General features: G+C 37.5%; 1 long non-coding RNA gene across 1 annotated transcript; it reads right to left on the bottom strand.

Moving 5' to 3' along the window:
• Window positions 1-230,172: 230,172 nt before the first annotated feature.
• Window positions 230,173-875,692, bottom strand: LOC147601233 (uncharacterized). Its single transcript, XR_015258327.1, has 2 exons — window positions 875,497-875,692; window positions 230,173-230,235 (listed from the first exon to the last, which is right to left on the bottom strand). It is a non-coding gene; the product is annotated as an uncharacterized LOC147601233 (long non-coding RNA).
• Window positions 875,693-1,153,433: the final 277,741 nt, after the last annotated feature.

Here is a 1,153,433-nt window from a genome sequence, read left to right as displayed (position 1 = left end):
CCTGCATAACCATTTGAGTTTGTGGTGTATCAGGAGCACGGTGTGCTCACCATGCCCTTTCCGTGCTGCGCAAGAAGCCTGTGTCCAGAGGACTCCCTTTAGCAGACCGATTAACTCAGACATAGGTGCAAGGTGATAAAGAAAACCCATGTGGCTTCTATAACTGTATCTGAGCCCTGTCGATGTTGTGCTGAAGTGTGGCAGTCCTGGAAGCGTCGTGGATGCTGCAGTCAAGCCAGTTAGAGACAGGCAGCGGCAGGTAATGGGAGGGACAGAGATTTTTTTCTCTCCTCTCATCAACCCTTTCACCTAAGGTTTTTTCTTTTTCAGTTTACTTGTTCTTATATAAAAGACATCTTAGTTATCAACTCCGGCACTGACTTCTAATTAATGACCATCTAAGAATATTACAACATCTGCTCAGACAAGATAAAGGATCATCTACGCTGAAATAAGGAAACAAAATTGTGCTGTTCCAGGCGGCCCCTCGCACCAGCCAGCCTTTTACAGGCAGCTGCTCCGCATGCTAAGAGGACTCAACTGTCTCTAACGTCAGGTGTAAGGAAAAATGCTACAGTACATCCATTCATCCTAACAAGGACTGTGATGTTTTTTGCATGCATGGGTCCTGATGTCAAGCTATTAATGCCTCTTTGAGAATAAACCTATTTCAAACTCCTGGCAGGAGTGGGATCCTTGTTAGGTCTTGCCTTTATTACCACAAAAGCTGTGTTTTACCTCAGGGTACTATGTATTTCAGGTAGCCTGAGGTAAAAATACAAGTGAAGGCAATGCAGAAGGTAACTTTGCACAAGGGTGCAGACTTTGTCTCCGCTGTGTTTTTAGCTTGGAATACCTGATGCATGGTAGATACCCTGAGGTGAAAATGGAAGTTTTGCTGGCAGGGAGTTTGAGGCTTCTTTCCCCCTTCTTCTTCAGAAAAATGGCTGAAGCACTAGTTGTTCTGCTTGCTGCAATTGTTTTCTTGTGCCTATGTTGTAATATTTTGTGTTTAGTACTGAAAATGAATCAATGGGAAAAAAATACCGGGGTGCAATATGATGGATGCAAAAACCTCACAGTTGAGTTGAGGCACTGAATGAAGAATTAAAATTGGATTTTATCTTACGGCATAAAACCCCCTGAAAAATGGTGGCATATAATGGAAAGGCTATTGCTGACACAACCTTAACTTGAACATTGCCAGCGGTCACACTATCACTTTATACAGCAATTTAATGGGCAGCTCTTTGCCTTGCCAGTGGGAATACAGCCAGTTGAGGTGATTGGGTTTGCATGCTATAAAGCAACTCAACCTTGGAATGCACTGATGTAAAGGCACTCGTTCTTCATTAGCCAAATTTGAAATAATGGCCTGGAAGTAGAAGCATGTGACTTGCATGTTGTATTTACACTGGTGATGGGTATGCATAACCATCACCTCACCTCGGGAGTTTAATGGAGTTAACGAGCAGTTAAAGTGTTTTAGGCAGTCTGTGATGGGCAACTGCAATGTCAGTCAACAGCTGCAACTGGCATTTCATACTTCTTCGTTACCCATGTGCAGCAGAGCCTGGCCCACAGGACCTACTGCCTTTTATAGCTCAGGCAGTGCTCCTCAGCTCGCTCGATTTCACTGAGCCATCAGGTCTAAACAACCTGCTTCCTTTCGAGAAGGTGATATAATATCACATTATGAAATGATTAAAACCAAAAAGAATCCCATGATTTACATAGGTGTGCAACCTACATAAAAAGTAAAGTCATATAATTACTGTTTTAATATATATATACACACATATATGTCTGTGTTTGTTTTAGCAAAAAATTGTTACACTGGTAATTTTTTGAGATGGTCTAAAAGTCTGAATTTATTGAAGTAACTAAACATTTCAGCTTTATCAATATGATTGTCATTTGACTTTATTCTTGATGAAAATCCCATAGAAATGCGTATGTTTTCAAATTTCGGTTTAACTGTGTATTTCTATCTGAAAAAAAATATTTTTCAACTCACCCCAATCCAATTCTACAAAAATCCAGTTGTAATTCTTCATCCAGTGCCTGAACTCAGAGGTGAGGTTTTTGCATCCATCATCTTGCACCTCCAGTATTTTTTCATTTTTGGTATTAAACATAAAAGATTACAAAATAGGCCCATGTAAAGAATCGAATGTTCTTATCTTAGGGCTGTCCTGAGCAGATGCTGCTTACTATGTCATAAGTTAAAGTTTTTGTAAGGCATTCGTTCAGGCTACCTTCCTCAGAGGGAATGGCTCCAGTTGGTGGGGAATGAGTCTGTCTATCAGCAACTTATTGCTCGGCCCAGTATGTCAATGGCTGAACACTTTGCTGTCCAACATCTCACATATGGTCCCTCTAATCCTGTTGACAATGTGGCATGGTGACTAGCAGCATGAGGACAGAAGGCTCTCACAGCACTGCAAAGTCGTTGTGTTCCCAGTTATGGCACTGCACTTGGGAGGACACAAAGATCCAGGTATGGCACTGTCACTTGATAGAATACACTGATCCCTAGCCAGAATCCTTGAAATAAATGCATCACAGTGGGGTAGGGGCCATCTGTGAGCTGTGATTTTTCTTTCTAACATTAATTGCTTTTAAAGATTTCAGAAATTTCCGAGATCACACCTGCGTGTATTTAGCACAGACCCATAGGATGATGTCTCCATATGTCCAGGAATTAAAAAATTTGAAACCACCTGAAAAGGGAGTGGACAGAAAAAGACTTTTAAACTGCCTGTTGTGTCTAGGTACTGACTTAACTGAGGTCTTCATTTTTGGGAGGAAGTTGTTCTAGTCACGTAATTTGCAGGTGTTCATGGGCAGAGAGGTGCAAGTGAACAGCAGAATTTTAATCCTACTCCATACTGTAGGCTCTAACTGCATCCCTCAGGGACCCCCTGCTCCCACCCCTGCCAGTGTTGCAACCTAAGATATGTGACTGTGCATCATTAAGCGCCAGTAAGGATGCACATCCACCATGCACATCCACCCTGAGATGCCAGCACCAATTCATTTTTTCTTCTCTTTCATTCAGCAAGAATCCCAGTGTGGATTAAGTTTGAAGAACTGTATTTAAAAGTGAAAATAAGAATGAAAATAACACAAAACCAAATCTGTATTGATTTTTTTTTTCTGCCAAGCATATGCAAGTGGAGATTTAACTGTATTTATGCAAATGCAGCTTTTAAAGAAGCTTTTCTCTTAGTCTTAATTATGAAAATCCTCTTGAGTCTTTCAGCCCACAGTGAGTTATGTTGCTGGTTTTTGTAACCAAGACAATTTGAGTTATCTTGAAAATCTTGAGCTGCCTTCTGCTTGGTGCCAGAAGACTTTGCTGCAGCTCTGCTCAGGGTCAATTGTTCCTTAAACTTCTTTTAGACTCTATTCAACATGACAAGCAAATCAATCTTTTCAATTCAGGAGCTGATGAAACTCAGCATTTTATAAAGCGTTGCCATGAGAGTATGAACAGAATAGATGGCTTTCAGGCCTACTCAGTGTCACTTTATGCTACTTTACTAGGATTTCTATAAATTCAGAATGCTAGCCTATCTGAGTCTGTTAAACACAAATAACCAGATCAAGCCAAATAACAAGACATTCTTTTATAATGATATGGCTATGTGACATACTTTTTCTGGCCTCTCTCTCACTTCTTTGTGTATACAAATACATGCACACAGACCTTTAAGAGCTGTTAAGTGACTATATATGTATGTACTACTGGGCATAACCAGATTTTATATAGACAGTAGTTTTGAATGAGATCACATGATCAATAATTATTTACAGTTAGATGACTGAAACACAAATTATTTCATTAGACTTTTCTGAATAATAGCATCAGATGGTGACATAAATTGATAAACTTGACTTAGTGCATAAGAATTTAATCACCTGTCTGTCCTTAATACTAAAACCTCTATGCTTAGTGCACCAACTTACGATCATGTTTTGCAAAGAAGGTAACGCGGTTCTTTCAATACTGATCCCTGAGACACTCTCTCTCCTGATAAAGTGGTGAGCGATGTTTTGCTTCAGGAGGACTTCATACTTTGCAGTGAGTGTTTGTTTAAGCTTCAAGATGTAGGATACTGTGCAATCTCATAATAGCCTATGTGAGTGGGGTTATGTAGAACAAGATTCCAAAAACGCTTCATAATTTTAGGTGCGTAGTTGTGGTGCATCCAACAAAGCAGAAAAATAAGATTTTCTGAAAATTAGACATTTTCAAGGCCTCCCAAGTTGTAGCCTGAAAGCACCCTGTATATCATTAATTACTTCTGAAACGCATAATCTAAGGGTTTGCACAGTTCTCTTTCTGTATACCGTTGGCCAAACACTATGGTCAGCTGTGGACTGACTATCTTTTGAGTGTACAACAAACAGCAGAGCTGAGCCCCTCAGCTCTGTAAGTGATTCCTTGAGAAGATCTGTGCACTTGGAAAAGCTGTCCTAAACCTTCAGAATTTCACTTGAAATGATTCTGGATTGAGCCATGTGGTGGGGTTTGAGATAAACTGGAAATAAATAATTGTGGAAATCTGTGTCATTTTGAATTAGAGGGAATTAAAATTTCAGCACAAAATATCTACATCTCATTACCAACGATTTTTTTCTCTGTTTTTCATCTGTTCCATTTATCCTAACAAGCACCTGAGATTTATTATTTGGTTTTTGGTATTTTTGGATGACTTCTTATCCTCCTTTTCTCTGCCTTTACTGGCTGGTGTCAGGTGAACCTGTTCTGCCCCTATCCTATTTTTGTCCTTCCAACTGGCAAATGTTTCGATTTTGTATTTCTGAGTGTCATGAGAAAAAAATGTAGTGTTGGATGTCTGTATTCTCAAGCCTCAAATGTTTTTGAGAAGAATTGAGGAAGAGAAACCAAGAGACTTTTCCTTTGTATACCTGCAGAGCATAAATAAAGCAACAATCCTTTTTGAAAGAGTAATTGCTTTAGTCTTAGGACAACACTTGAAAGTTTACAGATTTTCAGTATAATGAATAAGAATACTTTATTTCAATTAGCTGAATTTAGTTTCGATGTAATATATTTCTTTTTCAAAGCATCTGAATGCTACTCTGAGAATCAATAATGTACTGTTTTTACAATTTAATTTATTCTGTTGGATAAAACTCTTTAACAAAACATGTCTATTGTTGAGGCTGCAAATGTGGAAAATAGTATAGGCAGGTCACTAAACTTCGTGACACAGGATAAAATAGAGGAGAAGTTGATTCTTCCACAGGGTCTAGTGGACATCAGACTTTTTTGATCTCTTTCTTGTGGTACTGGGAGGAGGACAGAAAATAGCATAGACAAAACTAAGCTAGTGACAATGATCTTGAAAAGAATGGTGCAGTCCTGAATTTATAGTGTTAAGGTTGCAATTTAGCAAATTCTTGCAGATACTGAACATTGCAGATAATGAAATAGTTTCCTGTTACAATAAGTTATTGAAAAGGTAAAGGGATTGTACTATAATACTTGGCAGAAACACTTCTGAATGCATTTAGCTGTAGTAGTTACATATTCTCAGGTTGTCTTTATCCATATGCTTATAATCTCCTACAAATTTGTCAGACCTAATAATTCAACTCCCAAAGATGCTTACACTCAGCATATGTTTAAATAGAGGTATATCTGAAAAAGGCTTCAACTTAATGCTTTACAGAGAGGTCATCAGAAGGTTTCGGATCAGTTTCTGTTATAAAATTCTATTTTTATACTTTCATTAATTCCAGTAACATTCACCTTTATGGCATAGCTTTCCACTCTTGAGAGTATTTGGATTCAGCAGAATCCTTTCAGTTGCCTTTGGGTTACAAAAGAATCCTATTTAAATATACGAAGTAAATCCTGCTGTTTTTTTTTTTTTTTGTCCAGATAGGAGGAAAGGAAAATGTTTCAAACCAAACCAAATTTTAAACTTCAAATTGTTCAAGTACAATAGCTCATAATGAGCAGCTGAATCAATCTGAGAAGACTTAAGGAAGCGTTCACATCATCCAGTCTCAGGCAGCAGATATGATCAACCTATTACCCAAACTCTTCCTCTTGTCAGCCTCTCCAGAGAGCTCTGATTTACATGGTCTGAATCACCTCCAGGCAAAACCTGTTTCTCTCTCCACTGGCTATTGTCAAGAACCTAGAAAGAATAGTTGTTTAAATTAGATGGCTAAGGCTGAGCGGTATGAATACTCTCTTTCATCACAGGGCAGAGATATTGTCAGTCTTTAAAAGTGTGCCCTAATATGTGCATGAAGTGGAACTGGTCACCCTTTCCCAAGGTTTCACAAAGATAACATAGCATGCCAGAATGATGTGGAGCACCCAAAGCTTAGTGTTTAGACTGTACTGGATTCAACAATATATTGTGGATTAAAAATGTTGTCCAATTAGCTCTTCTGACACATTTACAACGCAAATACGTCTTCTCTGTTCTTGAGGAATAAAGCCCATCAGAGCTGGGCTTGCCAGTGAAGCTAAGGAGCTCAACTCTCCTTCCCTCATCACATCTCCTATGATTGCATCGCTTACTTGACATTCTATGGTGGAGTAGTAGTTCTACAGCCTTCTCTTTATTTTGAGAGTTTCTGTAGCTTAGGTACCTCTTTCCCCCCTCCCCCCCCCTTTTTTTTCCCCTGCCATTAGACACTGTTCGATGTTTCTCAGTTATTGAGTTGGTGTGATGTTTGTCACGGGTTGTTTAGTTTGCAGACATGCTGTTAAAAATTTGTCTATTGGGCTCAATTTGAGATGAAGGAACTTGAAAAAGCAACAAAAATGCAAAAACCAGCCTATATAGCACTTGTAGGCAATAATTAATACACCAAGTGTTTTCAGCTGTGATGTCTATCATAAGGCAACAAATCTTGATTGAACTAATTACTGGTATTAGTCTTGCATTGTTGCTTTACTTTCAAATTATTTTCTTCTGAAATACTTGATTGTTATTTGTTGTTAAGTATAGGGACATGTTGATTTGCAACTAAATGTAAACTGCATATTAAACCTACACACTGCTACTCCTTGATTTAACATTTTATCATTAAAATGTCAAATTACATTTCTTGTTTGTTGTCTGATCCTTTTCTTATTATTTGTGTCAAACTACTCTGGATGGAAATGTTTAAATTTGAGTTCTATTTTTTTTTTTTTTTTGCAGAAAATACATCTTTTAAAGTCTTTTATTAATGGAATAAAATTACTTTAAATAGACCGGTGACATATTTTTGAATTAAAACATTCTCTAGTTTGAGCTAACTGATTTATTAATGTGAAAGTATTCATTGCAGATAGCAAATTAAACAGGTTGCTTATGGTTACAATTTCCGCAAGATTTTAAAATAATTAGCTTTTAGTCTTTCATGGCTTGTTTTTGTCTGTAGACTAAATGAGGAAGACAAACTATCACCCTTTAATCTCTTTTAGTTTTTATACTTTGAATGGACTAAATACTGTACAAAACTGCTAAACCAGAATAAAGGGAGGAAAAAAATCTTACAGCGCTTGAAAAAGTGCTGCTAAAATACCTCAATATTTCAGTCAGAGTTTTACACGGGATCTCACCTGATGGTCCACATCAGTTTGCTGGTTTTACCTATCATAAAAACTTAGCTACAAAAATGTTCTACTTGCATGCTGGTTTTAACTAATTAAAATGGTTTTATGACATTGTAAGAGAACTAACCTTACCCATTGTTGCAGATTTAACTTTTGAAATATTTATTTATTTTTGAGTTATTTCAATCCTTTTCTTTAAGTAATATTATCTTAGATTTTAGTTCCTGAGTAGTATCAGAATGTTTCTAAAATCATAAAAAAAACAATTTTTTTTTTTCTTCTCCAGAGAGTATAGACCAAACTTGAATAACTTACAGGGTAGATTTTGTGCTGAGATTATTTGAAAAACAACTCAAAGAGACCAAAGCAATTTGCCACAATAGTCTAAGGTACAAATACAACTCTTCAAGCACATAATTGAAATTGAATTAATGTGAAATCAATTGAACAGGGATGATTCCTATTGAAATCTAGGAGACTACAGAAAAGAGTAAGGATAAATGGCTTGAGTCAAGCTGCCAAATCTTGTGCAAATAGTTCCTAGCCATACAAATAGAGAAACTGAGTGTTGTATCAGGAAAGAATGGTTATGTATATTTCTCCTTCTTGAACGGAGAAATTTATACAGAAAATACACTAATTTTGGATGAACTAAGACAAAAAAAGCACAGTTTTAAACGTGGATGCAGCTGCAAAAAAACAAGGTAAGGTACTCAACAGTTCTTCTTATCCACTTGAGTGTCTAAGTTTAGAGTTTTTAATGATTACATTCTGAATATAATGAAAATGCTGTGAAGGTGTGTTAGTGGTTCCCTAGATTGGCTGGAGATAATATCTCCTATTGTGTGTGTGTGTGTGTAAACACGTCACAGTTAATTATCACCGTAACTGTTCTCTTGCATCACAGGTGATTCTGAGGGAGGATGCAGAGCTGGTGTGCCACTAGATGTTGCTCTAAGACAGCGTCTAAAAAACATGTAGTCTTTAATATTTGCATAAATCACCACAATTCTCTTTAAAAATAGTTTACAGATTAAATCTTAAGCTCTTAAAACAGATTTTTTTTTTTTTTTTAAGAAAAGAAAATAAAAAGAGGGGGAAAAAGCATCATGAACTGCTATTAAAACTTACAGTATCAAAGCTACTGCACTTCTGGGAACAGAGTATGAATAAGAATGCTATTTTATCAGAAACCTTTGGTTTTATAAGACTGTCTTATCTTATTCTTGAAGTGCTTTCTGTTAAGTAAATTCACATCCTTTAAAAAAGCAAAGCGAAAATTCCTTAGGCCTTTCTGTTCAAAAATCTGAGGCTTGTGCCTGCTTGAGGTCAGTGGTTAAATGAGTTTGCTGGTCTTGGCTGAAATAGTGTGGATGCTTCATGGTATTTAGTAAAATTCATCTTAGTTTACAGGCACTTAGAAGTTAAATAGCAGAAATGCTAATTAGGTCAATATGGAAATAAATCTGCAGAGCTGTAAGAAGATGCTTGCACAGTGTCTACTGAAGCAGGTGTGGTTTTAGTCCAGTCTTGCAGTATTTCACCTGCAGAAACAAATAGATTAATAAAAGAGAAGGAAAAACCTTTGAAAAGTGGAGAATTTGCTCTTACAGGAATCAGTGAAGGCTGAGACTGAGGTCCTTAATAAAACAGTTCAGAATGGGGGGAGATATGTGTGTGTAAGATTTTTGCAGGATAACAGGCTAAAATGGCAGCAGAGCCGATGACACAGCTGGGTACTCCCTGGAGTGAATACTCAGTTTTGCTTTGGCCCCACTGAACAGTTCTGTGTACACTTAGCTTTGAGTAGTCACATTGTTCAGTTTTGCAAAATTTTCTCATTTATACTAGATTCACCCAATGGAACAACACATGGATATGATCAACATGAAAGACAGGTTGATTTTCTGAGAAAATATTAGTAGCTTGCTGATTAAATGTGAAGTGGGCATTGAGAGATCATTAACACTGTGCAATGAATTTCTGACGTTAAAAAACCAGCATGTACCCTTGTCTTTAGCTCTGTGGTGGGTCTTAAATGAATAAAGTCTTTGTTGATGATTTTGTTTTTGCATTTGGAAGTGATGTATTCTACCAGTTATGCTCTACAGGAAATGGTTGAAATTAGTTTTCATTAGTTCATTTATACTGTACTCCTCTGCAAGATTGCAGCTTGACCTCATTATACCATCAGTATCTGTAAAACCTTTTTTTTTAAGCCAAGAACTTTCAAATATTTATTTTTTAAAATAACTTCAGTAAGGCACCATTAAAATATGATTATTTTTAAGGCCTCTTACACTCTGCTATCTGTGTATGGTAAAATATTTTAAAACTGTCCGTATCTGTTTTACAACAGATTTTCAACCTGTGGTACCCAGAAATACTGTATACTGTATACTGTATACACATTTACTTTTTCTTTCTTTTCCTTGCGACTGAGGCAGATGTGCAGACATGCGTGCACGCAGAGGACCATATACCAAGTGAGGAGCTAATAAAGATGTCAAGCACTGCACTCAGTTATGAGCTGTGACACATAACACAAAGCACCCTGCCTGCTCCTGATATTGTCATTTTCTGTAAGTGCTAGCTTTGCTTCTGTTTTTATTAGCTGATGCATCAACACCCTGCGCCCAGAAAGAGATTCAATAAAGCCCATTAATTAGGCTACCCTTTTAGGCAGCGAGGAGGCAGGAGTGCAGGAGCTGTCTAGGGCCGCAATCCTGGCGCAGCTTGTGTTATTCTGCTTCCCCAAGCCTTAGCAGCATGCGTGTTTTTGGGCAGTTAGCAGAGGCAAAGAGGAATGTTGAGGTTCTCAGCTCCTTGCAGGGCTTTTGTACCAGGATTCGTTTAGGTAATGCAGCGAAGCGGCAGGACGCGTGCCTCCTGAGACTGCTGCCAGCCGCTACAGTGTGTGAGAGGACGGAGAGGAGGGAGGCAAGGGCTGCCTGTGAGCAAACCCAGCTGAGGGAGAGTCATGCCCCATTTTCCAGAGAAGCAGTAAAAACCACTAAGGAGACTTCTCCATCTGCACTGCTGTTACATAGCAAAGACAATGTCTGCATTTTCAGTAGATATAGAAAGCTACTGTGCTTGAGATTTATTTCTGGCTGGTAAAAACAGTTTTGTCTTCTTTTGAGCTGAGTGTGTTAGATGGCTTTCTTTTTTTTCTGTGATTCAGTAACAGCGTCATTCTTTACAGACATAATGTGCATATTGCTGACACTGTTCCAAAAAATAGATGGTCCAGGGCCACCTTTGGGGAATTCTCTAAACGGAGGAATCAGAAATAATCATCTCATGCTGGGTGTTGAAGCACTCTGTTTGCAGGCTGAGAGGGCTGAATGAGGACCTGGAACCGTCCCCGTGCATGTATTTACACAACAGAATATTGCTGCTTGAGTTACCAGCCCGGCGGTTCAATAACATTCACTCTTAAAAGCCTTCAGTGCGTATTTACATACCAGAGTTTGTATTGCAAAGGGCCTGTGAACCTGCACCGCTCACCAGGAGGAGGTCAGTTCCCTCTCAGCTTTACTGCAGGTGAAGGAACATGGTTTTATTTCTTCAACGATCTCCCCCTCACAGCAGTGGGAGAAAAACCAGAACCCCGTTGATGGAAATGCTTTCAGCCCTGAAATCTCAATGCAGCAGAAAGGGTACGTGCTGCCATGTGTTCTCTCTGCAACTCGGAAATATTAGAGAATTTCCCCCCTTCTTTTCTCCTTCTGGAAGAGAAGTGCTCCGGACAGCACAGAGGCATAGGATGGATGGGGGTGCCATGGATTAGTCATGTGGAAGGTACTGTGAAATGACTTACAAAAAATACTTCCATATTTTTTTTTTTTCCCCCTCCTCATTCCTTCCCATGTTGTGCAGGGAGGGAAGGTGAAGCAGCACGGTTGGGTCTGCAGGACGAAGGCCTCTCCTGGAGGCTCTACCTCTTGCGGAGCAGACAGCATGGGATCAGTGGCCACAAGCCTCCCCTGCCCACAAGCATCTTGGGTGCAGCAGCAGAGCGGGGCATACCTTGCGCTGCCCTCTGAAATGGTGCTTGTACAGGCCTGGTGCACACCCTGCTCTGGCTCTGCCTGGGCTGCACTTTGGGGTCATGGCCTCTGTGGGAGTGCAAGGGGTCTCACTGGGTGTGTTGTCTGGTCCTTTCTAAAATGAGAAGATGGGGTTGGGATAAAGACCTTTTAGCTATCTAGCAAATCTGCACTTCTGTGTAAGATCCAGGGCTTGGTGTGGTCCTGGAGGACAAATGGTGAGCTGGAGAATCACAGAATGGTTTGGTTTGGAAGGCACCTTTAAAAGTCATCTAGTCCAACCCCTGCTCCTTGCAGGGACATCTGCAACTAGATCAGGTTAAGAAGATGTAAGATGTTTGAAGGACAGACAAAAAAATCTGCTCAGGTCCCCTAATTCTGCTGCCTCCATGAGGTCTGGCTTGGATGTACCCTTCTGAAACCTGCATTAAGAGACAGCTGCCATGCAGGGATGAGGCACAAGTAAGATATTATTTAAATTAAAATGAGATACTCCTTTTGGCAACACCTAATTCTGGAGGTGATTTTTCAACAATGCCAATGCTAGAAATTCAACTACATAATTTATGGTAAGAATTTACATTTGGTTTTGTGTTTGAAGAATGTCTTGATGGCTTAAGCACAAAGCTGGATGAGAGATTAGGTACCTCCTCTTCACCACTCTGCTCTCCCCAGTCTCTGTGTGGCCTTGGTGGGACAGGCTGCTCTCACAGGCACAGTAATGCATCCATGGCATTTGCTGGTGAGACGTAACTAAAGCTCTCTGAGGCTATGCATGAATGGAGCTAGAAGAGCACGGTCCTTTCTTTTATAGTATTTTAAAACCTGAAAATTAGAACTTAGGAATTCACCCATCACTACCAGTTTGTATCATCTGCAAGAAGTTATTCTGTGCTGCAGGCACTTGTCAGTTATGAAGAAGGATAGGCCCACCACATAAATAAAGTAAATCCATCTCATTTTACATGGATGGTCAAACAGCCATCTTATGATAACTCTCAATCATTGCCACAGTGAATCAGCCTCAAACCACGGGAGAAAAAGAAAGTTTCTCTCCAGTTTCTTTGGATCTGCATTGCAGAAGTCTGAAATCAGCTTACAAATATGCTGCATTGTCGTCTGCTATAATGCACAGATCTGTTTGTATTGACGTGTGTCCTGTGTGCTGTGTACTGCTGTAATTCCTAAATACAGTGAGAGTATCAAACTTTGACTGCAGCCTTAGCCCTGACTTTACCGGCATTGTTGATTTTTATCACAGTTGCAATGCAGATCTAAAAAAAACAACACAAGCCAGCTATATGCTTTATAGCTAATGCTGTCTTCTGTTTGTTCTTTACTGGTACTAGAAGCTCCTTCAGTTTAAGGTAAAATAAAACAAAAATAGCAAAATAAATAACTTGCGGGCATTTGGAGGGGAATGAAAGCTGTTTCTTGGTCTGAACACCTGCACTGTAATAGAGCTTTAAGTGTACGGCAGCCTCAGACAGAAAATATTATAACCAATCTGAACAGTACTTCTAGGGCACAGAAAACCTGTGAAAAGCACCACAGTGGATTAAAATAGGGGTGCAATAAATATGCATCACCACAGTGGATTAAAATAGGGGTGCAATAAATATGCATTTAGTTGTTTATTACAAAATAAATTCTATATTGACAGAAGGAGTTACACTGTAATTTTCTGTTCGCAATGTTACAGCAGTAAATCAGTTTCTTTCTAAAGGGCAGCATGGAGTGTTGGTCTTGCATTTCTGTCATGACATTTAACTCATTAGCATGCAGGTGCACTCCCTGGGTTTCACGCAATAACTGCCTCCTTTCACTGTGTTTACAGATAATCCAGCAAGTTTGCAGGCCAAATGGCTTTCTGAATGTGAGCCCACAAAGCAATGAATGAGGCAGCACAGTGCTCAGGGAGATTCCAGCACAGCTAGCCAGAAGGTGAGTATCTACAGTGGCATTAAAACAAAAAAGGCCTGAAATTGTTTGTAACTGATCATCATGATAATTAATTGTAGGTAACATTGCAGTCACTCATTATTCTTCCCTTTCCTTAAAATCAGCTCTCTTGTTTTTTAACAACTGATCTGTGGTTAATAGTATTATGTATCTGAGCTCCTGGTTTACTAAACATAATGAATTATTCTTCTTCGTGGGGAACCAACCACGCATTTGGTGTGTAAAATAGGTAATCCTTCACGGGGAACTGCAGGCACAGCGGGCACTCTCGTGACTCTGCTCTGGGACTGAGCAGCAGATGAAATACCATGGTGAGGGGGGTCCTGGCTCCTGCAGTTCTGTGGAGCAGCCTTTTTCAGCACTGTAAGGGCTAGAAGAAGGGCTTCTAGCTTTGTTGCTGAAAGGATCTGGCCTCGGGGCTGGGACTAGCACACAGCTCTTGATGGTGATATCCCTGTGCCTCCATCAGCTGCATAGGGATAATGTCGCTGTTTCATGTTCTTGTTGGGAGAGGTATCTTACATAACCCTCAGTCCTGCAAGGGCTGGGTGTCAAGCTAATTGTGTAGGCTTTTCTTATATTCATGAGTAGGACTGAGACATTTATCTCAGGTGAAAGAAGTGTCTAAGCTGTTAAAAATGACTCCTTTATATAAGTGGCTTTTTCTCTTACTTTGAAATGAGCCCAAGTAACTAGCTGAGGTTCCAAGCTGGTTTTTAAACAGTTGAAGATAGGTGAGGCAATTCCACGTGCTGCATCTGCCTCTTGTTAAAATTGTCAGCCCTTAATCTGGAGACGGTCTTGTGCCTTCATGGACATTGCTGTATGTCTAACATGGCAGTCATCATTGCAGATGTAGCTCCTACATGCAGCTGTAATATGAAGAATTGATGAAAAGACTCTTAAGAGCTGCTGACTGATGTTTAGTACCTGACAATGTCACCTTACACCCATAAAAACAGATGGGTAATGGAAAACCTCTGGATATTAACCTAGCACAGGTTATGCAGCCAGGCTCAAACACAAATCTATGCTTTGGCAGCTTAACAAGCTGCTGCATGTCTACTGAGCAGTTCTTAATATCCCTGTGCTGATCTCATCCTCATCATCTTATATATGCTCATGTGAAAGGCGTGCGCACAAATGGATGCCTCAGACTGATGTGCAGTAACTTGTTAAGCCACTGTTATTATGTGCGTCAGCTCACAGACAAACCCCCACAATAGGTCTTTTTATTACTTGGGTTTCATGCTGACACTGGGGATTTATCAAAATCTGCGGTGCAGCTGTAAAGATTTTTGCTAAATATGCAGCAGACGTCAATGTGTAGGATATTGGAAATGGAGCAGAATGGCTATTAGGAAAAAGTTTAGCATCTGCTTGCTGAGTTTTCATGCATGATTTGGTAGGTAAAGGTTATCAGAAAAGTCAATACCAGTGTGCTTGGAAAACATAACACCAGTTAAACCTCTTGACAGGTGTGTTACAAAGCAGCAGAAGATCATTCAAAGCTGACTAGCAAAACTCTGTTGCTCCTGAAGGTAAAAATGCCCTGTCCTACTCCTGGGCTGCTTTATGAGCCTGCTGGCCTGCTAAGCTGAAAGCCATCGCTCTGCTCCCAGATGGCAGGAGCTGCATTTGGAAAGGCATGCAGTGTCTCTCTGCTCTGCAGTGTGCCAGTTTGACACTCTTTGAAAGCAGGTGAATGAACATTGTTTTAAAATAGGATTTTTATGCTTGTTAAAGATGCCAGCTTGAGACTAATGGAAACTCAAGTCCTTTCCTTACCTGTGGAATTTGCACAGTGTGGACGCTGGCAATGCTCACTGCACCCACACAGATTTTTCTCAACTCTCTTTAGATGGAAGCCAGAATAACAGGTACCTCAGGATCCATTTCCATTCTCCTCAGCATGGATATTGCAAAGGTGTTAATGCTCTTGTCTCATGAGAAAATGCTAGGCGTTCATTAAAGAGGGCCAAGGGGCCCATGCCGTGCAGCCCTGGCAGCCTGCCACTGGGCACCTGGCAGTCCCTGTGCATGCTTTGCAGCACAGCTGCTCCAGATGCTCCGCTCTGCATGAGAAGGGCACAGCGTTCTCCCCTTCCCTTATGCTCCCGTCTCTTGTCGCCAAGCCCCTTCCTTGTCACAGACATAGCATCCTACAGTCCACCATCCTCATTCTCCAAACCAGTGCAGATCAGACTCAGCCCCACAGAGCTCCTGCCTGTGACGGTTCTGAGTTTTCAAATTATCTCTTGAGACAAACATGGTAGTTAGAAACAGGAGAAACATGCAGAATGTGTCAAGTTGAGAGAAGAAAATGTGCTATGCCTTGCGCAAGAAGAATGCACATCTGTCTGAAACAATAAAACAACCCACATGTGTGTGCAGTGCCAGATTCTTCCCATCTGTTTTTGACCTTCCTTCCCAACTGAGAAGTCTCCTCCCTCCATACAGTGCAGCAAGTTTCTCGTTTCTGCTCCTGATCTTTTCTCTTCTTGCTTTAATATGACCAGGGAGGTATTCCTATCCTATACGAACATCACAACCCCTTGTTAGAATGTCACAGCAGATGATTTGTTCCTAAATGTCTTGAAGAGCAGAGGTGAATGCCTAGTTTACACGAGCTGTCCCCATGACCAGGGATGCTCCATTTAAGGAAGTTATGCTCCTTCTGCTCCTGTTCCTTCTATGCCACCTGAAAGCTTTTCTTCTCCCTTTTCTTACTTCCCTCATCTGAGTGAGGAAGCAAAAGACCAGGAAGAAGGCAATCACTCCCCACATTTACACTGGGATTCATAAATGGCACTCAAACAGATTCTTCCAAACATCACAGCTGTGCTTCAGGCCATTAAGCTCTCAGCAAAAAGATTTGTGTTCCTCCCATTTCAATCCCTTGACAGGTCCAATTGCCAAATGTAAAAGTTTTTAATTACATATTTAGAAGTCTTTATAAACTGATGGGATTACTGAGCAGAAACTCGGCACAGCGAAGGCCATAAGGTCTTCTCAGGAAGGAAAATCTTTATAAATGCGCATGCACTGAAAGAAAGAGCAAAATAACCACTACCTCAAGCTATGAATCAATGTGTTCCTGAGAGGTTAAGGCCCTGAATCAGTAATATCTTTAAGAATATCCCTAACTGTGAGTGACCCCATTGACTTCAGTTATATATATGTTTCAGTACCTTGCACAGTTGGGACTTTCTTTTATAAGCTGAAATAAAATATTTGTTTTTAAATGTATTTTTAGAGTCTTGAATTGTGGCTTCTATGCCGTTTGCAAACACAGTGCCTAGAAAAGTGTAAAATGTAAATAGAGAAAGCAAGGGTGGGAGTGTGTTTGTAACATTACCCCCACTTATCAGTGTGGGAAACTGAGGCTTAAGGACCCGATTATTTTTTTTAGGGCCATGCAAGAAATATACAGCAATGGCAGGAAACAGATCCTGGTCTTCCATGTCCTGCTGTCTATATTTTAACCCTCTCATGTACATCCTATAGAAATTCCAACCCTCCTGTCTTCTCCTTTAGACTTTCTGCTAACACCTCAGTAAGTGGAAGAGACAGCAGAATTAGAATTAGCTAATACCTCACTTAATGGGGATCAGGCAATATATCTTCTTCCTGCCTGTTCTGGTTTTGCTAAGTGAGGGGGGTGGACCTAAGGTGGTAGCTTCTGTAGGAAACTGCTAGAAATTGCTCCCCTTTGTTCAGTGGACTCAGCCGGGCCTAGGGCTGATCAAGGCCAAGCCAATTGGTAGCAGAATGTCCCGTGATAACGCCTCTGCGATAATGTATTTAAGAAGGGGAAAACAGAAAAAAAAAGGGAGAAGATGTGAAGCAGCTGAGCGGGGGCAGAGAGGGGGAGGCGCGAGCTTCGTGGGCCTTGCAGGCCTCACCCTCCGGCCTCCCACTGGGCAGCCGACTGGGCCCGACTCTGCCCAGCCCGGCTGCAAGAAGTGGAGAGGAGATGAGATGTGAATAAGATGTAAAAAGATCCTGAGAGGCGTCTGCCAGCCTGTTGTGAAGAATTTTTCTTCTGAGAGGAACGGCTGCAGATGCCAAGGTCAGTGAAGAAGGAGGGGGAGGAGTAATGCGGCTCCTGGCCAAGATTCCCCTGTAGCCTGTGGTGATGACCATGGTGGAGCAGGTTGTCCCCCTGCAGCCCATGGAGGTCCATGGAGGAGCAGAGATCCACTTGGAGCCCGTGAAGGACCCCACACCAGGGGAGGTGGGTGCCTGAAGGCGGCTGTGGCCCGTGGAGGGCCCGCTGGGACAGCTGTTCTGGAGGGACTGCACCCCGTGGAAGAGATGACCCACGCCGGAGCAGTTTCACGAAGGACTGTGGCCCGTGGGAGGGACCCCACGCTGGAGCAGGGGAGGAATGTGAGGAGTTCTTCCCCGGAGCATGAAGCAGTGGCATGAAACAACGTGTGATGAACTGACCGCAACCCCCATTCCCGCTTTCCCCCTGTGCCACTTGAGGTGGGGGAAGGTAGCAGAGATAATGTTAAGCTTGGGAAGAGGGAGGAGTTGGGGGGAGGTTATCTTGTTCCCTGTCTCATTCTCCTGCTAGTGTTAGAAATAAATGAATAGTTTTCCCCAAGTTGAGTCTGTTTTGCCCGTGACGGTAACTCTAAGGATTTCTCCCTGTCCTTATCTCAAACCTCGAGCCCTTTTTTTTCTTATATTTTCTCCTCCAATTCTCTCAGAGGGTGGGGGGAGTAGTCTGCATAGTCTGGTCCCGATCAGGCCTGAACTATGACACTGCCCTAACATTTATTTAGAAACTTGAGTATGATATATTTGTGAAATATGTATTTTTTTTTCATAACAATCTTTGAATTTCAAGTAAAAAGTGAAATATTATTTTTTTTTAGCCTGTTCATTCAGATAATTGTACCTGATACAGTGTTTCTAACCAAGCACATTAGCCAGTCTATTGCAGCTTATTTCATAGCATGGGAGTGCAAACAATAAGAAGCAGATCGCCAAACCTCGAGTAATTAAATTTGAGTAGAGCAGTCGTAATAAAGAGAAAGAAAACACTAGGTAAGTTTTCTGAAAAGGAAAAAGGTATAATTACTTCAGCTGAAGGGCAGCAGTAACACAGACACTGACAAAATACAGCGATTTTATGTGCTTATTGACTCAGCCATTCACAAAAAAAAGTAATTATCTTAGCAAATGCCACATTACATGATAGTAATCAAGCTACTGTACTGTACTTCTGAGATACAAAGCACCTTTTACTGCAAATCAAAGGTACTTTTCAGAATAGTTAAGAAAAGAACTTTATGGTTCTGTGATGATATGGCCACATATTTTTCTTTTTGCTTTTCTAACATTTAGAGCTGCTTTTGTACTCTTTTTATTGCCACAAAACCTTCTGAGGTGTTTCTACTGGCTTTTGGCAAAGCAGCTGCAGAGTTAGTACAGAGTTAGTCCACCTGAGGCACATCTGACCACCTCAGATCTGAATGATTAGCTTGCAATGTGAAATGAATGAAAAAGATAAAAGTAAGCTTATCTGTAAACCCTAACTCTCCCTTTTTCCATCCATCCTCGCTGTTAGCAGTGTCTGTCAGACTAATGATAGGGAACCTCCATTTTAAGACCAAAGGAATTACCAGGCTGTGGAAGAAGATGATGAATGCTGAGAGGGTATCGAAATTTGTACCTCTTGTGGGTGATGACCATAGTGTTAACTAGAGGAGCAGGGACACACAGGATGCCTTTAGGACAAGCAGCCATAACTCCATTTTAGGATCTATACCTGGAGAACAATGATTCAAAAACTGTCATTGGAAGTCTTGGGTAGCCAGTTCTGTTTCCAAAATAAACTTATCCGAAACAGTCATAGCAAGATACCCTTGACTGGTATGGAGTATATCAGCCTAATTTTTTTTTTTTCTTTACACCTCACTTCTGCTTTTGTATTTTTTAGGACAGATGAATATTGGAATAGTTTGACTGAGGATGAGTAATTTTAAATCTCTGCTTATAAGGGCTATCTCAGTCTCCTTGCCATAAGAAACTGGGAAAGGACCATCCTGGTCACTGTTAGGCTGGGGAATCTGGAAATGTCAACCAAATTCAGAACATTAACTTCACTTGAAAGACTGATATTCCTTCACTCCTTTCATATTGGTGTTTTTGTCCTAATGACTGTAATAATCTCCATTTTAATTAGATTAGGAAAAAAACCCTCTCAAAACCGAGGTTGAAGAGCCCCTCCACCTCCAGACACAAAAGGCTGATCTATCAATCTGCAATTGGAGTGTGAATTGCAGGTATCTGAGACTGGCTGCTTCAGCATTAGTATGTCTGTGATGGATTTTACATCTATTGTGTATTTTTAAAAAAGCTTTATATATACCAGTTTACCCAAGACTGTGGGGCATAAGAAAACGTTATCCTGGCTCTGTAATTTCCATTATAAATCAGCTGCAAATATTTAAGGAGCTTTATTTGCTGATGTACATTTCTTTCCCAGTTGGTATTATACGACAGAAAGAGAACAAAATCTCTAAGCTCTTTGGGATGGCCAGTGTGATTAAACTTCACAACTATGTCTGTACTGTATATTACATGAATGCAATTTTTGTGGGTGTATTTCATCTTGGATGCGGCAGTACTAATTAGCATCTAGTATGATGTTTATCTTTTTCATCAGAAATGTCACTCAGTTCACAAGACTTTTTAAAGTGAAGAGGAGGCAGGAAATAGGTTCTTTTTCTATATCAAATTTAACATCTGCTATATCTATGGATAACAGGTTCTGAGGTGAACTGCTGAGTGTGTCACAGTAAGCCTGGCAGAGTTAAGTGTGGAAAGTCAGTCTGAGCACATGCTGTAATGGATTTGACCTCGAAGAGCACTACAAAGAGAAATTGCAGATAACCATCTGAACTGACTTCAGGAGCCTGTAGCCCTGACTCCCTGGATACCAAGAGAAAAGAGAAGGACTAAATAGATTGGAGTGAACAATCAGAAATACAAGGCTGAATAAATGCTTAATATTTGAAGTGCTGACAGTAGAAGAAAACACAGAAGAACAGCACATTTCCCTACTTGATTCCAACCACATTAGAAAAGTAAAATTCCCTGAAAGACAGTTTTGTAAAAGTAAGATATATATTCAGTAGAAGTGAGACGTGAAAGTAGTGTTGGAACAATAAAGACATGTAGCTGGGAAGACCTTAACCACCTTTCCATGGCAAGCAATTACTGATTAAGAATACTAAGGAGAAAGGAGAAGCTACTCACATGGAGAATGAGTTGCATTTGCCCTCGCAGGACTGAGATCAATGCTCCAGCCTTAGGGGCAGCAATGGTGGATCTGACGGCGTCTGCCAGGGATACCTCAAAAGGTCATAAAATAATGAAACATATGGGCTACTAGAGCAGTCATTTTTGGATCAAGTTTTTCTATGGTGGATTGGTGTACCTTTTTGAGCATCCAAAATTCAATGGCTGCAATTAAAATAACTGTTGTTACTCACTAGTTCCTGGCAGCCAAAGAGTGAGAAGGAATGGTCTTAAGGAAAAGAGGTGTAGGTATGCAGGAATGAAAGCTGAGAGTGAAAGCACAACTATCTGATTTATGCAATGATGTACAATGGCAAATATTTGGAATGAGTATGATTCCATCAGCTTGACTTTCCTAAAGTTACCTTGATAGTGCAAAAATCTGTTGAGCTTGTAGTCTAAAATGAGAGGATAAGACAGAAGATAGACAAGAAAATGGGGGCTAAGAGAGTCAAAAGGGCTTCTGTGCTTGTAGTCCCAGAGAACATTGGGGCAGAAGTAGGAACAGAGCCCAGCTCATGTTATATCCACTGCTTGTTTTAAAGGATGGGTTTTTCACTGGGTTATTCTTCATATTACATTTATTAGCAGAAGTAGGATTAGAAGGAGCTTTGAGATCCTCTGGGACCGGGGATTGCTGTGAGGAAGTGCTACTTGGTTTTCTGTCTATTGTGTTTATAAAGACAGGCAAAGAAAGAAGAGAGAATGTGTGCACACATTCACTGCCACATCTGCTCTACAAAACCCCAAGCCAGAGTCAAAAAAAGTCTTTAAAGAGAATATAGACAGCAGTGTATTTAGTTTTGATTTATTAAAATAGTTTTCAGACTGCAGTCTTATTTGTCCTGTGAGAACTGTGCTCTCTGGTAATGGGAGCATTGAATTTTCATGTGAAACACTTTAGAGAGCATATTTTTTTCCACCTACAAGAGTGTGACAAGAATTTGTTCTTGTATGATGATGTGCAAGTTATTATAGCTGCTATGCTAACCATGTATTTATGATCACTGCTGGCACGGCTGCTGTGTATTTTGTTTATGTTGTTACAAACCTAGTTGTGACACATTATAAAAAATACATTCTTTTGTGGTAGTCTCACACTGAGGCAGAATAAATCATGCCTCCTACCGCTGCTCCAGCTTTTCTGATATTTCTCCTTTTCTTTTCCTTACTCTGGAGAAGAGAGCGCCTGTGTGATTCTCAGTCCCATACCAGATGATGTCGAAGGCCTCATGAAAGGACAAAAATAGATGCCTTAATACAGCTGTCATGGAGGCAAGCCCCAAACCACAGCATGAAGCAGCTACTGTCCTTCAGTCAGAATAACCTGCTTTCATTAAATGCTGGTTTGGGAACAGTCTAGGCATGCTTTAAGTGTGTGAGGAACAACACAATGAATAATTTCAAAATGGGGAAGACAAAACAAAAATAGAAACAAAGCTTTCAAAATGAACAACATCTAGCCGGATCCAGCACTAGACAAACACTAGACAAGAAAGACTCAAGTCTTTCATTTTCCCTGCTCTTTCATATTAGCATGGACAAAAGACATAATTAATACCTCTGTGTGCCTTTGTCACAGATATCTCTTTGTGACACATTTTTTAAAAAATGTGAAAGCTCTGTCAAACAATTGCAACACAATTTTAAAAGCTCAAGATTTGATATTTTTAATTAGATTTGTTTCTTTTCACTTTCCAAACCAGCATTTTTCATTCTTGCTTAATTAGCAGCATTCAAAGAGTGTTTTTGATAGAGTATCACCATCTGCATTGTACATGGATCTTCTTCATAGATTTGCTTCTGTTTACCTGTCCGTGTTCCCACTGACATCAGTGGTGCAAGACCAAACTCTATTGTTTGATGTTTAAAGGATAAGAGTTTATGCAAATCTATAGAGAAAAAGGCAACTTTTTTTTTTGTGACTAGGGTTTATGCAGATATGTTTGCAAGACTAATGTCTTAGTTGTTATTCTGTTTTTATATAATATAATAAGAAAATGTTATGTGAAAACATTTCCAAACTTAATGTATTTTGGGTATTTTATTGACTTCCCCAATAGCTGATATTGTTGGGAATGAATCCAAACCAACTATTACAGGACTCTGAGAAAGAAATGATAGGAATTTTAGCGCATGGCATAGTAAAGCCAACATTTGCTACCTGTTATCATAGGTGTGTCTAAGCTTTTCTCTTAACCCAGAAAATAAATTTTGCCCATATATTATGTACCAGTGGGCTGTAATTTTTGGTTGATGCTGAACTTTCAGTGGCATATGTGTACTGACTCTTCAGAAAACAGCTGATTATGAGGCATTTTGTTTAATTATACTCTGTTGTTTTGACTCTCTTGTAGTGTTTATCATCCTGAGGAACATAGCTGAAGATGTATGTCACTGAACCCTTTATACATTATAGTCTGACACACTGCTCCATGGAGGATTAGCTACCTAAATGGAAATCCTGTTCATTACTTCTTTTGTGTTGCTGTTCTGAATCACTTCTTTATAAGACTACAGGAGTAAAAGACTAAGGCCAGCAAAATTTGTTTGGGCAAATCCTTTTAGATAATTCCCTGGAGTATAATAAAAGGGTACTTTTCATTCCATGTGGCACATCAGGAAAGAGAAACTAAGGGGGAGAAAAGCACAAGAAAATCACAGAGCAGGGAAACTGTTGAAGGTTCTCAAATTTCTTTTGACACTTCACGGTGACAGAAAACCCTCTGCTAAATATGTTTGTGCTGATCTGCTGTGAAAATTCACTGTTTGATAACTGCCAGAGTTTCTTGTCTCTTGCCGACAATGTGAATACCTACACCTCTGACCATTGGGCTTCCTTGCAGTGTGTGGATGGTTACTGATTTGCTCAAAGACATTTAAAGGACTTTTAAAACTCTTGTTTCCAAGGTGCCCCTCTACTTTTAATCTCTTCATGACAGGAAATTGTCAGTTCATCACAGCATTGATGAGAGGCAAAGTTACCAGACTCTGTGAGCAAATGAGTGAATAAATTCCTGAGACTAACAATAACTGTGGGATCATAAGAACAAATAATTCTGTATAACATGCTTTATTTTGACAAATGTGATTTCACTGTAATTTGAAGTAGCAACATTTGGCAATATAGTGATTATTCTTTTTTTCTTAGGTCATATATTGGCTGGTGCACAGCTGGGCCCAAGGACTGGTCAAAGTCACAGGTAGAAATGAAGTACAAGGTCATTTAATTTACTATTCTTTATTTTGCCCAGCTGCTTTTTTTTTTGACTAGACTCTTTTTAACACTCTCTGTGATCTCCACTAATTATATCCTTTGGAAAGTATTCCAAAGTAATGCCTGGCCTTGAACACTTCCAGGAATGGGAAATCCGCAACTTCTTTGGGCGACTTGTTCCAGTGCCTCATCACCCTGACAGTAAATAGTTTCTTCTTTATGTCTAACCTAAACCTACCCGCTTCCAGTTTAAAGCCGTTACCTCTTGCCCTATCACTACATGACCTTGTCAAAAGTCCCTCTCCAGTTTTCTTGTAGGCCCTGTTTAGATACTGGAAAGCTGCTGTAAGGTCTCTCTGGAGCCTTCCGTTTGCCAGGCCAAACAACCCTAACTCTCTCAGCCTGTTCTCGTAGGAGAGGTGCTCCAGCTCTCTGATCATCTTTATGATCCTCCTCTGGACTCGCTGCAACAGGTCTATGTCCTTCTTATGTGGGGGCCCCAAAGCTGAATGCAGTACTCCAAGTGGAGTCTCACGAGGGCAGAGCAGAGGGGGAGAATTGCTGACAAACATGTTGAACAGTGTCAGTCCCAATACCAGTCCCTGAGGAACGCCACTTGTCACTGGTCTCCACCTGGACATTGAGCCATTGACCACCACTCTGAGTGCAACCATCCAGCGAATTCCTCATCCATGGTCCATGGATCCTCATGGTCCATCCATCAAATCCATGTCTCTCCAGTTTAGAGACAAGGATGTCATATAGGACAGGCTGAGAGAGTTGGGGCTGTTCAGCCTGGAGAAGAGGAGGCTCCGGGGAGACCTGATAGCGGTCTTCCAGTACCTCAAGGGGGCCTACAAGAAAGATGGGGAAAGGCTGTTTAGTAGGGCCGGTTGCAATAGGATGAGGGGTAATGGTTTTAAAATAGAGGGGGGTAGATTTAGATTGGATATTAGGAAAAAATTTTTTATGATGCAAGTTATAGAACACTGGAACAGGTTGCCCAGAAAGGTGGTGGAAGCCCCATCCCTGGAAACATTCAAGGCCAGGTTGGATGAGGCTCTGAGCAATCTGATCTAGTTGGGGATGTCCCTGCTCCTTGCAGGGGAGTTGGACTAGATGACCTTTGAAGGTCCCTTCCAACCCTAACCATTCTATGATTCTATGATTCTATGATTCTATGACAGTGTCAAATGCTTTACACAAGTCCAGGTAGATGACATCAGTTGCTCTTCCCTTATCCACCAGCACTGTAACCCTGTCACAGAAGACCACTAAATTCTTCAGACACGATTTGCCCTTAGTGAAGCCATGTTGGCTGTCACCAATCACCTCCTTATTTTCCATGTGCCTTAGCATAGTTTCGAGGAGGATCTGCTCCATGATCTTGGCAGGCACAGAGGTGAGATTGGTTGACCTGTTGTTCCCTGGGTCTCCCTTTTACCCCTTTTTAAAAATAGAGGTTGTGTTTCCCCTTTTGCAGTCAGTGGGAATTTCACCAGACTACCATAACTTCTCAAATATGGTGGATAGTAACTTTTCAAATGTGACAAATAGATAGTGATATAGTAGTGAGTAGTGATATAGTCACAAAAGCTATCTTTAGCTTAGGGAGGTTTGGAAACCTCTGGATAGCACGGAGTGTTAGCTGAACCTGTCACTCTCCATTTTTTTTTAGGTTAAAGCTGAAATCTAGGAAAGCCCCTTTAAGGCATGTATGACTCTGAATACTGGCACTACTTTGTTTTGCTAATTCTTAGTTTAAAAGACAAACAAAGTGGGTTTTCTGGCAATCTAGGAATATAAATCTGTCACAACATACAAATAAAGACAGAATCATGGACAAAGCAGTCTGAGCTAACTCTGAAGCTATCGAAAGCACTGAGGTAACTTAAAACAGAGCTGCAATATCTCATTCCCTACAAACTCCATTTGCCTGCAGATGCCCTGTCATGTCTCTTGGATATGCATGGAACTGTGAAATTTGGTGTTCCACTATGATATTGGTTAGATTTGCTTTGGGCTCAGCCTGAGTTTACTGCTGATAAATCAGAGGTTCACTTTGCTAAAGCATCAAAAAAAAAAAAAAAGTTTCTTGCTGAAGCTGCGCTAAATTGCCATCCAGCTCCCACTGAAGCAAAAATTCTGGTTAGTTTCCCATGGCTTACTTAGCCATGCAAAAGCTGAGTGGGAAGGCATTTTTCCTTTTGGAAATGGATTGTGGAAAAGAAGCCAATTGGATTCCCAGGTTGCTCTCCTGGGGCCTCAGCAGGCTGGTACTCAGGGCTGTTGGCAGCCTTACCTTTCTACCAGCTTCTGCAAGGCGAGCAAAACAGCACTTCTGCCTCCATGTAGCTCTGCTTCGTCTGTATCTCCTGCTCATTCCAAACAAATGAAAGCCACACATGTTTTACTGCAGATTTTTGGCATGCAGACAAAGTGCAAGGAGTGGGGAGGGATAAGTAGACTTCAGGGTGGTACCTCCCTCTAGCATCATAAATCAAAGAAGTTATTTAACACTGAACACAATAGCATGTCAATAAAAATGCTTGGAAATAGAATTACAATAACCAAACTTGTTTTCATAAGTTGTTTACCATAAGTGAAGTAAAGTACAGAAAGAAATGGAAAATGTGGTAACTGTGCACTGAATGCATTTACATAGTTTTCAGAACCCTTTCAGAGTTACCCAGAAGAAGTCTTCTACTGTATTTCCTCTTGACATGTCTATGGACCATCTATCTAAAAGCTCATACTATTTTTTCCTGGATTTTTTCCTTCTCTCTCTTGGCTGAACCTTTCTGCTGGAGTATTGAAACTTGGCAGTATAAAAAATTCAGGCAATGAAGCTGACTTTTCCTCCCCTAACCCTTTGCCAATTTAAAAATGTCAACAAAATTTTTGATTATTTACCATGTGTATAAATCAAACCTGCTGGACTGCAACTAACCCCATTTGAACTGCAGGATGGTGGAGGGGTTTTCCTGTCAATCAGCTGTAGGGTGCCTGGACTCACTGCAATGAAGTCTGCTGAGGGTGGGTATCAGCATCTTTCCTGGCTGTAATCTCTACACAGCTCTTGTAATGACTGATATACTTTTCTTATCCAAAACCATCAGAGAGTGCTTTCAGCCATTTATGTACGAGTCAGCAGTGACAGTCACAAGTGAGTGGATATCATAATCTTTTACTCGCATAATACTTCAGCAAAGCAATTCTTTGTGCTGTATCATCCTTATGACAGGAAGGCTCTAGTTGAGAAGCACCAGGTCATGGGACAGATGGATATTGGCTCCCAGAGAAAGGCCGAATTACTAAAGACATTTTCTGCAGCTCTCTAGGTTTTCCCCAAAGTTGCATTTTTTTCTAGATGATTCTGAGCAACCTGATCTAGTTGAAGATGTCCCTGCTCATTGCAGGGGAGTTGGACTAGATGACCTTTAGAGGTCCCTTCCAATCCAAACTACTCTATGATCCTGTGATTCCAGTGATAACATGTGAGAAATTTTTTTACTGGGCAATTTTCTCTGAGGGAAGGACAGATCTTGCCATCTAGCCTGGAAACTACACAACTTCTTAAGTGTTGCATATTTGTAAGCACTTTTTTTTTTTCACTTTTCTCTGGAGAACTGTTGAATTGAACAACTCTTAATACTGAAGATGAACAATCATAGTACATGGTAACTGTTTTTTCCCCCATCTCTCATATAAAACTCTTCAAAAGAGGAAAAAGGCTTTCTTCTCAGCATTAGGGGTAGATTTTGCATTCTTGTCCTAGACAAATTTCATTGAAGTCAGTGGAGTTCTAGTTGCACAAACAACATATAGTACGAGTGTAGGAACTTTTCTCTTAAAATAAGTGAACTGCATGTTCAGAGTCTCAGGCTCAAATACAGTTATTTAGGAACTAAATCTATTACATATGTATATTCTGGCATATCAGGATAAGAATTTTACCCTTTGTTGCCTTTCATCCAGGGAAAAAGAGGGCTGGGAAATTGCTTGAAATATATGACATAAGAAGCATAGAAAATGGGCTTAGTGGAGATGATGGTGTAAAACCCAGGAGGCATATCATTGAGTCATGCTGTGCCAAAATTAGATTTTAAAATTGTTTCTGTCATCTTATGAAAGCCCACAACACTTTGTTCTGAATATCCTAAAGCTCTTTATAACTTCAGCTCAGAAAAAGTTGGCTGTCCTCATCCTTGTTACTCCAGACATTCCTACATACTAAGAAGTTGATATGATTTTGACACATTTTATTTGAATAAATAAATGTCTTTTATCCTCACCTGCCAGAAGAGAGGCTTCTAAGTCTGGGAGCAGGTACCAGGCCCAATTGAAAAGTGTTACAAAATGCATTGAAACTGTATGGAAAAATTGCTATCTGTTCAACCGGACAGATTTCTCTATCTGGTGCTGCCAATTTATTTGCTGAATTTAACCTTTTAAAATGTCATTCTTTGCCCCCTCTTAAGGATAACTAACACATTTTACTCTCTCCTGACTTCTTAAAAGCCACTGCCCTTTCTGTGGCTGTAGGAACTTCTCAGGATTATTGTGAAAAGGAAAAAATACATTACAAAAGCAGCTTCCCTCCTGGGAAGTGAATAATAATTTTGCCCCACTTAAAGTCATTGTAATGTAATTAGTTTAGTGCTTTTAATCACCTCAAAATATGAAAACGCAGAGCACTGGAAACAGCATTATTCAAATGCCCATTTAAAACTGCTTAATATCTGTCCATGGCATGGTAGTCCTTTTGGTATCTTTTTTTAATGAGTATTATGAATTCTGTTCCAGTTTAGAAAAAAAATAATCTATCATGCTGATGTATCTGTAGACCCTTTATTTTTCACAGCTATGGATCTTGTATTATGTTAGGAGTGTATAGTTCTTTCTTCTTTCCAGAGACATTTCAGTCTTAACTGTGATGACCATTAGTATTTCGTTCAGAGAACTATGAAAAATGATGATACTAAGTGTTTTACAAATAGGCTTTTATTCATCTTATTTGCCATAATCCAGAATGACATGATTAGTAATGATTTTTAACTGGCTTCTAGAAGGTGTCATGTATCAGTTTTGTCATGTGAATTAGTTGTTATGATAATGATAGCATATCAATTATTCCTTGGAAGGTTGCATTAGATCAATTATGTAATTAATTTGTCTTATTTCTTTACTTATTTTTTTTTCTCCAGTAATTGCAAAAATATTGGTGCTACCATATCCAGATAGTACTTAATTTTTCTGATCTATGTGCACAGATTTTTTTGCAAACAATATTCTATGAAGTATTTTTATACATATGAAAGTGGGATCATTTTACTCAATTTCTCAGTATATTTTTTGGTACTTTAAAATAAATTCTTCACCTCTTGTTGTTTTCTTTAAAAGCAGAAGTTTGTCAACTACAGTTTTTCTCTGGCACAGTAAAGCACATCTGAATTGGAAGTATTTACTGAGGGAAATTTGAGAGCTGCAGCAAGGTCCATGTTTCTCCAGTTTTAACTTCAGTCTCTAATCATCACTTGTCAGGTTGCTGTCCCTATTGCCTTCTGATTCTTGACTGCGTAGTGTCTTATCTTTAGGGAGAAATGAAGGTAGGTTCAGTTTTTAAACCCATGGTGTGCTTCATGCTTTGATGTAGAATCATAGAATCATAGAATGGTTAGGGTTGGAAGGGACCTTCAAAGGTCATCTAGTCCAACTCCCCTGCAAGGAGCAGGGACATCCCCAACTAGATCAGATTGCTCAGAGCCTCATCCAACCTGGCCTTGAATGTTTCCAGGGATGGTGCATCCACCACCTCTCTGGGCAACCTGTTCCAGTGTTCTATAACTCGCATTGTAAAAAAATTCTTTCCTAATATCCAATCTAAATCTATCCCCCTCTATTTTAAAACCATTACCCCTCATCCTATCACAACAGGGCCTCCTGAACAGCCTGTCCCTGTCTTTCTTGTAGGCCCCCTTGAGGTACTGGAAGACCGCTATCAGGTCTCCCCGGAGCCTCCTCTTCTCCAGGCTAAACAGCCCCAACTCTCTCAGCCTGTCCTCATAGGAAAGGTGCTCCAGCCCTCTTATCATCTTCGTGGCCCTCCTCTGGACCTTCTCCAACTGGTCCATGTCCTTATGTTGGGGGCTCCAGAACTGGACACAGTACTCCAGGTGGGGTCTCAGCAGGGCAGAGTAGAGGGGGAGAATCACCTCCCTCGACCTGCTGGCCACGCTTCTCTTGATGCAGCCTAGGATGTGGTTGGCCTTCTGGGCGTGCTGCCGGCTCATGTTGAGCTTCTCGTCCACCAGCACTCCCAAGTTCTTCTCCTCAGGGCTGCTCTCAATCCATTCTCCACCCAGCCTGTATTTGTGCCTGGGATTGCCATGACCCAGGTGCAGGACCTTACACTTGGCCTGGTTGAACTTCATGAGGTTCTTATGGGCCCACCTCTCCAGCCTGTCGAGGTCCCTCTGGATGGCATCCCTCCCTTCCAGCGTGTCGACGGCACCACACAACTTGGTGTCGTCGGCGAACTTGCTGAGGGTGCACTCTATCCCACTGTCCATGTCGCCAACAAAGATGTTGAACAGGGCCGGGCCCAACACGGACCCCTGAGGGATGCCACTCGTGACCGGTCTCCACTTGGACGTTGAGTCGTTGACCACTACTCTCTGAGTTCGGCCATCCAGCCAACTCCTTATCCACCGAGTGGTCCGTCCATCAAACCCATGCCTCTCTAGAGAGAAGGATGTCATGCGGGACAGTGTCAAAAGCTTTGCACCATATGAAGTCCACCTTCGCCCAGCTCTTCTGTGTTCAGAGCATAGCCACCAGCTGAATTTGGATTCATGCAGGCTTGGCTGTGCTGAACAGTAAATGTACTCCACAATTTCTCATACTTCATCTATACCAATCTTAAACAAAGATAGATTTGGATCTTTCTGAAGGGGTGCATAACTGAGTTATTTGTATACACATAGGGCAAAGTATATCTATACAAATTATTCAAAGACAAATCCTGTCCTGAATTTTCTCCCCACAGCAGAACACATCAGCTCAGTTTTCTGAAAATGGCATGATTTGATTAAAAGCATGGAAAATATTGAAAATTCTTGTAGAAAGTTTGATTTAGGAAATATGCAACCTGTACAGCAGTATTTGTGTTCAGAACAACTGTCTTTCCCCTGAGGTTTAGACAATGATTTTTTTTTTTTTTGAGAAACCTACCTGCTAAGTGATAATTCTGTTAAGTTTGTGTGTCACTTATTGTCTATCAAGACAGATAACTGTAACTATGCAACAGGTAATAGAATAGTTATTCAAAGGTAACATTGCATTGGTTCAGTGGAGATCATCACTAGGAAAAAGCAAATAGCTTCCCGCTAAGAAAATCCCAATACACCCCTGTAAGACAGAAGGGAAAACAATTTTCAAGCATCTTAGATCCAGTCTCCAATATGCAGCAAGCCTTGTTTTACTATCAGAGTAAAAGATGACTGTGGACACCAAAAAGTGACATTATCTCGTGGACCAGGGTTGTTGCCAAAAAATACGTGTACGCTCTTATATTTGTGGAGAGACGAGTTCACTCTCAAACCCAACGTGTCTGCCAGGCCCAGTAATCATGTGCAAACAGATTTAAGCCAACTCCCCTTAAGGCGTGGGACAGCCAAGCGTGCTCAGCCCATCAGCGCAGCTCTCAGCTCTTGCTCTGTCTGGGCACAGCTGATATGGCAGAGGTGGCCGTCCTCCATCTTGAGCCACCAAAAGATGTTTAAAGCATTTAATGAATGCTTTGAGCCGTAGCTACAATTGTGCCCGTGACAGGAGTGAAGATTTGGTTTTATTTCTCATTATTCTACTCTGATTTGATTGGTAATAAATTAAACTAATTTCCCCAAGTTGACTCTGTTTTGCCCATGACGGTAATTAGTGAAAGATCTCTCCCTGTGACCCATGAGCTGTTTGTTATATTTTCTCTCCCCTGTCCAACTGAGTAGGGGAGTGATAGTGCAGCTTTAGTGGGCACCTAGCATCCAGCCAGGATCGATCCACCACATAGTCCTGCAAAAAACACTGCAAAACTTTACAGATTGGAAAAATTTCTTTTCCCTCCCTCCTCTTTTCTGTCTAAATAATGGCTGACGTATTAAAGCTCAAAATACATTTGCCTCCAGGCAGTGAAGAAACTGAAAAGATCCACCCCAAAGCCGAGAAAATTCCTTAGAAATTTATAGGCATCAAGGGTATGTGGAAATTTTTTTGTGGTCATAGGGACAGCAGTTGCTCTAAGATATCACTGTAGACCTACTCTGGAGGAAATTGTATTTGACAGCTCACCCTGTGTGAAAAATCAGGAATTGTGGTGTGGACACAAGCCAAAACTTCCCCGTTACTACTTTTTTACCAATTAAAACTACCAGTCCTGCCCTCAGGCAACACCAGTAAGCAGCATAGGACTGGAACCCGGGGCCTCTTTGCTACTTCTTCAGTAAGCAGCAGAGTAGCTCCATACAGACCTGGCACTGAAACTATGAGGAGATTCACTTCTCTGCACAGGTTTGTAAGAATAGGCACGAAGAACTAATGTGGAACAAGAGGAAAATACATTGTATCTCAATATTCGTCTTATCTGACTACAGTAATCAAATGTGAAATTTTAGTCTTTTGCATAAACACTTTTACAGATTGCTGTGCTGACAACTCTTAAACCTATTGCTTTCTTTTATCATATTTTTTTTTCAATATTTTTCTCCAATAAACAAAAGAATGTTCTGCCTTGGTTTTGCATTTGTTGACAATTTATTTTCCTCACATCTTTACTTGCCATATGAGAGTTTATTAGCATCTGGAATAGTTTCTTTGTCAAAGATTATTCTAGTTAAGTGCTGATGTGTAGAAATAGCTTCTCGATTTAAAAAAAAAAAAGAAAAAGAAATCTTTGTTGTTTCTCATAAAGCAACTTTCAATCTCAATTGTCTCCACTAAAGGAAGAACCAGGTCTTATCCAGAAGACAAATGAGTCTGATGTGTTTCCTACTATCCCCATGAAAAGGAAAGCTAAGAAAAAAAATTGAAGTTAAATCCATTAGCTGTGCACAGATAGTTTCCACTTTAGACTTCAGAGATACTGGCTTGGGGGATTTGCAAGAGGATATGCAATCAGCTGTCTTGTTGATCCACCTTTGGCAGGATGCATTAGCACCACAGTGTTTGCTTGGTTTCTTGAGCTACTACGTTAACCCCTTGAAAGCCAAAAAAAGCTGAATATTCCCATCCCACAGGAATCTTAAGTTCAATATCATAATTTATCCTAGAATAATTATGAATGCCAAATGCAGCACATAAGATTTTTTTGATCTTTTCATTGGTCACTACTGACAGATTTTTACTGTCTTTGATGGCTGATTAAAGGCAAGGAGACATTATGTTGATGGAATCACAAAAAAAGCCTTATTCTTCTTCTGACCTCCCCAAAGTCATTTATCACTACATGTTTAGAGCTGTGAAAATTTTATGATAAAAAGATTTTTATATTAATTTCCTCATTTTACTTCTCACCTCATCCCATGCTAACCTAGTGAAATTTATTCTATCATCCTCTGGAAGAACTTGTACTGGCTGCTGTTAGAGGAATACCTCTAATTAGAGTTGATTTGGTGAAATCCCTATGTTTTAGTCTTGTGCCTTATAAAAGATTTTCTTTTGCATTCATCATTTTTTAGTTGGATAAAAAACGTAAAACCCTGTGACTTTAAAACATCAGTTAGATCTAGCACCAGCCACTTAGAAACAAAGGAATTTCTAGCGAACCAACAAGAACAAGCTAGTGCAAGGTTTCTCAGCAATATAGACAAAATTAGGTTTTGCAAAGCAGCTGCCCAGCTACTGCAGGCCTGAGGTCAGTTGTGGTGGCTTTCAACACCTGGCTATACTTTTGCTGGTCTTGGTGATGTTGTAGATGTGCTAGTTCTGGGATTTGGCTGTGGAAGTTGTACAGCCTGACTTATGTTATCTGCCTGGGAAAAGCATTAAGGCACTGTCTCCTACAGTGGCACAGCAAGGCGTTGCCAGAAGCTCCTCGCTGCAACCTCACAACTTGCTTTGATGTTGATTGGTAACTAAGAGGGCTCATACTCTGCAGGGTGGGCAAAGGTAGTCTGAAAATGCCTTAGGGACAAGAACTACAGATGCAGATGGGGCTCTCCTCCACAGGATGGTCCTCAGAACAATTAAGCAGAGCCAAGTAAGAGGCCATTTGCCTTACATTACGGGAATATAGAAAGTGTGTGAACACCCATCAGATGTCAAATCTGAGGAATGCCTGGACTGTATCAAGTGGGCTTGCCTACATTTCCCTTACAGATGAACTAATTTCTTTCTGTTAAAGCCAATGCCAGATACTTACACTTGCTCATGAAGTGTAATGATCATATTCCTCTGCCCTTTGGAGTAAAGAGTTTTCAGTATAAGCACTGTAACTTCCTTTTAAATAAAATTTTGGAAGTTTTTTCCAGTAAACAATTTAGAAATGAAGACTTTTAAAATGTTTCCTACAGCATGAAGTGGCTGCAAAACTACTCTGCAAGGCACAGCTGAGGATTTCCAAGATACAGGAACAAAGCTGATTTACCTCCTAACCACTCCTTCGCATATGGAGCATTTCAAAGGTACAAGAAGCAAAAAAGATCACAGTCCATTTTATTAGATCCTAGAGAGGTCGGCTTGGTAGCTGTCACTTATACACCTGACACTTGGAGGCTGTCACTTAATTTTGAAGTGTTTTTGCACTCCATTTGGAACCATTTTGGCCATCTGCTAACTTAGTTGGGGCAGAGAGTAGTGGGATTTTTTTTTTAACTAATACTCAAATAATGAACACTTATCCTTATTCTATTCAAATAGATAAATAATTTAAGTTTTTTAGTACTCAGGACTTCAGAACAGAGCTGAGATTTCCAAGGCGTCTTATTAGAAACTTTGTTGGCTTCCTGGTCCTGAGGATATGATGCTAATTTCTCAGTGGCTATTGGAGCTCTTCTGCTTCTAGATATTTTGGCACAAGGTTGCGCTAAGGGGGAAAAAGAAAGAATGAAAGAAGTTACTAATGTGAAGATTTTGTCCATATCAACATTTGAACTGCTTCTGTGTATTTAAAATTTTCAAAGAAAGCTTGTATTAGTTCTTATTCTAAATAAGTTAATGATCCTTAAAAGATTCCTCGTCCAGCCTTTGTCTTAGTATTATGTTTTAGTGAATTAACTCAAGATTTTATTAGCTCTCTGGAATAAAGCAGAACATTGTAGCAAATATTGCAGAGTTCTACATGTTCAGGTCTTTAATGTGCCTTTTGGTAACATCAGAATGTTTTCCATTTATGTTTTTAGTACTAATTTAGTTTTTCTGTGTACAGTTTATGCTTCAAATCTTTCCATTTATCTTTCCAGTTCCTTCACACACTGATTCTCAGTGGTTCTTCCAGGACATGTTGGCTATTCCCTTGGTAACACATTGTTTAATCCTTGACTAGTCTTGCTGCACTAAATCTAGGAGAATTTAGAGCCATGAATCTGAATGCTGATGTAATCCCCAGACAGTTCCATTTATATTAGGAGTGTGCACATTGCTAATGTTGGCTGTTTCTGTCTAGGCTGGGGCAGTTTGCACAGGTTACACATTCGACTTCACAAATAAGCTTTAACAGACTGGAAAATAATAGGACACACTATGTGTGACTGATTGTTAGGGATCTCACAGTGCTGAAACTGGACTGACTGTGGGAAGTACAGTCTAGTAGTTGAAATTGAAGATTAGAAGTGGAGAGATCTGCATTCTTTTGCCACACATTTATGGTACATTCTTAGTGAAAAGATATTATTTGAAATTTAATTTAAAATATTTTTGTATTTCTCCTAAAAATGATCTAGTAATAAAGTATTCAAAATGGAAAATTGTGTGAGTATGACAGCTTGTAACATCCTTGCTACAAGTTCTTTAGTGGCTCTTCAGAGAAGAAAGATTTCTAATCTGCAAATTGTAATCAATGACATGTATATATTACAGTGCTGTGGTTGTCCTATCTGAAGTCCCAGTAGATTTTTATTCTTACTTTTTCTCTGATGAGTTATTGACTTTTCAGTCCAAGTTGCATCTCGTAAATATTTGATATTAAAGCAGCAAACAACATTTCATTTTAAAAAAGCTTACATGACTTTAATTTTTAAAAATCTAAATATTCCTATAATTATTTTTGTCTGCAATTTCTGGCAACAAGTTGCCATATCAAACATTATGAAAATCTGGCCTGAGCTTTGCTGCCTTATTTTGTTAACTAGCCTTGCTCAATAACAGTCATTGTTACATGGAGCTTGACATCAGAGTTAGATTGATCCCTGCCCTTAAATAATTAACTAGCAGCTAGGTTCTTCCTTCTAAATGGAATATATCAGGCCACCAAGATAGTTCCAAGTGTTGTTCAAAAAGTCATCTATTTATTCACCAAAACAATAACTTCACGCACGAGTAGTTTTGGCTAGCTGTCTTCCCTGTAACAACTTCCTAGACCAAACAAAATGTGTTTGATTTAACAGCACTCTGAAGGCCAGATGTATTCTCCTGTCTTTTATGAAAAACAATGCAGTTACTTTTGAATAGAGATTCTCCACTTGGGAGGGCATGCTTGCAATGCCACCCTTCCTGTGAGATTCAATGACTGGCTGGAAGTTTTGAAGGAGAATGCATTTGGCAAGATCCACCCTAAGCCACTGTGCCCACTTTTTTGGCCAGGCTTGCACAGCCTTCTTCTTTCAGGACACCAAAGTGCTGTACCTCTGTCACTGGAGCAATTCTGCAACTCTCAGATAAGGAATAAGAGCTAAAGTCTTAATACGGTACAGGCCTACAGAAGCTCTACAAATTTAAATAGATAATTATATTTCTAGTAGACCTAGTTGGACAGAAATCTCTCTGCATGCTCTTTATAAATTCCTTGAGGGTGTATGCTTCTAGTATTGATGGAAAGAAGTACTCACTAGTAGCCATTGTACAATGTGTCTCTAAGTAGTCTGTAAGTAGCTTATATAAATACTTGATTAAGTTATGCTTGTCCTTAATAATCACTGATTTGAAAACAGCCTGTAATGTTCTTTTATCTGTTGAATTATAATTAAGACTTATTTTGAAATAATTGCGTGTATCCTCACTTATCTGGGTGTCATATCTAGCTGATATGAATCTTAAGTGCTTCAGTATTATAATAAGAAGTGCTTCTTCCAGATCTACAATAATGTCAATCAGTGCGTAAATAAAAAATCGACACGTATTTAACAGAGGTAAGAATTCTAAATTTACTTAAAAATCATAGAAAAGCTTAGGTTAAAAGAACTTCTGAAGCTCATCTAATCTACCCTCAGTGTAAGGAAAAATTGGTGCAAATAGACAGTAGCCTCTGCACTGAGTAAGGAAAGTTGTTTTTTCTTTAAAACTGTAGAACAAGGTTTATCTATCCTTCAGCTGCTGGTCAGAAAGTAAAAAAGTTTTGATATGCATTTGAGCTTTTGAATAAATACATTTGTGACTCTTGTGTGATTTCAGTTTCTATGAACAGTCATGCAGCCAATTTGCCTGCAATGAACTGTCATGGAAAACATATGTCGGTCTCCTATCCTAGTTTTCTGCATATGAATATTTGAACTGGAGACAAGATACAAAGCCCATTGTAATAATCCGGAAAGGCACCCACTGACTTCAGTAGACTTTCTTTTATTGGTTTCTGGAAATATTAACTTAGTTCTACGGTCAGGGAAAATAATTTTTGTGGTTTTTAAAAAAATCTAGCTAATCATAACAGTTTCAGAAATGTATAACCTTTTCTGAAAGTCGTTTGACATTTTATTGAACTTGGAGTCCAAAGATGTATTCTCTTGCATAGAAGAAAACCAGCGAAGTAAGAATTTTCTTAATAGTTCACTGGCAGGCCACATCCACATTCATAGCTACAGTTTCATTTAGAATGATTTATGTATGCAGAGGCTTGAGACCTGCTTTCTAGAGCCACAATGGTATTTTCTTCCTAATAAATACTATAAATATTCTTAGACTTTTTTTTTTTTTGCACGAATGTCTTTAATTGCAGATAATTTCCAAGTGTAGAGCTGCTTTCATTTCCTTGCCTTTTTTGGATTCTTCTTTAAACATGTTCAGATAACATTATTGTACTAATTCTTACTGAGTCTGCACCATGAGTGATACAGATCTCTTCAATAAGACGTTGCAAATAATACCCCACTGTCAACGGTTGGTAGGAAAATAACTGTAATCTGCTGTCCTCCAAGATGGTGGGGCCAGTCAGCCATCTGGACTGATCATTATAGCTTTCCTTCCAATACTGATGCTTCCAGCTGTACAGAGGGACTTCTCTGCAGGACCCTCACATGTGGACCAGGTGATGGGGCAAGGCTCTTTCAGTCAGGAGCTTTGTACACTTACCTATTCTGTGCAAAAGTGAGAAATAATTTCTCAATCATTGAGGGAAAATAATGTTCACTTTGTTTGAGTTGTTTTTGAATACTGGTCAAATTAACCAATGATCTACTTCTACGTTAGTTTTTATACTGGAGTAGGAATGGACTAGGAGTGTGTAAAACTTCATATAAAAAGAGCAATTAGTTGTCATAAAATAAAGTAGCTGTCATCAACATTGACTCTTTTCCCTGCAATGTTTCCTTTTATTTAACAATTTGACAGGTGCAAAATTGTTATACCCATCATTTTTCATGTGTGATTAAATAATTTTCCTTCAAAGATTCATCATAATGTATGTAGAAATTTGGTCGCAAACTAGATAGATATGAAATGAATGTCCTTGGAAATCACTGGAATTTTTTTTTTCTTCTTCCTCTCCTTCCATAACTGAGTAGAAAAAAGAATTGTGAAAAATTAATACTGTTAGAAGCTTTTTACGAAAGGAAATGGTTTGGATTTCCAGTTAGTACATAACTGAATATATTTTTCATTAAAAGACAATTTATTTTTCCATAATAAATAATTATAGAAAATGTTTTACTCTTACCATTGCCAGCTGCAATTCACAGATTTCCATTCAGCTGCACTACTGTTAAAAGGATTTCTGGAGCAATTCCACCTGGGAATGGAAAACTAGCAAACACTTATCTCCAAAGGGGTAAAAATTCATAATTAGGAACAGCTAAGGCAGGATGGATCTTCGATGAGTTCATTATTGTGGTGTTAAGGAACATTAACGGGCATCTTGCATCATGCTAGTTAATTTTTTTTTTGTTTAAATAAACTCATATGATTTTTAAGGCATTTATCTAATAGTTTACATTGTAAGAACTGAATCCTGAAAACATATTTCATCTTGATAAATACCTGAAAATGAGAATTTTATCAGAGTTTTTATCCATGAATTTTTATCTGATTCCACTGTAAAAAAAGCTTAGCCTAATGAAGTGGAGGCTTTCTACTCACCTGCTCTATGCCTTTATTTCTTTAAATATTTTTATTAATTAGAAATCAAGCTTCAAAATCAGAAGGAAAAGATTTTCAGAAGTTCTGCCTGAACTTCATTAAATGACATAAATCAACCAAGGCTATGTTGGACAGGGCTCTGAGCAACCTGATCTGGTTGGAAATGTCCCTGCTCCTCACAGGGGGATTGGACTAGATGACCTTTAAAGATCCCTTCCAACCCAAACCATTCTATGATTCTAAGAATACTGGGGCTTTAGCAGAAGGGCACTGGCTTCACAAGCTGGAGCTGCTTACTCTTTTATCTTCAACAAGCTGTAAGTCATATTGCAGTTAATAATTAAGCAAATGTATTGCACACAAATTTCTAAAATGAAATAATGTTCTGAAGTGGATGTTGCTGAGCAGTCCCTCCACTCACTATTTATATTTGAGCCAGCTTGATGGGTGTTTCTACAAATTCTCAGAGGAGATGGAGGGAGAACTATGGTTTCTACATCCTAGATTTGTTTACAGTGATGTTAACCAGTGCTTTCCATCTTATTTTAGGAAAATATGGTATGTACAAATTCTGTGAATGTTCTCATTACAAAATATTTGTACACAAAGAACAGTCAAAACACATGAAGTTACTGTTTTGAAGTGCACAGCTCTCAAAGTGTAGTCCAACAGAAACATAGACTGTGATTCTACTGAAGACTTTTTGTAAGCATTCAATGGTACTGCATTGTCCTGGTTCTGGATAGGATAGACTTAATTTCCACCTGAGCTGGGAGAGGAGCTGGAGCTGGTGGCACCTGTGGCTGGGGAACGCAGCTGGGATAGTTTCCTACTTAGCCAACAGCTGGGATACTTTACCCAAATTGGCCAAAGGGCTATTTCATACCCTGTGACATCATGCTCAGTATATAAAGTAGGGACTGTGCTACTTGAAAAGTAGCTGGGCATCAGGATTCACTGTGAGTCACTGTACTATAAATTACATGCTTAAGTATTTTCTGTTATTGTTTGTTTGTTTTCCATCTCTGGTTTCTTCTCCTTTGTTTTTCTACTAAACTGTTTTTGTCTCAACGTCTGAGTTTTGCCTTCTTTTCTTTCCTAATTCTTCTCCCTGTCCCACTGTGGTGGGTGGTGAGGGAGGAATGAGTGAGAGACTGCGTGGTATTTTAGCTGCTGAGTGGGGCTAAACTGTGACATACATAAAGATAGAATTACAGGAAAGAGGTTCTTGTTAGCCAGGCTTGAGTGCTGGGTTGAAGCCTTAGAGTCTCTGATCTAAGAACTTTGATTTTTTTAGGGATTCTTCCTAGTTTGCATATCAAACCCACTCTCTTTGAAGACCAGCCAGCATTTTCCTCTTTCTAGTTATTTGACAGCAACTCTTAGGAAGAGGTGTGATATATCTGTAGTATCACAGGATGAGCCAGGCACCAAATTATGACTGTTAGAGATGACCACTTTCTATTTTTTCTATTTTTGTTTGTTTCCAATCTCCTTGCACCAGCAATACTGGCTTATGATGGATAGGAGCAAAGCCACAGCTTCAACCATTGCCTGGCAAAGCCAGCTTCTGTGCTTCCTACCTGGTACAAAGACTTACATTGAGCATGGGCCATGCTGAGAAAAGGAGTAATTTTCTTCTGGTTCATGCTCCCTTTCTATTTTAGGGTCATAAAGGAAGTCATCTTCTCATATGACATTCAATAAACTTTTACTCTAGCATTAGAGAATGTAATTTTGTTTCCATTCATGATGAGTGCTTGGGAAAACAGAAACAATCAAACTCAGTTTTCATCACAGTAGTTTTCAGAAGGTAGATTCTCTACTGTTCTGGCAATAGTATTTCAGACAGAGTAACCCTGAAACTTTCCTATAAAGTGCAATAAACTAATTCCATAAATCAGAAAATGCGTATGAGAGTACACATGAGAAGAATCTCTGTGGGACCTCTCTTTTTCCTCATCTCCAAGGGAGCAAATATGCTATTATTTATTTGCATTAAGGGGACTTACTGAAGGACTAGGCAGCTTCATGTGTGCTGTAATTATGGGCACAAAGGAGTTGATGTAGCAAGCTGGAGTCTCAAGAGCCTGGAAGTGAGGTCAGGCCCTGCTCCTTTTGTCAAAGGGGGCAACCATGGTGGCCTGCCTGTGGCCCAAGCTGTTCCTATACGCTAGGACTTCTTACTCTGCTGCTCGGTTTAACAATGGCATTCATTGTACCAAGGTCAAGGAGCTGCCTCTTTGTATGTAAACATTGTCCTTTCCTATGGCACTAGTAAATCAATTCTTTTCAAGTAGAGCGGAGTTCTAGTAAAGATTATGAAAAACAGGTGTGTGGGAGGCGCATGCTAGACATAGTCAATGTGGAGACAGAGCAACTGTTTGTTGCTCTTCCAATATTTCCATTGTTTGTGTCAAACACAACTTGTTTTTGTGATAACAGGGACTAATATATCTTTTTAACAACTGAGGTAGCCAGTGGTTGCATCCTCATGGATGATATCAAATGCTTGTTCTTCCAGCAAAGGTATTGTGCCATTCAGTGATCCGGAAGTCAGTTGCACTGCAAAAGTAACAGCAACAGGGCACCTTTCTATCTCTAAACATCCTTAATCAGGCATGGTGCAGCCTGCCATATATACTAGGTTTCAGATTTCCTTTTATTTAGTTCTGTTCTGTGGGACTGATAAAGCAGAAGCTGTTCGGATCACAAGGCAGAATGGCATGCAGTTCTCATAATGACCAAAAACACTACATCTTTCTCAAAAATTACAGAAATTTAGTCCTTTTTGAAAGGGCTTGAAGATTAAACCCAGCACTGGACCAGACTTTTACAAAAATGTAACACTCTGCCTCATGATATTGGCCAGACATGGGGCATTTATTACTAGGTGACCCAGCATATGATTGTTTGCTATTTCTTATACCCAAGCATGATTTTTCTGTTCTTTCCCTTCTCTCCCATGCTGTTTTGGTGGCAATTTCAACTGTTTCCAGCTGCAATTCATAACTCATGCACATAGAACATTATGTTTAATTTGCAGCAATCAGTTTTGCTTTGGCTTTGGAGTGTTTGGATTAAATGTGAATTTAAGGTTCAACTTCAAACCCAACCTTTTTATCCTTCCTAGATTAGTTTAGTTTATGTTCTTGCTTAGCAGCAGGAGATTAATTTGGGTGCCTGCTCCTACTCAAGTGAAGGTTCAGTTCAGCCCAGCCCTGGTTTTGCTCTTCTTTCCTCACTCCCTTGAGTCTGCATTTATATTCTGAAGCTGTTCTAGGTAGAGAATTCTGTGAAGCTTTTCTATCAGTCCAAGGGTAAATGAGCCTGAAAATACGTCTTTCAGCAGATATAGGAAGCTCTGTTATTTGGTTTGACTTCATACAATAACAGTGCTGTTTTGCTAAGCATGCATTAAAAAATGCTTTTGCAATGATAATTTTTACTATTAAAATACAAAGCTTTATGAAGTTTGAACAGACTTTAGTTTTACTGATTCTTATAAAATGCTGTTCTGAGTAAATGGAAGTGAACAGTTTTGTCTTTGCAACATAAAATATGAAGACTTTCAGAAAATCCTGATTGTTGTTACTTGAGGAAAGAATGTCATGCATTCAGCTCTTTGACTTCTTGACTTCACTGCACACTCATTTTGATGTATAGTTTACGTAAAATTTCTGTTTACGTTCAGCAGCACTCACAGAGAAGTAGGTACTCAGGAAGGGGAGGAGGTTGTTTTTTTTTTGTACAAGTTTCTTACAATATGAAATCTCCTGTTGTCTAACAGGATGCTGAGACAGCTGGATTGGTTTAACATGGAGAAGAACCTGCCCTAATAACAATGTTGGGACTTCTATTGGGACTAGTGGTCCTTTCCAATCCAAGCTATTGTACAAATTGGAAAGCACAAAGATAGAGTAAGTAGCCAGAAACCTTATCCAACTTATGGGAGTGCAGTCTTCTGTCACACTAACATTAGGAAAGGATCAGCTCTGCTCTTAGCTCTGGTTGCTTAAGGAACTGGCAGATTTTCCAGCACTTGCCACCTGTTTCCTGCTATTGGAGGGAAATTTCTATTTGAAAAATGCTACATAGACATGAGGATCAGTTGCAGCTACAGAGTGAGACATGTAAACTTAAGTGATTAGAATGCGGGTTTACGCATTTGAGTTAGATGTCTGACTATGTGTCACAGCCAGTTGACTCACTTAACTAAAACTAAGTGTCTATCCCCATCTGAGAACCCTTGTTAGTGTCTAGGTTCTGCTCCAGAAGTGCACAGGTCGCCTGTGGAACGTAAGTCACATCTGTCAACCTTGGTTTAATGTAATATTGTAAAATTATTACATAATGAAAAATTACTGTGACTATATTTGCTATGTATTTGTCATGGAAAGGATTTCTTTGATCTGTAGATGGCAAGTGTCTATGCTGGAACATAGACATGTTCCTGAGAAGGTTGCTGAAGAGCATGATGACTTCCACATACTTTGGATTTAGCCCTTATTCTGTGTTAGTTCCATATGTTGGTGGGGTTTACAACAGGAGGAGAGAATTATTGTATTCCTATCTCCCCAGTTGTCTTTCAGATTGTTACTGTTTAGACAAGCTTGCAGCTTTGCTTCAGCTGCAACAGACACCTGGGAAAAAATCTGGACTTAGTGGTGTTTTTCATTTTGATGAAAAATCAACACGAATGTTTCCTTCCTTGAGTCACCAAATAAATTGATTGGTATTCTGCACATACAGCCTGTGCTGTAGCATGCTGCAGCTGAGTTGTGTTTCTTGGAAAGTAACTGTATCTGAAAGTATAAGAACATTTATTCAAAAACCCCAAAGTTTTTTTTCTAGAAGTCTAAAAGTTTAGCTAAGAAAACAGAGTGATGTGTACTGGGAGATGTTAGTGTTATGACTCCAGGATCTTTGACTCCAGAGGAGCAGACTGGTCTTATTTCAAGCTGTCTAAAGAGCAGCATTAGCACTGATTGCAGAACTAGCCTGGAGCCTTTTGCTCTTCCTTCCAGCTAAAAGAAAGCAGGAATACTTCTGAGTGGCAGTATCTACCTAAGCAAGACAAAGAAAACAATGGGTATAATATTGCAAAATATATAATAAAATGTTTTCATTTCACAATGTATAGAGAGCTTGGTATGAAAATATATTCTACATGGCAGTCCAAAGCAAATATAAGAGTTTCCATCTATGCCTTTTCATCCATTTGGCATCTTAGAAGAAGCACGAAGTATTCAGTTCATTATGTGCTATGATAAATTTGCTTATTGTAATCTGAGTTCAAAGATACCACCCAGACTAGAAATAGATTCAGAAATATCATTGAATCACCCTTAATTGTGCAAAATTGGTCTGATCTCCTGTGAATAACCTTTCCTGTGAATTTTCAAGTGTTTCCTGCTCGGGGCAATCACACTGCAAGAAAAGTGTTTTGTTTTACACATCACTTCAGCTTTTTGGGCTAGGTTGAGTACCAAGTGTGACCAGAGGAGCAGTATGTGAAACTTCTTCAATGTTCAGAAAGGATTCTGCTTTGATAAGTATATAAAGATTCATGTCATTCTGTTTAACTGAGCTACACAAAAATTACACAAAATACCTGTTGGTCAGGTATTTTATAAAAGATTCATATTTCTGAGACTGAAAGAAAGTCAGTGTTTTCAGATAACGTTGTGTCAGTAGCATCACCCAGCACTTCTGTGGTCTGCAGTAGTAGTCACAATATGCTCCTTAACTAGTCACAAAGATTTTAGCAGAGTTTATATAGCAAAATGTTCATGAAAGGCCTGACAATTCAAGTCAGTCAAGTCAGAGGTGACATTCCTTTTGCCTTCAAAAGGCTATGGAGCAGAGCTGTGAAGAACAAAAGTAGCAATAAAATAACCAAGCTCAGATGTGTGAAAATCCAGGATCTACTGCCATTCTTGCCAGATACTGTTGTATTGTTCACACCTGCAGGAGGAAAACAAGAAGTTGTCTGGCTGCTGTTCTAGTGTGTCACATAAAATGAAGCAGACTATGGGGAGAAAGCACTGAAGTATATTCAGGCAGAAAGCCTACTAGGCTCCACTGAGATCCACTGTCTTGAAGGAACAAATCCTGAATATTCTCAGAATTTTTTCATGGGAAAATCTTCTGCCTAGCTACTTGCTTCCTGCTTGTCACAGTTGAAATTGAAGTGACTACAGTCTGTCCCTTAGAAAACTTTTTGAAAGACCAGAGATTCAAACAGTGGTGCTCTTCCCAGTGTTTCTTGCCTCTTAGATACAGGCTTTTCCTTGCCTTTCTTCTCATCTTCATACATTTCCAGATCTTGCTACACAACAGTCCAATTCTAATACGAAGAATGGGCACTGCTTTAGTCAGCTGTGTAGCTTGGTGGTGAGGACACACACTGCCTACTTCAAATATAAATAATAAGAATACCACAAGATGAGGCTCTGTGGAGTGATAGCAATAAGATTCCAGTTGCATCTAGTGTTTTCTAAACTATTTCAGAATAACTTACAGAAAAGGGAGATTTTATCATCACGAATTACCTTCAAGCTCTCTCTCTCACTTTTTTGAAAGGCAAGAAATTATATGTATGTGTATTTTTTTTTTGACCACGAAGAAGTTTGGATCAACTTGTGTTCTTCAGTAGTCAAGGAGTACTTCTTAACTACTTTCAACATGTTGTTGTTTCTGAGAGGCTGAGGAGAATTTTATGTATTCTAAAGAGGCTCAGTAGCTCTTGCCAGGTAACTTGAACTGGAGCTACAACGGAAAGGGCTCAAAAGAAAAATGTAGTAGTTTGGGAAGGATTGTGTCTTCTGGATACAGGCCATGTAAAATTGGTTGGATAGTTAGACATATAGCTGCTTCTTGAACTGTCAAATTTTGTTGATTATAAATAGCTTTTTGTGGAGATAGACATTTAAGATAGGGGTTCTTGTAAGGGAGAAACATGAAAACCACCGAATTTATCCTGATAACTATCTGAATTTCTATGTTTTGTGGATATACATGCATTTAGGCAGTGTAAAGATTAGCTGAAAGTTGGTAATAGGGAATTCTTTCTTGACAGAAAAATGTTGCAAACATTTGATATCAATATTGATGTGAAAATTTTGGTATGTGGCTTACACAATTAGGTGTTTCATAACTATATGGAGACATTTTAGCAACCCATTCACTGCTATTATTTGGTCTGCTGCATTGAACTGAGCCCAACTATCTGTGATGCAGAAGTGTTTGGAATGTATTTTTTCTTATTTAACATCACTTGTTAATAACTTATCATAATGTATATTTAGACACATTCACATAGACAGGCCTTTTCTCCTTCCTTTCAAGAGACCACATGAAAGAGCAGCAGACAAGGATCTTACTAACTCCTTTGAGGATGCTTCAGGGGTAGTTTGTGTTGCATTTTGTGCAGTGTTCTGTCAAGGTGATTTCTATGGTAACCTCTATTTGCATTCTTTCAAATGATGGTAATTTCTGACACATTCCATTAAATATTGATAGCAGTGTTTCATCTGCTGGAAACCCACATGGGAATATTTAATTTTATCTACTGTCTGAGACTATTCTCTTGTGGTATCAAAGCAGCAAGCATTTTACAGTTAAAATGTTAATTAGATTTTTATAACAGTTTTTATCGTTCTGCTCTTCATCTAGATTGCTCCAAACATGTTTATTTACGATTCCAAAATGCTTCCATTAATATTGCACATCTTCTTTCTCTGAGATTAGCTTAATAGCAAAACTCACAAATGTACTTAAAGGCTTGTGAAACACCTACAGAATCATAATGCTGCAAAATATTCTGGCTAATGGCCAAGTAATTTGTAAGATCAGCTTTTAAGGAAAAAAGACATTTGCTTGAAAGAGCAAATGTCATAATTAGCTTTGAAATTGCATTGATTTCTGAAACAAAACAGTGCTGAAACATTTACATAAAAGATTTTTTTCTTTTTTTGTGGGTGGGGTAAAGAGAGCTAAGAAAAACAGGGTGTAGGTAGCACAGTTTCATCTTCATGAGTGGCACATGAAATATCTCTGAAGAATTAAAAAAAATCCTCTGGAAAAATAACCTTCTATCACACTAAGTATTATCTGTTCATCTTATGTAAAACATGGGTTGGGGATGTGGCTGGTGACTGTTTTATAATGAAGAAATTAGCAAACATGAATTTGTGGCAGAGGCTAGGGCTCTGAACCACTACTGTTTTATGTTTTGCATCAATGCTTACACATTTGAATAGTAAATACACAGTGGATTTAAAGCATCGCTGAGTAAAGAGGACACCACTGATGCTCACTAGCATGTAGCTGAACAAAGTGTGGGCATCTGAACAAGTGGTAACAACACAAGTTTAAATTGCAATGACCTTTTCTTATTTGATCTGCTGGCCTACACGTAGAAAATGCTGCACGTTAATGTGGGACTTCTGACCTATTTTGCACTTCTGGTAGATTCTGTGCAGTGATATAATTACAAGATACTTCCAGAAAATTGGTGCTAATATCAAGGTTTTCTGAGTTCCATTAAGGCTTGGAAGTCCTCATGCTGAGACAGAAAATTGAAAATATTTGATATGAAGATCAACTTTGTGAAGAGAAGCAACACCGTATGTGATTCTAAGCTGTGAAACTGCGATTCTTTTGAACTGTTTACTTCTTGCATATCCAGCCCCCAGACCATCTCAGTTACAGATGCACATCTAGTGGGAATTAGTCTGTTTGTAGATCTCATACAACAGAATGCAATGCAGAGATAATCTTATCTTTAAGAGCTACTGTATTATTGCTAAGAATTCTCAAGCTCAAAAGAATCAGTTTAAGCATAGTCATGCACTCCCCCCCCTCCCCCCCCACTTGCAAGAGCAACTCCCTAGAGAGATCAATTGGGAGTCTGTTGAAAAATCAATGGTGTGATATTACAACCTTATAGTACGCATTTAGAAAAATCCTTGGAAGTTGTGAAGTGCTGTAACCTGTTCTCTCCAGAGTCTTGAGGCTACTTTTAGTGCTTCTCAAATGAAAATAATCCAACCATAGTTGTTGGATTTATGATAGTGCATAACTATTCAGAGCAAGGATGGAATTAGACTTGCTGAATTTCAGGGCTGTGCAAACTGATTACCACCTGAAACATTAGGAACAGTACTAGGATACCAGAGAGGGCAGAAGAAATGCCTAGCAAGGAGAGGGTCAACCAGCCAGTTGCTCTGTAATGGAGATGACACTCGCATCATCTCAAAGGCCATCTTAATTAGTCTTACAGGGGTATTGTTTTCACTAGTCACTTATTCAGAGGCTAGACCAGTGCTATGGGGAGGCTATATAGTCTGCTTTCTTGCAGGAATAAATGGAGAGTGAGGAAAAGGAGGGAGAAAGGAAAGGGTACTGCAAATAAACCAAATGGCCCTCCTACCCTCCTGTTTTCTGGGCAGCACAGAGCCAAACGCCTGACCTCTGGTGGCTTATTGCCTCTGGCAGAGTGGTGGCTACTCAAGTGACTACAAAATAGACAGAGCAAGAGTGCCTGGCTCTCTCTTTGCTTCTGAGACAGATTAGGGATAACATAATGGAAAATTGGGAAGGTAAAGGGGGTGGCATGGAGGTGAGGGAAATGAGGTAGGGAAAGGAAAGAAAAGTGGGAGACCTAGAGGTGGACGGATACAATGGGAAAAGAAGGAAGAGAGAAAATGTTGATACGGGTTTGGTCTGGCAAAGCTGATTAATGCAAATGAAGTGGCATGTTTCCAGAGTGAGCTCAGGTTAAGTACTGCTATGTACTATAGCAGGGCACAGAATCAGATCTCGTAAGCCCTGTGGACTGGGGCCAGTCAAGTGCTATGGCCACACGCTCCTGTAATTATGAGGAAAGTAATGCTGAAAATGTTTTTGAATTATGCTCTGTATTCTGTGAGGGTTATTGCTTTAGGGAGAACACTAAACTCAAGATAATTTCATTATACATAGAGCTCAAGCAAATAACCTGTGCACTGTAAAGTGTAACAGAGAGTGCCCAAGCCTGAGCAGGAGCCAGAGTGGTCCAGCAGAAGAAGGGCTGTGCTGAACGCTGTAGCCTGGAAGGCAAAGGAACACATGGAGGATCTACCTGAGTCCACCTGGCTTTGATATGCTACACCGACCCAGAGTAATATTACCTTCCTCAGTAGTCATGAGTTTTTTTGTGCTTTGTCACGGAGTTGACTCAGGGCTTATGACTGTAGGCCTGGTGCTAAATTACTATAAATGTGACTCTGAACACAAATCACATTCTATTAGTGCTGCATCTGCATTGGTAAAATCTGGTGGATCTGCGCTGGATCTGTTCTGCTTACCTCTACAGTGCACTGAGTGGTGGTCACCAAGCTGGACATGATGTGATACTTGGCTAACTCGCCAAAATGAGAGGCAGATAAAAGTTCCTTGCAGGTTACATCCAGTCTTTAGTCTTTCCTCATGTAGCTTATTGATAACTGACATACACTGAATAATAACCATTTTTGTCATGGATAAATTATACTATCCTAGAACCAGGCCCTAACCTTTTGAAGCCATTAACAAAAATACTAGTAATTCCACTAGAGACAGGATTTACATGTTGTCTTTTCAAAACAAGAGGAAACTTGTTTAAATTCTATACTCCCACAAGTTCGAAGGGCTTTGGCATGTTATGATTCATAACTGTAATGAATGTAAATAAATTATTATTTAAGATGTATCAGTTTTATAATTGAGACATGAAATTTAGTGTCTATGTGAAATCATGTCCTAATGGCAAGCATAAGCAACACTCGTGTTCTGGGGTTTTGAAAAAATGGTAACAAAATCAGAGTAAAAATCTAAAAGTTTAGAAATCATACTTTTCTAGCAAGTAATTCTACAGTTACTTAAGCTATCAGTACTTCACTTACTTCTTTCATGAGTGTCCTTTTAATTTATAGAGTGTAATGCTATAGGGTGAGAATAATTTTTTTCCCCTATGAACTAAGGAAGATAACCATGACTGTTCTAGGCAGCTACAAAGCATGGGAGCATTTTCAGGCTGAATCCCTGCAAAAGTGGTGGAGCTCTGGCCCTCACAATAAGTTTTCTGGTGTGGTAACTGAACAAACATAAGCTGTGCTGGTTGTACCAAGTACAGAATTGGAGTATGTACCAGACTGCAAGCTGGTGTGACAATTCCATCTGTTCTGGCTTTATGTCCCAAAGCCATATAAGGGCAAGACCAATAACACACATACCAGGAAAATGTGAATATGTGAGCCAGAGGAAACATACAGAAAACTCAGCCAAGTTTCTCTTTCTACAAGAGAACCAGGACTTCAGAGTTTCTCTGTGTAGACATAGCCCAAGATGACTCAAGATTTGGCATTGAAATCAAGTGTATTTATGCATGCATGCACTTGTGTATGTTGGGTTCCTCCAACATACACACACCAGTATCCAAATTACTGTGTGCTTGCCAGTCTGATCATGACAGCTGTCCCTTTGCACACACGTGCCGTTTGATCCTCTTCCTCTGAAACACTGCAGTGATTCCAAGGCCTGACCTAACACCGTCTTTCTCACTGGCTCCTATTCTTGCCATTTTGAGGAACTTCCTTTCCTGGGCCAATCTGCTGCATTCATTTTCCAGACCTGGTGTCATTTATGTTTGTATCACAGCAAAGTCTCCACTTAATTCAGTTCTATAGACTGAAGTGCTCAGTGAACTTCAGATGCTACAGAGTCTCTGAGACATCCCCATGAGACTGTAATCTACAGCATGCAATTAAGGAAGACCCACATTGCCCTGGCTGGAGGCTAAGCAGGATCCCCTATAATGCCTAAAATTATTCTTGGCAGCTGTATTTATGCAACTAAACCCCGTTCAAGATATCTAGCTTGGAGAATCCCTTCTTCTGAAGTCCTTTCTTATATCAGCCAAGAGGCAGAATTTTTTTCTTGGGCTAAAGAGTTGAAAAAGTATGTGAACAGTGGGCTTTTCTATGCTCTTTTGGGGGATTTGTCAGTGTAATGAGATTCCAATAAAAGGTAATTAGACATCGCTTTGTTCACCTGAACAAAATCCTTTGCATTGTGAGAAGAATAAGGGGAGTTTACAAGACAATGGGAGAAATGAGATTGAGGGCTGTGCTAAACATCAATGTGCGATCCTGGTGGACTGGCAAAAGTTGACCAGTTTCCCTATAATTTTAATGAGTGATAATTGATTCATTTCTTTAGCATCAGTAGAGCACAGCCAGATGAAGAGCCAGTTCAATCTTCCAAATGCTTTGAAGGGTCAGACCCTCTGTTGGGATGAAGAACAGAGAGAGGGAAACTGAAGAAATGGAGAGAAAGAGAAGGAGGAGGTGGGGAAGTGTCTTCCTAAAGAAGAACTACCATCAACAGAATAGGCATTTTCACCTTTAGCAGGAGATCTACACCGGAGGCAGCCATTTCTTCATGCCCCTCTGTTGTCCCAAAAGCAAAATCAAATGTTTGTACAGCTCTGCTCCAGCTGAGGGGCTGAAAGCCTCATGTAGGGAAGAAAATGAATTGCTTTGCTTTGCTTTCTCTCTTCCTCAGCCCCCAGTTGATTATAGCTTGTACTTTGAAGGAAAAATTAACAGCTCTGCTCCCCAGCAGCAGCTCCTGTAACTAAGAAGGAGGGGGAAGAGCTGTGTAACACCAATTTACTGCTTCTCTGTACAGATCTCACTGATGAGGGGGCTGCTAGCTCCTATGAGGATGGACACCCTGAGCTACAAAGGGAAATTTCATATATGCCTCTGAAGAGTTGTCAGACTGAATTATGGTCAGTAACCACTCCAATATCACTGAGTGTCCAGATATAAACTCTGTGGTATTTTATTGGCCCTTTAAGCCATCCATTCCCTACAAGTACATTCCATTACCACTGAGATATGGTAATGTTTCCAGGTTGCCTTTCTACTATCTTCCAGAAACTGCAGTGTTTTCTCTCTTTCCTTTCTTCTTTCTTCCCCTCCTTCCCCTCTCCTTTTCTTTTTTCTTTTTTTTCCTTTCTTTCTTCCACTCTTCCTCTCTCTCTTCTCCTTTCCATCTCCCCCTCCATTTTGCCCCCTTTCTCTCTTTTTAATTCTCTTTCTCTTTCTCTCTTTCTTTCTTTGCCTTCCTTGCCTTCCTTACCTTCCTTCCCTTCCTTTCATCACCCCTTTCCTTTTCTTTTACTTTCTTCCTCTCATTCTCTTTAGATAAAGGTTTGTAAACTCTTCAGATGCAGTCCCATGGCATTGCTGACAGTAGATTGTCATCTATTATGTAACTTTCATGCTATTACCATTAGAAACACATTGTGCACATGGCTATACTTGCCTCCTGAAATGCCTCATCTCGTAAGATGTCATATTTAGAAATTACCAACCCCAGGTGGACTGTCTTCCCTTAGAGGAGTATGAACTTAACAAGGAGATAAATGACAGTAAAAATTAGAAGCTAATAAGATTTTAAAGCAGATTAGGTTCTGCTGTTTATAAGTTCAATTCATCAAACTTCAGATTTGCATTTTTTCCCTTTCTGTGAACCAAAAAGACACCGAAATGTAGTTATAAAACTCTAAAAATTATCTCACAGAAGAAGTAACATTTTAACTTTAAAATGAATATTTGAAACTAAGAATCAGTATTTTGGCAGTACAAACAGTGTTGACTTTATAGGTTACATGAAAGGATATAGTGCTTATTGACAGTAGAACTTCTTGTTCAAATCTTTAACCACTTGAAAATCAGACTGATAAACTACAGTAACACAGAGAGGATTGGTTAGGAAAAAAAAACTTAAGCAGAAATGAAGGAGGGATTTGAGAATATTTTAAAAACCATTTAAAGTAACTCTCAAGCAATTTTAAGCTGAGGTCTTTCTCAGTAAAAACCATTACATGAACTTCAAGTGTCCTTTTTGTGTAATTAATTACTAGAGATACTAAGTTTCAATGAACACCCAAGTTTGGTTAGAACTTCTAAAAGTCTGAGATGAAAGCATGGTATTTTCAATGTAAAGATTTATAGCAGTACAGTGAGTTGTAGCTCTCAAAATTAGAGGCTGTCTAGTTAGCAAACGTGTTCAGTCCTTCCCCTCTCCCATTAAAAGAAGGTTTATGCATAAGCACAAAACCCCCCAATTTTCTCAGTGAAGAGTAGGTGTGCTGTTCACTTCTCTTGGTGTTGTATATATGTACCTCTTGGCTAAATAAATTAAGGTGTACTTAAAAATCATTGCAGAAAGTAGAAATGGTCCCATTTATTTAAATATCCTGTAAAAGTGCCTTTCTGTTGAGGGGATGAGGCTATGATGATTTAGGCCCCTGTAGGGGTGTTTGTATGGAACAGAAGTTGCTAAGATAGGACTTTGAGATCTCCTGAATGCAGGGACTGTTATTTCATTATCTTTTGAGTTTGAAGGATGAAAAAAAGGAAAAGAAGCTTCTGTGTCTGTTCCTTGCTCTGAATCCCAAAGCAGGTAGTTTACAGAGCACTCGAGAGTATATTTATTTCTGTTAACAAAGTGAAGAACCTTGTACGCTGAATGTGACCTGCTTGAGTTACTGTGTTGCTTGTTACTTGAGCGTGCAATAAGGATGCTTACTATAAACAAAATCAGAAAATAGACAATCCTTAGACATCCTTAATCCCATATATGCAAATACATTTTTTCATGTTTTAAGAACTGAATATCTGGGATCTCTGGAGGTGATAAGGTCTACCTTGAAGCAAAAGGCTTTAGCAGGACACCACAGCTCACTCCATACCAGAAAATTAGTTGGTGCTGAGATATGGGAATAGGCATGATAATTCAGCCTTTTACACCGAATTAAGTGTTTTATACAGCTTAGTTGGCCCAGGCCATCTGGCACTGTTTCTGGGGCACAGTTCTGAAAACAGGCCTTACAAATCAGAAACCACTACCCTATTTTGGAGGTGGAGAGAGTCTTTTCTATGTAAAGCAATGACTGTGTTAGTTGGGCTCAGGTCCTGGGAAAAAGCCAAAACACTAGTTAGCTGATCTAGCCTGAGATTTCAGTAACTTGACATTGGCTTGCCTTTTGGTTTTGGTCACGTTCATTATCTCAGTTGACTGAGAAACCAGACAAACCCCTGGTATTCTGATCCTGTTTCATGTCTGCAGGTGTTCAAAGGTAGTGTATTCCTGATTCACTGGGAGTATGTAGTTATGTATTTTAACTACATTTTTGAAAATGCCTTTTAAAATTTTTTTAATTTTTTTTTTTAAATTTTTTTTTTTAAGTGCCAGTGTTTACTCAGGAACAGATTTTCCAGATGAGGTTGTATCCAGTTCCCATGTGTTTCTGAACTGCCTGGCCTGGCTGTCAACAGCCCAAATGACTACATCCTCTCCATTCCTCCTCACTTTAATGAAGTCTTCATCTGCCATTCCACATTTGTAACATCCTTTAATAAGCATAACAGCATCTTTGTTCATTGGCAACCAATAGATCAGTTCATACATGAATGCCATATGTTTCTGTATTCTAGATATATATTCTAGTCCTCACTATTCAAAAGCAGAACTGTACAACTGAAAGACAGCACATGCAAAGCTATACCTAGAGAAGTGGAGACATATGAAGAGAGGATATTAATTTTTGACAGGTATCCTGTGGCACAAAGCAAACTAGAAAGAGATTCAATCTTTCAGATTTGAAACTGGCCTCATTTAAATGCTTTTGTAATAGAACATTGTGCACTTGGCTGTAACTGTGAGTGATTTCTGCAATGCACTAGGGCAGTGTGTTAATTCTGTGCAGTTAGTTAAATTCTGGGAAGGAAATCAAATTCTGTAAATGTTATGAGGGATTTTCTCACATGAACACCAAAAATCAGTGCTCCATTTGCAATCCATACTTAGTGTTATTTAGGGATACTATCTTTCTGCCAGGTTCCCTGTTTAGACTATCTTTTCTTTTTGCCAACCTCAAAGATGACCCATTATCTGTTTCCTACTTTATGACACTTACAGAAACTGAATAGAAAATCAAAAGCAAGAAAGGTGTTTATTGCCAAGGCACTGCTGTTTTTAACTTTTCTCTTGTTTTGTTTCTGCAAACAACAAGGTGTTGAAAAGCAGCATTTGCTAGACACTAAAACATGAAGATCAAATTTTGTAAGGGAGGAATTTTTTTCTTATTTTTCCCCCTCCATATTTAATATTTGTTTCATAAATATTTAACTCTTTGGAAGCCTGAGTTTCTGTAATTTCCTTCTTCTTCAATGGAAAAGGTTCTGAGCTATCTTTCTTGAGAAAGTGTATTGCAGGTGATAGTGAAGAGATGTGCCTGCTCATATCTTAGTGGTGCCTGGAAGTTCCTTGTGTCAGGGGCTCAAGTAACTGCAAACTCTATGGACTGTTTTGCAGTGGCCTTACCTTGTGACACATGCTTTGCACTACTAGCGTGAGTGTCCCAAACCATCATCCACTGCTTCTGCTCTTTAGCTTTGCACTTGGAGTATTACTTTACACAGTTTCCACCAGTTGAATCCTTGTTACTGGCCATTCTCTGACCCAGTTCTGTAGGAAGTGTTCCCCTATTCCTAGCAGCATATTTGCAGATATCTAGAGAGAGGGCAGAGACAAAAATCAGCCCTTGAATGCATAAAACAAAAAGAAAAATCCTTCAGCAGACTGTTATATAAATTCAACTTCTTTTTTTTTTGCAACAATTCGATTTGGTACATGCTTGAGAGAACCTGAGCCAGGAAATGGAATAAGCCACTGCAGCCATGGCAGGTATATTTGGTGCAATACAGGTAGCATGACAGGGCTCTATTACAGTAAGTAATACAATTCCAGAAATAACCTATGCGGAACATATTGCTTCTGCTGCACATGTCAGGAAATGGACTTTGATCGATGTTGTTGCAACACAAAACCACATACTAAAACTTTTTAATTATGATGACAATGTAAAAGTGTGGATAGTGCTCACTGGCAGTGTTCATTGCCTTTATAATTAACAAATGGACAGTGCAGATTAATTCTGCATGCTCTTCATGTTTAACAATTCTTTCTAGTTGCTGCCATCAGCATATATATAAGCAATAAGGCATGAGAGGGAGCCTAGTTATCATCACCTCTGGGGTGTTAAGGGATGTCCTCTAGGGGGGGCGATTATCTCATGATAACCGCACCACCTGGAGTTACCATATTGGTGCTATAAAAATTCATTAATGTAAGAGGAAAAACATGTACATTGTGTTAGAGGATGAAATTAGGAGCTTGGAATGCTAAAAAGCGTTATCAGAAGCTCTAGTTTGCATCTCTTTGACTCCATATGAGAATATTCACTGGGCTATTGTAACACTTTCTCAATTTGGTAAACCGGAATACCACTTTAGCAATATTTTTCCAGCAACCTAGTATGATAGTCAAAAATGAAAAAGAGATGGCACAGTCATCAGAGGATAGAAAGTGAGTTAGTCACTTACCTCAAAATGCCTTCTCAAAAGGAGTATCTCGGTTGGCAGAAGACATTCTAACACCGAGTTTTTCAGAGTAAAAAGCACAAGGAAATCACAAATCAAATTAGATAGGAGTGTCTACAATTTAAAATTTTAAATAGACTAATTTCTACTCAGCTATGCATTTAGAGTATATTTAATTAGAATTTATCAGAAAAGTATGGAATGAAGTACATGAGAATACAATAACTCATTGTCTGCTGTTCTCTACGATAGTGTAACAAACTGTTATCTCATACTCTAATGACTTTGATGTTAATGGAGTCGTACACTTTTCATGACCTCTTCAGCACTGGATGGATGTGTATGTGCTTTCGCTGTCCTTCAGGTTTTCTGCTTCACTCTCAGCTTTCCTACTAATCTTAATATCTTTTCTCCTGTTTCACTTCCTTTTTAGTAGGAAGACAGATTTTATTTAAATTAAGAATTTTAGTTCTACACTTGTAAGTATAATTTCTTGGGGTTTAAAATCATTCAATTTTGAAGAAACTGCTCAGTTAGTGATTTTGTGACTATCCACTCCCAAAAAGTGTTTCTTGCTTTTTCACAGGGATTTATCCATGCAATGAAATTTGGCTGGCCTGTCACCCAGAGACAATAGGAGACTTGAAAAAAGCTTCTTTATTTCTCTCCTGATGCTTACTATTATCTTTGTTGTCTATGCTTAGCATCTGTACCATGTGATGGATATAAAGATGGACTTTCCTCAGGCTCTGTAGATGGTGGCGGGAATCATTTAGACAGTCGAGAGGATGTGGCCCAGAGAGTGCTAAGTGGCTACAAAGTGCAGAATAGTTCAATTTACAGCCATCTTCTGCTCACCATATATTCATAGCAGTTAGTTAGCACAGAAATAGCTAAAGCAAGCTTGTCCTTGGGGCCAGGGAGAGCTTAAGGATCATTTGCTTGTGCAGCACCGCTTATATGCTTGGAGTCCAGCTTTAGTGCATAAAGAACAGATGGCAGTTTAGGTTTGTTTAGGTGTCTACGAGGCACTGTGAAATGGTAACTTCCTTGTCTAGATCCAAGTATCTGACCTCCATGTATGCAAAACGCAAAAGTATTTAGGAGACAGCACCCGCTCTTGCTAGACATCAGCTTATGGCCCAAATGCAAAGGTAACTATTATCTGTATTATATCATAGTTAAGTGGCAGCAGAACACCATGTTGTTGCTGACATACTAGCAACTGTTCTTAAATAATTATAGCTGTATACACACAAAATAATAGTGAAACATGTAAATTATGCCATTAAAATGTTTAATAGCTATTTTTGATGTGGAGAAGGGGCAATCTTATTTCTACAAATGCATAGAAAATTAACTTTTTTTTTTTACTCTAATGCACTTCTCTCTGCTGAGAAACTGCACTATTGAGACTGCTGTTCTGAGTTCTGCTGGTTTTATGGATTTTCCTTTGAACTTGCTCAACCAGGAGTCCGAGTTATTTGTTTGGCTGTGGTGGCCCAGATGGATTCCTTACTGTGGTGCAAAGAATGGCTGAAACAGAAAGCTCTTCTGCTAAGGCCACTGAGACTTACCTCTTGTAAATGGAACAGTGGTTTTAACAGTGCTGATGAAATTACATAGTATGAAGCGCTTTATCACACTCTGTGAGTGCAGGAGACCACAGTGCAGAAGGGAGTTAAAAAGACAAACATATCCTATGCAACATCTTATTTGGTTCCCCAGATAGTTGTAGGGAAGACTTGTGAAGATGCATTTTTTGAGATTTCAGGTACTCCAGGATGGGATGTTCTCTGTGGCTGTTAACAGCGAATGTAAAAGAAAATACCTGTATAAATATTTTAGCTTGCAGTAGAGAGCACGGTTCTCACTTATAACACTTGGCATATGCGAGCCAAAAGTCTCATTTTTATGGCTTGATCTAGTTCACCATTCTGGCTTAGGGTGTAAAAAGTAGCCACATAAAACACAACACCAGAGTAATTCCTCTGGGAATTTGCATTGTGGTAGATGACAGTATTTAGGAGTGTCAGCAACTCCTTGTCTCCTGCTGTCCCTACCAGTTTCCTGACTGGAAATGTAATCAAGAGTAAATACTGTTGAAGATCTTCATGCAACTTTACTATTTTGCTCAGGATTGTAAAAATTGGAAAAAGGTCTGAACTAAAGATATGAGAGCTCCTGTAAGATTGGTATTGACAGGAGTTAAATGAGCCTGCGGTACTCTAGAGGGGGCCAGGCATCTATAGGGAGGTGTCCATCTGTTTGGTTTCTCAAGATTGTTGTAGAGCAGCTGTGCCTTATCACTGATGTCCAAAGGAATAATTTCTTACAAATTCTGGAAGTTAATATGCAGGAGACATGACTTTCCCGGTCTCTTCCTGGATACTTATAGACAAGCTCTTTTAGACTGCCATGGAGTCACTCAATGTTGGTCCTTGTTTTCTATAATTTCCAGTTTCTGATTGCACAAGGAACTGTGCAGCTTGGAAATAAGACATTAACTGATGCCTAAGGCATGGTGCAAAGATAGTATCCAGTAATCAAATGTGATAATTGCTAATGCCAGACAATCATAATGAGTTTATTGTTTTACTGTTTCACTTTTTTTTCTAAGATGGTCTAGACCTGCAGACTGTGTTGCCTCTAAATGCCACTGCATAAACCAAAGAAGTCAGATAATTTACTGCATGACGTGTTTGCCCTTCCCAGATTTTTAGCCTGACTGATGCTATAAGTTTCTGTGATTTTTTTTTTTTTTTTTTTTTTCCCTTTTTAAGAAGTGTTCAAACTCAGACTCGCCCTGTGAAATGCCATTTTGTTCAAAATCTGGCACTTGGAGCTTTCACATGCTAGATTATATGGTTCATGAGTTCTGCCAGGTGAGTTTTTCTTCATTGGGTACTGTAGCTCATGGTGAGCTTCACAGATCTTGAACAGCTCTGCTTTTGATAGATGCTAGTATGTTTTCTCACTGGCTGACTTTTATTAGTTTCAAAAGGTAACGGTCTATGTAGCCACACACTCAGGTGTTTATGTGTGTGAAGGGCATAATAAGGAAAAACTGGAAATCTCCTGCTCTTGGCCAGATTATGCCCTTCAGAATATTTCCATCTGCTTGGTATGATATTTAACACAATAGTGAAACTGTAGGAAGCCAGAAGTGCCTCCCTGACATAGAGATAGGAACTACTGATGTTTGGTTCATTCAGACTCTATGAACGTCAGTGTCCCTCTCTGCACAGAGAGGATAATAGTATCCAACTCCAAAGAGATTTCAGATTGATAATTTTAAAGAAAATTACCAGTAAGTTTACTCCAATGGAAAGTCTGAATTCCTTTGTTTTTCCTGAACATGGGCTATTTGGTGGCTGGAGGAGCCCTTCCAGACAGGATATGCTGCATATGTCTCTTTCTGAATCAACCCAAAGTTAAAATAGCATCAGGGTATGGTTCTTGAGACTGCAAGCTGTACATTAAATGGCAGGATTGAAGCTATTTAATGCATACAAGAGCATTGCTGCATATTCTTGGGCACCATCTGCTGGCATTTTCTCATTTAACCAGAATCTACATGATTGGAGGCATCTCTATTTGTAGAATGCTCCCAAAAGAAACAGCAGCTGAAGTCCTTAAGAAAAAAAAGTCTGGGCATGTTTCTTAGGTACGCTTGGAAAGTGGCCATATAGAAAAGGTCTGTAAAGGGCTTCGGAAGAACCTACCAAGTTGGTGCATGAAAAAACAGACTTAGTTAAAATCCTAAATGCAGCACAGAGATTTGTACTGAGATGGGCAATGCCTCGAGTAAGGATTTTGACATTGCCAAGGGACAGAGCACTTTTCATTCTGCAGCAGGTGCGATACCAGCCAGCATCTCTAGCCAAAATGGTGCCAGGCCAAGGAAGGAGATGGCGAGGGGTTTTGCTATGAGTAACGCAGCAGCAGAAGTGCCAGATTTGTTTAACATCCTCCTGAGAAAACTTTGAGAAAAACCTGTGACGAGGAGGGCAGGAGAGATGAAGGAAGGAATAGGATGTTAATATTGATCTATCTTTGCTCTTTATCCATATGCATGGATACTCAATATCCATGTCTGTCTTCTTTCAAGGCCTAGAAATTCAGTATAGTCTCCAAAATATATCTGAAGAGACTATCTATAGCAAATAACAAAACATGTAAACCTGCTTGAATTAGCTTTAAAATAGCTAGCTGGGTACAGATACCTGTGTAGACCTGTGAAGGCTTCAAAACCCTTCCAATAATTTGGCTGTTTGGTCTTACCAGATATCAATGACAACTAGTTCCTACGCAGCCTGGCAATGACTGGTCTAGTCTCATTTCACAAAGGTGGTAGTCCTATATCCAACACCTTCTTACATGGGAGCTCATTAGGAGGTCATCTCACAGCAATGTCTCTCTGCCCTGTTGTGGGAAGCCTCCCCTAGCTGCTTCCCGTGCTTTGCCTAGTGGGGTGTGTTTTGAAAGGATTTTATTCTTCCCATGCTGTGCATTCATATGTGCTCTGATCTATCATATGATGAGCTTCCAAAAATTGGTGTGGGCTTATTTGTTTGCTTGGCTGAAAAACTAAGCTGCCAATGGGTAGGCAGGGAAGTCCAGACAAGGGCTATCTCTACATTTTGGAAAACTAAGCAGCTGATAACACAGAATCATAGAGGATTATAGAATAGTTCGAGATGGAAGGGCCATCTAGTCCAACTCCGCAACAAGGAGTAGGGACATCTCCAACTAGATCAGGTAGCTCAGAGCCCCATCTAACGTGACCTTGAATGTTTCCAAGTATGGGGCATCTGACAGCTCTTTGGGAAACCTGTTCCAGTGTTCTACCATCCTCATTGTAAACCAATTTTTCCTTATATCAAGTCTGAATCTATTCCCCTCTACTTAAAACCCATTACGCCTTGTCCTATCACAACAGGACCTGCTAAAGAGCTTCTCCTCATCTTTCCTATAAGCCTCCTTTAGATGCCAGAAGGCTGCTATAAGGTCTATCCTCCCTGGAGCCTTCTCTTCTCCAGACTGAACAGCCCCAACTTTCTCAGCCTGTCCTGTTTCTATTCTTTTAGCACCTTTAATACCTCCAAATGTTGTGAATGTTATTCTGAGTCCTGTGGTGCTATAAGGACTCCTGAATGGCACATTCTGTATTCTGTACTTTGGTTTTATAGAAATGAGGGGAAAACAAACTAGGAAACACAACACAATGAATCCTGTGTTCCATAGAAGCCATTATATTTACTTGGGTATCGTAGAGATCAGCAAAGTGGCAGATGTTGTTTTGCCCTGCTCTGTCCCGTGGTATTTTTTAAATGGATACAAAATGAAAATGCTAGAATTTTCAAAGGTATCAAAGACTACAAGATATGAAGCAATCATAGCTGAAAAATATTTTTCAGATATCTCTGGAGAAGTTAATTTCTGGTAGAATACATGTGCACAAGAGAAAATATTACATAATCACAATGCAAAATGCCAAACCACTAACAATCTTTCTAGGCCCATGATTCTTTTTGGTGTAGCTCCTTATTTCAGCTTAAAGGGGTGTCTGCCTCTTTTCAGAAGTTCAGTGCTTTACCTGAAAGCAGTATGAGTACTGGCATTAAATACCGTTGGGTATTTATATGATAATGTAGCTGTATTAAACTTCACTTAAAAAGAATATTTATTGAACTAAAAGAGTAGCCAGACCTATGTACCATATTCTTATTTATCCAGCTAAGGCATATGCAAGTTTAGATGCCTCTTACAAGTTGTGTGCTTGTTTTTCAATCTGATGCAGCTAGACCTAGCAATACATTTTCCATTGACAAGGAGAAAAGAATAATGCATTAAATCTAAGCTTTTTAACTTCCTTTAACTTCAGCATAAAATGCTTTTAAAAACATTAATAAGAACATTCAGAATAGTGTATTGTCTATCAGAAACAAAATTATAGCTGGAATTTAGCCTAATTTCCACCCACAAATTCTCCACATTTTTTGTACACCAGTCGTTTTACTTTCCAGTGTAACACATCACTGTGAAGAATTATGGCAGTCCAACTGGTGACTAAGTTTAAGCAAAATCTTTAATTTGAATTCAAATCGCTCACACAGCTCTTGTTTTTTCAGTGAGTAATCTTTCCTCAGTTCTGAGAGGAGAGGAAAGTACTTACACATTACTGTTTCTGGGTATATGGAGAAACGTGGAGGGGTACAGGTAGCATCAGTATTGTTTATAATCCTTATCACTGGTAAGTGAGGAATGTTAAGCTCTGATTCCTTCAGCCTTGAGATAAAACTGCCTTCAAAAAACAATTTATAATATCTTGTCCTGGGAGATTTATGTAGCAATGTTAATGTAACAAAATAAAAAAGGTAAGTAGATTAATGGTCCTGTTACTCCTGAACTTCTTAGTTGTGCTATGCACTTAATGTCTTCTTTACTCGTCTTTGCTTAACCAATGTAGAACTGCAGAGAGTACTGTGTGTTTATACCAATTTTCTTGCTGCTGAAGGAACTCCAATGGATTGTTACAAATGTGAGTTTTCTGTGAGGAAAAGGAAGACCTTGCTAAATGGTATTGATAGAGGATAACTACCTAAGTGGATATCATTAACTACTTGGTGTGCAATACAAAGTTTGCATTCAAGACATAAGAAATTGCAGTAAATTAATAAGCTTGAAACCAAACCAAACCAACAAAAACCAGAAGTAACAGAGCAATCAGATTCCCATTAAAAGGTACAAATTAGTAAGATTGTGAGACAAAACTAATACAAGCCAACACAGAAATGTAGTTTTCTGCAAGTGCCAAAATGAGACACTGCGTGCCATGTTAGTTCCTCCTAAGTAGGTAAAATAGAGGTTAAGCTGGACTTAGGTGGACTGAGACCTGTGCTGACACAAGGCCAGCAGGTGCCCCGTAAGGCTGCTTAGACTGAGACTTTTTCACAGGTGAACCAACGGGTCTAGAATCTGCTTTTTCTTCTTAGCTGAAGAGTATGGTTTACACCTTATGTCAACTTCAAAGATATTTTGCCAGCATAGGACAGCTCCTCTGCTGCCATTTAAGGTGAGGCAATTAAAGCTTTTCCTGACTTGACAATCCTCAGGCTTACCAACCTTTCAATTTCCACTCGTTTGAGAGTAGTTCTAGAAAAGTTGAACATTTCCTCATCAGCTTAAAAGCTCTCTCCCTTATTGCAAACAATAGACACTTAAAGAAAATTAAACAACTTAATGGTAGATTAAAAAAAAAGAAAGAAGACATTAAAACCTAGGAAATTGTGGCAACTAATGCTGCTCAGCATTGCCAGCACTATAAAACAAATCTTAAAGCAGTTAAAAGTTACATTACGTAACTCAAGACTGCAGTGGTCTGATTGAAAATGATTGGAATTAATGAGAAGCATCATGGTGTGTGCCTGCATTATGGGAGGCAAAGACCAGACTGAAGTTCAGGCTTACATAGTTTTGTCACACTCCTTTCTGCTCACACAGCTAACTATTCCCCCCGACTCAGTCTCCAAAACCACACCCATACTCCCCGAAATAAGACCGTTTTTAAGCCAGGTGCCATAGACTATTGTGTCCACCTTACCCAGCAGTCATTCTTAGGTCTCCTCTGGCTGCATGTGCAGTCCCAGAGCATACTTTTTAATTGTATGTGTGCCTGTGGGGGTTTCTGTTTGACTGTTTTTCAGATCAAAGTGTGCCAAGTACATGAGGGCAGCTCTGTCTCCAGGCCATGGAAGTGAGCGTGCATGTTGCATTCACTGAGTAGTGGCAAAGCCACTGCAGCTGACCTCTTGGTGTACCCGTGAAAAAGTGCCAGTCTTAGCAGTGTTGTGGGATGTGTGTATGCCAGCAGAGTGGGTCAGGACAAGGCCTGGTCCACCTAGGTCCTTAATAACTTCTATACTAAATGCTGAAGAGGAACTAACATGGCATGCAGATGTCATTTTGACACTTGCGGAATATCACATTTCTAGATTGGCTTATATTGTTTTCTCAAGAGTAGCTGGTGTTGGGGGTAGCCTGGGAAGTGAGGACACTGTGGGGAACTGAAGGAGGATGGCTGCTGTGGCGTGGAAGGTGAATCTTGATTCCTGGATAAAGGAGTGGAGATCCCAGGCCCTGGGCTGATTGGTCTCCCAAGAGACTTGTAAGCTGGGAAAGAGAGTCTCAGAGGCTGAAGTAAGCCTGGCTAGTGAGATACAAGGCTAGCAATGAGGAAGAGAAAGACCTCCGCCCACACTATCCAAAACCTTCTGTTGACTCTCAGATTCCATCTTGGTCCTTCTTGGTCCCTCGTCCTAGGGCTGTTGCTCAACCACCTCTCCACCTATCTTCTCCCCTACAGTGCTACCTTCACCTCCATTTGCAGAAATTTTGCTACCTTCCTCCCTCCACACACTGTGACAAGAGCAAAATTCCTTCCTCTGTCCCTGATCTTGGAGTAAAATTCAGCTATGTTTATTTTGCTGAAGAGTGTGGAAAGTGTGGTTCTGAAAAGAAAATCCTGGTTCTTATAGGTAAGAACAAACAAGTTGTAAGCATGTGGTATATGCATAGTACAGCTTGGGCAGAGGGAGGTTTGGGCTGGCAGTGAGCTTGTTAAAATTAGAAGGTTCTTCTTGTGGTAACAGCCTGTCTCTGTGTCCTCACCTGTCGGATGAGGGTCTTGTAACTGAACTTCAATTTGAACCTGAATGGCAAAATCTCATCCCAAACAAACACTGCTGGGAACAGAACGGTGCTTATGATCTCTGTCCCTTTCCTCAGATAATGTCTTTTGAATTCCAGTAAAAGCAAGTTGCAGGTGTCTGTGATGTGCTCCATGAAATCAAAGGTTTGCTGGGAAGGAAAGCTAACTTTTCTTGCTCCTCTGCCCTGCTCTGGCATGTGTGATCACATTCCTCTTCTACTCCTGCAGCCCTGCTGGGTACCAGATACTAGCATAATTTGCAGGGTTCCTCTCCCCTTTTAGGGGAGGCAGTGAGGAGACTCAGAGCTCCCCAAGCCCACTTGGGTGCAGGGAGGCAATTTGGTTCAATGCTTTATTTTAAAATCTACTGTGGAGTGATCAGGCAGCACATTTTTCATAACATAATTGGTGGCATTATTTGCCTCTGAATTTAACAGGCCTTGAAAACCACCAGTGCTCTTTAGGCTACAAATGGGATGTTACTGCTAGATTTGTTTCCTTGAATTTCTTCAGTAGAAATTCCCCCTCCACCCCCAACAGTAACTTATGAAGCAAGAGGGAAGGGAACTGGGTTTATTCTGCTGCTGGTTTAACATTAGTACAAAGCCTTCCTAGCAAAGATGCATTACTGTGGAAATCTGGGATTTAGTGGGTCATTGGAAGGCAAGGTAACCATGAGAAAATGCTACAGTTTGGCATTACAAAAGTAGGCTCAATCTATGAGGCCTAATCTTGCATGCAGTGATTCATGGTAGTCCATAAAAGAAAAGCGACTCTGCCACAGTGAAGTAGGTTCAAGGTTGCTGCGAAGAGGGGATGAATAGTCTTGGCGGATGAGAGAAGAGCAATGAGCTTCTATTAAGGAAAATTCGGGCTGGATTTTAGAAAAACCTTTCTAATGGTAGAAATGTTGAAGCATTGCAATAGATTTTCTGGGGAGGATATGGATCTGCAGAGCTGGAAATCTTTAAGAGCTGATGAGACAAAAGTCTATGAGACAGGACATGACTGAAGCCAATCCCTCCATGGCACAGGATAAGCTAGATGACCACCTGAATTTCCTCTAGACTATTTTTATCTGAAACTGTAGATTTTATTGCGTGTCTCTTGACATTTTATGCTTTGCTTGTAGTACCCTATTCTGGAAACAAGGACTGTATCTGTCTCACTACTGTGATTATGACAATAAATTCCAAATTGTATTCAGTCAAAAAGAAATTAAAAGAAGTCCAGATTGAGAGAAATTTTAAGCCAGGCCTGTGGTTTGTGGATACTTTATATTGACAAAACTAAAGAAATTTGAAATGTAGGGTAGAGGAACTTCTCACTGATGAGCATTACACACTGTCATGAAACTTGCATTCCAGTAAGAATTAAATTTTGCTAGAGGCTGAGATTTTTAAGACTTCCCACTGCCTGATGTTTATTTATCCCTTTTCACCAGGAAAAATACTTTTACAGCCATTACAGGAATGCTTTAGAGAGTTTAATGTAATTGAAATGCTGTAGGCAGGCAAAAAAAATCATGTTTTGGAGGTGGAGTTCCCAAAGGCAACTGAGTTCTGGCTCCAGCTACATTTTCTTGCTAGAATCCTGCTTTTTAGATAAATGTCAGACAAGAGTTTGGAAGCTGAAAATAGAAGGAGATGATGAAAATAATTCTAATCACTAAAGCAAGATACAGAAACGGCAGAATAGGAAACTGGTCTTAGGTGAAGCTAATAAATCCATGTCTGACAGCTAGATACATTGGAGTGTACAAATTATGTGCTTTTATCCAGGGAGAATTTTTGAGCAAGATTAAGGTTTTAATGTGATTGCCTTCTTGTGACAATTGGAAGGAACTGCATTATTCGTTGCAGTGAGAGGGCACTGAGCTGAGGTCACTGAGTGTTTAGTCTTCCACACTGCACTTGAATCACCTTAGGTAGCAAATTGCATGCTCTACTTTAAACAAGAAAATAGAGGCAAATCACAATAGCTGAGAAAGAATGGAGGTGTGCACAGACGCTTCTGACTTTAGGTGAACAGTGAATATCATGCTAAAGGAAATAATGTCTAAAAGACAGAAAGAAATAAAAATGACATGTCCTGTTTACGTTTGCATATTTTAAAATACAGTTGCTTTATTCTTGGGTTATTGCTGATGTACATGGATCTTTTAAGTCACAAATATATAACAATGTAGGAAATGCAACCCCTCCCTCCTTCCTCCCTACCCTCCATTTCAGCGATTAAAGTACTTTGGATACTTTGATGTTTTAAATGATAATTCCTTTGTTGTGATTTTTATGGTGGCTTTGAAGGTTACTTTGCTGCTTTTTTGTATTTTCTTTCCTAATAGTTTTATCAAGATATGCTTCCATTACAGCTAAGGCACTTAAAGGAAACACATTATTTAAATATGAAACGGAAGCAAAGAAAATGTAACACTATGATGCATTTCTCTTTGTCATTCATAGACATAATAGAACAACTTACAAGACATAAAAATAAAATTAATATGGGAAACTGCGTACTCTCCTGGCTTATCTGCTAGCCACATCCAGATGTGGTCCTTCTACCTTTAACTAGCACCAGCTTTGTTTTCAGAATATAAACAAGTAAGTAGCTTATATTTCTGTATTCTGAATGAGAAAAAAGCAAGGCACTGATTTTTCTAACTGCCTCCATTCCATGTGTTTGTACTATGCCAACCGTTCTCAACCCAATTCATTTTATTATAATAATAACTGTTCTTTATTGCAGTAACATCTAAGGATCCCAAATAGGGTTCAAGACCCTATTATTCTAGGCACTATCCATGTGCATAATAAAACCATCTCTGCTGTAAAGAGCTTATGATCTTGACATATGACAAGGCACAACAGTAAAAGAGAACAAACAATTGCAGGGGAGGGATGGAGGGGAAGCTATCAAGAAAGCCGATACACTGGTGTGCTAAGTAGCAGTGTCTGAACACTCACTGATTAGTTATTGTCAAGGGCTTTGTATAATCTGTAGAAATAGTTTTTCACTGTGCCTTCTGTATCACTTAGTTTTCAGTTTTTAAAATGTAAATGTGCTTGTTACACTTCTTGAATAAACTCCCGGGGGCAGTGGCGGGAGAAAAGGAAAGCTGAAAGATGGAAGTGATCTAGGGTCTCTAGAGATAAGACATAAGGATGGGTGAGTTTGGCTCCAACTCTACCCAAAATCTTTACCTGAGTAGTTTAAGAGAAATTTCACTACTTTAGTCTTAAAAACGTCTAAAGGAAGTCAGAATTGCTTTTCCTGTTAATACCTTTACCAAACATCTACTGCAGGTTTAACAGGTCTGAGAAAACAATGCACTTATGCAAAGTTTGTGAGAGAATTAATTTACTATTTTTTTCCTTGTGTAAGAGTTTTTAAATAGTGAACATGGTAATTTGGATGCATAATAAAAGGGAGTTGAATTTGTTTCTTTGACTGAAATGCAGAGGTCTCATTTTTTTCCTTCTGTTCTTAAATTACATGATCATAACATCCCTTCCCAGAACAGTTTGTATGGATTTTCTATAATACAGGTGGGTGCTAGTGTCTTGTAAATTTTCTGCTAGTCAATTATTATGTGAGCACGTCAATGAGAATGGATGACCACAGAAGATGTGAAAGCAGAAATAAAGATAGCTTCATTTTTTTTGATCTCAGCAAAGTCTTAAGAGAAATTGTGTAGGTGTCCACAGTTCCTCAGTTTAAGCTACTAAACATGGTGTTTTGCAAGTATTATCATTTGCTTCTTTAAAGGGAAAAAGAAATTGTGGAAAAAAAAGTGTGGTAAACCAAGTTTGTGAATGTGCCCAAAATAGGTATCTTTTAACAATATTTCTCCAGGATATATATACAGAGTCAGTATAAGATTATAAAGTCCTGACTGGGCCAGGAGGAACTGTGCTCACTGGGGCAGTTTTTTTGATGCCTTGCAAGTTATGTTCATGATGGTTCAGAAAGTTCCCCAAACTTTGCTATAGTTCTCCTTTTTTTTTTTTTTTTTCCCAGACAGCACTGGCTCTTCCTTATCAGCAAATGTGCATTTTGTCATCAGCCCCCGTAAGTGACACTGCCAAGAGTCTTCTTGTAACATGTAGCTGTATGGGGATGGTAGAGGCCCTGGGGGTGCCTAACACATACCATCAGAGAGTTATTTCAAGTGCCTAATCCTGAACTATGCTGACTATCTATCAGCTATCAGACGGGAACACAAGGCCAGGGGCTGTGACTATGGCTGCCTCTTGGGAGGCAGGATGCTCCTGGGAGCTGGCTTGAATGGGCTGTGACTATGGCTGCCTCTTGGGAAGCAAGATGCTCCTGGGAGCTGGCTTGAATGTGAGAAGGTTGAAGAAATTTTTTACAATGAGAGTGGTGGAACACTGGCACAGGTTGCCCAGGGAGGTGGTAGATGCCCCATCCCTGGAAACATTCAAGGCCATGTTGGATGGGGCTCTGAGGAACCTGATCTGGTTGGAGATGTCCCTGCTCCTTTCTGGGGGGTTGGACTAGATGACCTTTAAAGGTCCCTTCCAACCCTAATGATTCTGTGATTCTATGTTAGAGTGCCTGTTGAGCTGAGGAGATGGACTGGCTCCCAGGGGAACATGGCTGTGGTGGCAGCAGTGAGCGAGGCTCATGGGTCCAGTTTTTAACAGTCAGACATGGGCTGAGCCACTTTTGGAGAAGCACTGGGTGAATTTAGGTATTTAGTCTTCTAACTGGCCTGAAGATGGACTTTTTCAGAGGGACATTCAGAACAGACTCATACAGTTTATCTCAATCTAAATTCTGTATAGGCAGTATAAAGTTAGTCAACCCTGCCTCTGGGGAATGATCTCACTGAAAGTGAGCTCCACTACTATGTCTTCTTGCTTTACACATGTTAGTACTAGTTAGTAATAGTAAACAAATTCTTGTAGGTAGCTTTTTCCTTTGTGTAATGAACAGGAATATTGTTGTGTAACTGAAGAGTGCTGTGCATTCATTCTCCATTGGAGGAAACATGGCAGAGAATGGCTTTCCCAATTCCATTAACTATTGTTACCAACAAATTTTGCTTCCAATCCGAGACAGCTGTCACCTCCAGAAATCAGTGGTCATTGTGAAATTCTTGTCTTCCTCCACTGAATACAAAGAGCTCTTAGGCAGCTTAGTCCAGATATCTTTTCGATGGGTAAAATAAACTGTGATGAATCCCACCTCAGTTCTGCCTCCTTTGAAAGGATGTGGTGAGTGATCAGCAGAAATTCTGTGGCAAGGTTTGCAGGTGAGATGTGATGGCTGGTCTCTGCTTCTGCATCTGACACCCACAGCTGTTTCTCTACCGTACTCTATTCTTCCCAAGATATGATCTCACTTCAGAGTTAAATGAACCAATTATATTAGCAAGGGTTCATGCACACATGGGGCAAACAGCCAGGGCATCATGCAAGTCTTTTGAGAACTGGCTGAAGGAAGCCTAGTGAGGGGTAGGTATGTGCCTTCTGCATTTTGAAAGCATCACTCTCACCTTCCGCGAAAGGTTTTGCTGGAAAACTGAAAAGCCTGGTGTCTCTATCTCTCTGGCTTAATGCACTTAAAAGCATTAAATATATGAAGCTTAACTTTTACCCTTTTCCTGTCATTTCCTCCTGACTAACTCATGTGGTGCTGCCTTTGACTTGATGTTTTCAATGAATTGTTAGAGTTTTTATTTATGGATGACATGAGAAGCCTGGGGAACTAAATTCAGCTGAGTACTGTGCTAGACAATGGCTTATCTGAGAGTTAGGCACTGCAATGATAAGTCTCACCATCATTTTTTTTGAATTTAACTCTTTATACACAACTGTTTTGCTTATGAATTTAAAATTGCTCCTTTCCCTCTCTATGTCAAACACATGCACACACAGACATGCATACCGCCACATGTATGTGGACACATATGTGCACACACACACACGCTTTTATCAAGGGTCTCCCTGAATCCTGGGAAAAAAACAAATATCCTTTTCCTACTAATCTGAATTGTGTTCCACAGTCTGCCAGTGTTTTACAAGGTGGATTTTAAGAATTAAGAAGAAAAAAATAAAACCTCTAGAAAAAAAAAAGCAAGCCCTCGATCTAGTCAGCGTCAACTAAAAGGGAGCCTCTGATGCAAATGCCACATCAGCACCAATTTTGTCACTTTAGAACTTTAAGATCAGAAGCAATTACCTTCAATAGCACCTTGTTTTTATGTGTCTACCCTTCATAGCCTTGGCTAGTAACTCGGTCTACACCATAATTTACACTGACATCTAATTTCAGTGGATCTGCAAGCAATCTAACTGAAGATGGAGATACTGAAGAGTGAGGAGTCCTGCTTTATCACTGCAGACATAAAGATTCATTATTTTTTGCCATTTCAGAAAGCGAGTCTTATGGGAATGAAGGTTTTTTTTTTGTGTGTGTTTGCATATCTCATTACTTGAATTATTTCCTGGTTTAGGCAAATGATTGCTCACTTTAACTAAATGATTAAACACTCAAACAGCTCACCAAAAAAAAAAAAAAACAACCCAGCCAAGCACTACTAGCATTGAATAGCTTTACCATTTTCAAGTGTCTCTGCAAGATGAGAGCAAAAGAAAAAGAGTGCATTCGTTGCTAATCATATTCTTTGAAGTATGGTAGAGACCTGGCAATTTTATACTGTGTGTGAAAGTCATGGTATTAGACCAGGATTATTTTAAGAAACACTTTTATCATTTTCTAACTGACAGAAAGGGCAAGTCTGCCAGCCATGCAGCTTGATGTTTCCTCATGAAACAATGAAAGAGCCCCACAATGATGTGATTAATGGCTTGCATCCATTTTCTCTGATCCCCAAACTTGAATACAGAGAAAAAAGCCAATCTCTGTGTTATTATCCAGCCTTCTGTTCAGACCAGGCTAATAGCAGCACAACTTCTTTTGCAATGCTCGTTCCCCAAGCCAAGGAATTTGCATATCACAGAGGATAAGGTTATGTAACCCAGTTGTTGATTTTGATGGCACAAAGAGCTGTCAGGGTTGTTTTTGTCACCAACAGCGTGGTTTTAAAGTATGTGTTATAAAAATGTGTATTATCGCTTGTTATTTTACAGTATGCAAAACTGCTTAATGTTGTAAATACATAATTAGTAAGAGAAAAGTTTGCAAGCTGTTAGTATGTACCTTTTCAATTAGTGTTGTGCAGATGGTGAAACAAAACAATTGTCACAAAATACAACTTTAACTTCTTTAATTGAAAATGCAATTGCCCTTACTCTTCTCCAGCCTGTTTTGAGATTGTTGTAGGTCACTTTCATACAAACTCTTGCAGAACGTTTACGAATGTCATAAATCAAAAGTTTAGGTGACTTTTGCTTTTGGTTCATGTGCTGAAGGTCTACAAGAGAAAGTGGTTTCAAATTGGACTGAAAGATAGAGAGCCTGAGCATCAAAGCACACTCAAATCTGACAAGCGTTGCATAAGGACTGTGATGCTGAGGGCAGTTTACTTGCTCAGCACCCAACCTACTGCTTTTGTCCACTCACACATAAAATAATCACCAAAGGAGGGGAAAAAAGAAAAAGAACCTGCTGTGAAGAAATGTGGGAGGGTGCAGTTCCTACTGAGGCCCATTGCAGAAGTATTGGCTGCATGTTCTTAAAGTATAAACCAAATTGATTAAAGGATAAAAAGGGACAGTTTTAATGCTTTAGTTTCTTACCGTTTTTTCCATTATGAGAACGAAAGTTTTCTGAGGCATAACTTGAGGTACAGAAATTATAGCAAACAAATAAATACCAATGCAGATGAATATACAAAATTGATGCAGTCAGATTCCTAAGCTTCTAGCAGTTAATCTTCTACTGTAACATAGCTGAATTGGCAGAAGTGGAAATGCATTTGGAAAGTTCAAGCATTTTTAATCCTACTGTATATATTGAGCTATCAATTCCAAATTATAGGGAAAAAGCACTGAATTGATTAGAAGCAACATTAGCACTTTTCCTACAGAAAGTATTCTATCTAGTGTCATTTAAGCAGCCCTAGTTTATTTAGTCAAAGGAGTAATAAAATTGACTTAGACACCAAGAGTGAGATACTCAAAACAAGGGCATTTGGGACCAAAAAGTCTTTGATTTTCCAGATGCCTTTTGATACTCTGTTATTATCCTGTCTGCAGAGCAAATGCTATAGGTATGAAAACCTAAATGATATCAGTCCTAACTGCACCTTTCAATGGAACAAAGACTTATTTTTGCTTTCTTGGAGGGCTGGGAAGTCAGTCACAACCATGTGACGTACTCACAGGGATGGCTTGCACCTGGGTAGCTGGCAAAACACATCCCTCCTCCTGCCCTGCACCTCCACAGTCCCCTCCCAGGGAAATGTTTCAAATAGTCTCACTCATCTCATCAGACTTCACTAACCAGAACCAAATGCTCTTGTCTTTCTTTATTGGGAGCTTCTTCTGGATACAAGGCAGCCTTCTCAGGACTGAGGATATCAAGGCAGAACAGAGAGCAACGACCATTTCACCTTCCTTGATTGATTTTTTACTTAGTTGCAGAAATGAAGGTTCTAAGATCTCTGAAGGGTGGCAAGGTCTTTACATCATTCTATGGTGAACTGTCACTCTTTCCCTTTGCTTGTTAGCTCTCCATTGACTTCTAATAACCTTTCTGAGACATCAATTTATTCCATTAGAACAGGAACTTTCCGTAGCACTATCCGGTGCTTGGGATAAGATGGTTTTACACCACTGGTTATATCCACAGAAGATATGGACATAGAATAAACTTCCTTGGGTTTTTCCAGAGAACCAGACTTCATCTACTAGCTCCCTGAAATTCTTGTTCAAGCTTTTGAAGTTGGAAACTTCAGTTATACCTGTATTTTGGTGTATAACTTTAATGTCTTTTAAAGCAGTTGTAATCACTTCTTTTAATAATATTTTGCATTATTAGCTCTTCACTGCCAACCCAAACATGATCTAGCATTTTTGACTCCAAAGCTTGTTGCTGAAGAAACTTGTCAAGTAGAATATGCAGAAAGATCTGGGCCTTTTTGTTTCTTGTCATTATTCGAGGTATCTTTTATTCTCTACAATAATAAAATGAAGTCTCCATCTGAAAGCAAATCTGATTCATGGGTTTTAGAAAAATCTGCCCTGATACTAGTCTTTCCTTTTTGGATAGAAAGCTGTTCCACTTTATCTGTTCTGTTACTTTCTTTTTTTTTTTTTTAATCTACAGCCTGTTGCATTGCTAATGTGACACTGCCTTTATGTTTATTTATGGTTTTCTGAAGAAAGTCACTACATACTTCCCATCAGGATTGCTATTCTTCCATATTTCTTTTATGGTTGTTCCAGCAGTTTAATATCCTATACTAGTAGCTCCTTTTTCTGAGCTTTGTTGTCCAGGCTTTTTGGCTTAATCTAGAAATATTTAAATTGTTTCTCTCAGACTTCATCCAATTTCTTATGTAAATTAAGTGCAATAAATTTTATTTACTTTATTGACTTCTGCTCTTGTTTATTTTCATATTGGCATTCTTTGGGGTTTTTTTTTTTTTTTTTTTTTCCTTTTTGTTTCATTTTTGGGTGGATGTCTTCTTTTGTTATTTGTCTTCTTGCCTTTCATTCCATTATTGCAGTATTGTTTACCTGGCTTAGCTTTTCTCTGTGTTCTGAACACAAGTGTGGAGCTATGAAGATTCTCTCCCAACAATATTAACTTCCATGTTGTCTCGTAAGTCTTGTCTATGCTGATTTTAGAATCTCAATACTCCAAGGATTTAGCAGAAGTCAGTGTGATGAGCAGGTGCAGAAACACCTTTTCTGTTGCAAAGTCCTTTATAGACCCTTCAGGGCCATGCTAATATCGTGTTGCATGCCCAAAAGCTTCTGGCAAGGCTGCTCATTGCTTTGCCATTTCCTAAGCTGGTCTGTGAATGTTTCTGAAAGAGCTACCCTACCTCTTAAATATCTTTAGCATTACCTTGGTGGAATAGGCAGTAGTCTGGTTTTAATAATCATCACAAGTATGAAATGTCTCACTTGCAAGTTCCCCATAGTTACCTCCATAGTCAAGAAATGTTAAGATAAAATAAAGTAAATATTTAGAAAATCCAAGTATTAACAGCTCAGTTACTATGTTTAGAGAAAGGAGCACAAACATAAAACAAAAATCTGTATTCATCTCCAAAAGGTTTCTTTCTTTCTTTGATCAAACAAGCTGTCAAGATGGTTAGACAGACTTGCACACACCAGGATACATGACACAAAATCTTTCTCCAGCATTATCACTTTCACTGAAGAGAATCCTTATTTTGGGGATATATATTACCTTATGTGCCATCAATTCACTTCAAGTTTCTCTTCAGAGTACGCAGGTTCAGACTTAAAGAATTTCTGTGGACTCGACCTGTTCCAGTGCTTAATCTCTCTCAGTATGAACATAGTTTTACCTTGGTCCAGGCAGATTTCCTTTACTACACTTTGTGACTATTGTCTTTCATGTTTTAGTTGTGCCAGTAATCAGCTCTGAGAAAAGTCTAGCTCTACTTTCACTACAGCTCACTTTTAGGTAGTTGAAGGCAGCACTCTGATCCCCGCTTAGACTTCTTTTCTCCAGGCTGACCAAATCTGTTTCTTTTGGCCCCTTTACATCATGTACTGCAGTCTCCTAATCATCCTAGTCATAAGTTGCTACTGGAAGCATATAAAGCTAGACACTATTTTGGATGGGGCTTCAAAAGGGCAAACCGAAAGGAAATAACCACTCTCCCATACCTCCTGGCTGCACTTCTGCTGTCCAGTATGCTGTTACTCTTCGCTACCATAAGGGTGCACTACTGCCTCATGTTCAACTTGCTGTCCACCATGCCCTCTTCTGCAGAGCTGATTTCTAATCAGTCACCTCCAGCCTTCGTGTTACTTGGGGTTAATGTCATCCCAGGCACAGGATTCTGCCTTTGTTTTCCTCCACCTTCATGGGTCAGCTGTTTTTCTGTCTTGTCAAAGCTCCCCCTCCAGTGTATCAAATACTGCTCTCTATTTGATGTTGTTCATGAACGAGGTAGTCCTATTCCAAAGGTGTTTGGTAGTATGAGTCCTTGTACTGAGCTCTGGGGAAAGCCACTTGTAACTGGATGCCTGTTAGACTCTGAACTGTTGAGTACAGTCCTTTGAATGCAACGACCCAGGTAATTTTTCCCTCTCTTTGAAGTCTGCCCATCCTGTCTGTACCCATTCAGCATGCCTACAAGAATGCTACGGGAGACTGTGTCCAAAGCCTTGCTAAAGTCAAGGTAAATGACACACATTGCTCTCCCTTCGTCTGCAGACCCAGTCTTTTCATCATGGAAGGCAACCAAGATTAATTAGGATAATTAAGGATAATTATAGATAAAGGGTAATTACAGAATTTTCCCTACATTCCATCAACTTCAGAACCACATTTTACATCCTTACTCTGGTGGTTAGTTTGCTATTTCAGTTTCTTGATCTGCACTGGTGACAGACTTATTAATTCCCCTTCATAATTAGTCCCCAGTTGCATAGATTTGGCTCTTCTCATGAATCTCAGGTACTCTCTTCTCTGTTTTATCACCTCTTTTCCCTTGCAAACTCTGTATATCAATCACATTTCTCTTTGGGCTTTAGTTTCTAACTATATCTGTCTCCTGTTCTTCTCTTGAGAATCTAGTTGCTTATTTCATTGGTTGCACTGCAGCTTCTGCTTGGCTCTTTTCATTATACTTCAGAGCTTCAAAGCTCCTTATACAGAAATACATTCATAGCTTGCTTGTATTTACCTTTGACTAGATTACTGGCACAAATAGTACTGTATGTGAATTAGACATGGAGCTATGCACTAGCTTAGTCATAGCTGTTATATATTTCAAAAATATGCTTTGATTTACATAGACTAGGAACATCTTTTATATAGCTTATTGCTAGGTAGGATAGCATATTTAAAATGGGTGCAAAAGATATGCTAAAGATGGAACTGCGCACTTAAGGTGAAAAGTTCTGTAGCTTTGTAGTAGGGGAAAAAATGTGTATCTACATTTGCAATTTCAGCTGGTGGATGCTCAATTTATATGTGTATGCTGCAAATGTGAGTTTTAAAAGAAAACAGTAACCTGCTGTATATCTTGGAGTTCTGGCAGTCTTCGATTTGCACCTAGGTAATTGTCTTATACTGCAAACCTGAAAGACCATTTATAAAGCTTTTAGATGGTGACCATAGCAGTATTTAGGTGTAAAAGAGATTACTGTAGTAAATGAATCTTGTCTGAAAACTAGCAGAAGAAAATTTGTTTGGCGTTCAGTTAAAAGCACGACGACTTTATCATTTATCTTGACTCAGAATTTCGGCTGTAACTCCTCTGGCTCCACAGCTGCAAAAAGAAAAAGGATACATGCTCCCCCTCCTCTCTATTTCTTATCCAGAACCAAGCAATTATGTTTTAGAAGAAACCATTTAAGGGACAACCAATTTCACCGCAAGCATCTAGGTCTCCAGCAGTTTAGCATGACTTTTGCTGCAATGACATCTGTAAATGTGTACTGTTGCTGCAGTGTGCCTCCTAGAGTTTTCTATAATTCTGTGGCAGAAACCATACTACTTATTGCCTGCTGCGCTCAATACTGTATTTCAGTAGTTACTGCCGTAATGGACGTATTATGCTCACCAAAACGGCATGCCTGGGAATCTAGGTAGACACTTCTCTGTGTGTGTGTGTAAGTGCAAACTGCTCAGACTTACATGGTTTTATCTACATAATTGAGAGAAGTGGAAAGATTTTGACAGATATGTATAAATATATTTATTGAGAGACAAATACTTCATAGCATGTACAACATTCGGATTGTCCAGTGTATTACTTTTGAAATAGATACCTTCTTTTCGCTTAACTGAAATATTATTTAGTTTAATGGACTTTTCCCCTATGGAAGTGGATTATGATAAATGGATAGAAAGTGCTGCACTTAACACATAGGTTACCTTTCAAGTAGCTTGATACTCCAGTTGAGCATTCCTGTCTTTAGAGATGACAGCATCTGAAAAGTGGGTGGCAAACATCCTACTGTGGGTACCTAGCCTCCTATTCTTTCTACTTAAGATAATACATATGAGTCCAAACTATTTGTGTCTGTACTGGGAGGAAGGCATTATAGCCCATACTGTCTCTGTGTGTCTGGCAGAATTGTTGTATTATAGCCCACTTCTAAACCGTTCATACACAGGACCAGAACTAACTTTTTCACTGCATGCTGAAAAAGACATGCAATAAATGAAAACAGACAATAACTGAATGCAGCTAAAAGACAGAAAAGTTCTTATGGAAGTGTTTTCAAGCTGAATCTGCACAAGGTAGAATGGAATGCATATAGTTTTCCGTGTTTTAAAATACACATTAATTATAGGATGGAAAGAAATATTAAAATTAAGGAAGTCTAGCAGTCCAACTGCATATTCAGCTTTAATTTAGCTGCTTTGTTTATACACTTGGTCATACTTTTTTTTTGATCATTACATCAAATATATTTTTTTTTCCCCAGAGACACATTTTTTTTTTGTCTTAAACTTGAAATTTTACACTACTGACTAATCTAATTCCATTCTCTCACCTCATTTTCCACTTTTTTTTTTTTTCTTCTGTACTTTTCCACCAAAGAAAAACTGAATGATGAGTTTGGATTTTATTTTTTGTTTAAGAGCTAGTCTGAACAAGAATGTCAGTCAGATCTAAGATTTAATCTAAGTTTCGAGCATCTCAAAACAGGGTTAGGTACTGGAAAATATTGTGCGGCTTTAACAGTAGTTTATGCTCCCAGCACTGTTTATAGTGTATCTAGTCGAAACCAGGAGAGGAAAAGAAATAGTTTAAAAAGCAAGCAAATCAAACTTGAATACTGCCAGTCTTACACATATTGTTAGATACACTGTTACCATTTATTTAGGTGCTATTCAACGTCAATGTTTTTTTTCTGTTAATTCTAGTAAATTACTTCAGATTTATTAAAAAAGAGAAAAATGGAGTAGTTGTCCATCAAAGAAAACAAATAATTGGTGATGTATAAAAGGTGAGAAGGCTAACCTGAAGGAAGTTCAAGTGTCCCCTGAAATCTCAGCCAGTGGTGTAACAAACTTAAGTTTGGAGCCTTTCCAGAAAAGGGACAAGGAAAAAGAAAGCGTGCCCTCAGCAGAAAGAAGTGAAACAGGTACTGATTCAGCTGGGTTGTTGTTTTGTTTGTTTGTTTGTTTGTTTGGTTTTTTTTAATCTGTGCCAGAATATGAGCTTAATGACAGTGAAATGATGGTTAGTAGGTCATCAGGCTGAAGTTGAAATCTCTGAATACCCAAGAGGAACAGTCTGAGTCCTAGTCCCATATTGAATAAATAGGCCAACATAAATCCTTCTGACTGCTATGCTAAATGTATTTGAAAGACAGAGAGGTAACGACAAAGATGTGTGTATATGGCTATCCTTAAACTAGGCAAATCTGTATACATGTTGGCATAAACTGTGGATTTAATCATAAGTGGAAAAAAGGAGTGTAAGAAGAAAACAGTGTAAGAAATGGTGGAAAGGTAGTTGAAATGAATAGAAAATGTGCTATTCATGGAATCAGATACAAATAAAGTAATTTTCTTTTGGAACAGATCCTGGATAGGACCTCCAAGGCCTTTTTTCCTTACTGGAGATGACAGAAGTCAGCAATAATTTAGAGCAGTCTCAAATTTAGGCTGAAAACTCAGGTCAGGTAACAAAGCAGAAGGCAATATGCATTTTCCTTTTGGATTGTAGCTTTAGTGGAAAACTTTAACAACAAAAAAATTAATTATACAGGAATCTCAGCTGAACTGAATTTTACAAATCAGTTGAAAACAGTAGTTCTGAAACCTTGCCAAGTAAAGAGCCGCTTGCAAGGAACTGGGAGGACTTATATTTTGAAAACACAAGCTCAGATTTGTCCAGTAAGGGCAGGGCTCATGCTGAGAACTTTGATCTTGCATTCCGATTTAAGCTCATTTCTGCATCAAAGACATGGTAGTGGGATGGACGGCTGCAGTCGACTTGATTGGACCGTTGGATCACTGCTTGATTTCCCAAGACTGTAGAGCTAAACATAAAGCATGCTGTCATTGCTGGCAGTGCTTCTATTGACACTGGGAAATATTTATTTATGCTAATTATGATATAGTTGAAGTATGACAGCAGGGATTGTGTTTTATTCACCTTTGGAGTTTCACGATACTGGAAGCCTGGAGGAGGAGTGACATATGAGCTTATTACTTTCAGTCTTCCTAAACAAGAGAGTGATCTTCACAGAGACAGCTGCTCTGGCTCTTGGACTTCTACAAAGAGAAAAGGGAAAAAACTCTGGTTCTATTAAGTTGTGAGCAAAGAGGCATCACCTGGATACTTTGCAATCGTTTGGGCTTTTCTAGTTAAATTGATTTATGCTTCCTTCTTTGCAAGATTTGTGTTTCTTTGATACTAAATGATACCATATTTCAGTAATGTGAGACCTGGGATGATGTCTTACTGCAGCAATGAATCTATGCAGATGACTGTGAGAGGAGAAACATAAAGTAGAAGCAGCTAATTCATTTTGAAACCTATCTATAATTTTACATATTGTCCTGAATCTATATGTATTTAACAGGAGCATTTACCTTTACCATTTCATGTACAGGCTTAATTCCATTGGCATTTAGAGTGTTTTAAATTACTACAGCCAAATGAGTAGATTTTTGAATCTCAGGCTCCCTGTGGCTTTTTCAATGCCCACTTGCTTTTTATAGCTTAGATTCTTTTTCTTACAGTGATTAAGAGGTGAGGCCAACAAAAAAACAAAATAAAATCTTCTCTGAATGTGCTTGCGACCTCTTGTGAAATGTAGCCAGGGACACATTCTTTCTACCTCCATAATCCACAATAAGCAAAGACAAATTATGAATTACAGTAGTCCAGCAGACAGAATGCAAGTAAGATTAATAAAAATGGGACTACTGATTAACTTGATCACTCCCTGAATGATGATATAAGAAGCCTGAGCAAATGACAGAGACTTTTTTATTATAAACACTTAGGAGCATGATGTTGTTGTTTCGGCTTTTCTGTTGAATGCATTTTAAGGATTCAAATTCTGTAGCAGTATGCTTTTCAAGTAAGTTTAAAACAGCACTGTAGTGTTAAAATGTACCTCTTTATAGCTTTGCTCTTGAGAATTAGGCTTAATTTTCCAAGATAAAAAAGTCACAAATGTTGATGCATCGTTATATGAAGTGTACTGCACACTTAGTTTTTATGTGGAAGAATAGCGGTAAAGAGCCTTTTGAGGAATTGGATGAAACCATACCAGTAATAAATATGGATGGTTTCCAGTTGGAATTGGTTTTAAATTGGCTCCTTCAGTTTGTTGGTTTTTTTTTTTTTATTTTTATGTGAAAATTTTATTTTAAAGAACAAGTGCCATGTAGTATTGATAATGAAAATACAGAAAAGAGATCACTTAAAATTTCTCTTATGGGTTACTCCCTAGATCTAACATATCTAATTTTAAATTTTTCTATAAAATCATATTTCTTTGTTTTTTTTTTTTTTACTATTTTTTCAAAGCACAAAAGTAATTAAGTTACTGGAATCTTCTAACCTATTCATCTGATCTGATATTTCAATGCCACTACACCTTGAAAGGATCATCTTCTCAGGAGCCTGAAGTTAAAGAATTAGCATTCTTTTTACCTTGGAAACTGTTAAATATTGGAAACCACAAAATCAAATAAATAACCTAGAATTAATAAGTACATAATGCTCAAAAAGAAGGTTAGGCAAGTTTTAACCCATTTTTTTCTGTGATCGAAAGTGTGACTGACTTTGTCCTACATCTAACAAGGGCTCAAAAATTCATGATCTCATGTGGTGATATAGACACTAGTACTTAATTCAATCCTCTGAATTCTTGGAAGATGAAAAAATGTGATCCTAATTTTTGGTCCTGCTATGTGCAATCCTAATCTTAAATACAATGGGTAGCCTAAAACATAACACCAAGCCAGACACCATTCTCACCAGAGAAGTGTAAGCCACTTCTACTGGCACCTCCAGCTGTCATCCTAAACAAACTTCTCACCTGGAGCTCTAGTTTTATGTCTGCACTCAGTCAGGACTTTTGTTGAGAGAAGATCACTTTGGCCTTAAAAGCAGTTCTTAGTGCAGTCCCAGGAACTCTGAAGCCTGAAACATTAACTTGATTTTTTGTGAGTTTCCTGGTTTCATACCTACTCTAATTCAATCCTAACTGTAGCCAAAAACCTCTACAAAGAACAGAAAAGTATGCAAATTATTATTTTTTTTTTTCAGAGACAAATTGTTTCTCTGAACTAACAGTCCTTCCAAGATCTATCCAAATCAGAACAGAATTAAACTCTCCCCTCATTTTACATTATCATCCAGTGTTCATCTAGTCTTCAGCTGCTGCCTTTCCAAACCGTACTTGCAATACAAAATCTAGCCCAAAGACTTCTTTGCAGGTCACAAAACTGATAAACAGAACCCACGGATCTGCTTTTCTCCTCTTCAGCACAATTTCTCAACCTGAACTGACAGGGTTTTTGTCACCCAGCAGGCAATGTAGTTCTGCAGTATCTGCTTTCTCTGACTGAACTCTTACTCAGGACTTAACTGTTCATAAATATTGGCCCAGAGAACCAGCTCCCTGGACACAAGAAAAGATTTTTGTCTTCTGGAATCAGCCTTCCTCCTAATGGTGGGCCTGGGAGGAGAACATCTCAGTAACATAGTTGTTAAGTTTTGTACTCCAAAATCCTAATTATAAGTTTAACTAGAAGCTCCTCTATGTACTAGATTAAAATATGGATTTTTTTTCCATAGAAACTTTCCAGAAACTGCTTTCTTCCTCACCCAGAGCCCTTTTGAATACATAAACCTGAAGTTTCATTTCAGCTTCCCACATCCAAAGGTCTAATCCCTAATCAGCATTCAGAACAAGAAAATTAAAAAGAGTATTTTTTTTTTCTGAAACCTTCATTCTAGACTGATGTCTAGTATTGCAAATACTGAAACTTGATTTTCACGATCTGTTGTTTGTATTAAGAATTCTCAACTCACTAAGGAATAAACCTCTGTCCATAGGGTCATGAGCTTTACAGGATCTTGAATAAATCTAACTCCTCTGCTTGTCCAGTTCATGACCTTAGCTATAGTATGACCTCATTCCTAGGTTCTCAAATAGAGTAGAGAGATGGATAGGAAGAAAAAAGAAAAAAAAAAAAAGATTAAGCTATTTATTTTTGCCACAGTAAAACAAAGTGTCTCAGTGAGTCCTGAAGTATAAAGAAACATGAATTTACATTCATGGCTTCAGGGACTGCTCCCAGGAAAGTTAACACGAACCACAGCTCTGCTCACATGCTAATAGCTTTGACATGTTTACAAAAACAGAACAAAACACCAACAAAAAAAAAATCTTCCAGCATGAAAAGAAGCTTTCTTCTGAGAAAGCTCCCAGAGACCTACTGCCAGGTGAGGTTCTGTAAACCTCAGGAGAGTCAGAGCCCTAAGTTTGTGCAGACCCATATGTGAAGAAAAGCAAAACATAAGCTGCTGGTTTATGATTCAGTTATTGGAGGATCCCTCAGTAAAAGTCTCCATGCTTTGCTCTCAGAAACTTAAATAGAACTTAAATGGTAGAGCATGGTAGGATTTGTCTCTACCTGCTCTTACAAAATAAAGCAGAAATCAGTTCTCAAAATATATGGCTGAACATTTCAGGATCAACCAAAAAGACTGGGTCTTCATCTTAAGAGAAAACAATGGTAAGGACTGTTAGGGAGTATATAAATTTATAGGACTAGAGGGCAATGTTCTGACACTGATTTTTGTCATAGGTTAGTGAAGGCTGTTCACTCTCTTTTCTGCCCTACCATTGCTAGAGTTTAAAAATATTCCCAAGATCTGAGCTACAAAAAATTGAGCAATTTTTTTATGTCTGGCATGGTGTCTCATCCTAGGCCACAGAAGCCTTGTAAACTGTGCACTTATCGCAATAGTCTGCACCTGAGAATAACAGAACACTAGGGAAACTGATGTCCTCGGTTACCATACCTGTCATCCTAACCAGAACCATAACCCTATGCCTGCCAACATGTAAGAAATTTCTTGTTGGACTAGAAGAAAATATCAGCCATTCTCTGGAATGGCTGCCAGGAATTCTGCCAAGAACCTGCAGTTTGTCTCTTCCCCAGTTTTCCTGTACTTATAAACATACTGCATAGCCACCAAGATAGCTTAACACGAAATAGAAATTAAACTGCCTCTGGTTTTGGTCCAGAGGTCAGGCAAGACCCAAGATAAAGCGAACTTCTCAGACACTATTGTAAGGTGATGCTAATTCATCATATGACTACTGCTAAGCTTAGCCTTATTCTACAGGCTTCTGTTGTTTTTTTTTTTTTTTTCTTCTCTTTTAAAGCAAGCCACAATTACAAGGGGGAGAACAGGGAAATAACCTTGTTGCACAGGCTTTTACCAAAGTAATTTACGAGCGTAACTCTAACTGCAGACCCAAACCTAAACTAAGCAAAAAACTAGAGACTCCAAAACAGACTTCAGCAAAAATATGATGTATTCTTTCTCCTTGACTTGGGGATGCAGGATTTCAGGATGCTGCAGAGAGGCAGTGCTTCTCTAGAGTCCTAAGATTAACCATTCACCAATAGCCATATTCCTCTTCCCAGTATTTTATCTGCAATTGTAAACTTAACTGTTAACAGTATGCTTAAGAGTGGTGAATGAAATAGGAATCACTTTTTCTTTTTATCACTAAATCATATTTTATGTTCCTGAGCCTTGAAAGGTCCAGTAATAAAGCAGGCACTTCATTCCCTCTCCTTACTAATCGAAATCCCAGCTATCAATTTAGTAAAGGGAGCCATCCTGTTAAAATCACTCACCCTGACTCATCCTTTACCATAGGTTTGCTAGTTATACAGAGACCCCATACAAGGCAGAAAATGAAATACGAGCTACTTTCTTGCTCTGACATCTGTTAGCATTTTCCATCACTGCCAAGGTTAGGGGAAAAAAAATCCCAGAAGTCACTATTTTAGTGATAAAGTCAGACAAAAAGTCCTGAATCATTGTTTATCACCTCAGAGGAAGTCCTGCAGAATCAGCAGGATCCTGCTATCTATAACCCTGAGCCTACCCAAGACTTAAACAAGGCTTAACAGTAAACCAGAGACCTCAAAGTAAACTATCACTCTCGGCCTTGATTGAGGGGCTTTAGTCAACAGTAGTTGTAGGTCCTAACACACTGTTATGCTTAACCAAAACCCAAAGGCTTCAAAACTTTCGCTACAATTGTAATTTCTGGAACTAACTGTTCCAATATCTGATGTAAGGGAGTTTTGAAGGATGCAGTAGTAAATCAATGTTTTTCTCTACTTCTGACACAGTTCTTATGCTGTTTTTAACAGTAATGCTTAGTCATTGTTGTTATTAGATTAGGTAAAAAAAAAAAGAACCATTCTCCCTTCCAAAATCATCGCTCATCAATGGCTGATTAACTTTGTGGGATTCAGAACTTCTCAAGACCTCCTCTGTAATCTTAATTTAGGCTTAATGAAAGATTCCTAGGCAGGTGTCACAGCATACAAATTATTCTTCATTTATAAAACCAGCATGGTATAACAGTTCTTGCAGGATACAGCAGGAAAAATAAACTCTTATGTCTCGATCATCTGGTAGCTACAGCACTGGATTCTAGTGCCACAGTACTAATATATGGATTCACATTAGTGAAAGGACTGAGAAAAACTCTTTCTTCTGCCACCAGGATTCTTTCTACTCCAGAACAAGCACCCAAGCAGCTTTCACAGAGGACAGCCTTTTGCCTATTGTCCTCCACAACTTCCACATTCTTAAGAAAAACTGGGCAGGGGCAAAACATGAACCATTTCCTTCTTTCATATTCAAATTTCTACAAAGCAAAAGCCACACAAGAGGGCAATATCTTATTTTTCTGAAGTTCACGACATAGCTCTGGCTCAAATGTAGGCTTAGCAACAGCAGATATTTTAGTCTAGTATTCAGATTATAGTGCAAAAGTAATTCAGATTATAGTCAGAAAAGTCATTCTTCTGGCACTAAATATTTTTTTTTTTTTACAAAAATCTTTGGTATGCAACATTACACAACTGTGCAATCTTGCTGTCATGTCCTTGAGTACACCACATACCCTGACCAGCCTCAACTAGGATCCTCACTGTTACATTCTGTGCATGGGCCAGGAGCCTCATTTCAGCCTAGGTCCTGGCCCTCACTCCTGGGCTGATCTATGCTGTAGGTAGATCCAGCCCTGTTTATGGCTTCTGCTGTCCTAACTTGCGTCAATGGACGAGACTTCACCCTACCTGATGATTACTGGGCTGTCAACAGAGCTTGTTAGTGTGGTCGCCCTTGCCCTTCTCATCATGGGGTTGTACCCTGTTGGTGCAGTCACAGCCCCGGGTTCACTCCTGGCTCCTTGTCCTTTGGGGAGCAGCTCTGTTCTTGCTGTCCCCTGATGCTTTGTGCCCGGTAAGCATAATCTTAATTACAATCCTTTCTCAATTCATATTTGAAGTCAGTGAAGTTTCTGGGTACACCAAAAAGCCAAGGTTTCCTGCTTGCTATTAAGCTTTTTCTGTAAATCAAATCCTCAATCCCTTTAACCTAAACCATTCTTTTTGCCCTTGCTGAAGTTAGGTGAGCCTTGAAAACAGAGCTCCTTTGAATTGTAATCTGTGCTTCTCACTGTGAGTACAAATTTAGTTTTAGCCTTAATAGCAACCCAATAAATGCATGTTGAGTGGAGCAGATGATCATTTTCTCCTTCTGAAGCTGGTCCTTGTACAGATTCATGGAACTTGATGGAGTCGTGCAATGAGTTCTCTGGTCTCTGCTGCTCCTCTACCTGATCTCCCTCTGCACTCTACTCTCAGTTTACAGCAACCTAGTCTGAAAAGAAAAACAGAAAAGTTATTACCTTTCAGCATTTGTCTAGTTCATGTCTGAGTATTGCACGATGTAGTACTGAGACTCTCCAAAATCTACTTTCCATTATTCTGTGTTTAACCACAGCCCAAACCTCAAGCTAATAATATCCCCTAACAATAATAATTGTTAATAATAATAATAGCTAATAATACCAAAACTCAGCTGTGTGTGACCCAGGTCTCTGTGTTGAGAAACACAGCTGTGTGACCTTGGCTCAATTTTACTGAAAAAAAATTAACTTTGAGAGAGTGTGTCAGTTCTGCAAGGTAAGAAAAACAAAAACCAAGCCAGAAGTGAAATCACTTGACTCAATAATAGCAGTAGCTCAGGAGGAAAATACTGGCCTGAAGGAAAGAGATAAAATTCTGAGAGAAAATATAGAGAGTAGGAGAACCACAATTTAGCAAGATCAAGGTTCATCCTGCTGTAGGCGGTAACTAAACCTGATACTTCCCTAGCTGGCTGATGACTGCTGGTCAGCAGAGAGCCATTAGGTACTTGCAGCAGGACAGTGAGCATTACCATTAGTTCCAGTCATTTTCCATGTACAGAAGATAACTGTCTTGCACTCATTAGTTTTGTACAATCCTGCTTGCAAATTCCCTTCTTTTACACGGTTAAAGATGCCCAAATAGAAGTGGTGGTCTTCTAAAGAGTTATGTCTTCTAAATAGTAAGCAGAACCTTAGCTGTAAGAAAAACCCATACCAGAATGTATTGTAAGCTATTTCTCTTTATAGTACCAGGGCCAGTCGTCTGTTAAAAGGGCTTGCAAGAACCCAAATTATAGCCTTTTTGTCTATAAATCTTATGCTTATGACAACTTGCAGTTTTAACTGAGAGACCTAGCAATCCTGCCTGGCATTAGAACAAAATAATAACCATTCTCCCTTTCTGGCATTAAACACATCTCTCTCAGGTTTGTTGCATGGGCAAGTAACAAACAATGTTCTTCAGCAACTTATTTCCTAATCCTAATCATGGGAGCAGCTCTTTGTTGATCTTTAGGACATTGCAAGATCCAGCTTTAAGTATTTCAATTCTAAAACTACTGATGGAGAGTGATTCACTCTCATGAGGCTCACAGATATGCCACAGGGTTGTGGCTCTCTGATATGGCAGCCAAAAGATGACACCATAGGGCTTCTGAAATGGCACTAGGTGCCTGTGTTTATTCATCTGACCTCCAACCCTGTGGTCTTTAGTACTCATCCAGACTGCTATCTAACCTATGTTTAACTTCACCTTGGGCCCTCAGCTGAGAACTAAAGCCTTTCCCCCACACAATATGACAGCAAGTGAGTCTCCTAGATCTCTGAAAAGCTCTTCAGATAGGTGTAAATAGCCAGTGCTACGGAAAGGGGTTGCTGCCTCTGGCAGGGCAGACATACTGACATTTACTGAAAAAGATGGCATATTTAAAGTCAGGCTGTAAATTCCAGCCCAACTGTTGGCCTCCTATTGGTGACAGTAAAAAGGAAGAATAACTGATTAATTTTGAATTTCCTGTCTTTTAAAATTCTTTTTATCTTTCTTTTGTAGATCTTTTGGGTTTACTAGGTCAAACAGTGACACGAAAGCCTTGCCGCATCAGTCAAACTTACAAAATTCAAACTTGTAAAGGCTCTCTCCTCTCCTTATACCACATATACACTGGCATTAGGCTCTTCATAAGATAGTTGCATATGTTGGTCTAATATAGAGTTATCCTGATATTTAATTGTGGTTTCAACAAACCATAAATAAAAAAAAAATCTATTCTTCAAACAGAATATAGCTTGGTCTGACATTTTTTAAGGAGTTCTTGACACTAACAAAAGTTATTTCTCATTTATAAGCTGAGTCCAAAACAACCAGCCTAAAGAAGGAAATTAAATGACATATTGTGCAGAGTACCGACAGAGTGCCATTGGAGTGACAACACTTTCCCTGGGCTATGGATATTATTACATTGCTTGACATATTTTATTTAACAAAGAGTTTGGAATAAAAAAAGTCCGGGATGGAAAACATGGATATTCTGGCCATTAAGCTCTCAGAGATTGACAAGGATACAGCCACACAATATATTGTGGTTGCTATGCTTTTCCATAAGTGTTCACTTTGTTGTTATGCCTATTTATTTCCAGTTCAGAAATTTTTGAGCAAATGCATTTTTCTTTATATGTCTTTTAGGAGTATAACAGCTTTTCAGCATATTGATAACTATTCCAATCTAAACAAAAATAGCTGTTTGTAAATAGGTATATTTCCTATTTCTTCTGTTTCTTTAAAAAGAAATTTAAATCTTCACAACTAAGGAGCACAAGTATTCACATGTGACCCTAATGACTGTTACCCATCATAAACAGTAAATAGATGAAGTGAGCATTTAATGAACACCTTGAATTCTTTTAGTGGTTAGAGACTGTACTGAGAGACATGGGGCAGTAATTCAAAATGACTGACAAGAACTAATATCATTGTTCCTCAATAATAGAATGAAAATCTTTTTAGGGCAAGAACCATCTTTTTGTTCTCTGCTAGTACAGCATCTAGAGCAATGACACATGCATGCTTCACGCTCTGAGGTGCTCTTACCTTGTAAATGATAATCATCATAACCTTCCAATAGCTCTAGTAGATTTAATAAACCATTCTCTATTCAAACTCTAATTTAGAGATATTATTATTGCATACACTGTGAGGAGTCTGTTGAAGGAACGTAGAGTGACTAAGTCTAGGAAAAAAACCTAAACATTTAATTAAATTTTATTGTTTTCTCATTCTTTCCATGATTTCTAAGACAATACAAAAACTAAGAAGAGGGTGGCATTTTCCCCTCAAAAGACACACCAATGAATTCTGTGTATCGGCAAAGGGTTCTTTGAAAGGGTTAACGGAAACAGCTGTGATGAACAGATAATTCCTTTTTATTGAAATAGGGCAGACTTCTGGGAGAGTGGTTGAGACAATCAGTTCTGTAGTGAGAGCACTAATTCTATAATGATTTTCCTACACCATGGAGGTTAGATATTGCAATATTAATGAATTTTGGTGAATGACAGGAAAATCAGTAATGAAAAATTAAAACCTTAGCCCTCTGCTAGAAAAAGCTATTCCTTAAGAAATGAAAAAGAGTAGAGACACTATTGTATATATAAATGAGTGCATGCTTATACATATGTATGAAATGAGTACACATATACATGAGCTACATATTCTATCATTAATTCCTCTCATAATCTCCAGTTATAAATGACCTAGAATAGATCTAATTAACTGAAACTGATTTGTAATTAAAAGTATAAAAAAAAATTGTACAGAACTGCTTCAGAACACAAGCTATCATAGAATCAAAGAATGGTTTGAATTGGAAGGAACACTTAAAGATCATCTAGTCCAACCTGCCTGCCACCTGAAGGGATGTCATTCAGTAGATCAGGTTACTCAAAGTCCCATCCAGCCTGATGCTGAACACTTCCAATGATGGGTTACCCATCCACTTCTCTGGGAAACCCATTTCAGTGTCTCACTGCTCTCATTGTAAACAATTATTTCCTAATGCCCAATCTAAATCTTTCAGTTTAAAACCATTTTCCCTTGTCCTCTCACTACAGGCCTTGGTAAAAAGTGTCCCTCTGTCTTTCTTATAAGCCTCCTTTATATATTGAAAGGCCATGATAAGGTCTCCCCAGAGCTTTCCTTTCTCTAGGCTGAGCTCCAATTCTGCCACTTTCTTCATAGGAGAGTTGTTCCAGCCTCTGGTCATTTTTGTGGACATCCTCTAGACCTGCTCTAACAGGTCCATGTCTATCTTGTGTTGGAGACCCCAGAGCTGGATGCAGTACTCTATGTGGAGTCTCATGAGAGTGGAGTAGAGGGCGTGAATCACCTCCCTCGACCTTCTGGCCATGCTACTTTTGATGCAGCCCAGGATACAATTGGCTTTCTGGGCTGCAAGCACACATTGTCAGCTCATGTCCAGTTTTTTGTCCACCAGAATCCCCAAGTCCCTCTTTGCAGTGCTGCTTTCAATACATTTATCCTCCAGCCTGTATTGATAATAGTGAGTCCCCTGACCCAGGTGCTTGACTTGACCTTGCTGAACTTTGTGAGGTTCACATGAGCCTACTTCTCAAGCCTGTCAAGATCCATCTGGGTGATATACCTTCCCTCTAGGGAGTCAAATGCTTTGACTCTTGGTGCATCTGCAAACTTGCTGAGGGTGCACTTAATCCTGCTGTCTGTGTCATTGATGAAGATATTAAATAGTACTTGTCCCAGTACAGAGCCTTGAGGGACACCACTGGTTTCCACTTGGACATTGAGACATTGACTATAACTCTTTGGACACAGTCATCCAGCCAGTTCCTTATCCAGGTAACAATCCACCAATCAAAGCCATCTTTCCAATTTAGTGGCAGCAATGTTGTGGGGGATCGTATTAAAGACCTTACAGAAGTCCAGGTAGATGACATCTGTAGCTCTTCCCTTGTCCACTGATGCAGCTACTCCAATGTAGAAGGTGACTAGATTAGTTAGACGTGACTTTCCCTTCGTGAAGCCATGTTGATTGTATCTAGTCATGTCGTTATCTTCCATATGTTTCAACATGTCTTCCATGTTTCCACATGGCTTCGAGGAGGATCTGCTCCATGATCCTACTGGCCATGGAGGTGAGGCTGACTGGTTGGTAGTTCCCAGAGTCTTTCTTTTTACCTTTTTTAAAAATTGACATAATATTTCTCTTTTTTTTTTCCCAGTCACTTCGGACTTCCCCTGACTACCACAACTTTTCAGATATCATGGAGAATGGCTTGGTAATATCCATTGGATCAGTCTAATATGCAGTAGTTTCTGGCAGTGACAGCAAGAAGATGACGTTTAGGGCACCGATGAGTCTGGCCATGCTCTGGATGTTCCCATTTTACTGTTCTTCTGTCCATGAATGTTGGACGAGGGATGTTAGAGGGAGTATCCCTGCCTATTCTTTTTAGTGTCTCTTTATGGACCTCTTCACAGAATTGCAGAATGGTTGAGGTTGGAAGGGACCGCTGGAAGTCACTGGGGCAAATGCACTGCTGAAGCAGGGCCACCTAGAACCAGCTGCCTAGGACCATGTCCAGACAGCTTTTGAATATCTCCAAAGATGAAGACTTCACATCTTCCCTGGGCAACCTGTGCCAGTGCTTGGTCACTCTCAGAATAAGAAAATATTTCCTTATGTCCAGACAGACCCTCCTGTGTTTCAGTTTGTGCCCATTGCCTCTTGTCCTGACATTAGGAACCACTGAAAAGAGCCTGCCTGGCTGCTTCTTTGTACCCTCCCTTAAGGTATTTATATAGATTAACAAGATTCACTCTGAGCCTTCTCCAGGCTGAACAGTCCCAACTTTCTCAGCCTTTCCTCATACGAGAGTTGCTCCAGTCCCTTAATTATCTTTGTGGACAAACTCTTAATCATCTTCGTCCACCAGAACCCTCAACTCCTTCTCTGCCAAGCTGCTTTCCAGCCAACTGAGCAAACTCTTCAGGAACACAGGCTCGGATTCTAACCAGAACAAGATACACCTTACAGGTACCTGTCATATTGCTAGAAGCTCACTGGTACTGCTGCCAAAACCCAGATGTGTAAAAAGATACAGCTTTCTAAATTTTAAAGATTATTCTGTCTCTTAAAAAGGATAACACAGTTAAAGGCTAATACAAAGTTAATCTCCATAGGTGTCCATCCACCTATCCACAGCTGACAAATATAAAATGGTAATGTAGAAATGGTAGTATTTCATCACAGACTTGGCTTATAAACATGGTGCTCTATTTCAGTTCCTAACTCTTCACAACTCTCGGTTAATAGAAACTGTAGCGAGAAATGACTCTTATCTGTCATGGCCAGCCAGGTGGCTGTGTAGCTTGTTCCTGGATGTGGTCTGGCTGTAGAAACTAGTTATTTCAGTCCAAAAAGGTAAATCAGTTTCTGTGTGTAACGAATATCCACATGGTAAGAATCTGATGAATTTTATTTAGTGTGCCAGCCCTTACCCACCTTCATAAACTCACTGGAGGCAACGGCAGCGTGTACAAGATTTGCTGCATGAAGACAGGCTTTCATTTGCAATTGAGAAATCTGTTCACGAATGGAAAACATGACTTTGTTCTTTCCTTCAACATGGATAAGAATTCATGAATCTTGCTTTACTTAGCTAATGTAGACAATTTACATGAGAAAAGTAAGAAAAAAAGCACTGATCAAATACTAGAGCATACTTAAGAACCTAAGAATTAGAATTAGTTAAATAACAATGGATAAGCAAGGAAAAGACAATGCTTCACTTCAGGAAAGGATTTACTGATCCAGAAAACCACTGCAGTAACTTTTTTCTTACAGTAAAGGAAAAACAAATAATTAAGTTTCCAATTTTAACTCAGTAGGTTTCCTTCCTGAAGTTTAACATTTTGCAAAAATAGAATGAGATAAATGAAACCAGGATAAAACAGGGAAAAAGGGAAAGGGCTCTGGAGATCTGACACATCTTCCAAAACATTACTTGTAAATAGGACACAGCATACAGTACAAATTGAAGTAGTACAGGGAATCCCATCTTTCCTTATTATTTGACCTTTGCTATTAAACTGGTGGTAAACATTTTTAAAAGTAAAAGGCACAAATTCCCTAAGAGTCACCTCTGAGTAATTTTCCAGAACTATTATGCAAATAATACTTTCCACTCATTGTGGTTTGTATTTGCGATATACGCAGGCTGGAGAACATCAGGGCTTAGTCATCTCCTTAAGAGGATCACACTATAAATGTGATGGATTATAACATTTTGCAGAGCACGAAAGGTAATTGAGTGAAGTCAATTAGGAAAGTAGGAGGGCTTAGTGGAGAAGAGGGGGGCAATCTGTAAACTAATGTAACATCTTTTTTGGCTAGGCTTTCCAAAACAGCTTAGTAGGCCATCTAGCTTCAGAATTTAAGGGATAATGGGAAGCAATTTCTTTTAAAATTCTGGCCTTTGTAACTATGGAAAAATTGAAGATCTGTTATTGTAGAGGGAGGAATGCAATTTTCAGAACAATGTATGTTGTGAACAAATGCATTCCTTAGAAACGTGAGATATTTTAAACACTATTAAAACCAAGAGTTTATTGAATGTAGAGTCATTCATTACAATAGCTGCTGTAGTTGCAAATTAAACACACTGCTTCTTGCCTTGTTAAAATGTATTTAGAGAGTAGCTCCTCATAATAAGTGACTTCTCTTTGGTTAGGTCAGACAGTTACTATGGTTGCTGGTTTCTTTACTTCCCTGTCAAAAATAGTATGATAATTGCTTAAGCAGTCCTAATTTTCCTCAGCAGGTTTCTAATTAATTGAGGAGACATCACTGGGATCACCAAAAGAAAATAGTTTCTTGAGCTCCCTAGAAATTTCCTTAAAGATAGTCTTAGCATGTTTCTAATTAAAGAAAAAAGATAACATGTGACATACTGCTACTTTCACCTTGCATTTTAGAGATTTTTCTTTGCACCAGCTGATTCTCTAAGCTTTAAATTTGAAAAACATTATCTTAGCACTATCATTTTCATAATCTGTAAATAAAACAATGTTAAAAAATAGTTGCAGAAAACTTTAGGACATCTAGCTGAGAGGCTAATAAAAAAAAAAAAAACAACAGAAAAGCCATAGTGGGTAGTCGCTACTGATTATTAAGCACCACCCTGTATTTTTAAAACTTTAATGAGGACGCAAAATGGCACGAGACTCCGCTGTCCAAATAACAAGTGGTCTGTCAAGGAGTCATACGACCATTGATCTGAGGAAAGGAAAGCATCAATCTTTAAGCTTAAATCGAAATCTAATTTTATTCTAAGGACTAAAGGCATTCTCTTTTTTTTTTTGAAGGGATTTAAGGCATGAATGTTTCATCAACAGAAAGGAGTTGCCCTGTTTTACTCTTTGTATAAAGAAAGCTTACTTGGTTCTTTGCTGCAAGATATGTGAAATAATGTGAAAAATGGCCTTTTAACTCTTCACTTCAGAAGATTACTAAAGTTATGGATAATTTTAAGCATAGGAATAGACTGTGCTCAAAACATTACATATATATTTAGGGTTTTTGCATGGGGGTCACACTGGAGATGATGTTCCTTGGTTTTTTTTTTTTTTTTTTTAATTAAAATATTCAACTTGATAAGTGGAAAAAAACAAGCCCAAATTCTGACTACATGTGGTCCTGGCACAACAGAATTTTTAGTGCTCTTCAGTATTGGTTATTTGCAAACCGAAGGTCGCAGTGTGTGTAAGAGGAAAAAGGAATTCTGAACAAAAAGCCTTGCTGTACTTATTTATCAATAACAATATCTTCATTGAAAAATTCCTGTGCCAACTCTGCTTATGGCTCTAAAGATTAGGTACATTGTTAAGTAAGTTTAGACCTGAAAATAATAATAATCAGCTCATGTGTAAGAATTTTTAGGGTTGGAAATTGTACATTTGTGAATAAAATTTGGCTGCATTCTCTGCTGCTCTAGGCCCACTTTTCTTTAATAAATATATATCACAAGAAAATTAGGCCTTAGGTGTTTTGCATTATATATTTCAGCATTTAGCCCTTTGTTAATTTTAATACTTGAATAGTAAAGCATTCATCTGCATTATTATTATCATTGTTGCCACTGCTCCTACAACTGTTACTATTATTATTGTTATTGTTTCTTACTGAGACTTCATTCTTTTTTTTTGTTAGTGTATATGTATAAAACTTGTAACCCATTCCAGTAAACTAGTTATAGATACAATTTTTTCACATAGTTACAAGTGGCAGAGTAGGAATGCCAAATATTTAAAGATAGCAACTTAGTAAGATTTTAACAATTTCTGCACAAACCCCCCAGAGTTCATTGGAGAGTTTTTTTTTTTACAATTCATATAGCGTTCAACCTGAAAATAGGACTCTAAATGTAAATGACTTACTGCAAATTCTATATCGTTATGCCCCTAACTATCTTTACAAATCTGTGCTAAGGTGCAGAAGGCTTGTATTCTCTGACTTTTTTTTGGGTAAAGTTTGTTTCTGAAATCTAAAGCTGTTCCTACGGGTAAAAATGATCAATCTTTCTTGAATAGAAAAAAGCTAGTGAATTTTTGTGTTAGTTGTGCAATGACATACAACTGCACACGTGTGAAAGAAGACACAGTTGTTAAAAAATGCCTTAGAATACTAGAAAATGCTATCCTCTACCATATCCTTCTCTCATATTTTCGTACTATAATAGTATGACCTATAATCTTATTTTGAATTACATCACATTTGTGCAACAGTTTCTGTAGTCCTTTGGCTTTGTGAGACGTATGACTATTATCCTGTCAAACAACCTGTTTCTGTGATTTCCCTTCAGCTCCCGCTTCCCCAAGCCCAAAGGAATTGCAACTGAGGAGAAATTATCATCAGGTGGGTGCACAGCTGGATTTGTCCTTGGCCAATTCTGTACCGCTTTTTTGCTAATGACTTGGATATGGAAAAGATGGCACCTTATGTGCTATGTCTGACATCAAACTGGGAGTATTACCACATAATACAAGGGCTAGTTCAGATTTCAATTACCCCTTGACAAAAGATGAGTAGAAAGAGCTACACTTCATCAAGGATAAATTAAATGCACAAATGGGGAATGACAGGCTAAGGCAATATATGGAAGCAAAGGGTCTCTCACAAACTATGTACATGGACTCAGAGTGATACCTTTGTCTCAAACCTTCTTCCTCACTTATTGAATAAAGCCCATCTCTCTCAAGCTGTGATGATTATTCAGTCTGCATAATTACTTTGTCTAGCTGAAAGTAATATGGAGATAATCCCAAAGTTAAGGCAATATATCAAAGAGGTAATAGGGTGAGCTGTTGTGCTTATCTCTGTGTCTGTCATCACATCCTAACTGTGCTTTCACTTGAATGAACTTGTTTATATTTTGCCTGTAAATCTTTTCTTGGCACTAAAAATGACTGGTGAATATTTATTGTGTCTACTGCAGTGCATCCAATGTACCCTAGACCTTTACTAGACACTAAGCTCTACACTTGTCCATCCAAGCTTCCTTATGCCAGAGCAGTGTAGGTCCAACTAAACTAAGAATGTGTGCCTGGCGTGTCCCAAACCATGACCCTGAGACCGTGCCAGGGAGTTGGTATGGCTTTGTGACGGTACTGGCAATTGCGTCCAACTGTCCAGCAGTATTTCTGAGCGTTGCTTCCCGTACAGGAGCACACTGCTTCTAGCAAGTTCAGGCTTTCATGCCACAAAGGGTAGAAAACACAATTAGGGTTTACTAAGTACTCTCAGATCACCAGCCCTTTGTAGCTTCAGGAGTCCTTAGGAAACTATGGAATACACCTCCTCTAAGCTGAGAGTCTGGTAATCCAAGTTGCCAAGCCAGCAGGAAAAAATGTTCTTTGTAAGATGTTAGTCAGATCCTACTGAAAAGCATCCTAAAAATGAAATGAGGATCTGAGAACGGACATCACCTTGGACATGTGACAGTTAACTTTAAGTTGCTGTTGAAAAATACATAAACCCTAGTAATTTGGATATATATTACTAGGTATATTGTGTGAGAGAGCACAGTAAGGTCTGGTGATGCCTCAGAAAGGATACTTTTTCCACTGCTTTGTTAATGGACTTAAATTTAGATGTGAGCAAAATGCATCAGAGTCCAGGAGAGAGCACAAAGACAGTACAGGGATTTAAAAGATATGATCTAAGAGGAAAGCTTGAAATAAGAGTGTTTGTTGAGTCCAGGGAAGAGGAGGCTGAGTCATGAAATTATCTTGTGCTTAAAGGCTGTTATAAAAAGATAGTGAGCAATTGTTCTCTCTCTCTTCTGAGCAAGGACAAGATGGAATTAACCCTATTTGGATTAAGAAGTATTTTAAATGAATAATAGGATGCCTTTGCCGTTTATGATGGTAAGTACTTAAACAGTCTATCTATCTAGAGAATGTCTTCTCACTGGCTGGCTTTAAGAGTTGTAAGCAGATAGCTGTCTCAGTCTTCCCTTGGTTTGACCTCACTTGATGTAGCTGATCCATGTCTTGGGCTTCCTTCTGATCACTTGTATGTCTATGATTTGATGGTGAAAATCTCGCACTCATTTCAATTCAGAAATATGGGAACAGGAATAGGGTGCATTTAGTCTGTCTCTCCTTTGTGCTGCTGTATGAGAAATCCTTGTAGAATTAGTGGCTTGCGTGTCATAAATGGACATTTTTTCTCTGCAAATTGCCACTGATTCAGAGGAATCCTACTGTATTCATGGGACACTGTAGTAGTAAGGAAAGTGCTTGAATCCTCGGATAAATTCAGCTGAATTGCAGTTTAAATATTGAGACTATTATTGGCAGTTTGTTGCTGCTAATTCTGAAAATATAAAACTTTTTGCAGTCTGACATTGCACAAGGTAAATTTCAGTCTTTAATGCTTTCTGGAAGGGGGTTGCTTGAGGTTTGATTGGAACCTGGGGTCTGTAAATATAGTGGATGGTGTATGCTACTTTGCTTCAGCTGGAGAGTTAGGCTTACGATTATCTCACTGTGACCAGTAGGACCTGCCATTTATTTTTAACTATGTCATGCTGCTCAGTTTTATGCCTTCAGGTTTCCAATATTAACAGCTAAATATTATTTCATTTAATAGGAACTATTGCTCAATTTTTGCTCTTGTGAATGCCTGGGAAAGGGACAACATGCAGTACTAGGTTTTCAGACATAACAAGGCTTTATTCATTGAGGCGCTACATTCTTATGAAGAATTGTTCTACCAAACTTTTGCAAAACTTCAGCAAAAGTTGCCAGTATTTTGAGGACTGTAACAAAATAGTAAACCAGGATGTTCAAAAGTTTCTGGCCAAAGATGCTACAATCTTCATAATTAGGCTGTGTCATTCTGGCTAACAAGTCTCTTTTACCAGACCTTTATATTTTGAAAGGAAGGAAAACAGCTTTCCTTTGACCTTATCAAACCACAAGTGAGCTCTGCAAGAGGTTGCATCTGCACTGACTTGTGCTTGGAAAGGCTGCAGCAAAATAAAATCTCTGGAGTACCAGCTTCTCTTCCTTTTATTTTTTTTTCTTTTCTTTTTCAGATGGACTTCCGCTCTGATATCAGGTTAATTGGGTGAGGCACTGTTCATTCTGAGATAACTTACCTCCTCAGCTGCACTATCAAGCCACTGTTTTGACTGATAGTTTTCTGCTGTTCAAAGTGCCCTCTAACAAGCTGTACGCTTTCATACTGATCCATAGTTTAAAGAGGAAACTCAAAAGACTGACATTCTTCATAAAGCTCAGCAAATCTGTACTGGCCATAGGAAAGCACTGCATATCAATTATGGAAAATGTTAAAAGAGGAAAATTGAAATTGCAGAGCTGTCTGTAAATACTTAGAGAAGATCACTGATCTCATTTACTGTTAAGGTGCTTTCATAAGTCAGTACATAATGTAGGCAGAAATGTCTAATTTAACATTGTCTCATCAGGTTGTGGCAAGCCATCCAGATGACATCATTAAAACACAGTGATCCTTATCTAGCCTGAAGGTTAAATTCCTCTGTCACCTAAAATATTTTTGTGCTATCTAAAAGCCCTTGGACATGTTGTGAACTTACAAGACAAATGTTATGGAGGTAGCTTTGCCATCTCCAGTGTTCAGCTCCTACTATGGTGTACAGAGGAGTGAAGGAAGTGTGGAGCATTGGCAAGGGACGGAGTGGATGCTTGAAGGAGGACTCTGCTGTGGCTGATTCTTCTTTTCAATGCCTTTTTGAGCAGTGTTAAACTCTGTTCGACCTAAGCTAAAAGCAACATTTCCTGATGAGGAGACCTGCTTCCTTGATTTTAATATGATTCAGTTACTTACAGTATAAACTGGTTCCTCAAGGTCTTGAACCAACCGAGAAGATAATAAACGATCTGACCAATGGTAGTTAGTTACTTTTCCCACATTGGTCCCAGTTATGATACCTTTGTACACAAATTTGTAATTTCAGATACTGAAACCAAGATAATTTGAGTCTCATATGGTATTATTGATATGATCACCTAGGCATCACTAGCCTTACAAGAATCTGCTAATCCTAATACTCCCTTCCACTCTCTGTGAAGTTCAATAATTTCTCACATAACTCCCTCTTAACCACCTGCCGAACCCAGATGTCCCTCTTGGCACTATGTGCAACTTTTGCTGGCTTCTTATGTTGGTCTCTGGCACATCCAGCAATTTCTCATGTCATGTCCAGTAGTTTTCCACATCCTCTTCAGCTAGCTTCACCTCAGGGCAGGGCCTTGCAAACCTCCTAATCTTTTGCCTGCCAGCTCAACGTGGACATACTGAATATGTTACATCTCCTCTGCAGCCAGTATGCCTCTTCTCTTTCTATGGAAATTAGGAAGAAAGTGAATGGGATTAGAAGGAAAGGGAAGGCCATAAATACAGGGAACCTAGTTTTCAAGCCAGAAAATGGAGTGAGAAAATTGTGCTTTCTGTTATAACCTCAGACTTCTTGGCATCAAAATTCATTCTGAGTCACAGGAAAGACTCTTAGTAGAGTCTAACAGGATGTTTGTATGTCACAGTATCTTTAATTTAGTTCTCTCATTTCAAATACACAGATTATATCTACTGCTCTTATATAAAAATGGCTGCTCTTCAGTAGGATGCCCAAAGTTCAAGGAGAAGGTGTTAATAAACCTTACCACATTTTACAGGGTCAAGCACTAAAAAGAAAAAAGAAAGACAAATCAAAAAAACGAGGTCTTGGTATCTAATGGAGCAGAACTAAGGTCCATCAATATTCTCCATAGTAAAATTTTGTTACAAGATTTTATGTATATTACAGTATTTTAAATTCTACCTATTTTTGTATACCAAACTCAGTATTGGAATAGTGACTTATCTGAGTTTTTCAGTAAGAAAAATATCTTTGCTAGGGAACATATTCTGTGTTAAATCTCTATGAAACACATATGTTAAGAGCACTCTGACCCTACACATTTAACTTGTTCCTCCACAGAATCCCTTATCCAGCACAAGGGAGAACAATGACACAGTACAAATGGGTTCATCTGTGCAGGAATACACTCTACAGAAGCCAATATACATCTGAGACTTCTTAATGGTTTATATAACTCGTTTTCCCAAATCAGTGTTCTTTCATGCTATAAGTGATAGCAACACAGGCAAGCTTAAGCACATATTTTTCAGGGACGTTACCCTGGTATGAAGTTTACTCTTGGTCATCTTGTGGGAGATGACCACTGCTCAGAGCAGGTGAAAAGGGAATCAAATATATTATCTCTAACAACTAGAGCAGTATCTGTTTCTGTAATAGCTTTCCGTACACTTTTTCCCTGCATATAGGTCACCTGAAATGAAGGCAAGGCTTAGAATACACAATCATATTTTCTATTAGCACTAAGCATTATATGCTCAAATGTTTTTGTCAGTAATGAGTTGAAATATCTAAAGAGATCTGAAGATGCTGCTTTTCCTATGAACTCTTTCTTTCCTGTTCTTCAGACCATTCTATGTCTGATGGTAGAAAAGGGTCTGTGAAATCTCTATGTGCACTACCTTTAAATTCCTTTCCAAGGCTGGTACCTATATCGATACTCAGTTTTAACAATATTGTAGTAGATTAACACAGGATTTCAAGGAAATAAACAAAAACTGAGAGGCCTTGTAATTTGGTGTAATCAAAATGCAGCTGATTACCAAAAGATCAGCTAAATTTTTAAATTCCTCGTGTCTCAGCATTATTTCCTACTTGCTTTTTCACTGCTTAAAACAGGTCTTTAGGTCACACACATTTTCATATTTATATAGCCACTGTCATACAGAGAGTGCTAGCAGAAACAAACAATAATAAAATATAACATTGCCCAGAAAAACATGTGCAATATTTCATCAAAGGCAGCAGAGATATGTTACCTACAAATTAAAGCCTCTCTGTCTTCAGAGAACTTTCTAAAACTGGACAGATATCTTTTGAAGGTTGTAAAGTTTTTACCATGGCAACAGTTAAAGAGTTCTGCTCTATGGCCAGTCTCATGACCCATTAAAATGTGTTTCATAAAATGTCATTAAAAGTAATTAAAAAGAGACTAGAAATATAAGAAGATGTTTTGGTTGCATTCTTTGAAGGATTTTCTAGTTTCTTCCTGAGATTTCCTGTCAAACTGTTATTAATACACTGAGACTATGAGTTTTGATCCTACACTGAGAAATATGCTTACATCCTGGCTCTCTCTTTCATTGAATTTGACATACAGAAATCATTTAATGAAGTACCGTAGTATAATAATGCAATAATAAGGAACAAAAAGGATAATGTGGATGTACATTGCCTTAATTATTTTAGAATAATACAGGGACTTGGGACAGGATGTGGTGGGAGAAATATCTGCTGACTGATTTAGAGGGCACAGGTGTACATGGAGAACTTAGTGTGTCCACTGTTCATACAGTGTTTCTATTTTCTCTCAGTTTCACTGTATTCTTCAAATTAAAGTATTTTAATTGCACCTAGCTCCAAGGCTTCATAAAAACCTAAGCATAAGCATGAAGGGATTCTAAGAAGCAGCGATAAAAAAAGTCTTCTTGAAAATATACCTCCAAAGTACATTCAAGTTTTTGAAATCTTCCCTATGAATCCACGTTCATTTCCAGTACAGAGTAACAGAGACAATTTTTTTTTCTTTCAATATATTCTTTCAAATTTGCCCATATCATATTTAGGTATTTTTAAAAAAAAAATTACTTTATCTTTAAGTTACTTCTTGATCTATTTGTGTACTTGTAAATTATTTTATTAAGCAAAATAGGACTAGAAAAATACCTTTCCTCTTTTGAATATGCATATTTATATCTGACTTAGAACATGATCCTAAAAGTCAACTTTATTTTTCTACATGAAGAAATACAAAGTAATTATAATGTATATTATAATTTTTCTTACTTAAAATTTCTAACATACAGAAGAAAAAAAAATCACCATTTTTGTTAGAATGTTTCAGAAACTAACATACACTCTCCAGTACGGTCAGTAACTACAGATGCCAGGACAGCATGGGTGGCAACAGTGTTCACAATTGGCAGAAGGGACTGGACGGGGGAAGTCTTCCCCACATGGCAGGTGCTGGTGGGGGCTGGAACACGTGATGGACAAAGGCTAAGAGAGTATGATTTGCTTGGCCTGGAGAAGAGAAGGCTCCAGTAGGACCTTATTGCTGTCTACAATCCACCTAAGCAGAGGATATGGAAGACAGAGCCAGAGTCTCCTTGAAAACACCCAAAGACAGGCCGAGGAGCAACAGACACAAGTTGGAACATGGGAAATTCTAATTAAATATTAAGGAATTAATTTATTTATTTAACCAGGAAGTTGGCCAAGTAGTGGTTCAGACTGCCCAGAGAGGTTTCTTCACTCTGTGATTTTGTGACTGCCAGAAACTTCAGATATGTTACTTTTCAGAACTCTTTTCCCACACTTCTTGAACATATGTCAGTGAACATAACTACTTTATGTACTTGTGTACATTTAATATTTTTTAAAATAAATCTTTAAATACATATGTGTATATATATACACATGAAAAGATTAAATTAATGCATTTTTAATGAAATATTGCTGTAAAAGACATTTAGAGAATCCCAACAGCCTGATTAAATATTTTCCTGGGCTTACAAGGGAATAAAGAAGATCTTTGTAAGGTTAACATCATTGTTTCTTATATAAAGGTACAGTTTCAAATAGAATATCTTTTTGAGAAGGTCATGTGTTTTATTGCAAGAGGACAGAGATTTGGATGATTTAAGTTTTTCAGACAGTATTTCTAGAACTTAATGAGCTACATCAAGGACAATGGAGAGCTGTGATATGACTTCTCTGACTGAGTAGAACCTCATTAAGCAGTTCAATCATTTTTGTATCATAATGTGTTTTGAAACTGAGCATGAATATGTTCTATCAGGAAAGTGCAGGGTCCTCCTTTCTTTGCCAAGAATTTTTGAAATGAAATCTGCATGGATCTGCTCTCCAGAAAGTGACTATCAGGTTATGTTAGTTTCTACCACCTGAATATAAACCAGTAGCACGTGCTGTGAAATTGAGCCTGGTGTGAGACTGCCCTATTCAGTCCTTGTCCTTTAGAGAAGAAGGTAGGTGGAGGTTAGATGGTGCTAATTTTGCTTCCTACCTGTTTGTGCAGACTGAGGCACTGAAGCTGAAGACACTCTGAGTGCTTGCATGGGGCAGGAAGGAACCAGCTTCCCCAGGGTGCAGGACCAGTCTTTCCCCCCGGACATGAATGGTTTTGAATAGTTATGTAGAGTATTGGATTGGTCTTCATAGTTTTGTAAGGAAGGTTCATGGTTCAGCCTTTTGTGAGCTACTTGATTTTAAACCTGGGATTGTCACAGGCATTTTTACTTGTATGAACTACCTTTTTAGTTTTGTTTACTTTAAGTGATTCCACTCCTGATTTCTATGTCTGCTATTTATCTATTAGAATTTTTTTTTTCAGATTACATTACTCCAGGAGCTCCAGTAGTAAGCACAAGTTGCAGTCCATGTCTGATAGTAATCATCTGGACTAAAGAAATAGCTTTGCATCTGAAAATCGGGCCTAAGATGAGAAGAATTCTCAATCAAAGTTGTCAAGTGATTAAATCTGATTTATTTCTCAAATGCTATCTCTCTGTGAGTTAACCGAATTGGTTCTCTGTTCAAATTATCCAAAGGCATTTTAAGTTTAGTGAAGGACATTAATAAATTGTTTGTTTGTGAATATATCCTAAATGAAAGTAAGTTTATCTAGCTGTTACAAAGTGCACCCACTTTTTGTCTTCTTCATCCATGTATATTTGCTCTCCTGTAATGTTTAGCCTCTCTCTGAGTCCACAGGCCACAGATGCTTCCTTTATACTTTGGAGGACTCTGTTCTCAGAAACTTTTGGGGTAACTGGGGTAGGAAAAACATAGTAGTCAAAACAAAGTCTTACCGCTACAGATGTATCTTTATGTTGTAGCTTATATTATCCAATTATAATGACGTTTCTACACTTTTACTGCAGGACTATTGACTTTCCTCTCACTATCTGGATCTTAGAGGGCCCTGAGGGTGCTAACAGGCTTTAACAGCCCTGCCTAGCCTCACATGGGACCCCCAGTCCTGTCCACAAGCCCTGGCCCCAGGCCTTGCGTGAGCTGCACTGCAGATGTGCTGATCTTCCACCCCACCTCCTGCTCCTGGGTGGACCTGGGACTTGCTGCACTACCTTGCTGTATCCGAGACCCTGCTACCAGTCTCTAGTCGCTAATTACCAGTCACTATATAGATCTTTCTTCTGAAGTTCTGCTACAGCAGAAACATGTGAACAAACTGTTGAATCTGTGAGCCACCAGTATTTAACTTGTGCAATTCTGCATCTGTGTAACACGTCCCTGGTCTGTACAGTTCTCCTAACAAGGATTACATGCACACTCACTGGCAGAATGTAAATCAGGCTGTGGATTTTCTTGTTTAAACTGCTCTTGAGTGAATTCCTAGTTTATGACGGGCTTCTGATGCATCTAGGTGTAAAAAGCACGCAGAGAACTGAGTTTTTGTTTGTCCAGAAACCCTCACTGCTTTTGAAGGTGGGGCTCCTACATTACAGAAATGGAGGAAATTGGAGGACTTTGTTCAGGAGCTTGAATACACAATTGCTATTTCACCCACTGCTTTGTTTACTTACAAGTTTATGTAAATACAGCCAGGCCTATCAGCTATTAAAAATATTTTATCTTTTGCTATCTATTCCCTCTTTCTTCTTTGCATTCATACTATTCTAAATAATAGAGGAATTAACATTAAACTTTTTTTTGTAGGGTTTCTTTCATTGTTAGAAAATTTGGTTTGCTACTTCTAGTAGCATCGCACCTGTGAGCCACATGTAAAAAAAAAGGACATGTTTCTGCCAAGAATACAGAAAAACCACTAACCTATGGTAATTTTTATCAATATGTCTATTAATAATGTTTTAGTGGAGACATTGGATTTTCCATTGACTTCATTATAAACTGCTACCTCCAAATTTATTGCTGACCAGGAAATCTTCCACGCAGAAGAGTAATGTATCACACGTTGCTCTGTAATAGATGGTTCCCAGCCATCTCAAGAATGAAGAACAACAGTAATCTGACAACCAAACAGCACTGTGACAAGCAAAACCTACTCCATGATGAAGTTTAGTAAAACTCGGTAAAGATTTACTTCACAACTTGCAGCATTCCACCACAAAAAATTCAGCTTGCAGAGTGTCCTTGGATACCCATTGGAGTACTTTCTGCACAGATGTTGAAGGGAAACTGAGGAGCTGTTTGGTTGTACCTTATTTGTATTGCATTCATCCCATGCTTCAGGACACGAGTGAGGACAGGAAGATTATTTTTTTCCTTGTTTGACACTTTCTCAGCTTTTCTTCTCCTTCGTCCCCTTCTTCTTCCTCTGATGCACCAGTGGTGGTGCCATCTGTGGGCAGAACACTGGCTGGGGTGCAGGGGTGTGACTAAAACCAGAAGAACTTTCGAAGTTCTTGGCTGGTAAATCCTGCTCAGATTATAAGAATTAAGACTGTTACTGATTGAAATTTGTAAAGGATTATCTTTATATGAGATAGGTATGTTTGGGAGAAGACATAAAATCTTTGCAAAAATCTCTTGGCACAATAAATTGCCTGCTATTGTAGTCATTTATGAAATTTGTAGAGCCTGTTATGTTCTTTCTGTGTCACTTTTTGCTTATGACTTTTGGGATTTTCATACTAGTATGTTTGGTTTAGGGTATTTGAGACTGTTTTGTGGCATAAGTAAGCATTTTGGGAGTAATTCTCAACTTGTCACTGATTATATCACAGGAAGACTCGATTAAGTGATGTAAGTGACCATTCTTCAGGTTTCTGTCTTAATTGGGGGGTTTGGTTGTAAAAAACCCCAATAAAGAAACATAGATTTTTTTAGTAAAGAGTGCTGCTGTTTCTTTGATATATATATTTGGCTATTGACAATGAGTAATTGGAAGATGTCATAATTAAATCCAGATCGTCATACAAGAGAACAAACGTATGGAGTTAAAGAGTTCAGAAGACTGCAGGTTCTATATGCACACTGCATGTGCGTATAATGGTTGTGTACCTTCTAGTCTAAAATGTGAATGGCGTGACTTCTACTGTTTGTTCATTGATCCCTTATTAATGTAAGGATTTATCTGTTTTGAGAAGCAGGAGGAATACTTGAAAATATTTAATTTTATAATTATAATTATTAAGTAATATAAATGATATTTATCCATTAAAAAAATCCATCTGCTTATGAAAACAGACACTGGTTCAGATGAAGACATTCTTATAATTTTAACAGTAAAACTTGCTGATGTTACTATAAATGTTTTCTTAACTAAATGGCATAATAAACTGAATTATGCACCTCACAGAGGAAAATGATAACCTTAGGAATAATATTGTTTCCCATTTTGGTGTACCATTGTAATAGTTTTCCCTAATAGAAGCTTTTAACCATTAATAAGTACATTTGGTAGAACTCATGTTTGCAAAAGTTCCTATTAGAAATTGAAAATAAACTGGAAATTTCTGCATAAGACTTTTCCCCCCTCTCCTCTTAACATCAGTTTGTTCTAATTTATTGAGCAGAGATAGAAGATAATCATACCTGCCTGGTCATGCAGGCACCCACATAAAAATTTATCTAAAATCAATGGAAACTATCTAAAAGCTTCAGCAGCATTTCTCTTGAAACTGCAGGTGCTTCGTTCTGCTTCTTTTTTTTTCTGTCATACTGATGAAACAGAGAATTGCTTTTTGCCAATTGGCTGTACAGAAATTAAGTATCGGTATACTGTCGTATAGATTTTTAAATGTATGATTTGAAAACCCTGCTAAAAATTAAGAGACAGATTTTCCCCCCAGCACAGTAAGTAAGCTTCTGTGTTATGAATCACTTATGAAAACATGAAAGAATACAAAAATATAATTTCCTCCTCCTTATCATCCTGTGAATGCAGAAAGTCTTCTTATAGTAAGTAGAAATCTCTGTCCTGTAGACTGGGGTGAGGGGGCTGAGGGCAGGATACCTGCTCACATTCCAGTAATTAGGCAGCTATAGCAGCTGAGTCTAGTTCACTTGTTTATATTCCCCAAGGACTTTCCAAAATCCATATAATTCATTAAAACTAGGTTCAGAAAAGATGTTAGTCTTCAAGATTTACTTTTGGGACACCCTGCAATGGAACATAATTTTCACATTCACACATGCATAAGGATACACAATGCCTTGGCTAAGATTGTACACATTAAAAAAAAAAAAAAAAAAAAAGAACCACCTTGTAAAAATCAGTATGATACTTAACAGTTATTGTAAGTATTTTTATATTTTAAAGCTGAAAAAAAAACAAATTAGGATAAGGAAAAGCAGAATGTTTTATGATGCTTTCTTGTTATGCCTTACTCAAAGAATCCTTGTTTCAGATCAGTATTTGCTCACACTCATTTCCTCATAGTGTAAAGGAAAGCATATGCTGTTTGCCTATTAATTGATGTTTTTAGAACAAAAGCTTTTGCCTGTAAACCACATTCCTATCCTTCCAATTCACCGTCCCTCGTAACATCTAGGTACCATTTGTTTCCATGAGAATTCCAGGGTTAAATAACTAGTGAAAAAAAAATGATTTGTGCTTCCTTAGAGACGGTGGATTTACTTGCATTTGGAACCTAGGAACAACTGAAATCGTGCAACTGAGAAGTTTTGCAAAATGATGTGTGTAAAAAATTCATATACCACTATAGGAGCTTCAGACTTTTTTGAAATAGCAGGTCTTAGAGAAGCTTGCAGGAAAAGAGCTTTTCCTAAGCTATGAGGACTCACCTCAAAGTGCTCTTCTTTACCCCTTAGGAGGGAGAGAGACATTGCTGTGCAAATTGCTCCACGTTACACTCTAAGGTAACAGAGATCAAGCAGAAAACTGCAGAGGTCTACTAAGCAGACTTTCACTCCTACCTGCGTGCCCTGCCAATAAGGATGATGTTCCCCTTGCTAGAAGGCTCTTAAAGAGGATTTTTTTTTTTTTTAAAATCTCATATATTGGGTAGGAATCTGTGTTTGTGTCAAGAGGAAATTATTGATTGAATTCTTAATCATGACCCTTTTGGCTGATGTCAAAAGTGTGGCAAAATGTTAGACTAGGATGTTAATATTACATTTAAAATTGCTCAGGCAACTTAATGCTTGGGGTAAACATCAGTAGGAATTCAAACTAATGCATTGCTGTGACTCACTGTGCGACAGACATAACTTTCATAAAATTTAATTTGTAACATTTTATGCTCTGCTTCTTCCAATTTCTTCTCTTCTTTTCCCACAATTAGTTAAGATCACATGTTTTTTTGGTTTTTTTTTTTTTTTTTTTTCTGGAAAGGAATACATGATTTTCTTATCCATTAAAAATACCTGCTGTCCTGTCTGGGTAAGCTGATGTGCTGTGGCATTTTGAAGCAGTCTGGAAAAAAATAAGGGACAAATAAGGTCAACAGAAAACATCGTACACTTTGATAAATTAATCATTATTGCATTAGTCTCCTTGTCTATCTATTATGTCAAACAATGTGTGACCCAATAAACCCATGAAAATCTGTGTGTTAGAAATTTTGTAAAAAGGACCTGCATGTGTTGTTTGATCCTTTTCCATGTTTTGATGATAATACATATAAAATAGTTACAGAACTATAAACTGGAAAGTGACCATTAGATCCATGGATCCATTATTAGGGGTTTATTTTACTAGAGCTGATTTATTTGTGGAGACTAAGTAAAATGAGAAGAATAAATAGCTGTGCTGGAGTGGACTAGTTGTACTAGCTTTTTCTAGTTTGCTCAAAGCTTCTATTTCATTGGAAAATACAGGTGCTTCTTACCCATGGAATGGCACTCGTGCTCTTTGGCTATGCTTAAATGTTTCTGAGAATATACAGTTGCTCCAGGAACAAATGTCCTGTCCATGTCCATGCACTGTTGATAAGAGTGATTTCTTTGTGACCACAGTAATTTAAGGGAGAAGCTAAAGAATTAGGGACACTAGACATGCACAGGACTGATTGTCCCAACCTCTTTTGCTGCCTTTTGCCACCACTGGGAACCTGGGCCACGTGCTCACGTAGGTGCTGCAAGCTACCAGAGCTGTAAAAAGAAAGAAGATGCATTACCTGGGATGGACACAGTAGAAGGGGGTTCAGGATGTTTAAGGTGCTGGTAAGAGGGGCACAGGAGGACTAACACATGCTCAAAAGAAGTGGCGATAATGATGATGAAGTACACAAACTTGAATAAATCAAGACAGAATAGACAGAATGAAGTGAAGCTGGAGGCCAAAACATACCTAACACAGTTACTGCTGCAGGCAGGCAGTTGCGAAATGCTGCTTTTGTGACTGCAGACTGCTTAGCTGAAACACTGCTAACCTTTCTGGGGCCTTGAAAAATTAGTTACTTACATTAAATTAATATAAAGTTCCTCAGAACTGTCCTGTTCCTCTGAGCAGCAAGGAGTCTCTAAATTACTTCTCAGAGCTGTGCCAGGAAATGCTTTTAAATGTTGGAAAGTACACAAGATATTTCTTAAAACCTTTTCTGCTTATTTAACTCCCAGTTCGCCCACCTTAGCTACAGAAGAAAGATTGCAATTCTTTAATTTTCTTCTGACACATGCAGGAAAGATATTTTAATAATATTGATTAACATTAATTGATTTAAGGCTTCAGTGAAAGACTGGTGGTTTTTTTTTTTTTAATTGCTAGTTCTTATTAAGATAAGAAGCTCTGAAAACCTTCTCCCTAAATTATCCAACTACAGTATGCTGACAGAAATAGTATTTATGCAAACTGTTTTCTCAGGAAAGAAATACCAAGTCAAAGTACAATAAAGAACAAAAAACTTGTTCAGGGTCACAGATTCACTTTTTGTCTCACAATTCACTATGTTCTGGATATTGTACTTGTATTTTTCTGGATGTAATGTGTTGCTAGTATATGGATACAAAAATTTTAAAATAAGTATGGAAAGTATAGGATTGTTGTGTAAACCAGAAGCTCGCTAACCATTAATTAGCACTGCAAAGTGAAAGTTAGAAAGTGATAAAGCTTCTGTCAGAATCAGACTCATTGTTGCCAGCTCTTGTGGTTTCGATGCAGTAAATGTCTTTTCTTGAAGGCCTACCATAAGTTCAGAAATTACACTGCAACTTCAACTTTCATATAAAAACTGCAATTTTAGATGTCTCGTAGTTAAGTAAACTGAGTTACGGTTTGAAAATGTGAATGAAAATGTGAATGAAATATAACCTGCTATGAAATTAAATCATCTCAGGATCTCTAATACATTCTTTTTATTTCTGAATATTAGAGAGACAAACATTCTCAGCTGGTGAAGGAAAGCTTTTTGTTTGGCATGATAGGACGTCAGAGTGTCCTTTCCGTGCCAAATTTGATTTCTTGTTGATTGGTCTTTTTTTGCTGTCATAGTAATTGTCATCTCTTAGTGTTAGTTCACTATTAAATACAAATAAGTCAGATGTCAGTCTGTATTTCTTAGGTACAGAACTAATTTCCCCTGTGAACTAGCCGGACAGTGCATCAGACTAATACTTTTATTAACTGGCAAGCATAGTTCATAATGAGAATACATGTGAGGTACATGTGTCCTTTTTTTTTTTTTTTTTACTGCAACTCAGTAATGATTTGTTTTTAAATAGTGGAAAAATTAACTTTCTATATTCATCACATGAGTTCTTCTATTTAATAAATGTGTAGAAGGTAGAATGTGAGACAACTTGGGAACACTAGTAGGGAAACGGAGTCTTTTTTTTCCCTGTTGCTGCCTTCTTTGCTTCAAAGCTATTGTGAAACTGGAGTCCCCCAGGGCATTCTGCATAACAATTTTGTGAAGCTGATTCCTTGACATTTTCTGTGAATTTAATCAATATTCTCAGACCAAATAAAAGGAAACTCTCAAAGGCCTCATGCTTATTTATAGTTGTGAAAGTAAGAGTCAGCTTTGGCTAACTTTGTTTGCCTCGTGTAGAGCAGGGCCCTGCTCAGTCTGAGGCTATCCTAACCTAACCCTCTTCTACATTCAAAACTACACTGTGGAAAATGCAACGTGCTCTGTCTTGAAGAAGTGCTATCAATCTCTTCAAGCCCTGATTCAGCAACCCAGTTAATTTGGGTGTAAGGATCATAATACAGTGATTGGGGAAGTCAAAGAGCTTCCACTGTTTCTGGTCAGCTACATCACATTTGGAGGACCAGACCCATCACTGTCCCTCAACAGCCTGTGTCACCTGTTGTATGTTTCATGTTTTCATGGTTAGCGGAGACCATCTATATACTGTATACCAGCAGAAACCATCATACACTATAGGATAAATGAGTTTCAAACTTGCAGAGGCTGAAATACTGCATTGTTATTTCACTCAAAAGCATTTCTTTTTGGAAAGACTAAAGGAACTGTTTTTCATTGAAATCAATTTACTGCTGAAAAGCCCAAAGAGAGATTTCCCAAGATGCTTACGTAGAATAGGTATAACCATAATAAGCATGATTTAAATATATTTATCTGTAAATACTGGAGTCCAGTATACCAATATATCAATACAATAGCAATAAAGTAAAAATCCTGGGCAGAGTTATGGTTTCCTATTTTAGGGCAGTGCTATTGTTTCATTAGTGATTATTTTTATTATCACTATACCTACTCACTTTACTCATGCATAGGAAAATCAGTATGTGGGCATAAACAGAAAGACTCTTGTTCCCCAAAGACTTTACAGTGTAAGTATAAGTCAGCTCTGCATGCTCAACATCCTCAACGGGGAAAGTTGAGATCTCTGAGACACACCTGACACACTGCTGCAGTGGGAGGATGACCAGCGGTGGAAAAATCCTGTTTTGATAAACTGTGTGCAAATTGTTTTATACAATGTCACTCAAAGGTAGCTAGGTCTCATTTCTGTTTGCCTCTGAACAGTGCTAGGATATGCAGGCATCCACCGAGGTGGGCTGCTCACAGGAAGTGATGGGCAGCCATCAGCTCGTGTGTTGATGTGGTTGTGATTTGGGAAGTGGGAAGCTGGAATGCCTCAGTGGGGGCTGACCAGCAATAATGCAGTCCCTCTGTAATGATGGTGGTCTTATCGTTAGTGGACGATTGGTCTTATCGTTAGTGGACTTTGAAGAGTCTTGGTCAAATTGCAAGAGAGAAATTTTACGCAATCCAAAGGATAGTTATGTAGGTGTCTAGGTGGAGATTTAAATATATATTTAGGTAGGTAGCTCAAATATCTCATCTTTAGATTTTCTGGAAATGGAAGGGAGCAGAATTACACATAGACTGGGCACGTGTGAGCTACTGACTTTTATGCCTGACCGAGAGAGTGTGTGGGAAGACAGACATTTTTATTTGTTTTTATTGGTTCCAAAATACTGGAAAAAATGTTTTCTGTCTTATAAAAATACTAATTGGCATCCATATGCAACAAAAGGTTCTTTTATACAGCATTGGAAGTTAAAGATGTTTTTTTCCTTCAGACTCTCTGATCCTAACAGCTCTTAATCTTTTTGTGCCTTGGTTAGCCAATCTTAGGATGATGCAATGCAGAGAACAAAATGGATGCAAAGATACAATTGATAGGAGCTGGGAACCTTCTCAGCATTTATCAGAGACTCAGTACCTGTAGCTGGTGTCCAAAATGTATGTGTTTGTTCCATTCAGCTTGATCAAGGTATAAATCAGAGAGGCAAATTCTGCCCACTGAACATTTAAAAAAGACAGATAGAGATGCAGATGGGTTCAGTAAAACAGGAGAGTGTGAATCTAAATGTGAAATAAAATATAGATGAAAACGCCTTGCCTCAGACAGTTTTAATATTAATATCAACATCTCTTGGATGAAAAAGACCAATATTTTATGGTTGTAACATTTTCCGCAGTTACAAAACAAGCAGATTTCTTAGGCATATTTCTGAACTTGATGGAAAAAAATCTACTTTGTAAATGGTGGTATGATATTAGACTCAATTCAGCCTGATATATTAAGTACTATTACCTGTCTACTTTTGGGGGTTTAAAAATAAAGAAGGAACAACTTTCAATGAGTTTAAAAATAGATTTCTGTTATATAGCACTCAGATTCTGCAGTAACTATCAAGTAGACTTACCTGTTTTCATTGCTTATGTAAAACTTCTTCAGAATCAAACATTCTGTACAGATGGAGATTATGAATTCTCTCTTTGTCCTAGATAGCAAATTCACTATTTCTAATGGAACTGGATAGCATTAATAATATATAATTTTCCACCATCTGCTGAAGAAGTCTTGTGGGAAACTTTTTAACGAAAAGCAAAGTCTGATTTGTAAAACCTAATTCAAGCTCAGATATTCTGGGTTCTGGGTGTTCGATCTTAAAATGAACAGTAGATGGCTTCACGGAACATTCCCACCAGTGATCTCCGGTTGCAGATAAAATCGTAAGACACAGCTGCAGACTGTACAGGATAGCCCCAAAGAACTGATGTGGGAAAGTCAGATTTTCTTTTTTTGCATCCACTGTTCTAAAAAAAAAAAAGTTTAAAAATAGGACTGTTTGACTAAAATATACTGCTAAAATTTCCACATCTAATTAAGTTTAAAGCCATGGATGTACTGGATTACACTAAAAGTCTGCTGAGCCTAGTGTGTCCAGTGAGAGAGAAGCTTGTACCACAAGTATAGGGAAGGGGTTTCTGAGCCTTTCCAGCTCCCGTCAATCTATTTTATCCGTAGTGTTGTGGTCAATAATAACTGATGGATCTTTCTTCTTCCAGTCTACAATTCTGAACAGGTAATACTGTTTTCCATCTCATCTAAACTATGAGCAATGAACTCTTAGTTTAGGTATGAACTTTATAGTAAAGTAATTTGTGCCTATAACTTAATGACTGCTTATTTCATGGAATAATCACTCAGTTTCATGACAGCAATGATACTATAAGCCTCTCTCCAATCCTACCCCTCTCTGCAAATGTTTTTGACCCAGCTGAAGCTTTGAGCAGTTTTTTCAGACCTCCTCAGAAGTTCAGTAACTTTTTTTCATTCTTGGCATCTTCTCTGCACTTTTCCAGTTCTGCTATCTCTTTTTTAAGGTGGTGTGATCATTGCATTTATACAATGCCACAGTGGCACTTTCTGGTTTTTGTTTTTTTTTGTTCTTGCCTAAGATAGTAACACACAAATACTATATTCTTCATTACAGCAGTTAAAGCAGTTAAAACCACAGCGAACAGCCCTAGTAAATGAAATTATGTTAGAGATGATTGGACCTTAATGATTTTAGAATATTTTTAGATGTGAAGATGTGCCTTGTCTCAGGCTTGACAAAATCCAGTTTAGTATTTGGATAGGCTAACATAGATATCTTTTGGCTTTGCATCTAAAAAAAATGTCTAAATTGTCTCACACCTTTGGAATCATTCCAGTGTTTGGCCACAGTATTTTGTCTCGTGTGAAGAATCAAGAAAAGCTATTAGTTATTTTTCACCTCCCATATATATATGTGTGTATATACATAAATATATGAGAAATTCTTTGTCTTCTTCACAATTAAAAAATAAATATAAATCCTATTTCAGAAAAAATAGTGCCCCAAATAAACTGTATTTTAATACATTAACACATGTAACACATTTTCTTATTAAAATTCTGGAGTTACATAGTCTTCTGGCCTGGCCTTAGTAATGTCATTTCTCTCAAGCCATGAGACAAAGTGAGAACACAATCATACGGCACTTCAAGTAAGTAACTTCCTTTGTAATATTACTTTTATAAAATGGTTCAGTAGTCATTCTTGCTATTGAATTTTATAGACTGATAATGATGATGTTATCTGCAGATTTGGAGACCAGCTTTTCTCATGGTGCAGTATGTTGTAGAATAAAATAAACACTTGTTTACCAACTAGCTGATACGTTGCTGTTCTATGTTTTTTCTTTACCTTCTTAGCTATTGTTCATCAGTTAATTATATCTCTAATAAGGGATTATTATTTTAATTTGTTTTCTGTAATTTCCTGTATAGAATGACAGAATTCACTGCTATGTAAACATGTAAGAATTTTGCAGATAATTTTATATTATACCCTTTAAGGAAGGAAAAAAAAAAGAATATGAAATTTGTTGGCCTTTTTTCTTATCCTAAGCTGTCTCTTTTCGTCTACTCACATATATTCATGTATGTACATGGATACACTCACATCAGTTTCTTATCTAACTTCAGAGACCAATAAATTTTGTTACCTGGAAATCTAGGTAATAAAATGCTGAGGAATTAGTTACATCAGATAGATAGAATGAGCCCATTTATAAATGCCTCAAGTCTCCTTTCTGCAAAAGGAGAAAAATCTATGTGCAAGGCATTAATTCTATTCACAGGAGCAGTCTCCTCAGAGTTTATTTGCATGTTCGGGGAGAACCATCATACTTACACATGCTGACCATCAAATGAATGCCGTCAGCGACTTGCAGGTTTGCTGAATCAGAGCAGCACATTGTCTGTCTAATGCCTCCCTGGCTCCTGTGATGACGGATATTTACAGCAAGGAAGCTGCCTGTTTTTATTGCTAATTTGTTATCTGATTTATAGGTCTTTTGTGTGTGTGTCACTTTTATGCATGATGTATTTCCACTGTTGATCCTGTCTTCCTTCTGCTCACAACGGTGTTCCTGTGTCCCAGCAGATTCATGTGTTTGTGGCAATGAAAGAGACAGAGGTGGCAGCTCTCCTCCTAGGATGCAGTACATAAATTATCCCTTACAACCAAAGCACTAGACAAACCAGTTTTTTCAAGTGGTCACAGATGAACAATCTCCAAAGGAATTTTCCTTTTCAGATGTTCATTAATGCATCTGTTTACTGATCTAGGGTGTGCAAACTGAAAAAAAAAGGTCATAATTTGCAGGTGCAAACACATTCGCCAAAGCCCTCTGGAGACCAGCTTGATTCTGATGTCAGTGGATACCAGGTAAACCGAAGGTCTTAACCATACGGTTTCAACTGTTCTTTCTTGTTCAAGTGTGGGAGTGTTACATTACCTTGAGTGCAAAATTTCATCCTCAGCAGGGAGAAAGCACAAAATGAATGATGAGAGAGAAATGGAGGCAGAAATTAGAGCAATTAATATTACCAGCTGTGACTAAAGCTGCTACAAATATGGTTCAGAATATTTAACATATTTATATTAAAAGATGTCTTAAATATCTGTAATTATATAATGAAATTACCTCCTGTATAAAATTGTATCACCTAGAATTAAAGATAACTACATTCCATGCATTAAAATAAAGGTAATGCTAAGAGGGGAACAAAACTTGGGATATGCTTCCTGCTAAAATTCTGAAGAGTGAAAAGCTAAACAAAAAAAAAAATCTCTCATTTAGGGCCTCCACATATTTCTTTTTTTTTTTTGGAAGAAAAAGGCAGGACTATCTTGTTAAGAAATTCAAAGACTATATTCTGAAGAAATTAACTTTGAAGAAGCTGCATACTCCTTTTGTACATGTAGAGAGGAAAAGTTGAAACTCAGCTGAAAGGGCCGGAGCTTGGAGCTGAGCTGAGTTAGTTTCTTGTGCTGCTAACTTCCAAGATATTCAATTCCTGAGGATCTGAAAACATAGGGAAGAGTCACCATAGCGAGTAATGAGCAGGAGATCAGAGTGTCCAACAGGACACTGATTGGACCCTGACAGATACACATTGCATTAGACAGTTCTTGTGAAAGCCTTTGCTTTTGAGGAATTGATATTTGCCAAGCAAAAAAGGCAAAATTTGGGGGTTTTTTTGTTTGTTTTTTGAGGTCTCTGCCCGCCCCCTAAAATTCTAATAAAACCTTTTTTATCATTACTCTAACAAAACCTAGTGATTTTAGAAATTTTAAAAAAATGCTGAGAGCTAAGGTTAAGGCATTGGCATCTGAATTGGCTTAAAGTCTTCTTTCTGTGTATGTCACCAAGCTGTACTGTCCTTGTCTGTAGGTTTCTTCATTCTTTTGCTATCCGCTTTGGCTTAGGCACTCAAATCTTCCTTCAGTTCACAAATGTTCTACTGAAAAATAAGAACCATCAGAGTCTGTGAACAACTACATTATTTATTTTTCATCAGACCATCCTAACTTTGTAATTGGTGCATAGCAATATGCTGTATAACTCCTCACGCTGCTTGCTCATTGGATTTCTCAGACTAAAAGCTGTGGTTATGTCTGCATTGCTCTAAATCTGCACAAAAAAAATCACCAGTGAATAAATCTACTGGGCACTGGGTTGGCTATCTGGCTTTATTGTCTGTCCTGCTGACTCCATTTTTTGCACCACGCCAAGTTCCTGAGCAACCCTATCAGCTCTCCTGGCACCGGTGGCTGGGCTCCTGCTGCCTCCTTGGGCTAAGCTAAGGAAGGATCAAGTTTGCCCATGCACTGGTTTTAGCACCCCTTTAAAAGACATTTTATCTTACTTATCCAATAAATCACTGTTCAGAATCCCATATAACATTAGAACACTAGGTTTTAGTTTTGCATGTGGAAGGTACACGTAAAACTTCTGCTTCTTTTGGAAGTTTTTTCTTGAAAGCCAATGGAATGGCCTTACATTTCATGAAAGAATATGAAATAAAACCTAGTGAATAACATTTTGTATACTTATGAGAGCAAATGAAACAAAAATTGTTCTTTTAAAAATAATTTTCTCTCATTTAAAAATGAATTTCAAGACTTTTAAGATTGCTGAAATGGCTGAATTGAGTTTAATATACTATGGACATTTGGCTAGAGGAAGGAAAATGAGAGACTCCCCTAGGTCAATTTATGAGGAATTAATCACACAAAGAGAGAGAGGGCCTGTGAACTCTTACAGACTCCATAACCAGATCTCTTGGTGCCTGCCTCTGAAGGCAGGTTTTGCCTCTGCTGAGAACTGCAGAAGTAAAACTTTGTGAAAGTAATTGATGGAGGCAAAGAGTAGCATTCAGACATTGAGACACTGAATTGGGAAGGTCTTTTTGCTGTTTTTTTTTCGTGTCATGCAACACCACTTTTAAATCAGTACTTTTTTTTTCAACAAAAAGAAAGGAGGAAGGCTGAATTTCCCTCTGTTACATGCAGATTAGCTCTCTGCTTGTTGTCAACGTACATATCAGCTAGACAAAGCGTGGGCAGCCCTCTTTTAAAGGTCTGTGTAAGTTTACAGCTTGTCCTTCTCTTTCATTTTCTTGTCATTTTCAGTGGCTTTTGATACCTTTCTTATTGCTTTATTTAACCTTTATTCACTGGGTTTTATTTGTCTTGATCAATGGTAAGTGCACACCTTTTTGTTCTGGACTCTGTGGACTACAGCATGGTTTTGTTCCCTTGATTGAGTTGTCCTATTATTGCTATTTCTGTTTTCACTCTTAAAGCTTGGCTTTCTTTAGTTCACTTTAAGCAAACATTGAATAGCAGTAAAGGGCAGATGAAGCCAATACTGTCAAGATCCCATTGATCTTCCAACTGAAGCTGCTGGAACTCAAGCCAGCTGGTTCCTCAGAATATTTTGGTTTTTTAATTTTCTGATTATTTTGATAGCTTAGAAGTTTTTTTGAGGTAATGAAGGTGAAATAATCCTTGCCTTTTTATGTACACCTCCTTTTTGTGTTAGTCCCAGCCAATATGGCACTGTCAGAAAGTGTTAGATACAGCTTTTTATGTTGTCTGAAACAGTTTCTCATCTGCAAGCTGGAAATAGCAGTTTGAAAGCCTGTGTCCCGGACTGAGTTCAGCATGTTGTGTTAACACTTATCTTCATTATGGTTATTTCTGCCAAATGTTTTCTGCTTTTCAGACAGTTCTAGTTTTCCTGAAGGGAAAGATCTGTCGGGCATTAGCCATGGAGGTAAATAACTGGCCATGAAGAATGTGAGAGGACAGACGTAGCGTGTAATGGCTTATATTTATGTACACATAATTTCTGATATATTGGGTTAGGTACAGGTAGTCATGTCTTGTATTTTATATTTTTATACTCTATTTTTTACTATGTGTTTCAGATTGTAAGCTTTAAAAAATTACTGCTCTTTCCTAGGATAAAGAGCAGTGATGACCTGAGGGTGGGTCTGCAGCATAGAGAGGAGATGCTGCAGAGGTCCCAGAGCAGTTGGAGCTGCACACCATGAAGTCTTCACAGCTCAGTAGTGGCTTTGGGACTGGATATATGCTGTGCTCACCAAAGACCCTGCTTTCAGTCTCAGCACAAGCAGAGCCATTTCAAATGTCTGTGTCCCTGATGAGTGAGACGTAGCCCTAACATCAGCGGTGATGTTTACTTAATTGTTAGGTTCTTCCAGCTGGGCCAAAAATTGGAACTTCAAGCACTGGTTCATTTCAACAACATGCTGATCTTATTAAGCTGGTCTGTTGGCTTCCTTACAAAAAAATAAAATAAATCTTACTTTCTTTGTCTAGAGTAGAATATGAGAATAATGAAATGGCTCTATCAGGCTTGGCAGCTTTGGGATCCAGAAGGAATTTTCCTCTATCAAATTAGTAGGGATGTTTTCTGTTGTTGCCTATAGTATGGTGAGATCTACACTGCAGAATCATTTAGCAATTTATCTAACCACACACATGGGAAACAGCAGTTTCAAGGCCTGAGTCCAGGCTGTACTTTATCTTATGCCTCATTATGTGGTGATTCTCTTGGTCTCTTCTGCTTCTTTCTTCTGATTCTTCTTTGAGACATTTAAAAGAATGAATGGATCAAATCCGAGTTAATCTCAAAATCTCTGTGAACATTATACCGAGGCCAGTATATAATATGACAGAAAAGATATTAAAACCACAGCTTAAACTCATGTCTCTCTGTTATACTAAGTAATCTGATACGGTTGTCCTACTTTGGGATAAAACCAACCCAGTGAATGTAAAGAAACTCCTAGGCCAAAAAAAAAAAAGCACAGACTTGTAACAATATTTCCCCTCCCTCTAATTTATTATTGAAAAAAGCTCAAACCCAAACTAGAAAAAAAAACAACTGGCAAGACATTGAGGTGAAGGGTACGGAGGACAAGATTTGTGAGTAGAAACTAAGTCAATTGAGGTTATTTAATCTGGAGAGAAGGAGGCTCAGGGGAGATCTGGTTTGGAAGGAATTGATGCTCTTAAAGGTGTTTTCCAACCTAAATGATAATATATAAGCAGGAGGACAATAAATGGAAGCAGGAAAGTGATTTTAATCTTTACTCAAGGAAGAGGTGAACCTCGTACAGGAGTATCATGCACTGTTCTGGTATCAACATTTTTTAAAAGGATGTTGGAATGGTGGTACGGAAAAGATCTGTAAAATGCCCTACAGAGTCTGCACATTCGCTGAGAGATAATTTGATTATAGTGTATAAGTATCTTCAGGGGAAAAATACAGAACACTGAACCAATGACTGGAAGCTGCAGACAGACAAGTTAAAATTAAAATGAGGCACAATATTCTTAAAAGTGAGATTGATTAACCATTGGAACAAAGGAAGTGTCTGAATTCTCATTGTGTTGCCATTCAAATCATGGCTGGATGTCCTTTCTGAAAGTCAAGCACAACTTACAGGACTCAGAGAGGAGTAACTGGCAGAATCTGAATGACTTGTTAAACAGAGTCTGCCTGAACAACCGCAGAATTTGCTCCCTTCTACTCTATAATGGGAAGCCATGTATTTCACTGAGAACTTCCTTCATATGGGCTGATTTCTGGGCCACATCTCTCAAAATCTCCCTCACATTGAACAGGGAATTCAGAAGCACTCCACTTGTCTTCTCTGCAAATTACATCACATTTCTCTTTGATTAATCTTGTTGATACCAGAATGTCCTGTGGATTATTTCTTACATTTCCTCAAGGATGCGTATTAGTGATGCTTAATGTATGCAATATGATATAAAGGTTTTCTGTCATAAGTTTGTCTCTCACAGACAAACTGAAAGATTTAAGAGTCTAGATGTGAAAAGTGGTTGTTCAAAGTCAGCGTGTGTTCATCATAGGCTAACTCTAATGAAAATCTGTTTGACTGTGGTGGAATTGGGACAGCCCAGTTTCCATAAGTGAAATAATGTGATTATACGCTTAAAGTTACTTCTGGTATTCATAATTTCTGTTGCATCTTATGACATCTAGTTTAGGAACCTCATCACAGCCTAGTCAGCACTGCACTATGTACTACACAAGCACGGTTAAAAGTTCATGTGTTAAAGTAATGTTCCATATAAGGCCTTGGTGCACCATCACATATAGGGCTGAAACACGCAACTGAGTTACCACCCATTAACTGATCAGTGTGAACTGCTTGTCTGCACACAACATCATACTGAGGGCTAAGTTAATCTCAATTATCTGGCCCTTACTTTGGGCTAAGAGTATGTATATGAACAGTTGTCGTGGACCAGTTGATGCAAGGTTGCTTCCCTGTAAGAGACATGTCTGAGCCTATTTTAAATCTATATCTCTACTGCTAGCTCAAGACACCTAGGGGAGCTACTGAACTCAGGGAACACACATTTATACATGCTCAAGAGAAACAGCAAAATGAAACAACTGATCATAGAAAAAAATGCTATGCTTTTCCTTCTCATCTATCCTGAATAAATCAGAGCTGCAGTTGAAAGGACAACCTGTTTGTTACCAGCTAATGGCAGACATTCAACAGAGATCGCAGTTCATGAGAGTTCTTCCATCTGTGGAGCAAACATTTCTATTTTTATTAATCAAGGAAAATATTAAATACTCAATTTTGAATTGTTTCTCCTTTAAAAATATGAAAAGTACTTGGCAACTTTACTGAACTGTTGATGCAGCATGCCTTGGGGGGAAAAGGAAGGTGCTGTCAATGGTTGACTGAACCGGAATGCTTGAAAAACAATGATAGATAGCACATAGAGCTATAGCTGAAAGTGCACATCATGTTAGAGTTATCAGCAATGGTAAACAAAATAATATTACTAGCACCCATAGCCCTTTTAAGACAGAATTGACAATGAGGATTTTTTTCTAGACAAATCTTCAATAATGAGACCTTTCCAAGCACATGAAGCAATTCCAGTATTTTTACCATCTAGTTTTCTGTTAAAAGCAGAAATTCTGTGAGTCAGATACTGTAATCTTTCTGCTCCAAGATTCCTGTAAGGTGGAAGAAAAAAAGTAAAAAAAAAAACTTCAGGTAAGAGGACTGTACTTTTTTAAACTGATAGTACTCCAGATACAATTTTTTATACGTAACATATAAAATACTGTTTTGTGGATTATTTCTGATTCCTGGTTTTCTTTTTATTCTCACAGGCTTATTTTCAAATTCAGGCTTATTGCTACTGTCTTATTTAGGGTTTTGTGCTACCATTTTATTAAATTATTTGGCATACACTTCATAAAAATTCATTGGAAATAACATTGGACTATCTTACATCAAGTGAGCTTGCAGCTGTATTTACAAAGTACCAAAATCTAGAATTTAACTTTTAAGCCCCACTTGACATGACTAGAAGGTATAATCAAGTGGTTCCTCTGTTTGCTGTTTGAAAATGGATGGATACTTTCCCTTTTAAGGAAAAGCCCCAGTAGATGGTACTGTAGGATCAGATCATACACAACAGCATGTGAATAAAAGACAGGAGGAAAATCAGTTATGGTAAAAGGGAAATGGAGCTTGGGTTATTTATGGAGTGATGAACCTCTTCCTTTCCCAAGCCTACATTTTTTTTTACCTGTTGTCACATAAGTGAAATGATTCAGCGAGGTTAATGTGCTCTGGTGCAGAAGACAGAAGCGATTTGCTGGACTAAATGAGGCTAGGGTCTTTTGAGTTCCATTACAGTTCCTGAAGAGGCTAAAAATAAGATTATTTGAAAGATGAATAGAATCATAAAATCATTTAGGTTGGAAAAGACCTTTAAGACTATCAAGTCCAACCATTAACCTAGCACTGCCAAGTCCACCACTAAACCATATCCCTAAGCTCCAAACCTACACATCTTTTAAATATCTCCAGGGATGGTGACTCCACCACTTCCCTGGGCAGCCTGTTCCATTGCTTGACAACCCTTTCAGTGAATAAGTTTTTTTTTCTTAATACCCAATCTAAACCTCTCCTGGTGCAACTTGATTCTGTTTCCTCTTATCCTATCACTTGTTACTTGGGAGAAAAGACCCACCTCACTACAACCTCCTTTCATATAGTTGTAGATATTGATAAGGTCCCTCCTGAGCCTCCTTCTCTCCGGATTAAATAACCTCAGTTCACTCAGTCGCTTCTCACAAGACTTATCTCTAGACTCGTCACCAGCTTTGTTGCCCTTCTTTGACACACTCCAGCACCTCAATGTCTTTCTTGTAGTGAGGGGCCCAAAACTGAACACAGTATTTGAGGTGCGGCCTCACCAGTGCCAAGTATAGGGGGACAATCACTTCCCTACTCCTGCTGGCCACACTGTTCCTGATACAAGCCAGGATGCTGTTGGTCTTCTTGGCCACCTGGGCACACTGCTGGCCACACAAACAACCAGCACCCACAGGTTCTTTTCTGTTGGGCAGCTTTCCAGCCACTCTTCCCCAAGCCTGTAGCCATGCATGGGATGGTTGTGACCCAAGTGCAAGACCTGGCACTTAGTCTTTGTTGAACCTCATACAATTGGCCTCAGCCCATCAATCCAGCCAATCCAGATTCCTCTGTAGAGATTTTCTACCCTCAAGCAGATCAAGACTCCTGTTCAACTTGGTGCTGTCTGCAGAGTTACTGAGGGTGCACTCAATCCCCTCATCCAGATCATTGACAAAGATATTAAACAGAACTGGACCCAATACTGAGCCCTGGGGAGCACCACTTGTGACCGGCCACCAACTGGATTTAACTCCATTCACCACCACTCTTAGAGCTTGGCCATCCAGACAGTTTTTTTACCCAGTGAAGAGTACACCTGCCTAAGCCATGAGCTGCCAGATTCTCTAGAAGAATGCTGTGGAAGACACTGTCAAAGGCTTTGCTAAAGTCCAGGTAGATAACATCCACAGCCTTACCCTAATCCACTGAGCAGGTCACTTTGTCATAGAAGGACATCAAGTTAGTCAAGCAGGACCTGCCTTTCATAAATTCATGTTGATTGGGACTGATCACCTGGTTGTCCTGTACTTGTTCTGTGATAGCACTCAAGATGATCTGCTCCATAACCTTCCCCAGCACTGAGATCAGACTGACAGACCTATAGTTCCCTGGATCCTCCTCACATTTGCTGATTTCCAGTCAACTGGGACCTTGTCTGTTAGCCAGGACTGCTCATAAATGATGGAGAGTGGCCTAGTGAGCACTTCCACCAGCTCCCTCAGTGGCCTTGTGTCAATCCCATCTGGCCCCATAGACTTGTGTGTGTCTAAATGGTGTAGCAGGCCATTAACCATGTACCTCTTGTACTATGGGGGCTTCATTCTGCTTTGCACCCCTGTCTTCCAGCTCAGGGGTTTGAGTACTTGGAGAACGACTGGTCTTACTGTTAAAGACTGAGGCAAAGAAGGCGTTAAGCATTTCAGCCTTTTCCTCATCTTTTCTCACTGTTTCCCTCCATGCCCAATAGAAGATAGAGATTCTCCTTAGCCCTCTTTTTTGTTGTTAATATATTTATAGAAGTGGTTTGTTTTTTTTTTTTTGTCTTTTATGGCAGTAGCCAGATTAATTTCACCTGAAGATGAGCTTTGTAGATACACTTGTAAGTATTCCCAGTATCCAGTAAATTGGTTAGTAGGGTTGGAAAGATAAATGTTTAGAATAGTTTCTGTGCTTTCTTTATTGTAGTGTCTATTTTCTTGATTCCTAAAGGAAGCTCACACTAAAGAAAATGTCATAAATCAAATTTAAATGGACTCAGCTGCATAATATGGAGTCAACCTATTCCTCACAAAAAACTCATAAATCACAAAAGTCAGTCCATTCTATTTACGTTATTCTGTAAGATTTTGAGACATTTTCTAAATAAGGAGCAACTAGAATTTTCCATCCTTAAAAATGCTAAACTAAAATTAACATTGACTTATGTGTGTGCAGTTCTTAAATATTCTTGAGGAGCTCTTGCCATTTCATGGTCAATGCCAGGTCTGTTCTGCTAATAATTTTTAAGACAATTATCATCCTGAGACTTATCTGGTCTATTACATCCTCTCTAAAATAAAGATGAGTTGCACTGGCTTGTGTCAGATATGGTCTCAAGGAGGGGAATGGCTGAAGGAAATTTATCCCAGAACACCCTCCATCTGCTTGCTTTGAACACTCGAGGACTTTAAGTTTCATGTTTCCTTTGACTAGGGACTGTTAACTCCACTGAAGTACTCCGATTTCCACAAATGGATGACAAAATGAGAAGATGAAACTAATTTTCTTTTATGACCCAAGCCTGGATTTGAGTTTAGGTCCTGAGGAAGACAGGGACATAAAGCTAATATTTTCTTTCATTCTATTGTTCAATTGCTTTTTATTTTGACTTAGCTATCCTATGTCTTACTCTTAGATTTATGTTATAGATTTAGGTCACTTCCAGATTTTTACACCTGGAAATAAAATTTTGCTATAAAACAGTAGCAGTCACGGGAAAGCCTATTTTAATGTCACAACATAAAAGCTGCATATATTATTTTAGGTTCAGAGATAAAATGAAGGCTGCTGCTGTGAATCTATGCTACAGTAAAAGAGCAAATCAAGAAGTTATAGCTTGTTCTGGTGTCATATGAAACAACAAAATAGACAACTGAGCTGAGGATTTTAATTTCAATTTCCGGGAAGCTTTTCTATTTCAATATATGCGGAGAATGCAGGGTATGGCTTGCTTCTGTCTGACTACAATCTAGCCTGAATAGTTAAGGGCATTGTAGGAACAGAGAGAATGGAGTATTAATTTATTTATTGATCCATTCCTGTGATACTTTTATTAAACTAATGTACGGACTTCACTGAGGAATATGCTCCACATCTTTCCATGTTCTTATTGAGATTTTTTATATTAGGTATACCTGCCCATCATATTAAAGTTAGTGTGAAGGGAGATTCACCTTAAGAGATGAACAGCTAAATCTCCAAGATCTTACACTGGAAATTGAAAGATTCTTTGTGAAACTTGTTAATTTATCTAAAAATAGTAATATTCATCTTGTGATTTATTGATGATAGTTTAATTGGATATCCTGAGGAATACTTATTTTGCACTTTGTTGCCATTAGACAGACCATAAGTGACTTCTTAAAAGATATGTTTATAAAGGCTTTTGTAGATCAACATGAAACAGTCTGATACTAAAGAAAAAGCACTGAGACTAATGATGTGGAATATACATTTTGTTTTCTATGTCCCTCAACTGATGTGCTTATGGAAGGGATTTTTTTTTAAAGATTTTATCACAGCTGTAACTACAAGCATATAAACTCAATGTACAGCTGTTTGATGTGACCTAAGAAATTAGTTTATATTATGGAGTGAAATGATTCCCCAAGGCTTATGGCTTTCTTTGACCCCACATTTAAATAAAACAAAACAAAACAGTTCCCTCTGTAGCTGATCCCATATTGTAGTAGTAATAGTGATTAAAAAAACCCTGAACACACCTGATTTTATCCAGACTCACTTTCAGATGTGCTACTCTAAAAACCAAAATTGCCCTGAAGTAGTCTGACTATTTTGTGCTTCACACCACACAGAGTAAATAAAGAAAAAGAGAAGACCCGCTCCAGTTCCTAAATAAGGGCCTCTGGATTTTATTATAACAGTTAAGATCCCAATGCAAAAAAAAAGATCATATAGAGGCTTAAATAGATTATAGAATCATAAAATCAGAGAATGGTTTGGGTCAGAAGGGGCCTTAAAGATCATCTAGTTCCAATACCCCTGCCATATGCAGAGACACCTTCCAATAGACCAGGTTGCTCCAAGTCCCATCCAACCTGGCCTTGAACACGTCCAGAGATGGGGCATCCACAACTTCTTTGGGCAACCTGTTCAAATACCTCACCACCCGCACACTCAAGAATTTCTTCCTTATTCCTTATCTAAACCTACCATCTTCCAGTTTAAATCTATCACCCCTCGTCCTATCACTACATACCCTTGTCAGAAGCCCCTCTGCAGTTTTCTCATGGGCCCCCTTTAGGTACTGAAAGGCTGCTATAAGGCCTCCCCAGAGCCTCCTCTTCTCCAGGATGAACAACTCAAACTTTCTCAGCCTGTCTTCAGAGGAGAGGTGCTCCAGCCCTCTTATCATCTTTGAGACCCTCCTCTGGACTCTCTCCAACTGGTCCATGTCCTTTTTATGTTGGGCGCTCCAGAGATGGACACAGTACTCCAGGTGGGGTTTCACCAGAGTGGAGTAGAGGGGCAGAATCACCTCCCTTGACCTGCTGGCTACACTTCTTTTGATGCAGCCTAGGATGTATCTCGTCCACCAATACCTTAAGGCCTTTTCCTCAGGGCTACTCTCAATCCATTCTCCCCCCAGCCTGTATTTGTGCTTTGGATTGCCTTGACCCATATGCAGGACCTTGTACTTGGCCTGGTTGAACTTCATGAGGTTCTTATGGGCCCACCTCTCCAGCCTGTCACGGTCCCTCTGGATGGCATCCCTCCCTTCCAGCCTGTCAACTGCACCACACAACTTGCTGTTGTCTGCAAACATGCTGAGAGTTCTCTCTATCCCACTGTCCGTGTTGCTGACAAAGATGATAAACAGTGCCGGTCCCAATATCAACCCCTGAGGAGCACTGCTTGCCATTGATCTCCACTTGGACATAGAGCTGTTGACCACAACTCTTTGAGTGTGGTCAGCCAGCCAATTCCTTATCCAGCAAGTGGTCCATCCATCAAATCCATGTCTCTCTAGAGAGAAGGATGTTGTGTGAGACAGTGTTTAATGCCTTGCACAAGTCCAGGTAGATGATATAAGTTCCTCCTCTCTTATCCAGCAATGCTGGAACCCCATTGTAGTTTCCAAGAGGATCTGCTCCACGATCTTGGCAGGCACAGAAGTGAGATTGACAGGCCTGTAGTTCCCCAGGTCTCCCTTTTTCCGCTTTTTAAAAATGGGGGTTATGTTTCCCCTTTTCCAGTCAGTGGCAACCTCGCTGGTCTGCCATAACTTCTCAAATATGGTTTAGCAACTTCATCTGCCTGTTCCTTCTGGACCCACGGATGCGTCTCATCAGGTCCCATGGACTTCTGCACCTTCAGGTTTCTTAGATGGTCTTGAACCTGATCTTCTGCTACAGTGGACAGTTTTTTATTCTCCCAGTCCCTGGTTTTGCCTTCTGCAACTTGCGCAATGTGGCCAGAGCACTTGCCGGTGAAGACAGAGGCAAAAATGTCATTGAGTACCTCAGCCTTCTCCATGTCCTAGGTAACCAGGTTTCCCATTTCCTTCTGGAGACGGCTCACACTTTTTTCTAGTCTTCTTTTTATCCCTGATGCACCTATAGAAGCTTTTCTTGTTGCCCTTGATGCCCCTGGCCACATTTACTCAGGGCTTTGGCTTTCCTAACCTGATTCTTAGCTGCTTGGAAAATTTCTCTGTATTCCTGAAACAGAGTGAAATAACTGTGTCATTTTAAACTAAGGTGAAGGCATTATGTGCTGGTGCAATTATGCAATTCAATAATTAAAATGATCATAGAACATGTGGCACTCAACAGCACATAAAATCCTGTACATCAGTTGTTCAGGAAAGGGAATCAATTAAACCACTTAGTGAAAGTCTAAGACAGAATATTAAAGTTTTAAAGGTATGCTGTAGAGCTTGTATCCCTCTCTTGGGTTATTTTTTTTTAACAAAATTTAAAACTAAGTTGAAAGAGGAATCAAAGAAGATTCACTGTCATTCTTATAGTTCTATAGAGAAATTAGTGATCCTAAGTACTTTGTGTGCTTGCTACAGTGATAACTAACAGATACTATTTTTTTTTCAAATAACAAATGAAAAGTTTGAAATCTAAATATGATTTCCTTAATTTATATTTTAAAAATATTTAGTTTGACTGTTTAACTGAACCTAATCATAGCAATTAGAACCTCTTAGATATTTGAAACAAGCCAGAAAACTAGAATCAGTGATATTTCCTGGTTTCAGTCATATTTAAATAAACTTTTATTTTTGTATTTCAGGCCTTCTGCTTCAGCTATGATCAGAAGGAACAAAGGAAATAAAAACAAGTAAGGTAAACTATTTTTAAATCTTAAGAAAGACTATGTTTGAAATTAAAATGGAAATGTCTACCAGCTTTTACTGTGCTTTTTTACTGCACTCATTTTTTCCTGTTACTTAGACTGCAGTTCTGTTGGTGATGGTAGCCTACAGAAAGAACAGGGCTCACTGACACCAATAACCGTTCTGAAACGCAAGAATAATAGACATTCCTGAGATGTTACCAGGGATAATTCTTAATTTGGATCTAAATTTCACTCGATCTTCCCAATTTTTCCTTCCCCTGTTTTTAACAACCATTCAAGGAGTATTTCATAACGTAATTATTACTAGGCATAATAGGTACAAAATGCTTGACAGAGTAACAATCATGCCATTGCAAAGAATGTTAATAGCTGCTGTATCAATAACCCTCCAGCATATTTAATGGAAATAATGTTCAGGACTATAGCACTGGTAGTGTCTGAAAATGGTGTGGTTCACCACCACAGAAGGTGGTAGAAGCCATCTTTTGTCTGACGAGCAGTTTTAGTCCATAGTGGCTGCCTTAGAGATCAGCTCTCCCTTTGTACAGTACTGCAGGGGTCAAGCTCAATTCTGTGACTTAGTACAAGAGGAAAGAGGGCCAGCATATTCTAGTTTCAGAGAACTTACTCTCCTTGACCTGTATGCTATGAAATCCATCTAGTTAACTGCAATGGGTAAACCAGATTTTTTTTTCTCAGTCACAGAGAGAACTGTAAAAGACCTTTGATTTGTGTTTCTCCCTCTGCTATTATTCTGCCCTCAGTATATTTTTTTCCTACTGTATATGTTAAAGGACTATCATTCTGTACTAGTTTTGGCTGGGATAGAGTTAATTTTCTCTGTAGCAACTCATATGGTGCTTTGTTTTGGATTTATGCTGAAAACAGTGTTATAAGAGTAACATAGTTACTGCTGAGCAGTGCTTACAAAGCAGCAAGGCCTTTTCTTGGCACACCATCCCACCAGTGAGTAGGCTGGGGGTGCACAAGGAGCTGGGAGGGGACACAGTGGGGACAGCTGACCCCAACTGTCCAAAGAGACATCCCACACCATATGACATCACACTTAGCAACAAAGCCTGTGGGAAAGAAAAAGGAAGGGGGGGCATTTGTAGTTAAAGCATTTGTCACCACAAGTAACTGTTCTGTGTGATGAAGCCTTGCTTTTCTGAAGATGGCTGAATATCTGCCTGCTGATGAGAAGCAGTGGATGAATTGCTTGTTTTGCTTTGCTTGTGCACGCAGCTTTTTCCTTACCTGTCAACTGTCTTTATCTCAACCCACAAGTTTTCTCCCTGTTACCCTTCTGATTCTCTCCCCAGTCCTGCTGAGGGGGAACGAGCGAGCAGCTGTGTAGAGCTGAGCTGCCTACCAAAGCTAAACCCACAACACTTTCATACCTTGAGAAAACATGCATACAGCTGTTTCTGCTTCACGTATACTGCTTGTTTTTCCTTTGTGTCTTTACAGCACACTTTCTTTGCGTGCAGTGCCGCTGTGCCCAGTGCTGCTGGGGGAGTGGTTTTTCACACTACAGTGTCTTCCATATGTCGGCAAGCCGGCACGCTGCACTCGGCTGAGGGACAGCGTCAGCTGCACGCCACAGTAGCCAGCAGCAGCCCATGACCTTCGTTTCTTTGCTAATATTTCTTGACACCTTCCAGAACTGCAGGCTAGCCTGAAAGGAAAATAAATAAATAAGGATAAATTGCTCTGTTAAAGCGCATGGTTAAGAACAAAGAAACAAACAAATGGCTGTCCCTTTAAGTTATGAATTTTTCTTCCCTCCATTTACACTGGAGAAATTAGCATAGCAAATGCTGTTCTGCCAGGGAAATATTCTTCTTTTAATAAATATTCTGGGAATAGTTTTACACATTTCACAAGCTTGAAGTCCCCTGGTTATAAATCATCAATATTCCATATGCCACAGACATGTTTTAAACTGTGTACCCATTGGAAAAATCTGTATATTGTTTTCTGAATGCTTTTCCCTTGTCCCCTACATTTATAAATCATATTGTCACCTTCCTAAGTTGTTTATTTTCTAAATTTTTGTCTGTCTGTAGTGAGGGAGAAAAAAAACAACAGATACCCTGTCTTTTCTTATAATTGTACTATTTAAGCTGGTACAAGCGATGGAAGGCTTCCACTGTATTAAGGATTCAGCTCGGTTTTGAGATCACCTGTATTGCTATTGAATGCCTTTCCTTAAAACAGGTGCAAAGAACATTTGATCGCCTACCTAAAAATAGTGCCTTTTAATGGAAAGTATGAGATGCTGAACCTGCAACAGAGAGTGTGGGAAGCAGCTGGGGCTGTGCTGGCCTGCCTGCAGCTGCAGAGAATGCTATCAATAGTAACCTGGCTGATTTGATCTGATCCCAGATGATTGGGCACTTATGACAGTCACGACCCCTACCAGGTTTAAGCTCTCCTTCAGCAAATGACCTTCAGGATGCCTTATAGTAGAAAGCCTTTCAATTGTACTTCTGAAAAAAAGGAAAGTTTGCATTGTTTATTATTTTAATATAAGAGCTTTAATAAATTCCTCAGACTGCAGATTAATGCTTCACATAATTATAATTTTTCCATCTCTTCAAAAGGACACACACATTGAAAAGGTACTTCACTGAAGTACCATGCAGCTATTGTGACATTACTTGTACAGAATTCCCTGCTGTATCATAGATGCTCTCTCCAGCTTCCCTTGCTGCACTAGAACCCTTTGGTTTCTCAGTGAGTTTTGCTCTTGTTCTCATGTATAACATACTCCACTTCTAGAAGTGTCCCTAAGGCTCATCTTAATGATTTTATCACTGCTCATTTTATGGATTTGAATCATATAGAGGAATACATGCTATTTTGATGGTAAATAGCAAGAACATGAATCAAATACATTCTATTTCACTAGTCAGAGATTCCTCAAGCAGGGAGGACTGTCAGCTTGAAGCAAGTCACAGACATTGGAGGAGTACTCTATAGTAAACATAGCCATCAAAACCATCCTGATATCCAGCTTCAGATTACTTTGCTGAGCACCCCTCTGAACAATGGCAGGTGTCTCCCATCTTTCCCCCATTAATTTCATTGGCTGAGCTTGTGGATTTGGACACACTTTCTTCCTAGCAACTTCCTAAAATCAGTAGCAAATGATTTTTCACATGAGCAGTCTCACTAAAGTTAACGGTGCTACCATTGCTACTTCAAACAGGAGTGAGAGCTTTGTAGTCCAGCCTAAAACAGAAAAAGGGAGCAGCAGGTGAGACACATGAAAGCATATGGCTTGAAACCATGTAAGGAGTAAGTTGCCAACTGATTTAACGAATTAAAAATAAATAAATGCTATTTTCCATGACTTCACCTCTTACTTGTGTGTCAAGTTGTAGGATCTTTCACAGTCCATGACTGCCATGAACAAGAGTCTCTCCAGGAAAATGAACTTCCTCATCCTCTGGCCCCAAACATTTGAAACTTGAGTAATCAAAAAATTCTTCAGAATTCCACAAAAACATCAGGCAAACAAAGACTCAAATATAAGTGGGGAAAAGTTGGACTGATTAATGAATCTATCTGTAGTACCTGTTATATGGAGATGGGAATGGTCACATGAAAGGCACTCTTTTATTTTACTGTAAAAAATAAACACTGTAGTAACAGAAAGTGATGTCTGAAACAAAAAGAAGCTGGAAGCTTAGGAGGAAATCTTTACGTTGTCAGAAAAAAAAAAACCCTATAGAATAACAGGGAGTGGAAAAAAAAAAAACCCAAGTAGAAGTAAAGAATTCATAGCTTGCCTAAAGAAAAAAAAATCTAGAGAGGGAGAATGCTTCTGTCTTGGAAATAGAAAGAAATCTGTAATGAAATGAAAACATATCAAAAGGTATACACTTCATAGGGAAAAGCGCAACAAATCTAAAGGTTCATATGCTCTAAATGATATAAAAAAGTCTTATGTTAGCAATTATAAGATGATCTGAAAACAAAAATTTCTTACTTCTAGGCTACCACCAGTCACTTTAAGACTGTCGCTAGACTTTTTTAGTATATAATCTAATGCTAACAGAGCCTGAGTGAATGAATGTCTACTGGTAAAAGAAAAACAAAAAACCTTGTCTCTGTTTCCAAGCCTTCATTTCTGTGAATTTCAGGAGAACTCTAGTCAGGTGTGTATCTGGAAAGGATCTTCTCCCTGAAAGGAATGAAAGGAAAGACACTAACCCAAGAAGTTATATAGGTTGGAACTAACCACCTGAAGAACAACGCAATATTGCACATTTTCCCACCCATCTTGTATTTCCACTATTGTGTAGTGTCCCTAATCCAAAAGGGGTGGATAAGCCCTTTATTGCCTCACAAAAACATGCTCTCTGCAGGAAAACACATAGGTTACAGAGGCTCTGACAATGATTGTTTCCTGTGCGTAATCATACTGCTTTATTAATACAGGGAATTATTTCAGTGAAGAAACTATAGCTAAAAGGTTGATCTCCCTAGATGTGGTAACCTGTAACTGGTAATCTTTCAATAGGTTCTGTTCAAACCAACAGTAGCAGTATGGAGGAGATCTGTAGCATTACTGGAGGTAGTTTGCACTCTCTCTCTGAGTACTTTGCCCTCTCAGTTTCCACTGTAGCTAGTGAAGACACACCAGTGGCTAGGCAGTCCAGTGCTCACTATTTTACCTGCACTCTTGATCTCAGCAAGCTCCAGACTATGCCTGTGGCTTTACTTCCCAATACTGGGTCTAATTTTTTCAGCTTTTGATGTTACTTGGACTTTATTGCACCTCTTCTCTAGCTCCTCGTAGAGCCCAGTGGCAAGTGGATGTTCAATTATCTAGCACAGGGCTCTCTATTGGCTACATGCTTTGAAGAAGGCAAGTAACAACTGCTATGTGATGTACTAACCCTTGGGTGATTGAAATTACCTTTCATTTGAGCTAAAATAGTATTTATTTAAAGGTGCTTGATTATTTGCTCTAAGAAAGTCCAGAGAGTTAAGGTGACTTGAAATAAAAGTTGTTCAGTCTTCTTCTTCAATACAGAGGAAAAGAACAGGGAAATTATCGTGTTATGTAGTTACTGTGCACACAAATTTGAAAGAATTTGTCTTCCTTCATCTGGGATTTCAAATACGCTTTCGAAGAAGAATTTGCACAAAGTTATATAAAATGACTAAACTTTCTACAATGGGAGTTTCTTTAGTCATGTTGCTTTTAGGAGCATTCCTTCCCTTTTTTTTTTTTTTTTTGGATGGATGATTGAATTAAACGTAGGGTAAATTAAATAAAATATATTATTGTGCTGGTATAGAGGACACATGGAGATTTGTGCACCTGGAAATTTTGGTTCAAAAGTCACACCGTCTACTTAGGGTCCAGTATTTTTCATTGCAACACTGAGCTCTACCTTGCTTAAAACGGTATAATAGTACTATGGCATTCTCAGTTATAGCTAATGTCTGTATTGATAATTTAGAGGATGAAGACTCTATGACTGTTCATCTGTTTCCTTCCCTGAAATATGCTGTGAATATTATATACAATTATTTAAGCTAATCCAGCCCAAATTGCTTGAGATTAGCTGGCGCTGATTTACAAATAGCAGGAGAAATCGTACGTATGGTACACCCTTGTGCTTGTGTGATATTGCCTTCCTTCTGAATCAGAGAATAGGTTCTTCTTTTTATTAAACAGTTTCTCTTGTGGATAGAAAATTACTCTCTGCAGAACATCATCACAGCTGTGAGTCTATCTGCAGTTGGATGGAAGTCTGCTCTGCCAGATAAATGGCTGGCCTGAATAGCCCTTTTGTGTTTGGAAATTCTTCTGGGTGGAATATGGAACAGATTTTGAACAGGAAAGGAAGGTATTTCAGGCCAGATGGTTAATCTGATGGAGCTGTATTCTGACAGAAGGAAAGGGTGGTATTGTGTAGTTTAGCAGTTATGTCAGGGACAGAAGAAAGCCCTTCTGCTAAGTTAATGGAGATCCATGATTGTGCTAGACTCTAGGGTAATATGACAGTTCCTAATAATATGTAATGGGAAGTTGCTAATGTAGTGTGATAAGTTTTCATGCTGTTTTACTGTTTCAGCATTTCCTGAGTGGAAATGGCTGAGATCCATATTCTTGCAAGCAATTCCTTATTAATTGGATGTTGTATTTGTGTCTCATATGTGTGATCCTGATTTGGTTGACTTAATCTGGTTTTGTACTTTTTTATAAGTTGTGTCTCATCTATATGAAATCTTGGAGAGGGGTTTCCTTTTAAATTGTAGAACTATAAAGGGTTGATTCATTCAATGGAAAAGATCAAAACTGAGATTACCAGCTCCTATTATAGTGTGTCTAACTTGTCACGAAATGCAATCATTTATAAGATTGGATAGGGAATCAGCAACTTATTAAAAAAGAGCAAAACCCATTATAAAGGTTGGTTTAGGATGTCAGATAAAAGAGTTAAGAAAGCCACAGCATCTAGAGCAAGGCAGCAGTGAAAGGCAGCAATAGCTCACTCCTGCCGAGACCCACATTTCCTGCTATCTGGGTCTCTCAAAAAGGCTGATACACTTGTGGATAAGACACCTGTGGTTTCTGAGAGGCAGTATCTTCTGGTCCTCACTGAGATTACTCTTTGACCTCTTTGATGTCTAAGTTAAGACAGAAAAATGCAGTCTGGCATGATGCCCTGAAAAGATTGCCAACTTTCTCAGCTGAGAGTGGTCCTTGAGAAATCAAGACCTAGTTTATATGTTGCTGTTTTATTAGTACAGAAAATGAATGTAAATCTGAAAATAAAAAACATGAATAACAGGTTTCATTACAGCATCATAAAAGCACCTTGATGAGAGAGCTGTAAGGATTGTGTTTTGAATATGTCTGCGGTGAATACCCAAGAAACAGATTTATTTACAGTATATTTAGGTAGTTTATGAAAGTTCTAATTAATCTCTTAATCTTTAAAAGTGATCTATGATCTTGAAGGCAGAAGCCATTTGAGAACACTGTACAATATATACTAAGGTAGCACTCATTAAAAAAAATTAATTTCAGTGTCTCCTTTCAGTGTCTTACATCTAAGCATGTAAGTTGTATTCTTTTGATGTGATGAATTATAGGAATGATATTTTTGTAACAAACAGATATGAAGGGACAGAAGTTTGTTAGTATGCAGATACAACTTTGAAATATAAAAAAGACAAGATGTAAAGAAATCTAGAAATGTAGACATCAGGTTTTTCAAAAGCACGTCAGACTTCTGTGAACATGTACTTACTAACTGAAATAGGGATAGGGGAGTAAATTTTAGCTCTCCTTTTGGATCAAACTTCAAAATTATCGAGGTATTTAATTGAAATAAGCAGCCTTTTTATTTTCTGTATCTGATAGACATGTAGATTACCCGTTCATAGAGCTATATGCAGAATCATAGGGTAGCTCAGGTGGGAAAAGACCTCAGGAGATCTCTAGTCCAACTCCTGGCACAAAGCAAGGTCAGCTATGGGATCAGAGCAGGTTGCTCACAGATTTATCCAGCTAGGTCCTGAAAACCACCAGTGATGGAGACTGCACAGTCTCTCTGGGAACAACCTGCTACATGGAGAAAATGTTTTTCCTTATATCCAGTGGTAACCTCTCTTATTTTCACCTAATGCTTGTTTTCACTTGCCCACCCACCATACACTACTGTGAAGATCTTCTTGATCATGGGTGCTGGTGGACTGCCTCTAGGTCCCTCTGAAGCCACTTCTTCTCTAGGCTTATTGGGTCCCATTTCCTCAGCCTCTGTTAGTGGAGCAAGTGCTCCATCCCCACCATTGTCTTGATAGTCCTCTGCTGAACTCACTCTATGTTATTAATGTCTGTCTGGCACCAAGGAGACCAAAAGTGGATGCAGTATTTAGATGCACTCTCATGAAGGGTGAATACAGGTGAATAACCCCTTCCCTCAGTCTGTGGGCTGTCATCCTGTTAATACAGCCCTGGATGCTGTTGGCTTTCCTTGCTGCCCAGATGCGTTGCTGGCTTATGCCCAGTGCAGTGTCTGCTGCCACGCGTGGGACATTTCTGCAGACCAGGCAGGCAGTCCTCAGATTGTACTTTTGCAGGGAGTCCTTCCTTCCCAGCTGCAGGACTTGGTGTTTGACCTTGTTGAATTTTGTCAGGTTCCTGTTGGCCCATTCCTCCAGCCTGTCTGGATCACTCTGAGTGGCAGCCTGCCTTCAGGCATACCAACTGTTTCCCAAATTTAGTGTCATCTGCAAACTTGGTGAGATCACAATTCATTGCCTGCTCCAGATCACTGATAAAGATATTAAACAGGACCCTTCTGGTTGTCCATCCATCCAGGCTGTGACGTCCTAACATGATTATATGAATACTTTGTGAGGCAGTGTCTTGCTACAAAGTAAAAGATATCCACTCCCCTCTCCTCATTCACAAGTGGTCTGTGCGATTGCAAGGGTGTATGGATTTTTCTTCAGTCAAACTCTCTAGAGTGATCATTTACAGAAATTTCTTCACTGATCAGGGAAAATTTCTCAGACACCAAATCGCAGTTATTAAACTGCTATAATTGTGTGCAACTTCCTCACAATTCTTAAGCCATTGATCATAACAAGCCCTTTCACGGGAAGGTCCGATAAGAACCAAATATGGAAGAATATATGCATAATATAGTCCAGATACTAAACACTGTTTTTGTGACCTTTGTTCCACAAATACGCTTTGGATCTTACAATGGACTTGTCACAATAAAGGTTGTATTCAAATATGAAAGAGATGGAAATTTAGATGTCTTAATTTCTAGTGTTTGGTTAGGGCCCATCTATAGTGCAAGAGGATGAACTGTAGGTGTATGCAGAGCAGTTACTCAAAGCAAGTGAATGTGAAGTGGTTACTCAAAGGGCTGTAGACATTTTTGATGTTTGAGGCACTGCAGAATCTTTAGTGAAAAGGATATCCTCAGACATTTATAAGATTGTATGTGATGCTTTTATCTTCTCAAATGCACACTGGCAGTTTATTATTTTCTTCTAGCTGTGCAAGTTTTAGAGTAGCTCCTCTGAAAGATGCTATTGTATCTATGGAACTTTCTCAATAAGGTTGGTTTGCTATAGATTTAACACATATTTGTGATTTGAAAACAGAGTAATGTCAGACTGGCATCCTTTACAGAACGTAATAATTATATTATTAATGGCTTATAGTTGCGTCAATATTGTTTCTAGAAGCCATTATATGAAGTCCATTACCTTGCAGCATCATCTTCAAAGAGGAAAAAAAAAGCAATATGTCTAATGTAATTACCAGTAAAAATTCTTTAAGTACTGCCTGGTTTACCATGTATAAAGTTATGGTATGATGGGAGCTTGGGGAACTGGAGATAATTGTGTGGTCAAAATGGTTCTGATCTTGGGTAAGCTGTTAATTTATTATCATAAATTAATTTATTAAACACTTTAGTAGATGTTTAATGAGCTGACTAAAGTAGAGAGATGAATGCTACCAGTGGCAAAATATTAATAAATCCTATGTACAGAAAGGATTTTATGCTGTTATTGAGTCTTTCCTATTCTTGGTAAGGGTTTTTATCTTATCATGTGAATTTGTCTTGCTACACACTTCTTTCCAAACACAAGACATGAATAGTATTTAAATCACAAATAGCAACAGAACATTCAGTTTTATGCATTTATATGATAGGACTCTTGCTTTCGTGGTGAGGTTTTTGACATTAACTAGATCAAGTATATCATCACAGTGGCTATGTTTCTGCTGCCAAATGCAGCTTTAGAACTGTTAAGAAATGCAGGAAACCCCCAGTATCCTTACAGAAACCTTGCCTATTTAGTTATACCCAGACAGAACAAGCAGAAGGTTTGCCAGATGCTGACAGATGCAGACACAGGATTCACCACACAGATTCAGAATGGAGCTCTATTATACTGTTCCTGGCAGTGGCCCGTACCACCTGTTTACAAGAAAAATGAAAGAAAATGAAAGGAGATTACAGTGGCTTTTGGAAGAAATATTCTTCCCCTAATAGTCTAATACTTCCCTCTATCCCAGCAAACAGCCTGGTTCATAGAGGCTGAGCTGTGGCTACTATATCCAGATGACAGGCTCAGTAAGGGGGTTAAAAGATGAGGATCCTACAGCTGAAATTTAACCTGTAACTACAGCTATAAGACGCTAGACCATTTCGATGAAGGATACTCTGTTCTCTGGTGTATGAAAACATGTCTAGCAAAATTCCTGGTTAGATTTTTATTCTACTATAACCAATGTCATTATTATAATATTTTTACTGGTTTGATCCCTTTCTGGAACCTGACTGTTCTATTAACATCAGCAATGACTTGCATCAGGAGGCTCCATAGTTTAATTGCTAGTTCATTGTCAGGTAAAAAGGTTTTACTGTCAACAGATTGATGTTTCAGCCTTTCATTCGTTTCTTTTTATACAACCTCTCTACTGATTTTTTTTTTTCTTGAATTGTGATGGCCAGAGAAGTTGATATAGTAATTGCCTTTGACTCTCATTAGTAAAAACATCAAACGCTATGTACTGTTGTGAATAAATAAGCTGATTGAAGAGATTTACCTGCATGATTCTAGATATATACCATAGATAGTAGATCTGAGATTATAGAAAAAGGCAACAGTTTTGTCCTGTATTTACTAAGCCTATCCATTAGTGATCAGGATTTCTCACTGTCCACATGCACCAATTTATGATCACATAAAGATACTAGGATTTTAAGGCGTCAGTGCCTTTGTAGCCTTTGGAAGAACTTGTGAGATGCTGGTGTCAACATGTTCATGCCAAAATGTGGTATCATCAGAAGGAAGATACTTTTTTTTTTAACTTTTTGATAACACTCATTTGTACAGTAAATGCTTTCCAAGCACCTGAAAGCAGGCTCTGCTCCAAACAGATGTATGAAGTATACCACCAGCCTTCCATGTGTGTTTCACATGGGAGTAACTCTAGAGGATTAGATTAGTGTGGAAAATTAAATGTGTGCATCTATTTATGATATGGAAGCTCATTATTTAGCTAGTTAAATTGTTTTATTTCAAGATATTTATGTAAGAGTTCATTCTTTCCATTGATAGCTTGTCCATGCCAGTTTCAGTTTTATTCCTCGGTCTATTTCAGTTTATTCGTATTAGCCTAGTTTTTCTATGGTTATGCAGTTACTTAAATATTAAAAATAAAAAGGGATATAGGATACAGAAAAGTCCTATTAATCTATTGACCATTAAAATAATTGGTGCAGAATGAAATATTTAAATTTTTACAGCAGTAACACCTGGTTAAGCACTGAAACACACTTATTAAAATTGATTTATGTGTATCTGTATATCAATAAATATAGGTTTTTCATAACATATACGATCAAAAAATGACATAAATTCCCGATTAGTCATATATATAGTTTTATCTTATGGAGTAACACAGAATGCATCAGCTACCATTTTCCTGTATGTCTTTTTCTTACTGGGGTAGAATAGATCTTTGAATCTTTTTCAGAGCTTGTTATATTAGTATGAAGAAGTGAGATTTTTCATGGTTAGTGTAGTAAAACCTTTTTTGGGGGCTTATCTTTCTTTACACAAGCATGTGCTTAAAATATGTGTAATCTATAGAACATTTTATATTTACCATTGTAAGGCTTCTGTTACTTGCTCTAGACCTAAATGTGTGAATCCCCAGTCTTTTCCAGATAAACAAAGCATGCTGTCATGGCCAAACTGCAAAGTTCTGTGAATACTTAGCAAATATGACCCAACAACTTGTGGTCTAGGAGAGAGGAGGATATTAAGGCTTTAATCATGAGAATGTACTTTCTACTTCAACCAAAAACTAGTAATGCAGAATATTTTGTTGACATTTTCGAGAGGTTGAATATTTTGTATGGTGAGTAAAAGAAGACCATCAGACCACTGTACCTCTCATATTAAAAAGTTTACATTTGATACAAATTTCAGCTTAGCAGTAGGTAGCAGTATTGCCATGGGTTAGCAGAGAGTCCTATTTTTATTTGTATTTGGAATACTGATAGGTAATAAAAAATAATTTATTTGTGAGAGTTAAATGAATTTTAACATGAGTTTATATTTATCTGAAAGACTGTGAAATTCACAGGGAACAGAAATCCTAGGGAACATATGCAATGCTAAGTGACTCAGGGAACGAGTAACATAGCACAGTACAACATAACTGTCTGAGAAAAATGCTTTAAATAATGATTAGGATGGAGATAAACTATCTATCTCAGCAGATTTGTACTAAATCAGGACATTGTTGGAGAGATTTGATGATGTATTATCTAATACCAAAAAAGAAATGCTCTTAGGTACTTGGTAGGCAGCTTATAATATTCTGTATAACATTGCCCATAATGATAAAGTATGAGACTCTCTAGGTTGCAGCCTGTGGGAATGACCATTGATCTAATACTTGTAATGACAGTGATATTATCACTGTGTGTACCAGATGGAGGCATGTTCAGCATTTGCAGTAAGGTCAGGAGTCTTGGTAGTAAAAATGCTGGATCAGCAATAATAGCTGTAGTATTCACTTTTTACAGATTTAGTAGGTTCTATGTATGCACTAATTGCAACATGTAAAGCTCTTTTCTTCATTCATAATTCATATCTAATTTTTGGCTCAAAATTTCTCACTACCTTTTTTTTTGCTATAAAAAATTATTTTGTTAAAAGCAAAAAATTATAGAGGAATTTACAGACTTCATTTAATATTTTGCTTCTTTTTTTTTTTAATTTTGGCACATATTTTCCAAAAGAGAATTGTTCCAAGCAATATTGTTCCTGACTGATACTGAAATATTTATTTTGACACTACATGACATACTTTAGTACATAATTATTGCATTATGAAAGATTAATAATACAACATCTTCATATCAGAGTTTTGATTCCAGAAAAAATAGTGTCCGTAGTGTGGGCTGAGAATACATTTTTGAATGTTCATGTTCTGAAAATGCCATGATTTGACCAGATCTCTTGTCATTTTAAACACTGTAGACCATTCTAGGCACTGCATGACTACTACAACACTTTCTAAATGGTGGGTTATTGTACTTTCATTAGTCTTTAATTACTTTGATCACATAATATTCATAATAGAAATCACATTAAAAAAAAAAAGAAAACAACAAACATTTGTGATGATTTATCCTACTTACCTCAGGAAGTGATTATTATCTCATATATAGGATGTTGCCTCTGAGAAGCATTTGATAGTACAAAAATCCACAGTGAATTGAATAACTTTAAGCTTGTCAAGTCAAGAAGATTAACTGTTCTCAGTTTGATTAGTTAAGCTCTGCGTGATGCTGCTACCTGGGTCTAGGAATATACTTAGACTGGGCCACAGGGAAGGAAACTTGCATAGTAATTAAATGAAAATTTATTTTCCATCCCTAAAAATGACATTTACCTTTTTCTATTATATTACATTCTGAATTTATTTCCTGGGTTTTTAATATTTTCTAGGGCTTCATTTTTATTTGCTTATCAGACAAGATTTTTATTTTGTTATTGGCGATAAATTAGTTGTTACAAAAGCTCTGTGTTAGGAATTGTTCCTTGCAAAAAAGGAATTTTCTTTATTCAGTGCAGTTAGTAACTCCAATGGTGTGTACAGAACAGTTATAACGGGATGACACCTACATCCTATTTAGTCTAGCTTCTTTATAACAATGTGTCACTTGTCACATCTGTTTGATCATGCAGACCTACATGTGTATCAACAACGTCGATGAAGACAAAAGGTTTCAGATTTAAAAATAATTTGTCTTCACAGCCAGACTCACTTCACTATATGGATGTTGCAGCACAGATTTGAACAGTAGTAAAAATGAAATGAGAATAACAGTAGTACACAGGGTTCTGTGCTGAAAACAATATTTCAGAAGCTTTGAAGGTTTTTTCCCTTGTTACCCTCTGACCTGTTCATTCTAAGAGTAACTCAAATTTTCAAAACTGATTTTGGCTTTAGACAGATGCATTTTTAAAGGTACAGAAGGTACTTATTTTCAAAGATGCAGAGTTGCACTCCATGAAAATGCCAATTACAGGTACTTCAGTTTTTCTGATCTACTCCTTTCAAGTTCCACAGTACTTGAAAAATCTTGCTTGAATTAGGCATATAACTGGGAGGGAAGGAAAGCGCAAATAACTCTTACGGGCACAATCAGCAGCTTCCATTTTTCCATGTCCCTGTATGACAATATCCTTGGGATGATCCAATGTTCCAACTGAAACATAAGCCTGATTCTCCATCCTGTCATATATAAGATTATTTATCTTCTTCTACATTATGTATTTTTTTCTTAACATGAGCTGACATATTTATAAAAGGAAACAGCCTTCTGGATAAGGTACCAGCCAGAGAAGGTGCATGTGAGCGTCCGTAGCCAAGTCCCTTCCCTCAAGCCTCTTATCTTGCCAGAAACAACACAGCCTAAATATGAAAGAATCCTGATTTGCCCTTCAGAATGGTTTTACAACCCTCAGTCTTTTATACCAACCCCAGAATATCTGCTACTTTATCACTGAGGTAAAAGCCACTGCTCAGGGTTTGCAAGACAGAACATTTCAATTCCTTTTAGGCATCCTGCCATGCAGCTGAATTCATGAGCCCAAGTTAAATGCCAGGGCTTGCAGTACATGGTATAAGAGGAGCTAAGTGCCTAAGAATGAAACTGGAAACTGGCAGTTGCTAGGAAGTGTTAACTGGTCACTAGAAAACACTGAAGTGCTAAGGCATGGCCCTATCCCAATCATGCAAACATTTAGGAGCATACCTTATGATCAGAGAGACTCTCAGCTGTAAAACTATCCTACAGCTCAGTGTCAAAACTAGGTCAGACATCTATTTCAAAAAGAAGACAAAAAGGGGAAGAAGAATACATTTACCTGGAAAAGAATTCCCCAACTGATACATTATGCAGGAATGAGACCAACCAGAGAGTTATAGGTTCAAGTTCCTATGTATTCCTTGCATAGGAATGAGGGATTGACACAAGTGATTTCTCTCTGCTTTCCTTTCCTAGGAAGTGAAATTATATGTCTGGATTGCAATTTTTGACCTCACCCCACTGATTCATTCCCTAGATGATGAGGATAGTGAGTCTAAGAATAGGCTAAAAATAGAGCTGTCACAAGTAGACAAGAAACATAATTCTCTCTGGATATTTCAGACAGTCATGTAAGCTGTTGATTATTATCTAATTAGAGAAAAAGATGGAAGCCAGAAAGTAGTCAGCCTAGATTATATGTTTGATGTGCTAAAATTATTCCTGAACTGAATTGCAGGTTTGTGTTCCACATCAAGACTTGGAGTACACTATTGAAGCCCAGATTCTGATTTTATAATCTCCTTGTAGCAGCTGCCACTCAGTCTTTCAAATCACACACATCTTTGATGTCAGGCTATTGTTCCATTAAGGTGCAGCTCACTGCTTCTTTCAACTCAATCTCTTTTAATCTTGCAAATCAAATAAAGCTCAGTAATGCAGATAATACGTCAAAAATGTCCTTACCTCATTGACATTCCCAGTGGAAGTCAACTTTTGAAATAATTTCTCAGCTAAGTTCAGGTATGTTCTGCAAACTGTGAAACATCATTGAGAAGTGCTTAGTGCACATCAATAAAAGGAAAAAGATAGCCAACAGGTATCGTAATAATAGTTAACTGCAGGGTTTTTCTGCAGTAGAATTTAGATGTGCATAAAAATAAAATCAGATTTCCTATGCATGCTATTATTGCTAAATACCACTTCTTTAGAAAAAAATAATATCAGATTGTACTTCTAGTGAAATATCAGTGGGTAGAATAATAATTGACTAAACCTGCTAGGAAAGTTTTGATACTACAAGTAAATGGCTGTTGCATATCTTTAAGCACTGTAGCCTATTATGAGATTTATCCTTGATGGTAAATATTTTTGTTGGCAGTTTGAAGAAAAAGCTGTCATCTTGATATAACATCGAATGCACATCTGAGGTGTCAGCAGTTTTTTCAAATGTACCTCTACAAAGCAAGATTTAGGTAGGAGGGACATAACAGCCTCTAACTCACATGGAGGCGTCTCAGCTTAGTGGGCCAGGAAGCAGGCAAACTCTTGGGAACTCTGCTGCTGAACGGTGCTGAAATGGGGCTCTGATTGTGTTTATGCTGTGAAATATTAATGGCATGTTTACATATTTAAAATGACATACTGAATATAGAGAGTGAATATATAAAATTTACATAGAAAGTGACAGAATATGTTCCTGATATAATTTTGTTTATCGATGGGCAAAAGGTAGGTTTGTCAGATTAAAGGCTTATAGCAACTAATCCTCGTGCAAAGTTAGTGTCAATTGAATAGAGATGTCTCAGGATCACAAACCCACAGAATCATTGAGGTTTCTGGAGGTCATTTGGCCCAACCCCCCTGATCAAGCAGGGCCAGCTAGAGCCTGATTTCCAGGGCTGTGTTCAGATGGCTTTTGAATATATCCAATAGTATAGACTCCACAACCTCACTGGGCAACCCGTGCCAGTGCTTGATCACCTTCAGAGTAAAAAGTGGTTTTTGATGTTCAGATGGAAAATGATCAGAGATGTGCTGGATTTTCTGTCCCAAGCTGTGCCTCTGCACAAGGCATGATGGTGTCAGAAGTCTCAGCTGAATCCTTACATTTCCTGGGTCACGATACCCAAGTTTTCATAGCCTTTATGGTCACAAGACTGCCCTTTCTCTTTGGGACTAAAATACATTTATGTTGCATTGTTTAAAAATTCAAAGATAACAGAAAGAAAATAGATTGTGACCTATAGAAGCTGGAGAAGGAAATGACTCAAGAAACCATTTAAGCCATATTCTTGATAGTATAGGGTTAATAACACAGTATATTCTTTAGTATTTAGTCCTGACTAATATGTTGCTGCATTCAGCATGCAGATTTCTGTCATTTACTCAAGGAAAGTAGTCAACAGCCTGCCCTGAATCACTGTTAGAAATCACCTCCTCGAGACTAGCTAGGATTTTCAAGGCATCAAACTAGTTACCTGTAAGCCTTATACCCTAAAACTCATTTTAGAAATCTTTTAGAAATTTTTTGTTTTCTTTATTTAACTGAACACTTTCCACACAGCTCTTGTTATATGTGCTGATCTTGCTCTTAGCTCCTTTGGGTTCATCAAAACTACTGGCCAGTAAAAGCACACTCTGATGAACCACTGGCAACAACTGATGGTACACTCGCCCTGGAAAATATATCTTTAAATTTCTCTCTATATATACACTTTTGGAAGGATGAAATAATATCCTCCTCTGGCAAAAAAAAAAAAAAAAATTGAAGGAGACTTGGTGTTTTTATTTCATTCAGTTATTGTACAAAATCAGCTTGAAATGATAAATATACACTCAGTGTCCAGTGATCCATCATCCAGTAGCACATGCTGCAGTAAAATATATTTCTAAGAGGGACACAGAAGAACAAAAGCAGGAGTGAAGGGAGGCTTAGCTCAGTGGTAGTAAATCACTCTTAAGTTGTCTCTGGTGGTGTTGCAGATCTGGAGGTGTAGATATAAATGTGTTCTGTGAAATCTTTTCCTTTGATTTGCCATACAGAAAATTCAACCATACTATTTGTTATATTTGTGCTCTGAGGCCATGCAGGTATGTTAACATGTACTACTTCAGATACAATTAATGAATACAGATACAGTTGCTACAAAAGCAGTCTTTTGATTTTGTACCACATCTCTTTTTAGAAGTCAGAGTAATTCTGTAAAAAAGTCAAGTTTTTAATTTTAGATGGACCTAGAGACAGAAAATCAGAATTTTAGCCACTGTCCACTCCTTTCCTACCTGATACTGTGGATTTATCATAAAAGTGAAATATAAACTGGCCATAGACTATAAATTAGGTAGAGCAGCACTAATCTTACCAGGGAGCAGAGAGCATCTCCCACCACATGCTATGGTTGTCTCCAGATTTGTTTTATAAAATGGTGGGAGGGTGAAACTCTGAAGAATTTGTCAGAAGTCTCATTTGGGAATCTGAAAGTACTGACAAACATGAGAATCCTTAGACTGCTGTAAGCTTTCTCAAATGGTAGTTCCAGTCAAAAATAACCACAAACCTCAGAAATCCTTTGAAGCTGTGGGAATGTCAAAACTGTGGACCATAATTGTGAGACATGTTCATAAGTCTTATATTTTTTTTTGTATGTGTGCACAGATTATGTAATTTATGAATTTATGACATTTTGGATTAACATATGCTTGAAAATAATAGGATTGAAAAATCACTATTGAAGCATTTGAGCTCAGAAAGAGTTATTAAACAGCCTAGAAAACATACATGAGGAACTTATGACCAGTTGGACTGGCCCTAGTGGACCATGGTGCGTGTTGGTATACTGTATGTTGGCATAGTTCCAGCTTTCATTTAAAAATATTTTTATTTATTCTTTTTTTCTTAACTGCTTTTAGATCTCAATTATTAATTTTGTTCCATTTAGCTTTGAAAATCATCATTGTACTTTCCTTTTGGTTACAATAATAAGGCTTTTTTTTTGCTCTCATGCCATTATTAATAACTAACTGACTCAGACAAAAAACATCCCTTCCCAAAACTAAAAATGAATCCTGCAGAAAAACAGCACTTAAAATTGTAAATATGTTTCTAAAAAGTTCCTCTGCTAACAAGAGAGCAGGCTTGTGTGAAAAACGATGTACTGCCCATACAGGAAGAATAATAAATATTTTTTAATACATCTGTTAAAATACTGCAAGAAATTGCTGTTTTCCAATTACTGCTTTTGTTTTGGCTGTGCTAGGTTCTCCTTTATATACACTTTCTACAATAAAGAAATTGAACTGAATTGTTATGGTAAATATTGCAGAACTGAATTGTTATGGTAAATATTGCAGAAGTAGAATTTGAATGTATATGAATTGGCATATAATTAATTTATGGTTATGAATTTTTAGAATAAAAAGAATTTATATGTGCCCAGTCACAAATGAGAAATTTGTTTACGATTTTGAATATATCAGATTTCATATCAAAACAATAAAAAAGATGTTATTTAAGTAAGTGTACAAAATCTGGACAGTAGACATTTTTAAGTAGAATGAGGGTTAAGTTTGTTCAAATACATTATTCAGAACTTTTTTTCCTTTTCTGATAATCAGTCAGTGCTTAAAGATTAGAAGAAAGATTAGTGAAATCAGAAAGCAGTCTTGGAACTCAGGAGCATTAGATCTTCAGACTTTTACAGATCAGCAACCTGATCTGTAAAAGTCTGAAGAGCTTTCTAGCAAATTTCTGATCTACTGCCTTGATTAAAAGTGAAGTCCTAAAGTTAAAAAAAAAAAGGCCAAGCAAAATAGAAATAACAATTTTAAGTATTGCAAATGAAGCTTGGCTATATAGAAATGTTGAAGGCTTTTCCCATCCTGATAAGGAATACCAATGAACATGCAAAGATGGAGTATTCTTTGAGGACCATTTTAATAGTTATTACACTTACATCAATACAGAGACACAGATATTACAAATGAGGATAGTGGCTGGGGATATTTTTTTTCTACCTAAAACAAAGAAGAATTTATCTTCATTTCTGCATGATATCATCAAGGGTACAGCATTGCATCGTTGGAATTTAATTAGGTAAATTTATGTTGAAAGTAAATACTAGAACACTGTAGAAAGTAGTTAATTATGGGCAACAATAATCTTTCATGCTTATTGTGTGCTTATAAAGTCAGACTTGTAGTATAACTAAGTGTGGAAAGAGTGACAACTCTGTAAGTAGACTAGAAATATCCCATGATGTTTTCCATGGATTTCTTTTCAGTTTTTGTGAATCTTGGGATTTCTGATACGCATTGGAAAAAGAATGGTAAGAAAATAATTGCTTGGTTGTATCTAATACTGCTGACATTACTGTTGTAATGTTTGTGGATAGAGGTGATATTCTATTAATGAAATTGAAGAGGTATAATTTTTTTAAAGAATATTTAGGATTATTGCTAAATAATTACTTGGAACACTCAGAATATTAAAGACAACAATTCTTACCTGAGTTTGTGTAGTATCTGGCATAGTGATGAACACTGGGGTTTCCAGGTGCACTGTTGGAAAGCCAACAATTAATAACATGTCAGCTATGAAAAACATTCAAAGAAAATGAGTTTTGGTATGAGCAGGTGCAACGGCTATGACTTCCATGCAAATTTGTCCAATTATATCAAAGGTTATTAATGATTTTCTATTCCAGTTTTGCTTCAGTTTAATCAGTTAAGCTTTTACTGAGTAGATTTCTGTAATTTTCAACCAGGATTTTTTCATCCTGTGTATCAGTTTTCACAGATGCTGATTTCCCTAGAGGATATTTTGTTGAGGGGTCTATTTAGTAAAGTTCATGTTGCAGTTTCTGGGAAAATAAACTGTATTCTGTCTTGTGTACTTTATAAATTTTACTTAGGAGATCTTCAGGCACTGTGATTGACTTTATGGAAAAGGATGCTGGTCCTTTTAGTGCACACTGAGGACAAAGAAGCAGCTCAGAAGAGAGCTGGAGATATTGGAGGGATCAGTTTTTTCTGCCCTCAACACCAATGTGCTTTCATAATCCCTTTGTGCAATTGGCTGCTGGAGGATTGTGCCCAACACACAAAGCCCGGCTCTGAGAACATGATGTTACTTCATACAGTTCAACTCTTTTTGATACATATACCTCTGGGGAGTGAATATTGCTATTTCAAGAGCTAGTATTTCAAGGAGGCCACACAAAAGTTGCTTTCAGTTGAGATACTGTAATTCATAAGCAAGAGATTTCAAGGCCAGAAAGAGCTGTTATGGCCATTGTAGTCTATGCCACACCAGACAGACAATTTTGCCTGGTATTCTTTCCAAGTTGAAGGAGTGTGTTGAAGTACAGCACATGTTTTAGGAGCATGTCCAATCTTAAGTTCAAGATTTCTAATCTTTACAGATTCTTTACAGAATTGCTTCTACCCACTGGGTCGGGTCTTTTGTTTCACCCAACAATGATCACTACATCTGTGCTTTTCAGAACATATCTCCATCTTTAAAATGTATTTTCTTAGGCAAATGTCATGTCATATAGAAACAGGAGTAGGGGGCGTGGAATGGTCTGGCTTTTGTTTAGTTTGTCTAGGAGGCTTTACTGAGACCCATTAATTATGTAGGTAGTGACTGTCATCCTAATGAGCTAACTTTACGAAGTCTCAGTAAGTTTCTACATAAACCTAGGGAATTCCAAATATTCCCAGCCTTTCTTTCATTGGTGGTTATCAAACAGCATTGGCTAGCTCTGACTTTGCTTCCATTTTGAATATCAATTAAATGGGACATGCAAATACCTCCAGTGCTTCTCCTAGGTTTTGATGAACAAAACTTGTTTCATTAAAGAAAAAATATCTGGAGAATTTTATGATAATCAATATATAGATTATAAAGTGTTCTCTTAGTAACTGGTGAAGAATATTTTATGAATCAGATTACCTACCTGGAGTTTATGTGAGAAGGTTTAACTGACAGTGATTTGCTCACAGTGTCTCCTCTTATTTATACAAGAAAAAACTTGAGTGTAGAGGGTCATTTCACTGTAACCTCTGTAATTGTTGAGATTTTAAGTAGCTGGCAGCAGGGCCTGCAGGTGAGTATCCAAAAGACATATTTTGCAGCAGCATTGAGCTGTAATGGATAGCAGAAAATTTAATATTATTAGTGTGATGAAAGTTGTATGTAGAGACTTGAATAAACTCAAATCTCTCCTAGGGAAAAAAAAATACAGAATTTGAAATACGGAATGTTTCATACATTTTCACAAGATCTCTGAGGTCAAATTAAAGACACTGTGATTCATATCTCATCTGAACTTCATACCACTGTGGATTTACTTCTTACAGTAGTCCAGTGCTTTGGAGTATTCAGGAACTTGCATTATGTGATCAAGATCATTATTTTTGTCTTATTTTAGGTTCAATGGATTTTGGAATTATGATCTGTTTAAGGATTCCAGTTAATTTTTTTAGCTTTAACTTATTTTGTGATAAATTGCAGCTCTGGTTACAATGAATATAACTGGTCTTCGCTAGATTAAAACTGTTGCCACTCACAGATGTAGGCTAGTGTAATACACATTTGATACTATAATGATGTGGAATCTTGCATTTCATTGTTATATTTAAGTTTATTAGAAGTCTCAACTATAAGTCTGCAATGTTATGTATTTAAGCAGAAAACTTACACTGCAGAAAATGATATTTTGTCATTTTTTACAAAGGCAAGATAGACAGTTGGTGCTAGAAAGAAGGAGTACCTCCCCTGAGAGAATTCTGTTTTTGCAAACTTCTTACATGTCCTGGATTCAAACTTTCCTTCCTTATGCATTTCTGAAATTTTGGCTCAGCATTCATCAAATAAAATTCTCACAGGAATGGAATTAAAAGTTACAAGGAACTCATTTGATGTTTTAAAACTGATTTTTCTGCCTCATTAAAATAGGTTTGCCCCAAGCAATTAAAATAGAATAAATTACATTTCAATATAATTCTCAATTCTAAGGTTTTTTTCCTTCAGCTAAAGTATTTTCTTGTCCAAATCATCATTATTATATTTTTAAGGAGTTTCTATACCAAATAAAGACTTCAGATTTGGCTTATTCTTAAGTATGCAAACTTGACAAGAGGTTCTAATCTTTCCACAAAAGCAATTGTTACATTTAATGTATTCAGAATAATGATGAGATGCTGAAGCAGGGAGTTGTGAAGGGGAGAACCTACCGTGGGTCCTCCTGAATCTAGCAGACATCTCTGAAGACCACAGTAGTTCTCTGCTGCAGTGAATTCCATGGTACTGTGTGGCCTCTACATTTTAGTGGGAAAAATACTTGGCTGACAAAACAAATATACCTGATGCCTTACTGATTGGGAAAATAAATTGATGTTGGAAATTTCTGACCACTCTATGAGGTAGTCATGTCAACTCACAGGGACAGGTCCCTCGTTTTTTGTCATGTTCTTTGCCTGGGCTGTAGAATTGTGTTAATTATGACACCCTGCTTACAATCCAAAGTAAGTACAGGGAGAGTAAAGTTCTTGTCAGTATTTTTTCAGGTTAAACTATAGGCTGCTGGGTAAGTCTTTAACATAAGACAAATGCAATTAAACTGTGTGTTTAATTAAACTGTGTGCAGAACTCTTCAATCAGCTTTCTAATGGACTAGTGACAGTAAGTCTTTAGGAGGCAGGATATTATTCAACAGTTAGGGCGTAAGCACAGAGAGGCAAGAGCGGAAAGATGCAGAGTGGTATAGCATTTTCCTCCAAAATAGCAGTGCTAAGGTTGGTATGGACTCTTGCCCTTGTCCTGCCATTTGTTGTCCTTCACAGGCCTTTCTCGTCTGTCTTGTCCTGGTTCACCTCAGAGCTGGCTAGTGCCTTTTTTGAGATACAGCTCAACACTTACAATAATAAATATTGACCTTTTGTGTCAATGGCTACATTTACAAGTTATTTCAAGAGGCAAGGGATTTCTTCCTCGTGCTACAAGTAAAATTTTCTAGTCTTGATTTAAAGATTTGCTGATAGATAATTTACTGTGTTTCTCAAAAGTATCAATAATTAATTTACCTTAAAATATTTTTTTTTAAATCTCAGTGCCCTATTTTAAGAAAGTTTTCTTCTTCTAACTCTAGTCATTGTACTGTGTTTCCTTCTGTAGTTTGAAGTGTTCTTTTCTGCCTACATTTGGAGTTCTGTCACTGCTTCAATTTCTTTTACAAAATGAATTTACTGAGCTCCTTAAATTGCTTATTCTCTGAACCCACTCTCATTTCTCAATATTCATTTTTACAGTAAATAAATAAGAACTAGACAGAGTGGAATCTGTCTGGTAATATTGAATATCTTTGGGTTGAAATTTGATGTAGTTGCTTGAAGTTCAGCAAGGTTGTATAGTATTACTTCTCTCCTTCCAAGGAGATTGTATGAGTAGCCTTGATCAAATTTGTCTTTATGTAGAAGAAGTAAGAACTATAAAATCCTCACCAAGACAAAGTATCTTTCCCCATTTAAACCCATAGCAAAATGTAAGTCTGTTATCTTTTTCGCTCCAAGCCTAATACATTTACAATATAGCCCAGGCATGAGAAAGGATGAAATATTTCTCTATGAGATTTGGCTAAACATAGCGCAAGGATCTGATTTTAAAAAATGGATGTTTCTCTGAAAATAAGCTTTTGAGTTGCTTTCCTAAACTCTGACAAGTGCATTTTAATCACCTGTAGAGCCTCAAGATTAATGAAAATTGAATTACTTGAATGGGTATTGCAAACAGGAAAATAAAAGTAAAGAGATTATTTAAGAGATATTATAATCTTTTAAGTATCCAAGTGCAGTCCGTATGTATTCACCACAATTAGAAACTTTACTAAGCACCAACGTTTAGTTGCTGTATTTGCACATGTAACTGTAGCTGGTGTAATCAGTCTATAAGTATTCTGCAGCACTTTGCTTTTGATTTCTTTCTAAGTATTCAGTATATATGATTTCAAAATACCTGAGAATGTTTTGTTTTGAATAGCCATCATTATTACAATGATAAAAGACACATGTATTCTATTAAGATTTTAAAAGATAATGCCAGATAACATACAAAACCAGCTTACTGTGCGAAAATGAAAAATACATTCAACGCCAGGTTGGATGAGGCTCTGAACATCATGATCTAGTCGAAGATGTCCCTGCTCCTTGCAGGGGGGTTGGACTACATGACCTTTGAAGGTCCCTTCCAACCCTAACCATTCTATGATTCTATGATTCTATGATTCTATGATTCTATGTATGGTAACAATACATTATAGCATGTTATTAGCCAACAATTAAAAACATAGATATTACAATAATTAATAATAAAATATTTTACTTAAGTCATATAGCCACTGAAAAATAAATTATTCAGAAAATTATAATATTTCTAGGGAATGTCCCCTTTAAGTTATGTATCTCAATTCAAGTTTAGACTATTCAAAACATAATTACCTCATACATTTATCTTACATATTCACTGAATAACAATTTTGCCTATAAATGCCAGCTTTACTCCTTGCTTTGTTGTGAAACTAAATAAAGGTCTGAAAGTATTTGATATCTGCAAATAAAAGGCACTACCAATATAAAATACTCTAATAGCACATTTACTATTTAGTATTTTCAGTTCAAAGACCCTCAGATATTAGGTGCAGGTAACTATAATGATCTCACATCCAAGATTAAACTTCTTAAAGTATTATTTGAGGTTTTGAGTTCATCTTATATGTAGATGATGCAGAAGGCTGCTTTTATGAATACTACCCTACTTCCCCCCACCCCATACTTATCTAGTGTGGTTTGTTTCTTTTGTGTTCTGCAATACCACATTTTAAAAAATTTTTTTTATCTTCATCAATGAAGACCTTTTAGTTATTGCGATCTTAGTGAACGGTTCTGAAAATATGCTTGTCTTTGTGCGTAGCTAACTGACCTTCAGCAAGGCCCTGCTTCAGCAAAGGCCATGCTTAATTATAAGCACATGATTACTTTTGTGAAATGCACAATGAACAATGTGCTTTGCTTAACTTTTAAGATGGTTCTCCAAGTCTTTTTTCCTAGAGGATTGTCTAATGACTAAATTAAAAACTAGCAAATTCAGTTGTTAAACAAAACAGTTGAACACTCTATTTCTAGCACGTAGTATTATGGCAGTCAGTACTGACATCCAGGATCACTTCTCCTTTACTGAACAGTGCAGAGAAAGTGAGTTTTACCTTCCAGTACCAGAGGCCAGTGGAAGCTGATATTGCTGCCAAAAGAAGCAGTGTTGCCCTTTTGTCTCCTATGGATGGTTTCTTTTTAGTACAAGTGTCTGGATGTACAATCCAGCTGGTCACCTACCAAATTACCTCTAACATCAGCTTACAATGTCTCTCATTTTCCAAGAAGATCTTGTTACAAAGCTGTATAAAACCACATCACCTTGAGCATTTCAAAGAAGACCTCCATCACAGCAGGTGCTCTGACATCAAAGTAACAGCCTTTCTGGGAGAACAGTGAAAGTTTATTCCTTATTATTCTCATCTGTAGAATCTTATCTGTATGTGCATTTCTGCCTTTTTTAATTCTTTTTCCTCCTTGTCTGCCTTTTTGTTTTAGCTACAAGTTCTGATGCTCAAAGATGAAAAGAGAAAGGTCAGGGAAATGTCTTATGTAAGGCAATATCTTGTACCGTTTAGCAACTTTCCAGGAAATTAAAAATGTGAGGGAAACTTTTATCTATTTCTATTAGAGTTTCTAGTGCAAAAAGTCATACCTGTCTGGACCGAATGTCTCTTTGGCTACTTTTTTTTTTTTCTTTTACGAATGCTCACACACTTTTTTTAATGGCTGTGTGGAGCTGCATTACTATATAGGTATAATTAATCATAAAAATGCTTAAGGAATAATGAGAATTCTTTCCTGAACTCACAAGCTGGAAAAAGTATATGAAATGTATTAGGCAATATGAATTATGTTTTAGAAAGGGAAATTGAAAAGGTAGTGCTTCCCAAAGCAAACAGACAGTTCAGATGAATGTTTTTCATTAAGAAGGCTTCAATTTTGCCATGTATGATACTTTGCCTGTATCCAAAATTAGCATTTTCTATTTTATAAACACTTCTAATTACATTATTGCTGAGAAAGGATTTGTTCAGCATCTCTCAGGTTTCAAGTGGATTTGTTTTAAATCCAAAATTTAATTACAAATTATGTTGGTATGTGTTGAATCTTTCCTGTACCTATCAATTAAATGGAAAACCTACTGCAATAATAATTATGTAGTAATGGCTTAAAAACCATTAAAGTTGAAATCTTAAACATCCCTGAGATCAACTGAACTTGCTCCTTATTTCACTTAAACCACTAATTTCTTTTGCTGTATATTTGTTTTATAACCAAATTTTAGGTTTCATTTGTCATTTGGTAGCTTCTGTTTCAACTGTGCAATTAAATAGTCCCAGTACAAGGCAGGCTTGAAATAACTAACTCTTCAGGGTACCTGAAAATAACCTTAAGGCTAAAACTTAATATTATGAGTAAGTTGTGTGACAAAATAGACACTCTTCCTGTGCAAATGCATAATGGAGAAGGCTTTTATAGATACAAGGCCAATAAACCTATATAGTTCTGTCTTCCAAGCCCTCAAGGCCCTTTTTCTGACTCCACACCAAAGCTGCTGCATAGGAGGTGCTTTCCTACATTCATAAGGTAAAAGGGCTGCACGGAACCCTGCACACTCATGTCTCTGCCACTCTGTCCTAGAATGGAAGAACCACTAGGCTGCAGCTGGTAGATTTGTTTCTCTCTTCTAGGTGGTAAAAGTTGCGAAGAATTGTTGAGAAATCAACTTTTTGTGAGATTGTATCCATACAAACCACTGGCTTTCAAGCAAGTGGAATCTCTGCTATCTGAACTTGGGAGGAAGAGATAAGTCACTGCCTCAGATTAATTTTAAACCTAGAGCTTTAGGGCTAAGTTGTTCAGGATTGAGACCATTTGCCCCATGGAAAGAGATCTGGGGGTCTGGGTTGACTGTAACCTTATTTTGAGTGAAAAAGGTGCCCTGTCAGACAAAAAGACTTGAGCACAGCATAACTAGCCTGTCAAGCTGATTGTCCCACTCTACAGTGCATTGGTGCAACCCCACCTCAAGTACTGTGTGCAGCTTTGGGTACCTCAATATAAGGACATCAAACTATTAGAGTGTGTCCAGAGGAGGGCAACCAACATGGTGAAAAGTCTTGAGGGCAAGACTTGCGAGGAGCGGCTGAGGTCACTTGGTTTATTCAGCTTGGAGAAGAGAAGGCTGAGGGGCGACCTCATCACAGTCTACAACTTCCTCAAGGGGGCTAGCAGAGGCAGAGGTGCTGACCTCCTCTGTCTGGTGACCACTGATAGGACATAAGGAAATGGAATGGAGCTGTGTCAGGGGAAGTTCAGATTGGACATTAGGAAAAGGTTCTTTACTGAGAGGGTGGTTGGTGATTGTAATAGGCTCCCCAGAAAAGTGGTCACAGCATCAAGCCTGTCAAGAGTTCAAGGAGCATCAATGCTCACATGGTTTAGTAGTCCTGTGAGGAGCAGGGAATTGGACTCAATAATTTTTATGGGTGCCTTCCAACTTGAGATATTCTATGATTCTGACAAATTTTGCTGATTTACTGATGATGGTTGGTGGCTGAGACATGGATGTAGACACTCCTTAGTAAATGGCATTCAGAAAAGACAAGATAATCAAGGTTACCACATTTTGGTTTTTAGTTTCACCTGTGAGACTGCACCTGAAATCTCCAATATATTTTTTTTTCTTTTCTATTTTTAATGGAAGCCTATATCATCTATAAATTCCTCCTGAGAATCAAAATTATACTAAAACCAAAGAATGATATATGGAAACCTAGTATGATAAAGATATGGCAAACAAATCTGTCACCCAAAATTTCTTCTGAAAAGTCTTGTGTACACTGTGTAGGAAATGTTCTCCTTGTTGAGAAAATAGAAAGTAAGCTAAACCTCAAATTAGTGCACATCTTACTGTTGCTATGCTGTTTTCTCATTGACTTGGGTCCTTACACACATGGCTGTAGCTGAGCTATAGAGAAGAAACAGAGAAATGTGTTGAATTCACAGTAAATGCCACCAAATAGTTTGAAATTCATGATGCTTATTATTGATGCATGGTGAATAGGTACACGATCTGAAGACTGACGCAAGTATCATTGATAATGTACAATTGTAGAGTGGGTCAAGGCAGGCTGAGTTGAGTGGACAGTGTTAGATATCGGTGAGGGGAACAGGCTATGTGGAGATTCAGTGTGACCAAACCATATGCGATAGAGGCAAGATTGCTTTCCTTTAGAAGTATTGCTCTATTTGACTCATATCGTCAAATTTGGGGCTATTTCCTCTGGAGTAACAATGTAATACCTTGGAAATACAGGTTTCACATGTGGAGCTCAGTCTTATATTTTCTGCCATAGAAGACAGGCGCTACAGGCCTTACATGTACTTTTTCTCTCATCTTTCAGACTTACCCGAGATTATTGTCATGCACAAGAACAATAACAGAAAAAGAAACTTGCCATTGCAGGATGAAATTACATTTTTCAAAAATAAATTGCATATGTATAATTTGCAAAAGAAACCGAGAATCGACACTGCCTGAAGTGTGAATAAAAATCCTTAGTACTCTAATCAGCATAGTCACTGAAATTTTATTAAGCTTTGGTTGCTGCTTGTCACATTTGGCTTCAAGGAAAAATACATATGTGAGCTTGTCACTTCTGTTTGTCCAGAGCTCCTGGTTTTTTTTTGCTCTGCTTTTTCTTTATGTCAAGGCTGTATATATCCTTACACTATTCTCTATTTTCTTTTTTGAAACTTTCCTCTTAAATCACAATATAAAAGAACCCATTTAGTGCCTACCACTGTTTCACACCGAATAACAGGAAAATACTAATGGCTGAATCTCAAAAAGTCTACAATAGGAGGCCTTTTGAAATCTAACCTCTGCATTTTCATTCCAGCCAGAGATGATGAAAAAAGATTGCCTCTCTTAATAATCTGAAAGAAAAAGGAGAGGTAGGAGGTTTTCAGACCATAAATGACAGAGCACTTCTGCAGTGATTCAAAATACTTCGTCTATAGAGGATTTTCAGTAGGTAAAAGCAGAAGGCCAAACTTGGACTTGTGTATTTAATAGGCAGAATTCATAAAAACTGTCATTTAAGTGAATGCTGGTAATAATGATGCTTGTGAAAGAGAAAAGGACGGTAAAAAGATCCATCTTGAAATCTGTTTTAAAGGATATAATGAGCTGAAGGATACAAAGTCTTTAGAAAATACAAACCCAGAAAATGAGATTATTTTGTTATTATTTTTAAATTATTTACCCCTTGCTTCGTAATATAAGCTGGGATACTAGAATATTTGAACACTAACCCTACGTAACATACTGATGGCTTTCCTCCAGAAATTCAAAGGTATGTTTTGTGTTTTAAAATTTGCTTGATTTTGCAGGCTGCAATTTGTTCTGTAATAACTTCCTCCGTTTATTAATTTTTTTCCACTTTAAATAGAAAATATGGCAATAAGTCAGTTGTTTTGTTGATAGTGATTTCTGGAAGATGGGATATGGCTTCAGTAATCATGATCTTTTTGACCGGCAGAATTAGTAAGAGATGAAAAATAATAAAATATTTATCAAGGGGAAACAACTGCATGTGATTAGTAATTATACTTTCTTGGATTATGGAAAATTGTAATTACAAAAGAAAAAGAAAAGAAAAAAAAACCTTCACTGGTTTATAACAGCAAATGATCTTATCCAGAGTTTCTAGCTTGATAATTTAATATTCGATGAGTAAAGTTTTGTTAAAATGTTAAAGCAAAGACAATATACTTTTTTTTTTTTCTACAGACATGTAGCTAGTGTGTACTTCTTGAATGCTGGCCAGATATATTTAATGTTAGGCAGTAATTTTCTTATTAGAAAGATATATTTTAAAACAAATTTATTGAAGATATTCACATCTGTCAAGCCATAAAGACTTGTATTCCTGATGAATCTTGTGTTGCTATTCCAGACCTTGTTGCTCATTAGTTCCTTTTCCAAGCAATCCTTTGCAAGCAAATGATTGTGCAAAACTCAAAATCAGGTAAATAGCAAAAAGCATCACTGAGATGAGCTGTTCTGTTTTCAGTAGTCCTGCTTATGTTTCCTGGCACAAATATTTTTCTCTTCTCAGTTACAAAAATTATCAAGAACAGACACTACATTCAAAAGCTTTCTTCAGCTACAATAAAGTCTCATTGTGCAGCAAATTTTCATGTCTTATCTCCCTAGATCAAGATCCATTTTTGCCTTCTGCCTAATACTGTTATATGGCTCTTCATCATTGTCTCTGGGTAGAACAACCTGTCAGTCAGCTGAAAGTGCCCATTGCATTGATAATAGTATTCTGATTTATGATCCTTGCAGTGTGAGTAGTCACCTTTGAAAGGAAATGAAGGCAGAGCTTTTCATTTGAAAGTACATTTAGTAGTATTTATTTTCAATGTATTATAGTTTTAAAACACACGTGTCAGTGTTTTCATGAGTTAGGCATTGGTTTACATGATTCCAATGGCTTTTAAAAAAAGTTAAACAGATTCTTAATATCACTGGAATGAACAGCAGGCTAAGAAAAGCGTGGCTATACAGCTGCAACACCTTGTCTCTCAATGTAACTTTAGACTTGATTCATAATACAGTTGATCCCACAGAGACAATGAAACTTTCATTTTCAGTATAAATGTGCCTAACCAGTGGTAGGCAAGTGTTAGTGGTGCGAATCATATTGAGCTTAAACTTATAATCTCTCTGAACCTATCCCTGAAAAATCATCTGGATATTTGTAGGGAATATCTTAGAAATTTTAGAAGACTTATTCAGTCATTAAATCCTCATCACATGCACACATTTAATAGGAATTTTTGTGTTGCTAATCTCAGCTCGACAGACTTAGTCCTTCCCTTGTTGCCACTATAATTTATGTGTAAACATAATTTGACAGCCTTAGTCTAATACTGCACTCTGTCCTCTAAGGAAGTTTAATACCTCTGCTCTGAATACTCATAACATTTATCACCTGAACAATAGATGTATATGACCCTGTTCAATTACCCTCCAAAGCGTGCATGGAGTTGCTTCAGTACAAGCAGGTTCCCAACATTATATTTCAGTGCTGGTTTGCAGCTGTTGACTTGCAGATAGGGTGCTGTTGCTCTTATAAAATTGGGTTAATTCTTCAAAGAATTTGTGATTTCAGTGGGTTTTCTTATCTTTCTTTCTGATGATATGCTAGCAACAATAAGTGAAAGATGAGTGTATACCAATTGACATGCTTTTTCAAGTGTAGAAAGCCAATATAAATGTTTTATATCTCTCAGAAAGTGCAGCTAAGATGTGTCCCAAGACACACAGCAAGGTATTTCTGACTACCAGACGGGCGTTACGTATTCTTTGCCAGTTCCTGACTCTTCTGTTGTGGCAGGTTATCCTTGGCTAGCAGTTGAATGCCCATCCAGCTGCTCACTCACTTGTTCTCCCTCTTCAGTGGGAGAGGGGAAGCATACAGGATGAAAAATCTTGCGGGCTGAGGTAAAGATGAGGAGATCAACTACCCGTTACTATCATGGGCAAAACAGACTTGATTTCAGGAAAATTAAGCTTTATCAGTGATTAAAATAGATTTGGATTTTGAGAAACAAAAAGACAAATACAAACCAGAACCTTTCCTTCCCTCTCTGCCCAGCTGAACTCGGACTCCTCTGCCCCGAGCCCAAGCGGCACAGGGAGGATGGGGCTGGTTAGTGTCAGTCCACAGCAGTTCCTGGCTGCTGCCCCTTCCTTCAGACACTGTTACCCTGCTCCAGCGTGGACTCTTTATGCACTGCAGGGTGAATACCTGCCCCAGCTCTTTCTGTACCTCCTCCTTTTCTGACCTTGCTGGTTTTTTTTCACTCCTTTTGTTCCCTTCTCCTCCCTCTGTGACAGGTTTTTAGCCTTTTCTTAAATACACTTTCCCAGAGGTGCCGCCATCTTGGCTGCTGAGCTGGGCTGTGCTGCCCTGCGGTGGGTCAGTTGGAGCCGGCTGGAACCAGCTGTGTCTGGCATGGGGCAGCCCCCGCCTCTATGCACAGAGGCTGCCCCTGCAACCCCCCACTGCCAGCATCTGCCCACCTGCATCAAATAGAGTTGTCATTGATAAATAGTGATGATCGTAAGGATTGTAATGGTTTAACTGTGAAGGGAATACTGACACCTGGGATGTATAGCAGCTCCAGATTGACTTTGGTCAGTGCTGCCCTGTTAATGCAGTCTAAGGACAACTCTCGTGTCTGGTCACTTGTACAGTGCAGGGTGGCTGGCTGCCCCTGCTCACAGGGTCTGTCTCCTACAGCCAGAGGCCTGCATGGTCACATCCCATTGGTTCCAAAAAGCAGCAGCTTCTGCTCTAGCTGAACGAACTTCATGTGATTCTTTTGGGAGACTGTTGGGTTATCTGCGTTGCTGGCAAAGTCTTGTAACCACCGGAAGTTTCTAGAAAGGGAATCTGATTGGGAAGTTTCCATGTATTGTCCTTTTCCTGTGTGCTTTCCCTAAGCAGTTGTTATTGACTGGCTTTGGAGACAAGATGCTGAGTTTGATGTACCTTTAGTCTGAATCAGTATGGCCGAATGCTCAAGTATACTTTTTATGATTTGTTACCTCTCTCAGCTTTCTTATATGTATTCAAAGGGACGAGAGGAACACAGCTCTGTGATAAATAGCTTGAGAAGTATCAGGAGACTTCTGGAGCATTCACATCTATATGTAACACTATGTTGAGTAAATATTTTTCTCTGTGGAATGTTGGATGTAAAGCTACTGAGTGTTGCTAAGCCTGGAGGAGCTGTTAAAAAAACGTATAACGTAGAACTACTGGCAATGCTGGAGTGGTCAAGAAGCTTACACAGAGCATAGTGATTTTTTTAAGCATTGCTAAATCATCTTCCATGTGTTACTAAGCTGACACATGGTATTTCAGTCGAATTGCTGGAGGGATATGGTACTACACAGGAACAGGTGGGAGGAACCTAGCCCACCCTAGGATGAAATATGCTTCCTCCACATTAAGCCAGATATCCCACTTGTCCAAGCCTGTATTCTACCTCTCTGGGCTCCATTTGCTATAGCCTGGAGCTGGAGACAGTATGTGCTTGGGAGGGAGTGTGAACAGTGAGGTGTGCCACACAGATGTCATACCGAATGGCTTTTTGAAAGGAGAAGGTAATCAAACTTCATGCAGGCTTCTCATTTTGTTGTAAGTCCTTCTGTAGATCTATATACAGTAACAATATAATACAGAAGTCTGTAATAGAGAACATGATATAGTTGAGATAGGATAGGATAGGAACAGAGCAGTAGTTTAGTATGTAACAATAGGTGTTACAGGTAGTTTATGTCATCTTCACATTTGTCAGGCTAAACAGTAATCTGCTGATCCATCAAGAATTGTAAAATGAGTGGGACAGAGAGGACCTATCGGCTAACAAACATAATTTACAACTTCTTTAGGTTTAAGATATATGTTTACATTAATTATATCAAGTTTGTTGCTAATTAAAGTAAAAAATATTTTTTTTTTTTTTAAAAAACAGTAAACCAATGAAATAGTAACTGGTTTTCTGCCCATCAAACTGCGTTCGGGCAGAGATCCTACCACTTCTTAAAGACTGGTCATTAAACATAGCTAAGCTAGGTAAGATTTCTGCATTAAAAAGGCTTTCTTAATTTTTACATTTGTTTTTTTTTATTTCATTCTGTACCCACATTTTAATCACTGGCATATGGTTCATAGCACAGTAGTACATGAATTTGCCTTTTATCTCCATTCCTTTACTCTTTATGTGTTCATTATATTTCATGATTGATTTATTAAGCAATTTTGGAAAATCTAGTGTCTTTGGAGATGTTTTCTTCAACTTTTATGATTATTCTGCTAATATCTGGAGCAAGGCAACAGTGTTGCCCCATTGATTAGCTCAAATATGGAATAGATCCTGTCAGTATACTTTTAAATACACATACACACTAAAATATGTTCAATATGTAGGAGGAAAGAGAAACAGAATAAATGACAAAGAGATTGAGAGAAAGGGATCCTGCACGAGGAGAAGTATGGTTCATGGTTGAAAACAAAGTAAAAATTAAATCTGCCAACCATAGCTTTCCCTAAATCTAGCCTGTGGTGACTGTTCTTAAGATTTTAATTTTTATTTTAATAGTTGTCAGTAGTTTTTAGTGCAACATATTAAAGTTTCTTAAACAAATATTAAAAGGTGCTGAAGAGGAATGCTGTTGAAAAACACAGTTGGTTGGCAGACAAGAAGAACTTAGGAAGAATGATTTTAGGATTGTTCATGCCTTTTGGGAGGTAATCATTTAATGTAATATCATTTTTTCAAATTTCAAATTTCTACATTAATTAAAAGTTAAATATAGAACAATAAAGCATTGTTCAGTCTCTATGAAAGACGTGTATATTAGGCAGGTATAAGTACCTTCCAGTTCACTAATTCTTTCAGATAAATGATTTGAATAGGAAGCTTTGACCCTGTCTTCAATTGTAAATGCTCCTGGACCAATGCGTATCCTTCACAAAACTGAGAAGCAGGTAGAGGTCTGTTTGAAATCTACCCAAGTATATTTCCTTCAACTCATTTTCTTGCCTGACATCTTCAAAACAAAAATGTCATCAGTCTTTATGCCAGAGGAATAAGGAGATATTAGGGAATTTCATCATCTTCTGAGGGATCTAAAACAAGAGCCCAGTTGTCCTAAGCTAGTGAGAGCCTTAGGAGAGTCAAGAGAGATAGATATCAGGAGTAGATGATTTATACACCTTTAGACTTTTCCTTGCTTTTGGCTCAATCCTGAACCTAAATTAGGTGAAGTAAATATGAACTAAAGAAACCAGCTACCAGTTCACAAGAAGAGGGGAGCTACCTTCCCCTGTCTCTCTGGTCTCTGCAGCTGGAGCAGCAGATGGATTGTAACAAGAGCCAGGCACATCACTTTCATATTTACAGACATTTCCTGGATCCTGAGGATATTCTCTTTTCCTGAATTCAACAGTTGCTTTGAATTCTGAATTCAACTTTGCTGCTTTGCAGCTTTGCGGAAGACTCAAGTACAGTGAGACATTTCCTTTCCATAGTTTGGTATTTTTGCATCATGCTTACAAGCTCTAATGAGTTAGGTGTAAAAGTGAAACTAAAGAAGTAGCATACCAAGAACCAAAGATCACTAGCAGAGCTAAATCTCTTATCTGTAAAGGTCCTTTCAGCCAGGTCCTGGATTAAATAAACTCAGACTGAACAAAATATTTCTCAAGTTTCATTTACTTTGTATTTCAACTAATTTAATTTTTGATTTAGTTTGTCCATTAATGATAGTCTGAATGTGTGGCTGTTGCTCCGTCATTTCAAGGCCATGGCTTGCCGCTTTGTGTGGAGTATTGTAGAAGGCAGTTTAAACCAGAAGTCTGGACATGAAGCATTGCAGTACATAAGTACATGCATCTGCTGACAGCAAATGGCGAGATTACAGGCACAGTATTATCCAAAACTGTTGCAGGAACATTCATCAGTTTAACTCTTACTTATCTAAATGAATTGGAATTCAAGCTTAAGTTGTGGCACAAGAGAGAATTTTGCCAGTTATTTGTTTCAAGAAGCTGGAAAATTTTTGCTTCTCCTCTTATATAAAAAACAAACAAACAAAAGAAACCTCCTAAGACTAGAAAGAATTGCTGCATGGTGAAGGAAGGCACTATTCTATGTTTCTCTGCAGACTTCCGTGAGCCTGAGGTCTTTTTCTGTCTTCAGTTGTATAGAGGAAATCAGAAAGAAATTACCTCGGTAAGGCTCCATAGGCATGAAAACAACAACAGATTAGAATCACATTCTTTTTTTTTAAACTGTGTATTTTCTTTATAGCTTAAGGTCAGCAGGTACTAACTTTATCTGCACATCATGTGAGTCATTAACCACAGCTATTGTTGAATAAGCAATGACCAGTGCCTTTATACAATCAAGTGTGACATCTATCCGAAGAAGTACTTTATTCTGTCATTGTTGGTTTCACATAGTATCATGTCATTTCCCTTCAAAAACACAGTGGCAGATTTCAGATATAATATATCCACTTAGCACACTTGCTGCTGACTTTGCCATCGTCTGATTAAAATGACTGCTGAGTTTTCCTTTTAGTAATGACTTCTGATTGCAGTATCCTGCCACAAGCTGCACCAAATGAACATGAAAATGGTTGGCCAGCTTATCAGGTACCTTACAACTCTTGCTGATCTTGGTGTTGAAATCTCTGGGACAACGAGTGAAATTGAATTTTCTTCTATCCCATCTGGTAATCAGAAAAAAAAAAAAAGACTAGAAAAATACTGTAGCTTTTATCCAACAGTCAAGTATGTCTGTTTGGTTCAGTATGAAATATAAATCCCTTTTGTTCGTCTTGGACCTTTCAAATTATATTTCTGAACACTTAATTGCTTTCGTCTCCTTATTACTAGCGGCTGCACTTTGTATCCTTTTATTTTAGTGAATTATACCTCCTGCCAAGGAGGCAACTGTTTGCAGGAGATAAAGTGCAGGGGCACAAATGACTATGAGCTGAACTGAATCTCTTGTGTGTGAAATACTTCCTTTTTTTGTCCCTCTATTTTTAGATACTTTTAATATATTTTAAAGCAGGCAAAACATGCAAATAAAAATGGAAACAAACAAGCAAATGAACAAACCCCTGAAACATAGTTCTGATTCTGAGCTCTGCATTTTAAAAAGCCATTTCTTCTCCTAGGGTGAATAGAAGTTGTGTATTGCAATATTTACAAGAAGTGCTGCAGACTTATTTTAGTCTATGAATGATCACTCTTTCTTAGAGTTTATTTTCTGGCAGCATGATTTATAAGAAATGAATTTTGTGATTATTTTACTCTGGTATACTTGTACACTTCTCTGAAGTACCAAATGATCTTTCAGTTAGTCATAAAAATAAGTTCAGTGCTAAAGAGTGGAACATATATTTCTGGGCACAAACATTTTGTTTGTGTGCACAAATCTTTAGTTTTAGCTGTGAAACTGGATGGGGGGTTGTGTTAATTTTCATGTATTGGAGTGCAAGAAATTGTTAACTTTTTTCATTTCAAACATTTGCCTTTTTTTTTGTCTTCTATTTAAGTGTTGGCAGCCAAGATTTAATGTGAGATCGGTACTTTTTGGTATTGGGGAAAACCTGTACATTACATCTTTCTCATTAACCACAGCACATATAAAATGACAAAATAAATCAGATCCTTAGAGATTTTAAAGCATATAAGATATTTATCATTTGTTGCATGGAATGAATGCACTGATAGGATGTCTCCTCCAGTGAATGGGGTAGGGTGAAAGGGAAAGAAGGCTTGTAATGACTTCCTACTGTGTTCATTTAACTTTATGATGATTCCTCTCAGGAGACCATAATGAAAAGATAAGAGACTAATGATCTGTAAATTTAACAGAACCCAGATTGAACAATCGTTCAGTCTGACAAAATTAATTAACATTAAAACACATTTTCTTGAGATATTCTTCTCAATGAGTATGTACGGGTGTATGTGAGAAATCAAGCCCTAAGATAAGAATATTCCTTAACTTTTTCAGAAGTTCATTTTTAGATTGCAATTTTAACCTTCCATATCTGACTCGTTTCTGCTTTCGCAATCTAAATTTGATGTTTTTCATTTATATTCATGCTTTGTTTTTTGAAAGTACAGCTGTCACTGATCAGATTCATTACATAAAAATATTCACACTTCATGCTTGGTCTTTTCCCTGTGTGTACTATCACAACTACTTACTTAAGTGACAAAACTAACTTTTTTTTTTAATGATTCTTTTTATTGTGATTTTCTCTCTAGCAGCAACATAACCTAGATCTTGTATTTACTACATACCTAAACCAATCTGTAACTCAAACGTAGATCCTATAACAAGTCCCATCCCTGTACAGACAACTTCAGTCCATGTATGGAGCAGTTTTTAAGTCGAGTTGAATGGCCTTGTTAAGTCCTCTGTAAAATAATGTCCAAAGGTTAAATTTCCTTTCTCATAATGAGTTACTGACACATACCAGCATAGGTAGGCCAGCTGAAAGCACTAGAGTTGCATGATTAAGACTGAGCTTGACAAGTATGTATGTATTAGTCTACCCACAAATACAGGCTCACTCTACCTCAGTATGATACATGCATCTGCATAAAACCAGTGTAACTATTGTGAATATTTGCTAGATTATACCAACGCCTGTGTACAACAACACAACTTGTGGTTGCACAGCAAGTAACCATACTCATGTTGTCTTTAACTTATCTACTTCTGATAGTAACAAATTCCCAGGGGCTTGTGCTTGACGTTTGAGCATGTGCAAGCTAATTAATTCTTGTGGCTCATTCATACTTGCCTAACTGTATTCAAGGTCCTCTATATGCCCGTGCATGCTGAAGTCAGTTTTCTGATGGCACTACAAAATAGATCTATGTTCTTTTTCACTCATATTTCTGGTTGGTTTTTTTTTTTTGCATCCGTAGAAAAAGTATAATGAGTATTTTTACAAGTGATTGTGAAGGTTATGTATTATACATATGACAGATACAAATTTCACAGACAGGAATTGTGTAGCAATAGGGTTAAGTGGCTTACTCATGCTAAATTAATGAATCAATAGGATAGTTATACATATGTTATACAGTCCTCTGAAGTTTTTTTCTGTTGGGTGTGTTGTTTTTTTTTTCTGTATCTACTGGGCAGAAAGCACATGAAATTCTGGTTCTGTCCTTGCTTTGATGCCTTCTTTTGCTAAGTTTCTAAGAAGTAATTTCTATTAGAAAGAAGCAGTTCATTTTTGCTGTGTAAATTTATAGCATCTTATCAATATTTTGCTTATCCTCCCATCACTTTTTAATGTGATAGCACTCTGTATATATGCTGAAAACAGTGTTCTTCATAATCATCCCCTCTTCAGTAAAAGTCTTTAATTCTACATTGTCAAATTTTACCTTGATTACAAAGATACACATTTTCCATGCTGCTGATATAAAATAAATGCCATGTATTTTTATTTGCAGCTCTAGCCAAAGTGGTTGATATTAAGGAACCATTAAGGAAACCTGAATCCCAGATCATTATTCATTCAACAGTCAAAAAAAAAGCATCTCTGCGTTAGATGCTATTAGCACATTCAGAATGCCAGATATAATGATCCCATTAAAACAGACTTGATTAATAGTTTATAAAGACTGAATTTATGTTATTTTTGGAAATGCAGTTTATATTATCTGTTTGCATCACTGTTTTGGAAATAGCGGTTCAGTGAAGAATAGCCCAAAGGCCTTTCCTTGGCAGGTATGTAATGTTCTGTCAATTCTGATCTGCTTCCCCTAGACCAGGGAGGTAGAAGGTCATTATACAGACAAGACTGGATTTCTTCCAGCTAGCAGATATAGAAATATGTTTTTATTTTCCGGCCTCATGTTAACTGTTCTGTGTCCTTAGAAGTTCCTCAAGGATTCAGCAAAAGATTTTACTTTCTTTATCTGGCTGTCAAAAAATAATGTGATTGTGTTTATAGTTTTAGGGGTGCTGTATTAACTAAATCAAGGTTATTCTCGACTTGCCTTCATTCCAGTTATAGGGATGGAATGAAATAATTTAATTGCAAATGGACTTAGTCCAATGGATTTTTTTTTTTATTTTGCTACTGGGCCTGCAACAGCTGAGAGACTGTCTGTGTTGAGGTCTTTGGTTTTCTTTTGCTGATACGGAATTGCCTAACCTGAAGCTCTTGTTTGTGGTAAGTGGTTGCATTTCCAGGGCCACCAAGAATGAGTGAATAATATCCTGACTTTCCTCTAGGCAAAAACTGTCTTTACTGACCTAACGTCACTTGGTGACTTTCCAAGGCACCTTGGTTCTTAAGTGAGATGAGTTACACAGAAAATGTAAAGGATCAGTGCCTGGTTTTGCTCTGCCAGCCTTGGTCAGTGCTACATCCTCCATTGCTCTAAATACACAGGAGAGAAAATCTTAAAGCCTTATCTTCATTGTCATGTCAGACTTATTCAGGCAAGTTCACTGAAACCAATTAAGCTTCTAGCAGTCAGAGCAATTCTGGGCTTCATTTGTAAGATTTACATTAAATATTTCTTCCAGTGAAGACTGAAATTCCAGGACTTCAAATATAACTATTTTGGTGGGTTATATAAAGAAAAATAAATCTTTAAAATTAGCAAGAAGCTTACAAGCAAGTGAAAATCAGTTGTTTATTAGTTGCTTGCAAAAATAAGTAGAATGAATGTACGTATATTTTTCTTAAAATTATTTATTTCATTATACTCCTAGCAAAAACCCTGGTTTGGGTTTCTGAGGAAGAACTGTTGGTGTTTTCACTTGTTTTGGTGTTGTGGTTGATTTATTTCACTTTGCTCTGAAGGCTGTGATTACTGATATACATTATAATACTTACAAAAGACAGTTGCTTATAGTAGGCCTTGTTTACGAATATTCTGCAGTAGTTGATGAAAGACAGGAAGATTCTGTTCTGTAGTTCAAAGTTCTGTGTTACATTGACAGTTGTAGTCTACTTTTAATGAATAGTGTTTCAGATATTGAATACAAAATCATATCAATGGCCATTTGTATGTTTGTGTACACACATGCATGAAGAGTGTGCATAGTTTTAAGCTCTTTCTAGAGCAGGGACAACATAGTAAACCAGTAAAACCTTTATTAAGTAACATTTTATTTCATGGTCTGATCTGAGGGATTAACATTGTCAAAGACTCAGCCCTTCTAATCACAATGGGAAGATTTTTTTTTGTCTTCTAGCAGTAGAAGGAATTGTAATTCCTGGATTTGGGAAACTATGGTTAATCTATATTCTGTTCCTTCCAAAGAAATCTTGATCTTTACCTTCAAGCTTAAGCAACGCACAAAGTTTATATATTTTCTTATTTTAGAGGATCTTGAACCTCAAACAGCTGAAAACATCTCTCAATGTTTTTTTTTTTTGAGTTGTAACTTTGTCTCCAAATGTTGAAAACCCTTGTATTCCAACAGACATCACATTTTTGTATCATATCCTGAAAATGTTTTTCCTTGTCTAGCTGTCTAGTACAGCTTATTATTTGTCTGAAAGAAGTTCCTACTAAGAACTGATGCAAATTTAAACAGAGCTGCAGTTCATAGAAACAGTAGATGGACACTCTCATCAAGGGGAAAGATTGACTGTTTCAGCAGGCAACACGCCCCTGACTGTTTTAAGCACAGGGCCTTCAGGAGAACTCTTAGTTTTGCTCACTGAACCACAAAATTAAAGTACCGTGGAAGAAATCCAGACATGCAACAATGCCAAAATATGTATCGCGCTATCCTGAAAGGCTTCAAAATTACTGTATTTACACAAGGGTATTACCGACAGAATAAATGAAAATTTTATGGTCTAAGAAAAGAAACACAATTTTAGTTAACTAGCATTTTTCTACTGCTCTAAAGCTTTTAATGGGAGCAGAGGGAATTTGCACTCAGTGAAGTAGATCAGTGAAATGATAATTTGTCTTTGAATGGAGTACTTTTATCCCATTAATTTCTGCCATTATGGTGTGAGATAAGATGTAAGCCAGTGACTAACTGAAAATTAAGGCTCCCAAAAAAGGCAACGAAACAAAAGAATAGCTTATACAGTATTATACAAAGCATATGCTAAAATTAATTTTTACTCAACCTCTTATTGTAGCCACTTTTAACTTCAATTCTTTATTGCACTTAATCATGCCTGCTTCTGCTGTATTTAAATATATTCATTTTACTCATCAGATCTCTTTTTAAGAATATTTGATTAAAATTCTCTCTTGTTGCAGTTAAGAGGAGAAAAAGGACATTGTAGTGGGAATATGCCTTAGGAGAATGTATGGCATTGAAAGCCTTCCTTCCCGCTATATTGCAAATGAAGGAATCATTTAGTGTATCACAGAAGAAGCATAAGAGAATACTTTAGCTTGTGTTATTTGCAAAATTAACCTGGCATCGTATGGTGACTAGTACTATCCTTTTTCAAAGTGTAGTCACTGTGATATTTTGAAAGTACATTTCAGAGTAATATGAAAAGAGGAAAGGATCATAGACATATACTGTCAGAAAGAATCTCCAGAGTTCAAGGCATTTCATTCAATCCATTGCACTGAAGCTGGATCATGTAAAACTACTATATGCTTGTCTAATCTGTTCTAAAAAACAGTGAAGAGTGGTTCATCACATCCTTTGATAGCCTGCTGAAGTGCCTCATTACTCTTCATTAGAACATTTTTACTGCTCTAAACCTAAAAACTTTGCTGATTTCTTCTTGTCCTTCCCCCTATGTATGTGAAGAACAAATGTTCATCTCCCTTTTTCTAACTACTTTTAAAGTAATGGAAGACAGTTATGTTTTCTACTAGCCAGCCCATTCTTTTTTTAGATTAAATACATCTACTACTTTTTCTCCTAAGTAACGTTTTCTCCAGTTCTCCTCTCTGGACTCTGCAGCTTGCCACTGTCATTCTTAAGAGGAAGGTATCCAAAATGAGCCTGAATCCTCTAGCTAGGGACCCCACACTGCCAGTAAACAAGGCAATGACAGCTATCTCTCTTATCTTATGTAGGACCTCCTAGTATCCATCCTGAAGAGAGATCTCTTTACAACAGCACAGTCTTATGAATTTATAGTATGCCTCTGATGTTTTTATGCCCTTAACATATTTTCTGCCTGGCTGATTTTTCCACACTGTGGATGACGCATTCAGTTGTGTTGTGGCTGTTGTCTTCCTTGAGTACTTTCTGCTAGTATTTTTGAATTCACCTTTCTAGCCATACTATTCCTGATACAAGCCAGGATGCCTGTTACTCCAGTTTTGTTGTCAACTGTCACCTCAAAAATTCATTTTTAAATAGTGTTCAATATTCACGGATGCTCTGTGAAGAATTTCCATCTGCTCACCAGATCTTCGCACTGAGACTGTTAGTTAGCTAAGATACATCATAGCATCATCTCCCTCCTCACATTGCAAGAGGATTAGATTTAATGTTCACTGTCAGAAAAGATAATGGCAGACTTAAGTTCAAGGCAGAACTGAGTACCAAAAGCCATATGTCTGTGCAAGTGAACCACTATCTAGCAGGAAAATGCTCCTTGCTTGTATGCAGTCAGAGTGCAAAACAGAAACAAGAGGCTTTCCTGTCCTCTCCTCAACCACTGACTCCATTTTTCTCTGCTGGAGTTGCCTGTTGCTTTAGTTTTGCAGACAGATGAGGTCACTACTTGAGTCTCCACCTTCTGAGAGGGAGGGCATAAAATTCTAGCAGAGATTGCAGCTTAAGCTGGAGCCAGAAAGCTATTTAAAGTTTATAATAAAAAGATACATGTATGATCACTTGTTGAAATGATAATCAGGAATCATTATTAGCACTAATGCTTATTATCATAGAATCACAGAATAGTTTAGGTGGAAGGCACATTTAAAGGTCATCTAGTCTAATCCCCCTGCAAGAAGCAGGGACTTCTTCAACCAGATCAGGTTGCTCAGAGCGTCATCCAACCTGGCCTTGAATGTTTCCAGGGATGGGGCATCTACCACCTCTCTGGGCAACCTGTACCAGTGTTCTACCACCCTCATTGTAAAAAACTTTTTTCTTATATCAAGTCTGAATCTACTGCCCTCTATTTTAAAACCATTCACCCTTGTCCTATCACAACAGGCCCTGCTAAAGAACTTCTCCCCATCATTCTTGTAAGCCCCATTTAGGTACTGGAAGACCGCTATAAGGTCTCCCCAGAGCACTCTCTTCTCCAGGCTGAACAGCCCCAACTCTCTCAGCCTGTCCTCATAGGAGAGGTGCTCCAGCCCTCCGATCATCTTCATGGCCCTCACTAAAGCCAAGTAAAATCAGCTTTTAAATATATAATTAAATTCTTATTTCAATAATTTTCTGAATCTAGACTATGTTTTAGTTGGGAATCCCTGGAAGATTCCCAGGCTAAAAATATATCTAAGCAGCACAGAGCTGATGTGGAAACTTAGTACTGCTGCAAGGAACATAGGCCTTTCAGATCTGTGGAGTTTATGGAGTGAAATTCAGAGCAGACTTTTCAGGAAAAACGTGCACACAGAGTTACAATCTGATTTGTATCACTGTATGCCAAGAGGCTGAAGCCATAATACGGATTTTATAAGTAAAGTCATTTGTGTGTGGGATCAATTTTAAATGAACAATCTGTTTCTTCTGAAGAAGAAAGAGAATGATTATTAAATCATTAATACAATCTTGGAAAAGGGCTTATTTTAATTTGTTTTGGTTTGTTTTGCTTCTCTCCAATAGTTAGTAGATATCCTCATGAAGTATAATTTCCAGAAAAACAGCTGAAAGGAGACTAGAGAAGAAAAGAGAAAGAATTTTTCTTTTCACAGCAGTAAAACCAGTAATAATATAATGCCAAATTCAGAAATCTTCTATGAGAGGTTTTCAAACACTAAGGAATCGCTGATGTCACTTAGATTTAATAAGGTATTAATTACAACTACTTTTCCCTAAAAATATCTGCTAATTTTATTTTAATTATACACCTATAATTAAAAAACCTCTTAAAAGTGAACTGCTCATAGGGAAAGTAATTGGAGGGAATCTTATGCTTTTTTTTTTTTTTTTTTGTAAGGGAGAAAAGAACATTAGCCTTATTAAATGCTTTACACTGAGTTTCAAAGCACTTTACAAATTATCCCGCTATTAGGTTAATTCTTATATTCAGTATTAATTGGCTGGGAATTAGAACCCCCTGGAAAAAGAAGTGAGGGTAGAGAACCAAGGCAAATACATAATACTGTAGAATCCTGTGTTGTAAGGCAGAAAGTCACGTGGCTTATTTTCAGTAGTGGTAGCATACATAGTTTGCCCACAGTTACTTTAAAACAGAAAGGCAGAGCTTGTAGGTTGTTTATTCTACAGCATATAGTTCAGTGTACTTTATTCAAGCTCTCTGATATGGCTTAGTCTTTCTAACTTCTCTCTTTGGTTCTGATCCTCACAAACAGGTGAGGGGAGGAGAGGCACTATAGGAGGATGTAGATCTGTAAAGATATTAATTGTTCCTTTTGTATGTAGACACATCCACTGGGAAAATCTCAACCCTTTCAGTTCCAAGAGATAGCTTTTTACTTGCACTCTGCACCAGCTGCAACCTGTGGCAGTGAAACATTTCTACAAGTTCCTTGTTTGAATGTCTTGGTCCACCTCTTGTTTAACCTGACTGTATCTCTATGAGTTTGTGGAAATGGCAAAGCACGGTATTTGTGCACAAAACAAGTGATCAGAGTCATTCTCAGCATCTTCTAAAGATCAGCCATTCCTTTGACACTATGGAGCAGGAGAGCAGTCCAACTAATGGAAAAGGTTATTACAGCTTCAGTTACCATGATGCCTTACAGTACATTCAGCTTCTATCTCCCTACTGCTGACAAGACAAAAAGGTTTAACATGTGGGAGCTTCTTGTGTGTTGTTTTATGTATCCTCCCTTCTTTGCAAGACCTGCTTTCCATTTATTTATCTTACGTGATGAAACAGATGGGTACAATTACCTACAAGTATAGCAAAATTAAAGATGAAAAGCCATTAAGGAAAAAAAAAAAAACAAAACAGAAAAATAAAATGAGAAAAACCTCAAACCACAAATCTCATACTAAAATAATTGTTCTTAATGTTTTTATATAATAACTACAATTTATTCATCTCTTAGGATTAAGAATAAACATGTTCTGTGTCTTAAGAAAAAGCCAAATAGAGTCTAAATATATGAGTACATTGTTACAGTGAATTATATTATTTTTGCTTTAATGTTTTTCAAACAATCGAGAACGGAGACACTTTCTTTACATCTCTTCATGTTTTCTTAAAATGGAAAGGCAACTCAGAAAGAAAAGGCAGAAGCAAGAAGTCTTTCTTGGTTCTCTCACAACTGTATAACTGGAAGATAAATTTATACTATACAGATAAAAGATGGAGTGGATAACAAAGTCAAGCTGCAATTTATACAATCAAGATCAGATATAATTATAATTTATGATTCTACTTACTCATTGCTATTAATGCTCTTTGTCCATAATATTGCCTCACATTACTAGTCAACAATTAGTTTTGCCCATATAAATCCTGGCTATTTCTACTATATCTTAATTCACAAATGTATGTAGTTCATTATTTGTGGTCATCTCCTATGGATAGAAGCTGTTTTAATTACAGCATTTTTCTTTTCCTTTTGTGTCTGTTAGCTTATTCATATAACAGGAAAGTTAAAAGATGACAACAAGCCAAAAATACTAATAAGTACTTGTGTCCTGGTTCTGGCTAGGATGGACTTAATTTTCACCAGAGTTGGGAGCAGAGCTGGAGCTGGTGGCCCCTGTGGCTGGGGGACAAAGCTGGGACAGTTTACTAATTAGCCAAAAGCTGGGATAGTTTACCCAAATTAGCCAAAGGGCTGTTCTATCCCATGTGACATCATGCTCAGTATACAGGTGAGGAGGGTGCTGAGGGGATAGTAGCCTTTTTGCTACTTGGGAAGAAGCTGGGTGTTAGGATCTGCTGTGAGCTATTGCACTGTGCTTAAATATTTTCTGTTGTTAAGTTTTGTTTGTTTTCCATCTTTTTTTTTTTTTGTTTTCTTCTGTTGTTCTCTTAAACTTTTTTTTTTTTTTTTATCTCAACCCACGAGTTTTGCCACATTTTCTTTACTGGTTCTCCTCTCCATTCCACTGGAGAGTGGGGGGAGTGAGAGAGAGAGAGACTGTGTAGTCTGGCCCTGAGTGGAGCTAAAGTATGGCAACCTGGAAAACAAGAATAGTATTTAAGCAATGATTGACAACACCATCCTGGGTTACATTAGGATGAGTGTTGTCAGCAGGCTGGAATTACTGATCCTTCTACTTTACTCAGCTCTGGTGAGCGAGACATGTCTGATATACTGGGTCCAGTTCTGGGCTCCCCAGTACAAGATGTAAACTTATTGAACTGAGTCCAGTGATGGGCCATAAAGTTAATTAAGGGATTGGAGGATCTCTCATAAGGAGAGGCTGAGAGAGCTGGGGTTGCTCAGCCTGGAGAAGAGAAGGCTTGAGGAGGATCTGAGTAACATGTACAAATATCTGACAGGAGGGAATGAGAGAGAGTCGGATCCTTCTTGGTGATGCCCAGTGAGAGGACAAGAGGCAAAGGGCACAAATTGAAATACAGTAAAATCCATTTAAAAATTGAGTGATCATAATGAGTGTTCATAATGTTAATCTAATGAGATGTAAGAGTGATCCAACAATGGAAGACATTGCCTGCAGAGGCTGTGTAGTCTCCATCCTTGGAGATAAACAAATCCCAGCTGGACACAGCCCTGAGCAACCTGCTGTAGGCTGACCCTGCTTTGAGCACAGGGTTAGGCTAGTCAGTATTGAAAGATCCTTTCCAACCTCAACAAGTCTGTGATTGGTTCTGTGATTCTATACATAAATGATTTTTATGTGGTTTTTTTTTTTCATAGGAAGACTTTCCCTCTGCTTCTGTTTAATAAATATCCTGGATTTTGCTGAGATGGAGCTAATTATCTTTTCAGTAGCTGCTGTGGTTGTATTTAGAATGGGATTTGGTATTTCAAGAATGCTGATAATACACTGATGATGTTAGTTGTTGCTAAAGAGACCAAGGACTTTTTTCAGCTTCCCAGGCTTCACTAATGTGTAGGTTCAGGAAGCTGGGAGGGGTATAGCCAGTACAGTTGACCTAAACTGGCCAAAGAGTGTATTCCATACCATAGATGTTGTGCTCAGTATAGAAGTGGACATTGGCTGGGGGGTAGCTCTCTTTGTCTTGCTCCTTTGCTTGCTGCTCGGGATTGCTTTTTGGTTTTGTTTCCATGATTGCTGCTTGGGATGGGCTGTATTGGTCATTGGATGGTGAGAAATTGTGCATTGTTCATTTTGAATATTTTAGTATCTCTATATTTTGTTATTATTATCATCTTCCTTTGCTATGCTAGTAAACTGTCTTCATCTCAACCCATGAGTTTTCCTTTCTTCTTAATTCTCTCCAATATCCTGCTGGGTAGGGGGAGGGTGAGTGAGCAGCTGTGTAGTACTCGATTGCTGACTGGGATTAAACCGCGAAAAAAAATTATTATTTCTTTAAAGAGAAGAAATTGATTAAAACAGAACCTTAATTTCTCAAAGAAATAGAAATTGAAAGTTTTTGCATAAACTTAGCTAAGTATTCCCAGCTAATCTTGATATATTCAAATCACTAATTTTCTCTAGCTCACAATAATATTAACACAAATATTCCATACAGCATCTTAGTATTCATATTTTCTACTTCATTGTCTTTTATTCTAAAGATTAAAATGTGCTAAAAAATTAGACTTAAGTGGGATTGGTCTAAAATAGATCTGCTGTGAACAACTTAGCAGTTAGAGCAGTCCTCTCTATAAACTTGAGAAATCCAGGACAAGTCCTTCTGTGTTTTACATATTACTCTGGCAGCAGCAGGAAGAGCTGGTTCTTATTCTAGTCTTAAAACTAAGATATGTAGTCTTCAAACTTGTTTCTATTTTGTTTGTTGTTATTGTTTGTTTATTTGTTCTTTTATTTTTTTGTTTTGCTTATCTTTTTTTAAAAAAAAAATTTTTTTTTTTTCATTTCCCTGGAAGAACGGTATTTGTTTGTTTTTTTTTTTTTTTTATTTTGTTCTTGCTTGATGTTGCCTCTGGAATGCAAATTTGGAGCAGACAAGGGAAGTGAGTTTCACTTCATTTAACTGTAGCAAAGATATTTAGATGCCTGAAGTAGCTTTCTGCTGTCCTTTTAGGTAATGGTCTGGCATCCAGTTCTTGATCTAGTGAGGGGCAGATATACCGAGTTCTATATCAGTTCTGTCAGCCCTGTGCAAATGCCTTAGATACCAATATTTCACTAGAATAAAATAGAATACTAATATCTATTAATTTTTTTAGCATATAGAACTGCAATCAGGTTTGCGTTTTGACCTTAGCCTTTTAAAACATTTTTCTTTAAGCTCTTCTGTGTCATTTTGAATGTCTCTATTTTATGTGATGTAAAAGTATAACATCTTTCAAAACATACAACTTAGGTAATATGTCAGAAATTTTGTATAGTGAAGAGTTAAGTAATTACGTTATTTATGAAGGCTACCACACCAAGCTGACATCAGACACTTTAGAACAGGAACTTATTTCATCGTGCTATGTTGTGCTTGCTTATTTTAAGCTAGATCTATTGGACCCCTTAATTTAGCTGACATAATGCACATAAATACTGAAGTATACACATTTTATCATATAATTTACTAGCATGAAACCTGTATAAACACAGAAGTAAATCAGGGCTTGAGTATCCTGGGTTAATCTCTCCCCTCCCTAGCCTTTGCATTCCTTACACAGATGACAGGGAGCAGAGCTCTGAGTCACAGTCTGTCTTGTAGCCGTTACTCTCAACAGCACATCGCCTCGTTGCTGAACTGGTGGGAAAATTGCAGCTGATCCTTAATAAGTGTGCTGCAAAAGGTTCAAAGCTTCACTAGACAGGAAGTGACTTAATTGCTAATGAAAATAAAAGTATAAAAATGGTCTAGAGGAAACTCTTAGGAAGAAGGTATTTCCAAAGTTTTGATGTAGAAGATGCCATCCTGTGGAATGTAAAGACCTTTGAGGGGCTTTTGAGAAATTCATTTCCAGTGTCTGTCAAGAACAGCCCTAAATTTCAAATGAAGGAAAAAACAAAGATAGCATTACATGGGCTTAGTCACAGCTGTAGTAAAGACATTTTTCTGTTAAGTTCTCAAAGATACAGAGATGAAACAGAGTAAAAGAAAGTTTGGACCAAGAAAGAAGAGAGAGATCTGTTACTGTTCCCAACCCCAACAGTACTGGTGAGCAGCTCATCTATTGTGACAAGTGAACACAGAGTTGCTTCCCTTTATGTTGAACAGGATTACACTTGTTGGTGTTTGTTCTACATATACTCATGCATTCAAAATGCTGCAGTATTTCACAAGAATTACTCACATTTATTAGACAGCCAAGGCCATTATTTAAAAAAAGTCAATGAGATGGAAATGAGCATAATGCATATTTTTATAATGCATTTGTGTGTGTATAAAATAACAGATTTAAAATGTGAGATTTTACCACAGACCTGCTAGGGCAGCAAATGCTGACACTACTGTAAGCTGTGCTGTGTGGCTTCAGAGTGCAGAATGCAGCAAGCCAGCACTGATCCCGAGCTGCGCACCAGCACTGCTCCTGCAGTTTGATGCAGCTCCTTCAGGAACTATGCTGAGGATTTGAACCAACCATGTTAACACCTGATCATGTTTCATGCGCTATACTCTAGAGCATAGTGGTCAGCTTTTTGGTTGTGTTAAGCCCTGTCCATCACCTGGTGGCTGAGATGTGTTCACAGACCACTTTTCTTTACATAGTTTTTGTCTACCTCCTGATCATTTTCTTATGACACTGAGCCTCTCTGGGAGACACCAAGGAGACACAGCAGTTCCTTTCTATGGCAGGATCAACTCATTACTGTTGCATACAGAGTCAGATGTGATTGCTTTTAAACATGATCTGTTCTAATAGAAATTACACTTAAGTGTGGAACAGCTTTCTTTAGTAAAAACAACCAACAGCTGAAACAGTAGATTGTTTTTTCTTTTCAGTATTTCTGTTTCTCAGTACTTGGAAGCTTGGACGGTTTACACTTATGCCTTGCTACTTTTACTAAGATTTTCTGGTATCTCCAAAAGAAATACATCAACAAAATTTTGGAGGACACAGTAATGCTTCCCCGTGTCTCTTTTTATTTAGATTTTGTGAAAATACTGTAGAAGTTACATGAAGATCAGAAAGGTCAGACTTTACTTTAGAATCTAGAAATATTAAGTGTTTCATCAAGCTTACTTTTATGAAGCAGTATTGAAAAATTTGCTGATTTTAAATGTTTCTTTGTCCTGGGGGCAAAGAAATAGTAAATCTTCCTCAGGCCTTCTTTTTATAGCAGATAACACAAGGCCGGCTCTCTGAACTGTAATTTCTTCAATTTGCAATAAAAGATTTGTAATGGAACTATTAGAAAGTTGAGAGGAAAATACAAGCATAATTGCGCAAATTTGGCTAGAAAAGCTTCTGAATAAATAAAATATTAAAATAACTTCAGCAATTTAACATAGTTGGGATAAAGTTTAAGGATTTTAGTAAACCTTAGCAAAGGATGCAGTCTTTCTTTCATTCCAGAAAAGCTGTAAAAGCAGGTCCCAGCACAGGCTACTGTTCTACGAAGTACGCTTATGATAACAAGTTCATTATACATAAGGTGGTTACTGGCCACAGGAGTGATTGAAAAGAAAGTAATTTTTCTCTCTGTACTCAAAGCACAATTTTGCCATCTGAGTCAACCCTTTTACTCCCACAGAGGCACAAAGTGAGAAACAGTTATGGATGAACCCCTAATTCCTGATATTCAATAGTCTGGTCATCCTGAAACATGAATTGAGGCACCTGACTATATAGGGCACTGTATAGGGTGCTGACTATTCTCCCTACAGGGCAGTAGAGTCCCTTTGAATTTGGGGTGCTAACTTTTGGGCACTGCAGTGCTAAAATCATAAGTTTCTCCCTGGAGTTCACTTCCAGTTTCTAGCTCAGCCTATTTACTTGTGGGAAAGCTGTACTCTTGACTAAGGTTTTACCTAGAGCTAACACCTCAGGCTGAGATCAGCAGTGGCCGTGTCTCACAGGAAAGGAGACAGGATGTGGGCAATGTGGCTTAATTAGAATATGACTGTATTAAAGCAACACAGAGAAGGTCATATGGTGAGAACCATCTTTCTTTCCTTAATTATTATCCTCTTGTGGGGAACAGAGGACAGCAGCCCTGACTCAGTCAGTGAACTTTCTTTGAACAGTTGTCAAAAGGAAGGCTAAAAGGGAACATTTTATCTCTGCTGGTATGATGTGATCATGGATCCTTAAGAGACTTCTAACTTTGTATTCATCTATAGCTTACTAGAGGGCTAGATTTCTCCCTGAGAAAGTATCTGCACTGGATTTTCGTCAGAATTTGAACCTACTTGCTTACAGCTCTGGTATAGGAAAGTGGAAAAATATGCACTGTGCTGATCACTCAGCTGTGGGTGAACATTTCAGTTTAACTCTGGTAGATAGACAGGAAGTTTAACTATGCTCAGAGCAAACCATAAAACCCTAATCTCGACGTTGTGTGAGTCTTAGAATGGACAAAAAAGCTGTACCATTCTGATGCCTTTTGGAACATCAATTGTATACCAAATATTTTGATATACACGAGTTGCAGGATGGACAGGTTTCAGAAATTCCAATATGATCTAAGTTCTCATTCATAATAGGAATATTTGTTACTGCTGGTCTGCACCAAGAGAGGAGCAGAGTATAAATACTCTTTCTGGTGAATTGTCTTTTCTGATTTACATCAGACACAGTGCTAACAACCTGCCCTCTATCTTCTCTCTTGTTCTCCCTTTCATATGACCCTTTCAGTTTCAAGAGAAGCTAGGGTAGAGTCTTTCTGTGAGGCAGAGATTTATTTAATAGAACATGTGTGAAATCTGGGTAACAAATACCAAAATTATCCAAACAATTAATCTGCCAATCAGCAATTCCCTTCAGCATATGTCCTCTCTCTCCCTGGTAGATCAAGGATTGTGAAGTGGTTTTCTCTCAGGGTCCTTACTGCAAGCAGTTCAAACTAATCTAAATATTTCAGTATGTGGTTTTCTACAATAATTTCTACTATATAGATGGATGCGTGCAGAGATTCCTTTTGACTGTCTAATTGCTGATTTATTTATTTTTTGTAATTTAGCCAAATATATGATTGGGCATAAACTCTAACTGTAGCAATCTGATTACTAAACTCAGGCAAACTAACAAAAGAAAAATAATGTTTCTTTCCTTACTTGACTATCAACAAATATATTTCTTTTTTGCATGTTTATAACTTCTCACCAAAGTTTTCAGAATCTGTCTGTCAATGACCAAGACACAAGTTTAAGTCAGCATGACCAAGGTCTGGCCCTATAGCTCTGTAAATGAGAGAAAATGAAGGATAGTTAAACATTTTTTTTTCTTTGGCCTGCAGACAATATCCATCTTCTGTCATCTGCAAATTTACCGAGGAAGGTCTAATGAAGACATGGCCTTGGAGTCCAAACTATGAGCAGCCTGGAAGGAAGCTTAGACTACAGCAAGTGCTAAGAAGAGAAAAAAGTGCTTTTAAGTTCCCTTTGCATGGTAAGACTGATAGCTCTGCTCTGTCTCTTTTACCAAGAAACTTTCAAATTGTTGGTAAGTCTAAAATGAAACACCTGTATTGCCAACAGTTGTTTCTATACAGTGGCAAATGCCTGCCTCCAGCAGGACCTCAACTTGGGTTATGCTTCTTGAAGACACTGTTTATTTCCAAGTCAATAGGAGTAGTAATGATAAGACACATTAAAATGCCATAATGATGCTTCATTACCAGCTATCATCACCATTAGCACATTGTTGTTATATTGTATATATGCCTGTATCCACTCATATATTGTCAAACTTGACACATCATCATATCACTTTCAATTGCTTATGAATGATTTGAAAGAGAATCTGGTTGGAGAATGAGAGCAATAACGGAAAAAAATACTCTCTTACACTTCCATGAAACGTCCTTTCCCTTGCTGGTTTTTTTTTTTTGTGTGTGTGTGTATGCTTTTAATATGTAGAATTTTTAAAATTAGATTCCTGAAAATGGACTGAAAAAAATTTAGTGACATAAATAATTGCTTTTATCTGATTCATCCAAGTTTGCTAGAGCTAAAAACTCTAAAAATATTTTTTGACAGTTTTCTCTTACTGCATTAATTTAGGGATTCTTTAAAAATATTTAACAAACATGTGCTCTTAATCAGGGGAACAATGAAGCAGTATGTGACATTACACTAGACAATCATGCTTCATAGTCAACCATCAGTCCAGATTGTTTTGATTACCAGATATCTATGGTAGCTAAAAGTAATATGTGGGATGATGAATTACATATAGGAAGGCCAGTGTTTTTCTTCTCATGGGAAAGATTCTCTGAAACATCTTAGTCCTCTGTATATTTCTTCCACTCTGATGCTGTCTTCATCTTCAGAATGCACTGTCGGATGTACCATACATTTAGAAGGATGTTCCTCGGGAATTGTTTTATCCCAAACTGCCTTGTACAATACTCTCTATTGTGAAACCTCATAAACCCCATACAGATCTCCCTTAACATTGTACTGCTTGAGGTTTTATTGTCAGTCAGATCTCTTTCTGTTTACTTTCTGTTGCCAAATAGTAATGCTGAAAATCCCATTCCAGATGTCCCCTCCCTTTTTATTTTCTTTCTGGGAGAACTCTAAAATATGGTATGAAATTCTGTGAATACTGGAAACTGGTTATTTATCTGTTCTTTTCATACTCAGTCTTCTGCATAAACATCTGTTTCTGTCCCTGTCTCCTGTGTAACCCAAATTTATATATACGGAATAATTTTCCAGCATTTCTAGACATGTTAAGTGACGGTAAAATTTGAACTGAAGAAGTATTTGGTCTCTAAGTTTTGAATTGTCTTTTCTAAATCTAGTTTTAAGCTTGGTAATTTTTAACATTCTTTTCATCCAGGTTGTTCCCATGTTACTACTAAGGTATGAGATTAACCTATTTGCCTTTGAAAGTAATGTGTGCTGTGGAAGTCTCTTGCTCTTATATTTACTATTTTTGCATTCATGCATTTTAACATTTCCCACTTTTTTCAAGACTTGCAGCCATTTTTTTTTGCCTCTCCTTTTTTACTACTCTCATTTTCATTGGTGCACCTAGAAAGGACTAAAGAATTCCCATATTCTTAGAATCCAGGATTGTAGTGGAAAATGGAAGTGATCAGATACTAAAGGGCTAAAAGGCAAATAAGGTATCTCCTGTGCTGATGTCACCTAGAGGTTCTAGAGCTACTCAAACAAAAAGAATCTTTCTCAAGCTCCATACTTGTTCAGTCATAGAAATTCTGCACTAGCTTTTTGCAGAAAGTAAGAAAAAAAGGATGATATTTTCAGTGGAGAGATGTCCTGTGAGAAGTATGAAGTGACATACAATTTATTGTAGTGGTGAAATAACCTAGGTAATTGTAATCTAAAGCAGAATTATTTCTGAAAAACACTGAAAATGTAATATAATAGTACTGAGTGGCTAATTTATGTACAGCATATTTAAAATAATTTAATAGAATATTGAAAAGCTGTGCAAATGAAAAGGCCTTCTTACAGCAGTGCTCCTTCATAAGCTTGTAAACTGAAATCAGGATTTCCATTACAGTTGTTTACACTATGATTTTGAGTAGTTTATAATTTATCAGTACAAATTCACTGGAGGCTAAACCTTGGCGTACAACTTCTAATCCACAGAAACTATTTATTCTAGTAGATTACTTTTATTAAGTCATGGGATCCTCACAAAAAAAAATCCTGATATGGGCACTGATTTATCTTTGTTCTTGTTCCTTCTTTGAGATATTAAATTTTTCTGTTAATAAAAAAAAAAAAACAAAACAAAACAGAAAGACAAAGAAGCTCCCTTCTAAAAATATTACCTGTCTTTTCTGTCTTATCTGGTATAGTATTAGAATAGCTGGCCCTTGAATATTCTGTAAGAGATCCTAAATCTCTCTAAAAATGGGATTTGAAAATTTTATTGTTATTTGAGCCAAACTGGAACAATATCTATCAAGAATAAGTTAAAAAAAAAACCCAAACCCCCTAAGAACAGAAGCAACCTTGCTAAGTGGTAACTAGTTAAATTTGTGTTTTAAGTTGTCAGACTCACTGGATGAATCCACTCCTTTTGTTGCAGCACTCACACAGGCAGGTGCAAGAAACACAGTCCCCACATTGCCCTGATCTCACATTTCATTGAAGGGCTCTGCTGCTCCCATTGAGCCTGCATGCTTGTATTTTGTTTGTATGGAAACCAAGAGCCGCAGAGATGGAGTGAAAGGTGAGTTTGGGCCACCACCAGTTGTTCAGACTTGGAAGTAGGTAGTCATGGGAGTGCCTGGACCTGAGAAGATGGAGGTGCTCCTGGATCCGTTAATGTAGATGTCACAATGTTGAGGTATTTGATACATAAAAAGAAACCATTCAACTACTGTGAATAATTAGTGTTACATTGTTCTGAATAATATACATGTGCATATTGATGCCATTCACTCTGTTGAAGAAGAAATCACTTGTATGACATTAGGAAGAGCTATTTGGTTTACTCTGCGTGTCTATTACTAGAATGTCATCTAAAACAGATGCATTTTGCATTGTAATCTGAGAGTAATTAGGCTTGGTAATGAATACGGAATAGCGTAACAACTTTCTCTCATGGGCCCCATCAGCTATGGTGTTTCCTCTCAGCACAGCTGCCATGATCAAGAACAGAAAGGAATAATTCTTGTGGTATATCAGTCAAGCATTCTTTTTGCCATGAAGTCTCAAAGTCAATAATAAGTAGTCTGAATTGGATTTAAACTTCAAGGTTTGATTTATATCAAATATTTGTTTAAAATCCAAAACTTTAAAAACTGTGCTGTAGTTCATCGCTTCTTGTTACAATGAAGTATGTGTTTGTTTCTCAGGAACAGGCGCTCATAGGAGCATTGAAATTTAGAATGGCAATTGTAAATGGCCTCCTGGAAAGAAAAATAGTTTAGGAAGAAGTAAAAATGATGAGTATACGTACTCTTACCAGTGTAAAAATACTAAGCTAACAGTAAACTTGTTATCACAGCTCTGGTTTACAACAACATGACTGATATAGCAAGAATAATATTTAGTTCTAGTCTTTGTTCAGTTTACAGAGCTTATGGCATCCACAGCTATCACAAAACAGCTTTCCTCTCCTAAGCTTGCAAAAGGGTTGTAAAAGATGCACAAAGGACATAAAGATGTCTGTAATATGTTGGGAATACCATATGTGCTGTTTCATCATTATTTAGGAACAATTAAAGGAGGGACAGCTGCATGTAAATGGAAAGGGAGAGGGTGATCTGGTTACAGGTGCTCTAAGAGTACCTGAGACAGTTCACAGTGTCAGTCTTTTGTGGGCATGACAGTAAAATGATGGTAAAACTGCAATTGTCCTGTTTTCAAAATAATTTAAACTCTAAGTATTTATTGCTTACCAGTAAGTGTGATTTAAGAACATACTCATTTCTTAACAGTGAGAATAAAGCTGTAACGCACAATGATCCTGATGGTCTTAGGAAGCATACAAGCTAAAGCCTCCTATAACTACTTCTGCAGAAATGCCTAGCACAGAAAAATGTCCTGGCCTGTTGGAAGGTTTGCAATTCTGTAAGTTGTGGGTAGATAAAAAAAATGTACCTAACTGTACACTTTCTTAAACAAGAAGTTGCCAGATTATTTCCCTTTTGTTCTGACATTCTACATGAGTGTTTCACCTTGTGACTTTACAGAAAAAATGAAATCCTTGTTTATTGCACAAAATTTTATTCAGTGATATCAAGCAACATGTGGAAATCAAGATGAAAATGTATTTACTACCTCTGTTTGAACTACTGTAGTCTTTCAATTTCTTTATCTTTCCAGGTTTTACTTGTGGTTTTTTTTTTTAAATATGAATTTCTTCCCTGCTGCATTGTTTTCACATTCCTTTTTAGTTTGTCTCCTCTTTCTCTGCTGGTTGCTTAAATTCAGGCTGAAGTTAGACTATAACAGATCTCACATTGACGTCATTACCTGCACCACTTTAACTAAGTGGCAGTGACAAGGATTACCTAATGCCAAAAAGTTTTATTCTTATTTACCTTATGGCTGTTTCTCCAGCCAAGCAACATGAAGGAGCCTTCATGTAATAGAGAATGAGGTCCAATGAGTTATTTTAAAACTGAATTCCAACACATTTCAATGTACCCTGGTCAGTCTGCTGTCAATACTTGTCATTTAGCACAAATCTGTCATACGCTTTCTCTTTTTGGTGATTCTTATGGTTATTTTTAATTAAAGATTGCTCTTTGAATGATATTTCAAAGGTTTTCTTTATGAACCAAGGAACATTGCAAAGCTGAGTTCATCATGCCCCAGTCTGAAACAGTTCTAGTCTCAAAATCGTCCAGCCCATCCTACTGCTCTTTCTTCTGCTTTCGCTATTGTTTCTGCTCTCTAAAGAGCTGTCTTTCTAGGCTGTCTGCATTAATGAGTGTAGTAGGAGTGGGTCTGGGGAGAGATGAAGATGTGATGCCTCCATTATATGCGTTTAGGTGCTATGGCAGCTGCTTCGTATTAGCTCTCATTTGGTCCTGTGGACTGAAAGTCCAATGGCAACTGGAGAACAGAAAATCTCCAGAAATATATAATTTTGTTTAATTTCACCTGAAAGGAATTCAGACATTGAAACCCTTTCACTCCCCCCTGTGACAAACTGAAGCTCAGTAAATGGGAGGTAGGGGGAAATGTCCTTCAAAAGAGCACCCAAGATCTAAACTAAAATGCTTGCAAAGCAATGATATAAAATTGACTGTTAACTCAAAGAATGTACATACATCTGTTACATACTGCAGTTTTAGAATATAATATATGCTGAAATAGTTGATTTTAGCTGTCCTTCCCCACCTCTCCAAAAAGCATAATTTAACAGTTTTTCTGAAAATAGAATTCCAGTCTAGCGATAACTTGATCATGAAGATTGTTGCAGTTTTGTTTAGCACATAAGCTCTTATCCTAGGTGAAAATTTAGTTGATATGCATTAAATATTACTCATTATTTCTAGTAAATATTACTTTTGAATATGTTTTCTATCTTAGATAGCACAAGTTATTATAAATGCTGTAAATGCTGTTCTCTGTTTGGTGTAATCCTCCTCACTGACTGTTATTTTGTTTTAATCTACTGTTGCTCCCATGATATAGTGATAGGGCAAGGGGTAACTGTTTTAAACTAAAACAAAGCAGGTTTAGGTTAGATAGAAGGTAAAAGTCTTTATTACGAGTATGGTGAGCCACTGGAACAGGCTGCCTGGAGAAGTTGTGGATGCCCCATTCCTAGAAGTGTGCAAGGTCAGATTGGATGGGGCTTTGAGCAAGCTGGTCTAATGAAAGATGTCCCTTCCCACGGCAGGGGAGTTGGTACTGTAGCCAGTACATTATGAAAAGAGTTTCGAGAGACAAAGACTCTTCAATTTGGAAAATAGCTGTGATAGTACATGATAGAGTAGCATGGAGAAATGCAACAGGGAACAATTATCCCCTTTTCTCACAAGAACAGTCCAGTGGAACATCAGATGAAATGGTCAGGCTGCAGGTATAAATCAAAGTGCACTTTCACACAGCATGCAGGAAAACTCTGGAACTCATCATCAGAGGCTCCTGTGGAGGGTGTCTATGTAAATGGGTTTGAAAAACTCTCAGACAAATTTATGGAAGAAGAATCAATCAAGGGCTATCAAACAGGATGATGATCTAGCTTGAAACTGAAAAACCTCTATATGGTAGACTGCTGGAAACTAGAAAAGTAGTGGGAGAAAGTAGCAATCTCTGCTTTTGCTATTTTTAAGCTCTCGCGCATTTACTGCAGGCTGCTTTCCGAAATGGGATACATGCTACTACATGAACTTTTGCTCAGATGAGTTATGTTTGCTTTTCTGCTCTTATGTTTATGTTCTTATTATTAGGCTGCAGTTCATCTTCGGTTATACCTTTGCAGTGATACACTTTGAGTAGAGTAGGCTGTGGAAGATAGAAACCAGGATTTCCTGACAAAGATGAAAAATCCCATCTACTCCATTGATTTGTTTTAGGTGTTCAAAACTAATTTATTCCCCAGCAGGTGATTTCCAGTTGGAAACATCCCTGTTGACCTCTGTCTTCAGTTCTTGTTTAAACCATTTATACACCTTTTTGTCGTCTTTAAGTTCACATGTTTAACTTCTTCCCCAGAGGGTGCTCACAGTTTCTTCAAAGTCTTCATTCCTTATCTGGGAGCTGTGATGTTCCTTGACAACATTCACACCTCCTGTTTGGCAGGTCACCCTGGTCAGGCAAAGAAGAGGAGGTGATTCTGGTTAGAGATGCACTGAACTAGCTGATTCTAATTAGAGTAGGTTAGAAAAACACTCTATTTCAGGCAACTGCTTTCGTTTCAGACAGTTTATCCAATATCTAAATTGGAAGCAGCAGGTATCTGATCTAAAAATAAATTGGTTTTCCTTAAATTTCAACCTTAGTGCTTTGGCGTTTTTTTTTGCCTTTTTTTTTTTTTGTTTTTTTTTCACTGATGCTTCAGCCTGAATTAGAGGAAACAGCCACATCAAATTCTGTTTTGGAACTGTAAAGCTCTCAGCACTGTGGTACTGTCTGAGGGTGGTGTATGAGTATTCAATTAGGGCTTTTAGACAAATGTTTCTAAAATAAGCAATACACTCTGTGAATATCTGTTACTTGGAAGCTTGTTTTCATTATTACATTGAAAATAGAGTTACAGACTGAAATGGGGTCCATCTTAAAAAGACTTTGACGATAATGATATAGGATTATACATGAAGTACTTACATAAGTCTTCAAATATCTTATTTTCCACTTTATTCAGGTTCAATAATATCATCCTGAAAAAATTTAAAGGTCTGTTGGCAATCCATTATTTTTAACCAAAAAAGAGTTGAATCTGAATTTAAGATCAAGTTGAAATATCTAACATATGTATAAGTTAGACTGTGTATTTTTGAATTTGTGTATTCAAATGGCAATGGTGTTTATGTTGAAGCTTATGGACTAATAATAAATGTAATGTTAAAACATTTTAGATATATTTTGTTTAAAGAGGGAACCTGTATAGGCCCAAACATTTATCCCCAAACTGAGTCAATATACTCCATATATTCCTTCATATTCTGATATGTAAATGCAAGTATAAGAATGATGCAGATTATAACTTTAAATTGCTCCTTTCAGATTTCTTTCTTCATTTGAAATTGAGGACACAGAAGCCATAGTTCCTCTACAAGCTGAACTGACATTTTAAAATAAGGCCACTGAAGACATAACAGCTAAAACAAGCAGAGAGAGGTGGCAAAAGTTATACTCTGCTTTGATCTTTATAACATTATCCTTAACAGATCTAAACCAACTGATACCAACTGCGCATCTGGGTCCCAGAGCTTTGTTCTTCTCCTGGGAAACAATAATTTTTGGGCTAGACTTGATAGAGGATATGCTGAATATTGGAATATGTTTTGAAAAGATGCTGGTTGACATTTTACACTCATGTTAGATGATGTGTGTTTAGAGGAAAGAGCAAGTGGACCCAGCACATGGTACCCTGTGCTCTGTGCACTGTGCAGTGCCTGGGGAAAGTAAGGGTCCAGAGCAGTGAGCATCCCTCCTACAGACTGCCTGCAAGAAGCATTGAAAACAAGAAATACAGAAGACTGCGCAGTAGGCTTTAGGAAAAGGGTCATCTTTAGTTCTTACATACTGTTGCTGAATCACTGCACAACAGAGAAGTGAAGGTAAGAAAACGGAGAAAGAGGGAAAAGGCAGCGCAATTGTGTGAAGTAGAAGTTGGGGCTCACAGTCCAAGGATCTTTCTTTCTGATCCTTTTTCCTGATCATGTAAACAGTAACTGGACAAAATATCTCAACCTGGTTTGGGAAATGGAACCTGAAGCCCGATCGTTCTCAGCTCTGCCAGGGGACAGGCACTCCCTGAGGACCTGGAGTGGTGGGGGTTTCCCATGGGATTTGTCAGGGCAGGGTCTAGCAGCCAGGACCTGTCCCACTGTCGCAGCCAGGAGGAGGGCAACTGTGGGGCTGAAATGTGATTCTGGGCTTTAGGCAGGATTGGGAGAGACATGGAGGGCTTGAGCAGGGACGGCAAGACCCATGGGTACCCCGAGGGCCCTGGCAGCCTCTTTCCCAGCAAAGCACTCACTTCTGAGCTACCTTATGTTCCATTTGTTCTTGTTCTTTCTGGTCCCTTAATTAATCTTTCCTTCCTTGCAATTCTGTGGCAACATGAAAGATGAGGAGTGATCTGATCCAAAACTGGTAACAGCCTATCGTAAAAAGAGGTATCAAAACCCAAGAAGACTTCTGCCAGGTGAAAATCTATTTTTATTTGCTAAGGTGACAGCATTTCTACTCAGCCATAATTCACACCCTTTCTTATCTCTGTTGAACAAACAAGATCATACAAGCTGTTGCATTATTTGTATGTTTTAGTATCCAGGACATCATGGGTAGTAAGTAGAGTGAAGCTCAAGTTTGTAGTGTGATTGGTTAGCACAGAGTTAATATACGCTGCACATAACTTATGCTTTTTCATGATGTACTATGACATTTTCTGTATGTGACAAATTTTTGAACTTGTACTTTTCTGGCAGGTGATCGCTAAAGAGTTTCTTGTGACACTTTAAAATAGATGTCCGATGATTACTAATTCATCTGGCACTCCTCTGTAATAATGTAAATCACAATGTTCTTCTCTGGAATTAGTGGATGTAATCTCTTTCAAAAATCCCACAAAACCCTCTATCTCTTGTCTCGCTATAGTCAAGTATATCTGCTTCAGTGTATCTAGATTTGACAGTGCTCCAGTTTCCTTGATCTATTTAGTAGAAAGAGACTTGATAAGTAAGTACCAGTGTTTAGGGATGAGTGAAGACAGTTTAATATAGATGTTTTAATTTGATTGAGATTCAAGAGTTTGGCTTCTCCCCCCCCCCCCCCACCTTTTTCTGCTTAGTTTGAGGTTTATTAGGCTTGGAAATAAAATCTTCATATCTAACTTAAAAAGAGAACATGGCAAGACTTTGCTGTTTTTGTGGGGAAAAAAAGAACAAAAATCCCCCACAAAAACAAAACAAAACCAAACCAAAACCCAAGGCTTTTCACTCTTTTCTCACAGTAACAGAAAAAAACAGATTTTGCATTTAAAAGTTGTTTTTGCCAACTGTGAGACTCTTATTCAATAACACAGAACAATGAGTGACTATCTCAAAAGATGTTTTAAAAGACGCACTTTTAAGTGCCTTACAATATTTGAAGTAGTGGTATTTCACCATTTTTAACTTCTCTTATTAAATTCTTCATGTGGAGAAGCCCTCCTTGCATTACCCAAAAGCATATCTCTTCATACTGAGGTATTTAGTTATTAGGTTCACAAAATTGAGCAGTGAGGGCTTGACCTGTGCTGCTGCTGTTGATATATAACATCATGAATAGGCTGATGGATCATGAAAAACTGAAGATATGTAACCTAATAGAACTCCATTTTGTTGTTCCTTTCTCTGCTGACGTTAATGAAAAGGCAACTGTGCCCACTTAAACACATCATGCAGCTAGACTCCTTTTCATGGTGCAACACTAATATGTTGATGTTCTTCTGAAAAATGTGTATTTAGTAAACAACATGTCTTAGTGAATCAGAGTGGAGAGAATCTTGACATAGATCATATTTCTGAAGGCAAGATTCACTGTCTGAATTATTACAGTCAGATATTTGTTCTGTGTATCTTGAAGTCCTCCAGTGCTGGAGACCCTCTAATCTAGTAAATAAGTCACTTCAGTGCTTTGTTATGAATAGGGATATCAAGCTTGAATCATACTTTCGTAACTCCAACCTTTTCTTGTATTTTGGTGCAGTTAGATCACAATGTCTCCCAGTTTAGCTCCATAGGGACTAAGCACTATGCAACTGCTCATTCACCTCCTCACCCCCACCCCGCCCCCTTCCCGGAGGGAATGGGGGAGAGAAAATCTAACCAAAAGACTCGAGGGTCAAGATAAGGCACAGGGGGAGAGATCATTCAACTGTCACTGTTGCAGGCAAAACAGAGTTGACTTGGGGAAAACTAATTCCATTTATTAACAATAAAACTGAAGTAAGATAATAAGAGACAAAATCAGATCTTTAGAACACCTTGCCACCATCTCTCCCCTCTTCCCAGGTTTAACTTCATTCCCAACTATCTCCACCTCCTTCCCCTGACCCTGAGTGGCAAGGGGTTATGGGGTTTGTAGTCAGTTCATTGCATGTTGTTTCTGCTGCTCCATCCTCCTCAGGGGAAAAACACCCTCCTTCAGGCATCCACCTGCTCCGGTGTGGGCTCCTCCATAGGCTGCAGGTGGATCTCTGCTCCTCTGTGGACCTCCGCGGGCTGTAGGGGGACAGCCTGATTCACCATGGTCTTCACCAAGGGCTGCAGGGGAATCTTGTGAGGAGCAACTTTACTCCTCCCCATCCTTCTTCACTGACCTTGGCATCTGCAGCTGTTCCTCTCACAAGCAATTCCTCACAACTAGACCCAGGCAGATACCTCTCATTCTCTCACATATCCTCTCTCCTCTCCTCTCCGAACCTCTCCTCTCCCCTCTGAACCTCTCCTCTCCGAACCTCTTCTCTCCTCTCCGAACCTCTCCGAACTTCTCCTCTCCACTCAATCAGGCCCAGACAGCCACCCAGTGTGAGACTGTGGATGAGGCCCATGCCTCCCCATTTCTGCCTGCACTTCTGCTTTGTTTTCCTCTTCTTAAATATGTCATCACAGAGGTGTGATTGGCTTGGCTGATTGGCTCAGCTCTGGCCCGCAGCAGGTCTGCCCTCCAGCCGGCCAGGTCCACCAGACAAAGGCGAAACTTCTAGCAGCTTCTCACAGAAGACACCACTGTAGCCCCACTTGCTATGCAAACCCAACACACCATATCCAAACATCCTCCTCCTGTTTCTGTGTTTTCTTTTAACTTTTTAATAATTCAACTTCCAGTTTTACAACTCCCATTGAATTACAGATGGAATTGCAGGGGTCATATATTTATCCTGAGTTATCTCCTTCTTGCATCTTTCTGAAATTCCTTCTTTCCTTTTTCTGTCCTTCCATTAGTCATGGTTAGGGACTTAGAATTGCTTAAATTAAATTTTAAAACCATATCAGCTCTTAAAACACTAGTGATCAGGTACCCCTCCCCTGAGTCATATCTTGGAAGGAATCATGCAGTTTATGCCTTGCAGAAATGGTAGGAAAATACCCTGTTTCTCAGGAGAATATTATTTCAGCATAAGAAATAAGATTTTTTTACCTACATACAAGAGTTCTAGCAGTTGAACCCTAGATCTGGAAGTTTCTGTAGAGAAAAGGCAGTTAATCATCCTCAGTTTACACTTGTGTCTACCTTAAGTTCCCTGTCCCATTTTATCCCATACCAAATTATCTGGCTTCTTTAAGAGAATCTCTTTGTATGCAAAGACTGATTCTAAAGGCTGTTTTTCATTGTTTGTGTGCTGTTAAAAATCAAGATCTGAAATGGCTTTGCAGCCTAAGGCTGGAGAGAGGCAGCAGGAAATGGAGATGCAGGAGTTCAGATTTGTTTTTCTCCTGCATGTCTGTTGGCAGTCCCTCCATATGTTGGGATTCAGTCTTCCCCAAACCAGTGCCTGAAGCCTTCACAGTATGTTGCTGCAGTAGAGCAGCAGGAATTCAAGGGTTTATCTTTATTAGATTTGATCACTCAGTGTTTATGAGGCATCACAGCTTGCTCTGATAATGAAAGACCTCCTCTTTCCTCCTCTGTAAATTAGTAGGTCTTGTCTGTTTCATTTTCCTTATGAAAAAAGTTTTATGTCAATATTGACAAGATGAGAAAAGGAAAATGAATTGACTTTGCACAGCTTGAGTCTGATCCTGTGAAAAATTCTATGGAGCAGGGCTGGAAAAAGACAGGGCTATCTTATTCCCTAACAGTACCCTAAACAGAATTAATACTTCAGATGATGACGATGATGCCTATGACACTGACTTTAACATTTTTCATACTACTCCAGACTCTGTGCAGTGAGTCATAGCACCCTAAACAAAACAGCAAAAATCCCTCCAAACTCCCCAACCCCTTCCCCATCAAAAATAATTTAAAAATCCACTAAAGTTTCCTTACAACTGAGGAACTGGTTTATGTGAGTTGACATTGTAAAGAGGCAAATAATAAAAATACAGCATTTAAAGGACATGGCCAGCATTTACAGTTCTTGGTCTTTTTCTTAATTAATTTTCTAAAGTCTTTGGTTTTCTTCATGCATACAGTTTGCTCAGCTCTTAGAACATGCCCTAGATTTGTAATCTGAAATAAAGAGCCAAATCTCAAAATTGCCTTAAAATGAAACACTATAGGCCCCACATAGGAATTCCTATGGGCTTTGTGGGAGACTGGGTTTTTACTTCTGGAAGGCGGATCCTTTTATGGAGCAATACCTTAAAAGAAGCTTGCATAAAGCAGTACCCATCAGCAAAGATAAATATCAGGGCTCTTCACTTGGCTGTTTCATGTCTACAGTTTCATTGGCAGTAGAATTGTTAGAGCTACTTGCTTTGTAGACTTCAAAAGTTTTCCAGTAGGTTTTATAATGTGGCATCCGGATTTTTAAAATGATCAGTATGTGCCAACTTGCTTGAAGACATCTCTAGCCAGAACAAAAATCAGACCAACATGTATTTCAGTTGTTCAGTGAGAAGCATAATTAAAAAGGCAATTAGAATAGTGGATGTTTGAATTGTTCCAGAGCACATTGAGGTTCTGAAGCAGCTTTTAGTTGGGTGAAAGTCAAAACAAAGAAGCAAACAGAAAAGTAGCTAGTTGGCAGGTGGTAGTTAATTAACATGATATTGTTACATTAAAAACTCAAGGATTTTTTAAAAAGATATCTTCCTGTAATGGTTTTATGGGCTTTTTTTGACAGTAAGTACACTTTTGTGTCTGACTTCCTCTTCTCAAGATCTCTTGCCCAGCTGTTGAATATTTCCATAAGAATATGTTTCCAAAAGCCTGCCACTTGTACCATAATGCTGTAGAACACATCCAAAAGTAATGCACTTACATGTGTCTCCAAACAAGCTTGTTTTGCTAATAACATCAGCTGAAATAAGATTAGTTCTTAAGGATACAAGAGTTTTTCTCATTAAGAATTATTACTGCATCCTTTTTTTTTTTTTCCAGGAAAATTCATTTACTGTAGCAAATACATTTTGGAAGACTTGTGCGTGTCTCACCTATAATGGTGGAAGATTAAATTACCTTGCTTTTCACTGGCTTCCAACAAGAAAGCATCGTATCAATTTCACTACTGACAAATACAAATTCTTGGTTTTACAAGATGAGCTTTTTCAACTCGTAGCATTACTGACAGAAATATATGTGTCTCAATCTTAAATGCAGAACTTCCTAAAGCTGGCCTCACACATTTAAAAAGAAAAGATGTAACTTGTAAGACATAAACCAGAATAAGATGTTAACTAATTGCTGGAAAGTGGTTAACTATAAAGAAACCTCTTATTGTACATTTCTAAATGCTAGTTATATATTTAAACTACCTTTAATCAGCTCCTTGCAATTAATTTTCATGGTTATTTTAAAATGTCAATCCCATGTGCCCTATATATAGTTGGGTCGCAAAATGTAATTGACATTTTGAAGATGATGATTTTTTAAATTCTATATATTGGGAAAACACTAGTAGTACCTTTCATTAGGGAATATAAATGACTCTAAGAAGTTAACAATTTTGAACATGCAAATGAAGTTAAAGCATTTTGACACACAAATTTTTATACAGGAACTTGTTAAAAGGTGCTAAAAATAATGTGACAGTTCTTTAGCATATACATAGCTAGTGACTGTGTTAGGTCCTTGCTTGTGTATTTCATGAAATGCACAATTGCAGTATTTTATAAGGAGTAAACACTTTAACAGCTCATATTTGCATGTGTGTGGATGATCACAAGGAAATAGAAGAAAATTCTCTCCCAACAATGATAGTGTGTCTCTAAACGAGTAAGATTTGATCTATAACATTCATCAGTGTAATTATAACCAGAACAAAATTTGCTCAGATATATATTGTTTTCTGATTCTGTGAGAATTTTGAGAAAGTTAGTTTTATTCTATTGATTGATTATGTTGCAGACATTTAATATTTCCTAGTACTAAATATTAATACTAATTAACGTTAACTAGTGCTAAATAGGAATACTAATTAGAAATACTATTAAATAAAGATCTATAACAGCCCTAGCTGCAATATATCTTAATAGAAGTGTCTTTTATGTAATTTTTAAATAAATGGGAACTGATTTTGACTTTCAGTTTCCCTACTTTGGAGTAAAACTGGACCAGGTCTTCTGAAGGCTCTCCTGTCACTGCTGGTGAAAACTGCACTTGGAGGCTAACATAATTTTCTTGACCCATATTTGTTGGTAGAAAACAAAACTGCACCACTCACATCCAAGTGGGCATTGCCACACATCTCCTCTTCATATATGTGCTCCTTAAGACACAACAAATAACACAAACCAAGTATGGCTTTGTTTTTTTAAAAAAGCAGGACAGAATTTATGTCATTTATCTGGTCTCACTTAAGACTAAATCAGCCACCTTAGACTTCTGGTTAAATCAGGAAGGGAAAAAATAATGACATGACTTTTCATTCCATCTATTTTGAGCACCTGTTCTACCCTATTTTAGGATTGATACAATGTGCTTATTCGTCTCCTTCATATTTAAAATGAATTTGAGGTGTCTGTCTTTCATATGAATGATTAACATTAATGTGCCTAATTTGAGGCAGATAAAATCCCTTCATAATATTTAACAGGTCTACATTTTAAAAGGTAAATTGGAATCACCTTTCACATATATTTTATATATCATGTATTTTTAGGGAGAGGAAGTGAATGGTATATTTATAGAATCATAGAACTACAGAATTGTAGAATAGTTTGGGTTGAAAGGGACCTTTAAAGGTCATCTAGTCCAACCCCCATGCAAGCAGGAGGGACATCTTCAACTAGATCGTGTTGTACAGGGCCTTGTCCAACCTGGCCTTGAGTGTTTCCAGGGACAGGGCATCTGCCACGTCTCTGGGCAACCTGTTCCAGTGTTCCACCACCCTCATTGCAAAAAATTTCTTCCTTATGTCCAGTCTGAATCTGCTTCCTTCTATTTTAAAACCATTACTCCTCATCCTATCACAACAGGCCCTACTGAACAGCCTCTCCGCATCTTTCTTATAAGCCTCCTTTAGGTATTGGAAGACCACTATAAGATGGTTCTCTTCTCTGGACTGAACAGCTCCCAACTCTCAGCCTGTCGTCACAGGAGAGGTGCTCCAGCCCTCTTGTCATCTCCGTGGCCCTCCTCTGGACTCTTTCCAACTGGTCCATGTCCTTCTAATTTTGGGGGCTCCAGAGCTGGATGCAGTACTCCAGGTGTAGTCTCACCAGAGTGGAGTGGAGGGGGAGAATCACCTCCCTTGACCTGCTGGCCACGCTTCTTTTGATGCAGCCCAGGATGTGGTTGGCTTTCTGGGTTGCAAGCGTACATTCCTGGCTCATGTTGAGCCTCTCATCCACCATCACTCCCACTTCCTTCTCCTCAGGGCTGCTCTCAATCCATTCTCTGGTCAGCCTGTATTTGTGCTTAGGATTTCCCTGACCCATGTGCAGGACATTGCACTTGACCTTGTTGAACTTCATGAGGTTTTCATGGACCTACCTTTCCAGCCTGTCAACATTCCCTCCAGTGTGTTGACCGTACCATATAGCTTGGTGTCATTGTTGAATTTGCTGAGGATGCGCTCTGTGCCACTGTCCATGTTGCTGGTTTTTGTAGGCATTTAAACATAGGAAAACTACCCTTATCAAAAAGTCAATAATTCATATCACCTGAGTTTCCATGAGGAAAAATATTTGGTTTCATTTCCTGGTATTTATACTTAATGATGCAAGTTTTGCTCTGACTTATAATGGTCTAAACCCAGAGTGACTTCATTGATTCTGAAGAATTATTTTTCTCTTTCCATAAAATAAGCCCTATATAACAGGAACTGGAAGAAAGCCCTCTCTCTTATTACCAGTGAGGGTTTTTTTCTAAAACTAGTCTATTCATAATAAGTAACACAGTCCTTTTTGTAATCTATGTAGTCTATATTGGTGTTCAAAATAGAAGTTATTATTATCTCACACCTCAGATTGAAATATTAACCATAAAACTGGTTTTATACATTAACATTCCTTCTGGCAAGGGAGACAGAATATTGAAATACTTCTTTAACAAAATTCTTGTAATTTCACATTATTCAAGTATTATCCGAGATGGAGAACTATAGTCATTTATTGTGGAAAAATTAAGAGGCCTATTACTTGCCATGGGAAGTACAGACATACTGTTAGTTTGACATAAACCACATAAAGATATTAAATGTGACTCTAATTAGTTTTATTCACCACTCGAGTTTCTGCAGTTAGATTCCTTTGATGCCATCCTGCTTCTATCTAACATGAGTAATGGAAATGCTAAGTGAATAATATTTCATACTGCCACATTCCAGTAGAAGTGGTTTCCACTTGTATGCACAGTTCCAGTGGATGCACTTTGATAAAGTAGTAAAAATGAGAAGCTCATAACTATCTCATTTCTTGACACACAAAATCCTGCCGATTGGTGATACATCAGCATGTGCAAAATTGCCCTTTGCTAATACAATGAACCTGTTCATTATAACACACTATGCTTACTTAATCACTGTTGTACAATGCATCATATTTGCTATGTACTTACATAATACTACTGTAAAAGACTGTGTCAAAAATTTGTCTCAACATTGTTGAAACAGCGGGCCACCACCCAAGCAATGGCTTCCCGTTATCTTGCAAGGCAACTCCTGTTGTCTTGCAAACCTGAATGCAGAGCTGGTTCCGAGAAATCTAGCCCTAGCATGCACCCAGAGATACATATCACCTGGTAATGGGCATGCATATCACCCTGTAATGGATCGCCTGGTAATGGATCACCCGATAATGGGCATGCATATCACCACCAGGTGACGGGTGCGGCTAGGAAAACCAGCTCTCGAAATACAATGAAAACAACCAACATAAAAAGGGACATTTCTGGACTGAGACAGAGAGATTTCTTTGAGACACTTCTTCTACACTTCGAGACTTAGACACTTCTTCAACACTACACTTCTTCGAGACTTCTTCTTCTACACTTCATTCAACGGAATACACATTCGCCAGAATACACATCCACGGAACCGACATCGAGACAACGAACACCGGACAGATCGTCACCCCATCGAGTGAACTGAACTGTCGGGACGCTGCAGCTCCGTGGTGGTAGCTATTACAACCGAAACTCTTTTCCCTCTCCTTCCTTTCTCTCCTTTCTCTTCCATTTACAAACTTCTTATCGGGTTAATAAAGCTACCTGGCACTTGACTCCGTTTTGAGTCCTAATTTTGTTCCCGAGAATAGGAACAAAACCACGCTCCGGTGTGTGAGAGGTCGGTCCAGCCGCCCCTAGCCCCCCAGACTCGTCTGAGGTCGGCTAGAATGCAAGGGGGCCTTCCTCTCGTCCAAAATTGGAACGTGACAACTACTCAGCAATAAAGGAACACCATATAATTCAAACCAGCCTTAATTAAGCAAACCAAAACCAACTTTCCAACTTGTTAAAAAAAAAGAAACAACCCAGAAACAAAAAGAAAGAGTCTGCAGCTTACTCTAAATGTTCTGGCCCCTAACGAATAAGCTATCAGTTGGTCTGGGAAAAATCTACAAACTTGCTCCTGAACTAGGATTGTAATCCTGGACAAAGGACACGTAAAAGCTTGTGGTAGGTTGACCTTGGCTGGCTGCTGGACACATACCCAGCTGCTCTCTAACTCCCACATTTTATCTCATGGGCTGAGGTAAAGACAAAGACATCGCTTACCAATTACTGTCACGGGCAAAATAGACTTGACTCAGGGAAAATTAATTTAATTTATTACTAATTACAATAGGTTTGGATAGCGAGAAACAAAGACAAATTAAAACAGTGCCTTCCTTGCAACCCCTTTTTTTCCCCCAGGCTCAACTTTACTCCTTCATTCCTAACTTCTCCAGCTCCTTGACCCCCACGGAGCAGCACAGAAGGAATGAGAAATTGAGCTGCTGCTCCCTCCTCCTTGCTCTTTTCCCCTGCTCCAGTGTGGGTCCTCTCCATGGGCTGCAGTCCTTCAGGTTAAATCTGCTCAGCTTGGGCTCATCTCCACAGGCTGCTGTTCTTTCAGGTAATATCCACCTGCTCTTGCGTGATCCTCTCCTTGGGCTGCAGGGAATACCTGTTTCATCATGGTCACTTCCAAAACCTGCATTGGCTATAGGGAAATTCCTGCTCCAGCTCCTGGAGCACCTCCTCCTCTCTTCTTTCACTTCGGTGTTCACAGCATTGTTGTTGTTTTTTTTCCTCACTCCTCACTGCTGCGTGTCATTTTACCCTTATGAAATACATTTTCCCCAAGGCACCACCAGGCTGAAGGGTTCAGCTGTGTCCTGTGGTGGGTCTGTTGGAGCTGGCTGTGTCTGGCATGGGCCAACCCCTGGCCTCTCCTCACAGAGGCCACCCCTGCAGCCCATCTGCTGCCAGCACCTAGACACAGACACTTAAACCAAACTTCCACAACTAAAAGAGACCTCCTGATTAGTCTGCTGTTGCAACTTCTGAATGAGAAAGTTACTAAGTAAAATATGTTCATACTATTTGTCCCTTCTCAGAAGGAACACGTTAATTGTATTTCACATTGTCTAGTACTTTGTGTGTGGCCTGCTGAATGGGAAAGGCAATGGGAAATGCTGTAATAAATTTGTGTATGGCAGAAATTGGCCAGCTGTCAACACTGAATAGAGACAACAGTGGCTGGGTTAGAGGGAGAGGGCTTAGTGGCTTATGATTAAAAACCTGCTTAGTCACCAAAAAGGTGGAAAGAAAAACCCTACATACAAACAGCAATACCTGTGCAGTGAATATATTTATATTAAATAAAAAATTCTTACAAAGCTTGTGTTTTGGAAATCAGTGATACTAACAAAATAATGTTTTTCCTTATAAATATTACTCTTACTGTGAGGTTTTCCAGGTATAATTTTACTAGAACATTGATGAATTCTTTCCAGAAATAAAATTGATCTAAGTGGTTTTCCAGATGAAGAGAACATTCTAAATTCATATTTTTTATTACATTTTAAGTTTTCAGCACTGAAATGCACTTAGTGTTTTTTTCAGAAGCAGTGAAAAAAATCAAAAGGAACAGGGAGATGCAATGAAGAACAGTGATAGCAGCAGGACTCATGGTTATGCTGATTACAGAATAGGTTCAATGTTGCAGCGTAGAAGAGGCACAAAAAAAATTGTGAAAGAAATGAATTGCCCCTAAAGAGACAGAGAGGTAAACAGAATGTTCTATGTCATGTGTAAAGGCAATATGAAACATTTCTGTTATGACTTTAATGACTTTCTCCTTTTTTTTTTCTTTCTTTCTTTCTTTATTTTTTTAATTTTTTCTGGCAAGCAGGGAAAGAGGGTTGAAATGAGTTCTTAATTAAAATGAAGTGAATTGAGGAAACACTGATGGGTCTCTGTTATCTTGAAAACTCCTTTGGAAGGAAAAATGAAGAAATGAGAGGTCTGTTTAGCTAAAGAAACGCTAGGATAAATTTTAGTTAGCTATTTACTATTTTTATATAATGATTTAAAATTTGCAATATGATAATAGCTGCTGACATAAGTTTGAGAAAAGTCAAATTTAACAAGTGACAGAAATAGCCTCAAGCCACCATCAAGCCACCTTGATGCTTTGTCCAGTAAGATAAAGAAATATTTAGAGAGCAAATACGTAAAGTAAACAAAATGCATATAAAAAGCTGTTTTGAAACAGTATATCATTGGACCCAGTCTGATAAATTTCCTCATACATCTCTTCCCTGTTGTGTGTTCTTCAAGGCAAAAACATCAGCCTGGATTGAAGACTTCTTTACCTTAAGAAATGAGGAAATATTAACCCTGCCATTTGATTTCCAAGAAGTAAATTTTGGATTTCTTGCAATAATTTCAGTATGATTGGAAAGAAATGAACTTGTAAAAAGTTATACAGATTAATTAGACCTAACATAGTGTCAGTGTGATCTGACAGTCAACTTTTGTCTGGAAAGAATGGATAAAACGTTTAAAACCCACAACAATATAACTGAGATCATGGCATAAGTATGTGCCTGGTTAAGATCTAAATGAGTAATCCTGTCAATATTTATTAAAGGAAGAAAAAGAAAAAATAATAGTTTATGGCTGAATAATGAGCCATATTGTATTAGATTAGAATAGGGTCAAAAATAATGACTGAGATTTTCACTGGGTCTCCATTAGAACTGTCCGTCTAATTGAACATTAATGGGATTTGAGTATCTAGTTCCCATGCGACTTAAAACTCCAAATGTAATTACTAATTGAGAGAAATAAAAGGCAGAACAGAAGATGGAGAATTGCACATAGAAGTCAGAAAACAGAAAGACTAAAATAAATGCCGATCTTTCACAAGCTGAAGCCATAACCATGAAAACTATAAGCAATATCTGCTGTTGAGCAGAGATGTTAGAGGAGAATCAGGAATGCCTTTTTTTTTTTTCCAGAGTTCATGTAAGAAAGGAGCCAATACCTGTTGGTCGCAGTAGTATGGAGCTTACACTGACACTATAATGTTTGGGAATATACTTGTCAGTGACCCAGACTCATGCCTCACTCATGCCATATCTTTCAAGCAAAGATATAATTTTCTCAGCAACTAAAAAATGTACCAGAAAAAAATAGCAAAGTTACTCACAAAAAGACTGAAATACAAGTGGTCTATCATAAAAATCTTTTTTCTACTTCTCAGAATATATTGGCTCAGGTTTTGTTCAGCTCATTTTATCCTGGAGGAAGTTATGTCCTCTGGAAAAAAACATTAACTGCATCAAACTGAAGCATACAAACATAGATAATGTTTAATTAATATTACAGTCTGTTGGAGAGACAGTTACAAGCAGGGACAACTGAGCTCCACAGGAATTTTCTGAAGAAAAGCAATGGCTTCCCTTGGTGCAGGAATGGTGAAGCAGAACATCTTCAGTTTGCTGATGGGAATAGGAGCCTGCTTTGAAAGATAAATCTTGCATTGCCTGGCTGCAGTGGACAGACCTCTTCTGGAGCCATGCTTGGGAATAACAGAGTTTTCCATTGCAGTGCATGAACTCCAGGACTTCAGACAGACTCTAGACCAGCAAAGAAATTGCATCACTACTTCTGTGGTTTGCTTGCTAAGTCTCTGCTTAGTATATCTGTTTGGAGATCCATGCAATAGTTTACATACTCAGTGAAGTGCGCAGTGGTAAATTATGGTCCAGGATCTCTTTTATTCCTTCAGCAGGTTCCCTGCCAGTCACACTATGCATCTCTTTCTGTGATAGGAGGTGACAATAGAGGCACTTCCTTCATTTTTCCCCCTCTAGGTTAGTCCACATCAGTTATATTTGCATGCTATATGAGTGTTTCCTCATCCCACGTTTGCAGGAAGTTAGTAAAAACAACTGTTGAACCTCAGTGTTTTCAAGACAACCCATTCTGTCATGAACATAGGAATATGATTTCAAAATAGAATGAAGCAGCTACAGAAGATGAGGCATCAGAACAGAAAGGGGTTCAAGAGCTATTGTTGATTGCAAAAGAGAGTGCTCTTTGGTTTCTTACTTCACCAGGGAAGGTGAGGGGGAGGTGGGGATAGGCAATCCCCTGAAAGCCCGTGTTGCTGTTTTGAAATAAAATAGAATCTTCCACCTTTATTTGAATTGGCTAACATTTCTGAACTGTCCAAAACTAACAAAATCCTAACAAAATCTTATGCTTAAACAAATATGATTACTTGATGACATTCCAGAATGACAGGTTTACCATCTGTCTTAGTTATGTCTCTTCTTCTCATTCTAGTCCTCTCAGCTTTTTCTAGAGAAATTCCACTGTAGGAATGTTGCCATTAACTATGTCAAATATTGAAGCCAAAACTGAAGATTTTGGCGATCTATTTAAAAAAAGCTGTATAGTGCTCGACACTTTATAGTGAAAACAAAATATAAAGGACATAACATGATGATTGTGAGTTTCTGATCAGCAAATATTTTCCTATGATTCAGCTGGCAATATGATGGTTGATATTCTTATCAATATATGGTTGATATTCTTAAAAGCTTTTCTTATCCTCAGAAAATGGATTCTGAGGCTCTTCCAGTTTGAGGAAGCTGAGGTCTAAGTAATAATGTATACCCGCATAGTTTGGAACTGTCCATAATATAATTATGAATCTTATAATGTGCATTCATCTGTGTAATTTAATGTTCTTGTTCCACAGCTGTTTGGAAAGACACACCAGTAATGCATTTAGAAATTTTGGCATATAAAAAGAAGCTTCTGTGAAGCTAAATGTACATTTATTCATCAGCATTTTAAATTTAGGAAATGTCTATTACTTTTGTACATAAGCTTTGCCACTAGGTATATAGGCTGTTTTTTGTAATCCACACATGTAAGAAAGCTCTCAGTGTATGCACTCGGCAGTCTATTACAATGGACTGCTTTAATAATTGGGTGAAGTAAATATAAACGTTTTCATGTAAACAATGCTGAGACTGTTTTCTGAATGTCAAATTCAGCCACAACGAATCTTTAGGTGTTTTAGAGATCATGGAATAACTAAATTTGTATCATAAGCTGGGACATTAGAGGGTCAAATTTTGCATTTAGGTGTCCAGGTAAACTCATTCATGGTAGAAACTTGTGCTGAACTGCACTGTGACCTGAACTTGCTGCTAATTCTGAAGGGAGAGATGTATATAGAGGTAATGGGAGTACATGAACTTTCAGAAAAACCAATATTATAACATAAAAATAAGCTACAATAAAATGTGTTGTTTTGTTTTTTTTTTTTTTAGAAAATGTTATGAAATCTCTTTGTGAATCTGCCCTCTTGAAGCAGTACACTGTCCTAATCAGCTGATTTAGTCCTTGCTTACTTTGTTTAGTGTTGACCCACCTGAACGATAATGATATATGTAGAGCCTGAAACATGTTTACATATATCTTTGTTGTGGGCTTTTTCCCAGATCAAAGAAAATGCTCGCATTTGTAACACAGACATCTAAGGATGAAGTGTACATATTCAAAGTACTCAAAAAGACAAAATACTAGAATTTTAATCCTAATTTTTTCTGCATATGCATGCATACACATATAATATACATACATGTGTATATGTATATCTACACATATTTTAAATATAATCACATACACACTCTTGATGTAATTATATCCAAATTCATTGTGTATTCATTTGGAAGCCATGTGGTAAAAATGTGCTAGGTGAAAGCTCTCTGCCAGCACTTACTGATGAGTTCAGCTTCATTGACAGAGGTGATGCCAAGTACATCAGCATAAACACACTGGCTGTGCTTTCACTGGCCATGGGCTTTGGGGCACTGCTAACCAGCGACAGCCAGCCACGACACAGTTGTGCCAAAAGATAATAATGCTGTATCAAGGAGATGTATGTCTAGCAGATATACGTATTCCCAGGTGTGGGAACAGTGGCAGAGTATTCATACCTCAAATATCAATGCACTGACTGTTTTGCCTCTATTTATACGAATGTGCATTTACTTATTGCTACCACATTTAATTGTGTCTCTTTTCTGAACAGTTGTTTTGGTTTTCTTTCATTTCAAACAAAAACTTGGTTAATTAAGAATGCTTGAAAAAGGGGTTAGCTCACTGAATTTTCTAGGTGATTGTCAGGGAGCAGCGAGGGAGGCTGCCCTGCATGGGAAGAGGAGCTGGAGGCTGAGAGTGATGGCAGGGCCAGCAGGATAAGGGTCTCAGTGACAAGGGTACAGTCCCACTGTGCTGGAACAAGGTGAGTGGAGCAGGGCCAGTGATGGTAACCAGGGTCAGCTGGAAGTCTGGTGAGTGCCAGACAAGTCTGTAGTGGTGAGGCAGGTCTGACTGAGGTCAAGCCTGGAAGTCAAATTTGCAGGTGAGGATCAAGGTCTGGATCAGCAAGGTACGTGGCCAGGCAAGGCCACAGCTGCACTGGCCAAGAGTGAATGCCAAGGATTAAATGCAGCTTCTGAATAGAGGGTGATGACTCTACTTCTTGCTGCTTTATCTTCTATTGCTCTTTCCACACAGCTCTCTGATTTAGGTCCTCTCAGTGGCACCAAAACCTGTCCCTGAGCCCAGCAAGCTAAAACCTTGGCAAAGGGAAGGAAAAAGAAGCTGAAATCAGGGCACTGACAGCAAGAGCCAGAAATGGTACATCTGTTAATTTTCAAAGGAGTATGCATGTATTTGAACTTGATCCTTGCAAAAAAAAAAAAAAAAAGTTTTAGATCAAAATGAGTAATATATCACAGAGTTATGGTGAGAACTATGGTGAGAAGATAAACTCCTAATAAGAAATATGATGTAAATATGGCTGTTCTTGTCACTGGAGAAAGCATACAGATGGACATACAAGCAATAATGACCTGGTATTTTAACAATTAGCCTGATACAGTGAAAACAGAGATGGTGCTTCTTTGCCTATAACATTGATCTTTTCAATGAGTACGATGAATGGAAGCCATGTAATAAGGTACTTACTATGATGTCTTCTGAGATTAGTTATCTCTTCCATCATCAGCACATCCTATTCCTTAATGATCCATCCGTCCAGTGATAGGATATTTGGACTACACCATGAGGAGCAATAGGCCTTTCAGCTGAAATAATTAATGCCTTAGTTGTGCTTCTGAGGTATTCACAGATAAATGTCAATCTACACCCTGAAATACCTATCCCTGAACGTGTTTCAGCTGCACATGATTGTGTGTTCAGTTGCCACCAGCTCAACATTTCTTGCTTAGCATTTTAGATGCTCTGTGATATTTGCTGGTCTTGAGTTCAAACAACCTCCTGGGATGATCAGTGGTTCTGAATATTGCAGGCTTAGATTTTAAACATATCAAGTAGACTATGACTATCCCAAAATACTAAAGTATGTGATCTTCATAACTTGGCACTTGATCAGAATTAGCCAGAGCTTTTTTTTTCTTTTATTCCTGATACTACAAAATACGCAAAGGTCCTTGAACTCTGATGCAGTAAATGCACCTTTGTGTTCAATAGTCAACAGCAGTCAATCTGTCAGTATTCTTATTATGAAAAGAATAAAACAAGGAAACACAGTTACACCATTACAGACATTAACGGTGAGATAAATTTTGAATGTTTCTTGTTATTTTAGTTCTAGTGAGAAAAAAAAGGAAAAATAAAAGGAAAGGAAAAGAAAAAGAAGGAGGCAGTAGAACAAGAAGAGGTAAAGATAATAGTGGCAGATGTAATCAAAAGCATGGAATGATTTTTGTACAAACACTAAATAGAGGATACTTTATAATGGGAAAGAACTAGGTGATCTTATGGTAGATTCTATAAAATCATATATCTAGCAGATGTAAATATTCTATTTAGTCTGTAGCGACAGATTACTTCTTCCTCAGGTATCAAAGTGGCAAGAAAAAGATATGCAGGAAATAAACAGTGACTATTTCTTGTATCAGAAAATATCACAACTTAATGAAATTTACAGGCAGTAGTCTTAAACAAAATTAATTCCTTTTTTACACAACACAGACTTAAGATTGGGAATCCATTGTGGCTGTAGAAGCTACAAGTGAGAAAGTGGAAAGCAGTAAGATGAGTTCATAGAAGAGATGTTTAAAAGGGATTATTTAATATGGATGTACAGGTATAAGCTTTCACTCATTATGTTCTTCAGCCACAGACTGATATTAGCTGAGAGGAAACACCATAGGAGGTACCATAGCATATTCATTTTTCAGTCTTTCTCTAGCTTCTGTCAGAGATTAGTTCTGTAGAGCTCAAGGGAGGTCATATTTCAGTTGGGGATACCTGCCAGCTTCAAATGAAGCCTACTAATTGGTGCTTCATGAGTGAAGAAAACGCTGATTCAAGAAACCAAACCAGCTTCTTACAGTGTGGATGGAATTTATTTCTGCTGTGCTTGTATTCATCATAAACATGAACTGTAGGCTTATAAAGTGGTATTTGTTTACAATATATTAGTGTGTCATAATTCTGTGACAGTGTGCTTCTCCCGTCAAATCTGACCACTTTTCCCATAACCCTGCTCAAGTAATAAGCGTCAGTGATAGCTATGTCTGGTCCAGATGGTAATGGCAGCATCTGACTCAAAGTGGATTTGAAGGAGACAGATACCAGCACAATAGCCAAGGTTTGGCGATGCACCCCCCTAACCACCGTGCTGGTCAATGTCCAACTCAAGTCAAATCTGGAAGAAATTAACATCTAGTCAGTGTGCACATATGACTACGAGTCAATTATCTTACTCCATAAATAGTGAGCAGCCCAAGAGCCCTTTGAGCTCTCCTAGACAGCAGTGGGCCGCACATCACGATCTTGACTTGGGTAGGGATGCCTCTCAGGGTTACTCCTTGAGGTTGAGAGATTCCTTGTCGCAACAGATCCACAGTAAGTGACTAATAGCATGCTAAACTTTGAAATCATAGCTAAGTGATAGAAATGATTGACTGTGCACATATAATCCCTTAGACATAAACCCCTGGTCAAGCCTGGGACTAGGATTGGATCCAGCCACATCTAGACTCCTCTCTGCAAAGGAGTTTAGAAAGCAAGTATGAGCCTCATGACTCAACAGGATGGTTTCCCTGATGGTTTTGTCTGACCCTGTCCTCCATGCAGTAAAACACCCAGTATACCTTGCCATCGAATATTGTTAAATCACTGTCACATTTACCATTTACTATCAAACTTTGTTAAATCACTGTTTTAGATCAATAAAGTATACTGCTGCTTCTGTCTTACAAGTGAAGTGCATCTCTCCCATCCATGACAAATTCTCCTGAGAGAAGATGAAAAGGTCCATAAATACAATTCCTCAAGAGGAAAAAGACAGATGGAAACACAAATCTTCATAAATAGAACTCACCTTAACATTTTGGACATAAAAAGGCAGAATTCAGGAAATGTAAACAACCAACTGATTTGGATGTGTTGATGCAATGCCTCTGGTTTTTGTTTTTGTGAGATTGCTAAAGGCCTATATTCAAACACAATTTAACATCTAGGAAAAAAGCAAAGTATGCAATGACTCACCAGGGCCTGCTTTTGCCAGTAAGTTTGTTTCTGAATTACCCTGTCTAAAATGGCTCTGCCCACAGAAATATTACATAGGAACACAGAGCTGGTGCAGATATAACTTTAAAATTTTAATGCTAATTTTAATGCTTAAATTGCATCCTAAATGCTAATTATAAGTGCTTTACAGTGCTTTTTTAAAAAAAAAAAGGAGGTGGAGTAAGGGAAAAATAAACCAGTATAAAAATTTTTCTAAAGGGAAAAACCATTAAAAAACGCTAGAAGTGATCAGTGGAAGGCCTGCCCGTGAGGACTGATACGATAAGTTACCATTTCTAACTTGAATGCTTGTAAAGGCCTTTGAAATCCTCAGATGGGACGTATTATTAAATGTGCAATATGTTGCTATCTTAGCAGTGTGAAAGCCAAACCAAGATTCTGGTTTTTTTTCCTTTGTTAATTTCTGAACCTCTTTGTTGTTCCATCAATGTGCTGCTGATAGTATGATGTTAACCTGTCATTTCATAAAAATAAAAGCATACCCAGGCAGATGGCTGACTCTGGACTACTGCTGACCAATTTTAGTAGAGGTGCAGTTCCTAATGAATATCTTTCTCATTGAAATTATTACTTCTAACTAGCACTCTCCAAATCACTACAATGCAATATTGGATTCCCTGTAACAAAATGGAGTTGCTAGGAAACACGACTGGTCAGCCTTTTTCTTGTGAGAGCTGACTTTAAAAAACACTTTATATATTCTTTTCTGAAATTCAAACTACTATTATTTAAATATGATTGCAGATGAGTTAAATTAAAGTTTCATATTAACTGAAGAAAGTAAAAGACATCACTTGACTTTTGCTTTTAAATTCTAAGCTTTTTCATTTTGAGACATATTTTCCACTGCATCAATCTGATGATGCAGAACCGTCAGAGAACATTAATTAGCATGTTGTTAGGATGTAATGGATTTTAATGGCACAACTGAAAGGTCACCCACATGTTCCTAGAAAATTATAAGCAGAGATTCTCCAGCTAAAACAGAAAAAGAAGATGGATAAGCATGAAAATAACGTTATTTCTTCTAGGGCCAGAATGTGAACGTGAATATCTAATGAAGTTTCTATTTTTTTTTCCTTTTCTTCTTTTTTTTTTTCCTTGAGCACAAATGAGACAGAGCAGAAATAAATCAAGTATCAATTTAAGGCTGGAATGTAAAGAGGACTTAAAGTAATTTAAATGAATATTAGAAAAGTGTGAAGAACTGAGGCTTGACTTAGAGATAAGAGTAAATAAAGTCCTTTACTCATTTTATGCATGCTGAGGTACAGCACAGTCTGACTTATATTAGAAATCAGTCTTGAGTCATAGAATTCAGATCATGATGCAGCTCTCTGGAGACTGGATCCTGGGTCATCCACACAATTCAAGGACAGATTCAGGTGGTCTGCCTATGATTTCACACCCACTTCACAAAGCAGCAAGTAAATTATTATTTTCCCCAAATTACTTATTGGAAAGTTGTTTCTAAAGACTGTCCAAGAAAATTGTTTCTAAAGAGTGCAAACAAAAGTTTCTCCAAATTTAAAAAGATCAGACATGTGGTTCTGTCAAAGGTCTGTCTCTGTAAAGTCAATTTCATATGCATAGTATTGACAACATTTTAATAAATAAGGTTTGAAAAGGGTTGTGCAATGACAACATAGCCTACTGCAACATGCATTATGTTCAGCAATGAGTCAAGCTTATACCTAGGATCAGGACTTGTTTAACTGACAGATAAAGGAACATTGGCAAGGGCACTAGGATTAGCTTAACTGTAGTGCTACTGGGAGTCTTTTGACTTCATCTGTCAACAAAGGCAAGCAGATGTAGCTTCCCTGTAACATCTCATTGAAAGGATAACAACTCTAACAGTGCAGTACCTTGCCAAAGACAGTGTTTAATGAATTGCTTATTTGGTTTCACAGAAATAATTTTGTACCTTCAGCAACAAGTCAGGGAACTTGATCAGTGTCCTGGTTTCAGCAGGGATGGAGTTAATTTTCTTCTCAGTAGCTGGTGTGTTTTGGATTTCATGTGTGAAGAATGTTGATAAAAACACTCTGATGATACGAGTTGTTGTTAATGAGACCAAGGACACTGTCTGGCTTTCCAAGTCTTGTTAAAGTCTCGTTAACGTGCAGATGCGGGAAGCTGGACAAAAGACAGACAGAATAATTGATCCGAGCTGGCCAAAGAGAGTATTCCATGCCATAAACGTCATGCTCGGTATATAAGCGGGGGTTGCCCATGGGAGGGTGCGTTCTTTTCTGGCATTCTTTTATGGCATGCATTCCATTTGGGTATCCGTTCGGGCACCCTTGGCATCCTTTTCTTCTATTTTGCTTGCTGACATCGTTCCTCCTACCTTGCTAACCTGCTCTCCCCCCTTTGCTTGCTGCTCGGTGTCGTTCCTGTGATCGCTGCTCAGGACGGGCTGCGTCAGTCATTCGGACATCAGGTGGTGAGAAATTGTATATTGTTAATTTTGTATATTTTGTATATACTAATATCCTTACGTTCTGTTATCTTTGTAGCTTTTAGTATTTTAGTAAACTGTTTTTATCTCAACCCACAAATTTTCCTTTCTTCCCAATTTCTCTCCCCTGTCCCGCTGGGTAGGGGGAGGGTGAGTGAGAAACTGTGTGGTGATCTGGGCTAAACCACCACAATCAGCCATATAATATCTACAAAATTAATGTCCTTAGAGGAGAGATCCTCTATGTTCATTTAAATAAGTCATTTCAGAAAACACAGTAAAATTACATCAGTAATTACTTGCCCCATGTCCAGGCTATGAACAAAAAAAATGTTGTTGAGAAGATTTCTAATTATATATCTTTTAAATGGACTTGAAAAGGCTAAATATTAGCAATGTCAATGTCTCAGTCCATCAAAGATATGACCTATGTCTGTATCTCTAACACAGGTACAGTAATGGGGCAGTGAATATGTGTTATAACAGAATTATAACTTTTTTTTTTCCTAAATTCTTGATATGTCAAAATCTTGGGTGAAACTACAGAGAACATATGCTAGCAATAGTGTGTTTCATTATTAAGTATCTTTGAGTTTATGGTAAACTATTAGATTTGCCCTTGCATTAAACATTGTGATCTCCAGGAACACCCTGCTTCAAAAACTTCCACATTTAGATCTCCAGCATATTCTGCCACCCACCATATAACAAAGGCTACAGAGAATACTAGACATATTAGAAAACCAGACTAGAAAACAATACCAGAAAATAGTGATACATGTTGAGGTGACGAGGGTGGGATATGTGTCACTTTAACCTTTACTCATTAGACATCTAAGAGGTATGGCTTGGTTTCTTCCCTAGTCTATAGAGAAAGTCAAGAAACTCTTGTCTTTTTTAGGCGTATGTTTCACCGTTGGTGAGTCTATCTGTGGAGCATCAGCCTCACGCTGCAGGATTGCTGCAAAACATCACATTGTTTTATGCTGCAGTTGGTGTAATAGCATCATGTTAATGTAGAGCTAGGTTTAAATTAGTAAACTTCAAGAGCAGAAGTAATCTGGCCCAGCTATGTATGACATAATTCAGTGATAATCAAGATAAGTTAGCCTATGCAAAGCTTTCTGCATAGGCTAAATTACTTTTGATAGTTGAATTGGCTTATTGATAGGTCATGTTGCTATCTCTAGAGAATACTGTAGCCTTCTGTATAGTTGTAACTTAGAAGCCATATTTATCGAAGGAAAGTATCTCTTCTGTTTAAATCAGGAATTGAACTAAAGTGAAAATAACTGAAGACAGGAGAAAGCATTAGATGTGCTTGCCTCATTTTCACTCTTACAAGGCATAACATTACGATTACAGTCAGAGACAGTACACTGATCTATATGGACCTTTGTCTTTCTCATTCCCTTTCCCAGTTTGCTTTTACATAAATACTAACTGTTCGAAATGAGCCTATGTATGGTGGCACATCATTGTGGTACTGAGAATTTAAGTATTTGCGATTTCCTTTCCATTTTCAGTTGAAACAAACATGTTTGAACAGGTAAGTGTTACTTTAAAATTTTCATATTATCTTTTCTAAATTTCCATTTCGAACATTGAAAGGTCAAAGCTGTTGATTTCAGGGATGTGTTAAAACAGAAGTGAAGGATGGTCTCTGACTCTTCTGACTACTAGATAATGGTGAATAATAGTGATTAATGTGGAGAAGTGTTGCTCTTCTCATTCAAAATAGCTGTAATTCCATTTGTAGTAAGGAGATGAGAATTGCATACACAGTAGGATCCTTGGGATTAGCAGACTGATTTCCCTTGACCTGAGCACTTCCCATTAATTCTAAGAGATGGAGTTCTATATTAAAGAATAAAATAGAAAAGGTCTTTTGCTGAATTGGGAAAAAATACCAATAAACTGAAAGAAATACAGTCTGTCTATAACAGAAATTGATCAACAGTAGGAGAAATTGAAATTAATCAACAATTAAAACAGTAATTTGTGCTTTTTTAAAATATACTTGTAGTTTTTGTTGTTTGACTTGTGCAACTGATGGCTCATTAATGTTTCATTAGAAAGAACCAATACATGAATTCTGATTATTATACAACAAGTTTATGTTAGCTATATTCTTGCCATGTTTTCTCTTTTTCTTCTTTTTTTTTATATATAAGTGATGTCTCATTAAATTATTACAAAAGTCTCTGAGTTAAAGGCAAGTTCTTTATTCTCATTTTCGTGGTTCCTTTTGCAATGTCTAACTCCCATTATTGTGAGTGGAAAATTAATGCAAGTTAAGAATATGACAGAGACAAGCAAGCTGAAATGAGACTGATCAGAAAAGGCAAATAATAGTAGACAGAAAGTAAAGATAAACACATTCAGTCTTCATATGTTATGATTACTGAGGAAGGAACAGAATTTAAACCCCTACCAGAAACAACTAACCATAAACATCCAGGCTGATGTAAGTTGTCATGGTGATCTGCCACTATTTGCAGATAAGCTCCTGGCTGCTGTGCAGACCAGAATACAGGCAGTAGTAATTCACATCCTTGTGTACAGAAGGGTCTCGCCAAACCTTAGGGAGGTGTCTTCACTAGTTTAAATATAAGTTCTCTCTGTCTTTCACCAATGAAATCTCCTCTTTAGTATGCACTCCATCTTCTGTTACATAGAATATGTGGCTCTTTCATCATGCATTAGTGGGCTGCAGGAGACAGTAAAGTTAGTTTATCACTTACAGAGATAGCAGGCACTAATGTTAGAACACGATAGTCTCTTTCTTGGCGAAGAGATGGTGTTATTTCTGACTATATGCTTGGGTAAGTAATTGAAGAATGCCTAGTTTTCTTTCTGGTGGTCTCTCTGCCCTACTGATGACATGCACTAACAGGACTTCCAGTCAGACAGAAAGGAAAATTGCATTCTAACTCTTTCTGAATATATAGGATATGATAAATGTAAGAAAACTGTGTAAAAGTACTGCTTCCAGATCTTAGAGATAAAGTGTTCCTGTGCCAAGACATTATTCAAATGTGATGAAAATTGTCTCCAAAGATGTTGTAGGTGGTAGAGAGACTGATAGCCCTATTCACAACACTTCAATCTCCCTACCAAATACAGTTTAAAAATAACATGACACTGGTTTGACATGAATTGCTGCAGACTACACATTTGTCGTTCCTATTACTGAATAGAAACCAGGCATTATGGGCTGACATGCATTTAATTCAAGTATGTCTGAGACACTTAGATTGGAAAATAAACAAAACAGCCAATACTGGTGATGGGATTAATACAGGGGTTGGCTTGGGCTGATTTTAAAAGTGTGCAAGAAATTGCTTGTAGGACATCAGAGTATTTTCATTGTGAAACAACTAGAGGATTATGGCTATGAAAAGCACCTTAAACCTTAGTGAACCTGGCTGTGAGACAGCATGTTTGAGAAGCATTTATGTTTACAGTGGAGCTGATTAGGCTCTTTTATTTTCCTGATTTGATATTTATAAATAACAGTTGAAGAAGGGGCTCAAGTTAGCTTTGTAACAGTTCCTGCTGCTGCAAATACCTTCCTCTGGTATTAACTGCTACCATGTCCTGAAAGCAACTTAAACTGAGCTCTAAGTATGGATAGAAGCATGCCTCTGTGAAAAACAGGCATGGGTGACCCCTATTAATACTTATAAAAATTTCATAGGTTCTTTATACAAGATAACTTGGAGAGTGCTCTTTTTCTATGACTGTGTGAGCAAATTAATTTACAAAGTGTAGAGGCATCACATAAAAGCCATAAAGTTAGGTAAATTCTGCATAATACTGTGGAAGACATGTTGTGAAGTGGTTCTTATGAATGTCAATGCTAGTAGCTTTTTTTTTTTCAAAACCTAATCCTTTGCAGAATCCTTATAAATGCTCAGGGCATTATAATTCTTCTTCCTACTAAAGGAGAAATCGGTGACATTACGTTTAGATATAACTTGTATTATTTGCACCTATGTACATATTCTGGATTACAGGTCTAAGCAGTCATCACTTTCACACATATCAGCTTAACATTCTTGTTCAGAAAACCAGCCTCAGGATTTTACTCTGATCATAGCATGGTTTAGAGACAAGAACAAATTTTACCACAAGAAAAATTCCTGCTACCTTGAACAAGCAAAACTATCAGGGTGGAAGATGAATTTCCCCAACAGAATCTTTGATCAAAACCCTAGAATAAGAAAAATCAGCAGGGTAAATGTAGCAGTGACTTAGGATGATATCCAAGATAATAACTGTAAATATTTACAACTCACCAGAGAAGTTGACTTTGAGCTCTAAATTTACATGTATGATTTGCAAGAATGAAAACTCAGTTTAAAAATAGGAATGGTGGCATTAATGTTGATTAGCTTTTGATTAGGTACCTTCACCTGATTTTTTCACTGGGGTCTTCCTTTGTAGTCAGTGGAGAGAAATAGGGACCTCTATGGCTTAGACATGCAGGATGTAAATCAGTTAATTTAAAAAAAATATCTGCTGTTATAATGGATGTTTGGGATGAAATAAATTTATATCAAATTATTTCCTGCATTTTCCCGCTTTTATATGTTAAACATTCATGATTCTGTTTGTTCTTGAAAAACATGCTGGCTCACAGGGGAATAGGAGTTTTTACCTATAGAGATGCATGCCTCATTCTTATTGTCTACAAAACCAGATGAAAGTGACTAAAACAATAAACTAAGACATTATGATTTTCTAGAATCCAGAATTTCTAGTAGAATTTCTTCTACTGATTTTAAGACCAGTCTGGAAGTGAAGGTAGTTGTCAGGATAAGTCCATAACAGGACTAAAGCTTATTGTCTGCTTGCTATGGTGAATGAATGAATGGCTGGAACCCTTAGCAGTAGGACCTCATACAGTGCAATAGGCAGCAGTCTCACCACCAGCAGCTTGGGCAGGGCAGCCTGTTTTCCCTGTGGCTTAGCTTTCCCAGTAATACAGACTATCAGGTGTGGCAGAGCAGGACAGTTCTCATTCCCAACACAAAGTGCTTCTGGAGAAAAAGTAAGTTAGAGCTCTTTCAACAACATAGAAAGACCTTGAAAGGAAAGATCACATTTGATAAACATTATCTAGGCAGAAGAGGTTCCAAAAATATGGAGCCAGGAGTCAGATAGATATTACCTGCTCAGTAACTCAGATTATGAATTTTGATCTAGATTTTTTTCTAGAATGATTCAGCTGGCCAGATCAGATTAAGTCCTTCTGCCCCAGGATTTCTATCTCTGCAGGTTTACAGATAAAAACTTTATTATGTTTGTGCCAGAGAGCTGCAACAGCTGAAAAACAATTACTTGAAGTAAGTCAAGGCTTTGAACAGCACTAGTATGGATCCTGAGAACTAGAGCAGACAAAACAGTTGGATTCATCTGACGAAATTATAGACATCTGCAATGTGTGTGCTTATTACCAAGGTATGTGTCTTTGTTCTCTTCCTTGTCAGAGAAAGAGGTTTTTGAGGGTACAAAACATCTCATCCTGCAGGAACTATCGGAAATAGGCCACTGAACATGAGAAGCATGTCTTTCTCTCCATTGCCTAGGAGGGGAACCAGGCATTCCTAGTTCATACCTACATGCCTGTATTGTCAATAACTGTAGTCAGTCAGGTGAGAGGAACCTAGCCCAGGTGGTCAAGGAGGAGCTAAGAAGTCCTTACTACCTCTTTGTCCTGGGCTGCTGCAGACAAAACAAACCATAGCCTAAGTCTGAGGTAGCTCTTTGAAGCTACTCAGACTTATCTTTCCCCTCTCTGGCCATTCCTAGGAAATTTTAACTATAAGCTGTAGACATACATCTTGACACTCCCTGATTGACTGCTTACTTCCAGGCAGAAGAAAGTGCCAGATGGGGCAATTTTGTTCCTGCAGGAGAATACTCTTCAGATCTCTCGAGCTCTTACAGAGGCAACTTATGCACTATTAAGTATTATAAAGAAAAGGGGAGTTTTTGACCCTGAAATAATCAGTTGTTATTTAAAAAGAAGCCTACCAAACAGAGAATGCTATTTTCTTGGTTCTTACTATGCACATTTAAAAGCTTATTAGTAAATAGCCTCATGTCATCCAAGCATGCTTTTCAATACTGTACTATACATCATCAGCATTATAAAGCTAATACAAGTCCTGAAGTATCTCTTCCTCATTCTTTTAATCCTTTACCTTTCTTATGGAACAAAATATTCTCATGAGGATGTTAAAATAATGAATAGAACAGTTTTGTTGAAACAAACCTACTTTTATGTATATTTCTTTTTAAAAATATATAGGAAATAATCTTTCACAGTACAGCATGTGTGTGTATATTTGTGTTTATAAATTTCATAGGGAATATATACATATATACACATTTGTACCTATATAAGATGTATATACTATCCAATCATATCAGGACCAAACACAAGTTGAAATGAACTAAGTACTCAATTAATGAAAATCTACAAGCCTCCTAAAAGCCAAGAGGCTATGCTGCTTTACAGCAGCAGATGTTCAAAGTGAAGTATTGGATTTGATCATAGCTGATATGGGCAGAGTTTGCTTCTTAAGACTCTGAGCTGTACATGGTTTTATACAGGTACCCCTTGGACATGCACAGGTCCGGGTGGCATTTAACGTCTAAAGTTTTATTTTGCTTTTCTTTGTAGAATTCCACCTCTTTTCTTGTTCCTTTTTTTTTTTTTTCCTTATAAGAAAGATGATGGGGGCTTGTAAATGAAAAAGAGGTTTCTATCAGAGTAGCTGTTTGATGAATGCAGACATCTGTTTCAACTTGTACAATGGTGCTTGCAGGGATGAGAGCAGGGATTCACAAAGGCATAAATGGGAAATAAGCAGAAACTTCTATTGACTTCCATTGGATGCTTAACAGCCTTTGATGACCCTTTTTATCAAATTTAGGTATCTGTATACATTAATAAATCACCTATAAGAAGAATACAAAACAACAGTCTACAGAAGGAATTTCTAATAACGAAGTGTTTTGCTGAAAGGTAGGGTATAAAGCAGCAGTATTATAACATCTGCGTTGAGAAGACATAAATAAATCTCAGCCTGGAAAATCCTACAGTATACACTTGTTTGCTAGCGGCTCATCCCTTGTATTTCAAAAATAAAAGGAAGCAGAAAAATACATTGGGACTAGTTAGTATGAGGACTAGATAGTATGAGGAGTGCAACTCCTGTTATAAAGCACTTTCTTTATGCAGCAGATCAGTGAAAAATAGTATTTTCTGCCTAGCTATATCGGTACTAATTACTGTTTACATAGCATCTAGATAATTTAAAATTGTGTAGACATCAGATTGCAGAATGTGGCATGTTTTGGTTTTGATTTTGATATGTTTGTACTTTTCAATAGTGAAGAGTTTGGAAAAAAATAAAGGAAACCATGCCGGGCTGTAGAAATATGTATCTGTTTTAATAAGACTTTCAGAAAGGCACTATCATTTGCTTCACAAGATCTCTGAATTTCCTCTCAGGAAAAATCCTACATTTTGACATGACATGAATCAGATACACCAAACTTCTCTGGCAGATGTAGGGTGTGGATTGAGGGAGAACCCTTTCAAGAAAAGCAATTAGAAAAATAATAAAAAAGAGCCCCTCCAATTGCTGTCCTGAAAGAAACCACAGCTTCAGCTTCTTTAAAAGCAAAAGGAAAACAAGAAAATAAAATATCCCCTCTCCCTCCCCCTCTGGTGAATGTAGTATATAATTGTTTGTAAGAAAAAAATGTAAATTTACATTATGGTAACCTGTAAAACAACAAAAACAAAGGAATTTATATAAAACACATGCTATGATTTTTGCAATTAATTTCACATTTAATTTGTTTCCCTCAAGTGTAGTCTTACATTATTTAATGGGGGAAAAATGGAAACTCATTAGCATTAGTGAGCCATTTACATTCTTCATGCTTTTTAGCTTAGAGCTGCCTGATCTGAGAGATTTTATTTGTTATGAATATTTATATTATTCTGCACTATGACAGTCACATTTTATCACAATACTTCCTTCAAACATAAGGGTAGGTTATAAGATTTCTTCCCACACATTTTTAGTAATCACTTTTCAAACAACTCCTGTTATAAACTACTTTCTTTATGCAGCAGATTGGCTGTAAAATAATATTCACTGCATACCTGCATTTGTACTAAATATTCTTTATGTAGCATCTACATCATTTAAAAATATAGAGACATCAGCTTGCAGTTGCATGAAGCAGTCAAATTCACCACTTCTCTATATTTTGTCTCATTTTATTCTGTGGCTGCAGGTCTCCATATTAACAGCTTTTTCCTCTTTATTTGAGTCTGACTTTATTTTATTAGCAGCTTTCCCTCCTTTCTTTCAGCCTTATTTTATTTTATTTTTTTTTCTCTTCTCCATCCAATTTCACATTATGGAAAAAGAAATCTGGGAGCTTTTGCTGACATACAGTGTATAAAGGAACCATATGACAGAAGTAGTTGACCTAGTAGTGGTAATCGTGCACAGAAATAGAAGAACTGCAGGGTGAAGTTTTTGATCCATAGCATGGAGCTGTGCAATGATCAATTGCCTGTCCAAATCTGCTCCGTACTTATTATTTTTATGGAAATGTATCATCCCAGCTTCTGTTAGGTATTCTCAGCTTCACTCTGTCTCCACCCCTTGGTGTTCCAACTACTTCTATTAGATTTAACAAAATACCCTGAAAAACAAACATGGGGCCTTTTGAAAGACTGGATTTCATTCTGCAGTTGGAAAATCAAAGCTCCAACTCAATTTTCTGAGAACTCATATTAGGAAATGCAGATTGCAGAGAGCTTAATGGAACTGCCCTACTTTCTGGAGTCATTTGTTTTGATGAGAGGCTGAGTGTAAATTCTGTGCAGAACACAGACAGCTATTATGCAGTTAATTATGCACAAAGTAAACATGTACAATTGCAAACAGCAGAATGCCACCTAATAATGGATAACCTGAGATTTATGGTATGCATGCCCAATCTGTAAAGGCTTCTACTCATGAATCTAAAATGAATGGAACATTACCTAAATGATCCAGAATGAAGGATTTAACATATCACTCTACTCTTATTGCTACTTATTTTCTGTCAGCAGATTTTTCATTTGGCTTTAATTTATTGCACATAAACACTATGCAAATGATTTGGTCATATTCAAAAACATATGGCTTGTGTTTCTGATTACTGGTTAGGCATTTTGTTACCAATTACTTGTTAAAGTAATCACTTCTTTAATTATACTGGTCAGCGATAATGACTTTGCCTTCATTTACTTGAAGACTAACTGCAGCAATATAAGTCGTAATGTGAATGTCCCCAGAAAAACAGAGCACATCCTTTTTGCACACATTAGTTTCTTCATAGGTATTTTTATAAATGTGATTACAGCCTACATTTAATCTTCAGGTTTTCTCTGTTGGAGACTGATCAGTGCTCAGACGTAGTTAGCAGAATCGTGACTGCATCAGAGCCCACTAATGGGAGTGTTGGCTCACACACCACAATTAGCCCTCATCACCTCCATTGTGTCTTCTTTGCAAGGAGAAAAGGGCTTCAAAAATTCATAACTAATTGCAAAGCAGCAAGAAATGCATCTGAACAGCTAGAGCAGTTTATCAGTAAAAGGCAGTTGTTATAGTCTCTTCCTGCAGTTGGATTTCTAGCTTGTCCCTTCTTTTTTGAGGGGAATAAAAGCAAACAAGCCCCTAGACCTTAAGACAACTTTTGTAGCTTTGCTGTGACAGAGATTTGTGACATCGGGGAGAGAATAATTTGCACATTTGAGTAGGTCACCAAATCAGTGGAAATATTGCTGCCATGGCTATCTATGCCTCTCTTTCCTTCTCAAATAGTAATTTGGATTACTATTGCATGTAATGTCTCCCTATAATCAGGTTTTTGTTTCTTTATACTTGCTTCCTGTCTTTATTCCTCTCTTTCCCAACTGCTAGATACTGTTAAAAGATCCCACTGACTCAACTGCATTGTTCAATCCTTTTTGCCTGGGATATTAATAAAACAACAAGAAAAAAAGAATTGGAAAAATTAGTCAGGAATGTGTGTACCATAAGCCATATCTACACTGCTAAATAAACCAGATCCAGAGAATGAGGCTCAAGGACTTGCTCTGTCATCATGCACATTATTTAACTGCTATCATGCTCCTAGTCATGGTTTGGGCACTACCAGAATTTTCTGAGACAATGTCTGGGTAGAATTTAGGGGATAGCATGTGTCAAGGAGCTCTCATATCCCTACCCGTGACAGGTATGTAGTGCAATAATTCTGCCCTGTACAGTTCTCTAACAGTATCCCAGCAAGACCAGCATCTTCAAGCCTTTCCATGTGCCCACACTCAGGCTACACCCCAGAGCCTCCAAAACACCTCCAGTTTCAGGCAGTAAAATGCTGATATAGATTTCTTACTAGTCTAAACATGTTCAACTGAAAAGAAAACATATAGAGATGATAAGCATGACTTAAGGTGACTGAGGCCCAGGGAAAGATGAATACTAAGTGCTACGTAGTGGGGATGTAGCTAAGCCAAACCATTTGCCCAGAGATGGCTCCCTGCCTCTCTTTTATTTAGCAGCAAATATTGGGATTCCATGGAGAGAGATGGAAATGCTTCATACTGTGAGATATTCTTGTCTACAGGTAGATAGAGTAGTCATCAAATATAATGATTAGATCTTTCTGATGCTTAGACAAGGAAAAAGGTTTCCCCCGAAAAACATGAGGATTAATTAAAATGGTCTGTTCTATGCAGCATATTTCCCTTATACATCACTGTAATTAAACTGCAAAAGCGATGCTATTATTACTAATATTACCTAGGCTGAAGTGACAAGTGTGCTGAACTCTATAGTTCTCTTCACATAGATCACACCAGGAAAGTAATTTGGAATAGTGAAGGAAAAACCATGGTGATGCTGAAATACACTGCTGTTGGCACACAAGCTGCCTAGTTCAAAGCTAGCTTGTATGGTTTTTCCTTTGACTGCAATTCAGTCATGCTTGGATACATTGCATCGCTGATGTTTGAACTACTTAAGCACTTTTGGCTTTCCAAACAGTACATTATGACAGCCTGTACCCTTGTAGGCAGAGAAGATGCTGTACAGCCAGAATTTCTTTCAAGCCATGTATTCTCCTTCCATGAGATGTTACATCTGACAAAAAAAAAACAAACTCAAACACAAAAAAAACTTCAACCAACAAAAACACTCAATTATAAAATTAGTAGTAAGGGCATATTGTGTGAAATTACAGAGAATGGAAATGAACCAAACTAGAGAACTAGCAACCGTAATAAAAACAAAGAAACCCAAAAGCAAGGAATTAAGTATGTCTCTTTTCTGGGCCATTTAAGGTTACAGATCATAACTGTGTACTGCATTACATCATTCCTTTTTACTACTTTGATAGTCCCGCCTCCTTTTCTTGCTTTTTTTTTCTGAATCCATCCTGTCACTTTAATTAAGGGCTTAGTTTCTTACAATACATAAAGGAGCTGGGGGAGGCCCACTTTCATCTTTGGGAGACAGCAGTCTTGTCTTTTTTTTTTTTTTCACTTGTTTCTCTGTAATTAAAGCTAAAAATGCAATTATTCTTTACCAGCATTTTTTTTTCCTTGCATAGCTCTTTAAAGATTTTTTTTTCCCTTTCCATTAATATTTTTATCTTTGATTACCGTTCCTTTCCTCTGGATCAGTCTGTTTTCACATCAGATCTCTTCTTGTTGTCATTACAGCCTGCTGTGTGAATCAGTTAAGCCTGGTAAGGTACCTTTACAGTGGCAGCCTTGATTGTGTTTGCTGAGCTATGAGGAAAACAAGGAGCCTAAAAAAAAGTCAACTCTGAAGTTTGCTTGTGAAAGAATCGGCCCCTGTTGAATACACAGTTCAGAAAAAGTCAGAGAATGTTGCACTTAAATTGAAAGTGTCTTATTGAAGTCTCTTGCTGAGAGGAAATCATCCTATGTTGTTAGTTTGATCTTGGTAGGTTTCATCTGTTCAATGCACTACTCCAACTGTATGTTACACCCACTTTGCATAGAGGTAAATAGCAGCACGCTGCCCAAGGCAATGGGGAGTCAGGCTCTTAGTCTTTAAGAAAGGGCTGTGGAAGCAGAGCCCTCACCCAAGCCAGGCTTAAACTCACATTGCAGCAGCGAGGTTGACAGGAGGAGGCACAGCCACAGCAACCTTCTGGGGCTGGAGGGACTTCTGACTTAAATGGCGGCTTTGCAGCTGCACCAATTACTGTCACACATCCAATGGAGTGGGAGGGTGACTGCTTCCAGCCTGAAGCCTACAACCAAGCACCCTCCGCTAATTAGGAACAGAGGAAGAGGAGATCAGAGGAGCTAGTAAGTGTGAAGTCAGTGCTGTGGACAGTTAATAGCAATGCTTTCTTGTTATGCCCTTGAATGTATTACAGAAGTATTGGCAAATCTTATCCTGCCTGTAGGGAAGTGGGTGGCTGACACAGAATAAGAAAGGCTCTTTTCTTTTAGCTGCTGGTTTGAAGCCTGCTCAGACCAGAAATGACAAAGCTGTACTAGATGATGGTCTCTCTGATGCTAATCAATTGTCTTGAAGTATTTATTTGTTAACAGGAGTCTGTATCGTAAAAATTCCCCTCTAGCAATAGAATTCCTTGTGTTTTAACAAATGAGGCCTAGGGCTTGGGTAATCTTGGTGAGATGCAAGAATGAATGACTCTATGCTTCTGATCGTTTTGCTGTTCCTCCCCTCTTCATCCCCTGAGGACTTAGCTGTGGTCTGGAATATGTCTTTGACTAGAACTGGACTAGGATTGCCTCCCTGCTGTGAAAAAGAGGAGTCAAGCAGTGGCAGAAGACAGGGGAAATACGTATTTTGAATGAGAGGATGTAGCAACAGTATTGAGATCCTAGAACTGGGGTAGACTTGGTGTTGGGCTAAAATATGGGCAAGTACTAAGTCTGGAAGAAGGCAGGTTAATTGGTTAGGCATGAACTTTCTTGCACTGTAGCTCATGTCAAATTGTGCTACAGGGCAAAGACGTTTTCTGCCTTTTATCTGATGTTTCCCCTGTGAATTCTGGGAGGTCAGCTTTGGACTTGAATGAACAATATATTTTATTTGTTTGTAACTTCTGCTAGTTTCACCATCTGGCATGAATTGTGCTGCACTGAACATGTTCTATCTTATCAAATTCTATTATCACTTTGTGCTTATCGTGTAGTTTATAATTTTGCAACTGCTTGTGTAAAAATAAGTAAAGCAAGGAAATAAAACTATTAGTGGTTTGAAAACTCTTTAAAATCTTGTTGCAGCCATTCCTGCAAACACCTGAGGCCTGAATCCTTGTCTCAAATATGGATAACTTTAATGTTCTTTTTGTTGTCTGTATAGCTTTATTGTTGTAGAGTGTTATTTTACAACAAATTGAGTATCTTTGGTTTTACCAAGCAGTATATCCCTTTTATTTTGCTTCCACTTATTTATTTGTAGTTCTAACGCACTGTTTATTTCATGCATTTTCCTTCTGTTCATATGTAGTTTAACTAGTATCAAGTTTTACTTTTGTTACCTGAATTCTTTGTTACCTTTAAGTGAGTGTATTTAATTTTTTTAACCTCATTTAAGTGCTTCATTTTAAGTGCGCTTTTAATTTACCTTTTATTTCAAAATTATATATATATATATTTTCTCTTTCTGTGTTGCATTTTCATTTATGTTCTTAAATATGCTCTGTTTGCAGTGCAGAACTTAAGTACTGACTGCTTTTTCTCTTGTTCCTGTTAGCTGCCCCTGGTCACAGTAGGTTGATTTATTTAGTTCTGCAGGCGTTTTTTTCAGGATCAAATCCTTTACACTGTATCAGATAAGAGTATGAACATCATGAAAATAATAAGCAGAAGATATTTCACTGACAGCCCAAAAGTGTTAGGGAAAACTACTTTCAAAAGGCACTATTGCAAACCAGTATATATAACAGGTTCAAATCTTTGAAGTATCTTAAATCTGATAGCTTTACATTTCAACTCTCACTACTAGTTTCACCTTTTGATGCTTCTTTGGCTTTCATATAGATGTTATATACCAATACATACTTAAGCTGACTCCTTATGGAAAAAAACCTACCCTTTGGCAACATCTATGAACAACAAGTACCTGATCTCTGACTGTCGTAGTTCAGCCCCGATCAGGACCAGACTATGCAGTCTCTCTCTCGCTCCCCCCACCCTCCGAGAGAATAGGGAGAGATAATATAAGAAAAACGGCTCGAGGTTTGAGATAAGGACAGGGAGAAATCCTTAAAGTTACCGTCACGGGCAAAACAGACTCGACTTGGGGAAAACTATTCATTTATTACTACAAACAGCAGGATAATGAGACAGAGAACAAGACAATCTCCCCCCACCCCTCCCTCTTCCCAAGCTTAACGTTATCTCTACCACCTTCCCCCCTCTGAGCTGCACAGAGGGGGAAGAGGAAATGGGCGTTGCGCTCAGTTCATCGCGCGTTGTTTTATGCCGCTGCTTCATGGTTGGGGGAAGAACTCCTTGCATTTCTCCCCTGCTCTGTTGTGGGGTCCCACCCATACGCCACAGTCCTTCGTGAAACTGCTCTGGCGTGGGTCATCTCTTCCACGGAGTGCAGTCTCTCCAGAACGGTTGTCACATTATCCAGCTCATCTCCTCTCCACTTCTTGCAGCCAGGCCGGGCCGAGTCGGGCCCAGTCAGCCACCTGGCAAGAGGCCAGAGGGTGAGGCCTGCAAGGCCCATGAGGCCTGCACCTCCCCCTCTGCTCCTCTGCCCCTGCTCAGCTTCTTCACATCTTCTCTTCTCTTTTTTTTTTCCTGTTTCCCCCTTCTTAAATACATTATTGCAGAGGCGTTATCATGGAACATTCTGCTACCAATTGGCTCGGCCTTGGCCAGCAGCAGGTCCGCCCTAGGCCTGGCCGAGTCCACTGAACAAAGGGGAGCAACTTCTAGCAGTTTCCTACAGAAGCTACCACCTTAGGCCCTGCCTCACTAAACAAAACCACAGCACTGACCTGATGATAAAATTTCAAAAAATAAGCATAGAACAAGGCAACAACCCTTGTCTGTGATGCCAAGACAAAGGTAACAACTGAATATTTTTTTTCTTTTATTAAATAGTGAATGATAAAACTGGTATGCCAAGAGTGTTCCTGTTCAAAGTGTTTTGACCCATAACACCACATGATCTTATTCTGCCCTGGTGAGTTCAGAAATGGAGCAATCTTGGGGAGTCTCACTGAGATGGTCAGGGTACAGCATAATTACATACTGATTCCTCAGAAGAAAGCTGATGTTAGCTACAGATATTTTCTTACACAGTCCTAGTATTGCCTTGTTTTTTGCTGAGACACTGCAGAATAAAAATCAAACCAACTAAATCGGAATTTGGTAAATCTTCTACCACATCCAGATTTCATTTACTCTGGCCAAAACACAGAAATTTTTGGACTTATACTGATGACAGAATGGCTATGACCAGAATGTAGCCACTCATGCATGTGAATGGCAAAGTGCTTATTTAAAGATAAATTCTGGAGGAAGTTATAAAAATACTATACTCTGTTCTCAAGAAAACATGTGCAGTGCAGCAAAGTAAATAAGCTGGATGAGTCTGAATCTTTATTAATTAATATGAATTTTTATTACTTCCTTCTGTCTAAAAGGAATTTGAAAGAGTTCTTGGGTTCTGCTGCCCTTTACTTGAAATGGAATATCTAATGCCTAGTCAGAAAACAGGAGAACCATTAAATGTTGAATCTTGTGATTCTCTAGGTAAAATTATTTCTGAACAAAGATGTGACTTTATTAGTTTTGAATCACAAGAAAAAAAAATGATTTAGTCTTACAGTGTAAGAAGGGGAACCTATTGCTATTTCATAATAAGTTCTTTGTTTGCTTGAAAGTTTTTTAGTTTGTGTTTTTAATAACTTTCAGAAATTTAAATTCTCTGATCAAGCTGCCTTTCCAAACCCAGTATTCTATATGTTGTGAAGGTATCTTTTACTAGTGACCTGGATATTCACAAAACTACAGCCAGGTTTTATTTTGGGTTCAGAACATATGAAACATGGATAAAGTGACAAATCACTGTAAGTGTGAAAACACTTGTAATCATGATAAAACAAAAAGGAGACTGAAAGGATTGTCTTGGAGGTGTTAATGCTATGCTAGACAAAAATATTCTTAGAATGAGCATTTGTACACTATAAGAGCACATAAGATTTGTTTTCATAGCAGGACATGAAGGGTTAGTAAATAACAAGATTTATACATAGATCCCCTGAGTACTGCGTTGGACAACTGCATTATTGATTGGCCACCATGATGGCACTGTACCTGAACCTCCTTAATGTCATCATCTTTAATCATCTCTTGATTAGACACTCTAAAGCACCATAGCTATGATCAGGTAGCAGGAGAGAGCTCTGATTGAGCAAATCAGTTTGAAAAGGGTCCCTGGAGAAGAATTTCATTTTCCAGGCCAGAGTTATCATCTCTGTGCCTTTGAATCTATACTAATAACATAAAGGGTGAGAAAAAAATATTTCTCAGGCTGACATAAAACTCCTGTTTCTTCCCTTTCCTCTGGGTGGGGATTATCAAATTATGAGCTGAGTATTACACAGCTCTTTTGCAGTGACAAAATAGACAGTAGAGAGACATTTTTAATTCTTATGTTATCTGCTGTATGAGTGTTGACATATAGAATCATAGAATCATAGACTGGTTAGGGTTGGAAGGGACCTTCAAAGGTCATTTAGTCCAACCCCCCTGCAAGAAGCAGGGACATCCCCGACTAGATCAGGTTGCTCAGAGCCTCATCCAGCCTGGCCTTGAACGTTTCCAGGGATGGGGCCTCCACCACCTTTCTGGGCAACCTGTTCCAGTGTTCTATAACTCGCATCGTAAAAAATTTTTTCCTAATTTCTAATCTAAATCTACCCCCATCTATTTTAAAACCATTACCTCTCGTCCTATCGCAACAGGCCCTACTAAACAGCCTTTCCCCATCTTTCTTGTAGGCCCCCTTGAGGTACTGGAAGACCGCTATCAGGTCTCCCCGGAGCCTCCTCTTCTCCAGGCTGAACAGCCCCAACTCTCTCAGCCTGTCCTCATAAGAGAGGTGCTCCAGCCCTTTTATCATCTTCGTGGCCCTCCTCTGGACCTTCTCCAACTGGTCCATGTCCTTCTTGTGTTGGGGACTCCAGAACTGGACACAGTACTCCAGGTGGGGTCTCAGCAGGGCAGAAGAGTAGAGGGGGAGAATCACCTCCCTCGACCTGCTGGCCATGCTCCTCTGGATGCAGCCCAGGATGCGGTTGGCCTTCTGGGCCGCAAGGGCGCATTGCCTGCTCATGTTAAGCTTCTGTTGTGGTTTTCTTAGTGAGGGGGGGCCTAAGGAAACTACTAGAAGTCGCTCCCCTTTGTTCAGGGAACTTGGCCAGGCCTAGGGCGGACCCACTGTTGGCCAAGGCCGAGCCGATTGGTAGCAGAATGTCCCGTGATAACGCCTCTGCGATAACGTATTTAAGAATGGGAAAACAGAAAAAAAAACAGAAGAGAAGATGTGAAGAAGCTGAGCGGGCGCAGAGGCGCAGAGGGGGAGGCGCAGGCCTCATGATACTTGGCATTATTTTCCAGTGTCTTTTCCAGAATTGCCCCTATGTTTGTGGAGTTCATGATCTGTTTTTCAGATTTTTTTTTTTTAACATTAAGTGATCCCTTCCCTAAATCTCCTTACAATCCTGACTTATAGATTGTGTTTTGAGCCTATTTATGGGGTAGTAAGAGCCTGTATAATGTTTTGTAAACATTTCTATATAGGAAAGGAATAACCTTTAGCAGACACTGTTAGCAGTGGGCTTGGCAGATCTACAAAGAGTGCAATCATGGTTACCAAGCAGATGGATAAATTCTCAGTGTGAAGCCAGTATTAATGCAACTAGGCAACACCCATGAGAGATGCCCTAGGTCTCACTCTCTTAAATCCCTGAATGTGGAGTATATCTGGAGTAGAATACATAGGGATGTCAGGCAAAGGCTGATCTGCCTTGACCTATATGGAAAATCCATCCATCAAAGCTGGAAATGGACATTCATTGAGGTTGCTCAATTGAACCTATGCTTTTCCATACAGGAAAATTCAATCAGCTCAGAACAGTTTCTGATAAGTGCTCTCACCCAATACACCCTGTTCCTTAATCAACACAGAGATGATCCATTTTTGAGCCATACTGACTGGGGTACTACTCCCTCTTACCTTCTGGCAACATGTTGGCATTGCTAATTTAAGCTGTAGCAATGGTTGAGGAAAGGAAGGAGACAGTTTGATTTTTATCTACCAGCAATTCTGGGATAGGAAACTTCTTTGAAGTAGTATGAGTCATAGCTATGCTTGTCCATCCATTTTTGCTTGTTGTTCTGGTGCCAAAGCAATTTGAACTCTGGTTATGTTTGCAAAGGTATTATTAAGAAACAGACATGAGAATCATCTGTAGCCAGTTAGGGCGTGAATCCTCTATGGCTAAGGAATTTGAAAGACATCATATTCCTATAGTAAAAAAAAAAAAAGGTCTCTGAAAAGGTCTCTGAGAGGTTATGGCATACTGACTTCTGCTTTTACTGTATGCACTGCCTTGTTTAGCAGAGTTTTGTGGTTAGGTGTCCAAAATTTTTTCCCTAGGGATTTCATGCTTTTTTAGCACACATAAGTTCCCCATGAATATTTAAAAAAACCCAAACGTATCATAGACAGGAAAAGTTTATGATCTCAAAGGTGCTCTTGAAGGCTTCATAAGCAGAAAATATAATCATAGACCCTGAATTCAAGGGTTGTTTCACACCTACACCTCTTTATGATGTAGCACTGCCTCATGAGGTCAAGATGGCAGCCTGAGGCCTGCACCTGGCCTATTTAAATGTCTCTATTTAAATGTCTCCATTCCTCCACATTCTCTGGAGGAATGACAGACCAGGCAACTCCCCAAACACCATGCCTGAGGAAAATCCTCCAGAAAATTGCTAGTACACCACTACTACTAGTACCCATAGGTGAAAGGTACAGAATGGATACCTGTTAGATATCTCCTTTTTTTTTTCACATGTAGGAAATTGCTAATTTAGTGCCACTATACCAGGGATTTTAACCTCCATGAGGAGCAGCTGTTGGCCCATGTAGGTAATGTATCTGTTGTTGAGGTCCCCCCCTGGCCAGCTGTAGGTTTAGTTACAGCAGGAGTTGCATGGTCTATGGCAAAGACTGCACAGTGCCTGTAAAATTTATCTGGAGAGTGACTTCAATAAAAAGGAAAGGTTTACAAGGCAGTAAAAATGGAGATAGGCAATTTGCTTAGATCTATCTAGCAGGAGAACATATCTTAGTTTGCTCCTACTGAGTGTGTGTTGTGATGGGATGAAATAAAACACCGCAATTTCTTTTTTGTGTTAGAAGAACGGGGAGGGGGGAGAAGTAGCTATTGAAAAGTATACCATGTTTGGAAAAATTCTGAGTGAAAAGTAAGCTGTTTTTGCAAAGGAAAAGAATTAACCTAGAGTCAGAATGAATTATTTGACGTATTTCCTCTCATGTTTGCTTCTACAGATTTTTAATCCTCAGATTACCTCAAAAACCTTAAGAACTATTCAGTCTTATACAAATGTAAGGCTGTCTTTGGATAAGAGCTTTTGGCATAATTTTGGAAGAAAAATATTAACACAGTAGGGCTTTTGTTTAATATTAGGGAAGGATTGCTACTATTGAAATATCAAACTAATATGATGCAGCGGGAATTTTCCAAAGCATGACAAAATTGGATTTTTCTATCACATAAAAGAACTACTATAAGATTATATAATACAGTCTAAGGTCACTAGCACATTTATGGTGCTCCATATAAGACTTTCTGGATAGTGATGTTCAAACTAACATTGATTTGTCACTGGATGCTAGATTTATTCTGGCATCATAGATGTAATAAGCAGGCATCTGTTTAAAATTATTGTTGTACATAGACAACAAACTATTAAGCTACTCACAGCTAGCTGGATGCCATTCATACTGAATAAAAAGGAATCTAGAGTGTTCTTAAATTATTTTACCTTACTTTTGATCTTCAAACTTTTTTTTCTTATGGAGACTAATTAATTATTATTGAAATAGCAATAAACTTACTCCCTATGAATGCATAAGAAAGAAATAAATCTCCTAAAGATCCTGATTTTCAGAAACACATATATGACTTGTATCAAAGAGAAGCCCAAGGTATTTCCAAGTTTTTCTGCAGTAGGTAAGGAATACTCAAACTTCAGACAGTCTTCTAATGGGTGTCTAAGAGATCTTCAGAAGTTGTGTGCCTCTGGATCCCCAAATAAGAAACTTGAGGCATATCCTCTCACTATGCCACAAACAATATGACCAACTGAATGTTGCACAACAGAAAGGGGACAGTATAAATCAGTCGAACTGAACTCATGTTTATTTTTTGGAAAAGGGAAAACTAAACAAACTTCAGATTCTTGAAACATCTATGTGGAAAAGTTAGATGTTTCTATTTTATGATTATATTTTTCCAGATTTGGTTTCCATATCTCTCTTTCTCTTCCCCCTTCTTTACCACTCTCTTTTGTTTTATTTCTCCGCTTTGCTATTGTGGAAGGCAGTTAGGAAAGACATTAGAGCAGTAACAACTTGGAGAGACTTAAAACTAAAAAGGAAGTGGAAAACAGACAAATAAAAATGGGGTCAAGTTTCCCAATATAAAACACTACTAGGGAGGAAAAAAAATTCTGTATTTTTTTGTCTTCTCAATGAAAATTACTGATTACTTCTATTTTGTCTAAGCCATATCAAGCTGCTGAAGCACAGAGACACCAAAGCTCCTCAGCCCCAGACCAATCTCTCTCACTGGAAAGAAGGAAGAAAATGCTACAGAGAAGATCTCATCAGTGAAAACCCCAACTCCAGGTACTGTACACAATCTGCCATTTTTCTTCTAGTTCCTTGGAACTGTTCCACTCTCTCCTACAGATTTGCTTGGAAGCTCTAAAACAAATAAATACCCATATGTTTATTTTAAAGCCATTGAGAATGAAAAGATATGCAGATCTGAAACATCTGGAAAGAAATGTAAAATCCAAGGACTGGGCAGTCAGGATGACTGTATTACATCATCATGATCTCATAGTTGCCATGCTCTGTAGAGCAGAATGTGATACATGAGTGGAACTGTAACTTTGTCAAATAGTCACCAACTGTGCTGTAGGAAGCACTAAAGCTCCATGCTTTCTTTGCAACACAGATATGGAGTAAAGGATAACAATACAGGACTACTTGTATTAACATAAATCTGACAGATAAGTATTGTATTGTACTAGTAGTAAAGTAATTATCATGATATGAACACTATGCTAGTTGTATATGGCTATTAATAGGCTAAGTGTGAAATTTAGTTTTACTTCTGCATTTTAATGGTATTCTTACTAATTCTGGGTACCTGCTATTTTAGCCTCAGTGCTGCATGCTGGTTTTTTTGCATTACATTTCCTTCCACCACTCCCCTTTATCAAAGAATGGATAGATAAAGAGAGCAGATGAAGCTATTCTATTTGTAAATAAAATCTACAGTATGAGGATGTTAATGTGTGCCTTTAGGATAAATCTGTGTTTCTGTCCTGTAGTATGAAAGAAAGAAGTATGCTTCCCAAGTCCCTGCATCTTAACTCAGCTGGCTAGGAATTTTTACAGAGATGACTTAGCTGTGGGTATATGTTTGAGATTGCCACTTAATAATTAGGACTATTTAGTGCAACTCATGGGACACGATGTGTTTTAAAGCCCTCATAAATTTTACCTTTCATGAGCACTTGTTTTCAAATGACCCTGAAAGCACAATAATCTTTATAGTCAATGTATGTGGGAAATGTGAAGCTTAAGTATATTCACCTCCAACCACAGGGAAATAGATCTACTTTGACGTTTGGCATAAGAAAAAAAGTGATTTTAAAATATCCTTTCTTGGTTTGAAAGACTTTACCTGATTTTCCAGATATTAGTGAAAGAAAGGGAAAAAATATTGCAAATGAAAATTAAGTAGAATATTTCAGTGTAAGAAGCAAATTTCAAGTAGCATCCTAATTTTTAAGGAATTAAAAAGATCTTCTGGTCATGATTTTCATTCATAAATATTCAGGGCAGCAGCTGTCTGCTCTTCGATTTTCACTTCTTTATCTTCTCTGTGCTGTTATCTTGATGAGCTAAAGGTGTTACGATACTGCTAATCTGGGTAATATTTCTTGCCACAGATTAAGGATGTTGTGTATGTCTAACTGGTACAAGCCAGCCCTCCTAACAAAGCCGCAACAGAGGCTTGTCCCCAGTCCCCTGCTGCTGATGGAGGAGAAGCCACCGAGTGAACCACTCTGGGAAAGAACAAGGGAAAAGCAAGCTTCACTTCGATTACTCCCATGGTGTATGGCACTCCTCAGGGCTTCACAAGAGCATGTATACATTGTGTTACTCAGGGGTCAGTATTCGGACCAGTCCTGTTTAATATCTTTGTTGGTGACATGGACAGTGGGATAGAGTGCATCCTCAGCAAGTTTGCAATGACACCAAGCTGTGTGGTACTGTTGACATGTTGGAGGGACTGTCTCCTACACTGTCGACCATCCAGAGGGACCTTGACAGGCTGGACATGTGGGCCAAATGCAAACCTCATGAAGTTCAACCAGGCCAAGTGCAAAGTCCTACACAATGTGCAATCCCAGGCACAAATACAGGCTGGGCAGAGAATGGATTGAGAACGGCCCTGAGGAGAAAGACTTGGCTGTGCTAGTGGATGAGAAGCTCAACATGAACCAACAATGTGTACCTGCAGCCCCGAAAGCCAACTGCATCCTGGGCTGCATCAAAGTAAGCAAGGTCAAGGGAGGTGATTCTGCCCCTCTACTTTTCTCTCATGAGACTCCACCTGGAGTACTGTGTCCAGCTCTGGAGCCCCCCGCATAAGGACGACATGGACCTGTTGGTGAAAGTCCAGAGAAAGGCCACAAAGATGATCAGAGGGCTGAAGCACCTCTCCTATGAGCATAGGCTGAGAGAGTTGGGGCTGTTCAGCCTGGAGAAGAGGAGGCTCTGAGGAGACCTTATAGTGGCCTTCCACTACCTAAAGGGGCCCTACAGGAAAGATGGGGAGAGACTCTTCATCAGGGCCTGTTGGGATAAAATGAAGAGTGATAGTTTTAAAATGAGAGAAGTAGATTCAGATTAGATATTAGGAAAAAAAATATATATAATTAAGGTGGTAGAACACTGGAGCAGGTTGCCCAGAGAAGTAGTTGATGTCCTATCCCCAGAAGCATTCAAGGCCAGGTTGGATGGGGCTCTGAGCAACCTGATCTACTTGAAGGTGTCCCTGCTCCTTACAGGGGGGTTGGACTAGATGACCTTTAAAGGTCCTTTCCAACCCTAATTATTCCATGAACACAGTGTGGGTGGGTGGACAGCGTCAGGAAGAACAGCGTCAGGAAGAACAGCCAGGGGAGGTACGGCAGCCCCTCTCCTCGTTGTCAGATGCTAGCATAGTGTGGCTGCAGAGAGTGTGAGTAAAATAAGTTATTGTTTCAGTTACAGCCTTGTAAAGGTTTCTTTCCTTCTGCTAGTATCATTGTTAGTGTAATCTCAAGTGGATTCAACCAGTGACCAGTGTGTCAGGTTACAAAAAAAAAAAAGAGAATGCTTAGGGTCAAGTATCACTTTTTGAATTTCTCCATTTATTTTGGATACTGAACTTAAGCCAACCCTTCCCTAAAAGATGTGGAGAATACAGCAAACACGTCCCTCTCCTTTACCCTAGAGGAATTACTAACTTAGCTACAAAAGCCTCCAACCCGCTTTTGTAGTTCAATTATTCACTGGTCATGCCCAGTGACTTTCTGTCTCACTACCTTTCTTAGGCACTTCAGTAAGGCCCATGGAATATTTATGGAAGGTTTTTCACAAGAACCTGACATATATTGCAACTCTTTGGTTGTAGTTTGCCATCTTAACATTACTGTAACATTTGCCTGTATTTTCCTTTTATCTACAGAAATAACAAGATAGAGGTGACCATCATGAGGAAACTTCAGAAGGGATCACAAATAATGTTTGCTGCTTCGGGTTTGAATAAGACAAAATGAAGTATCATTTACTGAACATTTAGTAGTCAAATACTGATTTGATAAGTACATATTGAGAATCAAGTTATTGTATGTGATAAGGGAATTCTCTGTAATTTTTAATAAATGTCCTAGATCTGACTAATTACCTGTGTGGTATTAACCTATCAGAAAATACACAGTTAAATCAAAAGACCTTTAAGAGGAAAGAGATAAGCAGTTAAAGATAGAATCACTTAGAAAGTATCTGAAAAACAACGGAGGAGCTATTGTAGAAGTACTTTCTACTTGTCAGCTCTACAGCTGGTATTTTAGTGTATAGTCATTCCATGTCAAATATACAAAATTACAGATAATATTAAATTAGGCATGCTGGACTAATTAATAGCATTAACTTGCAGAAAATAAGACCGAAATCCAGATGGATTGTTTCACACAAAGATGTGCAACCTACTATAAACACATCAACCTGATACTCTTAGCCTGTGATGGGAGCTGGCTGGGATGAGACAACCTCACATATATTCCAAGGAAAGATTATTGTATTCTTAAAGGAAACATACATTTTAGCACCTGGTTATTCTAACCCTGTGTGGTGCATACTATATGCTCCAGGTGAATAGATAACATTCTGTTCTGGAGAACCTGTTTTCTGACTCATTAATCAACCAGAGTCTTTGGCTGCTGGACAGTCTCAGCTCCACTGGTTGTCTTGTCTTCCATGCAGCTGGAAAACAGACGGAGCCGTAGTTACCGGGTCCGAGTAGCTGAGGGTCCCACCCTTGAGATAGGTGAAGAATCCTCAACCTATCACTTGAAGAGAGGAGAAAAGGAATACAAGCGTGAATCTCATCTGGTATCTTGGGGGGAAAAAAAAAATACGCTGGCATACTGTACAAGTTACGTTTTATATACTTAAGGGAGGAAAGCTTTGACAATTTGAGAAATTCCACTAATAAATATGCATACTATTATGCCAGGTACCCCAGCTCAAGAGCATGAGAGAATTGTCAAAAATGTGCAGAGGCATTCTAGATAATTTGCCTTTCCAAAATGGAGGCCACTGCTTTATACACAGGCCATTGCAGCTGCTAGACAAATGACATCATTTCAGCCTACAATCAGTACGCAGTGAAAAGAAACAGGAAGTTATATCTTTCTATTATCTTGCATGTTGTTTTATACACAGGCTGTTCACTGGCCTCCCGCCACCTTGGACATACTCAAATGGGATCAAACATTTTGGCAGTGAATGCATTGACTAGTGTCTAGGACACCCTATCCAGTAACAGCTATTTTTTTTTATCTGCTAAAACTATAGCCTGGAAACATGCTCTGTTGAGACATTTTGCTGTTTGAAAATGCTGCAGAAATTAGTTCCATGGCTGTAAATCAAGAATTGTAATGTCATCATAATACTGAAGAACTTTCTTTCAGTCTCAAATGTGAAGATTTGATGCTCAGCTGACACGAATAAGACAATAAGGCAGAAGGGGATATGAACCATTTGATAGCTTTCCCACTGCATGATGCTAATATTTCACTACTGAGCTTTGGTTTCTGAATTTTTGCTTCATTCATGTTTACATGAAAATGCTCACATGTCCATAGTACTTGAAATGGCTGCTTTCCTAGTGAAGACAGGAAAAGAAAGAGAATTTCTGACTCTCTTTTAGTTTCAACCTGCTTAAACAGGGATCCACTTAAAAAAAACTCAGACTTTTTTTTTTTTATCTTTTTGGCCTATGTAATACTCATTTACTAAACCTGTTTGTGAGAAACTTTGTCTTCCATTTTTAATGAGTTTACTTATCTCTAAAAGTAGTCAGAAAGAGAAAGAAATTTATTACACTGAGCTTTCACATGCCCAGATATTTCACGCAGGCTCCTGACCTAAGACTTGAAGGAGATGTATACTCTTTCCTGCCCCATCACATTTCCAATTCCTATCTGGATTTATGACCAGGTTCCCAAAGAGATTCTCTGATTTGAAGTTAGAAATGCAGATTGTCAGAATGGGACTGAGCTGCAAAAGAACTTGGCTACTGCAGGGTCAGGAGAAAAAGAAAGGCAAAACTCACAGGTTGAGATAAAAACAGTTTAACAGAACAGCAAAAAAAAAAAAAAAAAAAAAAAAAAAAAAAAAGGAGAAAACAAAAATAATAACAGAATATGTTAACCACATGACTCACAGTATAATAGCTCATGGTGAATCCTGACACTCAACTCACTCCCCATTAGCAGAGATAAACCTGTCCCCAGCACCATCCCCACTTTATATACTGAGCATGATGTCACATGGTGTGGAATAGCCTTTTGGCTAATTTGGGTAAACAATCCCAGCTGGTTTTGGCTAATTTGGGTAAGATATCTCAGCTGTTGGCTAATTGGTAAGCTATCCCAGCTGTGTCCCCCACCTGCAGGTGCCACTGGCTCCAGCCCCTCTCCCAGCTCCAGCAAAAATTAATGCTATCCTAGCCAGAACCAGGGCACAGAGTAATGTCTTAACTGCCAGACTGCCTTTCTGGGATCATGCTTTTAATTGCATTTGTTCCTTTTTAAAAAAGTACTGAAGTTGCTGTGGGCAGGTGGTGACAGAGGAGAAGGGTAAGTAGTATCATTGGCTCACTTTCAGGAGGGCATTTATTGTAGGTTTGGTCCAGCTCAGTTTACGTATTTAAAGAAACATTTTCAGAGGGATGGGAACCCTAGGCTTTCCTTCCTAATTGAATACTTTCACCTGCCCTGATCTGCTGAGCAGTTATATGTCCCTTGCTTTGCAGATGATTTGACAGGGATGTGTGAATTCTCTCTGGAAATGTAGATGGGCAGTGTCTACAGGTATTTGAAACCTGGCATCCTGAATCTAAAAGCAGCATTCTTTAGCTTCCTTTTCCACTACACACACATGCGCACACATGTCAAAGCCATTCTTGTATCCTCAGACCACCTGATGAAGTGTTTAAAATGAAGCAACAGTCACCCCCATGACTTGTTCTTTAAGAAATCTCATAGGACTGAACTTATGGTATACAGATGGCAAAGTCATGGTTTATGTATCTTGGTTGTGCTGACGTGTGAAGCGAGTTTCAAGCATCTTAGCTGGCAGGAGTGGGTGCTTCAGCCATTCACAAAACTGCAACCAAAGTACCTAGGCTTTATAGCCAGGCCTATATTACTAATCTGAGCAGTGCCAGAGCAGAGGACTGGAATATGCTCATCCTTGCCCATCCCTGCTGCTGCTCTGGCCTGGGACATTTATCACCATGACTTTAATTTCCAAGTGCCACCTGGGAGCTCAGCACAGTCTGAGGATCATTCCTATGGCTGTTTTGCAGGTGGCCACCCTACTCTGGAGGTGCAGGGAGCTTCAGACCATGGATACTGCTCTTCTGTGACAGCCAGCCTCAGGGCCAGAACGAGGCCTTGAGCACATTTTGTTTCAAAGTCTGGTTTACTCATCTGTGTTGTCCTAAGCTAGGTGGCAACAAAGAAATAGAGGATTTTTAGAGCCCAATTCTAAGCTCTTCTGCTCTACCTAAAACTTACTTTTGATGCCTCCCAATTAGTTTTTAAAGCTAGCTAGAAACAAAAATATCCTTATGATATTTTTGGGGGTAAATTCAGAAGCCATGGCAGAGAATTTACCAACTTCTTACAGATTAAATCCGATCAAGACTAATTATCTATGTGTGCCAAAAATCTTTGTTTACATTGTTGTCATAAATATAGACAGAAAACAATGCAAACAAAATGCAGTGTGAAGAATGCATCTGTTACTGTTATACAGCAGAGATAACTCATGGGTGGTGGTGGTGAAGAGCAAGGGGTTGGGAAGAAAATAATATTTGAGTAGATAGAGGTAAGAGATTTTTAAAAATTGCTATTCTGAATGTATTATGCTTCCATGAGTGTGTAAAAGAATAAATACAAATGCTAAAAATAGTGAGCAAAGACTTGAAGCATCACTGCTGACATCTTGTTTTAACTGAAGCTTCACTCTTGAAAAAAAAATCCCCTCTCTTATTCCACATTTTTATGTGCCTTAGGCTGATACAGAGCCTCATATTACACAGGATTGTTTTATTAACCATATTTAATGGAGACTGATAAGATTTAACTGCTATGATATGATAGATTTCAGTCTAATCCCTTAGCAAGTTTACCACAAACAGAAACATGATTTCCTGGAAATAGAAAAAGCATGTCTTTTTTTTTTTGATCAAAATAAAAGAAAAAAGTTTAAAAACTCCTAAAACAATGAGTTGGCATTTTTTATTTACTTGAGAAATTTTCAGAGCATATTCTTTACCACTGAGCAACGATACATCTTGCATGTTTAGAAGCTGAGATATATCTTAAAAATTTTATTTGATAATTGCTTTCCTAATATATTTTCTTTCAAAAATGCAATAGGGGCATATCAACTACACAGTGTCATAAAACCCTCTAACCCATATAACACTGAAATCAGTGATAGTACTGGTCTTTTGAAAAAGCAGAGGACAAAAAGAATTTGCTACTGAAAACAAACAAAAAAAAACCCCAACAACCAGTCTTTAGTGTTCTATGTTCAGCAGCAGTAGAGTAGGTACTTTATTTAGAAGAAGGAGCTGTCTAATTCCAGAACGAGGTTTATATTAAGACTCTTGCAGGAGATAGGCTTTTAAGATAAAATATAGCATAACAATGAATTAGAAATAATAATAATGTCTTTCTTCTAAGATTGATTTTTTTTGTTTTCTTGTAAACTGAAGTTCCTTCTTTGGGCTGAGAGAAATTGAGTCATCCTGGATACCTACTTTTTTTTTTCAATATATAGGACAAAAATTACCGTATCTTGTCTTTTAGGGCCTCTTGTTTGAGTCTAAATAAGAGACAGTGCTAATCATAAAATCTGTTTTTTTTTTTCTATGAATTGCAAGATTGAGGCCCTAGCATGCACCCTGCCCCCACCCTGTAGCAGTTCCGGAGTAATCCAGCTGTTCAATACATATCAGAAGGATTGGTTAAAGAAAAAGAAAAAAAATAGTGAAAGGAGAAATGAGGGGGAAAGTTGAACTAGAATACAGATTAAAATGGGTCCAATCATGTCAATAAGCTTTATTACTTCTGATTGTAGGAGGACTTTCCACTGTCAGGGTAAATAACTATATTTACCAAACCTTACACACATCAAATTCTCAATGAGATTAATGAACATATTCAATTCAAAAGTAAAACATGAGAGAACAAGGGAAAGGGTTGAATCTAGTGTTTACATAAAGATGTCTTTCTCTTTCCTTCATGTTCATTCTATCACCCATTCACAGGGAGTACTATATTTGCCCTTCGACTTCAGGGTGATTCCTCATAGATATTAGCAAGGAGTCACACATGTCAAATGTAGCTCTTGCCCTGTTTTTCTTCATGTGAAATGTGTTGTTTTAATTTGGAGGTGATCTCTGGCTAGACACCTTTACCAGAAAGGTACAGGTTCTTTTTATTATTTACAAGGTACTTTATCTGTTATATGAAGACCTAAGTGCCTTTACATTTTCCTACCCTGAGGACTTCAGAGTAAGAGCTGGAGAACAGTTTCATTGGAACCCATAGTACAATTGCTCAAAGCCGAATGCTTACTGTCACAGACAATAGCTTCCATGGAGGGAGGCAACAATCCCTTATAAAAAAACAGCCTTGTGCTCACACTAAAAATGCATTTCAGCTCTCAGAAGAAACATGTTACATGAAAGGTAAAGGATGTGAATTTCAATATCAGCATATGAAATTGTATTGAGAAGTGCACTTCACATCCCACTAAAAAAAAATCCATTAGGAATAGCAAAATGTCTATACACAAAAAGAAAAAAAAGATACAAAAGATAAGGAAGAGAGAGAGATGTGCAGCCAAGAGACACATGAAAAACAAGCTATATCTTATGAAGTATAGAATAAAAAAAAAATAGACTCAATGAGTTCAGAATAGTAAAGTAATGCCTGCTACTCTACTGCTCTTTGTTTATTTGCACTGATACAAAAAAGTATAATACTTTTAAGTATGAATAAGCCTTTTACACCAGTGTTATGTTAAGAAGATGAGACTACTACTTCAGATTTACTGTTGATCTGTGACTTTCATATTTAATCCATGGGACTTAAAAGATGTTTATACCTGCCTATTGGTGTGCGTCCTTCTCCTGTAATTCCTGATTTATAGACCCTGGCAAAACAAGAGTGGGATGAATTATTGAATGTTTTATCATGACATAATGTAATAACTTTGATATGCAGTAAATGTTTGTTTAATAGAGGATGTCCTTTATAGCTTGCTTGTAAAAATAAAGAAATCTACACTTTTGTGCTTGGGTTTTATGTTAGTACAGGGCATATAAGAGTCTTTCCCCTAGTTTCTCTTAGTTGCAGAGGTATGATGCAGAATCGTATTTTTCACATGCTGTAGGACATCAGGATCCTTTTAGTCTTTTATACTTTATTGAAGACTGTGAAGCTCCAGAAAATAGTAGAAAATTCTAGCAGAGACTGTGCCCATCTTTACGTTGCTGAAGGTGTAAAATGGTAATGAAAATTTATATTCTGTGTTTTGCCTGACTTTGTTGTTCCCTATAGGCTCAAGTTACATTGATAAAGAGCTTTCTCTGTTGCAGTCAACAGCTTGGGAAAATGGGAAAGAGGAGGGAGAGGGTTAAATTGATAGCAGGAAATGTTGTTCAGAGTTACTCTTCTTTTAAAATCTGTGGGTGTCTGCCTGTAAAAACTTTTGCAGTCAAGTGCAGCCAGATAAAAATCAGCCACAAAGGGAATTTATCATTTATTTTACCTTGGGTGAATGATGATTTCTTAGTCTCACAGTTACTTTTTTTATAATGCATCTCTTCACTATGAGAAGCAGATATTCTCCCTCTGGTATAAAAGTGATAGGCAATAAATCTATTTAATATCTCCTTGTTCTGTGGGACTCTAGCTGAGAATTTTGCCAATACAAATGATGCTCCAGATCACATTCTGTGTTTGCTCATACTCAGTTGAACATCAAATTTCAGTGGCAACTATCTTTTATGATACACACCATTGGATGTAACCAGAAATGGAGAATATGATTCAGTGCAAATATAGTGGATCTTTTGCACAGCATTATCTGCCTACTTATCAAATATTTTATCTTTCTCCTCTCACTGTGAACAATGGTTACTATCCAGTAGGATATTTCTTTCTAGCATTATTTTAATTTCAGTTTTGTGGTGTCTGCATTTGCAAATGATACATTAATACACACATGCTGGCGCTTTTTTTTTTTTTCCCCCTGGAAAACACTCTTTTCCTCTAATGTAAAGCTGTTTTTCAATCTGTTTTTGCAAGTGTGCTAAAGAGCTCTAATACTATGCATCTGTAAATTAAAGGCTTGTTTTGTAAAAGGCAACTTGAAGGTAAGGGGCTGGAGGCCCCTCCACTAAGAAAAAGAGAAAAGTTAATCTTTTTAATCATACTGGGAGATTAGGGAGAAATTCAAATTCACTGAATTTATTTGATTATAGTTTTCTTTCCGTTTAGAATTAGCACTAGGGAAGCAAGGTTCTATCCTGCATTGTAAGTGTCTTTGAGATGAACAAAACTGATGAAAAGACTCGTACCCTGTGATCCTTAATGCAGCAATGCAAAATCAGGTTAGCAGGAGGTTGTGCAGTGGTAGAATAGCATTTCTGAGATCTGCATTCTCTATTTTGCTTAACCACTGATGTAATTTTTGACTTTGTGTAAGCCACTTCTTAGCTTAGATTTCTGCTTGTATTCACAAGGTTTTGGTAGTGGCAGGGGCAGGGGTTTCAGGCTGCAGGGATGGCTTCTGTGAGAAGACACCAAGAGCTACTCCCATGTTGGACAGAGTCAGTTCCAGCAATCTCCGAATTGGACCTACTGCTGGCCAAAGCTGAACCCATCAGTGATGGGTGCCTCTGTGATAACATATCTGGGCGGGGATTGGATCGAGAGCAGCCCTGAGGAGAAAGATCTGGGAGTGTTGGTAGACGAGAGGTTCAACATGAGTGGGCAATGCGCCCTTGCAGCCCAGAAGGCCAACCGCATCCTGGGCTGCATCAAGAGGAGTGTGGCCAGCAGGTCGAGGGAGGTGATTCTGCCCCTCTACTCTGCCCTGGTGAGACCCCACCTGGAGTACTGCGTCCAGTTCTGGAGTCCCCAACACAAGAAGGACATGGACCAGTTGGAAAGGGTCCAGAGGAGGGCCACAAAGATGATCAGAGGGCTGGAGCACCTCTCCTATGAGGACAGGCTGAGAGAGTTGGGGCTGTTCAGCCTGGAGAAGAGGAGGCTCCGGGGAGACCTGATAGCGGTCTTCCAATACCTCAAGGGGGCCTACAGGAAAGATGGGGAGAAGCTGTTCAGTAGGGCCTGTTGTGATAGAACAAGGGCTAATGGGTTTAAATTAGAAGGAGGTAGGTTTAGATTAGATATTAGAAAAAAATTTTTTACAATGAGAGTTGTAGAGCACTGGAACAGGTTGCCCAGAGAGGTGGTGGATGCCCCATCCCTGGAATCGTTCAAGGCCAGGCTGGATGAGGCTCTGAGCAACCTGATCTAGTCAGGGATGTCCCTGCTTCTTGCAGGGGGGTTGGACTAGATGACCGTTGAAGGTCCCTTCCAACTCTAACTATTCTATGATTCTATGATTCTATGATATTTAAGAAAATGCTGTGCAGTAGCTGGGAAAGAAGAGCAACAAAATGTGAGAGAAACAACTCTGCCAACATCAAGGTCAATGAAGAAGGTGGAGGAGGAGGAGGTGATCTAGGTGCCAGAGCAGAGATTCCCTTGCAGCCTGTGGTGAAGACCATGGTGAAGCAGGTTTTTCTCCTGCAGCACATGGTGGAGCAGATATCTACATTGCAGGCTGTGGATGACCCTACGCCAGAGCAGGTGGATGTACCCTGAAGGAAGCTGTGGAGAGCCTGGTCTGGAGTAGGCTCCTGGCAGGACCTGTGGCCTGTGAATAAAAACTCGCACAGGAGCAGGTTTTCTGGCAGGATCTGTGATCCTATGGGGGACAGACACTGGAGCATTCCATTCCTGAAGGACTACACCCTGTGGAAAGGACTCACGGTGCAGAAGCTCATGAATGACTCTCTTCTGTGGGAGGGGCCCCATGCTGGAGTACAGGAAGAGTGTGAGGAGGAAGGAGAGACAGAGACAAGGCATTATGGACTGACCACAACACTTATTCTTCATCTCTGCTGCACCACTTGGGTGGTTTTAGTTTTGTTCTTTTTTTTTTTTTTCTCACTATCCTCCTGTGCTATTAATTGGCAATGAATTAAATTAATTGCCCTAAGCTGAGTTTGTTTTGCCTATGATGGTCTTTAACAAGTGATCCCCATGTCCTTATTTCAGCCCACAAGCTTTTCTTTATATTCTCTCCCCCTGTCTGGTTGAGAAGGGGGAGTGATAGAGTGCCTTGGTGGGCACTTGGCAGCCAGACAAGGTTAACTCACCACATTGCTTTAGTAATTTTTTAAAAAAAAAACCTCCATTCAATCAAGTAGCCAAGCAGCATGGCATGTCTTTTTTGCCTTGGTCTGTTCAGAAATGCCCATATAAACTTTCTACCATTTAATTTATGTCTAAGACTTAATCAGGGAAATATGACTAGAGAAGCCTTAAAGTCACCTACATGAAGGACTCCTTCACAACACAATCAGCCAGTTGTATTCACTGTGTCACCCAGGAGAGGTAGTGTTGCAATTGTTTCCTTTTGCATGACTGTTCAGTGGTGGGAGTGATTGCCCATGGGTGGGAGAACTGAGTTTCCTACGTATCTCAAGGTCTTAAATTTCTCCAACTTTGGGAGAATCTGGAGAGAGTGGCCTCTTCAGGGGGAGGTGAGGAGTGCATAACAGTGTAAACTGGGACACTATGTGGTAAACTTAATTGAGAGACTTCACCCTACTTGCTCATTTTAAGACTAACTCATGATTTGTTTTGATGTGAACAGGCTAGGCAACAAACTGTAGGCAAGTGTTTCTGTTGCTGACTCCTGATACTGTTTGTGTGCATCTCTAAAAACAGGAAAAAGAGGATGTCTTGGTGGTGAGGGCATCGGACTATGCGCATAATCCCATGGAACCTAAGTGGAAAGTATGGAATATAGGGAAGAGTCACAAAGAATGATTTTAAGATTGATTCTGGTCAGCGGGGAATTCCACATCTTTAGAACTGTAGAATGATTTATGTTGAAAGGAATTTGTGGATTAATACAAACGCCACTCAAACTAGAAATAATTTCAGTGTTGGAACAGCTTGCCCAGAGACTTGTCCAGTTGAGGTTTTTTTTGCATCTCCAAGAATGGAAATTTCACAGCCTCTCTGGTACTGACTTGTTCAAATAAGTACATAGCCTTTCCCACATGGAAAGAACTTGAGATAAGTTTTCCGTATTCTTCACTTTTCTTTCTCAGAATTACAGCTAAATAAATGAACATTGTAATATACTGCTGGAAGCATCAGTAGTGGTTTACCTGGTACTTATTTATGTAATTATTTTCAGAGACATCTACTGAATTTTCTTATATCAATTTTATTATGACAATGTTTGAAAAAGCTTGTGCTTGTGAGTTATTTTAAAAACTAAAAGGAGAGAGTAATTTCATACTGGAAGTCAAAATTTGGCAAGCTCTAGTATTTTGAAGATTTCAATTCCCAAACTGTCATGCACTTCCTTTCTGCTTTTTACATTGCAGAACAGCAATTGCATATTTTAAAATAAACTGTCTCCATGTGCTCGTAGGTATACTAGTCTTAAAGGCCTTAAAACTTTGGTAGGCCAGTGCAGCACCTTTCAATGGGTGGCCTCTATACGGTCAGTTTCCATGACTATTTAAAGAACTGCTATACATGAATAGCAGGAAGTTTTGTTATGTAAAGAAAAAGAAAAATTCTTAGTTCACATTCAAGTTCAGACTGTCTGCTGTTTCATCTCATTTTCCTGAAATTTACCTTAAAAACTATGGGATCTCTATGGTTTTTCCTTTTTTTTTTTTTTTTTTTTTTTTTTTTTTTTTTAGGAAAACAACACTATGATTGAGTGGACAGATAATATCAGTGTCTCTGTCAAATAAGTTGTAATCTTAGGTCAAGAACAGCACTTGAGGAAAAGAAAATGAAAGACCGACATTTAGGAACAATTCTGTCTCCCCTACATATGGCAGCTGTTTCTTTACTTCTTCTTTTTTTTTTTTTTAATACATTTAAAGGCTGCAGGGAACAATTATGATCATCCTGGCTGAACTCCTGCGTAACCCAAACTACACAATTTCACCCAGGGACTCTTGCATATAATGTAACAGCTTGCAATTGAATTACTAGAGCATGCTGAATTGCTGAAAGTCCTTACATGGAAACAAGTTGTTTGTTCTTTAGAAGTTCACTCTTTGTTGCTCTACCAGCATTAGATCTGTAGTATCATAATGGTCTTTAGCAGCACTTTGCTGTGTTCTTGCCATAACACGATTACGAATCCAGGTGAGCTGTGAGAAAGCAAATAGATGTTGATTTCAGCCCCAGCCAGCCATGACTGAGCCAGAGATTTTAAAAACTTGCAAAAATGCTTCCTGCATCCTATTACTTTCAAACAAAAATAGTTTATGTAGTCAAATAAAGCTCCAGTATCCTCTTTTGGAGGTGTAAGGGTGAAGAAGGCTCGTCTTTGAGAATGCTCTACTACACACAGTGCTCAAAGGGCAGTGCATAATGCTGTCCTTTTTCAGAGAAATGGCACGCCTCAGGTGAGCACCCTACAGATTATCGTCTGCAGTGAATACAAACTATCTTCACAGAGTACCCCATTAGATGTTCTCACAGAGTGAAGAGTAAGAGGAATATTTTGCACAGAATGTATCTGTTTGCTCCATCTTTTTTATTTTTTCTTCTTAAGATTGGCCCATTTCCTGTAATTGCTTTTGGAGTAAACTACTGCTTAAATGGAAAAACTAAATATAAGGTTATTACGATTCATTGGCACTGGCAATTTTTGCGCAACTCTTTCCACTACAAATGCGTAGCAGTAACAGGGCCATTTTATAACTGATTTTCAGGGATCATCTCTGTCCAGTTATCAGAGAGCATCCCTGCCAAAACCCTGGAATATATGACTTAGAATAAGGACTGGGCTAACACAGTCTCATTGTAATCCACGAAGAGATTCATATTGACTTTGGCAAGCAGTGTATCAGAATGGAAATTTGACAGTGAGCTTAAAACTAAACTAGCCAAACAGGCATATCAGCTCAGTTTGAGACTGGGTCCTATGTATCAAATCCTGTGAAGTGATGAAATCTAGTGATGTACTGTATTTCTAAGAAATGCCCCGAAAATGAAACTACTAGGACTTCAGGAGAACTACATGGAAGAGAACAATAGCATTTCTGCACAACACTGTCATGAACATACTTTATATGTAGCTGAGACTCTTCTGACTTTTCTTTGACTATTAAAGCAGTGCTTATTTCTGTTGTCAAAATTAAACAGATATCCAAGTGCTTTGCTGCTTTTAAGTTGAACTGTTTAGCGGAGGCAGTTAATTAATTATTTCCCAGTGGTTTCATTAAGCCTCCACACTTAATCTGTAAATTATTTTGTTCAAGTGAATTTGTTAGCAGGCTATTCTTTTATCTATAAAACCAAGATACAAATAGGAATGTATTCTAAAAGACTATTGGAAATGGTAGGCATATATTTCAATGCATACTGACGATGCCCTTTTGTACATGTAAAACAATATATGGAAGGGCTATGACAAATAAGCAACTAGGTATGTATGCTATTTGTTGAAAAACATTGATGTCTCAGGAATGTATTCCAAGGATTTAATCTTTAAGACTAAATCTTTAGGATTTAAAGTGGTGCTCATTTTACCAAATTTAAGTCACTGATGGTTAAGTCAATAATCCAGACATCTTCCAGTGTCAATTAAGACAGAGAAGGAGATACTGGTCTAACGAAGACTAGGGAACTGGAATAGACCACTAACTTTCAGGTGGCCAAAATAAGGTAAGACAGACTATCATTTCAGTGTAGGTAGTCATTAAAATACTACCCATTTGTGTCTAACGCGCTCCATGGTAGCTATAAAGTGTACTGGGGACAGCATTTCACAAGCTTTCAATTGTTCACCATTTCAAGTATCAGCCTGTAAAGTGGATATGACGTTAGTTGGGATAAGATGCTTATTTTACTGACATATGGGAAATGCAATTGTGGCTTTGAATAAGACTTTCTTACAGCTCTGATATCTACTTCACTGTCTAACTCATGTCACCTTGCACTCTTAACAGGTTTTTTGACATCAACTCTCAGTTTCTCAGAAGTTTTGAAATTATATTTCAATTTATAGCTGTGTAACTGCAGAGTAACACTGATGTATGCTGAGCAGAAGGTATTAAAGTGCTGAATCTGGTTTTAATCGGAAATGAGCTAATTATTCTGGATTGGGGCCTGCTCATTTTGGAAGTACTGTTAAAATGGCTTTAGAAAGAGTTCTACGGAGAATAAATGTTACGAGGGTTCTTTTTCTCCCAGAGTTTTGCTTTATAGTTAGAGATCTGAATCTGCTTACTTTGTCAATAAAATCCTAAGAAATCTGTAAACTGGTAGTGCAATAAGTAAAATCCAGTATGCAGAAATATCTTAAGAAACTGTAATTGCATTTCTACTATTGCTTCATTTTTATTTTTTTCGCCTGACATGTCATTCTATAGCAGATTTTATAGAGCATGAGGTGAATTGATATAATTAGCTTGGTTTCCTGCCATCTTTCCTACAGGTCAAGCCAATTAAAAGACAACTGAGGGAGATAGTACTCCAAACCGTAGCATATGGCACCATGGCATAAAACACACAGTAGATGGAAAACAAATTGACTGGGATTTTAGCTTTGAAATTTAATTGAATATAAACCATGTTTGACTCTGAATCACCTTGAAATTTCCTTCTCTCTCTCGGTTTCTTATTTTCATCAAGAATCACAGCATTATTCTGTTCTTGGGTCACATAACGGCATCTTGTTTGCCTTTGAATGAGTTCCCTGCTGCAGCTATTTCACTGCTCAACATTTTTCTTTGGCTATAAGTAGAATCAGTTGAAAGCCAGAATTTCTAATTTGTTATGTATTTGGAAATTCTAAAATTAGTTTTACTGCAGAGAGCAATCCTCCCTCTCACCCCACTAACAAAGCAAATAGAATGTGTAGTTTTCAAATTTTCTTGCTGTGTGGAAAATAATGTTAGCAGTAAATGAAATTGTTTTGTTTTGGTTTGGTTTTTCTTTGCTTCAAGCAGCACTGTTCCCTATCCAACCTGAGTCTGAACTCTAAAGACAGGGAACTTGATTTCCCTGGGAGCTGTTCTGGGGCAGTCTGAAAAAATGTGTTTGCTGGGAAGTTTCTAACAGTGCTTTATCACAAAGTGTGTGCGTAGGATATTTCTCAGTGCTGACACTGTCCTCAGTCTGTGTAAGCTGCTAGCAGGTTCCTTGCAATGAGTTCAGCATCTGCCAATCAGCACTTCACAGACAATCCCCGGACAAGAGTCAAAAGTTAGAATGACCTAGGAGAGATTCTCCTGACAGAATTTGAATTTGGTTACCTTCTTCTGCAGGCTTGCTAGCGAGAGGAAGGTTGTTAGACAGAGTATTTGGAAAAGCACTCTATTTTTTTTTTATTCTATAAAAATTAGAGTTCTTCAGGTAATACCTATTTTTCTGTGAATATAACTTAGGACACCCCTCATCTTAGCTGGGGCCTTGAGTGTTTCTATTGGATTACAAAAGGGTAGTGCTGAAAAGCAGGCTCAGTCCGGGTACAGAGTATATGGTTGCTTAGAAGAGGTAAAGTTCTCTCCTTATTGCTTAGGGATTCTTTCAAATACAGGATTTTTTTTTAATTTCCTGTGATTTTTTTTTTTCACAGTATAGTTCAGACAAGCTAACATTTTTTTTTCTGATAATTACTTCTAATCTAAATGTATATTAACCACAGTTATACAGCTGCTGAGTCTGACTTTACGTTGTTCTGCACTAGCATAACTCATATTTCCATAGACAATTATTTCAGTGGAAGTGCAGTTGTATGCCACCAGAGTAATGTAGCTGCTTTGTAAATATAGTCACCTTACACTCTTTGAGAACAAGCAAACACAATAAAAATCTAGAATAAAAGTGTTTTTCTTGGATTCAGGTAATGAATAAATTAATGTCTGTATATGCTATTCTCCTCTTAACTATTATCCTTGAATGTACATTGGGATACTCTCTGATGAGCATGAGAGAGCAAAGCATGTCTGCTTAATTTTTAATCTCATCTATGGGTTAGTCCTTGTAAAATAATAATTATTATCAAATCAAATTCTCTGAAAGAATGAACTTGTCAAACTCACATACTTTATCTGCTGTGGCAATTGATGTCAGTGTGATAATGCCATGCCAGTGGTGCTTAAGCTAAGAGTTTGTCAGCTGCCCCATGATAAACTCTAGCATTTCAGGGATTTTTTTTTCATCCCAGTTCATCAAATCACGCAGGTCTGACATTCAATATGCAGTCCTCAGGGTTTCAAATGTTCTTTTGCTCTTGATTTATGCTAACAATAGAATACTTGAAAGAATGAAGGCTTAGTATCATTGCAGCGGCTAAGTAACTCTGATTAAACAGATTCCAGAAACTGGCTGTGGACAGCTGCAGTGAAGTAGGCAGTTTAGATGAGTAAAGTTGGAAGTGAAAGAAAGCTTGAACTTTGTACCAGTGCAGGAAAACAGGGGAAAGAGGGGAGCAACTTATTTCCCAAAGTTCTTTGCTCTGAAGGCAAGGTGGCTCTTCAATATGCTCTTGGTGTTTGGAGACCAGGCTCATGGACTCATCTTGCTTGACTTTAGAGGTCTTCCATGCAGATGCCTACATGTGGATGTGACCTTAGGCTCAAGCACAGACCTTTCCAGGGTTCAGTTCTTTACACTTTCTTTAAACGTAAGGTAAATAGTATTTTCTAGTACTTATGTGTTTTCACTGACTACATAGACCCTTGATGGCAAACAAAAATGTGTGTGTCTGTGTTGCACATGGCTATGAACAGCTGAATCCCACTCCTCGCTCTGGACAGCTGAGCAGGGAGTGAGCAGAAGCAGTAAAGTATTAATGCTGGCAGGGAAAACAGAGAGCTTTGCTGCAGGTGGAACAAGTGATGATAATTCATAGAAATAGATCTGGAAGTCTCCTTTATTGGCACAACGACATGATAGATTATATTCACAATCACTTGGAGACTGATTACAATCAAGTGTCCAGCAAGTGAAATGTCTTTTTTTCTAAGTATATTTTTCCATTCTGATTTAAATGTATTAATTATTTCCAATCTCTCTTGTTCTCTCATTTTAAACTGCAGTAATCATAATATTTTGTGCAGGAAATTGCATAAATCACTTTCTTATCTCTTTAGATACATTTTTCTATCCTAAAAATTCCTTTTATTTAACTTACAGCAGTATTGCTTCCCTGTACATAAAGCATTCTGGGAACATTGTCCTCAGAAATATTCAATTATATTTATCATCTTTCTGTTTTACATATTTTGGTATCTAAGGAACCCTCTTTAAAACCTTCTGGATATTCTTAAGTCGAAAAAAATACATGTATATAACAAATGACCATGGACAAGTTGATTTTTTTTTTCCTTTACAATAAAAGCTCTTCCCTTACTCTGTATTGCATGCTGGAATTAATATATTCTGCTGCCTTCTCTTGCCCTTATAACAGGCAGGAAACAATTTGTTGCCACGCATTGCAACTAAATTAGAAGACAGAGAGCCTGTAAAGCAAATGTTTTCCAAGCAAAATGTCCATTATGACAAAAATCAGGGGAGGGAACGTATGGTGTATTATCATGACCCTTCTAAACTCTCCTCCTCTCCTTCCCTACTCCAGATTCTCTCAAGGTTAATTTGAAATTATACAAAACTTCATTTCTCTGGAAAGGGCTATTATATTTTCGTCTAAAACAAAGACCTGTACTTCAAAATGTTTCCCTTTCATCTCGTAAAACTACCACAAATGCTTGCACAGCATACACTAGAGGGCAATAGTGAGCTATAAATATTTTCCAGCTTACCCATGGCATTTACATTACACTGCCTCTCAGGCACTTTATGTTCCTCTTCTCCCCTAACTATAGGCTGTTCTCATAGTATAAAATCTTTTGCACAATAGGACCAAATGCATTGATATGCATTTTCCACTGTTCTCAGAATTTACTCTATTTCTAACATATAGACGAATTTGGTGACTTTCAGTACTCCAGGAGTTTACTCACTGATTAGCCTGAGACTTTCCCACAGTGTTAATACACCTTCCTCTAAATCGGCACTCTGCTCTTTTGAGTAGTGGCTCTTGCCAATATTGGTAACATCAAACAAGAATAAGCAAGTATATGTATTTACATATTTTGATTTGGAATTCTTTTTAATGCAAATTAAACCCTCCTCACGGGAGACCAAGGGCTAGTATGGGCAAATGTTATACCTTGTTTCTGGATGTATGAATGCAATATAAGTGGCACAAAAGGTGAAAAGAGGTGAGTAAGAAAAATATTTCAGGAATATATAAGAGGGCAGCATTTATGTTTCTTGCTTAAAATTGTGATATATTTTCCTAAATAATGGATTTTTGCCTTAGAATTTGTAAGAAAACTAAGCAGCACTTACTGTGTTTTTAATTGCTCTCTGACTTGAATTGAATTAGATTTCCAAATCTAATCTCAGCTTTCTAAGTTTTGTACTACTGTCAGGGGACTGCAAGCAGAAACAACTCCTTTATTCCTTTGACCTCTGCCTCTTATCATATGGGGGGTTTTTTTCTGCTTAAGCTGGCTGCTGGAATTAAGCTTTTCTGACAGACTCAGGATGGAGGAAGAATTTTTTTCCCATCAGCTACCAGTTCTTTTTCCATGAGTGTAGAGATTTAGGGAACAAGTCATTATGACCTTATATATGTGTAGTACATTATTAAGTGCTGATGAGAAGCAATCTCCCTGAGAGCGGAATATATAGGCAATATTTAAGAAGTGCTTGAGATATAATTTTTCCCTAAGCTTTCCTTTGGCATTGGTAAATGTTTTGTTTTTTTTTTTTTCTTGATCATTGCACTTTAAAGGAGTTTTTAAAGTGATCTCCAAATAGCACTGAAGCACCGTCCCTGAACACTAGTCCAGGATGTCTGATCTGATGGTAGCTGCCTTCACTATTTTCTGTAAGTAAGTGAATATAAATGACTGTCTGATTGTCCTTTACTTGGATCTCTTCATGGGACCATAGTTATTAGAGACAAGCCCTCAGGTTGTGAGCCTGTGACAAGATGAAGGTCCAAGCTGGCATAATTTCTTTTGCCTTAGTTTTTTGTAGTGGAGGACAGGAGCTCTGAACTTGTTGCGTAATTGACTTTTATATATAATAGACTACCCTCCATTACATCAGTCTACCCCTCGGGCCCTGCTGAAGTCCTGATTGATTTCTAACAGCTTTTAATGATAATACTGTACCCTGCTACTAATTTTCAGTGCATTTGATTGGTATTTTTCTGTATTTGCTTCCTAAATATACAACCCAGTGAAATAGGTTGAATGTTTCTGACTGGGAAACACCGTGGGGAGGGAGAGAAACACTGAATATTGTTTTTTTTCATTGCTTTTAATTGGAAACACCACCAGGAAGCATTCCCACAAAGCTGCCTAGCATCAGCTGGCAGTCCTGGGGAGCAGGGACTAAGCCCTAGGATCTCATTAGCGGGCTCAGAGTGTTACCTGTTGATGTACACTTATTTTTTTATATATATTTAGGTATAACAAACTAACAGTTAGGAATAAGGTTATAACTTAAAGATAGAAACTAATACATTGAATTTGTGGTATGCATTTTATCCAAGGATCGTTTAAACTATATGTAAAGTTGACTTATTTTCAACAGATAATGCTTAAGGAATATTTGGGTAGCAAGTTAAAAAAAACACCAAATAAAAAACCACCTCAAGGCTTCTTTGGCATTGAAAAACAAGAAGTTAGCAAGAAAAACAAGACCTCTGGTGTCCTTAAATGATGTATAACCATAAAAGGACAAATGGAGTAAGGATACTCTTCCCCAAAAGACCACCCAAGACCACCAGAGACCCCCGCACAGACGCAAAAGACTCTGGGATGATTGCCAAAGGGGGCAACGTGTCATGCTTGCTCAGCACTTGATTTGTGGAAATCTTCCACTTTGCACCCTGCACAGAATAAAGCAGTGTCTTCTCTCCAAACATACTTTGCGTGTGTTTTGGGAGTTATTTTCAATTTCAGGTAACAAGAAGACACAGCAGTTATGACTGTTATACCTTTGCTACTTTTCACTAATTTATGAAATCTTTGAAAATCAGTTGTGGTCCACATAAGCTTCAAATAAAGCTGTACTTGAGACTGAAAACGTATCCTACCTGCCCCTGAAATGGCTGTCCAGCTGACCACGCAGCAGAGGCCTGGGGACTGCATGGTTAATGGCATTTTATCTGCTGGTGCCTGGTTGTTCTGCCCCTACCAGGCCACCTCCCACCCTGGAGAAAGTATTAACATCACCTATGGTGCCTGGGAACTTAAAAACAGTGCAGGGCTGATGTGTTTATTCAGTACGGCGCAAGCTTGTTAGTGTTGAGGGTCCTGGCGAGAAGACAGGAGCAAACCATGTGGTCTGGGCTCAGACTTTGCCCATGTGCTGCTGGCTAACGACTCTCTCCCTCCAAAATGATCTGCAGACTTTGGGCTGACAAAGTAGCTCTTCATATGGACCTGTACCTTCCTGGAGCTGGCGAGAGCGAGGAGCAGATGTCCATGAAGCAGCTGGCAAAGATGCCTCGAGCTGCTCCTGGCCAGGCTGATGCCAGGCTGCCCCATGGCAGAGTTTGGGGTGAATGCTGTGTGCTTCAGTGAGGGTCACCCAGCTGCAGCCTCCTGCTTATACTGGCTCCCTCCTTGCTCCTATTCCAGGCCTGGCCTCCTTGCTGAGGCCAGGTCCGCCTGCTCTCCCTGGGTAACTCCCAGCTGCCAGCTGGAGACGGATGCTGAGTGAGGTGGGGGTCAGGCACAGCCTTCTCAGCAGGTTGAGCAGCCCAGTGGCGCTCCCCTCAGACTGCAATTACTGTTTATCTCCACCTTGATTAGAAAACAAAACAGCTTTCCTCAGTCTGAGCTTCATCCCACAGTTCCCACATGCATTTTCCCTCAGCAACTGGTTTTCCTTCTGCAGATGGCATGGTCTCCAGTGAAATCTGTCTCTTCTCATTACTACAGAGGAAAACTCTGAAAACCTCAGCGACTCATGTCTAGCTCAGTGGATAGATTTGCTGCTTTGTGTTTTCAAAACATAGTAAGATAATAATTATCCCTTGCTTCTCTCTTTGTGGTTCTTAAATAATACTGCCCTCATTTAGGAAAAGTGGCATCTGTTAAATCCAGACCTCATAGTGAGTCAGTGTCCGAGCCAATGTTGAAGCTTGGGAATTCTTAGCTTTTGGCCTCAAGCTAAGTCTGTCAGAGCATTTAAGCTTCTTAGGAATCAAAAAACTACTACTTAAGAAATATACATAATGAGATGCATCATGCTCTTCAAGAGGGGAAACAGCAAGTCTCTAAGAAACAATACAAGCTCTTCTGTAGCTGTGAAAATAAAATATCCAGTGAGTTACCCATCTGCACAGGGTTGGATTCACTATGGAGTTGGTAAGCGATGATACTGCTAGTTAGTATAGTTTCAAGCAAATTGCTCGTTAAGTTTTTGGCTGCATTTTCTCTGCATTCCTGAGTCTATTTTCACATATTCTTATGAAAAGTTGTGCAACAATATTGTTTTATGCAACAATATACAAAACACCACTGCATGACCTTGGGCCAGCTGACAGCTGCCATATTTACAACATAACATTTTTAATGGAGATCAGATACTACAGTGAGAGTCCTCCAAATATCACAACTTGCCATTCTTCAAAAGAAGCAATAAAATGTATGCTAGCATTTTGTACAAAATAATGCAGACAGTTGGATTGTGATGCTTACTGAACTGTCCTGGAATTGTGATAACAAATGGAAAAAAAAACAACAAAAACCCAACGCCTCATTTTAGTGCAACCTTATGCATGAGATTTTAAGCCCACTACAGCCTGTAAACATTATTTTGAATCTTCAGTGATTCACATAGATCAGCCTACTTCTGAAAGCAAGGACTAAAAGGAAAGTCAGATGGAAGTAGCAGATTACTTTACATAGATCATGAGCTATTTTTCACTTTAAGCAACTGTTTAATTTCACATATTCTTCTGACAGAGAATAATATTCCAAACTAATGCATGATAGCAATAGAACTAAAATGCTCAATACAAGCTGATTGTAAAGGATTCAAGCATAAGCAGAACAGTATTTCTAAGCTCATAAATTTACCCTCAGCAGTGTGGTCTGCTTTACAGTGACAAATTAGCCTTTAAAAATCACAGGATCAAAAGCATATCACTGGAACCTGGGCAAAGGTCAACCAGCTCTGAGTGGGAATCCTACCGTGCTCCTGAATGCATGGGATCATTTTCTCGGTGATTGTGCTGCAGCATGGGCTGCTTGAGAGGATTATCCATTGCCGATGGGTGTTTGTGACTGTAGATGCGTGCATTGTGTGTGATAGAAGACTTGAGTATTGCAAACTGTGCATGGATTAGGCTTCAGAAGCATTCAGTTTAATGCTTTTATTTCTTGGAGATTTTGTCCTTAATCGCTGTAACAGTGGCCAGCTGCAGTTCTGCAGAGAGAAACATTTTGTAGGCACAGGAGAAAAATTAAACAATGCAAGTGACTTTTTACCCCTCCCTTCTCTAAGGACAGGTTTATGTCCTAGGAGGGTTTGAAAGCCAAACAGTAAGAGCACAGATGTGCAACATCTTTTGTGGAATGTGTATATGACCTTCCTACGTATCACTGAGCACGAAAAGGATGTTTTGCTCTTTCATCCGTGCATCACTTGTCACCACTTAAATACAAATTGCAAACATTTTCGAAGACAAATGCATGCCCAGAAGGATTTCCCATCCTTCAGAGTTCAGGGTGTCTGTTTTAAGTTGAACCAAGTCCATTCTTTCAGTTGACAGGATTTTTCTTTTTCTGTTTCAGGAAATGTAGGTGGTATTCATCACTACACAGCAGGTTAGTAACTCAGTCAACAAATGTTTTTATAAAAATATAAATAATTAAATCTCTTTATTTGAGTGTCTGTCTGCTTGTAACTTTGTATAGTACATGTTCAGAAACTGGCTAAAATGCTTTAGGTTAAGCATAGGATACAGATATAGTCTTAAGCATGATTTAACAATGAAAATTCATTACTGGATGTTTGGAAAATATTTTTATTTTAATTGTTATATATCATATGGAATAACACATATATTTATATATAAATCCATATACATGTGTGTGTCTTTGTGTTTGAATTTTAAACATCCAAAATCATTACTAAATGTCAAGTCCCAGACTCTACTGAATGCCTAGTTGCTGTGTATCTCGTTATGGTTCATGGATTGACTCCTGGTCTAAGTCCTTCTACACATTAGCATATTTTGGGGGCTATAAAGAGGTACATGTGTCAGTTAATGACTGTTAAACTATGATGTGATCTCTCTCTCTTTCTCTTGTCTTTTAATTGGGGTCTAAGTCATATCATTAAGGAAGGATAGAAGCAATGGAGTGAAGCAGATATGACCATTTCAGAGGGGTAAAGAGTCTCCAGTTCAACGGACATTGCCCCTGTATGTCTGTACCTTCCAAGTTACATTTGCTCAAGCACTATAAATGCAGCAAAATCATCCCCTGTTGATGTGCCAAGGTTAGTGGTATACCAATATAATCTCTCTGCTACCAGCTGAACCTCTGTATTGTTCCTCTGACATTCTTGATTCCTCTCTTGAGTGTCTGCATTAATGGAGCTGCACAGATGGTGATGTTTGGATACAATATTCCAAACTGCATCTATTTCTTAAGAACACAGTCTTGTCATGGCTTCCTATGAAAAGTCTTGTTTTGATTTATTGCTGTCTGGGTGTATGAACACTAAACCAGATTCCTGTTCAGTGCTCCACAAGAGGGAAAGAGGTTCTTTCAATCTCTGTGTCGCCACACTTTGAGTGAGGACAGATAGCAATGACAGCAGATAACCTTAACCCCTCTTATCAATGGTTGCTTGAGGAGGACAGAATCATATAATATCCTGAGTTGGAAGGGACCCACGAGGATCATAGAGTCCAACTCCTGACTCCACACAGGGCAGCCTAAAAGTTAAACCATATATCTAAGTGTTGTACAAATGCTTCTTGAACACTAACAGGCTTGGGTTCATGACCACTCCCCTGGGGAGCTTGTTCCAGTGCTTAACCACCCTCTCAGTGAATAATCTTTTCCTAATATCCGATCTGAACTTCCACTGACACAGCTTTAAGCTATCCCCTCACACCCTATCACCAGACACCAGAGAGAAGACATCAGCATCTCTCTACTTTTCCCATGAAGATGTTCTAGACAATGAGGTCACCCTGCAGTATCCTCTCCTCTGTGCTGAACAAATCTAGTATCCTCAGCTGCTCCTCGTAAGTCATACTCTCTAGTCCTTCCACCATCTTTGTTGTGTTGGAATATGTCCTCCTTTGGACATATTCCAATATTTTTATATCCTTCTAATATTATGGACCCCAAAACTGCACACAGTACTTGAGGTGAGGCCTACACCAGAGTGTGAGTGTGAAAATATGACCTCTGAATTCTGAAAATCTTCACTTGTCATGTTTGAAATTAGGTTGTAAGTATAGCATACTGATGTAGTAGCTGAGCCTTAAGGGCGTTACCAGGTTAACAATATTTTGAAAAGTTTTGAAACTGAGAAAAAATTATCTGTAGACATACATTGAACAAACATATGTACATGACAATCAATGCTATGGGGTGTGATTATTGAAAAGGAGATGGTATGCCACCAACATATTCAGAAAAAAAGTAGGAAATCATACTAGGAACAGGGCAGATTTTCAGCAGCAGTGGTGCATATGTGGGTGTTCATCAAGACTGTAAGTTAGAAGAAATGAAGGGCTGCTAGGGAGAGACAGAGCACTCAGCAGAAGAAGTTAGACTGCCGTTTGGCCATGGTCTCTACTCTTACTCTGCTGGGGCTTTCTGAAGATCCATGGCAGAGAGTCCTGGGAAAATTTTTGTACTGACTGCTTGAAATAGAATTTGTACATCGATCCATAATCAGATCTGTAATTGCTGAGCTGTCTGGGCCAAAATGGAAAGGTAACAACTCTGGGTAGGAAAGATGTAAAGGTAGTAAATTTGGGTGGGAAAAAGGATCCTCTGAGTCCAGACTTTAGCGCCACTGTCTTCTTGCCTTTGCCTAAGCTTGTTCTGCCAAGGAAAAAGATTGAATGTGAACAATACTAGATAGAATGTTTGAACTGTTCTCATCCCGACTGTTACAAAAGTCTCTTTTATTAAATATGCACATCTGTAGATATACATCTCCAGGTCCCCCAGGTGAATGTTCTGTGAGATAGCACTGTTACTCAGATTAAAGAAAGGTCATGAGGGGAAAACTCCACAGTTCAATGTTTTTGGTTCTCTGTTTCTTTTATTTTTTTCATGTATTTTGGATGGCAGTAGGATTTCACTTACAATGCTTCTAAGTTTAATAGTCTGTCTGTGAATTCTATGTATCTGATATCTGCACAGATCACTAGAAAAAAAACACCTTATCTCTTCAGTGGTAAACTGGTACATAACCCTGTAGTACTCAAATTCTATGGAAGGAGGAGTGGATGGGTTAAATGCTTCCTGAAGAAGTAATACTTACACCCCAAGAAGGTTTTCCTGACCTATCTTACTGTAATATTGATAAGATTGGCCGGTGAAAAGAGGTCAGTATTATCAAGGCTCTTCCTTTGCGTATTTAATTTAGAATGTATATATGGTATTTATGTTCTGCAATGGGCAGAGCTTACTTTGCACAGGTGACTTTCTGCATTAAAAGAACATGAGGAATGTGTTACTGGGAGATTATGAACAATTTGTCTACATAGGTATAATTTTTTGTTTAGGTCTCAATTTTTGCAGTTGCGTTATATGTTGACAGAAATATCAGAAATTTGTGGGCACTTAAAATTTTACATTGGCTTGGCAGTTGCAATTGATCTTAAGTAGTTTTATCTCATTAACAAACATTGCCAGGCATAACACAAAGATCTTTCATTCCCTCTTATGTTAGGCTACTTTACTTTTCTCTCAGTCTATTCATCCTTTAGAAATATTTATGTATTTTTAACAGGTGACTGCAAAAAATGTTTTAATAAATAGTTTCTGACTCAGTAACTAATGGTTTCAACTTCAGTTCCTTTGTGGTTTAAAAACAAGTGTTTATTTAGAAAATGCCTTCAGCAAGGATACATTTTGGGATTTATTATATGTCACAGATTAAATTATTTCTTGTTTATTCCCTTCACTTAAAATGCATAATTAATATTTCACAGTATGTTTAGATTAGTAATTACATTTTATTCTTTACTTAATTTTAAGTAATTTAAAGTGATCTTAGTGAGATTTAGCCTTAGTACTCTCAGCACACCCATAAATCAGGTTAAATGTTTGAGTCAGAGAGCTTTAAAACTGCTTTTAAATTCAGAACACTGGCAAAAAAATACATTTTATCTAGGGCTACAGTAGCTTGTCACCCACTGATAATTAATGATAGAAATTCCACAACTTTAAACAACCACAAATCAGGAATTTTTAAAGGCATCTCCATATTAATTGCTCAGAATTTAAAATCTGCAAGGTTTTATTTATTTTTTTTTCTAGCAAGAATAGTATTCTTGGTCTTCACTCTATATTTTCCTAAACAGAAAAGGTTTTGCAAGAGGGTTCATATATGTCTAAATTACATTTATGTATCTACAAGAACAAGATACGCATTTGGAAAGGTCATCATAAGTACAGAGCCAAAGTGGAGTAGCAACTGTAGGAACATAGGATAACTCAGGTGGGAAGGGACTTCAGGAGACAATCTAGTTCAATCTCCTGCTCAAAGCAGGGTCATCTCTAAGTTCAGATGAGGTTGTTTAGGGTTTTATCCAGTCTGGTCTGAACATGTCCCAGAACAAATTAATTTGTAATTTGCATGTACAAAGCTGCAGATGCAACATTCATTAATGAGGTAGGGCCCAATGAAAGATTGTCCCTCTTTCACTATCTTTTTTTTCTCTCCCATTACTGGTTGCTTTTGCTCTTCTCCTTTGTAATCTCTTTCTCATCTCACCTTCCCCTTCTATACTTTGGTCCATTTTTTTATAACAGCTCTAAAAAGGATAGTAAAAAGAGTGCTGGAGTGTGATCCGAGCCATTGCTCTTTTAATCATTGACTCACTGAAAAGCAAAAAGAAGGAGCATCAAAAAGTAATTCAGTCTACCATGATCTTTCCATCAGAGGTTGATGCCCTAAAGCAGAATCTGGCAGACCTAAACCCTCCCCAGCTGGTGTCTGTTGAATGTCTAACAATGGAGATTTTAAACCTGCTCAGATAACCACCTGCTCCAGGACTTGATGAGTACTAGATTCAGAAAGATTTTCTGTATGTCACACCTAAACCCCTTTAAGATCACTCCTTATTGCCCTGTTTGCAGTAGATGGGAAGCCTTACAGACAGTTTTCTGAAGAGCTGCTATTGCTTTTTTTTCCAGCAGTATCGTAGTTCAGCCCTGATCAGGACCAGACTACGCAGTCTCTCTCTCACTCCCCCCACCTTCCGAGAAAACAGGGAGAGCAAATATAAGGAAAAACGGCTCGAGGTTTGAGATAAGGACAGGGAGAAATCCTTAAAGTTACCGTCACGGGCAAAACAGACTCGACTTGGGGAAAACTATTCATTAATTACTACAAACAGCAGGATAATGAGACAGAGAACAAGATAACCTCCCCCCACCCCTCCCTCTTCCCAAGCTCAACATTATCTCTACTACCTTCCCCGCCCCGAGCGGCACAGGGGGGAAGAGGGAATGGGGGTTGCAGTCAGTTCATCATACGTTGTTTCATGCCACTGCTTCATGGTCGGGAGAAGAACTCCTCACATTCCTCCCCTGCTCCAGCGTGGGGTCCCTCCCACGGGCCACAGTCCTTCGTGGAACTGCTCCGGCGTGGGTCATCTCTTCCACGGAGTTCAGTCCCTCTAGAACGGCTGCCCCAGCAGGCCCTCCACGGGCCACAGCTGCCTTCAGGCATCCACCTCCCCCGGTACGGGGTCCTTCACGGGCTCCAAGTGGATCTCTGCTCATGCGTGGACCTCCATGGACTGCAGGGGGACAACCTGCTCCACCATGGTCGTCACCACAGGCTGCAGGGGAATCTTGGCCAGGAGCCACATTACTCCTCCCCCTCCTTCTGAACTGACCTTGGCGTCTGCAGCCGTTCCTCACAACAGGCTGGTAGATGTCTCTCAGGATCTTTTTTACATCTTATTCACTTCTCATCTCCTTTTCACTTCTTGCAGCCGGGCTGGACCGAGTCGGGCCCAGTCGGCTGCCTGGCGAGAGGCCAGAGGGTGAGGCCTGCAAGGCCCATGAGGCCTGTGCCTTCCCCTCTGTGCCTCTGCCCCCGCTCAGCTTCTTCACATCTTCTCTCCTCTCTTTTTTTTTTTTTTCTGTTTTCCCCTTCTTAAATACGTTATTGCAGAGGCGTTATCATGGAACATTCTGCTACCAATTGGCTCAGCCTTGGCCAGCAGCAGGTCCGCCCTAGGCCCGGCCGAGTCCACTGAACAAAGGGGAGCAACTGCTAGCAGTTTCCTACAGAAGCTACCACCTTACCCTCCCCCCACTAACCAAACCAGAACAGGCAATTATTCTCCACACAACATTTGTGTAGTTGATTATTTCTTCCTAATAATAAAATATAACATTTGTCTTGATTGGATTGTGTCTTACATTTTTAGGCCACTTCTTCAACTTGTCAACATCATTTTGAATTCTATTACCATCCTCTGATGTGCTTGCTGGCTGAAGCAACTCTTTCTAGCCTGGGGTCCTCCTTCAAGCTTATAGAAGTACTGCCTATTCTCATTCAGGTCATTAACAGAAATACTAATGGAGAGGATCTTATACCCTTTGTATTTGTGTTCAAACAAAAACAAGCAAAGAAAAACCCATCTCATCAAATCCTCCTGTTTCACAAAATGGATATTGAGATGACAAAGCACATACTCTTCCATATATGCTGTAGCTCTGAGTCATATGAAATCTATGGCTATATTTATACTAGTAAATTAAGCTGTGTAGGATCAGGACTTGATTACTGTTCAATCTGTATCCATAAGATGTAACTGTTGTCCAGAAATCTGAGTTCTTTACCTGGTGTGGAAAGAGCCAATCACACACAGAGCTGATATATTTGTTTATTTCATTTCTGCACAGAAATGGGTGCTAGGTGGTAAATCCAGGAAGCTAGTACACCTCACCTAACACACAGTAAGCAACAGTTATCAGTACTTTTTAGTTATGCATAGTCACCCTCATTCTCACTGGTTCTTGTGATGCTTGTCTCTTGTCTTCACTTACAGTCACAGCATCCTCCCTTTTCACTGTGCATGTTCCCTGAGGAAGGGGCTTTTGTTGGTAAGGGACTTTCCCTACCCCAGGGCAGGTTTTTTGCTATGTTAATTAGGATAGTTCACTCATAGTTCAAGTAATTTTCCCTTTGGCTTTTATCAGCATCTTTGTTCCCTTTGCTTATCTTGGTATTTTCTTGTTTGGCTCATCTACCTACCATCCTGTTCCTTCTCCCAAGGCTATGTCTTGTCTGTCTTGTTAACTATTTACAGGGATTGAATAATATTCTTTGGTTTACCTATGCATATCTCCAACATAATTGTTTTTTATCCATGCCAACTAGTAGCATCAAAGATAATATGCAAATGTAATTCAGTAATTATCATGAGCCATGAACCACCCCCAACATGTAGTTTGGGATCAGCAATACTTGGTATATAGCTACCTGTATTGGTGGGGAAATTTTCCCTGTGTGTATTGCTAGTCATGTCATGCCACTTGCCCATGGGGTTACAGCCAGGGCCCTGGTCTGCTTTTAGCCTTTATATTTTCTAGCTGTTTTCAAAAAGGAAGAGCTCAGTTCCAGATAAGGCTAGAAATAGCTGACTGGAAGAGACTAAATACTAAAAATTTTGTTTCCTGTTGTGCTGGAGTCATAAGAAAATGCAAAAGCAACTAGTATGAGAGCCTAATCTGATATAAAACTGTCAGTATCCTTCCTGTGCAAGTGAAGAGAAGCTTCCACTCACATAAGATCAGTGATACGACTGAATGAAAACTTGCACTATGAAGTCACATGCTTTTAGGCATTTTTCCACCCTGAAAGAGGACTATCATGGAAATGTCACATGTGACAGCATCTCCTTTGTGAAATTAGAAAGAAGAATTTCATGGGTAATGTGTGTAATGTGCAGTCTTTGGAAAGGATAATCAGAGTGCCTCAGTGGGAACTGGCTTTTAAGGTAAGAGACTCGTTGGCTGGATGGCCGCACTCAGAGAGTGGTGGTTAACCGCTCAATGTCCATGTGGAGACCGGTCACAAATGAAGAACCGCCCACTGTACTGGAAGAGCAGGTTCGGGAACATCTGAGAAACTTGAAGGTGCAAAAGCCCATGGGACCTGATGAGATCCATCTGCAGGTCCTCAGGAAACTGGCAGACAAAGTTGCCAAGCCACTGGCCATTGTATTTGAGAAGTCGTGGCGGTCTGGTGAGGTCCCCGATGACTGGAAGAGAGGGAACACAACCCCCATTTTTTAAAAGGGGAACAAGGAGGACCCAGACAACTACAGGCCGGTCAGCCTCACCTCTGTGCCTGGCAAGGTCATGGAGCAGATTCTCCTGGAAACCATGCTAAGGCACATGGAGATCAAGGAGGTGGTTGGTGACAGCCAACATGGCTTCACGAAGGGCAGATCGTGCCTGACCAATTTGGTGGCCTTCTATGACGGGGTGACAGCATCGGTGGTGTTCTGGTTTTGTTAGTGAGGGGGAGAGAGACTGCGTAGTCTGGTCCCGATCGGGGCTGAACTACGACAGGTGGACAAGGGACGAGCAACGGATATCATCTACCTGGACTTGTGCAAAGCTTTTGACACTGTCCCGCATGACATCTTTCTCTCTAAACTGGAGAGGCATGGGTCTGATGGATGGACCACTCGGTGGATAAGGAGTTGGCTGGATGGCTGCACTCAGAGAGTGGTGGTCAATGGCTCGATGTCCAAGTGGAGACCGGTCACGAATGGCGTCCCTCAAGGGTCTGTGTTGGGCCCGGCCCTGTTCAACATCTTTGTCGGCGACATGGACAGTGGGATAGAGTGCACCCTCAGCAAGTTCGCCGATGACACCAAGCTGTGTGGTGCCGTCGACTCGCTGGAAGGGAGGGATGCCATCCAGAGGGACCTTGACAGGCTGGAGAGGTGGGCCTGTGCCAACCTCATGAAGTTCAACCAGGCCAAGTGCAAGGTCCTGCACCTGGGTCATGGCAATCCCAGGCACAAATACAGGCTGGGCAGGGAATGGATAGAGAGCAGCCCTGAGGAGAAGGACTTGGGAGTGCTGGTGGACGAGAAGCTCAACATGAGCTGGCAATGCGCCCTTGCGGCCCAGAAGGCCAACCGCATCCTGGGCTGCATCAAGAGAAGCGTGGCCAGCAGGTCGAGAGAGGTGATTCTCCCCCTCTACTCTGCCCTGGTGAGACCCCACCTGAAATACTGTGTCCAGTTTTGGAGCCCCCAACACAAGAAGGACATGGACCAGTTGGAGAAGGTCCAGAGGAGGGCCACGAAGATGATAAGAGAGCTGGAGCACCTCTCTTATGAAGACAGGCTGAGAGAGTTGGGGCTGTTCAGCCTGGAGAAGAGGAGGCTCCGGGGAGACCTGATAGCAGTCTTCCAGTACCTCAAGGAGGCCTACAAGAAAGATGGGGAGAGGCTGTTAGGAGGGCCTGTTGCAATAGGACAAGGAGTAATGGTTTTAAAATAGATGGGGGTAGATTTAGATTAGATATTAGGAAAAAATTTTTTACAATGTGAGTTATAGAACACTGGAACAGATTGCCCAGAGAGGTGGTGGATGCCCTATCCCTGGAAACGTTCAAGGCCAGGCTGGATGAGGCTCTGAGCAACCTGATCTAGTTGGGGATGTCCCTGCTCCTTGCAGGGGGGTTGGACTAGATGACCTTTGAAGGTCCCTTCCAACCCTAACCATTCTATGATTCTATATACTACTGGCTTCAGTGGCACTGCATATTTAATCAATTCATACTGGCTGAGCATCCTAAAGCTTTAAATCTTAAATGCAACACATTTTTCATGCTAATATTTTTTAACTGTTTATGCAAAATGATAAAAAAAATTTGCTGGTACAATTTGTAAGGAACCACTGCTATGTTAAAAGAAAGTATTTTCTATGACGGTAATACCCTCACACCCAGAAAAAAATCATGAATGCACATATTCATCATTAGGTTTTGCCAGCAGCAGTTTAATTTCTATTTCTCTGGTTTTGAGGACATTGTAAATTAGTATTTAGATATTACTATTTAAGACAGCACTCGACTCTCAGATGTGAAATTTTTAATCTCTGACTTGAAAATATCTCCTTATAATGTGAAAAATACTGTTACATCCTCACTCTTTCCACAGGGTTGCCATAAATTTGTTTGATCTTGTAAGGCAACACATTGTGTTCAAAGTGCACACTTTATGGCCCTGTATGATATCCTCCATGTCCTGAAAATATAGCTAATTTTTTATGTTATTTTTCATCTGTAAATGCCTGAAACAATATAAGGGCTGTACTGCTCACAACAGTAATATGTTACAGAATGAAGCTAGAGATAAACCAAGTATACATTAGAGTCTGTCATGATATCAAGGGGAATATTTGAGGCTATGATGCCTCCTGGGGTAGAGCTGGAAGACAGTGTCAGGCAGCATTCAGAGGTGCCCCTTTTGGGAGGGGTCTCTAGCATCAACTCTTGGTTAAACCATGTTTTTATCTTCAAGAGAAGTAATTGGTACACTGCAAAATAGAATTACTAGGAAGCTAACATTCTCCAGCGTGGACAACCTAAAGTCCAGCTCCATACAGTAGCTTACATACTGTTTTAGTATAGAAGCACATCCAAGAAGGCCTCATTTCCAAAGCTACTGAGAAAGTAATGAGATGTTTTAGATTTATTTGGGACTCAGACTTGTTGTCCTTCTTGCTATCTATTAATTTTAAACAAACAACTAAACATTTAGTAGGATTCAATCTGCTGGGTTTCATAGGTACCCAAGAAGTCCCTGCCATTCTCAATCAGTAGCATTGCCCAGTCCTAACATACATGTCTGCACTGTAGATGTCAAGGTTCTCTACAGGAAGATGAACTGGAATTCAAAGAGAGGGAACTTAGCTTGTTTCCCTGCCTTGGATGGATGACAAATATTTTGAAAGTTTGACTGAAATAACTACATATGTTTATTCTTCTTGTTCCAGCTTTCTTTTGAAAATTAATATATGGAAAAATGCAAACTCACTCTGTGCTCTGAAGAAACAGGACAGAGCATAGCTCAGATCTATTTGGAAACACCCATGTAAATTTTCCCTCAAGCAGCTCTCTGCTCTGAATGCTCTTTGTGGCTTTCTTTCTGTCTGTCTGCGTCTGGGTTTGCATTGTCTATATAACCTAAATACCCAGTTTGAGATTTTAGGTCATTGTTTCCATTACCTTGCCATCTGAATGTGTTTGCAAACCACTAACAGAGATCTCTTTTGTCCTTTTCTGTCATGATTCTATTGTGGGTTAACCCCAGTAGGCAGTTGAGCCCAACACAGCCCTTAGCCCGCTCCCTTAGCCCTGGTGGGATGAGGAAGGGAATCAGAAGGGTGAAAGTGAGAAAACTCATGGGTTGAGACAAAGACAGTTTAATAGGTAAAGAAAAAGCTGCATGCACAATCAAAACAAAACAAGGAACTCATTCACTACTTCCCATTGGCAGGCAGGTGTTAAGTCATCTCCAGGAAAGTAGGGCTCCATCATGCCTAACCATTAGTTAGGCACTCCCTTCCTCCTTCTTCCAGCTTTTATTGCTGAGCATGATGTCATATCATATGGAACAGCCCTTTGGTCAGTTGGGGCCAGCCATCCTGGCTATGTCCCCTTCCAACTCCTTTTGCATCCCCAGTCTATTTGCTAGTGGGATGGTGTGAAAAACAGAAAAGGCCTTTATGCTGTGTAAGCATTGTTCAGCAATAACTAAAACATCCCTGTGTTACCAGCACTGTTTTCGTCACAAATCCAAAACGTAGCATCATACAAAATACTATGAATAAATTTAATTCTATGCCATCCAAAACTAGTACAGGTTGGTATGGTTAGTGCCCCTAAAACAGTGGTAAAACAGTTTTCTGCTATCAGACCATAGGAATGCCTTTTCTTTACCTTTTTCTTATGTGGGCAATGCAAAGAGATAAATGAAGTATTTGTCTTCTGATTTGGTAGAGTTCCAGATGAATCTCATCAGGATTAGCCTGTACTTTAATCAAAGTCTCAGACTTTTTTTCATTGTAGGGTGGTTTTTTTGTTTTGTTTTGTGTTTTTGTTTTGTTTTGTTTTGTTTTGCAAGGTAGGATTTGTTGAATTTTAAAGTTCCAAGACATGAAAGCAAATACTCTTAAAACCTGTTGGTAATGAGTTTTATACAGATTTATATAATGTCATAAGGCTCACTAAGGCAGATTTAATAATTATTTTCAGATTTCATTGACTGTTTAATCATAAATCTCACAATTGTAACTATTAATTGTAGCATACATTGATTTGGATACCCTCAAAAATTGAGCAGATATATAATTTTATTTACTACTTTTCTTAAAAGTTTCCTACCTTTCAAATTTCAATTCTTACTCATAATTAATCTAAACTGAAGATGCATTATGATCTATAACAACTCCTCTCCAATGCTCCCAGTTTGCCATGATAATTTGAGACAATCCTTTCTGCAATTATCAGATTTACTTTCCATTAATATCAAGTTGTTTCTTCCTATTAAATATTAATGCACAGAGATTTGGGAAGTTATTATAACCTAGTAAGGACTACAGACTCTGTTTTGGTATCTCATTAGCCTGCTAATAACTCTACTATGTCAAGTAGAAACTAGACTTCTCTGCTAGTACAAACTAGTAGAAACTAGACTTAAGTGATATATAATGTTTTCTATAGAATCTTCCTGCTGGCAAGAGTTTCACCTTCAATCACTGAGAAAACAGATTTCATTGCTCTTAAAACTCCTTATCAGCTTTTGTCCAAAGAATTATTTTTTTTTTTTTAATTTCCTAAACTACTCGGGATAATACTTTACTATGTGTAAATAATTTATAATTCCAAAGTAACATATTCAAATTTGACTTTAAAAGATTCATTAAGTACAAGGCATTTGTTTGCCAAAGTGAGTTTTATTGACATAAGTGCAAGAAATCCCTGTCAACTATGTATCCTTAAGAACAACATCCCACTTCAGACTGAGATCTACAGAGCAATTCATTAAAAAACTGAAAACACTGTTTGCAGATTCTGCCCTACATAGATTCAGATAGCGACTCCTTCCATAATTTTTAAACCATCATCTCCTGTCTTACCAATCATATATTCAGAAATAAACTCACACATTATCAACAAAAGTCAAATGGAACTAGACCATGTCAGAGCAATGCCAACACTCTCTACAGTAACTACAAATAATAGTCTCCAAAACAAAAATATTAAAATCTATAGGTCCTATGCGTGTTCAGCCCAGTCTGTGGTATACTTCATTTGATGGACCAAATGCCCTTGTGAACACAATGTGGGTGCCACTAAATGAGTGCTGTGTGCTAGAACAATCTAGGTCAGGCAATTTGTAAAGGATAGAAACAGCCACTTAACAGTAGGAGAATATTTTTCACTATTTCTGACTGCTCAGTACTGATTCTCTAAGGAGTCCTATAGAGCACCTTAAAAAGATGAACCTGAAGAGGAAAATTCATAAGTCTGCTTGCTACTAAAAATACAGAGTTCAATAAAGACATTGGTTTAATGTCCTATACAGTTTTCCAGCTAACCTGTTCCTTTAATACCGATGTTAAAACCCCTTTTCTGCCTCTACTCTACATGAGATAACAGCTTCTCACCTTTCTGGTTTTGCTCACTGGATGCTAACTAACCTTTTCTCTCAAGTAATCCAATTGATTAACATAATTGCATTTTACTCAGAGCAGTAATCTTCTAGTTACCCTGTTTTTGTCATTTTTGAGATCTGATGAATACTGAGACACTCTGAGTCCAAAAGCTTGCCGTTCTGTTTCCCTCTGTATTCATTGTCCCAATAGAAGATATTTATTCTTTCCACAAATCTTTTGATGCTGAAGAGTAAGTATTCATTAATGAAATGGGCAAGTACCAGCCAAAAATAACTGAGGGGCTTTGTTATCACAGGGCTCAAAACTGAGTGTTTGGATATAGCTTCCCTGGGGAAGAAAAAAAAAAAGAAAGATTCAGTCTTGAGAGCTGGATTGTTTTGCTCTGATTTCTTGCTTACTTGACCTAATCAGAATGCCTAGTGGCAAAGATTGTGTGCTGAAGAAGTAAGTTAAACAGCTGAAACCTTCACTGTCTGACAGTATAGCATCCTCAGTAGCGGCTTCCAGTTTTACAGGCCTGGAGGGAAAGTTCCAGCACTTGAAAAATAGTTCAGTAGGATTTCTGGAGGAAACAAGTAAATGACCAAAGATCTTAATGGACTACAACAATTGATGAGTGTAAATTTGAGCTGTATGGGGCTTATGTGAAAGAAACTGATGAAAAGGTACAATCTGAAGGTTGGTATTCCAGAGATAATGTCCATTACGCATAGCACTATGTTTCAAATTGAAGAGGAAAGCAAGGTTGTAAAATCACACACAGTGTTCCTCAGAATGCAGCCAAGAATAAGCAATATTTATAGACTGCTTAGGTAGCTTTAGATCAGGTGAAGCTGAAGTGCTTTTTTCAAATGGTTGCTGGAGGTGAATTTGTCTCAGAGGAAATTCCAGATGAGCAATGTTAATAATTTTTGTGGGTTCCAGCTGCAGCGTTCTTTCTGATAAGGTACTGAAAGGTAGTAATGAATCTATGAGTTACGTCTACAGATGCTAGCTGAAATTGACTTTATTATATTGCTGTCAATAGAATAAAAAGACAGAGCATGTTAAAGTTGCTAGTATGTCTCTCTTGCTAAAACTGTTATTAAACAGTTAACGTGGATTGCGGTAACTAGCCTAACTCAAGCAGGTCCAACTTCCTCTACTTATTCGCTTTGTAAATTATGTTTAGTCCCATATTTAAATTTGCTTTGAACTGTAGAATGTGAAATAAGGCTGTCCTTTCAACAACATTGCTAGTTCTCATTGGTTTAGCTGTATCAACTCTTCACATGGCATTATTTTTTTGTCAGGGAAACCTATTATGATAGTCTCTTAGGTGTTATTGTAGACAGCCTTTTTCTTCCCTTTCTGTGAAAGAGAAAAAGTTGCAGTGGACTGAATCTGTTAATGTTGCTATTCTTATTGGAGTCTTTTTTTTTTTCGTAAATACACCAATATGAAGGTACACAAAAGAGAGAGGGGAAAAAAAAGTGAAGGCAGAAAATTATGCTTTGGTCTTCCTGGTGGTGAATGATACTTGCGGCTTTCCTGCTGCAGATTTACAACCTCACATCATGTTCTTCGCCATGCTGGCAAGATCAAACCCAGCATGAACCTGTTAAAGATGCTTTCACCTGCTCTCTTGTCACAATCTTAAAGCAGTGCTGGAAAATACAATTTGCATGTGTTTCTCCTTTAAAAAAGTGAACTATTAAGGAGGGAATATAAGAGAAAGAAATGAGTTTTGTGGCATTTAGTTGGCACTTGTGGATAGGTAAAGTTATCTGGATAATTTTCTCTCTTTGGATTTCTTTTTTTTTGTTTGGGTTTTAAAATTTTTTGTTAGTTCATCTCTAAGAATTAAAACAATAATAAGCTAATGCTGTCACAATGGATTTGAAGAGATAGCAGTCATAGTTGCCACAATAATAAGCTTCTTCAGGGCCAGTTGTCCTCTGGTATAACTATAAAAGGTCTCCAGCAAAGTGTTTCAAGAGAATATTCCCATTCTGTTTATTTTTCATTAGGGTTATTTTGTTTTCATTTTAAATAGGATTTTAAACAGGACTAAGGAAGTTTGGTAACCTCTGTGCCCATTTATCTCTTTTTTTTTTTTTGGTGTAATTAAAACACTATTTTTGGAAAAAATAAGGAAACCTTATTTTTAAACTAGTCCAGTATCTCTGTCTATAATTGCCACTGTCTTTCATAAACCGTTTCCCTGGCAGCTTAAACTGACCAGCTTTGCATATTTGTAAATAAAATTTGTTGAGCATGAGTGATCCCAATTAACTCTCATCCATTTTTTGCCTCGGTGAAACTATTTGCAAGTTCAAATTCCTTCCTTGGTAGCATGGTAGCATCCGTAGTGCAGAAGAGAGTAAGGGCAGTCTACTGGAAACAGTTGCCCAGCACAGCTTCTGGAAAGGTAAATCACACCATCCTGACCTGCTGAAGTCCTATGAAGATGTCTCTAAGCATGAAGAGAACGGACACCCAGTAAGCATAATATTTTTTATTTTCCTGAAAGTTATGAAGAATGGATAAAGTGAATGCAAACTGTTATTCATGGAATCCCTCAATAATAAATCTCGTAGGAGCCATGGACACTTTCTGAAACAGTAAGAGATAAGTCTCGGCTAAATAGAAGAAAGACCATGTTAAAGAAAAACATACGGTAGAATCAGGCTTGCAATAGTCCTGGGTTTGGGTTTTTTCCCCTCTTTTCCCTGTAAAAAGAATCTGCAAGTCTAGGCAAGCCTACTTGACAGCAAGTGTTCAATCATGCTTGTAATGATGTCTCTAATCATAATTCATGAGGTATCATGTATTCAGGTATGATTCATGCAACAAGAAAATATACTGAAAAGAAGCAGAAATAAGTTAAATGGAGTTTGATATGCTAAAGGCTGAAGAAAATAATAGACTTGGGGTCATTTCCCTTCTACTCACAGTGGAGTTATTAGAGGACACTTACATGTGGCTCTGGGAGAAACCCCTTCTGGAAAAAACAGAAATAGCTGAAGCAAGGACCTTCAATGCTATAGAACAGATTTTTCTGTATTCTTACTATCTGTTCATGCCAACCCTACCTCTTTGTCCTGGCTCTGGATATTTTCTCAGGTACCAATAAGCAAGGAGTTAACTTAATGGTTATTGCACTGCTTGTGTACTGTACTTCTTTCACCTTTCTGTTATGTGTTTTTTAGTTTGTCAACTACTTGAAGTCAGAAGTGCATACTGTGTTCAGGGTAAGGTATGTTCTCATTCCTATCTGGCCTATGGGTAATAAGTATGGTGGATTATTAAAAATGCATATAAGGCTTTTCCAATAGTTCCTAAAAATTATACACTTTGAAAGACTACAGTGATTTAATTACTGAACAATAGACATATAATGAACATTCATGAGTTTACTAAATGCAGAAGTATACATATTCTTTAGGAAGATATGATCAGTTTCCCTCTCTGTCTGAGGCAATAACTTAATGTATTATGCTAGAGCTACTTCTGTTTCCCATTACTAGTACTGTAGCAAAGTATAGATGGGAAGCCTGAAAGTCACATATGTGTATACAAGGGGCAGAAATACATTTTAATGCTTACAGAATCTTCCCTCTGTTCCTCACTCTGTACTGATGATAAGGAAAATTATGGTTTATTTCTAGTCTTGCAGAGTCTCCCTTGGGCTATCTGCTTGGTCCATCGCTTTTTCTGCTGGAGCTCCTTTAGGCTTTTTAAATAGTGTTCTTGCAGGCAGAGACAGATTTTAGGAGTGACTTGAAGAGTAGAGTATTCCAAACCTGGCAAAAAATTTGAGTTTTTAGTTAGCTTAGTTAGTACAATGCTGTTAGAATGATTTGTGCCTATTCAAGTTTGACATATTTAATAATTTTCTTTAGTATCTCAAACAAAATATCTCACTGATAGCCAATAGACTTGCTAAATCATTATATGAAATAACAATTCTTTTTAAGATTTATTTTCTTGCTTCCAAAAAGAGGATGGTCCTGTTAATTTTTCTTCAGGGGAGTTGGCATTTCCCTTTTTCTTTTTTCTTTAATAAAATCTATATATTAGTTATAAGATTCTTTAAATATTTGAGAGCCATGTGCGCTAATGTACATATTTTTCTAAATTAAAATAAAGCAAGATACTTCTATATAAACCTGTGTTTTGTTTGGATGTGATGGTTTAGCTGGAATTACCACACAGTTTCTCGCTCCCCCTCCCTCTCCCTAGAGGTATAGGGGAGAGAATTGGGAAGGAAGGAAAACTCGTGGGTTGAGATGAAGACAGTTTACTAAAATTAGAAAGGAAAACTACAATAATAACAGAATATGAGGATATTAAAATATACAAAATGAACAATGTATGTTTTTTTAACCACATGATGTCCCAATGACCGATACAGCCCGTCCCGAGCAGCGATCATGGAAGCAAAACTGAGCGGCAAGCAAAGGAGGAAAAGGGAGCTAGCAAGGTAGAGTGAATGATGCCAGCGAACGAGAAAGAGAAAGATGGATGCCAGGAAGGCAGATACCCACCCTGGCCAACCCCCACTTATATACTGAGCATGATGTTTATGGCATGGAATACTCTCTTTGGCCACGTTGGGTCAATTATGCTGTCTGTCTTTCTCCCGGCTTCCTGCATCTGCACATTAGCAAGACTTGGAAAGCAGGACAGTGTCCTTGATTCACAACAACTCCTATCATCAGGGTGTTTTATCAACATTCTTCACACACAAAATCCAAAACACACCAGCTACTGAGAGGAAAATTAACTCCACCCCTGCCGAAACCAGAACATTGGAAAATACAGTCCTTTTGTGTTGATGATACTTAGATTTCCAGAAATATATCAAAGTCATTTTAAAAAAGCACGTGTCCTTGCTTTATATAAAATGACATTTTCTAAATAACATGAAATTTTCTAAATATCCAGGAAATATTTCACTAATATCTACAAAACTAGTGGATTTGTTATATTTTTCTAGACTATAATAAGACTATGAAAGTGAAATGTGAAACAATAAACCTATTTCACAAAGAATAGAAAGGTCAGGGATGTGCACAGTTATTGTGCTGTTAATGACAGAACATTTCTAAAGTAAAGAAAAATTCCACTAGTATCCCTCTTTACTTGTCTAATTTGCTTCACCAAAAATAGACAAACATTGCTGGTACAATTACACCAAATTCCAAAGTAGAAACAGGAAGAATGAGTTTGGATATGTATTAATACAGTCATCTTTGAATATCTATCTTTTCTGAAGGAAAAATAAAACCAGCTTCATGCTAGATTAGAAATACAATGCATTATTTCTAAATCTTCAAGCACAAAAACATATCTTGGGCATGTCTAAAAACTTTTAGATGTTTTTTTGCTTGCTGTCTTTATGTGTAGCTGTTTATCACTAAAACCTTTTCAGAGGGAAAAAATTTCCAACACTTCACAGCATCAAAATACCTTCCAACGTGTTGTTTTTAACTAACAGTTTTGGGGAACTCTACAAAAAGCAGTTTATTACCAACTTTTCTATATTTCTATATGGACTAGGATCCATCATTTGGGTAAGCTCTGTTAGACCATAGACTAGTCTCTGAAAAAGAGTTGTAGAAACCTCCATATTTGAAGTAAGAGTAGACAGATAAGTAGATGTTATGGTACTATAAAGAAACCTAATGAGTAAAATTACTTATTTTTTTTTTTAACATAAAAAGACATTACATGTTTGATTGGAGGATTTTTCCTGGGACAAGACAAAAAATCAAAACAATTATGATTTTTATGAGGAAAAAATTTAATTTGCTGTAGAACTGAAATTCTCTGAAGAAGAATCACCAGAAATGTCTTTTGAGGCTTATAGGCAAAATATACTTTGTCAAGAGACTGACAATCTATTCTGTGGCAGCCTACTTAGCTTTCATCGAACTACAAAGATACGAAGGCTGTCTCAAAAATAGACAAGTGTCTGTCAGAAACTTACTCTCCATCAAAATATGCTAATGGACACTTCCAAAATAAAAATCCAGCAGGCCTGAGTGGGAGAGAAATAGGAAAACATAATTGACTTGTATTATCTTTGACTGTCTTCTAGATAGAATGTCTAAATTTATCGTACCTAGCTGAATGCAATAAATGAGGACTCAGCTGTGGCAGAACTTCCTCATAGTTGTAGAAGAAAGAGAGCCATCTTTTAGAGATTGAATCACATCTTAAATGCCCTCAGTTTTGGGGGGAAGATTTTGGAAGTCCCTTTCACTTTCAGATGAATTACTGAGGGATCTAGGGTTTATCTGGATTCAAAAGTAGGGTGAGACTCTTCCTACATATCCAGGCATGTTTTCAGTGAAACACCACTTCCCCCCTAAGTTTCCCTTCAGTATCCCTGTAGCATAATTGAGACTTCTGGATTCCTGGGAGAACAAAAGTCCTGTGACCCTGCTGACAGCACTCTGCTTCAAGGGAATTTCTTCATTTCCCAGAGTGTGAACCTGGCAAGTCCGGTGCTGATCTCAGCTAAAACATGATGGGTACTAGCTGTGGTTTGGCCTTTTAATTATCCACCAGTGATTGTGCAAGAAGCAGGACTAGATCATGCACATTCAGCAGATTTTAAGATTCACCGGAGGGAGTTACAGTTCTGAAGTATTATATCAGTTGAGCCAATGCATATTGACTTAATAAATAGTACCTGGAGAGAGATCTGCCCCTCTGAACTGAAGATGCAAGAGGCATTGATTCATTTGCCTAGTCAGTTATCTGATGACACTGGAGATTGATACCTTGCAGTATCCTGGTTGCTCCTAGTCCAGACCTGGGACTAATGTTAGTGTGTTAGTAGACGCTTTGTTGACAGAAAACTAGGGCAAACTGAATCTTCAGGACATTGAGTTGCTGGAGCGTGTCCAGAGAAGGGCAATGAAGCTGGTAAAGGGTCTGAAGAACAAGTCTTGTGAGGAGCAGCTGAGGGAACTGGGATTGTTTAGTCTAGAGAAGAGGAGGCTGAGGGGAGACCTTATTGCTCTCTACAACTACCTGAAAGGAGGTTATAGGGAGGTGAGTGTTGGTCTCTTCTCCCAAGTAACTAGTGATAGCACAAGAGAAAATGTCCTCAAGTTGCGGCAGGGGAAGTTTAGATTGGATATTAGGAAACATTTCTTTACTGAAAGTGTGGTCAGGCACTGGAACAGGCTGCCCAAGGAAGTGGTGAACACCCTGGAGGTGTTCAAAGAATGCGTAGACGTGGCAGTTCAGGACACGGTTTAGTGGACATGGTGGTGTTAGGTTGATGGTTGGACTTGATGGATTTTGGAGGTTTTTTCCAACCTTAAAGATTCTATGATTCAGTCCACCTGGCCTGCTTGAATAGAAGCAAAGGAACATTGTTTTCTGATCAGAAGTGAACGCTTGAAAAGAAAGGGTGAATTGATACTATAGCAAGATCTTAAACAGATTCAGAACACTAAATATGCTTATGGATTTGTACTGTAAAGAAATTTATATTAGCTAAAGTGAACAGGAATGAAAAGAATTTTTTTCCTTTTTTTTTGGTAATCATTAAAAATTAGAAGTGTAACAGACTTTCCTGAAAGTATAATTGGACGATAGCATTTAAATTTGTATTTAAGACACTTACAGCAGGTTTTATTTAAAAGACTTAATGGACAGTAGTAGTGTCGTAGTTCAGCCCCGATCGGACCAGACTACGCAGTCTCTCTCTCACTCCCCCCACCTTCCGAGAAAACAGGGAGAGCAAATATAAGGAAAAACGGCTTGAGGTTTGAGATAAGGACAGGGAGAAATCCTTAAAGTTACCGTCACGGGCAAAACAGACTTGACTTGGGGAAAACTATTCATTTATTACTACAAACAGCAGGATAATGAGACAGAGAACAAGATAACCTCCCCCCACCCCTCCCTCTTCCCAAGCTTAACATTATCTCTACTACCTTCCCCCGCCCCCGAGCGGCACAGAGGGGAAGAGGGAATGGGGGTTGCAGTCAGTTCATCATACGTTGTTTTACACCGCTGCTTCATGGTCGGGGGAAGAACTCCTCACATTCCTCCCCGGCTCCATTGTGGCGTCCCTCCCACGGGCCACAGTCCTTCGTGGAACTGCTCCGGCGTGGGTCATCTCTTCCACGGAGTTCAGTCCCTCTAGAACAGCTGTCCCAGCGAGCCCTCCACGGGCCACAGCTGCCTTCAGGCATCCACCTCCCCTGGTACGGGGTCCTTCACGGGCTCCAAGTGGATCTCTGCTCCTCCATGGACCTCCATGGGCTGCAGGGGGACAACCTGCTCCACCATGGTCGTCACCACAGGTTGCAGGGGAATCTTGAGCCACATTACTCCTCCCCCTCCTTCTGAACTGACCTTGGCACCTGCAGCCGTTCCTCACAACAGGCTGGTAGATGTCTCTCAGGATCTTTTTTTACATCTTATTCACTTCTCATCTCCTTTCCACTTCTTGCAGCCGGGCTGGACCGAGTCGGGCCCAGTCGGCTGCCTGGCGAGAGGCCAGAGGGTGAGGCCTGCAAGGCCCATGAGGCCTGTGCCTTCCCCTCTGTGCCTCTGCCCCCGCTCAGCTTCTTCACATCTTCTCTTCTCCCTCTTTTTTTTTCTGTTTTCCCCTTCTTAAATACGTTATCACAGAGGCGTTATCACGGAACATTCTGCTACCAATCGGCTTGGCCTTGGCCAGCAGTGGGTCCGCCCTAGGCCCGGCCGAGTCCACTGAACAAAGGGGAGCGACTTCTAGCAGTTTCCTACAGAAGCTACCACCTTAGGCCCCCCCTCACTAGCAAAACCACGACAAGTAGTTATATTTTAAAAATGAAACAACAACTGTATTTTACCAAAAATTCGTAAAGATATTAATACTGCAGCCTTTCTTTTCTTTCCTGGTATACTTACAGAAATGTTTAAGTGACTTTCACTCCTCAGTCTCATTCTAGAGGCGAAAAAAACCAAACCAAACCAAACCCAAACCCCTCACTATTTCTAATCTAATTTCTTTTTTTCATTAATTCAAATGATGTGTGAAATAGAATACAAGCTGTCTTGAAACAGTGAAATTGCACCCAAAGTTATGAACTATCAGAATGCAAACACAAAAAGCAACAAACTTCCAAAGCATTTTCAAGGAAATATCTGAAATGTCAGTCTGTTTTATCTTTGTGAGTTGAGGACTGGACTTTGAATAGGTTGAGATTTGTAGATTCCTACGAATTGTGGGAAGAAGTAAAACTTAACAGCCTGATAAAATTTTAGTTTATAACTATTCAAAACTGCTTTGCTGTTGTTTATCCTTAGTCCTTTAAACTGCATTTCATGGAAGAAGCCCTCTGTAAATGAACAGGAATCCATACAGATAATGTGATCTGCCTTCATGGAAGAGCTCACAAACCAGGGTCACTAATGCTTATGAAAGTTTACTGGAACACTGCTGTTAACTAAATCAATATTCCCTCTTCATTAATACAATGTGCACCCCTATAGCAATTGTTTGCCTGTGGGAGTATTGATTTGTGCCTACTCTACCCCTCATCTTTTCTGCTTTTCCCTATGGTAGCAATAATTATGCCTCTCACTTAGACCATTGCTTTGTAGTTAGAAAAGCACAAACACAGTGAAAGATAAATGGTTTGGTGGATACAAGACACATGCTATCACCTTATTCCATTCAGTCAAGAGTCCCCTGTAATACTGCTGGTTATAAACACGAATCTTAGTCCCTCTGAAAATTATTGCTGAAAACGCTTCAGCAGTTTTATAATTCAAACATGTTATAACAGAATATAAAACATTAGCTTACAGTCTGAGCATTTTATATTGTTGGTAAAGTTGTCGTCCTTGGGTTGTTGTAAACATCCCTTACTGGGGAGAATGGGCAAGTTATATGTCTTCTGTTTAGTTACAGGTATCATACAGTCTTTCCTCCATTTACTATTTTCATAAGTGCATTGAGTTAATTCAAATCAGGCTCTATGTGTGTGCGTATTTGTGCGAGAGAGAGAATAGATGGAGAAGAGATGAATGAGCCATAATGCTGGTGTCAAAGAATTATCAAGGGTTTTACGGTAAGAAAAGGAAAAAAAGCCCATGCTTGCATAGGGGTATAATCTTTACATAGTCTCAACACCCTATCAAGATTTATACTTCCAAAGCTAGCTGTAAAAAGGAAAAAAAAAATCTGGTTTTAATTAATTTTTTTTAAGCTATACTAGCTTCTGCCAGTATATATATGCTAACAAATTCTAGCTATGCAGAAACGGTTAGGGGCGAATGGATTATGAGTTTTCTACAAGAGGGACAGATCCACTTGTAGAAAGTAACACAGCACAACCTTTTTCTTCCAGCAGAAACAAGTTCAACTGAGCAGGATGTAACCGCTAAAAACTATTAAAGAGAAAGGTGTAAGGAAGTGAAATGTGCATGTTAGGCCTCTGCTGCACCTTCCTTTAGCTCTGTGTGGTATATGATTTTTTATAAGCCTTTTTGGAAAGGGCTAGTTTTGGATGCGTTCTCAGGGAGAAAGCAGATTTACAGGTGCTCCTTGGAGGGAGAACATTATGGGCCCACTTGGAAAAAAAGTAAAGAAAGCCAGCAAAGACTGTTACTTGAGGGACACATTCAGAATGGACAGATGGAGCCTAAAATGCAGCTTGCTCTAAGGCTTGCTTTTGCAAGCACAAATACTTAGTGCAGGTATAAGCAAAGTGATGTGAAAAATAGGACAGCCAGTGATATGAATATTTGTGTTTTGCTTGTTGGCTTTACTATTACATTATTTAGCCTTTGGGCTTTGGTTTTTTTTTTGGCGGGGGTGTGTGTTTTTTTTTTTCCTATATACTTCTGAACTGTCCTAGGATGTATGTTGCCTTCCTTTCTCTTTCTTACCTGAACAATGTGGTTGGTGTGACCTGGGAGACAAGCTTAGAGTCACTGTAATGAAAGAGGATAAGAAGGATGACCTTAATGTGCAACAATAGAAACTGATGACATTCCTTTTATTTTCAAGACTGCATATGCTGCTGAAGAACGGGGACTTCATGAAGTTGCTTGCTTTATATCTCTCTGCTTTAAACATTCAAAATGTATTGTAAACATATAATCCTATTTCTTCTAAGTTTGAGGAGTTCTGGTGTGCTTTTGTTTTCTCTAAGACGAATTTGACTTCTCCTGTGGGTTGGTTTGGTTTTTTTTTTAGCATGGTAGACATAATCTTTCATGATGGCAATGGTCTTAAAAATGTTTTAAAGAGGAACAAAGCATTTTACAGCTTAGGTGGTTTTCTACTGAAGAATAAACCAGTCTAGGAGCTATGTGTCTATGGGAGAACTATTTTATTTTTTTTTACATTAAAACCACTTCTCATAACAGTTTTGTTATCACTACAGACATGCTGGACACTCTTTTGGAAGTTCCATTCTTTACCTAAGTAACACAAGATATGTTTATAAAAAGGGTCATTCAGTTTTAACATTTTTGATAAAGCTAGAAGTGCAATACAAAAATAAATGTGTAGTATCCAAATAAGTTAAGGCAGACTTTCCCTCTGAAGCTGAGAAACAAGACTTGGAGAAATAAATCATCATTCTCTATCATGTGCAAATGTTTGCCAAGGGTAGGTTGTCCTCTTTACATTCGAGTCTAATCACGCTCAAGAGAAAGTCTAAACACCTTAAAAAACTGTCTCAGAGGTAAATACCTTTAGCATATTGGTGAACAGAGATCACTTATAAGGCTCCCGTGAGCCTTATTGAGTCTTATGGTTAAATTTCCACAAGCTACTTGGAAAACTTATTCTGCAAAACTGAATTATTTTGGGTTGTCTAACAATAAGAAGAACTATTCACCAAGGAATTCTGCAAATATAATAATTGGAACACTAATTTACTTCTCTCCTTGAACCGAAAAATTGTTTCTTATTTGCACATACTATGATTTGCTATATGCTCATTCTTTCACTGATTCTTTTTCGCTGAATTATTAAGCATTTATCTTCCAACATTCAAATCCCCAATTTTAACATTAAACTGATTTAAAGAACTTTTATACTTCCATTTATTTCTGTTTAAAGCTCCCTGTTGAAAAACAAAACAAACATTTTACCATGCTCCCAGAAAGAGGTTAATGACAAAAAGCCCTAAGGTTTGGTTCTACATAGTGCTGAGTTTCCAAGCAAGCTTCCTGCTGACCTTCCTTTGCTGATTTTTTTTTTGCTTACAATTTGCTAAGAAGTTGCCAAATAGGAATGAATGTATGATGTTCACTGTTTGGAAGAATGGAACGTGCTCATCACCTTACTACTTCACACTCTAAACTCAAAATATTTCCATGGATGCTTGGATCTCTCTCCATTTCTTTATAACTCACCAGAAGCAGAAGTCCTGTATTGGAAGACTGTTCCAATACAAAAGGACTCTTACACTTTAAGTTCCAAAAACACCAGTAAATTTAACACTTTCTTTTTTTTTTTTTTTAAATCTTACATGTAAACCCTTTCATTTTACTGTTTATCAAACCTTTAATCAGTTGAAAACTTTGTATTTCTCTGCTTATCTTTGTATTCACAGATTTAATACTATGTGGTTTTCTTTGTTAACTCTTTGAAAAATACAAATTCTAACAGTTAATTTACTATGTATTTTGTGAATATGGAGCAAAGTATATTATTATCTGTTCAGTCAGAGGCAGACTGATGACATCAATACATCAATTAGAAACTAACTGAAAGCACTTTACTTTCAACTGAATTACACTGCCAGCTGAACTTAGTCCGTTTGAGTCTGGAGCTTCTAAAGGCCAAAAAACATCCTCCTGAAAACAGTGGTCTGAGGTCCTGCTGTAACCACATAGCTTGACACCAGTTCTAACATAGCCAGATAATCAAACATTGTCAGCTGCTTTTTGTAGAATAAGACTCCTCAGGAAATTGTTTAAAGAACTCCATTCACAAGTAGATTCTTATTTTAATGACAGACTATTTCTTTTCCAGTTACGTCAGGTCCCTCCTCCTGATGAATCAGTGGCACATCTCCAAACATCTCTGAGAATCTGGGTCCAGTTTAGCGCATCAGATAGTGATTTTGCAAAATAACTAAAATTTCATTAATTCTCTGTCTACAACATTTATCTTGAGTTTCAAACAAAAACTAACCACAAAATTGTTTCCAAGGCTTGTAGAAAAACATTTTACAGCTTTTCTGTTGATACCATTTTTCTCAGACATGTATGTTTGTTCAGGGAACCAAATAACAACTGCTAGTTTGATGATGCTAGCAACTTGCTGTCTTAGGCCAAAAGTCTTATCCCAAATCTATTTATCAAAAAAGATAAAAAAAAAAAAAAATCTGTTGCAGTTGTGCCTGCTTGCCTAGTTTCATCACAAAGGGTAAAATAATGGCTTTAGCAGTCTTTTATTGAAAATACATTCCTTAGCAAAAATGAAATAATCTGGAGACCAACAGCTCAGCATTGTTTGGAAATGAAAGGATTTTACTTAAGCAGAACTGGAACAATTACATTTTCTATTATTTCTTTTTAATCTGGTCAACATGCTGTTTCAGCCACTAATGAATGATGCTTCATCTTAAAAATATGTAATGGATGAAGTTACCATTATGAGAATAGTACTGTGACTGATAAACTGAATCTATTTTTTAATAGCTTTAGCTTCCATGTTAACAGATCGTTTCAGAGTTTCTTAGTCATAAACTTTTTCCAAAATACTAATGGAGTTCAATATGGCTTAGCTTCTTATAGCCTGCTGGAAGTGGCCTTTCAGTGACAAACAATAATCAAAAAGTTTCACTGATGAAAACAAAAGAGAAAGTTGACAGAAAACAAGTATATAATCCTTAAAATCTTGCTTTAACTTCACAAAAATGTAGTTGATTTGGACTTTTACAGTAACTGATGGGTTTTAATTTCCATCTTCTTTAAATAGATTTGTATGCACTTTAATATAGGATTTTTACATCAATTTTGTTATCTGTTACTAAAATTGTGATTCTTCTTTTACACTGTAAATAAAAATACTTTCAAATTATCCAAAATACTGAGTCACTGAAACTTTGGAGTTTTTTAAATGCAAAAATGAATGTAGATCTGAACACTTAACTGAATAATTTGAATGCATGAAGAAAGAGTATAGCATTCACTGTGAAGGGATATAGCTTTGAGTTAAAAAAAAAAAGATTGGGTATTTTTAGTTTTTTTAAGGTTTGTACAAGATTTGGAAAAATTGGGACAGGATTATTTGAATAATATGAAACAAACTTCAGAAACCATTGCATCCTTTATTATTGTAACAGCATATGTTGTGTGCATGATGCACAAATAGAATAATGAAAAGCAGAAACTCTACATGTCAGTTCAGTCCTTGTAAGCTGCCACGAAAGACTGGCTGATGGGGGAGGGGGGAGAAAATGTAGCTTTAAGTAATCTTTTTGCATTTCTCCAGTAGTTTAAATTGTTGAAGGTTAGCCAATTTCTCATAATAATGTGTAATGTAATAGTCAAAGGTGTATTATATAGCTTACGGGAACTTTTTGTAGTTCTGTGCTTGATATACTAACTACAGCATTTGAGATTTCCTACTACAAGGAGGGCATCTCCAGTAATTTGAAGCGTTTGCCAAGTTTCAAGTTTTAAGCCACATGGATTACGCAAACTAAGGCCATGCTGTGGCTTAAGCACTGTCCTGTTGTTCTATGTACTCATTGTTAGCATGTCCCTGACATTGTGCTGACCAGTGCTGGCTAGAGCTTTCGCCAGAAACACATGGTTAGGGAGTCTTGAGACTCCCTTTGTGTGTATGGACACATTTTTGGGGTAAGTCAGAAAATTTAGCTGTACAAATACTTGTTGATCACACACACCATTTGTCCTCAAAGCCTGCAAATTAGATGCCTAACTCATTTTTATTTACTAGGACAGAGATAGCTAGAAGGTCAGAAAGCAATCAAATGATCTACAGTTTAGGAATATTACCATTTTGTACAATGTTTTCCCTGAAAGAAAAATATTGCCAAGAACCCACTTTGTGGAAGAGTGCTAAATGTCTACGTAGTACTGTCAGAAAACATAGAAACTGGTATGAGAAGATCTTCAAAAGGTTATCTACTTTAGGCAAGATCAGCTATATCATACCTTACAGTTGTCTACTTAACTATTTGTGAAAGCTTTCTAATGACTTTACAAACTCTCTGGGCTACACATTCTAGTATTTTACCATCCTCTTACAGACTTTTTCCTAGTGTCCAAAGTGAATCTTCTTTGCTGCAGCTTAGGTTCATTATCTTTCTGTCTGCCTGTCTATCTATCTCTCTATCATATATCTGGCTATCTATTATAATCACATCTTCCTTCAGTCTTTCCTCCTCTAAGCCAAACAGCACTCTTTCAACTATTCGTAACAGGCAAAATTTTCAAGATTATTCTTGTTGCTACATGCTGGTGTCTCTCTAGTTGTTTTACATCTTTCCTTTAAATATTGTGTAAACTTGTCCAGTTTTCTAGCAAAAGAATTACATGTGTTGAAGACTACCATCAAGTCTCATGGAGTATGTTGCAACCATAACATATCATTTCCTAATGATCAGGATGTCATTTACCGTAATCCTAAATCATTTACATTACAATCTAAACAGTTGTTCCCTGTCTTACATTTGTGTATTTGTCTGATGCTGGGTTCAGCTTATCAAGTATTAGCCATCTAAATGTCTAAATTCTTATATTTTTTCCATTGTCAACTTCAAACTCATTGTTACCATTTCTCTGTAGTGTTGTGTTAAAAAGGTGGTAACATCCAGAATCCACCAGAAGAATCCAATCAGAAGGCCAATATTGCTTTATCTGCATTTTTTTTTTCTTTTGACTTACTCAAGATTGCCTTTTGTCGTGTGCTTTACTTCCTAATGGTACCATTACAGGGAACTCTGTGAGTACTTTATTTATGAAGTATATTGCACAAAATTTAAAAGCTGTGGTTATTACCTTGTTCCTGGAGAAATTCTGAGTAAATATTCATACTATGTGTACATATCGTATCTTGAATATTGTGCCCTTCATTGCTGTTGCGGTCATGATTCTCAGACAGATTTAGGAACACAAAATGTACATGCAAGTTGCTTACTCGTAGCTCAATGAATAAGATAAATACTTTTAACATCTTTTTACAGTTTTGGTATTCTTACTGTTGTGAATGAGAAACGAACTCCAATTGACGTTTGATGACATGCTCCATAGGCTAAAGTAGTAGGTCCACTTACTGTTAACAAGATCATGACAAATGTTTTATAAGATGGTCTACAGATCTATGTCACTTTAAAAATTGTTACTTGAAAAGTTTCGTTATAATGGTGCATGACGATCCACAAAAAAAACCCAAACTTTGAAAGTTACTGTAGTCCAGAAATAATACGCATATAATCCACCCCTCTACGTTGGTTTACGTTTTCATCTCTTGTCCTGACGAAGGCAATGGTAAAACTCTTGGCATACTATATTAAATTCAAATCCTAATAATTTTATTTTACATAAGCTTGAGGATTTTGTTAAATTAGTATTAATAGTTAGGTCAATACACAGAGACTCCTTTTAAGGTCTGATCTTGTTTATGTTAACTATATAAAAATGAATTTAAATAAATCAGCCCTGCCTCTCCAGAATCTTGGTAAAATGCTTAATACTTGTCATTTCAAGGGCCATTGATAATTACATTTACATAATTAATGTGGTTTATTTTTAATAGTGCTTATACTGAACACTGAGTGTCAAAGATTGAATGACTGTACACTAAATGACTTAAGAAAATTAATATATTTCTTAGTCATTCATCTAATGGGGAAAATTACGTAGAGGGCTGCTGAATGTCCGCCCATTACGTTCTAGTCAAAACATGTGCCTTGACATATGCAGTTGCTAGCTGAAGTACACTTCATAAGGAAGTGTTTGACATTTGCATCTTGGAAACATGTTATTTGAATGTGATTATGTTCTGTTTGCTTCTTAATTTGTCAACATGAGCTGAACAATTATGGTTTAGAAAACAATCTGAAAAGTTACTTCCTTGCTTCATGTTGTTTAGTAAAAAGAATAGTTGGTGTTTATGGCAGCTGTTCATTGCATGCTTTTAATTTAACTGTGTCAAAACTAGACAGAATGAGGGCATTACAAAATGTCTTTAATTCCCAGGTGTTCTGGTTTTGTTTAGTAAGGGGGGGGGCTAAGGTGGTAGCTTCTGTAGGAAACTGCTAGAAGTCGCTCCCCTTTGTTTAGTGGACTTGGCCAGGGCTAGGGCGGACCCGCTGCTGGCCAAGGCCGAGCCAATTGGTAGCAAAATGTCCCGTGATAACGCCTCTGCGATAATGTATTTAAGAAGGGGAAAACAGGAAAAAAAACCAGGAGAAGATGTGAAGCAGCTTAGCAGGGGCAGAGAGGGGGAGGCGCGAGCCTTGTGGCCTTGCAGGCCTCACCCTCTGGCCTCTGGCCGGGCAGCCAACTGGGCCCAACTCGGCCCAGCCCAGCTGCAAGAAGTGGAGAGGAGATGAGAAGTGAATAAGATGTAAAAAGGATCCTGAGAGGCGTCTGCCAGCTTGTTGTGAGGAACGACTGCAGGCGCCAAGGTCAGAGAAGAAGGAGGGGGAGGAGTAACGCGGCTCCTGGCCAAGATTCCCCTGCAGCCTGTGGTGATAACCATGGTGGAGCAGGTTGTTCCCCTGCAGCCCATGGAGGTCCATGGAGGGGCAGAGATCCACCTGCAGCCCACGGAGGACCCCACGCCGGAGCAGGTGGAGGCCTGAAGAGGAGGCTGTGGCCTGTGGAGGGCCTGCTGGGGCAGCTGTTCTGGAGAGACTGAACTCCGTGGAAGAGATGACCCACGGCGGAGCAGTTTCACGAAGGACCGTGGCCCGTGGGAGGGACCCCACGATGGAGCAGAGGAGGAATACGAGGAGTTCTTCCCCTGACAACGAAGTAGCGGTCTAAAACAATGCATGATGAACTGACCATGACCCCCATTCCCTTTTCCCCCCTCTGCTGCTCAGGGGGGGAAGGTAGTAGAGATAATGTTAAGCCTGGGAAGAGGGAGGGGTGGGGGGAGGTTATCTTGTTCCCTGTCTCATTCTCCTCCTAGTTTTAGAAATAAATGAATAGTTTTCCCCAAGTCGAGTCTATTTTGCCCATGACAGTAATTTTAGAGGATTTCTCCCTGTCCTTATCTCAAACCTCAAGCCGTTTTTCTTATATCATCTCCCCCTATCCTCTTGGAGGCTGAGGGGAGTGAGAGAGAGACTGCGTAGTCTGGTCCTGATCTGGGCTGAACTACAACACCAGGTCATATTGCGGACCAGCTAGACTAATGGGTAATTTACAACTCCAGCTCTTTGACTGCATAAACACTGTGATAGTTTTTTATCCGAAATATTTTTAGACTTTTTGTGGGATACTGTATCATAATTATTTTTTCTTGTTTTAAAAATTGTTTATGTTGACAGAATTTGATATTCAGACTTGACATTATGAACTATGACACATATCTTTAAAAAATCTTATGTGTTTCTGGATCTAACTTAGGACTCTGAAAAAAAATAACAAAACCATTGTTAACAGTGACAAAAATTAAAGACAGAAAATATTTATGCCTGAAATGGGATTTTTTTTAAGTAGTGCAATGATCTTAGCTAACTTCTTTCTTTAAGAAAGCAGATAACTGCAGTTCAACTGCCTATTCTTTTAAGAAGTGCCACAACTACTATGAAGAGAGGCTGGCTGACTCCTGTGTGAGCTTAAGTAGTTGCCTACATTGCCCCCATGGATGAAGGTAATTCCACTCTGGGTGGCTCTCAGAAAAAAAAAAAAAGCAGGCTTGATTTTGAGGAACTTTTCTTAATATAATCCATTACCAGTTAACACAAAGTTTTGCTTACTGATTTGTGTGTTGAGAGAGAGAAAAAAAAACCCAACATACAAAACTACAAAGAAGAAAGCAAATACTTAGGGAAATACCTTTCCTCCCCTTCCTCATGCTCAGCCTAAGCCACAAGCTCCTTTTGCACTGGTTCATCACTGCCTGAGCAGACATCCCACGAGGTCCCTGCCTGCAGCAGTTTTGTGATGTGTCGGTCGTTTTGCATCAGTGTTATCTGTGGCTGGAACCAGCTGTGCATGGCACAGGTAGGTAATGGACACCTCCCACACAGGGCACCCCCCCCCCGCAACCTCTGCCAGTTGTGTCTGATGCAGTGCATACTTTCTTTTGATCTTTAGAAAACACTGCAAAAGTTTCACATGGTGCTTTATCAGAATTTGGACATCCTAAATTTCCACGCCTTTGATAACTATGGGCATAATCTTCACGTTATGTAGGTTATGCTTATACAAGGGAAGGGAATGAAGCATCCTAGAGACCATTATTTAGGAGGAGAGGAGAGTTTTACTGAGTTGGTGTGTTTTCTCCCATGTTAATTGATGATAGGCCTCAAAAATGGTTTGGAGGACCTTAAGTGACTCTATAGTGCATTATGGTCGAGGCTGTCACCTTGGCTCTGAATAGATTTAGAGGGGGCAGATAGGCAGAAATTTTGACTCAATGTGGAGTAGAGTTTACTCAAGCTAATCCTTGGGATAGACTTTCTACGGTGGTACATAGCACATCCTTGGTGGAGAAGAAGGAGGGGAATTCTACGTGTCAACATTTTCCTAAGCAAAATCAATTATGGGTTTATCAGCATGTCCCCTCTCTTAATTTTCACTGCATCATGCAAGCTGGTTGTGGTGAGTGGGAGGAGAAATACTTAGCATGATCTGGCCTCAGAAAACTGGGTATACTTTTTCCAGGAAGGATTGCTTTCTACCCTGACCCATCAGCAGTATGTTCACTGCTTCTGGGACTTGACCCTAAATATGTTACCACCTGTCCAGATGAAACCTGAACACATGATTTCCTAAATTGGCATGGAGAGTTGTGGGATAGAGGAACTTTATTGTGGTGTTTAAAAACAAAGTAGTAAGGACCCTTTAAAATTTAAGTATTTTCTATTCATTTTGGTTAAAGTCCAATGAAGCAAAGACTACTAATATTCTGTTTTTATTTCATTTCCTAAGCAGGTGCTTTGCCTGAAGAAAGCTGATTGGTGAAAACATAAGCACAGCATCTGGTCAAGAAATTAGATAAACATGCTATAATCATCTGAACATGCGAGTCAACTCTTTTACTTACTTTTGACTTCCATCAGCAACCTGCAGCCTTTAAAAAGGAATTTTAATTTGTAAAGCCAATTCTTTTAATGGATTTCTCATCCTGGCAAGCACTGCACTCAAAACATTATATCCAAAATTCAGTCGTAATGACTTTAAATGGGATGTGAGGTATGTTTTTGTCATACATAAAAATCCTGTCAGAAGTTTTTATTGCCTGTGACTGAATACTTGTCTATCCTATGTTTTCTGACAGGATACAGTTAAACACCAGAGGCTAAGCTTTCTGGATGGAGGAGCCTGAATTCTGCAATGAAAAGTAAAGTTATTTCTTTATTTACAGTTGCAAACCTACTCCAGTTCATTGCAAGCCTTTCAAAAAGGAGGTTTAACAGCACAGAAATAGCTGAAGATCTAAATGAGAACTTTAAATATCTATGACATATCCTCCACATGTATTTTGCTGTGCAATTTCCTAGCTACTGTAAAGGTGACAACAAGTGGTGTTAACAGGGAAACGCAATTGTGGGAACATGTGTGAAAGTTTTCACCCACAGATAGGTTTCTGCAAGGATGTTCAGAAACGGTGTATGTTAAATGCAGCTGAAGCAGACATATAGTCACCAGAGTTGGTGCAGCCTGGTGCTTTTAAATGCAGCTTGTACTTGCTTTGATCACATACATTTGTCAGTGCTGACAGGTACCACTATAATGAAGCATTGCAGTGCTCAGCAGAAGTCCAAAATCAAACCAGCAATGGGTCCTTTTTTCATCTGCTTTAAGTCACCTAAAATTGAGTAATCTGGATCTAAGATAGTCTGGCACCTTTCCTCTGTAGTCAACGAGAACAGGTACCTTCGCAAAGTAATGTGTCTCTTCTGTTTTTGATCCTGTATTTGAACAAGTTGATGTATCCTCAGTTGGTATCTATTTCTTCCTATTTACTACAAAGAGAGTTACTACAAAGTAGTAAGACACCTGAAAAACTTGCTATGGACTCCTAGATTAACTGGAATTAAGTTAACATCAACTGATAACAGAACTGAAATCACTTCAGCTTGAGCCTTACTCTTCTGCAAACAGGATCTATGTAGGACAGGGCAGATGTGGAATCAATGATCCCAAAGTGAGCTGCAAATGTAAGGATTTAGGCACTCTTTCCTTAAAGTTGGCTAGAAACCTGGGCTTGAGAAGAACTTTCCCAGTACAATACATTAGGCATCAGTTATATCTTCTACTCAAGTCTAACAGAAGAAGTGAGCAAGTCTCATCACCTGTAACACACTGTGGGGTAACCGCCCGGGATATAAAGTATAAGAGTTTTACCCACCTCTGCTATGTGTTTTGTGCAGCCCTCCTTTTGAAGTGTGTGAGCCAAAAGTGGTTTTGCAGGTGAGATAAGGAAATAAATGCTTCATATATTTACCCTTCGGAGAATGAACAGCCAAGTATTGTCAGGATTCATAGTTGTCATTGATTATAACTATTGAAATTTGTGAGGTTTTTTGTTTGTTGGTTGGTTGGGTTTTTTTTTTGTACTGGTGGAAACACAGATGCCTGAGGAATTTTTATGCATCCTAGGTTTAACAGCTACTGCATTTTAGCTCTGAAGAGACAGAGTTTGCATTTTATTATCTTAACAAACTTAGGAAATTGTGAGTCTATGTTTCTTTGTGATTGTGACCAATGCTAGTAACTAATATTGCTGCCTAGACTTAGCATCATAAAAAAGAAACCTAACATAGGCAGCTGTTTGTGAAATGGCTGTCAACATACCTTGCCTTGCAATGCCATTTCCAATAATTTAGTTTCAGAAAAAATAATTATGTTTATTGCTGTAAGGTATGTGAATTCATTGCATATTTTTGGGGTCCATCTGCAGAAAATAAGAAAATGCTGGATGTTTATTTTTACTACTTTAGTCTCAATTTATAAAGCTTAAGTATGCCTATATTTCAAACTAGATTCTTATCCACATTTTAGACATTCAAATGAATTACACTTCAAATAAAAGTGAAGAATGAGCATGAGTGGTTATAAATGAGAAATCAAAATATGCAAATAATGTTTGGTATGAAATAACAGATTATACTGACACACTGCATTTAACAGTCCTATAATTTATAATAATGGTATAGATTAATGTAAAGTAATAATAGTTGGATTTATTTTTCTCCCTTTGCAATGGAACTGCTTTTCTAATCTCGCTTGCTCCTGTTAGATACTGGAAAGTAGGATAGTCTTTATGAAACGTGAGGTAATAAAAATGAACAGTATTTCACAAACACATTATTTTAAAATAAAGTGCCTTTGAGGGACTTCCATTAGGCATTGTAGAGGGTGAGGATAGGGTCAGCAGTAACTCCTAAAAATGCCAGGGTGTGTAACCACAACACTGTTTCTCAGAAAAGTGGAAGTTTTTTCCTGTGTTCACTTCTAGACAGCGTCACTGCCTCATGTTTAAGTGAATATGGCGAGGTTTAGTGGCATAAGCTTTGTGCAACTCCGGCATTCATTTGGGTGCAGGACTGCAGTGTTGCTCAACTCTTCCCTGGTAACAACAGCAAGAGAGTTGTCTGATCTTCTCCCAAAGTGACACTAATGAACAGAAAAGTCTATTCTCCGTGTAGAATAATAAAGACTTGTACCATGACCTATTAGGCTGTGAATGGTTGTCTCTGCTTCTTATCACAGGTAATAGTTATTGAGGAACAAAGGAGACAGGAAATCTTATGATATGAAAACCTCTCCTCTTCAAGGTAGCTTGAGACCACAACTCCACTGCTCAACTGGCATTGCTAGGGAAGACAATCAAAGCAGTTCTCACTGCCTTAGTTACTGTTACAACTCATACAGTGAATAAGATCATGGTACTTATTTGAAGGAAGGAAGGACCTTTTATTGTTTTTAATTTTATCCCTTCTTTTTTTTTTTTTTCTTGCAAAAAACACAGGAGAAGACACAAAGGCACTTTATACACAAATAAGTGCAATGTCTTTCAGCTGAGTTAATTCTTAAAGACTTAAGAAACTATTCCTTTCTTATTGTGTTAGCACAGCGGCACCAAAATAATTTTGTATGAGCAAAACTTTAAAATGTAAATTTTATTTTCATGTTGACAGTATGATAAGATGCTGTGGTTTAAAGCTCATATTGAAAATCAGATGTATTGTTTTCCAGTGGAGTGTGATACATGACTGTGCTACTTCTGAGTGTGATAAGAATACACTGAAGTTTTAACATTTCTCAGAAAATCCCTTGTTCCACCTATTTTTTTTTTTAATAAATTAATGTGGGCTTTAATTTCCACAGGAAACTCCAGAACAAAAAAAACACTGAAAACCACTCAAAATAATATAAGAAATGTTGAATGAAACCACTGATTTTAATTTGAAAACCTTGTTTTGAAAAACTGAAATGTTATTTTTCAGCTGACTTGCAGAAAATTTTTCTCCAAAGAGACATTATTTCTAAAATATCTATTTTGATGAAATGCTATCTTTGTAACAGGAAAATACTCCACCTTCAATACTTATGTCTTAATTGTAGTGTCAACAGCAACATAGCATAGCTAGGAGTGAGTCAGATGGCTGTTCTTGTGCTGTCTGTGGAAAAAAAAGAGTGTTAGAGACAGAAATGGAATTCCAAAGTGAGAAAAGCGTAGAGATACATTCAGGTTTCTCATTCTTCCTTGAGCTGAATAAGTATAACCCCTCTTCACATTTTAAAACTGAGAAAACAAATACGTTTTCATCAGTTGCAGAAAGTCTGGACAAACCCTCAAGTTTTAGGCCGCATTTTAAGAGATTAATAAAAGCAAAGCATACAGAAGGTTATAAAGTTATATTTACCTTTGCACATATGAGATATTTTTATAAGAGACAGCCCATTTATAACCATTAAATTCTTCATCCAGACTGCTGACACAACAGGGACAGCGTGATCTTTACATACTTTTACTTCCTCTAGTTTAATGAAGAGGAATTGCAAGATGGTTGCATCCCTGAAGTGATTCTTCAGCAGGGCTATGGCTGAAATAGCCAGCAAACCTAATGAGGAAAAATGAAAGGGCATCACCACTTAATTCATCTCATTATTGGCTCTTAAAATAGAGATAAATGGGAGAGAGATAAAAAAAAGGAGAGAGAGAGAGAGACAGACATGCATTTTATTTCTGAGTGGTTATCAAGTCGAAGCAGGAGGCACATCTGAGTTGGGCTGTGAGCGTGAATTCTGGAGCACCACTACCAGCTGGCGGAGACACCAGCACAACTGTTGCACTGACTGCAGGTGGGCACCACCAGGAATGCAATTGCTTTAATTGCACCCTGCCTGATCTCGCTTAAAATAATTTCAGATATTCTACTAAAAATTAAAGTTCAGTTGCAAGATCTGCTGTTCCAAGTTCTGTGCCAAGGGCCCCTCCTTAAATAGCAGCAGCTTGTGGGCAAGTTCTGTGTGAACCATTTCAGGCAGAACTGAAATCTCTGTTCCCAAACCAGGCAAAACTACTCCACTCCTACACATACATAGGCCTCATCTACTGTGTTTTACTAGAAGAGGGAACCTTCACAGTATTGCCCAAGTGACAGCCATCATTCTCTCTTCCGGTATTCCTCTAACTATAGACTAGTCAGAACAAATTTATTGACCCACAAATTTTACATTAAAATAGTATAGTCATTGCATCACATTCCTGCAGCATATACATCAAGGTGGCTTTCAGGAGGAGACACAGAGGCACTGACTTCTGTGTTTATTGGTTATTTGCACTGCTGTCCTATGAAATTATGTGGAACACCCTCCTTCCCCTGTCAGATGTGTCCCTACCATGTCACCCACTATGTTCCCGCAGCATGTGATAAAGGCATGAGGTGTCATTTCTGACCTAAATGACAGACTTGTACTTTGGCAAGTATTGGCCCTTGTTAGTTAATTACTTTAGACAGCATACCCCAAAATGTTCTGTGCTAAAAAGAGCATATAAATGCTTATTTTTCTGGTACTAAGACACACTTGGCCTATATTTAGGGACAATTAAACATTTGGCAACTTCTATTTTTTTTAGTCTATTGAGCTGATTCACCGTAGTCCGATTTAGGTTTCGTGTTGCTTTTATTCAAGTAACATTTACAATGTCCTTAACCAGGTCAGGAGTTTCTCACAGCTACAGAGTTCCCTAAGCCCCTTATCGGCATAGCCGTTTCTGTTGGCAACATTACTATAGTCAGGGGGAAGTCCATGGTTGTCCAGCACTGGAAATAGAGTAATTTTAGTAAGAATAATGTAGGTAGCAAATGTAATATAAACAGAATAATGTAGGCAAGCAGAATCCTTGATCAATCAGTATTTCATTTTAATGTCACTTCTGCAAAGGAATAATGTAACTACATGTAGTAGACAGTATTTCTGCATGTGTACCTCTAAATTTAGGAATGAAAAAAGAGTGGAATTTTCTTTAATATAAATTATTTTTCTGAGGAAAAAAAGATTTTAATCTGAATCTTGCACCAAAAATAGAGTCTCAAAATAATAATGAAAGAGTCAGTAAACAATAATAAAAATAGTCTAGCACTAAGGATGTAAGAGAAATTAAGTAACTTACCTTCCAAATGAGCAGGCAAAAAATCCTTTTTTGTCCTTTCCTCTTTCTTCTTCAGAGAGAAATTAATTGTCACTCCAACCTCTTGTGTATGTTTCCAAAATATACCTGTCTTATGTTTAACTTCAAACCTCCTCCTTTCATATTCATCACTTGGAAGAGCAAGTCACCATATAGCAGCATAAAAAAGTCCTTCTTTACTGAGAACATAATTCTTGTGCCAGGGTCACTCTTTATTGAGCTTAGATTCTTTCTTCTCTTTGATCAGCCACCAGGAGTTAAATTGCTCACTGAAGAGTTTTGTTTTCTGGACACTCCAATTAAACTTTCGGTATCTTGAAGACCTGCCTGTATGAACTTTTGAGTTTTGATTTTCCCAAGCGAACTCTTAAGTATGCTTGTATCTCTGATATACTTCACGAAATATTTACAACATCCCACTTATTTCTGAATGGTGATTTTGAACCAATCATTAATCATCATATGAATCAGCAGCAATTGAAAAATCTTATCCTTCAAGAAAAATTGAGCCTTCCTAGAAAAATAAGTTGACATTTTGGTGACTGCTCCAAGTTGAAACATAATAGAAAAAGTGAGGAGGAAGAAAAAAAAAATTGAGCCATATCTAGATTTTTTTTCTCTATCCCTCCATTTTTCTTATTTCTTTGCACTCCCTTTCTCAATGCAAGAGAACAAACAGTTGCCATTTTCTCTGATTTCCATTGTTATTTCTGCCTCAGTCTTATTTTGCACAATCTCAGTCTATTTCTACACTTCTTGAACAAAAGGAGTGTGTGAATGTCTTTGATGGATTTTGTTTGGATCCTGTTTTATTTTCTTATTGGTTCCCTGAATGTATCTTACATCTTTCTTTAAGAGGTTATTTATTCACTCTAGTATGTAGCTCTTCTCCACATGATTTTTCTTCTCTATGATATTTTTGTTCTAGAATTTCTGGGTCATCAGCCTTGAAGAAAATTGAGACCTTCTACTCCTGAAGTCTTTTGTTCCTCTTTTGAAATCAAGAATTTCAGTTATGGAATGTAATTAGGTTATTAGCCATAACAATTGCTTGCTGAGTGTTATTCTGGGAATGCATGTGAACGATCAGAAACAGAGACAGTATTTGAATGTTTTTTAGAGTTAATGAACTTTAAGAATCCTCAGATCCTAGATTGGGTTTAAGTAAATGTGTTGACTGTAAAAGGCTATTTCAGTCTCTTCTCTTGTCCTAGTTCTTCTCATACAAATTGCTTTTGTTTATCAGTGGAGCAACTGAAAATGGACCTATTGGAAATAATGATTTGTGGAATTATACCTTGTCACTATGACTTCCAGGAAATCAGTAAATATTCATGACAGGCAAAAAATTAATATTTTATTTCTTGAGGGTAGTATTTGGTGTTATGAAGATGTAAGATAAAATTCTGCACTTATAAGAATAAATATGTTTCCTTTATGTCAATAGAGACATGCCCATTTACTTCAAGACTGATTTTTGGACCACTGTGTGTGGTTGCTGCCCCAAATGTTCCTGTGGATTTATGGATTCTGCCACCACCAATTTTTAAAATTAAAAAAGTGAAAGGACTTGAGATATTCATTTATTGAATAGCACATTTTTCATATTCTTCCATCAAGAAATATGACAAGAAGCTTATCCTGAAGGAGCTGCTGTTCAGTGAGAGTACTGTCAGGATTTTACTATCTGGATGCTTTAAGTGCCTGACATTTATTTTATTTTGTAGCGTAACACTGTATAAAGTTTTCAATTTCTCAAAGAAAAATAGTCTTGATGATAAGTATCTTTCAGATGGAAACAAAGGGTCAATTTTTAGACAACTATAAAAGATCACAGTCATTAGGAACTTAAGAAGCATTATGTTGAATTCTATTGAAGTTATCTTTCTTTACTGTGCAGTAACTAAGACTCATTAGCATTCTTATGATAATCAAATTCTATTTCCAAAATGTATGAGCTTAAATAATTCAATTCTATATACTCTTCATAGTTTTCTAATTGTTTGTAAAATCAACACTCATTAAATCTGAAGAATGCAAAGAACATTGTACAGATTAACGATTGATTCTGTAGGTTATTGAAATGTTGTTGAAAGAATCAAGCCACCTCTTCTTAGAAAAAAAAATCAGCTGTACTCGACTTCTGCATGCTCACAGTTAAGTCTGCTCATTATTGTTTGTGTCTCCTCCAGAAATACACTGGCATAGTCTAGTACTTTTATCTCAAACTCTGGATCAGTCTGCTTTTCAACTTGAACTAAGTGCAAAAATGTCATCAGGACTTGAGGCTGGTAAAGAACATCAGAACTGTAGGGAGTGACATAGGAGAGAAAGAGATATGGGATAAGTTATAACGTAAGTGGATATGCCAAGGAGAAAAAAAAGGCACCGAAATGGGAATTTTCAAAAAGACAGAGGAAGGAAAAAGGGGAACGATATATAAATTGGTGCAGGATTTGTATGAATAGTGAAAGAAAACGTGCAGTAAAGTGAAATTGAATAAGCAAGAAACAGATAATGCACATCAGCTCCAGATTAGTAAACCGATATGGTCATATCATTGTAGAGAAGAAGGGAAAACTAAGTGTTGGAGTCAGTCAAATAAAGCAGATTCCTGTGTGGTATTAAATTAAGGAATTTCCATGTATGTTTTTAACCAGATTTAAAGCAAAAGTCAAAACAGAGTAACATGAACAACATGGAACAAAAATGTTTTAAGACCTATATGCTTGGAAACTGTCTGCGTTTGCCAGACCCCACCTGGAGTACTGCATCCAACTCTGGAGTCCTCAGTACAGGAAAGACATGGACCTGTGGAGTGGCTCCAGAGAAGGGCCACAAAAATTATCAGAAGGCTGGAGCATCTTTCCTATGAAGAAAGGCTGAGAAAGTTGGGGTTGTTCAGCCTAGAGAAGAGAAGGCTCTGGGGAGACCTTATAGTGGCCTTTCAGTACCTAAAGGAGGCCTACAGGAAAGATGGGGAGAAACTCTTCAGCAGGGCCTGTTGCGACAGGATGAGAGGTAATGGTTTTAAACTAAAAGAGAGCAGATTTCGACTAGATATAGGGAAGAAATTTTTTACAATAAGGATGGGGAAACACTGGAACAGAGACATGGCACGTGCCCCATCACTGGAAACATTCAAGGTGAGGTTGGACAGGACTCTGAGCAACCTGATCTAGTTAAAGATGTTCCTACTCATTGCTGGGTGAGATTGGACTAGATGACCTTTAAAGGTCCCTACCAACTCAAACCATTCTACAATTCTATGATTTTATGATTCTATGATTTTATGATTCTATGATTCTACTTGTATCTTTAACTCCATTTAATATTTAGTCATTCACTGATGCTTCCCCACACTAACGACTGTCTTCTCAGATCCTAATTCTACCATCTTTTTAGGCCTTTCAGAATACCTTGCAATAAGTAAATTTCAGAACACACTTCTTGCATTTTATCATTGAAGGTGCCAGTTAGATTAAAATACAAGCCAAGATTTATTCCAAGAGGCACCAGACAATCCCAGCCTAAAAAAAAAAAATGTATTTTAAGAATTGTTCTCCCACATTTTTTTTTCTAATTTTACTGTAGAAATGGTTTTAAATATCTGTCTAGTGATTATTTCTAGTGCTTTGGAATAAAAATGGGAAGAGAGCTGCCAAATATGTCCAGCATGGAATATTCGTAAAGCTTTTTATGGACTGCAAAGCAAAAAACAGGCAACTTAAAGAGAACTGAGTAAAACACGTTAACACATTAAAAATATATTAATAATTTCTAAAAAGAGCATATGAAGTGATTGGTGAAGGGTACTCATTTTTATGACAATTAGTTTTTTTTAAGCACTATTCCTAATGCAGGCTGAGATGAGATTCTTAAGCAAAACCAGAAAATGAACTGAAAGCAACTGCTTATTTTGAAGAGATGGATGTTTTTCTGCCCTGACATGACTTTCTATTACTGAAAATACTTGGTTACCATAAAACCTCCTTTTTGTGATGTAACTGTTTGCTTGTTAGATTGGATAGTAGAAACGTCTAATGTGTAGGTTTATTAAGTAAAAAAAAAAAAAAAAAAAAAATTATTAATTTAATTTTCATAGCCACTGTGTTGGGGTTTTTGTAGCAGGAGGGGCTACAGTGGTGGCTCCTGCAAGAAGCTGCTAGAAGTTTCCCCTTTGCCCAGTGGACCTGGCCGGCTAGAAGACCAATCCATCACTGGCTGGGGTTGAGTCAATTGTCAACGATGATAACACCTTGGTGATAACAAATTTAAGAAGGGGAAAATAAAAAAAAAAAGCAGAAGCATGGGCAGGGAGGAGGAGGCATAGGTCTTGTGGGCCTTGCTTTCTGACTTCCCGCCGGATGGCAGTCTGGGCCTGGCCTGGCTGAGAGAGGTGGCCAGGGTAGAGGAGAGACGAGGAAAGGAGAGGAGAAAGGATATGTGAGAGAATATGAGAGGCATCTATTTTAGTCTATTTGTGACGAATTGCTTGTGAGAGGAGCAGCTGCGGATGCCAAGGTCAGTGAAGAAGGAGGAGGAGTAATGCTGCTCCTGGCAGAAATTCCCCTGCAGCCTGTGGTGAAGACCATGGTGAAGCAGGCTGTCCCCTTGCAGCCCACGGAGGTCCATGGAGGAGCAGAGATCTACCTGTAGCCTATGGAGGACCCCACATTAGGGCAGGCAGATGCTCGAAGGAGGCTGTGATCCCTGGAGGGCCTGCGCTGGGGTAGCCTGTTCCTGAGGGACTACACCCCAAGCAAAAGGACTCCATGGTGGAACAGTTAGTAAAGAATTGTCTCCTGTGGGAGGGACCCCAAGCTGGAGCAGGGGAGGAATGTGAGTAGTTCTTGCCCCAAGGAATGGCAAAAACAAGGTGTGATGAGCTGACCACAACTCACATTCCCTATTCCCCCTGTGCTACTCAGAGGGGAGAAGGCTGGAGATATTTAGGAATAAAATTAAGCCTGGTAAGAGGGGAGGCGTGGGGGCAAGGTGTTCTTAAAGTCTGTTTTTTCTTTCTTATTATCCTACTCGAGTTTTATTGTTAATAAATTTAATTAGTCTTCCCAAGTTGAGTCTGTTTTACCTGCAATGGTAACTTGAATGATTTCTCCCTGTCCTTATCTTGATTCTCGAGCCTTTTGCTAGATTATCACTCCCCCATTACCTCGGAGGGTGAGGAGGGTGCGTGAGCTACTGTGTAGTACTTAGTCCTGAGTGAGGCTAAACTATGAGACTACATATCATAGACATGCTTGCAAAATATTTCACAAATATTTTTTTAACTTTCATGTAGCTAATTTTCTGTCACCATGCAAAAATATCTATTTTCTTTTATGTATGTTTGTTTTTCATAGACAACTCCTTTCTGTGACTAAAATTTTGGATGCAAGATGTTTAATATTTCACATCAGCACTATGTAGTTCAACTTCATGAAATACAATTGCTGTTTTACAGGAAGGCTGACAAACTCCTTCTTCTGTTTTCACTTTTAATCTTCTTACATTGGGATTTGTTTATAGTCAGTGTCTTTGAAAGCCAAATAATTGATAGAAATACTTAAAATAAATGTGGAGAACTTGCTTCATTGCACTCATTGTTGCAAAGCCTAACTTGTGGACTCCTTGTTGCGTTACAGAAACTGTTTCCTAGAGTTAGGTGCACTTATTCTTACATGGTTTGTTATAGAAGTCATTACCTAAGAAGAGGGGTTCACAGAAAGTGATAACTTCAAAATGAGAGATATCTAATAGTTGATATATAGTGCTGGACACAAACAGATATGAATGCTCTGTGAGCTGGGTTTGTACCAGGTGAGCATGGCACACTGAGCCTGAGCTACTTCTGTCGGTACTCCTCTGTGTAGACATAGTCAAAATATCCCAGGATGAAATACCTAGGACAGGAATAACTAACAGCCAAATGATAGCATGCACAGTTTACACTCCAAAAGGATATTTTCAAATCTGCCTGGTTATGCAGGGAAGATATAATCCCATCTTTTTTTTTCCTCATGACCAAACCATCAGATCACAGGATTCTCACATGGCATTTTTCTCCTGTTGAGTTTCTTTACTAGCTACATAAGTAAATATTAATCAGGCTAAAAGTAAGTCAAAAGAGAACTTCAGATGGACTTCGCCTGGCATTTGTAATATCCAAGTCCTTAAGGATTTCTCCTGGAATTAAGGAGAATAAGGTGCAAGCTCCTGGCCCATATTGACTATATTCATACTAAGAAATAGAATGTGCTCATGACTGTTGTCTGTCTGTGAGGGTAGTTCTCACCTATTAGGATTACAACTTGGGCTGTACTGGCTTTGGCAAAATTTTGCTAAAGGCCATTCTAAAAATGCAAGTGTTGACAAATGACTTGCAGTGCTCACAGTTGTTCCCTGGAAATCATTTAAAAGTATAGGTGCAGCCAGATCTTTTTCCAGCTGGTGGGATGCAGGTGCCCAATCCAGCCAGAACAGACATTTCTGCAGCAGTTTGTTGAGCATGCTGAGAATGACTTTGAATGGAGTTAAGCAGACAAGGAAAATAACCTGAGAACTGAGAACTTGGGATATTTTGTACATACCTGCTAGCAAAAATGTGAACATTCACAGGGGTAAGGAGAGGCCACACTGACAATAGTAATAATGGGAGTGAAAGGAAGTTCCTAATGGTATATGTCGTGGTTTTGTTAGTAAGGGGGGGCCTAAGGTGGCAGCTTCTGTAGGAAACTGCTAGAAGTCGCTCCCCTTTGTTCAGTGGACTCGGCCGGGCCTAGGGCGGACCTGCTGCTGGCCAAGGCCGAGCCAATTGGTAGCAGAATGTCCCGTGATAACGCCTCTGCGATAACGTATTTAAGAAGGGGAAAACAGAAAAAAAAAGAGAAGAGAAGATGTGAAGAAGCTGAGCAGGGGCAGAGGCACAGAGGGGGAGGCGCAGGCCTTGTGGGCCTTGCAGGCCTCACCCTCTGGCCTCTCGCCAGGCAGCCGACTGGGCCCGACTCGGTCCAGCCCGACTGCAAGAAGTGGAAAGGAGATGAGAAGTGAATAAGATGTAAAAAAGATCCTGAGAGACATCTACCAGCCTGTTGTGAGGAACGGCTGCAGGTGCCAAGGTCAGTTCAGAAGGAGGGGGAGGAGTAATGCGGCTCCTGGCCAAGATTCCCCTGCAGCCTGTGGTGACGACCATGGTGGAGCAGGTTGTCCCCCTGCAGCCCATGGAGGTCCATGGAGGGGCAGAGATCCACTTGGAGCCCGTGAAGGACCCCATACCGGGGGAGGTGGATGCCTGAAGGCAGCTGTGGCCCGTGGAGGGCCCGCTGGGACAGCTGTTCTGGAGAGACTGCACCCGTGGAAGAGATGACCCACGCCGCAGCAGTTCCACAAAGGACTGTGGCCCGCGGGAGGGACCCCACGCTGGAGCAGGGGAGGAATGTGAGGAGTTCTTCCCCCGACCATGAAGCAGCGGCGTAGAACAACATATGATGAACTGACTGCAACCCCCATTCCCTCTTCCCCCCTGTGCCGCTCGGGGCGGGGGGAAGGTAGTAGAGATAATGTTAAGCTTGGGAAGAGGGAGGGGTGAGGGGAGGTTATCTTGTTCTCTGTCTCATTATCCTGCTGTTTGTAGTAATAAATGAATAGTTTTCCCCAAGTCGAGTCTGTTTTGCTCGTGACGGTAACTTTAAGGATTTCTCCCTGTCCTTATCTCAAACCTCGAGCCGTTTTTCCTTATATTTTCTCTCCCTGTTCTCTCAGAAGGTGGGGGGAGTGAGAGAGAGACTGCGTAGTCTGGTCCAATCGGGGCTGAACTACGACAGTATATTGTGATCTTGTTGTCGTTTCAAAATGTGCACTCCCAAATTAGGAATTTGGATATCATATTTAGTTTGTGTATATTTTACTTATCTGTTTCCTGCTTTACATAAGCTGAGAGGGCTTTTGTGTGCCTTCTAAGCTGTTGCTTGAAAAAGAGATAAAGTTGTGCTGGCTTCTCTGCCAACATAGAAGTTGTAGGAAGCATTGTACTGAGGCAGTACTTATCAGTTGCAAACTGGACACTGTTGTATAAATAATATTTCCAGTTATTAAAATTTGAAGTACATAATTGTATTGATAATTGCTGCTTTAATATATTGTTGATACAGATTGTTATTAAACAAACTGCACTTCATAAATATTTAACTCTGTTGTTATCTAGAAATGTTTTTTGCCAGTTTTAATTTAAAGGCAGAAATTGGGTGCCAGTTGTCCTTTACTACAGATTTCCTGCTGGTTCTTTATCTGTTTTCAAATGTCAATGAATAGGAGTTCCAGTTATTCATTAAAATTCAAGAGGTGAAAATCTACTTGTTATCTCTTTGATTAATCCAGCCTATTGTGCCTTGTAGCATCAATCACAAAATATTCCAGAGGGTAATGAATTACTGTGTGACTGCAGGAAACCATAAGGGATATTAAACTAAACCTAATCTTTTTGACTAACGATATTCTAAAATGAAGGCAGAAGATAGAATTTTTCAATAAATGGCAGAGTGGGAGGCTTTCTTTGGAGTTTCTGACAGATATTCTTGTTAGACACTTTCTCTACAAAAGACATAGCCATTAAAAACAAAGGAAAAAATAATTATTCTTTTTTCTTTTTCTGTGAAAAAATATCCGGGTCTGGCAAAACAGTTATGAAAAAAGCTAATGTTCAAAAGTTTCACTCAAAAGCTTTTGAGTTTAGTTACTAACTTCTCATGCCTATTAAAATCAATGTTTTATTTCAATAATTATTTTTTAGGATAACAAAAACCTTAATTAATAGTAGAATAGGTTCACTTAATTTCATCTCTCTGTATGAAAGCTTTTCCTAGGCACAACCATAGGGAACATTGTCTCTTGCCCTTCAGTGGTAGCAGGTGTACCAGTGATCTTCCTAAGACCAACTGCAAGTTTCACCCCATAAAGGTAGCCGAAGGGTATAAAACCTATTAATTTTTAAAGAAGGTTATAGAAATGCTAGTCACAGCAACAGACCCAAGAAAATCCCTTAAAATGAATTGTCCTTTCCAGTCAATGTTTAAACAGATATGATTTGTATGGATAGTCACACCCTTTACCATCCATTGCCTGAATTACACCTACTACTTCCATAAACAAACAAACATACATAGTGGAAAATGGAGCATGGAAAATCGGTTCTGTGAACACATCTGTTCTTTTTCAATGCATCTGTTTAAGAGTTTTTCTCTGCACAAAAAGTACATGATTTTCAGTAAGTGTAGAGTGGTGTAACAAAGAAGTATAACAGGCTGGTGCACAGTATAATAGCTTTGCACAGTCGTACCAGAAGTAAGGCAATTATTAGATTTCTAGAGTTCATTTTGGTTTAAAAATCATACTTCTGCCTCAATAAGTATTGAATAATGAGCCTTGAACCCCTAAGTCTAAATCTAATTCGACCTTGAATTTTTAGAAACTTATTTTTGTGTAGATGCAGAGTTTAACAGAAATCCTGGGCTACTGTGACTTTTGCTTGAATGAAGGCTACCCTGCTGTGTGTGCTGGAGGATTAGAGAAAAGTGGTATTAATAAATTATGAAGCAGTTAAAATAAAACTGCAGGCCAGCAGAACAACAGAGTACAAAATCAGCAAGACAAAGCCTATACATTTCACATCTCTACAGCTCAGAATACGAAACAGGTGTGCAGTGCCTGCATTTCACAATGAAAGTGAACATTTCTGATTAGCTGTGATCATTGCCAATGCATTTGCTAACATCTCAGGCAGAGGCACAAAGATGAGTGCTGTTACCCCTTAATGAAATCAAAGGGCACTAAAGACAGATTTTTTTTGAAAGCTTATTTCATGGGATTGGTGCTAGCATAGACAAGTCTACCTGATATGCCCACAGTATCCCTACCCTTTTAAGTTTTAAAGTAACAGATGAAAAAAGAAGACTGAGCAACAAAAAAAAAAAAGGGACATTTCTGAAGTTCAAAGTGTGTTTGGGTCTATTTCTAGAAATAATTGTTTCCAAAACAGTGTTTCAGCATTGGATCTAACTCTAACGTATCCACATCTTAGTCTATAACTCTGTATATTTGCTAACCAAAAAGCGAGAAAATTAAAACTATTTGAAATGTTCCACCTAGGCAATAACAGCATTCATTTTGTCATAGTACTGAGCACTACAATAGTGCATCAAAGAGACACCTACACATGGGAATACTATAGACGGAAAAACATAAGGTGTTCCACAAGCTTTTATATGGTATAGATGCATTACTCCATAGGCAATTTCTGTTATGTGGTGAAGAGAGAACATTAGAGAGGGATAAAGTGGTATGGAGCCATGCTCTTCTGTATTAGCCTCTTCTCTTTTTCTGTCAAGAAAGAAGCTAAGTGGTGGTGGCTTTGCCAGATTACTGGCCAGAGAAAATTTAACGGAATAGACAGAGATTTTTTGGTGTAAACCAGAAAAAATCAGGCAGCCTTTACAATGTTCATATTCTTGTGGACACAGATCTGGTTGCCACGTTGCCTTAACTACTGTGAAAAGCAGAACAGCTTACCTGTAAGAGCAGTTCAAACACATCAGTCCTCTGTACCAGCTGAATTTCAAAGCTGAGCTTAGTGCATAGAATTACTTTTCACTTCCTCTGCATGTGGCTTTTGAACAGGAGTCAATATGTTTTAGAGATACAGAGGGGAACAAAGGAGGTCAGTTGAGGTCCTTCGTTTAATGTTAATGGCAGCACTTATCCACTACTAAAATTATAAAATCACTGTAAGTAGGTATATCTGGTTTACATGCTTTTTCTACTAGATGATGACACAGGGCCCAGCTGTGTGAATTCTTGGTGCTTGGTATCACCTGTAAAACTATAGTGAGTAATAAGTAATGTAAGTATGGTAAGTAAACAAGTAATACAGCATACAATTAAATAATTATCAAATCAAACACAAAGAAGATATTTTAAGCATTAGTACATAATCAATGTGTGAATCTCCCTGTCCTGGTTTATCAGTAGAGTTCAGTCATGGAGAGACAGAAGCCAGAGGCAGGGACAGAGGCTGTGTTATAGAACCAACACAACATATCACCAAGGAATACTGGATGCTGGTACCATTTAGGAAAATAAAACAGTTATGGCTTTTCTACTGAGGTTTAGAAGTCTTTTCAGAGAAGCTCATGCATACATCTGTGACATATGATATGACTTGTTTTACTGCAGAAATCAAAATTGAGATGAACTTGCAAATGATTCCTTTAAAAGTATTCCATGTTTGTCTTCCTGGAAGGGTTATCAGATCTTGTTTCCTCTTCCTTCCTCCCCACAACAGATTTCAAGTAGTTCAGCTGGTCCCTGAGAAGTAACTGATGTAAATTTGATGAATAATAGATGTAAAATTGTGCCGCTTTAATGATGCCAATAAAATCCTAAAATCTCCTAGTGTTTTAACCATACCTATCTATAAGTGTCTATTTCTAGGTACATTCCTATATAGGACACTTTTGCATTTTATCAGCTTTGCCCTTGTTAGGATTATAGTAATTTAACTGCTCTGTTAAAATTATATTTTACCTTTTAATATTATGGATAAATGGATAAAGAGATTCAGTAACTGTGTTTAGGAAACTGTTACTATGGGTCTCTGGGCAGCAGGAATCTGCTTTAATGTGCAGATTAAATCTATTATACCTTTTCTAAAGACTCAACAGAAACAGTTTGTAATTTGTGACTGATGATGCAAAGTCAACACTGTAATTTGAACAGTTGAGAAAAAAATTGAGTCAGGCCTTTTTCCACAGAACAGTGTGATTCTGTCAAGATCAGAACACTTCAAGAAATTAATTTTGATTTTGTCAGTATGTCCTTTGAAGGAAGGGGGATTAAGGGGAAGAAGAGAGTCCTGAAAATACTGAAATACACTATTTTTATATTTTAGAAATTAAATGCATTAATAGTTCCTTTTGAAATTAGATATTGTTTTATATATTCTTTTGCATTATCTATTCTAATATAAAATGCAGTCAAAACAGGGAAGGAATGCTTAGATGTAAAACTAATTTTTTTTTTAAATATTCATTTTGTGAAGTTAGGTTACTTTTTTAAAATAAAAATGCATTTAAAAATCTGAAAATCCACTATGAACTGATATCCTGCAGTCCCCTCTTAGCTCTAACTCATATCTATAGTTGTATCTATATTGTGAAAGTACATTAGAAGTATAGAAATTGTATTTTAAAGTATTTTTTTTTTAAGATTGAACCTCTAATAGGACAAGACTAAAAACTGGCATTATGGAACATAAGGGGTGAAAGACCCTGAAATCTGTCATTTTCCACAAAATATGTTTCAGCTTTGAAACACCACAGGACTTGGATATCTTCTATCACTGCTTTCTGCCAAATGAGTTAATAGACTGATCCTTATGTTCTCCAATGTCACATGTGAACACATATTTTAAAACATCATCAGTGCTACGGAGGTAATTTTTTAAAAGTAAATGTAAACATCTGCTGTTGTTTCAGGTGGGCACCAGTGATACAACCAGGAGCAGTCTGAAGACTATCAAGAAGGATTACAGAGCCCTGAGAGTGGAGAGTACAAGATCAGCAAGAGAGTGGAGAGATCTCTGGAGTGCAGGTAGTTTTTTCATCAGTCCTCCTGGTCAAATGGAAAGGATTTGAAAGGGCCAGTCGAATCCAGCGAATCAACAAGGGGTTACAGGACAGGTGCCACAGTTAGAGCTTTGGCTACTTAGACCATAGGACTCACTTTGCGAAACTTGGTTTACTGGTGACTGATGGGGTCCATCTCTTAAGACAAGGGAAGAGCCTGCTAAACTGGTGAAGAGGGCTTTAAAGTAAAGTTGCCGGCTGAGGGGAACCTCAATCCATACCACTTATACCAGTTTGATGCCAGTGGCACAACAAGACAACTGCAGGCAGCAGCCCCCTACTGCTGATGTTGACAGCTGCTCCTCCACTTGAATTACAAGTTCTAGATAAATTCTGACAGAGCTTCGTGGCCTCAGATGATTCTTCTGGTACCCTGAAAGATTACTGTGGTCCCACATTAAGTAAGACTCTGAAGAAGAAAAGGCTGTTTTAAAGCTGTCCTTCCTACTTTCCTTAGAGTTTGCAATCAGGAGTAGTTACAACTACTTTTTAAAATGGAAGTCTTTCACAGGACAAATGTGGGAAAGTCTTAGGCATTATGGTTAGCAATAAAAGCCTTCTCAGCATCTGTTCAGTGTTAATTTTTTCAGACGTCTGATCATTGCCAATGCTTTTAAGAACTACCTCATCATAGTGAACCACAGCTTAGTCTGCAAAGCCTGTATTTGTTATGCTATTTTGTCCATTAAATAAATATATGCTACAAGTCTTTACCCCAGAGTACATCTTGAGTAGTTTACTTGATGTGATTTGCTTCTAATATGCACTCTTATGTTTGCTTGTAGCCTTTTTACTTTCACATTTAAAAATGATCACAACCTAAACCAAAAGAGCTGAAAACCACGAGTGTATCCTCTTTCAAATGCAAAGCCATCAGAGTTCTCTCCTGCAGAGGGCTGATAAGTGCTTTAAATTTTTCAAATACGGTAGCAATTGTGGCCTTTCCCCTTTTGCCTTGATTAGGGTTAGGATTTAGCACATACCGCTTCCGTATTTTCTGTGATTAGATTGTCCTTGGGCAAGTGCATCCAGTGCATGCTAGGCAGGTCAGTGATCAGTCTTCCACAGGGAAAAGAACAAAACCGGGAGATATTCATAATTCATTATGATCAGACATTTAAGAGTACTCTAGAGATATCTCCTGGTTGTGGGCATCTATTCTACAGTCTTATTATTATTTTGCAATTTACTCTTCATGTCAGTCTTTACCATATGGTTTTGTTATTTTAAGGCGTTAGCATTTCCTGCCTTTGTATACAAAAGCCAGAGACTAATTTTCACCATATTTGCCTGTAGAAATATTTTATTCTTTCAACCAATGTTCTCAGGGCTAAGAAAATAGTCTCTATTTAAAAATAAATAAATCAAGCCAAGACATGATCTTAAGCTTAATAAGAACTGCTGAATATTAACAGCATAAGACACTTTCTGCAAGATTTTGACTGCATTTTCTGCATTGCAGTAAATATAGATGAGTATTGTGCTGTTTTTGTGTAGTGGAGGGGCTAGCTGGGAGCTATGTCGTAGTACATACCTGCACTACGACAGGTATGTTGCTATATAATTATTTACAATACATCATTCTCAGTTATAGAAGAAGGGCCACTTATTTTTCCTAACTTTTCTCCCTCTAAACTATGTTTAATGGTTTTAAAATTATATTCTCAACCTGCAGCTTCATGTGCATAGCTGAACACTGAGGAGTGAAATTTGTGTTTCTGCAGGGAGCCAGTGTGATTCCTATGCCACACAAATCCTGCTTAAACTTGACTTCAGGAAGCTTAATATTTCACAGAATCACAGAATAGTTGAGGCTGGAAGGAACCTCTAGAGACCATCTAATCCAATCCCCTTCCACAAAATGGGATGAACTAAAGCAAGTTGGTTTAGGTCATGTCCAGGTGGGTTTTCAATATCTCCAAGTATGGAGACTCCACGACCTCTCTGTGCAATTTTTTTTCAGTATTCAGCCACCCTCACAACAAATAGGCTTGTTATTATATTTTGACAGACTTTCCTGTATTTCAGTTTGTGGCCATTGCAGTGGATACCCCTGAGAAAAGGCTGCCTCTATCTCCTTTACTCCCTTGGCTGGCCGTCAGGTGTCCAGCAAGCCACTCTATCAGTCACCTTCTTCAACAGGACAGGGGGAGAAAATAAGATGAAAAAACTTGTGAGTTGAGAAAAGGACAGGGAGACCACTCAGCAATTACCATCAGAGGCAAAACAGGGTTGGGGAAATGAATTTAATTTATTACCAATCAAATCAGGGTAGGATAATGAGAAATAAGAACAAATCTAAAACCAGCTTCCTCCCCACCCCTCCTCTCTTCGCAGGTTCTCTACCTCCTCCAAGCAGTGCAGGGGGATGGGAAATAGGTGGTGTGGTAAGTTTGTAACACTTTGTCTCTGCCACTTCTTCCTACTCACTCTCTTTTCTTGTTTTAGTGTGAGATCCTTTACGCAGGATACAGTCCTTCATGAACTTCTATAATGTGAGACTTTCCCACGGCTGGAGTTCTTCACAAACTGCTCCAGCGTGGGTCCTTTCCACAGGGTGCAGTCCTTCAGGGATGGACTGCTTCCACAGAGTCACAGGTCCTGACAGAAAGCCTGTTCTGGTATGGGCCTCTCTCCAATTCCTGCCAGGATCTTGCTCCAGCATGGACTTTCCTTGGACCTCCATGGGCTGTGGGGGGACAGGCTGCATAACTATGGTCTTCTCCACAGGCTGCAGGGGAATCTCTACTCTGACGCCTGGAGCACCTCCTCCCTCTCCCTCTTCACTGACCTCGGTGTTTGCATAGTTGTTTGTCTCACATATCCTCACTATTCTCTCCCAACTACTGTTGCACAGTATTTTTTAACCTTTTCTTAAAGATATTATCACAGAAATGTTACTCAGCTCTGGCCGGTGGTCAGTGTTGTCTGAAAACAAACTTTGAACACCACTGCTTTATGACTTTTTTTTTCTACTCAAAAAAGTACCATTCAGAATCTATTTAGCAAGATGGAAATTTTAATATGTTAAAGGCTTTTAAAAAGAAATGTTCAAAAACGTCCATCTTTCTTTAAACAGTAGACACTTAAATTGAAGCCTGTCTCAGTCCTTTTTCTGATCTCTGAAGTCATGAGCCACTCAGTAAAGAGGATGATCTTCTGATTACATTGGAATTGTTTTCTTCACAATTTTAAAGAATAGTTCAGAATATTTCTGGGAGTACTTTACATAAAGACTTTGGGTTTTCATGAGGTCCAAAATCCTTCCTGTTCATCCTGCTCTCCAGCCTGGATTTCTGAACCGGGTTTTGAATCAGACATGCAGTTTTCCAATAATCTGCTAACAGAGACTCCTCTGCATTCCTGGATCGCGTTTTCTTCAATGCACAACTTGCAGTTGGTTCTCTGTACTGTAATGAATTTCAGTTTGTCTTCAGCATACATAATGAATGAATCCTTAATGATTTTTTTTTGTTCAGGTGTCCTGTCTTAAGTATTAAAATTAGATTTAGTGAAGGTGAATAATATAGCCATTGAAGCTCAGTAACTCAACCTGATACAAACCTTTTATAATCATACTACCACACCAAATCATAACATGTTTTTAGATGCTTTCACTTCATGTGTGTATGTGGGTTTACTTCCAGGGTTTACTGTTATAGCTAGTAACTATATTCCGTTATTTACATACTTTATATTTACTCTGTATTCTCAAAGTGAAATGCAGAAATACTGGTAAATATAGATTTGCTTATGCAGTTTTGAAGATATGTATTTTTTTGTTAAATTAGATCTTCAATTCAACAGCTATGTTATTCAGCTCTGTGTTACTTCTTTTTAAGCAACAGGGAATAATCCCATTTTATACAGAGGAAATGAGAATACAACCAATAGAATCATACAATCATATAATGGTTTGAGTAAGAAGAGACCTTTAAAGATCATCTAGTTCAACCTCCTGTCATGGGGAAGAACATCTTTCACTAGATCAGGTTGCTCAAAGCCCCATCCAGCTTGACCTTGAACATTGAATGTATTGTTTATATATCAGTAACAATAGCATGTTATGTGAGCTTGTCAATATTGAGCAATTCTCTTTCTATTTAAAATGCAAGGTATTTTGTAAATATTTCTACAGCAGGGGGAAGGAAACTCTTGATATTAAATATACCGAAAGAGTCTACTACTCAAACTTCCTGTGTAAGGAAATTTATTTTGCATGCACAGACAATAGATTTTCACTTGCAACTACCATAATTTTCCCCAGTTTCTGATTATTTGCAAAACAATAAATATTTGGGCAGAAGTTAATTGTTTCTCGTCAAACATTTGACACATTGTTCAGTACTTTTAGAGCATGTGAGATTTTCACCCAGCCACAGTTACAATTAAAACTGATGAAATCATTAGATGTGTTGTAAACATTCAGTTTATCCATATAGAGTTTGGCAACAACTTAAAGGTCCTCTGTCAGGTTCATCCACTCTTTAATTATTTGTTGTTGATCTTGAATAACAGTATAATCATTGTCATTTGTGATTATACTCTATTGCAGGTACAGATTTTTCATTGTACGTCTGGTGGTTCCAAGAAGGTTTCAGTTAAGTGGAAAGGAGAGATAATAATAGCTCATGAAACTCTGCAGTTTCCTTGTGAAATAAAACCACTATTTTCTTATGATTTATGAAGAATACCAACAAATACTGCAACTGATGAGTACATATTTTCTTTTCGTGATAATTATGACTCCTAACCAAACAAACCAAGTTGCATTTTGAGGATCAGAATTGTCAGTTCTTGCTGCTGAAGTATTTTGAGATGAAAGCTCACAAGACACAAGATAGTTGTCTTGGTTAAAGAGAATATAAAAGCCACATATGCAAGAATACCTTCAATAGTTTGGATTCTGTGATTCAACTGCAGAGCCTTGTTACATTTTCTATTTTAACAGCTTGTCTGAGAAAGTAGATAATATGCGATATTTTCTTTGATTAGCTCATTAGTACTGGAGCCATGGAAAAATAATACTGCATGATGGTAATTGTGCTGGTAATTTGTAAGCTGTCTATATCCTCACCTTGTCTTTTTCTGTGAAGTATTCCCTGTAACTTCTCAAGAGGTAAAGCCTAGTCCTCTTTACTATCTTAAATTGCAAGCAGATTATACCTTTTTGGACTACATAAGCAGTGAAGTCCACAGCAAAACTTGAACATTTTAAACCAGATTTTTAAATGGAGGGATAATCCTTGTTTTAATATATTTTTATCTTTTTATCGTAGGAATAAGTAAAACATGTAAATACAGCATAAGAGTGTGTAAGTTTGGAGCATGCTAAGTAGGCCAAGGTTATTTTTAGTGGCTGATGTATATGCCTTTCCTCTCATGTGTACACCTTTCCTCACACATAGATGGCTAATTTAGTTATACATACCATCTATACCATATACTTTACTTTAAAACTTATCCCCATGTTAACTGGAAGCAGAGAGAGGCATAGGAACTGGAGATTTGAGATCCTTATTTTTGATCCATGCCAGTATCCACCTTTGTATCTCTGATTCTCTTCTCTACAAGCAAAGAAGATGAGGTATAGATCTCCTTTCTGTAGTTGCTTCCTTGTTCCATTTCCATCTTTCCCTCTAAATTGAAAAATACCTTTTGAAGAAAGGACCTTTCTCTACAAATGTGTCTTGTTCATTTTCCAGGAAGAAATGTGTATAAAGCCATTCAGTTTGAATGTTAATAGAAAACAATTAAGCTGCCTTCTGGGTCAATTTCTGTACTTTTTGGCTTTGTACACAAATGTACTTGCAGTTCTTTTCAGCTGAGGCTTCTAATGTCTGGACCCCTGCACGGCTTTCATCACAACTCTAAAACTGTGTGACAGCAATGGAAATTGATAATGCTAATTTACTTGGTCACAAAGATGTTTTGAGGCTTAAATAATTAATCCTTACAAACCACTTCAAAATATTTAGTTTAAATTATGAGATGGCAGCTCTTAAAATCTGGCATGTGTCTTCAAATCTTAGAGAATGTTATGTAATACATACAGCATTGCCTATGTATTATTTGTGACTACTTCAGATAATGAGGTGTTTTTACCTGGTTATAGAAATCATATTAAATGCGAAACAGTAACAACAGGTCTGGCTGGATGCAGGCAGTAAGAGAATTTTGTACACTAAGGACTCTGAAACAGGTACTCAATACATGTACTCAGGAGTAGTGAGACTTTAATGGGCTACCTTTGTTCCCTCAGAATGACTCATAACCTCATCTGAAACACATTTGCCGCTGTGATCTGGGGTTGCTTATTACTGGAAGAGCTCAGTGTGAAAATATTAAATCTCTATGTGCCATGGTAGCCCTTTCATACAAGTTAAAACTACTATGACTCATGATAGGAAGCAGGGTATATTGGTCTGGGCAGAACTATGTTAATGTACTGCTTCTACTGTACTCAGAGCAGTAGGAAGATGTTTGGTAATAAGGGGAGTCGCTCTTTCTTTTCCCCTCCGCTCACTGAAATTCTGGCTCTTTATGCACTCTTCCTAGCTACTGCCAGGGATCTGCCATTTCTCTTGGTTGTGTGTAAGCAGCAGCTGATAGCACTCAGGCTTTTTTGTTCTCATTTTGATGATGTTCTTCTTTCCACACTCTAATGCAATGCTGACAGTAGTTTTCAAGAGATAGGCTGGTTATCTTAACAAGATAACCTGCAAGCCCGTAAGAAGATTGGAGAGAGGGGCTACAAGACAACTGGAGAGGGACTTTTGACAAGGGTATGTACTGATAGGACAAGGGGTAATGGCTTTAAACTGAAAGAGGGTAGATTTAGATTGGGTGTAAGGAAGAAATTCCTTATGAGGGTGGTGAGGCACTGGAACAGGTTGCCCAGAGACGTTGTGGATGCCCCATCCCTGGAAGTGTTCAAGGCCAGGTTGGATGTGGCTTTGAGAAACCTGGTCTAATGGAACATGTCCCTGCCATGGCAGGAGGGGTTGAGGTCCCTTCCAACCCAAACCATTCTGTGATTCTATGATTCTATGACAAGGAGCAGGGGTGTTTAGTGCATTTGTGTTTGTGCTGAATGATCTATGTTTTCATCGTGAAGCTGGACAATGTTATCCACTCATATCCAAAACTCCATTACTTCAAGAGAAAAAAAGAAGTAATTTTGATTTTAGTATTTTTCCAAAAGTGCAACAGCCTTTAGTTGTTATTGTTTCTTTTGATAGTATTTGACACTGGAGTTTTCCATAAATTAATTCACAGCAGGGTTTGGTAGTACTCTCATTGTCTAGTTTGACTCATTTGCCTCTATCTGGAGTAAGCTACATCTAACACAGTTTAAACTTTGGCACATCTCAAAGAGCTTTTGAAGGTCTTCTGTACTTTTAGATTCTGCCCTGATTTCTCATCAGTGTGCCATTGTTTCCTTTGGTAGGTTGTCATAGTTCAGCCCCGATCGGGACCAGACTACGCAGTCTCTCTCTCACTCCCCCCACCCTGCAAGAGAATAGGGGGAGATGATATAAGAAAAACAGCTCAAGGTTTGAGATAAGGACAGGGAGAAAAATCCTTAAAATTACTGTTATGGGCAAAACAGACTCGACTTGGGGAAAAGTATTCATTTATTTCTAAAACTAGGAGGAGAATGAGACAGGGAACAAGATAACCTCCCCCCACCCCTCCCTCTTCCCAGGCTTAACATTATCTCTACTATGTTCCCCTCCCGAGCGGCACAGGGGGAAAGAGGGAATGGGGGTCACAGTCAGTTCATCATGCATTGTTTTATGCCACTACTTCATTGTCGGAGGAAGAACTCCTCGCATTCCTCCTCTGCTCCATCGTGGGGTCCCTCCCATGGGCCACAGTCCTTTGTGAAACTGCTCCGGCATGGGTCATCTCTTCCATGGGGTGCAGTCTCTCCAGAACAGCTGCCCCAGCGGGCCCTCCACGGGACACAGCCTCCTCTTCAGGCCTCCACCTGCTCCGGCGTGGGGTCCTCCATGGGCTCCAAGTGGATCTCTGCCCCTCCATGGACCTCCATGGGCTGCAGGGGAACAACCTGCTCCACCATGGTCATCACCTCAGGCTGCAGGGGAATCTTGGCCAGGAGCCGCATTACTCCTCCCCCTCCTTCTTCTCTGACCTTGGCGTCTGCAGTTGTTCCTCACAGCAAGCTGGCAGACGCCTCTCAGGATCCTTTTTACATCTTATTTATTTCTCGTCTCTCCACTTCTTGTGGCTGGGCTGGGCCGAGTTGGGCCTAGTTGGCTGCCCCTGTTGGGAGGCCAGAGGGTGAGGCCTGCAAGGCCCACAAGGCTTGCGCCTCCCCCTCTCTGCCCCACTCAGCTTCTTCACATCTTCTCTAATTTTTTTTTTTTTCTGTTTTCCCCTTCTTAAATACATTATCGCAGAGGCGTTATCACGGACATTCTGCTACCTATTTGCTTGGCCTTGGTCCGCCCTAGGCCCAGCTGAGTCCACTAAACAAAGGCGAGCGACTTCTAGCAGTTTCCTACAGAAGCTACCACCTTAGACCCCTCCTCACTAAACAAAACCAGAACATAGGTAAATAACAACCAAGTCTATTTTACGCTTTCTTTTGATCCTCACACTGCAGTCCTTTATCCTAGGTAATGATTGCTATTAGACATAATTTTGGATGCCACATATCTTAATGAAGTTAAAATAGTTCTCATCTCTATGTTAGCTATGGTATATTAGCATTTGCAATGTCTTCCAATGAATGTTGTCACAATTTTCTGCCAGATGAAGTTGATTTTTTTCATATCTGCTTGTATGACCTGTAGTCTTGTCACAGGCACCATTGAAGTCCCACATTGATTTTAAGATGCTTAATAAGTTTCAAAGTCCAACACCTGAAATATCTCTTAATATTTCTTTCTGACCTTCCATTGTCTTATATTTCCAGCCATTTAGGCAGAGCTGTGGCTGATGATGTCAGCATGCCTGCAGGGCTATGACCTTGTTGGCATCATGGAAACGTGGTGGGACTGAAGTGACTGAACTGCTGGAATGGACTGATACAGGCTTTTAATGCCAGATGCCCAGACCCTGGAGAAAGATCCAAGGTCAGCAGGAGAGCTCCTGAAGAGCAACACAAAGGAATTCCAGCCACTCCAGCCAGCAAGTCAGTTTCATTTGAGGCCCAACTTAAATGCCTCTATGCAAACGCACGTAGCATGGGGAGTAAACAAGAGGAGTTAGAGACATGCATACACTTGCAGGGCTATGATCTTCTCGGTATCATGGAGATGTGGTGGGATGTCTCTTATGACTGGAGTTTTGGAATGGAAGGATACAGGCTCTTTAGGAAGGACAGGCAGCAGGGATGAGGAGGGGGTATTGCCCTTTATGTCAATGACAAGCTGGAGTGCATGAAACTCTGTCTGAGGATGGGTGAAGAGCAGACCAAGAGCTTATGGGTCAGGATTAAAGGGAGGGCAGGAGTAGGTGACATTATAGTGGGGGTATGCTACAGGCCATCTAACCAGGAAGATCTAGCAGATGAGGCCCTCCACAGCCTTACAGGAGCAGCCTCAAGGTCACAAACCCTGGTCCTCATGGGGGACTTCAACTACCCCAATATCTCGTGGAGGGACAACACAAGGAGGGCACAAGCAATCCAGGAGGTTCCTAGAATGCGTGAATGATAACTTCCTCCTGAAAGTGATAGAGGAGCCAACGAGGAGAGGTGCTATGCTAGATCTTGTTCTCGCCAACAGGGAGGGGCAGGTGGGGAAGGTGGAGCTCAAAAACAGCCTTGGCTGCAGTGACCATGAAATGGTGGACTTGAAGATCCTTCGGGCAGCAAGGACGGCGCACAGTAAGCTCTTTACCCTGGACTTCAGGAGAGCCGTTTTTGGCTTCTTCAAGGATCTCCTTACTAGAATAACATGGGATAAAGACCTGGAGGGAAGAGGGGCCCAAGAAAGCTGGTTAAAGTTGAAAGATGACCTCCTCCAAGCTCGGAAGCCATGTATCCCAACAAAGAGGAAGTCAGGCAAAAACACCAGGAGGCCTGCATGGATGAACAAGGAGATCCTGGACAAACTCAAGCACAAAAAGGAAGCCTACAGAGGGTGGAAGTAAGGGCAGATAGCCTGTGAGGAATACAGAGAGATTGTCAGAGAAGCCAGGGATCACGTTAGGAAGGCTAAAACCCTGATAGAATTAAGTCTGGCCAGGGATGTAGAGGTCAACAAGAAAAGCTTCTACAAGTACGTCAAGGATAAAAGGAAGACTACGGAAAATGTGGGCCCGCTCCAGAAGGAAACACGAGACCTGGTTACCTGGGGCATGGAGAAGGTTGAGGTACTCAACAGCTTTTTTGCCTCAGTCTTCACTGGCAAGGGGTCTAGCCACATCACACAAGTTGCAGAAGGCAAAAGCAAGAAGACTGGAGAACTGCCCACTGTAGTAGATCAGGTTTGAGACCATCAAAGAAACCTGGAGGTGCACAAGTCTATGAGACTTGATGAGATGCATCCATGAAGTTAAAAAAGGCCAAGTGCAGGATCCTACACGTGGGTTGTGGTAATCCCAAACACAAATACAGGTGGGACAGAGAACCGATTGAGAGCAGCCCTTAGGAGGAGGACTTGGAGGTACTAGAGAACAAGAAGCTCAACATGAGCCGGCAATGTGCACTTGCAGCCCAGAAATCCAGCCACATCCTGGGCTGCATCAAAAGAAGTGTGGCCAGCAGGTCGAGAGAAGTGATTCTCCCCCTCTGCTCTGCTCTCCTGAGACCCCACTTGGAATACTGTGTCCAGCTCTGGAGTCCTCAACATAAGAACGTGTTGGGGAGAGTTCAAAGGAAGGCCACAAAGAGGGCTGGAGCACCTCTCCTATGAGGACAGGCTGAGAGGGTTGGGGCTGTTCAGCCTGGAGAAGAGGAGGCTCCGGGGAGACCTTATAGCAGTCTTCCAGTACCTAAAGGGGGCCTACAAGAAAGATGGTGAGAAACTTTTTAGGAGGACCTGTTATGATATGAGAAGCAGTAGTGGTTTTAAACTAGAAGGAGGTAGATTTAGACTAGATATAAGGAAGAAAGTTTTTACAATGAAGGGGTGAAACACTGGAACAGGTTGCCCAGAGAGGTGGTGGATGCCCCATCCCTGGAGATATTCAAGGTTAGGCTGGACGGGGCTCTAAGCAGCCTGATCTAGTTGAAGGTGTCCCTGCTTATTGTGGTGGGAGTGGACTAGATGGTCTTTGAAGTCCCTTCCAATCCAAACTGTTCTGTGATTCTATGATTAAATGTCATAGTAGCAGCCTTTTTGAAAAGATATCTTTTTTACCTTGTCTGGGTGGCAGAAACAACAGCTTTAAAATAATTTATGTTTCATTGCAATTCAATCATGTTTTGAGTGACAATGGCAGCCAAAACTTGGCATATTATTTCCAAATTGATGCCTTCTTTCTTGTTTCTTATTTTAACTGTGAGTATGCTCTTTCTCAGTAATAGCCTAGATATCCTGCAGTGTAGACCTTGGAAATAGAACTCATCCCACCTAACAGTAGATATGCACACATAATTTTATGTTTATACTAATTCAATATGAAGTTGTCTCACACTAATGATAATTAATGGTTGGTGTTTGTAGATAAAATTTCTTGATTAAATTTTAAAGCCAGAGCTTTTGAAATGGAATAAAGACAGCTGCTGTAATATTCAGTTAATCAATTAGTATGCTTATAGTAAAGCACCCTATTTAAAATTACTACAATTTTCCTTCTTGCTGCCTTGTGCAGAAAATTCACAGCAGTTAGTAAATAGGCAAAGATCTGGATAAGGGACTAGGAATGTAAATCAGGATGCACAAACAACCCAGAGAGTAGTCTAAGCGCTATACTAAACAGGGACACTCACTAGCTTTTCTCTCTGCCTCTGTGAGGCTTGAGTCTGCTGCACAGTGCAATGTAGAGAGTTTGAGGACACATGCATGGACACAGGTATGTCTGCCCTGTAGCCTAAAAAATGACTGGGATACTCAAGGGATCACAAAGGAGTTGGAAACTTTCTTATTTCCTCGGAATAAGGAGGATTTCAGCTAGTCACTCTAGCATAAGTACTATTTTAAAAAACAAAGAATATGATAATCTAAAAGAAAACACAATATCTGTGTGCAACCAGAACCCATAGTTGTATGGTAGCCTCATTAAAAGCTCCACCATCTATTACATCCCTGAGGGTGTTGGTTGATGGGACTTCCAATGCTGGGAAGCCTGAGACACGTCTGAGTTTGCACAGGCACAGAAATTTAACAGCCTGATGAAATTTAACTTATTTTTTAAAGTGTTTTCAGAACATTCTACCTGTAGTCCGCTTCTAGCTCTGTTTCTTAAAGAGAATTTTCATTCCATAATACAGGAGAGATTTCTTGTACTACAGACTATGTTTTTCTTTATATTTTTTTTTTAATTATGATAGAAAACATTGCAAAGAGAAAAGAAAATTTATCTTCCACAGGTGTTTACTTCTAGGCCTTTCTTAGTCTAAGAAGTGTAGTTCATGAATCAGAGAAAATTACTCCTCTTTGACCCCTCAAATATTCCATCCAGCTATCCATATTTTTCAGTGGTTATGATCACTCTAAATTAGAATACCTCTATTAATACAGTCATTCTTTTATATTACCTCTATGCAGTCAGATAGTGTCAACACACAGAAAGCTAAGAAAAGGAAAGAATGAAAGTAAAGTTTCCCAAAATATTTAGAAAACTTTTTCATTTTCCAAGTGAAAGTAGGTAACAGAGATTTACAGTTCATTGGAGGGTAGTGATGCTTAAGGTCTTAAGGCACCTTTGAAAATGTTACTTCCAGTGACCTGTGTAGAAGATATGCAGGAAATGTATGTGGAGAACTGAAACCAGCCCTCCCCGCTTTAGGTGGTTTAAACATAAATGAGAATTTTTTTCTGAATGTATGTTGAAGTCTGACATTGTCTCTTGGTTTCCTTATTATTTGTATATCATGTACATTTGCTGGGTCACATTGCCTTCCACTTCTACACAGAAAAAAAAGACTAATTTACATATTTTTCCTGCCATTTCTTTGTTTTTGTATTTTACATTAAAATTCAGGTGGTCTTTTTTACTAGTATTTTATAGTCCATATTTTGCTCTTCTAGAGTTACGCTTCTTTTAAATGAAGTTGTCCATGATGACTTCCTCCATCCCCACCTTATTTCTAAGTAGTCATTACTGTTTGCTGTTTGCTTTTCAGCTTCTTGAGAAAAATCCAGTCCCTGCTGTGCAGGTCAACAGTTTTCCTGAGAGACAGAAACTGCTGATTATCTTTCCCACATTGATCTTCAATCATATACTGATTACACTCTCTTATGTCTCTGATTGTGCTTGTCCGTCTTGCATTTCTCCCTGAAAGCTCAAGTGACTCTTGGGCCTCATCTGCTAGTTAAAAGCATTAGTGGCAACAGAAGATCTCTAGATCTCAAGTGTATTATTCTTTCTAGAAACAGTGTTGGAACCTTTATATGAATAACATGCAGGCAGACTTCCCATGGTTCCCATGGTTAATTGCTACTGGAAAAGCAATGTCATCTTTCCTTTTAAAGCTATTGATAACAATCTTCACCCATTTGCTAATAAAATGTCTACCTTATGTATCAGAGGAGTGAAGTGACCAATCGACACTTGTATTATTCAGGCTAGTTAATTACAAGACTGATTTTTCAATAAAAAATTTCAAGCCCTGTTTGCTTACATGTTTCCCTTTGTTGCTTAATTATGCAAATACAAATCCATATTCAAGAACCACATTTGTCCATCATCCAAGGCTCACAGCATCCTTGGTGACCTCAACTTCTACAATAAATGCCCTGCAGGTAGTTTGCGAAGTAGGACTTCACACAGTAAAATGACACTGTTAATTAGCATCCTTGCTGAAATGTCATTGTTTTTCCTTGCAAAATCAAGTTTAGTAGTCTGGACAATACAAAACTACGTAAGACATTTCAGTCTCACTATCGAGAGCATTTTTAAACCAAGTCATCTACTGACACACTTTACATACCCTCCTCTATGAGGGATGCATTAATTTTCCTGTCCTCCAGGAGAAAAGCTGAATGAAAAAATTCAGAGCTCATTCCAAATTTCCTGTTGAGCATCTGATTTAGGATTAAGTAGTATGCAAAGGAGCATAGAGTCTATGTAATATTTTGGACGTTAACTAAATTAAAAACAGGAACAGTTACACAGTACAGATTCCTTTTGTTAGGAATAGTTGTTCCTTCTGTTTGAGCCATACACTTGCCACTGTTGCTGTAAGGGCAGGCAGGAGAAGGTGTAGCCTTAGAGGCAATTGCAAATTCCGTGCAGAATCCGGGTGCAGAATCCGGATAAATTCCAAATAGTGTGTATTGGACTAGAGAAAAAGAAGTATGAATGGCTTTTTGTTGCTGCAGCACTCGTCATTTTTCCTCCAACATAGTGTGTTGCCAGATGCCATCAACTGCGCCATCAGCTTCTTCAATGTGAGCCCATCAGCTGTGTGCAGCATATCAGGATATTCTGTAGGGATTTCTAATATGCAGAGTGCAATATGCAGTGTTTTCTTTCCCCTTCTCTTCTTTTTAAAAAAAAAAAAAAAATCCTGTCAGGACACTTTACCATACAAATTACAGATCTTACTTTTTGGACTAAGAATACTGTGTTTCCCGTCTTAAGACTATCACATCTTCTTGATGTTTCAGTACTTTTGTTCAGACATGATGAAGGAGAAAGATGAGCACTTCTCATCATTCCTAGAAAAGAGAGCGCTGAAATAAGTGAATTTGGAAGCAATGTAGTCTTTGGCTTGTTCCTGAAAGAATTTGAAAATTTTTGCATGGATCATTTGATTTCCAGTAAGGACTCTCCTAAGCACTGTTTTTGAGTACAAGACAAAATCCTTCCCTTTGTGTTCCCATTTTGTGTTATTAACTAACACAGTAACTGTCATCAAAAGGCCAGTAGGCATTGATCTGTTGATTTCCCTAAGCCATTAACAACATGAAATTTGCTAATAGAATTTGCCTGAAACATCACTGAAAAGCAGAAAGGCCACCTCCACCTGAGTAACAATTTAATGTAGAAGGTCTGTCACATCCAAAGTGCGACTGCTTAGTCCTCAAGGTGAGTAATGCTGATATCGCTACCTTGCACAAATGTTGCTTGTAGCTATTCTTGCAGTGAATGAAGATTGTCCTTCATTAACCTAGTACAAGCTGGCAATGCTAAATTCTTCAGTATGAAAAATTTAATGACAATACTTAGATGAACTGCTCTCAATGGGATTGTGACGACTTGCTAATTTGGTTGTGAAAATGTCTGAGGAGACACTGTGATTAGGTGAACTGGGTTTCAATAAAATAAAAAGAACCTGTTAAAACATCTGCTCCATTCTTAGTAGTTCTATTTCTCACTCAAGTGGAAATGTGAAAAAGAGGCCATTTGTATTTATTCTCTGTGTGTGTGTGTGAGAGAGAGAGAAAAAAAAAAAGACAAGGATTTGACTGAGGGAGGATTTACTGGAAAGAAAGTGACAAAGTTTGTCTTTGCACAGATTCATTTCATAGGACATTTTCCAGGATGAATGAAGCTAAAGTAAATGTAACTATCTTGTACAGCTTTTCTCCTAATTTCTTGTAATAGCATTTCGGTTGTGATTAACTCTTTTGACAAGGTGGTTGTAAGATGGGATTTGATAAAGAAATAATATTTTCCCAACATTTCATATGCTGTCAAGAAATTTCTTCTTAAAATCTATGATACTTAGACAACTGTAATTTTTAACTGAAAGCATTGAAATGATTCTCTACCAAACAGAATGCTGAAACTGTGCAATTTACATAATAATAGTCTGATTTGCATATTTATTAGTTTCATTTAATTTGCTGCAAACAAAATGTTCTAATCCGGTTTCAGGATAATCTCTAACCTTCTATTGTTCTTCAGTTAGTACCCACACATACGCACAAATGGAAACAAACATACTGGCCTTCGGCTACATTTCATAGAATGTGTTTGCATTTTTCTTAAAACAAATTCCTCAATTCCAAGAAAGAGATTTATTGTGGGAGATCCCAAGAAAGAAAAAGAAAACAGTGATCTTTTCCAGTTATTTGTTTAATTGTTCCACTTTTTTGTTGTTGTTGTCATTGATTTGTGAGGTCTTTTCTAGGGTATTTGTACTGCTCTTTAGGGTGTCTGAGCTAACAATTACAATTACAAATGCAAAAGTTAGTAATTGCAGTTTTTGAAGACAATGTTTAGAGATGATTAGCCATCTCTGTATTTAAGAGTTGGTTGATATTTGAGCTGTAAAAAACCTACCTGTCATAAATAATTTAATTGAATAATTTCAAGTTTTTACTAGAAATTATTATTTTTAGTATTAAAAAGTATACTACAAAAATTAACATTTTGCGGAAAACATCCCCTCAACATAAGAGTTCCTTGTAAAATGTTGAAATGTCACTACATGTAATACTAATCTAAACATCAGAATGGAATCAGGAAGTAAATACCATTCTCTTAGTAACGTTTCTATAGGATATAGAACATTAACGTATATTAACAGTTACATATACTAACATTTCTATGTCTTATAGGAGAAGACGTATTCAGTAGCAGGAGGCAATGGCTATGATATAATAAGAAAGTACAGAAAGAAGGTCACATGCTAACACAAAGGGAGTGCAAGAGATTTGAATAACCATTCCCATAAGATGTTAGAACAGTAACTCCAAACCAAAAATATTTCAGTTTTCGTATATCTCTATTTCAAAATACAGTATGTTTTGTTGGGGAGTTTGTAGGAAGGGAGAACATTTTTTTTTTCAAACTGAAAAATAGTCACAGAAGTTCTTTTTAGTCTTAAATGCATGGATTTTGAAAGTAAACTTCCCGTTTGCCTTCACAGAATGCTAGGCTTATTATCTTGGGAACAGCACTTTGCTAATACAGTAGCCTTCCTTTCTGTTCTGTGTTCATCTTGGACACCTTTGCATTACTGTGTTGTGACATGAAGTGTCCCAACCTTCCTTGTGCAGTATGAAAAGGTAGGAGGAATTCAACTTGGAATGGGCTCAGCAGATCAAGGGAGGAGGTCCATAACCACCACCACCACTGACAGGAACCTGTCTGTGGTCAGGCACATCGCCTCCCCTCCCACAGCATGGCACTTCAAATTCCTTGCTGTGTACAAGAGAGTTTAGCAACACTTGCGCTTTCCCAGGTGTCTCTGTCCTTTAGCATCTAAAAGTACATTTGTTTAGTCTTTAGTAGGCAGATGTGAGCAGATCTAATTACCTCATGCAAAGTGTCATGATAACTGTAGCTGCAAAGCCTCTAGGGAGAAGCTGGTTTGCAAATAGCAGTCTTGGAGCATGAGTGGACCAGGATCAGCATTCAAAAAGCTTTATTGCTAATTTGACACAGCCCACTCCAGGTGCAAGGTCCTGCACCTGGGTCATGGCAATCCCAGGCACAAATACAGGCTGGGTACAGAATGGATGGAGAGCATCTCCCTGAGGAGAAGGACTGGTGGATGAGAAGATTAACATGAGCCGGCAATGCACCCTCGCGGCTCAGAAGGCCAACCGCATCCTGGGCTGCATCAAAAGAAGCGTAGCCAGCAGGTTGAGGGAGGTGATTCTCCCCCTCTACTCTGCACTGGTGAGACCCCACCTGGAGTACTGTGTCCAGTTCTGGAGCCCCCAACACAAGAAGGACATGGACCAGTTGGAGAAGGTCCAGAGGAGGGCCACGAAGATGCTAAAAGGGCTGGAGCACCTCTCTTATGAGGACAGGCTGAGAGAGTTGGGGCTGTTCAGCCTGGAGAAGAGAAGGCTCCGGGGAGACCTGATAGTGGTCTTCCAGTACCTCAAGGGGGCCTACAAGAAAGATGGGGAAAGGCTGTTTAGTAGGGCCTGTTGCGATAGGACGAGAGGTAATGGTTTTAAAATAGAGGGGGGTAGATTTAGATTGGAAATTAGGAAAAAATTTTTTACGATGCGAGTTATAGAACACTGGAACAGGTTGCCCAGAAAGGTGGTCGATGCCCCATCTCTGGAAATGTTCAAGGCCAGGCTGGATGAGGCTCTGAGCAACCTGATCTAGTCAGGGATGTCCCTGCTCCTTGCAGGGGGTTTGGACTAGATGACCTTTGAAGGTCCCTTCCAACCCTAACCATTCTATGATTCTATGTTCTGTATTACTTCTCCATTGGTACAAAAGTTCTAGTCTCATGGAAAAACTGTGAGTATAAAGGCATCTTGATAGACTATCTAAGTTAATCAAATACAAAGAATGTAACTGTATGGTAAAGTCTAGTTGTCTCCTTTAACACTGAAGGATTCATAAGACACTTTGAATGGAAAGATGTCCCCCATAGAAATAATCCTACTAGGGAAGAACTGGCTCATTAAGGGAGAGGTAGCACCTCAGAAACAAAAAGACAGACAGATGTTTCCTTGTCTAAATGACCTTATTACCTTGGGAGAGTTTGATACCAATCAAGAGGAGCTGAAATATCAGGGGAAAGAAAAAAAAAGGAAATGTTATTTAAAGCTGTTAAGGAACAAGGTACAAAGTAATCTATTTCATGAGAAATATGTAGATGTATTCTGAATATTATTCTAGAAAAGAAAAAACCTCCACATTTTTTCAAAAAGAAAATTCTTCTCCTATAAATTCATCATGAAAGTTCAGTAACTAAATTAATGTCATGACAAGGGCTTCAGGTGTCAGAATTTCCTGCAAAGGAAATTATTTTAGCCTCAACCCAGAAATCAGAGGTTATAATGGGAGACCGTGCAGGCCTGATGATTAAAAGAGGATTCAGATAAAACTGTTTCTGAACCCTAATGCAAATTTTCTAATGAAATGACAAATCTATCTTTCCTTTAGAAAGTGTTTCTGACAAAGTTCCATATTTGAGGTTAATGACATGTCTACCCGTTTGGAGTCTTCAAAAAATGAAAAGTTGGCTGAGGACATGATGTATGAAAAAAGGAAGCAAGAAGTAAAACAATTATAAATATTTGCTACTATATTGGCAAAACTGCTAAATAATAACATTTAAATGAAAGAAATCCTCTGTACGTAGTTATATCCTGTCCATGTCAAGCTCAAGTCAGTGGAAGAATTACCTCAAATTTTAGAGGACATTAGAAAAATGAAGAGAGATTTTGCTTTCAGTGTAATTATATGATCGTGGTGGATATGCAGTGTATAGTATTCCAATATAGTAAAGAACCACTCTAGGAACTCCAATCTGTCATTTAGATGGCAAGTAGCATTTTTGGAATACCTTCATGTTGAGACTACAGAGAAAAATAGTTTCAAAACTGCAGGGAAATTAATCACATGTTCATTACAATCTCTTTCCTACAAGGAAGTGTCCTAATTCCTGTAAGGAAGCAATGTGATAAAGCAAGCTTTTAATGGTCCTTAGAAGAATTACCAGCTAATAAAACTGTACCAATGGCTGTAACTACTTCTGCCTGCTTTCCTAAATATACTTATGATAGGAAAGGTAGCCTTATGGCATATCATCATTATCTTTTTTTCACATCCAGTACTTACTGAGTGGAACAAAATAAGTGATTAACATTTTTAGTAAACTCTTTTCTCTTGATCTGTAGAGGAGTTTCACAGAAACAAGTGCTTTTACCGTTACTTGCAGCAAAAGGTGACTTTTTGTAAATATGCTAAGGAATAGTTAATGTACAAAAGATTTTACCAGACAGTTTGAGACTGTTTCTCCAAAGACTGTGAGGAACATAGATTTGAACTTAGTGATTCATAGCACAGAAGCATGGGGAAAATTGGAAAAAAGGGGTAAAAGCTTTTGTGAGAGGCTTCTGAAAGGTTACTCCTCATGTTATAAATGCTATTCTGCTGCTCTATCATACACATTTTTAAAGTAGGTATTAATCCTAAAATATCATTTGAGTGTTAGAGTGTCAGGCAGTATTTTTCTTTCCTCTATTCTTATCTAGTAAGTCTGGGTCTGCTAAATGTCAAATCCTGTTGAGTCCAGTAGGTATTTATAGATGAGTATCCAAATCAGTGGAATAATTTCCTTTTTCCTTGCCTGTCAAAGAAATTTGGATAGTGGAAATACATAATCTGAAACAATTTTCATGGCATTTTTATGCCATACTTTCTAAAATCCTGCAAAAGAGCCATTTCCACCTGTGGCTCAGTTTCCCTGTTCTCCATGTTTGTCACACTATATCAGCTGTTCTAATTATGCTATTACCTCTGCCTAAAACCATTGGCTCACATATCCCCAAACCGTCATGATTTCCACACTACTTCTACCATTCTTTGGTTATACGTATTTAGTGGCTTTAAACAAAATATCACTGTCTTCTTTCTCCACTTTCTCTCCAAAAATAATAGAAAGAAATATAGTGAAAACTTTATAATACAATTGTTTCCTTGGATAGAATGAGGTTTGTCTGATGCATTAATATGCCCTATATTTCCAAGGTTATTTTCATATCTAGCCCATTCTTGTTTATTTTAGGAATATTCTACATGTCAGTCTTCCCTTACATGTTCAAGTTCTGCCGATTTTTCAGACTTGCTTTATCTGCAGGTTGTCTGTTATGTCAACCTACAAAACAACATGTATACAATACTGTTTTATATATAGTAATGCATTTTACAAATATGCTGGCTGTACAATAAAATAATTGTATGTGACAGCTTTCAACTGGTATTGAAAACAGAAAATGCAAATGTTTTTATTATATTTCTGTTGAAGATGTGATGAGTGCATACAAGCTGCATTCTGTTTTTAAATCTCTTGACAGCAAGTCGGTTCTTATCTTTTATAAGTGAATATATGTAAGAATTGTAATCAGGCAGATTGAAATTGCAGAACTGTGAAGTTACAGCCTGAGAATCCCTCCAGTTCCTGCCTAATTCCCACAACAAGAGGGACCATACAGATTCCTGGGGACATGATCACAGGCATGGTTTTTTTCAGGAAGCTTCAAATAAGAATAACAGCTTTCTGTTGGCTAGTTTGCAGACAAAATGCAACTGAGATTTGCAACTACATTAAGATTTGAGTGTACAAAACTGCAAGAATTAGTCTAGCAAGAAAAACAGTCTCCATTTTTTTTTTTTTAATTTAGAAAAAGATAGGCAAAATGTAAGCACAAATGTTGCCCTTGTCTTTGCATTCCTAGTGGAGGAAACAATAAAATTTTGTATTTAGAAAATGCAATGTTAGTGCAGATGCATGGTGTTTAGCTAATTGTAGATGCCTTGTGAGGTGGTGTAATTTCCCAAATCAATACCTATTATATATTTTTACTCACACTAATGACAAGTTCAAGAGAGCTACAAGATGTTTTTAGAAAAAAAGTGAAGTGGGAGAGTGAGTATAGAATATGATTTTTTTTTGCCAGTGGGTAGCTTACTCAATCTCAGCTGGAGAGAACAATGCAAGAATGCAATTCCAAATGCTTTTTTTTTCTGGATTTTCTTTTTTTTCTCTATCCTTAGCTGGATGTCTGGTAATGCAAATTCAGCTACTACTTCCTGTACTTGCATCATTAAAAAGAGGATGTTCAGTGATTAAAAATGTTTGAAGCAGACAGTAGAAGAGGAGTGAAAAGTAATTTGACACTGGTACTGATTAATGCAGACTTTTATGTTACTATTGAAAATAACATTTGTTGTTGATCACCCACAGACACAAGCTTTCAGCTTATTTTCTCTGTCTCTATTTTTCTTACTGTTTGTGTATCTTAGATTTTTTTATTGTGTGTTAAAAATATATATATTTTTTTTTTTAATTTCTTTGATTCATGAGGCAAAGAATGTGTTAATGTAAATGCTATCTTGTTTTAGATAAAGATGGATTTGCAACTACTAATTCTCTGTAAGGAATATAATAGCCATTGTATTTTGTTGCTCATGATCTTTCTGAGGAAAAAATTATTAAAGTATTGAGATTTTATGAAAAATTATGCTGCAGTATGGTGTGGTTATGCTTTAGGGTTTATTTATAAAGGCTCCAATTGATATACTTTGTTTTGCATACATTCCTTATCAAATCCTGTGGAATCTGCAATGCACAGATAAAGCTGCAACTACTCTTGGGAAGAAAAACCTAGACAATGACTTAGCAGCCAAACCTATAGTTAGTCATATATCTTTTTAAACTTTCATTATTCTAACCCCCAAAATGCCATAAACCTGATGCCATTTAAAGTATGATGATGATTTTGGAATAGTTTGAGAACCTCAAGCTTTGGTAAAGGTAGTATAAATTGCTGTCTCCAGTTTCCTTCGACATTCATTAGCATAATTTTTATACATAGTTTTATCACTTAACCATTTTCAATTATTAAGCATTCAAAAACCAAATACAATTAAAGTGAAACCTTACCTTTGGGAAAAAATATGTTGGATTATTTTTCACTGCACATGAGTGAAGATTCATGTGCTTGTAGATAGGACAGATGAGGATCTGTCATGGGCAAAACAGAAGTTTTTTTTGGGGGGAAAACAAGAACAATAGTATATAAATATTGCAAAAACTAGCAACACAATAAATTTGTGATATATTCATGGAAATTAACACATAATCCCTTTCAAAGAAAAAATGACTAGTCTTTATCTTGGTAGACAGAAGCACTGATTACTTAATTTCTTTTTTTTTTCCCTGTGCAATCACATAAGCATTGTGACAATAACAATGAAATCTGCAGACAATAGCTGCAAAATTTGCTAGATAATGAGCTTATCTGTAGATATGCTGCAGGTGACATCAAGGTCTGCTTTAGCAGAGTTGCATGCAGTGATTCTGAACTTAGCCAAAACCAACTCTTTTAAAGAATGATATTTGCTAACAAGTAAGCTAGAAGGCTGGGACATGTCCATGAGTGTTAGCGTCTTGTCATCTACAGTGTCAAACCTATAGTCTGGTCTCTTGCAATGATGCCAGGCAGTGCATACCTGTTAGCATGGGCGAAGGACTATTTTCAGTGAACAGTGAGTGAGGCCACACTGGTTTAGAGCTAAGGAAGTTTAACTTTATGGGGACAAGCTATTATGTAGTGCCAGCTATCTGCTGTGATGGAGAATGTTCCTTGACTATTTTATATACTAGCATAGATGTAACTTTAGAGTTCAGTCTCTAATAATTATTGTGAAATCATGCCATCTGGCAGAATTTGAGAGAAAAAAAAAATCTGTCATTTGACAGATCCTAAACAGATGAATCACCAAAGGCTTTACCCTTATTTTGAATTTTCACTGTCTGCACTGGACAAACCTGTATGAGCAAATTTTAAAAGTGTTACGAACAAGAACCATACACCAGAAAACTGCTGTACTGGCTAGCTCTGGTTTTCAACAATAATCTGATCTTCAAAGGCGTGCCTTCAAAAAAGGGACCTAAGGAAATTAAATTACAAAAGTACTACATTTTCAATTTATTTCTATTTGTAAAGTAAGAAGACACTGGCTAATTCGTACTTATCTACATTGGATTTTGCCAGAAGTCCTAAGCTTATCCTGTTCCTCACAGAAGTTTTCACTGAGAAACCTGAATACAAACCACCTTAGAGCCCCAAATTTTTGTATCTGCATCAAGGTAGTGCACATCTTTTTTTTTCAAAAGGACTTCAATAGTGCAGAATCAGTTTAACAGTAGCCATAGCTATGCGGTTTCTAGCTTAAAGATAGCTCTGATTCAACTGGGCGATGTGCAGGCAATTCTCTCTTGCATCTATTTGCAAAACACAGCCTGCTAAGCTATCCATATAATAGCATTTATAATAGTAGTTGAAAGCAAAACTTTGGATAGTTAAGGACATCATACATCTTATGCTGTCTATAAATAAAAAGTACAAACTTAATCACAAGAATATAAATGAAATGGATTATTAAGGAGTGAAGAAGGTCTTTTAATTCAAGTTGAACTCCACAGCTATTCGTTCCAAGATCTTTTAAGAGATGAGTTTATGAATCTGTTGGGTTTTTTTTCCTGAATAAAATTTTGGAGGTGCAATTAATACTCCATAAGTTTGAAGCATCATTCTTTCTGGAAGGTTTTCCTTTTGGTTTGAGTCTGTAACAACGAATCCTCCTGTTAAATGCAAAAATGTTGTCATTTCTAGAATAAGTAACAAATCTCAGGAATCTTAGTCAGACTCAGCTGAAAACATGATGATTGTATGATTGTGTTTGTATGTGAAAAACCTTTAAAACTGCTCTATTTTTTTTTTTTATCTGTGGGTTTAGGAAGGAAGGTTTGTCTTCCCTTGCCTTGCTTTGCCTTGACTTTCAGGCACAATTGGAAAATGAATCATTAGGGTAAAAACTTTTGTTTTGCTTTGTGCTTGTTTTAAAATTACCAGAAATGAATACTTTCATTTGTTAATATAGATTAAATATAATATAAATTAATATATATAAAATATATATATTAATTATATTATATATATAATATATAACATATAATATAAAATTAATATAGATTAAAAAAAAAAAACAAAGAAAACTTCCCGACTTGAAGAAGCCCAGCTGTCTGATATTTCTATTCTAACATTCTGATTAAACTACAAGAACAGTTTGGGTAAAATTTGGCCAGTCCTCATAGGAAAGGTGCTTCAGCCCTCTTATCATCTTCGTGGCCCTCCTCTGGACCTTCTCCAGCTGGTCCATGTCCTTCTTGTGCTGGGGACTCCAGAACTGGACGCAATACTCCAGGTGGGGTCTCACCAGGGCAGAGTAGAGGGGCAGAATCACCTCTCTCAACCTGCTGGCCATGCTCCTCTTGATGCAGCCCATGATGTGGTTGGCCTTCTGGGCTGCAAGGGCGCATTGCCTGCTCATGTTGAGCTTCTCGTCCACCAGCACTCCCAAGTCCTTCTCCTCAGGGCTGCTCTCCATCCATTCTGTACCCAGCCTGTATTTGTGCCTGGGATTGCCATGACCCAGGTGCAGGACCTTGCACTTGGCTTGGTTGAACTTCATGAGGTTCTTATGGGCCCACCTCTCCAGCCTGTCGAGGTCCCTCTGGATGGCATCCCTCCCTTCCAGCGTGTCGACGGCTCCACACAGCTTGGTGTCGTCGGCAAACTTGCTGAGCGTGCACTCTATCCCACTGTCCATGTCGCCGACAAAGATGTTGAACAGGGCCGGGCCCAACACGAACCCCTGAGGGACACCACTTGTGACCAGTCTCCACTTGGACATCAAGCCATTGACCACCACTCTCTGAATGCAGCCATCCAGCCAACTCCTTATCCACCGAGTGGTCCGTCCATCAAACCCATGCCTCTCCAGTTTAGAGAGAAGGATGTCGTGCGGGACAGTGCCAAAAGCTTTGCACAAGTCCAGGTAGATGATATCCGTTGCTCGTCCCTTGTCCACCGATGCTGTCACCCCGTCATAGAAGGCCACCAAATTGGTCAGGCACGATCTGCCCTTGGTGAAGCCATGTTGGCTGTCACCAACCACCTCCTTGCTCTCCATGTGCCTTAGCATGGTTTCCAGGAGAATCTGCTCCATGACCTTGCCAGGCACAGAGGTGAGGCTGACCAGCCTGTAGTTGTCTGGGTCCTCCTTGTTCCCCTTTTAAAAAATGGGGGTTGTGTTCCCTCTCTTCCAGTCATCGGGGACCTCACCAGACCGCCACGACTTCTCAAATACAATGGCCAGTGGCTTGGCAACTTCATCTGCCAGTCTCCTGAGGACCTGCGGATGGATCTCATGAGGTCCCATGGACTCTTGCACCTTCAAGTTTCTCAGATGTTCCCGAACCTGCTCTTCCAGTACAGTGGGCGGTTCTTCATCCTCACAGTCCCTGCTTGTGCCTTCCACAGCTTGGGTGGTAAGACAAGAGCCCTTATCGATGAAAACTGAGGCAAAAAAGTAATTGAGTACCTCAGCCTTCTCCATGTCCCGGGTAACCAGGACACCGGTTTCCTTCCAGAGGGGGCCTACATTCTCCTTGGACATTCTTTTGTCCCCTACATACCTATAGAAGCTTTTCTTGTTGCTTTTTTTATATCCCTGGCCAGATTCAATTCCATCAGGGCTTTAGCCTTCCTCACCTGATCCCTGGCCAGTCGCACAGCCTCTTTGTAGTCCTCCCAGGCTACCTGTTCCTGCTTCTACCCTCTATAGGCTTTCCTCTTCACTTACAGTTGGTCCAGGAGCTCCTTGCTCATCCACGCAGGCCTCCTGGCCTTTTTGCCCGACTTGTTCTTCATCGGGATGCACCTCTGCTGAGCTTGGAGGAGGTGCTCCTTAAATGTGGACCTCTCTTTTATGATTTGTTGACTACATGAAATAGTTTAAAATGTGTCTGTTACTTTTACAGAATTCTATCTGTGCTGGACACGCATTACCATACTCTGCTCCCTTTTATACACTCTGTGAAGATTACTCTTCTGTAAGTAAAAATAAATTTTCTGCCTATATCCCCTTTTAGATTTTAATTATAAGTATGCACCTTTTACATACTTAAGTTGTTACTTAGAATCTTTAGTAAATGTCCCAATTTAGTGAAGGAAATGAGTAAAAAATACATTGTGAATGTCTTTACTACTATGGAAGGTTTTGGGGGGTTTAAAAAACCTGTTAAATTTCTGGCCTCTACATCAAACAAGCAAGAACAACAACTGTGAACATTTGGTTCAATAATGTTTCATACCGGCCATTGGGAGTTTCAGCTTATTGAATAACTTTATGGAATAGATATGTTTCTCATCTTTAGCAGAGCTGTAGAAATATCTCTCATAACAATTCCATTGCAACTTTCCCTCAGCTGAACATCAGAGCTTTTCAGGCTTCTGGACTAGATTGTTTGTGTTGTTAGACAGAGCTCAAAAACATTGGCTCGTGTTTGTTTGACAGACTATCACTTACAGTGCAATGAAAGAAGGCATCTTCCTGTCAGCATTATCTGCCCACGGTTCTTCACTTTCATTACATTCTGCTGCATGCTGATTGTCACCATGGTGTTGCCTTAACTAAGAAATGAAATGTAGGGATGAACAGGAAAAAAGCTGGCTATCTGTCTGCTCACATACCTCTGTTTTATTACCAGTATGTTGTATATCACCAAGTGCCTGATGACATTAAATCAGGGATAGCAATTAATGAAGAGAAAGCCAGAATTCTTAGAATACCTCTGCTAGCTTTGTCTGCTTGTTCTGCCCTGCTCAAAACACACAGCAAATCTGAGCTTGGAGGGTAGCAAAAAGTAATTTCCCCCCCTGCCCCCACTCAATTATAAATGCTCAGTTGCTGAATATTTAATGCTATGATTAACACTGTGATGATTTGTGCCACATTTTTATTTGTCCCTTTCATCGTGAAGGATCCCAAAATGCTTTCCATATCTCTGATTACACAAAAACTACAGAAAGGTTTCTTAATCCAACAAAGGGGAACAAAATGACTGCTTTAACAGCATAGCACATCTCATTGTTATTAATGATAATAATCATTCTTGGCACTAGCTGTAAGTTCCACCCTTTTTATGAGGCTTTCAGAAAGCAATTTATAATCGGGTGTTGGAAGTCTTCACATACAGCGGTTCCACAATACGGATAATCTTGTATCTACGGTAAAGGAAAGTGGAGGCGCGCACATTAACCGAGTTATCCGAGTCAACAATGCAGTTATAATTGGAGATGTGAGGAGCTTTGAAAGGTTCACGTATTCTCACCTCAATGTCCTATTTTAGCTGCTATGACATATTTTTGAACTAAGTGTCAAGAGAAGATAAGATGTGAAAGAATCTAAGGAAGAAAATCCAATTCCACTCTATTTGGATAATTAGTTTTTTCTAGAATGAAAAAGCTCTGCATTGGTTCTGAGACATGAATACTGAAAAAAAAAAAAAAAGAGAAATGAGGCGGGATATGAAATTTACAGAAATTCTGGAAAAATAGCAGTTAATTTTCAGGTTTACAGAGTAGAGAATTGCTATGTTTACAGTAAAACATTTAGTCATTAGGATAAATCTGATGCATGTTGCACACACCAGGGTCCTCAGGAGGAAAACATCAACCTAGGAACAACAAGAAGTTTAATTGCCTGAGATGTGGACTTGGGAGCAGTCAGCTGATGCACTCTGTGTGGTGGTGGAAATATCCACATGCTTTATAACAACCAACATCAGACAATTTTACCGATGACATAGAAAGTGTTAGTTTTAACTTCTGTGTACCCTGCAAAGATTCATATCTGCCCTGTCTACCCGTTACCCCGTCATCTCCTTAACAAGTAGACAACAGACTGCTTTTGATGTCCTGGGATGGGAATCACAGTGGAGAGACACATTTCATTTCCTGCCTTCTCCCTGTCAGACCACCATAAAGGCAAAAGAATACATGAGTCTTGGGACTGGCAAGGTAGGGACGTCTGGTGTTATAGACAGAGTGAATGAGAGAAAATAAATTATGAAATCTGTCCCCTGGTGCTTCTCTTTGTGTGTGCTTTCCTGTCCAGCAACTTTCATTCCTCCAGATACTCTGCCTCCTTCCAGTTTTCCTCATAATCTTGTAATTCTTGTATTCTTGGTTTCATAGTGGCAGAGTTTCTACCAGCCAGGTAGGGAGAAGAGACTGCTGCCTCCAGGCAAGACATGTAACATCACGGATGTCAGCTCTTATACTTGCTCCAGTTTGCATGTTGGGCATCTACTAGTTACTATTTCATGTCCTACTCTAGGATCCTCTGCTTGGCTGTCACCTTTTTGGGATATCAGAATCTGTCTCTTACAGAAGAAATCTTATAACTTAAGGGAGCATGTTTCCATGTGTTACAAATCATCCAGATCCATTTGTCTCTCCCTCTAAGTGAATATTTAAACTGTGCCTCTTCCTCCTTCTCCCTCACACCTTTTTTTTTGATTACCTTTGCTGATTGTGTAGTTTCAAATGCAACAAGCGTTCTCTGTAAGAACTGGATTTAGCAAACAGAAATGGATGCATCCAGCATCTTTTCTTCTCTTCTGCCATACATCATAATAATTCCAAAGAAGATATTAATCTCACAAGATCTTAGTTATGAAATTGCTTTAGTTGCTTCTGCAGATAGACTTTTTTTTTTCACTCCACTGCAGTCTTTGTATAACCCCGTTCATTTAGCCATCTGTTCTGAAGACAAAAACTCCTGAAAGATCACTCATGTAATTAATGTAGCTGTATAATTGAAGAATCACCCTGTCCTTCCCTCCTCTCAGTTTTGTGATTTTAAAACAAATATTGTGAATATTTTAAAGCAACTTGTTTTTAATATTTGTCTTAATTTTAGAAGCTACCAATCTTTCTATGCAGATTGTATCATATTGTACTAGATACAAAGAGCCTATTACTCTGACAGCAGTAAAGATATTCTTAGTTTCTTTAGTATCCTTTCCATTCTGCAGACTATGATCAGACACAGAATGTGAGCCTTTCTGAAACAGGCGTGAAGTAAAAAGCTTGTTAAATAGGTCATCTTTATTTAATATTCATTAATGCTTTATTAATGGCTTTGTAACTTAATTATATTTATTTATAGAAATTTCCCATTGTAAGGCAGTTTGGCTACAGCATGGTTCCCACAAAAGTAGTGTGTTTAAATATTTACATACATACAAAAATTATATGAAAAAAACCCAGACAGTTTTTATGTAACTGACCATAACAGAAAAACAGCAAAGTCCTTACCTTCTATTCCCTTCCTGTTAAAGAAAAATAAAGTCACCATAAACTACACATTAAGCATTGAGACTAATCTGTATGGCCAAAGAATCAGATATGAGAATGAAGATGAATGTAATAATTGTCAGTGCATTCATGTGTTTGTGCTGGGGATCTGAAAGATTATAAGTGAGGTTCTATTTCATGCAGCTTGCCATGAAAAGACACCTGAGCCACCTATCTTTGTGAAAGACTTTTGATTACCAAAGAGCCCTACAAGATCAAAAATCCTTAACTATTAGTACCGATCTCAGGATACATAAGAGAAATGAAAGTTTGAGAAATAAATTTGGGTTTGAGTACAAAAGCTTTGTAGTTCCTTACCTGTTAAATTGGTTTGTATCAAGCACGAGCAGGCAACTATATTTTATACAACATCAAAAGGACTGAGGTATCATGTGGGAATAGGGTAACATTTTTTTGTTGTTGTTGTTTAAATGAAATAATAATTAATTCATTATATTTCGTGATTATGTTAACAAATTTTAAACAACTGCCCAAATCCTTTTTGTAATGACATGTTTAAATCAGCTGGGTATAAAACTCTATTACAAATAGACGTCATTCTCTTAGTGAAAGGCCACAGGTCGTCCCCAGGGTATTGCTTGCTCTTATAAATGCAGTAGTAGCTCTAAGTTATACTGCTGCTCTGATACCTTGCCATGAATTTTCTTATGAATATTTAGTAGATATAGTACAGCCCTATTGTGAAAGGAGAAAAGTAAGAGATAATATGAATAAAAATCAGGGGTGTATCAGACTTAAAACACCTATATGCAGTGCTCTTCTCAGTTATGAAGAAAGTCCTTTAATTGCATAGTGGGACATTCTTCAAATCTCTCAAATCTCTCAAATAATGCAAATTAGAGTGGAGTTAGCAGTGATCACTATTGCACTGCAAATATTCTTGATTTTCAAGAATGTGTGGGTTTGATCTTCGCTTAAATCTTGCCTTGTTTACGGTGGCTTTCTAGGACAAAAAGTGGAATGCAGAGCGGGATGATGCTTTGCCCATCCTGCCTCTGGCACCTAGGCTGAAATGCTGCCTGACTGCTCAGGGGCTGACCAGGAGAAGAGGACTTCAGCTGTCTGGTCAAAAATATTCCTTTAAAACCAGAGAAAAATAGTCAGATCTGGTGTGTAGGAAGAGCACCAAAAAGCATGTGGCTAGATGCTGCTTATCACATTCCTTAAAGTTTTTTTTTTTTATTGAGACTAGAATAGTTGACATCTCTGAATACACTTTCTTCTATATCTGAGGGCTAGTGGGAAAAAAACCACCCCACATCTGTTAATAGTAATATTTTTTTGTTACTTATTTAACAACCATTTTCTTCTTTAGTGAAAATAAATACTTTTAACATTCGAGAGGTCTTTAGTAAAAACACAAACTCACTTTTTTGGAAAGTTTTGGGATACACTGATGTTCTATGCAAGCTATAGAGTTAGAAATTAGTAAGTATTTTCTCGGTGTGATATTGTTTTGTCTGAGTACATCTGCAAGAGCAGTCCACTGTAAGGGAAGGAGAGTGAAGTCTTTATTTGCACAGTGTCATTTGTAAATTGGTAAAGAAGAAACAGGTTCATGGGGTAGGAGGAGGAAAGAGTGAGGAGAGAATGTTTATCATAAGCAATGGAGAATATGCTTGAGGAGATTATAAATGAGCAGTGCTTATGCATATTACAGGCCCATGTGGCTATCTATGTACTTGCTACAGTGTGCTGTTGTAAAGCATGCACATATACTGTCTCATGGTTTGTCCTTTCTTACGAGAAATGAACTTTTTGCCTGTGTCGATTTTAATTGCTCAGGGAAAAGATGAGCCAGTGCCCAGATCTTGTCTAGAAGAAGGTGCTCTCTGATCTTGTTCATAGTCTGAAAAGCACACAGTCCTGTATGAAGATATCTTAGTGAGCCTTGGGAATTTGCCATCTTGAGGTTAAGCCTTTAAACTGTTTTTATATGCAGACTCTCCAGGAGCTTATAGCCAAACTGAGGAGCCAGTGATGGTCTGTATTGTCTGGCCAGGAATATAAAACCCCTGTCTGTAGCACAGATTACAGTGCAGGTTGGTGTGTACTTGTCACTGACATTCCTATCTGATAGTGGTCTGGCCTGAGACTGAAAAATTATTCTTGTTGCAGCCAGTCTCAGTCTCCATAAAGTGACCTTCTAATCCTAGGAGCCTACATTCTACCACTGTAGCAGTTCTTCCTGTGTACATAATTACAAACTCCTAGGAAAATTGTTTTATAGAAATATGGACAGCCTTTCAGCTCCACACAGAGTTCTGTTCAGAGGAAGTGTATGTAGACTCTCTCTGCCAATGCCTCTGATGCTTTCTCTTTGCAGACAGAGTATACGATTAGTGACTAGTCAATCACTTTTCATGTTAGTGTTTTGATCAGCCAACACTGTAGTTCTTAGTCCGTAAATGACAGTTTGCTTGCAGGAAGGATGGTGTGGCTCCAGAAGCAATGCCAGTCTCGTAAATAGTGAAATGAGAAAGTCATGTGCTGTTGTTGAAGACCTGAGACAGTTACTGGTACAGACAACCAGATGTTATCTTCCTTAAATTAAATGTCTATATGTTTGTATAATTCTATTAGAGAAAACTGAAGAGGGTGAATATTCTATGAAAGATGGTTATGCACACAACTTACATGAGGCAAGGAAAAGGCCTACAACATGGCTCTACCTCGCTCAAACTGAGGAAATCCAATTCTAACTCAAGTACAGCTACCAAGAGCAATATGGACATAACATAGCCGTATAAAGTAGTTTCAGCTTTAGCTTTGCGCAGTTGCGTGGCTTATTGTTAAAATGGATTTATGTGTATCTTTTGAGTGTGTGACTAATCTGCTGTATGTGTCTGGTAACCTGATGTAGGTGACTCTACTTGAGCGTGGGGGTTGGATCAGATGCCCTCCAGAAGTCCCTTCCAACCTCAGCCATTCTATGATTCTGTGACTAACATATATTAACAACAAGTCATTGTTCTCCAGAGAATGAACTATCCATGACCCTAAAACAAAAATGTAGCATACAGGAAGACAGAGAAGGAATGATAGTAGGGGATTTAAAAGGTGATACCCAAGACCAAGAGTCTTTAAACAAACTCACTAGTGGTCAGTTACTAGTGCTTAAAGGCATGCAACCTTGGGAACTGGGTAAAATCAATTTATGCAAAATCAAAGAGAGCAAAGCAGGGAAGGCTGGCTTGTACTGCTGGGTCAGGATGACTGGGAACAAAACAAATGGCCTGGGCCAGCCCATGGGCTGATTCTTGTAATCTGAGGTATAAAACCTGTCATTACTTTAATTCTGAGAAGTGTGGGTACTCACTGCTGAAACTGGTTGCTAAATTTGTGTATGCAAGTGTTGCTGTTATTTGTATATATGCTATGTCGCTTCTGCTACTTTGAGTAAGTTATCAGGTAAAGGTATGGTACTAAATGTACATGTACCAATGTGTGTTTGTATGTATTATTCTTTTGAATTGTTTGTGAATAAACAAAAAAAAAATAGTCATTTGTAATTGAAAGGCATTACATGGGTTGTGATATTCTTTCTCTCCTCCCTCTCCATTTCTGCCCGGCCAGTTGTTGGCAACAATAATCAGTGAATACATAAAACATACAAGAAAGAAAAACAAGGCAAAACAAAACAAAGAGTAAAGCCACTGAGTGAAATTCCCTTAAGACCTTTCTCTGGGAGAAGATTTGGCAGAAATGAAAGATGTCTTTACTTTTGTGCTTGTGGAAAAAAACCCCACTGTTTTCTTTTATACTGCTCTCCAACCCCTCCAATTTTCATTGGGCCCATGGAAATAGCCCTAACGGACAGATGTTCCTACTGAAGTTGTAATAAATCATTAGAAAAACCATGACTAAACCAGCAGCACCATCATTCTGTGTCCTTTGATGTATTTGTTAGACACTGCCATAGAAATTTAAATCGAATACAGCCTCTACCACCAAACCAGTAAGTTGTGAAAGAAACTTTCATTCTTTTCCAGAACCAGAAGCAGTTATCCACAGCTCAAAGCATTTCAGAAAGCATAATGAGAGAATGATATTAACCAGTCAATTGGACTAATCTGAGTGACAATCAGTACTCCAAGCAAGGAGGCCTTATTATAGTTACAGTTATTACACTGTGGCGGTTACAAGGTTACTTAGAAAGCTGAACTCAATCTATCAGCATATTAGAGACTGAAATGCCAAATCATCAAACTGGAAGTCTTAATATACCATTTAGAAATGGTGAGATGAGGAAGATGTCTTTGTGAAGACTTAGAGGGTATAGGATCTCCTTGACATAATTCTTCTGCATACTCTGAACCAGTCATTAATCTGAATGATATATGGGAAGCTTCCCTGCTTTTTCATTTTTCTTGGAATTTCCAAGAGACATTTCCAAACATAAGGGACTGGAAGAAGCACTAGACAGAAATTTGGTATTGAGAGGAAAATGCTGGTGTGAAATGCTCTTTTTGTTGTCCGGAGTGAACTGACATTTCTCATTGCCATACCCATGGAAGCTGAGGAACGCATGCTTCAAGTATAACAAAATCAAAGTTCTTGACTAGAAAGAGCTATTTTCCTTCCAATTCAACAGAGACAGACTGAAGAAAAACCTGAAAGAAAAGTTCTGCATCAGGACAAAACAGGATAAAAATGAGTACATGACCTAGTAGAGAAAGATATTTCTTTGTTTGGATGATTCTTCTACACGTAGATGTCTGCTTTTACCAGAGAACTAAATCTATCAGCTAAATAAATAAAATAAATAGAAACCTGATGCAGGCGTGACCTGATGACTAGGCTTAGAGGTTGGCTGGCTTTGTGAGCTGCTATTGGATGAGCTTCCTCACCTTCCTTCCAGAAATCATTGATTTTCATCTCAACCAAGTTGTTAAAAATGCTAACATAGACATCAGATGGCAACGGAGAACAAATGTATAGCCAATAAATCTAGTCTCTAGTGGATATTTAGGTGTAGCAGCCTAGGAGTATTTCTATGCCATATTTCACAAGCAGATGTGAATGTATTCTAGCTGTAGTCCAAGCCAATTTGTTGCAAACCCACTCCAACTCCAAAGATATATTGCAGCAGTTATGTGACATGCTATTCAAGGTGATAAATTCAGATCAGATTAGTAAAAGTACCATTTGACTCATGAATAATGTGCTGTACATCAGCTTATTATGCCACTTTGATGAGAATCATAGAATAATAGAATGGTTTGGGTTGGAAGGGACCTTCAAAGGTCATCTAGTCCAACCCCCTGCAAGGAGCAGGGACATCTCCAACAAGATCAGGTTGCTCAAAGCCTCATCCAACCTGGCCTTGAAAATTTCCAGGGATGGGGCATCCACCACCTTTCTGGGCAACCTGTGCCAGCGTTCAAGGGTACCTCAGTCTCTTTTATGACAGTTTGTTAGTACAAAACAATTAAACGAGGGTATTCTAACTGTGAGATTTACATTGATTATCTCCTCAAATAATTCAGAATTTCTTTAAAAACTTGGCTTCTCTAACTCTGTTTTAAAACAATGTGTCTCTCTGACTTTCCTGTCTGGTCATCGTTCCTGCTTTCTTTTCTGCTCCAACAGCTTCCACTCCTGTTCCTCTCCTGTTCTGTTGCCTCTAGGCTTAGCAGTTCCTTCCCTCGCTTTAGGATATAATCTCCAGCTCAGATTGCTTTCGCAGAGTACATAAGATGAACATCCATCAGTCCAGTACTAACGCAAAAAAAAAAAAAGGATGAATCTATGTAACTGTGGAAGTCTTTTTACATTCCGTACAAGTATATGTAGTATGAATCTTGTACACGTTTTATATAATTAAATTTAATTTTATATAGTTATAGAAAAGATTATGTATTTATATATTTAAATATTGATACATTTTTAGCATTTTTTTCCTTGGTAATAGATACTCTCAGTATTGTTTATGGGCTACCTTTCACTAACAGATAGTTCAGATGTATCAAATTCTATCCAAATAGGGGACTTTTTAAGAACCACAACAGTAATATAAATATGAAAAAAATTCTCTGGCTTCATTGATGTTTTATTTGAGCACAATAATTCCAATTTTCATATTTAAACATGTCTACAACATTCTAAAATACTATTCATACCTCTAATATTTGTTTAAAAGTGTATTTTTAGTCACTCAGTGCAGGAGAAAAGAGAATTTTTTGTCCTCACTGAAGAAAAGGTGCTCCTTTAATTTTTGATTCATTAGTGAAGAATTCAGATAATGTTATAGCCTTATAGTTCACAGAAAGTTTTCTTTTTAAAAGGTTCAGCTCAATTTTCATTTTCATTTAGCTCTTCTGTAATGAAGTGTTTCTTACTAAAATGTTTACCATTGATGCATAGATAAATCATAAATAGGAATTCTAATTCCTTGCTAGTTATTCATATGACTTCCATTACAGCCATGCTGCAGGCAGTGATGCACTTCAAGGATTGTGCTGATGCTGTTGTTATAGAGCAGAAGAACAAAGTTTAAATGGTCTGTAAATGTCAGCAGAATCCTGATAGTAAATTATGACCTTGCTATTGACTCCTGAGTACCTTTAGCTACATTTTATGTATTTCACATAATGAAAGTGTAATGCTCTTCAGATGACATAAACAAAAGGGTAGCACAACTGACTAAATTCATGAACCAGAAGAGAACATTAGATATTTTTCAAGAGTTCTGTGAAGTTATTTATAGAAGTTAAAGTCATCCTTAGGAAAGCAATAATATCCAGAGAATAGTATTGCAAGTAATACTGGTGTCTGTATTCTTAGGGGAATTAATTTTTTTTTTGTTGTTGTTGAAGTTCAATACAGCTCTCTGTAGAACTCTGAGATTCAGCACATTAAACTATCTTTATTCTTAAGCATAAAATTGGAATTCTTGGCTTGCTTTTAATTTATATATTGAAGCTTTGTAGCTCTGAGGGGATCCATTAATGTCCACTCCAGTGTCTGTCAGTGGCACATTCCATGACTGAGGAGCCAAGGCAAACTGAATTAAATAATACAGAGTTGATTATGGATAACAGAACCACAAGTTTGTGCCTGACTTATAAGTGACCTTGTAATCCTCTCCTTAGAATTCTTGCCGACATTCTTCCTTTCTGCCACTGTCTTTTACTGTGCTTTAAAATTAGATTAGAAGGACTTTGAGGCAAAGACCATGCTGTCTCTTACATCTCAAGGAAGAGCTTATTTTTTACTGCACTGAAAATGTATCTATTGTGCAGGTAATTTGTTGAGTTCCTATTTTGAAATGTTAAAAGTTCATATCATCCTCATTCACATTCCTTTCATAATCCTAAGTGGGATTCAAGAAAGTTATATGTTGCTCATTTCATTTCATAGTAACTAAAATGCACTCCACTGGCTTCTTCCTTTTCTCAGAATTACCCAATAATACAAGCCTTAGTTTTTCCTTCCAGACTATTTTACCTACTGTTGAAAATGTAGATGTAGTCCCAGCAATATTAATAAATTTTTTTTGTGCCTACAAAATCCCAAATTTTATTTGCTCCTTTGTACAAAGAACACTGCTGTACAAGTGAGCCCAGTAAGACTGGATTATATCATATTTAAGATAAACATCATCCTATGCTGCCACACTTTTGTTTGAACATAAAAGCAGTTATAGCATTCCTCGTAAAAAGTTAGTCTGTTGGGAGAAGAAATGAATCTTTTTCTTTTTTTTTTTTAAGGTGGAAGGAATAAAATGGGTAGAGAACAGTTACAAAGTAAAGAAAAGCTGTTTGAATGTAGGACCAGTTAAGACCATATGCAGGCAGAATAGGAATGAAGCTTTGAAATTCTTACAAAAAGCTTTGAAATTCTTACAAAAAGCTTTGAAGCTTTTGGAATGAGTCCTTGGCAAATGTCAATACTGTAGAACAGAATTTCTTCTGCTTTAAGAACAGTAGAATCATCAGCCACCTTTAGTGTCCTTATCAGAAGTAGCTACAGACTTCTACGGCTAAAAATGGCTTCTGATGAGTACACAGTGCTGTACTGCAGGTTCATTGGGTGATATTTTAGAGGACATATGTATTCTTTACATTCAGATTAGACAGCTCCTCCTAATATGAGGGAAATCTAAGCCATGCCTGAAATTTCTTATATTTGCTGCATTGGAAGCCAGGTAGGAAAAAATAATAAATCAATATCTGTTATTGATTGAAGCACTCAGGAAGGTCAGAGAACTAAAGTGTTGAGAGTTTGACAGATGTGGTCAATAAAAGAGTTAGTTCCCGTTTGACTATGCAAAGGAAACAGAACGTACTCACCAGAAACTCCATCAGATTTTGAAAAATGCCTTACAACTGCTTTTCAGACACTGATTAGCTCTTGGCTTTCACCACCAAAAGCCAGTGAGGAGCTGATGTACTTTGGCTGTAGAAACCTTGCCTGTTAATGAAACAAGGTGGAAGCAGACAACTAGTGAACTCTTCTCAAGGGACTTTTGTACTCTGAGTTCAAGTATCATGCAGGTGAGAATAAGGGCAAGGGCAGAGTAACCCCATCTTTTTAAGACTGAAGACTTCTGACACCCTGAACCAGGTATTCATAGAATCATAGAACAATTTGGGTTGGAACGGACCTTTAAAGGCCGTCTAGTCCAAATCAAATATGCAGATAGCATACAAAGCTGGCTTAAAGGTCCTGTGCCAAGACTTAAAATCATAGAATCATAGAATGGTTTGGGTTGGAACGGACCTTTAAAGGTCATCTAGTCTAACCCCCCCTGCAACAAGCAGGTACATCTTCCACCAGATCAGGTTGCTCAGAGCCTCATCCAACCTGGCCTTGAGTGTTTCCAGGGATGGAGCATCTACCACCTCTCTGGGCAACCTGTTACAGTGTTTCATCACCCTCACTGGAAAAAAAATTCTTCCTTATATATTCTAAATCTATCTCCTATTTTGAGACCATTATCCCTTGTCCTATCACAACAGGCCCTGCTGAAGAGTTTCTCCCTGTCTTTCCTGTAATGCCCCATTTAGGTACTGGAAGACTGCTATCAGGTCTCCTCAGAGCCTTCTCTTCTCCAGGCTGAACAGCCCCAGCTCTCTCAGCCTGTCCTCATAGGAGAGGTGCTTCACCCCTCCGATCATCTTTGTGGCCCTCATCTGGACTCGATCCGACTCTCTCTTCTGCACATGCTTAGGAAACCTGGTGCATCGGACTTGCTGTTCATATCCAGCTGCACTGTTCAGTTCGTTCACAGTAGATCACACCTCTTCCAAGCTGGGACTCCATGGCCTGGGCCTGGATCCTCACTGCTTCTACATCTTTTCACAGTTCCTGGTCCAATACCATGTTCATCTTCCAGACCATGCAAGCCCATTATCCTTTATATGTTTAAGTACCTGCTGAAGACTCAGTTTTACACTGGTTTATCAGAAATTGATCACTTTAAGTTACACAAACATTTTGTTATATAGAGTAATTTTTCCAAATATTTTGATATGGTTCCTGTGCTTTTACATCGCAGGTAACTCTTATCTAAATATAGGTTCTACTAGCAGCACGAAATAAATACTTGTTGAGAGTGGAAACCATTCTTGTTCAAATAGGTGTAAGGAAAAGTGAATTGACTGCGTTCATGATCTCTGGTATTAAATACCCCAGAAACACAAGAGGTTTGAACAGATCATCCCCTATGTTACATATATCTCCAGGAGTTTATGTATAAATACATGTACTCAGACAACTACTGTGGAGCTTTCACACTGATTTGCAGTGGACTGCTTAGAGACAAGTAGTATGACTGAGCTCAAGAATCTGAAAACACAGTCTGCTGTAAGAGAAGACAATTATCTTCTGCTTTATGTCCATTGAAGGGGAAAGACATAAAATAGTCATAGAATAATTTAGGTTGGAAGGGATCTCTGGAGGTCATCTAGTCCAACCCCAGGCTGAAAACAGGTCTAATCAGATCAGGTTGCTCAGGGCCATGCCCAGTCGAGTCTTGACCACCTCTAAGGAGCACCTTTCACAATGACTCTGGGCCACTTGTTCCAGTGTTTGATGAACCACATGATCATTTTTTTTTCCTTATATCCAGTTTGAATTCCCCCATTCCAGTTGTATTCAAACAAGACTGCAAAAATTCTGATGTGGACCATCATATTAAAAAATATGTTTCGCAGTTTAGATACTTTATAGCTGATTTTGTCCTAATTTCTGTAAAAATACAAGAGTTTCCATATGACCAAGAGGTTTATTGCCTTTGAATATAAAACAAACTGTACATCAAAACTTTTAATCTAAATGTTTAAATCAAGGCTTTTATGCCTAAAATAGAGCTTGCATGTTCTTGGCTTCAGTCCACGTTCTAACAAGCATGTATTTGCTGATTGAAGAAAAGAAAACTTCCCATATTTTGCCCATCTTTTGAAAAAGCACCATGTTCAAATGAAAAAGGAAAACCCCCAGGGCCTGCCACCTTGTTGTTAGAGTAATACATGGTACATTTGGTACTGATATTTCTACCTAAAATAGAGTAACAATACAATCTGCCCTGGCTATTTCAGCGCATGTTGTCAGGCAGTTTAAAGGGTCTGTTGCTGACAGTCAATCAGAGGAAAATAGTTTTGTTTCGTTTTGGTTTTTTTTTTTTAATTTAATTTAATTTAATTTAATTTTATTTTATTTTATTTTATTTTAATTAAGATTAAATGGAAAGGAACTGTAAAAGCCATATGCCCTTGAAAAAAAAAAAGGAGTTTTGTGAAGAAGTAGTATCTTTGGAATAGTGTACTGAATGTTAGTAATTCTGGGCTACACTGGCACATTTCACCACACTGGTCAGAAAGAAGTTTAAAACCTCATGTGTACTATACAGTTAACTAGAGGCAAGTCCTCCTGCAGGGAAGACACGTGTAGGAGATGATAGTAAGACTTTTGTCAGTCACAGCAGATGAGAGCAGAGAAGTGACTCTATGAGATGTGAGCTGCTGGACTGAAACACTGGAATGGTAAAATATAATTGCTTGTTATCAAGGGCAAGAGGATTTTTATTTTTAAAGGATTGTGAAATCACTGCATCAGGTTTAGCAATCTCTAATGCATAGCTATATGTCATAGCTGTAACAATAAAGAGGAACATGATTGCCTGCCTTTTGGCATCAGGGTCTATAGTGTGTTGCCCTGTAATTGTAGAGTTCTGAAGTGGTCTGTCTCATTCAATATTAGCATTTTAATTAGAGGCACTATGAGCCTCTGCCTAATGTCACCACCTACTTATACTGAACTTCAAACACCCGTGTTGCTTTCGTCTTCTCACAGTCAGATGATAGTTGCAACTAACACTGTCAACATTGTGCAAAGTATCTAATGCTGGTTGTTGCTCTGTTGATTAAATCAACTGGCAATAGTCAGTCTTCAAGAAGTGCTGCCCAGCTCTCCCAAGACCTCAGCACCGTGGTGATTTTTTTTTGTTATGCAATAGAACTCAACAGCACCACTTTACTGACATTCTTTTCCATCCCACCCATCAGAACAGAAATAGTAAAAAATAGTGGCTATAAGGTCTGAATGAATTTTTCCTACTACACTTATATCCTTAGCTGCAAGCCATTACTGGACACTAATGTGTCCAATTTAAAATTATTTTGATATTTGTGGTCATCTGGTCAGCAACACCAAAGCTGAGGGAACAAGATCTTTTCTGGTGGCAAACTCCTCAGCATGTGAAGTGAGCCTCTGTGCCATGAATTTACACTTACTGACAGTAGGCTTATTTAGGTTCTGGTTTTGAGACTTAAAAACAACTTGTGGATCATCCTTCCCCTGAATTTGCAAGCTACAAATTGAAAACCATTAACCTACAAATTCCCTTCCCCTTCCCCTTCCTCTTCCCCTTCCCCTTCCCTTTTCCCTTCCCCTTCCCCTTCCCCTTCCCCTTCCCCTTCCCCTTCCCTTCGGATCAATGCATTTTTTCTTTCACTCAACACAGACTCTTTTGCCTTGAATTTGGTTATATTTTGGCATATGTAGAAAAACTCCACTTCAGTATTCTTTTGCAATTATTATAAAATCTTCTCCTTCTTTCTTAGCCTTTTTTTTTTAATTCTGTAAAAGTATAGGGTATTCTGCCTGTGTGCATTTAGATAAAATTCTATCTTGTAATGAAAGCTCCACTTTAAATTGATGGTTGTGACTATAAATATGATATCCTAGCCAACTTGCGGTAAAAGTCTTCATTCCTTTCTTATTCTCAGCAGTAGCTCTGGCATTCATGGTCTACTTAACATCTGACGCCGATTCTGTTAAAAATTAATCAAATTACAATGCACAAAATTTAGTTTCAGACTTTTCTGCATAGGATTTTTGGTCAAATGTGACCACTATTTCTTGTACATGTTATCAATTTTCAGATAAAATATTTGGGTCTGAAAAATAGCCTCCAGCTTGCAAAAGGGGAAGTAAGAAAGCAAGTAGCTCTTTCAGTAATAGAGGTTTTTATCATCAGTTCCGTTTCCTGCTGATCTTCCTTTTCTACCCATAGGCTAAGTATGGAAATTCTCCCTTAGGGTACAACAACATTTTTTGTTAGACCACAGCAGAAAAACTTGTGATACTCAATTTTGATTATATGCAAGAGAATTAGTAATGCTCTCATGGTAGGCATCTGTGGACATATGTGTGCTTGTCCTAGTATTTGAAGTTTTAAAAAATAATTGTCTTCTCTTTTCAGGCTGCACAGATTCTTTTTTTTAAAGAGATAATCTACACATACAAGCAGGTAAAATATAGACCACTGTCTAAAAGTCAAAGAAACTGCAAGACTGAGAAATGTACTGTGGGAACTGAAGTAAGAATGGTATGAAAAAAATAGGGTAAAATAAGAGCAGACAAGCTATACCAGAGTGATTATGAGAAACAAACACAGGTCTTGAGTAGGAAGATGAACAAATTAAAAGAATTGGTTGCCTTAGTGTTACAACAGGAACGTTATTTCACAAGGACTAGATAACACAGAATAAAGTTGCAGGGTGACTAGAAAGTAACATGTTCCATCATTCCTAAGGATGGTGTGCACTTGTAATTTAGATGCTGAGATTCAAAACACTTTCTGTGATTTTATAAGTAGTCTGATTCTGAGGCAAGTTACAGTTCTATAGCTGATGTCTACTAAATAAAAATCAAGACAGAAGTTGTGGATACAGTTACGCCATTCATATCCAGTACAGAAGAGACACCACATGTTAGTTCCATTAAATTCCATTGCAAAACTCCTGAATTTCACTGTTTTTTTCCTGGTCAGCCTCACTTCTGTGCCTGGCAAGGTCATGGAGCAGATTCTCCTGGAAACCATGCTAAGGCACATGGAGAGCAAGGAGGTGGTTGGTGACAGCCAACATGGCTTCACCAAGGGCAGATCGTGCCTGACCAATTTGGTGGCCTTCTATGATGGGGTGACAGCATTGGTGGACAAGGGATGAGCAACGGATATCATCTACCTGGACTTGTGCAAAGCTTTTGACACTGTCCCGCACGACATCCTTCTCTCTAAACTGGAGAGGCATGGGTTTGATGGATGGACCACTCAGTGGATAAGGAGTTGGCTGGATGGCCGCACTCAGAGAGTGATGGTCAATGGCTCAGTGTCCATGTGGAGACCGGTCACGAGTGGCGTCCCTCAGGGGTCCGTGCTGGGCCTGGCCCTGTTCAACATCTTTGTCGGTGACATGGACAGTGGGATAGAGTGCACCCTCAGCAAGTTCGCCAATGACACTGAGTTGTGTGGAGCCGTCGACACGCTGGAAGGGAGGGATGCCATCCAGACGGACCTTGACAGGCTGGAGAGGTGGGCCTGTGCCAGGCTGGATGAGGCTCTGAGCAACCTGATCTAGTTGGGGATGTCCCTGCTCCTTGCAGGGGGGTTGGACTAGATGACCTTTGAAGGTCACTTCCAACCTTAACCATTCTATGATTCTATGATTCTATGTTATTAATGTATACTTCTGATACTAAATTTCCGTTCAGTGGACATGCAATATCCTCTCAGATATTGACTAAATTTTACTTGTCATAAAGTGAAGATAGGATTCAAAGACGTTTTTATTTTCCGAAGAACAACTTTTTCTGAATAAACTGTTTTGAAGAGTCATGTGCTATATTAAATATGTACTTGTTAGTTAAACGCTGTGGAATAATACACTTCTGACCATGATCTCCTCTCCTCTTCTCCTCCGTGTCTACTCCTCCTCTTCTCCTCCTCTTCTTCCCTTTCTCCTCTTCTCTCCCTCTCCTCCTCTTCTCCTCCTTCTCTTCTTCTTCTCTTCTTATTTGTTTTCAGAATTGGATCTAAGCCTTTCTACAAACTGATGAAAGCCTTTCTTTCCAAACATGCACACAAGTAACCTTTTTTTTTCATAAGAAAACAGTCAGTTTTCTGGAACAGAGATTTAGGTGATTCGTTGATTAAGTTTGTATATTAGTGTCTTAAGTATGGTACCCTAATATTTGCAAAAAAAAAAAAAGTTTCTCATTGATATGGTATACACTTACAGAAGCTACATAGAAATGGCAGTTGCAACCCAAGTTTCAAAATCCTACCTTTGGCATTAATTCTATGTACATATTGAAACTTTATTCTTAGAATTGGGCAGTCTGCCTTATTGAACAACAGACCTTCTGTAAACCATCATTTCTTCTAAAAAAAAAGACTTCACTGTTTACAGTTTAGAAGTATTTAGCGGACTACAAGGCTGTCTGGACTCCACTGTGCAGGGGAGCAGAATAAGAATCTCAGTGGAGCAAACAAAAAAAAATCAAGGTGGCTCCAAGAAGTGCTGCTTTGAGGCAACTGTCCTTGAAAACTCTGCTGTCCTACCTCTTCAGACTAGTGAAGCTTCTTAGGTAGTTTTCTTAATCTGTCTGAGATAACATCTTTCTGCAACTATTTCCCACTTTATTCTTCCTTGTATGGTAGTGTAGTCAGCAAAATTAAAGACTAGAAACTCTCAGCTTACGGAAAAAGGTACAGCTGCTGAATGCAGTGCAAATGTCTGATTAGAACTTTTCATTAAATACATGAAACTGTCCATCTTGCCTCCTTGTTTAATCAAAACAAAGAAAAATTTGATAAGACCGTAGCTTAATACCAGCTGTACTTTGTGCATTTCTTCTTCACAATGCTTGGTGCCAAATTTTATATGAAGCAAATGGACATAGAAACCAAAATCCTGTGGAAAACTAGGAGGAACTGAAAGTCATCTTGGGCACTTCTGAATAGTTTGCCTCCCTCTTCTAACACTTCTAAAGTGATGTATATGTAAGTGTATTGGATAACTTACCAGGTTGATTTGTTCAGTTCTTTTTCCTTACCCTCCTCTTTTGGATGAAAGTTGTTCTCCTACAGAGTACCAGATGAATATCTTAATGTGTTCTGAAAAATCCTGGTGGGAGAGTCCCGGTTTGGCATATGGTGTTTGGCAAAGTCACTTTCTGGAATTTTTCCATCTAAACTATGAGGAAAATTAGAGCAACTGTGTGGTACAGATGTCAGCAGGGTAGTGCTCTAAACAGTACTAGAACAAGCAGCACTATCTAGGATTTTCTTGATGTTTAATATCGGCAGGGGAAAAGAACAAACTTTAATAATTGAATTATTTTTATCAATAAAAGTATTTTAAAAGGGCATACTTAATGTGCAGTTTTCTGCTGAGTTTTCACATTATATTAATGGCAATTTAGACAGTGTATTCAAACAAGCTAATATATTCTGATAAGCTGAACAGGTAGGACCTACTTGCAGTAGTTAAAAATCTGGATGTAAAATCAGATTACCACAGTTTCCAAGTACTTTGCTGTGGTGCTTGTAATTGGTTGTTATCTGGGGAGAACCAAGTAGAAGCATAAACTTGTGATCTTACCCTGGGAAATTGCTTAATTTTCTTCTATTAATCAGTAGGGAAAATGTTTGTTTTGACATTTCTACTGCTAATTCAAATGGAATTTTTTACTTTTATCAATGTGTTGGTATGTTTTACACAGAGAACTTCTTGGCTTACAATAGCTCGCTCTTTTTCTTTCAGAAATATTTATTTCATTATGCAGTTTATCTTCTATTTTCATTTGGCTTCCAGTCTAGTTCAGAAATCTGCCTACAAATTACATTACTCAGATTAAAATGACAAGTACATCTTTTTCTTTAGCAGATTTGATCAGAATCATTTCTATACAGAACAGAATCTGATCTATTTGCAAATGCCCTTAAATGCTGAAAATTTTATATGAAAGGAAAAATTGAAAAATGAGCAGAAAAATTTAATGCAAAGCTGATTTATTTTTCTTTAATACACTTTTGGCTCTCACAGGATGCAATAGATGTGTTTATATGTTTATAAGAGCTGACTGTTTCTGAACAACTACATTTCTGAAGCAAACTAAATTTAAATTTAGAAAAGCAATTATTTGTGTTTGTACAAATAAGTTATACAGTACCATATCTCAAACTGAGAAACTTAAGAAACTGATTTTGAAGTTTTGAGCACATTTCACTTTAACTTTAAAAATCATCGGTGTAGCATGTAGTTTATTACTTCTGACTGATGAAATATTTTTATTTGGAAATGGGCATATAACATGGAAATAATACAAATCATGAAAGAATGGAAGTAGTTAGATTTGTAATTATTTAAGATGAGAAACAATATAAATATAAATTTCATAAGTCTGAAATCTCCTTTTATAAATGGGAAGTTAATTGAAAATGAGGCTATTAAATGTAAAATTAATGGAAAACCTGGAAAAATAATCCAGAAAATTTAAGTGGACTCCTATGGATCACCATGTTTCTGATTTTCATGGTTTTTACACTCTGGGGATATACCTTGCAATATTTTGTGGTGACATTTTCTTGATTTTTGGGGTACCTTTCACGGTTTTTCTTTACACATTCTATATTAGTAAGTTGTTATGATGCACCTTTAATGGCTCCCCTCACCATTTTGACCTTTTTGGCTTTTTAGATAATGTCTGTGTCTTGATGTTGTCTTTAATATGTTTTTGGCTTTTTAAACCCTACTGGAGAAAAGAATTCTTCTTTATAAGTATACTCTTTTAACTCAAATTACTAAGTGATCTACCATGCCAGGATATCTGAGAACATATAATTTGTATCTGTAATTTGTTTAGCTGTGGTTTTGAGGATTGTTTGGAGAGTTATGGTAAAAAAAGAAGAGTCAAACTTTTCTTCAACTATGTAATTTACTTAATCTTCTTCACTGTGACAGAATAGAATTAAATAGAATTAAAGTGTCAATTCCTCACTGTCAATTCCTCTCAACAGAATTAATGTTGAGAATATTATAAGAAATTTAAACCCATTTACTTCAAACTTGGGTGGATGGTAGATGATAAACTGCATTCAGGACAACTCTTAGAATTAGCATGTAGAAATATAGCTGCTAATGAGATCAACAAGAACAAAAGATCTTTGTTGCAGGGAATTATAATTTTACAGTAAAAGTTCAGGTTGGGCTGGGAAATAGGTATTGTGTGCAAAGACTCTTTAAAATAGGTCTATTAATTATTTATATATAAGCATGGAATTTAGGGAACAGAACAGAATACACTACAATGGAACAGAACAGGAGACAAGATAATAAAAGATAATAGAAAGGGACACTTCAGAGCCACCACAGTGACAGCCAAATAAGAACCACAGGTGCAATGGAGCTGGGACAGTAAACAGCTAGAACTTCTGAAGGCTCTCAACCATCCATCACTGAAAATGTCTCTGTGGCTGTTAATATAAGACCTAACAAATTAAAAATGATCGATAAGAGAGATACAGCACAATGTAATTAAATTTTGTCCCTCTATCATTGTTTCCATGAAAAGAGTCAAAGAGGGAAAAAAAATTGCCAAAATTAGAACAAAACAAACCGTCCTAAACTGCAATGTATTTATTTTAATGCAACAACACAAAAGTGAAAAAGAAGCCTTTACTGTATAAAATGAAGTACCTATCAGCACTTGCCAAACCACCTCTGTAACTGTGAATCTCCCTGTAATACTCTCTCTGACCTTTAACAGAAAGTCCAAAATAACAGTGGAAATGATTAAGCAGCTAGTGTGCTAGAGCTGGAATTTAGGATACTTTATAAAATTCACTCATTTTTTTTTCTTGCCCTTACTTTAAAATTACTTACACTTAAGCATCAAGCATTTCAAACAAGGTGATTTTTTCTGTTCCATTTCTCTGCAGTCTCTAACACAGTAGGATCCTTGCCTGTGATTGTTATTGTGACAGTTATGAATCAGTACCAATAGTCTTGATTAGTGTTTGCCTTGTTTGGGATTAGATATAGTATAAATGGCATTTCCATGATCTATTTTGAGAATCTGATATTCTGTTTTTCATTCTGCTTCTTCCAATCTACACATACTTCCCTTTTTATTGAGGCTGTTCTTTCATAATGCTCAATTTCTGGAACAGCAGCAATAGAAGGACTGAAAAAAAGACATGCTCGAGTCTTTTCTAAAGGCATGGAGCAACGTGTGTTTTGCAAGTCTTTCCACGTAGTGCTTTCAGTGCAAATAATGAGTAAGAAATGTATGATGAGAAATGTGTGATTACCACAAATCAGAACCAGATATACAGCTGGTGAATGATAGACAGCACATCTTAAGTAGCGAGACTTTTCATGCTTTGTACTCACAAGTTAGATTTTACATGAACTGAAAGTTATTTTATGTTTAAATGTTTTACAACTGAGGGAACCAGTGCTTAGTGAAGGTTCATGGTTCTCTGAACTTTCAGATGGTGGGCTGTGTCCACTTTTTTGGTTTTTGTCTGGTTGGTTTTGTGTTGTTTTTTTTTTTATTATTACTTTTATATTAGAAGAAGGATTACAAAGCAAAGCATGGTGTATGTGAAGCAAGGACACACAAGCAAACTTCTTTGCATCTTACTGATTCACATGAAAAAAGCAAGCTCCAGAAACTAGAATGATCAGCTCCTAGAGTGTCTAATAATTAAAACGACATAATTATTGTGCAGGAGCTGGTGGTGGCAATTGAATATCATTTCCCTTGCAGATCATCTTATCAACCATAAGCTCTAACACAGAAGTAGGTAAAGAAGAAAGTCATTTAGAGTAGATACTTGCTCTGTACGCCCTATGAACACAATCTATTTCCAGTGTCCTCAGGTCCTACAGATAACATCTGTTTTTGCAATTCAGTTGAAAATTCATTAGTAAAACTATTCCCTCTGAGAATTCACAGACTTCCACCAGTGCTTTTATTCCATTGGGCTCTATACTCCATCTCATTCATTGTACCTGATCTTGAGATACATTGAGACATCCCTGTTTTTCATTTTCCAGCTGTATCTTTCTACATAAAAACTTCACTTTAAAAAGTAATCCCCTGCAACATACATCCACCAAAACACAGCAGCCATTTTTGTTTTAGGGGAGATGCATTTCTTTCTATGTATACCCTGCCCAGATAAACCATCTGTGTTGGTATAGCAATTATGATTAACCTTTCCATAAGCAATGACATTAGTAGGGGTTCACACTAGTTCATCTAGTATAATAGATGATAATTCATTTAGTGAATCACAGTGTTATAGACTATACTACATAGGAATACAATATTCTTTAGAAATTATAGAGACAAGACATTGTTTTAATCACCGAAAAATCAAAGTATTGTTCTGGATCCTACATCTGTTAGAATAATAATTTCACTTATTTCTCAGGTAGGTACTAATACAAAAAAAAAGGGTTAATCTGAAAAGAAAATGTATTAATATTTTTGGTGAATCAGAAGAAATTAGTACATTTTTGTGCATTCTAAAAACAGAGTTAATATCTGTTAACTTTGAAAAAGGAGCAGGAAGAGAATGATAGAAACAAGGTTCCATCTTGTTCCTTTCTTGGTTTTAGTAAATGATGTCTCTAAGTGAACTTAAGTTTAAGCCCCCAAATTTATATTCTTTCCTTTTGAAAATACCAAAAGAATAATATTAAATGCTTACAATTTTTCCCGCCTAAGTTTTATTGTTAAAAATGATTTCTCATTAGCTTCCCTAATTCCTACTTTTTCCCCAGAGTCTAATTTATTATTTGTGGAAGGCCAAGAATGCTGCTCAGAACTTTTACATGTCCAGGCATGGGACAAATTGCAGAAACAGGACCACACTGGAGGCCTTGTCACTTAAGTCAGGGGAAATTTCAGAGATAGAAGGCCTATTCTAACAGTCCTCTTTTTTTTTTTGATGGAGAGGAAGCAGTGTTTAGTACATATCTCTTTTCTGAGCTAGATGGCAATGTGTAATATTTTCTTTGCCAGCGTAAATTAACTGGAAGTGGAATAAGTATTCTCTCAAGGTAAACATTTTTCCAACTACATGAATACTTCAGTTCTCTTCAAGAGTTTTAAAAATATTGAGAGGTTTTCTGAGTCACTGGTGTAAATAATCAGCAACATTTATAATAGTGAGAATTACAGAAGAAAATAATACTTTCTACTGGTATTTTAGGAGTCTAAATGAGATGAACTGGGCAATTGTCTATCTTTTAATCTGATTTTGGAGACCATGAAAAGACTCATTTTCAGCACTTAGTTAGCAAGGAATTATAGGCAGCAATAGCAATAATTAGTGCCCTTCCAATGTGGTGTTATGGAAAATGATTGTTACCAAATTATTCTAGTTGAAAGATGCCTCCTAGGACTGCTTCCCACCATCTGGACAGGAGCTTCTCGGAATGTGCATAACTGTTTGCATTTTCCTGTATAAAAATACTCATAATCTTAAACACAAAGGTGTAAGAGAATCTCAACCAGAATGTGAAACTACCAATTCTAGAATATAAATAAAGTACTTTCTACAAGCAATTTTAATCATTCATTTTGGGGGACAATTTATATTCTGTGCTTTAGAGTAATTAAATCAGGAGTGAATGTCTTTCGAAATTATGCCACATGTAATAGAACCAATCCAAAATTAAATAAAATGAGGAATGGTTTCATTCTGTTATTTCACAGAGGCTTTAATTTTTATTGCCATGAACATTCACTAAAATCTCGATTGACTTTTATTAAATAAAATTTAAATAAACTTTCCAAATATACAGTAATAATTTACGAGGTATAAAGTATATACATCAATTGAAGGGATTTTTAAATTTTTTTTTTTACTTTTAAAAGTAAAAAATATTCCTTATCACTTGTTCTAGCTTCCCTACAGGAGTAATCAACTTTGGGAATTCTGAATATACATTATCTAATTATAGTCTACCATTTGAAATTGTGCTTATTTTTTTCACACAAAGCTAAATTTGTCAAACTTGAAACTATAGATCCCCACTCAGCAATCCACAGTGTGTTTTCTGTCACTTTTTTTTCTTTCTTTTACAACAATTTGATGATTAACTTAAAGTGTTGTTTTCAGTGTCATTTTTTTTTTTCAGAAAATTATAAAGCTCCAGAAAAATGCCACAACAGCTCAGTAACCGTCCACTTCTTTGAAATCACTGTGTATAATAAATATATAAAACTATTGCTACTTAAATTATTTAATAAGAATAAGGTTGCTCTTAGAGAAGCAGAGAGAAAATCATAATCATAATCAAATACTTCTGCAAGAAAAACTGGATATGGTTCTAAGATATTCTCTTAAGCAAATATCTGATGGTGGCTCTTCATGTATCTAAAGGTTATCATTTGGGATATGAAGCTTGATAAACTGTGACTGGATGTAAAAGAACCCTTTTTAACAGATAAGGTGAGATAGAGAATCTACTTAGGAAACTACAATTTTTCACTGAAATTTTCTACTTGCTACTGATTCATTTAATTCTGTACTCTTTCTTAAGGTGCTTTTACTCACACCTTATGAAAACTGAAAATCGGAGCCATTCCTGGCTCCACTCTTGCTCCCCAGTTCCATGGCAAACCAGCCAAGATCCTGCCAGGCATCCTACAGCTCAGTGAGGCAGCTGGGCCAAGCAAATGCTGAGCAGCAGACAGTTCCCCAGCCTGGCTGCTTTGTTTCCTTGGAAATTCTTGCTGCTGGAAGCTTTCCTTCCATTGAAACAGTCTTTGCCTGATGAGAGGCTTTTCTGTTGAAAGTATTTGATTGATGTAGTAGTTAGTGCCTGAAACAGCTTCCCATTGTCACAGTGAGACTGACTTTCTGTCTCCAAAAGTCACATCTGCCAAAACTGGTCTGTGCAAAATGACAGGGCAATTCCTTTCATCCCTTCTCTGTAACCAGATGCACTTTTAATTGAAGGAGTCAGTGCAGCTTTGCTAATTTCAGTCTTTCAAACTACTGTTCTAATGAAGTTGTTTTGATTTGGTTAAAATCTAGCTCTCTTTTCCTTTTGGTCCTTTGTAAAATTCGTCGTCACTGCCTACCTGCTGAAAACTACAGGCATATGTCTCTGTCCCTCCCTGTCAGTTTCTTCTTTCTCCTGCTTCCTAGTCGTGATTGTTTTGGCAACACATCTCTATGTAAAAGTCATTCATCTAGGACTTAGAGGGTCCTTTATTGAGAAAAGCCAGAGCAATAGAAGTATAAGAACCTGTTCTGAGAAGAGAGTATGGACAAGGGACGGGGTATAAATACTGGTGCAAAGGAAATCCTTTTTTTTTTTTTGGTGAAAAAGTAGCACCTATGGTGGACCTGTGAATGAAGATTTTAAGGGCCATGAAGGTGCTGACTCCTGCAACTTAGTTTCCCTGGGTTAAATCCCAGGCCAACCACAGCTCAGAAGAGAAACCAAAGTAGCAAAGTGGGAGAAGATTGAACTTGACAGACTCCGTTGTCTGTTAGTTTTTCAGTGCTTGTGCCTGAAGAATGAATTCAGGGAAGGCTAAAGTATATTGAATGGACTATATGTTATCTGACAGTCACAGTGGAGATTATCCAGGATTTGGAGAATTTGTTGAAGTTATGTTACTAAAAAAAAAATCCCAAGGGCAGGTATCTGATGCAAGCAGCTGCTTGAAGAACATCAGTGTGTGTTCAAAGGGTACCAGCTCTTCTGATTTTCCATTTTTTCTCTCCCCTCCAACATTTAAAACACTGGTTTTGTTGTTATTTCTTGGCCTTTCTTTATTTCTCTGTAACTACAGAGCATTGCCACCTACTAAGTACAAACAGTGTTTCAGATGATCACCACTTCCCTTTGGAGTTTAATCACTTGCCAGAGCCATTTGAGCCTCATATTCTTCTGTCAAGACAATTTACACTGCTGTGTTTTGGATGAAAATATAATGAAAGATCTGTAGTTTTCATATTCTAAACAGTGAAAACTGGGAGAGGCTCTCACTTATTTTCAGTGTTTAAAATAAAACAAATTTATGCAGCTTTTTTTTCTGATTAAAATAATAGAGCCACATACAACTCAAGTTGTTGATGAGGGAGACAAATTGTTATCAAGATAGAAATCTCTTTATTTTACTGACTACATTAGTGGAATTGTTCCGTTGATTGTATTTTTCACGCAAAACAAGAATGATTGTTCATTATACATCTATTATGAAGAGAAAATTTGTCCAACATAACCTTCTTCTGTTTTACTTGGTTTGCTGTCTTTGTGACAGGCAAACATAATTTCTGTTCTATTTTGTTTGCTGAATGTGACAAAGACAGGCATTTAGACAAACTCATACATCAAGCAAACGACTGGATTCAAACTTTTCCAAGTTTGAAGGCCATACTTTTAAAGAGGAGTGTGAACAGTGCTTTTATGAACTTACAGCAGCATTGACCAATTTTTGGTACCCAGAATGCTGCAGTCTGAAAAATGCAGAACCAGAGGAGGCTCCTCTAAATCATGCTAGTTGCAGAAGTTGAACCAATGATCATCTGCTTTTCCCTACTGCAATAGTCCTTCCTCAGGAAAAAAAAAAAAAAAAGGAGAAGGAACAGGAGCTGAAACCACCTCACTGACTGTAATTTTATTTGCATGACTGCACCTGACAGCTCTAGATGTGGCCTTGAACTGGGTATTAGCAGGCACTGTGAAGAAGCAGCAATACTGATGGCCTGTCTAAAACTTAAGTATAAAATGGGAAGAGTGGAAGTCTTTTGCTGAAACATAGGCATAATTTTAAATGCCTGTCTGTCCCAGGTGCTGGCTGGAAAGTCTATGAGCCTTTCATAAGCACTGTAAAGAATATCAAATGACAACAGACAGACTTAGGCACCAAAATCCTGTGGTTAGAAGCAAGCAGGGAAATGTGAAAAGAGCATGACACAGCATTTATGAGAATGGTAGGAACCGATAACTTATTTGAAGCATGATCTTTGCAGCAATTACCTCTGTAGAAGTAGATTGATCACACATGTTTAGGCTGAGTAATGGGATGTAATGGTCATCTGGATAGGAGATAGAGCTTGTGCAAAAATATGTGGTTCTGGAATAAGTTAAGCAAAAAGCTTACAAATGATATGCAGACACAGGATCCTGGGGAGAAATCTATCAAAAGGAAAATGCTCTCAAGGTGTGGTGTGATGAGACAGTAATGAAGTGACATTCACAGTGATCAAGTTGAGTGGTTTTGGGAAGGAAAATAGAAAGCTCTAAGTTGATGGCAGGACAACCCATATAAATGTCAGGCAGTAAGACAAAAAGAGACAGACCTGAAGGAAAGAGAAAGAAGGAGGTTCACAGAATCACCAGAGTGACTTTATTGTAAAGAGACAGATAAGTTTGTGCTTATGGTTGAAGTTACCAAAGATAACCTAGAAAGAAAAAAGATCCTAGAGTCTTGCACCAGATATACAGAAACACTGTAAAGAGGATGGGAATCACCTGGAGGAGAGGCCAATAGATATTTTAGAGCTAGAGGACAGACAAGATAAAATGGAATTACAGAAGACAAAGGAGGACTAGATTAAAGAAAACACCTGTTTCGAAAACAAAACCAGACAGGTCAAGAAGATAGAGGGCAGTGTGTTGGTTCTAATGTTTGTTTGAAATGAGCTTAACAATAAGAGCATTTTGCAAAGAATGCAAAGGACAGAATCTAGATTGAAGATGGAAAGCAAAATTCACCTTTAGACATGTTTAGACATTTAATTGTCTAAATCTAACCTAATTTTTGAAATTCATTTTTGAATCATTGAAAAGGAAAAGACATCTGTAGAAGACTATTTGCTTTCATTATGTTATACAAGTTTTATGATTTAATCCTCTTCCCTTTGATAAAATAGATGACAATTTGAGGCTTATATAATTGTCAGCTATGTCTTGGATATAAGTATCCAAGAAAGAAAAAAACTCAAATAGGAGATGCTCCAGACAAGTGAGAAGAGTGCTTGTATTGTATTTTCACAAAAAAAAAAAAAAAAGTCCCCAACAAAGCCCACATGTAGTGCAGAAGTTGGAGTCATGAACAGAATTAGTTGCCCTTGAGAAAGTACATTCTGTAAAACGATTTGTTTCCTTTAGAGTAAGACTTTTCTGGACCTGGAGGGCAACTTTATGCCCAGTATGTGCTGTTGTGACAGTGAATAGTGGCTGAGAGTCACTTCGAGAAACAATGCCCATCGGTGAAACTCAGATTCCTACAGAAGGCTGGAAAAAAATTGTTGCAGTGTTTATACTGTCACTGAAAAGAAATAATATTATGTCAATATTGCAATATTATTCCATATAGTTGCAAGTTTAGGCTTGTATGAATATCCTAGAGGGAGAAAAAAAGTTCTATCTGACACTGGATGAGTACTAAAAAAAAAGCTTTGAGTGTGTTCAACATCGGCTTCTTTTTTTTTTTCCTTTTTTTTTTTTTTTTTAATAGCAGACAGCAGTAATAAGAAAACTTGCAGGTTATCCAGGGATATTATCCTCCTAAAATACTTTTTAAATCAATTTAATATTCCATGTTCATTGCAAATAGTGCTGGTCCAAATAGCTGTCATTGTGAATATAAACCAAACTCTTTCACAATGCATATGGAAATATATTCTTTGTTTCCAGCACCTTGTACATCCTTTGGTTTGACTGTTTGCATTCTAGTTTTGCATGAACCAATACATTTGTGCAATTGATAAATCAGTTCCTTCAGACTTTGGAATTCTCTAGGCAGTCTCTCAGGTACAGTTTGCATTTAATTTATAGCAACCTGCCACTCCTTATCTAGAAACAGTGCAATCAACATCCTATTTAATAGACTAATTTAACTCTGAATCTCTCCCTTTCTACTTCTTGTTTTCTTTCTAAACGAGGAAGTCATCCTTGACAAAAATAAAAAGGAATGAGCAAACTGCACTTGCAAAGTGTGAATAGCACTCTTTCAATGATTAGTTTGATCATTCACTTAATAAAACCAATATGGCTAGTATTGTCCTCAGCCTGGAGGTGACCTTTCCAATGCTTTAAACACTAGAGAAAAGATTTATGGTGATACATCCCATGCTATTACACTTTGACATGTATAAATGGTGTGCTGAAATTCTATAATGCATCAGTTTAACTGTGTTATTTGTAGATATTGCACTTTTACAGAATAGAGGATGACATTTATATACTTCCCTAATATAAAAATTATTTAGAAACCAGCTTAATTAAAAGTAAAAATAACATTAACATTAAATAAAAAAAATATTTCTTTAATAAATTAAATAAGTTAAAAATAACATGAATATGTATAAATAAAGTATTTTAAATCTGATTGGAAGCTACTATTTCAGTTAAGTATTTCATTGTGATGGAATTTTAATAATTACATTAAAATGAATGTCGTGGTTTTGTTAGAGTTTTGTTACTCCTCCCCCTCCTTCTGAACTGACCTTGGCATCTGCAGCCGTTCCTCACAACAGGCTGGTAGATGTCTCTCAGGATCTTTTTTTACATCTTATTCACTTCTCATCTCCTTTTCACTTCTTGCAGCCGGGCTGGACCGAGTCGGGCCCAGTCGGCTGCCTGGCGAGAGGCCAGAGGGTGAGGCCTGCAAGGCCCATGAGGCCTGCGTCTCCCCCTCTGCGCCTCTGCCCCCGCTCAGCTTCTTCACATCTTCTCTCCTCTCTTTTTTTTTTCTGTTTTCCCCTTCTTAAATACATTATCGCAGAGGTGTTATCATGGAACATTCTGCTACCAATCGGCTCGGCCTTGGCCAGCAGCAGGTCCACGCTAGGCCCGGCTGAGTCCACTGAACAAAGGGGAGCGACTTCTAGCAGTTTCCTACAGAAGCTACCACCTTAGGCCCCCCCCTCACTAACAAAACCACGACAAGGTTATGACAGAAATACTAGAAGTGATAGAGGGATGAAATGAAGATAAAGGGTCTCAAATTCAGTTAATAATCTTAATCAAGCTCGTCCCTTTCTTCCTCCGAGTGTCTTGATTAACTGCACAAAGTGACTGGTTCCAAACTACAGCTTATTTTGAAGACATTAATGACCTAGGCTGAGGCCACTCCTGTGAATTCCGATGAACAGAAATGACATCCAGTATCATAGAATCAACCAACCAAACAAACAAACACCAAACAAACATGGGATTTCTTGGATATGCCCACATCCTAGTCCTGGCAAATAGTTAGTTATATCCCAAAGATTCCTAGGACAATGAAATGGCTTTCTGAATAATTCACTTATGTTGCTGAAAAAAGTTCCTCCAGACGTTATTGAGTATGCCCATGCCCATGGTGTAACTCCAAAAAGGAGAGAAGCATTCCTTTCCCATCTAGACTTCTGAGTTCATGTTATAGTCACCATTAAGTATGATTAGAAATTACCATTCATCTTATTAAAAATCTAACTTTTGGGGTGATTTAAAGTTATCTGCCATGTTCACAAAATCACCATCCTGCACTTTAGAAGGGATTTGAAGTATCTGTACCAAAACCAGCAAAACATCCGAAGAACAAACTTTGCTATATCAAAAGAAAATGCTCATTGTAGTCAGCTCTGTTCCTTAAAGATCAACGTCGAAAGTTATATATGTAAACCAAAATTTTATCTTTTTTCTTTTTTGTAGGTTTTACAGAAATGTTAATGGCAACATTAGGGTTTGGTAATATTATTCTGGTTTGGGGTTTTTGTCTTTTTTTTTTTAATAAGTAAAAAGCAAGGACAGATTGTTTTTCTCTGTTGTTTTGGTTTGGTTTTAAGTCAGAGATATATTTTCAAGTTGGTTGGGAACAAATTTCCACGTGTCATGAGTCTGAAAGGAACATGGAACAAAGGGTCAAATTTCACTTGCTGCTGCGCATTTATATGTGGAGGCCACAATGGGAGAAGGATGCAGACTGAGGATGACTTGTGTGGACACAGAAAAGCCTTAGAAAAATATATTTTAAACACAGATGCGAAAAAAACCTACCTAGAAGTACTGTGTTATTTTTTGATGCTGCTCTTGTAGTTTGGTGGGGGTTGTGGGTTTGATTGTTTGTTTATATTTTAGATTTTAATGTTAATGATTGCCTACATAGAGGGAACATTTCCAAGGTAGTATGCTTTCCCTGAAGACTCTTAGTTTCATCTTCTGGTAGATACTCAGCTTCTATTGTTATTCACTGCTATCTTTAATACTTTTACTATTTTCTGTATGAACTACTTCTCCCAGAACCACCTATTTACTTCAAATTTCCTGTCTTCTAGATTACATTCTCTAGTTTTGTGGGGAATTTATCTTCACAGAAGTAAGTAAAGCTTTCCCTATTAATGTTATCATCCTAAGCCATGGTTCTGAAGTTTTTCATTTTGTTACCTAAAAATCTTCTCCATTCAAACAGGGATAATTGGAAGCTCCTTAATTTTTCATTGAAACTTAGACTCTTGAGACTCAGTAACAGTTTTGCTGCATCTTCTGAAAGACACAAATATCCTCTCTTCAGATCAGTGAGTAACTGTTCACAAAGTTTTCTACCAGAGGACTCCCAAGTGCTTGATGTGATAACAGTATAATCTTCAGCTTAGAATTCTCCCTTTCTGTTGGTACTGACTCAGATTCTATTTGTGTTTCTAAAGGATGCTCTGCATGGAGTAATCAGTTTCAGTGATTTTATTTTTTTTTCCTTACAGAGTAACCTCTTTTCCTAATCACTGTGTTGCATGTTTCCTGTATTTCAGATTAGTTTTGAAAACATAAGCAACAGTTTTCTGTGAATTACTTTTTTTTTTTTGGGGGGAGGGAGGCACGCAGAAAATTTGCTCCTACAGACAATGAATGTGTTTGTTTAGATCACCAAATAATTAAGCAATGAAATGAGCATCAAAATCAACGCTTCAAAAATATAGACATCCATCTACCCAATGATATACAAATAAAGCTGGCAGGATTTGAATTTCAGGCTTAATAGTTAAAAAAATCTCATCCTTTAGAAAGAAAATTGAAGAGACAATAGGAAATGAGAGCTTGATTTATACAAAGGATGGAAGAAAATGGAAGAATTCACATCCCTCTTCTACAGCACATGATCCACGTGACAGGGAATAGATTACAGCACTGTACATATGGATTTCCATGTATATATATATATATATCAGCTACATTAAAATGACAATGCAATTAAGCCATAAATAATTTTATCACAGGCAGAATTCGACTGATCTGTCGACAATATTTTTTCCAATTTTCTTCTGGCTTTAACAGTTGATGGAGAAATTTTCTTTTGTTTCTCTCCCTAGATATTCTTTCCTGTCATCTGACATCTGCTTCTATCAAAACTAGCTATCTACCATTGATGTAGATGCAACCAAATGCCAGGAGCCCGTAAGTCTCCACAGACAGCTTTTTCATACACATAGTGAGGGAAAATTTGTGTGGGATTTTAACACAAACAGGGTGTAGAGAAAAGTCTGAGATCTGGATTTTATTTTGTCTTGAGTGTTAACTCTAAAAAAGTGAAGAGGACACTTATTAAAGTTGCAGAATAAAGGTGTTGCTTCTGCAGTAGTCAATGGAAACAAGCCTTTTCACTTGACTATTTTTGGTTGTAAAACTTGAGTGACTCTGTCAGTCATTTCAGTGGAAACATGTCAAGAAGAAAAGCTGCGGATATCTCCAGCTAATCTCTGAAGTAATTACATTTGTGTATTTCAGATTTGTCTATACCAAAACTCATTGTTTGAACTAAATCTGGAAATTGCCTGTAAATCACCACAAGCTACAGATTATGTAGGCAGGGAGCTCCCAAGGGTGAAAGGTACAGATGGGCAAGCTACAGCCACTATGTAGCCACCATGCTTTGCAGATGAACTTTTGGCAGACTCTAGATGTAACCAGAGGCATTTCTAGTTACAGCTGCTTCAGCTTTAACTTCCTTTCAAGGAGGCAGAATCAATAAGCAATGGAACAACTCTATCCACTTATGAATGGGAAGTTGAATACTAATCTTTTTTTTCTCTTTCCTGTTCTAATTTTTCTTTTAGCTGTTATCCAAATGTCCCAAAACCAAGACTGAAATCTCTGGCTGTTGTTTACTATGTGCTTCTTCACTGTGACTTTTTTGCTAGTTTAAACATAGACTAGTTTAAACACAGAACAGAAATAACTGAAGCCAAATGTAGGATACTGCTGAGTAAATTTATTACATAACAAAACAACTTATGTTAACTATTTATTAATTTATTAATTTTATTCTATTTATTAATAGTTTAAATTACATATCATAATGTTAGCTTAATACTTCATTTGGATTGTGACCTACAGAGTAAATTTATTGCTGGGCCTTATCTGGATATTACTTTTTACAGATAAGTAATGCTATGTGCCTCCTTCCTTTCTGTTTCAAATACCTTGACCTCAGGCATAAGACACAAAGAGGGGTATTAATCTGATTCAGTACAGATGTTAGGGCTAATCAGTCCCTCTTCCATCCACAGAAAGAATGGGCATTTCCAGAGCACAATTCTCATCCTCAAGGAGACATCTAAAACAAGTCTTTAAACTGTTTATTTCTCCTCACTGAAAGTAAAGGGAATTTTGCAAAACAACTCGGATAGATATCTTTGCTATAGACCTCTGGAGTTCAGCAAACTAAATCAACCTTCACAGCCAGGTCTGACATCTAAAATTGTCTGAATTTGTGCATACCTTGAAGTACACCGTAAAAATAGTATAGTCACAATTTTGTATATCATAGCAATGCTTTTTCTCTAGTACTTGGAATTCAAGGAAGAAAATAATAGAGAGGAATACACTAGAGAAGACAATCAAAAGAAAGAATGGAACTTTCAGTACTATTCAGTAATGTGTTGATCACTATGTGAAGGGTTGCAACTGATCCAGCTTTGATGGAGGGGCACATCCTAGAACACTGTAAATGACAAAGCGGTATTTATTGTTCGCCTTCCCTGATCAAGTTCTTGTTTTCCAGAGATCTTAAAACACACTATAAACAAATGAACTCTTATGATTTTAATTATATAGAGACACAAACTGAAGTGCAAAGAAAGGAGATATTTAACAAAGGGTGCTTATTAAGCTAATGATAGAGCTGTAGTTAAATTTTCCTCATTCCCATTGGACTTTCATAGAGTTTCAGTTTTGTAGTCTTTCACATAGAAAAGGAAAATAACTAATTGGAGACCAGCAATTTATATAACCGTCTTGAAGAAAAAGCAGTAACACATTTTGTCAATCACAATACTGATGAACTAGTTTCTATGACATTATCAGAAACAGATTTTGCCTACAATGCATTCTTCCTTTACATATAAAACAGAACAGATTCACAGAGTTAGTAAACATCAATATTTTTGGGGGGCAAGATCTTTAAAAAGAAAAAAAACTCTTCTGAAATCTCTATTCAATCTGTAGCATCTCCATTGCTAAATATAATTTAAAACGACAGTGATTTGATCATGTAATGGAATGTTTTGTATTAATGATTTTCCACATTTACAAAAAGTTATTGCACTGGCAGATCTGTGTAAACAGACTCTAATGGGATCATCAAACAGATTCTGAGGCAGACCTTTCCTTTCTTTTTGTATTTACATCCCTTTAAAAGCTCTCTTCTTCTGAGGAACAGAAATCAAAATCAAGTGGAGTAATAGTAGGCATAATGCAACTAATTCAGTGTTTCAGAGATAAAACAACATCTCTAACGGGGAAAAGACCTATCTGTAAATAAGCCTTTTCAAAATGCATCATTATAACGTAGAACTCTTTCTTTAAGATACTGAAACTTTGACTTTTTGGTGAACTTCCACATATATGAGAGTGGATAAAAACTACAAAAGCTGTGTACATAAAAATTAAGATGTTACCTGGCATATAAGTTAATTGTTAATTTATAAGGTAGAAAGGAATTCTTTGAACTGTGTCATGAAGATTTTCAGCACAGACTGCCACTTGAAATACAGCATTAGTTACGTTAGCAGGGGACTGATGAATTGAGCTATGCCTAGATGATCCTAGCAGGCAACTTATACCCCATGTGGCAAAGAAGGCAAAATGTGTGCAGGTCCCTACCATGCTAAATTGGGAGGAAATACTTTCCTGAACCCACATATAATGATTGTTTTGTCCTGAGCACACCACCAGGCACCAAAACTGGAGGATACCATACAGCAATAACAGCAACAGCAGAAAGAAAATAACAAAAAAGCAAATGATGCATCAAAATAATTTTACATTAGGGAAAAAGTCGTTCCTCATCCTCTGAAGCAAGTGACTGAAGGCCTTTGTAATTTTAATCATTGTCTTCCTATAGTTGCAACTGTTCTGATCCTGCTGAAGGTGTCTCAGGCAAGCTTGTCACCTCCTATACTCATTAAAGAAGAAGACAGGCAGGCAACTTATGGATTCATAAATTCCAACACCATAAGGTAAAATCAGAGCTATTCGGCTAACAAACATGTGGGGAGACTGCAGAAACCAAGAAGAGAAATTTGGTCATGTTTAGTGATATTTTTCACAGAAAAATTGGAACTAAATTTTGTGAATCATAGAAAATGCACAACTCTGAGGAAAGAACAAGGACATTCCTTCTACTAAGGATATATGAAAGCTTTTTATAACAAGATTTTTAAAAATTCCTGCAATGAAACCAACTATGCTGTTCTATGTAAATTTCTTCTGGCAATATACATGGTATCTGTACATCTATAGCCCTCAGATTGTCTGTTCAAAAATTTTTTTTTTTCTTTAATGAAAAAAACTGTGATTCAGCAACCGTGTAGGTTGTATGAATGAATAGATATACAAAATGAAATTTGCTCTTTCAGTCTTTTTATAAACTACCCATGCTAATTTCCATACCTCAAATCTTCTAACTTGCATTTTCCTATCTCTGATACTGTGTTTAAGGTCTAGATTTTGTGAGGATAAAGTTATCTATGGGCTAACTTTCAGGTATGGATGTTTTTGAAGAGATGCAATTCACATGAGATTCAAATTATTTACATATATGATTTTTTTTCTTGATTTAATAACATCATAATCAAGAATCTATCCAGTATTTTTGCATCTTATTATGCAGTGCATTTCACTTTGCGTGTCAATACATTATGCAAGCTTTACAGTAAACCACAATTCACCTAGGAAAACTACAACAGCTAAAAAATTACTAGAACATTATACGAAGAACAGACCTGGCTGTTTTCAGAGTTTAGTATTCTAAAATACTCATAATTATTACATGCTTTACTGAATATACTATCATTAATGGAGAAGCAAGTGAAAATTTAGGCGTTATTGCACCCCCATTCATGAAAGATTATTAATTAACACATACAACTGAATAAGAAGCTCTTTTGTTTAACAGTGCCCACTCTTAACTGCTGCTAATCAAGCTGTCTGGAAAAGTGATGAAAGAACACAGTAGTCTTAATTAAACATAAGTGGAAAAAATAATATTGTCAGGGCACTTTTCTAACACGGAGACAATTCTAATTTATCAAATACGCAGACAACTGTTGTGGTTTTGTTTAGTGGGGGGGGGGCCTAAGGTGGTAGCTTCTGTAGGAAACTGCTAGAAGTTGCTCCCCTTTGTTCAGTGGACTCAGCCGGGCCTAGGGCGGACATGCTGCTGGCCAAGGCCGAACCGATTGGTAGCAGAATGTTCCGTGATAACGCCTCTGGGATAATGTATTTAAGAAGGGGAAAACAGGAAAAAAAAAGAGAGGAAAGAAGATGTGAAGAAGCTGAGCGGGGGCAGAGGCGCAGAGGGGGAGGTGCAGGCCTCATGGGCCTTGCAGGCCTCACCCTCTGGCCTCTCGCCAGGCAGCCAACTGGGCCCGACTCGGTCCGGCTCAGCTGCAAGAAGTGGAAAGGAGATGAGAAGTGAATAAGATGTAAAAAGATCCTGAGAGACATCTGCCAGCCTGTTGTGAGGAACGGCTGCAGACGCCAAGGTCAGTTCAGAAGGAGGGGGAGGAACTGACTGCAACCCCCATTCCCTCTTCCCCCCTTGTGCCGCTCGGGGGGGAGAAGGTAGTAGAGATAATGTTAAGCTTGGGAAGAGGGAGGGGTGGATGGAGGTTATCTTGTTCTCTGTCTCATTATCCTGCTGTTTGTAGTAATAAATGAATAGTTTTCCCCAAGTCGAGTCTGTTTTGCCCGTGACGGTAACTTTAAGGATTTCTCCCTGTCCTTATCTCAAACCTCGAGCCGTTTTTCTTACATTTTCTCTCCCTGTTCTCTCGGAGGGTGGGGGGAGTGAGAGAGAGACTGCGTAGTCTGGTCCCGATCGGGGTTGAACTACTACAAACCTTCTGCAAAAATCTTGAGTATAATCTATTTATTAGTCCTCTGTTCTTTAAAAGAACTGAACCTACTTCTTGTAGTTAGAGTGCAGTTCTTTGGGGCAATAATTCTTTCTTTCTTCCTTTGTATTTAAAATCTAAGACAATGAGATCTTTGTGTGGTTGTTGTTTGTTTGTTTGTTTGGTCTTTTTTTTTGTTGTTGTTATTAGTTAGTTTGTTAGTTTGTTTCATTTTTAAATACAAAACAAAGCTAACATTCTCACAGTATAAAATAACTTCTGGGATCAACTGTATTCCACACTTGCACACGTATCATTGGCCCAATCTTGACTCAGCAATCAGTAGGAATATACAATCTATTTGTACTTTTTGTAACTGAACTCAAATCTGCACTTGATTGCACTCCACAGTGGAGATCGTTACTGTTCCCTCTGCTGTAAAAAGGCTGATATAGACTCAAAACTATCTCATAAGAAAAATTGTACTGGAATAGAAGAAAATAATAATTTCCCCAATTAAATTAACATTAGGGCATTGCTAAACTATGCAAGTATTGAAGGAGAATGTCAATAACGTTGTCAACACGTCTGAATGGCCAAGACACTTCCACACTCAATTTGTTTTTGGAGCTAGGAAGGGATGCTTTGAGAGTGAGAGTAATTAGAGAAATGCAAGCTATTAGATTTAGTATTTGAGGGAAGGTAATTTAATTTTGGAACCGTATCTCTGTTGGAGGTAACTGTTGCTGTAGGAGCTCAGCTGCAGGAAAGAGATTTGATACTGGATTGTGGTGTACCCATTAAACTGAGCTTTTTTGTTTGCACTGACTGTGGTCCAGGGAATGTGGCAACTACTTCCATAACAGCTCAGCTTATTCCTGGCAGATATCAAACAAACTGTGATATCTGCCAGAGCTTGTGTCTGTGGAATTCAATTTAGACCCCATCGTAAGTGTGAGCAGGTGATTTGGTTGACTCTTCCTGTGGAGACTAACTAGTGGCGTTGTAATGCCTGGATACTTCCAATGGGATCAATCAAGATATGTTAATTGCGCCAAGATAATTTTAAAGTAGTGTAATGGGAAATTTGTTAACTTGGGAGAAATGCTATATTTTTAACAGTAAGGGGTATTCTTATTATTCTTTTGAACAGGTGGTCTAACAGCATGGAAGGAACCATGCCGCTGACAACAAGAGAAAAGAGAAGGATGCAGAGTAATGAACCAGCAGGAAGTTCAGAGTTTGTTTGGATAATTTGAAAAACTTATTAGTGGATGGCTCATCTGCACCAAGAAATACAGTATGCCAAAAATGAAGGGATTGCAGCAGATCTTTATATTGCTTTCTCAATTACTTTTTTTTCTGTAGCTGCTGAAAGCTTTAACAGAGGGGGAAACCCTGCATGACCGTCTTTTAGAGAGTATTAAAAGTAGTAAAAACTGTTCATTTGGGAGAAAAAGAGGAAAAAGTTAGTGAAGATACTCTGGAACTGCTGTTGTAGCTCTTATTAAAAGTCTGATCCGGTCTTCCTAAAACTCAGGACTTAAAAAATAAGAGAAAATACAGTATCAAAGGTAATTTGATCTTCTGTTTCTGATGCTGATTGTTGTGAACAATTGCTTATCAAAAGAAAGATAACCCTCATCCAGGGCCACTGCAGCAACTCCCATTGCTAGTTGAAGGCAGAATATGATTCAGGAAGAATGGGACATTGTTGAATGGAGGCTCTGCTAGTAGGTGCAAACTACTAAGAAAAGGAGTTTAGGGAGCAGAGGGTTGGAAGCTTCAGTAGATGAAAAAGAAAGTAAGTGAAAATTAATTTTTCAGTATTGAAAAATATTAGAAGACCACAATAAACTGTGGCTTAGCAGTGTGTTTGCTTCAGTGGTGGCAGTAGTTGTGGGCTAGATATGGAGGGAACTGCAATTCCTTCCAAGGACAGACTGAAGGAATGTGTATTAGTGCTAACTTCTGGGCTGGCGTTATGACTGCTAGGAGAAGGACAAGGGGGAATCTCCCCACCTCAGGCCCTTCTTGCTGTATCATTAATGTCAGGCTGTTCCTGCTTTGCTGTCTTATAGACAACTTATTCTCCAAGTTCTGGGACTGTAAATCGTGGCTGTAGGCACCAGCTGCTTTCACTCAGCCTTGAATTAAGTGCTTCTGTTGTGGGTTAGGACAGGGCTTGATACACTCTCTCTATTACATTTTGTATTAGCCAGCTCAGATAGCTCTTTTGTTAGCATGCTCACTATTGTGAATCCAGTGTTGAAGCGATAATCTCTCTCTATACGTGGTATACTGACCTTGAGTACCTGTTCCAGTATCACAGATTGCACACTGGGAGAAATGCATCTAGCAGTTAGCTGACACCAGGCAGGGCGATGTGGTGCCAAGTACTTGCAGAAGCTTTTTTACAAGAAAGTTGTGTACATTGAAGGTGGGAGTTGAAGAGAGGAAACTAGCAGTTTTGAGACATGAAAGGAGTTAGATTTCTGCTGCTGTTCAGAGCCCTGCTTCATACCACAGTTGTGGAACTGGGCCACTGCTGTGTGACATATCTTTGTGCTTGTTCAGCCACTGAACAAGAAATAAAGCAAAAACAATGTGACATGATAACAGACAGTTGGGCGTATGGTTCATGTAATAAAATAAATAGCACAAACTTTAGAATAAATAAATAAATAAATGCAGAAAGTAAATTAAATAACAGAAAAAAAAAGATTACTCTGACCTATTCTATTTGTTTTTCACACTATCAAAATAAATGCTAGTTGCACAGCAGATATTATAAACATAATTCATAATTTCACACAATGTTTAAGTCCATGCTAGATCATGAGCAGTTCCAGTGACTTACTATAAATGTGGGATAATAGCTACCATTTAAAAATAGTTTATTTGCGTGTTTATCATATAGTCTAAGTTGTCTATTTTACTTGTGGGGATGCAACACAATATGATGCAGAAATGTGACAGGATGCAAAGTGACTTGAATGAGTAAGGGGTGGGTTTTTTTCTTCACATAGCCTATCTGCTTTTAGAGGCACAAATGTACAGTCAAGGAGGACATATTTGGCGGTTTGGGACAGAGAAAGTGGCAAATATATCACGCAGTATGAATGACGGAGTCAGTCATTCATCACTGGAAATAGGGAAGCACATTTCTAATAGCAGATTTTTATTTAGCATGTTTATCCAACTTTTAGAATATTTATCTTACCAGAAGGTAGCCACAGTTGACCAATGATTCTCATTTATTAAAGTGTTTGGTGTAATGGCTATTGACAAGATCATATAACTGTCCTATAAAGCATCATTCAATAATAAAAATTATTAGAAGAGGTTGTTGCGACAACCTTTAAAACATGTAGAGATAAATGGGGTCATACACGAAGTGAAACCAGATAAAAAATTATGAATATATCAATAATCTTGTCTGTGCTATTATCTTTAACACAATATATTTCTTACTCTGTGGAGATCTGTGAAAGCTATTCCTCCCCTTATCACTTTCCCAATTTATTCTGAAGAACTGCCAATTCAAAGGTAAGTCAAATTCAGGTCCATATCAGAATGAGGGCTCTGTTTTCAAAACAGTTCAATGCCCACTAAGATATATTTTGGGCACTTACAACTATCTGGGTTAATGATCCTCTAGGAACCACACTCTAGGGCAAATCCTAATATTGACCTCACTCAGGTGAGTGATGTAACTCCTCTTCACTTCAGCATTGTATGGCAGAACCTTACAAGCTGAGGAGCCCTCTTTCCCCTATCTTTTGCTGGAGACAACTTAATTCTGTTAAACATCATGCCAGAATCTTAAACATGAACTAAAATTAAAATTTTGAATAATGTAGAAAAATTTAACTTAGGCAATGGTTCTGTCTCACTGATAGTCCATAAAATGTTACTAAGAGGTTAATATATAGCTTTCTTACATAATCTTTTGATATTCCAAAAAATATTTTTATGATCATAAATAATAAGATTTTCTTTGTTTAGCACAAATATAAGGAAAAAAATATGCTGATTTTTCTCCTTGGTAGGTATTAGTCTGATGAAATGTGAAATGGTACATAACAACAAAAAATCCCTATCTAGATGTGGGCTATCTAGAATGACCTTATCCAACATATTAAGCATTCTGCCATTATGCTGGGAGGCTCTTCTCCATTAGCTGTTTGTCCTGGTTCTGGCTAGGACAGAGTTAATTTTCACCTGAGCTGAGAGAGGAAGTGGAGCTGTGGCCCCTATGGCTGGGGGACACAGCTGGGATAGTTTACTAATTAGCCAACAGCTGGGGTGTGTTTACCCAAATGAGCCTAAGGGCTATTCCATCCCATGTGACGCCATGTTCAGGTGCAGAAGAGAGTCTCCTACTACTTGAGAGGAAACTGGACATTGCAATTTGCTGTGAGCTATTGTACTATATTTGTTTTCCATCTCTGTTTTTTTTTTTTTCCTGTTATTTCTCTTAAATTTATTTTTATTTCATCTCAACCCATGAGTTTTGGCTTCTTTTGTTTACCAGTTCTCCTCTCTGTCCCACTGGAGGGTGGGAGGTGTGAGCAAGAGACTGCGAAGCTTGGTCCTGAGCAGGGCTAAGCTACGACAGGGTTGTAGTCATTTAACATTTCATTTTGCTATAGTATTACAGTGGACATCTATGAAGGTTCCCTGACTGGTGAGTGTGCGAAGATTGTGCCCATGGTGTCACAAATGGGAGATTTAGATGCTTAAAGAACCACTGTCAAAGGTATTAGCAGAAGTTATTTTAATTTAATATTGCAAAAGTGCAACTTAACAAAGATCAATGGCAACGTTCACTCTGTTAATTAGTGTATGGAAAAGCACAAAAAGGAAAATTGAGTTACACTCGAGTTAATGTGATTCACAGAGAGAGAGACTGAAGATGTACAGAGTGGGAGGGCGCCTCCTGTTGAGTCAGAGGTTCAAAATGGACCCTCCTGCTTTCTAAGTTCCTTCTCAGAGAGGAGTGTAGGTGTGACTGGATCCAGACTTAGTCTCAGACTTGAGCAACAGTTTATGTCTGGGGATTATATATGTGGAGTCTGTGTAATGTTGCACTAGCGTCAGTTCAGCATGCATGGAGAGTTACCAAGGTAAAAATCAAAGTTATCCTACTACAGAACTGTTTGCAATATCGGTCACTTACCAAAGATCTGCCACTGGTGAAAGGTCTCTGCTTTAAGGAGCAACTTTGAGGAGTATCCCCGCTCCAGGAGACATGACCACCATGCAGCCATGCTACCTAGTAGGGAGAGCTCAAAAGAGGCCCTTTCAGGCTGTCATATTTATGAGATGAAGTGGTTGGTTTGTAGTCAAATACGTGTGGTTGGGAAAGGTAATTATTCATGTGTCAATGTCGGTGTTCCAAGCGGTCTTCTAAGCTCGTATGAATCGGTGCTTGCTGTGTCACTCTGCTCCATTGTAGGTTTTCAAAGGACTAGGGGAGTTTATGGCCTGGCCACAGCTCAGGCCTTTACCTCCTCCAGAGCTTGCACCAAACCACTGCCAGCCTGATCAGGGGGCTGAGCACACCCACCACACATGGGGTTCTCAAAATTCCTCCATACACAAGGACACAGAGGTGCTGGTTTCTGAGAATTTCTTTATTGCCAATTACTACAAAGCTACTACTAGTAAAAACAAATATATAGTGTATATATGTACAAGTCACTACAAAATTACCACTAAGAGAGTGAGTGTATATATATCACAAGAGTCAAGTAGATATACAAAAGTATATGTAGAAATTGTTACTGAATTCCAACTACTGAAGCAAATATATACTTACGAACCTTTACCTATGTGTGTTACTGTTAGAACACTCACCAAGTTGCTCCAATCGATGAAGGAAAAAGTCTCACTTCAAAGATGAACTGTGTGGAGTCAGCCAAACATCCCCAACAGGCGTCTGATATGTTCGGGAGATCTTGTGCAGGCCAAGCACTGGAAAAATGTGTAGAGAAGCTCTCTTTGGGTAGGTAGGGAGTGACTTGTTAGTGTAGGTATATATAAGTGAGTGTAGGACATAAGTTCCCAGAATAGTTGTTGCTGACACCTGTTTCCCTTTAATGTCAGTTCATTATTACAGTTTCTTTGTCCTGTGCTCATCAAAAAAGAGAGTCTATGTTCTCTGGAAGAAGGGACAGGCTACTTGGGGAGATTACAAAGAAGTTTCTAAGGTATGCAGGGAGGAAGTTAGGAAGGCAAAAGCTCAGCATGAACTCAGATTGGCCACTGCAGTAAAAGAGAACAAGAAATCCTTTTACAAATATATCAGTGGTAAGAGAAGAAATAAGGAGCATTTACACCCTTTACTTGATGCAGCGGGGAATGTGATCACTGAGGATAAGGAGAAGGCTGAGGTCCTCAACGCCTTCTTTACTTCTGCCTTTAATAGGCAGATCAGTTATCCTCAGGGCACTTTATGCCCTAATCTGGAAGTCTGGGATGCCAGGCCGAGTACACCCCCTGTGGTACAGGTGGAGACAGTTAGAGAGCTCCTTCTCCATCTGGACTGCCACAAGTCCATGGGACCGGACGGGCTCCATCCTAGGGTGCTAAGGGAGTTGGTGGGGGTGATTGCTGAGCCGCTCTCGGCCATCTACCAGTGGTCCTGGTTATCTGGGGAGGTCCCGGAGGACTGGAGGCTTGCCGATGTGACTCCCATCTACAAGAAGGGCCGTAAGGAGGATCCGGGGAACTACAGGCCTGTCAGCCTGACCTCAGTACCTGGGAAAGTTATGGAGCAAATCATCTTGGGTGAGATCACTCGGCATATGAGTGGCATCCAGGGGATCAGGCCCAGCCAGCACGGGTTCATGAAAGGCAGGTCGTGCTTGACCAACCTCATTTCCTTTTACGACTGGGTGACCAGACTGGTGGATGAAGGAAAGGCTGTTGATGTGGTCTACCTGGACTTCAGCAAGGCCTTTGACACGGTCTCTCACAGTATTCTCCTAGGGAAACTGGCTGCCTGTGGACTGGGTAGGTATACCCTTCTTTGGATAAAGAATTGGCTAGGGGGCCATGCCCAGCGGGTGGTGGTTAATGGAGTCAAGTCCAGCTGGCAGGCTGTTACAAGTGGTGTCCCCCAGGGGTCGGTACTTGGGCCCATCTTGTTCAATATCTTTATTGATGACCTAGACGAGGGGATTGAGTGTACCCTCAGTAAGTTTGCAGATGACACCAAGTTGGGTGGCGGTGTTGATCTGCCTGAGGGTAGGGAGGCCCTTCAGAGGGATCTGGATAGGCTGGATCACTGGGCTGAGCTGAATGGCATGAGGTTCAACAAGGCCAAGTGTCGGGTCCTGCACTTTGGCCACAATAACCCCATGCAGCGCTATAGGCTCGGAGCTGAGTGGCTGGAGGACTGTGAAGAGGAAAGGGACCTGGGGGTGTTGGTTGATGCTCAGCTGAACATGAGCCGACAGTGTGCCCAGGTGGCCAAGAGGGCCAACGGCATCCTGGCCTGCATTAGAAATAGTGTGGCCAGCAGGAGCAGGGAGGTAATCATCCCCCTGTATTCGGCACTGGTGAGGCCGCACCTTGAGTATTGTGTTCAGTTTTGGGCCCCTCACTACAAGAAAGACATTGAAGCCCTGGAACGTGTCCAGAGAAGGGCAACAAAGCTGGTGAGGGGTCTGGAGCACAAGTCTTATGAGGAGCGGCTGAGAGAGTTGGGATTGTTTAGTCTGAAGAAGAGGAGGCTCAGGGGAGACCTCATTGCACTCTATAGCTTCCTGAAGGCAGGTTGTGATGAACAGGGGTTTGGCCTCTTCTTCCAGGCAACAAGCAGGACCTGAGGAAATGGCCACAAGTTGTACCAGAGGAGGTTTAGATTGGACTTGAGGAAAAACTTTTTCTCTCAAAGAGTGGTAAGGCACTGGAACGGCCTGCCCAGGGAGGTGGTGGAGTCTCCGTCCCTGGCAGTGTTCAAGAGGCGGCTTGATGAGAAGCTACAGGATATGGTTTAGTAGCTGTGGCAGCAATGGTAGTGGGAAGACGGTTGGACTAGATGATCTTATAGGTCCCATCCAACCATGTGATTCTATGATTCTATGATTCTAAGGTTTCTTTGTCCTGTCAGCGACTCCCCATCACAGAGGTTTTGAATAGGCTTATGAGGGATATCTTAGGATTCCAGCTAAGAAGATCTCTCTCCTACTTTGTCAGTATGTTTACCAGGTGGCTTTTATGGCAGTTCCCATCAGGTGTACAAATGAAATAATTATTTAAATTATCTAACATCAATTCTATTTTTACTATAGTGAGAACTTAATTGGTTGTAATTTTCAACAAGTGGGGATGTGGTAAAATTGTGTCACTGTCACCTCAGATATATAGCTGTGTCCTCAGAGTTTTATGAGGACATATGATATTTTTATATTTGCTTTTATATGCTTTCTGCATTAAGCTGCAAAAGATCGCTGTCTGTAGAAAAGCAGAGGAGGTGAACTGAACATTCCTGGCGAAAAACTCAATCATGGGGTTTTTTTTTTTGCATAAAAGGATATAAAACATGCAGTAGATTTTTAGTCTGAATTACAGAAGTTCAAAAATACAAAAGATCTTTTTTCAGTGTGGCATAAAATTTATTCTAACTACTTTCATATCCTTTTCAGAGAGCAGAAAACTGAGATGTTAAACGAGTGTCCAAGGGCACTGAAATTGACCTACAAGCACTTATTTTCCGGTCATTTGATCATCCTCCTCTTTTTATTCTCCCTTCTTTCCTCAACCTTCATGTGTAATGCAATATTTGTGGCACTCAGAAAAGATTTGCAAAAAATACAGTAATTTTTTTTTTCCTGAAATGTTTTAGGTCAGTGTTCAGTGAAATGCATATTAGTTATACTTACCAAGTACACTACAGTTACCATTAAGTACCATAGCAGCATACCAGTATTTTCTAAAAGACAAGACCAGAGAGTGAATTAAAAAAAACCCAAAAAACCAACAAACCTGTATTAAAAACCCAGATTTTTTTTTACTATTTTCCTAAGCTGTGAATACACATTTGCATTCCTAGTTCCAGTCTGTCAGGGGCTGTGGTTGCTTTCCCTTCCACAAAAAAGTCATCTTGCAGGGACATCCCTTTTTGCTCTTCTGTACACCAGCCAACTAGACATGAAATAATCTGAAGAGCAAGATGAAGGAAAGCTGTTCTTCAGTGCTGAGGAAAGTATCTGTGTGCAGTTATGAAGGAAATTTTGTTAGATAGAAGAGAGAGCAGGATGGGTAGCATAAAAATTTGTCCAACTGATTGATAGTGCAACTGATTTCTATCTAATTTTTCTTAATTTTGTGTGTTTGTGGTCCTACCTACTTTGAAAGGGACTAGTATGTGGAGCATCGCCTTTTATTCAGAAAATACACTTATCTCCTTGAAATGCTATAAAATAGTGGACTGGGCAAATGCATAGAAAGGAAGTGGAGACATCCTTGTTTCAGTCCATGTGACGAAAACTCTTCAGTAGAAACAACGAACAAAATGTTATTTATATATATATATATTTTTATATATATATATATATATATAGTCTCCATATTTCCTCATGGTTGGAATTTATTTTCATCAAAAAGAGCGGGGATTTGAGCAAGAATAAAAAAGTCAATCAGTAAAAGGTATTAATCACATTTACTCCCCCCAGTATTCAATCTCTTTTGCTTTTCTAATCTATGGTGACTTGTACACTGCTTCTCCTCCTTGCCTACATTGTCAATGCTTGCAAACAAAGTCAGGAAGCTGCAGTGCTCTAATTCTGTTGAGAGTTTTTCTCACTGTCCTGGTTTTGGCTAGGATGGAGTTAATTTTCCTCTCAGTAGCTGGCAATTTTGTATGTTGTTCTGGTTTTATTTACTGAGGCGGGGCTAGGGTGGTAACTTCTGTAAGAAGCTGCTAGAAGCTGCTCCCCTTTTGTTCAGTTGACTTGGCTGGGCCTAGGGCGGACCCGCTGCTGGCCAAGGCTGAGCCAATTGGTAGCAGAATGTTCCATGATAACGCCTCTGCGATAACATATTTAAGAAGTGGAAAACAGAAAAAAAGGGAGAGAAGATGTGAAGTTGAAGAAGAGGCAGAGAGGCCTCAACCTCTGGCCTCATTATTACATATGTACTTATATATTTTATTGTGTTTTCTTTTGCTATCGTATAAACTCCCTTTATCTCAACCCATGAGTTTTATTTTCTTCCTGATTCTCTCCCTGGTACCGTGGGGAGGGGGAGGGTGATTGAGCAGCTGTGTGGTACGTGATTGCTAACTGTAGTTAAACCACAACACATATAAAGGACACAGTCCTGGACAAGTGATACTACTGCTTAATGCTTCGGGTAAGCAAGATCCTGCACCTGAATCAGGGCAACCTGTGTTATCTATATAAACTAGGGGATAAATGGATTGAGTGCATCCCTGCTGAGAAAGACTTGGGGGTGCTGGTGGATGAAAAGCTGGATATGAGCCATGAGAGTGCTTGTAGCCCAGAAGGCCAATCACATCCTGGGCTGCATCAAAAGAAGTGTGACCAGCAGGTCAAGGAAGGTGATTCTCCTCTACTCTGCTCTTGTGAGACCCCATCTGGAGTATTGTGTCCAGCTCTGGAGCCTCCAACATTAGAAGGACGTGGATGTGTTGGAGTGAGTCCAGAGGAGGGCCATGAAGATGATCAGAGGGCTGGAGCACCTCTCCTATAAAGAAAGGCTAAGAGAGTTGGGGTTGTTTAGCCTGGAGAAGAGGAGGCTCTGAGGAGATATTATTGTGCCTTTCAGTATTTAAAGGGGGCTTATAAGAGAAATGGCAACAAACATTTTAGCAGGGCCTGTAGTGACAGGACAAGGGGTAATGGTTTTAAACTAAAAGAGGGCAGATTCAGACTAAACATAAGGAAGAATTTTTTTTTACAATGAGGGTGCTGAAACACTGGAACAGGTTGCCCAGGGAGGTGGTAGATGCCCCATCCCTGGAAACATTCAAGGCCAGGCTGTACTGGGCTCTGAGCAACATGATCTGGTTGAAGATGTTCCTACTACTTGCAGGGGTGTTGGACTAGATGACCTTTAAAGATCCCTTCCAACCCAAACCATTCTATGATGTGATTATTTGATTCTATAATACAAAGCTTTCTCTGGTACTTAAATGACAGGATCTAAGCATTTCTTCAGCCCTCCATGGTGACACTGTAAGTTTGAACCTCAGCCAGCCAAAAGACTTAAGTTTTCCTGAAAATGACAAGGAATGAACATCAATGAACATGACAAAATCACATCGGAAAGGCTTTTTGCTCTATCATGTACATTTTGTTTCTTCTTTTTCACAAAAAACAAGACTTATTGCAACCAGAAGGCAATTTCATCCTTGTCTCCAAAATGTCCTGATCAATATCTTTTTGTTGGTACATATGTAGCAATCAGTATCATCCCTAATATAGAAAGGTAAAAAACCACAGCAGCAAATTTTCTGCAATGTGAAAGTTATTGATTGAAGCTACTTGCATTTTTGCCCCAAATATTGCCTACAAAGTATCAATGTACCATTTTTCTTGTGCTTTTCTCAGCTCTGCTACACCTGCCTGTATGCATCCAAACATCCACAAGTAGCAAAATTTTTTGCAGTAAGGGTGATGAAACAGTGGAACAGGTTGGCCAGAGAGGTGGGGGATGCCCTGTCCCTGGAAACATTCAAGGTCAGATTGGATGGGGTTCTAAGCAACCTGATCTGGTGGAAGATGTCCCTGCTCCTTGCAGGGGTGTTGGACTAGATGACCTTTGAAGGTCCCTTCTGACTCAAACTATTCTATGAATGTTTGACAGAACAAGAGGAAGAGTGAGAAAGGTCAGTTCTTTTCCAGTCTACATTATTTAGCAATTAACTTGTAAGCTCCCTTCTCTTTTCTTTTTAAGGAGATGTAAATATTTTAGCAGGTTTTGGATTACTGAAAAAAAACCAAACAAACCCACTAAACAAAAGCGAAAACAATTTAATTGCTGGATGGAAGTACTGAGTGGATCAAACCCTGTCTCTTCATCCTGTCCTGCCAATTAGAGGCCTCCGATGTGGGTGGACTATATCGACATTTTCAGATTTTCAGCTTTTCAAATATGGAGTCTTAGGGGATGCATGTAGGAATTAACTAGTAACAGAAGCTTCAAATGTGTTTCCATATTTTATTTGGAAAAAAAGAACTCCAGGTTCACAAATATCTGCTTGAAAGTGCTGCTATACTTATATTAAAACAACTAATATTAAGTTGATGTAGGAATTGCTGTTCATCAAATAAATGAAGACACTGCAACCGCTATAGTACTCTGTGCATGTGGCCTTCTACAGAATTTCTAATGGTAGCTGAACGAAGGATTCAAGCTGCAGATTTATATGGTGCTTGCACTGGGCTTTGTGTATTTTGTAAAATAATGCAGTACAAGTAGCTGGTTTGCAAAGGAAAGTCAGATACACCATGGCACACTACAGCAACCAAGATATCTCAATTGCTACAGGTTTTTTTTTCAGCCAACTATATTTATTAATATATACTTTCCTACATTTTCCTTCTGTCATCTTATAGCTTAGAGTCCTTGTAAAGCTGTAAAGGTTATGACATTATGAAAATATACAAATGGGAGAAACATAATTATAGGTAATAAATTATGAGTAAACTCTGACAGAAAGCATAAAATATCTTATAAATGACATAATAAATTTCTGAATCTCTGCAGATATCTGAAATTTCATATTAAATTAATAAATATTGCTTAAAAATGTGAAAAGGATTTTGGGGTAAATTCTAGGTAAATCTATCTAAATTTGTGTAAAATCTCTTAGTTCTGTGTAAGAATGACACAATCACAGTTAATAACACTGTAGAGGGAATGAATGTCTGTTCAACATGGAGGAGAAATTAAAACTTTCATGAAACTTTTCATTTGCTTGCAAAGGTGCAGTATAAACTGCAGTAGCAGTATATATGCTCTTCCATATACTAATAATAGACAGTACCCACAGAGATTTCTATATCCAGCAATTTCCAGAGAAAACAAACAAGAAAATTTTGGTTTCTAAAGCACTTAACTCAATCACTTTGTCTGGTTTCTTCAGTGCATGACCAATTTAATGGAATTTATATTTTAAAATGGCACCAGTGAGAAACCACTTTAGAGTCCAGTGGAAAATGACATTGTCACTATGTCAGCAAAATATATTTTTCATTATCTTATGCTTCAATTCAAACTAATTATTTAGTGTACATACAGGATAATTTCTCAAGGCTGAATCCTTCTGTAAGGAAAATTCTGTGTAGGCAGATTCTCTACCTCATTTATATCACTTTCACTATAAGACAACTTTCAGAATATAGGCAAATAAATTTGTAATATCCGTACTATAAGCATTTATAATCATCTCATTTCATTCTATTGATGGCAATTGGCTGTTATTCCCTGTGAAGTTCAGTATATAATATTGCTCTCATCTATCCAAGTTCAAATATAATTCTGAAGGATTTTTGTAAGAGTCTTTTTTAGCATAATGATATATAAGAAACATTTTAAATGTCTAAGACATGACAGGCACTCGATGGTGCTGAAAACTTTTACTCTGGATACTCCTATCTCCCCAAACTCCTGTGCATATAATTTTATTTTTAAATTCTGTCCTGTATTTCTGGGTTTTGTTCTGAATAAACAATAAAAAAGACTGGATGTTTTGTTTACTACTTTCGTAAATAATAAAAAACTCATGTATTTTTTTCACTTGTTTTTTTCCTTGTCATGTCAATTTTGCAAATAGGATATGCCTGTTCATATATTAGTAATTTGTATTTCTTACTGTTTCTTTTTAAGATTGGATCTTGCTTGCCTCCTAAAAAAATTACTTTTATAAAAACCACCAAATAAATTAATATTTTATGATAACTTTTCTGTAGAAAATTTACTGGCATTGATATGGTCTTTTATTATATTCTGTAGCTTTTTTTTTGGTCAGTCATTTGGTGGATCCAACATCTGCAGTACCCCTTTCATTCAATAGCACATTTCTTTAAAGGTACTTTGATAAATTTGGCCATGAACCGTTTTACCTCTGCTATGCACAGAGCTTCTCCCTGGATTCATTATACTGTGGATCAGTAGACTGTGGATTCCTGCTTAGCAGTGCAGGAAACTACTCGTATTCAGCTAACTGTAGTAAAGACAGTAGGAATCAAATACATAATTATGCTTAAATATGTGCTTGAATGCTTTCCTGATTTGGCAATTTAAAGCCTACCTTATTTTTCAGGTTTTAGTCATTTTTTGGGCCAAGAGTTGAATGAAAATACCATGTTACAGCTAGAACTATCAGAAAAATCACATGGAAATCACATTAACAAAGTATTGTGAATCAATTTTAATACTAAATAGAAGAAAGACCTCTTCAGAATTATCAATCTTGTATTTTTCAAAACCATTAAAAGCACAATAAAGAGATGACGCGCTAATGGCCTTTAATACATCCTACTGTGCAGAAAAGTTCACAGCATGATGCAGTGAATTGTATTATTGAATTCCATTCCTTTCATTAATACTTATTTTATAAATTATAGGTACTAGCTTTTGCAAGTAAGTGTGCAGTCTGGGTATTTGTGAATGGTTTCATTCAGTAAAAAAAATAATAGCATACAAATGATGGCTGAGCTAGTTGTTGATCATCAAATTATTATAATGGAATTTATTTTAAAAGTAATTTTCATGTACTCTATTTACTTACATTGCTTTTCTTATTCTCAGAGAGAACATATTTATAATCATATTGTGTCGGTTGATTCAAGGTTAAATACAATGGTGATTACCCTAGAACACTTGATTTTACAAATAGAATGTGTATTATGCATATTGCTCTCTTCAAAAATCTTTCTAAAGCAATTGGTGATAAACAGTGATGGGCGTTACTATTTGTGACAAATCAGTATGTTTCTGTATCCTTTTAAATATTCAATAGCCCAATTGTCACTTTTTTTTTTTCTTGTGAAATACCAGATGTCCCTGAAAATCTTTTGGAATTAATCAGTATTCTACTAAAGCTCTATTGTTAGAGTTTTTGAGTGAATTCACAATACAAACCATGAAGAATTAGATAAGTGTATCTCATCACTCTTTATAGGAATTTTACATGGAATTTTCTACTCACTGCTTAAAACTTTCTGTTTTGCTCTCCTGGATTCCTTGACTATTAAAATATATGGAGTGAATCAAATCACATCTAAAACAAGCATGAAAGAAAGTTTGAAGAGCACGAAGTATACAAACATTATTGTCATTTAGCCACCATACTTCACAGGAAATAGGCAATGTCAATCCTCATAAATCTGAATGTATTTTTTCTCCTTAATGTCTAGGTTGGATTTTATAAAGTGACAACAAATAAGGTTTCATGATAGAACAATTACTTTTTGTTACACTTGCTGCTATGCCCTTCTGTACATCTTTACCTATTTTCTTTATAATCTATCAGCCACACTTTTTCTATAACCTTTTGAAGTAAAACACAGAACATTAGCTAAAAAATTACATTATATAAAAAGATACTATCAGATGAAAGACCCTCATTTTTAATTTTCTTTGTGTTGACATAGATTTCTATCTGCTATCACTTTTCTTTATCAGGCTGACGAAATAGTGTTTGTGCAGTGGATATATAGAAAATTCGCTGAATGGCTATCTGTCATAGTCAGAAAAGGTGCTATCTGTCATCAGTGGAGACTTTATTTATTTTTAAAAGTGCTTGCCTGTACACAGAATATCAGCCACAGTGTCCTTGTCCTTTGCTTTGAAGAGTGTAGTTATTAGAAATGAAGGCATAAGTACTAAATAACATAACCTGCCTTTCTGCTCACAGATATTCTTTTGAATAACCAATCTGTACACTGAGCTAAATCTCAAGAGTGGAAGTAGTCCCAGGAAATATGAAGAAGTATTTGTTTAACAAGATAATAAGGTAAGTATCTAATTTTAAGCACCTTTGTAACATTTCGAAAGAAAAGAGGGACCATGCTCTTCATAATCTTTAATCATTGATGTTAAGTATTTTATCTCATTATCCTAAATCCTTCTATTATATGATATGTTAAATGTACAACTTCACATAACAATTTTTAATTTTGATGTGAGTTTTTCCACACTTAAGGTTAAAAATATTTCCTACGTAGTTTTTCTTCTCATGAATCTTTGTGGTTAGGAAGTCATGGGCTGAAGTGAAATAGTTCAGAATGTCTCAATAAAATTTCTTGTCACTGGTTTACAACTTTGTTCCCTCTGAAAGAAGAAAATCAAAGAGTAGAGATAATATGTATTACTGTAGAAAATACTCATAGTATAGTGAGGCACTGGATTCCCTTAAAATTAAAGCCAGAGCCTGTAGAGAAATACTGTTTAAAAATATATTTATTGAGCCTGCTTTGAGATGCTGCTTTCAATCTAAGACACAATGCACAGTTTCCATTTAGTTTTTTTTTCCTATGGCACATTTAGAGTCTGAACAGAATCCTACACAAATGAAAACACAGTCATATGAAGAAATCTAGTCCAAATGAATTGACTTCCATGCTGGATGTTATCTTGCTGTATATTTCCCTTATATTTCTAGTCTGTTAGACAAGTGTTTTTTTCAAAAACTCTACTCCAAAATTAGACAGATGCGGTCCAAGAGAAAATAATATTTTACATTTTGAAAAGTATTAGAGTTTCGTCTTCAATCTCAAACCTGGAGTGACTTGTTGTTTTAAATATTAAGAACATCCTAAGCATGAGCATGCGTATTAAAAAAAAGTAAGCACATCAAGAGCCTTAGAAACTGAAGATTAGCTTCATAATATCTTATGTTTAAAACTGTCCAATGATGATGAAGAACAATTGTTATTTTAGAGAGCCCATTAAGAGGAAGGCAGTAAACCTTGATGAAGAAATCACTGTGCTAAGAATACAGAAGAGAAAAACTAATTAAACTAAGGAGGAAAACCAGCCTCTCTACCTCAAATACTGTAATGGCACAAACATTTGTTTTCTTAAAATTGCTAGGGTATTTTAAATCAGGTAATATATTAAGTGATCATGCCCAACAGGAGATTAAACCTGTACAGGTGACAAACATAAAAAAGTGTGAAAAGCATGCTTACACCCCATATGAGTATACTATGCACCCGGGAGCACCAGTTGTGCCAAACTAGTGTCTGAATGCCATGGATACTTTCTTGGTACTTGGTGTTTCTAGTTCCTGGAAGAATCTCTTTAATGTGTCCTTGAGGAAGATGCTACTCTTTGGGGCATGTTGTTCCAAATGGTTACTGCATTGTTCACAGCAGTGGCAATTCTGCAGCAGTGCGAGCAGTTCTACATGGGGATTACTGGTTACCCCTTTTGTCAGGACTGATGGCAATTCCCTTGATTTCCTGAAACAGCACAAGTAGCAGCTGCTTTTAAAAGGCAAAACTACTGTATGTAAATTAAGATCCACTGTTTGCTCTCAGGAAGGGCAAATCTGGAGAGTAGATTGCAGATATCCAAAGTATCATTATGGTCTTATGCAGACTAATAGAGTTCTGATGTTGGCTTCATTATGCAAAGGTAAGGGCCAAGATTTAATTCTGCATGTGCACTGCAAGAAATGCACACAAATCTCTTGGATTAGTACCTCTTTAAAGTAAAGTTACATGTGAGTCTGAAAAGACACAGTCACATAAGGTAACATAGGGCAAATTTTATCACACCCTGGAGTCTCTTGAACATTGAAGGAAGTATTATTCTTTACAGATATGTCCCCCGTAGTGTGCTTATTTGTTTATCTGGATTTAGCAAAGGTTTTTTTTTTTCCCCAAAAATGTAGCTGAACAAATGGTAGTACAGAAATGGTAAGGGAGAATGGTGCACTGAAATAAAAAAAAAAACCTACCATCCCACTTAGCAAATGAAAGGGAAGATAATTACAAGTAACATCACTATCAAATAATTGCAGTGTTCAGCCAGCTTGACATGATTACTAACTCTTTTCTTTTTACTAATGACAGAAAGAATTAACTGCAAAACAAAATTTAGAAAAGAAGAGTACCACAGTGTACGCTTTAGGAGGGAACCTATTGCTCTAAGATTATTTTCTTTAGAATGGGTTTTAAAACAAGAGAGTTTCAAATTAAACATAAATGGATGCTGTGATTCTGACTGCCAATAAAAAAAATAAGGGAACTATGAAACTCTAGGGGCAGATTCTTAAAAAGATTATGAACTAAAACTTCAAGGGGTGCTGTACTGGCCTGAAAAATTTAGAAGAGTGATCTTGGGATTTTTCTAATGCATGAATAATAACAGTAGTGATACTCATTGGAAAAATTGACTCATTTCAGCTATAGTTTCTTTCTGGCCACTGTACATGCAGCACCATGGCATTCCAGAGGTGTTATAGGCTTTTTGTTCTGGGTTTGGAAAAGCTGTAATGATAACACAGTTATGTTGTAATCCACTAGCTATGTTTGAACTAGTCCCCCAAAGCCCCCCTTCCTAGTCCATGGGGGACTATCGCTTCTGAATTGAGGTGTTACAGAGTGAGTGACTATTAGAGATCAGATTAACCCAATTTTTCCAGTGAATATAAAGAGAGCCTAAAAAGACTATCCCAGGTACAGATGTCCACAATGCAAACACCTAAAGTTAGGTGCAATGGCTCTTTCCCTTACAACTTTGATACCATCTGTTCAGCTGCTTCCATCTGTGTGCCCCTCTTTTCTTCTTGCAGAAGTTGGTCATTTGGTGTTATCTTGCTAAACACTAAACATTTGCTTTTGGTATTCAAACCCTTCATCGAGAAAGGAAGATCTTGCACTGACTCATCAACTTGAAGGAAGTGGAGGAAAAATGAGAAAAAGAGTAGAGTACTGAAAATAGGTAATTAAAAGAGAAGTAGTATTTCTTTTGTGCTCCCTACTACCTCTTCCTTTCTCTGTCCAAATAATTTACAATTAACAAATGCTACAAGCAAAGTGATACTTGAATAAAGACATATAACCATCATAGATGCTTTGCTTGATACCATACCACTCATCATTGATCATGCAACTCAGCTATACAGTTAGTCTTTGCTTAGGGAAGTAGCCTGATTTTTCTGAGTTTCTATAGCTTTGACAGTTTTATGAGTATATGGGTATTCCTGGAGTGTTTGAACCACCAAGCCACATCTCCAAATTCTTTAAGGTGGGCCATATTTGGGCTGCATTCTGCTGCTACAGATCTCCTCCGGAAATAGTCTCAGTTCAATGACCATGAACATTTTTGTACGTACTGAATTTACTAGTACCTGTGAGTCACTAATGTAACATTAGTATCTGAAGGACCTGCTTATTTACAACATACCTTCAGGAAGAGGAGAAATTACCAAAGAAAATCCTTTCCCGTTCTACAACTATGCTTGTCTTCCAGTCAGACATATAAAAAACAATTTTGAACCCCTTTATAAAATAGTAACTACAATAAAGGTATTGCTGATAGATGCCTATGTAATATATTATAGAGCTATGTTCACTGTCTTCACAAGAAATTGACCACCAAATGATATATAAAAATCAAGAGAATTCGTAACTGAAAAAAAGTTTTATTTCTTATTAAAAGAAATAGACTGTATACATGAATCAATGTTTAATTTTATAAAGGGGTTGCCTTGGTTATGTTTTTGTCATAATTGACATGCATTACACTCAGTTCACTTTGGTACACAAAGGGTGGATGACACTGGCATAAAACTCATGTAAATGTGGCTAATCATGCCCCTTGATTCATCTAATTTTAACTTACTAACTCAGTTCTCTGGTGTCTTTTGAACTTTACATTTGCTTATTGACCAATGATACAGTGAATTTTGTCTGACAACAGAAAGATACGTCTGAAAATTAAATCATACTCGTATGGCACTGAAGTAAAGCCCTATTAAGCAGGGAAATAGAACAATAGTCCATATCCTTTAAGTGTTCTAGCTGATTCTATAACAACATTTTCTACGGCTGTTAGGACTAATGTCTCTCTACTATCACAGAACATTTTTATAGTATTGATTTTATTATTATTATTTTATGCTCAATAAACTTTTAGTATTTTTTTAACAATTATCTGTGATTTTCCTGAACAATAGATAGTCTCCTAGGAAAAGGAGGCTTTAAACAACTCTGAATGTGTTGCATACCAGTGAGATATAGAGTCTATTATGTAGCTATTTCATTCCACTGTGCACTAGGCAGAGATGAGAATTTTGTTTGATTAATACCACACAAGATCTACTATCAAAATATTAATATCCTTTAAATAGCTGTATCCGTTTAGTAAATGAGATATCATCAACTTTCTCTATTGCCAACATTGTAATATTTATCTGTTTCTCTGATAATAGTAGCTATAGGTCTATGACCCAAAAGAAATAAAACATGCATATGACAGGACAAGGGACAGGGTTTGTAATGTATACATCCACAAAGATTTCTTTAGTTCATTTGTTGTCTTAGGTACTTAGGAGGACTAAAATTGCAAAATAACACAAAACTCAGCAATAACTACAAACAAACAATCTAGAAATTGTCCCCTGGAAGTCAAACTAAAGAGAAAAAAAATGCACTCTTCTCAAACCTCTACAGAAATGCTGTTAATGTAATACTGTGGATTGGGAACAGAACCTAAAAATAAAAACATAATTACCCTTAAATTTACAATCCATGTATCTGCAGAATTCCCATGATAATGTTATTGCTTTAAATGATACATGCACTCAGAATCTGTGATTTAATTGAATATAATTAAAATTCAAGGCAGACAGGCTTATGATTGTTCAGATCACATGCATCAGATGACTAAACACTGGGGAAAGAGGAGACTACTTCAGCTAAAGGGGTAGTCTTGTTACACCAATGAAAAGCTACAAATTGTCATTGAAATTTGGCTGGAAATCTGAAAGTTGATGTGCACCTCAGTAACTTGTAATTGGTATTCAGATCCCAGAAATGAGAAGATAACCTGACATAACTTTGCAACACAGAGACTGTTACCATGTATTTGGGACACTAGTCCCAAATTTTCATCCAGAACACTCCTTCCCCCTTTTTTTTCTTTTTTTTTTTTTTTTTTTTTTTTTTTATGGATCTACAACAGGAGAACAAGAGTCTAGCAATCCAGATTCTTGTATTTGGTTTCATAAAGGCTGGCTACTTGCTGATACCCAGATATGTCAATGGTTGGTAGAGAACACCTGGAAATGCTTGGGATTAACCAAGCAATTGTGCCTGCACATGGAGATTTGAGTGTTGTATTTTCCAGGTGTGCTCTGAAAATTCATGTACTGACAGTGTCTGACAAATCAAAAGTAGAGCACTTTCACTTAAAATAGCAGTCTCTCAGGATTATGCATCAGTTCCAAAAGACTGGTTTCAGTTCCCAGGATAGCCTATGATGATTCAAAATTACACTGTCTTTTTCCCATTTCCAAGGAAAAGACCTTATGGCACAGGACAGAGAAAGCAGATTTCTCGAGCTCATTGCTGGGAGAATTCTGCTGCAGATTTAGATTTGGAACCCATTCTGACATGGATATGACTCTATAAAATCAGACTAATTTAATATTTATAGTAGACAATGTATGTAAAAATCTAAAAGCTTGATGACCGTGCTGTGATATTTCCCCAAAATATTTTCCCAGTTTTTGAGTACTTGTCTCATGGAATCTAAATTAATTTCTATGCGTTTCCAAGAATTCATACTCTTTAGTTTGTCCCATTAGACATCTTACACTTCTGCAAAGCACACTGATTAATAACTGAGTGAAAGGATATCTTGTTTTGTTCATTTGAATCAGCCACCTTTCAGTTTCACTCAATATCCCTTTGGTTTTGCATTGGAAAAGACAGTGGACAATCAATCACTATTTATCTTCCCATTGCCACTCATGATTCTGTAGTTTTTTATCATGTTCCACTTTAGTCATTTTTTTTTTGCCAGGCTAGTGAGTTCTAGTCTCTTTAGGTCAAGAATCTTATAGAAGTTTTTCTATCCATTTGATCAATCTTTTTTACCCTTTTCTGACTATTTTGCCGTACTACTGTGGTAATTGACACTGTATTCAAGACCATATATTTGTAACATGATTTACTGATGCTTTGCAGTTTTATCCTCTATTCCATTTCTAAAAATTTGTAAGTTTCTTTTTGCTTTTCTGAGTACCACTCAGCACAGAGCTGACATGCTTATAAAGATATCTTTATAATCTCAATATTATATTCTCCCTGTTCTTAATTGCTAATAGTCAGTTCAGGAATCCATCATTATATTGGTAAAATGAGAACTTTGTTTTCCTATGTCTTAAATTTTGTATTAAAACTCTACTGAATTTCCTTTATGCCTTTATTGTCCAGTCACTGTAAGAGTTCTTTTTCAGAACTTCCTGATCCTCACATTTGTTAACTGCTAAACTCCACATTACTTTGAATACCTCTTAGTATAACCACTTTTTCAGATCAGTTACAGATGTAGGGAAGAAATGGGTTTCAATGTTGTGTCCTCCAGTTCAGAAACAATTCTGCTTCCTATCTTTTAATTTTGAATTCTATATGTTTACTAAGGCTTTTTTTCATTTACACTTTGAGATGATACTTAGGTGCATTAATGTAGAATCTGATCTATGAAGCAATGAATAAAATGCTAGATAACTCATTTTCTGGTGCATACCCCGCTGACCCACAGACATAACTTACAAAATGTTCATTCTTTCACGGATCCACTGAATCTTACAGTTACTACTGCAGGCACTTTAACTTGAAAGGACACATTCACTCCTGCTGTTTAGTTTAATCTGTAGTCTAACGTAGATCCCAATTCTATCTCCAAAAGTTTTCAGGCCAGGAAAACTAGTGTCCGTATGGTGTTCATCTCAAAGGTGCAACTATCTAGAAAAGTTAGAAGAGTTTCTCCTTTGAGTTTTTCCAGTAGCCATTAATTAACTATGGTGAACCCCATTCCTGGGCTCTGTAACTCTCACATGTTTCCACAGAGAATGTATGTACACAGCTCAAATCTATGAAGTCCAACAGGTGTTGCAAAGCTGTGCTCAATAACACCTCAGTTCGTTTCCAGATCTGACCTTCACAGATAAAAGAACTATAAACTCACATCTTTTGCTCATCAGTAATTTGCTCATACCTTTTGGGAATGCATGGGAGCTCTTGTTTCATATAAGCTCTGCTGTCATTCAAATTCTGTTTTCTTCATTCCTAAACCTATTTAATGGCTCACCAAGTACAATTTAAATAAGCCAAAAACTGAAACAGAGAAAGCTTACGAAAAAGAAAGCTGGAAACACAAACCACATTTGACACTCAGAAAAATTAACTTTTTGTGATTTCTTTTTACAGGCCATATTCAATTAACTATTGGTCTCTCTTGAGACTAAGACACAGCATTAACTTAAGCTGGTGGAAATTTTTGATCTTACTGCATATCTTTCCTAGGCAGCTGTACGTCTTTCCTAGAGAAAACTTTCATTTAACAAGCACTTTGTGCATAAAACAATGATGCTTAAAAATGAATGAAACTGTAAGAAAAATGTACATGGTTGCCTTAGAAAAATACGACAGTTGTCCTACTAATGAATGAAGGATTCTCTGATAAAAGACTGTAATTCTGGTGTTTGTTACTTACCTTTGTACTCCCTCTTACCAGACCATGCCATTCATTATATCCTTTCTCCTTTTACCAAGTGCCACTCATGGTATTTATTTAACACAATAAAATAGTACCTGAGTGTCCTTGGGCAGACCTTCCTGTGCCTCTGGAAGACCTGCTTGACTATGTGAATTCCACTTGGAATTAGTTTCCTTACTCCTCTAGTGCAAGGAACTGAGTGAGGAGCAAAATCTGAAAGATCATCTGGAAACTAATTGTTGTAAAATATTAAGACAGGTATAATTTATGTTACTTAAACCTTATCCCTTACCCTGGCTAATTACTAATTTTCTATAAGGAAATCTGGAATGGGTAAAATAGCTCTTCCCAGTTGTTCTGATTGTTCAAGCAGTCTTAGACTTTGCTAATGGAGAGGATGAAAATCACAAAGCCTTAATGTGATATGTTTTTAATCAGAGTGCCATAAAAAAAAAAAAAAACACCTTGTATTTTTTTAAAGTGATAGCAGATTATTACTTTCACTGCATTAAAGTGCACATCTAGTAATTTCACATTATTTACATTTTAAAAACCCTTCCTGCCATTTAGTGCAATTTTATATTACAGCGCTAATTTTATACTAGCACTAAGTTCAACTCCTTTCTGAAATGCAGCATGGAATTGCTCTCCTTTCTTTTAAGTGATCTTTCTTTTACCTCATTTTTAATGAATTCTAATAGACATTAGATATGCTACTGCTGCTTTCACAGAAGTACTTATATGACTTTCATTCTCTTTTTAGACTAATAATCTGACTTAATTATGAATGATGCTAAGATTATAAATGATTGGGTTTTCTTCAGAAAATGCAAATTGATTTTACATGCTTTTCTCCTGCCTCTTTCTAAAACAGACTTAATGTTGCAAGTTGGAACACCTGCTTTCAATAAAATCCTGATGTATTTTCCCCAGCAATTGCACTTGTAATATGCAATTTCTCTTTTGTTCACAGCTATTTCCATACTTTTTTCCTCATCTTTGTTTCAGACTTACAGAAATAGGAGTTAAATCCCTGGTCCATCTAATGCATTTTGGTGTTTTCCTTGGGATGATGGACTGAAAAGCTTGGAGTAGCATGAAGTAGTCATTCATGACATGGGAGGAGAAACTTAGAAGTGTCAAGTCTGAGTGAGATATGCCACTACAGCTCTGAGTCTTTTCCTGCTAGGAGGGTGGAAAAAAGAAGTTACATACTCATTCCCTTGGCCTTGCTTGGTGTGGGGAAACGAATATGTCGCTCAGAAGCCTGTCTTTACAGTCATTGTGTGTTGTACATTAAGAGGGCAAAGACTTCTGTGTAAACCAAACAGCATAGTGACCTGTTTTCCCATGGCACAGAGCAGAGGTACAGAACTTTCAGCTTTTACTGTTTCAACCATTTTTGCATTTCAGAGAGAAAAATCAAGGACAGGAGGTATTTCTGCTTCATTAAAAAAGAAAATGGAAGAAGCTTTTCGGTTGCTCCATCTGACCAGTTGCAGTGTCTCTGGGGGGTCTTTTTCAGTTAAAGAAGGGCTAAGACATATTTCTTTCCCTTTTACACAGAAAAGTCTTCCAAACTTTCTTTCTTCCCATAACTGTGTCAAAGCTAATAAATAAACTAGACACTGAGAAATGGTCAAGTTGAATGTGACTGTGCATACACATAGACTTTTCAAGGGATTCCAGGAACCTTAATGTACAAATCTGAGACAAAAGAAAAATGCAGTTCTCCAGACAAACAAAAATTGAATTTAAATGCCTTTTTTTTTTTTGCTATACTAGCTTCCAATGATAGTAGCTATGCAAATAAAGCCCAGAAATAATTTACAGTAGTGCCTGAAAGTGCCAATGTTCCTTTATTTTTCCTTTTTTTTTCTTTATGGCTTCCGCCCCAATCTTTTTAAATAACCCAGATGCAGGCTAAGTAGGTGGTTGCCTGGGGCAGCCACAGCTTTAGTACCTACATTTCCTTTGAAAAGCTTTGCAGATCTTTCTGCTGAGGAGAGCAAGGAAATATTCAGGGCAGCAGTCACTGAGCAGCAGTGGCTGATTCCCACTCCTCCCCCTGTACAGTCGCAGCAGGATGAGCAAATTAGATCTTTTAAGTCCTATCTCCAACTTCCTCTCCTCTTCCCTCAAAACATTATAATCTATTCAACTCAACATCGATTATTCAACCCAACTCGCTCCCTAACTTTCCCATAGCAAGGAACAACTTTAATATAACACTCCTGATCTGGGTAAATTTGATTTTTCTCATGCTTTTGAGAAGCACACAGACAACGCAAGATCCAGATAAACGTTCAGCTTTCCTGAAGACCTTTAGAATCCTGGGGAAAAAAAAAAAAAAAAAAAGAGGATATTTTATTTTTCATTTAAATTCCACACTATTGAGTTTTTGCTGTGTGTTGGCCTTTTATTCTGCAGTCAGCCCAATGATTATATTCTCTGCGGCTACACTCTAGAAACTGATGAACTGTAATATTAGTTTAAAAATACTTTTAGTATTGCCTGTTAATCAGTCTCAAATCTGTTGGTGTATATTTATCACCATATATTTATACCATATAATGCACTTGTGATGTTTGATTTAATCTGTATTACTCCATACAGTTGCAGTCTTTATGATATATCACATTTTTAAGACCTTTGTCCACAAACATTCATACAACATACTTTAATTTGCCAAATATCTTAAGTTTAGTTTTTCTGTTGTTCTTCTTTGCATTCATAAAGGCAAATTAAAGAAATAAAATATAAGGCCATTGAAACAGCTGGTGAAGTGTATTAACATGACAACTCTTTCAGTTTTCTGGGAAAAGTGGAAAATTAGAACCCTAGAAATTTTGAGAGTTTTTTACATTAAAAATTAATCATAATCAAGAGAAAATTAAGACCGCTTCATTGCATTATTGGCATGCTTTCCTAAACAGAAAGTTTGAACTTCAATTTTTGTAACAGTGCAGTGTATAGTGGAAATGAATTATCTTTGCAACTCATTCGTACCATGACCACCTGTTCAGTTCGGTTGTGTTGCCTCTAGATACCAGGGGCTAGTGTACTCATCACTTCTGGAAGTAGCTTAAATGTCACATTCCTATGGAAAATCAGAATAGAATGAGCAAAGCTGGAGACAGTAGCTGGCCCAGCTGATGCTTTTGATATTTTTTTATTTTTCTTTATTGCTAACTATTTTTCCATTTTATTTTTCACGAAATTAGAAAGGATGATTTGTGGTTATACACCATATTTCCTTCCAATGTTACTCTCTTTCATTGTGATTAGAATTTTACATTAAGTGTTAATGCTATTTTACTAAGAAGCAGGTTAATTGTATCATCTAGTTTCAATTAGCTGTAATAGAGTGCATGTATAGCCTCAGAGTCTATTGTGCGTATCCTCACATAGATGGGGAAATGGAGTAAAAGCTATTATTTTGATGTCCTGATAAATTATGTTCCATATTATGTTAGATTAACAAAATGCATGACTAATGTCCCATGTATACATGAGCTGTGACAGCATTTCTGAGTGTTAATAAATCTGAGCACTGGCTGATGTCCAGTTCTTTTTTTTTTTATGGTAAATGCAAATTAAGTCCACATCTTCTCATTATACTTAGTAATTTACTTCTAACTGTTCAAATCTGGTCATTATTGCTGGCAACCTTTATATGGTAGCTCTCCAGACTGAATTAAAAATAATAATAAAAATAAAGTCATGATTATATCTAGATTGGGGCCTGAAGATAGTTGTTCTTTCTGAAAGCACATTGCAGTCATAACAAACTAATGGCTGCAGGCAGCAGTTGTTTGAAGCACAGCGGACTTGGAGATACTGAATTTGTTTTCAAACTTCACTGATATTCAAACAAACAAACAAAAATGTTTTTCTGTGCAATAAAACATAAGTATCAGAAAAACATATTACCCTTTTGTTATAAAAAGGCAAATCTTAGTTTTTGCAGCCATGAGATACTAGTGAGACCAAGGACACAGAAGGCACTGGTGTCTGAATAAGGATATTGTTGGCTGCAGCTGTGTAAGGAACATCAAACAGCAATTATAAGAGTGGTTTAGAGGCTTTCCTGTGGTGCAGACTGATTCATTCCCTACCGCCAGTCCTAGGAGGACTGCATTTCCTAGGTATAATGCAACTGGAAACTTTGCTTCTTTCCCTTGTGTATCTGAGCTGGAAGCATTCTTCCATGCCTGGATGGTACTTGTTTTGCAGAAGTTACAGTCACAGTCTGTGGGCTGCCCACTGTTATCTCTGGACCCAGAGATGATGTAGATCCAAATATAGTTAGAACAAGATAGAAAGCTTATATGATACAGGGAATATTTGGTTTCTAGAAGGGCTAACCCTACACAGAAAATAGCATTGTCCTTAGCATGTGCCGTTGGGTCCAGAATGATGATTTTATGGCTCTCTCTTGTGTTGCTGAGGTGACTACAATTTTAAAGGGATATTCTTAAAGTATTTACTGACTCCCAAAGTCCCTGTGCAGTAAAGAAGTGTAACACTGTGTGAGCAGAGGACATCATTTGTCTGAGTAGCAGACCAGTTCTTGCATTGACAGAGGACTGTAGTGAATTTTGGTATGCAGAGAACAAGCACCTAGGTCTTTCAGCTGGTGCAAATGAATATATGAAGCAGGGCATTTTACACAAGTTGAGAACTGGGCTTTGAATCTACAGCTGAAGCTATCGTAAGTACAATATAGAAGAGTGGCAGATGTAGTGGGTACAGCATGATTGGAAAGCAGTGCACCTATGACTGTGGCATAGGATACAGAAATGATTAATCCTGCACTGTATTTTGCAATCCAGTCTTGGATCACAGAAGAGGCTGCTTCCTTTATGGTGCAGTAGACATGCTCAGGCTGCTTCAAAGAATATTTGTGATTCAAATATTCTAGGTGTGCCATATACGAAAGGCATAAAAATTCACAGTGTTTTGCCTTGAGTATAAGAGTTTGGCAGTGCTGAAAGAGACTGTTTAATGGGAAGGCTAAAGCCCTATGAGCTATCCTGGTAAGTCTTTTCAACCCATGTCTGAATATTTGACGACTGGGCCGTAACATACAGTGACTTATCATGTACTATTATTTTTGCACTTCTCATTAGTGAATGTTACAAGTAAGTGCTGCTGTTAACGCAAAGAATTAGGTCAATTATACATGTATTTCCCCAAAATGCTTGTCTTTGAGACATCTTCATAGTCTATTGGTAAATCATGAACTAATTAATAAAATGAATTTGACAGAATAATACTTCAGTAGCCATTCTTAACAATTCTTTCATGTCAACATGATTCTAAAGAAAATAAAATAGTAAGGGGAAAGAAGGATAGAAATATAGTTTGTTCTACAGGCAAGTGTTCTCAGCTACTTAAAAGATAAAAAGTCAAAGATAGAAATAACTTTACTGTTTAAATAGTAATGGTATACTGCACACCGTAGAGGCAGCCAGTTCCTTCCAGGCAAAGGTTCACATTATTTTGGAGAAAGCAAGATGGTTGGAATTTAATTATTTGACAGAGCTGGAACCTCTGAAAGGCTTCTTTGTATGTGTTGGTAAGAACTCTAATTGAAGCAGACAATGAACAGGTCAGAGCTTACTGAGACTGATTAACTGCATCACCTACCCTGCAATTATTGTTACTGCTCTTGAGGTTTTTAACTCTGAGAGCTTTCCTCAAGAGGTACATATGTAGTTTTCCAAGACTTTTCTTCCCACTCTGCTTACATGTCTAAACATTGCCTAAGTGTAGACTCATCACCTTTATCTAGGGAAAAATAGACCTCTGGAGGGGATGTTTCAGCTCCTCCTAAAATATGTATCTAAGAATAATTGGTCTCAGAATATGGTGTCATTTTTCACCACTGGTTTTAGAAGAAACTTAAGGTGATTAATTACTTATATTTAGACATTTGTTGAGATAAAACTTATCATTGATATGTTTTCATTTAAGATTTCTTTGCATGTGAATTGAAAAATAGGTTATGCATAATAGTAGTTTTGATTCTGCACCTTTAAAATTATGTGATAAACTATTAGACACACAAACATTCCCAAATAATGACAGAGGTAATGACTGTACTTGTATGCTAGGAACTGGTCATTGAGATAAAAATGGACAGATCTGCTCTATTTTCTTTTAGACTGTTCTATAGGAGAACATTTTCCTGTGATTAAGTTCTGATAGGTTTCTAAGTAAAAAGGCTAACTATTATGCATTTATGATAGATCCATCAATGAGTAGGTAGATGTTGTAGTGTAGCCCCACTCAGGACCAAGCTACGCAGTGTCTCACTCACTCCCCCACCCTCCGAGGGAATAGGGAGAGATAATATAAGAAAAAAGGCTCGAGGTTTGAGATAAGGACAGAGATTGGTCCTTAAAGTTACTGTAACAGGCAAAACTGACTTGACCTGGGGAGAACTATTTATTTATTATTAAAACCAAAGCAGGATAATGTGGAAGATAATAAAACAACTTCCCCCTATCCCTCCCTCTTCCCAGGCTTAACTTAATTTTTAAATGATCTCTACCTTCTTCCCTGCCCCGAGCAGCACAAGTTGGGAATAGGGAATGGCGGTTATGGTCAGTTCATCACTTGTTGCTTTATGCCGCTTCTTCCTCCTTGGGGAAAGAAGTGCTCACATTCCTCCCCTGCTCCAGTGTGGGGTCCCTCCCACAGGCTACAGTCCTTCATGAACTGCTCCTGTGCAGGTCATTTTTCCACAAGGTGCAGTCCCTCAGGAACAAGCTGCCCCAGTGGGCCCTCCATGGGCCACACCCTCCTTCAGGCATCCACCTGCCCCAGCATGGGGTCCTCTACGGGCTGCAGGTGGATCTCTGCTCCTCTATGGACATCCGTGGGCTGCAAGGGGACAGCCTGCTTCACCATGGTCATCACCACAGGCTGCAGGGGAACTTGGCCAGGAACAGCATTACTCTTCCCCCTCCTTCTTTACTGACCTTGACAGCTGCAGCCATTCCTCTCACAAGAAATTCTTCATAACCGGCTCAAGCAGACGCCTCTCAGGTTCTCTTCACATCTCCTCTCCACTTCTTGCAGCTGGGCCGGGCCAAGTTGGTCCCAGATGGCTGCCCAGTGGGACACCAGAGGGTGAGGGCTGCACCTTCTCTCTCCCTGCTTCAGCTTCTTCACATCTTACTTTTTTTTTCTAATTATTTTTGCCCTTCTTAAATAAATTATTGCAGAGTCGTTATCAGGGAACATTCTGCCACCAGTTGGCTCAGCCCTGGTCAGTGGCAGATCAGCCCTGGGTGCAGCTGAGTCCACTGGACAAAGGGGAAACTTTTAGCAGCTTCTTGCAGAAGCTACCACCATAGCCCACACACACAGTAGACCACCATTTTTTTTTCATACATTGTAAATTCTCTTAAATACATGGCAGAAACTTTAGCACTGTAGTAATGAATGTCTCTTATTTGAAAAGCTATGATAGATTTTGAGCATATGGGATTATTTACAATGGTGAAAAGGGGGGCTACATTTTCTTCCTCACAGATTACAGACTTGTGTCTATATTGGACAAAGTTTTCAAAAGCAATCACTGTAATTAAATTGAGAAACCATACATGGATTTCATTTTAACATTATATGCCTTTAAGCTATTCCATGCTAGGCACCCGGAGTTATTTGTCCCTATTGAAAATCTCATTTAGATAAACCCAATTCAGAGACATCTAGTAAAAACACATATCCCTGGTATCTAGTTCACCCGTAATACAGGTTATCCTACATAAAATTTTTTTTAGAGATGCACATTAAAATGATTTCACACCCATTTTTCTCCCAAAATTCAGTGTTTCTTCCTACCAGCTCTTCACAAGACTTAGGATCTGAATAGTCAATGAGTTTGTTTACATGTGCATCCACATAACATTCCTTGAAATAATTTTGAATACTTCTATCTTATTCTCATATTACATTTTAAAAAAATCTTTACACCTATTAATATTATAACTTCTCTCCCCCTTTTCAAACCATTTTTGTGTATTTTATTACAGAACTTACTTTCCTAGTCTATCACATCAAAATATGTAAATGCTTAGTAATCACAGTCTAGAGCTATAAGCATTAATGAGCTCATTCCTCCAAATCCAGGCACTGCTTTCTTTTTCTTCCCTTTTCTTTCCCCGTCAAATCTAATCGGAATTAGAACTTCCTAAATCCTGGTCTAGAACATTATTTTTTACTGATTTAAAATTACATACTGCATTCTATGGTGCTAATCCAATTTTATAGCTTCATGCTTTTTATAGGAGCAAACGATTGTGACGTCGGCTAAAGTGCATTAAAATTCTGGTTAAGTCAAAAATTGTGACAGATCAGGTAAGGAGATGAAAAGGGAATTCTTCAGGGCAGAAAAGACAGTCTTATCTGATGTGGGTGAACCAGATGCATAACAAATATTTCATGTTTTTTGAATAGAAGGATATCGCAGTCATGTAAGAACACTTCTACTTGAAGTCCTTCATTAAAAGCAGTCCCATATGAGTTCTTATGTTTCAAAACTCTAGAGTATGAAGGTGATAGCTTCCCACCACAACCCGAGGTAAACTATATGATTCTGTGATTCTATATGCAAAGTAATTAACTCAAATCTTATGTAAATGTATAACATGGAAAGAGAGGATTGCAAGTCAATGATGAAATTTGTTATATTAAAAATAAAACAGTGGTTAATAACCATTAAAGGCAAGTGAATGTAACCTCAGAGTTTTCATCTTTTATTACAAAGCCTTGGTATGCTTGAGCCCCAGGACATGACAAAATCATGCCTAAGAATTTATTGATTTTAAACAAGAATTTTGTCAAGGACACTCACAAGTTCATATTAGCATGGACTACTCAGGAACCGATTGATTGCTGTTACACAATAGGTTGATTCTTTGAATGTTCTTGGGTTTAGGGGTTATATAATGCTTATTGTAATGTTTGATTCTTACTATTATGTTCAGCAGAGGAAAATGTGGACACTGTTCTTTGAAGAGGCATTCCATTTGTTGCATTATGCAGAGACACATTGCATAAATGTTGATCATATAACAAACATTGAATGAAGTAGGCTTCTCCCATGCTCTTTGCCTATGGAGGAATCCTGAGAACACACAGTCCCATCCCCCTTTATAAAAGAGTCTAACCTCAGAACTAGAAAGATTTTATTTAGCCTCTTCAGCACAGTTCATTTTCTCAAGTGGCCTTTCATATACCATTCACAGTAAGATTTATGTGTATGTATGTATGTGCAGTTAGGCAAAATCTGTGAAGGTTTAGTTAAATGTTGAAAGCTTGGAAAGCTCTAATATATTTAATTATTGTCCTCTAGGCACTAATAACAATAGAACACTAAAAAACATTTTGGTCATATGTAGCACTGTAAATAATTTAAAGATGCTCACTTGAAGTTGTGGGAATATCAGTTAATGTATAATATGAGTGAAACCATTCTTATGAAGGGGCTAGTTGGACCACATCTTGACACTAAATTTCCTAGGTTTTGTCATCTCACTAAAATCTTAAGAATTAAATAAGAAGGATCCACTTCATGGCTTTGATATAAAAATTATCTCAGCTATTTGGAAAATGTATGTCTTCTAAAACATTGTTTTTAATTTAATACACAAAATAAAATGTTTTGTGGTTTGTTTTTTTTTTTTTTCACACAGAAGAAAACACATTAGTGTTAGTACTGAATGGTCTGCTAGGAAATCAACATATTTTTCATGAGTCACATATAGAAGCTTTATGGTATTCTTTATAATGGTACTACATTTATGAAAGATTTTACTGAAAGACTTGCATATGTGAGCAAAAAACACTGGGAGTAGAGCATAAAGAATGACTTGCAAAATTATATTTGCTGTTGAATTATTAGTTAAAGCAGAATTAATTTCCTAGGATGATCATTACTGAGGTAATGCACGACAATCCAATGACAACTTTGCGTTTATGCTGTCTTCCTTATAAGCTGTCACACTATAATTCAAAGTACTAAATATTTATATAAACTAGTTTAAAGTAAATTCAGTCACAGAGACTAGGAAAACAAAGACAGGTTTTGTTTTTGTTAGGAAATTTAATGACAGAATCTGTAGCTCACAGGAAAATAGTTACCTTGATCAAGCATCTCTGTAATATCAAAGAACACTTGAGCCATCAGAAATTATAGATATTAAAACTAAATAATTTTTTTAGGATTTTGCAATGCAGATTCACTTCTGGGCACATTTTAAGTGGCATATAGTATTTCCTCCAAATCGTATTAGATTAAGTCATGGACTATTACACTGTTGTCGTTCAGCTTATTTTGATGAAAAAGCAATTACTTATGGAAGATTAATGCAAAGAGTGGCCATATTCACAGTAGGTTAGGTTAAGAGTTTATTAGGAAAACACAAGCCATTTAAATTAACCCAAATGACCAGCATGTCAGTTCAAAAGAAACATGTGCTTTAATTTGTTAAACTGTAACCTTTGCTATATTAGAAAAATACTTTGACACAAACACTTTACAAATGTCAGCAGAAAATCCATACTCCATTTCTTCACATTGGTTTTGTGACATGGTGTTTGCTGATATTCGTCAAGGGATAAGTTACGATTGATTTCCTTCCACCCTTACTCTTTTCTCTTGTATTATAGGGAATTAAAGGGCAAAAATAATCTGGTTTTTTTTTTTCCAGACCATTCATATGGATATGCTACAGCAGGTAAACTTAGCTGCTGCCTGGAACTTAAAGGTCAACAGAATCTCTAAAAAAAGCTTTGAATGGTAACAGTTAGAGAAGGCCAGAGCATCCTAAGACTGAGGAGCAAAAGTAATGCAGAAAGTGGGGGAGCTGGTGTGAAAGGATATTCTGAGGCATTTGCTTCTGTGTCTTTTCTCTAGATATTGCTTCTGTGTATTTACACATCAAAATGAAATTGCTGAAAACAGTTTAGTTTAAAGAACCAGTAATATTTCTTGCTTTAGGGTAAAATATCTTCATTTTCCTAACCTCCTTTCTATCTGTCCCTTTCAAAAACTTTTGTCAACGTAAGATTTAAAAATTATGTTTATACACTGGAGGTGTTCTCCTGTTGAAAGAACATTGCCCTTTTGCTAATGCATTTTGAATTGGATGGGAAGATGTAATAGAGACACTTTGAAAATAACATTAAAGACATATTCTGCACATGATCCAAGCATCTGAGTTCCTTCATTTCCATGCCTAGAATTTCAAATATCTCACCATGAGTGGTTAATACAGATGAAAAATGAACGCACATATATATAAATACATGTGTGCACACACATATGCATATGTACATCTCAGGTGGATTATTGTCCTGTTTGAGAGATACTTTTATTGGAGAAAGATTTTAAGAAGCAATAAATGGTTTTGTTGATGCCATATGAAGAAACTGTAATGAGAAAGATGACTTTTTCACAGCATAAAAGATACAAGCCATTAAAACTGTGTATTTCATGTGAATGTGAGACTTACATGATTACCTCTTAATTGTCCTTTATTTCCCAAGAAGCAATATAGTCAAAATGAATACTTAGAGAAGCTATCTCAATCCAGACCCTCACAGACTTATCAAAACTTCAGTGAAAGATGAGCATTAGGAGCATTCTAAACAAGAGATGTGGTAGGTGGGGGAATAAAAATGTCTGAGAAACATCTTTCATAGAGGCATATAAAGTCATATTTAAAAAAATATAGACTAACAAAATAATATTGTATACATGCCTAAAATTACTAGTAAGAATGAGGAAGCAGAACATTTAGAGGGCAGTTATGCTGAGATATGTTATGTTCTGCAGCATTTAGGGGTAGGGGATGATTACTTGTTTCAAAAAAATTGCCAGAAATTGGTAGCACAGGTTAGGTATTAGTTTTTCCAGACACATGAACCTCATGTTACAAGGTATGCTCCTCACTGATTGTAGAGAAAGCTGTCATAGACTTGCATTTTTATATGTGTTTTAACAAAAGATATGACTGTGTTGAATTTCTTTCTTAGGAAAGAAAATTAAAATACTTCTGCTGATGTATATGTTTTCAAAGGAATGTAGCCTGTTAAGTAATCTGTGATGCAATAAACCAAATGGGTTCCCACTCCTTGCATGGAATACTTTTTCTATGCAGGAATAACAGGAGGAAAACATAATGTAAGTAATACAGTTGGCAAGGAATTTAGAGATCATCACAGCCAGTACAATGGTCCAAGTGACTACTGCAGAATTGAATTTGTGTGTTTCCAGTTCAAAGAAATGTGATCCATTACCTTTCAAAATCATAAAGGTAGTAACAAAAAGTCTTGGTAAGAGACATCATTCTGCACTTTGGCTTTTTGAGTGTTACTATTCTCAATGCAAAATGACAAAGATCTTAACAAAATGAAGAAATTCTCACTGAAAAGAAAGAAAAATTTGTTTTGTTGCTTGCAACAAAAAGTGACATAAGAAGTTCCACTGCTCTTTTCAAGAGGGCAATGGACCTTCATAAAAAGTTTACTTTGTTGAAAGTCTAAGCAGCTTAAGTATGTATTTCAAAGATGTATATTACCATATTGCTTAATAGATGTCAGTGATGTGATACTTGAACCTTTTTGATTAAGCTCCTGTTGAACTTTAGATTGCAATAATCAACAATCTGTACAATTTAAATTTTAGATTATTTAAGAAGTCTTCAGAAGCACAGACATTATAATATGAGTTGATTATTGTCGTTGTTATGAAAGAGGCTGCTAAATCCAGTGGGAATGTTCATCAGCATACTGTAATCAGCAGCTACGGAGAATGCTTAATTACAGTTATTTAGGTGACATGTTGATGCAGTAGTAGCGGTGTTGAAAGCAGAAAGGTTGCATGAATTAGCACTTGTAGCCATGTGAGAGGATATTAAAAGGCATCAGTATCAATGTAGAATGTCTGATTATGTGGCTGTTTATACTAATTTGCCTTACTATTAAACTACAGTACTTAGCATAAAAGACCATTTGGCTTACATTTTCTCTTATCTTTGATACATATTCAAAAGCAAAATTAATGCATTGTATTTGATTGTCTAGAATTAAATGTTCATGGTAGATTTCAATAGTTTTAATGGATAAACTATACAAAAGAAAATGGAGTACCTGTGTAGATATTCTTGTAACTCTGAAATTCATTTTTAGCATCATTTTCCTGATTGGATTAGGTGTTGGAACTGGTCTGAAAGAAATTATGAATGCACATTTTTGTATATTCATGTATGTTATGCAGCTAAATTCATATACCTTACTAAAAATCATTGGTTTTGGTTACTACTTAACAGCTTCTGGACTTGTGATCTTTTAAGAATTAGGCTTATCGGCCAGTACTAAGTTTTGCTTTGACTTAGGAAATTGTTATGACTTACATATTGCATCCATAAATGCACAAAGTAGTTTATATTCCACTTTTCATGTAACCAAAACACATTTTCTAGTCTGATAGATACCAATTTCTTACAATTGTATTTGGGGTCCATATGAAACCGGAGTTAAATATACTACAGCCTAAGGATTTCTGCTTTTTCTATGCACTTTTCACAATTCTATTTCACTATTTAAATCTTTATAAATTATATCTTTAATTTTATAATAAACTGTAAATATAGTCCAAGAGGAATTGGCAACTGAATCTGAAATTTCCTGACAGTCTATATTAGGACTATTAATTCATCAGCATAAGTTTACGTGTGCATTATCTGTCATTTTGCAAGAATTCAAAGAATTGACTCTAGACCAAAGTAAGTTGAAACATTGTGAACATCGTGACCCTCTAGTGCTTTCCTTTACATTAAACAAAGTGTAGATAACTTGTGAGATACTTGCTGAAATCTTAATATTTTTCTGAGAATTTTCTTTAAAGCAAAAAGTTTTATATTTCATGCAAGGAAAATTATTTTTTTCCATATTTACATATTCAACTCAGTCTCTAGGAGGATTTTTTTTTTCTCTCCCATCACATGATTAGCTATACAAAGATCTTAGTCTGTCATCTGCATGCAGACTACCTGAGCATCTGGAACTGAGAATGCCAAGTGACATTTTCTCAGAACATACTGTAGAAGAAAGAGGGGAAGCGGCAACTTCTTGCCGTTTTGACTACATGCCTACTTAGGGATTATACTTAGAAAAAGTATCTGAGTAGATTAATAATTTTGACTGTTCAAAACCTTTAACTCTAGTCCTTAAGTAGTCTTTTCCACCATCAAAATGCAAATACATATTAGCTTATTGATTTCACATTGCAGTCCATATTCAAACATAAAAGGTTGTGAAAGAAGGAGATGGCACCTTACAAATACCACAAGGAGAAGGGAACAGCCTTTCAGCACTGCCATGGATTCTAGGAAAGGCAAGTTCTGTTCATGCACTTTAGAAGTTGTGCATCACATAGGTGGAGACATATGGTGGAAAAGCACCCAAGTTGCAATGGAGTTTTATATCAGGCAGAGGACCTTGCCTTTCTAGACCAGTGTGCATCCAGGAGACTTCCAGACAGATCAGGAAAAACTCAGCAAGTTCCACCAAAGTTGGACAACACTTTAGACCTTTTAAATTACATTATAAGATGGAAATATTGGAAACTCAGTGCTAGATTCAAGGAGGCGTTCAAAGTCTCATGCTGTTAAAACACAGAGTAGATCACAGGAGTATAAGAAATCCAGCTACGCTATGGTTAAAGATTGCAGGAAGCTGTGTTAGTAATCTAGGTTTTAACTCACTGACAACTATTCCTTTTACTGTAGCTAGTGGCGATACTCAGCCTACATTGGTAAATGTAGGTCTTTCAGGACTACTCTCCTTTATTATAATGTTCTAAGTTCTTGGGTTTGGTTTGTTTGTTTTTCCTTTTTTTTTTCACTATACTTATGCTTTTATTCCGCAGTGAGGATAAAAAAGTTGTTTCTCTTTATGGTTATACTAAATGATTATAAAATAATAATTTTATAAATACAGGGACATTTGAGACTATTAGAGCACTTAGACTGAATGATGTTTTTATTACAAGACATCCAGAAAAAAAAATATGAAAACTTAAAGAAATGACAGCCCACTACTTCCTTTGGCAATCTTTTGCAATGGTTAACTGGAAATTCTACATTATTCTTCCTTCCTTCACTATGGCTGAATATTTGCCTGGAGACTTCTGAGCCGTCTTTCTAGCAGCTTCAAAATGCTGTTTAGTATATTTCTGCAGATTTTCTTTCAGCAAATAATAGATAATGTAATCGTAATGTTAAATTGAGTCTCTGAGACTTTTCAACACCTCCTTCTCTACTGGTATTATTTAGTTGGGTTCGAAAATGTAAAGAGTAAAACCCGAAATGATCAATGTAGAGTAAATAAGAGATAGTGCTCTCTCAGGCACATTTGTTAAAGGGATGTATCAGTTGAATAAAACACAGTTAAAATATGTTGGAGTCCAAATGCTACACAGTCAAAATGTGTTTTCCTTTCAAAGCAGAAGACAATCACACTGAAGAAGAGCCCTACTGAAATGTTTTTATTTCTTGTTTGTGAAATTACTTTGGTAGATATAATCATCCCATTGAAGGGTGTTAGTCATGGTTGTTCATTCTACCACTACTGACTCACTGTATTCAGTGGTTTATATATCAAATCCATTGTGTATCTGTGCTAATCAAATATCTGATCATGTGTAAACTACAAGTTGATTTTTGATTATGATTTCTGATGAGCCAATGTCCATAATGTGCTAAATTCACATTTTTCAATAGTGAGGCTGGCTATTTAACTCTGTATTAAGGCACAAGCATTCCCATGAATTCTTCAAAAGCAGTTCATCTTTTTAGATTTGTGATTGTGTTTAGATTCTGACATGTTGCTTCTTCTCCAGAACCATAAATAATGACTGTTGCCAAACCATTTAAATTGTTGACACAGACCCCATTAGATATTGTATAGGGTAGTAAAATGTTCTGAGACAGCACAGTGTTTATAATTCAGTAGAGATGCCCTTGCATATGCACACTCTGCAGATATACAGCTATTTTGTAAGTATTTGTTTTTCAATTCATTCTCTGTGATCATGATCCAGTAGAGAAGAAAGAAGAAATGTATGCCCATAAAGCTGAGGAACTTTAATAACACTACCTACATGGAACTGACAAGCTTCATCAAATCAAAGAAAATGTTAAATGTAAATTAATTTTTTATAATGGTTTATTCTATTTTCATTCTGTTTTACAGATATAGTCAGGATGAATCAGTGAGTACAAAGACATTTGTTGTATTACCACTTTTGGGGCTCTTTTTCTTTATTTTTCAGCCTGAGGAAGACTTCTAACATGTCTGTCAAACAAATTTGATACTTATCTTATTACTCTGAAGGGAGAGTTTTTAAGTGAGAACTAACAAACAGAATACCACAAATTCTACCCTGAGCTCCTTCTGAGCATCAGCTGAACCTACTGTCCCTAGCACATTTCCACCCTCAAGCTCTTTGACCAGCTCTCTAAGGATATAATTAAAAGTACTGTATACTGTGTACAGAAAAGTGAAGAAGTGTAAGATGTAGTCTACAGTAGGCTATATGTCTTAGTTATGTAATAAACCAAGTTCAATTAGATGTGATGTGATGTGTACTTGGGAGAAAGCATCTGCGGTTATGCAAGGAATAAAACTAATTTAGAAAGCCAATGTTTTAAGAGTAGATGGAAAGTAGGTGGTAACATTTTCTAACAGTTTTCTGTAGAGTACAGGCTATTAAAAGTTTTCAGAAAACTCTTTGACTTTTTCCATTAAGATACATTCTGTGGAAGGTAATGACTAAGTCACAGCTTTACCTAATGGACCAGAGTCATTGCTGACAGCAAGGCAACAAATGTTGATACCACAGAGGAACAAGTCAGAATGCAAAAGTCAAAAATATTTTAGAGAGTAGTGGTTTTGATCCTTTCAGATAATATACCTTTGTATCAGAATTACAAGACTCCAAAGTTACAGAAAGATTTTCTGTTACTATACTTTAGCTGTTGAAAACAGTACTTGGTACTGTTGAAAACAATGGTTCAACTCCCTCCTTTAAATTCCTAATTCACCAGATGTAATGTTTTTGTAAGAAATATAAAACTGTTCTTTTTTTGCAATAGGAACTTGAAAAAAAATTATATTTACCTTTGTATAGCTCTATTGCAATCAACTGTTGAATAATACAGTTTATGCATTTTGTAAAAGTTAAAATCAGGTCAGTAGTTGTGCAAAAATATGTATCAATGTTACTTGAAATGGGAAGAGTTAAGTAGTGGTGTAACTGTTAGTATAATTTTATAAAATTTGTAAATGGTATTTTCTTCAGAAGAAAACACAGCAGCCCAAAGGTCAATGATCTTGCTAGATAAAAAATTAATTTGTAACAGTGCTTGATGAATATGTTGATTTTCATGTCAAGCTTGTCAAATAAAGTAAGATTTATCCAGTATTACTTTGGCTTCTAGAACGCAAATATCTTAACCTAAATTAGTTGTTTAGGATGTCTCTGGAATCAACACAGGAATATCCCAAGGAACAAATAAGCTCATCCTATGATAAACATCTAAGAGAAAGATAGGTGGTACTCTGTGGAGAAGCCTGTCTGCCTAGTTTAGACCAAACTTTTAAAGACAAACTAACTACAGTTTCACAATTTCACATTTTCATTAAAATCACCTAAAAAATGCCATCTCTGTGTATATAACTAATTTATCTTCCCTCACAGAATCTTTAAAAATATTGAAATTTTCAATATAGTTACATGGAATTGTCAAGTGTGTGTGTATATATTTTAATTTTGAGCATGAAATGTACTCATATGTTGTAACGTATGATTTTATAGATCAGTGTTATCAGAGTGAGTTTTTTGTGACAAGCTATTAATATTTGAAAGACTTTATTCAGATGCAGAGAGATACTTTCAGCAAGCAATTGTTACTCTTGGGTCAAAATCTCACTCAGAAAAAAAATAGGATATTGTCAGACATCTAACAGATTTTGCCGATTTCCACAAGCAAAGTTAAAATAAATGTCCTGGATTTAGGGACAAGGTTGTACTACTGAAATTAAAAGCATTTATACAGTATTTACAGGAATCAAAACAGAGAATTATTAATTCATATAATTTTATATTTGTTTATCTCATGCACAACAGCACATTAGCAATATGCTATTTTTCAGTAGCACATTGGAGAAGAGAAAGCTCCAGGGAGACCTAATTGCAGCCTTTCAATACTTAAAGGGAGCTCGTAAGAAAAAAGGGGACAGATTTTTTTAGTTGGACCTGCTGTGATAGGATAAGGGGTAATGTTTTAAAACTAAAAGAGTATTGATTCAGACTAGATATAAGGAAGAAATTTTTTACAATGAATATAGTGAAACACCAGAACAGGTTGCCCAGAGAGGTTGTAAATGTCCCCATCCCTGGAAACATTCAAGGTCAAGTTGGAGGTGGCTCAGAGCAACCTGATCTGGTTGGAGATGTCCCTGCTCCTTTCAGAGGAATTGGACTACATGATCTTTAATTGTCCCTTCCAGCCCTAACTATTCTGTGATTCTATGCTTCATTCTACAATTTACAAACTTTAGCCCTTTTAATATCTAATTCAAACATCAAACCAGGGACATTCTAGGAAGACAAAATTCATACTTGTAGGGTAACTAGATATTACTGTTAATAAAAGCCCAACTCCTCTCCCATGGTTGACCTGGATAGGAGTTGAATCCACATTTTAGCTGGCTAACAGTTAAACATCTTCTAAGCCAGTTGTTTCTATTGTCAAGAGACTTATCCATCCAGAAGGTGATTCATCTTTCCTATGCTGGACCTTCAACTTCTCCTAAATTTCTATCCATTGCTGGAAATATAAGCCCCATTATCAGCTGAACAGTGTATAGAATGGGCAACAAAAAAAAATTGATTTAAAAATATATCATTAATATGTGGAGTGTTAGCAACATTTTCTTAAAATTTCAAAGAGAGCAGCTTTGGAATGGAACAGTCATTAATTTTTCTGTCTTCTTCACTGATATTTGGAATATTTTTAGTCAGAATAGAAATATCACAGAACAGTCATTGTTGAAGTATGCTTGCTCAAAATACGGTATTTGGTCCTTCCTGTCAAATCTTGGGAGTATTTGTGTTTACAAAAAAATAATTTTTTTTTAAAATATCAATTAATTTTTTTTCATTCCTCAATGAGAGCTTTCATTGTGGAATATACAAAGATTCAGATAACTTTTTTACTTATCTAAATATGTTCACTTTGCTCTAGTTACAATTCTAAGTTACAAGAAATACTGTATGAAATACTACTTTGAACCAGAATATTTTCAAAGGGATATTCTCCAGAGATGTTATGTTTATAGGCCCTGTTTTACAGGGTTAATTACATTCAAGTGTTTCCTTTCCTTTCTAGGTCCTCCTCTACAAACACTGAAACCTTACAAAATTAGAGTAGAGAGCTGCAACCTTGATTTCTCTATGAGGAGTATAGATACCTAAATGAGATATATATATATCCATAAACAGATCTGTAACTGTAAGTGGTTTTAATTAATCTAGGCTTGCCTGTGACTGAACCTATGCATCTGTCTGTCTTATTTAATACATGGTGAGCAGGATAGAATTTAGTCTTCATTCACTACAAAATTAACTCATAAAGCTTTAAAATTTTAGCACAAGCTTTGGGTAGGAGATCCAAGAAGATTTAATTTGGCACATTTAGGATTGTTAATTGATCTTAAGACTTTAGATAGAAGAGCTGAAGTTTCAGCCATTCAAAACAAGTGAAACAAATGTGAACTTGTACTGAGGCATGTACACATAAGCACAGAAAGGAGACCTTATATTTTTAAACCAACCATATTGTCTTACAGTCCAGCTACGGAGCATACTAATTGCTTAAAATGTAGTCATAGATATAGCTTATAGCTATAGTGCTTAAGATGTTTGTGCTTATAGCTGTAGCTATAGTTTAAGCTATTTGTTCTTATAGCCAAAAACTTACAGGGGTATTCAGGCTGAAGCAGAGACATCTAGTTTTGGGTTTTCTATATTGCAGGTGTATTATTCAGTCACTTAAACACAACCCCTTCCAACCTCTGAGGCACCCTCATGTATCCCAGAAAGCCTCTAGGTGCTTCTTCAGCCGGTTATAGGTCTCCTATAAATCCTGTGCCATACCCACATGCTCTGTGATGAAGTCTTAGATATCCAAGGGCATCTCAGATGGCACTGGACATATATTTTTAGGCATACTTATAATTTAAGAATTATATTCCAGTTGTCTGTAGGTTCACTAGGTGTTTAAACTAGATGCTGACTAGTCCATACAATCCATGAAACTCAGAGGGCAATTCCACTAACCAGCCACTAGCCGTTTACTTCAGAAGGAACACATTGTAATCCAAGAATAGGCAAATAGCACACTTATAAATATATAAATACACATATTTGCACTTGAACTACATCATGACCTTATAGATTCAACCATATCATCTGCAAACACTGATTTTGAACACTGTAAGTTGCAGTGGCAGAGAGCAATAGATTTCATAATGCGTAAGGGTAACTACCACAACATAATGATTCTCTACTGTTCTAATGAAAATTGTGCTTAGAGCAGTTTACATGCTAAGAGTCTTTTTACTCAGAACAGTCAAAACTTCATTCATATCTTCTGTTGTTCATAAAAATAATTTAAAAAAAAATTGTAAATAATCTGATAAGTTTATAACATGCTCTCAATTCACATGATTGTTTCCATTGAACTGCTAAAATAATCTATTGTGACATTTAAAATGCCAATGTATACCTTGGAAAAATCAATATATAAGGATTTAAAAACTTACAGTCTAAATAATTGTTTAGAATTATGTGTGTCATATAAGTATATAGCATATAGTATGCTGAATAATGGCTCTGTTTGGAATTATCCACATACCAAGTAAACCAAAATGAACCTAATCGCTAGTTTCAAGGAGAAGGGAAAGTCTGAAATTTTCCAAAGATTTTCTGAGAAAGAAAATAGAGGCTTTCAAGTCTTTGTCCAAAATTGTTCCTCAGTCTCATGAATTGCTTCTAGACAGTTATTTTCAGATTATTCAGGTATAATTGTATTCCAAAGTACAAGGAGTCTTGAACTAGACTTGGAATTAAGCCAAGCAATTAGAATAATATTAAATAATACTTCTAGTCTAGCTGAGTCAGAGCCTTTAAAATAAACTGTAATGTCTAGTTGGAACAAATGCCTAACTATGGGACTATCACTTTTGTTGTCTCCTGTGGAAAAGAGGAGATTAGGTGTACCCTGCCACAATGTAGTTAACTTTGATCGTGAACTTACATGGACACGTTTAGGATGGATTTGTTTACATTACTAAATATATTGTATTTTGCCCAGTGACAGTACACATTCTTTGCTGCCCCTGTAAGCACTTATATTTCATTCCTGCAAGTGGTAGTTGCTTCATACATGGAAGAATTAAAAAATAAATTCAGTTGAACTACAGAGTAAAGTTTGAGCTTGTACAGCTAGAATGAAATTGTACATACTAACATTAGTACTGTAAAGGATATAATTAACTGAACTGTATGATTAAAACTCAATTGAAATATTGCTTGATTTTAAAATTTAAGAAAGAGATATGCTTATTTACATAATGTTTTACAGCAAGATGACCATGTATTACCACTAATGTCCACTTACTACTTTTATAACAGTAATTTCAATAATATATGATCTTTAAAATTGCAAGAAAAGAAATTGTAAACATTAAATTAAAAACTATAATTTCACAGAGTTCATTAATGTGTAATTGAATGACAAGTTAAGACTTAAAGAATGGCTAACATTTTTAGTAGTTTTTAAAAAAGTGCTATATTCATTTGTGGTTTAAGATAAGTTTGCAAGTCTTACGCTATTTTAAGGAGAAGGTTTCTCTTTAATTAGGTGATAAGTTCTATAATATAGCACTAACTTGAGAAAGATAATTTAAAGTCCACATTTTCATTTAAAAAAGCAATTACATCCAATTTAGAAGATCTATTTAACTATGGATGTTTTTTAATTCTACTTAACATCATATTTAAGAACAAGATTATTCTTTTTTTGCCATGGGAGAAAAGTTATGACAGTGAATTAAGAGCACTGTTTATTTTTATGTTTATATACAGGGACATTTATTGTGATTTCACACTGCTTTTCCATTAAATGTGATTTTGTTAATTTTTAACATTCAGTTACACTAGAAGAATGAGAGCAATACAGGAGCAGAAACATAGCATATATTCAAATCAGAGTGTGGCATATTTCAAAATTTAAAAGGGATAAATGTGTAAACAGTTTTAAGCGTACAAGATAGTTAATGAATAGATAAATAAATATGCACCTAAGACATGAATTGTCAATTATGGTTTCCTTTCTATTACTGCATGTCCTAAAAGATGAGAATAGAAATACTCTGTGTGGGATTGCACTGTTATACCATATATCATATAATATTAATGTTGTATCATATTTATTTCATCTCATATAAACAAAATATGATGCACAAAATTTTACTTGGACGGTAAAAACACTGCTTAAACCTGATATGTTCCACATATCCTGAAAATCCTGGACAAAGGATGATACAGGCCAATTAAACATAGAACAGATATCCACTGAGAAAATGCATCTGGAACATGCAAAGTCCACTGTGCAGGTGAACACCTGTGCAGCACATATCCTGTAGGTATGATACATACACACCATTTGCACACATACTTCACACAGAGAAATCCTGTGAAAAGTTACACCAAGCTGCTCCCAGCTTGATTTAGGGAGAACTCAGCAACTACTGAAGACTCTTTTTATTAAATAAAATCACAGTAAAGGTGACTCACTCTAACTCAGATGTTGTGAAGAAGGCTCAAATCACCTTGATTTATCCAACAGTTCTTCTCATCCAGCATCTTCCTTGCTGTTTGTGACTGGCCAAAGGGCTTGGCAGCTGTGATGGAGGAGATACCTGGGTGCAGGCCTTCAGTGTCATTTGCAATGATACATGGCTTCCCTATAAGTCACTTGTCCGACTTTACCTCTTACCTTCTCTTTCTTATTCCCAGTTTTCAATAAACTATTTTATCAGTGACCAGTTTTGACCTTTATTTTAGTATTTCTGCTTATACTGGAGGCATAAGAGGAAAGAAACACTCTCAATGCACCACCACTTTATGCTATTTGACATAGGAGCGGACTACTGGAACTTTAGCATAAAATCTATTCAAAACTGAGAAATCCTGCTGAAAACAGGAATTGAAATATTCAGAATCTCAGTATTATATTTTAAACAGTGAAAAGTAGCTGGTGCTTGAAAAGAATATGAAATAACTTCAGAATTAGAAAACATGGGGTAACTGATTTTCATTTTAGGTCTCTTAATTTCTTAGTAGCTTAGATCTGAAACAGAAGGTATACTGTTTTGCATGTCTACTACTTTCTGATCTTAGAGAAAGTGAGCCTTCTTAAGATATTTTAAATTTGTATTTTTGTGAGCCCTTCGTTATGATAGTTGGTAGAATTCACTGGGGACTTGTGGAAACTAAAAAGTAAATGAGTTTAAATCACAGTGAAAGTATTTTAAGGAAATGTGAATGATAGTTAAATGAAAATTATATGTTTACAGATACAATTCTTTGTTCTCGGGACTTTATATATAATTAATTCTGTTTATAAGCCAGAAAATTAGAAGTTTTATAATAATTATTAATCTTCTATGAATTATCCATTTAGTAGAAACATTCAATTATTTTTTTCTTTTTTTTTTTTTCTGGAAGAATAAGGTTAAATAGTTTTTTTAATTAGTTATTCATCAGCATTATCAACTAGGTCAATAGAAGCATGCAGAGATTTACACAGCAAATTTAAATATGAATACCAAGTTTTAAGCAGAACTTTTAGTGGCTAATGAAGAGATGTAATCCAAAATTTCCTTTTAGCATTGCAATGATAATAATAATATAATAATAATAGTTAATTTCACAACCTTTACACTTTCATAATACTAAGCCTTGTGAGATGACAGGTTTCTAAATACCGAAGAATTAAATCTGAGCATGATCTGCAGCTACCAGCCTGTAGAAAAATCACTTTAAAAAGAAATATATTTCTTGTTAATTCTATTTTTGCATGCAAATTTATTGTGTTTAAATAAATACAATGAAAGATTTCACAAAAACACTGATTCAAAAGCATCAGAACAGTTATTCACTTGAAAATGTTAAAATACTTTCAATTCCCAAAATGTAATCATATTTTTCTTTCTTGTTAAACTACCCAACTGGCATATTCCAGATGAGAGGTGCTACATTAAAGCTCCTTTTTTTTTTGTTTTTTCTGTGTAGATAGATTTCTGCATAATGGTTCATTTGCAATGAAGCAAATAGTATCATCTTCAGAAATCAGCAAAGGAGAGCTAGTTCTCTGGGATTCCGCCCCATACCTTCCACTGACTTTATGGTCAGTGGCAGAGGAAATGCTGCTTAGTACTGAACAGAAAAGAAGGAAATTTCTAGATCAGTTGCACTGTGATTAGACTTTAGCAAATTAGAAGTAAAAACTTAAGTTTTGTGGCTAGTTGTTTCTTTTTTCTTTAGAAAAGTAATGCAAAAATACTTATTAGCAAACTAAAAGTTGTTGCAAAAACTAACTGCGCTTACAAAAAAAGAAAAAACTTGGATGATAAATTCTGTATTTTGACACAGGTTCAGGTTTTTAATGTGTCCTTAACAGGGTTCTGAAACAGCAGTTTGCCTATTTTCTGTTTGTTACTTAGGTACTGGGAAGGAATCAGGCATATTGACTTTAATGGGACTTCACTCATTTTATTGGCTATGCTCCAGCCAGTCAAACCTGTAGCCCAGAAATTTTCTTCAGCTGCTCTGTTTTGCCTTTAAGATAGTAGGTAGTTAATGCAGTTTCTTCCTACATCTGATTTTTTTTTTTTTTTTTTACACTTTGAAGGAAATTAGAAAGAGAAATCAGAGGAAATGTTCTAGCATAATATTATTACCTTAATGTGCAGGTTTATATGGCATTTGACAGGATTTATTGCATATAAAATTTTACAGCTGAGCAGGTATGCATTTCCTATACTGAGCTGAGATTCTACTGTCAGTTGTTGTGAATTTGTACCAAGAGTGCAATAAAAGTAACATAGATTTGTGTTTACATATGTTGCTATACAATATTTAAAGAATTTGAAAGGTTGTTAATAGATGGAAGTGTTTATGCTAGAGGAGATGGAAAAACAGAATAAGAAGTAGGAGGCATATGGTAACTCAGACGAGAAACATTTCATGCTGGGAGAGACATTCTTCTTCTATGGTATGTTGAATAATCTGGTGTGGATGTTTTTCCTTGTTTATATGATGTCTTAAGACCAACACAATTCCTGTGAGGAAATGAGTATTTTAATGAGTTTTAGACAGTCTTGCCTGAGAGAAATATGTATCTAGCTATAAAATATTCAAAGATACCCCCAAATGATGATGGCTTCATTTTTAATGTTCTGTGTTTATTGCATTAATATTTTAAATAAGTCAGTCAATATGAGAAGCTTCTGCTTACATATGTATAAATATATACTTTTAATTGACTTGTAATTTCTCTAGAACAGGACTTCAGATGATGAAAAAGCCTTTAAATACAGATTGTGAAATGAGTTTTCTGCCTGTCTTTTGAAGGTGTCTGTGTGAGTTTGGGAAAAAATGGTGAATTAAGAAGAGTACAATTTATATCTTGCTCAAATGAAAGGACTCAAGTATTGTGACATGTGGTATACAACACCACCACCCTCAGAGCTTTTCTCTAAGAGCAGAATTTGCAAAGCTAATTTTAGTTTGGAGCAAGATGAGATTGACAGCTGCCAGTACATTAAGTGCTGGGATGCTCAAACCAATCAACAGGAAATGTGGAAGAGCAGAGCATTTCTGAAATATAGTCTCCTGCAGGCACTGCACTCCCCAAAGCTGGAAGCCAGAGTTCTGGTTTTTGCACATTCACCTGATAAAAGCGCTTGCCCAGTAAGTGGTGTTCTGCTTCCTGGGATGCTGAATGAGTTTGTATTTGCTACTTGTTGGATAAAGGAACAAAACCAAACCAAGAATAATTCTGAGAGCAGCCACTCAAGACAACATCTTTCCCATCGGACCAGCTAAACTGCTAACATCTGCTCTCCTTTGGCCCATGTGGCTTTTGCACTTGCTCACAGTGGCACAGTTATCCACAAAAAGGATAAAAGGCCACTGCCTCCCATAGCTCTGTGATTAGCATGGTCTGTTATGATGCACCAGCTTCAGTCCTAACCTTCCTCATCCTTTGTGGGGGAGTGGATCTCAAAATGGGTCTCCTGGAGCAGATGTTCTAACAAACGAGCCATTAGAAGTAACAGTTTAAATAAACTTTGTATGTTCTGTGAACTCTGAGCAAACTGTCTCAGTAGAGATTTTCAGGAGATTGGTGGAGGAATGCTTATTTTACAGATATTGGAAGAGGATAGATCTTGAGGAGACAGATACACAATAATCAGCTTAACAAAGGCTATGCACAGTATAGTCCTTGTTCAGACATTTTGAGAAGTTACTGTTCAAAACCTTAGTGTGTCTCAGACATGTGTGGATGTTAGCCTTCTTTCTCTCCTGCATCTCTTTTTTTTTTTTTTTTTTTTCCCATCAGTTCTCTGAACTTCAGCATCTCCTCTTGTCTGAGCGAGACTCAAAAAGCTCTGCATTGTGGTGTTCATAGTAAGTCCATATCGTCCAGTTAACCAGAAAATGGACTTGTAGCATCATTTACTATTGATGCAGACATGTGCGAGAATGTAAACAATTTTTGCTCAAAAGTTACTGCAAGGATTTATTTCAGGTAACTTCAGATGTACTGGATTTGAACTGGTGATCTGAGGATAAAAGTTTTTCTATTCCTTTGCCATATTTAGGCCACACTCCAGAAAGTCCTCATTAAACCTGTCAACAAGAGCCTTTTATTTGCTTAGAGCATTCAGGGAGACATAATAGAAGCTGCAAAATACATTCATTTCTCTAATAATTCCTTCTCTTAGACTTAAAACAATGTTAAAATAAAACTTGGTAGATAAGTGACAAGTGTAGAGATACTATCGCCCCCAGCAACAGACCAATGATTGATTGATATGTTATATATTAGCTAAAAATAATTATGGTCCTCACATTTTTCCTCCTACAGCCTAGTCGTTAATCTTAGCCACATTCCAACCTAGCCCCCTCTCTCAGAAACATTCCAGAATGTTTCAAAAATTAGGAAGGAATCTTCTAATCTATTCTTATTAGTAGCAGAATGTCACCTTTTCCCAGTTAACTGCAGAAATACATAGTTCTCTCATACAGATAATTTTTACAAGAAAAGAGAACGTATCCAAAATAAGGTAGAAGCAAGAATGTGTTCTATTTAAGTTGTTAAGAAAATATACATAATTTTCAACTTGAATTATGTAAGCAACAGCATACTGAAGACTTTTTAATATTATTATTATTACTTACTTATTTGCTCTTTACCTGACAGCATCTAAATGAAAACTTCAGTTCCAAATTTTATTTAAAACCACAATGCTCAGGGAAGTAACTTGGTTTATCTGAAACTGTATGGTGTTCATATTTCTTTCTTCTGTGTCTGCTTAAAGTTTGAATCCCTAGTGAGCAGCTTTCTGGCTCTGTAGTGAATATACTGTGACTGTATGGAGTAACACCAGGACACTACTGACATTTTGTTGATAAGATTAGCATTAAAATATATTCACAGACAGCCTGTCTTGCAAATATACATCACTGTAGAACCTTTATCAATTTCAGACACACTCAGCCTTTATCATGCATAAAACTTACAGAAACATTTGCCAAGAACAGTTATCCAAAAAGATGGAGAGAAAGAAGCTAACGCATTTTATAACAATTCAATACCTTGTTATATGAAGATGAAGAAAAGAATCAAAATCACAGTAATAAATTCTTGGTTTATTAATCTATGTTTATTTTTCTGCAAATGTCTTATGCAAATGTAGACCATTAACATGCTCTTTCTAGACAGCCTGGCTCACATATCTAGGTGTTTTCTCCTCATCTTTCTATTCCATCTTTTCAGAGAAAGTAACTGCAAGCTTTTCAGATTTTTTTTGTTGTTTTTGTTCCCTTCAGAGTTAATTACCTTGTTTTCCAGATTATGTAAAACCCACTGAAAGCTACAGTTTACCATTTTTATTTATCAATTCTGAGATGCCACTTAGTTTTACATAGGAGATACATAACCATGGACAAAAAAAAAAACCTCACGCAAAGGCAATCATGCAATAGTTTGATATTGTCCAGTTGATTACACTAAGTAGTCCTGATCTCATGTGATTCAATAGTAAAACTTTCATTTGCCTCCACTGAAATGAGAACTATATAAATAGGAAGTATTATTCAGGTCACTAATTAAATGAAAAGTTAACTACTGGTAGTTGCCAAATCATACTGTAGCATAGTTCAACTGGTCGCATGAAGTCTAGGTGGAGACTGTGGATAATTTAAATCTGTCCTCTGCTTCCTCTTTAGTCCAAGTAGCAAATAAAGGACTGACTGCTCGACCCCCAAACCCTACAGGAATTAGAAATCTGGGTCTTGTTGTTGTGATTCAATTTTCCCATGAGCCAGTGGAACCTCATATAAAGGTATTATTTTCCTTTGAAGTTTTCCACTCCAGAGTTTTCCATTTGCCCAAGAAAGAAAACCTGCCTGATATTTTTTTGGTAAGTGACAAGATGGAGTGACTACTCCTAGAAATGCTGCCTGTACACTGGTGCTCATTTATGAGACCAGTATTTTTGAGTCCAATATTCATGAGTCCAATATATGATATTTTGTGGTGCTTGTGCACCTGGACTCCAAATCTGTGTGTCGATCTGCGTTTTATCTTCTCTCCCCTTGAGCCAACTTGAGTCCTGAAGTAACACGGCTGTGCATGTGTATTTCTGAGCTGAGGCAAAGGTCTATGCAGAATCATTAATTGGCTCAGGTGCATTGCCAGATAGAGGAACTCTATTTTCATCTTTTGCATCTGCATGCTGCTTTGATGTATTGCATTGACTTCCTACATCAGGTCAGCATTTGTTTGGAGATCTCCTCAGAGTACACTTGAGGCTCCGTATAGGTTTTGCAGTGTCACTATTCCTGCACTGCTGCTGTGTTCAGCACAAGGGTTGTCTCTGTCCTAGTAAATGGAGTGTTTCTGGGACCACTGTCTGACCCTGAGGACAGCTACAACAGAGCCATTTGCATCAGTGTGGAAGGACTCTTGCCTTACAAAACAGGGCTGCTGCAGGCAGGTTTCCTATTGGGAGCTGGTCCTGACCTCTGCTAACTACTGAACTGTAGTCACAAATTGTTGTGGACTGCTGTTTATCACTGCCCAAAAGCATGCTAGGGGCAAGTCTAATAAGCTACTAATGTAGAGGGTTGATCTCCTGTGCCCAGAAATGTTTCCTCTCCCTACTATCTCTGTAACCTTTGAGCACAGACTGCACTCCAGCCTGGCCTCCTTTTACCCTCAGCATCCTGCTGCTCCTCAGCTCCTTGCTGGGGAGAAAAGGGATTTTTTTTTTTCTTTCTCTCTCCTTTGATTTCAAGATAAGGCATCATACAAAGGTTTAACCAAGCTTTTGAGTCTCTCTCTCTTTTTTTTTTTTTCCTGAGCAAGATCTTCCTTTCCTGCATGTATGTACTGCAATTTGTTGCTAGTAACCACCATACGATTGCCTATTTTCAATGTAAAGAAGTTGATGGCCCCAAAGTCCTGCTTTTGTGTCTCTCTAACGTACTCCAGGGGCCTCCAAGCCCTAAATTGCTTGGGTTTTGTGTGTTTAATTCTTTTATTTGAACATAAAAGTTTTCTGCTTATTAAAAATACAAATGCTACATCTACAATTTCCAAAAGCTTTGCTAATCATGGAAGAGTCTAAGAAAGCTCCGATGCAATTATATCTTGTAATTATAAGAAAAAAAGTTCCCAACTACTTCTTAGTGAATCACAACATTTACTCGTTTGGAACCTGTAGCTATATGGATGAGATTAGCTGCTAATTGGAGGGAGGAAAAAAAGAATGAATAGAAAATGAATTTTATGTTTTAAAATAGCTTGGACTTTTATCTGATTTACAATGAGCGAGTCTCTTTTGTGTGGGTTCCTTTTTTTTTTTCTTCTTCTTCTTCTCCAGCTCCCAGGAAAGGAGCTGAAATATGCCATTATATGTACAATAAAGTGTTTGTAAATCACAGATATTTTTTGAAAAGGAAAAATGGGGAAGGTTGTCTAAGGCCTGTCTGCTTCTTGCAGGGACTCTGGCTTAGTAATTCCTCTTTATACATGCTGTATCCTTGCAGCTCTCATAAAAGTGAGGCATCCTGGGCACATCAGAAGAAGGAGGAGACATAACATGCTTGTTGTCCCTTGAAATTCTTTCCTCAGCTATACAAAATGCTCTGGACACTTCCAAGGGTCACATTTATGAGATGGACTGATATTTAGTTTCAGATGTGGGAGTATATCTCTTAGATATGATGCAGTTCCAGATCTTGATTCCAACCAAAATTCTCTTATAGTGTGCAGTGTCAGTACAGGAAGCGTGTAGCTTGTATGGGCTGTAAATGGTACATTTGCAGAGTTCTGCAGTAACTGAAAACCTCAGTTCAGATACTGAAAGTGATTGAGGCACAACAGCACAGTGCCAGCCCAAGGTAAAATGGTGTACTTTTCAAATAGGCTAATTAGCTTCAGTGCAGAGCTGTGCAGCTAATTGCCTCCATTCTGGTAATAGTGAAATCTTCACTGAATTGGGGTGCTAGGGCGGGAGGTGTCTGTACTGATTTCTATTGAACTGTTTACATTCATTTAAAAGTATAATTAAGAACTTCCATGCTGCTTTGCATATGCAAAAAATTGGAACACAAAATTAAAAGCTTTTTAGAAGGATCTGTCCCTTGCTGCTAATTTGTTTCTTTGTAACATTTTGCAATATTAATTTATTTAACAGGTTTTGTGTGTTTAGATGTTGATAGCTTGAGGTTTGATTCATCAGTCCCTCTTCCTTACAGCAAAAGTAATGCCTAATTAACATTCAGCTGCCTTGCTGTAGAGTTGATTGAGATGGTGGATGATATTTTAGCTGATTGTCATGCAGTAGAAATGGAAAAAATAGCAACTATCTGGGGCTAACTGGAATTTGAAAGTGGCGTTTCTTCCAAGGCTGGCAAATCTTATCTGTATCATGCCTAAAGATAAGTACAGTAACATATTTCACAGAAGATAAGATTATGCTACAGGAGAAGAGTTAGAAACAGGTGCTCTTGGCAATTGCTAGATTTTAAATCTAAATCAGCATGGCTCTCAAAGACTGCACTAAACATTTCTTTACAAATAAATGTAATTATTAAATGAATTAATGCAAGTACAGGTCATTTTCTTACCAAAGCTGGTAAAGTGACACAAATATAGGTGGATGTTACTTTGTAAAATGGCTTTGCTGACTGAGTAATATGATTAAATTATTACAGTGCCAGTATCCACAAATTCTTTGTGTATTATTTCTAGCTAGGGAGTCCATATATGCAAGCAATGAGGAATATTTCTTAATGAAAAATACTTAGATTAGAACCTATTACTGTACCAAGCTATGAGACTTTAATGTATTTCAGAAATATGGTTTGGTTTTTTTTTTTTAAACCCTACAACTTGGCAACAATATGTCTCTATTCTGTGCTACACGGGCTGTTTGGAATTGGGTTCGTTGTACTGAGCCTGTCCTGTCTGATTCAGTACTTTTATATTACGTATGCTTCTTTTTATCCTTGATCATTTCAGTACAATTTGCCATGGAACAGAACTGCACAAATTACTTTTTTACTATTAAAGATTTCTCCAGGAATATAATTCTGAGTTTTCCAAACTGTTTGTTAGCAAGTGTTTTACATATCCTTTGCTCTAAAGAATAGGGGAAGATATGGAAAATTCAGGGTATTTCTGCTGTTTATTTTGACATAAGTCCATGTCTTCTAAAGTACGAGTGTAGAGTTGTAGACTGTTCAAATCTAAAGAAATCTTGATCAGAGTAGACATTTCAGTTGCCCACTAGTTTGGCTACACTGCTAGTTGAGTAATTTTCAGAGAGCCTGGGTCTTCCATATACTGAAAGTGTCTTCCGTATGATGTTGATAGGAGATATGCTGAAATTAAAGTCTACTTTAAAAAGTACCAGAAACACAACTGAACTTATCTCAGTTCTTTCTCACATAAATGGAGCCTTATAAATGTCTGAAGGAGAAAAAATATTTTTTCCGTCTAATGTAAATATCAGGATGTCTGGAAATGTAGAAAGTTTTGCATCATTACTTATGTCATCATCCTTACTATTAAAACCTGTGTGAAATCTGCTTCTGCTTAGGCAAGGGGACATCATTGGTTTTGGGAAATGACAGAAAGTTTTGTGAGAGAGAAAAGGTGAAATTTAGGTATCTCACTTCCTTATATCCTTTGAAACTCTCAGATCAAATATCTAAACCAGCAGTACCCTCTTGGAATAGGATTAATTCATCACAGCTACTTTCTGCAGTGCTGTTATTGAATTATAATAAATGAATCTAGAATAATGGTTAATTATCAAAATCAAAATATTGTAACATTGCAATTTTCTAGTAAAATAAAATCTATAGCTCATACAGCTTTCAAAATATGTTAGTAATGATTTTGGTTACTGAAAAGTTCAGACAGATCTTCCTTTGTAGTAGGTAGTTGTGTCTGTTTTTTTGAGGTATTTTGTTCTTACTTTGTTCTTACTCTGTACAAAGGCAGGTGGTTACTTCCCAGCACACTTTTCAGGACATTAGCAGAGCAACTCTAGATACTGTTCTGTGTGGCTCAGGTTTTTTTTTGTGTAAATTTCGGATTCATTGGTGTTGCATGGTGAACATCTTGGTTCTGCTTGTATCACTGTGGCTTAGACTCTATTGCATCATTTTAGATATGATCAAGGAGGCAAGGGCATGAAGCATTATTCTGAAGCATTCCTTATGTTGTTAAGTTCATGCAAGTATTTTCCTTTGTTCGATTCCAGAATGTGTTCATGTATTTTATGTATGCATATATGTTGCAGTTCAGCCCTGATCGGGACCAGACTACGCAGTCTCTCTCTCTCACTCACCCCACCCTCTCGGAGATTAAAGAGAGATAATATAAGAAAAATGGCTCGAGGTCTGAGATAAGGACAGGGAGAAAATCCTTAAAGTTACCGTCACGGGAAAAACAGACTTGACTTGGGGAAAACTATTCATTTATTTTTAAAACTAGCAGGATAATGAGACAGGGAACAAGATAACCTCCATCCACCCCTCCCTCTTTCCGGGCTTAACATTATCTCTACTACCTTCCCCTCCCGAGCAGCACAGGGAGGAAGAGGGAATGGGGGTCGCGGTCAGTTCATCACACGTTGTTTTAAGCTGCTGCTTCATGGTCGGGGGAAGAACTCCTCACATTCCTCCCCTGCTCTGTTGTGGGGTCCCACCCATACACCACAGTCCTTCATGAAACTGCTCCAGCATGGGTCATCTCTTCCACGGAGTGCAGTCTCTCCAGAACGGCTGTCCCAGCAGGCCCTCCACGGGCCACAGCCACCTTCAGGCATTCACCTCCCCCGGTGTGGGGTCCTTCATGGGCTGCAGGTGAATCTCTGCCCCTCCGTGGATCTCCATGGGCTGCAGGGGGACAACCTGCTCCACCATGGTCGTCACCACAGGCTGCAGGAGAATCTTGGCCAGGAGCCACATTACTCCTCATCCTTCTTCACTGACCTTGGCGTCTGCAGCTATTCCTCTCAGAAGAAAAGTTCTTCACAACAGGCTGGCAGACGCCTCTCAGAATCTCTTCACATCATCCAGCTCATATCCTCTCCACTTCTTGCAGCCAGGCCAGGCCCAGTTGGGCCTAGTAGGCCCCTGGCAGGAGGCCAGAGGGTGAGGCCTGCAAGGTCCATGAGGCCTGCACCTCCCTCTCTGCGCCTCTGCCCCCACTCAGCTTCTTCACATCTTCTCTTCTCTTTTTTTTTTTTTTTTCTGTTTTCCCCTTCTTAAATACATTATTGCAGAGGCGTCATCATGGAACATTCTGCTCCAATCGGCTCGGCCTTGGCCAGCAGCAGGTCCGCCCTAGGCCCGGCCGAGTCCCCTGGACAAAGGGGAGCAACTTCTAGCAGTTTCCTACAGAAGCTACCACCTTAGCCCCCCCCACCTAAACAAAACCACAACAATATGCATTATGACAAACTGTGTTTGGAAATGCCAAGAAATGTCCCTAGTGTTAGCTTGTTAGCCATGGCATGTTTAACTTTCAGTCCAAAACCAAACTGACAAATCAAGAGCTTCTCTAAGTCAAGATATGCCAGCTAGATGGATTTGTGCCTGTTACTTCTCTCAGTAGGAAGTCTGGAGGGATGGGGGTGAAATTAATGCCAGGGCATATGGTATTTAAAAGCAACGTAGTTATTCTATCACTACATCAACCGACAGTGGAATCTATGAATTATTTGCAGCCTTTAAGAATTTGCAGCTACTTGAAATGTCTCTTGAGGTTTCTACCATAAGGCTGCCTATTACTCTTATTTAGTTCCTAAGACATCAATTAAGCTTGATAAAGCAGAAAAAATGAATGTCACATTTAGTATACTTCTGGCTGACTGCATTGATTTTTGGCTTCTGAACAGATTCAATTACATGGTGTAATTCAAGCTTGTTGTGATTGTAATTTTGTTGGATCTCCTCCTCCAATAACTTCTCAATTTTCTAATTTCCCGTGGGAGATCAAAGGTCACTGTAGGAGCTACATTTTTAAAATAGCTGGGCATTAGATTTGTTAAAAACAGTTAGTAAAAAGAATGAGTTTAATAAATGCTTTTACACACAGTTGTCAGAAATTCAAAAATGTTAGAAACAGCATGTCTCTGAGACACCTTTGGTGCTAGAGAACATTATGGCTTTAACCACCAGTCTCTCATAATTTTGCAGAAATCCAGACTTGTAATTAGTCATGTTCAAAGTCTTATTCTCCTTTCACATTCTTTATGTGGATCTGGCTTCATGTGTATTTTGCTGACATTTAAGAGTTTTCCGTCATGACTTTTTTCCACCTGTCTCTTACGTTCCAAATCACTTCCAATATTGCATATGAAAGATAAAACAAGAAATGAAGCATAATTATTTACCTTAAGGTACTCTCGCTCAATTCACTTTATTACTCTAGTCACACTATCTTTGATATGGAAGCACCAACGTGATTCCAAGTTTTAATAAGAAATTACTTGGGTCTGGGGGCAGCTTATACAGTCCCTGTATCTTCACCAGCTTTACAGGCCAAGTGTTTCAAAATAGCCTTTTCTCTGGGCCTCTACTAAAATAGGAAAATCCTCTTTCCTGTCAAATTAGCAACATCACAAATAGGTAGTTAAGTAAGGGAATATTTTATTTGAGAAAAAAAAAATAAGTTAAAAGTTTCATTTATTGTTAAAAACATGATTTTTTTTTTCATTTCTATTAGTGCTGGTGATCATGGTCCTGGGGGAAAAAGTATAGGCAAGGAGCCGATGATAATTTTTTTCCAGGGAGAATAATTGACATAATAAAATTGAATACTTGACATGCAGTTCCTTACTCATAATTTTGTTTGTTTGTTCTTTTTCACTTCATTGAACAAGTCTTTTGGGGGACATAAAGTTCAGGGAGCTGGTGTACTGAACATTCTATATCTGTTTTCATTTCAAAAGAGAAGAAAAATCAGTCTCATTCAGTTGGCCTACCTTCTTTATTTTTTAATAGCCTTATGTCATGTTAATACTTACTAAATAAATATACAAACAAGATAATATTTCGCTACACTACAGATTTCCAGTTTGGTGTACCAAGTCACAATGAACTGCATGTTAAACTGTGTTGAAACTAAAGAGGGCACTGAAAGAAATACAGCTTATTTCAGGGGGAAAAAAACACAACAAAAATCACAGTAGGTAAGTATGGTTGTCTAAACCTGGAAAAGTGGATTTAATGACAATTTGATGCCAAAATTCTTATTAACATATCACTTAAGCCCACATCTTCAGCTGACTTTTTGCTGTAACAACGTGGAATCCCCAGGTCTAAGGCTCATCCATCACCTCCTTATCATCATGTAAGGAAAGATTTCCAAGTTACCCATGACTGAAGATTTATACTGGGCAAGAGTGAAAAAGGTAGCACAAAGCTTTTAAAGAACCAGCTGGCTGCAGAGTGATAAGTTTCTCCTTTGCCAGAGAATTCCCTCCTCTGTTAGAAAATGGAGCCATGAGGTTTCTCTAGGAGTTGAACAGCTTAACCTCATAATCCAGGGAAAGACTGGGATGCCAAAGCTTGTCTGAGACAAAAGCTTGAAAGGAACAGGTACAGAGAAGGTGATAGCAGGAGGAAATGCTTCCACAGAAGCAGTTCTGGCTGTGCCGGTTAGGACTCTGTGTTCCGGAAAAGATGTGTTTCAATGGGGTTATGGAAACTGTGAGTGTTATGAAAAAGATGAACGTGGATCAGTTCTTTATGGCTTTTTCTGTAGATAGGCAGTTCAAAATGGTCAAAAGAAGGTGATTATTTATGCAGTGGAATTTGGTGCTGCAGGGCATGGCAGACATGGTGTCTTCACTGTCAGCTGCTGTCAAAGGCAGAAAACTATATTGGATTGTTAGATTGTGCTTCAGTATAACTCCTTACAGGGATTCTTATGATTGTATGAGCAGGTTTGCCACCTCCAGAATACAATGAAACTGTGGACTCCTCAGAAACAGTCTGCTGAATATGTCCATATTGCTGTTGCATGGTTGCATAAGGGGAAGGAAACCTGTAGTAAAGCCCTCATGAAGCTGACAAGGTGATACTCCTACTTTGTTTAACTACTGTATTGACTTGGTTGAGTGGCAGCACTCAGTTTTTGCAAGCTGTATGTGCATTAGAAGAACCCTAGACAACAGCATACCCACACGTGGAAAGGCCTTACACAACACTCTGCCTGCTTGGGAAGTTTCCCACCTTAGATCCTATAAAGCCTTGCAGTAATGTTACATGATTGACATAAGTTAATAAGGCTATTTCCTAGGAAGGTCTTCATAGCCTGTTCTGCAAGACTAATTTGGTCAGGACAACTACTTCTGGGTTCATTTGTCGTATGCTCCTTGGGGTTGTCCCTTCAACCACAGCTCGCTCACAACAGATTGTCTAGTGTAGTCGATTATGTAACACTCATGTTCTTGAGTTGTGTGGTTTGCCCTTATTTCATTAAAATAAATCTTGATTAATAAGGCTATTTTCATGAAAAGTATTTAGATAGTGTGGAATCCATTTACTTAAGAGGGTTTGATACTGTAGGCTAAGGCTAATGAAAACCATATTAGTATTAACAGGGCAACACAGGTGTCACATTAATACAATAGTTTCATATTATGATGTTGTAGGGACAACCTTATGGGCTGAGCTGGCAGAAAAAAAGAAAAGGTTAGTCTTTTAATTTTAAGATGTAACAATTAATTGTTTTAAATGAAAATAAATCAACATTATTGAAGCAAACTAGTTCCTTACCCAGGGAACCTAATTTAATCCAAGAATGGCATGGAGAAGGGGAAATGGGAACATTTATTCACTATTTCTCGTAACACTAGAACTAAGGCATCCAATTAAATTGGTCTGCTGTGGGTGTTAGAGAAACAAAGGAACGCTTTTTCATACAAGACACAATTGAATAATGGAACTCATTGCTACAATATATTTTGGTTATAAAAAACACAAACCGGATCAAAAAAGAGACATTCAAGAGAAATGGCTTTGTCTGTTTGAGGCTATTAAACATTGTGATCGAGTTGCAACCACAAATTACAGAAAGTAAAACTGCATTGCAGGGCAGGGACACTTTATCCTCTTGCTGTTTCTTCTTGCCTTCCTTTAGGCATTGATACTGATTTCCATCATAGACACAGTACCAGGCTAAATTAACTTTGCAGCTGACTCAATGGCAACATTTTCACCTTTTTATCCAAGTATTAATCCCTTATTATCATAACACTGGCATACCACTTGGTTCTACTCTATTTCCACAGTTGACTGACACACAGCTCCTGGGAGGAATTCAAGGAGTCCTTTCATGCATGATGGTGCTGCTGCCTTTGGGTGGTTGGCTATGCTCCTCCTTTCCCTCTCGCAGCTTCCATATGATCCTGTAGGCTCTGCTGAACTAGCTCCCTGGAGCTTGTATCAGCACATTTTTAGTCAGGTCATCTCATCTATTTGACTCCAAAAAAAGTATGTCTTTCCCCCCTCAGATTAATTTTCAGAAAAACTAATGAATGATCTGATCTGATCTGATTTGTATTATGGTGACACAAACTTCAGAACATAGATTTCAATCCTTAAATATTTCTTACATTTTCTTTTAAAATATATTTTACTGCAACAAATTCTTATTTTTGTCTCTGTTATTTTAAATCTAATCTAAGGAAGAAATAGCTCTTAAATTGGAACTAACTATTACTTGATTGTACTCTGGCTGGGATCTTATCTTCGGAAGTAGATTTTATAGTTCTGTCAACAGGGTTTTTTTTTTAACATTAGACAGAATTATTTATTTCTTGTGACTGAATTTTTATATACAATTTCTAAATCTGGGGTTTGACAGAAGTACACTTCAAAGTAGTATTTTCAGGAGAATATCTGCAATCAGCACATCATGCATATTAGAATTCAGTTTGTGTACCTGATATTATTGTCAATAAATGGTAAATTATCTGTTACAGCTAATCATATTGTTTGAGCTGATTCTTTGAATAAAATTGAAATTATCTTTTTATTAAAGGTATTTTTATTTAATTTTTTTTCTAATGCTTAAAATACATAAACTACTCGTCAACCATTTTCATCATTGGTTCTGAGCCACAATTTTAAAGCTTTTCTTTGGAATCACCAATGTACATCTTAAGTTGTGAAGTTCCTGTCAAAATAGTTCAAGATTAGGGCTGTACTACCAAACTCTTTTAGGTTGCTCAAATTATTTGTCAATGCTCACATCCTATATCCACTAAACACCCTTTTATAGTAGCATTTTCAAATTGCTGATTTGGGCATCTATATTGCTTGCATATTTCCCTAGAAATGTCTGCATTTTAAGGGTTCATTGTCCTTTTTTATCACATCCAGATAGCTTCAGACATATAGGTATCGAGTGTTAAACTTCTGCCAGATATATTATTTATGTTTTTCATTTATATTCAAGACAGAAGATGTGACTTTTTTTTTTTTTTTGGCAGCTTTTCCTCAAATGAAAATGTATTTTTAAAGTTTTTGTATATTATTAAATATCTGATATATTTTCCTGTGAAACACTATGTCTTTGTGTTCTTAAATTGTGATGTCTAAGCTGGATTTTATAACTTTGATGAAGCTTTAATGTAAAACCAGATTGATCAACAAATCATAGAGGAATCTGCCTCTGTAAGAGATGGAAAAAGTTTATGCATCTTCTCGACAGTCAGTCTGTTAACACTCTCTCCTACAATGCTTGGTCTGTATTAGAATACTCCTTAAATGTCACCCACAGATCTCTGAATTGCAAGGTAGACTACTGCTCTAATCCCAAAGGCAGTTGTGTAGGCTCTTTTATGTTTAGTCAAGATAAAAACGTAGTTTCTGAGAACAACTCGTTTGACTTGCTTTAATTGTCTGCCTTAAGATGAGATGAATTACTTTGCTGTGCTCCACTGAGCATAAAGGAGTCCAGATGACTACTAGTTCAGATGTAGACATCAAGATTATGTAAGACAAATCTCATCTCAAACTTCTATCTGGATGTTAATTATTTCAGGTTGGTAAACTGTAAGATTTTTTTTACTTTTTTTTTTTTTTGCTTTCCTGTACATTAGGTAAAATTTATCTCTCTTTAGGTAGAGTGGTATGTTCTTTTTCTTCTGTCTTACATGGTGGCTAGAAACCATATGCAATGTGAATGTTCTGTTTGTTCTGTGATTCCTAAAGCAATGGATACATCTACTTAGCTCTTCAACTTGTTTATAGCCTACATGAGCCTATAGTACTCATCTGAAACTTCTCTGATGCTTGAGAAATATTCTCAAATTCAGCATTAAATTGTTTTTTTTTTCCTCTAATAGCTTGAGAATACTTACAACGTATTATGAGTACTATTTCCAAAGTAATATTAGAAACTGTTTTTTTTTTTTTCTAAAATCTTCGTATAATTAACTTACTTTTTAGTGTAGATAAGAACAGTGAAAGGTGGGGGTTCAGTGCATTTACTTCTGCCTGAAAGTTTCTCTTATAACATCTTTTCTGTCATTCCTTAGGATCTAGTGTTTTTCTCCATTTTGAAAAGAGTAACTATTTCCCTTGCTTTCAGGTTGGTAGTTTTTGACATAACTTGTACATTTCTGCTATGCAGTATTCTGTCATACTGTCACCATTATCCTGTGCATTGTGTGTACAGATTTGGTATTTCCAAACTCTGTGAAGTAAAGTAAGTGACTTTTTTTTCACGTTGGGTCCCTATCTTGACTTACTGGTAACAGCTTGCACAACTGCCTGTGCATCCTTAGTGACATGTCAGTCAGGCTGCTCTCTGGGCTTCAGTCACTTCATTGGCATGTGAAGCAACTGCTTGAGCACATGACAGGTTAGACAGGAGACCTATCATCGTGCAAGAGCATCTGAAGTCCAAGTGGGATATCCTAGGTGATCTCAAAGGACACTATAGATCGCTTTGTGGTGTTTTATCTTGTACCTCAGATCTCTACTGACTATAATGAGAGTTTAGACTGGTAGGCAATTAATCTTGAATTAAATTATCAGTTAGCTCTTTGAGATGGTTCCATAAAAATTTTCTCAAACTTTTAAGTTTTGCTTTTTTTTTTTTTCCTGGAATACTTTGAATTCTTGCTCAAATATTTTCTTTTTTTTTTTTTTCTTTCTGTATCATCCTCCCTTTCCCCACAAATCATATACTTTCAGTATATGTGTCTCATCCTGTTAACTCAGTAATTGTTAAATTCTTCATACGGTTGCTGAAATGAACATTTACAGATGAGAGTGAGCAGGTGAAAGCACCATGAAAGAAGGAAAGGAGGGACAGAAGTCAGAAGTGTTTTCTTTGCATACCCTTCTTTCCCTTGGAGTGTGTTCTGTCCTACCTTTGAGGAGTGCTTACTAGAAGGACTGGAGTTTTAATGCTCTGATTTTCTGGCAGCTGGGTGGCTACCCAGGACACATGGGAAACTAAGATGATTTGTGCATCTAGCCATGAGTGATTTGCCCAAGGTTATTAGAGAACACTATGAATGGGAGCTGAAGCATGTATTACCTAATCTAGTGCTCTAACCACTTGTTTCTTCTTCCTCTGCACATATGTGCTGGAAATAAGTTTATTAAAAACATTCATTATTGTCATAGAACTGCTCAACGCTTGGATCCAAGTGATATGTCTGTAGGGTAACTTGAAGTTTAACCTTCTTCCTTTATAAATACGGATATAAATTCATGGTGTTTAAGCAATACTTTCCAAGATTCATGAACACACAAACTGTGTACCTTCTTCTTGATTGCAGTGATATTTTTAAAATCTGTATAAGAAGTTATGTTAATTTAATAATTCAGTGCCAGCCTCTTATGAGAAAGCCTGAACATAGCTGAATAATTGCCTGGCAGGCATTTATAAAACAGTTCAAGGTGACCAAACTGCTTTGACATTATTTGTAATGTCCATCTATCATTCACCTCCCAGTGTGTAGTATGTGGTTACAGCCTCCAGTAATGTTAAGTCCATATACCTTTCCATGGGGATTTAAGAATTAAGAAAATGCCTCTGAAATGTGTGGTACAAAGAGAAGCTGTTCAGTTTTGTGCCACAGTTGATCAGAAAATTTACCATTTATAGGGAAACAACAACATATTAATCTGTTTATTCCATTATGCAGTGCCATTCTGATAATGGTATACAGCTGACAGGAAACACAGTAGAGTATTTTCTCCATCTGTTCATCTATCAGCCCTTCCTTGGCATAAAACACAAAGAATTTTTGTCCTTACATAGCCCTGCAAAGACAAATATAAATGCAATTTATATTTATATTTATCTTAAAATATGGTACGAATTTGACCTTGGATACATGGAAACAATATTATGCATATTAACTGCTAGTTACTAGTTACCCTAAGTGTGTAGATAGTGATTAATACTTTTGTTTCTATTACTCTTACTCTGCTCTCACCTGCTTTAGAAACACAGGCTTTAATGCTGTGTTTGGTTTTAGAATGCTGTTTCTGGTTTAGAGTACAGAGAAATTGATAAGAAAGGAAAACCAGCAACACGCTCTCCACATCTGTAGGGGTTTTTGTGGTTAAGCCTGCTGTGATTTTTTGTGAAGGATGAATAATTCTGGTTGAGCAGAAGAGTAGAGGGAGTTGTTATCTTGTACTTGCCAGCAGGTGAAAAATGTGGTGGATTATTGCATCCAAGAATATAACAAGAACTCTGGAGACAGGGGTTCAAGTCACTTACTTTCGCTCCCTATCAGTTCTCTATTTGTATAAAAGGAGAAGGATCATTTTCCTTTCTCGTAGAGATGTTGCAAGGGTAAATGTGATGCTATGTACAAGTCACACAAAAGCAGCAATGAGCATTGTGTTAGGGAAGGGATCATTAAATGCAGCTGTCCTGGCAGAATCTTGTAAAAAAATTCTTTTATTGTCCCTCTCTTCCTCTTCTTGCCAGTCTGTGAGGGCGTGTGAGTAGGGGACACTAAATAATTGAAAACATGAATCAAGTGCACCCGTGACAATAAAAGCTGCTGGTGCTAAGGATTCTGAGACTACTCTTCCAGAAGTGCAAGAAGCCGTACATCTTAACGGCCTTCTTAAGCCTGAAGTCAGGTGCTATAGATGGGGAATGAAGAAGAACAACCTTGTTAATATTTGCTAAACAGAGGGATTTTTGCTGGAAGGTCTCCAGGTTTTACCATTTTGCTATGATTCTGCAACTGGCTATAAATCCTGTTCATTTAGGACTGAACAATTTTCCAGAATAAACAGGTATGCTTTAAAACAGATGAGCTGGCTAGTCCTGGACAAGCCTGGTATTGTAACAGTCAGAAATAAGAAAATAAGTAAGACAATAAGAAAACTTATGCTGATATATTGCCTTCACTTCAAAGGAGTGGTCCATATGAAAAGGCAGAGACAAAAGGTATTTGCAGTCTGAAACGTCTTTAATTTTCCCTTTTAGGGGAAGTATGTTGTACAATGGAGGAATGTATTCTGAAAGTAACCATTCTGACAAAGATTTCTGCTGTAGACATGCAGCTGAACATAAGCTCCCAAGAAGCAGCTGTGGGCATTAGGGACTAGAATAGTAACAAGGACTTTTTTTTTTTACTTCTCAATTGTATGGGAAAGGACTGAGTTGGAACAGGATTGCTATAGAAAAGCTGTTAGCAATATTTTTATTTAATTTTCCCCAAGTCCAGTCTGGTTCACCTGTGGCAGTAACTGGTGAGAAATCTCCTCATTTTAGTCTCAACCCATGAGCTTTCTATTCTTATTTTGTTCCCTTGAAGAGGGGAGTGAGTGAGCACCTAGGTGGGCATTTGGCTCTTAGTCAAGGTTAGCACACCACAGGACTCTACAGCTTTTTGGAAGATCTTCTTTGGTCCCTCACTTGTTATCCATTCACTAAATGGATAGTGTGATGAAATAAAGTCCATTTTGTGAAGGGGGGTCAGACTAGATAATATAATCATCCCCTTGGCTTTACGCTTTGAAACCATGAAACTTATTACAGCTCTGTGCACAGCCTGAAAGGAGAACAAAGTTTGACATATGGCCTCAACTATGTCAAAAATTTTATAAGATTTTATACTAATCTTGTGTTTAGTAAGAAACTTGCTAAATTTGACAATTTTGTGCAGGTTCGCTGAAACAGCTGCCCTTGCTTTGGCTGAAAAAGACTAAGTGGTTTAAAGGGTCAGTCTTAATGAAGAAGTATGAAGAAAACCTCTTTGAGAATGGACTTTCTGCTTCGTATTTGTACACTGATTAGGAAAATGGGAAACTGACCCAAGGCTGAAGTTTTGACTGCTTTTGCAGTGCAAACTACTAGTTCTGTGAGCATTGATCTAATCAAGTCTGGTTTATTATGGATTTTTACCTCCTGGTTAATTGTATGCTTCAGTGGAGCTATACCTGAACCAATAAGGCCTTTGTCATATAACCTGTGTCTATTTTTTAGAAATCTTTTTGATTTTCTATTGAGAATCATAAGATCTTTCCAACACCAGCTGCCCATACCTTCTATACTTTAAATTGTCTTTATATTTTACTTCTTCTGTCACATCTGGCTGAAATCAAACAAGGTGTTCAGAAGTTATTAGAGACACACTTTTTCTTTCTCATGTACATACACAGACTCAGTGACTGAGCTTCAGCCTCAGTGAATAAGCTTCAGCCTCTTTATAAGTGAGGCTAATAAATAGCAACAATGAAAGCTTGCCTCTTTCAATGTTTTTGGAGTCTGTGGTGAATGTAAAGTGTACTCTCACAGTATTCAAAAGGATATAAATAAAAATGCATATATGCATGCATAGCACTCAATGGAAACTATTTCACCACAAATCCTAATACCTCTTGAGCTGGACCAGGAGAATCTGTCAGCGTTTTGGTACAGTATGAGAAGATAAGCAAATATCATTTGAGTGTTGCCCAAGGCTTGCTCCCTCTGGCTATCGATCAGAACAGTGCAGGTGCGCTCTTGAATGTCCTCTGGACACTCAAGTGCAAGCACATGAACAAGGAGGAGAAAGTGTGTGTGTGGGGTGGAGAAAGTAGAAATCTCACAGGGCACAGAAACATGAAAGAAAATTTGGAACAACAAACCTTACAGTTACCAGTGTTGAGAATCTATGCATATGAAAATATCCTGGCGTTTCTGGACCATGAGAAAGTTGCAGATCCTGAAAGATATATTACAGTCTTAAAATATAAGATATCTGATTTCTGATATAAAAGGAAGGAAAGGGCTCTGAGAGAAACAGTGATATTTTCAGGAGAAGATATTGCTTTTCCCCAAAACAACACTCCTCTCTGTCCTTTGTTTCTAAACATGGGGCTTCTAAATGAAGTATGCAGAACACTAGAAATACTAGTAAACAGAATAGTCCCTGGGCATCTGAAGAGAAAGTGAGATACCAGCTATTGGAAAAAGAGTTTCCTATTAAGTAGTGTAAACCTTATTTTCACCACTTCATTACAGAATTTTAAGGTAATCCTGATAAAAACATAATTCTGATTGCAGTCTTTTTTTTTTTTTATGTCTCTGGGCAGTTCACATTCATACTTGTGAACTCCTAGACCATAGCAAAGATTTTGATGGGTACCACTGTGGTGGTATCCATCAGAAATTACAGTAGTGTGGACAAATCTGAGGAATAATGGTCAGTAGGAGTAGAATCATGCTCAAGCGTTTCTATTATTACAACTGTCAGAATAACAGTAAACAATACTGGGTCTGAACTGACTTCTTGTCTTCCTCTTCCGTTTCTTCTTGTGTATTTGCTTTTTTATTTTCTTTTTTTTTCCCCTTTGTTTCTTTTTAAATTTGATAAAATGAAGATGAAAAGAAAAGATTGGTCTGTCCTAATTCTGAACCTAATCAAGGCTGAGTTTAAAGATCTTGATAAAACTGTTGCACAATCTAGGACTCTTCACTGAAGATATTCTATCATCTATATTTAAGAATTTGAGAACAGCCTGTTTATATAATACAGAAACAAATAACATGATTAGTAGGAGGATAAACCTGTTCTTATCTGTCATTTATTATGTAACTTGGCTAGATTTGAAACTGTGGGATGTTGACATCACTGTAGTTTACTTATTCAGAGCTGCAGTGTGGGGAAAACACAAAGAAATTTTCCTTAATTTAGTATGGTGGAATAATAATGTATTTCATCTGGTTCCCTGGGGGAAAAAAAAGGAAAAAACCTACAAAAAGGAAAAAAAGATAATTAAAATCACATTTACCAGGAAGCAGACTTGATTTATCTATTAATCATATATAATTATGATATAGATTTGATGCTTTCATTTTTTAATTTTTTTTTATACAACCCACTGTGTTAAAGGATTATCTTTTTGAGAAGAGAGATTCTCTACCATTATTCTAATTGTTACAGAAATGTAGGCAGAAGCAAGGCAATACTATGAATTCACCAAATGTCACTAGAAAAGTCAATAGAAAGCATTTCAAATAAGAAAGAGAAAGCTGAGTTAAGCATCAGAAATCATTCACACTTAAAAGTAGGCAAAAAAATTAACACAGGAGTTGTACCCATATGTTTTTCAACTTTTCTTCAAAACTGAAGTGTTTTAAAGGAGAACTTTGGAATGTAATTATTTCTGACACAAATACATTTTTTTTTTCCTTTCAGATTTTCATCTGAGGCAGAGTTCTATGTGATCATTTGTTCTACATCAAACTAGATGTAACATCACTACCAAATATAATGAGGCAGCAGGTGGAAGCTAAAGGAAAATCACACCCAGAACAGATACTTATATTATAGAACATCTGCTATTCGGGAACTGAGGAATACAGTTGGAATAACTGCAATAAGGGAAATTGAATCCATGTGATCTTTAGAACAGGTGATACAAGGGTCCTGTTTCCCAATATGTCAATGACTTCATGCTTGTACTCCCCAAGAAAATATTCTGGAGAGACTGTAGTCTATAGGAAGAAACAATTAAACCTTTTTAAACCTCAGTTAAAAGATAAAATAAAAACTTGTTCTGTCTGATATTATGTAACACTCTATCTTGAAAAGTGAACTCTGAAATGCCATTTATTTCTAACAGGAACATAGTGAACACTGGATGATTGTAGTGACTTACCAAACTTAAGATCTATGATGGAGATCGTCTGGAGTCAACAAACGCCTTAGTTGCTTAAGTTTTAGCCCACAAATCTCAGTAGTGCAAAAAAATGCATTTCAGTATACCACAGTAGTAATCCTACAACAGCAAGATCATGTAAATTTAGTGAACATAATAATCACAGTTGAGTTTGTTCCTTTCCATATGAAAGTAGGAAAGAATTAACTTAAAAGACATTTCTAATTAGCACATTGTTAAATAAAGAGTGTAGCCAGATGAATTACTGCAAAAAGTTAACAAGATAATGTGTAATATGTGAATAACCCATCACGAGTATTTTTAACTCTAAATATAGAAAGCTTTAATAGTAGGAAAAAGTTTCGTGTTATGTCACTGAAAAACCTACAATCTAGGTACTATCTGTATTCTACCTATAACCAGAAAATAAGTGACACTCTCCTTCCTGTTTCATGAATAATCTGCTTTCTTTAATTTGCAAGACCATTAGCTTCTGGTCATTTCTTTTGTGTAATTTGGATGTAGAAATAGCAGCTGCTCTTACATTTCTTTCCTTTGAATCTTTTCTGGATCCTCCAAAGTAAGAGTTACTTAAAAAAAAAATAAAATGTTCTCAAAGTGTGGAAAGGTTACTGTAAACCTTGAATGGCAGCTTCAGCTAGTAAAGTCACTTACACTCTATGCCAAATGATATTTTTATGATTCTTTATGAAAAAAAAAAATTTCTAGAAAGGACTTTGCAGTTCAACAAGTCTAGTTCTTGCTATTATAGACTTATGTCACAGGGAAAAACTGTTCAGTTCATATAGTTTAAAACAAATCTGAATCAAAGTGGTTTATAGATTTATCAATGACACATAATTAACTGGCAATCAGTGACCTGTATGTTCAACATTACTACCAGCCATAAAACAGAAACCACAGCTGTAGAGACTTACAGAATGCTAATTTACAACTACAAGGTTCTAAACACCCCTCTCTCTATATCTAATCCCCGAAAGGGCTATTCCCTGTTCACTGCCCTCTCTGCAGGCCATGAGGTTTACACACAGGTACACATGGATACACACATCCCCCACCCCACTGCCAACCAGCAGCCCAAGTTCCCTACTCCTTCCTGGGGAAGATGTGTATTCCAGCCCTGCACACCTCCATGCCAACTCTACAACTGCTCACCTACTTACAACTCCACAGCTGCTCCCTCTAGTGACTAAGGCCCACAGAGAGTTGAGTACTCATTCGCTGCAAGTGGCCCACAAGCCCCCTCACGGTGAGGGACTTCTCCTGGCACCCTACAGGGAAGCTGCACTGCCAGGCCCAGGAAGCAGTACAGGGTCACTGTGTAGCAGCTCCTCAGCTATCTGGTCTGTCTCCCCACTAATATAAGTCTTCTTTAATACTTCTTTTCAAGCTTACACACAACTATAGCCATCATCTGATCAAGGTCTGTCTTTAAAAATGGGAAAGATTATTGCCTCTACAGTAAAATTTATTTTCCAGAATGTCATTTTATTGCAGGGGATTTAATCTACTTTAATTTTCAGCTTCAATTTATTCATTGCCCATTTGTGACATGTTGTTCTTATATTAACACTTACTTTCATTTACAAGTGATGACTTTTTGGCAGAAATTCTTTCTATCCACTGAGAATATAATGGAAAAATATTTAGAGATTTAAAAAGAATAATTTTGTCTGAATAAGACGTTTTAACTGGCTCCCAAACTCAGGATGAAAATAGTGTTTAATAAGAAAAAAAATCAAACACAAATTTCTTTCTTAGTTTCCTTTTGTAATGATAAATGTCAAATCACAGATTTTCCAGTGAAAGCAAAGGTTGTTTCTGTCTTTTCTTAGACTAGAGTTTCAAACAGACAGTAAAAGTAGGCTTAATCTTCAGATTGGCATCTACATTTACATGTCTAAATGTAAGTGTACACATCTGCTAACTGTCAACACTCCTGGTACTGCCAGTAGAAACCTAGATATATCAGTTAGTGAAGTCTTATTCAGTAAATCACAATTCAACTCATTCTGAAGAAGGCACTTAAAGATTAATTCATCTGCCCCACAGGGTTATCTAGTGCCATTTGAAATGTCTTATGGCATCTGAGAAATTCACATGACAGGACATAAGACCTATAGATAATCTGAGTTTACTTACATTGGTAGCTGCTACTATACTCCTCTTGGAGTATAGTAAGTGAATTTGTGTCTCAGTCTGGAGATTATTTCCACTTGTAACTGTAGTTGTTGTGGAGATACATGACCCCCAGATATAAAATAAATAAAAATGTGAGAAATAATGCAATAGGAAAAAATACATAGTTTCCATAAGAGAAGTGGGATTAAAAAACCCGAAAGTTAAATCAAGTCCGAATCAGAAAAAAAAATTTCTGTTTAGAAGGTTAAATTAATAGAAAATCAAAACATGTAAAAATTACTAATTTGATTTATTTCACACGGAAATAGAATTTTAATTTTGTCAAAGTTAAAAGAAAATAAAAAGCATTTTAAGTTCAATGAAACATTTCAGGTATACCCAGAACAAATCTGTGTTGGTTTTTTTTTTTTTTTTGTATAGTCTTTTCACTGAAACAGATGCTTCATTGCTTTTACAGTTCAGTGGCTCAGCAATGTATTCATTGATTTCTGTGGGCACAGACTCAGATCCCTTAATGATAATAATGATCTTGCTGCTCAGTCATTGCCAGAAAATAGAGTCCAAGAGTTTGTTCCTAGTGACATCCTGTTCTCTGTGGTATGTTTGTCATTTTATGAAAATCCAGAAAATTCTAGTTCTGGTTACTCACTAGCTTACAGAAGAAGCAGGAGAGGAAAGTTAGGAAAGGAAATGAAAAGTTTAAGAAAGCCTTAAACAAAGATAGATTTACTATCTGGGAGTAAATTATTTTGACAGGCCTGTAGAACATACACCAGAGCACCCCCTGCTCTTGTTTCTTATACAGTTTTGCCACTAAAAAGATCTATTTGCTTTTGGATGTTTTTTTTCTAGGAGGGTTCAGAAAACCAGAAAAAAAAATTCCTATAAAGCAAACACATTTTTAAGAGATTCTGGATACATTACTTATTCTTTGGATTTCCCTGTTTATAAGACAGATATTCCAGTAGTTTTTTAGCTATCCTATTTGATTGGCTGAGTTGCTTGGGCAGAAAATTCTCAGTGTTAAATTTGAGACTAGTTTGGAAGCACAGAGAAATGTCTAGCTTTTGTTTTTGGGATTCAGTATTCAGAAGCAAACAGTATTGGCATTTGGCCACAATTAATTCAGAGAACACCAGTGAAGAATCACCAGCAGAGAGGTTTTATGTCACCAGTTTTTCATGAGACTCACAAGAACAAGGGAGTCTACACATGTTTCCTCTTTATATATTAGAATTTGAAGGGGATCAGGAAACCCAGCCCTCTATTACTGTTTTGCCCTCTGGGTATTACAATGCACTAAGGCTTTGGGACTATTGTTTCTTGGACTTTGCCTATGAGAGACTATGTGGACTGTTTAACAAGGGAGACAACTGTTTTTGTCTTTGACAAAACCACCACTTTTCATTCTTGTCAGGAATTTGAAACATCTGATGATGTCTTGTATTGTAATTTGGTGTCCTAGTGAAGGACAACAGTTCTCAGGAAGTCCTTCTTTCCCACAGTTCGCTGAGTTTATGAAAACATTTATCTCCAAAAAATGTCTCAACTCTAATGTACTCCCCGCTTTCTTCTCCACCATGGCCTGTGGTCATTGGCTGAATCTTGAATAACACAAACCAGGATACAATCCTCCTATAGTGAATGTACATAGGTAGGTAGCCAGATGACAGGTAAATGGTGAAGGAAGGATAAAGTGAGCCCTTACTGAAGAAAGTTGAGGGTGAAAGGGATGGATATTAATCCTTATATCAGTTGTCAGGTACAATCAGAGGACATGAGTGGCAGCCAGTTAGAGGTAATGAGTAACACCTGTTTGTTAACACAGATATACAGTCCTTGCCTCAGAAAATTCACTGGTATGCTAGTAAGTGAGCTCAAACAAGCTTTTCTTTGTAGAGCTGCCCAGTGAATTCAAGCTGTATTTGTAATGTAGAAAAGACATGATTTGGTGATATTTATTTTGATCTAAGTGGAGGTATTTGGGCTTCTGAGCATGGTGCCCTGAGTGCTGGTACAGAATGAACCTGCTCTGGCTGGATAAAGACCTGTAGTGTAGAACTACATAGTCTTGTCCAACCTGGTTTACAACAACAGAATGGCCTTTAAGAGAACATTAATAGAGCAATGGATCTGAGCATTTTTGTAGTAAGGGCTTCAGAGTGGTCCAATATTTAAACCTTTACTTTTTTTTTTTGTTTGTTTTTATTATTATGAGGGTCCTCTAATACATCTTTTCTATAGACTGTGTTTATATAGGCAGTCCTTGTCCTCCACAGGTGTACGTTACTCATTTTCTGCCACAAGTCTTTTACTTTCTTCCCTGACTTCTTAGCACAACACAGTTTATGAAGTACTCGGAAATAATTTTGTTAGAAAGTGAAGGCATGCCACACTATGATTTGTCTGCATTTATAAAGCTTTGGCACATGAGAAAGTAACTGCTGAATTTGAATGAAATAATTAAAGGCAAATGCATGAACAGAGAGATGGACGTTTTAAAGCCTCAGACACTAATTACCTGTTTTGTTTTGTTTTATTCTTAGTGGGATCTTTTATTTTTGCCTTTGAAAACTTGTATGCTTACAGCCATCTTTCTTAGATGTGTAAAATAAGAAGGGATACATTGATTTGAGAAATAAGCAGCCACCAATGTAAACAAGATATGCCTTTTGTTTCACATCAGAATACTTTTTCCTTTTAGCCCTCACTAACCTCCTGCAGTTTTCTTGCAATAGCATGTTTATCACAAGGACAAGACACTTCATCAAATGCAGCTATGATCTGAGTAACGGGTTATGCAGCAGTGTGGCTGCATCCAACATGTGCTGCATAAACGAATGCTTTTCTGGATGGTATTATCATGGGACAAACTTATTTTAATCTCCTTGGAAGTCCTTACCTGTGCTAACTGATGAATTCAAGAAACAAAACAGATTGCTACACTTCCTTATGCAGTGTGACTGCCTTTGAGTTGGAAGAGTGATTGTATTCTCTAATGATCAGTCCACATTCCAATTTACCAATCAATTTCCATTTCACTTTGCAGGTAAGCATCAAATAACCTTTCCTTTGGCTATGACCTTTAATAATTTCCAGATCTGTAGTAATGACATAAAGATTCTATATCTTATTAAAAGTGTAGGCTCATCAGCCTACCCTATCAGTTTTGCCCTTTGGGTCTTCCAAACTCTTTGCTTCTTCCAAATGCATCTGCCACTGCCAGGAATTTACTAAAACTAGATATTTATTGTTTTTTTAAGAAGCATATTCATTGCTATATTACTTTTAAAAGACTGTCTTCAATTTCTTGTATTTTTATGGTGGAAAGCTATTCATTGATTCCTTAGCTTGAGTTATCATTTCTTTCATAAATCAACAAGAAGAATATAACAAATGCTAAAACATCAGATCCAAGCTAGATAAAAAGAGTAAAAAAAAAATGTATTTTCATTTGTTACATTTGCTGTTTGAGTTTTAACATTTAAGAGATAATCTTGACATAATTTCTGTCTTTTCTAATTAAGAAATGTAAAAATATTAAGGTGTAATCTAGAGTGAGACTCAGCTCAAAATCACAACATCCAGAGCAGGTGTCAGTTGTACTAATATAGGTATCTAGAACCATTTGGGACAGCCTAGGTAAGCAGAGACATCTTCAAAAAGCTGGCAGACATGACGGAGGTGATATAGAAGTCATATTCACTTCTGGTTCTGGGACATCTCAAAATTTTACTTACCTGATGAAATCCACTATATTGTACTTGGACCTGAATTTCTGGTACAGTTAATGGAGAGAGATAAAGAACTTTGAAGGTCTTCAGGCTGAAGTCTTATCTACTTGAGTGAATAAGTTCTGGAAGACTTTGGGGTCGCATAGATGTTTCTGGACAGTTTGGCAAGTGGACAACATGAAGGCACTGAACCCTTTTCATTAAAAGATGGTTTCATTAGATATTCACAGTGTAGATGCAGGTTACTTCCTAGGCTAAGCAGTATGAAATCTGCAATTATTTTAGTAAAAAAAAATAATAGTACAATAATACCAGGAATTCATACTTCATTGAAACCTCACATTGCAAGAGACTTATGGTTAAAATAATGAAAATATAGAATACAACAAAGAGTTAAATTCCTAGCCTTCTCATGGAAGTTCTGTGAAGGAAGACCTTAGCAGACAATAAGACATCACATTAAGATAAAACTTTAAGGATACAGCTGACTTTGTTAGAGAGCAACATATATCAAAGTGGTAGTGATCCAATAGCAGCAGGATTGGGGTGCAAGTGGATTAACAGGACAGATCATGAGAAAATAAATCAATAAAAGGAGAAGAGCCACACTGAAGGCAAGAAAGAAAACGCAAATTCTATTAAGTAAAATATGTCAAGGCTTGAAATGAACCCTGTTCACCCTAGAAATGGCTACCAGTTTCAACATTCAGATGGTTCAAAGCCATTAAACTGCCAACAGAGCAGAGATTTTATCTTTCACATTCTAAATAAACACCACGGAACATTAGTTGCTTTCAACATGGAAAACTCCATTTATTTTCCTTGCCTTATTACTTTGGAAATTAATTATATTATTATCACAGTTTTTGTTACACAAATTTTTCCTGAAAAAAATTTGCCAAAATCTATAGACTACTTTTAACTCGGTTGTTATCAAAGTTTATCTTTGCACTTCAGAACCACTGCTTTCTGTAACTATAAACCATGTTTTGTATTAAAATGTGAATCAGAAGTAGCTTTTCAGAGATCCTATTAATTAGTATTAACAACACTTCATTGTTAGAATAACAACAGAATAAAAATTAGAGCTACTTCTTTTGTGAATTTTGTGACTGTAACCAATTCAGAAAAATATTTTGTTTTCTTTAAAGTCCAAGATATGTTTCATCTATATTTTCTTATTGAAAGTACTGAGGATGTGGGAATTTTTTCCCTCCATTTATTTCAAATACCCTGGTTTCCCTCTGTCTAGTTCCTAAGCTGATTCAGCCACCATAACAATTATCTCTGACTAGACTTTAATTACACTTTATCAACCAAGAGCCATTGTTTAGTGAGCTAATAATTTTGGCAGTGATATTGAAGAGTTTGTCATGCTGTACATGGAGAAGATAAATTAGAATCTAATAACATCAAGCAATGGAAACCAGAGACAACAACGCAAACAGAAAAACAACACAGCATTTAAAGATGACATCCTTTAAAGTTCTACTAAATTTCTCCCTATGTCAGTATTTTATTAGAGTACTCTGACCAGTAAGTGAATCTGTCTCTGTGGATTCAATGAAAAGGAACTATGGAAAATACTACGTTTTTGTATTTTTTTTTTTCTAGAGATGTTCTACAAGGGAGGAAAAAAAAAGAGAGAGAGATTTGTTATAATGGAAAATACTTAATAAGTATCAATAAAATTTTCAAAATTTTGACCAAGAATTGGGGTATTTTTCTGGGAAAAAATATTCAGGTAACAATATATGTAACAGCAGTCCATTAATCTGTTGGACTTTTTTAGGACGCAGACCATTACAGAAGCAATATGAACAGTGTTGTCTGAAGATTCTACATTTGAATAGAATGAGATTCTAGGTTTTTGGGCAAATAAAATAAATCAAGAGAAGCTATATTATCCATCAGTTGAAGTGCATTTAAGGTATACTCACATGGAATGTTTCATAAAATTATATGGTCTTAGAAATTCAGAATATAGAAGCACCAGAAGGACCAGGTTAATGAAATTATTTAAAGAAAAATATGTTATTTGCCTTATGTACCAAGGAAGGAAATCTGTTAGTCTTTTCTATGTTTGTTTCTTAATATACAATCCATGTATTTCTTGAACTAATTTCCAGTTTCACATTTTACAGCCCATTATACACTCAGCATGCCTTGTGAGCAGATGATTTCTACTGTTAGCAACAATTTTGTATATAGCTGACATGCAGAATACCTTAGCTAAGTCTAGCTGATCATGATGTAACAGATGAAAATCAGTGAAGTCACCTCAACTATTACTCTTAGCTATTTCATGTGGGCTTTTTTGTAAAATTTACATAAATTCAGCCATCCTTCCTACTGCTTATTACACTTTTGCTTGAGTACCACTCATAACATGGAGATATATCCAGGAAGCCAGAAACTGTGAGGAGTTTGCAGAGTAAAAAATATCCTCTTTTTTTTTTTTTTTCTGCATATTTGCCCTGAATTTAGATGCCAAAACAATGAATGAATGAAAGGTGTTGGTTGTCACCAGGGACCGTCTGTCTCTGTCCATGAAAAGAGGATTTTGGAATCAGGTCACCTTTGTTTTGGTTATGAAGAGGAGGAGAAAATATCTGATGGTAGCCTAAAATCTAAAGACAAATCAACTGGAATTGACAGAACTCCAAAGGGAAAGCTGGGATTTTGGATCAAGGTTAGGCAGTATGGAAGCTCATCATCAGGGAAAGTTAGTGTAACTTTTTAAATACAGATTTATATTTTGTATTTTACTTTCTTATGCCCATAACATGAGGATGAAAGGCTTATTATCAGGGCTCCAGTTCCAATTGCCTTTTTACATTTGTATAATATAATGTAAAAAGCCAGAATGCTGTAAGCATGATTTCCAATAGCCCTTGACACCACAGCTGAAATTCTGACTGAGTTTTAGACTAAAAAACCCACCTTTGACTCACAGCAAGTGTGAGTCGAAATGTAGGCATTGAGGGTGAACAATAGCTTTAATTCAAGTTCAGGACCTGAATTAATACCCTAATGTAAACATAGATCAAGGCACTCTCTGTTAATGGAGATCCCAGGAAAAAGTGAACCACTGAGAAAGAATAATGCTTTTCTCGTTCCCAAATCATTAGGCATTCTAGGAGGTACACTACATATCTGCAAGGTCTTTTTTTTTTTAGCCTCTTTAATGGGGAAGTGCTGGAAATGGTGGTGAGATACAAAATCTTTTCTGCATTATTGAGAAGGAATTAGAAGAAGTTGAAAACACTGTTGATCTTTGTTACAAAGCCTCTCTGATCTAGACTTTAGCCACCAGTTCTCAAGCCAAGTTTGAAATACTTTTGGGAATACTTATGAAGAGAAAACCCCAGGGAAAAACTGTTTTGCTCATTTAACTTTTTTGGCCAGACATTTTAGTTCACAGTTTGGATTTTGTCACCATCCCTTAGGAAAGTATTTCTATTCTCTGGAGAAAAGTGTGAGAGATACAAACTCCACAGGGATATTTAGGATTAAGCTATAAATGCTGAGTGACTGGTGTACTTGAAACAGCTGGCTTGAGTCTAATCCTGAGCTCACTTTTATTCTTCACAGTATTATTTTAGTAAAGATTTTAACAAATGCTTCACAAACAAGAATCTTTTCTTCCAGTTACCTTCAACAGTTTGTGTTGGTTGCCTTTCCCTGATTGTAACATCAACAACTTTTTATGAGCAGGTACCCACAAATTCTAGTTAATTTTCAGCTGGGTGTAAAGTCTCAGTGACCTAAATGCTAATGTAGCAAATCAAACTTTAAACGAAACAATACAAGACAAAAAATGTAGTGTCATACTGCCAACCTCTTCATTGTAAATTAAAATGAGAAAATGATTTTACATACTGTTTCCTTTATTCTAATCCATTTTTTACTGCTCAGGTAAAATGATCCATTTTTTTTCCAAGAAAACTGAAATAAAAGTTTCTGTCATTAAATAAAAAAGATTGAGCATCATGAATTAGCTGCTTTGATATTGTAAGAAATTTAAGTTTTAAAAAATTAGATTATTTCATCAATTCAAAACTCAGTTGCAATATTTCACTATTAATTTGTTGTTAAAAAATTTCAGATGAGAAATTTTATCCACTCTGAAGACAAAAATATGTGTTAACAACAGGTGCTTATGTTAATGAATTTGTCAAATTCTTGGACACTTCTATTCTTTTTGTGGGCTCAGGATGTTGTTTTTGTGACTGATGTCATATTTGATGTTCTTGTGACAGGAAGAAAGTATGAAAAACTAATGTCATAAACTTTAAAGATATATTCTGTGTTTCAAGGGAATTGTTACTGGCTGTCAGAAATGATAATTTAGTGCTGACAAGTTGTTCATAGTTCACCCTGCGAGACAAATTGACAAACAAAGCTATATTTTATTTTCTACTTATACTGTTGTATTTGTTTTTTTTTTTTAATAGCAATTATTACTGTTTACAGATAGATTTCAAAATATTCAGTAGAAGGCATTATCTCTGCTGATATCTTCCAAATTACTTTTAGTAAAGATTAGTCGATGACCAGGGTTCAGCTTCTTTGAAATCAAACTTCTTGGAGCACTATTAAGAATACAAAATGTGGAAATAAAGATAAGATTATTCAATACGAAAATTACTTTCTATCAAAGAGTTTATTGCTTACTACAGGATAATTTAGGCTGGAATGGATTTCTGGAAGTCATATATCCTAACCTGTTCCTCAGAGCAGGGCTATCACTAGAGGTAGATCAGATTGCCTGGGGTCTAGTCAAGTTTTGAAAGTCTCCAAGGGTAGAGATCACACAGCTGCTCTTTTTAGCCAGTTCTAGTGCTTCAGCACATTAGTTGTCTTAGTTTATAATCTTCCTTCTTCAGTCATGAAGATGTTAATTTCTTTTTTTTTTCTGACATTACATTCAGCTTCTTTAAATTCTTTTTTTTTTTTTTTTCTGTATGTTTTCGAGATCAGCTAACTCATCTGCTTCCTTATTGGGTCTCAACTGGTCAAGATCATCCTGTGAGACACAGGCACAGTGTGCAGTAAAATTAGTGTTACTAAAGCCTTGTAAAGTTTAAATTTGGAGATAGCAAGGGGTGTAGAAGGCTAAGAGAAACAATAATATTTTAGATGAACTCTGTATTTTATTCTTGCATTACAAGCTTTGAAAGATGCTCAGTTTTTGAAACCTTTCTTTGAAATTTTCCTGATAATTTGAATGAGGAACCAAGGAGATCTAAGACTCTTTCGCTTACCAGCTTGCATAAGATAATAAAAAACAGCATGACTAGAATAACACATAGAGAACACCATCCATATATGTTACTACAGGAATGAAATGGCATTATCAGAGGACTCTGAGAATTTAAATGGATCTTTATTTATCCAGTCATTTGTTATTTTGGAAGCTGTTGTTTGTCTATTTTTTTCCTTTTATTTTTTGTTTTGTTTCGTTTCAGGCATTAGTCACTGCATTGATTCAAGTTCACTTTTGGGCTACTTAAAATTATGCTTTGTGAATGAGACTCAAATGCCTGAGTGTGAGCATTTATGTGTATGTGAGAGAGAAAATATATGTACAGTTCTGTGCAATGACAGGTAGAGTTACATGGGGCATTATAATTGTAGTAGCTGGAACAATCGATTGTCATGGATTTCTTGCTCTGAAAGAGTGGCTTTGGATGTCTTTTCAGCATTGTGCTATGTTGACACCCCAGACAGATCTTGAAAACAACATTCCAAAGATTTGTATTACTCTTTGGAGGAGATACGTTAAGGACTTCATGAATTCTAGGGCAGAGGCCTTGCTATCACTACAGATTTTATGTGAAGAGCAGGGTTTTTTTCATGCTATCTTGTTTCTTTACCAGTAACTGGAGTGAAATTTACTGTAATCAAGTTCTTGCAGCATGTGATTTGAGTATTCATAGTCATAGTGATTCTTCACCTCGATAAAAAAAATCTTAAATCCTGAAAAATCTTAAAACACTACACTGTTGAATTCCCAAATCCTATGCACTAACAGCTGTACTCTGGACAGCAACAGTTATTGGTTTACTGTGGGAATACTACCATAACTGTAAAGCTATTTAAGAAAAAAAAAAAAAAGTGTTTCTATTCAATTGTCTCTTTTTAGAATTATTTTATGTACCAGTGAAACAGTGAATACATAAAAATAATGTTTGTCAGACATCATTTTGGTCTGACTAACCCTAACATACTGCAAAAGATGATAGCAAATGAGGAATCAAAACATTCTCCAGTGATTACTGCCACCTACAAGACAGACAGGAAGAACCAGGAGTGGGCAGAGACATCCCGACAAGATGGTAGCCTTCTTTTCTTATATATCTATCAATGGCTAAAGGAAAAAGAGCAAGACTGTACTAAATGATATATGCAGTCCCAGAGCAGGAAATGGGTTTAGGAGAGGAGAGTGGGACTGACCCAGTGTACTCCTTCAGCAGTTTCTTGAAAGTTTAGTAGTTCCTACACTGACTCAATGTCTAACCAGTTGCCACTAGATCTAGCTTAGTTTGCCACTATCACACCGTCAAATATGTTTGAGGTTTCTAAAATGTTTTTGGTTTTACTGCTCATTGAACCTGCTACATGTTAGGGAAGAGAAAATTATTTTATCAAAATAGTTTAAAAGTGGGTTTGTGTGGCTAATGTTACATGGGAAGCATGAACAAGCCTGAAGTTAGGCTTCGCTAAGGAAGAGAAGCAGAGTAATTGTAATCATGCTGCCTAATCACACGCAGTAATTGTGATAACCAGAGACAGTAATCTCTCAGACAGTCATTGCTAGTAACGGTGACACTTTCTATTTAGGACACACAGACTCATGGGCTGAATCCATAGCAGTGAATTAATCGTGCTCAGGAAGTAAGACACATAATGGCTCATCATTAGTACTAACCTTTCTTAGATCTGAGAGCACAATGTAGAGCACACAAACTGCCTGCTGGGAATGCTCACTCCAGTCACAACTTGAACTGGGATGGGAGAGCCACTTGGCCTAGACTGAAACCTGTCCATGGACAATTCTTGCAGTTTAACAATGCAGGCAGCTGATCCCCAGCATCCAGGTTTATGCTTCCTTGCTGTTCAGTTTACTGATATTTTTGTAGTCACAAGTGTTCCTTCATGTAACTGCTTCTTTCCCACAACAGCTTAGTGGATGGTGTATTACAAATATGCTGTTCCCCAGAGAGTATGTTGCTCAAAGTCCTCCATTTGCATTGAATTTATTGAGTTTGAAGAAGTTCAGTAATGTAAAGCTTTTTGGACAGAACTCTCAGTTCTCCATTAATTTATTTTTATATCTCTCTCTCTCCTCTCACTGCCTTTGGAAACTGACAGTATCTCTAAAGACATATTTCAGTGTGTCTTTTGTGTTATTTTGAGTCCTTTTCAGTCAGTGTGTAGTCTCCAAGGTGATGGTGGTGTTACCTAAAGAAGTAATCAGTCAAACTCAAGCTACACTCCACTTCATTTTATTTGAAGTAGTCAATTAAAGCACACAGAAAAGATTAGCCCAATTCAAGGGGCTCAGAGTCAAAAATCACACACATAAGGAAGGGTCTTGGGTGCTCAGCTGGCCATGCCAGAGGGTCCTCTTAGGGTGATGGTGTCTGGGCAGTGTTGCACAGCTGCAATACGGAGTGTGCAACAGGACTCATCCTGCAGGAAGCTTTGGGCTTTTCCCTACCACAGCTTCAGGGTCTCAAGCTGCATCTCTACTCTAAGCCTCTGGGGCTGCCAAGCCCCACTCTACTTGGAAACTGCCACCGTGGCACCCCAGCCTGGCCTAGCAGAAATTTGTGGACTGGGCCTGCATTTGTCTTGATAGGGGCATTCAAACCTCCTCTGCTGCTCTTTGCTGACTTATTGCAGCCTTGACCAGTTTTCACTCATACACTCTGTGAGCTATCAAAATTTACCGCAGTCTGAACAGCAACACTAGGAGTCACTATGCTAATGTCTACAAACCACATTTGACTTCCTTTACAGTTCACAGAAAGAAATGGGTAATTTTTCTGACTTTCTTAAGCGTATGAGATTAATATTATCCTAACAGTGTGTTAAACCCTTCTGACTGTAAAAAGAGCTTGTAAAAATACTGTCTTGGTTTTGGCAGGGATGGAGTTAATTTTCCTCTCAGTAGCTGGTGTGTTTTGGATTTTGTGTGTGAAGAATGTTGATAAACACCCTGATGATACTAGTTGTTGTGAATGAGACCAAGGACACCGTCCTGCTTTCCAAGTCTCACTAATTTGCAGATGCAGGAAACTGGGAGAAAGGTGGACAGAATAATTGATCCAAACTGGCCAAAGAGAGTATTCCATGCCATAAAAGTCATGCTCAGTATATAAGTGGGGGTTGGCCAGGGCGGGTATCTGCCTTCCTGGTATTCATCTTTCTCCCTTGTTTTACTGGCGTTGTTCCCTGTACCTTGCTGGCTCCCTTTTGCTCCTTTGCTTGCCACTCAGTTTTGTTTCCATGATCGCTGCTCAGGACAAGCTGTATTGGTCATTGGGACATCGGGTGGTGAGAAAACTTATATTGTTCATTTTGTATGTTTTAATATCCTTATATTCTTTTATTATTGTAGTTTTCCCTTTTTATTTTAGTAACTTGTCTTCATCTCAACCCACGAGTTCTCATTCCTTCCCAATTCTCTCCCCCATCCCACTGAGGAGGGGGAGGGTGAATGAGAAACTGTGTGGTAATTCGGGCTAAACCATCACAAATACCTTAGCCACAAGTGTTTATGTTCTGGGTGTCCTCATAGGTGGATCCTCTTCAGAGGTCATCTGAGGTTCATAACATTTAGTGAGTTATACATTAGAACACGCAATATATGAAGAAATGTGCTGAGTGAGTCATTCATTGCTTGTTATTCTGAGACACTGTCCTCCTGAAATCTATAATTAGAAAGTTCGTATAATTGATTTTTCCTGCTACCTTTTTCTACCTTTTCTCCTTTAGCTGTCTCAAAACTAAAGCTGAAAGATCACATTTGTGCAAAGATTATGGACATTAGAAAGTTGTACCCTATGCAACTGTGTACTTAAACATGAGTATTTGTAGTATTAATGTCTCTTGTCTCAGGCTTCACTCCACAAAAGCGAAGGACTGTAGAAGAGGAAGGAGTCACACTATGGCCTTTTCAATGGTAAAGGATAAAATAAGGCTTTCTCACTATGTACTGTTTTGTGGTTTTGAAGAAAAGAAAGAAACGGGAAGAGCCAATATATTTGCTTTAAAACCTTTTTTTAAAGAAAAAATATATTTTAGTTTCCTGTAGCTGCCATACAAAATCAAAGCCACAGAGGACTTTGGCTGTAATTTTCATATTTGTATGGAGAAAAATAACTTCTCTCTGTGGATTAATTTATTTTAATAATAATATGTAGAAGCTCCATTTTCATAAAGTTGTTTTTGATATTTCTTGTTTATTTTAATGCTCAGCTCTTCTTCTGCATCACTAAAATAAATAAAAAACAAAGCTGAACACTCAGTTTGGAGTTTGTTTCAGATTTTAAAACAAATGATTGAGTTTGTCCTTGCATTAGAATTAATTAAGCATGTCTCTATTTTTGTGAAGTGTTTTCAGGGGAATGGTAATTTCTAGACATTTCTAATGAAAACAGTTCAGAACAAGATCAATAGTATGACTTTCTAATTATGAAGTTCTCAATATTATTCAAGTACTGAGTATAATCAGTTTAACTCATTTACCGGCAGGGGGCTCACGATTAAAAATTTGGAGGGATTGAAATGCGAAAGCAAACTGCTGTCTTCTTGTTACAAAACCATATTGCTAAGTTGCCTGACATCTTAATACAGTAGGCTATGAAAAGACATCTAGCAACACCGCTGCTACACCAGAGGCTGTTAAAATGAATTGCTAGATGTCCCTCTAGGAGCCTCACTGATTACAGATATTAGCTGATTTTCGAGTTAAATATAAACCTAACAGATTTAACATGTAGCAGACAAAGCAGTGTGAGAGATACTACAGGCACCAGGCGGTTTATAGTCTATCACTGTAGGTACACTATTCATATGGTGCTACTATTCTAGCACCCACTGCCTAAGGTTTAACAGGGCATGGGCCATTTTCCAGTTAAGTACAAAATCAGAAGGTGCTTGGTGACTGTAGGAAAAAGAAAGTCTAGGAAGATGGTAAAATTTGTACATCGTTGTTATGGGAAAGAGCTCTTTCTGGACTTTTTAGTAGAGATGGGTCTTTTTCAAGGACTGTGAATGGCAAGCTTCCAGTCTCTTTGGGTTTGCCATAGCAAAATATAATTTAGTGCTGCTATGCTGGCAACCTACTAATTAGCATCACACACAGCGTGAGGCTACTTGTCTTTCTGTGATAAATACTATATACACAAACGGAGGATACTCGTATGAATGTAAATATATGTTGACAGCCCTATAATAAGGATGAACTAGTTTTATCAAGTCCAGTAGCATGAAAAGTTTTTTTGATCAATTTACAGCAGCGAGATATAAACTAAACTGTTAAGCATTTGTGATTAAACTGAAAGTATAGGAAAATAGTCAAATAAAATAAAATATTTTTATTTTGAATATTTATTTTAAAAAAGGAAATATCAGTTACTTCCAATGTGTCCTAATTTTATGACAGGTTATCCTGATCAGAATCATGCCAACATTTAATTGTTTACTTTGTGGACTGAACCAAGGATAAACTTAGGTTCAGTCATGCCCAAATGAATTTGTTTGTCTTTTCGCAATTAAGTGTGTGTAAGTAATGGAAAAGACTTGTGGAAATTAAAATACAAAGATTTAAATATATTTTTGAATACCCGAAATATTCCAATAGCTAATTAATAAAGTAAAGATAAGGGAAGAATGAGTTTAGAAACTACAATGGATAGTGGAAGCATTTCTTACGCTGTATAGTATGGCAACTGTCAGAAAACTCCAGCAAGATCTAGAATCCATCTTTATGGATTAATCTGATTTTTTTTTTTCTCTCATGGTAATGAAGAGAGAGAAGATTTCAGTTTTTCTGCCATAGCCAAAGCGCATTCGAAACACTGTGCATTTTAAGATAAACCTTAGTCTCTGCTGTTGATACTGTTCTTATCTCCATTAAATATTTAAGTTTTCTTTAAAATATCAAGCAAAAGCTTAGGTTTGTAGTTCAGATGTCTAGATCTATATCTAGCTTCCAAACCTGACTACGTTGACAATTAAATATTTAGTAAAGCTGGAGCAGAGTCCCTAGGAGAGACTGAACAGCGTCTTTCTCAAAGCATACTATAGAATGGTAGAGTATCCTCACTGGATGTCTTGCCTGAGATCCCTGAAGAAAAGCAAAAGAATTCTGTTGTGGACTTTGGATGAATGCCCTAGTCACTAAGTTATTGGGTTGTGTTGGTTTTGTTTAGTGAGGGGGGCTATGGTGACAGCTTCTGCAAGAAGTTTTTCCCTTTGCTTGGTGAACTTGGCTGGGTCTAGGGTGGACCCGCTGCTGGCCAGGGTTGAGACAATTGATGATGGAATGTTCAGTGATAACACCTCTGTGATAATGTGTTTAAGAAAGGAAACGGAAAAAAAAAAAAAAAAAAAAAAGAAGAGGTGAAGAAGCAGAAGCAGCAAGCAGAGAGAAGGGGGCATAAGCCTTGAGGGCCTTGGAGCCCTCACCCTCTGGCCTCCCGTTGGGTAGCCATCTGGGCCAAACTCAGCCTGGCTTGGCCGCAAGGAGTGAAGAGAGGACAGGTGAAGAGAACCTGAGAGTTGTCTGCCTGAGCTGATTGTGAAGAATTTCTTGCGAGAGGAACAACTGCAGATGCCAAGGTCAGTGAAGAAGGAGGGGGAGGAGTAAAGTTGCTCCTGGCAAAGATTCCCCTGCAGCACATGGTGCAGCCCATGGTGAAGCAGGCTGTCACCCTGCAGCCTGTGGAGGCCTATGGAGGAGCAGAGGTCCACCTGCAGCCTGTGGAGGACTCCACGCCAGGGTAGGTGGAAGCCTGAAGGAGGCTGTGGACTGTGGAGGGCCCCCACTGGGGCAGCCTGTTCCTGAGGGACTGCACCCCGTGGAAAAGGACCCCACGCTGGAGCAGTTCATGAAGGACTGGAGCCTGTGGGAGGGATTCCATGTTGGAGCACGGGAGGAATGTGAGGAGTTCTTCCCCTGTGGAGGAAGAAGGGGCAGAAAACAAGGTGTGATGAACTGACTGCAACTCTTATTCCCTATTTCCCCTGTGCAGCTTGAGCAGAAGGAGATGGAGATAATCTGGAATGCAGTTAAACCCTGGAAGAGGGGAAGGGTAGGGGGAAGTTTGTTTTTCTTTCTTGTTATCCTTTGATTTTATTGTTAATATGTTGAAATAGTTTTCCCCAAGTGTCATGGTCCACTCAGGACTCGTGATGGTTCTTTTAGTGCAGTCTTGAAGTGCAAAATTAAGGCAAACATGCAAATGGGTTAGTTTCAATCAAACAGCACAAACTTTATTATTTTGTTCGTAAAGTGGCATGCGATAGGTGAAAGGGAGTGAAAAGGAAAAGTAAAGATAGGAAAAAAAAAAAGATAATAGCTACCACCACGGGTCTAAGGCGTCCCTATGGTCCCAGATCCAGGCAGCATCCTGACAGTCCTCACAATCGATGTCAATGTCGATCCTTGGTGGGGAAAGCTCTCAGGGGTCTTGTTGTTAGGGGTCAACCTTTTATGCCAAGTAGCAAACCTTGCTCCTCCTTTACTTCGGGGATCTCCACCTGTTCTCAGCCCTTAGGATAGAAGTGTGTTTTTTGTACATTATAATAAGCACAGTTCAGTCAAAGGGCACTTTCTCACTGTTTTTTTTTGAGACAGTTATGATTCATCCTCCTCAATAGCAGCTGCACAGTTATCTTTGCCAGTCTTGACAGCAGGGATGAGCCATGGCACCTCTGCGCCACTCTGTCTCAAGGATGTTGTACATTTTGTTGTTAGGCCAGAGTCAGCCTTATCCATAGCAATCACATTCCGTTCCTGGGAGAAACAACTGTGTCTCAGTCAGACTGCTCATAGCAACTCATGTCAAGTTGTGAGTCTAACTTTTAGGCCACATCAAATCCATAGTTCACCTGGAAGTCCTCGATGACAAGGTTGAGACAATACTGATTTTCTGACTGACCCTTACACCAAGTAGAGTTTGTTTTGCCCATAACAGTAACTTGAATGATCTCTCCTTGTCCTTAACTCAAACCTCGAGCTTTTTGTTATATTTTCTCTCCTCTATTCCCTCAGATATGGGGAGAGTGAGTGAGAGACCTTGTAGCTTGGTCCATGTGGATCTAAACTACAACAGTTATTTTAGCGCCCAACATGGGACCAAGGAACTTGGGATAAGAATATTAATTGGGAGCAATAACAGGCAAAGCTTGGACTGGACTTGGCTAGAGAATGATATCATTATGAGGAATTTATGCTGTTCTACTCGTGGTGAAGGGACTAGGGGTGGGTTGTGTGTAAGTTGTCTATGTTTTCATTTGGTGTTATGATGATGTTATTTTGATTTTGGTGTGGGGAATTCTTTTTTGTTGATGTATATATATTTTAATGATAATTCTTAAATATGTGTTTTGCAGAGGTGAGGGGTTGGTTCTGTTTAGTGAGGGGGGCTACAGTGGCAGCTTCTGCAAGAAGCAGCTAGAATTTTCCCTCTTGTCCAGTGGACTTGGCTGGGTACACCAGAGCACAGCCCTCTGGTGTATCAGTCACCAGTTTTCGGTCATCTGTAAATTTCCTGAGAGTACAGTGCCCCATCGTCCAGATCATTAATGACTTTGCTGACCAATATTGGACCCAGTATCACACGATTATTGCACAAGGCAATGTAAACTTTATTAGTAGCATTTAATACTTATTTTACTATGACATCATATACACATTATACTCTACCTGTTTTATTAAATGTTACATTTACATAGCTGTCTTAATCTGCCAGATCTGTTCTTTCAGTGCCTGAAATATAAGTTTGCTTCATAGACCATTTTACATCAAATCTTCTCCTATTCTGTAATTGAATATCATACTAATGTTTTGAAGTTTAGAATTTCAGACTTCAGGTAAGCAAAATGTGTCATTCCACATCCTGCATTGTTGTAGTTTAACTCCAGCCAGCAACTAAGTATCACACAGCCACTCGCTCACCCTCCCCCTTCCCCAGGTGAGATGGAGGAGAGAATTGGAAAAAAAGGAGAACTTGTGGGCTGAGACAAATTATTGTACTAGGACAACAAAGGAAGAAATAATAATCATATATATATTAAAATAATGATAATAACAAAATATGTAAAATGAACAATGCACAATTTATCTCTACCCAACAACCCAACAACTGATACAGCCCATTTTGAGCAGTGGTCAGGGAATGGAACCAAGAGCAATCTCAGAACGACCCCAAACAGCAGTCTCAGAAGAACAATTTCCTAAGGGAGAGAGAGAGAGTTGCCCACTAGCCAACCCTCCTTATATACTGCGTATGACATCTATGGTATGGAATACTTCCTTCAGCCAGTTTAGGTCAACTCTACCGGCTATACCCCTCCCAGCTTCTTGCACTTGCATGTTAGAAAAACCTGGGAAGCTGGAAAAAGTCCTTGATCTCTTAGCAACAACTAACAGCATCAGTGTATTATCAACATTCTTCACATAGCAAATCCCATACTAAATCCAAACCACAGCACCTACTGGAAAGAAAATTATCTCCGTCCTGGCTGAAACTAAGACATGCATAAAACCTACACGTCAATAAACCAGCACAGATTTGGGATTTTGAATAGTTAATACTCAGAATAAACTATTTGTGAAGAGTCTACAGCCTAGTAATTATTCATGTAAATTGAAGAATAGGAAAGATTCATTATGAATTATTCAGTGAACTATCTTGGATGAGTGTGTGTGTAATCATTTATTAAAATCTGTATAGTATACTGAATGTGTAAAATGTTATGTTTACTTGGTCTAAAAGATTATAGTATGCTAGGACTGGAAAATATTCAAATGAATTAAATGAGAAAAATGTATAAATTTGTAATAATCAGAAAGTTCTTTGAGACACAAAGGGAAAAATGAAAAAAAATAAGAACACGTGGATAAACAAATTCAGATGTTATAAATAATATTTTATTATATGGTTCAAGATTAATGAGTTAGTTACAATTTTGAAGAGTACTGAGATGATTAAATACAAAAATGAAACACTTGAACCCCCTCAATTTTTATTAAGTTCAGTGAATTAATATCAGAAAATAAATCATGACTTTTTTTAGATGAAGATTCAAATGAACAAAATATGTAGCCTGGATAGTTAAACTGAAGCTTGATAAATAAGGTATTTATCATAATTTGCCTAAATATTGTGTGGAAATATTAAAAACAGAGTGTTTTTGAAACTTATGAAATATAGTGTATCGCACAAGAAATAACCTGGTAAATTCAAACTCTATTTGAAGAGATAAAAATGAAGATTTCCTTGCTTTTTCTGCTGTATATTTCCAAAGCACCAAATGCATGCTGTCAGAAGGAGAAATGAAATATATTTTTATTAGGTACATTTTTTGATTCCTGTGTTGAACGAAAACAAACAAACTACAACCACCAACTCCCTCCCTCAATCCATAAATCAAATAATTAAAACCACAAAACTTATCAGCCATTTCTTTAGGTAAGTGATCTCCTCCCCCTACCCCTCCCTTCACTTTCAATTGACAGGTTCGGAAAAAGTTGCTTTATGCCATGGAAGGTAGATGTATTAAGAAGGTACTAAGTGAGTTAGACTGTTCTGAGATGTTATCAAACAAGCAGATTCTGTTAATTTAAAAGAAGAGACACTTCAGAGAGAGGCTGGAAGTGCATGCCAGGTGGGCAGAGCATAGGAGAGTGCAGAACTTCAGATTCTTCTTCAAAACTTATCTGTATTTTACAGATCACCTTAATATTAAAAGTTTTAAAAAATACATAAGTTTTCTCTGGTATTAAAAAAAAAAGTAAAATATTTGGGAATTGAGCTTAAAAAATCACTTAAATTTACTAAGCATCTACCCAGTCTTGAAAAATGATAAAATTCTTGGGCGTCTCTCTGTATAGCTGAAAATTTTCCAAATGTGCCTGGCTAGTCAACTCCAGCCAAATTCCCTCTGACTCACAAAAATTAAGGAAAGAAGCCAAAACTTATAGATAAACCCAACCCTCTCAGCACTGCAGCTGTGAAAGGTTTCTTTAAAAAGAAAAACCTTAACTTGTTAATCATATTCAACTACTATGTGAAAGCTTATAAAAATTATCCACACCTATACCTATATCTATATAATTTATATATTTTATATATAAAAAATAGATTTTATATGCATCTATATGCCATAAGTCTGTATGTATTCATGTTCTGGTTAGGCAGAGATGTTGAGAATCCTTGTTCTCGCATCCTGGAGGTACTATGTACGTGTGTCTTGTTCTGATATTTCTCACTAATTGTCTGCTTTGGATACTGTAGGAGACAAGATATGTATCTAGATTGACTTATGGACTAATCCAGTGTGACCACTCATCTTCTCATAGTCAGTGCCTGCTCCCAGCACCATGGTAGACCATGCCTCTCTTTGATGAAGTTACCTACCACTAGTGCTCCATACACCTCAGCTTCTGAGTGGTTTCTCAAGTGACTGTTCTTTGGACAGCTACCTAGTGGGATCTGGATGTAAAGAGTTATCTCCTGAGGCAATTCAAACCCCAACAAAATGCCCTGATCTGAAGAACATTAATAAAGTGAAATTTGTTCAGATATTTGGAGAAAGAAATATATATATTTTTTTTAAATAATGCAAAAGCATGAACAAAGAGATGTGAAAAAAAGCGTAGTTGGGACTTTCTTTTTCCATATATTTCCTAGAGTGGCTCTACTCCAGTTTACATAGATGTGAAGAAGATAAAGAAATTATAAGGAGGCAATTACTTTGAATTGTTTCATATTGATCCTTCATATTAATCCTTCCCATTGTTTCAACAGACTCCTCACTACTGCTAAAATGGTAAATTTATTTTTAGTGTCTTTCTTCTGGGGGGCAGAACTCTTAAAAATACGTTGTATAATTGAGATTTATTATCATAATTACTAATGTAATTTAATGTGCATATTGTCCCAATACACAGTTTGTCCTTAGGAGTATATGGCCATGCTCTTATCTCCATATCATGAAGGGTGAAGTGAGGCACACAAAAGCTAAATGATTTGATTAAAAGCACAGAAAACATTTGTGTAAGAATAGGGAAATAAAGACAACTTTTTTTTTTTTGTAAATCCTAGTGCTCTTTCTATTAACCTTTACCTTAATAAAATATTCTAAATATATCAATCTGTTTTCTTGTAAATGTGCTTTATGTCGTAAGATTTTTTTTTTTCCAGTAGAGATGCAGATATAAAAATTGCCAGAAACTGTGAGAAAGACATCAGTGTACCAGCAGAAGAGAAGCCTGAACTTCAGGAAAAGTTATACACATTTTGGCCAGCATTTAAGTGCACATTTAATCCAGAACCAGTCAACACTTAGTAATGCTACTTAACTTGAGTCTTGCAGGCCAGAAGAGTTTGAGCGGCTCTAGACATATAAGTGTTTATACACACATGGGAAATTAAAACTCACAGAAAAAGAGTGAACTCAGAGGAATAGGTATTGATTCTTTATAGAAGTGGTTTTTTTAGTAGAGATGGTACTAACCAAATTGTTTTATAAACCCATATTAAGATGGCAGTAGTAGCGTAAAATGTTACCGTATATACCCAGAAGAGCAGCTATTCCACATAAAACAACATTGAGGGAAAAGAGAGCCAGTCAAATAAAGCCTGTCTCTTTAGAACAAGCACTTCCACTGTCAGCTGAAAGGCTGAATAAAGATCTAAAGGCAGCCAGGAGCATTTTGGTGTTTGTCACCAGGTATCCCTGACAAAACTGCAGCTCTAGCGTGTATCTGCTTCTGTCCAGGTGTGGGAGCAAATTGATGCAGCAATGAGTTTGGCTGTTTTTTTTTCATGGGCAGATTGCCTCCATTCCCTCCCATTCTTACTTCTCCCTATGCACCAGAGGATGTAAATCTTACTCTGTAGCTATAATAAGATCTTGAGCTGAGCTGAGACCCAGTTTCTTATCTGGACCAATGCTGTGCTCAGCCCAGCTGAGAGAAAGGAGAGAGAATAAAGCATTTTTTAAACCTAGTTAGTGCCATTATTTATTATTATTTTTCTTAGAAAATAAGAACTGTCAGTGAAGTGTTTGAAACCCTGTAGGGTAATAACTTTCTCAAACTTCAGAAATACCGTGCAGTTGCTATAAAACAAAATACTGTGTATTTTCATTTCCTATCCTGTTATTAAAAGTTTGCTTTGATGTTTAAAAGCACAAGTATACCCAAGAGTAGAGTAGCTAGAAAGTGTTCATATTTGATGCTTCTGTAAACCAATGCAATTTACCTCTTATTAATAAAAGAAATTAAAAGGACCTTATGTTAAAGTCTTCCCTGTAAAAGGTTTGATATAATGAGTCCTTCCTTACACACAACAACAAACCATAAGAAGTGAAAACTGAGAGCAGAAAAACCTCTGGTTTACAAGACGTTAAAGTTGCTGGACAGTGCACAGGTTGTAAGAGCTTGACAAGATAAGAAAAGGACACATTTTCCTGAATTAAACCTATAGGACTAGGAAAGAATCTGGGAGGACTTACATAAAACTACAGTGAAACACTGCTAGGCAATTATGCTATTTTGTGTGTCACATAATAAACCAATTTGATTTAGCAGGCAAGGTGCTACTAAACTGCAGGATCTGAGAGAGCCTCTTGGTTCTGGGCTCTGGCTGTGTCCCACCTCCAGGTCCACATGAGGCATCTTCCCCATCCTTCTTTCTCGGTTTCCTACAAGGTGAAACCCTGACAGGCCAGAAAGCAGCGGTGATGACCTCTGCTGGTTCACCTACCTGTGGGACTGAGGTCTTAGTAGTCCAGTGTACATACATTGCGATGGAAACATACGGAAAAGAGATGGTCTTGGGTTAAATAAAGACAGTTTTACATATCTCATAAGTTTGAATTAGAGAATTTGTAATATGGAGGGGGGCTGAGAGAGCTGGGACCGTTTAGCCTAGAGAAGGGTCAGGTGAATCTGATCAATATCTATAAATATCTGACGGGAGAGAGTAAAGAAGACAGACCAGAATTTTCTCAAAGGTATCCAATGGAACGACAAGCTGCAGTGGGCACAAACTGAAATAATGGGAATTCCTCTTAAATATGAATAAAAACTTTTTTTTTTTTTTTTCTGTCAGAATGTTGGAATACTGGGACAGGTTGACCAGAGAGGTGACGTAGTCTCCATCCTTGGAAATATACAAAACCTGACTGAACACATCCCTAAGCAATATGCTCTGGTTGATCCTGCTTTGAGCGACAATGCTGGACTAGACAATCTCCTTTTCAACCACAACCATTCACTGATTCAGCAGTTCTGTGATATTAATACATATATGAATATGTATTTTCCTACACTCACTAATGTGTCATATCGTATATGATATACCATATATTTCTACATATCTAAATATATAGAATCATAGAATGGTTAGAGTTGGAAGGGACTTTCAAAGGTCACCTAGTCCAACCCCCCTGCAAGGAGCAGGGACATCTCCAACCAAATCAGGTTGCTCAGAGCTTCATCGAAGCTGGCCTTGAATGTTTCCAGGGATGGGGCATCCACCACCTCTCTGGGCAACCTGTTCCAGTGTTCTAAAACCCTCATTGTAAAAAATTTTTTCCTAACATCCAATCTAAATCTACCTCCCTCTATTTTAAAACCATTACCCCTCGTCCTATCACAACAGGCCCTACTGAACAGTCTCTCCCCATCTTTCTTGTATATATACATATGTGTAAGTATATACACATGTATAGAAGTATTAACTTGAATGTGGTTTGGTCATCTTTAATGGATACATGGTGTTGCTGTCATATATGAGAAAATTCACCCAGAAAAGACTGGTATGGTTAGCACACTTTCTACTTCTACTCTACTACATGATTTTCAGTAAAAACTCTCAATTAAAAGTGACTGGCTCAAGAGATGATGAGTAGCATTAGCAACAAACTACTGTGTGTGATCATGTGTGTGGGTGAACTGTGGATGACTGTGAATTAGATGAAAGTAATTAAAGCATTACAGACATGACTGAAAGTAATGAAAGAGTTACAGACAGAAAAGTTATGGAATAAAACAAATAAGGGAATGTTGGGAGAAATCTTGATAAATGTTGTACTTGTTCTGGCTGGGACGAAGTTATTCTTCTTCAAAGCAGCCTTTATGGTGCTATGTTTTGTATTTGTGACAAAATCAGTGCTGCTAACATCCCAATATTTTAGCTATTGCTGAACAGCACTTGCACAGTGCCAAGGCTTTCTCTGTTTCTCACTGTTTGCCTCCCAGGAAGTAGGCTAGGGGTGGATAAGAGGCTGGGAGGGATTACAGGCAGGACAGCTGACCCTAACTCACCAAGGAGGTATCCCATATTGTGTAACACCATGCTCAGCAATAAAACTGAGGGAGCAGTCTTTCCAAAGTAGCTGGTGTTCGAAACTGGCTGGGCATCAGTCTGCTGGTGAGATGTGATGAGTAATGGTCTTGCATAACTTTTTTTTTTTTTTTCTCTTTTCCTTATTTTTCCTTCACTTATTTGACTGTCTTTATTTGGACCTGGGAGTTTTTCTTGCTCTTGTTGGGAGATTGTAGCAGCAAGTGGTTAGTATCTGTCCAGAGTAAATCCTTCACAGACGTGTATGAACAACATATACTCGTCATCAGCAATTTTTCTCCATGTATGTACCCTTACTTATCTTTAGTACCTGATGATGTGGATGTGCACATGATTCACAGATTGAACTTAATCTGAATGTACTATTTCTGACTGAACTTCCAAGAAAAAGTACCATGCTAAAAATGCAATGAAAGCAAAATTTAAAAAGGATTTTTATTTCAAAAATTAAACATAAGAGCTTTAGCTATCTCCAGTGTGATTTTGTACAATTTAAGTAAGATTCCAGAAGATCAGATGATGTAAAAGTTTAACCAAACTAATAATAGTTGCTATTTATCTTTATTCCTCTACTAGTTAATTGTTTGGTAGTGTGACAAGAGTTTGTGAATGAAATATGTTGGTTTCCTCATGTTCTTGTCAAACTCAAATGCCACTGGAGCTGGAACTAATTGGCAGTTTCAGCAGGGATGGAAAATGATTTTTTTCCTCTCACCTCTAGAAACAGCCTCCTGAGCTTTTGAGGCTTGTAGGAGGACATTGTGAACACAGTTACTTACATGGCTCATACTGCAACTGGCCTGTGGATAAAAAGAGGTTAAAAGAACCTTTACTCTTTTTTTTTTTTCTGTCAAATCTACCAGTATTGGATAAACACAACTTAAGAAACGAAACAAAAAAGGAAATGCAGTTATAGAGTTTTGATGAGCTATTAAAAAATAGCATTTTGGCTCTTGGAGTTTCTAGTATTCTAGTATGAATTTTATTCTTAGATCTGCTTCAGTTTACTCCTAACATACTCTAGTTCAGAAAGAAATTAAGTGTAGTTACAGTTTTTCAGATATTTCCTGTATTCAGTCCTTTTGAAATATTTCAGTTTCTTTCCTGGAATAAACATATTCTCCAAAGTCCCCATGAACAGATAGATTTCTTAATAAGCTTAACTCTAACGTAAGATTAAACCTTTCCTAATTACTATCCACAAATAAAAGGGCATTTTTTTTGGTGAGGTATTTGGAATAAGATCAAGTCCTTCCAATAAAACCATCAGAACTATAAGAACTCTATGCTAAACTGTCAAGTTGTCATCTATGGCTACTGAATGGATTAAATACAATACAATATAATATTATATAACAATGTAACATAACATGATACAACGTAATATTGCATACTATAATATATAAAATACATATATATGATTTGCCTTTTGGGAACATGTGAAATCCAGGAACAGAGCCTAAAGGAAAAAAAAAAAAAACGTGGAGAAGGCAATTCTAAGTAATTTAAGGAGAACTGGTGCTGGTATTTCAGACTTCCACAGGCTGCTACTGACTATATCCATATTGCATTTTAGTTCAGATACATGCTAGACTTTGCTATAAATATCTAGAGAAGCACAGGATTAACCAAGAGAGATGAATCTGTGATAGAGTCTGGTAAAAAAAAAAAATCATGTGCTTCTTGGGCAGGATGTAGAAATTAGCCATTTTTTGCCAATAATATTTGCCATTTACCTTAGTGTCGTAGTTCAGCCCCGATCGGGACCAGACTACGCAGTCTCTCTCTCGCTCCCCCCACCCTCCGAGAGAATAGGGGGAGATGATATAAGAAAAACGGCTCAAGGTTTGAGATAAGGACAAGGAGAAATCCTTAAAGTTACCATCACGGGCAAAACAGACTCGACTTGGGGAAAACTATTCATTTATTTCTAAAATTAGCAGGAGAATGAGACAGGGAACAAGATAACCTCCCCCCCACCCCTCCCTCTTCCCGGGCTTAACATTATCTCTACTACCTTCCCCTCCCGAGCGGCACGGGGGGGAAAAGGGAATGGGGGTCGCGGTCAGTTCATCACGCGTTGTTTTACGCCGCTGTATCATCGTCAGGGGAAGAACTCCTCGCATTCCTCCTCTGCTCCAGCGTGGGGTCCCTCCCACGGGCCACAGTCCTCCGTGAAACTGCTCCGGCGTGGGTCATCTCTTCCACGGGGTGCAGTCCCTCTAGAACAGCTGTCCCAGCGGGCCCTCCACGGGCCACAGCCTCCTTCAGGCCTCCACCTGCTCTGGCGTGGGGTCCTCCACGAGCTGCAGGTGGATCTCTGCCCCTCCGTGGACCTCCATGGGCTGCAGGGGGACAACCCGCTCCACCATGGTCTTCACCACGAGTTGCAGAGGAATCTTGGCCAGGAGCCATATTACTCCTCCCCCTCCTTCTGAACTGACCTTGGCGTCTGCAGCCGTTCCTCACAACAGGCTGGCAGACGCCTCTCAGGATCCTTTTTACATCTTATTCACTTCTCATCTCCTCTCCACTTCTTGCAGCCGGGCCGGGCCGAGTTGGGCCCAGTCGGCTGCCCGGCGGGCGGCCAGAGGGTGAGGCCTGCAAGGCCCATGAGGCTCGCGCCTCCCCCTCTCTGCCCCCCGCTCAGCTACTTCACATCTTCTCCTCCTCTTTTTCCTGTTTTCCCCTACTTAAATACGTTATCGCAGAGGCGTTATCACGGGACATTCTGCTACCAATTGGCTCGGCCTTGGCCAGCAGCAGGTCCGCCCTAGGCCCGGCCGAGTCCACTGAACAAAGGGGAGCGACTTCTAGCAGTTTCCTACAGAAGCTACCACCTTAGGCCCCCCCTCACTAACAAAACCAGAACACTTAGTTTTTAATTTATTGTATTTACATTTTATATCTTTATCTTTTGATTTTCCATAACCTTTTTCTCAATGCTTCTTAGTCATCATTTAGGATTGTAACATGGAAAAGCTGAACTGAAAGCATTTCATCCAGGTTAGTAAAAAGAATTCTTCCTGTTGCCAGCTAAGTAATATGAAAATGTAGTATTAGAGATCCCTATTTTGTGTTCAGTTAGTGTTATCCGAAAGAGAATCTGCTGAGTACCATTAACTGCAAGAAGTCTCCATGGAATGAGAGTTGTGTTGCATTATGCGACAGAGTGTTTAAGTCCAGAAGGCTATGTAAATAACTAAAACTGTCAATAAATGTGAGGGAAGCCTCAGATAGGTATTCCTATCCCAGGATCATATAGGAGTTGTCAACCAAATTCAAAGTCTCTGGATTTGATACAGTCTAAGCTTGTATCAAAAAGTCATTGACTTTTAACTCATATCCTAGAAAATTGGTTTCACTTCTTACTGAAAGAAGTACACTTAAGTTTTGTGTGACCCCACTTTGGAATCTCATGCTAACCCACCTTCTGTAACTAATCCTATGGCCCTCAAAAATAGGTGCTTACAGTAGCCCGTGTACTACCTGATAAGTCAACATCACTATGTTCCAATGCTGTGTGCAGAGTATACCCACAACAATGACAAACAATTGTCTACCATGATTGCATTTTTACTGCTTCAAATACACAAAATTGACTACATACATGGTATTTGGAGCACATGGTAGTGCTCCAAATGGTAGTTTTTAATTTACCTCACTGAAAAAAAAAGGTATTTTTCACTGCTGATCATGTTCTAACAAAAGTTAAAGTAATCTTGCCTCAAATGGGAAAAAAAATCAGAACACTTTAAATTAAGACAAATAGCTTCTTGCTAAAATATCTAAATGCTAACTTCAATAATTTCTTTGCTTAAAAAACACCTTAAGCTCTCTACCACATGAACAATAAATTTTAGCACAAATGTGGGGTTTGTAACATGAAATTTACACTTGACTTTTAACTTGTAAATATTTCATTGATTAAATATTACATAGCCTATGATATTACGGATATGACACATAAAGCTTCCACAGTAAATCACTCCAGAACATTAAAGCTTAAAATTATGAACTGCGTAAATCCAACATTTGTCATTTATATCTTAGTTTACTCATGATTTAACAAACTATGCAACATACAGAACTCCCTAGAAATAAACTGAAACACAGTAATTACAAGATGAAGGGTTATTATTTTCAGTAATTACTAACTTTGCACTGATTTGTGGGGAAGAGACTGGAAAGAAGTGCTCGTGCTCATGTGTTTTTTTTGTGTCAGATATATTCGTTGCTGCAGGATGGAGAAAATTATTCCTGAGTAGCTGTGTGAGCAGGTGCCATAGCCACCTGGATCTAAACATATATGCACAGGCTTGTAAGGTTAAAGAGATTATTTTCTGGAATTCAGCCATATTTGTGAATCAGTAGTAGAACATGTATCTCAGCCAAGGATTCTTGTTACTCTGGAAGAACCTAGTGCTTTTTGTAGGTCTTCCAAAGCTCTTACCTCTGAGCAGATGGGCATGATCTCCTCACTTATCTGCTTTTTACACAGAGACCTGACTATTAACTGTGTAAAGAGACAGAAAAGGATTACAATTTTATGTGGATTGATAGGTTCTCCTATCTTAGTATAGTCTATTAAAGACTCAGAAGGTAGTGCCGGGTGAACATTGCCAATAAGGTATGGAGTATTTTAGGTTTATGTCCTGTCCCTCTTCAACACCCCATCCACAATCTCACTGGATTAAACTACAAATGTGAATGTACTGCCTACCTTCGCTTTATGTTGATTATATAATCCAGACCAAAAAAGTAGTCAGGTCTTATTACTAATCATTGGCTATGCAGTTCTTCAACCCGAACAACCCATTTTACTGTTTGAAAATAAACAATGAATTTTCCTTCATATGGTATAAAAATGAACTTTTCCAACACTACTTCAGATAAAAAGCATCTTTCAGAGTGAAGGGCTTTATCATACCACATACAAGTTTCATCTATGTTAAAAAAGGAATTTATATTTTAAGTCTGAATATGTGCACTTAAAATGTATTTCAATCTTTGTGTGACTGAGACTTTGCAGAATTAGAAGCTAAAGTAACAGTGTCTTGGAAATGTAAATGATAAGCCCTCATTGACATTAAGTTTGCAATGTCTTAACCTTTGATGGTTTTGGTCCAGTGGAAAGTTAGCATTCACTACCCATACTGTCCACAGGCTGTGCAAGGAGTAGCAGGCATGTCAGAAGGGAAATCAAACCTCATTAGATGATTAGGAAGATGTTCAAGTTTATTCACTAGGAAATGCTAAATCCTTTATACTTTCAGGAACACAGTTTTATCGGGCAGAGCAGCAAGTAGACAGCTCTATCCATGCTGCTCCAGAACTTCACAGTAGACAAGAGTCTTTTAAAAGTCTTTAATTTCTGTGCTAAATTGTAAGAAGAGGTTTTAGTAGCAAAAAAAAAAAAAAAAAAAAGAACAAGGCAATGGTAAATATTCTGTGGTGTCACTCAGGAACAGGGAGGTTTTGAATGCTTCCCCTTGCTACAAGAATTATTTAAGACTTCCAGGTAGTGATTAGAAATGATAGGACTAGGACTAGGACTAGGACTAGGACACAAACTTGGACTCGAACTCAGTGAAAAATACATGTCTAGTACTGTGAATGTGTTGGGTTCAGTTCCATATAAAGAAGGAGGTTTCTGCTGCTAAGAGAGCCAAAATTCTCGTTTTATTTTTCATTAAGCGTGTGACTACAGCTTCTTCTTGACCAGGGTGTTGGTCTCTATCAGTGCAAGGGAATATTGTGTAATTTTTAGCAGGGGTAATTTTTAGCATGACAAAACAGTGCAAATGCAGGACTATAATTTAGTGCATTAAGTGTCATTAGACCTCAGTAGAAAAATCAAATGAGTATTATTGCATATAAAATCATAAATGTTCATCTCTGAAGAAGAAGAATAAAAAATAAGACTTTGTAGAAGGAACACTTTTCCCAAATCCAATATACAACAGATGTGGATAAAACATGAGATGATTATCAGCTGAGTTTGAGGGCTTTTTTTTTCTGTTCTACAAGTAACAGTAAAAATTGTTTACTTATATTAAGAAACTAGAGAATAAATAGTAGCACATGTAGCAAACAATGGAAAGGGCTGAGACTCAGAGGATGCTGAACATTCAATTGTTATTGCTTGAGAGCAATCATTCGTAAGTAGGTTATTTTTGTTTCTGGTGGTAAGGAATATACTCAAGGACTTCCTATTTTATCAGGAATCTATAGCTTTACACATTTACTTTAAACAAAGTAAATATAAGGAAAACATATGGTACAGTGAAGCAGAGTACTTAGACTAACAATGCTGTAAAATATGAAAATTTAGGCCCTCATAAATGCCATATTATTTGTGGTATATTATTCTGTCGCTATATAACTTATTTATAGCACTGAAGGAAGTAAGACAATCTGTTTCCCAATAACTGAAGGAGGCCAGATATGAACTCAAGTCACATGAGGTTTTCACTTTTTCATACATTGTAATAGTATTTCTTCAATAAATACATCTAATTTCCAGGGGGGGGAAAAGAAAGTTATATAATATAAACACAATTCCTTTTTTTCCTTACCTTTGAAGGTCTACTGCTGTGCAGTCTAAAGACAATCACACTCTAGGAGTTTTTCTATAGAATCCTCTTTGGACAAGCTTTAACTCATATTTCTTTATTGCTCACTTCACACTGAGAGCTTTTTCTCATAGGTCCCATAAAAATTCATTCTCATCTTTGAAGATTCTTCAAAGCTATGTAATGTTCAGATCTCTCCTTCATTCCTGTCCTCTTTTATTATCTTCTAGAGCATTGTCTGATGTAGAACATTCTCATCAGTGGAGAAATATAGTGAAATTATATACGATTTTTTTTTAACAAGTCTTTTAAACAGTTGCCTAAATGTACTCCCTTGCTTAGCAATGGAAACATATGCCTTGGTCTTACAGTATGTCTAAGTGGATTTACGAAAGAAGAACAAAACCTATTACGAGGTGGTTAGCCTGAGCAAGTTCTCCTGTGTGTGTCATGTGCCAAAATGTGATTGTTTGCCCAACATTAGAAGGCCTAAAAGGATGCTAGGCTTCTAAACTCAAGTATGGTGCTACTTATGTCTGTATGCTGCCATATATAGACCCACTCTGATTCAGAGCATCATGAGTGAAGCTTCCATTTCTACAACTGCCAGACTTGGGATATTCCTTTTCCTGAAGATCTTTAAGAGGAACAATATAAAATCATTGTATTTTTATTTATGCACAGGCCCTAATTTAACAACTGAAAAAAACATCAGTAATTACATTACTTATAATTCTGCTTCTATATTTGACACTTTGCAATTTCGGCTTCAGCTTGACTGTGTGCCAGGTGTATGACATGGTGAGACCATGATTCTAGTTCTCTACAGCTACACCTATAGCAGTAAATTAAACAAAACAGAAAATCACAAAATCACAAAACCAAAGAAGCACAAATAGTTACTATTGGAAGGGACTTTGGAGATGACCTATTCCTAGCCCCTTGCTCGAAGCAGGTTCAGCTAGAGTAGCTTGCTCAGCGCCATCTCCAATTGAGTTTTGAATATCTCCAGGGATATCCAAGGGTTCCACAACCTCTCTGTGTAACTTGTTCTAGTGTTTCACCACCTTCACAATAAAAAAAAAATATTCTTATGTTTAAAGAAAATTCATGTATTTCAGTTTGTACCCTTTGCCTCTTCCATTCTCACTGGATCCTATTGACAAAAGTATAGTTCCATCTTCTTTACTACCCTTGTCAAGTACTTATTCACGTTGTACTGTTCCTCCTGAGCCATCTGGTCTCCAGGGAAAATGATCCCAGATGTCTATCTTTGTATATCAGATGTTCTATTCCCTTTATCATGTTCATGTCCCTTCACTAGGCTCGCACCAGTCCGTCTGTGTGTTTTGTACTGGGGAGGCCAGAACCTGAACCAACAGGCCAGATGTGTCTCATCAGGGCTGAGCAGAGGGGAAGGATCACCTCCCTCAATCTGCTGTAAACGCTCTCCGCCTCATGTATCCCAGGGTGCTGTTGCCTTCCTTAGCTGCAGAGGCACAGCACTGGCTCATGTTGAATTTATTTTCCACAGGGATCCTCAGGTCCTTTTCTGCAAAATTGCTTTGGTCCTTCAGCTGGCTGGCCCCCAGGATGTACTTATTGTGACAGTGTGCTTTCCCCACCCAGGCCCAATGTGAGCTTTTTCCCATGACCCGGTTGAAGTGATAACCACCAGTGGCAATTGTAATGGATGAGTCTGGTCGTGATGGTGCATCTGACTCAAAGTGGATTTGATGGAGGCAGATAACAACACAATAGCCAAGGGACGGTGATGCACCCACCTAACCACAGTGCTGGTTAATGTCTGACTCAAGCCAGATTTGGTGGAAACTAACACCTGCAGTCAGTAAGCAAATATGACTGTGAGTCAATTATCTTACTCCATAAACAGTGAGCAGTCCAAGAGCCTTTTGAGCTCTCATACACAGCAGCAGGCTGCACACCAGGATCTCCCATTGAGTAGGGATGCCTCTCAAGGTTATTCCTTGAGGCTGAGAGAATCCTTATTGAGTCAGATACTCACTAAGTGAATTGGGAATAAAAGCACTGAAACTTTGAAATCTTAGCTAAGTGATATGAAGGATTGGTTGTGCATATATAATCCTTTAGACATAAATTGTTGGTCAAGCCTGAGTCTAGGATTGGATCCAGCTGCACTTAGACTGCTCTCTGAAAAGGAATTTTGAAAACAAAGGTGTCCTTTCTGAACCTCATGACTCGACAGGAGGGTCTCCCTAATAGTTTTGTCTGACCTTATCTTCTATGCAGTAAATGATCAAATGTACCTTGCCATCAAATCTTGTTAAACTACTGTTGTATTTACCATTTACTATCAAACTTTGTTAACTCACTGTTTGATACCAATAAAGTATGTTGCTACTTCTTTCTTACCAGTGAAGTGCATCACTCCATCCATGACACTGGTGCATGGAGGTATTCCTTCCCAGGCACAGAACTTGGCATTTCCCTTTATTGAGCTGCATGAGGTTCCTATTCGCCCATTGCTTCAGCCCGTTGAGGTCCCACTGAACAGCAGCACAACAATCTGGTCTATCAGATACTCTTCCCAATTGTGTATCACTTGTAAACTTTCTGATGGTGAACTCTGTCCTATCATGCTGATCACTGATGAAGTTTGTCAGTGTGGGAATGCAGTCATCTGCACTGCTAGGTTGTTAGCTTTGTCTCCTACATTGTTCTGGTCCAAAGTGAATGTCACTGTGTCGGTGCTAACCTCTGCCTTCCAGTTATCACTAGCCCTAGCATGGAGTCACACAGCATAGATGAGGCCATGTCACCTTAGCAGTGTCACTCAGTCACAATCCTTCAGCAATATGGTGGAAGGCTACACATCTGTCCCTTCCTGCTCTCCTTGCTGTGCCTGAACTGCCTTAGAGCCACTCCTGCTATTGTACTACAAACATCCCCCTCTCAAGAGCTACTCTTCAGTCCACTCACGAACCTACAACTGTGAAACAGTGAAGAGATGCAAGGTCCCAACAGGGTGACTGTTTGCAAGGAAGGGAAACAAGAAGTCAAAGGGATTTATTTGGATTTTTGTATGAGGCATAACTAGCAGGTTTGGGGTGGTAGGGAGCTGCCAGGATGTCCTGTGTGGGAGGTGGCTGTAACCTGCTGTCATGAACCGAATAAGGTCCAGTCGTGAGAGGTACGAATTTCTCGGTTACAGAATTAACAACAGTGTCATACGCATATGTTGGTTCTTCATTTCATTCACACACAAAGGGTAATGTGGGAGAGAGAAAGAAAAAGAGAGGAGAGAGAGGAAAAGAGAAAAAGAGGGGAGAAAATACCACCACGGAGAGTCAGCGTCCTGAAAGTCTGTCTTACAGAGTGGGTGGGGTGGGCGTCTCAAAAGGATGACAATGCCACCACGGAGAATCGGCGTCCCGAAGGTCCGTCTGAGTGGGGTGGAGGTCCACACACAGGTTCATGCGGCGACTCTTTTTGTAGTCCTTTGTATCAGCCCCCCCCCCCTTCTTGATGTTTTGGGGGCCTTTACCAGTCTTTCGATCTTAGGAGGTCAGGTGCTTCCTGCCTGTGGTTTAGCTTGTGATTGCTGCATCCTGTTGATCTGTCTCCATGGTGGCGGGTGTTAGCTCTCTGCAAATGCAAGGCCTGCTTGTCCTTTGTAAGCCGTGCGGTTACCTGAAGCATGTTGTTACCTAATGTCTAGTAAGACAGTGTCCAGTAAGTCATTTTGCATCCCCCAGAGCTGGCCTCCATTGTGCAGTCACTTGGCAATGCTGTGCATGCTTGGTATGGTCCAGGGCCTGAGCTCATGCACAGGGTTTGGCTCTATTCTAGGGGAAGGGTACAAAAACATTTTGCAGTTCTTGGAGTTTTTAGGCACATGTTGCTGCTTCAGCTACAAAACAGGATATTTGTCTAGACATTCCTTCACAGTTGTTGAAGTTTTTAGCATTGTGGTTTGTTGACGTTTTGGTCGGTTCCCTCCATCGTTTAGCGATGTTGAGATGTTAATTAACCTATTCAGTCTCTGACACCTGCCCTGTGCTGGGCACAGTTGGTTCCAGTTGAACCTGACACTGATACAAACAGTCCATCGCATCTGCAAACTGCCACAGCTGGGGGACTCCACAGTGCCTCTGCTCAAGCAGTGACAAGAGACTGCCAGCCACTGTGGGAGAGGAAGAGGAGGACATCCATTTCTTCATGGGCTGGAGCACCTCTCCTGAAGACAGACTGAGAGAGTTGAGGCTGTTCAGTCTGGAGAAGAGAAGGCTCCGGGGAGACATTATAGCGGTCTTTGAGTACCTAAAGGGGGCTTATAAGAAAGATGGGGAGAAACTCTTTAGCAGGGCCTGTTGTGGTAGGACAAGGGGTAATGGTTTTAAAGTAAAGGGAGGTAGATTTAGACTTGATATAAGGAAACAATTTTTTACAGTGAGGGTGGTGAAACACTGGAACAGGATACCCACGGAGGTGGTAGATGCCCCATCCCTGGAAACAGTCAAGGCCAGGCTGGATGGGGTTCTGAGCAACCTGATCTGGTGGAAGATGTCCCTACTCCTTGCAAGGGGGTTGGACGAGATGACCTTTAGAGGTCCCTTCCAACCCAAATTATTCTATGATTCTATAATTCTAAGATTACAAGGAGGGCAGAAAAAGGCAGGGGTCTGCTAGAGGCCAGCTGACCAGGAAGACCAACAGAAAGAAGGTCTCTATAGACAAATAGGAGCAGCCCCATAGTCACAAGCCCTGGTCCTCATGGGGGACTTCAACCACCTCGATCTCCGTTGGAAGGACAACACAGCAGGGCACAAGCAATCAAGAGGTTCCTGAATGCATTGATGATAACTTCCTTCTCCAAGTGGTAGAGGAGCCAATGAAGAGAGGTGTTATACTGGACCTTGTTCTCATCAACAATGAGGGGCTCGTGGGGAACATGGAGTTCAAGGGCAGCCTTGACTGCAGTGACCATGAGATAGCAGAGTTCAAGATCCTTAGGGCAGCAAGAAGTGTGCACAGCAAGCTCACTACCTTGGACTTCAGGAGAGTAGACTTTGGCCTCTTCAGGGATCTGCTGTGCAAAGTACCATGGGATAAAGCCCTGGAGGGAACAGGTGGCCAAGAAAGCTGGTTAATGTTCAAGGATCACTTCCTTCAAGCTCAAGAGCAATGCATCCCAACAAAGAAGAAGTCAGGCAAAAACGGCAGGAGGCCTGATGGATGAACGAGGAGCTCTTGGACAATCTCAAACACAAAAAGGAAGCGTACAGAGGGTGGACGTAAGAACGGATAGCCTGGGAGGAATAAAGAGAGATTGTCAGAGAAGCCAGGGATCACATTAGGAAAGCTAAAACCCTGATAGATTTAAATCTGGCCAGGGATATCAAAGGCAACAAGAAATATTTCTTTAGGTATGTCAGAGATGAAAGGAAGACTAGGGAAAATGTGGGCCCTCTCCATAAGGAAACAGGAGACCTAGTTACCTGGAAAATGGAGAAACTTGAGGTACTCAATGACTTTTTTGCCTCAGTCTTCACTGACAAGGGCTCTAGCCACATCACCCAAGTTTCAGAAGGCAAATGCAAGGATTGGGAGAATGACAAACTGCCCACTATAGAAGATGAGGTTTGAGACCATCTAAGGAACCTGAAGGTGCACAAGTCCATGGGATCTGATGAGATGTATCCATGAGTCCTGAGAGAACTGGCAGATGAAGTAGCTATCCCAGTATTCATCATATTTGAGAACCTGTGGCAGTCCAGTGAGGTTCCCACTGACTAGAAAAGAGGAAATATAACCCTCATTTTTAAAAAGGGAAAAAAAGAAGACCCAGGGAACTACAGGCCAGTCACTCTCACCTCTGTGCCTGGCAAAATCATGAAGCAGACCCTCCTGGAAACTCTGTTAAGGCACATGGAAAATAAGGAGGTGATTGATGACAGCCAACATGGCTTCACTAAATGCACATTGTGCCTGACAAATATGGCGGCCTTCTATAACAGAGTTACAATGTTGGTGGACAAGAAATGAGCAACTGATGTCATATACGTGGACTTGTGCAAGGCATTTGACATTGTCCCACATGACATCCTTGTCTCTAGAGTCGAGACACATGGATTTGATGGATGGACCACTCAGTGGATGAGGCCTTAAACTGGAAGAGAGTAGGTTTAGATTAGGCCTAAGTAAGAAATTCTTTATTGTGAGGGTAGTGTTCCCCAGGGCTTAGTTTTGGGGCCAGTCTTGTTTAACATTTTCACTAATGATCTGCATGAGGGGATTGAGTGCTCCCTCAGTAAGTTTGCAGATGATACCAAATTGGGTGGGAGTGTCAATCTGCTCAAGGGTAGGAAGGCTCTGCAGAGGGATCTGGACAGACTGGATTGATGGGCTGAGGTGAATGGTATGAAGTTTAACAAGGCCAAGTGCCAAGTCCTGCACTTTGGTCACAACAACCCCATGCAACGCTATAGGCTTGGGGAAGAGTGGCTGGAAAGCTGCCTGGTGGAAGAAGACCTGGGGGTATCAGTTGTCAGCTGACTGAACATGAGCTAAGAGTGTGCCCAGGTGGCCAAGGCAGCCAACAGCATCCTGGCTTGTATCAGGAACAGTGTGGTCAGCAGGAGTAGGGAAGTGATTGTGTCCCTGTACTTGGCACAGGTGAGGCCACACCTCAAATATTGTGTTCAGTTTCAGGCCCCTCAGTACAAGAAGGATGTTGAGTTGCTGGAGCACATCCAGAGAAGGGCAATGAAGCTGGTGAGCGGTCTGGAGAACAATCCTTATGAGGAGTGGCTGAGGGAACTGGGATTGTTTAGTCTAGAGAAGAGGAGGCTGAGGGGAGACCTCATTGCTCTCTACAACTACCTGAAAGGAGGTTGTAGTGAGGTGGGTGTTGGTCTCTTCTCCCAAGTAACTAGTGACAAGATGAGAGGAAATGGCCTCGAGTTGTGGCAGGGGAGGTTTAGGTTGGATATTAGGAAACACTTCTTTACTGACAGAGCGGTCAAGCACTGGAACAGGCTGCTGAAGGAAATGGCAGAGTCACCATCCCTGAGGGTGTTCAAAGAATGTGTAGACATGGCACTTCAGGACACGGTTTAGTAGGCATGGTGGTACTAGTTTGATGATTGGAGATGATGATCTTGGACGTCTTTTCCAACCTTAAAGATTCTATGATTCTATGATATTATACTGTGGACACAAAATCTGTGCCCCATCTGACATTCAGAGTGAAATTGAACATCTTTTGATTCCTCTCATAAGACAGGCTCTGTGTCCAAGGAATGTGGTTCTGACAGAGGCCCTATAAAATGTCACCACAGCTCATCTGGGACACTAGGTATCCTTTCTGTGCAATGGTTGGCATTGTAGGTGTAAGTGTGTCAACTGTGCAGCCTGTTGAGATCACAGAAACGCTTTTGTACCTGACAGGGCAGCAGTATGGCACAAAGAAGACATAGCAGACTAGCCAGGACCCCTCCATCCTGCTGGAAAGCATCCTGCACTTGCAGCACCACTGGTTGAGTTCTTTCTTGCAGCACCACATGCTCAATCCACTTCCCATACAAAGCAGACTACAAAGAGACAGCAAGGAAGTTCAGTGTGTACAGAATCCATTTCACAGCAAACATGACCCAAAGTCACACCACCTTTCCTGGCCCACAGCTCCCTCCTGTTCTATTCAGATCTTCTGATTGTTACACTTGAGTCCAGGACACCACCATCTCCCCACTTTCAACATTGTCACTAGATTATTAGGGCCATCTTATTGAGAAGTCTTCCCTATTTTTTCCTCAGCTTCTGCAATGGGTCCAGCTCAGACCTTTTCAAACATGGCTGTGGACCTGGCCTTTCAATGAATGCAGTTATAGGAAAGGTCCTATGGGAGACTGCACTGTGCCATGTGTTCCCAGATACTAGGAAGGATTTCACAGAGCCATCTGGTGATAAGCTCTGGAAAGCATCTAGGGAAGCACAGAGGCTGCACTGCATGAGGGCATCCATTGATACAAGTTTGAAGTCCTTTTATTTAGAATCATAGACTGACCCAGTGCAACGGCCTACTTGCAGAGGGCTCTTGACCTCACCCACATGCTGGAGTGGCTTAAGCAACAGAGGAACAACAGGGAGGACATTCAGGTCTGCTTGACTGTTTAATCTACATGAATCTAACCCTCCCTTAGGGTGGAACTGTCTCCTGGGGCTCCACAGGTTCCATTGCATCCATAATGCCTGTGGTGGCAAGGACTTGTGAAGCAACACACCACCTTTTTATATATTTATTTTTCCTACCCTGTTACTTTCCCTTTGCTTTTTTAACTACTTTTATCTTCTTTTAAATACATCTTCTGAACACCAAAGTTTCATACAGTAATGTTTGTAATAGGTTTATGTTGTCTGGTAATGTTGTTGCCTGGTGACTAAAGGATATTTAAGTAGATGGCATAAGTACAGAGGACAATACAACATTGGGAAAGAATGACGAATAAGACTAGAGGTTACAAAATCCTAAGTGTGATCTGACTGTGGCAGGGGAATGAAAAACATTTTGTGATAATTTCTGCCTGTGTAGAGTATGGAGAAGAAAAGAACAAAGACATAGCTGAAAAAGGGTAAGGCAAAGAAAGTGCAAAAAGAGAGTAGTTGAAAACAAGATCTGAAGCTGCAGCTTCCAGGAAGACAAGGGCTGTGGCTGTCACCGCATTGTACAGCAAGACAAAGATAACATACCCAGGGATGGAGAGAAGAGGGTATGAATGAGCACAGTTGATCACCAAAGGAGGAGAGGAAAATTAGATCTATTTTTAGCTGCTATTACAGTAAAAGAAAGTGAGTCATAGCGTTTGTCGCTCTAATGGAGCTGACCTCAAGGCAGATAGCCACAGATGGTCTCACACGCTTCTCTGTCAGAAAGTCCTACGGGGTCAGGAAGGCCAGGCTGGGCACCAAGGCACTGGAGGACCCGATTTGGCTTTGGCTGTTCCTGTTGGAGCGGATCACTGCTCTTTGTTCAAGCTGTATGAGGCACATAGGGCAGAAGTGGCACTGATGGCGCTGAAGCTCTGGTGTCAAGCCTGCCTGTGCATGTTCACTGCTGAGTAGCCAGCTGGCTGAATATCTCCTGTGAGATCTTGCAGGAGGATGGCAGGGCCCAGCTGAAGGGAACATATGGCCCATAGCTGTTACCAAACGTCCACATCATCCAAGATTGCATCAAGTAAAGTGTTATCTGCCAAGTTGTGGCACCTGAATCTCCTCCAGGAGGCCTTTATTTGTAGACAGTATCTTTAAATTACATGAATTTCACAAGGCCTACAAAGGATTTTACACAACGTAGTGCCCATTTCTCCTTTGGGGATTTGTGCTGGAAAATCCTTCGGCACTCTAGATTTGTTCAGATCAGATTTGATGTCTCCTTTTTCAAATAAGTGACTAAAACAATTAATCCTCTCAAACCTGACTGGTACTTTGCTGAGATCTGTTTTCAGGTTGCTGAGATCTGTTTTTCAGGTTCTCTATCCTTCTTACTTTTTTTTTTTCTGTTATGTTCCTCTCTGGTGCAGCTACATAATAAAAAAACCAAAAAAAAAAACCAAAAAAAAAGCACATTGACAAGACTTCAGTCCCAATCAGTTCTTTCAGTATATAGTACATCTTTTTTTTTTTCTAGAACATTTGTTACAAAAAGTATTTACTAGAGTGATTTTTCCTCTAGAAAGAATCATGAAGCATGATTTTCCGTACTGCACTTAAAGTAATTAGCTTGCTGATTGTTTTGATCTGTCATCTAATCTGTCTGTAATCAGAGAGAGAAATCTAATAAATTGAATAAATTTGCCAAGGAGATTTTTAGGTGATGCAACTTCTGTGAAAAGATTGAAGTGTTTTTCCATCACCACTATATTTTGTGCTTTCTATTTAGTCATCTGAATATCCAAATCTATTATCTTCTGCAATCATCAAATTAATTTATTTTGAAGGCTCTTCCATCCTTTCAATTTCAACAATTTGTGCCACGTGCTGGAATTCTATCTTCATTTTTTGACTTACTGTTAATAGCACTTCTGTAGAAAACTTGTTTCACATCAATATATTGCAAGCAATATTTAATAGGATAATATTAATCTTGCTGAGTATTACAATTCAGAAGTTTATTGACTAAGATGAAGATAGTTAGAATAACTATTGAAGATGGTAGTTTATTTTTCCAATATTAGACACCCACTTTTTGTTCAAGTGAATCACCCAGATCCCTTCATTAACTTTAAAGACTTTAGAGTGGTGAGCTGAGATTTATATAATTGATGTTCAGACATGCAAATCAGTTAAATTGAATACTAGTATCTTTTGCACTGAGACTTACATATATTAACATCTTGTCCAGAATTTTTAATGAGTACACTGATTTTAATTTTTTTTTCAGTCCAATCTTGTAGCTAACCTTCCCCATACAATTTTTATATCATGGCATGGCCTAAATTTGTTCCTATATTTGTTCTCAAAGTTCTTGTATTCCAGTATCAATTCTAAATGTTATGGCATATCTGCTCAGGAGCTAGTTAGATAGTTGGATTTGCCTCATTTCTTTCCTTTGCCTTATTCTGAATTGTAGGAAAAAAACCCACAAAACCAAAAAAACCCCCACACAACAATAAAGCAACAAACAAAATAACTCAATTAGAACAAACAAAAGTCTCCAGATTTCTATGTGAGTTTCTATAGGAAAAGATTAAGTTGATAGGTATTGCTTCCTATAAATCCAGAAGCCTATTTAAAATAGGACAGAAGTGCTCAAAAATATGTTCTTATTCTGTGGAGCTATCCTTTATGTTCTTCTTCCATTTACCTTGTGTGTGTTATTCTTAGTAACTCTTTTGCTTTATGGCACTTCATATTTTCAGGATAGATATCCACCTCATATATTGAGATTCTCCTTATCCAGAATGTTGCTCTGTTTTGTGTTATATATTACAGTTTGTGTATACTCCTCTTCTACTTTCTTTGCTATTCACTTCTCTTTTGTGGGCTGCTTAAATGGAAAAAATCCATGGCCTATAAAGAAGGCCAAGCTAATTCAAAATAAATGATCCTAAATATCAGAAGCACAGATAACTCAGTAGCATAGCAGTCTGTTCCAAGTTTGCCTGACTTGAGGTTTGCTTTACTACCTTGGTATTGCAATTCACTGAAATAAATAGGCAATCTCTTAATGCTTTTTGTAGCTAATGCCAAAATTTTGTCTTTGTATTAAATGCTTTTGGAAAATCATTGCTTTCAAATGACTTAAATAGCCCTTTTTTATCTTTTTCCCACCTACTTTTCCCAACCTGTCATTAGAGAATATATTTTCAGATAATCCTGTCTTTTTCACTGGTATGTATTAGACAAAGAGCCAGCTCAGTCACATCCGCCGGGTCCTGCACAGATTTGATCCATTTATTTTTTTTTCTAAACCATGCAGATCTTAGAACTCTTTTTTGTTTCAAATTTCAATGGCTGAATATTTCTGCCATTATTCTGTATGAAAGCCATTCCTGAAAACTTCCAACACCAAGATTCAACTGGTTTACCACAGTTTTTCAGATACACACTGTCATATATTGAGCCCAGCACATCTGAGTCGGACTAACCAAGATGTTACAGTAGGAAATTACTTAACTGTCTGAGAATAAAACATGTTTTTTCATTATGTATTATACATTATGATAATAAACTGTAATGCTGGAGTAATTAATTAATTAATTAATTACAATAATAATCTGGTATATAAAAGACATAAACCTGCTGATATCCTTTTGGAGTCTCCCGCAGGCTTTCATAAGTTCAGTATCAGGTAAAATCTTCAGAGACCAATTTAGAGAAAAAATGAGGTATCAAATTGTAAAGAACCCTTTCACCATGGATACCATATAGTTACTGGAGCACCGCATGCCCTGAATAGCAGCAGTAACAGCATGGAAAAGAGCTGTCCCCACAGAGCCTCTGGGAACCTCTAGGGTCTGTAGCAGGAACGGTTGAGGATTGCAAGCTGGGTGCTCTACTCTGCAAAGGGTTTATCAGGCTACTTTCACTTTGTCTGTTAAGGGCTTACATACCCCTAGTACAAGGTGATTTGTGATTGTCAAAGCATAAGATCTCTCACCAGACTGTCCAAAGGTTAAACTACATATCCTTATACTAGAATTAAGAAATCTTTATTTATGTCTTATGCTTATTACACTTGGTGCAGCATAAAATCATTTTTAGAATGTGTTGTGACTGTACAATACACAGCTCCCTCAAATGATGATTCCCTTTTTAGTCATTATATTTTGTTTGCAGTTCTCAGTTATAATTTTATGTAAAGTCTCTACTCTCTTTTTATTACATCTCAATCCTCAGCCTGGGGATTGTATACACTTTATTAGGTAATATGATTTTGAAGACAATCTTTACCTACTCTAATAAAATTACTGTAACATTACTTATCCCTGCTGTATAAAAAAAAAAAAAAGAGGAGAAAGGAATTGAGAAAACTGTGCCACACCATCTTTTTATTTCTTCTTTCTTATTCAAATACTTACATAGAATAATACATCTTTAAAAAAACCCACAAACCCAAAACCTTGAACAAAACCCAAGTGAATCATAACAAAACACTGTCTTGTACATATATATTATATCCCTAGAGTCAGCTCTCCCCACTAAAAAAAAAAAAGAAAAATCAGCACATTATCATATGTAGCAACCTGCGTTGACCTGCACTACATAATCAAAGGAATGGACCAAGACAATAATCTTTAATTCGTCATTCCAGGTGGCCATAAAAATGCAGGATTGCATTTCTCAAGGTCAGAGAAATAGACAAGTGGAGTCTATTAGACGAATAATGTCTTTCTAGAAGTTGTTTTTTAATGAGTAAGGGGAGGAAAAAAAGGCTTATTTTGTATCTTCCCTGTTCAAAAAAGATAAATTTAAGAACAAATTTTAGTGAGTGATGTGACCTTCAATTCTTAATCTCAGATATACTCTGCATTTTTCTCATTAAACTGACAGGATATTGAAAAAAAAAAAGCTTGGTATTTGCTTTCATTCCTGAAAGAGCAAAAGGGAAATAGAGTCAAATTACCCTGGTAATTACCCTGCAGTTCAGCAGAATGTGACTTCTTCCAACATCTTGCCTACCTCATAAGCCTTTGTGCTATCTCTGGAAAGACCTTTGTGTTTCATCCTGCTCCAGACTTTCCCTCATCATATGATCACTTCATCAGGGTCGTGTGGTGGGTTGACCCTGGCTGGACACCAGGTGCCCACCAAAGCCACTCTTTCACTTCCCCTCCTCAGCTGGACAGAAGAGAGGAAATACAACAAAAGGCTTGTGGGTTGAGATAAGGATAGGGAGATCACTCAGCAATTACCATCACAGGCAAAACAGGCTTAACTTGGGGAAATTAGTTTAATCCATTACCAATCAAAATCAGAGTAGGATAATGAGAAAACAAAAACTAAATCTTAAAACACCTTCTCCCCATTCCTCCCTTCTTCCTGGGCTTAACTTCACTCTCAAGTTCTCTACCTGCCTCCTCACAGTAATGCAGGGGGACAAGGAATGGGGACTGTCATCAGTTCATTACATATTGTTTCTGCTGCTTCTTCCTCCTCAGAGGGAGTACTCCTCACATTATTACCCTGCTCCAGTATGGGGTCCCTCCCACAGGAGACAATTCTTCACAAACTTCTCCAACATGAATCCTTCCAAGGGGCTACAGTTCTTCACAAAATGCTCCAGTGTGTGTCTTTTTCATGGAGTGTGGTCCTTCAGGAATAGATTGCTCCAGCATGAATTCCCCAGGGGGTCACAAATCCTACCAGCAAACCTGCTCCAGCGAGAGCTCCTCCCTCCACAGGTCCTACCAGAAGCCTGCTCTGGTGCAAGCTTCCCATGGGGCCACAGTCTCCTTTGAGTGGATCCACCTGCTCCAATATGGGGTCCTCCATGGGTTGCAGGTGGATCTCAGCTCCTCCATGGGCCTCCATGGGCTGGAGGGAGACAGCCTGCCTCACCATGGTCTGCACCACAGGCTGCAGGGGAATCTCTGCTCCAGCACCTCCTCCCCCTCCTTCTTCATCAACCTTGGTGCACTGTTCTTGCTCTCACATATTCTCACTTCTATCTCCAGCTGCAATTTTCTCTTGCACAGTTTGGGTTTTTTTTTAGTCCTTATTAAATATGTTATCCCAGAGGTTCTGCCACCGTCACTGATGGGCTCGGCCTTGGCCAGCAGCAGGTCTGTCTTTGAGCCAGTTGGCATTGGCTTCTTCAGACATACGGAAGCTTCCTTTTTATTATTATTATATCTCAGAACATTAATTAGCTGCTGAGCTCCAAGTAATGATGACATTAAAAGTTTAGATAAGAGCTAAAATTAATTTAATAATTGCACTACTGTGTTCAAAAATATAAATAACCATGTGCTATGCTATTAATAAGAGAATTAGTTTGACTTATTTTAAATCCAGTGCTCTCTTCTGATACCAACAGTGTGCTTGTGAACAAGAATCAGTAAATTTGAGAATCCTGAAGTCTCCACAGAAGGACCTGTGGCACTCAGTTTAGATCTTCTCTAAGTATCATGTCTTTTAAGTACCTCTGTATTACAGTGAACCTTTAACACACATCTAGCAATATAGAGATTTTTTTCAAGACTAAAAATTGTGCTTAATCACTGTGAAGAAAAGTTTTGGAAGAGTATGTGTAACATCTGGTGGTTTACCACAAAGGTACAATACTGACAGCTTTTAGAGTACTTTCTTTCATCTTGTCTCATAGGTATGAATCCGCAGCACCCTGTGCAACACATAGATCCTTAGGTGCTTGCACTCTTGTTTAATTTCACCCAATTTGAGTATCACCCACATTTCAGTATTCATTCCCAGCGTATTGAAGATTCAGCACTGCAAGCTATAGAAGAAATGTCAATAGGCACAATCAGTAGGAAGAGAGTTCATTTTAGCGTTGTAGCTGAAACCACTCAATTAAATTTTTCTTCTCTCAATTAATTTATTTTAGAAATCTATTTGAATTTGAATAAATGTTCTAGTACTTAAAACACTTAATGTTTTGAAGACACTAGTGGAATGTTAATGCATTCTCACAGCAACTGTTGTGGTAGTCTCCATGACAAAATGTTTCCTAACACAGACAAAGAAGCAAGTGTATGAAATGGGATTTTCAAATGTACTGAGTTGATCTAGGAACATAGGTCCTGTCAAACATCGGTAGCAGCTGTGTTTCTTAGTCATTTAGCACTATTTGGAGATTCCCTAATGACTCCCTGTAGATCTGGTTTAAAATTATACTACCTAGATGTTGTAATTCTTTTCACTAGATCTGTTTTTTTGCCTACTGGAAGGGTAAATGCCATGGTGCAGTTGTTTGCAGGGTTGAAGCAAAAGCTTTGAAACTTGTGGTGTTCTCACTCCATTTCATTTAGTTGTGTGTCTGTAGAAGGTCAAGCTTAACCTGTAGATGGTGTAAGGCTAAGGCCAGAAAATCTCCCTGGGGGCAAATCTGGCTAGTAGTTAGCATTTTATTTAGTTTCAAGCTCTCTGGTCGTAAGTATAAGAGTTTTTTGAAGCTCCCAGTAGCTTTGGTTTGTTGCAGAAACACTATAGATACCTTTGTTTTAGTTATTGCATGGTGCTTTATATTTTGTATCCTTTTTTTTTTTCTTTCAGATTTTGTCTTCCATTGGGAGATTTCTCTTTCAATTGTGTTTTCACTTGAAAGCCCTCAGTGGAAATAAGTTACTGTCCATAAAATGGTATCTACAAAACCCTTCCATTGTTCACAATTCTGTAAAACTTGCACCAGTTAAGTGGGTTATTATATCTTATTCTTGTTAACTCACTTTCTCAGAATTCGTACAGAAATTCATCTGGTCCTTGAAGAGCTAGACAAAAGGATTCATACTGCTTATACATAAGGTTTAATGCTCTTTAGATTTAACTGAAAAAGCATGAATCTGTACTTCATTTCAAGCATACTAATGGGAACTAAACTAGCTTACTTCTTCACTCTTGGTCTTGAGTATTTGGTCACTGCTTAATCTATGTGCTTTAGCCCTTAGAGGGATTATGCTGCCCTTTCTAGATGATATAGAGGATGGTGCTTGCAATCTCCAGGAAGATTCACTTCCAGGCTTCATCTCCTAAAGAGACAGATCACTATGATTAATCCTCTTTGTACCTAAGGGGTCTGTAAAGTTTCAAAACATTTTTAATAAATTTCTGCTGTTTGTATACCTTATAATTGATCCTCGACACAAACAACATCATAAAGATGTAGTCCGATGTTGCAAATAAAGTATGTCATGTCTTCTTTCATACCAGCTGAATAACTTACACCAGGATACAATTGTTAATTCTGCTTGATAGTTTTAAGATTCTTGGGGAAAACAAATAGAAAAGAGATAGATACACTCAACATAATAAACAAACAAAAATTTCTGATATTCACCTCTGTAGCTTGTTCTATTTAATGACATTGAAATAACTTCTAACAAGTGTAATGTAATTTTTGTCCTTAAAACCAGACAATATTAAGCTGCAGAAAAGGACAAATGATAGAGTTGCATTATTAAAATGTAAGATGGGAGTTAGTACGAAGATATTTCTATTAATTATAATTGCATATATTCTTTAATGTTTTAAGGTTATTAGTTACTATTAATATAGTTGCTATTGGAACAAGCATACAAATAACAAATGATGGACCAAACACAGTAATATATGGTTGTAGCATTTATGTCCAATGGGCTCTAAGTTCAAAGCAGTATTGAATAACAGTATTATAGAACTACAACCATACTTGCTGCATTGAAAGCAGCCCTGTAGAGAAGTGCTTGGGATACTGGTAAATGAAAAATCTGATTAGATATGAGCTAGCAATGCATGCTTGCAGCCCAGAAAGCCAATTGCATTCTGGGCTATGTAAGAAGAAGCCTGGCCAGCCTGTCAAGGGAGATGATTGTCCCCTTCTAACTCCTCTCTTGAGAGACCCCAGTTGGAGTACTGAATCCAGCTCTGGAGTCCCCAGTACAAGGTCCTTTCCAACCTAAACCGTTCTATGATTATATGATTATATGAGATTTTAAAAGTTGTTATTATTATTATTGCTATCACAATAAATTTTGAAAAATATTCCACATAAAGTTTGCCTGAGGTGTAGTTGCTAATGAAATTATTCAGCAGATAAGTTTCATACCAACACATTGCAGAAAATAATTTATTGAAATTATTTTCAATATAAAACCAGTCATCTCTATATTAACATCCAAAATAAATTTTCAGCAGCAGAAAGTATGTCAGCTTAGAGAAGAACATTTTTTTTCTTTTTCCCCCTCCACAAGGAAACCGGTGTCCTGGTTACCCGGGACATAGAGAAGGCTGAGGTACTCAATGACTTTTTTGCCTCAGTTTTCATCGATAAGGGCTCTTGTCTTGCCACCCAAGCTGTGGAAGGCACAGGCAGGGACTAGGAGGATGAAGAACCGCCCACTGTACTTGAAGAGCAGGTTTGGGAACATCTGAGGAACTTGAAGGTGCACAAGTCCATGGGACCTCATGAGATCCATCCGCAGGTCCTCAGGAGACTGGCAGATGAAGTTGCCAAGCCACTGGCCATTGTATTTGAGAAGTCGTGGCGGTCTGGTGAGGTCCCCGATGACTGGAAGAGAGGGAACATAACCCCAGTTTTTAAAAAGGGGAACAAGGAGGACCCGGGCAACTACAGGCCAGTCAGCCTCACCTCTGTGCCTGGCAAGGTCATGAAGCAGATTCTCCTGGAAACCATGCTAAGGCACATGGAAAGCAAGGAAGTGGTTGGTGACAGCCAACATGGCTTCACCAAGGGCAGATTGTGCCTGACCAATTTGGTGGCCTTCTATGACGGGGTGACGGCATCGGTGGACAAGGGACGAGCAACAGATATCATCTACCTGGATTGGTGCAAAGCTTTTGGCACTGTCCCGCACGACATCCTTCTCTCTAAACTAGAGAGACATGGTTTTGATGGATGGACCACTCAGTGGATAAGGAGTTGGCTGGATGGCTGCAATCAGAGAGTGGTGATCAACGGCTCAATGTCCAAGTGGACACGAGTGGCGTCCCTCAGGGGTCCGTGCTGGGCCCGGCCCTGTTCAACATCTTTGTCGGCGACATGGACAGTGGGATAGAGTGCACCCTCAGCAAGTTTGCCGATGACACCAAGCTGCGTGGTGCCGTCAACATGCTGGAAGGGAGGGATGCCATGCAGAGAGACCTTGACAAGCTAGAGAGGTGGGCCCATGCCAACCTCATGAAGTTCAACCAGGCCCAAGTGCAAGGTCCTGCACCTGTGTCATGGCAATCCCAGGCACAAATACAGGGTGGGCGGGGAATGGATTGAGAGCAGCCCTGAGGAGAAGGACTTGGGAGTGCTGGTGGACAAGAAGCTCAACATGAGCAGGCAATGTGCCCTTGCAGCCCAGAAGGCCAACCACATCCTGAGCTGCATCAAGAGGAGTGTGGCCAGCAGGTCAAGGGAGGTGATTCTCCCCCTCTACTCTGCCCCAGTGAGACCCCACCTGGAATACTGTGTCCAGTTCTGGAGCCCTCAGCATAAGAAGGACATGGACCAGTTGGAGAAGGTCCAGAGGAGGGCCATGAAGATGATAAGAGAGATGGAACGCCTTTCCTATGAGGACAGGCTGAGAGAGTTGGGGCTGTTCAGCCTGGAGAAGAGGAGGCTCCGGGGAGACCTTATAGCTGCCTTCCAGTACCTCAAGGGGGCCTACAAGAAAGATGGGGAAAGGCTGTTCAGTAGGGCCTGCTGCAATAGCACGAGGGATAATGGTTTTAAAATAGATGGGGGTAGATTTATATTATATATTAGGAAAAAATTTTTTACAATGAGAGTGGTGGAACACTGGAACAGGTTGCCCAGAGAGGTGGTGTAAGCCCCATCCCTGGAAATGTTCAAGGCCAGGCTGGATGAGGCTCTGAGCAACCTGATCTAGTTGGGGATGTCCCTGGTCCTTGCGGGGGGTTTGGACTAGATGACCTTTGAAGGTCCCTTCCAACTCTAACCATTCTATGATTCTATGATTCTTTTGCTGACTTATAAAGATCTCTCCTTCACTCCATTTTCCCATTTATTTTCCTTCCTTTCTTCCTTCCTTCCTTCCTTCTTTCCTTGTGTTAGTATAGAGTTTGAGTGTGAGAGATACCCCTAATCTAAGAAGCTGGAATATAGTGTCAAGTTTAACTGTTAAAGTATAATCCACACTGTGCCTGAAGAAGTGGAAAGGTAGAACATGAAATACAGTATGCATTAATAACAAAAGACAATTGCTGTAAACTCAATAGAAATGCAGAAAGATAATCAAACTGACATTTTGAAATATAATTTAACAAATTAATAAGGTTAATGACCCACTATATCTTTAATTGTTTGTATCTTGGCCCCAAAATTACAATTCCAAATAACATCTGTGCTTTGAAATATTTTTTTTTTGCTAGAGATCTTGTATGCCAAGTTCCAATCCATTGTAAATTAGATTCTTAAGCCATGACATTTCTTAGGAAAACACTTTCACTAAATATCAGCAGTAAGAACTCATACTATTGAAATTACACCAAACTCTTGCAGACAACTGCTGGCCCATTAATCAGCAAAATGTACTGTGATATCTTCTTTCTAAACTGTAAGCAAAATCCACATGTACACCTGAAGGAACAGAGAAATAATACATTTATTTAAACTTCCTTTAGTGATTTCCTTAAAGATATGTAGCAAGAAAAGAATATCAAGTATTCTTTATGTCTGTCTGTGTGTCTGTCTGAAACAGACTTCTGAAAATTACTGAAACCTAAGTTTCACTGCAGATATGTATCCATATATATGTAATCTTTAAAAATAAAGATTTTTACTCTTGAAAATCTCCTGACTCTAATTAAAGTATGTCAAGATGTGAAAACAATATAGCGTACTAATGCTAGGCAGTCAGAGCAATTAATACTGTAACTAATACTATAATTAACACTATACTGTACCATACCATGCTATGCTATGCTATACTATACTATATTATCAAGCTTGAACAATTTGATGATTAACTATAGGCTCAAATGCTTTCCTATACCATAGCAAGCATCAGGCAATAATGAGACTTCTAAAGTTCTTGTGATGCATTTGAGCTTAGGGGCTGTTCTTCCTGGCATGTATTAGTAATGCTTTCGTGAAGCCTTGAAGTCAGTGTACTGGAGTGAATGGTTTAAGTTTTCAGTTAAGGTTCTGCAACTTCTCTGCCTGATGAACTCAAAGAAATCACTCTACCTCTCTCACACTTAAAAGACCTTATCTGTAAAAGAGGTCTAAGGATATCTGCTTCTTTTGTTTAGCACTTTGGGAACAAATTCTTCTTTATAATTTTTTAAAACTGCTCTCACTAACTCATTTCAAACTACTGATGCCAAAAGAATGAAGGAAAGCAGGCCTGGGAGAAAGCTACACCGTTTTACATTTATGAAGTGTACTTTATGTATCATTTTCAGGTTGCCGGTTTTGAACAGATTCCCAGCAGCTACCTACACTGCTGAGGAAAGTGAAAGCTGTGTTGTTAATGAATTTTGGTAAATGTGATGCCAAAATACTAGTTCAGCAAACTTTATGAGTTCAGTACTTTCGCATAAATTCTGTGGGTCATGTTATGAAAGATGTCAAACACAGACAATTTCTCTATTCAATCTTTTAGTCTTATATATATGAATTTTGATTTGCACCTAGTATTTGAATAAATATTACACCAAACAAGTAAGCAGTATAATCTCATTTATTATGCTTTTTTTTTTGTTTTTTTTTTTGTTAATTCTCTGCTTAGGTAAGTGACACAACTTCATTAGGTTTGTATATGCTTTCAGACTTTTTCAAATTCTGGACGAATTACGTTAACTTAAAACATTTTTATCATACACATATATTTTATATCATGCTTACTCCAGATTAAGAATGTGTATGATCTGTTCCTATATTCCCACAGTTTAGTGGTCTTTTAAGACTTATAAAAGTAACAATGCTGCACCTGATGCTTGATTTCTTAGTAAAGTCTATGTTAATAATCAAGAAAGAAATATTTCATTTTGCAGCCGACTCTTTAATCTAATTTCCTTTTGAAGGAATTAAGTATCATTGAGTTTTGAGAGGAAACACAAAATTAGGACAAAGATATAGAAATAACACATTCTATTACCTTTATTTAATTTGTCGTATTTTGGAATCACAACACAGTTGTGGAAAACTGCTGTTAAAACTACTGGGTTTATCAACTTGTACATGCCTACTGTGCTTCTGTTCTGCAGAGATGCAAATAATATTGTTCAAACTAAAAGAAAATAAGTCCAAAGATTTTTCATCTCATGGTTATTAACTTCATTTTGAACTATTCAGTAGTCCTCATTTCGTTTACTTTCCCATCATTAGTACTGTCTCTAGCCCGGCATACTAATGCAAGCATCACTAAGTAGAGTCCATTAGCTTGGTTATCTTCTTTAATGGCATTTTGTTCATTGAAAAATTGTTCCTTGAATTGAATCAGAATTTAATTGAATGAGAAATCAGTGGAATGTTAGGTAATTTGATTTCTGAAAGGTTAGGCTTGAGAGTAAGGTGTGCCTTTTCTGGATTAAGAGCAGCTACCAGAGTAATTAATTTACTTTCAGTCTTAAAACCAAAACCCTGCCTGTAACCTAATTTTGACATCACACAATTAATTATTACATTTGAAAAAAAACTTATTTGGATCTACTTCTTTTCTTACCTTCTGGAAAGTTCTTTAGAGAAAACTTGTTACTCTTTTGTACAGAAGTCATGGAAATCAGTAGAGTCATATGATAACTGAACTTAACCTTTTTACAATGAGGGTGGTGGAACACTGGAACAGGTTGCCCAGAGAGGTGGTAGATGGAAACATTCAAGGTCAGGTTCGACAGGGCTCTCAGCAACCTGATTTGGTTGGAGATGTCCCTGCTCCTTGAAGGGAAGTTGGAATAGATGACTTTTAAAGGTCCCTTTCAGCCTGAGTTATTCTATGATTCTATGACTTTCTGCTTCCACTAGGTTGCAGGTAAAGGAAGGGAGTTTTAAAAATTATTATATAAATATGAAGCCGTATTTTTTTTTCAGAATGACACAATTTAATGTCTCAATCCAAAATTACTTTTTATTTTTGAGTTTTGTATCTCAGCTCATCAAGTAAGCTGTGGCAAAATTAAATATAATGCACAACTTGTGAAAAGCCTAAGTGCTTTATTATCATTTTTATCCATTGACATTTACTATCTTCTTTTCTCTTTCTCTTCATAAAAGAATGAATTGCTTCTGAATAGAAAGATGCTCAAGACACGTTACTTTCATAATATGTAACTCTTAGAAAGGTCAAGAGAAGAAAGGTTCTGAATCAATCTCATGTTCAATATTCATTACAAGGACTGAGTTTACATTTGTCCCATTTAGGAGTACTAAAGCATAAAAAGGTAGCTAGAAGGAGCATAAGGAACATATTTAAATCCCCCAGTAAATACGAAACCGGTCATGAATTACACCTTATGAATGAATTAATGGTAAAGAACCTTGAAACAGATTACAGTTTTCCATAGCCCTTTCAGAAGAACTGTATTTTTTAAGCTGTTAATGAAAGACTTTCTATAACATAGTATGGAATACTATAATCTTATTTTTATTGAATGTACCATCTGATATAAATATTTACTTAAAATGCTAGTACACTGAAACAGGCTATTTCTTCTTTATCCTCCAGAAACATTACGTGACATTTTAATTAGGTAGATATCCAGATGTACGTGAGAAAAAAATTGATATTTGATTTTGCTAAAATTAATTTAAAACCATGTAATTACCCTCCACTTCAAGTAAGAATGGGCTATTAATTTGGATAAGAAGACATTTACATAATAGAATTCCTTCCCAAGAAAATAAAACACCATGAAAATACTCAAGTGAGCTATATATAGTACATAGATATTAATATAAAACTGTAATTAAATTGAAATTCTCATAAATCTGTTACATAATACAAGCATTATTGTTATAGTATAAATAATTAAACCAATTAACAAAAGTAGTTGGGCAATCAAGAATATATGAACTTATATACCTTACAACAAAGGCTCAAGGCATTCAAAGGAGAGAGAGGCACTTGTCTAAATTAGATGGACTAGATCATCTCTGTTGGTATGGATTTTCCTGCTCTTCACTTACTGGATAGGAATTACAAATGCTTGAGTTAGGAAGACAGAGCTGATAAGTCATGCTAATCAAATGAAATTTAGATGAAACAAATAACCAGATTATGCACCCTAGCTCTCATCAGGAGGTGTGAGATCTGTTTTCTAGGTTAAGACCTACAAGACAAAATCAGAAAACATTTCCACTTGAGCACATACATTCCTATAAGCTGAGCCCCCCTCAAAACCAAACAAAATATGAAACCAAAACCCAAAACTCAAAACCAATCACACATGGGAAAAAAAAAATCACCTGTAGGTGATGCAGACAAAGGTCAGTTGCAGCCCTGTTATCTTAATTCAAATAGTTTCACCTAACATTTTTGGACACAATGAGATTCCTTAGGATAGTTATGGCAACACTACTAACAAAAAGTCGTTTATCTCCAAAAGATGCATCATTTGCTGTACCAAAATATACAATTTCACATAAGCCTTAGTGGTTTATTGTGCCATAAAAGAAATGCCTGTAAGAGTCAGAAAACTTACTGTCAAGAGATATTAATATTTTTTCTCCATATATTTTATTACATTAAATTTAATTTTTATTCCTTGACATTTCAGGAGTGGTAAAGCTTGGAATTTGTTAACTGAAGTGTAAAGTGTGAATCGATTTTTCTGTCTTCCTTTGAAGCCGAATTTCACAGTAGTGCTGTGTAAATGCTGTCTCAATAGAGAGGGTTCTTCACAAGGGTGAATCTTTCATTTCAAAGGCTCGTGTAAGAAAGGCTATAATAAACAACACTGCAAGCTTGTAAAATTGTGCAGTATAACAGTTTTGTTGCATTCAGCAACTTCTTCAGCACTTTGTATGAGACACAGAAGAAATGGAACATTAATTTTTGAAAATTAGCTGATACTGAGTAATGCATGAAAATTCAGTCAAAATATAGGAAGTTTATAACATACTTATATCTAATCTTTAAGGAACTCAATGACTAAAAATATAACTTAGGAAACTTCATCACATTATTTCTGTTATGAGGTAATTTTGCAAGCTGATGTCAGAAAGCAGTTTTCAGTCTCTTGTTCTCCAAAAGCTCAGTTCCAAACATATCTAGAACTGTATATGAAATTATTTGTTTGCTTGGCTTGTTTTGAATTGACTATGACGTTGCACAGAGTAAAAGATTTGTAACAGAGAGTCCTGCCCTCACTAGGTCCTCCTGTGTGAAATTATGCTATCTTCAGTCATTCCACCAAACTAATTTCAGGTTGCACCTGAGAAATTGCAGGTGAGACAACTGCCAGTGATTCAGTTTTGGATTCTTTCAACGTCCAGATATCCTGATGTGAATTAAAATCGACATGAGAAAACAGGCAAAATCATTTAGGAATTCCCTAGTTAACTTTCCTCTCTCTTTCATGAAGAACTCTAAAATATCCTTTAGTTCCAGGAGAATTTATGGCATTTAAAGAAACCAAACATTGGGAAGGCACTTTCATATTTCAAGTAAATCTCCAAAACAATATTTACTGACATAAGAAGTGGCAATCCACTTCCCAGCTTCCTAAGCATTGTCAAATTGTTTGCATTACTGCAGCAGAAGGTATGCCTACAGAATCACTTCTGATAAATCCCTTTGTCACATATGAAGAATCTCAAAGCTGAATATGGATGAATGCAAACATTTCATTCTTATTCAAGATGCTCATGCAAAACTGCATTGGAGAGGAAGCACTTCTCTTCAGATCATCTTTGAAGTATTTCTCTTTGGGATTCTTAGTTCACAGGACAGATAAAAATTTACTTCAAATACAATGAGAAGGAAGTGGAACAATGCCGTGTAGTAATATTGATTTGTTCAACATACACCAATGAATTGCATGCAAAAAAAATTGCCATCCAGCTGACATGTCAGTGCAAGGGAAGGGAGAGCTATTAACACGAAATGTTTACCATTTTTGTCCATACACATGGTTTTCATTATCAGAGCTGTCCAACACACATTGTATAAGGTATTTGGGTACCAGAAGCTCAAGTCTCTGAGGTGATATCTAAGTTTTGGTCAGTTTTATTGAACTGTTAATGGACTTATCTTGGTCAATTTGTGTGGTTAGTAATTATCAAAATCAAATTCCCCACTCATTTGCTCTCAGGTGAGCGACTGTAACTGAAACAGCAAGTATTGGAGATTTTTGCCTATATTCACTTGCTAAAATAATAGTTGTAAAGCCTGAGAAGTAATCCTATTGAACTCATCAAACTTGCTTTAATGAAAATAGGAATAGATAAGCCAACAGTTTGTCATTTTCATAGTACAACATTTTTTTTTTATATATAATTCCAATTCCTTGAAAATTAATTAAATCCAGTAGTCAAAGTATGGATCAGATTGCATGTGAAAAATTATAGTATAGACGTAAGTCTGTAGTCAGTTGTATGTAGCACTTAGTATGAAATATTTTATTACTAAACCATTAGTCAGAATCCACTAAGCTCATGACACGTGCATCACAGAACACTGTTGGAGAAATTTGACTGGCAATAAATGTAAAATTATGACAAGACTTTTCATGTATTTGAAAACAATTCTCATCATTGTTGAATAAATAGTGTCTCTCTCCCAGTGGGTAATAATACATATTTACTTTCATTTTATGAATAGTTAATTATGTATCTGAGAGAACAGGGAATACTCATGAAAAAAAAAAAAACAACAAAACCACCCCAAATCACAAGTATGCTTCCTAAATAAAATTTATTTCTATTACTCATTTTGGCATTACATCTACCAAATATCCTGTTTTATTTAGCTGAATGTCAAGGTACACATCTTCTCCACTAAAAAATAAAGAAAAATGCAGAAAAAATATGTTCTGCAAAACAAAAAATTATAAATATGACTTTTAAATCCTATACTTTATTCTTTAGTGGACTGTCTCTGAACTATATACTACATCCTTTGTTCATTCATTCCTCAAGATGACTGGATTTTTGTAAGGAATCATCACCTATGTTAGCAGCTTTAAGATGAACTCCTTCCATGATATTGGTTTCTTACAAGCTTTAGAAGCTGATACAAATGTAAGGAAGAAGTTTATGTCTATTGTTTTATTCTTATTTGTTTGTCAGTATATATGTAAAGTTTGAGTCAGAGCTCCTCATACTCTGAAAAATTAACATGTTATATCTAAGGCCCATAACTGTTTTAATCCAGTTTCAGCAAGTTAAACTTCTGTCTGACACTTACTTGCTTTATATTGCGAGAAACAAGCAAATGCTCCATACTATTTGCTCTGCTTCTTCAAGAGTCCTGAACAGAATTCTTTTATACAATATCCTCAAACTAAACCTTATGCCAACTGGATCAGAAATACTTGGATGGGCTTTCAAACTCCTGACTGACAGCAGAATTTAAAGAGATACAGGAGTTCTGCTGTGGTGAAAATAGTATAGCATGGTGCTCTTCCCCCAAAATGAGCGATTTTCCACATTTCAGTTCTCCCCATTCCTGCTTCAACTGTGACTCAGATTATTGTATAAAACTTTCAAAGTAAATAAAAATCTTGTTGAGGGAAAAAAAAAAAAAAAGTTGTTACAGGGAGTTTCATAATTGTGGATGGATTAAGTCTCCTTGATTGAACAATAACTTATAAGTGGAAATAGTCTTTGTTTATTCATATAATTAATGGTAATCTAAATTGGCTTTGAGTTAGAAGGTACAAATTAATTAACAATTTGAACTTTCTTTGTTGGGATAGCTGAAAATTCAAATTTGTCCCTAGAAAGAATATGACATAGTCAGTTCTAAGAGACACTTGAAAATATTAGGAAAATCTAAGAAAAACAGTGAATCATGATTGACAAGTATAATGATATCTGGCCCTGTAATGACTGGAGTTGAAAAGTTATATCTTTAGAGCTTTTGCACTGAACTAGTTAGTAAATTTACTTAAATTTACTTGAACGTAAAAATGTTTTTCTCAGCCAGTTCTTAGATAACCTGCTTACAAACTTCTGGGCTAAACCAGACAGTCATTTAAACAAGTGTATGTAGTAACGTACTAATAGTTATATCTTTCAGTGCTCTTTTATATCCACTTTCTGTCTTATCTGAGAGTAATAACATTATTTTTTCTTTTCCATTTCCTGGCATCTTGTTCCTCTTTTCAAAGGAAGACATAAAAACGTATTTCCAAAAGTACTATGTTTCATGCATTTAATCATTTATGTGACATAAAATTGCAATTAGAGAATCATCTCTAATTAGCTACTGTGAAATCCTGTGAAATATAATAAGTATAAAAAACAAGTAAAATTTTTATTAGTAACAAAGGTATCATAGTGAAGACTGGACTTTTGATAAGAAGCTGTAAAAATGCAACTGTACATGTCTGGTAGCAAAGTTTCGAATTTCATATTGTAATGATTCAAAGGTGTCTTTGTTTCCTATCACATAAATGGCTACATTAAACTCAGGTAGATAATACATATATACTCATTTCATATCCGGCTAAGTCTTTGCCATAGTTTAGCCCTGCTCAGGATCAACGTACACAGTCTCTCGCTTACTCCCCCCGCTCTCCAAGGGAACAAGGAGAGATAACAACAAAAAGACTAGAGGTTTTAGATAAGGACAGGGAGAGATCCTTAAAGTTACCATTACGGGCCAAATAGACTTAACCTGGGGAAAACTATTTATTTATTATTAAAACCAAAGCAGGATAATGTGGAAGAGAACAAGACAACTTCCCCCCACACCTCCCTTTTCCCAGGCTTAACTTAATTTAAATTATCTCTACCTCCTTCCCCACCCTGAGTGGCACAGTAGGGAATCAAGAATAGAGGTTATGATCAGTTCATCACTTGTTGCTTTATGCCGCTTCTTCCTCCTTGAGGGAAGAACTCCTTGCATACCTCTCCTGCTCCAGCGTGGGGTCTCTCTCACAGGCTGCAGGACTTCATGAACTGCTCCAGTGTGGGGTGCTTTTCTACAGACTGCTGTCCCTCAGGAACAGGCTGCCTCAGTGCGGGCCCTCCAGGGACCACAGCCTCCTTCAGGCTTCCACCTGCTCCAGCGTGGAGTCCTCTATGGGTTGCAGGTGGATCTCTGCTCCTCCATGGGCTGCAGGGAGACAGCCTGCCTCACGATGGTCTTCACCACAGGCTTCAGGTGAATCTTTGCCAGGAGCAACTTTACTTCTCTCCCTCCTTATTCACTGACCTTGGCATCTGCAGCCATTCCTCTCACAAGAAATTCTTCACAATCAGCTCAGGCAGACAACTCTCAGGTTCTCTTCACATGTTCTCTCTTCACTCTTGAGGTTGGGCTGGGCTGAATTGGTCCCAGACGGCTGCCTGGTGGAAGGCCAGAGGGAGAGGGCCACAAGGCCCACAAGGCTTGCGCCTCCCCCGCACTGCCTCCACTTTAGCTTCTTCACATCTTCTTCTCTTTTTTTTTTTTATTTTTCCTCTTCTTAAATACACTATCACAGAGGTGTTGTCAGGGAATATTCCATCACCAATTGGCTCAGCCCTAGCCAGCAGTGGGTCCACCCTAGACCTGGTCGAGTCCACTGGACAAAAAGGAATCTTCTAGCAGCTTCTGCAAGAAGCTGCTACTAATGCTGCCCCCTACTAAACAAAACCAACGCAGTCTTCCTGAAGAGCACTGCAAAGAAAATATATAGAGAGAAATACATTTTTAAACATTCCACATTTTATCTATTTTGATATCCTGGTTTCGGCTAAACCACCATATTTGGCTGTTGTAAGAGAAAGGGAGAAGGGGAAGGGACTGAGTGTTAAATTTTTGTACCAAGTTTGATCCAAATAGTATATGAAACAGCTGAGAAATTAGAAGCTGAAAATGTGGTTTATAATGGAAATGCTAAATGGACCTTAGCTCGATCATCACAGTTCTAGTGAGTGCTGCTGCAACACGATATATTTCTGTAAGTTGAATTGCTATGTATGGCAGGCTCCTATAACCATAACAGAAGGTACACTAATGGACTAACTTCAACAGCTTGTTATGTAATGAATTACTAATCCATTATTTATAAAACTTAAAATTAAGTCACTTCTAAAAAAAGAACAGATAATCATTAATTTTCATCTAGTAATTTACCATTGCCTAGCTCAGGATGAAACTATAGACAAGATAAAAGACAGACTTATTCTCACCTTCCATCATTAAAACAACCTTTCATATGAGACCAAATGACTAAAATATAATAGTCCAGATTCCAATAGTGGAATAGTACTCATGGCACAAAAAGTCTACACGTTTCATTTTGGCAATATTTGTGGAACTATTCACCTAGCACTGAAACAACAGAGCCAATGCAGAAATTCTACACACAAAAGATAATATACTCCCATACACAGATACATGCTTATTTTTGTAGAAATATAATTAAATAAGGAAAAAATATTTAATACTTTTAAATTGTGTTGGAAAATGAGATTTAGTTAATGTAAAAATATTTAGGAAATTATATAAATAGTTCATTTAGAAAGTTAAAATCTATATTACCTTGTAGAGATAAATAATTGCTTTTTGTTGTAGTTCAGCCCCGATCGGGACCAGACTACACAGTCTCTCTCTCACTCCCCCCACCCTCCAAGAGAATAGGGAGAGATAATATAAGGAGAAACGGCTCGAGGTTTGAGATAAGGACAGGGAGAAAATCCTTAAAGTTACCGTCACGGGCAAAACAGACTTGACTTGGGGAAAACTATTCATTTATTACTAAAAACAGCAGGATAATGAGACAGAGAACAAGATAATCTCCCTCCATCCCACCCTCTTCCCAAGCTTAACATTATCTCTACTACCTCCCCCCTGCCACGAAAGGCACAGTGGGGAAGAGAGAATGGGGGTTGTGGTCAGTTCATCACATGTTGTTTCATGCCGCTGCTTCGTTGTCGGGGGAAGAACTCCTCACATTCCTCCCCTGCTCCGTTGTGGGGTCCCACCCCTACGCCACAGTCCTTCGTGGAACTGCTCCGGCGTGGGTCATCCCTTCTACGGAGTGCAGTCTCTCCAGAACGGCTGCCCCAGCAGGCCCTCCTCGGGCCACAGCCACCTTCAGGCATCCACCTCCCCTGGTACGGGGTCCTTCACAGGCTCCAAGTGGATCTCTGCTCCTCCGTGGACCTCCATGGGCTGCAGGGGGACAACCTGCTCCACCATGGTCGTCACCACAGGCTGCAGGGGAATCTTGGCCAGGAGCCGCATTACTCCTCCCCCTCCTTCTGAACTGACCTTGGCATCTGCAGCCGTTCCTCACAGCAGGCTGGTAGATGTCTCTCAGGATCTTTTTTTTACATCTTATTCACTTCTCATCTCTTCTCCACTTCTTGCAGCCGGGCCAGACCGAGTCGGGCCCAGTCGGCTGCCTGGCAAGAGGCCAGAGGGTGAGGCCTGCAAGGCCCATGAGGCCTGTGCCTCCCCCTCTGCACCTCTGCCCCCGCTCAGCTTCTTCACATCTTCTCTTCTCTTCTTTTTTTTTTTCTGTTTTCCCCTTCTTAAATACGTTATCACAGAGGTGTTATCACAGAACATTCTGCTACCAATTGGCTCGGCCTTGGCCAGCAGCAGGTTCGCCCTAGGCCTGTCCGAGTCCACTGAACAAAGGGGAGTGACTTCTAGCAGTTTTATGCAGAAGCTACCACCTTAGGCCCTCCTCACTAAACAGAACCACAACACTTTTCTTCTTGGTAGATAGATATACACCTATATATTTTTATATAAAATGATAGGTACAGATGTGCTCTACTGCCTTTCACTGTACATACATATCTGTGAGCTAGGCTGTGATTCTTTTCAGCACTGTTTAGAAGATATGGCATTGATAGATGAACAGAAAAATTGCCATTTTGAGTTGACCTCATTCTTCTAAAACAAGTCTACTTTAAGGACAGCTAGATGACTGTCCAAATTAATCACTGTCAGAATACAAGAAGCTTTGAGAAGTTTGACTTTAAGCTCCAAGATGCACATAAGTTACCTTTTTTTTTTAAGCTAAGGAATTAAAAAATAATATGTATTTTTTTTTAACTCTCAGAAAGCAGTGTATTATGTCTGTAAGACGTGGGTACTTATATCCTGAAGTTTTATTTCTCTTTCAGAGGGAATGTTTTTTATTTAAAGAAAATAGGAAAACAATGTTGAAATAGATAGAGAGTTGAATAAATAGACTTCATGAGCAAACATGAAAGAGTTCTTAATAGGAACAGAAAATATGGAATTTTCCTTGAATCTTGAAAACAAATCTTTTAATATGAAAGAGAGCCAAATTCTATGTCAATTATAAATTGCTATTTTCCATAGAGAGTATAATTTACAAATGAATTTGACATTTTTTAATTTAGACATAGAGAAGAGATTGGAGATTGAATCATCTACATCCCACATGAATTACTTTAGAAGGCAAATATGGCAACATTTTAATGTCTAACCTAATTAGTATTAAAATATTTTTAGCAAAATAAAATGACTAAATGAAGGAACTCCAGACTATTTTGACTATTTAGATCCTCAAAAGTGAGAAATATAGGTTTATATCTATACAGAGAGATGAAAAAGAAGTTTGAATCTGACTTTTTCAAGAAGTGGCCTAGCAGCTGAAGATAAGATGGACACAGCTGTAGGCACAGCTTTCCAAACTTCATGCATACTGTGGCCTAACTGTGATATGTGTTAACCAGTTTGTCATTCTTCAGTCATGAGAAACGTCCTCATGGGCCACTATTTCTAACCTCTTTCTCCATAGATCAGCCTCAGAACTTCACTTAAGCAATAGCCTCTCTGCCTTGCACAGATGTTAGCTTGTCGATCTTTCCCAGTCTTCCTTTTCATGTACATTCAAACACTTCCATAGTTCTGCTCATCCCTCAAGGCAGAAATGTAGACAGATAAAGACTAAGTACTTTCAAGTTTATAATGAATTTTGACATTTAAAGCTTGGATGTGGTACCTGGAAGTTTTCTTCTGACACTTGTTTCCTAGGATGGCATTGGACACCTGTGTTTCAGCTGCTGAATCTCACTGTGCTCCTCTGTGAAAATTTAGTCCTCAATTGGATATATAGTTTAAGAAAACATCTTCTTACTATTGTGCAACAAGAACGTGTAAGGTATTTTTATTTACATAATGCATTTTAAAACACGTTCTGCATTTTAATTGAATTTTTATTTTTTATTTAAACCATAGGTAGAATATTTACCTTCTCAGACGTAAGAAAAATCCTTTTCTTAAGGGAAAAGGGACTCAAAATAGGAATAAATTATTAGAATTGTTTATACAATTGTTTATAGCCCTCTCTCGGATAAAAAAAAAATGTATTTGCTGTATAGATGGTATGTATTTCGTATGTATTGTTTAATAGAGATGCTTTTGGCACGGTACAGAGATGTGTGGCAGAAATATTGAAATTGGTACATGTGAAAGACAAATGGAAATGTATGTGTGAAAATACAAGAAAAAAAAAAGTAGCACGAGGATGAAAAGAATGGCCTATATTCATCATGATGGACACCATTCCCAGTGCATTTCCTAAGATCTAATTCACAGAAGTAAAACTGAGGAACTTATTCTTTATTTAAGGTCCAGCAAGGCCTATGTTCTCATAAGACTGCAACATAAATGACCCATCAGCAGAAGACCCTGTGCTGACAACAAGAAGATGGCAACAACATTGCAGCCTGTTATCTATACCATTCCTTTCTCAGTTTCCAGGAACGAGTCAAAAGCAAGGATATTTCAAACAAGGTAAAACAGGCAACTTGGCTATGATATGTGGAAGATGAAGTAAGCAAGATTCTGAGGCAAAGGACCGCTCCATTCCAAATAATGACACTTTAGGGACATAAATAGCACATTTGTCATCACCTAAGAAGAATCCCAGACGCATGACGAGGACTCAATACTGGTGTCACTTGACATTTGTGATAACTTGACAGTTGATCCCGGTCACACTATGAAAACTTGAGTGTTGGTGCTTGTGAGTGTATGAATAAGAAAAAATGAGAGTGAAATATATGACAAAGAATATGAGTGTGTAAAATCAACTTTGAGATTTGTAAATACATACCACCTTCCCCATCCAACCTCTGTTAATGGGCTCTTTCAGGCTATGACTCATCTCATCCTGAACAGATGTCTACAAAAGGTCGGATGAAGTGTGCCCTGAAACAATATTTTTCTCATCTTTGATTATACGGAATGTCTGTGCTGACTACTTCAGATACAAATGTACCTAAAATTAGGCAACATGAATCCCACTGTGTCTTATTCAAGGTAAAGCACAGTGACTGCAGGAGAGCATGAAGTACAGTTTGGGCTCCCTTCATCTTTGCTTGTTTACTGAGATCCTGCCCTATGAGGCCTGTTCCAACATTGTCTCCTCTCAGATAAACAATTCACCTCTAATTAATTTTTTCCCATCAGTCCTAGAATTTGCTACCTCTGCACCTAAATTTGTTACTTCTGATACTGCTACCAAGTTCTTATGCTACCTCAACCTTAAATAATATTACTGACATGGTGTATTTGGTTTGCATGGCAAGGTTTTGGCAGCAGAGGGGCTTCTATGAGAAGGTGCTAGAAGCTTCCCCTGTGTCCAATAGAGCCAATGCCAGCCGACTCCAAGATGGACCTTTCACTGGCCAAGGCCAAGCCCACCAGTGATGGTGGTATTGTCTCTGGCATAACATATTTAACAAGGGGAAAAAAAAAAAAAAAGGAGCAGCTGAGAGAAAGGGGAGGCTTGGGCCTTGCCACCAGCCTCCCACATGGGCGACTGTCTGCGTCAAGCCTGGCACAAAGATGGGGAGAGAGGAGTGAGAACTTCTGAGTGGAATAACTATGTAGAGGTCAGTGAAGAAGGAGGGGGAGGAGGTGCTCCAGGTGCCGGAGCAGAGATTCTTCTGCAGCCTGTGGAGAAGTCTATGGTGGGGCAGGCTGTGCCCCTGAAGTCCATGGTGCAGAAGATATCCACCTCCAGCCTGTGGAGGACCCCATGCTGAAGCAGGTAGATCTCCCCGAAGGAGACTTTGGCCCTGTGGGAAGCTTGCACTGAACCAGGCTCCTGGCAGGACTTGTGGACCCGTGGAGAGAGTAGCCCACGCTAGAGCAGGTTTGCTGACAGGATTTGTGACCCCACTAGGGGCTCACACTGGAATAGTCTGTTCCTGAAGGACTGCACCCTGTGGAAGGGACCCATGCTGGAGTAGTTTGTGAAAAACTGCAGCCTATGGGAAGGACTCATGCTGGAGAAGTTTGTGGAGAGCTGTGTCCCATGGGAAGGACCCCACCCTGGAGCAGGGGAAGCGTGCAAGCAGTCCTTCCCTTGAGGAGGAAGGAGATGCAGATACAATGTGTGATGCACTGACAACCCTTATTCCCAGTCCCCCTATGCCACTCAAGGGGAGTAGGTAGCAAATTCAGGAGTAAAGTTAAGCCCAGGAAGAAGGGAGGAGTGAAGGGAGCTGTTGCTAAGATTTGGATTTATTTCTTATTATGCTACTCTTATTTGATAGGTAATAAAATTAAGTTCTTTTTCTCCAAGTCGTTGCCTGTGACAGTAAATGCTGAATGATCCCTGGCCCTATCTCAACACACAACCTTTTAACGATATTTTCTCTTCCCTATACCCTGAGGGAGGTGGGAGGGTGAGCAAGCAGACGCTTGGTACTTAGCTGCCATTTGAGGCTAAACCACGACTTGTGGTCACCAAGGCACTTAACTCCCCTTTGAACATTAGAAAAATCCAACCACCCTCATGGTACTATCTGTACCCATTTCTTCCTAGTGGTCTCGCATGGTTTAGTATGAGGTGGCCAGAAGCTTGGCTTAGAAGCAAATCTGGCTCCTCTTCAACTTTGAGTAAGGTGAACGAGTTTCACAGTTGCAAGCCTTTAGGTGAAGCAGGAGACCTCTTGATGCCAGAAGTCAGCAGCTTCCATTCTTCACTTTCCCCACGGATTGCATTACTGTTATACCAGGGATAGACAATGTCTGTACCTCCACTGCAGCTAGGGTCCAGGGCTCTTGAAGCTGTTGCATCTCTGAAAAGATCCTGCATATTTCTCTTTCACATTCTCTGATGATCTTGTGCAGCCTGCTCACTTCCTGCTGTAACACTTCCACTTAGTAACAGAGCTCTTCAAAGACAGTACACCTCCTGCAGGATGGAGGGCCATCCCTCTTGCCATTAAAGAGAGGTCTCAGGCACTTCCTACAGCCTGCAACTTGTGGGGCTGCATCCACCATCCAAAGCTTCATCTGCATCGAAGCTTCTGGCCTGGCAGGTACCCTTGTTCCAACACCTGCTGGTTATTTGTTATGTCCAGCACTTTTTCCCATTGTACTTAGTAGTTTCTCATGGTCTATTCAGTTAGCTAAACCTCAGGCCAGGGACAGGTCATCTGCCTACTCATCTTAGTAATATTAAGTTGAAAATATGCCAGAATGATTCATACAATTCTCAGTAAAATATTAATTAATGGTCTCAGCAATTTAAATTCATCTCCTATTTATTCCAGTAAAACTGTTCATTTGGTATTAATCTGAATACCACCTCATGGGCCCTGTTGTAGGGTTTTCTTTCATTGCAGTGTAATTTTAACTCAACTTTTAATTTACCTTCAATGACTTTCACATTATTTAAATTGCCAGCCTGTATACACACAATAAATAAAAGAAAATCTATTTAAAATCTGAAATTATCTGAGAAGTTGGTTCCTGAAAAATTGTATTCAAGGAAACTGGAGATTATGATAAAAATTAATTGTAGTCTTTAAACTATTGTAGTTAATTTAGTGAACTTTTGGTTAATCACAGACACTGGAACAGATAATTGGAATGCATAAATTTAATTTTTTTTTAACAGGAACTACTTTTCTTGGTCTTTTCATTGTAATTGCTGTTGCTATTAGCCAATAAACATGATAAATACCTAGACTATACTCTCAAGCAATGACATCATATATATATAATTATACATGCGTATATCATATTTATAAATCAATGAGAATATTTCATGCTGACTGTTCCTGATAACAGAATGCTGGAGACTGACATCTGAAGAAGGCAAATCATAAGAATAAAGGAATTTTATTCATGATTAAAAAACCATCATGACACAGTAAAAAATTAATGTATTTCTGAAGACACAATTATATTGCAGCAGTGAGACAAGTAACTAGCTAGCCTTAAATCTAATATTGTTACCAAATTCATCTTGGATACAGTAAATCAATTCAATATCCTGCTTCTATTATGTTACATTTTACTGTTGGTTGGTATATACTTTTTACAAAATCCTCTTCCAAAATCTTTGTTAACTTTGATTTAAGATTGCTAAACTATATGACTCACTGGCACAGATTACAAGTAGTGAAATAACAAGTTTATTGTTTATTTGTTGTTCCTTTTCACAATCACATCTATCTGTCCTTTGTCCTAAACCACTGAGATACTTTCACTTCTCTTCTAAAAAAATGTTCATCTGGAGTTTTTGGGTTTTGCTAAACAACGTGGTATCAGATTTTTTGTAATTATTAGGCCGTATTATTCTGAATAAATTAGAGAAACCTGGTTGGTGGGTACATCAGAGTTAGATTAACAGAGATGGCTCCAGGTGTGCCTTGGACTAAAAGCAGCAGAAAAGATGACAGGAGGAGTAGCGTGATTGTGGTATTTATCCAAACTCAATAAATCTTTCATGCAAAATTGGACTGCTTATCAAGTTTATCTGGATCATTTCTTTTTCCTCTGTGCTAACGCTTTGGTGCAAAGGGAATACCATACAATGTCTGCACATTTCCCTGAGCTGGGAATTACTGTTCCATGAACCATAAAGCTTTTAAAAGCATATTTCTGTCTCTTCCACTGTTCTCCAATGTAAACGTATCACGTGGGTAAGGATTTGGAGAAGAAACACAGGTTGAGAAATACCAGCTCCTGAAAATCACCAATGACATGCAAAAGTTTGGCAGTTTTAACATGCAATTAATATCTCTTGAATAAGCCCCTGTCGATCAAAAGATTACTATATCCTTCCTACAGCACATTATGGCATATTCTACAAATTGGATCAATTCATATCTATTAGTGCAGTGGGTTGGCCCTGACTAGATGCCAGGTGCCCACCAAATCTGCTCTACTACTTCCCTCCTCTGCTGGATAGGGGAGAGAAAACATAACAAAAGCCTCATGGGCCGAGATAAAGACAGGGAGAGGTGAAGGACAGGGATTATTGTCACAGGAAAAATAAGGTCGACTTTGGGAAATTAGTTTGATTTATTACCAATCAAAATCAGAGAAGGATAATGAGAAAATAAAACCAAATTTTAAAACAGCTTCCCCCCAGTCATCCTTTCTTCCTAGGCTTAACTTTACCACCCATTTTACTGTCCCACAGGAGATAGTTCTCCATGAACTTCGCCAGTGTGAATCTTTCTCACTGGCTGCACTTCTTCATCAACTACTCCAGTATGAGTCCCTTCCATGGGATGTAGTCCCTCAGGAACAGACTACTCCAGCATGGGTCCCTCACAGGTTCACAAGTCCTATCCAGAAGCCTGCTCCAGTGCGGGCTTCCCATGGGATCACAGCCTCATTTGGGGGCATCCATCTGCTCCAGTGTGGGACCCTCCATGGGCTGCACGTGGATATCTGCTCAATCATGGACGTTCATGGGCTGCAGAGGGACATCCTGCTTCACCATGGTCTTCTCCATGGGCTTCAGTGGAATCTCTGCTCCGGCACCCGGAGCACTTACTGCCCCTTCTTTTTCACTGACCTTACTGTCTGCAGATGTGTTTCTCTCACATATTCTCCCTCCCCTCTCCAACTGCTGCTGTGCAGGTTTATTTTCCACTTCTTAACTATGTTATCCCGGAGGCGCTACCACCATCACTGAAGGACTTGGTCTTGGCCAGTGGCAGGTCTGTCTTGGACCAAAACCTTGCCACACAAACAGTATGATTAGGTAAGTGATCTCTGACAATCCTACTTCAACACAAAGTCCCAATATGAGGTCCTGACATTTTAAATCTCCTGGATATAGCAGTGCCAATGCTGATAATGATTGGTGATTTCTCCAGATGTATTGTTTAACTATTATAATGGTTATAGGATAAGGGCAAGGATATCACCTAGCTAATTTCTTAGTTGTTACCATAGTCTTGAAAGCTCAACATCAGAGCACTGAAAACTTACTCATCAAATACGATTTTCTGTAATTCCATCTGTGAATTCACTTCAATGTTCTGAAAGGAAGACTTATTTTGATTGCTTTTCTTTAGAATCCTTTTGAGAAGGTGGACTTTTTTTTTTTAACAGTCCTTCAAGACTGAACAAGAAAGGTCTTACAGAAGTTGTACAATTGATTCTTTGGGAATTCAGCAATGTTTCCTTTTGTTGATCTCATACTGAGTTTCTGAGAGTGTTAATCAGAAGATGTAGACTCTTGGGACTGTTTAAAGATGGCAACTTCACAAAGCTTCCCTTTCAACCAACAAGTAGATCACTGTGTCAGCTTACAGATACTGAATCTTCTAATATCAAGATCACTCTAGGGCTAATACTAGCAGTGATCACAAAGGCTAAGCATTAGAGATTTTTCGTAGGACAATCCCTAAAGTTATTTTTGTCCTCCAGTCCAAAATACCCAGAATGTGCTAAACTTCTGTATGTGCTAGCCAGACTATCCTGAGGACAAGGATATATGCACAGAGAACTGGATGCTTTGTATTTTCTTTTCTTTCTGGGTTTAAGGGGAGCTGTTACATTTGTGTTTGGTTTGTACTGTGTGACTGAGGCCGTTGAGCTTTTCATACAATAAATATTTTTTAATGGAAACTAAAATCAGTAAATAAGTACCTATGATGGGGAAGTTCATTCCTCCTGCAAATAAAGTACAAAGAAGTTTAGCTTAAATCTGTAAAGTACTCTCAGTAGAATGATGTGTTCTGGTTTTGTTAGTAAGGGGGGGCCTAAGGTGGTAGCTTCTGTAGGAAACTGCTAGAAGTCGCTCCCCTTTGTTCAGTGGACTCGGCCGGGCCTAGGGCGGACCCGCTGCTGGCCAAGGCCGAGCCAATTGGTAGCAGAATGTCCCGTGATAACGCCTCTGCAATAACGTATTTAAGTAGGGGAAAACAGGAAAAATAGGAGGAGAAGACGTGAAGCAGCTGAGCGGGGGGCAGAGAGGGGGAGGCACGAGCCTCATGGGCCTTGCAGGCCTCACCCTCTGGCCTCCTGCCGGGCAGCCGACTGGGCCCAACTCGGCCCGGCCCGGCTGCCAGAAGTGGAGAGGAGATGGGAAGTGAATAAGATGTAAAAAGGATCCTGAGAGACGTCTGCCAGCCTGTTGTGAGGAACGGCTGCAGACGCCAAGGTCAGTGAAGAAGGAGGGGGAGGAGTAATATGGCTCCTGGCCAAGATTCCTCTGCAACTCGTGGTGAAGACCATGGTGGAGCGGGTTGTCCCCCTGCAGCCCATGGAGGTCCACGGAGGGGCAGAGATCCACCTGCAGCCCGTGGAGGACCCCACGCCAGAGCAGGTGGAGGCCTAAAGGAGGCTGTGGCCCGTGGAGGGCCCGCTGGGACAGCTGTTCTAGAGGGACTGCACCCCGTGGAAGAGATGACCCACGCCGGAGCAGTTTCACGAAGGACTGTGGCCCGTGGGAGGGACCTCACGCTAGAGCAGAGGAGGAATGCGAGGAGTTCTTCCCCCGACGATGATACAGCGGCGTAAAACAACGCATGATGAACTGACCGCGACCCCCATTCCCTTTTCCCCCCCCGTGCCGCTCGGGAGGGGAAGGTAGTAGAGATAATGTTAAGCCCGGGAAGAGGGAGGGGTGGGGGGAGGTTATCTTCTTCCCTGTCTCATTCTCCTGCTAATTTTAGAAATAAATGAATAGTTTTCCCCAAGTCGAGTCTGTTTTGCCCGTGACGGTAACTTTAAGGATTTCTCCCCGTCCTTATCTCAAACCTTGAGCCGTTTTTCTTATATCATCTCCCTCTATTCTCTCGGAGGGTGGGGGGAGCAAGAGAGAGACTGCGTAGTCTGGTCCCGATCGGGGCTGAACTACGACAACTAGTAAGGAAAACCATATTGCATCTGATCTGTTTTGCAGGTTTATATACCCTTGGACATTTTAGACAACATTAGAAGTAAATCCTGTCATGTTTAGTTTCATGAGTCTATAAAAAAGAAAACAGAAAATCAGAAGTCAACACAAACAGAACATCACATAAGCAGAACAAAATCTGCATCCAAAATGGAAAGTAATAGTAATAGCCTCAGGGGTCCGTGTTGGGCCCGGCCCTGTTCAACATCTTTGTTGGCAACATGGACAGTGGGATAGAGTGCACCCTCAGCAAGTTCGCCCATGACACCAAGTTGTGTGGTGCCGTCGACATGCTGGAAGGGAGGGATGCCATCCAGAGGGACCGTGACAGGCTGGAGAGGTAGGCCTGTGCCAACCTCATGAAGTTCAACCAGGCCAAGTGCAAGGTCCTGCACCTGGGTCATGGCAATCCCAGGCACAAATACAGGCTGGGTGGGGAATGGATGGAGAGCAGCCCTGAGGAGAAGGACTTGGGAGTGCTGGTGGATGAGAAGCTCAACATGAGCTGGCAATGTGCCCTTGCAGCCCAGAATGCCAGCCACGTCATGGGCTGCCTCAAGAGGAGCGTGGCCAGCAGGTCAAGGGAGGTGATTCTCCCTCTCTACTCTGCCCTGGTGAGACACCACCTGGAATACTGTGTCCAGTTCTGGAGCCCTCAGCATAAGAAGGACATGGACCAGTTGGAGAAGGTCCAGAGGAGGGCCACGAAGATGATAAAAGGGCTGGAGCACCTCTCCTATGAGGACAGGCTGAGAGAGTTGGGGCTGTTCAGCCTGGAGAAGAGGAGGCTCCGGGGAGACCTGATAGCAGTCTTCCAGTACCTCAAGGAGGCCTACAAGAAAGATGGGGAGAGGCTGTTCAGTAGGGCCTGTTGTGACAGGACAAGGGGTAATGGTTTTAAAACAGAGGGAGGTAGATTTAGGTTGGATATTAGGAAAAATTTTTTTTACGATGCGAGTTATAGAACACTGGAACAGGTTGCCCAGAGAGGTGGTGTAAGCCCCATCCCTGGAAACGTTCAAGGCCAGGCTGGATGAGGCTCTGAGCAACCTGATCTAGTTGGGGATGTCCCTGGTCCTTGCAGGGGTTTTGGACTAGATGACCTTTGAAGGTCCCTTCCAACCCTAACCATTCTATGATTCTACGATTCTATGAAATTGAATTACTGTAATTTTGTTCAGCTTGTATTTTATTATTTTTTTACACAATTTTTCACTGAAATTGATAAATAACAGGAGTTATTTAAATGAAGTTATTAAAAGTTTCTTTAAGTTCCTTAAAACTAAGGAAATCACTTAAAGGAGAGTATATTTTATGGTGATAGCAATTCTGCCATTCACAATTGGTGATACCATGCATACAGAAAGTAAAAGCCCTTTCTTTCTGGGAGGAAGAAACTTGTCCTACTTCAGTGTTGCTTTATTTTAAATACTATTGGATTAATCCATGAAAACAGATAAACTTTTGTAGTATAATGTGTAATGATTAATTTTGGAGAAGTTGAGAATATGGGGGGAAGGATTGGCTTTTCAAACAGTAGGATGGTTATTTGTCATCCTAATGTGAAGACAGTTGTGGAAGACAGAGAATACAAAAAGAGTATGTCACTGACTCTTAGGCCAAGACTGGTGCAACTTGCAGTTGCCTTAAAGGAGAACTTTGTTTATAAGGAACAATGAGGAAATTTGGGTAACACTCCTCTATACACTTAGTCATTTTAGACAGCTATTGAACAATGTTAAATTTGTGTGATAACAATAGACTAAAAATAGAATAAGTGTAGAGTGATTGAGGATTCTATTGATTTTAGCTTTGTAAACTTGACAAGATCCCTCAGGAAAATCGTAATGAGTTGCCGAAATTGCTTTAAATATTATCTTTACATGGCTACTGATTTTGCCACGACATCTGCAGGAGGGGGAAAAAATCCTTCTGGAAGAAGCAGATATGCGTTATCAGTAAATATATATATATGTATAAAAGTACAAAATTGGAAAGGAGAAAAGGATGTGCCTTTCAGAGTAGGAAGAGTGTTCAACTTTTGAATTTTTCAGAAAGAAATTAAAAGGGGAAAAAAGTAAGGAATATACCAAGTGGAAACCTTCTACAGGAAAATGAGTACAAATACCTTCTCTTGGACTGATCAGTCTTTCACAAGCTACAGGCTGAATCTCACCAGGCCCAGTGAGATTATTCTGCTTCTAATACTATATTGCCTGAAGGCTTCCTACTTACTCAAGGGCTCAGGTTTTTGTTTTTGTTTTTGTTTTTTTTTTTTTTTTTCATAGTGCTCATTTATGTTGTATACTGTGCCCCTGGATGTTGTACTGACCTTTGAATTTATTTTTTCTGATAGAAAGTATGATCTGAAATCAGTTCAAATAGTCATATTCCTGCAATTATTCTGGTTCTCAAAAGCTTGGGTCTTATCTGAATTTTAATCTGTCTGACTGGGGGTAGTAGGTATATGCTTTCTGACTTTGGTCTTGCTTCAGTTCACGGTGTCTACAGACAGTGAACCCCTTTCATAAATAATGCAAGAGCCTTGCCTATGGGCAACTGTAGCCCCATTGGAGGGTGTAGTATTGGTTTCTGCAAGAGATGAATGAGGTGCCAAGAATCTTAGCTTTTGGGAACATGTGGTATAGTATTGTTCCTTTAGAGTCTGCGAATAGCATTATCACAGATCTATGATGATGTAGCTTTTGTTACTGTGTGTTTATTGCAGAATATTTTGAGAATGTAAATGAAGTCTTACTATGCTATGACATGCTATGACAAAACTAACTGGTTTTGTTACTTTCAATGTTATTATATTTAATATATCTTCAAATATCCAAGTCTGGGGGATATCGAAGTGCATGAGAAAATCTTTACATTGAGTTAAAAAAAAAACAACAATTAGTAGACTACAATAGACTACACTATATTGAGGAAAAAATGGTGAATACAATGGAATGTTCCTGAAAACTCAGGAAGTGTCTAAGTAAAATAAAAGAACAGATCATGATTTCTAAAATGAGCTTCTATTTTTTTTAGTGCTTGAGATTTTCAATATTTGTCTCAATCATTTTCTTAGTAACATACTTTTTGCCATTCAAGATTATTCTTTGCAAAACAAAATGTCTTTCTTAAGGAAACTTGTGAAACAACTGAACAAATGTTTTTTGCAAGCCATATTTTTTTTTATTATCAACTACAAGAAGTTTCTCATATTCCTATAATGGGCATGTCCTTTTTCCAGGAATCCTCAAAGTTTACACATAATTTTGTTTGCAAAGTCTTCCACTTGCTTGGGTCAACTTCTTGTCTTTCTCACAAACATATTTTAGGCCTCATTCTTATAGCTACTTCTGACAAATACAGACTGGCAACAGTATTACGTTGTACTAGTCAATTTAGTTAGATGCTGGGCTGCATTTCTTCAGATCTATTGTCATCTTTCTCTCCAAGCTCTCCAGAAAGAGATGTTTACAGTGGGGGTGGGGGGAGAAAAAAAAAAAAGAAAATAGAGAAAACAAGCTTAGCTACCTTTGTAATAAAAGCTAAAGAGTTTGTTTATATAAATATTATATACTATACAGTAAAATTTCAGATGTGTTTTTTTAAAGAGATCTAGTGTCAAAATCTGAAACATAGTAGCAAATAAATACTTCAAGAAGCAGCATGAGAAATGGAGTAAATCTTGTAGGTTCTTTTCAGCTATCTGGTATCTCCTTGATAATGAATCTCTCTTTTCCATTTCAATTCATAACAGCTCTGTTTGTGAAGGTCTGCTCATGTGTTTAATTAGTTTTAGTAATCCATGGAACATCTACTGTGTCAATTAGTTTCTGATTTTCTTTTAGGGGTTGGGCTTTTTCCTGCCCTGTTGTGTGATAATGATTTTATGTAGTGTTTAAACTAACAATCCAGTTTCACTCAGTTCTTCAGTGAATGTCATCATTCTAATATAATTTTGGACTATTTTACCTCTAAATGTCATCATATGAAACTGATATGATGATAAAAAGCAAAACATAAAAAGTACAATAAATCCTGCCTTTAGAAATCTTTCTAAGACTACTGTTGCTGTGGAATGTGGTCTTCAAGAAGCTGGTATAGTTCTTCAAGGATATACACTTACGTTTGCAAGAGGACCACTATGACATTATGCATTTATTGGCAGGAAAAAGGCAACAGAAGCTTTTTTTTTTTGCCCAAATGAGCTAACAGCTGAGAGATGAAAGTCATAGCTCACACTTAATTGCGAACATAACAAATTAAAGTTTTTTTTAGAGAGAATTACCTGCAATGAATTGACACTGAGCAAAAGTATATCATTCAGTGTTAACGTGTATGTGAGCTGTATTAGTGATGATTTGATTATATATCTTTTTAGAGTTTACTACAATGATCCTGTTATTCCTATTTAGCCTTCATGCACATAGACATTCTTTCTTGCTAAATCTTCCCTATTGCTCCACTTAACATCCAGGCATTGCAAAAACCACTATGTCCTATCCAGTCATTGTCTTGCAGATACTTCCCTTCCACCTCTAATTTTTAGAGGCAGTTGATTATCTCCTTGTTCCATAAATTATATTTCATTGTGATTTGCATCCACTTTGCTCATTTAAATGAACATCTTTCTTCTTATTTTCATTTTAGAGAACATATACACTGCTCTGAACATTGAAATGAACCTTGTAACTTGCTTTGAAACCATTCTGAATACCCAAATTCTAGGAAAAAAATGTTCAATTTAACCTATTCATCTTAAAAGGACTGTATATCTGCATTATGTGGATAAATTGTAATTAAGAGCTCATTTAATTTTTCTTAATTTCCTGTCTTCCAGCCAGGAATGGCATAGTATTCTCAGAGGAGTGGAACAAGGATACACAATTTGGGCTCAATCCTCATTCTGTTGTTTACTGGGAGAAATAAACTATAGCATCAACTTCATTACTTTCTTTACATGTCTTGCTAGGGCTCAAAGCTATATCAAAAGAAAGAAAAACTGCCAAAAATCTAACTTCTGACTCCTTTAACTTTTTTTTTAAATTAGGTAATTTATTTAAGACTTAAATAATCATGGTATATAAATTATTTTGAAGACACTATTAAAAAACCCAACCAACTAACCAAAAAATCTTAGGTTGTGCCATATTGCAGTAATCATTCCACTGTTAAAACCAAAGAAAAATAGTAAATGTTCACTAAATTAATACTATGGAAATTAAAAATTTAGACCAACTGAAAGTCAGTAATTAGTTACTATTACATGCTGTTTCTAATGTGACCAATCAGCAGATGGAAAGAATAGAGAGGAAAAAAAAGAAGACAAAACTGTAGATATAATGATATTCGGGGAAGCAAGTATGATCTGCCTGTAATTTAGCTAAATAATTATCTTTAATTCTCTTTTTCATTGTGAGTTGTTTCTAATTTTGAACAATATACAATGAGTTTGAACAATGATATGTTCCATTTGTTCTGTTCCTGTGTTCCTCAGTCTTCAGAAGCTATTGGGAAGTCTTTCTATTTTAATTCTTACATTTTCAAATAAATTCTTGAGTAAGCAAAGTATGGATCTAATAGAGACAACTATGCCATACGGAAGGATGAATTCTGCCAGATCAGTTTCTAGTGAGATTTCTTTATCAAGGTTGTGAATATTAATTTATATAGAACTCTTGGTGACTACCACTTTGAGAGTTTTTCAGTCATTTAGAGAACGGATGGGAAAACAGAAAGTATTGTGTATTGACAAATGAGGAGACCTTCTAACAGTTACAATATATGCTTAGTAACAATTCTTGAAGCAGTTCTAATGAAGAGTGAGGGTGAATATATTTGTTGCTCAAATAAGTATTATCATGAAGGCAAAAGTTGTACTGTAAGTTTATTTTATTGGTCCAAAATAAATTAATATGCTGTAAAAATGGAACAAACAAGGTTCAACAAGGTTCTTGTTGTTTACTCACCAATGACTGCTTTAACTGAGGAAATATCCTCAAATTCTATGAAACTCTGGCCACAGCTTAAAGTAGGCTAATAATCTGTGGTATTTATATGGAAGCTGTAAACATTTCTCAAATATTCTTCCTTTTCCCTCTTAAGTTAAACCAGAATTCCTACATATTTTGAGAAATTTATCTGTTTCAAATTTGTTGAAAAATAAACAAAATTAGCATATATTTGTCAGGATATTGAAGAGAGGATTGTTAGTATTATGCATACATGTTTAGACAATCGATTAGTCTTTAAGAAGAATGAGTTTGTAAATTTTGTTGGTGTCTGTATCTTACATAAATCATGAGTTTACATAAACACTGAGGAGTTTTTTTCAGGTGCCCACACATAGGATCTAGTATTATTGATGCTGTCCTAAAACATTCTCCTAGGTCTCCAGCTGCAGCTTCAAAAAGGTATGACTTTTCTGTACAATGTTTACTATGTGTTACTTTCGGTCATTCAAACTGATGCCTGTGCTCTAGCTGCCCACCTTAGTCTCCTTTGTGACTTCAAATTCAGCTGCCTAAAAGGCATATGAAATTTTCTGAGACCTCCCCATGTGGCTAGTAGATCTGACACAAGACCTACAGGACACCCACAACATTCTGGAATGGCAGCTAGAAGTTGGGAGAGATACTGTAGGGCACCTATAATGACCCCATGTTGTGGTTTAACCCCAGCCAGAAACTAAGCATCACACAGCTGTTCACTCACTCCCCTCCTCAGCAGGATGAGGGAGAGAATAGGAAAAAGAAAGGTGAAACTCTTTGAGTGAGATAACGATAGTTGAGATAAGCACAGAAAAGGAAGGGAAAATAACAATAACAACATCAACAATAATAATAGAATATACAAACAAGTGATGTACAATGCAATTGCTCACCAGCCACTGACTCATGCTCAGCTTGTCCCCGAGCAGTGGCCTCCTGGCCAACTTTCCCCCTAGTTTATATACTGAGCATGATATAATATGGTATGGAATATCCCTTTGGTCAGTTGGAATCAGCTATCCCAGCTGTGTCCGCTCCTAACTTGTTGTACACTACCAGTCTACTCACTGGTGGGTGTTATGAGGAGCAGAAAAAGGCCTTGACTCTGTGTAAGCACTGCTCAGCAGTAACTAAAACATCAGTGTGTTATCAATATTATTCTTATCCTAAATCCAAACCACAGCAGTATAACAGCTACTAGGAAGAAAATTAACTCTATCCCAGTTGAAATCAGAACATCCCAGAAAACATTTAGGAACCTGAGTCAAGTGCCATATCCGTGTGGACATCCACAGGGCCTAAAGATATCACCATGAAGACATCTCCATGTAGATGCCAATCTCAAATGCTATCCTTATCAAAGTACTGAAGTTTGAACTTGAATTAGGTATATATCATGTTTCGTATCAGACTATGCAAGTTACAAACTGATATTTCTTTGCTCTAGCAAAGCTCCAGTCCTTACAACAGAGAGGAAAAGACTCGCCTTATTGCGTTGCCTTGTATTAATGACTCTCCTTATGCTCTGTCAAAAGCTTTTCCACAACAGTTTTATTTCTTAATAAGAAAAATTGACTCTATAATGTTACAGCTCCTAGTTGGAAAATATTTCCTTTCCATAAGTACTTCGAATAATCTTTGCACATATTAGGAAATAATTGTAGCTTTCTATTAAGTTCCTTAGAATGGCTAAAATTAATAGACTTGCTTTCCGAATTTGTGCTCCCAAGATTTTCTTGGTAAAGAACAACCCTAATCCTAACTGTTTTCATCCATGCTATGATAGGCCATTGTCAAAGGTGCCAGTAAACCCACTTTTCTCTCACAGAGAGTTCTAAATATGTTTTGCGATAAAAGTTTCTAAAATTTTTTTTATGTGTTTTTTTGTTCATTTCTTTTTTGAAAAAGTAATATTCTTACTAGGAATGGAATGGCAAACTCAGGAATTCAGTACTGAAGATCCTCAGTATTAAATTATGAAAGGTTTATTTACAAATAAAATTGCACTTGTAGGACATGTGCTATGTAATAGTAGTTAAACTAATTCATCAATTCATCTGAATTTGTTGCTAGCAGTGGTGGGATGTAACAACATTACAGAGCTAACAATTGTATCAGCAGTAGTGCATCAGACCCAGAGACCTTTCTGTCTTTCTGTTTTTGGAGACAATTAATTTATCAGGTAGTGTGAATCACACAATGCAAGTGTCTGGAATGCCATAGATAATGTGCAAATGACATAAATGTCATGGAAATGTGCTTTTCAGACCAGGGCTCCTGTGGCTTTCAGAGTAGTCCAATTTCAGCTAAACTTCCAGTCTTAGTGGTTTCCAGACTCCCTCCTTCCTTAGAGATCTCTATAAGAACAGAAAAGGGAGCTACAGACTGCAGAAACTGCAGTTCTGTGCTCTGCACCCACAAAGGCTGAGAAATGGCAGAAGATTCCAACTCCTATATACTTTTTTGTTTGTTTGTTTTGTTTGCTTGCTTGGCTTTTTGTGGGAAATTTCAAGGACTTATAATTGACAAGAGAGAAAATTTGATTTATGCTATTGAAAATTGTGCTGGCTAGCTTTAGAGGTGATTAAAAAGGTTCAAGGAAGGTTAAAAGTTCTTGTTTAACCTCTTTTTTAGAAAGAACTTGTCTTTGAACTTGTGCATGGTAGAATTTGACAGGCTGTCTTTTTCAGGACAGTTCCTCAGCAAGGCTTTTGGGAGTCATTCTAGCTAAAGGAATCACATTCAAAAATTGGCAAATTCTCTCTGACTATATACATCATACATTATAAAGAGCTAATTTTTAGTGAAATTCTTGGATGCCAAAGGCTTTTACACATCAGAAGTTTAAGGCTTTTCTTGACTTGTAGGAATGTGTAGTCTGTCCTAGTAAGAAGAGCTTTAATCCATACTGTTAAGCATACCATGCTTTTAACTGTTTAAAACGATATGTGGAAGCCATCAAAAGGCATAATATAACTAACTAAAACCCCCTAACTTGGATATAGTTAGTCTTCAAGACTGGGGTGCAAATTGACTATATAATTCAGACCTCTACTTCCTTCACAGTGCCCAAATTTTAAACAGCATAAAGAATATCTTGTGTACACTTTTCTTTGCAAATCCTCATGAGTCTGCTTGTGTCATATGCTTTCACTGACAGATTGTTCTAGTTTTGCCATTAAAATATCTAAAAAGATGTAATGTTTGTCCTTTCATGGTAAAATGTCAAGCATACTGAGTGCACTTACATGTTCAGGTAAAGATTTCTATCTGATTTTCTTCTTCAGCAATCATTATTTTCTCTTTATTTCTAGCATTGTGACCAATCTAAAGGGAGACAACTGTTTTTCAGCTTCTCTTCATCTAGCTTGTAACTACCCTGAAATAATTTGCAATCTGTGGCATAGCATCTTAAACTGTGAGGTAGCTGATCAGCAATTCTAAACGGAAAGGGAACTGGAAGCAGAAAGCTACCCTCCCACAATAAATATGCCTGACAATTTGTGAAATTCAGGGCGTATAGCACTTACGGATAAATGTGGTGAAAAGGCAGAAAATGGCAAATGTGACATTTGAAACAAAAACCATCTCATTATCAAGGCTGTCAACCACCCATAATTCTGATACTTGAACCATCATGTCCTGAGTGAGGTTATTTAATGAGTTCATTAATACATCAGAAATCCTGCAGATAGACTACTTCTTAACTCAGTAAGTTAATAGTAACATTCCTTTAAACTTGCTGTGAAAACCAGAATAAAAAAAATAGTTGCAGGCCAGATAATAGGAGGAGCTATGGTTCGGTGTCAGACTCTCTATGATCTCTAATTCTTTTTAATACAGTTTAAAATCGTAGTTGCTTTTAGTTGCTACTGAATAGATGTTTTCAGTGAATGGCTACAATTATGTGCATGATTTATTTCCCTGAAAAAAACTCAGGATGGAAGTAATTTTCATAATTTCCTCTAATTTGCATTATATTATGTTTGTCTGTTCCAACATATTTTAGTCACCAGTGGTCTAAGTGACGGATTTCAGCAACCTGATGATGAAGGTAGTTGTTTGAGAACTTCTGCAGGATTTTATGTAAATATTAATGGCTGCAGCTGCCATAGGCAGAGTTTTTTACTTTACAGAGCTAACAGGCAGCAAAGCATCATAACAAGAACGAATGTTTGGAAGAGATCCCTGGAGATCATTCAGGACAACTTGCTATTCAAAGCAGTGCTGGCTTCTAAGTTAGACCAGACTGCTCTGAGTCTTACTCAATCAAGTTCTGAATATCTCATAGGGTAGGTATGCTACAGTCATTCTGCAAAACTTGCTCCAGTTCTTAAACACTCTCAGTGCAAAGAGGGTTTTTTTTTAATGTCCAATCAGGATTTCCCTTGCTGAAACTTGTGATTGTTGCACATATGTCTATATATCTCATCAATTATTAAGTTTTCACTTTAAGGTACAAACACCGTTACTTCAGTCTGCCCAGTCTGTCCCTATGATGTTAATAGCATCAGTAAGAACACTTAACAGTAATACAATCCATGGGTTAGATATCAGCAGGAGTCAGGAGGTCAGCTCAGGAACCATAGCTGACTCAAGCTCATAGAAGATGATAGATTATGCTTTTCAGAGTAAATAAATAAATAAGTTCTTAATAGTCCATTCAAGTGCTTCTTGCAACACAGCTGCAAATACAGCTAACCCGATGTAGAAAAGGCACAAATGATGATGTGGACTCCAGAAATTGTGTTCTTGCCGAACAGCCAGATAGAGAGGAAAACAATTGCTCTCCATGTCAGGACAAAGAGAAGATAGTATTCACTTCTGTTGTCACTATAGGCTGCTATAAGCTGATGCCTCTGCCTTCCATTTTGATACATTTAATTCCTATGTTTTAGCCATTCTACTTTCATAAGATGACAGTTCTGGTGATTGGTGATTGTATGATGTTAATAAGGCCAAAGCAGTCTGTATGTACTTACAACATCTGAGTGTGATCACAGATGTGGGGGTTGATTGCTACTCTCTGCCATATGCACCAGCTTACTTTTTAAAGATTATTATTTCATCTTTCCTTCTGTTCTTTTTCTGATTTTCCCTCATCACAAGATAGAGATTTGCTGTACTAGCTGCAATTGCAGTTTCCCCTCTCACACACAGCTTTTCTTCTATGTCTGTTATTTAACTGTGACGCCGTGCATATAACAGTAGGATACCCTGTGCTCTCATACTAAAGTCCGAGGGCAGGATTCATCTGCTAAATGTGGGTCTTCATTTGGCCTCTCTTTCTGGGCAGTCAGCAAAGTCAGTAGACACTTTAGTGGCTTGTTCTAAAGTGATGTCTAAAATAAGTCAAAAGACTCATGGCCTGGGATTGCTTATTTTTCATCATTAACTATAAACGAAGCTTAAGGTGACAAGTCTAGATGCAGATACCTACACAGTAATACCTGTGGATGAAGTTCATGCAGCATCTATGAGCACTAGTGAATAAGTCTAGAGTATAAAATTATAAATAAAAGAACCTTCATTCTCAACAGTATTCTTATTTGATGAAAGCTCTCGATTTCTGTTCAGATTTTTTTTTTTTAAAGAGTTGTTGGGGAATCTTAAATCTTGGCAGGGAAATGCTGAATTGAATGGGATTTTTTTTTCACTGATTATAAAGGCCTGAAGTTTTAAGTGTCTTATTCTCTTTTAACTGAAAGCTTGCATGATTGTCTATAGCTGGGCAATGTGGATTCTCAGAGCTATGCTTGGCATTTGGCAATAGTACACATCTACACTGTAGGTGTACAAAAGCATGAGGCAGTGGAAAATAATACTCTGATATTCTCTGGATTTTCTCCCAGGGCCACAATAGGTTTTTTTTCCTGACATACTCACCCCATGGTTACTCAACCTTGAGATTACTTTCCTGCAAAGTTGCAGTGGGCTGATAGTACTGCCTAATTTCAATTTTTATTACCTTCCTGTAACTCTTAATGAGAATTTAAACCCTTAAATGTTAGATTTTAGGGTATATTTAGATAAGGTTAATGATCTCGTTTGGAGTTATTTTCTGCTGGGTATGAAAATGATGAAGAGCAGCTAGTTTGCCCTGTTCCCAGAAAAAAAAAACCTGTTGCAACTGGACGTCTAGTTACTTCAAAAGCAGAGAAGGTCTGTTGGGGACATATTATTTTCACATTTACTGACAGGACAGCAAAATGGCTATGCTGATGCACCAAATTTACATATGACAAAAGCTATAATAATTTCGAATGTGCCTATTCCAAAACCCTAGGCAGAAAATCATCCCGGTTTACTTCAGTTCTGTAAGGGAAACAAAGAAAGAATAAGGGCCAGAGGGGTTGAAGGAAGAAGTCTTTAGTCTCTCACATGGGTGCACATGGGAACTGTGACTGTCCAGCAGACCTACTTAAAGAAACAGAGGTCACAGTCACATAGCTGTATGACTGCTTGACGATAAGCAGTATTAACTGCATTTCAGATCTATCTTGTTACACAGCTGCTATCTACTACAGCTTATTAATCAAGGAAAACTAAGTCAATAGCTATGTCTGTTGTCATGCATGTCTGTTTTTGTGCAAATCTGCCCACCACATACGATTGTGTCTCATTTTAGATATGTCAGCCAGATGCTACTATTTAAGAAATTTATGACTACAGTATATTTAAGGAAGTTTTTCCTCAACCCAGGTTTAGAGACACTGCTTAAGCAGACTGCAGGCACAAAATAAAGCCATTTGTCTTCATTGTTTGAGCAGATAGGAAATAATTTTAACATAGACCCAAGCAAATATCAAAATAATTTATAGCTACCCAACCAACTGAGAAAACTAAAGTGACAAAGGCAAATGCTATTCACATGTAAATCTTAATTCTAGGCCTTTTTGACTTAAAAATAGCTTTCTTTTTTTTTTTTTTTTTTTCAACAATGCTAGTAAGTGTTCCCTTCCCCTTAGGAATCCTAATCTGAAAAACTTTCATGAAGGTACATAAGGTAAGGACTTTCTTTCTCAGACTGAGTAGAAGCCAACCTGGTTGCACAGCAGTAATGTTCTTTGCACTGAATAGGACATTTACACAGGATGAGTGGTTTATCCATGGAAATATCTTTTTTTTATTTCTGTGTAAGACTTCAAAACAAAGGTGCTAAGTAAGACTCTTAGCAAGAAGACAAGACTCTTCTGGTGGTGCTTCTTTAAGAAGTCCAGGTTTCACTATGATGCTCATGAAGGCAGATCTAGTGGGCGTGGAGTAGCACAGGTTATATATGTTGGGGAATTTTTAGTAGTACCCCTTGAGGTGAATTAAATACATATTTGTGTATTTGTAATATACATGTTTGTAATATACATATAATACAAAATAGTGAACAGTGCCTTGGGCAGAGTCATACCACCATAAGTGATTCTATAAGAAGTCTATGAAGATGTGTCACAAGCTGATTTCTTACATAGCTTGCACCAGAACCAGTCCGATGAGCTGTTGTTGCATGGGATACCTCAGTTAGCCTTGGGTCCATTCCCCAGCCCAGCTCTGCTGCCCAAAGGTGGCCCCTGAGCACATACATTTGAGGATGACTCCAAGACAATGCTTCACCTGTCTTATCTCAGCACCAAGGGAAACTTCAGTCCCTTACAGGGAGTCCTTCTGTCTTTGGCATCCCTACTTCCAGCCAATTTAAGCCCTTCTGCAGTTGGGCCTTATTTCCTTCTACGCCAGATCATTCATTGGTCACAAATTACCACTGCCGAGCCCTTACAATTTGAATTTACCGTTCATACAAGTAGCTGAACATCTGATTTATAAATTATGGTGAGGTACAGGGAACCACTGTCCAGCCAAAACTATCAGGCATAACTCCACTTTTCAGCCCCAGTGAGAGTCATCAGGAAGAAGAGCAAAATTAGTGGTTTGACACTTTATTTCAATGTTCAGTCCTGTTTCAGTGTTCAGTGTTATTTCCTATGCTATTTCAAGGGAAATATTAGCTATGTAGATGCTGCTATTCCTCTCAATTTAATTCCACATGCTTTTATTGAACAGAAAGTAGAACAGGGTTATTTCTGTTGTGCAGGATACCATAAGGAGAACACTAAAAATGAGCACATACTCCCAACACAGTCCTTTCAAATTGTTAGAGAGTTATAGTACATTGCATCTATTTCTTACCAAATATGTATAGAATGTTATTCTAGCAATACATTCTAAACACATTGCAGTATTGGTTGCATTACAGGGCTAGAACTGGTATTTTATATCCTCGACCTATACAGAAATTGGACTATATGATCTGAAGGATGCCCATTTGAGTTTATAAATCGTACTTGTGATGTTATATTACCCCTGGAAAATACATTGTTTTCCAAAAGCAAAGAAGCATTTTCTTTCTGGATGCAGAAGAAGACACATGTGAAGGTTCCAAGAGGCAACTCTTCTGCAGCTTCTCTGCAGCCTGTACTGCAGAGAACACAACATGGACAATAGCGTAGAGAATCATAGAATCATAGAATCATAGAATGGTTAGGGTTGGAAGGGACCTTCAAAGGTCATCTAGTCCAACCTCCCTGCAAGGAGCAGGGACATCCCCAACTAGATCAGGTTGCTCAGAGCCTCATCCAGCCTGGCCTTGAACGTTTCCAGAGATGGGGCCTCCACCACCTTTCTGGGCAACCTGTTCCAGTGTTCTATAACTCGCATCGTAAAAATTTTTTTCCTAATTTCTAATCTGAATCTACCCCCCTCTATTTTAAAACCATTACCTCTCGTCCTATTGCAACAGGCCCTACTAAACAGCCTCTCCCTGTCTTTCTTGTAGGCCCCATTTAGGTACTGGAAGACTACTATCAGGTCTCCCCGGAGCCTCCTCTTCTGCAGGCTGAACAGCCCCAACTCTCTCAGCCTGTCCTCATAAGAGAGGTGCTCCAGCCCTTTTATCATCTTCGTGGCCCTCCTCTGGACCTTCTCCAACTGGTCCATGTCCTTCTTGTGTTGGGGGCTCCAGAACTGGACACAGTACTCCAGGTGGGGTCTCACCACGGCAGAGTAGAGGGGGAGAATCACCTCCCTCGATCTGCAGGCCACGCTTCTCTTGATGCAGCCCATGACGCGGTTGGCCTTCTGGGCCGCAAGGGCGCATTGCCTGCTCATGTTAAGCTTCTCATCCACCAGCACTCCCAAGTCCTTCTCCTCAGGGCTGCTCTCCATCCATTCCCCGCCCAGCCTGTATTTGTGCCTGGGATTGCCATGACCCAGGTGCAGGACCTTGCACTTGGCCTGGTTGAACTTCATGAGGTTGGCACAGGCCCACCTCTCCAGCCTGTCAAGGTCCCTCTGGATGGCATCCCTCCCTTCCAGCATGTCGACGGCACCACACAACTTGGTGTTGTCAGCGAACTTGCTGAGGGTGCACTCTATCCCACTGTCCATGTCGCCGACAAAGATGTTGAACAGGGCCGGGCCCAGCACGGACCCCTGAGGGACGCCACTCGTAACCGGTCTCCACTTGGACATTGAGCCGTTGACCACCACTCTCTGAGTGCGGCCATCCAGCCAACTCCTTATCCACCGAGTGGTCCATCCATCAAAACCATGTCTCTCTAGTTTAGAGAGAAGGATGTCGTGCGGGACAGTGTCAAAAGCTTTGCACAAGTCCAGGTAGATGATGTCAGTTGCTTGTCCCTTGTCCACCGATGCCGACACCCCGTCATAGAAGGCCACCAAATTGGTCAGGCACGATCTGCCCTTGGTGAAGCCATGTTGGCTGTCACCAACCACCTCCTTGCTCTCCATGTGCCTTAGCATGGTTTCCAGGAGAATCTGCTCCATGACCTTGCCAGGCACAGAGGTGAGGCTGACCGGCCTGTAGTTACCTGGGTCTTCCTTATTCCCCTTTTTAAAAACTGGGGTTATGTTCCCTCTCTTCCAGTCATCGGGGACCTCACCAGACCGCCACGACTTCTCAAATACGATAGCCAGTGGCTTGGCAACTTCATCCGCCAGTTCCCTCAGGACCCGAGGATGGATCTCATCAGGACCCATGGACTTGTGCACCTTCAGGTTCCTTAGATGATCCCAAACCTGCTCTTCCAGTACAGTGGGCGGTTCTTCATTCTCGCAGTCCCTGCTTGCACCTTCTACAGCTTGGGCGGTGGGATAGGAACTCTTGTCGGTGAAGACTGAGGCAAAAAAGTCATTGAGAACCTCAGCCTTCTCCATGTCCTGGGTAACCAGGACCCCAGTTTCCTTCTGGAGGGGGCCTACATTTATCCTGGACTTTCTTTTGTCCCCTACGTACCTATAAAAGCTCTTCTTGTTACATTTTATATCCCTGGCCAGATTCAATCTGCCAGGGCTTTGGCCTTCCTTACCTTATCCCTGGCCACTCGCGCAGCCTCTTTGTAGTCCTCCCAGGCTACCTGTCCCCACTTCCACCCTCTATAGGCTTCCTTTTTCACTTTCAGTTGGTCCAGGACCAATTGAAGAGAGATCTCAAATAGCTTCTTTAAAACTATAATAAGTGTAACTACGTGTAACTACACTACATTGTTGCAAACAGTGCAACCATGAGCAACTCATTGACATAGATGGAGTTGCAAGAGAGAATAACCAACATGAATAAGATCAGAAATAGGCTCAGTTAAACGAAATTTGGATGCATGTTCTTTTGTCTGGTTTTGATTTCAGTGTCTAGATGTGGTGAGTTGGCCTTGGCTCACTGCCAGGTGCCCATCAAGCAGCTCTATCACTGCCTCTCCTCAACAGGACCGGGGGAGAAAATAGGAAATAAGCTCATGCATCAAGATTACCATAATGGGCAAACCACACTTGACATAGGGAAATTAGTTTAATTTCTTGCCAATTAATAACAGAGTAGGATAACGAGAAATAAGAATAAAACTAAAAGAACCTTCCTCCCACCTCTCACTTCTTCCCAGCCTCAATTTCGTTCACAGCTTTTCTACATCCTCCCTCAAAATGGCACAGGGAAATAAGGAATGGTGTTTGTGATCAGTTCATAATGTTTTGTCTCTGCTACTCCTTCCTCCTCACACTCTTCACCTGCTCCAGCATGGGGTTTCTCCCACAGGATACAGTCCTTCATGAACTCCTTCAATGGAAGTCCTTCCCATGGTCTGTAGTTCTTCACGAACTGCTCCAGCATGGGTCCTTTCTACAAGGTGCTGTCCTTCAAGTATAGACTGCTCCAGCATGGGTCCCCCATCGGATTACAGGTCTTGCAAGAAGATCTACTCCTGTATTCACCCCTCTCTACAGGTTGTAGTTCCTGCCAGAAACCTGCTCCAGCATGGAATTCTCCACAGGCTGCAATGTGGATCTTTGCTCCACCATTAACCTCCTTGGGCTGCAGACAGACAACCTGCATCACCATAGTCTGCACGGGAATCTCTGCTCTGGCACCTGGAGCACATCCTCCCCCTCCTTTTTCAATGACCTTGGTGCCTGAAGATTTCTCACATATTCTCACTTCTCTGTCCCAGCTGCTGTTGCACAGCATTTTTTATTGTTTCTTAGATATGTTATCATAGAGGCAATACCAACATCATTGACTGGCTCAGCTCTGGCCAGCAGACGGTCTGTCTTGGAAACAGTTGAAACTGGCTCTATCAGACACAGGGGCAGCTTCTTGCATCTTTTTACATAAGCCACCCCTGCAGCCTCTGCCACTATCATAACTTTGCCATATAAAACCAATACACTAAAACAATTTGTGTTTTTCTGGATATATTCTAATTAGAAATTTGAGTGCTAATATGTCATTCAATATAATTAATTATTGGCTGAGAGAGCTGTAACTCTTTAGCTTAAAGAGGAAAAAGATCAGGGGCAATGTGTACAAAGTGTACAAAGTATACAAAGTGTGAAATGTGTACAATACGTACAAATATCTGAAGGCAGGGTGCAAAGAAGATAGAATATCACTTTTCAGTGGTGTCCAGTGACAGGACCAGAGGCAATGGGCCCAAAATGAAACACAGGACTGCAAGGGTGACTGTGCAGTGACACAGGTTGCCCAGAACAGTTGTGGAGTCTCCCTCTTCATGGATATTCAGAAGCCATCCGGACAGAGTTATGGGCAACTGGCTCTAGGTGGCCTTGCTTGTGCAGGAGAGTTGGACCAGGTGATCTCCAGAGATCCCTTCCAAACTCAACTATTCTGTAAGTCTATGATTCTGTGAGTTGTATAACATTAAATAACTTTTAGCCAGAGAAGTGATAAAATTAAAGAAAGCTCTATGGTGTATTTGTTTTCCCCCTAGAAAAGTTTACTCTTCGTGAAAAATATTTTAAAGTTAAAAATAACTCTTAAACAAAGTATTTTCTTTACAGTAGCAATAACTATTAAAATATCATTCTAAACTAATAATTTATAATTAATATATATGACATGAAAGAGAAGAAGATATAATCCATCAAAAATGTAGCTGCTTTTATTTATTTAAAGTGTTTAGAGGAGAACTATTGGGAAAATTATACTATAAATTAAAAGCTTAATTTAAAAATGACACTAAGATCAATTATATTAATGTTGTTATATGATTTTTATTAGACTATTAAAGAACTTAATTTTTTTTTCCATGAATATAAAGCTTTCATCTTTGTTTTCAGCATGGAGGTACAGCAGAAAAGTCCCAATTTCTGTAAATATTCTGGATGTTTATTAAAATAGGAAATACTGAGCATAATCTTTTTAGGTCCCTAAACTCCAGATGCTGTTACTATTAAAATCACTCTTTCTCTGTTTCTGTTGCAGTAATTACTGAAACATTGAAGCCTATATACCGATACAGACACACATCTCTCTATGTAAGTATGTGCTTATGTACTACACTATCCACTGCTGTAGACATGGGGGTTTTTTTGGTATACTCACACTAAATAGTTCCATGGTGTTTTCTTGTAAAATGCCTTGAGTTGACAGTAGACATATGAACAGAGTTTGAAGCTACCAGAATATATAAGTAGTATATAATTACTATAATGTGATATTGCTGTAGTTTAGCCCCACTTGGGACCAGCCTATGCAGTTTTTCACTCACTCTCCCCACCCTCCAAGAGAATGGAGAGAAAATAAAACAAAAAGCTTGAGGTTTGAGATAAGGACAGGGAGAGATAATCCAAGTTACTGTTATGGGCAAAACATAACTAGACTTGGGGAAAACTATTTCAGTTTATTAATAATAAAACCAAAGCAGGATAATGAGAGAGAACAAAACCAACTTCCTCTCACTGCTCCCTCTTCCCAGGCTTAACTTCATTTCAAATTATCTCCCCCTCCTTCCCCTCCAGCAGCATAGGGAGGAATAGGGAATGGGGGCTGTGTCAGTTCATCACATCTTGTTTGCTGCTGCTCCTTCCTCCTCAGGGAAGACCTCCTTACATTCCTCCCCTGCTCCAGCGTGGGGTCCCTCTCACGGGGCTACAGTCCTTCACCAACTGCTCCAGTATAGGTCATTTTTCCACGGAGTGCAGTCCCTCAGGAACAGACTGCCCCAGCGTCACTTCCCAAATTCTTGCTGATGACTATGTTGCATTCGATATAATTGGTTCCAGCACATGATGGCAAGAAGAGAGGAGAGGTCACTCAGGTTCGTTGATTCCCTTGTTTGGAATAAGGTATATACAATATCAGTCCATAGATAAACAGAGGCTTTTGTTCAATAGTTAGGCTCATTGGTAAATAATTGGGTAGCAGAAATACTTGTTGTTTACCACCCATGTTAGTGTTTTATTCCTTGCATTACTTACTATAAAAAAAGGTAAAAGAGTAAGAAGAAAGAGGGCAGAGAGAGAGAGAGAGAGATCACCAGTTTGGGTTCCAGCATTGGTCCAACCACCGGAGGTCTCTGGTTTGTAGGAGTACTTGTCCAGAAAATCCCACTCTCCTTTATGAGTCAACACTTTTTATCAAGGTAATTTGTCCCTCCTACGATAAGAGACACTTAGCATGACCTAGGCAGGTTTAGGTGACATTTAGGATGATATGGACTGGGTTGTGGAGAATACAACTTAGCATGATCTCCAAAACCTTCATTTACATATCTGGAGGTGTCACTCAGAATATGCATTTTGGTGTTAATGAGGCATTAATGAGGCAAAGTTCACTCAGCCTACATGGTATCTTTAGAAATGCAAGAAATGTGGTAATGGGCTAAGGCAAGGCCACTTTATCTCCACAATGTTCCATCCCCCAGCCACATCCTGTTGCAGTGTCATGGCAACTGTTCCACTCTGTGAGCATTTAAGACAGATTTAAATGCTCCAGGGGTCTCCACCCACCCTGAACCCTTATCAAGCTTTGCCTCCTGCCCTTGTCTGCACCCTTCTGAGCAAAACAGCTTTCTACTCCTGGGAGTCACAAGTTAGCCTTGGTCAGTTGGTGTCCTACACCCAGTGCAGGCCCTCCATGGGCCACAGCCTCCTTCAGGGATCTACCTGCTCCAGCATGGGGTCCTCCACGTACTGCAGGTGGAAATCTGATCCTCAGTGGACCTCCATGGACTGTGGGGGGACAGCCTGCCTCACCACAGGCTGCAGTGGAATCTCTTGCAGGAATGACATTACTCCTCCCCCTCCTTCACTGACCTTGGTGTCCACAGCCATTCTTCTCACAAAAAAAAAATCTTCACAATCAGGCTCAGGCAGATGCCTCTCAGGTTCTCTTCATATCTTCTCTCTTCACTTATCTTGGCTGGGCTGTCTGGCCCAACTTGGGCCCAGATGGCCACCTGGCAGGAGGCCAGAGGATGAGGGCTGCAGGGCCTACAAGGCTCACATCTCCTCCTCTCTGCCAGCACTGGGTGTGCCCTAGGCTCAACCGGGTCCACTGAACAAAGGGGAAACTTCTGGCAGCTTCTCACAGAGGCTGCCACTGTACTGCCTCCCTCACCTCTACACAAAACCAACATAGATATATAAATATGCCTTGAGTTCTCTTACCTACGGTTATGCGATATCTAGGTCTAACACTTGGATTTTCAAACCTACTCTAAATTTTCACAAGTACAAAATGTAGGATATCCCTATATTTGTTGAAGTATATTCTTATTCTGATTGCATTACACTGTTGCAGTAACCAAATTACTCCATAGGTAATCTTCAGGGTTACTAACTTGTGCTACATGCTCCAGAAGCTTAAAAAGACTCGTAGACTTTTCCCTTTAGAGAGACATTCAAGAGTCTACAGTAAATTAACAAATTAATATTACATGATTCCAGTATATGTGTGGGTTTACTTACTGGGGAAGCTCAACTGCTATCTGTTCTGGAAGGAAATAATTACTGAGAAGCAAGAAAGTGGAATCTCTTAGGTTTCTTATACTAGTGCATTCAGGTACATGTTAGAGGCAAAACTATCATGCTCTTTTGCAGCACTTCATTGATGCAGAGCTTTAAAGTTAACATTTATATTCAAATAAAACCTCTGAATGCTTTTCTCACACTGATGGATAATGAACTTCTAGAAACCACACTTGAAGAAGCCAATGTCAGAAGCAGAAAAGCTGAATGAGCATTTTTATAACTGTTCACTTCAGATAAGTTTGGTAGTTTAACACCATAGGAGTCATAGGAGAGAAATACAAAGAATGATCTCATGTTGAAGTGTTGTTAGAAGAAGGTGATCCATCCAGACAAACAAGCATCAAGGACTAGATTCTCTTCACGTATAAACTCTGAAGAAGCTTAATATGAAATTGCCGCAGTGGTGACTATGGTGTATAATCTCACATTTGAATTAGTCATGCTACCACAGGAAAGGAAGATGGTAAGTGCAGTGTCATTTTCACAAGGATCTTTAGAAGAAATCTGTAGGAATATAGACACTGGTCTGAGTGCATTTGACTTTTGTACCAAGCAAAGCAGTCAGAACTATAATAAAGAATAGAATTAAGTGAAAGTGTGATACAATGATGAAATGTCAATACAGCTTTTGTAGGATAATGTCTCATTCTACAAATTTTGAAGAGTTCTTTAGTGATGTCAATTAACATGTGTGTAAGGTTAGTAACAATATTTATAGAGTTCCAAAAAGCTTTTGACGGGCTTTTTTTTGGGAAAGTGGAAAGGTTCTGTCACAGGTAAATTATTGACTGAAAGACTGGAAACAAGTGTAAGAAAAATGATCAACTTATGGATGTAGAATACTGACAAGAATCCCACAAGAGTTAGTACTGGACCTGTGTTGCTCATTGTATTAATGAATTGTCCAGATCAGGCATGAGGAGTAACTGATAGAGTGCTGTCTGATGGTGCATAATTATTATGGCTACTCAAAAGTAACAGACTGTGAATATCTGAGAAATCTTATCAAGAGTCTGACTATAAAATACATTTAAAAATATGATAAATGTGATGTTCATAAATAAAAGCAAATGTACAAGGAGAAATGTAATCCTAACTGAAGATATACAGCAATGGACTCAAAGTTAGCGACTGCCTTGCAGGTACTCCATGTCCATGACACCAAGTCCTTGTGAAAATATCATTCAGCCATACTCTAAGATGTAAATTGAATCTTAGAATTTACCAGAAAAAGAATAGAAATAAAAAACACTCATGTCCTGAATATTGGTGTGTAACTGTAGTCAGCTTGTTTAAGAAAAAAGATAGCAGAAGAAAGAATAAAGGGAAGGGCAATGAAGATGATCAAAGAAAGATTTTTACTAAGAAAACCATTACAAAAAACATCAGTATACACCTGTGTGTGTGTAGACATATATATATCTGATATAATGATAAAGAGTCAATGCAGCTTATACAGTATGTATGTATGGTTTAGTAGCTGTGGCAGCAATGGTAGTGGGAAGACGGTTGGACCATGTGATTCTATGATTCTATGATTCTATGATTCTACAAGAACATTTATTTCAGACTAGGATTTCTCAGCATGAAAAACAGAAATATAGGATGAATAGAAGAGAGATAGATAAAGTAATTAATGATATAGAAAAAATGTATAGAGGAAATTTGATTACCATTTTTTTCTGTTACTGGTTGTAGAAAGTACTTAATTTCTTAAAATTTAGAATAAATAAAACAAATAAAAATGAATATATTTTCACATAGTTTACACATTCTGTATCTCATTGTCTTAAATTGCTTGCAAGACAAAAACAAAGAATTCAAGACAATACTATATGAAGTCACTGAGGTCATGGAGATCTACTAAAGCACAGCCATATGGACACAATGTGTAGTTCAGGGAGGGACTATGCTACAGATTGATGCAAATTGACAGGACATGCAAGAAATAACAACAGCCAGTGCTTGTCCTGCACTCAGATTAAGACTGGGCAGCCAAGGAGTGTTAATTTCTCTTGTGTGTCCAGGGAACACCCAAGAATCATCACTTCCACCAGGAATGGATTCTTGTGCCCTTAACTGATTAGCACTTTTTTTTTTCTGACTACAAGTGATATTTTTTTTTTTTTTTTTGTAAAAAGATTCGTAGAGCAGTATCTTGACAAAACAGGAAATTCTGGGGACTGCCATATGCTGAATGAGATCATGCAGTCTCCCACTGGTTTATATTATGTGTGAATTCAACAGAGAATCATTTTATTTTGCATATCAAGGTGACCTTGCCTGTCAAACTGCAGGACTAAATAGGAGAGATGATATGGTGGAGCAGTGATTGGCTAAAATTATGAACCACAATAGGAGGCATTAAGTGAACAGAAGACCTCTTGTTCTTACAGGGGGAACTATGTTCCTCACTGAGGCACTGAGTCATAGAGAATTCTTTCCCTTAAGCAAAGCTTACCTCTGCTGTTACTGCACTCACACCAGAACTTAGGGTTTCACTTTGTAAACCAGAATTATAAAGGGAAAGGAAAAGGTTTTCAGTGTATTCATCCTAAGGAGTCAGCATCTTGTGCATCTATTGTTTACTACACTTACAATGTTGGCCTGATTTAGCGTGCACTGTTACTTCAATTCCATGTAACTCCATATAATATCTGAAATGCTATATCTATACAAAAAGAAAATAAATATGCTAGGTTGACATACAGAGTTGCAGATTAAACTAAAAATATGTTCTGATATTTAACTGCATAGTCTAAATTTCCTGTTTATTATACATTTTGACATACGAAAAGAAAAATTAGAAAAATGAAACAGTTGCTTTGTATAAAAATATTTCCATAAATGTTTCACCAGAAAATAATCCAATGCTGCAGTTAAAATAACTGTTCTAACAAAAGGTAATGCTGCACAATATAAAAGGAATTTGAGAAGGAAACATGAGCATCACTAAGATATTTAGGTTAGATTTAAAATTTGCATACTTGGAACTACTAATGCCATACTAATGAGCCACATCATTGAAACAAAATACTAATAGCAAGGCAATAATGGAAAGAAGGCAGTGAAGTAAACAAAATTGACAAAATCAAACTACTTCAAAAATGCAAGCCAAAAATTAAACAGAAAGAAGTAATCTTGCATAGTGAAAGCCAGATCTGCAGTTATTTCTGTGCCTGCCCCTAATCTGTCAAAACCTCATTCTTACTTTGCATTGATAGTGATTTTAGAAGGAGGAAGGAAGTTAAGAGCTGAAAGTGTGAAGAATTTTCTTCTGCACATCTTTATTTCTAACTCTGAATAGACACTTGACATGCTGGTAGATCTGATCTGTACACAAACCAAGTTCGTGTCTTTCAAGCCAGGGCCTGAAAGACATGATGTCACCAATGTTTGAAAGATGTTTCAAAGCCAGAGTTAGGGTCACTCAAGTTAAAGGAAGCCTGTATCACTCTCTGATGTGATTAAGACTATCAGTTCAAATAATTCTGAGTTTTAGAGACAGCTGTATGAATTTTATACTATTTTATACCTGGTAGTCTCAAGGATAGTTTTGAAGTTGTCTAGAAAACACTCCTTGCTGCATTCAGTGGGAAAAGAACATTGAATTCTAAAATCCTGCAACCCTTATTCAGCTGGAGAGCAAAATCACTTCCTTAGGTTCTGTCTGTATGTCTCCCAGTGAAATACTAAAATTCTGGGTTACACTAAAGAAATTGTTTTAGCACTATGTTTCACAGAGGATAGATGGGACTTGACATTAGTGCTGTGTGCTATCAAAACAATGAAACTGGCTTCTTGTCAGAAACATAAGAGGAAATATACACTTTAACAAAAAATAAATTTTCTTTGCAGAGAATTTACATCTGCATCCCTAAGATGACTTCCATTCACACTTCTCCATCTCCCTTCCTCTAACAGATCACATCAGCCATGAGATCACCTGATTTGCAAGAACCCATTATTCATACCTGAAACCTGCTGGAATCCATATTCTAAGGGGTCTCCTGACCAGTTAAAGATCTTTCTCTGAGCGGGCTATAATATCAGTTGGGTGAGGTAGCACTCTTCAGCTGTTGGCGTTACACAAAAGACTCAAACTCACTGATCAGGGCTGAGCACATGGGAGAAGGTAAGAGAGAAGACTGAAGAGAAGGAGCACAAGCCTGATCGTACCCTAGTAGTCAGAGGGAGATTTACAGTTTCCACATCCAGCTCCTAGAACAACAACTCTTTATTATTTTAGTTAAAGAGCAAGCCTGTAAAAACCAGAAACAGTCCTGAAAGTCTGAACTGGAACCCAGGATTCATTCACAATCTTCAGGTCTTCAGTTCTTTGCTTTTATCTTCTCACTGGGCTTGAGTTGCTATGGTGCCTCTCTAATATAAGACTAGCTTTTAGTAATGCAGCAGTTCCATTAGCAAACTATAATTGGAATTATGTCTCTATCTTTTTAATGTTGTTGTTTTTCTTTCCTGATACTCCTGCAAATAAATATTAATGTGAATATTTAAATCTACAAAATCTGCACTTAGTCTATTTGAAGTATTAGATAAAGCTTACAAAACTGTTCTCTTATACAGTTCCTCCTCCCAATCTAGTCAAGTTAAAACCATAGAGAAGTGTCAGGTTTGTGATTTGTTCTCAAAGCTTTTAGCTTTAATAGGCCTGTGCTGTATATTAAATTACAAGTTTTTTGCAAAGTAGTGAACATACATGCTCCTGACATTCACAGGAAATAAATGCAGTATTTGAGTGAATGGCAGATTCTTCGATAGAGCAAGAGGAAGGATGAAAGTTGGAAAACACATTTAACAGGTACTTTTGCAGGGGGCTTTCCCTCCTACCTTTAATGCCTCTTGTCTTTCTGGGAAGAAGAAAAAAAAGCCTATGGCTTCAAAAAGTAAACCTTTCTTTTTCTGAAGCCTCTTTTCCATCTTTGTCATAGCTTAGCCCCACTTGGGACCAAACTATGCAGTGTCTTTCTCACTCCCCCCATCCTCCAAGGGAACGAGGGAGAGACAACATAAGAAAAAAAAATAACTCGAGGTTTGAAATAAGGACAGGGGGAGATCATTGAAGTTACTATTATGGGTAAAACAGATTAAACTTGAGGAAAACTACTATTATTTATTAATAAAAGCAAAGCAGGATAATGTGGAAGGGAAGAAAACAGCTCCCTCTCCACATCTCCTTTTTCCCGGGCTTAACTTAATTTCAATTTTCTCTACATCCTTCTCCCATCCCAACTAGCACAAGAGGGAAGAGGGAATGGGGGTTATTGTCAGTTTGTCACACGTCACTTTACACCTCTCCTTCCTCCTTGGAGGAAGAACTCCTCACATTCCTCCCCTGCTCCAGCGTGAGGTCCCTGCCATGGGCTACAGTTCTTCGTGAAACTGCTGCGGTGTGGGTCGTTTTTCCATGGGGTGCAGTCCCTCCAGAATGGCTGCTCCAGAGGGCCCTCCTGGGGCCACAGCCTCCTTCGAGCATCTGCCTGCCCTGATGTGGGGTCCTCTATGGGCTGCAGGCAGATCTCTGCTCCTCTGTAGACCTCCATGACCTGCAAGGGGACAGCCTGCTTCACCATGGTCTTCACCACAGACTATATGGGAATCTTTGCCAGGAGCAGCATTACTCCTCCCTGTCCTTCTTCACTGACCTTGGCGTCTCTAGCTGTTCCTCTCACAAAAAATTCTTCACAACCAGCTCAGGCAGACAACTCTCAGGTTCTCTTCACCTGTCCTCTCTTCACTTTGTGCAGCTGGGCCAGGCCGAGTTGGGCCCAGCTGGCCATCCAGCAGGAGGCCAGAGGGTGAGGCACAAGGCTCGCACCTCCCCCTCTCTGCCCTCACTTCAACTTCTTCACATTTTCTTCTTCTTTTCTTTTTGTAATTTCCCCCCTTCTTAAATACATTATCACAGAGGCATTATCAGGGAACATTCCATCACCAATTGGCTCGGCCCCAGCAAGCTGCGGATTCGCTCTAGGCCTGGCTGAGTCCACTGGACAAAGGGGAAACTTCTAGCAGCTTCTTGCAGAAGCTGCCACTGTAGCCCCCCCTTACTAAACAAAACCAATGCAATCTTTCTGGTCCTTTTTCCTATGTCCAGGAAATACATGAATCCTTTAAACATGCAGGTGAGAAAATGCTGAAATGCATTTCAGAAGCAAACATTTTGTTATTTAAAAAGAATCCTGTCCAGCAAGTTTCTCTGGGCAAGATATTCTATGCACATGTAGTGTTGTCTTTGTTGCATTTAGAGATGCGGAGGTTGCCACAACAAATTCTATGATCAGAAAAGATGTCTCGTCTGAGAATGATCTTTGATTCTTGGTGGACATTTTTATTAGGCTTATTTAAGCAGCACTCTCAGTTAATGTCTTTGATTCTATCTTCATGGATCTTTTACCCATGTACAACTGATTCTTGTTCGTTATTTATTTGTGAAATAAATAATACACAAAGGCTCCACTAAAAATTGAGATTTAGTATACAATTAACTGAAAAGGAATACAAATTACTTATCAGAAGACAATAGGACAAATTCTCCAAAACATTAAGTACGTACATTTAACTAGGTGTTTACTTCCTTTAGCCTGAGGGGGATGGTTTATGGGTATGGTTTATGGGTAATGCTGACCACAGTAAAAATCTTTGAAGGATTCAAAACTCATTTAACAGTGAGAATGAGAAAGAAAGTGCTGTACAATGGCCTGTCATTTGAGGCTGAAGTTTTTGGCTGTATCTAAGATAGTCATCATTACTCTTCCTCTTCCAAATGGCATGTTTGCTTTGCACTTGGTATAGTGATTGTTACAGCATGGCGAGGAGACTTAAGGAACTAAATAAAGAGATGATTATTCATTTTTTTCATGCTTCATCTGTTCATCAAATGGTCAGAAGATCACTGGAACTTGCACAAGGAAAGCAGCAGGAATTTATGGCCAAGAGTGAGAAAGAGACAGACAATTTTGTCAGTAAATCTAGCTGTCAGGTTAGCTTAGTTGAGACATGAATTTGTACCTGAAGTACTGAAGGTATATAAAGTACTAAAAATCTTGACATATAGTCTGACCAGGTAGCTTACAAGGGAAGGATCCAATGACATATCCCCAGTTGACTTTGGCCAGTTCCTAAGGAACATCTGGGATATGTTTTAGGGTACTATTTACAGAGGCTAGTGTTAACTCAGAGAAATTTGTTTCTTAAGAATTCTCCTACACATAATGGAAAGTGAAAGAGAGAGTAGAAACTGTCCTCCAGAATTACATTCAGAAGAACTAAAGTAAGTTTCTGACTGGACTTCCCAGCAGTTTCTATTGATATGTATAATTAGCCTTATGTAGCTAATCTGGAGTAGAGCAAGGAGAACAAAGAGTACTAATACTGATAGTGGACCCACAGAAAGTTTTGAGCCATAGCAAGAGAAAAGCTGGTACTTGGAGACAAGCAACTCAGTCAAAATATCAGGAGAGTCAAGGTTAAAGAAAAAGGACATTAACAGGGGAAAATAAGATTTGCAGAAAGGATGAAGAAAAGCCTTAAACCAGAGGAGAATGAGAAAGATTCTGAACATCTAGAGGCTATTGATCAGAAATTTTTCCAAGATACGAAGAAGCTGAGATATCAAAATGCCTGTGAGTTTCCTTGGCTCTGCTGAGATGTCTATGAAGTTATTTTGTAAGCAGAATCATCCATGCTCAAATACCTTTGTGCTCCATGATGCATTTACCATATGCCATGGAAGATGCAGCTTGTACCTGTCTCCTCAAGACTAGTACCTTCTCTGAGCATTTCAGGGAATACTCAGGAAAACTGAAGATGTTTGAGAAAAGTTGTTAGTACAGTGTTATAACTTCTTGCTAATCTCAGTAAGCCAAGAACATGCGAGTTTCTGTGCTATGTGAGTGTTTGGAAGTATGCAGTAAGAGAAACTCAAGCACGTCTATGACAGTTCTCTTCCCCCTAATGCCTGGTTTCTAGGTAACACAGTTTGTAACTCAGCAAAAAAGTACAAAGGGAGCTAACTCAGGCCATATGAAATCTCCTGCTTATTTGCTTTCTCCACACAGTTACCAGGAGAGGATATGATGGAAGATTCTTCAGTCTCCTCTCCTTCATGCATGATCTCCTAAACAATGGACAGATACAATGCAATGGAGACAGCCAGGGCACATCCACGGAGAACGGACTTTTCTGTTCACCTTTGAGGTTAGCTGCACAAAGTATAATCTAGGTCTTGGATTCTATGTAGTTAGCTAGTTTTTAAGGAATATCAATTAACATAAATCTATTTTTCCTTTGATTTCAAAGAGCATGTTATATTTCTGAAAGTATATAGTTTACCTTTAGAGTCTTTTCTATTCTCCTCTGTCCTATCGCCAGTCTGTTTTCTATTGGAGTCTTAAGTGCATCATTTCATTTAACTACTGCTGTTTGTTACAGATAGTAAGATCTGGAAAGAATAGTGGTATATAGGTAGCAGCTGATAAAGCTTACCTGCTAAGACTCAAAGATTAGTAAACTTCTTTCTGTTCTCTTGGAGGATGTAAAGTATGTTTCATCTTATTTCAGTGGTTTAATAACAGTGTGTATGACTTCTATTTTTATTTATCAATATATCACAAAGTGGCAAGACTTTTTAAATTTCAGGTCATGTAGAATGCGTCCAAAAAGTACAATGACAACAAATAAAGCCCTGCTTCCCTAGAATACTGTGAAATCTGTGTATTTATTTGTCCAGGTAGAATTAAAAAATAATGGACAGCAATTCATGGGTTTGTAAAATCATAGATATTTTCAACTATTCTGTAGGGGGCAGCAGAATCTAAACAAAATAAATATTAAAGTTGGGAGGTAGGGGGAAAAGAAGCACTGAATTGCCTGGTTTTCACTGTATGTAGGTAGATAGCAACTTACCAGAATTGCTACAAAATTAGCAACGTTCTCTAATTATTATTCTTTACATTAAGAAACACGGGTTTTGTGCATTTCTTTTTATCTAATCTCTTATTTTATATACAGAACTACTGAAGTTGAACAAAACGAGTGAGATAAAATTAACACACAAATTGTTTTTTCCTCCCTTTGGGCAGAAAAAAATGCAATTTACAATGAAAATGCAATTATATATAAATATTTATGAAACAAAAAAAGTCAAACAACATCAGTGGGGTTTTGTATATGTGTGAGGTAGAAAAATTAATACCAAGTTAGACTATTTGATTAATTATTAACATTTTCACTGCATCCCAATGGGGAGCTTCCTCTGGAAAATGAACATTTTGCTATTTGTTATTGTCCATAATTAATTTTTAAGTGGCAAGCTAGAGTGTGAGTAAAAGAAATTTAGTTTTTAATTAACCAATAATAAAAATCACTTCTACTTTTTCTGTCATGAAAATAGTGGAATTAAAGGTACAATACAAGGACATGGCCTTCTTTCCCCCACCCTGCACAGTGAGGTTTTGGTAGAAAGAAATTAAGAAAGCAATGGGGATAAATGATCTTTTTTAATATTCTGTGGGGACAATCCATTCTGGGCATGGATTTAAATGATATGACTCTGTGTAAAGGGTAACATTTTTCATTTAATGAGACATCTGGATCAACCCTATTTAATAATGTGACCTGAAAGCTGTAGAATACATTATCTTTCACTCTTACTGCAGTGAGTCTTTGAAAAAATATTTTGACTGTGTAGCTGAAAATAATTAGGTGTAAGCAGCATCTGCAGTTCATATCGTTCTGGTTTACTCTTAATACACCACTTTGTAGATATTTTTTTGCAGAATAATGCATTAGACTTTCATTGTTTAGGTTTTCCGGGTTTTGTTTGTTTATTTCTGCATCACTTAAGTTGATGAGAGACTTCTGAAAATCCTAATGAGAAGCTGAAAATTATAAAAACTACCATAGTTTAAAAATAATAGCAGCAGCAGCAACAAACTTGTACACAGTAAAAGATGGTCAAGGTGACACAGTACATCTACAACACAGTTTACTGACACTTTTAAAAGCATATGAATAGGTGCATTATAGTGGAGATTTCAGCACTGCAACATAGCACAAACATTACACATAATTGTAAATTAAAACAATAATGTTAAGTAGTCATCTATGTCTAAAAAATAGCAAACAATGCTGATCATGCAATGGGAGGCAGCTATAAATGCTTGTGTCTCAAGTTGAGTGTCTGACACTGAGATGACTGCTAAACTGCCGTCCTCCACTTATTATATTGTGAAATTATTTCATTGAAGCCCAATACTTTTCTTTTTGTCCTGCTGTTTAGATTTGCAATAAAACATTAAGCTGCCTGGCACTGCAGTCATTTTATATTCCAAGGCAGTCATAGCAAACTTCAGAAGGTTTGTAGAGTCTGTTAGCGTAATAATCACAGCAGATTTTAGCTTCCCTCACAGAACAGGTATTTATCCAGACAGAAACAAAATTTGAAAGGAATGAATAGAATGAAATTACTTCCACAGAGGACATATAACGTTTTTCTCCCTCCATGTCTTGCATAAGATTAGGCAGAGATAGCCGCTGTAGGCCCAAATGTGTTTTCAGTGGGTGTTTGGTGTGGGCAGAGTGGAGCATTGAGTCCCCAGAGCCTACTATTCATTACTGAGAACAGATACAAATTCTTCTCCTCATTCCCAAAATGTGACATTCCCTGAACTGTCTATCAAATTTATAAGAACCTTATTCAAGTAAAAATTTTTGTCTTAGAGAAAATTATAATTTTAAAGTGTTACCAAGCTTTCCAGTACAGAAAAATCTGAATTCTCTTTAAATTACTGCATTATGTACCCAGACATGTTTATGAAAAAGAAAGTGTTCTTTATTTACATGGAGCACAAATGTTTCTATTCAGAGTTTAAAATCAAGATAAATACACAAATGGGAAAATTGAACTTTTCTAATCTCTAAAATGATTTATTTATTCCCCCCCCCCCCACCCCCCTGTAGTGGATCTTGAACCTTGCTGAAGGGCTGGACATACTATTTCAAAAAACTTGAAGACTAGGTAGAAATATGATAATGCTGGTGTTGTTGATACTATCAGCTTTTTTCTTTTGGACTTTTGTGGTGGTTTAACCCAGATCACCACACAGTTTCTCACTCACCCTCCCCCTACCCAGCAGGATGGGGGAGAGAAATTGGGAAGAAAGGAAAACTCGTGGGTTGAGATAAAAACAGTTTACTAAAAATACTGAAGACTACAAAGATAACAGAATATAAGGATATTAATATATACAAAATATACAAAATGAACAATGTACTATTTCTCACCACGTGATGTCCGAATGACCGACACAGCCCGTCCTGAGCAGCGATCACGGAAACAACACCGAGCAGCAAGCAAAGTGGGGAAAGCAAGCTAGCAAGGTAGAGGGAATGATGCCAGCAAGTAAGAGAGAAAAAAAGGATGCCAAGGGTGCCCAAATGGGTGCCAGAATGAAATGGATGCAATGCCCCCTGCCATGGACAACCTCCACTTATATACCGAGCATGACGTTTATGGCATGGAATACTCTCTTTGGCCAGTTTGGATCAATTATTCTGTCTGTCTTTCGCCCAGCTTCCCGCATCTGCACATTAACGAGACTTTAACGAGACTTGGAAAGCCAGTGTCCTTGGTCTCATTAAAAACAACTCATATCATCAGAGTGTTTTTATCAACATTCTTCACAGAAAAAATCCAAAACACACTGGCTACTGAGAGGAAAATTAACTCCATCCCTGCTGAAACTGGGACAACTTTAAAAGTTTATTTCTTTCATCTTGTATGTAAATCCTGTAAAAAAATGATCTGAGAAAAATTTAACTTTTGCAGTTTGTAGATTTTTAAAGACTGAAAGGGACTAAAAGGTCATCAGCACTGATTTTCTGCTAAATTTCATAATCAATTTGGCAGAAAGGTGTTATAATAGATCAGCCTCCCCAGAACTTCTTTCTGCTGTGCACATGAGAAGACATCTCCAGAAAGAATGTACTCGTACTCTAATGTGAAGGAAACACAGTAAATGTTCTTCTGGTTATCAAACTTCCTCATCTTCTAATATCACATACTAAGATACATACTTGTGTTGATAGCCACAAGGCTCACTCTACCTGTCTCAGAAAGTCATGGGCAAGGAGGAACTCTACAAACTGGTCATATACAGGAGGCACTTGGGCTCTGTTAAGGACTTCTTTACTCCATTGTAGGGTACCATTGAGCTAATCATCAAAATTTCCAAGTCCAACATTACCGTCCCTGTTACTTCACTTCCTTTCACAGGAAGGAAAGGAAATATGGCTTCACCATCGCTTGCACAACCTAGCGTGATCATGGAAGCCATTAAGACATCAGGAGCTCTGGCCTGGCTGTGTGTGATTTTATTAGGTCTAAAGCCTAACTACAACTTTAGGGTAATGATCTTTCATGAAGGGCAAGGATCCTTGTAGCCTTTACATACAAAAGTGGTAAATTGTACATAATAACTTATATTGTATTGTTTCATCCTTTTAGAAAACCCATGTGTAACAACAATCAGTATCAGTCTAGATACTCTAAATATGCAGCAGGCATAAGTAAGGCTTCTCCAAAGACCTACTATTGAGTGTCTTTATAGTCTCATTTTTTCAGTCTTTGTATGCTTTTAACATATTTTAACAGATTTCAGTGACAAATAATCTGAATTATATTTCTGAACACTTTACATTCATACATTTTATGAACAAAAGTAATGATAAACTGCTCTTCAAACACAAAACCAATTATCCCAAGTCAAAGAGCTCAATAGACTATTTCCCGTGCTACCTAATAGTAGAAAAGGGTTAGAAAAAGAGCTAGTATTTTAAAGGGTATGCATCAGCCAAAAGCATTTAAAGGTTTTCAAATAACATTTCGTTTATAAATTGCCTGCAAACAGCTCACGGAGTGTAGCCCGCCTGGCATAATTAGTCATACACAATATTGCGGATACACAAGATTAAAAGATTACACTTTTTCTAACAGGCTTTCTGGTTTTTATCTGTTTGTTTGCTTGTTTGTTTAGAAGATTCATATCTCCTATGTGTAGTAATAAAGGATAAAAATGTATATATCTGATTTTTATTTTTATGAAGCCAGTATATTTGCAGCATAAAGTCTACTGACCTTAAGATGATTAAATATCTCTTTCTTCCCTTGTGCTGTGTTCCAGGAAATGAGTCAAATGCTCAAACCTTGCCATGTGTCTCTGGTTAGCTGCTCTTGTACTTTTAGCTAAGCACATGCTTATCTGCCTCACTGCATCAGGGGCAAAGAGCTTAGCTCTAAGCAACTGCTAACATCCTTGGTATATAACATAGCACTGCAGCACATAGTGTTCTGTTGGACTAGACCTCACTTCAAATTGTCAAAACAAATAGGCAAAAACTATTCATTAGAATTATTTTTCATTGTCCACAGGTATCATCCTGCATATCATATACTATTATACAGTGTTTTATATGTAATATTCTTTCTGATATAACACTGATGTTCAAAATATTAGTTTCAAAAATGTACTAGGCAGTTCTAAAAGTATGGCAAAATATCTGGGAAAAACAAACACAAAGGATAAAAATGTATGGAAAGTTAACAAAGCAAACATATGCAGAGTTTTTAAAATTATTATTCATCCATTTTGAGAGCACATAGGAGGTAGACAAAGAATTCTTCCAGTTAGGTTTTAAATTAAATAATTAGAAAGTTTGTGTACATAAGGATCTGGAAATGTCAACAATGACAAGGGAAGAATGGTTGTAGCAGTGACTTCAGAACAAACCTACATAAACCTCACTGAAAATATCATTCTGCCTCCAGAATAAAATACAGTTAAATAAAGCATTCAAATATTCTTTCTATATCCAACCTTCTTTCATTTAATATCTTCCTTTTCAATCTGTACTGAGAGTTCATAAAGTCACAGAAATCCAAGTCTGCAAGATAAGACTAAAAATGAGCTGAGCACATTAATGGTGGGCAGACATTGCCGTCATTCTATCCTTTGGTTAGCCTTTGAAGTCATATTTTGGAGAAATGTATATAAATAAATAAGGAAAATGTTAAGATAGAAATGGAAGCTCAGGATGGGTTGCAATTGCACAAACAGAAGGTCCTTTACAAGTAGAACCTGAGTTTTGAAACAATAAAATTTGATTTTTTTAAAACTATCTACTAGCTTGACTCAACATCTATAACTAGTCAGGGGCAAGGAGAGCTTTAAGCACTGAAAAGGAGTATTTTTTTTTTCCTTAGTCACATATGCATTTCTTTTCAGAGAAGTAACTACCTTATGCTTCTTTTTTTTCCCCTGCATCTTTCCCTTAGCTAAAAAGATTGCAAGATGGTTCTCTACTGATCGAGTGTTCCCTTGCAGGTATGTTTTTGCACAGGGATCTTTGCTACTATTACTTTCTTCTGTATGGCCAGGACTGAAATACAAAAAAAAGGAACACAAATGAGACACATGGGTATCATGACAGTTATATTCAGGTCCATTAAGAGCTACAATTTGAATACTACTGCCTTAGAACATCATTATCTGAGGCCATAAGTTTTCTGCATGTTGTTAGAGGGCCAGAGTATGCATTAAATAGTGTTCTGTTTTGTATTTTTGCTAAAGTATCCAAATCTTGAAATGGAAATTCTTCACCTAGAAATAGAAAAAAACAGAAATAAAAGCAGTCACAGATATTTAATACTTTCTGAATTTTCAATTAACTACTTTGTTTTACAGCAAGGAAGGACTTCATTGTGAATTTCTAACATTGACTGGGAGGACTTATTTCCAAAATAGGTAGAAAATCCACTAAAGGGGAGAAACCTCTTCTGTTTAGCCTGCACATAAGGAAAAGCGCCAGCATAAGGACACGTTCTCGGTGACTTCTTCTTCCAGATTTCCCAAAGAATTTACCTCAAAGCAATATATTGGTGATTTTAGAAAACAAGATATGAATTTAAGCTAACATTCTTTTTAAAACAGTGTCTTACCTCCTTGAGGAGAAATAGAAGTTATTGTGGCTTTGTGTTGTGGTTTTGTTTAGTGAGGGGGGGCCTAAGGTGGTAGCTTCTGTAGGAAACTGCTAGAAGTCGCTCACCTTTGTTCAGTGGACTCGGCCAGGCCTAGGGCACACCCGCTGCTGGCCAAGGCCAAGCCAATTTGTAGCAGAATGTTCCGTGATAATGCCCTCTGCGATAACGTATTTAAGAAGGGGAAAACAGAAAAAAAAAAGAGAGGAGAGAAGATGTGAAGAAGCTGAGCAGGGGCAGAGGCGCAGAGGTGGAGGCGCAGGCCTCATGGGCCTTGCAGGCCTCACCCTCCAGCCTCTTGCCAGGCGGCCAGCTGGGCCCGACTCTGCCCAGCCCAGCTGCAAGAAGTGCAGAAGAGATGAGCTGGATGATGTGAAGAGATCCTGAGAGGCATCTGCCAGCCTGTTGTGAAGAACTTTTCTTGTGAGAGGAACGGCTGCAGATGCCAAGGTCAGTTCAGAAAGAGGGGGAGGAGTAATGTGGCTCCTGACCAAGATTCCCCTGAAGCCTGTGGTGACAACCATGGTGGAGCAGGTTGTCCCCCTGCAGCCCATGGAGTCCACGGAGGAGCAGAGATCCACTTGGAGCCTGTGAAGGACCCCACACCAGAGGAGATGGATTCCTGAAGGAGGCTGTGGCTCATGGAAGGCCTGCTGGGGCAGCCGTTCTGGAGAGACTGCACTCCGTGGAAGAGATGACCCACGCCGGAGCAGTTTCACGTATGGGTGGGACCCCACACTGGAGCAGGGGAGGAATGTGAGGAGTTCTTCCCCCAACCATGAAGCAGCAGCGTAAAACAACATGTGATGAACTGATGAACTGACTGCAACCCCCATTCCCTCTTCCCCCCTGTGCTGCTTGGGAGGGGAAGGTAGTAGAGATAATGTTAAGCTTGGGAGGAGGGAGGGGTGGAGGGAGATTATCTTGTGCTCTGTCTCATTATCCTGCTGTTTGTAGTAATAAATGAATAGTTTTCCCCAAGTCAAGTCTGTTTTGCCTGTAACAGTAACTTTAAGGATTTCTCCCTGTCCTTATCTCAAACCTCAAGCCATTTTTCTTACATTATCTCTCCCTGTTCTCTTGGAGGGTAGGGGGAGTGAGAGAGAGACTGCGTAGTCTGGTCCAATCGGGGCTGAACTACGACGCTTTGACAGAAGTTTTTAAAAGAAAGGAAAAAATTGTTAGACTGTATTAATCTAAGTATAGTTTACCTATCTTTACTTTGTATACCTTCCACATGACAGATTAGACTATGTACATAAATATATATTTAAGCAAAATTTCCTTGTTTTCCAAAGAGAAAATCTAATTTAACATATAGACATAAAATCAGCTTTCATGGTGCAGAACAAGTATCCATCTAGCCTAGTATGTTGTCTCCAACACTGGTCAAAAGTGGAGGTGTATGGAAGCATAGGAATAAGATAAGGCTATATTGTATTCCCTCTAAGCTGTTCTCCCAGTCTCTTTTTTTCTGTTCAGGGGATTTCCTGAGCTTCTGATATTTATCTGCTAAACATCAGTCAATTATTTGTTTTCCAAGTGTGTCTTCAATCAAACCTATATAAACTTCTTGCACCCACAGAATTCTTTGACAAGGAATTCCACAATTTTTTTAGCTTTTGAGTGAAGAGCCATAGCCCTTGTTTTGAACCTGAAGTTAAAATTAAGTTATTAAGTTCATGTTATGGACACTAGTTCTGTTGAGAAAGACAGTGAACAGTCAGTCCCAGTCTGTCTTCTTGAGGTCATTTTTCATTTTATAGACCTCTATTATATCTCCCCTTTCCATTTGTTTTCCAGACTGAGTACCACTATACTTAATCACTCTTCATATAGAGGCCAATACATACCTTTAATGATTCTTGTTGCCTTTCTCTTACTTTATTTTCAGGTATCTTGGTTTTACATGAGAGAACCAGTACTATACACAGGGAATGACAGAGACAGGAATTTTCCACCATGTTTTCTGTTTGGTTATCTATTTCTTTCTTCGTACCTCCTAATATTGCTATTGGGTACTACCCAGCCCATCCTGTTTCCATAGAGCTATCTGTAGTAACACTAGTATCTTACTTTTTAATGGAAACAATCAGTTTGGAGCTCATCACATAGGTAAATGGTTGAATTTACTAATGATGCAAAATAATTTTTCTCTATTTAAGTCGTTTGGCATCTCAACTGCCAAATTTCTTGCTAAATTTCTTCAGTTTACTCTTGCCTTTATTACTTTGAATAACTTTGTTAACATCAGCAAACTTTATTCCCTACATTACTTGTCTTTTTTTCCCGGGTTACTTAAGGAGTGTGTTAGCACCAAGATTGTAGCCCAGATCTTCCCAGAACTCCACTGCTCAACTGTTCCTATTGCAAGACTGGCCTACTATATGCCTACTAGATGTGTACTATATTCCTAAAATATCATATGTCTTTTAAACAGCTATGCCAAACACTTAATCTTTATCCCATACCTGCCTAGTTTCCTTCATAACCTTTAGTGAGGGATTTTGGCAAAAGACTGGACATCTAAGTAAACTATATATGTTGCATCTTGAACTAAGGCAGAAAGCAAAACTCTGAAACTATTCAAATATTCATCTTTTCAAAGACACTATTTTCTTTATACACTATACAGAATTGAACTATCAAAACCAGAAATAATTTGAAGTTTTCCAAGACAGAACATTTGCACACAAGAAGAGGAAGAAGAAAATAACTTAATCAGGTCATTTTGATGCTGCCATTACAGTATCAGGTTATGTCAAAGCTTGTTATTGCTACGTTTGAACTGAGTTTAAAGTTTATCTGGAGTTGGCTTTGCATAAGTAACTGAAGTCTGAAGATATTTCACTGTATAAACAAGTAAAATCAGAATCAGTTCATGGGTCTATAACTCAAATTTGAAATTAATATCTGTATTTGCTTATTATAGCTACATCAGGCAAAGTAATCCACAACACATTACTTGTTTAACTAAACTAAAACTTTTTTTTTTTTTTACTATCCAAGCCTAGGTTCTAATAGTGAAAATATTTTTAGTTCTAATGTAAAAACATGAGAAAAACGTTTGTAAACAGATAAAAAAATTGTTCTATTTGTATTTATCATGCTCAATTTTCAATTTTCTAATGCATTTGAGATATGGCCCTGAAATCATACAGTATCACTTTGTTTTAATTGGTTTGGAAAGCACAGCTCTTAAATTAGACAGAAGACATTAGTGATGTAGAGTCTGAGGACCCAAGGGAGATGATAAAGGAACAAGAAATTTCATAAAACTCTTCAAAGTTCTTTTATATTTTAGGCCACATTGAATTATCCCAAGATCTGGCTTCTAGAACAAATAAACTGCGTTAGTTGCTTTTTCTGATAATTTTTATTTAATTTTGTTTTACTATGCAAGAGCTTAATTTTGTTTTACTAACAAGAGTTAACATTATGCTTCTACATTTGCAGAATAGGATCAGATCCTAGCTGGAAAACCTCCCTGCTTCAATCTGCCAAATGATTATGCTCTGTTTGTTTAAATGTTACATAAAAAAAAAATCAGTACACAAGTCTACTAGACATGAATCACTAACTCTCCCCATCTTAAATCCTTATCTTCTTTAAATATCTATGAGATATGAGAAAAAAAACAGAAAAAAAAAACCCTGCTTTTAAACATTCCCTGATGGGCTTAGATGCAAAATTTTATTTCTCCAATTCCCATCTATATTGCCCCTTTGTCTTGACTACTAGTGTTATGGAATCAGACACAGATATACAGCAAAATATACCTTATGTTGTTTCTATCTTATTTCCTTTCTTCATTAGAGTTTTTGATATTTTATAATGGTATCTATGTTCTGAAAAAGAAAGTTCAATGGTTCATATATATCCAATAGCACCATTTGTTGTAAACAAGTTTGGAGAATACTTGTGTTAAATTTCTCACTGTCCTCAACATATGGAGAACTTGAAGATTTAGTTTAGGTGAGGTAGTTTGCTCTCTGAGTGTGCTTGTCTCTCACTATTGGCATCTCAATTACCTGGGAACGATTTTCAAGTAGGTTCATACTTAATATTACTTTGCCAGTATGCTTTCTTTTTCCTAAGTATTTCAGTATTTTCCAGTATTTCTGGAACTGTTTCCTCTCAGTTTCAGCTGTCCTTTCATGGACTAAATGTCTGGCATTCATGTACTATTGAATAATTCATTATCCTTTTTGGGTTTTAGTATCTCTTCTGATCAGTGAACTGATATTTAATTTACCATTGTTATAAAAATATTTATATTGAGTTAAAATTGTTTATGCATTATTATAAACTATTGATTAAAGAAAAAGAAGGAAAATGGCTAGTTACTTGTTTTGCAAACAGTTTACTTTCTATATGGATTCTCATGTGTAGGATTCTATATGGTACTTATGTGGGTATTCCACAAAGAAGGAAAAACTAAAAAAAATGCTGCAGAAATTTGAAAAAGGCACATGAGATCATAGAAAATCAGAAACTTTGTCTTACTAGACTTTAGCAACAACAAAACAAATATTTACATATTTATCCAGCTTTACAATATCTGAATAATGTTTCTGAAATCAAATGCAGTGGTATCTGACTTTTAAATTACCAGTTTTCAGTATCTATGAGGGAACATAGATGAGGAATTAATTCTTCTCTGAACTTATACCTTTAAGTCCTTTTAACAAACTCAGTCTTGTCAGGTGTTAAATCTGCTTTTATTTTTGAACATTCTCCAATATGGGACAATTTCCCTTTCCAAATATTTGATCGTGAATCATTCTTTCCAACACTAAACTTTCACATAAAGACAAATCATATAGTTTCATTATACACCTATCAATCAGCTCTCCAGCCTTTTGGTCTCCTTGATGGAAATAAACTTTTTGTAAAAATATATATTTTTAAGTCAAAGTATTTAGCCAGTGCAGGATTTTTTTTTTCTTACACTTCTGAGTCTCAGGCCAACCATCTGCTATAAAATAGTTGTTTTGTTCTGTTGTTCACATTGATGCAAAATGTATTTTTAATTTATTTTATATATATGCATAGCTATATGTGTTTACTAGTACGCATATGTACTTTCCTGCACCTAAAGCAAAATTGTAGCTGTAAATAGTTTCCAAGAAATTATGAAAATATAATATCAATGCAAATATAAATGATGAAAATAATAACCATAACCCCATTGTTTACCCAAAATGGAACGTGCAATTTTTGCTTCCTGGTTAGCGTTTTCATGCGTATCAAGTGCATAGCTCCAAAGTAACAAGAAGAGCATCAGCAATGTGTCTCTTGGAGACAGAAGAATCTTTAATTCTTGCATAAGGTAGGTATTCTTTAGTGGAAAAATATTTCTGCACAAGTGTCATGGGTGAAATCTGCCTGAAAGTGCTACTCGGATAAGTGAGACATTGTCTACATCTGCCCAGCATAAACTCATAAGATGATTTTGGTATGCACTGAAGAAAACAAGCCAAGCACAGGGAATTGTTGGGGGAGGCTTCCCCAGAGCTCTGGACCACATCTACCTTCCTCTAATGGTCTGAATATACACAGAAAGGAAACAAAGAACCATGTATGAATTCTTGATATCTTTACACCCACATAACACACTTAGGACAGCAGACCAGAAGATGATAGTGACCCAGGTAAGAGTAGCTAATTGACTTTTGGTAGGGAGAAAGTCAAAGAGATCATCCTGCCTCTATGTGAAACGTAGCCGTTGGCAGCTTATGTTGACCAGACAAGTCAGGAAGTAATAATTAGAGAAAGTGATGGTGCTCTGGGGGCATCCCCAAATCCCTGACTCCCTGTGGATGGCTAAGCCTCAGGTTGACCCAACACACAGGGAGCCAGCTGCCAGCTGGGCTGTGGTACCCTTGCCCAGCTAGAGTGAGTGCCCCTCCTCATAGATGAGGAGACTACCCTTCTGGCTTCTCTGTCCATAAATATCTTGGTGAGTGTCTACCCATTGACACAGCACATATGTTGGAGAGGGAAGGGCACGTACCAAAGACTAAACACCTTTCTGAGGCCTGGAGATGTGTCCTTGAGAGATTCTTCCCATGAGGACCCACTCTGGGTGGCAGGTTGGGTGACAGGCAAGGATGAGGCTGCTGGAAGGGTGCTTTGTGTCTTTGGATAGGAAAGGGGCATTGCAGGAATGTGTGTTACACTCTGCATGGACTTGTGTGGTGAGGAGGAGTCAAGAGTGACTGGGGAAGGCATTGCTGGGTATTAGTGGTTAGAGTACCACCCCGCGACTTGCACCTTTTCTTTCACAGTCAGTCCCTCTCTGCCCCATAGCACATCCTGCTTCGTTCTGAGTCTCTCCCCGTGCATCAGGGCTTTGCACTTCATAGCAAACACAACAGTGGTGGGTAGTGAAACCTCCGAAACACCCTGCCACAGCAGTGACTTTTGAGGGATGAACAAATCTATCACTCAGATCCATGGGGGGATGTCAGCACACAGAGTCTGTGGTTGCTCCTGTCCATGCCAGTACAGCCTCCTAACCGTGGCTGCTGCCACATCACAGCTCCCCCATTAACTCACCACTGCCAGTCCTACTCCCTCCTCCTCTTGTCGCCCAAGCTCCCACATGACAATGTGCTTACCCTTACTCATCTTGGCTTCTTGCTCAAAAAGCAAAAACACTTCCACATCTATGAGGGTTAATTTTCTCAATTAACTTGATATCTGTTTTTCAGATAAGTAGGATTTCAAGGTTTTCCAGGTAAAGGAAGCTCTAGAAATCAGGCTCCCTTCTTTCTGGATGTTACTAACCACTTGCTTTTCATAATTTAATAAAATAAACCAATCTAAGACAGTCCTCAGGGAGACAACTTATGAAAGGTAAGAAACTAGTTTAACATTTACGTTTCCTTGATAGATGCAGTGAAATTCTTCACTTTATGAGAAATGAGATTTTGATAACCTTGTCTGTGGCATTTATTGTTTGCTGACAAGCACCACTCTACTTAGATGGCTAGTCTGGGTGAACATTATCCCAGTATACTTAACTCATGCAAGATTTACCTAACTCAAGTAGTCAATCCAATTTTGTCTCAATTTCTGATGTGTAAATATCCATTTTATGTCCAATAGGGATATTTGTATTAAAATAGTTAGGTGCTCTGATACCACAGTAGCAAGTGATCTACAAACACCTTAGACAGAAAACAGATAGCTTGTTTAAAAAATAAATAAAGCTTTTTTCCATATTTATTATTTTCTGAATTTCAAAATCTATGAAAATATTTTTTTTCTTTTTTACTGTTTTTTCAGTAGTTACATGAAATAGATCTCTCCGCACCTCTGGACCTGTGAGAAAAAAAAAAAGTGAAGTGTGATGCCTAAATAGTGTTATTATAATATTTATTTTAATGTTGCAATAATACCTAGCTTCATTGTTAGTTTTTTTTTTTTTTGGGAGGGAAAGGTGTTTGCTTTTTTTTCTATTTTTTTCTTTAGTAGAAAAATATATGCATATTGCATAAAGATATGCATAGATGATGATGTGTTGACATAAAAGTAGTTCTGAATAACATAGACTCCAAATTCACCAAGTAGAAAGAATGGATAATCTTTACTAAACTTAACTGCCTATGTCTGCACTCAGTGTACATGAGGATAAATAACATAACATTGATAAATATTGAAATAATCTCTTGATTATTTACATTTTTAAGAGTATGTGCAATTAACAAGCAGAACTTATAAGTAAGTAGAATTTACAAGTCATACGTATTTCCTTTTGTCTTCTTTCTGCTGAATTTTTCCTAGTCTCTTGTGGATATTCCATCTGTCAACTCACTCTTGCTCTATTCAATTATCATCACACATAACTCGAGCTGCAAAAATGCTATCAGATGTTTCCTTCGAATATTTGTCTCAATTTTTAATTTATTATCTTTTTTACTGTGAGCTGGGATTATATAAATATTTCTTACAGTTGGAAGAGGTATATTCTCCCAGATTGTAACAATTTGAAAGAATTCTAGTGAATATTTATAGAATATAATTTTTTAATTGATTAACATGAATGTTTACATCATACATCTGCTTTTGTATTATGTAGTCAAGTAACAGAGCCTTTTAATGTGATTTGTACATCCAGTTAAAGAAATTCAGCTTTTTGTGCAGACCATTAAAACTGTTTACTAGATGAGCTATAAGCAAACGTTAATAATTTTATTATTAAATATAATAAAATGCCATTGTTTTTATGTTTGGAAAGTTTCTCTTGAATTATTCTATTGCAGTTTAAGCCTACTGCTACTTCTATAATATATCACAGATACAGAAACCAGACTGCTGCCTTCCTTTTTGCAGCAGTTTTTCGTGTGTTTGAAGACTGTCACATTGTGTCTCCAGAATCTTTTCTAAACTAACAACCTAAATTCATGTGATCTTTCTAGGGCACATTTCCCTAGATTTCTACTCATGCATGCACACAAATATACATAAATACATGCATACATATCTACCCATACATTATAAATAATAGCAATTAAAAATCAATTAAATTAAATGATACTTTTAATATATACAAATCCTATAGTATGTTACTAAAATACTGTAATTGCCATATTTTAGCTAGAAAGGAGTGACAGACAATCCTGTAATATTAAAAGGCTAGAAAGGTTAAATGATTAGCTGAAAATTAGTTACCTGTACTCTTTTGAGATAATTCATTAAGCACATACTCATGTAAGTAATGTTGCTTAAAATGATGAGCAATTCTTGTAGTTGTACAACAGAAGAAATGAGATCTTGAAATGCTTCTCAAAACTCCTCACAGTCTCAGTCACCTTTGCTCCTTTCTGCTAACTAAGCAAGTAAGAAGATAAACAAAATTAATTCAATCCAATTAATGTCATAGTCATTTATTACATTTGCTGCCAGAACTCTCAGCCACCAAGTGTTTAACATTTTCTAAGTCTTACTTTACTGTAAGGAGGAATCCTGAATTAACTGCTGTTCACGGGGGAGCAGGAATGCTGGAAAAATCCCTACTGCAGAATCCTGCTGGCCAAGGCAAAAGTCAAGGGAGGAATCTGAGGCTGCACAGCTGAATCCATCCAATTACTTGTCTGAAAAGGAGTATTTCATAGCCTTGGTTATGTTGGCAATTGCCTAATGGGTGATAATCTTGCCAAATCTTTTATCTTGAAAAGTTTTAATTTAGGGAACAGGGTACTGATTCATCCTAAAATGACTGACCAGGCAGCTTAACATGCAAGGACTTCTAATGATTAATTGGTAATCCAATATTCAGCCTAGCATGAGAGAACAGTTATTTGGTAATCAAATACTATTAAAATGATACAAATCTTCAATAAACACAGTCATATACACTTTGCTTTTCACTAAAAATATTTTATTGGCTGGATAGCTGGTACCGTGCAAAATAGAAAGGCTGCGTTCTTTGATAAGGAAATAGAAGTTCAAAATAGATTGTTTTAGTTATGTCCTTTAAAAGATCCTTTAGCATATTACCTTGCTGCATCCTGGGATAAACAAATAAACAAATATATATTCTTTAAATGTACTGTTTTCATTATTATATTTTCTCAGTGTGAAATAATATCAGTAGATGTCCATTCACTCATTCCAAGTGAAATGTCTTTGAGGACGGTGTCTGACAGAGGCATATTTGACTTGTTTGTTTATGTTACACTTGGATGCATTCCCTCTATCTTCCAACAAAGAATGGAGTTGCAGCTGTTGCAGCTTGAAGTCTTGTAAATAAATTGTGTGGTGTGAACCACCTAGCATACCCTCTCTTGCCAAAGGAACAACTTATTGTACTACCACAAATATATCAAGCATCTCTGGAGAGGACATAGGTTTTCTTAAATGCTTGGAAGCCTTTTTTTTCCCACTCTCTGCCTTACTTCTTCCCACTGCCAGCAATATATCTTACAAAACAAAAACCAACAACAAAAACCAAAACAAACTTCATAATTAAACTCCACAGGCTTTTGTAGATTGGAATTCTGTTGTATTTGTTTTGAGTATTATATCTATTAGGGAATGTAGTAGAGCTATATTTTTTGTGTGATTTATGCCTAATGCTCTGATATTCATTTGCGATGTGCTTTTAAGTTTTTTTTTTAGGACTATATTCTTAATGACTTTAAGAACCACAAGTTCTAGTAACCTAGCCTTTTTTACATAAGCACGTGCAATAGAGTGTGTAGGGAATACTTAAAATAAAAATAAAACAGTGAAAAGAGGCATTTTAAAAATTGTTTTGCTTCTGGGAGCTCATATTTATTTAAAAACTATTAAAAATAACAACTAGCAAGTAAAAACAACATTGGAAAGTGAACATAGCACCTTAGGACATAGATATATATTGTACTAAACAAAAATGTAAAGACAAAATTCTGCCCTAGCTAAGTCAGATCAGTTTTCATTTAAGTCAATAGATACTGTGAGTGAAGATCTAGGCAAAATTTGCTTCTAAGTTGGTCTCTGTCCTACCAAGACCCAGTGAAACACAAGAGCTATTTACATCAAGATGATCAAAACAAGTACCCCAGGACCTAGAATTAGTCATCTCTACTCCCCATCACAAACTACTTTTCCTTAGGGTTAGCCTAATACATTATATATAATACATAACTCACAGAACCGGCAGTGACCTACATAATCAATCATTACCGTTTCCATTTTTGTTATTTCACTTGCACAAGGAAGAAAGAAGGTTTTTCTTTCTCCTGGCTTTATATGAAGATCACTGAAATCCATGGAAGACTCCTGCTGACTTCAACTGGAGCTGAACTGGCTCTGAATGCACGATATTTGACATCAGAATAGCTTAATGCTGTGCTAAAAGACACAACTGTGGCTCACTGATCCTGGTGTTGCTTCTGTGCCAGAATCATTCCCAATTTAGACATACTGCCAACCATCCCTAATGCAGCAGACATGGAAAGGCAGGGTGTGGGAATGATTCCCAAGGTGCCCCTTCAGTGAATCAGGTGCCGAAGCATCCCTTGAATCAGGGTAGCTCCAGAGAGCTCAGCAGAACTGGACGAAGCAGGGAGTGGGTGGGTGGGCAGAAGAAGGAACAGGGGAAAAAAAATTGTGAAAAGAGCTAACTGCTTCTATTGCTTCCATGGATATGAGATATATCAGATGGTGTACTCTTTGAGGTGTGTATATGAGATGTTTAACTCCCACTACAAACAAAAAATATGTAGCTTCTTAATTTACCTTTAGGTTTTCAGTTAAAACCATGACATTTATATCAACCTCAACTTATGTGTACAGATACTTTGTTTATTATTAGTCACACTATGAGCTTAGAGTATGGAATCCTCCATTCTAAGATGATTTGGTTTACCTCTGACATTCCATCACTGATTGGCTTGGCCCTGGCCGGTGGCAGGTCTGCCCTAGACCCAGCTGGGTCCACCAGACAAATTGGAAACTTCTAGTAGCTTCTTGCAGAAGCTGCCACTGTAGACTCTCCCGCTACACATATGTTTTATGTATATTTTGTGTATATGTTTTATGATACACAATACAACTACAGTGATTTTTCTACCCCTCTTTTATGCAACAGAACACATTGTTATTTGCTACAGAGCATGCCCGTTCAACAGCAATGAAGTGAATGAAGGAGGTTATTATCTCTAAGACCTCCCTGCTGTACAAGTTGGATGCTATTCCAGCATCCTGGAGAACAGGACTCTAACCACCATGAATTTTCTATGAAATGCTGCGCAGGACTCTCAGGTCAGACTTTTCCTTTCGCTCCTTGCTCTCAGTATACATACACACACACATTCACACAGAGGCACTTTTTCCCTATTCTCTCACAGTTATACAAAGCAGGCAGGCAGAGGCAAGCAGAATTTCTCAGGGAATAAAGGCAGTGAATCCAGAGCAGTGAAATCAAGGAGGCAGTGCCTTAAAAACCCCGTATCCAAAGTGTCTGCATATATCCTGATGTAAATATTCAGCATTCAAAAATAAAACTGAAATAAATGATAGCTGTGATCTGAATATAGGATGATGGTATAGAGCAGTTTCGTTCTCTAAGCAGAATATGAAAATAATAAAAACACCTCATATGCTTGTTAATAATTGTGAAATTCTCAAATGTAGTAGTACAGAACAAAATAAGAGAGTCCATGACTGCAGAAAAAGATATTTTTGCTGTATAGAAGGTGAAGCTGTACACTTAATATAAGGATAACGTGAAATCTGAACAGCTGCCACTTAATTGCACACTATACAGACTACTGAAAGAGAGCTTGGTCCTGTGAAGACAATACCATAAGAAATACACAAATAATTATACAGGCGGTATTTTTCAGTTGAGTGCTGATCACAAAGTATGGAACCAGACTGCAGTAGCAGAAAAATTGATCTGTTTCTTACTTTTCTGTTGGAAGTCTACCTTTTCTCTTTGGATAGGAGAGTTAACTGTTGTGGCAAAGCCCTGTAGAAATTTAAGTCTTCTGCCTCGACTCTCCTCTCCGAACCTCTCCAAACTTCTCCGAACCTCTCCGAACCTCTCCTCTCCGAACCTCTCCGAACCTCTCCTCTTCTCCGAACCTCTCCTCTTTGAACCTCTCTGAACCTCTCCAAACCTTTCCTCTCTGAACCTCTCCTCTCTGAACCTCTCTAAACCTCTCCTCTCCAAACCTCTCTGAACCTCTCCTCTCCAAACCTTTCCGAACCTCTCCGAACCTCTCCAAACCTCTCCGAACCTCTCCAAACCTCTCCTCTCCAAACCTCTCCCAACTTCTCCTCTCCAAACCTTTCCTAACCTCTCAGAACCTCTCCAAACCTCTCTTCTTTCATTGTAGTTATAGATATACTGATTGGACACAAGGAATATCTTAAATGAGAATAGATTTTAAAATGCTTTATGGCCTTAGGGTGCTTATACTTTTCTTTGATATGTTTGAAATAAGAAGAAAGACAGCAATAACAGGACCGTTGGCTAGTCTAGCTCAAAGAGAAATAAAATTATCCTCATCATGCTATTAAAGCTCGGTCAAGTCAGAACTCTCTGTACCTACTTCTCAAGCTATTGCAGGTTAATATATCAATTAGCTCGTGCATGACTTTCAGAGAAATCTATATTTCAATCAGGGTTCCTAGAGGCAATAACATTTCAAAGTTACTGTGTGATTATAAAACCTTGAAAGTTTAACACTCCTTAAACACTACCTTTTCAAGAATCACAGAGTCACAGAGTAACTCAGAGTGGAAAGGACCTCAGGAAGTCTTTATTCCAACTCTCTGACGAAAGTAGGGTCAGTTCTGAGGCTAGCTCTCAGCTTGTTCAGGCTTTATCCAGTAAGCCTGGAATACCTCCAAGGATGGAGACTACACAGCCTGTTCCATTGCTTGACTGCTTTCACAGTGAAATAGTTATTTCTTATATAAATTCCGAGCCTTTTCTGTTTCAATTTATGCTTGTTGCATCTTGTTCCATGAGATCTGTGTGCCACTGAAGAGTCTTCTTCCAGATACAGACATTCCACAAGACATGCCCAGGTTCTCGTGTGGTTCCCCATTGCTTAATGATTTTCAGATTCAGTATGACCCATTAACTGCTACCCTGAGTCCAACCATTCAACCAGATTTTTACCTGTCTAATTATCTGCCCATTAAAACTGCAATGACTAACCTTAAATACAACAACACTGTGTGAGACAGTGTCAAAAGCCCTTTTAAAGTCAAGACTTTTTCCTTTTTCACAACACCAGTCATTTTATTACAGAAGGCAATCAGGATGGTGAGGCATGATTGACAAAGCCATATTGATGGTTCCCAGTCACCTGGTCTTTTGTATGTCCTTAAATGTGTTCCAGGAGGACTTATTCTGTGATTTTTCCAGGCACCAAAACGAGACTGACTGACTGCTTGCATCCCATCGTGTTGCCCGTCTAGCAGATATCAAAGAGATCGAAGTTCCCCCACAGGAACTGGGGTCTGTGACGTACATAATTCTTCAGCTGTTTAAAGAGGGCTTTATACACTTCCTTACCATAATCAAGTGGTCTGTAACAAGCTCTCACCATGATGTGACCTTTACTAGCCTCTCTTCTGATCCTGAACCCAAACTCTCAGCCAATCTGTTGTCCATCCCACAAGAGATCTTTGTACATCCAAGTTGCTCCTTCACATAAAGGGAACATTCACCTCCTCGTCTTCTGTGCCCATCATTTGTTGTTCTCATCCATCACAGTACCCCAGCTGTGTGAGCTGTCCCACCAGCTCTCATTTATTCTGCTGATCTCACAGTTCTTTGACCTCGTGAGGAGTTCTAGTTCCTCCTGCATGTTTCCCAGGCTGCTAGCATTTAGATACAGACATTTGAGGTGGGGTTTCTTTCAACATTTTGATAGTTCTGAGGTCTCTGTTGTTCAGATATCCTTGCTCTTTGCTTTCCATCTGCATCCATTGTTTCCTCATCAACTGTGGGTTGTAATGTCTCACTCACATGTTTCAGTGTAACAGAGAATATGGATGCAGATGTCACTTTTCAGTGGACTGAAATATACAGGGCATGTTTTGTATTCAGAACAAAAAAAAAAAAATGCCCCAGCTGTCTAAATTTCTTAGTAGCAATTAGGTGCCTTTGATATCTGGCAGCATCTGTGCTAATGCAATCAAAAGCTGAACAGCAATATTTTAACCAATTAAACTGAAGAATTCCATTGTGCCTTAAAATATATTAGCCGTTATTACACTGCCTATGGACTTGCCCATTCATGAGTTATTAATATCACTGGAAAATTCTTATATTTCAATATTCTCTTATTTTAACATATTACTGTGAGGGATGGAAAAGAATGAATGGTGAAAATAAAATGACAGTAGGAAATAAATTATTTATACCTGAATGTTAAATGCATCAAAATGGGAGAGAACACATAACGTTTCATGTAAAGACAGAAAACAATGAAATTTCATCTTCTAGTACATGGTATTTTGTGTATTCCTCATAGGATAGAGAAGTACTACATGGGAAAAATGAAAATGGCCGCCAATTTTTAATATACAGATTGGAAAAAGTCAAAATAATGGCACACTCAAATCTCTCACAGAAAAGAGAAAATATTAGCCTTCAAATATTTAATCCAAGTGACAGAACTCGTATTAACAAAAGATGCTTTAATCTATTATGGCACCTCTGAATTTCGCGCTCATTCTTACAGTCAATAGGAACCCAGTTAACTTGGTAAAATGAAATGGCTATTGCACTCACTACCACAAACAACAATGTAAATTAATATTATTTCTGCTTGGTATATGTTATTTAACAGGTGTTATAACAATTTCTAAAATATACAGTGTGCAAAAGTATTCCCTTACAATACTCTGTGATTCGTACTTTCAGAAAATGCCATTTCCAGAATGAAAAGCATGCAGCTGCACAACTGTGAAAATATTAGCTCTATGTGTCTTTCCTTTAAAAATCCTCATTTAAAACCTGCATACAAGAAAAACATCTTTCAGGTTCCTCTCCATGCTTGTCTCTCTTAACCCTTTCACTCATTTATTCCACTTGACCGAAATCTTAATGTCATCACTAGCAAAAGTATTTTTCTTTTCATCATTCTGTCCAAGATCTCTTTTGAATCTAGCACCTTCAAATTAATTTTCCACTCTACATGGATTCTTTCTCCAGAGCTAAGCGGTTTCCCACTTTTTAGTCTCCAAAGACACTCAGTCCTGTAAAACAACAGTGACTTTCCTTTCGCAGTATACTTCCTCTTGCGGTAATATAGTCGGTCTTTTCCTTATTCTAATCCCTATTACAAATATGAGGATATTTTATTATCTATTCTAAGCTATGATTATGTATCATAGAATACCAGGTTGGAAGGCACCTCAAGGATCATCCAGTCCAACCTGTCTTGTGGTTGTAAGCCCTGAATATTGCTTTTAACTATAGCATTTTTACTTCTCACAAACTGTCATGCAGTCAATCATATCATCATTCCCACACAAAGGAAAATATAGTCATAATATTGCTATATTTATTCTTATTATATTTATTCATAATTGAGGATTTCCTCTTTCTTGACAAATAACTTCCTATACTCAGATCCTATGTGGCTCAGTATGAGATTGACTACAAATCATCATTGACCAGGCTCAAACCAAATACCTTTGCTTATGCTAAGCAAAGTATCTTAGGAAAGGTCACAGCCGATGTGAAGCTTCATCTACTTTAAAATTCATTCAGCAGCTGGATTCATTACTTCATCCCTATTTAAGGAATTCTTTCTAATATCTTCAGTGTTCCTTGAAAAAAATCTTACCTTTACTTAAGATTGGTGTTGTGGTGTCAGTAATATATATCTTTATCACTTTGGAATGAATCTATCAGCAACCAATACTTACATAAATACGTAAAAGAACAGTATATCTTAGAAAAACAAGATTTTTTTTTTCCTCTGTTCTAGGTTTCTATATTCTTTGCCAACTCTGAAATCAGGGACTTGTGATGCTTAAAGGATTACCTAAAGCTTCAAGATAAGATTCACGATCACTAATTCCATTCTTTATCATGAAATGCTTATTGTAAAGATAAAATAAACTATCAAATTTCAAACATCTAAGTTTAAGGCATTTCACTTCAAATAAATGTAAAAACTGATATTTCTTCAAGATTTACTTCTTTTGTACAGAGTAGCATGTACATATACAGTGTTTATATTATTTATTCTGTTTTATGGTCAGAAAAAAAGGCAGAAACAAAAATATTTATCTTTTATCTGTAGAAAGTATATCTAATACTTGAGTTAATATCTTATTTAAGATGGTTGATAGAATTCTCACCCTTCTGCTAATTTTTATAGGAATCTTCTACTGGTACTCTATAGTTTTTCCATTTAGAATAAAATTTATTTTTCTTCCTCATCATCTGCACCTGAAATTCCATGAATGAAATAATATCCTATCATGATTTTGAAATATACCAGAAATTATTCATGTGGAATGCTGATGAGAATAGACTGGTGAGCTTGGTCTCAAATTGATGTGTTCTATGTTTCAAATGTTCATTTATACTTTATTTTCCACCAGGGCAACATCCTCTCAGGTAAGTTTCAGAATTATTTTATTACTTGACTCTGTCACTCTTGACTCTATGACTTGACTCTGTGTCGTAGTTCAGCCCCGATCGGGACCAGACTATGCAGTCTCTCTCTCGCTCCCCCCACCCTCCAAGAGAATAGGGGGAGATGATATAAGAAAAACAGCTCAAGGTTTGAGATAAGGACGGGGAGAAATCCTTAAAGTTACCGTTACGGGCAAAACAGACTTGACTTGGGGAAAACTATTCATTTATTTCTAAAATTAGCAGGAGAATGAGACAGTGAACAAGATAACCTCCCCCCACCCCTCCCTCTTCCCAGGCTTAACATTATCTCTACTACCTTCCCCTCCCAAGTGGCACGGGGGGCGGGGGGGGAAAGAGAATGGGGGTTGCGGTCAGTTCATCAGTTCATCATATGTTGTTTTACGCTGCTACTTCATTGTCGGGGGAAGAACTCCTCGCATTCCTCCTCTGCTCCAGCGTGGGGTCCCTCCCCCGGGCCACAGTCCTTCGTGAAACTGCTCCGGCATGGGTCATCTCTTCCACGGGGTGCAGTCCCTCTAGAACAGCTGTCCCAGCGGGCCCTCCACGGGCCACAGCCTCCTTTAGGCCCCCCCTCACTAACAAAACCAGAACACTCTGTCATCTTCTTGAATCATTAAAAATAATGATTAAATGAATCCCACAACTGTTTTAACATCAAGTGCAATACACATTTCATGAAACTCCTTAATTTATGTGCTGAGTATTTCTAAAAAACTTTAGCATTAATGATTCTATTACCATTTTTGCTACCTTGGCACTTCTGGAATGAAGACTTCATTCTCTGTAGTACCCTATTCTTTCACATACTGTGTACACTTCTTTAGTTTCCACTTTCAGTAGCAAATATCTTACTTTTTTTTTTTTTTCCCTGTTTGCCTTTGTCTGTTAATTTCTTGCTCTCATCAGCTTTGAAAGTGAAGGACTTTAATTAAAAGTTAAGATCAATCTGTTTTCTGCCTTGTATATTTTCATGTTCTTATAATTCTGTTCTACACTTTGGGTATAGTGTGTAAGGAAGCTATTATACAAGGTAAAACTGTATTGCCGTAAGTAAAAGTAAAAAGTAAAAGGTTAACAGTGAAAGAGCTGTATCAGGCACACACCAGCAAGGAACTGAGCATTCAAAGCATCAAAACATTTTTGCAAAGGATAAAAACTATAATATCCACCTCTTCAGAAACTTAAAGAAGAATGAGTAGACTGTGGTTAACCAGATTGCTCTTTGCAGCCTTGATACACAATGCTATTTTAAAGCACTTCAAAAATTCAGAATGAAGAATTGCAAGGCTACTTAAATAATATTTCTAACAGGAATTATTAAGACAGAGCAGAAAAGCAGACACAAAAAGTAAATCTCTTTATAAGCAAAAACTTGGCTGAAAGCATTCCAAACAATTCCATGCAAGAAATGGGAAAATAAAGAACTAAATGTCAGAAAGATTATTGAAAAATAAAGTTAAGCATATGCAAAAAAACGGAGAGCAGCATATTTCAAAACAGTAATCAGGCAATGGTAAGAATTAATTAGCTAAGAAAAAACCCAGAAATTAAGTATTTTTTGACATTGAACATAATTAAAGAATAAGGATTTCACAAAGGGAAAGAATTAAAGCTCTGAACAATCCCTGGGAAAAACAGGTCATACGCTTTAAATCTACAGCTGCAAATTGGACAATTTTTAAATAGCACATTTAAATAGAAACATTTCTTGAAATGTGCAATTTTGTTTCTCCATGTACACAACAATATGTATTGGAGACTTGTTGCAACAGTCATTGTACAGGCATTGACTCAGTGAAAATTCAACTTATGAATGGTTGAATTGCTGAATGGTTTGGTTTGAATGTAAGGATGATTCACTATCCCTGTGTGATTTGTTCCATCTTCTCCAGTGATAGCTGGGTCTCATAGATAGGCCATCTATATGGCACACACCAATATTTTGTTCTGTTAACTGCTAGATGTTCACACATTTAGATACTTGTGGACTGCTGCTAAGTTATGGAAGAACACACTGTGTTTGCAAACTGGATGAGCAACTCAAAGAATAAGATTCCTGTGTACAGACTCACACCAACAAATATTCACTATTTTTACAAATATTTTTTACGATCAGTCTTCCAGCAAAAAATTCACCTCAATAATATTATTCCATCAAATAACAATTAAACTTTTCCTGTGCTTTTACATTTCTTATCTCTAATTCTTTTGGCTCATATAATTTTTCACATCTTCACAATGATTTTCTCAACAAAACTGAATTAACATTACACTGTTGTGTTACATTGAGCTGGCCTGGAATCACAGACAGTGAAAATTCTATGCCAATGGTTTCAATTTCATCTTGAAAGTGTCATTAATTGACTCAATATTCTCTACATTTCTATTTCAAATGATAGAAAGTAACAAATGCAGAATAAAAATATCCATAGATGCTTTTGGGAAACCTCAAAAGGAAGACCATTAAATAAGCAAATAAAAACTAATGCATGCTTTTGAGGAAATTGTCTTGAAATATAAAGACTGGTTAAAATTATGATCTTATCTTTAGAACTTGTCCTTCAAAATGAAAACAAGTCGGACAAGTAAAGAGAAAAGCTAGAAATGCTAACTGGAAAGTTATTTATGGATTCATGCTCATCTGATAGGAACGAGTTGTAATATTTTTAGGTAAGAAAGACAGTTTCATAGTTGTGTTTGTGCACTGTCTAGCACTACAGTTCAGATTGTTCATGAACATTTCAAAAGGTCTCGATGTAGCATATAAAAAGATAAAATTAATTCTGATTATTTTTCATTTCCTTTTTCTTGCACATTAACTGCTTATGAAATTGGGATGGTTTTTAGGCTATAAATGTAAATATACCTTTATACTATGCAGAAATATATGTGCTATGCAGAAATATATGTATTTCTACATAGCCCAATATAGTTGCTATACTAAAATTTGTTAGAGAAAACCTAATTTAATTCAAAACAACTTGCTCCATGATGCATTCTGCAGTGGTGTCAATTGATGACAACTGTAAGCTAATTAATAATGGATATCCTTGTAAGTAAAAAAATCTTCATGGGACATTGGACTGGATAGAATCCTGCAATAAGAAAGTTGCTTATATATGCAGTTCTGCACTTCAACTTACACAGCTTCTTCAGCTACTGTGCATCTTTAGACTGTTAGAAATGTGGAATATTTGCTGCTGACATAACATTGATTCAGATTTTGCAAGAGATTCTAAAAGAAACATCCACCCAAATACTACCGAGGTTTTCAAACTCTTTGAAATACAAATGCACTGGAAAAAAAAAAAGGCTGTTGAAAGACATAAAGGCGTTCCGTACAAATCCCCCAAAATGGAGTAAATTCAGAACTCTTCCAATGTGGTTTGTACCCCTGGGAAAAAGTTTCCTGCCACTTGTTTGAGTCATGTTAATTTAATCAAATACAGTCAATTGCAAGATGTTATCAACAAAACAAGAATAATGCAGGACACAGATTTTGTTACTCTTTCACATAAAAGACCCCTTTCAAGCTCTTTCGAGTAAGTATCATGTAGTTACTGCTATCTCCACAGAAAAAAGGTTAAATTCCAAATGTTTTCTTTTTATATTTTTAAAGTAAAAGAGACCATAAATCCAGTCTCACTTTTCAGTTGTTCTGCAGTTAATCTATGTACCTGTTTTGCTGTCATTTGATTCTTACACATTATGTCTTTGTTACTTCCACAATTTCTATGTCTAGACGTAAGTAACATGAGTAAAATATCTAATATTTATTCCTCATGATTCAATATAATTCAAAAGTTCAAAATGTATACAGATTATGTGGTAGGAAAACATTAGAAAAAAATCCCACTAATTTTGTATAACAATGGAAACATTTTTATATTAATTTCGTATAATATGACTATATTATCAGATACAACAGCTCTAGTTTTTCTATAGCTATTTGAAACAGTAACCTGTCAGAGACACATAAGTACTAGGTTACCTGGTACTTCCCAGTATAAAACTGAATTCCATGGCTGAAATTTTTGGATTGTGAGATGAAAAGGAAGAAGGAAGGAATTTCAGCCCAAGTGGTTCATGCTTGCGTGGACAAGAGTGATCACTAATCACCACTGATTAATTCTGCCCCAATTTTTTTTTTTTTTTTTTTTTACTTTTTTAAAAAAGGTAGAAATCAATATTTGCTCACAAAAGCCTAACTTCTGGCTTTCACTTACTATCCCTGTACGATTTTGCAAATTTAGGTAATTGTAAAATGTCTCTGGTTGATGAGTGCATAGAATGAAGTTCTTCAACGCTATGGCCGTACAATACACCTTCAGATTTTGTTAAAACAGGGATAAAATACATTCCTTCTGATCTATTTTTCAATAGAAACCACGGTAGCTTCTGTATTCTGTGCAGGACTTGTTTTTATTAACATGTGCTGGACATGCTAAAACAGGGCTTGTAAGGATCATTGTACCTTAACCAGACTATCATTTACTTTGGGAGTTCTGGCCAGACTGAGTTGCAAAAGAGGGCAGAGATATTAGATCTGCAAAAACAGCAATAGTTCCAAGCCTTAACAAAAGCAGATAGTTTTATAGGTTAAGGAACTTCACAACAAACATTGAAACTTCTATAGATTTTAAGTACCCAATATTCATGCTGAGCTTTTAAAAGTGTACTCTAGAGGACGACTCTAAAATTGGACTAGATCAGAATTTGTGCGTTTTGGTCCTTTCATGGTTCTGGGCCTGAGTATCAGATTAGAACTATGCAGGAACACATAGCTAACTAGTATTCTAATTAACTCTAATTAAATGTAATGCAATTCAATTAAATGTAATTAAATTAAATGCACCCATTACTATTTAGAATATGTAATGAGAACAATACTTGTAAACAAACTCTTGTTTCCACAGAGGAAAGTAAATAAACATTAAGAAAGCTCTTTTGTCTATTCTTTTTCCAAATCCATTAGCATCAAATTGTTCTTGTTTCCTAAATAAGGTCGTTTTCTGCAGTAAAAGGCCTAATGCTTTCATCATGTCAAAGTTTGCATTTGTGGTTTCATAGCTTAGAGACTTTGTTATCTACAATCTAAATGAAAATATCAGCTCTAATCAGACGGATGTGAAGATGAAACTTTTTTTTTCTCACATAAATATTACCTGTTGAATAAAGCATGAAGAGTTTATCTCACATTTATTTGTTTATATATCTACTGACTCTCAGAAATCAAAGCCACTGACTACAGTTAACTGCTTCTGAGATCACTCTCTGCCTGTGAAAAAGGAACAAAGGTACAAAACCTACCCATATCAGACAATCTCTTTTGAAGCATTCTGGTAGCAATTTGTTTTTCATAAGCATTGAAAGTTCTGAGCTTTTTGTATTTTGTAAGTAAGTAAAAGAGGTGATGTAAGTTGCAAACAAGAATGCAGATTGCATACTACACATCTGCAAAAGTTCTAGGAACATTTTTTCTTTTTGTCATCCAACTTTGTTAAATATGGCTAAAGACTCTCTTGCAGTTGATGTTTCTGAGAGCAGTAGTTCAATTGAAACATGCTATAAACACCATATTGTACTGTATCTTGGTCAGCTTGTAAATGGAAAATCTTTCAGATACTCAGTCCTCTGAAGGATTATGGTTGTCTGTGTTCTGCGCTGCATTAACGAAAACCTAAGTAGATCAGTTAGTTTTTCATGAGCTACCTCAGGCCCTGCTCACAGCAGCTCTGTGTAGGCCAGCCACCTACGCAATTTTAGTGGACCATACGAAGTTCCATGTTTCCATGCCTACCGTGCTCCCAAGACCAATGCTAGTTGGTATAATGCTAGTTCAATAAATCTACATCAGTGGCATCCTCTGAGGTGGTCATGACATTCACAAAATGTCAACCTTCACCCAATAAACCCTATTGAATCAAAACAAAAAAGATCAACATTCAAAAAATACAATTTTAATAAATGAAAAAAAGCCCATGCACCCCAGCCAGAAATTCTGTCTGGAAAATTTAGAAATGCCAGAGATTTTGAGAAGTTTATTAAAGAACTCCACTGCAGATGACTTTTCATGGATAGGGCTTACATTTAGAAAAAAAAAAAGAAAGTGTCAGGAACTGTGTTAGATTTAATTTCATATATTGCATTTGACAATGAGAAGTTCTCTGGCAGTGAGGATCTGTTGCTATGGTGAAGTTGTGGAAGCTCCAATATCCCAAAACAACCGAGTGCTTTACAACAGCTCCTGTGTGAATAGGGCATGTCCCAAACAGCTGCTCTTTCTACTTACTTAGGCTTCTCAATAAAATTTGGGCTGGTAAGATAGACTTTCTCATCCTAAAGCATGTATGCATCACTGGAGTAAAAACGTACTGTCGTTGCGTCAATTCTGCTCAACAAATCTGATATCCTGTATGCAGGAAAGTCTGACTTATAAGGATATTTCATTTGATATCTGGTTAACAGTAATTAAGCATAAAATTTGAAAAAACACAAACCCTATGGAGCAGTAGACATCAATGACCATAACAAAGTCTCTAACTGGCGGGCCATTGAAGGAATAGCCTTGAAGAGCTTGAATTGTGCAACTGATAAGAAACAGGGGATCAGAATCATTTTTGTGTGGCCCATGGAAAATAGCAAACTTACTGGCATGGGAGGATGTGGGACTGTTAAAAACTTACTGTGGTACATTTCAAAGGGATTGTGTGAATCAGTGAAACTTATTACAGAATAAATAAGGAAAAGAAACTTAGAGATCAAGGAAAAAGTATGAGGATTAAGGGAAATAAGTATGTGGCAGTGAATGGAGAGCAAAAGGGTCTGGTCATATACAAGCAGCTTGATGCTCAGCATGATTATGTGGCCAAGCCTTGCATAAAAGCATAAAAACCTTTTTTTTTTTCCCATCTGAATGTGTTCTCTATGCTCTCTGTGTGTTTGTTTGTTTATGTGTAAGTTCTGCTAGCCAATCTGGAACTGAACTATCCAGGGAGTCAGAGAACACTGTCCACAATAAAAAAGCCAAGATCAGAGTCCGTGGCTGGATAAGAGGCCGAACACATTTATACCACATGGACTTAACAGCTAAGCCAGGCTTCAAAAGACCTACGGTGTGTGAGCGTGCTTGTGAGAGTAAGTGTGCTGGAAAGGAGGAGCATGACTGGTCACCTGGGTTTTTCTTGTTTGTTTGTTTTTTGGTTTTTGTTTTTTTATTTCCAGAAGGGCAGATAATTTAGGAATAAAAACTACTTTGGAATGAAATCTCAAGCACAAACTGACTTCATGACCATAGTTTGTTCAAAGGATAATCTTCACTTCAGGGTCAATAAATTGCTACTTACTGAGTGATTTATTAATTCAATTTTAAGAAAAATTTTAATAATGTATGCTTCGTTTGCAGCATTTACCACTGAAATGCTAATGCTGCTTGGCTGTGATTCATTAAGCTTCTCATCTGACAAGCAGAGTGGTCTTAATTGGAATGTCTGTCAGCTTCACAAGTGGTCCTAAGTTTTATTTTACTAGGAAGAAAAAATGAGGAACTGATGGATGGGCATGGCACCAAGTAGGTATTTTTGTTAAAATATATTTCCCCTCTAATCCACTGCAGGAGGGTAAAAATCATCTGCTTAGCAGGAAACAGAAGAAAACAAACCAGAACAAAATATACATCAGGAAATTGTAGCTGCCAAGTCATTTATTAGGTTAAACACTAAAAATGCTGAAGTCTGTCATTCAGATGTCAAAATCCCCTCATAAAAACTCCCTCAATTTAATAAATTTTATTAAAGAACTAAGTCAGATAGAGGGTGAAAACAAGATGGGTAACATGTAACCAAGTAACATGGTCCTTGAAGATCATGGCAGCAGTCAGTTTGTCTGTCAGGAAAGTGCCAGCAGTAGACCTGAAGCTCAGAAATAGCAGAGAAGAGGATAAATTTATCTGGTGAAGAGATCAACGAAATATATTTTACTACCTTTATGTTAATCCTTCACAGAGGGCTTCCCTGTGGATTATGTGAAGATCAGCTTGAGGGGAATAGAGAAAGGCTGATGTGTTGGTTTTGTTTAGTTGAGGGGGCTGTGGTGACAGCTTCTGTGAGAGGCTGCTAGAAGTTGGGCAGTGGACTCTGCCGGGCTTTGGGACTGAGCCAAAAGGTGACGGAATGTTCCCTGATAGCGCCTCTGCGATAGCGTATTTAAGAAGGGGAAAAATAATTTTTTAAAAAGCTGAAGTGAAGGCAGAGAGAAGGAAGCATGAGCCTTGTGGGCCTTGCTGCCCTCACCCTCTAGCCTCCTGCCAGATAGCCATCTGGGACCAACTTGGCCCAGCCCGGCTGCAAGAAGTGGAGAGGAGATGAGATGTGAAGAGAACCTGAGAGGTGTCTGCCTGTTTGTTGTGAATAATTTTTTTTGTGAGAGGAACAGCTGCAGATGAGTGGCACAGAGGGGAAGAGGGAATGGGGATTATGGTCAGTTCATCACATATCACTACTCACATTCCTCCCCTACTCCATCATAGCTACAGTCCTTCATTAATTGCTCTGGTGTGGGTCATTTTTCCATGGGATGCAGTCCCTTAGGGACCAGCTACCCCAGCAGTGCAGCCTGCTTCACCATGGGCTGCACCATGAGCTGCATTGGAATCTCTGCTGGGAGCAACATTACTTTTCCTCCTTCTTCTTCAATGACCTTGGTGTCTGAAGCTGTTCCTCTCACAAAAAATTCTTCACAATCAGCTCAGGCAGATGCCTCTCAGGTTCTCTTCACATCTCCTCTCCACTTTCTTGCAGCCGGGCCAGACTGGGCCAAGTTGGTCCCAGATGGCCACCCAGTGGGAGGCCAGAGGGTGAGGGCTCCAAGGCCCACAAGGCTCTCACTCCCACCTTCAGCTTCTTCACATCTTCTACTTTTTTTTAACTTTTCCCCTTCTTACATACGTTATTATTCTGCTACCAATTGGCTCAGCCCTGGCCAGCAGCAGGTCTGCCCTAGGCCCGGCTGAGTCCACCGGACAAAGGGGAGCCTTCTGCAGAAGCTGCCCCCGTCACTAAAAAAAACAACACAGATACCTATTGCCTTCCCATTTTGGAGTTTAGTTGGAGTGAAAATATACTCACCACAAATACATAGTGAGAAATTTATTCTCCCAAAGTAGATTACAGACCTTTTTGAGCTGTGATGTCTTGAAGAATTATTGAAAAGACTTTAAGCCTGGACATCTCCAGTACTGCATGTGAAAGCAGATGATAAGTGGTGCACTGGGATAATATGACCTCACCTTTCTCACCTAACTTGACCTCAGACTTCTGAGAGAAACCAAAGCAGCCAGTGTCAATCTTTTTTCATTTTTTTTTCCTTCGTCTGAGGGGCTATTAAACTTACCTTTCTATAAGAATGTACAGGTGAAAATGTAGTCTACTGAATTTTACAATTTGATTATGCCATAGCTGTGGCACTTTAAAGAATTGCGTATTGTATCTGTAAAGAAAAACTGCTCACTGGTAATATTTCCCTGTCCATCTCTCTCTATTCTATGAGAGCTCTGTGGACTTGCCCATAAGAGAAGCAGGATACAATATTCTGTGCAGCACAATTTAACTTCTTTTTTTATACTGAATTTTGCATCTATAGTGAGATCTATAGAGCCAGCATGTAAAAATGGTGTCATTTGCTACAAAGAATACATTTCACTGTTTAGATTGAACAAAGCATATGAAGTAAGATTGATCTACCATCTACTTTAGATATGTAATCTACTGAAAGATAGGATCTTATCTTCACTGAATAGAGACAAACAATGCACCCTTTAGCATTTCCTTAGAATGGTCAAAAGATATTGTCTTTGTATGTGCCTTTCTCCTCTCACCATAGAAAAAGACTATACAGTGACAGATATAGGGTACCTAATTTTTATTGCATTCAAGATAAATCTTAACTGTGATACAACCTGAAAATTTCTGGATCCGTAAAAAGGTAGGAAAATAAGGCAAATTTTAGCCAGAGCTGGGAACAGGATAGTAAGGATGGAGGTTATTTGAAAAAAAAAAAAAAAGAAAAGAAAAGAAAAGAAAAACAAAGCTAATTACCAAATATCAGAATCTTTCTTCCAAATGAGGAAGAGTGTCAGAAGGATGTTGAGGTGCGCCAGACCCCACAACTGAGTCATTAATTTTCCTGTGGGAAGTATGCTAGCAGAAGTTTTCCTCAGACTATTCAAGCAATGCCTTTGGTACACAAATATTTATGCAGTTTCTAAAATGTTTCACAACTTTTTGTGGCTTATTAAAAAGGTATATAATATTTTCAAAGGACCATTTTTTATATCATCTGTCAGCAAAAGGTCAGTGTCCATGGGGTTTTTCCCTCCTTTTTCAATTGAATCATTCATGATTTATTCTACATTCTGTCATAAATGAAACAAATTTCCTCATTTTTTCTCTAAATTAGATAAAAATATATTGTTTCCTTTGAATTTCCTTACTCCTCTTAGCTAATTGAATGCTTAATCCATAAATAAAACTGAAATTCATATTACTGGTTGGAGACAGTCATCAGTGGTGTAAATTGTAACTTCTCCACTGCAGAAACTAGAAATGGAATAAGATTTGAAAGGAGAAATGCAGATCACATTTTTCAAGCAATAGTAGTATTTCTCATGTAGTGTGTGAAATAGATGTCATTTATGTGGAATCCTCTGAAGAATCATTTTAAGTCATCTACAAGAAAAAAGATTGACTGAAGGGAGGATAATCAGTTATACATCAAAATATGACTTCATGACAAAGACGTAATTTATGGAGAGAGGATGAATATGATACTAGTCTACAAAATCATGAGTTAAGTAGGATGAATAGCAGTAACTGTTCACTGTCTGCCAATATAAGCACTAGGCAACGTCAACAATATGTGCCAGCAGTCAGCTTAAAAAGAAACAAAAGAAGATGGCTTCACACACAAGGGTGGCAGAATTGTGGAACTAAAGGAATTTTATTTTTTTCTTCTTTAAGTGGACACTGCACAAGGTAAGCCTGGAAGAGAAAAAGAAACCCACTTGTGGTAAAAAATTACCACATAGGCAAAATGTGACAGCTTAGAAGACCTCAAGAGCTGGAAATAGTCAGGAAATGGGAGAGTAGCCACTGGACACATTATTCAGTGCCATGTTCTTGCTCTTCTTTCAAAATCAACCTTTGGCCAATATTTGAGACAGCATTCTGGCTTAGGCAAAGATCAGGGCCCTTAGTCTGAACTATTAAACATAATGGTTTGCAATGTGTCACAAAATGCGTAGTTACGATGATGAAGCTACAGCACCTCTGAATCATTCATTGCAGCTAAAAACCAATATATAATATTAAAACCACATGTGTGAGTATATACATATGTAAGCTGAATTGCTGTTCAAAATAAATTTTAGACAGCTATATGTAAAGACTGAGATGCTATTCTGTTTTTGTAGTAATAAATGAATATTATTATTTTTTTGAAGTATTGGAAGAACTTTCTTTTATTCATGCAAGTAGATCTATTATAATCAATAGAAATGAAATCACTCGAGCTGACAGGAGAAGTCGATATAGATGCCGGGGTAGAATTAGACCAAATAAGTGACTTTGTTTTAACAAAGATAACAGACAGGAAGACAAAGTTAGCTTAATGTCAGAGTTATTTTCTAAATAGCTTATGAGACCTAAAATCTTAGCTGTGGAACTTGGATCACATATTCACTGCCATCAGCTGAGCTATTCAAATACTTATAGAAGCTAACAATCTGGCCTCATATCTTTACTGCCACCTGTTACCTACATGGAGCTGAAGCAGCTTCATAAATTTAAATCATTAATGGTTTTTTGTACTACTTTCAAAATCTTGTGAGAAATTGTAAATGTTAAAACATCTTGAAAAATTGAAGTATACACGGCAAACACAGGAATAGCACACAATTATTTTCTTTGTAACAATAGGGAAAGTATCTTATACAGGGAATTTAATTTTTTTTCACAATATGTTTAGAATTTCATAACATATTTCTGATTTCATTATTTCATTCAATTTTGTTATTTAAAAGCGATAGTGAGAACATATGTAGGAATTTCTATGTGCTTTAAAGGACTGACTGACATGAAGAAGATAACATGCAGCAAACTGTAGTTTCCACTAGATACTACTGTAACTATTCCTTTGTAGAAAGAAGTACTTGAATTACACTACAATTAATAGAACAAGCTTGTATATAACATACTTTATAACTATTTTACAAAATTAAAAAATCAGTATTGTACTTTTTAAATAGGAGTGGAGAAAAAAGATTTACGGACTTCAATTTGTAGTTAAAAATGGCTGGTTTCAACCCCATTTTTCTAATACTTAAAATGGCTGTGGAGAGTTTACTTAATTGAAAGGCTATTGCAAAAGTAATTTAATATTTATTCCATTAAAGAGTAATGAAATTAATCTGGCTATGTCTATTCATAAATAAGCACTGAGAAATCTTTTTGGAGCCTCTTCTCTTTCATCTCACAGGCATATGCTTTAAAATGGCTTTTGGAGTAATTGTTTTATGTGAAAAGTCCAATGAAGAAATATAAATAAGGAAGATAATTTTAAAAGTTTTAGGAATTTCTAAAGGAATCGAGGAGATTAAGAGAGAGAAATAGGTAGTGCCATCAGTATCTAGAAACACACTTAGCTCTTCTCTCACAGATGGTGTAAATTTGTCCTTTATTACTTACATTGCTGTTATCAAGTGCTAGATAAGTGTGTGCTTTGCTTTTCAGTCAAATGAAGCTTTTCTTGGTAGCAGCCAAACTTGCTATATTTTTATCCCAGAAACTCCATCTTTATAGCAAAGTTTTTACTATATATGCAGGCTGCTCTCTCTCCCTCTCAGCTACAAAGTAGCTTAGGATAACTAAAATAAGCTCAGTTGTCAAATTTTGAAATGTTGAAACATGAGATGAGTCCCTCAGAAAGAACTGAGCTAATACCATGACTTTCTTCTGATACTTGGGCCACAGTATAGGAATCTTTAGTTTTGAATGTATTTGTTAAAATGTTGCCAGAGTGATTCCCATGTATTTATTTATAAGGTAACATCTCCAAGGGTAAAGCATGATGTTAGATGAGTCCTTAACAAAGCATTTTCCTCTGATAATAGTATTCTCAGGTTCAGAAATGTTTTAGTTTGGCTGCATGATAATTATAATTTAGACATAAATATATAATAATTACACAAAATAAATTTCCAGTTTCACCTGTTTTAACTAAGTTACCCTAACTTCTAATTTCTGGAAGCATTTTGTATGTAAAATTAGAAATAGAAGTCAAAATTACTTTACTTCTTCCACTGTCTTCTCACTATTTAAAAGCATCCTAAAGGTCCTAAGTTTAATCGCTCAGTTTGCAGGAAAAAAAAACCCAACTATTTTTTTCCTATTTTAGATTAGTCATAAAAAGGACTTTTGGGGGTCATGTGAATAATGTAGCATGCAAAGACCTCTTCTGCAAATGCAGGTGGCTATAGAACATTTTAAAGGACTTTTGTATTAGAGAGAAGATTGTGATTTCTGACCTTTGCTCTGGATTCAACAGCAAAAATCATCAATAGTCAAAATCGTGATACATAGTAATTGTTCATTTAAGATTCCTAGAACACTGTTTCTTTTTAGACACTAAAAGACAGCAGCAAGTTAGTTACTTGTAAACAGAATAATAAAATTTAACTTAGAGAGATAAGACATTATTTTTAATGTTTTCTGCTTTTCATAAGTAAAGTTCATATTAGTCAAAGTAATGGTGTGTGATTTTCTCATAGAGTTGTGTGGGAAGTGGTTTTTCTGTCCTGCAGTTATTGAATTCCATTGTGTTTTGTTGTTTTTCCTTTTGACTCTGGATGATATATAAAGCTCTAGCTTCCTTCTCAGCTGCCTTTCTTACTAACATAAACACTACTTTAAAAATATTTTATTTTTATTTCAGTTTAGAAAGCACATAAACCATTCAAAAAGCTGAGTATAAAGGACAATGAAACAATGTTTTAATGATATCAATTTTATTTTAAACCAAAAAAAACTTTTTTTTTTTGCAGTCAATTTAGTTTAGACAGATCCATCCTTGGTGAGGAAAAAAAAAAGGATGTTTGTATTTTGTTTTCCAGAAAATTTCCTAATTACTTTATTTATGAATTTATATTTTCACATATGCTAAGAATGAACTTTCAGAACAAATCTCAAAATTACACAATAGTAGTCTCATTTGTTCTTTGGTTTTTAAATTAATTAATATTGTGGGATTTTAGCTTGCAACTTGAAAAAACGAATTCTTCATTATCTTTTTTTTACATGAACAGCACAATGGAAAGAGTGTGAATTTGATGTTGGCCTTCAAGAAGTACTTAGTTTATATTAGTTGAAACTGTAAACTAAAATATTTTGGAGATTTAAAATGGGTATCATCTACATATAAATTGGTTTTAGAGCCAAAGGGGGTCTGCAGTCAGTATATATTATACAATTCTATCACATTTTCTAATGGATTAGATTTTATGAAGTACTATAAAACAGCATGAGATGTTCTCAATAGAAAGCAAATTGAACTGAAACATATAATTAATTACTGCAACTCTTATTTTTTCAGCACAGTGTAGACACAAATGCATTTGTTATATATGTATATATTGTGTATTGCATCATAAACCTGTCAGCATATACTTTTGCATACCTAAAACAATCAATGTGCTTTTCATTCAGTATTTTAAAAATTTGAAACATTGTATCTGTTTTGTACACACAGAATCACTTTGCCCTGTTGGAGCTGATGAACTCCTTAAAAATTTCCATATTAAAATGCTTTTCTATATTTAATAAAACTGTCACAGACACATATCCAACAGAGTCCTTAAATACCGTCTACCTAGATCCTAGTGAGGAATGTCCAATGTGAGGAAAAATGGTGTTACTAAAGCCAGCCAAAATTGTATGCTGAGAATCCTTGAGGAAGGATCCCTGAGAATTAACCCAGATCTTATCCTACAGATATCAAAAAGAACTGTTGCAAAGTCTCTTATCTAGGAAAGTTTTGGTTTAAAACTCTTTGGAAAGAAGATTCCTGTGTTACACTTAACACTAATCCACATTGTCTTTGAAAAACAAGTCTGAAACCTGGAAGATAGCTAGCTTGTAACTAAAATTGTTTATCACCTTTCATTACTTGGATGGCTTCAGAAAAAAATATATTGATTTTGTGAGGGAACTTTCTGATGAAAGCCTGAGCTATTGAAAAGTTTGGCACTTCAGATATGAGATTCTTACAATTTTGAAATAGGGCATAGTCTTCCATGGAGACGGCACATGCTTCTTTCTGAAGTCAGAATTTGGGTACAATATAGCAGTCAGGTAACTCTCCCAAGTCACATCTACTTCAGAAATGACTGAAAAGAAAACAAATACAAAGACTATTGTATTAAGACTGTCATACCAGTAACAGGTATTATTTTTTTTTTCCCTCCAGAATCAAGTTATGTATAAGAATATAAAACTGTTGTTTTCCATTGCATCTCTTTAAGCACAACATAATTATACAACCCTTGCAAACTAAATTTATACTGGTCAAAAGATTACTATATATTCTGCAGTCATGCATACATTTTCCTGAGGCAACTGCAAATTAATTAATATATTCAAACCATATATAAGGCAATAGATTTCCACATGCCCTATTTAAACCAATTCCTTTCTGTACCAACTTATGGTGCATGACGTCCCCTTCTATATTAATTTTGTTGAACTGTAACCTTCTCAAATATGACAAGCTATTTAAAGATCTCAAAGGAATACATCTGTTTTTAAACAAGTAGTGCAAGAAATACATTGAATGGAACTCCATCCAATAGAGCAGTATCTTCCCATCACTTGTAGCCATCTATTTGTGGGGCTTTTCGTAGACTCATTTTATAAATAGCAGTATCCTGTTGTTTTCTGTCTTATTTGGAAAATTATATTCACACTCTTCTGCAGTGTCAGTTGAAGGTACTTTGCTTCCCAACTTAGTCTGTCGTGCTTATATATTTTATAAATTACATTCCTAGTACTGCAACTACAATCCACTACTGTTCAGTTCAGATTTTTTGTACTGTCCCTTTGCTATGAAAGTTCCCCATGGAAATAGGAATAAGTGATGACTAATTTTAGTTTCCTTCCAAAAACAGCAGGCAGAATAGAAGCAAGATTTCAAACTGAAAAGAAAGAAAAAAAAAAAAAAAGAAAGAAGGAAAAAAAAGTGGCTTTGGATAAAGTTATTCTAAAACTTCTAAAACTTACATTTTAAATGCATTTGAAGTCATTCATTTCACAACTTCTTGACTGGATTTAGTCATGTAACAACTCCACAGAACAGTTTTGTTGTATCTATGAGAGAGGAGTACAAAAGTACATAACAGAGATTTTAAACTAAATCTTTTTATCTAGCATTTTTGAATGGGAAAAGGTACATTCTAAAATACATATTTAATATGACCATACATTCAAACATATGACCAAGTAGAAACATTGGAAACTGAAAAGGACAAGTAGAATACCTGCTTCTTATAAAGTACAGTGAAATATGTAAAGAATAATAATTATAATGGTAATAATAACAACTGGAGCAGCATAAAATCAGAATCCCTCCAGTCTTGGCAAGCATGACACTTATGGTTGTTTTCTCCACAGATACCAGCTTAAAAATGCGAAGTTTATTCAATCTGACTCTATTTATATGAGAAAGGTGGAAATCTTGCTCAGTCTCTGCTATTTGACTCATAAAATATCTTTCCTGATGTGAAAACTGGGGAGCCTAATGAAAGCCATAGTCTCTTAGAAATATGCTTGCTGTACTACAGCTGCAAGAAAGATTTATGTTGTTAAATAGAAGAAAGATAAAGAAGAAAAGAAGAAGAGACTGATTTGTTTTCTTATTCTCCTGCATGGCCAATGAGACTCTGAATACCTCAGCTCTGACCTCAGTCTGTCATGGATCTATCCACATCACTGAGTGTCAGAATCAGTTTTTCTTTGCAAAAGATGGCAGGGAGACATGATGACTAACTCAACAATTCAGCTTAGCCATGAACATAAACTGTTTCAGGAACGTCTGGGTCTAGGAAGGGGATATTTTTTAGTCTTTTAGATAAAAAGTACAAAATTACAAACGCCTCATGCAAATTGCTTAACATTTAGCCTTGTGTTAACCGGGCGTTTGCCTTAAGTCTGGTAGTTAAGTTCAGCATAGGTAAAAGATTTCTTGTGGGTTCTTTCTCTTCCTCATATGGAGGTTTTAAAATGAGTTTCAGTTGCAAATTAACTGGTATGAACTACTACAGGTATGACAAACTACTGCGGTTATGGTTCTTTACCTGTTTATTCCCCTTTCATTCTGCGTGATTTGTTCCCTACCATTTTTATACTCCATTAGCCAAAGAAAAAAAAAGAAAGCATTTCACTGAACTCAGCTGTTATACCCAAAGTACTACACATAGAAAACCTTAAACATGGGTAAATTATTTTCCATTTACTCTAGAGGAAATTGTCTTCTGACAGGCTTAGAATTTTCTCTCCTCAGGCAAGGTCTCTTCTTACTGGAATAATGTGCATTATTGACATTCAGATAAAGACTGACAGATGTGGGTTTGCCATATATCAACTTTGAATGTCACCTAATTTCCACAGTGATAATTGCAGTCACTTGATTGGATGGAAAATTCCTAGTGGATCAGACTTTTTATATTGTAACAAAATCAGCTGGAGTTCAAATAAAAACATTTTCCTTGTTATCTTACAAAATAAAAATTTTTGTTGTCTGTAAAAACTTACATCTTTGAACAATATGTGTTATCTTAGCAAAGCTTTATTATCTTCTCTTATTTTTTCTCTAAACTTCAGCAAAGTCAGGAGACAGTTAACATTCTTTGAGTCAAATCTGTTCAGGACACACATTCTTTATATATCTTTCAATAAAATAGTAGCTGCATTTATTAGTAACTTATAAAGTTTTATGTCAACACCTTAAATATAGCATTACGGTGAAAAATGATGTTTCATATTTTTCTGCAATAGACTCTAAAATTTATACTGTGTATATGTATAAACATACAAGCAAACAAAAATTATGCAGGGACAATAATAAAACAGGAAACACAATGAACAAAAATTGCATGGAAGCTTACTGATATATTTGAAAATGAAGAAAAAAGTGGTGCAAGTGTAAGTCAAAATGTGGAAGAAGAAACTAATTTCCACTGGATGTCTGTGATATCATGATCTTTTGTATAGCTTTAAGATGCGCTCATCCTAGATTAACACTGAGTTTTGAGAGGTATTCCAAATTCATAGAATAATAAGCCTCCTCTAAGAGTTGATCTACAGCAGTTGGAGGCAATTTACAATGTTTTTTTCATGTAAATTAGGAGGCATTTAAGAATAAATTTCAGAATCTAAAGTAAAACAGCTCTAGAGAAGATGTATCTCCCTTGCGCTAAAATTCTTTAAAATATTAATAGATTAGAACTCTGCTTTTTATGGAAAACTATACCTGGGCTTCTAGCGAGTTAACCTCTTTTTACCATGACCTGTGCTTTCTCAAATTGCAAAAAAGCTCGGAATTATTCACTATTTTAAATTACTCATAGATACTTTTAGTGAATAGTTCTTGATTTGCACATTGTTTGGAATAATGAATTACTAATATGAAAATGTTGAAATTTTCCACTTAAACTACTTGGGGCTTTAGCCTTTTTTGATTTTCAGTGAAAGAAAAGATGGTAGTTCCATATCAGTTTAATTTTTTCACTGCTTTTTCAGTGATCTGTAGCTAAATTATGATTTTCTTTTTGGAGAGGAGATGTTGAAACTAGGAGTACAGTCCCAGTTAACTTGGTTCTTATGGAAACATGAAACCTGCATGAATTATATATCATGTTCATGGTACTCTGTGAGACAGTTAGTTTTCCCCTAAGCACAGAGAAAACTCAGGGTGAGCTTGTTAAGATTTCATTACTGGAAATATTACAAACAAACTAAATTACTTTACTACTCCAGTGCTTTTCAGAAACTCTAGTGGCATGTACAGGGAAAGTATGTTCTATCTATGTGCGGTGATTTAGCCCTAGTCACCACACAGTTTCTCGCTCACCGTCCCCCTCCCCTGTGGGATGGGAGAGAAACTGGGAAGAAAGGAGAACTCGTGGGTTGAGATAAAGACAGTTTACTAAAATAGCAAATGAAAACTACAAAAATAACAGAATATAAGTATATTAATATATACAAAATATACAAAATGAACAATGTATGATTTCTCACCACCCGATGTCCGAATGACTGACACAGCCTGTCCTGAGCAGCGATCACAGAAACGACACTGAGCAGCACGCAAAGAAGTGAAAGCGAGCCACCAAGGTAGAGGGAATGATGCCAGCAAGCAAGAAAAATGGAAAGAATAGGATGTCCTCCCCATGGGCAACCCCCACTTATATACTGAGCATGATGTTTATGACATGGAATACTCTCTCTGGCCACTTTGGGTCAATTATTCTGTCTGTTTTTCGCCCAGCTTCGTGCATCTGCACATTAGTGAGTCTTGGAAAGCCAGACAGTGTCCTTGGTCTCATTAACAACAACTCGTATCATCAGAGTGTTTTTATCAACATTCTTCACATACGAAATCCAAAACACACCAGCTACTGAGAGGAAAATTAACTCCATCCATGCTGAAACCAGGACAGTAAGACAGTAAACAATATAGAAAAGAGCTCATTGTACTCATAACAACTGGTAGAGTCTGATTGTGCTTCCAACCTTTTAGGAATTATTCCTGACCTGCACTAACCCCCTAAACTTACCTATGATTTGTCTGGGAGAGTGCTGGCTGGCTCTGCCTAAGAACATGCCAGATTTCCATCATTAAACCTGCAAAAAGCGTTTAGCAGTACAGCCAACTGAGCAGCAGTGCCCAGGCCCCACCACTGCTTAGAGCACTGCTCTAGATATAGCTGCAGGTATTTGCCCAAACAAACAAAGCTGCACTGTGTGAAATACCGTGTAAAATACTACATGAACGGTATCATAGCTTAGGACAGCTTGCTGTGAGAACATGTATCGCAAAGCACAACTTCAGAGACTTCAGCAGAGTGCAATCCTACCTGCTTATAAGTATGATTATATTCCATTTGAAACTAGCTGATGCAAGAAACATGTATTAGCAATTTCCTTGTTCTATTTCAGTTAAATTATCAATTGAGATAAACTGATTTCTTTTTGTTTGATATTTTAAACTTTATTACTGCTTTGTTTTTATCTTCTTTTAAATTTCTTACTGGTTTTTTTTTTCTCTCTTTTTGCTGCATGCTAATATTGACTGATCATTTCTGGTAAGTTGATACTGGCTGGACAACAGGTGCTCACCAAAGCCACTCCATCACTCTCTTCGTCAGCAGGACAGGGGAGAGAAAATATAACAAAAAAAAATTAATGGGTTAAGATAAGGACAGGGAGAGATCATTCACTGACTACTGTCACAGGCAAAACAGACTTGACTTGGGGACATTAGTTTAATTTATTGCCAATCAAATCAGAGTAGGTTAATGAGAAATAAAACCAAATCTTCAAGCACTTTCCCCCCCCATCTTTCCCTTCTTCCTGGGCTTAACTTCACTCCCAATTTCTCTACTCCCCCCTGGTGCAGGAGGATGGGGAATGGCGGTTGCGTCAGTTCATCACACGTTATTTCTGCTGCTCCTTTCTCCTTGTGGAGATGACTTGTCACACTCTTTCCCTATTCTAGTGTGGGATCCCTCTCATGGGAGAAAGTCCTCCATGAGTTTCTCCAATGTGAGTCTTTCTCACGGACTGCAGGCCTTTACAAAATGCTCCAGCATGGATCCCTTCCACAGAGTACAGTTTTTTAGGAACAGACTGCTCCAGCATGGGTCCCTCACAGGGTCACAAGTCCTGCCAGCAAATCTGCTCCAGTGTGGGCTCCTCTCTCCACCGGTCCACAGGTTCTGCCAAGAGGCTGCGCCAGCGCAGGCTTTCCACAGGGCCACAGCCTCCTTCATGCATCTGCCTGCTCTGACTGGGGTCTTCCATGGGCTGCAGGTGGATCTCTGCTCCTCCATGGGCCTCCCTGGGCTCCAGGGTGAATCTCTGCTGCACTGCGTGGAATATCTTTTCCTAGTCTGTCTTCACTGTCCTTGGTGTCTACAGAGAAGTTTCTCTCACATATACTTGCTACTCTCTCAGGCTGCAGTTTTATCTTGTGCAGTTTTCTTTTTCCCTTTTCTTAAATATGTTATCACAGAGATGCTACCACCATCACTGATGGGCTTGGCCTTGGCCAGTGGTGGGTCTGTCTTGGAGCTGGCTGGCATTGGCTCTATTGGACATAGGGGAAGCTTCTTGCAGCTTCTCACAGAAGCCACCCCTGTAGCTCCTCTGTTACTAAAACCCTACCACACAAACCAAATACAGCATTACTATAAATTAGCCATTTTTAGCACTCTGCCTTTCATTCAAGCAAATGTTGAATGAATACGTAAGAGAAAAAAAAAATTTAAAGAGTTAGCTACATAAATGACCATGTGAACCCTTATCTTGCAAGTTTTACTCAAAAACAATCCTCTTTCGCCTGCAAAACTGAAAAGCAAGCATCTTAGTTATGATGGTAAACTCTGAAATATAAGGAAATCATGATAATTGTAAACCTTATGAAGTTATTTTCTGAAATGTTATGGTAAAAAACCAAGGATAGCACAGTGTAAGTATTAAATAGAGTATACCTCGTGCTGACGACACCAAGCTCTGTGGTGCGGTCGACATGCTGGAGGGGACGGATGCCATCCAGAGGGACCTTGACAGGCTGGAGAGGTGGGCCTGTGCAAACCTCATAAAGTTCAACCAGGCCAAGTGCAAGGTCCTGCACGTGAGTTGGGGCAATCCCAGGCATAAGTACAGGCTGGGTGGAGAATGGATTGAGAGCAGCCCTGAGGAGAAGGACTTGGGAGTGCTGGTGGACAAGAAGCTCAACATGAGTCAGCAATGCACTCTTGCAGCCCAGAAGGCCAACCGCGTCATGGGCTGCATCAAGAGAAGCGTGGCCAGCAGGTCAAGGGAGGTGATTCTTTCCCTCTACTCTTTTCTGATGAGACCTCGCCCGGAGGTCGCTGGGGTAGGCTGTGTCCAGTTCTGGAGCACCCAACATAAGAAGGATCTGAATTGAGTCCATAGGAGGGCCACAGAGATGATCAGAGGCTGGAGCAGCTCTCCTATGAGGACAGGCTGAGAGAGTTGGGGCTGTTCAGCCTGCAGAAGAGGGGGCTCCAGGGAGACCTTATAGTAGTCTTCCAGTACCTAAAGGGGGCTTATAGGAAAGATGGGGAGACACTCTTTAGAGGGCCTGTTGCAATAGGATGAGGGGTGATGGTTTTAAAATAGAAGGAGGTACATTTGGACTAGACATAAGGAAAAAATTTTTTGCAATGAGGGTGGTGGAACCCTGGAACAGGTTGCCCAGAGAGGTTGTGGAAGCTCCATCCCTGGAAACATTCAAGGCCAGGTTGGAAGGGGCTCTGGCCAACCTGATCTGGTGAAGGTGTCCCTTCTTCTTGCAAGGGGTTGGACTAGATGACCTTTAAAGGTCCCTTCCACCCCTAATTATTCTATGATTCTATAATTCTATGATTCCTTATCTATCTGTTAGACAACAAATAAAATGGGTTGGTTTTTTTTTTTTTGTTTGCAAGTAGTATTTGTGACTGAAGTGATAACATTTTGCATGAGAAATTCAGTACAAAGTTTTAGGTCATTTTAAACTTTAGATAGAGTTTATGAATTAAAACACTGTAAGAATGTTCCTCAAATCCCAGAAGGTATTTTATGCTCACATGAGAAATTTTATTAGGCGTGACATGTGAATGAAATTACAAGATGAAATTATGTTGTTCTTATAATCCATAGATCTACAGATTTTTAAAATAATGTAAAAACTATGATTCTACATTGGAATTAAATTATATATCCTCAAAAAAATCCCCAAAACCTAACCCTGTGCCATAGGTTTCCATACAAGTAAGAGCTTTAATCATAGCATATGGTATGTTTTTTTTTGTAACGTTGTAACTTGAGATAAACCTTCAGATAAAATCTTGTCCAAATATTTATTAAACTTAATTTCTTGTTTATTGCAAGAAAGATTTTTTTGTTTTCTCGTGTGCTACTTCTGCTGGTTAACATCAAGCAGGAAATGCACTTGAGTTGTTATACATAGGAAGTAAATTTGCTGCATGAAATTTTGCTTTACTAAATTGTGTCAGGCCACTGGGCTTCAAAGGATCTCAAGTGAAGTTCAAATTGCTACAGGTGCTTTCTAAGGCAATGTGAATATTAGGATGAAGTTGTGTAGCTCTGTGGTAATGGATTTTGCTAAAGTATCTCCTCTTGTAACTGTAATATGTTCCTGTTATTATTACACATTTAATTGGAAAGAAAATTGTTAAAAAAGAAACAAAACCAAACCAAACCAAAACACAACACCAAGCTCTATGCTCATGCTGAGACATGAATAATGCAATCTTATCATTCTGAGACCTAAACAGACAGGAGAACTTGAAGTACTGATCATTTTTTATGTTTTTTTTTTCGCAGCATCATTGCTGTTTCTTCCATCTTTCTGTACGCATAGAGAAAATTATGTTCCCTTTCTGGCTGAAACTTTAGCTTTATTCTGTCAACACACCAAATACACTTTAAAATTATATTTTGCACTTAACATTTCCAATTAAACTGTGTGAATAAAAATTTTTGCCTTTATAGACAATTGTAAAAAAAAGTTTAAATGCCATTGAATTAAAAAATTGCTTAGCTTCAGATTTGAGCTATTTTTTATTTAGCCTAATTAAAGAAATAATTCAAAATATTTGAATATTTTGAAATATATATATATTCAAAATATTTTGAATATATATATTTTGACTTGCTAAATTTCCTTCTATATAAATAATCAAGTGATACAGACTAATGAAGGATGTGTTTTGGCTACAGATAGCATGCAATTTTTGCCCTATTATAGATATAGCTCTAATTAGCATAAACAAACTGTGGCACATTGAAAACCTGAAAATATGTAATTTACTGGAATTTTGTTTCAATATTCAAGTGAATTAATTTAATTCTCTAATTTACTCTCAACTTACTGACTTTGACATTTAATTCAGTAATTAGTTATAAAATTATGTTAAATCCATATTGGTGCAGAATTTGTGGGAGTTTTGAACAACCCTAAGTATTCCATAATTTGTTTTGAAGAAGGAGGTAAGGAGTGATTAGTATTTTACATGTGCTTATTACATTTACCTTATGTTATTGTCTTTAGATCAGCAGAACCCATACATCATTCAACATTAGCGGTTGTGCTTAAGGTTAAGCATATATTCTTTGAGGTTTGTTAGTAGTCAAATCCAGCTGGAAAGAATGATAATAGCTACTCTGGTATTGCCTCACTGAGAATAATGCTGTTTTGAAGAACTCTAATTGGCCATGTAAATGGAGGTGTTTGGAGGCAGTGACTAAGGAATTTAAAGAAAAAAGATAAAAATTAGAACTTCCCATAGACTGAGTTTCTTCCCGAACTCTTCACTCAAATCATAGAATCATAGAATGGTTCGAGTTGGAAGGGACCTTCAAACGTCATCTAGTCCAACCCCCCTGCAAGGAGCAGGGACATGAAGAAACAAAACGTACAATTTACTAAAACATAGTACAGCATACTATTGGAATTGAGTACTGCTCTAACTGAGCCTACAACTTCCATGACACTCAGTGTTTCAGCTGAGTAGATAAACTCCAGCAGAACAGTGGGACTTCACAGAATCATAGAATCATAGGATGATTAGAGTTGGAAGGGACCTTCAAAGATCATCTAGTCCAAACCCCCTGCAAGAAGCAGGGACATCCCTGACTAGATCAAGTTGCTCAGAGCCTCATCCAACCTGGCCTTGAACGTTTCCAGGGATGGGGCTTCCACCACCTCTCTGGGCAACCTGTTTCAGTGTTCTACAACTCGCATTGTAAAAAACTTTTTCCTAATATCCAATCCAAATCTACCTCCCTCTATTTTAAAACCATTATTCCTTGTCCTATCACAGCAGGCCCTACTGAACAGCCTTTCCCCATCTTTCTTGTAGGCCCCCTTGAGGTACTGGAAGACCACTATAAGGTCTCCCCGGAGCCTCCTCTTCTCCAGGCTGAACAGCCCCAACTCTCTCAGCCTGTCCTCATAGGAGAGGCGCTCCAGCCCTCTTACCATCGTCATGGCCCTCCTCTGGACCTTCTCCAACTGGTCCATGTCCTTTTTATGTTGGGGGCTCCAAAGCTGGACACAGTACTCCAGGTGGGGTCTCACCAGGGCAGAGTAGAGGGGCAGAATTAACTCCCTTGACCTGCTGGCCACGCTTCTCTTGATGCAGCCCAGGATGTGTTTGGCCTTCTGGGCCGCAAGAGTGCATTGCTGACTCATGTTGAGCTTCTTGTCCACCAGCACTCCCAAGTCCTTCTCCTCAGGGCTGCTCTCCATCCATTCTCTGCCCAGCCTGTATTTGTGCTTGGGATTGCCAAGACCCAGGTGCAGGACCTTGCACTTGGCCTGGTTGAACTTCATGAGGCTGGCACAGGCCCACCTCTCCAGCCTGTCAATGTCCCTCTGGATGGCATCCCTCCCTTCCATCATGTCAACAGCACCACACAGTGTCATTGTGGCGGTGTCATTGGCGAACTTGCTGAGGGTGCACTCTATCCCACTGTCCATGTTGCTGACAAAGAGGTTGAACAGGGCCGGGCCCAAGAGGGATGCCACTCGTGACTGGTCTCCACACCATTTAAAAAGGCCTTGATATCAGCAAGGTTTATAAATATATATTCCCTCCTGGACTGTTTCAAGCTGATTAGCAATGCATGGAGAAGACATTCCAAGTTCTTCAGCTTTCTAAGAAATAATAGGTGTTCTTTATAAACTATTTATTGTAGTCCATCTGGGTCAGTGTCATCAAAACATTGATCAACCCTAAAGGTTTTCTAATATTTCAAGCATCTCTGACTGTTCATATAAACATATCAGTTGGACTATATTCTCTGACAGGAACTTTTTGGTCAAGAGTTAAATACATCATATTTTTTTGAAGCACATGAACAATTGTTTGAGTTTCCTCTTTAATGTGCATTTCTTTTTCTCCTGTGAAACTCATTTGTCTTCTACACTACTGTTGTAATTAGTTGATCTACTGTTGTAATGTTGATCTATGCTGGCAGTCAATTTGATGAGTTTGGTACAGCCAAACGTTAAAAACACAGCCAATTGCCAGACTAACTGTTAAAAGCATTTTCAGCCAACACATTCCTTACTCCTGCTGATTTTTCTCTTGGGGGTTGAGGAAATTTGGCTCAAAGGGCAGCTCTTTTTACAGACATGAAAGACAGGACTTCTTCAGTTCCCACATTCAGATATGGCTCAGATCTTGTGGACAGTGGGATCCAGCCACAACATACATTTATAAACCTCACTAAAATAATTATTTGTTTGTTGTTCTACATAGAACATATAGCAGCTAAGGACATGCACCAAGTTTCCACAAGTTGAGGGCTTTTTTAAACCAATGTTAAAATGCAATACAGAGTTATTTTGCATTTGTGCACCTGTATACTAGTTCTCAGTAGGGCTTTTGCTGGCTTTTTCCAAGCTTGTAGAAATGGATATGTAGTAAAACAGGCATGAGCACACATGAGATTCTTACAAGGATCCTTACAAGTTAATAGAGTTTTTTTTTAAAAAAAAAAAATTCCAACATGGAACAGCTAAATATCCTAATCTTATCAGTGTTATCTTGATAATGAACAACCTATACTTTTCTTCTTTTTTGTAATATTTTTTCCTTTAAAGTCTCTTGTGTTATTAAAGTGCACACACACCCACCTGCATACTTGGGTAGGTACTTTTTTGCTGCACTAATTTCTATTGTGATTTCCACCAGATAAAAAAGATAAAGGAGCAGTCACTGACCATGATACCTTCTTGTTCTTAATTTGGTGATATATATAGATTCCATTTTGTAAAACTTGTTTGCTGCTTCATTTACCGGAGGTATTCCAGACTCCTCCAACTTGTGAAAACCTTTTGAAGCAATAAAATCTTGGCACATTCATGTGTCTGTTGTTTTCACATTCTTCAAGATTTAATACAGGCACTAACATAGGACTTCCCTCCCCCACATTCCCAAAGGAGTATCTATTATGTGAAAAACTAATTTCCATTCCCATCTCTTGTGTTTTTTGTTAAAAAACCTGTCTCTACGTTGTTATTGTTTAGGAATCTCACAGTCCCTGGAGCTTTCTTAGTCAATCAATCCAGGTTTCAAACAATCCAGCTGATACTCTGTGACTGCTACTTATCACAATATCTGTAAATACCTCCTACCTGTCTTATACTTCAAGATATTTGAAGCTTGTTGTTATTTGTGGTCTATAAGCAACTTAAGCAACTTGTGAAAAAAGACAATATTCTTTTTGTGTGTGTGTGTATGTGTGTGTAATGTCTCATGGAGTGAATTGGAGCTTCTACCTTATACAACTTAAATAAAAATTCAAGTATAAATAAGGAAATAATGTTCAGTCCTGCACTGAACATTCTTTCCTTATATATACATGGTGAAAATATATACACGTACACACATATATAATGTATTTGTTTAGTGAGATATTTAAAGGTAATAACATCATTCCATGCAATGCTTAATGCTATCTCTGAACACTGTACTAGAATAGAGAGAATTAAAGCAGAAATTAGCATTAAATTGGAGTTCACTGTATATATATATATAGCTTCCATCACACAATTTTCTTAAATATACTATTTGTCAACAGAATAGCTTTATACTGGTGCCAATTAAAAGAAATGAGAATGCTGCCTTTCAACGAGAATTTTTGTTAAACAATGAAATACACAAATTTGTGAAAAAGAGCTCTTTGAAATACTATGATTACTATATTGAATATTGGAGACATCAAAAATATTTTAAAGGCAGCTTCCTGACTTTAAATGTGGGGTTTTTTTTCACTGTACAAAGGTAGTCATTTTCATAAACAGATGGGTAGACCATAATACAAAATACCCTTGCAAACTGTCACACTACGGTAGTCTGTTAAAATCTTCTTAGTCCCTAAGCTTGTCAATTATAAGAATGGTTGGTTTTTTTTTTTTTTTGCTTATGTATTGTTGGTTTTATGTGGTCGTTGGTTGTTTGTTTGTTTTTTTTTTTTTTTGTCAACCTGACATTCACAGTTTATCTTTTTAGCAAAAGCATTTTCTCTTTTTGGAAAATTGACAAGGAATAAATCCCTGGTAGCTAATGGCTGTTATCATTTCAGTTTTACAGATGATAGATTTTCTTCTAAATATCCTCAAGGGTGATCTTTGCTGTCAGTGTCTACCTTGTGCTTGTCTTCTAAATTTGGACACAGTCAATAGAAATTTCAAATGTCTTGACTGGGATGAGTTTTTTCACCCACTTAGACAAAAATTCAACTTATTTCTGAAAATATTGTGAAAGAGGTGGTTTGTGTGATTGAGCCATTAAAAAAAAAAGAATGTTCCCTAGGCTTACTTATTATTTTTGGGAAAGGAGGGGGAGATAGAAAAGGGGAAAAATATCTCTTCAGTCAAACATTGTGAAACGATATGTACTAAAACTTAATTTTCTTCTCAGATAAAGGGATGTTCTTTACAATTTACATGTGTAGTATTTGTCTTTCATGAATACTTTTACAACACAATTAGGAATGTGAAAGGATGGAGAAAACTTTGTCACGTAACTTTAGTAGAAATTCAAATTTCAACAATATGCAACTCCTATTCTATTGGTCTATTTCCATTTTAAAAACTGAAAGCATGTTGAAAATATCATTTCTGCCTTGTGAGATTATTTCAAATGCAAAAAAAAAACCCTAGCATTTCAAGCTTACAGAAATGTTTATATTTGTAATATTTTGATTTTCAGGGAAAAAAGACTCAGTCACACTTAGTAGCAGATAATTATATTTAGCTAGTAAAACTGTCACGTAAAACGGAAAAGAAAATTGATCTTTATGGAATTTGGAGAAAAGCCTAGAGATATGGGTAAATTTGAAACGCCAAATTAAATTAATTTTCTTTAATGGAGGTACATACAGTATCCTTCTATGACGAAAACCTATATACAGATGTCAGAAGGATCTCTCTAAACTGGTAGTCTAGCTGTGGATCTTGGCCCTGAAAGACTTATTCACTGAGGATTGTTATTTTGAAGTCAAAGTTGGGGTACAGTCTCAGAAATGTTTCCTTTCTGGCATTTTTTCGTTGGTGAGAATCTGAAAGCAGAACGCAACTGAGATGGCAATGACCACAGAGAGTCTGCCTTTCTTGCAGCATAAGAAAGGGAAACAGGAAAAAAAAAAAAAAGACTTCAGAAGAGCAAAATTCATGAAGCAAGAGAACCAGTGGAGAAGTTTCAATTGAAAATACATAGAAAAAAATATTTCAGGACAATTGGGAGTTCTTTAAACAGCAGTAAGGGCACAAACACAAACTATTTCAAGCAGCATAAAGCAAGAATGGTCATGATAGATCAGCTGGGCTGTACTGTGAAATCCTGCAAAATGGAAAAGTACTGAAAATTTTAGCTGGACAAATGACTAAGTGTAAAAGAATTACAGAAACTTTTTTTAAGTCAAGTAATACTATGAATGATAAGCAAAACATATTTTAAAAATCCAGTGACTCAGTAATATAGAAATGTCTTTTTTACATCTAGAAATGGCAGACAAGTCAGTTTGTTATTCAGCAGAAAAGGAAAGCTGGTGAGGAGCAGACAATGTTTTTAATGCCTTTTTAATTCAGTCTTCACAAAATGAGTCAGCTGTGATCAGCTGGCTAACAGTATCAAGGACAGAGTGATGAGACATGGAAATAGCAGCTTAGAAAGTGCTTAGATAAATTAGATGTTTTGAAATCCATCACAACACAGGACTATCTAGAAAATAGATCCATTTTATTTGGTAAACTATGGAGAATAGGAAAAGGTTCTAGAAGACCAGAGAAAAGAAGCATTGTGCCTATACTAGGAGGAAGTACAAAAGGAATACAGGCAACTGTTATCATTCAATTAAATAATTTAAAAGATGTCAAGAAAGAGATAGTAATGACTATAGATTTTTCAGGAATAAATAAGATCAAAATATCCATTGTTATAATTTTCAATCTAAATTAAAGATTATCACACCTTGTAAAGCTTTGTTGATACATATGAAATAGCAAATGTCTCAGTATGTGACATAAGGAGATCAAACTATTTCAGTTTGTAACCTGTTCGTAGGATTCCTATGCACAAAGTTCACCCAACATATGATATTTAAAAGCACAACAGCGTTTATTGCTCTATTATAGCCTTGCATAAGCAGTTACTAGCATAAGCAGTTACAGTTCCTAGCATGAGCAGTTACCAGCATATTGTTTTCCCTTTATGAGAGTCTTACCAACCTGACTAAGCTGGAGACACTGCCAAGCAGGAGGATGATTATCAGCAGGGTCAGAGCAGAGAAGAGAGGTAGGCGCAGCACCTTCAGGGCATCCCCTGTTGTTTGTAGAGTGTGCTCTGGGTCCTTTCTCTCTCCTCTGCTCTGAGCCACCTCCTTTTATACCCTCAGCAGATTCAGTGGAAGAGTACTGACCAGGTGTTGATGCATGAGTGGCCAGCGCATACAACAAGGCCTGCCAAGTACGTGCCCTGCTGGCTAAGAGTGGTTCCCAAATAGCAGCAACATACTGCTCAGTAACAACCCTCCTAGCTCTCCTCTCTGAGATAACAATCCCTCCTAGCTCCCCTCTCAAACGTCACTTTCTCACAGCTGCGTGCAGCTTGCAATTTCCCACAGTGACCCTACAGGAACCATCTCTAAAATCCCTCACACATGCCACTGCATAGTCCGTAGTTGGAACCCTGTGGTATTCCACAATCCATATTCTTAAGCTTGTAATTTCCCACAGTGGCCCTACACGGACCATCACTGAAATCCCTCACACACAGATGGGAGAAGAAAATTTGAAAATTTGTTCTTAGGCTGTGGTTATCAATTATCAACACAAAAAGACGTACTGAGTAGGATCCAGAGGTTCTTTCTAGGTCTGGTAGTATAGAAAATTGGGTGAAGAAACAAAAAGTATGCTTGTTAATTGGCAGACAATCCCACCTGGCATGGACTTCAAACATGTTGGATATCAGAATTAAAATGTTAAATGATCTTGACAAATTGGAGACATGATCAAAAAAGTAGGCCACTGTCCAACAAGGTACAATGAAAAATTCTGGTTTTAGATGTAAACAATCAGCTACATAAATCCATGAGAAATGACTCACCAGGTGCAATCCTGTAGAAAAGGGTTGTGATTAAAATGGACAAAAAAGGTGAACATTGACTGACATTGTCATAAAGTTATAAGAAAGATAAACACCAAGCCAGGAAGTACAAGCAGGTTTATAGTGTGCAAAATCATTCTGCTCTGCTGGGGAATGAGAAATCCAGCACAAAAATTCTGCATTGAGTTTTGGGCACCACAATTTGAGAATTTGAACCAAAGACAGAGTCCAGAAAAGAGGACTTAAAATTTTCAGATGTTTATAAAATATTATACATAAATACTGACTAGCAAACATTATCCATGCAGAAATACTGAAGGAGCTAAAGGTGTCTGATCCAGAGGAGATCAGTCATGGTCACAAGACTTCACATTTGGAAGAGAATTTAAAAAGAAAGTGCATTAATTCTTTCAAAAATCTAGAGAAAAATGAGGCATTAAATTTAGATTTTGGAAAAAATATTTTTTTTTTTACTGTGAACATGAAGTCTGAAAGGAAAAAAAAATATGTATGTATTCACATCCTCTGTAAGTAAGCCACCTCTACTTTTAAATCATTGCCTTTTATTGTAAATTGCCATAAGAAAGCATTTATATAATTCCAGTATCAAATGAACTTCTACTTTATTATCTTAAAGGTATAAATCTTATTGTTGAGGGAACACTTAAAAAACAATTCAGATATCACAAATGTTCATCTGAGGTTCTACATCAGTAAGAACCTCTGCAAAACTTGTGGAAATGTTGAAGAATTCCAGAACTGAATACTTACCATTTTATTTTGATGTCGTTACAGCTCAATATTAAGATCTTTTAATACAAGAACCTTTTCTCTGTGTAAAAACACATGTAAAAGTTCAAAACTACTCTTAAGTGGAAAATATCTCAGAATATCATGCTTAGGTTAGCATACTAAAACATTACAATATTCAATAATTTTTATTAATATTTCAGAAATTATCCTTATTATGGCCTAAATGCTATAGAAATAAAGACGTAAATTTTATTTTTTCCTACTTGAGAACACAGCTGTTCCATTTTCCATTAAGTGTGCTGTTCCATTTTCCATTAAGCTTCTACATTCAGGACGTTCCAAAGTCATAGCATTAACTGGCAACTAATAAGACCTAGTTTTGGCATCATGCTCTGTGACTGAATTCTTATGTGATGGTCATGTAACCACTACAATGTTTATCCCTTCTGGTAAAACATGCAGGATTCATTGTGACAGTATGACTGGAAAAGTTGTTGCATAAATACTCAGCTAAGCTCTGAAAAGTGAGTTTTTGCATTAAAAAAAAGCACTAAGGTCCCTTGCATTTTATTTCTCTACTTCCAATTCTTGTTTTAAGTGTCCTTAGTTTTTCCCCTCATTTCTGCCATTTCCATTCTCTGACTCCCCATTCTCTCTTGAAGCAAAGAGTGCTCAGGGATTAAACAGTAGGAAGGGATATGAACATGCCAAATTAAATCGTCGGCGGATTTCTTTTGGAATTTTGGAGTGAAACAGCAAGAATAAGTTTTAACAAAATCATTTGGCACTCAAAAAGAACTTTCAGGACACTGAAACACACACTTGCAGTAATGCCTGTCATCTACCATTTGCTTAGCAGTGGGCAATCGTAGTACACAATTTACTTGACAGTGATTTATTTCATTTTTTTTTTAATAACTGGTCCCCCTTTAAAATGAGAAGAAAGATGGCAGAGAGTTTATCTAGTCTTATAGAAATTGTAAGGCTATTCTATAATAAGAGAAGAACAGGGAACAAAATGTATTCAGGCCCAAAACAAGGATAGGAATGATAATAGGGACTGGGTATGAAATTACCCCTTTCTCCTTGTTCTTGTGATGTTATCTTATTGCTAACTTCTGACGTCATAGATCAGAAATTAAAACAGAACACAAACAACCTTATTACTTGTGGTGGTTGTATTCAGTCTACTAGGACAATGTCTTCAGAATCTTTTTGAACATTTTGTCTGTCTATGATTCCTTTTTATTACTGGAGGGTTGGGGTTGTGAGCACCGGTAAAGAACAAGAAACAAATTAATGAAAGTTGAAATATCTACAAGGAAAATGCCAAATCCTCTGTCATGTTATCACTAGAGTCTCACTACATTTAGCCGGTGAAGTGTGAAATTCCATAATGTTAATTTTAAAAGCTGCCTTTCAACAACTTGTTGCAGAGAGATTGTTTTCAATGGAATTGATCCCCATGGAGGGTGAATGATTGAATTTTTTGATGGACTGAAATAAAAGGTGGGAGTTAACCATCTCTAACCTCTTGCAGTAGAGCTCGAATATAAAAATATATTGTTCTCAAATATACCTTAATTTATGTAAAAAACAAAGGAAAAGACTGCAGACTTTGTTTAGTGTTACTCAAATCTAGTGAATCTGAAGTGATATGAAAGCCATTCCTTTTTCTTTTCCGGTTAAAAATGCCTTCTCAAAGTAAAACTGTGTTTTAACTTTTTAAAAATATTTATTAATCTATTTTTCCCTTGCCAGACTTAATGGTGAGCTGAAACACAGCTGATAATTTTAAAGCCAAGCACAAAGTATTTGGAGAAGAAGAAAAAGAAAAAAAAAAAAAAAATCGTCAAGGAATGCTGCAGCACATGTATCAAGACAGGTCAGAAAGTGTCCTGGTCACCTCGTCCACCTGCTCCCAGTCTGTTCAGAATGCAGATAAAGCACAGATCTATGTGTTTGTGTAATTAATGAAATACAGATAACTTTGAGTGCCCTAAAAAGAGGCTTTAAACTGATAAATTTGAAAATTCTGTTTGACAACCTTATTTCTGCTCTGGGCAAAGGCAGTTTAAGACATGACAGAGATAAGGTATGAAAAACCTCTTGAATTGACATAAGCAATAAGTGCAACTGCAGGAATGTTCTTTTTGACACCATCATCCTTAAGAATGCTTTGATCACTATAAAGGTGTGCTCACTGAATGAGAATAAATACTTATTAATAAATTTATCACAAAAAGACATAACAATATGCCGTTGTGCATAAAAAAAATTTCTCAGAAATTGTTAAATATATAAAAAAGCACAGGAAAAATATTTCTTGACAATACCGGTAGCAGATTTTTGTTATTCTAATCTTTGTTTATTTTTAAACAGAATGAAACTGGATGTGTTTTATGAAGGCTACAGCCTCTTCTGTTCTGGAAATGCTAAGAGGAAAATACTATTGGCAGTATTAAAAAAACCAGCAGTCTCTTCCTGTTTCTCTAACAGTTAGTCATCATAATAATGTAACCACTGTGGCTTCATTAGATTTTTTAAAGCAGTATTCTATGGCTGTCTCTCTGATTATTCCAGAATTGCATTAAAGGCCTTACTAAATTCTGACAATAGGTACTGCAGGGGTAGCACATGTTATCTGGAAAAAAAACAGATTCAATCAAAATAAATTTATGCTTCAATCTAGGACTTGAAGGAAGAGAGAACAGGGTCATTATTCTGATATATAGTATTGAATGTCTGGAATATAAATTAATGGCCCAGTCTAAGTCAAAGAGTTTCATTACATGAAACACACAACAAGTTATGGACAGATATTTGTAAGAAATGTAAGCACCTTATGTGTATTTATAAAGCATAATTGACATTCGTTCAGTTTAATGCTCTCTCTATGATCATGCATGGTTTTTTTTTAATAATCTTTCACAAGTTGTTGTGTAAGTTTGATCTTAACATCAATACCTGACTTCCTTAGGGCAATAAAGGCATATTGAATGCTTTTCTTGCAAAAATCTTTTGGGCTTTTTTGGAGACCATGAATGTGTATTTATTTACAAGTGTACCTGTGGGCACTGTACATGAATTTTTTTTAAAGCTACAGAATAAAATGTTTACTTGAGATATGCTGAGTTGTTGTCTGGTTAGATGCACCGTAACTTGAAATATTTATTTGCTTTTAAAGGAAATGTCTAAGCTTCTCTTTAGTCCTAGTAGTCTGGGATGTGAAGTTTGGGGACAGCCTTTACTGTCGTGACTGTGAGGTGGTGGAGTTCAGGATCGTGAAGGGAGGGAAGAAGAAGATCACAGCCCTGAACTTCAGAAGATAAAACCTTGGCCTGTTCAGAGACCTTCTTCTAATAATATCATGGAATGACTGAGGACTAGAAGAAAGCAAATGTCAGTCCTATCTTCAAGGGCAAGAAGTAGGATCTAGGGAACTATAGACTGGTCATCCTCATCTCTGTTCCTGAGAAAGTGATGGAATAAATAATTCTGGATGCTTTTTCCAATTATAAAGAGGACAAGAACATGATTTGGAATAGTCAATATGGATTTATGAAGAGGGAATCATGCTTGACCAACTTATCAGACTTCTACAATTGCATGACTAGCTCAGTAAATGAGGGGAGAGCAAAGAATGTTATCTTCCCTTCAGAAAGACTTTTAACACTGTACTGTAACCAGCTTGGCTGGTAGGCTGGTAGGATGATCTCGACCTCTGTGATACTTGTACTTAAGGACAGTACAGTCATGAAAACTTTCTTCTTGCTGTTACTCCTCATGGTCAGGATAATTATAATAATATGCAATAGAAGAATGTGAAAACAAGTTATGGCTTTAGCTGTCTAAGTTCAGCCAGGAAATGAAGAAGGAGGAAAAGAAGTTGGGAAAGAAATGTAGACTGATGTAAGAGCAAATAATGAGTGTCTGTCTGGAATTTTGACTAACCCTGTCATTTTTTTTTCTCTCTATTTTTACTACATTAGGCTGATATTTTCAACTACCTACGAATTCCATATGACTTACTAGCCACAAGAATTATCCACATACAATCTCAAAACAGACCTGTCTTGTTCTTCAATCAGAATTTATGTAACAATTTCTTCTCTGAAGTATTTAGAGAAAAATTAAACCAGTTTAATTTTTCACCCTAAAGTTCATTCAGTTCTCTCCTGAATAAGATGCAATCCTATTTGTTCCTGATTACAATAAAAATATTTTTCCCCATAAACCTGTAAATATCTAGGAATCGTTTGTTATGCTTGATATGCTTGAAAGAACTCTTGGCCTCTAAGAGTTGAAAAACTACCATCTTTGCTTTCAATAACTTGTTAGAATTTTTTTTTAGTTAGGAAAGTTGTCACGCTCCTATTTCAGATAAGAGGAAGGCCCCCTTGTGCTCTAGCTGACCTCAGACGAGTCTGGGAAGCTAGGGGCGGCTAGACCAACCTCTCACACCCCGGAGCGTGGTTTTGCTCATATTCTCAGGAACAGAATTAAGACTCAAAATGGAGTCAAGTGCCAGGTAACTTTATTAACCGGACAAGAAGTTCGCAAATGCAAGAGAAAGGAGAGAAAGAAAGGAAAGAAGGAAAAGAGTTTCAGTTGCAATAGCTACCACCACGGAGCTGCAGCGTCCCGACAGTCCAGTTGACTCGGCGGGGAAACGTTCTGTCCGATGTTGGTTGTTTCTGTCCTTTTATCATTCGTCTTATTCACGTCACATATTCCAAGAGCGGGTTTGCTTGGCCGCACCCCTCACCTGGCGGTGATACGCATGCCCAATACCGTCTCTGGGCCCCTCTGTTTTTCTGGCCTGGGTCTGGGCACATACGTAGGGGTAAGGCTAAATTTTGCAGAATCAGCTCTGCATTCAGGTTTGTGGGAAAATATGAGGAAAAACCAGGAAGCTTCCAGTCCTGTGGCTTGACTGATAAGGGAATCATCTTGCAGGAAAACAGGAAGATTCCAGTCCTATGGTTTGACTGATGTACCATTGTTTAGGTGATGGTTTGACGCTTCAACAATGTTGAGACAAACATTTGACACAGTCTCTCACAAAAGTACCTTTCACCAGAAGATTAAATACATCCATGATATGGACATCTAACATTCTGATTGCATTTTGTTCATTATTTGCACTTGAATAAAAAAAGGCACAAGAGTAAATAAGGAGTTTGATATAGAAACTCATTGGTGCACAGATTATGTGCTTTATGAACACTGTTATAATTATAAACACTAGTTAGTAACACTAAATTTTAAATTGAAAATTATGATAGAAGAATAATCAGATAATATAATATTCTTTGAACTGATATATAATAATACTATACTTAATGGCTGTACAATATTCTTTCAAATTCTTCTTTGTACTCGGCACTGATGAGACCACACCTTAAATACTGTGTTCAGTTTTTGTGCTCCTCACTACAAGAAAGAAATTGAGGTGCTGGAGCATGTCCAAAAAGGAGAAATAAAGCTTATGAAGGATCTAGAGAACAAGTCTTATGAGGAGCGGTTGAGGCAACTGGGATTGTTTAGTCTGGAGAAGAGGAGGCTGAGGGGAGACCTTATTTCTCTCTACAACTACCTGGTTGTAGTGAGGTGGATGTTGGTTGCTTTTCCCAAATAACAAGTGGTAGGACAAGAGGAAACAGAATCAAGTTGCACCAAAAGAGGTTTAGATTGGATATTACGAAAAATTTCTTCACTGAAATGCTTGTCAAGCATTGGAACAGGCTGCCTAGACAAGTGGTGAAGTCACCATCCCTGGAGAGATTTAAAAGACGTGTAGATGTGGAGCTTAGGGATATGGTTTGGTGGTGGACTTGGCAGTGTTAGGTTTATGGTTGGACTCAATTATCTTAAGGGTCTTTTCCAACCTAAATGATACCATGATTCTATGATTCCATTCTTATTTAGCATAATCCCTTAGGCTTTACTCTGGAAAACTTGACTTAGCTAAGACATCCTTTCAAAAAGAACATATTTTCCACCTGGATTTTGTTACACTTAAGGTTTTCAACTTTCTTTCCTAGTATTTGCCTCTTCTCCTTGGCTAACATCCAGTGTTATGGAACTTGATCTTTTTCCCCAAGCAAATATATATTTTTTAATTATACTGCCATTCTCAAAGTTCCTATCGTATACACTTTAGAATCTATCCAACCTCATTTCAGATCTTTGATTATAACTTTGGTTTATTTTTTTTTCCTCTAACTAAAAGTTGCAGATAAACCTTAACCAAGTTTGGTATATTCATTTACAATGGGAAAAAAAAAGCACATCACCCAAAATTTCCACCATTATTTTGTTTGCAGACAAGTGCTGATGAGGAGCAAGTGTTTGCCAGTAATTTTGCATCCCTAATTTTCATTCAGCATTTGTAGAAAATCCTTTTCTGTTCAACACTTGCATTTCGTGAGATATTGGTATGTATCACATTTTGAGTAGAATCATTTTGTTTCCCCACTATCACTTCCAATGAAGAAAATCCAGCGAAGATATTAAATGCTATCTGTAAGACCACCAAGATCAGGGGAAGACTTATCCCAGCCTTTTCCTGTTCCTTTGACAAGTCTTCCTAGTGACTTCTTGATGGTCTATTACTCCTCTCTTCTTGCCTTCTGGACTGTACATGGTAGAATTTATTAAATTGTTGCTTGATTTCATGCATTTTACAAATTGCTTTGGTAATTGTCTTTACAAAGGGGTACCATTGACTGATTTCATTACATTTAGAGCATGTTCTTCTGGGCACAATTTCCTCAGATAAGACTTCTGAAGTCTATTGGTATTATTATTTTGGAAAAAAATAATTTAAAAACTTTATCTCCATGTAGTAAAAGAGTCAATTATCACTAGAAGATGCTTATTTCTACTCCATGTTTTTTTTAAGAGAAAACTAATAAAGTAAATTTGAATTCTAGATGAGTGTCACACACTTTGAAATCTCAAGAAAGTGTTTCTTCTTTGGTCAGATATACCTGCAGGAAACAATTGTTCACATGCTACTTGATGTCTTCCTACAGTTTCAACCACCATGTTTAGATATGTAAATGTTTCATGGAAACTTTGCCTTCCTATATTGTGGCAAAACACAGTATATGTTACTGAATCAGTCATTTAATTTGACCAGGAATACTAATTACGTTCTCTGATATTATGTTAAAAGATCATTTTGTTTTGGAGCAATTTTCCTCCTCTGCACATTCCAAAAGTGTTCACTAGAACTTCAAAGATAGCTCGTAGCTTAAGATTTCCCTGATACTTCATCATACATTCTTATTCTTTCCAGAAATTCTTTGTATGAGAGTCATAAAAAAAATAAAAATGAAAATAATAGTTTATGATTCTTTTTCATCTTTTGAACAATTATTTTTTGTCTGCAGCTGACAATTCATAAGCCACAAAACTGTCCTTCTAAATATTTCTGGATATTCTTCATGCCCTTTGTTCAAATTTCTTCCTTAAGATAGATTGTGTCAGGGTGGGAACAGTTCCATTCAAACATTCCATCAATTAGAATAATCTGTTATTATGTTACTTGCCTTCAGGTTGATTGTTGGCAACTATGTCATAAATTACAGCAGTGCAAAAAATCTTGGAGGTCTGGTTGCAATATCTTTGGTTAGCCACTGAAAAATTTAATCTAAAGATAGCTTTTGCTCAATACTGTCACTACCTCTTTCTTTGATGGTTATATTAATTGCATTTGAGTAAGTTGATGAGGAGTAAGTAAGGAGTAAGTAAGATGAGGAGCTACAAGATATGGTTTAGTAGCTGTGGCAGCAATGGTAGTGGGAAGACGGTTGGACTAGATGATCTTATAGGTCCCATCCAACCATGTGATTCTATGATTCTATGATTCTAAGTTGCCCACATGAGTTTCTAGTGCTATTTCAGTAGCAGTAGAGTATCTTAATTTCTTCTCTGTGCCACTCCAAAAAGGTATAATTCTCCCACAGGCCCAGTGACACATCTGCCGTGCATATGCCTTCACCTTTGGGACATCTCAATTGCATCTTCTCCTTTCTCCACTGTGGAAGAAGTATTCTAAAAATGAAACAGAATTTTACAGACTTTTTTTTTTTTTAGTGTTGAATCCTAACAAAATTGAAGTTCCATTGCTTTAGAGCTTTGGCTGTCTTTAGTCACCACCAAGTAAATATGCATTAGTACTTTGTTTTTTTTCTAAATACAGTAACTAGTATAGCTCACTGTTATAAGCCTCATTCATTTAGTACAGTCATTCTAAAACATTGTTGTGGTGCATCTGGTGACTACTATCCAGCAAATTTTACATTTAAAATGTATTGCATCCTTCTTCCAAAGCACTTTGCAAAGAGCATCATGAAAACAGTTCTTCACAGAAAAAAAAAGTGTCAGACTACTATGTGGCAGACCAGCAGAAGAAGCTGAAACTCATTTTGTGAAATGCTGTTCAATAAAGGTTGAGAAGAATATTTGATTTTTAGAGCTAATCAGCAGTGAGCCGAGAACAGAACATTGCATTTCAACACCTACGTCCAGCCCATATATCAAGCCTGGCACCTCTCAGATACAGGCGAAAATAACTCTTGGTTGGCTCAGATGAATTTTAGGGAGCTGAATGTGCTGCTAGTTATCCACGCATACGGAGTGACCACAATTTGCTTCAAAAAGCATGAAAAAAATATGAACTCTAAATAGTAAAGGGGTATAAAAATGTCCAACAGAAGCTTGGTTGCAAAATCAGTGAACTGTTTGCCATCATTCTTTTAAGTTATGCAACCTAAAAAGGGAGTAAAAATGCTGATGTAAGTTCTGCAAATGGTATGTACTAGCTGATGCTCTGTCACAAGACAGATACAAACAATACCAATCTTTTCCCCTCTCCTTTCCTTCTCTGGAATTCAGAATATGTCATTTAGTAATTCATGAGTACATACAGTTGCACAGATTATTTTTTCTTAAGGAAGCAGTATTTTTCCCTCATTTGGTTATTGATGGTGGTATCTAAAATGCTGATTCCATGCCTTACAGGAACATGTACTTACAGAAGCAAACACTATTACTCTATATGAAATCAACACACAATTCTGAGAGAAAACACAATACTCTAATGTTTAATGAACTGACCTTATTATTGAACAAACTCTTTCTACTCAGGCCTCTGGGCATAATCTGATGCAATGCATTATAAAACAAACCCAGATTGCTTTAGTTTTCTGCTTCAGTAGGTAATTCCTTACTGTGACTAACAAAGGTATGGAGCACAAAACAAAAACTATATACTAATAGGCTTTTTCTCAAATTAAAGCACATCGTATTTCTCAGAGATAGAATAAAAATGCAGTAATATAGCGGTAACTCCCCAAAGTGATTGAAATAAATAGCACATAAATGATGCATAAGTAGATAAGAAGCAGGTGGATTACAGCTATGAATGCAGTGAAGTGAAATGTTAGGACTGGCAATGACTTATTCATGCCCTATATTTGTCCTCTGTGGAATATGGATCAAATAATTCTATAGAGCAATACTCATTTGTAGACAGCACCTATGAGTCCCTTGAAGTTCATTTTTAACCACTGGCAGCACGATGCTCTCTGCTAGAAGCCCCTTTTGAAGTAATTTTCTCCAAGTCTATCGGAGAGAAGTTCATTTCTTTGCAGGCATTCAGTCCATTCCTGTCTGCTATATATCACGATTATGTACATAACATGCTTTCTTTGAGGGGGGAAAAAGACATACAGAGCATTCAAATTATTCGTTTTCAGCTGTGCATATACCAAACATTTGTAGGCTGAAAGTAGACAGTTCTTATGTGACATATGGGATGGCAACGGGAAAGTACATACCTGTGCTTTAAAAATATGCACTTTTTATGATAAGTAATTTTAGGAACATTCTTTGGATGCACATTTTATTCTGTTTATATAAGTATCTCTATCTTTCTATTTGCATAAAGCATAATACATAAATTAATCCTAAAGCAATGGTGAGAAATATCCTGACTTTAATGAAGTAGTACATACTAAAGAGTACTTACATTATAACAGTTCCACATACAAACTGTGTAAAGATGTAATTAGGTATTAAACACCTATTTCCTTGGCTCTACTGCCAATTAATTTTTCTTCTGAATCACTAGTTCAGAACAGGTAATGATGAATGGTGAAGTGTCACCTTGCATGTGAGTCAATGATATGAGAAAGAGACTTCTGGTTCACAAGCCTAAATTTTGGGGAACTGATATTTTCATCTGGCATCATGGATGAAAGATAGGTATGGAAGCAGGTAGTCACACATATATGGAGTTTTTTATTTCAAAGATTCCTTGGAGAACATTAATCTAATCTAACTTAGCCATCTACATCTGAACTAGCAATGCTAGCCAGTCTTCACAGACAATGAATGGATAGACATTTTTAGGACATGATTCATCTGACCCATTTTAGATATTTGCATGAGGTGATTCATGTGTTAGACATGCCTATTTTCTTCCATTAACTATAAAAAGAAGCTATGATGACTAATTCAGATGTATATGAAAGCAGTGTGGATAGATTTCTTGTGCTCCTCAAGCACTTCAAGATTTTAAAGAAAAAATGAAAATTAAAATATTATTTACTTGAGAAAATTCAAAGGAGTGGTATTCTTCTGCTTATTTTTCCCATTTTCTTATGTGAATCATGATAACAAATCATGTGACAGCTTCCTTGCATACCATGACATCCCCAGTGGGTGTGAAGAGGCCCTGAATGATATCAGCCTCAGGACATTAGATTTCTTTATATGACAGAATAGATGCATGAAGAATCAAACTACAGGTCCCAGCAATACAGACAGATTACTATTCCATGGAAATAAAATTTTTGTTCAGTTATTTTCCTAGTATAGTTATTAATATTTAACATAACTGGGAAAATCCAATTTTCTACTAAACAATTGTTTTTATAACTGGTGTTATGGTAAAGACAGTTCCTCTAAATATTGTTCAAAACAGAAACAGAAATATATTGTAGGATATTTCAGAGAAGACCAGGAGTGCAATACTAATGTGTAGTAGGTACCTCTGGAAAGAAAAGATTCCAAGGAGACCTTACTGTGGCATTTCAATATATAAAGGGGGCTTATAAGAATGATCAAGAGACACCTTTTAAGAAGGCCTGTGGTGACAAGAAAAGGGACAATGATTTAAAACTGATATAGGGTAGATTTACATTGGACATAAGGAAGAAATTCTTTACTGTGAGGGTGGTGATACACTGGAATAGGTTTCCCAGAGTAGTTGTGGGTCTGTCGTCCTTGGAAGTGTTCAAGGGTAGGTTAGATGATGGAGCTTCGAGCAACATAATGTAGTGAAAAGCAGACAGTAGAGCTGGACTAAATAATCTTTGAATATTCCTTCCAATCCAAACCATTCTATGATTCTATGATTTTGTTCTCTGCTGCTGCCAATGAATATAAAGTCAAGTCAATCAACTGCCTATATTATGGCAGGGAAGTCTCTCAGATGCAGAAGACAAAAAGCTAGAGGGTCACTTTAAGATAAGTAACACTAACATCTAGAAGGTAGCATTCCTGAAAAAAATTAGTCTCTCAAAAGTATTACCTTTCTTGTAGAGAGTTATACTTTTATTTCTACAGCTTTCTTTAACTTTCTTTAGTGTTACAAAAACTTTCCAGCTGCCTTGGAAGTGTGTCATACTTTACTATCTTTATAGCACATTTGTTTATTTGTCTTTTATTCATCTGCTTTTGCTGGTTTTCTTAGATTTCTTGAACACAGAAACTGTATTTTAATATATAAACATAGCGAATTCCACAGTAATTCATTTATATTAATTTTTTATTTCTAGAAAAATATTTTCATTTTTTCTTTACATTAGTCTTCTCCTAAACAAGGAAATTAAAATTTTATAATTAGTAATGAATTTTTTTTTTCTCTCAAGTATCAAGTTACAGATAGCAGTAAATTCAAAGTAAACAAGCAGATTATTTTCACATGTTTATAACCACACACAATCTCTCCTACCTCTGTCGGGGAGATTCCATTATATTTTTCTTTCAGCGGCAAAAGATAAAGAAGTTCTTTCCTTCTCCTACCTAATGTCTTGGATGATATTAAAAACTAGATTCAATTATCCACACATGGGTGTCCAGTAGTATTTCAAATAGCCCGTGGAGATCTATGTGCTACTAATTTCTTTTATCTAACAGACAGGGTAGGTTGCTTGTAATACTTTCAGCTTGCTGCAATCAAATTCTTGTCATGGGTAAAAGGAAGTCATTTCTTATAAACAAGAAATTCATGTTAGTCTAAATTAAAGTGTTAAGAGTCTAAACTAAAAATTCCTGGCCCAATTACAAAGTTCAAACTTTGATAGGTTTAATTATACATGATTGAAATTTTATGTATGCAAACTTTCAACTACCTAACCCTTACTGTGATGTTAAGCTCTCTTTTAGCACTGCCCTTCTGACACATTAATGTCCAGAGTTTCTGCCTGGGTCGGGGATATATTGCAAGTTGTCATCAGCAGGAGTCCTTCCCTGGGAGTGGTATGATGCTGACATAAATAGTTTCTTCCTCCTTGCTTTGGCATCTGCTCGGGTAATTTTTATGTTTGCTACAATTTAGTCTCGGGACTTTATTTTTCTGCAATTTCACAATTGCAGGCAAATTTACTGTAGAATCATAGATGAGGACAGGCTTTTTAGCAGGGCCTGTTATGACAGAACAAACAGTAATGGTTTCAAACTAACCGAGGGTAGATTTAGATTAAACACAAGGAACAAGTTTTTTACAATTAAGATGGTGAATCACTGAAATGGGTTACCGAGAGAGATGGTAGATGCCCCATCCCTGTAAAAATTCAAGGTCAGCTGCATGGGGCAATGTGATTTACACATCTTGGCTACTTGATCTTTGAAAATTTTTGTTACTCTTAAAACTATTTTTACCTGGCTCCCAAGGGTGCATTTTTATACAACCAGTAACCAACTGCTGTTGAGTTGTTTGTAGCTCTTGGGTGTCCAGTATTATCTACTTGTACTTTCAAGGCTTCTTCAAGGCCTATCATCCTATCATCCCATGCCTTTGTTCCCTTGCACTGCATCAGGTCATAGATAATTAATTCTACATTGAATAACTACTTGCCCTAGCCATCATTAAGCTACCAAAGAACAACCGACTGACAAATGGTAACACATACTTGCACAAAGCTAAGCAAAAGTTAAATCAGAGTAGGTAATAGTCTGCTGGCTATTCTATTATTGCTATTACAAGTCAAAACAAATCTAACAAATCTAACAAATCTAAAAAGTCATGAGGCATTTGGTGACAGCTTAACCCAAGGCCTGTGGCCTGCTTCAAGCATATGGCAACTGCATATTTTGTGGGCTACAGATCTGCATATGACACAGTACTCATGAGGAACCTCCGTCCCTCAGGAAAAGTAACCATGGGTAGGCAGGACCCTATGTTGTTTTGCAGGTTGTTAGACTCTTTTAAGCAGGTGTTGTAGTTCAGCCCCAATCGGGACCAGACTACGCAGTCTCTCTCTCACTCCCCCAACCCTCTGAGAGAATAGGGAGAGATAATATAAGAAAAATGGCTCGAGGTTTGAGATAAGGACAGGGAGGAACTCCTTAAAGTTACCGTTATGGGCAAAACAGACTCGACTTGGGGAAAACTATTCATTTATTACTAAAATTAGCAGAAGAATGACAGAGAATGAGATAACCTCCCCCCACCCGGAGCTTAACGTTATCTCTACTACCTTCCCCAACCCAAGTGGCACAGAGGGGAAGAGGGAATGGGGGTTGCAGTCAGTTCATCACATGTTGTTTTATGCCACTGCTTTATGGTCAGGGGAAGAACTCCTCACATTCCTCCACTGCTCCGTTGTGGGGTCCCACCCATACGCCACAGTCCTTTGTGAAACTGCTCCAGCATGGGTCATCTCTTCCACGGAGTGCAGTCTCTCCAGAACGGCTGCCCCAGTGGGCCCTCCACAGGCCACAGCCGCCTTCAGGCATCCACCTCCCCCGGTGTGGGCTCCTTCATGGGCTCCAACTGGATCTCTGCTCCTCTGTGGACCTCCATGGGCTGCAGGGGGACAACCTGCTCCACCATGGTCGTCACCGCAGGCTTCAGGGGAATCTTGGTCAGGAGCCACATTACTCCTCCCTCTCCTTCTGAACTGACCTTGGCATCTGCAGCCGTTCCTCTCACAAGAAAAAATCTTCACAACAGGCTGGCAGACGCCTCTCAGAATCTCTTGTCTTCCATCTCATCTCCTCTCCACTTCTTGCAGTCAGGCTGGGCAGAGTCGGACCCAGTCAGCCACCTGGCAAGAGGTCAGAAGATGAGGCCTGCAAGGCCCATGAGGCTTACGCCTCCCCCTCTGCGCCTCTTCCCGCACTCAGCTTCTTTGCATCTTCTCTTCTCTTTTTTTTTTTTTTCTGTTTTCCCCTTCTTAAATACGTTATCGCAGAGGCGTTATCACGGAACATTCTGCTACCAATCGGCTTGGCCTTGGCCAGCAGCAGATCCGCCCTAGGCCCGGCCGAGTCCACTGAACAAAGGTGAGCGACTTCTAGCAGTTTCCTACAGAAGCTACCACCTTAGGCCTCGCCTCACTAAACAAAACCACAACAGCAGGCAACTGAACTGAATGTTTAAGGTCGTGTTGTGTATGTGAGTGACAAAAACAATTATCTCAAAGACCAATCTTACATATGACAAAGAAATCACTAAACTTTCAAATTTTCTCTTTAAAGTAATTCACTTTAAAGTAACTCATTCCTTTAAAAATGAAATTAGCATAAGACTAATTGGTCTTCACCAGTGATGATCCAAAGCTGTCTAGAAGAAAACTATCTACAAACCTTTGTTTCCTCTGCTCTGGGCTCCTCTCTGAATCTTTGCAGGACAGATCATTGTATTATTTTATTATTTTTATGGAAATGATATAAATTAATCTCCCCTCTGTCACCATCACCTATATTACATACACAGTGAAGTAAACTTTCTTTTTATGTTCTTTTCTGAGTACCACCAGAGCGATTCCTGCCTACTGCCACTTTCTTATGGTGATAACTCCTCAGGGAGTTCAGGAGTTTTCCTAAACCTCATTTTGCTCAAATACTGATTAATTCCATAATCTAAAGGAGTTTCTTGACGTTATCAGTGATCTTAACCTCCAAAATCTTGTAGATGGACCTTGTTCTTCTCCACACTGTGGACTAAATAACTTTGAAAAGAAGGTAGTAACATTTGCGATTTGGGGCAGAACAAGGTCTTTATGTGAGAAATGGATTATCCCAGATTAGTCACTAGAATGACAAAAATAATTTTTGAAAGTGGAAAGTTAAGTCTGTTTAGTGACTGATCTGTTTCTTGTATAAACTAGTAGTCTTGAAAAATTTCTTCTTCTTGAACACACAGTGCACTTGTTTGCCTTTACTTCCATGAGACTCTTAATATTATATTAAAAAGGAAATGAAAACAAACCCACTAACACCAGAACACTCAACTACACATATAGCTTCTCCACATGGGAAAAAGTGAAAAAAAAGTAAGAAAACAAATAAATTTTATGTTACTGAAACTTCTCTGAAATAGCTGTGATAAAGTTATTGCAATAATATATGTAGAACTATGGAAGTGTAATCATGATGCTATGGGTTATGCTCCTAGCAAGCAGATGGTCATGTTATCTAAGCTGTATATTTTTCTATTTTAGTCTAATGTTTTTAGTAGTGCATTGTAAACAGTTTCCTACCTACAGAATTCATTCAGCTTTTATTCAGTGATGTTTCATGTAAAAACTGGTTTTGACTGAGATAGAGTTAATTTTCTTCGCAGTAGCTGTTATGGGGCTATGTTTTGGATTTGTGATTAAAACAGTGTTGATAACACAGGGTTGTTTTAGTTACTGCTGAACACAGAGTAACACTCTGCTGAACACTCTGTGCTTACACAGAGTAACTGCCTTTTCTTCTTCTCACACCACCTCACCATCGAGTAGACTGGGCGTGCACAAGACATTGGGAGGGAACACAGCTGGGAAAGCTGATCCAGCTTTCCAAAGGAATATTCCATAGCATATGATGTCACGCTCAGTATATAAAGCTGAGGGGAAAAGAAAGAGGGGTGGGACATTCAGAATGATGACATTTGTCTTCCCAAGTAACTGTTAGGTGTGATGGAGACCTGCTTTCCTGTAGATGGCTGGAAATCTGCTTGCTGATCAGAAGTAGTGAATGAATTCCTTGTTTTGCTTTGCTTCCTCACGCAGTTTTTGCTTTACTTATTAAACTTATTAAACTGTCTTTATCTCAACACACGAGTTTTCTCACTTTTACCCTTTAGATTCTCTCTCTCATCCCACTGAGGCAGAGTGAGTGAGTGACTGTGTGGTGCTTAGTTGCCAGCTGGTGTTAAACCAGAACAAATATATAAACAACCCTTAGTAAAGGCTAGAGTACTGAATTTCCTGCTATTATGCAAAATTTTTAATTACCAAGATACAACCAACGTCCTGTTTGGGCACTCTCTATCACAATAAAGTTTAGCATTCCTGCTGTCTGTAACAGGATTGCTTAAGTAGTATTTACCTCTTTGGAGTCCATGCAATCTTTTCGGATAACACAGTTTCCTGATAAAATTATCTTTTCTTCTGAAAGCAAGATTTTTGGAGTAGACACTTGTGGATTTTAGATTCTGGATCTCAACAGATTTGGCTTTAACCTGAAGTATATTCAGATTTGACCTGGTGTGTGTCTCTACATGTAGTACAGAAACAGAATTGCAACTTGCACAGCAAAGAATCATCTTATAAGACTGTATAGAACTCGAGGCAGAAAAGAGAGGAGACGTGCATCTTAAATTTTGATTTTGAACAGTGGCCATAAAGTCTATGATTTGTGTTGTCTCATTCATAGCACCCACAATTATCTTTGATACAAGAAACCAACAGAGCATTGGAGCCAAATTCTTGAAAGAACTAGACTAAAAGTACTATTAGTTTCCAGTTTCATCTTTACTGGAGAATCATTGAGTCTGTAAATAAGTTAGATTTTTATTAAAACATATTTATTCTGAATATTACTCTGAATTTTAAACAAAGCTTATCTTTACAAGGTAGGAAAGAGCATAACAAAACAAAGAGGAAGTTTCAGAATGTGTAAACTGGTATTGAATGCAACAGGTTTTATTATGTTTTTCTTTCTAAATGTCAGATCAGACAGAATTCCAGATTTTAAAGATGAGATCTCTTTGTTTAAATTTTTGCTTCTAGTCCTAGTGTAAGACAAGGTCAGTATACTAGAGAAAAATTAAAAGGACTTCTAGATGGGAGAATGAAGAACTACCCACTGTAGCAGAAGAGCAGGTTCAGGACCATCTAAGGAACCTGAAGGTGCACAAGTCCATGGGACCTGATGAGATGCTTCTGTGGGTCCTGAGGGAACTGGCAGATGAAGTTGCCAAGTTACTGGCCATCATATTTGAGAAGTCATGGCAGTCCAGTGAGGTTCCTGCTAACTGGAATAAGGGAAAAGTAACTTCCATTTTTAAAAAGGGCACCAAGGAAGACCTGGGGAACTGCAGGCTGGTCAGTCTCACCTCTGTGCCTGGTAAGGTCATGGAGCAGATCCTTCTGGAATCCATGCTAAGGCACCTGGAAAATAAGGAGGTGTTTGGTGACAGCCAACATGGTTTCACCAAGGGCAAATTGTGCCTAACCGATTTGGCAGCCTTCTGTTACAGCACTTACAGCACTGGTGGACAAGGGACGACCAGCTGACATCATCTACCTGGACTTGTGCAAAGCATTTGACACTGTCCTACACAACAGTCTTGTGTCTAAATTGGAGAGACATGGATTTACGGATTGACCACTAGGTGGATAAGGACTTGGCTGGATGGCCACACTCGGATAGTTGTGGTTTATGGCTTGACGTCCAACTGGAGACCAGTGACGACTGGCATTCCTCAGGGGTCCGTGTTGGGACTGGTCCAGTTCAACATCTTTGTCAATGACATGGACAGTAGGATAGACTACATCCTCAACAAGTTCGCTGACGACACCGAACTGAGTGGTGAACATGCCACTGCCCATGTCACTGACAAAAGCATTATCAGATTTTAGAAGAATTATGTTTTCCTTCTTTCTTTTACTCCCCAGTGACACAATGATTTAAAAAAAGACATAATGAAACTGTAGGCAGTAAGATCAAAATACTATGAAATGAAAAACAAAGGTCATTAAAGCTTTCGAACATAAACCTTGTTAAGATTAGAAAGTGGAAAAAGTGGACCAAAATGCACAGGACATAGTATTACATTTGGCTAAATGACATTTTAAAGCCAGAAAACACAATTTTTTAAAAATTTCCATCTATCAGTTCTGTTGATATGGTTGCTTTTCTTCCTTTCATTTTGGATAAAGAAACCAAATGATCTAATTTCTCAACCTGTTTCTCAAAGGGGACATAATATTTTGAACTTTGAGAAAGATTCAACTTAAAATATGTTTTAAAGACACATTTTGAAAATCTTTATACCCTTCTCTCTCAAATTAATTTGAATAATCTTTCTTTAAAATGTTAATAAAGAGAATGTCCTTAGGAAAATAGTAAGAATTGATTACTTGCAATAAGATCTCCAAAGCTACTTTCTAAATTAATCTTTTCAAGCACTTTTCAAAGGTAATGAGACATCTCCAAGTGTTAATAGGTTCAGCAAGGAATGTCTGTGGAAATTTAAAAATGAAAAACCATCACAACTAGGAGGCGTCTAGGTGTGCCTCAAGGCATGAAAAACAAGTTACAAAATCAGCCTGTAAGTGCTCCAGTTCCTGTCGAAGCTGAACTAATGGATGAGCCAAAGAGTATTTTTCTTAGCTGATTGAAGTTGTTCCATGTTGGGAGAATTTTTACATTTGAAAATAAGGTTTTGTCCTACACTGAAACAGAAAAAAAAAAAGTTTGGTGTGTTTTTTTTTTTGTTGTTGACATGTTAAAAAATTGCTTAGAATTTGTTAGAAGCAACAAAGTAAACCATTACAAATTATCTAATCTAAATATTGAATCAGTATTCCAACCAAAAATGTGGTAATTTCTAAATAGAATTATGATAAAACATGGGGAAAATAAAAGCTTATGCGTGAAATATTCATACACAGATTCAGAATGATTAAATTTATTAGACTGTGAAAAAGCCACCCAAGGGACATACCATGGTCACTTGACCATCACTGAAATGAGGGTATACAGAGTTCATCTTAATTAGAGAACAGACTCTGCAAGATTACTATATAGGTCTTTTTTTTTTTGCCATTAATTTCAGCTATTTTATAAACTCTGGTATACTGGCTAACAACTCAACCATTTTAATTTCAAACACATGAGGATTTATGAATTTTTCCAATATCTTTGTATAAACACCATTTCCCAAAGATGTGTACAACAGAAATGTAATCATTTATATAATATCATATAAACCCACTTACTTTTTTATGCTGTGAAGATGGTAAATATTAAAGACAATTCAAAACTTGGAATTGCAGTGGGTAATGTGCTGCCTCACACAATACAAAAGGTAAAAATCTTTTCAGAGTACTTGAAGACAAAAAATTTCTGGTAATTTGAGTTTAGTGTCCAGCAAGGATGAAACAGGAGTTTTGACTTCAATACTCACTAGAAACTCAGAAAATACAAATTTTCCTTGAGTTTTTAGGCCACCTACTAAAATTCTGTTTTGCTATCCCTGTAGTTTTAATAGCCTGCTGTGGTTTAATCATGGTAGGTAGCTCAGCCCCACACAGTTGCTTGCTCATTCACCAACGGTGGGATGGAGGAGACAATCAGAAGGGTAAAGTGAGAAAACTCATGGGTTGAGATAAAGACAGTTTAACAGGTAAAGCAAAAGCTGAGCACACAAGAAAAGTAAAATAAGGGATTCATTCATTCTTTCCCTTTGGCAAGCAGATGTTTAGACAACTCCAAGAAAGCAGGACTTCATCATATGTTATGGTTACTTGGGAAGACAAACACGTTAACTCTGAACTTTCCTCCTCTTCCTCCCTCTTCCCCCAGCTTTTCTTGCTGAGCATGATGTCATATGGTCTAAGACCCTTTTGGTCAGTTGGGGTCAGCTGTCCTGGCTATGGCCCCTCCCAACTCCTTGTGCATGTCCAGCCTACTTGCTGGTGGGGTGGTGTAAGAAGCAGAAAAGGCCTTGACTCTGTGTAAGCACAGCTCAGCAATAATGGAAACATACATGAACAAAGTGTTTTAATCACAAATCCAAAACATAGCCTTATACTAGGTACTATGAAGAAAATAAAATCTATCCCAGTCAAAATCAGTACTTATTTTGCAAAAAATTATTTACTTCCCCCCAGTCTTAATGCCCTTTTAGTATCAGCAAGCTTGAAATAGATTTCTGTTTCCTTGAAGTTAGGAAGAGGAAGGGGTAAAATGGGGAAAAGGTGAAACTTCATGTGGAGGGCAAAGTGGGAGGTAAAATTCTTCATAGTTGTATTTTATGTGTGAAGCCACTTCATGTTGCCTCATTGAAAAGATCAGTATTTCATGTAAAGTGTTAAAACATCAACATGAGATTTTTTTTTTTGTGGCTGTACAAGTGGTAGGGAATGATTTTCAATGTGAAACAATGCTAGTACTTTGATGTGGTTTTGGTGGTCTAAAAGTTTTGACAGTACAGAATTTGTGGCTAGAGATAAAGGTTTTCTCCAGCTGGTGTATATGAGAATATTAGCCACACTTTCAAACAAATAGTTCTTCATATGTGAAATAGAAGCAACAGATTTCAAAGCTCTGTAGGTCTTAAAAAGAATTGTTTAGAGCATGTTTAGTTACGCACTGCGCCATCTCTGAAAGGAAACAGCTAATATTCAGAACAGGTGTCAGAAGGGGAAAAAGCCAAAAAGGTCATAAGGTACAGAATTTGTTCTACTTGTTTCGAAGTCTAATGCTTCTACTTCATACCTGAGGTCTGTCTATTTATTCAAGCATATGAATATATCTGATGAAAATGCGTTATCTTTACCTACAAACATACCATAGTGAGAATACTCTCCTGGAAGGTGAGATGTATGCAGATTTCACTACAAAAACTAATTTTCTTACTCACTATATTCTCTACATCCCCAAAGAGGAGTAAAAGGGAAGCATAAAATCCTTCACTTCTTTTGTAAAAGCAGTAATTCAAAACTTCTGGTTTTGCAGTTATTCAGATTTCATTACAAAACCTAATTTCATCCTTATTATACTACATGGATATAATAAAATATCTCTTTTCCCATTCTTCCTGTCCCCCGTTCCTCTTCGTTTGTTACTGCTTTTATTTTCAGATGTTTTTATAAGAAAATAAGCTTATAGTTTATTTCTTCTGATAAGTTTTGAACATGGTGAGTTCTGATTAAATTTGACAGAAAGATAAAAATTTGAAAATTTATTATATTTTTGGTATAATGAAAATGTCGCCTCAGTAAACTAGAGTGACCTTTTTCACCATATTCACAGAAATAAAGGCTAAGCATTGTGTCAAACCACATTGAACACCAGAAAGTCTGCATAGCAGAGCATCATTACAGATTTCTGAATGACAGGAAAGCCCTAATCAGTGATTACACCCTAGATGTTATGAGTGCATCCAGCCCCAAGCACACTTTCAAAGTTACTCAGGGTACCTAATCAAAGAAACTACATGATTTTAGTGCCAGGCCATGCTGGAACAGGCGCACCTCAAAGCAATTGTAGCTGTAGATAAGTCTATGCCACATCAGGTATAACCCTGGAGAGAGTGTGGCTCATAGATAAAGCTCCACTTGCAGCAGGTACGCCCTTAAGGGACTTCAATCTGTGGATAAATCCAAACTGGAGCAAAGGCAAAGGGAGAAGCTCATTGCAATGATAAACCCGATTGTCTAGTCCAAAGGGACCAGGTGTGGAGATCATGATGGAAATACCTTTAATGGGAATTATGTTAGCAGGAATCCCTTGTTGCTAGCCAGGCTAGGAGCAATGGGAGGAGTTCATTGCAATGTTAAACCCTGTAACCTGTCCTAAAGGGAGCAGGCATGGAGATTGTAATGGAAATACCTTGAAATTGTTGTAACCCATTATTTGAGTTGCATGTTATAGGAATTACTACAGCAGGAGCCACTCGAACTGATGGAGAAGAAGCCTTACAAGAAGTAGCGCAAGTGCAAGAGTGAATCGACTTGAACGGGCTTTGGTTCAGTAACTCCACACAGCACACTACCTTTCCTCTCTCTCATCCCACCTAGGCAGAGTGAGTGAGTGACAACGTGGTGCTTGGTTGCAAGCTGGGGTTAAACCACGACAGCTACCAACAAAACCTATTTGCTTTTCTCAGAATTTGACACTAGTATATGGTACTGAAACAGCCTTTTAGCTTTACTGATCTTAGATACACATTTTTTTTTAATACATTCTAAGTTAATCAACATGTTAAACTTTAAATAAATAGCTAAACTGAAAAACAAAGCAAAGTAAAACAGAACCAGCTTTTTAGTACTGAATAATGTATCCATTTTAATTTTGGTAGCTCATTTTTCTGTTGAGAACTCAATATTTTTTTTTACATTGTTCACAGCTTCTTCAAACTCATTTACTGCAAACCTTACTGATCACTGTCTTTACTGCATTATTTTTGGCCGTCATACAGAGAAACTAAAACAGTTGAAGAGCAAGAATTATGTGATATGAATTCCACATTGCTTATTTTCATCAGTTTTCAATCTTCTGTATATATTTGGAAGGTTGGATAGATAAATTTATTTTTTGGTTAGCAAGATAAAGAGGAGGATTAAATGTCTGCAGCATTGCTGGCTTATAGGTTTCCAATTTTTCAAAACTATTGAAAAGATAGAGATGAAAATACAGAAAGCATAGAATTCTAATAAGTAATTAATACACTATTAATTGAGAATGGCTTCATATAACCTAAACTTTATAATACTATGAATCAGGAGAAAGATCTTCATTGGTAGCATTTCATTGTCAGTGATGTCACATACCAAATATACGTTAAGAAAAAATGAAGCCTATGATTTTCAGTTTTTACTGGTGATAATACTTCTAAAATCTTAAAGTTTTGTTTTTTTCACCAAGTTGGTTATAAAGATTACTCTGATAAAATTCTCAGGGAGTGTAAGAAGATAATATTTTAAGGTTAAGGTTGGTCTTTTTTTTAGGACATGGTATTAAAAAAAAAACACCTCTATTTCTGAATTATAAAAATACACAGCTATGCTCTTAAAAAAAGAGGGAAAATTTTCTAGTATTGCCATGCAAAAAGCATCAGTGAGTAATGACTGAATTCTCACAAGCACATTTCTGTGACATAGTAAGAATAAAACGGAGTGAGAAACAATTAAAAAAACCCACCAGGAACTGCAAATAGCTGTCTTAATATCTGTGTTAGAGGACTAGAATATGTTAGCAATTATTTAAGGCGTTATATGATGCTATTTGTAATTTGTGTATGCAACATTTGAAAAACAAGTTGTGATCTGAAATGACAAGTTCCCAGATGGTGAAGCAGAACATATTGACCAAACAGATGAGTAGAAACAGATTTAGAGTATGTAAGAAAAGATTTATGTGAAATAAGAATTCTTATTATAAATTATTCTGAGGAGATTCTGTATGAATCAGACCTTATCACAGGCTATATGAGAAGAAAAGGTACTATTCTCATCCTCTTTTCTGTGAACAAAACACAAAATAACTTTGAGTAGTCCTTTGTCATAACACTACTATGATTCATAATGCTGTTTCACTGAGGCTTCTTATAAAGCCTAAGTGTTTAACTCCTGAAATTAAAAAAAAAAAAAGATATTATCTTCAGAACCTTATGAATAACAGAAGTACACTGAAGATCTGACTATCGTGGAGACTCTTGACAGACAGACAATTGAAAAATTCTGCCTTAGATCTACCCAGATCCATCTCTGCTTCTATCGTTAAATTGGATGGGAAGTTATGACACGAACAAATGTATTGACATGAAAAGACACATTTTGGCAAAATAAAAGCAGAACAGTATTCTGACTTTGGAGATCACAGAATTATAGAATGGTTAGGGTTGGAAGGGACTTTCAAAGGTCATCTAGTCCAACCCCCCCTGCAAGGAGCAGAGATCTGGTCTCCAACCAGATCAGGTTGCTCAGAGCCTCATCCAACCTGGCCTTGAACGATTCCAGGGATGGGGCATCCACAACTTCCCTGGGCAACCTGTTCCAGTGTTCTATCGCCTTCATTGTAAAAATTTTTTTCCTAATATCCAATCTAAATCTACCTCCCTCTATTCTGACACCATTACCCCTAGTCCTGTCATAACAGGCTCTTACTCAAGACCCCAGTCTTTCCTGTAGGCCCCCTTGAGGTACTGGAAGACTGCTATAAGGTCTTCCCAGAGCCTCCTCTTCTCCAGGCTGAACAGCCTCAACTCTCTCAGCCTGTCCTCATAGGAGAGGTGCTCCAGCCTTCTGATCTTCTTTGTGGGCAAAAATGGAATATAGTTCTTTACTGACAATGTTTTCAGAAACCTTTGAACCCAGGCACAAATACAGGCTGGGCGGGGAATGGATTGAGAGCAGCCCTGAGGAGAAGGACTTGGGAGTGCTGGTGGACGAGAAGATCAACATGAGCAGGCAATGCGCCCTTGCAGCCCAGAAGGCCAAACGCATCCTGGGCTGCATCAAGAGAAGCGTGGCCAGCAGGTCGAGGGAGGTGATTCTCCCCCTCTACTCTGCCCCGGTGAGACCCCACCTGGAATACTGTGTCCAGTTCTGGAGCCCCCAACACAAGAAGGACATGGACCAGTTGGAGAAGGTCCAGAGGAGGGCCACGAAGATGATCAGAGGGCTGGAGCACCTCTCTTATGAGGACAGGCTGAGAGAGTTGGGGCTGTTCAGCCTGGAGAAGAGGAGGCTCCGGGGAGACCTGATAGCGGTCTTCCAGTACCCCAAGGGGGCCTACAAGAAAGATGGGGATAGGCTGTTTAGTAGGGCCTGTTGCAATAGGACGAGAGGTAATGGTTTTAAAATAAAGGGGGGTAGATTTAGATTAGAAAATAGGAAAAAATTTTTTACGATGCGAGTTATAGAACACTGGAACAGGTTGCCCAGAAAGGTGGTGGAGGCCCCATCTCTGGAAGCATTCAAGGCCAGGCTGGATGAGGCTCTGAGCAACCTGACCTAGTCAGGGATGTCCCTGCTCCTTGCAGGGGGGTTGGACTAGATGACCTTTGAAGGTCCCTTCCAACCCTAACCATTCTATGACTCTATGATTCTATGATTCTATGAAATACAAGTATAGCCATTGATTAAGTACATGGCTGATGAAAAATAATAAATTTGCAAAAGCAGAAGTATAAAATATTTAACAAAGATTAGAATTATAAAGCATGACAGCTTGGCTCAAAACTGTAATGTCTGTCACACAGAAGAGAGATAGCTGTGTAACATTTGAGACTGTTGAAGCAGTGGGTTTGACCTTTTTCCAAGGAAAGGTGTAGAAGCATTATGATCAAGGGTATTCAGGAATCAAACCAGAGAGCAATGTTCACATTGTATTTTTTAATAGAAGTGATCATTCTGTTCTTTCTGAAACTGTAGAAGTTAAACTTCTTTTATGACAGATGATGAAAAGCAGGTAATGGCATACTTGAAAATCCTCAATATACATATGTCAGTAGCAAAAAAGTATTCCTCTTATAAAAGGAATTGAAAAGTATGAAATATATTCCTATTAAGAAAAAGGTGTAAAAATAGCAACTAAAATTTTATTGTTTAAGTAGCAGATGGTTGTCTGTAACACTCTGGAAATGTTGTTGTGTTGAAACAGGTAAAAAGATAACTCTCAGTAACAGTAGTGTGAGTAAAACACTGATTTTTCTAGATATTTTACAGCATTTTAATGAATTGAGAAAGTGGCACGTGTAGAATATTTAGATATTAATAAAAAAATTAAGACATTGAAAATTTACTTTATGAATTCATTTAAATTGTTTTAATTTTTGCCAATTCTGTGAATACTTATGCTCTATATTACAACAGATTATCAAATTGGTAAATAAATAAATGGGGAAAATTAATAAATAAAAGTATAGCTAGAAGCCAAACTGCCTTCAAAGGAGAATTTCAGTGTCTGTTCTAGCTGCCATGAAGAAATATAGATCAAAGACCACAAAGACATAACCAGACAGGTCTGACTTACATTCAGTCTGCTTTGACTAGGTATCAGTCATGATTAAAGTTTTGATCATAGCATCATACATCTAAGAGACGGATGATGTTACATTTTTCACTCATGCAGGCTTGTGTAGATTTTTCTTTGAATGCTTTTACACTTGCAAATTTTGAACTAGAATTTAGCTCTTGCAGTTAAAACAACCGAATCGAGAACACTATGACAAATTTTAAACATGTGACAGCATACTACTGCCCTAGAGCATTTCCCATCAAAGCAGTCAATGTGCAAGGATAAGAACTCAAAATTCCAAGGAACAAACCATGTCCAGAAATGTTACTAAGAAATAGGAGTTTTGTTTTGAGGTGGGAATGTTAGAAACTAAAGCCCCAAACCAGGTCTAATTGCTACAATCCCCACCCTGGAATAATTTATTTTCCTTATAGGAGAACAGATATTGAAAAATAAATAATTCAGTGGTAGCAAATAAAGAAGAGAGAGAGAAGAAACTCATTTCAGTGTAGGCTCTATAACGAGAGACAAATCAAACAAGAATATTAACACACTCACAAAATAAGTGTCAGTGAACAAGCAAGCTTGGCAGATACAGCAACTTTTTGCTAAAAATACTCCTGAGGAAATACTGTTCTAAGTTAGAACTTTCCCTTCTGCTTATTCATTTTCAGGATCCAGTGAAGCCTCCGAACTCCTCTTGAGAGCAAAGCTTTCCGAGTATTTTTCTCCCTGGAGCTGTTGTACCCTCACATTCAAATGTTAGTCATACTATGATATATTCTTCCTGAGGTCAAGTTTACTCTTTTCAGATGGGCCTGTATTGCTGAGTCCAACAGACTTCTGGCACGTATGTGATCTATTTGTAAGGAATGGTATTATAAGCCTTACAATGCTCACAGAGCTATGAAATGCATTGATCACTTCATAGATGCCACATTCTTCCTGAATGCCCCTGTATCAGTTAGGAGAGCTATATATAAAATACAATACTTCTTTGCTTTACTCCAAGGCTTAATCAGTCAGATTTACCTACCTTTGAATTTTCACCATTATTAATGCAGCTGTTCCGGAAAGTGTTTGATGGAAGAATTTTCAAGAGCATTCCACGTTTGTTTCAGGAAAAAAAAAAAAAAAAGACATTTTTATCTGCCTTAGCCTTTACGAACAGGCAGATTGACAGTTTCCTGTAATTATGGGAAATCCCAGGACACATAACGTTTGTTAGGTTATATAAACATATAGATAGAAAAAACAAATTTAACTCTCACTAAAAGAAACTGCAGCATGAAAAAATGAAGGGAATTGAACATTGAAAAAGGGAGCAGTATTTGTAAAGACAGAAGGTGAATGTAAAGGCTCTTATGTATATAAATATATGTATGTTCATGTTTTTATGCACAATATGTTCATGTGTTTATGCCTGTGTGTACATGAATGAGAAGATGTGCTCCAGGAACACACGTAAAGTGCTCTGAAGAAGGTGGGCAGTCAAATCACAGGACTAGACCAGAGGGAGTCTTAAGGAACTCTCCCTCCTGAAATGTGCTATCATGCTCATTGTCTTCCCAGTGCCTGACTTTCATACTCTTCCCAGCACCTGACTTTCATACTCAGTTGGGTTATACCATTGACCAAAATAGAAAGTGGACAAGACCCTTGAGGAGCATGAAAGTCTGATTGGTGGTGTGGAAGAAATTATTTTGGAATAGAGGAAGAGGAAAAGGAAAATACAGAGGTGACAACTGGGGATGAAGAAAGTCCTAAATAGCTGTTTTCTAGCAAAGAAGATTATATTTTCAGTGATGAATGATATAATCTCTTAACGCTGATGCTTATTGATTTTTATGTTTTTGTAAGCCTGTTGAATAATAAAAGATTTTCAGGTAAAAGGATTTCTACCAGCACAGTTTCCAGTTAGCTAATGATCTGTTTTCTCTGATGGATCAAAAAATTTCATCCCTTTACATCAGATTAAGCACATACATATGTGTAAGGTCAATGTTTTTTTTTGCCCTGAAGATGACAACAACTTTATCAGTGGCTCTGTGTGATCATTTTTTGTGTTGCTGAGGGTTTATATGTAGGAAATATAATTCATTTTCTAGCTTTCATGGCAATCCAAACTATGTGTATTTGCAATGAAAGCTGTGTTTGTGACAATACTGGCAACAAAATGTTAAGATTTAAAAAAAATACTTGGGTTATATTTATAAAAAACAGAGGCCATCAAACCAGACATAATTCTTTCAAATAAATAGTAAATTTACTTTTTTTTTTTTAAAAAAAAAGGAATACAGTGCAAATTTTGTACAACTGCACCTTTTTGTAAGAAATATCTTGTTTCAGTCTAGAACACTTCTATTTCATATTGAGAAAGAAAAGAAGTATGTATCTAGTCCTAAGCCAAAGTTATCTTTCTTGTATTCCTGAAAAGTGTCCTGCAACAATCCAGGAGTAAGCTAATGCACATAGAATAAAACTTCTAATTTTTAATTTACAAAGTTAAAGTGTATGTCTTTGTGTTCAAAATTTAAAACTATATTTTTACTGCTAGTGGTTGCCATGGGTTAAGTAAAGAAAATAGCTCAAAGTGTAAGCTATATCTAAAAGAGGAATATACTTACTATGAGTTTGTCATATTTATACAGCAATATTTTTCAGAGTGTTCTGAAGTATAATGTCTCCACACAGTCTTTAAGGAAGAAGAACTACTACATTTTTACAACGATCAATTGATTTTATAAAATAACACAAATAAGAAAAAGAAGTAAAAAAAAAAAAAAGAAATTCTGACTGTTTACAGAAAAGAAAATGTTTTCCCACTGTTTTTTTTTTTTTTTTTGCTGTCCATTGTAAGAAAAGAAATTGTTCGCAGGGGAAATTAATTAAAAAGTCTAAAGCAGTAAACTCTATTTTAAAGATGAAGTCAATATAGTTGTCTAATTTTGCAGAAAACTACCAGTTTTTTGCAATAATTCGTGTTAAGACATTTAAGAGCTGGAAATGCTAGGGCTAGCAGCTGCTTTATGCCTTTTTCCCATTATTCTCTTTTGAAGTTCAAGAACACTGGAGAGAACTCGGGCACAAAACTGATTCAAAGATATCCACCATGTGTATTTAACACCTGGTAACACCTAGAAATGGTTGGAATAGTTATCTTTGTATAACACAGATGAGTTTTAAAAATGTGTTTTCCACCTTGTGCTGGACGTGTTCTTCAATCTTACAGTGATTTTTTTGTTAGCCAGGGTGTCAAAGGGTTCATATGAGGCAGATAGATAGGTTTGAGACAGACTGGTTTAGTTATACAGGATAATGAAAACCTTGAATGGGATATTTCTTCATGAGATGCTTTCTCAAGATCATTGTTAAAAAGAAAATTGCATGTCAATTTTGGTTTTATATCAGTTCTTACAGTTATAATTAATATGATGTTCATGAATTTTGTGCAATTTACAGTACACATATTTCATCAGTAGAAATTTTAAGTATAAATATCACAAATTTTCAGAGCTGTCTGATGAATAAGATGACTCTGAGTACTCTCTCAAGGAACACTGGAAGATATATCATTTACATAGCTTATGAATACTAAAGTGCTAATCTAGTGTTATTGGAGGATAAGTTAATATAATGTTCTGCAAGTTGGCAAGACCTGTAATTATAGTTTTGGAAGGTAACGCTACCATAGAAAAGTAAAAGCAAATAAGAATAAATGTGAATAGACTTGAAGTTATTGACTGACAATGATCAGCAAAAAACAAACGGTATAATACGTTCTGCTGCAATGGTTCTGCTTGTAAAAGCAAGAAATACCCTAAAATAAATAAACAAATACTACCTTTTTGGTACTGGAGTATTCATAAACATTTAACTTTTTAAGAAGACTCCATAAATATATGCTTCTATCTGGAACAATTTTCCAAGAATTTATCTGAATTATCTAAAACAGTGCTTTACTGACTTGGTCCATATTTTGTAGTTTAAACTACAAAGAAATTTATCAAAATAGCATAGTTTAAGGATTGAGCTAAGGTAGAATCATGGGTCTTCTAAGGGTTTAAAACTATTCCGTCATCATTGTACTAACTATTTTATTTGGTAAACTACTATGTTACTGGTATTATTACAGTTAAGAAGACACTAATCTTCCCAAGCTTCAGAATTTAAAAAAAAATAATGCTCTAAATCTATGTTAATCTCCATCAGGACAACCAACCTTTTTATTTTAAATGCTGATTCGAAAGAGTTGTGATTAACTTGGGAAGGTGCCATTTGCTTACTATTGACTCAGTTCATGGCTCAAGTTTTACACTAGTCATCCAGATCATAAAGAAGAGTGTCAAAATTTTTGTCTCCATTGTAATGTACTGATCCCTTTTACCTGCCCTATTCCATAGGAATAGGGCAATCACTGGTAGATTTCATTAAATTTTTCGGTGGTGATGGATATCTTTTATCCCTAAAACCTTCAAAAATTAGCACATATATTTATGCATTAGATGATAGTTCTGGAGAGTGACACTTGTGACCATTCAGACTGACTATACTGTGAATGCAAAACAAGCAGTGAAAGAGTAGCAGAGATTTTATCACTTCCTTAGAATCAGAAAAAAAAAAAGTACGCAGCTTGCTCAGCTGGGAAATCAAATATCGCTGACAGAAACTGCTTGGTCAGGGACCTCCAAGAGTCTGAAGATTCTTCACAGTATGAGGAAGTTACTTTAGAGATGGTTGGTCATTTGAAGAGACTGGTTAGTAACTTGATAACTGAGAATTATTCAGATGAGATGATACAGGAAAATTTTAAATTTCAAAATTAAAAACATAATATTAAAAAGTAAAGCACCAAATGAGGTAAGTTAGTATATACTGTCTTTTAGTAATTCCCTACTTGCTTGGACTTTCTGGATTATTTAGAAATGTTTCGCTATGTCAGAAGGGTATGACTTGCTGACTGCAAACATGCAAGCAAATGGAGGTCATCAATTTACTGACTTGCCCTACATTTTGAGAAAAACTTACATTCTTCTGTCTTTTTCCTAAACATAATTTTTGTTTTAAAGGCCTTTCAATGAAAATACTTATTTTGTGAGTTCTAGAGGAAAGAAGGAAAAAAAATCTCATATTTTTTCTGCTACATTAACTCATCAGTGCTGTCTTTTTAGAACGTTTCCCTGCCCCTGCAACTTTCTGCATTTCTTTACTTCATCTCTGTCCTTGAGACTGATACACACAGAATTACCAGTCTCTGACAAGATCTATATATACCATAGAATTTTTTTCTTTTTTCTTTTGTAAATTAAAGCATGAAAGCTCTACAGATTGTAACTGTCCTGGTTACAGCTGGGATGGAGCTAATTTTCTTCTCAGTAGCTGCTGCGGTTTGGATTTAGTGTGGGATTTGGTATGCGAAGAATGTTGATAATACACTGATACTGTTAGTGGTTGCTAGGAGATCAAGGACTTTTTTCCAGCTTCCCAGGTTTTGTCAATATGCAGTTGCAAAGAACCTGAGAGGGTTATATTGAGTTGACTCAAACTGGCCAAAGGAAGTATTACATACCATAGATGTCATACTCAGTGAATAAGAGGGGGTTGGTTGATTGGTGGACAGTTCTCTCTCTCTCTCTTGGGATTGTTCTGAGATTGCTTTTGGTTCTGTTCCATGATTGCTATTCAGGACAGGCTGTATCAGTGGTCAGGCTGTTGGGCGGTGAGAAATTGTGTGACATTTGTTTTGTATATTCTATTTTTTTTTCCTTTGCTGTCCTAGTGAACTGTCTTTATCTCAGCTCATGAGTTTTCCATTCTCTCTGATTTTCTCCCCCCATTCTCCTGGGGAGAGGACAGGGTGAGTGAGGAACTGTGTGGTACTTAGTTGCTGGCTGGGATTAAACCATGAAAGTAGCATACTCCCTATATTAAATCTTTGGTTCTTACAATATAATTTTGAACATATTCACTAGCATATTACTGGTGGTGTGTGTATGCATTTGTGTGTGCATATTCAAGACAAGGCAAGTGGAATACAAAAAATATGTTTTATTACAAAATGAAAATCCGTTTTCCTCAAACGATACAAAAACTAGAACTGGAACTATTGTCTTTCAGGCTGAATAGGCTTTCTGGAGTGTAGTCTATGGATATATTGCAACTGCTTCAGTGTGCCCATGATACTTGGGTATTCTTGCTATGATGTGATTCATATGCCTGGTTTTGGAAGTGTCTGTGTAATCTAAGCAGGATGGACACCCGAGAATAATGGAAAATAATAATATTATTTTTAAAATTATCTTCTAAAATGTATTTTTAAAATGTATTTCTAAGTGAAACTAAATATAGGATGTGAATTTCCTATATGCGTATAAACATGATGAAGTTTTCTATCTCCAAGAACTAATTTCTTCAAGGTACAAAATGACTTAAATTTATAGTCCTTACTGTAAATATTGCAAGTGAAGAACTGCGATCAAATCAGACCTCATTGGCTATATATTAAATGTAAAATATTGTTACTTCAGTTTTGATAAAGTCTGCATTAATACTCATTTTTACTTCTTATTAAATTAATATAGCAATGCTACCAGATAGTGTTCTGAAGGACACAAAGAATGGTAGATAATAGATAGTGCAAGACTGTCATAGTTCAGCCCCAGTTGGGACCAGACTACGCAGTCTCTCTCTCACTCCCTCACGCTCCAAGAGAATAGGGGGAGATGATATAAGGGAAAAACAGCTCAAGGTTTGAGATAAGGACAGGGAGAAATCCTTAAAGTTATCATAACGGGCAAAACAGACTCGACTTGGGGAAAAGTATTCATTTATTTCTAAAACTAGCAGGAGAATGAGACAGGGAACAGATAACCTCCCCCCCCCCTCCCTCTTCCCGGGCTTAACATTATCCCTACTACCTCTCCCCCTCCCAAGCGGCACAGGGGGAAGAGAGAATGGGGGTTGCAGTCAGTTCATCACGCGTTGTTTTACGCCACTACTTCATTGTCGGGGGAAGATCTCCTCGCATCCCTCCCCTGCTCCTTCATAGGGTCCCTCCCACTGGCCACAGTCCTTCCTGAAACTGCTCCAGCGTGGGTCATCTCTTCCGCGGAGTGCAGTCTCTCCAGAACAGCTGCCCTAGCAGGCCCTCCATGGGCCACAGCCTTCTTCAGGCCTCCACCTGCTCCGGCATGGGGTCCTCCATGGGCTGCAGGTGGATCTCTGCCCCTCCGTGGACCTCCATGTGCTGCAGCGGGACAACCCGCTCCACTATGGTCATCACCACAGGCTGCAGGGGAATCTTGGCCAGGAGCCACATTACTCCTCCCCCTCCTTCTGAAATGACCTGACTGGCAGATGCCTCTTAGGATCCTTTTACATCTTATTCACTTCTCATCTCCTCTCCACTTCTTGCAGCCAGGCCGGGCCGACTTGGGCCCAGTTGGCTGCCTGGCGGGAGGCCAGAGGGTGAGGCCTGCAAGGCCCATGAGGCTCACGCCTCCCCCTCTCTGCCCCCGCTCAGCTTCTTCACATCTTCACCTTTATTTTTTTTCCTGTTTTCCCCTTCTTAAATACGTTATCGCAGAGGCGTTATCACGGAACTTTCTGCTACCAATTGGCTCGGCCTTGGCCAGCAGCGGGTCCGCCTTAGGCCCGGCCAAGTCCACTAAACAAAGGGGAGCGACTTCTAGCAGTTTCCTACAGAAGCTACCACCTTAGGCCCCCCCTTATTGAACAAAACCAGAACAAAGACAAAAACAAATGCTAAATTATCAGAATATGTTACGGCAGGTCAAATAAATTACAGGGATGGGTTATTGCTTGTATTTCTGTGGTGTTCTGTCACTTCAGGTAGTGATCAAGACCAAGTCTATTGATGACTGTAGATAGCCCATAAAACTACTAATAAGGAACAGTTACACAAAAATGATCATATAAATTTCATTTATAATCTGACCAGAAACATTGCAGTACTCATACACTGGTTAATTTAATGTTGAAAATATCTATGTATCTACTTCCCTTTGTTAAAGATTAGTGGTGATAAAGGATAATGAAGATTTTTCTTTCTGGGAGAAGTGAGGGTGGTAATTGGGAAATATACTGTCTGACTATCTTTCTGAAAAGTGACAGCTGCTATACCTTCTTACACATAGTATATTGTGCAATGTATTCACCTTTACCTAGTGAAATGGTACTTCTTGCTGGCTTGAAGAACTTTAAGTGTCTTTTAGATTAATCATTATCCAAAAATAACAAAAAACTATTCTCTACTTTCCTGCTGAAACACTATGAATGTTATTGTATTAAAACTATTCTTATGTACAAGTCTGAAAAGCAAAAATAAGAAACAGTTTCAGAACTGTATTTAAAAAATTTTATGTAATAGATAGTTTCAAGAAAGTAATGAAAGAATCTTAGTTATATTATTAATCATCTTCTTTGCTAAGCATTACATTTAATACCAGTACTTGGAAATCAGATTTAAATGATATTTTTACTATAAATAATTACATGACAGAGATCACTGTATGCAAGTTACTGTATGAAAAGAAGACTGTTTGGAACCTGTCAATTAAATGAAAAATTGCTAAAGAAAACAAATAAGTTTCCAGCCCCAAAGCTCCCTACTAATACAACAGTCTTTAGGAAACTTAGAGGAAAATGTTCTTAATTGCTGTTGTGTGTATTTTTGAGTATTCAATCTGAGATCTAAGGACTCATATTCAACTGTCTTTTCCATGATTATTTATTTCCTCAGACCAAGAAAGATTAAGAGAGATTAAAAAGACCTGCCTCAGAATGGTTATAATATCAGTGTTTGTCAGAAGGCACATTCGGGTCCCTTCCCCAGGCGAGGAAAAATAAATTGTAGATATAAAAGATGAGGAACACTATGAAAGCACCTGAAGTCTAGAAAATAAGATACAGAAAAAAGATGGAAAGATTCATTGCTACATAGTTTTGGGAAAAACATGATAACCAAATACATGATAAGTTGATGCAAAGGAAATGGAAATAATTTTTCTTAACATCCATAGAATAACAAAAGTAAACTGCAGAAAAAAATATTTAAGATCCATTTCAGGAAAAAAAAAAAAAAGGCTGCTAATGATGACACTACTTAAGCACTTTAGGGAGACTGCAGAGGTGTTATTGCTTTGTAAACAATTTAGACAAAATTTTGTTGTACAGTTTCCCTATGAGTAAGGTATGGTAGAACCTTATTAGAGGAAAGGAATTTAAAAAGCTCAGGAGGTAACTTCCAGCTCCACTTCCCATCTACAAATCTGGACAATTTGGGCCTCTCACATTCTGGTGACACAGTTACATATATGACACCTGTAATTTTGAACTTTTCATTTTTTGTTCCATTATTTCTAACTAAGAAAAAAAAATGAGTTCTTTTAGTTATTTGAAAACAACATGAGAAAATTTGAAATCTCATTTTACTGTCACTTGAAAACTATTTCTTACTTAAGCTACAGTGAAAATAATAATCTTTGCTTTCATTACAATGGTATTTCCTCTTAGCTTGTGTGGATGTGCAGAAACTTTTTAAAATAAAATCTTTCCCAGTCTATAGGAAATTGAAAACATAGCTCCAAGAAATGAAAATTGCCACAGCTTACTTCTACAAAGTAGCAGCTTTCTGTTAGTACTGTATTTCTAACTATCTTAGTTTCTCTAGTGGTTCAAATGATATAAAATAGTACAATTTATTACCTGTAAAAAAAGACCAGATACATTGTCTGATATATGTCTGGATTAGCATTTTATATAGATTTTTCATCAGAACATTACCACATCCAACTAAGTGACACAGCATTTTTAAGAGGAAGAAGCAGGAATTGTATACTTCATCTCTACTCTACTTTTAGGGCAATAAAAGTCAGAGCTGATACAGCATTAAAAAATAATGGTGCACAATCTTTAGAGCTTATGAGAACTAATTAAGTATTAAGAATTTGGATTTACAGTATCTATAACTTTACTCCAAATATTTTGCTTTTTCAGTATGCAATACCAAGTGCTTAGTATTTTCTTTCTAAATCAGCAGTTACTTAACTTTTATTTGTTCCTGTTGATTCTCAATGTCCTACAAAACTATATCTTAGAGACAAGCATTTTCGACATACAGTGTTATGTGTATATATATTCCTAGCTGGATGTGAGACCTTAATAGGAAAGGGAGAAGAATCTTAGATTAAGGAATCTGAAACAAAAAGATACTAAAATTTATGGTCTATTTTGTACACTTCCTCCAACACATGAAATATACCAAATACCCAATATTACAAGAAAAGAATTATTTGACAGTATGAATAAAATTGCACTACATCTAGTTGTTTTAATAATTCATTATGATATCTTGAAGTGCAGTATCTGTTATTCTTTTTGAACTAATCTATGTTCAGATTGATATAAATTAATATACTGAGTCAATCTTATTCTAGGAATATGTTTACAATCATCTTCCATATACAGGAGGGTTTCTGCACTGTAAAGAAAGCAACAAATCTTCCTTAAAGGAAGGGTGTTTTTATATATTTATTCCCACATTAAATTAAAAAAAAAAAAGAAAAAGAAAAAACAAAACAAAACAAAAAAACACCCCACCCAACTAACCAAAAAAAAACCCAACCTCAAAACTTTAAAAGAAGGGATATAAAATATTTTCTGCCTATGGCCAGCATAAATGAATTACAGGAATGTGTGCAACAGTTACCATTCTACCTTAAAAAAAATGTTCACCTGAGTTCTCTGGAACACATCCAAGTGTTCCTGAATTGTTACCATAAAGATTCAGGCAAGATTCATCAGGGAACTTTGTTTCAAAATGTTACTTGGCTAGGAGCTGTCATGTAAATTATGGCATTATCATCAGTAGTGGCATGCATGCCAACAGTAATTAAAGCATAATAAACTTCACCTCCCTCCCCCCCCCCCCCCAGAAAAAAACCCCTCTCAACAACAACTAAAACAAACAGCAAAATCTCTCAAATCCCTTAGAAACAATGGTAAAATCCAGCACATTTCCCGACTTCCCAAGGAACCTAGCACTGCCCAGCTGTTCTCCTTTAAGATTAGTGTAATGCTGTGAAATGACTCATTGAGAATTACCTGTGGACTCATGACAATGAAACTGTGGCTCTTTACAAGCAGAAAGTGGAAACCAAAAACATTTTCTCATACAATTTAAATCATTCGTGATGTGTCTTTATCCAAAGATAGATAAAACACTTCCTTAATACACATTTATTGTCAATTTTTCATTTTTAAATAATGATATATGGGGCAGGGTGAGGGTAGGAGGAAAGTAAAAAGAAAGATCTAGATTGTTATAAGTTGTTCCTCAGAGTTTTATCTTGTTCAAGTCTCTGAGAGAACACTATTACTGCTGTAAGTAAGTGAAAACCTCTATATACAGTTCTCTTTGTGCCAAATGAATATCCTTAGTTTGAAAAATCCTTCAAATCCCCTCAGTCTACCATATTAGTAGTAAAATGTAGGAAAAAAAAAAAAAGTCTTTCTGGAGACATTACTCATTAATCAACTTTTTAAAAACAGTTTGTAATGCACTGGATACCCACACATACTACCTACAGGACCTATGCCAGTCAAAATTCTCTTCTCCTTTAAACTGCAATATAGTTCTTATATTATTTATGTGGTTTATAAAAGATATTCTCACTGAATTGTAGTATGCATTGTTATTCAGTTATCTCAATTACATCTGGAGTACAAAATACTCTATCAACTATTTGTGGCTCTGAAATCTTACTTTTTTAATAGCTTGTCAGTAGTAGTACTTGGGACAGGGAAATCTTCCTGTAAATGTAATAGCAAGCATTACGTGCTCCCTCACATTCTTCTGTTCAAATTGTAAACAACAAAAACAAACAAACAAACAAACAAAAACACAAACAAGAAAAAAAACAGGGTAAAAGCAAGTTTTTATTAAAAACTGAAATTCAGTTATCTTTGTGTGACTACAATTTCATTTGTAAAAGCAAAGCAACAATGGGAATTTCTGCTGTGTCTGAAAGTCAGATTTAGATAGATATATCACAGTCCACTGCATGGGACTAAGTAAAAAAAAAATACTTTATAATATATTAACCTCTATAAAATCTCATTTGATATAAAAAAGCAACTTTTTTCAAGATGGCTACTTCAAAGGTGGTCCTTACACATCATGTCATAGAATAAAGTCAGGCTGACCATGTGCATCATCCACTTGTAAATCAACAGTATGCATATTCAAGATTGTAACTTCATTCTTGAAAGGACATGTTAGGCAAAATCTAAGAAAGGCTGAACTTGCATAAAATATACTGGCTTCATTACATGCAGTGTGAATATTTAGGGCATTTTAAAGAGTTCTAACTGAAAGATAGTAGGATACCAAGCTGATAAGTGTGATCAATGCTTATGAATATAAATGAATAGTGCATGACTGTGTCAGTAATTAACATTTATATGAGTTAGTGTGGTCACACATGTATTAATGTACACATCTCAAATAACAGAGCAGAAATTTTAGACACATTTAATCCATCAGTTATGGACTGGAAATATAAACATCCAATTGTCATTCACAGGAGCACCAACAGGACAGGGAGCACGTCACACATTTCTGTAAGATTAAGATAAGTGCATAAGCCGCAGTGATGGAGATAAGCTGCTTTGATTTCTGGAGGGCTTTCTTTCAGTATGAGAAAGGTATTGAGAAGCAGTTTCCTGAAAGATAAAACAATTAGATAAAAGACCAGAAAAATAACTGCAAACTTGATGCAATTTACAACTTAACTAAATTCTGAATAACTTTTCAAACAGAAGATCTCATTTCACAAGAGATTACACTTCTGTACTGCACTATCACAGAATTATAGAATAGTTAGGGTTGGAAGAGACCTGTAAAGGTCATCTAGTCCAACAATACTTCCCCTTGTTTAAACAATGCCACTTTGATTAACTCACTAGTTTTCATAACATGAGAAAAAATTAGGACTGTTAATTACTCTTTATTTACAGAGTAAGTAATGTAACTGTTTATGCAATACTTAAGATAAAAATGCTTAAAAATTTGACAGTTTGAATATTGGAATGAAGAAGAGTAGGTGCAAAGTATCAATCTAACACTTTGTATGAGAATGTCATGGTAAGCCTGTAATAGTATTTTCCTATTAATTGATTACAATAATATTTTGTATTCAGGACTACCCTCAGTTATCTCACTGATGAAGAACTTCTTAACCTTGTTGCTGCAGCATCAGGGATTGGAAAATTCTGCACGCAGTTGAGGCCCTAAGCCATAAATTTTAGGGAGACTAATGAGGATTAGAGATCTAAGTACCTTCTATGATGTGTTGAAAAGATACAGATCATGTGTACTCTGAGGAAAGGAATATGGTACAAAGATTTGAGTCACAAGACACAGTACTAGGCAGATCTGTCGGCTCATCTAACTAAGCTATCATGACACTGAGCAAAAATTAGCAAGTCCTTCCTGCACTCTGTCAGTTAAAGACAGATAAACTTTGAAAAGAAGCAAAAAAGTCAACATAGAAAAATGGAGCAATGTATTTTGGGAGACTAGAAAGCCCTTCCTCTTCTGGGAAAGGAGAGAGCGCCAACTGCTCATCCTATCATTCATCCCTCCTGTGCTCTAGGACATGAGGACAGCCTACCTCACTGAGAAGGGATTAAAAGCAATACTTTATATGCAAGGCGAGTAAGGGGAAGAAGGACCTTAATCAACAGAGAAAGATCCACTGTGTCACACGTTGCTCATGATCTGAAAAAAGTACTCCTAAGGAATCTCAGACAAACCACAGACCAATTGTGGCATTGTTTTTAAATGCAATGATGTACCAAAACAGATCCAGAGTTGTTTATTTTAATTAGTGATTGTACTTATTTCATATTAAAAGCTTTTAATTTGAGATTATTACTATGATAGTCAGGCCTAAACTCATTAGAGTGTATTACATTTCATTTAAAAGACAGAAGTATGAAGTAGAACATATTTGCTGCCAAAGCTTTAAGGAAATCAGACTACAAAACTAGGAAAAGTCACTGGCTATGCAGACAGAAGCAGTCTGTTGAAGTGTTAAACCACTTTTGACAGCGTCTACTCTATCTGCAGATGCAGAGAGAACATTTTATTTATTCTAAGTTATCTGAGTAGATCAGTTCAATGACTAGTTTGCTCAAACTTAGAAACCAAGTGGGAATGTAAGAGAAGGAAGCAATTTGTAGGCTATGCATACAGACTAAAAGTGCAGTAATGCTATATACCAGTCCTAAAATCTTAGAGGATAAAGTAACCAGAACTGTTAACTTAGTTTGATAACTACATGCAGTCATACTTTTTCTAAACAAATCTCTCACATGTAAAACATGCTCCAGTAAATTATGTATCACACACATCTATTAAGGTTTTATTTTAAACTACTGTTAAAGCATTACTTTTAAAATAATCCAGTTCTCTAAATACAGGCCTTCTTTGGGCTATGGTCTAGCACAGATTGCAGATACAGTCTGGCCTGAACCATCAAGATAGCTGTGAAGAGACATGACAAACCAGAAGGGGGGATATTTATCTCTCTTAGACCAAGAGATTTTGAGTCTTGTGCTCTGTTTTGTTTTGCATTATATATATATATATATTTATAATTCTGTATGCACAATAGAAATATAAATTATTCAAAATTCTGATGTAAACTCTTTCTTAATGCTCCTTCTTGTGATTTTTATTCAAGTAAATAAATCAAATAGCAATAAAGATAAAGGTAAGAACTTTACTTGTTTCAGTCATACTGTGGCTTGTCCTATAGTCAGTAGTTTTAATACCTAGTGTAGTGTTTTGGACAAAGGATAGACATCCTTGATGTGGAGGACATTATGACTACACCTTCAGCCCATTCCCTCTTTCTGTCATTGTCTGTGGGTAATGAGTCCTTGAAGCCAGACAGCGTGAGTCAACATGACTCATTCCTGGCTTTTTTGTAGAAATGAGATTTTCCAGCACCCCTGGAAAACAACTACTTAGAAGTTCCTGGGCTGTACAAATGTATGAATAGAAAGCCATAGAGGTAGGTCCAGGGTGCTAAGACCTCTTGTGGACGTGATATCCCATATCCCTTAAAATTCAACACTGTCTCGTATGTGATGGGTTTGAACATACATATAAATATAATTTGGACTGCAGTTACACTTAAAATGTAGCTTACTTGCTCAGGAAGGACTGTAGTTCTTCGCTTTTACATTGTAAATAAGATTAATTAATTGTCTTTCACCATGGAAATAACAAAATTATCAGTACTCTGTCTTACCCTCCATTAGTAGTATGAATATACTACAAGTAAGATTGAAAACCAGCTGTATTTCTAGCAAATTCTTTAATTCTGAAAGACAATGATCTGTCCCTCAAATTTATTTCTTCTTGCATATTTCAAGAATTTCTTATTCACTCTCTTTTCAGTCTTTTCTTAACTTAGTTACTTAGGTTTGAAAATAAAATTTCTTTTTCTTTTCCCATGTACAAAATGGTTGTTGCTTTTAAGTAATATTGAAAACTCACAAGCAATATCATTCCTTTACTTAAGTCCCTCGCAAAGATCCCACTAAACAGCAGTGATTGGGTAAGATTGATTTCAAGAGTTTGTGAAAACCCCAACATTTATGTATCAAGATTTTTACAAGAAATTTTGGGGCCTTATTCTGCTTCCATTGAAGTCTGTGACAGCTTCTTCTAGGCACATTAATGAGACCTCAGAATGTTCTTAAAGGTTTAAGGAAAAGCAAGCTGAGAGACAGTGAGAGAGAGAGATGAAATTCATTTAAAGGAACAGAAAAATCATACTGCAAATGTAACTATAATAATAATTGTTAAGAAAAATCACTAGAGATAATATGTGCAAAGAAAATGGCCCTGAAGATTAATAAAAGCAAATAGACATTTTTCCCCAAGACATTTAAGGGGCATAAGTTATTGTTTGAACCTGTATGTCTTCTAAAAAATGAAGTTAGTAATTTACTGAAATGTGAATCAGCTGATGCAGAAATGTCATATAAGTTTTTAACTGTAGGATTAGGAAAGGAAGAAAAGTTCCATATTCCAGAAAAATATATAAGTTTCACAGGAAGAAAGAAAAAAATATGGAGTTGAAATGAGGATCAAACCAGGATGAATGATCTCACCCTCTGAAAGCTGCCAAAGTGCCCAAGCCAAATAGAGCTTTAATCTGAAGTGAGCAGAAAGAAAAAAAAAAAAAAAGGCAACTATTAGTAGTATACCCAAAAACTTATTGAGAGCTGGAAAAATAATGTGAGTAGAGGAAGTTAAATGTTGTCACAGTATGTAGGAAGTGATTTAACATGGCTCTAGTAAAACAGTCTCAGAAGACCAATAACTTCCACTGTGGTATACTGAATATAAACTTGAATCGGGTACGGCCTGGAAACACCAAGAGAGGTTTGACATTAATTAAGGATATTTAGCATTGATCTTTAATAAAGAAGTCTAGTAAATTGAGGAGAGGAAAGAGGTTATTTTGTTTAGATACAAAAAAGTATTAGTGAGCTAAAAGCTATGAATATCCCTTAGAGTATTTTCCTTTTAGAGAAAGTTTTGCTATGATAAAACCCCAAAGACCAGTAAATAAAGTTGATTCGTGAAAGGGTCGATAAGAGAGAAATACAGTGCACCTGGGAAGGTAAAAAATGCAATTAGTCAGAGTACTGTGGTAAGAAAATGGGAAAATCTTGTAGTCAAAATATAGGTAATGAGTTGTGTACTGACTCAGGAATTTGCTAGTGAGTCAAATTTGGTTGCTTTCCCGTTTTCCAGAGCATATAAGTATATTCAGTAGTATACCTACAAGCAATGTGTGTGTATCATGCTCCTTCTTTAACAAAGATTTTTTTTCTTTTCAAAACAGTGGATTTATTACAGTGCAATGGCAGTTGCAGGTGTTTCTGTTGTGAAGATGAAAATTCTAATAAATCTGATAGATAAATAGGAACGTACATAATCACAATGATGACATTGCAATTTATTTATTGTCATTTTATTCATAACTATGATTATGTGCTTCCCCCACTACTCCTCCCAATCTGACCTTTTTCCTGTAACCTTGTTCAGGCAATAACCACCAGTGGCAATTGTCATGGATGAGTCTGGTCGTGGTGACTGCATCCAGCTCAGAGTGTATTCAGGGGAGACAGATAACAACACGATAGCCAAGGAATGGCGGTGCACTCACCTAACCACAGTGCTGGTCAACATCTGACTCAAGCAAAATTTGGAAGAAACTAACATCTGCAGTCAGTACGCAAATACAACTGTGAGTCGATTATCTTACTCCATAAACAGTGAGCAGCCCAAGAATTCTTTGAGCTCTTCTACATGGCAGTGGGGTGCTTGCCAAGATCTCCCCTTGAGTAGGAATGCCTCTCCAGGTTATTCCTTGAGGAATTCACATCAGATACTCAGTGAGTGAATTGGGAATAAGAGTGCTAAAAATTTGAAATCTTAGCTAAGTGATATGAAGGCTTGATTGTGCACATACAGTCCTTTAGACATAAGCCATTGGTCAAGTTTGAGGCTAGGATTGGATCCAGCCACACCTAGGCTCCTCTCTGAGAAGTTCAGAAAAAAACAGTGTCCTTTCTGAACCTCATAACTCGACAGGAGGGTCTCCCTGACAGTTTTGCCTGACCCTGTCCTCTATGCAGTAAACAATCAAGTGTACCTTGCCATCAAATCTTGTTAAACCACTGTCATATTTACTATTTTAGTATCAAACTTTGTTAACTCGTTGTTTGATATCAATAAAATATATATGGTTATTTTTCTCTTACAAGTGAAGTGCATCACTCCATTTGCGATAATAATGTATTTTTAACTATATTACATGTTTGATATAGTTTCCTTTTTGTTATTGTGATGACTCTCATTTTGACGGCCTGCTTAAAAGGAGACAGATTTTTATGATGAGTTACATTCTTGGGCACCACTGGTAGAATTTGCTTTTTTTTTTTTTCAGTTACTTGTATTTAGAGATGGCTAGCCTCCCACTGTCCACATCTGCTTTCAATTCACAAGCAGTTGGTGTAAGTCATGCATCATCAGCATTTTGTTTGCTTACTATTCTGTCTCATCTGGAAAGCCATTATATGAAATAATAGAAGCAGAAAATAGGTACACTCCCTCTTTACATTTTCAGCAGGGATCCTACTTTTCGTAACGTCTGCAAATCACATCATTAAATTGCATATGTTGGCCTTTTGGATGCCCGTAATTAAATAAATAAGGAAAAGTGCCCATAAACTTCATAAGCTGACTAACTTATTAAAACTGCCAGTGAAATAAACCAGCAGATTGTAGTACTTCCCAATTTTATTTTTGTCTCAGTTCCACTAGATGAAAAAACTGAAAAGCTATGCAGAAATGCAGTATATAAAGATATTTAGTGACACAAGTGAACACTACATGTAACATATATAGAAGCTCCCTTTGGCTTAAAACCTTCTCTTCAAAGATGTGAGTTAGAAACTATCAGAGTAGTTTCAATGAATTGTTGCAAAGAGAGAAGGTAAATTTCCTCAGTAAATAAAAGTGATCAAATAATTAAAATGGGCTAAATTAGTAATTTATTAATTTACTTATGTATGTATTTCAAAAGTTTATTTTGTGAAGTATCTAGTTTGTTCAAATAAAATTAAAAAGAAAATAGCATGATTTTAAACTCTGTAGGAAAAACATCCTAGAGTTGTTACACAAACAATTCCCTGATACAAAATATATATTTTCTTCTATTCTAGCAATAACAGAAGAAAAGAATTTGAATCAATGTGCATTTTCTTTCCTTTTCTGAGCTCAGTGAAAGGACTATAAATTGACCTCTAAATCGCTGTTGCAAAGAGCTACTTATTTTTGCAGAAATATACATACCATTTGCTGAAGTAAAGTTCAACAGATAATAGCGATCCATTAAGGGTGCTGGGACAGATGGGGGATGGTAACACAAAACGCAAAGCCATAGGCCCTGATCAGTGCTGCTTTATGTTCAGCAAATTTGAGTTCTAATAACTTTTTTACAGTATAGTATCTACATTCCTGGAAGATTTTCATAGAGAAATTAAAAATTAGAAGCTTAAAGGAAAATATAATTGGATGTGATTTGAATTGGTATTCAATTAGCTGATATTTCATTATTTATTTGTGTTCCAAGTCAGGAAACAGACTTACTTTTTTTCCCGTCATGAAATATGAAAAAAATTTATAAATGAAATGTCATTAAATTCACGGTTGACCTGGTTCACTACTATGAAGCAAACCAAGCTTCTACATAGGCTTTACAGTGTTTTATTCTGGTTGAATTGACTGAAAACCCTGTGTAGAAGCCAAAGATGGAATCTTCCAGATGAGCTAATGCTCTCTCTCAAGACCTTTTCCAGCAGTGCTTGGCCAAGGAAGAGTACACATCTATGAATGTGCAAATAACAGAGAGTATTCTTCTTGCCCATATCACATTATCTGCTTGGCCTCAAAAGAGATTTTATAATAAGTAGGAATAAATGCATATTTCAGAAAAAATACATCTGTATATTTATGTATATCTACCTTTAAATATAATAAACAATATCTCAGAAACAATTATTTTTCAGCATTGATGACTAAAGGAGTTCATCTTACCTAAGACTAACAGAAACATAAAATTAGGCAAGATCAGTCTCACTTTCAGAGTATCTGGACTAGAGTTCTGAGTAGAAAGATTTTCCAGACATGTTGTATTCGTACAAGAAATCATAGTAAATGTGTATAAACAAATTTACCAGTACACTTTTCTTTTCCCATACTTTCCTAGAAGTTAAATTATGCAAACTAGTTACAAGGTTTTTAATACCTCTTGATTTATTTCTAGGATGTAAAACTTCTGTATAAATTGTATTGACTACTATTTTCTCCTAGTCTACTTAGAAAAAAAAATAGACACACAAAACTCAAACCGTAATTAATCTAGAGGTCTATACTTTTAATAGAATAAACCATAAATCTCTGTTTTGTGTGGTCAAGTATGACTGACAGTCTTAAGTTTGAGATTAGGCATGCTTACACTATGGCATTAAAAGCACTTTAGTCCTCATATCCAAGTAGAATTAATTGTCAGTGAAATCAATATATTTTGTGTATCACAATCCTTGGTTTTGCTTGCATTTTTTATAACTTTGTGTTAGCTTATTAGAAACTTTCATCACAACATTCTGAAAGATCTACTGTATGTATTGACTATGAATAATACGTTAGTCATATTACCGTCATTGTTTTCATACACTGTTTTTGAGAGGCCTAATACACAACATTTTCATTTTAGAATTAAGTATATTCCCAATACAGATAATATACCTGCAATCAGAATAGTTTTAAATAATTGAGCTTAATGGAGTTTAACTCTCTTGATATTGGATAGATAACACAAAAAGTAAATGTACAATTTCACATAATTAAAAATGGTTTCCAAATGATACTTTTGTTTTGTTTTGGATTTGTGTTTTGGGTTTTTTTCAAGGCTACTTTTTATGAGGTCATTTATAGATACAATAATGAGTAAATGTGACTTCTTTTATAGCTAAGGCAAATGAAACGTATCTTCAATTAGAAACTTTTGAAAATGTACTGTGGTAGCCTACTGAGAATGGAATTGCTTTTCTTCACAACTTCACACTTACTCGTCTTTAGAAGCTCATGGTTGTAGATAACTGCTGCAAGTGCAATATCCTTCTCTTCAAGTATTTTCAGCCACTGTGTACTTCAAATTACCTATCTTATATGTAGTTTGGGATATTTCAGAAATATTCCCATGCTTGCTTTACATTAAGTACCCATCTTAGCTTTGCTAAGTAAAGTTTTTCTGTAAAACATGATTAAGTACAGCTGTTTATGCAGACGTAACTGTAATAATTTGCACTCTGCATTTAGGAGGAAGCAACTTTTCAAATTGTTTGTCATGCTCCAGCAGGAATCCCCTCCACAAAGTGGACAGCATAGCTGTTGACAGAGTAGTCATGCTCTAGTCAGCCCCTCCACTCTCCTTATGTCTTTATGTAAATTATTTCAATTTCTGACTTGATATATATTATTCATAGTAATAAAATGAATGTGTTTCAAAACCAGATGAATCAATTACAGCTGAAAGGTATTTAAAAAAGAAAAAATAAAAGAGATTTTAACAACAGAGTATTTTATGTTCTTATGACAGACTTGTACTGGAGTTGGAATCATTAAGACTCAGTAAGACATAGTAAGATAAATTTAGTGTCAAGAAATATATTACAGTTAAGGACCAAAAACCCACTGGTACTCTCATAGAGGAAGCACATAGGGAAGCCTTCAAATATTTTCAAGCAAAACCAGTAGTCAAGGTTTTATAGAATGACTTTAAAATGCTCAAATGCTCAAAAGTGTTGAAGACAGGGAAACAACTAAGACCTCTTATTTTCCTAACAGTTCAGGAAACACATAGCATAGGCATTTTTAAAAGCTTTGGCAAGTAGATCATTGTGAATCACTGTTGTGCAGACCAAATTTAATTGATGTAAAAGTAACCAAATCTGAAAGTTGGACTGTTTTTCCAAGCATAATTATTCTATTGTGTCATAAATCAAGCAAAGAATAATTGATTTAGAAATAAAATAATAGTTTACCTAAAAAAATATATCAGTTGTTGGTGTTAAAAAATGGAAGTTGGGAAATAGTTATCTTAGAACTTCCCTCAAAGCAATTACATTCATAAAGATCTATTTCATCATCTGTGTTTAGACACAGTTCTTACAGACATTTTCTTGACTGAGGCTGGTCATCCTCAGCCTCTGAGAAGATTGTGGAGTCCAGGCTTTTAGAATAATTTCCAAATATTAAAACACTTTCCTGCACAAAAAAAAAAAAAAAACCAAACAAAGCAGACTAGATATAGCATTGAGAATTGTCCCACTTTGAGGAGACAATTGGTTTAAATGACTTTCAGGATCCTTTTCAATGAATATTTCTATGGCTGTGCTTGAGCCAATCACCCTATGTATTCATAGGGTGATACAGTGATATATTCAAAGAAGACGTGCTGTATTTATATTTTGTATTAGATGAATTCCACTTTTTATGTCATCTTCTGGGCTATATGAATACCTATGAGGTCTCAGAGTTACTATCACTTTTTTTTTTTTTTTGGTAGAGCACAATTATGTAGATTTTCTACAATTCTTCTCCTAGAATGAGACAAGGCAGCCAATAATTACCTCACAAATCCAACTCTTCCTATTTGCAGTAAGTGATAAAGAGATAAGATACTTTCTTAAAATAAGTTTACTTTTTAAAAAGTCATAAATTATCAGCAAGGCTATTTTCCAAATTCTATTCTTGCAATACTAAGGGAATGCATCAAAACTCTCTCCCTACCACTTCAATAACAAACATAAAAGAATTATACATGAAAGACATTTCAGAGTCTAGACAGTTCTATTTGTATCCAACCACCAAGCATTGCTGAAATCGTGCATAGCTTAATTACAAGAAAATAGATATTTGAACAATGTAGTCATCTAACCAGAGAAGTCATGGGGACTTAGACACATACTTGATAAAATTCCTCAGCATTCTGCTGAAACAGGTTCCTAGGATATGATTCAAGACATACTGATTTCCTTAAACCTTCAACAGGTTTTTAGTAAAGCCTTTAAGAAATATGAAATATTCTTGCTGAATTTCATTTGAAAAAAATTGAAGTATTTTGGAGTGTAGTTTTTTTACAACTATTTAGTTATTAAAATATTGTTTTCTTTTTTTTTTTAATTTTATAAAGCATTCATGATCTATAGTTCTGCAAATAGACGTACTAGGTTTTAGAAATATTGGTACAGATGCTGTTTTAAAATGATGAAAATATTGAAAGGCCTGTGAACTCAAACTCTATGAATTGCGCAGTCTACATTGATACAAGTGCACTAATCTCTCCAGTTTTAATTCACTGTGACTCAAAAAGAGTTCAAAATCAATCTTTTTTAAGTGTGAAAGACTGGAGGTGCAATTGTATGTGCATCATGAGGAGATCCAGATGCTAGAGCTAAACTTGGACACTACAAGAGGCTCACTGCTGATCAGGAGCCCTTGTGGTAGAAGGAAGCTAGTTCATCCCAGGCTCCTGCTACCTTTAAAGGATTACGCAAATAATTTTCCAGTTTCTGCGGGAGGAAGCTGTGTGCAGTAGATCCACACTAATTAGTGTTTTCTACTTCTTATTTCCTTAAAAAAAAAGCTGCTCAATTTTACAGGAAATTTGAAGAACCAGCTGAGATTTGAGGATTTTACTAGTTGATTGACTGAAATTTTGAGAATAAATTTTGTTAAATTAGAATGAGAAAAGGAAATAAAATAATTCAGTGTGGTGGAGGGTGGGAAACTGGAGCATACTGTCTCTGAGGAGAACCCTTTAAATATATTACTTCTTATGAAAAAATAGCATTTTTATTTTATTATTTAAATTCCACAAAGGCAAAAAAAAGAGCAAAAGCTTTGTACTACTTTTACTTGAAATAAATTGGACAGAAAGGGAAGTTTCATTTTGCAAATTTTATTTAATATATATCTTGTTAGCTTATCAAGCAGTGGTGATTTTAATCAATCAACTTCACAATTTCTCCTGTGAACCATCAGCCTTCCCAGATAAGAGATGAACAATTACAGGGATCTAAAATTTGTGCTATAGAAGTTACATTATTTCCTGTTGTCATAGTTTAACTCCAGTTGGCAATCAAGCACCACAGAGCCTCTTGCTCACCTTCCCCAGGGGGATGGGGGAGAGAATGGTAAAGAAAGGAAAACTTGTGGGTTCAGATAAAGACAGTTTACTAGGACAGCAAAGGAAGATAAAATAATAAAAATATTACTACTACTCCCCAGTAGCTGCTGTATTTTGAATTTAGTATAGGATTTGGTATCTGAAAAATGTTGATTTTACACTGATGTTACTAGCTGTTGATAAGAGATGAAGGACTTCTTCCAGTTTCCGAGATATTGCTCACATGCCCATGCAAGAAGCTGGGAGAGGTGTAACCAGTACAGTTGACCCAAACCAGCCAAAGGAAGTATTCCATTCTGTGGATGTCATGCTCACTATATAAGTGGGGGTTGGCTGGTGAGGAGCTCTCTCGCATGTTCTTGGTTTCATTCCCTGATTGGTGCATAGGATAGACTGTATTGGTCATTAGGTGGTGAGAAATTATGCATTGTTAATTTTGTATATTCTATTATCATTATATTTTATTATCATTTTGGTTATAATTATTAATATATATAATTATTATTATTGTCTCTTCCTTTGCTGTTCTAGTAAACTCTCTTTACCTAACTCATGAGTTTTTCTTTCTCATTGTCTCCCCCATGCCCCTGGGGAGGGGAAGGGTGAGCGAGCAGCTGCATGGTACTCAGTTGCTGGCTGGGATTAAATCACAGCAACCATAAAGAAATATCGCTCTTAAAAGTCTGTTATTTGTCTAAATGAAGCTACATCATTACTGAGTGTTTGTTCAAGGTTAATTTGGAATATTTTTTCTTAACTAGAAACCAGACAATTTATCTGTCATTTCCATGTCACAAAAGGCACAGGGGTGAATATATTATAGCAAATGAGAGAATGGAGAGAAATGGTTAAAATGCAAAAAATAAAATAAGGGATCCAGAAATAAATGGAGAAAATCCAGGGAAATAACTTTGAATATAAATGAGATCAAAATAGTGAACTAGTCTAGGAGATGTATTAAAAGTGGAATAAGATAAAATATCTTTTTTGGTAGCCGTGTACAGTTCTCGCTTTTGTCTTCGCCTCAGGTACTGTGTTGCATGGTGGAATAAATTTTTTTTTCAAATAAACTCAATAGTTCTGATTTATTCAAGGAAACATGGAACAACGGCAAATGGTCACTCCCAACACTATGCTTTTTTTTTCAGAAATATTTACTAAGAGTTGCTCTTTTGCACATGCTTAGGTATACTTGGAAACTCAGCTTAACACCTTCAAGAGCAACGAATAAAGGACCTATGTAATGCCCTGCAAAGTCTTTCATGCATGAGATAAATTCAGCATCAAGAGGAACATGTGAGAATACATTACTACATTACTGCACTCAATCAATCTTTGGGTTGGGGTCCAGGGAGCTTATTTTTAAAGTGCTGTGCAGGAGGTCTTCAGTCCACACAGACATTTTGCTGAGGTATATTTTTAATAAATAATTTGATTTGTGCACACATGTCCCTTACATGGCTTTAAAGATTTATTGCTTAATGGCTGATTGAACTTAGCAGGTGAATTGAAACAGGGTGACATGGGACCATTTCAGCTAAGTACAAAATGGCAAATTCATCACTGCACAAGTTATGTCTTAAAAGCTAAACTATAAAGCCACAAAATAGGTGTAGTTTTATGTGTATATGTTTACATTGCCTAATTTTAGGCCTAAAATTACATACTTAAACTAGGATGTTCATTTCCACAGTGTCCTTGTGGTTTAGCTAAGCGAGAAAGAAGAAAAGAGAGCAAAAAACTCCATCAAAGGTTGATGTAGAGCCAGAATTTATTTATCAGTGAAAATTAAGGATACAGTTAACCTCATCAAATCTGTCAAAAGGAGTGTTTCTGCCCTCTTCCCTGTCTTTCCCTGTGTCAGCATTGATATTTATCTGACCCTCACAAGCGGTCTTGTTCAGGAGCTAAACCAGTGTAAAACTACTTACTTCTTTTTGAATGACCCAGTTCATTGAGCAGCAGGTAGATGTCAATGCCAACATGAAGGAAGCTGGGAGAGTGAGTAAGTCAAGCAAAGCAGCTAGATGCTAGATCAGCATCGAGATGTGAAATTGTGCTCTTCTAGTGAAGAAGTTAGAGTTTCTCTCATTCACATTGTAATATGAAGACCAGTTCTCTAATTCAGAATCAAAACGTAGTTGTCCAAAGTTAGGCACTCCCCTCTTTTCTATGTCAAATTTATGCAGCTGCACAAAGGTGTAGTCCAATTTGCTTTAGCTTCCACTGCTGGGCTCTTTTCTCACAACTTTTTGATTTTTATATCCCATTCACACCCTATTTTACTCCACAGTCTCTAACATCCTTCCTGGATAACCTCTAAGTTGTGGCCCCAACATTCACAAATATAATATGAAAGAAAAGTAAATATCTACCTTTATTATACGTCCAAAACATTTTGGGGTAGATTTTTACTTCCTTATTCCTGCTCACTTATTTTATAAACATATTTTTATTGGTTCTTATTCCTTAGTCCAAAAATCCCCTTTAACTAACATGGCTAACAGGAATAACAGCAAAAGCTGTTAACAAAAATGCAGTTATATGAGCCACAAAACCCTTTTTTTTTTTTTCTTTCATTGGTGATTTCATTCAAGGGAGTGAATTATTAAGAAATTAATATTTTTTCTCAGGAAAATTTTTGTCCTGCTTTGCTTTAAAATATAGTTTAAGTTGTTCTTCTATTCACTAGGTTTTCCCTCTGTCCTCCTTATTTCTGGGAATCGTCAGAATTCGAGTATTGACAATGCTAATAATATAAAGCCCCTACCTTCCTGTATTCCAGGAAGACAATTCTGTTAAATGAGTTATCTAACAGGTAAATGAGGTGAGGATACCAGCGATAAACATTCTACTGCCTACCTGGGAGATTTGCTCTACCATAAAGAAATATTTCTGCAGTTAAGATGGAATTTGTCAATTAACAAAAAAAAGTTTTCTTCTATTCTTTTTAGCTATGAATTCTAGTACCTCACAACTTACAAATAACATATCAACTCAAAGCCTAACACATAAAATAGTGTGAGAAAAAGTTATTTTCATGGTCTATATAGGAAGAAAAAAAAGTTTGGCTTTTATTTCATTATAGTTACTCCTTTTCTTTGTGTTAAAGCCAAGCAGAAACAGTTTTATGTATTGTTTTAATGGCTTCATTTTCAATATTTGAACATGAGAGTCCAAAGAGGAAGGGTACAGAGAAAAAAAAAGCCTTGATTTTCCCCATTGTGATCACATAAACTACACAAGTTTACAAGTTCTTCAACTAGCATTTCTCTAGTGAAGGCAGGCTCCAGTAATGTTATATTTACCCATCAAAAAGGTCATAAAAACTATTATGATGTCTTCCCTTACTTCAATATGTTTTTAATACTGTATTGTTGACTTTCTTGTGTTTTTTTTTTTCAAAAGGAGATGAAGCAAAAACAAAAGCATCAACAATTTGAAGAGTTGTCAAGTGCTTTGAAATTTAAATCTTAGGTAAAGCAATGCTTGTCAATGGAAGAATATTGAAATAAATGGGTGCTCCTTGCATGAGAACTAGTCTACAGCACATCTGAGCTGAGAAAAAGATGACCTGCAATATTTTCTATAATATATCCTTTTCATCTTCAGCTACAGAGCAGGTTTGGGATCATCTAAGGAACCTGAAGGTGCACAAGTCCATGGGTCCTGATGAGATCCATCCTCGGGTCCTGAAGGAACTGGCAGATGAAGTTGCCGAGCCACTGGCCATCATATTTGAGAAGTCGTGGCGGTCTGGTGAGGTCCCCAATGACTGGAAGAGGGGGAACATAACCCAAATTTTTAAAAAGGGGAATAAGGAAGACACAGGTAACTACAGGCCGGTCAGCCTCACCTCTGTGCCTGGCAAGGTCATGGAGCAGATTCTCCTGGAAACCATGCTAAGGCACATGGAGAGCAAGGAGGTGGTTGGTGACAGCCAACATGGCTTCACCAAGGGCAGATTGTGCCTGACCAATTTGGTGGCCTTCTATGACGGGGTGACGGCATCGGTGGACAAGGGACGAGCAACGGATATCATCTACCTGGACTTGTGCAAAGCTTTTGACACTGTCCCGCACGACATCCTTCTCTCTAAACTAGAGAGACATGGGTTTGATGGACGGACCACTCGGTGGATAAGGAGTTGGCTGGATGGCTGCACTCAGAGAGTGGTGGTCAACGGCTCGATGTCCAAGTGGAGACCGGTCACGAGTGGCGTCCCTCAGGGGTCCGTGCTGGGCCCGGCCCTGTTCAACATCTTTGTCGGCGACATGGACAGTGGGATAGAGTGCACCCTCAGCAAGTTCGCTGACAACACCAAGTTGTGTGGTGCCGTCGACACGCTGGAAGGGAGGGATGCCATCCAGAGGGACCTTGACGGGCTGGAGAGGTGGGCCTGTGCCAACCTCATGAAGTTCAACCAGGCCAATTGCAAGGTCCTGCACCTGGGTCATGGCAATCCCAGGCACAAATACAGGCTGGGTGGGGAATGGATGGAGAGCAGCCCTGAGGAGAAGGACTTGGGAGTGCTGGTGAATGAGAAGCTTAACATGAGCAGGCAATGCGCCCTTGCGGCCCAGAAGGCCAACCGCATCCTGGGCTGCATCAAGAGAAGCGTGGCCAGCAGGCCGAGGGAGGTGATTCTCCCCCTCTACTCTGCCCTGCTGAGACCCCACTTGGAGTACTGTGTCCAGTTCTGGAGCCCCCAACACAAGAAGGACATGGACCAGTTGGAGAAGGTCCAGAGGAGGGCCACAAAGATGATAAAAGGGCTGGAGCACCTCTCTTATGAGGACAGGCTGAGAGAGTTGGGGCTGTTCAGCCTGGAGAAGAGGAGGCTCCGGGGAGACCTGATAGTGGCCTTCCAGTACCTCAAGGGGGCCTACAAGAAAGATGGGGAAAGGCTGTTTAGTAGGGCCTGTTGCGATAGGACGAGAGGTAATGGTTTTAAAATAGAGGGGGGTAGATTTAGATTAGAAATTAGGAAAAAATTTTTTACAATGCGAGTTATAGAACACTGGAACAGGTTGCCCAGAAAGTTGGTGGAGGCCCCATCTCTGGAAACGTTCAAGGCCAGGCTGGATGAGGCTCTGAGCAACCTGACCTAGTCAGGGATGTCCCTGCTCCTTGCAGGGGGGTTGGACTAGATGACCTTTGAAGGTCCCTTCCAACCCTAACCATTCTATGATTCTATGATTCCTCAGTTAAACCAGGATATGTGTTAATTTGAATTTGTACAAGGAAGAACCAAATTTGAAAAATACTAAGAAAACTTTTATTAAATTCAAAGAACAATCTATTTAAAATAACCATGGAATGATTAAATACATACACAAGTAAAAATACACTAAGTAATGAATATAGTATTTTTGATATTACAAGGCCAAGCTCTTGGAAGATTAAAAAAATGCTAAAATTGCTTTAAGCAGTTAATCTAAGCAATTTTAATTTGCTACTGAATAAAGTTGTGTGATTATGCCTTTCTATGCTAATTTTTTTTTTGTGAACCTGGCCTTCAATCAGTGACCAACATGGACAAAATGAAACATAAAAAATATCTTCTACATAGAGCAAATGTATCCTCACATAATTTTCTGTGGAACACAAAATCGAAGCACCTTAGCAGTTCACAGCTACTGATAATTTTCTTTTCGCAGTTGCTTTCTGTAGCATGGAGATAGTATTACCTTTATTTTACAAATACAGATCAGTATTCAAAGAAAGTGAAGTATTTCCACTGATGCTGGGAAGCAAGTAGGCTGTCAGAATCATTAGCATAATTAAATAAAATATTTTTCTCCAATTCAATAAATAAAATCTCTGAAATCTTTGTTAAAACTATAGATAACGGGAATAAGTGTTTTACATTAGGAAGTTTAGGAGTTAAAAAACTGCATAGACTCTACTCTCAGCTCAGTCTATGGTAAATGACTACAAGAAACAACATTTCCTAATAAGGGTAAGTGTTGATTATTGCTGAATTATTAAATTTATTCCAGTATTATTTAGCTTTTGTAAAGTTGGCATTATTGTCAACTTTTTCATCAAGCTATCCTGTGCTGTTCTTTAAAGGTTGATCTTTTATTAGACTTAGAGCAAAAACTGCTTCTTGGGCATAGATGATGTCGAGCATGTTCCTATTTTAGTAATAAATTGTTTTGAGAATCCAAAATCTTTTGGGCATCCATCTAAAGAAAAAAAGAAATCTATAATGCCATAGCCCTGGTATTTTATTAAAAATAACTTCATATTAACATGGTAGAGAGGAAGTGCTGGAAATCAAATTCTGGTAATTCCTGACTGTATAACTGAAGACTAACTTCTTATTTTAGCAGACTTTTTTTTTTCCCATCTTCATTGCTGCATTTTTAACTGTTACCTTCTGGGATTCTGCAACCATTCTGGAAATTGCTGTAATTAATTTTTAAAAATACCTCACTTTCATAGAAAAAAAACCCAAAATATTTAGGGTCTTGCAAGGCAGGTTAGCTTATAGATATAGTATAAAATAACACGATTCATGAGCTGGCCACAAACTTTTTCTGCCCCAGTCAGAAGTTCTAGCATTTTGCCACTGCTAATTATCTCCTTAGAATACTTCTTGATATAAGAAGCTATGAGCTTCATAATCTATGTCCCAAATGTCTACATTAATAAAAGCATGGCAGGAATATTCAATAGTGAGTCACAGGGTAGTCTAGAAGCATGCAAATGTCATCATCATCTGCATCCATCCCTCTCACTTGCAAGAGTCTAGTTTATCTGATTAGACTTTTGCAAGAGCTGTTTTGTTCACTGAAGGGAAAAAACAGCATCATGGGTTTAACCTCCAAAACTTAAGTTCTGATTGTTGTCTTTAAAGGTACATGGTTGCATGGTGGCATTTATGCAAAAAAAGTGTGACTTTTATTAAACAATTATTTTTGCAGAATTCTAATAATTTTCATTCCATTACTAACAGGGTTACTTACATGTTTGCATACGTAAATATAACCAGCTCACATTGCTTCATTTGTAACGCACAATTGAATTGATAGATCAGAGCTGGTCTCTGCAAGATGATGTGTTGTCACATCTACAAAGTCTTATGCATTGCATGTTATAAAGAATGGTTTTTTTTCTTTTTTTTTTTGTCTTTTGCATACAATATACAATTCTTCATGATAACACTTCACAATGTTTTACTTGTCACTTCCTGTGAGTTTCATCAATCAAACAGGCCTTTCCTAGATTCCCACACCTCTCCAATCCTGCTGTTCCTTCTTAAGAGAGACTATAATATCCCTTTCGGGTTAGTGTTAATGTACCAGTAGAAAAATGATGGGAAAGCAAAATCAAAGTGTACTTTTTGCCATCTCTTATCATCTTATAGTGATAGATAAAAGATCAAAAATTCCTTTCCTAGATAAATGCTAGGGAACACAAATTATTGGATTCAATTGTATTTTGCATCTTTATGATGCACAGAAACTGGAAGAGTTTCTGTGACCACCAGAAACACTAGTTTGTACAAGGACAAGTTATTATTTGACTGTCCCCATGGCAGCAGTGGCCCTGAATCCCAGGAACTCATAGATATGGATGCCTAATTGGGCAAATTATCACTATTCAGCTTTCAGAACGGACCAGAGGTAGCTCTTTTGCTGAACCAAACAGTTAACCATGTTTTACTTCCTTGGAAGCAGTGATTTTAATCTTGGCTTGTGGCGAATTGCATTATGCAATTTGCTAGAAACCTATCAATCAGTGGGATGTAACATAACATCTACAGCAAGACAAGATACTATTCTAATGCTCAAAAAAGACAAAGAGCTTTGCCCTAGCCCATGCTCAGATCAACAATAAAGATCCTGCACTCAGATTTTTCCGGCAGCTTGCTTAGAAGAGGAAGCTCAGATTCACTAACAGAATTACTTCAAAGTATCATTTATTACATACAGTGTTTGTGTCTATTTCTGTGTTCAAACCAACAGAGAATTGGAGTTGCACTATGATAATAACAAATTAGACACTTGGGCCATTGAATACCATCACGCTCTGTGCTTCATAGAGACTGGGTCAATGGATGCCTTTCTTATGATCGTAGATTCCAGGCATCATGAAGTAGAAACTGAAGTAATAGTATATGGTAGCATTTTGCTAAATCTGTGACAAACTTTATACAAATATACCAAAAGCATAAAGACTGATAAAGCAACCTTCTTTTCTTCTTTCTCTTATTTATTTGTTTCCTGTATTAGATAAATAGAGTCTTTTCAGTGCTTCATGTTAAATTGTATATTCTCGCTCTTTTATGTTTATCACTCTATACTGAACCTTCTCCATTTCTTTAATTTTCTTTTTAAAAGGCAGTTAGTGATGTTCTTGATTCAATCTTTTTCTGTGATTCACCATAATGCTCCCAACTTTTTCTACTGTGTTACTGCCTCACATATAGTTCCTTGTTTCAGTATTTGTTCATTAGAATGTCTGTACTAAAATTTAACAAATTTACTCTGCATCACTTCTCTAATACATCAAAATAATCTTGAATGATAAGTCTACTCTTCTAACCTCTCTCAGATCAGTGTAAGAAGTATACTGTCTTACGTCCCTCGGATAGTTAATCACAATATTGAGTAGTACCACAGCTGGGGCAATTCATTTTGGCCTTCATTTTTATCATTTTGGCCTTGAAGGTTTTTAATAGTTTCTGAGAGGGTTTTTGCAATAGGCTATGTATTTTCTTTATAGTAATTTCATCTGGGTAGTATTTTTGTACCTTATGAGATGTCATTTGAGACAATGTCACAAGCTTTACTACAGTCTAGGTATATCACACCCACTGGGCCAATTACCCTAATAGTGATGTAAATTGTATTGATTTGATGTGATTTGCTCTTGATAAATCCATGTCCTCTGTTTCTTGACACCTTATTATCCTTTAGGTGCCAGCAAATGGAATATTTAATAATTAGTTTCAGCTCTCCTGTTATAAAATTAGACTGTTTGATCATTACCTTTGCACTTTTCAAATAAAAGAATTGTTGTCCTCTTCTAATTTTCTAAAATATCACTACGATTTTTAAAATACATATTGAAGGTTCAAAGATTCCTTTCTTACTTCCTTAAGCTGCCTTTAATTCTATATTTATCTAAAAATATCCCTTATTCTGTAACTCCGTCTCCTGACTTATTCTTACCATATTTTAATTGGATTAATTATTTGTTCACCACAAATTTTCATGTATGTGTGAAGAATTACACTACGTAAAGCATATTTTCAGTTCCTCTAGTTTTTCACCTAAACAATGGGGCTATAACATCTTTCACTTTTCTCTCTTCTTTAGAGAATCTATATTTCTTTTTATCTACACTGCTCATTGCTGGGTACAATATTGCTTATTAGTCTTTTTGTTTGGTGTGCTGTGTGGTTTTACCTTATTTTTTTTTTCTGTTCCTTCCTCCTCTAAAAGATCTTTTAATTTCATGATCTAAAGAGCTTCTGTTCATGTCATGCTGGTCACTTATTTTCCTATGCTTATCCTTTCTCTTATTAGAATTGTTTGTTTCACTGTTTTGAGCAATTTCCAGATAATAAAAGGTTCCCTGAATTAATTTCCCTCCTTTAAAAGTCTCTGTTGTGGTACCAATTTCCCGACTCTGTTGAGGCTTGCCATGGCTAATCTGTTTTCTTATGCTTTTCATAGTAGTGTGAACACTAACATCTTGTAAATGATTACATACTTTTTCTTTCAAAATCAAATATTGCACCCTTAATTTAAATGATCCTGTCACCTGTTATTTCACAGAATCACAGAATCAAAATAGTTTAGGTTGGAAGGGACTTCAAAAAATCACTTAGTTCAACTTCCCTGCCATAGGCAGGGACAACTTTCGCTAGATCAGGTTGTTCAAAGCCCAATCCAACCTGACCTTAAACACTTCTAATGATGGGGCATTCATAACTTCTCTGGGCAACCTGGTTCAGCGGCTCACCACCTTCACCATAAAAAAACTTTTCCTTCATGTCCAATCTAAATCTATCCTCTTCCAGTTTAAAATCATTGCCCCTTCTCCCATCACTACAGGCCCTGGTAAAAAGTCTCTCTCTGTCTTTCTTCTAAGCCACATTTAAGTACTGAAAGACCATGACAAATTTGGCACCTTCTCTTCTCCAGGCTAAATAACCCAAACTTTCTCAGTCTTTCTTCATAGGAAAGGTGTTTCAGCCCCTTGTTCTTTCTCATATCCCTCCTCTGAGAAGCTCTGGTAAAACTCTGTAAGAGAAATGAAATGCAGGGAATAAAACTCAGCCTCAGGTTGGACTTAATATACTCTTCAACTGTATTTAAAAATGTTTTATATTGAGAAATTCAACTTTTCTAAAAACAGAAAGGTGGATAAGTATAGAAATCAAATTTATGTTAGTGTGTGGAATAAAGTTATCGCAACTGGTGAACACCAAAGCCATAATAAGATATGTTCCAGATTTCTGCCCCCATTAAATCACACAGAGTACTCACTGGAAGCAAAACAAAACTCCATTCTACAGCATATTGACAGATCTCGGAGGCCACAAAGAAGCAAAGTCATATTTTAAAATGCTAAGAGAATTATAATGATTATGATGATGATAAGCAGAAAAAGGATAATGTCTGCAATTTTGGAGCCTTTCCACACACTCTTGCTGTATATGTAAAAAGAGACATGGGCAGCTGGCATACCAGATGGTCTATATTTGTGACACCCAAAGCAAAAAAAAAGTTTAGACTGAAAAGAATTTCTGTTAGCACTAGCAACACCTCAGAATCCAAATGATGATTTTTACACTTTGTCTTTTGAGTAGATTAATACTACAATTCATCAAAAAGAAACTGAAAAAGTGGCTTTTTTTTTTTTTTTGCATTTTAATGACCTAATTTTATTTCTGTTGTTTCCAGAAACACAGTTTTCTATAAGGGGGTTGGGGGTGAATGAACACACTGAATTTACGCTAGTGTGAACAGATTCTTCACAAGGAAAAAAAATCCCCAAACCATCTTTTGTCCTGCTGAATATCAGTACTTGCAGTTTCTGGAACCCAAAGAACAGTTCAAGATAGCATTTCTAAAACAGCACGTTGGTTTTTTTTCATTAGTGAAAGTTATCTTCCCACTTTTAGGAATTTAGTAGTTTGTAATTTCTTGAAGCAGGCAGTCTTGAAGCAGCTGCTTCTCTCATTTTCTCCAAAACTGCCATCGAAGCCACCATCTAGAAAAATAGGTAGGTAATATGTGATTAAAGTTACAGTTTGTAAGGAAAATATACTGAGTTATCTGGTAGGCAGCTCGAGCTAACAGGATAACAACCTTCTGCACAGTCTCATTGTGTGTTGAGTTTTTGATGGATCATATTTGTCATACGATTTTTCATGATTCAAGAGTGGTATCCCACTAAAGCTTTCTTCAGAAGTAATGGAGATAAAAAGGCTCTTTGGAAAGAGAGTTGTTCAGTTTCAGATGTCTGCTTTAGGATGAGAAGACCTACAACCTAGAAGTGTTCCTTACTTTCACTCAAAGGCATCTTTTGGAGACATTAGCTCTGTGTTACAGACATAGATGTATTGTAAGATGAAATCCATCCAAGGGAACTACAAGCCACAGGCAGATACAGTCTTCACAGCTGTTTGCTCATCGATATATTGTATTCTTTAATAATAGTTCAAAGGAGAACCTGCTATGGATAGTCATTAGCTCATTGCTGATTATTATATTTTTTTTTCCACAGTTCTATGACTCTAAAATTAAAGCAAATATAGAAATAGCATATAAGTTCAAAATTTTATTAAAATGAATACTTGCTAACCTCTTAGGGGCTATCATACACTACAACTAGAATGTTACAACACAAAGTTAAGGTGATTTATTATATTAACTTCTTGAATAACTTAGACAAAAATTAGAAGAGACACCCAGATTTGGGGGCAAAGATAGAATTAAATACAATTACTAGATGTTACTAAATATTAATTCCATTATATGGAATAAAGTTTCAGTATGCTGATATCTGTCTTCGAATTCTTCTTCTTAGCTTGTGAAAATAAATTAAAAAAAAATAATATTAAGTTTTATAGAAAAAAAAGAGAAGAGGTGAGAAGGAAAGAAAAATTTTAGTGGAATGCTCTATTAAAAATAGAGTGCGGCATGCTAAGTATAGTAATAGGAGTGTGAACAAGGAATGTGAATAAGGGGTGTCAAATCATGTCCTGATTTTGTGAAACTTTTATAAAAAAGGCTGACTTATTACAATTTTCTTGTCATATATAACTTCAGAAAACAGAAACTGTTTTTCAAAATGTTTGAAAAGGATTCAGGCAAACCCTTACACTTCATCTCTTCTCCTGGCGAGCTGGTAAGGATCCTTCTCCCTATTTCAAACTATTGAGCATGTGTTTTATTTGACTGGGGTTTGATTTTTCCTATACCTGCACAGTTTCTTTGAAAACTACCTTCTGTAATGTCTTGCCTGTTATTTTAAAAATGTTCTCACAAGTCTCTAGGATGATTATTAAGTCATGTAAGTGATCTGATCTTTTAAAAATCTTTTCACTGTGACATTTGTTGCTACTGTGTGATGCCAATAGACTGATGGAAAGAAATAATAAATGTCTGTGCATATAATTTGACATGTAACAGTTCAAGTATTTATCTGCACAGGCTTTTGCATACTACCTACAGCCATATTTTTTTTCACCACTCTTCCCTGTCTAGAAATAATTTGCTTTTAGCTATTACATATGGTTTAATGTAATATTTCAGAAGGAAAAATGGTGGGAATTCTGAACTGAGGAATATTTTTAATTACTTCTGAAAATGAAGACAACTACTAATTTTTTATCTGACAGTCAGTGGACTTTATGTAACTTTTAAAACTTCTGTCTTAGAGCAATTAGACAGATTGCTTTCTACATTTGTGCAGGCATTTATTGAGATCCAAGCTTCTTCTGGAGTTTGATTTTGTGTATAGTAAGTGCTTTTCATTAACTGAAAAAAAAAATTCAAACAATTTTAGACAGATTGAGGAGTGGTTGGATGTATTTTGATCCCTGGATATACGCTGAAGTGTGAAAACAATATCATAATCTGAGATAAAATGTTTTTGCAGTATTTGGCTTTTATTTCTCATGGATTTTTTTTTTATTGTTTGGGTTTGTTGGTTTTTTTTTTTCAGAACATGGGGCACTGGAAAATCCTTTCTCAAATGTTGCCAAACCTAGAATGCTTAGCACATGCTCTAGTACATAAAATTTGAGAGTCGCTTTGAAAAATTCATTGATTTTAGAGAAATCTTTTGAATGGAATGGAATTGTGACACATAACTAAAATAAGATAGGTGTAATGTACGTAGAAAAAAATCATATATAAAAATATAAAACCTATTGAACTTCATGATTTACCCTTAGCCATCTATGTGTAGCAGCTGAAGAAACATAGTGGTGCACATGACCAGAACAGTTTTGCCAAAGACACATTGGCTTTTTGTGTACAAAGGATAAGAAGTCCTGTTACTTGACCTACAACTTTGATCTATTTTTGTGCCTATTTTCTCTGTAAGATTTCTAGAATTACTAATTTCTGAGTGTCATCCACTCTAGGTTATTACTCACTCTGGTACTTGCCTTTGTCATATTCTTGTTAACTTCCACATTCAATTAGATCAATAGTTACTTGTCTAGGATGCTGTCAGACTAATCCATTACAATGAAGTGAGTTTCTTTCACCTATTCTATGGAAGAAGATTTATCTAGGGATAACAAAATAAATTGTGAATGACATATAATATAGTTCTCTCATGACATTCCAAATTCTCTTTTGTTAAATAATTAGACGACCGGGCAACACTTTTCACTATCTTTCAGTAAAGCTAGGATCCTTAATTAAATTTACTGAGCAAATTTTGTGAGTGAATATTAGTAGCAGACAATACAGCAGATTATAGTGAAGTGAAAAGATGTCTTGCTGTTGTTTTGAGATGAATTTACATCATTTTATTTTCTTATATGTTTTTGGAACAGCATGAGATAATTATATTTGTTTATCTACTTCGCCTTCTAGAATCAGATGAGCTATTCTTCCAACCTCTCTGACTCAGGAAAAAGCTAAACAACCTATGCTATTTGGGGAATTATGCTTGAACATCTAAAGCTTGTATTGATTCCAGAATAGAAATTCAATTATCTATATTGCCTATGATGATATTTCATTTCTTTGGAAGTAAAAGAAAATACACAAATTAAACATATAAAGCCATGCAGGGAATAATCCAACAAATCCATTAAACTGGCAATGACATAATTTCCAGTAGTGCATAGGCATATCATAACACATCACACTAAGAGTCCCATACTCATTAAAAGTATAAGCATGTGGACTGTTTGTACAAAGGAACGTGACTTTTAGCTGGAATGATTGAATACTGTCAGTCATGTTATACTTATTTGCTAGCTTTACGTAAAATAATTTGGTGGTGTCCGTGATTCTTAAGCATTTCATGTGATTCTTACCGCCATCGTTTTCCTTTTTACTTAGTCCTTTCTGTCTTGTGTCAAACACTAACCTACTGCTATTACTTTAGCAATATCTCTAGTTGTCTTCCTTAATATTATCTTAGTATTCTCCAGCTCTTCCTTCACACTACAACAATATTTCCTGAATCTTTCTAACTCTCCGCCTACCCATATGTCAATACATGGCCAGGTGTCCAACTGCAGACATACAGTGGCATTTCTCAGGGGCTGGTATTGGGACTGGCCCTGTTTAACATCTTTGTTGGTGACATGGACAGTGGGAGTGTGTGCACCCTCAGCAACTTTGCTGACGAGCCCAAGCTGTGTGGTGCAGTTGACATGCCGAAGCGGAGTAATGCCATCCAGAGGGACCTTGACAGGCTTGACAGCTGGGTCTGGGCAGACCTCGTGAAGTTCAACAAGGGTAAGTGCAAGGTCCTGCACATGGGTCGGGGCAATCCCTGATATCAATACAGGCTGGGCAGAGAATGGGTTGAGAGCAGCTCTATAGAGGATTTGGGAATACTGGTGGATGAAAAGCTGGACATGAGCTGACAGTATTCACTGCAGCCCAGAAGGCCAGTCGCATCCTGGGCTGCATCAAAAGAAGCATGACCAGCAGGTTGAGGGAGGTGATTCTTCCTCTTTATTCTGTTCTTTTGAGACCTCACCTGGACTACTATGCCCAGCTCTGGAGCCCCCAGAATAAGGACAAGAAGCTGTTGGACTGAGTCCAGAGGAGGGCCATGAAAATGATCAGAGGGCTGGAGCACTTTTTCTATGAGAGAGTTGGGGCTGTCCAGCCTGGAGAAGAGAAGGCTTCAGGAAGATGTTATTGCAGCTTTTCAGTAATTGAAGGGGGCTTATAAGAAAGATGGGAACAAAGTTTTACAGGGTCTGTAGTGATAGGACAAGGGGTAATGGTTTTAAACTAAAAGAGGGAAGATTTAGACTAGGTATAAGGAAAAAACTTTTTACAATGACGGTGGTGGAACACTGGAACAGGTTGCCCAGAGAGGTGGTAGATGCCCCATCCCTGGAAATATTCAAGGCCAGGTTGGATAGGGCTCTGAGCAACCTGATCAGGTTGAAGGCTCATTATGGAGGGGTTGAACTAGATGAACTTTAAAGGTTTCTCCCAAGCCCAACTATTGCATGGTTATATGATTCTATGACTCTTTATTCTTGTCTACTAATTCCTTTCTCCATGTCTTGCTTCTTTCTGTTCAAGTGCTTGACAAAGTGATTAACATCTTTTTGCTACAGCAGCAGAATTCAGCAGCTTTTGAAACAGGAGACAAGCCACCACTCCTTTAGGTAGAATAGCTGGGAGAATCTATTTTTTTAAAGTCAATGTATTTACATTAAGTCTACTAAGTTTCTCTCTTCTGTAAACCAGCAGGTACACAGATTCAAGGTGTATTTTATAAAGAGTATGCCTAGTGTGCCCCATATAGAATCATAGAATGGTTAGAGTTGGAAGGGACCTTCAAAGGTCATCTAGTCCAAGCCCCCTGCAAGGAGCAGGGACATCCCCAACTAAATCAGGTTGCTCAGAGCCTCATCCAATCTGACCTTGAACATTTCCAGGGATCGAGCTTCCACCACCTCTCTGGGTCCCTTCCAACCCTAACCATTCTATGATTCTATAATTCTATGACTCTCTAACTTTTTGACTTGCGTGACTACCATTTTAACAGAACGAATAAGACTACAAGGTAAAGCTAACTTTCTCCATGTTTACAGCAGAAGACCTAACAGGGAACGAAAAGAAAAAAAGAAATAACATTAAGAAAAAGTACAAGTACTACCCTTTAAAGTTTATGCAGAAAATTCCTTGGAAATTTTGAGACTTTAGCAGTAAATTGACTTGATTTCCCTGAAATTTGTTAATTGTATGATTAGCTTCAGAAGATATAAGTGAGCTTTAAAAGATGTGTGAGAGAGAAATAGAAAATCTACGTGTTTTATACTGCTCTACAATTATATATTTATTGTTGATTATGTTTGGATCAGGCGCACACTTCTGAAGTGAACTTTTTAATTGTTCCTGTGTACTACAATATGCCCCATGCTGACAAACCATCTTGGAGAGTGTAAAGTAATTTCTCTCTGATTAAACAAATCTGGAAGATGCACTCCAGAAACACATGCAAAGTACTGTAACTGCTAATGAGTGTTCAGTCCACTAAACCATACACTTTTTATTTTTGCCTTTGTTTGGATCTATTTGGGTTTTGTTTGTTTGTTTGTTTGTTTTAGGATAAGTGGATGTCATCACTGCCTTAACTACAAAGGGATCAGCTTTTACAATTGTGACTAAGTCAGTGTGTGTCTCATTTTCACTGTACTTCGGAGTGAGGTGCAAATTTAAAACACAGGGCTACAGCTCCAGGAAAGAGTGTCCTACTTGCTCAGACTTAAAGAAAACCAGTACATAAGTCAGAAGGTGAAAGACACCTTTCTATCTTCAGTAAATACAAGATCGAAAGGATACAAATATTATAAGCACAGTATTGACGAACAAGAACTGCTCTGTTCCAGCGACCATAAAGATCATCTTGTTCCAACCCCCTCCTGCCATGAGCAGGGACACTTTCCACTTGAGTAGGTTGTGCAAAGCCACATCTAATCTGGCTTTGAACACTTCCAGGTATGGAGCATCCACAACTTCCCTGGGCAACCTGTTCCAGTGCTTCATCCCTTTCACAATAAAGAATTTCCTCCTTATGTCTAATGTAAACCTACTATCTTTCAGTTAAAGCCATTGTCCCTTGTCCTACGTCTACATACTCTGGTCAAAAGTCCCTCTCCAGCTTCATTGTAGGCCCCCTTCAGGTACTGGAAAACTTCTATAAGGTCTCCCCGGAGCTTCCTCTTCTCCAGGATAAACAACTCCAACTCTCTCAGCCTGTCCTCACAGGAGAGGTGCTCCAGCCCTCTTATCATCTTCCTGACCCTCCTCTGAACTCTCTCCAACATGTCCATGTCCTTCTTATGTTGGGGGCTCCAGAGCTAGATAATGTACTCCAGGTGCAGTCTCACCAGAGTGAAGTAGAGGGGGAGAATCACCTCCCTCGACCTGCTGGCCGTGCTTCTTTTGATGCAGCTCAGGATGCGGTTGGCTTTCTGGGCTGCAAGTGCACATTGCTGGCTCATGTTGAGCTTCTTATTCACCAACACTCCCAAGCCCTTCTCCTCAGGGCTGTATTCTATTCTCTGCCCAGCCTATGTTTGTGCTTGGGGTTGCCCTGACTCGTGTGCAGAACCTTGCGCTTGTTGAACTTCATGAGATTCGAACTGGCCCATCTCTGAAGACTGTCATGCTCCCTCTGAATGGCATTCCTCCCCTCCAGCATGTCGGCTGTACTGTATAGCTTGGTGTCGTCAGCAAGGTTGCTGAGGCTGCACTCTATCCCACTGTCCATGTTGCCAATAAAGATGTTAAACAACACTGGTCCCAGTATCAACCCCCAAGGAACAACACTCATCACTGACCTTAAGTTTCTTCATTTCCCAGGTAACTAGGTCTCTCATTTCCTTCTAGAAAGGGCCCACATTTTCCCTAGTCTTCCTTTTATCTGACGTATCTATAGAAGTTTTTCGTGTCATGTCTCTGGCCAGATTTAATTCTATCAGGGCTTTGGCTTTCCTAACTTGGTCCCTGGCTGCTTGGACAATTTCTCTGTATTCCTCCCTGGCTACCTGTTCTTGCTTCTACCCTCTGTAGGCATTCTTTTTGTATTTGAGTTTGTCCGGGATCTCCTTGTTCATCCATGCAGGCCTCCTGGTATTTTTGCCTGACTTCTTATTTGTCAGGATGTATCCCTCTTGAGCTTGAAGGAGGTGATCCTTGGATATTAACTAGCTGTCTTGGGCCCCTCTTCCCTCCAGGGCTTCATCCTATGGTACTCTACCAAGCAGATTCCTGAAGAGTCTAAAGTCTGCCCTCCTGAAGTCCAAGATAGGCTTTCTCACCTTAGTGTTCTTGAGAAGCCTCTTAAGCCAGTTTTTAAAAAGTGTTCAGGCACTAAAGAATCCAGGTGCTGTCAAAAGTATTTTTCAAAGCAGTCGTGGTGATTTAGGAATTTCTATTTCTGTTAAACTGCCTTGAGATATTTATCTTGAGTGCTTTTGTAACTGCAGCCAAGAAAGGGGTAGGGGATAGAACAGTTGTTCTTGGTATTTTGGGCTATTTTAGGAGTCTAAACTAAGCTCAGTTCTAGAGACTAATATAGCAGCTTTAGCCCTGCTGGGACGAAGATGATACCATCAATCCAAATAACCAGTGTGGACTTCAGCTGTACATAGTAGTAAACAGAACAGAAGTTCTATCTGACAGCTAAATAAATTCCTTTAAATTGCTGATAACTGCAGACTACCATGCTAGACTGGGAAATACACTGATGAAGGCATATAGCCTACATTGTCTCATCTCAGTTTTTGTTCCTAAATATACTGGAAACTACAGTCTTTCATCTCAAATATTTTAATGCAATTGTTTACAAATAGACATAGTAAATGGTAAATCTTGGAAAACTTTGAGGTACATACATTTGACAATTCCATCTGATTTCCGTTCTGTATGAGGTGTGAGTGTGCCTGTTATACAGCGGCCATCCCTCACAGTGCTGTTAATGAGTGTTTGCTGAAGGTGCTGAAGGTCATATACAACATAAATATTTTTGTGATAAAAGTATCTTTCTTGAATATATGAAGGTTTTGTGTATGCCGGTGGATATATGTGCATGTATTTCCATATTCAAAGGTGACTATGATGTATTTGTATATGTACATACTCATATATATGAAAACATAGACATGTGCACACACATAAAAACTCTAAATAGCAACATACATCTCTAAATACTTATTAAAAAAGTCTAATGTAGGAAGACATTACTTTGCCCAAAGATTGAAGCAAAAATATTAAATTAATTTTCCTAGAGTTGTTTCTGATGTTCAATTTGTATTCATTCGAGTGCATGAGGTTAATGGCAAAAATACCCCACAAGCCTCACTAGCACTACATGCTTTCAAATACTTAATATACGGTTTAAAAAGGTCAAGATGTTATAATTGCATAGGAGCAAGTTTGTTTCGATTAGCAGTAGTAGGAACATTACTTCTTTTGGGTTTAAAACAGAGCAGCACATGTTATTATACAAGCTTTGTAAGTTAGGTCTGTCTGAACTCCCTCTGTCATACAGACATTGCAATAACGGGGGTAAAATATGTAAGTATTCTGGCAGATGATGGCCTCTGAGTTGTTTCACAGAAAACACTGCATAATCTTTACTAATGCCTCATTTATTAACCTTAGTTATGGATAAATCTTAAAATGAATTTTATGCATTATGCATGCAATGATTTCATGCTTGTGCTGCTACAGAATATCGTAGTGTGTAATAAAATATGCATTTTATTTGCCAGGTGGAAAACCATACATTTCAGAGGAACTCTCACACCTTTTGTTCTTGACAGTATTTCCAGTTACAATGAGGGAGACATCCATAGCTACTGTATATAATTCACTGGGTTTCTTATTGTGCACTAATGAAAGCAACTAGATTTATCTACTGGCTTTAGGGGTAGAGGATCAAGCTTTAAGGGATTCAATCTATGTTGAGAAATAAAGTGGCTTAACATCAAAACCAAATTGTGGACCTGGTGGGAGAACATCCCAGATTATTTCTGGTCCATATGCCCAGTGTGCAGGAGATGGAAGGAGAGCAGAGTGGAGAAAAGACCCTAAGGGACATTTGATTTTGCTTGATACTGAATGAAGACAGGGCCAGATAGGTCCTGAGGAGCACTTCCAGACACATAATCTCAGATATATCAAAATATGTTCTAGTTTTGTAGTAAGCACGAAACTCATAGACTCCTTAACGGACTCTACAGGTCCAAGTTAGGCACACAGATTTTCTACACAGACCATAAGAGAAGACAGAAGCCTTACAGGAATGGCCATAGTGGTGGGGAGCCAGCCAGAGCTATTTGTTCAAGATACGTTTCCTTTCTACTATTTTATCAGACTCAGTTGTATTTCCAGATCTACCTTTAACCTTGCAATCTTGGATATCTTTAAGAGTGCCAGTGCAGCTGCATGGACTAATTGACTACTAGCTAATTGAAAATGATATTTTCCCGGCAGTACAAATTTAAGTGACTACAGAATTTAATGACTTTATTTACTTTTCTGGTAACTTGAGTGAGAAATTAAAACATTTTAATACTACTTTACTTCTCTAAAACTTCTGAAAAATATAAAAAATCTTTTGTCTATCTATCTGTCTGCTGAAAAGACAAAAAGACAGATATTCCTATGAACTCAATGGGAAAAAAATCTATTAACTCCAGTAATCTGCTTGATATTAAACATTCTGAAGCATTCAAAAAATCACTGTGTGTGTGTTTTGACTAGGAAAGGGTAGATGATAGTAGTGATTTGGTTCTACTTAACTGTTAAGCTAAAGCAACACAGTCCCACAATGAAGCTTCAGTCTCTGTGTCCTGAAGCATCCATGACTGTAACTATGAACATGCAAGGGAATAGTTCAGCCTGAATACCAAAAAAAAAAAATAAATTTCAAAATTATTTTTTTAATTATTAAAAAATATATTTTAAATAACGTAAATAAAAAAATACTAAAAATTAAGAGCTTATATTTAGATTTTTTTTTTCCTTCTAACAGCATGTCTGAAAGCAGTTTTTGGAAATATTGAAATTAAATATTACTACAGTCAATTTAAAAATTCCTTTGAAATGTGTTAATGGCTGTCCCTACTTAAAACTAAGAAATTATTGCAGAAACAACTTCTGATTTGATTTAATTAAAAAAAAAAAAAACCAAGCAATTCATGTATAATTACAGTTTTATCACAATTTCTAGTCATATCAATTTTTGTGGTTATGATTTCTGTGCTATTTCTCAATTTAAGAATCCATAAATATATTTTCCAGCGTTTGTAATCTACTGTGTTTATAATTTTCATATTTTTCTCTCCTGTCGCCAGTATATTAACAGCACTCAAGGATATAATTTTCCAATAGAACATATTTTGAAGCACTATCATGTGGTTTCCTAGGAAGATAATGCTGAAATAGATATACTTTGCATATGAATTCTCCCAGCCACTGTGACTCTGACTCAGGTCCTTTGAATTCTGTGAATACATATTTTGTTAGAAAGTCTGTCTGAATCCCTGACTTACATGGCTCTACTGTTTAAGACACTAAACTGGCACAAGGCTGATCTAGTACAGGCCTCCAAACAAAGCTGTGATAAGTGGCCTAGACTGTGAAATCACATTGCTTCTGGCATGTCTTCAGTTTAAAATTCAGTGGTAAAGGAATATACTGTTGCCTACATGAAAAATTATCGTTTTGAAAAGTTTCATTACTGCTGACCTGGACAATATTTGCAGCAGCTTTATCTAGCAACACATTGGTACGTATCCTTCAAGTACGAAATATTTTCGATTTCCTTCAATTTTCCTTCTAAATAGTTTTCCAATATACATAAAATAATTTTCTAGTTCCAAAGAAAGGCCGTCCCTTTTCTTCATATCTCAAAAAATACTAAAACTTAACATTATTATTTTTAAATTGAATGGTAAAATGAATTAAATATGTAGCACTTTTGAACACTATAGCTTAAAGAACTTTATAAACATCTCCTTCAATTTCCCCGTTTTACTCTGGAGCATGGTGACACTGAAAGTAGCCAGGTAGCTTTTTGTAAAGACCTGACTCCAAATTCAAGGAATTAACAATTCATTGTGTTTTTAATGAGGTACTCTACAATAGCAGTTAAGAATAGACGTTAATTCTCATGACTCGTCAGCAGAAAGCAGCTGCTACATCACAGTCTTGACAGCAAGTGCCAGAATTCACTAGCCTTTAAAATATAAATGCTATGGTCTGGCAACGGCCTGGAAATCGTGAGGTTTTTTGTAGTGAACCCAGAGGATTGTCTTTAAATGGACTTCTGCTCACATTTGTCACTAAAGCCAGCTGTGGAATCAAAGTCAAAGCTCCAGACAATGTTTTGAAAGTATACCTTTACAGTTCTGACAGACTTAGCTGTCTTACAAAGAGTGATCAATTGTGAGCATTTTAAATCTTTTAAAAAATACATGACAGTATCTTTGCATTTCAAGTTTCTTTATGTTACCTAAATGCTTCAATGTAGTGCAGAATGATAGTAATAGATTAACTAAAAGGTCACTCTAGTAGACTACTTTCTGCTAGCCTGCCTTTGTAGCAAGGAAATACTTTCTACTTGAGAACTTCTGGTCTAGAAGACTGGAGCCTACTCTACAGAACTGGGGAGAGTTTGATCCAGTTTCCTTCCCTGATACTTTTCACAAACTATGTCAGACAACAGTTGATGAGTACACTAAGATACTACCATGAGTTATTACTACCTGACACATAAACATCAAAGGTGTTCCTGTGTGGTTTGCTGAAAATAAGAAAAAGAAAAGTGACAGTAGATTATAGACTTGTGTCTTTCTATATTTATTTATGTTACAGCTCAGCAGCAGGCATAAGACCCAGGCTGCTGTTCTTGCTTGTGCTGAGGATCAGAGAACTTCATGATAAATTCAGTTTTAAAAGGCAATATAGCAAAACCTAATTTTTAGGCAATGCTTATCTCCCAGAAGTGAAATTTAGAGTGGGTGACTAGGACTCTTTAGAGTCCATGGCGTGAACTCTAAAGTCCTACAAACAGTTGTCCACGCAAAGAGGTGCAGGTTAGAGCTTACCTTATCATTACAATCTGAAGAGATGTATGCAACTACAGAAGAGCAATGGACCAGAATTCCCTGTGAGTTACACTTTCCTTTGTTCTTTCTTACATTATTGCCATCTGTACAGTGTATTATCAACTCTACAAAGACCACAACTCAATTCACCTCATAGTTTAGTGGTAGGACATTTCTTAGAGAGTAAATGGGTTCAAGAGTCTGTATTTAATCAAGAATAGTTTAACATAAGATACTTGTTGGGAACGGAGATGAAAGATACTAGAGAGTAGTAGAAGAAGTGCATGTCTCTTTTGTCTTCCCAACCCAGCACTCCCTTTTCAGCAAGAAGGAAGTACAGCAGAATGGTCTGATAACAATTGTATAAAGGTTTCTACCCAGCCTTACATACATCCATGCATAGAAATAAAATGCATCATCAAGATCTCTGGCCTATTGCTATTTCATGCTTTATTCTCCTAATTAATATGACTAGGTTATTAATTAGGTATTCTTCTAGTTAACATTATTTGTTTCAGTAGGGCCTTCTGTTTCAGCAAGGCCTGTTGTGATAGGACAAGGGGTAATGGCTTTAAAATACAGGGAGGTAGATTCAGATTAGGCATCAGGAAAAAAATTTTTACAGTGAAGGTGGTGGAACACTGGAACAGGTTGCCCAGAGAGGTGGTAGATGCCCCATCCCTGGAAACATTCAAGGCCAGGTTGGACGGGGCTTTGAGCAACCTGATCTTGTTGGAAACGTCCCTGCTTCTTGCAGGGGGGTTGGACTAGATGACCTTTAAAGGTCCCTTCCAACCCTAACTATTCTATGATTCTATGATCAGTCAGGGGAAACAGCCAATGAATGGTCTCACTCTTTATAAAGAAGCTAGCTTTGCATTTGTCAGCTTTTTTACATTAGTGTCTCAGTATGATTCTCCAGTTCATAATGTCTGCCTGGCCTTGGTCAACACAAAATATAGAGCTGGATTCAAATGTCACTGCAAGTACTGGTTGGGACTTCTCATTTTATCAGACTGGCAGTGCAGCTTTCCAGACACATTCTTTAAAACAAAAGATGAATAAGCTATAATGGCCTTGGATGTTTGTGGAGTCACATGTATTTGGTACTATAGATGAGAAAAGTCTGGTTATAGATTGGTTCTGGATGTCTGGGGAGAGACTTGGCTAGGCTAATGGGTAAGCTAAAAGCTGGAATCTGTCCCAGATAACAGGGAAGAGATGGCTTTGTCAGCTACAAACTATTTTTTTCATAGCCCTATTCATAGAACATACATAGAAAAATTCCATAGAAAAATAGCATAATAGCAAAAAAAAAAAAAATCCTCAAAAGAGTAACAGAAATTATTTTATACCTTCTGAAAGTGTTGGTTGGGTTTTGTTTTTTTTTTTTTTAGTTTATTTTCAATAACATATCCTTAATGGGTCCATTATCTTCAAAAGGTGACACGTATTTACAGTTTATTGATTCTCTTACTGACAAAGAATTTTAAATACCAGCATTGTATATGTTGTCTTTCCTCAGACTTTATAGTCAATTCTCTTTTTATCATGTGATAACAGTAAATATAAAACATATGGGCTTTGTTCCTACATGGTAGCAAAAGATCATCTTCAGTATCAGTGCTTGATTTATTCTCTGATCAAGTAACCATGGTGGGACGCAGCAGTCAGTAGCTGTAGAACCGGCTATGAATATAACGTAAAGCATGAATATTATTTCAATTGAAACTTTCAAAATGCTTCTGTATTACGACTCGCTTATGCTGTCCTGCGAAATTAGCAAGTTTTGTCAAGAATTGAAAGTTCAAGAGGACAATAGTTTTTCTATCTGTTGTGGTAACATAACTGTCATGCACAGGTTTTACATGAGTGAATACAAACTCTTCTACAGAAAAAAAAGTGTTCCATTATAATGATTCCTCTCCTATCGTACTTTTCTTCCTTGAAGAAGATTCATAAATGAAGTTATATAGAGTTAAACAATAACACCTTTACAACATGATTTAGAGTCATGCACTGTTGACTAATGTCACAGATAATTTGACATCTACAACACAGTAATACTTCAGGCAATATACTAACGTACATTTATTCATCATTGAACCTGCCTTTTGCAGATGTTATCTTAGAATTAAAGTATATATTATAAAATAGGTGAATCATGTTAATTCCCTGGGTTGTTAAATTTTTTTTTTTTTTACTTATTCTCATTTGAAAAGTACATATGCATATTTCCCTTCTAGGTTTTGGTTGGTGTTTTGGTTTTGCTTTTTTTTTTTTTTTTTGAGGGACTGGGTTTTTTAATGTGGCAAATATAATTTTATATTTTCTATTTTCAAGAGATTAAAATAAAAAGATCTTTATGGATGCCAGAAAAAAAAAAAAAGAGAAATCTCATATATGTCTCAAGTATGTCAGTGTAGACTTCTTGCAAGATTATACAAAGTATCAGAGGTACTCCAACATAAAAAATAATTGTAATTATGTAATTTGGAAAAGTTTTCAGTAGCTTTTTTTTCTCCGTACCTCTACTACTGAATTTTATCTAAGGAAGATAGGCAATCAGACGTCAGGTAGACTAGCAGTCAGATTAAAATTTGCCAAAAACTATGAACTTATAGTAAATTATATATGTGGTTTTTAATATAATGGCTACTGCTTCCTAAAGATCATTTGAAAACTAAAATGGAAGAAAGGAAATAGAAGATATTAAAGAATGGCGGATTATGCAGATTTCTAAATTTCCTTACCTGAGAGATCCTATTTTCTCCTGAAAATTGAAAAACTAGGGTCTGGGGGTCAGTTATGTTTTGCTTGACTATTGCAGTATGAGTATTAGAATAAGATTTTACTGTTCACAATGTATGAAACTTCAGTTGTCTTAGGTTCTGAAAATCTTTGAGTAAAGTGCAGTCTGGTTACCTGATCATTGGAAATGCTGGATGTTAGGATCTGAGCTAAAAGGAAAGAAAGAAAAAAAAAAACTGGGTAATTTTCTAAATAATTAAGATTTACCATATGAAAGATGGAAGAGATTAGGACCAAGAACCACAACAAACTGACTATTTTAATTCACCTTTATTTCTACACTTTGAAATACCGTATTTATAAAGTAGGGGAAAGGAAATTAAATATGTTCCAAAATTGTTCTTTAAAATGTACTGTTGTAGAAACACTCAGGCGAGAACTTAATCTGCAAACTCCTCAAAATTCAGTATTTTACATATATTGAGAATTCTTTGAGAAACAGATAAACTTCCTTAACAAATTTGAGAATAGAAAGGTGGTCAATCTTGCTAAACTGCGTGCAGTGAAGTGTTGAAGTTGCTTATCTGTAGTCCTTCCTACAATAGTATGTTCTTGACATCAATCTTAAATAAAATAAAATAAATAAGAACCTATTCAAAAAAAGAAATGTAATTTCATTCATGTTCAGATTAATAACATGCACTAATCAAGCTTACATTTCTGCCTTCAGTGTGAAACTTCAAAACTATAATTCTGCTCTCCAGCTTTTATACGCATCGAAGTCCTTCAGTGTCATATTTTATATAGCTCTTCTATCCCTAATGGATACAAAAGGAACCTTGCCTTTTTGAATGTGTTTTTTTTTTCTTATTTCCTTAAGGAAAAAAAATTCCAAGAGAAAAAAACCCATGACTGACTTTGTTCTTTGCCTTTACTACTTGATACAAATTGTTAGCCCACTAAAATTTAGTCAGAGACCCATAGCTTTAATAAAGCCATGGAGTTTTTGACTTCTATGTGACCAAAACAATCACGTACTGCATGTGGAACCATTGACACTGATTTTCTGGTACTGTTATAATTTTTAATCTTATTCTCTTGCTCAGATTTTATACATTGAAAAAGTTTTTGTTTGTTTGGCTACAGAAGCAGATATTTTCCATCAGTATAACGCTGATAATGATAACGCATCACAAGTTTAGAAGCTAATAATGTATCTGAATATGGTTACTCAGAAAAAAAAAATCTTCTGAAGAATGAAAAATAATGTTGAGATTTCATTCTGCGGAGGAGAAAATACTGAATACTTACAAAGTCACAGAAGCGATGTTTCAGTGATGTTTTAGGATGCATCAGATTTAAAGACTCATTTTGTCCTATGCTAGCAGGGAACTGGCCATGAATGAAGTCCTCATTTTGCTTTGTTTGCCCACATAGCTTTTGCTTTACCTAGTAAACAGGTGTTGTCTCAAAGCATGAGTTTTCTCACTTTTACCCTTTTGATTCTCTTCCCTTCTTTATGTTTTGTTGATATGGCTTCATATTGGGACAACTTACTTAATAATTGAATGGGTACCTATTATAACTGAAATAATCAAATGCAAACAAGAGATTAGTCTCAGCGGTACAATTATATTCCAGTCATTCACATTTTAAAGTCATATTTCTAAGGCAGGTGGGTTCAGTAGTTTTATTCTATGTTTCTATTTTCATATTTCTGTAAACTTCAGTTTATTTGGCCGTCCTTGACCTAAGGCTAGAATCCATAAATTTGCCAGCCAAATAACACCAATTGTTTGTAAATGGCTACACTGACCAGTAGGACTTGTGGATATTACAGATGATCTGCTAAAAATGAACAGAAAGTAAAGTATGTTATGATATGTGATAAATTGGTTAGTCTGAAATCAAGACTCCAATAATTTTATGAAATGTTATTTATATTCATAGGTCTATGTTCACATTTTCTGCTGTGGGAGTGGATTTATCTTGCTTTATTAGCTCCATATAAAATTAGGTACCTATTTTAGGGAAGGCAGGCTTCCATGACTGTCAGAGGAGAGGCACTCCAACTGACGTTTCATGCTTGCTATCTTGGACATGTATTGTTGGATAGGGTGAAGCAACTTCTTTAAGTGCCTAGAGGGATACTAGGTGATGATATGGATTAGTCACCTGATTTTAGACAGTTAAAGCTAGATAAACTGAAGTCTCATGCTCAATGTCTAATGCACTTACTGCAGCATTCTTCTCTATGGGCATGAAGGGCAAAAGATTTTGTCAGCTGATGACAATGTATAGTCTGAACTGCTTATCAGTTCCTTGACCTGGGATGCAATAATCAGCATAATTCCTGAATTAAGCAGGCGGATGGCTTAGCTCCCGTAGTAACTGGAGCCTGGCAGCTCACTGTGATAAAAGCAAGAGAAAAGCTGTTTTCTGGGGCTTGTCTTGTAAAAGAAGGCAAGCAGAGCATACAACTTGTTCTCCAGTGCAGGCACACAGGAGTACACTACTTAGAGCCTAACAGGTACTGGCATCCACATGCCGCACTGTAGGTGTCAGTAACATGCACTGAAGGAATTGGCATCTGTTAAAAGGTCGGTTCTTTCATAGGTATATTTTCAACACGTTTCAATATTGGAATTTATTTGCACTTTTATATTCTGAATATAGTGTAAAGCCTTAGAATATTAGATTGAATGGTAAACAGTTTTCCTTTTGGAACAAGGATGAACTCACAAGAAAGTTCATTTCTCAAAAATTAGGCCCGGGAATATATATATATATATTCCCCTCTGTAAGCTATGGTACATGATTTCATAAGTGTAGATTTAATGGTAATCTTGTCTTGGGAAGAAAAATCAAAATATTTCCAGAATCATTAAAATTTATTCTGTTGGGGTTTTTTTGGGTGTTTTTTTTTGGTTGGTTTGGTTTTTTTTTGTTTTGGTTTTTTTTGTTTTTTTTTTTTACACTAGGAAGAACACAGTTTTCAAAGGCTGAAAAGATTGAAAAGGTTGTCCCAGAAGCAGTTCAAACATTGAGTATCCTTTTCTTTTCTTTTTCTTTTTTTTTTAATTACATTCCTTTCTTATTTACTGATTGCCTTATTAAGTGCATACAAATCTAGATTTTAATTACAAGCTACCTTTTCATTCTGTCACAGTAGGGTGCATTGTAACTTTATAAAGCCATGAGAGACACTGTGTCAAGATTCTGTTTCCAGCACTGTGAGTTTTTGGTGAAAACGTGCTTTTGGGATTTATTGCATTACACTGAAAAATGCATGAAGTAAGAGTGAATTTAGGGGATTTTGATCAGTGTATGTTTATTATAAGTTTATGAAATCTCTTCTGTTCCCTTCCCCTTCCATTTTGTTAATTCAAACAGATTCAATACATAGATCATGGAATAGGTGTAGAAACATGTTTTCTGAAGTAAATATGCACAATTTCCACTAATTCTTTATTTCTGTATTTGCAGTATGCTTATATTCCATTTACAGACAGACCAGGAAGCCCTTCAAGTAAATAAATTATATTGTTGGTCTCTTGGGTAATATGTTAGTGACAGAGAAAATGGAATAAGTTGACTTTTTTTTTTATTAAGAAAAACTATTATTTTCCACTAAAAAATAGCATGCTAAATTTTTACTATTTCCTTAAGAAGAACAAATAAAAGACTGCATGCTCCTGGAAATGAGAAATTAAGGGAAAATACCACTATAGAAAAAAAAATAGAAAAAGAGAGCAATGTAATGAAAAAATAATTATTAAGTATAAAGAGTAAACAGGGGAAGAAAGGCGAAAAAATGGGGGAAGAAACAGAAAATGTGGTTTTTTCATACTATCATTGCATAGTGTAACAAATTAAAGGTAAAACATTTAGTGGGACAAAAAAGACATTTTGTGAAAAAAAAAAACCAAACAAAACTGACAAAAGAGTTTAGAAGTCTTCACTATGATTTATTGCTTCCTTGTGAAAGTATTCTGTGTTACAAGTGACTATATTTCCCTGATTTAACTGAATCAAGTTAAAAACCAAATTTTCTCCAAGGAAGAACTTCACATAATCTTGTAGCTATGTGTTAATTTAGACAAAGTTTAAGTAGTATTGTGCCTTTTACCTATGGCTGTCCACTGGCTCCTTGCTAGAAGTTTTAGGAGGATGTCTTCTGTCAGTAACAGCTTCTAGGATTATCTTCACAAGTTCTTTAAATATTGCTTGTGTTTTAAATGCTTTAAACCTAGGAATTTGTCCTACAAGCATGATGGAAAAATGAGTAGGATGAGGCTTGCATGCACACACACATGCACACAAAAATACTCTGATTCTGTGAACTAAGTGGGTTCAGGTTAGTAGCTAAATACTGAGGTCAAAACAGTCAGGCTATTTCTTCCCTTTTTTTAGCACAAATTACTCCAGGCATCTGCATATTCATTATAGTAGATCAGCCAATCAAGCTTGTGTTCACCTTTTAAATTAGCGAAATTAGTTGTACTGAATCCCACATCCTGGAAAGGACCAATACAGATGGTCTTTTCTGCTCAAAGAGGTAAGGTATATATTTGGAAATAGAAGCTAGTATTGCTGAGCTTTGCAAATGACACACTCTGGCCATATAGTTGTGTTAGTAAGACAGCAATATGAGAAACTGCTGAATGTTCTTTAAATCAAAGAGAAAGTAAAGTCTAAGCAGATGGTTAACTCTGATTCATGGCTACACTAACAAGACAATGGCTTGAAAAATATCTTGTAGATAACAACATAGAAAAATGACTTTGTGAATCGCTCACTGAAGAAGGATTACCATGGTAATCCTATCATAAATGCCAAAAGAGGGGTATCACGACAGCAGACTGGGGCCAATGGTTTAAGAACAACCAGGAGCAGGTATTTTATTTGGTTCAGGCAAAGGGTCATAACTGGAGAAGAAACTGGGAAGGCAAAGCAGGAGAAAAGAAGTAATGAAGTGAAGCAAATTACGTAATCAGTGTGGTTCAGGAGTGCCTGTAAAGTGGTTATGTGCTTGATTACCGTAATTTGAACACTTTTTCTACTTTTGTCTGGCTTGTTCCTGTGGTCAGGAAGGGTCTGACATGACCTCCCTCACACTGGTGAGCGAATACTTGCAGCTCTCTTTCTAGCATGGACAAGGGAACCTGGAGGGGGGAACCTGACATCCCTTCCTAACCCCCTTACCAGGTCACATATTCAGGACTGTATTAAATATTGATTTGTTTGGTAACTAGAAGTGCCAAAACTAAAAAGAAATACTGTTTGGATTTTATTTGTTGATTTTTAAATTTTTTTTCTTCTCCTCAAATTTATATTTTTTTTTAATGCAATGATTAGTTGAAGACTCATTGAAACTTCAATCAGTCATTTGACATTTTTAACAGCTTTAGAAAAGGACCAATAATGAAATCAATGGCAATATCTTTACAGGATTAATGGTAAAATATTTAAGTCTGTTTCCTTTTCTTCCTCTTTTTCCCACCCTGAAACTATTAATCTAACCTATTTAGCACACAGTGCATCAATATGAACATGTGTCATTCTTTCCACAACTCTTAATCTAGATTAACTAGTCCTGTTACAACACCATCACCCCTAAATCCCCCATAAAAGTATTGTACAGAGCCACGTGATTTTGTAATATAACAAAGAGTGAAAACAATTTATTCAAAGAATTTTTTATTTGTTTTCATCAGGCAAAACTATCATAGCTTCTTCATCTACAATAAGCGGATACTAATTTCATTGTCAGCAGGAATTAATCTTTTCATTATTTAGATAAATGCACCTTTGTGTTATATGTATAACTCTGTGATGTCATGAACCAAAAATGATGAAAAGCTGGATCCTTTTCAGACATGTAAAAGCAATATCACATAGCAGGCACAAAGCACTTCTACCTGTGGAGTATACTAATGGCTTCTATACGAAATGTGAGCAAATTAGCTAAGAAGAATCTGGGTTAAAAGTCTAGAAATTCATAAACTTGCAAATCAGGATAGCTCTGGTATGTAAATTAATGGAAAAATGAACAGCTTGTTTCTAATTATCACCTCTATTCTAATCCTCTCTGATTTCCTCATTTTAATCACTCCCTGTGTAAAAATACATCTTTTGATCATCTAAGCAATATTTGTGCCCTCTTGTTTCACTTCAGTTCTCTCTCTCTTACACATAACTTGACTGTTAGCTTGGCTAATTCTGTATAGGTTCTATTCATGTATGGGAACTTTTTGTTTCCTGCTCAACACACATACTCACAGCTTGCTTTTATCTTACTCTCTGTACTAACTCTTTAATTTCTCTTCTGTGAGAGTCATTTTTTCTTCTACTTCCCTGGTGAAAAGAAAGTTTCACATGGAAAAAAAACCAAAATCAATTCCAATCTATGTAGATGGATCTCTCGGCATTATTTGATCAGTTATCTTACTTTTATTCTGTGGTCTGTACACTTTTTTGACATATCTTGGTTTTAGGTTAATCATCTACAAATAAAACACTGTTGAAATACAGCTGGTGCAATGAAGAGGTGTCAAATGCAATGAAAGTTTGTCTTACCTTCCTCCATAAGTCAGGATTTTCATGAACACTGTTGCTCATATACTGTGAGTATTGAATAGCAGAGACTTGCTACTGTTCAACTTAAGATGTAGGAAAGGCTAATGGAAATTTCTTGATTAAACTTTAATTCTAAGACTTGAAGATATATTTTGAGGTTTGGGGAGGCTGCGAGGGGAGAGCAAATGTGTGGTTTTGTGTTTGGTTTGTTTTGGTTTGATTTGTTTTTTAAGCAAAGGTAAAGAATTACCTTAACCATAAAATCTCAAATTATTATGCAAGGCCAACAGACTCACACCAAAGAATTATGATCTCTGCCTTCAGCAGCAGGACTCAACCAGGATGAAGAATGAAGAGGAACATAGAGCATCTGGGTGTAAGCTGTCTTAGTTGACAATAAAACCTGTGACAGAGACAACTTACTACTTTAGAGATCCCACTTACTGTCATCCTTAAGGTATGCCTTTAAAAAATTCTGTTGTAATAAGTTAGCATGAACAGTGATTATATTATCAGTGGGTTTAAATAGCTATTTTACTGCCTAGTAACAGGAAAAATAAATCCAAGAAAAATACATCTTTAAAGATGAGCAAAAGGTTTGTCAGAAAATATGAGGTCCAAGGCTAGTAATAGCAACTGCTTTGTCCAAGGCATGGCTGTCTACTCCACCTGCTATATCACCACGAGTCAATGGTGATGAACAGCAATCTTATGTGCATAATATGAATGACAGAATAGAGAGCTTTTTCCTGACTACAGGGTGGAAAAAAACCACAAAGTATGTTCTGCCACTTTTCCTAATTATTATTGTTGCCATTTTATATAGCAGGTTTATCTGGAGGCCACAGTCAAATACCAGAATCCTGTTTTGAGAGCACAATCAGAAAGATTTCTTTATCCAAATCCTTCACAAAAGTGTGCATATTTCTCCCTGCCCTACCCCTTCTAAGCACATAAAATTAATGGTAACATTCAGCATTTCAAAGGCCAAAGAACCTTATCACGGTCATAATGCCAATGAACTAGGAACAAGGCGTTTAAAGACGAAAGGTATGATCTCTTTTTTTTTTGCAGAATAACATTTTGCCTTTCAGAGACTAGGTAGCATCTTACCTTGGTATTCAGACCAATACTATAGACAGGTAGATAGTTTACATGACTACACTTCTAAGTCAATGCATGTTCCTGCGTTTCATTTAGGTTAACAGCTATTTGGAAGGACAGAATCTAGTTATTTGTTCAGTAATGAATAAATGTTATTTTAAGGACTTTAAAAACATTATATTAGGTAAGATTTGAATATTTTTGGAAAAAAAATATTCTGAGTGTTCCTGATAAGTGATAGTTTATAATGCAATATGAATGTAAGCATGTATCTTAAATGTAATTGTCTTAAATATTTTATTAAGATCTCACTTATTATCTGAATTATTCTAAAACTAATTTCCTGCTGTTGATCTGAAAATAATGTCTTTTTTTTCTTTACTTCACACAGAGCACAGATCTACAAGAATGAGACTTGTACTTACAGTCAATGAGTCTCAACTTTATTTCCCAGGATAATAGATTAGTTGTTGATGTTTGTTTTCACTTGACTCCTGTATCCAGATCCACTACATTTTGGCAAAGAAATCGCTGATATCATATGCTGGACGAGGTTACTGAAACAGTCCAATTATGTGAAGACTGCTATAATTGTTACTAGGGATGTCAAAAAGGGAGAAAATTTTCCTTACTGCTAGACAATAAAAGCTGCTAGAGTGTTAGGATTCTACTTGGATAAACTAGGTAGATTTTAAAGATATTTGAGCTGTTTTCCCTCCTCAAGTAATTTCAGTTTGGGTTTCTACTATAGTATATTCTTACACTTGTTGCACAATACCAAGTAAGATTTTACTCTTCGTATTAAGTACACATATAATGAAACAAGACAATAGGAAATATCCAAGTAGAAAATAACTGAAAGTGAAAAGCTGCAGATATGTTGTTTTAAAGAACTACCTTATAATTTTGTTAATTATAAAGTCAGTCTGTGACTGCAGGAGAAACATACCCTAAGAACTATTATTTCTAAATTTAACAGAGAATTTTTTTTTTAAATATTATGAAACAGTGTAAGAAAATTAGTTTCAGGCTTTTCCTATAAGTTCTTAGGTCTGGTTTAGCCAGTTTATTTTGGAATGCAACAAATTAAATATTAATAATCACACACTATACATACATGGGCAAAAAAGAAAAAGAAAAGAAAAAAAAAGAAAAAAAAACCCAGACACTTTCTCACTTTTCTGCAGTTAAATTGGTTAAATTGTTAGAAAAAAACATTAACATAGTACTGTTTTTAGTGGGCCAATTGGCCTCAGCTATGTTCTACCAGCCACTTTGCTAACTCAGGCCCTTAATAAGTGGAAAGTAAAATGAAAAAGATTGAAGATAGGTGAAAGGAAAAAGACAGCAATCGAAATCAACACAGCAGGGGGGAAAGAGCAGAAAATGTATGTCACCTTTCAGGAAGATCTTCAGATGCAGCCATAGAGATGATGATGGCCAGTCCCTTCCCTTATTTAGTCTGCTGAAAACATCTCAGAAGATCAAGGAAAACATCCATCATTAAAAAAAAAAAGCTGTAGATTTCAACATTCTGAGGCATCTGTTAAAGCCTATGATTAAGCAGTGCTGTAATATGCATATCCTCACCAGAAACATGTTCTGATTAACAAATTTTAGTGGCATTCTAACTGATATAGGTGTTTGGGATCATCTGTCAGATTCTTTGCAATGTATGTGTGAAACAGAAAATTGTTTGATAGCTATCAATTTGGAACAGCAAGGCAGGAGTTACTTGCTGTAAAAGCAAAATAATAAACCTGAGGGTTCTTTAGAAGTTTTTAACAAAGTGCTTTCACCTGAAAATTCTAATTTGTGAGAGCTTAAATGTTGCACTGCACAGGATTCATTTGGGAAGCAAACAAATATGGAAGTGCTAGTAAATAGTTCACTATCTAAAAATGAGGAAAATATACCTAGGAACCTATAAGGCAACAAAAATAGCCAGGCACCATGCCTTTCCAAATTATAAACTTCTTTAGCTCTGGAATGGCTCTGAATGAAAGAATCACAAAGAACTTTTAAATAATTTAAAGAAATATGGGACTTAACTCTTGGTTTATTCTGTCTACTTGTTTGTTGAGGCGTGGGAGTTTTTTGTACTCTGCCTCTGATAACACTGTGATTTAAAAATACTTAAATAATTAGTAATAAAAAATTAATAAAGAAACCAAACCCAAAGTGTTGTATGGAGAGTTTTAGAATCAAACTACATATCTGAGGCCTCTTCACTCTCTAGCTAAACACACAAAAAAATCTCCTTTCTCTTGACAAATGAACATACAATCTTATTATTTACTGAATAACTACCAGGAAGAAAATGAAAAAAAAAAAAAAGAAAGAAATTTTACTTCGTCAAGAAAAAAGCAAATGTATAACATTCAGATGTGGTGTAGGGAAAAAAATTCTTCTTTTTTTTTTAAATTTTGTCAGCTTTAATGGCTTACCACAGCACATTTAATGAAAATATAATCAGAAGAAATGTTCTGCATGGTACTTTCATGCTTCTTTTTGCTTCTACTGCACAAGGAAAGAATCATATTTTAACTCCAGAGAAATAATCCATATATAATTCATTCTTGCACCAAACATCTGTGATTTCAACATTATTTTTATTCAAGCATAGAGATAATTAGAGTTGGACCAAATTTTTAAAAATAATTTGAACGAACATCAACAGAGAAGGTGCTAAGAAGTCCAAATCTTTTTTATTATAATTTATAATTTGTCACATCATGTCATACCATGAAGTGATAAAATATACTTAAATTTCTTTTATTTTTCAAACTCAGCTGTTACAGTTAATTCAGGAGAGACTGAGGAAATTTGAATTATATTTTTCACAAAACAGCCTAGTATCTAGTGATTTGTAGTGGACAGAGCTGAAAAGTTTGGGAAAGGATGATATTTCCCCTGGAATTAAGAATTCAAATCTTTTTATTTAAAACATATTTGAGACTTAAAAATTCCACTCAGTATTGGCTAAATTATTTTCTGATATTAAATAATATACAATTATTTTAGCTCAATGAACATTTTTATGCCACAGTGAACTTTTATTCCTTCACTTCAAGATTTTTACTACTGTTATTTCAGAGAATCCTAATGCAATTTGCAGATCAAACTCATGGAAATTGAATCCCTTCCACTGAAGTGTAACCATTTGGAATGTGCTGATTTATGGTAATGTAGCAGAAGTTATGAAAATTGCAACTGTCCAAATGGAATTGGAGAGTAAACTGATTTACCCAAAATATGATTTAACCAAGACACTGGAATTAACAACTCCATGCTTTTTAGAAGTGCCAAAAAAGCCTTGATTACTATACCTTGCAAGAACATTATTTTTCCACTTTGTATGAAAAATGGAATCTCTAGCTACAAAGATTCCTATTTCTCTCTGAGAAGATTATTTTCCTGAAGTATAACGGTCATGAAATTAAGTAATTAAAGTTATCACTAATTCCAATCTTTTAAAGATGTTGCTAAGAAATAAAGTAAAAAAAAAAAAAAACAAAAAAAACCCCAAAAAATTCCCCTCCCAAAAAAAACCCCAAAATGCCAGCAGCCACAAAATTGAAACTTAAAAACTTTAACATACTCTTAAAATAATTGTCATCTAATCCAGACCTGCAAATACTATTATGCAGTAAATATATTTGTATGGTTGTTATAAAACAGAATCATTAAATGAAAATCTGAAGGTCTAGATACCCCTTTTGTATACTTGTCTGTGCTGTGTTTTCCATGGCAGTTAACCTGAAATCTGGATCATCTGCTTTTGTAACACTTGTTTTCTTGCATACTTGCAATGTTCTTATGTTAGTTTTAAACTAAAAATTACTGATACCAATGCAGCAAGATGATGCCCAGGTTGAAAGTTTGCATAGCCAAGTGAATAGCACTGTCATGAGACACAAGTTGATCTGCTGAACAGGGTAGATTTTAACTAGGGCGTGGTGTTTCCACCATCATTGAATTCACTTCCGTTTCCATCCGTTGTTTTTGTCTGTGAAGAATTAGAGATGATGCTTTTCTTACAATGACTTTAATAAATATATTTGTTTTGAATAGAATAATGAATGGGTCTGACACTGAAAACTGGAGTAGGGCTGGCTTTGTAGATATCGCCTTGTCTTCATGCAGAGAGTTGCAATATTGCAGCTTACAATGCTGTAAATGTCAGCTTGTCAGATACCTGGAAGAGCGTCAACTTGGGCTATCCTTTGTGTAATCACCGTTAGAACAAACCCAAGATCTTGAAAAATTTTATCCACTATTGTGAAATGTAAATGTATGGTGAAAAATAGAATTATTTAACAGTATTTTTGTATGTTTTGGTTTTGGTTTTGTTTTTTTTTTTTTTAATGGGATTCATTACATTCTTCTTAAAATTTTGCATAATAGAAATAGCATTATAACATCTGAGATCCGAATTTCTGGTTTGAAGTGAACTCAAAAACTTACATTTATACAGAATATCTACACTGCTGGCCTTTCTCTGACTGTTCTTTGGTGTCAGCCTTTTAAATCTTAGTTTTACTTGATTAGATGGTTGATATAATAGATCAGTAGCAAGTGTAATGTTGCATACACGTTATTATTGCACTTCTCTTTGCCCATGAATTTGGCTGTGCTGAAAAGAGAAATGGCAAGGAAAGTATTAATTTCACAATGAGACTGGGCTGAAAAGAGAATGCAATGTAGTAGCATGTCTTTGAAATATATGAATTAGGATGAAAATTTTAATAGAAAAAAAATATTTTAAAACATACAGACAATCACATAGTAAAGGAATGCTGTGCGACAGAAACACTAAATTTACCAGATGAGATGAGCTTTTTAGGGTCTGAAAATGCTCTGTCAAACTGATTCATGGGAATTTCACAGATTCTTAAGATCTGTACGTGCCACTGCCTTAAAACATCAGAGCTCCCAGTTTCTCAGTGCAGGCAATGCATTTCACAGATAGACTGCTTTTCAGCTCTAAATTTGCTTCATATTCTGGGTTTTTTTTTCATGCTATGTTATAATCAAATATTTATTTGGGGACAAAAGACTACATACATGTCTATTTGCAGAGATGGACAAGACTCAGATGCAGTGGATTTGGTCTTAGCCTGTTGCCATCTGTATCTTCTGAAACTGGCCTCAACATTGCCTACATATAGAGACAGAACTTTCTTGACATGCTGAAACCACTGTTGCCTACAGCCAGAGGTATGTAGCTGTATTTCGTATAACTAAGAATAACAATGTAGTGAGGACAGAGCGCAGGTTCTTCTTCATCCACACTTACAGAACTGCAATTTAAGCTTAACACATCTGTTATTCAGGTGGTATACATCTACATAAGTGCCTTGCCATTATTTTATGTTTTTTAGGGACTAGATCACTGTCCTTAAGCTGTTTTGTTTTTTTTTTTCCTTAAGTCTATGAGTATGTTTACTCCTTATGAGGACTTCATAGAAAAATAATTTTTTTCATACTTTTTTATAAATATAGTATTACATTTTTTATAAAAACAGTTAATCCATACATTTCCTTGTAGATCTCCTTCTACTCCATCTAGTGAGAAATAAAAGATCTGCTATACACTGTGTTACTATGTTTAGTATTCTGAGCAACCTTCCTCTGTAACTTCCAGAGCACAACATTCTTGTTCTGCTGTGTCGTTTTTGTTGTAAAGAGCTTAAGTCTGCACCTTTAAGTGCTTTCTTTAGATTTATTTCAGCTCAAAGAACATGACTGTCCTTTTTCCCTATATCAATTTTGGCCGCTTCAATTAAACACACTTCCTTCCTTTCCAGCTGTCACCAATGAGAATATTAACTCCTCTTTCCTATGTGCTATATATTTTAGAGATTTTAAAATTCTGAATATGATTAAGATTTACTATCTTTATCTCTGAGATATCCTTACTGTCAAGTATATTACATTTCTATTTTATTCTTTTTAAAATCAGATGGAATTCTCAACTATTCTAATTACTGTTTTGCAAGAATGCGTAGAAAAAGGCACATCATCTGTCCATTCATCGTAATTATCCTAGTGATAAAACAGATAATAATTAATTTGTCTGAGAAGAAGATATGTTGTGAATATGGCTTTAGTTTGTAGCACATGAAATTGTAAGAACACCTACTGCATTAACAACTTGCTGAAATCAGCAGAGAAATACTGAAATTTATGAGCTGACTGAAGGCAGTTCCAAGTCCACAAAACAATGGATATTTCAATGCTCTTGAAATTCCCAGTAGATGTTTAGGTGTAAGTTACTTCACCTGCATTTGCACTTATTTTAAGTGATTTACCTACCAGATCCACTGCCTACACGGAGGCCTCACAATTGCCTACATAAACACCAGACTGATGGAAAAAAAAGTGTCTGCAGGTGGAGTCACAAAGTGTCAAGTCACTGGTGCCACAGTAACAATGTGCTAAACCAGGTTTACTCTGACAGCTGAGTTCCTCCATGCTGTGGAAGGATACTTCTTACTGACCACCACAGGCCTGCCCTGCCATATTTTCTGGTCAAATGGATGCTACGGGTGACCTTGTGAATTTACTCCAAGGGACAACATTGTTGATGTCTTCTGAGAGGCTGTTGTCTTTCCCTTTTACCTCATCTGCTTGTATGATGTGGTTGATATAGTCTTAGGCAGCATGGTTTGAAAACTGACTGAGATTTTTCTGATCTTTTTTTGAGCTCTAAAACCCAAATGCCTGCCTTTGCCTTATCTTGCTTCCCAAATACCGATAAAGTAACAGCCTCATGTCTCCATGCAATGCCTGCAGTGCTAAAAGATTTTCAGACTTAATACAGCCATGGCTTAGCATGGGTGAAGTTTCTGACTTTGTTAGGATAATTCAATGATAGAAAATCAGAACTATGTGGGTGCTTTTTTTTTGTTTCAAATATCCTTGTTGCATAACTTTTTCTTCCCTTGACTTTTTTCCCTTGGTTTCTTTTTATAAAACTGGTGTTTAAAGACATTTTAAAGATACTAACTTCTTTAACTTTTTAATAACTCTGTGAAGTGCCTATAAATACTTTTTTTTTTAAATGTAGTTGCTGACAGCACAGCTGAACCATTGCAGCTGCAAATGAAGGGGTTCTTATACAAGTAAAAATGGAGTGAGATGCAAACCTATGTTTAAGTCTAAAGAAACACAGCTTTTTATTTGATTAGGTGTAAGCCAGATGCCTTGAAATATTTAAGTGAAGAGAATATATTATTACTTGAATAGCAAGTTAAACCCCACTGGGTTATTCATTAATATAAGAAAAATAATTAGAGTTTCAACCTAAATGTTTAACCTTTCAGATTTCCTCAGAACTACACTTACTTGTGAATCAGAGGTTATACTTCCAAAGGAAGTTTAATTTCCACAAACTTTATGAACACCAGAAAAAAATGGGGAGTTGAGGTCATATACCTACCCACTCTTGATACAAGGCAGATTTCAGAATACAATGAAGTAGATGAGGACTTTTCTCACACTCATCTCTCTCTCTTTCTCTGTCAGTGTGCCACACATGGTAATGCTTTAATCCATCATGCCATCACCTTCACTAAAACTGTAAGTCAATACTGAACTCTCCACCCACTGTTTTCTTGTGCTATCTTTAGATGTGCACAGAAACAGCAATTAAAGAAACTGGTTTGGCTCAGGATCCCTGTGAAGAAAGGCTGAGAACAAGGGAGGAAGTTCCCCAGGAATAGAAGCCGATCGTTGATAACTGTGAATAGCTGGATTTAATCAGAATTTATAAAAGCTTCTCAGCAGGACTGTGGTATGGATAACGTTATTGTTATTATTATTTTTTTTTAAGAAGGATCTGCTTGCCGTTTCACATTTACTTTTATCTTTCAGAAATATTGATAACTGGTCTCTTCCAATCAAGGAAAAGTCAATTGGAAAAATATGTTGGAAAAGATGTTCTTGAACTACTCAAATAGCAACAATAAAGAGGGAGGAAGAGTTAAAATATGTTCAGATTTCAAGATGTATTTATTTTCTTAATCATCTAGAATGGAACCATTAAGTGATTAAATGGTCTGTGAGTGGTGGTCTGTGAGGACATTAGAGAAAGGATAGGTGTAGCTAACAGCTGTAGTAAAGAGAGGTAAAGATTTTTTATTCAACATTACACCACTATCTGAGTTCAGAGATTTCTCTTGATGAACTGTGACAGAAATCTTCTCAAAATGACATACAAAGAAAACCTTAAGAGCAATTTTTAAAAAATCCTGTTTTCAGGAAAACTGAAGCTAAAACCACGACCTTTTTTCCCGTATATTTGCTGATTTAATGTATTTCCACATTAGTACCATGCACTTGCAAACTCTTGAACTCGCAAACCTAAAAAATGTGTTTATTATTTTAACTTCAGAAATCACTTGGATAGGTGTGGATGTTTTCTGACAAAAGGATGAGAAATCATATATTTCCAAGAGTAACTTGACCTTGATCAATCTGCTGAATAAGTAGTCTCTCTTATTCTTTTGGAATTTAAAAGCAAAATTTAAAGAGGAATTTCAATTTAAACACATAAGAGGGTATATATATGTCAGCATTTCTATGTATATGAATGTTATTTATGGTCCTAATTGGATTATGGAAACATATATGTGTTTTTACACATATGCTTATACACACACATATGTAAAAAAAGTAGGAAGAAATTGAGCAGAGAAAATTTCCAATGTAATATTTTTTATATCTCTACATCAGGAAGCAACTTAATCTGGCTACATAATCATAGACAGAAACACTGAGGAAGTCTAAGTAGGATTTCAGATATTCTAAAAGTCTGTTCTCATGCTTCGCTAGTTTTTATTCTTACACCTAGAATAAAATGTGGAATATCTTTTCTAACACGTGGTTAATTTCTTTGTCATTTCTTCAGGTATGACATTTGCATATATGTTTGGTTCATCCACTTAGAGAAGATGATATTTATGAAGTGATTAAGGAAAGCAGTATCCCATTTTAAAGCCTGCCTTTTCCACCGGGCAATAGGCATTAATAATTCACAAAATCTTCTAGGCTAACACCCCTGCACTCCAATTAAATCCTCCATCAGAAATGTATGAATAGCTCAAATATGCATTAAAAATCTCAGATTAATTGACAAGCGGAAATGAGGTCATAAACAGTCAAAAAGTTTGCCCCTCACTGATTCTGAGTAGCCACAAGCCTCCATTGCAATCTCTGAATGCCTCAGGTGTAGAAATAAGGCTCTACTGTGCTGCACGTCTTTAATTCTGGTCACATATTTTACAGAAGCAAAAGTGGCTACTTACTTGTTGTTTTAAATTTAAATTTAATAAGTGATGGTCCCTGTCAGGTTTGTCACTCCTCTCTGAAAGATCACGAGCTATAACAAGAAGCAATACTAAGGGATGATTAAAAGAGACTCAAGCAATGGACCAAAAGCTAAACAAAATCAGATAGCCAGATAAAAAGATAACCAGTAAAGAGACATTAGAAGTATGACAACAAATACGTAGGCAGCAGCATAGGCAAGGATTAAATGAAAATGAAGGTGAATGAGTCTCAGAAGAGCAAAGCACAGGAATGGGGGAAGTAGAAGAACAAAGAAAATATCAGCAAAGAGGAAGAAAGAAGGATCAAAGAAATAAAATTAGATATTCAAGACATAAAAGAGAGAAGCTGTAGATCAAGCCTATTATTGCAGTATACAGGTAAATCATCAAACAAACACCTTCCCAAATTTTGAAATTACACTGGAAAAAAAACCAAAAAATCTATCTTCCTGGAAGTTTTAGCAGAACTGAGTGTTAACACAACAGAAATTCTTCAAAGTAGAAAGACATGTCCTTCCAAAGTCAGCTCTCCACTATTTGATAATATAAAAATATGTGTATCACTGTAAGGCATACTAAACTAAAGAATTGAGAGACAACTCCACTCGGTACAGTATCAGTGAGATCTACTACTGAAACAGAAGGCTTAGAAAGGACAGAAGGAAGGACATGGTCACAAAAGCATTTTATATTTGTGCATAGCAGATGTGGGGAGTTCTGCACAGTGTAAGCACTCTCCAAACAGCAGTCACTTTAAAGGTAAAATAACGATGTCAGTGTGTGTAAAGAAGCAAATTCTTTTTAACGTATAACAACAGAGAACAGTTCTACTCTCTTCCTGCTCCATTGAAAACAAACTGAGAACATCCCAAGGGAAAATAACTTCTTAACTAAATTCTATTATATTTCCCATAGAAAGGGAAAGAATGTTTTGCAAAAAAGAAATGAGAACAAGTCCTGACATAAACAAAGTACAACAAAGAAAATAAAAACAGTTTGTCTACAGATACTAATGAAAGAAGCTTTGTAGGTTTTTTGTTGTTGTTATTGGACTATTTTTTTTCTAAAGTTCGGCAGCTTTACATATGGAAGAGGTTAAATAATGAAAACACTTTTTTTTTTTTCCCTGAGCATTTGGATATATTTTAAGTTAATATTTATAGTACATGATCAAAAAATACAAGAGGAGAAACTTCTCAGGGGGTTCACCCTTTATTTTTCTGTTTTATCAGGTATTTATTGTAAGTGTTAGTCATTAGAAGATATCTTTCCCTCAATGATCCTATTATGAGAATTATAAGATCATGTTGCTTATGCAGTTTGGTAGAGAAACATTCTGCTACTCTTTAGGTGTCCATGAAAATTGTTTTGGATTACTAGTTACCGCTAAGATTGCCTAGAATTAATCAGAATATACGTTTTCAGAAGAATAGCACAGATTGCTTTTCATCTGTCACTCTGAACTACTTACTCTTAACATCAGAGATGATGTAGAGTTAAAGAACATATTTATGAGAATCCAGACATAGGCAATACAATTAAAGTAGCTATAGATACATTGTACAAAAAGAGAAAAATAAATAAATCCTTTTTTTTTTTTTCTACCTATGATTTAAATAAGACACGTGAGAGCATCCTTCACAGAATCAATCCTAAGGCTGGAAGGGGCTTTAGAAAGTCTTCAAATCCATCTCCCATTACAAGGTCATATCCTGTACTCTACTCTTCTGTACCCTTTCAAACTCCTGTTTGTCAAGCTTGCGAGTAAGGATCTCCAAAGAAGTTGTTACAAACACCTCAGCTATGCATGCAATTCCGGTGAGTGCCTCGCTAACTTCTGTTCAGCCAAAGATTACACTTGATAATTCTTATTCACTGGATGACAAGTCTTCCTCCCCTGCTACCCGATTTTACTGATTATCAAACCTGTCTATGTAATAGTATCTGTGGAATGCCATTTGGCTGGTTGTTCTAGGGAATGCACTAGAGAGCTGAAGAACCTTTAAAAGGGTCCTAGTTCTCCACTTCATCGATTTACTATAACCTCGAGGGAAGAAAATACATCAGTTTTGAAAATACCCTTTGCCTAAACCAAGTTATGACAAATGCAAATACACGTTTCTATTTGCTTCTGTTATAATAGACAACAAAGGACATATTAGAAAAGACACAGATGAGGAAAGACAAGTAACAAAGAAAAAGTCCATATCTCCTTTATCCAAGATGGCATCTGGAGAGTATTTTTTTGCCTCTTTTTGTTTCTGCTTTGTTTACGTGTTTTGCACCAGCAGGTGCCAGTCCATTCTGATGTCAGCAAGAAAGACAATCTATAAAGTATCTTTGTGAATGCTATTTATTAGAGCCAACGTCAGAAGGATAAAATACTACAAATAATCTTACGTCCCTTTAGATGTTGGGAACCCTGGGAGCTGTAGCATCACATGGGCCTCTTATCCACATGCAGCATGCTGAGTAGACCCCATCCATAGAAGATATTCTCCAATTTCAGTCATTCGAGCTGTTATAAGATTTTCTTACAAGGAAACAACTCAATCTATAATTTCTACAGTCAAACAGAAATTATATTTGCATAAGAATTTCTTGCTGCACTTCTAGTTAAAGGCAAGGCCATGCAGGTGGCTTAATCACTGATAATAAGTGGGAGCTGCCTGCAGGCTCCTTTGCTACAGTGAGGTTACCGAGCTTATCCTGTGGCCAAAGGGATTGTGCAGTACAACACAGCCTGAAGGCCATGCTGGACATGCAGGACAGCACTGACCTGGGTGTATTCCTGTCAACTATTAGGTGGATCACCAGCTCCTTTATGTACAATGCTTTTCCAGTCAGGATCACTACATTTGCATTACAAACCTTTCTGATACACTTCTCATGCAGGATTTCTAGTTTCCTTCCTAACCTACATATCAACTTGGTTCTAAAGGAAAGGATCCTTTGTTGATGAAACTCACTAACTTTCATAGCTATTCTTATTTTTTGAGTCTCAGGGATCAGAACATACCTCGTCCTTTTTCTGAAGCTTACAGTTTCAAGCTTTCTCAATTTCTAGATAAGCAACACCTATTTCCTTATTTGTTTTTGATAGGTCATGTTTTTCTGCTACTCATCATTTTTATTGTTGCGGTTTTTGGTGGGTTTTTTTTTGGTTGGTTTGTTGTTTTTTTTTTTTTTTTCTGGGCACTCTTTGCAGAGTCCACAGATTTTATTAAATTCAGCGTCTAAAAGAGATTCAGATGAAGCCTTGCTGGTACTAAGCAGCAGAAGTTTTATAAAAGTATTTCAAGGATTCTTTCCCTGGATCCTTTTCCTGCTCATCTTTCCACTCAGTTATTGCTGCCCATGTCATATGTTCATTTTAAGCATAGATTTGGATATTTCTCACTGTTGGATTTAATCCTATTTGTAGTTTATTTCTCCAATTTCAGCTGTTCAGTTCTTCTACAGAGGGGCTTTAAGTGTATTGATGTCAAATCCCTACCTCTACTTCTTATTGCCTCCTCATTGAAGTATAAACATTGCATTTATTCTCCTCAAATCATCCAAAATGTATCTGCCAGGTGTGAGCTTTCAAACATAACTCATAGTAGCTCTAAGATTTCACTGACCACTGCTTAAGTAGTTTTGCACAAAACTAATTGGATCATGGTAATTTGAATATTTTATAAGTGTGTCTCTTCCCTTTTCTGTTCTTTGTTGTAGGCTGAGACTTTGCTTCTTCTATATAATGGAACATTTTCAAATAATTTTGCATTTGTTCACCTCTCAGCCATTGTTACTGTGTGCTCCTCATCTTTGCTTAAAACTATTCACTCAGATTTATCATGTCAATATATTAGAATCCTTTCTGCCTCTTTAATGGATAGCTTACCATTATTCAATAATAATTTATGGTTGAGAAATAAAGATTTTGCTAGTATGAACATCTGTAGAGCCATCCCCTTCTCTGGAGGATGCATTTTTACCTGAACATTTAAAGTATTAAAAAGAACTTTACCTCTTGCTCCTTTTCACTGGTCGTTTGATCTTAGTGAGACTTCTGGCACAATCACAGATATTGATACTGGATGTGTTCCAGTATCAGTATTTACAAAAAAAAAAACTTGTTAATCCACAGTTAAAAAAAAAAAAAGTACTTTTTTTTTTCTAGGAGGATCGATTCAAATTTCAACAATGTCTACACAAACTAGAAATTGTATTTTATATGAGTATGTTTCTACTGTCGTAGTTCAGCCCCGATCGGGACCAGACTACGCAGTCTGTCTCTCGCTCCCCCCACCCTCCGAGAGAATAGGGGGAGATGATATAAGAAAAAACAGCTCAAGGTTTGAGATAAGGACAGGGAGAAATCCTTAAAGTTACCGTCACGGGCAAAACAGACTCGACTTGGGGAAAACTATTCATTTATTTCTAAAATTAGCAGGAGAATGAGACAGGGAACAAGATAACCTCCCCCCACCCCTCCCTCTTCCCAGGCTTAACATTATCTCTACTACCTTCCCCTCCCGAGCGGCACGGGGGGGGGAAAAGGGAATGGGGGTCGCGGTCAGTTCATCACGCGTTGTTTTATGCCGCTGTATCATCGTCGGGGGAAGAACTCCTCGCATTCCTCCTCTGCTCCAGCGTGGGGTCCCTCCCACGGGCCACAGTCCTTCGTGAAACTGCTCCGGCGTGGGTCATCTCTTCCACGGGGTGCAGTCCCTCTAGAGCAGCTGTCCCAGCGGGCCCTCCACGGGCCACAGCCTCCTTCAGGCCTCCACCTGCTCTGGCGTGGGGTCCTCCACGGGCTGCAGGTGGATCTCTGCCCCTCCGTGGACCTCCATGGGCTGCAGGGGGACAACCCGCTCCACCATGGTCTTCACCCGAGTTGCAGAGGAATCTTGGCCAGGAGCCATATTACTCCTCCCCCTCCTTCTTCACTGACCTTGGCGTCTGCAGCCGTTCCTCACAACAGGCTGGCAGACGCCTCTCAGGATCCTTTTTACATCTTATTCACTTCTCATCTCCTCTCCACTTCTTGCAGCCGGGCCGGGCCGAGTTGGGCCCAGTCGGCTGCCCGGCGGGAGGCCAGAGGGTGAGGCCTGCAAGGCCCATGAGGCTCGCGCCTCCCCCTCTCTGCCCCCCGCTCAGCTGCTTCACATCTTCTCCTTCCTTTTTCCTGTTTTCCCCTACTTAAATACGTTATCGCAGAGGCGTTATCACGGGACATTCTGCTACCAATTGGCTCGGCCTTGGCCAGCAGCAGGTCCGCCCTAGGCCCGGCCGAGTCCACTGAACAAAGGGGAGCGACTTCTAGCAGTTTCCTACAGAAGCTGCCACCTTAGGCCCCCCCTCACTAACAAAACCAGAACACTACAAATAGCTACAGTTGATGCAGATCCACGAAATAAAAATAATAGTACTGTGTTTTATTAAGAGCCGTTGTTTAAATTCAGATATGAAGATATTCTCTGTGATGATACTAAGTTAGTGTGACTGACTTTATCACATTTTGAAAATTTTCTAATCAGATTTTAAAATTTATTCTCATTTGTTATTAATTTTATATAGTTTATAAAACCTCAGGCTTGATTAGCACCGTATTTTTCCTAAGTGTTAGCATTTAAATAATATACTTATTTTCAAATAATTTTATAAGATCTCATGTAAAAGGTAAAATACTAATAAATAAGAAAATTAATTATATTTTCCTTTTCACAGTACATGCATATTTTCTAGCTTGTTTCTAGAAAGTGTTGAACTAAGCAATATCAGTTTTAACTTTTTGTTCCCTACCGTAAACCTGAGCTGTTTTTTGAGGTATATGCAGAAAACGCACAATTATATTAGAGCTGTTTGAATTCTCTCATCTGAATTGCCCAGTGATAAATAAACAGTGCTGAGCTGTTCTTAATTCTCAAAGTTTAGATTTCATGGAACTACAGGAAAGAAGCCTATCGTGATTTGGTTAAGCTTTTTTAGTTTGGTTTGGGTTGGTGGTTTGTTTTAAATGCCTTTGAAAGTATCACATTTCCTTCACTCCAACAGAAAATCAGAAATGGACTATAACATTATAATGAAAACATCGTCAGTGCTGTAACATTGCCTTGAAACTCCAGATTAAATCAATATTATCCAAACACTTAAAAGGATATCCAATTCCAAGTCTTAAGTCAATGAAGAATAACAACAATGAATAACAAAAGGATTACTTGGGCTGTCTGTCTAAAACTTGACATTTACACATGATCACAGATTATTCTTTACAAATAATTCTCTCTATAGACTACTTATTTATTCAGAACTGCATGGTTTTATAAAGATATCATAATGGAGAGCATACTTGAGAGCTTGTGGAGGGAGATTATTCCTAAAATTGTTAGGAGTCTTGTGTAAATGAAGAATAGTATATAAGAGATTTGATGGATGAAGTAGACAAGTGAACGCTGAAGTGCTAAGGAAATGGATCTTGCTGTCCCATAGGAAGAGAATGACAACTGCAGATAATCTTGTAAACTCTGCCAGTATATGAATAAAAAGAAAAGATTTATGAAAGATGTTTAAACTAAGAAAAAGAATCTGAGATTTTATGCAGAAATTGGGAATTTCCAGAAAAATGCCACAGAAAAAAAAAAAAAAAAGGAATAGGAACATTCCTACCATTAGTGTTTGGGTGTTTTTTTTTTTTTTTTTTTTTTTTTTCTGATAATTAAATTAAATGAGTGAAATAATGACACAGGAAAAAAACAAACAAACAAACAAACAAAAAACCCAAAACTACAGCACCATGCACTTTTGGTAAGGAATACAGAGTTTTGATTATGTAGAGATAAACTGCTGTGAACAAGCACCATCAAGAGTTGGATATGTGGACTAAGAGACTGAGAATAATAATTTTGAAAACTTCATTCATATATTATAATAAATATCCCTGGACTAAGAAGATCAGTTTTGAAGTTGAATAGTTTGGTATGATACCAGACTGGTCAGGATTACAAGATAGCTATGTGCTGCAAATTATGAACAGTATTTGACCTATATTTCCTGAAACAGTGAATGCTTGCTGCTATTGTTTCTGATTGAAGATGCACAAATGAAATGATGGATTCAAAACCTATGTTCCTAAAGTAAACAACAAAGGAGTTTGTAGATCAGAATAAAAAGGGAAGGGACAGAGAAGGATTGGGGGAAAAAAAATGCTGTGTTAGCTCAGTTAGGCTATTTTAAACTTCAGCAGATATCAAGGAGAACAAACACATTAGAAAGTTAGAAGAACACAAGTGAAGGAGTAGAAATCAGAAAGGAGTTGACAATTTTCATCATTACAAAGAACAGTCTTACCTAAGGAAAGAAAACAGATGGAGAGAAGAAAAAACATAAGCTACACAGAGTTATTGTGAAAAAGGTTGAATAGAAGAAGTATGCTTAGAATTTGTTAAAGAAATGACCTTGGTGAGGGTTAAATCAGAAAGTCAAATTATTATATTGTCAGTATAATGACAAGATTAGAACATCCAGGTTCTGAGAGGATAAGGCTGAATTAGAAACCAACAGATATGGACACAAAACAACTAGTTGAGCAGAGAACATGGCAGAGTAGCACAGAAAGAGTGAACGATTGAAAAAAAATCCAGAGGAGGTATTTAAGCAATATCTATAAATAACATAATCATAAAATAAATAGATCTTGCTGTTAGATTTACACATTTGCATTTATTCAAGAATGAACTTAATTTGTCCTCAACTATGGGTATCTTGAAAGGAATTTGTATTAGCACTTCCAACAAGATTTTCATACACTGTTCTCCAAATGAGCAAGATAATTTCTTGTTTGCTACTGAAGTGCTAAATAAATCTAGAACAATATTTCTGCAGGAAGTACTTTCCAAGCCTCATCAAATATTCTATTTGTAAGAAATCAACAGAGTGATTTCTCTTCCATACCATTTCTTTCGGTAGGTTACACTTACAGAGGTACTAGGTGTACTGTACCATATCTTAAAGGGGGGAAACAGGAAACTAATATTTCTCTTGTGATACCTTTGCTTACAATCACCTCTTTTTTAAATGCCTAATTTATACGACAAAAGCTACATTATCATAAGATGTCACTGTTTAAAACATAAAAGTTATTGTAATTTTTTTTTAATAGTGACACATAGTTTTTGCAAGATTATCCGTTTTCTGACAAATTGATTTTTTGGTTGTTTTTTCTTTACTCTCCTGTTGAGTAAAATGTTTAACAATGGGCTAGCCATTCTGAGCTGACACTAATAAAATTCAGTGAAACAACTAGGTTTTTAATGTCTACACAGTCTATCATGCTCACTTAAAGGAACCAAGGTGGACAAAGTCTGCCGTAACTAAAACAAAATTCTGGTGCTGGCAATTTTTAAAGTTTTTACTGACAGTAGAATTTACTATTAGAAGAAGTCTACCCTTACTAGTAGAAAAACAGTTACAGTTCAGCTAAATTCTTCTAACAGCATTAAATTCTCCACTGTTGTAATTTGAACAACATAATCTGTTCTGGGCTCATGAAACACGAAAATAAGTTAGAAACATGGACCTAAAATCATATTCCCATCTTGAGACAGGAAAAGCATTCTCAGTCAATACCAAAAGGCCTTTAAAAAGCCATCTTCCTTTGGATTAGAAGGAATTCTGCATCCTGATCATGGAAACTGCATGATATGCACAATAATAGGAGAAAGCTGTCATTGTTCATATGAATTCTCTCAAACTTGGGCTACACTAAATGAATCTTTAGTTCTTTGTTAAGCACTATGAAGGCTAATGTGATAAAAAAAAATAAGATGTATGAGTAACAGTACATAGTAGACAGTAGGATTATTATTTTTTATGAGTTCCTGACTGTCAACATTGGTAGCTTTGGTTTTTCTAAAAGATAATCTTAACAGCTTTAATTAAACATTAAACAATATGCCCTTGGTTGCCAGAGAAGGCATGCACCTATCAGTGAATTAGATATACTTTACCATAAGCCCTTTAATTCCTAATGACAACTTTTTGTACATCGTGACTGAGAGTCTGTAACAGTCTACTTCTTTTGATTTGTTAAACTGTTTGTTTTCCAGGAAGTTGTATGAAATTATCATAGGCTCATTTTCTATAATGAGTGCCAGACTTAAATTTTGAGATGTATATTTGTGCAAATTGTAGCAATGACTTGTGGGTCAAAATACTTCACACTGTTCAGAAACTGCCAGAAACACAGTTTCTGAGCTATGTGCACTGCTTTTGTAATCTTTTTGTATTTTTAGTTCTTCGTTGTCATAGTTCAGCCCCAATCGGGACCAGACTACGCAGTCTCTCTCTCACTCCCCGCACCCTCCAAGAGAATAGGGGGAGATGATATAAGAAAAATGGCTCAAGGCTTCAGATAAGGACAGGGAGAAATCCTTAAAGTTACCGTTACGGGCAAAACAGATTCGACTTGGGGAAAAACACTCATTTGTTTCTAAAATTAGCAGAAGAATGAGACAGGGAACATGATAACCTCCCCCCCACCCCTCCCTCTTCCTGGGCTTAACATTATCTCTACTACCTCCCTCCCAAGCGGCACGGGGGGAGGGGGGGAGGAATGGGGGTTGCGGCCAGTTCATCACACATTGTTTTATGCTACTGTGTCATCGTCGGGGGAAGAACTCCTCGCATTCCTCCTCTGCTCCAGCGTGGGGTCCCTCCCACGGGCCACAGTCCGTCGTGAAACTGCTCCGGCGTGGGTCATCTCTTCCACAGGGTGCAGTCCCTCCAGAACAGCTGTCCCAGCGGGCCCTCCATGGGCCACAGCCTCCTTCAGGCCTCCACCTGCTCCGGCGTGGGGTCCTCCACGGGCTGCAGGTGGATCTCTGCCCCTCCGTGGACCTCCATGGGCTGCAGGGGGACAACCCGCTCCACCATGGTCTTCACCACTGTCCTGGTTTTGGCAGGGATGGAGTTAATTTTTCCTCTCAGTAGCTGGTATGTTTTGGATTTTGTGTGTGAAGAATGTTCATAAACACCCGGATGATACCAGTTGTTGCGAATGAGACCAAGGACACCGTCCTGCTTTCCAAGTCTCACTAATTTGCAGATGCAGGAAGCTGGGAGAAAGACAGACAGCATAATTGATCCAAACTGGCCAAAGAGAGTATTCCATGCCATAAACGTCATGCTCAGTATATAAGTGGGGGCAGGTGAGGGTGGGTATCTGCTTTCCTGGCATCCATCCCTCCTGCTTGTTTTTGCTGGCATCATTCCCCCTACCTTGCTGGCTCCCTTTTGCTCCTTTGCTTGCTGCTCGGTTTTGTTTCCGTGATCGCTGCTCGGGACAGGCTGTATCGGTCATTGGGACATCGGGTGGTGAGAAAACACATATTGTTCACTTTGTATATTTTTAATATCCTTATATTCTGTTATTATTGTAGTTTTCCCTTTTTAGTTTAGTAAATTGTCTTTATCTCAACCCACGAGTTCTCCTTCCTTCCCAATTCTCTCCCCCATCCCCCTGGGGAGGGGGAGAGTGAGCGAGAAACTGTGTGGTGATTTGGGCTAAACCATCACAACCACGAGCTGCAGAGGAATCTTGGCCAGGAGCCGCGTTACTCCTCCCCCTCCTTCTTCACTGACCTTGGCATCTGCAGCCGTTCCTTACAACAGGCTGGCAGACGCCTCTCAGGATCCTTTTTACATCTTATTCATTTCAACTTCTCATCTCCTCTCCACTTCTTGCAGTCAGGCTGGGCCGAGTTGGGCCTAGTCGGCTGCCCAGCGGGAGGCCAGAAGGTGAGGCCTGCAAGGCCCACGAGGCTCGCGCCTCCTCCTCTCTGCCCCCCGCTCAGCTGTTTCACATCTCTCCTTTTTTTTTGTCTGTTTTCCCCTTCTTAAATACGTTATTGCAGAGGCGTTATCACGGGACATTCTGCTACCAATTGGCTCAGCCTTGGCCAACAGTGGGTCTGCTCTAGGCCCGGCCACGTCCACTAAACAAAGGGGAGCAACTTCTAGCAGTTTCCTACAGAAGCTACCACCTTAGGTCCCCCCTCACTAAACAAAACCAGAACATTCTGTGACAGAAAAGTCATCAGGCCAGGAGAAATTCTCTCAGACCACATTAGACAGTTAAACCTACTTCAAAGTAGGATTTGTATGTGTGCCAAAAGGCCTTTTGTTACCGCCTTGGCATCTGAGATGAGTTAGTGTTAAATTCAGAAACCACATCAAAATTACTTAAAAACGAAAGCGCTTGCATTTTTAAGAACCCAATCCGTGAATGAAGCATGTGCTGTGCAATGTTACTTTTCATCAGAGTTACAGAGAGAAACCTAACAATGTGTCTACTCCAGCATAACAGGAAATCAATGTATTTGTTAACAGGAGTTTCCTAGAGCTCAGTGTGTACCTAAATGTTGTAGAATTTGAAAATGTGCAATCAAGTGAAGAGATAAAGAGTAAGAGAAAGGAGTTGACTTCTGAACAAACTAACTAATGAATAAGGAACACAGAAAGATAAGTTCTTAAAATGTATGTATCTAGAATTGTTTCTAGAATAAAGAGGGGAATGCTTGAGCCCAATGCGTACCATCTACATTAAATTGTTCATGAATCTGAGTATGTAGCATCTGAAGATCACAATTCTGAATAAAATAGAACATAATAGTATTATACACATTGAAGCATAACCAGTATTTTCAAGATGTTCATTAAGAAGCCAGTGCTTTCAACATACTGACACCCTTATGTGAGAAGTTTACAATCCAGAGAAAGAAAAAAAAAGTACTCTGCTATCTAAAGCTGCAATTATTTTTGTTATATTCTATATTATATATGTTTTTTGTGTTTTGATTTTTTTTTTTTTAGTTATTGACAACTTTGTTGAAATCCAGTTAGAAATACCTCTGAATTTCCTGATAGCTTCACGGAACACATTTTCTTGTCTTCATCAGTGTACGCTTACTTCCATTGAACTTCCACTGAAGTACCAGAGAACAGAATATCTCATTGTCTTTGAAGTAATAAACTAGCAAAAAAAAGGTGTATTCTTTATTTTTTTTCCTGCAAAATAATGCAAAAAAAAAAAAGGTTTTAAAGTAGTCTTCTATGACTCAAGCTTTCCTTTTAAAAAGGATCTTTTCACTTGATTTTTTAAGGGTTTGCAAGTTTTCAATGGACACTCAAGATAGATGTTAACACCAAATGGAGAAAAAATAATTCAGTTTATTACACAGTTTTGTGCTGGCCCAGTGATTGGAAATAAATGAATAATTTGCATAGAAAAAAAGATGCAGAAACCATTCACCCATACAAAAATGTTATTGAAAATATATGAAACTATAACCATTCAAATTGAGTCTACATGGTGTGCTGCCCAGCCATTTCATATCTCCCTATTTTTCTAAAAACACTTTATCTTTTCTTTACATTGCAGATGAAGTATATAAACATGTATTTTATAGTTTAAAATACATAGGTGCTTAGAAATATCTCAGAAATATTTTCAGAGGAAAAGCATTTTCTTTCAAGTTATATTTTACCTGAGCATTTTGAAATAAATGAAAGAAAAACAGACACGGTGTCTTGAAAAATAAGATATTAATCTGTTTTCTATGTTGTGGGCAGTACAAGGCTAGCATTAAAAATAAATCATTAGCACAGGTCTCCATATATTACTTAAAGTTACTCAGAGATAAAGAAGGATTACTTTGAATATCAGTTCTTTTTCTCATTTTGTAAGAAAAATATTTTAGTAGAACAAAACCAATCTGGAATTAATTTAGTGAGAGGAGGAAGGTGACATTTTAGGGAAGACTGCAGACTATGCATACCTCCATGTATGTGGAATGTCAGGACCTGTAGGAAGACTGAAGCTGCTAAAGGCAGGAAACTATGACTATATAATGGAATAAGAACAAAATCCATTAAGAGACCACATATGTCAAAGTGGAATGATACATATACAGGATCTAGGACAGAGAAAAGAGGAAAAATTGAGACTGGGAGCTGGAGAAGTTTGAAAGAGTGTATTAAGCTTCAATAAAGAGGAATGACCCAGCAGGCGAGGAGAAGGAGAGAAACCAAATCAGCAGGTAGGATGTAGGCAAGTGAAGAAAGTCAAAGTGAGAGCTGGATATGAAGATTTTCAAAAGGTATAAAAATAACAAGATCTTACTGGGGTAAAAAAAAAGGTCTGAGATGGAAAAATAAAAATATTCTAGGTAAATATGAGATACAGTACTAGAAAATGAGGCAGATATGAAGGAGAAGCACGGCTAAACTAGCTTTAAAGGACTGAGTTGAACATGCTAGGGCTGAATATGCTGGAAAAAGTTGATCTGCCTGAAGAATTTTGTTTTACAGAGACCTAGATATAATCCAGTTTTTGCAGTGTGAGAAGAATTCACAACCACTATTCTTTCAGCAAGTATGACTTGTTGAACCATTTAGTATACCTCTGGGTTATTATCTCATGCAATAGCATTGTGTCATGGGTCTAAACAGCTTTGGAGTACATCACCATAGAGTGAAGATCTACCCTTGATAAAATACAATCAAGTCAGGGAATACTTAAGGAAATGGAACAGCCATAAGTCCATAGGCACTGATAGGACGCACTCAGGAGTACTGAAGGAGGTGGCTGACATCATTGCAAGACCACTCTCAATAATCTTTTATTGATCATGCCAACTGGGAGAAGTGTCCGAAGACTGGAGGAAAATATATGTTTCTCCTATCCTCAAGAAGGGCAAGAAGGAAGACCCTAGGGAACTCCAGGCTGGTCAGCGTCTCCTCAGGCACTGGGAATGTGATATAGCAGATAATCCTGGAAGCCATTTCCAGGCACATAAAAGACAAGAATGTCACCAGGATTAGTCAACATGGATGGACCAAGGGGGAGTCATGCTTGACCAACCAGATAACCTTCTACAATCAAATTACTGCTTAGTGGATGAGAGGAGAGAAGACAATATTGTCTACCTGGACTTCAGTAAGGCTTTTGACACTGTCTCCCATAAGATCCAGCAGAGAAGCTGCTGAAGTATGAGCTGGCAGAGCAGACAGTGAGGTGGATTGATAATCATAGAATCATAGAATCATAGAATGGTTAGGGTTGGAAGGGACCTTCAAAGGTCATCTAGTCCAAACCCCCTGCAAGGAGCAGGGACATCCCTGACTAGATCAGGTTGCTCAGAGCCTCATCCAGCCTGGCCTTGAACGTTTCCAGGGATGGGGCCTCCACCACCTTTCTGGGCAACCTGTTCCAGTGTTCTATAACTCGCATCGTAAAAAATTTTTTCCTAATTTCTAATCTAAATCTACCCCCCTCTATTTTAAAACCATTACCCCTCGTCCTATCACAACAGGCCCTACTAAACAGCCTTTCCCCGTCTTTCTTGTAGGCCCTCTTGAGGTACTGGAAGACCGCTATAAAGTCTCCCTGGAGCCTCCTCTTCTGCAGGCTGAACAGCCCCAACTCTCTCAGCCTGTCCTCATAGGAGAGGTGCTCCAGCCCTTTTATCATCTTCATGGCCCTCCTCTGGACCTTCTCCAACTGGTCGATGTCCTTCTTGTGTTGGGGGCTCCAGAACTGGACACAGTACTCCAGGTGGGGTCTCAGCAGGGCAGAGTAGAGGGGGAGAATCACCTCCCTCGACCTGCTGGCCACGCTTCTCTTGATGCAGCCCAGGATGCGGTTGGCCTTCTGGGCTGCAAGGGTGCATTGCCTGCTCATGTTAAGCTTCTCATCCACCAGCACTCCCAAGTCCTTCTCCTCAGGGCTGCTCTCAATCCATTCCCCGCCCAGCCTGTATTTGTGCCTGGGATAAGCATCTGAATGGTCAGACCCAGAGGATGGTGATCAGCAGTGCCAAGTCTAGTTGAAGGCCAGTAACTAATGGTGTACCCAGAGGTCAATAGTGAGTCCAGTCCTGTTTAACATCTTCATTAATGATTGGAATGATGGGGCAGAGTGTACCCTCAACAAGTTTGCTGATGCTACCAAACTGGGAGAAGAGACTGGTACACCAGAGTGTTGTGCTGCCAGAGGGAGGTCCAGAGGGACCTCAAGAGGCTGGAGAAATGAGCTTATAGGAACCTCATGTAGCTCAGCAATGAGAAGTGCAAAGTTCTGCCCCCAGGGAGGAACAAACACAATATATGGTATGTATCTATATACAAACCAATATATGCTGGGGACTGACCAGCTGGAAAGCAGCTTGGCAGAAATGAGCCTGGGAGTCCTGGTGGACACCAGGTTGAACATGAGCCAGCAGTGTGCCTTTGCTGCATTAGACAAAGTATTACAAACATGTTGAGGGGGGTGATCCTTCTACTCAGCACTGCTGAGGCCACACTTGGAATACTCTGTCCATTTCTGGGCTCCTCAGTACAAGAGAGGCATGGACATACTGGAGAGAGTCCAGTGAAGGGCCACAAAGATGATTAAAGGACTGGAACATCTCTCATGTGAGGAAAGGCTGAGAGACCCTGGACTATTTAGCCTAGAGAAGAGAAGGGTCATAAATGTGTATAAATACCTGAAGGGATGATGCAAAGAGGACAGTCTCAAGCTCTCTTCTGTGGTGCTCAGTGACAGGACAAGAGACAATAAGCACAAACTGAAACCCAGGAGGGTCTCTCTGAACATCAAGAAATACTTTTGTACTCTGAAGGTGACTGAACACTGTCACACATTTCCCAGAGAGATTGTGGAGTCTCCATCCTTGAAGATATTAAAAAGCTGCCTAGACACAGTCCTGGGCAACTGGCTCTAGGCAGCCCTGCTTGATCAGGGGAGATGTAGTAGATGACCTCCAGATAACTTTTCCATTCTGTGATTTTGTGATTTCGTGATTTTGTGATTCAGTGACATGCTACATAATCTGAAGTGTAACTTTATTGGTGACAGCTACAGTATAGGCCAAATAATTTCTGTGATTACAACATATGAGAAAGCTACAGTCAAGAATGAATTAATGAAATTTCACATGTAGCTTTCAGGGAATATGTTTTCTCATGCTGTTTCTCAGGTCCCATTGCTATTCCTTGGCAATGTTAGGCTATAACTTCATAGCAAGAATTTAGTTGGTCTAATGTTTATCTAAACCATTACTGAAATTTACCTGGTTTGCAGGTAGACTGAGGACTTGAAGCAGGCATAAATAAACTGTGCAGATCTCTGCAAGTCTATATAGACCCACAGAATAAGTTCATATCAAATCCAGCTTACTAGCTTGTGCTCAATATCACTTATATCAGAGACAGCATACATCCCCCTGGAACAACTTCAAATTTCTCTGTGTAGCATTCTTAAGCATCTTAGCCTCTAGAGAGATCTCCAGTTAATGTGCAGAGATGCATGAATGGAACTAGACACAGCAGAATATTTTCTACAGAAGAGACTAATAAGACACTCATTCTAGAACAACCTCTAGAAGGAAATCTAAGTTCAGATTCTAACATCACATCAGTCAGAAGAGAATATGGGCAAAAGAGAGGTGCTATTACCTGCGGACTATTGCTCATGTATGACGACGACAGCAACATGAACACTATGCTTCCTGATTGCATTTAGGGGTTTACCTAAAATTTGAGACTTGAGAAAATATTTGATATTCAACTATTCCTCACAATCAAAATGTCCGAAAATATTTCAGGTTCGACAATTCTGTCACAGTTTACTCTGAGGTTGGCCTTTGAATGCAATGAGCTATGTCAGAATTTGGATGAAGATAGGCCAAACAAATGCAGTGTCTGAAGTGTCTTAAGGGAGAGCCATGAATGTCTTACACATATCTATGTTCGAGACAAATGCACCAGCAGAGATAATTTGGATGCACAAGATTTTTTTTTTCTGCTACTTCAGTTTCCAAAACATACTTTTCATGTTCAGATTCTGGTTCATGTTGATTTTTAAATTTTTCAATTACAAGTGAAATCACTGGAAACCATATGGAAAACAGGAACTCCTGGCTAGTATTCACTAATTTTAAACCCAGTAAATGTCAATTAATACTAAAAATCAAGTACAAAGAGATAAGATGTTTCAACTTGATACCTACATTTTGTGGATAACTTTGATTATTATTTCTCTATAAATACATCACAAACGTCACAGTGCATTTGTACATGGAGGGAATTGAGGTACAGTAAGTTTTTGAAAAAACCTCTATTTTAAGGATTGGATTTCAGTTACATAAAATGTATGTTGTAAACCGTGATTACAATACTCATCACTTTCACTTACTTTGATGTTATTTAACATGACACTCAAAACTATACTGAAAAAACAAGATAAATAGGTAAAATAAATAATAATAAATTATAACCTAATGAAAATGTCTCTTTCTCCATATATTTTACAATAATAATACTAAGCATACATAAATCTTTAATAATAAAAACTGGTTTAATGGAGTGTCTTTTATTTAAATGATTTGCAACATTTTTTTTCTACTTTTTCCTTTTATGCTTTTGAAATCTCCAAACAATTCTAAATTTTAACATTCAAAATACAAAATCCAAAATAAACAGGCTCTGACTTTATCCTTTTTTTTTTAATCCTCTTTTTTACATTGTGTAATTCATAGATTTAGAGGAATAAATCCCTGTTACTGATGAAGGCAGTTTTCATTTGTTTGTTTGTTTTAAATTTCTTCTAATATAAAAGATGACCTCTTACATACATTGCATACCCTTTTATAATTTGCTTCATTAATTTAGGTAGACTTCCTTAGTTTATGATAATTGTGAAACATATGATGTTATTGACACTTGGAAAACAAAAATTTTCTTTTTTACCCATCTTTCACATGCAAATAAAGCAAAGTATATTAAACAAACTAAAAGGAATAGAAATCTTTCAGATTTTTAAATTAATCCTGAATAAATTCTTATACTAGATTCTAATACCAAGAAGAAAGGAAGAATATGAAACAATCATTTGTGTTCAAAATAATTTTAGTACAGATGGATACTACCAAAATAATTGCATTATAAAGGCAAAATAATACTAAACATAACAAGCTACTTTCCACTAAAAAAAACCCCACATAAATATTTTTGCAGCTATCTGTAGAAATTTACTTGACGATATTCTGTTACTGTGCACCTTAACTAATTTTAGGAAATTTGTATTTTGAAGAAAAAAAAATTAATCAGAAACAGTAATAGTAATGATATTTTCAAAGCTAGAGTAAATCATCTAGATCTCATCACTAGAGACAGTAAAAAGAAGCCGAAATAGTTTTGAGAAAAGGAATTAAGTGGAAGTATCAAAACTTTTAACAAAAACTCTTTCAAGAACATCAAGATCAGGAAGCCTGCCAGAAATAGTTAGTGGAACTCATAAGGGTGTAAAAGGAGTACAAAGGACAATACCAAGAGGGACACCAAACTACATTTCTACATTGATATTCAGAGTAAAGAAGGTCTGCAACTGTTGGCCAACTCAGATACGAGTAAGTGAAGGGTTAACCGTAAAATCTTTCTAGTACTTTAATATGAGGCATAACCGCTTGGCTAGGTTTTTCTTTTATCAGTGACCGTGGGATATAGGAAATTCCAAGATGATGGTGCTTAACAGTTCTTAAAGAAAGAGCTATTGTGAAATCTCTGGCATAATTATGGATTAGTTTTACTCCTGGGTGAACAAAAGTGTACCATCTTGACATTAAGCAAGCATGTTTTTTGCACGACAGTTGTAGTGGGATGATAAGGAGTGTATGTAAAGCTGTCTCTGTACACATTCAGAGCCATCTGAAAACAGTTTTTCATGTAGTCTCAACTAATAAACTCTGGCTTCTGCCCGGCTTTTAGTTGATGCAGAGTGAGCTGTCATTTGCCCACTATGTTCCAGACAGAAAAGAAAGTGCCTGTTGCTTTTCCCAACAAAGCACCTTGTTTGCCTTTTCAGCATTGCACAATTTTCTCTGGGCTAAATAAATTAGAAGACTTCAGTTGCATTTAAGCTTCTCAACTCAAAATTACAGTCTGAAGAACTTCACACTGCCCTTTTCCCAGGAAGCATTCTATTCACCAGCCTATGGGCTATTCCAGAAAGGGAATTCTGACACTTTAGAGTGCTGGTGAGAGCATTCACATGAGAAATGACAGTCCTGCAATTCTGCCTTTTTCTCTGTGGCCTATTGTGCATTCATTATTAAATTGCTAATTGGAAAAACAATATAGAAAATCCTACTTGATCTTTCCATTCTATCTCTTTTCACAATATCACAAAGGACACATTAGTGTTGTTTTCAACTCTTTCCTGAAATACTGAGATGACTTCATGAAGCTCACCTAATCTAGCTTGTTGACATTTGTATCAGTAGTGTAAAAAATTGCATCTGAACTAATTGTCTAAACTCTTTCAATAGTTGCAATATAACTGGCATGCAAACTTTTTTGTTGTGATGCCTTTGACTTTAGACAGCTAAATTAAGTTAAAATTATTAATGTTCTAGATATATCTTTTTCCTTTGTCTATGAAAGTTGTTCGTATGATTTTTTTTAAATTTAAACCTCTACATGGAAGGAGTATAGATGGGAGGATAACACTGCTGTTATCTTAATTTTCTGGCTTAGAAGTGTAATCTGAATGGTTTGTGTTTTTTTTTCTCTGTAAGATTATCCATATTGGAGAAAGTCATGAGAGAGTTGGAGCTAGTGAGTAGTTTCAGTATTTATGGAATTTGTACTTTCTATGATATCAGTAGACATCCTAGGCATTAGTATCTATATAAGTCAGGAAGCATTATGTGATATTGTTACCTTGACTGTATTTTGTAACTCCAACTGAGAATGTTTGTGTTTGGCTACTGTCATAAGAAATATTTTTTTTGTGCTTGAATTAAACCTTCATGAAAATTTTAAATAAACACATGTGAAAAAGTTGTCTGCTGTGATACTAAATTGGTATCATGATACCATGGTAACATTAATGGGCAGAGGGCTGTGTTAGAGGGAAAATAATTACACAGCTTTACCTGAGGAACTTGATTCTATAGAAGTAAGAACAGCAGAGGTAGAACACTAGATATGGCTCCAGATTCCTAAAATATTATTTCCTTGTGTTCAATAAAAAATAGATTAAACAGTTGTTAAAACACAGATTTTTAAACATTCAGTTTTAACTTTGATTTTTTTGTTAGCCCATTTATGGCTGAGGTTAAAGACTGAACTTAAGTATAGGAATCTTGTAAAAGATTTTGTTGTTGCAGTTCTTCATATGTATCCTTTTTTGGATGACCAACTTTGGTGGTCTGCAGTGGGCAAGCAAAATAATGTATGAAAGGAATAGCAGGTAAGTAAATATATCATTTAACTTAAAAATATTTCTCCTACACATTTCTTCCCTTAAGGTAAGGCCTGTTAACACAGAAAAAAAAAAAGCTGCAAACTGGAAACTAGTGTAAGTTATTATCTAAAGATAGACATAAGTGATAAGGAAATACAGATTTAGTTACTTCAGTGTCTTTAAGATACAAACGATTTATTTCATTCCTGAAACCAAATTATTCTGAGAAGAAGGAGCTGCTAATCTTGAGTAAGTACAACTTGCATCCTCAGGACATTCTTGCTCTACTTCACTTTTTCTGAAGGAATTTGAGTGTACAATTTTAATCTAACAAACAGAAATGTTACATTTATTTGAAATGTAGTAAATGATGGCAATGCTGTTAAAAATTAGAGATCTATGTTCAAATACAATGTTACAGATATATCTTCTAAGGGTCAGAAGGAATATACCATCAAGAGAAAGGCATTATGTTTCTTCATCATTCTTCCTTGATGCTTTCATTCTTCTATAATTGCTTCTGTAATTGCTTTACCTGATCCAAACTATTCTTTCAAGTTGTTGCAAGAGTGTGTCATTGTTCAGCCCCACTCAGATCTAAGCACTACACAGTCACTCACTCACCCTCTCCACCTCTTGAGGGGATGAAGGAGAGATAATATAACAAAAGTCTCAAGGGTCTAGATAAGGACAGGAAGAGATCATTCAGCAGTTACCACCATAGGTAAAACAGACTCAACTCAGGGAAAACTAATTCAATTTATTAAAAATCAAACCAAGGTAGGATAACAAAAGACAAAACTAGATCTTAAGAACACCTTCCCTCCACCCCTCCCTTCTACCCAGGCTCAACTTTACTTTCCATTCTCTCTACATCCTTCTCCCCAAGCAGTGCAGGTGGTCAAGGAATGAGGGTTGTGGTCAGTTCATCATACTTTGTCTCTGCTGCTCCTTCCTCTTCAGGGGAAGGTGCTCCTCACATTCTTCCCATGCTCCAGCATGGAATCCCTTCCACAGGAGACATTCCTGCAGGAACTTCTCCAGCATGGGTTCTTTCCCACAAGCTACAGTCCTTCATGAACTGCTCTAGCACAAGTCCTTTTCCACAGAGCGCAATCCCTCAGGAACTGGTTGCTCCAGTGCAGGCCTTCTATGGACCACCACCTCCTTTGGGCATCCACGTGCTTCAATGTGGGGTCCTCCAAGGGCTGCAGGTGGATCTCTGCTCCTCCATGGGCTGCAGGGGGGCAGTTTGCCTCACCGTGGTCTTCACCACAAGCTGCAGGGGAATCGTACCTGAAGAAACTTTACTCTTCCCCTTTCTTCTTCACTGACTTTGATGTCAGCAGGGTTCTCTCTTTCAGTATCTCCTCTCCTTTTCTAGCCAGGCCAGGCCACATGCAGACAGCTACCTGGCAGGAGGCTGAGAGCAAGGCCTTCTTAAATATGTTATCACACAGGCACAATTGGCTCAGTCAATTGTTTCAGCCTTGGCCAGTGGTGGGTTCGCCCTAGAGCCAGCTGACTCCACTGAACAAAAGGGAAAACTTCTAACAGCTTCTTCCAGAAGTTACTACTGCAGCCCCCACTGCTCTACAAACCTAATACACTGAAAACCCATGTTATAGGTATGCCTAGCACATGAGCAGCCACCAGGAAACCTGAATACATTTCACAGAGTAAGATGCTATTACAAATAGATCTTCTAAGGTTAAATTATGTATTCCTCTGCCCTTGTGCAAGTAAGCATCATTCATACCTTATTTTAGCCTTGAACCTTGAAAGTTTTCTCTTGAGAAAATATCTACTTACTTCCTACACTTTTTCATTTTTAATTACCCTTCATTACTTGATATTACCAGTAAAGGATGCTGTTGAAACCTTTCCTAAAAATTATTTATGTTTACTGTAATCATATATGGTTGAAGTAGTGGGATTTTTGTATGATAACATAGCTCCCCAGGTACACATAATCCAAGAAATACAGATTTTTCATCAGCAACTTGAAAACTGGAAAAGAATAATAGTATACAGCAATAATAAAGATTTTTCTTTGCTCCTCTTTACTTTCTACAAGATTAACAGAATGAGGTAAAGTAGACAACTAAGATATCATTTATATTCAAAACAGAAAATGTTATCTCTTGTTTCAAGTACCAACATAAGAGACTTGGAAGGAAAAGAAATTAGCAGGACTTTAGACTGCATAACTTGTAATGCAGATCTTCCTGCCGGAAGAGTTATAAAATATTTTTGAAAATATGCTAGAAGCTCTGGATAACGTGATTATTTTTGGTATCCTATATTATAACACGTAAAAAGGGAAATGCTGCATCAGAAGTACTTGGCAGGTAAGGCTTCTTTAAGGCAAAAAAAAAAAATTTATTATTTGTTTTTCATAACTGATAGTATTGCTCCATAGACCTTAGTGCTAAAAAAGACATTGTAGAATGCTCAGCTCTGGTTTCTCCTTTGACCCTGCTAAAGTAAGTTACATAAACACAGTGATTGATACTAGAACTGATGATTTATTTATATATTGCACACAAAATAGATCATGTCCACTTCTAAGTTCAGTTCAAGGAACTCATTGCAGAGTTTGAACTTGATTGTTGGCTTGCTTCTTCCAGTTCTCTACTGCATCTCCAGTGTGATATTTTTCTATTCTTCTGAAGTACAGGAACTGTTCTAACTTATGGCTCACTCTTGAGGGATATTTCAGTAGGAGGTCTGCAACATCTGAAAGAGTAAACTAACCAATATAATCTATCTGGGTTGTTTTGGCATATTGAACTGCTGCTGTAACTTAGATGAAGTGCAATTGCTATTCCTGTACACTTACTTTCCATTAACTATGGTGATAACAGGTCTAGGTTATACTCTAGTTTCCTGAAACCCTTTGATGTTCTCCTGCTTTTTCCCTCAAAAGTACTGAAAGAGAGGACAAAATGTACTGCCTTCTACTTCTCTTTCCTCACAAACATTGTGCTTCTTGTGTTGGAAAAAAAAAAAATTGTTCCAATTCCATATTAAATTTACTTGAAAGGTGTATTCATAGAATGGTTTGGGTTGGAAGGGACCTTCAAATGTCATCTAGACCAACCTCCCTGCAAGGAGCAGGGACATCTCCAACTAGATCAGGTTGCTCAGAGCCTCATCCAACCTGGCCTTGAACGTTTCCAGGGATGGGGCATCCACCACCTCTCTGGGCAACCTGTTCCAGTGTTCTACCACTCTCATTGTAAAAAAAAATATGTAAAAGTATCCTGACCTACAAATTGTTATGGGATAGGTAGAGACCAATTGTAGATTGTGAACTGTTAAGTACAAAATAGGAGGTAGGAAACAGAGTTCTGGCCATAATTTCTTGTCAACATAATCCCTTCTACAGTTGAAAATATTCTTATCTTTAAAAAAATGGTCTTCCTATAGACAAAATCATTATCTTCTGAAAAGTAAAATGAAATTAAAATCCCCAGTAACTAACAAAGCCTTGTGGGAAATATTCTGTTCTAGATTAATGCACGTAATTAGTGAATCTGATGCCAAGTGTCTAGTTTCAGGTTAGCTGCAAAGTGTTCTGGTCATTGTCGTTGTGTTCATTTGTATCAATACTGTTCTGCTGGATCTCATACAAAGAAGCACTGGTTGGGGATGTAAAGTCTGGGGGCAGCCTTGGCCATAGGGACCATGAGACAATGGAGTTTGGGATCATGATAGAAGGGAATAAGGTAAAAAGTAGGACTGCAGGAGACTGTTTCAAAGAATTCTGTTGGAGATGGTCCTGGAGACAGGAAGGCCCCAGGAAAGATGGTGGATTTTCAAGAATCACCTCCTCCAAGCTCAAGAACAGTCCCTCACAGTGTGCAGACAGTCAAAGTAAAGATGATAAAAGGCCTGTGTGGATAAGCAAATAAATCCTGACTAAACTCAAACACAAAAAGGGAAGAATAACACAGGTGGAAGCAAGGATAGAAGAATCAGGAGGAATACAGAGACACTGAGCTTGTAGGGACAGAGTTAGAAAAGCCAAAGCCAACTTGGAGTTGAGTCTGGCAAGGGACATGAAGAATAACAAGAAGTGCTTCTACAAGTACATCAGGAAAAGGAAGACTAAGGACCCACTGCTGAATGGGACATGGGAGCCAGTGATGAAGGACGTGGAAAAGGCAGAGGTACTCAGTGCCTTCTTCACTTTGGTCTTTATAGGTAAATCTGGGCATCAGGAATCCCAGGTCCCTGAGACTAGAGGGAAAGTCTGGAGAAAGGAAGATTCCACTGAGAGGTGGAGGAGAATCAGGTTAGGGAGCTTTTAAACAATCTGGGCATCACAAGTCCGTGGACCCTGACGGGATGCATCCATGAACCCTAAACCTGCTGACTGATGTTTTTGAGAACCCACTCTGAAAGCTGTTGGAATGTCATGGAAATCAAGGTAGGTTTCTGAAGACTGGAAGAAAGTAAATGTCACTCCTATCCCCAAGAAACATAGGAAGGATTTCTCAGGGCTTGGTCAGCTTCATCTGAATCCCTGGGAAGGTGCTGGAGCAAATACTCCTGGAAACCATTTTCAGACATATTAAGGTCAAGAAGGTGATTTGGAACAGTCAGCACAGATTAAAAAAAAAAAAAGAGAAAACAACATAAAATCATGCCTGATCGACCTGATAGCCTTCTACAATAAAATTACTAGCTCAGTTGACAAGGGAAGAGTAGTGGTTGTTGTTTTGCTTGACTCTTTGGAAGATTTTTGACACTGTCTTCTGTAACATCCTCACTGAAAAACTGATGAAACATGGGTTGAAGCAGACAGCGAGGTTAACTGAAAACTGGCTGAACTGTCATGCTCAAGGCGTTGCAATCAGATGTACAAAGTCCAGCTGGCAGCCAGTCACTGCTAGTGTACTCTAAGCATTTAACATTTTGGTTAATGACCTGGATCATGGGACAACATGCCCCCTCAGCAAGTTTGTAGACAATACAAAATTGGGAGGAATGGCTGATACATGAGATTGTTCCATCACCATTCAGAAGGACCTTGTTAAGCTGCGAAAATACATTCACAGGAATCTCAAATCTCAGCAAAGGGAAGTACAAAGCCCTGTACTTGGGGAGGAATAACCTCACGAAGCAGCAGAGGCTGAGAATGACTGGCTGGAAAGCAGATTCAAAGAAAAAGACCTTGGAGTCCTGGTGGTGAACATGTTGAACATGAGTTGTCAATGGACCCTTGGATGAAAGAGCATCAATAGTTTCCTGGGTTGCATTCAGAGGAATGTTGCGAGCAGGTCAAGGGAAGTGATCCTTCCCCCTCTGCTCAACTCTGGTGAGTTCTGGAGTTCTGGACCCAGTCCTGAGCTCCCCAGTACAAGAGAGAAAAGGACATACTGGAGCAAATCTATTGAAGGGCTAGAAAGATGATTAAAGGATTGGAACATCTGTCATGCAAAGAGAGGCTGAGAGAGCTAGGACTGTTCAGCCTGGAGAATAGAAGGCTCAGGGGGAACTGATCAATATGCATAATAACCTGCAGGAGGGGAGTAAAGAGGGTATAGTCTCAGTGGTGGCCAGTGAAAGGACAAGGGACAATATTACAAATTGTAATAGAGGAAATAAATTAAAACAGACAAACAAAAAACTTACTTATGTTGGGCTTGGTTGAACACTGGAACAGGTTGCTGAGAGGGGCTGTAGAGCCTCTGTCTTTAGAAGTATTCAAAACCTGATTGGACCTTTCCTTTGTCCTCCCAAATTTCAAGCTATTCCAAGAAGCAGGTTGTCATTTCATTTAGATTAATTTTCTCTAGTCCACTGTATTTTCTTCTGGTATTGCATACAGTAAAGCCATATTGTAATATATTTCCTTTGATATTAACAGGATCCTCAATGTACCAGTGAACTCTGCTGCCTGTCTCCTTCCCAGGGCCCTTGCCTTAGCTGTGGTATGCACTGACTCAGGCTCAGAAAGTATGTCCTCTGTCACTTGGATATAAAGAGAGATTAAGCTAGCCCTGTTCATGGGCTGGAGCCTAGAGTCCATGGCAGGTTCAAAAAACATCTTAGATTCTTTTTGTTCATTATTTATATCTTCTAGATAAAATGAGAGGAAACCAGATGTGAATTCCTTAACATCCTGCATATTTAAAACAAGATTTCAGTACACTTTAAAATACACATAGACAGTTTCAAATATGAAAGGAACATGCAATCTAAAATCTACTGTGTTGATATGAGAAAATAATAAAAGACATAGGAACAGTTTGTACTTTGTGCCATCAGATGCTCCAATCACAAAACCATGCTGTTAGTTTCAGACAGCCTGAAGTGCCCCTCAGCATAACACAAAAGACGAAAAGAATAGAAAATGCAGTTGGTCCAGTACTGAATTTATAGGAAGTCTTAATCCTTTGTGCATAGGGGAAAAAATAAGGTGAAAGTATCAGACAGATGCAGAAAAGATAGTTTCTGAATAAAGCAGCGACAGGGAAAGGTCCTGAGTTTTAGTGTAAAAAAAAAAGGTTTTTGAAAACCTCACAAGTCACCTCCCTTCCCTCTCCCCTCCCCCCCTTACCCAAAAAAAAATAAAAAACCCATGAAAAAACACTCATTTCCAATATCGCTAGAGGTTATTGTCCTGAGTAAGTAGACCTGAGGGATGTTTATTTCCAGGTGTAAAGATATTGACACTTTTATGCCAGGAGGACTTGTTTTCCACAAAGTGACCAATCCATCAAATCCATGTCTCTCCAGTTTAGAGACAAGGATATTATGCGGGATAGTCTCAAATGCTTTGCACAAGTCCATGTAGATGACATCAGTTGCTCATCCCTTATCCACCAATGCTGTAACCCCATCATAGAACGCCACCAGATTTGCCCTTAGTGAAGTCATGTTGGCTATCACCAGTCACCTCCTTATTTTCCATGTGCCTTAGCATAATTTCAAAAAGGATCTGCTCCATGGATCTACTCCCACCTGGAGTACTGTGTCCAGTTCTGGAGCCCCCAACACAAGAAGGACATGGACCAGTTGGAGAAGGTCCAGAGGAGGGCCATGAAGATGATAAAAGGGCTGGAGCACCTCTCTTATGAGGACAGGCTGAGAGAGTTGGGGCTGTTCAGCCTGCAGAAGAGGAGGCTCCGGGGAGACCTGATAGCGGTCTTCCAGTACCTCAAGGGGGCCTACAAGAAAGATGGGGAAAGGCTGTTTAGTAGGGCCAGTTGCAATAGGATGAGAAGTAATGGTTTTAAAATAGAGGGGGGTAGATTTAGATTAGATATTAGGAAAAAATTTTTTACGATGCGAGTTATAGAACACTGGAACAGGTTGCCCAGAAAGGTGGTGGAGGCCCCATCCCTGGAAACGTTCAAGGCCAGGCTGGATGAGGCTCTGAGCAACCTGATCTAGTTGGGGATGTCCCTGCTTCTTGCAGGGAGGTTGGACTAGATGACCTTTGAAGGTCCCTTCCGACCCTAACCATTCTATGATTCTATGATTCTATGATCTCACCAGGCATAGAGGTGAGACTGACTGGTCTATAGTTTCCTGGGTTTTCCTTGTTTCCCTTTTCAAAAATGGGGGTTATGTTTCCCTTTTTCTAGTCAGTGGGAACCTCACCAGACTGCCATGAGTTCTCAAATATGATGCATAGTGGCTTAGCAAGTCCATCCGCCTGTTCCTTCAGGACCAGTGGATGCATCTCGTCAGGTCTCATGTACTTGTACACCTTTAGGTTCCTTAGATGGTCTTGGACCTGCTCCTCTGCTACACTGGGCAGTTCATCATCCTCCCAATCCCTGACTTTGCCTTCTGCAACTTGGGTGCTGTGTATAGAGTCCTTGCCAGTGAAGACTGAGGCAAAAATGTCACTGAGTATCTCAGCCTTCTCCATATCCTGGGCAACCAGGTCTTCTGTTTCCTTCTGAAGACAGACAATATTTTCCCCTGTTTTTTTTTCCTACCTAAAGGAGATTTTCTTGTTGCCCTTGACATGCCTGGCCAGATTTAATTCTACCAGGGCTTTGGCTTTCCTAACTTGATCCCTGGCTGCTTCGACAATTTCTCTGGATTCCTTTCCAGCTACCTGTCCTTGCTTCCATCCTCTGAAGGCACTGTTTTTGTGTCTGAGTTTGTCTAAGATCTCTTTGTCCAACCATGCAGGCCTCCTAGTGGTTTTCTCTGACTTCCTCTTTGTTGGGATGCATCACTCCCGAGCTTAGAGGAGGTGATTCTTGAACATTAACTAGCTTTCTCGGACCCTTCTTCCCTCCAGGGTTTCATCTACCAAATAGATCCATGAAGAGGGCAAAGTTGGCTCTCCTGAAGTCCAGGGTAGTGAGCTTGCTGGACACTCTCCTGTCCTAAGGATCTTGAACTCTACCATTTCATGGTCAATGCAGCCAAGGCTGCCCTTGAGCTTCACATTCCCCACCAGCCCCTCTTGGTTCGTGAGAACAAGGTCCAGCATAACACCGCTCCTGCTTTGTTTTTACTACTGTTCTACACTTAGAAATAAGGAGTGACTCAACCCTAGACTTGCACCTTTTTCCAGGTGACTCGAGTATTCCGCAGGCGACACTGAAATCCCCGAATGACCAATGAACAATGTTCTGCAAATTAGGCTTACTTGGAAAAAATAATATTTAAAAATTATAGAGAACACTTTTTCCTACTTATAAAATGAGGTTGTGTTTGTTTTTATGTCATGTTGTAGCTTAAGACTTTTGAACGAAAAAGCTTGTATGTTAAAAGGAATTGAACACAGATGCAGACAGAATAAGCACTGTCTAAAAGTCAGAAGGTTGAAGTGGGTGTATTTAAATGTGGTTTTAACTTCCAGTATGCAATTTAGACATCTTGTGTTGGAGAAAAATGTGATTTTGTTAGTAACTAGTTTCTTCAAAGGCAAATGAGACTTAAGAGTTCTATATTAAATTATACATTTTCCACGCGCTGGAAGCACGTTTCCTTTTTCTTGACTCCTCTCTGCTGTGTTTTGCTCCTGCTTTAAATCCTCTGATATATTTGCTATTATTTTTACAGGTATATTTAAAATATTTTTAGTTCAGATTGGTAATACCTGATGGTAGTTGCAATCATTTTTATTAGTCTACACTTGGAAACAGATGGCAGTATAAACTTAAAACTGCAAAGTACTGTAATGAACAAACGTAATTATCCAAAGTAATAAAATCCAAGGTATTTGTTAAAAATCAACAGAATCTTGCTTGAGCTTTACAGTGCTCTTAACATAGCCATGCACTTGACTTCTATTGGATATTGCATAATTAAACTGGACTAAATATTTGCATTTGTTTTATTTGGAGATTACTTTGCATTGTTCTTGTTTTCTATTGTCCTTCAAGTGTAAAAGGAATTTTGCATATATCTGTTTTCCTTGGGACTTCCTTATACTGTGGAAGAACACTGGTCTTTCCAGGTTCTTTGAGCACTCAATAGTCAGAATTCCACTATAATAGAAATGTTTTCTTTTTGATGTAAAAACTGTATAGAATGCCAAAAATATAAGTGTGTATATATATATAAAAAGACAATTCTTTTTAATGTTTGGACAGTAAATAAGGAAGTCTGAGACAGATGATTTTTTTTCACTGATAGGCTTGCTTCAAAATGGAACACTCCAGCAGAACTGTTTTGGAGGGGTGAGATTTTAGGAAGAATGAAAATTGTCTCAATGAATATCCTGGGTCTTAGCAACTCAGAACTAACATACTTTTAAATGATAAAAATCCTGTTTAATATCTTCTTTAGTTTACTCTTTTTTTTTTTATGCATTATTTAGAAACGTTTCCTGGGAATGTAAGGACTATTGCTACAATAGTCAGTAAAAGACTGAACAAGGGAAATGTTGGCTTATTGTAGCATGGAGCAGTGACAACAGGCTGAGGTACTCAATGCCGCCTTTGCCTGAGGCTCCATCAGGTCTCCCTGTGCTTAGAGGCAGGGCTCAGGAAGACCTGCCTGTGACACGTGAGGATTGAGTCATGTATTCCAAGGCTACTTTCTAGCATCTTTAGTAACTTCTGGAGACTGGGGGAAATCCCAGAAAAACTGTAGAAGTGGGGTAGCGCCTGTCCTCAAAAAAGGCCAAACAAATAATCTGGGGAACTGCAGCCTCACTTCATTGCCTGGCAAAATAATGGAGCAAGTCCTCTTGCAAAACATATTTTAGCACATGAAGGAGAAGATGATTGAGAACAGTCAGCATGGATTTACCAAGGATACATCAAGCCTACCCAACCTAATTGCCCTCTGTGATTGGGGCAGAGCAGTGGGTGTGATTTACTTCAACTTCAGCAAGGCTTTCAACACAATATTCTTGCATTCAAATTAGGATGCTATAGTTTGTATATGTTGTCCTGGTGAGTAAAAACAAGTTTAAATGGTTGGAATCAGATAGTTGTGGTTAATGGGTTGCAATCTACCTGTAAGCTGACAAGAAGTGGAGTACTGCAGGGACCTATTCTGAGACCTGTCCTACTTAAGGATTTTATCAACAACCTAGAAGTGCCAACAAAGGGCACACTTAACAAAGCTTGCAAGTGACATCAAAGTGGAGGGAATAGTTGATATGCTCAAAGGCAGATTATCAACCAAAAGGATCCAGACAGGCTGAAGGAACAGGCCAAAAGGAACTGGTGGATCTTGATGCCCAGCTTCCTCCCAGGTATCAGGAACCTCCCGTCATCACCCTTCTCACTTTACATACTGAGCATGATGTCACATGGTATGGAATAGCTCTTTGACTAATTTGGGTAAACTATCGCAGCTGTTGGCTAATTAGGAAACTACCCCAGCCATAGGTGCCACCAGCTCCAGTTCCTCTCCTACCTCGGGTGAAAATTAACTCTACCCTAGCCAGAACCAGGACAAAGCATATTCATTTATGACTATATGTAGATTTGGTATATATTTACAGCTCCAGTATTTTTGAGATGTAAAATATGATCTAATTTATCACATCATCTTAGGATGTTTTTTAGAAAATCAAATAAGAGTAACACAGAAATAACTCAGACTAGTTAAGAGGATAGTTAAGTACAAAATGTACATTCAACTTTCTACTCAGGTCTTCAGTATAGAGGACCATTACCTGAAAGATATTTAGATGTACAGGAATGAATAAGAACCAGATAAAGGGAATAGCGTAACACTTATTTTTTTGCCATGTTAATTTGATTTTGTTCTAGAGTAAATATTTTTCTCATGGAAAATTTAAACAAAATTATTATGTTCTTCCACAGAAAATATATGTTGTCAGAAACTGTCTCATTATTTTAATTTTCAATATTTTCTAAAATATCCTACTGCTAAAAGTCTCTTAAAATAAATCTTTTGAGTAACTCTAAGAGTTGATTTTACTTAGAAAACAGTTCATTGTATCTGAGAAAATGTGACTTATATGACTTGTCATTTCATTCTTTTGTCTATACCATTCAGTAGTAAATATGAGCTTTGTTTCCTGTTGGTAATAAAATTCAGAGTAACTTATTTGGCATAAAAATAATTTTCAGTTATTTTCTCATTGAACAGAAAAGTCAACACTATCAGCAGAAACTCATTTGAGAGCACTACCATGTTCAGTTCAGTAGCTACAAAGCAGCATCCATTCTGACTACTATTTTAGGAATCGATTTAGGCTTAATGATGTCAAGGCCTCTTTTTTTTGTCCTTGTCAATAACTCCTCATTACCATTCCTCCTACATTCTTAACATATAGTCACATTTAATTAAAAAAAAACGTATTGTAGCATTCTGGATTTAACTGTCCTTTTGTTTGTACCTGCTTATGCTAACTTTATGCTTTTATTATATTTTCTGAATTTCAAGGGGTTCTAGTGATAAAAACGGTGTGAGAGAGCTGTCAAGTTTTCCATCCCTGTCATCAGCTATATTTGCACTTGGCATGAATATTTTTCTGTCCCTCATAGTTTCTTGCCTGGAGTTCTGAGACTTTTCAATATTAATATGTTCAGGTTCAATACTTAGTCTGGGAATTTTGGGGATAGTGGCATATACATAATAATACTAAATAATCCTGTTATTTCAGAATGATCTGAGGCTTTTGAGACAGCCAGCTCTTGAATTTTATACTTGTATTGATTTCGTACATTTTCAGTATAACAGGCTGCCAATCACTAACTTTTTCAAACACTATTCAGCAGCACATTTCTTCACAGTTGCAGTACTTCTTAGGGCTTGTTTGTTCTAAAGTATTTTACATCTGGTTTAATTATGAAGAACCCTTCTTCTTTTTTTTTTTTTAATTAAAAAAGGCACCTCTGGAATCTGATTCTCTTGTCAGTGATACAAACATTAATTTTTTTTTTAAATAGTTCGTTGGCTAGTAAGCAAACTGACACTGCTGATGGGCATATTGTGACATATTTTAGTAAAAGTAGGCCTGTGATCTGAAGAAATCTAGTTTCTTTAACCAAGAAGCTCAACATGAGCTGGCAATGAGCGCTTGCAGCCCAGAAAGCCAACCACATCCTGGGCTGCATCAAAAGAAGTATGGCCAGCAGGTCGAAGGAGGTGAGTGATGGTAGATGAGAAGTTTAACACAAGCAGGCAATGCATCCTTGTGGTCCAGAAGGACAACTGCATCCTGGACTGCATCAAGAGAAGCATGGCCAGCAGGTCGAGGGAGGTGATTCTGCCCCTCTACTCTGCTCTTTTGAGACCCCACCTGGACTACTGTGTCCAGTTCTGGAGCCCCCAACATAAGGACATGGACCTGTTGGAGATAGTCCAGAGTACAGCCACAAAGATGATCAGAGGACTGGAGCACCTCTCTTATGAGGACAGGCTGAGAGAGTTGGGGCTGCTCAGCCTGAAGAAGAGAAGGCTCTGGGGAGACCTTACAGCAGTCTTCCAGTACCTAAAAGGGGCTTATAGGAAAGGCAGGCAGAAACCCTTCAGTAGGCCCTGTTGCGACAGGATGAGGGGTAATGGTTTTAAAATAGAGGGAGGTAGATTTAGTTTAGATATTAGGAAAAATTTTTTTACAATGAGGGTTTTAGAGCACTGGAACAGGTTGCCCAGAGAGGTGGTGGATGCCCCATCCCTGGAAACATTCAAGGCTAGGTTGGATGGGGCTCTGAGCAACCTGGACTAGTGGAAGATGTCCCTGCTCCTTGCAGGTGGGTTGGACTAGATGACCCTTAAAGGTCCCTTCGCACCCAGACTATTTTATGATTCTATGATTCTATGATAAGAATTGTATCTCTTCAGATCCTGAGCCCCACTTATTTCTATCTACAGTCTATTATCGTGCAACTCCTGAACAACTTACCTTACTTACAGCCTGATATATTACAAAAGATACCAGGATGTGGATATGTGTGTAATGGCAGCTCTTGCAATGAACTCCAGATGGCAGCACCCAGAGACTATCCACTGCCACTTGGCACTGCACATTTTGTTAAAGGGTAGGCTGCTGAAGATTCAAGCAATTTCACCTACCTATAAATCATGCACTCCTTTAAAGGTGGGTTGTTTGGTTTTTTTTAAGAAAACTTGTCCACCTCCAGTCTGCTGAAAAATGTGAATGTTAGTTGTAACTCTCTGATAGATCTGGGGAATAATTTACTGCAGTCTTTAGCATTCACCACAATTAATTAGTTTTGAAACTGAGTAAGACGTAGTTTTAATCTGTAAACACTGTCAGGGTAGCTCAAAAATATGAAGAATAGGGGCCTATTAATACCTCCTTCAGAGAACAACTGACATATCTTCAGATTAAATAACGAGAGTCTGTAAGTAATATGACACTTTTTTTTCTCAGTTCAGTTTAAATTAGGCTGTGCAAAACCAGTGATGAGCAGACATTCTTGAGGATGAGACTAGAGTTAATAGAATTGTTTTGGCTAGTAGGCAAATGCAACCTCTAAAAGATCCATATCTAATTTTCACAAAAATAAAAAAGGAACTGCAATGCAACTGTAAGGCACAGAAGGAATGTCAGCAGTTAGAGTTATGTGAAATATTCTTAGCTGGCTTATGACAGACTGATTTCCAGACTCCTGCTGAAAATGCCCCAGTGGAAGATGTCCAAACTCAGAGAAATAATAACTAAAATGGAGACACAGGCATTGGGAGACAGGATTTTAGATAAAAAAAGGAAGGTATTGTAAACTAATATCAGGTGATAAACAGTTAAAGATTGATTTGCTGTCAAAAATTAGATATTTAATTCCTCAAACGAGTAAATGTAATAAAAAGTAAAAACTAAGAAAAATGGTCGGATTACTTGCTGGACAGAAGTACTCTTATTCAATTGAGTTTGTTGTGACATGTTTATTAGTAGAAGTCCTACAACAATTTCTATCATTATTTCCAAACAATTATTTGCTAAGATTAGGGCATCTGGAGTTATAATCTTCATGTAAGTGCTTATTCTTCTATCATTTTCCATTCTAGTTCCACTTCATTTTGTTTTCTGAACGTTTTTCTAATTCATTATTTTTTTTAGTACTATAGTTATGAATCAAGACCATTATATAACTTTATAATTATATAATAATTATTATATATTATATATAATAATATATAATTACTATATTTACTGTATATTATTATTTATACTATAACATAGAACGTATGATTACATAAAACATATGATATGACATTATATGTACTAAAGTATAATATAATGTATTATATAATTGTAAATATTATATATTATATATGCCTTTATTCTGTATGAACTTCATTCAGTCTTCCATGATCATATAGTCCTAGTATTCAGTCAAAGAACTGACTTTAGATACAGAAGCTCAGATATACCAACTGCTTCAAAACCAGACAATACTCAGGTTTTAGATAGTACATACATTTTCATAGTCCAGTTTGGTACCCTATCCACTGAAAACATCTGCCCCTCTTATGAAATATAAGCTATAATATGTTGATACAACAGGCAGTGATTTTTTAAGAATTATATGTATGTCTATGTTCCATTCTCCATTCCAAGAAAATAGAAGATTACACAGCAGTAAGAGGTGACTTTAAAAATTGTTAATATATCTATGTCAATTTGGTTAAAATAATGTCACCTTTCAGCTTATATTTGATATTTCAAAGATCTGCTTGGCAGAGTATCCTAGGATAAAGACCTGGAGAGAAGAGGGGCCCAAGAAAGCTGGTTAATGTTCAAGAATGGCCTCCTCCAAGATTAGGAGTGATTCATACCAACAAAGAGGAGGGATACCTACATGGATGAACAAAATAAGGACGCCTGCAGAGGGTGGAAGCAAGGACAAGTGGCCTGGGAGGAATACAGAAGGATTGTCTGAGCTACCAGGGATCAGGTTAGGAAAGCCAAAGCCCTGGTAGAATTAAATCTGGCCAGGCACATGAAGAGTAGCAAGAAAAGATTCTATAGGTGTGTTGGGGATAATAAGGAAGCCCAAGGAAAATGTGAGCCCTCTCTGGAAAGAAACAGGAGACATGGTTACATGGGACATGGACAAGGTTGAGGTAATCAATGACTTTTTGCCTCAGTCTTCACTGACAAGAGCTCTATACACAGCACCCAAGTTGCAGAAGGCAAAGTCAGGGATTGGGAGGATGATGAACTGCCCAGTGTAGCAGAGGAGCAGGTCCAAGACCATCTAAGGAACCTAAAGGTGTACAAGTACATGAGACCTGACGAGATGCATCCACTGGTCCTGAAGGAACAGGCGGATGGACTTGCTAAGCCACTATGCATCATATTTGAGAACTCATGGCAGTCTGGTGAGGTTCCCACTGACTAGAAAAAGGGAAACATAACCCCCATTTTTGAAAAGGGAAACAAGGAAAACCCAGGAAACTACAGACCAGTCAGTCTCACTTCTGTGCCTGGTGCGATCATGGAGCAGACCCTTCTGGAAACTATGCTAAGGCACATGGAAAATAAGGAGGTAATTGATGACAGCCAACATGACTTCACTAAGGGCAAATCATGACTTACAAATTTGGTAGCCCTTTACAACAGGGTTACAGCATTGGTGGATAAGGGAAGAGCAACTGACATCACCTAGCTCGATTTGAACAAAACATTTGACACTGTCCCACATGGCATCCTTGTCTCTAAGCTGGAAAGATAACAATTTGATGGATGGGCTGTTTGGTGGATTAGGAACCAGATGGATGGATGCACTGAAACAGTTGTGGTCAACAGCTCAATATCGAATTGGCAACTAATGTTGAGTGGTGTTCCTCAGAGGTTGATACTGGAACCAGCCCTGTTCAACATCTTTGTTGGTGACATGGACAGTGGGATTGAGTGCACCCTCAGCAACTTTGCTGATGATACCAAGCTCTGTGGTGCAGTTGACATGTTGGAGGGAAGGGATGCTGTACAGAGGGACCTTGATGGGCTGGAGAGCTGGGCCTTCGTGAACCTCATGAAGTTCAACCAGACCAAGTGTAAGGTCCTGCACATGGGTTAAGGCAATCCCAAGCACAAATACAGACTGGTCAGGGAATGCATTGCAAGTAGTCATGAGGAGAAGGACTTGGACTACTGGGGGATGAGAAACTCAACATGAGTCAGCAATGTGTGCTTGCAGCCCAGAAAGCCAACTGCATCCTGGGCTGCATCAAGAGAAGAGTGGCCAGCAGGTCAAGGGAAGTGATTCTGCCCCTCTACTCTGCTCTCGTGAGACCCCACCTGAAATACTGCGTCCAGTTCTGGACCCTCAACATAAGAAGGACATGGACCTGTTGGAGAGGGTCCAGAGGAGGGCCACAAAGATAATAAGAGGACTGGAGCCCCTCTCCTATGAAGACAGGCTGAGAGAGTTGGGGCTGTTCAGCCTGGAGAAGAGGGGGCTCCGGGGAGACCTTATAGCGGTCTTCCAGTACCTCAAGGGGGCCTACAGGAAAGATGGGGAGGGGCTGTTTAGTAGGGCCTGTTGTGACAGGACTAGGGGTAATGGTAGGTAGATTTAGATTAGATATTAGGAAAAAATTTTTTACAATGAAGGCGATAGAACACTGGAATAGGTTGCCCAGAGATGTGATGGATGCCCCATCCCTGGAAACATTCAAGGTCAGGCTGGATGAGGCTCTAAGCAACCTGGACTAGTGGAAGATGTCCCTGCTTCTTGCAGGGAGGTTGGGCTAGGGGATCTTTAAAGGTCCCTTCCAACCCAAAATATTCTATGATTTGCCGATCGTTTGTGTTCTCAGCTGTAAATTTTTTTTCTGAATATGCCTAATTCTTTCAGAAGTAATTTGAAGTTTAAAAAGTTAAGAAAAATCTTTTTTATCTCTTTTCCTTGTATTCTTTTTCTTTCAACTCCTTTTCCTTTTAGTTCTTTGACTCTAAGGTACTAATTCTGAAGATATTTATGTCTATACAGTTGAACTTCTGCATACTTTCAAAAGATCTCCGTAACATAAAACTTTATTCTTCAACTACTCTGTCCCTCCTTTCATCCCACTAGTCTTCCTATCTTTCACCATCTACCATCTCTTCTGCCATAACTTTTTCCAAACTATTTCTTGTTTCCATCTTCATCTTTTGCTTTTCTATAAAATACAAACCACAACAAAACAAAACAATCCCTCTAAACACCCCAAAATGACATCTTAGCCAAGTAAGTCCATTTTCTTTGTGGTACAGCTGTGAGATATCTAAAATGTCATAACAAGACTGATGCTACACGTTTGCCAGATGTTATGATGAATGTGAAGAACAGATCTTCTGTATCTGTCATTCTAGCAGAGAGGTCACATATAAGAGGCAGCACTAGAAACAGTACATTCTCTCCATACCCGTGCTTTCTCTTCTTTGTTCCTGTGCATATTATTCCTTTGTTTTCAGGAAGACATATTTTCAGAAAGGAGAACAACAGCAATACCATTGACAACAGAAGCTAATGGAAGAATCACAGAACAGACTGTCACATGTCTCTTCCTTGAAAGAGGGAAGAAATAATAGCTATTAATAAAATGAATACCATCCTGTACTGTTGTAAACTCCAAAATTCCTAGCTATTCACACCCACCATTCCATGAAAAGCAGACAACATTTTTTAGTAACAAATATTTCTCAGTCCACAACAAAAAATGAGGTCTTGAGTTTTTACTTTTTAATACAGAAGAAGTAATATGCCTTCTTTTTTACTCTTTGCCTTTTATTCACTGATGCTGAAAGTGCTGCTGCTGATTCTGTGGAAATGTATTTTCAAGACTACATTCAAGATACCAATAATAGGAGAGAAGCCGAATTTTCCTTATACTACAAGACTCAAAATCAGGCAGAAAATCCTAGTCAGCCATTGAGAATAATGGACTTGTGGATTAAGATACCAAAGGTGATTACTTTTCAAGCTAAACAAATGAAGTCACGTCTTGTTTATTTCTCATAATAAACACCATATTAACTAACTTGAGTGAATCTATGACTTTGATTAATAGCCCTTAGAGTCAGATAGTTAAAGAGGGAAACGTGATATATGTGTAAGGAGCAAAGTTTTCCATCAACAAATAATATTTTATAATAAACCATGAAAAATACAAAGGAGAAGACCTTATTTGGGGATACAGGATGTGTATTTGATTAAAGATTAAAGCATAATGAATTTTGACATCTTTTTCTCTCTCTGTCTCACTTAAAGAAAGAAGTTTGAAAAGCAAAGAACTGGGAAAACATTCTCTTTCCTCTTTTCAACCTAGTTCACTATAAGCAGATTAAAGCCGTGTCACATTAGTCACAGTAGTAGGATATTAGTGTGAGTGGCAATTATACTACTGTGTAACATTAGCCATGGGATCTAATCACTACCAAGTTTGCAATTTCTGTTACCCAGAATTTCAGTTCAGTTCTATATAAGTCTGATTCTTCTTTTCTTCAGAGGAGAATATTGTAAAACTTTGCTCAATTTCTAGTGTTCTGTTATGACTGCTTTTAGCCATGAGGTAGTCATGGGAATTTCTCCTGAAAGGAGCAGAAATAAAATGTATAGAGGGATGGATGGTATAGACAGAATAGAGGTCTCATTCTAAAAAGTATTAAATCAAACATTTTATTTTAGTTCTCCATCGGTGTGCAGATAATAAAATTAACTGAGCCCGTATTGGCTTTAAAGTCTACAGACTCCCAGGTAAAATGAATTAAGGAGATTTTTTTTGTTGTTTTCACACCAGATAGGTAGTCATGTACATCTTTTGGTGCTATGCCTTATTTTAATTTAAAAAAAAATTAAGATATCTTTAAAAACGTATGATCCCTTTCAAATTAATCAAGCAGCTACTCCCATGATATATAGGGAACTAAGTAAATGTTAAGTTGCCTAACTCATCAAACCTAGTTTTAGGGTTTTATTTTATTTTTAATTCCAAATGTATCTATTGATGGTAGCTTCCTCTGGATCAGGAACATCTCTTTTATAAAAATCACTAAGCATATTCCCCCTTTTTTTACAGTTCAGAAGATTTACACAGAAACTAAGACAGCTGGACCTGGATTCCAGAATATCATTGGCACAGGGAGCTTGGCTTCCACACCTTTCACAGACCTTTAACACGCACAAGCCACTCGACTGCAAGGCATGCTCTTCTATTCCTTCCAAGGCTTGGTCAACGTATTCCCAGAAGTCAGACCATCAGACCAAGTATTATACACTGAAAAAACAGGGGAATTAGACTCTGTTTTCTGAACTGACTCTCAAATTCCAGGTTGCACAGTGTCTGCACTATTTGTTAACAGCAAGAATATCTGCAGTTATATTAGATACCGATTAACAAGGTGGTAATAAACATCTAGGCTCTAATTTGCTCTCACTTCCTTGTGTGTTTGTTTTTCCCCTCTCTGGTTGTTCCTTTGATTTCAGTGATCTACCCTTGTGGTTAAAGTTAATAACTTCCAGAAGAGGGATCCAAAGTATTATAAAATGCAAACTGAAAAAATGGAAACAAAAAATTGAAAAAGAAAAACTCCATCTTGTTTATTTTAGAGTAAACAACTCAATACAAAACATAACTTCAGAAATTTGCATTGCTTTTTACAGAAATGTGACACTATTTTTTTGTGAAATATCACAAGACTCAAGAATATACTTGAGAGCATTAATTTCAATAGGAAATAGTCAATAGTCAGACTTTCATTAGCAGTCTTCCTGTTGAATACATGGAACAATAAATGCAGAAACTAAGGCATCTAGCAGATGGGTACAGACTGGAAAGTGCTTAAAATCATGTCACGTTGCATATTTCATTAAGACTTTTTCTATTTCTGCCTTTCTCCAAATGATATTAGCTTTAGAGAAGAAATCTCACACTTTCCTTTGTCATTTAAACCTCTATGACCCTGCTCTATCCTTAGGTAAAAAAGAAAATTTGAGGAATATGAACTGAGTGTCAGAATAGAAATACTTCCACGGCAAGGTGAACTAGCCTGAACATGCAAAAGGGACACTCTCTGGTGACATACAATTAAAAAGAAAACTCTTTCCAGATCCAGCTGCATTTCTCTGTATTTTTAAAATCCAAATTCAGTCTTTATTCCTAAAATTCCTTTTTTCATATTCCAGCTACAGATTGCATTCTGAGTTCAGTACGCTAATACAGTTTTGTTGTTTTTTTTTTTTTAATGATAAGTAATTGTTTCTTCAGTCTGAGAAAAAAACACTTTGAAAGGCTGTGAGACACTGAAATTGAATGATCAGACATACGATTATAATGTGGAAGAACCAGAGACTGACTATATAGACTTAAGACTAGAGCAAGGGGAATACAATTTTGCCACTCAGCAGGATCAAAATGAATTCAGTTCCTGTCAGTCAGTATTCTTAAGAGTCTCATTGCTAATGAATGTTTGCCATGGATGTGCAGCCTTCATCCTTAAAGATAGTTTAGGTAGTTTGGGAATGAACAGGAAGATTTTGTCAGCCTTACCAAAGACTTTCAAGCTCGTCCCTTGACATCTTTACCAGTCAGTATATATGATAGCACAAGGAAAAATATCAGACACATCTTAAGCATAAGATGAAGAGACAGGTCATCTAAAAAATACACTAAAATTACTTCAGATGTTTAGTGGAGAGATTAAATCTCATTCCATTGTTTTGTTTTTTTTTTTCTATTCTCCTTTTTATTATTGTTATTTTATTTTGATATTCTTTAGGCAAACATTTCAATACATCCCTTGAGTTCACATTCAACTTTGATGTTGCTTTCCTACTCTAGACTTGAATTCTTTCAGCAGTTATTTCAGGACATTGTCTTCTAAGGAGCTGAGTAGAAAGAACTGGGGCCAAAAAATATTTCTAATCTTACAACTCTGTTATCCTTGCATTTCTTACTTAACATTACACTTTCTCCAACCTTTTACCTAATTAGTAACTGATCACTTTTTACTTCCACCTCATCCTTACACTTTTTCTTCCTTTCTTCTATTAAATCTCATTTTTCCTACTTTATACCAAAAAATTTTTGATAATCTTGCAATCATTTTACTATGCTTGGTTTAGAACATCCTTGTCCAGTCTACTCTCTAGCTACATGCCCTTGAAAAAAATGTAAATGAAAGACTGGAAATAGTACAGTATTTCTAATGTAGACATAATATTTCCTGGGCATTTTCATAAGAATTTCCCACAATGCACTTGCTTTTCTTGTTTTCCTACATTTTCTTCTTCTTTATCTTCACAAAACATAGGACTACTGTCTTTTTCCATCACAAATTTGTCACCCTTTTTCAGATTTCCCTGTTTGGGGTCTTCCCAGATACACTAATGCTTACCTGTTTCTTCCAGACTCACACTGTATCTTGCTTTTGCTAGAGGCATGGTACTGCATTTGGTCTCTCAGCAAATACTGTACTGTATCTCTAGAATTTACTTTATACACCTAAGGGCAGAGGAGAGGAGAAGCATTACTAATCAATCTGTTTCATATCATGCATGTATGGGAAGCCTTTAAGCTGCTGGCAGTGTGCACAGGTAAAGGAGAATCTGTTAATGATGTCTCCCCACAGGTATTTAACAGCTGCCTGAGAACAGAATAGGAAAGAGGAGAGGACACAAAACTTAAAAATAAGCTTAAGAACTGAGCTTTCTTCCCAAAAATGTTGTCAAGAAATTATTTGTGGGGAGTGATGAGCAGAAAATTAGAAGTGAATAATTCACTACAGAATTCAGTCTTCTTTTTTGTTTTAGTGCTTTGTAGCTTTTTATGTTACAACTTGAATACATTAGTTGCTGAATTTTTAGTTGTTGTTCAATTTATTCTCAATGTATTGTACCATTTGAGATACGATTTGTACTACATTAGTTGTGATCACTTTTCATTGTTAAATATAGGTGTTCAGAACATGAGTAAACCAAAGAAGTTATAAGCTTTAAAACTCTTATCATCACACAGATTAAAAAAAAAACAGTCATTTTTAGGCACAGTAGAGGAATGAGGAAGACTTTCTTGTCAGATAAAAACATTTTGATCATTGTATAATAACTAGAACACTGTGTGATTTATTGGTTTGGTAAACTGTATACCCGTATTAACTTAAAACTGGTATATATCCATCTATGATGTTAGATATAAAGGTTAGGATTTATATCACCTAGGTTTAGCCTTCCAAAGAAGCTAAGCAAATAGCCTGAGCTACTTGTCTAAGCTATCTCTATCATTAATGAAGAGAAAAAAAAAAAGATTATTTATCCCAAAGATGTTAGACATCTATCTTACCACGAAATCAACTCTTCTCTGAAAATCGCAATTTATTTCTGTTGAAGGAAGTCTAAATAAAAACTGACATTTAAAACATGCAGTTGAACTCCTGTTTAGCTCTTTTAATTCTGTTTCAGGTGACTCACTTCTTATGGAGCAGAGCATCAGCCTATATAAAATTAATTGTTTACGAATACTTCAGAAGATTCACATTGATGTTTTTACAGTTCTAACTTTAAACCTAACATAGATGTGACACATCAAAGATCCTATGATTTGCCGAAAGACAAGGAGTGCTGGGGAAGAAGTGTTAAAAGTAGAAACAGAGTGTTGTCAAAATAATGTAATGGCTCATGTACTGCAGATAATCCACATTAAGGTCAAATTTCTTTTACTATCCAAAATAAAATATTTCTGGAAAATAAATGCTTCTTTATGCAAAAAAAAAGTAATTTCTGCAGTAAGATTTATTAATTATTTTCAGGGGTTTTTATTTGTTTTGTCTTATTTTTTATATTTGTTGTGAACTAAAACATACGATTTACTGGTTTTACCTGTTTAGTAGAACAGCTACTGAATTTAATCTTACTAGCTGATTAATAGTTACTCAGTCTAGTAGTCTGAGTAGTCATACATATAATTCCAGAGATAATATTGGAAAACCAGAGCAGTAGAATCAGGAGTTATATGAAACTTCACAAACTCCCAAAAGGCACTTTAAGAACTGACCTCAAATAATATTTTCTTTGATTTTTTGCTTGCTGCCAGACTGTGTGTGGAAACAGCAGAGTCCTGTGGTACTCCTATAAAGACCGCAGCAATGTAAGCAGTTTGAAAGGAGTTACATCAAGAACAAATATCAGATGGGTATATAGAGCAAGAATTTTTTTTTTTCCTTTCCATTTTTTCTCTTTTCTTTGAAAGTATAATAGAGTATTTTGTGCTCACAAATGTGTATTTCTCTTAAAATAAATATTTAAGTAACAAAAAGTAAAATTAAAATAGTGAACACATTATAATTGGCATTTAAATTCGGTACATGCACAAGCATAATATATAACTAACAAAAACCATGTTTCCTAATTACCCAGGAGTCCAGAGTGGACTGTTTACTTAATTTACTTTTAATCACTTTATTTTGTATTTTCTCAGCTGTGTATGCAAATGACACACACAATGTCACCTCTGGCATAGATGTGGGTGAAAGAAGGAAAACTATTAATTGATCTTTAGGCAGAATAGATTCCCCCAGACCAGCAGGCTTTAATCTGAGTCTATACAGAGAATACAGTCCTGATGCTTTCACAGATGGAAATCCTAAAAAGCAAGCTGAATCCTTTTGAACTATGGTTATATAATTCTGAAATAAATGAAGAACCTGGGAATAGATTAAAGAAAAAATAGAAGTATACTGAGTATATTTAAAATAAGAAAAAAATCTACAATGAAAAAAAAAATCTTACTATTGCTATAGCTTGAACAAATAAACAAAGATAAAACTTCTTAACAAGATGCAACATATCTATATTGTCAGAAAAGAAAGAATTAATCCAGTTAGTAATTTCAGAAATAACTACACAAATACAGAAAAAGTATTTTATGTATATATGATAGATTTATTTATTATAGAAACTTGGTGCCTTTTCATAAGGAGAACCTAGTTTATTTAACTTAGTACAAAAATCTAAACCCTTTTTCTGCTTTTCTCCTTCTTGCTTCACTTAGGAATTAAACTGTTTACACAGGAGAGAGGCTAAATGATCCTGAACTTCCTTTTGGAATATCAGTATTTCTTACATTTTTTTCTGTTGAATATGCATACGGAGAGACTGTCTAAATCAAGACAATTGAGTTCTCCTGTTGAAAAAAAATGAATTATGATGAAAAAGACAGTGATCAATTACTTTTCTTATTGTGATGTAAATATAACTAAAAAAATCTCAGTGTAAGTAGAAACCTATATTCAGATCATATTCTTATTCTGGGCTACACTTAGGCCATGAAGATGATCAGAGGGGTGGAGCACCTCTCCTATGAAGACAGGCTGAGAGAGTTGGGGCTGTTCAGCCTGGAGGTTCCAGGGAGACCTTATAGAGGCCTTCCAGTACCTAAAGGGGGCTTATAGGAAAGATGGGGAGGAACTCTATAGCAGGGCCTGTTGTGATAGGATGATGGGTAATGGTTTTAAAACAGAAGGAAGCAGATTCAGATCAGGCTGGACATAAGGAAAAACATTTTTACAATGAGGGTGGTGAAACACTGGAAGAGGTTGCCCAGAGAGGTGGCTGATGCCCCATCCCTGGAAACATTCAAGGCCAGGTTGGATGAGGCTCTGAGCAGCCTGATCTAGTGGAAGATGTCCCTGCTTCTTGCAGGGAAGTGGGACTAGATGACCTTTGAAGGTCCCTTCCAACCCTAACTATTCTATGATTCTATGATGAGCTAAGTCAGAGTGAAATTATATCGTGGTTTTAATGCTAACCGTTAATTATTTCTAGAGCAATTACTTAATTACAGCTCTGCATATATTTAGTTTTTCCCCAGGGAACTTATATTTTGAAAGTAAAAAAAAAATTAGTGTTTTCATCATAGAATGGTTTCCTTATAATCCCTGATTATAAATTGTTATTAATCTATTTTAGGTCAACATAGCCTCACAAGTCAGTAACAGGCAGCTAACTAAAATCATGCAGAAAAATACGTATTAAGCTGTGATGAAAAGCTTCAGATGAGTCACGCTTAGTAATGTCTGTTTCCATCATTGACAGGATTTCAAACTCGGAAGTATGTGGCTAAAACCTGCCTAAATGCTGACAATTATATTTAACTATTTTCAGATGTATTTTGGCTGAAGGGAAATATTATGAAAGAATGAAGACTTTTTTTTCAAAAGAAAAATTCAACAACCTGCAACTTGGCCAAATTTAATGTGTTTCACTGTTAATAAACAGAGAAACAGTTTAGTAAACTACGAATATTTAACATAGCTTTGAGAATATCAACTGGACTCACCTTGAAATTTGCTAAGAAATACATGGTAAACAAGAAAATGATACTTACTGTTGGAAGGAATAACTCTGCTGATAAGGTCCTTGGGGTTATAGTAGACAGAAAATTATGTAACCTAAGTTTGAGCAGCCTGGAACTGCAACAAAGAGGACAGTGCAGCATAGGTGGTAGACAGCTTGCAAATAGCTCTATCATTTTACTTAATGTTACCAAAATCGTAATCTGTGAAACGCATTCAGCAGCACTTGGAACACAACAGGAGATCAGAATAAAATAAGCTTAACTAGCATCAAGTGCTGAAACCATCATGAAGGGTGATGAGACATAGGATCAGGTTTCCCAGAGAAGTTGTGGATGTCACATCCTTGGAAGCGTTCAACGCCAGGTTGTATGGGGTTTTGAGCAACCTGGTCTAGTGAAAGATGTCCCTGCCCATGGCAGGGGATTGGAATAGATGATCTTTAAGGTTCCTTTCCAACTGAAATCACTCTATGAATCTATAATTTTAGCTTTATCATTTCTCATGTCATAGTAGGCAATGTTGTTATTATTTTCGACAACATTTTTTTTCCCAGAGTAAGTATATCCTGTTACATAAGCCACTGTTCAGGGTAATACTTGCAAACTCACATAACATTTTTTTAAAAATGCACAGATGTTCCATGGCTTGTGTACAATTGTTGCACCCGTATTGTTAAAATAGCCTAGAATATGTAGAATACTGCATCATGATTACAAAAATATCTGAGTTACATACCTCATCTGGCTACTGACTGGTTACTAGAGCCCAGCTGTATTTAAAACAAAAAAACAAAAAAAAAAACAAACAAGAAACCAAAACCAAAACAAAACAAAATAAATCAGAGATTCCTGTCAGGAGACAAGATTTTCCAGTTCTAAAGGCATTGCTGCTAAAAACATGCTGCCAACACACAACATCTTGGGGTCAAAGCAGTTCCAAAACAAGTCTGTCTCTCTCTCTGCTTCTCTTTCTTTATACGAGGGATTCAGCTATAGCTGGTGACAACAGCAGGACAGGGTCATCGTATCTGCCATGATCTCTGTGAAAGGCCTTCAAAGCCTCTTCAAGTGAAACAGTTTTTTTTTTCCACATATTGATTTTATGTTTGATGGGTTTGTTCTTTTCCTATAGAAAATATTTATAACTGTATAAGCTTTTTTTCAAAGTCGTATTTATTTCCACATGCATGTCTTATGCATGAGGAATCTTATGTTTCGTGTTGCACCTAATTACTTCAGGAAGTATTAATACACATCTGAGTACAGCGCATTTAGAACATTTTCAGAAAAAAGAAGAAAGAAAATGGTTATGATGCTAGCTAAATGGAAAAATATATTTAACTTCATATATTGTTGATTTTAGACCTTGTCTTGGAGGTTGGGAAAATCAATTAGCAAGAGGTTAGCATGTGTTCCCATGGAGTAACTTTTCTTTAATGTCCTGCCAATGAACACTATTTTGTTAGATTACTCAACAAATCAAGTAAAAAGTAGATCGTCTAAAACTCTAATAGTCTGGATTTTCAACATAATTGGTATGATAACAGACATGTTATTGGTCATTGTTTTATCCTTTTTGTATCACTGTTGCACTAAACTGTTTCAATATTAAGGTGAAAACACGTAATTTAAAATTGTTAAAGACATTTATTTATGAAGACTCACTTTACCTGTGTATACCAAATACTGAAGTCAGGAACGAAAGATTTAGCTGATCATTAGAGATCTATTATCAATTTGTATGTTGTTGTACAGTTCTTATACTGATAGATTAAAGCTATTACATAACCTCAGTAAAGCTGAACAGATGAATCACAACTCATGTTCCAAGAGAAACATTTTTCTTATAAATAAATATTTCCTTGCTTTTTATGAGTAGAAGAAGAAGAAAAATAATTACAACTACAAACTCATACTGTGGATCTGTACTCACAAAACTCCTGTAAAGTTTGTTTTCTTAGATATAGTTGACCATATTCCCAACTCTCTGTTCTACACAATGCTAGCTATATGCTTCACAGCTCCACACTGTAGGCAAGCCTCCTTATTTAAATCAGGATGTCAGCCACCAACTGACTGACTGCACTGCTGGGTGACACACTTATAGGCATACTCAGCACCCAATTTCCTAGACACATCTGCCTTGTTCTTACACCACTTTGCATGAGATCAGCTTCCTGAGGAAAACTGACTTCAGACAACAAGTGCTCCCTTTTTTTAGGTGGCTGTAATTTAGGTTTAGGAATATAAAAGGTACATCTAAACATCAAATGATGTTAGATGACATTGAAATTGTTCTGCATGGTCAAAAAAAACAATGGAGCAGAAAGGATGAAGAGACTATGCCTTCTTCAAACCCAAAAATGAAGTGTATGTTTTGGAGTGTCTATTTCCTGCGCTAACTATTAAGGGAACTTGGATACTTAACCTTCAGATGAATAAAACTGAGTGATATTAACGTAGGAATTAGTAATAATGTTATACTTCCTATGCATTTTTGCTTTTCAGAGGCAGTGTGATTCACGCATAACAGTTCTCTGACATAAATTAGCAAAAATAAATAAGTAAATTAATAAATATATTCATTTTGATGAGGTACTACAGACCAGGGGAGGTGGAATATTAAAGCAGAAACATGGCTTTCATATGCCGCCAAATTTAATTTATAATGTTGTAGATATTATCACTAAAGTATTAAGCACTGTGGTGGTGAACTCTGAATTCAGTCTTTCCTAAACCTCACTGACACCATTTTACTATTTACTCCCATTTTATAAATGGTTGGTTATTTTCCACTCATCTGTCATTTTAACAAAACATTTTTAAATTCATATTTTATTACAAGAATGTGCGTATTTTACCACTGTGCACAACCCACAATACAAACAATCCTAAGACATCACGTGAAAGTTCAACATTATGACTATTATACTTCACAAATCTGTAGCTTGGTATATACAGAGACACTTAAAGTACTATGTTTTCAGTGATTTATTTTCAACTGTATTCTTCAAAGAGCAAACCTGTTCACACTTCCTGAGGAGAAAACTCGTATTATCCTGTTCCTCTGGAAAATATTTCAGGATATTCTTCACTTATCAATGAAGACAAGGTTTATTGGGGAACTTGATAGAGGAAAAAAAGGTAAAAATGGGCTAACGAGGCACTTTATCTTCAGCTGTAGGAAATTTAATCTTGGATTTTTTTTTCACATTGGGTAATCATAATTTCTTTAGCAGTAGCTTCTAGTAGATATTTTGGTTATTTTGAATAGAAGGATCAATTAAACGGTCATGGAAAATAATGGATGAAAAGAGAAAAACACAGAAATTATTTTTCTACTGGCTGGAGCATATTAGTGTCATGTTGCACTGTATTTTGCTTTTTAATAGAAGTCAGACTTGATTTCTTACTTGAGGTACAGAGTCAAAGATGCAAAAAGTCAAGTTGCTAAAAAAGAAATGTAATATTTATGTCTCAAAAGAAAAAGAAACTATAATTCCTAATTCTTGGAATGTTTCAATTTCCCAGAAGAATTATTACAATCTAGCCCTTATTCAAATAATCAGAATAATTAAAATCTCTGCTTGGGTAAGATTTGACAATATTGAAGTGTAAAACCTTGAGATTCAGTTGTTACTTACAGAAAAACAGACTGTAAGCATCTAAGTGTACTTTCATTTCTCCTAAAATAAATGACAAGTCCTACAGAAATGTGTTGGATATTGTTTCTTGTTGCTTCTCTGATACAATTCCATCCAGTTAGATCCTATTATTCTGTGCCCTTGAGAGGCTTAATGCATGTGATTATGTCCTGAGCAGGTGCAATTTCAAAAATATTAACCTAAATGTTGTTAATAGATTTTGTTGGAATGTATTTTCATCTTATTAATTTTTTATTATATTTTTATCATATCTTATCCTTTTATACAGATATTATTTCATCTATATATTATTGATTTTGTTACATAATATTAATAGATGAACTAAATATGAGATGCATATTTAGGTAAAATTCAAATGTACCCACAACCTGAAAAGATGTTAATCATTTGAGCAACGATACCTTGTATAACACAAATATGCAGTATACAAATAGCATTTCTTCATGTACCGTGTTGAAAGAAATTAGGCCTATAAGTGACTATGGTTTACTGAAAGTTGAGTTGCTTATACAGCTTTCTTAATTCATGTAAAGCTAAACTTGATCTTTTCAGCTTGTCTCTGTTTTCTCAATAGAAAAAAAAAAGCTTTCTAACAATTCTCTTCCTTTTTTTTCGCTTCATTTTAAATATGTATTTGTTCTGATACTATATTTCACACATTGTCTTTGACTTAAAGAATAGGATATGTGTTATGCTTGAGGTTATAAGGTTATTTATACAATTACAATGAGTTTTGGTGAACTGACTACACGCTTTCCCTGAGGCATACATCCTGAAACCATACATCTTCAAAATGGTATTCACTTCTAATTTTTTTTTTCCTCTGAATTAGCTAATGATCATGTTACATCAAATAGAGAGAGAAGCATGCATAACCTAACCTAGACATCTAGAAATTATTTCTCTGTGTCAGGATTATACAAAAAGTACTACAGGGATATAGATAAGATCTGAGCAAAGCAAAGCATACTGTGAGAAAAGTAGATATAAAATAGAAAAAAAAAAGGGAAGTATTTTCTCATGAAATGTACTACGTTTTTTAAATATAATTTGAAATCCATATAAAAAAGTAGACAGGTCAATATCCTTCAGAAAAGGAACTCTAGTAAAAAAAAAAAGACTTAGGGAAACCAAAAGTATATCTTTTTTTAATTTCCAAACTACTTTTTTTTTTTTTTTTTTTTACTGCAACCTTTATGTCAGTTTTTTTTCAACAGATCTTTTAACTCTGCCTGCTTAGCCTCCCACTCCCTCAATTCCCAAGGTCAAGTTTAATTCTCTGGCTGCCATCCTGCAATGTTCTTGTAAATCTTACTTTCTCTAGTAAGAGTAAGAAAAATCAACAAGATTCTTCCTCATAAATATTTGAGAGTATGATTATTTTATTTTTCCTGAAAGAATATTAATTTCAGAATATTTTTCCTCAAAAAAAAGCCAATTATCATATTTAAAAAAATATTTCAACACTCTTGAAATTCTCTTTGTGATAATTTCTCCTTGTACTTTCCAAATGTCATTGACAGCCTAAGACACTGTTCTCCTAAGGCTTATTGTCTCAGTCTTTATTACAGACCTCTGAATGGCTGACACCTTGGATTCCAGAAAAGGTACTCCCCAGCTAAGGATGTCAACTGCTTGTGGTTTTTTGGCAGCAATGGTAAATGCAAGCAAAGGATGGTACTAATTGTATTCCCTCAAGACTTAAGTCCTCTAGTTCAAGGTAATTTATTTTTATTTTTTAAGGCAAGAACAAAGATATAGGTTTTGAGTGTTTGTACTGTAAAGAAATATAAGGTAGTCAGATCTGAGATGGAGACAAAGAACTTCAGTCCAGGAAGAAAGAAACATCAAAACACCTTTAAGGAGGAGAAACCTTTAAGCTAACCCCCAAATATATTGATCCCAGTTCCCTTACTGACACATTTGTCCACAATTTCTATTTGGTGTCTGGAGTGGAGAACGAACAATTTATACCAACTGCTAATTAGTTCGCTCAGTTTATCTTTGGAAGGTGCTCAGACAGTTGCACTGGCAAAAAAAATAGGTAAGGACAGAATAAAACCCAAAACAACAAAAAAAACTATGAAGGAGAACATATGTAAACACACAGTCCTCGAATCAAAAGGGAAATAAAAACTATTCATTGGAAAACTGGGTTGGAGAGGAGGTCTGAAGGGAAGTAAAATACCTTTTCCTCAAAACATATTGTTTACACGGATGTTAAATGAAACAGAAAAGAGTAGGACACAGCAGGGCAGGGCAAGGCAGGGAAAAAGGTAGGAAAAGGGAGAAAGGTGGGGAAAAGAGAGGGAAATATGGGGAAAATGGGGGAAAAGGGCAGGAAAAGGAAACAAAGTTGGGGAAAGGAAAAAGAAAAATTGCGATAGAAAGTCAATTGGTTGAATGATACAAAAAAAATTATGAAAGGAAGAATGTATTAGTATTAAACAAAATCACAGCAAAAATCTAGGTGACAAGCAACAACTTTTGAAATTAATTATCTTTTTTTTGGTAGTATTTAATCACAAAATTGTGGTGTTAAGTGCTTGATGTTGATAATACTATGCATTATAGGGCAGAGAAAAAGGCATTTCAGTGTTTTTAGATGGAAAATACTATGAGATTAGGAACAAATAATTTTATTCAGAGATTTTTATCTAAAACACTAATTATTATATATTTTCTTTCATTGACAGAATGTATTGTTCTTACTAACATTAAAAAAGGCAGATGTAAACATCATAAGAAAATGTGCTCTTATTGGATATTACCCTAGCACATATACAGCTGATATTTTTTTCTGTAAACATGACTTAAAGAGAAGACTAAATATGAGTTAAGAGGTTGGAATGAAGTTTAAAGCTCATAGGTCATTATAAGAAAAGGAAAAAAAATAAGTTTATTCAAATCCTCAGTTTAAAAACACCATTGAAAGAGTTTTAGGGGCTAAGATGAATGAGCTTTACAGTAGTATAAAAAATGCCAAAGATCTATAAGAAGTCTATTAACTTAGCAGTGTAATTGTATGGCTGATGAGCGATGAACACAGCTTTCACTTTAGAAAAAGTGAAACTGTCTGTGAACAATGAAGTAAGGTTATTTATTGTGACCATTATTGATGAAAGCAATTGAATACAAAATATTTATATTTACTGTGAAATATTTATCTAGCCATCCTTAAGAAACTTTTTAATAAAGTGAGAAAGACAAAAAAGTTTTCCAAACGTTGTTAAAAGGACAGCATTTTCTTTAATGCTTACTTTAAGATTCTCTTAGATTAAGTTTAGCATAAATGAACAGATTAGTATATTAAATTAAAATATATTGAGACTAAAAGGCTTTGTACAGAAAAAGTAAAATGTTTCCATTTATTTAAAAGATAAATTCATGTCTTGTTAGATGAAGGCAAAACTAGATAAATATTTTAGATATTAACTTGAAAAAGAAAATATGTCAAAATCCTACTTTAAAGTTTGTTTAGGAATTTTCCGAAGATAAATTTTCCAAAAGATAATTAAATATGCTAAACAGTAATATCTTCTTCTTATAAAAAAAGCATAGTCATGGCACTGAGCTAATGAAAGGATGGTAAAAGCTAATTTTGAATGAAGCCATGCATGAAAGTAGGATGCTTATGTTCTCCATGAAGTGATGGAAAAGAACATTAAAACATCTCCTTGTGCTGAATAAGATATTTTGTATTTCTTTGTCCTCCAGTCCTTGATCTAACAGCACTCTACTTGCATAAACTAACAAAAAGGCAGGCAATTAGTACAATAGAAAACAAATTAAGCTTCTACTACAGCATCAAGAGGAAGCAACATTCCATTTTACATCTTCACATAGATTAATTATGTCATGATTAGATGAAGCTATAACACGGGGACTATATTTAAACTAATTTTTTTTTCTTTAAAAGATTTTAATGGAGGCATTAAAATGTTATTATCACTGAAGATATTAGCAGTATCTGCTAATAATCAACTTCCTTTCTATTTTAGAAGAAAGAACATGAAATGATCTCACAAAAATACAAAGAAAAATTCATATTTTACGTTCTTTCTTGATATGCATTTATTCACTCCCTTTTATCCATGATATCCTAAAACGGATAAATTAAGCTTTATGGAACAATTTACCTAACCTAACTTCACATGTCTTTACATTAAAGCAGTGTTCATTTTACTGAATGCTATAGGTTGGACTCATCACACCTTCTACAAGTGAGTTACAATATAAATATCTTAGATAGTGTTTACACTCCCACACTATGAAATGTAGATTTGTTTAGCCAGTGTGTCCTCTGCTTAGATGCTGACTTCAGAATGTAATGAATCAGTTCCTGACCAGACTGCCTGTATTGGCTGTATCTCCACGGATTCTAATGAGGACTCAGACAGACACCTTAGAAGTAGACATTTTCTGCCAGATGCCTAGGACTCACTCCAGATGAATGCATGCCAAAATATTATAAAGCTAGGCATTTAATCTATGATTGTGCAAGCTTCTTATAGACACTAGAGAGAGCTAAGTGTTCTGGTTTTGTTAGTGAGGGGGGGCCTAAGGTGGTAGCTTCTGTAGGAAACTGCTAGAAGTTGCTCCCCTTTGTTTAGTGGACTCGGCCGGGCCTAGGGCAGACCCACTGCTGGCCAAGGCCGAGCCGATTGGTAGCAGAATGTCCCGTGATAATGCCCTCTGCGATAACATATTTAAGTAGGGGAAAACAGAGAAAAAAAAAAAGGAGAGGAGATGTGAAGCAGCTGAGTGGGGGGAAGAGAGGGGAGCCGCGAGCCTTGTGGGCCTTGCAGGCCTCACCCTCTGGCCTCTCACTGGGCAGCAGACTGGGCCCAACTCGGCCCGGCCTGGCTGCAAGAAGTGGAGAGGAGATGAGCAGTTGAAGTGAATAAGATGTAAAAAGGATCCTGAGAGGCATCTGCCAGCCTGTTGTGACGAATGGCTGCAGATGCCAAGGTCAGTTCAGAAAGGAGGGGGAGGAGTAACGCGGCTCCTGGCCAAGATTCCTCTGCAACTCGGGGTGAAGACCATGGTGGAGCAGGTTGTCCCCCTGCAGCCCATGGAGGTCCACGGAGGGGCAGAGATCCACCTGGAGCCTGTGGAGGACCCCATGCCGGAGCAGGTGGAGGTCTGAAGGAGGCTGTGGCCCGTGGAGGGCCCGCTGGGACAGCTGTTCTAGAGGGACTGCACCCCGTGGAAGAGATGACCCACGCCGGAGCAGTTTCACGACGGACTGTGGCCCGTGGGAGGGACCCCACGCTGGAGCAGAGGAGGAATGCGAGGAGTTCTTCCCCCGACGATGACACAGCAGTGTAAAACAACACGTGATGAACTGACCGCGACCCCCTTTCCCTCCCCACCCCCACCCCGTGCCGCTTGGGAGGGGAGGTAGTAGAGATAATGTTAAGCCTGGGAAGAGGGAGGGGTGGGGAGAGGTTATCTTGTTCCCTGTCTCATTCTCCTGCTAGTTTTAGAAATAAATGAGTGTTTTTCCCCAAGTCGAGTCTGTTTTGTCTGTAACGGTAACTTTAAGGATTTTCTCCCCGTCCTTATCTCAAACCTCGAGTCGTTTTCCTTATATCATCTCCTCCTATTCTCTTGGAGGGTGGGGGGAGCAAGAGAGAGACTGCGTAGTCTGGTCGCCTATCGGGGCTGAACTACGACACTAAGATAATACCACTTTGAGGATATATGACAGAAGAGCCTAGATAATTAGCTCTGACTGGTCACTTCATCTTTTAGATAGCTGTACTTAGCATTAATTAAAACATTTAATTATATTCTTATATGGTTTTAAGATTATCTGTTTATATTATACACTTATAGGACTTGTTGTTATTCTGAGAAATGAAGTACACAGTGCCTTCGAAGTGGAGAATGACTTTAACAACAGAATTCTTACTGGAGATCTCAATAGTGAGAAGTACAGTGGAAGAAAGAAAGAAAGGAAGGAAGAAAGAAGGAAAAGATGGAAGAAAGAAGGAAAGAAAGAAAGAAAGAAAGAAAGAAAGAAAGAAAGAAAGAAAGAAAGAAAGAAACTACTATTTATTGGTCAATATTTTTTATATTGTTGGTTTCTTTCACAAGAAAATAGACTAGTTATTAACTGTGATAATTCTCATTTTTGTAGCTGTGGTATCTCCTTCTAAGAGCACACCAAGAAAGTACAGGTTGCTAACGCAATGGAATGTGTGCCCCTTAATTAACTTAATTAACATGGGGGGGGGGAAAAGTATATTCACTCCCTGTTTTGCTTCTATCTAATTATGGATTATTTTTCATACTTAGGGTTACATTTCTCAACAGTCAACACATAAAAACACTACTAACAAATCACCAGTAGGAATTAGTTTTTCATCCACCCAGAATCCATCCTTGCACGATACTCAAAGTTTTTTACCCCATCTTCTAGGTAGAAACGCAATCCACCTTTCAGGCAGGAAGAGAAGATCGAGGAATGGCCTCCAGACTTCTTAACAGGGTTATATTCACCTGTAGAAACTTCATAAAAATATAGCTTTAAAACATAAACTTGCAAAATACAAAGATAGATATTTTGTAGAAAAAGATATGCATTTTCTCTGGTGTCTAGGGGAAAAAATGCTATAATCTGTGTCATAAAATATGGACAGTATAGAAGCAAATTCTAAAGTGAGGACAAATTTAGGCAAATAGCTTTATCTTTCTGATAGCTTTTCTATCTCAAAGGAACCATCTCTATGTCAGATGAAGTCAAATGCAAAGTAATTTCCAAGACAGAAAACTGAGATGTGTGTGATTACAAAACAAATAGAGGAATAATCGGTACTTTCCACTGAATATGTTTTTGATTGAAGAGCAAAAGTCTGAAACTATTTTTATTTTACGTATGACAGTATTCTCAGAGCAACTGACAGTAGTCCATTTTTTAAAGGTGGTAATAATCACAAGACTTGCATAACCAGCACATATTCTAGTATATGTTTTGATTTGGGCTTCAAATGTGAAAAATGTAAATATTATAAAAATCATTTGAGGTGCAGAAATTCAATGATTATTGCAAATGAAACTTATGACATTCACAGAAGTTAATGTAGATATTTGATTATCTGTATTTATCTTGACCATTCAGGTCAAATGTTCATTTTGAAGAAACTGAGATGAAAATGTCTTTCCAAAGTTTTCAAGATTTCATGACAGACAGATACATATGAGAGATATAATAGTATGGACCGAAACACAATTTTCATTTTGGGTGATAATATAATGCTTAGTATTCTCCTAGGCCCAAAATCCTCTCGGATTTGATAGGATGCACAGATAGGGTCATGAATGCTAGTGACTTACAGTGATGCAAAGGATTCAGTATTAGCATGAGATGGCAAAATATTCTGGAGCTGTTCTTTATTGACCTCATTGTTTAACATGGATATCAAAAGTTGATACTTGGTACTCTGTATCACATATATATGCAAGATTTATTTACTTTAGTATTTTTGCTCATCACAGTGGTGTTTAACACTATTTCTTTGTTTTAGGCCTATTCCTTTGAATTTTACTGTACTGCTTACTCACCTCATCTGATGATCAAAAAGATAGCCATTTTGCCTTCACTTCTCGATCTACAGTTATAGGGGTTTATTTTATTCACCATATTCAACTGCACTGAATGTAAATTATCATCTACCTAGACCTATTACTGCAGTATACACAGTATACTATAGCAATTAATTGTAGAGTCAATTAACATTGACATCTAATAATACCTCTACATAGTAGTTGCATTTTCATTGTATCCTATGGGACACACACGTCCAGTTTGAAAAGCGTGCTGAGTAGCTCTGCTGAAGGAAAAGTAATTTATTGCCTTTATATATTTTCTTTATTTTTTCCTTTTTTTTTTTAAAAAAATATCAAAGTAAGAACATTTGGAAATGAATTCTTGCGTTCCAGTTTTAGGCTCATCCCATTGATAAGGTTTCAAAGAGTGCAATTTAGATGTTAACTTTCACAAAGCTGCAACTGTGAAGGCTAAAACTGACAGCAATCTACCTTTCACTTATTGCTGACCATAACTGATTTTGATTTGGGACCTTACAGCAACATTGGCCATAACTGACCCTATGAATTGTTCAGACCGCCTGGAATGTTCTTCTTTGACCTCTTAAAAATAATAATTTCCCTGTCCAAAATCTTTTACTCCTGAAGAACCAGCATTCAGTTACAACAGTGAAGTTAAACCATCTCTTGTACAAACTGAATCTGAAGTGTCTCCTGGTTTAGTTTTAAGTCATGTGGAAAGTGCATACTTGGGTATAGAAGATCTTGTCTTCTTGATCTGGTTTCTATTCTGGGTGCAAGAATGAATATGGAAACAGCTGTGTGCTTGGTTCCTGACATAATATGGAAGTAGGAAGATGGGGACAGAAACCAGGAATAGTTGTGGAACACGAGCACAAATAATATACATAAATTTGTTATGTATTTTACCTCTTTGTTTCTTTGTTTGAGAAATGTGTCTGTTCATGCAGGAGTTCTCTTTCATAATGTTAGCAATGGATAGGTAAAAAAAAAAATTCAGAAAGGGATTTTTCAGTTAAATTCTTGTTTGACAACAAATCTTCTTACACATAGAATCATAGAATCACAGAATCATAGAATCATAGAATAGTTGGATTGGAAGGGAACCTTAAAGGTCATCTAGTCCAACCCCTCTGCAGTAAGCAGGGACATCTCCAACCAGATCAGGTTGCTCAGAGCCCTATCCAAACTGGCCTTGAACGTCTCCAGGGATGGGGCACCTACCACCTCTCTGGGCAACCTGTTACAGTGTTCCAGCACCCTCATTGTAAAAAATGTCTTCTTTGTATCTAATCTAAATCTACCTCCTTCTAGTTTAAAACCATTACCTCTCATCCTTTCATAACAGGCCCTGACAAACTCCTAATCCACTAAGTGGCCTATCCATCAAATGCATGTCTCTCCAGTTTAGAGACAAGGATATTGTGTGGGATAGTCTCAAATGCTTTGTGCGAGTCCATGTAGATGACATCAGTTGCTTGTTCCTTATCCACCAGTGCTGTAACCCTGTCACAGAAGGCCATCAAATTTGTCAGGCACAATTTGCCCTTATTGAAGTCATGTTGGCTATCACCAGTCACCTCCTTATTTTCCACATGCCTGAGCATAATTTCAAAAAGGATCTGCTCCGTGATCTTGCCAGGCACAGAGGTGAGTGACTGGCTTGTAGTTTCCTGGGTTTTCCTTGTTTCTCTTTTTAAAAATGGGGGTTATGTTACCCCTTCTCCAGTCAGTGGGAACCTCACCTGACTGTCATGTCTTCTCCAATATGATGGATCAAAAACTTCATCTGCCAGTTCCCTCAGGACCTGTGGATCCATTTAATCAGGTCTCATGGACCTGTACACCTTCAGGTTCCTTAGATGGTCTTGAACTTGATTTTCTGCTACAGTGGGTGGTTCTTCATTCTCCCAGTCCCTGCTTCTGCCTTCTGTGGCTTGGGCAATGTGGCTATAATGAAGCCCTGTGTTGTAGTTCAGCCCCGATCAGGACCAGACTACGCAGTCTCTCTCTCACTCCCCCCACCCTCCGAGAGAATAGGGAGAAATAATATAGGAAAAAAGCTCGAGGTTTGAGATAAGGAAAGGGAGAAAATCCTTAAAGTTACCGTTACGGGCAAAACAGACTTGACTTGGGGAAAACTATTCATTTATTACTACAAACAGCAGGATAATGAGACAGAGAGGAAGATAACCTCCTCTACCCCTCCCTGTTCCCAAGCTTAACATTATCTCTACTACCTCCCCTCCCGAGCGGCACAGGGGGGAAGAGGGAATGGGGGTCGCGGTCAGTTCGTCACACGTTGTTTCATGCCACTGCTTCATGGTTGGGGGAAGAACTCCTCGCATTCCTCCCCTGCTCCATTGTGGGGTCCCACCCCTACGCCACAGTCCTTCGTGGAACTGCTCCGGCGTGGGTCATCTCTTCCACGGGGTGCAGTCTCTCCAGAACGGCTGTCCCAGTGGGCCCTCCATGGGCCACAGCCTCCTTCAGGCATCCACCTCCCCTGGTACGGGGTTCTTCACGGGCTTCCAAGTGGATCTCTGCTCCTCCGTGGACCTCCATGGGCTGCAGGGGGACAACCTGCTCCACCATGGTCGTCACCACAGGCTGCAGGGGAATCTTGGCCAGGAGCTGGATTACTCCTCCCGCGCCTTTCTGAACTGACCAACTGTCTTTGTCTCAATTCATGTTTTTTTCTTAGGGGAGTGAGAGAGGGTCTGTATGGTTTTTGCCCTCCTACTGAGGTTAAACCACAACACTTATCCTTTAGTGAAGAAAATTTGTAAGGACTGCAATGATGTTTTTCCCCATTTTGTTCATAATACAGAGACATTTTTTTTTTTAATTTCAGTAAGATCCAGCCTTAAAAACTGCAGAGGTATGAAACAAATTTCTAAACTGAATCTTGGGCTGCCTCTCATTATCCAGTAGTAATTACTGGAGGACCTCCCATGTGGAAGCAAGACTGTCACTGTCTCATAGGTCTCAATAACTTTATTTTCCAGATGCAGCATGAGTAACAGTCTGATTTTTTAGTTCGGACTCCCAGCAAGTACAAGAAGATTAGTTGTTTGGGCCGTTCCTTGCTTGAACTACTTTGTCTCCTACAGAATAAGCAACTTGAATGAATGGAAATGTCCATGGATCACATATGATCTGCTGGCTGCAGTTGGACTATGCTGACTTACATTACATTTTCTCTTAAAACATGCCTGAACAACCAAAGAACGGAGTGGTCTTATTAGGAACATTGTTTACAGTCAGCTTGACTGTATTGCTTTTGCCACTATAAATTCAAAAACTCTTTGTTTATCTCAGATTCCAAAATTGATGGTTACTGTGCTCTTCTTCCTTTAATAATAAAATTCTCTGTAGGTGATTTTAGTCTCACTTTATTGGAGTCTTTTTAAAGACTAAGTCATAGTGTTCTAGATATTATTTCCTTTGAATTTGAAAGCCTTTGACAGCCAGAAAAAATGAAAAAAAAAAAAAAAGCTCATTTGACACATTGATCTCTACCGAACTGCTCTGGAGAACTTCTGTAATTGTTAAGTATATACACCTGAATATTCAGAGTTCAGAGTGTAGCCAGCTAGCTGGCTAACACGTGTTTGTTCAGAAAGAAAATGAACAGCAGAAAGAGATGTTTGCAATCCTATGTTGGGATATAGTTTATACCTAAAAGAGTAAATAAGTAAGGATTCTCTTTTATTTATGCTATACAGGATTCATTGTGAAGGTATGACCGGAAAAGTTGTTGCATAAATGTTCAGCTAAGCTCTGAAAAGTGAGTTGTTACTTAAAAAAAAAAAAAAAAAAAAAGCACAAAGGTCCCTTGCATTTTATTTCTCTACTTCCAACTCTTGTTCTAACAGAGTTATTGTCTTGTTCTAAGTGTCCTTAATTTTTCCCCTCATTTCTACCATTTCCATTCTCTTACTTCCTATTCTCCCCCTGAGGCGGAGTGTGCTCAGGAATAAAACATTAGAAAGGGACATGAACACTCCAAATTAAATCTTCATCAGAATTCTTTTGGAATTTTGCAGTGAAACAGTGAGAATAAGTTTTAACAAAATAATTTGGCACTCAGAAAGAACTTCCAGAACACCGAAACACACACTTGCAGTAATGCCTGTCATCTACCATTTCCTTAGCAGCTGCCTTCACAAAGCACCTAAATTTTCTGGATCTCCCTGTTTAGATTTATAATCCCTGGGTTCTGAGATCTGCACCACTGTGAATACCTCAGTTTCAGCATCTCAATGCCAGTTTCTTATTTAAGCCTTACACGTCTTGGGAACAAAGTATCCCTTTGCTTGCTCCTGAAAGACCTGATCCATTACAGTGTTCCTAAAATGCATTCACATTATTAGTTTCCCTGCCAAACTGTAAGAACCACTTATTCTTTCAAATATGATTGCCAGGGGAAGAGATAACCATAATGCTATTTATTTCACTAGTCTTTAACAGAATAGCATTGCATGCATTCAAAAGATAAAATACATAGAATCATAGAATGGTTAGGGTTGGAAGGGGCCTTCAAAGGTCATCTAGTCCAACCCCCCTGCAAGAAGCAGGGACATCCCTGACTAGATCAGGTTGCTCAGAGCCTCATCCAGCCTGGCCTTGAACGATTCCAGGGATGGGGCCTCCACCACCTTTCTGGGCAACCTGTTCCAGTGTTCTATAACTCGCATCGTAAAAAAAATTTTTTCTAATTTCTAATCTAAATCTACCCCCCTCTATTTTAAAACCATTACCTCTCGTCCTATCGCAACAGGCCCTACTAAACAGCCTTTCCCCATCTTTCTTGTAGGCCCCCTGGAAGGTACTGGAAGACTGCTATCAGGTCTCCCCGGAGCCTCCTCTTCTCCAGGCTGAACAGCCCCAACTCTCTCAGCCTGTCCTCATAAGAGAGGTGCTCCAGCCCTTTTATCATCTTCGTGGCCCTCCTCTGGACCCTCTCCAACTGGTCCATGTCCTTCTTGTGTTGGGAGCTCCAGAACTGGACACAGTACTCCAGGTGGGATCTCAGCAGGGCAGAGTAGAGGGGGAGAATCACCTCCCTTGACCTGCTGGCCACGCTTCTCTTGATGCAGCCCAGGATGCGGTTGGCCTTCTGGGCCGCAAGGGCGCATTGCCTGCTCATGTTAAGCTTCTCATCCACCAGCACTCCCAAGTCAAACCACTTTGGAAAAAGGATGAAACCTCCAAACTCCCAAATGGCTGTGTCATTCCCAAATTACAACATATTTCTTCTCTTTCTCCATTGTATGTTGAGAAGGTGGACTGGAGAGTGTCTCCCCCAAAAAAAAAAAAAAAAAAAAAAAAATCAATCATCTGTGCTGATAAGTCACTCCAGGGTGACAGGAGACTTGGACTGGTATCTCCTGAATCAGAGACAGGCAGTGACTATGGGTTTCTTGCATCCTGTGTAACAGCTTTGGTGATAAAGGAGTTATGTAAAAGAGGCTGCAGCTCTTGAGAAATCACTTTTGTATTGGAAAAGAAAACAGTGAGCTTTGCCCCAGTATTGGGAAGAGTGTAGATGCTTACTGAGTAGCTAAAGCTGGACCTGCACCTAATTTACTGGTTGGTGTTGAATTCACACTGAGGGGTTTACCTAGTCAAGATATCTGAGGTCTGAGTGACCAAATGCTAAGCCCCTTGAGTTAGCATTTCAAGATCTTAAATCCTAGACGGATTTATTTTTCAGTCTCAATAAATCTAAATACTTAAATATAAAATCAGGATAATATCTTATTTTTCCATTCGTCTTCCATTTCCCCCTCTCTATTCAAATTAAGAAATTAAGTTAGTGCTCTTTCAACCAATTTATAATGCTTCTGGACAGTTTCTGTACTTTGGAGATTGATATCTGTTAACACTCTCCATAGTATAACAAAACTAATAATAAAATAGTTATTCCTTAAACAACTATCACATACTTTTGCCCCAAATTACTTCTGAACTCAGAAAAAAAGATGCAGTGTAAAAAAACTCAACACAGTATAAATACAAAGATCTCTGATGGCAAGACTTAATAATCTGTAAGGACTTGTAGACCACAATTAATAGAAGGAATGGAAGAAATTTTTTTTTTTTTTTAAATCACTCCTACTTTATTCTTTTGGGTTTTTTTTTGTAGGCCCCTACTTTTTCTCTCCTCTCTGTAGGGCTTGTTTCAGCAGACAACTTAAAAACACCGAACATGGGAATCAACCAAAATATAGTGAACTACATTTTTGGCAAGAAAAAAAAATATTTACATATTGTCATAGTTCAGCCCTGACGGGGACCAGACTACGCAGTCTCTCTCTCACTCCCCCGACTCTCTGAGAGAATAGGAGGAGATTTGACAAACAAAAGAAAACCAGAAGAAAGATAAAAACCAAACACGTGGGTTGAGATTGAACAAAAAGTAAATTTAACAGTAATGACAGAAGAAAACAAAACAGTGATGGAACACAAATACAGTATAATAGCTCACAACAGATCTCCACATCCAGTCTCTTCCAACTAGCAGGGAGACTCCCTTCAGCACCCTCCTCACTTATATACTGAGCATGATGTCAGATGGGATGGAATAGCCATTTGGCTAATTTGGGTAAATTAACCCCAGCTGTTAGCTAATTAGTTAACTATCCCAGCCATAGGGGCTACCAGCTTCAGTTCTCCACCCAGCTCAGGTAAATATTAACTCTATCCTAGCCAGAACCAGGACACATATCTTGATATAATATCACTCATACGCAAAATGAAAATTCACCTCCTATATTGCTATTGAGAAAAGTACAGGATAAATTGGACCTATTGAATCTGTATCCTAAGGAAAATGTACTATTACATACCTTAAGCTGCACAAACTTCCTGTCATTTGATTGAGTGAGATAGTTCCATTTTCATTTAAAAATGAAACTACAAACATTTTTCTAATCCTTTCCAGACTCCTGATCCACATACTCTAATACATTTTCCTGTCTTTTTAGTGGTCCATAGTGTATTTTGCCTAATGTATTCTTTCTAGAATTACAACCTGTAAAAATGTATGGTCCATATAATCTTGTCTTTCTGTTTTTCCTCTATAGTCTCACAGTATGAAGCAGATAGATAGGTAGAAATCCGAGTTAATCAGCTGGTTGAAGAGATCTGCAGTACTTCTAAAACACTGAAGTGATACCAAGAAGCCTAACTATACAGACATACTCAGCTCATCTTCCTCTCTCTTAAAATGCAGATACATATGTATGCCTTCATTTTCACTATTAGATAACTTTCATACTCTGGACATTAGGAAAGAGAAATACCACTTTCAGAATGCATATTAAGAAAAAAAAAACAACAGGACAAAATAAAATAAAATTTTCCTGATTATTAATTATCTTGAACTTCTTAATTTTATATCATTCACCTTTTCTAATTCCACCTTTCTGCTTTTCATAGGTATATAAAAAAGAATAGCAAATGAAGAGACTGAGCACAGGAACAGGTTGTCCAGAGAGGTTATGGAGTCATCACCCATAGAAATATTCGTGCTTGAGAAGGGAGGTTGGACCAGACAACCTCCAGAGGTCCCTTCAAACTCAACCATTCTGTGATTCTGTGTTAGATACTAATACTAATGGTTCTGTCCTTCTCATATGACAGAAAATAGTGCCCTTCCTGCATGCGGCACTGGTGTTTCCTTTCTTGGGGCAGGGGAGGTGTTCTTATTCTTAGTAAAATAAACTGGTTTTAGTACTCATCACAATTAACTTTGATCTAATTGTATAACTTTTACTCCAAGTAATTAGACAGTAAAAAAGAAAAAAGAACACTGTACATGTTTTAAACAGCATATGTCCCTTGGAAAGTGTTGTCCTTAATTACACAGAGCACGACAGACAGTACAGGTAGTGTAGTGAAATTGCTCTGTTTTGTCTAGGATCATTTTTCTTGCTGCAGACATTAAAAAAGAAGAAAAATTGTTTTTCCCAAAGTCTTCAATAGTTACATTTCACTTTCTTCAAAGCTAGGTTAGGGGCATTGTCCCTGTATCTGAGAACAGTAAAGGTGGATGACACACATTGTCTCTTCATATTTAGCTTTTTTAGGTACAGAGAAGTTCAGCATGTTCTTCATTTCCAATTCTGATTATTCCCAGAAGCTATTAATTTTTCTCTTTTGTTGGCTTCAGAGGCAGACACATTTCTGAGGCTGACAAAATTATTTCTGTCTGCCCTTATAGACATACTGGTATATACACATACTGAAGAACTATTAAGAAGGTTTTCTCTCTTCCATTTAAGTAATTTTTGTTGCTGTTTTTATAACGGATGCTGAAGGAATTCAGTTAAAAAAAATTTTTGAGACTTCTTGAATGTTTGAGGAGAACTGTACACTATAACAGAGGAAACCATAATCTAAGGAAAATGCTGGAAGATGCAGTTGCACACGTTTAAATTTGCAGGAATGAGAACATTTTAACAGTGAGAACGATCGATCACAGAATTAAAAGACACAGACTTAGTAGCATCATTTATTGGCAGGTTGATCCTGAATTAGAAACCAGAGCAGCAAAGTCACGTGAATTGTGCGAAGAGTCACCCACAATGATACAGTATGTGACGATTCACTGAGGTGAAGCTGCAGCCCTCTAAGTGTCCTCACCAAAGAACCTGGAGGGCAAATGGAAATGTTTCTGTGTTTCAATCAAAAGTAATGACCTTTCCAAAACATTCTTGAACCCCCTACTTCAAGTAGGAAAATGAGCTTGAGTAGTGAGTGTTGTGGAACTGGAAGAAAATGCCTTCACATGGAGTCCCAGAAGCATTGCACTGGCAGGCCCACATGTGTGACGAAGTACCATTTGCACTGTCTCAGATATATAATTTCAGCTACCTGTACTGTTCAATATAGCAGAAATTGGATGACATTAAAAGGCCAGCTAAGTTTCCAACATCTGTACCTGATGTTTGCCTCAAAGTAAAAAAAAAAAAAAAAGTACTCAGTTCTCTGTCAGAGAGTAGATGAAAGTAGGTGCTGAAAATCACTGTGTTATAAATCACCTGATTTCTACAGTGAATAGTTGTTTAATTTGTATTAACATTATTTCAACTATTACATTACAGAAACATGATCTTTCATCACATCCTCCAAGGACACTCAATACCTGTGCACTGTAGTCCCCTTTGGTCTTTATATTTAAATGAAGAACAATGGCTTTTACTGAATATCAGTGCTATTCATTAACAGCAAAGGGAATCCAAAGCAAGTAATTCTTAATGTTTTTTCAATAGAAAAAAATTTCTGATTTTTTTGAGGATTCCATAGTCTTCATGATGTTTTGGACTGTGAGGACAGTTAACAAAACTGTTGACTTGAATACAATAGATTGTTAGAATACGCAGTAAATCAATTGTAATCTCAAAATTTTACAAAACACTAGAATTTTATTCTTACTTTAAATTTATAAATATAAAAAATTATAAATATAAATATTTATAAATATAAAAAAATTGTTCCAGTCAAAAAATTAATTTCACCCTTACAAAGAAGGAATAGAACAGTATTTGTTCTTCCTGAAAGAAAAAATATCTCTAAACTGAACTTCAATGGTGATTTCAGAGCACTGAACTGGGGAAGATACAGTACAACTACACAGAACTGGACTACAAATTCTTTTTTTTCTGTTTTTTTTTCTTCCACTTTTGATGAAAATTATTTTATTGTTTCATGTGTGGCATGTTTTACCATATATGGTATCATATTTTGACAGATATATATCCCATTTTGAAACATGTATTACTTACAGTTGTTACAAATACTTTGGAGACTACCAATTCCAGACAACAATTGTACTGTCAATAAAAAGATAGCTCTTAAGGAAAAATATACATCGTTTTCCTATTTAGGGCACTCATGAATACATCTGCATACATCTTGTAAAGTCTTATCTTGTTCTTGTGCAAGCAATTGATATTGTTTGGATTTAGAGTCACTGTATAAACTCTCAACCTAGTTCATATTATTCACATTCATGAACTGTTATAAATGACCTGGAGGAAAAAAAATATATTTTTTTTTCCACTACATCAGTGAAGTAGAAGTACATGCTAACAGTAGGGGACTGGCACATCTTCCTTTATTGTGGTGGAAGCAGCAAAACCAAATCATCTGTAGAACATCTCAATCTCAAATTGCTCCTTGCAAAGCTGATATTTTTATTATTATTTCTAAGAAATAATTTTGAAGCTCTTGCTATTTGACAGCATAACTTGAATATGCATTGCTATATAAGATTCTTTATGTATAAAATTCCTATCAAATATTCTTGATGCTGCTAAGTGAAATCAAGATTTACATAATATTCATGAAGAAATCCACACTCTAAACTTCAATGCAAGCTGCAAAGCCAGTATTTGACAGAATTGTTCATAATTGCCTAAGAGAAAAATAAATTACATTTCTAACACTTAAAAGACCCTCAAAATGGTTAAAAACATGTTTTACATCTGTACTTTAAGAATAAATTGTAATTAATGTAATAGGTCCAAATGCTGAGTTATTGTGGTTCTTTGTGGGTTTTTCTTCCTTTTCTTCCATAGACACTTCCATTATGGAAGTGTCTACTTCTCATGACTGCCTACCCAACCTAAAGTGCAAGTTTTGTCATTGGACAGGTGAATATTACCATTTTTGTTTTAGCTTTCTGTCTTTAAAACAGAGATAATAGTATCATTTTTCACATAAAGTTATAGTTGTATTGCAAATAAAAAGAATCAGATTCAGATATCACTCTTGTAGTGTTGAATAATAGGATAATCATTGATCTGACTAAAGATCACTTCCATAAAGGTATTGAACATAGTGCTTTTCTCTTTAGTATTTTCCTAAAAAATCTGCTCATGTGATAAACAATATTTGTTCTTAACCTATTTTTGTGACATTAGATAGTTTCTATTTTGTTTTGTAATATACAGGGTCATTATCAACAATTATTTCTGCAGAGAAATGTAGAATAAGCAATGTTGCAAACAAATTAATGTTAAAATCCTTATATTCTAATGTATTTACTACAAGAGAAAGTTGATACCAAATTAAGACATAAAATAAAAAAGCATAATAATATTTCTGAAAAAGGAAAAAAAAATACGCATAACCCCCTCCCCCATATATACTTACATATATACATGTACATAGTCACAGATAACATAATTTTTATAGACATTGAGGTGCCAAACTTTTACCTGGCTTGAGTCACTACTGAAAGATTATTTCCTTCATTAAATGCTCCTTTTAATTACATAAAGCAAAACAAAGAAAAGCACCTTGTAGACTAATACTCACAATTTTGGTCATTATGATAAATTAAGTAATATTTTTGAATCAAATAAGATTTACAAATCAAATAATCTTTACTTTGTTTCCAATAGCATGTTTACTGTTTACAATAGACCTTGAATAGATTGATTTAATTAATTGTATGCTAGTATCTGCATATTTGAATTCAAATAAGCAATGTTCTGTATAATTTAGAAGTCAAATGATCAAAACAAACTGTCTAGCTTCTGTGACACATGTTATTTTTGACCCTTATTAATAAGCAATATATTGTGGGTGCTACGAAATCATATTTCCTCTTTGTTAGTAGCTGACCTACATCTTATCTTGAAAGACACACCTACTGTAAACTGAAGGAAATTAAAAATAGAATTGAAACATTAACTTTCTTTCTGACAGACATGTAATTTTTGTCAGAAAAACAGTACTTAGTCATTAATTTTCCCACTAATCAAACCAAAAAGGTATAATTTCTTCATTAATTATATGCCTAATGGAAAGATACCTGATGCAAAGGTATTACAATATCTTCAAGCCTCTACTGAATTTCCTGAACAGTTTCAGGTTCACTACTCAAAAAACAAAGGGTCATGAAAGATTACTAAATGGTGCTTAAACCATACATGTGAATAATTATATAGAAAGCAATTTAAATTGAAATGATTTGCTTGAAAAGTTTAAGTACTTGTTATAATTGCAGAAAATTTTACGTCATTTACTACGGCAAGCCATCTATAATGCAGTGGACTTTTAAAAAATATCTTTCCAAATATACTACTTGATACTTCTCTTTCCACATCCAATTTGTCTCACAGATTTAGAGGTCAAATGCAGGACCCTCATATGTCAGAATGAAATTTTTTAAAAGGTCCAAAAGCTAGATATCCTGTGTTGTGAATGTGGAAATTGTTTCTCATTCTCTAGTGAGCTACACAGAGCTCTCACTGAATAAAAATGGGAGCTCTTGAAGGGGAATAACTTCAGAAATAGGTCTCTAAGTAGGAGATGAGATGAACAGAAAATGAAATAAAATATTTTATATGCAGAGAATATAAGTAACTATGAAAATCGAGCTTTCAGTTCATTTGCATTTTGTAGTTTTTTAACACCATTTCATATGAGGGGAGAGGTAATTAAATCTGTAATATTTAGGTATCTATGCCCCAAAATACTGTTCTGAATATTACTTCACATGAATCACCTAAATCCGGGGCAGATTATATTGATTTTACATGTCCCTAATGCCTAACCTTTTATTTCCTGCCTAAGACTCCGAGACAGAAAGGTAGGCACTCCACAGCCAGACTCTCAGATCTTCCATTTGGATGGTCATTCTCATGGTCTAATGGTCTTTTAAACATGGATTCATTTTCATGATAAAGTGAGATACACAGATAGAACTGAACTTAACACCAAGGTGCTACCACTTTCTCTGTGTTTTGTAATCATAGGAGGACATATTCAAAACATGCCTTTCAGAGAAGGGCAGAGAAATCCTTGTGGCAGAAAGGCAGAAAACAAAAGGATGCCTAGCTGTTTTGATCAGTGATGAAGACAAGTTGATTTTCAATTCTTCTCTAATTGGTGGCAGAGATTCATAGCAGGAAGTAAACTGGGCTATACCTACCCAAAGGTATTGCTGTCTGATTAAGGTTCCTTCCAGGTTGAGAGAAGCTCAAGGCTGAATTCTCTGATCATAACTTAGGGTTTTACAAAAAAAAAAAAAAGACACTTTCTGTTCAGTCACATCTAAAAAGTTATCTTAAAGGTTTTGAAAGGAGGTAAAAATAAAAATAAAAGTCTAACCTCTGCAAACTAGGGATCTAGAGTAGGCAAAGATACCTCCTGTTAGCATTTCCTGGTTGCCTGGGAAGGCTCATGTCTGTGCTTCAGGTTAGCTCTATATGGATCCTCTGCTCAGTGTGATTATTCCTTCTGATCCCTCATCTAGGTTTCTATGGGTGCTTGTAAATAAAACCTGGATGTCTATACAGAGATTTCTAAATATTGATTTTGGTGCTAGTGTTACATACAAATCACAATCAAACTAAAAGCACAGGGTACCAGACAAAACACAAGTGTCAAAATACTGTAACAGACACAAGTAACAGAGATACAATTTGTCTTTAGTGATAATTAATTAATATTTATGCAAATAGCAGTACAGGAGAAAGGAAAGATCAATAATGCATTCTGAAGTAAGGCACCAGTGCAGCCAGTTGATTGTGTTGTTGACTTACCTACATGATCCAAAGAAAACTGTAATTCTATAAAAATGTTGGCAAATTTTACAGCATAAGGTTCCCATTTTTCCTTAAAAAAAAATAGTTTTATCCAAACTAAAGTTACTCAGATTCCTGTGACTGTGTCTGTGATAATAAATACATTTTTCTTAACAGAGGAAGAAAACCCACTTACTGCAGCTACATTAATGATAGTTATCAAATTTATTTGCTTAAATTTGTTCAGATCCTCTCAGGTTACATTACCAGACCTTGACTAAAAGTTTAGTTCTATCTGGAACTCCCTGGGACAATTATGACAATACTCTAAACAGAAAGAATGGTGGACTAGAGTAGCTAGCTGCTAGTGTCCCCAGCAATGTCTAGAAATGGAAGACATTTGTGTTAAAGAGCTTCCTGCCCCGGATTTGCAGCAGCCAGGAAACTATTGTATACCAAAATACAAACACATTACAAATCTATATGGAAAAGAAATACTAACTTTGTGCTACATCAGAAAATACAGGGACACACAGAAGATGTGAAGGAATGAGCTAAAAGACTGGATGTCCTTGTTCTGTTAAGTAGCCTTGTTCCACATTACTTCTAGTGTCCTCTTACTTTCTATTAAGTTTCTTCTTCTGCTTAACTTTAATCATTGAATGAAGCCAGAAAATAAATTTGTTTCTCAAATATTTAAAACTTTCAAAAACTTCAAATTTTCAACCCAAATTTAGCTTTTTTTCTTAGGATACTTTGTTGCCCTACTGGACAAAAAATAGTTCTCCACTCAGGAAAAAAAAAAAAAAAAAAAAAAAGGGTATTGAATGCTAATCCATAGTTATTCTTCAAATCATATGAAAAAAGGAATATTATTTTTTCAAGAAGTTTCAAGAATCTAATTCCATTATATTTATGACATCAGGGGTTTTTTTTTTCCAGCATATTTAATTTTCAATATTTTTTAACTATTGCTATGAAAAAAAAAAATCTAATTTCAGGAAAGTGTATGCATATTGGGCCCTTTAAACTTCATTATTTTTACCAACAATGACTTAAAGCATTTACACGAACTCTCTTTGGTCTTGAAATTGCAAAGGGAGCATGCATATGTAATTGTTCACAACTGAGTAATTCTCTTCTACTTGTATTTACATGTCAAAGGAACCTGTCTTAACATATTTCTTCTATATTAGAGAACTTCAGTAAGCGTCACTATCTGTGTTGTACGGGACAAACTACTTCAGCAATCCAGCATTGGAAATAGTTTGTGCTTGATTTAAAAAATCAGTGTATTAGTTTTTCACAAAAGGGTTGTTAACAGTTTATTGCTGTCTGAATTAGAACTGCCATGTACTTACACTTACCCTTTTTATTTGCCACTAAACCACCGATTCCAAATTGATTGGATGTTTGGGGCAAATGGAAAGCCATGTATTTCCCAAATGCAAATAAAAAAGTTAACAAACAGGCAGGAAAATTGTGTCTTTTCAGCTTGTAGCAATATTGCCTACCCTAAAACTAAAAAAAAAAAAATAAAATAAAATACCGGGTGGTAACAGCTGATCAGCATCTGAGTTGTCTTTCATCTATTGCAATTTATTTGAAAAATTATTGTTTGTGTATTGATTTTGTTTTGCTGCAGCCAAAACAGTGTTAATTCAAGAATTTTTACTTACTTTATTAACATTTAAGGCAAAACTCTGAGCATTGATCTAGGTATTGAGGAAAAAGAAAACATACATAATTAAACAAACATTTAGTGAAGCACATTTCCTCCCCCTGTCCCAGGCTCAATTAAACAAACATTTAGTGAAGCACATTTCCTCCCCCTGTCCCAGGCTCAATTAAACAAACATTTAGTGAAGCACATTTCCTCCCCCTGTCCCAGGCTCAACTAAAGTCAAACACCTCTCATACTTCCTTCTTAGTTTCAGTTCCACTTGTTTTCACTCAGCCAAGCCAGTTCCTTTGGCGAGGCAACGGGAGAGCAGGAGGTTCACGTCAGTGCATTGCAGATTCTTTCTGCCACTCCTCATTTTTTTTACATTTTCCTCTGCTGTTCTTGGCTTCTTTCCCATTTGTCCTCTGCCCCAGCATAGGTGGTGCACAAGTTGGGCTTCTCTCCACAGGGCTGGAGTTCCTGCCAGGAGCCTGCTCCAGCATGGTCCCTTCATAGGCTGCAGCTTCCTTCTGGATGTATCCACCTGCTCTGGTGTAGGGTCCTCCATGGGCTGCAGGGGCACAGCCTGCCTCACCATGGACTTATTCACAGGCTACAGGGGAATATCTACTATGGTGCCTGGAGCACCTCCTGCCCCTGCTTCTTCACCGACCTTGGTGCCTGCAATGCAATTTCCTTCACATATCCTCACTTCTCTCTTGCAGGTGGTGTTGTGCAGTATTTGTTATCCTTTCTTTAATATATTATCACAGAGGCCCTACAAATGTCACTGATGGGCTCAGCTTTGGCCAGTGGTGAATTTATCTTACTACCGTTTGAAACTGGCTCTATCTGACACGGGAGCAGCTTCTAGTTTCTTCTCACAGAAGCCACTCCTGCAGCCCCCTAGTACCAAAACCTTGCCAGCTAAACTCAATACACCAATTATACGAATGTCATGGTTTAACCCTAGCCAGCAACTAACTGCACACGCACAGCAGCTCACTCACTCCCTGCCTTCTGGATGAGGGAAGAGAATCTGAAGGGTAAAAGTCATAAAACTCGTGGGTTAAAATAAAACCAGTTTAATAATTGAAACAAAAATAATGAAAATGAAACTGAAAATAATAATAATAATAACAAATTTAGTGAAAATGAAAATAACAAAGAGAAATAAAAACTAAGAAAGACAAGTGGTGCAGATGAAAACAATTGCTCACCACCAAACAACCAATACCCAGCCAGCCCCTGAGCAGCAGCCTTCCCCACTAACTTCCCCCCTACTTTTATTGCTGAGTATAGTATATAGTAGTAGTAGTATATCCCTTTGGGTAATTGGGGTCAGCTGTCCTGGTTATGTCCCCTCCCAACTTCTTGTGAATGCCCAGCCTACTCTCTGGTGGGGTGGTGTGAGAAGCAGAAAGGGCCTTGATTCTGTTTAAGTACTGTTCTACTATCAGGAGTTTTTCAAGCACAAATACAAAACACAGCCCTTTACTAGCTTCTGTGAAGAAATCAACTCTGTCCCAGCCAAAAGGAGGACAACCAATCAAATAAGCAAAGGGAACATATTTTTAACTACATTATGGAGAATACAATGTGACTTTAGAGAGTTAGAGTAGGTATGAGCTATTGCTTTTCTAAGACCAATTCATGAAATTGCTGAGGTCTGAGACAGTGCACGTCATTCTGCATAGGCATTCTTAGCCAAGGATGTGGAAGGTACACCCACCCTAAGCTAAGAAGTTTCTAGAACCATTTGGCTGTTGTCACATGCATACCCAGAAAGCCCTAGAAAGTTCTGGTCAAGCCCACACCGTGGCTACTGGAATCTTCAGACAATGAGAATTAGTGTGACCATATACAACCACAAATCAGATTCAACTAAGGTATAAATGGATCCGTGGCCAGAAGGCAAGTTTGAGCTGTTCTTCCTTGGAGCAGTGAGTCTACAGTTTGCAATGCTGCCTAAGGAAACTTCTCAAGGTTGAGTGTCCTCCTGTTGTTAGGTGAGTGATTGTGCATGTTGGATCATTGACTGTAAAAGTTTAAGAATCGTTGAGCTTATTGTGTAGCATTAATTTCTGATTGACCTTTTGAACCTGTGAATTGTTAATAATATTGGAATCTTAAAGCAATTTCAGTTAAAGTAGAGCTAAGTTTGAAATCATTATCAGCTTGTTACAAATAAATCCTGTTAGAGTTTATCACCTAATCTAATTTAATTTTCTGTGAGTTTCCAGGACAGAGGGCATTTAACATTGATGATTTATATAGGTGCTTGTCCTGGTTGCTTCTATTCAATGTAGTTTTTTTGTATAGCTATTAGTAGAGTTAAAGGTGGGTTTGAGTAAAAAGTTGATAACAAATGCCAACAGGCTCCAGTGAGTATATTCCTGCAAGAACACCTCCTGAGAATGTTTCCAGACCTTTTCATTATTCACTGGATAAAAAGACTAAAGAATTTTTGTGTTTAAAATCAAGCAGTATCAAAGAGTAACTTACATTAAAAAGACATTTATTTTAGAGGCACAAGGTTTCCGTATCTGAAAGCTATTTTTTTTTGTACTAGCTATTTTGTACCAATGTAGGCAGATGGAGATCTCTGTAGAAAGACAGAGGAAAATTGATATCTGGAGAAAAAAATACTTTGATGTCATCCCTGATTACTAGCTGAGTAATATTCATACATGTTAGCATAGCATATTCATGCATCGGCAGTAGTAGCAGAATATCAACTTGTAGCAAACTTTAGGAGAAAATAAAGCATCCTACTGAGTAGCCATTGCTAGACTCAAAAAAAAAAAAAGAAGTGGGGATTTGGGAGATACAGAACTTTAGTGCATATATGCAACAGACCCTAGTCAAAAGAGATAATATTGAACTTCTAGAAAGTCTATTTTGCTTATGTCCAAGATATAAAAAACATATTGATCCCAAGAGGTAATTACTTCTTTGCTTTATAAAGCCAGTGAGTCTGAATCAGGCACAGACAGTGCATGTGTGAACGTCTGTGCATACATAAGAGGCATCTTCACACTGAACTTACTAACCAGCTCAAATAACAGAAAAATATAGCTATATTAGTGGTACATTTTTAAAGTTAATTAGCCTTTCTGAAAAGACATTATTTTAGTGTAGAACAGATGATAAGCAGAATGTGTCTTTGCTGATTTCATTATCTGAGTTGACAAAACATATGTGTAGGACACAATCTTACACAACACAGACATGTTCTAAGAGGCAAATTTCTATACCTAAATACCTACATAGTGTTGTGGGAAATAGCAACAAAAATTAAAGCGAACATCTAAACCATTTTCTTGGGTTGTATTTGGAGCACCTCTCCTATGAAGACAGACTGAGAGAGTTGGGGCTGTTCAGCCTGGAGAAGAGAAGGCTCTGGGGAGACCTTCCAATAAGCTCTTGTGGCCTTCCAATACCTAAAGGGGGCTTATAAGAAAGATGGAGAGAAACCCTTCAGCAGGGTCTGTTGTGACAGGATGAGGGGTAATGGTTTTAAAATAGGGGGAGGTAGGTTCAGACTTGATATAAGGAAAAAATTTTTTACACTGAGGGTGGTGAAGCACTGGAACAGGTTGCCCAGAGAGGAGGTCGATGCCCCATCCCTGGAAACATTCAAGGTCAGGTTGAACCGAGCTCTGAGCAACCTGATCTGGTTGCAGATGTCCCTGCTTCTTGCAGGGGTGTTGGACTAGATGACCTTTAAAGGTCCTTCCAACCCTAACTATTCTGTGATTCTGTGATTTGTTTTTTTCTTTAGTTCTAGTAACTCTCATTATGTTTTTAATACTATGCAGGAGTTAGAAAGCCATTGTCAGAGAATCAGCTTTGCCTACATGGAAGCTAATGACAGCTGCAAAATTGAACCGCATACTATTACAGCTGCTATTTAACAGATTTAGACTATACGTAATCAATCATTTGCACTGGTGTTACTCAGGGAGAAAAGACAAGATGGAAAACTAGGTAAAGAGAGTTTTCATTAGTCAAAGGTTTGGCTACATTTCCCTCTAGAATTGTTACTTTTCTAGGTGAAAGAATTATTCCTGTTTTCAAAATACTAATTTCTAGCACGTTAATATGATTTTTTTTTTTTTGGTGAAGGGAAATAAATGATTGTAGGAAGTAGCAAATGTGGCTAACGATGGAAGTATCCAGTACCAGAGAAAGAGCAATATAGTTCAAATTTAGAAATCCTGTGGTTAAGAATGCATTTAGTCCTCAGTAGAATATGAACCTCCTTCATCTACTTTTAGAATTTTAACTTAAAATCGAAGACATTTTCCACAGATAAACATTTTTTCAAATGCTCCACAAAAATCAATAATGAAAACAAACAATGCTAGTCCCCTCCTTTTCAGATGATTAAAGTAAGCTTCTATTATTACCACAGAAACAAAACGTTGATTTTCAAAGGAGCAGGTTTATTTGGCTGTTATTTCTCTAAAGCTATGACTAATGAAATAAAACTCACTCATTTTTGTGCACCTATAGCCCACTTTAAAAAGACAGGAGTAGGAAAAGGAGCTGCAGCAGAAACATGAGCAAGAACTGAGAAATTATTTCTACTTCAAAACTTTCTGAAAAAAAAAAAAATTAGCTGAGCAAGCTTTCCCGACCCCCTTCCCCGCTCTGCTTCCGAATATGTCTGTCCACTTAATATTTTAAAGACTTGCTATAAGTGATGGGTCACTGCTTTTACTAGGCATTCTGCCAACTCGAGGATACATGCTTTCAGTTTCCCTAATCAACTCTCCAGCCTCTTCAGTGGTTCATCACTAACTTAGCCATCTGTTACCACTGGCTGAAAAATCCCAAAGTGGCTAATTTTCCAGTCTGATCACTATTTGAAAAGAAAACAAAACTAACCAAACAAAAAAACACCCCTCTTTCTTTCTCCTATGGAAATGTACTTTAGTTGTGTCTTAGCTTTTGCCAGTATTGTAGGAGCTTTGCTCTGTTTTTTTTTTTTCTTGCAGTAAGTCAAATAACCTAATCACTCTTAGCTGAACATTGCAAAGATGATTTTATTTTTGAATTGCATATATTGGGCCACTTATTCAAAATATTCTTTTTTTTTTTTTTTTTTGTAGGATTTGTAGGTGAATATACAGGAGAAATGCAACCTGGTAATTTTTTTAAGCAACAAAAGTGTTTGCCACTTACCTAAAATATTATTGAATACTGACAATATTAATGAAAAAAAATCTATCGGAATTAATGAAGTTTTATGGAAGTCTTGGATCCAATATATACCACAGCCTTTTATTTTAAAGTAATTCTAAAATATGTGTTAAAAGTACTAGGGATTTGTAAGCATATTTGAATGGCAGTCAGCACTCAAGACTTTTATGCACAATTACATCCCACATATATTTTACTTAAAAGATTGAAACTATTTATATACAGAAGTATAGCATGTGTAAAAGCTTGCCATGCTTTTGGATTTTGGGGATTTTCACTGGCAGTGCCACTTAAGAGATAGATCTATTCTAGATCCTTTGTTTAGGCTACTAATTAGGGTCCTGATTTGTATCAGATGAGAGTATAGTTTTGTACAGTATGAATCATCCCACAGAAAAGGGATGAAACTCATCAGTTCTATTCAGAGACTAAGCATTAGGTAAACGGCAAAAACTTTCAATTTAACAACTTTCCACTGACCTGGACTGAATACAAATGAATAATTTAGGGGAAGAAAATTAGGACACCACATTTCAAACATCCATTGGAGTTCTGAAGAAGTCTTTGTCTCAGTTACATTCAGGCTCCTTCCTTCATATTTGCAAAAATATTTATCACCGTGGGAATTTTTCTGAGTATAATTGCCTGCTCTTCATAGCAAAACTTACATTTTTATGCCAGAGGACATAGACATACATAAACAAGTGTATGTGGTTTTCATCTATTTTTTTTTTCTTAGAATTCTGTTGCTGAAAATGTTTTAATTGTTCTTCTGGAGAAAAGAAGTTGTATGCATTGCAAGTTCTTATATGAATAAATGTTCATAAGGTTTGGAATGGCATGTGGTCTCTCTGTGCTTAGAAGAATAGAACTCACTTAAGACCCAAACTATATGCCCACGAAGGGAAATTAGTGACCATAGAATAGAAAAAAAAAAAGTAATAAAAGGAGAAGGGGAGCATTTTCTTTGGGCAGTTTTTAACTCCTTCTGAGCACAGAAAGGTCAGTTCTGAACAAGTTGCTTATGCCATTATGTCTAGTTTTGGTCTGATTGCATTTATGCATGTATATATTAGGGTGTAGTGCTGGCGAACTGTAACCAAGTATTTGCAATGCACGTAGAGATTTCTCTGTTTTCTTTGGTTGCCCTTAGGCTAACACATCTTACAGAAGGCTGTAATAAACCTGAATTTCACCTGTAATTGTCAAATTACTACTACATAGATTCCATCACTGGGAAGGAACATATGGATTCTATGAGAAAAGTATGGGTATTACTATAGAATCTTAAGCTTTTAAACCTTTGAAGATTTGCAAAAGGTGACAAGGAGAAAAAAAAAAGTGTGGTCACTTGGCCCTAACATAAGTATACAAACGAAATTTGATCCCAGCCGTTAATGTCAATGTTAAATGCAACATTTATGCTTAATTTACTTGACTTAGAAGTAACATAATGTATTTCGTATGTCCTTAGAAATAAAATTTGAGATAATTGTGCATTTTTTTAATTTGTGTGTTTGAAATAATTAATGCACATTTACATTAGAAAATTTATCTGTATTAAGAAAAATATATTCAAAGAGAACGCCAAGAATACAAGTTTAGATTAAGTCTATTTTTTTTTCCTGAAATGAGATGTAATAGTCAAGTCTGATCTGCTGCCAAGAGTGTCATAATGTTGCAGATATCTGTCTTCATGAGGTAAGTAGAAAATGAACCCTTCATTTAAAAAAAACCCACAACCTTTTATTTTTCTTCTTAAAACAGATTTTACTCTCAAATATAGGAAAATATTTAATTGGGTTTTTGTAAAGTATGGATAAAATCCTGATGTAATTGAAACCAGTGGCTGAATTTCCCTTTTCTGGTTTTGCTCTTAAGATGCAACTCTTTATTTAAATATTTTTTTTCAAAATTAGGTAATTTTTATTTTAGTTGTGTTTCAGAATAATTCCATTACTCTAGCAGAAAACAGCAATATTGCAGAAGTACCAAAGTAGTAGGTAAGATGAAATCATGTCATCAGTGGCAGTAGAATCACAGAACCATAGAATCATTTAGGTTGGAAAAAAACCCTTAAAATCATTGAGTCCAATCATTAACCAAATACTACCAAGTCCTCAACTAAACTGTGTCCCTAAGCACCACATCTGCATGTTTAAATACCTCCAGAGATGGTAACTCAACCATTTCTCTGGGCAGCCTGTTCCAATGCCTGACAGCCTTTTCAGTGAAGAAATTTTTCCTAATATTCAATTTAAACCTCTCCTGGCACAACTTGAGGCCATTTCCTCTCATCCTGTCAGTAGTCTTTAAACCACAGAAGACTTACATATATCTTAAAAGGGCAGCAGATACTTCTAAGATTCACAAAAATGTGCCTTAAAGGTTACGAAGGAAGCTTATGTACTTTGTTATACTTCAAGCTTAACAGAGGCTGGGTATCATTTGTTGGTATTTTTTAAAAGCTGTGTCTGTCATTCCCTTTCTGCTGCTGTGTAGGTGAATGAAGTATATTCTACCTTTTCTAATTATCTTGCAGTCAATAACAGGGTTTCCCTAGGCTAGGAAATCCAGAAATCAGTATTTGCTGATAGAAACACAGAATCACAGAATCAAAGAATGATTGAGGTTGGAAGGGACCTCTGGAGGTCATCTGGTCCAACTCCTGTGATCAAGCAGAGCCACCTACAGCAGTTGCCCAGGAACATGTCCAGATGTTTTTAAATATGTCTCCAAGAATGAAGACTCCACCACCTCCCTGGGCAAATTGTGCCACTGCTCAGTCACCCTTGCAGTAAAAAGTGTTTCCTCATGTTCAGATTGAATCTCCTGTGTTTCAGTTTGTGCCCATTGCCTCTGTTCCCGCCACTGAGTACTACCAAAAAGAGCTTGACTCTGTCCTCCTTGCATCCTCCCTGCTAGTATTTATATAAATTTATAAGACCCTTCTGAGCTTTCTCTTTTCTTCTCTAAGCTGAACAGTATTAGCTCTCTCAATCTTTCCTCATATGGGAAATGCTCCAGTCCCTTCATCCTATTTGTGGCCCTTCGCTGTACTCTCTCCAGTATGTCCATGCCTCTCTTGTAGTGGGGAGCCCAAAACTGGACACAGAATTTCAGGTGTGGCCTCAGCAGTGCTGAGCAGAATGAAAGGGTTACCCTCCTCCACCTGCTGACATAATTGACAGAGAGTAGAAGTAAGAATTTATTCAAACTGCAGAACAGAGACTTACTGGTTACATTGTCTGTAAGTGTGCAACAATTTTGATATTTCTGTAACTGGCAAATGGTAAAATTTGGAAACTTTATGTCTCATGAGATATTTTTGTCTGAGGAAAACACAGTTGAAAAGAAGGTAGCCCCAAAACAGCCTGGGTGATGCAGAAATTGCTAAATTTTACAGGAAGAACAGTCACATTAAACTTATTTTGGGAGATCATTTTCATGAACTATAAAAGGCAATAGTTTTTCTTTTCATTTTTCATGGGGAAAAAAATTTTAGCAACAGCTGTAGATAGATTTTAGTATTTTGAAATAGATCCATTCCTCAATAAGAGACAAAAATAATCATAAAATCTTTACCTGAAACATTTTTTTTTTTAATCACAAAATGTGGAAGAAAATGTAAATGTACTGAATCTGAATTTGGTTTAAAATTATTAATAGAACAATATAAAGTAGATATTATTTCCCCTACCAGTGAAAATTTGATCTGGTTAAAATAAAAATCTGTTGTCATAAAGCAACAATATTTTTTAAGAATACTATCAACCTAAATGTAGCACTACTTTAATTCTGCTAGTAAATTTTGAAAGAACAGCATCTATTTGTAATTTTTGATGCTGCAATTCTCAGAAAAAAAAAAAAAGAAATTAATATGACTACTAGTACCTGCTTCCTCTCTAAAGAATACAGACAAGTGAATATTGTGGTCCATCAGTTCTTACTAATGGATTTACAAAAGTTAAGGATAAAATGTTTAAAATATAAAGTCTTGGAAGCAGGAAGGGATGAAAGGAAAATATCTTAATAAATTAATTACTGTGTAATCATACTGAAAAAAATATTACAGGTATGTTCTGTACGCTTCTGTACTGCTCCTCCTGGGTAATGGAAATTGGCCTTAGCTCAGTGACTCATATGAATTGGGAAAAATTGTTTGCCTTACAAATGGTGGAGAAAAAAAAAATATCCAAAATGTATATTTGGTATTCAAAGTAATTTACCTGAATAACTGAGAATTGTAAGATTTTTGTCTTTATGTGAAAGTTGAAGATAATAACAGTAACAGTACCAGGCGCTAGATTCAATCTTGCGCAACTGCCATCACTACATAATGACTTTTTATATATTTTATCATCTTAAAATTCAGCACTTGAACAGTTTTCAATAGCTTAATTATTTGTTTCAATGTCTCTGTTTGCACTGGGACCACTTTGCATCATTTTAAATTAAAACGTTTCTTACCGATTCATCCTCCCTATGTGAAAAGCATTGACAGAGAATACGTATAACCAATGGGAATATGCAGACTACTTTAGTATTAAATATAACTTCAAGGTTCTTGTCACTTTAATATGTGCCAAAGTAGTAAATTTATTTTTTTCATAAGGTATTTCTTTAGTATGTTAGTTTTTCTTGTGTGGCACTGAAACTTGTTCATACTCACTGTGTCATACTTTCCTCTGCAGAATTATACCTGAGGTAAACAGAGATTATTTACTTTCCTTTTTGTTTCATTGCAAATATCAACCCACGCTCTCAGCATGAATATTTAAATTTATCCTGCTAGCATGGTAAATTAAAAGTAATTAAACATTGCACATAATTGACTGACAAGCTATCTCTAATAAACACTTTGAAGATGTGTTTGTTTTTATACTTACATATAAACAATCCTGACTGTTTAAAACAGTGAAAGTTTCAGTGGTGATCTTAATGGAGTCAGAACTTCTTTGATTTAGTGAAGCTCCGTCAATCAAAACTTGATTAAGAACTGTAAAAATTCAAACTTGTAACTTACAAGCACATATACATGCACCTAACAAGGCCTAGATATTTCACACAGATAATTTCAGTGCCTGTTTCTGGGTGTTTTGCTTTCTGAAGTAATCCAGAGTTTCTTGAGAGGTTTCAGTCCCAAAACAAGACTCAGTGTTTAAGATGTCAGAAAAGAATCTGCAAAAGTCATCAGATGATAGAGGAATCAATTTAAGGAAAAAGGAAATAAAAAGTTTTAGCTTCATTTTAAACATTCACTTTTTAAGAGATTCTTTTCCTGTCTATGTTGTGCATATGAAAGGGGCATGGTTTTCATGACAGAGGCATGAACCTTGCCTGCTTCTACTGTCAGATCACATAACGAAGGGAATGAGAGTGTAGCACTTCCATCAGAAAAAAAAAAAAATCTATATGCTCCTTCTATGTTGTTTACCACTGCAATTTCTTTCTATTTCCTTCCATATTAGTCAAGGAAGATTGGGGAAGCCACTGTGCTGTGTTTTCTTGGAATGTCTGAATGACTGGTGCCACAGTAGGTAAAAAAAAAAAATTAGCTTCTCTGTCAAATTTGTACATATTCAGGATTTAAGTGCCCTTTTCTGGGTGATTGTTTTCGCTCCATAGATTACAGCCATATATATATTTCTGGTTGTAGGCAACTCACTACATACAACACCTCAGCCATTTTCACTGCGTCTTGAGGTTTCATTCCTATGGCAGAAAAAAGAGTGCTTGAACATTCAGTTAATCTGTGGGTATTTCTAACCACATAATAATATGTTAAATTTAGATGGAAGAACTGAAAGCCATAGCTGATTTATTTAGTTTACTTTTTTTTTTAAAATTTTAACTGAATAACTGAATTTCTACTCATCGGGGCGGGGCGGGGGGGATGGAGAAAAAAAAAGTGAAAACGTATCTGTAGGTCTGCTTGTAAGGTTATAGTCTCTTTCCTGTACAGTCAGCTGACCAAAAGATCCCACTAAGTCTGAGTGAGAGTATTCAGCTGTGATATAAAATAGCTTGGTTTTTCACAATAAATATGTACAGTCAGCTCAAGATACAGGTAGAGTATCTATCTAAGATATACTGAGTAAACATATAACATATATGGATTCACCTACTTAAGTATTTTGTTTTCCCCACATAGTACACTTTGTAAGTTATCATCAAATTTCTCAAATGCAAGTAATAGCAAGTAATATATAATACCACTGTCAAATTTCTGTTCATTTTTTATTTGTAAAAATTATTTGGTTTTTTTCATACCTATTACCCTAAAAAAAATTACATTATTTTTTATTTCCAAAGTGTATTTAGAATCCTCAAAACTATTCTTTTTCATTACTGTTGTGGGGTTTTTTTCTCCACATTTATGTGTTGAATAGCCTTGTAAATTTGGACCTTATACAAACCCTTTCATTACTACTTTGATTTTAACACACATTGATCAAGGCAAAAAGTCACTGTAAGCTGAGAGCATTTTCATAGGCTCCAGGAGATGAAATTTTTATTCTGTCCAAAGCTGGCAGTTGTTTTCTGATGTTTACCATGCAGCACAATTTAATAGGTCCACCTTTCATTTTCATGCCCTATTTGGGCTCAGTAGGTAGATTGATAAAGATTTTGGACAGCTTGAACTCCCATTGTCAGTGACATTCATGCTTTTAGTATAAACAGAAGCCTTTAATGCAAATCTAGCATAAATCATTAATATCTTCCATCTTGCCACAAACATACATTGTACCATGGCTTATGCCCAAAAATAAATTTTTGTCTTTACGTTCAGTCACTGATTTCTTTCAAAGAAATGTGGAAAAGGATGTAACTTACTGTGGTTAAGCATACAAATGCGTATTCTTCTCTTTCTCTCTCTCCAGTTTCCATGGTAACCCATCAAAACTAACAGCGGCCCACAGAATGTTATGTTTGGATACAGAATAGTAATACAAAAGGTTCAATTTGTAGTTCAAAAAGAAAAGCAAATTACAGTGTGTTAAAATCATTCTTATAAGTATATGTTTAAAATGTAAAAGTTTAGGTAGAAAACTTTAATATTGTATAGATCATTTGTACAGACACAATCTTTGTATGAGCCCTATAGATTTACGTAGAATGTTTGGGACTTGAAAGGGAAATTTTTAGAGTATGGTGAAGAGTTTAAGAGCAGATAAATTGCTCTGTATCAAATTATGTGTTGAGGTCATCTCTATTTTCTGAGTGATTTAATTTGTTCTAAGTGTGAGAGTTTCTCTAGGAGTACTACAGTAGAGATTCTGGATAATCGTTGGACAGAGGATACTTTGCCAGACAAAAAAAAAAAAATTGAAATTAAATCAAACAAACAAAATATCACCAAATATATACATTTTTAGACTCTTAAACGTTTAATATTTTCATTGCAGTTTTGAGAAGTCAGTATTCTGCAAGGATTTATAGGCACTGTTTTTCTTGAAAGTAAGCTCAAGTGAAAACAGTTTATCTACTACAAGTTTTGTCAAGGCCAAGTTTATTCACTGTTCTATTTCCTGCTTGGAATATCAAACGGGAGAGATTACATCTTTCTTGTTTATCACCACCTGTTGTAAGCAAGAAGGTTTTTGGTGACTGAAAGAAAAGTGTTACTGACATAAGTATTTAAATTAATATTTTGTATCTTTAATTTTAACAGCTGTGTACGATATCATGAAGGTGATCAATATCTGACCCAGGTCATAGATTTAAGATGTGTAAAGACCAGCAAACAAGATGGACATTTTTTTTTCCCAATTAATAAACATCTATTTAACCCAAACTGCTATTGAGAACCATTAAGCCCATTTGATCATTGATCCCTAAGAATTAGCCTACTGTACTGTAATCTTTATAAACTGAAAATAAAAATATCTGTTAGTTTCAACTAGTATGTACAGAGCAGACAGTTCTACAGAAATTTAATTATCTGACTCATCTCAGTTCTTCTACTCAGTTTAGCATATTGGACAATTAAATATGAATACAGTCTTACAATCAGTATTGTAACATGGGAAAAGAAGAAATAAACTATTTATTCATAAAGTCTAATGCAGATTTAGCAAAATCCAGGTTTGCTTAATGTGGTTTTTGGAGATGTCTTCTGTGATCATGGATGAAACAGAATCCATTTTCTTCCAGGCAAGAAAATTAGATCTGGAATTTAGTTCTGACTTTCACAGATGAAGAATGTTAACTGTCCTGAAATATTTTTAAGGATGTCACTGGTGCTCCTTAACCATCTGACATAGGTTTTCACTTCATTAGTAAACATACTTCATGCCTGCCTCTTAAAAACAGGAAAAAAAACCCCAATAAATTCTAAAGTGAAACCCTTTGTCTAATTTATAGTGATTTTAGTCATTCACTAGAGGAAAGCTCCACCATTGAATGATGTCTGAACATATTCTACACTTCTAATTTATTGTTCTGGGAGACTGGCTATAATACTTACACAATAACCTGTATGCATTAATAGCATTTAGGTTTTTGTGAATTTATGGAGCTAATCACCAGTCCTAAATCTGACAGCCAATAATGAGACATTTTTACATAGTGTAGTTTGTTATTCACTAACCCAGAGGACAATTGTTTTTTTCTTCCCTTATAATCAATTCATTATTTGATATGTTTAACTTTTGGATATTGCAAAATTATTAGTGAGAATATGACTACTGCATAACAAATCCACAAGTGATAGGCTTGACAAATAAATAAATGAATACTGCAGTGACACAACTTTCAATATTAGACTCTAATAAGAGTGTGAAAATAGGAGTGAAAAATAGACACACCACAAATATGCTTTGCAGGTGCTTGTCATTTTCATCTTAGGAAACTAAAAATAATATATTAGTAGCCCAGGGAAGAAATCATTATAATAGTCAAATAAAGGGAGATTATTTCAAGGACGATAATAAAAAGGTAAAATAAGAATTGTCACACCACTGAACAGGATAAGTAATGGAAATAAACATGTACCAAAAACTATCAGCAATGAGCACTATTATACTGGATATTGGAGAAGGGAGTACATATCTCATTTGGAATACCTGAGGGATCAACATCACCTCCTCACTAGGCTAGGTAAGACTAGGTGGAAATACCTTCCACTCTCTCTCATACAAAACATACCTCACAGGACAAGGAAAAAAAAAGACAAATAGAAGGATTTCACCCTCAAGTTTAGAGAGTTTGCAAAAGATGAGGGAAGGTCTTGATTCCCATATCTCTCTGTAGACTATTCCTATTTTTTTTTTTTTGTGGCTCTTCCAGTCTAGATAAAGACATAGAAAGCCACAAGAAAATCCATTATTCTCTCAAGTGAAGAAATAGGTTATAGAGTCATATTTCATATCTGTTTTCTGCTTGACTTACTGTTGTGGGTTAACCTCAGCTGCCAATCGAGTACCATGCAGCCACTCGCTCACCCTCCTCCTCCCCAGGAGAATGGGGGAGAGAATGAGGAAGAAAGGAAAAGCCGTGGGGTGAGATAAAGACAGTTTACTAGGACAGTAAAGGAAGATATAATTATATATATATTAAAATACTGATAATAAAATACAGGGATAATTAAATATAAAAAAATGAACAATGCACAATTTTTCACAACTTAATGACCTGACAACCAATAGAGCCTGTCCTGAGCAGCAGTCATGGAATGGAACCAAGAACAATCTCAAAGTGGTCCTGAGCAGTGAGAGAAAGAGCAAGAGCTGCCCACTGGCCAACTCCCCTTAAATACTGAGCGTGATGTCTATGGTATGGAATACTTCCTTTGACCAGTTTTGGTCAACTGTACTGGCTATATCTCTCCTAGCTTCTTGCATCTCCACATTACCAAAATCCAGGAAGCTGGAAAAGTCCTTCGTCTCCCAGCAACAACTAATAACATTAGTGTATTAACATTCTTCACGTGCCAAATCTCATACTAAATCCAAAACACAGCAGCTACTGGGAAGAAAGTTAGCTCCATCCCAGCTGAAACCAGGACACTCACGTACTGGGTATGTAGTGCTTTTCAAGTCCTGTTTTATCTAAATAAACTGCTTTTCTTCACAGCTTTTCTGCAACTTTCTAATTTCTAACCATATGCCAAAAGCACACTCCCTTTCAAGAGGGAGAACAAATAAAAAAAAAAAAGGAAAACAAGCATTCTTGACTGAAAAAAGGAACACTGTTGTCTTTCTTTTCTCTTTCTTCCAGCCCCTCAAAATAAGTGCTTTCAAGGGTTCCTCAATAAAAGATTAGAAAAGTGAGGGCAAAACTCCTAAGAAGTGCAAACCAGAAGATTTTTCAGGAGATCATTGCCTCATGCTTGTTTGTAGAGAAACTCTGCATGTATTATATTGTCATTTCTTAGGCAACTCATTATTTTATACATTTGAATGGTTTGCATAATTGAGTGGAGATATTATCTTGTGCTATATATATTTAATAGGGTTATTTATATGTTTTATTTGTGACTGTGTAAATATATATAATGTTTTCAGTTTGGAATTTATTATCAATTCAATTTTTTTTTCAGTTATAGTGTAAGATCATAGAATGAAAATGTTTAAAAGCCATACTAGCAGCATGTCTTTTGTTTTTGTAATTTAAGAAGACTGTGTTGACTGGGAACTTAGTGTCCACTCATTGCAATGGTATAGCCTCCACTCACAGAGGGAAACTAATTGAACATTCCTTCATCATACTATTGTACCTACTGACCATATCTAGAGCAATTAACTTGGTAATTTGCAATATGACTAGACCTGCTGCACAGATATCTAAGTATATTTCTGTCTGCTCTTGAGTTGCCTCTAGAAAAAGGGTGGTTGAGGACTCTTTTGCTCTAAGAACAATTTCATTATCTTTTACGTATAGAATTTGTTTCCCAAAGTACCCTCAGAAACTGGTTGTGGGTTAGATTCATTTTTATAAGAGCAGTGTAACAGTAGCAGCCCACATTTTTTCCAGAGTGTCCTTTTCCTCTCATTCATTATGTGACCAGGTATATACCTGCAGACAGGGAAAGGGATCTGGACTGATTAGAGAAGGCAAAAAAAAAAAAAAAAGATAGCTTGCAGTCAGATCCTGAGGAGCCAAATAACTGCACATCATAAGCTGGCTGCATTGTCCTGGTGGGGCGCCTAAATAAGAATCAGCTGTAGTTAAAAGTGCTTTTTATAAGTACGACTTTTTTTTTTTCTTCTTTTTTTCAACATATAGGTAACTCTGATACACTCCAGGTTCTTTCCTTTACTAAGAACCAGCAATACCTAATTATGTAAATCTTAATAACATTATCTTATTTTTAAGGAGAAGACATGAAGAACAGAGAAAAAAATATTGACAACCTGTAGGTCTCATGTGGTAAACAGATATAGAGGGATTTGGGGGAGGGGGTGTTTGGGCTTTTTTTTTTTGTTTGGGATTTTTTGTTTATTTGAGAGGAATATTTGTGGCTGGGTTGGTTGTTTTTTTGTGTGTGTCTGCATGTTAACTTTTAAGACCTATTCTATAATTTGGTTTTGCATGTTTAGGCTCTTAAACAGCAACATGCTATCCCATCACTCTTTCCTTGCAACTAAATGGAGCTGTGTTTTCTAAAATGAAAAATATGCTATTTAATTTTATTTTTATATGCGTGTGTGTATGTAAAAATAGTTATAACGTTTCTATTCTTTACATCTGTTACAACTGATACTTAAAAGGAAGAAAGCTCTTTGTTTATTAAAGGTTTCTGCAGCTTATCCCTCACCTGAAATCATAATACTTTTTCTTTTTTTTTTTTTTTTTGACCTGATTATAATTTCTATGGCAACCAGTTGTAATATCAAAATGGACCATTTCACCTTCAAGTAGGGAATAAGCAGCAGGGTGTGATTAGTTCTTAAAGTGCAAGGCTGTTCTGAAAACTCTCTACAAAAATAGCATTGTCACATTCAATAGGTTTCCCTCCCCCTCATAATTTCTCAATCAAATTCATTCAGTTTACAATTGAAATGCTTTTCTGACTGCCAGCCCTTTAAATTAGGACTGGGATTTGGAAGCTTATTTGTCTTGCATCTGACTCATGGATCACCAATAATAAAGATTTTTGCAGGTTAAATATTGCTTCAGATTCACTTGTGCAACTCCTTTACTTTCAGTCAGGTTGCATAAATGTAACTGAAGGCAAAAAAAAACCCCAAAAACCTTGTAACTAAAGAATAGTCCTGCAACCAGAACTTTTAGTTAACAACTGTATTGATTACGTTCAGTTTAGAAAATTATGCACTGCAGTCTCCCAGATCTGCATTGTTTCTGTCTGCTTAAAATTAATTTCTCTTATAAGACCTTCCTGTTGACACATTTGATTATACACAAATCAAGCAACATTATACACACCAAGGAACAGATTGTTTTCACAGAGTCAATTTTGAGACTGACGATGAACCTTTGTTTATGAGACATGCCTTTTTTTTTTTTAAAACCCTTTCGTCTTTTCCTGCTTGGTTTTTATTTTCTCCTTTTTAAATAAAAGATTCCCGTTGTCACCTCTGTACTGCCTGCCCAGCTTCATCCTGCTAGAATGAGGTTGCTAGAAACATGCGTGATCTCTTAGTTTTCTTGCAGTTCTGCAGGAAGTAAAAGATGTCAGGGGCCTGAGGGCAATAAGCGGCATTGCTTCCCCTGCCCAGCTTTTCCCAGGGCTCCTGCAAGCTACCCTCAGCCCACGACCCCACTTCAGCCCCCTGGGTCCACCTGTCCCTGCCCCAGCGAGGCAGGTCTCCAGCCCCCCACAGGCCTGGCCTGTCCAGCCATGAGTCCCACCCACATCCTCACGCAGCATTGGCCAGATCCTAGGGAGGTGCCTGATGCCCAGGGGTGGTGCTGCCAAGGAGATTCACGTAAATCAGGTTTAGGTGCCTGTTTCCTCCAAGCTGCCTGCTGAGACCACATTCTTGCCATTTCAATTACTGCTTACACAAAACATCATACATAGGCTCTCACTGTTTCCAACAGGAGTTACTTCCAAACCACAGGAAGTGGGTTTTATTGTTACTTACAATTAAATAATCCAAATTATTTGAAGTTATTTATGTCATTTGTATTCCAAAGTGCCTTTAACTCTTCTCTGTAAAAATCTTTAAATGCCTAGATGTATTGTCATGAAAAGCTTTGTCAGAAAAACTTCTCTTAAGGGGGAAATACCCTCTCAATTGTAAACTCTTCAGATCTTTTCTCATGTTTAAGAAATGTAATGTGATGAATGATTAATTCATCATGAAATTAGTGTCAGGGCACCATCAGCCCTGACTGTCCTGCCTATATCCTCCCACAGCTCCCTCCACACTCTTCATGGCCCAGCACCGCATCTCAACTCCCACGGCTGTCTGCCAGCCACTGCCCCAGTGATGCCACAACAGCTCCCCACAGACCTACACTGCCCTGCCCAGGCATAAGTCCTGCTAAGCTGGGCCCACCCAAGGGCCCACGTCCCAGCCTGGCATTGCCCATCCCCAGGGAGGTGCCTGACACGCAGGGCTGTGGGACTGGGTCTCTCCCTGCCCTGCATCCTGGCTGTGGGTCCTGCAGGCCCAGGAGCCTCATGCAGCTCCCAACTCCAGAGAAATTTATCCCTTCCCTCATATAGATGATTGCTGATCCTATCCAGGACTTACGTTTTCATTTTCTTATACTTATTTAGTCATAATCAAATTCTGGATTAGTGTATGCTTTACATGCCAATAAGGAGTTATTTCCCTTGGTACCAGGGGATCATACTATGATTTTATTTTTTTTTTGAGGAACCCATACTACACTCATCTGAGCTGTAGACCCTCATGGTAATAATGTTGCAATACTACCACAAGTCTTGGTATGAAATACCAGCACACTTTGGTGCTTGCCATTCTTATTTTGCCTGGTCATTGTCATTGTCCTCTTCATACTACTGTGTCTGATCAGAATAGAGAGGAATATATGCTGCCAGTGGAAGACAACTGACTCCTTCAGTGATACAGGTGTTTGCAGGATGGTCCCTCCAGCACTGGCAGCAGAGTTGTGGCTTAATTGCTCTGTCTGCTAATCATGGTAGGATCATATCAATAAAATCTCAGAAATTTTCATCCACTATTATGTTGTTTAATCACCTAACACTAAAGTACTCCATGGCTTAGACAAATGACGCTCTGCCACTAGCTTGATAATTTGGTACACTTTATCCACTCCTAAGTGGTGAATGTTCTCCAGGGCCTTCCCAGCTTGAGACAAAGAGTAAGACAAAGAAATGATGCTAGTAACAAAGTCCTTTTGATATGTCAGACTACTTTTTCATGATCAGAGTTGAATTTTTAAAAAAGGGTTTTATTAAATTGTTCTTTCAATGCCATATCCATTTGTTCTCGTAAACTAAACACCAGAGAAGAACTGGCAGTCTTAAAATTACAGAGACCCATCATTTGTGTTAAATGATTTTTGTAATAACCAGTATAGGAAATAGAAAAGTCCTATATCTTTTAAAGTGTGATGAAGGACGTCATAAGCTCCTGGATAAGCCAAATGAATGCTAAATTGTCAAGTTTCATTTTTTTTTCCTTTTTCTTCTTGTGTCAAATACTCTGAGAAGGTTATGTCTCTCACCATGCAGCAGTGGATGTTCTCTTCCTACCCATTGCAAGACATTGCAGGATATTTGTCTGGCCAGTCAGTTGGATCCATAAGCCTAAATTAATGAGCTAAACAGGACTGTTGTATGCTCATCTAGCATGTTTAAGTGTGGGTATGCTCCTCACCATGTCTTTGACCTATGCCAAGTAACAGTCTCTTAGATAATGGTCAAGTATGGTGACAGATACAGAGACTCAAGAACTTACCTTCATGGACAGTACAGATGAAGCTATTTATGAGGGGAAGAAAGTTCGTCAAACTGGTTCCAGTTTGACGTAACTCAGGGTGAGACAGTAGATTTTCGTGTGCTTTATTTACTTGTACAAACACAACTGTAGGCAAAGAAGCAATGAATTGTAATCATTGATGCGTACTGCAGCATTCAGAAAGACACTTTATTTGTCAAACCAAAATATCATGTTTTCGTTTCAAAAAATGCTAAACATTTTCATAAAGGTCTTTTATTTCTGATTAGTGTTCATTTTCATCAAAAGAATCTCCTTTTAATTTCTGAATTTGTGGATCTGATCTTGGAAATGTGCAGAGTTCCAAAACCTAATTTTAGTTTGTGTGTACCTACAAACTTTTTACTCTTGCAGAGCCTTATGTTTTCAAGAGAAAGCAGTGGATGAGTGCAAAAGAGAGATGAAGATTAAGAATAGGTGGAAATTCTCTGAAGTTGAAAAGAGTTTTATGAGTTCCTGTCTTCCCTTTTGTCTTTCTCTTGAAGCCAGATACCAAGGGAAGACAATGATGTAAACACTTGTATTTCTTTTGTTTGTCTGTTATTTCTTAAACATTTAGGTTTAGAGTCAAATGAAGATCCTCTTCCAAACACTAATATGCAAAATAAGAAAAGATACATGAACAATGTCTCATTGATATAACAAAATCTCTATCATATTTGCCAAAATCAATGCAGATTTATATTTTTTCTTTTACTTCTCAGCAATGTGTTCCTTATTCAAAAATACCTACCTACAAATTCTCTGAAAAAATTAATATTGTTGTCTCTAAGTTAATTTTACATTTTTCATCTTTTTCTGGATTTAAATAAAAAGATATTTTGAATAACTACTTTCCCCTTACTATTATCACTGCAGTTAGTCTTTTTTGTGGGCTATAAAAAACATTGAGAGGAATGTAGAAGTTTATTTTGAAATTTACATCTTTGATGCATATTTCAAAGGAACAGATTTTGCCATTTTTACTTTCATGGACTATCATATTTCTCAATAATTCACTAATTTAAATGGATCAGAAACAGAAAGTTTTAAAACTATATTAAGATACTGTTAAAGCTTAGTAACAGAATACCTGAAAAAATTAATTATTTTGTTGCTATATAGAAATTTGTACGTACATCACACTCGTGAAGTCTTATTATATAGTGATTAAACCAAATATTTTGGTTGTTTGAAAACACTTGGTTCTGTTAAGGTGCTAGTCAGGAAGTTGGTCCTTTGTTCAACTATTATATTTCTCACAACTTTCTTAAATGAGTTTAGTTCAGTCACTTAATCTCAACTCCCTGTTTGGAAAAGAGTGATGATAATCCTATATCTAGCAGAAGTAAGAAATAAAATAATTCATCTGTGTTTGACATGGTTCCTTCAGTTGTGTTTGTATAGCTATGGTGGGTTGATCTGGGCTGGATGTCAGGTGCTCACCAAGCTGGTCTATCAGTTCTTTTATACAGTGACTCTTTACAAGTAACAATATCACGCCAACATTGAGAGTAATAAATATAAGAATCTGGCCCATAGCCAGTAGCAATTTGTCCTTTACCTCAATGGGCTTCGGATCATGTTACACAGCAATAACATAATCTGTCATGTTTATTTCTTCACACTGAAGAATGTGGGTTTTATGCATGTGTGTGTCTAAATGTTTTGAGACATTTCATAAAAGTTAAATCATTGTTATGACAACTACTCTAAAACACAAAACAGAGAGTAGGTCTAGTCATTAATATCCCTGTTAGCTTATTGGGTTTAATACTACTTTATCTGATATTTTTCTTGCCTGTTGTTTTCAAATATAAACTCAAACCACAGGAATTTTGTTAAAATATTTAATTTTATTGAAAAAACCAATTTCTCTTAAATCAAATGAAACAAAAAAATATAACTTCACAAAAAAATTCAAACAGTCCCACTTGCAAAGTAGTTACATATAGTTGTCTTTTGGCAGATCTTTTTTCTTCCACGATTTTCTTTCAATATTTTACTGTATTTTTTTTAATTTTATATATATATATATAATTATGACTTTATAATATTTCACAGTTACCGCTTTGGATAGAAGTTTGTTTGTGTTTGCACACTTCTAATACAAACATTCTTATCCATTCCACTCTGGAAACAATTAGTAATAATATGAGTGAATACATCATAAAGCAGAAAAAACACTGCAGTTTAGAGTAGAAAGTATCTGGCTATGTAAGTGTACTTATCACATAGTTGGGGGAATTCTTGGAACTTGACCCATATGCAGACTAAGAACTTCATGCATAGTATCTTAATACTATGAAGGAAGTAGAGTTTGGACACTGTGAACATAAATAAGGAGCTTATCCTAACAGAGTATTAATTTTCAATAGTTCAGTTACCACTAGCATCACCTCTAGCATCACTGTTTTGCAGTAAGTAAATTACTAAATGTACAAATATAATACAATCCTGTAAGTGATTTGGCTACAATTCTCAAAGGTAGTCAACATTGAACTAACTTTCAGGAGGAGCAGGTCACCACGCTTTAGCAGAGCTCTTTCTGTGAGAGAAGCCCTGTTGACTGCTCTTATGAGTTTGTTGTGTATCTGCAGGATTTTCAAGTAAGGGAGCAAGTTGTACAGAGGAGTGATTTGTTAAACTTAACAGCCTATGAGCTATGCCAATTTGTGGTTTAGAAAGACAACTTTAGAGTTTCAAAAAAAACTTTGAAACCTCCTCTTTCTCCCGTGGCCTGCAGGTTTATTTAACTGTATAATTTATAAACCTTTGTTTCAAAGGTAAAATTAGACACATACGTCTTTTTGTTTAGAAGTAGTCAAACACTGTTGTGTTAAGACATTTATTAACCTTGTAAAAGTTATTGTATCAATCTAATTAACTAAACTTATTTGCAAACAAAGCCTTTGTGCTATCAACAATAACTAATGGTGTATAGCTCTCTTAGATATATTCAAGATAGAGCCACATAAATCTTAAGATAAAGTTAATAAACAGGGCTGTCACTATAAATGCAATAATGAAAGGCTTTGCTGTGAATACATAAGAACCAAACTGTGCAGAATGTTATTGTGACAGGAAGGGTTTCCTTTCCCTCCATTCTCTCATTTCTCCATGCTAAACACACATAAACTGCAATGAATCTCTTCACTTATATGAGAGACAGTCACAGTAGCTTCTAAGATAGCTCTTTAGAGAACCTTGCCACTAAATGAATGACACTTATTGCAGCATCATTAAGAGATGTCATTTACTGAAATAGCAGCTGAAATGGCTATGCAGATTGTCACTATGAAACTTCTAGTTGCTCTTATGTTGATACTGAGGAATAAGAAGGCCCAGACAGTTAAGATATTAAGGTATGCTTGTCACTTTGAACAGTGAAATACTCCGGAAGTTTGGGTGACCTGAGCCACACAATGAGCAATTTAGTTACACGTCACATGATCATTGTTAATATTTTGTAAACATATTTAGTTAAGATTAAAAAAAAAACGATGTAAGGAAATATCCAGCTAAAAGAATACCAAGGCTTTTACTTTAACAACCACTGTAATTCCCTGTCTTTCAAGAAAGACAAACAGTATTCAACTTACTTTTTTTTTTTCTTAAAGACAAATATATTGTTTCACAGTCACTTAGGTGCCATTAAACTTCATTAAATATATTATTTTCAGAGGAAAGACAATAAATTGAAATGGGCTGATCCTAATTTTTATTTTTATGTTGTTGAAGTCAACTCTGGTTTCCTTGCAAATAAGAAAAATGCATGGGGAAAAAAAAGGTAAAAGTGTAGCAAATGTAGGAAATGCAATTGCCTCTTACAAACTTGGTGGAAAACTATGGTCTAAAACAGAAAGATGCAAAGTTTTCAACATTCCCTGTGCGTCCATACTGCATTGTCTTACTGGGAAAGCTGTATGTTTTTGTCCAAGAAGAAAAAAGAAGCTGCTACTTCTTAAAATCATAGAATTATTTAGGTTGGAAAACAACTCTAAAATCATCAAGTCCAGTCATTAACCTAGCACTGCCAAGCCCACCACTAAACCATGTCCCACATCTACATGTCTTTTAAATACCTCCAGGGATGATGACTCAACCACTTCCCTGGTTAGCCTATTCCAGTGCTCGACAAACCTTTTGGTGAAGAAATTTTTCCTAATATCCTATCTAAACCTCCCCTGGGCAGACGGCATTTCCTCTTATCCTATCACTTGTTACCCAGGAGAAGAGACTGATACTCACCTCACTACAACCTCCCTTCAGGTAGTTGTAGAAAGCAATAAAGTCTCCCCTCAGCCTCCTTTCCTTCAGCCTAAATATCCACAGTTCCCTCAGCTGCTCCTCATAAGACTTGTGCTCTAAACCGTTCACCAGCTTTGTTGTTCTTTGGACATGCTCCAGTATCTCAATGTCTTTCTTGTAGTGAGAGGTCCAAAACTGAACACAGTATTGAAAATGCGGCCTCTCTAGTGCTGAGTGCAGGCAGACAATCACCTAGATGACTAATATGCTGTCTTGATCAACTGAGGTAGATTTTAGCTTAGAAGGCAAAGCCAAGATACGCAAGAAAAAATAGATAATTTAGAATGTAACACAAAATAAGGAAAAAATTTTATAAAGAAGAATTTTTTTATAATAAGGGTGATGAAACACTGGAACATGTTGCCCGGAGACGTTGTAGATGTCCCATCCCTGGAAACATTCAAGGCCAGGTTGGACAGGACTCTGAGCAACCTGATCTAGTTGGAGATGTCCCTGCTCCTTGTAGGGCGGTTGGACTAGATGACCTTTAAAGGTCCCTCCCAACCAAAAATATTCTGTGATTCTATGATTCTATAACATAATGGACATATCTCATAGCAGGTAGTCCTGGAAAAGAGGTCAAGCAATACCTCAGGTTCAAGGCAATGAAAACTTGAAGAGCTCACTATGTTTACCAAAACCTTTGGTGAGTCCCACCCCTTCTGCTCATGTATTTTCCTTCTACTGTTATTATAAGGCTTAAAGCGAAAAATATATCTCATTGTCTCATTACTTTCTAGAGTTATTTATTACTTCATCAGTTGCATTCTATTGCTTTGCTTCTTACTCCCCTTCTCTGCTAGATGCGGTGTTAACATGGTTCCTGGGTTTTGTCAATATCTGATTTGATTTGATATGAGTTTGTTTTTCTGTCTTTCATTTTTGTTAATCTTATGACACATTTAATCTATCAAGCAATAGTTCACTGTTGCGCTATGCACAACACCTATTCTCTTCCCTTTAAACCAGACAGGCTAACAGTTGTTTGTGGAAGCACTGCTTTTCTTTTTTTTTTTTACCTCTTTCTTTTTATTGTAAGGAAGAAGAAACAGTATAGAAAAATTAATTATATATTTTTAAGTCACTAGATATGAAAAAATACTGTATTTCTCCTATTACTGTAACACATTGTGGAAATAATTTAATGGGAAAAACAACGACTATGTGCCTGTAACCTGTTACAATGATTTGCTATTAATGGACAGAACCAGTATATTCCACTCAGGTGAGTTACACCTCATCTTTGGCTAGGTGTAGTTTCTTTTTTCTTTTCTAATTCATTGCCATGTACCACAAACTCTTCAAATATGCTGTTATTGTCTTCTTCTCCTTTTTACTTTTTCATATACTGATTATGAAATGATACACTACTTCCCCAACATTATATGGATCATTAATCTGATACATGGATGGCAAGCCAGTATAGAGATATAAAAGTTCTGTTACTTTAAGGGGATGGGCAGACTCATTGAAAAAAATTATTATCTTTCTGTTGATTGCAAGGTCCACAGATCACAATTCTTTTTTCAGACAAGTTGCAGAAGAAAATATTTTTAGAGAGATAAGTGACTTGATATACCCATACAAGTGAGCACTTTCAAATAGCATGACGCCAACTTCTCAGAGAGGAATTTCCAAATCTCCTTACTATTTTCCATTTCTCTGCGCAGCAAGAAATCCATTTCAGAATTAGTGATCGCTATTGAATTTATTCATGCATACATTGCTAAACAGAAATGCTGCTGTTTTTCATGTTCCCCCAGCTGCAGGCACTGGTGGCCAAACAACTAATTCCTTGTGGAAGGTAAACAGTTCTGACAATCCACACTCTAATACATATATTAGTGCTATGCAATTGTGATAAACACATAAAACAGTATGTGTCCACACAGTCTTGCAAATTAAGTCATGGAAGTCCTACAAACCACAGGAACTACATTCTTTTTTTTTTTGGTAAGAAAATATTTCTTCTGTGGAATATGAGTGTATTTTCATTCCTTTGGCTTTGTAGCACATCCTGAAAGCCACAGCTCCAATGATAAGGAAAGGCATGCATGACAGAATTTGTGGAATATATGGGTGATAACTTTTCTTAGCAGTTTTCTTTCCATTAGTTATTCAAGGCTCATTATATTAACATAAACTGTGTCGTCAATCTGGAGAATGTTGTGCTAGCAGGTTTACCTAATGGACTTTTTTATCATCGTTTAAAAGATTTGAATCCCAGACTGTTGTGAGAGATTAGGGAGATTCAAGTGGAATGTCTGAGGCTGTAAAAAAAAAAAAAAGATATTAAAATATTGTTCAAAATAAATTAATATGAAAAGTGTCTAATGGCCAGATCCTATAGCTGCTGGATTTCTCTACATCTTTTAGAAAGAGGAGGAGGATCATTCAAGTTTCTTTGCACCTTTCCCTTACAGGAAAGAAAAGTTATAGAATTAGTCTGGGACAATGTCAAGGGTTTTCCAAAGTGAAGGTGAGGTAAATGAGTTCAAAAAGGTATCAAGAACAGATGACAGAAATTGTCAGTACAAAATCAGCTAAAATGAGATCAGACAAACACTGTTAATTGATAGAACAGTTTAATCCAGGGAGAGCAGCACAATCCTGTCCAAAGTAACTTTATTTATACTTTATTGTGTTTTCTAATGACAGTTCTAATATAATCAAGAAACAAAAACAAGTTAAGCTCTGAGTTAGCTATCTCTAAGGTGGCCTGTGAACCTATGTTTGTAAAAGTGGATTCATTATGTCATCAGACAAAAAGCTAACTGCAACAGTTTCCATAAATAAAAAGTTTTTTAAACAGGCTGCCAAGAATGCTGTCTATTAGTTTTCAGCATAGATTTTCTGCATTCAACAAGGAAAAGTAGTTTATAAAAATTTATTTGATTTTTTTTTAAATAGTGCTATTAAAAACCACTTTAAACATCCTCCACTCCGCCATCATTATTCATTATATTTGTCATACAGCCAAACTAGGACCAGCTTTGTCCTTGAGAATGGAGAGAGTTTAGTCCACGTGCTAACAGTACTATCTATGACATTCTCTCAAGAAATCTTTAGCTCTCTTATTATAAAACGGCCTTGTGAATGTATTGGTTTTGTTTAGTCAGGGGGGCTATGGTGACAGCTTCTACAAGAAGCTGCTAGAAGTTTCCCCTTTGTTTGGTGGACTCAGACAGGCCTAGGGTGGAACTGCCGCTTGCCAGGGCTGAGCCAATTGGTAGCAGAATGTTCCCTGATAACAGCTCTGCGATAATGTATTTGAGAAGGGGAAAAAAACAAAAAAAACCAACAAAAAAAAAGAGAAGATGTGAAGAAGCTGAAGCAGGGGTCAGAGAGCAGGACCTTGCAGCCCTCACCCTCTGGCCTCCCACCAGGTGGCCGTCTGGGCCTGAATCAGCCCAGCCTGGCTGCAAGAAGTGGAGAGGAGATGTGAAGAGAACCGGAGAGGCGTCTGCCTGCTGGCTGTGAAGAATTTCTTGTGAGAGGAATGGCTGCAGACACCAAGATCAGTGAAGGAGGGGGAGGAGTAATGTTGCTCCTGGCCAAGAATCCCCTGCAGCCCATGGTGAAGATCATGGTGAAGAAAGTTGTCCCACTGCAGCCCATGGAAATTCATGGAGCAGCAGATATCCACCTGCAGCCTGTAGAGGACCCCATGCCAGAGGAAGCAGATGCCTCAAGGAGGCTGTGGCCCATGAAGGGCTCGTGCTGGGGCAGTCATTCTGGAGGGACTGCATGTCGTGGAAAAATGACCCATGCCAGAGCAGTTCATCACGGACTGTAGCTCGTGGGAGGGACTCCACACTGGAGCAGGAGAGGAATGTAAGGAGTTCTTCCCCCAAGGAGGAAGGAGCGGCGTAAAGCAACAAGTGATGAACCCTCATTCCCTATTCCCCCCTGTGCCACTCGGAGGGGGAATGAGGTAGAGATAATTGAAATTAAGTTAAGGCTGGGAAGAGGGAGGGATGGCAGGAAGTTACTTTGTTCTCTTTCAAATTACCTTGCTTGTATTTTAGTAATAAACAAATAGTTATCCCCAAGTCAAATCTGTTTTGCCCATAATGGTAACTTTAAGGATCATTCCTGTCCTTATCTCAAACCTCAAGCCTTTTTTTCTTATATTATCTCTCCCTATTTCCTCAGAGGGTGGGGGGAGTGAGCAAGAGACTGAGTACCTTGGTTCTGAGGGGCACTAAATTATGACAGTGGACTGATTTATGTGCCCACAACTTTGGTCAGTTGAGGAGGGCTTGTCAGATAATCACCTATTTCCAACACACATGTAGCATCATTAAGTACACTTTGCATTTTATTATATATACTGTGGCCCAGAGTATCATATTTTATTATCAGATTTTGAGCTGCATATTTTTTGTTGTTTTTTTCTTCTGTAAAATGCTGTGTAAGACAGCAATATCCTACATTTAGAGAAAAAAAAAAGTGAAGAAAAATACAGATTATTTGTGGAAAAGAGCACTTCTGCAGCCAACAGTATTTTTTAATCCATTTTTTGTATTTTCTATATCAGAATTACTTTGGATATAAGATGTCTATTTCTAGTGTTTTGTGGTTGTTTGAGGTTTTGTTTGTTTGGTTGGGTTTTTTTTTCCGTGTTTCCCATGTTCTTATCTGATGACTTCCTTTAAAAAATGGGAAAAAGGAGTACATCCAATAGAATAGTTTTGTAGCAGATCTGACAAAGTAGGGGTTTCTGGCAAAATATGGTTGATATGAAGTGCCAAATAAAATGATAGAGTGATTTCAACATAGTCTGAATGCAAAACTATCTCACACAAGGGAGGTACTTTAACATAATGAATATTATTCTCTTCATCTAGTGAACTTTTTCTACAGCAAGAATAAGCTTTTTTATTCTAATCTAAATGTCAAGCTGGTACACACTTCTGCGTATGTCATACTATCTGCTTTGACATTATCTACCGTAACTTGCATCGTGCAATGTATAATTCATGTTATAGTGAGTGAAGTATTATAATTTTTCCAAGGTTAAAAGTGGCTTCACGTGTTCACCATTCCAGAAGAGTACTGGATATTTCAGTCTATAGTCTCAGTGTTTTTATAAATCAAGTAAATGTTAAAAGATCACATTAGTAAAAATGGCTCCATAAGAGAAAAAAAAAAGAATTTGGCTCAAATACAAGCGTATAAGATAATGGAAAAGATGCAAGTTGCATAAACTACTCTCAGGTAAAGACATTCATTTCATAGAACAAGAAATATCTTTCCTACTTACTTTTTTTCTACTGCAATTTTTCTTTCATTTTCAGTATGAATGTGTTTCATGTGAATGGAAAATTACAGTAGGAAAATCCCCAGATGACTGCATGATGTCATAAATTATAAAAACATTATCTTCGGTAAAATGTCTATGCCAGCAGGAATGGGAAAAAATGTTTAAATAAGGATGATTTCAGATAAATTCTGAAAATATTTAGTTTTGGATTCATCTGATCTGCTACAGGGATAATTTTCCAATCGTATCTTCTTTTACTCTCACAGTTAGAAAAGCTTTGTTTCTTGTTCACATCTGTTTTCAAAGGCATATTATAGGATACACTGACAAAGATACATATTTTCCAGAAAGGTTAGTTGAATTATTGAAATACAAGCTAGATTACATCGGACTTTGGAGTAAACTAAAAAAGACTGTAGCAATAAGATGATGGCCTAAACACAGGTGTATACTATCATTTGAGATGGCTTAGGGTATTGCACTTGCCCATTAGCTTCAACTCTAAAGAGGTATGACTGTCTTACAAGTTCTGGGTCTTACTCGCCATCTCCATATGTCTTGCATCTTCAAGTATCTTTAAAATGGCATTAGTTGTCTGTATTTGAGCAATTAAAAAAAAATCCAAACTGTAATACAGTCCAGTCAGACAGCTATGTGTAAATAACTACAGGCTCACTAGGAGTTAAAAAATAGAGTAATTCTAATCAACAGACACCTAATCAATACAGTTAATGGAGGAAGGAGAGTCGTTTAAGTAGGAACCTAGTGGTGAGACTCCACTGATTAAATGTCATTATTAGCATTTAGACACCTAGTGCAGATGTGGTCACTAAAAGGTGAACACCTGCATGTAGGCATCTTATTTTGTAATGGAATACATGTATTTATTTATGTATTAGACAACTGGAGATCATTCTGATGGGAAGGTTCAGAAGATTGAAAAATCAGGCCAGTTTTAAGCTGTAGAAAAAAAAAAAATTCTAACTTAACTATTTAACAGCTCTCCTGGCTAATGATTAGTTCTTAAGTAATATTAACCAGCATTAGTACACATGAGAAATTTGTTATTTTTCACACTTATACTCTAAGTCTGCTATTAGTATACCATACCACAGAGCTGTTATGTTTGCACTGATGTAGTTAGCAGTGATGTCTATGGCTCTTAGCCACAGATGCGATCAGGCTTGAGAGCTGTTTAACGAGTGAGCTTGGACAGCCTATTCCAATGCTTGATAATCCTTTCAGGGAATAAATTTTTCCTATTACCCAATCTAAATCTCCCCTGGTGCAACTTGAGGCCATTTCCTCTCATCCTATCACTTTTTTCTTGGAAATGAGACTGACACCCACCTCACTACAACCTCCTTTCGGGTAGTTGTAGAGAGCAATGAGGTCTCCCGTCAGCCTCCTTTTCTCCAGACTAAACAATTCCAGTTCCCTCAGCCACTCCTCATAAGGATTGTTCTCCAGACTGCTCACCAGCTTCATTGCCCTTCTCTGGACACTCTCCAGCACCACGATGTCTTTCTTGTACTAAGGGGCTCAAGACTGAACACAGTAACTTCTATCTGGCTGTGTCATAACAGTGTTACACAATGCTTCTATACTGTTGTTAGTTACATCATTTATATTTAGGTTCAAGGCTGACAAATACTAATTATATCCTTACAGTACACTTTTTAATTTATAGGTGTCACGGGCCTCTTTTCTGATGACATTAAATTAATCCTGAATGAATGTCACAATTATTGCTAAACATGCTTCAGTGGCAATTTTTAATCAATATTAGGTTCTTCTTCTTCTTTTTTTTTTTTTAATGGGATCTATTTCATGGAAATGTTATGACTTGCATTATAGAGAAAAGCAGCTTAGATTATTGTAGTAAAGCTCCTCTAGCATTATCAGTTATTAGTTTATGGAAGCCTATGAGGATACAGACCGATACTAGTTTGTCAGTCTCAGTTATATGTATAGACTTGTACTGTGATCGCAGGAAAAAAAACGAATATTCAGCAAAATATTTAGGTGGCAGATACCTAAATATCTCAAAGGATCAGTTGTGAAGTTGTCCCATCTTTTGCTGGAACAGGAACTGCACTGAAGTAACACCTTGGTGGAAAGCAAATATGTCTTCTGCTCATTGAAGTGATGCCTATACACTGAGATGAGAAGACTACTCTTTAAAATTTTAATGCTATTGAATCAAGTTAACATTTGGACCCTAGTCTTCATCTACATTCTGAATAAGTCCTAAGTATATTGCTTAAATCCAAGTTCTACATATTCCTCTCTAAATTGCTATGCAGTGCTGGTATAACTCCTTAAAAGAGCTACCACTGATAGAATATATATTTTAAGAAAGGGTTTCCTGTCCAGCTGAAATTATTTGGAGAAGGCAAAATATTATCTTTAAGCCATTTCTGCCTTTAAGCATATCACCAAAGTAGTCTGGGAATCCAGTTCTTCTACACTTGCTGCCTGAGGCAGTGAACAGACAAGAGCAGATCAGATTATTCTCTTCCTCTGTCATCGAGTGAAGTTGTTGCAAATCAATATTGTAATGAAGTATTATACATGTACTCATATTTTCCTTCAAGAAAACATAAATGAAATGATTAAATTTTGAGTGTATTTAGGATACCTGATAAAGAAGACTGTACAAAGTTTCTACTTGGAGGAGATGTAGCTCTAAAGAATTAAAATACAGGAAAGGAATGATTTCAGAGTAATCTCTTTTCAGGGGTACTTTTCACTTCAATATATCAAACATCCCAAGAATTTTTGAAGGGAAAATAATGTTAGTTGTTCAGGGAATGTCCTTCAAGCCTCATTAGTGTGTAATACAAAAACAGAAAAGTGGAAGGAATTTGGCAAATCTATTAAAAAGATCTAAATGTCTATGCTCAGTACAAATTAGCATTTAACTACAGGAAATAAACAGAAAATTCTTTGATCCCTCGGTAGTGAGACATCACTGGTGATCAGTGGTCATGACTACAGTAGGGAGGAATTTTTTATATTCATATTTCACTATTTCCACCAGAGCTACAGGGAGCTGATCCACAGCTGAGCTGTAAAAGTACAAGCAGCTAGAGCCATGTTGCAAAGTATACTCAATAGCCTTATTAGTGTTAATGGAAAAGGAAGTATTACGGGCTTGTTAGATCCCTGATAAAAATAGTCTAACATCATGCTATCCACTCCCTAGTAAGCTACAAAATTTATTTATCTATTGTTTTGAATTTACATCTTTTTTTTTCTGTGAGAGCTTTGTTTAAAAGCTTTATAAATTACATAGGAATCAGAGCACTTTCTTCTGTCGCTGACCTACATAAAACATACTAGAGCTAGTCACAATATATTAGAATGAGCCTGGAGATAATATCTTGCTCCTTTGTAACAGAGCTGTCTCCCACCATCACATGTATGAATATGCCCTTTTGGTTTTTGGTGTATGTTTTTTGTTGTTCCCTCTCCACATAATATGTTTTTGCATAGGAGATGTTTTTAGCTGCAAGGGAGGCACTAATATTATGCCTATAGTTGAGTTCCTGATGCTTTTGTCTTTTTGCAAGTCATAGGAGTATGATTTCCCTGAGGTGAGAATACAGTTGTGTTGTCTTTTTGAGGAAAGTTGTGTTCCAAGAAATGCATAACAATGGAAATGTTATGGAAGAGCTAAAAAGTCTCCTTCACCAAAACTGCTCCCCTCACCCTCCCAAAGTCTAATGTGTTATAATGAGACCTAGTTCAGAATTCCAGTGCAGATTTGTGGATATTTAGAAAAATCTACCTTTATTTATATCATTTTTAATCTCTTTTTTCCCCTCCTTTTAAAACAACAAAACACAATATTCCAAATTGCAAATTTACTTTGAATTGTGGAGATATCAGTTCAGTATATGCTATAAGAGAAAAAAATCAGATTATTACTTACTCTCCATTTGAGTTGCAGAAGAAACACCTTCACATACATTTATTTGTCTTCATATAGGCATTATGGATTTAGTTCTCTTTCTACAGCTGTTTCCATAGTGAAAATAATTGGCATCAAGTATGCATAAAAACTGGATACTTAACACATTTCAAAAAGACAATAAGTGACTGAGAATGCTAATTGTGATAATGCGCTCATGTTTTTGCTACATGTTGACATTTAGTTATTCAGTTATTTTGGTTAAATGGTTTTCTTCCCTGTCTAACAAAGTTTTCTTTTTTTGGAAAGTTCTTCTTGGTTGTTAGGATTATGGCATTTATTAAAAGTAGTTTTAAAATTATTTTGTAATGACTTTTTTTTTATAAAACTGAAAGAGGATAACTTCTAGCTAGTAAATTTCCTGAAGAAAAATATTGAAAATTATTTGAGAAAATACATCTTAAAATATTATGCTTTCATAATAAAAAGCAAATGCTTGCCATCATTTGTAAGTCTACTGGCAAAGGCCATTCTTTTCTATGAGATTTCCAGTAATAAAAGAACAGCACAACAGAAAATTTCCTGTAACAAAGTATGATCTCTTCCTAATGAATTGCATAATACTATAGAATGAAACTTTTCTGCATCTTTTATTTATGTATTTAAATATATATATACAAATATAAATCTATCAAAACATAGTTTAGGATTCTGTCTCTTTTAGTTACGTTTCTTTAGAATATAAACTCCATAAAGGATGCAAAAAAACCCAACCCAAACCCAAATAACTCTATTTTTATGGCTTTTCTACTATTAAATTAAATTAAATTAGAATTAAAGACTCACTCCCATTTTGTGTAAACAGAAGAGTCCTTGGAGTAATTTCATTTGTGATTTGTTTCTAGCACTAAAAAAGAGGAAGCAAAGTTGTTTTGGCTTAATTAATCAACCACTGTTAATATTAGAAACTCAACTGGTGAAACTGTGTAGGTAAGGCTGAAGGATAATAACGTATTTAGTACATAATGCTACGTAATTTACAATGAGGAGCTTTTAGAATATATATATATGCACATATCTTACTCTTGCTCGACGAACAAGTAAAGGAGGTTACTGGGTGAGTTCTTCCAACTGGGAAAAAAATAAGGCAACAAGGTCACATGATTGAAACCCTGCCAGACCTTCTAGCATTGTGTTTATTGGATTGTGTAGCAAATATGTTTAGGTGGTTTGGTTGTTATAACCTTTGGTCTAAGTGTCTTTTCAATAAATGTGTGTAACTAACCAGTGCTCAGCTATTTTTTTTTTAATATTTACTAATAGCTTATCTTCCAAGTATCAAACAAATAATCAATCAAACAAAGCATCCATATTTTCCTGCATATGACTTGAACCTCATTAAGAGATCTGCTTTGTTACAGTATATCCTCTCACAAATCTTGGATAACTAACATGTCCAAAAAAACCTGACTCTTTCTCCAACCAACATGAGAAATTTTCACAAATTCAACAATTCTGAGGTAAGAATAGTAACAGAAAACAGAACATGGAAAGTAAAATAAACTGAGAAGGGATAGGGGCATCAGGCTAGAGGGGATCATGAAGGTGTAGATTTCAAAGAAAGGGAGGTGAATAGGGTAGGTTTGCCTTGTGTGTAACTCACATTGTTTTTGAGTCAAAGTTCTTATATTTTTTTAATTTATGATCTATAGGATACATGAATTAAATACTTTATTAAAGGGGTTTGATAAAGCTACTTTTAGGGTAGAAAGTATATTACTGTGGTGGGCAGAAGGGAAATTTCCTGACAGAAATCAAGAGCCTAAGATAACGCTCATTTGCAAGCATAATTGTTTCACCACAATATCCACAATTATCTCCATTTTGACTACTCACTGCACTGTGCAAAGTGATAATAAAAATTGTTTAGATTGACCTATACACAAAACACTGCAGCTGTGTCTTTCCAAATGATTTTGATTTTGGGATTCCAGCTGCTCCAGACAGCGAGTCAGCTTCATTGGGAGCCCAGCTTAAGTAGATCTATGCTAACACATGTAGGATAGGGAACAAACAAGAAAAGTTAGAAATGTGTGCACACCTATAGGGCTACGACATTATTGATATCATGGAGATGTAGTGCAATGGCTCCTGTAACTGGGGAGTTGGAATAGAGGGATATAGGTTCTTTAGGAAGGAAAGGCAGAGGAGACAAGGAGCGGGTGTTGCCCTCTATGTCAAAGACCAGCTGGAGTGCAAGGCAAAAATGCCAGGTGGCCTGCATGGATGAAAAAGAAGGGAACTGGCAGATTAAGTTGCCAAGCTGCTGTCCATCATATTTGAGAAGTAATGGCAGTCTAGCAAGGTTCCCACTGACTGGAAAAGAGGTAAAATAACTCCCATTTTTAAAAAGGGAAATGAGGAAGACATGTGGAGCTACAGGCCAGTCAGTCTTACTCTGTGCCTGGCAACATCATGAAGCAGATTCTCCTGGAAACTATGCTAAGGCACACGAAAAATAAGGAGGTGATCAGTGATTGCCAACACGGCTTCACTAAGGGCAAATTGTGACTGCACAATTTAGTGGCCTTCTATAACAGTGTTACAGCATCAGTCGATAAGGGATGACTAACTGACGCCAACTACTTGGACGTGTGCAGAGCATTTGACACTGTCTCGCATGACATTCTTGTCTCTAAATTGAAGAGACATGGATTTGATGGATGGACCACTCAGTGGATAAGGAATTGGCTGGATGGATGCACTCAAAGAGTTGTGGTCAACAGCTCAATGTTCAAGTGGAGGCCGGTGACGAGTGGTGTTCATCAGAGGGTCAGTATCAGGCCCAGCCCTGTTCAACATCTTTGTTGGCGACGTGGACAGTGGGATTGAGTGTAGCCTCAGCAAGTTTGTTGATGACACCAAGTTGTGTGGTACCATCGACATGCTGGAGAGGAGGGATGCCATCCAGAGGGACCTTGACAGGCTGGAGAGTTGGGCTCATGTAAACTTCATGAAATTAAACCAGGCCAAGTACACATGGATAGGGGCAATTACAAGCACAAATACAGGATGGGTGGAGAATAGATTGAGAGCAGCTCTGAGGAGGACTTGGCTGTGCTAGTGGATGAGAAGCTCAACATGCGCCGACAATGCATGCTTGCAACACAGAAAGCCAGCCGCATCCTGGGCTGCATCAAATGAAGCGTGGCCACCAGGTTGAGGAAGGTGATTCTGCCCCTCTGCTCCACTCTTGTGAGACCCCACTAACTACTGTGTCCAGCTTTGGAGCCCCCAACATAAGAAGGACATGGACCAGTTGAAGAGGGTCCAGAGGAAGGCCACAAAGATGATCAAAGGGCTGGAGCAGCTCTCCTATGAGGACACGCTGAGAGAGTTGGGGTTGTTCAGCCTAGAGAAGAGAAGGCGCTGGGGAGACCTTATAGCCATCTTCAAGTACCTGAAGGGGGCTTACAAGAAAGACAGGGAGAAACTCTTTGGCAGGGCCTGTTGCAATAAGACAAGGCATAATTTAAAATAGAAGGACATAGATTCAGACCAGACATAAGGAAAAAAAAAATTTACAATGAGGGTGGTGAAACACTGGAACAGGTTGCCCAGAGAGGCGGTAGATGCCCCATCCCTGGAACCATTCAAGACCAGGTTGGACAGGGCTCTGAGCAGCCTGATCTAGTGGAAGATGTCTGTGCTGTCATTCTATGATTCTATGATTGGTGGAGGAGATAGAAAAAAAAGAGAGAAAAGGAAAAAAAAAAGCATGAAAGCTGGATTTGTTAGTAGTTCCCTTTTCTCATTTACCTTTTTTTCTCCTTGCTTCTGTCTCCTTGTGCGGGATCACTGTAGCTAAATGTGAATGTTTGCATTTCTGAGTCACAGAGGACACTTTACGTAGTTGACAGTGAGAAGGAGGCAATTCTGCAGTTCAATTTGTCTGATCTATTTTCAAACTCGTATTGCGATAAGATGACTTGGTCTCTGAAAGTGACTATTTTTCTTTTTCTATATTGGCTATGAAGAGAGCATGAGGTCACTATATAGGATATACACATTGACATGTCTAAGCTAAGTGAGACAAATCCCATCCTTATGCTCAGTAAGGTGAATCATGTCAAAGTCATCACTTAGGAGAAATATATGCATAGAAGATAAATGATTGTGAATATCTTCTACTTATCTGTTCTTCAGAGTCTCAATTTTTTATTATATTAACTTTGAATACATACTAATTTTCAGTTCCACAGTATCTCTCCTTTTGTTCACATATAACAATTTTCTTCCTGAGTATATGAAGTACTAGAATTTAGTCTGAAGATATGTATAAGGCATGCCACGACATAAAAGAAAAGAGTGAATTCAAGCAACCAATAAACATTACAAAATAAAAACATACATTCCTAAAGGGATGGTGTTGTGGTTTTGTTTAGTGAGGGGGGACCTAAGGTGGTAGCTTCTGTAGGAAACTGCTAGAAGTTGCTTCCCTTTGTTCAGTGGACACGGCCGGGCCTAGGGCGGATCTGCTGCTGGCCAAGGCCAAGCCAATTGATAGCAGAATGTTCTGTGATAATGCCTCTGCGATAACATATTTAAGAAGGGGAAAACAGAAAAAAAAAGAGAGAAGAGAAGATGTGAAGAAGCTGAGTGGGGGCAGAGGCGCAGAGGTGGAGGCGCAGGCCTCATGGGCCTTGCAGGCCTCACCCTCTGGCCTCTCGCCAGGCAGCTGACTGGGCCTGACTCATCCCAGCCTGGCTGCAAGAAGTGGAGAGGAGATGAGATGGATGATGTGAAGAGATTCTGAGAGGCATCTGCCAGCCTGTTGTGAAGAACTTGTCTTGTGAGAGAAACAACTGCAGACACCAAGGTCAGTTCAGAAAGAGGGGGAGGAGTAATATGGGTCCTGGCCAAGATTCCCCTGCAGCCTGTGGTGAAGACCATGGTGGAGCAGGTTGTCCCCCTGCAGCCCATGGAGTCCACGGAGGAGCAGAGATCCACTTGCAGCCCGTGAAGGACCCCACACTGGGGGAGGTGGATGCCTGAAGGTGGCTGTGGCCCGTGGAGGGCCCGCTGGGACAGCCGTTCTGGAGAGACTGTACTCCGTGGAAGAGATGACCCACACCGGAGCAGTTTCAGGAAGGACTGTGGCGTATGGGTGGGACCCCACAACGGAGCAGGGGAGGAATGTGACCATGAAGCAGCAGCGTAAAACAACGTGTGATGAACTGACCGCAACCCCCATTCCCTCTTCCCCCCTGTGCCGCTCGGGGCGGGGGGAAGGTAGTAGAGATAATGTTAAGCTTGTGAAGAGGGAGGGGTGGAGGGAGGTTATCTTGTTCTCTGTCTCATTATTCTGCTGTTTTTAGTAATAAATGAATAGTTTTCCCCAAGTCAAGTCTGTTTTGCCCGTAACGGTAACTTTAAGGAGTTTCTCCCTGTCCTTATCTCAAACCTCGAGTCGTTTTTCTTATATTACCTCTCCCTATTCTCTCGGAGGGTGGGGGGAGTGAGAGAGAGACTGTGTAGTCTGGTCCTGATCAGGGCTGAACTACAACAGATGTATAAATAATAAATAAATAAATATGTATATGTTGTGAGTTAACCCCAATAGGCAGATGAACACCACACAAATGGACAATCACTTATCCCACAGTGGAATAAGGGAGAGAATCGAAAGGGTAGAAGTGAGGAAACTCGTGGGTTTAGACAAAGACAGTTTACTAGGTAGAGAAAAAACTGCATGCACAAGCAAAGCAAAATAAGGAATTCATTCACTACTTCCCATTGGCAGATAGATGTTTAGCCATCTCCAGGAAAGTAGAGCTCCATCACACGTAATGATTACTTGGAAAGACAAATGTCATAACTCTGAATATCCCTCCCTCCTCCTTCTTTCCCCCAGCTTTTATTGCTAAGCGTGACGTCGTATGTTACAGGATATCTCTTCAGTCAATTGAGGTCAGCTATCTTGGCTGTGTCCCCTCCCAACTCCTTGTGCACCCCAGTCTAGTCACTGGCAGATCAGAGGGAGAAACAGAGAAAGGTTTTGATTCTGTGCAAGCACTGTTCAGCAATAACTAAAACACTGGTATGCTTCAAATCCAAACATAGCACCATACCAGCTCCTATGAAAAAAAAAATTTGCAGTCAAAACCAGCACAGTAACATGTCTTCTAATGTTTACTTTTTGCAAGAACAAGTTTGAAAAAAGCTAAGAAACTTTTGAGATACCTGAATTATTAAACCTGAATGATTAAAAATTCAATTTATGTTCTGATTATGTTTGCCACGTATTATATTCTTTCTTGAGTATATTCTTGTTCACTGTGTGTTCTGTTTGCAAATTTAAAGTTATATTTGATAGTATTGGTAACAAAGGACCCTTTCTTAACGATGCTGAGCATATAAGTTTCCTGAAAATTAATTTATTAACTTCCTGAAATATTTTTGTCCCCCTTTTTTTTCCTTCAGAAGCTGAAGTGAATAATGCAATAATAATGAGAAACTGAGATACCATTCCATCTTGCAAAATGATCATTTTTAGACAGTCCCAATAATAAAATCACAAGTACATCTACATACTCAGAACATAAACCCAAAACTCTTATTTTACTCTCCTATAGCACATATTTTAATCTATTTTTTTGTAGTTTATAATAAATATTTTTTTTCCATGTCTCTTTATTACTCTTATTCGCCTCTCCAGGCCTGGAAAACCAAGATTATAGTATGATGAGATTATAAAAATTATTAAAACAAGATTACTAAAACAAGATTATAGTGTGATGAGAGGTTCTTTGTGCCAGAAATCCTCTCTTACTTTTAGCAAATAATATACATTTCTCCAACCTATTTTTTTTTTAACAGCTACGGTTAATTGCTAGCAAATAGGAAACAATTTGACTATCCAAGAATACAATGATAGTTTGAGCTACCTCCTTAACAGTCTGGCAGTAATACCATTAACATATTCTGGTTTCCCTTGTAAAGATAAGCTCAATCAATCAGACAATTGTTTTATTTCTTATAGCAACTGTAATGCAATCATTCCAGGGTACTTCATAATATAACTAACTGATAGAGACATGAAATGAATAGCAGATGCAAGGTATGGTTGTGTTTCTACAGCAGACACGTTCAAATATTACTGAAAGTTTCAGGTTGCCTGAGATATTATGTTACCTGACTGTCACAGTACTGGAAGTCTAAAGACACCTAATACATAAATAACATTCTTGATTTCACATGTGCTTAAGCATTTGAATGAATAGATGCACTGCAATGTGCAATTTTTTATCACTATGTTCAGGAGGAAACACCTTATTTTGAGTATCTTTTGAAAACACTGGCATAGTTCAGCGAGATAAAATTTTATTTAAAATTTGAATGTGGAAATAAAGTTTTCTGATGCTGATCTTGTCACTGAAGTTTAAATCTTTGTTATAAACTGACATCTGTAAGGAGGAAAGATGCCAGAGCTGGGGGCTTATACATATTTCATGATTCACAGGGAAAATAAGGAACACTTACAGATTTGCAAAAATGTCTAGCAGTCTTTAAGCATAAACAATACTGACCAGCATGAGCACAGTGAGTGGATGTGAAGTCCACAACTGTATGTATAAGTGCCTTCAAAGGAAGAACAAGTCTCTGTAAATAGATGCTTCAGAGGATGTATAGCAAAATGTTATAGTTTGAATTCCTTTTACAATGCCTAATTAAATAAAAAGGTGACACAAGCTTTGTGTGCAATAATCAGACACTCGTAGAGGAAGAGGGAGAGCAAGGTCCTTGGCAGGTTCTTTCCCAATCAAATCTTCCTCGAGACGATTGTGATAGCACAAATGTAGAAGCCAAAGCACACAGCTTGGAGCGGGATGTGAGGACTTGCAGCTGAGTGAGGTAAAGGGAGCAGGGCCTTTTACTTTTTGATAAGATCAGCACTTTTCCTCATATTGTCCACGGAGTCACCGCTCACCCAGAAAAACTACAGGCACACTTAAGACAGAGATACAGAGGTTTTATACCAGGGTTTACAACACTACATCTAGCACTTCCTTTCTGAGTGTTCAAACAACTATAAAGATGCAATGTTGTTTACAATTTTAAGATTTTTACAGAGGACTGAAATCGGGTATACCAGTTTGCCTAAACCTAGATTAGAACTGTATTGCCTGTTTGTTTGCATCTCGGTGACGTTTCCTCTGGGAGGTAAACAGCCATCTTCAAAATGGTATTTTATAAGTCAAGTACCAGGTGAATTAAGGAAGCTTGTAAAGACTGGACATAAGGAAAAAAAATTTTACAATGAGGGTGGTAAAACACTGGAACAAGTTGCCCAGAGAGGTGGTAGATGCACCATCCCTGGAAACATTCAAGGCCGGATTCGACGGGGCTCTGAGCAACCTGGTCTAGTTGAAGATGTCTCTGCTTACTGCAGGGAGGCTGGCCTAGATGTTGCTTGTCTCTTGTCCACCAATGCTGTAACCCTGTCATAGAAGGCCACCAAATTTGTCAGTCACAATTTGCCCATAGTGAAGCCATGTTGGCTGTCACCAATCACCTCTTTCTTTTCCATGTGCCTTAGCATGGTTTCCAGGAGAAACTGCTCCATGACCTTGCCAAACACAGAGGTGAGACTGTTCCCTGGGTCTTCCTTGTTCTCCTTGTTAAAAATGAGGGGTTATGTTGCCCCTCTTCCAGTCATCAGGAACCTCACCAGACTGCTGTGACTTCTCAAATACGATGGCCAGTGGCTTGGCAACTTCATCCACCAGTTCCCTCAGGACCTGTGGATGCATCTCATCAGGTCCCATGGACTTGTGCACCTTCAGGTTCCTTAGATGTTCCCGAACCTGCTCTTCTGCTACAGTGTGCAGTTCTTCATTCTCCCAGTCCCTGCTTTTGCCTTCCACAATTTGGTTGACGTGGCTAGAGCCCTTATCAGTGAAGACTGAGGCAAAAAAAAATTCATTGAGTCATATAAAGTGAGCAAAATGCTAGGAGGCAGCTTTTGTTACTTGGGAGTGAGCTAGATATCAAGATCCACTGTGAGCTATTGTACTGTAAATTATGTGTTTAAGTATGTTCTGTTATTGGTTTTGTTATCCCTCTCTGTTTTCTCTTCCTTTGTTGTTCTGTTAAACTGTAGCCCCTTTGATCCATGTCAGGTAGCCAGCTCTTCGTTCAGATGGATGTTGTGAGGGACAGTATCAAAAGCCTTACTAAAATCCAGAAAAAAAACCTACATCCACTGCCTTCCCTTTATCCACTGAGGAGGTGACCTTACCACAGAAGGATGTCAAATTAGTTAAACAGGACTTTCCTTTCATGAAACCATGTTGACTGTGCCTGACCATTGCATTGTCCTTTAAATGCCTTCCAATAGCACTCAGTATGATCTTCTCCATATTTTTTTTCCAGGAACTGAGATTAGACTAACAGATCTGTAGTTTTCTGGGTCTTTCCTCATGCCCTTCTTGTAGATTGGAATAATCTTGGCTAGCTTCCAATCAATGACCTCCCCATACTCCCAAGATCTTTTGTAGACAACAGAGAGATGTCCTGCTGTAACATCCATGAATTGCCTATAGAATAACTCATCAGTGCTATCATCCTGGTGGGGTGATCAAGAGACACCTGCAACAATATCTGCTTTTTTTTTTTTTCCATCCTCCTAATCATCATCTAGAGAGTCTCAGCCACATAATCTCTAACTATAAGGTCTGTAAAGTCAAACCTCTCCCTTATATACAGTGCAGCTCCTCCACCTCGCCCGTCCTGCCTATTCCGTCTGAACATCTTGTAGCCCTCCATCCCAGCACTCCAGCTGTGGGACTTGTTCCACCAAGTCTCACTAATACCAATGATGTCATAGCTCTGGGAATGGGCTAACAGATCAACATTGATCAGAGTTACAAGAGTTAAATCAGTTATGGTATTTGTCTCACATACTGAGTTGCCACTAAAGCATTCATTGCTAAAGGATAATTTCCCCCCCCCCAAACGGCCCTTCCCTGGTCACACAGGAACTGAGGGCAGAGAAATGTAGGCTATGAGAACAGAATTAGCAAATTTGTGATGAAAAAGGACTCCTCAAACGGACAGTTCTTCCTGTAACTAGCCCTGCTTTAATGCTGTATGTCTCCAAGGAAACAGATCCTACCCAATGTGCCTGCATTTCTTCTAGAATTTGACATAAGTGTCATGATAAAACCTTGGAATGAGGCATGGATCTTTTAGATCATTTAATAAAATGAACAGAACAGCTTGATCATGGGATGTTGACTACCTACTTTAAATTCAAAATGCTATTGACTTCTTGTCAACTTGGAAAGACTCTTTTTTTTCTTCTCTGGAACAGGTCTTTTTCCAGCTGAAGCAGTGTGATGAGCCAGCAGAGGTCAAAAGTTTTGTTATGGCTGCATTCACTCCTGCTGTTTTCCAAGTGAGAATGAATAGTAAAAAAATTGGGTCTTGTGGAAAGACATTAATCACCAGCACATCAGACAATAGATGCCAGTCTCTTTAAGTGGCTATTATTTAGCTATGCTAATTTAAATATTGCAATTTGGTGATGAAAAAGTAACTGGTCTACATGGTAGTTTTATTTGAATGGCTTTCTATTAATACTCAGTCTCAAGCGCTAAGATCTGTATTAAAAGTTGAGCTAATGCAACATTGAAAATATTAATTAAATAGTTAACTTGTAAGAAGTAAATTAGTAGGCTCAGTACAATTCTTTGTTTATATAAATTGCTTCATCAAGTATTTGTCTTTTATATCTTATCTTTCTTCATGTTATTAATCCTTCCTCTCTGAATATCAGAAAATTGGAATTTGATCAACAAGTACCAAAAAAAGTTTTTTTTTGCAAATAACATAAATATCACTATTGCTGCTGAAGCTGAAGCTGAAGCCTTTTTTGTTTACAAGTCAAAAGTCCACTCTTAACAGGGTCAAACTGTAGAGGCAATCTAACTGCACCAGCGTTCAGAGTAAAACAAATCAGTATATACTTATAAACACATTTTGTGTTATATACTCTAATACAAAAAGACCTCTTTTTTAGACAGAAACAATTGATCACAATTTTAGAAACAGATGACAGTTTTGACTCAATAAAATTATCTAAATTATTGCAATGAAGCATGCCTTACCAATGGTATATACCAATGCAAAATCAACATCTACTCCCACTCCTTAGTTCAAAACTGAAGAGATAGTTCATGTACCTTTCTTTTATTCCACTAGAATCATGTTCATCAGTACAATCTAATGTACTTGCTTCATATGCAATTTTTCCAAAGGCACAGTGCTATATTACTGATTACTTGCTGTAATTTCACTTATATAAAAAAATGACAGATGCAAAATATCCCATACAGCAGTTCTTAGGTTATACCAAGTATTATTTTTTTTCAAAGTTTACAGTGTAAGAACTGGCAATGCAGGACACATATCCAAGGGACACAAAAAGCAAACAGGGAGGCAGGAAGATTTCTGTTAGAAAGAAGCAGAAAGATCATTATATTTTATGCTGGAGACTCATCAGGAGTAAAGAAGCAGCCCTCAGAAACAAGATGGGAGGTGAGGGAAAATATATCTTTTTTATGTCTCATTTTAAGGGAGGGGGTAGAAGTAGTGGGGTTTGGGACTTAAAGAGTCATCTGCCTCTACAGGTTCACTTATTCTCTCTTGCAGAATTGCTGTTTCTTTTTGTCCATCTAGCTATTTAATTTGAGGCACATAGCTTGATCTATTCATTTGGATAGAGGTTGAGAATGAGCACCCAAACTGTGACATCAATAGTTAGTATTTAAATGTGGTTAACAGTAATGGGAAAATACTCTCAGATAAAGTAATTATTTTATATGGAGATACTTTTATGTATTTTTGCTTTCATTGTCAAGAAATGAGGTGGAAGTAACTTTTCCTCCTAAAAGGAAACATTTCTGTCTTTTCCCTCCAGTCAAATTTTAAAACTTTGTAGTTGCAGGGTAAAATACATGAAGTGGGGCGGAGGGGCGGTGGGTTAAGAGTAAGTGGCCAAGAGTTGGAGGAAGTGGGGCTGCCAATCCTGTTTATAGCCTGTACATAGACAAGACTAAACAGACTGTGAAACTGTATCTTGGGAAAAAGGAGTTCTGCTGTGTATTTTATCAGTAAAGTCCGACAAATGATGATGTCTCATCAAGATAAATGTCCCTAACTAGTAGGAAAGATTTTAAGAACATGGGTAAGGAAAAGGATATGGAAAAAAGTTTCCTTTTAAAGGAATCCATACAAAAATATTTTGGGTTTTTTTTGGTGGTTTTTTTTTTTTGGCTTTATGGTTGTGAGAGACTGTGTTGAATGTTTGTTTCAACATTGTTGAAGCATCAAACCATCACCTAAACAATGGTACATCAGTCAAACCATAGAACTGGAGTCTTCCTGTTTTCCTGCAAGATGATTCCCTTATCTTGCAAACCAGTCAAGCCACAGGACTGGAAGCTTCCTGTTTTTTCCTCATATTTTCCCACAAACCTGAATGCAGAGCTGATTCTGCAAAATTTAGCCTTACCCCTACATATGCGCCCAGACCCAGGCCAGAAAAACAGAGGGGCCCAGAGAGGGTATTGGGCATGCGTATCACCGCCAAGTGAGGGGTGCGACCAAGCAAACCTGCTCTTGGAATATGTGACGTGAATAAGACGAACGATAAAAGGACAGAAACAACCAACATCGGATGGAACATTTCCCTGCGGAGTCAACTGGACTGTCAGGATGCCGCAGCTCCGTTGTGGTAGCTATTGCAACTGAAACTCTTTTCCTTCTTTCCTTTCTTTCTCTCCTTTCTCTTGCATTTGCGAACTTCTTGTCGGGTTAATAAAGTTACCTGGCGCTTGAGTCCGTTTTGAGTCTTAATTCTGTTCCTGAGAATAAGAGCAAAACCACGCTCCAGTGTGTGAGAGGTTGGTCTAGCAGCCCCTCGCCTCCCAGACTCGTCTGAGGTTGACTAGAACACAAGGGGGCCTTCCCCTTATCCGAAATTGGAGCATGACATTATTTAATTGGCGTAGTCGGCAGGATCTCAGAGAAACAGAAAGTGTCCGGTTGCTTTATTAGAGACTCTAGTGTGTGTGTGTGTGACTGAGATGTACATTGGTACGAAGTGAGTGCGGAGTCCTGATCCGCGGTTCTGTTTGTCCGCGAGGAAAACAGCCAGAGAAGGACGAAGCGACAGAATTGGGAGAAAGATGAGTCTTTTTTGTGAGAAATTTAAAAGGTGTGGCCTCCTGAGAGTGTATGGGGGGAATTGTGATAGAAATTTAAGGTGTATCCCTCTCAGGATGAAATAACCCCTCTTTGGTGAAATAAGTTAAATTTGAAAGGTGTGGCCTCCTGAGAGTGTGTGTGCATGGGGATGTCACGTTCCGATTTCGGAGTTGCAACAGGAGTTGCCTTGCAAGATAACAGGAAGCTATTGTTCAGGTGGTGGTTTGATGTTTCAACAATGTTGAGACAAATTTTTGACAGTCTTTTACAGGGAAATTGTGGTAGAAAATTAAGGTGTGGCCCTCTCAGGACGAAATAACCCCTCTTTGGTGAGATGAGTGCTTGAAAATCTGCAAATGTTCGTGATGAGATCCCCGCAACGGTATTGAATGGGGATTTAGATAAATTGGATGACCTTTTGGAAAATTATCATGCTCGCCCGTCCCTCCAAGGACGAGAATGGGCAAAAAATCATTGGTTCCAACAGCACAGTATAGTGGATAGGATCATGATATTACAGAGGGGCTCTAAACTTAGGCCCAGGAAGGGAAAATCTATAATTTGTGCTGTTTTAGGAGCAAGTCTGGCAGCAGCTATAGAAGATAGGAGGCAGAGATTGTGTCAAGATAATGCCATGATAGACTCTTTGAAACTGGCAGTTGAATCCTTACGAGAACAATTAAAAGATACCCAGCAGTTGTTAGAGGAGGAGAAACACTGGAATGTTTTGCTAAAGGAAACTTTGAAGGAAGAATTGTGGAGGGAGAATGACTCATGTGGAGAGATGGAGTTGAAGTTAGAAGAGAAGGGGATCAGGCAAATCTACCCTCAGGGGGACTTGCAAAAAGCAAAAGAAATTGTAGAGAATCCTCCTCACATGTATCCCCTAGTTAAAACTGAATATGTGTATGAGGGGGAAACCGACCATCGTCCCTAAGTTGTTACTAAAGAGGTTTCGTTTACAGCAACTGAGTTGGCAAAATTAAGGAAGGATTTTGCAAGGACTCCAAAGGAATTGGAAACAGAATATGTTGGAAGAGTGTCGTTGTCGGGGGGTGGGTGGAATGGAATCTTGTTGTCAGAAAGGGAAGCAGAAGGATATTGGGATCTGGGTGTATTTTTAACTACCGACAATTATCGGGCCCCATGGTCTTTAACACACAAGGCAGCATATTGGGCTGGGGGGCTGAGCCCTTTGGAGAGGGGGGACCCCCTAGCCATCACAGGCACAGTGGATCAACTGGTAGAGAGTGTACAAAAGGCTGCTTGTTTGCAAATGATGTATGATAGAGAGTTCAAACCTAACCAGGGCTCTCCAATGATGATGCCTGTGGATCCCGAACGGATGACTTCTCTAATTTGAGGACTTCCTGATTCTCTGAAACCCATTGGGATCCAGCTACAGGGGAAGATACAAAGTACCCCTGTAGCAGATAGACTTACAGGTGCTCTGGAGGGAACAGTGACCCTCGATCACAGGACAGAGAGGAAAGTGTGGACATGGGGGGAGGTAGCCCAAGAACTCATAAATTTTGGGAGAAAATATGGTCCTGTTGGTGGATTCGGGCAAAGAACTGAAACCAGAGCTGTACAAGCCTCAGAAAAAGGTGAAGGGCGGCCAGCACTGGTCAAGAGAAGTCCCAATTCTAAGTCGGTCCGACTTACCAATTCTGGGAGAGGGAGACCCCTCAGCTGTCAGGAATGGTGGCAACTGGGGCTCCAGACAGGCATTTCCCGAGATTTAATGGATGGGCTTCCAACCCAGAAATTGGGAAAACTCGTACAAATATGGTCAGGGCGAAAAGTCAATTTTGGAACAACCCTTAGTGCCCCACCATTGATAGATCTTAGGGAAGAAACTGATAACTCCTTCATTTTAGACAAACTGACATCCTTCTAAACAAACAGAAGGGCCCCCCCCCGCCCCCGCCTCATGCCCCCCCGCCTCATGCCGCCCCCCTGCGCCTCTCAGTCACTTTTTCCTTTTTTTTTCTCTTCCTCTTTTTCTCACCCGAGGAGGTTCGGTTTTGTCTCATTTTAGGAGGAAGAAAGCACCAGACCAGAACCAGACACGCCTGCAGAGGCAGTGATAAAACCTATCAGTGAAGATGTCTGTAAACAATGTTTGGGTTTTTTTTCTCAGTTATATTGCTCTGGGGATTTGTCCGAGGTGGGGAAGAGAGGCCAGCTCATCCCCCCATCTACCTACAAAATTCCTCTGACAGTAATGAGTTTATTTTGTTAGCAAATTCTGTGATGGAAACTTTTAACTTAAGCCATTGCTGGGTGTGTGGAGGACCTCTAGGACTATCAAGCTGGCCATGGACCTCCATGCCCCTCACACCAGGACAAATCATGAGCAATTACAGCGAGATCAATAACACCACTTGGAACAATTCCGAAACATGGCCAATTCAATTCCCTGCTGTAGGTAGATATTGCTTAAATAGCACCCAAAAAGGAGGAGTCAGTGTGGGGGAAAGCAGATGTCAGTGGACACTCACATATTAGTTAATTAACAAATATGTCAGTCTTAGTATATGGATATGGGTCCATAAAGCCAGACGCAGTAAGAATTTTGGGGGATTTTTGTCAAATAAAAATTACTCCTTTGACGCTTGGTGGCCCAGCAGCCGAGGTTATATTCGAACTTGTGAGTGGAAAAACGACACGTGCGCTTGGTACTGCACTGGACAAACATATAGTCAGCTGGGAAAATGTAACACCACCTTCTTTAGCCCTCTAGGAGACTATAATGCAACTTACTTGCAACATCCGTGGACTGCAGCTGGACCGTTTGCTGGAGGGGTCAGAGCCAGAAAAGGACATTACTGGATCTGTGGACACACTGCCTACAAAATACTACCAGCAAACTGGTCAGGGGTTTGTTATATTGGAATTATCCGGCCTCTATTTTTTCCTGCTTCCAGAAACAGAGAGTCCCCAACTAGGGGTAAAACTGTATGATAATTTGGGTGACGAAGATGTTGCATGCAATAAGCGAGCTATTGAGATTGAAATAGGTGGAACACAAAAATGGGGGGAAAATGAGTGGCCTCCTGAGAGGATAATGCAGCATTATGGGCCAGCCACTTGGAATCCTAATGACTTGATAACAGGGGCCCGGGAACCAATTTATAACCTAAATCGCATAATTCGCTTGCAGGCAGTTTTGGAAATCATTACTCTTGAATCAACAATCTCAAGAGATGCGCACTGCTATCTTGCAACACCGCATGGTTTTAGATTATTTGTTGGCTGAAGAGGGAGGAGTATGTGGGAAGTTAAATATTTCTAATTGTTGTTTAAAAATCAGTGATGTCGGTGAGGTGGTTCTACAACTAACCTCAGACATTAGAAAACTAGCCCATGTCCCCACTCAGACATGGAATGGCTGGGATGGTGATTTGTGGTCCTGGCTACCAGGAACACCATGGATAAAATGACTTTTATTTTATTTACTATGTGGGTTAGCAGCCTTAATGTTTTTGCCTTGTATTATACCGTGCCTAATTCAATTAATCCAAAACGTGGTGACTCGAATGCAAGCGGTCACTATGACTTCACCCGATGGGGTTAAACATATCAGATTTGTATGGCAAACTGAACACATAACTGTTAAAATCATATATCTTTGCCACTTGTAACTGTTCTGTTTGCTATAGAGACTATTGGCTTTTCTCAGCCAAACCGCGTGGCAGTTTCCCCTCCCCTCCCCCCCACAGACTCGTCTGAGGTCGGCTAGAACACAAGGGGGCCTTCCTCTCATCCGAAATTGGAGCGTGACAATGGTTTGTAAGTATTATTGGATTAAACTTAGGTCCTCAAACAGAGTTTCCCAGGTACAGTGTTGGATTTAACTAGATAAACAAAAGTTATCCCAAAAAGTAAACAGAATCCAGACTAGCACATCTTGGCAGTAAATGACTCATCACAGCTGTTAGGGTGCTCCTGGTTTTGTGTTTCAACTTCAGTTTTCCAGAAGCCTAGTAATACAGTCCATGCTTTCAGCCTGAGGGAAGAATGAGCCCTTCTGTTGAGTCCTTTGACACTACAGATACTATGGGAGACTTTTTTTACCATGATTAAGCCAAAACAGTAGGAAATTAATCACAAATGTGATATATTAGTAAAATCCATGAAGAATTAGATTTTTTTTTAAAAAAGAGTCTATTTCTTTGGAACTCTATGATCTAAAAATGGGCTAGTTTTCTCTTAGAGATGCTGACCCAACATCTTATCTCTAAGCTAGTGCTGTTGTGAGAGGATTTACATTTCTCGATATAGGACATGGCTGAAGGAAAAGCTGTTTTGAAACTCAGGGTGCAAATTGTCAGAACCTCTATTGAAGGAAGAGATATTTCATGTTATCTAGAGAATCTTGGGCTCAATTTTTTTCACTGAAGGCACACTCTTCTTTTACATCTTTAGATAGTTCTGTAGAAAGAAGGGCATGTTCTTATATATGTTATCTGCTAAATTTTCACCTTTTATGCTGCAGGAATGTGTGTTTCAGATATATATATATATGAATGAGAAAAACCTGTAATCACATTCTGGGAACTAAGCTGATAGGATATAAAAAGTTGATATTCTTGGTCAGTTCATAGCCTCAAAAAATAATTTTAAATTCTCTTTAAGGCAAATAGCATTTTTGCATATGAAAAATGAATTCTTATTTTGTTTTATTTTTAAAATTATTTTGTTTTAATGAAATCTACTATATTTAAAGTTATCTTACTTCCAACTATTTTTTCAGCATCATCTGCCTAAATCAAATTCCTGTGATTATACACAAGTAATTTATTGCCTTATCAGAGCTACTACAGATCTTGTAGTAGCTAACTTTACAGCTTAGCTTTATTAAGTAAGAAATAAGTAAACAAAGAATGTACTTTTCATATGGTAATACAATTGGCGCGTGTACATGTGGCCAATTATGCTATTTCCAGGGATTACATATTTGGCAGAAAACCCAGAAGCCTAAAGCCAAAAACTGTCAGGGTCTGTAATTGCTTTTCTGTGATATCACTGAAGTTAAAATACATACTTATTGTTTCTGTTAGTTTTTTGATTGACATAAGCAAGCAGGAGCATCAACTGAATATTTAGAGTCTGGTTGAATAAGACCAGGACAAAAGACTTTTTTTTTTTGTCCAAAGTTTGGACAAAAATGTAGACAAGTTTAAAATCTTCTGATTTCTCATTGCCTTTGCAGGTGTTTCTAGTTTAAGTGCATACATACAGATTTTTTATATTTTTAGAAAACCAGTACTATTTTGGAGAATCTAGAGAAAACAATCTCACCACACACTGCAGTATACTACATACTCAGAATTTATGGGAGTAGAGATTTAAATATTGTACTCTTTTTTTTTTAAATTGCATTATGAAGGAATACCAAGATACTACTAGTAGAATCATCTTGTATCCTTTCATGTAATTAATTATAAATGTTGATAGCTATCCATACATGTATATACAAATATATCTTTCTTCTACACATTATATACATCTTATTTATGAGATTGTAATTTAATGAGGAAAAAATGCTTCAAAACTTATTCAAAATACATTTGATTTCACCGCAGTCATTAGTTGTGTTTCTTACTCCACAGTTCAGAACAGATATGCCTTTGGAATAATCTGGTGTAGATAGTTTATACTAATTTTAAAATATATATTTAAATTAAAAAAACCCCTTGTTTTCCTTAACTCAAAATATACTGTTTCGTGTAATTCCCACATGATCTCTTATCACAGCTAGGTAGCAAGATTAGCACGGAATGTATCAAGGTACACAAATGTCAAAGTCTCTAATGGTGCAGTACAAGAAAGAAATGAGACCACTCTGGAAAAGAAAATAAAATGCCTCAGTTAATGCTAAACCAAACAATAGGTCTAAACTTTAAAAACTATAGTCCAAAGACTAAATATATTTTTGTACTGTGCCATAATCTGAATAAAATTGATATGTTATTAAATTAGCATGAAATGAAAAATTAAAACAAATTTAAAATTATGAACAATATTTATATCGATATGTTTTCTGTAACAGAAATAATTAAAAGTATTTTTAATCTTTTTTTTTGCAGTAGAAAATCAATGACTGAATCTCCCAGGATGCAGAAATTCTTGTTACAGATAATCTTCTTTAAATATGAGAATTACTGCAAATGTGTAATATCTTTTATCTTCCAGTGAATTATAAAGTTATTTAAATTACAAGTACAGACTTTTTGTTAGAGACATGTATATATGAAGGTATATATGTAAGGTATACACCTATAATAGGTTTATATGAGAATTACACAATTGCCTGCCCTAACTGGCTGGAAACTATAATTTTCATAGAATCATAGAATAGTTTGGGTTGGAAGGGACCTTTAAAGGTCATCTAGTCCAACCCGCCTGCAAGGAGCATGGAATCTCCAACTAGATCAGGTTGCACAGGGCCCCATCCAATCTAGCCTTGAATGTTTCCAGCAACAGAGCATCTACCACCTCTCTGGGAAACCCATTCCAGTGTTTAACCACCCTCATTGTAAAAAATTTCTTCCTTATGTGTAATCTAAATCTATCCTCTTTTAGTTTAAAACCATTACCTCTTGTCCTATTGCAACAGACCCTGGTAAAAAGTTTGTCCCCATCTTTCTTATAGGCCTCCTTTAATATTGAAAGGCCACAATAAGGTCTCCCTTCTCTTCTCCAGGCTGAACAACCCCAACTGTCTCAGCTTGTCGTCAGAGAAGAGCTGCTCCAACCCTCTGGAGCTAATTTACTGCTTATAAGATGAATTTGGTCAGAAGATTACACTGTGGGAAATAAAATATTTTCAGAGGAGCTGAGTGATAGGAGAATTACAAAATCTTTAATATGCTTTGACAGTAAGAAGTACTGTACTTTTCTCTTTGGCTAAGTTAAAAATAAAAAGGAAGAAATATTGAATTTTTATATTTCTGATACAATTCTTTTTTCACACAATTGATTGCACAGTTAATTCCTAGACCTTTGAATTTTATTCTTGGTTTATGCTTGTAAACATAGACAATCCTTACTAACAGTTAGGCTAATATAAATCTTCCATAAAAATGCAAGGACGATGTATTTACATCTGTCAGGGGACGAACGGAAAAGTTGTTTCTCGGAAAACTGAAAACTGTAATACTGAATGTTAAGTTAAATTTCTAGAGACTAAGTTATGAGTGGACTTCCAGAGCAAAGAGAGAGAGTAAGAAATGCATATTCATAATGACCTTTGCTGCCGTTGTTCTGAAGCCAGAGCTTCCTTGGGGCTTCTGTTTTAATTCTTAAATAATTATGAAATTAATGTTAAAAAGAACACTGAGGTATTTTGGTTAACAACATCAAATGCAGTGTAATGATATGAATTCCACAAAGAGAAATCACATCTCATTAATTTACAATAATTCTTAGAACATAACAAAGTCATGGGTAAAGCCAAGAATAAGGGAATATTCACTGGAAGTTAAAGGTAGAAAGTTCCTACCTGATTAAACACTAGTTTTACACAATGTCTAACTAAACTGTGGATCTCCTTACAACTGAAAGTTGTAAAACCAAAAGCTCAAAAAGCCTTAAAAATGGGATTTGAACTTTTAAAAATGGTTTCTGGTCATAACATGTGGAAACTGTGAAAAATTAGTTTTGAGGTTTGGTCTACCTTAGATTCTCAGAACTTAATTGGACTATTTTTTATTTACACTTTCAACTCTGACAATAAATTATGGATTTTTAACCATGAATGGAAAACACACATTATAGTAAAGGATGTGCTGTTACTAGGGGAGCTTTATTCTGTGTTGTTCCTTAGTCTCAAGATCAAAAGATTCAGGCTGGAGGTAGAGAGCAGGTACCATGTAAGTATATATGGTTAACTTGCAATTTAGACATGTGCATTTTTTCACTTTGTAAGAAAACAGGAGGTGAATTACAGGAAATATTTATGTACTCATCATCAGTGAAAATTGAGCACCCTTGGCTTTCTATCTCGTATCAAAGACATGATCTACCACTTTCAGTGAGCAGTGATGGGTGGTTTTCTGCAAGGGATATGAAGCCCACAGGGTGATGGCAGGGCTGGCAGAGCAGGGACATCACCAGCAAGGGCACAGTCCCACAGTGACTGGACAAGATGAGTAAAGAAGGTTTGGTGATGACAACCAGGGTCAGCCAAGAGTCTGGTATTTAACAGACAAGTCTGTGGTGATGAGGAAGTCTGAAGGTCAAGCCAAAATGTCAAATCAACAAGGCAAGGCCAGGATCAACAAAGTGCACTGCCACACACAGGCATACCTGTGATGTTGTTCAGGCGAGGACCAAGGCAAAGCACCCGAGCTTCTCTGCAGCTCCTGAGCCAAAGCAAAGAGGCCCTAACAACGCTTCTTACAGCTTTTTCTCACAACTAGTTCTCTTCAGAGCAGCTGTATCAGAGGTTACACAGCTACATTACGTCAGAACTGGCCTGGAGTGCAGGCAAGGCTGCAGAATATGACTGTGCACTCATTTTAATAGCCTTTATTTTTTTCTGTCCTGAACATAAATTGTTACATTTTCTTTTGTTTTGTGTTCAAAGACAGCAATACTGCATGTAAAGTTCCTTTTCTGAAGCTAATGCAAATTTTATGAGCATGTTTGTCCTGTGTTAGTTGGGTGGTGGCTAACTCTTCTCTGTCAAGGATCATAGTTTAAGTTATTAGGAGTTGTTTGCTTGTATATCTCTCTGAATATAACTTTTAGCATACTGGAGAGCAGATATTGATTGGAAATGGCACACTGAGCTTCTTAGCGTTTTCATATGAAAAAATATTAATAGTAATGGAGAAGGGTAGCTACTGAAAGTCATTTAATGTTTTAGGCTTTCAGTTGGCCAGTTAGAGGCTTATCCAGAACAGATTTCTACTGAAATGAGGGCTGATAATTTGTTTTTGTTAAAAACTATAAAATACCCTCATCTTTTCTAATTGTTTCTTCTAGTAACCTTGAACCAAGTAGTCAATAATCAGTAACGCAAAAGTTCATTATAATAAATGGCTGTCAGGTATTAATGCAACTGTTTCCTGAGCCTAATAACCCTCTTTTTCAGGCAACAGACTTCAGTTCCTAAGCTTTGGATCCATGCCCTTTGTCACATCCATCCATTGCTTTGTGCTAATCTGTCATTGCCCAAATTATTTTGGGTTAGAGAGATCAGTTATTAACAATGAGTAGATTTATGGTTTGTTTGTTTTTTTTTTTTTATCTGCCTGTCATTTATTGTCATTTGCTGATGCTTTTATGAATAAGAAAATACACTCTTTTGGAAACTGTTATCTTTAAGCTCTTTTAGAACTACTGTGTCTTACTTTCTAGGGTAATCACTTTTTTGGATGGAATGCCAGATAGGATGCATTTGGTGCATCTGTTCCAGTCTGTCATAGTGTTTTGGCCTGTATTAGAGAACTGAACCTACCAAAGTTTGTGCTTTATCATCTATTTCAAGTCTGAAGTGGGACAGTAATGTACATAAAGAGAGCTTGAAGACAACATCATCCTTGTAACAGTAAATAAGTGAACAGTGCTAGTGAGCTATAGGCTGTAGCGTTTGTGTTCATTCAGTTCAGATTTTAGGCAGGTGGGCTTGTGGAGTGAAATCTGCAGGTAATTGGCTAGTGAAAGGAGTAGAGAGCTTTGCCAAACTGCTGGCAGCAGGCAAGCAGAGTATAAAAAGAGTAATCTTGCCAGAAAATTATAGCTTTAAGTACACATTTGATATGTCATGAGTGTTATTTTTGAGAAATAAAACTAATACAAACTGCAGGTAGCAGAAACCTTTGGGTTAAGCGTATTCTTGGGTGCCTAGAATGGCTTCTTGGCTCTTAAGCTTATGAAGCACTTCACAGTAATTTATTTTATTGCATCTCCTCTTTGGATTCTTTTCCCAGTTGTTCCTGAATTCTATTTTCTCATTAACAGTTTGTAATGCAACTTGATGTATGGCATATTCTTTCTCACATTGTTTTCTGCCAATATTTGTGTTTCTTTTGTGTCTGACTATGTTAAGTCAGTGATTTTTAATTGTCAGCTTGATGCTCCAGCTGGCAAATATGTCAAAATGGTTTGTTTGGATTTCAAGGTTTCCATTTTCAGCTCTTGTTTACCTTCCTGCATATTCACAGCTTCCTCCCACTTCAGCTGCCAGAATTTCAGTACATATCCTGGAAATACTGCAGCCTGCTAGCTCAAAACGTATCTTCCTGGGTCTTCTCGACCTCTATCCAATATAAAAAAAAAATCTTCTTATGGTTTCCATTATCTCAATTAGTGCATAATTTTTTCTATAGTCTTGGCTGCTTCTATATTTTTCCTCTCTCATCTCCCCCACCACCTGGGAGCAGTAATGTGGAAGAAGAAATGAATCTCTACCATGGAACATCTCAAAAATAACTGCAGAATTTGGAAATACTGTTGTGTTTAAATGAAAGAAAATTCAAGAAAATTTAATTTAAATTAAATTAAAGTTTTAATTTAAAGCTTCACCAAATGTTCCTATATTTAGATTTCCATTTTTTAAAGAAATGTAGTATGAAACTCTTTCAGGTATTCAAGTTTCTATTCAATTTCTGTTCTTTGTCCATGTTACTGACCTTAATCTTTGCTTTATAAAACAGGAAATTGTCCTTTACCACTTTTCTTAAGCTTTGTGTAGTTTTTGGACAGTCCTTATGGTTCAAAGTCTTAACTGTGAAGGACACAGCATTGTTTTTGTCCATAATCTCCGTGCCTGCCTATAAAACACTCCATATAGAGTTCTACTGCAGTTTTTGTGATTGATCTATCATACTTCTAATTTTTTTTTTCTAAGTAGATTTTGAACTCTTGGGTCTTAAATAATCAAGTAGTGCTTCTTCTTCCTTCTCAAATTCCACTAAAGCAATATGTTAGCTGGTTGTTTGGAATCATTATATTGCTTTACCTCTAAAGTGATTTTTCACACTTTTTTATTTAATTTACTTTTATACTGTAAAAATCTGAGTATATTGTACCAAAAAAGGAAAAACATTTGAGACTAGACATGCTAGAAGCAAATCAACAGATCTTTATGCAAATAGCTATTAAAAAAAACACTACATAAAACCAAAGGCTTTATTCTTCATGTAATTGATACTGAAGACAAAATAAATTAACTACTTTTAGATTTTTAAGGAGAATACTGATTGGACAAGCTGAATCCTAGCATAAAGTATTGCCAAGATCAAGTATGTTATCTCCTCAAATTTACTGCACTGAATCAATGTGTTCCAACACACTGACTGAAGAACTTTGAAGTGACCTTTAGCTAGGCAACAGAAGCGTGACATATCCGATACAGAAAGCTTGAAATGGCTTGAAAAGCAATCAACATGATTTGAGATATTGATGCTAAGCATTAATTAAAGGCAAGAAAAGATGCTAATAAATTTGAGTGAATAATTGAATGGTTTCAATTAATTCTGGTAATCTGACTTTTTGATCCGTGCCATGCTGTTTGGATTTGATGGGGATAAGATCTAGACAGATGCAGAAAAGAAGAGAAGGGACAGGTAAGGAGGCAGAGAAGAAGGAACTAAAGAAGTAGATGACAGGAGTTACAGTAAGCAAAAAAAGATTTTAAAAATATATTAAATCATATTTACATGAATAAATTAAAGATTACAAAGGAATGTCCCTGAGCACTAGAAGTCAATTTGATATGGTTAAATAGTTAATACACTTCCTAGCACTGTTTTTGCTTGTGTTGAATAGGACTTTCTAAAACAATTTCCAGGCTTAGTTAGCAAATCAGAACAGGCCAGAAACACTTACTTCCTAGTAGGTAGTGGAGTTACGAGTCAATCTATGCCAGTTGTCTTTAGTGTCCTAGATTTGTCCTGAGCAGGACTTCATTTTCTAGCAACAGACATAACTGTAGTAGGAAGATACAGCAGGGAGGATCTAGTCATTAACATCTTGTGTCCAAAAGTAAGTTTGAGTATGGGAAGTTTATTCTAAAGACAAATGATTGATCTTTAAACAGAAAAATTGTATGGTTTTGATATCTGCAAAGCAAATCAAGAGCAAATCAATCTAGTGAATGCCTCATAAGATACAGATAATTTGGAAAGATTGCAAAACTGTGCAAAAAGCTTATTAAAAGGGAATAAAATGTCTTCTGCTGGCATTAAACACTTTGAAGTTCAGTTTATGGTGTGGTAATACACATTTAAAATACAATTTATTTTTTATATCATCTTAGAAACTAAAGTGCTAGGACTTGTCAGGTGAAGCTAACTTTGTTATGAAGAGCTTACCCAAGATTTACAAAATACTGTGCTGATGAGTGGATAAACTAGAAAAAGGAATTATGTGTTAAAAGTCTAGTGCACAATAGAAAATATAGAGGATCTACTTGGAGAGAAAGGATTTACTCATGATAAGGAAAGAATGAGACCTCCATTCTTAACTATATGAGATCGAACCACTATGGCTGATAGAGAGTTAATTACACTAATGCAGTTACAAAATGTGACTTCTTTGTGCGCATGTAAACCAATTTGTTTATGGAATGTGAATTTTAATTTGAGATGATAAACTACAGTTGTTTATGGAATTTGGGAGTCTTTTGTTTTCTGTTAATGCTTAATTTAAACACATCAATAAAATGGAAACTTGTGTTTATGATTTTACACATTAATTTTCGAAACAAGCATATGTGATCAGCATACCTATACCAAGCAAGACTGATACAGGAAAAAAAAAAAAAAAAAAAAAAGCTTTTCACATTCACTAGCATTCAAAGGCAGAAAATTACTTTATCCTGTAATACTTTAGACATTAAGGTATAATGGCTGACATGATGAATAGCATGCATGCGATTATTATACACTGTACTTCGTAACTGTTGTAAACAGTCTATTAATCTCTTTCATTAAATGCAGGGGTATCAGAAATTTAGAACTGGGCAGCCACAGGCTTATCAGCCATCTTGTGTCTAAGGTTATTTGTAGTGCTGTGGTCGGTTGACCCTGTCCAGCAGCTAGGCTCCAATCCAGCTGCTCACTCCTACCCCCTCTAGATGAGGAAGAGAATTGGAAGGGCGAAAGTAAGAAAACTTGCAGGTCAGAGTGAAGATAGTTTAATAAGTTAAGAAAAGCAGCATCTGCAAGCAAAGCAAAATAAGTTCATTCACTACTTCCCATTGCAGTCTTTTACAGGGAAACAAGGCTTCATCACACATATCATTTACTTGGAAAGACAAACACCATAACCATTAACTTTCCCGTTTCCTCCTCCTCTCCCTGAACTTTTATTGCTGATCATGACATCATATGGTATGATATTATCTTGTCCTGTTTGTATCTCCTTCCACCTTCTTTCACACCCCTAACCCACTTACCAGGTCAGACAGAGTGGGGGAAAAGAAGGCCTTGAGACAATGCTAAAGCTGTTCAGCAATTACTAAAACACTGGTGTGTTATCAACACTGTTTTAATCAGAAATCCAAACTACAGTACCATACAGGCTACTATGAACAATATTAACTCCATCCTGGCCAGAATCAGTACAATTTCCACCACAGTTTATGTCATGTTCAGGTGATACACTACCCAGTACGTCCTCATTAACCACCACCTTCCCATTACAATCCTTTGACATATATGCGGGCATTATTCCCTCAGTCTATATGCCACTCTTGCAATTTACATCTCAAACCACAATCATATATCACAGGCAAGTGTAGAAAATATGGACATGGGGCTACACACATTCCTGTTTGACAGCAGTTCCATATTCCACTTTATGCAGAATAATTCTACTTTCAATTTATATAATTTAGGTTTGTAAGGACCTTCTTTTAAGCCGTCCTTATCTTCCCTTGTACTATCTATAATTCTGCTCATTTTGTGGCTGTATTCCTTGGTCCTTTCCTTTTCTGGCCATTTCTTAAGAATTTCTTTCACTACTACTTAATCACCTCACATTGTCCACTCTGGCACTGAAAACTGTAAGCAGAAATGAGATGTGAATGAATATCAGGTGCCTGGGTACATCAGCTGCACTGTATCAGGGCTGAGCTTGTGTTCAAGCTACTTGTGGTCAAGATCAGCCCTGACAGAGTACAGCTCAGGAAACTCACGTTAGTCTTCTCAACAAATTGTGAAAAATAGCCTTCCTGGTGCTTCTCTTCCTTGGTTCAGGAGCTGTGGATATTGAATTCTTGGTCCTGACTTGAGCTACATTGCAGGTATGCCTGTTCCTGACTTTGCACTTCGATAATTCTGACCTTACCTTGCTAACTTGTCTTCTTGGTTTGACCTTGGACCTACTCAGCTCTTCCTGCTTGGATACTGTGGGACTGCACCTTTTGCTAGTGCCTATTGTTTTACCTTCCTGTTACAAGCTTGATGTTGACTTCCAGCTTGTCTTCCCTACAGGAGCAAACCAATCTCACCAGTTTCTGAAAATGGGGACTACGAGCCATGTTTCCAGGATTCATTACAGCAATAAAGGCAAATAGAATATCACCTCAAACATCCTTAGACAAAAATCTTGTTGGTCTTTTCTGATACCTAGATAGAGTTTATTTTCATTTTTTACAATAGTAGTAGTATGGTTTCACACTGAAATGATTCCATTTTTAAGCTGAAAATTCAAACCTGTGATAGGTCTAGCAACCCTGTTATAAAATTAACTTTCATCCCAAGATGCATATCAAGTTCTAGTATAACCACATGATTCTCTTATTTCTTTCTGACATCCTCCATTTGCTTTTCCTTTTTGTCTGCATGATAAATTATTTCAGGAGCCTGTATCTTTCCATAAATAAGCAGAGCTCTCACCAGGTTTAGGCCTCTTCAATAATAAAACAAGTTGTTACTCTGAAGGAAAACAAAACTCACCTAAATTTTGTGCCTTGTAAATCAACAGTGCAGGGCTACTAGTAGAATTTGCTTATTCCTAATCACAGTTAGTTGAGTTTATGTCCTGAAGTATGAGAGTTCATTATCTTCATGGTATTTAATACTAAAAAGTCTGAACTCAGATGTTCATCAGACAATAAAAAGATTTATTATCTTACATTAAGTATAAGTTTATTAACATACAATGAAAATCTCTTAAAGATTAATTCAGATGTGATTTTTTTCCCCCATCTTCTAATAAGGCAGTCTTACATAGTTCGCCACCATAGAAGAGGAACAATGGGAAGCCAGTGACAAATGTGCAGATTTTCTCTGGGAATATAGTAGCTTCATCATAGGCAATAGATTAAGCCAGAAAAAGACAACTGCTGGTGTGTTGTGAATGAACTTCTTATATATGACAAAAGACATGAAAATTTTATTCAACTTCATTTAAATTCTAATTGTGAATTTGTTTGAAACAATGGGAGGGCAGACGGGTGGAAAGAGATGCAACTTATAATATTCAGTGAAGACAAAAATGGGTTTGATGTATTCAAATCTGGCTAGGACCTGAATTTGGACTTCAGATGTGCAGTGTGAAATGGAAATAATCTGGCTTGCAAAACTTGTATAACATGCAATGGTTTGAGATGAGACAGTTAAACCATAAATATCTATTATTATTTTTTTTATATATTTGCAACTGATGACAGGACAAATGCCAGGAGTGAGAAGGTGTCTCAGATAATTGTAATAGATTAAGAAAAAGGAATAGAGTTTTTTTATGTCTTTTTTAGGGGGAGAAGTAAGCAAAATTTTCTCTAGCTGTCTGTTCACAGGTTAGTTATGCTTATGAAGGGAGAACAGAGAAAACTGAGATGTTTACATAACTAAAAGAAATTGAAAGGTTGAGTATTCATCTAGAAATTATATTTTCATAAGAATCACAGCCTTTTTAAAAAGGATGTGAAAAAATTTAAAGTTAATATTTTGACATAAATAAATCTCATAACAAGGATCAAGTTCAATAGTGTATGCAACAGAAAACAGAAATACTATTTTCAGTTTTCATCAGATAGAAACCTTACTGTGGAACAGTATCAAAGTTTAACAATAAGTTTTATTCACTGTCTGTAGTCAGAAATTTAAGACTTTTCTTCTTCATAATTTAGATGGCATAACAGATCTCTAATAGCACCATAAAACAAACAGAATAATGATGTACTACCACTTTTTATGAAGGCACCTGGAAATATTACCTAACCTCATGTATGGCCAGATCACTGCTGAGGTATTGTGTCTCTCACTGTGTTGTGTTTTTAAAAAAGGTATAATTTTTAAAATTTTTACATTGTCAAGTGTAAAATTCCCATTACTTTGCAATCCATATGGATGCTGTTTATTACAAAGAAATGAAAGGAAAAAAAAAAAAACTAATAGGGATGCTTTTGCACAAAGACTTAGATTCTGGTCTTTAAAAAAATAATGGCAAATACCCAGTGCTATCCTTGGTTTGAGACAAAAATAGAGATGTTTTTCAAACACTTGGGCTACAGTATCAGGATTTATATCCCCCAAATAAGCACGAGAGAATTAAACATTTTTTTTTTCCCGTTTTTGCTTCCATGCTTCTTTGGAGAACATATGAGAAAAAAACCCAAATACTTTGGTACTGTTCAAAGATGTATGTATCATCTTCTACTTCTTCAATTTCACATATTTTACTTCCAACAGAACAATCACAGAGGAGGGATGTTTGTTGCCACATTTTATTTTTGCCAGAAAACTGCTGACACTACTCCAACTACCTGGGACTGAAATCTACGGCAGGCTTACTGAAAAGTGACATGTGGAGTTATTTACATATCCCTAGGCCACGGTCTTGAACCACCCCTGGCCTGTCCTATATAAAGTTTGAGATATTTGTTGAAAAAGAATTACTATGGAATTTTTCCTCCTCATTTCAGGTGTAGACATTCCAGATACTGGTAGTTTGTGTGTTTTCATATTTTAATCCATAAGTACCGTTGCTATATTCTTCAAGTTAGAGTCTAATACTGTACGCGCAACTCACAGGCTGTTTGATAAACTTTGTTAATCACTTCTCTGGAGCGATGACTCTGAGGTGAGCCAATATAATTTATGTTTGTGTTATTTTGTTTCTTTCTTTGTTTCTTTCATCCAAAGATGTTACCAGGATCCTAAACCTGTATGTTAGAAAACAAGACTCACAGATAATCCTTGGAATACTCCTGGAAGAGTCCTAGCAGTAAATGCTAGATTTGTAGTTAAAAAGAAAAATATTACCCCATGATTGTGCAATGCACACATGCCAGTTTCCAATTATTATAATTGTTTTTCTTCTAGCGGCAGAACTTGATCCTTCCTAGGGGTTAGCGACCTCATGCCAATCCTAGTAGAACTGCTGGTGAAAATGTTCATTTTTGGTAGCAAGAAAAGCAAAGTTTATTTGAAATAGTAATAGATTGATTTATTAATGCATAGAAGTGTGGCAATAGGATGTGTCTATGTTAAGTTTTCAATTCCTGAGCACATTTTTATCCTGAGTATATATGTGCTTGCCTGAGGGCAATGTCTTATGATGTACAATGGAAGATAGTTCCTGTATCTAAGAAAGTACCTGACACATTATGGAAGAACTGTTGATTATAAGTTGTCAGTGCTGCAGGCTGGTTTATCTGCCTTCATTGTCTTCTGATTATGAATTGAACCATTGGAAAATTTTTTTGTTTCTTAGTTATTTGCTGTGCTGTACCAGTTCATTAAGGACTGTAGCCCATGGGAGGGACCCCACGATGGAGCAGGGGAGAAATGTAAGGAGTTCTTCCCCCAAGGAGGAAGGAGTAGAGGAAAGCAGCATGTGATGAACTGACCGCAACCCTCATTCTCTATTCCCCCTTTGTGCTGCTCAGGCAGCAGACAGAGGCAGGGAAGGAGGTAGAGATCATTTAAAAAATGAAGTTAAGCCTGGGAAAAGCGAGGAGTGGTGGGAAGTTGTTTTTTTTTTGTTCTCATTCTCATTATCCTGCTTTGGTTTTATTGTTAATAATAAATAAATATTTTCCCCAAGTCAGGTCTGTTTTGCCCATAACAGTAACTTCAATGATCGCTCCCTGTCTTTATCTCAAACCTTGAGCTTTTTATTATATTTTCTCTCCTCCATTCCCTCAGAGGGTGGGTGAGTGACTGAAAAACTGCATAGCTTGGTCCTCAGCAGGGCTAAACTACAACATATGTAAAAGTAACTCAGAAGAGGGATCTTGACAACTCTACAACACTTTCAAACCTCCTCTTAAGCCTGCCTTCAATTATTTGAGGGTTTCTCTAGCTAAAGAAAAATCCTTTATTTCAATTGTGTTTCTTGGTTTTCTACCATATTGTCCCCAAATAAGCCTTAATTAGCTTGGGTTCATTCCAGCTTACTTTAGGTATCTAACCAAAGTGGATTATTTGAGAACATATTTAACTAAAGCTTTCTTTACTCTTAGTAGAGACAGGTAACTGAATCATGCTCTCTGTCAGTTGTAAAGGAATTGAGAGTAACTCCTGAATTAGAGAAATCCATTTGCTGAGTTGAGGTAGCAGGGATTAATTTGGGGCCTGGAGTGCCAATGGTTTAGGAGAAGGTCTGGGAGAGTACAATTACCTTTATTTTAGCAAACAGAACAGTACAATAGGAGTAGATCTGAAGAGTGAAATGGTTGAATATGCCTGAAAACACTGATGGGATTTTATTTTGGGTCTTGCCTGGTCCTCTATGCAGATACTCAGACACCTGTTAGCTGTTGGAATACTTCTGCTGGAGACTATCTTCCAGGTCACCTTCTGCTGAAGGGAATCCAATTTTCATGTTCGGAGTAAACTTCTGTGTTACTGACAGCTGCAGTGCAAATCTAGAAAGACTGAAGCTCCCTTTATTGTTATTTATTACAGTTCTAGGACTGTACTCCACATTATGTCTGTTGAAATCAAGTTCACAGCAGTTGCCTGTCTTAGGCACATGCACAGAGAGCTGATTGGAGGACAGAACTAATGTGTCCACATTACATTACTCTGGATTATGTTTTTGCATTACTTAAATTTTACTTCCACCAGGAAGAAAACTACTTTGAACACAACAGAAGTGTATTCTAGGGCACACTGTAAGGCACTAAAATGCAAGGCAAACTTCCAGTAAAAAAACCAAACAAAACTCTCCCTAAAAAAACCCCTGCCAACCAAACAAAAAACCCCAAAACTAACCAACCAAAAAAATCAAAACCCACCAAAATCCTAGCATCCTGCACACTAAACTTTTGGAATCATAGAATCATAGAATGGTTAGGGTTGGAAGGGACCTTCAAAGGTCATCTAGTCCAACCCCCCAGCAAGGAGCAGGGACATCCCCAACTAGATCAGGTTGCTCAGAGCCTCATCCAGCCTGGCCTTGAACGTTTCCAGGGATGGGGGCTTCCACCACCTCTCTGGGCAACCTGTTCCAGTGTTCTATAACTCGCATTGTAAAAAATTTTTTCCTAATATCTAATATAAATCTACCCCCCTCTATTTTAAAACCAGTGTAGATATATCCAGAGAAGACTATATGATGCAAACATAAGTGCAGGAAGTAGAGATGATCAAGAGATACACTTCAAAGACTTGGCAGTGATTGAAGTTTAAAGAGTAAGGTACATAGCTTTAAATGAGCAAGAAAGGCTGTCAGAATGATTCTGTGGCAGCTTTTTAGAAACATACAGCAAACAGAAGAAGAAAAGTGTCAGAAAAAAGACTGAAACTAAAATAAGTGACTTGAGATGGAAATGAATCAGACCTTTTGTGCTTGAAGCATGTTGTAGCATGAAACATCAGCAAGCTTTGAGTTTAGAATTGGGCCAGTGCTTCTCTAGAAATGTAATATTTTTGATCACATGAAGGCATACTGACAAGTGTATACTACAGATACTTCATAAAACATGGTTCAGATAAACAAAACAGAATAAATATTCTCATTCAAACCATCTGTAGCATGTCAAGTCAAGCTTGTTGGGTCTTAAGTTTATTGTACAAATACAGGTCCATGCCATCAGTACATTTTTTGAGCTGTAAAATAGGTTTAATACAATTCGGTTTAAAAAACCAAACTGACAGGAAAATATTTTGAGTTTAAGCCAGCAGCTTGTTGTAGCTGCTACTAATTAGGCTTTGTTGCCTGGGCCACCACCTTAATTGACTTTGCAAATTTTCATTTGAACGCCAACAGTTACAAAGCATATGGACTGCCATAGTAATCCCATATGCTGGATGATAGCTGGCAATTATCTGTGCAGGATTCAGACAATAATGAGATTACAGAATGTTTAAAAACTGTACATTTAGTTTAATAGTCGTCCCTGAAATTTTAAAGAGCAACAGTAGCAGGTTTGCTGCTTTTAATACTTCCAGTCCTTCTTCGGCTTTTAACTTAAAAACTGGGTTTATCATACACAATTCAGAGAATTCTTAGTACTATGGATAGATGTATATTAACTTAATTGAACATTATTGCAACATTAAGCTTTATTTGTTTGAATAGTGCCACTTTATTTTTATAAATCTCACTTTTTGTATCGTAGAGGTAGTTTTGGACAAGCTACCAATCAAATTAAGTAGACTAAATCTAGGAAATTACCGGTCTTTACAGTAATTTTTTTGAAAACTATTCTAATCAACTAGTTTTGCAAATTCACTACACACTTTTCACAATGCATGCTTTCCAGGATATGCTAAGAAAATGCTACTTGGATGGAGCATATGCTGAAAACAGTAAACTAAGAATAAAATATCATTTGTCTCAAGAAGCTTCTACACTTATTGAAATTGAGCTTGAGGGCATCCTCTCCTAAACTCAACAGGTCTCTAATAGTTTCATTTAAATCCAATATTATTTTTATTACTTCTTTTGTTAACTGAATGCACTTTAGTCCTGTTAAAAGCCTGAATTTTTAAAAATTCTTGTCTATCTAAAAGGCTCTTAACACTTTGAGGATTAAATTTTGGTTTTGTTTTCTTTTTTTTTTTTTTTTCTCAGAGAACACTGGTTTATAAAACTAAAAAGATCTTTCACATTTTAAGAAGGAAGATCAAGAGAACTCCATGGTGTGGTAGCAGTTTCACTTCCTCTAAGTACAAATATCAGTGCCAGTATCTCATTCAGAATATACAGAACAGCATTAAGTTCCCTGGTGAAGTATGTTGATGACAAAGAAAAAATTTTTTTTGAGAAAAAAGGGAACTCGGAAGTTCATCACATCCATGGCTAGAGAAGGTCAACTATACAATTACCTTTATATTAGATATTTCCATGTTAGCTACAGAAGAGCTGATTTCTATTTCAGACACAATACAGTGGCATACAGACTTGTTTGCTTGACTCTTAGATAAAAATCCAGCATCAATAGCCAAAATCTTAGCTGTAGTTATGAATATTTTGGCCTGAGCTGATTTTCAGTTTAGCACAATAAATTCACACCTACCTGCACAGATTAAGCATTGTATTTTGTCAGACACGGTGATGCAATTGACAAATATCAGTATTGACACAGGAAATGTTATTAGTAACATTTTAATATTATATTAATACAATCTTGTTGGTAGCAAAAAGAATTTTAAGAGGCATTTTCAATCTCTCTAAGATTTGTAATATTTCACAAATAACAAGATATTTGCTTATATTTTGAGTAAATGAGAGTATTATTTGAGTAATTATTCTAATTAAAGTAAATCCCTGAGTATTCAACTTTTTCCACTTAAGGAACAGCTTCAAAACCAAGATAATAAACATAATCACAAAATATCCATAAACCCAGCGCATTTATATTCTGTTTTCCTTTGCATTCTCCTCTTTTATTCAGTGTTTCAGGAAATGTATATAAACAAAAGCTACAAGTACCCTGAAAATTACAGATTGTAAAGCAAGGCCAGGTTGAATAGAGCTCTGCGCAAACTGATGTAGTTGAAAGTGTCCCTGCTGCTTGCAGGGAGGTTGAACTAGATGACCTTTGAAGGTCCCTTTCAACCCAAACTATTCTATGATACTGTGAACTAATTGGTTAAAACCCAAAATACATTTCAAAGACAAGGATATTTCCAGTTTGCCCAAGATACTAGGGAGAGGTGGATTTTTTTAACTCAGAAAGCGAAACTGAATAAGATATATATATTTTATACTAAGATAACTTGTATTTACAAAAAAAAAAAACAAAAAAAAAATCAAAGCAAACCAAAAACAAAACCAAAACTACTTACTAGCAAAAAGAAATTTGTCAATGCGTTTTTGAAGTCATAAAATAAGCTGTTAACTAATTTTTCTTACTTCTTCGTCTTCTTTTGTGAAAACATCCAAAACCTTCCATTCAAAGATCAAAAAAAAAAGGATATCTGTAAATAAATCCTTGCTAAAATTCCTTTCATCTGAATCTTAGAGAATGGTTAAAAGCCTAAGATACAGAAAATGTTTCTGATTACTGTGGGATTTATGTTTTCTCTTCATATGATAGGTCTTATTGTTCAAAAATACTGACAATGGTAATGTTCTTTTGAGACATGCCTTCTTAAACAGTGTATTTAAATGGAAAGTCTGTGCTGTACAACTTCACAACTTCAGTGATATGTAACTGCTAATATCAACTGCTCAAAGAATTGACTAATCATCAGCTGAAGTGATTTGATCATCTGTGTTGTTATTGATGATAGTGTAAGCTAGGATTCAGTAGTGGTACTGGGAATTTCATGTTTAGTCTTTCCAACTGTAGATCAGTCTGGTGAATACATCAGTTAAAACCCTACAGAAAGAAATACTAAAATCAGATTGTTTGTTAGATAGTCATATCTAATTCTTTTTTATAATGACCTTTTTTTTTTTCATCTCTCTTGCTGTTTTTTAAATTTTGCTAACACTTCGGATCTGGAAAGGGAATAACACATGGTTAAAGTTATGGAAAGATGTCCCTGCACTGGCTTAAGAAAGAAAATAATTCTACATTGTCTTAACATGCATTGCATTTCAACTGTATTTTTCAATAATGATACTCAGTGCTTAATTAACCAAACATATTTTTAATAGAGAATTGTTCTTACAGGGTCCAAAACTAAAGCAGAAGGCCCTGAAACAAACCAACAACTGAACAATTTCGTAAGTCCTTTCTCTTTCTCTACCCTATCTCTTTCCTTTTGTTTGATTATCCTTCTTAGACCTCATTTCTTGGTAAACTATGAGGTGCCCATCATCTTCAGAAGTCATTAACGTAATCTAAATTAGGAAAGCAGTAAAGAATTTTTTTTTCTGTTCTCCACTGTTTAATAAAAATGAGCTCAGACAGTTCTCAGAACCAGAAGTACACTAATGTGACAGGCAATGAGCAGATTTTTAGAAGTAAAATACACTTGAAATCATAAGCTACTGCATAAACACTACCTCAGCCATACATGACAGTTTTACTTCTAATCTTGGTTTTAAAATTCTCAAGTTAATAAGAAACTTGAATTACAAATTCAAAGAACTCCATTCATATATACCCTTAATATACAAAGACAACATTCCTGGTTTGCGGACAGATGTTTACAACTTACCCGATATGTTTTGATATTGATCAATCCAACTTTGAACTGAGTTTTGTAAAGTTTAACTCAGAATAAAATTTATCCTCTCATTATAATCACATTAGGCATAGTTTGGGAGATTTTTTAAAATTATATAGAACTTTCTCTCTCCTATAGAGAAATAAAACAGTATAAATAATTTATTCAATTGTATACTAAAAGGATAATGTGAATGGAAAACAGCAGTGGACATTAGCAGAGATTGCTGGTATTTTAAAACACAAACATTGATTGGAAATTATGGCCCCTTAAGCCAAACTCGTGACTTCCCTGGAGTTCACTACTAACAATTGTGAGCTTACAAATTCTAGAATTATAACCTTACAATCAAGTGCGTAGTTTTTGCTCTTATAACTTTACAGACATCTCAGAACAGGGAGCATTCTTTAACAGAGATTTACATGCTGAGATGGAGTTGTGAACAATGAGAAAAGTAGGGAAGGTGGGAGGCATTCCCAGGGACTAGGGGCAGAAACAGTTCCCTCCTTCTGTTCAAGCTGTGCAATGGCAAAAATCACAGCGCTATGAAGGAACTCTGCCAGCAGTGAAAGGAGGGAGAACATGTCCCTGGCTTGAGACATCTGAGGATGCAGATAGGCGTAATCAAATCCTATGTAACACTGCATCTTAATCTTCATTTTCTACGGAGCTGGAGAACAACAGCGTACTCTCAAGGATCTTGGCTATACATATGTCACTAAATTAAACAATGTCATGTTACAGGCAAGCACATTGGAATTTATTTTTTTTTTTTTATATTTTAAATGTTAGAATAATCCCCAGCACAGATTTGGGCCAGACAAATAGTGTTCTTCCAAGCAGAGTGCGGGAGCCAGGCATGGGGCAGGCATCCTTCTATACCAATAGTTTTCATGTCAACATTGTAATGGATTCTAAAGCACTTTAAGAGTACAACCACAGTCAGATTGTGCCAGCTATGTTTCGGACTAGAGAATGGACCCTGGAAGTGTTAAGTTTAATAACCTGGATGTGTCCAGAGCTTTTCTGTGAGAATAGCTATGGAGTAGGAGATGAGGCAGTGAAAAAAAGAAGGTACTGTGAGCTCCTGTCCCCCTTTCTGTCCATTGTTGTCTCTGCATCGAGTTTGCTCCATTCTTTGTTGATAACAAAAGCTGTATGTCACCTTTATACTGATGCTTAGACACCATAATAGAAAATGGAAGTAATAGAAATGGAGTAGAACAGATTAGTCTTATATTGCTTAATGTGTAATGATTATGATCTTGATTATTTTATTTTCTTAAAATAAGTGATATCATAACGGAGCACGTAGTAACAAGTATCACTGGTGTTCTACCTGCTGACAACCATCATAATTAGGGAACAAACTGATTCTAGTCCACTTGGATATCTTCAGTTCATGCAATCTGTTTTCTGGTCTATTAAAAAATATTGATTTATTTGAATCAGGATAAAGCATATGTTGCAAGTTTGATAGATTCTACAATAAGCAATTTTTATTAAATGTCATATGAGGAGTTATTGCTTTGTATCTAATGGGTCTGCTTGCTTTATACCTTGCAGGAATGTACTGAATCACTGAGAAACACTGCAAAGGAGTTCTTGTCATAGATGGCACATTTTCTGTAAAACTAAACTGAGTCGTAATTGAAGGGTTCTTGAGCCTCATTCTGTAAGCTTTGCAGTTTGAGCAGGCTGGTAACCCTGAGTGAGGAGCAATAGTTATTCTTTGAGGGGGTGCTTGACAGCAAAACAAAATAGCAGACTTCAGATATCAACAGATATCAACCTTAACAGGAACTGCTAAAGTAAATGCAATACTGTATGATATTTTTGTGTAGTAATATGACTAGACAGATAGCACAAATGAGACTTCTGATTAATTAGGAGAATATTGAGTAGACTTTTAATGGCACTTAAGCTTGCTCATTTAGTATGCAACATCCTGAAAGACAGGAAGGTGGCCAGTGTATCACCATTATTTAAATAAAAGTCTAAGGACAGGCTAAATTACAGTTTAGTACTTTAACCTCAGTTATGGGAGAAGTGATAGATATTATTTTAAAGATCCAAAGGGCAGACATTTTGAAAACCATATCTTGATGAAACAAAGCTAAGACATTTTCATAACTGAGAGATTATTTCTCACTAATGTACTGATGCACACTGCTATCAAGACAGAAAGAGGAAAACAATACAGTTCATAAATTAATAAGTATTGTAAGGAGGCATTTGGCAACATTTAAGTGTCCAAAACTTTAATCTTTAAGATGCACAATTCTTGATAAGCAGAACATAAAGGAGGTTTAATAATGCCTTGAACAGGGGGTCCTCTGTAGAGGAAAAAAGGATAACAAACAGTAGTTATGAATGGATTTGCTTTAGACTTGAAATAAGTTAACAGACATATACTGAACTTTATGAAGAACAACAGCAAAAAAAACACCCCTCCATAGTGTAGTATTAAAAATTAAAATTATGTTAAATTCCTAGTGGTGCAGCAAATATTAAGTGTGATCAAATTCCAAGTCCTTATTAGTTTTAAGTATGTACGGTAAAGTTAGTATCTTTTTTTTTTGTTAATCTAACCAACAGAAAATGTGATCCTGTGCATGGAAATATATAGCTCCTACAGGAAGAAAGAATCACACTGCTGAAGCATGTTAATGGATTGTAAATGTTGAAGTATTTATAGCTGATAAGAACTGGACTGTTTGTGAAGCAAAATAAGTATCGCAAGCTACCTACATTTTGAAGCCAAGCAGTTTGTTATCTTATAATCAACCTTTCAGCGAATTAAAACCAAGTATATTCCAAAGCTGTCTTTATACAGAAGTGGCAGGTGTGACACATACATATCTGTAATTTTTTTTTCTAGAATAAACTGTCTGCTGTTGCATTTAACTCAAATAACATCTCAGAACATCAGGTGATCAAATACCTGAGAATATATGTATTATTACTTATTAATTCAAATTCATTGTAAATCCAAAAGGTGCTAGGAAATAAAGTTTATATTTGTATTCAAAACTACTTTGAAAACTATTTCACTTAATGAAATTTTTCTTCAGCTGATAGAATCCTTAGCTTTTTGCTATAGCAATGAACAGATTCTTCAGCATGCCAGAGAGGAAATAAAAATTCCAGACTATAATTCCTTCAGTAAAATAAGAACACCTAAGTAATTTCCACCTGAACTTTATCCATTTTAGTGGCTGATCCCTTCAAGTAATATAGAGCTATGACACCTATTTTGTGTCATTGACTGTTTGTCAATAATGAACACAGCAGTGAAACTTGATTAGTTCAGTGTTCTCATCTATATTTTTATTAGGAGTAGCTAAAGTAAAAGATTTTTATTTGAAATGGATTGAAATAGATTAAAGCAGTTTATTAAATTATCAAAGATACATAATTAACTGGCAGTTGGTGACCTGTACACTGCAGATCAGTATCAGCAGTACAACAAATAAGCCACAGTATTGGACAGTTACAAAATCCTAATTCATGTGACAAGAGACGCCTAAACATCCGTCTCTAACTAATCTCCAGAAGCGCTCGTCCTACTCCCCCTCTGAGTTACATGCACACCTCCCTCAAAGGCCGAGTATGTTACACACACAGATGTGCATGAACACAGACACTCACACACAAGTCTTCTCTACCTGTAGGTTTATGTCCACCATGGGGACCATATTCTGTTACCTGCTCTATCTCTCCTCTGTCACAAATCTCCATGCTTCTTCTGTACTTTTCAATTTTAAATTGAAAGTAAATACAATTGTACAGTAAAATTATGTACTTACAATTTTAAAAATCCCTTTGTAATTCCCTCGTTACTCTTTAATCCAGTTGATGAGCATCATCCTCTTTAACATGATCATTTTTGTTCAAATGCCTTCTTAGACAGTTTTGAGTGTCACAGCCCCACACACTGGCTACACTGATATTCCCATCTTAACATCTTTCATCAAAGATGGGTAATGCAAGTATCCCCACAATAATTTACATGCGCAAGGAGGCACATACTAATATGAAACAAAAATGATAGGCACGATCTCTGCTGGAACTGGCCTTGTCACTACAGTGATCTCAACAGCCAGCAGTCTCCTGCTTCCAGATTTTTCAAGATACCTGGAATATCTGCAAGACTACCCCTGATCTTCCATGTGCTCCAGTCATTTCTTTCTCTGTAGTAAGGCTTCAGACCATTTTAGAAGATAGTAGCTAATGGATCATAAGATCTTTGGCATAGTGGGTGCTTTTGAACTGTATAGCATGAAAATTAAAATCTCTGTGTTTACTAGTGGAATTATTTTATTAACAAAAAGACATAAGTGATGTCTGGAAGTATAGGGCAGACAACCTTTAATTTCTGTTTGATTACATTTTTAGATTAAACCCAGAAAACCAGAAAGCATGTAGTAGATAAAGAAAAATAATGGCAAGTTGAGTGGTGTGTTAGGTGTCATCAACTTATATGAATAATATTTTCTGATAAAATATATATTTCAGTATGTATGCAAAACTACTGAAAATACTTATGTATTCTACTGACTTCTGCTTACTTGAATCATGTTTTCATGACAACAGCCTAAGCCTGCACAGGGGAAGAAATATCAAGGAGTAGGCAATTTCATTACCCTATCTAAGTCATGGCTTTAGTCAGAAATCTAACAGCATATTACAAAGTGGCTCAGAGTAAGAAGCTAATTCTACACCCTAGAGTAGATATCCAAAGCACTGCTGCTGAAAACAACACTGAGCACAAAATAAATTCTGACCAGGACATTGGAAGGCCAAAATAAACCAAACCAAAAAAAAAAAGCAACAAAATACAACCTTTTCTAAAAAGCTAATGCTTTACAATAGCTGCTTTTAAAAATATAGTTATGTGAAAAGTATCTTTTTTTTTTAAGTTTATCATAGGATATCAGTTGTCAAAACATATACAGATTTTTTAATAGCTCTTAGAATATTTACTAATCCTAGAACTTACCTATATTTCAATACAAATGCTGTCTAATCACAAAATCATTTGTGAAAATTAAGTGAAATAAATCTTAAATATAAATCTTAGGATTAAATGACCATACTTTACATACAGGAGTTTGCACTGATTTTGACTGGGATGGAGTTGATTTTCTTCATAGTACCTCCTATAGCACTATGTTTTGGATTAGCAGGGATGTTTTATTTATTGCTGAGCAGTGCTCACACAGCATCAAGGCCTTTTCTGGTTCTCATGCTGCCAAATTAGCAAATAGGCTGGAGGTGCACAAGGAATTGGGAGGGGACACAGCTGGGACAGCTTACTCCAATTGACCAAAAGGATATTTTATACCGTACGACATCATGCACAGCAATAAAAGCTGCGGGAAAGAGGAGGAAGGAAGGGATGTTCAATACTGTTGGTCTTCCCAAGTAGCTGTTATGTGTGATGGAGCCCTGCTTTCCTGGAGATGGGAAGCAGTGAATAAATTCCTTATTTTGTTTTCCTTTTTTTTTTTTTTTTTTTTTTGTGAACAGCTTTTTCCTTAGGTGAATTAAAGCTACGTTTGTCTCAGCCCATGAGTTTTCTCACTTCTACTATTCTGATTGTCTCCCCGCTCCTGCTTTGAGGGCAGTGAGCAAGTGGTTGTGTGGGGTTTAGGTGCTTAGCTGCTGCTAACTCACAACAGAGTTGAAATATAATCTAAGCTTTTAAAAATATAGAAGAAATAAAAACAATATATTTTTCATTTTCTGTGAAAAAATATTTTCTTCTCAAATGGCAAGCTTCATATTTACAGAAAAAGAAAAAGAAAGAAAAAACAGTGCCTGATACAATCATACAAATATTGGAAATATTTAAACAATTTGAATCTGAAGATTTAACATATAATGGTAATATGTCTGCGATATTTTTCCAAGGAGCAGCTGAAGTGAAAGAATTCAATAACATCCCTTTGAATAGTCTGTTGTAATTCTCAATGTTCTTATAATAATTTTGCTAATTACTTCTTGTTATGGTAGCTCCTTTTTATGGGCTGCAACTCTGTTGGGTTTGAAAATAAAAATCAGGCAACTTCATTAGAATTTTTAAAAATAATCTTCATTTAGAAAAGCTATTAAATTATATTTGATTAGCTGTCATAGAAGTGTGGACTAAGTATATGATACACTGTTTTCTAAAGACACATGGTGTTATATTTTATATATTTAGGGACTCCTGGTGAACTATTGTTTAATTTTGCTAAAACTAAGAGGAAGTTGAAACTTTCATTTTAATTATAGTTAACTGTGTATGTGCATGCATTTTTGAAAGAGGGATGTTATATATACACATCTACAATTTTATTTATTACAGAATAATGCATTACAGCATAAGTTATTGAAAACTTCGAGAGCATAATTAAAATCCCAGTTCTGAGGAACCTGTAGCTGAAGATTTTCTTGCTATAACAGTATTCCCACCAATAGACAAATGCTCTTTTGGTCTCCCACTACCATGTAAGGACAAAGACAGCATTTATGCTGTTGGAGTAGCTTAGGTTAGAAGTCACACCGGATGCCAAACTTCCTGATTCTGTGATTCTTTCACATGTCTAGTGCTCCCAAAGTATTATTCATCTTGCCTGACATTAGATTACTGTCATTTAGACTTCAAATTCTCTACTTCTAATCTTGTCTTCTAGTGTCCTTTTTTCAATCAATGGAGAAGGCTTCTGTAGACAGTAAATCACACAAACCTTTTTCAGAAGTGTGCTTTATAATGATTTACCCTTTGAGATAGTCTTTTTTTTTCTCTCTATTACTATAAAAGTAACCTAGACTGGCTAGTTTAAAACACTGACTGTTATGCCTGAAGTTATGTGAGATTAATCCCTCTTTTCCACACACATGGGCACAATTAGGGGGGACTTGTGGGACGTATGGGGTACATATGAACAGTGCATGTCAGAGTATGGAAACTGATTCCAGGTTCAATGACCTTGAGATATAATTATGCAATGCAAATCAATTTTTCTCTTAATATTGGGGGCAGCGGCAGTCAGTTTTCCATGCATGATGAACAGCCTTGCAATTTTTTCTCTGTATACAATTCATGAGCACACAATTACTTATTACCCAGCAGATATGGTAAATGATTGGAAGCAGCCAGCCTAAGAGGCTAAGAATTAATATACTCACTCACATGATAATCTCTGCTGTCCAGTGGTTGTCCACCATCAGGTAAAGAAGTGTTAGCCTTAATTACTTCTCCACAGTCACATAATTGTTCTTCATAAAATTGAGATGAGTCATAGAAAAATGAGCCCTAAAAAGCTGAGCCATAAGTTACAGCTTCATGGGTCATCAGGTTTGCATCTTTGAAAGGCCACTAGCTTGACTTTGTAGGGATTTAAGTACAGAGCAACAGAAGTAACTCCCCTCATTCCTGCCAAGAAACATTTTCACCTGTTCTTTGCAGAGGATATTACTTTGACAACTCTCTGCCTGAATTGGCACTACTTTGGAGAATGGCATGATTAGGAACACATCTATACCTCCACTAGTCAATGGAGGTCACTGGAAGACCATCTCAGGCTTGATGTGTCTGGGCTCTACATAGTAGTGCAGATACTTGACTTTCTTCTCCTAGTTGTTCTTCTTAGGCATTCCTCCAATGACAGCAGGTAGCACCACTCTTCAGCAAGTTCTGTGTATGTCATAGAGGCTAAATAAAAATACAGTACTAGCCACAGCTAGTTCCAGCTACGTACAGAATAACACAGATTTTGTGGGGACCCTTATGTATTCACTGACCACTTAAAGTTGCAATACTAAGCTACATCTATTTGCAACAAAAAATGGAACAAATGAAATCCCTTTCAAAGATCAAGATATTTGGAAAAATGGAGGACATCCCTGTCCATATTTTTGTATCTACAGTTAAAGACAAAAAAACCCTAAAAACATTCCTGAAACATTTAACAATCATTGAGAATTTTCATTGTATCACACAGAAGGCAGCCTCTCTTAAAATATTTCAGTTTTTAAAATTAAGATTGCTGAAGCTTCTACATTAACAATATTTGCAAGCTTAAGTTTGTGCAAATTTATCTTTCATGCATAAGCGGCTACATATTCAGCTGTATTTAGTGCTGGTGAGGCTTTATCTTGAATATTGTGTGTAGTTCTGGGCCTCACAATTTAAGAAGGATGTTAGAGTCCTTGAATGCATCCAGAGGACGGCAACAAAGCTGGTGAAAGGGCTCGAAGGCATGTCCTATGAGGAGCAGCTAAGGACTTTGGGCATGTCTAATTTGAAGAAAAGGAGTCTGAGGGGGGATCTCATTGTGCTCTACAGCTTCCTGAGGAGGAGAAATGGAGAGGGAGATGTTGGTCTTTTCTCCCTAGTATCTAGTGACAGGACATGTCGGAACAGCTCAAAGCTATGCCAGAGAAGGTTTAGATTGAACATTAGGAAGCATTTATTTACTGAAGGGTTGTCTAACACTGGAACAGGCTTCCTAGAGAGGTGTTTAAAAGACATTTGGATAATGCCCTTAATAACATACTTAACTTTTGTTAACTGTAGATCCCTTCCAACTGAAATAGTCTATTCTACTCTGTTATCCTATCCTATCCTATCCTATCCTATCCTATCCTATCCTATCCTATCCTATCCTATCCGTATATGTATGTCTGTATATTCCTACATCTATCTGCCTAGAATAAGTATATGCTAAGCTTTTGCTTAAGAGGTGGATTTAGAAAAAAATAATAATCCTGAAGATATGTGGAAAAAGTAGTGTGTGGGATAAGATCTTTTAAATAAATATAATTTTGCAAAATTAGTTAAATGAGAGTGTCTACCTGTAATGTTTGCCCAGTAAAGGACTCTAGTAGCCCTTCTTGGATACTGAAAACAATGGTGAAGGCTGCTGGTATAAATTGGTTTCAAAGGGTGTAAATAGAGGCAAAATTTCATTCTAGTCTGAAAGCTGAAATAGTTCTGAGAGACAATTTAAGAATAGATATTCATAAGAACATCTAGTTCTGGTTCTGCTCTGATCCTTGTAGGTTTTACAAGTACACTCTGCTGCCTTTGCAGAGTTATGATGGTATACACTCACATTAAGAAGACAGCCAAACCCTTGCTTTGAATTTAAAGTCTTTTCACTCCTAGATATTTGATTTTCATTTTCCTATGTCTCCCTCTTTGTGCAGTCCTTTTTCTCTTACCTTGAATTACCTTCCTGGTAATGAGATTAAATTGAAATTAAACTAGTCCTAATTAACATCAGTTATGTTATCTACATCCATTTCAATCAGAATTAAATTAAAATAAAAATTTGTCACCAAATATGAAATTTTGTGTTCTCTTACCTAACATACTGTCTTGTTTCAAATTATCTTTGTTATTAGCTTATTAATCAAAACATTTCTAACTAACAACACAGCAAATACAGTGAATGTGTATTTCAGAGTAGTTCAGTAATTTCTACGTTTTAATTTATCAACACTGTAATGTGCTTCTGTATATACTTATATATACTTGTACTTAACGTACGTACACATCTTGAGCCTGAGTTTTTCCTGTTTGCCTTTCTGAAGCACCAGATTAAAGTCCATGCTATCCATATCAAAAGAAGCTGAAGTTAAATATGAAAAAGTTAAGGTAACATATTGTCACGAACCGATAAGGATCCAGTCGTGAGAGATACAAATTTCTCGGTTACAGAGTTAAGACACAACGGTGTCAAACGGATATGTTGGTTCTTCATTTCATTCACACACAAAGGGTAATGGGGGGGAGAGAGAAAGAGAGGAGAGAGAGGAAAAGAGAAAGAGAGAGGAGGAAACACCACCACGGAGAGTCAGTGTTCTGAGAATCTGTCTTACAGAGTGGGTGGGGTGGGCGTCTCAAAAGGATGACAATGCCACCATGGAGAATCGGCGTCCTGAAGGTCCGTCTGAGTGGGGTAGAGGTCCACCCATGGGTTCATGTGGCAACCCTTTTTGAGGTCCTTTGTATCAGTCCCCCCTTCTTGATGTTTTGGGGGCCTTCACCAGTCCTTCCATCTTAGGAGGACAGGTGCTTCCTGCCTGTGGTTTGGCTTGTGGTTGCTGCATCCTGTTGATCTGTCTCCATGGTGGTGGGTGTTAGCTCTCTGCAAATGCAAGGCCCGCTTGTCCTTTGTAAGCCGTGTGGTTATCTGAAGTATGTTGTTACGTTATGTCCAGTAGGACAGTGTCCACAAAGTCATTTTGCATCCCCCAGAGCTGGCCTCCATTGTGCAGTCACTTGGCAGTGCTGTGCACACTTGGTATCGTCCAGGGCCTGAGCTCATGCACAAAGTCTGGCTGTGTTCCGGGGGAGATGTACAAAAACAAGATACCTCGTCTCGCAGTATCTGGAGCTTTTAGACACGTGTTGCTGCTCCAGCTACAAAAATATGTTATCTGTCTAGACATCTGTGGTTCGTCAGTGTTTTGGTCAGTTCCTTCTATCGTCTAGCGATGTTGAGACATTAATTAACCTTTTCAGTCTCTGACACGTATGTGACAGAAATCCCAAACAGATTATCTGGAAAGGTATTTTGATTGCTTTATTTACAGAAATAGCTTTGTCAAATCTCCTATGAATAAAGCTAGTCAGATTGAGATCTGTATTGTTTTAGAGATTTGAATAATTGACTAAAGCTGTTTATTACAGAGGAAATTCATACGAGAACCAATCTTTTACAAAAACAACACACTGAGCTGTCATTGTATTTTTTATACTTGAAATTTTGCCAACAGTAAAAAAATGCATGGATATCAGAGGCAAAGTTAAACTGTGTAGTTTGGGCTTCACTACTGAAACTGCAGCAGTACAATGTTTGAGGCAGGTGAATTTACAGGAAGCAGAGCAAATCACATACATGGTCATATTTACCTTAAGCAAATTCTAATGCTGTCCAATCCAGAGCAGTGATAGAAGAATCTTCTGTTTATTGATGAAAAATAAAGCTTTTGGAATAATCAGGATATAATGCTGATTAAATATTAACCTTGAAATGTTTTAAAGCAATATTTAGACTCTAAAATAGTGGAAAATCCCAGGAAACAAAACAAAAAAAAAAAAAACAAACAAAAAAAAACCCCAAAACCAAAAACCAACAATGCAGTTTTGTCACCAGTTCTGTTACATCCAATGGGAATAAACAATATGCAGATTCCTTGAAAAGACTTCCTATTTAACTTTTCTCCCAGTCCCAGATACTTACATTGTGAAATATCCATGAGTAAAAATGAAATACAAACCTCATTGATGAATGACTACAATTCAATTTTTTTCTTGCAATTACTACTTTTCTAAGCTTGTTTATACAGGTAAAATATATGTCTGCAGTAGGTGGCAAAATAGAAAAAGACAGACTTTCTGAAAGGGAAAGTCTACTTCTAAATATTCATTCAGCATTTACCGTTTGATAAATATTACAGAAAAAGCAAAGGAGTGTATATGTAAGAGGTCTTTTTATTTTTCATACTCTTCCATGAATTCCCTCTTGCCATATCCAGAGAGAAACCTGTCTGACACCCTGCAAGGAACTGGTGGGGGTGGGGGGCAATATCAGTTTTTTGTATTTTTTTAGTTTAATTTTATTTCTTTCACATGTTTAATGCACACTTTTAGCTAGGCAAACACAAAGTACATCTGTATAAGTACATGGGAAGCAAAGTGTTATAAAAGTCCTTCATGCCTGATGATATACAATCTAAACTGAAATACCGAACAAGAACAGAAATAAGAAAAATACATATTGTGTCCAAAGGCATATATGTTTTATATTGAATTGACCCAATTCTACTCCATTTTATAGCTTTGGTCTTCCTAATTGTCTTACTTTTACTTAATCTGTAATTACTGTCAAATTATTTTCCACAAACATTATCTTCTTCATGCCTACATTACTCTTTCAAAGCTTATCAAATCTGGGTCTATTCTTTCTAATTAATAATGACTCCCAGGTTGCAGAGTGCACTAGTCTGGGCTTCAGTAGCTGCGTGGGAGGAAACCCAGACCTGATGTTCATAGGATTCAGCAGCTCTTGTAACACCCTGCACAGGAGCTACCTAAGCAACAGATAAGGAGGTCTAGGAAATACAAACGCTTGAGCTCAGCAATGAGCTCATTGATGAAAAGGAAATATCAAACATAGACATTCTTCTAAAATGATGCCTTGATCTAAGAACTGAACACTTAATTCCTGATAGTAACTTCTTTTCCATTTTATCCATGACAACTTTTGACCCCTTCTGTTGAAATTCTTAACATTTCTTGAAACTATTCCTGTTTCATGGATCCTTGACAATGATACTAAACTGCAGAGAAAGCATGGGGGACGTTTAGGAGTGTGTGCATTATTTCTTAAATTTAATGCTCCAGGACACTTTCCTGAGATATAATAGCAATTTATATACAGTTTGAGCTGTAAAGTAGTTCATTTATTTAAGTTAAACAAATTATAGACCATTCCTACAAGAAAAACTTACTGTGTATCCCAGATGACTGTCATAGTTCAGTACATCCCTCTTCTTATCCTTGATAGCTAATGATTCCTTGCAAAATGCAGAACAACTTTAATAGGTTAACTCTGAAACTAGAGACAAGAATTGCATCAAATGGGGGAGGACAAGTGGGCTAATGAAACAAATCACTTTGCCCTTCTCCTGTCATGGAGACAGATACATTCTGACCAGAAGTTATTATTTTTATTATTTTCCAACAGAAAAATTCTGTCTTGAATATCTCTATGTATTTGTGCTCAAAAGAGAACTGCCTTGGATATTTAACAATTCTAGGAATCAGTCAGAACAGTTTCTGTACTACATAGTGATTTATATTTCTTATCACTTATTCTCTTCAGAATAACATGGTTTCCTAAAATACAAAAATAATTCCAGAGTTCCAGGTTGTATACAAATGGTGAAACTCGGAAATACACTGCCACAAATTCCTGTGGTGAAGGCTATAGGGTTGTTTTCCTATCCAGTAAGTAAAAGGAATCAAAACAACTGGATGTAAGGCTGACTACTAAAGATGATTGGTTATAGTTTAAGTAAAAGACTCCCTTTTTTTTTTTTCTCCAAGACTCAATATTATGTTTGAAAAATCATGATCTTTCTCGTCTCATAGTGAAGAACATATTATTCAACAATTAGGATATGGTTATGCTTACTTTACTTTATATGCTCCAACGGTGCGGGATAGATTACTATCTATTTCCTAATCTTAAAATAAACCAGTGTTGCTTTTATTTCAGCAGCAAAACTTAGCCTCTGTTCTCTTTTCATAACCCATTGAGGTACTTCATAGGATGAACAATATGCCTCTAGAAATCTTCAGGCCTAGGAGTGTGGATATTATATAGTTATCATATTAATAATATTTATTGAATGAAATAGTGTCCTGGTTCTGGCTAGGATAGAGGTAATTTTCACCTGAGGTGGGAGAGGAGCTGGAGGTGATGGCACCTGTAGCTGGGGGACACAGCTGGGATAGGTTACTAATTAGTTAACAGCCTGGATAGTTTACCCAAATTAGCCCAAGGTCTATTCCATACCCTGTGACATCATGTTCAGTATGTAAGTGAGGAGGGTGATGAGAGGAGGGCCCTGTTACTTGGGAGTAAGCTGAGTATCAGGATCTGCTGGGAGCTATTGTACTGTAAATTACGTGCTTCAGTATTTTCTGTAATTGGGTTTCTTTGTTTATTTGTTTTCCATCTTTTGGTTGTTTGTTTTTTTTTTCTCTTGTTCTTCTAAGCTTTTTTTTTTTTTTTTTTTTTTTTTTTTTTTTTTTTTCTAATCTCAGCCCATGAGTTTTGCCTTCTTTTCTTTACCAGTTCTCCTCCATGTCCTACTGGAGGGTGGGGAGAGTGAGAGACTGCATAGCTTGGTCCAGAGTGGGGCTACACTACGACAAATCAAAACACCAATTCTGGATCCATTTTACAATCACTGTATCAATGACAGAAAATATTACTTATTCATAAATGTTGAACATAGGAGTTGTAAATAAGACCACTTATACTCTACTTAGTCCAGTATCTGATACAGGGTTTTGGTTTTTGTTTTTGTTTTTTCCTTAGGTAAAGCTGAATGGCAAAAGTAATCATAAATGGCTGTGAAGATTCCTAAGTAGTGGTTTAATGTTCTCCAATATACTGAGCTATCATTAGATTCTGTCTACTCCTTACTCAGCAGGTATGAAAATAAGATTACTTCCTTAGGAATCTGCGTAAGGATATAAGAGCCTCATTCTGACATTTTATAAAAAAAAAGAAATATTAACTATTTTGTTTAGCCAAAGATTTTAATGAAGAGACGTGCCTTTCACAGGAAAATTTTAGAAAGACAATTCTAGAAGGTTTATTGATTAGTATGGAGTAAAACACTTTGGTCGTTATTCAACTGATGTGTCTTGCAGACAGAGAAGTAGAATGAGAGGCACAGAGCCCATCAATGTAAAATTTAGTCAGGAGAAATGCTCCTCAGGTATATACTTTAGAAACTGATAGTCTTTATGGTGTAAAGGACAACAAGAGTTTCAGTGTTAGGGAGGTCCTTATTCATTAAATATTGTCAAAAATGCAGATTCTAGTTTGCTTCACAGTGGGAGTAAATGTAAATAAAATGGAATAATCTTACCTGTAATTAACTTTTATATACAATAATATAAAAAAAGAAAACACTTGCAGCAAGCTAGAAACAGTAACAGCCTAAGCGTGTATTTTAGAGTCAGTGAAGAGAAGCTAAACAAAGTTTGCTCACTTTGATTTTAATGACCATTAGTACTTAAGAAAATTTCTTATGATGGCCCTAAACAACTTTTTTTTTTCTGACAGCTGATGGCCTAATTTTAAATTTGACTTAGGTAACTGACACAATTTCCATCACCTATTGCATATGCTTACAGGAAAAATCTGGGCCACTGTAAAGTAAGAATGACTTGACTTAGTCAAAATGCAGCAATACCCAATTCTCTTTTAGTGTAGCAGCTGCAGTTGTGTGAGATAAGGCTGACATTATTTGAGGAAATTGTTGATTTATTGAAGATGGATGAAATCAAGAACTATCGGCGCTATAATGTTTAGAATCAGGCACAGAGAAGTATTTTGAAGAGGTTTAAAGAATTATACATGTACAGAGAGCAAGAAAGTCTTGGCAACTTTTAACCTTTTATCTCCATTACATACAGTCTAGCCTTGCTTTCTTTCTCTGTTCTTATTCTGTTTCCTACAGTGACTTTTATTCTGTCTTCTACTCTTTCAGTATCATCTTTTTAAAGAAAAAAATTCCTCTCCTGCATCTGCTATCAGACTTGTATCCTTGAAGTTTTTTCCTCTGGTCATGTGTAGGCACACACCTAATTACACTACAATGATGGTGCAAGGCACGGCTCAAAGGTGACTGTTACTGATATGGAAAGTCTTACTTGAGGAGGGTTGCCTTGGCAAACAGATGCACTTTACTTTGTTAGATGCTTACTGTTCATGTGAGTTCTCTGGGCTCATTTGGCTTTCAGAAATGAATTTATCTCAACATGATGGAGAAATTTCTGTTACCAAAACTTGTTTGACTTTCATACTGTGAGTTCCAAAAGAAAAATTTGCTTTTATCAGTTGGAAACAAAGTAAAAAAAAAAAAAAAAAAGTAAGTACAATACTTTTCCAGTAAGCTAGATAAGTAAACCTCTCACAGGTTTTCTCTCTTGATAATTTGTTTGAGAATTAATTTTCTGAGAAAAGTTTCTTACCAAAATAGTATCTTTGTGCTCTGCTAGTATCTTTGATGTGTAAGTCATTCATTTGGAAAGAAAACACAGGAGACTGAACTTATAAATGAACAATTAGCAAGCCGAGTATGTGGGATTTTTACTTCCTATGTAGAATTGGGATGGGCATATCCCAAATTTCACCAGATGAAGGCAGCTGATGAGGTATTAAACCTCTTCAAAAGAAGTATAGTAGTTCATCTGGTCACACCCTTGAACAAGACACCAGATGTGTTCAGAAAATTCTACTAATACTGCATCTAACTATTTAAAGGCTTTAGATTTAAAATAAAGGTAATTACTGACTTCAATGCATTATACTTGAAATGCAAGAAAATAATCTGGGGATTTGGATTACAATTCAGTACAAACAAATCCTAAAAGATGTGCTATGACTGTATTTAAGTTTTACATTCCAGTATTTCTCATGTTAGTGAATTGAACGCTGTGTGACCTCTCATTCAGTGGGAAACTGTTCAAAATTCATACAGATTACAGAATTTAGCAAATAGAAATTCCCATAATATTTTCTGAAAAGAAATCCCAGGAATACTCATTGCTTTCCTAAGTAGCAAATAGAATTAAAACAGCCCAGATATTCTTGCTTCTATTTGTTTTTCCAAAGGTTCCTGTAGTTTTCTGGATTGATTAAGATTTTATTTCACAGCTTTTTAATGAGTCCACTCAGTCTAGGTTTTGTAAAGTGAATCACCAAATGAGGATATTTGTAACTACAAGAATAAAAAGCTTTGCATTAGATTTCCCTTCAGAGGCTTTTGGAGAAGATTTGCTCTTCCTTTACGATCTAAACACAAGTCATAGGAGGTCACTTAGAATTTTTTGTTTACTACAGGGTGTAAGGAAGAGTAAAGGACACAGATGAGTGAAAGAAAACTTTAAGGCTGACATTATAAAGAATTAGAATAAAAAAATACTCAAATATGAAAGATTTCTATTATCTTTTATTTTGTTGGATGCCTATGTTTCACATTCAGATATTGATTTCCTATTGTACAAAAATATTTTCACTAGCACTGTGAAGCATACAGGAACTTTTGTTCAATACATGTGACTCAGAAGATGTTAGAAGCTTTTTTTTTTAATAAATACAATTTTAATTATTCTATATAAAAATTCTTCCAGTTTTATTTTCCTCTAGTTCTGATTCTGTTGCCTGAGTTACCTGAGGGAACAAGGGTTAGGAGGAAAATGTTAAAAAGGAAGACCTGGGGAACTACAGATGGATCAGTCTCACCGCTGTGCCTGACAAGATCGTGGAGCAGACACTCCTGGAAACTATTCTAAGGCACGTGGAAAATAAGGAGGTAATTGATGACAGCCAACATGACTCCACGAAGGGTAAATTGTGATGGACAAATTTGGTGGCCTTCTGTGATGGGGTTAGTGTTGGTGGATAAAGAAAGAGCAACTGATGTAATCTACTTGGACTTGTGCAAAGCATTTGACACTGTCCCGCACAACATACTTCTCTCTAAACTGGAGAGACATAGGTTTGACGGATGGACCACTCAGTGGATAAGGAATTGGCAGATGACCACACTCAAAGAGTTGTGGTCAATGGCTCATTGTCCAAGTGGAGATCAGAGAGGAGTGGCATTCCTCAGGGGTTGGTATTGGGATCGGTCCTGTTTAACGTCTTTGTTGGCAACATGGACAGTGGGATTGAGTGCACCCTCAGCAACTTTGCTGATGACACTGGGCTGTGTGGTGTGGTCGACACACTGAAGGGAAGGGATACCATCTAGAGGGACCTTGACAGGCTGGAGAGGTGGGCCTGTGCCAACCTCATGAAGTTCAACCAGGCCAAGTGCAAGGTCCTGCACCTGGGTCATGGCAATCCCAGGCACAAATACAGGCTGGGCAGGGAATGGATTGAGAGCAGCCCTGAGGAGAAGGTCTTGGGAGTGCTGGGGGACAAGAAGCTCAACATGAGCCGGCAATGCGCCCTTGTGGCCCAGAAGGCCAACTGCATCCTGGGCTGCATCAAGAGGAGCGTGGCCAGCAGGTCGAGGGAGGTGATTCTCCCCCTCTACTCTGCCCTGGTGAGACCCCACCTGGAGTACTGTGTCCAGTTCTGGAGCCCCCAACACAAGAAGGACATGGACCAGTTGGAGAAGGTCCAGAGGAGGACCACGAAGATGATAAAAGGGCTGGAGCACCTTTCCTATGAGGACAGGCTGAGAGAGTTGGGGCTGTTCAGCCTGGAGAAGAGGAGGCTCCAGGGAGACTTTATAGCGGAACCTCATGAAGTTCAACCAGGCCAAGTGCAAGGTCCTGCACATGGGATGGGGCAATCACAAGCACAAATACAGGCTGGGCAGAGAGTGGATTGAGAGCAGTCCTGAGGAGGAGGACTTGAGACTTGCAGCCCAGAAAGCCAATGACATCCTGTGCTGCATCAAAAGAAGCATGGCCAGCAGTTTGATGGAGGTGATTCTGCCCCTATACTCTGCTCTCATGAGACTCCACCTAGAGAACTGCATCCAGCTCTAGAGCCCCCAACATAAGAAGGAGATGGACTTGTTAGAGTGATTCCAGAGGAGGGCCACAAAGATGATAAAAGGGCTGGAGCACCTCTCATATAAGCATAGGCTGAGACAGTTGGGGCTGTTCAGCATGGAGAAGAGAAGGTTCCAGGGAGACCTTATAGTAGTCTTCCAGTCCCTAAAGGGAGTTTCTAAGAATAATGGGGAGAAACTTTTTGGCAGGGTCTGTTGTGATAGGGCAAGGGGTAATGGTTTTAAAATAGAGGGAGGTAGATTTATACTGGACATAAGGAATAATTTTTTTTGCAAAGAGGTTAGTGAAGCACTGAAGGAGGTTTCCCAAAGAGGTGGTGGATGCCCCATTCCTCGAAACACTCAAGGCCAGATGGGTTGAGACTCTGGATGCAATCTGATCTAGTTGAAGATGTCCCTGCTCCTTGCAGGGGGGTTGGACTAGATGGCTTTAAAAGTCCCTTCCAACCCAAACTGTTCTATGATTCTCATCCTTTCTAATACATTTGGGAGTATAGTCATATCATAGTCCAACAGTTTTCATTATATGTTCTTGGAATGTAGTGAATGTAGTCTGTTTTTCAGCACAATATGAGGAATTGTAAGAGGTATGTAAGACAGTGATAATTGAATTATTTCAGCAACAATGCATCTGCTATAACCTTTCAGAAGAAAGACCTTAAAACTAAACCAGAAGCAGAAAGTAGTTTTTGTTACATAGATGTCTGACAGCCTTTTCTTCTACTTTTCTTCAGCCTTGGACTGATCATAGTATTTCCATTATCTAGCATTTGAAAAAAGAAAAACCCACAACCCAACAGAAAAAAAAGGAGGACTGTAGTCTATCTATTCTTTCTGTGAATAAAAGTTTGGAGCTTTTGATTCTTTTCCTTAATTATTTACTTAGCTGGTCTTCAAATTGTTTTTCATTCAGTGTATTTTTAAACACACTAGAGGACAGTTTTCCTTGTCAAATTAAAGATACCTGCATTTTTCAATAGTAGTGTGTACTCCTTGCTGTGAATGTGGAGGAGTTTTTTAATTTCAAATAATTCTTCTGATTTTGCCACTATCAAGGTTTTTGTATAGTACAATCTATATACCTCAAGTGAAGAGGAGACTCTTTCCAACACTCAGTATTTTTTTTCTGACTTTCCCTGGGAAGTAAATAGGTCCAGTTGTTCAGACGGAGACCAGGAGAACTGCTAAACTTTTCAGTTTCAGCTGAAGGAAATGTTCGTTATTCATTTCCTTCAGGTGGGATGATAATTCATTTTTATATTTAAAGATTTAGGAAAAAAAATGGAGAAATGAAAATTATTACTTTACCCTCAGACAAAAAGAATTGCATGTAGCACATAAGCAGGAAAGCAAATAGGAAAATCTGTATAGAGCCATATAGAGCTTTTTATAGCTTTTCAATAACCATTAAGAAATTTATTTTATTTTTATTTAGTGGATTGACTGGAAGGGAAAATATATCAGGATCTGAATGAATGTAAATAGTTTTGGTTTTTTTGGTTTTTGTTTTTTGTTTTTTGTTTTTTTTTGTTATAAAGCTGTCTTATATGTTTTCTTGCTGAATATTTAAGGTACTTTAATTCATCCAGATGAGGGCAACAAAGCTCTTTAAAGGGCTGGAAGGCATGTAATGAGGAGTGGCTAAGGATTCTGGGTTTCTCCACTTTGGAGAAAAGGCTGAGGCTGTCCTTGTTGTGCTCTACAGCTTCCTTAAGAGGGAAAGTGGAGAGGGAGGGGCTGGTCTCTTCTCCTTGGTATCCAGGGACAGGGTGTGTGGGAACGGTTCAAAGCTGTGTCAAGGGAGATTCAAATCTGACTTTAGGAAACATTTATTTACAGAAAGGATGGTCAAACACTGGAATAGGCTTCCTAGAGAGGTGGTTGATGCCCCAAAGTTGTCAGTGTTTGAGGCATTTGAACAATGTCCTTAATAACATGCTTTAACTTTTGATGAGCCCTGAAGTGGTCAGGCAGTTGGACTAGATGATTGCTGTAGGTCCCTTCCAGCTGAAGTATTCTATTCTTTTTTTTTTTTTAAATATTAATAAGGAAAAAAATTCAAAACTGAACATCACCCATTTAGCAATAATCTCATATGGAATCTCTGAAATCAACCAGTTTTAAGTTATGATAGTGCTATTTGTGTCAGTTTGGTGTTTTATCAAGCAATACACAGCAATCACAGATTCTTAGTTTCTTCACAGCTAGATCTGTGTCAGGGAGCATCAGAAACAGGGTTGGTTTTTTTGGGGGAGGGAAGGCAGCCCAAGATACAGGCAAGTCAGTGATGGTCTAGACCACAGTGAAGTCCCTCAGCACAAGAAGAGTGAGTGGAACAGTGCTGATGATATCAAGACAGTCCAGAAACCATCAGCCTAGGCAAGGTAAGAAGTCAGATCCAGATCATCCAAACCATCTCAGTATCAGCAGACAATACAACTGAGCACAGGTATAGTTACAGACAGCTCAGACTAGGACTGGAGGTATTGATTGAGTTGAAATGGAGCTCTTGGGCCATGTAAAGAGAGATGGAGGGGGTCTCAGGGGAAGGTGGTTAGGGCTATTACAGCCTATCATTGTACTGAGGGCCCTGACATCACCTCAGTGACTATTCTCTTCAAAAGAATGATACAATGAATTAATTAATTCGTTTAGAAATGGTTTGTGGTGTTTGACTGTGTAAGGCTCCTTCCTCAAACATTTCTAGTCCAAAAAGAAAGTTCAATGTATATAATCACAATCACAAATAAGAGCTGATCTTCATCTTCCTTCCATTTTTGCATGTTTCTGTTGCACTCATTCCTTGTATGCTTTAATAGTTTGACAGTAGAGATATTGTTCAGAATCACCTAGAAATCAAATGTTGAGTACATACTTATCCCTCCATATTTTCTGAGAGTCTATGAACAGAACTAACAAGGATATACTCACTAATCCATAAATAATTCCATAACTTCAGGAATATCTCAAAGAAATAAGATACCCTCCATGTATCAGAATGTTTCATTTAATTTCATTTGCCCAGAGAAGCGGTAGATGCCCCATCCCTGCAGACATTCTGACTATATGAGGACAAGTACAGATCTGATGATCTGCACAAGCAGGTCAGCTGTAGAAACTGTAAGCAAATATAATGGTTTTGTTTTGTTTTGTTTTGTTTTTTTTAAAGTTTCTCAATATTTGCCTATATGTATCTCTGACATTCAGAGAATAATAAATAGGTGGCTTCCCAGCAGGTGTAATCCATTATTTTAAAGTAACAGCAAAATCTTTCTTCCAAAATGATAACATCAATCTACTTCATGGCGTTTCGTGCAAAATACCAGAGATTTTTCTCTTTCCATCAGCATCTGCAGAAATTTGGAACTAATACAACTTTGCAAGAGAGTCAGATTCCTGCCATGCTAAGTGAGATGTTCTCATCAGCCTACACTGCAATGTATTTTTAGATAAAAATAAACTGGTCACTTTCTTCCTTTGTTCTCTCAGTTAGGGGGTTTTAAAAACACTAGCACATTGTAATTGAAATCTTGAGTTTTGCCCAGTCCTCAGACATAATTTAGCAATTTTTTTTTTCATAAAGATACATAAAACTATGAGGCCTAATTCTTGTAGAAAGAAACAGATGATACTCAAAACCTGAAGAGGTACTGAAAGGAGTCTCCTGGATTGTAGGAACCTTCATTCTGACAAGAAAATTTGTGTATCCATGGAAACTATCAAGTTGCTGATGACTTTTCATTCTCCTGCTGAGATAAAAGTGAATTCTTCTTTACTTAACACCTCAGCTACTGAGAGAGTGAACCTGTTTTCTCAAGAATCATTTTTGGGGAAACATGCTTTATTTCAATACAGGAATTTCTAAATTTAGGTAGCTCTAGTTCCTTACGAATAGCAGTGGTGTCTGGTGCAAAACCTGTTGTAACAGAAGGAGTTTCTAATTCTTCGACCACACTCACAGGGTCTGCATTTAGCTAAATTTTAATGGCTGTATTTTATTTTTCACCACTGAAAACATGGTATGTTTTAAGGCTTGTGCTTGGCTACCCAGACATCTGGCATTATAGTTCGAGTTAGTACATAGTAGTGGTAAATTGCCATATGCTCAGAAATGCTGGCTATTTTTGAAGTAAATGTGCAAATCATCTTGAATACTCAGGGCAAGTAAGACTAATGCTTCCTGGAAGCTTCAGGTTTTTGTTTTTCTGAAGGTAATATCAGTTTTATTTTCATATATATATTTCATGTGCAATGAAGCTAATGTTTGCTGGATATGTGTTTTGACTATGTATCCCTCCACTTCTGTCCAAAAAACCCATAAACAAACATAGTAGTAGTTCTCACACCTGCATCAACTGACTTTAGAAATGGAAGTATTGAGCCCAGACACATGATCTATCCCTTATTCTGGTGCCACACATCCTTCTTTCTCAAATAGGGACACCGCTCTTATGCCTCCAAACTTCTCACTAAACAAGTACAAACCAGAACATTCTTTTTTTTTTTTTTTTCAGCAGTCTAAGGTTCACTTCACTTCACTATAGAAAGTGTTTGCTCTTATTTCATCCTCTTGATAGACAATCAGAGGATTAATGTGATAGGATTCACAATCCTGATGTGACTAGGACAGAGGCTCCTTCTTAGTACAGCAATTATTTTATGGCCAAGTAACTTGACTGTGAAAACATATTTACCAGAAAGCTATTACGTCAAAACTTTCTCTAAAATAATTTTGTGCTTCGCTGGCTATGGTTCAGTCTAGACATAAACCAACTTTAAATAAATTCTCTCAGCCATAGGTAGCAGTCTAATTTCATGAGCAGAGCAAGTTGCATAACCCAGTAGAGAAATACAAGTGCCTCTGCTGAAATACATGCTACTGATAGTCTAAACCTGCAAACTGAGCTGAACAGTTGAATACCATTCATTCAGGTGGAAACAGAGCTGATATCCTGTCAGTGTTCCAGATCAGAAAAATAAAATTAATTGCTCATGTGCTGTCACACCAAATGTGAATGTTAATTAGGTTCTTTAAACTGCATGAGAGACAGCCTGCTTCACCATGGTCTGCACCATGGCACCTCCATGGGCTGCAGGGGAATCTTGCCAGGTGCAGCCTTACTATTCCCCTTCCTTCTTCACTGACCTTGGCATTCATAGCAGTTCCTCTCACAAAAAATTCTTCACAGTCAGCCTCAAGCAGATGCCTCTTAGGTTCTCTTCACATCTCCTCTCTTCACTTCTTGTGGCTGAGCTGGGCCAAGTCAGGCCCAGACAGCCACCCAGCAGGAAGCCAGAGAGTGAGGGCTGCAATGCCCGCAGGGCTTGCGCTTCCCCCTCTCTGTCTGCACTTCTGCTTCTTCACTTATTTTTTAAATTATTTTCCCTTTCTTAAGTACATTATCACATAAGCATCATCATTGTAACCAATAAGGTTGGCCCTGGCCAATGGCAGGTCTGCTCTAGACCCAGACAAGTCCACCGGACAAAGGCGAAACTTCTAGGAGCTTCTCAGAGAAGCAGCCACTATAGCCCCTCTCCTCCCCTGCTACACAAAACCAGCACAAAGGATTAGGAATCAGCTTAGCCTTTAAATAAATCTGATATTCTTATAGTGCTGTTCAGTGGTAAAGCTTCTCATTTCTCTAGGATTTACTTGTACATAAACTGGAAACTACTTGCTGAAATCTATCTCAATAGTTTCCTGCACAATACTACTGAAAAGCCAATGGACATTTTTAGAAATGTAAATTAGAAATTACTGATCTTCAAATGAATATTAGACTCATCTTCACCAACATCTGTTATTCTCAGTATATCCAGACTGTATTTCTAAACTACATTATAAACACATCAAAGATACTAATACTAAATGGTGGTACTGGTATCAACTTATGTGTGAAGTTTGGCAGTATAGCACCTGAATTATCTAACAAAGAGATTTCCAATCTTTATTTTAATAAATTATAAGCTTTTTCTTTTGGACAATGTATTTTCTTATGTATGAAAGGTGACCATGATTCCATGGTACTAATATGCAGCATGAATAGAATGTATGTTATTTTCAATTTCACAGATAGTGTTGCTTTCATCTCCTTTGTTCTTGGAGGAAAAGAAAAAAGAAAAAAAAGGCAAACAAAGAAGTGAGTGAGAGAGAGATGAGTTTGGAATTGAAAATGGCTACTTAAAGAGAATCTCAAAAGGGGAACTGGTTTGGCTTTTCTGCATTCCCTTTAGGAAAAAAAAAAAAATAGCACTAATCATAATTTTTGATACTCTGACTTTTATTACAAATTATTTTTGATTATTTATGTATCAAGTTTTCTGGCATTATTAAAAAGTGTATTGAGGAAAAATGTTATTTTCAGATATATCTAAAACAGCATTATATAACAGATGGTTACAAAACTGCACACTGAATTACGCACAGCAAGATAATCACCTTTCCCCTACTGAAAAAGAGGAATGAACCTTTGACCAAGAAATACTTCCCAAAGGGCCAAAATTAATCATTTAAGTCTTATTTCACAGTCCATTACTGAGAAATAATGCTGTTGCCAGCAAGGTATGGCCTACCCCCCTGTCTTCTTCTCGCAGCAGCAACAGCTTAACTCTCTGTAAATGCACATGGAAAATTTTGTTACTGCTCTTGTGAGTAGAAGGGTTAGAGTATATCTAATCCAAACTTGTAATCAGGACCATACTGAGAGAACAGTTTGGCTTGTTGAACCAAATCGTTCATCTTTTCTGAAGGGGAGAAGAGGCTGGAAACGAATTATCTTTGCCTAAGCTGCTCCAATTTTTCCTAGGGGATGTGCAGTTCCTACTCCTGGTTTCTTCTGTCTGGAAGATTTCATGCACGATTTTCCCTATGATATTTTTTTTTTTTCTGTTGAAAGACATATTACGGCAGAAAATTCCCAACCAGTTCTACCTGCAGTACACTACTTAGTGTACTACTGATTAATTTTTACTCTGTTCTGCTTGGGAAATCTGACTAGCTTAAGACTAAAGAATCTCAAGCAAAACATTTGAGTGATAATGCCAGTGCACCATTTTCTGGCTGCTGCTGCTTCCGCCAGTATTAGCAGAGGTTATTGCTGGATGAAAATAGAGGTCCATTTCATTATCACAGTGTCAGGGGCATAGTACAATTATCACATGGAAAATGCAGAAAACCTGAGCATTAAGGTACTCAAGTTGCTTATGGATAAAATCCTCAAAGTTTCAATAAGATGTAAATTTTCAAGTCATAAACTCACTGTTGGAGAAAAATGATGATTGTGGCAAAATAAGTACTGTTAGCTAGCAGTAACAATTAGATTTAATATTTACAACTGAGTTGATGTAGGATTTGTAATTTTCCAGTGATCCAGTTGTCACTGCATAAGTAAAGGAATGCTGTGAACTTATCTATTTTTTTTTCTGTTGTATTAAATGAATAAAATACATTCAATATTATAATACATTTATTAGACGATAATACTATACCAATGTGACCATTTATTTTTCTTTTTTTCACCACAATTATATAGCAAAGTTTAATTCTGACAAAAAGACAAAACTTAAAATATAAGCCAGTTCCAAAATTTAACAGATTTTTCCCAACAAAATTATTTTTATGCTCAAAAAAGTAGGAATATTTCAGTTACTTTGTAAGTGGGCACTAGTTCAGATATTATTGTCAATAATTTTGATGAGGATCTGAATTTTAGATGATATGGATAAACATTCAGGATTAATGCAACTACTTTTATTCTATTATTGTGATACATGTATTGACTTGTTCTTTATAGGGTTTAGTAGCCATAAAAGGTAGTTGGATGAGTTTTCATATTTGTTTTTATATTTTTTTTCTGTATTTCAGTTAGTTTTGAAACCCACATGTTTACAATTACTAACTAAGAAACCTTGAAAGCTAAATTAAGGCTGACAGTCATTCCACAAATCAGGAATTTAGCCCCATTGGGTAATTTTAGGGCTTTGGCTTCCCCTAGAACTTACTTACCTAGTAGGGTTCATCTGCAAGTTGTTGAATGTCGCTACAGAGTATGTGATGCATTTGCAGTTTTCTAGTTGCTTTGGATTGGTCACTCTAACATGGAGAAAAAGCAATCTGCTGTTTTATTTTTTTTTTGTTCTGTACCCACTTTTCCCATTACAGGGATCATTTGTTCCCATTGAGAGCAATGCATTTCATAATTCAATTCATTAAGATGCATTAACTAATTGTCTCCATTCTCTTGCAGTTAATTAAGCTAAATTAAGTCAATTATACATTTCTATCTCTGTCTTTTCTTTTGCCTAATCTAAATTGGAAAAAGTGAACCTTAGCTAGAAAATGAAAAAGAGAAAGCATTCCCTACAAAGTTGAAGCTCTAGTATCACAATGTGAAGATAGTTTAAAGTCAAAGTGTTATAAAAGACTTTTATCCTCATTTCCCATTAGAAAGGTTGATTAGCTGGTGTTTGTTGTGGTTTTTTGTTTGTTTTTTTTTTAATTATTTTTTCTTCAGAACATTGTTCTGAAGAAATGGACACTGATGTACAACTCATTTAGGAATTTCAACACAAAACAACCATGGGATAAAGGTGTCATGACAGAGCACTAATTTTAGCAGCTAAAATTTATTCCTAATGTCAAATAATCACCAGATTCCTGTTGAAATGGGAAACAAAGAAACAAGTTTTACCTAAACATCTCTTCTTAAAGAATAGCCTATATAAAATTTTCAGATTCGATTAGCTACTGGAAATAATAAAATTAACTTTATAAATTAATTATTCCCCCCCTCTTTTAGTTTTTTCCTTACTCTTTCTTTGATAGAGTTATTTTTCTGCTACTACGTTGATGTCAGAAAGATAAATTTGGGAAGGTGTTCATGGCAATAAAATTGAATGTTTCCTGAAGTAGAACCCCCCAATTAAAAATACAAAAAGGTTTCTGACCTGTGGAGACCACTGAGGATCACAATAGAAGTTAGAAAACTTTTCTTCAGCTTGCTTTTTTTTTTTTCCTCTCTGTTAACTAAGGTTATGCACGCAAACATGAAAAATGAGCAGCACTAGGCTTACTTCAGAAGTGACACTGGACTTGTCTAATTGGTGACCATAGACAACCTGTGAATTCTCTCTGTGTTTATTCTCCCTTGGTACTAATATGCAGCAAGAGAATAACAAAGATTTAGGGGTACAAAGATAAGAAACACTTTCTGTGAATCATTTTACTAAAATACTCTGATTTGCAGCTCAGAGCAATTTGCAGTATCTGCCATTTAATCTGGTCATGACACGGTTTGAGGATTTCAGAGATTAAAATTTTTCTGCTTTACTGTCACTCTGCCACCTCTTAATTCCCCACAAAATGGAAATTCACCCATCTCTATCTGGAAGCTATACCTTTTGGGTGAGGCTTAATAGCCACCAAATGATGCATTTCTCATCCCATTCACCCTCTGTGCTTGGAATCAGATGTGAGAATGTACTTATAAAAAAGATTACTGTTGGTGAAGAGGTGGTATGGGGAAAGGGATCCAGGATGCTGACTTAGACAGGTCTCTTATTTTTAACACTTTTGCATTGCATGGGCTTTTGTTTTTCTCCTATCACAGAAGTTCTTTCTTCATATGGCTGATATTTGACTTCAGGTCTTCTGTAGGCAACTTGTCATAAGAGCTACTGTTCTATCATTCATATATATATATACACAAATGTTCAAGGATCTATAGCTGCCTGTCATTCTTCAATGACTGCATCTTCTTCTCAACAGATTTCTAGACCTAGATTCTTAAAAAATTGCTTTTCATTAAGAACAACAGTCCTAGGAACCTTTCTATTAATTCCATTTTTTCAGTCCCTCTAATTTACCTAGGCAGGCCTATGAAACCTGTGATATGAGGAGCTTAACGTCTAAATTAATTCAGAAATATGTATTTGTTATGATAAAATCTACAAGAATGGTTTTTTTACATCATTTCAGTTTTAATTCTTATCCTGTCCCTTTCCATGAAAACTTCAAAGTGTGTGTCAATATCCAGAACACATCAGGTAGCTGACAAAGCATGAACTGATCTTCGTAGTAGAGCAAATACTATATTTCACTATTTTGTCAGACAGATATTACTACATTAAACACTAATCAAAGATTTTTACTTCTTATTTTAAGGAACTGAGATTTGTCTGCTGCTGTATCTAACCAGAAAAGGTCTACCTACCAATATTTTGAAGTTTCTTTTCTGCTTATAAGGACATTGCCCAGCAGTTAGAATGTATCTCCAAGGAGTAATTGGTGCATTCCTGTATCTTCGCTCTTCAAACACTCCATTATTCTTCTGTATATAAGCTACTCTGCCCTAAAACACTTCAGAGTTTATCTTGCTTTTGCTAAAGCCAGGAATAACACTGACCAGTCTCATTATTGATTGCAACACAGATCACCCTATGCTAGAAAGAGTGTGCTAAAATCGAAGGATGATGAGACCAACTTATGTTTATCTAAGTATGCAGTACCCTACAGTAGCAAGGTTACTAGCTGGTGTGTCAAGATAAGGTTATGCACTGGAAAAGGATAGACACTCTGATCTCAAAATACTGGTGTGAATAGGAAATGTAGCATTTCTCATTCAATGATATTGTGCATTGCAACCTCCTTAAAGCCAGGAACAGTGTGAGGAAAAATAATAGCTTCAGGCTGTCTTTGCTCCTGCATCCGGGCCTCTTTCTGACTGTAATTTCAATTTTACTTTACATCAGAGGGCTGGAACAACTTCATGTTTAGGCAGAAGGTCCATCTGTAGGTTCATTCTGTGCTACACTGCTCTGTAAGATATGTTCAGTAATAAAATACATCTTCTCTTAAACAGCACGCAAGCTTACCAGGGATATTGTTGGGGTTTTTTTTTTTTTTTTTTTTTTTTAAAAAAAAGCAGCAAACAATTTGTAGTACCACAAGATACCTGATTCACTCCAGACCTGACTACTTTTTTTCTCCCCCTTAAAAAAGTCCAGATGAAACAGTTAATACTATTTTTAAATAGGTCTTTCACACTTCAAGTGTCTCATTTTCTCTAAGATGGTTCTCCTTTCTTTTCACAGAAAAGAAATATGACTGAAGAGATGGAAAAAAGAATCTGAAAATATATCTTGATCCTAGCCGTCACTAAATTATTATTTCATAGATATGATTATATTTCACACACACACAAAAGAGCGCATATAGATAAAAGGACAGCAGTAATGATTTGTTGACCTTGGTACACTAATAAATATTTTTCAAAGGCAAAATAAAACTCTAAGCTTATATGCCATGTCTTCTGAATATTTTACTTATTGTTGTCTATATATTTGTGAATGCAAACTAAACAAATAGCTTTCCATGAGTAATATTTGATATAAAAGGTAGAAACTTGCAAAAGTTTATCTTTGGGATAGGACTGCTCCATAAAAGCCATTCTTGAGTTTTTTTATGCTGTGGACAACTCTCTCTTCCTTTTTCTCCTTTTTCTTTTACTTCTTCATTTCCTTTTCCTTCTGCTTTTCCTTCTTCTTTTCTCCATCTCCTTCCCCTTTTTCCTTTTTCCTTTTTCCATTTTTCCTTTCCTTTTCCTTTTTTATTTTCATTTTCCTTTCCTTTTCCTTTTCCTTTCTTTTATCTTTTTTTCTTTCATTTATCTTTTCTTTTTTAAATTTTTCTTCTTTCTTTTTTTCTTTCTTTCTTTCTTTTTGCTTCTTCCTTTATTTTTCTATGATTTAATGTTGTGTTATTTGTTTTATTCTAAAATAAACAAACACAAATCATTAACTCAAAGTATTCTGAGAAACCTTTTTTTTTTTAAAGAGATACAATACTTTCTAATAAAAAGATGACAAAGTAGAAAAAAAATAGAAACAATTCTGCCCCAAGGGTGCCACCCTGAGGACTGTTTTCTTCAGCATCTTTCAGGTCTTTCTGTTGGTTTAGCTAACCGAAGTTAGCCAACAGTTTTGTATAAAATATAGGAGTAGGTTAGACAGTAGAAAAGCATTGATGGATTTTGACTAAAGAAATAAAAGAAAACAAGTGCAGACATCCTTGTAACCATGTAAAGAAGTAGGTGATGGATTAATGCCTTCTTCAGCAAGGAATTTATTTCTCACATACATAAGACATCTTGATCTAAGATAAGAAAATTTCATCCCACGGGCTTCACATTGTGTCATAGTTTAATCCCAGTCATCAGCTAAGCGCCACACAGCTGCTTGCTCACTCCTTCTGGTGGGATGGGGAAGAGAATTGGAAGGGTAAAAGTGAGAAAGCTCATGGGTTGAGATAAAGACAGTTTAACAGGGAAAGCAAAGGCTGAGCACACAAGTAAACCAAAATAAGGATTTGTTTACTACTTCCCATTGGCAGGCAGATGTTCAGCCATCTCCAAGAAAGCAGGATTCCATTACTTGTAACAGTTACCTGGGAAGACAAAATGCCACAACTCTGAACGTGTACCACCTTTCCTTCTTCCTCTGTCGTAGTTCAGCCCCAATCAGAACCAGACTATGCAGTCTCTCTCTCACTCCCCCTACCCTCCGAGAGAATAGGGAGAGATAATACAAGGAAAAACAGCTCGAGGTTTGAGATAAGGACAGGGAAAAATCCTTAAAGTTACTGTTATGGGCAAAACAGACTCGACTTGGGTAAAACTATTCATTTATTGCTACAAACAGCAGGATAATGAGACAGAGAACAACATAACCTCCTTCCACCCCTCCCTCTTCCCAAGCTTAACATTATCTCTACTACCTTCCCTGCCCCGAGCGGCACAGGGGGGAAGAGGGAATGGGGGTTGCGGTCAGTTCATCACGCATTGTTTTACGCCGCTGCTTCATGGTCGGGGGAAGAACTCCTCACGTTCCTCCCCTGCTCCAGCGTGGGGTCCCACCCATACACCACAGTCCTTCCTGAAACTGCTCTGGTGTGGGTCATCTCTTCCACGGGGTGCAGTCTCTCCAGAACAGCTGTCCCAGCGGGCCCTCCAAGGGCCACAGCCACCTTCAGGCATCCACCTCCCCCAGTGTGGGGTCCTTCACGGGCTGCAAGTGGATCTCTGCTCCTCCGTGGACTCCATGGGCTGCAGGGGGACAACCTGCTCTACCATGGTCGTCACCACAGGCTGCAGGGGAATCTTGGCCAGGAGCAGCATCCCCCTCCTTCTGAACTGACCTTGGCATCTGCAGCTGTTCCTCTCACAAGAAAAGTTCTTCACAACAGGCTGGCAGATGCCTCTCAGAATCTCTTCACATCATCCAGCTTATCTCCTCTCCACTTCTTGCAGGCGGGCTGGGCTGAGTCGGGCCCAGTCGGCCGCCTGGCGAGAGGCCAGAGGGTGAGGTCTGCAGGGCCCATGAGGCCTGCGCCTCCCCCTCTGCGCCTCTGCCCCCACTCAGCTTCTTCACATCTTCTCTTCTCTCTTTTTTTTTTTCTGTTTTCCCCTTCTTAAACACGTTATCGCAGAGGCGTTATCACGGAACATTCTGCTACCAATTGGCTCGGCCTTGGCCAGCAGCGGGTCCGCCCTAGGCCTGGCAGAGTCCACTGAACAAAGGGGAGTGACTTCTAGCAGTTTCCTACAGAAGCTACCACCTTAGGCTCCCCCTCACTAACAAAACCACAACATCCTCCTATTCTATATGAGCATGAAATCATACAAGATGTACTATCCCTTTGGTCAGTCGGGGTCAGCTGTCCCAGCTGAGTCCCCCTCCTAACTTCTTGTGTACTCCCAGCCTACTCACTGGTGTGGCAGTCTGAGAAGCAGAAAAGGCCTTGATGCTGCATAAGCACTGCTCAGCCATAACTAAAACATCTTTCTATCATCAACACTGTTTTCATCGCAAATCCAAAACATAACCCCATATAAGATACTTATGAAGAAAATTAGCCATACCCCAGCCAAAACCTGTACACATTGTTAGGATTTTCACCTGTTGTGGTTTAACCCCAGTTGGTAACTAAGTACCACACAGCTGCTCACTCCCCCACCTCTCCTGCCCCTTGGTGGGATGGGGGAGAGAATCAGAATGGTAAAAGTAAGAAAACTCATAGGTTGAGCTAAGAACAGTTTAATGATCAAAATAAAATTAAAAAAAAAAAATCTAATGAAAAGAACAGTAACAAAAAAGAAAGACAAACAATACCCAAGAATAACAAGTGATGCAACCCCTCACCACTTGCCAACCAACACACAGTCTGTTCCCAAGCAGTGATCTCTGCCCTCCAGCTGACTTCCCCCAGTTTATACTCCGAATATGATGTCATATGGTACGGAATATCCTTTTGGCCAGTTTGGGACAGCTATCCTGGCTGTACCAACTTCCAGCTTCTTGTGTACCTCAAGCCTTCTCGCTGGCAGGGCATGAGAAGCTGAAAAGTCCTTGACTTACTATAGGTACTATTTAGCAACAACTAAAATGTCGGTGTGTTATCACCATTATTCTCACACTAAATCAAAAACACACCACTGTACCAGCCACTAGGAAGAAAATTAACTCTGTCTCAGCTTAATCCAGGACACCACCTAATCAGGACAATGACACAGGGGAACAGTAACTTAATATTTAGATTAAATAAATAAATAAATAAGAAAGCAAAGGTAGAGTGTTCTAAAAAGAGAAAAAAGTCTGTGATAAACAACGAAGTATATTACAAGCGGATAACTAACTTAAAAATTCAATGATTACAATGAGGTAAGTATATAAATGAAATTTGAAGTAGCACAGTTTCAGGAAGAATTCCATATTCTTCTGCTCTGGAATTCTTCAGATTGTTTTTGTTCTTCAGGTGTTTTTGTTGTTATCTGTTTTTTTTGTTTGTTTTTGTTTTCTGGGACAGTGGGCAGTACATCAACAAGAAACAGGTCAACAAATTTCACAGAAGGTACCACAATGAAAAAAAGAAAAAAATATGACTAGAGTTAGAGGTGATAGAAAAATAGCTTTCAGGTCATTAGTCCAAAGTAAAAAATTACTGAATTATGCATTAATTCTTTAACCAGTATGTACCTGAAAAGAAAATTAGCAACGAAACTAAACAATGAAATGGACTGTTCTATCCATCATTTTTCATATCACAGCTGAAAGGTCCTTGGAGAGACATGCACAGCCTCTTTAATAATTATAATATTTTCTTATTATAATTAAGAAATTTATTATCAATTTATATAATGATCAATTTATATAATGATCTGATCAATTTATATAATGAACTGCATACTGAAACACAGGCTCAGCTCTTTATTAAAACCCATATCAAAACTGTTCAAATAGACTCCAGTAATAGTATTTAGTGAGAGATCTTGGAATATATAGGAAGGAAAGTTCATAAAGTGCTGTACTCTGCTTCTTGGTTTTGTTACTAAAGGAAGAGTAGAAGGGTCTTTCTGAATTTTGTTAATCCTTTCAAACCTGTGCTGTTTACTGAAGCAAATGACAGTATCCACACCTAAAATCAGCTATCTCACAGGAATCCCAGTGCCAAGCTACTTCTTTCAAATGTTACATTCCTGAGCACTAAAATCTCCTGGATTGATTTAGCCTATATCTAATTAATGTGCCATGCAGTAGGTTTACTATCATAATAGTGGATGACAAGAAGACTGCAAAAAAAAATACCACTACGATTAGTGATTTGCATCTACATTAATTTACCAAATTAATTACTTTGAAATAGCCTCAAACTAGAAACAAAGAGCACTCAGAGACATTGCCAAATTAGGGTGATTTTGGTAACTGTTAGAAAAAAATAATTATATTGATGCAGAACATATAGATAATAAACAGTGGTGGAAAGTAATGAAGAAATGTAGAGTAATTAATAACAATATAGGATTTTTAATCATCTTTTCTATTAAGGACATTCAAAAAAGGAGACTGTAGTACTGTAAAAGTGGAAATATGAGCAATTACAGAAATTAATGTAACTGTAATTGCCTGCCACCTGAAACTATGTTTTCACTTTCTAGCTCACAGTGGTTGTTATCAAAGACTTTTGACTGCTGCCTGAGTAAAGGTAGTTTTCACACAAATTAGCAACTGCAATTTGCTATCTTCAAACTGGAATATTGGAGATAAACATTGGTGCCCTCACTTGAAATGTTGTTAGGTGAAATACTGAGGAGGCGGCAATTTTAGGTTTTTAGACCTCGTGCTTACGTTGATGGGCAAATAGTCTGTTTTATTTTTGAGAAAGTTTATGCAAATTTAATTTACATGATTACACTGCTGGTGCAAATTCCCTTCCAGTTCAGTGAAATTAATTTCCACTGCCTGTATCCTTAAATGTCAGAAAGAGATGGATACATTCTCAAAGGGCAAAAGGAAAGAAGACAGGGAGAAACTTCAGTACTTACATCCTCAGACTTTTTAAAGTTTGTACAATGAATATAACCAAGATTACAAATTATTCCCCAGGAAATAAATCAATATTAGGAAATCTCAAATAAACAAGGAATAAAGCCCAAATCCCAAAAACTTGCTTTGGCAGACCGAACATTTAGTATTCAAATCTGTAAAGAGAATAGAATGGTTTGAGTTGGAAGGGACCATAAAGATAATTTAGTTTCAACCTGCCTGCCATTGACAGGGACATCTTCCACTAGATCACGTTGCTCAAAGCCCCATCCAACCTGGCCTTGAACACTTCCAGGGATCGGGGATCCACAATTTCTCTGGGCAATCTGTTCCAGTGTCTCAACACCGTCACAGTAAAGAATTTCTTCCTAATATCTAATCTAAATCTACCCTTTTTCAGTTTAAAACTGTTACACCTTATCCTACCACTACACTCCCTGATAAAGAGTCCCTTCTCATCTTTCCTGTAGGCCCCCTTTAAGTAGTGGAAGGTTGCTATAAGGTCCCCCTGGAGACTTCTCTAGGCTAAACAACCTCAGCTTGTCCTCACAGGAGAAGTGCTCCAGCCCTCTGATCATCTTCGTGGCCCTCCTCTGACCTCATGGACCACTTGAGCAGGTCCGTGTCTTCCTTATGCTGGGAGGCCCAGCTCAAAACCCCTGGATCAGGTTTTGAGAGTAGAGTAGAAGGCTAGAATCACCTCCCTCAACCTGCTGACCACACTTCTAACACAAATCGAACACTAGAAGATATAATCAATTTTGTATCATACTATACTAAGTAATTTAGTCAAAATAATCTTGCATTTATTACAGTGCCTTCCAGCTGACCAAAATAAATGCATGGTAAAAGCAGCTCTAGGCAAGTAAAATATTTGATTACTTCTCTTAGCAGTTCATTTTTAATAATAACTCCTTCACTGTTTAAAAAAGAAAAAGAAAGATGCCTTAAAATATTTCTTAATTCTCTTGTGAATTTGCAAATCAGTTTCATGCTTGTGGTTCTTGTTTTGCCTTTCTCCATTTAAGTTTAAAAGACTTAATCCCCAGTGTACCAATTTACGATCACCTGCTGGGGCAAGCTGCAGACTGCCTGAGGGTTGCAGTTTCCTAATCACTCATATCATAGGATCTCGGACCACTTCACTATTTCCCTTCAGTCTGCAGTATCTGTGATTTCTTTCATAGAAGCCATGGAGTAGGAGGTGGTTTGAGGGAGGAGGAAAGCAAGGAAGGGAAACTGGATGCTGCTAGGATACATTCCTATTCCGGAAATGCTCCTGGCAGCAGCGGTAAAGAAATGTTCACAGCCAAAACCTAAGAACTTCTAAAGCTTTTGTGCTGGGTCATTTTTTTGGGGGAAGAGGAGGTTGTTTGAGTAGGTGGTTTTTCAGATATTTCACCTTTTTTGTACATCCTCTTATCTAACTGTTTTTTACTGAGATCTATACAAACTTTGGGACTTGTTTTTTTACTTTATCTTTTTTTTTTTCCTAGTACTATGTAATAAAGTTATCAATTCAGAAAAGATAACACAGAAATCAGTAATAAAAGCAGAGAAAATATTAATGTAACCCTAAATCTTAGTAATGATGTTAATGTGTTTCCACTCATCGATAATATCTCTGCTAGATCTGTCATTGTTGCATTACACACATCTGAAGTTTATCAAAGAACCAAAATACCAAGGACGAGATCTGGGGAATTTTCAATGCAAAATAAATAAACTTAAGCTGTTGGCAGACATCCATGGAACAGGACAAGACAATCTGTATACATAGCTGCAGTTTAGTTTTTGTACCTTAAATTCATAGCCCAATTTTATTCCGGCCTGCTCCTTTCCTGCAAACTGTATATGTCCAAAACAAGCATAAAGCACTTGAACAGTGCTTTAAAGCATGATGTTTCCATTCTTACATAGCTGCAAATTTCTGAACAAGTAAATGGAATTTTTCTAAATTTAAGCATGTACATTTGACTTTAGGCAAGAAGTATAAGAAATTTGATCTCATACAGTTAGTTTCTCCACAACATCACATAGTAGTTAATCATAGAAGTACCTTCTCAACCATATGTACAGATCTATCAGTGTGATTCTAGAATAAATTGAAATTATTTAAGTATATTTGAAATGACAGAGATACAGTGTTATATAACACTTGAATATTTAGGAAAGCCTTCTTGGAAATAGAGGTATCCTCTTCATTTGAATAATAACAATAACAATAGCCATTATAATTATTATTATTTTAGAAAATCTGTAACGGACTTAAATCCCTGAAGTACCTCTAAAATTGGGCACTGGCACAGAATATCAGAAGAAAAATTTGGATTTGTGAAGCTAAAACACAACTCCAGAATTTCCACTTACTCTTCTTTGAGATTCTGTGGCTGTTACTCCGCCTGTTCTGTGGTTAGGTGAAAAGTAAACAGTGCTACAGTATAATAATTTTGTATGAACTTCTGTATTGTGTAAAATACTGTGCACAATATCATGTAACTTGTACAACCTGTGTATGTGTGTTATAGTACCTAAAGTACAGATTTTATGCTTCCTCCAACAGGCATATTCCTGAGTTTATCTTTCCACTGTTGTATAAAGCCACCCCTGTTCAGCCTTTGCTATGGTCTGGTCATGACAGCCTGGAACTCAAAATGTGCTATTTCATCCTACTGCCCAGGTCATTTGCCGAGATGATCAGCAGTGTTTAAAATCACTCAGGCTTCTGTATCAGCGAACAGTGTAAATTCACCCTGAGATGCAGAATCTGCACCATTCATCTTTCTCAGCCAGCTCAGCGCATATTAGTTTTTATTGAAGGAGAACATATAGCTAAGGACACACCATGCTAGGCACCATACAAGCATAACAAATTGAGAGCCTTTGTCCAGGGAGCTTAAATTTAAGTTTGAAATGAGAGGCAGCAGGTGGATAAGACAGATGGAGAGGAAACACAAAAATAGCAGTAAGACAGCTGTAACCAGTGCAATAAGCAGTGGTCACACCAGCTGGCTAATCACTGACAAGTGGTTTCTATCATTGCCACAAAGACAGGCTTGAAGGAAGGATTTAAAGTGGAAGTGAGGATTTTTTAGAGTTGTTTCCATATAGAAATAAGAACCTGCGAAAATTACATTGTTTATATGAAAAACGCAACAAACGTGATCAGAAGACAGAATTCCAGACAGCACAGCAGTGGGAATCTACATCCTTGATGTATATATAAAGAGGGTTTGTGTTAGCTGTATTTGAAGCAAGGAACAACACAACAATTTATACAAACCCACTTAGAACTATTTAAGTCAGTTTAAAGGAGACAAGTTTAAAAATTATTAAGAAAGAGGAGGCAAAGTGATATATAAACATCTTGACAGCACAAGTTTCAGTAGTGGGGGTCAGGAGGCTTAGCTGGACTTAGGAATGGATGTTTTTGACGATTGGCATGTCTGCCTTTCCCCCTCAAATATTAAAGTCAAAAGGCTTTTTCCTGTTACAGCACATGGACCTCTGTGGACTTATGATGTGCACCATACATCAGGTGTATGGAGAGTCCTGATGTCTGATATGCCTTGCCCAGGCAGTAGAGACAGAGAACCAGGGAAACTTCAGTGTTTCTATCAACATCCCAAAAGTGACTATAGTTAAGAACTTATTTGAAGAAAGTTTGCTATTTAAGAACATAGGTCTTCAATTCTGGTACTTTATGCTGGTCTCCAAAGCTTGTATCTCTGTCTCTCTGTATCATGCTCCTCTTCACAGATGGTTTTAACAGCTTGAGCAAGCCTCTTTGCAGATGATGCCAAGATGCTCCTTCTCTAACAGTCAGTTTTAGTTCTCTCTCATTCATGTACATACAAGCAGGTGATACAAGATCCCCCTCAACTCAAGTGGGTGCAAATACACACACCTAAGCAATACGGTAGATCTTCATACAGTAAACAAAGAAAGACAAGTATGTTTTCATGAGTTAGGTCTTACTGGAAGAACTTCATCTTTCAGTGGCTCTTCCAATGTGTAATCAATATTTACTCTTCTCTTGCTTTACACCTATTTCTTCCTCTTTCTAAATCAACTGTAAATAGATTACAATTTAATACTTGAGACTTAAAGGGCTAATATAAGGAAGTTTAGTTTATACACAGGTCACAGATTTACAATAAGATCATTCATAAGGTAAACATTTATCAATTTCTTTCCGGATCTGCTAAATGTATTTATTCAACTGTTACTGAAAAACTAATAAACTTACCTTTTTAATGAAATAAATAATTTATATACAGCATTTCCTGTAGAAAAATATAAATATTACCCCCAGAAGCTGAAAAAAAATCCTCTACTGCAGGAATACTGAAAATTTAAAAGGTATTTTTAACTGACATTTAGTACCCTCTAAACAGTACCTACATTGTAGCTACTATTATTGTAAAAAACTTAGAACTGTAAGTGAAGAGTGTTAGGGGAAGAAGATTTTAGTCTACTGCTAATTTGTTTATTTTATATCCTTTCAACACTTTGCAGATGTCAGTTAAAACCTTGATGTCAGTTGTTCTCAAACTGATAGAGAAAGACATATTAAAAAATAACATTTGTTACCTTGTCATCTTGTTCTATCTTATTGTGCAGGTGATCCTACTTCTCCTCCGGTTCATCTATAAAACAAAATCCGAAGAGCTATGTCTGGTGACTAGAAGAAGCCTATTAGTCTGCACAGCTGTAAGGGTCAAGTAGAAACATCAGATTGCAGAACTAAGGGATTTAGATTCTGATATTACAAGCTCCAAAGGACCCAGATCTATCAATACGGTGCTCACTACGGGACTGGTTGTGCTGCTTCAATTGCTTAGTTGGCACACCCCATATACACAGAATTCCATAGGAGTGTAGAAGAATATTTTGAAAAATTTGAGACTCTGCAATGTTTAAAAGGCAAACCCAGAAACTCAGTCTTGGGATGGTGTATAGTGAGTAATTAACCCTGTATTGGTATTCTAGAAAATACAATCCATCAAATAAAAACACTTGAGATCCTTCTACAGATCCTAATTTTAATACTGTGGGATACAGATTTTCCTTTAAAATATTTGGCATTTTATCATCTCTTTAAAATTTTGTGGCCTATAAAGTGTTATTTCAAGGGTAAATTATTTACTTGAAGAGTGCTGGATGTTTTCTCAAATACTACAAATAAATTAGCTAATGTTCTGTAAAACTTCTTGCAGATAATCCTATAATTCAATACAGAAGTATGTGAACAAGATGTTTTATATTGTCTGGCTTTTTTTGAGAAAACATATTTTTTAATCTTTCCAGCATTCTAGACACACCTTAGCTTTATTGGAGGGTTAGTCCAAGAAGCGCATTAGATATTTCTGATAGTCCTTCTGTACCAGTAAAAGTGTGTAGGAGGAAGCGCCTTCAGAATATAAAAAGTAGTAGTGAAGCAGAAGAAATTAAATGAGAGACAGAAACAATATTACAGTGTCAAAGAACAGGTATAAAGTTAGGGCTGGTTCAAATCCAAATAGTGAATTCTTAACATTACTGCCAAAAGGCTGGTGGTTTTCAACCTGTTTCCTTCTCGCTCTATGATGACAGTGATTCTGATTTATTTTTCTTGATTGTACCTGTGCATATGGAGTAGACATGAGATATTCAGTGAAGAAAAGTGGTATTCTCTGATGTCTTTGCTTTTACTTAATGCATATGGGTATATTTTAGTAACAGTTTTGCCAGACCATGAAAAAAAGCTACCTGGAACACATCTAATTGGGACTTTTGAAACTAGGTAAAGAGAAATCTAGAAGTTACACACTGCTTGAATCAGTTCTTTCTCTGTTAGAGCAAAGTGTTGGCTTAGAAAGTTTCCTAGGTCTTTCTTGAAAGTATCAGAGGGTCTGAGCATACACCTCATTAGTCATATCATCAGCGACTTTATGCTATATGTGTATGTAATATGCAGATGTTTTAAACACATACAGAATGCCTAGTTCTAGGTTTGCTGGGCTTTTACAGACCACCTGAAGATATGCAGTAGGTCCAACAGGTTTAGTGTTAGACCTTAAACACACAGTTTGTGAGATGTCTTTCAGTACAGGACTTTTTGATCTAGTTATTTTGGTCTATAAAGTAAGGTTGTAGTGAGGTCAGAAACACTGCAAGTGATTGCCTTAGCACAGGGATATTCCAAACAGAATATCCTCCTGTCAGAGATTATAAACTCAACTCAGTCTTTTCAACAAAATAGCATTTTCAATAGGAAACACTAACTCCTCTCTAAATCCTTCACATTAGATTCCAGGACTAAATGATTCAGGTTACAATTTAAACATTTGCATTCTTCTTTAATCTATTCCACACACATTCAATTCAAAACTGTTACACTCAATTATCTCTTCTTGGATAAGTCAAACCTATCAGTGGTGTTTCCCTGAGATTTTTAAAATAATAATTTCAGTACCCAGTAATACAAAAGTGTCCAGATGTGATCCAAAAAGTAAGCATCAGGTTAATGGCAAAAATACAGACCCTTATTCACTGGGGATGCTTTAGAGCAGACTTTCTTTCTTGTTCCAAAAAAGTTTAGATCTCAATTTAATAAATTCATCTCTCCTGCAAATGAAGCTGCTTCTCAAAATGCTAATACTGTTACTGTGGGAATCAGTAAATTTTTGTTACTGTTGATGAAGCTTTTATCTGTAAATCATCAGCCTGAGTCTATTCTAGCTCAATCAAGATTGCAACTATTTTTTTTTTTTAAATCTGCTGGCTTTTCAATGACTGTAGTAGAACACATGGTAGCAATTCCTCATAACTAGTCTTTATACTCACCAGATATGATAACTTTTGGATTGACAAAAAAAAATACACAAGACATGAGTTTTCTTGGAAGCAATGATTGTACAAATTTGCTCTTATCTTTAACCAGCAGCAAATCCAGGCAATCTTAATAGCACAGGTGTTGGTCATTGCATAAAAACAGTAGGTAAACATTCAAAGAATACTCTTAATCAGCCTCCCGGAATGAGTATATAAAACTTGGTAGTGATGATGTGTGGACAAAAGAGGAGAGAGTTGGAAGTAATTGTAATCTTCTATAAGAAAACAGCAAATTGAGAAAGGCTCCAAATTTGGGTTGCTATTCTCAGAAAGGATATAGACAAAATGAAGTAAGTAACTAATGATGTGGGGAAAGGAGGAAAAATAAAAAGAAAAATAAGAAAAAAAACAGCTTAAAAAAAAAAAAAGAGAGAGAACTGCATCTGAATCATCTAGGGTTGAAGATCCAGAGTAAATTTTCATAGTCATTTATGGTCTGAAACATTTGAACAGACATGGCTTTGCTGTTTTTACCAAAAGACAGTGTAAAGAAATACAGAAAAAGTTCCTCAACAACCATTATACTGTTGGCTCTCACACGTTTTATTTTTCGGACAATCAGTCTATTGTGGTGTAGTTTACCTCAAGTTTTAATTCTTTGTAGAAATGTACCAAAGAGTCAGAGCCTGTCCAGAGAGGGAAATCAATGAAATACTTAGAACAATGACAGTGTCTAGTATCTGTATCTGTTTCTAATGAGTATGACAGTGCAACTTCCTTTAGCTTATGCTCTTCTTGGTCAACATGCAGCTAAAAATTTCCCAATTACACTATTGGCTTCTCAAAAATGGAGTGACTCTAAGATTCATGTCAAAGGTAACACTGCAAAAGAAATATCAGTCCTCTGTACAACTTTTTAAAGCCTATTTTCTTAGGAACTTTAGCTGAAAGCCTCATGAAATGTCAAAGCTTCATAGGTTTGCTCTTAATGAGCAAAACTTCAATTATACTTCAAGGCATTCTACTTCTTTGAGGCTTTTCTTTTAATTGAAACTCTCAGTCTCCAGCCATTACAGTCATGTTTCAGAGACCTGGGAGATATTATCAATTTTTCTTTGCCAAAAAATATCACTACCTTTAGGCAAGGTGTGAATACTAGGTTACTGCATTTTTTTGCTTCTGACTTCTAAATCTTTTGTGTCCTAAATCTGAGTGACTTTTAATCAGATATGTTCAGTACAAATATTGAAAAATTATACATCCTAATTGCCTTCCAATGTCACAGTTATGTATCACAAATAGAACCAATGATGCTGAGGTGGTTGTCCAGAGGGCTTGTCTGTGACCAATTAATTGTATAGAATTAAACATCTGGTTTATGTTTTTTTTTTCTCAAACCTGAAATTTTCTTAAGACAATAATTCAGAATATATAAATTAGTCTTTTATTCAAAATAATAAAGCCTTATTTTTATCTCCTTACTATGTCATATGCATAACCATTAGCTCCAGAACTTTATACAGCTTATTAGAAATTTCCTTTTTTCTTTCAGTTTCATATTTAAAAATACCTGCATTATATTATATCATACAGGGGAAAATATCACACAGATATTAAAAAATGTTAAGAATTTAGAAACAATTGCAGTAACTTTTCTTTCCACATTGCATGTATTTGTTCTTAATGGAGGAGTTTTAACTGACTTTTCAAACTATTTGAAATTATTGTTCAACATTTGAGGAAACACACAGAAACACAGGCATTTGATTTTGCAGTGTTACAGTGACTGCAAATTTCAGGTGTTAAGAAGGATCTGAATTCAAGTCAAATCAGTTATAAATATGTTAGAAATGTGAGGATTGGAAGATATGATCTGGGCATTAGATACTGGAAAAAAAAGAAAATTATAATTATAAGAAATTTTAAAAGGAGATATAAAAACATTTGAGTTTTTTTACAGCAAACATATTAGAAAGAGTTCCTTTTTTTACACTTAAATTGTTTTTTGTTTTTTGGTTTTTTTTAAAGACATTAGAGGGAGTTCCTTTTTTCATACTTAACTTGTTAAAATGTAGAGATGTGAGGAATAGTAACTGTCAGAAAATTTGGGGGCCTTTTGTTTTTTTCCCATTTATTTCTAAATTACATTGTTAATGCTTACAGAAAAGTCAAGAATCTAGCAGGAAATAAGACAAATTTCCAAGCTGAACAATGTATGTATGTACTTAATACTTTTGACTACAAAGATGGTGTACATAACCTTCCTTATAACATACACATGATTTTTTTTATTTATTTAGATTTTGTTCTCTAGCCCAGTTCATTATTCCTTTACTCAGAGTGTTACAAGAATGTGCTATGTGTAACATATAGACAGAGTGCAGAAGAAAAGTAGCATAATTGCCCAGTTTTATAGGTCTGAAACATAGGACTGAGTAAATAAGGTCCAGGTATTGAAAGCTATTTACAAAACTAAATGGAAAACATTAATCTCACTATCTAGGGGATAAGTGTCTAAACCTAATGATTTAGGCTCTAAACCATTTGAGCCCATTGTAGACTCTGTTAAAATCACACAAGACTCCACCAAATGGCACGTGAGAACTGAGGACAGAGCTATGTATTCCAAGGCACTCGTATTGTGCCTTGGTTGCAAGGCTAACCGCATTAATTAGATGGTGCACTTAAACAGAACTGTGTTCTGTTTCTAATGTATGAGAAATTTTCTGCCTTCTCACACCATAAGGACTCTGGTAGAAAAATTGAATGTGTGCACAATATCAAAGAGAAGAAAAAAGGATAAATTTTCTCCCCTCTCCAATAAATCCCAAAACTTGTCTCTCACAAGAGCTTCTTCATGATTAAGTGAAGAAATGCAAAGGAAGTCACAACACAGAACTAAATCTTCAAAGACTGGTTAAAATTTAATTGCATAACACAGAGTATTTAAATCCCACTAGTGAAAGAGACTAAAGGATTCATAACAGATGTAATCCCAAACATTTTTTTCTATTGGTGTATGTCATTACTGGTGAAGTATCTCTAATAACATTGTATTCATGGTATTAAATCTGCCTAGAAACATTTGTTCACTGGCATCTGTGATTATAATCTATATTGTTAATATACCAGATAAATTGGTTAAGGGGAAAGGACTATGCTTATCCTCCAGATAAAGAATGTTTTAAATAGTCTATCAGATTTTGTGTAGGAAGGAGGACATCCTCTTAATGGTTTCACTGTGTGCAAGATATTTGCAAGTCTTTTTGCTCTGGAAGAGCAAAAAGAGAGGAAGGGAAAGTAGTTAGAAAACTACACAGAATTACTGCAGTTTTAGAAGCTGATAGGTGTTGAGATTTTTTTTAATGGACTTTACAGGAAAAGTATGCAATTTTGGTAATGTTATAATTCTTTCTTCCCTTTCTGCAGAGAACCTATAAAAATATCTTATACATTCCATAAAGGTGTTGAAAGAACAAAACAAAGGGCCTGTAATTCTCCACAACCTGATGTTCAGCTCTAAATGTAACAAGGCATTGTCCAGTACAACTGCTGTAGTTACACAGGTAAGAACCTCACTTGGAGAGCATTTCCACCACAGAGTAAACTCAAATCTGCCAATTTAGAGTGTTTAAATAAAAATACATCCTACTTTTGATGTTGACCTTGATTTAAAAACTCATTAAGAATTTTTTAAATAGTTATCTTTATTTAAAAAACAAACCAAAACAAAACCTTCCAACCATTGCCTGATGAATTAGAATATTAATTTGCTGTTTGTAAAAGTATTTTACAATCATATTGTTAAATTGTATTTTCTAATCATTCTTATCTAGATTAATACAAAAGTCTGTAATTTACAGTAGCCTTTCTTTCAATGTTATATTATTCAAGTTGTTTTCAGATCAATATTTATAACCTTTAATAAGCTTTATGTCTAAAAAAAAAATTAAATTTTTAAACTTCTCTTGTCCTACCATTATGTCCTGTCATCAAACTGTTAGGATATAGAAAACAAATCTCATTCTTAAAGTACTGTAGACAGACATGAAATTCAGGTAGAGTTTAGTTTCCTGACATTTTAATAACTGGCTTACCCTGTCAATTAGTCAAATGGAAACATAGTAGCCGTACATTTGTTGTCAACATTATGCATGTAAGGCTTTTTAAGTTAAGAAGCATCAAACGTAGAAAAGAAAAAGAGGAAAAAACTTTTCCACTGCTCTATAAAACTAGAGGAACTTCTTCAAGGTCTCAGCCCACTTTCGTTTCTTTTCCAGTGGCATAAACGCATGATACAGAAGGTATAATTTTCTAGGATTTTCTTTCACAGAAGTATCACAGAAATCTTCCTGTGCTCTAGTAGAAACCTTTGCATATTTTGCTCTTTAGAATGTTACTCATTTAGTCAAATGTCTACATATATTCTAATATTTACCTTTCTTTTTAACATGTTATAAGAAGAAATAATATGTGAAACAGAATAAGATACAAAGAGAATTAGGATTCCATAAAGTAGAAAAGTTCTTAAGATGAAGGCTGAAGAGGCTTTTAACTGTAAGGCATATGAGATATCTGGTCTTTGGTTATCAATGTTGGCAAATGAGACATTCCAAAAAGTGAAAATAAAAATCTGATTAGGAGAAAAACTAACCAAAAGTTTGGATAGCACAGGAAGAGATGTAAGATTCTCAGAATGTTGTTTAACTTGACTGAAAATTTACTAGGTAGGGTACCTGTAACAGGCTACTCTTCTATAAGGTTTGGTTGAAGTAGATTTAAGGTAATGAGTTTTTGGGGAACTATGAAGCCAAGAAGATCTGTCTTCTGTTGTGTCTTCCGAAATTCCCATCAGACAAAATACTTGACTTCAGTTGCAACTATGGAAATTTTAAATTCTGTAGAACAAACATTTGCTAATACAAAGTCTTCTATGATAAAACAATCAGATATAATATGTAGAGATAAATGAACATGTTCAAAGACATTTTCCCCATGAAGAGAGTCAAACAATGGGACTGGTTGCCCAGAAAGGTTATGCAGTCCCCTTCATTGGTAGTTATCCAACTAAATAAAAGCCTGAGCAATCTGATGTGATCCAATAGCTGACTCTGCTTTGTGAAGGGGTGTGGACTAGAGACCTCTTGAGGTCACGTCCAATTTGAATTAACCTATGATCCTTTGATTCTTTAAAATTCAGCTGCAACCTCCGGTTACATCTGCATATTTTTGGTACCATACAACACAGCTATGCCTAATTCTTGAAGACTCAATGCTCTATGTCAATACATGCTTACTTTTTGCTTCAAGTGTCTTAAAGCATAACAACATAGAGTACTTCCTGACTATTGCTTCAAAATTCTCTCCCTGGCTCCCGAGTGTAGAGCCACTGACATAAAATGACTGGGGATGTCCTCATGATTTTGATGCTTCTCAGTTTCTTTCAGTCCTTGGAAATGGGAATACAAGACAAAAGCATCTAAATTATTGTACAACTTAACTGTGACATAAAGTACTTCTTTCACAGAACATGTTCTTATTACCGTTGCTTCAGTAACTGCTTAGAAATTAAATTCTTTGTTTCCTAATTAGACTTCATTGAGCTAACTATAACTAAAGTATCTGTTCTCCAAATCCCCACCTGGATACATCTCTCAAGATATGAAATTAAAGACTGAAATGAAAGTAAAGCTGATAATAACCCCCAAATTCCCATTCCCTGCACCACTCAAGTCAGGGCAGCAGGGAGACGAGGAGGTAGAAGAGTCAAGAATAAAGGAGTCAGGCTGATTCTGTGAAAAGGAGATCGAGGTTGGGGGAAGCTGTTTTAAGTTTTCTTTGTTTCTTACTATCCAAATCTATTTTAACTGGAAATGAATTAAATTTATTTTTCCCCAAGTTGAGTTTGTTTTTCCCATGATGGTAATTGGTAAGTGATCTTCCTGTCTTTATCTTGACCCACAAGTTTCTTCATCTTATTTTCTCCTGCCATCCTGTTCAGGAAGGGGAGTGAGAGAGCAGCTGATTGGGCAGCTGGCAGCTAGCCAAAACCAACCAAACACAGCTCCATCACTCAATTATGAAAACACTGTTTTACTTTCAGTGGCCAAACACTGGAACAGGTTTCCCAGAGAAGCTGTGGAATACCCACCCTTGGAGACTTTCAAAACATCTCTGGACTCAATCATGGACAACCTACTCTAGTTGACTCTACTTGAGTAGGAACATTGGACTAGAAGATCTCAAGAGGTCCTTTCCAACCTAAATACTTCTATGATTATGTGAACAGGTAAATATCATAGCCAGGAATTACTGAAAATTCTTCATCAATTCTTTCTTTGGGGCTGTACTGGTTTTGGCTGGGATAGAGTTAATTTTCTTCATAGTAGCTTGTATGGTGCTAAGTTTTGGATTTACTGACTAGATTTTGAAAGACAATAAATGAGTAGGACAGTCAGATTGTATTCTTCAAAGGGTGTGATGAATATAGTTCTTTAAGACATTTTTAGAAAATTCCAGCTCATATATCTGTGACCAAATTGAGAAGTTTCATTAGAGTACCAGTGAGAATACTGTTTATCTTCCTGCTTGCTCTTTGAGAAAATAGTTCTGATAAACATGTTAAAAATACTTTTCACAAATTGCTTCCACTGTGGCCGAAGGGAAAATTTGATAGATGTAGGAGGAAAACCTGTCTTTGCAAAGATATTATAAAGAAGTTAATTGCATTGTAAAACATGAAAAAAAAAAAGAACAAAGCTTGTACATCTCCACATTTTGAACAACTTATCACATTAAAAAAGATCAACAGGTGGCATTGTCCAGACACTCTACTGAGACACAAAAACAGAGGAGAGAAACAGGAATTTGGGGAGGTTTGGGGGCTTGGGGGTTGGGTTTTTTGTTTGTTTGGTGTTTTTTTATGAGTTTTTTTTTAATTAGAGCTTAATAAACATATATACAACATTCAACTGCTATAACAAATGCAGTTGACAGATAATTGCAAAGGCAAAGTCCTAGGAATAATTCATCATATTTACGTCTGCTTTGTTTACTAAATTCCCAGAAAATCAGCTGTGAAGGTGAAACCTCACTGATTGCAGGTTTTAATTTTTTTGTGATTGTTCAAATAATTAAAACCAGCTGTAAATGTAAATGAAGCATTAGGTTAACATTAATATAAATGTCTCAGGCATATTTCAAGCTAATTTGTATTCAGCTAATTATGAACTACAGCAACATTGGTGCCAATTATTGTAAGGAATTAACACATTGGGTTACTCCTACAAAAGAGGTAATTTTTCATTACTTCTGTTGTCTATAAGCAAAGCAATGTGTTAAGTCAGTTTTTAACATCTTCATTAATGGTCTGGAAAAAACAGAAGCAGCATATTAATTAGACCTATTTACACACTTAAGCCAACACCCTATTGCTAACATTTAGAAGGAAAGTAAGGAAATAAAAAGTGACACAAACTTAAAAGAGACTATTTTATAGAAAATGATTTCTAATTATAATATTTTAAAATAATATGGAGAATTAGTCAAAACTTAACAGTGAATGTCAGATTGTTGAAAAGCAACCAGACTGAGACATAAAAAAAGACCTGGCTTCACAAGATAATTCAGGGAGGAAGGGACCTAAGGACATTTCTACTCCAATTCCCTGCTCAAATTAGGTTCAGCTCTTAGATCAAACCAGGGCTGTGTCCAGTCAAACCTTGCTAACCACAAAGAGCAGAGTCTGTACAACTTCTCTGGGAAACCGGTTCCCACGCTTGTCCGTCCTCATGATGAAAACATTTTTCCTTAACTCCAGTCTGAAACCCTCTTTCTTCAACTTATTCCCATAGTGTCTGTTGTCCCACTCTGCACCTCTCAACTCTTAAATTTCAAGTCTCCTGTCAAATCAGCTTTGATAATCTTTGTCAATTATAAAGGGAGGAAATGGGAAAGGAACATTTTTTTTTCTTCAATTTATATAGAGATTGAAAGTAAAAGTTTGTAATAAGTGCTAAACCGAATTTACTGAGTAAAGCAAGAACAGAAAGGTAAGGAGAGTAAGTCAAAATGTCTTAAGGTTTCCAATCAAAATGCTTTTTCAACTTAGTTCCCCAAACAAATGATTTGTGTGTATGTGAGTGTAGAACTTTGAGAAAGTTAAGGAAGAAGAATACGGACTTTGACAAGAAAGGGTCAGAAAGGACCTCCCTTGCCCAGATGTGAACAGTAGCATCTCTTCTACTTCTAACAGGTCTTAGGGCTCTCTCTGTGAAGTCCTGTTCCTCCTAGGGAAGTGCCCTCTTCCAGCAGGAGTAAGAAGAATGAGACATTTTAAGATCCCTCCTACATACACACACTCTTTTGCCCTATGCACTTTCTTATGTGAGAACATACAAAGAAGACCTGGGCTTGCTATTCTGCTTTTATGGGATCTGGAAGGGCAGATTCAAACACATGTGTTCCCTGCCTACAAATTTGTATCAAAAACCTGCTGCATGGTGAAGGATATCTGGGATCAATTTTCAAATAAAGCTAAAGTATGCAAGTTAAGCAGAAAGTAAACCTAAGTCAAGCAGGGAAAAGCTCTCTGAAGGGTTAATGTGCAAATCAGTCTGAAAGCACACTGCAAAATTATATATTACACTGGGAGCTAGTTTAAATGTTCATGTTGCCCGATATAGAATTAAAACTTCTTTTTTTTTTTCTTGAAAATTGAATGGAAAAATAATATGTGACAATGCAGTTAAATAAGCGTGTGTAAAAGAAGATAAAAAAAAGAAAAATTGTTTGCACAAGAAAGAATTTATTCTCTTTAGAATTCTGCCTTTGTTAAATAAGAAATGATCTTTTTATTCAGTACTATCAATCATTTGTTCTAATATGGAATGACTTTTCTGAAAATATGTTTGTAGTTAGGATTGCTTTACTGGCATATGATTATTGGAATAACTGATTTTTCAGCTCAATGAACAAAAACATGTTTGGAGGGAAGATTTTCAGATAGACATCTTTTAAATCACTTGAGAGAAAGAATTTTTTTTTCACTTTAAATAAAACCAAATTTCTGTATTTAGAAGAGAATTTAAATCCATCTGTTATCCATAACAAGAAAATGAATAGTCTTTTCTCATTCCCTTCACTTGCTTAAATCCCTTGACAACTCAGTTGAAATTCCTTTGGTTTTTTGTCTTTTTTTTTTTAGGTAGACTTATTAAAAACTAGTTTAACATTTATTAGTAATTCAATGTCATTAATGCATAGGTAGTTGGCAAGGCTGGTAAAGCTTTAATTGAAAGACCATTCACCAAGACTGTTCTAGTTCAAACTGTTTACTGTCCCTGAGTCTGTGAGATCCTTGAGAGAGCCCTGAATATCCTTGTCTTATCCTCACAAGTTCTTTCCTTCAACAATTTGTTTTTACTCGTTTACATTTAATTACTTTAAACATATCATACAGTTATTAACTTTACTCAAAGGTCCTAATTAGCAACTGTATACAAGCACCGTTAGGACAATTAGCTGATATTTCTGTTCAGATCCTTGCTCTAATGAAAAGCTCTTCTAAGGACAACAGCTCCAAAGAAAGGGGCTGATAAGAAACTGCATTTGACCACTGCATAAGACAACATTCAGTCTCTGGACACTAGGCAACCAGGAGACTGACATCATGCTCAAGAAGAACCTGACGGATAGAAAGCACTCACACTTAAGGGAAGAAAATCTTAGTTATCAGAGAGGAGGAAAAGGCCTCCCATGAAAAGGCCTCCCATGAAAAGGGCTGCGACTATCAGCATTTTGTCCTTCCACAATTCCCGTTTTGAAATGAGAAGACACGGGAAGAAGATGCCTTACAAGAGCCTGGTTCATCGGGTTCACAGGCTGCAGAGAAGTCTGGCACAGTTAACATTCACCTGCAAGTCAGCTGACCTTTTTGTCAGATGGAGCTTCTAGTAATACGATACAATGGTTTAATAAATAACTCCCCCCTCTAAATTAAGGAAAGCTAAGAAAAGCTGACAAAGGAGAAAGGAAAATTATGAAAATTTAAAAACAAAAGAGAGAGAGGATTTTACAGTCAAATTGGAGGAAGAGGAGAAGAATTGATATTAAAAGGCCAGAGAGAAGTCTCTTTACATGACTGGTGACCATGTTTGGGGAGAAAAGGGGAACTGCTACTGTGTCATTGTTTACTCATTGAAATTCAAGGATCGCAAAGTAGGCAACAACACCTACTGTCTTTATTTCCATCTCTTCTTCTAGAATGAATCTAAAAGGCTCTTGTAGTCACAGGAGGCAGATGATGGCTCTGAGAGGCATTGTCTTGTGACAGGAGGTAGACCTTGGTCAAGAATCAAAGGTCCTGAGCCCCTGCTCTTGCCAGTAACAGTAGGGGTGGAACTTCTGCATCTAACTCTAAGAATCTGTTTCATTTGCAGGAGACTTTTGGAGGAGGCTACCTTTTGTTGTGTCAGAGCAGAGAGCAGTGAATCTCATTTGCCGCAAGCAGTTACTACCTCATACTATGCAGGGGAGTATGACGTTTCTTATAACCTTCTGGCATGCTTGTGAGCACTAGATTGTGCACCACAAGTTTTTCACAGTCTTCATGCTCATTAAGCCACTCATCTAGCTGACCAAGCACTCAGTTTGCTAATTAAAGGTAGGCTGCTCAGAAGCTGCTTTTACCTGGTTTTCAGTAAAGCAGAAAAGTGAATGGACTGTTTCTTATCATTGGTACAGACTCAGCTGAAAGTTTTGGGTTCATGCATAAAAGATTAGTGCCAGTTAAAGAAATCACTTGTGTCTAGTCAATAGTGCACCCTAACACCCTTCAAAACAGGACAGCAGGACAAGGAGTGACCATTCAACCAGGAGTATCTACATACAAGTATTACACATTTTATTCCCCTTTGGCAGAATTTTTTTACTAATTCAGCTCAAACTAAATAAACTTCAAAGTAAATTCAGATTGTATTTTTTTTCTCTAAGTACTGTATTCACATTTTTTCATAAAATACTTCTAATTTGTATTTTAAAAAATCACAGAATTATGCAGTTGAACTATACTAGTAAGTGTGTCAAACACAAGTGTAGCTCATGCTCTCCTAGTTACTAGAATTCATTATTTCTCTGTACGTGCAACAAGAAATGCTGGTAAAATGTTACGAGCAGAAGTATATCTACTTTCAATGGTTCTGCTGGAGTATGTATGTTCCTGGATAGACTGCAATAAGCCAGTAGAATTTTTGTGGAACTGAGAGACAGTTCCACAGCAGAAGTCAGAGGAAGTAGTGTGAATTTTGTTCTAAAAGGGACAAAGCTGTTTGACACATAAGTCAAATGAACAATAATTAAACAAATTACTTACTCTTGTCTGATTTGCATGTGGCTTCTGAATAACAGAGGGAATTCAAATTTAACCATAGAATCATAGAATGATAGAACAGTTTGGGTTGGAAGGTACGTTTAAAGGTCATCTAATCCAACCCCCTTGCAAGGAGCAGGGACATCTTTCACTAGATCAGGCTGCTCAGAGCCCTGTCCAGCCTGATCTGGAATGTTTCCAGGGATGGGGGCTTCCACCACTTCTCTGGGCAACCTGTTCCAGTGTTTCACCACTCTAATTGTAAAAAAATTTCTTCCTTATGTCCAGTCTGAATTTACCTCACTTTAGTTTAAAACCATTACCACTTGTCCTATTACAACAGGCCCTGCTAAAGAGTTTCCCCCTGTCTTTCCTATAAGCTCCCTTTAGGTCCTGGAAGGCTGCTATATGGTCTTCTTAGAGCCTTCTCTTCTCCAGACTGAACAGCCGCAACTCTCTCAGCCTGTCCTCATAGCAGAGGTGCTCCAGTCCTCTGATCATCTTCTGCCTCCCTCTATTTGAAAACCATTACCTCTTGTCCTATCACAACAGGCCCTGCTAAAGAGTTTATCCTTGTCTTTCCTATAAGGAAATAAATATACATCTCACCACTATAAGGTAAGCATGTATGAAATTGAAGGAAGGGATTGCAAGCTCAAGGAGAGATGTACACTTTAAGGGATACTAAACATCATGAACAGGCTTATGTGAGTCAGGCTCAAAAATTGCAAATGGCAGAGACAAGTATCTAATATATATTAATATTTTAAAAGAGAGGATCTCTTTTAAGAGAGGACATAAGGGAGTTCGGCACAGCATGAATATTTTTCTGCAACTTAAGCCAGTTAAGGCTGCTTTAGCAAAGGGATGGATTGGATACAGCTTCTTCAAATTTCTGTCTCAAATGTCTGATGTTCGTGACAATCAGTTTCTCCTAAATAAGGATGTCATGACAATGCCCATAGACATTACATATTGACCAATTCATCCAAGCTACCTTTTTTTTTTTCCCTCAAATTCCACTGGGAAAATTAAATAACCATTGAAAAAATAGCATCACTTCCATAGATTCCTATCTGCTTCTTAGGAGTATTGGAACTGGGTTATTCCAATGTCATTTCAATTCCTCTTTCTTTGTAACAGAACTATCCCAAACAATTTGTTTAGAAAGTTAAATCATCTTATTGCATTAAATTGTCTTTCCACATTATGCTGCCGTCAAAAAATGATGATATATACAAACCATCAAACATGGCAAATTTGTTTTCATTAGGAAGCTTTTCAATTGTGTCTGTGTATTATTTCCTAATCTTCTTATACGTAACCTCTAGGAATTGCAGGGAGATGAGAGACACACAGATTGCCTACTTGCTTTTTATTTCTTCTCCTGAGATTTCACTACTCCTTCCGGCAAGTTTAACATAATCTTTGCTCAAACAAATCTTCTCTATTGTCTTACTAAGCCTTATCTATCAAGCCCATTTCAAGAGTGTAGGTATGAACAATATAATGATGTGCATTTTGAGATGTTATAAGCTATATGCAAGAAAAGAATACTAATGTGTCTTATAGAAGCATATAGAAAACCAATGCCATATTGATATTTCATATCCCAGTTACAAGATTGTTCATCAATTTTACTAAACTCATACACAGAATATATTATAACCAAGAAGGATGTCAAATGTGAAGAAATTATTTTTAATTCAGTATTAGAAAATTGTATAAGCAGCAGATAAATAGGCAGAACGTAAAATGGCTTAATGCTAAGAAAATACACCAGTGATGTTTTAATGTTTTCAGTGTTATTGTTTTAAAATGATATTAATGCTCATTTGTGATCTGATAAATCCATTAATTTATACAGCAATCAGAATAACAGTTGTATTTTATGAATACAAAACAGGGACAAAGCACTTTAAAAAATCTAAGCTGATAAACATGAAAAATAATAAACATAATTTTTCTTTTAAATATTTTTCATGAAAAAAATTTGGAGCAAAAATATTTATGATGTGAATATGTAAATTCTTAATTTATGCAATTCTGAAATCTTACTGAGTTTGAATTAATATAAAAAAATATCTTTTTCTTCCCTCATATCTACAATTTTTATATTATTTTTATTATCAGATAATATTAAACCCCATGCCTCTGGCAGTGGTAAAGCAAATTTACCCGTTACTTTATAGCGGACATCCTCAAGGGGACTTCAAAGATCTTCAGAACCAGCACACTGTATTTCAGAAGCCTTAGAAAATGGTTTACTTTTGTATTTAAATCTGTCTTTTTTTTTTTTCCAAAAGGACCTTGCGTATATTCTAGCTACCGTTTACTGAACTTTTGACAGCTCTGTGGTTTAAAAGTATACTACAGAGAAGCACATGTATATTCATAAAGAACAAACTGTATTTGGGCTAGGAAAAACATTTTTTATTGCATTTATATTCCTTTGTAAGTTTGGGGGATTTTACTGTTCATGAAAATGAGAGATTTATAATATAGGCTGGTTCAAGGCACAGTGCTGACAGGTGCTGTGCATTAACATCTCTGTATATCTCTGCAAAAACCACTCCACTGCTGACTTACAATACCTCTGTTGCTCTAATACTGGTTGCCTACATTTACCCTGTGCTGAGGCTGTCAGATTTGTGTTGAGTTGTGTGGCAGGTTTTGAACTAGCTAGCCTTCCACTGAGGACTACAGTAAGATTACCAAACTAAACTCACATTTTCTCTACCCTGGAAGTAAAAGTAGTGTAAACCGGACCTATTAGTCCTCTCTTTGGCTACTGCAGTGACCCAAGCACCTACACTCATTTTCAAAGTGAAGATGCAACTACTGCACTTTCACACTTTCCTGAATGTCAGTCAAACTTCCTCTGAATGAAGCATCTAAACTTGCTGTGAAAGGATGTAGGGCTTAGGAGCTTTTCTAATTTCTGTACTAAAATGGTTGTGTACATGGAAAATCTGGGATTCCACGGAGACGTCATTCTTAATTTTGCTATACCAAAAAAAGCTTTATTGTTTAACTACAGTGAGATATCCTTGCGTAAGGGGAATATAACTGCTGTGAAAAATCTTTGAGAGTAAAGCTACCTGGAGTTGAATGTAGGGGACTAAAGGAAGTGAGAGAGCTTACCTTTAGCCATTGTTTCTTATATTTCCATGTGATAAAGTCAATTTTAACATCAGGTTAATGGACAATCAGTTTCTACATTCTGTTGTCCAACTTCAGCTTATGGAATACATTAGTGGAAAATTTAACTCTCCTCTTCTTTTGTAGTTATCCCTTGAGAATCTGAATTCTGATCCTACTTGATGTCTGAACAACAAAACTTAAAATGACAGCCAATAATTGAATACTCTAGATGGTAAGTTTTAGTTAATCAGAGCAGAACAACTTTTTCAGAGTTTATAAACCATTCATACACAGATAAGAAAATTCCCTGTACTCAAATATTCCTACGACTTAGCAACTTGATGTCCTTCACGTATACCCTAATTTCAGTAATACACACTGAGAAGACACTTGGATAGGTGGAAAAAAAATGTGAATATTTTTTCCAGCTCTCCAACTTTTTTACTTTTGGAGGAAAAAACTGAAATGAGGTATGTATCCATGTAATAAACTCAGCATAATGGAATTCCATCCTCACCTTCGAATTTAAAATACGCAGGTTAAAATTTTGTGTTTCACTTGATGATCTCACAATGTTGCCTCATTTTGTTTTTATTTCTCTGCTCACCAAGGCATTATTTAATGATCTGTTTGAGAATGAGATTACCTTTTCTAATTCCTCTTAGTTTAGAAGGACCTAAAGTGCCAATTGCAGAGGTCTGGCTCCTTCATTCTAACTCAAACATAAAGTTGTACAGCACAGTTCATTTCTAGCAATGAGAGTAAAGCTTTCTCTGACAAATTAGAATCATAGAATCATAGAATGCTAGAGTAGTTTGTGTTGGAAGGGACCTTCAAAGGTCATCTAGTCCAACCCCCTTGCAAGGAGCAGGGACATCTTCCACTAGATCAGGCTGCTCAGAGCCCTGTCCAACCTGACCTGGAATGTTTCCAGGAATGGAGCATCCACCACCTCTCTGAGCAACCTGTTCCAGTGTTTCACCACTCTTACTGTAAAAAATTTCTTCCTTATGTCCAGTCTGAATTTACCTCACTTTAGTTTAAAACCTTTACCACTTGTCCTATCACAACAGGCCATGCTAAGGAGCTTCTCCCTGTCTTTTCTATAAGCTCTCTTTAGGTCCTGGAAGGCTGCTATAAGGTCTCCCTGGAGCCTTCTCTTCTCTAGGCTAAACAGCCCTAACTCTCTCAGCCTGTCCTCATGGGGGAGGTGCTCCAGTCCTCTGATCATCTTTGTGGCTGTACTCTGGACTAGCTCCAACAGGTCCACGTCCTTCTTACTTTGGAGGCTCCAGAGCTGGATGCAGTACACCAGGTGGGGTCTCACCAGAGTGGAGTAGAGGGGCAGAATCACCTCCCTCCACCTGCTAGCCATGCTTCTTTTGATGCAGCCCAGGATATGGTTCGCTTTCTGGGCTGCAAGTGCACATTGCCAGGTCATGTTGAGTTTCTCATCAACCAACATCTCAAATTCCTTCTCCTCAGGGCTTCTCTCAATCCATTCTTCGCCCAACCTGTATTTGTGCTTGGGATTGCCCCAACCCATGTGCAGGACCTTACACTTAGCCTGGTTGAACTTCATGAGGTTTGCACAAGCCCAGCTCTCCAGCCTGACAATGTCCCTCTGGATGGCATCCCTTCCCTCCATCATGTCGACTGTAACACACAGCTTGACATTGTCAGCAAACTTGCTGAGGGTGCATACTTACCTGTTTTATTTTGTTTAAATAAAGATGCAGATTTTTAAAATTAAGTTGTAAAAAAAAATTTCCTTCACCTTTAGAAATTTTCCATATATCTTTTATTATTTTATATATGTAAATGTATATCTCTATCCTTATCCCTATCCCTATTACTATTCATATTCATATCCCATATCCATACCCATACCCATATCCATATCCATACAGTCCTGGGTTTAGAATTTAGAAAATTGAATAGAAAAGAATGACATGATGAGATTTTTATTTTATTAATTCTACATACATTTAAAGGCATATTTTATAATTGAACATTTAATTTACCCATATAGTCAGCATTCCTACTGCTAGGCTACATATCAAACTTAGAATTTACAATTAATTCTAGCTTATTGCAGGAAATATTTCTTCACTCACATTTGTTAGACAGACAACAGATTAAGTTCATCTAGTTTAAAGCTAAAAAAAATATTCTCTTTAGGGCTCTGTTCAGACAGTTTCCTGCCAATAGCTTGAGATTTGACATTTTGCTGGCACTCCAAGCTGCACACCAAGGCTGTCTGTGTGAGAGTTCCTGGCACTTCACTGCATGGATTAGTTCCTGTGCAATCTAACAGCATGGTGTAATCTTTTATGAAGTAGTTCTGGTAGAGAAAAGGATTGATTTACAGCAATAACTGCATCTTTCCCACTTCTTCTCTCCTGCAGGGTCTGAATGTCAAAAGTACTAAGAAGAGTGTCATAGATACTAAGACTAGCTTAATAGAGATGAACTGGAGTCTTCTTAATGCCTTTTATTTTCATTTGTGTGGTAATGACTGAGTTATTTTTAATGTCAATTACCTTTAGAAATCATGGAATCATAGATAGTTTGGGTTGAAAGGATACTTTAAATCATAATATATCCTTTAGAAACATAACTTAAACAAATATTGTTAAATTTAAATATATAACTCATTATTGGTAAATAGTAAAATTTGAAATACATGATTTATGAAAATCTATATACGAAGCTTTATTGAAAAGCATTTGCTCGATCACGTATGTTTGAAAAACACAGAACATGGCCTCCTGCTCTTAAGAAAATGGGTGAACAATACATTCCCAGATGTTTTTCTTTAGAAAGGTACTGAGTTTTGCCAATTAAACTCCAGAAAACAGATTTAATTGATTCTAAAACAACTCTGGACACTATCTAAAATATGAAAATCTTTGCAGGATATAATATACTTCAACTAATTTGCATTTTTAAAAATACCTTTAAATATTACTCTTATGTACATATATTGAAATGTTGAAAATAAGATTTTTTTTTGTAGTAGAATAACCTGTAATGCCCATATTTCAAGTGTTGCAAGCTATTTGAAAATATCTACAGAGATAACAAATTAATTTTTTATGATACAATAGAAAATTGTCTTCTAAAACTTTGCTCAGTGTTAATATGAGAAATACAAAATTCAACTTCACATATTAGGCCTTTCTCTTAAATTGCTGCCAGTGAGATGCAACTCATCTCATGTAGTTTCTGCGATGAATGAATTTTCTCCTCTCTTGGGAGTGAGGCTAGCTTGTTCTACATATAAGAGGAACTAGAAAGTTTGCAAATATTCCAATTACAGAGGACAGATGTCACGCTAGGTTCAAGTGTTATAATAACTCAGAAAGAGGTAGATTGCAAGAGCAGGAGGCATAGCATTATGTAGACTATGCTTTTGCCATTTCTGCTTTAAAGGACAGACCCATACTAGAACAGAAAAATTATATTCTTGACACAAACTGGTAAATTAGTTATTTTGAAAGCATTTGATAGTGTTAAATAGAATTGTCTTGCATAGCTGTGTTTCAGTAAATACTCTGACTATACGATTTCTATATTCACTAGGAAAATAGAAAAAAAATGCCATAAAACCTATGATAAATGTATGTATCTTTTTCCTATAGATTATTGAAATTAATTAATTAAATTTCTTATTTTACCATTTTCTTCTGTACAAGACCATTTTGTATTTTACTAGGGATATAGTTTAGTTTGTATAATGTGCCTGAAGGAAGCATTATGTACACTTCAGGCACACTGCAAGTAGCAATCATACTAGAATTAATTTACCCATCCAAAATTCAGATACTACTTGTCTTATCCACTACCCAACACACTATCTAGGATAGACAACTTATTTTAATGATCCAAGCTGCAAGATAACTGAATATCTAACCTGAAACACAGTGGCAATATATATAAGGTAATATTAAACTGTTCTTATTCACTGGCATATGATCATCTACACTGTTAAACTGCTAAAACAGAATTCAGTTTACTGTCATGGACATAAACAGATTGTTCAAGCTGTTAAACTGTTAAAATATAGTTTAATATACTGGCATGGACATAACCAGACTATTCAAGGTGCTGTACAAGTCTATTTTAGCATCATTTTTTTCCTAAAATATTTTGGTTTTGGAAAAAGCCCGCAGATTGATGAACCCTGTGAGCTTTTTCATTTTACAGGGATCTGTACTGGATATCTTGGAGTCCTCAGAGCTAACTGGAGTCTCTGCAAGCGTTTGCAAGGTGATCCCTTCTAGAAGACTTCTGGCAAGACTCAGCTGCAGATTCAGATAACCAACTAGTTATCCATAACATAAGTGTCTACAAGTGAGACGGGTGTTTAAGCTCCTGTTATACTCAGTAAAGTTTTAGTAGATATCTTTGGTGGAGCCTGCAAAGCAGTTTTGCTCTCCTTAAATTAGATACCTAGTAGAAAATACCAGTTTCCTATACACAGGAATCTAGTACCATTTGAATTACCACCGACTGGTATGACAAAAGATGAACAATAGATTTTTGCTTTGTGGACTGAGAGCTAGAGGCCAAACTCAGATGTACCCTGTGCACAGGCCTGTGAATCCGTCTAGGGAGAGATTCAAATGCCTGAAAATACCCATTTAGTGCTATTTATATTGCTATATTTGCCTTGATCTCCTACTGGAAAAAGTTTCAGGTATCTCTTACATCTGATACCCGTAATCCCTTTTCATATGGCTTGGGTTTCTTAGAGAGTCACAGAAGGGACTAGATGGTCACGTGCAGGCAAGTAATTGAATTATCTGGGTCAGCCTCTAGGTTCCTTTAAGCACATAGTTAAAGTCCACTGCTTGTAAAGTGAGTATAGGTATTTAGCAAATATTCGGGTACATTGATATAAAAATGTAGGTGTCTATCTCAGACTGAACCCTAAAGCTTACTGTGCAGACACCTAGATATTATAATCTTAAACAAATCTCAACCTGTCTGCATCTGCAGCAGAGTACTCCTATCTTCTTTCTGTCTTTCACACAAACACCCTTCTGTGGATGGCTTTAGAGAGAGACATTTCTCTTACAATGTTTCAACTACTGTACTAAGCCATGTGTGCTGTAGTACACACATCTGCTACATGGAGGTCTTTCTACCTAGGGAAAAAATAAGAAGATCGTTTCATAAGTTTTTAAGAATGCAAAAGAATATGTGTCTTTAATTGAACCATCATCTTAATTCATAGTAATCCAAGAAATTTTGAAGGTTCACAAACAACTAAAAATTCAAAGCTAAATCTTATGGGGATAGAATTTGACCTCTGGATGAGACATAATTTCTTCCACTTCAATAACACTTTCTGTGTAAGTGCTTCCTGTGAGTCATTCTACAGCTGTGGCAACTTTTGTTGCAAAATATGAGTCAAGAAATAAAAGTAATCCAACTTTTAACAGGAAAAAAAAACAATCTTCACTTTAGAGTGATCTAATTTTCTTGAGGAAGCTATCTCATTCAAAAAAATGTAGCTGGGATATTATCTTCGTTGTTTATAGTTCCTATAGTAACAATAGTTAACTATTGTTAAATTATAGGTCTAGAGGTGAAATACTCTTGGTGTTTTAACAAATAAGAGTAATACAAAGAAATTACAGTGCTGAATCCATAATCTTTTCACGAACACTATGAAAATCAACTAAACAATCAAAAATGAAGCAAAACAAAGGGAAAAAGAAGAAACCTCTGCCACTGGGATTAGTTGTTTCTTGTTTAATAGCAGTTAATACATTACAGGAATATGATTATCGAATGAAATAACATTTACCAGTAAAACAAACAAGAGCATTCACAAGTTGAAGGAACTTGCATGTTACTATTTTACATAGTTAATTTTTTTTTATTCTACTGTGAAGACTTCAAGTAGAGTCCTAATTTGTATTTCATGGGAATTATAAATATTTTATACAGATGGAAAATAATATAACAAACATTCAGAGAAGAAGTTATTTTCACCCTATACTATTTTTTAATTTTTTTTTTCCTCTATTTCAGCAGCACTGTAAAATTATGCCTTTTTCTTGCTTCCTGTTCTCCTTTTATAGTTTCTTCCTTGGCCCATTTGTGGTTTCAAATTGGTATTTTTTTTGACAAGGGAGTGTCCAAAATGCTGCCCTAAATTCATTAATTATCAGAATTACTCTGAGGCTATTGAAAAAAATAAACGTTTCAAAACTAAAAAACAAAGTAACATAATGGTTCTTTACTTCCTAGTGATCCAGAATGCCTGGACTCTTGGCTTCAAAGTGACCTTTCTCTTCCTTTTCACATATTAAGGCATATAGAAATTTCCACCTGAATTTCAGGCTGTTGTAGGCCCATCACAGGTACATCTAGCTGCACTCAGAGGGTCTAAGCTCATTTCTGTAAAAAAGCTGAGATAAGCAATATTGTCTCTATGTTCACATGAGAATAGGATTTCCCATTAGGGGTTCCTAAGGTGACGGACAAATCCTCTGCCTTCGTGAAGTAAAGATGTTTCAATTATGTTTGCTTACTGGAATTACTTTCTTATGCTTGAAAAATCTTCAGTGTTCATTAAGAAGCAAGTTCACATGTTAGGAAAAAAGTTAGGTGGAATAAGTAGAGAAGGCACTTGAAAAATGGACCATTTCTTCCAATCTAGGCAGGGCTGTAATGTTGAAAAACGTATTCAATTTCTAATGCATTGCAAAGAAGCCTCTTATTCCATAAATAAACAAAGATGGATAGGGATTTGTTTCTGCTTCTCATTAAATGATTCTGGAAAGTTTATTGTGTAGACTTAAAAAATGGCACCAAATGGGAACCCCAACAGTGAATAAAGTAAATAGAAATTCAGCTGTGTGAGGGACTACCAAATAGACATATTTCCTTTAATTTATGCAGAATACAAAATGTATTTTTTAAGACTTCTGTCAATTTCACTAACTGTTGTGAACAACTTGCTTCTTCTTTAAACCACTTATTTTCTATTTCCTACAGCTGTGATACAAATTACCTTATTTTGTAGCCTACTGGTTTTGGTCCACAGCTTTCGGAATCTCTTTTTTTTTTTTTTTTTTTGAGACTAACATAAGTGATTTTATTTTATTGATTCCTCTCTTTCTGAGAAGAGACAATTAATGATTTGTGTTGTGTCTTTTGTTTGTAGTTTTGTTGTTTGGTTTGGTTTTTTTTTTTCCCTCAGAGATTTCAGCAAAAACTATAATCTGGAACACAAAGTACTGATACGTGGCAGAATTTCATTGTGGTCTTAATTAAAATGTTCTAAATGATGGATAAAGCTCCCAGACTCCTGGACCCTCTTATTTGTGTTAATCAGCTCCTAATGCATAGCTGTGTTTGTTTCCAGCCAAAGATTAGATGTGCAAGCACTTCTTTAAGTTTTATTTAAAGCTGTGCAAGGTCACTTTTTGGTACATTTCAGAGTGTTTTTTAACTGGGCCACAAACCAGTGTGTCAGCTTTTGGTGACACAAGAAAATGTAGCTACAGATTGCAGAGTCTTAAAAATAGGGTAGCTAATTGGATAGAGTTTCTCCAACTGATTTCTCCTTTTACTGTTTCCAGTTAGCATATGTTTTTATTTTCCTTTGCAGTACAAATTAATTAGAGGGAGCAGGAGTGATCTAGTCTGAGTTTATCTGAGAGACTCAGACCAGAGAGTGAGTTGCTACAGTCATCCTTGTAGTGAGTTCTAGTGCCTTAACAGTTGATGCCAACACGTTTTCATTCATATGTGCCTCCACAAGCTGATATTCATGTTTCTGCACAGTGCAGCGTAAAGCCAAGAAGATTTTGCCATCCAATTAATAAATGAAAATAGTTCTCATGACTAACACAACCTTCTCAGCAGAATTTGGAAATGCTCGCTATTTAAACCCATCTTACCTGTGAAAATACAGTATCTGTAAAAAAAAAAAAAAAATTAAAACTTGGTCATTAATGTCAAATACTAAGTCCTTGGTCTCTTCACAGCTAATTAGCACAGCTAACAGACACAGACACTAACCAAATAGACAGGCAGGAGAGGTTCTTTCCTTTCTCACTGTGGAGGCCATGTAGTTAAGAGACTTACGACCTACAACTTTAAATCTTCAATTCTCTTTGTTCTCTGCTCCCCTGTCGCAGTACTGGCTTCATAACCATTTCTAGCACCTCACCACAGCTTCTCTGTGTTTCTAAAAAATTTTTGTGAGTGTGACTGAAGTGTTTTAGAAGAGACATAGGTGCACTGGTCTAAGAAAATGAGTAATTTCATTGTCATGGCAAGAAAGTAAGAGACAGACTTCAGCTTGGGATAGCCCTGGTAAATCTGTTCCTTACCAGAGTAAACTGCTACAAGAGTATAACAATACAAAACTTATTTTTTATGCTTACTTATTCTTCCTATTAATAGGTGAATGCCTACATTTTGTAGAGCCAGTAGAGCACCAGATATCATTTTTTTTTTTACAGTATCAAATTATAAGTATGACCCTATTTTAAGAACAGGGCCAAAAGTTAAACAATTAGAAGACTACACAATGCTAAACTTGACCTTAGGGACTTTGTTGCTGTGGTGTATTGACTCTGATTGGTAGCCAAACATGCACCCAGCCTCTCTCATTCCCCTATCCTGTGGGACAGGGAGAAAATATAAAGAAAGCAAGAAGACTCGTGGATCAACATAATGATAGTTTAATAGGGAAAGCAAAAGCTGTGTGTGCAAGCAAAGAAAAAGAGGAATTGGTTCACTACTTTTCATCAGCAGGTAGATGTCCAGCCACTTTCTGGAAAGGAGGGCCTCAGTACAGATAATAGTTGCTTGGTGTAGTGGTTCTGGCTGGGGTACAATTAATTTTCACCTGAGCTGGGAGAGGAACTGGAGCTGGCAGCACCTGTGGCTGGGGGACACAGCTGGGATATTTTACTAATTAGTCAACAGCTGGGATAAGTTTACCTAAATTAGGCTAAGGGCTATTCCATACCCTGTGACACCATGCTCAGTATGTAAGTGAGGAGGGTGCTGAAGTAAATCTCCTGCTACTGTGATGGTTTAGCCCGAGTTACCACACTGTTTCTCACTCACCCTCCCCCTCCCCAGTGGGATGGGGGAGAGACTTGGGAAGGAAGGAGAACTCGTGGGTTGAGATGAAGACAATTTACTGAAATAACAAGGGAGAACTACAATAATAACAGAATATAAGGATATTAAAATACACAAAGTGAACAATATATGTTTTCTCACCACCAAATGTCCCAATGACTGATACAGCTCGTCCCAAGCAGCGATCATGGAAACAAAACCGAGCGGCAAGCAAAGGAGCAAAAGGGAGCCAGCAAGGTAGAGGGAACCATGCCAGCAAAAAAAAAGGAGCAAAGATGGATGCCAGGAAGGAAGATACCCACCCTGGCCTGCCCACACTTATATACTGAGCATGATGTTTATGGCATGGAATACTCTCTTTGGCCAGTTTGGATCAATTATTCTGTCTGTCTTTCTCCTAGCTTCCTGCATCTGCAAGTTAGCGAGACTTGGAAAGCAGGACGGTGTCCTTGGTCTCATTCACAACAACTGGTATCATCAGGGTGTTTATCAACATTCTTCACACACGAAATCCAAAACATACCAGCTACTGAGAGGAAAAATGAATTCCATCCCTGCCAAAACCAGGACAGCTACTTAGGAGGAAGCTGGGTATTAGGATCTGTTGTGAGTTATTGCACTGTAAATTGTGTACTTCAGCATTTTCTGTTATTTGGTTTTGTTTGTTTTCTATCTCTGTTTTGTTTTCTTCTGTTATTCTCTTGAACTTTTTTTAATCTCAACCCACGAGTTTTGCCTTCTTTTCTTTACCGATTCTCCTTCCTGTCCCACTGGAGGGTGGGGGGAGTGAATGAGAGACTGTGTGGCTTGATCCTGAGTGAGGCGAAGCTCCAGTACTTGGGAAGACAAATACCATAACCGCAACATCACCCCTTCCTTCTCCTCCTGCTGAGTTTTATTGCAGAGCACCATATCGTATGGCCTAGAATATCTTTTTGCTCAGTTGGGGTCAGCTGTCCAGGTTGTGTCCCCTCCCAAACTCATATCCACAGTCTACTCACTCTGGGGCAAGGAGGGTAGAAAAAGTCTTCATGCCACACAAGAGTAGTTCAGCCAAATCCAAAGTATTGACATGTTATTGACACCAGTTTAGCTACAAATTCAAAGCACAACACCGTATGGCCTGCTATGAAGGAAGGTCACAGTCCTGGTCAATCTCAGTACATTTGCTAAGTTAGAGCTTTAGCAAATCCACATGCTGACATGTGCAGCCTATGTTTTCTGTAACTTTAATTTTTAAATATTACAGACATGCTGGGGAAAATACATCCTTACATGCACATGTATAACCCAGAAATCTTACTTATAGCACTGAGAAGAAGAGAGTATTTGTTTTACCAATTTTAAAAAGAAGATATATTAAAAGTTTCCATTTACAATGTAATTTTATCAAATGTATCATTTTGAAGAAAACTTTTACTGGTTATTCCTTATCTTTGGAGGAAAACTGGTTTCAGGAACAAATTAAATCATACTGAATAATTGCCATGCACTTTTAAATTTCATGGACAGATCTTAGGATTAGACAAACCAGGAAATCAGAAAACAAAGGATATACATGGCTTTAATAAATTTAAAGATTATGTTTTGGTTATAGAAATAGAAATATATGCTTAATTAAGCAAGTTACTTTGAAGCTGGTCCATGATGGATACTGTAGTTAATTAAACTCTATCTTGAGATAATATATTTTTTAATGTATATGGAAGCATTTAGATGAAAAAGTGAGTAATGAATTTTGCTAGTTCGGTTTTTGAAAGCGTGGTAATGAATAAAACTCATTCAGGCAGATGAGGTTATTGTGTGGAATTTTGCATGTATATACATATCAGTGTAAATTCTCAGTTTGTTTGGGTTTTTTTGTTTTTTTCAGTAACTTGAATGGGATTACTCAGATAAGCATGTAGATATACTTTAACAGGAAAACTTCAAAGAAAACTTTTTTACTTCTATATGATTTAAAAATTATTATGAAATCTATAAATAAAGAAAAAACATGAACAACTAATTAATAATCTCTGTATTTTGAAACACATTTCTTTCCACTTCCTTCTTTCAGGCACCATTTTCTCTCTGAATACATTACAATATCACCTACTCTTTTTGGCTTTTTTTCTCACTTTTATAATTTTATTTTCAGTTAGTATTTCATTTCAGAATCTTTAATTTTAAATTACAATTAAACATGTAAAAATTAAAAAGGGATACAGAAATGTGAGAAGAAAAGACTCCTAAGTATTATACCTTTTGTTACTTAGGGTGACAGATGCATTGATGCAGATAAAAAATCTCAAAAGAACTCAAAAGAAAAAGTAATAGAGAGGAAAAAGGAAAAGAAGAAGAAAGTGAAATAAACATGAAGTTCATTTACCATGCATCAAATGCATCATGAGCTGCAAATGCATCAAATATGCATTTTATCTCACTTCAGAATTAGATCCACTTATTTTCATAAGCTCTTTTCACAATTAAAATATAAAATGAAAAGTATATATTATCTCTGAGCATTATATCTTGTCTATACAGATAAATTAATAACTAAACATGCATTTATACAAAAGTAACCTCCATTCTCAAGTACATCTTGCCTAACTAGAAGTTAATTATTATAAATTATTGATCTTAGACCTGGTCCAAGACATCTAAAATAATTAATTAATCTGTATGACCTGGTGGCATGCTTTATTGTATACCATCAGTCAGAATGTTAGGAACTAGATATCATTCAAATAACAGAAAAAAAAAAAAGTAAAAAACTTCAATTCAGTTACTGAATGGAGATAATTATCAAGGATTTCTGAAGACATCAATGAAAATGCCATGTTGAGAGGAGTGAAAAAATAGATACTTTCAGATTATGCTAGGAACACAAGAAATCTTAAAAATAACATAGTCTTATAATAAGAAAGATAGGGCAACTTTTTTTTTTTACAATTATTAAGAAAGTGCTGATAGAATAGCTAGATATTTTCAAGAAAGAATTTATGTATTTGGAAAGAAACATGAATTTATCTATACAAAAATGATAAAGCACTTTATATTCCATTAGTAAAGGAATGCAATATTCTAATGTGGATTTATAAGGGATAAACAATTTTAAATCATCACGTCTTGATAACTTGCATGCAGAATTTATAACAGACTTGAATGAGAAAATATATGGCTTGCTGAAATTTATTTTTAATGACTGTTATTATGCTACAGAAATATCATTAAACAGACATAGAGCTAATGTTGTACAAAATATTTAGGAAGTGCAAACAGGATGATTCAGGTGGGGATAGCTATTATATGTTTCCATTAACTGTGAAGAAATTTTAGTATCTGATTTGTTAAAAATAATTAAGCAATAGTGTGCAATAGATTAATGTCAGTGCAATTTTAACAGACTGGTGTAGAATAAATTATTATCAATGTAATTTTGTATCAGAAAGCCTGATACAAGTCCTCTCTAAGAATATACAGTAAGTATTTAAAAAAAAAATTGGAAAATGTTGGCACTGTGAAATCTTCAGTGAATTATAGGAATTCTAAAAATGCTGTATGATCTAGAGAGATTGGTATAATTCATAGTTCTGAAGTGATGAGAACACTGTTCATGATTTCTAGATAACACTAAGAAGGTAAAGGAAGGATTCAGCAGTCATGGAAAAAATTGAGTCAATCTAAGCTAAGAGCATTTTAATGAAGGTAAAAAAATATTTACTCACCTAGGAAAAAGAAATAAGGGTCATATAGATGAAATGGAGATGATGTCATTTAGAGAGGGAAAAAGAGGAGAAGTGGATGACTAATAACATTGTCACCAGTGCAATATTATTGTAAAAAAGAGTTAATACCATCAATGGCCAAGTATAAACAATGAAGTAGTAAGTAGGCTGAGAAAGTAACATTACTCCTGCTAAAAAATTATTGTAGAAAGTGTTATCAGTTCCTGAAACGTCAGTAATATACCTTGCAATCCTAACATTTTTAAATGACAGTGGAACTTCATATCTTTGTGTTTTTAAGGAAGTAAGTTTTTTGGTACAATCTATTTTACAGAGTCAAAGGAATATTATCAGTAGATCAGCAATAATAAAACTTGGAGAATTATTTTATTAAAATATTATCTGTATGATAAGCTAAAGTTTCCTAATGTAATTTAGCAGATACATGAAAAATTCTAGTGTTATATACTCTTCTTTATACGAGAATGAATTAAAGAGTATATAAATACAAATATATACATAAATATTGCCAAAAATAAAAAAGAATTCATAAATCATTAGTGACATGGATATTGATTATTCTTTAGTTATACTGACACTATGAGTTAACTTACATCAAAATAAAAATAATACCAACATGAAAAATAGATTAATTTCAAGGTAGTAGTCTGTATCATCTCACTTCTATTCAATGACACCTGAAGGCAGCTTTTAAGATGAAGTTAAATGACAATGCATGGCAAGACAAGCAGCTAAATTTTCTCACACTTCTGGTCTCCTGCTAGTCATCAGCCATTGAAGATATTGATTATAAAGGAGAATGATGCACATTGCTAACAAATCTGGCAGCAGCATTCTTGCGCGTGATTCAGTATTGAACAGTATAGACCTACTTATCAAAGCAGAAAATGTCTCATCTGAGTTTCTGTCCACAAGGTTTTGCCAATTATTATCTCTTTCATGAATTTTAATACTATAAAGAATAGTGAATATCTTGAAGTTCTGTCAGAAATGCTATTGTGGAAAATAAATTTAATTTAAGGATAGATTGATCTAGAAGAAAACTGTTCTGCATGTGTTATGTGAAATTGCCTTATTGTTTCATTTTTTTCAATTTCTTCTTCATGTGTTATATGTAAAAGGACATTCTTTCTTTCTGAAATATTCCAAAATTCCAAGTTTCACAGCAACTTTCAAACGACGTTAAGGATTGATTAAAGACAATTTTCATCCCTTTTTTCACTGTGGCATATTAATTTGTCTTTTGTAAAGAATAATTTTAAAATTACTTAGAAATGGCCTTATTTAATGTCCAATGGGTTTTTAATCCCATTAGTCTTAGTCCTTTTCACAATGAAATGAGTTTTGCTTTCAATACAACAAATAGCTTGTTTCTTTGGAAGATTTTTTTAATCTCAGTTTCTAAATTGCCATTTACTCTTGCTATTAGTATCTTACCAGGAGATTTAAATGAAACAAAGTGTTTTCAAGATTGTTTCACTATCAGGCAAAAAAAAGAAAATATTCAAAACACAGAATACTGCACTCAGAACCTTGTAGGACTATTAGGCAAAAAAGAAAATATTCAAAACACAGAATGCTGCACTCAGAACCCTGTAGGACTACTTGACTCTGCTTATTATCTTAGCATTATTTCAGATACCATTAGATCAGGGTAAGATTAGTAGGTTAACAATGCACTGCCATTACTTCAGTTTTCAGTGAACAGAAAAATACTTTCGAATATCTAATGGAACTCTTTCTTTTCTATTTCCAAAACATATGAAATCCATTATCATTTTGACCATTGAACTATTTACTGAAAAATAAAAATAAGACTAGCCTCTTAGCATCCTAATTCTTTCCCAAAACCTTCTCTTTTTAAGGGGAGAAGGGGAAAGAGCTTTATTTCCATAGTATGATAACCTGTATCACTTTAAAAAAAATTTACTCTTGCGTTAAACATGTTCTCATTAAACCCCTTAAGTGGGTAATCTTTCAATGCATATGGTTTTACAAAACAGAAGTGAGGGGAGAAAGAAGAAAAGATGTTATTTGCTGAACCTTCTTTTTCTTTTTCTATTGAAAATTTCTCCTCACAGAAAAAAGGGTAAAAAATAGTTCATTATATGAGAAATAAACAGTGTGTGTGCATTACTACAATGTAGTGTCTAGAAATGAATTAATGGTGCCACAGGAAAAAAAAAAATAGAGGAGAAAGAGTTAAAGAGTTTTAGGAATCTAGCAGGACTTTCATGGAGATGTTAAATACAGTAACACAGTAATTATGCAATGTACTTACCTCAAGTCAATAGCTTGTTTCATTAGACCAGAACAGACAATGACAACATCACAAAGTAACAGGCAGTCATCAATTTATTAATTAATCACATCAGTGTCATAAAAATTATTTCTTTTTCTCAACATGTAACAACAGCCCTAGAGTAAAGCAGATTAAAAACAACAGCCAAAAAAAACCCCAATCTACTGTGTACTTGGTTTATTCCTATTAATATAGACATTTGATTTGCTGGGACAATGAAAACTCATTACCTACTTGAATAAGATTTTTTTTTTTTTTAAGAGAGTCACACTAGATAGGCACTTTGGAGGAATTAATTAGAAAATATAAGTTCAAAATACATTGTGACATTGTTATGGCAATCCTGGGTTTACTTTCTTGGAAAATTTTGTGGAAAAGATCTATGGTGGTTTGTCTTCAGAACAAAAGATACAATGAAGAGACAGTGCTATACCTTGTAATAGTCTATTCCAGTTCCCAAACACTTTTAAGGAATTGACTTTAACCTCTGAAAGAGATAAGTAGGAAAAACTTAATGGAAGCCATGAAACAGATGCAGCTTACATTAATTATGCCATTTGTTCTTTTAGTAGTGAAATTGGTGTAATTTCTTTACTAGACTTACCCTATTTATGCGATCTGAACATTGGGCACAAAGAGAATAACCACTTATCGTGTAGATTATTTAGCCTCAGAAAAGAGAAGCCAAAAACTAAAATTAACTTCTCTTTTATAATATTGTGTGTTGTTTCCCTAGCACTAACAGAGCTATTAGCATTATTTAAAATTCAGAGTCTTTACTAGCTACAAATGGGACAATGTGCTCCTGAAACATTAAGAATATAAAATATGTGATTCACATCACAAGGGCTTTACTTAATAATATTATAAACAGTAAGGGGAGGTAATGAGAGCAGAGCAGGCATGGATAGTGTTGTAGTTCAGCCTCGGTCGGGGCCAGACTATGCAGTCTCTCTCTCACTCCTCCCACCCTCCAAGAGAATAGGGAGAGATAATATAGGAAAAAGGCTTGAAGTTTGAGATAAGGACAGGGGAAAATCCTTAAAGTTACCATTACAGGCAAAACAGACTTGACTTGGGGAAAACCATTTATTTCTAAAAAAAGCAAAGCAGGATAATGAGACAGAGAACAAGATAATCTCCCCCACCCCTCCCTCTTCCCGGGCTTAACATTATCTCTACTACCTTCCCCCACCAAGTGGCACGGGGGGAAGAGAGAATGGTGGTTACAGTCAATTCATCACGCATTGTTTTAGGCCGCTGCTTCATCACTGGGGAAAGAACTCCTCACATTCCTCCCCTGCTCCAGCTTGGGGTCCCTCCCACAGGCCGCAGTCCTTCATGAAAATGATGTGGGTCATCTCTTCTATGGGGTGCAGTCCCTCCAGAACAGCTGCCCCAGCGGGCCCTCCATGGGCCAAAGCCTCCGTCAGGCATCCACCTCCCCCGATGTGGGGTCCTTCACGGGCTGCAGGTGGATCTCTGCTCCTCCGTGGACCTCCATGGGCTGCAGGGGGACAACCTGCTCCACCATGGTCGTCACCACAGGCTGCAGGGGAATCTTGGCCAGGAGCCACATTACTACTCTTCTTCCTTCTTCACTGACCTTGGCATCTGCAACCATTCCTCTCACAAGAAAAAAATCTTCAGGCAGGCAGACATCTCTCAGGATCTCATTCCCATCTCATCTCCTCTCCACTTCTTGCAGCTGGGCCGGGCCGAGTTGAGCCCAGTCAGCTGCCTGGTGGGAGGCAAGAGGGTGAGGCCTGCCAGGCTCACAAGGCTCACACCTCCCTCTCTTTCCCCCTGCCTCAGCAACTTCACATCATCTCTTCTCTGTTTTTTTTTTTTTTTCTGTTTTCCCCTTCTTAAATATTTTATCGCAGAGGCGTTATCACAGAACATTCTGCTACCAATCAGCTCAGCCTTGGCCAGCAGCGGGTCTGCCCTAGGCCTGCCCGAGTCCACTGAACAAAGGGGAGCAACTTCTAGCAGTTTCCTACAGAAGATACCACTATAGCTGTCCTTCTTAAAATAAGAACAGATAGATTCCCTTTATACTGTGTTTTCCTCTTCTGACGTAGCATTATCGTAAGAATAATAATAGCATAAATTGTATGCCAAGATGAATTAATATGTTGAGAGCCAATTTAATAAAAGCTCCCAGTGGTTCAAGAATTAAACTGTAGAAAGGAATTTGTTCTACTTGAAAGTAAATTTATGAATAACACCTATTAACTGCAATGCAATGTATTATTAACTTTAATAGTGTGGGTGGAAAAAAAACTACTCATTGCAAAAAAAAAAAAAAAGTAAGTAAATTTGAAGCAATAAGACCTGTTACATGTTTGAAATTTTTGTGGAAAAACAATTAGGTACTCTAAACATTTTCTTGTAGTAGGCGTACCGACAGTTCAAGGAGGTGTCTCTGTATTTTTTAGGGAAGGTTACTGTTTTATTTTATGTCTGGTTGATTTTCTGTTTATTGAAGACTACAAATGGTAGGTCAATAAAAGCAATGCCTGCATAATATCTCTGTCTTCCAAGAAGACTTATTGGTGATCCTAGAAATGTTCATTTTAGCTTGAAATGACTTACTAAGTTGTTTATATCATGGGTGTCTATTTATTAATCATCATCATTTTATTATTAGTGCTCTTGTTTATATTTGTATTATGTTTTGTTATTATTAATTCATAACAAAATAGATATAATCAGAGGATGCAGAGCAAATACAGAGCAAAGCAAAATTAGATCATTTAAATCAAATAAACTCAGTAATTGAAAAGCTCTAAAGAACACTACATCTATGTGAGCTGCTTTATTTTGGGTTGTGCAGATCTATGATTGGCATACCATTCAGGGCTACAGTTAAATGTCACAATATAACAATGCCTGAAAGATCTTAATATTTACCCAATAAATCAATAAAATCATGCAAACAAATATTTCTTAAATGTTTGTCTGCTATGTTTCTGCAAGCCATAACATCAATGGATAGAATTGCCTTTTAAGCAGATTTCTGTTTTCATTAAAAACATATTTTGAAACTGGCTTAGGTTTTCATCAGCAAGATCTGTCAAATAATTTACCTGGGCTCTCCTTTAGCAAGTTACAGAAGCAGACAAAAACTCACATAGGGAATATCCACAGCAGCTCTCTCTGTGCTCAGGAAAGTGTAAGCCTAATGATACCTTGCTTCCCAGAAGACATGACCACATTTGCCTGTTAGTCAATAACTACTAAGTCCTCTAGTGATACAGCAAGGAGAACATACTTCAATACATAAGTAGATGTAAAACACTATATACAACTCTGTCTATAGATAAGTTACAGAAGAGATTTTTGTCTTGTTCTCATCATCCTCCAAATGATGCAGTGAAACCAAGGGGTTTTTTTTGCGATATATCTAGATAAAATCTTCTAGTGTTTGAGCTAATCAAGTTCGCTATGTTTTCTTTTATCTTTAATCCTCTGAGAAATAACAGAGCATGGTATCATTGTTTTTCTATAACTACATTTTTATTACACCTGGGACATGTATTTTTCAACTAAATTTAGTCACTATTCATGTAATAAATTTACAGACTTGGATATTTTTATTTTTATATTTTATCAAGAGTACACACTGAGTCCCAAATAAGGATGTAGAATTTATCTGCTATAAAATTAAAGACACTTGAAATGTGCAAATTTTCAAGTTCATTGAACAGATATGATCAGACTATGTTTCATGGAAAATACCTTCATACCATTGAAAAAATAAAGGTCAGTATTGATTATAAAATATTTTATGTTGCCTTATTGATCATGAAAGTTTATGATTGCACTCTTTGTGAACAAATGAACATAAATGTAGCTGTCTCTGGTACTGTTCAGGGCTATAGCATCACTGGTTGAATAGATTGCCAGATATAAGCTTCTAGATTATATAATTGTGTTTACATCTTGTGAAACAAGTGAAGTGAAAGATACCGCTTTTCAGAGAAGCCTTTGGTGGAAAGCAGTGATAAAAATCAACTCTCCTTTTATCTTGTATTACCAGTAACAAACACTGGCCTTTTTATTTTAAGGAGTTAAATTGAAGGAAGCTATTAATATTTTCTTGTTATTTTCTTGTTGTTTTCTTGTTATTATTCTGTGCAAGCAAGATATGCTTTCAGGATCACTAGATTTATCAGTACTAGATTTAAGTACTTGTTCTTGAAGTTAAATACTGCGTTAGAGATGAAGGATCAAGTGTGTATTGCAAAGTCTTACACTTCGGTATATAAGTGTGTTTATGTTTAAGTATGTATTTATTTTAGAGTCAGGCTATGGAAGGATGTGGAATGTGCTGCACATCAAATGATGGCTCAGTTTCACTGCTATCACCTCCAACAGTGAGGACAATGACAGAGAATGCACTGACATCTATCCACCTAATTCTCTTATTTTCAGTATTTCCAGTAATTCTCTAATTTTCATGGATTTGCCTTTCAGGAGAATTTCTGCAACTAAAAATGATAAAATTGTGAAGTTATTGATTCCTCAGATATTTACTCTTCTCCCCCAAAGACTTTTTCACCACACATAAAACATTCTTCTACCTTGTCCATTACTGTCTCTGTGTTCCCTGCAGAAAAATCACATCATTTTCAACTGTTGTGGGATCTTTGAAAGCTCTAATTCCAGCGAGGATCTCAAAATGCCGTGCAGTAAAATTCCTCTTCCAGTGTGTTGTGGTGCTGGGCTTGGTACTAGCATGTGCTTAGCTTGGTAGGGAAATAAGACTCATTAATATTTTACGAGGATTTTAAGGTTCTAGTGGGGATGGACTGCACTGTCCCTAAGGACTATCTGAAATTAAAGTCTGATATTATGGGAAAGAGAATGAGTGCCATTGTGATAATCACGACTTACCTGCTTCACAAGATTTGATTTGGAGAAAAGTTGCTTACATCTGATCATATGTAGGTATTATTTTTGCATTTGGAATGAAGAAACATTACTGGAATCCTCTGTAGCATTACTGTGACAGGCATGATTTGGTGCAATGCATACTGTCCCCAACTCCAGTGGGCATTTAGAAAGTTCAAGTAATCATGTGAAGTAATAAAGAAAATATATTGTTATGTTGCATAGATCTACTAATGTCATGTCAAACAACAAGGTCTAGAAAGCTATGTTTTACAAAATTTTAAAATAAGGAAAACTTTTTTTTATCTCCTCATTTTTAAGGTTAATTATCCATAACCCTGCTTTCACTCTCTAAAGAGAAACAGAAGCTCTAACATACTTATCTGATTACAGAGGCAACAGTTTTTAATGAAAACACCTATCATCTCAGGACTGGATAAAATTTTGATAAAATGTGCTAAATAGGGAAACTAGCAGAAGGTAGAAAATGACAAAAAATATAACATTGGAGCAATATTATATTTACGACGCAAAAAGGTAGTAAGCTTTCAACTTTTCTATCTCCGTATTTAGCCATCCCACTGGAAAGTGATGTTGTTATTCTATATTTCAGTTAATACTGCATAATAAACATTAACTGAATTGTTGGGGAAAAATTATCCTTCAGGACATTCCACAATGTCAACTGAATGTAGTTTTTTGGAAAAAGAGCTCAAAATAATGGAGCTTGGATAGACTTTTGAGGGAAGAAATATGACCCTCTGAATAATTTTACCTCTGCAGATAAACAACAGTGCTCAAAATGTGCTTTTTCAAAAACTATATTCAGGGCAAATAAAACTTGGCAAAAACAAATTGTGCTCATTCCCTTCTTGTGGTTCTCAGGGTCGATATTTAACTTTATGTAATGAAGTCTGTATACAGTTCAGGTATTAGAACAAGTGGACCTTTTGAAATCTAAGAAAGAAAAAGAGGTCTCAGTTAGCACACCTTTAACCTTAACAGGAATTTCACTTAGTGGAAGTAAGTAGTTCAGAAAGAGATAGATCCTTCTCTCCAGAAGTGACACAACTGAACAATCGCAGTCAACACCAGAAAGCCCTTTAAGCAGAAAGATAAGGCTATGGAAGAAGCACTAATGCTTCTCAATTACACTTCTGCAAAGGATATCCAGTAGAAATAGATTACAGAATAGTACAGAGTGCACCTGCTACCTGGAAATATTTCTGCTTTCTTTCTATGGGGCCATGCCAGTGCTTAGAAGTAAGGGTAACTTGCCACAGATAACTGTCGTAGTTCAGCCCCAGTCGGGACCAGCTCTCGCTTCCTCCCCCCACCCTCCGAGAAAATAGGGGAAGATGATATAAGAAAAATGGGTCGAGGTTTGAGATAAGGACGGGGAGAAATCCTTAAATTTACCATCACAGACAAAACAGACTCGACTTGGGGAAAACTATTCATTTATTTCTAAAACTAGCAGGAGAATGAGACAGGGAACAAGATAACATCCCCCCACCCCTCCCTCTTCCGGGGCTAAAGATTGTCTCTACTACCTTCCCCCCAGGCCCCCAAGGACCACAGGGGGGAAGAGGGAATGGGGGTCGCGGTCAGTTCATCACACGTTGTTTCATGCCGCTGCTTCATCGTCGGGGGAAGAACTCCTTGCATTCCTCTCCTGCTCCTTCGTGGGGTCCCTCCCACAGGCCACAGTCCTTCGTGAAACTGCTCCGGCGTGGGTCATCTCTTCCACAGGGTGCAGTCCCTCTAGAACAGCTGCCCCAGCGGGCCCTCCATGGGCCACAGCCTCCTTCAGGCTTCCACCTGCTCCGGCGTGGGGTCCTCCATGGGCTGCAGGTGAATCTCTTGCCCCTCCGTGGACCTCCATGGACTGCAGGGGGACAACCCGCTCCACCATGGTCGTCACCACAGGCTGCAGGGGAATCTTGGCCAGGAGCCACATTACTATTCCCCCTCCTTCTTCACTGACCTTGGCATCTACAGCCGTTCCTCACAACAGGCTGGCAGACGCCTCTCAGGATCCTTTTTACATCTTATTCACTTCTCATCTCCTTTCCACTTCTTGCAGCCACGCTGGGCCAAGTTGGGCCCAGTCAGCTGCCCGGTGGGAGGCCAGAGGGTGAGGCCTACAAGGCCCACAAGGCTCGCACCTCCCTCTCTCTGCCCCCGCTCAGCTGCTTCACATCTTCTCCTCCTTTTTTTTTTCTCTTTTCCCCTTCTTAAATATGTTATCACAGAGGCATTATAATGGAACATTCTGCTACCAATTGGCTCGGCCTTGGCCAGCAGCAGGTCCGCCCTAGGCCCAGACGAGTCCACTAAACAAAGGGGAGCGACTTGTAGCAGTTTCCTACAGAAGCTACCATCTTAGGTCCCCCATCACTAAACAAAACCAGAACAATAACTTTTCTTATTCTTTCACAATAAATTTGTTCCTTTCGATGTTAATTCCTTGTAGTGAAGCAGAATTCTTGGTTCTAATTGTGTATCTATTAATATTCAAATAATTTTAAAAACTCAAACCCAACTGCTTTTCCATCAGATTTATAAAATAAGTCATTTTCACACTTTAACTGAGACTGAGGATGGAGTCACCTTCCTCCTAAATGTCTTTTTCAAATTACAAACACATGAAACAAGAACAGGGACATGACAGGGTGTGCTTGGCAGATTATGTTTACCTGTGCAAATTCATTGATTAGTAATAGATTGGAATGCTTTGACTTTATTTCTTTTGCTTTCTCTAATTAAATTAGACCCACAGCATGAAGAAATAAGCAGTATATTTTAACTTCAGTATACATTGTTTGCAGAAATTTTTCAAAAAATTATCAGACACAGCATAAAACTAAATTTAGAAGAATAGATGCATTAATAGAAGCTCTGGAATTTTGCTGAATTTTGCTCAAACATCTGCATGAGCCTAAGAAAAATATATCCCTCCCGTTCCTTTGAAGGCTATTTGGCATAGTACAAAGCCCTCCGGGTTCCACAGCCTTGCATTTCAGTCCCTAATGAGTGGCAGTATGATCCTTCTGCAAAAGCCAGAGCAATATGAATTTTGAACTAGCTGAGCCTATGTCTGAGCTTATTTAAGCTCTGAGATTGCTGTGAGAACAACCAGCAAAGCTGACAGATACCATGGCTACCAGCAGACAGTCAGCAGGTATAATTGGCTACTCTGAACTGTAGAGGCTTATATGTTAGCTCATGTCAGTACATTATAGAATAAGCTCTGGAACTCTAGCTGTATTAATTACAGGGGGAAGGAAAATGCTGGCTGCTTCTAGATACATACAGCAAACCCTTCTCCCCCTTACAAGTGAAGCAGTACATACTAAAGTATTACTTTTTTTTTTCGTGTAAACCATATTTAAATGAGAATGGCTATATTTAACATGAGCTGAAAAAGCAGGGCCTAAAACACAACGCCCAGAAAACTCTGAAAAATATAATTCCTGTCCTCTCAGTTCTGTTTTAAAAATAGGAAACACTGAAAATGATCCTCTTTAAGTTTTTCTTTTCATTTTCTTTATACACACTTTCTTCAATTTAAACCCACTCCCCAACCCTTCCTTTCAACTCCCTCTAGAAATCAAGGTGATTCATATTTTTTCTTTACTGACCATCTAAAATCTCCTAGGGAAGGAAAAGAGAATCTGTGTCCTTATTTGTCAAAATATGTGGCTAGGCAAAGGTAGCAACAAATTGCCCATCACATGGGGAAGACAGTCCCACACTTTTCAGAGTAAGGGATAAAATACCTAACCCTGAAACTGTATCTTTTCTCATACCTAGAAAAATGGTAAATAAAAACCACATGAAACCCCTCACAATAGGTGGCTTCCATGTGTGATGTCTTCTGGAAGTAATATTTTATTTTTGAATGTTAGCTTCCTCCTATACTCAAGGGCTGTATTAGAACTGGAATTAGCAATCTTTCTTCCATTTCAGGCTTTATTATGACACAAAAAAAATTTCTAAAGGATTATCATAAAAGTTTATCAAAATATCAGTATATAAAGTCCTTATGGACCAGCTGTAAATTTAGAGATATTTTCTTCAGCCATTAGAATTCTTATATTCTGTAATTATTTTGCATTAAAAACATAATTTCTCATAGTTGATGTTCCTAAACCACCTCTGTTAAATTGTTATACTCTAGCTTGCCAGGTTCCTATGGAAATGATAAATTTTCACTCCCTGTATATGTAACCTTTTCCAGAGGTGTTCAGAAAACAGATCTCTTGAGGTTGTCTTCAATAACTTTTGAATACAATTAACTAATTAAAGATACAAAATAAATGTAATTTTCAAACTGTGTCTGTTGTTTAGGTTTTTGCTTTTGTTTTGTTTAAGCTTTTGGTTGGAAGTGGTGGGGATTTTTAGGGAAATAGAAAGAAGTATTTCCTTCAATTGGTACTTTACTTTTGCCTGGGCTTTTAGTTGTCCTTTCTCTTAATCATTGTAACCTGATTTTCTTATTTTGACTGTATTTATTTGAAGCTGTCCTCATATTTTTTCAGTGTAGATAACTCAGTTCCAATTAAAGAGCAAATACTAAAAATAACGTATTGTCTTAGTATTTAGTGTGCTCTAGCTACAATGAAACATAAAGTTCTGTAGTAGTAGTAGTAGTAGTGTTCAAGTGTGAAAGTGTGTACTGGTTTGAAGCCTTACTTTGCATTTAAGAACAGATGAAAATGCAAGTACAAAATATGTTTATAATTTTAAGTTAAATCTCAGACATTGATTTTGGTTATATCACAGTTTTTGGTAACTTCAGCAACAGTCTGAATTTTTATATGAAACCATTTGTTTTTAAATTGCAACTTAAAAACAAAATTAATGTGTTTGCATTAATTGTTTAGCTTTTCTTAATTCAAAATTTGTGACAAGGAGCAGTAAGATGAATGTGTTTCTCTTTGCTCTCATACATCAAACTGATGGAAGTATTTGTGCTTGAGTGGTCTAAAATTATCCACCTTTCAAATTATTAATAACAGAATTTGTGTTTTTAAAAAGCTAGCTGTATCTACCATTCTAGCGTTCACTCTATGTGTACTAATATTGTATTTTAAGGCAACGTTATCTCCATGAGAAACTAACTTAGACATTAACTTTATAGATATATATATATTTTTTTATATATATATATATGAAAATATGGATAAAATATAAATAAATATATAAAAATAATAATAAAAACATTTTTAGGTCGTCATAAAATTTAAAAGTCATAATTAAATTTCATAATTAAAAATTAATCTCAGTACTTCTCCTTTCTCTTGCCTGAAGCTGTGATTAGCCGGAAAAAAAAAAAAAAAAGTGTTCAATTTTTCATAGCAATAGTTCTGGGAAATCCAAAATTTTCATCATTTGATATTGCTTTAATTCTACTTGGATAAACTGTAGCTCTGAATTTTTCTGCAGAAAGAGAAGTTGATAAATTGTTTTAAACTTAAATTTCCATTGTGTGAACATATTTTTAAGGATAAAAATCAATATTGTTACATAGTGTTTTTCTTTCTGATAAGAAAGAAAACATACAGAAAGGAGATAATATACATGGATGCCACTTATTCCTCAGAGTATGGCACTTGAGAGAAATATACTCTGGGAACAGCCTTTGATTTTACTTGTCTATGTGTATATTTATACAAGGTCTATTTATACAGGGTCCTTTCAAATTCTTTTGGAATTGTTAAATTCATCCTATCAAGTCCTACTTTTATTAGCAGTCTTGTGGTTTATTGCTCCCTCTGCAATAAAAACTCATGGCAAATATTAGAAAAACAAGCTGGTAGTTGAACTCAGATGCCTAAAAATACTTTCTACATTTGTCTTGTAATCTAGAGCTCAGCTTTACTCCTTGTCACAACTCCAGAGAGTGTTGGTCTGTTTGCATCAGCAGATACCTGGTTTTAACAGTTCCTCCCATGGTTCTTTCAGCAACTCCCACATTCAGTGTTTTAGAAGGAAAAGGGGTTCATTTACTATAAATGGATAGTACAGGGTATTTCCAGTCACAACAAAAATACAGTGAATTCATACACATCAGAACACCGTATCCCCGAAGTACCAGTAAGTGTATTCTGTGAAGCTGTAACGCAGCTAAGTAGCACTACAGTGCAACCACGAAAGTAGTTTGCAATCCAGGTGAGATTCTTACCTCATGTCATCTAAGAGGCATTGTTTTGATTAGTCATCACTGCCGTAAGGAAATCACTAAAAGGGCAAGCAATGTAAACAAACTTTTCTTTTTAATGACAAATTTTGTAACTAGACACTGGGAATTATAAGTGGAAGATCAATGTAAATGTCACAGACACTCTCGTTCGGGCATATCTACTTTCACCCAAATGTTTTGAAGATATCATTCAAGTTCTGTGAGTTTACTGTAATTTTCTGATAAATAACCACAAGAAGAGAGTGAAAATAAAGGACTAAAACACCCAGACCAACTGACAATGACTGCTACAATGTCTAGTTTTTAGGCTGCTGTGGAAACCAAAATCCCCGAGTACAAGTGTGGAGGAGACACAACGGAAGTGAAAACAGAATTGGAAAAAAAAAGGGGAAAAAAAATTAAAAAAAAACCCCAACATTCTGATTGCAGGTTTATGAAATAGGAAAGCAAAGCACAGGGATATTCCTGAAATCTTTTCTCAACCAAGAATTTTTGTGGTAGTCTATTACAAATGTGTGCTACTATCTTGAAGTGCTCAGGGTCTGAAAGGGTGAATAGCTAACCCTTTACAGATCTGTAAATGTGAGTTGTTTACCTCTCAAGTAGAGATCAGTAAACTTATCTGATTTATTTTCTAGATTCAAAGACTAATCACTATAATACTACATAAAAAGGTGACATCAGTAACATCTCCTCGATCTCGGTCCACTTCTGGAGCCCCCAACATAAGGACATGGACCAGTTGGAGAGGGTCCAGAGGAGGGCCACGATGATGATCAGAGGACTGGAGCACCTCTCCTATGAGGACAGGCTGAGAGAGTTGGGGCTGTTCAGCCTGGAGAAGATGAAGCTCTGGGGAGACCTTATAGCGGTCTTCCAGTACCTCAAGGGGACCTACAGGAAAGATGGGGAAAGGTTGTTCAGGAGGGCCTGTTGTGGCAGTACAAGGGGTAACAGTTTCAAAATAGAGGGAGATAGATTTAGATTAGAATTTTTTTTTTTTAAAGTGAGGGTGGTAGAACACTGGAACAGGTTGCCCAGAGAAGTGGTGGATGCCCCATCCCTGGAAATGTTCAAGGCCAGGTTGGGTGGAGCTCTGAGCAACCTGATCTAGTTGGAAATGTCCCTGTGCCTTGCAGGTGGGTTGAATTAGATGACCTTTACAGGTCCCTTCCAACCCTAATGATTCTATGATTCTGTGATCTGTGGCAACATTGCTTTTAAAGAAAGGAGTTAGCACAGCTTATTTGGAGTTTTCAAGGGAATGTAGGGATCACTATAAAGATTTCAGTGTAATGTAAAGTAAATTCCTTATAGGTAGTTCCAATAGATTTTACTCCAGTTTAGGCAGAAAATATACCATGCAATTAAAGACACTTTTGGAGATGCATAGAACCAAAGCTTTATGGATAACTTGAACAGCCAGGGATATCCAAGGAAACAGGTATGACACTTTCACTTGCCTCCAAATGTTTGTACTGCAGGAACTTCCTCAGCTATAGCTGATAGTTTTCTCCCATACAGTTTGCCAGAATTCAACTGTACTCAAAAAAAAAAAACAAAAAACCAACCAACCAACCAACCAACCAAATCCAGGTCAAAACCAAAACAAATCCACCACAACCAACCAACAATAACAAACTATAAATTTAGATGAATTTGGAATTTCTGATACGATGCCTCATGCCTTTTCCCCATGCCCTCCAGTTGAAAATGCTCTTGGACAGAAGGCTGGATAAGCTCTTCAGAAACTACTTAGCTCCTAACATTTTTATTGATTACAAAGAGTTAAACCAAGACACAAACTTCCCTTACATCTTTGTCATGATTTATAAGGCTGCCAATTAAATTTCAGTCAAAATAGCTCTACAAACTTGAGTGTATCTCAGTCTTCAGGGTGAGGAAAATTTCTGAGGTAAATCAGGTTACCTAAGTAAGACTCCACATAGCAGCTGTAATTTGCAGATCATGTATCTTGTATCATTATTTGAGGCAGGAAACAAATCTTGCTGCAGGACAACAACAATTCATCTAAAAAATAATGCTTGAAAAGACAAAATAATTTAGATTTTAAGCATCTTATAACATTTTCCACTGTTAGGTCATTAATACATTGTTGTAATATTTTCAGGTATATTATCCACAGTTAGTTGTTAAATATAATTTGACTTAGTATTACTGGTGGTTATACTACAGTTACTTCCAGCAGTATGAGGAAAAATTTACCTAAGATTTTAACTTTACTGTTTCTTCTCTTATTACTAATCCTACATTTTTTTCTTCCTCTATTTCACCACTCTTAAGCTTCAGCTTTGATTTGTTTTCAGGTTATATTTGATGGTATAATTTACGTAGGAGTGTAGGTGATCAAAGGTAATTCAGCTAGATATGACCGAATACTGTGCTCACTGCATACAAACAGGGCAAATAAGACGTTATGACTTTGGCTGCTTTTCCTTCTACAGTTCCTCTACTACATCAGCACACAAATTACAGTTTACCTGCAGGCAACAGATTTGGCACTGGTTTATGGTATATGTTTATCTACAAACATGTGCAGTGTATACCAAAAGGTAGAGCAGCTTGTCAAGTCCAATCAATTTACACTGGATAATGTTGCCCTGTTTCCACAGTGATTCTCCCACAGCCTTTTTGCCAAGGGATTGTTAGTGCGGCACAGGAGCTGCACTGATGGGGTGGCTCCTGTGGAGAACTCCCATCCTGCTCTCCAACAATATGTTCTTGTACATATCCCTGCTGCTTGCAGGGAGGTTGGACTAGATGATCTTTGAAGGTCCTTTCCAAGCCTAACCATTTTGTGATTCTATGATTCTATATAAACACTATCTGTAGGGACTGAACTGGAATGACTGCCAGTGAGTATTTCCTCTTAGGTATTGGAACTAACTCTTTTCCTTCTGTTTCTTTACTCATAAAATAATTTTCCTTTTTTTTTTGCTGTCATATTTTTCTGGCTCGTTTTACATTTTCTTTTTGTCACTTTTCTTACTGAGCACTTCTCTAGCCTACTTTTCTACTAGCATGGCTGTTCCCCGAAAATAACAGTTCCTTTGACCTCTGCATTAGTGTTATGGGGATTAAATAAAATCATTGAACTGTTTAACTTTGTAAATTCTAGCTTAAGTGCTCTGGAGTGTAACAATTTTATTAACTAAACCCCTGAGTGTATTATTATATTTACTTCTTTCACACACTGTTACTCAGTACTGATGAAAGAGTAACTTTGTATATATTTAATATATAATAAAAGCCCATTGCCATGATAAATTAATCATTTAAGTTCAACAGGCAGTATGGGAAAATGCGAGAGATTTCTCTGGTTTTGGTCAGTGATTTCACTGCAGTTAATATTTCACCATGGAAACTTAAACTTATCTAAAAGGTACCTTCTGTTTTAAATATCTGATAGTTCTATTCTTACTTCCGTTCTTAGAAGTGTGAATATTAATGATAGCATAAGGACTGGGGAAGACTAGAAATGTTAAGCAAAACAGAATGAGTATTTTGAACCACAAAATTATTGATGTTTTAAGGGGTACTTAAAGAAGGCCTAGGCAAAGACAGTCTCCTAAAATTATCCACAATAGGAAAGTTTTTATCTCTATATGCTAGCTAGAGAAGAACCAAAATCACCAAAAGTGAAGTAGGTTTAATTTTCTTAAGGAAAATTTCCATCTATTTATGCTTACAAGAAAGTATCTCAAATTAAAGCTATATTCTACCTACATTGACCACTGGAACAGAATTACGCTTGATTTTTACAACATTAAGCCCATATATTTCCATAAATGTTATATACTTATTATTAACTTAACCTACCTATCCACCTCCACTCTTCCTTATCTGCACATTTTGTATAGAAATTGTCTCTCTCTAGGGCTTATTTTCTCCTCATCTTCCCCTTTCTTCTTTCAGTGGTAAAGGCAGCAGTCATCCTCCTCTGCAGACTGAGCATCACAAGCTCCTTCCAACTCCTCTCATAAAATCATCTAATTCCCTTAGTCATTCTTGTAGCCTTTTTCTGCAAACAGCTCTGTCAGGAGAACACGCACATGTATTCTAAATATTAGCAGCAAGATTCATTACAGATTTACATCTTTTTATTAGCACTACGGCATACACACAATAACAAAAGATTTGTCAACTGTTCAAATTGAAAAGGAAAGGGGAAATGAAAAGTATGACTCCAATGCAGTTACAACTGGGTAGAAGAGGATGCCATTACAATACACAAGTCTAGTGTCATTTGAGAGATATCTCTTTTTAGAATATTTGTAGAATCTTTGCTAACTCTTAATATTTGTTTTGTGATGTTCATTCATTCAGCTGGAGATGTAGCACTCCAACCAAGTTTGTTATGATTGCTTCAGGTGCAGATAGGTAATATCTTTAATATTATAGAAAAAGAAGTACAGAAAGCCTCAACATTTGAATCCCCACCTCCTCAGTCTATCAAACTGATTAATGGATTTCCTTCATTGACCAATACTTTTTGGTTTTTGAGCTCCAAGCTTTAGAGACTCCATTTGAACAGAATCAGCCAATGACTAGTCAGTCCAAAATTTTTCTCTGTGACTAGCTCTTCCATAAAGCCTACAACCACTTCATCTAAAATTGTCAGTACTTCCCAAAATAAGTTAAAAAAACTTTTTAGGTTAATTGCATTACAACTGTGGCTATCTCATTCAGTAGAACCTAGAATACAGTTATTACTATCATTGGGTTTCTAATTGATAGTTAAGGATTGCAAGACATAGTTTCAGTAGTATTTTCCTCTCTAACACTTTTTTTTTTGTTAACAGGTACAAATCTGACCATATCTAAACTATCCCTCTGACTTTACGGTGAAATCTCCAGCATTATAGCAGTTCATATTCTCATTTTCCTAAATTGATTTTGACTCAAATGAATGTTACTGTAGTCCTTTCCTCATACCAGAAATACTGTTAATAACACTGGCATACATGGCTAATCCATGCCTTTTCCTTCTTTACTATTTTCTCCAACAGCTTGCACCCTTGCTGTACTAGCATGATTCTGTTATTTCAGAAAATTCCTCCTTTTCTTTCCTTGGTTACTTGCTTTAGTGTGCAACTTTATAATTATTCCTAAATTATCTCACTCATTTTGTTATTAAACTAGATAATTTTTATTAATGAAATTCATCACGTATCTAATCTTACTCACAAATAAGGTGGGTTGGTTTTTTTTTGTTTTTTTTTTTTTCTACTTGCTGTCATCATCACCTACCTGCTTCGTTCTCTTTTCTGTCTTTTTTTTTTTTAATAAGAAAAAAGATATCTTCCTCTCCCCAAACTCTTTACACTGAGACATAAACATGTTGTTCTGTAAATATCACACAGTTTCTATAATACAGATCTGAAGTACTAGAAATTGCATCATTCAAAACATATGGGAGCACAAAAACAGACCTCTTACTCCAGAGGAGTTATTTTGTTCTCAAAAAACAGAAGTCTCATATAGACTGCTCTGCTGACATCTTTCTAGTCTCTAGGTGTCTGCTTTCAGGTGTCTTTTACGTAATTATGTGCTTGAGTAAGCCATAGAATACTTTAAATAAAATTAAATGTTCCATTTTTGTTAAAATAAAATAATTTGCATGAAGAAAGTACTGAAAGTCAGGCTTCTTTAACCTTCTTATTCTAAGTATTAGACTTGATTAAATAGTTCTTACATAGGTATTCCAAATGGCTGAATATATGTACGCTGACCAGGACTGTGCTCTGAATGTAAAACAGAAGCCATTTGAGATCATTACACAATCACATACTTTCCTGTGACATTTCAAAAGGAATTTGATTATCGTACAGGAAGCTTCTGTATTCCAAATTTCTCTTGGATCCTTTTTTTTAAGTTTTGTTGGTGCTTTTTAATTTACTCTCATTTCACATATTCTTCTTTTTATTCCGTTCTGATTGACACAGGAACATTTCTTGTCCCTTTATTAAAGATGTGAAATATTTTGACTCATATTAACAGTAAAGTCTGATAGTAATTAAAATACGGTACTTGCAAAATTTGTTTCTTATTGCACAGATTTATAGTGTTCTGTTAAGAGATTGTATACATAGTACAGGGACAATTCTCATGGCAGAACTGTATTTTAGTTGTTTTTTTTTATCTTGGCACAGTACAATAACTTTGGCTGAAATGCTCCGAGAGAAGTGTCTGGTTTGGTCTTCCACTTCACTCAAAGTGTTTGTTGCCTCTTTGGTGAATTTTTTTTCTTAATGTCAGCTTCAGTGAATTAGTTGCTCCCATGAATAAGAAATCACACCAATGTATTTCTTGGTTCTAATTGAAAATAACCAATTATTTTTTCTCTGTGAAATGTTATCTCACCTCATTGCTTTGTATCTGAGTCTTAACTTACTCAGTGAGTTGCCCTGTGACTGACATTTGTCATTTCAGTGAAAATCTGCAAGAATCTGTCTAACTTTAACACCTTTTAAAAATATGAACTTGCAAATGTTAAGTAGAGACCTGCCTAGTCCCTAAAGTACCTGACAATTCATTTACAAGAAAAAAAAAAAATAATCTGTCCTCCAGCTTAGATTATTTTCTCTTCAATTTTTGTGTCCACCGTTCTGAAAATATGATAGAAGAAATGAGAAATTATCTCAGTCCTGTTGCTGCTGCTGTTTGGTCTTAGAAATACAGAGCAGAACTATCAAAAAAGAGAATAATTTTGAATACATTGTTTGGAAGAAAAAAAAAAAATTAGGAGACTAGTAGGAAGACATTAGCTTAAAAGGGAGACAAGCACTGAAATGTAGCCATTCAGGCCTGGACTGCCAAGCAAATATGGGAGTAATTTTAAAGCAAACTTCTGAAGGGTTAAAGATCTTATGCTAGGCTAAAGCCCAATATTATAGTAGAATTAGGCTAGGGATAATGTGGTTGGAACTATGGGTGGAACAGCAAGTGAAGTACTGTTTTGGAGACAGATCAGTACATATTCCTAAAGAACTTGGAGTACTCTAGAGAGTCTGGACTGCTATTTTTTTCACTCTATATACATGAAACTAATTGATAAATCTCTTTCTAGTGTGACAAAAGGAGAGGATAACTGTTTGGTATCATACTAATTATTTGACATAGGAAAAATTCCAGCAGCTTCTAACTCCTGTATTCCAGAGTCAGGGACAGAGGATTTTGAAGTATATAGCTAAAAGACAGCAGAAACTGCACTGAATCTGAGCTTGAAAAATGAGAAATTTCGGGCCTTGAACCTGAGGTACTTTGCATAAAATTCTTGCTATAAGCAGCAATATCAAGTGTTTTCTTCTCAGTCTGGAGATAAAATACTTTTAAAATAATACCAGTGCAGTGGGTAATTTTCTACTTTCCACTCTGATTTAAAGTTCATAGCAGTGGTGCATTAATGCCAGGAATCAATGGACAGAAGAAATGTCATAAGTCCCTTATATTAGTGACTTTTCTTCATCTTTTGCTGGACCAGCTAATATCTGTCAGGTATCTTCACTGAATGAACAGGACAATTAATATTTTCACAGCCAGAGGTTAATTCAGCAGCACCATTATAAAACATCAAAGAAAGCCTTAAAAAAAAAAAAAAAGACATTTCAAGCTAATATATTATTTCAGAGGTTACTACTGAAAGCATACTTTTAACTTTTTTTTACTTTTTTTTTCCATAGAGATATATTTTAACTCTACATAAACCTATGTAAAATTATATTTCAATTTAGTAATCTTGCAACAACAGATTTTGTTTTAAACCACTGGAGTATGTATATCAGTGACTTCTTCCACACTTAGTCCACAAAATATTTTCAAGCAGCCCACAAAGAGGTAGTTCATCACACAATGCCCTTTCCAACTAACAGAAGAAGGAGATGTGAAAAGGAATTTAGTGAAGAGTGAACAGTATGATCAACTTGCTTTCAGAAGAGACTTACTGCGTTAAAGGAGACTAAGATAAATCACTTCCCATGAAGCATATCTGTTTCATGTGCAAGGAATTGCCACCTTTCTCACTAAATAGGAAGGACAAGGAGACCAGAGCAGTAGTAACACAATCCATCAGAGGCCTGTTGCTTGAAACCTGTGGCATCATTCTTGCACAAATCACAGGGAAGAAAAGTAGGCAACAGCCGCTAGTTGTAACATTCTGTGAAGAGATTCCAATATCTATCCCCTATTCTTTAGATTACCTAGTCCAAAAAGACTGTTTACTATCAAAGAAAGCTCTCAACTGTGACACCTATGATTTCTTAGACTCTACAAGAGTCACCTTATGAGCTGTCTTCCACATCTCAAGTCTGACAGCTCCTGTGGGACAAAGTGTCCCACAAGCCCATTTGTTTCTTTATAACCACTCTGTAGAAGACCTTCTGTGAGGAAGTATATGTCTCCTCTGTAAATGGCAATAAACTGTTATTCTTACTTTCAGAGGCCATGGTGACTCCACCAATCAAAACAAGGGCAAAAAAGAAGACCCACTTATGAAAGTCCATTTCTGCTACCATTCTTCCAAATTTATACAGGAGTTTTTATTAAAAGAAATAGTCAATCCACTCAAAATGAGGGGTTTATTTCCTGAAACCATTACCATTCTCTCTCTTTTGAAGAATTAAAAGAGGTATCTCATTTTCTTAAGTTCTGTATTGTAAGGCATATACCATACTGAGAAATGAGCAACAGGAAAGTACCTCATTACTGCATTTAGGTGGACTAGGAGAAAGTGCGAAAAGGTGCACAGCATACTGCTTGAATGGCAGGAGAAGTGCTGCCAGTTGCTCCATGTTGCCAGTTAACTGGATGGCAAATCTAATCAAGATTATGATAGAAAAGAACGAATACTCACAGATGTCATAGGTCTCACAAGGTCTTATTAATTCTTCAGTACACATTCCATGCAAATTCTGCTTTTTAACACAGAACAGATGGAAAAGTATCTCACTGTTTTCCTTGGTATCATGAAGAGAAAATATAAGTACACAAAACTTCCCATGGTACATTTAACTTTTTTATTCTAGTATGATCTCAGAAGTGAATTTTAGGATAATAATTTTATTCTAAAACAGATAGTCTGGGGGACTCTTGAAGCAGAAATGCTAGTAGGCTAATAAATTGCTTAAAGGAAGAATTCTGGAAATTGTTTATAAGCGAGTAAGCCATGCCATTGGCCTTCCAGTGTTAGCATGAATGGCAATCAGATACATTTTTTGACCTATGTGAAAAAGGTTCTTATTTCACAATGACATACTACATTTGTCAACAATGTAATTCAGACAGGGATATGGACTCTGACTGTAGATCACAAAATCACTCTTTTTTTTTCTGAGTATCAGGGAGCAGCCAAACTGCTCTGTGAGGGGGACAAGCCAGGAGCTCATGGGGAACCCAGCACAGACCATGCCCTCGTGTGCAGATGCAGTCCCATAGGGACTGACAACAGCAGGTAGAACTAGGGGCTGGCAAATGTGTACATCAACAGCACCAGACAAGGCAGAACAACAAACCAGGTCCAAATTCCATTTTGTACAAGGAGGAAGGTGTAAAGAGAAGTAAAAGGAGACTTCTGTTGCTCAGGAAATATAGGAACCAAAAATTTTATTAAAGTAAACAAGACTACATTTGTGAAACTTGTCTAGTCAATTAGTACCCAAGTAAATAAGATTATATTGTTTACCTACTAATTCTGTATTATGATTAAAAATTTAGAGATATTATGCATTAAAAAAATAGTAAGGTGTTACAAAGAAAGTGTATATCTATGTATACAATCCAAGAGATCAAAGTTCAGATATCTTCAGTCAACCATGAGATTTTCATATTCATGTTTCAATTTGCCTGCTGAAGTGTGTTATTGCTTTCTTGAGTGGGAGAAAAACAATTTGTATTTGTATAGCACCTTCTTTATGGCAGCAATTTAGGTAAAATACCTGTAAGTTCAATGATAAAATGAACCTCTCAGACTCATTAAAGCAGTCAAATCCTTCTACTTCAAGCTGGCAAAACACTGCATTTCAGGGATTTGTTACCAATATCTATAATGAGCGACAGGAAAAACCTAAGTATTCCTACTGTAGGCAAAGTGTTGATCAGACTACCTACTATGACTTCTTTCTGGGGAATAATTTGTACACCCCATGTGACTTTTCTCTTAGTTCCTGTTCAAGCAGATTTCAGGCACCAGCAGTGTCTTCTCAAAATTGTATGTAGAGAGCAAAATCATGATGATGCAAGGTGAGTTGAAGCTGGGTCATGATATTGTGGCCTCCGACACAAGTGAGTTACTAGACAAACCTAGATGGTCTGGGAAATCTACTGGAGATACTGACAAGCCAAGAGTAAGGAAGTAAGAAAGAGGAATGGGGAGAGAACAAGCCCTCTCTCTGCAATTTTTGCATTTTTCTGGCATGTTAAGTACATCTCTCTTACTGGAACAATGTAATGCTTCTGTGGTAGCATGAGTACAAGTTAAATTAAATAATTTATTAAAGACCTCTGAGCAGTCCGGGTGAGGGAATTATCTGCCATTAGCTTGCCTGAAAAGGTAAACTAGGGCAGGTGGAAGGACTATAATTGCAAGTCATCTCTCTTGACTTTCTAGTGAGACTAGACTAATTAAATTTCTGTAACTAGTTCAAATACAAGACAGATAAAACAATGCAGAAATTGGGTCTTTGAGACCATGTATAAAGTTTTCTTCAAGGGCAATGTATTTACTGTGAAACCAATGCTTACATTACTGTTGGAAGTGAGTAGATTTTAATGTGGATATTTTCTTATCTGTAGAGAATCCCTGGTGTAATTAACACATCCTAACATATCTTTATTTCTGTATTTGGTATTCTGTATGCATGCATTCGAATATACAATGACTTGGAAACATTGGTAAGAGAAGAACCACAGAATATACCTAGAGTGAGAATGTAGTTTGTGGGCCCCTACACTGCTGAGTTACACCACAGCATTGAGGAAGATTTCAGAGACAGGGTATAAACTATGAAGACTCTTCTTTTTTGAAAAAAAAAAAAAAATTGGATGTCATGAAGATTTAGCACTGTATCTGATTGACACAAACAAAATAGTAGCTTTGAAAAATGTTACTGGTACAAAAATTGTGAATCTAGGTGCTTGAAGAGACAGGATAACTAAGTATCTACACAGACCTGGAATATAGTGAGTGCAAAATTTCGTGGGGAAAAAAAAAAGATTGAAAACTGCTGTGAACAACTTGTTTAGCCTCCAATGAAACCCCATTTTGTCAGCTCCTACAATCAGAATTTGCTTTTACATGGTAGTCTGGATAAGGTTCACCAGTAGGATGAATGGCTGTATTTGTTCTGTCCAGACATCTGTGAGATGGTCTTCATACGATGCTGGGAAGAAAAGAGCATGATGGATTAAGAATATATTCTTCATTAACGTAAAATTTACTTGGTTTCTATTTATCTTTCTATTTATCCTTTCCAACACTTTCGATCGTTGATTAAATGATTCCGAGTTCTGATTATTGTTATATATATATATAAATTCTCATTCCTTTTTAGAATCCAGATAAATTCTGTTCTTCAGTTATGCACTGTACAAATGAGCCACACAAGCTAACATTCATAATGTGAAACAATATTTTTTTTGTTATTCCAGCATAGGGAAGGACATTTTTTCTTGTGCAGTGAGAGGAAATAAGTGAATGTTTCTGTTCTACTCCTATACTATTTTTCTTATTTTCTTTTCTTTCTAAGATACAGATTGTTCCAATGTTATATAAAATCATATTCATATGAATACTTTTCATCACTGAACTTTCAAGAATTTAGTTGTCTTTCAAACTCTACAGAATTTATAAAAAATAATAGTTAGATAACTTACAAGAACATACTATCAATAGTGATGATTACACAATCCAAATCTCTGAAGAAAAGATTAAATGGCACCATTAATTCAGTGAAGTTTAGTCCTTAGCTTTAGTTGGTGCTTTTATAACAGAATTTTTAAAAAATAAATTTATAGAAGTTGTACACTCTTTTATTTTGCCTTTAACTAATTAAACTAAATAGACAAAAGTATTCTTAAAATGGTATTAAAAATAAAATAATAGATTAAAATAGCAAAGATATAACAAGTTATTATTTTTAATGATACTACTAATAATATAATCCACAAACACCTCCCGAAAATACCCAGTCCGTGACTTGGACATGAAAGGATTTTTAAATACCTGGTGAAAGATGATATATTAAATGTGGTACTTGACTTATCAGAAGCCAAATGTGCTTGTGAAAAGGTTATAATTAGGGAGTGCAGTCTAAAGAATACATGTACAAGACTTAAAATATATCAAACAAGTCACTTCACCTTTTGTGTTTCAATTTCTTTGTCTGCACAATAAAGATTATGAAGATAATTATCTCATTTGTAAGCATTGTGAGATCTGCAAGTAAAGAGCAACATATAAATGCAAGGTGTTACTCTCAACATCAATGGCAATTAGATTTGGTCTCAAGAATGTAAATTACGAGTATCTCTACTGATTTTAATAGAATTATACTAGTTTGTAGCTATCTGCTGTTTAGAAAAGACTGAATGAGCTGCTGTGTTAATAGAAATGCACAAAGACATAGGGTCATTATTAAATAAAAACAGACAAATAAATGTTTCATAGGTTACCTGGAAGACTCATTCTAGAGTCTTTTAATAATGCCTCTCAGTCTTTCTCCCTGTTAAATGTACTACAGCTAGAAGCAGGGAGGAAAGGACAGAAATATGATGATCTGGTATGTATATGTTATTTTAGTTTCTAGTAAAAATAAGAGAACATAATAATTACAGGAGGAATTCTCAATGGAAAGGAACAGGAATCAAAATCACCGTGAAGACAGAAATGTCTTTCTGTCTTCTTTTAACTCAGTTGTGAGCATTACATAATCATAGAATCATAGAATGGTTAAGGTTGGTTCAAAGGTCATCTAGTCCAACCCCTCTGGAAGGAGCTGGGACATTTTCCACTAGATCACGTTGCTTAGAGCCCCATCCAACCTGGCCTTGAATGTTTCCAGAGATGGGGCATCCACCACCTCTCTGGGCAACCTGCGCCGGTGTTCTACCACCCTCAGTGTAAAAAAAATTTTCCTAATATCTGATCTAAATCTATCTCCCTCTATTTTGAAACCATTACCCCTAGTCTTGTCACAACAGATCCTACTGAAGAGTGTCTCCCCATCTTTCTTGTAGGCCCCCTTGAGGTACTGGAAGATCGCTATCAGGTCTCCCCAGAGCCTCCTCTTCTCCAGGCTGAACAGCCCCAACTCTCTCAGCCTGTCCTCATAAGAGAGGTGCTCCAGCCCTTTTATCATCTTCGTGGCCCTCCTCTGGACCTTCTCCAACTGGTCCATGTCTTTCTTATGCTGGGGGCTCCAGAGCTGGATACAGTACTCCAAGTGGGGTCTCACCAGGGCAGAGTAGAGGGGCAGACTCACCTCCCTCGACCTGCTGGCCACGCTTCTCTTGATGCAACCCAGGATGTGGTTGGCCTTTCTGGGCGACAAGGGCGCATTGCTTGCTCATGTTGAGCTTCTCATCTACTGGCACTCCCAAGTCCCTCTCCTCAGGGCTGGTCTTGATCCATTCTCTGCCCAGCCTATATTTGTGCTTGGGACTGCCGTGACCCAGGTGCAGGACCTTGCACTTGGCCCGGCTGAACTTCATGAGGTTGGCATGGGCTCACCTCTCCAGCCTGTCAAGGTTAATATGTAAGGTAAATTGGTATATTTTCCACAATATTACTACACTGTCTTATGCTCCTTCTTATTTTAAAATAAATATGACTGAAAAATAAAAACCTTATAAAACTGAATGCTATTTGCATTATTCTAGAAATAGTGGTGCAAATTTAATTTCTGGAATTTCAAATTATTGTGTAACTTTTTTTTTGGAGGATACATTAAAATTAGTTCAATTAGAAAATGCCACATGTGCTTGTCTTACTTATATCATGGACCTTTTGCATCACACAAACAAGGTACTACTGTTCCTCTCAAGTCTTTCTTTAGATCTGAAATCATCAAAGGCAGGTAGTCAGGGAGCTGTCTAGTATATGGGTCACTTACAAAAGCAATTTTCATATTTAGAGGTAAGAAGTTTTGTTGTTTCTGTGTCTTCTAGAAGATTTTGAGTAAATAACTTTATTGACTTGATAAACTCACTTGGACAAAAACAGGTCTCAGATCAAAGCCATGGTTCAGCTGAGCTAGGTCTGTACTTTTTAAGAAAATAGCTTTTAACATGACATCAAGGATAAAACAATATTTTCACAACAATTTGTTGTTAACATCCAGTCTTGCTTGGTGTTGCTGTATTTCACAAGTGATAGTGATCTTATGGTGTCACGATTTAAAACAGATTGCTTGCAAATTTTCAACTACAGAAAGCACACAAGTCCTAAAGTCAGCAACACAGCTGAACAATTTTGAATCATCTAGGACAGGTGACAGTACTGACCTTAGCTCAGTGGTTAGTTTAAATCATGCTCCAGATAAAAATTATTTTCGCAAGACCCATGTGAAAGATTGGGAGCATGCTCATAATTTCCATTAAAAATATTTTAGTTGAAAAAAATTTAGGGCATAATTTTTCATTGCTACAACCAATGCCATTGAGTTCTGTAAATAGGAATTGAGATCAATCTAATTAAATTTGATTGTTATCTATGACATACAAGACGTTTAGACTGATGTTTTGTAAAATAAATGAAATTATACTTTCTCCTTTTGATTTAAGCATTTCCTTTGAGAGAAGCATGAAGCCTATTAAGACAGAAGGCTTTTTTTTTCTATTTCATTGAGTAGGTAAAAAATAAATTTCCTTTTCTCAAGTTTTTTTTTTTTTTAAAAACCAAGTCAAAATAGTTTTTGAAGTTAATAGTCTAACTATGTAGGGCTTAAATGAGCCAGTGTAATTATATCTCTACTGATGATTGTGTCAAACTGCTTTGAAGAAGATCCCTGTGTCCAGCTTTTCTCTTTGGTAATGTAATAAAACCTAACCCTTCAAATTCTATTTAGATGTAAGTACTAGAAAGAGACAATAACAAATACCAGCACAGGGTTCTAATAGTTGTTAGTATGAATTATACACATTAATTAAGAGACTATTCCCCACATATCTCTTCATATTTATGCTTCAACAGACAAAACCCATCCTTTTTCTTCCTCAAAAAATTTTGCAAGACTCTTCAATGTATGGCCTAACACTCCACGCATCTCTATGAGCAGAGGTCATGACTATCATAAACATGCTGAGGAGGGCCATACTAAAGACACCTCCTAAGCTGTAATTGCCTAGGGTGATTACAGAGCTGTTTCAGATCAGACTGCTGTGGTTTCCAGGGTTATCAGTTCTCTCATAGTGGCTGATACATAACCTTGATTCACATTACTGCTGCTTTCTGTTCCTGCTCTGAAATATTGAAACCTGTTGCAGACTCAGTCGTTAAAACTAGTTCATTTAGACAAAAAAAAAAAGTGCAGGTCTGTTGCAGTCTCTATTCACTGTCTGTTGTTTTGGGTTTTTTTTACACCAGTGTGTACCAGTACTGGATGTTTCAGAGGAAGACGTACAGAACCCCAACAATGAGCAACATCTTAAACTTTGTTATTCATCAGAACAATACTTACTGTTTTGTTATGTCAAAGAGACTTTATACCAGATTCTCAGCTTCATAGATTCAGATGCTTTTTTGTTCCTTGGGAACCAGCAATGGATTGATCTCACTAAACTTCAAGAGTCTAGGCTTAGGGTCCTTGTCTAATCTAATCTTCTGTTCTCCTGTGGAAAAAAAAAAATAAATAGGAAAACAATAGCATGTGGACGCAAAACCTGCTGTGAGCCTTAAAAAAAAACCCCAGATTTTGAGAATACTGCAGTCACTGCAATCAAAATATCACTTGTATAGGAATTTTCAGACTATGCCAATGAGCACAGTATCCAGGGAAGGGAATGGATGGGAAGAGAAAGGAAAATGTTTTCAGGAGAAAAGGCTGCATGTAGTAAGGTTAAATGAATTATTGTGTTCAAGATTTTAAGAGGTTGTTATTGGTAAAGTAACTTTCTAAAGGAAAATATTTTAGACTGTGAAATAATGCCTGAAAAATGTCAGTTTAAAATATATACATTAAGGTTATTCTAACAACTTCTTAAAAGAGGACATTCTAAAATCCTCCACATTCTAATAATTTATTCTGAATTTCAATCAAAAAGTAAAAAGACAATTTAAAGACATTTGAAGCCTCTTTTTTTTTGTTACCTTAATTTGGACAATCACTACAAATCTAAGTATAATAAATAAGATAAATATATACACATTTCATAGACTATGTGTTGCTCAGACAAAAAATAAATAACAGTAGGAAGATAAATCCCTTTTGACAAGCTGGGAAGTCAGGCCAGCCAGGGAACGTGAGTCCCAGCAGGGCAGGAGGCCAGGCATGGCACACCTACAGCACTACTCAGGCAAGGACTAGAGGACAAAGATCAAACAGGAACTCTCCAGATAAGGAGGGAGGCTCCTGACAAGGCTCCTTGCAGCTCTTTCTCACAGCTCTCAACAACTCAACAACTGCTTGTTGCCACAGCAGTCTAGTCCATGGTTACAAAACAGTGATACAGCAGAGGGCACTTGGAACACAAGGAGCTAAAATGGTGCGAAGCAGGAAGTGGTTGCAGAGCTATTGGTGCACTCAGAACCCCAATGGTAGTTTCAATAACAAGACTTGTGGAGCAGACTCCTACCAACCTTGAAAATGTCAGTGGGAATATTCAGACTATATCCCGTTTTGATGATTATTCTTCTGTAATTTAAAAATCATTGCACTGTCTATATTCATGACTGACAGCTGATTAGAAGGCAAGATGAGTTTAAAGGACAGAAAATCACAGTATGACAGGAAAAATCAGGTTTTTAGTGCCATTCTTGAGCCATGCAGAAGGGCATATGCAAGTCTTTTGCTCTGGGATTAATGTCATCATTCCTGGGATGTATTTATTCATGAAAGACACCTACCTTTAAGCAAACATAGGTTTTTTGATGCTGCCATTTAGATAGGAAACTTCATGCTTTGAACAGCAAGACCTTTTCTCTGTTGCTTTGTTTGGGAAAATGAAATAGATCCAGAGAATTAGCTTATCCTTAGCCAATGTTTGAAAGGTGGTAATGAAGCTGATAAAAGAATAGTATGCTTGCTTCCCCTAAAGACTTTTTTTTTTTCAGATTATATACAAACCTCAAAAAAATTGATTCATTGGTATGTGAAAGATTTCAGGTACATATTTCTGAGGAGCTATTAAAAAAATTTAAATAACCTGGGGATGTAGAAATACATTATCACAATTTCTGTAAAGGTGAAATAGAAGAATGGAATATTAAAGGGTTCATCACAGTGTAAACATTTTTTTTCTCTTAATAGATCAAAATAATTATTTGGCCACTGGATTTAAAATCCAAATCTCAGCAATTTTAAAAAGGTTCTTCTAAAATAATATTAGGCTCCTTTTTTTTCATAATGTTAAGGCCCAATGATTTTCATAATTTCTACTAATTTCTCTGAGTATCTGGACTGGAATATTTGCTGTCACCTACTGTGTTTCTAAAATAAGATTTTTCAGAGTTTCACTATGAAAAAGTCCTTTTTGCATATCAAAGAAATATCAGGCATAGTAATTCAAGTTGTGGTCAATTAAAAAAACCTGTGGATTCCAAGTAGACTTCTACAAGTGCTGAATTAAAACAGAGTAACAAGTTTTCCATTTTTTAATTTGCATTTCTTTTTTCAGGCAATAAAGTGCTGTAAAGAGAATTCTGAAAAAAAAAATCTGTAAAATTCTGAAGATACGTAGTATTAGATAACAGCAAAATCCTTGGGATAAATTTTAAAGTACTTTTCATAGAATCATAGAATGGTTAGAGTTGGAAGGGACCTTTAAAGGTCATCTAGTCCAACCCGCCTGCAAGAAGCAGGGACATTTTCCACTAGATCAGATTGCTCAGAGCCTCATTCAACCTGGCCTTGAATGTTTTCAGGGATGGGGCATCCACCACCTCTCTGGGGAACCTGTTCCAGTGTTCTACCACCCTCATTGTAAACATTTTTTTCCTAACATCTGATCTAAATCTACCTCCCTCTATTTCAAAACTGTTGCCCCTCATCCTTTCACAACAGGTCTTGCTGAAGAGTTTTGACCCTTGTATGGAATTATTCTTTACTTCAAAGACAATCAAATAAAAAAAAAAACTGCTTCTGACTTTAATTCAGAATACCAGTGACACCGCATTTTCACATGACTACAGACAAAACAGCTCAAGGAACTGGAGTAGGCAGAAACAGAACAACAAAATAGTTGAGTTTGGAAGGGACCTCTGGTGATCACACAGTCCAGGTCACCCTGCTCGAAGTGAGGTCATCCAGGTCTGATTGTTCAGGGCCACATCCTGTTGGATTTTGAATATCTCCAAGGGTGGAGACTCCACAGCTTCTCTAGATAACCTCTTCCAGTCTTTGGCCACCTTCACAGTCTCCTTATGTTTAAATCTAATTTCAAGTGTTTCAGTTTGTGCCCTTTGCCTCTTGTCCTCTGGGCACCACAGAGAGGAGTGTGCTTCTGCTTTAATCCCCACCATCAGGTATTATACATATTGATCAGATGCTCCTGAGCCTTCTTTTCTCCAGGTCAAAGAATCCCAGCTCTCTTAGCCCTTCCTTGTATGCCAGATGCTCTAGTCCCTTCATCATCTTTGTGGCTCTTTGCTGGACTTGCTTTACTATTTGTCTGTCTGTCTTGTACTGGGGAGGCCAGATTGGGACCCAGCACTTCAGAGATGTCTCACCAAGGCTGAACAGAGGGGAAGGATCACGTCCCTCAACCTGCTGACAATGCTTTGCCTAATGCAGCCACAGGTGCTTTTTGTTTACGTTGTCACACGGGCACAATGTTGGCTCACGTTCAACTTATTGTCCACCAGGAAAATGAAGTAAATCTGCTTCAGTGGGTCCCCAGCATGTACTGGTGCATGAGATTATGCATCCGTAGGGGCAAGACTTTGGTTTTGTGCTGTCAAACTTGATGAGGTTCCTATTGGTCCACTTCTGTAGCTTGTTGAGTACCTTTTGAATTATAATTTACTAGAGCAAGAGTTTTCTACCAGATACCATAAGAAACCGCTAGCATTCCCTAAATCACAGTTACATTTCCCCAGGCTCTGGAATCAACTAATTCCAAAAGGATTTATAGAAGCACAGATGTGCTACAACAAGGCTGCGACCTTGTTGGGGCTGTTCAGCCTGGAGAAGAGGAGGCTCCGGGGAGACCTGATAGCGGTCTTCCAGTACCTCAAGGAGGCCTACAGGAAAGATGGGGAGAAGCTGTTCAGTAGGGCCTGTTGTGATAGAACAAGGGGTAATGGGTTTAAATTAGAAGGAGGTAGGTTTAGATTAGATATGAGAAAAAAATTTTTTACAGTGAGAGTTGTAGAGCACTGGAACAGGTTGCCCAGAGAGGTGGTGGATGCCCCATCCCTGGAATCGTTCAAGGCCAGGCTGGATGAGGCTCTGAGCAACCTGATCTAGTCAGGGATGTCCCTGCTTCTTGCAGGGGGGTTGGACTAGATGACCGTTGAAGGTCCCTTCCAACTCTAACTATTCTATGATTCTATGATTCTATGATCATGGAGATGTGGTGGGATGACTCCTATGACTGGAATGTTAGAATGGAGGGATATAGGGTCTTTAGGAAGGACAAGCAGGGGAGATGAGGAGGGTGTGCCGCTCTCTATGTCAACAACCAGCTGGAGTGGATGGAGCACCTCCTGGGGATAGATGAGGAGTTGACAGAGAGTTTATACGTCGGGATTAAAGAGAGGACAGTGACATTACAGTGAGGATCTGCTACAGGTCACCTGACCTGGAAGACTGAGCAAATGAGGCCCTCTGTAGATAGATAGGAGCAGCTTCAAAGTCACAAGCCCTGCTTCTCATCGGGGGGGACTTCAACCACCCTGATATTTGTTAGAAGGACAACACAGCAGGGCATAAGCAATCCAGGAGGTGCCTGGAATGTGTGGATGATAACTTCCTCCTGCAAGTGCTAGAGAAACCAACTAGGAGAGGTGCTATGCTGGACCTTGTTGTCACCAACAAGGAGGGGTTGGTAGGGAACGTGGAGCTCAAGGGCAGCCTTGGCTGCAGTGACCATGACATGGTGGAGTTCAAAATCCTCAGGGCAGTGAGGAGGGAGTGCAGCAACCTCTCTACCCTGGACTTCAGGAGAGCAGACTTTGGCCTCTTCAGGGATCTGCTAGGTAAAATGCCATGGGATACAGCCCTGGAGGGAAGAGGGGCTCATGAAAGCTGGCTGATATTCAAGGAGCACCTCCTCCAAGCTCAGGAGCGATGCAAGAGAAAGCCAGGCAAAAATGCCAGGAGGCTGGCATGGATGAACAAGGAGCTTCTGGACCAACTGAAAACAAAAAGGAAGCCTACAGAGGATGGAAACAAGGACAAGTAGTCTGGGAGGATTACAGACAAATTGTCGTAGCGGCCAGGGATCAGGTAAGGCAGGCTAAAGCCCTAACAGAATTAAATCTGGAAATCAAGGACAACAAGAAAAATTTCTTTAGGCGAGTTGGGGATAAAAGGAAGACTAGGGAAAATGTGGGCCCTCTCTGGGAGGAAACGGGAGACCTGGTTAACCAGAACATGGAAAAGGCTGAGATACTTAATGACATTTTTGCATCAGTCTTCACTGACAAGCATACCTTTTTAAGATATGCTGAAATCAACAGAGATTTCAGTGACTGAATAAATCATTCACCACACTGTGATGTTTCGATCTCACTTTACAGCATTTTTTCTTTGTTCGTAGGGTTTTAGTCAAATACTTCATAAAGTAAAACCTTTAAAAATGCATCATTTGCCACAAAAATCTTCAGAGATGGCTAGTCTCAACTAAAGTAAGTCTTACTTGTCTGATGATGTTACCAGAGACCTTATTAAAATTATTTTATTTTTCTTTAAATAGCAAGATAAATTTTTAATGGAAGCTATTCAAACTTGAACTAGACTATGGTTTGAGCTTATATTTTTAGAGTGCTATGTAGCTTGAGGATGCTGAATCTCATCATGTGATATATAATCTTATAGCCCAAGAGAGAGATTTGTTGGAAAATTTCTGCACATAATACATACAAATTTTTCTGAAAAAAATAATGTTATATATATTTATAAATCATGAATGTGGATTACTTTAATGATTCTTATGAGGAAGCACATTAAATAGATGTGAACTGCTGTGTTTGATCTTTTTAAAGATATTTTTATTTTCCCAGTATTTTTGTGTGTATTCTTCTTGAAATGATTTTATTTTCTGAGGTTTGTTTATGAAGATGTGCTTTAAGGAGGATGTAGGAATTTGCAAAGCTTATTATGGGATGTTTAGAGGAAGAGTGGAAGGCGAGTAAAGAAGGACATCTGAGTAGATCAGAGACAAATCAGAGCGGAAAATTGGAGAGGGGAGGGGATGCTGATCAGAGCATTTTTGTGCCTAAGCCCCAGATACACCCTCCATCTCTCTTCTACCTTCTTGTTAAACTGTAGTTCTGAGTATTTTCATGTGTGTTCTCTAGTGCATGAGTGCACATTTGTATGTACATGTGTATATATGTGAAACTGCTAGAGAAATTCCAGTGGTGAGTATGGGTGAGAGGTCAGGAGATCAGCAACAAGAGGAACTGGGATCTAGGGTCCACTCCTGGGTAGACCAGTTGTATAGGGACAGCTACCAGAGAGGTCCATGTGCATGAATTTCTATCCTGATTAACCAAACAAAAGGAACAGGGAAGTCTACATTATTAATTTCTATGGGAGTGTTGTTTGCGTTCACATAGGTTTTAGAGATCATCAAAGTCATTTGTAGTGGAAGAGAGATAAAAACTCTGCTGAGTACCCAGGCTAGCTTATGCCTGGTATAGCCACCTTATGCAGGTAGAACCATGAAAGGGAAGCCAGCTTCCCTAAAATCACCTCTATTTTCTATAAGAAAACTTGTGAAAAGTCTTACAAAATCTATACTTGAAATGTTCTTTACATCTAGTTACAACCAAAGGGTTGGCTTATGAAGGAAAATCTGCATGTCAGTAGGAACAGAGACATAACCGAATGTTATGTAACATAATTAAATATGAAATTTTACATGGCTTATATCTTAGCATAGATTTTTTCAATATGCTTGTAAAACTTTTATAATGTAAAAATGTTTCATATAAAAGTTGATTCATGCAAAAAGCTTCACAAAAACCCACAGACAAAACTGGGTGTCTACAACCCTGAATTAAGATCTGGAAATAAGGTGAACCCAGCAAAATGCTACTTGCTGCCAAGGTGCATGTCTTCTTGGTTCTCTTACAATGTTTCCTCTGTAGAATCAGGAATATATTACTGTTTGGGTTTTTTTTTTTTTGCTTGTAATAGTTTGACAGGGTACTATATAAACTGTAAAAGATCCTTTCATTTCATATTTTTCCCTTGGAATTTAGTGCCTGACTTATAAGCTTGCTATCTTTTCTACTTGCAGAAGAAAAGCCCTTTCAGACCAAGCTCTTGATTTACTTATCATTCCTGCCCTTTTCTGCTTTAACATATTCAGGCATTTCTTTAAACTAGCATAACAAAATATCATATTAATCACTGGATTTTTGTTGTGTGATGTAGCTGTGTAGTGGCTTGACTGTTGTGTGATGTAGCTGTGTAGTGGCCAGAAACCTAGCGCTCACCAGCCACTCACTCGCCCCATGAAAGAGGATGAGGGGGATAATCAGAAGAATAAAACTATGAAAAACTTGTGGGTCAAGATAAAGACAGTTTAATAAGTGAAGGAAAAAAAAAAGAGAAAGAAAACCAAGTGATGCAGAGGCAATCATTTACCACCTCCCACCAGCAGAATGATGCCCAGCCAGTTTTCAAGCAATGGATACTTTGGAAAGACTCCACCCTCAAGTCTTATTGCTGAACATGCTGCTAGATGGCATGGAATACCCCGTTGGTCAGTTTGGATCAGCTGTCCCATTGGTGACGCTTGCCTCATGCCCACCCCTAACCTAATCGCTGTAGGGTCAGAGTAAAAAAACAAGAAGGTTTTTATCCTGTGCAAGCACTGCTCAGCAATAGCCAAAACATTTGTTATCAATACTTCTTTAGTCATAAATGTAAAACACGCCACCATACAGGCTGCTATGAGAAGTGTGGTTTGCAGGTAGAGGGAAATGATTCTCCCCCTCTACTCCACTGTTGTTGTTGTCGGGTTGTTGTGATACCCGACCTGGAGTACTGCATCCAGCATAAGAAAGATATGGACCTGCTTGAGTGCATTCAAAAGAGGGCCACAAAGATGATCCCGTTTGGAGGATCTCTTTTGTTAGGACAGGCTGAGAGAGCTGGAGTTGTTTAGCCTGAGGAAAAGAAGGCTCCAGGGAGACCTTATAGTAGCCTTCCAGTACTTAAAGGGGGCCTATAGGAAAGGTGGAGAGGGACGGTTTATCAGGCAGTATAGTGATAGGACGAGCGGTAATGTCTTTAAACTGAAGGGAGTAGATTTAGATTAGGTATTAGGAAGAAGTTCTTTATTGTGAGAGTGGTGAGGCACTGGAACAGGTTGCCCGGAGAAGCTGCAGATGCCCCATCCCTGGAAATGTCCAAGGCCAGGATGAATGAAGCTTTCAGCAACCTGGTCTAGGGGAAGGTGTCTCTGCTTATGGCAGAGAGTTTAAAACAGGATGATCTTTAAGGTCCCTTCCAACTCAAACTATTCTATATGATTCTATGAGGAAAATTAACTCAATTCCAGCCAGACTTAGTACAAGATGCTAGATCAACAGATGAGTTTTATGCCCTATTCACCCTGTAGGACATAGGTTTATCAAATTGTTCTAAAAGCCTTTACCTTGAGCCTAGCCTTTATTCCTCAGGCTATCTGTACTTTAAACACTTTTTACCCCAGTGTTAGTATGATCTGTTTAGTCTTGTACCATAGCTTACTTCTTAAAAGTACACAATAGATGTAATGAGGAAAGTTGGCACAGAGTTTTTAAACACACTAATGTTTCTCCAATTAAGGAATAAACCTTTATAATTTACAGACCATTAAAAACATATTTCTCAATTCGGTATGCCTTTCTTCAGCTCCTGTTTTCCAAACAGTATCTTTGTAGAAGGATGAGTGGTTGTATTCAGAACAAAAGAGTTTTCTTTTGTTTCATCAGAGTCTTGGGCTCCCCCTTCTCTTCTTTCTCTCAAACAACTTGAGCTACAACTCAGCTACAGCTCTTTATAGAATCCCAGTGCTTCTGCCTGATAACTCTGGTCACATCATGAGACTACAGACCTCTGCCTGGTGATTTTATTGCCAAAGCCATCTCTTTTTCATACCTAATGCAACGTTAATGCTTTCCGCACCTCTCCCCCCTCCCCTTTTTTTTAATAGAAGCAAGTCTGTAGACTGGGATGTTGAATATGGAATTCTCTCTATTGAATAACCCTCAATGATTAGGGCTGTATTACTGCTGTGTTAGATTTGCAGTTCCAACTGAGATTGAAAAGACATGTGAGAAGCTAAAGTTTTTTATATATACCTACAGACACTCTCACCAAAATAACATAGTGAACTGTCACATACAAATCAGCCTTTCTTTCATGGAATTTGAGTTTTCTTTCCTCAATTAAAAGACAAAGATTTACAGTGCTTGATCCTCACTTACACAGCTTCCTATACATCATACTGACAACATACGTGATGGTTAAACCTTTCTAAAACTCAGGCTAAATAGTCAAACAAAATGCAAGTACTTAAATACTAATCAGACTTGACATGTTTTAATTTTTTGTTCACTCCATGGCAGGATAGGGGAGAGAATTGGAAGAGTAAAAGTGAGAAAACTCATGGGCTGAAATAAAAACAGTTTAATAGGTAAAGCAAAAGCCATGCACGCAAGCAAAGCAAAACAAGGAATCCATTCACTACTTCCCATCAGCAGACAGATATTCAGCCATGTCCAGGAAAGCAGGGCTCCATCTCACTTAACGGTTACTTGGGAAGACAAACACCATCACTCCGAATGTCCCCTTCTTCCTTCTTTTCCCCCCAGTTTTATAGGCTGAGCATGATGTCATATGGTATGGAATATCCCTTTGTTCAGCTGGGTCAGCTGTCCCATCTATGCCCCCTCCCAACTTCTTCTGCACCCCCAGCCTACTTGCTGGTGGTGTGGTGTGAGAGGTGAAAAGGCCTTAACTCTGTGTAAGGACTGCTCAGCAGTAACTAAAGCATCCCTGTGTTATCAACACTATTTCCAGCACAGATCCAAAATATAGCTCCATACTATACCTCCGTTATAAAGAAAATTAACTCTATCCCAGCCAAAACCAGCACAGTTTTGCAAACTCTAAAAGAACCCTCTCTTTTCTTTCCCAAGAAATTATATTATTTGGCTCTGTTTCTATTCATGTTATTTAACTTTGAGGTGAGTTTTATGTCTTTTTCCAGGTGTAGTCCTCTACAAATAACATGCCTAGCAAGTAAAGCTAGAAAGATTTTGCATGAAAACATTAAAGATGTAACAGTGTTTTGACTTAGCGGAATGGAGAATCATATAGGTCCAAGTGGCTTTCAACTTCTTAGAGCTATAGCTTAGTTCTATATTTTTAATAGTGGCAGCATGTTCATTTCATTGAATGATGATATCCTTCTGAAAAAGTGATAAGAAAAGTCATGGAACATTTGAGTAAGCACTGCTGATTTGTGGTTGCAGCTCTCGATGCCTGCAGTGTAACTGCCAAGCAGAATTACTGTATCTGTTGTTTATTGCACTCCAAATGATTGACCTATGTGAATCCTCCTTACCTTGAGCCCAACAAACTGCTGACTTAGTTCTAACTTCTAGTAAGTAAAACAGTGACTTTGGAGCCAGTTCAACACTCTTAGTCAAACCTGCATCAAATACATTCCCTACTTCCATTAGGACTGTCACTTGAAAGTAACTGACTGGAACATAAAATAATTGTCTTTTCTTGCTTTCTTTGCAGATTGTCCAATCACTTTTTTTTTTTCTCTGAATAGAACGATGACAGGAGTAAATTTGCACATACTGACTCCAAAGCTATTTAAAAGCATTGAACAAAATACATTTTTTTTGTCTGAGGAAAATTAATAAATAACATTTAAGATTTCACTGTTCATTTAAAATGGCCTTTGAAATGACTGATGAGTAATTAGAGCATATTATAGGTTTTTTCAACTGCAAAGGCATCAATGTTTTCACTCCATATAACTCATAAAAAATTCTAATAGGGAAGAAAGAGCTGGAGAGAAGAAAAAAAAGACAAAGAAGAAAAAAAGAAATGAAAGAAATAAAGCTTTTAAAAAGATCTGAATTTCCTTGTATGACTGGGATCTATCCTAGGACTTTCAGAAGATGTACTAAACTTTGCTGGACTTGTCATTTTCATATAGTATATAATGAGCGTATATGGAATATTACATAATGAATTTAGAATATAAGACATTACAGAAGGAAAAGCTATAGCTACCCAGGGACAGTAATCAAATTGTAAGCAATGTAAAAAGATCTGAAAGCTTCAATTTTTTATTGAAAAGCTGTTCTAATTTACCCTGAATTATCAGTAAAAAAGAGAAGTTAAAAATAATTTTCCTAAGAACTAGCACACTTAAAAGATTTGTGGGGCCATTGATAGGTGTAAACCAGATGGACATATATGGCTGGTGACTTTGTTTTAGAATGGTGAAGCAGGACGTTGACGAGGTCATCTCCCATGGTCCCATTCTCTCAGAAAAATGTTGTGATTCTGTGACTGATGGGATCTCAGTAAAGAGACAGGGAGGCATGAGTCTGATATTTTAAAGGATTTTTTTTGAGAAACATGAAAAAGAAATTGGAAGGAAACACTTAGAAACTAAAACACCAAAAGTGAAATAAGAAACATAGCAAGAGACAATCGTAATATTTTAGTGTTCATACCATTTTAGTGTTATTTTTTGTGGTGTATTGCTATTAAGGACCAAGTAATTATGATCTCAGAAAGTTCTCTTAACATTGAAGTGGCTATCTATATATTCTGCCAAATTCTTAACAAAAAGCAGATATTACTTAGATCTTCATATATTTATCTAAGATATCAAATGATATTGTCCTGGAAAGGTAAGATTCTCCTCCCTTACTGAAGGAGACTCATATAGTCACAACTATCAAATCACACATGAAAGGACAGGCACAAATAAAATAGATTGCAAATCCCCCTAAAATCTCTTCATTTGGGACAACTGCATTCAGCTCTGGAAATTGGTCCTGAGGGAAGCCTGGATAAAAGTGGACTATTTGTCTTCCACTTCTCAGTCTTTCAGTATGTACTGCACTTTTATCTTATCTGCATTTCTTTGATTTCCTTGATGTTTGCATTTGTTTATTTATTTGTTTGTTTGTCATGGCTTAGCATTTGCAATCTGGATATATGTACGAAGAATTCATGTCCTAGAAAGATTTTGAGGTAAAATTTTTGGAAGTCAAACTTCATGGTAGTAATTTAATCTTTTCCCAGTTGCATGTTATTCTCTACATTCTCTTGGAATGTATTGTGTCAGAAGAAAGGATAGAAAGGTTAATAAAAACTTATATTAAGTTACACTATGTGGGAACAAAACAAAATAAAAACTTGAAAGATGAGGGGTAGGGGGAAAGAGAAAACTAATAAAGATTAATGCTTCTGATAAGTAAATCCATGGCAGTTTAGGAACTTTTCTGTTGCTATTGATTTTACATAGAAGGCTTTCAAATGTTATAGTGATGGAGCAGAAGAAAACCTGAGTGGTATCAAGAAAAAGGTGAGAAGGATAACTGGAAAAGAATGAACTTGGCTGAGACACATGGCAAAAGCTAACAAAAGCTAATTAAAAGAACAGCAGACTTTAAAAATAGAAAGAATTTGGGGGAATTTGAAAGAGTAGAAGTGAGCAAGAAAAGTGTGCAAGGAAAGATCCCCAGAAAAGAACACAAGCAGTAGATAAGGAAGATTATTCCATTAATCAGCATAGCATTCTTCTTCCTTTGAGTAAAAAGTGTAAGATAAGTATATAAGTAATATAGCTTAACATAATAAAAGGACAATATAAATGCATATGCTGATAAGACTATCAGAGATATTTCTTTCTTAGACTAGAGGGTGTTTTTGTAATTATTTTTTGTAAGGAAGAGGGAAATATATTAAAAAGAAAAGTTAAATATGACATTATGTTATTTACTTAACTGAATTACAATTTGACCAGTACACAAAAAGATCAAATAACTTGATGTACTTGTGTAATAAAAAGAAGTATGGTACTTTGTAATTTACTGTAGCTTAAAATATTCATGATGCAAGTTTAAGTATATACCAAGTTCACCTGTAAAAATGTCTAAAATAGCTCAAGTGAAGGTAGTTAAGTTAAAAAATAATTATTTTTAAAATTAATAGCTGTATGCCAATAAACTGAAGCAGTACTCAACAATTTACTACATTGACATTAGATAAGCTGAGGTAAAACTTGAGGTGCCCTACAGGAATCTGCACTTTCAAACTGGTTTTAAGAACTATATCTGAAAACCTTGCAGATCCAACTTGTTCCTGTCAGATGTTTATAAAAGTTTGACACTTCAATACTTTTGAGGCAATACTTTTATTTTTAACAGAAACAGAACTATGTTGTGGTTTCTCTCCGTTAACTATACCATAAAACAAGAAAAGAATCATTATTTGAATTGTAAATCCACAAGAGTTAAATGCACCCTCTATTTAGTAAAACATGGCCAAAAATTTGCAGAAGAGCAGCTCTAGTGCAGGATCCTGCTTCTATAGTAGGTAGCAGAAGGCAGCAACTCTTCTTTTGCTACTTTTTGTTGCCTCAGTGAGATAGTGACTGTCAGTCCCAACCTCTTTCCTAACAGATAAGAGAACATAATTAGTCCAAGATAGTTTGTCTGTTTTTAAAATATTCTCTCCATCATTACTGTGAATGACAAGTTAGATGACAGACTCCAGTGCAGTATTACAACTACCTTTATCATCTTCTCCTAGGATGCTACAAAGTGGTCCCAAAACCTCATGAACAGCTACATGGAGAAAGACTTTCACTGTCTGACAAAGAAAACATATAGTCATTGACTTTTTTCCCCTACTGCATAGATGCTGGGTTGTCAAATACAAGGATGACATTTTTGTATTTTCCTTTTTAGCTCCATCATTTTTTTTTCTGATTTTACTCCCAGTTACGAATGTCTTGATTTGCCTCCTTTTTTGTTAACAGGCCAAAAGGTAGGTGCGGAATATTTTCTCAGATTTTATTTTCTCCCTCAGCCCTCTATACATGTTATATCTTACTCTGTTCTTGTCCCTTGCAATGCAGCCACAAGTGGTATTTCATTTCTTTTACCCTTCTTGAATATTTGTTTCCTTTTCTCACTTGTATGAGTCTTTATTCACTAGATATTTTTACATAATACTTTCCTCTCTCTATTAACTGCTTCTACTGGCCTACTGAGGCCACACCTTGAATACTATGTTCAGTTTTGGGGCCCTCAGTACAAGAAGGACATTGAGTTGCTGGAGCACATCCAGAGAAGGGCAATAAAGCTGGTAAAGGATTTGGAGAACAAGTCTTATGAGGAGCGGTGGAGGGAACTGGGATTGTTTAGTCTAGAGAAGAGGAGGCTGAGGGGAGATCTCATTGCTCTCTACAACTACCTGAAAGGAGGTTGTAGGGAGGTGAGCGTTGGTCTCTTCTCCCAAGTAATTAGTGATAGAACGAGAGGAAACAGCCTAATCAGGGGAGGTTTAGGTTGGATATGAGGAAACACTTCTTGACTGAAAGAGTGGTCAAGCACTGGAATAGGCTGCCCAAGGAAGTGGTAGAGTCACCATCACTGGAGGTGTTCAAAGAATGTGTAGATGTGGCACTTCAGGACATGGTTTAGTAGGCATGGAGGTGTTAGGTTGATGGTTGGGCTTGATGATCTTGGAGGTCTCTTCCAACCTTAAAGATTCTATGATTCTATGATACTTGAATGAGCAAGAAAATAAACAACAACAACAACAAAAAGTAATGTAGTTTTGCTATCACCTTGAAATTCCTGGAACATTAACTCTTTTTCCAAGACTAACAAGGTCATGAAGAATGTACCAAGTCACCAATAGCCTCTCCCAGTCTGTGGAGATCACTTGGTGAACATTAGTACAGAGGATGTTTAGAGTGGCTGTACTTCCATAGTAGCCTTATTACTCTGACAGCTCTGCTATTCAGGAGTGGCTGATCATGGATAAGATCATAGAATCATAGAATCATAGAATGGTTAGAGTTGGAAGGGACCTTCAAAGGTCATCTAGTCCAACACCCCTGCAAGAAGCAGGGACATCCCTAACTAGATCAGGTTGCTCAGAGCCTCATCCAGCCTGGCCTTGATCAAATGACTGAAAGAAAATCTGTTGACCATGACATGACTTCCTGGTGGGTGTTTGTTGAGACTTCCACATTGATGTTGCTCTTTTGAGCATCTATTCTGACACTAATGATCTATCTTGGTTACTGGTTAAAACAAGGTTATAGACTTCCACGAGATGTAACAAATTTACTTTATCTATAATAATATGTATTGTTTATTAAGTCAAAATACAGGAAATGTATTGTGAAAATTTAGTAAAATGTGGAATTTGCCACTGAAACAGACACATGGTCAAGCTGTATTATATAAGATTTGAAGGAAACCAAAAGACCACATAATTTATTTCTTCAAGGATTTAGTATTTTCTTATTGATTTCTTTCTTCTAATTCCAGGACTACTTTCATTTTCCTGATAGCAGTCTTCTGTCTGTGACTTTGCTTCCTCTTGATACCTCTGTTAATTTGCCTGAAAACTATCAGATTTGCTCACTTTTAGGTTACACTGTATACACATTCATGTCAACACTTGCTTTCCCATAGCTTACTGTTCTGAGATCTTCCATCATGTATTTTGCTTTCTTTGAGTCCTAACTCTCACAGCTCCAAAATATGGGACTTCCTATAGAATTTGATATTAAAATCAGAACATGCTTTCTGGTGTAATCACTGTTTCAGCATTTGATCTTTCTTTGTTTCAGTCTTTGCAGAGAACTCAATTTCTTCCTCAATCCTCTCCTCAGTCAGGTTTCTACTGTGCCAAGCATTTTCCCTGTGAAACAATGTTTAGGAGAATAGGTTGAGTTTCTTCCAAAATACTAATAAATGTTATGCTCATAAACAATTTTTCATATCAATAAACAAATGTTTGTGGAATTAAACATTTCTTTCATGGATGCTGGACAGTAAATTTCTCTGCAATCTCTGTCAGAAAAAAAACCAACATAATTTGTCTCTGCATAAATGTGATTTTATATTCCAATGCTCTGCTCTTCAAAAGAATTATAGTCAGAGAAAGAGAGCCAAGCACAAGGAAAAAAACCCCACTGTCATAAGAATCTATACAGAATGATATCAAAGTAAGTGTGCCACAGTCACCTACAGAAGTTGCTTCTAGTCCATCTTGAATTTTACGTTTAAGAAACTAAAATTCCTTGTCTGAATTTGCCTCACACTTTTAAAATTAATAAAAACCTGTTCAACAAAAAGACAAAACACACTTCTAACTTTCCCTTAGCTCCCTAACCTTTCATTTTCTCTGATAGTCAAATTTTCCTCAGAAACACTTTCACTTCTAGTAATGTCACATAACTTTACTAGCGTGCATAGTTAAAAGAAGAACCATATGATACAATTCTGAAATACTACTCTATATTCTCTCTTTTTTTTTACAAATAATTGTTCTCTTTATACATATTCATAAATAAATCAATTATCTTTCATGATCATATAACACTAATTTGTGATGGTTTGGTCTGCTAAAACAAGAAAAAAAAAGGTGTTAGCTTAGAGTTCATAAAGTGCAACTGGAAATTTAGCATTTAATTTCCATCTTATAGATACAAAAACCACATACACTCAGAGAAATATCCCATCTCACTCTGCTTAATAAGGTAGCTTTGCAAAGAAAAATCTGGCCAGCACTATTTTTTCACATATTCATTCTTGCTTTAAGTGTTTATTACTTACTTTAAGTGTTATATTTCCTGATGGCGACACGATTTTGAACACAAGAAACAAAGAAAACCAATATTTTACTACTTTTGAATTCTACTGGCAAAATCAAAGTATAGAGTAAACACTACTGAGGAGTAGATTCTTTTATAAGAGCAAAATATTATCATAATGCTTTGTTGAATTATTTTTTTAATTTGCCTCTTACTTAAAAAGTTAAACCAGAAGAGGGTATGTCAGTTCAAACATATCATAAAGGAAGGTGTTTATACTGGCAGTTTAAAAGCTGATCACTGTAGATGGATTGCTTCTGCAGTTATGACAGTAAGACAAATAATAAAATAAGACGAAAATTTTTAAAAGTAGATAAATCATTTTACTAACCCACAATAATTAATTCCTAATTCCTTAACAATGAAGAGTAAAACTCTGTTGCTGTAAACAAACAAGCCATGAGACTTCATCATTAACATGAAGATAAAACAAAAAATTCAAGTTTTGATGAAAATTGGGGAATTTCCTTTATAATGTGTGCTTGAATTAGAAATGTGCCAGAGATAAGGAAAGTGAGCAGTTAGATTCTCCCTTGAAGCATTAAAATATACCTCCTACTCATTACAATGGGAATTAAAGCACTTTTTATAGAATCAAAGTGTCATGGGAAGTTTCCAGCCTCCATATGTGAAATTCTTAAGACATTCTCAAAAGACAGAATAATACAGTAAAAGACTTGGAAAATAAAAGAAATACATGCAATTTTTCTTATACACTGTCTAGGGTATACGATCAATATGTATTATGATATGTGATGCAATATATGTGATCAAAATCCACATTTCCAGAAACAAAGATTTTACATTATTGTGATAATTACCAAACACACTGGATTTTTGAACTTCTCTACTTTTTCCATTATGTTATCACAGTGTTTTTTTTATTACATTGGAATCCTTGGATGAAAGCAAGCTGTGTTTGTTATATGCTCCAACCCGTCATTGGACGGAAGTGGGTATCTTAACTCTTAATGGCTCCTGGTTGCCCAATACCATTTATTCTCCACCCACCAGCTTCACAAATGCTTTCAAGGCCAAATAGGTAGTATCTTAGTATAAATTGTGCAACTGCAAGATTGCAAAAGCTGTACTTCAGGAAATGATAAGAAATTGTAAGCAAATCAATGTATAATCCACAGGCCATAATTCCTCTAAATTTAATTTGTCTTCTTCCAGTATAAGATCAGGAACAAAGCAATAACAGCAGCTTAATGGTTCCTTTTGTACATACACTTGCTGAAACATAGGTGCTTGCTGCTGTTTCACAGACTCTGGAACATGAAGGCTTTCTGCATGGTCCTGAAAGATGGGATATGGGACATGCGACATGGAAGAGAAGCCCATCCCGCTGTGGCAGGCAGAAGCCAGGTGGGATTCTTGAGGGAATCTCAGATGAAAGTAGTCACCTATTTTTACACCATTTAGTTCTCCGATCTGTTACCTCAAATCAGAATTTGGTCCTTTAACCTCAGCACAGTAGCTTAGATTCTTAAAAACATATTAACATGGATCTGCCTTACAATGCAAAAAGACAAGGTTGTAGGTCCTATACTTTACCTACATGAGTTGCCCTTAGATGTCAACAAGAGTTGAATATGAAGGCCTTAAAGCAAGAGGATTGTTACCAAGTGTGCCTTTATTCATTTTGCTGTCTGCTTAAGTAAAACCACAGCAAAACATAAAACTAAATTAAAAATGGTTACTTCCTGACAGCATGATTCTGTCAGTATTAGGGCTCAGAATTATTAGTATTAGTATTATCAGTATTAGCTCAGAAGAATCTGATATGGAAGAGGTATGAAAGATCTTCCTTAGTCTTCAGAAATATTCTCCAAAATGATACTTTTTGAAAGTCACTTTTCTGCTTTCCAAGAGTGTGCTTCAGCAATGCTACCCCTCAAGCTAATTTACAGCAGCAATGTTTTCAACTAGAATTGTAGAGAACTGAATCTAAACTATTATTTTGGTTCGATTCTTTATTCAAATGACACAGTCACTGTCTTGTGTCATATAATATTACACGAAATGTACTGTAGTATTTTAAACAACTTTGCTACATGTTAATACCTTATTTCTATTTCACATCTTTTGTTTAATTTCTCTTTCTCTGAAGTAATAACATTGGCACAATAGAGTGTGTAATAGCTCTGTCTATCATGAAACCTGTTAGTGCACAGATTGTAAACTAGAAGACAGTAATGGATCCTTTGAAGCTTTACAGTGTCAGAAAGATTGCTGCACGTGCACATTAAATTCATGTCCTGAAAGGCCTTGTGATTTTATGTTGAATAATATCTCCATTCATATGCAGTAGCTGCTTTTCTTAACAAGATGGCTTTTGTACTTTTCATGCTCAAGACTTGTATTTAAAGTTACAGGAATACAGAAGATAATTTGAAACTGGTAATTTCTAATTTTGTTCCTGTTTAAACAGCTTACAAACTAGCAATTACATTGGCTTTAAATTCCTGAAAGAAGCATACTCATTCTACATTTTAAAAAATATTCAAGCTATGCCCTAATTAAAACAAATTTTAATGCAACAGTAACAAAAATATCTGAGCTACACAGTTTACAGTGGTTTTTCAGATGCACCCTACCTCATTCTTGCTGTAGCATGGATGTTTAATGTTTAAAAAAAGATAGGTACAAAAAAATCCCCTGTACTCCTGATTGCAATACATCTAACCATCTGGTGGAATACATCAAACATTTAAGTATGCATAGTAATATGACACAATGTGACAGAAAAAAAAAAAAAAAAAAGGATAAGAATTCCATTCCTTTGAAAATGCCTTTCTATATCATATAATTCAACTGTCATTGAAGTAAATTATAAAGCTAATATTAAATTTGATGGAATATAGATTTCTCATACAGCATATTTTATTGATGTCACTTTAGAAATGTGAAAATGAAATTTCAGGAGAAAATATTTCTGTTATTTATATGTTTGCAACTGTGGAAACAACTGTAAATACAGAGGACATCTTATTAAAATACAGCTCTATGTAGCTAGCCAGTACTTTTTTCTAAAATGGAAAGATACATACTTGCCCATCACACTAACATTCTTGTTGTGTTCCCAGCATACCTCTCTTCTTTCACAAACACATCAACACTTCTGAAAAGTACCTCCGGCATCACTCTACCTACTAGTGACACGATTGGTCTTAAACATGAGTACTAATACATTAGCATCACTTCCTGTGATGTACTCTGCCATTAAGAAGTTAGAGCGGTATTCACAAAAGTTGATTTTCATTCAGGACAACCAAACTTCCTAAACTTATTTTATAATATATATATAGAAAATTACAAATAGCTATTATATTTATATTCACGTAGCTGGGAGTGTTAACAGATTATTATTTTTTTAGAATCAGAAGAAATCACCCTCAGTCTTATAACAGTCATTAATTATTTTAATGCCCTGAAAACTACTACTTTATGCTGTTACTCCAAAAATCTGTTCCTGAATCAACTGGGGTTTAATCTTTCCTTTCACCTCTAAATTTCTGTAAAAAGACATCTTATGATATTAATTTTGAAACCAGAGAGGAATTTCATGCCACTAGAAGAATTCTACTTACCTGAATCTCCCAGTTGCTGGCTATGCTACTTTAAGTCATTAATATATCAACAGAAGAAATAGAACATTATATTACGGATAAAAATCAGGTAGGTGAAACAACTGTAAATCCTGGTATTGGAAGAGAATGCATCTCTGATCTTTACAGATGGTAAGATGTAGCTACATGTAGCTACATGGCCTTAACCCCACTGAGTGATGCAAGAATGCACAAACCTGATAACCCTATTGAGTACATACATATTTGACAATACGTACTAGGGACAAATGTAAGAATAATATCTTGACAGTGGTAAAGCTGATGCTGATTAGATCATGGAAACTGAAAAGACCACAGCCTAAAGCTACATGAGCTTCTTGCTTAAGTAGAAGGCATAATAAATGTTCTACGACCTCACCCAAAAATGTTATTGCATCTTCAGGAAACAGTAGTAGAGCTTTTGGGAAGTATCAGGACAAACTAAAACACAGCTTCAGATTCACAATAAACTCTCATTGCCCTCATGTATAGTGACAGTCCTAGTACATCAAAGCTGCATGTATGCCTTAGAATTTTTCTACACTACACTATTTACACCTGAAATTTTTCATAAAGTACAGGTAAAGAATGATGAATTGAAAAAAAAAAGGAGTTCAAATAGAACTTTTAATGCCTACTGTTCTGTCTCAGCTTCCTATTCCTTGAAGCTAACATGAACAAAATAAGACTTTTTAAGTAAATCTGCAGAAAAATCCCACAACCTCTGCAACTGAAATATAGGTGATAAAAAAAAAACACTTAGAAAACATAACTAGAACCTAGATTGTACCTTAATGTGTTGAAAGATAATGAGATGTGAATATAAACAAACAAAAAAAAATCAGTACTCCATTTTTTACTTGCCCTAAATAAGTGTTAATACTTTAAAAAAAAAAAAACCACAAAAAAAACCAAACCTCCAAAATTCCTATCTCAGGATAAAATGTTCTAGTTGACATCTGCTTGGAGAAGATCTGAATATGGAATAACACTTATTAAACTTTTCATTTGCTAGTTTGGGTTTAGGCATACATTCCCTTCATTAGAATTGATCATGTAAAAAATTAAATTAAAAAAAAAGAGAGAGAGAGACATCTAAGTCGTAGCATTTTAATAAACAAAATTAGTTACTTACAATATCTGATTCTTTCTTTTTTTTCTTTTTCTTTTTTTTTTCTTTTTCTTTTTTTTTTTAAGAGATAACCGAAGCATTGCAGCATTACTGTGACTTCCTGAGAAGTTTGAAAATGCTCTTAGGATTGCTTGAAAAGGCTTATTGCATATACATAGTCCTTATATTGTGTCAGAAGATTATAGGATATGGAGCACTATTAGTTCATAATTACTACGAGGTTGATCAATGATATATAATTATAAATGTTTAAAATAGGCTTTGATAAGGTGGATCATAAAAAAATCCATAGTCATCATTATAGTTTCTTCTCTTTCAATTGTTCTTTTTAAGAATTCCTGCATTATGAATCCACTTATTATACATAATAATATATTAAAGACTTAATTATGCACTAAAGTAATAATTAATAATATCCTTCTATGTTAGTAAGCATAAAGTAATATTCTGTGAACTTGGTTAAACACTGACAACCCATTCAAAGCCAGTACTCACAAGTCTTTCATTTCCTAATCCAGAAGATGTCTTCTCAAGATTCTGAAGGGAAAAGCGTAAGCGTTTTCTTTTTCTGCTTTTGCACATTTTATAATAGATTGGCACTGATTTCACTGTGTAAGTGATCTGCTCACACAAACTTGTGTAGTCATTCAGAAAGTGCAAGTTACTCCAGCAAAAAGTAAAGTGGAAGCTTGAAGTCATGATATTTGACAAAAGTGAAAGTCAGATTCTACACTTGTAATGTTTGCACTTCTAAAATAAATGATTTGAAATGTCAATCTATCAAAATAGACTCAAAATTTTATCAGTGCTTGGTCATCTTTATATGATCTAGACGGAGAAGTAAGGTATGTTATAGCTTCAATAAGCATAACACTTTCAGCCCAGCAATAATAATATTGACAATAAAATGTTCACAAACTATCCATAAAGAAAAACATACTTCACTCCAAACTTTGAAAATAACCTTTGAACGCAAATCTGCCACTGAATATTTTGTCAGCATAAAAAGTAATTATGTAGGAGATAATTAAATATGAATAAATAAAATGAAAGCAGATTTTATAATTTTGAAATTGTTAAAGTTAACTTTTAGGAAAGTTCTCTCTTATTTGTGGAAAGAGCTATAAGACTTAAGTTATAAGTGAATTACTAGTATGAAAACTGAATTTGTTCTTTAGTTGCAATTGGGCTCTAGCCTGTATACAGATCAAGTGCTTTTACATAATTAATTCACTGGACTGCCCAGGAATTTCCAGCCAGTAATTTGCATAGATGAGCTAATGGACTGCCTTGAGACAACGGGCTAGAATTAAACTACATGACTGACTGGACCTTCACAATTAAGTATTTGACTGATTATTACAGGTGGGAATCTGGAATGGCTCTAGAAATTTCCTCCAAGGTAACTCTTGATATGTCTAGTCCAGTTGATATTTCTTAATGTGTTGATTGACATCTTGAGCATCTTGTCCCAAAGTGTCCTTGCTGCAGAGGTGATCAATTTTTGCAAAGATAAGACATTTGTAAATGGCCAATTGAAGCTGTTCCTGCAGCAAAGGTCACATAGGAGTCTTTTGCATATAGTAAAGATATTTAAGAGATATTTCACCTGTAGTTAAGTTGCACCAATACCAATGAATTATGTATGTGTGGTGGTGGGCATCTAGGACCATGGCTAGCTAGATTACAAAAACTAAACAAAAACAGTGATTCAAGCAAAACAGTGACTCAAATAATCTCTATCGATTCAGCTGAAATGCCACTGGAAGGACTCTTGCAAGAGAGATTCCCATCACCACCAAATGGCTACTGACTGTCCTTTAAGCGAGAATTAATTCTCTATGTGAGTGTTGATCTATAGCAAGACCCCAATATTTCCCCCTGTTTTTAACAAACTCTTTCTCCAAGTGGTTTCAGAGAAACTGATGATCCCAGAAGTGATAATTCCCACATTTAAGCATGGAATATGGCAAGTTGCCTAATATACTTTAATACTTGACCCACACAATACAGTGGTGTTTGATTGTGTTCTTCTTTGAAGAAACTGTATGTGTTCTCAAAGAACTTTTGGTTCTTTTCCAGGGGTTGCAAGGGACCTGCAGAGGTCATACAACCTTCTCTGATCATGACTGTTGTTTTCTTACATTCTGAATAGTAAAGTGTAAAGGAGGAAAATTTGATACCACGTTTGCCATGTTGCCTCACATCCTTCTCTTTTGTATGGCTCTGCTGAACAGTGAAGATAAGGAAGGTAGAGAGCTCATATGTACTTCTGACTGCCAGTGAGATAGATTTATTATGGAAAGCTCCTGAGAGACCAATTAATATCATCAGGGTTGTCAAAATATGTGTACCATGAAGAAAACAGGCAGCCCATCAACACACTTTGAAAGTAAGGTCATTGAACAGAAGAACACTAGGGGACAAATTTAGTCAGAATGAAGTAAAAACTGAGCATTAACTAAAAGAATTGTAAAACACTCAAAATGGCAAAATACTTCGTAGTCCAGAACTGCATTTTCTAGGAAGATGCATTATTTTTGTTAAAGAAGTATAAGAGATAAATACTGGAAATAAAAGACAAGATTAAATACTATTGCAGCAAAACCTGATGCTTCCTATCTGTGAGAATGGTCATGGTTCAGAAATGAAAATGTTAATTTTAAATTAGAAGATTCAAGTAAGGCTTCACTATTTTATATTACAAAAGGAGATATTGTCAAATGTAGAGATCTCCAACATTTAACTGGGATCCCTGGGGTTCACTGTTGTTCAGGCAATGCTGCTCAACTATTAAGTGTATCCATCAGTGTCCTAGGAGTATAAACTATCTAAGTGAGATCCGAGGTTGAAGGACAATAGAAAATTACTAGACTCAATCAATACTATGGAGAAATTCTTGCAGGAAGAATTACATAATCCAGAAGACTGGAATGACAGAAGTACTAATACAAAATGTAAACCATATGTGGCTTACAATTTTGCCTTTGTCACTGCCTAAGTTATTGCTGAAGCAAAGGCATTGAAGCAGTATATACACTACATTTAAGAGCTTGGAATAGTAGATGGTAAAGCCAGCTATGTCTTCTGAGTAAAGTTCACAAACTTGTGATAACATCTGTAGTGTATCTATGACTTGGGGAGCATGCTGATTGAAGACAGATGAACTTAAACTGCATACAGGCTCCCTCTGACCATGCTCCAAGGTAAGATGTTTTTGACAGGGACTCCAAGATCAAGTGATCTAACCGAAAATGGCACAAGTGTATCTGATTGCATATTACAAAGGTGACTATAAGCTTATATTTCGATGTGTACTTTCCAGCCACATCTGTGAAAAAAACGATAGCAAAAAAAAGCAAAATAAGTGCACACACACAGAGTATCTCTGGTGGTAAATACAAATCCAACAATAAAGCTGACCAAGGTAGCTGGCAATTTAGCATGAAACAACCTTTGCAAACTTTTTGTATGGTTAAAGTGTCTGACACAAGTTTTACTTAAGCTTCTACTTAAGCTTCTATAGGTATGTAGGGGACAAAAGAAAGTCCAAGGAGAATGTAGGCCCCCTCTGGAAGGAAACCGGTGTCCTGGTTACCCAGGACATAGAAGAGGCTGAGGTACTCAATTACTTTTTTGCCTCCAAGCTGTGGAAGGCACAAGTGGGGACTGCGAGGATGAAGAACCGCCCACTGTACCTGAAGAGCAGGTTCGGGAACATCTGAGGAACTTAAAGGTGCACAAGTCTGTGGGAGCTGATGAGATCCATCCGTGGGTCCTGAGGGAACCGGTGGATGAAGTTGCCAAGCCACTGGCCATCATATTTGAGAAATCGTGGTGGTCTGGTGAGGTCCTCGATGACTGGAAGAGAGGGAACGTAACCCCTACTTTTAAAAAGGGGAACAAGGAGGACCCGGGTAACTACAGGCCGGTCAGCCTCACCTCTGTGCCTGGCAAGGTCATGGAGCAGATTCTCCTGGAAACCATGCTAAGGCACATGGAGAGCAAGGAGGTGGTTGGTGACAGCCAACATGGCTTCACCAAGGGCAGATTGTGCCTGACCAATTTGGTGGCCTTTTATGACGGGGTGACAGCATCGGTGGACAAGGGACGAGCAACGGATATCATCTACCTGGACTGGTGCAAAGCTTTTGACACTGTCCCGCATGACATCCTTCTCTTTTAACTGGAGAGACATGGGTTTGATGGACGGACCACTCGGTGGATAAGGAGTTGGCTGAATGGCCGCACTCAGAGAGTGGTGGTCAATGGCCCAATGTCCATGTGGAGACCGGTCACGAATGGCGTCCCTCAGGGGTCCATGTTGGGCCCGGCCCTGTTCAACATCTTTGTCAGCGACATGGACAGTGGGATAGAGTGCACCCTCAGCAAGTTCGCCGACAACACGAAGCTGCGTGGTGCCGTTGACATGCTGGAAGGGAGGGACGCCATCCAGAGGGACCTTGATATGCTGGAGAGGTGGGCCCATGCCAACTTCATGAAGTTCAACCAGGCCAAGTGCAAGGTCCTGCACCTGGGTCATGGCAATCCCTGGCACAAATACAGGCTGGGCGGGGAATGGATTGAGAGCAGCCCTGAGGGGAAGGTCTTGGGAGTGCTAGTGGACGAGAAGCTCAACATGAGCCAGCAATGCACCCTTGTGGCCCAGAAGGCCAACTGCATCCTGGACTGCATCAAGAGGAGCGTGGCCAGCAGGTCGAGGGTGGTGATTCTCCCCCTCTAGTCTGCCCTGCTGAGACCCCACCTGGAGTACTCTGTCCAGCTTTGGAGCCCCCAACATAAGAAGGACATGGACCAGTTGGAGAAGGTCCAGAGGAGGGCCATGAAGATGATCAGAGGGCTGGAGCACCTTTCGTATCAGCACAGGCTGAGAGAGTTGGGGCTGTTCAGCCTGGAGAAGTGGAGGCTCCAGGGAGACTTCATAGCGGTCTTCCAGTACCTCAAGGGGGCCTACAAGAAAGATGGGGAGAGGCTGTTCAGGAGGGCCTGTTGTGATAGGACAAGGGGCAATGGTTTTAAAATAGAGTGGGGTAGATTTAGATTGGAAATTAGGAAAAAATTTTTTACAATGCGAGTCGTAGAACACTGGAACAGGTTGCCCAGAGAGCTGGTGGAAGCCCCATCCCTGGAAACGTTGAAGGCCAGGTTGGATGAGGCTCTGAGCAACCTGATCTAGTCAGGGATGTCCCTGCTCCTTGCAGGGGAGTTGGACTAGATAACCTTTGAAGGTCCCTTCCAACTCTAACCATTCTATGATTCTATGATTCTGCTTACTGTGGTGTAGCTGTCATTCTTCTGTCTCTTAATTTGTAATAGAAATTTTTACCACATTGGAATGTTGGAGAACAAATGCATTTTTTTATTATTATTTTATTTTGGTAGTATTGTGTATATAAATGTCTAAATAAATATGTCTTCATGAGTCAATATGACATTTTGTTTATTATCACTATAAGTATATTGGATTTCAGCAATGTAACATCTTGTCGTAGTTCAGCCCCAACGGGGACCAGACTACGCAGTCTCTCTCTCACTCCCCCCACTCTCCGAGAGAATAGGAGGAGATTTGACAAACAAAAGAAAACCAGAAAAAAAAACAAACACGCGGGTTGAGATTGAACAAAAAGTAAATTTAACAGTAATGACAGAAGAAAACAAGACAGTGATGGAACACAAATACAGTACAATAGCTCACAACAGATCTCCACATCCAGTCTCTTCCAAGTAGCAGGGGGCCTCCCTTCAGCACCCTCCTCACTTATATACTGAGCATGATGTCAGATGGGATGGAATAGCCCTTTGGCTAATTTGGGTAAATTAACCCCAGCTGTTAGCTAATTAGTTAACTATCCCAGCCATAGGGGCTACCAGCTTCAGTTCTCCACCCAGCTCAGGTAAATATTAACTCTATCCTGGCCAGAACCAGGACACATCTAAACACTTTAAATCAAAACTGCATTACATTAGTGTGGTATTCAGATGTGCATTTGTTTGGAGGTACAGTTTTGGCAAGGTACAGTGTGGCAAGGCCACACCATATGCCTTTTCAAGAGGCAAAGCTCATTGAATCAAAGTCAAGACAGGGTTTTAAGAGCAGAATATACTGACGCAAAGGCTATCATGAAAGTAAACATCATCTCCTCAAATAACTGGTAGCTGATATGGTTATATTAGCATTTAAAGTTGCCAGAGATGTTCATTAATCTTTACAATGAAGATTGAGCACTCTCCAAAATATGTATGTGTCCTTGTATGAACAAACACCTGGAGCCTTATCTTCTCCAGGCTGAACAGCCCCAACTCTCTCAGCCTGTCCTCATAGGAAAGGTGCTCCAGCCCTCTTATCATCTTCATGGACCTCCTCTGGACTCTCTCCTAAAGGTCCATGTCCTTCTTTTTTTGGACACTCCAGAGCTGGATTCAGTACTCCAGGTGGGGTCTCACCAGGGCAGAATAAAGGGGCAGAATCACCTCCCTCGACCTGCTGGCCACGCTTCTCTTGATGCAGCCCAGGATGCAATTGACTTTCTGGGCTGCAAGAGCACATTGCCGGCTCATGGTGAGCTTCTTGTCCACCAGGACTCCCAAGACCTTCTTATCAGGGCTGCTCTCAATCCATTCTCTCCCCAGCCTGTATTTGTGCCAGGGATTGCCCCGACCCATGTGCAGGACCTTGCACTTGGCCTGGTTGGACTCAATGAGGTTTGTACAGGCCCATCTCTCCAGCCTATCAAGGTCCCTTTGGATGGCATCCCTTCCCTCAAGCATGTCAACTGCACCACACAGCTTGGTGTCATTGGCAAACTTGCTGAGGGTGCACTCAATCCCACTGTCCATGTTGCCACCAAAAATGTTAAACAGGACTGGTCCCAATAGCAACCCCTTAGGAATGCCTCTTGTCACTGCTTGGACACTGTCTCCACTTGGACATCAAGCCTTTGACCACAACTCTGAGTGTGGCTATCCAGCCAACTTCCCAAAATAAAATATATATGCTGTATGCACATACCACTTACGCTGCTGGATACAGAGAGCTATATAAAGAAGGTGAATTGGTTATTGTTAAAAAAGAACCCTGAACTTTGATTGAGATAATTTAATTTCAATGTGATTTTTAGATTTTATTTCACTTTCTGTCACTTCAGAAAGTTTCCTTTGGGATTGATTCTCACCTCAGATCTGTTCACTCTAGAGTTGAATGCAGGTTTTCACAAAAGATGGATGAGTTCTGTAACCTCCTGTTTCTTTGTCCCTGTACATGTGTTCCACTTAAAAAAAAAAAAATTAAAAAAAATGTTGTGACAAGTCTGGAGTTCTGGTTTGTACAGGTGAGTTAGCATACTTGTAAAACTCTTGATCCTGTCTTGTTTTTATTTCTGTCTTAATTTTAGGAGAATCAAAGTATGTTTGCACCCTATGGCTCCGTGGTGTAAGGTTTAACTTCGGTCTATCCATCCCTAAATATTTTTTAATTTGGTTATGGATTTCTGGATTTCCTAAGCACATATTCATTTAATTCCATGTGTACTCCATGATCTTTTTAGTAATCCATGAACAGCATAAGCACTGCAGGATGCTTGTGCCCTGTGGAAAGAGATAATCTGGCTTCCTCTTCCTCAGTTAGCTAATGCATAAGAAAAATGTTACTTAGAGCTGGCAAACCTTGCTCATTTCTGTTAGTTTCAAAATAGTTCAGCAAGGTGCCTGAACTAATGGGTTTTAGTTCAATGAATCATACTTTAGATTGTAGATGGCCAAACTGACAAGTTAAATTAAAATGAACAGTCTTATGATTTAATAATAATTGACGTTAAAGGAATTTGCACAACAAATACAATTTCTTGGTGAAGCTACTATATCAAGGAGGATACAAGACGAGGCAAAACATTAATTTGAGTTAGAAATAACTTTATAAATATTAAAAATAATTTTCCACTCTCTCTACTCTACAAAAACCAAAAAGCCAAAACCAACACCTCATACAAACACAAATGGGAAGGACCCCACAATCACAGTGATAAAGACCAATGTCGTAGTTCAGCCCCGATCGGGACCAGACTACGCAGTCTCTCTCTCACTCCCCCCACCTTCCGAGAGAATAGAGGAAGATGATATAAGGAAAAACAGCTCGAGGTTTGAGATAAGGACAGGGAGAAAATCCTTAAAGTTACCGTTACAGGCAAAACAGACTTGACTTGGGGAAAACTATTCATTTGTTTCTAAAACTAGCAGGAGAATGAGAAAGGGAACAAGATAACCTCCCCCCCATCCCTCCCTCTTCCCGGGCTTAACATTATCTCTACTACCTTCCCCTCCCGAGCGGCACAGGGGGGAAGAATGGGGGTCGTGGTCAGTTCATCACACGTTGTTTTACGCCACTGCGTCATCATCGGGGAAAGAACTCCTCACATTCCTCCCCTGCTCTGTTGTGGGGTCCCACCCATACGCCACTCCTTCATGAAACTGCTCCAGCGTGGGTCATCTCTTTCACGGGGTGCAGTCCCTCCAGAACAGCTGCCCCAGCGGGCCCTCCATGGGCCACAGCCTCCTTCAGGCTTCCACCTGCTCCGGTGTGGGGTCCTCCATGGGCTGCAGGTGAATCTCTGCCCCTCCGTGGACCTCCATGGGCTGCAGGGGGACAACCTGCTCCACCATGGTTGTCACCACGGGCTGCAGGGGAATCTTGGCCAGGAGCCGCATTACTGCTCCCCCTCCTTCTGAACTGACCTTGGCGCCTGCAGCCATTCCTCACAACAGGCTGGCAGACGCCTCTCAGGATCCTTTTTACATCTTATTCACTTCTCATCTCCTCTCCACTTCTTGCAGCCAGGCCAGGCCAAGTTGGGCCCAGTCAGCTGCCCGGCGGGAGGCCAGAGGGTGAGGCCTGCAAGGCTCACAAGGCTCGCGCCTCCTCCTCTCTGCCCCCCGCTCAGCTGCTTCACATCTTCTCTCATCTTTTTTTTTCCTGTTTTCCCCTTCTTAAATACATTATCGCAGAGGTGTTATCACGGAACATTCTGCTACCAATTGGCTCGGCCTTGGCCAGCAGCGAGTCTGCCCTAGGCCTGGCTGAGTCCACTAAACAAAGGGGAGCGACTTCTAGCAGTTTCCTACAGAAGCTACAACCTTAGCGCTCCCCCCCCCTACTAAACAAAACCAGAACAACCAACATTGATTTTTGGAAAAACTTTTTGATAAAGCTGAGGGAGAAAAGGGTATGTCAGGGAAAAAGGTTTTATGGAGAATTTTAATGGCACTGAATTATTTCAGAAACAGTTGACAACTGAGAAACTGTATTTAGTCTAGTTGGAATGGAATTAAATTCCTTCAAAGTAGCCCATAGGGTGCTATGTTTTGGATTTCTGACTAAAACAGTGTTGATAACACACCAAAGTTTTGCCTGTTGTTGAACAGCACTTGCACAGCTTCAAGACCTTCTCTATTTCTCACTATACCACCCCAGCAAGTAGGTTAGGGGTGGTCAGAAGTTTGGGAGGGGACACATCCAGGAAAGCTGATCCAAACTGAGCAGAGGTGTATTCCACATCATCTAACTGGGGATTTGATCTTCCAAAGTAGCCTTATCTTGGAGACTCACTAAGAATCCATCTGCTGGTGGGAGGTGGTGAGTTATTGCATTTGCACAGAGATCCTAGCTAAGTATGGTTATCTGCTCTAAAGAAGAAGGGTGTAAGGGATAGAGGGGGTGAGAAAATGACTCTAACAATTTGGAAAAATAAATACATCCTTATAAATCCAGAATCTGAGAATACTATCTCAAGAACTGGCTAAGGTCATATTCTTCATAATTACACCTTATTAGTGTAGTTGTCACAATGATAGTTTATGCAAGTTTATTCCTTATCTGGTTGAAGGAAATATATTATTTCCAAAATATACTTGAAAATCCTTGTGGTGATTTGAAAAAAATATTAAAAATAAAATAAACTAAATTAGGGAAATAGGTATCCCTTCCAGTCGGAATGGAATGGAATGGAATGGAACGGAATGGAACGGAATGGAATGGAACGGAATGGAACGGAATGGAACGGAACGGAACGGAACGGAATAGAATAGAATAGAATAGAATATTATTTCAGTTGGAAGGGACATACAATGTTCATCTAGTCCAACTGCATGACCAATTCAGGGCTGACCAAGTCAAAGCATGTTGTTAAGGGCATTGGCCAAATGTGTCTCTTTTGACCGGCTGGCAGTGCTGTGTTTGATGCACCGCAGGATGCGGTTTGCCCTCTTGGCTGCTAGGGCACACTGCTGACTGATATTGAACTTGCTGTCAACCAGCACCCCCAGATCCCTTTCTGCAGGGCTCATCTCCAGCCACTCCTCTCCCAATTTATACTTGTGCCCATTGCTACTTCATCCCAGATGCAGAATCTGGTATTTGGACTTGTTAAATTTCATTCTATTAATCATAGCCCAATGCTCCACTCTATCTAGATGCCTCCTTGTCCCTCAAGAGAGTCAACAGCACCTCTCACTTTGGTATCATCAGTAAACTTGTTAATGATGCATTCAACTCCTGCATTCAGATTGTTGATAAATACATTGAACAGCACTGGCCCTAGAGCTGAACCCTGAGGAATACTGCTGGTGACCAGTCACCAGCCAGATGTAGTCCCATTCACTACAACCCTTTGAGCACTGCTACTCAGTCAGTTCTTTACCCAGCTCACCATAAACCAGCTCATCCCACTGTTGGAAAACTTGTCCAGAAGGATGTAGTGAGGGACAGTATTAAAAGCCTTTGTTATCTGCTGGGTAGTTTCTAGCCAGGTCAAAGCTTATAAATCCCTCCCTTCTCCCAAGGCACAAAAGAAGACAGTGTTCAGAAATGTAGATATGAGGAAAGAATACAAGAATGAGTGAAAGCTTAGTTTTCTGTTGTCATTACATTTATAGTGAGTTTTATAATACATAAACTGTATTTCAGAACACTGTCTATTTCCGTGAATCTTTAAATAACTTCCTCTATTAATTTTAAATGTGATTCATGTGACAAAATATTCAAGAGACAGTTTTGTATTTCAAATGTCTTAAATAATCTGGTCTTCGCATTTAAAACTAAAGTAGCAATTGTATCTCCCAAATTTGTATCCCTGAGACTTACAGATGTGGAAGCCATAGGGAACAGCAGTAGCATTGATTGAATTGAATATGAACAAAAGTGAATATTATTAATTGAATAAAGCACTCAGTTATTCCAGTTTCAATCTGGGGAAAAAGAACATGTGGGGTGTGCATTTCTTCATTACATTTTACTTATATTTGACTATGAAAAAAAATAAAATTTCTTTATCATATACATGATAAGAAAGAAAATGATGGGGTTATGGAAAAAAATGATGAGGTTATGGAAGTGCATGTGCTTGTGAATAACATTGCGTACTGTTATTGTTCTACTGCTGTTGTAAATGAATGAATTGGAGCAGGCCACCCTGTTTCATGAAAACGGTGTCATTCTGGACTGGAACTTAATGGAAGAATGGCTAACATTATTTATTGCTCATATAAAGACACCTTCTGGCCCCATGCGTAAAAACAAGTTTTTGTTTCAAGGTTTTCACCATCTAAAATACTAGTGAGGGAAAAAAAAAATACTAAGAAGTAAGGGAACTGTTTTGATGCTTGAAGTGGAACACTAAATCAGAAACAGGATTTAAATTTGTTATACTCTGGTTGAACATTCATGCCTAAGTCACTATTCTATTTCTCCTGTCTTCAGTATGAAAGATGTGGAGGAATGCAGGTAATATGTCACTCCAACAACCAGAAAGAAATAATGCAGGACAGGTACAGTTCCCCTCTTCTCTTCCAGACAAAGGAAATATATCATACTAACAAAGTCAGGATATGTAGTATTTGAAAACTTACAAAGATATGCCCTTTGTTGTACCAGTATTCCCCATGATTCTAATGTAATTGCTTCTTTGAGTTCTGGAGGAAGGGTAGGAACTTATGTATATTAGATAAACCAGTTCAATCTACTCTTTTACAAAGATCTGCCCACAGCAAAATGGCCAACCTAGCATTAGTACAGTTCTGTAACCAGATACCTTTTCCACTCAACAGAAACTATCCACTACCCATTACCACTGAGTCACCTAATACTCACCTGTCCTGGTTTCAGCAGGGATGGAGTTAATTTTCTTCTCAGTAGCCGGTGTGTTTTGGATTTCGTGTGTGAAGAATGTTGATAAAAACATTCTGATGATACGAGTTGTTGTTAATGAGACCAAGGACACTGTCTGGCTTTCCAAGTCTCGTTAACGTGCAGATGCGGGAAGCTGGGCAAAAGACAGACAGAACAATTGATCCAAACTGGCCAAAGAGAGTATTCCATGCCATAAACGTCATGCTCAGTATATAAGTGGGGGTTGCCCATGGGAGGGGGCATCATTTTCTGGTATTCCTTTTCTTTTTGGACATTCTTGTCGGGTATCCGTTCAGGCACCCTTGGCATTCTTTTCTTCTCTCTTGCTTGCTGGCATCGTTCCCTCTACCTTGCTAGCTTGCTCTCCCCCCTTTGCTTGCTGCTCGGTGTTGTTCCTGTGATCGCTGCTCAGGACAGGCTGCGTCGGTCATTCGGACATCAGGTGGTGAGAAATTGTACATTGTTCATTTTGTATATTTTGTATGTATTAATATCCTTATATCCTGTTAGCTTTGTAGTTTTTAGTATTTTTAGTAAACTGTTTTTATCTCAACCCACGAGTTTTCCTTTCTTCCCAATTTCTCTCCCCCGTCCCACTGGGTAGGGGGAGGGTGAATAAGAAACTGTGTGGTGATCCGGGCTAAACCACCACATCACCTTTAGCAAGTATCTTTTAATTTGAGAGATTTTGATTCACATCTTATCTGCGTTGCTGTGTACCTCATTCACATGTATTGATCTACTCTCACAGAGTGTTGACACTCAGGAAAGCACAGCAAACAACCCAAAATCAGCCAACCCCACAATGCTATTAAGATGATTATAATAAAGGACATTGTTCACATGGATCTTTCGCTAACTGATAGCCAGGTCAGATGAATAGTACTTGTTGGAGGCATTATTTTCTTTTCATAATTATGAGATTCCCTCACCTTCCTGTCCATTTAATTGATTAATACAGACAGGTAGCTGGACGAGGACACCCTCTGGTCTAGTTTAACAAGTCATTCTATTTTCTATATAAACTTTCTAAACATTCACCTGAAAAACTTAAATGAGATTAGGAAGATCAAAATGAAGTAATAAAGGAGGAGGATTTTCCTCATTAATAGCTAGTCTAAGAAGTACTTTATGAATCTTTATGTCACCTCAAAATCTACAGAAATTCTTACAGTATAAAAGCAAGAAAAATATTTATTTGGATTAGAGTATTCAAAGCTCAGGAAGATACAATATACTTTTTCAATAGAAAAGAAACATTAACTTTTCACTAACTATTAACTGGAAGAGACAATAATCCAGTTTGTACTACTGTAGTTCCAAAAGCCTTATGTATCAGCTCACACATTTCCACATCATCTAAGCCCAGGGAGATTTCATAGAATCATAGAATCATAGAACAGTTTGGGTTGGACATCTTAAATTATTCAGTACAATAAAGAAGGAAAAATTCTGTAATATATCTGAATAATTATGACAAAGAATACATTGACATAAATTGTGTTGTAGCGCTTGTATGAGATGATAATTTAGTGTTTAAAGTTATGTAGCTAATGTTGCAGATTTAAGTCACCCAGTAGTCCTGCCTCGTTTAACTGAAGTCATGTAAGACAGTAATTTGAAAGAGAATCTCGTATTTACTCAGAGCCATCTTTCAAATGTACCATTCTTTTGAATGCATCAAAACAAGTATCTTAAACTTTTTGTATGCAATTTTGAAAGCATTTGCTTACTCACAACAGGATCTACAGGTGACAGTTTAATTTTCAGATGCAAATTTTCCATCTGCTTAACAACTCTGTCTGTATTCACCAAGCAGCACATTTGTAATCCAACAGCTAGACATCCTAAATGTAGACCAGTAATTAAAGTCTCTTGTACATATATTGAATTGGCCTGATAATCACAGGTAGGATAACGCTGACTAGGGCTTTATTGAAAATTAATATAATATCCTATTTTACATTTCCATCCCTTCTGTTTCTCTCTTTTTTCTTCTGCTTGTAAAAAGAAGTCACCTTATAGTCTCAGTCACTGTCCTCTCTTCTCTAGGTGGTCTAAACTACAAAGACGTGCACTTTTGTTTTCTCTGTTGGTAAAACTGAATACAAGATTTTCTACACATAGGACAAAAATTTTTCTTTACTAACAAAATTTTAATTGACAGTACAGGAAATGTTATCTTTATACTATAATATTTGAAATAATATTGAATAAAATCTGCTAAGAAAATTATACATTAGAGAAGTAGGCTTAATCTCATGTTTCCATGACTTAATTTTCCCCTACTAAAGTTTTTCCACTTACTTTTGCCTTTCATTGCCAGATATTCTATCTAATGATCTTCTGGAAAACCAGTTACCTGACTTATAGTGTTGTCTCTGTCTAGTTATTGGCATCTGCCACTGTTAAGAGTTTCAGTGGTTGTTTGGGAGGCTAGTAGGAAGCTTATTACTTTCAGAAACTGTGCAATGTGATAAACAGTTAGAAGTTTTTTCTTTACATGTGAGCTCCAAGAATATTGGTGTGATGAACTGAAATGTAATTTAAAAAAAAGTCCCAGTAAGTATATAGCTCCTTAGCTTCGTTTCAGAAAAAAAAAAAATCTGGCTAGTTTAATCTTAATCTAAATGGTTATCATTCAAATACAAAGACCTTCCAGGTTTTTTTTAATAACATACTTTATTTATATTACTGCATATTTTCTAATCAAAGTAACATTTGGACTTACATACATGTTTTTAGAAGGACTGGTCAGTAAATAACAACATCTGGCTGGACATTTCTTTCTTGCAGCAGTTCATTTACTGAAGTGCTAGTATTAGCCTACTGTAGGAGTAAACCTACTCTCGTTCATGTCCATTTAGAATTTAAACCCTGAGGTGATACCATGCTGTTTTCCTGAATTTTTGTGTTCATTTAGTGTTTGCCTTCAAAAATTAACTGGAATATCAGACACTTTAGGTTAGTGCATAGGAAAAATATATTCTGTCCATGAATGCCTGCTTACTGTTTTAAAAAGTGAACAAGGGGTATAGAGCTGTAAAATTATTCAAAGGATTATGATCAAGTTATGTCAGTCTTTTAACCCTAATGGAATGATCAGATTTCTCATAGTTTTTAGCAATAAGAGTATATTTATTAGAGCTATAAGACAAAGCACTAATATGCATCAACATAGTTGTCAAGAGTAGACTATGCTATTTTTTCCTGCCCGACTGGATACCATGGCAACACCTGGATAGGAGAAGGTGAAAAAATATTTGAAGGTTTGCAATTGTTAAAACCATTGGACTGCAACAGACATGTATTAATTGCAAGTGAATATGACAGCACATATCACATTTCTGAAAGGGAAGAAAACATCAACATCATTCCAGACCAAGGAACTGAACACGAGATGAATCAAATACTGTGATGTCTGACTTCAAACCTAGTGTCATGCTCGTGTACTCATCATTTACAAGGTCTGCGGAAAAGGTGGAATTTTATTGCTGTAGAAATGTTTTGCAGAAGAACTTTAAAGAAATGGAGAAAAATATCATTGCCTGATAGCTTAAAAGGGTAAAAATTATACATTTAAAAGTATCTCTCAAAACATTTGAGAGTTCCAATCAAGTGTGATCACAGTGATTTTGTACGAAAAAAAAACTGTGGCAGCATGGAAGTTTCCTTGGATACTGCTGGCAAATTAGCTTCCAGAGAGAAGCAGGACTTAAATCTAGTATGTACTTTTAGGGGAGTTATGACAGAAAGCTATTTTTGGTTTGCCTATGCATATACAATCAGAAAAAAATAGTTAAATACACTTAAATGGACAGCAAACATTTGAATATAGATTTTAAATTCTGTAACTATTGTATATGCAGACAGCAAATTATAATCTTCTTCAGACATGTAAGAATGCTCGCAGCTGCCTTTATTTCAGTATTTCACAGCATGGATGTTTTAATGCATTATTGAAATGACAGTACGCAGGAAACAGGTATCATTGACAACAGTTTGCTTTTTTTAAGTCAAAGAAAAATGCTTTCAGTTCTTGGAGCAAGCTGTTTATACTATGCTACACCTTCTATTATATGACAAATGCCAATTTTACTTCTGGTTACATAATAAACAGAATATGGACTAAATTAGATAAAGTTAATAATGGTGCAGAGAAACTCTGAATAATCTCTACGTTTCTTAATTCCCCGTTAAGAGGGAATATACCTGCTTGAATTAGGCATTGTGTAATAGGAGAGAAGGTGAATGTTACAGACAGAGAGAAGCTAGGGTGGAATTTGAGGAATGGATACAAGTTCCATCCTCTGCCATAGACTTCTTGTGGAAAACTAATAAATTCTCTAATGCTAAATCTGCCAATGCTAAGTCCAAAGATTAGACTCCTGGCTGTCACTGCACAATTCACAGCCCTTGGCTGCTCAGTATGTAGACAGAGAGAGGATCTGCAGAATTTATTACAAGATACCTGAGCAGTTGTTCAGAGGACCTAAATATAATGGCTGAGAATGACTGCAGACCACAGATTCAGTTTTAACTGAATTTTAAAGTACTGATGGAAAACATAACTTTTTTCTCTTTTTTTTTTTAAACAAACCAGACCAGAATAAGTTTTCTTGAGATATTACTCTTACACATGTGATATTTTAAAAGGCAGTTACACTTTTGAAGTAAAACTGATTTTTGAAAGTTAGAGATGCCACATACAGGCCTCACGTGTTTGAATAGCCTTTGCAGTGGAATTGGATGGCTGGAGTATGTCCACAGAGGAAGCATAAACCTGAAGTTTTCTGCTTCTTCAAAATGCACGTTTAATGTCAGATATTTTAGGCCAAGAAAGTTATTGCAAATTTTTATTTAAAACAGGAAGTACTTAATTGCAAATCTGAAGAGAAAAATAAGGCAATAAGAACCATTCCAGGTTATATTTAGTACTGAAACTATCTTAACTAAACGTTAAGTGAGCACATGCCTTTAAATTGTTTTTTGTAACAGATATCATAACAATACGTGGATTCCTTCTTCTTGTCTTTGGAATGAATTCCCCCTTTTAATGTCAATTCAGTTGACTAGTTTGATAAAATTAGACATTCAGGGATTACTTAGCAGGAGCCAGGTGCTGCTACTCATCCTCTGGCTGAGTCTGCTTCTTCAGAAATCTTTAACTGGACATATAGAGACTTCAGCAAGTAGTATACATACACTTTCAAAGTATAAAGCAATTTTTTCTTGGGTAAGGCAGGCAAAAGGCAGCTGAGGTTTAGCTGCCAGCCTGCGCACTCACCAGCCCTGAGGCAGCACCCAGAGAGAGTCACGGCTGGGCAAGCTCGATAGGTCAGCAGGGTCAGGATCAGCCTCTACACCCGGGAGCAGACCCTCCACCTTGTGGAGCTGCATTTCCCGCCAGCTACGTTGACACCTATGGCTGATGCTCAGTGACTCCAGATGAGCTCTGCACCACACTGACCAGCTCAGTGTATGTCACCATTTTTTCTTATTTTTATTTTTCCTGTAGGATCATATATTGTTGTTTCTTCTCTTGACTTTCTGAGCTACTAACAGCCTTGTCCTACTTCTCTCTGTAATTATAACTTTCTCATCTCTCCATAGACTTCCCTCAGAGTTCTTTTTCAGCAGTCTGAGTAAGGTTACAAAACTGAGGCATGTCAGAGCTGGGCCTAGATCCTTTAGCACCACTAAAGCCCTTACAGGGACAGGAAAACTCACTGGAGGAGCTAAGGGCTATAGGCAGAGGGTTATACTGTGGAAAAGGAAGTTATATTTCTTATTCAGCACTCCTCCAGAACAGTTAGGGCAGTATAGCATTCAGTATCGACAGATTGGTATTTGTAGGAAATACCTAATTCCTAGCTTGCTATTTCATAATCTTTAAATCACATACAAGAAAAAGAACCTTTACCATATGTTCTGCAATATTCAAGGAGTGTACCACATTCCTCTCTCTCCATACACACCAGCTACTTTGGTAGTCATCTTGCTAGCCTGGTGTATGACTATGTATGTTAACAGAGTCTGAATTACAAGCTTTGTTTCACTGATTTCAGGACTCCTAGCATCACAGACTTTTTCCTTTCACTTAGATGTTTCTAACTTACAGTTATTAATTTTCAAATTTATTATTCTTTTACTCTCCTTCACATAAACAGCAAGAAAAAAAAATATCCTATTTTCTTACAAGGAGAAAATAACATTGCACTATAGAGTCGGTTAGAGTTGTACACATTGCAGATTGATTTATTTACAGAGGATCTGAGCCATTTAAATTGCAATTATATCACATGAAATTGAGGTGGATAGAATTCAGATAGTTATTCTTAAACAGAACTAATTCATTAATCTCAAATGTCTGAGATATGTGAAACCGCTTGTTAAATGAGTAGGCTCTACTTGTTTACATAAGTAAGTGGGTATAGTAAAAAGCAGTCCAACTATTTTATTTCCTGATGTTCCTAGAAAAAGCTCATTGTTATCTCTATTAATGGCAGATAGAGTTGAGGATAAGACTTCACAATTTTAGAGAGAATAATGGGAATAACTTTATCACTGACAGATGTAAAATGTTTAAATTGGTTTAAGAATATAGTCCAAATGCTTTGTGTCTTCATGTTACACATACCTTAATAGCGAGACAGTTTCTATTCCAGTGCTGCTAAATTTCTGTATGCACAAATGTCGTAGTTCAGCCCCAATTGGACCAGACTACGCCGTCTCTCTCACTCCCCGCACCTTCCAAGAAAACAGGGAGAGAAAATATAAGGAAAAATGGCTCGAGGTTTGAGATAAGGACAGGGAGAAATCCTTAAAGTTACCGTCACGGGCAAAACAGACTCGACTTGGGAAAAACTATTCATTTATTACTACAAACAACAGGATAATGAGACAGAGAACAAGATAACCTCCCCCCACCCCTCCCTCTTCCCAGGCTTAACATTATCTCTACTACCTTCCCCTCCCAAGCGGCACGGGGGGGGGGGGAAGGGAATGGGGGTCGCGGTCAGTTCATCATGCGTTGTTTTACGCCGCTGTATCATCGTCGGGGGAAGAACTCCTTGCATTCCTCCTCTGCTCCAGCGTGGGGTCCCTCCCACGGGCCACAGTCCTTCGTGAAACTGCTCCAGCGTGGGTCATTTCTTCCACAGGGTGCAGTCCCTCTAGAACAGCTGTCCCAGCGGGCCCTCCACGGGCCACAGCCTCCTTCAGGCCTCCACCTGCTCCAGCATGGGGTCCTCCACGGGCTGCAGGTGGATCTCTGCCCCTCCGTGGACCTCCATGGGCTGCAGGGGGGAAACCTGCTCCACCATGGTTGTCACCACGGGCTGCAGGGGAATCTTGGCCAGGAGCCACATTACTCCTCCCCCTCCTTCTTCACTGACCTTGGTGTCTGCAGCCGTTCCTCACAACAGGCTGGCAGACGCCTCTCAGGATCCTTTTTACATCTTATTCACTTCTCATCTCCTCTCCACTTCTTGCAGCCAGGCTGGGCCGAGTTGGGCCCAGTCGGCTGCCCGGCGGGAGGCCAGAGGGTGAGGCCTGCAAGGCCCATGAGTTTCGCGCCTCCCCCTCTCTGCCCCCCGCTCAGCTGCTTCACATCTCCTCCTCCTTTTTTTCCTGTTTTCCCCTACTTAAATACGTTATCGCAGAGGCATTATCACGGGACATTCTGCTACCAATTGGCTTGGCCTTGGCCAGCAGCGGGTCCGCCCTAGGCCCGGCCGAGTCCACTGAACAAAGGGGAGCGACTTCTAGCAGTTTCCTACAGAAGCTACCACCTTATGCCCCCCCTCACTAACAAAACCAGAACAACAAAATCTAGTAGGAATAATGTTTCAAATTGAAATAAGTTTCAAAGAAGTAAAACAAATACAGATATTTTAGAATGTACATAAATTCAGTTGCATACCTTCATTTCACATACACAATCACTGAAAAAAAAAAACAACATTGCATTTATAAAAATACAGTATGTCCAGTCCTATAATGTTTTTTTTTTATGATCTTCTAATATGTTTGGACTTTTTCTAGGTCATTTTTACAGGAAGAAGTAATAACTTCTAATCAGTGCCTCTATTAGATTATAATACTCACTCATTAGATGATTTCTGGAACATTGTGACCAGCTCTGGGCTGCTCAGTACTAGAAAAATGCTGATAAACTTGAGTGAGTTCAGCAAAAAGGCACCAGGATGGTCAGAAGATGGAGCAAACAACCTGTGTGAGGAGAAACTGGGGGAACTGGAATTATTCATGTGGAGATGAGAAAGCTTTGTGGGAGAGCCTTAATAGCTAACTTCTAGTACCTAGAAGGAGATTGCTACAAGAAGGCATAACCAGACATTTTACTGAAGTTGTAGAGCATGCAAACAAAACACAGTCATTGATACATCATAAATTGAAATGGGTGTTTCCTACTAGTTATAAGGAGAAAAAAAAAATAAAATTCACTGATGGGATAATTAAAGACTGAAACAGGATACTCAAAGAGGTTGCGGAATCTTCCTCCTGGGAGATTTTCAACACCCAGCTAGATAAAAGCCTGAGCAACCTGATCTGAATTCAATTTAAACAGTGCTTTGAGAATTTTGCTAGAGACATCCTGGGGTCCCTTTCAACCTGAATAATCTTACAGTTCTGCAGAGATACTGCAATTCAATGAACAATAATAAATTGGAAACTTAGCAGATAAAGAAAATACATGTTCTATCTTTATAGCTCATTTAAGTTTATTATCTGTTCCAAAATATGAAGTCAATTTTATTCCTATAAACATCAAAAACTCTTAGCAAAATCTTTAACATTTATCTTCTTATTATATTACCTTCCTCTCTGTTGTCCCTAACATCGTTATTGCTTCCACTCAATCTATTTGAAACACGGTAGCTAGGTTCATTTTTATAATTTTTTAAACTGTCAAGCATATATCTGTGAATTCTGCCACTGATCCTCTTCCTTTTTATTATGTTCATGTTTGTTCCACTTTCAGAATGAAATACAGCTTTTAACTAATACTGCACAAGCATCAGATAACAGAAATGAAATTACAACCTATGCCTTCTCGTAGTATTCTAAAAAACAACAACAAAAAAACCCTGCCTTATCTATCTGGCAAGAATAATCTTCCAATCTCAACATCCAGCAAAAGGCAAGAGGGGAGAGAGAGAGAGAGTTTTGCCCTTATAGAAGAATTACTTAACAGCTTTGTAAATGTGATAACTGAGAGTAAAAGCTGGAAGATCTTTGTGGCCCTATAAAACTACAAACAGCATTCACCAGATGGTTTTGCAACACATTTTAATTAAAAAAAAAAATTATATATAAATTACTCTGGCAGCTCCAAACCAGCATATAAAAAGTTTCTGTACAATCTGGTTCCTCCTCATTAGACTTTAATCTGCCCCGGATTTAACTAATAAGTACTGCAAAACAAAATCCACAAAAATATTCTTTAAGAAAGTCAATAGTTATGCTTAACAATGACCTTAATAAGCAGTGAAAGCAAGTTAATAGTTTCTGATCAGTTGCTGTACTTTAAAAAATGTATTTCCAATTGTTTGAGGCTGGAGGTTGGAAGAAGGTCTTTATCCCTGATGAGAATCAAAATTTCATCCCAAGTGTTTCTTGAGGTCCAAGACAGATATTTTCTGATAAGTGGAATATATATAGATATATATATATTTGTTACACTTTCTGTTACTAAATATCAACAAATTTCTGCAACACAAAACTGTAGTCTATATGAAACAGATATCAGAAGCTACATACTATTTTTTAAAAAGTTTATTTGTTTTTGCAGATTCTTTCATGTAGCACTGAATCTGTTGCGTTGACTAGAAATATCCTCAAGCTTTCCAGAGGCTTATTCGGAATAAAGCTTTTTTTTTTTTGAGAGACATTAATCCATCAGAAGCTGATCAGGGTGTTGTTAAATTATACTTTTTCGTAGTTGGGAAAGTAGTGCAGCCATCTTGCTGTCTGGGAGTGACCTAGATCATTGTGCTCCCACTGCAAGAAGCTATCTTTTCAGTACAGTTTGTTTAAAACTGTTATTCAAGCCATTATGTTTATTTTTATTATTATTATTTGTGAAATACCTTTATTATACTGTGAAGTCAGCTCTTAAGAAAGTTCTGCTTTTCCATTTCCTTTCGTCTCCTCTTCTGCCATATACTTTCCCCTCAACCGTTAATGCCAAAAGCCATTTTTAGTTATTCTTTCATGATCATTTTCAGCTTCTGTGACATGTTCTGTAACCAGAACAAATTCCAAAATCATAAAACTTGTAGCTTTCTCATTTGCAATGAGAAGAAAAGCGAACAAAAATATATCCACTTCATGATATGTGCAGTGCTGTATATGGAACTATGGTCATAATTAAAAGAGCCTTAAATTATACAAGTATTCTAAAGGGCTTTACTAAGCTCAGTCATCAGTCAGTATTAATTAATGTGATGTAGGCATCACAAGACAAATAAGTCTGGTTTAAAAATCAAACACATATTTAATTTCTCTTGTGGATATTTGCATTAAGACATCACAAAAGACTTGGCTTTACACCTGAGTTTTTCTGTGCTTCCCATCAGTCTTCTAAATGTATAGCTTACATAAAACATTAAAACAATCTGTTGTTCTGCCCTTTTACATCTTGTTGGTTATGACTAAAACATTGGTCATACAAATAACCGCTTAAATCCAACAATGTTATTCCTGTTCTTACTCATAGGATGAACAAGTTCTATTTTGAGGGTAGTAACACAGATCTTATAACTCAGATATACATACTCCAAGAAGTCACAACTGATTAAGTACTCTGGTAAGGTGACAAAAATATTATATTTGCTATGCTGATATGCTTTAAATTTTGTGTTTGTTTTTTTTTTTTTAATCTTAATAGAACAGAGTATTTTCAGAAGAATAAGGAAGACATTTGGGACATGAAAGGCTGACATTCACAATTTCTTAGCAATAAATAAGGAACAATTAAAAGCAATAACTCAGAAATGGTTTTACGAAAGAGTGAAAAAAATAGTTACTAATATAGTGTGGTTCTGAAACAATAATGCAATCCTTATGTGTGTATATACATAATACACACATGTACACATATGTACATAATACACACAAATACATAATCAGATACATGATGTCAGTCTCAGTGCTATGGCATAGTCCAGGATAAGCTATTACCCTCAGCTAATACTTCTTACTAGGAGAAGAAGGTGGCTATTAAGTTGGAACATTGCAGTTGTGCGACTGATACTGCTGAGAGTACGTCTTACACATAATGAATTAGCTCCTCCATAGAGATGACACTACAGATGAAAGGAGAAAAGATAATGATAACATTTGCAGAAAAAAGGATCTCAAAATGTTATTAAAGTAAGGGACAATAATAGGAGAAGGACAATAAAAGGAGAAGAAATAAATGGAAGTAGAGGCCAAACCGAAATAAAAGAAACAGGGAGGGAAGGAGGCGGAGTTTGTTGTTGGTGGAAAAGAAACTTGTCCATTAAAGTTCATTTACTTCTAGTGGAAGCTCTCAATGAAGTTACTCTGGTCACTAATCTCTAGGAAAAACTTTATCATTTTCTAACACAAGCTTTACCTGTAAGGTTTACCTTAGCTTACCAACACAGCAAAGGCTTATCAGAAAGCGAATACAGGAAAATACTTGTGGATTTCTGGTATGACAATGTTTCTCTGGAATAGCCTATAGCATGGTTTTAGAGCAACCAAAAGTAATCAAAACATTTTGTCAGACTCAAATAAATAATAAGAATTTTAGCAATATGTTTCACGGCTGAAATCCTGTCCTTTTCTTTGGTGTGTGGTAATGCTGGATGGAGGAAAAATCTTGTCCAAAACTCCCTCTGATATTTTTATTCTCTTAATTCCTGTCATAAAATAGATGCAGTTTAGAAAGAAAAAAAAAAAAGAGCATACACAAGCATTATTTGTCAAACATTTTTCATCCTGTTTTACTATTCACTCAATCCTGGTCCTACTATTTACTCATCCTGATTTACTATTTGTACTCAATATTCCCAAGCTCTACCCTCCCTTTACTTACAAAAGCTTCACTTACTCTAGAGATCAGCTTCCTTTTCCTCTTTGAACGTGCTCTGGCTTTTCCTTCATTCTTCCTTAAGGTATTTCAAAGCTACTTTTGCCATTTTGAGTTGGTGAAAAACTCCACAAGACAAAAGTAGTGCAAAGATTTCAACTAACTTAACATACAGAAGTAGCTCAGTAAACAGTCCAGTGAAGGACAAAGTTGTTGCAGAGAAGAAGGTAGTGGTGGAGAGAAAGACTGATTCTGTGTTATGATACTGAATTGAGTATGAGCTCATGAACAAGGATAACTTAACAATTCTCATAGCACAAATTGTGGTGCAGAATTTATTGTAACATTTATAATGAGTAAGATAATAGAGGAGATATTTTGGTAACATTTTTATAAGGACTATTTTAATTTTGCAGGGGATATGCACTTTCATTCTTCAGTATGCATGTCATCTTATTTCCTAGCTTCTGATCAAAGGAGTGCTTATTATTGTTTAATTTCTATTTTTCCTGCTCCTTCTGAAGCAATGAGCCGTGACCTATAACAAAGTACTCATCTAATTGGACTTGCTATATGAGCCGTTACAACTACCTCTGTTTCCTCATCCTTTTTTCCCCAATTCCCAATGTAGGCTTCTTAGACAGTAAGAAATAACTGTTAGTGGTTTTGTTTAGTGAGGGGGGACCTAAGGTGGTAGCTTCTGTAGGAAACTGCTCGAAGTCGCTCCCCTTTTTTCAGTGGACTCGGCCGGGCCTAGGGCGGATCCGCTGCTGGCCAAGGCCGAGCTGATTGGTAGCAGAATGTTCTGTGATAACACCTCTGCGATAACATATTTAAGAAGGGGAAAACAGAAAAAAAAATAAAAAAAATAAAGAGAGAAGATCTGAAGAAGCTGAGTCAGGGCAGAAGCAGAGAGGGGGAGGTGCAGGCCTCATGGGCCTTGCAGGCCTCACCCTCTGGCCTCCCACCGGGCAGCCGACTGGACCTGGCCCGGCTGCAAGAAGTTGAGAGGAGATGAGATGGATGATGTGAAGAGATTCTGAGAGGCGTCTGCCAGCCTGTTGTGAAGAACTTTTCTTGTGAGAGGAACAGCTGCAGATGCCAAGGTCAGTTCAGAAGGAGGGAAGGAGTAATGCGACTCCTGGCCAAGATTCCCCTGCAGCCTGTGGTGACGACCATGGTGGAGCAGGTTGTCCCTCTGCAGCCCATGGAGGTCCACGGAGGGGCAGAGATCCACTTGGAGCCCGTGAAGGACCCCACACCGGGGGAGGTGGATGCCTGAAGGTGGCTGTGGCCCATGGAGGGACTGCTGGGGCAGCCGTTCTGGAGACACTGCACCCCATGGAAGAGATGACCCACGCCAGAGCAGTTCCACGAAGGACTGTGGTGTAGGAGTGGGACCCCACAACGGAGCAGGGGAGGAATGTGAGGAGTTCTTCCCCTGACTATGAAGCAGCGGCGTAAAACAACGTGTGATGAACTGACCACAACCCCCATTCCATCTTCCCCCCTGTGCTGCTCGGGGAGGGAAGGTAGTAGAGATAATGTTAAGCTTGTGAAGAGGGAGGGGTGGGGGGAGGTTATCTTGTTCTCTGTCTCATTATCCTGTTGTTTGTAGTAATAAATGAATAGTTTTCCCCAAGTCGAGTCTGTTTTGCCTGTAACGGTAACTTTAAGGATTTTCTCCCTGTCCTTATCTCAAACCTCGAGCCGTTTTTCCTTATATTATCTCTCCCTATTCTCTCGGAGGGTGCAGGGAGTGAGAGAGAGACGGCGTAGTCTGGTCCCGATCCGGGCTGAACTACTACAATAACCAAATACAACTTTAAAATACCAGAAGTTAGAGAAGTCATTTATATTGCAATTTTGCTGTCTCGTATTTGATCACATATATGATCATGAAATAAAAATATTTACTTTAAATTTCTGAACACTTTTATTTTGAACATTTTGCAATATTTTCATAAGTTGCTGTCAATCATTTTTGTTTCAATCAGACTTTATACTGAACTGAGAACAGAATGAGATCCCTTTTGTATACAGAAAACCTTATAAGGAACTCATATTAGTTTCTAAATATAATATTCCAAGTGCATTCTAAACATAATATTCAGCAAGTCAGCTCCCAGTGTTATGTATTAAATTGAATTTAAAGAAAAATAATGAGTGGGTACATAGTGTCTGGAGTTCTTTGGGTAGCACTTGCTATAGAAAAAACTAAACAGACATATTGCATTGTTTCATTCAAAGAATGCATTCGGTAGTAGATTCATTTATCATGAAGTCAGAATGGTTTAAAACGAGCATATATTCTAATTTCTATGCATTTCATAACTTGAATTATTTTTGCTTTGCAACAGAATAATATTTTTCTGTATTTTAAACTATGAACAAATAAAACATTTCCATTGGAGCTGAGGTGCTTTTAGAAATATTATAGTCATAAGTGAATATATAAATTTTATAAACTCATTCACATCTCCTTTTGCAATGCCCAGAAAAGTGTCATCAAATTCCAAACTTTCAGTGGTCTGCTGACCATGGTTTTAACATTATTTGGCCATGATGTATAATTATAATCTTTCATAGTAATCTATATTGTTTGTTTCATTAATCCAATGATTCAATTAAAATAAAATTAATTTTAGTATTAAAATGTTATCAAAAATCAAATAGATGTCTTAATATTATTGAAATGCTTGCTGAAGTAAATAATTTAATTTTAGCAGAACTGCCAAAACCTCATATCTGTCCTAATAACAAAATGTGTTATGCACTTATGCATATATGCCCCCAAAACAACTGTGAGTTTTCAAAATTGTTTTTTACTTTTGGAACTCTAACAAAATCTTTGTCTAAGCCATTGAGAAAATATAGCTAAACACTGAGGTATTAGCTAGCAGAAGGGTTTTGGTTTTCTTCCTTTTTTTTTTTCTTTTTAGAAATTGTTTAGCTTCTGATTTTGAGTCACCTTGCCCATCAGCAAAACAATAAAAATTCTGTTTATAATTATTACAGATGTGACATGTGGATTTGAAAACCGTACCTCTTGTCACTTTGAAAACTTGCCATATTCAGCTTAGTTTATCTTCCATAATGTTTCTTACTTTTGAATTTACAGACTTCAGAATGTATCAGTGAAGTTTTGTGGGTTTTTTTCCTAAAGACTAAAACCTAAAGTAACATGAAATTAGATCAGAGAGATACAGTTTGTGTAGATAAAAAGGTTGATTAAAAACATGTGACACATGGAAGTACCAGACTAACTTGGGGACTTCCAAGCCTGTGATGCACTCAGTCAGATAGTAAACACAGATTAAGGGCAGATACAAGATAGGCCAGAGTTTAGTTTATATTAGGTACAGTTTAGCCAGAAGAAAAACCAAACCAACAAAACAAAACCAAAAAGAAACCCCCAACATTAATCCAAGCAGAGAATTGCAAGCCTATTCAGCATTAATCTCTCCCTCTCTCCCTCTGCATGTTGTCTCTCTCGTATGATCTCTCTCTTATGACCCCTGTTAGAATCTTTGAGTCAGAGACTCATTTTTCTTCTGAGTGGCAGTCAGTCTAATCCTTTCTCTTCAACATCAGCCATTTGCTTTGGTAGATGGTGGAATAAATCACTCAGTGGATGGATTTGTGCAGCTACACGTAAAGGTCTCCGTAACTGGTCTTGAAGTAGCCGGAGTAAAGTAAGAAAAAATGGTGTAAGAAATGAGAAAAGGGATCAGGGGAGCATGAGGTTGAGCAGATTTGTCTTGAACCAAAGGACAATAAAAGGGAGGAGAGAAATTAAGAGAAAAGATCCACAGACATACATAATAAAAATATTTTGAGCTGTGGAACAAGCAGGAGGAGGACAAGTGGCAAGAAGTATGTTTAAACTGAATTAGTTATAATGGACATTCCTCAATGGGTAGTTGGTAACAAGTAAAGTCTAACTAATAAAATTCATTTATAGCAATTCTAGTATGTTATGCACTTTCAAACACAATGGAATACATGTTCTTACAAAAAAAAAAATTGCACACTGAAGACACAGGAAGGTGTCTTCTGGACAAACACATATGCTGTTTTATGATTATTTTTTCTTTAGAGTGTGGATAGCATTTGTGTATTTCTTAGAGAAATTACAAATTTTCCATTTTACATATGAAATTGTTTCTGGAAGAAAAGTGGAAAATAGCAAGATTGAATAATATAACTGGTAATTATTTAGAATATATTCATTCAAATTCTGCCCTAAAAATTTATCAAAAGAGACTGAAACATCAATCTGTATTTCTAGTACATTTGCCAAGAGGGAACAGCAACTACAACATACTCTTGGAAAGATACCAGTTCACCAAACTCTTTAAATACATACTTAGTTCCATTCTAGTCAGTCAGAATACTTAAGAACCTAATGTTGAGTTACTGAGACTTAAAACTAAGCATGTGCTTAAGTGCATTAGTTAATTGAGGCTATAGGATTAAATTAATTCCCTGGGATGCCCTATTCAGGGAATTTATTTGGTAAAATATTACTAATTACTTTGAACTTCAATAACTGGATGCCCTCGTGAGTTACATTGTAATTCTTATCAGATAGATGAGAAAATGTCTTTCACCTGAGTAAATACCATTTGATAGACCAAGATCACCTTATAAATTTGGAACTGTAACCTCATAAAATCACATCATCTCTACCCTAGATGTTAAACTTTGCATCTACTTCTTATGTATTCTCATGTGGACATAGAAGGAGTTTCTTGTAGGTTTTGTGCTTTTAGATGAGAATTAATTAATAATTAAGAAATTAATTGATTATTCCAATGAAATAGTGGTAACAACTACACTGATTAATATTTTATCATATAAGCCTTTAAAATAAAAATTTAAAATTCTTCTAGAAAAAAAGGTCCAACGTCTGAGAATAGTGTGCTTAGACATTTTCCCAACATAATTCTTTTAATATATATTAGGATTTTAGTTCACCGGGACAGAGAGCAGTATTATAATCAAGAACAAAACGCTAGCAGGAATACTACAAAAAGCTTCTTTCTTTTTAGTCGTAAAGGATGATAATGTTGCTTAATGATTCCGCTTTAGTAATTCAGTGAGTTTTAATAACTTAAATATGATTTTCTAGGGAAAAAATACACAACATAGCAATATTAAGAAATGTTAACCTAATTTCACTCTAATCTGAAAATCAATAATGGTTACTAATATTCTCATAAATCATAAAATACTCTAAAGATAATCTCTGTTATGGACATAAAAACTAGAGAACAATAAAATAGTCTTAAACAAGTTATGTAATTTATATTAATGAATCTTATTTTGTCGCCTTTTCCTGATAATAAGTAGGAAAGTTGTTAAAATACAAATGTTAAGTATATTGTAGTATTACTTGTAGAGTTTACATTAAACCTGAAGATACTGTTAGGAAAAGCACAAAAATCTCACATACTGATAGAATGTTGTGTAGTAGGCAAAAATAAGATTCCAATTATGATTTGACTATACTGCAATATAGGGAGAGAAGAGTACAAGATAACTGCTAAAAAAAAATTGTAAACTCAAGGAAAAACTGTTTCCCTCCTGATTAAAAATGGCCAAAACAATTTAAGCCAAATAGCAATAGCTATAAGGTAACTGAAGAACCCATGCTAAATATCATCTTACTATTGCAACAAATTTCTCAAACTATAGGGAGCCAAAACTAAAAAAAGACATTAATCAGCAATGAAAGAGGAAAGCATGGTCAAGCTATCCAAATTATAAAACTAAATCAATAATCAATACAGAGTTATTTTCTTACTCCTGACATTTCTGAACTCAGAAATAATTTTGTGAACTTCTCAGTTTAACCTGTGACAAATTTGAGCAAACCAAGCTAAACAACTCCAGTTCCCTCAGCTGCTCCTCATACGACTTGTTCTCTAGACCATCACCAGCTTCATTGCTCTTCTTTAGATGTTCTCCAGCACCTCAATGTCTTCCTCATAGTAAGGGGTCCAAAACTGAACATAGTATTCAAGAGGTGGCCTCACCAGTGCCAAGTACAGGAGGACAACCACTTACCTAGTTTGGCTGGCCACACTGTTCCTGATACAATCCAGGATGCTGGCCAGGGATAAGGTAAGGAAGGCCAAAGCCCTTGCAGAACTGAATCTGGCCAGGGATATAAAATGCAACAAGAAGAGCTTTTATAGGTACATAGGGGACAAAAGAAAGTCCAGGGAAAATGTAGGCCCCCTCCGGAAGGGAACTGGGGTCCTGATTACCCAGGACATGGAGAAGTCTGAGGTACTCAATGACTTTTTTGCCTCAGTATTCACCAACAAGAGTTCTTGTCCCACCACCCAAGCTGTAGAAGGTGCAAGCAGGGACTGCGAGGATGAAGAACCGCCCATTGTACTCAAAGAGCAGGTTCGGGATCATCTGAGGAAATTAAAGGTGCACAAGTCCACGGGACCTGATGAGATCCATCCGTGGGTCCTCAGAGAACTGGCAGATGAAGTTGCCAAGCCACTGGCCATCATACTTGAGAAGTCGTGGCGGTCTGGTGAGGTCCCCGATGACTGGAAGAGAGGGAACACAACCCCAGTTTTTAAAAAGGGGAATAAGGAAGACCCAGGTAATTATAGGCCGGTCAGCCTCACCTCTGTGCCTGGCAAGGTCATGGAGCAGATTCTCCTGGAAACCATGTTAAGGCACATGGAGAGCAAGGAGGTGGTTGGTGACAGCCAACATGGCTTCACCAAGGGCAGATTGTGCCTGACCAATTTGGTGGCCTTTTATGACGGGGTAACAGCATCGGTGGACAAGGGACGAGCAACAGACATCATCTACCTGGACTTGTGCAAAGCTTTTGACACTGTCCCGCACGACATCCTTCTCTCTAAACTGGAGAGATATGGGTTTGATGAACGGACCACTCGGTGGATAAGGAGTTGGCTGGATGGCCGCGCTCAGAGAGTGCTGGTCAACGGCTCAATGTCCATGTGGAGACCGGTCACGAGTGGCGTCCCTCAGGGGTCTGTGCTGGGCCCCACCCTGTTCAACATCTTTGTCGGTGATATGGACAGTGGGATAGAGTGCACCCTCAGCAAGTTTGCCGATGACACCAAGCTGTGTGGTGCGGTCGACACGTTGGAAGGGAGGGATGCCATCCAGAGGGACCTTGACAGGCTGGAGAGGTGGGCCCGTGCCAACCTCATGAAGTTCAACCAGGCCAAGTGCAACGTCCTGCACCTGGGTCGTGGCAATCCCAGGCACAAATACAGACTGGGCGGAGAATGGATTGAGAGCAGCCCTGAGGAGAAGGACTTGGGAGTGCTGGTGGACGAGAAGCTCAACATGAGCCAGCAATGCGCCCTTGTGGCCCAGAAGGCCAACCGCATCCTGGGTTGCATCAAGAGGAGCGTGGCCAGCAGGTCAAGGGAGGTGATTCTGCCCCTCTACTCTGCCCTGCTGAAACCCCACCTGGAGTACTCTGTCCAGCTTTGGAGCCCCCAACATAAGAAGGACATGGACCAGTTGGAGAAGGTCCAGAGGAGGGCCACAAAGATGATAAAAGGGCTGGAGCACCTCTCTTATGAGGACAGGCTGAGAGAGTTGGGGCTGTTCAGCCTGGAGAAGAGGAGGCTCCAGGGAGACCTGATAGTGGCCTTCCAGTACCTCAAGGGGGCCTACAAGAAAGATGGGGAAAGGCTGTTCAGTAGGGCCTGTTGCGATAGGATGAGAGGTAATGGTTTTAAAATAGAGTGGGGTAGATTTAGATTGGATATTAGGAAAAAATTTTTTACGATGCGAGTTATAGAACACTGGAACAGGTTGCCCAGAAAGGTGGTGGATGCCCCATCCCGGGAAACGTTCAAGGCCAGGCTGGATGAGGCTCTGAGCAACCTGATCTAGTCGGGGATGTCCCTGCTTCTTGCAGGGGAGTTGGACTAGATGACCTTTGAAGGTCCCTTCCAACCCTAACCATTCTATGATTTTATGTTGGCCCTCTTGGCCACCTGGGCACACTGCTGGCTTGTATTCAGCTGGCTATGAACCAACAACCTCAGATCCTTTTCCAACCACTCTTCCCAAAGCCTGTAGTGTTGCATGGGGTTGTTGTGACCCAAGTGCAAGACCTGGTACTTGGCCTTGTTGAACATCAACAGTCACAGGCAATAAATAAGCTTTTACAGTGTGTTGCATCTCATTTTAAAATGCACATCAGCTACTGAAAGGTATAGAGAACAAGTCTTATGCGGAGCAGCTGATGGAACTGAGGTTGTTTAGAAACAACAGAGAAATGGAGGCTAATGGGAGATCTTATTGCTCTCTACAGCTACCTCAAAGCAGGTAGTAATGAGGTGAGCATCAGTCTCTAATCCAAACTGAGTCACAATAGGACAAGAAGAAATGGTCTCAAGTTGTGCCAAGGGAGGTTCATATTAGATATTGGGAGAAATGTCTTCACCAAAAGGGTTGTTAAGCTTTGGAGCAGGCTTCCTATGGAAGTAGTTGAGTCACCATTTCTGGAGGTATTTAAAAGATGTGTAGATGTGGCACTTCAGGACATGGTTTAGTGGTGGACTTGGTAGTGTTAGGATAATGGTTGGATTCAATGATCTTAAGGGTCTTTTCCAGCTTAAATGATTCTATGAAAATATGATATGAAATACTCAACAGAAACATGCCATAATTATTTCTCTTCTTGTTGTGAAAGTTGTTGAGGGCAATTAATGTATACAGATACTTGCATTTGACATACCTAAAGTTAAGCAGAACGAATTATTCTTTTCAGGGCAGTAATTCATCTCATCCAAAATAGACACCTCTTTCTCTCCTGGTCCCTGGAATAAGGTCATGAGCTGAGGGACAGTATATTTGTTTTGAGAGATGGCTTCTATTCATTGAGTGTCAATGTCTGTACAATTATGTAGTTTGATATATTCACTTTGTGGCTGGATATAACCCTATTGCCACAGCTTCACTGTGCTTACAAGCCATCACAGAAGGAGATAGTATCAGTAAGTTCAAATAGTAAGAAGAGACAGGTAAAGGAAGAAAAAGTAAGCTTCAAATAATACAAGAATGAAAAAGTTAGACTAGGTGCCTGATGATTGACTGATCAGAATCCCAGTGGTGTAAAATTGGAAGAAGAGATCTCTAAGGATTAGAAAGGTATTAGAGGAATTAGATTCTATAAAATATGGTTCATAAGGTACTGGAGATGAAAGTATAGCTAAAGTGGGCTCTGTTCTATCATCATAAGTCTCAGCTGTGGTTTTGCAGATATCCGTCACTGGAAATTCAGAAATTAATCTGAATATCATTGCAGATGTCAGCAGAGACTACTTTATACATTTTCTGTGAAGTACTTCCCTGAAGGGATTTGTTTAACCAAAATAACAGCCTCATCTCAGAGAGCACTGCAGAGGGTAAAAATCAAATATTCAAAGCATGCAACATATTAGAACTTTGATATGCCAACAAATCAAGAGGACTATGTGGCTTGTATAAACTGGTTCAGACACAGTATTGGCATAGCTTCAGATAGAACATCTGAGATAGTCAAGAACTAAACTATTAACAAGGCACGAAACATGCTGGCAATGGAAAATAAATCATGATGAGAGAATTTTGATTGGAATAACGCTATGTTAGAACACAACGTAAAACCACTTTTGAAAAGCTATGCAATGGCAGCACTATCAGTGAGAAAAGCGGTCAGGAAACAGGGTAAGCTACATCTGTTTTAGGTACTTAAGTGTCCATCTAAGGCTACTCTCAGAAGTAGTAGAAAGAAATGGACACTCTCAGGTATGAGAAATCTGACCTATTTTTAATGTTTGCTTTAGGATGAGATGAATCAGCTTCTAAAGACATATTAATATTGAAGACTTGTTCAAATTAATGTTTCATAGAGTGTCTGTGAAAAGTACAGGAACGCTCCCTTAAGAATCCATGAGTAAGATACTTCTAAATATTAATCATAATTCTACTGTAGCAGCTGTCTCAGGAAAGCAGTGAGCATTATTAAAATTATCCTAAAAATATAAGAGGCCTGTATGAGCTTCTGGAAACGGGCTACTTGCCCAATATGCGAAATCTGTTGAGGACGAAGAAAAGGAAACTTTCTTCAGGTTCAGGAAAGAGAACTGAGAAATGCTGAATTGAAAGGAAAACCTCAGGGAAGTAAAACTTACCTGACTAAAATAGATGCAAAAGGGGAAGGAATATTTTCACAAGATTGAAGTTGTGAAGATACTATTCCCCGAACATAAAACCAAAACAAGTGTAAGAAATTGCTTTTTCCACAGTATTCTAAAACAACAGCACTGCACTTAAGTTGCTCTGTTTTTTTGCTAAATAGTGTAAATTCAGAGAAGTCACTGATTTTGTAAAAATTCATACACAAATAAGTACTCTAATTACTAAGATTCAGACAAAATTGAATTTGATATTAATGAGTATAAATTAGAAACTATGAACCCTCCACAATAAAATAACAACTGTAGAAGAAATTCTAGTACTGATATTTATCTACAAACATAAGAAAACTGTATAAACATGCCAATAATAATGCAGAAGAAGCAAAAATATACATATGATCTCTCTTTGTATTTCAGAAAATTCAAGATGGCATAATCATATCAGATGACGATGATGATGAAATACCTCCCATTCCCAGAGTAACTTTGGACATTGTTAAGCAGCAACTACCAAAACTAAATATTTTTAAATCAGTGTTGCATCCAATAATTTTTTTTAAAAGTTGGCTGAAGAGTTCTCTAGACAATCGACATTGATTTTTCAATAAGTCTTGGACACTAGGGAAGCTCCAGAGGACTGGAAGAAAGCTAATGGGTCAATACTTCAAAAAGTCAAGCAGGATGAGCCAGGTAATCATATGTCTGTAACCTAGCTTTGATCCCAGGAATACACTGCAACATTTCATGCAGGGCTCAAGGAATAAAGGATATATGTCTCTTATAAACAGATAACATGGAAAATGTAAATCAATACTGATTCACTGAAAACACACATTATCAAATTTCTACAGTTTTTAATCAGATTACATGACTGATACATGCCATAACTCCAATGCAATTCTTAGATGTACTTAAGTATTCTATTTCATATGATATGACATTTTAGAAACAAAGGACTGGAAGGAACATCTTGTGCTGCTGAAATAACTTGTGAACTCATTTTTCATATATGACCTTCAGAAATAGAGAAAGAGCCATTTTAAAAGCAACTAAAGTTTTTGCCCTTTTCTCCAAGATGGTCAACCCAAAGTAACACTAAATCTATTTAACTTATTCCCAGAACATACTTTGCTTTGAATTTTATCAGTGGATTTAGTAGATTTTGACTTGGGATATCTCTTGGTTTTGTTTTTACTTAGTATTCAGTAGAGCATACAAAACTGATAACTTTCCAAAGGAGTCACCTCATTCACCAAGTTTTTCAGTCACTTTTCATACGGTGTGCTCTCATTTTCACAGACAGTTTTAGTGGTCTCTTTCTAATCACCTTCTATTCAGAATTCGTCTTTATACCATAACATGAGTGACTAGATCTACATAAAAGTGGTGGTATGCATAATGTGTATGGTAGGCATATAAGAGCTACAAATCATCCTTTATATGAACTTCCACATACAGCTTTTAATGTCAATCTATTACCCAGCCTTTCAAGGTCATCCAAATCTTTCCATGTGCTATTTTAATCTTCTGCATTAGTAGCATCTCACATCAACACATAATTAGAATATTTCACTAGCAAAATCTTACCTTTTTTTTTGAGCCAGTCACAAATATCAGTCACCTTAAAGTGATCAAAGACAAATTCTTAAGGAACTCCATAAACAAATTCCAAGCAGCCTCATAACCCTCCTTTAGAACAATTTTATTGCTCTCTCTCTTTTAGCCAGTTACACAATTTACAGTTCTAAGTCTCATCTTCTTCAGCTTCACTGATAATTTTCTATGTGATGCTAAACTAAAATGTTTTACTAAAATCTGGATAGATTAGATACTTCACAATTCTCTTGACTAAAGATTATGCTGGTAGAAACTACCTTTGGAAATGGTCTCATGTCCCTATATCTTTAACTGCTATTTTCTTTAAAATTGATGTTGTGTGATATCTAGGACAAGTTAATATTTTTTTACTCCTCTGCTTCACATAAGCACAATATTTGGTACTTTGTCTGTGAAAGAGTATCCATCATGAACTGATATTTTTAATTGAAACCCTTTGTTACTGGGTTGATGTGTAGCTGGTTTGTAGGACTCCTATGCACAAAGTTCACCCAACATATGATATTTAAAAGCACAACCATATTTATTGCTCTATTATAGCCTTGCATAAACAGTTCCTAGCATAAGCAGTTACAGTTCTTAGCATAAGCAGTTACTAGCATATTGTTTTCCCTTTATGAGAGTCTTACCAACCTGACTAAGCTGGAGACACTGCCAAGCAGGAAGATGATTATCAGCAGGGACAGGGCAGAGAAGGGAGGCAGAAGCAGCACCTTCAGGGCATCCCCTGTTGTTTGTAGAGCATGTTCTGTGTCCCTTCTCTCCCTCTCCCTGCTCCAAGCCGCCTCTGTTTATACCCTCAGCAGATTCAGTGGAAGAGTACTGACCAGGTGTTGATGCACGCATGGCCGGCGCATACAACAAGGCCTGCCAAGTACGTGCCCTGATGACTAACAACGGTTCCTGGATAACAACAACATACTGCTCAGTAACAACCCTCCTAGTTCTTCTCTCTGAGGTAACAACTGTCCTAGTTCCCCTCTCCAAGGTCACATTCTCACAGCTGTGTGCAGTTTGTAATTTCCCACAGTGGCCCTACATGGACCATCACTGAAATCCCTCACACATGATGTCATCATGCACAACTTCATTCAATGTTCTGATGAATGAGATGAGAAGAAAAAAAAAAAAGTGGTTCATTACACTGTTAGATTTCAGTTCTAATTCCCCTGAGGTAATGTTTTTTTTTCTATAAATTTATTCTCATTATCTGCTTTGCTTTTACTCCATTCTTACTGAGAACTGCAGTTCTGTGTCATACCCTAGCTACAATCTCTATCTATATGTCTGCCTTTGTTTTCTTTTGTGTCAAATAACTTTGTAAAGTTTAATTTGATTTAAGTTTGTTACTCATTAATCACTAAGAAAATTTTCTTTGACGATCGGCAATTTTTCCACTCTCTATGGGATTTATGAGTACCCTCAATTTACTGATTATTTTTTTCTGTGAGATTTACAGATCTTTTATACAAATTACTTCAGTACAAGTACTTAAGTACTCCCTTAGGAAACAACATGAAAATTTTGACAACTGTAAGTGACATAAATTTTGGACCCTCTCTGCTTTCAAGTTCTTCTGACAGAATTGCTTCAATAAATGGTTTTATTAGCTTTTCAGAGTATTCCTGTTTGATGAAGCAACAAACAATACCTATGATCTTGGTTTTAATTTAACTTTCCAGGAAAGAAAGTCAGAAATATCTTTGCTATTATCTGTGAAATACAATGGTGCAGTAAAGTTCCCATACTGGCATTACTTTCAGCAGTACTATCTCTATAACTACTTAAAAGACACTTTGTTCAGAAAACTCCACAGAGCACCTGCTTCACACAACATCACAGGGAAAGCCATAAGGTACTTCCTGACTCTCAGTAACAAGATCTGTATTAAAAAAAAATGTTCAAAATTACAACAATGTCTAGTTGAGAGGAGAGAAGCATCACAAATAACCTGGGTTGCTACATTTAAAAGCAATTTCTAAGTTAAATTCCTGGAAAATGCACAGTCCCATAAAGGAAGGCTGAAAAACAAGCAAACAAAAACATTATTTCCCAATAAGATTAAGGAAATATTATTCCCTCAAGATTTGACTGTCAATTTAATTCCATGAGTAAAGTTAACCAGTCATGTCCCTTTTCCTGACTTCTCTCTATCCATGACTAGTGGCAATTTTTTTTTCAGTGGAAGGTAAACCCACCTCTGTCCTTCTTATCATCAAGCAGTTGTGTTTTCAGAAACTTCCACTGACAAAATCCACTTTTTATTCCTGTTAGTAATGATCTGGGGAAAAAATAGTTTTACCTGAAGTACTGGAATTCTAGGTAACTTGAGTTCTAACAAGGTGCTTGTCTTTTCATAAAGACAAACATAAGATTATATCCTAAGAAGAAAGACATATTTTAAAGTATAGGGCACTTATGCCTTACTTAGTACTTGAAAAACTTGGTGACTGTGGTGCTTAATCTGCTAAAGACAAGACCCTGCTTCAATGTTGTTGTTAGAAAGGCTAAGCAAAGCTCAAAAAAACCAAACAAACAAAAAAGAAAGAAATATAGACTTTATATTTACCCTTAGCTGCATTCTGCTATTCATACTACCGTAATGCGGTATCCATTTTCAGTGTTCACTGAAAGAAGGAGTAGCTAAAATACTTAAATTATTGGAAGGAGTTCGACATGGAATCATGAGAATTATTAAGGGAAAATAATTTCAATGTTGTGATGGACATTCAATCTACTTAGTTTATTAGGAGAAGATTAATAAGTGATTTACATACTATATAAACTGCCTATGTGGTAAATAGAATTGTTAGATTTTTCAAGTTAACAATGGAAATGATTATAAATACAAGGAAGATAATGTAGGCCACAGATATAAAACATACTAAGTATTCCATGTGTAACTGATATATGTGTACTTTGACACTGCAGTAAACACAGAGCTTATAACATTTCATGAGTCTAAAAAGATTGGAGCCTGATATCTCAAAATTAATGCCAATATAATTAAATTTAATAAGGTAACTGATCACTGAAATAATTTTACAGCCTGATAGAATTTTCCTGTCTCTAATGAATTCTTAAAAATCAAGTTAACATTTTTTGTCTAGGAATGTTTGTGTTTAGGAATGACTCTCCTAAAGTCCTATTCAAGAGTTACATTTTCCTCAGTGAGTGACTTTGATCAATATGGGTTGAGATAGACAAAATAACTCTTTGCAATAGGATTATACCAAGCACAGCTCATTGTTTACTTGTGTTTGGTCCAAGCTATATAGTACTTCAACTATTCAGGAAAACTTGTAGATTAATTACTGAGGATGAAACTCAAATATTTCAGCATTGATCTATTTATAATCTTGCTGGGGAATAGCAGCCCTCTGATCTTGTATTATTGATGGTATTTGAATGTGATTACCAACTGATATTTACAGCATATCAATGGTTCTTTTTCATTTATGAACATACAGGAGTTTGGTTTCTTGGGTTTTTTTTGGTTTGTTTTTTTTTTTTTGGTATGCATGCTGTGCTTTAACCTCAGTTGGCAATCAAGTACCATGCAGCTGCTTGCCGGGGGGATGAGGGAGAGAATCGGGAAGAAAGGAGAACTTGTGGGTTGAGATAAAGAGTTTACTAGGACAGCAAAGGCAGAGATAATAATAATAATAGATATATAATTAATTATAATAATAAAAATATAACTATAATACACTATACAAAATGGACAATAAACAATTTCTTACCAATACAGCCTGTCCTGAGCAGCAATCATGGACTTAAACTGAGCCCCATCTTGGAATGATTGTGAGAAGTGAGATAAAAAGTAAATTGCCCACTGGCCATACTTCCTTTGGCCAGTTTGGGTCAACTGTACTGGCTATACACCTCCCAGCTTCTTGCACCTGCACCTTAGCAAAACCTAGGAAGTGGAGGAAAGTCCTTGGTCTCTCAGCAGCAACTAATAACATTAGTATATTATCAACATTCTTCACATACCAAATGTTATGCTAAATCCAAAACACAGGAATAGAAAAATCTTACACAGGAATAGAAGAACTGAAAGCATTATTTAAATATGCAATCAGACAGCTATACAAGCCAGGTGAAATGGGTCAATTCAACATCCATATTCTAATTTCAACTGCATCCTTGTCTTTAGTAATGTAAAGTCATTCCTTACAAACCATTGATTTCCAGATAGATTGGTGATATATTTAATATGCTGGGAAACAATGATGTTGTTATTTCAGTTGAAGTTAGATTACATTCTGCAAGGATGTAGCTGTCTCCACTATTGATGAGACAATTTCATTGTTAAAGACAGCAAAAAATTACTTGGAGCTTTTTGTTAATAAATATTATTGTTATTGTTAATGTTATTATTTTAAGGAGATAATTTATTATTCTTTCCACACTGACTTCTTGGGTAATTAAGCAGGCAATGTCCCCAAAGCCTCAGGGGGAATGGTTCTGTTTTTATGGACAGTAAGTAAACCAATTTAACAATCACCTACCTTGTATATGAGAGCTACTTTATATATATTTGGTCAGACCTAAGTAATCCTAGGATAGTAATTCTCATGAGCACAGAGTCCCTTCTGTATTGACTGAAACAGAGTACAGAAATACAGAAACCGATTAATCATCTTGGTCAGCCTGGGTCTGTGACTTGGAGTTCCAAAGAGATGGCCGTAACCAAAAGACTAAGTATAATGCCATCCTCAAAAGCAATGCTGAAGACCAAAGGGACAGAAATACAGCATTTTCACTCTACTGATAGGCAAGGGTAAGATTCAATTAACATTTTTAGACCTTGTTTACATGTTTGTGGGGACAGAATATGTCTAAAATCCCTGGCAGGCAAAGTTGTTGGTAGAGACTAAGGAAAATTTGGCATGTCATAAAATAGAGAGAAAGGATTAAGTTGCTTACCCACAGGTACCTAAACCCATATGAAACATCTTAGTTCACTTGTATGCATATCTGCACAGGGACAGCCAGATATGCATACAAGGATGTCTGCAACCCCTGCAGCCTCTTGAGGTAGCAGCTGAAGGCTGGGTGAGATTTTCCACCGTGCCTCAACTACATTAGAAACCTATCTTTTGTTACAATATGCCTCAATAGAGTTCAGGCATGCAAATAGTTCTCCGTGGACCAGTGACTGAAATGACATCCTTAAATCAGTTAATCAGTTGCCTCCAGATAGATGTTTTGTGCCATATAAGCTGTCCTAGGATTTCTAAAACATGTACATGGTACTGTTAGACATGACACTGGGCCAGTGGGAGACCTCTAAAATGCTTAAGCAGTAGCTGGAGGCTTTCACAGATATCCTAGAACATCTCATATGAAAGTGACCATTTGAGTTCAGCCTAGCAAGTGAGTTCTAGATACCTGAATTGAACTGAATGTCTCCACATGAGCCCACACACAACAACTAAGCTTAGATATATTCAGACTGATCTAGAACATTTGCTACCAATTACATCTTATTGTCTTATATTGCATGTAAAACAGCAGCATGAATATAGCGTATAAAGAACCATAAGACCTGAGAGTTCCTTAACAGCAGTACCCAAAGTCACTTATCCTTATAGGGGATTACTTTGCTCAACTCTTGTAAAAATCAGATACCTATATATGTGATTTCATATAGAAAGTAGTTAGCAGAGTCTCTTAGGACTATCTAAAATGCAGATCGATCTGCGAGATTTTACAGGTCTTTACAATTAAGGAACTTGGTCTCTCAAATGTAAAAATTCTTTGTTGGTAGTAGTTTGATACACTATACTAATCTCTTTAAATCAGACACATATTTTAATTATCCTTAGAAAAATCTGAATAACAACATGATTAATCTTGGTTGGTTGAGTTAATTAATTTTAAAGAATTGTGGAACTTGGTAATGAAATACAATAAAATGATTTAAAATAAAGCTGATCCGCTGAACAAATAACCACAGGAGCAGAAGTATTACAGAAGTAATTTATCTGAATTAATGTAGAAAACAAAACAGTTTGAGAATTTCTTCCTTAGGGAAACAGACTGAGAATAGTATTCCAAGGGTGTTTTGGACTGTAAGGCACTTTACAGTAATAGTGGTTTCTCTAACATCTTGTTTCTCCTTAAACATATTAAGTGATCCATTAAAATAATAACTTGAAATATCTGCTGTATGAAGAATAACAAGTTTTTAAATTTGATGTAGAACTAAAAGTTTATGAAAAATTGCATTATAAATGTTAAATTGCTGGAATGTTTATATATTTGGAAAATATATATATGTCAGTTAAAGATGTGTCATAGTTTAACCCTGCTCAAGACCAAACTATGCAGTCTCTCGCTAACTTCTCCCACCCTCTGAGGGAACAGGGAGAGACAATATAAGAAAAACAGCTTGAGGTTTGAGATAAGGACAGGGAGAGATCCTTAAAGTTACCATTACAGGCAAAACAGACTCAACTTGAGGAAAACTATTTATTTATTACTAAAACCAAAGCAGGATAATGTGGAAGAGAACATGATAACTTCCCCCCACCCCTCCCTCTTCTCAAGCTTAACATTGTCTCTACCTCCTTGCCCTCCCTGAGTGGCATAGGAGGGGAAAAGGAATTGAGGGTTACAGTCAGTTCACCACTTGTTGCTTTATGCCACTCCTTCCTCATTGGGGGAAGAACTCTCCACATTCTTCCCCTGCTCAACTGTGGGGTCCTGCCCATGGGCTACAGTCCTTCCTGAAACTGCTGCAGCGTGGGTTGTTTTCCCAAGTGTTGCAGCCCCTCTGGAATGGCTGCCCCAGCACGGGCCCTCCACAGGCCACAGCCTCCTTCAGACATCCACCTGGTCTGCCATGAGGTCCTCTATGGGCTTGGGGTGGATCTCTGCTCCTCCATGGAGCTCCATGGGCTGCAGGGGGACAGCCTGCCCCACCATGGGCTGCACCATAGACTGCAGGGGAATCTTTGCCGGGAGCAGCATTACTCCTCCCCCTCTTCTTCACTGACCTTGGTGTCTGCAGTTGTTCCTCTCACAAGTTTCTTCACAATCAGGCTCAGGCAGACACCTCTCAGGTTCTCAGATGGCCACCCAGCAGCAGGCCAGAGGGTGAGGGCTGCAAGGCCTACAAGGCTCCCGCTTCCCCTTCACTGCCTCCGCTTCAGCTTCTCACATCTTCTTCAGTTTTTTTTTGGTTTTTTTTTAATTTTTCCCCTTCTTAAATACTTTATTGCAGAGGTGTTATTAGGGAATATTCTGCTACCAATTGCCTCAGCCCTGGCCAGTGGCACGTCTGCCATAAGCCCGGCTGAGTCCACTGGACAAAGGGGAAACTTCTAGCAGTTTCTTACAGAAGCTGCCATCATAGCCCCCACTCACTAAACAAAACCAATGCAAGGTGAAACTGCCATTTTTTTTTAATACAACATGAAACCATCCATTCAAATAAATTCAACTTCAAACAATTTTCAATACTTTTTTTTAAATCAGCTTTAATATTATTATTACATTTATAGTTTTATTCTAATGTGTTTAATTTTCAAGCTAAGACTATACATCTCGAGCCCATAGAGGTATCACAACTGGGTCCATTTTTCTACATGAAAGATAATCTACTACAAGACTTCACGTTCACTATATCTCAGAAATACTAATATATGAACACTAAATTGGCTGTAAGGATAAAAATTTATATATTGTAGTATATTAAACTGAAACACCTCATATTAATTAGAAATTAGACTTGAAGTCAAATGTACAGCAGAGTAACAGAGATCTGTCTTACTTTAAAGAGTTAAACATCAAGCTGTTAGAAGTAAAGTGAAGTATTAAAACCAAATCAAGTCAAGTGGAATTTGAAATAAGGAGCAACCAAAAAGTTAGCTAAATAAGTGGTTTATAAATGACAATAGTGGATATCCCACAAGGTGGGGGGTGGAGGATGGAAGAGCAAAGCAGTAGAAATACTGTAAATGGATTTTTAAAAAGTTGTTTCATTTAAATTCAATTATCCAGAATACATTTTTAAGTCCTTTTAGCAACAAAAAGCTTTTTGTTTTTACAAATCAGAGTGCAACACTATCTCTGCTCCCTGAAAAGTACTAATTGCTGACGATACTAAAGGAAACCTCATAAAGTAATGAAAAGAATAGCCTATTAGAAGTGTTTAGGCATATAGAATTTCACACTGACTAGTTTGAAGGGTGCAGTCTATCTGCCTATCTGTTTGCTTTGGTTTCTGTTGTTTTGGTTTAGCTTCTTTTGGGGTTTATTGGTGTGTTGGTTGCTTTTTCTCTTGTGACTTATAATCTGGTACAATGACAGTAAGGTTTTAGGTGACAAATCTGAGTTCTATGATTCTTCTGTGATGAGCAAATTTGGGTTCTCATCTTGAAGTATTACAGAACAGAATTATTTAGTTACTAGGTGGAATCATCTCTGTGTTAGTAAGCTCATTGGTCTTTTCAAACATACCCTATTCTGAGTCTTCTCTCTAGCATTATCCTAGTTCTTTGTAGGGAATTTCTCTCTAGGGCTAGAGAAATATTAAAATTTACGTCTGGAAAATTAAAGGTAGTGAAAAAGTACATAGGGGCAGTGAGAAAGTAAGATACCCAGATGTTACTTTAAGGACTCTGTTTTGAAGAAGATCATGGACCATTTATTGTAATTAATCTTTTTGTAAATTTAAGCCTAATTCAACAAATTGATGATGCGAAAGAGGGGGGAAAAAAAGGAATTTTAGAAAAATGAAATTATTTATTGTGATATTTTCCCATATTTTTTCCTGAAAAATAAGAGTTTGTTTTGAAAGATGAGTTAATATAATTTGAAATATTTTCAAAAAATTCCAATTCAAGGTTGATATTTGGAAGATTCATTGCAGAAAAATAAATATGTCAACTTAAATTAAAAAGTCTAAACCTTTTCAATGTAAACATTAAGAAATTCACTTATTCTACCCAATTCCTTTAGAGGTCTAATCTCATTAAGTAGAAATGAGTAAATGTTTTACAAACATTTACTGGTTTCCAAAAAAAAAGATGCATTATCCTTTCTTTTTGAATCATCAGGAAATTCAGTCAAACACTCCTTATTTCTGAACTACAGGAGACACAATCAAGGTACAGCATCACTGTTGTACTGATGAGTACGAGGATGGGAGGCAGGCTACAGCAAAGAATTTTTGTAAAAAAAAAAGAATTTATAAAAAATTTAAGAGAAGTGGTTATATTTTGAAAAATTGTCCTATTGCAGAGTATATTTCAGCTTGAGTAAACACCTAAAAGTTAAATGCTTCTCTGAATTCAGATAGTTTCAGTATTTAATATTATTTGTAAATCTCAGCTCTACAGTAACATGCTCAAAAGGAAAGCAGAGAATGGTAGATGACTGTGCCCGTCGAAAAACATCTGTTATTAAAGAAAAGTTTTGAAGCCTGATTATTGTTTAAGTGTGGCCAACTGAGAATATTGTGACTTGTTTCTGTTCATGGTTAGTCTTAAATATCAGCACATCTAAATACTTTACTTAAAGCTGTGTTGTGGTTTTACCTTCCTAGGAATCAACTCTGTCACTTTAATGTCAAAGTCCCTGCTTATAATTCCTACTAAAACAAACTCTTTACAAACAAGGATAATCCTTTATTTGATGTTTACTTACTTAGTTCTCTTTTTATCTTGAGCTTTTGCAGTCAATAAGTATTTTTTTAGCAGGACAGACATATGTAGTAACTGAGTTTCTTAATGTGTGTTGTTTTTGTTTGCTCGTCCATAAAATGCTAAGAAGAATGTGATTCTTTTGCAGTCATAATGAAAAGCAAGGCACTGAAATCACCTTCAGTAAGACTGTTAAGATTTTTTAATTTTTACATATTTTTCTTTTCCTAAACTTCCTTTCAGCTTTTAAATTACCTTTGCCTTCTACCATTACTGCAAGTCTGAAATTATATACTTCAACTTTCAAATTAAAGCAAAGTTTGGAGAGCAAGAAGTGAACAATGAATATTATGTCTTGAAATCATTTCTCCCAGAGCCATTCCAAAAATAAAACAGCTTGTGTATCAATTGCTAATTTAGATTACCTCTAATTTTATCATCTGGTAACAGCCTGCCAATACATTTAAATTTTACATCTCTGTGAGAGTACTGACTTGGTTCTCTCAGAGTACTCAATTTTCATATAAAGTCAAAGGAAAGAAGTGCCTTCGGAAGTTTCTGGGTGAATATGCTCTATCTCTGTTTATGAAAATGGCAAGGTGGTGATGCAGAGGAACAGGTTTATGAGGCAGTCTAAAAGACACATGCAAGCTAGAAAACAAGGCCAGGTGACCCAAACACTACCCACGCCTCCAAATGCTTCTCCATATGTCACCTTATTTATGAGTTCTGCTATAACACTTGCCGAACAAGATATTACAAAATGTGCATGAGATCTGGGTGACTAATATCAGTTACTCAAAGTATTGACCATCCCCAGAAGACAGATGATCTCTTCATGTTTTGATAACTGGGTTATCAAGTTACTTTCAGATTCCTTCTCACTACAGTATCTTACCCTGTTCTTTGTGGAACAGCCTAACCATATATAAAGTTAGAGTCATCTCAAGCAAAATAGAGAATTTATCCTTTTTTTAATACATATATAATGTGAAGTAGTGCTATAAGTAAACCTGCAATCTTTTTAAGCATCAAAAACTGTAAAGCCAAGGCAGACATTTATCCCAGTAAGCCTAAGTTTTTTTCCACAATGAATTTGCGTTTAGATTTTTATTTAGAGCAAAAAGAAAATCAGAAACTGAAAATTAATGAATATTATTGTTGTTGACAAGATTCGACAAGACTAAGTGCCAGCCTTGCCAGGGCTTTGAGGGAGACAATCAAGCAGAAAGGAAAAAGAGAGATAAATACAGTTTACTGGGATAGCATAGGAACAGATAATTTTATATGCATATACACATACATTAATAATAATAATAAAATATAGATATAATAAAATATGCAAAATTAACAATGCACAATTTCTCACCAGCTGGTGACCTAACAACTGATACAGCCTATCCTGAGCAGCAATCATGGGATGAAACTGAAAGCACATCCTGGAATGATCTTGAGAAGCGCGAGAAAGAGCAAGAGACATCTGCCTACCATTCAACCGCCATTACATACTGAGCATAAAGTCTATGGTATGAAATACTTCCTTTGGCTAGTTTGGGTCAACTCTACTTGCTATATCCCTCCCAGCCTCTTGCATCTACACCTTAGCAAAACCTGGGAAACAGAGAAAAAGTCCTTGATGTCTTAGCAACAACTAATAACATCGGTGTATTATTAATATTCTTTGCATACCAAATCCCATGCTAAATCCAAAACATAGCAGCTACTGGGAATAAAATTAGCTCCATCCTAGCTGAAACCAGGACAGTCATAACAACCCCATGCAATGCTACAGGCTTTGGGAAGAGTGGTTGGAAAACTACCTGTTGGAAAAGGATCTGGGGTTGTTGGTTCATAGCCAGCTGAATATGAGCCAGAGGTGTGCCCAGGTGGCCAAGAGGGCCAACAGTATCCTGGATTGTATCAGGAACAGTGTGGCCAGCCAAATTAGGTAAGTGATTGTCCACCTTTACTTGGCACTGGTGATGCCACCTCTTGAATACTATGTTCAGTTTTGGGCCCCTTACTATGAGAAAGACATTGGGGTGCTGGAGAACATCTAAAGAAGAGCAATGAAGCTGGTGAGGAGTCTAGAGAACAAGTCATATGAGGAAAAGTTGAGGGAACTGAGGTTGTTTAGTCTGGAGAAAAGAAGGCTGAGGGGAGACCTTATTGCTCTCTACAACTATCTGAAAGGAGGTTGTAGGGAGGCAGGTGTTGGTCTCCTCTCCTAAGTAACTAGTGATAGGACGAGAGGAAATGGGCTCAAGTTGCATCAGGCAAGGTTTAGATTGGATATTAGGAAACACTTCTTTACTGAAAGAGTGGTCAAGCACTGGAGAAGGCTACCAAAGGAAGTGGTGGAGTCACCACCTCTGGAGATGATAAAAGAATATGTAAACGTGGAACTTCAGGATATGGTTTAGTAGGCATGGTGGTGTTAGGTTGATGGTTGGACTTGATGATCTTGGACGTCTTTTCCAACCTTAAAAATTCTATGATTCTATGGTTTAGTGGTGAACTTGGTAGTGTTAGGTCAATGGTTTGACTCAATGATCTTATGGGTCTTGTCCAACTTAAATGATTCTACGATTTTATGATTCTGTTAAATCTCTTTCACAACCAAAGACTTCTCTTCTTCATAATTTTCAATATTTCACGTGTAATACTTTTGGTTTTGTGCTACAGCTATCACTGTTACCTGCATATCTTGAAATAAAAGTTCAGTCATACAAGATATCATACCTTCCTGCACTAACTGAAGGGCTAGATATTTCATGCATACATAACAGCTATTAATATAAGAGAAGTAGAAGGTGTAGTAGAATGAGATGATCTCTACTCCCGAGGCTCTCACAGGTTGCTTCTAACCCTGCTGAGATATATCTGTCACAGTTTCTGTTAGCAACCTGACCAAAAACAAGTCATGGTTTCCTGGACTGTGCCCCTGTTTTTCTTCTTCATGGACATCATTGTCTGCTTTCTTTCTTGCTCTCACTTTCCTTGCAGAACTGACTTAGAAATATTTGGGTTCTTCAGTTTTCTCTTCCAGTGAAATCTCTGGGTTACAATAATAGCTATCAATTTTGTATTTCCTATGTCATTTTTAATCTCAAGAAGTGCCTTTCTAACTTCAGGTTTCTACTTCAACATAAGATATAATGAAAAACAATGGGTAGCAAATTAGCACTGAAATTTTTGGACTTCAATTTCTTCACTGTTCTTACTAGATGAGACTGCTTAAGTTTTGGTTTTTCTTTTTTATTTTTACTTTCAAGAAAAAAAATTGATTTATTGTTAAATTTTTTATTATTTTATTTAAATTTCTTTTTTCTTCCTTTTAATTAAATAAATGAAGGATTGTGAAAAAAAACTAGGGCACCAATAACACTGCTTAGTGCAGTATTTAAAATAGAAAAATACAAAAACAAAATAGAAGATAATACAATTTGTGATTTGACAAAAAGCTGTTGAAGGATGTGGTAACTAGCATAAAGCATTTGCACGAGTTCTCTAATATTTCTCGTCTTGCTTGTGGATTAAAAAGGAGTGGACAATATCACTGGGCTTGATGTTGTACTTTAAATGATGTTAAAAGAAAGTCTACAGAACAAAAACTCATTTAATTTTACCAAGACGTGGAGACAGACTTTTAACTGACAACATCAGTTAAGTCATTTGATTTACTGAACACTAGTGGTTAGAATATGTACTTTAGGATTTGAACATAGGGCTTTCTATTGTGCTACTTGCTGACTTCCTTGATAACTTTTCACAGAAAGGAAGAGTTGTGGGACATGGGTAATCAGAGTGAATTTGGAAAACAAGGACGGTTTGCAAGTGACTTATGTTTTGCTATTTTAAGAGACTGGTTTACTTTTTCACAAAATGCACAAAAAAAAAAACCCTAAAGGGCTTTGAATCTCTTATATTTTTTCACTATGTCATCATCTTATAAAGTGATTTGATGAGTTACCCGTTTACATATTTCTTGCCATTTCTGCATTACACTAGACTCAAAGATGCAAGATAATTTTTTTTTCCCCCACTCCTATTTATGTTTGTAGTTGGTATTCTAAAGAATAAAAAGTAGGAAGCTGAGCCTACAGAAAGATGTTTATGTGTTGTATCTCAAAAGAAAAATAATTATGCTTGGAGAGAAGGAAGGATAATTTATTCTTTTTTGATTGCTTCTGTGATATATATATACATATATATATATATATATATATATATATATATATATAAATAAAATAGTGCCCAGGATGGCATCCCTAGCACATAAAGTTCTTAGATTGTTGATATGCACAGCAGAAACTGAACCACTCTGTTCTACAGTGTCTGAACAGCCTTTCTCATCAAAGCAGACAAAGCTAGCTATTTGATAAGATGATGACATTTCAATAGTAGCCTAGATGGTGTGGAACTATGAGAGAGAGTTACTTCTGATGTATTTCTGATTTCTGATATACAGAATATACAGAGAATTTCTGATAGACAGAAATTTTCTCTTATCTACATCTCTTGGGATGCAGGCAGAATGCCATCACCTGTACTACTTCTCAAAAGGCATGTTCCAGGATAAATACAGTGTATTTAATTAATTTTTATGTTCTAGGAAGGAATTATGGCAGCCATTACACATAGAAACTTGTAGATAAATGAAAAAACACAGCTGACAATTCTGTAAAGTTGAAAAGAATGAATAATCTTTTGACTACTGTAGAACTGCTAAGTCATCATAAAGCCAATTTCTGCCTTCTTTCAAATGAGTGTCTCATATTACTGGACCTAAGAATCAGGGCCAATGAGGCTTTACAGGAGCAAATTCAGAATACTCAGTACTTTAGAGAATACTGAATAATTTTCTGTCAATCTATAGACTGACACTACAATGCATAATACATCTGAGTAATTTAGAATGATAAATATACATTTCAAAATCATTGTCTGGTTTCAAATGAACCATCAACAGAAAAAAAAAAGCCTGTATGTTACTACTATAGCTAAGAATAATTCAATCAGCTTTCACAATGTCAGTTCCCTGAGTCTGCAGTTTCAGGAAAACAATCATTCCTTTTAAATCCTATATCAACACATACTCATGCAAAATATTGATCCTTTTGGTTGAACAGCACCCCGTGGCCTAAAGTAATTTCACTGAGTGGATGGCTAAGGATAGAGAAAGCTGCTGAAAAGTATCAGCAACTTACACTGCAGAGCAGAAATTTAAGGTAGTTATAGCTCTAAATACACATAGTAGGATTTGAAGAAGTGGGGCAAAGCTGGTCTGGTTAATAAAGTGTATCCACCTATTAAATACAGTATTGGCCTTGCTGGTGAAAGGCAACAGGCTTTATGTTGACTTTTCACAATTTTGAGACTGCATGGATATTTCTTCTAACTTGTTTAGCCAGAACAGCAGTTATCTAATGAGTAGGTGGCTATCACCAAATTTATGTTTATTTGTTTAGCTTTTTACAATTTCACCCCTTGCACATGTTTTCCTGTACCTGATTTGTACAACTATACTCTATTTTGCAAGTGAAGAGAAGCTGGGAGCCAAGGCAATTGCAGCACAATGACTGCACCAGCTATGCAGGGGCAGTGATCATAACAGGTTCTCTCAACTATATGGTGACAACTGAACAAAGCAATGTGACAACTGAACAAAGCAAGGTAACAAGTCAAGTCCAGGATCCCTCCAGGAAGCCCAGTGACAATGTCCAGATGAGCAGAGGACAACCCATCTACAGCAGAAATAAACTTAAATGGAGTTTGTGGTATGCGGGTAGAGACCGTCAACATAGATCCTAGATAAGGCCAATTGGGAGAATTAAAGCCTATTCATGCGTTTGCAGCTCATACTTTTGTAATAATAGAAGTATGAATATATAGCAATATTATTGTGATTTATGTGTTGATATATTTATACACTGAGAGAGTTAGTATCATTGTAAATGAAAGAACAATAACCATTCATTGTATTTTGGTTAAAGTGGCAAAAATTTCAATTAAAATCAGAATTAATTCCTAGTTCAACATATAAGGTGTACACCCCTTTTTACCCATAACAAAATTTTGAGTATAATACAAACAGGGCTGTGTTTCACCACAAACTCCTTTATTTTCATAATTCTCCTCCACTCTCTTTCCATTATTTCCCACAACAGCTAACATAATCTCAGGCACAATGGACACATGGTTGTGTGCCTGTAAAAGTTTTTCTTCTAAATTGTTTAACAAGTCTGCATTGACCATGTCAAAACCAAGGCTGGAGTAGCAGTAAGACTTTTCTCCAACAGTGGAACTAAGCTAGAGTAGAAAGAAGAGACAGGGAGTTCCCTTGTGCTCGCAGTGCATGCCATGCTCATGTCCATAGTACTGAAAAGCTACCCTCTTTAATTTAGAAGCAACAAATACGTACTGAGTTTGACTGGGATGTAGTTAGTTTGGTGCTGTGGTTTAGATTTGTAACCAAAATAGTGTCGGTAATACACCAATGTTCTGGCTATTGCTGAACAGAGCTTGCACAGCATCAAGATTTTCTCTGTTTATCACTCTGCTGCCCCAGTGACTATGCTCGGTGTTGGCAAGAGGTCGGGGGGTGGACAAACGTGAGACAACTGACCTAGAATTACTAAAGTGATATGGCATAACATGTAACAGAATGTTCAGCAACTGGGTCGGATTTTTCTCAAAGTAGCCATTGTTCAGAGACTGGCTGGGCATTGCTCTGCTCATGGGGAGTTGTTTTTGCAACACTTGTTTCTTTTTCTTTTTTTTTTTTCCTTCATTCATTGCCCCTCTTTATCTCAACCAATGCAATTTTTTTCCTGCTTTTCCCTTCCAGTTCTTTCCCCCATCCCACTGGAAGGAGGAGTGATGGAGGGACTGGACAGGGTCTTACCTGCCAGCTGATATCAACTCACCACAAAATGCTAGACATTGAGCTAGAAACAATAGTAGGCTCAGCTCACTGAGAGAAAGACATAGGACCTGAAACAATTAGTGTGGAAAAGGTTAGAAGAAGTAAAAAGGAGTTATATGAGTTAAAATCCCAGAGGGGAAAAATATAGCTGTGTCACACTCCGATTTTGGATGAGAGGAGGGCCCCCTTGCATTCTAGCCGACCTCAGACGAGTCTGGGAGGCTAGGGGCGGCTAGACCAACCTCTCACACACTGGAGCGTGGTTTTGCTCGTATTCTCAGGAACAGAATTAAGACTCAAAGCAGAGTCAAGCGCCAGGTAACTTTATTAACCCGACAAGAAGTTTGCAAATGCAAGAGAAAGGAGAGAAAGAAAGGAAAGAAGGAAAAGAGTTTCAGTTGCAATAGCTACCACCACGGAGCTGCGGCGTCCCGACAGTCCAGTTGACTCGGTGGGGAAACGTTCTGTCCAATGTTGGTTGTTTCTGTCCTTTTATCATTCGTCTTATTCACGTCACATATTCCAAGAGCGGGTTTGCTTGGCCGCACCCCTCACCTGGCGGTGATACGCATGCCCAATACCGTCTCTGGGCCCCTCTGTTTTTCTGGCCTGGGTCTGGGCACATACGTAGGGGTAAGGCTAAATTTTGCAGAATCAGCTCTGCATTCAGGTTTGTGGGAAAATATGAGGAAAAAACAGGAAGCTTCCAGTCCTGTGACTTGACTGGCTTGCAAGATAAGGGAATCATCTTGCAGGAAAACAGGAAGACTCCGGTCCTATGGTTTAACTGATGTACCATTGTTTAGGTGGTGGTTTGACGCTTCAACAATGTTGAGACAAACATTTGACACAGTCTCTCACACTCCCTTAAATTGAGAGCTAGTTCTGTTCCTATGACTTCCTCTACTAGCTCATATAGTACAGAAACATGCAATGCATCTGACCAGCTTGATGACCTGTGATTGTAAAGAAGGTGGGAAGTCCATAGTTTTGTTTGCAGTTCTAAATGTGAAATCATAAGAAGGGAATTGTGAAGATTTTAAAGGCAAGCACTTAGAAGTCTCTAAGGTATTAATTCAACATCCTTGTATATAAGCATTATTAATATGCAGTTTAATGATGCAATCATTATTTTTTTGCCACATAGCCTGTACAATATTCTGTCTGTGGGATAGAGCTGCACTAGGTATCAGTGAGGGTTATATAGGTTCTTCCTTGTACAGTTACTCCTACAAGCTCTAAATATTTGCATCTTCACAAAATACTTTCTTGGACCCTTCAAAATTACTAACATTTAGTTCACAAAATTTGTTCATATTTAGAAATCAGGATTGAGGATATCTTATAATTTAATAGTGCACTGGTCTAACTGTTTTGTAACTCTTTAGATAGAGTTTCTCTGCAGTACAGTCTGCATACATGAGGAAACACCGAATGTGACACTTCTCTCTCCATTTCTGAAACTGAAATTATACAAATTTCATATAAATAAAATTTCCCTAGAAGAAAGCGAATTAGAGCTATTTTCCTAGCTTCCATAGAACCATGAAATTAAATTGAGATGTTATTTGATTAATTGATTCAGTATTGTTTCTGATGACTGATTATATTCAGTAATGGTTTCCCTATACAAATAATTGTCAGTTTATATCAGATCTATCAGAATTAGGCATGCAAATATTGTACGTCAAGTCTTATTATGATCTTGCGATTAAAAACGTGTGGTCTGAGCTCAGCTGTTATGTAAATGAATACATTTGTACATTCTGTGATGTCAAGTTCTGTCATTTGCTTACAATAAAGTATATATCCCTGACAAAAAATCAAGACTTGTTTCTCTTTTCAATTTTATTAAATCAATTCTAGGTGTCTTTGTTGCTTTTGGTTTAATTAAGCTATGTCGTAGTTCAGCCCGATTGGGACCAGACTACGCAGTCTCTCTCTCACTCCCCCTACCCTCCGAGAGAATAGGGAGAGATGATATAAGGAAAAATGGCTCGAGGTTTGAGATAAGGACAGGGAGAAAATCCTTAAAGTTACCATTACAGGCAAAACAGACTCGACTTGGGGAAAACTATTCATTTATTACTAAAAACAGCAGGATAATGAGACAGAGAACAAGATAACCTCCCCCCACCCCTCCCTCTTCCCAAGCTTAACATTATCTCTACTACCTTCTCCCCCCGAGTGGCACAGGGGGGAAGAGGGAATGGGGGTCGAGATCAGTTCATCACACGTTGTTTTATGCCGCTGCTTCATGGTCAGGGGAAGAACTCCTCACATTCCTCCCCTGCTCCGTTGTGGGGTCCCACTCATATGCCACAGACCTTCGTGAAACTGCTCCGGCGTGGGTCATCTCTTCCACGGAGTACAGTCTCTCCAGAACGGCTGTCCCAGCAGGCCCTCCATGGGCCACAGCCACCTTCAGGCATCCACCTCCCCTGGTGTGGGGTCCTTCACAGGCTCCAAGTGGATCTCTGTTCCTCCGTGGACCTCCTTGGGCTGCAGGGGGACAACCTGCTCCACCATGATCATCACCACAGGCTGCAGGGGAATCTTGGCCAGGAGCCGCATTACTCCTCCCCCTCCTTCTGAACTGACCTTGGCATCTGCAGCCATTCCTCTCCTCTCATAAGACAAGTTCTTCACAACAGGCTGGCAGATGCCTCTCAGAATCTCTTCACATCATCCAGCTCATCTCCTCTCCACTTCTTGCAGCTGGGCTGGGCCGAATCAAGCCCAGTTGGCCACCTGGCAAGAGGCCAGAGGGTGAGGCCTGCAAGGCCCATGAGGCCTGCACCTCCCCCTCTGTGCCTCTGCCCCCGCTCAGCTTCTTCATAGCTTCTCTTCTCTCTTTTTTTTTTTCTGTTTTCCCCTTCTTAAATATGTTATCGCAGAGGCATTATCATGGAACATTCTGCTGCCGATTGTCTCGGCCTTGGCCAGCAGCAAGCCTAGGCCTGGCCGAGTCCACTGAACAAAGGGGACGAACTTCTAGCAGTTTCCTACAGAAGCTACCACCTTAGGTCCCCCCTCACTAAACAAAACGACAACAAGCTATAACAGGTGATTAAGGAATAGTGTCATCTGACTTCATGTGGTAGATTAGCTGGCATTTTCATGATCCCAAATCTGTCCTCCTGAGAATTTTTAAAAATGTATTATTGTCTTTGGAAACAAATTTAATATATTCAAATATATTTACATTTAATTAGTAGATTGTGGCTAAGTTTTAGTTACATAAGTGTCAGGTTTTTCTACCATTGGACTCATTCTATTTTGGTAGAATTCCAGTGGTTTCATCTGTCTTAAAAGTTGAATTTGGAATGTTATTAACTTTTAAGAGTTGCTATCATCTGCCTTCATTTTCCCTTTATCCTACATGGAGGATATTGTCTGAGTAGCCAGGGATCAGGTAAGGAAGACTAAAACCCTGATAGAATTAAATCTTGCCAGGGATATCAAAGGCAACAAGAAAATCTCCTTGCTCCATTTTAATACAAATTAACCCATAACTTGCAACCACTCCAACTGTGCTCAGGTCTTGTGCTTTGTAGACCAAAATGCGTGCTTGGATACTGACTGTCACGCTCTGCACTGTAACTTGTAGTTGGTTCTTCACTATTAGTAACTTATTAGTCAAAAGGACTGTTATCAATAAGATGCACGTGAAACAAGGATTTGAAATGGAAAACATGAACTTTTTTCTTGGAAAGTAGTTCTTACATTTCTCAGCTGAAACTTTTGCACTGAATTATGTCAATAATTTCCTTAAAACCAAACCAAAGTGTTTATTTTTTTGATAACCTTACTCGCAAGCCAAACAATTTTAATACTGTAGAATATTAAATGTCCGTATCTGTAGATGGAAAGGGATAGTGCATTGCACTAATTATCCTCACAAACTTGTGTCTGAAATTTTCTGGGTGCGGAGGTGGTATATCTTTTAAGTTCTTCTTTCTCCTCTGATAATAGCTTCCTTGGCTGTGATTTTAAGAAACTCCTTCTATTAAACTGTTCAATTGACACAGCTTGACATAACATGCCACAGAGGAATATATCAACCTGAAGAACATAAAATGCATTTTGAAAGCTGTTGCTTGCAATCCTAGATTGTACACCTGTTGTGGCTGTCAATTCTCTTTAAAGAGACAAAGTTAAAGACAATTGTCCAATGCTTTTAAACTCAGATTTTGCACTGTATGGTACACCCCATCCAGCAGTGTCTGCATTCTCCTGCTCTACTCATTAAAATTACTTTTATTCCTAAAATGCATAAACCTTTTCACAACATGATCACTGACAATCTGACCTGGCAGGAAATTCTTTCATTTAAGTGCTTAATGCTCAATCTTTCTAATTTTGTTGCTTAATTGACAACATTTTTTCTTCCTTTCTTTTTTTTTTTAATAATTTAGAGATATTGTACATATATAGTGTTCTTTTTACATCAATTTCTATGAATATAGGCGTGAATCAGAAATGATATGAGTATTTTTTTTTTAATTTATAAGGAAAATCAGACAATCTGTCTACATTTTTAACTGAGTATGGAAAAAAAGTTTCCCTGTCTTTGCAGCCTATTGTTGATGGAATGATTAAAAAAAAATATCACACTGAATCTATTTGAAAAGAAATAATTTGCTATTGCATCCCTATTTTTTTCCTTAAAAAATCTGAATCAAAATTCAATTAAAGACAGTTGTTAAGTGAATCAGCCTGTATCAACAAAAACATTTCATAGTACATGAAATATTTTGCAAAAATCAGTATTATAATAAAAAGACAAATATTTGGTTGCAAATAATTTTCTTAATATAACAATTGGACACATTCCAGTGTTAATAAAACAGTGGGTTCTCATAGGCATAAACTGGAGTGTGAGATTCTTCACAGCATGTACGATACTTTACAGGATGTGCTCAGTATCTTCTAAGTCTATCTTGTCAAAATGAGAAATCAACTGGAATAATTCAAATCAAGAATCATATTAGATGATTTTCTGAAGTAGAGCTAAAATACACGTGAAAAGAGTATTACCAAGCTGAAGAGAGAAAGCAGAAGAAGTAAGACATCTATTAGTTCTTGAAACATAGGCAGGAACATGAAATGACCCTAGATTCCCTCAGCTGGACACGTTAATTTTTTTCAATTAAAAATACATTATCATTATATATGTTAGAAGAGACATTACAGAATACTTTTCTGACTGCTGAAAAAGTTACATTCATGGTTTCTGTCCCTCTCTTTGTACAGATATATCTTCCAAGCATCATGTACTGCTTCCAGCTCTGGAGCCCCCGAATAAGAAAGACGTGGACCTATTGGAGTGAGTCCAGACAATGGTGACAAAGATGATCAGAAGGCTGGAACAGCTCTGCTACGAGGACAGGCTTGTCCTGGGGTTGTTTAGCCTGGAGAGGAGAGGGCTCTGGGGAGATCTTAGAGCGGTCTTCCAGTACCTAAAGGGGGCTTATAGGAAAGATGTGGAGAAAAACTTTAGCAGGGCCTGTTGTGATATGATGAGGGGTAATGGTTTTAAAATAGAAGGAGGTAAATTCAGACTAGACATCAGGAAATTTTTTTTTACAGTGAGTGTGGTGGAACACTGGAACAGGTTGCCCAGAGAGGAGGTAGATGCCCCATCCCTGGAAACATTCAAGGTCAGATTGGATGGGGTTCTGAGCAACCTGATCTAGTTGGAGATGTCCCTGCTCCTTGCAGGGGGGTTGAACTAGATGACCTTTAGAGGTCCCTTACAACCCAAACTATACTGTTATGCAATTCTATGATTCTATGTTTCTTTCCTTAGGTACTCTGTATTTAAATACTCTGTTCTTAAGTGCTCTATACTTCATAGAATCATAGAATATTTTGGGTTAGAAGGGACCTTTGAAGGTCATCTAGTCCAATCAGACTTAAATTAATCCACAAAATTAGTGACACAGAAAACCTTACCTTTGGTCTTTTTGTGCCAGAATTGTACAAAATGGTGGAGTGTAAACATTTCTTTAATGTGTCCCAGCATTATACTTTATGAGAGTTTCGTGTCTGCAATGAAGCTATTTTAGTTATTTTCAGAAAATAATTAAGAAATTTTCAGATCAAGTTATGAATGTCCTAAGGGACTCAAATACCTAGATCAGACAATCAGCAGTGCATAATTAAAGAAAATAGTTTTCAAGACAGTAGAAAAAGCAAACTCACAGACATTATCTTCAAAGGAGAACAAAAGAGAAGACAGATAATAATAAAACAGTGAATTTTCCCTCATTTCCTAGAAAATTATTGGAACAAATATTTAAAGTACTAGTAAGAATCCAAATTAAAACAAGGAAATGAGAAAAAACCATATAATTAATTCCATTGACTTTATATTTTGTAATATTTTTTAAATCAAGGAAAAGAAAAAGATACTGCACAGAATAACACGGTGGTGATACAAACCTGGGTGCACAACAGAATCCAGAGAATAGCTACCGATGCTCCACTTTCAGGCTTAAACTTCTTCACTGGTTATCTTAAACATCTATCTGAATAATAAAAAAAAAATAGTATTTTCACTAATTAAGTGCAGTAGCTGTATTTGTCAACACAAATAAGATGGGATGTGAAGAATCCTATTTTGGAGAATTTACTTTAGAAAAGTATGTTAATTTTAAAAAGTTAATTGTGGAAAATACTGAGAAAGGAATAATAAAATGTACCTCTTCAGGTTAGAGATGTAGTATTGCTAGCTACTAGCTTTTTAGAACAGGATCTTGATGTTATATTTCTGAATATAAGTGAACGGTGCCATGTTGCAGAAATAGGAAATATGCTATCATGTTGCTACATTGTCTGAACTCCAACAGTCAAATTCAACTCACCTATTCTTAAATGTCTACAATGACAGCACCTACTTCTGCAAAAGTAATCCTAGACTCCTTTAGTCAGTGTAGGCTTCTTTAGAGGGTGTCCAAGACAGATGACATGAATCAATCTCTGAACATACATGCTTCTGTTTATTTTCTACAAAGGGTGTATTCAACTTGATTTCAGATGACTAAATTTTAGATACCATGTTTTTCTTTCTGCCTACCTTTAGGCCTGAAACAATTCCTCTACTCTGTTTGGTGTTTGTATGACCTATGTGGGTTATTACATTCAAGAAGAAAGTCCAAAAGACAGAAATTAGCATTAGGAGAGGTCCAGAAAACATGACATATAAGACTGAAATGGTCAGAACGGTTTGCTCTATAGAAGAGGAGAAAATTATAATAGATAGTATTGACAAACATAAGTGACTACTTTAAGAGAATGAGAATAAACTATTTTCTTGGAGAGGTGGATCTGGATTTAAATTGAACAGCAATATTCAAGAAAGAAACCTTGCAGTTTTGAGAACAGTGCAATACTGGAACAGACAGGTAGGGGAATGGTATAATCTGCAGAATAAGGCATTAACAAATAACATGGACTGTATCTGGGAATGCAGGTAGACTAAGCATTTTTTAGATCCCATGCAATCATTTTTTTTCAATATTCCAAAATTTACAACTACTATCCTGTGCTGGTATGGATAATGAATTGTTGATAGTGATACTTGTCTTCTGTCTTTGTTCTTGAAGGGACAACTCTCAAGTAGCCTGTTTGTTACCGGACTAGCATATAATAGTGTATGTGGAGCCAGAAATACCAGTAGGAGAAACTCTTCTAATCACCTAAACTCTTTTTGACTGATATGAAAAAATAATAATGACTGTTAAATAATTGAAAAGGTAAACATGGTTTATTGTTGAAAATATATTTTGTATTGCTATAGAGAGGTCTAAACAGTATTGCTATAAAGAGGTGACAGATAAAGTTTATATGCAAAAGACTATTGTCACAAATAGCAATATAGAATCATAGAATCATAGAATGGTTAGGGTTGGAAGGGACAGTCCTTATTTGCAATTTTCTTTACTGAAAGAATATCACAGCTAGTGAAACAGAAGCAGGAAAGCTACAAAAGGGTGTGAAAATATTTCTTCCTTACACAGTAAGTTTAACAAGCAGCAAATGAGGTCAAAAAGGCCAAATAATTGAAAATGAGGCTACTGCTGTAAGATAAACGAGGTTAAAGTTGGAAAGCACCTAGGATACAGTTATTACAATATCATTAAGTTTGAAATGCTGATGGGGTTCTGTGGAGAGGTCAGCAAACACAAAGATATTGCACTGTAAGAAAAGCTGACTTGGAGGAAATGTGAAACAAGTTGAATAAAAATGGCCAAAATTCAATAATTCATGAAAAATCAAGAGTGGAAAAGGGAGAGTCTATTCTTAGTAGGTCACATTAGGAGGAAAAAAAAAAAAAAAGAAAAAGAAAAGAAAGCCGCGTAAGCATAAACGAATGCATAAAGTTAAAACAGCAGTGAAAATAATGTGGTCAAACCAAGAGACTTAAGTCCCTGTGTGACCAAGAACTGTATAAAAGAAAAAGAAATCACAGAACATTTAAAGGAGTTTTAGAAGCTTTAATGATAGTGAAAAAAAAATGAGACAGAATTTACAAAAGTAAACTTCAGGATATATTTAGAAGAAATCTCAAGTATTCTTTAAACAGGGAGGATAAATCTTAGTTTAATTCAAATCACTGCAAATCCAGAATAATGTTGCTGAAGCCAATATACTTATTCCAGATTTACGCCAAGTAGTAGAAGAAAAAAGGTAGTCCTGTCCATTATATGCCACAATTCTTATTTTAATTAGGGCCAGAGGGACACAAAAACTCACTTTCTCTCTCACTTTCTATAAAGCTCTCACTTCTGCATAATGGGAAGAGAAGGAAAAAAATTATTTTGTAGTGGAATTGTTTATTGATATCTTGCCTTTACCTGTTCACTTTTTTTTTTTTTTTTAGTTCTTTGTTGTTTCCAAGACTCTGTCTTGGAAAAGAAGGAAATGAGTCACTTTTTATGGCAGACAATATATATGGTGTTTACTTGAATCCCATGCTTCAATTAGAAATATCAAGTGTTTATTTCATAGTCTATTATGTACTGGATGCTTTTTGCTTTTTTTCCTATCCTGATATATTTCTGCCACTCATAGGTTGCGATGTATGGTCTTCATATTGTAGAGTTGAAGGTGTGTTAAAATATACAATCATAGGAGAAAAATAAACAAAACTCAATTTTAAACAATAAATGTTAAAAAACATAAGTGACAAGCATATGGCTGACTCAGCCCCTCCTCTTTCAATGTTGCTGATGTACGATCAATAAGAACCTGGTCTGAGAACTGTGGGAATTTTGAGATAAGACTGCAAAACACAAGCGAAAAAGAAAGGTTTTGATTATTTGAGGCTGTCACAGAAGTTCATGGCACCTGAATGGAAAAAATGGCTGTTAGTTTCTTAAATTAACTTTTCATCTTACACTTCTTACACTTGTAATTTTGCTGCTCCCTTTCATCACACATGGTGGCTGTGTCTACTGAACCTGACTGACCTCAAGCCTTTCACTGACAATCTCTGACAATATCTTCTAGAATGAAAGTTGCTGTATAAACAAAAGATATGATGATTATTGCATGTTTCATCACCCAAGGTAAGAAAAAAGAGAAAATTAAAAGGAAATACTGCAGAAATATTGCAAGTGATCCTAAAACGTTTGAATGTAGATTTTCCTTCAGTACAAATAAATTGGAACAGTTGTCACACCAACAGCTAAGAAAAATCTACTGCTGATTATAGAGAGTATTGCTTTGTTTTCTGCATTGATATTTCCATTAGCAGAAGAAACATTATGTGTCATGTCCTTTATCAGTATGGTTGATCCCTGCTGTGCTTTCAGGAGTGCAGGTAGCTGTTCTGGTTTTGTTTAGTGACGGGGGGGCCTAAGGTGGTAGCTTCTGTAGGAAACTGCTACAAGTCGCTCCCCTTTGTCCAGTGGACTTGGCCAGGCCTAGGGCGGATGCGCTGCTGGCCAAGGCTGAGCTGATTGGTAGCAGAATGTCCTGTGATAATGCCTCTGCAATAACGTATTTAAGAAGGGGAAAACAGGAAAAAGAAGGGAGAAGATGTGAAGCAGCTGAGCGGGGGCAGAGAGGGGAGGCGTGAGCCTTGTGGGCCTTGCAGGCCTCACCGTCTGGCCTCCTGTCGGGCAGCTGACTGGGCCCGACTCAGCGCAGCCCGGCCGCAAGAAGTGGAGAGGAGATGAGAAGTGAATAAGATGTAAAAAGGATCCTGAGAGGCATCTGCCAGCCTATTGTGAGGAACGGCTGCAGGCGCCAAGGTCAGTGAAGAAGGAGGGGGAGGAGTAATATGGCTCCTGGCCAAGATTCCTCTGCAGCTTGTGGTGACGACCATGGTGGAGCAGGTTGTCCCCCTGCAGCCCATGGAGGTCCACGGAGGAGCAGAGATTCACCTGCAGCCCGTGGAGGACCGTGTACCAGGGGAGGTGGATGCCTGAAGAAGGCTGTGGCCCATGGAGGGCCTGCTGGGGCAGCTGTTCTGGAGGGACTGAACCCCATGGAAGAGATGACCCATGCCGCAGCAGTTTCATGAAGGACTGTGGCCCATGGGAGGGACCCCACGCTGGAGCAGAGGAGGAGTGTGAGGAGTTCTTCCCCTGACCATGAAGCAGCAGCATGAAGCAACGCATGATAAACTGACTTCAACCCCCATTCCCTCTTCCCCTCTGTGCAGCTCGGGAGGGGAAGGTAGTAGTGATAATGTTAAGCCTGGGAAGAGGGAGGGGTGGGGGGAGGTTATCTTGTTCCCTGTCTCATTCTCCTGCTAGTTTTAGAAACAAATGAATAGTTTCCCCCAAGTCGAGTCTGTTTTGTCCGTGACGGTAATTTTAAGGATTTTCTCCCCATCCTTATCTCAAACCTCGAGCCGTTTTTCTTATATCATCTCCCCCTATTCTCTCGGAGGGTGGGGGGAGTGAGAGAGAGACTGCGTAGTCTGGTCCCGATCGGGGCTGAACTACGACAGTAGCGTTAATTTTTGTTTAGATCAACGCACTCTTATTTGCTATTCCGGATGGTATCAGCTTGCCTGATGACTTCAGCTGTAATAAAAATGTAAGAGCAACTCAAGACACTACAGATATATCTCTGAACATTTAGAGGTATCATCCAGAAGACATCTGGATTGCATATACATGTATGTATACAAATGCAGGTGAGCATTTCCTATTTTTTTAATGTGATTATTTGTTTTTATATTATCTTTTAATATCAACTCTAGCTGTTTCAAAGACTATGCATTTGAAAGAGTTTCAAAGACTTATCCATATTGATAAGTGGGATCTCTGTCACAAAGGTAGATTTTTAATTGGTTATTTTAACATCTTTTTAAAGAGTAGAGAAATGTCTTCCTACTGCTAGAGACTATACAATTATTAGAATTTTTTTTACATATATTATTAACCAAAGTTTTATAACCAGCCTTTCTTAGGAAAAGTAGTTATTTGCAAAGAATGTCCAAACTTGTGTTTTCCAAAGATACAAATCACAGAATAAAAGAATATTTCCTTTTTACTAGCCATTTTATTAAGCAGTCAGTCCAGAAAAACCACTGGGCAGTGTCTGAGTTGCCACGTGCAGTGCTGCCTTGTACTTGGAACTGCTCTGCTTATTCTGCTCCATCTCTCACAGTTACACAAGCCTCCTTGAAAACTACAGCAGGAAATATAGTCTACTTTGGTGCCTTGCAGTGTAATGGAGACAACAGAGCCCAGGCCTTGCAGAACAATGACGAGGAGGCCTTGTGATTACCTTGCTGCATAAAACAGTGTATTCAATTACCAAAGCTGTGTTAAATAGCCTGGTGCTGTATGGAGTGCCTGTACCCAGATACTGGCAGTGGGGGGCTACAGGGCAGCCTCTGTGAGAAGAGACTGGGGCTGCCCTGTGTCTGACACATGCGGTTTCAGACAGCTCCAACGGACACACTGCAGTTGAGCCCAGCAGCAAAGATGGTGGTGCCTCTGGGAAAATGTATTCAAGAAGGGAGAGAAGGCACCATCAGAGGAGCAGAGAAGGAGGGCCTCTCCTTCTGAGGAGACTGGCTGAGACAGGGACCCAATCACCAATAACAGTAATTCCTGTTCCCAAAGGAAACATTGGAAGCAGAAGTGAACGTGTCCTTGTCAGCAATAAACTCTCAGGGAAAGAAGGATCAAGAGGGGAGCACTTGAGGTTACAACATCTATCTTCCCAAGCCACAGTTATGCATGCTGAAGCCCAGTTTCCCAAGACATCTGTCTGCTGATAGGAAGTAGTAAACAAATTTCTCTTTTTCTGTGCTTTTATTGCTGAGCATGGCAACATATATGGTAGAATATTCCTTTGGTCAGATTGGGTCAACTGTTGTGGCTGTGTCCCCTCCCAGCTTCTTACCCACTCCCAACCTACTCGCTGTGGAGTAGAAGAATAAGAAACAGAAAAAACTTTGGTGCTGTGCAAGCACTGCTCAGCAATAGCCAAAGTGTTGGTGTGCTGTCAACACTATTTTGGTCATAAATCTAAAACATGGCATCATACAGGGGTGCTATGAGGAAAGTTAACTCCACCCCAGACAGACCCAGTACAGGTGCTTGTTCCTCTATTGGTCAAAGGGACTAACAGAATCATAGAATCATAGAATGGTTAAAGTTGGAAGGGACCTTCAAGAGTCATCTAGTCCAACCCCTCTGCAAGGAGCAGGGACATCCCCAACCAGATCAGGTTGCTCAGAGCCTCATCCAGCCTGGCCTTGAACGTTTCCAGGGATGGGGCATCCACCACCTCTCTGGGCAACCTGTTCCAGTGTTCTACAACTCGCATTGTAAAAAATTTTTTCCTAATATCCAGTCTAAATCTACTTCCCTCTATTTTAAAACCATTACCCCTCATCCTATCACAACAGGCCCTCCTGAACAGCCTCTCCCTGTCTTTCTTGTAGGAGCCCTTGAGGTACTGGAAGGCTGCTATCAGGTCTCCCCGGAGCCTCCTCTTCTCCAGGCTGAACAGCCCCAACTCTCTCAGCCTGTCCTCATAGGAAAGGTGCTCCAGCCCTTTTATCATCTTCGTGGCCCTCCTCTGGACCTTCTCCAACTGGTCCATGTCCTTCTTGTGTTGGGGGCTCCAGAACTGGACACAGTACTCCAGGTGGGGTCTCACCAGGGCAGAGTAGAGGGGCAGAATCACCTCCCTCGACCTGCTGGCCATACTTCTCTTGATGCAGCCCAGGATGCAGTTGGCCTTCTGGGCCTCAAGAGCACGTTGCTGGCTCATGTTGAGCTTCTCGTCCACCAGCACTCCCAAGTCCTTCTCCTCAGGGCTGCTCTCAATCCATTCCCGGCCCAGCCTGTATTTGTGCCTGGGATTGCCATGACACAGGTCCAGGACGTTGCACCTGGCCTGGTTGAACTTCATGACGTTGGCACGGGCCCACCTCTCCAGCCTGTCAAGGTCCCTCTGGATGGCATCCCTCCCTTCCAGCATGTCGATGGCACCACACAGCTTGGTGTTGTTGATGAACTTGCTGAGGGTGCACTCTATCCCACTGTCCGTGTCACCGACAAAGATGTTGAACAGGGTCGGGCCCAACACGGACCCCTGAGGGATGCCACTTGTGACCAGTCTCCACTTGGACATCGAGCCATTGATGACCACTCTCTGAGTTCAGCTATCTAGCCAACTCCTTAACCACTGAGTGGTCCGTCCATCAAACCCATGCCTCTCTAGTTTAGAGAGAAGAATGCCATGCGGGACAATGTCAAAAGCTTTACACAAGTCCAGGTAGATGATATCTGTTGCTCGTCCCTTGTCCACTGATGCTGTCACCCCATCATAGAAGGCCACCAAATTGGTCAGGCACAATCTGCCCTTGGTGAAGCCATGTTGGCTGTCACCAACCACCTCCTTGCTCTCCATGTGCCTTAGCATGGTTTCCAGGAGAATCTGCTCCATGACCTTGCCAGGCACAGAGGTGAGGCTGACCGGCCTGTAGTTGCCCAGGTCCTCCTTGTTCCCCTTTTTAAAAATTGGGGTTATGTTCCTTCTCTTCCAGTCATCGGGGACCTCACCAGACCACCACGACTTCTCAAGTACGATGGCCAGTGGCTTGGCAACTTCATTCACCAGTTCCATCAGGACTCGTGGATGGATCTCATCAGGACCCATGGACTTGGGCACCTTCCTCAGATGTTCCCGAACCTGCTCTTCCAGTACAGTGGGCGGTTCTTCATCCTCACAGTCCCTGCCTGTGCCTTCCACAGCTTGGGTGGTGAGACAAGAGCCCTTATTGGTGAATACTGAGGCAAAAAAGTCATTGAGTACCTCAGCCTTCTCCATGTTCCAGGTAACCAGGACACCGGTTTCCTTCTGGAGGGGTCCTACATTCTCCTTGGGTTTTCTTTTGCCCCCTACATACCTATAGAAGCTTTTCTTGTTGCTTTTTATATCCCTGGCTAGATTCAATTCCGTCAGGGTTTTAGCCTTCCTCACTCAATCCCTGGCCACTCGCACAGCCTCTTTGTAGACCTCCCAGGCTACCTGTCTCCATTTTCACCCTCTATAGGCTTTCCTCTTCACTTTCAGTTGGTCCAGGAGCTCCTTGCTCATCCACGCAGGCCTCCTGGCCTTTTTGCCCGACTTGTTCTTCATCGGGATGCACCTCTGCTGAGCTTGGAGGAGGTGCTCCTTGAATGTGTACCAACTTTCCTGGACCCCTCTTCCCTCCAGGGCCGCCTCCCACGGCACTTTGCCCATCAGGTCCCTGAAGAGGCTGAAGTCCGCCTTCTTGAAGTCTAGGGCTGAGAACTTGCCACTCTGCCCTGTGGATCTTGAACTCCACCGTGTCGTGGTCACTGCAGCCAAGGCTGTCCTTCAGTTTCACATCCCCCATCAGTCCCTCCCTGTTGGTGAGCACAAGGTCGAGCATGGTACCCCTCCTTGTCAGCTCCTCTATCAACTGCAGGAGGAAGTTGTCGTCCATGCATTCCAGGAACCTCCTGGACTTCTTGTGCCCTGCCATGTTATCTCTCCAACAGATGTCAGGGTGGTTGAAGTCCCCCATGAGGACCAGGGCTTGTGATCGCGAGGCTGCTCCTATCTGGCTATAGAGCACCTCGTCTGCTCTGTCCTCCTGGCTAGGAGGCCTTTAACAGACCCCCACCGTAATGTCCCCTGTCCGTCCCCTGTCTGTCCCCGTCCTCTAGTCTTGACCCATAAGCTCTCTGTCAGCTCCTCCTCCATCCCCAGGCGGAGCTCCACGTACTCCAGCCGGTTGCTGACGTAGAGAGCAACACCCCCTCCTCATCTCCCCTTCCTGTCCTTTCTAAAAAGCCTATACCCCTCCATGTTGATGCTCCAGTCATACGAGTTGTCCCACCATGTCTCCGTGATGCCAGGAAGGTTATAGCCCTGCTCATGTGTATGCATCTCCAGCTCTTCCTGTTTATTTCCCATGCTGCGTGCATTGGTATAGAGACACTTCAGCTGGGCCCCCAACAAAGCCAACTTGCTGGCTGGAGTGACAGGAGTTCTTTTGGACTGCAGTTGAAGTTCATTTGCACATACCTGTGATCCTTCCTCAGCTTCTGGACCCTCGGTGCTGGCACTGGAGCCATGCTGACAGCAGTGGGCTGAACTGTGCTCCCCCTCCCCCAGGAACACTAGTTTAAAGCCCTCCAGACGAGTCTGGCAAGCCTTTGTCCAAGCACACTCTTCCCCTTCTCAGTTAGGTGCACACCATCCGCCCCTAGCAGCCCGGGCTTCTCAAAGCACGTCCCATGGTCTAGATACCTGTGGCTTAACATAGTCAGTATGACATAATTTCTATTTTGCCCATAAAAAAGACACTGCCAAATAATGAAATGTCTAGGATATAAAGAAACACAAAGCCTTGGATGGTAATTTCATTCTACTCTGAAGGATCCTTCATCTGTCCCACTCTGTATCTGTTAGATGATAAGTGGCAAAAGTTTGGACTGCAACTTGCTCACTGATTCCCTGATATCTAGCAAATTCCAGAATTCAGTTCAGCAACTCCAATACTCAGAGTTCACTATACTCAGAGATCACAGCTACAAATAAGAACAACTGAAGGTACTTTGTATATTGATTGTGTGTCAGTCAAGGAAATGTAATAAGTAGTTGCATCAGGGATCTACTTGTCTTCCGAATCTATAGTGCTACTGATATAGTGGCATAACACGGAACAGTGATATCTGACATTAGCATCTTGACTTTCAAAGGCTAAATTGTCAATCAGCAAGCACACCTGTTTCTTGTCACAGCATTATATAGTCTGTCATTTCTTTGAATTTGACATTCTTAAATCTCTAGAGACTGCTCAGAAACTAGAAGAACTAGAGCTGATGACTAAAGATTCGTTAAACAATAAACCCCAGTAAAGTAGTATTTTCACTACTATGTTTACACTCAATGCAGTTTAAGAACTCAAAGTTGGTTAAAAGTAGTAGCAGTTTAGGATAATCACCTCTCTGTTGTTTTAGAATCAGGACATCTTATTTTATGTATTGTTCCTTTTCTTTAAATTTTGCTTGTTTTATTTTTTGTTTCATGATCCTGTTCTTTTTACTCAAATTGCTTTCTTTTACTTTGGATGCTGTTTTGTTCTTAGCTAACAAGTTCCCTAAGAAAATACAAAGAGTGAATTTATAAGATAAGACATCTAGAAATTGCACAAGTTGCTACTTCAAATTTTTAAAGGGAGTATCAGATAATAGCAAAAGAAGATCAGACTGAATACTACTTAAATTATTATGAATAAAAATTATTCATTTTAGTCTTAATCTTCTTTAGGATTATTATTTTCTTCATTTCTTTGTTTTTACTTGCTTGTTGATTTATCTTCTCCACCTTACTTTTTACCCTTAGTTTATTTTCTTCTTGTGCTCTCTGTTTATTGTTGTCGCTTCTTTAGAAACTATTTTATCACCCAGGAAACTCAAGCATTATAATGTCTTGGCCAGCTATAATACCAGTTTCAGTATATTTTGTACCAATTGCTCTCTACTTACAGAACACCAATTAACAGAGAAGTCTATGCTGTTTGTCTCATTCTTTTAACGGTAACGATACTACGACCCTCAGCAAGAAAATTATGATTATGAGCATATGGTGAAAAAATTTAATATCTTACTTAATTCAAAGTCTTCCTTATTACAGCTATTATTAGGTTCTGCTCAACGATCAAGCAATAAATCATTTGACCATGTAGAATTCATAGTCCTGTAATTGATCATTTCATGTGTTTTCAGATAAAACTGCATAATACTTTCTAACTAAAGGTAAATGAGTAGATAAATTACTAATGTCCTTGAGGGAGCATAGCTGGAGAAAATTGCATTCAGTTAATATAACTTATAATTTTTTCCTACCTTTCCACTTTTTCTTTTCATTGCCTGTAAAGGTAAAAGAAAAAGAAATACCTTCTTTGAATGAAAATTTTGAATAATTACTCTGAGTTAGTCTATTTTCAGTATCCATTCACTTTATATCAGGGAAAATAAAAACTATTACTCTTTGTTAATATTTTAGAGACATGACAAGATAGTGCATGGAACAGATATACTTCAGAGGCGTAGAGGTGGTGGCATACTCTGTAAGGTACTTTGTTTTACTCATCCAAGTTTGTGAATGAACTGTAGAAATAGTAAAACTATGGAAGAGGTTGAAAGAAGTCCCCAGCCAAGTATATAAATGCATATAGCTGGGGAAGAAGACAGAATAGGCAATGATCATCTAATCCAACTGCCTGACCACTTCATCACAACACCAAATGAAAACTAGACAATTTATAAACAATCCACCCCTCATCTCTTCACCACAGTTAAAACAACATAAATTTCCCACAATCATTTCACACTCTAGCAGAGTTTAGTCTGTGTTTTGCCCATTACCACTCCCAATTAATATCCTTATCTCAAATTCCTTGAGCTCCATGCTGGATGCCAAGATAGCTGTCATGATTTAGCCCCACTTAGCCTTCAAATATTTCCTGTATTCCTACTGCTTTTTCCAAGTCATGATTCAGTTGCAGTTAAATCACTGCTTGTCCATATTTGGAGTTTTTACTAATAAATATCACTTACATGCTTTCAGGCTTCTTTGTGCTCTGTCATTAAAAAAAAATATGAAATTCAGACATGATTATGTTTAGCAAAGATATGGTATTAGGACAGAAATCGCAAATAAGTTAGAACATGCATTATTTACAGCGTACATATCTACATGTCTAAAAATCAGTCATTCTTCACAGCATTTCAACAGCATACTATTAAGATCAACAGGAAACAAAAGTTACTGGAGTAACTCTACTGACTTGTCTGAAGCAATGAAATAGGGATGACTGGGAGACACAAAATTGGAATAAGAAAGTAAACACAAAATCAGAAAATAAGAAAGTAAGCACAAAATCAGAAAAGAAGAAAAGCTGACATGGCTAAGTAACATTATATCAGTCAGAACTTTCATTAGTCACAAGAATAATCCACTTACCATCCCTATATAAGATGAAATACAAATTTTTATCAAAATCTTAATGAAACCATGAATCTGAGAATGCCGTTTAAATCACTCAGTTTTCCTAGCTCATTGAAAATACTGAAGAAAACAATATTTTCTGCTAATTTTTTTTCACTTAAATGCAGATAGAATTTTTCATACATAATTTTGACTTTTCATATAAAATGTTAAAGTAATTTGCTTTTTTTGTTTGCATCTATACACTAAAACTGCAGTGGGTCCTTTCAGAAAGTGTTACATTCAGGATTTTTTTTTTTTAAATCAGCATTTTGGGGAAAAAAAACCAACCATCTAACCAAGCAATATATGAAACTGAATATGTGTTTTCAAAAAAACTCTGTATTGCATACGATACTGATATATTTACCTCAATATTACCTCAATAGAAATATACAATTTTATACTACTTGCCAAAATTTATTTCATAGAATCATAGAATGGTTAGGGTTGGAAGGGACCTTCAAAGGTCGTCTAGTCCAAACCCCCTGCAAGGAGCAGGGACATCCCCAACCAGATCAGGTTGCTCAGAGCCTCATCCAGCCTGGCCTTGAACGTTTCCAGGGATGGGGGCTTCCACCACCTTTCTGGGCAACCTGTTCCAGTGTTCTATAACTCGCATTGTAAAAATTTTTTTCCTAATATCCAATCTAAATCTACCCCCCACTATTTTAAAACCATTACTCCTTGTCCTATTGCAACAGGCACTACTAAACAGCCTTTCCCCATCTTTCTTGTAGGCCCCCTTGAGGTACTGGAAGACTGCTATCAGGTCTCCCCGGAGCCTCCTCTTCTCCAGGCTGAACAGCCCCAAAAGCAGTGATTCAGGATACAGCTACAAATACTATAAAATTTTACTATCTTTATCTATGGGGTGTGTATTTAATCCTTTAGTCATCTCACATGAAGAGAGTGTACTTTAAAATAACTAAGAATAAACAGATACTATATACAACCATAACAAAAAATGTGTGCTAAAATGATTTATAATGAAGTGCCAAAAGTATGGAAATAAAAGAAGCAAATCCAAAAGCTATATTTTTTTTTAATTTAATTTTCCAGCTCTCAGAAGTCTAGAATCTAGATTCTGAGTTGTATTTTTTCAAGTTGATATTGTTTATTTCTTTACTATGTGTTTGTTTAATCATTTCAATTGTGTCTTTCTTTTATGCAATTTCTGCAATTCTGCAATTAATATGGTTCATTGTTCTCTTCTTAAATTGTTCTTTTTATAATCTTTGAGGCTTCAGTGTGGGTTTAATATTTCCAGCAAAAGGGTTTTCATTCAGCTTTGACTTCTACCTTACACAGTCATGAATAGAAAGACAATCAGGATATTAATATCTTGCATGCTCCTTTCAGAGCTGCCAATGCATATGCAAAGTTCACTGCAATGACAAGGAGAGTGAATCAGACCTTAAGAAGTAGATTATGTGTCACTTTTGTGAAGTGGCATTATATTAGGTAGAATAAAATCTATTCAGCCCTTCCAGATGCATCCTGGGAAGTGGCTAGAGAAAATCTTTCCATCTGAGGTTACCTGGAGCATTTCTTTGTATCTACATCAGAGATGCCTCTGTTGCACTTTTCCCTTGCTGGAATATGTTATGTGTAACAAATTGTTATTCCAAAGACCAACACTGTCTTTCATTTTAGCTATCCTTTTTTATTTTTTGTTTTGCAATTGTTCTTTTCATATCTTGCAGTAAATAAAACCTGTCATAGAGTACATACATTGCCTCAGAGTCTTTGATTTCTTGAAACAATTCTTGTCTGATGCCTTACATGTAGAATCATAGAATGGTTTGGATTGAAAAGGACCTTTAAAGGTCATTTAGTCCAATTCCCCTGCAAGGAGCAAGGACATCTCCAACTACATCAGGTTGCTAAGAGCCCCATCCAACCTGGCTTTTAATGTTTCCAGGGATGGGGCATCTACCACCTCTCTGGGCAACCTGTTCCAGTGTTCCACCATCAGTGTAAAGAATTTCTTCCTTATATCAAGTCTGAATCTGCCTTCATCTTTTTAAAAATCATTACCCCTTGTCCCGTCACAACAGGTCCTACTAAAGTGTTTCTCCTCATCTTTCTTATAAGCCCCCTTTAGGTATTGGAAGACCAATATAAGGTCTCCCTGGAACCTTCCCTTTGCCAGACTGAACAACCCCAACTCTCTCAGCCTTTCTTCAGGGGAGAAGTACTCCAGGTCTCTGGTCATCTTTGTGGCCTTCCTCTGGACTCGATCCAACAGATCCACATCTTTCTTACACTGAAAGCTCCAGAGCTGGACAAAGTACTCGGTGGGGTCTCACAAGAGCGGAGTAGAGGAGGAGAATCACCTCCCTTGACCTGCTGGCCTTCATTTGATGCAGCCCAGGATGTGGTTGACTTTGTGGCCTGCAAGCGCACGTTGCTGGCTTATGTTGAGCTTCCCGTTCACTAGTACCTCCAAGTCCTTTTCCTCAGGGCTATTCTCAATCAATTCTCTGCCCAGCTTTTATTTGTGTTTGAGATTTCCGTGATGCATTTGTAGGACCTTGCACTTTGCCTGGTTGAACTTCATGAGGTTTGCATGGACCCACCTCTCCAGCCTGTCAAGTTCCCTCTGGACAGTATGCCTTCCCTCCAGCTTGTTGACCACACCACACCACACAGCTTGGTGTTGTTGACGAACTTGCTGAGGGTGCACTCAACTCCACTGTCCATGTCACCATCAAAGATGTTGAACACGGCTGGTCCCAATACTGACCCCTGAGGAACGCCACTCGTCACCCATCTCTACTTGAGCATTGAGTCATTGACCACAACTCTTTGAGTGCAGCCATCCAGGCAGTTCCTTATCCACCAAGTAGTCCATCTGTCAAAGCCATATCTCTCCAATTTAGACACGAGGATCCAGGACAGTGTCAAATGCTTTGCGCAAGTCCACACAGCAGTGTCAGTTGCTCGTCCTTTATCAACCAATGCTGTAACCCTGTTATAGAAGGCCACCATATCCCTACATATTCTTGATCTCACTCTGGCTTCTTGATTCACCCAAGACATGACAACAAGAAAAAAACAACATAAGGTTAGAAGAGGCCAAGAAATTCTTGAGGAAAGGGAAGTTGTTATAGTTGTGACACAAAAGCATTAAATAAAAAATATGTAGTGTTGCATTAATTAAATAAGCATAGCACTACAAGTAAATGAGAACACAAAGATATGCAAGCCACCACAAACTTTATTTTTTTCTTGGAAATCTTACCAGGAACTAGACAACAGTACTGATATTTCGATCTCGATATTTCAGGGCATGGTTTAGTAGGCATGGGGTTGTTAGGTTGATGGTTGAATTTGATGATCTTGGAGGTCTTTTCCAACCTTAAAGATTCTATGACTCTATGATTGTATGATCTGTTTCAATACATTTTGTCAAATTGCAGTAAAAATGGTTTGGTCTTTTCTAGAATAGGGGGAAAAAATTTACATGATCTAGTGTACCTGGAAAAAAAAAAGAAGTGGATGTTGTTTCTATGTAAAGCTGCAGTTTTGGGCTGTTTCTGCCTTAACTTCTGTGCATCTTCCTTTCAATATTATTGCTTTTGCTGTCCTTCTGAAAATGTACACAGATTAGACAAAGAAGCAATCTTTTTGAAAATGGCAATTAATATTCAGGAGAGATTTCCTAGATGATGGAAATTATTATCTCTGAGTCTTACCTCAGTGAATTTTTCAAGGCTTGTATTTCAGACCAAAGTGTGCAAATATCATCCCCAAAGAATAACTGAGCTGGATTCTTCTGGAAAGCAATAATAGTTAATTGAATAATTAAAAGATGTGCCTAGTGAATATATGCACACTGGAAACTAATTTCTTGGTTTTTAAGACATTTATGCACAACCTTAAAATATTCTCTTTAATATAATTTTTCAGTGTATATTTCTAGAGCAACTCAATAGAAAACCTGTATCTGGCTGCTAGCCAGTCTTTTCACTCACTTTATTTTGACTCAAAATACAGTCAGGTTGGTTTTTTTAACTTACCAAACACACTGTTAGACTTTTAGATTTTTCTCCCTTCAGATGGCTGACTGCTGCTGATTACAATTCATATTCTGTTCGGCCATGAGGGACTATGACCCTGAACTTTGGTAAATTCACTACAACTTTCAGCTCTGGTTGCATACTTTTTTTTTTAAATCTAGCTGAGTTCTTACTTTAGAATGTCATTTAAAATTAAGAAAGAAAGACTGAAATTTTACCTTCTCATAGCTCATCCTTTTAAATTCTGCAAGAAAGTTATTTCCTATCAGATTAAAATTTATCCTGAAAAGTATTCAAGTGTAAACTGCAGAACACTTCAACATCTGATTAACTTTGTAACAGCTCCTCTGAGTTTGAAAAGGTAGAAAAGAAAGAGAAATTTAGGCAAGCACTACTCCTTGACATTTGTTGCTAGCTTTTTCAGGAGTCCAGCTGCTTATAAGCATTTATTCCAAACACAGCAACCCTAAGCACTCAACTCTGCACTGTCAACTGTGATCTGGCTTTAACTGTAAGGGGTGGGGTGGGGGGGGAGGAGGAAAGAGGGAGGAGGGAAGGAAGGAAGGGAGGGAGGGAGAGAAGGAAGGGAGGGAGGGAGAGAAGGAAGGGAGGGAGGGAGAGAAGGAAGGGAGGGAGGGAGAGAAGGAAGAAAGGGAGGGAGAGAAGGAAGGAAGGGAGGAAGGAAGAAAGGAAGGAAGGAAGGAAGGAAGGAGAGAAAGAAAAGAAAGAAAAGAAAGAAAAGCAAGAAAAAAGAGGGAAGAAGAAAGAAAGAAAGAGAAACACTATGGCCTCACCATCAAAGGATTTACTATGTGTTGGTCTGCATCTGAACTAACTCTGCATCTGAACAACAATTAAAAAAAAACCAACCTGACAGCTTTATGGTCTTCCATCTTCATCTACTAACTATTACTGAAATGATCAGAAGAGGAAAACAGGTGTCCTGGTTTTGGCAGGGATGGAGTTAATTTTTCCTCTCAGTAACTGGTATGTTTTGGATTTCGTGTGTGAAGAATGTTGATAAACACCCTGATGATACCAGTTGTTGTGAATGAGACCAAGGACACCGTCCTGCTTTCCAAGTCTCGCTAATTTGCAGATGCAGGAAGCTGGGAGAAAGACAGACAGAATAATTGATCCAAACTGGCCAAAGAGAGTATTCCATGCCATAAACATCATGCTCAGTATATAAGTGGGGGCAGGTGAGGGTGGGTATCTGCCTTCCTGGCATTCATCTTTCCTGCTCGTTTTGCTGGCATCGTTCCCTCTACCTTGCTGGCTCCTTTTTGCTCCTTTGCTTGCTGCTCGGTTTTGCTTCCGTGATCGCTGCTCGGGACGCGCTGTATTGGTCATTGGGACATTTGGTGGTGAAAAAACACATATTGTTCACTTTGTATATTTTTAAGATCCTTATATTCTGTTATTATTGTAGTTTTCCCTTCTTATTTTAGTAAATTGTTTTCATCTCAACCCACGAGTTCTCCTTCCTTCCCAATTCTCTCCCCGATCCCGCTGGGGAGGGGGAGGATGAGCGAGAAACTGTGTGGTGATTCGGGCTAAACCATCACAACAGGAAAACACGTTACTAAACACTTGACAAACCCACTCTCACTTAAGTCACAGCTGAATGCTCTCTCTTAAATATCAAAATAAGAGATAATTAAAAAAAATTTATAAGTTGATTTTAATATTGTAATTATCTTTGCCTCAAGTTTCTAATGCAGTTTTTCTCAGTAGGCCGCAATCTTACATGCAGACAGTACCATAGATTTGGGAGATATGAGGGATTGGGATTTTTTTTTTTTTTTTTTTGGCTTGGCTTAATCTTGTGCTAACACAAGCTTATGAATCAGTGGTAAAGCATTTATTTATAGCACTGAGGCTTTGGGTTTGAAGTATCCTAGGATAAGGATTGTTTTTGTTTGTTTGTTTTGCTCTAAAATAGAGCACACAATCAGTGATACATAACTATTAATAGACACTGAAGAGTATTTTTTTAGAAGAGAGCTTTAAAGAAATGCATGTCAGAAATCAAAATCAATCAGTGCCTTTTCATTAATTCACTTTTCAAGTCTGTGTCTAGGGTGCCCAGCACAGAAGATAGAGATAAATTACTTAAGGGCTTTTGATTAAGGAGTTTTGATAAGGACATTAGAAAGCTGTAAATCCCCTAAGCTCATCTTATTTGCTTGCATAGCAGAGGAATTCTGGTGCATGAGGTTTTGTAAATAAGTGCCTCTGAATTACACCAGGGATCCCTTACTTAAGTTCCAGTTATTTAATCTGTCTGAATTTCCATTTCAGCCCTGGAGCTCTTCCAAATCTAATGCTAAAACCTATATGATCTTATAGTATTCATTTTTCTTGCTCCTTTTTTTTTTCCCCAAGTGTAAAATCCCTTATTCTTTGGTTAATTTTCCTGACTTAGGAAAAGATACAAATTATTAGTTATTTTCAGCTTTTATATGGAACTTTAAAGAAGGCAAAATAGTCCTCTATATTTGCAAGGGCAACTTTAAATCCTTTTAGAATAAACAATCTACTTTCCTACAAGAATAACTTTGTCGGATTAGACCCTGTGGCTTCCAAAGATGCTTTAGCTGTGACATTGCTTGAGTATAGAATTATCACTGAGTGCTGTATAGGCAAAGTTAGGTGACATGATTAATAACGTCTGTGTGAGATGGTGTAATTAATTCCTAAAAAGTACATTTTAAAAAATATTGCCTAAAGGTTTGTGTTTTGGGAGGCAGAAAACCAAAAATTAGGGAAAAAAAGAGTCAGCTGCAGGGTCAAGGAACATTTTTATCCTTCGCTTTTCATCGTTCACTGTAGTCTGTCAATTGGGTTTTGTCAGAGGTTATAACAGTTTATGACTTCGGTTCAAGCTACAGATAACCTCATGCAGGCAACATTAATCAGATACATAGGCTTGACACAAAATGAAGATTGTTGTAGTAACGAGTAACAAAGTTTATCTTAAAAATTTAATTCTACACACTGTCAATATGTTACACAGAATACATGCATATCTCAACTGGTATGGATTTGGTTCTCAAGACAAGATCTTAACTGTTCTTTAAAAGTTGATAGCTTTTGGAGAGGCTATGTTTTGACCTTATAGTTCATTTTTAAACATACACCTTGATATTTTGTTCTTTTCTCTTGGTAGTCTAAATAATGATTATGGTAATCTGTGACAAAATTGGTTTATCAAATCAAAGAAAAGGGATGGACATTTGCAAAGGTCTTGACTAGACAACTAGAGAGTAAAAGACAAATAAACTTTCCATGGTAATTGACTAGATTTAAATTTAAAAATCTGTAATTACTAAAACTGACAAATAAAAGTGTGGAAATAATAGAAAATACAACTGCTGTATTTACATTCAGAGGTTTGATCAATGAAACTAGATACTTATAATCTGAGAAAAAAGGTCAGGGTCTTAATTGATTATGAAGAGCATAGCTATAGATCCCCCTGCCCAAATCTTTTAAGTGTGTATTTACATAAATTTTCATCCTATATTTTTGAAGCTTACATAAATTTCTCCCAATATTAGAAACAAATTAAAAACATATTTTTTGCTTCATGTCTAAAAAAACATATTTATTGACTAGGTATGTTGATTTGTTCATGCTCGTACTGTTTTAGGAAGATAATAATGTTTGACTTCAGATTATAGGAACTAAAATAATATTTATAAGACTAAATATATTCTGTGCTTTTTTCTTATCTAAAGCTTGTGATATTTTTTATTAAATTCCTTGACATTCAGATTTTCCCCCATTATTTCACATTTCATTCACATGGGATGTAAAATTTAAAATCAATTATTTTATTTCATTTCATAGAATCATAGCATAATTCGGGTTGGAAGGGACCTTTAAAGGTCATCTAGTCAACCCCCCTGCAAGGAGCGGGGGATCTCCAGCTCAATCTGGTTACTCAGAGACTCATCCAACCTGGCCTTGAATGTTTCCAGGGATGAGGCATCTACCACCTCTCTAGACAACCTGTGCCAGTGTTCCACCACCCTCACTGTAAAAAATTTTTCCTAATGTCTGATCTGAATCTACCTCATTCTATTTTAAAGCCATTACCCCTCATCCTATCACAACAGGCTGAAGAGTTTCTCCACATCTTTCCTATAAACCCCCTTTAGGTACTGGAAGACCACTATAAGGTGTCCCCTGAGCCTTGAATATTTCATTGCAGCTATGTCACCTGTCCCTGCCCTTGGGGGACTTGGGTGTGCTAGTGGACGAGAAGCTCAACATGAGCCTGCAAGCGGGCTTGCAGCCCAGAAAGCCAAACGCATCCTAGGCTGCACCAAAAGAAGTGTGGCCAGCAGGTTGAGAAAGGTGGCTCTGTCCTTCTACTCTGCTCTCGTGAGATCCCACCTGGAGTACTGCATCTAGTTCTTGTGCCCTCAACATAAGAAGTACATGGACCAGTTGGAGAGGGTCCAGAGGAGGGCCATGAAGATGATCAGAGGCATGGAGCACCTCTTCTATGAAGACAGGCTGAGAGTAGGGGCTGTTCAGCCTGGAGAAGAGAAAGCTCAGGAGAGACCTTATAGTGGTCTTCCAGTACCTAAAGGGAGCTTATGAGAAAGATGCAGAGAAACTCTTCAGCAGGGCCTATTGTGACCAGATGAGGGGTAATGGTTTTAAAATAGAAGGAAGTGGATTCAGACTGGACATAAGGAAAAACTTTTTTACAGTGAGGGTAGTGGAACACCGGCACATGTTGGCCAGAGAGGTGGTAGATGCCCCAGTCCTTGGAAACATTCAAGGCCAGGTTGGATGGGGCTCTGAGCAACTTGATCTAGTTGGAGATGTCCCTGCTTCTTGCAGGGGCATTGGACTAGATGACTTTTAAAGGTCCCTTCCAACTCAAACTGTTCTATGATTCTATGACTCTAGTTATCATTATGCTTATTACCTATCTTTTGGGGCAAATAAGAAAACTAATTATGGTCTATAATAATAGGATCAATAAAAGAATATGACAAAAAGTCTTCTGATCTAAGAAGATAATAGCCAGAATTTTTCTTGTCTTTCTTTTTCACTTTTTGACAATTTTATGACGCCTGAAAATAGCAACGTGCATGAAATTCATAACAATTCTACAACAGATAGGAATCCTTTTTGAGGATATCCCTCCGAAGTAAACTCACTTTTCTCTATCACTGGGGCTAGAAAACTTGCAGCTGTTCAGTGGTGTTGCTCTGGGGCTAAGGAAAGATTAGTGAGCTATTTACTATTTTAATATTAATGAGGGCCATGTTGTAAATAACATCGGCTCCAACTGAAGTTGCACGTAGTAATTTGCTGTATCTGGACTTTAATTTTATCAGTGCCATAATTTTTGTGAGTAATATTTTTCAATTTTCTTTAGTTTTTTTTTTCTCACAATTTTTCTTTTTTTTTTTATTTGGATAAATATGTATTAAAATTGCTTCTTAAAACTTGATTCAAGGAATATCAGCTAGGAAAGGTCAAGAACACATGAATTCTATTTACAAAAAAATGTCAGAGATATATTGCTTAGTGTTTAGAGAAAAAATGTTTTATTCTTTGTTTTCTAATGTATTTCAATATTGCTAGAAAATGTATCTTAAGATCCAGGAAAAAATAGTTTGTTATTTTTCCTTCTGTTCCATAAGAATGTAATATTTAGCTGAGAGGTAATCTACACCTTTGAATTGACATATTAGTAGAAAGACAAGCAAGGTATACAATATGCAAAGCACTGTGCCTGAGCCTACCTACCACACATTTCTCAGGGTCATGCTTAAGGTTATCAGTATAGCATTATATTAGAAATATGTTTGCTTGAGAAATGGTTCAGCCCATTATGGAATTGGAATTACCTGTATATTCAGATCCAGCCTTGAAAAAGATACTATTATTTTTATATGCATTGTTGAAATGTCATCTATTTCTACTTAGGAATATATTTCAGAGCTACAATGCTATCAAGAGGCAAATCATCACTTACTGACACTTTAGCATTGCCATTGATGAGGACTGTGACTAAGAAAATATCTAAATTTAAAGTAAAATTAATGTCTTGTAATTAAAATAAAATAAAATTTAAAATTTATGTAAAGTTCCTCTTTTCCCTTCCCTTCCCTTCCCTTCCCTTCCCTTCCCACACCTTCCCGCACCTTCCCGCACCTTCCCTTCCCGCACCTTCCCGCACCTTCCCTTCACGCACCTTCCCTTCCCTTCCCATCCCTTCCTGCACCTTCCCGCACCTTCCCTTCACGCACCTTCCCTTCCCTTCACGCACCTTCCCGCACCTTCCCTTCCCGCTCATTCCCTTCCCTTCCTGCGCCTTCCCGCACCTTCCCGCACCTTCCCTTCACGCACCTTCCCGCACCTTCCCTTCCCTTCCTGCGCCTTCCCGCACCTTCCCACACCTTGCCTTCCCGTACCTTCCCGCACCTTCCCTTCCCACACCTTCCCTTCCCCAGTGTCATCTGCACAGCATATACAAATATATATAGAATCTTTATAGAATCATAGAATCATAGAATGGTTAGGGTTGGAAGGGACCTTCAAAGGTCATCTAGTCCAACCCACCTGCAAGGAGCAGGGACATCCCCAACCAGATCAGGTTGCTCAGAGCCTCATCCAGCCTGGCCTTGAACGTTTCCAGGGATGGGGCCTCCACCACCTCTCTGGGCAACCTGTTCCAGTGTTCTACAACTCGCATCATAAAAATTTTTTGCCTAATTTCCAATCTAAATCTACCCCACTCTATTTTAAAACCATTACCCCTCATCCTATTGCAACAGGCCCTACTAAACAGCCTTTCCCCATCTTTCTTGTAGGCCCCCTTGAGGTACTGGAAGATCGCTATTAGGTCTCCCCAGAGCCTCCTCTTCTCCAGGCTGAACAGCCCCAACTCTCTCAGCCTGTCCTCATAAGAGAGGTGCTCCAGCCCTTTTATCATCTTCGTGGCCCTCCTCTGGACCTTCTCCAACTGGTCCATGTCCTTCTTATGTTGGGGGCTCCAGAACTGGACACAGTACTCCAGGTGGGGTCTCAGCAGGGCAGACTAGAGGGGGAGAATCACCTCCCTCGACCTGCTGGCCACGCTCCTCTTGATGCAGCCCAGGATGCGGTTGGCCTTCTGGGCCACAAGGGTGCATTGCTTGCTCATGTTGAGCTTCTCATCCACCAAGGTTTAAGGTTGGAAGAGACCTCCAAGACCATAAAGTCCAACCATCAACCTAACAACACCATGCCTACTAAAACATGTCCTGAAGTGCCATGTCTACACATTCTTTGAACGTCCAGGGCTGGTGACTCCATCACTTACATGGTGTGTATCCTTTCACCTTTTTTTTCTTCTGTAAAACAATATTGAAAAGGCATCTCTGTCCCATGTTCTGATTACTTTGTCCATTATATATTTTTCTTTTCTACAATAGGTAAGCATTTCCTTACAAATTGTGTTTGCTTATCATATCTACTGCTCTCAGAATCTGTTTAGTAAATCCTTTTTGTCTTTAGAATATTATCACATTTTATTATGTCTCTACAATAGCTGGGTCAAAGATACAGAAAACGGTGAGAGAGGTTAAAAATGCTGCAGTAACAAGCACAAGAATAAGAACCTGTTGTGTCTAATTAATTGAATATTGTTTAATACAACATGTTTCTATGAGAAATGTTAGCTAGCCAAAGGACTTTTTTACATAGTCTTAGCACTTTATTATATTCCATTCTGTTTTGAGGTGGAGTTTTGTTATTTATTTGGCTTTGTGTTTTCTAAATCCATGGTTATTTCAGTAAAACTGAATATTTGATTGCAAACACTTTGAGAGGCAACTTAAAAATATGATTTTTTGTTTAAAATCCAATTGTTCTTTTCAAAATATAATGCCTATAAGTTGGAAAAAAAAAAGAAAAACTCAATCATTTGAAATGTTAGAACACTTAAAAACTAGGAATATTGAAAGCTTAAAGTAATAATGGAAGACAAAGATATTAATATATCTGAAATGAAAAATGAAATATTTCAATTAACCAGAAACATTTTTATCTGAAGCATTTCTGACAATTTTGGAAACAATCAGTCTTAGGAACAAAAGATGAGTCAGATTGTTTAACTTTGGTTTTGATTTCTGAATTAATAAATCTCTAGAACAAATAAGATTTCACTTAGCATTACGTTTGTACTGTTTTTCTGAGAGAATTCAGAAGAGTAACAGACATTCAGATAAGATTCAGACATTCAAACGATCTATGAATTAATGTACCAAAAAATGGGCATGGGAAAAGGCATCCAGCACATCAGAACTGTTGTTTGATTGTTGTATTAGTAAGAAAGTATCTGGGCAATATTTGCAGAATTTTTCAGTGGAAAATAGTTAATTTTCTCTGGATGGGGAGGAAAATGTAGGAAACACAAGGAATAAATTAGATGATGGTTACAAGAGTTTTAAAGACCTGTTTCTTCTTTAATTTAACATCATAGAAAAATAGAATTGAATCTTTTTGCTCTTATAACAATATTAAGAGTATATGTATATTGATCAAAAGTAACAAAAATATTTGTATGCTCTTTTTTTTATTAAATTAAAATAATAACTTTATTGAACAGAGTTCGTCATGCATGAGAGGACAGTTTGGAACACAAAGAGTGTTATAAATCAAATTGCTTTTCATGCTGATGGTATTGTTAAAGGTCCCTACAGTAGTCCAATTTAATTTTACAAATTTTTAATTTGCATGTATTTAAATATTTTTAACAAGATATTTCTTCTTCTTTGAGACAACATAAAGATAAATAAATTCAATTGTTTTGATCTTCATAACCTCAAATGTTAGTCCTTTCTGACACAAATGATGACTCAAGTAATGTTGACATTTGAGCCAGATCTATCTAGCATCAATGATTGTCCCTAATACCTTGAGCTAAATAATTAATACAAATTAAAAGTGAATGAACAGCTGGGATAACAACTCTATGTTTTGTTTTAGTTTTACAAAATTACTGCCTTGAATAATTTTAAATCTGTACAAGTATGTTTAACGTATCTACTTTTATTTGTTAATTGTCATACATTCAGAAGTATATTGATTTTGGTCCTTATTAAGGAGTCTGTAAGTAAAATTAAAGATACATTCCTGTTTCCTGAGGTTCAATCTATATATTTCGTAGTGTATATTTCCCTACATATTCTTCGTGATATTGGAGTGAGTTACTGGTTTTGTTATAACTGGACTGCAGATTTGTTCATTCCAATACAGTTGCTTTTATAAAGGTAACCAGACATACCTCAATTAATGGATAATAATATCCTTGATCTATATTTACTGATTTTTCTTTTTCTCTTTTTTTTTTTAATAGATTACCAAATGTCTTATCAAAGATAATATGTTAAGAAGCAAGTTATGCTACAATGGCATGTCATAAAGGTTTTGATTTAATTACTTTGCTTCTGAAAAGACTTAATTTAATTTAGAGATACTGAGTAGTTTAGGGGATTAGTATCAGCTATACCTTCTACATTTCTGAATTTAAATATGTCTCATATCACAGACAGATGAAAGCTAATGCTTGAATTTAATTTGATGACACATCTTAAATACAAATTGTAATCTCTAGTAAAAATACCGATAGAGCTCCCTATGGCAATTAAATGTTTCACAATTTTCAAATTAATTTATTCTTACAACACGTATTACCTAAGAACTCATACACATTACTGGTGGAGAACTGAGTATCTAAAAAGAGCATTTGAAACCCAGGCATGAAACTTGCATGCAGAGATCAAGAGGTAAATTTCTTTAGAGTATTAACAGCAAGAGACTTAAGAAGAAGCCATCTGCAATGTCTTATGTCAGTGTTTCTGCTATTCTTTGTTGCCTCCATAGAAACTCTATCTTCTTCTAACACAGAAGAGGTTAAAGTCTTATATGCAGAGCAACACTATCCATTTTATCCATTGCTGACACAAGGGCAAATCAGGGAGAAAGAAAAATAATTTTTTGTGTTCTTTATATTATCTATGCGTAGACCCCTAAATTATTGTTGTGATAGGACGAGGGGTAACGGTTTCTAAATAGAGGGAGGTAGATTTAGATTAGATATTAGGAAAAGAATTTTTACAATGCAAGTTGTAGAGCACTGGAACAGGTTGCCCAGAGAGGTGGTGGATGCCCCATCCCTGGAAATGTTCAAGGCCAGGTTGGAAGGGGCTCTGAGCAACCTGATCTAGTCGGTGACGTCCCTGCTCCTTGCTGGGGGGTTGGACTAGATGACCTTTAAAGGTCCCTTCCAAGCCAAACCATTCTATGATTTTATGATTAGTCCAAGATCCCACAGGAGATCTGCAGGAGAAAATGCATTTTAATGTGTGCTTTTGAATTTCTAGGCCTAATAGCCTCAAAACATAGGATACTGTGTTCCAGGGTTCAGAAATACTGTTGTGTTACCATTCAGTGAAGCAGCACTAATTAGTATCATTTGGAAACAGGATCATGACCAAAATGTTATCCATAAATCTTGCATATTGTGCACTAACATGCTTAAAAACCTCACAAAAACCTGTCTTGTGAGACAGCTAAGATTTGCAATTTTTATAGTAGTCTCAGATGCCTAGTACTTTTATAATATCAGTCTATTTAGATGCATAAATTTCAACTTTGAGACAGAATTTTGAAATTAAAAACCCCCCAAAACCACAAAAAAACCTTGAGCCCAATTAATAAATTTTAATAATAGATAATCTTAAAGAGAAATAAATCATAGAATCATAGAATCATAGAATGGTTAGGGTTGGAAGGGACCTTCAAAGGTCATCTAGTCCAACCCACCTGCAAGGAGCAGGGACATCCCCAACTAGATCAGGTTGCTCAGAGCCTCATCCAGCCTGGCCTTGAACATTTCCAGGGATGGGGCCTCCACCACCTCTCTGGGCAACCTGTTCCAGTGTTCTATAACCCGCATTGTAAAAAATTTTTTCCTAATTTCCAATCTAAATCTACCCCCCTCTATTTTAAAACCATTACCTCTCATCCTATTGCAACAGGCCCCACTAAAGAGCCTTTCCCCATCTTTCTTGTAGGCCCCCTTGAGGTACTGGAAGGCCACTATCAGGTCTCCCCAGAGCCTCCTCTTCTCCAGGCTGAACAGCCCCAACTCTCTCAGCCTGTCCTCATAAGAGAGGTGCTCCAGCCCTTTTATCATCTTCGTGGCCCTCCTCTGGACCTTCTCCAACTGGTCCATGTCCTTCTTGTGTTGGGGGCTCCAGAACTGGACACAGTACTCCAGGTGGGGTCTCAGCAGGGCAGAGTAGAGGGGGAGAATCACCTCCCTCGACCTGCTGGCCACGCTTCTCTTGATGCAGCCCAGGATGCGGTTGGCCTTCTGGGCTGCAAGGGCGCATTGCCTGCTCATGTTAAGCTTCTCATCCACCAGCACTCCCAAGTCCTTCTCCTCAGGGCTGCTCTCAATCCATTCTCCGCCCAGCCTGTATTTGTGCCAGGGATTGCCATGACACAGGTCCAGGACGTTGCACCTGGCCTGGTTGAACTTCATGAGGTTGGCACGGGCCCACCTCTCCAGCCTGTCAAGGTCCCTCTGGATGGCATCCCTCCCTTCCAGCGTGTCGACAGCACCACACAACTTGGTGTCGTCAGCAAACTTGCTGAGGGTGCACTCTATCCCACTGTCCATATCACCGACAAAGATGTTGAACAGGGTAGGGCCCAGCACGGACCCCTGAGGGACGCCACTCGTGACCGGACTCCACATGGACATTGAGCCATTGACCACCACTCTCTGAGTGCGGCCATCCAGCCAACTCCTTATCCACCGAGTGGTCCGTCCATCAAGCCCATGCCTCTCCAGTTTAGAGAGAAGGATGTCGTGCGGGACAGTGTCAAAAGCTTTGCATAAGTCCAGGTAGATTATGTCAGTTGCTCGTCCCTTGTCCACCGATGCTGTCACCCCATCATAGAAGGCCACCAAATTGGTCAGGCACAATCTGCCCTTGGTGAAGCCATGTTGGCTGTCACCAACCACCTCCTTGCTCTCCATGTGCCTTAGCATGGTTTCCAGGAGAATCTGTTCCATGACCTTGCCAGGCACAGAGGTGAGGCTGACCGGCCTGTAGTTACCTGTGTCTTCCTTATTCCCCTTTTTAAAAATTGGGGTTATGTTCCCTCTCTTCCAGTCATCGGGGACCTCACCAGACCGCCACGACTTCTCAAATACGATAGCCAGTGGCTTGGCAACTTATCCGCCAGTTCCCTCAGGACCCGCGGATGGATCTCATCAGGTCCCATCAGGTCTCATCAGGTCCCATCAGGTCCATGGACAAGTCTCTACACTGGAAATATTTATCTCATGTTCAGAAGTGTTTTGAAGATATAAACCAGATTTTTCTCCATTTAAATACTGTTAATGTATCAATTGTGAAATGCATTCACTACTGAAAACATCAGTGCATTGTTTCACTACTCAAAAGTAAAAGCTCTTTGTAAGACTTGCCTGTTATCCTGAGTATTATTCATTCAAAATAACAAGGGAAGTAGGTATTAAATTATATTATCCAGTTGAAAGTATTTGTTACTGAGGAAATAAAAAGTCATAGGAACACAGGAATTGCAATAATAGATCAGATCATTAGTTTATCTAGCCAAGTATCTTAACGTTGACAGAGAATAAGTCAGTAAAAGATGATGAAAGTAGCAGATGATTATTGAACAATGCTGCCCACAAAAGAAAGTTAATACCTTTTTTGTTAAAGTCTGGCATATACTTAAAGTTATTTATTACAATAAAATAAAAGAAATCCCAAAGCTTCTTTCTCTGTCTTTATCAAAAGAAACATAAGTGGATATTTAATAGCTTTTATATATATAGCCTTCATTATTATTTCATATCTATATTATTCTAGCATTCAGAGATCACTATCTGGATTATGATTATATTTCAAGATACACTTCCCCACATTTTATGGTCTAATTTTTACTTTTCATCTTCTTTTGCAATACCTAACAATCTATCACCGCTAAGTATATTTCAGGTGCATTGTCAGGTGCATCATGGTGTTACTTAAGCTGAAAAAAAAAAATTATTCTCCCCTGACATTTTCTAAGGTCCTAATACTGAACAGGAACATGATTTGAGCCATTGCTTCCTGGAAAACGAATCACTTTTCCTTCTCATTGAATACAGGACACAGTACCACAAGGGCTACTGTCTACGGTACACAGACTATAGATGAGATAAAGTCAAGCTAAGCCATGGACTTAGGACCTGAGAAAGAGTTTTTGTTACAGGAGGAACTGAAATAGCTCGTATGTAGATATCTGACACACCTGCTACATGGTTTATTTCATTTTTATGGAATAACTTATTAAAATATCTTATTAGTGAAGAACTCCATATGCTTTGAAAGCAATGTGCAAAAGGACACAGTTCAATCTTATGTGGTGCTCTTTTTTTTATTGTTATAGAAAGTCCTTACCCTTAATAGTTTGCAGATGTGATGTGGGCAGTCATAGAGGCAGTATGGTTAGAAATAGAAAGTTACTGAAGAGAAGAAAATGTCTGCTGAAAAGTACTGACAGAGAAAATGCTTGCTAGGCTGAGAACTGTGAGCCTTGGAACTAAGCCTGTGAACCAGAAGCATCCTTGAGAAGTGCAACTGACATCTTTCAAGTACAGCTGGGTACCTAGAAACTGGAGACATCCTGAGATACTGTCCTGGTTTTGACTGGGATTAAGTTAATTTTCCTCTCAGCAGCCAATGTGTTTTGGATTTCATATGTGAAGTATATTGGGAAACACACTGATGATATGAGCTGTTGCTAAGGAGACTGAGGTCACTGTCTCACTAGGTTTTGCTAATGTGCAGGTACAGGAAGTTGTGAGGGATATAGCCAGAACAGTTCACCCAAAGTGGCCAAAGAGAGTATTCCGTGCCATAAACATCACACCCAGTACTTAAGTGGAGGTGAGCTGACTCTCTTTTCTCTTGCTGTTCGGAATCATTCCAGGATCATTTACAATTTTATTTTTTTCTTTCTGTGATTGCTGCTCGGGATGGCTGTATTGGTCATTGGGTTGTCAGGTGGTAAGAAATTGTGCATAATTAATTTTGGGGATTGTTGTTATTATTATTATTATTATTATTATTATTATTATTATTATTATTATTATTATTATTATTATTATTATTATTTTATTATTATTCCTGGTTTTTCCTATTATTATCTTTTGTGTATATATGTATATAAAAAAATTATTTTTTCCTTTGCTGTCCCAGTAAACTGTATTTATCTCAACCCATGAGTTTTCATTTCTTTCTGATTCTCTCCCTCATCCCCTGGGGAGGGGGATGGCGAGTGAGCAGCTGTGTGGTACTCGACTGCTGACTAGTTAAACCACAACAGATACTATTGGCAAGTACAAAACCAAGGGACTGTCATGGTAACTTATCATCTGAAAAGGTGATAAATAGTCTGGGAAAAGGTGAAAACATCCTCAGGAAGTAAGAATTGGTAACTGCCGTTGGCTATTCTAACTGTAAGAACAGGAAAATAATCTGGAAAACTTAAAATTGGTGTGAAAGAATAGAAATTAACAGCATCAATTGGCTGCTCAAAGTAGTATTGTCCTATACCCTCTTACGTCTCTATGATACAAAAATTTCTTATTTTTTTATCCAAAGTTTAGCCTTTCTCTAAGAATTTCCCATGCTACATACACTTCTTAACTCCAATTGCCTTCTTGGATAGTGATAAAACCCCGTGCATCAGACAGTAGCATAAGAAGGATTAACATTGTTTTAAACACTGTTTATAACAATATACAAAATGTACAACACTGTGAACAATTTGTATTCACTTTAAGTTTGATGCAGAACGGATTTTATGCAGACATTCGAACACATCTAATCTATCTTAGTTTTGTAGTCATGTTAATGTTTAGCAAATTAAATTACACGAGATACTGCCTCAGTGACAGAATCATATTTGAAAAAGAAACAGACACAACCTGAAACTGGTCTTTGTGACTTTAATTCTATTTCACATTAGACTTCTTAATGTGCTCATGCTGATGCATAGATTTAGACACTTCTTCAGAAAATGCTTTTCTTTCATCTGCCCATAAACAAAATTTTCCAACAGCAGAACTTCAGGATGCAGATAAAGTCAGACCTTTTTATTTTATTTTTTTTTTTTGAGGAAAGGAATACTGTGTTTAAAGCACGATATAAAAGAATACGGCACACTCTTTCCAAACGGGTGGATATAGATGGTATGAGTGCTGTATAAACTGTCCGGGAAAAAGGCTTATTTAATGTATCAGAAATGTTTTATATTTAGGTCATTCACCATGTACCTAATAAATATCAGAACAATTACTACTCTCAAAAATATATTCTGTGACAATAGTTTAATATTCTACACTTTACTTTTCCTGACTTTTTTCTTCTTTTAACTATTAATATCTCACATACACTTTATATATCCACTTTTTATATTTTAAAGTGTTAACTGTGTTAATTTGGGTCAGAGAATCCAAGAAAAGAATTGAAAGTTTTGTAATAACAATGTGAGATGTAGCATGGAAGCGAAGAGACTGCGTTTATATTTCTTTTGAACATTTGACACTAAAAGTGAATATGGTATGTTAGTCTACTAAAGAAGTTAGGCATTAGAATAATCATCATAAAGCTCCTGGCAGACACCCTGCCTTTCAATGTACTCCAAGAATACAGTGAATACATATGCAATGAATGAGTAAAATTGGATTGCTTAGAATGGGATCTAGAAAAGTTTCCCCCTCAGCTCAAAAAGAGATAACACTTGTTTCTGAGCTCCTTCCCTTCAGTTGGGATTCAAAATAAAGATTATTTTCCTTAATTTGAGCAAAATAATAAAGAAATAGAAAATTTTGATGTTTCTCTTCTGGCTCTTTCTCCTATAGCTCATTCAGAAGAACTTCTAACTGGAACATGTCGAACGTCCTGCAAAATGTCAAAGAGATCAGAGGCATAATTGTGACAATAACAATGATAAAAATCACAAAATAATATTTTGTTGATCCTGGGAATGAGACTTCCTCAAATACAGAGTGAAAATCTGTGAAAGCATGATTGCTTTCCTATGATAATTTACATGAAAAATAGGGGGAAAAAAAAGTAATTCATTGAGTGTTTGAGATTATTTTTCAGAAAATTGCAAGAACAAGAAGACTAAATGTAACAATAATTACCCTTCAGTGATCGCTAACTCTCCAGAAAATGAAGTTGTGTATGCAAGAGTAAATGTACATCAGTTTCAGTGGAAAATTTGTGTCAAAAATGTACTGTACCAAAAAGTTTTAAATATGCAAAGAACAATCTTAGCAAAAGTTACATGGAAGGAGCTTCCAGAAGACTAAGCAATAACAAGGAAACTGGGACATTCTGCTTCTAACTATGTTTAATTTCTTTTTTTAAAAGACAACAGGGAGAAAAAAGAAAAAAAATATAAGTCAAGTTTAAAGGTAAACCAGGAAGTGCAACAGCTGTAAAAGAAAATTCCCATGGACTGTAAATAAGGGAAAGTGAAGGATTTCTCCTTCAAAAGCTGTGGATTTTGCACTCTTGTTAATAATTTTCCTGTCAAAAGTTTTAAGATGTAAGTAGTATCTAAGAGGGCTCCTCAAACCAAAATAGTTAGTTTTCCATCTCAAATATTATTTCACATGTTCTGTCACTGAAGTGATCCTATGTAAAAAAAAAAAACTTGAAATTCAAGGATTGTTACTACTCTTTGAATTCAATAGGTGTTTTAGATTTTACAGCAGTGTGAATAGACTCATGGGCCATGATTATGATAACTGCTGGTTTTAAACATTCGTAAACAAATATTGATCAATTGAAATACTAATAAAGCTTTCTTAAAATATTGTTAATCATTTTCTCATTTCTGATGGACATATTTCCCATTTATGAAGCATCTGATAATTTTTATTCAAACTACATTTTTCTGCTATTATGCATTTTGACTACACCTTTTCATCACTTAGTCAACTGTGAATGGCATGTCATAGTAATTGTCGCTTGAAGCAGCACATATTTAAAAAATGACAATAAAGCTATACCTTGCCATCTATCATACCACTTATATTCTTTGCAGTTTATATGACACTACCTAGCGCATCTCACTTTGCTTCTTTATAGATAATTTGGATATTTTTAAAAATCAGTTTCTATTTTGTTATAGATTCCACAATAGTTCTTTAAGGTCTTGCTAGTGTTCAGTAGGTTTAGCTTTCTACTTCTAGAAATGATTAGTTATATAAAATAATAGATGCTGTAGAAAAAATAGCTGGAGATTCTAGTCTCACTCTGAGAATCTCCCTGTCTAATACCACATACATAAAAGAACAATGAATGATATTTAATTAATTCCAAATAGATGCAAGAAATCACTTCTACCATATCAGGAATAATTATATTTCAGAACTAATTTCTTACAGGATCCCACAAAGTCAGTAAGCTGGAAAAAATGGAGATTGCCTTATGTATGAGTGCCTGTGGTAAATAGAAAGACAAGTGTTAATGGTAAAATTAACTTTTATTTCAGTTTAGACTTCATTCTTTCATCTCTAATATAAAGTTGAAGAGTGTCTACATGCTGAAACAGATTATTGCGTATCCACTTAGTGTCAGTTTTTCACCTTGACCCAAAAATGTTGGTACTAGCTTTTGTCAGTAACCAGTCTAGATGTATCCAACTTTCCTCTACTTTGGGGATTACTATTAAGTGATACCTACTAGTTCAACTGCAATTTTTGATGAACTATGTGTTCTGGTTTGTTAAAAAAGCACAACATAGCATCAGGATGGAAGATACACTGTGCTGTTTGCCTTTTCCTGGCCCCTGCACTCTGCATGGAGTAGAGGGAGGAGAGAGTGTTTCCGGCCTAAAGGCAGATGAGTGTGTTTATCTGGAGAAAAAATTTATAGTGAACATCAGGTGGGAAAACAAAAATGGGAGACAATGATATAATAAAGATCCTAAAGTACAGGAAAGTTTGAGAGACTTACGAGAAAGTGTCGATTCAGAAATTCTGAATCTTTCCTAGAAACCTGGAAAGGCTTGGAAAGAGTTCTTTACATCCAAGTAAGTTATTGAATTGGTCAGTTCTGGAGGAAAAGATCAACCCCATAAAAGTTTTGTGTTTGTTCTGTCTAGCCTGCTTACTTTCAAAACTTACACACAGATCAAATTCAGTCTCTGATGATTTTGGGTCCCATCACATCTTTATTTGTACTGTTTTGCTTTGTTTTTTTTTTTTTTCTCCTAAGTTCTACATTTTCTGTGACAGTCATTAAAAAAAAAAGAAAAAAAAAAGTAAATAGAACACTAAAATTAAAACATCTTAGTGACTACCATTCACATGGTTTTACTTTTAAAATCAAATTCTTTACTTATCTGCATGAGTCTCCTTGTTCATAAGATGGTATTCTTACAGTTAATTAATCTTCTCACTTTTCTTACACTTTAAAGAATGAATTATTTGTTTGCTGATTTTAAAAATCACAATAGCTATAATTTTCCACTTTAGTTCCTCGCTTCTGCAATCATCAAAATAAAGTTATGTTTTTCTTAGTCTGACTAGTGGCATAAGCAAAAGAACTACTCCTGAGGGCCATGTAAATGTGCAATGAATGAGCTAAACGAATTGCTGTGAAATAAATCCTATCACATTCTTTATAGAACTAAATTGGAAAGTTCAAGCTTTTCCACCTTCCTAGCTGCAGCGCTACTAAGCTTCATCGCTTTCAGCATCATCCCAAAGTCCCAAGACTAACCCTTAAGCAATATTTACTAATTTCCAAACACTCAGTATCAAAGAAAAGTTACAGATGTAGCTCTAAATAGCCTTGACACCCTTGTTTGGTGTCTGAAAAGCTGAAATAAGCAGGCAGACTGCCAAATATTTCTCCAGAGTAGTTATTTCCCTTTCAGCTATGTAATTTTAATTTACATGGAAATCATCAATACTTTAAAGTGGTACTTGTCCATCAAGCCTGTTTATTTGCTATCTCCCTAATGTGCTGTAATAGAAATCCAAGTCATTGATTGGTTGAACAAACATAATTGACTCAAACAAATGTTGTTCAGATTGAATGTCTCAAGTTCCTCTGAACTGACCAGCGATTGGAGACAGACCCATGTCAGGCATAAATATATTCCATTGAACAGTATTCCATTGATTTCACATTATACTCTGCTGAATAACATAGACTGAGCTGTGTGGAATTCTATATATAGGATTGTAAATCTGTGTAGATTGGGATATAGATTTGGATATAAGAAATCAGTGTTTAAAAACATGCAGAACCTATTCAAAGTACATTAGTGAGACTAATGTGTCAAAAAAAAACCCCAACAGTTTTAAAGAATTTTGCTGTAATTTATTCCTCTTGCCCTTTTGTGCCTTTCTCAGTTTTCTATTCTTTATTTAGATACTAGATCAGGATTAAACAGATTAAACTTCTCTGAACTAGTCATTTAACACTCCTTTTGTCGTCAACAGAGAGAAATAAGCACCATGGGACATAATTCGTTTCACCCTAAAGTGGAGAACCATGATAGATCAGATTAATTGCACTTTAAAAGTCTCTGTCTTTTTCTGTCAACAGTAGAGAAGGATCCTACAGTGACAAGCACAGATGTCTGCATTATAGATGTCTAAAGTTAGCTTATTTGGTTTCTGTCTTGAATGTGTTCAGGAAGATGCTGAGCGTTTTCAGCTCAAACAAAATCTGCAAAAGCCAGGGAACTCAGAACCTCCTGAGAGGGAGGATTAGATTCCATCTTAAAAAACAGTTTTAGACATATTTTTCCATTTCTTTCTGCCTTTATCTTGATGTAATGAAAACAAAATCATGTGGATTCTGCAAAGGAGAATGATGATTTTGTAACTTATTTTGTTAGTAGTGATAGAGGCACTGGAAGTGTTAACATGGTAATAACTGGGGAAAAAAAAAAGGCAGAAAAAGTGCACATTGTTCTTACGAACAAGAAGGTCTTTACCTAAAGCCCTGTTGATTTTCTCTCTTCTGTCATAGTTACGGAAGATGTGCTCACACTTAAAAAATATGTAGTACATAATCTTACAACTTGCTTCAAAATGCATAATGTAGCTCCATACATGTAAAATCAGAAGTTCTCCTATCTCAAATATTTTTTTTCCTAGTTCATATTTTAAGTTAGAGAAAGTCAATCTTTTTGAATTCCAAACTTTACCAAGAGCACATGTTAAATAGGTGACATCTGTTTCAAATGTCTCATCTCTGGTTTCCTTGCATCAAGATTTCAGGAGCTTTTGAGAAAAGTTCACAAATTCTAAAGTCCTTTTTTTCTTTTTTGTTAGTAAAGAAAATAGGCAGTATAACAAATTAATCTTTAAATATGAAAAACATTTGAAAATCTGCAAGATTATTGTAACCGTATATTTTAGGGAATAAGGCTAATATATATTAACTCTGTTGTACTTCTTTCAGATATTGTTGTTCTGCTGAGTTAACTAGCAATGATACTTGACAGGTTAAACACAGGATGCATTGGTACAAGAGAAAAAAAGATCTGAACATACTTAACCTATTTATTCCACATTTTTAAAGGCAAAGTTGTCTCATTTAGGAAATCTCTTGTAGCACTTAATTATGCTATGAATTCTTAGTTTAATTTACTTATACAATCCATATTTATATAATACATGATATAAATCTAGTTGATACTTTTGTTGAAGCTGCAAAGAGTATGCAGCTCAGACTCCTATTGATTCATTATATTAACATGTTGGAGAGAAAGATAAACTGTTCTAAGAGGAAATTCATATATAAAATTCCACAAGTGTCAGAGTCTATCTTCTTTAATATGAAAATGAGAATATTACATAAAATATTAACAAAACTTGAGCACTTACTGGGATTATTTTTTTTCTCCTGGCTGCAATAATCTCATCCTGTTGTGCAGGCAGTGTTCATTTTGCTGAAAGGCTTGCTTACGTATACCAGAGGCAGCAACTGGAGGTCTGAATGTTGGATTATCAGATCTTTTATTTCAGAACTTTGTTGTGTCTAATGATACCTGAAAACTTTAAATGCTTAATTTAAAAAAAAAATATTTTAAATTCTCAAATAATATACTATTTAACATTGCAGGAATAACTCAATCTAACCTAAATCTGTGTTATAGTAATCAGCCTTATCAAAAAACATCCATAGGTCTTCTGATGTGACCACAGGTTAGTTTTAGTACTCCCAGGAGTGAACTAATGATCCAGTAGCCCATAAATTAAAAGATTTTCTTTTACTCCCTGATGATCTCAGTGTTTTTATATGAGCTTAGGAAGGCTACGTACAGGAAAACAGATGTAATAACCATTAATTTAAAATATAGTTGATTTTTTTTCTAGCCTCTGAAGTTAGTAAATATGTATGTATAGCTATATATATGCAAAAGACTTAGAGCTTAAGTGTTACGGGATAGACAGGTCATGTAGTTCCCTTTTTGTAGACAATACTCAAAAAATAGTAGAAAGATACTATAGATCTGTCTCTATGGTATCAATCATCAGATGCTGACAAAATGATTTGCAAATAATTTATACTTGTGACAATGAATTTGCAAGAAAAAAAAAAAAAAGCAAAGTAATCTTTGTCTGAGTAACATACCATTAAGTATACAGCTAGTCAGAGAATGTGAAACATTAAAGTGTAATTCACTCATAAAAACTATTCAAATTTTTGGCCAAATAATAGTTTTGTTTGAAAGGAACCTTAAACGGTTATAGTATAGTTTGGGTTGGAAGGGACCTTTAAAGGTCATCTAGTCCAACCTCCCTGCAAGGAGCAGGGACATCTCCAACAAGATCAGGTTGCTCAGAGCCTCATCTAACCTGGCCTTGAATGTTTCCAGGGATGGGGCATCTACCATCTCTCTGGGCAATCTGTTCCAGTGTTCTCCCACCTTCACTGTAAAAATTTCTTCCTTTTGTCTAGTCTGAATCTACCTCCTTCTCGTTCAAAACCGTTACCCCTTGTCCTATCACAGCAGGCTCTGCTAAAAAGCTTGTTCTCATGTTTCTTACAAGCCTCCTTTAAGTAATAGAAGGCCACAATAAGGCCTCCCCAGAGCCTTCTTTTCTCCAGGCTGAACAGCCCCAACTGTCGCAGCCTTTCTTCATAGAAGAGGTGCTTCAGTCCTCTGATTGTCTTTGTAGTACTCCTCTGGACTAGATCCAACAGATCCAATTCTTATGCTGGGGGCTCCAGAGCTGGACGCGGTACTCTTTGTGGGGTCTTGTGAGAGCAGAGTAGAGGGGCAGAATCACCTCCCTCAACTTGCTGAGTTAATTTTTCCTCTCAGTAACTGGTATGTTTTGGATTTCGTGTGTGAAGAATGTTGATAAACACCCTGATGATACCAGTTGTTGTGAATGAGACCAAGGACACCGTCCTGCTTTCCAAGTCTCCCTAATTTGCAGATGCAGGAAGCTGGGAGAAAGACAGACAGAATAATTGATCCAAACTGGCCAAAGAGAGTATTCCATGCCATAAACATCATGCTCATGGGGACAGGCGAGGGTGGGTATCTGCCTTCCTGGCATCCATCTTTCCTGCTCGTTTTGCTGGCATCGTTCCCTCTACCTTGCTGGCTCCCTTTTGCTCCTTTGCTTGCTGCTCGGTTTTGTTTCCGTGATCGCTGCTCGGGACGCGCTGTATTGGTCATTGGGACATCGGGTGGTGAGAAAACACATATTGTTCACTTTGTATATTTTTAAGATCCTTATATTCTGTTATTATTGTAGTTTTCCCTTTTTATTTTAGTAAATTGTTTTTATCTCAGCCCACGAGTTCCCCTTCCTTCCCAATTCTCTCCCCCATCCCGCTGGGGAGGGGGAGGGGGAGCGAGAAACTGTGTGGTGATTCTGGCTAAACCATCACGTATGTCAAATCAATTTAGCTTGATTTTATTTTTAGGGATATTTTATTTTTTACGTACTAGATAGAGAATTTTGTCTGTATCTTTTACATTTGGTACGCATTTTGAAACAAGCCTCTTAAGCTGGTGTTGTGGCATAAATTAGGGTTGGTTTTTTCACAATACACACAAATGTTCTTTTTTTTTGCAGAGATTTCTCAGAGAGACAGAGAAATGTTGTATGTGTAAGGACCATCAGATCCTTCCATCTGATTATTTCACACTTATGCACAATTCAGTTTTACAAGCAGAAGTATGAAAGGTAACACTGATATAAGGTTGGGGTTTATTTTTGGGTTTTGGTGGGTTTTTTTTATATTTTGTCTCATTAACTAACTGTATATTTATACCAGCATACATTTATACTGGCATAAAAGGACATATTCAAAATATTCATTAAATATCTTTCAGTTATGGAGGGCAGTGAAACTGTTTCATTTCAGATTTGTTTGTATTCCTTATGTACTGCAAAGTCAGGTATCTGGAACATTTTTGGGAGATGCATTTCATGGATTGTTAATTATGCAATGCAGTTTGAAGATCTGATGCAGTGAGAATGGGTGGAACTCCTTTTCTGCAAAAATCTAAACACCCTTGTGGTATTCTGTGGAATTAATTTAAAATCGAATCTTGTTCGTAAATGAGATAAATTCCTTACTTCTCTAGATTATCAGAAAACTATTAACAAACTTTAGTTTTATTAAAAGAAATAATAATGGAGCTCAATTTCCACAACATTATTTTTTCAAGTCTGATTATATCATTAAATTATAACAGCATGTAGACTTTCTTCATTTATCCCCATTCAGAATCTGCTACACTGTTACACTTTAGGAAAAAAAAAACACATTTGGGAATAAGCTTTTATATAGCTGTTATTGGATGAAGAATTAGAAATCAATCATTGAAGCTTCATTTTTAAAGTCAATGAAGTTAGTTTGTAGCAAATAAGTCTAGGCGCAGATCCACTGAACACTGGGGAGACATGCTGCAACAACAGCTCCAACTCTGCAGAAAGAAAAAAATTAAATAAAATACGACTACAAAACAGTTCAGGAAAACAGGTAGCTATCTTTTTCAACTACATAATTGCTGTCAAAGTCAGCAACCTGTTTTCCCAACCTGTCTTCCAAACAAACAATTTTCACTAAATTAGCCACTTTCTTGTTTCTAGGATTAATTTTCTTTACCAGTACCCATAATTTCACTTGAGCCTTGTAAGCTGATGAGAGAAGTTCCCTATTTTTCTATGCTATAGAATGTGAATAGCACCAAGATTTGAAAAGTGACCCAAGTTACACTGGCATGGAAACTAAGTATTAGTACTATTAGTAGTATCAATAAGAGCTATTCTGCTGCCCATACTATTTTTTTGGTTTTTTGCATATTCATTTAGATCTGAAAGCTTTTCCAATTTTATATAACATTGTGAGCTGTCCTTAGTCAACACGTTTATGAGGTTCACAGAAGTAGTAGAAAAGAGCAGAGCCAGCACCCATATATGCCTTCTGAAAGCTTTAATGTACTTTAGTGATATTTGGTTGAATAACCTTAATCAGGAGCAACAACAGGATTTAATGGGAAGACAAGTCTTTACATCCAGGCAAACATACTGAAGTTAGTTTTTAAAGTGATTTTTCCATATAGTTTGTTCAGATTTTGATCACAAAGAATAAAGCTAAAATAGATGTGATTGGTATCAAGAAATTACAGTTTTGATTAAACAATCTAGTTGAAACATACAACAATAGAATGAATGGTCAAGGCCAAATGCAAGGTCCTGCACATGAGCCACAGCAATCCCAAGCACAAATACATATTGGGCGGAGAATGGATTGAGAGCAGCCCTGCCAAGAAGGACTTGGGTGTGCTGGTGGATGCGAATCTCAACATGAGCCGGCAATGTGTGCTTGCAGGCCAGAAAGCAAATTGCATTCTGGTTGCATCAAAAGAAGCATGGCCAGCTGGTCAAGGGAGGTGATTCTTCCCCTCTACTCTGCTCTTATGAGACCCTACCTGCAGTACTGCGTCTAACTCTGGAGCCCCCAACATAAGAAGGGCGTGGGCCTGTTGGATCGAGTCCAAGGGAGGGCCAAAAAGGTGATCATGGGGCTGGAGCACCTCTTCTATGAAGACAGGCTGAGAGAGTTGGGGCTGTTCTGTCTGGAGAAGAGGAGGCTCCAGGGAAACCTTATAGAGGTCTTCCAGTACCTAAAGGGGGTTTATAAGTAAGATGGGAAGAAAGGGCTAATGGTTTTAAAACAGAGGGAGGTAGATTTAGTCTAGATAAAAGGAAGACATTTTTTACAATGAAGGTGGTGAAACACTGGAACAGGTTGCCCAGAGAGGTGGTGGATGCCCCATCCCTGGAAACATTCAAGGCCAGGTTGGATGAGGCTCTGAGCAACCTGATCTGGTTGGAGATGTCCCTGCTCCTTACAGGGAGCTTGGACTAGATGACCTTTAAAGGTCTCTTCCAACCCAAACTATACTATGACTCTATAAATCCTACTTGCAAAAATCAATAAGTTACTTGTTTTAATTTTGCTTTTATAAGACATTTTTTGCACATTTTCTTACTCTTTAAAGAGAAGTAGAACTGAAGAAAAACAGAGTGACTGCACACAGAGTGCACATTATTTCAGTCAAGATTCATTCCTACCTTATGAATATCTTCAAGGAATAAGTTCTACATGTCTAATAGAATCTTCAATATCTCTTACAGTCACTGGAAAACATTTTTTTCTTCCATTGATACTGTAAGTGCAATCTTCCTTTGTGCCATACAGCTAAGCTGTGGACCCAGTCTTCTAATGTTTTGAATAAAAGGAAGATGTGTCAAGAACCTGAAGCACTTTTGTAGTGTTCCAGATATCTAGAATAAATAAGTGTTCAGTACACTACTGAGTAGATTAAAAAAATCATACTTTACGTATGTCCAGTTAAGTGAAAAAATCATTGTTATTTTTATACACCCAAAATAAACGTGTTTCTAGAAATAGAAGAAAAACTATGCCTTATCCACTTCCACTAAGGATGTATCTGAAAGCTCTCTTTCCCTCATCCAGTTGACTACCTGTTTCTTTTCTCAGTATAGAGAAGCCAGCATTTCAGGCCTTTTGATGACCTCCTTTGTTCGGCAAAATATGTCAGCTATTATGGCCAAACTGTCCTTTGTAAGACATCTGGACAGTCCAGATCACTTTAATCTTTCACTTGGAGAAATGGTCTATTTTCTCCTTAAGTATTAGACATTCATGTCATCTTCTTAATTAGAATAAAGTTTACCTTCCTTCAAGAAGGAAGATGATAAAAGGGCCACGAAGATGATAAAAGGGCTGGAGCACCTCTCTTATGAGGACAGGCTGAGAGAGTTGGGGCTGTTCAGCCTGGAGAAGAGGAGGCTCCGGGGAGACCTTATAGCAGTCTTCCAGTACCTCAAGGGGGCCTACAAGAAAGATGGGGAGAGGCTGTTCAGTAGGGCCTGTTGCGATAGGACAAGGAGTAATGGTTTCTAAATAGAGGGGGGCAGATTTAGATTAGATATTAGGAAAAAATTTTTTACAGCGCGATTTGTAGAACACTGGAACAGGTTGCCCAGAAAGGTGGTGGAAGCCCCATCCCTGGAAACGTTCAAGGCCAGGCTGGATGAGGCTCTGAGCAACCTGATCTATTTGGGGATGTCCCTGCTCCATGCAGATGACCTTTGAAGGTCCCTTCCAACCCTAACCATTCTATGATTCTATGATTCTATGATAAATCAAAGTGTAAGTTTGAATAGTTTAATTATGTAGAAGTGTGAAGTTCACACTTTTAGTTATTCCCTTGAATAAGGCAATACATATTACTGAGGTCTATAATGACATCTGAATGTTGAAACAAAGTTTAAGTGGACAAACTTACATTTTGGCATGAGTTATTCAAGCAAAGGTTTAAAAAAGTAATCTTTCCTAAGAAGAATCCCTACCACCAGAGCTAGCAGTATTCTGTTAAGCAACAACATCCTAAAGTCAATACCTCAGTCACATAGTTTAATGTATCTGAAAGGAAATTCTTCCAAAGCCATCACAGTTTCTATTAGGCATCCATCCAAGAATTATTTTTCTCATTCAGCAGTAAAAACGGTAATGTATTCCTCCCCCTCCTAGGGTGTTTAATCATGGATTTTATCATGTATAGCAAATCCGATTGCTTTTCCTGCCTAACCCTGTAAGATGATACTTGGCATTGGAAAGTGATTGTCTTCTTTCTATTGATTTAGAATAATAATTAAAAAAAACCCACACAATACTTATCAACCTACTCTGCAAGCAGATACACATCTGTATTGTTAATAACATAGAAATTATAAGTGCAGACTCTGACTTGGGTTTGCATTTACACAAAATTTCCCTCAGATTTCTAGAAGCCTTTCAAACAAGATTCCTCTATAGGTGACTGTACCTTATTTGTACACTTATGGATTTGTGACCTTATAAGCCTCTATTTTTTTTTTTTTTGCTATAATCTGTTCATGGATCTTCACTGAAGATATTGCAAATTGCAAGGAAGTAGAAGTCAAGTAAGAAATTGCAATTTTCATTATGTTGCCCATTTTTAAAGAAGTTCCTCTTAGGCTATCTGAGTCTAAGGTTGGCAAGAGCTTGCCTACATAAATAACAAATTGCCATAAAACTGCCCTAAAATTTCAAGAAATGCCTATGATTGGAATTTCTCAAAAATCTCTGAAGGAATTTGATTAAAAGATCAATTTTCTCTAGTCATCTTCTTGAGCAAGTCTTTGGACAAAATTATATTGCATCCTCACATAATGCTTTCTCCATCTGTCACTTTCTTATTAGTATGAGAAGCATTTGTTATTTATAGTAATGACTAAATTTTAAATTGTTTATGTCCTAGTTGCATGTCATTTATTCATTATGTGACTAAAGGTTCATGCCCAAAAACATAAAGGCACACAGATGCATGATGACCCCTCAATAACGTAGTTAGAGGAAGAAGCCTCAACCTTGCCCCTCCCAGGGCATCTCAGGGGGATGTCAACCCTATGGGCAGGATGAAACCCATAACAGAGAGCCAGCAGGAGCACTTCTTCAGGCCACCTGACAGACTGAGGAGGTCAGTGTATTGGGGTATGAGGCCTGTTGTGGGATACAGAGAAACAGAGGAGCCAGAAGTGGGGAAAAGGAGGGATCATGGGTGTTTGGGGAGGAACAAACACTGGAAAACAAAAGTATAAGGGGTAAAAGGGTCAGTTGCATGTAAAAAGGGGCCAGATTGTTCTCTTGTCTGGCAATGCCTTGCACCTAATCAGCACAGTCTGTCTTGTCTTCATGTGAAATTCAATTTTTAACTATTTTCCTGGACATGGGGCATGGATCCAGAGTCAGATAGTGGATAGATTGTCTAAGGCCAGCTATTGGAAGGATCTACATTTTATATATTCATAAATTTCCCCCTAATGGACCTTCATCCTCAACAGCCAGAGAAAGGGACAGGATTAAGGCATTTGTGCCATCTGTGTTTGTGTGAGCATTTCTATCTGTTAATTTGTGTGGCTGGCAATGGAAATATGTGTTTATAGCATATGTGCTGAGGTATGACTGCTGGAAATACACGCTCAGCCTCACTATTGCGTGGATCTGGGGACATGCAGCTGTGGCAGCCTTGCCTCTGCCAGGCTTCCAGATTCATCATCTTCTATCATTGCTGAGTGGAGTTTAATCAAAGCACAGTGTTGTTATTACGTTATTTAATACTTGGAGTTTTCTTTGCTTATTTGGGTTTTTTTGGTTTTTTTTTTTCCTATGACCCTAATCCTTGTTTTCAGTATTAATGGCAGAATCTATTTCACCTCTGCATCCATGTTTTTGAGGTAACTCTTAAAGACATCTGAGCTCATAAAACTAAGATGTTAACTACATGTTAAACTAAGTGTTGTAACAGAACTTATAGCAAGACATATGGAGACACTAGGACAATGGAGAAAACTATTTTTTCCTTCCTGTGAATAGTTGGGGAGTTTAGCCTCAGTAAATAGTCAAACTGCCAGCCAGCTGCTCACTTACCCCTGCTTCTTGCCAGAAGGAGAAAACAGGATGAGAAATCTTGTGGGTCAAGATAAAGACAGGGAGATTGGTTATCATTTACTGTCATGTGCAAAACTAAAAGATTAGATTAGATATAAGGGAGACATTTTGTACAATCAGGGTGGTGGAACACTGGAACAGGTTTCCCAGAGAGGTGGTAGATGCCCCATCCCCGGAGATGTTCAAGGTCAGGTTGGACGGGGCTCTGAGCAACCTGATCTGGTTGAAGATGTCCCTGTTCCTTGCAGGGAGGTTGAACAAGATGACCTTTAAAGGTCCCTTCCAACCCAAACTATTCTATGAACCTATGTTTCTGTGAAAACAGACTGACTTTGGGGAAAATTAATTTAATTTATAACCATTTAAAGCAAACTGAGGTAGTGAGAAACAAAGACAAATACTAAAATACTATATTTCCTTCCCCTTCTCCCAAGCTCTCTTCACTCCTTCACTGCAGATTGCTCTACCCTTCTCCCAGCAGCACAGGAGGGATGGAGGGATGATAGTAAGTACATAACAGTTTCTCTCTGACACTCCTTCCCTTTCATACTTTTTTTCTGCTCCGGCATGGGCTCTCCCATGCCCTGCAGTCTTTCAGGAAATATGCATCTACTCTGGCATGGCATCCTCCACAGGCTTCAGTGAATGTCTGCTCTGGTTCCTAGAGCACTTCTGCCTCCTCCTCCTCCTTCTCCTCCTCCTCTTCTGACCTTGGTGTTCCCACTGCTGTTTCTCACTTATTTTTGTACCCTTTTCCTCTCTCTCTCTGTGGTGTTTTCTACTCTTTCTCAAATATATTTTCAAAGAGGTGCCACCAGCTGTGCTGATGGGTTCAGCTTTCATGTGAGGTTGGTCCATTGAGTAATTAGCACAGGGCAGCTCCTGGCCACGAGCCACCTCTAAACACACCCCAACCCATGCTTCCCAGCCCTAACACCAAACCCTTGCTACAGACACACAATACAGGTGTGCTCAGACGGTTTTATTCTGTGGTCTTTGCTAGTTTTAAATAATATTTTGTTCCTCTGCTACTTTATATCTGACCTAGGTGAAATAAAGAAAGGAATGATGGTCGTACAACTGGTAAATGGTAACCTATCATAAATGAAGCACAAAAGAATCAACATTTTACAATGGCATTTCTACATCTATTTCATTTTCTGGCACATATGTATACATTTAGATGGAGGTCTGTGCTTTGTCTCCAGGAATCGAACTTGTAGTGTTGAAATTATTATTTAAGCATAGCTTCAGCTTGCAATGAAATTACCATGAGAGGTTGAAGCTAATACATTTTACATCATAGTTGAAGATAAATTCATAGTTATTTAATGAAGCTCGATGACTATGTATTTTCTCATCAACTACTATAATTGATCATGTTTAACCTAGAATATTAAGATAAATGCAGATATTTTTAAAGAAAACAAAATTATTATGCAAATTTCCAGCCTTACAAGTCCACTAATTTCTCCCTGTCTTCTTGCACCTATATTGTTCAAAGTGAAAATTATTCAGATGCTATTCAAATAAGACAACAGAAAATATCTGGTTTATGTTATACCTGTTTCACTTCCTATATAACCATTCATAACGATTTCAGAATCCAAGCTTGAATCTGATAAATGCAGAGATTAATTAGAAAACAGAGGTAATATTAGCCTCAGGAAGCTTCAGGTATCTGTGGTCACAGAACATCAACTAATTAAACTACCTTGCACACTTTAGATCAGTAGAGCATTTTAGACTAGTAATTGCATTTAAGATCTGTAGTTATATGACATTATTATGGGAAGCACTGCTGATTAAGTGTCGTTGCACAGCTGAAGAACCAAATTATGCCATTAGACATTCCATCTTGTTTTAAAAAATTATAGTGTCTGTATAGCATGACAACTACCTTTAACAAGATATCCAAAAATGATATTCTAACACTCACAGTGCACACAGGAGCTGTGTTACTTATTCTAGGCATTCCATGTCTTTATTTCACCATCTGGTATATCATGCCTGAGCTTAATAAGAAATTTTGCAGCTTGCTAAGTCCTATAATTCTAAGATGCTTATATAAAGATTAACCTTTAAAATAAGCAATATGGAAAGTAAAGTGTCAGAAGTTTGATGAAGGAAATGAGAAAGAAAGACTACACTTTTTGCTTATCATCTGATGCCCTAGTACCAGGTTACCATGAACAGAGAGGAAAAAAATAATTGGAAAGAATTCAACAAAAATTAGGTGATTTTACTGTAGATTGAGATAGTTGATAGATGTTCTTTATTCTATGATCTCTCTAGCCTTCTGGGCGAGAGAAAAAAACAATGATTTTATTCATTATAAGTTATTTTTATGAAGATCTCAATAATACCTAAATACTTGCCAGACCAGGAAATGTATGAACTGTTAAATAAAGGAGGGTTAGCAAAAGCAATGGACTGGCAGTGAACCTCAGTGCTTACTTGTTAGCTTACTCTTGTTGTCTCTGAAATTTCTTCATCCAACTCTCTCTCAAACAAACTTCTAAAGAGCGAGTTAGCAGCGTAGGTGTGAACTAGTCAGGGCTATTTTGCCTCAGTGCCAGGGAACACTTTCTGGCTCTTTTTTTTTTATTTAGCTGTATAAAAACATTCTAAAATATCAGCTTGCTAGCTTAGCTGAGACTGAGACAGAAAAGGAAAACTTAAAAGTATAACCTTGCACTGAACTGTCTTATACTTTGAGGTCTTTTCCTGTTAAATTAAACATACTTTAACTCTAGTTTAACAGAATAAAATAGTCTTTTTTTTTGTTCACATGTCTCTTCTAGTAATTAAGAAGAGTCTGCATGATGTAAGTGATTCTGTATTGTCACTGCTCTGGGAGCCCATGAAGCTACACTACTGAAGTGCCACTTGTGTAGGTTTAGGAGTACTCATGAGTCAGAGGAGGATTCTTCCACTAAGTAGTCATATTCTGGTTATAGCCTGGAATACTAGTGAGGTATATCCCACAGCAAATGTAAACCAAAATTTCTTTGGCAAGAGAAGGAATAACAGGAGAAGTAAACCCCAAATCTCTCCCTCCAGGCAATTCAGATTTAATAAAGGCTACCGTGTTAAAACAACTGCAAATTTATTCTGTTCAATTTGTCAAACCAATAAAAGATACCTGTTTTTTTTCCCTGTCTTTCTTCCCCCAGAGATTTGATATTTTAATAGTGAGTTTAATAGGCTGAAGGACACATGGGTTTGTTTGTTTGTTTGTTTTTTTTCTGAGTAAGTTCTGCTGGAATTAAATCTATGATGAATACTCTAGAAAGTTCCTTTGTCAATCCTGAGAAAGACCCATATTTGAATGTCACAATTAATTTACATTGAACTTTACACTAAGAACAAGAAAGAAGGTAAAGTCATTACTGCTGTGAATCTACAGAAAGCATGTCTATAGAGACAGACAATACCAAGAACAGGATGTTGACCCCGTGCTCATCAGGGGGTCCACAGCTAAAAGCAAAATCAGCAGTGAATCCAAACAAGAGACTGTTTACTAAAAAGGGCAGGAGAAAATGCTGAAACCCATATGTCATTACTGAAAAAATTCATTAAGAACTTAAATGTGTCCTGCAGCTCCCAAAGCTTTTCCACAGCAGCATGCCAGCACACTGAGCAGAAAGGAGTGATTGCATTACATATGGCTAGAAACAAGACAATTTAAAGTGAAAATTCAAGAGAGAACAGCAGGATGCATATGCTGAATTGCTGAGGGACTGAACAGTTATTTTAAGCAATGCTGAATGGTTCCAGCGTTTGACAGGTGGATTTGTTGTGGCACATCTGTTTTTTGTTAACAAAATCATGTTTGCAAAAAAATCTAGAGGTACATTGTGGCCATATATGGTAAAACCTTATTGGTTTATAGATCTTGATACAACTTCAAGATATGATAATTTTAAAGGCAACAAACAGAGTGGTGAAGGCAGAACTTCAATGTAAGTTTTACTATTGACAATACTTATAATACACAAACCTCAGAAAATTAGGATTTAATAAAGTAATGTAATTTAAGTATACTTTAGTTCTGTGCCCAGCTGCATTGAATACTCTGTGTCCTTTCACAGAGAGATACAATTCTCTTTCACTAGAAAACCTTGGTTTGTTTTCAAATACAAAAAATAAATGCCAGTTAAGAGCATTTTAGATTCAATAGCCAGTCATTTCAAAAATTCAAATATCACCAAAAAAATTATGTCTTGTTGAATCCTCCCACCCTGCCCTTTTTCCAAAACTATGAGTGAGGTCATAAGTCATAATTAATAAATCTTGAACTTGATCATAAGAACCAAAGTGTCTTAGCCTAATTTATCATTGAGAAAAAGACTGAAACTTAAGATATCTTTGCCCAGGTAAAAGCTTTAAGCATGAACATTATGTTCTACATACTTCCACTTTCTTCTAAACGCAATAAGGCTGCTATTAGACAAAGTAGAAAAGTTTCAGCAGGAGTGATTTATTATGTTTCCTACACAATAATTAATAGCCTGTTAAGGCTTTGTGTAGAGTGGAAGAAGGAGGTTTCAGAATTCTAAGGCAAATAAGAAAACTAGGCTCAGATCATTATGTTGTGGTAAATGCTATAACATACTGATCATATCATAAATACTAGCTGAGCTTTGATTAAAAAATAAAAGCAGTTGTATCTTCATGACATTTGGGGGAAAAAAAAAAAAGGACTTAAGAAGCTGTGCTGGTTTTGTCTGGGATGCAGTTAATCTCCTTCATAGTACCTAATGTGGGGCTATGTTTGGATAATAAAGGGATGTTTTAGTTACTGCTGAGCAGTACTTACAGACAGTCAAGTCCTTTTCTGCTTCTAACACCACCTTGCCTCACCTGCAAGTAGGCTGGAGTTGCACAAGAAGTTGGGAGGGGACACAACTGGGACAGCTGACCCCAGCTGACCAAAGGAATATTCCATACCATATGACATCATGATCGGCATATAAATCTGGGGGGAAAAGAAGGAAGGAGGGGGACATTCAGAGTTACTGTGTTTTGTCTTCCCAAGGAACCATTACATGTGACAGCGCCCTGCTTTCTTGAAGATGGCTGAACACCTACCTACTGCTAGCTCCTGCCTACCAAAATTATTTTAGACAGATTTGTCTTTGCTTTCAGGCATTGACATTCTGACATTATTCCCTTCCCTTTTCCCAGTGAATGCTGCTTCTTTGAAATCAGGATATAGTATTACTCTTACTCTTTAACAGAAATGGTGATTTCACAAGTTTCTCTGTCTTTTCGATCTCTGCTTGCTACACTTTTTCTTCCCAACTGGTAATAAAATGGTATTGTCAGACATAATTAGAATAAATTTATTTATAAAATGTCAGATTGAATTTTATTATACCAGTTATTTCTGAATTTTTTGTTCTTCATGTTTGGGGAAGCAAGAAATATCTGCAGTTCTACAGGAAGTTTCTGTACACATTTTAATGGATAATTAAGCATAATGGACTAGCTACATTTAAAAAGGGGGGAAATGTGCTTTTTGAAAACTCTTGAGACAGAAACATAGTCTGTGTAACTAACTGAGGCAAAATTTGCCATCTCTATTTGCAGCAATTTTCTAAGCATTCTTCAGAATTATTTTTTAGTTATAGACAAAGTAGAAAGCATCTCCACATTTAACGAGAAGCAATAAAGAAAAAGTGTTTGGAAAGTAGATTTTACTTCAAATTTCTAGGAATACAAAAAAGAATTATTCAAACTAACTTAACATTTTACTTTTAAAATAGTAATTTTTGAGGAGTAACAGTTATTCAGTTTAAATTTTTCTTTGTTAAATTTATACATATTACTTTAGTACCTAAAGGATTCACATTACAAGCTGGGCTGCAATGTGTAACAAAAGTGTGCTTTGCTCAGAAAAATAGGCAGATATAACTCAAAGTCTCAGGAGGAGTAGATATACTCAGTAATCAGATGGTATATTTTAAGGAGTCATTTCTCCTGACTATAAGGAAATTTTAAAATGAGTCAAAAAATTGTCATCTCCTAATCGTCCAGTTATACTTGGACTAAAATGAAGACACAGGACAATAAAGAAACTTAGAAAAGAAGAGGACAAGAATTTCAGTTAAACAACTAATCGTCCCCCTTTTTTGAGGTGACATCTGCTATCTGGCCTGCAGACTTTTTCTCAATAGACATTTCCACACTTCAGGATGACACTAGACCAGCATTCTTCATGTTTCAGGAATAACACAAAATTTGATCTTTTGGATAAATTGGATAAAGCCAGTACCTTTTATAAGGAAGATTTTATCATAGTAAGTAAACTTTTAATATTCTGGGATATGTTGTCTCAACTTTTCTGTTAAAAACTTAAGCTATAAGCCTGATTTGTAGTACCACTTCTTTGTCAGATCTTCCTTATCTGATCTGTGAATCTCTTAAGAAAACAAGTTATCGTGAGACTGTGCGCTAGTCATCCACAGGCTATATCAGTAGAGCAATAGTATAAGAGTGTTATCATTATATATCATAGAGAGTTGACTGGAGAATACATGAACAGATTACTATAGACAAATTAAAGTAATTCTGGAAAATATATAAAGAGTACTAGTAGAATAGTTTAAGAATATCCCTAAAAGTTGTTTCCAGATAGAATCATAGAATAGCTTGTATTGGAAGGGACCTTTAAAGGTCATCTAGTCCAACCTCCCTGCAAGGAGCAGGGACATCTCCAAGCAGATCAGGTTGCTCAGAGCCCCGTCCAACGGGGGCCTTGAACATTTCCAGGGATGGGGCATCTACCACCTCTCTGGGCAACCTGTTCCAGTGTTTCACCACTCTCATTGTAAAAAATTTCTTCCTTATATGAAGTCTAAATCTATTTCCCTCTATTTTAAAACCATTACCCCTCGTCCTATCACAATAGACCCTGCTAAAGAGTTTGTCCCCATCTTTCTTATAAGCCCCCTTTAGGTAATGGAAGGCCGCTATAAGGTCTCCCCTGAGCCTTCTCTTCTCCAGGCTGAACAGCCCCATCTGTCTCAGCCTTTCTTCATAGGAGAGGTGCTCCAGGACTCTGATCATCTTTATGGCCCTACTCTGACTTGCTCCAAAAAGTCTGTGTAGAAGTACCTATCTGAAAAAAAAAACTATGTGACAATTTAAATGATTACACTTTCCCTCTACACTTTCTGTCCCTGGCCTGTATCTCTCCTTCTATAGGATTTATGGAGATTTGCTTTCCAAAGGAAACACCTCAATGAAGTGTCTAAAATTGGACAGTAAGCATAATTACTTGTGAATTAATATAGAATTTATTAAAAGGGATATTTTCTCCTAATTTATTTGACTTTACTTAGGTCCAATGAAACAATAGCTCTGTTATCATTATATATATGTAACCATGCAATATATTTCTTTTTATGATACAGAAGCTACAAAAATGTTGACCTAAACGTTCCTTAGGCCAAAATCCCAAATTATTAAATTCTGGAATAAACATGTATTTTTGTATAAGAAGCCACTGACCTCCTACAACTGCAGAGCTAGACTGAATGAACCTTATGTTCCTCTTATATATAATCACTGTAACACTCAGATTCTATTATTGTGAAAGGAGTTGTTTATTACGACGATATATGTATAAGTAACGCCAGCAGTCATTCCTGTCTCTTCCCATGTTGATAGTCTTTATAGTGATAATTAATTTGACGGAGTATGAGGCCACCAGATCAAAGTAGTGCCAGAAACATCATCAGCACCTCACTTTTTTACCATATCTTAACTTTTACAATAACTTAGATTTAAAAAATAAATTTTTGAACTGATATGTATAAAACTTGTGCCCTTTTAAATAATGTGATTTCTTGTGTTTTATTTTTGTTTCTTATATAGCTACTATTTAATATGCAAGCGTGACTATATAGGCATGTATGCTATGCATATATATATAAAAAGATAAATCTTTATTTGTGGTAGTTATCATGGTAATTGAATTTCATTAAGTTTTGGAAGGTTTTGAAAACAGATTAAAATTTGTTCACAAATGGCTTTTGGTCTAGAAGTTTTATTCTTAGGTGTGAAATGTGTAAAGCTGCACTTTGCTGTATTGTTAGTGTTCATTGGCCAACCTGAAATATATAGGTAGTAGATTTTTTTTTTTCAGTACCATGGCCATAAATAAAGTTATTTTATTTTTCATAATTTATAAAGACTGATTGATTCCAGCTTCTTTGTGGTGAACAGAGTTAAATCGAGTTGGCAGCCGGTCACAAAGTGGTGTTCCCTAGAACTCAGTTTTGATGCCAGTCTTGTTTAATATCTTTATCAATGATCTGGATGAGGGAATTGAAGTAAGTTTGCAGATGATGGCAAACTGGGCGTAAGTGTTGATCTACTTGAGGGTAGGAAGGCTCTGCAGATGGATCTGGACAGGCTGGATCGATGGGCGGAGAACCGTTAGCGTTTGCAGTCACCTCGGCAGTGAAACAAGTGGTCACTCCGCCAGGTGGGGCCTCCAGACAAGGGCGATGTTTTCAATGTGGGGGTATAGGCCATGTAAAGAGGGATTGTCCCTCTGGGAAACCGGGGGGAGCTGGTGAGAAGGCTCGAGCCTCGAGGGAGTGTTTTAAATGTGGGAAGAAAGGACATTACTCGTGTGAGTGTCGGTCAGGAAACGGGGTTCAGAGTGCTCGTCCAAGTGCGATGACACAAATGTGGGCAGCACCCGCTCCACAGAGGCCTCTGGCTATACCCGGGGTGCCTTGGCCAGGGCCCGACCAGGAACACGATTAAGAACTGACAAGCCCCTTTTTCTCCAGGGCCCAACTTGGACCTCGGTTGTAGGATCACCACAGGGGGGAGGACTGGGGTTAGTCTGCAGGGGTTTTGGGGCCGAGAACTGGGGAATACAGGTGTGGCTGTCATATCAGGATGCAGCATCGGTGACAGAGGTCACAGTGACACCGCTGACGGACACCCCTGTATACATCTCGCAGGATCTGGCCCTTGCCATGACTATGTGGGATCTAAGTTTGAGACCACATATGAGCATGACACTTTCCCTGGGTTGGGACGAAATTCATGTCATCTGCCTTATCGATTCGGGCGCGGATGTTTCTGTGTTTAGTAGAGAGGTCTGGCCCCCTGGGTGGAGGGCAGTTACCTGCCCACTGGTCATCTCCGGTGTGGGGGGTCATAGCAGCGCCCAACGCAGCGTGGATCTAGTAATGATTAAGGTTGAAGGGGAGGAAGGTGAAGCACAAGCAGGACCCTATGTGCTTGCCGGACTCCCTCTCAGCCTGCTAGGCAGAGACGCTTTGGCGCAGCTGCAGGCCCAGATCCTCATAGGGCCAGATTTTTGACAGGGGAGACTGAGGATATTGGTCCGGTGAAGCTTTCCTGGAAGTCTGACCGGCCTTTGTGGGTCAGTCAGTGGCCCCTGTCGCAAGAAAAACTGGCCCATCTTCACACAGTGGTGCAGCAGGAGGTGGCTGCTGGCCGTCTAGTATTGACCACCAGTCCGTGAAACTCTCTGGTATTCGTAATACAAAAGAAATCTGGGAAATGGCGGTTCATACACAACCTGCGAATTGTCAATGAGTCCATGAACAACATGGGTCCTCTGCAACCAGGTTTACCCATTCCTTCCATGCTTCCCCGTGATTGGCAGCTGTTAATTGTGGATTTAAAGGATTGTCTCTTTACTATACCCCTTCATCCCAACGATTGCCCGAGATTTGCCCTTACAGTCCCCTCTCTGAATAACAGTGAGTCAGCTAGGAGATACCACTGGACGGTGCTTCCCCAGGGGATGAATAATTCCCCCACCATATGTCAGTGGTATGTGGCAGCCGCTCTGCAGCCGTTCCGCCAAGAGCATCCTGAATACCTTGGGTACCTTTACATGAATGACATCCTGGTTCCAGGGTGCCCCTTAGGCCCAAGAGTCGCCCTTAAGTTAGCGAGCCAATTGTCACACGTTGGGTTACAAATAGCCCCAGAGAAAGTCCAACACACTGCACCTTTTAAGCACCTTGGGTCCGTTATCAGTAACAGAAGTGTCGCCCCCAGAGATTGAAGACAGATATGCCAGTGTCGACTTTGAACGACTTACAGCAGCTGGTTGGCAGTATCCAGTGAATTCGATCCTTCGTTCTGGTGGCGCCAGAAGAAGTGCGCCCACTGACTGAAGGTTTGTCGGCAGAGCCGGACCCGTCGGCCCCTCGGCAGTTAACACCAGCTCAACGGGAAGCGATCTCCCGCATTGAGGCCAGGCTAGCTACCTGTGCTCTGGGTCGATGGATTCCAGCATGGAGCCTGGACGCCCATCTTGCAGTCGCCATGGCAGGGGTTACTGTACTGCTATACCAATGGGACTTGGGAGCTTGTGAAAAGGATAGGATTGTTCCAATCTTATGGCCGTATTCAACATCCAGGGGTAGAACAGTCATTACAGTTTCTGAGGCCCTTGGGGACGCCATCCTGCGTGCTCGCCAATGGGCCCTACAACTGTCAGGGACTGATTTGAATCACTGTTCCTGTGACCCACCACAGGCGGTGTTCGAAGGGGCTCTTATGACTGACCCCTGCCTTCAGCTGGCCCTCGCTAACTACTCAGGTACCCTTGGGAGGCCACACCCACACCCGTGGTTGGTGCAGTGTGTGTCTTTTCCCTGTCAACCTGTTCCCCTCTCACCACGCCCTGTGTCCAGCCAGACAGTTTTCACCGATGCATTGGGGAAAACACAACAAGTGGCATACGTTTGGTACGATCGGGAGAAATGGCACCAACAAGTATGGGTAGGAAAGGGGAATCTGGAAGACTTGGAGTTGCAGGCTATTTGAGCGGTCCTAGAGTGATGGCTCGCTGAGCCAATTAACATTGTCACGGACAGCGAATTCTGCTTCGTCCTAGTAACCAGGCTGTTGAAAGCCTTAGCGGTCCTGACTAAGGCCGCCCAAGACCTGCATACCCGTCTCTCAATGCGAGCTGCCCCTTTCTTTATTACCCATATTCGCAGTCACACTTGGTTGCCAGGCCCACTTGCTGAAGGCAACACCCGGGCGGACCAAGCCGCTGGGTCACCCATGACTATGTACGCAGAGCCGGTGCCAGGTCTGTCTGAACAGGCCTGTCAGTCTCATGGGTTTTATCATCAGGGAGCACACGCCATATGACGTCAGTTCCAACTGCCCATCTCGCAGGCTCGGGCTATAGTGGCAGCCTGTCCGGCATGCCAAGCAGCAAAGCCGAACTAGCCCTTATACTACCCAGGCATTAACCCCCAGGGGTATGCTCCAAACCAGGTATGACAGGTGGATATCACAGAGTATGTGCCATTTGGCCGTCTTAAGTACATTCATGTTGCGGTTGACACTTGCTCCCGAGCTCTCTTTGCGTGTCCATTCACGAGGTCCATGGCGCAGAAATCCATCCTGCACCTGAACCGGGCTTTTGCCTGCCTAGGAATACCTGGAGAAATAAAGACCTACAATGGGCCTAATTATCGATCACAGGCTTTTCGCCACTTTCTGCAAATGTGGGGAGTCCGCCATACATTCAGCATTCCTCTGAACAGCACCAGGCAGGCGATTGTAGAACGCGCACACAGAACCCTGAAAGCACAGCTAATGTGCCTAAGAGAAGGGGGAGAGAGGGGTTCGCCAGAGGTCTTAGTCGATAAAGCACTTGTAGTACTGAATCATATGTCCTTCGCTGACCCTCAATCCATTTCCCCTATCCAAAACCATTTTTCTTCGCGTCAGCTGCTGTTTGGGGGCAAGGCACTCCCAAAGGTCCAGTACCGCCTGCCGAAAAGCCCACGTTGGGAAGGTCCCTCTGATCTGCTAATAGGGGGACAAGGGTATGCTTGTATCTCCACAGGTGAGGGGACCTGATGGATCCCGGCCCGGCTGGTACAGCCGTGGCTGGAGGATCGGCAGGGTGACCGAGTGGCGCGGCGCTCTCCAGCTCACCCTAGTGGGATTGATCCTGATTGTGAGTCTTCCAACACCAGTGATAATGACTAATTCCTGGGAGTGGTTCACGAACTACACCAACTCCAGGCAGGGCTATTGCTGTTTGGACTTCAGCAAAGAACGCCACCTCGGACTTGGAGAAGGCACGTGCACATGATGCCCAGTCAGTATTCAACATCAGGATCCTAAAGGACTGGGGGTGATTCTCAGGGTTGTTCGGTTTGCCCCAGTGGCTGGGAAATATCGTCTTTATGGGTTTAACTATCATAGTTGTTGCTTTAATAGCACTCTGTTTGTTTCCGCTATTGTTACGGCTTATACACGGCATTGTTGATGGAGTCGCTAGGCGAATATTCACAGTAAACCTCGTTATGACAGCATTCACTCAGGGGTACCAGCCCCTTCAGCAGCAGGATGCACAGTTATAAAGAGCAAAGAGGGGGCTGCATGTGCACTGGAGGGGCGGTCCTGCAAGGCAGCAACAAGGCTACGAGCGGGGCTGCACTTACACAGGAATGGCAGTCCACAATTATTCGCACGCTTGCTGACGCAATGCCTCATGCTAGGTGTGGATAGGGACATGGGCGTAGGGGGCGGGTGCGTTCGCGTGTGTAGCAGGTGTACGGGCTTGCGTAGCGGGCGTAAGGGTATATATTGCGATGTGACCAGCAGTAAATTGAGAGCTGACTCCACAGCATCCTTGTCTGTCTCTCTCTCCCTGGGATGGGATCCTGGTAGTGGGGGTCAGTTTGTTGTCGCGCGGCGACAACTGATAATACTAGATTCTAATAAATAAACCAATGACATTTTTAGTGCATGTTCTAGTGATACAAAGAGCTACCATTATATAATAAATACCTCTGGTTTTATTGTAAAGCTGGGAGCTATTTCATTATTGTAACATGTAATAAATAGAACTTTTATTTCTATTATGCCAAATAACTGAATTGAAGCAACAAGGAAATGTTTTAAATGAAGTGTTTTATGGAGATAAATTATACAGAAGATTAAAAGAGAACTAATGAAACTATTTTTATGTGAAGTCAATTAATTCAAAGAGAAAGTAGAAACTTGAGAGACACTGACTCTATAAAAGTCAAAGGCATTTTCTGTGCCCTAGGATGTAATCTCTCCGCTTCCTTTCCTAGGAAACAAAACAAAAAAAAAACAAACAAAAGGCCCTGTTAGGACACTGTACTAATACAACTTTTGAATTGACTAGAGTACCCTAAATAACCTAATGTCACTCACAACAAAGCAGTCGATGCAGCTGTCTCTGTCATAACTGACATTAACTTTAACAGGATTTCTATACACAGACTGCTCACTGGGTTGAGGCTCAAATGTTGATAATCTACAATTTACTGATTTTAATTAGATATTTTTCCAATTATATTTTATTTTTTCTTTTTTTTTCATGTTTCTCAATTCTGTTTCTCCATTTTCTTTTGCAATACTAGTTTCTATGGAAACTGCAATGGCAAGTACATGAATGGAGTTTAATGATGTCAACTAGTGCTGCCTGAAATCTATTTATATAATGGATTAAAATGTATGTTATTATATGTGCAATATTTTTCTTTCTTAGCTAATATCAGTGCCTGGATCTTTGACTTAACATAAATGATGCTTTGCAAACCTAGCCTACAAAAATCCACATATTACATGTCCATAAACTGCAGCTCTCTCTTACTGTAGAATGAAAGCCCGTGTGCTGGGAAATGGCTTAATACTACATTGTGCTGCAGCTGCTTTGTGCAGAAACAGCTTTGCAGCACTCTCTCCCTTCTGAAACATTTCCTTTCTGTAGCTTTATTTTTCCCTTATTGAGCTTTTAAGATATTTAAAGAGTGGGTATTTCTGAAAAATTTGATGCTCCTTCAGTCGTTAGGAAGATGTAAGTCCTTCACCCTGAACAACTGTAGATCCATTTTGACCTATAGAGAGGATAAGTTTCTGTATTTCTTTCTATTTTTGACAGAAGCAGAATAATTTTATTAAGGTCTTCTAACAGGGAATTTGAATTTTTCATTCTTCATTGCATTCTTCATTGCAACAGACATCAGACTACGAATTCTTCAAGATCTCCACCTCAAGACCTAGGAATTGGACATTCTGGGTCAAGTGTTAAACTATATATCCATTAAAAAATATTGACAAACAATTTACTATAATTTTCCTTTAGAATTAACATACCATTGGAATGACAGACATAGTTAACACTTCTGAGAACACTTCTGCTCTGAAGGTCTGTAAACCAGGTCCTTATATATATGATCATGTTATTCTGACATTGCTGCTGGCTGGCCTGTACTAGGTCACTGCACACTTTACCTGAATGTTTGGTAGCATAGCCAACTGCAAAAGTGAAGTAATTTAACTTTTTGAATACTCGGCTAATGACTGCTTGGAAGATAGGACAAAGTTTCATTGCTCATACTGCCAGTAGAAGATTTCTCTGCCATTGGCAGTATTCAAATCTACAAAGAGGAGAGCGCGACAGCAGGCTCCTGTCTGCTGAGTTCTCCCTTGCGACATTGCATCACTCATCTACTGTAGTTAATTTTTCCTTTCTTGTGCTTCCCATTGTGAAAATGTGTCCTTCCTTCTTGTTGTACAGATGTACATATTAAACATTTTGCTTGCTGGATCAAGACTACAAAGCAATCAAGATTCTTCTGACATCATCTGCATTTGCTGTGGAACAATTGACAGATTTTGCAATTTATATTTTCATATTCACTGCAGCTCATCATTGAAAATGTTGAATAGTATTTCTGTCAAAGCTACCAAGAAAAAATATTCATTGAATGGTTATTCCTGTTGGCCCTGGTCTTCTTAAGCCTTCCAAATTACTGTGTTGTTAATCCATTTAATATATATTTAGGTATTCAATTTAATATGTATATAATTGTATGGTCTACTAGGTTGAAGACCTTGCTGTAGTTTGAGTAAAATCACACATGGACAGCTACCTCGGCCAGTCAAGTCTCTACTCCTGACATTTAATCACATGAAATTTGTGTTCCAAGACTTCTTTTACATAAGATTATATTGATCGACACAGATTCCCATCCTTTAATTGTTTAAATTAATTTGATTGGCCATTAATTTGTCTAAAAGTTGTTTGAATCTCGCCAATCTTGACTACCCGGGTCATTTTGTTCTTCTAGAAGACTTTAAGATGTAATTTTTGGCAAACATTGCAAGACTTACTAAAAATTCCCTTCAACAGGCATGAAACTGCAACATTCAGGTCTTTTATGTTGGATACAAGTGAGCCAAACCCATCTTCATTTATTTTTAGTCGCTATTGTCTTGCCTCCTCATTTCCTAATGAAATGGAAAGATTTTGTCAGTGTTGTATTTTACAAACGCGTGTACTCTCTTCTTTTCCAATACAGGCTTTAAACGCTGCTTCATAGTTCTATCTTTACTGCTTCATAAACTGTTAACACCCATTCCTAACAGTGTGTCAATGCCATTATCAACACAATTTGAAACACAAAATAGTAACCCAAGAGAATATTAAATAGTAACTAAGAGTAAGTTTCATTCCTGGATCTAGAGCTCTAATTCAGTCATCAGTTCACCTCAGGCTTAATGGCGAAGAGCTATTTTTAAGGACTTTATCTGTGCAGACTCATTTAGAGGTGCAAGGCTGAGAGGGATCAGCTTCACTAAATTATGAGCTGAGTTTATAGAAAATGATGTCTGATAAAGAAATTCAAGTTAGGGTCATAAATTACTATCTTGTTTTGCGCATCTTAGCCATAGGGTTTTGTTCTAAATTTTAGCCTTGGCATGTTGAGAGGTAGATTGATGTTTTGATGTTGAAGATTTGGATTAATGAAAGGAGAGAACTGAGACAACTATTCAGCCACATAGACATTTTGTTGTTCTATTGAATAGCTGAAAATAAGGAGGTGGGCACTTCCAAGTGCTTTTAAGTTTGCTTGCTTTGTTACTTGAGGTAGTCAGGCTACTGAGGAGTGACAGACATCCAGAGATGTTAACCCATCAGTATCTTAAGATAAATGCAAATCACAGCTTCTTCCAGAAAGTTCATGTTTTATTGAGATATGTGTGAAGCATTGTGTAAAATATGTACAAAAATATTAAAGCAAATGAAAAGCTAAATAAAATTAAAATTAAGACATAATAAAAATAAAAGCTAAATAACTAAGAGCCATGATAAATAAGAACAGGAAACTTTGGGGTTTATTTGTTTATTTTTATGGTGCATTACAAATAGAAAGAATATACTACAAAGAAATTGTTAAAGTAGTATTTAGAATTTGGTATTAATTGAGGTATTTTAGAGTTTATGTCTTCAGGATTTATAGCTTCCTTTGTTATATTTTTTTTTCTATGAAATTGAATAGATTCCTTAATGATCTTAAAAGACTGACTTTGCATTTGCTTCGTTTGAATTCATCTTTCTTGATCATGTTTTTCCAGAACTGTACACAGTATTCCAAAGTGGCTTTACCAATGTCTTGTATAATGGTACTGATACTTTCCCGATTAACTCCATGTGTGTTGGCCACGAATATAAGGTCTTCTAAGGTGAGTCATGTTTTTCCCTTTTTTCTCTTTTTTTTTTCTGTCTTTTGATCAATAATGTTCACATTTTCTTTCTTGCTATCCTTTCCATTTAAGAAAGGACAATTCAATGTTGTGATATTCCTGTGTAATATTTGATCTCCCTTTCTGCCATTGATATCTCCAGACATTACAAAAGAATGTTTTCTAGGAGTTCAATACTGATGGTGAAGACTTCTTCCTCCTCAGCCTTGGGTTCCCCTTGGAGTTATTTTTTATTTCCTTTGCACAATTTGCTTTCTTTTCATTTCTTCCTAGATAGCCTCAGCAACATAATGGGCGCCTTTTTTTTTTTTTTGTTACAGGGTGACTATCTAGGTTTGTTAGACATTTACCATATATTTAACCTTTACCATAGTACTCACAGAACTTAAGCTAAATCAGGTTGGACAATAACCACTTGACCCCTAGACAGGTAGTATCACAGCTGAAACAGACTACACACACTTCAGGCCCAGGTAAGCCTAGACAAGTGGAGAGATCCTGTATGGGGTGTGTTTACTCTGCAATTTACATTAATGGAAAATACATGTAAAGCTTAGCAAAATGCATTCTGACATAGAGGTAAAAGTCTTTCAGAAAGTTAAATTTCTTTTCTAAATTTCCAAAAGTATGTTGCTAGGTTTTTTAAATTTTTTTTTCACCCAGATTAGCTTATTCCAAGTCTTTTTTAAAATTATTTATTAATACTGTACTTGATTTGCCTGTAAAGTTGTGGATTCTCCAGCACTGGCAAACAGTTGATATATCTATTGAGACTTACTTCATCTTTTATTGGGATAAATGGATGATCTGTTCTTTCAATATCTGCATACTTATGTGCCTACCTGCCTTCTTACTTAATGCCTGTTTTTCCTCTGTTAACCTGCATCTCCACCACTTCTTTGAGTTCTTTATTCCTAGGTTAATAGAGATATAAATTTAAATGTAGATTCATTGTTATAATAAAAACTAAATATATACATATGTATAACTACTGTATTCCATAGTTCAGTATTCCCAGAGTGATGTAATTGAGAAGATGCCCTTTTTCCAAGGGTGTATTTTCAACTGTTTTATCTTATTTCTTTGCATAATTCTATATACTAAGATAAAGAAAGAGAGAGGAAAAAAATTCTGAGAGGTAAATATAAAAACATATTTTATGTTTACCTCTCAAAAGTTTATCTTAGGCTTATATATGCATTTATATTAAAGATGCTTAATTAATATACATTATGGCCAAAGTTCTCTGTAAAAATTTTCTTTTCTTCCTTTTCACTTATGAAGTGATCTCATTTGGTCACTTAGTCACTGTGAAATGAGTTTTTTAAGGACAAATGTTTTACATAAATAATATGAAATAAAATTGTTCTTCACATGGATTTTCTACTTATAAGATAGGAAATGAGTTATAAAATTATTTGATATTTGATTGACTTTTTAAAGAATAAGAAGAAAAACTTACATTTATATGTATATTTTTCCTTATATAAATTTTTTAGAATTATGTATGTAGAATGAGACAGACATCTGACAGGATTCAGATTTCACAAGACTAGAACATATTCAAGTTAAAGTTGTCTCATAAATGCTATCTCTCTAATAAAGAAAGCTCTTCTTGAGACTTCAGTCTGAGATCAAGTGTTACATAAAGAGTAGTAATGAATAACACAACATTATGTTGAAGGTAGCCACTGTTTATTAGGGAGTAAATGTACTATTAGAGGCACAGTAAATACATGAATGCAAGAGAAAAATTTGGGGGATTTTTTTACAGAGTCAAAATTTGGAGAGTTTATCAAACAATAACCCCCCTCATCTTGTGGACAAGTGAAATAACATCTAAATCTACAAAAGGATCTGATTAAAAAAGATGGGTACTGAATACAGCCATCCCTGATGAAAACAGCATAAGAAGAAACTTTGAATATTCTATCACCTTATTAGGGGAATAAACTCAAGTTGCTTTCCACTTTGGATGATTTCTTAGACAAGCTTTCCAAATAATCTTACAAGAGACTTTTGTACTTGAACTACTGTTTTGGTCTTATTACGAGAAAAAAAAAAAAGATCAAAAAAGTATGCAACAGAAGTGTATCAAAAATATACAAAAAAAAACACCCCAACTTTTGAAATGCTGAAATAGACTTGCTCAAAGGTAGTGTGATTTTCATTGCCACTGTGAAAGAACTAAGGAGTAGATTGCTAAGACTTTGCAAAACTGCAATGTGTGGTTTCCTATCCCTGCTGATGAACAAGAAAAAAAGTTGTATATACCCTTAGACAAAATCTCCATTACATGGCAGGTGAAAGTTCGGTTGCAGATGAACCTCAAAAAAAAAAAAAAAATCAGCTTCTGGAATAATATATTGCAAATGAAAAACAATTTACTGTCCATCCTTTCTGTAAAACATGACTAATTTATCCAGGAAAAAAAGTCCACAGATCTTTGGATGAACATACATGAGTACAATCTTATCTTTAGTACCGTATACAGCATTCCAACACAAGAGGAAAATCAGGATGCACAGCTCATTACTACAAGAAATTACTCTAATATTTAGAAGATGCATCATATATATAGAAACAAACAACTACAGGAGACATCCTTGATCAGCAAGTCCATAACTTGCAAGAGCAGGCATCCATGTAATGGATGTTTAATTCTGAATGGCCTAGAGTCCATATTCCATTGCTTACAGGGCACAATACATTTCACAACATGCCACAGGAGGAGACATGGAGAAACTGAGAACATCATGAGTCAAAATGACTTTGTCATTAGCTGGCATTTTCAAAGGCTCCAGGTTCAGATTTCTTACACAGATGAGGGGAGTTATGGTTTCCTAATAACACCACTGCAGTGTGTGCTCCCTGTCACAGTGTTACAGGAGGCAGCTGTGTCACTGATAAGTATTCTTCCTGTATTCTTCAATACTGTATTACGATAGTTTGCTCTGTCTTCCCCACCAGATATTCAGGGCTGACAAGCTTGTAAAACATATTTTACTCTTCTAAATTTGAAACAGATATTGGCAAGTCAGATTAGATGAGGAATCATTTGAACTGTACACTTCAGTACACCCTGGGGCAGATATATATTTTCCTCTTTGCCTTTGAAATAAGTGAAGACTTGAAACTTATGATGGACTTAAAAATTTATCAATGAAACATTTGGAGGTATTGAGGGTGTCCATATAATAGATAATGACATGCTAATACCAATGTCAAGTTAAGCAGAATGCCATGAGATACTACAAAACCTTATGTCAAGAGCCCAAGGAGAAAATATCACTTTCAATTCTATTGATCCAGTTTACAGTATGCATAAAAAGAAGGCACTCACATGAAAGAAAATAATCGGACAGAAACATTTGAACTACCAACTGATGGATACCATAGGCATCGCACACAAACACACAGGATGTTGAGGCTGTGGGAAACACAGATTAATTATGAAGTATATCAGCCATATGAAAATTTCAACATGAGAATGCAGTTGCACGAAGATTAGAAGAACATGAGAAGGTCCTAAATGAGTAGAGTGCTCTATGATTATTCATTATTCTGCTTCTATAATCCCAACAAGCCAGTTGTAATTCAAGCAGATGTGCTGTATTTCCAGATATTTATCGATATAACAGACACAAATACTACCTCTGCTTCATAAAATTCATGAGTTCTGATAGAAAAAGAACAAAATGTTCCTCAGATTATGAAGAAACTACTGATCACTGCTGTCATCACAGGAAATGATGTTATTAGTTAATTCTAAGTAGATTTGAATCACAAGTTGCTCAGGGACATTTTCTCTCAACTTCTCAAAAGTTTTTTCCAGAATATGGTTCAGGTGTCAACTAGGTATAGTTATTGTGAACAAAAAAAAAAAAAAAACACAGTACAAGATACTATGGAATCAAACTATGAAAAGACAGCAGATATGTATTCACTCTACACTTAGAATTTTTAAAACAAACTGAAGGAAACATGGAAGGATCCTGTAATGTAAAACTGTATTGGTGATTTCATATCAGGGAAGAAAATATGGATTACTTTTCTAACTATAGTGACAGTGTAACAGCTTGGATTTTGAAATATATCATTTCATTACAATGTGGCAGGATGATTTCTAACAGAAATAAGTACATAATGTTATATAATTTCCATGGGACATGTCATAGTACTTACACAATGAAAGCTCCAGTCAGGAAAATAGTGTACTGGCTAGATATGATTTTATATACAGCAGAAAGAGCTTAGATGTTTGTACTCTATATCAGGAACTGGGGGCAAATTTGAACATGTATTTCAAAACATGCATGGGGATTGATTTCCATGGCATCAGGAGGTTATTTCAGGATGAAACAGAAAAGACTATGCAGCTTAAAGCAGCAGGGTCAAGTTAGGATCAAAGGTTTGTGATTCTTGTTGGCTTAGGGAGGTTATGAGGACAGGACATAAATCTTGATATAAAAGAAGAATGATTGTAGCCAGTCATGGAGACTTCTAAAGGACAAGCACTTTTAAGAACACATAAATTCTTCTCATTTTTATGCCACCATGATATCTAAATGTCTTCTGTGATACAGTCAGCAATCTGAGGAACATCTGTGATTCTTTCTCAATTTTTCTGAATTCCAGAGTAAAAAATGCATGTCCGTATACTATATTTTTAATAAATATTCCATTTTTATTTATTCAAGCTGTGCTCCTTGTTTGAATTTGTGCATCGCAGCTGGATACATGCATGATTCTAATGCTAGGCTTATCTGCAGAACCTGTTTTCTTAGTGCTCCCTCAAGTGTGAAAAGCATGAACCATCCAGCAGACTGTGGTATACCGTACAGATCTGGAGATCCATACTACAGGAGAGCTAAATATTGTTCAGCTTGCTTTTGAAAGCAGAAAATGACACAGTTTACAGTGGCCTGATACTACCTCCAGAGCAAAACAGTCCTTACGAGGTCTTTCACATAAACAGCTAATTTAACAGCTTGTGGTATACAGAAAATCAGCAGGTAAATAGTTAAAAACAATTAATAATTATACAAATAAGGTAGTTTGTTCAAGGCTAAGAATATATCAACATTATCTTTTAAGTCCAGCCTTTTAAGAGCAGTCTAAGCAGAGACAGTTTTTCAAGATAACAGACTTCACAAGCTAAAGGCTGGCACTCTTTCCCATCTCATTTACCTATTGCTTTCCTAAGGGGTTTCTTGGCATAGATAGTGCTTCTTCTTCTCGTTGTCTCCTCTGTAAATACTGCAAGATAACTGTAGCAGTTCCTCTGAATATTATGGAATTACGGTTGATGGCCACCTCTGTTTTTAAATTTATAGTCTACCACAGAATTAAGTTGCATTTTCAGATGATGCTATTGCAAATCCTTAATTATGTTCACTCCATAAAATTTTTTTTATTGCATTTCAGCTCCATAAAGGAAAAGTTTATAGATTTTTTTTTTTAAATGAACAGACTTACTCTCAGTATAAACTTTTTTTAATAAGAAAACTTTGAACATATAGATGAAGTCTGGAATCTTGTATTAAGTCAAAGGTCAAAATTACTACAATAAAGTAGCTTCCAATGAAGTAATAACTAAATAGATTTTTGATTTGAAGGTAGTTAAAATTTATCACAATAAAAATGTAACAAAGCTTGAGAATTACACTTTTATCAAATTAAAATGTTAAAAGATTAAATAGCATTATAGTTTATTATTGACTTCACTGTAATAATAAAAGTGTTAAAAATTATTACTTTAGATTACTAGTAAGAGGGAGAGTGTGTTTTCCTACTTTTTCTTTTTTTTTTAAGTAAAATTTTAAAAGAAAATACATTTAATATTTAGTTATCTTCCTAAGAAATTTAATAGAATAAAAGTTACACAGTACTTTGAAAAACTAGTTAGTATTAAAAAAGAATCTATGTCTGCATATCCTTGTGGTAACACACTGAAAGGAATTAAATGATGCTACGGTAAATGGAGTATTTTGGTAAACGAACATATATAGATGAATCTTTAATTAACTGCCTAATATCTACTCTCAAAATTATTAAGTAAATAGGTTTTTAATTCATTTAAAATATCTCACATGATATTATTTTCTGATTTTCACACTCCATTACTACAGAGAAATTTATGTGAATGCTTAGACTGAGGCATAGTAATCATTTTGACCTATGGTATTTCTGAAGAGTACAGACATACAGTATTCTGGTGCATCACCTTTGACTGGCTGCCAGATGCCCACCAAGTCACTCTCTCGCTCTTTCCTCTCATCAGAACAGGGGGAGAAAATAAGGTGAAAAGATTCATAGATAAAGCTGGAGACATCACTCACCAACTTCTATCCTAGGGAAAATAGACTTGACTGAGGAAAAATGAATTTAATTTATTTCCAATTAAAAATAGATTGGATAATGCAAAACAAAGTCAAAAATAAAAACTTATTTGCCCCACTCCTCTGCTTCTTCTAAAGGTCAACTTCACTGCTTTCTTCCTCACTCTTCTATCTCCTCCCTGTCCAGAGCAGTGCAGGGGAATGAGGAATGGAGATTGCAATGAGTTCATAACATTTCATCTTGGCTACTCCTTGTTCCTCCTCACTTTTCTCCTATGCAGGCATGAGATCTCTCCCACAGGATACAGTCTTTCACAGACTGCTTCAATTTGGATCCTGCCCATGTGCTGGAGTTCCCCAAGAACTGCTCCAACATGGCTCCTTTCAACGGGGTACAGTGCTTCAGAAACAGACTGCTCCATTGTGGGTTCCCCACAAGCTGTAGTTCATCAGAAAAACCTTCTCTTGCCAGTGCTCCTCTCCACAGGCCAAGGCTTCAGCCAGTAGACTGCTGTGATGTGGGCTTTTCATGGGCTACAGCTTCCTCTAGGGCATACCCACCTGCTCCAGTGTGGAGTCCTCCAAGGGCTGTAGAGTAGATATCTATAGATAGATAGAGTAGATATGTAGTAGATATGTAGTAGATATCTAGTCCGATATGGTCCTCCATGGGCTGCAGGGAAATGTTTGCTTTGCCACCTGGAGCACTGCCTCTCCCTCCTCCTTCACTGGCCTTGGCATTTGCTGGTCTGTTTCTCTCACAATTTCTTGCTTCTCTCACAGCTGCCTCACAGTGTTTTTTACCCTTTCCTAAATGTATTATCACAGAGACACCACCAGCATTGCTGATGAGCTCAGCTTTGGCTAACGGTGATTCTGATTTAGTGTCTGCTGGAACGGGCTCTGTTCAACATGAGGGCAGCTCCTGGTATCTTCGCACAAGATCCACCCCTTCATCCCTCTCTGCTACCAAAACGTTGTCAAGTAAAAACACAATGTAAGTTTTTTGATTATTATGTGAATCACTAAATATCTGCTTAGATTATATTACAGTAATGTATAGGCCTGTTCTGTTGTATATATCACTGCTGGGACAAGGGGGCTGTTAGCAACAAGACCAACTTCTGAAGCATACCTCATGTAAACAACTCACATTGACAAACTAAACTAAACTAAATTGAACTAAACTAAAATAAATAAAAACAACTCACCACTTTCCTGTGTATTACGTGTCTTGGGCTCCTCCTGCATATCAGAGGCAGTATCTTTTCAAAAGATGAAAAATCACAGCATAACATGTCTTGCAAGATCTCTGAAATATAAACTGTTTTTTTTTTTCCTACATAACCATTACTGGAAGTTTCTCCTGTTTATGTATTAGGCCATTAAATTCACCTGGAGAATTCATAGGTGTTACATTAGTTGGTATTTGTTCTAGGAAATTGAAGAATTCCTAATTTATCTTCAAACTAAATATATTTCTGCATACAGTAGAATACTGTGAAAGGGAAATAAATTAAAAGAAAATGATGTACCAGGTGTCCTCTCCATTGGCACAACTGATAACTCTCTGAGAGACCTAGAGGCATTTGAAAGTTACCAACACCATTGCCAGGGAAGCTTGCCAAAGAACAAACCACTAAAGAGAAGTAGTTTCCTTAGCTTGTCATTTTGGGCACTCTGCATCTAATGCAAGAGCAAAGAGAGAGAGAAGCAGCCTGGCATAATAAACAGAACATTAGCATTATCTTTTTACAAGATTATTACAATTAAGTGTCACTGGGCTTTGATTAGCGTAAGCTGTTTTCAAAAGATGTGTTAAACATACCTATTTACCTTATATATATATATACACACACACCCATATTTACCATCTAAAGGCAGAACAATTAAAAAAAATGGAAAGGCTTTTTGAGAATACATGTGTTTGTGCCTGGCACTGTATGATTCCAGGCAAGTCAGCTGCTGTGCTTAATATGGCTAGGGTTCACTCACAGGCCAGAGTCAACATCATCAGGATTATAGTAGTAACTAGAAGACAATATCTGTTGCCTATTGCCAAGTATTCTCACTATCACACTTCTGAGTATCTCACATAATCTTTGTATTTATCATAATATTAGAAGAAAATGTTATAAAACACATTTTACAGACAGCTTGAGATGCAGACTAACTGTGCTATTCATGCAATAGTACTTCAAGCTGAGCATAGTACTCCAATTAGGAATTAATTTATTAACTTAGTGAACACATTACAGAATCATATCTCTGCTATGGTTCTGTGCTATGTCTGCAATAGTACTTCAAGCTGAGCATAGTACTCCAGTGAGGGATTAATTTATTAACTCAGTGAGCAAATTACAGAACCATATCTCTATGGCTGAACTAACCTGTTGCTCTGGAAATGCAAGGAAGAAATAACTTAGAATCATAGAATCATAGCATCATAGAATCATAGAATAGTTTGGGTTGAAGGGACCTTCAAAGGACATCTAGTCAAATTCCCCTGCAAGGAGCAGGGACATCTCCAACCAGATCAGGTTGCTCAGAGCTCCATCCAACCTGGCCTTGAATGTTTCCAGGGATGGGACATCTACCACCTCTCTGGGCAACCTGTTCCAGTATTCCACCACCCTCATTGTAAAAAATTTTTTCCTAATGTCTAATCTGAATTCACCTCTCTCTATTTTAAAACCGTTACCCCTCATCCTATCACAAGAGGCCCTGCTAAAGAGTTTTTCCTCATCTTTCATGTAGGTCACCTTTAGGTTCTGGAAGGCCCCTATAAGGTCTCCAGGGAGAGACTCTCCTTAGAGTCTTCTCTTCTCCAGGCTGAACAGCCTCAACTCTCCTAGCCTGTCTTCATGGAGAGGTGCTCCAGCCCTCTGATCATATCCATGGCCCTCCTCTGGACTTGCTCCAACAGGACCATGTCTTTCTTATGCTCGGGGCTCCAGAGCTGGACACAGTACTCCAGGTGGGGTCTTACTAGAGAAAGGTAGAGAATCATCTTCCTTGACCTACTGGCCATGCTTCTTTTGAATCAGCCCAGGATGCAATCAACTTTCTGGGCTGCAAGCGTGCATTGCTGGCTCATGTTGAGCTTCTCATTCACAGTACCTCCAAGTCCTTCTCCTCAGGGCTGCTCTCGATCCATTCTCCGCTCAGCCCGTAGGATTGTGTTTGGGATTGCCCCAACCCACATGCAGGAACTTGCACCTGGCCTGGTTGAACTTCATGAGGTTGGCACGGGCCCACCTCTCCAGCCTGTCAAGGTCCCTCTGGATGGCATCTGTTCCCTCCAGCGTGTTGACGGCACCACACAGCTTGGTGTTGTTGGCAAACTTGCTGAGGGTGCACTCTAACCCACTGTCCATGTCACCAACAAAGATGTTGAACAGGACGGGGCCCAACACCAACCCCTGAGGAATGCCACTCATCACCAGTCAATCTGGACATTGAGCCATTGACCACCTCTCTCTGAGTGTGGCCATCCAGCCAATTCCCTATCCACTGAGTGGTCCATCCATCTAATCCATGTCTCTCCAGTTTAGAGAGAAGGGACAGTGTCAAATGCCTCGCATAAGTCCAGGTAGGTGACATCAGTTGATCTTGCCTTGTCCACTGATGCTGTAACCCATCATAGAAGGCCACCAAACTAGTCAGGCATGAATTACTGTTAGTGAAGCCGTGCTGGCTGTCACCAATCACCTCCTTGTATTCCATGTGCCTTAGCATGGTTTCCAGGAGAGTCTGTGCTGTGACCTTGCCAGGCACAACTTAACTTTCCCTTCCTCCAAAATACATATCTTTTGATACTTTTTTTTCTTTGTACAATCATGATTAGTCTTACTGAAATGGCAAATAACTATTGCAGAGATGCTGCATTGCTTAATTTATATATAGAGTCATTGATTTTAAGATCTATTTTATGCCCTGAAAAGCGATAAACTTACTGATAAACTATGGATATTGAAGAATATGATTGCACTCATAATTTGCATTATGAGTACACTTACAGAATGGGAAAGTTTTCACTTTATGATAAGGTATCTTACATATTAGTGGTTTTAGTTTTCTGAACCAATTCTGAGTCCTGCTGGTATACAAAAAAATAATTCAGAAAATGGTAACAGGAAACAAAAAGGCTTTCAGGAAAAAAAAAAAAACAAATGTAGGAAAAATATACAAATACTTAAAAGGGAATTAGATTCATTATATAATAATGCAGGGAAAATACAAGGCAATGAAATGCTGTATGACTGTGATTTTCCTAGATGACAGACTTGAGTTTTCTCTCAAATAAAGTGGAAGATGATCAGGGTTTGCTACTTTTATCTGAATATGAAGATTTCTCTGTATTTTCTTTTTCCTTTGCTTTTCATTTTGTTTAGTTCTTCTCTTAGTTCACGTTTTCATTTTTTCCATATAATTTTCCAAAAGTGAATGAGAATCAAACCAACAGATATTCTTCTTTTTGAATTGTTGAGTTAGCAAATGTAGATAAAAATCCTCTTTTTTTTTTCACAGTCCATTATTAAATACAATTTATATAATCATAAGTTGTTTCAACAGAAAAGAATAAATTCATTGAGAAATAGACAGTTGTTGTGGGCTTTATTACCTCAGTAATCTTTTTATCCAAAAACATAAATCACATGAAGATATGCTAAAATCAAAGCTGTTTAAAGAAATAAAGAAAGGAAACCTTAGACATAATTCACTATTGTACTATTCTAGTTTTATACTAATGGAACTCCACAGGCTTTTTCTGCTTGTAGACATTATGAAACAAGCTGAATTTATTAGCTATTCCAGTAGACAAAGCATCATAAAGTGCAATCACCAGCAGTTTCCCAGAATATCCATCCTCTGGAATACATAAGAACATAATGTGGTAAAAGGCTTTAATAGCAACTTGCTCAGCTTCTGTGTCAGAAAGGCAATGCATAGCCACAAATTCCAGCACAATGAAAGCTGTTTTGTTCAAAAGTGGTTTCTGTGTATTACTTTTATCACCATTAAACCAAATGTGAGATTGAAATCTGACTTACTGATCTTTTTTTTTTTTTCATTTTTATTATTTTGAAAACAGTTGTAGCCTTTGTAACAAAGATTGGGGCACATCAGAATTATTTCTAAGGGCATTGCTTGTATGTGAAAAGATCATTGTGCCTACCAAGATACATGCATCCAGTTCTAGCTTTGATTCTTTCCTCACATACACAGGTGTTGTACCACCAGCTAACTTCAGCAGAGCTCCTTCTGATTTACTTCAATTTTGCCAAAAGAGAAAGATACTATGTTGCTGGAAAACGTAAACTCCAGTACTTATTCCCCTGGACATGCAACTAATGAAATTGCATATTTTACAAAGGTCCTAAAATGCATGTATATATTAAGAGCTTTATTTGTGATGCACTCGTTCTCAGCTCTCATCAGTGTCAGCTTTCAGTCAGGTAGACTGCAAGCATCTATGAATTAAACTAATGAAACTCTCATTGATCTTCTACAAGAAACCTGTACTCCCATTTGCCTTTCCTTCTATAAGTTAACTGTAATTTTTTTACACATTCATTTCCACTGCTTTTCACCAAGAAGTAAATTTAGAGTATTGCTATAAAAAATTACTCAGTGAGTAAATTCATTGTAAATTAACCAAAGTGATGTATGAATTCTGTAAAAGGTATTATTTAGACTTAACATAGTTTGGTTTAAAGATAAGAAAATATGGAACATCTCAGTCTTACTGGAGCTGCACAACCCATTCCACATGGAAACAGAAATTTAAGACACATATTTAAGTTTATTCTAACACTTATCCTAATACATTTTATGCATAAAAGAACCTCACAGTTCAGAAGTTGTAATGAGTATAATAATAATATAAATGGTTTCTTCACCATTAACTCTACCTTTTTTTCCATATTTTCTTTACTTTCCTCTGACTTTGGAAAAGACATATCATGGATAAATTCCAAAACCAAGAACATTTTAACACAGCCTTGCTTCTGTTATTTGGAAAGATCTTGCCTTCAGTGCTTCAGATCTCAAATGCATATGTTTGACATTTAAAATTAAATCTGTGGTTTGCAAAATCGTTAACTCCTTTTTGAAAGATAATTTATGATCCACTTTTCTAGACCCTCAGCTATGCCTTTCCCAAGTTAGGAAACAATCTTGTAAACAAATATTTGGATTGTATGAACTTCCGTTAACTACTACATTTTTAACCTGTCTGACTTGAGTAATTCTTTGGAGTTTCCTTGGTAGAAACAAATCTTTGCCACACACTCCCTGATGTAAGAATATGTGGTGGGTTGACCTTCGTCACCAGGTGCTCACCAAGCTGTTCTATCACTCCCCCTCCTCAACAGAATAGGGGAGAAAATATAATGGAGAAGGAAATAGGTTGATATGAGCATAGGGAGATCAGTTACCAATTAACATGACAGGCAAAACAGGTTCAACTTGTGGAAATTAGTTTAAGTTATTACCAGCTAAAAAGAGTAGGGTAGTGAGAAATAGGAAAAAATCTAACCATTCCCTCAACCCTCCCTTCTTCCTACAGTAAACTTTACTCCTGACTTCTCTTATCTCCTGCTGTTCAAGCAGTACAGGGGCATGGGGAATGGAGATTGCAATCAGTTCATAAGACTTTTTATCTGCTACTCCTTCCTTCTCATGCTCTTCCCCTGCTCCAGCGTGGGGCTCTCCCATGGACAAGCACAAATACAGACTGGGCGGATTATGGATTGAGAGCAGCCCTGAGGAAAAGGACTTGGGAGTGCTGGTTGATGAGAAGATCTACATGAGTGACCTATGTGTGCTCACAGCCCAGAAACCCAATTGCATCCTGGGCTGCATCAAAAGATGCGTGGCCAGAAGTTCAAGGAAGGTGATTCTCTCCCTCTACTCTCTGAGACCCTGCCTGGAGTATTGCGTGCAGCTCTGGAGCCCCCAATATAAGAAGCACATAGACTTGTTTAAGAGATTCTAAAGGAGGTCCGCGAAGATTATCAGAGGTCTGGTGTACCTCTCCTATGAAGACAGGCTGAGGGAGTTGGGGCTATTATGCCTGGAGAAGAGAAGACTCCAGGGAGATCTTATAGTGGCCTTCCAGAACCTAATGGACGCTTACAAGAAAGACAGGGAGGAACTCTTTAGCAGGGCTTCTTGTGATAGGACAAGGTGTAATAATGGTTTTAAAATAGAGGAAGATAGATTCAGACTGGACATAAGGAAAAAAAATTTTCACAATGTGGGTGGTGAAACTCTGGAACAGGTTGCCCAGAGAGGTAGTGGATGCTCCATCCCTGGAAACATTCAAGGCAAGGTTGCCAGGGCTCTGAGTAACCTGATCTAGTGGAAGATGTCTCTGCTTCTTGCAGGACTGTTGGACTAGACCTTTAAATGTGCCTTCCAACCCTAACTATTCTATGATTCTATGGGATATCATCTTTCTTGACCTTCATTGTTAGACATCCCCAGTGTCAAAGATCCTGCCAGAAAACGTACTCCAGCATGAGTTTTCCATAGGGTCACAGCTTCCTTCAGGGCACTTCCACCTGCTCCAGCTTGGGATTCTCCATGGGCTTCAGGATGGATATCTGTTCCATGACGGACCTCCATCAGGGGACAACCTACACCACCACGGTCTTCACCATGGGCTGCAGGGGAATGTTTGTTCCAGTGCCAAGAGCATCTCCTCCCTTTCCTTTTTCACGGACCCTAGTGTCTGCATAGTTTATTCTTACACATATTTTCACTCCTCTCTTCCAGGTGCCACTGTGAAGCATTTTTTTCCCCTTTTAAAATATGTAAATACAGAGGCACTACCTACCTTACTGATGGGCTCAGCTTTGGCCAGTGCTGAGTTCATCTTGGAGCATGCTGGGACTGGCTGTTTGACATGGGGGGAACTTCTAAGATTTTCTCACAGAAGCCACCCCTGTAGACCCCCTGATACCAAAACCTTGCCACACAAACCCAGTACATAATATTAATCTGTTGGTAGCTTTATGCTGAAATACATCCACGTAGGATCATTCTGGATTTAACTGTTTCTTAAGGACACGTATCATGACACTCAAATACATTCAACACCTGTGTTTTTCCCTTAAATTCTTTTAATCTTTGTAACATATGTACTCAATATTAAAACTGACACACACCTCCCACTAACCACCCTGACTGTTCACAGCACAACAAATTTTACACCATGTAGGGGAAAAAATCCCACTAGAGATATACAAGAAGTTATTTTAGTCATTGAGGCAGAATCTATATAATTCTGCAAGAAAAACTTCATACAAGTTCAAGTTCGAACTTTAGCATTTCTTTTGTAAGAAAATAAATACGAACAAATCTTTCCTTAAGTAGCACATTATCAGCTGTAACACCACTCTTTTGCAAAGTTATGCTTCAGAGAAAGACTCTCATAGTTCCTGCATACCTCAAATTACTGTGGGATAATTTGACAAGTGGTTTCCAAACTGTCAAAACTTTTAACAGGAGCAGATGTACTCATAATGCTTTGTAGGAAATTTAAGTATTTTAAGCAAGAGAGTATCTGTAGGCTGGTGTTTTACAAGGCTGGTGTTTTACTGCATTACATGCAGGAAAGTGAGTACCGAAAATGTCAATATTCTACCAATAAGACATTGAATAATAACAGTATTTTGATTCCAAAAATATATACACTACTTTGAGTTAATGGAATTTCTTCAGATTTCATATAAGATTTTGCTTTCTGATGTTGTAATTGTTTATAAAATCTAACAATCTTTTCCTTTACAACATGCCTCAATGGTCATTGCAGGTTACAAGCTACAATAACTTTGATGTGATCTCAGAGACGAATGTTTATAGACAAAGAACCTCAACGATCTGCAAAACTTGGAACTGATGGGGAATTTAAAAGAAGTATTTTACTTCTAACGGTGCTAATATTAGCTTTTTGTTACTATGAAAAGTTATGATTTTCAATTTAATATTTAAAATTAAGTTAAAAATTACAATCCAGGTAAATATAATTTCATAATGAAATATTTTATTTCTCTAAAAATATATATTAACAATTCTATTTGAAATACAAAATTTCTTAGCTTTTTTAAGTTGGACATACGGAATCAACTGGTGTACTATATCCTGTTCCGGGCTTCTCAGTACAAGAAAGGTGTAGACTTACTGGAGCAAGTCCAGCACAGAGTCACAAAAATGACTAAGGTATTGGAGCATCATTCATACAAAGAAAGGCTGAGAGAGCTGGGACTCTTCAGCCTGGAGAAGAGGAGGCTCAGGGAGGTTCTTATTACAATTTATAAACACTTGATAGGTGGGAATGACAATGAAGGAGCCACATTCTTCTCTGTATTGACAGTACCAGAGGCAATGGGCACAAATTAAAACACATGAAGTTCCATCTGAACATAAGAAAACAGATTTTCCTGTGAGGGCGATCAAACACTTGGGCACAGGTAGCCTAAAATAGGTTGTGGAATCTCTGTCTTCAGGGATACTTAAAATCTGACTCAACAGGGTCATGGGCAACCTGTTCTAGGTGACCCTGCTTGACTTGAGGAATTGAATATGTTCTCAAACTGTTCTTCCAAATTAAATTATTTTGTCATTCTGTGAATCAAAGATTCACCAACTGAAGTCAGTTACCTTCTAGATCACATCAACCAGTTTTACTCTTTATAATTTGAAAGACTTGCTGTCCCCATGTAATGATTTGGGTAGTTTATTTAATAGAAATAAATATATTTTCATAATACCTTTTTGATTTTATTATATTTATTTGAATATTCAATGTTTATAGTCACTAAAAACTCCAGAACTGCCAAGTCACAAATTTCATGTTCTTGAAAATATATACACAAAATAGATAAATTTATTATAATTAAATATTAAAATATTCAGCATTAATAACATGATAAAATCAATAAAAGTAATCCATGAGCTTGGAATTTCTTTAAGTCAAACAAGTTTTTTTTTCTCAGAAATCTTTCACATAACAGCTTTTTATTTTGAAGCTGTACTGAGGAAAGAAACTGGAAACCTGAGGGAAAAGAATCAAAATTGGTTTTATTCTGCTTAAAGGTTTCATCAAAACTCATTTGTAAGGAGAATAATTTCTTTTTAAATAATTAGTTCCATTCTTCATGGAGACATTTTCAAAATTGAATATTTGGCAGCATCTCTGTCACAGTAGCAGAAAATGATGATGCTAGGGACAATGTAATTCTGAAAACACCTGTTTCCAAAAAAAAAAATATTTTCCTGATCATCAAGCAGGTATTATCCCTATGTTTTTTGCGTCTGTGTATGCTTTAGCATTTTGGCAGTAATCAGAGCCTTGCTTCTTTTGAATGCAAGCTCCAACATGGAAATCATGATGGTTAAGATATGAAACAGTTTTTTGAACTATGTTTGCATGCTAATCCACCTCTTCGTGTACATGCATATCCAACAGGAAGTTACAGATGAAGAAGGAGGAAAGCATCATGAAAAGGTATAATTTTAATCTAAATTTTCAGCTATTTTTTTTTAAATCTCATTCAGCAGCTGCTTATTTGAATGACTGGTTACCAAAGAAATTAATGAGATCACAAATAGGTAACTAGTAAGTGAAGGGAATGAGACACAGACTCCATTGTTTGGGGGAAATGGAGACCTTTATTGTTCTTTTTCTTCTCATTATATATTTTCTCCTTGTTCACGTGCTGAGCATGCATGTTTATGATTGGCTGTTGGCCCTGATCATCCTTACTTCTGACTGGTTATTGATGCTCTCATCCAGTTTCTCCTTATCGTTTCCACTTCCTCATTCTTACTTGATTACAGTTTCGTTTCTTGCCTTTGAGTACAGTTTCGTTTCCTGCACCTGTGTTTGTCCTTTTCCTGACTTTATTTTACTGCTGTATCAACTAGGTTCATGTAGGCCTCTGTTGAATCTCCCACAAATAAGGATATTTTAATATAATTTTCTATGAAGTAGGAGAAATTTTCTTTCAGGCTTTATTTTGTGGATGGGGAGACTGCACTGAATATTACACTGTCTTGGCTTCAAAATTTCATGGTCAGAAGCAGATTGTGCTATCCAGAGAAAGACTGTTCTAGCTCATTCTTGAAATCAGAAATAAATACTGTTGGAAGAAAACTGAAAGAGTAAATTAGAATCATAGAATCATAGAATCATAGAATGGTTAGGGTTGGAAGGGACCTTCAAAGGTCATCTAGTCCAACCCCCCCTGCAAGGAGCAGGGACATCCCCAACTAAATCAGGTTGCTCAGAGCCCCATCCAACCTGGCCTTGAACGTTTCCAGGGATGGGGCATACACCACCTCTCTGGGCAACCTATTTCAGTGTTCCACAACTCACATTGTAAAAATTTTTTTCCTAATTTCTAATCTAAATCTACCCCCCTCTATTTTAAAACCATTACTCCTTGTCCTATCGCAACAGGCCCTACTGAACAGCCTCTCCCTATCTTTCTTGTAGGCCCCCGGAGCCTTGTCTTCTCCAGGCTGAACATCCCCAACTCTCTCAGCCTGTCCTCATAAGAGAGGTGCTGCGGCCCTTTTATCATCTTCGTGGCCCTCCTCTGGACCTTCTCCAGCTGGTCCATGTCCTTCTTATGTTGGGGGCTCCAGAACTGGACACAGTACTCCAGGTGGGGTCTCAGCAGGGCAGAGTAGAGGCGGAGAATCACCTCCCTCGACCTGCTGGCCACGCTCCTCTTGATGCAGCCCAGGATGCGGTTGGCCTTCTGGGCTGCAAGGGTGCATTGCCAGCTCATGTTGAGCTTCTCGTCCACCAGCACTCCCAAGTCCTTCTCCTCAGGGCTGCTCTCAATCCATTCCCCGCCCAGCCTGTATTTGTGCCTGGGATTGCCATGACCCAGGTGCAGGACCTTGCACTTGGCCTGGTTGAACTTCATGAGGTTGGCACAGGCCCACCTCTCCAGCCTGTCAAGGTCATTAATTAATCAAAGTTAATAATCTTTGCATCATAGTAAAACGAAACAAAAAAGAGGTATGTAAATCTGAGTGTATTTAACAATTATCCATTCTGTATCTGCAGACCAGAAAACTGTGAAATTGTATATTGTAAGCAAAGTAGAGCAGAGAAAGAAAAGCAAATGAAAGCAACATAGAGCAAAGCAGAGTGACAAAGCAAAAAGCAAAGTAAAGAAAGTTAAGTGAAAGGAGGGGAGGGGGAGAGGGCGAGGGCAAGGGCGAGGGCGAGGGCGAGGGCGAGGGCGAGGGAGAGGGAGAGGGAGAGGGAGAGGGAGAGGAAAGGCAGTAGAAGTATTAAAAATGCAAATCTAGCACTTGTTTCGGCCACATCTATCTTTTCACATATAGGCAATTCTAGTTTAAAATAATAGAATTAAATGACAAAATAAAATAATATTGTTACCTTTCAAGGACATCAAGAATGTGAAGATGCACATACCTGCCTCTTAAGATAAGGAGAAATCCCTGAGGGTATGAGGATTTGCAAACCATCTGATAACACTTATCTAAGCCTCTGATGTGTTTATGAATATTAAGGTAACTTCTGGACAAAGATATACACTTGAAATAGGTACTTAAACACAGTTGAACCACCACATATATCAAAAAGGTAGTGGCAATTACCCCAGTTCCAGTGGATATGTAAGGCAAAGGTAACCACACAGTACATTGTACACAAGAAAGGGCTCAGGACATTGGTTGGGGCAGCAGTGTTCCAGAAACATGTATGAAGAGTGAACAGTTTCAGTGTTAGTATGTCAACATATTTTATGTGCAATCTTAATTTAATTCTATACTATAGCGATCTAATTATATGAGAATTAACCTATGGAGGCAAATACAGAACTAATAAGTTGTTAATGAAGGTCTGAACACTTAGTAGGTACTATGTGTTAAGCAGGTGATGACTGAGAACTACAGGAAGAAAGATTGATTCTAAAATAAAACCCCTTTTTTAAGACAAGCGCAGAAGTAAAAAAACAAAACAACATTCAACCAATCCTCCACACACTCCTGAGTTATGGCATTCATTGAAACCACACAAGAAATCAGATATTTCTTAGAGTGAAATTGTTTAGGAAAATCTATTGAAGATAATATTTTAACATTGACTTTATTTCAAAGTGTAGTAGTCAGTAAATAATAAAAATGAAATATTGTTGATACTGTTATAAAGATCAAGGAAAACTGAAGAGAGAATATTTGAAAGGCTCCTTAATACTATTGTATCAGATCAAGTAGTTTTGGGCTTTTTTTTATCTGGAAAAATTTAAATAATTCCTGGGAGAGACTACTCCCTTCTGTTACTGTATCACAGGAATGGAGACATTCCCTTGTGACATGAAACTTCTGTGTGAGGTTGACTATTCAAATGAAAAAAAAAAAGGATTTTTAAATAGAGGTAAGTCTCAGAATAGTGTTCATTTCCTAGAAGCTGAAATAAAGGGCTCTGTGCTGAAATACTGGAGAAGCAAGAAGCACTTGGAGAGCTTCATATAAATGCCAAATACCTTTCCCATACATCACTTAATTTGCAGTACTGTTGCTTACCTATGTATTAAATGAAAGGGACAGGCAAATAGGTAGATGACTTTTGTAGAGCAGATTTATAGCATCAAAACAGAATGACTGAACAGAGATATATGATATTCAATCTGATAGAAATATAGAAAGCAGAGAGATACATAAGAAAGTCTTAATATAATAACTTAGCTCTCATTAGGAAGCAGTAGCTGGACAGAGCCTCTAAACAAACTATGCAAGCTAAATTTTATACGTCCTTATGCCCATCACTCTGACAGAGCTCAAAGGGGAGTAGACTAATTGGAATAAAAAGAAATGTTTAATTCTGAGATGGGGTAAGAACTCAAGACAGAATAAATGATAAGGAAACAATACGATTATTATGTGAACAAAGTCAGTGAAGTTAAACACTAATTCTAAGATAACTGACAACAGATGTCGTCTCAAAAATATCTTAGAGATGTCTTGGAGCTGAACCATATGAAAGCCAGGAAAGAAAGAGTTTGGTTAAATGCAACCTCAGATAGTGCCCATCTAGCAAATATTTGCTCTCCAAGTTTTACCAGTGCTATTGAAGTGAAAGGAATAGCCACTTACATGCAGATTAATCTTCATTTAAATAATTTTACTATCCTGCTTTCCCAGTGAAAATTATCCAAACAAAAAATTACTTGTCTTATACTTTGAGGAGTGGGGGTTGAAGGGGTGTCAGCTTTCCTTAATACTGTTGTAGAACGTGCAATTGTTGATCCATCTTTGCCATTTGTCTGGCTTTTGCTGTGGTGAGTTTAAGATAAGAATCAATATCTATTTCTGGCAAGCTGTGTAATTTCATGGCAGGTGGCTTTGTTACTCCTGGATCTATTTTTTGAATTCTGTGTAGCTGAAGTGTCATTTTTCTTACTTGGGAAAGAAGAGGAGACAATGATTTTAATATGAGATCTTGGATTATAATTGAAATTGATATCCAGTAAAGGAGGAAAAGAAAACTTTGAACTGAAGGATTTTTTTTACAGAAGGAGATAAACAATCATCTACTAGGAACGGCATAAACATAGCTGATCCTCATCCTGTGGCAATGGAGTGATATCTGGAGGGCTCTCCCAATTCTGTTTTCTATGATTCTGGGAAGATCTCCAGAATAAATAGATCAACAATTGCTTTAGAAAATATCTGAGGCGTAAGCACACGGTCTGCCACAATTTGAAGAATGGATTACTCAACAAGAAAGCTATGTTTCAGAGGTCAGAGAATGTACTTATAACAAGAGAAATGGCAGAATTCAGGCTGAGTTTGAAAATCTATCATAACACACTATATTTGTAAATAGAGATCAACAAATGTACATGTGAACTTGCTATCCAAAAAGGCTGAGATTGAACTATTCAAAAAACAAATTACTTTTCTTTTCCTCAGGGGGAAAAAAAAAAAAAAGAGGGGGGCCAGAATATGAGGCAGGACATGAGAAAAAAAAAAGGGAAAAGATAATAAAAAGGCTAATTTAACAGTGGAAATATTTTTATCAAATGGCGAGGAAGAAAAAAAAGACATGCCTAAAATAGACAGATCACATAATCTCTACACCAAATATGTTATCAGATATAACTTCTGTATCTTTATGTCTCTGTTGGATGTTTTACATACTGGTATGGCTAATACTTTGTTTCTTAGTATCCTTATGGTAAGAAAATACAAAATAACAACAGTATATAGATTTATTTGTTCAACTAATGGCACTTTAGCAACTGACATTAAGTTTATGCTAAGACTGTAAACTGTTGGTGGAAACAATTATGTCTGAATAGAGAATACAAGACAATGGGCAGTCTTTGATCAGAACTAGAGGAAAAGATGTTTCCCTGGGCCTATTGATAATAACAGGAACTATTAGCTTTCCCAAACGTTGCTCTGAGGAAGAAGCCAAAGCTTATAGAAAATAGATTCTCAGGGATTCTAGTCTAGATTTTTCTCTTGGGTTTCAATGAAAGTAAATAAATTACAGACATAATATTAAATAAAACATTTTCCCTGGGAAATTTCTTGTCACCTTCAGTGTATTTTTTCCAAAAAGGAAAGTGGAATGAAACCTCTCGGTAGGATTTTATTTTTCCCTTGTCGCCACTTCCAATGTTTTAAACATTTAAAAAAATATATTCCTTCTAAATCTCTAATTACATAGCTTCAGAACCAGTAATATCACTTTATTTTGGCACTCACATCTGTCATTTGTAGTTGATAAAATTTCACATGAACTGTTAAGTTTTAGTATACTTCTTAGCAGCTTTAACTTCAGGAAGAATTAAATATGTGGTATGTTTCATGAGAACATTTTAGACACCAGAACAACTGAGCTGATTCCAAGAACAGTGCTGAAAAGAAATTTTCAGCAGCCGTAGTAAAAATGTACAATTTATTACATATACTACAGTGTATATGCAATATTATATTATTTATGCTGCATGTTTTATTATGAAGAACAGTTAAACAATGGATTTGTTTTATAAAGCCATAGTATGGCAGAATTACACCACTATAGACCCTGTAAAATAGAAATTATTTTTATTTTCTAATGTTTGTTTAGCATTTAAGTGCTAACTACAAGTAACCATTATTGACTAATGGCTTTGGCAATGACTCACTTAAAAATGCCTATGATTTTGTTCAGAAAAATCCAGTGAGTAGAGCAGATATTTCTGAGTTTCTTAACAGTCAGTCAAATGTGATGAACTAAGACTGAGCTAGGCAGACTATTTTTTCCCATTATGTCACTGTATTTTACCCCAAACACTCATTTTAATTTTTGTATGTATTCAGGAATGCAAATTGCATGACAACTTGAAAGGATGACATAAAAACCTATTTCTATCAGAAAGACTGAGTAGATATTTGTTTTAATGCTTTGAAAAATAGAAGGCTGGAGGAGGTTGTATTATGTTTCAGGAGCTAGCTGAACAGTTTATGGCAAACAATATTTTATAAATACATGAATAAAACCGTGAACATTTTGGCTGAAAAATTGTTTACCCACTGCTTTAAATGAATAGTTTTGAAACCATTTCTGGTTTCCTTAACACACTTGTGTTCTATAAACTCCTCCAAAAATTTTCCAGCTTCCATTTCTGTAACTTGACCAGATTATTAAAAGATTTTAAATTACAAATGTACAGAAAGAAAAATGCTCCATAATATTTTGCAATTAATTATAAACATAGATTGGCAGTTTAAGCGTAAATATAATATAAGAATTAAACATTCAAACTTATAAGCATTTTCAAGATCACACTAAATAAATACTCTGAACCCATTATGTGACACATTAAAGATACAAGCTGAAATGCAGATGAAGGAGGCAATAACATTATCTTCCACTCTTGAGCTTGTTTAAATCACATGAAACAGTGAAACATTCAGTTCACACTTGCATGAGATAGGAAAAGTATGTCAGGGAGAGGGAGAGAGGTAAAATGCAAATAAATATCTCCCTAGTCTAGTAAGAATGGAAAATCTGAATTCCTGTCTTTTATCCAGTAAATTTACCACATACAGATTTCATTTTGGGAATACAAAGTTTTGTGGTCTTTCCTACCATTTGGAGTCACATATAAACTCTGAGTAAGTGACACAATGGCACCTCCCCATAACCCTCCTACCGATTTACATTGTAGCTGTCCTCAGCCATGTTCATCTATCATACATTTAACAGTCATGAGATGAAATGTTTATCTAATGACAGGCATGAGGAATGGATGCCAAGTCTTACCACCCCTTAGGTGTGCTCCATAACTCCTGGGCTGCTCCTAATCATAAGAATTAACACTTTTCTCTCTTGGTTGGATGAGCCTTTATGTATTTCAACATACAAAGCAGAATAGGATCAACAGAAAAGAGTAAGAAATCTTCTCTGAACTACTCATAACCTGGTAATTGCAGGAATTGCTAGAACTGGTACATTCGGCTCCCCTCAAGCCACAGCCTGCCTCATATAGAATGTCTATTAGACAGCAGTTACAAAAAAAAAAAAAAAAAATTGTCACTTCCTAAAGTGCAGAATGGGCAAACTGAACAGCTCCATTCACCATTGCTTGTTTTGACCAAACTTCCTGCACTCAATTAATCTCCCCAAAAAGTAGGGTTTAGGTTATGTTTGAGATGTCTCAAATATATCACCCTGCCTCCATCTGCTTCAGAAGGGAATCTCACCTACAGCTTTTCCATATGAGGCTCTCTGCCAGATGTAAATAGATACCAAAAGACAAACTTAAAAACAATTAACAGTTAATTATGATCAGTTTCCCTATAATGAACAAAGGACTAAACAAACGAAATACCTTGCATCTCTTCTTTCAGTTACAATTACTTTCTGTATTGCCCTCCATAGAGGGTCTCTAGCAGCCATCTCATTGTAAGAGTGAGTCTTCCTTGATGTGGGCTTTCTTCTTAAGATAAGTTAAAACTAAATACCTTATTGTAAAAATCAGGACACAATTGTGTGACAATATCTCATAGTTTAGTAAAGAAATTTCATGGAGAACATAGTGAAATTTGTGAAATTTATCAGAGATTCCTATAAGCATTTAGGAAACAAGGGAAGAGTTTCTGATCAGAATTAGTGTTCTGCTAAATCTCACAAAACTCAAGGAAACTTTTAACTTAGGTATTTCAAAGGGATATGCAGGAACTCAACTTAAGGCATGCAATTAATTTTTAGAACCTTCCATTCCTAAGTAAATATCATTCTCGTCTCTCTCTGCTTACCCAGTCCTCCTCTTCAGGAATATGAAATCTAAAAAAGTAGGAAAATCTTTTAATAAATCATAAAAACCTTTCAATATCCATAAATATTCAATATACGATATAATTCTATAAAAATTCATAGTAAAACCTCTTTTACATTGTTAGCTGGTGCTTGAGAAAACGTGATTTCACACTGATAATAAGGATCTAAAGTAGATGATTGATTCTTTTGAAGTTATTTTGGGGATTCTTTTTCAGCTGCCCAGTTGCTTGCTGAAAAGAACAAACTTAGGAGGAAGACTAATATAAAGTACTGCCTGGAAAGTTCTGCTGAGTGTTGCCTTTTGAAACCAAGATGCTATCGGAGCCATTGCTTGCTTAATATATTGCCATTTTATACTATTCTCTTGTAATAGCTAGCAGAGAGAGATACACCTCTTTAGGTCTCAGTAATTTTCAATATTAGCTGCATTAATCTTTTCATTTTCTCAGCATAGATTTCTATAACATCCTTAGCTTATGAAATAAGGTTATTGACCTTACCTTACAGATATTAATCTTTTTATATAGAAGTAATAGAATCATTGAGGTTTGTTTTTTTTTTTTTTTTCCCCTCTAGTTTGGTAGACATACTGCTTTTGATTTTGTGACAGGAAAGCCACAGAAGTATTTTTGAAAACAGACTTTTATTTTTTCCCTCTTTTTTTTTTTAACTTTCTGAGGTGTCCTGTTAGTTTCTATTATGTCTGATAGGTATTGAATTTCTATGCTCGTGATTTTAAACACCCTGAAAATCTTTGGTAAATTCTAGACTTGAAAAAAATGTTAAATAGTTACTTTAAATGGTAATGTCTCAGTGGTCTTTAAAAAAAAGAGATCTATTTTTCTTCCTGTGTCTGACAAGTTTCTTATATCCTACAGGGCATATAACCACTATTATCTGACTCATCAATGACAACAGTCTATAATTAAACTATTTGTTTGCATTAATTGCAAAACTCCACATGAGTCTATAATTCCTTTGCTGAAAGGAATAGTTTTCCACAGACAAAATTAAGTTCCACATACAAGACAGCTATGTAACTTCTCCTTTTCACATATCCCTTTGGTCTTTATTTCAGCTAAATGGATTACAGGTGATTTCAGATGTGCTCAAGCCACCATAAGTTAACGAAAACTTTTGTTTTGTGCTCCTGCTTATCAATAGGTAGTTAGGTTGGGCTGGTTTGGCTTGGGATGGGTTTTGTGTGTGTAGCTGCTGAAGTGTCTTTTTCAGAAGTGTGAATTTTGCTACAGAATGCCTTTAGATGAAGGATCCAACTGCTTCATTTACACCTCAATTGCATTTTTATCACCATTCCCTTCATGCCTGGTATATTTGCTCTTTTTAACGTATTCAGTGTCTGGTGTATATCTTAGGCAACCCAATGAATTTCATGGTCTTCTGGAAGCAATTTAGTGGGAGAGATTAAATTTCTTAATATAGTGACCACATACAGCTATCTGACACCTACAGTAGAGACATTGAATTGTCACCCTGCAGACATTCATTCTTCATTCCAATTTAATGTCATTTTTCCCCCAGAATCTCACTTAAGTATTTTTCAAAAAACTTCTTCCTTTGGATGACCAAAGTTTATTTTATCAACTTGGACTGCATCAAATAACTTCTAAATAGGCAATTTATACACTAAAGACAGCAAATAATCATTACTGGTGATGTTAGCTGGCATATGAGATCTGGGTAGCATATTATTTCTGTTTACTTGAGATAAATAAATACTAAGACCAAAGTTTTCACTACTTCCTGGAAAATTGTTCAAGATGACTGGGAGAGCAGTCTTCTTGTGGACAAATATTTCCTGTAAATAACTAGAAATAAAATGATAGTGAGGCTGTTCTTCAGAAGCCTAGAGCTAGAATCTAAGTGATGAAAACTAGAATTTAGCATTCATTCAAAAACGTAGGTAGGTATATCCCTTTACTGAAGTAAGAAAAGGAAGTTTCAGATATTATAAATTGAAACTGAAACAGGACTCTAAATAAGTTGTTTGTGAAAACATGACTCTTTTAAGCTCCATTAGAAAAGTAGTGAGTTAATTTATTTAAAATAAGATACTAAATAGATTATTTATTTTTCTGGTTAATTAATTATCCTAATTAATATTCAAAATTTGAGGGTGGAGACTTAAAAAAAATCTCTAAAAATTACTATTTTAAAAATCAGTTTAAAATTTTGTATAATGTACGATTTGTACAAAATTTCACCTGTATAAAGTGCTAGCTCGTGAAAGAAACTGACAAACTTAGAATTTTGCTCAGTTTGTTGAATAAGATGGTCCTTAAACTCATGATCTTTTCTGTGTCATCTATTTACAGGTTACAAGTAAAAAAGAAATAAAGCAACAGACATAACAACATGGTGCAAGAAGCATGGTATGCATACTATTTACTATTTTGTTTGAGCATTGGGAGCGAAGGGTCTATATGGTCAACAAAAAAATGGTCATAATACACAAAAAAGTAATATACTTCAAACCTTGCACCTTAATAAAATCTCAGTTTAATCTATGCATTAACACATAATAAAGCTGTACTAGTTTAAGGGTCTCTTTCACTTCTGTAACTAAATAATATGTATCGTAACTGTTAAATTGTTAGTGTCAAATCTAAATTCTGCAGAGTACATTTATTTCAGTACTTTAAATGGAATCCTCAGGGGAGGGTACATTAGGAAAAACATGTACTGAATAATTTTTTGGTTCTTTGCCTGAAAACATTGCCTTTAATTGTTTAAATTAACCTGATTTCCACATAAGGCTTATGGTATCTAGAAGTCTTACTTTTCCAGTTACCTTTTATTATTTTCCCTATGGGCTATGCACACTTCTGTTGTGAGATGGCCAATACTAACTTTTTTTTCTATAACTATGACAGTGTGCCCTTTAGCAGCCTTATTGCGGAAGCAAGTAAGAAAGTGTATTATTGCTTACAAATACGTTAAGCTCTGGCAATATAAAACCAGTTGTCATACTGGTAGCAATAAAGTATGTCTGTGGTCACCCTTGTCCATCTGTATATAAGAGAATCTTCCTTTTCTTCCTTCCAAAAGAAGGTGAAAATGAATTTTCAGTAAGACCTTCGGTATATGTTGCCATAACTTCACTTTCAATATAACTCAAATCATCAAGAGAGTACTCTAGTTTGTGGCAGATTATTCAAGTCCACAAGAACTATTGATCATTAAGGATATTGAGAATATAGCCCATGCCAGATATTTTTGTTTTCTGCAGAGACTGAGGGTACAAAAGCCAATTATAACTCATCTATACCTGCTTGAGATATCCCCCACTGTGGAAGAATTCTCACTGCAGAATTTATGAGAAATTTTGCATTTTAATCCACTGCCGGAATAGTCAGAAATTAAGATAACGTATCAGCGAATCTAACCATAATCACTCATTGTAGCCCTTTGCCCTTTTCAATTTGTAATTCAGCAAACAGATTGGAAATGGTTGATATCACCATACTGAACAACCAGGTTAGCCTAAAATTCAGCTTCTGCTTATATAGAAGTAATACATACATTTAATTATGTAATTCAAACTATCCTTTCTTTAATGAAAGGTACATAATCATGGATCTCTTGTCTTTAAGAAATAGAGTTAAAAAATAATAAGCATACTCTGTCACATTTGTATAATACATTTCATAGTTACTCTGATTATTTTTTCCTTTATATTAAAAATATCACTCTTAACAGTATATTTTTATATATATACAATATATATAATTGTGTCAATATTTACTGACAAAACACAATTCCCACTACATTAGTGATTTAATTATTAAGAAAAAAATATTCCTAATAGTAACTGCACATCTTTGAATGGAGTAGATTAGGCTAGAATATTTCACTTGGAAGGGACCTACAGTGATAATCTAGTCCACTGCCTTACTACCTCAGGACTGATTGAAACTTAAAGCATGTCAATCGCCTCTTAAACACTGACAGGCTTGAGGCATTGATCACTTCTCTAGGAAGCCTGTTCCAGTGTTTGACCAACCTTTCAGTAAAGAAATGCTTCCTAATATCCAGCTTAAACCTTCCCTGGTGCAACTTTGAACCATTCCCACACATCCTGTCACTGAATATCAGGGAGAAGAGCTCAGCACTTCACTCTCCTCTTCCCCATCTCTGGAAGATGGAGAGAGCAATGAGATCACCTCTTTGCCTCCTTTTCTCCAAACTAGACAAAGGTGGCAATTGTTCTGCAGTTACATGACAATTAACATTTAAAAAAATAAAAATTTGTGGTAGGATTAATCCCTCCTACCTTTAGCTATCTAAAAGTTTTGTGTCCAGGCTACAGTAATTGCTTAAGCTATCTCTATAGTCAAAGGAATAAAAAAAGGCACCTTGAAAAACAGAACTGTCTCCCAGGACAAGCAACTTTCTGAAAGTATCTCTCTCCACTGACTACAGAAGAATGCTAAACAATGCAAGTGAAACTTGAAGCATGATTCTGTTGCCCATACACAGGCAAGTGGGAACAACTTCTGTATTTCCTACAGTGTGTAATACATCTGCATCCAACACTGACACAGAGATATCTGGACCATCAGCTGGAAGCTATGAAAAGTGCCCAAAGACATCTGAAACAGCATGAGATGACCTGTTTGTGAGTGTTATATGACATAAAATTATTAAGCAATACAATTTTAGAACAATACGATTTTTTAAAATTATAGAAATATTTGGCAGTTTTCGCTGTCTGTGTAACTGCAGTCACGTAGGCTAGACTTCATATGTAATCTATTAATCCTTAGAGAGAACTAGTAGTTTTAGGATTCTTAGGAAAATTTATTTTTCTGTTTGTTAAAAGTTAGCCTAGCATTTCTGGGGTAACTAAAAGGAATGGTAGAACAAGGTAGGCCTCGAGGATGGACTGTAAAACAGGTCCTGAAACAGTACTTTGGAAATAAAGAAGATCAAGGAGCACTGTGACCTGTTCTCAAGACCATATGTGGAGATTTTTAAGGAAAGCTCAACCAGCAGATTCGAGGAGGGGGTGTTCCAATGACCCCCAGGACCACCAGACGACCCTTGACTCAAAAGACTGAGCATGAAAAAGTGGGTGGGGAATATTACAATAATTTCTAGGAAACTAATTATTATATATCAATATTCTAGGAATTGTTTATTATTATGTATGAGGTTACTGAATATATTCCATCTGGATTTTTAGACTGGCATGCACACTAGGTGGAAGGATCCCCTGTGCATCCGGCACTGCAATAAAGAATGCCTGCTTCTTAATACTACGTTGATTCCTGATTTCAGTAACATGAGTAATTGAATTATACCTTTCCACTCTTACTAGTAGTGTACCAAAATAACAAATATCTTGAATGGGACTTTTCCATTCAAATGGAGTCAATGAAGAAAGTAAAATTGCTCAAGAAACTGAAAATATTGTTTGAATAATTATCCATAGTATGTGTCGTGGTTTTGTTTAGTGAGGGGGGGCCTAAGGTGGTAGCTTCTGTAGGTAACTGCTAGAAGTTGTTCCCCTTTGTTCAGTGGACTTGGCCAGGCCTAGGGCGGACCCACTGCTGGCCAAGGCCGAGCCAATTGGTAGCAGAATGTCCCGTGATAACGCCTCTGCGATAACGTATTTAAGTAGGGGAAAACAGAAAAAAAAAAAGACAGGAGAGAAGATGTGAAGAAGCTGAGCGGGGGCAGAGGTGCAGAGGGGGAGGCACAGGCCTCATGGGCCTTGCAGGCCTCACCCTCTGGCCTCTCGCCAGGCAGCCGACTGGGCCCAAGTTGGTCCGGCCTGGCTGCAAGAAGTGGAGAGGAGATGAGATGTGAATAAGATGTAAAAAAGATCCTGAGAGACATCTGCCAGCCTGTTGTGAGGAACGGCTGCAGACGCCAAGGTCAGTGAAGAAGGAGGGGGAGGAGTAATGCGGCTCCTGGCCAAGATTCCCCTGCAGCCTGTGGTGATGACCATGGTGGAGCAGGTTGTCCCCCTGCAGCCCATGGAGGTCCACGGAGGAGCAGAGATCCACTTGGAGCCCGTGAAGGACCCCATATCGGAGGAGGTGGATGCCTGAAGGAGGCTGTGGCCTGTGGAGGGCCCGCTGGGACAGCCGTTCTGGAGAGACTGAACTCTGTGGAAGAGATGACCCACACCAGAGCAGTTTCACAAAGGACTGTGGCGTATGGGTGGGACCCCACAACGAAGCAGGGGAGGAATGCAAGGAGTTCTTCCCCCGACCATGAAGCAGCGGTGTAAAACAACGTATGATGAACTGACTGCAACCCCCATTCCCTCTTCCCCTCTGTGCCGCTCAGGAGGGGAAGGTAGTAGAGATAATGTTAAGCTTGGGAAGAGGGAGGGGTAGAGGGAGGTTATCTTGTTCTCTGTCTCATTATCCTGCTGTTTGTAGTAATAAATTAATAGTTTTTCCCAAGTCGAGTCTGTTTTGCCCGCGACGGTAACTTTAAGGACTTCTCCCTGTCCTTATCTCAAACCTCGAGCCATTTTTCCTTATATTTTCTCTCCCTGCTCTCTCGGAATGTGGGGGAGTGAGAGAGAGACTGCGTAGTCTGGTCCTGATCAGGGCTGAACTACGACAGTATGCTTAGACCTTTCACCTTCTCTTCTCTCCTTTCCCCTCCATTCTTCTTTCCTGTTTAACTTCTTGGTGTGTCATAAAAGGAATTGGTTTAAATTCACATGTATAGTCCAAGTAAACTGGCCAGAAGACCTGCAACTAAGGTCTGGTTAATTCAATGTCCAGAGCATAATGGTACTTCTACTTTGATTTACACAGTTCTGCAGGCACTCTTGCTTCACAGCATAAGCCAGTTTTCACGAGTTAGATGTTTACCCCATGCCTCCTCCACCTAGCTTTTGTTGTGATTCAGATTTGATCATAAAAGTGTGTCAGAGATCAGGTCCTTCAAACATGGTGTGCAGCTAAAGCAGAAGCCTTTTTCACCCATTAAAAAGCATAGCAAGTAAGGTATAATTAATATTTATGTATCTTCATCCCAGACATAAGCTTATTAAAGTGGAAAAATTATATCAAGATTATAGAAATATTTTGTAACACTATACTGTTTTTTGGGAGGATAGAGTTAATTTTCTGCCTAGTAGCTTGTATGAGGCTATGTTTTGAACTTGTAATTAAAACAGTATTGATAATACAGAGATGTTTTAGTTATTGTTGAACAGTGCTTACATAGCATCAAGGCCTTTTCTGCTTCTCATGCTGCCCCACCAGTGAGTTGGCTGGGGATGCACAAGAAGTTGGGAGAGGACACAGCTGGGACAGTTGACCCCAACTGACCAAAGGGATATCCCATACTATACGACATTGTGCTCTGGAATAAAAGCTAGGAAGAAGAAGGAGGAAGGAGGGACATTAGGAGTTACACCATTTGTCTTCCCAAGTAACCTTTGCGCATGATGGAACTCTGCTTTCCTGGAAATGACTGAACACCTACCTGCTGATGGAAGGTAGTGAATTAATTCCTTATTTTTCTTTGCTTTTATGCACAGCTTTTGCTTTCCTTATTAAACTGTCTTTATCTCATCCCACGAGTTTTCTCACTTGCATTTCTCTCCTTCATCCTCCTGTGTGGGGAGGAGCAAGCGGCTGCCTGATGCTTAGCTGTCTACCAGGGTTAAACCACGAGAATAACTTTTTAACAGCATAACCAGCAACAAAGTATATTTTGTAACACAACTGACTATAAATATTTAATTAATCTGTAACCACAAAGGGACAAATTTGGGGTAGTTGTGCAAAAGTTGTACAGGACAAATTGCAAGAAAAGATATGAAGGATAAAGAACAGATAGGAAAGATATCTGTGGAAACTAAGTTTATCCTACAGATTAATCAGGAAAGAAGTCTGGTGAAACAAGAATTATTTCTGGTCCTAAAAATAGGATGAACTGTATCACAGCAGATAAAAATCACACTTTTTCTTCTGGGGAGTGGGGAGAGGAACATAAAGCACAAAGTATGAGCAACAAAAAATGGAGAAGAAAGAAACTGCCCAAGTCAGAGAGATCTGAATTCACCTCAGACCTGTGTGACTAAGACCATCAAGAGCCATTAATACCACATATACGGTATTAGCTTCATAATACTGTATACTCTGAGCTAATGTAAGATAAGCTTATTAAGCACTAATCATTTGAATAAGTAATTAAAATGGCTAAAAATGATCCAGACTGACAATATGTGTTGTTAATGAATTGTCAATCCAGTGAAGTCTCATTTTGAAGAATTAAACCAGAATGATTTATCAGTCTCATAAAGACACAAATTCAGTCAACACAGAAGTCTCTAAACCCTTGACTTCCATATATGTGCATTCAGTGCAATAGGTGTGAAGAGAACTAAACCATTCAGACGACATGTAACAAATAAATACATACCTCTTCATCATGAAAATGACAGCTGACAGTACAGACATGACTTGCCTTTTTTGACAATAGCCCAGTCAAGTGACAAAGGTTTTCATTATACATAGAATTTTGATTAAATATAATATTGAAATAAATATGCAGCAACTAGAGGATGTTTCTGTCACTAAGTTTATCTCTTGTCGAAGCCAATTCACTATTCAAGTGACTATTGTCCAAAAAGAGAGGTTTGACATTCACAGAAATTCTATTATTAAGCTTCAAACAGAATTGCTTGTTATTTCAAAGGAAATTCTGCCCTCCAAAAATTTTAACTACTAAATGTTACCTCTTTAATATATTCTAAGAATAAACATGACTAGAACTGATAGTCTCACAGTAGTAGAAGCAAAACTAAAAATAACTTATTTTTATCCTTATGAATGTTTAATAGGCACAACAGTACTGCTTTGGATAATGTATCCAAGAATGTAGAAGGGTCTAACAAACAAAACGCAGTCAATAAAAACACATGTCAGTTCTGTAGGCATTGAAAGCATTAGTTTAGACAGCTACTCAGCTGGGCAGAAAGACAGAAGGGAAGGAGGCAATAGTCATCATAAAAGAAGAAAAAGGACTCCTTTCATGCATACCATTCAATTTTTCTATTAGGCAGTAGGAAATTATAGATCTAATATGCCTGATATGACAACTATCTACCAGGTGCTTTCCCAGATCTGGGTAACAGGGTAATGGTACCCTGCTTGGATGAGTTCCTCAAATCTTTTTCATCTTTCAGAAGTAACACCGGATTATCTCTTAAATCAGTTAGCCTAACTCACGGCTAGAAGTGGGGAATGGAACAACAAAAAGGAAAGGAAAACCAAGACATCAAGGACTCAACTAAGAAAGTAATGGGTTCACCGATCACTATCTAGAGTGATTACAGATAGTATTAGATATACTGTGTCTATCAGCTATTGGATACCCAATGACTCTTATTTTTGAATGTCAAGAAGTGAAAAAAAACAAATCCCAAACACACCTCATGTTGTCTGGGACAAGAAAAACTTCAGGTTTCACATTAATGGGTCAGATGTTCACAGCACAAAATTCACAGTACATCTATGTAATATTGTTGGAGAAGCTTGGTTTTTGTAGGGCTCCAAAGGCACTAACAAGCCTTAATCACCCTGACCAGTTTGACCAAGCATGACCAGCATCTACTCATGAGCCCAAGAGCTCCATTTAACTGCTAACCTGGGCTTCCAATCCTTGCCTGAGCCGTTTTGGAGATTCTCCAATCCTGTGTCCTGGATAGACCTTGGATCTATGTTCCAATCTTGTTACCCAGTCTTGTCTCTGACACTATATCCTGCTGCTCCTGACTGGTCTCTTTGGATGGACCCCAGTCTTGATCGCTTTAACTTTTGTGGGATTTTCAATGGGTCATTGTGACCAACTGACTCTGCCTGCTGTGTTCAGATTCTTTGTAATGGAATCCTGGTTAATGAGGGCACTGCTTGCACTGTGTCTCTGCTTTTAACCTGATATCACTTTTGAAACAATCCTGTTCTTGCTAATCAGTGAAATGAGGAGCACTACAGCTAGATTATAAAATCAGAAAGCTTGGAGATAAAATTGTTACCACATCCATTGTTACTTTAAAATAATTAGCAATCACTGTGCCTGCATTATCACTTCTCCTGTAAGTCTGAAAAAATGTTTTATTTTGCAGAAAAATACAGCAAGCAGAAGAGGAATAAATTCAAAGACCAAAATACAGGGCTATCTGCATAGGTCCCATCAACTTTTATGCCAGACTGGACAGTAAAAAATGGACAAAAGGAGTTTGCAGTTAAGCAAGTAGAGTTAGTGTGTCTAAATAAATGAAGGTGAGGAATGGAGTCATTTAGTCAAAGTAAATGCAGATGTTATAACTATTTGTTTCTGCATGGATACTAAAACTGGTGATTTGCTAATTTACATGGATTTGCATACTAATGAAAACATGAAGGAGGAATATAAAATTATATTTCAGGGCTTAACTGGTTCCTATTTTGAAGTAATTAATTTCAACTATTTAGAAGTAAGTTCCCAGATTTCCAGTCAAATTGGGAAATACTCCTGAAGCCTTAATTGTTTTGTGCATGAAGTCTCGTAATTCAGCACTGTGCTCTCCTATCTGATGAACCTAGAAGAGTTGCCATGAGGGCCAGATGTTATCTGGACTGATTTAAAGAAACATACCCACAGAAATCTTTAGGCTTTACAAAAAGGAGTCCTGCCATCACAGCAATTTTTGTTTGCCAGCTGACAGAGTCTTAAAAATAGCAGAGACTTCATCCTCCCATATTTGAGAAAGGAAAAGTGGTATTTGCATTGTTTTTGTTCCTGTGCCATGGACTGCTAGACAGCCAGAAATTTTTTTGAGGAGCCTTCCAAAAGCCTCAGCTCCTGAAATGAAGTTCTCCAGAAACAGTTCACCTCTGTGCTCACTACAGGGAAATGAAAAAATAAATCTGCATTGTTCAAGGTGAGAGGTTGTCTTTCATTTTTCGCAGCAGCTTAGATTAACTGCTATCTCAAGGAAGAAAAGAAATTAGAGAGAGCAGCTGATTGGATGAAGATTGCTCTGTATAGAAATATTTCTTATGGACTTGTGAAGCAGACACGATGTATACAAAAACTCTGTCTGAATTCATGTTAGATGTAAAAGCGGCAGGGTTATTTGCTTGAATAGAGGAAAGCAAGATTTAGTGCAGGAAATAAATTACAAAACATAAGTTCTGTTTTATCCTATCTTGATTTCTTCTGGGAAAGGGTCCTGCTTTTCACTCAGAAAGAGCGAAGTAATCCACCAACCTCTGTGATCTATCATCTAAAGAGTAGGCCTCCAGCCATATTGTGTCATGCCTTTGCTAAAAATATCTGCCTGCCCGAAGTTGTTTGTGTGAGATATGACTTGTATTTCACTTCTCTGTATGTGTTACTCAGCACAGAATCTTGCAAACAAACCTACTTTTTCCTTCTCTTGCCCTGATGAGAAATTAGCAATGCAGTGGGCTGTAATGGAGAGAATGATGGATGAGGAATGGCCTTGTAACCCCATATTATATGAAACATGAAGAAAGATGAAGTATTTTTCACAGATATTTTTCACACCATACAATTCAAATTAAAATGTTTTAGTTTTCCATGTTCAATTACTTCTCAGGGGAGAGCCATTCCTCAGTTATCTTGAGGGAGAAAGCTGGTAAAGAGTTCTGTCTGAAAATTCAGCTTCAGTTTTACTAAACTACATTAATTTTTCACATCTTCCTTTCTTCATCATCCTTTATCCTCTTGCTTCTCTCTATTCTTCTCCACATACACATTTTCCCTTTTTGTCAAGAAAATTGAATGCCTATCTTTTGGGAGATGAGTTCTGTATTAGAAAAGCTTACTTAGAGTATGTGTGTCACACAAGCACTCAATTAAGAATTGATAATGGAGCTTCTATCTTAATTAAATTTTAAATAGTTTTAAAAATACTTATTTAGCTTATTAAAGATGCAGAGACAAATTCAAGTATTTTTCTAACTATTCTGAAGCTGCAAAACCTGTAAATTGTGCTGTAGTAAATATGTTAGAGTTTTAAGAAAATATTAATTATTTTCTCAGTTGATGTTGTATCCAGACTAATCTGAGGTTAAACCACAAAGACCCTACTTAGTTACAGAACCTCATCAGTACAAGCAAAACTTAAGAATTTTCTGATATATCTAAAATATCTATAAAATACACATTTGTTAATATATTTGGATCACCTGTCAGAAAAATGCAGCTCAAGGTGTTCAGCAGGATCAGGTGTGGTATCGACACTATGGATCTGAGATTTTATGCCTCTAGGAAGACATTAAAACACCCGGTAATTTTCAAGTTGTTGTTCACTTTGTAAGCGTTCTGTAGAGGCTGACAGTTGTATTATCTACAGAAAATTAAATAACTTTGAAAATCGTGTACTCACTTTAAGGGTATACATATTTAAAATTCCCTTTACTTTAAAAAATAAATCTAGCTCCTTATTTTAAGCTGGTCTTAGATATTAAATTTTAACTCCCTTGTATATACATATTTTTATATTATCTTTAAATTACATTATCAGTGGGAACAGTAATCTCAACATAAAGAACACTACATCTCTCTATATATGCACTCAAATTCAGTTGGCATTTAACATAGTTGACAGTTTTTGTGACTATAATTCAAAGCACAGTCTGAACACTGGGACTGTAAAAAGAAGTCCACAGGAAAATATTTGTTCTGTTCTCAGAGCCAAGTTTAAAATAGTGGCTAGTTAGTAAAGTATCTCCTGGACAGTTAGAAAGAATGTAACTACCTGTTTACTAAGTGAGAATTATCAATACTGTGATATGGTGGAAGTAAGTGCTTCTGGGGAGAAAAAAAAAGTAATTTTGTTGTATAAAAAAAAACTGTGTATATGCTAACAGCAAATAAAACAATATTAAGAGGATACATTAATAATCATCATCTTACATCATATACATGTGCATATACATATGCACATAGAAATATTTAAATCAAATTATTTGGTAGCCTATTCTTAAGGTAAAGATTATTAAGAATACATGAAATATACTATCTCTTGACCTAATTTACACTGAGTTAATGTGTGCACTATAGTTCCAGTAGAATTGAATGACAAATGCTCAATTTCAGTAGTGATTACACTCTGGAAAATATATAAATGGCTGTTCACACTGCAGAATAGGATTTCAAGGCTGCATCACTTTCTAGGGAATATGACAAGTGATATAGTCATTATTTAGAACACAACTAAATGCATTTAGGAGAATGACAAACAAGGAAATCTTTGTCACAGTAATTAGTATCACAAAGCAGTGTTGCTACTCAAGTTGCAAATCAAACACACGGCTTTTCTTTCTGCTTGAACCTACATACAAAATGCATAAAAATACAATGCAAATTTGCAAATTTATTCTTAGAGCTATAGTACAAAAGGCAGAAAAAGTCTTGTATTGAAATCCTAAGGCATTCAGCATGAAAAAATGGGTAGAAATAGAGCCAAATAGCCCTGGAAATCATTACAAAAAATTACCATTATCTGTTATACATGATGAGTAGTTACTGTAGGAATAGAATGATTCAAAGGAAAACACAAATGTCATTATTCAAATATAAATTTAGACTAATCTTAACATTTGGGTTATACTAGAATCAAATCAAGGGTAGAAAACAGAAGCTGACATAGGACGTTAAAAGTTAAAAGCATCTTAAATCCCTACAGAAGCCATTTGGGAATGAATGTCTTTTCCTATTTAAAGAGCGTACATTAGTCAGCATCATCTATATTTTAAGTTAAGGCTATAACAGTATAAAGGAGATTTCCACATGTTTTTTCAATAACCTGTAGTTCATTTGAAAGAGTTACATTTATTTGTGTTTTTACTTTCTCATGTCACCCAAATAATTTAATATTTTGTTGTTGATAAGACTGTAGGAATTAATACGTATTGGTAAATATTTCCCTTAAACTTAAATGTTTACATTTAAAATTATTCCAGGAAATAAACCATCTTGCTTTTCCATCTCACTAGAGACTATGCTTTATACACACATTTTGTAATATAAATCTTTTATCATGTTGACATCAATAGAGAAGATGTAGCCCCTACTGAATTGTTAAACAGAAACTTTGACTATGTAATGAAACTCTTTTATGTCTTCCAAGTTGTAGATTTCCTTACCCTGCATTTATAAATGTAAAGTGTCATCTTAACCTTCTGCAATCCTACAGAGATTTAGCTATATTCAGTTTGCTAATTTTTTGAAGCAACTCTGTTTAAAAAACAGAGGAGTCTTTGAGTAGGGTTCAGTAACACCATTGAATATAAATATCATTTTAAAAATAAGCATATTGGAATAATTTTATAATGTAGCTTTTGGCATACAGCATTTTTCAATCCTCTCTACCTTAAGACAATTTAACAACCTCTATCCTATGTATCTAAGTTTCCACTGAGTAAGAAAAATCCTCTGGTGTATGCCCATGAAAAACCTGGAAGATGCCTTTGTCTCAATTTAAATTTCAAATTACTGTCAGTGCCACTAATTGTAGATGAGAATACATACACAGAATTTCAGGCTGCAGGGGAACATGTGTGCTTTCAAATTTGTTCTCTATCATAATTATTCTGAAGTGAACAATTAAATGTAACAATCTGGAAAACCATTCTACAAGAACAGGTGGGTGAGCTGTCTGATCAAAGTAAGAAATCATTGAATACAGACAAAAAAGTGTCTATTCAAGCCCAAAAACTGATTCACAGTTTTTTGAGAGATAATTTTAATCTCATTTTATTTGCTGTCCCTCAATATTATCAAAATAAAATTTTCAGAAAACAGAAGTCTTATAAAAGGCATTTATTTGGACCAGACACATCATTTTGAAAGCCCTTAACAGTTCTGAAGGCAGAGGAAAAAAAGATGACTAACAGATACACAGTTCAAAATGAGCACTGAGTAAAAGAATAAGATACATTTAGAACAGTAGAAACCTGATGAGAAACAGGATGCAGTATTTTAAAGTTTGAGAATTACCAGTTCATTTCATTTCATTGTAAGAATATAACAAGATGCTGCTGCTCCATGACAATGATTCTGGCAGATTTCCTGCTGTACCACCTTGCAGCATCAGGGATGTTTGCAGTGTCACATCTTAAAACATTTAAAAGTGTGTTATTGTTGTTATTTTAATTAAATCACTAATCTAACAAGAGAAGCATGTTAATTTACATCTGGCCTCATGAGTCAGACTTCAGTATGGGATAAGCACATCAAGTTGATTATCACATAACAAGATAAATTCTGGCAATATGAAGAAGAATGAATAACTGTGTCAGTATGCAGCTGTTGAGTGTTTTCCTGCAAGGTGCTTCTAAGCTCAGGCCCATTAACAGTAAAACACTGCCTTCTTCCTGGCCTTCCTGTGGGTGACAAGCTTGGCAACTGAGTTTGAAAGACAAGTTGCAGTGCCTGCCAACACATGAAATAGGGAAAGCCCATGTCATGAGACATATATTTCATAGGGTAAGCTGGTAGGTTCATATGTTTACAGTCAGCCAACTCATACAGAGTCACTTGAACCACATATAATTGAAAACAAATTGAAAGGAGGTGGTAACTGACAGGAGTAGCACTTGGAGAAAAGAAATCTGAAAATATCTTGAAAAAATATTTGCACTTAGCTTTAATGTTTTCCTTAGAAAACGCAATTCATTAAAATAGAAAAGCTTCATAAAAGTGTACTGATTTTTTTTTTCATGGAAAAAGTGTTAAAACATATTGTTGTCATTTTTGTCCTTCATTTCAATGTTAAACAAATTTGCTTCAATAAGATAGAGACTTTATTTCAAGTCTATTTAGTTTAATTGTATATTTCAGATTATATTTGACATATAATATTGTGGATAGATAAGATATCTATTAACTATAGTGTTTCAGAGTTATTGAAGCAATGCTTTTTTATAAGATAAAAATGACTATCAAAATGAGATGATTTAACATTGTCAAAACTGTAAAGCAGAATATAATCAAATAAATATTTTGGGATTTCTCCTTTATGGGTTTGAAATTCTGGTTTGTCATTCTAGTTGTCAGAAAAAAAAACAACTCACAAATACTGAAACATCAGAATTTACAGCAAAAAGTTGGGTTTTTTTTTCCAAAAACTGTAGAAGATAAATAGGGAACAAAAAAAGGGAAGATATTTCACTTTTGCATGCTTAGAGAAGCAGTGCCTTCTATATTGGGGCATATTGACCTGCTTTCTTCATCCTGGAGAAAACTTTTAGAGTAAAAGGAAAGGTCACAGGGATTTATGACAGACAGGCAGAACATTGCTGTTGGGGGCACTTCATTTAGACATATGGGGACCTTTTTCATACATTTTTGAAAATCCATCTGTAGAAAGATTTTTTAATTTTTTTTTAAGTTAAATATATTGGGTGGAACCTCTTTATAGCTCATTCTCCAGTCACCTTGCTGTCAAACTTATATACTGAGCATGACGTCACATGAGATGGAATAGCCCTTTGGCTAATTTAGGTAAACTTATCCCAGCTGTTTGCTAATGAGTAAACTATTCCAGCTGTGTCCCCTAGCCATTGGTCCACCAGCTCCAGCTCCACTCCCAGCTCAGGTGAAAATTAAATCTATCCTAGCTGGGACCAGGACATTGGATAACAAAAAGAATCCTAATTATCTTGTGTGACGAAGTGCTTTTCTCCTTCTCCTCCTCCAAATCTGATCACTTTTCCTGTAACCCTGCTCAAGTGATAACCATCAGTGATAGATGAGTCTGGTTGTGATGGCTGCATCTGACTCAAAGTGGATTCAAGGAGACAGATAACAACACAATAGCCAAGGCATGGTGATGTGTCACCCTACCCACAGTGCTGGTCGAAAACTGACTCACATTAAATTTGGAAGAAACTAGCATCTACAGTTGGTGTGCAAATATGAGTCAATTATCTTACTCCATAAATAGTGAGCAGCCCAAGAGGTCTTTGAGCTTTCCTGAATAGTGATGGGCTGCATGCCAGGATCTCCCCTTGAGTAGGGGTGCTTCTCAAGGTTACTCCTTGAAGTTGAGAGAATGTTTATCATGTTAGATGCTTGTTAAGTGAACTGCGAATAGGAACGCTGAAACTTTGAAATCTTAGCTAAGTGATACAAAGGACTGATTGTGCATATATAATCCTTAAGACATAAACTGTTGGTCTAGGATTGGCTCCAGCCACATCTAGACTCCTCTCTGAGAAGGAGTTTAGAAAACAAGAGGGTGCTTTCTAAATCTCATGGCAACTGAATGGAAGGGTCTCCGTGATGGTTTTGTCTGATCCTGTCCTCTATGCAGTACATAATTCAGTATACTTTGCCATTGAATCTTGTTAAATCACTGTTGCATTTATCATTTATGATCAAACTTTATCAACTCATTATTTTATATCAATAAAAATATTGTCGCTTCTCTCTTACAAGTAAGGTGCATCACTCCATCCACAACATCTCACTAGTAGGAAATGGATCTCCAGAACTTTCTGATGAAGGCATACATCTAGGCATAATGGTCAGACATAAATTGTCTGTTCTTTTTCTTGAGTACTTAGGATGACGAGGAAAGAAACTCTAGACTTTCCTGAGAAATATTTTAAACACTGCCATTTAATTAAAAAAAAATAAAAAAGGCTATTCATGTTTTTAGCTTAACTGAATGCCAATGGTATGAGTTTAGGCCAGGAGAGTCTCAATACTCAGAACAATTTTTCAGTATTCCAAGATACAAGTATCATGGTAGTAAATCTTCTACATAAATACACTAGCAAAGCTTAAGGTATCAATAAGAGTTTTGCAGAAAGAGTGGACTTCCCATAACTGGGGCAATCTTCAGTAACTGAATTACTGAGCCAGAATTATACCTGATCTCATCAGTAACCACTATTGGGGAATGTCTCTTTAGTTACACTCTACAAAGACAGAATGCCTCTTTTTCAATATATTGAATATACTGAAAAACAAGCTGTTAGAGCTTTGGGGAAATCAGGCACAGAGGCTTTGATAGTCAGATGAAGTCAAACCATACCTAGATGCCTCTTCTGAGGATTTAGCTAGTGAAGAGGACTTAAGTGGATATGTCCAAGTCTATATCTCATGATGGGATACAATACATAGATCTTTAAGCTAACACTGACTCAGGCTGTCATTTTCACATGATACAGAGCCATATCACACAGTAATTCTAGCTTAGGTATGCAAGCAGTATGGGTGGATCTGCAGCATCCATACAATGCTAGAAAGCAGTTCTTACTAGCTAGAATATTAATGCAACTATTTTATTTGCTGAAGTAGTCTTTACCAGGGACATTGCTTTTCACAGCACTTCTCTGTAGATACTTTCTACATCATTTAGGTGTCCTGGAAATGGTACCTTTAACCTTGTGGCTTTGTGTAGGAGTGAATAATTTATGTGTGAGCCATTTATGTTTAAATGTTTCAGTGGGAACACTTCTGTGTTACAAAATAAGGTTCACTAATTCAATTATTGTGCTCTGCAAATAGTACGACTGGCTTCTCTGTTCACAGTTAGAATGCCACGATGCCTGCAGATAGGTATGTATGTCTGTCAGTGATCACAGCACCCACTGTGCAGAAATGTGCTTCAGAATGAACATTTCAGGTTTTGAAAGCCAACAGAGCTTAACAGTAAGACACACACTATATGCTCCAGACAACTATTTTTAGCATTGCAACACATAAAATCATGCATCTAGCTCTTTCTGGGCAATACAGACCACCTTTTTTAATTACCTGGTCTAACTAGTTATTCAATGTCAGCACATTAGTTTCCTCTAAGAAGCAATTTCAAATAGCTGAATTGCCTGGGCTTTCAACTGGCTGCACACAGAGGCTGAACTCTTTGACAGGAGAGCTTAAGCAGGAAGCTGCCTGCTCAGGGGGATCTGCTGAGTCCCAGATCACAGTCGTGGAGCTAAAGAACATGAGGCAGCCTGCACAAACTCAACTTCAGATTGCAGCATCATTCACTAAGATCAGGCAACAAATTCACTTTAATAAGGTGTACAAGGTGCTTGAGATAGTGGTCCTCGTCTGCGCAAAAGCCTAGTTGACTGCACAAAAACACAGAAGAAAAAAGAGTCAAGTTCCCCAGTGTCAAATCTCATCTTCCATTTGCAAGCATTTGAGCACTACTCTCCAAACATCAAGCATGTAAGAGAAAAATTGAGTCCTTAATTTTTAAGTGTCACAATGTAAACCTCTACTTGTGAGCTATTTTTCTAAGCTCTCATTTTAATCAATGAAGTCAGCTGACTGAAGGTTGATCAAATATATCTTAAGTGGCACAAATGTACTAGTTATTACTACAATTTACGTTTAGGGTGAACTGAATATATATGTATGTATATATATGTGTGTGTGTGTGTGTATATATATATATATATCCCTTGGCTGGGATTCCTTTGCCTGGACTAGACTAGAGATCAGGCTGACCTCATTTAGAATTGACTTTTACACTTGCGTTTTGTCACTTTGTTTGCTTTTCCTTCTGATTTTGCAAATCTAACATCAGCTACATCCATGTAAGTCAGATATAACTTCCTTGCAGAAGTGAGTGTATACAGCTGTAGCTCACAGGAAAATATAATGAATGTTCCGAACTCGAGTTCTATGAATGATTGGAAGAACTGATTTTCAGAACATTTAACGGCCAACTTCCATTTTTCAGAAATGAAATTTTTTTTTGCTTGCCTTGACTGTAAATTATTTGAACAAAAACTGACTAGAAATCATTATCAAAACTGTCATTACATCTTCACATGTTTCTGCTTACTTCGAGATAGTATCTGCATGCCTGGGCTCAGTGTACTGCTCAGATGCCTTTTTTCCCTTTAGTTTCCTGCAGGAGTTTAAGAAAGTTCCTTCTAACAATTACAACATCTAGAATGTGATTTAGTTGCCTAAGTATTCTCTGGAATATTCAAAGATGCTTGCACAGGTCTGGAAGGTGCAAGAAAGAACAGAGCTTATGAGACAAGAAATGCATTTTCTTCTGGAATGGCAGTTGGAAACCACACACACACACACACACACACACACACACACACACACACACACACAAAAAGGCTAAAATGAAGCATAGACAAGTATCTCCCATGTAGAGTTTTATATTGTATCACTTTATATGTAATTTGGGAACCACTCCCATTTTTCTTCCTTCCCCCTCTTCCCTCCTGTTACACCACCAAAGAAAAGTTATTCTCCTTTTGTCTGGGAGACATATTAGCTGTTGATGTATCTAAAACAAGACTACACTGCTAGGGAGCTTGGACTAGATGACCTTTAAAGGTCCCTTCCAATCAAAACTATTCTATGATTCTGTGATTTCAGAACTACAGGCTGTGTACTGTAATGTGCCTGATTTTCATACCATATAGACTTACTTCTTACTGTCTGACAACTTTAATTCTACACTTGTGTTTCATCACGCATCAGTTAAAAAGAGAGAATTTATTTGGCAGCAATGTACTAGTACTACATAAGAGTGACTGCAACAGCCACCAGCCAACAATCTAATGAAAAGGTACAAGGATAAAAAACACAGGGAAACTGAAGTGAGAGTACCAGTTCTTGTCTTATTGGTATGTTCTCACAGAAAGCAACAAAATTACTTCAGAATTACATTATGGCTAGTGGAAATATGAATAATTCTGTACATCTTGAAATATTAATCTCTCATTTCTAAACTATTCAGGGTTTTTTTTTGTCGCTAGCCCACATGGTAAAAGAAACTCACCCAGGACAAAGGTACTATTAGGAGCTGCTAATGCTGAACAGAAATCATCCAAGAAGGATACAGCACAAATAAACAATTGATTTTGCACTGCATTTTTAAATAATATTTTGTATTCTTGTCACCACCTCAAAAATATACATACCACGTAATTGATTTTATTTAGCACACACTTAGTAACCACATTTGGTTTTTAAATCATATAAACCATCTAGCATAGAAAAACAATTATTATGGTAGCTATTATGATATGTCTTTGGATGCTTTCCAGACCACTAAAAAGAGTAATCTGCTACTAACATATACCCATCTAAAGTTTATATGTAGATGAGTGGATTGAGATGCCTCACCCAGACCAGCAGCTAGAGGCACAAGCCCTCACTCTGTCCTCCTAGCCACTTCTGTGGCCTCTGAAACTTATCCAGCTGTGGCCTCTGGAACTCAGTCTCTTCAGGCAACCTGTATGCTTCCTGTTTTCTGTTGATTCCTCACTTCCTTAAGGAGAGCAAATTCAAATTTTACAAGTTTCATGCCATTTTGCACTTCTGTCTTCCAGAACCAGATGGCTTTAATAGCAAAGCAACAGATTTATTTCGTAAATGTAAGGTCAAGCTTATAATTACATTCCTGGAAGCAGATTGGAGAACATATATACACATATAGAAATGTAATATTAATTTAAATTTAACAGGATTTTTTTTTCTAGCTAATATGGTACTTTTCACCTAAACTTTCTTCAGTGTCATAACTTCATGCTGCAGAATCCTGTACTGAATTTTAATAAAGTAGATGTTTTAGAAAAATATCTGGTCCTGATCCATAGGCTTCCCACAACAAAGCTGAGAAAAATCAATAATACATAGTAAAATCACAATATAAAAAAGATGTTTACATTCAAATGCTGTTTGAATGCTTTTCACTTTACTGGTGAAGAATTTTTTCCTAATATCCAATCTAAACCTCCCCTGATGCAACTTGAGGCTGTTTCCTCTTGTCCTGTCACTTGTTACTTGGAAGAAGAGACCAATACCTACCTCCCTACAATCTCATTTCAAGTAGTTGCAGAGAGCAATAAGGTCTCCCCTCAGCCTCCTCTTCTCCAGACTAAACAATCCCGGTTCCCTCAGATGCTTCTCACAAGACTTTTGCTCTAGACCCTTCACCAGCTTTGTTGCTCTTCTTTGGACATGCTCCAGCACCTCAACATCTTTCCAGTAATGAGTGGTCCATAACTGAACACAGTATTCAAGGTGCAACCTCACTAGTGCTGAGTAAAAAGGGACAATCACTTCCCTACTCCTGCTGACCACGCTATTTCTGATACAAGTCAGGATGCTGTTGGCCTTCTTGGCCACCTAGGCACACTGCTGGCTCCTGTTCAGCTGGCTGTTGACCAATAATCCCAGATCCTTTTCCACTGGGCAGCTTTCCAATCACTCTTCCCCAAGCCTATAGCATTGCATGGGGTTGTTGTGACCCAAGTGCAAGACCCAGCACTTAGCCTTGTCGAACCTCATACAATTGGCCTCAGCCCATTGATTGAGCCTGTCTGGGAGATACATTAGTCTCTGTAGAGCCTTCCTACCTTCAAGCACATCAACCCTCCCACTCATCTTGGTCTTGTCTGCAAACTTACTGAGGATCTACTTGATCCCCTTGTCCACATTATTGATAAAGATACTAAAGAAAACTGGCCCCAGTACTGAACCCTGGGGAACGGCACTTGTGACCAGTTGGCAGCTGGATTTAACTGGGTTTTTTTACCCAGCAAAGATTACATCTATTCAAGCCATGAGCAGCCACTTTCTCCAGGAGAATGCTGTGGGAAATGCTGTCACAGCCTTTACTAAAGTCTAGGTAGCCAACACCCACATCTTTTCCATCATCCACTAAGCAGGTCACCTTGTCATAGAAGGAGATCAGGTTATGCAAGCAGGACTCACCTTTCATAAACCTATGCTGACTGGGCCTGATCACCTGGATACCCTGTACATGCTTCATGATGGCACTTAGGTTAATTTGCTTCATAACAATCCCCAGCACCAAGGTTAGACTGACAGGCTTGTAGGCAGAAGGATCCTCCATCTGACCCTTTTTGTAGATGAGCATCACATTTGCTAACCTTCAGGTCAAAGTCTGCCTTCTGGAAGTCCAAGGTAGCAGTTTGCTGACCCCCTTCCTTACTTCTTCAAAAACTGGAGATACAGATAATAATTTTCAAATCTAATTGATTAAAGTCTGTTGATCTTCTGAAGAAATTTTACAGTATTTACTTTAGTAAAGCCTTTGACACCATTTTCTACAACATTCTCCTGGAGAAATTGGCTGCTCATGGCGGCAAGTTCAGAGAGTACTTTTATGCTCCTAACTGCCTCATTACTTCAAAATAAATTCAGCTTAATACTTTAATGAATAACCAGAAACTGAAATATAATTCTTCTTGTACACCTCAGTGTCCATCTTTTCATATAAAGATCCTGCTGTCAGGATTTGCCTTCTTATTTGACTTTTACACAACCAAGTGCACCATCAGTGCTCAGCAGCCCAGATGGAACAGCAGGAGGCATTGTGTAAAATGTCTCACAGCAGATTACATTATTCTCTACATGGAGAACTGAGCAATCTGTCATGCTCCTTTAAGGTTTTTACTTAGCAGCTCTTTTGGCTACTGCTTAACAGTGGCAGAAATCTCATTCTGCCTATTCTTTGGACAGAGGTTGCCAGCTGGGAGCATATTTACAGCAACAGAGGGGAAATGATTTTAGGGAGTCCTTTTGAACATTTTCAGAAACAGACTCCCTCTTTATTACTTCCTTTCTTAACTGTGTTTAGGGATCTGCCTACAAATACATTATTCATAAAATGGTTTATATGTATGTGTTAAATCAAATGAAAGTCTTCCCAGGAGAAGAAAGTGTCCTAATAATGTACAGTTATTATAGGAAAGGACACTATTAAGGAAAACTTACTATATCTACATCTTTTTAACATCAGTCTGAGTAGCTCAATACAAACTAGAAGGTTGAGAAAAGTCAGGAGAAAAAATAGATGGCTTTGGAATTCTAGTAATTTTGTTGGCTGACTGTCTTTGCTACTCACCTTTATGGAAGCTCCAGGTTTTCTCTCTTTTGCAACTGCAATCAGAAAGGTATACTTATTAACAATTTTTCAGATGCCAAATGTATTATTGGCGTTTATTGCTATATGTGTAATGGAAGAATACTAATTCACCTAAAATATGTTGTTTATAATTTGCAGAAAGAATTGACAGCTCTCTCTTTCGTTTATCAGGGCAGATTTGTTGAGTAACCTCAAATGAAACACACACACTACTTACATGTAATAAAACTACTATTTAAAATAAACCAATAAATTGTATTTTGTGAGATTAGGAAGAGGGTTGCTGTTGACAACACTTTAACAAGAAAGATCTTTGGACTATTGAAATCAATGGGATTCAGTCAGTAATTTTTGGATCCAGCCCTGACTTGATACCTCACAATGTAACTAACAGTCCACAGTTTGTTTTGCAACTGATAGAATGATTTAGGGAGTGTATATAGTTTATTCAGAAATTTTCTGCATATATATATTTGAGTTGTCAATGTTATCCTGATCAAATGTTTTGAAAATACTAAATATGTTAAGCTGAACAGACTTTAATCAAACAGATTTGAAAAATAGCAGACCTTCTTGGTATGATTTTTTTTAGTTGGATGATTTCTTATGATTTTAATGAAAAAATGTTAGAAGAACTACTATGGAATGAAAGTAATGTTATTTTTAAAATATGCCAAAATATATTTTCAGATAATTACATTTGGACTAGAAAAAAAAAATTGTGAATGAGAAATACAATAACCCATGTAATGCAAGACAAAATACAGTCCTTTCAAGCCCAGGTTTGAGCCTCTGTACTTTAGGAAGCAGCAAAGACCATCAGGACAAGAGGTAAATAAGCATTTTTAGATATTAAGTTCTTCTGTAGGCATCTTTTATAACTACAGATACATTAGAAAACAAAGAGTCATCATCTCCAATTGAAGACACATAGAAGTTATCCTCCAGCTTGCTACCCATGTGTGTCACAGTGGTACTCTCTATTAAAAACATATTAACATTAATAGTTCCACTCTATGGAATGGGAACAAAGATAGAAACATTAAACAAGTAGTTTAAAATCTGAAGGAGTCTGCAGTAGAAAACAAAATTTAATCCAAATTGCCATCATGGAAGGTTAGTACAGTAACTACTGGGAAATCTTTCCTCTCTAGAAACTCTTGCCTTAAAATTTCAGTAACTTACTCTTGCCTGAATGACTACCCATATTTAGTCTTCCAGCTTGTCTTTCCAAGCACAGATTTAGCAAGGAATGAAAGAGAGAAGGAAAAATACGTGGAGAAAGGGCCTTCAGAGCCTCTTTCAGACCGTATGATAGTATATCTGTTGCAGCTCTGTAGCTGCTGCAGTCTGCCTCATCCCCTCAGTGGTGTTGAGGTTGCCTGCACAGCTGTCTTCCAAAATTCCAAGCTTATCACAACTCCTCCTTTAAAGAACTGCAGCTTTTCAGAGTCAAATTTGTCCTTAAAAGTTCTACACTGACTTTACTTTCTTATCTCACAATAGCTGGACCTTTTTTGTGTGCATCCGTGAGTGTGTGTGAACTTTCAAAGAAAAAGCAAAGTACTAAGAGCAAGAACATGGAAAATTAAACTTTTGGTAGCAGCAAAGCAAAAGAAGGAAGTATACTAAATAGGGATAGTTGCCAGAATACATTTGCAATGTTCAGGAAGTAAAACTTGAGTCCTTGTCAATCAGATCATATGCATTATTAAAATAATATCTACCTATTCCTTTCAAGAGATACCTATCAGATACTTAATAGTACACTTTTCACCTGTTGTAAAGCTTAAAGCCCAGTAAAGGAGCTCTCCTGAAGGTCTGCCCTATTTAGTGAAAAACAGATCTGATGCTATACTTGCATGTTTATGTTTTGTTTTCTAATTCTTGGCACTGTGGTCTTCCTTCTGTTGCTTTTGGTAGGAAAGAAACAAATTCTTATTCTTGTTACAAATGCATGGGACTGTATTTCAAAGGACAAACTAACATTAGGGTTTCATGTTATATTAGTAAGGGCAAGGTTAAGTATGTTTAAAGAGATACTGTCTATTAGTCTGAAGTGAATTACCATGGAGATGCTGGATTTCTGCCCAGAGATAAAAAGTAGCTAAGCTACTTTTCACCTACACTGAATAATTATGTATAAGTCCTACTAGTAATCATGTGAGCTTGTTCATTTGGTAAAATTGGGACGTTTCAGACAAATTCTTATTTTTGTAGTAAATAAATAAGTAAATATTTAATCTTGAGTCTACTGGGTGAACACTGACTCTCAGAAGACAGAAAAGCTGTAATCAAACCAGAGTTATGGATTCTGGTCATCATCTGACATGAGTATATTGCACCTAACATAGCATTAGAAGCTTTGGTCATTTGCTTTCAAACAGAAAAAAATGCAGAAAGATCACATAATATTTTCAAAATTATTTAACATTTCTTGAGGAAACCTTTTATGAGTTTTTGAGCACTTATTAGCTCTCTGAAACGTCTGAGGTGTCTAAGGCAATGATCTCCACACCTCAGTTGCATTTCAATTTGTTGGCTTACGATTTAATTTGATGCCTTCTGCTTTTTTTATAATGACAATCAGTGAATGATTTTTGTTCACCTACTCTATGCTAATCCATATTTTACCTTGCATTTGCATTGCCAGTAAAGCTATTGAATTTCCTCCTTGAGGTGATTGTGAAAGGACTGTTGAATTTCAGTGATCAAATAACAAAGTTATCCAGATTGCTTTAAAATTCTAATACAAATAATCTGAAAACCACATTAGGGCTTGATCTAGAATTTTTATCAAACTCAAGCATGCAAGGTAATCTTTGGGATGAGATCCCTGACCTTGTATTCACAACTGCTGTGTAAGGCAGAGATTTATCTATGTACATCTGAGAAAGGACTTCAGAACTTGTTACTTTGAAAGTGTGAATGTTTTGACATTCATAGCTATTCCTTTTGCCAGTAGAGCAAGTAGTTTGGTTGTAAGTTTAGTAGAATACATTCCAGAATTACGACAAAATAGAATGAACATAAGGAAGACAACATTCAGATGCTTCCATGTCTCCACAAGTGCCTAGCATCACCAGAGTAGTTACATTTGTCTTCTTCATTAGTTCCTCACTTTCTTTTTCCCTTGTTCACTTGCACAATATATGGGAGAGGGTTGCTTTTATTCTTGATTTCATAATCATTATAATGAAATAATCATTATAAGTCCCTCACCTCATCAACCAAGAGGTTGTACAAACGGCCTCCAATCTGCTAAGCACAAAATGGATGATCTCAGAATTTTTCTTTATTGAAATGGTATTTTATCATTGTCATATTTTGTTACTAAGTTATCACTTGCTTGTTGCAAATCTTGAGCTGTTCCAAGGTCTGTTGTTCAGGAACAAGTAGTATTTGCTCTGAATTAAAGTAATTCAAGATAGTAGGATCAATAGTTTGGTTAGTGTTAAGCCCCTCTATCTACACTATACATTGTTTCAGCATTATACCTCAGATAAGATTTATCCTGCTCCCATGACCAATGGTTGTCTCCATGCATGCAATTTAAAGCTGTCCAGAGAATTAAACATGTCTAATTTGGGTGGGAGTACATTTGCCCATCTGAAGCAGACATTCTGGTTCAGTTTTCTCTGCAAGGTATCTTGTTTGCACTCTCTGAATCCATTCTGCAAATCAGATCAGTTTGCAGTAAGAAGATTGATTAAGGGATTTCCTTCAAAACAATGCTACTGAACCAAAACATAGATGCAAATACAGTCACCACTGCCAGATCATGCTACAAATAATATACACCATACTGCTATACCAGCATTACCTGGAGAAAGTATTATGCACCTTCAGTGTTAATTATAAAAGTATTAAACTTCTTAACTATAAATTGTGGAACCAGACAGCCATACTTCTGAAACACTATAAGTGTTCAAAATCTTTCAGGAACTCAGACAGATATAGAATTTATTTTATTTAGAAATATTGAAGGAAATTTATATAAACTGGCTTTATTATAGTGTAGTTCTCTCAGTCTACAAAGTTTTTTAATTCCTTCTTTCTACTAAGTCATTTTGCCATTATCATCGCATGGTGAAATTTAATTCTTGAACAGCTGGATAGAAACAGTGTCTCCATGAAAAAAAAAAATCTAGAAAAAACACTAAATCATGAATTAGACAGCATTTTTTATGAATAAGGAACAAAGAAATACTCAGTATTCTACCCACATCATACAACAAACAAACAACATATGTTCACAAGAAAAAAAACGGTGTGAACCATTAGTCACAAAATTGTTCACACATGAGATGTAATAACATTCAAAGCTGAGATGAATTATAAAATAAGCTAATTAGTAACACCACCTACCGTGGTGAAAGAAAGTTCATGAAGGTTCCAGATAAATGGAGAAGCTGAACAAGAGGAAGCCTTACAAAGACTTGAGACAAGACTATGATGTAAAAGCTACACTAAAAAGTGCAATTGCTACCTTTTCTCACTAGAGGGAGGAAAGTCTTAATACTCCTTACTGGAATGCTCTGCAAATGCACTAGCTAGGGAAAAGATTTCAAAATAATGTTTATCCATCCATATTTGGATATGTGTTTTGCCTTGTTTTAAGGACTCCTTATGGATTGACTTATACTCTATACATATGGGAAAAAGGCAAAAACAATTATCTTGTAGTGAAGTTGAGCAAAAACAAATGAGAGCATGTTTAAGTTGAGCACTGAATCACACTATCGTTTTATCAAGAGTAAACAAGATCTTACACAATAGCAGCTTCCTTCCCATTACATACTCCACTTCCTTATGATGTATGTGTACCATAATCCATCAAGTCACTGTATGACTTGCTGAGTGGGGAATGGGAGAACCTGTGATTTTACTTTCTTTAAAAACACTCATTTACAAATGTTGGTAACTAGTGCAGTACAAAAAAAGAAAAGTGTTTCATATGCAGTAAGTCACTCATATTGGAAGTTTCTGCATATTCCCACTAGCATTCTGCTAGGGAGACAGAAAATAAAGGAATCCTTGCAAATAATTAAATATCATTAATTAATTATGAGGTAATGCATGGTAATGCACCTCCAGAGTACAAGTGCATTGCATATCTTCCTGCACTTTTTTTTTTTTAATCTTTATACTTTGTACTCAAGCCTGGATTCTCTTATAATTTTAATTGAATCAGTGAAAGATAATTAAATGCCTTAGAAATTGTGGGCTTACTAATTTCTTTCAAGAAAGAGGCCCAATATTTAGGTGCAGAACAGAGTGGTATTTACTACTACTTATCACCTTTTGCCCCTTCCTGTAAGGAGCCTGTAAGGATGCTACCATGAATTCCCATACTATGCAAGGTATGCTTTTGATCACTCTCTTCAAACACACTGTTCTTACCAAAGATTGTAATTGACCTTCATGTCTAATCTCCAGCAAGTTGGAAGAACAGCACTAATTTACTTTGTCCATAAATTTGTATAATTAATGGTTCTAAAGCTTCATATTCCTAACCTGTGGATTCCTAGAGAGATACAACTAACCTTTCTGTCTGCGTTTTGTATTTTGTAAATAAATTTCACCTTTACAACCTTTCAGGTAGCAAGCTTAATCCATCCAGATGGGAAAAACATTCAATAATACTTCGACCTGAAAAATGTGGAGGGGGAAAAACCTCATGGCACAGAACACAGATATTAAGATTTCTGTTAATAGCTTAGGTATATCAATTAATAAATGTGCAGATTGCACTGAAGTTCATTTCAGAGGAATCCTGACTCAGGGTATTATTCATACCGAGCAGTGGGGTGATAGTGCATGAAAAAGATATGAATTCTGGGTTGCTGTGTGAACTGCTGCAAGATGTTGGTTGATTTAGCAATCTGATAACAGAGGAGTACACAGCAGAAAGCCTGAAACCAAACCATTGTTAAATGTAGTTATAAGGTAAATTACATTTCCTTTTGCTTTACTTTAGAGTGAGCAAACCCGAATGCTTTTTACAATGACTAATACTCTGGATGTAGGGGCTTCTGAAGGTAGAAACACTTCTAACAGGATAGCTTAGTTGAACTGATGCTAGAATGATAAAAACCAAGGTAAGATCAAACAGACAAGGAACTAAAAAGAGTATTTTTTTCCCCCAGTAGTAACAGAAGCATGAATACTATGGCAGCAATGTAAAGAGGAACTTCCAGTCAAGAATTTAAAAAGTGAAAAAAAAAGTAGCTTTTAAAAGGGGGAGAACTCACTTACTGCATCTTCAAATTTAACCATCTATTACAAAATTTTCAAGTTATTTCTTAGTTTTGCATTTTAATATAGATTCTTTTTTTCCTTATGCCTTGAAATATTACAGAATCTTCAATGAGATGATAAATGTATTCCCAAATGACCAGTGATCCAAAACAGAAGGCACTTGGTCAATAAAAAAAAAATGACACCAATGTACTGTCAAAAATCCTTAAAGCTAATTTTTACTTCAGGAATAAATTTATTGGCAATCTCAGACCAAATAGAGACCTTCAAATGAACTTTACACAGATTCCTAAACAGATTATAGCCTCTTTCAATCGTTACAGTGCAAGACTGAAGCTTCATTAGTATCCAGATTAAATTTCAATGTGAAGTCTGAGTCACTTTCTAAACCAGAGTAACTTTCATTGTCAGTCCTTTTTTTAAAAAAAAAATTTGAGTACTTTATAACTTAGTTATCTCTCTCTTGTGGCATCAAGTAGCCTTTCTTTCAATGAGGAAAGTTAGTGTAAAAAAAAAAAAAAAGTCTCCAAATCTCCTTTTTCATGCTTATGTAATTGCAGAGAAAAACCTGAAGTCCAAAAAGGTTCTGCTTTAAAATGTTCTGTTAGGGAAAATGCAGAAAATATTAACATAAATCTTGCATTTGTTAGATGTCCAGTTTTTCCAGTAATACCCAAACATGTACAGAATATCTGCAGTCTTAGAGCCAGATATAAAAAATTTGATCAGATTTCCACAGATATTACTGGCGTCTGTGAGCTTGTGAAAAATGCAGTTGGTACTTTCTGTACCTTTCAGTGTCTAATTACCTTGAAAAACCTGGTCAATTGTTTCCTTGCTATTTTTGATGCAGATACCTTTTCTGTGTTTGTATTAATCCTTCCAATGCTACATGAACAAAAAAGAAAAAAAATATGATTAATGCAGCAGCATTTCTTCCAGTAACTCCTATAAATTTCAAAGCACTGTATGCTTACAGATCTAGCTAATTAGGCACTCAGACACAATACTAAAGCAAATTTCAGTGTGCAAAAAACAAACGTGAACTGAAATATATTTGCCTCTGTTCATCTATTTGACTTGTTTTGCTTTTCCCCTTTTTCTATTCCTTTGACAAGCTGCTTTTTTTCATTTCATTTTTCATGCTTGACTGGAAGTGCCTACTCCACGTTGCTAGCCACATTTTTTTTGTTATTGACAAAACATAAGTTCTTTTTTCTGCCGTGCCTGTTTGGTTGTACCTTAACTTTTAGCAGTCTAGTATCTCTTCAACTAAGCGGCTACGTTAGAACTGTCTCCACCTTCAGAAGCTGCTAAATTCAGAGTATTAGAGTATTTAGTTTTTTCCACTTAATGCTTTTGTAACTTCTATCTACTTTTTATCAGAGACAATATCCTTGCTCAGTAAAAGAACTAAAAAGGTTTATCTGGGTTTCTGAGTGTTCCCAGCCTCCTTCTGTTTAGTGAGTTTTGCACAGGACTTCTTGCATCTTTCTTTTCTTTGTATAACTGTTCTTTCCTTATGTAAAGAAAAATAGGTGAGAGAATTCTTCCTTTTAGAGAATCATTCATGACAACTTCAGAGTTTTCTGATTTAAGATAAGGGAGTCAGCAAGAAAATACCAAGTTTTTATCCATTTACATTTCCTACTATCAACACTGTAGCTCTAATAAGTTAATTTGATACTGCATATACTATTATCACATAAGTAGCTTCTCCTGGACTGCCATACTGTTAGAGAAATCTCCACTGCCTGAAAAGGTCTGGCCCATGACAAGAAGAATCACCACCAACATTCGTAATACAAATATTTCAAAATTATGTGTTCTGAAAATATGCGTGAATGAAGACTCTCTTAAAAATAAATATGTAGTTGAAAATCATGGTGTATACTATCTTTCTTCAAGACAGTTTTATGATCATATTGCACCCACAGTTCAAGATATAGTTTTGGACAACTACATCTAAACGGCAATTAAGAATTGGGTAATTGTATTTGGTTTATCTGGCAAGGATTTTGTAGTGTGAAGAGCCACAGGGGTGGCTTCTGTGACAAGACACCAGGAGCTGCCTCCATGTCAGACAGAGCCAGTTTAACTTGTCTCCAAGACTGCTGGACAAAGTTGAGCCCATCAGCAATGCTGACAGCAGCTCTGTGATAATCAGAAGTATAGAATGATAAAATGGATTGGAACTGAAAGGACCTTGTTCTGGTTTTGTTAGTGAGGGGGGGGCCTAAGGTGGTTGCTTCTGTAGGAAACTGCTAGAAGTCACTCCCCTTTGTTCAGTGGACTCAGCCGGGCCTAGGGCGGACCTGCTGCTGGCCAAGGCCGAGCCAATTGGTAGCAGAATGTCCCGTGATAACGCCTCTGCAATAACGTATTTAAGTAGGGGAAAACAGGAAAAAGAGAAGGAGAAGATGTGAAGCAGCTGAGCGGGGGGCAGAGAGGGGGAGGCGCGAGCCTCATGGGCCTTGCAGGCCTCACCCTCTGGCCTCCCGCCAGGCAGCCGTCTGGGCCCAACTCGGCCCGGCCTGGCTGCAAGAAGTGGAGAGGAGATGAGAAGTGAATAAGATGTAAAAAGGATCCTGAGAGACGTCTGCCAGCCTGTTGTGAGGAACGGCTGCAGACGCCAAGGTCAGTGAAGAAGGAGGGGGAGGAGTAATACGGCTTCTGGCCAAGATTCCTCTGCAACTCGTGGTGAAGACCATGGTGGAGCGGGTTGTCCCCTGCAGCCCATGGAGGTCCACGGAGGGGCAGAGATCCACCTGCAGCCCGTGGAGGACCCCACGCCAGAGCAGGTGGAGGCCTGAAGGAGGCTGTGGCCCGTGGAGGGCCCGCTGGGACAGCTGTTCTAGAGGGACTGCACCCCGTGGAAGAGATGACCCACGCCGGAACAGTTTCACGAAGGACTGTGGCCTGTGGGAGGGACCCCACGCTGGAGCAGAGGAGGAATGCGAGGAGTTCTTCCCCTGACGATGATACAGCGGCGTAAAACAACGTGTGATGAACTGACCGCGACCCCCATTCCCTTTTCCCCCTCCGTGCCGCTCGGGAGGGGAAGGTAGTAGAGATAATGTTAAGCCCGGGAAGAGGGAGGGGTGGGGGGAGGTTATCTTGTTCCCTGTCTCATTCTCCTGCTAATTTTAGAAATAAATGAATAGTTTTCCCCAAGTCGAGTCTGTTTTGCCCGTGACGGTAACTTTAAGGATTTCTCCCTGTCCTTATCTCAAACCTTGAGCCGTTTTTCTTATATCATCTCCCCCTATTCTCTCGGAGGGTGGGGGGAGCGAGAGAGAGACTGCGTAGTCTGGTCCCGATCGGGGCTGAACTACGACAGACCTTTACAGATCAGGAGGTCCAATCCCCTGCCATGATGGGTCGGGACATCTATCGCCAGATCAAGTTGCTCAAAGGCCAATTTGAACTGATCTTAAACACTTCAAGTGACAGGGCAACCTATACCAATATTTCACCGCCCTGATTGTGAAGAATGTCTTCCTTATGTTCAGTCTGAACCTTCTCTTGTTCAGTTTAAAACCATTAGCCCCTTGTTCTGTCACTAAAGACTCTGGTAAAAAGTCTCCCTCCATCTTTCTTATAAGCCCTTTTGCATACTGAAAGGCTGCAATAAGGTCTCCCCAGAGCCTTCTCTTCTCCAGGCTGAACAATTGCAAATCTCTCAGCCTTTTATCAGAGGAAAGGTGCTCCAGCCTTCTAATCATTTTCATGGCCCTCCTCTGGACCAGCTCTAACAAGTCTATGTCTTTCTCATATTAGGGACCACAGAGCTGGACACATTATTCCAGGTGGGGTATCATAAGCACAGAGCAGAGGGGTAGAATCACCTCCCTTGACCTGCTGGCCGCACTTCTTTGGATGCAGCCCAGGATACAATTGGCTTTCTAGGCTGCAAGCACACATTGCTGCCTCATGTCCAATTTCTCATTCACTGGTATCCCCCAGTCTGTCTCTGCAGCGCTGCTCTTCATCCCTTCATCCATTTATCACTCATATTGAAGAAAGGGTAAAAAAATACTACACAGCAGCTGTGATAGAGGAGTGAGAAAATGTGAGAGAAACAGCCCTGCAGACACCAATGTCAGTGAAGGAGCAAGGGGAGGAGGGGCTCCAGGCACCAGAGCAGAGATTTCTCTGCAGCTTGTGGAGAAGACTATGGTGACAGAGGTTGCTGCCTTGCAACCTCTCTTCTGTAGAGAAGCATGCTGGAGCAAATATCCATCCTGCAGCCCATGAATGAGCCCACGATGGAGCAGGCTGCTGCCAGGAACTGCAGCCTATAAAGAGGAGCTCTTGCAGGAGTAGGTTTTCTGGAAAGACCTGAGGCCCATGAGGGACCTGTGCTGGAGCAGTCTGTTCCTGAAGGACTGTACACAGGGAAAGGACTCATGCAGGAGAAATTCCTGAAGAACTGCAGCATGTGGAAAGGACACACATTGGAGAATTTTATAAAGGACTATGACTGGAGTGTTGGGATGGAGGGATACGGGATCTTTAGGAAGAACAGGCAAAGGAGTCAATGAAGGGGTGTCACCCTCTATGTCAGTGACTAGCTGGAGTGCACGGAGCTCTGCCTGGTGATGGATGAAAAGCCAACTGAGAGCTTAGGGGTCAGGATTAAAGGGGGAAAAGCGACAGCAGGGACAGATGACATTACAGTGGAGGTCTTCTACAGGCCACTGGACCAGGAAGACCAAATGCATGTAGCCCTTTATAGACAGAAAGGAGCAGCCTCAAGGTCACAAGCCCTGGAGCTCATAGGGGATTTCACCCCAATATCTGTTGGAAGGATGAGCAGAAAGGCGGTGGAGGCCCCATCCGTGGAAACGTTCAAGGCCAGGCTGGATGAGGCTCTGAGCAACCTGATCTAGTCAGGGATGTCCCTGCTCCTTGCAGGACCTTTGAAGGTCCCTTCCAACCCTAACCATTCTATGATTCTATGATTCTATTCTATGACAGAGCACGGCACAGGCAATCCAGGAGGTTCCTGGAATGTGTGGATGATAACTTCCTTCTCTGAATGACAGAGGAGCCAACAAGGAGAGGTGCTATGCTGGACCTTGTTGTCACCAATAAGGTGGGGAACATGGAGCTCAAAGGCAACCTTGGCTGCAGTGACCTTGAAATGGTGGATTTCAAGATCCTTAGGGCAGCAAGGAGAGTGCATAGCAAGCTCACTGCCTTGGACTTCAGGAGAGCAGACTTTGGCATCTTCAAGGATCTACTTTGCACAGTGTGATAGAATAAAGCCCTGGAGGGAAGAGGGATGCAAGAAAGTTGGTTAATATTCAAGGATCACCTACTCCAAGCAGAGGAGTGATGCATCCCAGGCAAAGAGGAAGTAATGCAAAAACACTAGGAGGGCTGCATGGATGAACAAGGAGCTCCTGGACAAACTCAAACACACACAAAAAAATGCCTACAGAGGGTGGAAGCAAGGATAGGTAGCATGGGAGGAATACAGAGAAATTGTCCAAGTAGCCAGGAATCAGGTTAGGGAAGCTAAAGCTCTGATACAATTAAATCTGGCCAGAGACACCAAAGGTAACAAGAAAATCTTCTATAGGTACATCAGGGAAAAGAAGAAGACTAGGCAAAATGTGGACCCTCTCTAGAAGGAAATGGGAGACCTGGTTACCTGGAACATGGAGAAGGCTGAGGTACTCAATGACTTTTTGCCTCATTCTGCACTGCCAAGTGTCCTAGCCACACCACCCAAGTTGCAGAAGGCAAAAGCAGGGACTGAGAGAATAAAGAACTGCCCACTGTAGGCGACAATCAGGTTCAAGACCATCTAAGGAACCTGAAGGTGCACAAGTCCATCGGACCGGAGGAGATACATCTGTGGGTCCTGAGGGAACAGGCAGATGGAGCTGCTAAGCCATTATTCATCATATTTGAGAACTCATGACAGTCCAGTGAGGTTCTCACTGAGTGAAAAGGGGAACCATAACCCCCACTTTTGAAAAGGGAAACAAGGAAGACCCGAGAAACTACAGGCCAGTCAGTCTCACCTCTGTGCCTGGCAAGATCATGGAGCAGATTCTCCTGGAAATCAAGCTAAGGCACATGGAAAAGGAGGTGATTGGTGACAGCCAACATGGCTTCACTAAGGGCAAATTGTGCCTGACAAATTTGGTGGCCCCTTACAGCAGGGTTACAGCAGAGTTACAGCATTGGTAGATAAGGGAATAGCAACTTACACCACATACCTTGATTTGTGCAAAGTATTTGACACTGTCCCATACGGCATCCTTGTCTCTAAACCGAAGAGTCATGGATTTGACGGATGGACCACTCGGTGCACAAGGAATTCGCTGGATGGTCACATTCAAGGAGTTGTGGTCAACAGCTCAATGTCCAAGTGGAAAGCGGTGACAAGTGGCTTTCCTCAGGGGTCTGTATTGGGACCAGCCCTGTTTAACATCTTTGTTGGTGACATGTTGGAATTGAATGCACCCTCAGCAAGTTTGTCAATGACCCTAAGTTGTGTGGTGCAGCTGACAGACTGGAGGGAAGGGATACCATCCAGAGGGACCTTGGCAGGCTAGAGAGGTGAGCCTGTACAACCCTCATGAAGTTCAACCAGGCCAAGTGCAAGGTCCTGCACATAGGTTGGGGCAATCCCTGGTATGAATACAGACTAGAGGATGAAGGGATTGAGAGCAGCCCTGCTGAGAAGGATTTGGGAGTACCAGCAGATTAAAACCTGGACATGAGCCAATGATGTGTGTTAGCAGCGCAGAAAGCCAGCCACATCTTGGGCTACATTGAGAAAAGCATGGCCAGCAAGTCGAGGGAGGTGATTCTCCCCCTCTACTCTGCTCTCACGAGACCTCACCTGGAGTACTGCTCCCTCAACTCTGAGGCCCTCAGTACAGGAAAAACTTGGATGTGCTGGAGTGGGTCCAGAGCAGGGCCATAAAAATGATTAGAGGGCTGGAACACCCCTCATATGAACAAAGGCTGAAAGCCTTGCGGTTGTTTAGCCTGGAGAAGAGGAGCAGCCTTTCAGTACTTAAACAGAGCTTGAAAGAAAGATAGGGAGAAACTTTTTAGCAATTTTGTTGCAGTAGGACAAGGGATAATGTTTTTAAACTAAAAGAGGGTAGATTCAGACTACATATAAGGAAGAAATTTTTTACAGTGGGTGTGATAGAACATTGGAAGAGGTTGCCTAGAGAGGTGGTAGATGCCCCATCCCTGGAAACATTCAAGGTCAGATTGGACCAAGCTCTGAGCAACCTGATCTGGTTGGAGATGTCCCTGCTCCTTGCAGGGAGCTTGGACTACCTGACCTTTAAAGGTTGCTTCCAATCCAAACTATTCTATGATTCTATGACTGTATTCCATGGGAGGACCCTACACTGGAGCAGGGGAACAGCGTGAGCAGGAAGGAGCTGCAGAGGTGAAGACTAATCCTTATATCTCATCTCTCCTGTGCTGCTCAGTGGGGAGGAGGTAAAAGATTCAGGAGTGAAGCAGAGCCTGGGAAGAAAAGGATGGGTGAGGGAAGGTGGATTTACTTTTGCTTTTATTTCTCACTGTCATACTCTGTTATTAAGTGGCAATAAATTAATTTTATTCCCAAGTTGAGTCTGTTTTGCCCATGACATTAATTGGTGAGTGATCTGCCTGTCCTTATCTTGTCTCACTAGCTTTTTCATCATATTTTCTTCCCCTGTGCTTCTGAGGAGAGGGATAGAGCAGCTTGGTGGTCACCTAGCAGACAGACAGGGTCCATCCATCACAGCCATCCACACCCTATTTACAAAGTTATTTGAATTAGCAAAGTTAATTAGAACCTGATATGGAACCATATGGAAAAACCTTTACACTTTCTTCTCTTTAAAAACTCTCCTTTCCCCTTGGATTTTAGAGGAAATTCAGGGTCTTTTTTTTTTTTTTTCACTGAATAGCTAAAAAATTTGCATTATTTATCTTGATGTTTTTGATAATTAAAATTCTGAACACCTATTTGTTCTTTTTATTTCCAACTTACACATTACCTAAATTGGTTTAAAGTGTGTTAACTCTCAAATATCCTCACATACAGTTCTGTCACTTAAATAAATAAAAATGTGACACCTATAATTTCTGAAATGCAATTTGTGATTAGATTTAAAATTTTAAAAAGTAAATTAGGTTGAGATACAGGTGATTCTTAAAGTACATGTAAATATTTTCATTTGATTATAAAAAGTAATTATGTTGACAAGCAATACATTTGAAAGTGAAAGTGGGGTTATGAAAAATTAATGTAATCATTGAACTGCTTGATAGCTCTTGAAATGTGATAATAAAAAAAATCAAGGAGATGTCACTTTGCAGAGTAGAAAAAGCAAGGTTTGGATAAAAGTAAATATTCTAAGAAAATAAAAAAATGGTATAGAAAAGAAAATGCTGTCATACTCAAACATAGGCTTTAGACATTCGTTTCTGACAGACATATCACATAAAACTCCAACGCTTCTGTGCCTGGAATATTTTACCAAAATAAGACTGCTGCAAGACGATTAACTGGAAATATCCATTGGCTTAAAAGGGAACTGTAATGCTTCCTAAAGACATGTTCTGTTGTGAACCTGGGCTTTCCTAAGTGATCTAGTCGAACAAACTCTTCACTCATTCCTAAAAGTCATGTTTCCAGAGCTTAGTTTCAAAAAATTTTTGGAACCTCAGACTAGACCCAATAATGGAGCATCATGGCCATGAAAAACGTAACCCTATGATACGTCCATGTGAAAAAAAAAAAAAAAATAATAGCTATTTAGGCCCAATAGAAGAATATCAGCATTAGAACTGGGTGTTCAGATTATCTATAGAATGTAACAGAAGACTTAAACATCTCCAAATGTTACTAGAAAAAGTATGGTGATGCACTACAAGAAGTGTGTCTCTGCACTTAGCCAACAGGAAGTGCTGAGCACACGGGTTTAACGATAACATTGCCTTACACTGAGATTAAATATGTGGCTCAATGCTCAGGTACGTGTATTCTTCTACCTCTGGTTTTTGGCACTCAAAAGAATTTGGATATAATGCAAATACTTTGTCCAAAAATGTAATTCAAAAAACCACTGCTCAGGTATTGCTTAAGTTTGAAAAAAAGGCCTCCCTGATGTCTGCAACAACGTATTTCTGCATGCCCAATATTGACTAACCGCCTGAAAGCCTAACTCTTGCTTATGGTCTGTCGATATCCACAAGGAAGAGTTTAGAAAGGCTCAGCCCATGGTGGCAGGATTACTCCCTACAGTAATGCACTTCCTGTTCAAAGGGTGCTTTCTTTTATCTGTCTCATCCCTCAAAGCTGATGATATTCTCACACACCACAGTCATTCAGAAAGTAGAAGATCTGTGCTTTTCCCGGGCTATAAAGCCATATCTCACACATACCAGGAGAATATGTAAGCAGAGAAAGGACTGAAGTATATTCTTCCTGTTCAAACAGACATACTAGATGGAGAGGTCAGTGGGAGGAGGAAAAGAGAAAAAAAGATCTAGTAGCTAGGCAGTTAGGGCAATTGTATTCAGCTGTCTGCACTCACGATTGAGTAGTTTTAATCCAATTATTTAGATTAAAGCATATAAACAGTGAGAGTGAAAGGGCTGAAATACAATGCTTGTGTGTCTAGGCAAACCCTGAGTGCTAAACAAGAATTACCCTGTTCATGTTTTAGACACCTTCTGAAGCAGTTGCTTTTCAGCAGTTTGCCTTACAAAGCAAAACTAGAAAGGGTACATCTGCATGGCTATATTTAGAAAAGCAACCTGGAGTTTTGATTAAGAACTAGCTCTTCAATTCTGAAGCCTAGGATAATCGTATGGTTTCTGCTTAATATTGAGCACCCCAGACCACAGAAAAAGAGCACCATGTTTGCTTACAGCCAACCATGCCAGCACTGAGGAAAGCCAGGAGAGCAGGCGAGCAGTCCAGGGGCTAGGGCCAGTCTGCAAACTGTCTTCCCTGCCCCCCTGGATATGCTGATTGATTGAGGCTGAGAAACACAGGGGAAATGGAAGGTAAAGGAGAAGCTACAAAATCTATGCTGTTTTTCGTAGGTCTCAGTGTATCAACGGTAGTGCAGTACAAGCAATATGAGATGGTCTGACTAGATTGACTAGAGACAGTCAGTGACTGATCATATTGCATCTTACACACACAAAAATATGTAATGTTACCTCTAGCTGAACTACACTGATCAGCATTTTATTACTGAGTCCTTTTTTGGCTGAACAATTGCAAAATGACAATATGTGCACATTCTAGGGGACTGAGAGCAAAAAGCATGTGTGGATACTTGGTCCGTAAAAAAAAAATAAAGAAGAAACAAAGGGCAGAGTGGAGCTTGTTAGACGTGGATGACAGAGAGAAGTAACTCTAAATCATTTGAAGAAAATGGAATCAGATTATAGATATAGAAAGAGCAAACTTTGATCTTTCAAAGGCTAAATGACAAAGATACTATAGTTCAGTCCATTCAGTCAAATAATGACAAATCTTTAGAAAGAGGACTGTAGCAAAAACATATGTAATTCAGGATAAAAAACAGAGAATAAATAAATGCTATGTTAGTTATGAATGTTAGAGAATAGTAATACTAAGAATACTAACACCACTTCCTTATCCTGACCAGGACAGGGTAAGGACAGTGATTTTAATGCTATTAAGAAGACTTTATTTACTCCATTTTAGTGTGACCGAATATTGGTTATGACTTTGATATTTCAGGAAAATTTTATAGTTAGTACAAATGGATGAGGTCAGGGGGGAAAAAAGTAAAATAAAAATATTCATTTAAATAATTCAAATAAAATATAGGAAATAAAAACTACTTTTAAAAATACGTAGATATAAATCAGTGTCTGATACATAACACAAAGGATGCAGTAGCCATCAGGACAATTAAAGACATATTATTAAGCCAGTTCAACAACAGCAACAGAATTATATGAACTTATATTCTTGTCACTTGCTAATATATGGACTTACAAATTACAAATTCCATATTCTGCTAGAAGACACAGGAATACTACTTTCTTACTACTTAATCTTCATTTCTGCTGCTTGTTTTTCAAAGTCAGGCTAACTTTTTTTTGCTATTTTTGTTGCATTTTTAGTGAAAATGAAATTAACGAAAAATATGTAGGATTAAAAATACAGTGTTGAAATACTATATCAAATGTATAATCAGCTGAGACCTGGAGCAGACAAAATTAAACTCATTCTTGGATATCATAATACTTCCATATTTTCATATTTCTCCTTTTATGTGAGGTCATTGAATGTCTTCTATGCTACCTACTTGGTATCTTACGCTACATTTGGGGTCCTTGCAAAATCAGATTTTTAATTAAGCTGTAGCTGTGATAGCCCTATCATAAATTCATTAGCATGTGAATAATAATATTTAGCAGTTTTCCTTCCTAAGAGTTCAAAACACTTAGTTAAGAGGGTAATCATCACTAGTATTATTTTAGATGTGGGTTAAATACAGCATAAAATGTTGAAGTGACACGTTGAATGTCAGAGTCATCAGTAGGGCTGTAGATAAAATCTGGGTATACTAAGCCTCAATTAAACCTTAAATACTGGTTCAGATTCCCTCCCAGGGCACACTATACCATTTATTATAGGGTTGCATTCTTTTTAGAAGTTTGCATTTGAAAATAGAAGTGACTTATCATTGGACTAATTAGAGAGGAATCTAATAGCTGAATATAACTACTCTGTTCCAATGGAAGAAGTGATGCTGACTGAAATGCAAAAGCTAAACACAGATACACCTCTGTATTGATGGTTGCTGATTTCTTTTCTCCTTTATATGTTGCATATAAAGTAATGATATAGGAAAATATATCCATACAATTGAATGGAAGTTGGATTGTACATAAGGAAAATTATTCCTTGTACCTAAGGAATCTAAATTTTATTTCCAGCTCTGCACAAATGTCCTGTGTGATTTAGTGGTCCTGTAAGTAAAAATTTCTTAATGTCTCTGAGACAGAAATAGAATTGCTAAAAATGTTTTGGATCAATGATTTAAATGCTCTATGATATTTTTATCAAAAGCAGTACTTGTTTCACTTAAACAGAAATGTTGCAACAATGCTTACTATCTACCTACACATTTTTTGCATTATATAGAGATCTTGCACCTGCCCTTCATTGTTTTGGTGTAGTTAATACAAATAGACACTATTAATATAGTTCTGTCAAGCATTATTAGGAATTTTTTTTATTATGTGATTAACAAGCTTCAAACTGTACATGTACATTAGAATTTGTAGTAGATTTTTGTGATAACGAGTGTTGCCGATGTACCATGAATATTTGAATATCATTAATGCAAAGATAGCAAAAGTCTCAGTCTTTTTTATCAACTGTAATTTAATCACTTGTCTATGTTATACAATTATGAATTTTTATTCATGTTAGGAAAAAAAAAAAGGGAAATCTTTCTTTCTAATGCAAACAATCATGACCCTAATTATTAACCTATGCATACAAGACTGTATTTCTTGTCTCACAAATAAAGATCAGAGGCATAATTCATAACCCTACCAAATTTAACATGATACCAAAAGTTACCTCACAGAAAAATAAAAACAAAAAAAAAGAGATTGAACAAGGAAGAACAATACAATCATGTAGAATTGCAGGATTGAAGAAAAATAATTCAGAAAGATAAAACATCATCTCATTAGGCAGTCTCTGATCCCTGAAGATTTGTAAGGCATTTTCTCTGTCAAAAGGTTATCTGAAAATTTTTCACTACATAGCTCCTTTCCCTACAGCAAATCGAACATTGGTATAATTTGCTACACCAGTTCTTAATTCTAAATGTAAAACCAACAAAGTTTTATTATTTCTTTGCCAAGTGAGTGTATGTACTAATGACTATATTAATTCAGGGGTTTTTTTTTCCAAGATATTTTTTTAGGATAAAATTAACTTCTAAGAGGCTTCTGAACGCAAGAAAGGAAAGACTTAGAAATATGTCTTTGAAGGAGTATGATATATTCAATGATAAATATAGTTAAAAACCAGCTTAGTTTAGCAAACTCTGCCCTTAAATATTTACCAGTGTTGAGGATGCTGAATAAACAAGTGGATTCAATGTTGAAATTTTACAGCTCTAGGCTATATTTCAGCAAGCCTGCTAATTAGCTTAGAACTAATTAGAACTAATAAAAAGCAACCCTCCAAACACTTTGTGGTTTATTTCATTTTTATAGGGAAGGTTAGAAGTTTAGAGTAACCATTTGTTCTCAGGCCTAAAGAATAAGCCAAATATTCAAGGTTACTGCAGCTTTTTAAAGGGATATACCTCACTGGTGAGAAGCGTGCTTCTCTCTCTTTTTAGCAAACCTAGCACATATTGTATTAAAATGTTCAAAAGATTACTAGTCCTTACTTTGCTGACCTATTATTGTAAAAAACTTCTAGGAAAAACTCAATTCCGATCATTTATGTGCACACAGTCAATACAACAATAAACAATAAAAGATTTTATAGGTGACTAAATCTTATGCCTAAAATTAATACAAAAACTGATAGGCAGTTTTTACCCAAATACATAAAGAAGGCAAGCAAACAAACTGCAAATATATTTTATATCTTTACATTTACGGAGACTATTGAAAGCACTAGTGAAATTCAATCTATGTTAAGAGATGAAGGGGAGAGGACTAGCTCCTTATTAGATAATTTTGTATCTTGTAAATTGTAAGGTAGACTTTGTTTTAATTAGTGAAATGAAGTATTGCTATCATAAAGTTTCTTCATAATTTTTACAGTACCCTGAAAGGTGATAACTAGAAATATAGATTCTACATGATTATACTGCATTTTGTATATTACCTGTGTGAACAGGCAGCTTCAAGACTCAAAAGCTCTGTTGCATTTCAACTGAAGGCTTTGGCATATAAATG

This window comes from Chlamydotis macqueenii, chromosome 3, assembly GCF_036417535.1.
Source record: "Chlamydotis macqueenii isolate bChlMac1 chromosome 3, bChlMac1.mat, whole genome shotgun sequence".
Classification (NCBI taxonomy): domain Eukaryota; kingdom Metazoa; phylum Chordata; class Aves; order Otidiformes; family Otididae; genus Chlamydotis; species Chlamydotis macqueenii.
Note: the sequence above shows the minus strand (reverse complement) of the source record. Positions and strands in the feature narration are given on the sequence as shown.